We start from the raw sequence: 1,118,552 nt of genomic DNA on the forward strand, positions 1-1,118,552 counted from the left end.
TACAATTCTCCCATTTCAGTCTCTTGAATGCTGGGATTATAGGTATGTACCACCATGCCCACAAGAAATATACTTTTTTTGTGTGTTGGTCCTGTTGCTTGAACTCAGGGCACTGGGCATTGTCTCTGAGTTTTTACACTCAAGGCTAGTATCTATCATTTAATCCACAACTCCACTTCTGGCTTTTTGACAGTTAATTGGTGGTAAGAGTCTCACAGACCTTCCTGCCAAAGCTGGCTCTGTACCATAATCCTCAGATCTCAGCCTCCTGAGTAGCAAGGATTACAGGTATACACCACCAAGAACAACAATTTATTAATGGTTATATAATTTGTGAAACAATTGGTTATATAATTTGAATAATAATCCCTGAAATCAAGGCAGATAAAAAAATGACTTGCCTGAAGAATAATTTTAACAACTGTGGTAGTTAAACATTATTCAGGTAACAACTATTACACTATGAAAGTGAATTGTTTATTGTCTTATATTAGTATATCAATAAGGAAAAATGATGGGGCTGGGAAGGTGGCTCAGTGATAGAGCACTTGCCTTGCATGCATGAGACCCTGGGTTCCATTCCTTAGCACCACATAAGCAAAAAAGAAAAAAAGCCGGAAGTGGTGCTGTGGCTCAAGTGGAGAGCGCTAGCTTTGAGCTGAAGAGCTGAGGGACAGTGCCCAGGCCCAGCGTTCAGGCCCCACAACCGGACCCCCCCCAAAAAAAAAAATATAAGGAAAAATGAGTGAAAAATATACTAAAGGAAATAGAATTGAGGGAAATGGTGGAGCATTTGCATGTTTGAGGCCCTGAGTTGAATCTTCAGTACCACACCCACACACACCCACACCTACCCACCCCCCCTCCCCCCCACACACACAATTTAAAATAGCTGTGTGCCAGTAGCTGATGCCTGTAATTCTAGCTACTCAGGAGACTGAGATCTGAGGATCGTGGTTCAAAGCCAGCCCAGGCAGGAAAATCTGTGAGACTCTTATCTCCAATTAACCAACAGAAAACCAGAAGTGGCACTGTGGCTCAAGTGGTAGAGTGCTAGCATTGAGTTGAAGAGCTGAGGGACAGTGCCCAGGCCCAGAGTTTAAGCCCCACAACTGACCAAAAAAAAAAAGAAAAAGCCGGTACCAGTGGCTCACCCTGTAATCCTACCTACTCAGGAGGCTGAGATCTGAGGATCAAGGTTCAAAGCCAGCCTGGGCAGGGAGGTCCATGAGACTCTTATCGCCAATAAACCACTAGGAAACCGGAAGTGGTCCTGTGGCTCATGCCATAGAGTGCTAGCCTTGAGCTCAAGAGCGCAGGACAGAGCCCAAGCCCAGAGTTCAAGCCCCACAACCGACAAAAAAAAAAAAAAGAAAAGAAAAGAAAAAAAAGTAAAAATAAAAGCTGGGCACCAATATATTTTGATGAGAGATAGGCAAAGTCCATTTTAGAATGTTAAGCAGTTAAGTACACAATAAAGCAATAACAGGAAGAAACAGAGGGTAGGGACATGTAGTTTAGCTCAGTGGCAGAATGCTTGCCTCATATATGCAAGGAACTGGGTTCAATCCCAGCATTACAAGCACAAAAGCAAGAGCAAAATCAAGGGAAAGGAGGGGGGAGATAGGAAAGTATAAAAGACAACAACCCTGGGGCTGGGAATGTGGCTCAGTGATAGAATGCTTGCCTAGCATGCATGAAAGCCTGTGTCTGATTCCTTAGCACTACATACACAGAAAAAGCCGGAAGGGCACTATGACTCAAGTGGTAGAGCACCAGCCTTGAGCAAAAGCAGCTGAGGGACAGTGCCCAGGCCCAAAGTTCAAGTCCCGTGATTGGCCGGGGGACGGGGAGGGGAAGAGACAACAACCCGGAGCCTATGTCTTCTCAATATCTAGACACGGCCAAGCCTAACCATCAACATATCTACATACCTTTCTTTCAGACGCAACTCATCATTCATTTTTGTCAGCTGAGAAGAATTATCTCCTGACATCTTCATTATTTCTGCAATGTCATTTTCCAGTTTTTCCTTTGCCTTTATCAACTGTTCTTCTCTTTCATCCTGCTCTCTAAATTTGGCCTCCATATCTGAATACACAAAAATAGCACTTCTGACCAAGATGCATTGTACTCATAACATACCTTACAGAACTGTAACCTCTTTGTACAACTACTTAATAATAAAATTTATAAAAATAGCACCTCTGTATTAAGAGCAAGAAACATTTATTGGATACATCTTGCACTAGGGATATTGGCAGGTGCCAATCCCTAACCCTCAAGGAAATCACACAGGTGCCAATCCCTAACCTCAAGGAAATCACACTTTAGCAAAGACAAGACACCAAAAGGATAAAGAATAATGTAACAACAACAACAAAAAAAAATGTAACAGAGATAAGTGCTAAGAGAGAAAAAATGAAAGAAGGGGAAAGACATGCAGATCTTAGAAGTAGCCCCTCTGAGATAAGTGACACTTAAGTAAATATATGAAACAAAGGAGGGAAGACAGAAAGGCAAAGGCAAAAGCTGTGGGGCAGAACCATGACTGAAGTGTCCCTATCACCAGGAGGTGGATGTGGCCAGAGTGGAATGAGCAAGGGGAAGGACAGTCTAGGTTGAAAGCCTCCAGGCAATGGGGCTTGATGAGGGTAAGACAGAGTGAGATGGGAACCACTGAACAATCTTGGGCAGAGAAGTGACATGATCTGACTGCAGCTGTGATTTTAAGAGGCAGCAAGAGGATCCATGGAAAGTTCAGGAACAGACTCGGCTACAGAGCCTTCCTCAAAATAAAATTCTAAAAAAGATAAAAAGGATCACTCTATCTGCTGTGTTGAGTACAGAAGGAAGTGGGAACAAAGACAGGAAGTGAATGGTCAGCTGTTAAGGTTACTCATATATAAGACCCTTTTGACTCGGATCAAAGATAGCGGGAGTGGCCAGGTGCCAGTGGCTCATGCCTGTTATCCTAGCTATTCAGAAGGTTGAGATCTGAGGATCATGGTTCAAAGCCAGCCCAGGCAGGAGATTCTTATCTCCAATTAACCACCAGAAAACTAGAAGTGGCACTGTGGCTCAAGTGGTAGAGAGCTGGCCTTGAGCTGAAGAGCTGAGGGACAGTGCCCAGGCCCAGAGTTCAAGTCCCATGGCCGACAAAAAAGAAAAGATAGCAGGAGTGATGGGATGTGTTAAATTCTCTTTTTGAAAACAGAAACGAGGACTTGCTGAGAATTGCAGATCTCAAATATTATATAACCATAATGAGTGAAGCAGTTATGCCTGTACAGTAGATCTGTTATTCTAACAAATGACAACTATCTCAATCCTAGCAAACCTACTGTACATAATCATTAGTCACCAGAGAAATCTCCTTACCTGTTAAATTTTCTTTCAACTTCTCCAATTCAGAAGACAGCATGTTAAACTCTTCTTCCTTTTTGTGTAATTTATTTACAGTTTCTATTTAAGATAAAGTTGAAAGTTTAATGTGTTTCATATTTAAGTCACTAGAACTTGTCTGACTTACAACCCAATCAAATCATACACTTGTGAGACCTAAGAATACAGGAATACTAAAAAGTCCCATTAAGAAGCACACCTGTGTACACCACCAATGAAGCAAGTAAGCCTCTCTGCCACCTCCCCACAGCTGTATGCCAAACAGGCCCGGGCATGCCTTTTTCACATATCTCTTATTCCAACTGAAATTCAAGAGAGCTGTCAATGATGAAAGCTTAATTAATACATTCCCCAGGAATACTTACATTTTAATATGGGAAAAGAGAAGAAAGAATGAGGAGTTTGAGGCTTCTGGAAGCCTATGGAATGCAATATTCCTGCGTGCTGAAAAATTTAGGACTGTAAGACTTGACTAAAGGTAGTGTCTATTCTGCACTCAAGAGAGCAGCCACAGTGAGAGCAAGACATGTTCTGTTCTGACTTCAGTAAAACATACCTTGCATACTTTTCTGAACAGTGACTGCCTCTTCTGAAGCATCAGCAAACTTTTCTTTCTAAAGAGAAAGAACCAGATATTCACAATATAAGGATTTCAAAACATTAAGATAAAGAGTGTCTACTGGTAATAACTACAATACTATTTACTTTTTGTGGCTGATTTTGTTTGGTTAAATTAACATACTTAACTAATTAACTACCAAATGCATACAGTGCAATGCGCATATATGCATTTATAATTTGTGCATGTGCTGTGTATGAGCATGCATGTATGCCTATATACACATGTATGAACATGTACGCTTGCGTAAGTATACACAAGTACATGTAATACAGTGGTGCATGTGCAAGCTTTGTCATGGTGCTGACCCTCTAATAGCGACCTTCTCTTCAGAAATCTTCCTGAGACAACAGAGTTCTGGATTTCTGCCCCCCTCCCCCCCCATTTTTTCCAGAGCTGAGGACTGAACTCAGATCTTGTTTACTTGGGCCAGGCAAGTGTTCTTCCACTGAGCTAAATCTCCAATGCTGAATTCTTTATATTTCTGAGAAGTTTTATATCCTGAGAAGCTTGAACTAGATTTGAGTCTTAGTGTAGTATGAACATGAGTCCACAATTTTTTAAACTGAAAAGGTTCACAGGTTAAGGGCATCAAAACACAGAATGGCGATTCCCAAGCCAATTTTTCCTCAAAATTTAATAGCAAAAATATTATATACCAGACACATCAGATAAATAGAATTTTGAATTTTACTTAAATAATTGAAATAGCTACTACTGAACAACACAACTATATGATTACCACTGGGTTTTTTTGTGTGTTTTTTGTTGTTGTTAGTGGTGGTGGTGGTGGTCGTGGGGCTTAAACTCTGGGCCTGAGTGCTGTCCCTTAGCTCTTCAGCTCAAGGCAAGCACTCTACCACTTGAGCCACAGTACCACTTCTGGTTTTCTGGTGGTTTATTGGAGATAAGAGTCTCACAGACTTTCCTGCCCTGGGTGGCTCTGAACCATGATCCTCAGATCTCAGCCCTCTGAGTAGCTACAATTATAGGCCTAAGCCACTGGCACCCAGCCACTAAGTTTTTGTTTTTTTTTTAAGGTATTCACCTTGATCCACCACTGTCATTAGCAAAAATATCTAGTAAGTTGAGAAATGCAAGGTAAGTGGAGGAAGTATGGTTTCTCCTATCTAGTTTCTCTGTAAGCTTGTATCTTTCCTCTCCATGCTACAGGGGGACCCACAGTTCACTATTCACAATGATCAGCCTTATACAAAGTTGGGTTTTGATGTAAAAAAATTGGAAAGGAAAATGTTGAGAAAAGATTTTTAAAAAATGTCTCTCTAGGAAAAAAAAATGTAGAAAGGAAAAGTAATTTCCTAAGGTATAAGACAATTAAGCTTTAAATACATGATATAACATCCTGCCTCATCAACAGATTGCCCTGAGTCCAAGATGGCGGGTGTGGGGAGTGGGGTGAAGAGATGGGAGTGGGGTGCCTGGTCCCCAAAGTCAACATGAATGAAACCCAACCATGCTGGATGTGTAACTGTGATTGTCTGTGTTCAGTAAAACTGATCAATGACGTTTCAAAGCAGTGCTCTATCAGAGGCAAGGAAAAGATGAAAAGAAGAAAGGAAAGTAATACCTACCTTTACTGCTAGTGAGTCCTGATCAGATTCCCCTGAAGGTCTGTTTGGTTGTTTGGCTGGTTTTTGTTTTATGAGACTGGGTCTCACTATGAAACTGAAGTTGGCCTCAAATTCTCGATCCTCCTGTCTCAGCCTCCCAAGTGCTAAGATTACAGGCATGCTCCCACAGGTATTTATCAGTCAGTAACTAATGTACTCAATTTAAATCAAGATTTTGAAGGAGAAAAGAAATAGCTGCAGTATCTCTTTATGGACTTTTTTTTAAACAGGAAATAGCCAGAAACCCTGATTTTCAGATACCCAACAGGTACTTACCAAAATATGAAGTTCTTTTTCCAAAGCCTCTTTGACTTGGCTGACTTCACTCAAATTGTCCTGAAGGTTAGTAAGCTTTAGCTCTTGCCCCTGGAGCTCTTTGGTAATGCTACTAGCCTAACATACAGAATTACATGGTATAGAAGCAAATGAATGAAAAGGAAACAAAAAAGAATGATAAAGAAAAACAAACAAATGTAAAAAAAAATCTATGAGAAACAAACACAACAAAACAAAACTGAAAGGAATAAAAAGTTTTTTTTTTTAATTCTAAGAATCCAGTAACTTTTTAAAGAATCAATTCTAGATATGATTGTCTAATGGCTATTTTTAGAAAGTTAAAGATACATTTCAATACTTGGCCCATTTATTTCTAGAGTTCAAAAATCTTAATGCTGGGGATATAAAGAGCCATGCTTGTTAGCATGCTCAAGGGCTCTAGGCTCATTACTCAATTCCCTCCTCCCCAAAGTCCTTAAGATAGAAATGGCGGGTATATTATAAGAGTATTTTTTTTTTGGGGGGGGGGGTCAGTCATAGGGCCTGAACTCTGGGCCTGGGCGCTGTCCCTCAGCTCTTCAGCTCAAGACTAGCGCTCTACCACTTGAGCCACAGCACCACTTCCAGATTTCTTTGCTTATGTGGTGCTGAGGAATGGAACCCAGGGCCTCATGCATGCAAGGCAAGCACTCTACCACTGAGCCACCTTCCCAGCCCTAGTGGTCTGTATTATTCACCATACTTTTGGCATATAAAATATTTAAAATTTTTAAATATACTAGAAAATAGCCATCAGAACTCAGTTTTCATTAATTTTTTTTGGGGGGTCGGTTGTGGGGCTTGAACTCAGGGCACTGTCCCTGAGCCTCTTTGTACTCAAGGCTAGCACTCTACCATTTGAGCCACAGCACCAATTTTCAACAGTTAAATGGAGATAAGAGTCTCACAGGGACTTTTCTGCCTGGACTGGCTTTGAACTGTGATCCTCAGATCTCAGTTTTCTGAGATCTGGGCCTGAGCCACCAGCATCCAGCTCATTAAATCATAATATGAAAAAGCAGCCCAACCATCAGCTACAGAGTCTCTTCTGATTAACTTTTGTTTTAACTGGTATTTCAGAATCACATGAGGAAATCAGAGAAAAATTTCCTGTAGCTAGTTTTGCTATTTGTCCTCATCTGTCCATCGTAACACTTCCATCTCTGCCAATAGAGCAGCTTGTCTTGCAGAAAGCTCACAACAGTCAGCATCAGAACAAGTACCTCAACTAGTGACAGGACTGGGAGAAAAACCTCAATCAAGTGACTTTCCTTAAAAGCACTTGTTATGCTATCAGCGAAAGTTCTGTATGCTGCCCCATGCCTTGACAAAATGTACTTAACCAGTTGTCCTTCAAATACACTTTTTTTTCTGTCCCAGTGTCAGGACTTAACTCAGGGTCTGGATGCCTTCCCTTAGTGTTTCTGCTCAAAGCTGGTGCTCTACCACTTGAGCCATAGCTCCATTTCCCAGATTTTCCTCAAAAAGAGGATATTGTCTTCAATGTGGCATGGAAGAAACTCCAATGAAAACAAAGTAGGAATGCAAAAGCCACTGGGCTCTTGACCTTTCATCTGCTGTGAATGTTACTCATCACACTGTGTTAATTTACAGTAGTTGAAAACAGAGTTCTTATTACACTTTTATATGATGTGGGTGTAAACTAAAGAAATGACTTCATATGATTTTGGTGTTTTTTTTTTGAAACACAGTCTTGCTGAATAATCTGAGTAGGCTTTAAATTTACAATCCGTTTGCCTCAGTCTTTTGAATGCTGGATCACAGGCATGAACCACCATGCCAGCCAATCTTATGAATTTCGATGTCACTCACACATTTACCTTCACACCAGGGTCTCTGGGACATTAAGCTTAAACAGAGGTCAACCTCACTACCCAGGGATAAAGGAACCAGATTCTAGGACATCAATATAAATCCACATCTGATCAGACCATTATTTTCTCTAATCTCCTCAGATGAAACCATATTGAGATCCTTAGAAGATACTCAACTGGATGGGCCATGCAATTTGTTTCCATGAAATCAGCAATTTGGGGTGAATGACCTCAACTCAAAAGTAACAACGCAAAACAAGAATAACAACAGAAAAGAAAAGAAAGGATGGAGGATTGTCAATACAAACCTTGCCACTTTCGGCATTCTTTTCAATCTCTAAAGTTTTAATCTGTTTCTCAGCTGCCTCAAGCTGCTGTCTAAGGGTCTCAATTTCCGATTTACCTTCGGAACTGGCTTTCCGAAGTGCATCAAGATCCAAGAGCTTTTCTTCAGCAGCCTTGAGCTGTGATGTAAAATTACCAATGACTTTGGCTTGTTCATTGCACTTGGCTTGCAGAACCTCTAGCTCTTTTACCTTTATTTCAGCCTCCTGCAATTTGTTTAATGTGTCTTCCATTTCCACTAGATGCTGGTCTTCGGCTTTGTCCAGTCTAGATTTGATGGCCTCCAGGTTGTCCTCCTTTTCCTTAATGATTGCCATCAGTTTAGACTTCAGAGCTTCTATCTCTTTAGCATGAGCAGACCGTTCAGAGTCTTGTTTATTCTGCAGACTTTCTATTTCATGCTGGTAATCTAGTCTCAATCTCTCTATTTGTGTCTTTAACTCAGCAAACTCGGCCGTCTCTGTTCCAACCCCTTTGCTAAAGGACACCTTCAGCTCCTCCATTGCCTGCTGGTGGGATGCGATGGCGGTTTCTAGCTTAGACTTCCACAGAGCTATCACATCTGAGTTCTCCTTGTTAGCATGGTCAAGCTTGCCTCTCAAGGACTCATTCTCTTTGGAAAGCTTCTCTGTGGCTACATGCAGAGCCTTTATTTCCTTCTGAAATGTCTCTTCCCGAGATCCAAAATGATCCTTCAGTGAAGTTATTTCTTTCTGGTGGTCAGTATGGGTGGATTCTAACTTTTCTTGCAAAGAGCTTATTTCTTGCAAAAGGGACAGCGACATATCCACATCTCCAACAGGTTTACTGGACTCTAGCCTTCTTCGGAGCTCAGCTACTTCCTGTCCTCTCAATGCTAGGTCTTTTTCTAGTTCCATTATACGAGACTTTTCTGACACAGTAGCCACCTATTAACAGCAGTCCAAAGAAAAAAAGTTCATTTAAATAACAAAGCACTGATAAACTTTCTTTTGACAGTGAAGATCTTTACAAACTTAATGTTGTTTTTTTCTCTGGGCCTGGGTGCTGTCCCTCAGCTCTTCAGCTCAAGGCTAGCACTCTACCACTGGAGCCACAACGCCACTTCCAGCTTTTTTTGCTTATGTGGTGTTGAGGAATTGAACCCAGGGCCCCATGCATGTGAGGCAAGCACTCTCCCACTGAGTCACCTTCCCAGACCAAACTTATAAATGTTTATGAATTAATCACTGTGACAATGGCTTAAGCCCAATTCTGGTAGCTCCAATTTAAAATTACAAACTTCGGCAAATTTCTACAACTTTGAGATGCTTAAAAGAATCTAAAAATGGATACTGAGCTTAATTTACTCCAGTAATACTTGCTTTTCCTCTAAAGAAGCTGAAGTCAGGAAAGTAACCATTAACTGATAGTAAGATAACACTTCCCAGTTATATCCGCTCCTTACTTGGCTAGTTTTTCTACTCCTCACTGCCCAGGCTGCATAAATGCTTCTGTACCTGTGCTTGATGATGTACTGGCCACATACAACCCTAAGGACTAAAATGTGGCTCATTTCATCTGATGTGACATCAGGTTTTGAGAACATAAGAGAAAAAAGAACTATATATATATATATATATATATATATATACACACATATATAATTATATATGTAGATACAGGTGTGTGTGTATATATATATATATATATATGTAGATATGTACACACACACACATACATATTTTTTCTTTTAAAGCCAGTACTGAGGCTTGAACCCAGGACTTCTCACTCTCACTTGGCTTTTTTGCTCAAGGCTGGCACTCTACTACCTGAACCATATCTCCACTTTTTTTTTTGTTGGTCATGGGGCTTGAACTCTGAGCTTGGGTGCTGTCCTTGCGCTCTTCAACTCAAGGCGAGCGCTCTACCACTTGAGCCATAGTGCCACTTCTGGTTTTCTAGTGCTTTATTAGAGATAAGAGTCTCACGGGGCAGAGGCGGGGGACGGGGGGGGGGGGGGGGCGTAGTCTGGGAAGGTGCTCAGTGGTAGAGTGCTTGCCTCACATACATGAGGACCTGGGTTCGATTTCTCAGCACCACATAAGCAGAAAAATCCAGAAATGACGCTGTGGCTCAAGTGGTAGAGCGCTAGCCTTGAGCTGACAGCGCCCGGCCCAGAGTTCAGGCCCCACAACTGACCCCCCCCCACCAAAATAAAAAAAGCACACATCTCCTTCAGCCGGGTGCCAGTGGCTCACGCCTGTAATCCTAGCTACTCAGGAGGCTGAGATCTGAGGATCGTGGTTCAAAGCCAGCCCAAGCAGGAAAGTCAGAAGACTCTGATCTCCAATAAACCACTGGAAAACCGGGAGTGGCACTGTGGCTTAAGCAGTAGAGTGCTCGCCTTGAGCTGAAGAGAGCAGGGACAGCGCTCAAGCCCAGAGTTCAAGCCCCACGACCGACCTAAAAAAAAAAAAGTCTCATGGTGTTTCCTGCCTGGGCTGGCTTTGAACTGTGATCCTCACATCTCAGCCTCCTGAGTAGCTAGGATTACAAGTGTGAGCCACTGGTGCCCGGCTATCTCCACTTTTTTTTAGGGTTATTTGGAGATAAGTCTCTTGAGTTTATTTGCCTGGGCTGTGTCCAAACTGAGATTCTCAGATCTCAGCCTTCTGAAATAGCTAGGATTATAGGTATAAGGCAACTGCATCTGATACCTTATTAACAATTTTAATGTTAATAATCTTTTCATGATGAAATTGTATTTTAGATAAACTATTATTAAAATTTCAACTGTGGCCAGGTGGCAGTGAATCATGCCTGTCATCCAGCTACTCAGGAGGCTAAAATCTGAGTATTGTGGTTCGAAGCCAGCCAGAGCAGAAAATTCCCCTTAAGACTCTGATCTCCAATTAACCACCCAAAAACTGGAAGTAGCTCTGTGGCTCAACTCAAAGTGGTAGAGAGCTAACCTTGAACAAAAGACCTTAGGAACAGTGCCTGAGTTCAACAGACCCTGAGTTCAAGCCCCACGACCACCACCACCAACAACAAAGTTTTCAACTGTACCTTACCGAACAGTTAATGTGGGTAGTATAAAATCATAAATTCTGCACATGTGGCTGGAATGACCCTTCCATTGGCTAACACTGGTATTACTATCATGTACTCCAGTGAATAATATGCTGCCCATAGAATAAAGGCCTCAACTGGATAGAGAATTACTAACTTTTCTTTAAATGACAAAGAAGGACTACTTACCTGCAATAAGCATTAGAATCGTACAGAAGGACTCCTTTATGGACTTTATAATTGTATCAGCATTTTGATGTCTGTACCTCAACCTCATTTCCTAACCCAGTGGTTCTCAACACTAGAGTATATATAATCACCTCAAATGTACACCTAAAATGCAAAGTCCCATATATTACCACATATTTTTATTCTTTTTGAGATCTGGAGGTTTTTAAATAAACACCCCCGAGCTTAACCTGCATATCATTTTAGTCTTAGAAAATTATTCCCCACTGCTACTGAGGCAATTAGCTCAGTACATGGAATACATGAAAAAGGGTAGCTTCTGGTATTAAAATCATTTGATTGACCTGGGAAATAAAAGGGAACACAAGTAATTCATAAATATCAGTGATCCCAAATTTCAAGGATCAGAACTACTCCAATTTCAGACTCCTCTCCCACACTGCCTATATTGGGACAGAAAATACAGACAAGTTTTCTCTGCCCAGGACACACATTCTAATACTGATAAGACATCTAGGAAAAAGAGGACAAAAAAGTATGAGGGTCTCTGAAACTGCATAATCAACCACTCAGAATCCTAGAGCTGAATAAAATCACTGTTCCTCAGGGTCATTATAGAGGCTTCAGGTTAAAGGTGTTAATTAATTCTTATGCTATTAATTAAGGGAGTAAGAGTCCACAAGTTTGCTGCCTAAATAAGATACAAATAATAATAATAATAAAAACCCCTGCACCTGTCATCCTAGCTACTCAGGAGGCTGAGATCTGAGGACCGTGGTTCAAAGCCAGCCTGGGCAGGAGAGACTGTGATACTCGTATCTCCAATGAACCACCAGAAAACCAGAAGTGGCACTGTGGCTCAAGTGGTACAATGTTCACCTTGAGCTGAAGAGCTGAGGGACAGCGCTCAGGCCCAGAGTTCAAGCCCCACAACTGACAAAAACAAAAACAAAAACAAAAACACACTGCTGCAGTCCAGTGGGGGTACTAGTTCTAGGTAACAAGGCAAATTGAGAGAATGCCAAGTAAAAAGTAAATGAAAATATTAACACGACTCTTTTGTGGGGACAGTACTGGGGTATGAACTCAAGGTCTCATGTTTGCTAGGTAGTAAGTAGCTCTACTTCTGAGCCATGCATCAAGACCTTCCTGCACTGGTTATTTTGAGATGAGGTCTTGGTTTTTGTCTAGGAGGCACCAGTACTGCACAATTTGCCTATTTTCTGTTTGTTTTAACAGGGATGACAGGCATGCACTACCATGCCTACCTTCTTATTTGAAATGGAACCTCGAGGACTTCCTGCCCAAGTTGGCCTTGAACTGCAATCCTCCTGATCTCAGCCTGCCATGTAGCTTGGATACCAGGCATATGCCACCGCTCCTATTACTGATGAGAAGGGGTCTTAAACATCTGTCCATGCTGTCCTCAACACAACCTTCCTAATCTCCCAGGTAGCTAAGCAACCAAGCAACATGAATACCTATCTTTTCTTTTCTCTTCCTTTCTTTCTTGTCTTTCTTTCTCTCTCTCCTTTCTTTTTTTCTTTCTTTCTTTTTCCAGTCCTGGGGCTTGAACTCAGAGCCTGGGTACTGTCCCTGAGCTTCTCTGTGCTCAAGGCTAGCGCTCTACCATTTGAACCACAGCACCACTTCCAGCTTTTGCTGTGTATGTGGTACTAAGGAATTGAACCCAGGGCTTCATGCATGCTAGGCAAGCACTCTACCACTACGCCACTTTCTTAGCCCCAACATGACTATATTTTATGTGGCATTTTCACATATGTAATAGCACTTCTTTTTTGGTAGTACTGTGGTCTGGACTCAGGACCTTATAGGCACTCTCTCCTAACTAAGGAACAGCCTAACTAAGGAACTACACTTCAATTTGAAATTTTATTTTCCCTGCCATTGGTCAAAACTAAAAGGCAAGAGGCATAGCTTATTCTTCTTCCTATTTCTACAGCATCAAGCAATGTTCATAAATTGTATTCCCTGGCTAAAAAGAATTTTAAGCACCTCCTAAGAAGGAATGGAGTGATATGAAACTTACCATGGGTCACTGGTTATTTCATACTTGGCAATCTAAGAATGAATACCAATAACAGAAGACAACACAGGGCTTTTTTATGGGAAGATGTAAGTTTTAATTTTAAATAGTTGGTTGAGCCATGTCTTAGATAGATGCCTTTTTATCTAAAGCAAAAAAGAAACCAGGTGCCAGTGGCTCACGCCTGTAAACCTAGCCACTCGGGAGGCTAAGATCTGAGGATCATGGTTCAATGACAGCCCTTCTTGCTTGTGAAAATCTTACCTCCAATTATCTACCAAAAAGCCAGAAGTGGAACTGTGGCTCAAGTGGTAGAGTACCAGCCTTGAGTAAAAAGTCAGGGATAGCGCCTAGGCCCTGATTTCAAACCCCAGGACCTGCACAAAAATTAATTAATTAAATAATAAAAAGAAAGCATCAAATTTAGTTGCTGACAAAACTAAGATATGGGAGAGGAGTTTAGAAGTGAAAAGCACAAATATTTTTATGTCATCATCCAGTTGCATCAAAGGATCTACACATCTTATCAGTCCCTTTTATTTCCCAGATCAACTTTTTGGGTCTCAGACAATGAAGAAACAGCACCAAAATTATGCTTCTTTCTTTTTCTTACCGAATACAGGAGAAGTCATTTAAAAACCTTTTCAATAAAAAACCTTTTTTATTGACTAAAAACCTTTTCAATAAAAACATGATTGAGGGTTGGGAGGTGGCTCAGTGGTAGAGTGCTTGCCTTGCATGCCTGAGGTGCTGGGTTCGATTCCTCAGCACCATATAAGCAAAAAGAAAAAAAGAAAAAAGAAGTGGCGCTGTGGCTCAAGTGGTAGAGCACTAGCCTTGAGTTGAAGAGCTGAGGGACAGCGCCCAGGCCCAGAGTTCAGGCCCCACGACCGGACCTCCCCCCACCCCCCACCAAAAAAAAACATGATTGAGAAAGATTACTCTATTTTCTAGATTTTTAGATCAATGATTTCTCAACAAATTTGTACGAATACTAGTGATTTGAAAAAAAATCAGGACAACAAATTTGATCAAATAAGAACTTTTGAAACTTTAAAGTTAAGGACAATCACAGTCAAATTCATGATGTAAAGGTTATATGTGAATATTTTATTATGTGACTCCAGTTACCTCTTTCAGCACAATAAACTCCATCTGATGGTGGTTAAGAGCACAGATTAGAGGCAAAAGGCCTAAATGCAAATCCTGGCTCCTCTATTACTCTGAGTTTGTGGCCTTGAGCAAATTAACCTCTCTGTGCTCAGTATCAGATACAAAAGGGGAATATTCTTTACTACTAGGGTTGTGGTGAGAATAGTACTTGCAAAGCACTGGTACATGGCATGATATAAGCATACACAGGTGTTCAATATGTAAGTGAACAAAAACAGGCTCCAAGGGCCAAAGTTACATATTGAACTGGGGACAGTAAGAAGTTATTCTGTTCCCAACATATATGTCCTTCCTAACTACTGAGATGTCAATTTTGTGGGCGACACAAAAGAGGTAGATATGAAGAAAAATCAGCTATCATTAAGGCTAAAGTTCTTAAGTCAAATTAAAAAGAGCCAATGTTTCCATTTCCTCTCCCCAACAGTGTAGGGGAAAGGCAAGAAATAAACATAAATTGTTTAGAAACCCATTAACTAGGAATATGAGAACAAGAGGACAATTGACTGCTTGTGGAAAACTGAAGAAAAGTGTTTCAAAGAATTAATAAAAGAATCTCAAGTGCAATTGTGGAATTCATATTGTCTATGTAGTTGTAAAGTTTCTTATCTTCCATTTTAGTTGGGTTAACCAAAGGAATGAGTTCTTCACTTCAGACAAAAGATCAAAAGAATACCTGTGCCTTCCCTGTGCATATAAAGATCTGAGCAATACTGAGAGCAAACTCAGGTTGAACCACTGGGTCAAGGCTCAGGCTGATAGCAAGGCAGGTCACCCGAAGTGTCCACCATTCACACGCATGGGGCTGCTTCATTAAGTAGTGAAAACCATTACCCTAGTGTCTTCTAACTCCCTCTGGAGTTTGTCAGCTTTGGTCTTTTCAAAGAGTAGGCTCTGTTCAAGCTCCTTAATGCGGGCATGCTCCAGTTTGGTCTGCGTCTGTTAGTAAAAAGGAAGAGGAAGAAAACACAACAGTGCCACCATGACATGCCAGCACAAGAGGAGAGAGAGCGGCATGCAGAGCCACCAGTACCCTTCTGCCAAAGGATGAACAAAAGGGGTAATGGAGAAAGGAAGAAGATGGAATTGCGAGGAGTGGGTGAGGATGGATGCTATACATAAAAGGGTGAAGGTAGGCAGAGGACATGAGCTAGTCTGTTGAAAAAGGAAAAAATGGAAAACATGTGAGGCAGGATGGAGTGTAAAATGCATGCAGCCAAAAAATGTTATATTGATAAGTGAAGTATATCAGCACAAATTAGAATAGTTAATAGTCCTCTAAAACTATCATCTTCCCTCCATCCCAAAATGGCTACTTGACATTAAGTGTATGCAACCGCTTTGATGACTTCAAAGGTAGACTGGGCATTGGTGGCTCACACCTATAATCCTAGCTATTCAGGAGGCCTAGATCTGCCAGCTTGGGCAGGAAAGTCCATGAGACTATTATCTCCAACAAACTACTCAAAAAAATTCAGGCCGGGGCGCTGGTGGCTCACAACTGTAATCTTAGCTACTCAGGAGGCTGAGATCTGAGGATCGCGGTTCAAAGCCAGCCTGGGCAGGAGAGACTGTGAGACTCCTATCTCCAATAAACCACCAGAAAACCGGAAGTGGCGCTGTAGCTCAAGTGGTAGAGCGCTCGCCTTGAGCTGAAGAGCTGAGGGACAGCGCCCAGGCCCATAGTTCAAGCCCCACGACCGACAAAAAAAAAAAAAAAAAGTGGCCCAACTCTCAGAATAATCTTTTAATCTTTGCTGACATATATACACACACACACACACATATAGTATATACATACAAACATACATACATACATACATATATAGTGTATATATATATATATACACACACACATATATGTATATATATGGCAAAGACAATGTGACAATTCACCAAATGTTCATGTCTTCAGAGCCAACCTTCTGACCTGACATATAATTTGCCATGAGCAAGGGCCAAGAATTAACCTTACTAAATGAATTTTAAAAATTGAGCTAGGGCTGGGAAGGTGGCTCAGTGGTAGAGCGCTTGCCTTGCATGCTCAAGGCCCTGGGTTCAATTCCTCAGCACCACATAAGCAAAAAGAAAAAAGCCGGAAGTGGCACTGTGGCTCAAGTGGTAGAGCGCTAGCCTTGAGCTGAAGAGCTGAGGGACAGCGCCCAGGCCCAGAGTTCAGGCCCCACGACTGGACCAAAAAATAAAAATAAAAATAAAATTGAGCTAAAGAAATCACAGCAGTGGCCTCTGTTGGAACAGGTGAGAGGTGTCTGGGCAAGGTTCCCATCCACATTCTCACACAGGGTGGGAAGGAGCCCCAAAAGTTCTAATTTCTTCCAACAGGGACTTTTCACACTATCTATGTGTGGGTGCAGAGGTTGGGGAAAACATTTTATCTCCCAGTCTCTGTCTTTTGAGTCTCTTAAGAAACAAAGAGTAGGGGCTGGGAAGTTGGCTCAGTGGTAGAGCGCTTGCCTTGCATGCATGAGGCCCTGGGTTCGATTCTTCAGCACCACATAAGCAAAACGAAAAAAGCCAGAAGTGGTGCTGTGGCTCAAGTGATAGAGCACTTGCCTTGAGCTGAAGAGCTGAGGGACAGTGCCCAGGCCCAGAGTTCAGACCCCACGACCAGACCCCCCCAAAAAAAGAAACAAAGAGTAGCCGGGTGCCGGTGGCTCACGCCTGTAATCCTAGCTACTCAGGAGGCTGAGATCTGAGGATCACTGTTCAAAGCCAGCCTGGGCAGGAAAGCCGTGAGACTCTTCTCTCCAATTAACCACCAGAAAACTGGAAGTGGTGCTGTCGCTCAAGCGGTAGAGCACTCGCCTTGAGCTGAAGAGTGCACTGAAGAGTGCAGGGATAGCACCCAAGCCCAGCGTTCAAGCCCCATGACCGACCAAAAACAAAAAAAAGAAAGAAAGAAAGAGTAAAAATTTATCTCAAACTGAAAGGGACTAATTTTCATTCTAAAATGAAGTTGTTTGTACCAGCTCAGAGGTAAGTAAAGTAGGAAATAGTGACAACACAAACATCACAGTGAGATCCAGGGCCTTGAAGGCCTCTCAGGCACTCTGAGTTCCCTCATTATGCACTCAGATCATCTGCCGGAAACCCAGAAGGTACCCTTTTCATACCAGGCTCATGATATCAGTCTAAATGTATCTCTTAGCCCACCCACCTCCTCTACCCAAGAGGCCACCATGGACTAAAACCCACTCAGCAGCTGCAATTACTTGGATTAACTTAAATATTCTGTGGTTCATGCTGTCCTGGGTTGTCAGTTCGGATAATTACAGACAACGAGAAAATGACAACAAAGGTCAAATGACACCAAGTAGAGCAGAGCTTGGGTAAAACGTGGGAAATGAAAGCACAATTATGTCTTCACCCACTCCGCTGGTGGTACATTCGAAGAGTTACTTTGTTTACGAACCAGGTATAAACAAGTCACCATGGGATATTTAAAAGGTAAATTTAAGAATTTCTAAATTCTCTGCTACATTCTTTACGCTTCTCAATAATATGATAAAATTCAAAACTTAATAGGATAGCCTCCTTGGTTGTTGACTTCATCTGCTTTCCTAAGAATCTAATCCAAATCTACAGTTGTGGTTACAGCTTCAGGAACTGGAATTCAAATTTAATAGAAAACTGCAAAAAGCAAGAACTCTTTCTTCTTTTGAACCTAAGTTAGGTGTCCTCCGGGAGAAAGGTCACTAAAGGGCAAACATCCATTTATTGTGGCCTTCTCCCTATTCAAAGATCTTCCCTCTAAGTCAGCCACACTCCTCACTGACAGGAATGCATACAAATGATTAGGGGCTCCACAGCAGCCCTTCACCGTCCTCAAGCAAGAGAATCAGCAATCTTCCTCCTTTCCACAGCCCATGTGAAAGTGTGACACTGAACAGGACAATACTCCCTTGTAACCTACTGCTTTCTTAGAATAAAGCATGGTATCCCAAGAGGAAAGTCCTGGGGCAAGGGCTTCAAAGGAAAGCAAAGGCCTTGTGAGAAGCACACAAAGAGGCAGCAGGGAGGTCCCATGCACACTGACACCAGAGGCAGGAGCCTGTTCTGGAAAGAGTAAAGAGACTCAGATCACTGAAGTAGCTTCGCAAAAAGGAACCCTTCAGAATGAAGACCATCTAATAAGTTCCATCTTGTCTATTTTAGCTGCTAAGAGATGGTTAAAAAAAATACTTGTTTTAATTCTGAGATCTTGTGTAAATAAACCAAGGCAAAAATCTTACAGGCTATATTCCACTGGCACCACAGCCAGCATGGCACTGCTCTCAAGCCCACTTTGGTAAGCTTGTTTTGCATATTAAATTTCAAAGGCAAGAATTAAAAAAATAGGCACATCCAGTAGTGCTGCTACTAGGAAAAGCTCCCTTCAATAAAAGTACATTTAAAACACACAGTAGCTAAGTGCAATGGTGTGTGTCTATAATCCCAGCTACCTGGGAGGCAGAAGGATCACAAGTTTGAGGCCAATCTGAGCAACTTAGTGAGACCTTGTCTCAAAATAAAACTAAAAGAAGGCCTAGGGGATAGCTCAGTGATGGACTGTGTGCTTAACACCACAAGAGAAAAATTAAAAATAAATAAATCACAGTATCTTCACTTTCACACACCAAGGAAAGCACTGTAGCAACAAATGAGGAGTTTAATTTCTTGTCAGTTGCAATGGCAGGTACTGGACAGCAGTGGGAGCACGTGTAAAGGCAATCGGTACTGGTGCCTCAGGATTCCTGCTCTAGATGAAGACCCAACAACTTAGAAAACCTCCTCCTGCATCTCTACAACTCCGTCATCTAATGTGCTCCATGCTTCTCATCAGCTATCATCCCTTAGAAGATACTATGAATTAGGTGAAGAAGGCTAGATCCTCAGACATTTTTTCCTCTTTGGCAAAAATCCTTCATAAATAAATATTTGCCTGTCCATTCAACAAATGAATGTATGAAACTCAGTGATCACATACAATTTCTTTAGGATACAAATGTGCTTTGAAAGCCACATGCACAGAATATTAAGGTCAATGCCCCAAGGTTGGAGTATGCAGTTAGTGTTTGAGTGTATCAATAAGCATTTTAATCTGGAATCAATTTGTGTTAAGGGAAATATCCACACAGTTAAGTGCCCTCTTACATTCTCAGGATCTTCAGAAATCTGGCTCTTTTGCTATCAGCAAAAAAATAAAAAAAATAAGCAACAACAACAAAAAAAAGAGATCCAACCAAAGTTTCAATATGTTAGGGTTTCAAGAAAACTTTGATTAATTTCAAGTGAGTTTATCAGACAGACTATACTAGCCTAGTTCTGATGTAAATATCTTAACCCACCCCACCCAAAAAACAGCAGAGGCTGTAATTCACATGAATTAGATGATGATATGAAACTTCTAATGAGACTGTGGAGTGTTTTTAAATGGATGAGCACAACACAAAAGTCAACTAAAGAATATGACTATATATGAAATGAATGAAGAATTTGTTTTCTATTGTTAATAAACCATTAAATTCTGGATCTTAACATAATTTAGAAAATATTCCCTTTACCCTTCTCCATTGAAGATACATTTATATCCAAAGAAATCAGAGTTTTTGTCTGGAAAGGCCATGATTTAAGTAGAGTGAGGGCAGCCAACAGACTCTAAATGCCTAAAATGTGTCTTCTGAAAACCAAAAGACTACTGCCATTTTTACGAAACGTTATAGAGTAAAAAAAAGCATTACAAGCTGGGCCCTAGTGGTTCATGCCTGTAATCCTAGCTACTCAGGAGGCTGAGATCTGAGGATCATGGTTTGAAGCCAGCTGGGGCAGGAAAGTCCGAGAAACTCTTCTGTCTAATAAACTACTCAGTAAATAAGCCAGAAGTGGTGCTGTGGCTCAAGTGATAGCGCATGAGCCTTGAGCAAAGGAGTCTAGGCAGAGCCTAGGCCCAAAGTTCAAGCCCCAGGACTGCCAAAAATAAATAAATAAATAAATAAATAAATAAATAAATAAATAAATAAATAAATAAATACAGATTCTTCAAAATTTGAAAAAGTAATTTATATTTATCATGTATCTGGCAGTGGCTTAAAAAGTATCAAAACCATTTAATTCTCATGTTTAATGTAAAATTATGAATTATTCCTAAAACTATGAATAGGTATATTCACTATGAATAATTATTGAGAGGCAAGAAACCTGGCTGAGCACTGATGGCTCAAACCTATAATCCTAGTTAATCAGATCTGAGGATTATAGTTCGAAGCCAACCTGGGCAGGAAAAGTCTATGAGACACTTATCTCCAATTAACCACCAGAAAACTGGAAGTGATGCTGTGCCTCAAAGTGGTAAGAGCACTAGCCTTGAGTGAAAGAACTCAAAGACAGCTCCCAGGCCCTGGGTTTAAGCCCCAGGACCGGTACCGCCCCCCTCCAAAAAAAAAAATACTGAGAGAGAGAAACCTGGGAGTCTTTAATTCCTCTTTCCTACTTAGGGGAGGAGCAGGAAATGTTTCTCTCTTTGCTTAAGTTGCCCCAGTTTATTCTTTTTTAAGAGAGAAAGAAAAAGAGGAAGAAATCTGACATTAAAGGAAATCTCTGTGAATTTTTAAATGCCAATAAGTAGTTGAGGAGCTGGCACAGTGTCTCACTTAGGACTGCCTTAAATTGCAGACACACTGCCAGATTTATGACCTGATTAAATCCAATTCATGGACTTGAATTTTCAAGCATGGAAGAGTAATGCACATTTTGCTTTGTCACAGAGATTGGGAAACCACAATCATGGGCTCAAGGAAAAACACCATCACCTCAGCTACAAAGTATCACTATAATCCAAATGGGCCAGAGGCAGGGTACCTGCTATTCTCTGAGCAGATTGTTCTGACCCCAAAGATCAGTAGAGGATCAATAGGTCACTCCTATTTTTCAATACTAGTACCCAAAAAGAATTTAGATAGTTGGAAGAGTTTACCTCAAGATCGCCTTTAGTAATTGATTCTTCTTCAACTCGGAACTGAAGGTCCTCAACCTTCCTGTGGAATAAAAGTAAAGCACATAAGTAACTAAGGGAGGGAACAGTCTGCCTTACCAACTCCACTTGGAAATGTGTAATCAGTAGTCTGGAGAACCAAGCAGGTGATGATAAAAAGAAATGCCTTGAGTCAAAGAGAATAGACATGGGTCTTCAGCGTTCTTCTAAACAGGAGTTGTACTCTAATAGTTTAGAAAACTGCAAAGGCTTATCCAGGAACTCATTTCAAAAGGCATGAGGTAGGAATTAAAAAAAACTGGTTTCCTTGCTCACAAACACCAGAAACTATCTATCAAAATAAAATCAGTCTAAAAAATTTTTTTTATGATGCCATAAAAAGATTTCAAAATTTAAGTGTATAATTTATGCTTTCCAATATAGAACACATAAGGCAGAGCAGTAAAGAAAACAATGCCACTCCCACATCTGATTTTTTTTTTTGTCAGTCATGGGGCTTGAACTCTGGGTCTGGGCGCTGTCTCTCAGCACTTCAGCTCAAGGCAAGAGCTCTACCACTTGAGCTACAGGACCACTTCCAGTTTTCTGGTGGTTAACTGGAGATAAGAGTCTCAGACTTCCCTGCCTGGGCTGGTTCTGAACCACAATCCTCAGATCTCAGCCTCCTGAGTAGCTAGGATTATAGGTGTTAGCTTCACATTTGATATTTTATAGAAGTTAACGGGTTTCTTGCATGGAGATCCCAGACTTAACACCTCCTAGATAATTTTAACATCTATTTCAAGATTAGAATAAAAGGATTCCTAGCTATTGAGGAGGCTGAGGTTGTGGTTTAAAGCCAGCCTAAGCAAGGAAGTCTGAGACCTATCTCTAATTAACCACAAAAAAAGCTGGAAGTGGAGCTGTGATTCCAGTGCTATCTCTGAGCAATAAAACACCCAGGACCAGCAAAAAAAAAAGGGTTGGGTGACAGTGGCTCACACCTGTAACCCTCACTACTTAGAGATCTGAGGATCATGGTTCAACCCCAGCCTAGTAAGGAAAGTTCATGAGACACTTATGTACAATTAACCACCAAAAAGCCAGAAACAGCTGTGCCTCAAGTGATAAGAGTGCTATCTCTGAGCAAAAAAGCTGAAACAGTTCCAGGCCCTGAGTTCAAGCCGCAGGACCAACACTCATCAGATGTAAGGATAAATTCACAAAGACTAGGTAACTATAACCTTAATATCCCCTCACCAGGAATAGCTCCAGAATTACCCTCAGAATACCAAATTGGAAACACCGGTTTAGCATCCAGGGGATACTTAATAAATACATGTTATAATGAATTAGGTTATTTTTAAATGATTCCAAACTTCTTGAATAAAGTCAATCGAAACACACTCTTCATCCAGCATGAGCTTGATTTTTGCTACAGACAAGTTGGTTCTTTGGTTTTAAGGGTGGACAACATCAAACTGCTGCCAGGAAACTTTTACTAAGAAAAGGAAAAGGCCATACTTGCACCAGAGAACACTTAAGAGATCACCTTTTCTCCTCTTCCAATTGATTGAGAAGTTCCACCTTCTCCCTATCAGCTGCTTCCACCATTGTTCGAAGCTGGTCCATCTTGGCCTCCAATTCCAGGACATGCTAGGGAAGTAGAAATGTCAGTGAGCAACCTATCTCTGGTACAGATACAGACCCAGGAAAGCATTACCATGGTAGATGGGCATCACTCTACAACCCTGTCACACTCGACTTTCTATTTTAATAGCTTATTCTCAACAGTAATACTAGAAACTACATGATGAAAAACCACACCATTCAGGCAACAAGGGACAATGTTACAACAACTCTCTTTCCAAAGGTGAAACATAAATTGATAGTAATCCACAAACAGGACCTGCTAAGGTCCTAGTAAACAAGTGACTTAACAGAGAGGGGTCCAAAGACTTAAGATATAAAGATCAAAAGGCTGACATAGAATCAAAAAGAGTAAAACTTCATTTTTATGACAATAGAAACTGATACATAAGTCACAGCTTTCCAGCAAAGAAACTGATAGTCATTTCTGTCTCAAGACTAACTCCCTGGCTCTGAGAACACATTTCGGCTTCCTCACTCCATTGAGAAACCATCACCATCTCCACAAGAAAGTCAGTGCCAGACTTCACCTGGTCATGCCCATCCCGGGCCAGGGCTAGCTCCTGCTCTATCTCCCCCACATGGCTGGTGGCCTTGGCCACCTCGGCCCGCTCCAGGTCCCGCTCAGCCAGCAGCTGCTCAATGTGCTGCTGTTTCTCCTTCAGTGCCTCCTGGAGGGCAGTGGTACCCGATATCTTGCGAGCATAGCGGGAAGAGGTTTCAGTCAACTGCAAAGGAAAGTCAGAGAGGTGAAGGGCGATGGTGCTATCAGGCAGGCAGGAAGCAAGCGATGCATGCACAGCAGGTTTCTCCTCAGCAAAGCAAAAGTGTTGCCCCAGCTCACAGGTTTGTGAAGTATTAGGGAAAGTAACGTATCAACATCAATGTGTAAGGTGACTATATGGCTCACAGTAGGTATTTGGAGCTTTGCTGCCTGGGTCTGGTAGGAATCTAGAAAAATTCCACAGTACCCACTTGACAGGCTTCTCTCAACTCCTTCAACTTGACCTTAATAGTTATCTTGTTGTTGGGCTGAAGGCATAGCTCATGTGGTCCAGCACTTGCCTAGTAAGTACAAGGCCTTGAATTCAAACTTCAGTACCACCAAAAAATAAAATAAATTATCTTCTTGTGATGAAATTTTGGGCAACTTTTTGATCCTGAGATTTGTCACTAAAACTTTCTAAAAGCTTCTTAATCTTCTATATACTATTGTAACAAAGAGACCAGCCTTTGTTGGGCACCAGTGCCTCACACACTTGTAATGTAGCTACTCAGGAGGCTGAGATCTGAAAATATGTTCAAGATGATGGTTCGAAGTCCAGCCTGGGCACAAAATTTCATGAGACTCTGATCTCCAATTAATCAGCAAAAAGTTAGAAGTGGAACTGTGACTCAAGTTGGTACCGTGTTAGCCTTGAACAAAAAAGCTTAGAGACAGTGCCCAGGCCATGAGTTCAAGTCCCAGGACTAGCAGAGAGAGAAAGAGATCAGCCTTGGAGCCACAAATTGTTCAACTGATTAAATTTTTATCAAGATTGTCTTCATCTTTCTTTCAAAAGAAAAAGCACAGAAGAGTTTCATCCAGGAATCCAGCCTCCAGAACTTCAATCCCATTCACTAAAGATATTTATAAATCAGCTATGATGAGTAAATGCTAGTTATATAAGGGTGGTGCCTTGTGTGGTATGTGTGTGTGCATGCATGTATATGTGTGTATGTGTATGTCAGAATATATACCCAGACACATATACATATGCCTTAAAGAATATATAATGTAAGCCGGGCGCTGGTGGCTCACGCCTGTAATCCTAGCTACTCAGGAGGCTGAGATCTGAGGATCGCGGTTCAAAGCCAGCCCGGGCAGGAAAGACCGTGAGACTCCTATCTCCAATAAAACCACCAGAAAACCGGAAGTGGCGCTGTAGCTCAAGTGGTAGAGCGCTCGCCTTGAGCTGAAGAGCTGAGGGACAGAACCCAGGCCCAGAGTTCAAGCCCCACAACCGACAAAAAAAAAAAAAAAAAAAAAAAGAATATATAATGTTGGGCTGGGAAGGCAGCTCAGTGGTAAAGCACTTGCCTTGCACGCCAGAGGCCCTGGGTTCGGAAATTCCTCAGCACCACATAAGCAAAAAGAAAAAAGCCGGAAGTGGCGCTGTGGCTCAAGTGGTAGAGCGCTAGCCTTGAGCTGAAGAGCTGAGGGACAGTGCCCACGCCCCAGAGTTCAGGACCCACAACTGGACCAAAAAAAAAAAAAAAAGAATATATAATGTGCCGGCCGCCGGTGGCTCATGCCTGTAATCCTAGCTACTAAGGAGGCTGAGATCTGAGGATCGTGGTTCAAAGCCAACCTGGACAGGAAAGTCCACAAGACACTTATCTCCAATTAACCACCAGAAAACCAGAAGTGGTGCTGTGATTCAAGTGGTATAGAGAGCTAGCCTTGAGCTGAAGAGCTGAAGGACAGCACCTAGGCCGAGTTCAAGACCCACAACCGACAAAAAAAAAAGATATGTATCTATATATCTATATCTATATCTATATATTATGTGTATGTATATCTATGTGTATATATGTGTGTGTGTATATATGTGTGTATATATGTATATATATATATACACACACACACACACACATATATATATTTATATACACACACACACACCATATATATTATATACACAACGTTGGAGGAATGAAAGAAGTTTGTTGGGGCTGAGAAGATGGCTCAGTTGTAGAGTGCTTGCCTTGCATGCATGAGGCCCTGGGTTCGATTCCTCAGCACCATATAAGCAGAAAAAGCTGGAACTGGGGCTGACGCTCAAGTGGTAGAGTGCTAGCCTTCAGATGAAGAGCTGAGGGACACCACACAGGCCCAGAGTTCAGACCCCACGACCGACAAAAAAAAAAAAAGAAGAAGAAGAAGTAGTTTGTGTAGGGCTAGGAAGGTGGCTCAGTGGTAGAGTGCTTGCCTTGCATGTATGAGGCCCTGGATTCAATTCCTCAGCACCACATAAGCAGAAAAAGCTGAAAGTGGCATTGTGGCTCAAGTGGTACAGCACTAGTTTTGAGCTGAAGACTCGAGGAATAGCCCCCGGCTCAGAGTTCAAGCCCCAGACCAACGAAAAAAGAAAAAAAAAAGTTTGTGGAGAAAGAGAAATAAAGGGTAGGGGGAAATGAGGAAGAAAAAAAGAACAGAGGAGAAGAAGGAGGGTCAAAGGGAGGGAGACCACTGGGATAGGGGGTCCTAGGACTCCAAGAATGTGTTCAGGGGCTGGGAAGGTGGCTTGGTGGTAAAGCGCTTGCCTTGCATGCATGAGGCCCTGGGTTTGATTCCTCAGCACCACAAAAAAAAAAAAAAAAAAAGCCAGAAGTGGCACTGTGACTCAAGTGGTAGAGTGTTCGCCTTGAGCTGAAGAGCTGAGGGACAGCGCCCAGGCCCAAAGTTCAGGCCCCACAACTGGATCCCCCCGCCAAAAAAAAGGGGGAGGGAGGAAGGGAAGGGGAAACAAAGGAGGAGGCTACAATGCTTATAAGAAATGTACTCATTATCTTGCCCATGTAATTGTAAGCCCTCTGTACAGTATTTTCACAATTAAAAAAAAAAAAAAGAATGTGTTCAGTTATGTCACCTGCTAATCCCTGGTGCTGTTAGCAGGTAACTGGACAAAGTAAATTATATTCTGTATACTAGGCTCTGAACGCTCCAAGTGAGGACCTGGCCTTCTCCCTTGACAAGCATTATCCAAGTCCTTGACTCGGCAGCCACTGGCTAGATCAATAGACTTTGCTTCATCTTCTGCAAACAAAACTTCATTTGTTGCCTGAATGTTCTCTTCATCAGTCTATTAAGCCCTCTTCACAGGGTGTAGACTGAAAAGGTAGTGAGTATCTTTCATTTAATAATTCAGCAATTGGACTCTATGAGAGCCAAAAAATGCAATAAAACCCAAGATGTCATGGAGGCTGGAGGATGGTGAGATGTCTCTTTGAAGAAAAAGTCTCAGTGCCCAAGGCGCTTGTCTGTTTCTTCTAAGAAAACTGTATACAACATTTCCTGCTCTTTTCTTAAGAGTCTTTAAGTCTGACTTTTCTATGTTTCTTGAATTATAATCCTTTTCATTTCTATGTTAAGCTATAGCTACAGGTTTAAAGAAATTACAAAAGAAATGTGGCAACTTAGATGTTCTTTGCTGCTTCATTTTGGGAAATTTTTTGAATTATATAAACATACTTGTAGGGAAGAGATTAGTTTTTGTCAGTCATTTGACCAATTTTCTACTTTAATTATATGTTTAAATTATACTCTTTCTTCCTAACAGATCTTCCTGAACATTAAATGTGAGGATCTCAAATCCTGTGCAGAGCTACCCAAGGGCCATTGGAGGGTACTGCAGGATGATTTTTAAATGTGTTTTAAAGGAAAACAGAGATACTGAAGAATTTTAGTTTACACCATGATGACTAGATCAAGGCAACAGAATTTCAACATTAGACTGTACTCCATTTCTTTCAATAGCAGGTCTTTGCAAAGCCAAGTTCTGACTACAGCCAAGACAAAAAGCAAGTATTGTGAAAAGCTAATGAAGCATGGGAAATGAAGGTCACAGTGATAAACAGTATTCCAAGGTTTAACAAGGTACCCAGTGCCCAATGGGTGCTTACTCCCAGTAAGTTACTGGGTATTAAAAAAATAAATTTGAACTTGAATTTTTAAACTAAATTTTAATCTTTCTTTCAATTTCACTGTACAAGGATAGAAATATATCTCTGAGCAAGAGAATTGAAATCATAGTTTCAATTATTTTATAACTTCTTCATACTCTTTCACAGTAATATTTGATTTAGAAACTATAGCCACCCTTCATAATGACACAAAAAACAAGTAGTCTCACAAGACACTTTCGTCTCTTTCAATAATTTTCTTCAATAAATAAAATGAGATAAGAGAAATTAGAACTGGTTTGCATGTAAGAAGAAAGACGGGTGGGAGCAGGACAATATCGTATTTCCCAATTGTTCTTAGAATAGCAGAGTAGACAACGTCCATATTGGAATTTGCTGAGCCTCTCTGAACAAGGCTTTGTCCACATGCTGGAGCTTGTTCTTCACTTCCTTCCACTCGCTTATTATGACTTCCTCAGAAAAGTCCACTGATATTTTTTCTAACGAGGATGTAGTCTTTTTTATGGGATGTAAACTGAAATAGTTCAAGCAGTATTTCTTTTTCCTGAACTTAAAAGGAAAAAACTCTGGCTGGAGGCATGCCTCAAGTGGTAGAGTGCCTGACTGGCAAGCAAAAGACCCTGAGTTCAAACTACAGTACTACCAAAAAAAGAGAGAGAAAAAGAGAAACTCCAGAGAAGCAGGACCACTCTCTTCCCCCTTCCCCCTCCCCAGCAACCTCCACTCCCTTCCCCTAGCCTTCACTGCTGCCTTTCTCTGCTAAATCATCATGGTACAGAAGACAAAATGAGATCAAGGGCTAGAACCTTGCTACCAGAGATCCACAACTTAACTTTTGTCTGAAGCTCACCATCATAAAGAGAGATTCAAAATGCATTTGGAATAGAATTTTGTACTGCCATTTCTGAGGTATTTGCTTAGTGAAGCAGATAAAAGAAAATAAAGTTGAGGGCAGGGGTCAGGTGAAAGCAGTCATTACCTTTGACCCTAGTAAATACCAAGTTAACAAAAAGAATGAGGCACCATTTTAATTCTGACGATTCTATTTTCTTTACTCTAGATGGGACATGGGCAAGGGGATGATGAAAAAGAGACAACTGAACACCACATGACATTTCCCAGCACCGTTCCAGCTCCAGAAGTGGAGGCCCTTCTACCTTCCTTTGGTTTCCATCAGGAGCACTCCACATATAAACTGCTCTCAGGAGATTAGATTGCATGAACATGACATTACATTTCTAAGAACACATCTTTTCTCAAAACACTCTGGTTCCTAAAACTGTTTGAAATCAAAATGAGATGTACATATTGAGGAAACTTTCCTCAGAATTTTAGAGAAAAGAATAACAAGTTACTACAGATTCACCAAGTACTAGTGGATTTTTAACCTTCAGGAATCTACAAAGTGCTACTAAAAACTATTTCAAAAACCTTCTTGATGTCTGTCCGAATTACATTTTTCAAGACTTCCACAGAACTTCATATCTACTTAAGGACCACAATGAGGTCTAGGATAAGCAAAGCAGAACTCTTAAGGATGCTGTGCGTGCCTGGAATGCAGAGAGCAAAGTAAGGAAGAAGGGAGGCTTACTAGTCCTGTCCGGCTAGGCTTGCTGCTCACAGAGGAGGCCACAGAGCTCATGGAGCTGAGGGAGGAGGCAGATGGGCTGCGCTTCAAGCCTGCAGGCGTAGTGGCCATCACACGCCTCACGGCGGCGGCCTTGGCTTTGGCTGGTGTTGTAGAAGGGAAGCCAATCTTGGTCACTTTGTGGACAGGAGCAAACAAGCCATATTTGGGTTGACACTGAAAATACCTTTCAAGAACAATGAGAACAGTAGCAAACAAAATTTAACTTCAAAAAGCTAACAACTATAACCAAGGACTCTTCCACCTTATAACATGTTGACTGGTTTTCTGGAAATTCTAACTCCAAGCTGGGGTTATTATATATTACAATGTGGCATTCACATGTATGTGAATTGACAAATATGTTTAAGAATGGTTTAGGGCACTAATAACAACATGAAATAGACATGAGATTGCTCATATTTAGCTGAAGTTCTATGCCCAGGGCACAAATATTTCTACCATTTGATAAAAGTAAATTAAAAAAAAGTTCAGCCAGGTGCCCATGGCTCACAACTGTAATCCAGATCTCAAGACACTGAGATCTGAGGATCAAAGTTCCAAGCAAGCCAGGGCAAGAAAGCCCATGAGGGCTGGGAAGGTGGCTCAGTGGTAGAGCGCTTGCCTTGCATGCCTGAGGCCCTGGGTTCGATTCCTCAGCACCACATTAGCAAAAAGAAAAAAGCCGGAAGTGGTGCTGTGGCTCAAGTGGTAGAGCGCTAGCCTTGAGCTGAAGAGCTGAGGGACAGCTCCCAAGCCCAGAGTTCAGGCCCCATGACTGGACCCAAAAAAAAAAAAAAAAAAGAAAGCCCATGAGATTCTTATCTCCAATAAACTACTCAGAAAAGGTTGAAGTAGCCCATGGCTCAAGTGGTAGAGGGCTAGCCTTGAGCACACAGAGGCTCAGGGACAGAGCTCAGGCCCTGAGTTTAAAGCTCCACAATTGGCCAAAAAAAAAAAGTGCAGCTCTACAAACACTCATTCATTTCCATTATACACTTGTGGGGGCATCTATTTCAGCACTACCATGTCCAAGAGGGACACATGATGTCATACAATTCCAATCCTACCTTGTTCCAGCAACTGCACCATCATTCTTCCCAAGAGGTTCATCTAATTCCACACCACACCATTCCCCCTTGGCAAAGTCAGTCTCCCCAAGGAATCGGACTACACCAGCCTTAGTGCCACCAACCTAGAAGAGAAGGTAAAACTGAAGAAATGAACATAAACATAATTCTATAGCTTCATCTGTTTTTGTTTGTTTGTTTTCGTTGGTCATGGGGCTTAAACTCTGGACCCAGGCACTGTCCCTCTGCTCTTCAGCATAAGACCAGTGTTCTAACATTTGAGCCACAGTGCCACTTACAGTTTTCTGGTGGTTTATTGGATCTCACAGACTTTCCCTTTCCTGCCTGGGCTGGCTTTCAACCACGATCCTCAGATCTCAGCCTCCTGATTAGCAAGGACTATAGGCATGAGCCATCAGGCATCTGGCTTCATCTGTTTGTTTTTTGTGCTGGTCTCAAGTCCCAAGTCTGGAACTCAGGGCCTGATATTGTCCCTGAGCTTCTTTTGCTCAAGGCTAACACTCTACTACTTGAGCCACAGCCCCACTTCCAGCATTTTTTTTTGTGGGGAGGGGGAGAGGATGGTCATGGGGCCTGAACTCTGTGCCTGGGTACCTGTCCTTCAGCTCTTCAGCTCAAGGCCAGCGCTCTACCACTTGAGCCACAGTGCCACTTCCGGCTTTTTCTGTTTATGTGGTGCTGAGGAATGGAACCCAGGGCCTCATGTTTGTGAGGCAAGCACTCTACCACTGAGCCACTTTCCCAGCCCCACTTCCAGCTTTTTTGTGTGTGATTAGAGATAAGAGTCTCCGGGATGTTTCTGTCCAGGTTGGCTTTGAACCAAGACACTCAGTTTTATCAGCCTCCTGACAGGATTCAAATTTTTTTTTTTTTTTTTTTGGGTCCGGTCGTGGGGCCTGAACTCTGGGCCTGGGCGCTGTCCCTCAGCTCTTCAGCTCAAGGCTAGCACTCTACCACTTGAGCTACAGCACCACTTCCGGCTTTTTTCTTATGTGGTGCTGAGGAATCGAACCCAGGGCCTCGAGCATGCAAGGCAAGTGCTCTACCACTGAGCCACCTTCCCAGCCCAGGATTCAAATTTTTGACTTTTATACAAAAGGTAGTGTTCCATAACTAACATAAAAAAAAAAACACAGGAAGCTGGGCACTGGTGGCTCACGCCTGTAATCCTAGCTACTCAGGAGGCTGAGATCTGAGGATCGTGGTTCAAAGCCAGCCCGGGCAGGAGAGACCGTGAGACTCCTATCTCCAATAAACCACCAGAAAACCGGAAGTGGCGCTGTAGCTCAAGTGGTAGAGCGTTCGCCTTGAGCTGAAGAGCTGAGGGATAGCGCCCAGGCCCAGAGTTCAAGCCCCATGACCGACCAAAAAAAAAAAAAAAACAAAAAAACACAGGAAAGGGCTGGGAAGGTGGCTCAGTGGTAGAGTGCTTGCCTTGCATGCATGAGACCCTGGGTTCGATTCCTCAGCACCACATAAGCAAAAAGAAAAAAGCTGGAAGTGGTGCTATGGCTCAAGTGGTAGAGCGCTAGCCTTGAGCTGAAGAGCTAAGGGATAGTACCCAGGCCTAGAGTTCAGGCCCACGACCAGACCCAAAAAAATAAAAATAAAAATAAAAATAATTAAAAAGAAAAAACTAAGGCAAATGATAAAGAATTAAAAAAAAAACCACAGGAAAAACCCTTTCTTGGTTTTATAATTATATCTCAGCCCACTGTATGGATTAATGAGATTATGTTACATTTATAGTATTAGAAGTTAATTTTCCTCATTTTTTTCTTTTTGCCAGTCCTATGGCTAGAACTCTGGGCTTAGGTGTTGTCCTTCAGCTTCTTTGTGCTTAAGGCTAGTGCTCTACCACTGGAGCCACAATGTCACTTCTGACTTTTTCTGTGATTAACTGGAGATAAGAGTCTGGTGGACTTTCCTGCCTGAGCTGGTTTTGAGCCATGATCCTCAGATCTTAGACTCTGAGTATACAGTATTACAGGCATGAGCCACTGGTACCCAGCCCTGTTTTAACCAAAATCGTATGTACAGAACATAGCAAATTAAACATGATGTAATCTCTTCAAATAATCTGCTGAATTCTTTGGGGGTGAGTCACGTTACTATCAAGACAACTGCTTTCTCCAAGAGGTATTAACAGGCTGTGGTAAATAATTTCAGGTAAATAATCCAGGAAGCCTGAACCAATATAGCAGGAACCCTAAGAGCACTGTGAATGATGACACTGGGGAAATTCTCATATAATAATAAACTGATAAACCAGTGGCTCATGCCTGTAATCCTACCTACTCTGGAGGCTGAAGTCGGAGAATCTCAATTCAAAGCCACCCTGGGCAGGAAACTCTGAGACTCCAATAAACCACTCAGAAAACCCGAAATGGTGCTGTGGCTCAAGTGGTAGAATGCTCTCCTTGAGCTGAAGAGCTGATAATCTCAGGTATGTTAGAATTTTGGTGATCAATAACTTTCAGGAGGAAGGGAAGCTGGGCATGATAGCACACACCAATAATTCCAAACTTTTAGTAGGCTGAGGTAGTTCTAAGCCAGTCTGGGCTTTATGGTGAAGTCCTTGATTCAAAGTGTTTCCTGTTTCTAAATCAAAGATTTCTATTGGGGAAAAAAACACAGGTTGAGAGGGAAAAAACAAAGTAGCTCTGATAAGATAAGTGCATAACTCACCAATACTCTGTCTCCAATTTTGAGCTCCCGTTCTCCTTTCTTTATTGAGCCAGCCTCTGAAAGGTTGGAGATTGATTCACTGGCAGTTTTTGTAAGGTTGCTGATCTGAGGTGTGGCTGTTTCCTTTGCTGTTGGCTGGGATGATTTATGGGCAATATTTGAGGGGGTGGCCTGGGAAGTGGACACCATGCTAGCTGCAGAAGTGGACAAAGGAGAAGCAGTTCTGGATGCATGAGCCATCTGCAAGCCATTGGCTTCATCTTCCGCTTGTACTTTTCTTGTTAACTTTGAAGGTCGGGTAAATATGCCCTTTAAAGGTTCACACTGAAAATACCGAACTCCTGCTACAGAACCATCGTTCTTGCCTATGGGTTCATCTAAAACAATTCCAGCCCACTGGCCTGGTGCAAACTGGGTTTCTCCAAGAAACTGGATAAACCCAGGCTTATTCCCATTCACCCAAACACGTTCCCCTACTCGAAAGTCATCCACAAATTCCTCTTGAGTCTCAGGAGATGGAGTGCTTGAAGCTTTTTCACTGGATATTGTTTTTTCTACTGGAGCTGAAGCTGAAAACAGAAAGTACAGAAGAGTCCATTTCATATTCAAGCAGCCATCCTCTAACTTAAAGTAAAATAGAAAAAGCAATGGCAACTGGAGTAGACAGAGAGTAGTTTTGACTTCTTTTTAAGCCAGGTTATAGAGCAGATAGCGTACTTTCACTACCATTTTCAATGATGTCAAAACTCAATGAGCTAGGGAGTAAAAACTCAATGATTTTGCTGGATGCGAGTAGTTCACATCTGTAATCCTAGCTACTCAGGAGGCTGAGATCTGAAAATCGTGCTTGGAAGCCAACCTGAGCAGGAAAGTCCATGAGACTCTCATCTCCAAAAACTATTCAGAAAAGACGAAGTGGTACTGTGGCTCAAGTAGTATAGCACTAGCCTAGTGCAGAAGAAGTATAGGGGCAGTGCCTAAGCCCTGAGCTCAAGTCCAGTACCATCAAAATAAAACAAACAAAAAATAACAATGACAAAAACTATCAATGACCTTTATCTTTAGGTCAGATTCCACTTCTAACCTGCACATTAGATCCACTGAAATAGGCTGTATTCCAAGATTTGGGCAGTCAGTTAAAGCTGACAATACTTGCACCAGGGACAAGCACTAGTGGCTAATTACTCAGAAGGCTGAGATCTAGAGGTTTGTAGTTTGAAGCCAGCATAGGCAAAAAAGTCTGCCAGACTCCATCTCTAATTAACCAGTAAACAATAGGGCTAGAAGCATGGTTTAAGTGCCAGCCAAGGAAGCAAAGCTAAGCAAGCACTAGACCCTGAGAGTTCAATCCCTGGTAGTGCCTCCAAAAAAAGAAAAATACCCAAACGATTAATGGAAAAGTTAGTGATCAGATTTGAAAGGAGTCAGTGCTGTGGCCCCAGCTGTCATTAGTGCATAATACTGCATTAATAATGATAGGGGTAGAAATCACAGTAAAGAAAAAAGTATAGTACGTGGCCAAATGTCTAGGTAAAGTAACACAACTTTGTACACTCTCTCTACCCTAATAGAAAGACAGTAGTTACAATTTGTTTAAATATCTAGACTGGAAACTCAATCATATAGTCATCCAACAAGAATTTAGTAAATATTGAGTGTTAATTGATGAAGCATACAGTTTTTTTTTTTGGTCGGTCATGGGGGCTGAACTCTGGGCCTAGGCACTGTCCCTCAGCTGTTCAGCTCATGGCTAGTACACTACCACTTGAGCCACAGCACCACTTGCGGCTTTTTTCTGCATATGTGGTGCTAAGGAATGGAACCCAAGGCCTCATGCATGCAAAGCAAGCACTCTACCACTGAGCCAACTTCCCAGCCCAAAGCATACATTCTTAACAATCCTACCATTCAAAAGGCATATCATTATCTCAGGATGTAACACAACCTGAGTTTAATTTCTTCATCTATAAGGGGCCAGTAACATCTCTCAAGGGCTTTTAAAATGAGGATTAAATGAAATACTGTATTTATTGATGCTATACATTTTCAATGAATTCCTGTCTACAAATAGTTCTCATAAAAACAAAGTGAGACAGCACAGCCTGTGCCCTAATAGAGACTGGAATCAAGGAGTTGGAAAATAGACAGGAAAGCAACACACCAGGTAGGCAGGAAGTGATGCTGTACAGGAAGACCTGTCTTGGAAAAAGCCATCAGGGAAAGCCTAAGGCCTCCTGGACTTGTATTAGTGAGCCACACAAAGTTGCAGAAGCCCAAGAAATATAAACAATAGACTGCTGTTGTTTATGTATTCTGAGCCTAAGGTATTTTGTACAGTAGGCTGAACAGACTGAGTTAACACATGTAAAATGTTGAGAATGTGTTGAACTGGCCTACAGCCAGTTCTGTCTGCTTCTCTGATGTCAGTGGCCACCACAAGACAATTAGAAACAACATTTTTTAAAGCAGACTAGTGGTGCTGATGGCTCAAACCTATAATCCTAGCTACTCAGGAGGCTGAGATCTGAGGATCAGAGTTCAAAGCCAGCCCAGGCAAGAAAGTCCCTGAGACTCTTATCTCTAATTAACCACCAGAATACCAGTAGTGGCACTGTGGTTCCAAGTGGTAGAGTGATAGCCTTGAGCAAAAACAGCTCAGAGATAACACCCAGGCCCTAAGTTCAAGCCCCACCACCACCAAAAACAAAAAATAAAATAAAAAACAAAAAAACAGACTAGTGTTTGTTTTCTCTAAACCCTAAGAAGAAAGTACCTGAGGAGTTTAAGAGGATACATAAGAGAGATGAGAAAAAAAAAAAAGTTCATGTTGTAGGGATCAAACACTCAAGTGACTAAAATTGAAAGCTAATTTATGACTAAATTTTTTTTTTTTTTTTTTTTTTGGTCATGGGGCTTGAACTCTGGGCTTGGGCACTGTCCCTCAGCTCTTCAGCTCAAGGCAAGCGGTCTACCGCTTGAGCCACAGTGACACTTCTGGTTTTCTAGTGGTTTATTGGAGATAAGAGTCTCACGGACTTTCCTGCCTGGGTTAGCTTTGAACCACGATCCTCAGATCTCAGCCTCCTGAGTAGCTAGGATTACAGGCCACCGGCACCCAGCTCAAGCAAATTTTTTTAAAGTGATAACCTACAAAAAGATGACTATTCATTGATTAAGACTTCCAGATAGCCAGGTGTGGTAGTACATGCCTGTAATCCCAGCCTCTCTAATGGATAGGCTAAGGCAAGAGGATTTCATATTCAAGACCAATCTGGGCTATGTCACAAAAAGTAAATCTTTTTCCTTTTTTTTTTGTTTGAGAGATATGGAGCTTGAACCCAGGGCCTTAGTGCTATCCCTGAGCTTTTTTGCTGAAGGCTATGCTTTACCACTTTGAGCTACAGCACAACTTCCAGTTTTCTGATAGTTAACTAGAGATAAGAGTCTCATGGACTTTGCTGCTGGCTTAGAACCACTATCCTCAAGTCTCAGCCTCCCAAGCAGCTAGGATTACAGGCGTGAGTCACCAGGGTCTGGCAAATTCTGTCATTCTATAAAATTCATCAAAACTTTGTTCCAATATTTTTAAGTATACAAATTATTATGTAATTGTCTTTTTTCAAATAAAAATTTTGAGTTGAAGTCTTCATATATGAGGTATTAAAGAAAAAAAAAAGCATTACCAGCAACAGGTGTCTTCAAGGCTGTACTTCCAGGCTTAAGGATCTTGGTGGGGGCCTTAAGCCCACTTGGTTTTAGCATACTCATTTTCTCTGTGGGTCAAAGCTGTTTTTCTTTTGTGTTGCCACTATTTTTCCCCAACCATCAATACAACTGTGGGTGTTTCTATGGTGAAGTTAGTTGATGGATGAAATCTGCAAAAAGAAATATATCAAATGATTTTAGATGTATAGAAGAAAGAAAACACTCAGTCTTGGATTTTGAGACCAGCGAAAGCAATAAACAATGGGGCAAAAACTTAAGAGAAAAGACAGCCTCTTCAACAAATGGTGCTGGAAAAACTGGTTTTCCATTTATAGGAGACTGAAACTGGATTCTTATCTCTCACCTTGTACAAAAATCAACTCCATACAGATCAAAGAGCTCAAAGTAAAACCTGAAACTTTACACCTAGAAAAAGTGTAGGAAAAACCCTGGAAGTTACAGGCACAGGTAAATATTTTCTGAGTAAGACTCTAGGTTATTCAGATGATAGCAAGAACTGACAAATGGGACTATACCAAATTAAAGGGTTCCTGAACACCAAAAGAAAAAAAGAATACCAGAACCAGGTAGGAAAAAAATCTTTACAGCTATTTAATAGATAAAGGATTAATATCCAGAATATACATAGACCTTAAAAACTTAACAAGAATAACCCAATTAATAAATGAGCAAGTGAATTAAACAATTCTAAAAAGAAATACAAATGACTAAGAGATACATGAAGAAATCTTTATCATCCTTTACCATACACAGGAGATGCAAATCAAAACTATTTTAAGATTCCATATTATTCCAGTCACTAGGTTCAAACACTATCAGTGTGGAAGTTCAAGATCAGTGTGGAAGCCGGGTGCCGGTGGCTCAAGCCTGTAAGCCTAGCTACTCAGGAAGCTGAGATCTGAGGATCATGGTTCAAAGCCAGCCTGTCAGGAAAGTCTCTGAGACTCTTATCTCCAATAAACCCTTAGAAAACTGGAAGTGGTATTGTGGCGGTAGAGCGCTTGCCTTGAGCTGAAGAGCGCAGGGACAGTGCCCAAGCCCAGAGGTCAAGCCTCATGACTGACCAAAAAAAAAAAAAAAAAGGTCAGTATGGAAGTTCCTCAAAAACTAAAAATAGACCTACCCCCTGTCCCTGCCATACCACTACTGGGCAGATACCCACAGGAGTGTAAATCAATATAGGAAAGAAGAATATCTGCACAACCTCATTTATTGAAGTATTGTTTACAATACCCAAACTGCAGAATCAGCCAGTGTCCAACAGATTAGTACACAAAAAATGTGGTACATATATATCATGAAATACTATACAGTCATAAAGAAAGATAAAATCATTTCATTTGTAAGAAAATGGAGTTGGAGACCATCATGTTGAAAGTCAAATGTCACATTTTCACTTCTTTGTAGAAGCTAGATCTAAAAGTCATGTTGTTCATGAATATATATATATATATATATATGTAAATAAATATGTATATATACACACACAGCTGGCCACTGGTAGCTCATGCCTGTAACCATAGCTTCTTAGGAGGTTAAGATCTAAGAATCAGGGTTTGAAACTAGCCTGGGCAGGAAAGTCTATGAAACCCTTTATCTCCAATTAACCACCGAAAAGACACAAGTGGAGCTGTGACTCAAGTGGTAAAGTGTTAGCCCTAAGCACAAAGCTCAGAGAACTGTCCCTGAGTAAAAGCCCCAGGACCAGCACTTTTTTTTTTGGTTGGTCGTGGGGCTTGAACTCTGGGCCTGGGCGCTGTCCCTCAGCTCTTCAGCTCAAGGCTAGTGTTCTACCACTTGAGCCACAGTGACACTTCCAGTTTTCTGGTGATTTTCTGAAGATAAAGAGTCTCACAGACTTTTCTACCTGGGCTGGCTTTGAATGCTGATCCTCAGATCTCAGCCTCCTGAGTAGCTAGGATTACAGGCGTGAGCCACCAGCGCCCGGCTTCAAGTTTTTTGAATAAGAGAAGAAACTATCTGGACACTGGTGGCCCATACCTGTAATCCTAGCTATTCAGGAGGCTGAGATCAGAGGATCACGGTTCAAAGTGGTTTATCTCCAATAAACCACTCAGAAAACTGGAAGTGGCACTGAGGCTCAAGTGGTAGAGCACTAGCCTTGAGCTGAAGAGCTGAAGGACAACGCCCAGGCCCAGAGTTCAGGCCACACGACCGACAAAAAAAAAAAAAAAAAAAGAGAGAGAGAGAGAGAAGAAACTCATGACTATCTGAAAATCTTAAAATACTCTTTTGCTTTCCTATATCTCTGAGACCAATTTCTTCATAAATTTCAATCCAAACAACCAGACAAAAATCAAATTGTCATAAGTCAGCCATTAAACAGATTTGCAAAACAAAAAGAAATGCCAGCACTGGTGACATGTAATCCTAGCTATAAGATCCTAGCTAGGATCTTGGTTCTATGCCAGCCTCAGCAACAAAGTCTGTAAGACTCTATATCTCAATGGAAGGAACTAGGATATAGGGTTTCCCCGACATAATGGGAAGTATAAAATAGGTGAATTATGGCCCAGGAACATGCCTTAGCAAAAATCAAGACTCTATCCAAAAATAAACAGTGCTTAAAAAAAGGGGGGGGGGGCTGGGAAGGTGGCTCAGTGGTAGAGCTCTTGTCTTGCATGCATGAGGCCCTGGGTTCGATTCCTCAGCACCACATAAGCAAAAAGAAAAAAGCCGGAAGTGATGCTGTGGCTCAAGTGGTAGAGCCCTAGCCTTGAGCTGAAGAGCTGAGGGACAGCGCCCAGGCCCAGCATTCAGGCCCCACGACCGGACCCCCCACACACACAAAAAAAAAGGATGAAAGGTGTGACTGAAGTGACTTCCTAGCAAACATAAAGCCCTATGGCCAAACCCAGCACCACCACCCAAAAAGAAATGCTGACTTGTCAATAGGGTTGTCTTAGAAAAATTATTCATTAAAAGTTTATGTAAGGTTTAGGATGTAGCTCAGTGGCAAAGCGCTTGCCTAGCAAGTGCAACATCCTGGGTTCAATTTCCACCACCAAAAAAGAAAAGAAAAAAGAAATCTATGTAAGATGATTTTATTATTTCCAATGCATTAATTTTTTTTTTTCTATCGGTCGTGGGGCTTGAACTCTGGGCCTGAGCACTGTCCTTCAGCTCTTCAGCTCAAGGCTAGTGCTCTACCACTTGAGCCACAGTGCCACTGACAGTTTTCTGGTGCTTTATTGGAGATGAGTGTCACAGACTTTCCTGCCTGTGCTGGCTTTGAACCGCAATCCTCAGATTTCAGCCTCCTGAGTACCTAGGATTACAGCCATGAGCCACCAGCATGCGGCGTATTAATATTTTTAACAGGAGTTTTAATTTCTAATTCACAAATATCAATAGATCTGAGTGCTTTCCCCACTATTCCTATATTCATTTTTGCTTCACTTTTGGGGTCACAAAGGCTCAGAAGGAAGTCAAGAATCATGTGCCTTTAGTTGAGATATTTAGAGACTTAAATGTCAAGTAAAAAGTTCAGTATATACTGCTTTCATTATTAATGTTCCAGCACTGCACTAGATGCTGAGTATAGAAAGCCTGAGGTTGCAACATATGAGAAAACCAGGTGTGTGACACAGAGTCATAGGAATGCCAGCGTGCAGTAATAGGGGACTTACATACACAAGTCAGGTGTTTCTATAGACCCTCAGTAGATGCACTAGTGTTCACAATGTGCAGCATCACCATCACCAGCAACTTAAAACAAATGAAAACCTCCTATCTACTGAACAAACCATGGCTAGGTCAGCTACAGATTCTATCTAACAGGCCCTGCAGCTGATTCTGATGTTAGCATTTGAGAACCACTGTTAAATTATTGATCCAGAAGTGATGTGAGGGGTTCAATTTCTCAGTTACATGCACATGAACCATGCACATGACTGCCTCGCAGGAGCCCTCCCCACTGCATGCTTGTTCCAGGAGCTCCCTTCACCCTGATGTCGTTCTCATGCTAGCTAGCTTCACCTGTCCACACCTTACTCCAGGGCATGCACAGGCATTCAACTTCCCAACAAAACCTACTAGGTCCTCATGAGTGCAAATCTGTTCATCCTTCCATTGCCCATATACAACTCTGTACATTTCTCATAGCACCCAGAACACTATGTGTGGTAGTCCACACATAAGACTATAAACCTTCTGGGAAGAAACTGTAAGCCAGTATTCTACATTTGCTCTTTCAAACATGGCAACCACTAGCTATATGTATGTACTATTTAAATTTAAATTCGGGGCTGAGAAGGTGGCGTAGTGGTAGTATGCTTGCTTCCCATGCATGAAGCCCTGGGTTCGATTCCTCAGTACCACATAAACAGAAAAAGCTGGAAGTGGCACTGTGGCTCAAGTGGTAGAGCACTCGCCTTGAGCTGAAGAGCCTGAGGGACGGCGCCCAGGCCCAGAGTTCAAGCCCCATGACTGACCAAAAAAAAAAATAATGAATTTTTTCAAAAATGAAATAAAATTAAAACCCAACTAGGTGTAGGTGGCTCATGTCTATAATCCTAGGTACTCAGTTCACTGAAATCTAGAAGGGGCTCATATGCCCCCACACACACACCTTTTAAATTTTTATTTATTTATTTACCTATTGACAATACTGGGGTTTTTAACTGAGAGGCATACCTGCTAAGTATTCGCTCTACCACTTGAGTCACACCCCTGTCCTTTTTTGGCTTTAGCTATTTTTCTGGTAGGGGCTCAATAATTTTGTCTAGAGCAATCTTGATCCACCTATCTATAATCTTCTGTATAGCTGGAATCACAAATGTATATCGCCATGCCCAGCTTCTTGATTGAGATGAGGTTTTGATAATGTTTTGCATAGTCTGGCCTCAAACCAAACTACTCCTAATTTCTGCCTCTTTAGTAAGCTGAAATTAGAACAGTGAACCACAGTAACTGGCATTTTATTGGTAACATGAGTTAGTAATGACCAGCTCAATTTCTCAATGCTCATCACTCATGGCTCTAAGTGTTCCGAAAAAGAACAGCTACATCATTATAACAAAATGAACAAATCAACGCAGATGAAAAAAATCTTAGGTGACTGTATAAGAACCTTGTTTTTATAAAGGCAGTCATAGTGCTTTCTAATCTTGCTTTCCAAATAATAATACTGCAACATATATATAATCAAGATGCTTTATATCTCTGCTTAATGTCATAAAGCCAAGAACTATTTGTAAAATGCTTATCTTTAGCGCTTACCTCACCTCTGAAAGGTTAAAAATAGCACTATGTCAAATAGGAGAGTCAGGGAGAAGACCAGTTTCAAGAAGCAGGGCTCTACCATGACTTATTGAACTGGGCAATCTCTTTCTGCTCTCTTCCTTCTGCTTCTCAAAACAGGAAGCTGTGGTGCTAAACATCAACAGTAGAGGAAGTCTGTTTTGTTTCCTGCATTACCTACCAATTTAGAAGGCAAAGCAAGACCTGAAATAGGCAAAACTTTTAAACCAGATTAATATCCCAAGCTGTGATTTAGCTCAGATTTGGTTTGAATATCAAAGGCAAAGGGGCAAGATACTTACTTCAAAGAAACCCCTTACAAAACCTTTTCTCTTAGGTTTTTCCAAAAGTGTGTGTGGTTATACTTCTTGAAGTGTCAGCTCTTCCTCCAAATCAGGAGGGTAGTATGTAGGAACATTTTATCACAATGTATAAATAACTAAAACAAAAATAAAAATGGTTGGCATGGCTCAAGTATCAGAATAAATGCTTAGCAAGTGTCAGGCCCTAAATTCAAACCCCTAGTACCACTTAAAAAAGTTAGTTTCATTCTTCTTACATAAAGATGTATACTAAAAACACAGAATTTTTATTTTCATTTATTTATTGTCAATTGTGGGACTTGAACTCAGGTCTGGGTGCTGTCCCTAAACCTCTTTGTGCTCAAGGCTAGCACTCTACCACTTTTGAGCCAGAGCACCACTTCCTATATTTAACTGGTTAATTGGAGAAGAGTCTCATGGGGAGTTTTCTGCCCAGCTGGCTTTGAATTACAATACTCAAGATTTCAGCCTCCTGAGTAGCTAGGATTACAGGTGTGAGCCACCAGCACCCAGCCACATAAATCTTTTTTAACAATAAAAACTGATCTAAAACAATATTATTCACAGATAAAATTTTACTTCTAATTGGCACTCAGATTTCTGTAATCCGTGTGTATAGATTAGCTAATTCTTGAAACTTGTGAGGTTAAGAAATAGGGAGTAACAGGCTGGGAATGTGGCTTAGTGGTGGTGTTCTTGCTTAGCATACATGAAGCCCTGGGTTTGATTCCTCAGTACCACAAACACAGAAAAAGCCAGAAGTGGCGCTGAGGCTCAAGTGGTAGAGTGCTAGCCTTGAGCAAAAGCAGCTCCAACACAGTCAGTGCCCAGGCTCTGAGTTCAAGCTCCAGGACTGGAAAAAAATAAATAAAAATAACATTTAAAGTCACCAGGTGGGGGCTGGGAAGGTAGCTCAGTGGTAGAGCGCTTGCCTTGCATGCATGAGGCCCTGGGTCGATTCCTCAGCACCACATAAGCAAAAAGAAAAAAAAAAGCTGGAAGTGGCGCTGTGGCTCTAATGGTAGAGTGCTAGCCTTGAGCTGAAGAGCTGAGGGACAGCGCCCAGGCCCAGAGTTCAGGCCCCACAACCGGACCTCCCCCCCCCCGCAAAAAAAATAAAGTTACCAGGTACTAGTACCACATCCCCCCTCCCAAAAAAAATTGTGTTTTGTTTTGTTTTTTGCCAGTCATGGGGACTGAACTCTGGGCCTGGGCACTGTCCCTCAGCTCTTCAGCTCAAAGCAAGCACTCTACCACTTGAGCCACAGCGTCACTTCTGGCTTTTTCTGCTTATGTGGTGCTGAGGAATTGAACCCAGGGCCTCATGCATGCAAGGCAAGCACTCTACCACTGAGCCACTTTCCCAGCCCAAAATTATGTATTTTTAAAAAAAGATCCAAGTGCTGGTGTCTCAGCACCTGTAATTCTACCTACTTATGAGGCTAAGATCAAAGGAGTTGGTTCAAAGCCAGTCCAAGCAGTAAAGTCCATGAGAGACTCATCTGTAATTACCCACTAAAAAGAGCTGGAAGGGGCTGGGAAGGTGGCTCAGTGGTAGAGCGCTTGCCTTGCATGCCTGAGGCCCTGGGTTCGATTCCTCAGCACCACATAAGCAAAAAGAAAAAAGCCGGAAGTGGTGCTGTGGCTCAAGTGGTGAGCTGTAGAGCTGAGGGACAGCGCCCAGGCCCAGAGTTCAGGCCCCATGACCGGCCCCCTCCCCCCCAAAAAAAAAAGAAAAGAAAAAAGAGAAGAAAGCTCAGGGACAGCGCTCAAGCCCAGAGTCAATCCCCAGGAGCACGCATGCATGCATGCATGCATGCATGCATGCATACATACATATATACACACATACACACACACTCACATGCACACAAGCACTCTCAATCTAGTTAAATGAGGTGACTCAATCAAGCTTGTAATGTTAGCTACTTGGAAGACAGAGATGGATAAATAAGAGTTCAATGCCAGCACAGGCAAAAAGAAGGTCACAAGACACAATTAACTGGGTGCGATGACACATATACAAGGATGCAAAAGTAGGAAGATCACAGCCCAGGCCAGCCCAGGGATAAACTGAGATCCTACCTCCAAGATAACCAACATAAAGAGGGACTGGAGGGCTGGCTATAGTGGTACAGTTGCCTGCCTTGCTTAATCTGCGTATTATACCATCTTTCTCAGCAAAATATAGGGGGCTGACACTACTGTCCAGTATTTATCTACAGAAGCTGAAGAGTCAATAGGGAAAAAAACTGGTACCTCATGGTGTCTGTGGAATCAGGCCAGGCTTCAGCTCACATACTACCAGCAGCTGTTTAACCATCTGGCTGTGAGGTCATGCTAGTGACCTCACAAACAGAAATTCTGAGGCTGCTTTGGGATGTAGTCTCATCACGTTAAAGAAAAAAAGAGAAGGTTCTGTATCCTGGAACCTACAGCTAATGACAAGTGAAATGAACCTTGATCCTCCATCTGAGGTGAGCAGCATCACACTCTATCTAGGCAGAAGCAACAGGTAAGCAGAAAAAAGCCCACGCGCCTAAGAAGCAATACATCAGTAACACATGTACAGAGACTTCAAGTTTCCAAATTGTTGTTTTTGACTTCACTTTATCTGGCTTTTCTTTTGGAAAACTAAGCTGTATTGAATAATTCTGAAAACTGAGTAGGAAGTAAATTATAAGCTTTCCTTGCCACCTTAACATATTGCTAACTTCAATAACCCCAATATTTACTCTACTTACTGAGAGGAGTGAAGATGTGAATGTGTTCATTCTGAAAATGTTAGAAGTATAAGGTCTTGCCATAACTGTGGAATAGCATATACCTGCTAAGAAGAGCCAAAATACCGAGGGTGCCTGGTGTTTCCCCTTCTTCTAAATTTTGGAATTTACAAACCAGTAAAGAATAAAGATTAAAGATACTATTTTTTAATAATTATGACTCCAACCATAGACAAGTATGATGATGAGGAGCTATTAGCATTCACGTAAGGTGACGGTACTCTTCCTCTACTCTTGTACAGATGTTGAAACTTTCAATAATTAAAAAGTTTTAGCAGGGCACTGGTAGCTCATGCCTGTAATCCTAGCAACTCAGGGAAAACTCAGGAGGCTGAGATTTGAGGATCATGGTTCAAAGACAGCTCGGGAAGGTAAGGCCATGAGATTCTTATCTCTAATTAACCAACCAGAAAACCGAAGTGGAACTGTGGCTCAAAGTGGTAGGTCTTCTAGTCTTGAGCAAAGAGCTCAGGGATAGTGCTCAGCCCTGAGTTCAAGCCCCATGACTGACAAAATAATAATAACAAGCAGAATTCTCATCTGCTTTTTTTTTTTTCTTACCACATTTCTTAAAAGTATTTCTCGGCCTCGGGATATGGCTCAGTGGTAGAGTGCTTGCCTAGTGTGCACGAAGCCCTGGCTTCAATTCCTCAGTACCACATTAACAGAAAAGGCCAGAAGTGGTGCTATGGCTCAAGTGGTAGAGTGCTAGCCTTGAGCAAAAGAAGCTCAGGGACAGAGCCCAGGCCCTCAGTTCAAGTCCCAGGACTGGGAAAAAATAAATAAAATAAAAAGTATTCCCCCCATTCTTATTTAAATGTCATGGCTCAAAAAAGTAAAAACAGAAAGCTTGTCTGAGAACTAAAATACCAGGATTCTGTCCCAGCTGCATGACCTTGAACAACTTATTTGCTCCCCACCCCGTATTCTCATTTATAACCAGAGAATACTATTTGTTAATTAACCAATTATTATTATTATTATTATTATTATTATTATTATTATTATTATTATTATTATTATTATTATTATCATTATCATTATTTTTGCCAGTCATGAGGCTTGACAACCCAGGGCCTGAGCACTGTCCCTAAGCTTCTTTTGCTCAAGGCTAGCACTGGAGCTGCAGTGCTACTTCCAGCCTTTTTTGTGTATGTGGTACTGAGGAATCGAACCAGGGGCTTCAAGGATGCTAGGCAAGCACTCTACCACTGAGCCACATTCCCAGCCCCAGATGATACTGTTTTAATTAACACCTCCTGTCTGTTTGAATTTCCCTATAAGTAAAAGGTAAGGATTCAGAAGTGAAAGGAAAGCGATTGAGGTTTTACCTTTGCCAAAGTAAAACTACTCTGAAGAAGGAACCCAAATCAGATAAGATACTTCTAACAGGAGCAGCCTCCTGGCTGAACTGCCCTAAGCAAATCACACTTCTATACCTCAGCTCAGTCCACCCCACCTCTCAGCAGCAAAATGAAAACACTCCTTTATTTACTAAACCTGATAATTACTCAGAGGCAAAAGGAGACTTCAAGAATTTGCAACGTATTTAACCTGCCAGGAGAGGGAGTTTAGCACCAAGCTTCCAGAAATGAACTGGCATGGAAGCTAGGCTTCATGGAAGCCCGGAAAACAGCAGAAGACAGGTTCATTGACTAACCTGAAGACAGCTACAGTCTGAGACTTCTGGGCATCCTTCTATTCTAAAATGTGCTGTGGTCATGAGCTTAATAACAGAAGGAAATCACAGAAGTCTAGTTTGAGATAAAGATGTTCTTGATGCTGGCACTTAAGACAGACTTGAAAGAAAAATTAAAAGCCTTATGTTCTAATCTCCTCTCCCTGGATTTGAGAAGTTCATTCACAGCTTACTCTATTCCCTTAAGTCATGGTTATATAAGTGTCTGCTGTATGCTGTGTCATTTGCTGTCCCCCACTCCTGTGTTAGGAGTAACCTGAGCTGTTTGGCCTCAGACACTGAAAACACTTGCACAATACTGGGTAGTTTTCCAACCACAAAAGAAAAGTAAATTATTCTATTTGTTTTTCTTCTTTTAATTTCATTTATAATCACTTTTCTAAATATACAGAAATGTCTGAAAGAATTGAAAATATTTACATATTTTCTTTTCAGAAATTGATCTAAAAAAGATTAGGTATTTCATCTTTACAAGTGGACTACCAAAATCCAATAAGCTCACAGGCCCTCTTTGGCCAATTTAAAAACATCTCCATTTTAACAGAAAGAAGCAGAGCATTGATGGCTGTGCTTATCATCACAGCTATACTGGGAAGTCTAACATAGGTAGTAGATTGTAGTCCAGTTACAAAAAAAAAAGCTGGGCACTAGTGGCTCACCTCCCATAATCTTAGCTACTCAGGAGGCTGAGATCTGAGGAACAGGTTTGAAGCCAAAGGTTCAGAAAAGGCCCTGAGAAGCTTATTGCTAATTAATATGCACAAAAAGCTGAAGAGAGGGTTTGGCTCAAGTGGTAGAGTACCAGACTTGAGCTGAAAAGCAAGTGAGAACCTGTGTTCAAGCCCCAGCATCAGCACGCACACACACAAGTGCGTGTACATACACATGGCACACGCATGCACACAAAAAAGGAAGGATAAAGGAAGAACTAGATATGACAGTAATGCCATGAGGCAGAATCCAGTTAGATGCTGGATTCTGTATGGAAACTCTGTCCAAAAAAAAAAAAAAAAAAAAAAGGTAGAAATAAAAGGATTTCTGGCCGGGCGCTGGTGGCTCACGCCTGTAATCCTAGCTACTCAGGAGGCTGAGATCTGAGGATCACGGTTCAAAGCCAGCCTGGGCAGGAGAGACCGTGAGACTCCTATCTCCAATAAAACCACCAGAAAACCGGAAGTGGCGCTGTAGCTCAAGTGGTAGAGCGCTCGCCTTGAGCTGAAGAGCTAAGGGACAACGCCCAGGCCCAGAGTTCAAGCCCCACGACCGACAAAAAAAAAAAAAAAAGGATTTCTGGCCAGGCACTGGTGTCTCACGCCTGTAATCCTAGCTACTCAGAAGGATGAGATATGAGGATCACGGTTCAAAGCCAGCCTGGACAGGAAAGTCACAAGACACTTACCTCCAATTAACCACCAGAAAATCAGAAGTGGCACTCTGGCTCAACTGGTAAGAGTGCTCACCTTGAGCTAAATTGTTCAGGGACAGCACGCAGGCCCAGAATTCAGGCCCCATGACTGACACACACAAAAAAAGAAGATTTCTGTTCATGGCCAGCCTAGATAAAGTATGAGTCCCTATATGAAAAACTAAAGCAAAAAAGGTTGGGGGCATAATTCAAGCATAGACTGCTTGTCTAGCAAGAATAAGGCCACTAGTTCAAATCCCATACTGCCCTTTCCTTTACAAAAGAAGGAAAAAAGATAAATGGGAGGTATAGATAAAACTAAAATATAAGAGAAGCCACAAAAGTACCAAGCATGTGTTCATACTTTCATTCAGCTCAATATCTATGATGTTTATTGTCTTTACCAGATTTACTTATACCAACCCTAATGAGTCAAGTGTCAGAATAAGAGTACTCACAGCTATCTTCAAAAACATGGTTCTCAATGAAGCACAGTGGCTCACATCTGTAAATCCAGCTACTCAGGAAGCAGAGATCCAGAGGATAGCGTTCAAAAAACCCTCTATCTGAAAAATAAAGCAAAATAGGGCTAGGGACATAGCTCAAGTGGTAGACCACCACCCTAGCGAGCACAAAGCCTTGAGTTCAAACCCCAGTTTTACACACAGAAACATGGTTTTCAACATCTGTATTTGCCACAATGGAAGGTCCTTTTTAATTTATGATCATTGTGTCATGAAAAAAGTAAGTTCCTAAATGTTTACTGAATAACAAAGCCATGCACCGTTCTTTTTTCAGCCTACTGTCAAGACAGTAACAAAATTAAAAATTGTTAGCATGCTTCCTGAAGCCATAGTCAGCTCTTTAACTAAAGGCAAGCGCTCTACCACTTGAGCTACAGCACCATTTCCAGCTTTTTCTGTTTATGTGGTGCTTAGGAATCGAACCCAGGGCCTCATGCATGCAAAGCAAGCACTCTACAACTGAGCCACCTTCCCAGCCTCACTGGTGTTTTTTTACATATAAATATGTATGTACATTTCATACCAAGCCATAACTTTTTTTTTTTTTTTTTGGCCAGTCATGGGGCTTGAGATCAGAGACTGGGCGCTATCCCTGAACTTCTGTGCTCAAGGTTAAACCCTACTACCACTTTGAGGCCACAGTTCCATTTCCAGTTTTCTGATAGTTAAAAATGGAGATAAGATTCTCACAGACTTTCCCACTCAGTCTCCTAAGTAGCTAGGATTACAGACATGAGCCACTAGAGTCCAGCATCTATAACTTTTTAGAAGGCCAAATTATTAAGATTTAAAAAGTCAACTGCTAGCTGGGCGCCGGTGGCTCACACCTGTAATCCTAAATACTCAGGGGGCTGAGATCTGAGGATCATGGTTCAAAGCCAGCCTGGGCAGAAAAGTCCATGAGACTCTTATCTCTAATAAACCACCAGAAAACTGGAAGTGGCACTGTAGCACAAGGGATGGAGCACTAGCCTTGAGCTGAAGAGCTGAGGGACAGCTCCTAGGCCCAGAGTTCAAGCCCAACAATCGACTCCGCCCCCCCCCCCAAAAGTCAACTGCTAATCATTAGCAAGGCTAAAGTACAAAATATAAGTAAATAATGTAGCTTCTGTTTAAAAGGATCAATGTGAAAAGCTTGCCTAGACACTAAAGGACTGACAGGAGCCAGTGAGAGTCTCAAAATTAATTGGCTCTTTAATTCAAAAGGTATTACAAGGAAATGTGCCTTCCAGTTTCTATCTGAGCCCTTACAGAGCAATTTATAAAATTAACCTGTCAGCATTAAGTGTTGGTTGGAGAATATCATATAATAAGATACTGACAGTAAATAGAAAGTTTTATAATATCCTTTCATCAAAGCCAATAGTAGTAGTAATCCTTTGAAAAATTATATTGTGCTTGAAAATTACATGTTTTTTAAATGTAATGTGTACTACCCAGTACAGAGTACAAGTTGTACCCACAGCAGTTTAAAAAAGACAGGAGAGAGAGTTAAAAACCAAGCCAGGCAGAGGGCTGGGATATTAGACAATTTTTTTAAAAGATGGAACTCTCTGCTATGATGCAACTGCCTGTGATTATGAATGTCTGCACAGCTCAGCTGGAGGAAGATTTATTTTATGTTCCTGTGGCTTAACATACACAAGTTCTTCCATCTGCAAAGGAATTTAAAAGAAAAGAAAAAAAGGAGTATGTAAGCTGAATAATTTGAGCTTTTCTGCTTTCTTTCACAACATTCTACAAAATTCCTGTGACTTTGTAACGCTAATGTTTATCACTGGCTTGGAAACAGATCTTAAAAGGGATTAAAATGACTAGGCCTGGTTAGTATCTCCCTAAAGAACTTACTAGGTCCGCAGCAGTCAATTATACTAATGTGTAAAAGGGAACAATGTGCTTATTATAGCAATATAAAATTTTAGACTCAGAAGAGACCTTAGCAATCTAGTTCAACTTCATCATTTTACCACTGAAGACACTGATTCTAAAAGTGAAATCACTTGGGAAGGTCACAGTTACTTGAGAGTCTAGTCTAGGATTGAAACCTTCATGTGTAGATTAAGGATTCTTGACCCTAAAGTACACTAACATCAATACTAACACCAAGTTTCTGATCTGTTCTAACTGAGAGAGATGAAGAGACACACCTTTAGCTCTACCACTTTAACCACAGAGCCACTTGTGTCTTTTTCTGTTGATGTGGTGCTGAAGAATGGAACCCAAGAGCTCATGCATATGAGGCAAGCACTCTACCACTGGGCCACCTTCCCAGCCCTCCTTTTTTTTTTTTTTTTGCCAGTTCTGGGGCTTGGACTCAGGGCCTAGGCGCTGCCCCTGAGCTTTTTTTGCTCAAGGCTAGCACTCTACCACTTGAGCCACAGTGCCACTTCCTCTTTTTTCTGTGTATGTGGTACTGAGTAATCAAACCCAGCTAGCACTCTAAGCCACATTCCCATCCCTGAAGAGACACTTGAGGCACAGTAACACTAACTTCCCTTTCCAACCTTCCATAGGAAGGCATATTGCTGCCTGCCCTTAAACAGTCACATGTGCAAAAGCACACCAACTGCTTGTTCTGAACAAGAAAAGGTCACAGAAAATTCAGAATAATCAGTCTCTTTCCTTTCTCTCTTTCTCCCTCCTCACCTTGTGCCAGTATTGGAGCCGGAACTCAGAGCCTAAGCACAGTCCATTAGCTTTTTTATTTTTTATTTTTTGCTCAAGGCTGGTTTGAGGCATAGCTACACTTCCTGCTTTTTGCTGCTTAATTAAAGATAGTCTCATAGAATTTTCTGCCCTGATGGCTTTGAACAGCCATCCTCAGATCTCAAGCCTCCTGAGTATCTAGAATTACATGCATAAGCCACTGACACCCAACTTGGTTGTTTTTATTTTATAAAGCTTTTGTATTTTTACTTTGAAAATGAATAGATTTAATAACTGTTCTAAGTCTTGAGACCTCATGGCAAAAATTATATTTTCACAATACTATGCCACCTAGCTATTTCAAGAGATCGGTTTACTCAATGTACACCCAAGTCTCTAAGATAGTTTCTGAAAACCAACCTAGATGCTACCAGTAGAAACTACATATTGGTGGGGCTGGGAAGGTGGCTCGGTGGTAGAGTGCTTGCCCAGCATGCATGAGACTCTGGGTTCAATTCCTAGTACCACATAAACAATAAATAAAATTAATTTTAAAAAAAGAAACTACATATTGGTTTCATTTGGATTGTATATCCCACCTTTAGTGTTAGTTATATTTACCTGGCATAACTACCTTCTATTAAGACATACATAGCAGACTTTAGAAAGAAAAACCCTTCTTTTAATTAAACTGCAAGAAAGAAAACTGACAGCCATACCAAAGGGCCTGAAAGTCAGCCAGGCGCAAGTTCTGACAGAAGGAGCACAGTTGCTTCTCCATGCTGAGCATTTAACTCTTCATGAATTACAAGCTCTTCACTGACAACTGTTTGATAAAAATGTGCCCTTCAATAATGGCAGGACACTCCTACTCAAATTTACTTTCTAAAACATGGCAGGCAACATTTTGAATTTAAAACATTTTGAATTTAAAAAGCTGGCAGAAGCTGGGAGCTGGTGGCTCATGTCTGTAATCCTAGCCACTCAGAAGGCTGAGATCTGATGAATCCCGGATCAAAGCCAGCCCAGGCAGGAAGGTTCAATTAACCATCAGAAAACTAGAAATAGCACTGTGGCTCAAGTAATAGAGCACTTGCCTTGAGGTGAAGAGCTCAGGGACAGTGCCCAGGCCCAGAGTTCAAGCCCCATGATGGACAAAAAAAAAAAAAAGCTGGGCTGGGAAGGTGGCTCAGTGGTAGAACGCATGCCTTGCATGCTCGAGGCCCTGGGTTCGATTCCTTAGCACCACATAAGCAAAAAGAAAAAAGCCGGAAGTGGCGCTGTAGCTCAAGTGGTAGAGCACTAGCCTTGAGCTGAAGAGCTGAGGGACAGTGCCCAGGCCCAGAGTTCAGACCCCACGACCGGACCCAAAAAAAAAAAAAAAAAAAAAAAAAGCTGGGGGCTGGGATGTAGCTCAGTGGCAAAGCGCTTGCCTAGCAAGTGCAATGTCCTGGGTTCGATCCCCAGTACCAAAAAAGAAAAAAGACAAAAAAAAAAAAAAAAAAAAGAAAGAAAATTTGGGCTGGGAAGGTGGCTCAGTGGTAGAATGCTCGCCTTGCATGCATGAGGCCCTGGGTTCAATTCCCCAGCACCACATAAGCAAAAAGGAAAAAAGCCGGAAGTGGCACTGTGGCTCAAGTGGTAGAGCGCTCGCCGTGAGCTGAAGAACTGAGGGACAGCGCCCAGGCCCAGAGTTCAGGCCCACAACCGGACCCAAAAAAAAAAATCTGGCAGGGATGTGGGGAAAAAGGAACACTCTTGCACTGCTGGTGGGAATGTAAATTAGTACAACCACTCTGGAAAACAGTTTTGAGGTTCCTCAAAAAATTAAAGCATAGGGCTAGGAAGGTGGCTCAGTGGCAGAATGATTGCCTTGCAGGTATAAGGCCCTGGGTTCGATTCCTCAGTACCACATAAACAGAAAAAGCCGGAAGTGGTGATGGGCTCAAGTGGTAGAGTGCACAGGCCCAGAGTTCAGGCCTCATGACCTACCAAAAAAAAAAAAAAAAATTAAACATAGACCATACCACTTATAGGCATCTACCCTGATCATCATGATAAGCATGCCTGCACATCCATGTTCATTGCCATGCCAATCACAATAGCCAGAAATGACCCAGATGACCCACAATAGATGAGTGGATCCCAAAAATTTGGTACCCATATATAATGGAATTTTACAGACATTAGAAAGTATAAAATAATGTCATCTGCAGGGAAATGGATGGAACTAGAACAAATCATGTTAAGTGAGATAAGCCAAGATCAGGGAGACAAATGGTGCATGTTCTCCCTGATATGCAGAAGTTAGATCTAAAATGAACTGGGATGACAAATAACATGATTCTGGATACTCATTTACAGTGAGACCAACAGAGGATAGTCTTAGGAGATAATCACAAAGGAGTCAGGTGCCAGTGGCTCACGCCTAGAATCCTAGCTACTCAGGAGGCTGAGATATGAGGATCATAGTTCAAGGCCAGGACAGGAAAAGTCTGTGAGACTCTTATCTCCAATAAACCACTCAGAAAACCAGAAGTGGCGCTGTGGCTCAAGTGGTAGAGCGCTAGCCTTGAGCTGAAGAGCTGAGGGACAGCGCCCAGGACCAGACCCAAAAAAAAAAAAAAAAACAAACAAACAAAACTGGGGAGCTGAAACCTCAACTTTTTTCTTTCTTTTTTCTTTTCTTTTCTTTTTTTTTTTTTTTTTTTTTGGTTGTTGTTGTTGGTCATAGAGCTTGAACTTAGGGCCTGGACACTGTCCCTGAGCTCTTTTTGCTCAAGGCTAATGCTTCTACCACTTGAGCCACAGCTCCACTTCCAGTTTTCTGGTGGTTAACTGAAGATAAGGATGTCATGGACTTTATTGCCTGGACTGGTTTGGAACCATGATCCTCAGATCTCAGCCTCCTAAGTAGCTAGGATTACAGGCATGAACCACCAGCACTTGGCTCTCAACTTCTAAAATAGGAAGATATATGAAACTACATGGATAGGAGAAATAAAGAGTTCTAACATTTCCTGAGTTTTACATTAATTGATCCACTTAATCTCAAACAATAAAAAGAGAACTGGGAGTGTGGCCCACATAGTAGGGTGCCAAATTTGTAAACATGTGGTTGTGAATTCAATCCCCAGTGCAAAGGAAGAGAGGTGAACAGGAGGGGAGAGGAGGAAAGCATCATTAATGTTGCTTATTATTATTCCTGAAAAGGGGGCAGGAGAAAATATAGCAACTATTTCCCTGTATCACTTGTGTAAAAGAATTTGTATAATCTGGGAGAAAACTAATTAAGCTTCCTTCCCTTTATACATCAAATTCAAATTCTAGATGATTTGCACATCTGAACATCTGGATCTTCAGGCCCTAATTTTCAGAGATGAAATTGTTCTTATTCAAGAATTTGGCAATTTTAAGTGTCAAAAATGGGTACAATTAAACTGAGATCTAAGTTATAGTCAAATATAAGTAAACAAAGGATAATGCAAATATAAAATTTAATTCAAGTTACAGACATCGTAAAACATTAGGGCAGTGAAATATCTACATTAGTCTCACCAGGATTTTTGAGAAGAGGAAGGTGAGAATCTGTGTTTCCCCAAACACTGAAATACAGGGCAGGCCTCCCAATAGGAATTCTGTAATATGAATACTTTCTCTTTTCGAAATTTTCACAAAAAATATTTTTAAGATATTGTTGCTAGACCACAATAAACAGTTAATTAAAAAAAAAAAAAGGCACACCCATTGAACTAATGGAATCTGTCCTTCTAGAAGTACCAGATGGAGATCTGGGGGGAAAAAAAAAAAGCTCTTTCCTACTCATGGCCAAGATTCCTTGGTACTTCATGCCAGGACCAGGATATTAACCCAGATGTCCTAGCCAAATGCAAGGTTGCCAACATACCAAAAAAGGCCTCCCTCTGTTCTCCTGATTAAAATCTGAAGAGGTCATTCTTCCCTGAAATTCCCGTGCAGTACCATCAGTCAATGTGTTTCTCTTGACAGGGTGCTGTAACTAAATGCTGATTTAAAGGATATAGATTATCTGAGTTTCACTTAAATGGGAAACACATTTAGATATATTAAAAATATGTTAAGGGCTGGGAAGGTGGCTCAGTGGTTGCCTTGCACGCATGAGGCCCTGGGTTCGATTCCTCAGCACCACATAAGCAGAAAAAGCCAGAAGTGGCACTGTGGCTCAAGTGGTAAAGACAGTACCCAGGCCCAGAGTTCAGAGTTCAGGCCCCACAACTGACCCCCCCCAAAAAAAAATATATGTTAGGATGTTGTAAAGTCTCCTTAATACTTGTGTAAAGGTTTATATTAAACATAGAGGTTGACTCACACAATTTTTTTTTTTTTTTTTTTGGTCCAGTCGGGCCTGAACTCTGGACCTGAGCGCTATCCCTCAGTTCTTCAGCTCAAGGCTAACACTCTATCACTTAAGCCACAGTGCCACTTTGGGCTTTTTTTTTTCTGCTTATGTGGTGCTGAGGAATGAACCCAGGGCCTCATGCATGCAAAGCAAGTGCTCTACCAGTCCAATATTTTAAACTTGGTCTTGCAGCTTGAACTCAGGGACTGGACACTGTCCTTGAGCTTTTGTGCTAAAAGGCTAGTGCTCTACCACTTTGGGTCACATACTTGTGGTTTTCAGGTAGTTAATTGGAGATAAGAGTCTCACTGATTCTTTCTTGCCTGTGCTGGCTTCAAATCATGATCTTTAGATCTCAGCCTCCTTCAAAGCTAGGATTACAGGCTTGAGCTACCAGTGCTCCACAATAACATGCAATTTTTAAGACCAAAAAGGAAGGATTTACTGCCATGATCATAACTGGAAGTGAGGGCTATATGTGGAAATATCTGCCTTCCCTGGATTAAACAAAAATCCTGAGTAGATGCGTACAATTAGGAAAGTATAAACTCAATAGCAAGTCTGAATGAAAATTGAGCACAGTAACTTAAAGTTCTATTGCTAAGGGTTTCTATGCTTTGTAACATAAACCAGAGTTCAATTTCTAGCTCTGTATTCACTAGCTCTATAACCTTTCAAGCTCAAATTTTTGGGCCTGAGTTTCCCCCATCATTAACTCTGCCAGAGATGATGCATTCTTGTATTCATAAATACTCTAGAGACTGAGGATCACAAGTTCCAGCCAACCTGGACAACATAGCCTATCAAATGTGAGATCCTAGGTTTGATCTGGAAAAAAAAAGTAACATAGCATCAAAATCATTTTGTATCTTTTAGCTGCCCCTTCTCAAGCTTTCTACCTCAGGAACCTTATATATGCTTCCTTCTTCCTATGAGGCACTTCCCTCTACGATCGACCCTCTCTAACTTCCTTTATCTCTACCCAAGTCACATTCTCAAGCAGGACAACAGTAACTCACTTGCAATCCTAGCTACTCAAGAGGCCATTCTAAGCCAGCCCAGGCAGGAAAGTCTGAGAGACTCTTATGTCCAATTAACCACCAGAAAACCCCAAGTAGAACTGTGGCTCAAAGTGGTAGAGCACTAGTCTTGAGCAGAAGAGCTCAGAGACAGTACCCAGGCCCTGATTTCAAGCCCCATGATCAACCCCCCAAAAAATATGTAAGGTGAAAAGTCTCAGTTTAGTTAACAGTACATAAACAAAGGGTTTATTGGTTGTTTCTTATTTGTTTATTTATTGCCAATCCTGGTGCTTGAACTCAGGACCTAGGCACTGTCCCTTAGCTCTTCTGCTCAAGGTTAGCACTCCACCACTTAGCCCACAGCTCCACTTCCAGCTTTTTGGTGCTTAATTGGAAGTTAAGAATCCATGGCCTTTCCTGCCCAGGCTGACTTTGCATCCTGATCCTTAGATCTCAGCCTTTTGAGTAGTTATAGGCATGAGCCTATAGTACTGCACTGCTTCTGATCTTTTTGAGACTTGATTTTGCTAAGTCGCCCAGACTGGACTTGAGTTCCTGGGCTCAAATGATTCTCCTGAATCAGCTTCCCACGTGCTGAAACTACAGGAATGCACTACAACTGGCTGACAAAAAGGTTGTTTGGGCCTGGGAAGTTAGCTCAGTGGTAGAGTGCTTGCCTCGCACGCATGAGGCCCTGGGTTCGATTCCTCAGCACCACATAAGCAGAAAAAAAAAGCCGGAAGTGGCGCTATGGCTCAAGTGGTAGAGTGCTAGCCTTGAGCTGAAGAGCTGAGGGACAGCGTCCAGGCCCAGAGTTCAGGCCCCACGACCAGACCCAAAAAAAAAAAAAAAAGGTTGTTGTAGGGCTTGAACTCTGGGCCAGGGGAACTGTCCCTGAGCTCTTCAGCTCAAGGCAAGGGCTCTGCCATCTGAGCCACAGCACCACTCCCGGTTTTCTGGTGGTTAATTGGAGATAAGAATCTCATGGACTTTCCTGCTCAGGCTAGCTTTGAATAGCCATCCAGATCTCAGTCTCCTGAGTAGCTAGGATTACAGGTGTGAGCAGGTGGGCGCCCAGCCAAAGGTTTTTTTTTTTTTAATGTTAAATATTAAATATTTTCCTATGTCTATACTACACTAGCTTTTGTTTTTTTCTTTAGCTTTGACTTCTATAAAACCAGTTTTGAAGGCTGGGAATGTGGCTTAGTAGTAGAGTGCTTGCCTAGCGTGCATGAAGCCCTGGGTTCCATTCCACATAAACAGAAAAAGCCTGAATTGGTGCTATGGCATGAGTGGTAGAGTCCTAACCTGAGCACAAAGAGATTTCAGTGACAGAACCCAGGCTCTGAGTTCATGCCCCAGGGGAAAAACAAAAAAACAAAAAACTAGTTTTGAAATTTATGGATCTCATATTTTCAATTAACAAAATTAGAAGCATGCATACAACTCCACAGGAATTTTATAGAAGACCCTATATAAGCAAAAGATGAGGCCCCTGCCCTTGATACATTCAAGGAAGACCACAAATCCACCTGTCATAATAATGAACAACATGTGACCACTATGGGACAAATACGAGAAGCCCACCTTTGCAAAGGCAGTAAAAGGCCCAATTCATCTCCTATATATCACCTACCAGGTTCTGAAACCCAGCAGAAAGCAAGAGTAATTCGAGATGTAGCTCAGTGGTTGAAAGCTTGCCTAACATGCCCAGGGCCCTGCGGTCTTCCCTAGTAATACAAAAGAAAAATTTAAGAGTCAAACTTGACTGAGTTAGTTCACACCCATTATGGGTCATGACAAACAGGGCTCTAGATACTAGTTAAAATGGGAGGAAAAGAAGATAAAAAAAAGATGGGCAGCAAATTCTAAACTCATTAAGGACAAGAACCAGACTGGTTTCTTGTGCTCAAGCAATGGCTCAAAGAGTAGAGAAGTACATAAAATCCTCATCTTCACACAGACACCTACTCAGCCATCGAATGAAACCCAGTGGGAGGCCTAAGCTGTGCTTACCCACTTTCTCTGAACCAAATAAATAAATAAATAAATAAATAAAAGAGCAAAAGCCCTCACCCAAGCAATCACCTCTTTGCTAAGACTGAGTCAGCCTCAGTCTTAGCCAGAGATTCACCCTAGTAACAAAAACCGGCATCCAGAGTCAGAGGACCTAGGTACAAATCCTGACACCATTTATTGTTAGCATGAGTCTCAAGTTATTTGACCTTTCTCTGCCCTCTCTGTAAAATGGGATAATGACAGTACTGCCTTCAGGTTGGACAGCTGATTAAATGAGATAAAAAGCATACAACACCTGCCCACAACCTAGCCATAAGAAGCCCTCAATAAACGTTCAGTATTATTATTTTCAAGAACAACAACAGTAACAAAAAAATTTGCCCCAAGGCTGAAGAGCCAACATACTTGAGAAATCTTGCAAAAGGTTATCATTAAACCCGGAAGCCAAATACACCGCTCCCCCGATCCTGAGGCACACTGGTAACAGTAGTAATAATAATAAAATCCCAGAATAATAACTATAAAAGCAATAGGAAGCCGCAGCACAGATACCTAAAAGAGCGATCCAACCAGTCAGACACAGTCCTAACCTAGAAGAGGAAGGAGGAGGCCAGGCTGCTGAATCACACTCACACACTCACACACACACACACACACACACACACACACACACACACACGGGGGGGGGGGGATACAGAATCTTCCCCACCCTCCTTTATAAAAGCAGTCATTGGCGCCCAATTTTTTTTTTATTCTAAAAACAGCTATCCATATGGATCCCCGACCTAACGTGTCATTAGAGGTGGGGCCCCGGGGAGGGAGGGGTGGCGCTCGCCCGGCTCCCACCCACTGGGACCTCCGGATTTGGGGGGGGCTAAGCCCCCACCCCACGAATCGAAACCCAGATTTCTTGCAGAGCAAGAAAGACCTTCAAATTCGGAGGCAGGAAGCTTGTGCCTGGAACAAGTGTCATCTGTCTTCCCGAGCCCGGGCCCCGGCGAGGGAGAAGGTTCGGGTTACCGGGCAGCGGTGATTTCCGAAACCGGCTTCCCCCCGCCCCCCGATCGCCGACCTTCCACCTTCTCTGGCAATCAGAGCTCGGCCCGGGAGGAAAACAAAAGCTGGGGCGCTGGGGCGCCGGGGCGCCGGGCCGGGCCGAGCTGGGGCGGCACCGGCGAAGACGCCCTCCATTCCGGCTCGCGGCCCGGGGCTCGGGCAGCGCGGCCGCGGCGGCGCCCGGGGGGCAACAGGTCGGGCCGGACGAAGGCCCGAGGGAAGACGGGGATCCCGCCAGCCGCGATTCCCCCCGCCGCGGCCGGGAAGGCGGAGGAGAGGGCGAGGATGCGGGCGCGGCGCCCGGGCGGCGCGGGGCGAGGATCCACGCTCCATCTTGAGGCGGGCGGAAGGACGCCAAGGCCCGGGCAGGCGCTGACAGGACCGACGCGGCGCCCGCCCGGCCGGCTCACCCCGGGGGCTGAGGCTTCGGGGCCGGCTGCCGCGGGTTCCGGGGCTCCCGGGCTCCCTCAGAGGGGGGCCGGCACGCGGGGTTCGGTTCCACACACAGACACGCAGATACACACACTCCCGACACCCCCGGGCCGGCTGAGGACATGGAAAGGTGAGGAAGGGGAGAGGCCCTCGCGCCCCCAGCTCACCGCCTCGGACGCGGACGCCACGGGTCGTCGCCACCTGCCTCACTGCAGCAGCGCCGCCGCCGCCTCTTCCCGCCTCCTCCTCCTCCTCCTCCCGCCTCCCGCCGCTTCGTCTCGGGGAGGAAGTGGAGGGGGGGGTGACGTGACGCAGGCGCCGCCGCCTTTGGCCACGCCCCCTCCGTGGCCACGCCTTCCCTCTCGTGGCCACGCCTCCCGCGACCCCGACCGCCGCGGTCGCCGCCCCTTTGTCTGTGCCCACCACTCGCCACCACCTTCCTCGGCGAGCCCGATCTCCAGCGTACCCCAAACCCGCACGAGCCCGGGATGGAGAGCCCACGTGCGACGGCGCCTCGTCATTTCGGTTGGTTCTCCGGCTTCGGCCAAGTGTCCCTGGAATTTTGCAAGTCACCTCCCCGCCACCACACGCACGCGCGCCCCTTCCCGTGGCCCCCTCCCCGTGGCCCTCTTTCCAATCGGATCGAAGCCTCCGGGAGGCGAGGGGGCCGGGGAGGCGGGGGGGGGGCTCTCCCCTTCCCTCCAGGCCGAGGAGAGAAAACAGTTTGAAACAAGTGGGAAGGTTCCTTGCACAGCAGGTTCAGCTCCTCTGGAGGGGAAGAGCCACCACCGCCAGGGTCCAACACTCCTTTGGAACAATCTGGCACCGTGAGTTTGAGAAAAGCCGCCTTTATTCTCCCCAGTGTCTTGGACCGAAGCCCAGCTTCCCGTCCCGTCTTTGCCCCTCCCGCCCTTGGATCTGCTGTGAAAGCTTTTCAGAGGGGCTGGAGGGGCCGCCGCCGCCGCCTGCCCGGCCGCGCTGAGCCAGCATTTCACTCCCATGGACCATGGCAACCCCAGAAGGTTGGCAGCTCCAGGCCGACGTCGGCAGCTGTCAGGAGAACCCCGGATGTTGCAAGGACTCACGGGTGGTGGAAGAATCCCAGGCGTCCTCCTCTATCCCACCCCACCCCTCTGGAAGAGAATAATCAGGAGGGTGACCTCCCTTGCTGACCTTTATTCAAAGAATCTTACTGCCTGGCCGGACAGGCAAGAGGGAATGCTTTTAGAAATGCAGTACATTCCTAACAAAGTAAATTTATCAGTGGGGCCCTCCTCCCCATTCTTAAGGATTAAGTCACACACACAGTTTTAATACCTAACACAGCCTTTCCCTAATTTACAAGCTTCAAGGCCAGATGGTGTTCATATGTCCCAGAATCCAGTACTCATATTGCCAGTGTGGGGTGCAGCCATAAAATCCTTCACTTTTCTCTACGGATTCAGCTGAGTTTACCCCTAAGAATAATGATCTGGCCTGGCAATGGTGGCTCACACCTGTAATTCTAATTCAAGAGGCTGAGATCTGAAGATCCAGGTTCAAAGCTGGGGCCGGAAAGTCTTGAGACTCGTCTCCAATTAACCACCATAAAACTGGATCCTCCCTTGAATGGACACCCCCCTCCCCCATCTCTGCCTCCCAAGGGACATTTTTATTTTTAATTTTTAAAAGACTGCAGTAACCACTTAGCCCCATAGCAGGAAGAGGGGAAGGACTAGAAAAATTAGTTGCTCCATATTAAGTGCCAAACAAACACTCACACAGTTTGCCTATTGATCCCCTTTCCTTTATTATTTATTTATTTATTTTATTTAGCCAGTCCTGGGGCTTGAACTCAGGGCCTGGGCACTGTCCTTGAGCTTGTTTTGCTGAAAGCTAGCTAGCTACCACTTGAGCCACAGCACCACTTTATGTTTATGTGGTACTGAGAAATTGAACCCAAGGCTTCATGCACACTAGGCAAGCACTCTACCACTAAGCCACATTCACAGCTACACTTGTGAGACTTATCTCCAATTAACCACCAGAAAATCAGAAGTGGTGTTGTGGCTCTAACTGATAGAGTGCTAGCCTTGAGCAAAAAAGCTCATCAACAGTACCCAGACCCTGAGTTCAAGCCCCATGACCAACCAAAAAAACAAAAAAGGAAGAGGGACAGAGGTGAGGAAGGCAGGTTCCAGGGCTGAGATCTTGCTTCCTCCACAGCTGAGAAGCTAGGAGAAAACCCTTAAGGGCCATGCCAACCATGAAGAAGGACACAGTACAAGGTCAGCTGTAAGGAAGAGCCCATTTGTACATCTGGGCCTTCCCTGGACCCTTGGCTGCTTGAGCACTTTGGGCCCCCGTGCTGGCATGGACTGCATGGCCTCGTGACAGAGACTCCATCTGCTCTGGTAAGTGACCGGAAGGAAGGCTGATCAGCAGGAGAGCACCTTAGTCCTGACTGAGCCAAGGCAGACCATATGTCTGAAGCAGACCCAACCAAATACCCCCACCCCAAAACCAGGACAGCCACCCCTCCCAGGGGCTTATCACCAAAGATCATTTCTCCCCCATTTATTTTTACACAGCTAGATATTGAACCCAGAGCCTTCCATATGATAAGCCACTACTACTGACATGCACCCCAACCCCTTCCTTTCTTTTTCTTCCTTCCTTCCGTTTTTTTTTTTTTTTTTTTTTTTTGCCAGTTGTGGGGGTTGAACTCTGGGTCTGGGCACTGTCCCTCAGCTCTTCAGCTCAAGGCTAGAGCTCTACCACTTGAGCCACAGTGCCACTTTCATTTTCTGGTGGTTAATTGGAGATAAGGGTCTCCTGCTCGGGCTAGCTTTGAACCACGATCCTCAGAGGATTGATTACAGGCATGAGCCACCAGCTCATGGCTCCTTCCTTTTTTTTTTGCTAGTCATGGGCTTGAACTCAGGGCCTGGGTGCTGTCCCTGAGTTGCTTTTGCTCAAGGCTAGCACTATACCACGTGAGCCACATCTTCAGTGTTTTTTTGTGGTACTGAGAAATCAAACCCAGAGTTTCATGCATGCTATGCAAGCACTCTACCACTAACTGCTCTTTCTCTCCTTCTTTCCTTCCTTCCTTCCTAACTTCCTCCCTTCCTTTCTTTCCTTTCTCTTTCTTTCTTTCCTTCTTTCTTTTTCCTGTCAGTTAAGGGCTTGAACTAAGGGCCTGGGTATTGTCCCTGAGCTCTTTGCTCAAGGCTAGCTCTCTACCACTTTGAGCCATAGTACTAACTTCTGGTTTTTGAGTGGTTGAGATGAGTTCACAGACTTTCCTGCCCAGGTGACTTTGAACCTTGATTCTTAGATCTCAGCCTCCTGAGTAGCTAGGATTACAGGTGTGAGCCCTTATTTTTATTAATATAAATTCATACAACAAGATTAGCTCTTTTTTTTTTTTTTCTTTTTTTTTTTTTGCCAGTTCTGGGGCTTGAACTCAGCTTTTTTCACTCGGGACTAACACCACTTCCAATTTTCTGGTGATTAATTGGAGATGAGTCTCACAGGAATTTTCCTGCCTAGGCTGGCTTTGAAATGCAATGCTCAGATGTCAGCCTCCTAAGTAGCTGTAGTTACAGGTAGCTGGCTCTGGTCACATTGTGTAGCACAGGCTGGCCTCAAACTTGAAATCCTTCTTCCTCTGCCTCCTGAGTGCCTATCTCCATTTGCACTTCTAAGATCAAGACAGCAAGCAATCATAAGGGCAGTATTTGAAGTGATTAATAATCAGATACAACCAATTTTCCATGAATGGAGGATGTCCAGAGCACTTCAGCGATTCTTAGGTGTTATTTTTTTTTGTTGATGTTGGTCATGGTGCCTGAACTCTGGGCCTGGGCACTGTCCCTCAGCTCTTAACTGAAGACTAGCTCTCTACCACTTAAGCCACAGCGCCACTTCCAGTTTTTATGCTTATGTGGTACTAAGGAATCGAACCTCATGTATGCAAGGCAAGCACTCTACCACTGAGCCATTCCCAGCCCCTCTTACATGTTATTTTTTTTTTTTGGGGGGGGGGTCCAGTTGTGGGGCCTGAACTCTGGGCCTGGGCGCTGTCCCTCAGCTCTTTAGCTCAAGGCTAGCGCTCTACCACTTGAGCCACATCGCCACTTCCGGCTTTTTTCTTATGTGGTGCTAAGGAATCGAACCTAGGGCCTCAAGCATGCAAGGCAAGCACTCTACCACTGAGCCACCTTCCCAGCCTCTTATGTGTTATTCTTAAGGATCCTTTCATTCCAGGAAGGTAGAGAGATTTGTTTTTCCCCCATGTCTTCAATTGCCATTATGCTATCCAAGATCACAAACAGGTATTAAGACTCACAATCTCTTGTCTTCTATTTAACTGCTACCCTACCAGACCCTAAGACCTGTGAATTTTCTTGGCATTTCAAATCCTTTTTTTTTTTTTTTTTTGTCAGTTGTGGGGCCTGAACTCTGGGCCTGGGCGCTGTCCCTCAGCTCTTCAGCTCAAGACTAGCACTCTACCCCTTGAGCCACAATGCCACTTCCAGCTTTTTCTGCATATATGGTGTGGAGGAATCGAACCCAGGGCCTTATAAATGTGAGGCAAGCGCTCTACCACTAAGCCACCTTCCCAGACCCTCAAATTCATTTTCTCTGCATTGTACTCCCGTGCTTTTCCACTTGGTGACTGTGAAAAGTATAAAAGTCAAAATTGACACCTTTGGTGAGGAAGTTAATTTTAGTTTCATAAAAGCTCCTATTGTGGAACAAGGCTTTAGGCTGTGAATGCTCTGCTCTGTTTATTTCAAGGAATTTATATACAAGAGTTTTTTTTCCTACCATTACCTTTCATTATTGCAATGCTGGGGAAAAACTAAACACCTTGCACAGGCTGAACCACTCAGTCACACCCTGGACCTTCATTACAGAGTGCTTGAGGTTGTCAGTAAATACACAAATGTAGTACTGGGGCTTAAACTCTAGGCCTCTTCCTGGTACTCTGCCATTTGAGCCATGATTTTGGCTTTTTGCTTGTTAATTGGAGATATGAGTCTTTCAGATCTGTCTGCCTGAGCTGTGATTCTCAGATCTCAGGCTCCTAAGTAGCTAGGATTATGAGTCACTGGCTTGTGATTTAAGACACATTTTTTTCCCCCAGCTAGTCCTGGAGCTTGAACTCAAGGCCTGGGCACTATCCCTGAGCTACTTTTGCTCAAGGCTAGCACTCTACCACTTCAGCCACAGTGCTTTTTCTGTTGATGTAGTACTGAGGAATTGAACCCCAGGGCTTCACACACACCAGGTAAGCACTCTACCACTAAGCCACATCCCCAGCCCAGGCACATTCTTTAATGTAGAGCTGGAGATAGGGTTCACTGGTAGAACACTTGTGTCCAATTTTCAAGGCCCTTGGTGTGATCCCTAGCATTACAAAAACTGGTACTTGCGGCTCTTAATCCTAGCTATTCAGGATGCTGAGGTTCAAAGCCAGCTGGCAGGAAAATCTGTCAGATGTTTATCTCCAAGAGACTCACGGACTTTCCTGCCCAGGCTGGCTTTGAACTGAGATCCTCAGATGTCAGCCTCCTGAGTAACTAGAATTACAGGCATGAGCCACTGGCACCTGGCTGTATTTCTATTTTTTTTTTCCAGTCACAGGGCCTGAACTCTGGGCCTGGGCGCTGTGCCTCAGCTCTTCAGCTCAAGGCTAGCACTCTACCACTTGAGCCACAGCGCCACTTCTGGCTTTTTCTGCTTATATGGTGCTGAGGAATTGAACCCAGGGCCTCATGCATGCAAGGCATATTTCTCTTAATTTTTATCCTCTATTATAGAGGTTAATTATTTATCATGATCGTTAATCTTTTTTTTTTTTAATGGAGCTTGGACTCAGGACCCGGGCACTATCTGGGATCTTTTCACTCAAGACTAGTGCTCTACCGCTTTGAGCCACAGTGCCAAATTCCAGTTTTCTGATGTTTATTTGGAGATAAGAGTCTCACAAACTGGGGCTGGGAAGGTGGCTCAGTGGTAGAGTGCTTGCCTTGCATGCCCGAGGCCCTGGGTTCGATTCTTCAGCAACACATAAGCAAAAAGAAAAAGAAAGCCGGAAGTGGCGCTGTGGCTCAAGTGGTAGAGTGCTAGCCTTGAGCTGAAGAGCTGAGGGACAGCGCCCAGGCCCAGAGATCAGGCCCCACATCCGGACCCAAAAAGAAAAAAAAAAGTCTCACAGACTTTTCTGCCTGGGCTGGCTTCAAACCATAACCTTCAGACTCAGCCTCCCGAGTAGCTAGGATTGCAGCCATGAGCCACCGGAGCCTGGTTATATATATAAATTTCCCCCCAGTTGTGGGGATTGAACTCAGGGCCTGGTACTGTCCCTGAGATCAAGACTAGTGCTTTACACTTGAACCATAGCACTACTTCCTAATATTTAAAAAAAAAAAAAAATGGCAGTACTAGGGTTGAATTCAGGGCCTAATGCTTGCTAGACAGGCACTCTGTCATTTGAGTTACATTTCCAGCCCTTTTTGTTCTATTTTTCAGTAGGGCCTGATTTATTCATGGATTTCCTTGATAACCACACTGGGTTACAGTTTCTTCAAAAGAACACCAAGGCCTGTCTTTGCCTATACATCCAAAGTATTTGGGAGAGAATCATTCATACAAAGCTCACTGAAGTCAGGCGCTGGTAGCTCATGCCTGTAATCCTAGCTACTCAAGAGGCTGAGATCTGAGGATCGAGGTTCAAAGCCAGCCTGGGCAGGAAAGTCCGTGAGACTCTTATCTCCAATAAACCACCAGAAAACCGGAAGTGGCGTTATAGCCCAAGTGCTAGAGAGCTAGCCTTGAGCTGAAGAGCTGAGGGACAGCACTCAGGCCCAGAGTTCAAGCTCCATCACCCAACGACAACTCAGCCCAAGGTAAAATAGAAGCACCAATTAGGAGGTGAAGGACTAGTCAATCAGATTTCAGCTGAAAAGTGGTTCAAGCATAAGAAACAGAGCAGACACCAGAGACTTCTCGTTGCTCTAATATAAAGCTCTTTGTCACTTTTTTTTTTCTTGAGACAGGGGGCTAGCTTCAAACTCACCATGTGGTCTAGGCTGTCCCTGCACCCAAAATCCTCCTGCCTTAACTTGTAGTTGTGTGTCACCTTGATGGTTAGGCAACACCTTATGGTCACACCATCTGCTAACCCTATCCTGATCTTTGTGTGGGCCAGTCATGGGGCTTGGATTCAGGCCTGGACATTACTCCTCAGCTTTTGTGCTCAAGGCTAGTGCTCTACCAATTGAGCCACAGCTCCACATCCGGCTTTCGGGTGGTTAACTGGAGATAAGAGTCACACAAACATTCCTGCCCAGGTTGACTTTGAACCTTGATCCTCAGAACTCAGCCTCCTGAGCAGCTGGGATTACAGGTGTGAATCACTGATGCCTGGCATGTCCTGATCTTCTGACTCTACACCTATGTTTCAGTGATGTTAGCATTGCTCAGGGGTTCTATGGCACTCCAATTGTTCATAAAAGTTTAAAGCAACCTGGACCAAGCTAGGAAACAGATCTATGATTGTTTTTCAAAAGTCCCAGCAGTTCAGGATAGGCATAGCAGGCATGTGGCAGGAACAGAAGGAAACTTGTTACCAGCCCGTGAGAAATTGGTCCTGGGTCTAATCCCACAGCCTGTCCTACTCCATTCTCACTTGTCATTCTCACTTATGACTAATGAAGTAGTCTCTTCAACTGGCTGTAAAAAAGTTCAGTGCTATGAGGTCACCCGCCTGAAGAAAGATCTAGATCTTGCTGTGTGGGATGGTAGATGCTGGGTAAGAGCTCGGCCCTCATGTTTCCAGTCATTCCTTCTATTACAAAAATTCCAAATACAGCCACCATTGTTGTTTATAAAATGCATTTCTGATATCTAGAATCATAGTATTGTTTCCTATTACTACAGATATAATAACAAGGATTAGGATCATAATTATATAAATACTTTTGGAATTTCTAGATTTTTTTGTCCAATCCGTATGTTTATAAATCCAATAAAATTAAAGAGAATAACTTTTTTTTCCAGCTTACTCACAATGAAACAAAAGCAGTAACAAAATTAGGAGCAGTAAACCAAATTTTAGGACACTGAATTTTTTAAACATTCTAATCTTAATTTGGCCTGCTACTAAAAATCAAATGAATCTATTAAATTACAAGAAAGCATTTTCCTAAAAGCTGAAAAATATAGGTGTGAAGACACATCAGATTCTCAGCAACTGAGTCATGCCATACAAAGCTACAACACCCTTGTTGGTTTTGCTTGCTAATGATATAATATTCAAATAGCAAGACAGAGAAATGAAAAGATTCCAACAAAGGGTTTGAAGAATAAAACCAGGCAGGAAGAAGTCTCTAGGTATTGGAAAGTATAGTACTTTTGACTACTTGAGGAAATATAAGTTTTCTGGTTTCTGGAAAAAGAAGAAACAAGTCCTTTGTATCTTAGTAAGACAAAGCTTTTTTTCTACACACGTAATCAAGGTGACAAAGGGCTAGCCTTGTTTGAGCAGCCTGCACCATACTTCACATTCCTGTTAACCCAAGGCAAAGATTACAAACGGATCCCTGCCTGATCCAAGTCCATCTTGAAGTTCGTGTTTGGCTATCACCTCACCTCCCCACACCTGGAGATCTGTCACAGCATCAACAAGCCCAGACAATAATTTGTTCCTCCACCCAAATTATCTTCCTAACGTTCAAACGCAGCAAACAATACATTTGAAAACTGGGTCAATTTCTCAAGGCAATTACATCCCTTGAGAACACACTCCCTAAAAGTGTCTGGATTCCATGTCGGGTAGGAGGAAGAATCACTTAGCTAAAAAACGAAAACAACTTAGGACCACTTTAATCCCATAACTTAGGAGGTAGAGGCAGGAGTTCAAAGCCAGTTTAGACTTCTTAATGAGAACCTATCTATGGGCAGAAGGAATCCTTCAGTGGGGAGTAACTCAATCTAGGTGATCAAGAAAAAAATTACCGTTATTATTTTTTTGTGATAGCATCTATGTACCCCAAGGTGGCTTCTAACTTCCAATTTTACTATCTCAGCCTCCTCAATGCTGGGTCTACAAGTATACACTACCATGGATAGCTCTAAGAAATAAATATCCTTTTGCCTAATAAGTTCAACTTTCACAGCCAAGCTTTTCCTATTTTTCTCTAGGGCTTGGGTGCTGTCTCTAAGCTATTTTACTCAAGGCTAGTGCTGTACCACTTTGAGCCACAGCTCCACTTCCAGTTTTCTAGTGGTTAATTGAAGATAAGTCGCATGGACTTTCCTGCTTGGGATGGCTTTGAATGGGATCCTCAAATCTCAGCCTTCTGAGTAGCTAAGATTATAGACATAAGCCACCAGCCCAGCTTCCTGTTCATTTTAATGTACATTTTGTCTATGTGATTCTACCTCTACTTTAGGAAGGTGCTCAAGGGTAATCTCCTTTCTGCAGTCTTTTTTTTTTTTTTTTTTTTTTTGGGTCCGGTCGTGGGGCCTGAACTCTGGGCATGGGTGCTGTCCCTCAGCTCTTCAGCTCAAGGCTAGCACTCTACCACTTGAGCCACAGCGCCACTTCCGGCTTTTTTCTTATGTGGTGCTGAGGAATTGAACCCAGGGCCTCAAGCATGCAAGGCAAGTGCTTTACCACTGAGCCACCTTCCCAGCCCCTCTGCAGTCTTTAAATTCCCTCCAAATGAATATAAGCCAGTGGTCCTGGGAATCTGAAGGCAGTTCTTGCTAAGTGATTCTCTCTCCCATTCTCCTACCATCCTTAAAGGGCCCAGTCACAGCCCTCCACATGGCCACCTGCTGGACAGAGTAGGAACTGAGGGGATCGCTCTGTCTTCCCACTGACATCCTTAATGGTAGTTTCTTTTTTTGTTTTGTGCCAGTACTAGCGTTTGAACTCAGGGCCTGGTCACTGTAACTTAGCCTTTTGCTCAAGAATAATGGTCTAGCACTTGAGCCATAGCTCCACCGATTCTGGCTTTTTGCTTGTTAGTTAGAGATAAAAGTCTCACTGACTTTCCTGCCTGAGCTGGCTTCAAACTTCGAGCCTTAGATCTCAGCCTCCTGAGTAGCTATCATTTTTGTACAAAGGCTAGCTGCTCGCCATTCATTTTTTTTTTCCAGATAATAATTTTTTTTTTTTTTTTTTTTTTTTGTCGGTCGTGGGGCTTGAACTCTGGGCCTGGGCGCTGTCCCTCAGCTCTTCAGCTCAAGGAGAGCACTCTACCACTTGAGCTACAGCGCCATTTCCGGTTTTCTGGTGGTTTACTGGAGATAGGAGTCTCACAGTCTCTCCTGCCCGGGCTGGCTTTGAACCGCGATCCTCAGATCTCAGCCTCCTGAGTAGCTAGGATTACAGGCGTGAGCCACCAGCGCCCGGCCCAAATAATTATTTTTAAGGTTGAAATGAACCAAAATGAACCCAGACTTGCAATTTCTTATGCTTCCTATGCTAGCATTAATTTTTTTTTTTCTGGTCGTGGGGCCTTAACTCTGGGCCTGGGCGCTGTCCCTCAGCTCTTCAGCTCAAGGCTAGCGCTCTACCACTCAGTCCCACTTCCGGCTTTTTCTGCTTATGTGGTGCTGAGGAATCGAACCCAGGGCCTCATGCATGCAAGGCAAGCACTCTACCACTGAGCCACCTTCTCAAACCACGCTAGCATTAATTTTTATAACCACATAATTTTCCCCCAATCTTTAGGTGATAATTTAACTGAGTCACTTTTTTTGCATGCAAAGCCTTAAATTATATATATATATGAAAACTAATTTATTAAACCTCTGTACACAAAGATGAACATACCTGTAGAGTAAGCTGACTTGAAGAATGAAGTTACAAAAACGTGTTATTAAAACTGACACATAAATCTTACAAAAATACCTTACATGGGATAAAGCTGCTCACCCCTGATTTGTTCTCATTTGGTTGGAGTTGAAATGTGAATTTAAAATGGTTAGAATTGTTTCTTTTAAAAACTGATATATTAAACTTCTATACAGGATCATTAGCAAAATGTAGAAAGCGAAAACAATGTACAAAAGACATATAAAAAACATCATTCTTGACAGACACAATCCCCAAGTCTTATAAAGGACAACAAAGTATCGCTAAAGCATCTCCTTATGGACAACCCCCAGGGTAGAGCTCAGCCAGGATAAAACACAGCAACTCCAGAGTGAGCTCTGTCTTTTCTTCTTTTAAAAAAAAGAGGCTTCACTGGAGACCACAATCAAGCCTTGGATAGATTCTTGAAGATGGGAGGGACAAATAGGAAACCAATTTTATCTGTCCACTTAATACTAAATAATAGCATACAAAGCTGTAGATCATTTCAGAGCTCTCACTGCTATGGCAGGCAGTTACTCAGAAGCCTTTTTGTTTTTCTGCTGATTTCGGGGGGAGTTCTTTAACAAGCTTCTTATCCTGAGATACATTCCAGTAGATTCCGCCATATTTTCAAATTCAAACGGTGTTATTCCAGTTGCAAACTTGCTCATGTCAGGTACAGGGCTGTGAGTTTTTGCAGGATGTGGGTTCCCGTGCAGGAGCTTCTGGCTGCCTCCGTTCCTCATGTCACAGTCTGACCTGACACTGCCATTACCGAGAAGGGCACCGCTGGAGTCGGTGTCCGCAGATTCTTCTTCCTTCTCACAGCTGGCGTCCACAGGTTCTTCCCCTTCCTTCTGACAAAGTAGCATGGCCTCAGAAACTGGGCTTGGGGGATGCTCAACCTCGGCTGTTTTTGTAGAGGAGTCAGGTCCCTGGGGTTCGTCCAGCACTGGCTTCACAGAGGCATTACCCTCAGGGGCAGCAAGGTCCAGCTCATTTGGAGCAGGTGATGAGGCCACTGAATTCCCAGTTAAAGGTGTGTCCACAGGAATATCCGAATCGCTATTGATGCTGTCCGCCTGCTCCAGAGCTGCCCAGATCCGCCTCTGCTGCTCTTCAAGTTCCTCCAGTGTCAGGGCGTCCTCATCCATGGCTGCAGACGCAGGCCGGGTCTGAGGCGAGTCACTGGGAGTCAGTGGTGGGGTGCCCTTGGGGAGTGGAGGTGTGAAGACAGGAGGCGTGCCAGGAGGCAATGGTGGCTGAAACCGAAAAGCTTCACTGCTCTGAGAACCATGTGGCATCTCCATATCTAGAATGAGAAAGTTGAAGAAATAATTTAGGTACCATAGCATCTGGCTTCACAAAAAAATCTTTGAACTTGGATATCCGGATTCAATGGCCAAAAAGAGAGGGGCAAAATGGTGGCTTTCTGATGCCACAACCATGATGTGATATCCTCAGGCTCCTGGGAAGATTGTGGGCAGGGACAGCACAGCACAGGAGCTTCTGTGCTGGGAATGTGATGAAAGCCTTGGCCAGCTACAGCCATGCTATGTTCAGGGTTTCAGACTGACATGTGATCACCACTTAGAGCACAGTTCTGTCTGGTGGGGATCCTGGGTGAACATAGGAGAAACTGGCTGGTGCCCGAGTTGGGAAAGAGGCTGAAGGAGAGGTGGCAGGAACATACCCTGAGGTCTTTCCCAATCTGTATCTCTGGTTATCTCCCACATGGGCCCGTCCAGCACATGTCTACAACCAAGTGTCTGTTCCTGAAAATCTGGACTTTTATCCTATTTCTGTTAGGACTTCACCCAGCACAGCTGCTCAGGCTTTCCTTTGTGCCAACACTAGTCTGTACTCAGCTTGCTGCCAGCAGTTAAAGCTGTGTCCATAGGAATAGCAGAGTCCTAAATCTTAGGTAATCACAAACACTGGCCTGCTAAATGTACAAGCAGGAGCCCACCAGGAAGAAGAATTAAGTGGATTGCAGAGGAGAGCATGAAGACAATAATTTCTTATGCAATCAGTATACTTGCTTTTCTGTTTTGTTTGGTCTGAGATAAGGTCTTGCTATACAGCCCAGGTTGGCTTAGAACTCATGATCCTCCTGCTGCCATCCCTCAAGAACTGACATTACAGGCGTGAATCATCATACATGCCCAGACTATTATCTGCTTTTCTCCCCCTAGTACTGGGGTTTGAACTCAGGACTTTGTGGTCACTTGGACTTTGTTGCTCAGTGCTCTACCACTTGACTTTTGTCTCCGGCCTGGTTTACTGCTGGTTATTTTAGAGGCTTATGGACTTTTCTGCCCATGCTGGTTTTGAGCCAAGATTTTCCATATCTCAGTCTCCCAAGTAGCTAGGATTACAGTGACACAGAGGTAGACATCTGGAAGATCTGGGTAAAAAGTTCACAAGATCCCCTCACGCCTATAATACTAGCTACTCAGGAGGCTGAGATCTGAGGATCAAGGCTCAAAGCCAGCCTGAGCAGGAAAGTCTGTGAGACTCTTATCTCCAATAAACCACTAGAAAACCGGAAGTGGCACTGTGGTTCACTCGGTAGAGCCCTTGCTTTGAGCTGAAGAGTGCAAGGACAATGCCCAAGCCCAGAGTTCAAGTCCCACGACCGACCAAAAAAAAAAAAAGTTCACAAGATCCCTATCTCAACCAATAGGTAAGTAAAGTGGCACACACCTGTCATCCAAGCTATGTGGGAGGCTGAGAATGGAAGGAAGTGGTTCCAGGTCAGTCCAGGCAGAAAATTTACCAAGACTGCATATTAATAGAGAAAGCTGTGTGTACTTGTCATCCCAGCTACAGTGAGAACCACAGACAGGAGGCGAACCATTCAAGCTGGCCTGGACAAAGAGCAAGATGCTATCTCAAAAATAACAAGAGCTGGGCTGGGAAGGTGGCTCAGTGGTAGAGTGCTTGCCTTGCATGCAAGAGGCCCTGGGTTTGATTCCTCAGCTCCACATAAGCAGGAAAAAGACAGAAGTGGTGCTGTGGCTTAAGTGGTAGGGCACTAGCCTAGAGCTGAGGGACAGCACCCAGTCCCAGAGTTCAGCCTCCAGGACCGACCAAAAAAAAAAACAAAAAACAAGAGCTGGGGCTGGGAAGGTGGCTCAGTGGTAGAGTGCTTGCCTTGTATGCATGAGGTCCTGGGTTCTATTTCTCAGCACTACATAAGCAGAAAAAGCCGGATGTGGCACTATGGCTCAAGTGGTAGAGTGCTAGCCTTGAGCAAAAGAAGCTCAGGGACAGTGCCCAGACCCTGAGTTCACGGTCTGGCAAAAATAAATAAATAATAATGAGCATAAAGGAACAGAGCTCAAGTGACAAGAGTGCCTAGCAAGCATGAAGCCCTGAGTTCAAATCCCAGTGCGCAAACAAAAAGCAAAACCCAGAAGTATCCAAACAGCTTAAAGCCAAGTTTCATTTAAAGAAAATATCACAATAAACATTAGAGTGATACAATAAACAAGGAAAAGGTATTTGGGTAGCTGTAAATTCATTTCACTTACAACATAAATCGTATGCTTCTAGTGAAAATTTCTACCAGAAAGTGACAATTAGGCTGCACCCACCCATGGGGCTGTGCCCCACAGGGCAGAAAGAAGTGGGAGGGGAGCTATGCTGGTTCATGAAAATTTCCAGCAGCAGAAGTGACAATTAGGCTGACTCAGTGTCTGGGTGGTGATGATGCTCTCACTCTGAAAATGGGAGGTTTGCCCTTCCTATGGATTCAAGAGCACACAGATGCATCTTGCCGTCTCAATGAGATCTAACGCAGAGAGACCTACCTGAGTCGAGATCCATATCAGCAGGGGAAGCCGCCAAGCTGCCTTCCTTCCTCTGCTTCTTGGGACTACTAGGGCTGGACTGAGACGAGGATCGCTTACTGCTAGACCTCATGCTTGGCTAAAGGAGTAACCAAACCCCAAACAAGTTATATAGAGCACACAGATAAATTCCAGCCTAAATCTAAATATGCTTAGCTTGCCTAGCATGTGAGAAGCCCTGGGTTTGACCCGTTGTACTCAAGAAAAAAAAAAAAACAACTATGATGTATAAAACAAGTCTGGAACCCAACCCTAGGTACCTACTGAGTTCACTATTAATCTTTTGTTCATCTTCATTTAAAAGACAAAGCAAGAAGGGGCAATAAAATGCTAATGACCTATAAAATCCCTAGGTATATGCCACAAGCCTTTAACACCATATTCTAAAAATCTATTTACCGATTGGAAGTTAGAAGTAAGGTAATTGGCAAATACATCCTTCTGTTGACATGCCTGCATTGGTATGGAACCAAATATCCTCCATTCCTAATGACAAAAGAGAAGGAAAAATATGTATGTGGAACATCATCTTTTGTTTTGTTTTTGCCAGTCGTGGGGCCTAAATTCTGGGCCTGGGCGCTGTCCTTCAGCTCTTCAGCTCAAGGCTAGCACTCTACCACTTGAGCCACAGTGCCACTTCCAGCTTTTTCTGCTTATATGCTGCTGAGGAATTGAACCCAGGGCCTCATGCATGCAAGGCAAGCGCTCTACCACTGAGCCGCCTTCCCAGCCCCTCATCTTTTGTATTTTTCCCAGAGGACATGAATTGGAGATTTCAGATTGCATTTTTTTTCTTTTTTTCTTTTTCTTTTTTTTTGGTGGTCGTGGAGCTTGAACTCTGGGCCTGGGTGCTTTCCCTGCGCTCTTCAGCTTAAGGCAAGTGCTCTACCACTTGAGCCACAGCACCACTTCTGGTTTTCTAGTGGTTTATTGGAGATAAGAGTATCACGAATTTTCCTGCCCTGGCTGGCTTTGAACCTCGATCCTAAGATCTCAGCCTCCTGAGTAGCTAAGATGACAGGTGTGAGCCACCAGCACCTTGCTCTACTTTTTTTTGTTGGTTGTGGGCCTTGAACTCAGGGCCTGAGCACTGTCCCAAAGCCTCTTTGTGCTCAAGGCTATGCTCTACCACTTGAGCCACAGCACCACTTCCAGTTTTTGAGTGGTTAATTGGAGATATGAGTCTCACTGGAGCTTTTCTGCCCAGGCTAGCTTTGAACTACGATCCTCATATCTTAGTCTCCTGAGTAGCTAGGATGACAGGCATGAGCCACTGGTCCCCAGCACATTTCTACTTCGTAAGCACCTTTTCCTTTAAGGAAAGCGTATGACATGGACTTTGGCTGGACTTCCCTGGCACTATTCTCGACCACCATGTGCCGTACTGCTTTCCTAACATGCTTCCACTGATTTTCTCATCCTTGTTCTTTCCCTTTCCAGAGTATAATAATATAAGGTTCAGGGTTTAAGTCAAAACCCCAAACTACGATTGGGACTTGCCGGTGTACATTTGCATTTCTAGTGCATACCTAGGGAATGCTGACAAAGACTATAATTAACCCATTTCCAGAAACACTGATGGTTTCTATCATGCAGTTTGGCCCTTAGTGAATTATACATTGTGGTAAGTGAAGTTCAAGTTAGTTATCTATTGACTAGACTGTGTGTGTGGGTGCGCGTCTGTGTGCACGACACACACACTCAAGCTGAGATATATAGCTTCTTCCATATAGCTCCTAAAAAACTAGGAATATAGCTTTTATTAAAACAACAAAACAGTTGACTAGAATTTTTTTTTTTTTTTTTGTGCTAGTCCTGGGCTTGAACTCAGGGCCTGGGTATTGTCCTTGAGCTTCTGTGCACAAGGCTAGTGCTCTACCACTTTAGTCACTGCTCCATTTCTGGCTTTTTTTTTTTTTTTTTTTGGGGGGTCCGATCGTGGGGCCTGAACTCTGGGCCTGGGCGCTGTCCCTCAGCTCTTCAGCTCAAGGCTAGCGCTCTACCACTTGAGCCACAGTGCCACTTCCAGCTTTTTTTTTTCTTTTTGCTTATGTGGTGCTGAGGAATCAAACCCAGGGCCTCATGCATGCAAGGCAAGCGCTCTACCACTGAGCCACCTTCCCAGCCCCAATTTCTGGCTTTTTTTGATGGTTAACTGGAGATTAGTCTCACAGTGTTTCCTGCCCGGGTTGGCTTTGATCTGCAATCCTCAGATCTTAGATTCCTGAGTAGCTAGGATTATAGGCATGAATCACCAGCACCCAGCTTAATTCCTAAATTTGAAAATTTAAGATAAAAAAAATATACAAAATGAGAAATTTATAGAAAAAGATAAGGAACAGCCAAAAGAGACAGGTTTATTATATACAGAAATTTACTTCCCAACTATCTATAGAACTTAATACTGCCTCAGAATCATCAAATTTACTTTTACATATAACATTAACTATTATGTAAGCTGTTGAGTAATCATTATAACATCACATTTCAGAAAAAAAAAACCTGGGACAACAAAAAATATACTTACATCTGGAATTCCTCTGGGAGTAGATATATTAAAACCTGGATAGTTTACCAATTTTGAGAGATCGTAAGTGACACTTTTATTCTGCTGCACTTCTCCAGCTTCTGTTTCCCCATCAGCATCATCTATTAGAAACCATCAACACTATTAATACTGGGCTAGAGAAGCAGTAGCTCAGATAAGCAACCTGGCCTAGCAAGCACAAGTTCCTGAGAAACAATCTCCTTATATGCATCATTTCTTTCTAGGGTAGAGGGCTAGGATAGGAACTCTGGAGCAGTGACTGTCTCCTGGCACTATAGATCTACCTCCATTCCCATTCCTGGGAAAGTTAAGAGCTCCAAGGACTAGCTAGAGAGTTCATACCCTGGCCTCGCTGGTCTCTGAGCAAGTCCAGACATCTATCTGATCATTCTTTGCTGAGACAAGGTCTTGCTAGTAGCCAAAGCTGGCCTAGAATTAGTGATCCTGCCTTGGCTTTCCAAGAGCTGAGATTATATAACATTCGTCCCTAATCTGGCTTACCCATCTGATAGTCTATGAACTCACTGAGGACTTAGTAAATGTCAAATAAAATCAATATAATAATTTTGGGGTTTTTTTTTGTGCCTTTTTTTAGTTAACTGAACACACATTAACCAGGCAGCCAGTCCTGTCACATTTTGCTGTGATCCTTTGAAGCTTACTTACCTAACCTAACTGACATACTATACCTTTGCCATCATAGAGTGCAAGCCCTGAATTCTCCAGTTCGGCCTCTTTGAGCCATCCAGGTGGGTATCCGAGCTGGCGCATCCGATAGATAAATGGAGGAAGACTCTTGTCTGTCACACCTAGTGCATCCTGAAGCTCCTCACTAAGTAAAAATTAAAAGTTATATTTGCACAAAAGCATCTAAACTTCTGGTATTTTGAAACATTTCAGTCCTATACTACATAGCATGGAGTATGGTGCCTAACCAGTGTGTAATTAAGGTTTCAGTAACAATTTTTGAATGAATTGATATAATGTGGACCTTGATAGGACACACTTACATTCTGATAATTATCCTGAAGAGATATGTCCTAATGCTAAGAAAAACTAGAAGGATATCTTAGCAAGGCGCCAGTGGCTCATACCTGTAATCCTAGCTACTTAGGAGTTGGAGATCTGAGGATCATGATTCAAAGCCATACTGGGCAGGAAAGTCTGTGAAACTCTTATTAAGTACCAAAAAGCTAGACAAAAGCTGTGGTTCAAGTGACAGAGTATGAGCTTTGAGCACAAAAGCTCACCTAGGCCCAGAGTTCAAGCCCCAAGACCAGAAAAATAACAAACAAACCCAAAACCAATATCCCATGGGAAAATAAGCGGTACCTAATAACTCCTGGTTTGAATCTTCCAAATCTTTCTTCCACTTCTTCTGCATGGTATCGCTGCTGAAAATTCTGATTATTTGTTTCTCCACAGGCATCCATGTATTCTTTTCTCTTTTCACTTATTCGAGCAGCATTTCGAGGCTAAGTCACAATGATGTGTGAAAAGAATGGTATCAAGCAATTGAGAAAGATTTCAGAAATTAAGTTACTTTTCTCAGGTAAAACATTCTTTTCGTTTTAATGCACAAAATAAGCATGAAAGAGGGTAGTTTTGAAAAGGAAAAAGTAATTTAAATCTAATGTCTTAAAACATAAACTTAAAAATATTTCAAATATTTAAAGTACAACATAAAAAGTCACACAGGAATGTTTTTGCATCCCAGAATGCTATAAATGTATAAAACAGATCAACAAGCACTGTTCAAAGACATTGTTTTATGTGAGAAAAATTTACCATTGGGCAATCTTTCATTTGATGCTCTTCTGAACCACAATTGAAACAGTGAGGCTTTGGCCTATTTGGTCAGAAAAAGAGATTTTCATAATGTAAATGTAAACATAAAAGTGAATCAATACAATTCTAGAGGACAGCAAAACATCAGAGACAAGAAAGCAAGTGGCTCCCAGATCACCATAATCTGCAGCAATGAGTACACTGGCTCTTGGACTCAGTTATTTAAACATCAGCACTATGCAGTCTTATAACCAAGAATCATTCTGTTCCTTACACATCCGTTGCCTCTTGAGATTTTTTTTTTTTTGGTGGTGAATAATAGAAGAAAAAGCAAACATCATCATGTTACCTTTAGTTAACATGGAAAGAAGGTAGTTGGTTGTAAGACGGCAATCATTGATAGCAATTTCTCTCCACCCTCCCAGGAATATTAAGCATCAACCAATGAATTCCAAGGAACAGATAATCAATTTAAGCATATAATACGTTGAGATGTTAGAATTCTAGCTCAAGCTGCAATTTACGTTATATTAAAACCAGCAATAAAGAATATTAACTTTTCAAGTCAAAAAAGTTGGTGTTTTGGATACTGAAAAAAAGAATAAAGTGACTCCCCACAAACCTTTTTGCCTTTACTTGTATTTCTTGCCCTTCTAGAGAAACAATGTGGCTGAAGACTTGCTGGTACCTTTAGTGAATTTTATTAAGGAATAGTTATCATGCTCTGCAAAATTTGGTAAACTTTTTAAAAGGTGAACTTTAGTGGCAAGATGCATAAAAGATCTTCATTCACTATGTAGGATACTTGGGTATTTCCCATCCTTCGGTAAGCTGAGGATTTTCATTTAGTAGCGGTTGCCCCAATTTATCAAGGCAAAAATTAGTAAAATACAGGACACTTCCTACAACCTGCAGAAAACAAGTCAAAAAATATTTCTATTTAAGCAGAAAAAAAAAAAGACATTAAGAATGTAAGACTAAGATTACCTGCTTTAAATAATTTACTTTGAGTGAAGTTATTGGAAACAACTCCTTAGTTACAGGAGCCAGATTTTGAGTGTGAGTAGAAAGTACAGCTGAACTTTTCCTCTTTATCGGATCATTGTTCTCAAGTGTACTCTTTCAAGCAAACAAACAAACACACAAAAAAAAACCAAAACCTTAACTCTCATGTATCATTCCAGTGTCCATTTTTTTGCAGCAAGACCACCTCAGGTCCTGTATTTATTGTTTCCATTTCTTTTGTTTCCATTCACTCTTTTCCAAATTTTGGGAGACTTTCATATAGACAAGATGTGAATATTCATGCACCCTTCACTTGGATCTAGCAATTATTTACTAATAAGTTGATATTTTCTAAGCATGCTTCCCTACGCACATGCACACACTTAGCCAACTAGAAGTCAGTTGTAGATATTGTGACACTTCATCTCTAAATGCTTCAGGATGAGTCTTCTAAGAGTTAGAATCTTCTACAAACATGATACCATGGTTACACATAAACTCATTCACTTACCACTTGTCACATTTTCTTTATTTTATTTTATTTTATTTTTTTTATTCCGGTTGTGGGGCCTGAACTCTGGGCCTGAGCACTGTCCCTCAGCTCTTCAGCTCAAGGCCAGTGCTCTACCACTTGAGCCACAGCGCCACTTCCGGCTTTTTTCTTTTTGCTTATGTGGTGCTGAGGAATCGAACCCAGGGCCTCAGGCATGCAAGGCAAGCGCTCTACCACTGAGCCAACTTCCCAGCCCCACTTGTCACATTTTCTTATCTTTAAGTAGTTGTACAAAAGAGTTGCCATTCAACAAAGCAATTTATGGAAACAGTGTATCCTGATCAAAGTCATTCCTTTTCAACATTCTCACCCACCCATCCCAATCCACTGTCCCTCACTTAATTTTTGTTTTTGTTTTTTTGTTTTTTTTTTTTGGGTCCGGTCGTGGGGCCTGAACTCTGGGCCTGGGCGCTGTCCCTCAGCTCTTCAGCTCAAGGCTAGTGCTCTACCACTTGAGCCACAGCGCCACTTCCGGCTTTTTTCATTTTGCTTATGTGGTGCTGAGGAATCGAACCCAGGGCCTCAGGCATGCAAGGCAAGCGCTGTACCACTGAGCCACCTTCCCAGCCCACCCTCACTTAATTTTTATGTACTGAATTTTTTTCTTTTTTCCATTTAACAAGGCAACTTGATCTGTGTCATCCCTTCAATATCCTCACTTGTCACATTTCTATTTAAAAACCCTCAAATAGCTTCTCAACTTCTTTGGAGTTAATCCAAATCATTACAGCCTATAAGGCAACGTTAGGATTTAGATCCTTTGCTCTGAAATTCCAAGGCCTGGTGTGGAACCCTGCTTGTGCCACTTGCCCACTGGCAAGTCACGTGGCTTTCATGTTTCCCTCCCTGTAAAATGGCAGAACAGCAAAAGTACCTCCATGAGTAACAGCTGAAAGGGAATATAACTCATAGATGAGTACCAGAAAGCAACCTGACCACTGGCTTCTGCCTTTGAGGCTCTACTTCCTTTTTTTTTTTTCCTTATGTTTGATGCTGGTTTTGGGGCTTGAACTCTGGGCATGGAAGCTGTCCCTGAGCTTTTGTGCTCAATGCTAACACTCTACGACTTGAGCCACAATTCTACTTCAGGCTTTTTTGGCATTTAATTGAAAATAAAAGAGTGCCATGTGGTTGGGAATGTGACTTAGTGATAGAGTGCTTACCTAGCTTACATTAAGCCCTGGGTTTGATTCCTCAGAACTACATAAACAAAAAAGCCAAAAGTAGTGCTGTGGCTCAATTTAGCCTTGAGCAAAACGAAGCTAAGGGACAGTACCCAGGTCCTGAGTTCAAGCCCCCAGAACGGGCAAAAGAAAAAAAAAAGTCTCAGGCTGGCTTCAAACCATGATCCTCAGATCTCAGCTTGGATTACAGGTGTAAGCCACCAGTACCTCGCTCCACTTCCTTTTTCTACTTCCAAAGAATTCTTCAAGCAAACTATTGTCTTGTTCACTATTTCAATGCATTCAGGTCTTAGCTGAGAGGTTATCTCCAGCCATTCAATATACAAACCACCGACTCACACACAGTTCATCACTCATTTCCTACTTACTTATTCTTTTCTTGAGAGCACTGCCTTCTCCCATTAAAATGTAATTCAATGAGAGGTAGGACTCTGCCTTTTGTTTTTTTCATTGCCTAGAACCTAGGATAGTCCTTGGCAAAAAATACTTGTTTTAAGACTAAATTAATAAATATACAAAATTCTCAATTTCTAAGCTTTAAATCCTAGAACCCTGGAACCCTGAAGTTGAAAAGTTATCTAGTTCAATTTAAATAGATATAGATGTAGATATATGTACTTTGAACTCAGGGCCTTGACTCTGTCCCTGAGCCTCTCTGTGCTCAAGGTTAGTGCTCTACCACTTGAGCCACAGTGCCACTTCTGGCTTCTTTTGTTTATGTGGTGCTGAGGAATTGAACCCAGGCTTCATGCATGCTAGGCAAGCACTCTACCACTACACTACATTCCCAGTCCAGGAATTCTTTTTTTTTTTCCCCCCCTGGTTGTAGAGCCTGAACTCTGGGCCTGGGTGCTGTCCCTCAGCTCTTCAGAGCTCAAGGTTAGCGCTCTATCACTACAGCCATAGCACCACTTCTGGCTTTTTCTTTTCTTTTTCTTTGGGGGGGGGGGAGGTCCGGGTCGTGGGGCCTGAACTCTGGGCCTGGGCGCTGTCCCTCAGCTCTTCAGCTCAAGGCTAGCGCTCTACCACTTGAGCCACAGCACCACTTCCGGCTTTTTTCTTTTGTTGCTTATGTGGTGCTGAGGAATCAAACCCAGGGCCTCATGTATGCAAGGCAAGCGCTCTACCACTGAGCCACTTTCCCAGCCCAGGAATTCTTTTTTTTTTTTTTTTTTTTTTTGGGTCCGGTCGTGGGGCCTGAACTCTGGGCCTGGGCGCTGTCCCTCAGCTCTTCTGCTCAAGGCTAGCGCTCTACCACTTGAGCCATAGCGCCACTTCCGGCTTTTTTCTTTTTGCTTATGTGGTGCTGAGGAATCGAACCCAGAGCCTCGGGCATGCAAGGCAAGCGCTCTACCACTGAGCCACCTTCCCAGCCCCTCTTCTGGTTTTTTCTGCTTTATGTGGTACTGAGGAATCAAACCTAGGGCCTCATGCAAGGCAAGCACTCTACCACTGAGCCACTTTCCCAGCCCAGGAATTCTTTATTAAGATGAAATGTACCAATTTGTTTTCCACATGTCAGATTTTTTTTCCCCTGGTGGTGGGGATTGAACCCATGGCCTCATGCATGCTAGGCTAATGCTCAGCCACAGTATCACAGCCTAGCCTAGTTATCTAAATAATTCACTGAAAAATACCTTGTAATTTGATTCCCTGAGCATCTTTTGCTCAAGGATAGTTCTTTACCACTTGAGCCACAGCTCCATTTCTGGCATTTTTGGTAGTTCATTGGATATAAGAGTCTCACAAGACTTTCTTCCCTGGGTTGACTTCAAACTGATGTTCAGATCTCAGTCTCCTGAGTAGCCAGGATTATAGGTGCTAGCCATCAACACCTGGTTATACCACTTTTTTGGGGGGGAGCGGGAGAGGGGTTAGAGTCTTTGGGCTTACACTCAAGGCCTGGGCACTGTCCCTGAGCTCTTTTGCTCAAGGCTAGCACACTATTACTTTAAGCCACAGCACCATTTCTGGTTTTCTGGTGGTTAACTGGAGACAAGAATCTCAGACTTTCCTAACCAGACTGGCTTTGAACTCTGATCCTCAGATTTCAGCTTCCTAAGCGGCTAGGATTACAGGTGTGAGCCACCAGTGCCTGTCTATATCACTTTTTTTTTTTGGGGGGGGGAGGGGGTCTGGTCATGGGGCCTGAATTCTGGGCCTGGGTGCTGTCCCTCAGCTCTTCAGCTCAAGGCTAGCGCTCTACCACTTGAGCCACAGCGCCACTTCTGGCTTTTTTCTTTTTGCTTATGTGGTACTGAAGAATAGAACCCAGGGCCTCAGGCATGCAAGGCAAGCGCTCTACCACTGAGCCACCTTCCCAGCCCTATATCACTTTTTAAAAAACATTTAAGCTGCAAAAATCATACCACTAAATTGTATGGGTACTAATAAACTTTGCATTTTTTACCCCCCCCCCCCAGTTGATTCTATCAACATTTAAAATTTCAGACTTGTCATTTATCCTATAATCCCTTTCAGTTTCATCTATTTGTAAGTTTTATATCTTTAGTCAAGTTCTTGAAGATAAACACAGGAGGATGATTAGGGCAAAAACAAACTTCCAAAGAATGTCTAGGGGGCTCCCAAGTTATGATACAATAGATACTAAAAAGTTAATGAGAATATCTGAAGGATGAAATCTACACTTTTTATTTTTGCCAGTCCTGTGGCTTGAACTCAGGGCCTGGGCACTATCCTTGAGCTTCTTTTGCTCAAGACTAGGACTCTACCACTTGAGCCATAGTGCCACTTCCAGCTTTTATTGTTTATGTGGTACTGAAGAATCAAACCAGGGCTTCGTGCATACTGGGCAAGCACTCTACTGCTAATCCACATTCTCAGCCCAAAGACTACAATATAACAAAAGAACAAGCTGGGCGCCAGTGGCTCGATCCTATAATCCTAGCTACTCAGGAGCCACTTTCCTGCCCAGGCTGGCTTTGAACCTTGATCCTCAGATCTTAGCCAGCCTGGGCAGGAAAGTCCAATAAACCACTGGAAAACCTGAAGTGTCGCTGTGGCTCAAGCAGTAGAGAGCTTGCCTTGAGCTGAAGAGCGCAGGGACAGCACCCATGCCCAGAGTTCAAGCCCTACAACAAACCAAAACAACAACAACAACAACAACAACAACAACAACAACACTGTGATCATATGAAGACAAATAACTATAACCACTTTAAATGTCACCCAATGAACAAAAGATAGGAATTATTCATCTGCAGAACCCAAAATGTTCAAACTTACACTAAAAGCTTCCTTGTTGCTTTTAATAGTACAGGATTGTTCAACTTTATGGTCCTCTTCTAACATAATACTGGATGGCTAAGAAAAAGAGAAACATGTTACAAGGGAAACTTTAAATCTGCAACCTTAGGTATTTGAATGCACTTATTCTCCCCACCCTCCAACTTCTCTTTTAGTTACTCAATTTAAAAAAGATACATATGATAGGGTGGTACAGTAGCTCACATTTACAACTGTCACCTACTTGGGGGACACTGGGTAGACTATGATTTGAGACTAACCCAGGCAAAAAGTTAAGAGATCTGAGGATCATGGTTCAAAGCCAGTTCAGGAAGACAAGTCCACAGACTCTTTTTTTTTTTTTTTGTCGGCCGTGGGGCTTGAACTCTGGGCATGGGCGCTGTCCCTCAGCTCTTCAGCTCAAGGTGAGCGCTCTACTACTTGAGCTACAGCGCCACTTCCGGTTGTCTGGTGGTTTATTGGAGATCGGAGTCTCACGGTCTCTCCTGCCCGGGCTGGCTTTGAACCGCGATCCTCAGATCTCAGGCTCCTGAGTAGCTAGGATTACAGGCGTGAGCCACCAGCGCCCGGCTAAGTCCACAGACTCTTATATCCAATTAAATAGAAAAAAGCTGGAAGTGGAGGTGTAGCTCAAGTGGTAAAGTGCCTTTGTTGAGTGGGAAAACTAAGCAAGAATGCAGGGCCAGGGCTGGGAAGGTGGCTCAGTGGCAGAGTGCTTGCCTTGCATGCCAGAGGCCCTGGGTTCGATTCCTCATCACCACATAAGCAAAAAAGAAAAAGACGGAAGTGGTGCTGTGGCTTAAGTGGTAGAGCACTAGCCTTGAGCTGAAGAGCTGAGAGACAGCACCCAAGCCCGGAGTTCAGGCCCCATAACTGGAACCCCCCCTCAAAAAAAAAAAAAAAAAAGAGAATGCAGAGCCAAGTTCAAGATTCAGTACCAGCACAACAGAACAAAACAGAACAAAAAACAAAGCTAAGTGGGTACATCAGTTAGACTTCAAAGAAGAAAAGCCAGTAGAAAGATGGGAGCTAACAGACAATTCTTCACAAATATTCTGGTTTTCATTTAAGAAATTCCCTGTAGCCTACCAATTGGCTGTGAAAAGCATAACCTAATAATTTGAAAGTCTGTTAAGCCGGGCGCTGGTGGCTCATGCCTGTAATCCTAGCTACTCAGGAGGCTGAGATCTGAGGATCACAGTTCAAAGCTAGCCCAGGCAGGAAACTCCGTGAGACACTTATCTCCAGTAAACCACTAGAAAACTGGAAGTGGTGCTGTGGTTCAAGCGGTAGAGCGCTCGCCTTGAGCTGAAGAGAGCAGGGACAGCGCCCAAGCCCAGAATTCAAGCCCCTTGACCGACCGGAAAAAAAAAAAAAAAGAAATACCTGAGGCAAAAGAGAAAAGGAAGTCTTTTCCACATCATTTTTTTGTTGTTCCTCAAATCTTTTTACTAAACTTGATACAAATTCCTCTATTTCTGGATGATATTGCCTGCATAAGAGGACAAAATAGACAAAAAGATCAGGACCTAGAGAAAACAAATAGATTATCTAATGTAGCTATGTCTCAATTTTGTTACTTTACTTTTCAAAGGTTTATTTAACCACTATCTCTTTGAACACTCAGGAACCTACTTCTTAGGGAAAAAATATACATTGTTGCCAAGTTTACAAAATGATTATCATAACAAGGTGCTTAACACTAAACAGTTGCCAGTTGTGTGAAGAATAAATAGGCACAGGTTGCTCACACCTGTAGTCCTAGCTACTCAGGAGGGTGAGATCTGAGGATCATGGTTCAAAGCCAGCCCGTGCAGAAAAGTCCATGAGACTCTTATTTCCAATAAACCACTAGAAAACTGGAAGAGGCGCTGTGGCTCAAGAGGTAGAGCGCTTGCCTTGAGCTGAAGAGCACAGGGACTGTACCCAGGCTCAGAGTTCAAGCCCCACGACCGACCCAAAAAAAAAAAAAAAAAAAGAACTTTCTAAGAAATGGAAAACACAAGAAAAACAAAACAAAATTTACCCCCCCACCAAATCTCTATAGTGTACTTTTTTTGGGGGGGGGTTGAGGGTTGGGCGCTGTGGAGCTTGAACTCAAGGGTCTTGGTGTTGTCCCAGAGCTTTTTTGCTCAAGGCTAGCAATCTACCACTTTGAGCCACAGTGTCGCTTCTGGTTTTCTGGTAGTTAACTGTAGATAAAGAGTTTCATGGGCTTCCTGCCCAGGTTGGTTTCCAACCATGATCATCAGATCCCAGCCTCCTGAATAGCTAGAATTACAGGTGTGAGACACTAGTGCCCAGCTAGTATTCTTTCTGTAGACAGACCATCAGGCCAAGGGTCACAGGACTCAAATCCTTTGCTGTGTGTGCCTTCAAGGAAGTTATAAATGAGTCCAGGTTGGTTTTTTTTTTTTTTTCTTCTAGTCCTGGGGCTTGAACTCTAGTCCTGGGCCCTGTCCCTGAGCTTCTTTTGCTCAAGGCTAGCATTCTATCATTTGAGCCACAGACAGCGCCACTTTTGGCTTTTTCTGTGTATTTGGTGCTGAGGAATTGAACCCAGGGTTTCATGCATGATAGGCAAGCACTCTACCACTCAGCCACATTCCCAGCCCTGGGCCCAGGTTTTATTATACAGCAATTAGGCAGCTGTCTCCCACTCTGCTTCCTTTCCACAGACTTGATGAGCTATCAGGTCTTTTCTTGCTCTAGCATTGTAATATTTCTACAGACAACATGACAGGAGAACACTGCAGAAATGAGCATGTCAGGAGCTGCAGTAGATACCATTTCTACTGTCAAAAGCCAACTGTGGCCAGCATCTTCCTACAGCAGCATTAATATCCAGCATCCCCCTTGTCAGGGAGCAATTTATATAAATACAAACGAAAACGGTTTATTTACAGAAGAAGATGTTTCACAAACACATTAACTCATTATATTTAAGAAAGGGAAAAAATTACTTACTTTGAAATAGTATTGTTCATAAATAGAATTTGTAATAAAGGTCCATCTAACTTAGGGTTGTTCACCAGTATTCCACTGTAACAGAAGTTAAAATACATCCTTAGAAGATATTTAACTCAAACATTTGTGTTTGTAATATATGTCATACGCATACAACTTTTTTGTTTTGTTTTGTTTTCTTTTTGTGGGTCATGTGGCTTGAACTCTGGGCCTGGGCGCTGTCCCTGCGCTCTTCAGCGCAGGCCAGCGCTCTACCACTTGAGCTACAGCACCACTTCCGGTTTTCTAGTGGTTTATTGGAGATAAGAGTTTCACAGATTTTCCTGCCCGGGCTGGCTTTGAACCGACGGACACAACTTTTATAGTTTGTTTATATGTTGTTTTGTGCTGGTCCTGAGGCTTGAACTCATGGTCTGGAAAGCTGTCCCTCAGCTTTTTTTGCTCAAGGCTGAGAAGATAACTATTCATGGACTTTCCTGACTGGGCTAGCTTTTAACAGTGATGTTTAGTTCTCAGTCTCCTGAACAGTTAGGATTAAATAAGAGTCACTGGCATCTGGCTAGATACTTTATTTTAAAATTGGGGTAGGTTCTTCCTATGTTGTTTAAGCTGGCCAAACTCAAAATCCCTATGACTTAGCCTCCTGAGTGCTAGAATTATACAGACACATGCCACCATATCCAGTTAACTTTTATCTCATTAATTTTTCTTGCTGTTGTCCTTTTTTTTTTTTTTTTTTTTTGCCGGTCATGGGGCATGAACTCTGGGTCTGGGCGCTGTCCCTCAGCTCTTCAGCTCAAGGCTAGAGCTCTACCACTTGAGCCACAGCACCACTTCTGGCTTTTTCTGTTTATGTGGTGCTGAGGAATGGAACCCAGGGCCTCATTGCTTGCAAGGCATGTACTCTACCACTGAGCCACCTTCCCAGCCCCTCTTGCTGTTGTCTTAAAAGCAGCACTGGGTGTAAAGGGAGACACAGAAATGGAGGGGCAAAAGGTGAACAAGTGTAGCAATGGTACTCACTAGACATTATGTTGAAAATGAACTATACAACATGTGGGTGGGCGATGGGAGGGGAAAAATGGGAGGAGGGAAAAAATGGGAGAGCAAGGGAAGAGGTGATACTGTCCAAAAAGAAATGTACTCCTGGGGCTGGGAAGGTGGCTAAGTGGTAAAGCGCTTGCCTTGCATGCATGAGGCTCTGGGTTCGATTCCTCAGCACCACATAAGCAAAAAAGAAAAAAGCCGGAAGTGGCGCTGTGGCTCAAGTGGTAGAGCGCTAGCCTTGAGCTGAAGAGCTGAGGGACAGCGCCCAGGCCCAAAGTTCAGGCCCCATGACCGGACCCCCCCCCCCAAAAAAAAAAAAAGAAAAGAAAAGAAAAAAGAAATGTACTCCTGCTGGGTGTCGGCGGCTCACACCTGTAATCCTAGCTGCTCAGGAGGCTGAGATCTGAGGATTGCAGTTCAAAGCCAGCCGAGGCAGGAAAGTCCATGAGACTCTTATCCTCAATAAACCACCAGAAAACCGGAAGTGGCACTGTGGCTCAAGTGGTAGGGTACTAGCCTTGAGCTGAAGAGCTGAGGGACAGCACCCAGGCCCAGAGTTCAAGCCCATGACCGACAAAACAACAACAACGAAAGAAATGTATTCTTTACCTGACTTACGTAGCTAACTTCTCTATATGTCACTTTTATAATACCAACAACAACAACAAAAAAAAAATAGAGGGTTTTGCACTTGCTAGGCAGATGTTGTAAGACTCTTCTCCAGCAAAAAGCCAAAAGTGGAGGTGTGGCTCAAGTGGCAGAACTCCAGCCTTGACTCAGTGGTAGAGTGCTTGCCTTGCATATATAAGGCCCTGGGTTTGATTCCTCAGCACCACATAAGCACAGAAAGCTGGAAGTGGCACTGTGACTCAAGTGATAGAGCGCTAACCTTGAGCTGAAGAGCTCAGGGACAGCGCCCAGGCCTAGAGTTCAAGGCCCACAACTGACCAAAAAAAAAAAAAAAGAACTCCAGCCTTGGGCTTTAAAAAAGCTAAGCTCTTAAAGAAGTTAAGGTTCTAGGTGTAAGCCTCAGTACTGACACACAAAAAGTGTAAACGCGCGTTCAGTTAGCTAGAGTCATACTATAAAGTTAACTTTAAGTTCCTAGAGTTCTTTGTTGAATAGAAAGTTCAGAACTTACCACTTCTGAACATGTAGTTAAGATTTTGCAGATAAGTCAGTCACTAAAAGTTTAATGTACTTAAGAGAATTCAGATTTAACACCCACAAACCAAGAATAAAAGACTAACACTCTGATTTCTTCAGAATACACAGAATAAATAATAATGATACCAACAGGGCTGAGAAGGTGGCTCAGTGGTAGAGCACTTGCCTTGCATGCCTGAGGCCCTGGGTTCAATTCCTCAGCACCACAGAAGCAAAAAGAAAAAAAGCCGGAAGTGGCGCTGTGGCTCTGGTGGTAGAGCGCTAGCCTTGAGCTGAAGAGCTGAGGGATAGTGCCCAGGCCCAGAGTTCAGGCCCCACACGACCAGACCCAAAAAAAACCAAAACAAAACAAATAATGGTACCAACATGACTATTTTACAAAGAAATTGTGATTAACTATTAATACCTAGAGAATAACAAGGGCAAACTATGGTGTCATTTCAAGATTTCATACCTGGGTAGAGTCAGAATGTTCAATTTTCTTTTAAGTTCTTGATGTTATTACTTGTTAAGGAACATTACCCTCTTAAACAGTCATGCACACAATAAAATTCAACCACTCCAACTCTCACAGCTATTAGAATTGTTGTTTTTTTTTTTTTTTTTTTGTCGGTCGTGGGCTTGAACTCTGGGCCTGGGCGCTGTCCCTCAGCTCTTCAGCTCAAGGCGAGTGCTCTACCACTTGAGCTACAGTGCCACTTCCGGTTTTCTGGTGGTTTATTGGAGATAGGAGTCTCACAGTCTCTCCTGCCCGGGCTGGCTTTGAACCGAGATCCTCAGATCTCAGCCTCCTGAGTAGGTAGGATTACAGGTGTGAGCCACCAGCGCCCGGCTAGAATTGTTATAAACATAAAAGATCCACAAATGTTTTGAGGGCAATATACTCACTGAGAACCTGTTCTGTTGCTAAAAACCAAAATACAGAATTTGTCACTTTTAACATATATGCTAAGACACGATTCTAAAGTTCTAAAGTCTCTAACAGATCAAACCAAAATGTTATCCAAATAACAGTGTCCTTGGTAGAAATTTACACTAATTCAGAAAACTTCCACAGGAAAGCATCGTGGTATGTAATAAAGTAAATACAGAATAAACTACTGTGAATGATCAAAGAATCTAGAGTGGAAATCTATGAATGCGTCACTGTATGATACTTCCAACTTTTCCGTATTTTGAAAAACTTCATAGTAGAATGTCGGGGAAAGCAGTATCATTACAACAACAACAACAAAACCAGACTTCAAAAACCTTAAGGGCTGAGGCACGGTTCAGGTGGTAAAGCTCCTGCTGAGCAATTACAAGGACCTGAGAACTGAGTTCAAACCCCACTAAGCAAACCACACAGATGCACCGAAAACCCAACCCGCCTTTGTCAGCACATACACTAAAATTGGAACGATACAACGGTTCGCCTGCACAAGGACGACACGTAAACTTGTGAAGCGTTCCCTACGAAATCTGCTAAACCAGGCACCGAAGGCCAAACGGAAACGTATTTGGCGCGTTTTTCCCAACGCACGGTAATGCTACTTAGCTCCGAGGGGCAGCACTCTCCAACAAACCCTGGCTACTCACACGGTGAACCTCTACTTTTCTGCATGTCCACCCCCCCCCCCTCGCCAAGACCCGCCGGGACTCTGATCCCAGGACCCGCATCTCAGCCCGGTGACCGGGTTCTAAGTACCAGGTTATCTCCCAAGCCACCTTCCGACCAACTGGAACATCAAATGATCCAGAGAGCCCCGAGGTCTCACGGAAGCGAGCGAGCGGGCTGGGGATCCGCTACCCGGCAAACAGTCGTGCAATTCACGATCACCCCGAGTGCCGGCGCGCAGCGGGGTCGGAGCCGCGGCGAGGCGCGCGGGACAGCCGCCGGCCCAGGCCGGCCCGAGGCCGCGGCGCGGGCGACGCGCGGCGCCCGGCCCGCCGCCGCCGCCCCCGGAGGAACTGCGTGGAGTTCTGGCCTCCGGAATTCCCGCCGCGCCCCCGCCGGCCCCCGCCCGGCCCCCGCAGGCCCGTGACAGCCCACCGGGCCGGAAGGATATTCTCGGCGCGGAGTCGCTCGATGGTCTCCTCGCACTGCCGGAGCCGCTCCCGCAGCGCCGCGTCGCCCACCCCGTGCTCGTCCTCCACGTCGCCATCGTCCTCCTTGAAGCGGGTGTGAACCGGCTTGGGAGTCGACTCCTTCTGAGGGTCAAATGCCTCGAACAGCTCTAGGTCGCCGAAATCCACCTCCGCCGCCATCTTGAGTGGTGGAAAAGGTTGGAGAAGCGGCGGAGCTGGCCACCCGGGGCTCGGGGCGAAGGTATTAGGGCGGTTCCGCTCTCCGGCCTAGCTTACCTCTGCGTTGGCTTTTCTCTCAACGCAGGCCGCCAAAGCCGTACAAGGGGCGGGGCCGGTCCCGGGAGACTACAACTCCCAGAATGCAACGGCGCCCCTCCATGACCACTACCACAGAGTTTGGCGGGGAGCGCAGGCATGCTGGGACCTGTAGTTTCTAGGCCACTGTTACCTCATTGTGGGCATTGTATACTGGGCTTGATGCTGAAGAAAGCGGGTCTGGATCAGAATGAGTTAGGACAATATGAGTTGTCAATATGGCATCTAAGACTTGAGCGAGCCACCATGCATGGCTGATCAGATTATGAGTGCTCGCCAAATGCCAGGTTTGCCACAGACTACGTTATAGTGATCTTAGACAAGCTAGTTTGTTGGGCTGTTTTTACTTTAGAAGTAGTTTGGTCATTAGGGTATATTATGTGGTTTCTCTCATTCTAAATATGCATTCACTGACGTTTACCACCTGCAATATGTCAAGCATATCTCTAAAGACCTGAGGATGCCAAGAGTAAGAAAACTTTGTTCTTACAAAGTCAAGCACAACGTGAGAAATACTGTCCTTTCTATCAGAATGTGTTGCTTAAAAAGTCCTGTTTGGCATGGTGGCTTGGCTCTTGCAAAGGAAAAGAACTGCCTCGGATAAGGAAGGTTTCCTAAAAGGTTTTGTCTTAAAAACTGGTTTCTGGGGCAGGGAAGGTGGCTCAGTGGTAGAGTGCTTGCCTTGCATACATGAGGGCCTGGGTTCAATTCCTTACCACCACATAAGCAGGAAAAGCCGGAAGTGGCGCTGTAGCTCAAATGGTAGAGTGCTGAAGAGCTTTGAGCTGAAGAGCTGAGGGACAGTGCCCAGGCCCAGAGTTCAGGCCCCACGACGACCACCACCAACAACAAAAAAAAAATACAACAACAACAACAAAAAAAACCTGGTTTCTTTTCAGGATGGGATTAGGACACACTCTAGACTGTTCAAGAAACAGTACAAGGTGTGGGTATATTTTGAGTTTGCAGTGAATCTTATTTCAAGATCACCTTATGTAAATATATTTTACCCTATTTAAATTGGCCAATTGGGAGCAAACTATGAACCTGAGCTCAACCAATCTGAGCAGAGGGGTAGGGCCTGCTGTGTTAGGAATGAATATCTCAGCCACTGCCTGCTGGATGTATTGTACTTGCTTGCCTGATTTTGGACTAATGGCACACCCTTCTGTACAAATAAATTTTGCCTTGCTGAGACTATTCGTGATTTTTATGTCTATCCAATGGTTTTTGGACAGCATGTTTATAACAACAGAGAATCCACAATTATAGATGTGTTTTTTTTGAGATCCGGTCATCATGAAGCACTGTTTATCATTATCTTTGTGTGGGAAACAAAAGCAGCTACAAAGGTGTTGTAACCCAACAAAAAAAGGCCACCAAATTCTTTTATTAAAAGCTCTTTTCTTTTCGGGCGTGTAGAGAATCCTGGAGCCGAGCTCTGAGATCAGGAAATAGTTAAGAGATTGGAATGCCACCTGGTCAGAACTCAGAAGGTTGAGAACTGGACTCTGGAAAGGTCAAACAGGCAAGACAAATGTATAAGTTACAATTAACTGGACCTAAGTTGCTTCAGTTAGAGCTGTTTGGACCCTATAAAACTTGAAACTTTGGGGATAAGATGAATGTTTGTATTATGGTTAAATTTACCACTCCCCTCTGCTCCCTAACAATAAAGGAGTCAATTATCACTATACCTCATGTTAATGGTTGTAACAAGATACCCTATTTTCTGCACTTAGCTGTGTAGTTATCTCCCCTGTACTGAACTAAAAAAAAAGCTCTCGGGGTTTAGAAGCCAGTGAGCCATAGACTCCCTGGTACCCCAATTATCTATTCTTTTTCTCATTTTTTCAGCTCCAGTATCTCCTTGTGCTGTCCCCAGTTGCTGTTAGCAACAAGGCTGGGTGCTGGTGGCTCACACCTTGATCCTAGCTACTCAGGAGGCTGAGATCTGAGGATCATGGTTCAAAGCCAGCCCAGGCAGTAAAGTCCATGACTCTTTATCTCCAATTAACCACCAAAAAAACCCCAAGTGGAGGGCCTGGGAAGGTGGCTCAGTGGTAGAGCACTTGCCTTGCATGTGCCTCAGCACCACATAAGCAAAACAGAGGCACTGTGGCTCAATGTGGTGGAGTGCTAGCCTTGAGCTCAAGGACAATGCCCAGGCCCCAAGTTCAAGCCCTATAATCAACCCCTCCCCCCAAAAAAAGTCTTTCAGGGTTGTAGGCATGATGGTAAAGCTTCAGCCAATGAGTGGTAAGTATCAGATCAGAATCAGAAGGAAACAAGGGGAAAAATACAACAGAGGGGCCCATCAGCTGTACTGGACATTGATGAAAATGAACTCAGCAACTCAAGGGCAGAGATAGGAGGGAGGGAAGGAGAGGAAAAGAGGGGACAGCTTACACTAAGCAAAAGGAATGTAAATGCCACCCAACACAGAAGAAATAGTATCATCAAAGCTTGTAGAATTCACAAACTTTATAGACTAAGATGACAAGTTGCCTTGTGAAAGTTAAAATTTGTTTATGACTTTAAGTATCACTATTTTTTTTAAAGTTTAAATCCAACCCCAAACCCTCAAAAAAGTGCTACTTTATTTATTTATTTTTTTTTTTTGTCAGTTGTAGGCCCGAACTCTGGGCCTGGGTTCTGTCCCTCAGCTCTTCAGCTCAAGGCTAGTGCTCTACCACTTGAGCCACAGCACCACTCCCAGCTTTTTCTGTGTATGTGGTGCTGAGGAATTGAACCCAGGGCCTCATGCATGCAAGACAAGCACTCTACCACTGAGCCACCTTCCCAGCTTTTTTTTTTTTTTTTTAAATTAACAGCTTTATCCTGGTATCCAAACTAGTGATTATTATACGGTAAATAATAAGTATTCATTGAAAGGAAAAGAAGATAGAATGAACCAGGTGCTGGTGGCTCACACTTGTAACCCTACTCAGGTTGAGATCTGACAATCAGTGTGAAGCCAGCCCATGCAGTAAAGTATGCGACTCTAATCTCCAACTGACGACCCCCAAACTAGAATTGGAGCCATGGTTCACAGTGGTAGAGCATTAGCCTTGAGCAAGAGCTCAGGGACAGCACCCAGGTCCCGAGTTTAAGCCCCAGACTCCCAGGGTGGGCCAGGGGGGTGGGAATGAAGCCTTAAAAAAAAATTAAAGGTAGGGGCTGGGAAGGTGGTTCAGTGGTAGAGCGCTTTGCCTTGCATGCATGAGGCCCTGGGTTCGATTCCTCAGCACCACATAAGCAAAAAGAAAAAAGCCAGAAGTGGCGCTGTGGCTCAAGTGGTAGAGCACTAGCCTTGAGCTGAAGAGCTGAGGGACAGTGCCCAGGCCCAGAGTTCAGGCCTCATGACTGACAACAAAACAAGAACAAAACAATAGCAACAAAAAACTCCACAGGTTGAAGATCAGATTTTTTTGGATGTATTTTGCTTAGACATTTATTGGTATATTGAAGCAAAGTCTGGAGGCCCTAGTGGAAATGTTGGAAAGCTGGGTTTTTGCATTTTTTTTTTTAAAGATCTGATCTAAAGATGAACATTTGTCTGGCTCAGATTTTGTTAGCTGTAACAAAAATTGTGAGAGGATGACACTGCACAACGAATAACAAGGAAGAAAGAAATCTCATGACACAGTTCTAGGTTGAGGATGAGACAACCAAGAAACCCATGTACTGTATGGGCTAACTATGGATCCCACTTGCATTAGTAAACATATAGACTGTTTGGCCTAAGAAATGAATTACTTCTACTTGGTGATGAAGCATGAAACAATCTCACATGTAACTTTTTTTTTTTTTGCAGAGCCTTGTGCTCATTTAACTTTCTTTCTTTGTTGGTCGTAGGGTTTGAACTCTGGGCTTGGGCACTGTCCCTGCGCTCTTCAGCTCAAGGCGAGCGCTCTACCAGTTGAGCCACAATGCCTGTTTTCTAGTGGTTTATTGTAGGTAAGTCTTATACTTTCTTGCCCAGGTGGGCTTTGAACCATGACCCTCAGATCTCAGCTTCCTGGGTAGCTAGGATTTACAGGGATGAGTCACAGGAACCCAGCTTGTTTAGCTTTCTTTCAAGGCTGATCTTCTACTATTTAAGTCTCACCTACATTTCTAGCTCTGTTAATTGGAGATAAAATAGTGTGGGTAACCTTGATCCTCAGATCTTAGCCTCTTAAGATTACAGATGTAAGCCACAAGTGCCTGGCTTCACCTTCGTTTTCTGAGAGCATCTATGTAACCCAGCTGGCCTTGAATTCATGATTGTTTCAGATTTCTATGTGATGGGATTTAAAGGCCTGGATAATCACATACAAGTATAATGCCCATGTGAATTTTAAGTGTCAACTACAGTGGTTCAAATCCAGCCTGGGCTGTATAGTAAATTCTAAGCTAGCCTGTCTTCACAGCTCCTAGACAACCCAGGCAGAAAAGTCCAGTGGACTCCATTTGCAGTGGCATGAGCCTGCCATTTCCGCAATAACAGGAAACCCAAAGAGTTCACCGGTGGGTTCTTTATCTCAAAGGAGGGCTAGAGACATGCTCAGCAGTACAACGTGTGCTTAGCAAACACCAGTCCCCGAGTTAAAATCTCAGTACAATACAACACAACACAAAAAAGAGGCGGGGAGTAGAAGGGTGGTGTGGTGGGTGCGTGGACACATACACACACCCAGCATGTCTGTGTTGCACTGTGCTTCTTCCTAGGCTGTGATGTTCTCCAATTTATTTAAGGGTAAACTAGAACATCACTACTTGGTTGTAATGAGAGTGAATTAAGTTTACTTCTCTCATCCCCACATCTAGGCCCTTTTTAACGATGACAATTTTTTTCTAGTATTTCAGTTAAGATAATGCTGGAAAAGATTTCAACAGATAATGAGCAAAGGGCATACAAAGGACTTGTTATTATAAGGCACTTTATTAAAATAAAAGTGCTTACATCCCTTAAATGCATTAATCTATTTCCTGAATAACATGGAATAATGAACAAATACTATACACCAATTCTCTTATAATAGTAGGAAAACAGTGTTTTAATAAATTTGTTTGCTCCTTTTTCTTTTACATTTTTTTGCTCACCATGGTATTGCCTATAGCATAACTAATTTTAAAAAAAATTCTAGCCAGTGTTTTGTAATTGCAATTGCAAAATGCTACAGAAACTAAAATTCAAACAAGAATGCCAGGTTAACTTAAATTTACACCAGTTTTGAGAAAACCATTTTTATTATCATCATCACCCAGCTTATTTGTGCTGGATTATGTACCAAATGGCCAGATCTTCTATAAAGAACATCTACATAACATTTCTTTCATGTTTTCAAGAGATGAAAATAACTGTACAAGGTTAAGTACAAAAGTACACAAGACAGTGGACACGAAAAAAATCTATGTATGAGACAGACTTTATCCCACCTGCAGCTTCAACATATTTGAAAAGTAGAATTCATGAACTAAAAAATATTGTCCTTCTATAGTCCTGTCAAGTTTAATGGAAGTGGGTTTAACCTGATTACAACACTAACACCAGTATCACTGATCTGATATTTACAAAATATCATATTTTTCAATAAATTAAAGTCAATGCAACACCCATGCAAGCTAGAATGCTAGCTGTTTGGTGAACAAGGACCTGACATCAGAACAAGTCTTTAAGGTCCCAAACTTGAAAAGCGTGACATTTCTCAAACCGCATCCATTCCTCTCATCGAAGATGTGAAACCCAAACCCATCCCTCTCTGTGTGTGGGTTTGTGATCTTGCCATCTCATACTGAGCATCAAGATTTCGAAACACTTCTTCTTGTTGCTTCAATGTCTTATAACTGTCTTCATCAACCGAGCTGCATCCAGCTTCATCTTCACTCTAAATGTCAGACAGTAAGACATTAGAATGAATGGTACACTAAGTGATTTTCAATTAAACAGTATTGATGTTACTGATTCTTGGAGTATTGTTAAATCACATTTTCAAGATATATATAAAAGAACTACATGTAAGCCTCCATATACACCATAAAAAAAAGTAGAAATCAGAACAGAAGTGTTTCAGGGATGGTAGAAGATGAGGGAGGGGTGACACTTCCAAGAAATGCATTTAATACCTGACATGTAACTGTAACCCCTCTACACATCACCTTTGCACTTAAGTCATGCCTTTTACTTTCTTCTTAGCCCTCCCTACACTGAGAATAAGAGTAGGATAATAGAAAACGCAAATATACATGGGCTTGTTAAAGGAATAGCAAGCTTAGTGAAGCTTAGTTATAACCTATTATTTGCTCAATAAAAGCAATCCTCTTATTACTAGTAACCTAAGTCTAAGCAAAGGCTAGTATATACTAAAGTTAATTCTCTGTACACTTAAATAGTTCAATAAAAACATAGTATCTCACAATCTAAGAGAAGCCAGTAATCTCACACAAGATTCACCCAGGAAACCATGTGTTGGACGAGACACACCCAAAATCCCAGTACTATAGAGGCTAAGACAGTGAGTTCAAGGTCAACCTGGGCTATACAGTGAACTTGGAGCTAGCCTGAGCTACACGTGGTAAAATTCACTCAGGAAAAACAAACTCAGTCCAGACACAAATTCAGTAATGATCAATTAACAAACATGCTAATTTAAACTGAAAACATACCAAACAGTTAAGGACTATAAGCTTTAGCTAAAAAACCTATGAATCAGTCAGGTGCTGGTGGCTCAAATCTATCATCCTAACTACTCCAGGAGGCTGAGATCTGAGGAATGTGGTTTAAAGCCCCAGCAGAAAAGTGTGAGATTCTTATCTCAATAAACCAAAAAGCCAGAAGTGGCCCAAGTAGTAGAGCATTAGCCTTGAGCAAAAGCAGCTCAGGGACAGGCCTAAATTCAAGCCCTAGAACTAGTGTGTGTACACACACAGACAGACACAGAGACATGTAGCTAGGCACCCAGATGCTCACAAGCAGGACATAAAAGTTCTGATTCACAGCTGGGTGCAGGTGGCTCACACCTGTAAGCCTAGCTACTCAGGAGGATCGTGGCTCAAAGCCAACACGGGCAGGAAAGTCTGTGAGACTTTATCTCCCATTAGCCACCAGAAAACTGGAAGTGGTGCTGTAGCTGAAGATGAAGAGTGCTTGCTTTCAGTTGAAGAGCTAAGGCCCAGTGTTCAAGTCCCATGGTTTGAAGCCAGCACTTTTTATTGTTGTTGTTGGTCATGGGGCTTGAACTCTGGGCCTGGGTGCTGTCCCTGCGCTCTTCAGCTCAAGGCGAGCACTCTACCATTTGAGCTACGGCGCCACTTCCCGTTTTCTAGCGGTTTATTGGAGATAAGAGTCTCACGGACTTTCCTGCCTGGGCTGGCTTGGAACTGTGATCCTCAGATCTCAGCCTCTTGAGTTGCTATGATTACAGGCATGAGCCACAGGCACTCCGCAAAGCCAGCATTCCTATCTTCAATTATCTACCAGAAAACTAGAAGTGACACTGGCTCCACTAGTGCTCTACTACTTGAAGTCAGGGACAGCACCCAGGAATGAGTTCAAGTTTCAGGCCTAGCATCGAAAAAGCAACAATAGCAAAAATCTGGAGAACAAATAGAAAAGTACGAGAAAATATAATACTAATCAATACTTTTAGGTTGAAAAGTAATGTTGCTGTAAATATAGTTCATATCAATCTTAACGAAGTGTAACTTACCTTAATACCCATTAATTTCCTAAATTTGACATTTTGGTCCTTGTTTCCAAAATTCAACTTCTCCCATATTTCAGCAGACTGGGATTTGTCCTGTTAAGAAGCATTAATTTTAAAATACTAAAGAATTTAAGGGCTGGGGAGGTGGCTCAGTGGTAGAGTGCTTGCCTTACATGCATGAGGCCCTGGGTTCAATTCCTCAGCACCACATAAGCAGAAGAAGCCGAAAGTGGCGCTGTGGCTCAGGTAGCAGAGTGCTTGTCTTGAGCTGAAGAGCTGAGGGACAGCACCCAGGCTTAGAGTTCAGGCCCCATGACCGACCCTACCGCGCCCCCAACCCCCACCAAAGAATTTAAATATTTTTCAGAATTCCCCACAACACAGTGAAAGAATCATTTATAACATGCTTAAAGAAATATTTAATGGCAGTCCTAGGGCTTGAATTCAAGGCCTTGTGTTTTCCAGGCTCTACCACTTCAACACACACCCCACCCTTTCTGCTTCAGTTACTTTTGGATAGATTTGGACAGTGTCTCTCATTTTTGTCCGGGGCCAGCTTTGGATCTTGATCCAATCACTTATCCTTCTAAAAAACCCGAAATTACAGACAAGTACTGCCACACCATGCTATTGGTTGAGATGGGTCTTGCTAACTTCTCTTGCCCAAGATGGATCTGAATGGGGATATTTTTTCTGATCTGCCTAGCTGGCCAACATTTATGGCAGATTCTCTTGTAGCTCAGGGTAGAGCACTTACATGGTTACATGCAAGGACTCGGTTTGATTTCTGACATTTAACAAAAGATAAAAAGAACTTACCCCTTCTTTCTTGCCTTGCCAAAGCATTTTCCTTTTTTTCTCTTGTTCAGCAAATTTCATCGGGTTCACAGCTGCTGGGTTGTAATAGCTGGGCACAGCTATTCCTGTTTCTGCCAATGCTTTTGCTTGTAGCGCTGCCATTTGAGCTGCCATCGCAATCTGAGGAGTCACTTGTGTCCCTGATGCCAAGAGGGCAGCAACGTTGAGAACAGAACCTCCTGTGGCCGCAGCGGCTGAAGAGGACGGAAGCATGGGTTTATAAAGACACAAACTTCCTAGTTTAAAACCAAAATAGAATGCTTACAAGATTTTTGACTCTATTGTAACTGCACATGGTGCCTATGGTGCCTGTCACATGGGGATTCCCTCCACACCAGGGCTTAAAAAATTCAGAGCCCTCTTCTCCCTTGCTTGCTTGTTCACAGACCTGGAGCCCTACAACTTGAGCCACAACTCTAGCCTAGCCTTTGGCTTATTGTTCTAGAAATGGAGTCTTTTTTTTTGGGGGGGGGGTGGGGGTGGGGGCGGTCGTGGGGCCTGAACTCTGGGCCTGGGCGCTGTCCCTCAGCTCTTCAGCTCAAGGCTAGCACTCTACCACTTGAGCCACAGCGCCACTTCCGGCTTTTTTCTTATGTGGTGCTGAGGAATCGAACCCAGGGCCTTGAGCATGCAAGGTAAGCGCTCTACCACTGAGCCACCTTCCCAGCCCCCTAGAGATGGAGTCTTATGGACCATCTTGCATGGTGTGGCTTTGAACCTCAATCCTCTGGATCTCGGTCTATAGAGCAGCTAGGATTTACAGGCTTGAGCACTTTCATTTTTTTTTTTTTTTTGTCGGTCGTGGGGCTTGAACTCTGGGCCTGGGTGCTGTCCCTCAGCTCCTCAGCTCAAGGGTAGGGCTCTACCACTTGAGCTATAGCGCCACTTCCGGTTTTCTGGTGGTTAATTGGAGATAAGAGTCTCATGGACTTTCCTGCCGGGGCTGGCTTTGATCCGCAGATCTCAGCCTCCTCAGTAGCTAGGATTACAGGTGTGAGCCACCAGCACCTGGGCTTGAGCACTTTCTTAATTAAATTTCATATGAAACCAAGTTCTAGGTGACAATCTTCCTCCATCCATATTTGTGTTGTTCAAAAATTCAAATTCTTTGTTTTTAAAAATACTGATTTGGCAGACACCAGTAGTTCACACTATTCAGGGAGCTGAGATCTGGGGAGCACAGTTCAAAGCCAAGACAGACAATGAAGTCAGAGAGACTCATCTCTAATTATTTCCAAAAAAACTGGAAATAGAGCTGTAGCTCAAAGTGCTATGAGCAAAAGAACATCAAGAGTGCTCAGATCCTGCTCTCAAGCCTCAGGACTGGCAAAACCAACAAACCAACAACCAACCAGAGTAACTTCCAATTTATGGTCTTCTTTTTATATTTTAAATATTGAGGGTACAGTTATGTGTCACTATATCCAGCCAAAAACCCCAAATTCTTAAAAATCAGTACAAGAGGACAGAAGTGTTATATCAACAGCCAAGGATTCACTTGCCATAAAAACATCTGCATAAGTCAAATATAAAAATACACAAAAGCACTGGAGCTTGGCAGACCTAAGGTCCTGGGTTCTATCCATAGCAAAAAAAAAAAAAAAAAGCACCAACAGTTCATGATGTAAAACAATGTTTACAAAACTGCATTAAGGAGTGTTTTTTGTTTTTAAAAATTTATTTCCTTATTTCCTTCCTTCCTTCCTTCCCCTTTTGCTCTTTCCCTCTCTTTGCCTGGGTAGTGTCCCTCAGCTTTTGCTGAGGCTAGCACTATTTACCACTTGAGCCACAGTACCACTTCCAGCTTTTTCTGTGTATGTGGTACTGAGGAACAGAATACAGGGCTTCATGCATACTAGGCAAGCACTCTACCACTAAGCAACATTTCCAGCTCTGTTTTGAGAACACCCCACATCCATCATCATAAATACCTGCAGCAATTTCTTGTTGTTTTTGTTTTTCAACCATTTCCTTTTCTCTCTGTTCTTGTAACTTCTTTGCCCTTTCCAATCTGTCAAAGACAATTTAAGTAAATTTAAAGTAACAATATAAAACCTGCATGTATCATTATACTTGTAAGGAGACAATACAATTTTAAGTTATAAATGTTTAACAGGCTCCTACCAAATTATTGAAATGAGAAAACAATCAGTTGAAAGAACATTTCAATACTGTTTTTATGTTATCTATTGGGAACTCACTGTTGTTCTGGCTGGATTATCTATATCTATTGAAACCTTGCATTAAAACAACAAGAACCAAACACCAAGACCATAAAATAGCAATCAAAATAAGTCATTCTTTATAATCTTAATGGCATGAGGATGAGGGTATAAGCAGTTGGGACTACATTAGAATTATTTTAGCAAGTGAAGAAATTAATCATTAGCAAAGGACCTAACACAATATAAATTCATCCTCAAATTAAATAAAAATGAATTCTATCACACATCAGTAAATACACATATCCAGTACATTTGTCCACTTTATCTACCTTAAAACACACAGTAACTAACAGCTTTGTAATCAATTCCTGAAAGAGAAATCTCTTTTCTTCACACAGATTCCTTGGTTACCCATCATAAATAAATGCTGCCCTTCCTCCTTAATGTGGTACAAAGAGGTAGAATTGGGGAAGAAGCTACTGTTATTTTTAGGGACACATGTGTAATAAATAACAGTAATAAGTGTCATTTAACAACTGCTTAGATTTATGTGAAGATACATTTTAATAAACTATAATCTTATCTCCTCTCATCGAGCACATATTCAGGAAACAAACATAGTATAATCTCGGTTGCCCTCAAGAATCAGTTTTATTTTCTTCTTTTATGCCTGTCCTGGGGCTTGAAACTCAGGGTCTGGATGCTGTCCCCGAGGCTCCCTGAGGTGTATAACTCTATGACTTGAGCCACAGCTCTACTTCTAGCTTTTTTTTTGGGGGAGGGGGGGCGGTGTGTGGAATCAATTAGAGATAAGAGTCTAAAGGATTTTTCCTGCTGCCTGGGCTGGCTTTGAACCATGATCCTCAGATCTCAGCCTCCTGAGTAGGAAGGATCGCAGGAAGAGACACCAAGGCCCAGTTAAGAATGAAAGTTTTTGATTAGGGTAATAGTGAAATAGAAACAGCTTTTAAAATTGACAACTAAAAACAAGAGCAAAGAAAAAAAATTCTTAACACAACAAAGTTTCTTATTAACAAAATAACTCCCTTTAAATTTTGAGGATGCTAAGTAATAATCTTGCAAAGGAATAATCTTGCATTTGGAAATCAGTGGATTTTGTGTAGTTGTCCCACCTGAATGATCAATTAAGTAATCTAGGTCAAAATGTTTTACTAGTAACTACTCCAACTTTAAACTCCAGAATGAAAACATAATTAATGGTATACAAGAGTAAATTTGGGTCCCAGAAAATACTTGCTAGCAAACCATTTAGTATAAATCAGTCAGATTTTGAAGTCACTTTCTGTGTTGATTTTAGTGTCAGAAACAAAATATAAGCGACTAGTATGGGTTGCATTAAACTGGCCATTGCAGGTTTGCACTAACACCATTCACTAAAGTGAATGGAATGAAGAGGGGTGAGCTCACACCTTTGCTGCTGCTGTTCAGCTTGAATTTCTGCCAGGCTGGGTTCACAGGGCAGCAGCATACCAGGTTACATTGTGATAACTGTATTTTTATAATGAAAAAAAATACAAACTCAATTTCTTAAAGAAAAAAACCCCAAATCCAAAGAATTTAAATTTCAGAATATGTGAAAAACTGCAAACAAGCACTTGGAGTTTACTTCATTTCCTGTTTCCTCTGAGGCAGCTCTTTGAATCAGTTTACAGATACTATTCAGACAACTGTGCTGTATGTGGTCTCATAACCACTTGTTCCTAAACTGTAGAAAACTTAAGAAATCTTTTTCCTATGGTAGATAACAACTTGCTTTTAATGTATATATCAGCTGCCACTTTAAAAAGCAACGTATTGATGAACCCAAGTGTTTCAGGTAATTTTCCTTTCTTGAAGAGAAAGAAACCATAAAGCAAAGTTATCTTAACAGCAAGAGTCTTGAACTAGAACTCAAAGTTTCAAATAAAAACAAAAAAGTATATAAAAGTCTTCCAAACTTCTGGTTAAAATCAGTTAATCATGAAGGCAAAAATCTTATCCTAGTTATCAAATAAATGAGTGTGCAAAGATTTTAAACTGGGCTTGGGGACGTGGCTTGCAAATGTGAGGCCCAGCCCAAACCCATTACTGCCAAGACAAAACAAACAAAAAAACCCTATAAACTATATAGCTCCACATTTACAAAGATGCCACAGTACCTATGATTAGATCATGTCAATTATCCAATGATTTAAGAGCACTAATTTTATTCATGTAACTGAGTATTACTGAAAAGGAGAAAATGAAGTAAACGAAAAATATTCATACCTCCGAGCTAATGCTTCTTGTGCATCCATTGCTGTGTTTCTGCCTCTGAAGGGAGGGGGACTAGGAGTCCGGCTTAAACTCCTGCTGAATCTTCTCGGCTTTTCAATTCTCTTCTTCCTATCTCTGCAATGAATAGTATTTTACATGTTTCATATGGCCGAACAAAACAGAAATCAAATAAAAACAAAGTCTAAGACTAGACTTAAGAGATGATTCCTTTCGTAAGTCAATGAGGAATGACAGGGGATGCATTTTTAAACTACAATGAATTTGTAATATTTTAGAAAATGCCAAGTTATGAATTACTAAAACGTAAGAATTGGGCTGGGAAGGTGGCTCAGTAGAGCGCTTGCCTTGCATGCCAGAGGCCCTGGGTTTGATTCCTCAGTACCACATAAGCAAAAAAGAAAAAAAGCCGGAAGTTGCGCTGTGGCTCATGTGGTAGAGCGCTAGCCTTGAGCTGAAGAGCTGAGGGACAGTGCCCAGGCCCAGAGTTCAGGCCCCACGACCGGACCCCCCCCCAAAAAAAAAAAACAAGCAAAAAAACAACATAAGAATTAACAAAGTGGGGGAAAAAGTTACTCCCCCCAAGTAAAAATTATCATAGCAAAATCTGGGAACGTCATAATAAACAGAAATGCTCAAGAAATAATTAATGATTACCTCCCTTTACCTCCAATTCACTCTTTCAGAATTGGAAAAGTTCAAAATAATATACTACAGACTAAACCAATGAGTTAAGATTATTAACTCTAACTAACCAATCACCAAAAATATAGAAATGGAACTGTGACTCAAGTAATGAGAGTGGTAGCCTCCACCAAAGCAGGTTGGTAGCTAGGCCCTGAGTTCAAGTCAGAGGACAATCCTCACACAAGTTCAAACAAATGATTAAAAAAAATAAGTTTTGTGTCTTTTTTAAACTTCTTTTTCAGTTTATTTTTGGTGCTACTGAGGCTGGGATTACACAACGGTCTTACACTTGTGATGAAGGTGCTCTACCAACCTGGCCAAGAACCCCATCCCTTTTGCTTTTTTTTTTGTCGGTTGTGGGGCTTGAACTCTGGGCTTGGGCGCTGTCCCTGTGCTCTTCAGCTCAAGGCAAGTGCTCTACGGCTTGAGTCACAGTGCCATTTCCGGTTTCCAGTGGTTCATTGGAGATGAGTCTCACAGACTTTCCTGCCTGGGCTGCTTTGAACCGTAATCCTCAGATCTCAGCCTCCTGAGTAGCTAGGAGTATAGGCATGAGCCACCAGCGCTGGCTTTTTTTTTTTTTTAATTAGGGATACCCTTTTGAACTAGAACTCTGGAATTTCTCTGCCCTGGCTGTCTTCAAACCTCAATCCTCAGATCTTAGTCCCCTGAGTAGCTAGAATTACAAGTGTGAGCCACTACCACCCAGCTTATTTCAATTCTTCATAGGTAAGTTACTTATTAATTTCTGTAACTCTAGTGGACTAAATGCACAATGGCTCCTTTGAGAATTAGTTGAGACAATACCGTGTTAGCACATACCACACACTGGCCATCCAATGATTAATTCGTAAATACATTTTTATTCACTGAATCTAAGCTTCCTAAATATCTAGGATTACAGGTATGAATCTCTGGTGCTCAACTCAGAGAAATGTATTTTAATAAAATTATTAAAGTACTGACTCTGAGTTATATCCTAGGGTTTGTTTTTACTGATGAAGCTGAAGTTATAAACATTTTGTTTAATCTGTAAATAAAACTGTGCTTTACAATTCTGGTATTCTCAAACTGATGGAAGATGGACTCTTTGAGTGATCTATCAGATTTTATTCAGATTATCATGTTACTTACCGACTTCTACTCCTTGTCCTGCTCCTGCTTCTAGTCCTATGCCTATGTCTTGATCTTGAGCGGGAACGGGATCTGATCCGTCGTTTTCTTTCCCTGCTTCTGGACCGAGACTTCTTTCTTTCCCTGCTTCTGGACCGAGACTTCTTTCGCTCTCTGCTTCTGGACCGAGACTTCTTCCGCTCTCTGCTTCTACTACGATGGCGCCTAAAATTCAAATGCACAACCTTAATTTTCTTTTCCTTTTTTAATCCCAGGCCAATTTAAAATTTCATCCAACCATTTACATTTGTGCCTTACAATACTATACATTGAATGAATCTGACATTACAAATATATTGCCCACAGAATTCTCCAAAAAAAGGTTGAATACTGGTTTCTTTTTTTTTTCTGCCAGTCCTGGGTCTTGAACTCTGAGGTGCCTGGGTGCTGTCCCTGGGCTTCTTTTGATCAAGGCAAGTACTCTACCACTTGAGCCACAGCACCACTTCTGGTTTTTTCTGTGATTAATTGGAGATTAGAATCTCATGGACTTTCCTTCCCGGGCTGGCTTTTCAAACCTTCGTCTTCAGATCTCAGCCTCCTGGTAGCTAAGATTATAGGCTTAAGTCCCTGGCATCTAGCAAATAATTGGTTTCTTTCTGTTTTTTGTTAGTATGGGGCTTGAACTCTGGGCCTGAGTGCTGTCCCTCAGCTCTTCAGCTCAAGGCTAGTACTCTACCACTTGAGCCACTTCCGGATTTCTGGTGGCTTTTCCTGCCAGGGCTAGCTTTGAACTGAAATACTCAGATCTGAGCCTCCTGAGTAGCTAGGATTACAGGCGTGAGTGACCAGTGCCCCGCTGAATACTGCTTTCTTTTAGTGTGAGTACATATATATGTCAGTACTGAGGCCTAAATTTGCCTTTTTCCCCTCTCACAACTGTTGTTCTACCACTTGAGTAACACATTTGTACTTCCAACTTTTTACTGGTTAATGAAGCTAAGTATCTCATGGTCTTTTCTGCCTGAGCTGGCTTCAAACAAAGATCCTCAAATATCAGCCTCCTAAGTGGTTAGGATTACAGGCATAAGCCATTGGCAAACAGCGAACAATAGTTTCTAAAAACAAAACCCCACCAAACTAGGATCACGACCTAGTTTCTCAAAAACCTTTCTAAAAAATCTGCAAGAAAACCTAGATAGGGATGCTAATGTGGCTTAGTGGTACAGTGCTTCCCTGGCATGCATGAAAAAGCCCTAGGTTAAATTCCTTAGTACCGCATAAACAGAAAAAGCCTGAAGTGTCACTGTATCTGAAGTGGTAGGGTGCTATCCTTGAGCAAAAGCTCAGAGACAGTGCCCAGACCCTGAGTTCATGCCCCAGGAGTGGCAAAAAAAAGCAACAGCTGGGCGCTGGTGGCTCATGGCTGTAATCTTAGCTACTCAGGAGTCTGAGATCTGAGGACTGTGGTTCAAAGCCAGCCCGGGCAGGAAAATCCGTGAGACTCTTATCCCCAATAAAACCACTAGAAAACCAGAAGTGGTGCTGTGGTTCAATCGGTAGAGCGCTCACCTTGAGCTGAAGAGCGCACAGACAGCGTCCAAGCCCAGAGTTCAAGTCCCATGACCAACAAAAGACAAAAACAAAAAAACAAAAAACACCCAAAAACCTAGATAAAACTGGTTGTCAGTAGAACCCTCCTGCAACCCTATCCACTTGTCAAGTTGAAATTGAGTTTCTGGGTAGATGTATCACCCCTCCCCCACCTCATCACAAAGGAAGAAGTTAGATGTGGTGGCTTGTGCCTGTCACACCAGCTTAAGAGTGGTAATTTGGGTGCACTGCAATACAGGCGAGTGGCAAAGCAAAGATCAAGACCCCCCCCTCTCAAAATATTCAGGAAAAAAAGGGGGGGCTGGGAATATGGTTCAGTGATAGTCCCTGCCTACTGGCTTCAGGTCCTGAGTTCAAACCATAGTATTGGTAAATAAAAAAATCCTAGTTAAGGACCCTATTCTACATCAATGATGTGATAGTATCAATTGGTTTAAACTGTATAAACAGTTTAGCAAGGGGCTGGGAAGGTGGCTCAGTGGTAGAGCGCTTGCCTTGCATTCATGAAACCCTGGGTTCAATTCCTCAGCACCACATAAGCAAAAAGAAAAACCCGGAAGTGGCACTGTGGCTCAAGTGGTAGAGTGCTAGCCTTGAGCTGAAGAGCTGAGGGACAGTGCCCAGGCCCAGAGTTCAGGATGACCGGACCCAAAAAAACCAATAAACAGTTTAGCAATAAAATTGTGGCTGGGAAGGTAGCTCAGTGGTAGAGTGCTTGCCTTGCATGCATAAGGCCCTGGGGGTTTGATTCCTCAGCACAACATAAATAGAAAAAGCCGGAAGTGGTGCTGTGGCTCAAGTGGTAGAGCGCTAGCCTTGAGCTGAAGAGCTGAGGGACCTCATCCAGGCCCAAAGTTCAGGCCCCATGACTGACAAAAACAAACAAACAAAAAACAAGAAAAGCAAAGCACAAAAAGCTCTTGGACAGCAAATATGTCAAGGTATCAAGAAATGATTAATTTCCTAAGGCCAAGTACACAATAATACCAGGAGGAAGAATGACAGAGATCATAAGATTATTCCAGGATAGCCAAGGCAAAAAGTTAGTGAAACTGCATCTTAATACTCTGGACACGGTGGTGTGTACCTGTCATCCAAGACATGTGGGAAGCATTAAGTAGGAGGACTGAAGTCCAGGCAAACTTGGGCCAAAAGCCTGAGAGTATGGGCCAAGTGGTAGAGAGTATCTGCTTTAGCAATCTGATGCCCTAAGTTCAAATATCACCAAAAAGGCCAATTTCCTAATGAAGTCCAGGCATAGTGTAATATGGCTACTAAAATTTTAAGATGGCATTAACTACATAATGAGATTTCAAAAACTAAAAGAATTTTTTGTGTTTGTGATGAAGTTAGTTAAGATGCTTTCTGCAACTTCATGTTATTGGAAGGCACTTTTAAAACGGTAACACTGAAACTACTTGCCTTTCGCGGGACCTAGATCTTGAGTGACTTCTCCCTCGTGATGACTTCCTTTCTTTGCGTTTATGTCTGTCCTCACCATTTTCAGATGAGTTTAGTCGTTCTCGTCCTTTATCAGAAGAATGCTCTTTGTCGTTATGTTCCTCAGACTTGTGTTTCTTAGAGGATTTATCTTTGGATTCATGTCTTCTTGCCTGTTTTAAGAAGAAGTTGGTTCTTTCAGGAAAATAGTGCAACAAAAAGAGTTAGTATGGGTATCAGAAGACAAAAATGTTGTGATGCAACATTAGTAACCTTAGGAGCGTGTGGCAAATAAAAAAAAACCCCTCTAGTTTCACATAACCCAAATGTTGTAGATGTAATTACTACTGTTTTTCTTTATAAACATCAAAAATGTAATTTGCTCCCCCCCAAATATTTTGAAGACCACCAAGCAATATTCAAAACAGAAATACTGAAAATCCATTACACCAAAGAGGAATCCCTGATGTACATTTTATGTAAAAGAATGCAAATCATGTATATACATCAACTTCTAGATCCAGAATACCTAGTAGTACATTTAAAATTTAAGTAATAATGGAGTTACTAAGAATAAATGCATCAGAAGGGCATTTCTAATTAAACAGTGAAGTATAATTAAGTTTACTAAAAGGAGTATTTTCTAGCACAGTAGTATCCCTTAGCCAAGTCTTTTGTTTTAATGTCTAAACTGAAGTAATTACTATTCCTGTAATACCTTTAGTAGCCAGAAGGTTTTATTACATTTCCTGCACTTAAGGTAGAAAATGGCAACTTCATTAATTTTCAAGAAATCAAATCACACAATCACAAAGTCATCATGTAATGCACACTCTGAAAATTTGAAACCAAGTTTTTCATATCATATGTATTCAGAGACTTGGCTAAAATCAACTCCAAGATTAAGTCTCCACCCTACCACTGCAATACCAAAACCTGTAGTACGTGCTAAGTATTACAATTTCCCTCATTAGGATTTGTTAAACTCATCTTGCACTTAAAAGCATAAAATCCCAAACTTCTCATGATCATGAAAATTTAAATCCACAAAGAAACTTAGATCCTAATTTCATCCTCTCACTCTATATGTAAGTTCAACTAAGATCTGTAGACACCTAACACAGTAGTTGAACTGCACCTGGAACCCATGATTTTCTGATGCCCAGGCCACTACTTCATCATCATATAACATTTACTTCTCAAAAATAGGTCATTGTCATATTTCTTTCAACTTATGATTAACTTTTCTTAAAATAAAAAAACTAGCCAATCATTTGGAACATGCATGATGATGTATCTGAAAACAATCATGGTCATTTTTATTTTGCAGAAAAAGAGACCTGGAGACAAAAACTAAATTTTAGTTTCATGACCAGTTCTCTATAATATGACCTTAGGAAAAAACTTCCTTTACTTTTGCCATTTTAATGGCAGCCTAGAAAAACTTTAAATGGTTAAACTTCCAGAGGTTTTAGCGCTTACTTCAAATTTCAAACATAACATTACTATTAATTTTTAAAAAGCATTAAAACCCTTAACTGATTTAAGATATATTTAAGGGAAATAGGAGTTTGAATGACTAATAGTTACCTTATCATGAAGTAGGCTTATTATTTTGCTATCTGAGTCTGCAGCGTCTTCAGTTCAGTCTCTTCGCGCATTAGCACGCTGAGTATGATTTATTATAGAAATGTTATCATGTGAGCTAAACAAATAGTCATTTTCATAAAAACTCTCCTACATTAAAATTTTAACAGAGCTTCCATTAAGGGGGTGGGGGGAGGTGAAGTCCCTGCTTATATTAGTTTTAAGAATCCCTTGCCCAGCCCCCATCAACTCTTCCCTTTGTTACTTTGCTCTTCCTTGTTGGCTTATTCCTTAAGTTCTCAGGTGGGAAAGGCTACTTAACTGCCCTGCAACAGTCAGTCTTGCCTCTTCAAGTCACTGCCACCTTCCAGCTGTCACTTACATACCTTTATGGTTAATTGAATACTAGTAGAGCAACTGAATTAGTTGTACTAAAGAAGAGAGAACTCTCATCATCTTTCCTGAAGAAAAAGTAGCTCACTCCTAACTAGTGTACTGATACTTTTTAAAGGCTAGCTCTAAAACTCCTGAGCAGCCGTCAGGCATGAGACAACTCAGGACCTCATGGTAATGGAAGCTCTGTGTGACCGGCTAGAAAACCAGTAATATTCTTCATATGAAAATTTTATTGTGAATATTTTCACAATACACCAAAATTAAGTTTCTGAAGATACTTTTCACATGAATTATGTTCTGGAAAAATGATGAATCCAAATCATGCTTATTTTATATAACCCAATTAAACCTTTAAAATCTCAAGTTTTGGTACTTACCTTTGCAAGTCACACAGTCACACAAACATTTCTATCAGACAGTTTCTAAGTATTTTAAATTACCTATTCACTACAAAGTTTTAATTACCTCTTTGCTTCTGCTCCGGCTCCTATGTTTTCTTCCTTCATTATCTGTGAACACACAATGTAAAACATACCATAAACAAAGATGTGGAAACCCTGTATGTTATAACAATTCCAACACTGTATAAAAACAATTTCCACAATATTTGGCTAATTACCGACTCTAATTTCTATTTATATGGAAGAGTAAGATTATTCTATATTAAGTGTGTATGTGAAGGAATTAAACAACCTTTCAACAAACCAAAAAATAACCAAGAATATGTAATACCTAAATGTAGAAACAAGGGTTAAATGGCTAAAGTTTAATCACAACTTTAAAACTTAAGAGACTAGAGTCTTGGCTCAAGTGTTAAAGAAGGGCTGTCTAACGTGAGACCTTGAGTTCAAACAATAGGCCCATCAAAAACTAACATAAAATTTCAGTACTAGTTTACATCTCACCTTACCTTTTCAAGAGGGGTATTTTTGTTGTTATTTGTTTCAGGGTGCTGGGGATAAAAATCAGATCCTTTTATGTGATAGGAAAGTACTCTACCACTAAAAACCAGTCCAGCTCTGAGTTTTAAAAAATGCCAAATGGGCTGGGGATTTAGCCAAGTGGAAGAGCACTTGACTGTCAAGGGCCAGGCCCTGAGTTCAGTCTTAAGATTGGGGGCGGGGGGGGGGGGGGCACATTTGTAATCCTAGCTGCTCGGGAGCCTAAGATGCAAGAACTGAAGTTCAAAACCCAACCTGAACAAGAAAAGTCCATGAGACCCTTATCTCCAATAAAGTACCAAAAAAAAGTAGAGCTGTGGCAAGTAGTAGAGCACTAGTTCTGAAAAAAAAAAAACAAAAAAAAAAAACCATCAGAGTTAGTGCCCAGGTCAAGTTCAAGCCCCAGGATCTACACGTACACGTAAGCGTGTGCGTATGCGCACACACGTACATGCACACTTCAACACCATGCCTTCTGTTTGTTTCTTTCCTCTCTCTCCCTTCCCCAAAGTACAAGAATATGCAACATTTGGGAATATTAAACTTCTTGCTTCGAGGGCTGGGAAGGTGGCTCAGTGGTAGAGCGCTTGCCTTGCAAGCCTGAGGCCCTGGGTTCGATTCCTCAGCACCATATAAGCAAAAAGAAAAAAGCCGGAAGTGGCGCTGTGGCTCAAGTGGTAGAGCGCTAGCCTTGAGCTGAAGAGCTGAGGGACAGCGCCCAGGCCCAGAGTTCAGGCCCCACGACTGGACCCAAAAAAAAAAAAAAAAAACTTCTTGCTTCGGAAACATTTTAACATAGGCTTTGGATATATATAGCTCAATGTAGATAGTGTAACATGTGCAAGGCCCTTGTTTCAGGCTCATCTCTGGGAAAAAAAAATCTGAAAATAGGTTCAAAATATTCTTATTTACTTCAAAAGATGTTAAAGTTCAAAATAATGTATTACTATCTAGACTATACTTATGAAGTCTGGACACCCACAAGATAGCTGAAATACTATTTTGCCAATGCTTATAGATTTAATTGCAAATATCTGAAGTTAATATATCTTCATTAGGACATTTTAGTTTCTCACAAGGAAAAAATTCTCCAGAAAATAATCAATACATCTTCATTACTCATTTTCAATTAGTAGGAGACACGTTAATTTTACAAACTAAATTTACTTCTTACCCAACTTTCGTTTTCTTTCTCTTGACCTTGATCGTGATCTTGAATAATGATGTTTTGAGGCTCTAGGAGAAACAGATACATCTGACTGTTCTTTTTTCTTTTCATTATCTGGGGATGTCTTTTCTGGGACTAGTCCATCTCGTTCTGTATCACTAGCCTAAAAGTTAAAAAAAAATTAAAGATCTCAATTTACATTTAAAATGACACCAATTTCTTTTATCTTTTTGAGGGAGAGCCTCCCTATATAATCCAATCTGGTCTTGAACATGTGAACTTTTTACTTTCCCCATCCTCAATACTAGGGACTATAGGTCTATACCACTAGGCCCTGCTGTTTCCAATTCCTTAAAAGGGTAAAAAATGAGGATAGTTACCCTGAAGTTCCAGCCAAAATCAATCAATCAATCAGAACAACTAATTTCCTAGTAGGGATGTGTGTGGTAGAATAAAATAGGCATGACACAAAATGGCTAATTTGATATCAAAGAGATGTGTGTAATTAAGAGTTCAATTTCTAAATTATTACTTGTCATTTTCTGTGCCTTGTATTTACTGAATCCAGGGGCTCTTCATACACTGGGTAGGTGTGCTGCCACAGAGCTATACCTTTAGTTACTTTTAAAACAATGGGAGAAATGATAAAAGGCTCCAACCATTTTCAATAAACATTCAGAAGCATTACCATTACTTATATTGTAATTCATTCATTAACTTGGAAAACACTGAAAAGGCATTTATAATGAGCTGTTAAAAAAAGTTCAGAGACTCAAGACGGTAAGATATTACAACTTAGGGAATGCTTCTAAATACTATATATGAGTAAACAGAAAATTAACTTACCTGAGAACTCAATCTTAATTTCATTAACCCTCTTTAAAGAAAACAGCCCTTGGCACAGAGGTGCAGCAAAATAGCGTCTGCCTCTCCTCATTTATGCTCTGGGCTGTGGAAACATTAAGTTGTTTCTGCTTTAAAGCATCTTATAAGCAATTATTACAATATAAATTTTATTTTGTAGTTCTGAGGGCCTCATGCATGCTAGTCAAACATTCTTACCACTGACTTACATCCCCAGGGCCCTTACAACCAAGCAGAGTTGAGGCCCTGAGTTCAAGCTTGTTACTGGCCCCTAACAACAAATTAAAATATATAATTTCCCAGAAACCCAATTTACCTAATGGTAAATTTCTTTCTTTCTTTTTTGGTGGGCCGTGGGGCTTGAACTCTGGGCCTAGGCGCTGTCCCTGAGCTCTTCAGCTCAAGGCTGGCGCTCTACTACTTGAGTCACAGTGTCACTTCTGGTTTTCTGGTGGTTTATTGAAGAGTCTCTGGTGGTTTATTGGAGATAAGAGTCTCTCAGTCTTTCCTGCCCAGGCTGGCTTTGAACCTTGATCCTCAGATCTCAGCCTCCTGAGTATCTAGGATTACTGGTGTGAGCCACCAGTGCCAGCGTAAATTTCTTCATACTGTAAATATCAGTAGTATTCTAAGTTACAGAATGCAATTATCTGCTGTTCTCCTAACACAGCAATCAACAGAGAAATGACTTTCAGTCATCAGGCTCCCATTAAAATATTTCTGACTAGAGATATAGGTCAGTGGTGAAGCACTTGCCCAGTATGCATGGTGCTGGGTTCGATCTCCATTACTGGGGGAAAAAGTGTGTGGCTCCACTGAATTGTGTGGTCCAAAGTTCAAGAGAAAGAAACAGGGGGCGGGGGGGGGGGGGGCGGGGAGACCTGGCGGCATGGCTCAAGGCCAAGTTCAAACCCTAGTAATGCCCCCCAAAAGTGAAAAATAAAAGCAGGGAGTAATAGAAAAAAGGCTTCAAGGCAAACCAGAATTTGAAAATTCTCTGGAGTCCAATTTTGATATAAGGGAATAAAACACAGTACACATAGGGAGCTGACAGCTTGGCAGGGGCTGGCAGACTGATCTGTACCGTTTTTGAGCAAGAATGACTTTTTACATTCTTAAAGGAGTTAAAAAGCAAGCAACATGAGATAGCATGTCACCCACAAAAATCAGTGTTTACCATCTGCTCTTTACAGAAAAAGTTTACCAACTTCTCACTTAGAACACCACAAGAAATCTGGATTGAACAGTGAATCCTTACGCACTCTTGGGCAGAAAGAAATCACATGACGACCAGCATCTTCCCTTAGGAAGATTTAGTCCAGAAAATAAACATCAAGCAAAATAAAGGAGATGGATGCAATGACAAATACTTTAATCCTAATCTTTGGGAGGCTAAGGCAAGAGCTCCGGAGTCCGAATTGGCCTAGGCCACCCGGTGAGACCCTACCTCAAACACCCAACAAGTAGGGAGGAGTCTTACACTTGTCTTTACAGATGAGATGTAAGGATTGCTTTCGCTTTAAGTCAGTACAAGCAGAAAAGTTGGGCAAGACTCCAAATACAATTAACTCGAAAAAATGAGGGACTGGAGGTGTGGCCCAAGTGCCAGCAGTGAGTAAGAAAGGCCAGAGTGAGACACCCTGTTCATGGCCAAGAACTGGTTAAAACAAACAAACAAAACACCATACTATGTCAAAAACCTATGCTAGACTCCAGTAATAAAACGATACAGTAAAAAGGAAAGATTTATAGTTTGAGGAAACATAGGCGAGGTTCTCATTTCAGTACCCAAGTACTTCTTTCTCCTGTATAAGGACTTTGTAGAATCATACAGATGAAATCAGCAACAGCTAAAACAATACTTCTTCATCTCTTTGTGGTATGTCTACTAGTAATATATGGTACCATTTGATAATGATTCACAATATGAACATATTTTTGTTTTCAGCATTACTCTTCCATCCTTAATGACTATTTCAGATTAGTCTATCACATGCCTAGAGCTATCTTACATCTAGAAAATAAAAGTACTAGGTACCAGTGCCTGTAATCTGAGCTACTCAGGAGACTGAGATCTGAGGATCACAGTGCAAAGCCAGCCCAGGCAGTAAAGTCAAGAAACTTTTATCTCCAATGAACCACCAAAAAGCAAAAGTGGAGCTGTGGCTCAAGTACTAGAGCACAAGCATTGAAAAAAAAAAAGTTCAGGGACGGCACGCAAACTGAATTCACGCCCCAAACCAACACAAAACTTTAAAAAGTACTTGAGCCAGATGCCAGTAGTTCACACTTGTAACCCTAGCTCTCAGGAGGGTGAGATGTGAGATTGCGGTTTGAAGCCAATTGGAGGAAGAAAGTCCATGAAATTCTTATCTCCACTAAAACTACCAAAAAAGCCAGAAATGTAGCTGTACCTCAAATGTTCAAGCACTAGCCTTGAGCACAAAAACTCAGACCGCGCCCAAGCCCAGAATTCAAGCCTTAGCACTGGCACCACAAAAAAAGTACTTGAAATCCGAACCACAGATACAGGTCACTGATTTTCTTCTTACTCTGTAGCTGGCCTACATCTTGCAATCTATCCTCTTCAGTCTCCAAAGTGCTGAGATCATAGGCATGCCCAGTCTCACTATTCAGAGCACCAAAAGTAGACCTGAATACAACTTTTTTCTAGGTAAGATAGCACTGGGCCTAGGCACTAAGTTTTCAGTCAATGGCTTATTTGGCTCCCTATGTAGCAGCATGAAAGCTGGCAAGAGAAAAATCACTAGCTGACACAGGGTATTAACCAGATATTTTTATCTGAAAAATACTAAAGAACAAAAACCATCCTACCACTAAATAGATATAAAGTGTTAAACTTATTTCCACGAAGACATTTTATAGTATGTATAATGGAGATACCTAGAAAAAAAATTAAATCAAACAGCACCACTACTCTGAAAATGTAAGCTTTATTTTAACTTATCTAGATTTAACAGTACTAACTATAAAACAGCTTTCTACTTATTATTGTGTAAATCCATAAGTCACCTTTGTCCCCTCCACTTTATCTTGAAAACCCTGGTAGGGCTTGTAACATTCTAATAATTATTCCAGTGCAGAAAAGTATTCTAGGCCACTTCTCCAAGGGTTTGTCTTTTTATTGGAAGAGGCACTGCAGAAACAAATGTTTTTCACTTTCTAAACTACTGAAGCCTAGGAAAAAATAACACTACTTTTTACTTAAATGTATACTGAGGTCCAAAACACCAAGCAAAGAAAAAAGTCAATCAGATCTACAAGTAACAAGCAACCCGCCAGCCATCCCTGTGAAATCCTGTCAAGAAAATTCAATTAGGTGTGGGGAATGGAAGGTAAAGGCGGAAAAACCGTTCAGCCTTTTCTACTTTCCGATGATTAGTAACAGTTAACCTGTCATCTGACAGCCTTATTTGTTTCTGGCCAGTAAAAAAAGGAGTCAAGCACACAATAACGTGATTCATCAGAAACGGGTATCTTAAGCGGGAATGGTAGCTCCTATCCAGGTGGACGAAGGAGTTCTCAAGTTCAAAGACACAAGGCTGGAGACAGGACTTGCAAGTGCTTCTCAAAGGCTTCCCAGGTCGCCTAGGCAGCCCTGGAGCTGGGACCTGGGCAGCGCCCAGACCGTCGGCACCCGGCGTGTGCTCCGCGGCGAGCTCAGGGCCCCCAGCCGAGGACCCAGCCCGGCGGGGTGGCCGGACACGGCATCTCACTCGGTGCACGCCTGCAAGCACAGGCTTCTGGACTCCACACGCCTTTTTAAAACAACTTTTTCTAGACGCTTCTCCCCGCTGCACACAGAAGCTTCTTAAGCCCTGAGAAAACTCCCAATCAATCGCTGGCCACAATCGGCTAAGCTGGAGCCTCCCCAGGGCCCAAAGGAGCAGGGGGGCTGGCAAGGAGATGGGAAAAGTTCCGGGGAGGGGGAAGGAAATCCCTGCGGCTCCCCACCCCATCCACACGGCCCGACTTCCCCCTCCCTACGCCAGGGAGCCATGATGGCGGGTGCAGACGAAGGCCGCGGCGCCATTTTGTCCACACGGGCGGACAACAGCTTTGGGAACCGTTTCCCCACTCTTTTAGAAAATAGCAGGAAAAAGGTCCCCGGTTTTAAACCCCCGAGTCTGGTACTTACCGCCATGGTTGAGAGTCCCAGCCGCTAAGGCGGCGCCTCCACTAGCCGCGTTCAACAGTACCGGCCACCACCAAGCTTCGCCACGGACTAAATAGCTCGCGCGAAAGACCCGGATGGCACAAAAGAGACGAGGCCCGTCCGGTCGCGCAGCTTGCTGGGAGGAAAAAAAGGGGGGGAGGTGGTGATAAGTGTTTCTATAGCAACGCGATACGAGGTGGTGATTGGTTGGTCTTCCGAAGAGCGCCCAAGAAGGGCGTGTCCAAGAATACTCCCGAGAATACTCGCTGGGCACGTATGGAAATGAACGCGATCTAGGGTGGGGCCGCTTCCTAGTTCGCGTGTTTACTAATTTTGGCCTCTGCCAGTCGCCGTAGCGGGGGGTTGGCCCTGGCGTGTTCCCGCCAATTCAAACCCACGGCGTGGAACCTAGTTTGGGGGGCGGTTGTGAGTTAGGAGGAGAAGGCTGGGGGCCGGCGCGTTCCTTTGTAAGTTTCCTCAGTCTCAGGTGAGGGGGGCAGGTGCGCAGTCGCCGAGAGCTCGGGGTTGCTAGTGGGGAGTGGAAATCCTCCAGCTCCAGCCCCTTTTGAGGTGTTTCGCCGGGAGGAGGATGGAATGGGTTCTGTCAGTCCGTCCGAGGGCATTGGTAGAGGGAAGCGTCCCTGGCAAGGTCTCGGTTGTAATGTTAGATTCGCTAATGCGTTCTTCCACTCGTTGTGGGTGCTGTCAAAATGTCGGAGACCCTCTCGCAGGTTAGCTTAATAAATACCCTCCCCGCCCTCGCCTTGCCCTGAGGAGAGGATCCAATCTTCTAGAAGGCCGCCGACTCATCCCAGCTCCGAGGCCCTGTTCCCCAGTCAGCTTCACTGTCCCCCTTCAGCTGGGCATAGTTGGCTTCTTGTCATTCAGGCCTCCGCTCAGAGGGTACCCCCTTCCCTCCCCAAACAGGACCATAAACCGACTCTCCCGGTTCATCTGAGCTCTCTTCCTTCAAGACATTAAGCACTGTTAGGAAGCATTGGTGCATTTTAAGTCTATTGTATTTATCTATTTATTTTGTATATGCCATCACTGGTATTGAACTCAGGGCCTGACCTTTTTTGCTCAAGGCTGGTGCTCCACCACTTGAGCAACAGCTCCACTTCTGGTTGAGTGTGTGTGTGTGTGTGTGTGTGTGTGTGTAATTGGAGATAAGACTCTCACAGACTTTCCATCCTCTTGATATGTGTGCATCTTTTTATTATTATTATTATTATTTGGTTGGTCTTGGGGCTTGAATTCTGGGCCTGAGCGCTGTCCCTCAGCTCTTCAGCTCAAGGCACTTCCGGTTTTCTAGTGGTTTATTGGAGATAAGAGTCTGACGAACTTTCCTGCAGGGGCTAGCTTTGAACCACGATCTTCAGATCTCAGCCTCCTGAGTAGCTAGGATTACAGGCGTGAGCCACCGGCGCTCGGCTGTGTGCATCTTTTATATTGTTGGGAGGCACTCTAACAATTAAAAGTGGACATAGACTTAAGTCCACTTATTTGCTCTTTATGTGCTTTAGGTGACTGGTCAATTATTTAACTGTCCTGTGTTCCTAAACTTTAAAATGTATTGGGCAGATTAAAGGAATAAAACATTAAAATTTCTAGACACAAGAACATGTGAAATATGGTAACTTTTTGATGTGCTTTCCACAAGATTATAAACTTCATAGGGCAAGGGCTGGGAAGGTGGCTCAGTGGTAGAGTGCTTGCCTTGCATGCATGAGGCCCTGGGTTCGATTCCTCAGCACCACATAAGCAGAAAAAGCTGGAAGTGATGCTATGGCTCAAGTGGTAGAGTATACTAGCCTTGAGCTGAAGAGCTGAGGGACAGTGCCCAGGCCCAGAGTTCAGGCACCATGACTGGCAAAAACAACAACAATTCCTCAGCACCATATGAGGATCGTGGTTTAAAGCCAGCCCCGGCAGGAAAGTCCGTGAAACTCTCCTCCCCACCCTCCTTCCTCCCCACCCCCCTTCCCCCGTTGTGGGGCTTGAACTCTGAGCCTGAGCACTGTCCCTCAGCTCTTCAGCTCAAGGCTAGTGCTCTACCACTTGCTATAGCCCCACTTCTGGTTTTCTGGTGGTTTTATTGGAGATAAGAGTTTCACAGACTTTCCTGCCCAGGCTGGCTTTGAACCTCAATCCTCAGATCTCAGCCTTCTGAATAACTAGAATTACAGGCCTGAGTCACTGGCGCCGGCCGTGAAATTCTTTTCTTTTTTTTTTTCAATCATGGGCCTGAACTCTGAGCCTGGACACTGTTCCTTAGCTCTTAGCTCAAGGTTAGCGCTCTACCATTTGAGCCACAGAGCCACTTCTGGCTTTTTTTGCTTATGTGGTGCTGATAAATTGAACCAGGGCCTCATGCATACAAGTCAAGCACTCTACCACTGAGCCACCTTCCCAGCCCCCCAGCCGTGAAATTCTTACCTCCAGTAAACCACCAGAAAACTGGAAGTGGTGCTGTAGCTCAAGTGGTAGAGCGCTAGCCTTGAGCTGAAAAGCTGAGGGACAGTGCCCAGGCCCAGAGTTCAAGCCTCATGACCGACAAAAATAAATACTGTGCAATGTTTAATGGACTTTAAAACATCTACTTTGAGCTATCCCAAAAAGTGTGACTTCAGAAATAAGGTTCTTTTTTGCTACACTAATTAAAGATTTGATTAAAAACTTGGTATAATTTCAAGCAGTTTGAGCACAGGAAATATTAGAAGCTCTGAGATACAGAGTAAATTCAGACTTGTTGTTTTGTGTTTATAAACCAATGTGATGTTTTCTGGTGAAATTCATGATCTATTTTCATTTATCTTATTGATCCAAAGTATCTAGTGAGCATAGAAATAATACACAGACTCTTTCAAAGTATTGATATGTTTTGTTTTTGTGTTTTGAGCAAGGCTTTTCATTTCCCAAGGAACTAGATTCTGTTTTGTACAAGAGAATGTGGACTGTATTTTTACATGTTATTATAGGGAAGACAGAACTTCCTGACTCAGAAAGACAATCTTGGAAACATGTGGAATGATATTGAGCTACTAACAAGTGATGACACCGGAAGTGGCTATCTGAGTGTTGGTTCAAGAAAAGACACTGCTTTGTACCAAGTAGATTTGCTTGTGAAAATCTCCTCTGAAAAGGTAGTGTTTTTCACACTGACTGGTTCACTCATGAATGTTACAATATGATATATGAAATTGTGCCTTTTAGGCCTAGAAGCAAGATAAATGTTTTAAGAATGAATATATTTCATTCACTTATTCATTAATTCAATATATTTATTCATTTATAAGGGAACATATATTCATTGTGATTCCCGCAGATTTGTTTCCTTGAGTACTAGAGACTGAGCATTATAGGCAAGTGCTCCATGACTCCATGATGGCTCCTAGCTGTTTTGTTATTTTGTTTTGATTTTTGCTATAGGATAGTGCTCTACCACTTGAGCCAAACACCGCTTCCAGCTTTTTTCATGCTTAATTGGAGATAAGAGTCTCCTGGTCTTTCCTGGCCTAGCTGGCTTAAAACTGGGATTCTCAGATCTTAGCCTACTGATTAGCTAAGTGCTTGCACCTAGCCTGGATGATTTTTTTTTCTTTTTTTTTTTTTGTCTGAGACCAGGATTTTTGGTTTTCCTCATTGGCTAGCACTCTACTACCCGAAACCAGACCTACCTCCCATTTTGGTCAGGGCCTGTGTACTGTCTCTGAGCTTTTTCACTCTGGGCTAGCTCTCTATCACTTTGAGCCATAGTACCGTTTCCCGTTTCCTGGTAGTTAATTGGAGATAAGAGTCTGACAGACTTTCCTTCCTGAGCTAGCTTTGAACCTCTGTCCTCAGATCTCAGCTTCCTAAGTAGCTAGTATTACAACGTGTGAGCTACTGGTCCCTGGCTCACAGATGATTTTTTTTTTTTTTTTTTTTTTTTTTTTTGTCAGTTGGGGGCTTGAACTCTGGGCCTGGGCGCTGTTCCTCAGCTCTTCAGCTCAAGGCTAGCCCTCTACCACTTGAGCCACAGTGCCACTTCTGCTTTTTCTGTTTATGTGGTGTTGAGGAGTCAAACCCAGGGCCTCATGCGTGGGAGGCAAGCACTCTACCACTGAGCCATCTTCCCAGCCCCTAGCACTCTACCACTGAGCCATCTTCCCAGCCCCTACCAGATGAATTTTTAAGATATACCATACAAAGAAAACCTTGATGTTTAACTAACTAGATAGATTGAAAAAAAAATGTATTGTCTGGTGACATTTGGAAGTTGGATATTTGAGTATATGAGAATACTATTGATCAATGTTATTAAACTTGTGTAAATATATTAATTTTGATTATGGTTTGCTGTCTTGTAGGCCTCATTAAATCCAAAGATAAAAGCATGCAGCTTAAATGATGGGTTTATAATTGTAGCTGACCAATCAGTGATACTACTGGACAGTATTTGTAAATCACTTCAATTGCATCTTATATTTGGTAAGTCTAATATAATGCAACACGTTGAAAGTTAAATATATCTTTCTTACAATTTCTGGCTGGTTTTAACCCAAATTGTTTCTAAGAATTAGAATTCAATGAATTTCAAGAAAATGTTGAGTAGTTTTCTCTTGTTGGGCACTAGACTCAAAAGATACTGAGATAGTTTTTCCCTCAGTATTTTTCAGAGGAACATACATTTAAAACAATAACTAACTTGTATGGTTTGTGTGTTAGCATACATCGGGGCCCATTTGTGTTCAAGTACTTGAATCTTAGACATATTTTCAATATTATGGGCAGGTATTTAAATGCTTTTTTAGGATAATACTATTATAAAAAACTTTTCAGAAACTTAAGCATTAATTCTTAGAATTAAAGGCCTTTAGGTACATGTGAACATGAACCTAAGAATACTGTAGGTGATAGTATACACTCAGTTCTAGTACTTGGTAGGGTTTTTTTTTATCTTTTTTGGTGATGTTGGGGTTTTGAACTCACTGTCTTGTGCTTGGTAGGCAGGTACTTTTCCACTTGAGCCATTCCTGCTGCTCAAATTCCCATATTTAGGAGATTAAGGCAGGAGAATTGCATGCAAGTCTGAGGCTAACCTGGGCTACATAGTATGACCTTGTCTCAACAGGATCTAAAGTGAGCTGGATGCCTGTGGCTCATGCCTATAATCCTAGCTACTCAGGAGGCTAAGATCTGAGGATCATGGTTCAAAACCAGCCCCAGCAAGAAAGCCCTTGACACTCTTATCTCCAATGAACTACTAAAAAAGCCAGAAGTGGAGTTGTGGCTAAAGTGAGATTGCTAGTTTGAGCAAAAGAAGCTCAGGGGACAGCACCCAGGCCCTGAATTCAAGCCCCAGGTCCAGCACACACATATACCCAGATCTAAACTGGACACTAGTGGCTCATAACTGTAATCCTAGCTACGCAGGAAGTTGAGATCCAGAGTTTTGAAGTTCAACTAGCCCTGCAGAACAGTCCTTGAGACTCCATCTCCAAAATAAACAGCCAAAAGCAGGGCTGGAGGCATGATGCCCTGAAGTCAAACTTCAGTACTGTCAAGAAAAAAACAAAAACAGTCTAACCTAAGTGACAAGTCTGTATTTGTGCAGAAGTTATGTGAAAATATTTGGAAGTTACATGAAAGTCATTTCTGTCCTGAGTAAAAATTATTTGAGAAAGACTTCTATTGGGAGTATTTACATGAGAACTTAGACAACTAAAAATCAAGTAAAAAAGCAAGAAACTCCTATATGTGAAGTCTCCCCTGATCAGTCCACAGATTTATTGTTTTGCCAGTGATTTAGAGTAATTTCTATTCATAATGCAACCACACACTATGTATCTCTTATTCTCCCCTGTCAGTTACCTGAGCTTGCTGTTGATAAATACAGTCAAGCTTTTTTTTTTTTTTTTTGCTCGTGGGCCCTGAACTTTGGGCCTGGGCGCTGTCCCTCAGCTCTTCAGCTCAAGGCTAGCACTCTACCACTTGAGCCACAACACCACTTCTGGCTTTTTCTACTTATGTGGTGCTGAGGAATTGATCCCAGGGCTTCAGGCATTACTGAGCCACCTTCCCAGCCCCACAGTCAAGCTCTTACCAGATGATGCTCATTTAGGCTGTGCCCATTGACTGGAATTTAGCTAATTTTGTTACCTCCTTTAAGTCTTTCTTAATGTTCTAACACTGCAAAATGTATGATTTTTCCAATCTCTATTCTTTTTTTCTCTCCTTCCCTCTCTCCTTCCTTCCTTCTTTGTTTCTTTTTTTTTTTTTTTTTTTGGGTCCAGTCGTGGGGCCTGAACTCTGGGCCTGGGCGCTGTCCCTCAGTTCTTCAGTCCAAGGCTAGTGCTCTACCACCTGAGCCACAGCACCACTTCCGGCTTTTTGCTTATGTGGTGCTGAGGAATTGAACCTAGGGCCTCAGGCATGCAAGGCAAGCGCTCTACCACTGACCCACCTTCCCAGCCCCCTTCTTTGTTTCTTGTTTTCTCTTTTTCTATCTCTCCCTTTCTTTCTTTGTACCCATTCTGGGGCTTGATCTCAGGGCATAGGTGCTGTCCATTAGCTTTATCACTCAAGGCTAGAGCTCTACCACTTGAACCATAGCTCCACTTTCAGCTTTTTGTTGATTAATTGAGAGATAAAGTCTAACAGGTTTCCTGCCCAGACTGGCTTAGAACCACAATCCTTAGATCTCAGCCTCCTGAGTGTTAGGATTACAAGCATGATTCACTAGTACTAGCCCCAAACTTCTTTTTCTAGAACATTTACTACCTTTTTACAGGACTAATAATTTGCTTATTATGTTAATTACTTAGGATTTGATATCTGTGATGGCAGGAATATTGTTAACTTCAGACATCAGCAATAGGCCTTAGAACAATGTTTACTTAATATATGGTAAATGCTTCAAAATATTTATGGACCAAGTAAAAGTAGTATTCTTTTTCTTGATGACTTTTCTTCTGAAATATTTAGAACTAAGCCTGATTCGTGGCTTTTTTGTAACAAAATTTGCTTTTTTTAAAAATTAAAAATTTTTTCAAGGAAGCTTAATTTTTATTTGAAATTTTCAGATACTGTAGTGGACGTAGTTGGCCTGTGTCAAGAAGGAAAGTTTCTCTGGGTGGGGGAGAGAAGTGGCAACGTACATCTTATTCATGTGACATCAAAGCAAATATTATTCACTAATGTAAGTCTGCATGGTTTTTGTTTTTCTAAATAATTTCTTAGACAACTCAAACTCAAGCCATTACTTGTTTAAAGTGAAGAGAATCACTTTATATTAACTTTAAGAAATAGAGCTGGGATGTAGCTAAGTGGTAAAGCACTTGCCTAACAAGTACAACGTCCTGGGTTCAATCCCCAGTACCAAAAAAGAAAAGACAAAAAAAATACAGTTAAAAAAAAGAAAAAGAAATGTACCTCAGAAACATTAGAAGTGCAAAATTGAAAAATTAGGCTTTGAAGCTTTTTAGTATACTTTTCCATCCTCAAATTAAAGTGTTTAGAATAATTATAAACAGAATTATTGGTGATGATATTCAGTAATACTAGGGTTTAAAAATAGTAGCCCTTTGTTATATTTTTCTGGGTTTAACCTTATCATTTGAAATTAATTTGCAATTAGGCATTTGTTGAGAAAGCTAAGGATGAAAATCAGTGTACCTACTGGAATTTTGTTATTGAGAAAGATGGCTCAAATGAAGGTAAGATTTCTTGGGGAAAAAAATTTTTTTTTTATCTTTTGTGGGGCTTGAACTCTGGGCCTGGGTGCTGTCCCTGAGCTCTTCAGCTCAAGGCAAGCACTCTACCACTTGAGCTAGAGTGCCACTTCCAATTTTCTGGTGGTTTATTAGAGATTAGAGTCTCATGGATTTTCCTGTCTGGGCTGGCTTTGAACCTTTTTTTTTTTGGGGGGGGGGGGGTCCAGTCGTGTGTCCTGAACTCTGGGCCTGGGCGCTGTCCCTCAGCTCTTCAGCTCAAGGCTAGCACTCTACCACTTGAGCCACAGCGCCACTTCTGGCTTTTTTCTTTTTGTTTATGTGGTGCTGAGGAATCGAACCCAGGATCTCATGCATGCAAGGCAAGCACTCTACCACTGAGCCACCTTCCCAGCCCCTGGCTTTGGACCTTGATCCTCAGATCTCAGCCTCCTGAGTAGCTAGTATTACAGGCGTGAAACATCAGTGCCCTTCTTAACTATTTTTGGAATGGCTTCTGATGAAAACACAATCAAAAATTTATATTTATGCCAGACTCATCCCTGTTACCTTAACTACTCAGGAGGCGTATGTTCTTACTTGGCTTTTCACTCAAAGCTAGTACTGTACCACTTGAGCCACACTTCTGCTTTTGTTTTTTTTTGTTTTTTGTTTTTTTTTTGCTGGCTATTTGGAGATAGAAATGTAGCAGATTGGGCTGGGTTCCATTCCTCAGTATCACATAAACAGAAAAAGCCAGAAGTGGTGCTATGGTGCAAGTGGTAGAGTGCTAGCTTTGAACAAAAGAAGCTCAGGGACAGTGCCCAGGCCCTTGAGTTCAAGCCCCAGGACTGGCAAAAAAAAAAAATAAATAAATAAAAAATAAATATAGCAGATTTGTCTGCTTAGGCTAGTTTCAAAGTGAGATTCTCAGTCTCAGCCTCGTGTTACAGGAGTGAGCCACCAGCACATGGTATCATACAGTTAACAGAAGAAACTTCTTTAGAGAGAAAGAGTTTGAGACAATGTCTTGCTATATAACCCAGACCGGCCTCAAACTTTTTTTTCTGTCTGTCATGAGGCTTGAACTCTGGGTCTGGGCACTGTCCCTCAGCTCTTCAGCTCAGGGCTACTGCTCTGCCACTTGAGTCACAGTGCCACTTCTGGTTTTCTGGTGGTTTGTTTGAGATAAGTTTCACAGAGTTTACTGCCTGGGCTGGCTTTGAACTGTGATCCTCAGATCTCAGCTTCCCGAGTAGCTAGGATTACAGATGTCAAATTTTTTTTTATATATGCCAGTTCTGGGGCTTGAACTCAAGACTTGGCTGCAGTTCTTGAGTTTTAACAAAAACCAGAGTTGGGCAGAGCACCTGTGGCTCACACTTATCCTAGCTACTCAGAAGGCTGAGATCTGAGGATCATGATTCAAAGCCAGCCCAGGCAGGAAAGTCTGTGAAATTCTTATCTACAATTAAACACCAATTAAACACAAAAAAGAAAAAAGAAAGAAACTGTCTCATACATGTAATTCTAACTACTCAGGAGACAGAGATCAGAAGCATGGCTTGAAGTTGGCCAGGGTGAAAAGTTGGCCAGATCCCATCCCAACAAACAAGATAGTCCTGGTGGTAAATGTTATAATTCTAGTTAGTGGGAGGCATAGGTAGGAGGATAGGGTCTAAGAGTGGCCCAGGCCCTATCTGAAAACAGTGTAAAAGCAAAAAGGGCTAGAGGTTTGGCTCAAGTGGTAGAGTACTTGCCTAGCAAGTGAAAAGCCCTGTGTTAAAACCCTAGTACTGCCATAAAAATGAAAATGAAAAAATGTTTAAGCTACAGATAATTTGTTTCCACTTTATATCTATACACCTTTTGGAGAAAATGATTTTGATTTTATTTTAATAGGTTCCTATTACATGCTGCTTCTTACAAACAATGGATTTTTTTATATTACAAATATTCAGCTTGAAAAAATCCAACAAGGTAAGTAATAGTATATAATAATAGTATTTATAATAGTATTTGTAGCTGGGCGCTGGTGGCTCACGCCTGTAATCCTAGCTACTCAGAAGGCTGAGATCTGAGGATCACAGTTCCAAGCCAGCCCAGGCAGGAACCAGCCCAGGCAGGAAAGTCCTTGAGACTCTTATCTCCAATAAACTACTAGAAAACAGGAAGTAGCACTGTAGCTCAAGTGGTAGCATGCTCACCTTGAGCTGATTGAGGGACAGCCCCAAGCCCAGAGTTCAAGCCCCACGACCACCACCAACAACAACAAAAAAGTATTAGTATTTTCTCATTAATTTACAGTATTATTCGTTTTCTAGGTAAATTTTGAAATATTCAATGAATATTTTTTGGTTTAATTATACTAGGTCCTGAATATTCTTTTTTTGTGTATGTGTGTGAGGATCCTAGGAATTTAGGTCCTGGGTGCTCCACTTAGCTCTGCCACTTTTGCCAAAGCTCTACTTCTGGCTTTTTGGTGGTTAACTGGAGATAAGAGTCTCATGGACTTTCCTATGAGGAATTACCTGAGTAATTACCATTACAGTCATGAACCACTGGAAGTTCGAAACAAGCTTTTTCAAAATGTATGCAAGACCTATGATGGGTCCAGGGTATATGACATGATTTAAGATGCAGGGGCTGTTATCGCTACAGATGCAGAAAAGGCCTTTGACAAAATTCAACATTCATTCATGCTAAAAGCTCTGGAGAAAATAGGAAAAGAAGGAACATTTCTAAAAACAATAAAAGCCATTTATGACAGACCAATAGCCAATATTATACTTAATGGGGAAAAGCTACAACCAATTCTCCTAAAATCAGGAACAAGGCAAGGATGCCCACTGTCTCCACTCCTCTTCAATATAGTCCTAGAACCCTTAGCCAGGGCAATAAGGCAAGAAAAAGACATTAAAGGGATCCGCATAGGAAAAGAAGAAGTTAAACTATCCCTTTTTGCAGACGACATGATACTATACCTCCAAGATCCCAAAAACTCCATCCCCAAACTCTTAGAAATCATAAATCACTTTGGCAAAATAGCAGGATACAAAATAAACCCACAAAAATCAGTTGCCTTCCTATACACTGATAATGTACAGGAAGAGAGGGAAATAAAGGGAGCAACCCCATTCACAATAACCTCCCGAAAAATAAAATATTTAGGAATTAACCTAACCAAAGATGTAAAAGAACTATTTAATGAGAACTATAAAAAGTTAAAGAAAGAAATTGCAGAAGACACTAGGAAATGGAAAGACCTCCCATGCTCCTGGATAGGCCGACTTAATATAGTAAAGATGGTAATACTTCCAAAACTAATATACAAATTCAACGCAATTCCTATTAAAATCCCAATGACGTACATCTCTGAAATACAGAAAACAGTCCAAAAATTCATATGGAACAACAAAAGACCTAGAATAGCCAAAACAATTCTAGGGGATAAAGACAATATGGGAGGGCTATCCATGCCGAACTTCAAACTCTACTACAGAGCTATAATAACAAAGACAGCATGGTACTGGCACAAAAACAGACCCGAAGACCAATGGAACAGAATAGAAGATCCAGAAATAAATCCACAGGCCTACAGCCAGCTGATATTCGACAAAGGAGCCAAAGACATACAATGGAAGAAACACAGTCTCTTCAACCGCTGGTGCTGGGAAAACTGGGCAGCCACATGCAGAAAACTAAAAGTGGACCCCAGCCTATCACCATGCACCAACATCAACTCAAAATGGATTAAAGACCTTAACATTAAACCTGAATCTCTGAAACTACTGCAGGACAGAGTAGGAGAGACACTTGAACTAATAGGCACAGGAAGGAACTTCCTGAACAGAGTCCCAGGGTCACAACAAATTGGAGAGAGACTCGACAAATGGGACTACCTTAAAATAAAAAGCTTCTGCACAGATAAAGCTATCGCAACCAAGCTAGAAAGACAACCAACTAATTGGGAAAAAATATTTACCAGCAATATATCAGACAAGGGGTTAACATCCTGTATATACAGGGAACTCAAGAAACTAATCCCTCCCAAACCTAACAAACCAATTACTAAATGGGCAAGGGAACTAAAGAGGGACTTCTCAAATGAAGAAATAAAAATGGCAAAGAAACACATGAGGAAATGTTCATCATCCCTGGTGGTGAAGGAAATGCAAATAAAGACAACCCTGAGATACCACCTTACCCCAGTCAGAATGTCCCACATCCACAAATCAGCCAACGACAAATGCTGGAGGGGATGTGGAGAACGAGGAACGCTATTACACTGCTGGTGGGAATGTACACTCATACAACCACTTTGGAAAGCAGTCTGGAGGGTCCTTAGAAAGCTAAAGATTGACCTCCCTTACGACCCAGTCATACCACTTCTAGGCATCTACCCTGAACAACAGGAACCAATATACAAGGACACGTGCACCTCCATGTTTATTGCAGCACTGTTCACAATAGCCAGGATATGGAAACAACCTAGATGCCCCACCACAGATGAATGGATCCAAAAATTGTGGTATCTATACACAATGGAATATTATGCAGCCATTAGAAATGACAAAATAATGGCATTTGCAGGGAAATGGATGGAGCTAGAAGGAATCATGTTGAGCGAGGTAAGCCAAGAACGAAGAGACAAACAGTACATGGTCTCCCTGATAAGCGGATGATAAATCCAAAATGTTAGGTGATATGACAAAACTAACAGGACTTAAGAAACAAAGAACTCCCACTCATCTGGTTGAACCACTACTAAATATCCCCATGCTGCTGATCACGTGTATGGTATATAACATATGAACACCGTTATATATTACAGACTGTGATAGACAATTTGCTCCAGGAAAGTTAGAATGAACCTGTGACTTTAAATGAGCATCATTATTCCACAATACTGTGAATTACCGGAAATTAAGTAATCACTTAATCACAATCAAAAAAAAAAAAAAAAAAAAAAAAAGAACCTTGGGGAAGGGAGGGAGGGAGGGGATGGTAGGGAGAAAACAATGGAGGGGGTAACAATGTTCAAGAGGAAGTGTACTCATTACCCCACTCATGTAACTGTAACCCTCTGTATAGAATCTTTACAATAAAAAAATTAAAAAAAAAAAAAAAAAAAAAAAAGATGCAGGGGCTGGGAAGGTGGCTCAGTGGTAGAGTGCTTGCCTTGCATGCATGAGGCCCTAAGTTTGATTCCTCAGCACCACATAGGCAGAAAAAACTGGAGGTGGTGCTGTGGCTCAAGTGGTAGAGGGCCTTGCTTGAGTTGAAGAGCTAAGGGACAGCGCCCAGGCTCAGAGTTGAGGCTCTACTACTGGCAAAAAAAAGATTTAAGCTGCATTAATTTTCTGAAGATGGATTTAGAAGGAAGACAGGAGAAAGGGCTGTTCTATAACCACAAATGGAGAATACTTGATAAGTAGGACTTCGCGCTTGACCCTCTTGGTAGGAAGAAACATGGCATATGTACATACAGCGAGGCACCGTGAGGTGTGGCTGTCAAGGGCCAAGCCGAAGAGCCAACACTAATTCTGACCTCCTCTTTGAACAAGCACGCATTCATTCAATTTGAACACAAAGGGGGTGACTTGTATTATTTTTTTTAGTCTATATAAACCTAAATTCATTTAGTTTTCTTTCTTTTATTTTCATGCAGCAATTGAGAATGTAGACCTAGAAACAGCCAAAAAGGTAAGAAACCAAAGCTATCTTGTTCTCTTTAAACTTACTTTAAATTTAGTAGTAGAAAATGTAGCTTCTGTGTACAGTTATTCTACTAGCTGATATTATAGGTGTTCATATGCCATTTTAATAACATCTCTGTTTAAAAACCCAATTATATCTAATTGAGTTGAACTGATTTTTGTGGGACTTAAATCTGTGTAAAACATTCTGGTTGTTTTTACAGTTACAAGGACAGATCAAATCCAGTTTTATTTCTACTGAAAATTATCACAGTCTTGGTTGTCTCAATCTTGTGGCTGGTGATTTGACAAGTGAAACTCCTGTGATAATTGGGGTAATTATCTCTATGAAATTTTATTTTATTTTTTTGTGAGTTGAGGGCTTGAACTCAGGGCCTGGTTGCTTCCTGAGTCTCTCTGTGCTCAAGGCTAGTGCTCTCTACTACTTGAGCCACAGTGCCACTTCTGGTTTTTGAGTGGTTACTTGGAAATAAGACTCTCATGGAACCTTTTCTGCCTGAACTGACTTCACACTTTGATCCTCAGATCTCAGCCTCCTGAGTAGTGAATTACAGGTGTGAGCCACCAGTGGCCAGCTTATTTGTGGTTATTTTGACAAAATTATTTTACTTTATTTATGGCAGTGCTGGGGCTTAAAATCTCAAGGCAATTTTAGTACTCATGATTGGCACTCTACTACTTGAACCATGCATCCAGTCCAGCATTTTGCTGGATAATTGCAGATGGAGTCTTACAGACTTTTCTGCCTGAAATGGCTTTCATCCACAACCCTCATATCTCAACCACCTTAGCTAGGATTGTAGACATAAGACACTGCAACCTAGCTTTACCAGAGCATTTAAAAAAAAATGAATTTACATTGCTTCTGGAAGAAAGTTCATGTTTTTAGGCTGAGTTTCCTGAACATGCCTACTCTTCATTAAGTATTCATGTGATGACCAGGAATCCATATAGTTTACTATTCTTTATAGTTTACTATTCTTTCCATTCTGAGCAGAAACAGCAACTGGAAGATAATAGCTGGCTCAAGCCTGACAGGATGGGAGATGTCTGTAACACCAGCTACTCAGGAGGCTGAGGCATGAGGAGCAAGAGTTTCAAGATAGCCCAGGCAGAGTTAGGGAGTCCCTGTCTCAGAATAAAATAAAAAAGGGCTGGTGATAATACTCAGTAGTTAAGAGTACATGCCTAAAGCCCAGGGTCCAATTCCTACTACTAAGGGAGAAGTACTGTTTTGAGATTGAATATGGAAACATATTTTGACATTAGTAATATATACAGCTTACATTTTAGGTTGTTTTTTTTTTTTTTTTAATTGTCAGTCGTGGGGCTTGAACTCTGGGCCTGGGCACTGTCCCTGCACTTTTCAGCTCAAGGCAAGCACTCTACCACTTGAGTCACAGCGGTACTTCTGGTTTTCTAGTGGTTTATTGTAGATAAGAGTCTCATGGACTTTCCTGCCCGGGCTGGCTTTGAACCATGATCCTCAGATCTCAGCCTCAGCTAGGATTACAGGTGTGAGCCAACAGCACCTAGCTACATTTTAGTCTAAGGAAGATTCAGGTTTTAGATCCAAATTTGTAATTGCCATACCATTTTCATTTTTCTAGGGAACTGGTAATTGTGCACTTTCAAAATGGGAACCAGATTCTACCAAAAAAGAAATGACGGTTAAGAACTTAATTGATACAGAGATTATTAACGGTAAAAATAAGCCAACAAAACTACTTTTTTGTAATTATTATAGGGGTTGTAGTTTGCATGTTCATAAACTTGGGCTAGCATATGGATTATTTATTTCATTCAATGTCCTTGCTGGGGCTTGAACCCATTATCTGGTAGTGGGTTAATTTTATTGTATCACTCTTTGAAACAAACTAGATTTGTTTGAAAATTGACCACATTTTACCTTTCATGACATAATATGATTATTACTCCTCTTTTGGGGAGTTTTTACATTTTACTGGTCACCTTAAAAAAAAAAAAAAGAAAAAAATTTGAAAGAGGTAGGAATAGGTGAAAATGGAAGCTTTTAAATAAAATATAGTTTTGTCTTTCTGTAAATATTTTAGTCTGCAATTTAAATATGATTGTATATAATACTATCATAAAATTCTTTGACTTCTTATTTTCTGTTACAGGAGCAAAGAAGTTCCAGCTGATTGACAACCTGCTTTTTGTGCTGGACACTGATGTATATTAATGTTTCTCTTTGAATTTTGTGTGTGTGTGTGTGTGTGTGTGTGTGTATGTGTGTGTGTGTGTGTGTGTGTGTGTGTGTGTGTGTGTGTGTGTGTGTGTGTGTGTGTGTGTGTGTGTGTGTGTGTGTGTGTGTGTGCTGGACACTGATGTATATTAATGTTTCTCTTTGAAGTGTGTGCGTGTGCGTGTGTGTGTGTTGCCGGAGATGGAACTTAGAGCTTCATACATGCTACTTAAGCACTCTGCCACTAAGAAACATCCTCACCCTGGTCATATATTTATTAATAAAAATATTGCAGGGCACTAGTGGCTCACACCTGTAATCTTTACTTACTCAGGAGACTGAGATCTGAGGATTGCAGTTCAAAGCCAGGCTAGTCAGAAAAGTTTGTGAGACTTTTTTTTTTTTTTGGTTGTGGGGCCTGAACTCTGGGCCTGGGCACTGTCCCTCAGCTCTTCAGCTCAAGGCTAGTGCTCTACCCCTTGAGCCACAGCTCTTTTTCTGCTTATGTGGTGCTGAGGAATTGAACCCAGGGCCTCATGCATGCAAGGCAAGCACTTTACCACTGAGCCACTTTCCCAGCTCATTGCGAGACTTTTATCTCAAGTGGTAGTGATAGAGCATCAGCTTTGGAAAATAGAGCTATAGGACAGCACCTAGGCCCTGAGTTAAAACTCTAGTACTAGGACACATATACAAATGTTATAACACTTACAGAGATGGATGTTAGAGATAAGGATGTTAGCTGAGTGGGTCACCATTTTGTGTACTATGCTCTTTCATTGTGTTATTAGATACAAATTCATGATCTTGGGCTGGGAAGGTGGCTCAGTGGTAGAGTGCTTACCTTGCATGCAGGAAGCCCTGGGTTTGATTCCTCAGCATCACATAAGCAGAAAAAGCGGGAAATGGCACTGTGGCTCAAATGGTAGAGTGCTAGCCTTGAGCTGAAGAGCTGAGGGACACCCAGGCCCAGAGTTCAAGTCCCCCAACTGACAAAAAATTATAATAATAATAAATTCATGATCTTTAAGACATAGGTGAGATGTTTCTTTTGCAGAATGTGCTGAGTTTATGGGATGTTTATACTCTCACACTCATATGGAACTGGCCCTCCATTGGTGTAGAGGAATTTCTTCTTACCACTGAAGCAGATTCTCCTTCCTCAGTTGCCTGGTAGGTTATAACTTTGGCCCAAAATAATTTCCTCTTCTTTTAGCATCAGTGTTCTTGTCTGTTTTGTTTGGATCATTTATTATGTACACTAAAACAGTCTAACAGAATTAGGACAGACTCATTGTTTGTTTGTTTCCATTGGAAACAAATAGGCAGTATGATCCTCTATTGTGTTAAAACAGAGTATCAGTTTTAGCTGTGAACATGGACAAATAGAATCTAGTGGCTTGGGCTAGATTTGGTGGCTCTTATGCCTGTAATCCCAACTCTTTGAGCTGTGAAAAAAGAATTGTGGTTTGAGGTCAGTTTTTTTTTTTTTTTTTTTTTTTTTTTTGGGTCCGGTTGTGGGGCCTGAACTCTGGGCCTGGGCGCTGTCCCTCAGCTCTTCAGCTCAAGGCTAGCGCTCTACCACTTGAGCCACAGCGCCACTTCCGGCTTTTTTCTTTTTTTGCTTATATGGTGCTGAGGAATCGAACCCAGGGCCTCAGGCTTGCAAGGCAAGCGCTCTACCACTGAGCCACCTTCCCAGCCCTGAGGTCAGTTTTGAGACTATCTCAGAGAATAAGTTGAGTATGGCAATTCACATCTGTAATCCTAACTACTCAGGAGGCATAGGTAGGAGGATTGTAGTCTAAAGCTGACCTTAGGCAAAAGTGAGACATTATCTGAAAAATAACTAAAGCAAAAATGGATTGCGGCATAGTTTAAGATACAGCAGCTACCTAACAAATGCTAGGTCCTGAATTTAAACCCTAGTACCACCAAAAGATAAAAAAAGGTATTTTTTGAATCTATCTTAACACTTAAACAGGAATTATATCTCTTTCACTTAGCTTTTATTTGGTTGCAAGTTTGTTTGATTTACTTGTAGCTTCTTTTCTCTTTTAGGCAAGGCATTACAAACCTGAAATTAGTAGCTCTGACGACTACAACTAATAAGAAGGTATTGGAAATTTTTGCTTCTGCCTCTCCATATCATGTATTAGAAATAGCATTTAGTGACATAGAAGTTGAATCTAAGTAGTATTCATAACACATTAGCTATTAGTTCACACAGACACTTAACAAATTGGAATTAATACTGCAGAACTCTATTCCATTTTTTTTTTTTTTTTTTTTTTTGTCGGTTGTGGGGCTGGAACTCTGGGCCTGGGTGCTGTCCCTGAGCCCTTCAGCTCAAGGCTACCGCTCTACCACCTGAGCCACAGAGCCACTTCCGGTTTTCTGAATGGTTTATTGGAGATAGGAGTCTCACGGACTTTCTTGCCCAGGCTGGTTTTGAACCACGATCCTCAGATCTCAGCTTCTGAGTAGCTAGGATTACAGGGGTGAGCCACCATAGCCCAGCTTTCCATTCCATTTTAAAAGAATGAATATGAAATGTGGTTCCACATTTTAAACAGCATTTTATATATTTAATATAAATGTATATCTTTTTAAAAGTGCTTGTTAGAGCCAGTTGCCACGGTACATGTCTATAATCCCAGTTCTACAGTAGTATAGGCAGGGGGAGCATGAGTTTGAGGTCTGTAGAGGTTAGATAAAAGAGTTCAAGGCCAGTGTGGGCTATAGCGAGATACTTTGTCTCAAAAAACCAAGGGCTTATGATGTAGCTCAGTGGTAGAACATTTGTCCTAGGTTCAATCCCCAGCTTTAGAGAATGGAGAAGAAGTGTTAATTATAGTGATTTTTATAAATTGCTGGACAGGAATTATGATCACCTCAATACAAACAGTTAACTTAGGCACATGAATTTTCATTGGACAGATATAGAAGGTAGAAGAAAATATGACTTTATATGTAACATTTGAATAACAGTAACAAGAATATTTATTTGTAAAGGGTTTTTTTTTGCATTAGGCGTTTTTTGTATTTTTTTTTACTATAAAGATACTGTACAGAGGGGTTACAGTTACATGAGCAAAGTAATGAGTACATTTGCTATCCAGCATTGTTACCTCCTCCTTTGTTTTTCCCCCACCATCCCTTCCCTCCCCACATCCCCAACTCCTCTCTTCCCCCTGTATTTAGTATTATAACAAATGGTTTAATATTTCAATTTGAACTCCTGTTCCATGCTTGTAGTTTATAGTGACACTAAATTAATTGCTTTTTTGTTTCTCTTAGATGAAAAACCTGATGGTTTATTCATTACCTACAATGGAAATACTATATTCTTTGGAAGTATCTAGTGTTTCCTCTTTGGTTCAGACAGGAATTAGCACAGTAAGTTTATGAGTATTTTAAACTACTTTTTTTTTTTGTATTCCAGATGTTTATTTTTGTATCCATGTACTCTTATATGCAACAATAGACATTGCTTTTCAAATACTTCATTTGTGACTATGCTTTAAACTACTTTTTAATAAGAAATGTTTTTTCCATTAAATTATTGTTGTTTTAGAGAGATAAAACTGTGTTTTAAAAGCTTAAGAGTCAGCAAAGCATGACTGGAACTTACTAGATTACCCAGATTGATTTTATGTGTATACCTGTGTGTATTTATTTTCTACTATTAAGTAGTTGTGCAGAGGGGTTACAGTTCTAAAATTCCCTTTTTTTTCTTCTTTTTCTCCATTTCTAACGACACGTTTTCTCCTTTGAACTAGTAAGTAATCTGTATGGTGTTACCTCAAGACCATGAGAAAATCCTTTTTCTCAGCAGTTCTCCCCCCCTTATGAGTAATTGTTGTGTGAACCATTTGTTATTCTAGTAGTTATAGAATGTACTGCTTTTATATTTGAATTTTAGTCATAATTTTGTTACTATTATAGGATACTATATACCTTCTGGAAGGAATATTCAACAGTGATCCAAAGTAGGTCATGCTTTTTTTTTTAAAATCAGATAAGTTGTTAAATAAGAACTAAGTTAAGATTGATTTGTTAAGTCGGGCATGAGTGGGTGGCTCACACCTATAGTCCCAGCTACTTGGGAGGCTGAGATCTGAGGATTAAGATTCAAAGCTGTCCTGGGCAGAAAAGTTCCTGTGAGACTCTATCTCCAATTAATCACTCAGAATCCAGAAGAGGAGCAGTGGCTGTAAGTGGTAGAGTGCTAACCTTAAGGAAAAGAGCTCAGGAACAGTACCCAGGCCCCATGACCAACAGCAACAAAAATCACCTCATTTACAATGACACATAAAATTTTGTCTTTTTCCAGCATGCCTGAAGATTCTGTGTGTGTCTTGGTAGTCAGGTATCTTACGGAAGCTTTACCAGAAAACAGGTAACATTACACTTTTTTTTTTTTTTTTTTTTGGTCGGTCGTGGGGCTTGAACTCTGGGCTTGGGTGCTATCCCTCAGCTCTTCAGCTCAAGGCGAGCACTCTACCACTTGAGCCACAATGCTACTTCTGGTTTTCTGTGGTTTTATTGAAGATAAGAGTCTCATGGACTTTCCTGCCCGGGCTGGCTTTGAACCACGATCTTCAGATCTCAGCCTCCTGAGAAGCTAGGATTATAGGCATGAGCCACCGGCGCCCGGCACATTACACTTTTTTTTGTGCCTTGCTCCTTGGTGAAAATCTCATATTCCCTGATTACCAACCATTTGACAAAATTTCTTTTCCAACATGTTAGATTGAGTCGGTTACTGCACAAGCACCGATTTGCAGAAGCAGAGAGCTTTGCCATTCAGTTTGGACTGGATGTTGAGGTGAGCATTCATGCACTCAATTTCTTACTAAACAGACATTTCTTGGTGTCCTAAAGGCTGAGGAAACATAAGTAGGTCTGTTGAAAATTTGGTGTGATCAGGTTTGTAATGAAGACATGTTTGAAGCAGAATAAGAATTCAAAGGAAAGAGTGAGGCAGACTGAAAGAAGCAAAAAGTCGGAAAACCATGAAAGAAATGAGGGGAATGAGTGGAGAAACAGTAGAAAAAATCCTTTGATGTCTTGTTTTGAGGCAGGGAGATACTCCATAGCCCAGGATGGTCTTGAACCTCTGATCCTCCTATCTCAGCTTCCTGAGTGCTGGAATTATCGGTACATACCACAATGCCCAGCTAGAAATTTCTTCTTCTTTTTTTTCTTTCTTTTTTTTTTTTTGCCGATCGTGGGGCTTGAACTCTGGGCCTGGGTGCTGTCCCTCAGCTCTTCAGCTCAAGGCTAGCGCTCTACCACTTGAGCCATAGCGCCACTTCTGGCTTTTTCTGCTTATGTGGTACTGAGGAATTAAACCCAGGGCCTCGTGCATGCAAGGCAAGCATTCTACCACTGAGCCACCTTCCCAGCCCTAGAAATTTCTTCTTTTTAAAGGCTAACTAGTATTCTATTATATATATAATAGAATATATACATAATACTATATATATAAAAAACACTATACCTTGTGTATCCATTTATGGACAAGACAGTTTGCTCTTTTAATAAAATTATATAAAACTTTGTACACAGCTTGACACATCTAGTAAGAACTCAGAAATGGTTTTTGTGATTCCTAGTCATCTAGATTACCTTCCAGATATCTGTTAGCTTCTTCAAGCCTTATTCCTGAATGACCTGAGGATTCACCTTTTGTTCATAGTAGCTTGTCCTATACAAATTGCTGCAAAAATAAGATATTCTCAGCCATTATCCTACTTCAAGTCACTTGATTTGTCATGTTTCTTTTACAGCTTGTTTACAAGGTAAAATCCAATGATATATTGGAGAAACTGGCTTTGATTTCTGTGGATACCAGTGAGCAGACCAAATGGCAGCAGCTTGTGGATAAGGCCAAGGAAAATCTACATAAAATCCAGGTGTGTTTCCTACCCATTAAGTATTCAGGATCGATGTGCTGGTCCATATCAAGTTGCCTCACTGTCTGCATTTGTGAGACAGGATGATGAATTTGTGGTCAATTACTGCCTGAAGGCCCAGTGGATAACTTACGAAACAACCCAGGAAATGCTTAATTATGCCAAAACCAGGGTGAGTTGGTTTGTTTTCTTTCTTCTCTTTTTAGAAAAAAATTTACTTTTATTTCTCATAATTCTCTCACCTCAAATACCATCAAATACTTTTTATTTTTTCCTTGCCAGTTTTGAGGCTTGAAATCAGGGCCTGGGTACTGTCCCTGAGTTTTTTGCTTAAGGCTAGCTCGCTACCACTTGGGCCACAGCACTACTTCTGGCTTTTTCTGTTTATGTGGTGTCGAGGAATTGAACCCAGGGCTTCATACATGCTGGGCAAGCACTCTACCACTATCCGAACCAAATACTTTTTTTTTTTGGTCCGGTCGTGGGGCCTGAACTCTGGGCCTGGGCGCTGTCCCTCAGCTCTTCAGCTCAAGGCTAGCGCTCTACCACTTGAGCCACAGCACCACTTCGGCTTTTTTTTTCTTTTTGCTTATGTGGTGCTGAGGAATCGAACCCAGGGCCTCAGGCATGCAAGGCAAGCGCTCTACCACTGAGCCAACTTCCCAGCCCCCCAAATACTTTTTTTTAACTTTGATTTTATTTATTTTTTGTTTGTTTGTCTCAGTACTGGAGCTTGAACTCAGGACTAGGGCAAGGTCCCTTGGGCTTTTTTTTCTCAAGGCTAGTGCTTTGCCATTTGAGCCACAACTCTGCTGCTAGCTTTTTGGTGGCTAATTGGGATGAATGTTTTCTTTTTTATATAGCTCATTGAAATTTTTCTTTTTTAATTTGCTTGTTTTTCTATTTTTGTGTTTTTTGTTGTATTTTGTTTTCTTCTTACAGTACAGTGGTTCGGACTCAGGGTGTCATGCTTGCTAGCCAGGCATGCTACCGCTTGAGCCACACTGCTTACCTGGGTCATGGCGCTTCAACTCAGGGCCGAGCGCTGTTCCTAAGCTCCTTTGCTCAAGGAAAGCTCTCTACCAGTTAAGCCACAGTGTCACTTCCAGTTTTCTGGTGGTTAATTGGAGATAAGAGCATCATGGGGACTTTTCTGCCAGGCTGGCTTCCAACTGTAATCCTTAGATGTGTGCCTCCTGAGTGGCTAGGATTATAGGTGTGAGACTGACGCCCAGCTCTTTCACATAATGTTTACTGTTGTAAATAATGCCAGTTTTATGGTGAGTTGTTCCCCTCAATTGCCTGTGAGTATAATTTCTAGTTATATTTCTTGAGATCAGGAATTGACATAGTAGGCTGTGATGACCAGTTTTCATATATGCTTTTTTTTTTTTTTTTTTTCTTGTGGGTCATAGTCCTGAACTCTGGGCCTGGGCACTGTCCCTCAGCTCTTCAGCTCAAGGCTAGTGCTCTACCACTTGAGCCACAGAGCCACTTCTGGTTTTTTTTGTTTATGTGGTACTGAGGAATCAAACCCAGGGTCTTGTGCATGTGAGGCAAGCACTTTACCACTGAGCACCTTCCCAGCCCTGGTTGTTTTTTTTGTTGTTGTTTGTTTGTTTTTTAAAGCATGATTCCTTTTTTATATAATGGCATATATCTTTCAGATTTTGTTCATTTCAAACCTAAATTCAGTTTATTACAGAAGGTAATGTTTTCTAGCAATAGTACACAGAAACTTGTCCTCTTATATAAAAACCCTAATAGCAGATATTCTCTCTGTGTTTTTTTATTGTTTTTCTTTTTTACTGTGCATTCTTAGCTTTTGAAGAAAGAAGATAAGACTGCTCCAGCCTATTCCGATGGTTTGATAGAGGTAACAACATTAGATTGATAGATTAATCGGGGGATAAAGGTATGCCAATGTTTTTCCTTTCAAAATAGGTTTGTAATCCTTCAAGAGCAAGATGCCATAGGTATATATTTCTTCCAGAGTAAGTTACCATTTTAATACTTCACTTTCTGCATTATCAGAATAAGGCTATTAATATTTACCTTACACTGTTGTTTTGAGGTCAGAGAAGATAATTTCTATAAATCACTTTGCATAGTACTTAATACCTGATTAGGCACTTGAGAAAATATAAACTGGCGATATTTATGATGGTGTATATACATAGTGCAGGCATATGAGCATGTAAATTCTCAATATAACTGTTAAGTACAATCCAGCTACATTTTTCCCAGATGGGCACTGGTAGTACATGGGGACATTGATTTTAATTGATGTATTTAATTAATTATTTATCCCTTTCTAGTTAATGTGAATGGAATGTCTTTATTATTCTATTTTATTATTCTATTCCATTTTATTATTCTATTCTGTTGTTCTCAGTGTGTGTGTCAAAGGTAGTTGTGTTGATGGGAATTGATCTATAATATGAAATAAAATGAGCATGTGTATAAGACTTCTGAAATAGGGCTAGGAAGGTGACTCAGTGGTAGAGCGCTTGCCTTGCATGCATGAGGCCCTGGGTTCGATTCCTCAGCACCACAAAAGAAAAAAGAAAAAAGCTGGAGGTGACGCTGTGGCTCAAGAGGTAGCGTGCTAGCCTTGAGCTGAAGAGCTGAGAGACAGCGCGCAGGCCCAGAGTTCAGGCCCCACGACTGGACCAAAAGGAAAAAAAAAAAAAATTCTGAAATAGAATTACTCCAGGTTGGGGTTGTATTTTAATTTTTGTTTTTTGGTTGTTTTTTTTTTTTTTTTTTGGTCTAGTTGTAGGGCCTGAACCGCTGTCCCTCAGCTCTTCAGCTCAAGGCTAGTGCTCTACCAATTGAGCCACAGCGCCACTTCTGGCTTTTTTCTTTTTGCTTATGTGGTGCTGAGGAATCGAACCCAGAGCCTCATGCATGCAAGGCAATCGCTCTACCACTGAGCCACCTTCCCAGCCCCTGTATTTTAATTTTTAATACTATTGCATACAATATTTAGATTGCCAATTATTTTTTGTTATTATAGGTGCTAAGGGCTCATGCAAAATTGACTACTTTTTATGGGGCATTTGGACCAGACAAATTCAGGTATGTACATTCCTTTTTTTTTGCGGGGGATGGGAGAGGGTTCTGGTTGTGGGGCCTGAACTCTGGGCCTGGGCGCTGTCCCTCATCTCTTCAGCTCAAGGCTTGTGCTCTACCAATTGAGCCACAGCGCCACTTCCGGCTTTTTGCTTTTTGCTTATGTGGTGCTGAGGAATCGAACCCAGGGCCTTAGGCATGCAAGGCAAGCACTCTACCACTGAGCCACCTTCCTAGCCCTGTACATTCCATTTTTAATTTTTAGATTATAATTCAACAGTTTCAAATTTCTGTCATGAAGAGAGGATGAGTTGGACACTGGTGGCTCATGCCTATACCCCTAGCTACATAGGAGGCTGAGATCTGAGGATACTGATTCCAAGCCAGCTCAGACAGGAAAAGTCTATGAACCTCTTATTACCAATTAACCACCAAAAAGTGGGAAATGGAGTTGTGACTCAAGTGATTGAGAACTAGCCTTGAGCAAAAAAGCTCAGAGACAGGGCCCAGACCCTGAATTTAAGCCCCAGGATTAACAACAAAAAAGCAAAAAAAAAAAAAAAAGGAAAAGAGAGAGGAGGAACTAGGATATTCAAATGGCCAAAAAAAAGTTTTAGAACATTGTTTTCAGGGCTGGGATTGCAACTCATATGGAAGATTACGTAGCCAACAAAGACCCCTGAGTTAAAACCCAGAATGGCCAAGGGGAAAAAAAAATTAATCTAACTGGACACTGATGGCTCATACCTATAATACTATCTACTTGGGAGGCTGAGATAGGATTGTGGTTTGAGGCCAGCCTAGACAAATTAAAGGTCTTCAGACCCCTTCTTTTACCAATATCTTTTTTTTTTTTTTTTTGGTCGGCCGTGGGGCTTGAACTCTGGGCCTGGGCGCTGTCCCTCAGCTCTTCAGCTCAAGGCGAGTGCTCTACCACTTGAGCTACAGCGCCTCTTCCGGTTTTCTGGTGGTTTATTGGAGATAGGAGTCTCACATTCTCTCCTGCCCGGGCTGGCTTTGAACCTCGATCCTCAGATCTCAGCCTCCTGAGTAGCTAGGATTCAGGCGTGAGCCACCAGGGCCCAGCATTTTACCAATATCTTGATGTGGTGATATAAGCCTGTCATTCTAGCTTTCTGGAGGCAGATCCTAGCTCAGATTCATGACGAAGCTAGAAGCTAGATCCTACCTCCCATATAACCAGTGCAAAAAGGGGCTGGAGGTATCATTTATGAATAAAATTTCTGGTACTGAGTCTTGAATTCAAACTCTTATGTTCTTGCTTAGCTTTTTCTTTTTTTATTTTATTTTATTTTATTTTATGTTATTATTTTTTTTTTTTTTGGGTCCAGTCGTAGGGCCTGAACTCTGGGCTGGACACTGTCCCTCAGCTCTTCAGCTCAAGGCTAGTGCTCTACCACTTGAGCCACAGCGCCACTTCCGGCTTTTTTCTTTTTTCTTATGTGGTGCTGAGGAATCGAACTCAGGGCCTCATGCTTGCAAGGCAAGCGCTCTTCCACTGAGCCACCTTCCCAGCCCCTTGCTTAGCTTTTTCTACTCAAGGCTGCTCTACTACTTGAACCACACCTCTACTTCTGGCTGGTTAATTGGAAATAAGAGTCTTCCACATTTTTCTGCTTGGAAAGATTTTAAGCCTTAATTCTGAGAACTGTCTCCTGAGTAGCTAGGATTACAGGCATGAGCCACTGGCACCCAGTTGTTTTTAACTTACTTTGTAACCAGGATGACTACAAACTTAGAATTTTCCTACTTCAGCTTGTTCGCAAGTGCTGAGATTACAGCATGTTCTACCATACTGGTCATATTGTTTTGTTTTTTATTTTATGACAAAAAGAACTATTTGAAATATATTATTATACCCACTTGGAAGGTATAGTATTTCTTCTTTTTTGTAAGTTGTAAGGCTTGAAGTTAGGTCTGGGCGCTGTCCCTGAGCCCTCTCTGCTCAAGGCTAGCACTCTATCACTTTTAGCCAGAGCACTACTTCTGGTTTTCTGGTAGTTAATTGGAGATAAGAGTTTCATGGTTTTTCCTGCCCAGGTTTGCTTTGAATCACAATCCTCAAATCTCAGTCTCCTGAGTAATTAGTATTATAGGCATGAGCCAGTGTCCAGCTTAGAATGTATAGTTTTACTATTTCTTTCCTTTGATTTCCCCTGCAGCGGTAGTTCTTGGATCGAATTCCTGAATAATGAAGATGATCTTAAAGATATCTTTTTGCAGCTAAAAGAAGGAAACATTATGTGTGCTCAGTATCTTTGGCTTCGACATCGGGTAATTCAACTTTGTACTTTATTCTTTATTTTTTTTGGGGGGGTGGGGGTGGCTAGTCCTAGGGCTTGAACTCAGGGCCTAAGCACTGTCCCTAAGCTTCTTTTGCTCAAGGCTAGCATTCTACCACTTGAGCCACAGTACCATTTCCGGCTTTTTCAGTTTATGTGGTACTGAGGAATCGAACCCAGGGCTTCATGCATGCTAGACAAGCACTTTACTACTGAGCCACATTCCCAGCTGATTTTTGAGTGGTTAATTGTGGATGAGTATCATGTGGGAGCTGGGAAGGTGGCTCAGTGGTAGAGCGCTTGCCTTGCATACATGAGGCCCTGGGTTCGATTCCTCAGCACCACATAAGCAAAAAGAAAAAAGCCAGAAGTGTCGCTGTGGCTCAAGTGGTAGAGCGCTAGCCTTGAGCTGAAGAGCTGAGGGAAAGCACCCAGGCCAAGAATTCAAGCCCCACGACCAGACCCACCCCCAAAAAAAAAAAAAAAAAAAAAAAAAAAATATATATATATATATATATATATATATATATATCGTGGACTATTCTGTCCAGGCTGGCTTTAAATCACGATCCTTAGAATTCAGCCTCCTGGGGCTGGGAAGGTGGCTCAGTGGTAGAGCACTTGCCTTGCATGCCTGAGGCCCTAGGTTCAATTCCGCAGCACCACATAAGCAAAAAGAAAAAAAAGCCGGAAGTGGCACTATGGCTCACGTGGTAGAGTGCTAGCCTTGAGCTGAAGAGCTGAGGGACAGCGCCCAGGCCCAGAGTTCAGGACTCACAACCGGACCCAAAAACAAAAAAACAAACAAAAAAAAAAACTCAGCCTCCTCAGTAGCTAGGATTACAGGTATAAGCCACCAATGCCCAGCTAAGATCTCATCTCTTAAATACATACATACATACAAACATACATACATACAAACATACATACATACATACATACATACATACAATTGTACAAACATACTAAGTAAGTAAAATTGTTCATACAGATTTCCCTTACTCTTGGCTGATACTGACATAAAACATTAGGTCCAAAAAGTATCTTGGTATTATGCTGCTAATGGATGTATACATTGCTGGTTAATGTATATGTTAGCACCCCCAGTTTTATGTTCCTTAGAACTGCCAGTTCCCATGCTATATAATTTATTTGTTATTCATGATTAGCTATTTCATGGAATTATAGCCTCCTACTTGACTTGTTTGTGCAGAGTTAATCATCTTTTGCAAGCATTGTTAAGAGAAGACAACCTCTGAATATAAGAGATCTTTGTCTTTGGGGAGACCGTTGGATTACATTGGTCAGTTAACCCTTAATTTTTGTATTTTGTAAAATTTAGGCAAACTTTGAAAGCAGGTTTGATGTGAAGACCCTTGAGAATTTGCTCAACTCAATTTCTACACCAGTCTGTCTGCAAAGACTTTGTCCATGGCTTAAAAATGATGTGATTCCGTTTGTGAGAAGGACTGTGCCTGAAGGACAGGTGAGTTTCTACCCATGCCCTCTTTTTTTTTGAGGGGGGTCCGGTTGTGGGGCCTGAACTCTGGGCCTGGACGCTGTCCCTCAGCTCAAGGCTAGCGTTCTACCACTTGAGCCACAACACCACTTCCGGATTTTTTTTTTTCTGCTTATGTGGTGCTGAGGAATCGAACCCAAGGCCTCAAGTATGCAAGGCAAGCGCTCTACCACTGAGCCACTTTCCCAGCCCCCATGCCCTCTTTTTTATATTACTTCATTGATGGTGATGTCATGCTAACATAATTTTCTTTTTTTTTTCCTTTTTTTTTTTGTCAGTCCTCTGGGCCTAGGTGTTGTCCCTGAGCTTCTTTTGCTCAAGGCTAGTGCTATACCATTTGAGGCACAGCACCCCTTCTGGCTCTTTCTGAGTACTTTATTGGAGATAAGAGTCTTATGGAGGGCGGCTGGGAAGGTGGCTCTGTGGTAGAGCGCTTGCCTTGCATGCCTGAGGCCCTGGGTTCGATTCCTCAGCACCACATAAGCAAAAAAGAAAAAAGCCGGAAGTGGCGCTGTGGCTCAAGAGGTAGAGCGCTAGCCTTGAGCTGAAGAGCTGAGGGACAGCACCCAGGCCCAGAGTTTAGGCCCCACGACCGGACCCCCCCCCCAAAAAAAAAAAAAAAAAAAAAAGAGTCTTATGGACTTTCCTGCTCAGGCTGGCTTCAATCCTCAGTTCTCAGCCTCCTGACAGCTAGTACTACACGCGTGAGCCACCAGTGCCTGGCTTTACTCAGTCCTTTCGTGTTTTCTTTAAAAGTTGTAGAGCTGGGCTGGGAAGGTGGCTCAGTGGTAGAGCTCTTGCCTTGCATGCATGAGGCCCTGGGTTCGATTCCTCAGCATCACAGAAGCAGAAAAAAAAAGCCGGAAGTGGCACTGTGGCTCAAGTGGTAGAGTGCTAGCCTTGAGGTGAAGAGCTGAGGGACAGCGCCCAGGCCCAGAGTTCAGGCCCCACGACTGGACCCAAAAAAAAAAAAAAAAAAAAAGATCTAGAACTTAGCTAGCATTTGTGAGGCCCTAAATTTTCCCTGAGTGCTACTATAAGTAGATTTTTAATATGATTATATTATTAAGGTAAATAAATAGGTCTTTTAAAAAAGATAATCTAAGAGTTTTTAAAATTAAAATTTCAGTAACCAAGTATTAATAATTGTGTTTTAAAATAATATCTCTGTTTTAGAAAATACTTGCAAAATGGCTGGAGCAGGCAGCCAGGAACCTTGAATTGACTGATAAGGTACCGCCAGTCTAGTTTCACATGAAAAAGACATTTTACCTCCTCTCAACAGCATCAAACTGTTCTTAATGATTCATAATATTTTTTAAAGGCAAACTGGCCGGAAAATGGACTGCAGCTGGCCGAAGTATTTTTCACAGCAGAAAACACAGATGAGCTGGGCTTGACTTCCTCTTGGCATTGGATTTCCCTGGTATGATTCAAAACCAGACCTTTGGCGTGGACATGGAATGTTCTTGTTGGACAGTTTGTCTCCATATCTAAAGAGAGATGTATTGGGATATATCTACATACGTTTCCTATTATATCCCTCTCCCTTTTATTTTTTTCCTTTCAAAATCCTAAAGAAAGAGAATTTCCTTTTTTCCTTTCCTTTTTTTTTTTTTTTTTTTTTTGTCTGTCATGGGGCTTGAACTGTGGTCTTGGGTATTATCCCTCAGCTCTTCAGCTCAAGGTGAGCGCACTACCACTTGAGCTACAGCACCACTTCCGGTTTTCTGGTGGTTTATTGGAGATAAACCACCAGACCCCCACCAAAAAAAAAAAAATCCTATTTTTTCACATATAATGTTAGGAAGTATTTTCCTTGTATATCTGGTTGTGATCTGTATGGGTAGATGGGGTGTTGATGAGGATCTAAACAAGATTTATGCACAAACACATATTTGGATTCTGAAAAATGTAAACTTTTGGGTTCCAATTTATGTTCATTTATAGTAGGTAAGCTTCAAGCATAATTCCAAGGTATAATTTTCCTCTTATGTATAGTCATTATCATTCCTTACTTTCCTTGAAATAAGTTTGACTCTGTTCCCTTCTCACGCTTCTATTTCATATCCTTAACCACCACTTTAACACTTTTGTCTTAGAAGGATTATCAGAACACGGAGGAAGTATGTCAGTTACAGACTTTGGTGAAAAGCTTGAGAGAGCTGATCACACTGCATAGGAAATACAACTGTAAATTGGCCCTGTCTGATTTTGAGAAGGTAAAACTCCACTCACAAGCGTTACTTTGTTTATTATATTTAGGTATACCTAGAATCTGCATTTATATTATATTTTTTTACTTTGTCATCCCTTATCCAGGAAAATGCAACCACGATAGTGTTCCGAATGTTTGATAGAGTGTTGGCTCCACAGCTCATTCCCTCTGTTCTGGAGAAGTCCATCCGGGTTTACATGAGAGAGCATGACCTACAGGAGGAGGAGCTTCTCTTGCTCTACATAGAGGTGATGTTTCCTTTAGATCCAGCTTATTTCTCAGATTCACATAGCCCGTCATTGTATATTCTGTTTCAGTCTTTAATGAGTATCATGCTTTGGGCCCTTCTTTTATTGAATAAGAGCATGGGTTAAATTAGGTGGCTAAATACCTACAATCTTAGTGACTTGAGAGGCTGAAATAGGATTACAGTTTGAAGTCAGCCTTATAGACAAATGGTATTTGTTCATCCTTGTATTCTAACTACCCAGGAAGATGAGACCTGGAGCATCTCTGGGGGCAAGAAAATCCCAAGATTCCATTTCTAAATACCTAGCCAAACATTGGGCTGGAATTGTGTTCAAGCACAGCCTTGAGTTCAAACTATGATTACAGAGAAAAGATAAAAACAGCCAGGTGCTGGTGGCTTATATCTGTAAATCCCCACTAATCAGGAGGCTGAGATCTGAGGATTGTGGTTCAAAACCAACCTGGGCAGGAAAGTCTGTGAGATGGAGGGAAGAAGGAAGGAAGGAAGAAAAAGAAAAGTTGAGGGAAGGAAAGAAAGAAAATGGATTAGTTCCATCTTTTTTTTTTGGGGTGCGGTTGTGGGGCCTGAACTCTGGGCCTAGGCACTGTCCCTCAGCTCTTCAGCTCAAGGCTAGCGCTCTACCACTTGAGCCACAGGGCCACTTCCAGCTTTTTTCTTTTTGCTATGTGGTGCTGAGGAATCGAACCCAGGGCCTCATGCATCCAAGGCAAGCGCTCTACCACTGAGCTACCTTCCCAGCCCAAAAAATTTCTGATTTTTTTTTTTTTTTTGGTCAGTTATGGGGCCTGAACTCTGGGCCTGGGCTCTGTCCCTCAGCTCTTCAGCTCAAGGCTAACGCTCTACCACTTGAGCCATGGCACAACTTCTGGCTTTTTCTGCTTATGTGGTGCTGAGGAATTGAACCTAGGGCCTCATGCATGCAAGGCAAGCACTCTACCAGTGAGCCACCTTCCCAGCCCCTTTTCCATCTCTGATAGACTAAAGACCTCTGAGCTTCTAGGAAGGCTGAGGTAGGATGATCACTTGAGCCCACAGATTAAGATAAACCTGGGCAGTAGGGGCTGGGAAGGTGGCCCAGTGGTAGAGTGCTTGCCTTGCATGCATGAGGCCCTGGGTTCGATTCCTCAGTACCACATAAGCAAAAAAAAAAAAAGCCGGAAGTGGCGCTGTGGCTCAAGTGGTAGAGCGCTAGCCTTGAGCTGAAGAGCTGAGGGACAGCGCCCAGGCCCAGAGTTCAGGCCCCGCAACCGGACCCAAAAAAAAAAAAAAAAAAAAAAAAAACCTGGGCAGTAGCATGCCAGGCGCTGGTGGCTCACACCTGTAAATCTAGATACTCAGTAGGCTGAGATCTGAGGATCATGATTCAAAGCCAGCCTGGGCAGGAAAGTACATAAGACATTTATCTCCAGTTAACCACCAGAAAACCAGAAGTTGTGCTGTGGCCCAGGTGATAGAGGATGCGCCTTGAGCTGAAGAGCTCAGGAACAGCGTCCAAGCCCAGAGCTCAAGCCCCACGACGAGCAAAAAAAAAAAAAGCGCAAAATAGTAAGACTTTCCAAAGAACTATTTTCAGCTCAATAAATTAGGAGTATTTTTTTTTGGGGGGGGTCCAGTTGTAGGGCCTGAACTCTGGGCCTGGGCGCTGTCCTTCAGCTCAAGGCTAGTACTCTACCACTTGAGCCACAGCACTATTTCCTGCTTTTTTATGCTTATGTGTTGCTGAGGAATCAAATCCAGGGCCTCATGCATGCAAGGCAAGCACTCTACCACTGAGACAACTTCCCAGCCCTCTAATTTTTTTTTTTCTGTCTGTTCGTCGGCCTGAACTCTGGGCCTGGGCGCTGTCCCTCAGCTCTTCAGCTCAAGGCTAGTGCTCTACCACTTGAGCCACAGCGCCACTTCTGGCTTTTTTTTTTTCTGCTTATGTGGTTCTGAGGAATCGAACTCAGGGCCTCAGGCATGCAAGGCAAGCGCTCTACCACTGAGCCACCTTCCCAGCCCCAGCCCTCTAATTTTTTGTATATTCTTTTTTTACCTCAATTTAGGACTTACTCGGGAGGTGCAGCTCAAAGTCTACATCGCTCTTTGACACTGCTTGGGAAGCAAAGGCCATGGCAGTAATAGGATGTCTGTCTGACACAGATGTAAGTGAACACTTGTACGTGGATTCCCTGTGGGTACCAGATCATAAAGACTTTTATTTCTCATCATAAAAAGGTGAATTTGTATAGTATGAAAAGGGACCAACTACTATGTGGTTAATCCGCATGCAAGTTTGTCCTTGTCCCCCTGTGTATCTCTCTTAGCTCATATTTGATGCTGTGCTTAAAATCATGTACAAGGCGGTCGTCCCCTGGAGCGCAGCTGTGGAGCAGCTGGTCAAACAGCACCTGGAGATGGACCATCCCAAGTAAGATTTCTGCCCACCAAAAACAAAGTTCCTGTTCCCTAGATTAGCTGATGTGGTGAGTTTTCTGTTTACTGTGTTGCATGGTGTTTCATCAAAACAAGACAATTCAAGCTGGGTGCTGGTGGCTCAGGCCTGTAGTCCCACTGCTCAGGATGCTGAGATCTGAGGATTGTTGTTCAGTGCCACCCAGGGCAGGAATGTCCATGAGACTCTTATCTCCAGTTAACCACCCACAGAGCCATAAGTAGAACTGTGGCTCAAATGGTAGAGCACTAGCCTTGAATAAAAGAAGCTCAGGGACAGTGCCCAAGCCCTTAGTTCAAGCCCCAGGACTAGCACACACACACACTTACATACAAATAAAAATAGTCCATGTTAATAACCATAAATTTCACAAATTTGCTTTTAGGGTCAAACTATTGCAGGAAAGTTACAAACTTGTTGAAATGAAAATGCTTTTACGGGGCTATGGAATAAGAGAGGTGAATCTCTTAAACACCGAAATAATGGTGAGTATGATAGTGGAAAATTATTCCCCTTTGGTTCTAGTTCTAGGCAATGTGGAAATTTTAATGAGGATTCTGTAGTCTAACTGGTTATTAGAGCTATATTTTCTTTAGGTATGATCATAATAGGATATTCAGTTGTTGATGAGGATATTCAGTTGTTGATGAGCATATTAAGGACAGCAAATTGTATAAGAAGAAAAACAGGACTGTTGCAAAATTCAGAATATAATTATGTTTTGTCTTCAATTTTTTTTTTTTTTTTCCTGTTTGTGGGGCTTGAACTCTGGGCTTGGGCGCTGTCCTTGCATTCTTCAGCTCAAGGCAAGCACTGTACCGCTTGAGCCACAGTGCTACTTCCGGTTTTCTAGTGGTTTATTGAAGATAAGAGTTTCACAGACTTTCCTGCCCGGGCTGGCTTTGAACCTCAATCCTCAGATCTCAGTCTCCTGAATAGCTAGGATTACAGGAGTGAGCCACTAGCACCCGGCTATGGTTTAGTTTTGTATTGTATTAGTTTGATTTGTTAGCAAATGATTTATAGCAAATGATTCCTGCGTTCTTTCTGAGTTCATAACAGGAGATGGCCATGCCATGTGTTTCAGAGGGTGATCAGATATATTCTCAAGCAAGATGTTTCATCCTCCTTAGAAGATGCATTAAAGGTGGCTCAAGGGTACATGTTGTCTGCCGATGAGGTCTATAGTCTAAGAATGATCGATCTGATTGATAGAGAACAGGTATGAAAGTTTTATGTTGTTTTGTAGAGATCTTTGCTAACTACATCCTTAAAAAATAAAATTCGATCATATGAGCCAAACTGATTTTTACAAAATAAATATCAACATAAAAACATCAAATGTGGGCTGGGAAGGTGCCTCAGTGGTAGAGCGCTTGCCTTGCATGCATGAGGCCCTGGGTTCAATTCCTCAGCACCACATAAAGCAGAAAAGGCCAGAAGTGGCACTGTGGCTCAAATGGTAGAGCACTAGCCTTGAGCTGAAGAGCTGAGGGACAGCGCCCAAGGCCCAGAGTTCAGGCCTCATGACCAACAACAACAAAAAATTCAAATGTGGGGCTGGGAATTTGGCTTAGTGGTAGAGTGTTTGCCTAGCATGCATGCAGGCCGGCATCCTTCTACTTGTGCTTCCCCTGTAGCTGGAAACCACTTTGCTGAACCATTGGTTGATCTGGAGTCTTATGAACTTCAAACATCCATCTCTGCCTCCCGGATAGCTAGGATTATAGGCTTACAATTAGAGCCTTGCGATTACTGGCTTGTACCTGGTTTTTCAGTTTTTGGATACAGGAAGCCAGAGCCTTGTGCATGCTAACACATGCTCTACCACTGAACTGTAACCCTACAGATACCTTTTTTGTATTTGTAAATGGCTTTTATTTTACATATTCATAACCTGAGGAATGCTCAAGAAGTAAGCTGATCATTAGTACCTATGACTGTATTTTAAATTTAGTTTCTGTATTGTTGTCATCGAAATAGAAGTTTCATAGGGTTAGGGGTTTTTTTGCTTATTTGTTTTATTTATTTATTTTATTTTATTTTATTTTTTTGGGTCCGGTCGTGGGGCCTGAACTCTGGGCCTGGGCGCTGTCCCTCAGCTCTTCAGCTCAAGGCTAGCGCTCTACCACTTGAGCTACAGCGCCACTTCCGGCTTTTTTCTTTTTGCTTATGTGGTGCTGAGGAATCGAATCCAGGGCCTTGAGCATGCAAGCAAGCGCTCTACCACTGAGCCACCTTCCCAGCCCTATTTAATTTTTTTACATATTTATTTGACACTGCTGTGTTTTCAACTCAGAACATCATGCTTGCTAGGCAAGAGCTCAACTACTGAGCCATATTTTCAGTCCCAGTTTGTTTGTTTGTTTGTTTTCAAAACTGAGGAATGAACTGAGGGCCTTGCACTTGCCAGGCAAGTGCTCTTCCACAAAGCTAAATCCCCATTCTCCAGTCTCAGATTTTTTTTAAAAATTGACTATATTCTATTTTTCAAAATGCTATTTCATGTTTTCTCTCTCACTCTCCTTCTCTCTCTCTTTTTCTGAATGATTGGGCACAAGAGATTGAATCTAGGTCCTCATTCATGCTAGATGATTGATATTTGTTGTTGTTACAAACCAGAGATAGTGATCGAATCCAGGGCAGTGCACATGCTAGGCAAGTGGTCTTACCACTAAGCTCTACATCCCCAGCCCTTACTGCTGTCTGTCCCTTCCTCTTCATGTTGGAAAGGAGGAGGTATGTCCACTGTCCTCTGCATAGAATGGTTGTTCCATCTTCCCTTCTGACTCTGTTCACAGGGTGAAGACTCTGTCCTCCTGTTGCGGTCCCTGCCACCCTCTGAAGCTGAGAGAGCTGCTGAGAGAGTTGTCATCTGGGCTCGTCAGGCATTGCAAGAAGAACCAGACGATTCTAAAGAGGTGAGAGTTTTACTAAGTAAGTTGTACTGATGGCACACGCATGTAATCTCAGCACTCTGGCAGCAGAGGAAGCCAGTTCGTGAGCCCCAGGCCAATCTGGGTTATATAAAAATACAACCTGGCTCAAAATAATTACTTTAATTAATAAACAAACCCAGTTTTTATGGATGGAAAAGGGTAGACTTACATAAAGCTCTGTCCTTATCACTGGCAGAGTGGCCTCATGTGACCATTCCTGTGTCATTTATGACCTAGGAGAAATGCAGCTATGGCTGCTTTGGAGCAGTTGAATTAGCCCACACTGAATAACCAAGATCTGCAAGCTAAAGGAATTGGAGTAGCTGTTGAATATAAAAGGGTTCTTCATAATGCCTTCACTATAGGGCACACTTGTAATCCTAGCTACTTAGGAGGTTGAGATCTGAGGATCGTGGTTTGAGCCTGGGCAAAATGTCTGATCCCCCCCAGGCCCAGAGTTCAAGTCCCACGACGACCACCACCAATAACAAAAAAAATCCCAGAGTCCAGGGCTTGGACCAGTGGACACTCCTCTCTATGCTCAGGGTATTGCTATAGCTTCTGCTGCCCTTGAATTTATGATCCTGCCTCAGCCTAAAGAGTAGAAATGGGAATTGACAAATTCTTTTTGAAATTCACATCAGTCAGTAACAGAATTCAAACCTATAAATCATATATTACTCTGGTTTTAAAACTGGAACTATCACTATCTCCTGCATACTCTGACTCACTAGTGGGTGGAAATTTAAAAATGAGCACTTTGCACTTGTATTCCTTTGAGAAATGGATATGATCATCATACATAAAGTTATTACCTTGTTGAATATGCATGGTTTCCAAAATATATCAATCTAGACATACTTTCACATCTCAAGCCATCATTTAGTGTTGAGTTGAGTGAAATCTAGACTACTATTTCAAGGGACAAATACTTTGAGGGCACTATATAAGTTCAAAATAATATATAATGCTTTTAAAATAATAAATCATTGATGTGCTTACTGGAACTTCAACTTTCTTACATGAAGTAAACTCATTTACTCATTTTCAACAACAAACAATACTAGTTACACATTTAAATCTAAATAAACTTTAATTCTTTTTAATAAATTGTTGTCAAAATCTAAAAGAAAAGTCTGATCCTCTTGATCTCTACCTCTCGACTCCCTGGAATTGTCACTTTACTGAATTATTTTAATTAATCTTGCTGGAATTAGCACTTTATCAAATCATTTTAATTAATCACTAGAAGAAATACTGTAGTGATTACTTAGTAGACTTCTTTTTTGTTCCTTCTAACTTTTCCTAAGAACATTTCCAAATGTTTGGAATAAATAGCCTGATAGAGAATAAATCTGGCTGGGCACCGGTAGCTCACACCTGTAATCCTAGCTATTCAGGAAGCTGGGCTCTGAGGATCTCGGTTCAAAGCCAGCCTGGACAGGAAAGACCATGAGACTCTTATCTCCAATAAACCACCAGAAAACTGGAAGTGACACTATGGCTCAAGTGGTAGAGTGCTAGCCTTGAGCTGAAGAGCTGAGAGTCAGCATCCAGGCCCAGAGTTCAAGCCCCACAACCAACAAAAAAGAAAAAGAGGGGCTAGGAAGGTGTCTCAGTGGTAGAGCGCTTGCCTTGCATGCATGAGGCCCTGGGTTCAATTCCTCAACACCACATAAGCAAAAAGAAAAAAAAGCCGGAAGTGGCGCTATGGCTCAAGTGGTAGAGTGCTAGCCTTGAGCTGAAGAGCTGAGGGAGAGCACCCAGGCCCAGACTGGACCCCCCCCAAAAAAAAAAAAAAAAAAAGAAAGAGGGGGGGGGGAGAGAGAGAAAATGTTCATCATAGTGTAGTAACTAGCTTTATTCATGTTTAGCCTATATAAGACTTACTTATTAGCCCTTTTGTAGCTTTTCTAACTATTGCTAACCTATACCTTTAATTTTTCAACTCTGCTCTTGTTGTTGTTTGTCATTGTTTTTGTTTTTCTGAATCCTTGGTACTGGTTTGTTTCATCTGGTTGGGTTGGGTTTGGTTGTGCTACTGGGAGGGGAACCCAGGGCCTCATGTATGCCAGAAAAACACACTACCACTGAACTATACTCCAAGCTGGTGGTCCTATGGTTTTGTTTTTTTTTTTTTGTTTTGTTTTGTTTTTGTCGGTCGTGGGGCTTGAACTCTGGGCCTGGGCGCTGTCCTTCAGCTCTTCAGCTCAAGGCGAGCACTCTACCACTTGAGCTACAGCGCCACTTCCAGTTTTCTGGTAGTTTATTGGAGATAGGAGTCTCACAGTCTTTCCTGCCCGGGCTGGCTTTGAACCATGATCCTCAGATCTCAGCCTCCTGAGTAGCTAGGATTACAGGCGTGAGCCACCAGTGCCCTGCCCTATGGTTTTTTTTATGTTTGTCTATGTCCTACTGAGATATTCAGTAAAAGAAGCATATCTCATTTTGCATCTTTATTCTTTTGCATCTTTATTTTAGGAGAAGGCCTGGAGAATGTCTGTGGCGAAGACAGCAGTAGACATTCTAAAAATACTTTACAACATTCAAAAAGGTAGCATCTGCCTCTGTTCTTCATCTGGGTTTTGTTCCAAAGCTCAACCTTTTCAGACGGGTCCCACGAGTGACAGCTAATATCATACCTATGGTTGTCTTGGCTTTGAATGTCTTTAATAATATTACCCATTTTTCTGCTTTTCTTGACATATTTTTTAAATGGATAGTATGAGAAGAGAAGCATGTCAAATCAACTTTTTTTTTTAATTTGCTTCAATAAGCTGCTCAGTGCTTTCCCAGACTTCTTTGATAATCTGAACTTATTGTTCATTTTTCTCACATTTCAGTTGGTTATAGGCAACTAGATAGAGCAGGTAAACCCATTTAAACTTAGAAGCAGTTAAAGAAGTAACTATGGGGGAAAAGAAGTTACTTTTTGTTTTTGTTGTTGTTGGTCCTGTGGCTTGAACTCTGGGCCTGGGCACTGTCTCTCAGCTCTCAGCTCTTCAGCTCAAGGCTAGCGCTCTACCACTTGAGCCACAGCACCACTTCCAGCTTTTCCTGTTTATGTGGTGCTGAGGAATCGAACCCAGGACCTCATGCATGTGAGGCAAGCACTCTACCACTGAGCCACCTTCTCAGCCTCAGTAATAAAATTTCTAAGATCAGATAATAAGGAGAGAGCTTACAGTTGTATTTAGCTTTAAATTTAGTTTTTTATTTAGTGTTATTTAACTCACAGTTCTGAAGAGGCTTCCTTCTGAAGGCCTTCTTTTCATTTTTGACAGTACTGAAGTTTGAACTTGAGGCCTTGAACTTGCCAGGCAAATGCTCTACTAGCTGAGCCACACTTCCAGCCCTGCTAAGGCCCTCATAACGCAACAGAGGGCATCCCACATCGAGACAGACCAAGCTAGAGCAAGTGCTAGAGAGAGATCACTTTTATAACATACACGCTCCAACAACAACCCTTAGTCCTTGAAAGGGTTCATTCATTCAGGAAGGCTCTGCCACTTACCTCCCAATGGTACTGCCTTCCCTAATACAACAACAAACAGGATATTCGGGGATGACATGCACACAGTAGCATGTGGAAGTATGTATAGCTGCTGTAAATTTCAAAATTTTAATTACAGACAATCTACAGAAGAAGGATGAGTGTGAAGAAGTCTTGAAACTGTTTAAAGTGGTTGCTGGTTTACAGGTAATGATGCTGAGCAGCAGTGCCTGTAAGTGCAGTTAACCTACATGTTCCACACCAGCCGCCTCTAGACACTATCTTCTGGTTCTTTTCTTCTCAACAACTTATTGATATGACAATTCATATACTATATGGTTCATCCATTCAATGACTTTGGTACATTCTAGTATTGGTTTTTAAAAATCGTAAGAAGTTGGGCTGGGAATGTAGCTTGGTGGTAGACTGCTTGCCTAACATGCATGAAGCCCTGCGTTTGATTCCTCAGTACCACATAAACAAAAGGCCAGAAGTGGCACTGTAGCTCATGTGGTAGAGTGCTAGCCTTGGGCAAAAGAAATTTAGAGACAGCACCCAGGTCCTGAGCTCAAGCCTCAGGACTGGCAAAAAAAGAAAAAGAAAAATTTTAAGAAGTTATGTATGATATTGTTACTAATTTTAACAATATTTCTATATGCAATTCAGTAGTATTAATTCAATAATTAACATTCACAATACATACCCATCACCTCTATTGCTTTCCCCATTCCAAGCAGAAACTGTGGCTATTTGACCTTGGCTCCCCATCCTGTCTTCCACCAGTTCCCTTTAATGTTCTGTCCTCGCCATTGCCTTTATGTGAAATTGTGCAACGGAGGACATCGTAAAAGAGTCCCATGTCTATAAAGTATGAGAGAGAACCGCTGTCTTCATGAAAGGCTCCAGGAGTGTGACTGAGTTCCTTTCTCCATGTTTTTCTTAAGTTTGAAAGTTGCAGTTATTTTAAGGCTCTGATTTCTTAAACAGTGAGATCTCTATTTATCTAACCACCATTGAGTGAACACTATTGAGCGAGGTCTGGTGTGTGTCCACCACCCTCGCTTCAGCCTGAGAGGTTGTTCTCCTTCTATAAATGAGAAACATTGAACTTAGGAACCTTTATTACATTGCCCCAGGCTTACAACAGTCATTGCCTCCACTAAAGATACCTGTTATGCATGACTTCAGCACTAAAGATACCCGTTATGCATGACTTCAGCACCCTTGCTTAATGTGCTACTACTATTTCTTTTTTTTGGGGGGGGGGGGATATCAGTCATGGGGCCTGAACTCTGGGCCTGGGCGCTGTCCCTCAGTTCTTCACCTCAAGGCTAGCGCTCTACCACTTGAGCCACAGTGCCACTTCCGGCTTTTTTCTTTTTGCTTATGTGGTGCTGAGGAATCAAACCCAGGGCCTCACATGCAAGGCAAGTGCTCTACCACTGAGCCACCTTCCCAGCCCTTATTTCTTAAAATGAGGTTGTTAAAGATTAAAAAAGCATGGCTGGGAAGGTGGCTCAGTGGTAGAGGGCTTGCCTTGCATGCATGAGGTCCTGGGTTCCATTTCTCAGCACTACATAAGCAGAAAAAGCCGGAAGTGGCGCTGTGGCTCAAGTAGTAGAGTGCTAGCCTGGAGCCGAAGAGCTGAGGGACAGCGCCCAGGCCCAGAGTTCAGGCCCCACAACCAACAAAAAATAAAAAAATAAAGCAGCTGGGTACTGGTGGCCTACTTCTGCACTTCAATGAGATTTTATTTTTATTTTTTTTTGGGTCCTGTCATGGGGCCTGAACTCTGGGCCTGGGCGCTGTCCCTCAGCTCTTCAGCTCAAGGCTAGCACTCTACCACTTGAGCCACAGCGCCACTTCCGGCTTTTTTCTTTTTGCTTATGTGGTGCTGAGGAATCGAACCCAGGGCCTCATGTATGCAACGCAAGCGCTCTACCACTGAGCCACCTTCCCAGCCCCATTAATGAGATTTTAATAGAAGTAAGGAAATAAATCTTTATAGTCTAGAGTGAGGAGCTAACCAGAAGTTACATAAGAGAGCAAAGATGCATTCTTCAACCCATTAGAATTGCCCAGCCTGTTGCTTCACTCCTCTTTTATGTTCAGGTTTCCCCATAACTCAGAATTATTGATCACAAATGTCAGTACAGCTGAAATTGAGAAACCCTGGTTTATAGTGATAGTTTTCCTATTTTTCCAGATTTTGCATATTATTCTTATTTTAATAGATTTTGAATTAAGAAATATTGACTTCTTAATTTACAAGTGAGTAATCTCTGAGGCAGGTGTGGTTAAAAAGGGTTGGATCCCAAGGATGATTTTTTTTTTTTTTAAGACTTACGACTTTGTCTTCCTTACCTTGGTGCAGGAGAACTTCGAGGTCTTTCTTCCATTTGAAGATTATAGCAACCGTGCCCTGGTAGCAGATCTTTGTGAACAGCACATTAAAGCTCACCAAGATGCCCAGGAGAACAAAATTAAAAGCACCTTAGGGCCCAAAGCCACCCAAGGGCCAGGCCTGAACACCCAGTCAAAGCTGCACAGACAGGCACTAGCCCTGCAGATGTCTGCCCAAGAACTAGAATCAGAGCTAGTGCTGAGAGCCCTGAAAGATGGAAAAGTTGGGACAGCACTGAGCAAATGCAGGTAACACTGGCGACTTCAGTCATTCAGTTTCTCTGAAAGCAGTATGTGTTTTATTTCTTCAGTGATAAGCGTAGAGCCAGGAATACTGGTTTTGTTGTTGTTTTGTGAGAGTACTGAGGCTTGAACTCAGGCCATGGGAGCTATTCTTTAACTTTTTGCTCAAGGCTAGTACTCCACCACTTGAGGCACTGTTCCACTTACAGCTTTTTGCTTGTTAATTGAAGATAAGAGTCTTGAGAAATTGTCTGCCCAGGCTGGCTTTGAACTGTGACTCTCAGATATCAGCCTCCTGAGGAGCTAGGATTATAGTGCTAAGCCACTGGTGCCTGGTTAGTCTTAACAATGTTTCCATGACATATACTGTGCTTCTTTTTTTTTTTTTTTTTTTTTGTAGGTCGTGGGGCTTGAACTCTGGGCTTAGGCACTGTCCCTGCACTCTTCAGCTCAAGGGGAGAGCTCTACCGCTTGAGCCACAGTGCCATTTCTGGTTTTCTGGTGGTTTATTGTAGAGAAGAGTCTCACGGACTTTCCTGCCCAGGCTGATTTTGAAACGTGATCCTCAGATCTCACCCTCCTGAGTAGCTAGGATTACTGGTGTGAACCACCAGTGCCCGACTGTGTGCTCCATTTTTAAAACCAGAAGTGGATCTGTGGCCTAGTACTGGCATTAAAAAAAAAAAGATACTCTGCTTGTGTTGTTTATTTTTTTTTTTTGTTGGTTGTGGTGCTTGAACTCTGGGCTTGGGCATTGTCCCTGCACTCTTCAGCTCAAGGCAAGTGTTCTACCGCTTGAGCCACAGCGCCACTGCCACTTCCGGTTTTCTAGTAGTTTATTGTAGATCTGAATCTGATGGACTTTCCTGCCGGGGCTGGCTTTCAACTGTAATCCTCAGATCTCAACCTCCTGAGTAGCTAGGATTACAGGCGTGAGCCACCTTGCCCAGCTTAACATACTCTATTTGTTGATGGTAGTAGTTTAGATACTCATACAAAAAAGTCAAATGTGGTAGGTTGGAGGCCTGGCTCAGATGGAAGAGCACTAACCAGTGACAAAAAAAAAACACCTCATATACCGAGCCAGGCACCAGTGGCTCCCGAGTGTAATACTAGCTACTCAAGAGGTTGAGAACTGAGGATCGTGGTTCAAAGCCAGCCCAGACAGGAAAGTCCATGAGACTCTTATCTCCAATTAAACAACAGAAAACGTGAAGTGGCGCTGTGGCTCAAGTGGTAGAGCACTCACGGTGAGCTAAAGGGCTCAGGCTCAGGGTTCAAGCTCCACGACTGACAAAAACAAAAACAAAAAACCCTCATATATCAAGTTCAAGTCCCGATCTCAAACAAAACAAAAAAGTCAGATGTGTATTGTAAGTTTTTGTCCCAAGTGGTAGAAATATAGAGTGCTTGCTTGGAAGTATCAGGCCTTGAATGCAAACTGTAAAAACAAAACACAAAAAAGATAAGCATACCTGCTTTTTGAGTTTTCTAGTTATCCACACTTGTTTTTCTCCACAGAGACTTAGTTAAGTATCACTGCAATGCTGACACTGGAAAATTGCTGTTTCTGACCTGTCAGAAGCTTTGTGAGATGTTGGCTAATGATGTCCCCATGACAGCTCCTGTGGAACTGAATCTTCCCACTGAGATTCATGGTCTCGCATGCCAAGCGGCCACCATCTGCAGTCCAGGTGACAAGATTTAGAAATCTCTCATGGTCTCTGGCTTGTGGTGTTCATGTCTCCCAAATGCTGGATAGTAACAACATAGTATTACAATACATCTCCTTCTTATAGGAGTTGATATTTTAAATATTAAAAGCCAGTTGTGGTAGCCCACTTCTGTAATCCCAGTACTGAGGAGGCTGAAGTAGGTGGTTTGTGAGTTCAAAGCCAGCCTGGGCTATGTAGCAAGTAGAAAACAGATCAACAATGGCATTTCTGACTTGACCATCTTTACTTTTGTAGGATTCTGAGATTCCTTGCCTCCTCATAGCTAACCAAACTTTTAAGCCAAGCTTCAGAAAAAACTTGAACTGCATTTAGAATAGTCTGTGGAAACCTTTCAGTCTACTGTGTGACTTTCTTAGAATTGTAGGTGGTAATTACAAAAAACAAAAATTAGGGGAGTTGTTTTCATTATTGTAAAGATGTAAAACAGTTTGCTGGGTTTTCTCCCCTTCTCAGATTTTTTATTAGATGTGCTAGAACTGTGTAAATACACTCTCACTGCTGTGGAACTTTCCAGACAATGCCAGATGGATAACTGTGGAGTGCTAATGAAAGTAAGTCATTTGTGAGTCCTTTTTCCTGCCATCTCATTATGTTCATGAGCTTCAAAAATCCTGCATCTACCACTTAACATTTTTTTATTCTCCACTAGAACATCAGAGGGCACGAAGCTGCCTCTTTTCCAGTCACACTTACTGGCTTTCATGTGTACCATCTTTTGAACATTGAGGACTCTGAACATTGTCCTTCTGTTAGAGTAAAATTTGAAGTGCCACTTTTGAAATCCAGGCATGGTGATAAATGCCTGCAATTCTGACACTCAGGAGGTGGTGACAGAAGGATTATGAGTTCCAAGCTAGGCGCTTGGGGCTCAAGTCTGTAAGCCTAGCTACTCAGGAACCTGAGATCTGAGGATCTCAGTTCAAAGCCAGACAGACAAATCTGTAATACTCCTCTTTTTTTTTTTTTTTTTATTGGAGATGAGAGTCTCATGGACTTTACTGCCCGGACTTTATTGCCCAGGCTGGCTTTGAACCTTGATCCTCAGATCTCAGCCTCCTGAGTAGCTAGGATTACAGGCGTGAGCCACCAGCGCCTGGCTTCTTCTTTTCTTTTTTCTTTTTTATGCTCATAAGGCTTGAACTCAGCTTCTTGGCACTGTCCCTGAGAGTTTTTACTCAAGGCTAGCATTCTACCACTTGGAGCTATAGCTCTACTTGTGGTTTTTGTTGTTGTTTTGGAGTTTTTTTGGTTGGTTATGGGGCTTGAATTCTGGGCCTAGGTGCTGTCCCTCAGCTCTTCAGCTCAAGGCTAGTGCTCTACCACTTGAGTCACAGCAGCACTTCCAGATTTTTCTGGTTTTTTTTTGTTTTTTTGTGGGGGGGGTCCGGTCGTGGGGCCTGAACTGTGGGCCTGGGCGCTGTCCCTCAGTTCTTCAGCGCAATGCTAGTGCTCTACCACTTGAGTCACAGCACCACTTCCAGATTTTTCTTTTTTTTTTTTTGTTTTTTTTGTGGGGGGGTCCGGTCGAGGGACCTGAACTGTGGGCCTGGGCGCTGTCCCTCAGTTCTTCAGCTCAATGCTAGCACACTACCACTTAAGCCATAGCACCACTTCCGGCTTTTTTTTTTTTTCTGCTTATGTGGTGCTGAGGAATCAAACCTAGGGCCTCATGCATGCAAGGCAAGCGCTCTACCATTGAGCCACCTTCCCAGCCCTTTTTCTGTTTTTTATGTGGTGCTCAGGAATCAAACCCAGGGCCTCATGCATGTGAGGCAAGCACTCTACCACTGAGCCACCTTCCCAGCCCTACTTGTGGTTTTTAGGTAAGTAATTTGAGATAAGAATCTTATAGACTTTCCTGCCCAGACTGGCTTCAAACCATGGTCCTCAGATTTCTTTTTTTTTTTTTTTTTGGTCTGGTCGTGGGGCCTGAACTCTGGGCCTGGGCGCTGTCCCTCAGCTCTTCAGCTCAAGGCTAGCGCTCTACCACTTGAGCCACAGCGCCACTTCCGGTTTTTTTCTTTTTGCTTATGTGGTGCTGAGGAATCGAACCCAGGGCCTCATTCATGCAAGGCAAGCACTCTACCACTGAGCCACCTTCCCAGCCCTGGTCCTCAGATTTCAACTTCCTGAGTAGCTAGGATTGTAGGCATGAGCCTCCTGTGCCCAGCTCCATAAGACTTTTTTTGTGAGTTGTGAGGCTTGAACTCTGGGCCTGGGCACCATCCCTGAGTTCTTTTTGCTCAAAGCTAGTGCTCTATCACTTTGAATACCACTTTTGTTTTTTCAGTGGTTAATTGGAGATGAGTCTCTCTGCCCTCGCTGGCTTTGAACCATGATCCTCAGGTCTCAGCCTCCTGAGTAGTTAGGATTATAGACATGAGCCACCAGTGCCCAACTTTCCATAAGACTCTCATCTCCAGTTAATCAGCAAAAAGCTGGAAGTGGAGGTGTGCTCAAGTAGTAGAATAACCAGCCTTGAGCAAAAATTAAGGAACAATGCCCATGCCTTGAGTTCGAGCCCCAATACCTGCATAAGACATAGGTCAGAGAAAACAGAATACAATTGTCGCCTTAGTATCCAAAGAGGAACTTGTTTCCAGGGCCCCCTTGCAGAAACCAAAATCTATGGATGTCTTATCTGAATGTCTTATCTAAAATTGTATAGTGTTTGCATATAACCTACATACATATTCTCATATACTTTGACCATTTCTAGATTACTTGTGATGCCTGATGCAGTTTCAATGCTATATATGTAGTTGTTAAAATATATTTGTTTGCAGGAGTAGAGAACAGCCTACCTACAATCTATATAAAGCCCCTGAAGTCATTGGTATATGACAGGACAGACACGTAGCTTCTCATTGGCTGCCTATGGCTGTATGCCAATGTGAAAATTTTTTATGGCCCTCAAATGATGTTATAAATATCCAAATGGTTCCAGGCAAAAAAAAAAGGTTCCCCACCTCTGGAGGAAATGATCAAAATAATAAAGTATGTACAGTTTGATTTCTTCTGAATAACTCAGATTTACAGTTGGTAGAATCTATACCAGCTGTATATAGGTGCATTGACTATGGAAGCTATTTGGCTCGCATCCATCTATGTCTGCTCTGTGAAAATGGCACCTGTTTGGAAGTGCACTCCTGTCTTCTCTGTTTGATTTGGTATTTAGACTTCTTTTGGAACTCATAAGGATCCATATGAAGAGTGGTCTTACAGTGACTTCTTCAATGAAGATGGCATTGTTCTTGAAGCACAGGTGGTGCTACCCCTTATTTATGAGTTTATTTCAACCCTGGTGCCTCTCACAGGTGAGTCTTCATTTGTCTCATTGTTTTCTATGCATTTTCTCTTTATAGAAATTTAAACTGTAGAGGTTTACACTAGAACGACACACAACATAAAGCAGCAGTATGAGCCAAGCCCTGTGGCTCATACCTGTAATCCCAGCTACTCAACAGATGAGAGGATCATAGCTCGAGGCCAGCCCTGGTGAAAAGTTTACACAGACACCTTCCCCCAGTCCCTTTCTCAACCAATAGCAGGACTCAGTATGCATCTGTCATCCCACTTATGTAGGAGGTTGAAGTTGACAAGATTAAAGTTTTACAAGACCCCTTGGGCCTGGCCTGTCATCCTAGCTACAGCAGAAAGCATAAATAGTATTGAAGTGCAGACTAGCCTGGACAAAATGAGACCCTATCTTAAAAATAACCAGAGCATTCAGGTGCCAGTAGTTCACTTCTATAATCCTAGCTAGTCAGGAGATGAACTGAAGGATCATACATAGTTCAAGGTTAGTCTGGGCATATAGCCCAGATGTAAAACTGGGTATAGTAATGTGTACCTGTCATCCTACATACCTAAGAAGCATAAATAGGTGAATCACAGTCTAGGCTGTCCTGGGACTTTATTCTAAAAATAACAAAAGCAAAAATAAAAATAACAAAAGCAATAGTCTGAGGGCATGGCTTCAAAGGGTAGAGCATCTGCCTAGAGAGCAGGAGGTCATGAGTTCAAACTAGCACTGCCAAAAAACGAAAAGAGAAAGAGAGAGAAGCAGTTTTAGAATCATCTATGATAATAGTACAATATTTTTACTGGTTGTTAAACTGATAGTAGCACAATACTTAACTATCGAAGTCTATATACTTCATAAGAGTATTTTATTTAATGTTGGTTTCATTTATCATTCTCATTTGTAGAAAGCAGAAGATATCCCTTGGAATCTACAAGTTTACCATACTGCTCTATTAGTAAAGGTATTTGATGTTGGAAATATACAGTACTGTATTACTATTTCATAAGTATAAAAATTGTATAAAACACTGAATGAGACTCTGACTTCATGTTGTCTGACTTCATGTGTTTATTTCACTGTTATTCTTCCAGAAGGGTAGGAGATGACGAGATTTGGCTGATAGTATCAACATCTAGGAATCTCTTTTTTTTGGGGGGGGGGGCGTCCAGTCGTGGGGCCTGAACTCTGGGCCTGGGCGCTGTCCTTCAGCTCTTCAGCTCAAGGCTATCGCTCTACCACTTGAGCTACAGCGCCACTTCCGGCTTTTTTCTTTTTGCATATGTGGTGCTGAGGAATCGAACCCAGGGCCTCATGCATGCAAGGCAAGCACTCTACCACTGAGCCACCTTCCCAGCCCCTCTAGGAATCTCTTCAGAAGTGTTAGTCTTCCATATAGAGGAAGTCTTCACCTAGTCATGATTTGAGCATCTCGATTTTTAAAAACAAGCAAGTTATAATCTAAACGTCTCATTATTTAGTGGACTCGGCTTTTTTCTGGTTTAAATACAGACTCATGTTAACTTTGAGAAGGAAGTCCATGATCATTACTTGCACTGAAGGAGAAGGCTGACTGAAAGCAATTTCCCATAATAATGGTTTATTTTTGTTTTGCTTTAAAAATAATCTGAAGAGGGATGGGAAGGTGGCTCAGTAGTAGAGTGCTTGCCTTGCATGCATGAGGCCCTGGGTTCGATTCCTCAGCACCACATAAGCAAAAAGAAAAAAGCCAGAAATGGTGCTATGGCTCAAGTGGTAGAACCCTAGCCTTGAGCTGAAGAGCTGAGGGACAGCGCCCAGGCCCAGAGTTCAGGCCCTACAACTGGACCCAAAAAAAAAAAAATCTGAAGAGCTGGGCACCAGTGGCTCATACCTGTAATCCTCGCTACTCAGGAGACTGAGATCTGAGGGTTGCAGTTTAAAGCTAGACTGAGCAGGAAAGTCCATGAGACTGTCTTCCATGAACCATTCAAAAATCAGAAGGGGTTGGGGGTTGGGGGTTTAGCCCAGCAGAAGGGTGCCTGCCCTGCGTGAGCAAGGCCCTGGGTTTGGTCCTCAGCCCTGGGGCGGGGGGGGGGGGGCGGGGGGAACAGAAGTGGCTCTGTGGCTCAAAGTGGTAGAGCGCTGGCCTTGAGGACAAAGAAACTCAGGGACAGCACCCAGGCCCTGAGTGCAAGCCCCAGGACTGACAAAACAAAACAAAACTGAAGATACACTTCTTTTGTAAACTACTTAAATATAATAAAATAATTTTTAAAAGAAACTAACAGAAGAAAGAGATAATATTCAAATCCTCTTATCACTTGGCAGGACACAATTTTGTTCTACCCATTCAAAGTTCCATCATTGCGCTGCTTCAGAACCTTCAGGAATCGAGCCAGTGGGAACTGGCCCTAAGATTTGTGGTTAGTTCCTTTGGGTCCTGTCTCCAGCACTCTATGTCAAACTTCATGAACGCCAGTTTGAGTGAAAAGGTACGGTTTCAAGAACAAATACTTTGACTTAATGTGAAGTGACAAAAAACCCACCAACAGTTTTTTTTCTTTTACTTTTTTTTTTGCCAGTATCTAGATTTGAACTTAGAGCCTTCAACTTATTTAGCTGGCACTCTACTATTTGAGTCATGCTTCCAGCCTGACTTTTTGCTCGGAGGTGAAGTCTCACAGACTTTTTCTGCTTGAATTGACTTCCAGCTCTCAACCTCCTGAGTAGCTGGGATTATAGGAGTGAGCGACGAGTGCCCAGCTCCAGTCCACCTGATTTGGTCCTATAGTCAGGAAATTGATCATTTGTTAAATGTAAGAAGATCTTGTTGACCATCTGAGATTTAGGTACAAGTACAAGATGTTTGCCCACATTTCTATTTTTTCTGGTCATGGGGCTTGAACTCTGGGCCTGGGCGCTGTCCCTGCGCTCTTCAGCTCAAGGCGAGCACTCTACTGCTTGAGCCACAGTGCTACTTCTGGTTTTTGAGTAGTTTATTGGAGATAAGAGTCTCACGGTCTTTCCTGCCCAGGCTGGCTTTGAACCTCGATCCTCAGATCTCAGCCTCCTGAGTAGCTAGGATTATAGGCTTGAGCCACCGGGCACCCGGCTTATCTTTTTAATTTTTTTGTTTGTTTATTTAGTTATTTTTGGGTCCGGTCATGGGCCTGAACTCTGGGCCTGGGTGCTGTCCCTCAGCTCTTCAGCTCAAGGCTAGCGCTGTACCACTTGAGCCACAGCGCCACTTCCAGCTTTTTTCTTTTTGCCTATGTGGTGCTGAGGAATCGAACCCAGGGCCTCAGGCATGCAAGGCAAGCGCTCTACCACTGAGCCACCTTCCCAGCCCTCTTTTAATTTTTTAAATAAACTTTAGTGTTTGTTTTTGCAGTATTGGGGATTGAACTTGCTAGACATTTGCTCTAACAGTTGAGCCATTGTCCCAGCCCAGGAAATAGAGTTTTTCTGTTTTGTTTTGGTTTTGTCCTGGCTCCAGGTTTCTTGCTATAGATTAAATACTAATACTTTTTTTCATAAAATCATGAATCTTTGCTATTTGAGAAGAATTTTCAGAATGATACATAGAAGTTATCTAAAGATTTATTTGTTCTTTTCTGAAAGTTACTTGGAAAGAGCACATTACTTAATTTAAAGAATGCTGTCCTGGAATTGAAAGACAAGTCTGTTATGTTTATCAGAGGAAATGCCACAACACTACTGCACAAAGTAAGTATTTGTGGGCTTTTTACTCATTTGTTTTGCCTTCTACCTCAATCCATGATGCATATATTTCAGTAGTTTATAATACATTAAAATAGTGTTGTACTGCAAAAAGCCAGGTGCCAGTAGCTCACTCCTGTAATCTAGCTACTTGGGAGGCACAGATTGGAAGGACGCAGGTTGAGGCTAGCATTGGCACAAAGTTCACGAGACCATATCTCAACCAATAGCTGGGTGCAGTAGCACATTCCTGGCTACTGAGAGGAATGTAAATAGGAGGACTAAAATCCAGTCCAATTGAGGCTGGATTTTGAGATAGGGTTTTGAGACCATATCTGTTTTGTCTCTATGGATAAGAGTACTAGAGGGGCTGGGAAGGTGGCTCAGTGGTAGAGTGCTTGCCTAGCATGCATGAAGCCTTGGGTTCAATTCCTCAGTACTACATACACAGAAAAAGCCAGAAGTAGTGCTGTGGCTCAAGTGTTTAGAATGCTAGCCTTGAGCAAAAGAAGCTCAAGGACAAGTGCCCAGGCTCTGAGTTCTAACCCCAGGACTGGCAAAAAAATAGAGTCCTAGAGATAGCTCTCATGAGTTCTCTGTGTGTATATGGTGTGTGTATGTACAGGGGCTTGAGCCAAGCACCTGGGCATTCTTAGTGTTTTCACACTCTATCACTTAAGCCACAGCTCCACTTCTGACTTTTTGGTAGTTAATTGGAGATAAGAGTCTTAAGGACTTTCCTGCCTAGGATTGTTTCAAACTGCAATCCTCAGGCCTCAGCCTCCTGAATAGTTAGGGTTGCAGGTCACTCGCACTCAGCTTCTTTTGTAAGATTTACAATTAAATTTGATGACAGATCTTTAACTCTGGATTCGTTGTGAAAACTTTAATGGTTCTGATGCTTTCTTCCCATAGGTATTTAATTGTCGCCTAGTGGACCTCCACCTGGCCCTGGGTTACTGTACTCTATTGCCTCAAAAAGACGTGTTTGAAAACCTGTGGAAGCTCATAGATAAAGCGTGGCAGAATTATGACAAGATTCTGGTAGGTACTGAGCAAGCACACTTTTCACTCTTAAAGTTTAAAGATTTGGGAGAAGAAATGAAATGACTTTGTCTTGTGTAATGGAACAAATGTTGAACTAGGTCTTACAGGTTCAACCAGCATTAAAGTTGAGTGGTGACACAGTGACAATAAGCATTAGTTGTTTTAAATAAATAAGATGGAGCTAGGCACTGGTGATGCATGCCTGTCATCCTAGCTACTCAGGAAGCTGAGATCTGAGGATCACAGTTCAAAGCCAGCCCAGGCAGGAAAGTCCATGAGACTCTTATCTCCAATAAACCACTAGAAAACCAGAAGTGGCGCTGTAGCTCAAACGGTAGAGTGCTCCCCTTGAGCTGAAGAGCACAAGGACAGCACCCAGGCCCAGACAGAGTTCAAGCCCCACGAGCGACAAAAACAAAAAAAACTATCTGTGGGAGTAAGATTTTGTTTGTATGTTTATTATTTCTGAGATGAGTTTTTGCAGCGTAGCCTAGACTGGCCTCAAATGCACAGCCTCAGCCTCCTGAGTGCTGATATTATAGGTATGTACCACTACATCAAGCAGTTGTGTTTTGCTCTAAAATTTACCTTTTGTAAGGAATTGCAAGACAGCTAAAGTAACCAAAAGATGAATCATCCCACTGCTGTCAAAGAAGTCGTGACTGGCAACAACAGTGCATGACGTTCTGTCCTATCATCACACAGGGAGGCTATGGGTTTTGTTTGGTTCTTGCCGTGCCAAGGACTGAGCCAAGTTTTGCACATGCTCCACGCTTGTCCTCCCAAGGAGCCGCATCCTCAGCTCAGGGACGTCAGTGCTGTCGTCACGTTGCCTCTCAAAGGCATCAGAATAGAAGAAACCATTGTATTTGTGATAGAGTTTTACTCTGTCTTTTTTTTAAGGCACTCTCTTTGGTGGGCTCTCAGCTGGCTAGTCTCTATCAGGAGGTCCAAATGAGGCTTCGATTCCACGAAGTCAGTACTGACGCCCAGTGGGGAATTCGTCTCGGAAAACTTGGCGTGAGTATTCACATTGCTGTGACGTTCCGTCCATCTTGAAAATGTAAGGTATTCATCTCGCTGTCCTTTGCCTTCAGTAAGAGGAAGTTTATGTACTCATATAAATTTTAGTTAACGGGCTGGGAAGGTGGCTCAGTGGTAGAGCGCTTGCCTTGCATGCCTGAGGCCCTGGGTTCAATTCCTCAGCACCACATAAGAAAAAAGCCGGAAGTGGCGCTGTGGCTCAAGTGGTAGAGCGCTAGCCTTGAACTGAAGAGCTGAGGGGCAACGCCCAGGCCCAGAGTTCAGGCCCCACAACTGGACCAAAAATAAATAAATAAATAAATAAATTTTAGTTAAAAGAGACCTTCTGCTTCATTTCCTTTTGCACATAGGAAGTTAAGAATACACATTTTCACCTACTTAGCTTTCTCATTTATAGGCAGGTGTGTATCTAATGTCATTTGAAACTTGTGCTCTTTCTGGCCTTACCTGTAGCCTCATACTTTTGTTTTCTGCTGCTGTTGTTTGGTGAAGGTGTTTGTTTGTTTACTTGCTTGTCTTTGATATGGGGTTTTGCTATGTGGTCCAAACTGGTATTGAATTCCTGAGCCCAAGATATCCTCCACTCTCAGACTCCCGGATATCCGGAATGACAGACACATGCCACTGTGTCTGGCAAGTTCAAGATAATATTGATGGCATGTGCCAATGAACACCTGTAATCCTAGCTACTCAGAAGGTCTAAGGATGGTGATTCAAAACCAGCCCCACAGAAGAGTCCTCCAGACTCTTATCTCCAATTAGCAGCAATAAGCCAGAAATGGAACTGTGGCTCAAGTGGCAGAACACCAACACTGAGTGCAAAAGCTGAGCATGAGGCCTTGGTTCAAGCCCCAGTACCTGTATGTTTCCCTCCCTCCACCCCCCCAAAAAAAGTACTATTGAGAAGAGTAGTGGTGGTACACAACCTGTAATGCCAATAGGCAGAGGGCTGATGGAGGAGGATCTAGAGTCCTGAAACCAGCCAAGACTACATTTTACTCTTTGTATTTCTAGATTTCTTTTCAACCAGCCTTCAGACAAGACTTTCTCACCAAGAAAGAATTCATGAAAGCTCTTGTGGAGAACATTGATATGGACACAAGCCTCATTCTGGAATATTGCAGGTAACTCCTTGAACTCTCAGAGTGTTTTTGTTGTTGGCTTAGCCACAGGCTACTCCCCCACGGAAGGAACACCGTAATCAACAAGGTGCTGAGTTCAAACACCCAGTATTGCCAAAAAGGTGAAAGAGAAAGAAAAGCCTGGGTTGGTCTTTTGTTGTTTATAAAATTTACTGAAATAGAATTATATTTTGCAAACCATTTTGTAACATGTTGCTGTTACTACTGTGTCTTCTGCAGTCCATAGGCACAGATCTTCCTCCTGTGTGTTGAACTTGGTTAAATTCTGTCCTATGGATACATTATTTAGCCATCTTCTCATTGAGGGGCAGTTGAGTTGTTTCCAATGTTATTATTTTTTAGTATAACTTTATTATTAAGATATTGCACATTTTATAAGACAGGTTTTGAGTACCTTTCTTTTTCTGGACAGTGTCACACCTTCCTTCACCTTTCCCAGGAAAGACTGTGATTTCCAAAAGGCTTATTATTATTATTAGTTCTGGTGGTCCCTAGTTTGTGTGACTTGAGGCTGGACAATGGGAAGGTTTAATTTGCGTGGTGGGAGCAGGTAAGGTGTCTGAAATCCACACGTGGGGGATTCAGGGAGTAACCCACAACTTCTTTCAGCACATTTCAGTTGGACTGTGATGCAGCCCTCCAGCTCTTCATTGAAACTCTTCTCCACAACACCAATGCCAGCCAAAGCCAGGGAGATGCCGCCCGGGTGTCTGCCAAGCGGCAGCATTCCAAATTCCTGGCCAAAGCCATTGAGATGGTGCCTTTACTCACCAGCACGAAGGATTTGGTCATCAGTCTTAGTGGAATACTGCGAAAGGTAGGCGGACAAATAGGGAAGTGAATGCATGGAGTCTCTTCAAGCATCTTTCCTGTATTAATCAGATATGTATGATTACAAATGCCATCTATATGTCCTGGTTTATTTTCTCCTTGGTTTTTCTTTCTTGGTTTTCTTTTATTTATTTATTTTTATTGTGAGACTACCGTACAGAGGAGTTACAATTACATGGGCATCTTTTATTGTTGTCGATTGTGGGGCTTGAACTCAGGGCCTGGGTACTGTCCTTGAGTTTTTTCACTCAAGGCTAGCACTACACTTTGAGCCACAGCTCCACTTCCAGTTTTATTGTGATTAATTGGAGATAAGAGTCTCACAGGGGCTGGGAAGGTAGCTCAGCGGTAGAGTGCATGCCTTGCAAGCATGAGGCCCTGGGTTTGATTCCTCAGCACCACATAAACAGAAAAAGCTGGAAGTGGCGCTGTGGCTCAAGTGGTAGAGCGCTAGCCTTGAGCTGAAGAGCTAAGGGACAGCGCCCAGAGCCAGAGTTCAGGCCCCATGACTGGCAAAAAAAAAAAAAAAGAGTCTCACAGCCGGCGCTGGTGGCTCACGCCTGTAATCCTAGCTACTCAGGAGGCTGAGATCTGAGTATCACGGTTCAAAGCCAGCCCGGGCAGGAGAGACCGTGAGACTCCTATCTCCAATAAAACCACCATAAAACCGGAAGTGGTGCTGTAGCTCAAGTGGTAGAGCGCTCGCCTTGAGCTGAAGAGCTGAGGGACAGTGCCCAGGCCCAGAGTTCAAGCCCCACGGCCGACCAAAAAAAAAAAAAAAAAAAGAGTCTCACAGACTTTCCTGTTGTGTTGGCTTCAAACCATGATCCTGAGATCTCAGCCTCCTGGATAGCTTGGATTATAGGCATGATCCTGTCCTGTATTTTTAGTTGCCTTGGATATCCTTTTGGTCTTTTATAGCTTTTTTTTTTTTTTCCCCAGAGCTAAGGACCAAACTCAGGGCCTTGCACTTGCCAACCAAGTGCTCTTCTGCTGAGCTAAATCCCCAACCCCATATCCTGTATTTCTAAACAGCACTTTTCCCTCCGTTTTTTTTTTTTGGGGGGGGGGGATCTGGTCATGGGGCCTGAACTCTGGGCCTGGGCGCTGTCCCTCAGCTCTTCAGCTCAAGGCTAGCACTCTACCACTTGAGCCACAGTGCCACTTTGGCTTTTTTCTTTTTGCTTATGTGGTGCTGCAGAATCGAACCCAGGGCCTCAGGCATGCAAGGCAAGCGCTCTACCACTGAGCCACCTTCCCAGCCCCCAGATTTTTTTAAAACATAGCATACATTCTTTGAAAAAGACTTAACCTAGAGAGACCACTGTAAACCCAAAAGGGAAAGAAACTTCCCTATCCTCCTATTCTATAGAATAAATATTTTAGCTCTTTAGAAATAAATACTAAGCCAAGCTCTGGTGGCTCACACCTGTAATCCTAACTACACAGGAGGCTGAGATCTAGGATTGTAGTTCAAAGCCAGCCTGGGCAGGAAAGTCTGTGAGACTTTTTTTTTTTTGTCTGTCATGGGGCTTGAACTCGGCTTGGGTGCTATCCCTCAGCTCAAGGTGAGTGCTTGAGCCACAGTGCCACTTTCAGTTTTCTAGTGGTTTTTTAGAGTTAAGAGTCTCACAGACTTTCCTGCCTAAGCTGGCTTTGAACCATGATCCTCAGATCTCAGCCTTCTTAGTAGCTAGGATTACAGGTGTGAGCCACCGGCTCCCAGCTCTGAGACTCTTATCTCCAATAAACCACTAGAAAACCAGAAGTGGTACTGTGGCTCAAATGGTAGAACACTCTCCTTGAGCTAAGGGCCCATAGTTCAAGCCTGACTGACAAAAAAACAACAAAAAAGAAATAAATGTTAATAGCTTGGTATAGTGATTATCCTAGTTTTGTTATTATCTATTTAATTTTTTGCCAGGCCTGGGGTTTGAACTCAAGGCCTGGGTACTGTCCCTGAGATTCTTTTTAGGCTAGCACCCTACCCGTTGCGCCACAGCCTTTTCTGAGTGGTTTATTAGGGATGAGACTCTCCTGCCTGTTGACTTCAAACCACAATCCTCAGATCTGAGCCTCATGAGCAGCTACGATTGCAGGCGTGAGCCACCAGTACCTAGCTTATTTATTATTCCTATTACTATATGCTTTTTATTATTCTATTATTATGTGGTTCAAATATATTTAAACATTATTATGGAGAGATGTTCAAATAATAAATTTTGTTATTATAATTACTATAATGAATATCTTTTAGATGTGTATTTTCCAATTCTTCTGAGAATTGAAGTTTTTTTGTAATTATTTTGGCCAGTCCTGAGGCTTAAACTCAGGGCTTGGGCACTATCCCTGAGCTTCTTTTGCTCAAGGCTAACACTGTCCTGCTTGAGGCACAATATCACTTCTGGCTTTTTCTGTGTTTGTGGTATTGAGAACTTAAACCCAGAGCTTCATGCATGCTAGGCAAGCACTCTACCACTAAGCCACATTCCCAGCCCAGAATTAAAGTTTTTTAGTCAAGAGGTAGTTTGATGGGTAAATGACAGGGAAATAAGATTGAAAGACTGTAAGACAAATTTCAATTGGGTGTTTTGCCTGTAATTCAGCCAAACATGTGAACTTGCTCCAACTTCCCAAGTACAAATGGACCTTCTTCCCACTTCTGTTAGTCATGTGATGCAAGTTGACATTTAAAAAATAGAAAATGATAATATGTGGGCAGAGTCCAAGAACAAAGAATGGTATATGTAGCTACCACCCTGTTACTTCTTAGAGCAGAAAGTACAGGTACAGCTAAAAAGGCTTTTGAGAGAGACTGACATGAAGTCCTTCCCAAGAAAAGGCCTCTTTATTCCTATTCTCATTTTCCCATTAGAAACAGAAGAAATAGAACTTCAATTTCAACATCTTATAAAATCGTGAAATTTTGACCCAATGTTTATTCTTTTTTTTTTTTTTGTCGGTTGTGGGGCTTGATCTCTGGGTTTGGGCACTGTCTGTGTGCTCTTCAGCTTAAAGTGACACTCTACTGCTTGAGCCACAGTGTAACTTCCGGTTTTCTAGTGTTTTATTGGAGATGTCTTTTGTTTTTGTTGGTGGTGGGGCTTGAACTCTGGGCCTGGGCGCTGTCCCTCAGCTCTTCAGCTCAAGGCAAGTGTTCTACCCCTTGAGCTACCTTGCCACTTCTGGTTTTCTAGTGGTTTATTGGAGATAAGAGTCTAACGGACTTTCCTGGTGGGGCTGGCTTTGAACCATGATCCTCATATCTCAGCCACATGAGTAGACAGTCGTGAGCCACCAGTGCCCAGTGGAGACAAGAGTCTTATAGACTTTTCCTTGCCCGGGCTGGCTTTGAACCATGATCTTCAGATCGCAACCTCCTGAGTAGTTAGGATTTTAGATGTGAGCTACTGGCGGCTGGCTTATAGTGAAAATTTTAAAGAATAATTCAACCAGATTGTAGTACACTGACATTTTATATCTGTTAATGTACCAGCAAACATTAATTGAACAAATCTTCTGCACAGCATGTCTCCTTACACTTTAATGTTGTATTTGTTTTTATACAGTTGGATCCCTATGATTATGAGATGATTGAAGTTGTCCTGAAAGTTATAGAGAGAGCTGATGAAAAGATAACCAATATTAATATTAATCAGGTATAACAAATACACTAAAGAGCTCAACATCATCTTTATGCTTTTATTTGGATCACAAACAACATTACAGTTATCCTGTATCTCTGGATAATCTTTTGACTTCCCTTTGAACTCTATACTTTATTCTAGAGCTTTTTTTCTTTAAAAGGATTCCAGGAATAAAAAGGTTTTCTTTTTATTATTATTACTTTAGTAAAAAGGTTTCATGATACCCATATTTTATTATTTATCTTTATCTTATTTTTGCTGTACTGAGGTGATTTTAATGAGCTATCTGAGAGAATGACATGACTGTAGCACTAGTTATGAAGAATTACAGGGGGAAAAGGACAGGGAGCTCTGTTAGGTTTAGCTTCCGTATTAATGAAAAGCTCCAGAACACTCAATTGTTAGTACTGTCCTTAGCTTCTTGTCTTCCTCCCCGCTTTCATTCTTCTCTCCCTTTCCTTCCATTTTTCCCTTTGCATTCCTAGGAATGGAAGCCAGAGCTCCATGCATGCTAAACAAACATTGTATGCTTAGCTACATTCCCAGCCCCTTGCTAACTTCTTAATTATTTCTGAATTTTGGTCCACTTGAGCGACAGCGCCACTTCCGGTTTTATAGTGGTTTATTGGAGATAAGAGTCTCACAGACTTTCCTGCCCAGACTGCCTTTGAACTTCGATCCTCAGATCTCAGCCTCCTGAGTAGCTAGGATTACAGGCGTGAGCCACTGGCACCTGGCTTTTGGTCTATTTTCTTAAATTAGATTTTAATAATAAAGAAAAAAGGTTAATTAAAAGCTCTACAAGCCCCCAACTAGAAAATAGAAACACTGGATAAATAGATACAGAGAATTAATTTTAGATCTAAGACCTCTATATTTTAAATGAAATATAGCTAGGGGTCAGTGGCATATATGCGTAGTCCCAGCTGATTGAGGGGCTAAGGTGGGCAGATCACTTAAGTCCAGGGATTTGAGGCAAGACTGGGCAATATAGTGAGACACCCCCCCATCTCAAAAATGAATTAATTAATCAGAAATAATTTTTAAGCTTGTCTCTAATTTATTGGAAAAGATTATTGAGAGCTTCTGTAGTGTTGTTTATAAAACATCCTCTCAAGAACAAGGGACTGTTATCTTCTAGATCGTTCCTTTACTGTTTGTATGAATTGTTTGAGGAGAGCACCGTTGCAGGGAAAGCTAGGAAAGGTTTTGATGGAAAGAGGTCTGTCCGGGAAATGGAACAGGCCATGAGGGCGGGGCTGTGCCTACAGAAACAGGATTTATTTTAATGCAGGCATTGAGTCTCCTGAAGCACTTGGAGTCATACAAAAGAATTTCCCCTCCTGTGGACCTGGAGTACCAGTATATGCTGGAGCATGTGATAACGCTGCCCTCGGCTGCCCAGACTAGACTGCCTTTTCACTTAATATTGTTTGGCACGGCACAGAACTTCTGGAAGATTCTCTGTATGTTCATTACTTTCAGATGGATTTTAGTAAGTAGCCAAAATATAAATATATATTTTTTGCTTTTCTGAAGTTAAACATCCTCTCCCCATTTCCTTCCCAGCTTCTGAGCTCAGTGAGAAGTCTCTCCCCACGCTGCTCTTAATCTCCAAGTTGATGAAGGTAACGGGTCGGGTCGGGTTGGGTTGGGTTGGGTTGGGTCGGGTCGGATCTGACCACAGCCTGGCCAGGGAGCTTCCCTGTGCTAGCATCAGCCCTGATGGTGGACTGGAGGCACTCATACTTCCCTTTCCTTGCCTTTCCCTGGAAGTTCTCACTAGATACTCTCTACATGTCTACTGCCAAGCATGTTTTCGAGAAAAATCTGAAGCCCAGGCTCCTGAAATTAACCCACACCAAGTCCTCAGTGCTAAAGAACAAGGAGATAGCCAAGATCACTCAGACCATCGAGTCCTACCTGCTGTCCATAGTCAACCCGGAGTGGGCTGTTGCCATCGCCACCAGCCTCACCCAGGAAGTCCCAGAAGGTAGCTGAGCCTCCTTCCACTGGGGTCAGTCCAGGGAGCCATCGTGCTGCCCCTTTGTGCTCCTTTTTCATAGTGCTAGGAATGCAACTCAGGGCCTCATGGGTGCCCAGAAGTCCTCTACCACTGAGCTCTGCCTTCAGCCCCAACTGTCTCAAGGTTAAGACCTTTATCCTGTATTTACTTATTTATTTACTTACTTACTTACTTATTGCCGGTCATGGGCCTGAACTCTGGGTCTGGGCGCTGTCCCTCAGCTATTCAACTCAGGCTAGTGCTCTACGGCTTGAGCCACAGCACAACTTCGGCTTTTTCTGCTTATGTGGTGCTGAGCAATCGAACCCAGTGCTTCATGCATGCAAGGCAAGCACTCTACCACTGAGCCACCTTCCCAGCCCATGTGTTTTTAAATGTATGTTCCCATATACATTCAGCACTGCTGAATGCTCCACAGTTTAGGTGATGCAGACTCCTTGTTGGGTCCATGGGATCTCAGGTGTTCCCAGTTGTAGGTGGGGATATAAATGGACATGGACCCCTTTAAGGATATACGTTAGGGCATGGTGATTACTGGGCAGGCCCTCTACAACCAATCCGTACTTCCACCCCTTTATTGCCCTGTTTGAGAGAAGGTCTCACCTGCCTGGACTGTGAACTACCTATTTTAGGCATTGCATCACAGGCTAACAGGCGTGCGTCACCACACCCAGCCTCTTCCACCAGGGCTGTCCTGGAACCTCCTCCCTCCCAATCTCAGCTTCCCATGCTGCTAGGATGACAGACACAGGACATTATGCCCAGCTGTGGGTTGAAGAGGGCAGATACCTCATGAACTTACCCACCTAGGCTGGCCTCAAACTTCATCCTTCACATTGGGTATCCGTCTGCCCTTTTAACCTGATATTCTTTTTTTTTTTTTTTTTGTATTTTTTTATTGTAAAAATGCTGTACAGAGGGGTTGAGCAATGAGTACATTTCCTATTCCTGATATTCATTCTAATTATGTAAAAGTATCTGCAAGTTTTCCCAGGTGTGGTGGTGACAGCTTTCATCCCAGCTACTTGGTAGAGGTAGAGATTGGTAGGACCATGCAAAAAAAATTGTCAAGTTCCACTCCACCAATAAGCTGTCTATGTTACTGTATACTTGTCGTCCCAACTAGGAGGGAGCGAGAATAGAAAGATTGTGAACCAGGTGCCAGTGGCTCATGCCTGTAATCCTAGCTACTCAAGAGGCTGAGATCTGAGAATGGCAATTTGAAGCCAGCCAGGCAATATCTCCAATTAACCACCAGAAAGCTAGAAGTGGAGCTGTGGCTCAAAGTGGTAGACTGCTAGCTTTGAATAAAAGAAGCTCAGGGATAGCACCCAGGCCCTGAGTTCAAGCCCTATGACTGATGACCAAAAAAATATATTTTAATATATATTTCTATATAATATATAGAAATATATATTAAAATATATATTTTATTAAATATATATATTAAAATATATAATTTATATATTATATATATATTATATATAGAAATATATATTATATATATATATATATAATAGACGGATCATGGAGAAAGCCAGCCTAAGGAAGAAGTTATTTGTCATTTGAAAAATAACTAAAGCAGAAAGGGTAGGAGGCATGGTTTAAGTGGTAGGGCACCTGTCCCAAACACAAGACTCTGAGTTCAAACCCCAGGACTGCCAAAACAAATTTTTATTCTCTTGACTAAGATTAGTTCTGTCAATTCAGATTAGCCCATGAATCTTTTTATGGTTTCAGGTTCTTTCAAGATGTCTAGTTTGAAGTTCTGCCTTTACTTAGCTGAGAGATGGCTGCAGAACATCCCGTCTCAGGTGGGTGTTTACTGGAGCTGTGCTTGCTTGGCCCTCCTCCCTCTTTTCCCCAGTGCACAGAATGGAGGGCAGACCTGCAGCTGTGTGCTCAGCAATATAACTGAAGATTGGTAAAGATGAATTCCTAGCGTGCCCTGAGATTGGTAAAATAAGTTTGCTTTTTTTTTTTTTTTTTTGGCCAGTCATGAGGCCTGCACTCTGGGCCTGGGCGCTGTCCCTCAGCTCTTCACTCAAGGCGAGTGCTCTACCACTGGAGCCACAGCCCCACTTCCGGCTTTTTCTGCTTATGTGGTGCTGAGGAATTGAACCCAGGGCCTCATGCATGCGAGGCAAGCACTCTACCACTGAGCCACCTTCCCAGCCCCTGCATTTTTTTTTTCAAGTTCTAACATTTTATTTTATTTTTGCCCATCCTGGGGCTTGAACTCAGGACCTGGCGTTGTCCCTGAGCTTCTTTTGCTCGAGGCTAGCACTCTACTATTTGAGCCACAGCACCACTTCTGGCTTTTTCTGTTTATGTGGTACTGGGGAATGGAACCCAGGGCTCATGCATGCTAGGCAAGCACTCTACCACTGAGCCACATCCCTAGCCCCTTATTTTAATATTTTTATTATCTTTAAATAGTTGTACAAAGGAATTGCCATTCACCAAAGCAGTTTATGAATCCAGAGCCTTTCGATCAGTGTCTCCCCTTTTTTTTGGGGGGGGGCCTGGTCGTGGGGCCTGAACTCTGGGCCTGGGCGCTGTCCCTCAGCTCTTCAGCTCAAGGCTAACGCTCTACCACTTGAGCCACAGCGCCACTTCCGGCTTTTTTCTTTTTGCTTATGTGGTACTGAGGAATTGAACCCAGGGCCTCAGGCATGCAAGGCAAGCGCTCTACCACTGAGCCACCTTCCCAGCCCCAGTGTCTCCCCTTTCAACATTCTCAGCCACCCCACCTCTTCCCTCACTTTTCTTAATTCTTAAGTAATGTGATGAGTTTTTTTGCCCTTCACCCTTTACGTCTACAGTGCACCTTGATCTGTGCCATCCCTTCAACATTTTCAGTCCCCTTCCACCCACCCTAGCCCTTATTTTTCTCACTTGTGTGGTCTGTGCAGTAGATTCTTACCTGCATTCCACTCCCTTTCCCTTTCATTCTTCTGCACCTCTCACCTTGCCCCCGCCTCTTGCAAGTACCATTTTCTGTACTTATTTTGGTGGGCTTTGACGTAGTCTTTCTGAAGAATTCCACTATTGGCACTCTCCATATACTTCAGTTAATTCCTGCTTGGGTTTTTTGCAAGGATGAAACGCGTGAAAAGGCCCAGGCTTTGCTGAAGAAGCTTCATGTCCAGTTCCAGCGTTCCGGCACAGAAGCCGTGCTCATCAACCATAGGCTGAACACTCCCGAGTACCTAAGAGCGATAGGAAAGCCAGCACACCTCATTGTTAGCCTCTATGAACACCCCAGCATAATTGAAAGGATGCAGAATTCCTCGGGCAACAACTATCCCGGTGAGGACCAAATTCTTATTATTTTGGTTCAGGAAGACCTATCGTTTTGATTCCCAATTGTCTTACACTAAAAATCTGGGAGTTTTTTTGTTTTGTTTGTTTTTTTAATTCCTCGCTTTGGATATCTTAGATATTCACACCATAGCTAAAGAAATAGCTGAAGTCAATGAAATTAATTTAGAGAGAATCTGGGACATGTTATTGGAAAAATGGCTGTGTCCCTCAACAACACCCAGGGAGGTAAGTGCTCACAGCCCTGGGGTCACTGTTGGGTGGGAGCTAGGGGCTTTTCTCAAAGGCTGTTTGTGTCTTACAAGTCTTTAGGGGCACAGACTCTTCAAAGAAGGATCTTTTGGGCTGGAGACCTGGCTCAGTGGGGGAATGCCTGCCTAGCAAGTGTGAGACCCTGGGTTTAACCCCTGGCTTCTATAATGTTTGTTATTCAACTTCCCCCCGAGTCTAGGATCTAGTTAGGATGTCACTTGCATTTATTTGTCATATCGTTAATATAGTTTGTTTTCTTTTCTTTTCAAAGAAACCATCAGAATTATTTGAATATCAAGAAGATGAAACACTACGAAGGTACCATTCTCTTTTGATGCTCAGTAAAAATCCCATCAATAATTTTACAGAGGTTGGCTATTAAAAGACTTTCTGTAATGCCTATATGCATCTGATCATCTCACATAATATTTATTGAAATGAACTCCAGGAAATGGAAACAGGAAAAAAAAGATTTTTCTGGATATGCCTAGATTCGAATCTTTGAAAAAAGTCAATTCATTAATATGAATGAATATCACATATATGTGAGTGTGTGTGTGCATGCTTGCGTGTGTGTGTGTGTGTGTGTGTGTGTGTGTGTGTTGGGGACAGGTAAGGTAAAATAACTTAGATCTAGGATTAGGATTAGAGTTTCTAGGACCCCTTAAGCAGAGAGTCAATCTCAGGCCAAGGCTTTGTCCTTTCACTATAGTAGGCTGGGAAGGCTCAAATATGGGCCACCAAATTATTTTTGTCCTTCTACGGCTGAGACCAAGAAAACATGTTGCTTTCATCAGATTGCTTCTGGCTTAGCAATCTTTTGAGACTGAATCAGACAGAATGTAGTTATCTATTAGTGGTGGTTGGCATAGGCCCAGAAGAGGGTGTGGTGGCATGCATACCAGCCTATTGCCATTCCTGATCTAGACCAAAAGCCAGTCAAGTGGCTGAGATTCTACAACCTGCCTTGATCCTGGAGATCTGATCATCAGGAAAGTAGCCCAGGCTGGCTTTGGACTTGCCATGTGGCTGGCTCAGTGCTTCCTTAGTCTTCCTTCTCCATATCCTTTCTCTCTCAAGTGGTACTGGGGACTGAGCGAAGGGCCTTGTGCTTGCTACACAAGCACTTTAAACTTGAGCCATGTCCCTAGGTCTCTTGTTTAGTCTTTTAAGGTCAGACACATCTTTGTCTAAGCAAGAGATGGCTCCTGGCCTTTCTAACTGAACCAATCACATGCAAAGTCTTAGACAGAAGCAGTTCAAAGAGAGAAGAAAATAAATCCCCAGCAAAGATTAGAAGGAGCTTGCTGTCTTTTCCAGTGGGAGCTCCGTGGCATACCTTTGTCATCCGCCTGGTCCCTCAGGCCCTTCCCTGCGGCCCTGCGGCCAGACATCAAAATGGGCCACTTGCAAGGTCCTGGATTCTACCAAAACAGCATTTTCCACATGTGAAACCTTCAGCATATTTATACCAGGTCATGAGTCAGTTTCCTAAGTAGAACTTAAGTGACCCAAATTGACAAGCTATTTTACAGATGAAAACCAGGCTGACTCTTGATGCTTATATCATTTTCTCTAGTTATGAAGGAACTCTAAAAAATATTTAACTCCTTGAACAGGCAAAGCAAAAATGTCATGGAACCAAATCTTGGCCTGTGTTTGGGATGTCCAATTGACTTTTACTATGGACAAAAACACAGGTTTCTGGTTTTAGTAACCTATCGCTAAAGTTAAAAAACAAATAGTTTTGTTTTTATTTTTTTGCAGAGTTGTATATCTCCTCTTGTCTCGTCCGATTGGTTACAGTTCAAGAATGCTGTTCATGTTTGCAACATCAGCTACAAGTGTAAGCTCTAAAAACTTTATCAAAACCCCCATGGGCTCGGCAGGGTCATGTTCTTTTCCTGTGTGCTTTCCACCATTGATTTCATAGGCCATGCCTGAGATAAGGCTGGCTTGCATACTTAATCAAAGGTTATGCTACTCTGTAAACAAGGACTATTACATGCACTACGCTCCAGTTAGCACTGGCTTTTGTAACCACTGCTGAGCAGAGTGAATAATGCACCATTGATGGCTCTGGGCAACTAGCTCCCTAATTAGTCAATGTTCCTGACCCCAGGGGACCAAACAATCTGGTCCCAAGAAGTCTCCACCTTGGCCTTGTGCCTGCATAACACGGCTTCCGGCATGAACTTTTGTGTCACACATAACCTCTTTGGCCTTCGGGCTTTCACATATTGAAGTATCAAAATGTGTTTTCCCCGCTTGGTACTGGGGACTGACCCCAGGCTGTCAAGCAAGCTCTATAGCACTTGGGCTATGCCCTACTCTTTTTGCTATGGTTTCTTTTCTGTTGTTGTTTTACCTGAGCCGGTCTGGGACTATGATCCTCCTACTATGCCTTCTGCATAGCTGGGACTATAGATTTTCTCCAGGTACACACCTATAATCCCACCTACACAGGAAATGTAAGAGGATCGCAGTCCAGACCAGTGAGGGCAAAAGGTGAAACCTTATTTGAAAAGTAACAAAAGGAAAAAAGGGATGGGGCCATGGCTCAAGTGGTAATAAGGCTAAGGCCCTGAGTTCAAAGCCTAGTGCTAGCCCCCCCCCAAAAAAAAGGTGATATTTACCTAAATTGAACCTTATTTACCTAACTACAACATGTAGATGTGCAACTCAACTCTCCAAGTCTTTTTGGATTTACAGACATTGGGCATACGCCAGCTAACTTTTTCTCACAAAAAACGAGCTCTTCAGTGTCTCCTATATCTGGCTGATAAGGAAACTGTAGAATCTCTCTTCAAAAAACCTGTTGAAGAAGTCAAGTAAGTAGTATTTTATTCATTGTTTTATTAAATAGGTAGCTCTCTTTTTTTTGGCGGGGGGGGGGGGGGGGACTATGTTTTTGTTTTGTTTTGTTTGCCCAAGACCAGGACTCAAACTCTTGATCTAGTGCTTGCACTCAATGGCTTATGCTCTACACCTGAGCCCTGGCTCCAGCCCCTGGAACTGTGATCTCAAAGGCCTCTAATTCATTACACAGCCTCCACATAGCTGTGTAAGTTTTATCACCTTCTCTATTCTGGACATTTTGACAAAAGGGAGATAGGTCTTTGAGAACATGTGTCCCCATTGTTTCTTAGCAACATTTAGAAAACTAGATGGTTTCTTTTTGCTCAAACTAATTTTATCTGATATTCTGTGACTACATTTAGGAAATGAAATGGACGTTTCCCAACAAACTGGCCTCATCTTCTTGAGGCACCCTTTTATTTTTACTGTAAATGTGGCCTACAAAGAATAAATCTTATCAATGCCTCTATGTTCCAGATCCTATTTGAAATGTATAACATTCCTGGCATCATTTGAGACACTGAACATCCCCATCACATATGAATTATTTTGCAACAGCCCTAAAGAAGGAATGATTAAGGGCCTGTGGAAAAACCACAGCCACGAGCCACAGGTAGGAAGAATGACACGGGTAGAGGTATGGGCCTCCCACCTTTGCACATGTTCCTGTTTTCACTCACCCTCACGTGCCTGAAAGATAGACCCTTTGTCCCCATGCAGGTCCACTGCCCTGAGCTCTTTGCTCCTTTTCCTGTCTAGGGGATCAATGGATGAGGCAATATGGAATGTTCTCCTTTCTTCTCTAAAGCTCCTGGGTTGAAATCATTGCTACAAGCAAGAAAGAGAAGGGCTGTCCTTGTGCACACAGAGCCTGGCCCCTATAAAGGGGAGTGTCCCCTCTAGCTGCTATGGGAACTTAGGCTTTGAGGCATTGGAGCCACTATGAGGCCAACAGGCAAAATATTCTCCAATAGAAGAATTAGCCAGGCACAGGTAGCTCATACCTATAATCCTAGCTACACAAGGGGCTGAGATCTGAGGATCAAAGTTAGAAGCCAGCTTGGAGAGACAAAACTTTAAGACTCTTATCTCCAGGTGGCCATCAAAAAGCCAGAACTGTACATGTAGCTCAAGTGTTAGGAACGGCAACCTTAAGTGAAAAAGTCAAGAGAGTGCGAAGCCCTGGGTTCAAGCCTTTATTGAAATGAATTAATAGACATTTGTAGATTATAAGTATATTTCCTATTAAACTACGTGACCTTTCCCAGAGGTGGTTGGATTTAGTGTCTTAAAGCAAACATAACTTGTTTCTTTTGTTTTGTTTTGTTTTTGTTTTTGGTCTTTTTGTCTTTCTTTGGTGTGTTTGTTTGTTTGACTGGGTTTTTGGCTTCAGGTGGTGAAGTTGGTAGCAGAGCTTTGCTTAGAATACAAAATCTATGACCTGCAGCTTTGGAATGGACTCTTGCAGAAGCTTCTCGGCTTCAACATGGTAAGACACGGGTTTGAGGAAGCTGTGCGCAGCCTTAGCATACCTTTCACATTGGCACTTATGCAAACTCAGATGCCAGCAGTGCACTGGCAACACTTGGAAAGTTTCTTGGCTTTTTGTTTTGTTTTAATACTCAAGGACTCATAAGGGAACTTCTCTGCCAAATGTCATGCAAGTTGAATTTCTACAGATATTCCTTTTCAAACCTTGAAAAGCTAGCATTTTGCCTGATGCCAGTGATTCATGTCTATAATCCTAGCTTCTCCTGAGGCTGGCACCTGAGGGTCTCAATTGGCATGCAGATTCCCCGGGACTCTTAACCTCTACTTAACTAGCAAAATTCTGGAAATGGAGCTGTGCCTCAAGTGGTAGAACGCTAGCCAGATTTGAGTTAAAAAGAGAGGGTGACCCTCAGTACACACACATACGTGTGTGTGTGTGTGTGTGTGTGTGTGTGTGTGTGTGTGTGTGTGTGTGTGTGTGTGTGTGTGTGTGTGTGTGTGTGTGTGTTCTAGTATTTCATGTTGAAACATTCCACTTTTGGTGGTCTTCAGGATTTCTTAAATTTATTTATTTTTACAGATTTCTTATCTAAAGAAAGTTTTAAAAGCCATCTCCGGTATGCATTCATTATGGCAGGTATGTAGTTTGTTTTTTAAGTCTTTAAACTTAACCTTTGTACTTGCTGGCCTTATGACTGCCAGGCACACTGGACTGAGTGGTCAGCTCCTTGGTCATTAAAGCCAAATACCATGTCCTATTCATCTTTGCTAATTTCCCAAGTTATGTGCCTCATAATCACTATATTATATAGAAATAGATCCTTTATTCCTATTTTGATAAATTAGGACTGTATAGGAATATCATCATCTCAAACAGGGAGGGAGCAGACTTAAGACTTTGGTCCTAGAATGTGTAGCCCAAGCTTTCTATGTGTAGTTCTATGACTACGAAGTGAAGAGAGTTCAAAGCACCCAGACTTAAGTCCGTGATGTGCTGTCTCCTCAGGTCCCCTACTTCAGCAAGGCCTGGCAGCACGTCATCCACATCCCTCTCCTCTCAGGTACTTCCTGTCCTGAAAAACTGGCGGTGCTGGTTGGTACCTGAGTGCCTGTGTGTCATTATTGCTTTTTCTTTGCAGCCTCTTGTCCTTTAAGACCCGATCAGTTAGTAGACTGTTGTGAGAGTCTGGTCGCTGTCCTAGAGTAAGTAAACATTCATTCTCTTGCCAACGAAGTGAGAGCTGTTGCTTCTAAAATTATTTCTGGCCAGCATCTCTGAGCACAGTGGCCCCTTCCTACCTATAACCCTTCCCAACCTCCTAACCCTCCTCCCCCAACCCTCTGTCCCTCTTGCTCGTTCCTCTTCCCCATCCTTCTTATCCTTCCTCCAGTGGTTTTCCTTTTGTGGTTTCCATTACCTGCTGTCAACTACAGTCTGAAAATATTAATGCAAATTTTCTTAAACAATTGATTCATTTTAAATTGAGCACCATTGTGGGTAAAGTTATAAAATCTCATGCCTTCCACCATGAATGACAGCCTGTCCGTGCTATGTATACGACTGGCATACCCGCTAGCCACTCTTAGCCTCTCTGGTGTGATGCTGTCAAAGAGCTGGGCTTTAGCATAAGTAGGTTTGTTTGTGTAGAGGAAAACCATAGTATGTGTAGGGTTTGTTCAGGCATTTACCAAGGGTCTTGAGTATAGCGCCTGGGGTCAATGGAGGACGGCTGTGATTCCTTTTTGTTGGGAAGTTAAACAAGACTTGTTTTTATAATAAAATTCATATTTCAGGATGGCTACAGCCCATGTATTTCCCATTTCCTAGCAAGTTGATGTTCACTAAGCATTTTCGGAATTGAATTCAGACCTTAGTACTAGAAGTCTATGCATCTGTAGACACTCAGACACAGTCAAGCTGGGACCCGCAGCCCTGTTCCTGTGGGCAGAGCTGCTTTCTCTCACAGATGCCATCAAGGTCTAGAGTTAGACAGTATAAGCATGTATCCTATACCAGCACTTGGGGGTTTGAAATTATTGGAAGTCTGGAGCCGTAACATACAATAGATCATTAACTAGTGACCTCCTCTCTCGAAGATGTCCTGTCTCAGATGATCTAGACATGATGGGAGTCGCCCGGCAGTATGTCCAGTTAGAGCTCCCGGCCTTTGCATTGGCTTGTCTCATGCTCATGCCCCACTCAGAGAAAAGACACCAGCAAATTAAGGTAATGGGACGCCATTCCTCCGGGACTGCTAAGGGAATGAAAGGACTTGGATTGCTTGTGCTTCACATCAGGTCCTGTTTTCTTCTGACCAGCCCTATAAAGCATGAGCAAGATGGAGGGTTTAGAGGGAGGTAAGACAGAAAGATCCATTGAGATCCAGCTGGCAGATGTCTTAAAGCGGGGTTGGACCTTTTTTTTTTTTTTTTTCCTTTTACTGGTCCAGAGAGTTGAACTCAGGAACCGGGTCTGTCCCTTAGCTTCGTTTGCTCAAGGTTAGCACTCTACCACTTGAGCCACAGCTCTACTTCTGGTTTTTTTGGTAATCTATTAGAGCTAAGAGCCTCACAGACTTTTTGATACAGGCTGGCTTTGAATCAGGATCCTCGGATCTCAGCTTCCTAAATAGTTAGGATTGCAGGCTGGCCTTTTATTCTTCATCAGGGAGAACAACTGATTTCCTTGGAAGAAGTGAGGTGATAATGGCAGTAGTACTTTAGCTGGAACAGCCAAGCCTGTGGGCCTGATCAGACAGGAGGGAGGTGCCATGAATGTTAACTTTCCTGAGCTGTACATCACTCCCCTGCGTGGAGCTGAGTCTAAGGAGAGGTTGGTGAGGAACTGGACAAGATGGGAAAAGCTCCAAGGAGGCTTTAGCAAAGTACTTTGCCAAATGAGAGATAGGAGAGAGGGGGAGCTTTTATGTGTGGGAGTTGAGTAATAAAAGAATTTTGGGGACAACACTATTAAAAATAGCTAAACCTGCTGGGCGCTGGTGGCTCACGCCTGTAATCCTAGCTACTCAGGAGGCTGAGATCTGAGGATCGAGGTTCAAAGCCAGCCCGGGCAGGAGAGACCTTGAGACGCCTATCTCCAATAAACCACCAGAAAACCGGAAGTGGCGCTGTAGCTCAAGTGGTAGAGTGCTCACCTTGTGCTGAAGAGCTGAGGGACAGCGCCCAAGCCCAGAGTTCAAGCCCCACGACCGACAAAAAAAAAAAAAAAAAAAATAGCTAAACCTAGCCGGGTGCTGGTGGCTCACACCTGTCATCCTAGCTACTCAGGAGGCTGGGATCTGAGGATCACAGTTCAAAACCAGCTTGGGCAGGAAAGTGCGTGAGACTATCTTCAATAAACCACCAGAAAACCAGAAGTGGTACTGTAGCTTAAAAGGTAGAGTACTTTTCTTGAGCTGAAGAGCTCAGGGATAGTACCCAGGCCCAGAGTTCAAGCCCCATAACTGACCAAAAAAATACTAAACCTCTTAAAAATAACTCACTTTTCTTAAAAATATAAGCACAAACAGAGCACAGCAGTTTGAAATATTTTACTATTATTTCCTCCACAGGTAGATAAGGCGTAGGTAGAGAGCTGTGTAAATGAACATATGTGTTTTTATGGTCTATTAATTGCCTTTTCAAAGCCATCTGTACTTGTCTTTGACATGTTTTTTTTCCTTTTTGATTATTCATGTACTTATCCCTTGTTGCTTTTGAATGTTTTAGGACTTAAGTAAATTCCTTTTGGCACTTATAGCAGCAAAATATCTCCTAAACAGTTCTTAACTTTTTGAATAAGTAGTATAAAATACCTGTGTTTCCCCCTTGCTCAGTAATTTTTTTTATTTTTTATTTTTTTGCCGGCCGTGGGACCTGAACTCTGGGCCTGGGCTCTGTCCTTCAGCTCTTCAGCTCAAGGCTAGCACTCTACTACTTGAACCACAGTGCCACTTCTGGCTTTTTCTGCTTATGTGGTGCTGAGGAATCGAACCCAGGGCCTCATGCATGCAAGGCAAGCACTCTACCATTGAGCCACCTTCCCAGCCCCAATTGCTCAGTAATTTTTTAAAGGTAAAAGTGGTTTTTATTCTATATTAGAAAGTTCTTTTTTTTTTTTTTGGTCAGTCGGTCATGGGGTTTGAACTCTGGGCCTGGGCGCTGTCCCTCAGCTCTTCAGCTCAAGGGGAGCACTCTACCACTTAAGCCATAGCACCACTTTCGGTTTTCGAGTGGTTTATTGGAGATAAGTGTCACACGGACTTTCCTGCCCGGGCTGGCTTTGAACCGCAATCCTCAGATCTCAGCCTCATGAGTAGCTAGGATTACAAGTCTGAGCTACCAGTGCCCGGCTTATATTAGAAAATTCTTTAAAATATTTCTGACTTTAAAATGCTAAGCTTTCAGACTTGACAGAAATTAGTAGTAGATACTTTTTTAAATTATGCTTTGATTTTTTTTTTTCTTAGAATTTTCTGGACTCGTGCAATCCTCCAATCATTTTGCAGCAATTAGAAGAGCAGATGAACACTGGCCATTTAGCAGGATTTTCCCAACAAGTAAGAGGCAATTGCACCTCCTTATACTAGAAACTGTCAATTCTAGAAGGTAATCACTTTCGCCAAAATAAAATTAAGATTATATATATATATGTGCTATATATAAAAAACCTCAGTAGTTCCAGGCGCTGATGGTTCATACTTATAATCCTAGCTACTCAAGAAGCTGGGATCTAAGGTATGCGGTTCAAAGCCAACCCAGGCAGGAAAGGCTGTGAGACTCTTATCTCCAATTAACCACATAAAAACCAGAAGTGAAGCTGTGGTAGAGCATTAATTATCCTTGAGCACAAAAGCTCAGAGCCAGTAGTCAGGTCCTGAGTTCAAGTCCCACAACTGACAAAATTTTTAAAAATAAAAATCCTGGGTGCTGGGAAGGTGGCTCATTGGTAGAGTGCTTGCCTTGCATGCATGAGGCCCTGGGTTTGATTTCTCAGCACTACATAAGCAGAAAAGGCTGGAAGTGGCGCATTGGCTCAAGTGGTAGAGTGCTAGCCTTGAGCTGAAGAGCTGAGGGACAGCGCCCAGGCCCAGAGTTCAGGCCCCATGACGGACAAAAATAAAATAAAAATCCTCAGTTTTGTTGTTTTTAAGGCTGTCTTCTTTTTTTTTTTTTTTTTTTTTTTGGGGGGGGGGGGGTCCGGCCGTGGGCCTGAACCCTAGACCTGAGCGCTGTCTCTCAGCTCTTCAGCTCAAGGCTAGCACTCTAGCACTTGAGCCACAGTGCCACTTCTGGCTTTTTTCCCCCCTGCTTATGTGGTACTGCGGAATCGAACCCAGGGCCTCTTGCATGCAAGGCAAGCGCTCTACCACTGAGCCACCTTCCCAGCCCCTAAGGCTGTCTTCTTTACTGCCATACTCAGTGGAATATTTATAGACTTAACAGATAATGTTATGACAGACGAAGCCCCCAAGTGCTTAGCAATAGCGTTGTTTGTTTTCTGTGCTCCACCGTGGGTTGCAGAGCCTCTCTTCTTGCCCCACAGGAAGGAAGCTGGTTCCGATGGAATGACAACTCAGCTTCTGCTTATGAGGAATTTTCAGTATCAAATAAGACTTGGAATTTAACAGTTTTTAATTTAACTTGTCACTCTCTAGATTAGAAGTCTGATTCTGAATACTATCATAAATAAGAAGGAGTTTGGGACTTTGGCAAAGACAAAATACTTTCAAGTGTTGAAGTTGCATGCAGTAAATACCAACAACAACATCACTGAACTAGTCAACTATTTGGCAAATGACGTAAGGTAAGTTAATATAGTGCGTATGGGCCAACTTACTGTTCAGTTTCTGTAAATTGTGTTCTTATTTTGGAAAAAGCTATCAGACAAGGGTAGAGCTGTGTGGTTGTAAGTGAAAGTTCCGTTGTGGAGCTATCCCATTACTGTTTATTGCCCTGCAATCCAAACCCTTGGAACGTGAACCTGACATCAGATCATTTGACATGCCGCCTAAATCGTCCAAATAGGTGTCTAACAACAAGGTGCAGGTGGCTCACACCTGTAATCCTAGCTAATCAGGAGACTGAGTATTACAGTTCAAAGCCAGTTGACATAGGAAAGTCTGTCAAATTCTTATCTCCAATTAACCACTGAAAGCTGGAAGTTGAGCTGTGGCTCAAGAGGCAGAACACTAGCCTTGAGAGGAAACACTCAGGGACATTGTCCAGGTCTAATGCAAGCCCTAGGACCAGCTATCCCCCCTCACCCCCCAAAAAAAAGGTGTCTGACAATCCTGCCTCAAACTCCAAAATTACACATTTATTCCTCCAATGTTTGCTCAGAGCATGGAGGCTTTATTGTAGGGTGTAGCTTTTACTAATCTTGCTGTTGATTCTTTCTGCACCTGCAGAATCAGCAACAATAAGCTTATTGGCATGGGGGGGGCAGAAATGAAAGGTAAAGGGGGTAAGGAAGAATTGGGCCGATGCTCAGGAAGGAAAGTGGTGCTTCTTGAGTCGATCCCTGCATCCGCTCTGCTGTGCTGGTCATTCAGAGATAGCCCTCTCCTCCCGTGCATTTTTCTCTGCTTATTTTTGTAGAGAATCATTGCCATCATTGCCTACTGTCATTTATGGATGCGTATTGTTTGAGTATTATTTGATACGTATAGTAAGCTCCACATCCTCAAAGTATACATTCATGTAGGCCTCAGCATGCACCTGTGAGGCTTGTCCCCATAATCAAGAGGACAAACGTTGATCACCCCCAAGAGTGTCCTCATAACACTTTTCCTTTATGGTTCCTTAGCTTAGACGAAGCAGTGGCCTTGATCACAGAATATTCAAAACAACGTGGGAAACCTGTGCCTGTAGCTGGGACCCCCTGTGAAGTCCTGGAGGTAAAGTCAGCTGATTACCACTAAGGTTCAACTCTGCCTTTTCTAGTATCCTGGGCCATCAATGTGTTTTTACATATGTACAAAAATACACATCAAGGCTGGGAAGGTGGCTCAGTGGTAGAGTTCTTGCCTTGCATGCATGAGGCCCTAGGTTCGATTCCTCAGCACCACATAAGCAAAAAGAAAAAAGCCGGAAGTAGTGCTGTGGCTCAAGTGGTAGAGCGCTAGCCTTGAGCTGAAGAGCTGAGGGACAGCGCCCAGGCCCAGAGTTCAATCCCCATTACCAATCAAAAAAAAAAAAATTCTATATTTCTCTCTTGTCCTATGTGTCTAAACTACAAAATAATTTTTATGTAGATTTTGTGACTAGTTAAGTCTGATGTTCTGTAGTTTATCTGGCGTTTTTCTGTTTTTAAAAACTAACACATAAAATGTATTTCTGTGTTTCTTTCCATTTAGATGTTTCTTAATGGATCCTGATAAACCATCAAAGCACTTTCAAAAGAAGGAAAGTGTGAGTTTTGCTACTGTTTAAAAAATTTAATAAGTTTGAGAACTTACTGAAACATATTAACTTATTAAAACTGTAAACTAAGTTTAAAAACTTGATTCAGTTTTCAGTTGTGCATCTGATATGTCTCAGCTGTTTGTGATATATTATACAGAACTAGCCAAAATGTTCAATTTTAGCATAACTGCCCAGCAAATAACTTTATCCTGAATTAGTAAATATTTTCATTCCCAGTCCTTTGTATGATTTTTAGCCGCTAATTCTTACACCACATATGAAGTAAACAAAATGTAAAAACAGTCCATTCTCCCCCCTCATAAAAACTAAGTTTGCCAATCTTCTTAGGTGTGTTCTGAATCAATATTTGTATTTGTATTATTTTTATCAGTCAGTGGCCTGACAGAAAGCTACAAACCACCCTGACAGGCTAGGCAGGAAAAGTTCACCACCAGTATGCAAGAGCATACCTGTAATCCCCACAAGTTGAGGCAGAATAGTAAGTTGGCCACAGGGAGACCGTGTCCCAAGAAGCTCATTTTATGTTGTGTGTTTCATCTGGAAGAAGAGGAATAATAAGGCAACACTTGTGCTTCTGAGCACCAGGGTATACATACTTTGTGCTGCTCCTCTTGCTAAGTGAAAGTAAACCTCGCACCTGGGGAGACTGAATGCTAGAGAACTAAAGAAGCCTGTGAGAGGCCGCGGGGCCCATGGGACACAGCGGCCAGCTTCTTGGTGTCTCTTCCTACCTTGAATGTCCCAGACTCGGGGCTCAGGGAACCAGCCACATGAGCACTGGAGGGCAGAGCCCCACGGCAGAGTGCAGGTCCTCCATCTGACACAGGGCCAGGGCAGAAGCAGCCTGGCCAAACACAGCGGCTCTCCTCCAGCCTCCAAGAGGAATTTACCCAGCTACACAGCTACACAGCTTGATGGTATGTAAATTGTAATGTCAGTAAAGCTCCTGAAAAACTAATAGTGGGTGAAGTTCTCGGGAAGGTTACAGAGGAACTCATGTGTGCTGGGCGTGGTGGTGCCAGGGACCCCCGCTGTGTAGGAGGTGAAGCTCCAGCCTGGACACACAGGAGTTTGAGAGACTCCATCTCTAGCCAGTGGCTAGGTACAGTGGCTCCCATCTGTCATCCCCAGTGGAGCAAGGAAGCATAAAGCAAGATCCCCACCTACAAAAATAAAGAAAAAAAAACTAACAAGAGTCAGGAGGTGTGGTTCAGTAGTAGAGCACCTGCACTGAACAAGCACAAGGCCCTGAGTTCAAACTTTAGGACTAGGAACACACTTGATTTGTGAGAAAAAAATGTTTTACACTTCATACAGTTTCCATAGTTTATAGTAAGAATGAAAAAACAACTTTTTTTTTTTTTGCTAGTCCTAGGGCTTGACTGCAGGGCCTGGGCACTGTCCCTGAGCCTGTGTTCAGAGCTAGCACCCTGCCACTTGAGCCACGGCACCACTTCCAGCCTTTTTTATTTGTTTTAATTACGAGTTTCAGTGGCCAAATCTGACTGCCCTGTCTGGACTCAAATGTAATCTTCCCACCTCAGCCACTTCCGGCTTTCTGGTGGTTTATTGGAGATAGGAGTCTCACGGTCTCTCTGCCCGGGCTGGCTTTGAACCTCGATCCTCAGATCTCAGCCTCCTGAGTAGCTAGGATTACAGGCGTGAGCCACTAGCACCCGGCTTGTATCACTTTTTTATACAGGTGTGTGCCATGGCACACTAACTGACATACTTCCGTTTTCTTTCTTTGGTGCCAGACCTAGGGCTTAAAATGAGGGACTGGACACTGTCCCTGAGCTTTTGTGCTCAAAGCTCATGTTCTACCATGTCCATCTTCTTGGTAGTTAGAGTCTCTCAGACTTTCCTGCCTGAGTTGGCTTTGAACCTTGATTCTCAGATCTCAGCTTCCTGAGTAGCTAGGATTACTGGCTTATGCCACCAGTATCTGGCTGTAGCCATACTTTTTCTTTTCTTTTTTTTTTTTTTTTGCTTATGTGGTGCTGAGGAATCAAACCCAGGGCCTCAGGCATGCAAGGAAAGCGCTCTACCACTGAGCCACCTTCCCATCCCCTGTAGCCATACTTTTTAAACAAAGTTGCAAGAAAAAGATGTGAAAAATGTATGGAAACATGCAAATGCACAGGACCAGCCTAATCCCTTAGGCACAGATTGCTTTTTGTTTCTATGTATCACTTTTTTTTTTTTTTTTTTTTTTGTCAGTCGTGGGGCTTGAACTCTGGGCCTGGGCACTGTCCCTCAGCTCTTCAGCTCAAGGCGAGCGCTCTACCACTTGAGCTACAGTGCCACTTCCGGTTTTCTGGTGGTTTATTGGAGATAGGAGTCTCACGGTCTCTCCTGCCCGGGCTGGCTTTGAACCTCGATCCTCAGATCTCAGCCTCCTGAGTAGCTAGGATTACAGGCGTGAGCCACCAGCGCCCGGCTTGTATCACTTTTTTATAAAGTCAGCACCCACTTCCTAGGCTGTTGCTGACTTCGCATCCTTTTCCCTGCTATTATTCTCCATGGTTGCGTTTTATGTCATTGATTGTACAAAAAGGTCTCGGGCTTGATCCAGGCAACTTTGCTTGCAAATCTGCCTCTGTAGAGATTTAGGAGCAAGACTGAATTGCTTAATCACCCTGAGCTGATTTTCTCACTCACGTGAAAATAAAACATACCCTTCCAGCCGGCATCGTTGCTTACACCTATAATCCTAGCTACTCAGGAGGCTGAGATCTAAGGATCATGTTGATTCTGTTTGAAGCCAGCTGGGGCAGGAAAGTCTGTGAGACCCTTATTGCCAATTAATCACAGAAAAAGAAGCGGCATTGTGGCTCTAGGGTAGAGTGCTAACCTTGAGGAGAAGGAGCTTAAGGCCAGTGCCCAAGCCCAGAGTTCAAGCCCCAGGACTGGGAGAGGAAAAAAAAAAAAAAAAGCTGGGCACCAGGGACTCACGTCTGTAATCCTAGCTACTCAAGAGGCTGAGATCTGAAAGTTGTGGTTCAAAGCCAGCCGGGGCAGGAAAGTCCGTGAGACTTTTCAATAAAAAATTTTAAAAAACACCAGAAAACCAGAAGTGGCACTGTGGCTCAAGTGGTAGAGCACTCACCTTGAGCTGAAGAGCTCAGGGACAGAGTCCAAGCCCCACGACTGACCAAAGAAATAAAAAATTAAAAAAAAAACAAACCACCATACCCTCTATGAGGATGAAGCACACTGCTTAGCGTGGGCAGAGCCTCTGAAGTCAGCTCCTCTGCGATTTGAATAGCCAGAGAGAGAGAGAGAGAGAGAGAGAGAGAGAGAGAGAGAGAGAGTGTGTGAGTGTGTGTGTGTGTGTGTGTGTGTGTGTGTGTGTGTGTGTTCTCACCCATGCCCACTCCTACCTGTGAGAGGAAAGGCTTCGCTGACTCTTCCCGGCCCTAAGCAGTTTCACCTTAAAAACACGTGGCTAATCTGATAAGCATAAAGAGCATGCTACCTCACTGTGCATTTGTGTTGGTCTCTTCGCCGTGTGATTGAGCCTTAGGAGAGCCAGGGCAGGCTGAGATCACCAGTGGAATCTCATTTTCTTGCAGCCAGTGTGCAAGAACCAAAAAAGGTCACGTGGTGGCAGTACACCATAGCAGATGGAGAAGAGTCCCCCGGCTTGGCTGACTCAAGTGGAGTCCAAAGAAGGCGAGTGCCAATCCGCAGGCCAACTTCCTTGTGCACACTCAGTCCGCAGGCCGGCTTCCTCGGGCACACTCAGATTTTGACAGGGCCAAGAGTTGGCTTTCAGTGGACCAGCGAAGTGTCTTTAAGTTCAAACATACACGCAGCCAAGAGGATTCTCATTGTATTGGTTTCACTTTTACTGTGTGGTGGTTATTTGGATTATGCCACTCCTCTATAGTCTCCTATTTACATTATATATATCCCAGTCTTGGAGCTTGAACTCCCAGCCTGAGCGCTGTCCCTGAGCTTCATTTGCTCCACTTGAGCCACAGCTCCACTTCTGGCTCTTTTTGGTAATTGAATGGAGATGAGACTTATGGACTTTCCTTCCCCGGGCTGGCTTTGAACCGTGATCCTCAGATCTCAGCATCCTGAGTAGCTAGGATTACAATCATAAACCACTAGCACCTGGCTTCCTGTTTATAGTCCTAGAAATAAGCCCCAGTCTTGACATTGGCCTAACCTTTCAATGGTGACCCCTTTGTATAAAACCCCAGCTGCTGAGAAATACGGACAGCTCTGTTCAGATTAGAAACCAGATGAGCTGCAGAAAACCAGGCCCTCTGAAGGGCCAAACTTATTAACCCTGAGTTAAGCCTGGCTCACACCCGAGATACTAGCTACTCAGGAGGCTGAGATCTGAGGATCATGCTTCAAAGCCAAACAGAGCATGAAAGTCCCTGAGTCTCTTATCTCCAATAAACTACTCAGAAAGCTGCAAGTAGTGCTGTGGCTCCAAATAGAGTGCTGAGGTTTGAGTGAAAAGCTCCAGGACAGTGCCCAGGGCCTGAGGCCAAGCCCCACAACCAACCAGGAAAAGAAAAGAAAAATAACCAGCTTTTGGAGGCATGGTTCCGTTGATAGAGCACTAACCAATAAGTGAAAGCAGAGGTACTGAGTTCAAGTCCTGGTCTCGGACCTAAAGAGAAAGAAAAGAACACACCATGGTGCAGCGTTTGCCTAACGTGGGACCCTGGTTTCAATGCAGCACTGAAAAAAGAACAACTTGGGTTTTTATTTTCTTTTTCTTTTTTTTTTTTGGTCTGGTCGTGGGGCCTGAACTCTGGGCCTGGGCGCTGTCCCTCAGCTCTTCAGCTCAAGGCTAGCGCTCTACCACTTGAGCCACAGCACCACTTCCAGCTTTTTTCTTTTTGCTTATGTGGTGCTGAGGAATCGAACCCAGGGCCTCAGGCATGCAAGGCAAGCACTACCACTGAGCTACCTTCCCAGCCCCTGGGTTTTTACTTTCAACCCACTCAGAGTGTGGCATTGGAGGTGCACATGGTACGCGCCCACCTCCCCCTTACCTTTCACTCCTGTGCCTCCAGCGTTATCTATACACTTCTCCCCTGACCACCACTACCGTTTGCACCCGTGGAGCCCATCTGTGATGTTCTTTCCTTACCTTAGGAGAGAGCCAGGACTCATAGAAGTATTTATGAAATGAGCATGGGGGGCCAGGAAGATGGCTTAGTGGTAGAGTGCTGGCCTTGCATGCATGAAGCCCTGGGTTCGATTCCTCAGCACCACATACTTAGAAAAAGGCAGAAGTGGTGCTGTGGCTCAAGTGGTAGAGTGCTAGCCTTGAGCAGAAAGAAGCTCAGGGACAGTTCCCCGGGCTCTGAGTTCAAACCCCAGGACTGTCCCCACCCCCCCCCAAAAAAAAGAAAGAAATGAGAGCATGTTAATTACTCATGTTCATGGTGAGATTCATCCTTGGGTATCTCATGATCACCTGAACACAACCTGTGACACAGAGGAAGAAAGGGAGGAAATGAGCAATGTCTGAGGAGGGCAAGGCTCTGTGTCTGATTTTCAAGACTCAAGGACATCTGGCATCATTGCTCAGCAGGAAGCAGCTGGGTGTTCATTCCCTTGCTTGGAGCAGATTGATGGGGCAGTGGGGGGGTGCGCGGGGGGGGGGGGGTCCTAACCTGGTGAGACACAACTCTCTTGGGACCTGGCTTTGCAGTGTGTGTGTTTACACACACACACACACACACACAGGCCTTAGGGATAGACCCCCACCAAGACCTCCAGCATTCCAAACATCCACTGAACCAAACCAAAGCTTCACTTGAATAGTTGCTGGGGGGGGGGGGGGTTGTTTTGTTTTGTTTTGTTTTGTTGGTTTTGTTTTTTGTCTCTTCCCCTCTCTAGCCACTCACCAGTACTAGGGCTGGAACTCAGGGCCTCAAGCTGCCCCGGGCTAGCACTCTACCACTTGAGCCACACCCCCAGCCCAGCCTTTTGCTGATTATTTTGAAGATGGAGTCTAGAAAACTTCTCTATCCAGGCTAGCTTTGAACCTCAGTCCTCCAGATCTCAACCTTGATTAGCTAGGATTACATATGTGAGACTCTGGCACCCAGCTACTTCATAGTTTTTAATAAACTATCTTTGAGTCAAGACCAGCATCTGTCCAAGGGCTCGGAGAAAGATGCTTTGTTTACAACAAAAGGCCCTCCTGTCACCAAAGCTGTTCCAAGGATTCAGGAATCTGCCAAGAGGCAAGGTCACAGTCTGGCGCTGGTGGCTCACACCTGTCATCCTAGCTACTCAAGAGGCTGAGATCTAAAGATTGCAATTCAAAGCCAGCTCAGGTAGCAAAGCCTGTGAGACTCATTCCAGTTAACCACTAAAAAAAACAAGTGGAGCAATGGCTCAAGTGGTAGAGCAGTAGCCTTGAATAAAAAAGCTAAGGGACAGTGTGCAGGCCCTGAGTTCAAATTCCATATTGGCACACACACATACATGTGCAAAGGGTGAGGATATTGTTTGTGGTCAAAGAGATTATGTAATGACTAGGAAGGAAATAATATTACTTCGAAACCAAGATTATTGCCAACCTGTTTTTTTTCTTGTGTTCTTTATATAGATTTGATCATTTTTTTCAAGTCTTGAAAGGATACATTACTCATAACCCCTACTGGATTTCAGACCTCAAAAGCAGAAGTGACGATGTACAAAATTTCTTTCCTCTCTTTCTTACTCCATAATGCCGTGTGCCCTGGAGTAGTTGATGTTTTGATCATGTGATGCCAGGGTATCTAACAACGTGTCATTCTCATGACAGCAATGCATGTGCTACTGTGTCTTCTCTTTTTTAGTGATTTTTTTTTTTTTTTGGTCGGTTGTGGGGCTTGAACTCGGCCTGGGTGCTGTCCCTGCACTCTTCAGCTCAAGGTGAGCGCTCTACCACTTGAGCCACAGCGCCACTTCCAGTTTTCTAGTGGTTTATTGGAGATAAGAGTCTCACGGACGGGCTGGGAAGGTGGCTCAGTGGTAGAGTGCTTGCCTTGCATGCCTGAGGCCCTGGGTTCGATTCCTCAGCACCACATAAGAAAAAAGCCGGAAGTGGCGCTGTGGCTCAAGTGGTAGAGTGCTAGCCTTGAGCTGAAGAGCTGAGGGACAGCGCCCAGGCCGAGTTCAGGCCCCACGACTGGACCCAAAAAAAAAAAAAAGTCTCACAGACTTTCCTGCCCGGGCTGGCTTTGAACCATGATCCTCAGATCTCAGCCTCCTGAGTAGCTAGGATTACAGATGTGAGCCACCAGCGCCCAGCTTTTTTAGTGACTCTTAAGTAGCCACAAATTACATTTTAATACCATTCATAAGTCTGCCACATAATTCTGAGGTGAGCACCGATAATCATGGCTATGTAGCAGGCTTAGACCAAGAGGATCGCTGTTCCAGGCAGAAAAGTCTGTGAGACACCATGTCAGTGCAAAGAATCTGGGCATACTATGATATGTGTGTCATCCCAGCCCTCATGAGAAACCTAGCAAGCACCACAAAAAAGAAAGGAAAAGAAAAGTGGCTAAGCTGGGCGCCGGTGGCTCACACCTGTAATCCTAGCTACTCAGGAGGCTGAGATCTGGCTTCCCGGAGAAGTACAATACTGGGGGAGTTGTGCATCCCCTCATCCTAGCTAGGAGGGGAAGCCTGAACCCGAGAATCGCAGTCCAGGGCATCAAGCGAGACGGAGGACTGGCTCACGGGGTGGTGTTGCAGCAGTGGACCAAGACCACTGTTCAGAGAGGATGAAGGAGTTTGTGGCTGGTGGTCCAGACCGGGCTAGGGGCCGAGGGAAGCTGGGGTCCCGGGGTGGGGAACGCTGGCTTACACACAGGACCGACATTAATCACATGTCTGTGGGCCGGGCGGGCTGACTCCAACTCCTGACCAAGTGCGCAATTTCTGCTTCCTGCGCGGCTCCCGGCCGGGCGCTGGCTGGGGTTCAGGTCTAACACAGCCGCTCCCCCTGGTGCGCACACTCTGGGAGCCAGCAGCATCTGTGTTCTGCTCCTTCCCCTTTCAGCACACTCTGGAACTGTTCTGGAAAGGCCATTAATAAACAAATCACCTCTTTCTGAATTCAATTCCTAGCTCAGGGGTGGAGGAGGACACAGACCCCAGAGGGAAGGCCGGGACGGCCGCAGCTCCCCTCCCTACTGGAGATCCTCTGTGTGGTGCGTGTGGTGCTCTCCGGCGGCCTGTGTGGGAATCCCTGACCCCATCCACAAAGCCTAGCGCTGTTTCTCTCTCTCATCAGTCAGCTGTGAAACAGGTTTGTGTCTTCTTTTTTTCCCCTACAGATGACTCCAGTCGGTTATTTTCGTCGTTTGCACATTACACAATGACTTGGTCTAAGAGCCAAGAATGAAGCATCCGAGGGCGCAGCAAGACTGGCAGCGCAGAGCCCCGCCCGGGCGGCGCCCAGGCCTCCCCAGCTCGCAAGCCTTCCCAGGTGCAGTGGCAGGGGCCTTCTACAGAGCCCTGCTGGAAAGTTCCAGAGCCACTCAAGTGTGAGGGAAAGGATGTAGAGAAGGAACTGTTGATTTACTCTCTGCTGCCTCCCAGTCAAAGGCTAGTGAGGCAGAAAAGTCCAGCTGCGGGCTGGGGGGCGCGCGCGGCTCAGCGCTGAAGCATTTGTCTCGCATGCAGACACCAGGCCCTGGGTGCCGTCGCCCTTCCGTGATCCCAGCCCAAAAAAGGCAAAGGGGAAACAGGAAAAGAGAGATTTGAGGGGGGGCGGAGAAAAGAAAGAAGAGGTGATTTGCTTATTAATGACTCAAATTGTCATCTGGAATGTACACTGTTTCCAAAACATCCAGTAAGTATGCTAAAATTAAAAGAAGCAAAACACAAGAAAAAAACCCACTCCTGGTGGCATGTCTGTAACCTCGCTGAGGGGCAAGAGGCTGAGAATGAAGGATGACAATCTGAAGCCAACCCAGGCAGAGGAGTTCTCTAGGTTCCATTAAAAAACAAAAAACAGGGGCTGGGAAGGTGGCTCAGTGGTAGAGCGCTTGCCTTGCATGCATGAGGCCCTGGGTTTGATTCCTCAGCACCACATAAGCAAAAAGGAAAAAGCCGGAAGTGGCGCTGTGGCTCAAGTGGTAGAGCGCTAGCCTTGAGCTGAAGAGTTGAGGGACAGCGCCCAGGCCCAGGGTTCAGGCCCCACGATCGGTCAAAAAAATAAATAAATAAAATAAAATAAAAATAAATTGATAACCAGGCCGGGTGCCAGTGGCTCACACCTATAATCTTAGCTACTCAGGAGGCTGAGATTCTTGTCTCCAATAAACTACTCTGAAAAAGCTGGAAGTGGCACTGAGGCTCAAGTGGCAGAGTGCTCGCCTTGAGCAAGAAAGCTGAGTGCCAGCCACGGTATGGAAGTCAACCTGACTTTGGAAAGGAACCGCCCCGGAACTCCACCTCCCCTGCAGTGCTCGGGACCCACAACCCCGCAATTATCCAACATTGCCCCAAGAGCTGGTCCATCCTGTTTTCGGAAACACCAAGCCAGGCTGGTTAGAGAGGTCGGGTGTGGGATGTGGGTTAGGGAATCTCACACAACCCTTCCCGGCCTCTGAGAATTGCATGCTGTGCAGATTTTTACTTTTTTGTTGTGTTTTGTTTTTAGCAGTAGTTGGGTTTGAACTCAGTCTGGCACTTGCTAGGCAGGTGATGGACTGCCGAGCCACGCCCCCAGCACTGTTTTTTGCTGGTTGTTTTTTCAGATTGGTTCAGCTCCTTCCCAGGCAGGCAGCCAGTCATCTGGTGCATGGTCTAACCATTCCAGGCTCTTAAACATGTGGGGATTATACACATATACTACCCTGTCCTGCTTTACTATATCGAGTTGGGGTCTTGTGGACTTTTCGGATTAGGCTGGACTAGAACTTTGATCCTTAGAATGACAGGCATTTACGCCATTGCACCTGGCTATGGCTTGAGAAGGAATCTCACAAACTTTACCGTCTGGGCTGGCCTCAAACTCTGGTCCTCCTACTCTCAGCCCCCCAAAGACCAGGGATTACTGGCAGGAGCCTCTAGTGCCTGGCTGGCTGCTGAGAGTTCATCACTAGTTACATAGCTACAAGCTGAAAAGATTCTCTTCCCTCCACACCCTTAAGCTATAGTAATCCATCCTGTTGTCTGGTATCCAGTGAGAGACACAGCTGTGCACAAATGGTTACCATTTGTCCTGGGATTCTGGTTCCCACCTGGGCAAAACTATACCACCTGCCGGGTGCTCGTGGCTCACACCTGTCCTCTAACTATTCAAGAGGCTGAGATCTGAGGATCACAGTTCATAGCCAGCCTGGGCAAGAAAGTCTGTGGTGCTCTTATCGCCAGTTAACCACCAGAAAACCAGAAGTGGTGCTGTGGTTCAAAGTGGTAGAGCACAAAAGAGTTCAGGGACAGCACCCAGGCTCTGAGTTCAAGCCCCATGACCGACAAGAAAAAAAAAAAAAAAACTGTAACGCCTCACCTTGCTGTTTCTGAACTTGGTGTCTGTCTCATAAATAAAGGGTGCTTTGGGCTTCATGTAATAGAAACTAGATAGGAGCAAATGGCTCTAAGCATGTGTGCTTTTGCATAATCAGTGCCCGTGGGGATAGCTCTCCAAACAGGCCAGTGCCGTCCACGACCCTGATCTTACTGTCCATCAGGGTGCAGACCGGCTCTGAGCTTACCACCTCATGACACAAAAAGCTCAGCTGCACCAGACATTACACCTTTGCAACAATTTCCACACATCTTTTTAATGACTATGAACTTCCTATAAATCTGCCATTTATTTATCTTTGTGGGGTGTGGGGCTTGGACTCGGGCCTGGGTGCTGTCCCTGAGCCTCTTTGTGCTCAAGGCAAGCACTCTACCACTTGATCCACAGCAGCATTTCAGGTTTCTGAGTGGTTTATTGGAGATAAGAGTCACATAGGGACTTTCCTACCCCAGCTGGCTTGGAATGGTGACCCTCAAACCTCAGCCTCCTGAGTAGCTAGGATGACAGGCGTGAGCCACGGGCCCCTGGCTAAACCTGCCATTTTAAAGTGAGCAGGTCAGTAGCATTTAATGCAGTTCACAAGTTCGTGGCCTCCAGGCGACCAAGGGCAGGAGGTGGCTTGGGCAGGAGACACAGGGGCCTCTCTTCCCTGCTGAGGGGTGTGGCAAGGTGGAGCCCCATCCAGTTCCCCCACATTCTCAGGGAGGAGAGAGGAGGCTCCTCCTTGGGATCACAGAGTCACAGAGAAACAGGGCCCACGTCTTTAGATCTTTCAAAGACTACTGCAATAGCCAAGCACTAGTGGCTCTCAGGAGGCTGAGATCTGAGGATCTCCATTCCAAGCCAACCTGGGCAAGAAGGTCTGTGAGAGTCTTATCTCCCAATTCACATCCAAAAACCCAGAAATGGAGCTGTGGCTCAAATGGGAGAACGCTAGCCTTAAGCAGTTAGAACTCAGGGACAGAGCTGGGAATGTGGCTCAGTGGTAGCGTGCTTGCCTAGCATGCATGAAGCCCTTGGTTTGATTCCTCAATACCACATACACGGAAAAAGCCAGAGTGGCACTAGGGCTCAAGTGGTAGAGCTCTAGCCTTGAGCAAAAGAAGCTCAGGGACAGTGCCCAGGCCCTGGGTTCAAGCCCCAGAACCAGCACCAAAGAAACAACCCCAAACATAGAGACTTCTTTGCGAACATGTTGGAAAGACATCAGAAGAGTTGGAGTTGAACTGTGAATATTGTCCAAACGCCTCAGTGAGCTTTTTCTACTTGGAATTGTAACTGACAGATCGAGTTGTATATATCAAGTCGTGATATTTGGGAATATATGGGCCTTGTGTCTGTGTGTGGCAAGAACAGGGCCGATCCGCTCACCTGATTGTTGATCTGCTTGTTAACTAGCCACTATGATGTACAACAGTCTCTTTAACTCACTTTTTTTTTTAAATGAGCATCAAGAAATGGAGTGGTTTTTCTATACATGCATATAATGTACTTCAATCAAATTCACCTGAGCGTTATCCGCTTGAGGCTAGCTCTCTGGAGTGGAGCCATAGCTCCACTTTTCACATCACCTGCCTTGTGTCTTCTGCACTACAACACTCTGGAAACATTGCAAATCAGAGGTGCTAACTCCTTTTCACAGCTACATAATATTCCACAGAGGGATTTAGTCAATCATTTCTTTCCCATGGGCATGCACCCTGTGATTGTTTTTCTGTAACACTCATGCACACACATACACACACACCACACACCCCAGTATTCCAATAAATACACGTTCTTAATTATTGGTGTTTTTCTATCTTTGGGACAGATTCCCAGGAGAGCTTTTAGCAGGTCAAAGAGTATCTTTGGTTTCAGCTTGAACAGACGTTGCCAGATTGCTTTCCCAAGTGGCTGCAAAGGGTCACCCGTGGAACAATTCCCTTTCCTCCATATTCCTGCCAGCGATGGACACCCTTCCTGGGTTTGAGTTGGGGTCAGCCTGATGGGTAGGAGAGCCACATGTTGCTGCTTTTACTTGCATTTTCCTTACTACTGTTGAATTTGAGTTGCTCCTCATTCACTCATCTCCCCCCCTCCCCCCAATTTGGTGTTGGTCCTGTGTCAATAGTCTGTTTATAGGCAGAGTCCGTTTCGAGTCCGTTTCTCTGTTGGTGGCCGGTCAGGTCGGTTTACACAGCGTCTTCATGTGCTGTCCATTTGGCTTCGGGCTTTCATCCAAGGGGCTCGGAAGAACCAGGCGCTGGGGCAGTCACAGCTTGACTCTCACTCAGCAACTTGTGGATCTGGAAAGCAAGTTGCCCACTGAGCTTCTCGCTGTTTAGGCAGCAGGGCTTCTGGGGGGAGCTGAGGGAGAAAAGAAGGAGCCTTGAGCCCTCAAGGAAGCTTGGTTACCATTATTTGTCTTGCAAATATTTTTCCAGCCTGCCATTTGAATCGCTTTATTTATGGTATTCTTTGTCTCCAGGTCATTGGGATGTTTATGGAGCCAAATGAACCCTTTCTCTTTTTTTGTTTTTTCACCCTTTCCTAGAGTCTTAGTTCCCAGGCCGGGGGAAATCATTCCCATTTCCTTCTGCACAGATCCTTGCTCCGTTAATGGAGGGATACCTCCTCCATCTTCCCTCCCCTCCTCCAAAGTTCCATTCTCTCTGCTCCCTGCTCAGGTGACTTCCTAAGAAGGAAATGACTGTCCTTCCTTCTTTCCTTCTTTCCTTCTGTCTTTCCATCTTTCTTTCTTGGTGTGGGGCCTGAACTCTGGGCCTGGGCGCTGTCCCTCAGTTCTTCAGCTCAAGACTAGCGCTCTACCACTTGAACCACAGCCCTACTTCTGGCTTTTTCTGCTTATGTGGTGCTGAGGAATTGAACCCAGGGTCTCCTGCATGCAAGGCAAGCACTCTACCATTGAGCCACCTTCCCAGGAGGCTGAGATCTAAGGATTGCAGTTCAAAACCATCCCCGGCAGGAAAGTTTGTAAGACTCTTGTCTCCAATTAACCACCAGGAAATAAGGAGTGGCGCTGTGGCTCAAGTGGTAGAGCACTGGCCTTGAGCTGAAGAGCTGAGGGACAGCGCCCAGGCCCAGAGTTCAATCAAGCCCCACGACCGACAAAAAAAGAAAGAAAAAGTAAGAAAAAAAAAAAGATATCCCTTTCACCCCATCACTCAAGAAGTCAAAGGGTATAAGCAGCTCTGTACCCAGAACCCAGCCCAGAGACAAGTATACATTATATAACTTTCCTTCCACCCTGACCCCAATAAGATAAGAACTTCTCCAGAATTTCCCTTCCCTCCCTGCCCCCACTTCATCCCTGTGCTCCCAGCCACGTCTTGGCCAGGGCCAAGAGAAAATCTCACATTGCTTAGTGTGTGTGTGTGTGTGTGTGTGTGTGTGTGTGTGTGTGTGTGTGTGTGTGTGTGTGTGTGTGTGTGTGTGTGTGTGTGTGTGTGTTTTAAATAGCATATCCACTTTCTAGCTCACGCCTGTAACCCCAGCTACTCAGGAGGCTAAGATCTGAGGATCACAGTTCAAAGCCAGTCCAAGCAAGAAAGTCCACGAGAGGGGCTGGGACAGTGGCTCAGTGGTAGAGCGCTTACCTTGCATGCATGAGGCCCTGGGTTCAATTCCTCAGCACCACATAAGCAGAAAAAGCCGGAAGTGGTGCTGTGGCTTAAGTGGTAGAGCACTAGCCTTGAGCTGAAGAGCTGAGGGACAGCGCCCAGGCCCAGAGTTCAGGCCCCATGACCGACCAAAAAAAAAAAAAAAGAAGAAAGTCCACTAGACCCTTATCTCAAATGAACCACTAAAAAGCCACAAGTGGAGCTGTGGCCCAAGTGGTAGAGCACTAGCCTTGAGTGAAAAAGCTCAGGGACAGAGCCCAAGGCTCTGAGTTGAAACCCCATGACTAACAGAAAAAAAAAAAATTCTTTGTCAGGCATAACAGTCAATAAGAATGTTGTAGATGCCGGGCGCTGGTGGCTCACGCCTGTAATCCTAGCTACTCAGGAGGCTGAGATCTGAGGATTGCGGTTCAAAGCCAGCCCGGGCAGGAGAGACTGTGAGACTCCTATCTCCAATAAACCACAAGAAAACCGGAAGTGGCACTGTAGCTCAAGTGGTAGAGCACTCGCCTTGAGCTGAAGAGCTGAGGGACAGCGTCCAGGCCCAGAGTTCAAGCCCCAGGACCGACCAAAAAAAAAAAAAAAAAGAATGTTGTAGATGCCTTTAGCTCTTTTTTTTTTTTTTTTTTTTGGTCGGTCCTGGGGCTTGAACTCTGGGCCTGGACGCTGTTCCTGCGCTCTTCAGTACAAGGTGAGCGCTCTACCACTTGAGCCACAGTGTCACTTCTGGTTTTCTTTTTTTTTTTTTTTTTTTTTGGATCCGGTCGTGGGCCTGAACTCTGGGCCTGGGCGCTGTTCCTCAGCTTTTCAGTTCAAAGCTAGTGCTCAACCACTTGAGCCACAGCACCACTTCCGGCTTTTTTTTTTTCTGCTTATGTGGTGCTGAGGAATCGAACCCAGGGCCTCATGCATGCAAGGCAAGCGCTCTACCACTGAGCCACCTTCCCAGCTCCCCACTTCTGGTTTTCTGGTGGCGTATTGGAGATAAATCTCTCAGACTTTCCTGCTCCGGATGGCTCTGAACCGTGATCCTCAGATCTCAGCCTCCTGAGCAGCTAGGATTACAGGCGTGAGCCACTGGTGCCAAACTCGCACTTTAGCTATAAACAGATGACTGACGCGTCAGCACAGCCTGAATGGTGCAGTGATTTCCTCTTCTTCAGCCATTTCAGGCGCTGCATGTTAATGAGTTCTGCAATTTGTTTTCCTCATTAGACAAAAGGTGGCTGGGGTGGTGGTGGGGTGTGTTTACCTAGGAAAAGTCAACTTTTTATGAAGTCAAATTGCTCTGCTGTGGAGCACAGTGGGCCGTGTGTGCGAGTCTCTCCAGATTTACAGGAGATAAGTGGCTTTTATATAAACACACACGATGTTCTGGCTGAGTTTTGGAGCCACAGGGCTGATAGAGGCATAGAAGGCAGAGGAAAGAGCCTCTTTCCCAGCCGCTGCTGGCTTTCTTCCCCGGGGTTTCTTCTGGTGTGTCTGCATTATCCCAATCTCTTATTTGGGGGCTGGGGCTTGAACTCATGACCTCTCTTCTCTTATTAGGACAGTGTATTCAAGCTCTCCTGGCCTCAATCCCCACCTCCACCGTGACTGAGGGGATGGAAGGAGTCTCATGTCCCCCGCGCTGGGCAGGGCTGCCGGCCGCCCCGGGCAGCCCCAGACCCCCTTCTTGATGGCGATCACATGACGTCTCTCCCAGGCGGCCACCGTCCACACAGTGCTGCCCAACCCTTCTCCCTGGCAAGATGACGGTGAGCAGATCGGGGCCAGGGCTGCCGCGGAGTCCGAACAGAACGCAGCCCTGCACGGAAGCCCTGGCCCCTGGTCAGCGGGCCCTGGCTCAGCCAAAGGGGAATTCTTCTCCCCAAGTCAATGAAGCGGCAACCCTCCTCCTCCTTTAGAAAGGCAGGCTTTCTAAACGTTCTAGAACACACATCCGGAGGTCCCCAGAAGAATGGGTTAGGTCCGTGTGACCGCAATTGCTTCCTGAAGCCTGAGGATGGCTGCCCTCTCCTCACGCATCTGGTCCATTTGTCAGAGGAACACCTGGCAGACCGCACGCCTCTCTGCGCTGTGTACACAGACCCCGACCCCGGTGCCAGGACCAAGGTCGCCCACAGACCTGCCCACGGTCCTGAGAACACCGGACACGGCGGGGGCGGGGGGGGGGAAGGGGGGCAGGCCCGTCTTCCAGCTCCCCTGCTGTCCCTATTGCAGCTGCCTGCAGCCACTCAGCCCCCACAACCACCGGGGCTCCCCACAGCCACCAGTGTCTGCCCCCAATGGTGGGAACACGCCCCTGTCACCCCCCAATGTAAATATGAAAACGAACCAGGCAATTGTGGCTCACACCTGTCATCCCAGCTCCTCAGGAGGCTGAGATCCCAGGATCCCAGCTCAAAAAACAGCCTGGGCGGGGAACTCTGTGAGACTCGTATCTCCAAAAAGCCAGAAGTGGCACTGTGGCTCAAGTGGTCGCGCAGTAGCCTGGAGGGAAGAAGCTCAGTGTCAGCTCCCAGGCCTTGAGTTCAAGCCTCAGGATTGGCACAAGAAAAGAAAAGGGAATCCGTTTAGCCGTAGAATGTCTGCTACTGCCACTGAGGCCCAGAGTTGGATGTTCAGGGTCACCAGGATAAATAAGCCAAGCAACATCAATAAAGTGAGATCCTGGGTTCTGACCTTAGGGCCTGGCACTGGCTAAGCGGTTACTTTACCACTTGAGCCACACCCCAGCCTGATCATGTATCTTTATTAGAGACAAAGACACCGAGACATCACAAAAACCAGGCTGTGTGAGGCTAATGTGTCTACAAGCCAAGAACTTCCAGCGTGAGACAGAGTGGGACCTCCGGCAGGCGCTAACGCTTTGATCTTGGGCTTCTTCTGGTCTCTAAAACCTGGGAGAAGATAAATGGCTATTGTGTTTAGCCTCCCTTTTTGTGTCTGCACATAGCAAGGCCTTTCCCCTGATTTTTTTCCTGGCTTGTTTGTTTTGTCATTCATGGCTCATCTCAAGATCACTTCCTCCTCGAGATCATCCTAGACCTTCACACACCCCCAGTGACTGGCCGCCACCTCCTGGGGTAATCATGGCAGCTCCCATTCATTCCTTTCCTCCTGCTCCCTGCCTTGGATGTGAGTTCAATGGGAAAGCCACTTGGCCTACCTTTGTCCGCCTCTGTCTCCACTCAGAACAGCACCTGGCACAGACTTGGTACTTAATATGTTTAAAATTTAAAAAAAGGGGGGGGGCGCGAAATGCCTGAGTCAGTGAATGCGTGTGTGATGGGGGCACTCCTAACAAGGCTCCTGGCTGACTCACACTGCCAGGCTGGGGAAATCCCTGCCTCCTCCTGCCTGCTCCCTCCCAGCCTGTCTCTGCCAGAAGACCGGTCCGGCTCTCCCTTTTCTACCCCACCCAGGTGCTGGACGAGGAAACCCACACACAAGGCGCTCTGCACACAAGAAACTCAAGACTGCGGACCTGGTTACTGCCGTTGCTCGCGAGTATCGGGAGTCCTTATCTGTACCAGGTGAGAAGCCGGAGCACGCCTGGTCTTGCTCCCGGGGACGGAGGAGTGACAGAAAATGGAAATGAAAGCACAACAGAAACTTGGCCGGCTCACAGCCCAAACCAGAGCATCTCCTTTCCATCTCTGCGGTGGGAACCAAGACCCTTCCCCCAGCAGCCCTTCCTTCCCTGCCTGCAGAAAACATTAGAACACTCTGGGCCGATTCCCTTTTTCACCACACACACACACACACACACACACACACACACACACACACACACACACACACACACACACACACACACACACACACACACACACACACACACACACACACACACACACACACACACACACACACACACACACACACACACACACCTGGCTCACCAAAGTAGAAGAAAAGAAAGTCATGAGCTCTGATCGTCTTATCTCTGCCACCTTGCAAATTAAACATTTTTTTTTTTAATTTAATTTCTTCCTAGGCCTTTTCTGTCCCTTGTCCTGCATTTTTTTTTTTTTTACTTGACTGTCTCAGAATAGAACTCAGTGCCATGTTCTTCTGTACTGTATTATTTTTCTACCAGGACATAGTTAATAACTCATAAAGGTCTCTTCTTAAGTAACAAGTCCATTTCTGTGAACCATAACCCAGACATGAAACACTAGACCGTGTCCTGATGAACATTTATTAAAATGGGAGATTTATTACAAGTACAGCAATACAAGGAAATGAAGGAGGGGGAATTCCCTCCCCCCCCACACACACACTGGACACATTTTCCCTTTTCAGGATAAATGCAGAGGTGGGAAGCAATTCTCTTCCCTGAAGCCTTTCAAAGGCTCAGCCACAAACCAGTGTTAACAAGGGAACCACAGCTTAGGGACAGGCGGAGCCCTGCGGCCATTGGCCTTGGGCTGCCACAGAACTGTCCCTTCCCGGCCCTCCCCCCCGCCTTCCCCAAGTCTCAGCACCACTGGAAACTCAGACCCGAACCTAAGCTTAGGGATTGCTTCACCTGCTACCTGTTTGCTGCAAGCCGGGCCATCGAGCCCAGGTGGCACTACTGGCTTGTGTCTCGATACTGAACTTTCTAGACCCTCCCTGTCCAGTCTCCTGACTCTGTTGACCCACTGCAGGGCCCCACAGACAGGCTGGATGGACGGATGGACGGACAGCAGCCTGTGTCTGAGGCAGGAGAAGAGGCCAATGCGTCGCAGGTGGGAATGTCGGAGACCACGCGACAAGATGGTGACATGTGGGGCTCGGCCCCTCCCCCACGCTGCGTGGGGGGGTTCAGCGGAGGTGCGGATGCCTGGACACTTTGCTGTTTCCTCAAAAAAAGAAAAGAAAAAGAAAAGTCTGCGGTCGCACCTTGTCCACTCCACTGCGCCGTTTCTCTGAGTCTTGATTCTCAGAATCTGGAAGTTTCAGGAAACCGCAGGCCCAAACCCAATGGTGTTACTCTGCCCCAGAGCTGAATGGCTGTCTCCAGAGACCCCACTTCTTGGTGACGGTGTGCCTTTCCCCCCTTTCTCTCCTGGTCATTCTAATGAGAGGGTCCCCAGGTCTCTCTGGGGTCGGCCATGAGCGCGTCGGGGACACTTCTGGAGAGGCTCGGCTCGCCCGTGAGCTCCACGCTGGTGCTCGGGTGGTGCCCGGCCTCCGGTGCAGCGTGGGAGCAGCGGCTGAACAGCGTGGAGAAGAAGTTGGGGAAGGACGGGCTGGAGAAGTAATACACCGCGGGGTCCAGCATGCTGTTCATGTAGGTGAAGCTGAGCGTGATGAAGAACGCCAGGTCCACCGAGCGGTAGAGCTCACAGTTCCCAGTGCCCACCGTGTACAGCAGCCAAAAGATGCGAATGCGGACAGCCACGCTGGGCAGGAAGCAGATGATGAAGACCACGGCCACCACCATGATGAAGTTGATGGCGCGCCTGATCTTGGCGTGCTTGTCCATCTGCCGCTGCCGCAGACTCCAGATGATCCTGGCCGAGCAGAACAAGATGATGCCCAGGGGCAGGAAGAACTCCAGGAGGAACATGGCGTCGTGCCAGCGGAAGGTCTGGCAGATACTGAAGCTGCTGCACAGCTTGGCCCTGCCGTTCTCGGCCAGCATCTTCTTGTAGAGCAGGTGGACGGTCAGGCCGATGGTGACCGCCCACAGCACGCACGAGATGATGGCCGCGGTCCGATTGGACATTTTGTTCAGCGGATGGTGCGGGTGGACCACGCGGAAGTACCTGTCCACTGCCACCACGGTGAGGAAGATGATGCTGCCCTGCCGGTTCATGGCCAGCATGAAGAGCGTCAGCCGGCAGGCCACGTCGCCGAACTTCCAGTCCCATCTCTTCACATAGTTGTCTGTGAGGAGCGGCAGGCAGATGATGAGCAGAAAGTCAGCCACAGCTAAGTTGAACAAGAAAATCCGGCTGGATTTCCAGGACTTGAGATGGAAGCAGAAAATCCACAGGGCCAGGCCGTTGCCAAGAAGCCCGAACACGAACTCCAGCACCAGCACCGGCGGCAGCACTTTGGCGATGAAGTCATCTCGGAACACACAGCAGCTCTTCCCGTCGATCAGCAGAGAGTGGTTGGCCGGGCTCATGGGGGGAATCCGGTCCGCCCGCTCCAGAGCGCCTCACCGAGCCAGAGCTGAAGGAAGTGTGAGTGTCCGTGTGGGGAGCGCGGCTGGGAGCTGGGCTTTATGTCATTTCAGGGTGTTGAAAGAGATGACTGAATGGTTACCAGGAAACTACGAAATCGCTTTTAGAAAAAAAAAAAAAAAAAGAAGAAGACAAGCTAGCAAGGCTCTTATGCAACCTGCTGTTTGCATAAACAAGTAATAAAAATCCCCTGGGCAGACGGGAAGCCCACAATTTTTTTTTTTCCCTAAAGATAAAGAATAAGTTTAGGCAAGCTAGCTAGCATTTACAAATGAGTAAAACACAGGACCAGCTCTTGGGGAAGGCTGGGTGCGTGTACACGGATTAAATACCCCGCAGCGAGGATGAATCGCTGCTGTCATCAACGGAGAAGCACTGGCAATCATACACAGCTCACTGCTCTGAAAGCCCCAGGAATTCACGAGAAATATGAGTGTAGGTCTCACCGAGGGAACAGCGGCATGCATGTGATTCTTTCTGGAAAGACTGAGAATAGAGCACTTGCTCATCCAGGAGGGCTGGGTCTCGGTATATGTGTCAGCTCTCCACACGGACATAGGCTGCTTTTCTTCACCACAACTCTGCAAGTCATCTCTGGGTTAAGAAAAACAAGCAAGGGCTGGGAAGGTGGCTCAGTGGTAGAGCGCTTGCCTAGCAAGCGTGCAGCCCTGGGTTCCATTCATCAAGACCACATACACAGAAAAAGCTGGAAGTGGCATTGTGGCTGAAGTGGTAGAGTGCTAGCCCTGAGCAAAAGCAGCTCAGGGACAGTGCCCAGGCCCTGAGTTCAAGGCCCAGAGCTGGAAAAGACAGACAGACAGACAGAAAGCAAGCAAGGAAGCAAGCAAAACAACAGGGAGCCAGTAGCATACACCTGTAACTCCAGCTGGATCTCAGGAGTCTGAGATTGGAGGATCAGGGTTCAAAGTCAGCCTGGGAAAAAAAAGTCTGACAGATTCTTATCTCCAATTAATCAGCATAAAAGTAGATTGAAGGTGTTCAATTCTGGTACACACACACACACACACACACACACACACAGAGCTGGGCTGGTGGTGTAGGCTCAATGATAGAGATCATATTTAGCACACATAGAATCCTGGGTTTAATTGGAAGGAAGGAAGGCAGGAAAAAAGGCTGGTTGGAGCTTTTGGTTTGTATTAGTTTTTTTTTTTTTTTACACATTTGGTCCTTAAGTGATTTATTTATTTTTAAATACTATGTTGTTTTATTTTAAAGGTGCTGTACAGAGGGGTTACAGTTACATAAGTAAGTTAATGAGCACATTTCTTGTCAAATGGTGTTACCTCCTCCCTGATTCATTTATTTATTTTTGCCAGTCCTGGGCTTGAGCTCAGTGCCTGGGCACTGCTCTGAGTCTCTTTGTGCTCAAAGCTAGCACTCTACCACTTGAGCACAACGCCACTTCTGGCCGCTTCTGAGTAGTTATTGGAGATAAGAGTCTCTCAGACTTTTCCTGACCAGGATGGCTTCCATCTGCCATCCTCAGAGCTCAGCCTCCTGCTGCTTCGTTAGGATTATAGGTGCGAGCCACCAGTGCCTGGCTAAGACCTTCTTTTTATAAAATTAGATTTATAGTGACAGGGCCTAAGCGGGCGTGAACTCTGCCTTGTGGAAAGACAGTTTCCCACATGATTGTGAGTGAGTGTGTGTGTGTGTGTGTGTGTGTGTGTGTGTGTGTGTGTGTGTGTGTGTGTGTGATATTCCTAGATCATATTGCTCTATTTTGGTTTTTGTTTTTTTGGGGGGTCCGGTCGTAGGCCTGAACTCTGGACCTGGGCGCTGTCCCTCAGCTCTTTAGCTCAAGGCTAGCACTCTACCACTTGAGCCACAACGCCACTTCCAGTTTTTTTTTTCTGCTTATGTGGTGCTGAGGAATCAAACCCAGGGCCTCATGCTTGCAAGGCAAGCGCTCTACCACTGAGCCACCTTCCCAGCCCCTATTGTTCTATTTTGAGATAGAATTAGATACCCATTCCTTTAATTGCTCAATACTAGGGGCTTTGTAGTCTCTTCACAGTACAACAGAGTAAAGATGATGAAGAAGAATACAAAGAAGAGGAAGAGGATGGTGAAGATTTCCAATGTGCCAGGCCCTGGGCATCAAGGTTTGAATAGACCCCTGCTCCACCCTCTACCACAGCTCAGAAACAAGAGGCTGTGAGGGATTCTGATTTCGAAAGGACAGTGAAGCTCAGAGAGGTTGTGACGTATTCAAAGACATTCAGCTCATGAAAGCAGAGTTTGGATTTGAATCTGGCACTGACTGCTAAGCCCAGGGCGCTAACCATTAGGCTACACCGCCTGCTATTATCTTGCCTTATCTACTAGGTAGCCTCCTGCAATTATTGAAATGACTGGCATTGGCTCCTGTCTTTGCTATCAATGAGACTAGGCTTTATTTATTTGTTTGTTTTCTTGGATAAATGTGGATTTTTCAGTGTCCAGGAAACTTTCATTTAGGAAAATAAGAGTCACATTAATAAGTCACAGTAGTTATTTCTGGGAGCTCAGGTTTGCTGGAGACCCTCCTTCCAAGTTTATATATTAAAAAACAGCAGTCAGGGCTGGGAAGGTGGCTCAGTGGTAGAGTGCTTGCCTTGCATGCATGAAGCCCTGGTTTCAATTCCTCAGCACCACATAAGCAGGAAAAGCCAGAAGTGGCGCTGTGGCTCAAGCGGTAGAGCACTAGCCTTGAGCTGAAGAGCTGAGGGACAGCCGGGCGCTGGTGGCTCACGCCTGTAATCCTAGCTACTCAGGAGGCTGAGATCTGAGGATCGCGGTTCAAAGCCAGCCCGGGCAAGAGAGACCGTGAGACTCCTATCTCCAATAAACCACCAGAAAACCGGAAGTGGCGCTGTAGCTCAAGTGGTAGAGCGCTCGCCTTGAGCTGAAGAGCTGAGGGACAGCGCCCAGGCCCAGAGAGTTCAAGCCCCATGACCGACAAAAAAAAAAAAAAAAAAAAAAAAAAAGAGCTGAGGGACAGTGCCCAGGCCCAGAGTTCAGGCCCCACGACCAAGAAGAAAAAATGAAGACAGAACATGAGACTCTGAGTTCAAGTCCCAGTCTCAGTGTGTGCGCGTGCGCGCGCACGCCTGCGCTCACACACACACACACACACACACACACACACACGAACCTGCAGTTTATTCCGTCATTGACAAGCGTAGCCTCCCCAGCCCTCTGCTTCCTCCAGGTAAACTGAGGAACGAGGCGTCTTCATGCTTCTGTGCAGCCATCACCTGCTATGATTCTAAACCCAAGGTCCTCACTGCTCCGAGAGGTGAGCAGAGGCTCTCCCGCGGTCTGAAGCCCACCATGGAATTCCCGATCTCCCTGTGCACAGCAGGCGTGTGCCGACGCGCTCAGGTCCTTCTTTCATGTACTTATTTTTTCTTACGACTGCATGAGCTGTACAGAAACTTGTCATGAATCATTTCCAGAGCTCAGGGAGTGAATCCACCGTCTGGTGAAAAGCCCACTCAAAATCCACACCGGGGTATTTCTAGGCCTGCTAGAAGGTGCATCACAAATGGCACTAAGCTATGTTTGTTTAATTTCCTGGGCGCAAAGGATCTCCTGCTTCAGTCTCACAAATAGCTGGGACTACAGGTGTGTACCACAGTGCTTGGAGAAGTTTTGTGTGTTTTTTTAGTTCTGGTCTTGGGGCTTGAACTCAGGGCCTGGACGCTATTCCTGGATGCTAGGCTAGGGCTTTACCACTTGAGCCACAGCTCCATTTCTGGCTTCTGGTTGGTTAATCAGAGATAAGAGTGTCATATACTATCCTACCTGGGCTGCCTTTGAACCTCTACCCTTGGATCTCAGCCGTAGGGAGCTAGGATTACAGACATGAACCACTGGTGCCTGACCTTCCAAACTAATTTTTTTTGTGGTCCTAGGGCTTGAACTCTGGGCGCTGTCCCTAAGCTTCTTTTGCTCTCTACCACTTGAGCCACAGTGCCATTTCTGGCTTTTTCTGAGTCTTTTATTGGAGATAAAAGGCTCATGGACTTTCCTGCCAGGGCTGGATTTTGCCAAACTATTTTTTTTTAATTAAAAATAATAGGGCAGGAGTGAAGTTCAGTGGTAGAGCATTTGTCTAGAATAAAAAACTATTGATAAGCCCATCCCTGGTGGTTCATGCTTATAACCCTAGCTACTCTGAGATCTAGCTGAAGTTAGCCAGAGCAGACAAATCCTTGAGACTCCATCTCCAATTCACTAGCAAAAAGCCAGGCTGGAGGGTTGGTTCAAGTGGTAGAGCAGCAAGAAGGGTAAGTGAGAGTGCGACCCTTGAGTTTGAGCTCTGGTTTGGCAAAAACAAACATCAGAATCAACTGATAATGCTAGCTAGCATTTACCAGCTGCTGCCTGTGGCAGGCTTGTCCTCAGAGACCTAAAAATGTGACCTCAATTTGCTCACGGATCATTCCAGCAAGGTGCTGGAATGATCATCAACCCTGTTTCAAGACTGGAAAACAGATGCTTTGGAAATGTTTAGTATGTCACGTCTGTGACGAAGCTGGGACTTCTGTTTTGCTTACCTGTTCATGCTTACCAAACCACCACGAAAATTCGTGGCTGAAGACCAAAATCACCATTCTGTGATTTCTCCAGGTTGGCTGGGCTCAACTGGAATTCTCCACTAGGAGCTCAGCCAGGCTAGGTCACATGGAGGGTCTGTGCCTGCGCAGAGCTGGCGGCTAGTGGTTGGTTCCTGTTCCTTGAAAGAGGGAAGGAACAGGGCTGGGGAGGTGGCTGAGTGGTAGAGTGCCGGAGGCCCTGGCCTCCACTCCTCAGTACCACATGCACAGAAAGAGCTGCAAGTGATTGGGGCTCAAGTGGTAGAGAGCTAGCCTTGAGCAGCTCAGGGTCCACGCCTAGACCCTGAGTTCAAGCCCCAGGACGGGGTGGGGGTGGGGGAGCTCATTTAGTAGTTCAGTACCCTAGAAGCTAAATAGAGACATATTAGGCCCTTGTGAGCTTGTCTGAATTCTCTCTCTCTATTCTCCCTCCCTCCCCTCCCTCCCTTCCCCCCCCCTTCTCCCTCTCTATCTCTCTCAAGGCCTTGTGCTTGCTCTAACACTCTACCTCTACCATCTGGAAGTTTTGATTGAACAGCCCCACCTTGGCGTGCCCCCTTCCCCCGGCCCTGGAGCTGTCTTGTGCTTACTGCGGTGATGGATGGGGTGAGCAGCACTTGAGTCACGTCAGAAGCCTCTATGGTTCCCAGGGCCCAGAGACAAGTCCAGGCCTTGCGCCTGGCCCCAGCCTCGGTCAGCTCCTGCTCCTCAGGACATGGTTTTTCCTTTGAGTCATGGGGCTTGAACACTGGGCGCTGTCTCTCAGCTCTTTTTGCTCAAGTCCAGCAATCTACCGTGTTGAGCCACAGTTCCAGGTGGTTATTTGGAGATCAGTCTCACAGACTTTCCTGCCCGGGCTGGCTTTGAACTGTGCTCCTCAGATCTTAGCCTCCTGAGTAGCTCCGATTACAGACGTGAGTGCCCGGCTGGTATTTAACAACACATTTAACCCCTTGTACTCTGGAGATCTAACCAGCTTCTGGCAGCTCTGCAGACCCTGAATTCAAGGCTGTGGTCCTTTGGGATAGAAGTCCTCAGTTTCCCTCTTGGGCAGCTGGGAGGCAGGGAACTCAGTCGGTGGTTTTGAGTAGCTGATGAAAGGCTCTGAGCTGCAAGCGAAGTCATTTAGGATTCGGTTTCTTTATGTGTAAAAATATGGAGCACTTACCGGCAGACACAGGGCCTCAGGCTTTCTTTTTTTTGTTTTATTTTATATATATATATATATATATATATATATATATATATATATATATATATATATATATATATTTGTTTTGTTTTTGTCAGTTGTGGGCTTGAACTCTGGGCCTGGGTGCGCTGTCCCTCAGTTCTTCAGCTTAAGACTAGTGGTCTACCACTTGAGCCACAGCGCCACTTTTGGTTTTCTGGTGATTTATTAGAAATAAGATCTAAGGGGCTGGAAAGGTGGCTCAGTGGTAGAGTGTTTGCCTTACATGCCTGAGGCCCTGGGTTTGATTCCTCAGCACCACATAAGCAAAAAGAAAAAAGCCGGATCAAGTGGTAGAGCGCTAGCCTTGAGCTGAAGAGCTGAGGCACAGCCCAGGCCCAGAGTTCAGGCCCCACGACCAGACCCCCCCCCAAAAAAAAAAAAAAGAAAAAAAAGAAATTAGATCTAAGCCAGGCCCCGGTGTCTCACACCTGTAATCCTAGCTACTCAGGAGGCTGAGATCTGAGGATCATGGTTCAAAGCCAGCCCGGGGAAGGAAAGTCTGTGAGACTCTCATATCCAATAACCCACTAGTAAACCGGATGTGGCGCTGGGCTCAAGTGGTAGAGCATTTGCCTTGAGCTGAAGAGCACAGAGACAGCACCAAGCCCAGAGTTCAAGCCCCATGACTGACAAAAAACAAACAAGAGTCTCACAGACTTTCTTGCCCAGGCTGGCTTTGAATTGTGATCCTCAGCTCTCAGCCTCTAGAGTAGCTAGGATGATAAGCGTGAGCTACTAGTGCCCAGCTATTTATATCTTTTTTTTTTTGTCGGTCGTGGGGCTTGAACTCTGGGCCTGGGCGCTGTCCCTCAGCTCTTCAGCTCAACGCGAGCGCTCTACCACTTGAGCTACAGCGCCACTTCCGGTTTTCTGGTGGTTTATTGGAGATAGCAGTCTCACGGTCTCTCCTGTCCGGGCTGGCTTTGAACTGCGATCCTCAGATCTCAGCCTCCTGAGTAGCTAGGATTACAGGCGTGAGCCACCAGCGCCCGGCTTATTTATATCTTCTTATGACCTGTAGGCAGTTGTACAGATGGATTCCCACTCAACCAATCAGTAAGAACAGTGCAGCTCCATGGGCATTGCCCCTTCCGCTGTTTTCCTCCCATCTCTCCCAATCCCAGTTCATTCTGGCAAGTTCCACATTCACACGTGCACGTGAAATACAACGACTGAATTCGCCCCGCCTCCCTCTCTCCATGTATCTGCCCCAGCCCCCAGCTCGCAGGCGCACACACACACACACACACACACACACACACACACACACACACACACACACGCGCGCGCGCGCGCGCACGCTCTGTGCATGCCCGCAGGCGTGCACTGGGAAGGCATTAATGGAGCCGCTGGCTGGGTACAGGTGTTCAAGCCACTGTGGACAGACGCAGGTGGGAGCCCAGGCCTGTGCTTGGGATTGTGCGTGCATTGAATCTGCCCGATGACCCTTTGTTTTTGTTTTTTGTTTTGTTTGTTTTTTGTCGGTCATGGGGCTTGAACTCTAGGCCGAAGCGCTATTCCCCAGCTCTTCATCTCAAGGTGAACACTCCACCACTTGAACCACAGCACCACTTCTGGCTTTTTTCTGAGTGGTCTATTGGAGATGAGTCTCACAGACTTTCCTGCCTGGGCTGGCTTTGAACCATGATCCTCAGATTTCAGCCTCCTGAGTAGCTAGGATTGAGGCGTGAGCCACCAGTACCCAGTCCCAATGACCCTTTGAAGTCATTATCTCTTTTGAACATACAAGGAACTCAAAATCAAAAGCACTTCAGTATAAAATCTGTCCCAAACCAGGCACCAGTGGCTCACACCTGCAACCCTAGCATCTCAGGAGGCTGAGATCTGAGGATCCCAGTTGAAGCCAGCCTGGTCAGGAAAGTGTGTGAGGCTCTTATCTCCAATTAGCCACCTGAACACCAGAAGTGGTGGTGCTGCAGCTCAAAGTGGTAGAGCAGTAGCCTTGAGCGAAAGAGCTCAGGAATACAGGAATAGCACCTAGTCCCTGAGTTTGAAGTAAGGTTAGGTCTGGCCGGCATCATATTGGCCACATGGTGGATGGTAGGGTCTGGCACCTTGTCTTCATGCTGGGGGAAGGAACCCGCCCCCCCCATCACCTGCCACCCAGGTGATGGGCATGCCCAGACCCATGGAGGCAAGGGCAGGCACTTGGCTGATAGGTTACTGAATCTGTCAGTCCAGTGCCTGGGGCGGGAATACCCTGAGGATCTGCCCCCTCCATCCACCTAGTTCCTAGTTCGGCCCAGACCAATTTAGGTGGCATTATGCCATGCCTCATGTGTCTCCGTGATTGTGTCTCCTGTCTGGTCTCTGGTCATCACGGCGTTCCCGTTCAGCTCTCCACTGGAGCTGAATTGGCTCACTGGTATTGTTTTTGTTATTTCTTTCCACGTCAGCATGTTTCCTAGCTGTGTTATGTGTATTTGGGGGCTGCAGGCCTTTGTAACAACAGGCAGCCTGCAACCTATTAACTGTATAATAAAGACCCCAATATTATATATTTTAAAATGTGGCTTCTGGGATGATTCACCTATTCACCTTATAAGTTCAAACCTCATGACCGGCAAAAAAAAAAATCTGTCCCAAGCCCAGCATGGTGGTGCATACCTATAATCCCTGCATTTGATAGACAATTCGAGGCCAAACAGTGTGACTCTGTCTCCAAAAAAACAAAAGAATAAAAAAAGATTTAAATTTTAAACTAATAGTAATAATAATAATAATATCTACTTCAAGATATTAGGATTTAAACTTTGATCTGACTCTATACAGATCTTACTTTTCAGTGCCTGGCCACAAAGCACTTCTGTTTTTGTTTTTTTGTTTTTGGGTCCGGTCATGGGCCTGAACTCTGGGCCTGGGCACTGTCCCTCAGCTCTTCAGCTCAAGGCTAACGCTCTACCACTTGAGCCACAGCGCCACTTCTGGCTTTTTTCCTTTTTGCTTATGTGGTACTGGGGAATCGAACCCAGGACCTCATGCATGTAAGGCAAGCGCTCTACCACTGAGCCACCTTCCCAGCCCCACAAAGCACTTCTGAAGAAAGGAAATAATAGAGACAGCCCAGACGGTATTTTTGTTTTTTTATTTTTTATTTTTTTAGGTCCGAATGTGGGAGAGTACCTGGGATTTTGCTAAAATGTAATAGAGAAATTGAGAACTATTTTCACGACTTCCTGCATGAGGAAGAAGCTGAGGTTGGCCTAGAATCATTTCCCTTGATCCAAAGGAGAAGCAATGCATCGTTTCACACAATCGTGTGATTTTTGAGAGTTCCAGAAGCACCCGTGCAAGGAAATCCTGCAAAGAAAGGGAAAGGCCGATGTCTGTCTGAAATGTTCTAGAAAGTATGGTCAGGGACCGGCTAAAGGCCTTACACGTCTCCACCATCCCCCGAGCTGTGGTCTCTGGCCACAATTCTGACCAAGGTCCCCTCAGGGGCATTGGGACAGGAGAGGGAGGAGCATGGATTTGGCAAACACTGGGAGAATGGATGTATGGATGAATGCCTGCAGCTCACACCCCCAGAGCGAGCTGGGCGAAGCACTTCTGCTGCACTGAGCACATTTCCCCCCTAGGGAAAGAGAGAAGGTGAACACAGCCTCAGCGCCTTCTTTAAAATGCCACCATTTGCGGATAACAAAATGAAACAAACCCCCAAAAGCCTGGAACTGGAAGGGGAGAGCAGATGTTGTGCTGGGGCTCCGGGGCTCCCTGGAAGTCAAAGCCTTGACAGTGAAATGCACCGAGGGCCTCTGGGAAGATGAAAATGATCAGGACCAAAAAAAAGCCCAAGATCAGATCTACACAGCCTGGAATAAAAATAGCAACCAAATCCGCTTTTTAGTTTCCAAGATACTTGAGGATTTAAGGCCAGAGGCCAGGAAGCACCGATAAGACATTCCGTTCATGGACTGCCTGCGGAGCAGCATTATAGCCTAATAAACACTTCTATTTCCTCCACCATTTAAAGTTACTACAGAGGCTGGGCAACTTCTAATTCAAACCGTGCGTGCTCCATTACCTCCACACCTGTCCCTGTTGTGCCAATTGCTTTTGCCTGCCTGTAATCCTGGCTGCTCAGGAGGGTGAGGTCTGAGGATCCTTATTCAAAGCCAGCTTATCTCCTGATAACTACCAAAAGGCCGGAAGTGAAGCTGTGGATCAAGTGACAAAGCACTGGTCTTAAGGAAAACATCAACAACAAAAAGCTCAGGAACAGTGCTCAGGCCCTGAGTTCAAGCCCCAGGACCATCAGAAAAAGAAAAGAAAAGAAGAGAAAGAGAAAGAGACAGAGAAAGAAAGAAAGAAGGAAAGAAAGAAAGACAGAAAGAGAAAGAAAGAGACAGAAAGACAGACAGACAGAGAGAAAGAAAGAAAGAAAAAGACAGAAAGAGAAAGAAAGACAGAAAGACAGAAAGACAGACAGAAAGAAAGAAAGAAAAGAAAGAAAAGAAAGAAAGAAAGAAAGAGAGAAAGAGAGAAAGAAAGAGAGAAAGAAAGAAAGAAAGAAAGAAGGAAGGAAGGAAGGAAGGAAGGAAGGAAGGAAGGAAGGAAGGAAGGAAGGAAGGAAGAGGCAACTGACTCACTTTGATCAACTGGAACCATCCAGAAAAGGTAGGGCAGGGTGGCCCTCGGGGCCCACGGGGGGCGTTCGCAGGGCCTCGGGCGCGCCTGTGGGCCCCGCAGGGCCGGGGCGGTCCCGCCGCGCAGCCGCGGCCTCCTGGGCGCCGTCCTCCGCGCGCCGGCCGCTCCTGGCGCGCAGTTTTGAGCTGGCCTGGCCGGGCGGCTGCGAGGCGGCGTTCCCGGGCCGCCGGGGCCTCGACCCGCAGATTCCCAGCTTGGTGTAGAATTTGGGGAAGGAAGGGCTGGAAAAATAATACACCAGGGGATCCAGCATGCTGTTCAGGTAGGTGAAGCTGAGCGTGACGTGGAGGGCCGCGTGGACCGAGGGGTGGCAGGCGCTGGAGGACACGGTCCACAGGAAGTAGAGCCTGGCCAGCACGCTGGGCAGGTAGCAGGTGACGAACACGGCGGCCACCGCCACGATGAGGCGCGAGGCCCTCCTGACGCGCGCCCGGCCGCGCCCGGCCAGCCGGCGCCTGAGGCTGCAGACCATCCTCAGGGAGCAAAAGCCGATGACGGCCAGGGGCAGGAAGAACTCCAGCTGGAACATGATGTCGTGCCAGCCGTTGGCCGACTCCATGATGAAGCTCTCGCACGAGGTGGCGTGGGGCTGCGGGCACAGGTGGCTCTCGGTCAGCAGGTACAGGGTGCCCAGCACCACCAGCGCCCACAGCGCGCACACAGCGCCCGCCGCCGCCCGCGTGGACATGCCATTCACCCTGTGGTGCGGGTGGACCACGCGGAAGTACCTGTCCACGGCCACCACGGTGAGGAAGACGATGCTCCCCGCTCGGTTGGTGGCCAGCATGAAGAGCACCAGGCGGCAGGAGACGTCCTCGAACACCCAGTGGCGCCGACGCAGGTAGTAATCCGTCCTCAAGGGCAGGCAGACGATGAGGAGGAAATCGGCCACCGCCAGGTTGAACAGGTAGATGGTGCTCGCTTTCCACGTCTTCAGGTGGAAACAGAAGCCGCACAGGGCCACCCCATTGCCCAGGGCGCCCAGCACGAAGGTCAGAATGAGCAGCGGCGGCATGATCTGAGAGATGGGGTCCCCCTCCAGGAGACAGCACGACCCGTTGTCCATGGTGGACCAAGGGGTGGGGGGGCAAGTGTCCAGGGTGCTGCTCAGTCCCTGGAGTTCTCACGAAGGTCCTGATGCGACGCTAACCTGCTGCTGGGCCCAATGAGGAACATAAAGTGGGGGGACACTGCCACCGCAGCCAATCAGAGAAACTTCAGCCAGGGAATGAAAGTCCCAGAAAGAGAGACAGACAGACAGACAGACAGAGGTCTTTTCCTTCTCAGTTCGGATCACAGTCTGCCTGCTCTTGGGCGCTGTCCCCTGCGGGCAGCGGTCATTTCTGGGAAGCAGCTGGAAGGAGATCCATCCTTGCAAAAGGGTGGCTCAGTTCAGCCCCAGAAGAAACCCTAGTCTCTGCTTCTCTCTTTCACCCTGGACTCCGTCTGTGCCAGAGAACACACACAAAACTGCCCTGAAAGCGAGGGGGTGGGAGGGGAGCTTGTTTGCCCTCCCTCCTGGGGGAGGAACACAAACATTCCCTCCCTGCAGTGGTTCTGGCCTCTGCCTCTGCTTCCCTCCCCGACCTTTGCCTGACTGCGTCCTCTCCCTGTCCCACCGGGCCTCCAGGCAGTGCCAGAGAGGGGAGGCCCTGCCCCACAGCCACTTCCTGTGCCCACAGCCAACCACAACAGCCCTCAGAACTCGCGAGGGTCTGCTCACTGACCAGTGTCCTCCGCTGAGCATCCACGCCGGTCATCCCAGCTACTCAGGAGCCTGAGATCTGAGGATCAGGGTTTGAAGCCAAGCCCAGCCAGGAAATCCATGAGGCTCTTATTGCCAATGAACTAACAAAAAGTGGAGCCTGTGGCTCAAGTGGTAGAACACGAGCCTTGAGCAAAAAAAAGAAGCTCAGGGACGGCGCCCAGGCCCCAGCTTTTGATCCATTGCATCTCTGTGGACCCAAGTGACAAAGTTGCACAGCCAGCAGGATGGTGACGTGGGCCGGGAGGATTGAGCCCTGAGTTCCCATCAGCTGCAGCAAGGAAGTTCACATGCCGCAGCTCTCTTCTCCGTGCCTTTCTGTTCCCTGTTAGGAAGGGGAGTGGGGACAGAGAAAGAATGTACACGCCTCGTCCCTCCCCATGCTGGTGAAAGCTAAATGTCTCTCTCCAATGGAGGGTCCCAAATCGGTCCCATAATCTTCCCCCAGCCGCCTGTGCCCAGACCCCGATTACCTCCTACCTCCCTATACCATCTCCTACCTGGCTTTCCTCCCTCCAACCATCTAGCCTCTGTAATTCACGTTTTTGTGCCCATACTAAGGCTTGAACTCAAGTCCTGGGTGCTGTCCTTGAGCTTTTTTGAGCCACATCTCTACTTCTGGCTTTTTACTTGTTAATTGGATATAAGATTTGTCTGGGGCTGGGAAGGTGGCTCAGCGGTAGAGTGCTTGTCTCGCATGCATGAGGCCCTGGGTTCCATTCCTCAGCACCACATAAGCAGAAAAAGCCAGTAGTGGAGCTGTGGCTCAAGTGGTAGAGCGCTAGCCTTGAGCTGAAGAGCTGAGGGACAGCGCCCAGGCCCAGAGTTCAGGCCCCACAACTGACAAAAAAAAAAAAAAAAAAAAAAAAAAGATTTGTCTGGCCTGCTGACTGACTTAGAACTGGGATCTTCACATCTCAGCCTCCTGAGGAGCTAGGATTCCAGGCAGGAGCCACCAGACCTTAGCTAGAGCAAGGACCTAGAAATAATAAATACATTAATTTTTTGGGGGGGTCTGGTCGTGGGGCCTGAACTCTGGGCCTGGGTGCTGTCTCTTAGCTCTTCAGCTCAAGACTAGCATTGTACCACTTGAGCTACAGCACCACCTCCAATATATTCATTTTTTGATGTTTGTTTTCATGGGTGGGAGTGGAACCGGGGCTTCAGGCAAGTGCTCAGCTATGGGACTTAGAGGTCTGAGATTCCTGTAAACACAAGGACTTCCCTTTGTTCCACATGACTGACACCTGTCATTTCCACATCCTTTCTGTCTCATCAAATCACTTTCCTCTTTTTTTTCAACTGAAGAATGAGTCAGAAGGCAGAGGATTAAAGAAAAGATCAGTTTCTCTTTCTCCAAACACCTGCTGGCTTTTCATAACTGATCTTCAAGAAGACAGACTCTCCCTGGTACAACTCAGGTTCAAGACCATGCTTCATTACTTCTTTGTGCATCAAATTAGTCCATACAAAAACAAAACAAAATAAAAAACCACTCAAAATGGATCTAAGAGCCATGCACTGGTGGTTCACGCCTGTCATCTTAGCTACTCAGGAGGCTGAGATCTGAGGATCTTAGTTCAAAGCCAGCCCCAGTGGGAAAATCCGTGAGACTCCGGAAGTGGCGCTGTGGCACAAAGTGGTAGGGCCTTGCCTTGGGCAAAAGAGCTTAGAGACAGCATGAAGGCACAAGTTCAAACCCTACAACCCACAAAAAAAGAAAAAGAGAAAGCCATATGTGGCAAAGATTCTAAGGTACAAGAATAAATCACGTGTGGTTTTTTGGCTCTTTTACTGAAAGTTTCCCGACTCCCTTTTTTTTCTTTTTCTTTTCTCGTCAGTCGTGGGGCTTGAACTCTGGGCTTGGGTGCTGTCCCTCAGCTCTTCAGCTCAAGGTGAGCCCTCTCCCATTTGAGCTACAGCGCCACTTCCAGTTTTCTGGTGGTTTACTGGAGATAAGAGTTTCACGGACTTTGCTGCCTGGGCTGGCTTTGAACCTCAATCCTCAGATCTCAGCTTCCTGAGTAGCTAGGATTACAGGCGTGAGCCACCGGTGCCCGGCTCTTTTTTTTTTTTTTCTCTCTTTTTCTTCTGTCTCTTCTCTTCCCTGAATGGCTGGGCAGTCCACACCTTCCACTCACTATCGGCAGGATTTCATCCCCAACCATGGGATCTGATGGGCCAAATTGACACCAAAGGGACTCCGCAGGTAAGTAATTGAGAGAGGGATCCATTGCACCTGCATTTCACTCTGAACATGAAGAAGAAAAGAAAGAATTTGTGGGCCTATCACAAGCTACCCCAGCCTGGCCTCAAACCACTTGCTCAGGGGCATTGATGAGACAGCGCCTGGCTGCATCTGCGGCTAGGGCACCTGGTGGGCAGAGAAGCTGGTATGCCACGTGAATTCAGGTGCTCTGCTTCCCTCCAGTCAGGGCCTGGAGCCTAGGACTGGCTGAGCTTCCTGATTCTCAACGCATCACCAATATGGTGAGTTAAAGCATTCTCAGAAGGGAGAAGCCAGGCACCAGTGGCTCATACCTATAATCTTAGCTACTCAGGAGCCTTAGATCTGAGGATCACAGTTCAAAGTCAGCCTGGGCAAAAAGCTGGAAGTGGAGGTGTGGTTCAAGTGGTAGAGCACCAACCTTGAGCCAAAAAGACCAAGTTGAGTGTGTGAGGCAGATCTCAGCCTCCTGAGTAGCTAGGATTCCAGGCGTGAGCCACCGGCGCCTGGCAAAGACTTTTTTGTTTTTTGGCAGTCCTGGACCTTTTTCTGTGTATGCGGTACTGAGGGCTTCATGAATGTTAGGCAAGCACTCTACCACTAAGCCACATCCCCAGTCCCTTTCTTTTATTTTTATGTTTTACTTTTTTTTTAAATTTTATTTTATTTGTGAACATACTGTACAGAGGAGTTACAATTACATGGGCAGGATAATGCATACATTTCTTACCAAGCATTGCAGCCTCCTCCTGTGTTTACCCTTCACATCCCTTCCCAGCCTCCCCCCTCCCCCCCTATGTTTTACTTTTTGTTGGTGCTGGTACTGAGTCTGGAACTCAGGGCCTTATGCTCTTGCTTGGCTTTTTCATTCAAGGCTGGTGCTCTACTGCTTGAGCCACTTCTAGTTCTACTTTTGACTTTTCACTAGTTAGTTGGAGATTAGAGTCTCATGGATTTTCCTACTTGGGCTGGCTTGAACTATGATTCTCAGGTGTCAGCCTCCTGAGTAGCTATGATTACAGGCGTAAACCACCAGCACCTGGCTTACAGTGACCTTTTTTGAGATCTAGGGTTCCTTTCTCTGCCCAGTGACTTGTAAATGAACTTTCTGGAAGAGGAATGACCCACCAAGTTTAAGGGGTGAGTGACTTGTCCTGTTTTGCACTTGTTTTCCCCTGGCACCTGCAGCCCTGAGGAGGCAGCGCCTTCAGCCAGGAGAAAGCTGTCCTGTGGGGAGGGGTGAGCGTGGGGCCGGGGAGTCACGTATCCCGTGACCTGTCTCAAGCTTTGACAAGGAAGTCCTCTGGTATTGCAAAATGAACTGTAAATACCAAGCAGTGGCTTCAGTGAACATGGAACATGGAAAATGTCAGGAAGCTGAAAAGAGTGGAACTGCTGATAGATTTCAAGAGATCTCGGCTCAGGGGCGGGCACAACGTGTTGGTGTTTGCTTAGGCGATGCAAGTCCCTGGGCGCCATCACTATGCAGGTAGATAAAAGAAGAATAGTCTTCAGGAGATCCATGGTGGGTCGCCCCAGTAATCTCAGCTCCTTGCAAGGCTAAGGCAGACGGATCGTGAGTTCAAAGGCAGCCTGGGTTGCACAGCGAGTTTAAGGTGGGCTCAGGCTATATAGCAAGATTCTATTTCAAAAACATAACAAACAGCAAAGTCCTCCACAGAACTGTCACGTGACTGCCAAGTCTCATTCCCAGGTCTAAACCCAGGAGAACTGAAAACTAGACAAACAAGGACCTGTACCAATATGGCTACTTACCATTGCCAAATGGCATCATGGTGAACAGAACACATAGATTGTGCTAAGATGGCTGCTCATGGTGCCCAGATACGTGGTTAAAATAGTATACTGGGTTGCAGGGAGCCGGGGCGAACGCAATTAGACTCCGCCCACTCCCCTGCAGCTTTGAGGTCCATATTAGACAGTGCTTGGCGGGACGGTGGGTCCTGGGCTTTGCGCATGCGCAAGCCACGTAGAGTCCCCAGCCAATCCCGTGGCACCTGGTGACGGTGAAAGGCAGACGACCAATGATAGAACGACACGTGTCCCTATTCCCTATATAAGCGGCCATGTTTTGGGTGCACGCTCTCTCGCGCTGAAGCTCTCCTACAAATAAAAAGGCTCTCCAATAAAGCGTGATCTGAGAAGACTCCTGGTGTGGTGGGGACACACGCGAGAGGCCGAACAGGAGCCAGAACTCAACACGCGGAGAGGGGACGTTGGTAAGTATCCCCCGGTATGCTGTTTACTGTAGATTACTTGTTTCTTGCGTTGCTTTTTCCCTTGTGGTTTGTCTTTCTGGTGGTTCTGCGTTGTGGGGATGACCACAAAGAGGGGGTCTCAAGGAGACCCCTATACCCTTCTTTGAAGGCAAACCGGTTCTCAGCCCTACACGTGGAAGGGCAGGACCAAAAACGCAGTGATCCTGTGAGTGACTCAGAGAAAGAAATGTTAGAGGAGGAGGGAGAGCAGCTCGATCCAGCTGATAATAAAGACTTAGAAGAGGCTGCGGCTGAGTATGAGGCAGACAGATATGGGGGGTGGCATCCCCAAACAATAAGAGTACCGCAGCAGCCAGAAAGGAGGAAAGGAGCTGGCCCTCACCCGTCGGCCCCCCCGCCGTACCCGCCGGCAGGGAAGAGTCACTTTATAAAAGGGAGCACCTGGTCGCGGCTGGCGGCCACCTTTCCAGTTTTTAAAAATCCAATTACTAATAAAAAAAAATTTGAGCCAGTTTCCTACTCCCAGCTTAAGGATTTAGTTGAGGCAGTCCGGACTTATGGAGTGACGGCTAATTATACCACTGCCCTGCTCCGAAGACTGACCGTCAATGCTATGACACCCACGGACTGGTTTGAGGTAGCCCGTACCTGCCTTAATCATGGGCAGTTCCTTGATTTCCGGTCTATTGTTCAAGACAAGGCTCAAGCCCAATACAGACAAAATGTCCGTGATGGGCACCCGGAGTGGACCGTAGATATGCTTCTCGGGCAGGGACCCTATGCTGTAGATCAAACAGGATATCCCTTTGAAGTGTATCGACAGGTGAATACTCTTTTTTACAAATCCTGGCGGGCCCTCCCAAACAAGGGAGAGACGGCCGGCAATCTAACAAAAATCATTCAGGCCCCTAATGAGCCATTTTCTGATTTTGTTGCCCGTATGCTAGAGACAGCCGAGCGGGTGTTAGGAAATCTGGAAACAGCCATGCCATTTGTACAACAAATCATTTTCGAACAAAGTACCAAGGAATGTCAGAGGGCAATTACCCCAGTAAGAACCCAAAGCCTAGAAGCTTGGTTAAGGGCCTGCAGAGAAGTGGGTGGCCCCCTGACCAATGCGGGGCTGGCGGCTGCTGTCTTGTCGGCTGCCAGGGCCGCAAAAGATAATAAAGGAAAAGGATGTTTTCGGTGTGGCCAGTTGGGACATTTTAAACGGCAGTGCCCACAAAATGGTGGTCCTGCGCAAAACACGCCCAGGCCGCCAAGGACTCCAGGGGTGTGTCCTCGTTGTAAAAAGGGGAAACATTGGGCTAACGAATGCCGGTCAGTTAGAGACATCAATGGACATCTTATCCCCCAAATTATTCCAAACACTGATTCGGAACCAGAGCCAAAAAACGGGAAAAAGGGCCCTCGTCCCCAGGGCCCGAAAATTTACAGGGCATTTCAGACTCCGGCTCCCGGACAGCACCCGCAACAACCCCCCAGCCAAAAAGAGCAACCTCAGGCTCCGCAGGGTTGGACCTCTGTGCCACCTCCGGACGGGTATTAACACAGCAGATGGGAGTCCAGGTTGTGGAGACGGACATGACAGGACCCTTAGATGAAGGCACTGTAGGAATAGTTTTAGGATGCTCCTCCTCCACAATGAGAGGATTAATAATTTTCCCAGGAGTGATTGACCCTGACTATACGGGGACTATCAAGGTCCTCTGCCATGTCCCCCATGGAGTGGTGTCCATTTCTCCCGGGGATAGAATTGCACAGCTCCTGCTTTTGCCTTCTCTTCACGGCAACTTCCCTGCTAAGGAGATAAAGAGAGGAGATAAAGGGCTAGGCTCCACTGGAGTCGACCTTACATGCCTGTCCATAACTTTAGACCAAAGACCCATGCTAACTCTCCAAGTGGAAGGGAGAAGATTTGAGGGACTGGTGGATACAGGGGCAGATAGAAGCATCATCCAAAGAGGGGAGTGGCCAAAGCAATGGCCAACTCAAAAATCCTCCCAGACCTTGCAAGGGCTGGGCTATGCTGATGATGCCCCACAGTTAAGTGCAAAAAAATTGACTTGGAGCCGGGCGCTGGTGGCTCACGCCTGTAATCCTAGCTACTCAGGAGGCTGAGATCTGAGGATCGCGGTTCAAAGCCAGCCCGGGCAAGAAAGACCATGAGACTCCTATCTCCAATAAACCACCAGAAAACCGGAAGTGGTGCTGTAGCTCAAGTGGTAGAGCGCTAGCCTTGAGCTGAAGAGCTGAGGGACAGCGCCCAGGCCCAGAGTTCAAGCCCCACGACCGACAAAAAACAAAACAAAACAAAAAAATTGACTTGGAGAACAGACGAAGGCCAGGTTGGAAAAATGCAGCCATTTGTGGTAGACGTCCCTGTCAATCTTTGGGGAAGAGATGTGCAGCAACAGCTGAAGTTAACTAATGATTACTCTGAGGCCAGTCAGAATATGATGAAACAGCAAGGATTTGTTCCAGCCTTGGGGCTTGGTCGGCGTCTCCAAGGACGCAAGGAGCCGATAGAGCCACTTCCTAAGCAGGACAGAAAGGGTTTGGGTTTTTCTTAGGGGCCTCTGAAAACAAAGCTTCCACTGAAGGTGAGGTACCCATACCTTGGTTAACGCAAAAGGCGGTATGGGTTCCTCAGTGGCCCCTCTCTCGAGAAAAATTGGAAGCGGCTCAAACTCTTGTCCAGGAACAGCTACAGCTGGGGCATGTTGAACCTTCAGTGTCATCTTGGAATACCCCAATTTTTGTGATCAAGAAGGCCTCCGGAAAATGGAGATTATTACATAACCTTAGAGCAGTAAATGCCCAAATGCAAATTATGGGTCCAGTTCAGAGGGGCATTAATTCTCAGTTGCGAGGAGGGTTAATGGTGGTCAACCAAAGGATTGATCTCGTCCAGGAACAAGTGGACACCCTTTGGCAAATTGCTCAGCTTGGCTGTCAGTGGAAGTATGAGGGGTTATGTGTGACAAGCATTCAGTATGATAACCTTACCCGAGCTGCAAACTTATCTAAACAGTTGTCGAGTTATCTTCTAGGTAACTGGACTGGTGAGTTTGATGAAATGCTGGATCAGCTGCGGATTGCCATTGTGACCGTGAATTCAATGCGAGTGGACCCTGGATTGGTGGAGGGACTCCAGTCTTGGATCTCCTCTACAGTCTCCTGGTTTAAAGAGTGGGTGGGAGTCGGAATGTTTTTAGCCTGCTGCCTGGGAGGATGCGTGGTCTGCCTATGGTTGGTCTGTCGCCTTCGAGCCCAAACCAGAAGGGACAAGGTTGTTATCTCGCAAGCATTAGCCGCTTTGGAGAGTGGATCCTCACCCCAGATCTGGCTGGCGGCCCTGAGAGGCAATTAAGCCTTACCATCCTGCATAGCCTTAGCACCCCGAGGGATCAGGGGATCCCATTGCACCGGGACAGGTATGCAACTTGCAATTTGGGACAGGGTGCGAGGCAAGTGCACTGCACTTGAGGAGGACCATCTCCTCAAGAAGAGCATGTTGGGTTGCATGTGGGTTGATGCCCAAGATCCCACCTCTGCAAAAAAGGCATCGGACGGGCCTGGTCATCACTAGGGAAGGCGCCCCTCATGCGAAGGCCAGTGCAAGGTCCTCTCATTAATGTTTTAGACAGAGGCCCAACCTCTACTCTTACCTGTTGCCAAAAACAAAAAGGGGGAACTGCAGGGAGCCGGGGCGAACGCCATTACAAGGCGCCGCCCACTTCCTTGCAGTTTTGAGGTAAACAACTCCATATTAGGCAGTGCTTGGTGGGACGGTGGGTCCTGGGCTTTGCGCATGCGCGAGCCACGTAGAGTCCCCAGCCAATCCCGTGGCACCTGGTGACGGTGAAAGGCAGATGACCAATGATAGAACGACACGTGTCCCTATTCCCTATATAAGCGTCCATGTTTTGGGTGCACGCTCTCTCGCGCTCAAGCTCTCCTACAAATAAAAAGGCTCTCCAATAAAGCGTGATCTGAGAAGACTCCTGGTGTGGTGGTCGTTCTTCCTCGCTGGTCGAGAAGGCGTTCGCCTCACTGGGTGTTTGAGTGTAAGTGGTTTTTGAATGAGTTTAACATAAACTGGTGGCCTTAGAGGCTGGGGGTATGTGGCTCCATGGTAAGAGCACTTACCTAGCATTCACAGGGCCCTGGGCTGGATACATAGTACCTTCTTGCCAAAATATTGGTGAACTTAGTTAAGGCTTTTGTAGTGTAGGGGGCCTCATCCAATTAGTAGAAGGCTTTTAGAAAAAGAGACTGCTCTCCTTGAACAAGAAGGAATTCTGCCCAAAGTTAGCCTCCAGGCTTGAACTGTGCACTGCCTCTCTTGTGGAGCTCAGGTCTGCTGGCCTATCCTGCAGATTCTTAGACTTGCTCCAGGGTCATGGAAGAGAATTTGGTAAATGAATTCTCCCTGTGTATATGCACATTCTATTGATTCTATTCTCCTGGAGGGCACTGATAATGTTATCACATAGGTGCAAACAACCCTCATGGATCGCGGTCATCTGTGTGTGGGTGGACAAATTGTGGTAGACATACATACAGTGGAATATTATTCGGCTATAAAAAAAGTGAAATTCAGGTATGTGCCATAATGTGCATGGATGAACCTTGGATTTATATATTTTTTGGCCAGTCCTAGGGCTTGAACTCAGGGCCTGGGCACTGTCCCTGAGCTGCTTTTCCTCAAGGCTAGCGCCCTACCACTTGAGCCCCAGTGCCACTTCAGGCTTTTTCCGAGTATTTAGTACTGAGGAATGGAACCCGGGGCTTCATGCGTGCTAGGCAGGCGCCTACCACTGAGCCACCTTCCCAGCCCTGGCTCTGACATTTTTAGCTACCAAAGCAATGCTGTCCAGCAGCCCTTTGAGGAGGGAGAAACTTAACTTTTCCCCAGTCTCCCCTTCCGTGTAGTTGAGTTTGTTTAGTTTTGCAATGCCGTAACCGAGGGCCTGTATGAAAGGAGAGGAAATGACTGCGAGGGGTCTGGGCTCCGGGAGGGATGGGGTGAGCCGAGCAGAGGCGCTCCCCACCTGCTCAGCAAGATGGCCGCCCGCCCCGCACGCGGCACTCTCTTCCCGCACGGGCCTTGCCTGCTGCCTGCTTTGGTTGGCTGGACCCGCGGGGCCTTGCGTGCTGCCTGCTTTGGTTGGTTTGCGTTCCCGGCCTCCTCGCACCCTCCTTCAGACGCGGGGACCCCACAGGCCCGCTCCAGGCCCATCCCATCCCCGGCGCGCTCCGCCTGGCCGCCATGCCTGGCTGCGGATGGGCCAGGGGTTAGCCCCACCCCCTCGGCCCAGGCCAGCTCTGTTGTGATTGGCTCAGGTCTGAGCACGTGACCCAGCCCACTCTGCTGTGATTGGCCAGGGCAGAGCACGGGTCCTGAAGGCCCTGGAGCCAGCAGCCCCGAGGTGGGTGAGGAGAGGCCCTGTCTGTTTCTGGGATGTCGATGAGTAGAAACAATCTTTGCGTAGACATGTTGACTTACAAGGTTATGTTCTGTGGGGGAGAAGAAGTGTATGTCACAGCTGGGAGGACATGTTGAGGAACTGTCTAGAACAAGTCTTAAGCCTCCTTCAGGGCTGCTTTATTTTGGGCTACCTCACCCCTAATCCTTTGTGTCCACTAGGACTAAACTCTGAGTAAAAGCTGCCTCAGTCCAAACTGGCTTAAGCAAGAAATAAGAATTTGTTGGTTTCATAGCCCACAGGTGCAGGATTAGAGCTGATTTCAGGTGTGCCTGCCACCAGGGCTCTGCTTGCTATTGTATCGACGCTATTCTCTGGTCTCATGGTGGCAAAATGGCTGCCAGTGGCTTCACTGTACATTTGAGACCCAAATCCAGAGGAAAATAGCCTTTTTTTTTTTTTTTAATTGAACTTCCTCCAAAACTTTTGTTATTCTGGTCCACCTACCCTAGACTCAATCATTCACTGTTGCCAGCTGAAGCTAATGTGCTGATTGGCTTAGTCCCGGGTCCTGTGATCCATCTTAGACTGGGGAGTTATAAAGGCTCAAGCAACAAGGGTAGGATTTAGGACTCTTTATTGAGAAGGAATGATAGGAAGGCAATCAACAAATATCTATTTCATCCCCCAACCGGTCGTTTTGAAAAATTCCCCGAAGAGTCAGGTGAAAGAAAAACATCTGATGCAGGGCCAATCCAGCCGGAGTGGATAACTAAAACCCATGATTTCTTGACAGTCAGGAGAACACTATGATACAGCATCACGTTAAAGAAGGCAAGGATCACTGGGCAAACTTTGCTTTTCTCATGCATAGAAGACTTGTGAGAAAGGAAGGGACTGTCACACTGCCCTGTCCTCCCGCCGCTCCTGAATGACCAGCCTTGCAACATCATTTCCCCTGGCATTTGGTAGCCAGGTCTCCCCTTTATCTTCTGACTTCAGGCAAGCAAAGCTTACCACAGATTCCCCTCTTGTGGTAGGAAATACCTGCTGTTCTGATGGTATCAGTTCAGAAAACCATCTGTACAATAGAAAGCCTGTCTTCTCTTTATTTTCTTTTTTGAGATCTCAGAGGTAATATTTTATTTCAAAGTAAAAATGATTTGACCAAAGTTATAATGACAGAAACCCTAAAAATTATTAAAAAACAGAATTATTCCAAGGCTATTCACTTATATATGACAACATTTTTCAATGACCAATCCAATTAAAAATTAAATATATATTAACTTAGAATACAACTTCAAGACTGAAAAAAAGTTCTAATCACAAATAATTGTAGATCAACAGAATTAGCAGTCAGAGGGAAGAATTGCGACCAATGGAGAATCCTAATTATAAATAATGTACCTGTGGGGGCTGGGAAGGTGGCTCAGTGGTAGAGCGCTTGCCTTGCATACTCGAGGCCCTGGGTTCGATTCCCCAGCACCACGGAAGCAAAAAGAAAAAAGCCAGAAGTGGCACTGTGGCTCAAGTGGTAGAGCGCTAGCCTTGAGTTGAAGAGCTGAGGGACAGCGCCCAGGCCCAGAGTTCAGGCCCCATGACCGGATTGCACCCCCCCCCAAATAATAATGTACCTGTGAATCAGTTTAAATACTAACATACACTTACCCCGTTTAAGACATAATATAAAACTTGTAATTAACCCTCTACTTTCTCAGACAACCATCTGACAACCATATTTCACTAATAAAAATTAATTACTGAAATGGTCTATAGTTTTGACATCAAGTTTCCCCTTTATCTTCTGACTTCAGGCAAGTGAAGCTTAACCACAGATTCCCCTCTTGTGGCAGGAAATACCTGCTGTTCTGATGGTATCAGTTCAGATGGTATCAGTACAATAGAAAGCCTGGCTTCTCTATTTTTTTTTTAAATGGTTATGGGACTTTAACTTTGGATCTGGGCGGCACTGTCACTCAACTCTTCAGTTCACGGCTAGCACTCTACCACTTGAGCCACTTCTGATTTTCTGGTGGTTTGTTGGAGATAAGTGTCTTATGGGCCGGGCACTGGTGGCTCATGCCTGTAATCCTAGCTACTCAGGAGGCTGAGATCTGAGGATCAAGGTTCAAAGCAAGCCAGGGCAGGAAAGACTGTGAGACTCCTATCTCCAATAAACCATTAGAAAACCGAAGTGGCGATGTCGCTTAAGTGGTAGAGCACTTGCCTTGAGCTGAAGAGTGCAGGGACAGCGCCCAAGCCCAGAGTTTGAGCCCCACGACCGACCAAAAAAAAAAAAAAAATCTCATGGACTTGCTGGGTGCCGGTGGCTCACGCCTGTAATCCTAGCTACTCAGGAGGCTGAGATCTGAGGACCACAGTTCAAAGCCAGCCCTGGCAGAAAAGTCCTGAGACTCTGATCTCCAATAAAAACCACTAGAAAACGGGAAGTGATGCTGTGGCTCAAGAGGTAGAGTGCTCACTTTGAGCTGAAGAGTGTAAGGACAGTGCCCAGGCCCAGAGTTCAAGCCCCACGACTGACAAAACAAACAAACAAAAAAGAGTCTTATGGACTTTGCTGCCCAGGCTGGCTTTAAACCATGATCCTCAGATCTCAGCCTCCTGAATAGCTAGGATTACTGGCATGAGCCACCAGCACCTGGCTTTCTTTAGTTTTTGAGACACAGTCAGCTCCACTATGTAGCCCAAGCTGGCCTCAGTGTTGAAATCTACTCACCTAGCCACGTGCTGGTAGCTCACACCTGTAATCCTAGCTACTCAGGAGGCTGAGATCTGAGGATCAAGGTTCAAAGCTAGTCCAGGCAGATAAATCCAATTCTTTTCTCCAATCCATCAGTCCAAAACTGGAAATGGAGCTGTGGCTCAAGTGGTATAGTGACAGTTTTGAGTAGAAAAGGCTAAGAGATCGCCGGGCTCTGGTGGCTCACGCCTGTAATCCTAGCTACTCAGGAGGCTGAGATCTGAGGATCGCGGTTCAAAGCCAGCCCGGGCAGGAGAGACCGTGAGACTCCTATCTCCAATAAACCACCAGAAAACCGGAAGTGGCGCTGTAGCTCAAGTGGTAGAGCGCTCGCCTTGAGCTGAAGAGCTGAGGGACAGCGCCCAGGCCCAGAGTTCAAGCCCCACGACCGACAAAAAAAAAAAAAGGAAAGGCTAAGAGACAACAGCCAGATAATGAGTTCAAGCCCCATTACTGGCACAAAAAATAAATGAACAAATAAAATGTAAGGAGTAAAGGTGTCAAAGTGAAGGTTATACTGGATACATCTCTGAGAGAAAAGATTGTGCCAGATAAGTTAGTTCACCAGTATCATGTACATAGAAAATTCAAGGGGGGAGAGGTGGGAATGGGAAGGGATAGGAAGGGGAAATAAAGGAGGAGGCAACAATGCTTGATAAAAAGTGTACTCATTATCTTGCCCATGTAGTTGTAACTCCTCTGTATGGTATTTTCACAATAAAAAAAGAAAGAAAGAAAATTCAAGGGGTGGGCTAGGAATATGGCTTAGTGGTAGAGTGCTTGCCTAGCATGCATGAAGCCCTGGGTTCGATTCCTCAGTGCTGTATATACAGAAAAAGCTAGAAGTGCTGCTGTGGCTCAAGTGGTAGAGTGCTAGCCTTAAGCTGAGAGCTGAGGGACAGCGCCCAGGCCCAGAGTTCAAGCCCCATGGCCAACAAAAAAACCAAAAAAGGGAGCTCAGAGATAGTGCTCAGGCCCTGAGTTCAAGCCCCAGGACTGGCACGCACACGCAACACACACACACACACACACACACACACACGAAGAAAGAAAGACAATTCAAGGGATTTTGGTAGTAGAGGGTCAAGTTGGAAGTGGAGAATTTTGCAAATGTCAGTGGAGACTAATGCAAAATAGCAAAGAACAGCCTTCCCCATGTGCAAAGGACTTTTTTTTTCCCTTCAAGACTCGGACTCGAACTCAGTATCTGATGCTTGTTTTCACTCATTGGCTGGTGCTCCACCCCCTGAGCCACACCTCCAATCCCTGCAAAGCACTCTTTGGATTATTATCTCTGAAAGACTAGTGTTGTCTTCCCCGTTTCACACACAGGACTCAGGATGAGTATGTGCATGGAGAAATTCTCCCCAAATATTGAAGCAGAAGAAAGCAAAACGAAGACACAGCACGTGTGGGCTGCACATGGCACCTTTGACTTCTGAGAGAAAAGCCTCCAAAGGGGCAGATTCCACTGAGAACACAGGACAAGCCCCAAACAGGTGCTGTGTGAGATGGTGAGATCGTGAGCCATGGGGAATCGTAAGTTGTCCTTAAATGATCTCATCAAGACGGATTCCTCCATCAGCACTGGAGGCCGGGGGGCAGGAGGATCGAGAGTCTGAGGCCAGCCTGGGCTCCCGTGAGTTCCAGGCTATGCTGAGATCAGAGAGAGCCCGGCTTGAAAAAGAAACTCACAGAGCAAAACAACAAGGCCGTAAAGTCAAAACACAGTCCTCTAACTGAGGGTCTGATGTTGAGCTCCCACGGCAGTCTGCACGCAGAGGCGCGCATGACCGCAGGGCTGTGCGGGCCGCGCTGCGGGGCCGACCCCGGCGCCGGGCCCCGCTGCCCGGCGTACTCAGCGGCGCCCCTAGCGGCACCCACCTGCACAGCAGGCAGCGGGCGCCCTCTGCCGGCCCGCCGCCTCCCTGCCACTCCCCGCCACTCCCCGCCTGCCGGCTGCTTGGCCCCGCCTCCCCACTCACGACGCACGCTGCCGAGCCTCGCTCCGCCCGCCCCCCACGTCCCGTCCCCAGCATCTCGCGAGAACCTCCGAGCGGCGGCCTGAACCTCGCGAGAGAATGTGATAGTCTCGCGAGAGCGTACCCGGCAGACGGCTCTCCGGCGGCCCTGGCCAGGAAAGAGGAGTTGCATGTGTCGCTTCGGCGGGCGGGAGCGGAGGCGGCGGGGGCCGTGCGACCGCCCGGGTAACGACCGCGCCCTCGCGCCGGGCCCGCTCCGGGGGAGCGCGGCGGGGGGCGGCGGGGGCGCCGCGGGCAGGAGCGGGGCCGGGCCGCGCGTCCCCATCCCCGCCCACCCGGGCCCCGCACGGCCGGGCCGGCGCTGCCCCGCGTGTCCGCGGCCTCGGCGGGGCCTCGCTGCCTCCGCGGCCCCCGGCGACCCCCGGTTTCCCTCGCCGCGGCGGGCGGCCCTCCCCGCGCGCCCCCGGCCCCCGCGCCGCCCGCGAGTCGCCCCCCTTGCTTCCTCTTTTTCCCCGCGTGCCCTTCCCCGCGGTCCTGCGCGGCCTGATTCCTCGTGGGCCCCGGGACTCGGCCGGTGAGCCTCGAGCTTGCTCCGATTGTAGGACTCGAGGGCAGCTCGCAGCCCTCGCCGGACAGAGCCGAGAGCTCGGGCGGGCAGCCTGCACCCTGAGCCTGCTGCCCTGGGGCAGGGCTGGGGGGCATCAGTTCAGAATCGGGAAGCACGCTGTGGGGTTGTGCTGTATTACAGGTCTGTGAAATGGCTGCTGACATTTCTGAACCCAGTGGTGCTGACTGCAGAGGGGACCCGAGGATCAGCGCCAAGTTAGACGCGGATTACCCACTTCGAGTCCTCTACTGTGGAGGCGAGTGTCTGCGAAACAGAAAGCTTTCACTCACATTTTTTTTTTTTTTTTTTTGGGTCCGGTCGTGGGGCCTGAACTCTGGGCCTGGGCGCTGTCCCTCAGCTCTTCAGCTCAAGGCTAGCACTCTACCACTTGAGCCACAGCGCCACTTCCGGCTTTTTTACCTTTTGCTTATGTGGTGCTGAGGAATCGAACCCAGGGCCTCAGGCATGCAAGGCAAGCGCTCTACCGCCGAGCCACCTTCCCAGCCCTTCACTCACATTTTTCTGTAGTGTTTCACATATGGCTGGTTAAGCTCGCCTTCCTTCCTCCCCGCCCCCCCCCCTTTTTGGTGCTGGTACTTGGCTCAGGCCAGGATGCTGTCCTTTAGCTTTCGCTCTCAAAGCTGGTGCTCTACCACTTGAGTCACAGCTCCATTGACAGCTGTATGGTGGAGATAAAGAGTCTCGTACATTCACCTGCCTGGATTGGCTTTCGACCTCCAGGATCCTCAGCCTCCTGAGGAGCTAGGATTATACCTTTGAACCACTGGCACCCAGCTTTAGCTTTTTTTTGGTCGGTCCTGGGGCTTGAACTCAGGGGCCCGGGCTCTGACCCTAAGCTTATTTGCTCCAGGCTAGCACTCAACCACTTTGAGCCACAGCTCCACTTCCGGTTTTCTGGTGGTTCATTGGAGGTAAGAGTCTCTTGGACTTTTCCTGCCTGGGCTGCCTTTGAACTGAGATCCGCAGATCTCAGCCTCCTTAGTAGCTAGGATTACAGGTGTGAGCCACCAATGCTAGGCATGTTTAACTTTCAACAGTGACATTGAATTCTCCTTTACTTTGTATATTTAGATTTTTTTTTTTTTTTTTTGGTCGGTCGTGGAGCTTGAACTCTGGGCTTGGGCGCTGTCCCTCAGCTTTTCAGCTCAAGGCTAGCTAGCGCTCTACCACTAGAACCACAGCGCCACTTTTCAGATCTTAGCCTTCTGAGTAGCTAGGATGACAGGCGTGAGCCACGGACGTCCAGCTATGTTTTCATTTTTGAGCAAGCAAGAGCTTGAGGCCCAGAGTTCAAGTACTAAGGGGAAAAAAAAGCAACTAAAGGGACTGGGAAGGTGGCTCAGTGGTAGAGTGCTTGCTTTGCATGCAAGAGGCCCTGGGTTCGATTCCTCAGCACCACATAAGCAAAAAGCCGGAAGTGGTGCTGTGGCTCAAGTGGTAGAGCGCTAGCCTTGAGCTGAAGAGCTGAGGGACAGCGCCTAGACCCAGAGTTCAGGCTCCACGACCGGACCCCCAAAAAAAAAAAAAGGCAACTAAAGAGGGATTACCAGGGAATACATGCAAGGAGTAATGGTAGAAAAAGACAAGAATCAATGATAAGTTCTATATTCGCTGCTTGTTTTTTTTTTTTTTTTTATCAGTTGTGGCGCCTGAACTCGGCCTGGGCACTGTTCCTCAGCTCTTCAGCCCAAGGCGAGCGCCCTACCACTTGAGCCTCAGCGCCACTTCCATCTTTTTCTGCTTATGTGGTGCTGAGGAATTGAACCCAGGGCCTCATGCATGCAAGGCAAGCGCTCTACCACTGAGTCACCTTCCCAGCCCCTTTTTAAAATTTTAATTCTGTATTCTGAAATGGAAAAGCATTGCAAAGCAGGTATGCCGTTTTAAGTGATACAGTTGATTAGATTTGAAGATGGATAATAGGTTTGCTTTTCCAATGTAGTGAGTTTTCTCCAAATGCAAGAATCCAAATATGTCAAAATTCGCCACAGAGAAACCCAGGAAATAAAGATCTAGAACTATTGGTTATGGAGGTGATGGGAAGGTGCTTTTCTAGGGAAAGGCGAGAGAGGGTTCTCCGTGGGCTGTCTGAAGTGGACGTGGAGTGAGGTCAGCCGGGTTTCACTGCTTAATTAGTGAAAAGTTAGTTTTCTAGGAATGGCAGCCTCTAGAAATTGTGTGTGTAATTAGGAAGCATCGCTAGGCTTTCAAGAAAAACTGGTACTGTTGTGTTTTTATATGAATTTGGATGCCTCTGAGTCAAGGATTGGCTGTTCCCTGAGCTCCAGGGGCAGCAAGATGGAAGGTTCTGGGTGAGGTGCTTGTAAAAACAACGAGAACATCTCTGAGCGGAGAGGGAAGAGTAGCAGCGGAGCAGTTCTTTAAGTATAGAAATAAATCCAGTGTGTGTATGTTTTTAACATTGTAATTTTTTTCTCTCCATTTTTCTAGTCTGTTCATTACCAACAGAGGTAAGTCCTTTCATTTTTGTTTTTATTCTCTTTTTTAACTTAAGTATTTGAGATGTCACTGTTAATTTGATTTTAGGCTTTTTTTTTTTTTTAATTTCCATTTCAGTTCCTGTGGGAATAGAGTTTCCAAAAAAAATGTCTTATTTGTGTGCCAGGCCTGGGATTAAACTTAAGGCCTGAGCTCTGCCCCTGAGTTTTGGGTTGGTTTTTTTTTTTTTTTTTTTGGTTCAGGGCTAGCACTCTACTTCTTGAGCTACAGCTCCACTTCTAGCTTTTAGTGCTTAATTGAAGATAGGAGTCTCACTGAGTTGAGGCTGGGTTCAAACAGCAATCCTCAGCTCTCAGCCTCCTGAGTAGCTAAGGTTGCAGGCATGAGCCACCAGCACCCAGCTAATTTTGGATTTTTGAACTTATGCGTAGCCAGATGATGAGGCAAATACAACCTTAAGGCTAAAATTTATATGCCTGAGTAGGAGAAAGACAATGTAAATGATGTGTAAAACTTTCTAAGTCAGGATCTATGAGTAAGTTTGGAAAATGAGGCCCTTTGGGCCCAAAGCAAATTTGTTGCTCTTATTCCTAATGGCTTTTGTGTGATGGACAGAAAAGAAACAGCAGCAGAGAGGAGTAGCCTAGTCCTTCTTGATTTCTAGTTTCTTATGGGGAACTTCCTGTTTGGATACAGATTTCCTGTGGATCAGGAATCAGGTGGGAGTAGTTTTATCTTTATATGCAAGCATAAAAAATTGTTTTGTTTTCTAGTTTGTTTTTTAATTAAAATGCATTGGTTGGAAATGTTTTGTGGTGACTCAATTCCCTTGTTTTTTTCTCCCAGTACTGTGAATATATGCCTGACGTTGCTAAATGTAGACAGTGGTTAGAGAAGAATTTTCCAAATGAGTTTGCAAAACTTACTGTAGGTATGAACTTCTTTTTGATCATTGTTTTCTATTTTACCAAATGTATGAAACTGCTTAGGACAGGGCAGCTCTGAGTATCAACTGATACAAGAGAGTATATCTGACTCAGGTGCAAGCATGTGTTTACATTTATTAAGCACTGAACCTGTTTTAGGTTCTGAGATTAAAGCAGTAAACAAAAACTTCTACTCTTATGCTACTCATAGTCTAGAAAGGGAAACAAGTAAATTTGGTGTAGAGTGATGAGAAGTATGGGGGAATATAAAAGTTGTTGGGGTACTGGTGGCTCATGCATGTAATCCTAGCTTCTCAGGAGGCTGAGAAACCACAGCCGAGGTAGAAAAGTCTGAGACTATCTCCCGTTAACCAACAAAATGCCAGATGAGAGGCATAGCTCAAGTGGTAATGTTCCAGTCATGATTGAAAAAAAGCCCCATGCTAAGAGGAAGAGGCTCTGAATTTAAACCCTAGTACTGGCACCAAAAAACGGGGGAGTTTCTAGGTGTGGCTCAGTTGTAGAGCACGAACGAGCTAATGAGTGAAAGTACCAGGTACCAAGTTCAAGTCCTGTTCTCAGACATTTAAAAAAAGAGAAGTTTTGGCCAGGTGCCAGTAACTCATGCCTATAATCCTAGCTACTCAGGAGGCTGAGATCTGAGGATCACAGTTCAAAGCCAGCCCGGGCAGGAAAGTCCGTGAGACTCTTATCTCCAATAAACTACCAGAAAACAGGACGTGGCGCTGTGGCTCAAGTGGTAGAATGCTAGCCTTGAGTTTAAGAGCTCAGGGACAGTGCCCAGGCTGAGTTCATGCCCCATGACTGACAACAACAACAAATAGTTTTGAAGTGGACAGATGAGTTTGCTGAGAGGATGGTGTTTGCGTGCATTTCCGAGGACCGTATCTAGGGGAAGGACTTGATGGGCAGAGGACACAGCCAGTGCCTGGGCCCTGCAGCAGAAAAGTGCAGTGTAGTCAGATGGCGGTGCAGCACACTTTGTGGCTCAGTGGAAGACACTTCCTAGCATGCTTTAATCCCCAGCGCCACAAATCAGTACAAATATAATAAAAAAGAGGCCTTGTGTCTGGAGCTGATTGAAGGAAGCTGGACCTGAGGTGGGAAGGGGGTAGCAGAGTACATTCTGTAGTGGAGGCTTGGCTTTCACTCAGGCCGAGATAAGCTGGTGAGGAACGTATCTAACAGCAGGGAAGAGACTCAAGGGGGCTCTTGTTTTTGGAAAAGAAGGGAGAGCAGGCCGGCAGTGGGTCAGGAGATGGTGACGACTGGACCAGCATGGCAGCGAGGGGGGGAGGCTGTGGGAAGCAGGGCTGATGGGGCTGGATGTGCATTTTTGCAGCAGAGCAGCTAAGGCTGTGGTTCAAGCAGCTTCCACAGTGACTTACTGTGGCTGGTGGAGGCGGGGTGGACTTAGGGATGCCCTCCTTGACAAGATTGACCAGGGAAGCTGTTGGGAACTAGCCTGCTCGAATGTGGCCGATCTGTTTATTCCACATGGCATGAGCCTCGGTGCTGGCTGAGGCCCTGGGAAATGCGTAGAAAGTGTACACACCGTAGGCACTGGCACTGGAGCTCATATGTGCGGGTGCGATCTGTCTCCACATGGCTGGCTCTGAGCATGGTCTTCCTAGGCCATGGTTATGACTTACAGAGGAGAGTGTGGGGACAGAATATCTGGAACCAGATGTTAACAGATTTGTATGTCAGGATCCTAGAACACTCAGGATCCCAGAACACTCTAGCATAGCTTGAGTGTTTTATGCTTGTTTCATGTGGCTAAAGAAATCCTACTCCTCACAAAGACTTTTTTCTTACTATAAACCATCACTTAAGTCAACTTGCTGTCTAAGAACTTGAAATAGCTTTCAAGAAAAAAAGTTCTTTGGTTTTTTTTGGGGGGGGGTCCGGTCGTGGGGCCTGAAGTCTGGGCCTGGGCGCTGTCCCTCAGCTCTTCAGCTCAAGGTTAGGGCTCTACCACTTGAGTCACAATGCCACTTCGGCTTTTTTCTTTTTGCTTATGTGGTGCTGAGGAATCGAACCCAGGGCCTCATGCATGCAAGGCAAGCACTCTACCACTGAGCCACCTTCCCAGCCCAGAAAAAAGTTTTATTCTTTTATGCTGGTACTGGGGCTTGAACTCAGGGCCTTGGGCATTCTCCTTTGTTTGTTTGTTTTTATTTTTGTCGGTCATGGGGCTTGAACTCTGGGCCTAGGTGCTGTCCCTGAGCTCCTCAGCTCAAGGCTAGTGCTCTACCACTTGAGCCACAGCACCACTTTCAGCCTTTTCTGTTTTATGTGGTGCTGAGGAATCAAATCCAGGGCCTCATGTATAGGAGACAAGCGCTCTACCACTGAGCCACCTTCCCAGCCCTTCCCTTAGCTTTTTCGTTCAAGGCTGGTGCTCTACCACTTGGGCCATTCCTCCACTTCCAGAAAAGGTGTATTTTGACTCTCGGTTTCAGAGGTGTAAGTCCTGCTGCTTTCAACCTGGCGCAGGACATCATGGCAGAAACATGTGATGGAGCAAATGTTTGACTTCCTGACCAGGAGACATCGTGGAGGAAGTCAGAGGGCACACCCTCTATGCCCTGAAGTGTTCTCGCTACCCTCACCCCCAGAGATTTCCCCGCCTCAGTGGCTTTGTGTGGGGCCTGAGCCTCTGGCATGGGCCTGGCGGGGGGAGGGACAACTGTAAAGACTTTGGAGTTAGACTGGGGGAGAGTTTAGTGAGTCATTTGCTTTACAAATATTATATTCAGTTGTTAGTAAAATGCTTTCTTTGTGTATGGATGTGCTCAGAGGTGATTGCCTTTTTTAACATAGTATGAAATAATACTGATGCTATTGGATTTCGTTTTTCTACATAGAAAATTCACCCAAACAAGAAACTGGAATTACTGAAGGTCAAGGAACAATAGGAGAAGAAGAGGAAAAGAAAAAACAAAAGAGAGGTAAGACTTAAATCTTTGTTTTATATTTATTTTTGGGGGGAGTTTGAACTCAGAGCATTATATTTGCTACAAAGGCACTCTGCTACTTGAGCCCTGCCACCAGTCCTATTTACATTTTTTAATGTAGTATAAGATATATATGTATATATATTTTTGGGAGGGGGCGGGGCGGGGCAGTCATGGGAGCTGAACTCTGGGCCCAGGCACTGTTTTCCTCTTCAGCTCAAGGCTAGCTCTGTACCACTTGAGCCACAGCACCACTTCTTGCCTTTTTCTGCTTATGTGGTGCTGAGGAATCGAACCCAGGGCCTCAGGCATGCATGTAAGCACTCTACCACTGAGCCAACTTCCCAGCCCCATAAAATATATATTTTTTTAACCAGTTTTGGGGCCTGGACACTGGTCCTGAGCTTCTTTTGCTCAAGGGTAACACTCTGCCATTTGAGCCATAGCACCTGAGGATTAAACCCAGGTCCTGGTGTGTGCTAGGGAAGCTCTTTGCCACTGAGCTATATTCCCAGCCTTTATCTCTCTTCTCCTTAGGAAGTTAATTTCCCATCATCTGTAACTTATCCTTGCATATCTCTTCATTAATTGTGGGTTCCTATTATTAAACTTAGCTTTTAAAAAGTTCTGGGATTTTTGCTTTTTTGTTTTGTTTTGTTTTGGTCGGTCGCGAGGCTTGAACTCTGGGCTTGGGCACTGTCGCTGTGCTCTTTAGCTCAAGGTAAGCACTCTATTGCTTGAGCTACAGCGCCACTTCCGGTTTTCTGGTGGTTTATTGGAGATAGGAGTCTCACAGTCTCTCCTGCCCGGGCTGGCTTTGAACCGTGATACTCAGATCTCAGCCTCCTGAGTAGCTAGGATTACAGGCGTGAGCCACCAGCGTCCGGCGTTGTTGCTGTGCTCTTTAGCTCAAGGTAAGCACTCTATTGCTTGAGTCACAGCGCCACTTCTGGTTTTCTAGTGGTTTTTTGGAAATAAGAGTCTCACGGACTTTCCTGCCTGGGCTAGCTTTGAACTGTGATCCTCAGATCTCAGCCTCCTGAGTAGCTAGGATTACAGGCATGGGCCACTGGCGCCCGCCTGGATTTTGCTTCTTTTAAAAACTCCCGGGAGGGGCTGGGAAGGTGGCTCAGTGGCAGAGCGCTTGCCTTGCATGCCTGAGGCCCTGGGTTCGATTCCTCAGCACCACATAAGCAAAAAGAAAAAAGCCGGAAGTGGCGCTGTGGCTCAAGTGGTAGAGTGCTAGTCTTGAGCTGAAGAGCTGAGGGACAGCGCCCAGGCCCAGAGTTCAGGCCCCACAACCGGACCCAAAAAAAAAAAAAAAAAAAAAAAACTCCCGGGACCTCATGTATGTCTGTACTTCCCTTCTTGGCCTGGTGTCTTTACTGAGACAAGTCCCACCACTTCCTTCCCATTCTGTTCACTCCGTGCTGTCCTGGCTTGACGTTGAAATTGTTCTGATAAATGTCCCCACTGTTGGCTTGGCAGTGGCGATGAAGAAAGGCCAGTTGGCCCTTTCCTCTGCTCAAGTATGGCCTCCCCTGGTTTCTGAAGCATTTTCCTCCTTGGTTTTCTCTGTAGATTTCCTTTCTTCCTGCTCTTCTTTAAAAGTGGGAGCGTCTCGGGATTCTTACCTCCCTGTAACCCTGCACACTTGGCATTTCCAAATCTGGATATCTGCCCCTGGCCTGTGTCTCTAGGCGAGAAATGTGTGTGTTCCCACAGGCACTGTAGATGCAGCCCCTCCAAAATTCAATTACTAAGTCCCAAATGGACTTCTTTAATTTCCCGTATTGGCTGCACAGTTTACCCTGTCACAGGAGCCAGAAACGAGAGCCATGTTAGGCTTCTCTACTCTTTAATTCAGTCCCTCTGCCTTTCTGCTCTGTCTCCTGGCTGTGTATGACTTCTCTCTGATCAGCGTTGTCTTGGTGCCTTTCTACCTACTTGTGCAGCCCCTCACACTGTAGTTGAAGTGGTAAAACGTGAATCTGGCTATCTGTTCTTCAGCCTCCGGATGACATCCCTCCTCCACAGCTTGATGTTCTAGTCCCTTGATGACTTTGTATAATCCTGTGCTCTTCTGACTTCCACTGCATACCCATCAACGTTCTTCCCTGAAGACCAAATATCGTGCCTTTTTACCTCTTACCCTTACCCTCAATTTTTTTTTAAGTGGGTTTGAACTCAGGGCCTTGCACTTGGCTGGGCAATCGTTCTGCCATTTGAGCCAGTCTTCCAGCTCTTTTGCTTTATGTATGTTTTTCACATAGTGTATTAATGCTTTTTGTCTGGGCCAGTCTTAGACCACAGTCTTTCTATCCTCTCTTCCCAAATAGCTGGTATTACAAGCATGCTGTATGGTACCTGCTACCTGGCTTTTATGTATTTGAATGTGATGGTACTAGGGCTTGAACTCAGACTAGGTATTTCTTACCTTATTTTCGTTCAAGGCTGGCACTCGACCACTTGAGCCAGAGCTCTACTTCCAGCTTTTTGGCTTTTAATTGGACATAAGAATATCATGGACTTTTTGCCTAGGCTGGTTCTGAACTGCCATCCTCAGATCTCAGCATCTTGAGTAACTAGGATTAAGGTGCCCAGCACCTGGCTTTATTTATTTTTTGCCAGTCATGGGGCTTGAACTCAGGGCCTGGGCACTGTCCCTGAGCTTTCACTCAAGGCTAGTGCTCAACCACTGGAGCCACAGCACCATTTCTAGCTTTTTCTCTTTATATGGTACTGAGGAATCAAACCCAGGGCTTCATGTATATAAGGCAAGCTCTCTACCACTAAGCCACATTCCCAGCCCTATTTATTTGTTTCTGAGATTGGATCTCAACAAGTTTTGCATTGTTTGGGCCAGCTGAGAACCATGAATGACCCTGAGAAGTTGGGATTTAGGTGTCTACCACCATGTGTAGCCTAACATTCAGGCTCAGACCTTTCCAGCCCTTTCCCTTCGCCTGGACCCTTCCCTGTTCTCCAGGCCTCCTCTTAGCTGCCCCTTCCCTGGGACACCTTTTCTGTTCTCTGAAAGCAGATGTAGTTGTTCCTCTCAGGAGCAGTGGCAGTGCCCTCTCCTGGCGTCTTGCTGTGTTGTGAATCTGATTACCTTGTTCTTTAGCTCTTTTTGTCTCCTTGGACCTGGACTGCATTTCTGTAGGGGATAAGGACTACATTCTGTCCATCTTTGTGTTCTTTGTCCTCAGTGCAGTCCTGGCACAGAGTAGGTACCTAATAAATGTTTACCAAGAATATGCATATGATTGTGTGTTAGAGGAAAGGAACAATAACCTACATGAGAAGACTTAGTATCCTATAATATTAACAATAGAAAAATAACCATAAGCTCTTACTTAATAAAGGTGGAAGGGGTCAAATCAAACAGAAAAAGAAGACCGTACCACAGAAAGTTACTATAGCAAAAATTCCCAGAGCAAAGAAGAAATATGTGACCAGAGTGTGTGGCCTTGCAACTTTTGGTGAGTTCATGCTTTGAATGTGTGGTTTGTGTGTGTGTGTGTGTGTGTGTGTGTGTGTGTGTGTGTGTGTTGTGGGTCTAAACGCTGGCCTTGGCACTGTCCCTGAGTTCTTCAGCTCAAGGCTAGCGCTCTACCACTTGAGCTACAGTGCCACTTCCGGCTTTTTCTGCTTATGTGGTGCTGAAAAATCAAACACAGGGCATCATGTATGCAAGGCAAGCACTCTACCACTGACCCACCTTCCCAGCCCGTTGAATTTCTTTTGTAGTTCTGGAATTCAGTATATTTAGAAGTGTATGAATTGTATTCTTTCTCCTTTTTTTTTTTTTTTGGTTGGTCTTGGGGCTTGAACTCTGGGCCTGGGCACTGTCCCTCAGCTCTTCAGCTCAAGGCTAGCTAGTGCTCTACTGTTTGAGCCACAGTGCCACTTCGGTTTTCTGGTGGTTTATTGGAGATAAGAGTTTCACAGACTTTGTTGCCTGGGCTGGCTTTGAACTGTGATCCTCAGATCTCAGCCTCCTCAGTAGCTAGGATGACAGGCGTGAGCCACTAGTGCCTGGCTTTCTTTCTCTTTTTTTCTGATACCCTGAAAATATCGGTTGTGGCCCTCACCCCTCAATGCTAAGGATCAAGCCAGGGCCTCTGGCATGCTAAGCAAGTGCTCTGTCACTAAGCTATATCTCCAGACCACCTGCGGCGGGACTCATTTTGCTAAAATACTAAATGAAGCTTTGCATTTCTAATTATAGTTTCAGAATCACATTTTGGAGAGATGGAAAACTTTTTTTTTTTTTTTTTTTGGGTCCGGTCGTGGGGCCTGAACTCTGGACCTGGTCACTGTCCCTCAGCTCTTCAGCTCAAGGCTAGCGCTCTACCACTTGAGCCACAGCGCCACTTCCGGCTTTTTTTTCTTTTTGCTTATGTGGTGCTGAGGAATTGAACCCAGGGCCTCATGCATGCAAGGCAAGTGCTCTACCACTGAGCCACCTTCCCAGCCCGGAAAACTTCTGTAGAAGGGTACTGGTACATTTTCCTTTCTGTGATTCCTTTTAGTGGGTCAGTTGGTTGGTTTGAAGATGTGGTCTTGCTGTATTGCTCAGGCTGGTGTGGGGCTCACAGTCATTTGCTCCTAAGGAACTGTGCACACAGGCCAGGTCTACCACGTCCATCTCTAAGGGATTTATATAGGATGAGAGCTTTATACTTACTTGGGAATGTATATGGGGTACTAGAATGCTAGAAGTCCTGTGTTTCTGCTGGTTTTAGTTTTTTTGTGTAGAGCTAGGGTCATGTGAGTATTGCTGCTTTTCTGTATGAAGGCTTGCTTTGACTTTGAATTATTGTGTTCTGAAAGGAATATGAAATCCATTAACACCGTCTGCTTTATGAATTTTAAGTGAAGCTTAAATGTAAAAATGTTTTTGGTGTACAGTTGCAATAATCTTTCCCTTTTTTTAAAAAAACAGAAATTGATCTTAAAGAAGCACAAAGATTTTTTGCTCAGAAATTCTCCTGCGGTGCCTCAGTAACAGGGGAAGATGAAATCATCATTCAGGGGGACTTTACAGACGACATCATTGACGTCATTCAGGAAAAGTGGCCAGAGGCAAGTACACAGAACGTAACATGCCTGACAAAATGGGTTGTTTTGGAGTTTGTTTTTTTTTTTAAATTTATTATCGAGATTAAGTGATTACATAAATTTCACAGTATTGTGAAATTACAGTACTTAAAAGTCACATTTTAACCTTCACAAGGCAAATTGTCACCATGGTCTGTAAGTTTGTGAATTCTATGAGCTTTGACAATACAACTATTCTACATCGGGTGATATGTACATTTCTTTTCTTTAGTATAAGCTATTCCCTCTCTCCCTCTTATTCCCTCCCTCCCTCCCATTGCTGCCTTTGAGTTGCTTGGTTCATTTTCATCAGTGTTTTGGTCTTGTTTTTTATTGCCAGCCTTGGGGCTTAAACTCAGTGCCTAGGTGCTGTCCCTGAGCTTTTGCTCAAGACCAGCACTCTATCACTTAAGCCATAGCTCCTCTTCCAGGTTTTTTTTTTTTGTGCTTAATCAGAGATAAGAGTCTCACAGTTTGGCTTGGAGTTGTCTTCCTCTGATCTCAGCCTCTTGAGTATTTAGGATTACAGGCGTGAACCACTGGCGCACGGCCTGGGAAACAAGTTCTTAAGGCAGATTGCTTCCTCATTTTCTTACTGGGCACACTGACTCATGAGCTGCAATTACCTGTCTTATAGGTGGATGATGACAGTATCGAGGACCTTGGAGAAGTAAAGAAGTGACTTTGAAGACGAATTTGTATTTAATGATCTGAACTGAGTTGACATGGCCCAAGGGAGAGAGCGGCTATTTATCCTACAGTCAAGTGCACACTGCTCTCTCCTTGGTGTTTTCACTGCTCTGTACAGGCTGCTTGGGTTTTTTTTTTTATTGCCAAAGTCTAATAAATAAGAGAGACTGTCATGCTTATGCATGATTCAGAATTTAGTCAAATAAAAAATTTTAGTCACTTGGTACTGACTTGCTTTTTAACTTATTTTGGAAAAACACTGTAGACTCCCTCCCCCCTCGGTGCTGGGGATTGGATCCAGGGTCTTGTACAGGTCATGCAAGCGCTCTGCCACTGAGATAACACTCCACACTCAAGACTTTTTGAGGGTTTGTGGGAAGCATTTCTGTGGTTATTTGATTGAAAGCTGAGTGAATTTTTTAAAGCTCTGAATGTAGTTTCCTTAAGACTAATACCTCTTTGCTTCTTTGGGGTAGCGATGTGGAGATGAATGAGAATCTTAATTGTGGTTGAATTTGTTTCATTATTACCAAAAAATGTCTACTTTGTGGTGTAATAATATACTGCTGATAGCACTCATTCTGTTTTAGAGATTATTTGGTGTAAAAGTATATTAAAAGCCTTAAAACCATGTGCATTGTTTTACCCAGTAAGGTATGTCATAGATATATGCATAAAATTTATAGTGTTTATCAAAATGTTATTTTTAACATTAAAAACTGCAAAAATGATAGGAACAATCAGAAGGTGATTACAAAGTGATGGTGCATTATACATAAAGATGCGATTTTCCAGAAATTTCTTAGAAACGTGTGGTTGTGGTAAGTTAGGCAGACCCCAAATCCATTTTAGATCTTATCATTGTAGACTAGGACTGAGGCTCAAGCGGTAGAGCGCGCACCTGCCCAGTATCTAGGCCAGGTTCAATCCTCAGTTCTACAAAAAATAAAAGAACATCATCGTTGTGTACTGAATGGAAAGTCATCAGGGATGCTGGGAGTTCTTATTCTGCTGTATATGAGTGAAAGTCTGCTAACCACTTAAAAATGTGTACCAGCTCAGTGTATGGTCTGGCAAATAACTGGAACAGTTTTCTCACAAGAGAAACAATTTTAATGAATGCATTGGATTAAACTTTAAGGTGCTATACATTGAAAAAAACACGTGTTCAGAATTGCTGTAGATAACGTTAAGAAATTGAGTGGGGGAGAAGAGAGACCTGGAACCCATGAAGTGATTGTTGCTGTGCAAATACAATCGAGTTCGAAGGGTGTTTGAAAAAAATAATGTCTTAGAAAAGATGTCTAATAAAGATTTCCCTATTTCAAGGCTTGACTTTAATTCATTCTCTTCATCTTAGGTGTGGTTCTCTTTTTTCTTTTGACAGTACTGGGGTTTGAACTTGCGTAGGTGCTTTCCTACTTGAGAAACGCCCCCTAGTTCTTTTTTATTTTTCAGGTTTGTTCTCAGTGTCTTTTCCCCCTGGGCCACACCCTCAGACCAGGATCCTAACCTGAATTTCAGACCAGGATGTTCATTCCACTTAAGACTTCTCAAGTAGCTGAGGACAGGCTAGAACAGCGATCCTCCCCATTTCTGCCACTGGAGTAACTGGGATTATTACACCAAGATGTTCGGTTGATACACTAGGGCGATTTGGGGAGGATGACCTGTAAGCAGCCTTCACTGCCACTGCAGCTTCACATGCAAAATATGGCGTTTGCTCTTTGGCTGTGTAACCTAGGCTGGCTCCTCGTTTTTTGGTCGGTCGTGGGTCTTGAACTCTGGGCCTGGGCGCTGTCCCTCAGCTCTTCAGCTCAAGGCCAGCGCTCTACCCCCTGAGCCACAGCGCCACTTCCAGCTTCGCGGTGATTTATCGGAGATCAGTCTCATGGACTTTTGTGGCGGAGCTGGCTTTGAACTGCGAGCCTCAGCTCAGCCTCCGCCGCGTAGCTGGGATGACAGGCGTGAGCCACCGGCCCCAGGACACAGTGCGGGAGTTCCCTCGCTGCTCCAGAGCAGGCCGGCCACCATTATCCCAGCGCTCAAACGCCAGATGCTGCCCAGTACCAGGCGGGTGTGGAGGAGCGCCTGGAAACGAACCGGCTTTACGTGGAAGTGGGTAGCGGAGGAGGGCGGGCTCTTCCGGCTCCAAGGCGGGGCCAGCTTCGGCCTTCCCCGCCCGCGGGGGGCGGGGCCGGCGCGCGGCGCCAAGGGCCGCGAGACCCAGAGCCAGTCTCGCGAGGCCCGGGGCGGCCCCCGCGCGCCCCCGTAGGCCAGGCAGGCGCCCTCGGCGGGTTCGCGCCGGGCCGGCCGTTTAGGGCCGGCTCGTGTGGGCCGACCAGGGCGCGGAGCTCCGGCGCTCCGGGCTCGCCCGCGCCGCTGCGGCCAGGCGCGTCTACGGCGTTTCTGAGGTGACGCTGCCCGCACCGACTCTGTCCGGGCTGAGGCGACACCTATGAACCCGTCGGCGACCTACCTCGCCGTGCGCCAGGTGAGCGGCGCCGGCCCGCCGAGTCCGCGGCTCCTCCCCGCGCGCGGACGCCGGGGCTCGGCCGCCCGCCCCGGCCCGGTGCGAGGTGGAGACCGGCGTCCTTCCCCCCGTCCGGACCCGGCCAGGACCCCGAGTGCGGCGCCGCCCGCCGGCGAGGCGGAGACGCTGGCCGCGGCCGTCGCTCTCCGTCCGGGGCCGGACGCGCCGGGCGCGCGCGGGTCCGCGGCCGCGGAGGGGGCGGGGGGACGCCGAGCGCGCACGGCGGCCGCCCGCGTCTCCGCCCCGCAGCCGCGGCCCGGCCCGGCGGGCCCGCAGCCGCTCGCCCCGCGTCTTACTGGTTGAAGGAATGAGTGCACGGCTTCGTGCTCGGCCGGCCGGAGACGAATTCACGTCCTGGGACTTGGCGTCGTTTGTCTCCAAATTCCATTTGGTGTGTTCAGTTACTAGTCACTCAAGTGAAGTCCTCGTCACCAGTTACTTACGAATCTAGTTTTCCAAGAAGCGGGAATCATGCACACGGGTCACTAGTGATCTTTTAAACTAACACTTCATGGACAGGAACTACAGTAATTCAGGAGGACCATGATTCAAAATGTAGTTTAGGGGCCTGGTGCTGGTGTCTCAACCTACTCAGGAGGCTGAGATCTGAGGGTCGGGGCTCAAAGCCAGCCTCAGTTGGGCTGGGAAGGTGGCTCAGTGGTAGAGCGCTTGCCTTGCATGCCTGAGGCCCTGGGTTTGATTCCTCAGCACCACATAAGCAAAAAGAAAAAAGCCGGAAGTGGCGCTGTGGCTCAAGTGGTAGAGCGCTAGCCTTGAGCTGAAGAGCTGAGGGACAGCGCCCAGGCCCAGAGTTCAGGCCCCACGACCGGACCCAAAAAAAAAAAAAGCCAGCCTCAGTTAAGTTTGTGAGACTTACCACCAAAAGACAGAAATGGAGCTGTGGCTCAACTGATTGAGTGCCAGCCTTGAGCAGAAAAAAGTAAGGGACAGCATCCAGACCCTGAGCTCAAGCCTTCTTACACACACACACACGTGCACACAAATTGCTTGTGCAAGGTAGGGGATGACAGTGTTAATTGGAAACAGAAAATTGACAAGCTGAAGGGCAATGATCAGAAATATGTTTGTGATGAGCCAGTGGAGGCTTTAGAATTGTATGAGGTAGGGCTGGGAAGGTGGCTCAGTGGTAGAGCGCTTGCCTTGCATGCCTGAGGCCCTGGGTTCGATTCCTCAGCACCACATAAGCAAAAAGAAAAAAGCCGGAAGTGGTGCTGTGGCTCAAGTGGTAGAGCGCTAGCCTTGAGCTGAAGAGCTGAGGGACAGCGCCCAGGCCCAGAGTTCAGGCCCCACAACCGGATAAAAAAAAAAAAAAAAAAAAAAAAGAATTGTATGAGGTATGACAGAAAACGATAGAGACAGTGCATGCTAAGTTTTTAACTTCAGAATTAGCAGCAAAAGAATATAATTCTTTAGAAAATATACTTCAGCCCATATGTTACTGAGTTTTAATTGGATGTAAAACCACGTACTGTTTTTAGAACACAGGGTCAGAAGTTGAGAATTCCACTATTGAGAAACAACGGAAGGAGTTGCAGCTGCTCATTGGAGAATTAAAAGACCGAGATAAAGAGCTCAATGATATGGTTGCGGTGCATCAAAGACAGCTGCTTTCATGGGAAGAAGATCGGCAGAAAGTGTTGACTCTGGAAGAACGTTGCAGCAAATTAGAAGGTAGGGAGGCCTCCAGCCAGAGAGGCCTGTGGAGAAAATGAAGAAATAAAAGACTGCCCCTAGGATTTAGCCTTATTACAGACAGGATGGCTTTATGAATGGCCACATTGAACCGACACAAATAAAGCAGGACCAAGGAATTAAGACACTGGAGTGGAAGCTGGGGACATAGCTCAATGGTAAACGCTTGCTTAGCATGCTCATCACAAACGCAAAACTGGGGGGCTGGGAAGGTGGCTCAGTGGTAGAGTGCTTGCCTTGCATGCATGAGGCCCTGGGTTCGATTCCTCACCACCACATAAGCAAAAAGAAAAAAGCTGGAAGTGGCGCTGTGGCTCAAGTGGTAGAGCGCTAGCCTTGAGCTGAAGAGCTGAGGGACAGCGCCCAGGCCCAGAGTTCAGGCCCCACGACCGGACCCAAAAACAAAACAAAACAAAACTGGAACAAGTCTAGCTTGAATATCAAGGCCTTTGGGGCCAAGATGTGAATAAAGCCAGATGTGGTCATGCACATCTGTAATCCCTGCTACTGGGAAGGTGGTGATCAGGAGGAACATCATGTAAAGCCAGCCCAGGAAAAATATTTGCAAGACTGCATTTCAGAAGCTGAGAGTGGTGATGCATGGATGCCATCCCAGCTCTATAGCAGAAATAGGAAAATTGTAGCTCAGTCTAGCTTTGGGGCATCCATAGGAGACCTCATTGATAAAATAAGGGCTAGAGGTGATATAGATCCACACCAACCTGGGCAAAAAGCATGAGATGCCATCAGAAAAACAGGAAAAGGACTGGGGGCATGGCTTAAGTGGTAGGGTAGTTGCCAAGAGTTGGCCTTTTGGGTTCAGTATAACATAAATGAGTTGAGGAACAAAGAGCCTATATAATGTAGGCTATAACTGTGTATCTAGGGGCTGGGAAGCTGGCTTAGTGGTAGAGTGCTTGCCTTGCATGCATGAAGCCCTGGGTTTGATTCCTCGGCACCATATAAACAGAAAAGGCCAGAAGTGGTGCTGTGGCTCAAGTGGTAGAGAGCTAGCCTTGAGCTGAAGAGCTGAAGGACAGAACTCAGGCCCAGAGTTCAGGTGCCATGGCTGACAAAAAACAACAACAACAACAAAAACCAAAAAACTAGTTTTAAGAGGAGCAGTAGAGGCTAGAGTGAAGCACAGTGATGGAGTGCTTCCTTCCCCGGATGCAGCAGGCCATGCATTGTATTCCTAGTCCCTAAATTAAATGAATAAAAAAAGAACACTGAAATAGGCATTTCACAGAAAGACAAATCTGAATATCTGAATGGCCAATGACTATATTTAAAGGCCTTATTTGTCATTAGGAAAATGCAAATCAAAACCATAATGAAAGCCAGGCACTGGTGGCTCATGCCTGTAATCCTAGCTACTAAGGAGGCTACTAAAGGAGGCTACTAAAGCCAGCCCAGGCAGGAAAGTCTGTGAGACTCTTATCTCCAGTTAACTACCAGAAAACTGGAAATAGAGCTATGGCTCAAAGTGGTAGAGCGTTAACCTGGAGTAGGAAAGCTCAGGGGACAATACCCAGGCCCTGAGTTCAAGCCCCATTACTGACAAAAAATAAATAAACCATAAGGAGAACCTTTTTTTTTTGGTTGGTCGTGGAGCTTGAACTCTGGGCTTGGTGCTGTCCCTCAGCTCTTCAGCTCAAGGTGAGCACTCTACCACATGAGTCACAGTGCCACTTCTGGTTTTTTAGTGGTTTATTGGAGATAAGAGTCTGATGGACTTTCCTGCCTGGGCTGGCTTTGAACCGTGATCCTCAGATCTCAGCCTTCTGAGTAGCTAGGATTGTAGGTGTGAGCCACCGGCATCTGGCAGGAGAACCGCTGACAAAGATATAGGGCCAATGCCAGCCACATCACCCTAACAGCACCCATCTGGTCTAGTCTTGGAAGTTAAAAAGAATCAGACCTGATTACCATTTGGTTTGGAAGGTGGATATTACACATGGATTTTTATGTCGTGGGGCCTGAACTCTGGGCCTGGACACTGTCTTTCAGCTCTTCAACTCGAGGCTAGGACTCAACCACTTGAGCCACAATGCCACTTCCAGCTTTTTCTGCTTATGTGGTGCTGAGGAATCGAATCACTGAGCCACCTTCCCAGCCCTACACATGCTTTAAGAAATGTCAGGGATGAGGCTGGGAGAGTGGTTCAGTGGTAGAGTGCTTACTTAGCCTGCATGAAGCCCTGGGTTCAATTCCTTAGTACCACCTAAAGAGAATAAGCTGGAAGTAGTGCTGTGGCTCAAGAGATAGAGCACTGTCCTTGAGCAAAAGAAGCTCAGGGACAGTGCCCAGGCCCTAAATTCAAGCCCCAAGACTGCCCTCCCCCCCCTCCCAAAAAAAAAAAAGAAGTCCCAGTGCTGAGAGGTGGTACGTGTCTGTGCCACGACACGGCCCTCTGGTGGTAAAGACAAGGGGGTTATAGGTTCTTGAGTAGCAGGGATTGCAGCTATGCACAGCTATGTTCAACCTTTTTTTTTTTTTTTTTTTGTCTGCTGGTCATAGGACTTGAAGTCAGGGCCTGAGCTCTTCAGCTCAAGGCAAGCGCTCTACCACTGGATCCACAGCTCCACTTCCAGTTTTCTAGTGGCTAATTGGAGATAAAAGTCTCATGGACTTTCCTGCCTGGGCTGGCTTTGAACCGTGATCCTCAGATCTCAGCCTCCTGAATAGCTAGAATTTTAAGATGGGTTCTTGCTTTTTTCCATGCTTTGGGCCTGAGCCATGATACTCCCACTTCCATCTCTTTACCACTGGGATTACAGGAGTGAGCCACTGCACCTGGCCCACTGTTGTACTTAATGATTTAGTATTGTATATTTCACAATAAAATACTTTGCAAGACTCCTTAAGTCATTCTTTTTTTTTTTTTTTTTTTGGGTCCGGTCGTAGGGCCTGAACTCTGGGCCTGGGCGCTGTCCCTCAGCTCTTCAGCTCAAGGCTAGTGCTCTACCACTTGAGCCACAGCGCCACTTCTGGCTTTTTTCTTTTTTCTTATGTGGTGCTGAGGAATCGAACCCAGGGCCTCAGGCATGCAAGGCAAGCGCTCTACCACTGAGCCACCTTCCCAGCCCCTCCTTAAGTCATTCTTAGCAGATGTTTGGTCTTTACTGATTTTGAAAATTCAATGGTTTTTACAAACCTATTCAAGCATTTTCAGTTTCAGGTCTAAAACATAAATAAGTTATTGGTGAAATTTCCCCCAGGTGAACTGCAGAAAAGATCAGAAATTATCAAGTCACTGATGAAGAAGGTGAAAGTCTTGGAATCTAATCAGAGCGAATGCCAGTCGGTCCTTCGGAAGACACGGCTCCAGCTCCAGGAGATGGTCCAGAAAGCTACACACTCCTCACTCCTCTCAGAAGACCTTGAGGTTGCTTGCTCATTTACTTATTTTTTTTCCATTATTTTATTACTTTTTGTATCCTGTTATGTAGTTGATGCTGGCCTCCTCCTGTCTCTGCTTTCTGTGTACTGGGATTGCAGGCATTTGCCACCACACCCACACAGTTTTATTTTTTGATAAGCTGTAGTGGTCCAAATTCTATGTGAGTTACTAAAATAGTAGATTTCAGTGTCTACATTAAAATCTGAGTGTGTGTGTGCATTCGTATGTAAGCCTGTGTGCCTTCCCCTACTAGGGCATGGATTAAGGCCTTGGAATTCTCACTTGGCTTTTCTGCTCATGGATGGTGCTATACCACTTGAGCCACAGCTCTACTTCAATTGGAGATAAGATTTGTTTTATTGAATTTATCAGCCCAAGCTGGCTCCAGACCTTAGTTCTCAGATCTCAGCCTCCTGAGTAGCCAGGATTATAAGTGTGAGCCATCAGTGCTCAGTGAATTTTCAGTTTTCGAACTTGTCATTCATCAGATATGTTTCGACTGTATTTATTATGAGGCCCAGAGAAAAAGCCAGCTTTTTTAGTTATATTTTTCATATTCCTGTTTCGTAATGATACTTGGTATAGGTCTTGATAACGTAATGAGTCTCAGTAATTCATAGTAAGAGTATGCAGTTTACTTGTTTTTGGTTCTGGTTTTTGATGTTTTGGGACTTGAAATTTATTTTATTTTATTTTTTATTTTTTATTTTTTTTGGGACTTGAAATTTATAAAAGTGTAGTCCAAGCTGTCCTGAACTCTCTTTTTTTTTTTTTTTTTGTCGTGGGGCCTGAACTCTGGGCTTGGGCGCTGTCCCTCAGCTCTTCAGCTCAAGGCAAGCGCTCTACCACTTGAGCCACAGCGCCATTTCCAGCTTTTTCTGCTTATGTGGTGCTGAGGCCTCATGCATGCAAGGCAAGCCTTCTACCCCTGAGCCACCTGCCCAGCCCTGTCCTGAACTCTTGATCCTCTATCTCAGCTTCCCAAGTGCTAGGTTATGGGCATAAAAACATGTATAGCATATTCTAGATATTTGCTAGCTATAAAATAAGTTTAAAGAAACATTTACTAGAACTTATTGATATGTTGGATTAAAAAAAAGGAAGAAAGCTGTTTGTGGCAGTACTGAGATTTGAACTTAGGGCCTTATTATTTATTTTTTTTTGGGGGGGGGTCCAGTCGTGGGGCCTGAACTCTGGGCCTGGGCGCTGTCCCTCAGCTCTTCAGCTCAAGGCTAGCACTCTACCACTTGAGCCACAGTGCCTCTTCTGGCTTTTTTCTTTTTTGCTTATGTGGTGCTGAGGAATCGAACCCAGGGCCTCATGCATGCAAGGCAAGCGCTCTACCACTGAGCCACCTTCCCAGCCCCTAGGGCCTTATTTATTAATCAGGCACTGTACCTTTGAGCCATTCCTCTAAGATATCTCTCTCTTTTTTTCTCTCTCTTTTTCTTTTCTTTTCTTTTTTTTTTTTTTTTTTTTTTTTTTGTGTGTGTGTGCCTGTTCTGGGTTTTAAACTCAGGGCCTAGGTACCATCCCTGAGCTTTTGTACTCAAGGCTAGTGCTCTATCACTAAGCCACAGCTCCACTTTTGGCTTTTTTAGTAGTTAACTGTAGATAAGAGTCATAGACTTTCCTGCCCACATTGGCTTCAAACCATGATCTTCAGATCTCAGCCTCCTGAGTAGCTAGGATTTACAGGTATGAGCCACCAGCACCTGGCCAAGATACCTCTCTTAATACACTTTCATTTTAGAGATAGTTTTAGGTTCATAGCAAAGCTGAGTGGGAAGCACAGTTCCCTTGTTTGTCAGTACCCACACTAAGCCCCCTGACGGCCGGCATCATGGCAGAGCATTTTATCTTAGCTAATGAGTCCTCATGGATCTGCTGTTGTCACTCAAAGCCACAGTTACATGAGGTCACTCCGTGTTGTACACTCTGTGGGCCCTGACAACTATGTGAGTTGGTGTCGGCAGCTCACATAGAGTGAATAGAGTTACAGAAGGTGCACAGACTTCACTAAGGCTGTCGTTTCACAAAGGAAATCTCATACATTCCAGTTCTCATTCATCCATTATCTTCTTGCTTTTCCACCTAAAATTACATGTAAAAGTAGGAAATAAACTTGCTTACAAGCATAACCAATAGAATCCAATATGACAATTAAATGCAAGCAGTGGGAGCGTGCTTGCGTGCTTGAGGCAACCATGACATGGGTATCTGTGGTCCTCCATGACGGCTGCTTACTCTGCCAGCTTTGTCCCTCCAGCATGGCAAAGAAGCAGCAAACAGACTAGAGAAACGAGCCCAGACAGAGGCTCGTGACAGAAAGGACGCATCAAAGGACTCACTGTTTTCTGTATTGTTCTTTTGTAGGCTAGAAATGAAAATCTCAGCAACACATTAGTGGAACTTTCTGCTCAAGTAGGACAATTACAAGCTAGAGAACAGGCTCTCACCACAATGATAAAGCTAAAGGTAATTAAAAATAATTACACCTCCATTTGCCAGAGTACTTTGTAGCTTACAGACTACAGACATACACATGATCTCACTTAACTCCCTTAGCAACCCAGAAATCCAGAGCTGGCCAAGTTGCTCTTTTTAACTTCACTGTATAGAAAGGAGAGGAGAGACAAGTTTAAAATGATGCTCGAAGATCCTTGCTACTCAGGAAGCTGAGATCTGAGGATCAAGGTTTGAAGTCAGCCTGGGCAGACGAATCTGTGAAACTCTTACCTCCAATTAACACAGCAAGTAGAGCTGTGGCCCAAGTAGTAGAGTACCAGTCTTGAGTGAAAAAACTAAGGGACAGCACTCACATCCTGAGTTCCAGCCCCAGTTCTAGCATGCACATACACGTATGCACACACACACGTACAAAAGTAAACAAAGATGCTTTGGTAGAGAAGGTACATCTCCATGGTGGGTTCTGTGCCCAAGTACCACATGGTCTGGCTTACCTGTCTTCACAGGTAGCTGTGCGGCATTAGAGGTCTTGTTTGTCCTTAAAATTTTGTTTTATTATTTGGCTGTACAGGGGTCTGAACTGAGAGCCTGGAGCTTGCTAGGCAGGTGCCCTTTTATTTCAGATAGAAAACTGATAGCAGCCAAGCAGTCAGTCCATTCACTGGTGTATGTACTGGGCGACTCCCGTCTCTTCTGCAGTAACTAACTCATGGCTTTGACAGCTGGTGAACAGGGAATGAAGGCTGGGTGCTGGTGGCTCATGTCTGTCCTTCTAGCTGTTTGGGAGGCTGAGAATAGGAAGCTTCTGGTCCAAGGCCTGTCTAGGGAGAAAGTTGTGAGACCCCGTCTCAACTTACAGCTGGGCTCAGTGGTTTGCGCCTCTTATAAGCTCCCCAGGAGGCTGAGATTGGGAGAATCTTGGTGCCAAGCCAGCCTGTGCAGAAAAGCTCGTGAGACTTCATCCCCTAGGAGGGGAGTAGGGCATGGTGGCGTTCTTCAATTTCAGGGAAGGTAGAAAGCCTAAGGCAGGCAGAGGATGCCTCCAGTGTAAGATGATCCTAAAGTAACCAGTGATACTCAGTGGTGTCGTACGGGCTAGCAATACACAGCCCTGAGCTAAACCCCAGTATGTCCACAAACATAAACAAGTAAATGAAAGGATGATGTTGGTATAACAGGACACTCTTGCTAATGTGACTTCACTAGCTCACGAATGTTTTGACATGGTCTTTCTTAAAGAGTGGTAAATTCTGCAGCATTTGCTTTAGTGAAATAGTGGCCAGCATGGAGTCAGCTGCCGCGAAGTGTGACAGAGCCTTGGTACCGAGGAGGTGCCATGTTGGACGTGGCTCAGGAGGTAGCCTGCCCAGAATGAAGTGGTGCCCTCAGGAGCAGCAGCCAGAGCCCTGGCTGCAAGGCTGGAAGGAGTGGCGGCATGTCCACGGGCGGGCCTGGAAGCTGGCTCAGTCACACGATCTCATTGTTTTTGTTTGTGGCACTAGGAACTGGCCTTCTGCAGTGGGCAGTGCTGCCACATAGCTGTCTCCTCACCATGCCACTGTCACTGGTGTGTTGAGTGGTTTGAGTCAACTTTTATTTTTTATTTTGTTGGCAGTACAAAGGTATGAAACCGGGGCCTAGTACAAGCTTGCCAGGCCAGTGTTCTGCCTCCTCAGTTACATCCCTAACTCTTTTGCTTTACTTATTTTTCAAGTGGGGTCCTGTACTTACTGCCCCAGGCTAGCATCAGATTTCAATCCTCCTACTTATATTTTGTGTGTAGCAGAGATTACAGGTGTGAACCACCATGCTATGCTTTTTTAAAAATTGAGATGGAGTCTTAACATTTTGCCCAAACTGGCCTCAAACCTTGATCCTCCCAGTTCCCACCTCCTGAGTAGGTAGGACTGCAGCACATAGCCCCATGCCTGGTACTGCCCCAACCCTGGTATCTTCCCATAGGTCTCCCTAGTGTGTGAGGTTTTCTCAGTGAATACATAATAGTGCAGCAGATACCCTTCTGCTTAAGTAGAGGGAAACATGTTAACAGTAATGACTCCAGCAAGAATTATCACAGCACTTTTTGGTTCATAGGTATCAAGTTGATTTTCAACAAATAGATATATTTTCCATAATCTCAGCAGCTCTGCAGCAAGATGTTATAATTGACTAGATTATGATGAGGTCTCAGAGGCTGAAAAGAGGAAAGAGATGCTGGGTTTTGTCAGTAATCACGCCGTAATTCCACATCTAGGAGCTGCCAGCCCTTCTCTTGCTGTGCTTGTCCCGGTCATTGAACTGTCTGCTTCTAAACCTTGCAGCCCTGTCAGGTGCGGTCAGGGCCCACAGGGCCCCTGGCTGACTGTATCCCTGTCTGTGTCTGTCTGCTCGTGCCCCTCAGCAGAATGACAGCGAAGTTCAGTGAGCTGGCCAGGCTTCTGCAGTCTGTCTAAGCAAGTGCAGTCTTTCTTACTGATGAGCTGAGATTTAAAATTTAACATCATGGTCTTTCATTTGGTTTTAGGACAAAGATATAATTGAGGCAGTCAATCACATTGCAGATTGCTCCGGTAAATTTAAATTACTAGAGCATGCTTTACGTGATGCTAAGATGGTGGAGACCTGTATTGTGAAAGAAAAGCAAGATTACAAGCAGAAGCTGAGGACTTTGAAGATTGAAGTCCATAAACTGAAAGGTGAGGAGGCTGTACACAATGACATCCTCTTGGGAATGGTTTTCCTGCTGGGTTCACCTAATCTATGCTTGACAGTAGCTCTGTTCTTGGCTTGGAATTCTTTTTTTTTTTTTTTTAATTGTGAAAATACTGTACAGAGGGGTTACAATTACATGGGCAAGGTAATGAGTGCATTTATCAAGCATTGTTGCCTTCTCCTTTGTTTCCCCTTACCATCTCTTCCCATCTCCTCCCCCCTCCCCTTGTTCCTCTCTCCCTCCCCCAACCCCCGGCTTGGAATTCTAACAGGAAATGTCTGTTTCATCTATATGTAATTATGCTGGCATTCTGTGTTAGAAGATATATAACAGACTTGGGTAAAGTATATAATGTGCCATATTTTTAAATGATCCTGCCTTGGTTTAGATGGCTGTATCTGCTAGCTATTGCCAGTATGCGCTCTATAACAGACAGTAGCAGTGTCTCAGCAGCGTGAGTCTTAATATCTATTAAACTCAAGTTGGGGGGCTGGGAAGGTGGCTTAGTGGCAGAGTGCTTGCCTTGCATGCATGAGGCCCTGGGTTCGATTCCTCAGCACCACATAAGCAGAAAAAGCTGGAAGTGGCACTGTGGCTCAAGTGGTAGAGTGCTAGCCTTGAGCTGAAGAGCTGAGGGACAGCGCCCAGGCCCAGAGTTCAGGCCCACGAATGGACCCAATAATAATAATAATAATAATAAATAAAATAAAAACGTTTAATTAAAAAAAAATAAAATAAACTCAAGTTGGGCTAATGGGAGTTGCCTGGTCTCAACTTTACCTAGTAAAGTGTCTGAGTGGGGCGGCTCTGCTTCATGTGTGTTCACATAGAGAAGGCAGGAACTTAAAAGACGTGAGCTGGGAGCGGGTGGCTCACACCTGTACACCAGCTACTCAGGTTGAGACCCAAGGATTGTGGTTCGAAGCCAGCTGGAGCAGAAACATCCACAAGACTCTTACCTTGTTAATCATCAAAAAGCAGTTAAGTGTAGTTCAAGTAGAGTAACAAAAAAAACAAAACTAAATTAAGTGCAAGGCCCAGACTTAAAGCTCTATTACCAGCCCCTCCCCCAGAAAAAAAAATCAGGTTCAGTTACACAAGACTGCCTGCTTAAGACATCATCTTGTACTTCTGACCAACTGCTGTGACCAACTACTGTACATCTCAGATTCACAACTACTTCCTCAAGCTTGGCCTTCTGCTGGAACGGCTCTTAAGGCTTATTTTCTGGAATATTACAAAGGCAGCAACTTAGGAATTGCAGGTGAAAGTATGAGCGTCCGTGCACACAGCTCCTGGGCCATCTTGAGGTGCCACTCCCTGCCTAGATGTGTTCACCTAGTAGACACGCAGATCCCACGTGGGTTCAGCCGTCTCTGTGGAGCTCCGAGTCCCCTTGCTGGAAGCCTGTGGGCCGGGCTGAGAATTCCTATTATATCTCATTGAACTCCTGTTTTGTTTCCATTGAGTTTTCATACTGTCTTCATATATACTTGCAACAAAATTAGTCACTCTCTCTCTTTTTTTTTTTTTTTTGTCAGTTGTGGGGCCTGAACTCTGGGACTGGGCGCTGTCCCTGAGCTGTTCAGCTCAAGGCCAGTGCTCTACCACTTGAACCATAGTGCCAGTCCTAGTTTTCTGGTAGTTAATTGGAGATAAGAGTCTCACAGACTTTCCTGCCCGGGCTGGCTTTGAACCACAAACCTCAGATCTCAGCTTCCTGGGTAGCTAGGATTACAGGCGTGAGCCACCAGTGCCTGGCTGGCCTCAAACTCTTAACCTTCTGCCTCAACCTCCTAAATGCTAGGATTACCAGGGGTGCTCCTTCTGAATGACAAAGGACACAACTGAGGACAAAACCCCAATCTCTCGTTTTACTTCCCAGGCAAGGTCTGTGGAGCCTAGCTGGCAGGGGAGGTAGGGAAGTGTCCCTGTGAGGTCGCTGGGCGTGGCGGTCATGGTGAGGAGTTTGGATTTCATCCTAAGAGCTGTAGGAGGGCGTGGAGAACTGACATGAATAGTTGTGGGGTTGTTGTTGTTTGGTGTGGGGTTTTTTGTGTGTGGTTGTGTGTGTGTGTGATTTTTTTTTAATTGTGGGGCTTAAACTTGGGACCTGGGTTCTTTTGCTCAAGGCTAGTGCTCTACCACTTTGAGCCACAGCATTACTTCTGGCTTTTTGGTCATTAATTAGAGAGAAGAGTCTCAGAGACTTTCCTGCCTAGGCTGGTTTTAAACCATGATCCTCAGATCTCAGCCTCTTGAGTAGCTAGGATTACAGGTGTGAGCCACCAGCACCCAGCAATAGTTGTTTTTTGTTTTTGTTTTTTTTTTTGGGTCCGGTCGTGGGGCCTGAACTGTGGGCCTGGGCACTGTCCCTCAGCTCTTCAGTTCAAGGCTAGCGATCTACCACTTCAGCTATAGTGCCACTTCTGGCTTTTTTTCTTATGTCTTATGTGGTGCTAGGGAATCGAACCCAGGGCCTCATGCATGGAAGGCAAGCGCTTTACCACTGAGCCATCTTCCCAGCCCAATAGTTGTTATTTTTAAAGATTGATCTTTGTGGGGCTGGGAAGGTGGCTCAGCGGTAGAGTGCATGCCTTGCAAGCATGAGGCCCTGGGTTCGACTCCTTAGCACCCCATAAACAGAAAAAGCCGGAAGTGGCGCTGTGGCTCCAGTGGTAGAGCGCTAACCTTGAGCTGAAGAGCTGAGGGACAGCGCCCAGACCCAGAGTTCAGGCCCCATGACTGGCAAAAAAAAAAAAAAGATTGATCTTTGTCTCCTGGGACTATGATGGGTGAGGCCAGGCAGGAGCAGGGCTGCAGGCAGACCAGAGGTATTGTTGGTGGGACAGTTCAAGTTACGGGAGCTGGAAGTGCCTAGAAATGACCAAGTCTGGGGCCCAGGAAGAAGGGTCTCTTCATAGGAAGAGGAAACTGCATTTGTTTGACGACTTTCTTTTTATTTTATTTATGAAGAGGACCTAAATGAAAAGACAACAGAAAATAATGAGCAACGAGAAGAGATTATTCGCCTCAAGCAAGAGAAAAGTTGCCTGCACGATGAATTGATTTTTACCGGTAAAAATAGTCAGTTTACATGATTGAAGGCTCATTTTGAACCTAAGCTTTGAATACTGCTACTAAAGCAGGCTGAAGGATAGTAGAGTACTTGTACTTACCTAGCATGCTTGAGGCCCTGAGTTCAAACTCCAATACCTCAAACAACAACAACAACGACAAAACCAAAGAACAAAAAGAACCCCTCTGCTTCCCCTTCTCACCCCCACCCTTGTAAGAGCTGCTGAGGGGCCAGACAGAATTTGAAAGCTGTTATTAAGCCTCCAAATATCTCTAGTTCCTCTTTTGTAAAATGAAGAACTACTGCCAGTTTAAGCAAATGACTGCTTCTCACTGAAGCATATTCTTGCTTTAAAATTCATTTTATTTATTTATGTATTTATGTATTTATTTATTTATTTATGTTGGTCGTGGGGCTTGAACTCTGGGCCTGGCCCTGTCCCTGAGCAATTCAGCTCAAGGCTAGCACTCTACCACTTGAGCTACAGCGCCACTTCGGGTTTTCTGGTGGATTATTGGAGTCTTACGGTCTTCCCTGCCCAGGCTGGCTTTTAACTTCGATCCTCAGATCTCAGCCTCCTCAGTAGCTAGGATTACAGGCGTGAACCACCTGTGCCCAGCTTAAAATTCATTTTAAAAGGCTTTGTGCCTATGGCTCACACCTGTAATCTTAACTAATCGGGAGGCTGAGATTTGAATATTGTGGTTCAGAGCCAAGAGACTTTATTGTTAGGGAAAAGGACTGATTTGAAAGGTGAGAAATTAAAGCAGACAGAGACACTGACCTCAGCAGACCAAATCAAGTTGAATGAAAAGTTGAAGGGGGATACCATGGTACCTGAGACAGGGAGAGTCAGGAGACAGGCCGTGCTGGGGGCAGGAGTGGAAGGACTTAAGTAGGGTCCTGGGTGAAGGCAACTGGAGGGCACAGAAAGTTTCTGGTTGGGCTTTGTAAGTTTGTACACAGGCCTGTTAATGGGAACCTGCTTTGCAAACCCACTGAGCAGGTCCCGTTCAGCCAGCTGTGGCCTGCTTTGGGGAAGTCAGGGGCATATTACCTTGAGGGGGGAAGGGTGTGGGGTGGAAAGTGGACTTGCACATTTTTGGAATTGCAGATTCCCATCATTTATCTCCAATTAAGTAGCCAAAACCTAGGCTGGAGGTATGGCTTAAGTGGTAGAGTACCAGCTGTGAACTACTATGAGGTACTGAACCCAGACCCTGCTACTGGCTTAAAAAAAAGTTTTGATGATCAATAGAGGATGTTTATAATTTTGTAAACACTAGGTTTAAAAAGTAGGAATTCAAAAGGCCACAGGTATAACCAAGTAGTAGAGTATACATGGCCCACTTTGTAGTCCCAGCAACACACACACACACATACACGCACAGCATGTTTTTCTAGTTGTTGTTTTTGTTTTGTTTTGTTTTTTGGGTCTGGTCGTGGGGCCTGAACTCTGCGCCTGGGCGCTGTCCCTCAGCTCTTCAGCTCAAGGCTAGCGCTCTACCACTTGAGCCACAGCGCCATTTCCAGCTTTTTTCTTTTTGCTTATGTGGTGCTGAGGAATCGAACCCAGGGCCTCAGGCATGCAAGACAAGCGCTCTACCCCTGAGCCACCTTCCCAGCACATTTTTCTAGTTTTGCAAATAAATGACCTGCGGTTACTTCAGTTGCATCAGTCTGACTAAGGCTTCCTGGGTTGAATTCCCCATGTGTAACCAAGTCCCCTTCTGATGATGACTCTGATGATGACAGCCTCCACCCCTGCTGGGTGCCTTCACCCCTGCCAGTACCCCAGCACTGCTCATCCACCCCTACCTGTGTCCACCGCTGAAGGCTTCCCTTTCTCCTTCCTGCACAGAGCTGACTTGGATCCTTAATAGCCCAGGCTGTCTTAGGGCTTCATGCCAGTAATTTAGGTCAGGGAGATCATTCATAGACTTTGAGGCAGTTTGAAATAAAAAGTTAAACACTCTGAGTCTACCTACCCTCAATTCCCCTCCTTCTAGAAAGAGAATCTTGTTTCTGCAGTTTAAAGGGAAATATGTAACATTTAAAACTTGCCATAGAATGGATTTCTTAATTTTGATCTGTGATTCAAGATGGGAACAAAGTGCAATATTCTCCCACCAGAGGGCACCATTTCTTTATTTCTTTTTTGTTTTTTTTGTTGTTGTTGTTTGTTTTTGTCGATTGCGGAGCTTGAACTCTGGGCCTGGGCACTGTCCCTGCTCAAGGTAAGCACTCTACCGCTTGAGCCACAGCACCACTTCTGGTTTTCTAGTGGTTTATTGGAGATAAGAATCTCACAGACATTCCTACCTGGGCTGGCTTTGAACTGTAATCCTCAGATCTCAGCCTCCTGACTAAGTAGATTACAGGGACCCATTTCCTTATTTCTAAGGTTACCGGGTCAGTTATACATATTAGGTAATAGACAAAGCAAACATAGAGTTCAGTTCAGTCCATGTATGGGCCTTTGTATGTCCTGTGCTCACTATAGTTGAGAGGCTCATGTACCCACAGAGACTTTATTACTCTACAGGAGTTAGGAACAGAATAGCCTGGAAGGTCAGAGGAGGAAGTTTTTCCTTTTTTTTTGAACAGTACTGGAGTTTGAGCTCACGAGCTGCTATTTGCTAGATGAGTGCTCTCTCACCTGAACTATATGATTTTGTGAAATGATTTTAAAATTTCCTAATTTTAATAATTTCCTAAACTCACTTCTGAGTACCTTTCTACTGAAGACAATCACATACCATTGTCCCAAAAACTTTTTTATTTTTTTGCTGGTCCTGGAGCTTGAATCTGTGCCTGTGCACTGTCCTGACCTTTTTGATTAAGGCTAGTGCTCTACCACTTGAGCTACAGAGCCACTTCTGGCTTTTTCTGAATAGTTTATTCGAGATCAGAGTCTCACAGAGGGGCTGGGAAGGTGGCTCAGTGGTAGAGTGCTTACTTTGCATGCATGAGGCACTGGATTCAATTCCTCAGCACCACATAAGCAGAAAAAGCCGGAAGTGGTGCTGTGGCTCACTAGCCTTGAGCTGAAGAGCTGAGGGGCAGTGCCCAGGCCCAGAGTTTAGGCCCCACAACCGACCAAAAAAAAAAAAAAAAAAAAGTCTCACAGACTTTCCTACCCTGACTGGCTTTGAATCACGATTCTCAGATCTCAGCCTCCTGAATAGCTAGGATTACAGGTGTGAACCACTGGTGCTGGCTTTTTTTTTTTTTTTTAATGAGTACAAGGGATGGAACCTGGGGCCTCCTGCTGGGCAGTGCCCTGCCACTGAACCATACCCTTAAAAATTTAGAAATACGGATGTGGCATTGTAGCTCAAGTGGTAGAGCACTTGCCTTGAGCTGAAGAGCTGAGGGGCAGCCAGCATCCAGGCCCAGAGTTCAAGCCCCATGACCGACCAAAAATAAATAAATAAATTAATTAATGCTTTAGACAGGTACTGGTGGCTCACGCCTGTCATTCTAGCTACTCAGGAAGCTGAGATCTTAGGGTCACAGTTCAAAGCCAGTCTAGGCAGGAAAGTCTGTGAGACTCTTATCTCCAATAAATGACCAGAAAACTGGAAGTGGTGCTGTGGCTCAAGTGCTAGAGCTCTAGCCTTGAGCTAAAGAGCTAAAGGACAGTGCCCAGGACCAGAGTTCAAACCCCAAGACTGGCAAAAAACAACAACAACAACGCTGTTTATTGGTATGGTGATTAAAAAATGCTTAATCATTACTATTTTTCAATAGTAGAGAGAGAAAAAAGGAAAGATGAGTTACTGGATATTGCAAAGTCCAAGCAAGAACGTACCAACTCCGAACTGCATAATCTGAGACAGGTATGGCCCCAGCTGCTATAGTTCAGCAGGGAGAAGTTGAGCAGAGCAGGAGCTGAACGCCTGTTGCGTGTTTGCTGGCACTGAGAGAATCTTACCTTGTTAAACATACAGCTACTTAGCCTCCTAGATGGGTCTTGGTTATGGTAATTAAAAGTTCGAGTCAGCCGGGCGCTGGTGGCTCACGCCTGTAATCCTAGCTACTCAGGAGGCTGAGATCTGAGGATCGCGGTTCAAAGCCAGCCCGGGCAGGAGAGACCATGAGACTCCTATCTCCAATAAACCACCAGAAAACCGGAAATGGCGCTGTGGCTCAAGTGGTAGAGCGCTCGCCTTGAGCTGAAGAGCTGAGGGACATTGCCCAAGCCCAGAGTTCAAGCCCCACGACCAACCAAAAAAAAAAAAAAAAAGTTTGAGTCAGACACAGATTACAGGCTCATGCCTGTAATCCTGGCTACTTGAGAGGCTGAGATCTGAGGACCTTGGTTTGAAGCCAGCCCCAGCAGGAAAATCCATGAGACTCTTATCTCCAGTTAATTACCATAAAGCCAGATGTGGAGCTCTAGCTTAATGGTAGAATACCATCCTTGAGCAATAGTTAAGGGATAGCACCTAGCATCTGAGTTCAAGCTCCAGTGCTAGCGCATACACACACACACACACACACACACACACACACACACAATTTTAAGGTAAGGGACCAGCTATACTAATTTCAGTGTGAAAGTAGGACAAATAAAAGCAAAAACTGTGTGACCTTTATTATTACATTTTATGTTGATTGATCAATGTCTCTGGCAGATATATGTGAAACAACAGAGTGACCTGCAGTTTCTTAATTTCAATGTGGAAAATTCTCAGGAAATGATTCAGTTATATGACTCAAAGACGGAGGAGTCGAAGGCCCTAGAATCCAGGTAATCTCAGTAGATGCTGTGATCTGTGCTTACTTCATTGGTAGATCAGCATTTACTTAGTGCTTCCTGGAGGCTAGTAGGAAATAAATACATGTGAGTTAGCAGTTATCTTCATAATCCTAGCTTCTGGCCTGAGAATTTTAAGCATGCTGTTTAACCACTTGATAAAGGTAAAATCTTTTTCTTTTTTGTCTTTTTTTTTTTTTTTTGGGGGGGGGGTCCGGTCGTGGGGCCTGAACTCTGGGCCTGGGCACTGTCCCTCAGCTCTTCAGCTCAAGGCTAATGCTCTACCACTTGAGCCACAGTGCCACTTCCGACTTTTTTCTTTATGTGGTGCTGAGGAATCGAACCCAGGGCCTCAGGCATGCAAGGCAAGCGCTCTACCACTGAGCCACCTTCCTAACCCCTTTTTGTCTATTTTTTTAAATTTATTTTTTGGTGATGATCCTGGGGCTTGAACTCAGGGTTTGGGTGTTGTCTCTGAGCTTTATTCTTTGTTGGTCTTGGGGCTTGAACTTGGGCCTTGAGCAGGGTCCCTGAGCTCCTTTTGCTCAAGGCAGTGCTCTACCACTTGAGCCACACTGCAACTTCCAGTTTTCTGGTGATTAATCAAAAATAAGAGTCTCAGACTTTCCTGCCCAGGCTGGTTTGAACCACCATCCTCAGATCTCAGCCCCCTGAGTAGCTAGGATTATAGACATGAGCCACCAGTACCTTGCTTCTCTGAGCTTTTTTGTTCAAGGCTCGAGCTTTATTACTTGAGCAAGCCACAGCTCTACTGTCAGCTTTTTTTAGTAGTCAATTGGAGATAAGAGTCTCACAGACTTTCCTGCCTAGGCTGGCCTTAAACCACAATCTTCAGATCTCAGCCTCCTGGTTAGCTAGTTACACGTGTGAGCCAGCCATGTCCAGCAAAAGTAAAATCTTTATGCCTTATTTGTGTTTGTTGGGCAGAAGGCTTTAAGTTAGAGTGGAAGTGAGAGATGAACTATTCATAAATGTGCACCACAGTATTAAGACACTGGGCTGGGAGAGGAAATAGAAGCATATATGGGTCATGGCTCTTGTCTCAAAGAAATTATGTCAAAGAAAGGCATTAGCACTGAATTAGAAACTAGATTCTAGGTGAGCACTGCTCTCAGCTTCATCTTCCTGCTCGCCCAACTTGTAACAACAAGCACTGTGGGGATGTAAATTAAAATACACAAGCAGTGCTTTCATTAACAGACATTGCCAAACCACATCCAAGCAGAGATGCTGGGAATGGAGAAACAAGGAAGGTTAAGGGGAGCTTCCCACGTATGACTTCATCAGCAGGGGAACCACCAAGTCTGAAGTAGATTAAGCCTGACCACTGCCCCTTTCCCCGAAGAACAGATTCAGAATGGCAGGAGTTAGCAGCTGTAGGCAGAGAATGAGAGAGGCAGTTGCTGCTGTTCGGCACCCCAACTGCCGCCGACACCCAGACCATGGAGTGCTCTCTCACAGGAGAAAAGCCTGACGCTGCGCTTCCTCCATGAGCTTCATTGTCACTTGGAGGTACTCCATGAGCTGAGGCTACTCCTTAGAAGTGAGAAGTGGTTTATACATTGTAGGAGACAGGTGTGTTTTCTCAGGGATTGGAGTGATACAGATCGGAATATCTGGACACATGGTGGACTTGTGCTTGCCTATAATCCCAGTACTCAGGAGGCTGAGGCAAGAGGATTTCAAGGCCAGCCTGGACAACATAGCAAGATCCTGTTTCAAAAAGAACACCTGAGAGCCAGGCGCTGGTGGCTCATACCTGTAATCCTAGCTACTCAGGAGGGAGAGATCTGATCATCACGGTTCAAAGCCAGCCCAGGCTGGGCGCTGGTGGCTCACACCTGTAATCCTAGCTACTCAGGAGGCTGAGATTTGAGGATCTCGGTTCAAAGCCAGCCCAGGCAGGAGAGACCGTGAAACTCCTATCTTCAGTAAACCACCAGAAAACCAGAAGTGGCACTGTAGCTCAAGTGGTAGAGCACTCGCCTTGAGCTTAAGAGCTGAGGGACAGCGCCCAGGCCTAGAGTTCAAGCTCCATGACTGACCAAAAAAAAAAAAAAAAAAAAAAAAAGCCAGCCCAGGCAGGAAAGTCTGTGAGACTCTTCAGTTAACCACCAGAAAAGCCAGAAGTGGCCCCATGGCTCAAGTGGTAGAGTACTCGCCTTCAGCTGAAGAGCTCAGGGACAGCACCTAGGCCCAGAGTTCAAGCCCCATGACTGAGAAAAAAAAAAAAAAAGTTTTGCTTAGCCAGGAGCTGGTGGCTCGTACCAGGAGCTGGTTTGCGCAAGGGGCTGAGATTTGAATACCATGGTTTGAAGCCAGCCTGGTCAGAAAAGCCTATGGGATTTTCTTTTTGCCAGTCCCGGGGCTTGAACTCAAGGCTTGAGCACTATCCCTGAGCCTCTTTGTGCTCAAGGATAGTATTGTACCACTTGAGCTATAACACCACTTCTGGCTTTTTCTGAGTACTTATTGGAGATAAGAGTCTCATGTACTTTCCTGCCCAGACTGGCTTCAAACTGATCCTCAGATCTCAGCCTCCTGAGTAGCTAGGATTACAGGTGTCAGCCATTAGCACTCATCTATGGTAGTGTGTGTGTGTCAGTCATGGGGCTTGACCTCTGAGCCTGGGCACATCTATCAGCTCAAGGCTCAAGGCTTGTGCTGTACCACTTGAGCCACAGCACTACTTCTGATTTTCTGGTGGTTTAATTGGAGATAAGTCTCACATGGATTTTCCTACCCCAGCTGGCTTTGAACTGCAGTCCTCAGATCTCAGCCTCCTGAGTAGCTAGGATTACAGGCATGGGCTACCTGTGCCCAGCTCCAGCTGTAGAATTCTTATCTCCAGTTAACCACCAAAAAGCTAAAAGTTGAGGTATAGTTCAAGTGGTAAAGGTCTGGCCTTGAGCAAAAAAGCCAAGCAAGAGCTCAAGGCCCTAAGTGCAGGCCCCACTTTTGGTACACACAGGCCAAGTTTTGCTGTATTTACATAGTATTTTGATGCTTTTCTCATTCATACAGTGAGTACTAGAGGAGTTGAGGGTGGGAAAGAAGGTGAGTGGAGGCTTGCTGTTCAGGTTTCTGAGACAAAATCGGGCTCAGGAGCTCAGACTCATTGTGCTAATGCTGTTTGGGGAGTCATAGGAGCTGGTAGCATGATGTCTAATCTCACAACTTGCTTTTCTTTGTAATGACACTGCAGCAGAGACATGTCTTTATCTGACCTTGAAAATAACTACTCAAAAATCGATATTAAGAGGGAGAAAAATCAGAAGTCACTGGTTAAGGATCAAAAATTTGAGGCCTTGTTGGCTCAACAAAAGGCAAACAAAAACTCTTGTGACATGTGTAAGGAGAAAAAGCTACAGATAAATAGTGCACTCGGAGAAAAAAAGGTAATTACACTCTCGTCTTTGCTTACCAAAGACCTAATGGGCAAGCAGAAGTGTTGGTCTTTGGGTGGAAAAATCCAGATTGAACCCGAAAACAAAATCGCATTGTGCAAAATGCATGCGCGATGCCTACGAGACCATGAATTCGGGGTTCTGAACGAAGAGAAGCAGCTCTCGGAAGGGTCGCTGCCTGAAGAGAAGCAGTGGCAGGACGTCAACGTTTACCTGGGCCTGACCAGCTGTTCCGACTCCCGAGAGCCGGAGAGGCTAGACGTGGACTGTCACGACCCAGCAGATAGGTCTGATGTCTCCTGTGCACCGAAGGACGACAGCTGTGTGGGTGAGAGCAACCTGTGTGTGTCCAAGTGCTGCCACCCGAGTCACTTGGTCATCGAGGCTCCGGGCCACATGTCTGATGCTGAGTGGATGAACATCTTCAAGCCTGGCAGAGGGCACAGGATTGTCCGCCACAAGAATGTGTGCTCATGTGCGGGCAGCCTCAGCGGGACCAAGTACAACTCCTCCTCCACAAGGTTAGTGAGGCAGGGACATGCAGAACTGGGGGCTGCCTCCAGCAAAGCGCCCTCGAACTCTTTTCTCAGGACAGCCCTTCTCCCCACCTGGCTATGCACGGGGACTGTGCCAGCGCTGGTGGTTCTGAGTTGAGCAAATAGGTTTTACGAGAAAACCCATGAGTGGCCCCTGTAGAATGCAATGCTGTTTCCCCAGGACCATTTGCACAGAGCAGTTGACCCTCACGGGGTCAGCAGTGCAATCCTCTCCATGCTCACTGGGTGACCTGGTGGGAAATACACCCACTCATTTCTCCCTGTGTTCCCTTTCTTCCTGTGTTCCATTTGTGCTGCTTCTAACTGCACAGCACACTTGATTTCTTTAAAACAGATGGAGCGAGAGACAGGATATCTGTTTAATAAGCTGATGGAAGTTATTCTTTTAAGGGAGGAAATGGATTAGGTATTAGCATACACTGAATTATTCAGGCTCATCTTATTGTTAGAATTGCTGAATCTTGTGGTTGAGTGGCAATGTAATAATGTCTGCTATTTTTAAAGAAAGCATAGCTCTTCGGTCTTAAAATACAGAAAGGATGCTGTTTCTATATTGAGAGCATTATTTTAATGATTGATATGACTTTCATAGGATTCATGTTAAAATGTCTGGTATTTACATTATCTGGAGTATTTGTCTTTGTTTGTTTGTTTGTTTTGTTTTTTGGGGTCCGGTCGTGGGGCCTGAATTCTGGGCCTGGGCGCTGTCCCTCAGCGCTAGCTCAAGGCTAGCGCTCTACCACTTGAGCCACAGCGCCATTTCCGGCTTTTTTCTTTTTGCTTATGTGGTGCTGAGGAATTGAACCCAGGACCTCATGCATGCAAGGCAAGCGTTCTACCACTGAGCCACCTTCCCAGCCCCGAATATTTGTCTTTTAAAAACTGTTTTCCCGCCGGGCGCTGGTGGCTCACACCTGTAATCCTAGCTACTCAGGAGGCTGAGATCTGAGGATCGCGGTTCAAAGCCAGCCCGGGCAGGAGAGACCGTGAGACTCCTATCTCCAATAAACCACCAGAAAACCGGAAGTGGCGCTGTAGCTCAAGTGGTAGAGCGCTCGCCTTGAGCTGAAGAGCTGAGGGTCAGCGCCCAGGCCCAGAGTTCAAGCCCCACGGCCGACAAAAAAAAAAAAAAAAAAAAAAAAAAACTGTTTTCCCTATTCGCCTATTGCGAAGTTAAGCAGTTGGCACACTCAGTGTCGTCCAGTGGTGTCTGCTGAGGTAGTTGGGCAGTGGGAACACTGGCAGCAAAGTGAGTGAAAGGCTTTCATTGGCTTGTTCTGAGAGTAGAGTATGCATATATTAAATGTGCATAAGTAAATCCAAGTTTGTGTACAAGGTTTTCTGTCAAGGCTTTTGCCCTCCCTGACTGAAAGTATGGCCTGTTGTGGCAGCAGAGGCCTGTGTTGCCCCCACTCAGACTTATTAGGCAGGCGAGTTAAGCGTGCTTTCTTGTTTCCTGTGCAGTATAAGAACCTGTGTGGATGCTGGGCAGGTGGCTCAGTGGTAGAGCGCATGCCTTGCATGCATGAGGCCCTGGGTTCAATTCCTCAGCACCACATAAGCAAAAAGAAAAAAGCTGGAAGTGGCGCTGTGGCTGTGGCTCAAATGGTAGATCGTTAGCCTTGAGCTGAAGAGCTGAGGTACAGCACACAGGCCCAGAGTTCAGGCCCACGACTGGACCCCCAAAAAAAAAAAAAAAAAAAGAACCTGTGTGGAGGAAGTGGTGCTGTGGCTCAAGTGGTGGAGCGCTAGCCTTGGGCACAGAGAGGCTCAGGGATAGCACCTAGGCCCTGAGTTCAAATCCCACGACAAAAAAAAAAGTTATTTTCAGGCTGGGAAGGTGGCTCAGTGGTAGAGCACTTGCCTTGCATGCATGAGGCCTTGGGTTCAATTCCTCAGCACCACATAAGCAAAAAGAAAAAAGCCGGAAGTGGCACTGTGGCTCAAGTGGTAGAGCGCTAGCCTTGAGCTGAAGAGCTGAGGGACAGCGCCCAGGCCCAGAGTTCAGGCCCCACGACTGGACCCAAAAAACAAAAAAACAAAACAAAACAAAAAAAGAACCTGTGTGGAACCAGGCGCCGGTGGCTCACGCTTGTCATCCTAGCTACTCAGGAGGCTGAAATCTGAGGATCACAGTTCAAAGCCAGCCCAGGCAGGAAACTCTATGAGACTCTTATCTCTAATAAACCACTAGAAAACCGGAAGTGGCACTGTGGCTCAAGCGGTAGAGCGCTTGCCTTGAGCTGAATTGCATAGGGACAGCACCCAAGCCCAGAGTTCAAGCCACATGACCGACAAAAAAAAAAAAAAAAAAGAACCTGTGTGGCTGCTTTATCATCTAAGGAAAAGGTTCACGGGGCTGGGAAGGTGGCTCAGTGGTAGAGTGCTTGCCTTGCATGCATGAGGCCCTGGGTTTGAGCAGAAAAGGCTGGAAGTGGTGATGTGGCTCAAGTGGTAGAGCACTAGCCTTGAGCTGAAGAGCTGAGGGACAGTGCCCAGGCTGAGTTCAGGCACCATGACTGGCAAAAAAAAAAGGTTCACATTTGCTCCTCTTGACAAATAGAGGTTTCCCATGGCAGAAGCCAGAGCTGATGGCTCTCCTGTGTGTCCCCTGAGTCTGGCAGCTGTAGGGGTGAGGGACCAGAGTGACCTTAGTCTCCTGAACCCCATTAACCTCATACTCTGCTGTTTTCCCTGTCCCTAGACCTGCTATTCTTTCTTTGAAACAGGTCCTCCAACATGCTAAGCAAGTGTTTTCCTTCCCAGCTGCACCTCAGCCCTCTCTGCTTATTTGCAAGAGGGAAGTTCTTGGGGGTAGGGCGGTGGGTGGTGGTGGTGGTGGTGGTGGTGGTGGTGGTGGTGGTGGTGGTGGTGGTGTGTGTGTGTGTGTGTGTGTGTCCAGTCCTGGGTCTTGAACTTAGGGCCTGAGCACTGTCCCTGAGCTTCTTTTGCTCAAGGCTAGCACTCTTCCACTTGAGCCACAGTGCCACTTCCAGCTTTTTCTGTGGTACTGAAGAATTGAACCCAGGGCTTCATGCATGCTAGGCAAGCACTCTACCACTGAGCCACCTTCCCAGCCCAAATTCCTGATTTTTTTTTTGGTTGGTTGTGGGGCTTGAACTCAGCTTGGGCGCTGTCCCTGTGCTCTTCAGCTCCAGGCAAGTGTTCTACCTGCTTGAGCCACAGGGCCACTTCTGGTTTTCTAGTGATTTATTGGAGTTAAGAGTCTCATGGACTTTCCTGCCCAGGCTGGCGGGATCCTCAGATCTCAGCCTCCTGAGTAGCTAGGATTACAGGGGGCTCCAAATTCCTGATTCTTTTGTTTTGGTTTTTTTTGGTCGGTTGTGGGGCTTTAACTCTAGGTTTGGGCGCTGTCCTTGTGCTCTTCAGTTCAAGGAGAGCGCTCTGGAAGTGGCGCTGTAGCTCAAGTGGTAGAGCGCTCGCCTTGAGCTGAAGAGCTGAGGGACAGCGCCCAGGCTCAGAGTTCAAGCCCCACGACCGACCAAAAAAAAAAAAAAATCAAGGAGAGAGCTCTACCGCTTGAGCCACAGTGCCACTTCCGGTTTTCTAGTGGTTTATTGGAGATAAGAGTCTCACGGAGTTTTCTGCCTGGGCTGGCTTTGAACTGTGATTCTCAGATCTCAGCCTCCTGAGTAACTAGGATTACAGGTGTAAATTCCTGATTCTTATAGCTATCCTTAACTGCAAATTTTGTTTTAATTTTTATTTGAGAAAGGTATGCATTAATGTATACTGAAATCTACAATAGCCTACTCCGTCTGGGGCTTCATCATTTAAAAATCAGATTTAAGCTGGGGGTGGCGGTGCATACTTACGATGTAATCTAACACTCAGGAGGCTGAGGCAGGAGAATCAAAGGTCAAAGCTGGTGTCTCTATCTCCCTGTGAGAGCACACATACTCTGGTAGAGTGTGCCCTGCCCTTCTGTCTGTCTGCTTGCCTGCTTGCATACTTAATTAATAAAGCTCTGCCAAATTTTTTTTTTTTTTTTTGGTTGTTGTTTGTGGGGCTTGAACTCTGGGCCTGGGCGCTGTCTCTAAGCTCTTCAGCTTCAGGCGAGCACTGTATCACTTGAGCCACAGAAACACTTCTGGTTTTCTGGTGGTTAGTTGGAGATAAGTCTCACAGACTTGGGCTGGGAAGGTGGCTCAGTGGTAGAGCGCTTGTCTTGCATGCATGAGGCCCTGGGTTCAATTCTCCAGCACCACATAAGCAAAAAGAAAAAAAAAGCCGGGAGTGGTGCTGTGACTCAAGTGGTAGAGCCCTAACCTTGAGCTGAAGAGCTGAGGGACAGCGCCCAGGCCCAGAGTTCAGGCCCCATGACCAGATCCAAAAAAAAAAAAGTCTCACAGACTTTCATTGCCCCGGTTGGCTTTGAACCAGGATCCTCACATCTCAGCCTCCTGAGTAGTTAGGATTACGGGCGTGAGCCACTGGTGCCTGGCTTCTGCCAAGTTTTCTTACCATCTCCCCGTCCCCCGCCCCCTCAATACAAAAGCTCAAAGCTAGTCTGGACTACATAGTGAGACCCTGTCTCTGAATAAATAACTTAAAACCTAACCCTTTTTTGTCATCCTGAGGCACTTTCAAGAGTAAGGGTAGTAGCGTGCATGTGCAGTACTGTTTTCAGGTCACTGTTTCTGTCTGGTTTTCCTGTTCACAGTGAACTCCTTGCCCTCCAGCATTCCCACTCTTTGGATTCTTCAAAATCTGCTGGTAGAGAAGATGAGAGCGAGGTCCTGCCTGAGAAAAAGAACCTGTCCAAGGCTTTGGTCCTCAGCAAGGATACAGCGCTGTCTGGTGAGAAGGTTTGTGTTCCGCTTTTAAGTTTGGGTGTCTCATAGGCACTTTGTCCAGTGGTGCCAGTGCTTGACTTTGGCCATTCCTCAGTTTCTGAAATTGCAGTGTGAGACTAAGGTTCCTGCTAAGCAATCCAGAAGATACACCTGGAGGGTGAAGAGGAAATTAGGAAGGAAGCGGGGTCACTAAGAGCCAGTGTTCTCTTGGCCTGAGCACTTGCTCAGAGCCCTTTCCCAGGCCTGCTGGTCCTCTGGGGTCCTCCACATTGAGAAGCCTCCAAGGTGGGCGGCCTGGGCTCCGCCAGCCCCTCTGTCTTCCCTTCCTCACAGGGCAGGTTTGCATGCATAGCGTACAGCTCCCTTACATCCCCAGCACTTGGCCATAGAGGCTCAGGGCCCACGTGTCCTTGTTTTATGTGATCAGCCAAAGTGTATTTCACCTTCTGCTTTCTGTAAGCTATTGTGCAGTTCACTCAAGGCACCCCTGCCCTCCCAGGCTGCCCAGGGGATTCACGGACGATTAACATTTTATGTGATGAGTGCACAAAGCAGCCTCCTTGGAGGGCCCACAGCCTGTTGCTGCCATGGGTCCTTGCAGACAAGGACCAAGAAATAAGCATTTTAAGCATTAAGAAAGAAAAGAACCAACACCCGTGAAGCAGTTGAACAGACATTTACATTTTGGCATATTTGCTTTGTTTTCTTTTTGAAGAAATAAAGTTGGAGAGGAAGTGTGGGTCCGCCTGCCATTCTCCCCTGGCCCACTCCCAAGGGGTTTGCCTACTGTAGTGTTCGATGTCTATTGTTGACAGTTCCCTCCGTGTCTGTGAACCTCACCTAGCCTGGGTTACTTCCCCAGGATGACTTTTCGCCCACAAGTAAGCTTCAGCGGCTGCTGGCGGAATCCCGGCAGATGGTCACAGATCTGGAGCTGAGCACGCTGCTGCCCCTCAGCTGTGAGAAGCACTCCAGCAGTGACAGAAATGTGCGTTTCCTTTCTGGTGCCTGCTGGGAGGGTCTGAGCCCTCCGTGTACCTGGCACTGGCAGGCAGCCTTAGCTTCCTGCGTCTCCAGGGAGAGGGAAAGGAAGAAGGACGGAGGAGGGAGAGGGAAGGGAGGGTTAACGAGACGAAGCCATAATCTACATCCTGTCTCCCTCTGCCTCTTTCTCATTTCCTGGGACGTGTGAAGCAAGTTGGTGTGTGTGTGTGTGTGTGTGTGTGTGTGCTTGCAGGGCCTCGGCATGGTAAGCTCTCTGCCAGAGAGCTAGCGTCAGCCCTCAGCCCAAATTTCTGGCAGTTTCCAGAAACACAGAATTTCAAATACATACACAATTTTAAGTATACACACAAGTAAAAGGAATAATACAACCACTTACTTTCAATAGCCATCAAATTCTTGCCGTTTTAACTTTTCCCATCCATATACTTTTTTTTATTTTTGTCAGTCGTGGGTCTTAAACTCTGGGCCTGGGCGCTGTCCCTGAGCTCTTCAGCTCAAGGCGAGCACTCCACCATTTGAACTACAGTGCCACTTCCAGTTTTCTGGTAACTAACTGGAGATAGGAGTCTCATGGACTCTTGCTAACTGTACTGCCTTCAAACCATGATTCTCAGATCTCAGCCTTCTGTGAAGCTAGGATTATAGATGTGAACCACCAGTGCCTGGCCATACATTTTTTTTAAAACTCAGAGAAGGAGTGTGTGTGTGTGTGTGTGTGTGTGTGTGTGTGTGTGTGTGTGTGTGTGTGTGTGTGTGTGTGTGTGTGTGTGTCCATTTTTTTAAAACTCAGAGGAGTGTGTGTGTGTGTGTGTGTGTGTGTGTGTGTGTGTGTGTCGTCTTGGGGCTTGAAGGTCAGGACCTGGACACTATCCTTGAGCTTTTTTGCTCAGCGATAATGCTCTACTACTTGAGTCACACCTCCATGTCTGTTGGATAGAAGTATGGATGAATGGAAGGAAGGAAGGAAGGAAATAATTTTTGGATGGATGGATGTATAGGTTGTATGGGATTGCTTCACATGTCCCATCAGTTCACTAAGGGTTTTTCAGAGGCCTTTCTGCCATGTTTTCATTTAGACTTTTCAGGTATTTTTCTACTTTCTCTATCCTGGTACTAATTTGAGAGTTGTTTTTCAGAACCTAGAAGTATTAGAAGAATCAGTTCAAAAGAATGTCATTGTCAGTCACTGAAGGAAGCAAGCTAGCTTGTTATCCTGGGTAAGTCACCTTTGCTTGTCTCACCTGTATCTCAGCTGATATTTAATAAGTAACTCAGGCATGCTGATAATGTGGAGTCAGGGCATGCATTTGTTTGACCAGTGCTCTTTTCTCTCATTTGACCTGTTTCTACTGTACATACCTTCTAAACTTAATCAGAATAAAAGTCAAAAAGTCATTCTTAGGGACTGGGAAGGTGGCTCAGTGGTAGAGTGCTTGCCTTGTATGCATGAGGCCCTGGGTTCCATTCCTCAGCACCACATAAGCAGAAAAATCCAGAAGTGGCGCTGTGGCTCAAGTGGTAGAGCGCTAGCCTTGAACTGAAGAGCTGAGGGACAGTGCCCAGGCCCAGAGTTCAGACCCCACGACCAACCCCCCCCCCCCCCAAAAAAAAAAGTCATTCTTGGTACCTAGAATTTTGAATTTAAGGAAGTGAATATATAGATCCAGCTTCAAAACCAGTATCTAAGGCCAACCATAATAGTACTTGTCAGTAATCTTAACACTTGGAGACTGAAGCAGGAGGAGCATTATAAATTTAAAGTCAGTCTGAGCTACACAGGGAGACCTTGTTTTGACAGCAGCACTGAATTATCATTTCATCTGAATGTCTGGAAAGAAATTGTTACATGGGGTTGCAAGCTTTATAAGAGTTTATTGAAAGCCGGGCACTAGTGGCGCTCACACCTGTAATTCTAGCTATGCAAGAGGATTAGATTTAAGGATCATGGTTCAAAGCCAGCCCAGGCAGAAAAGCCTGTGAGACTCTGATCTCCAACTATTCAGAAAAAGCTGGAAGTGGTGGTGTGGCTCAAGTGGTAGAGTGCAAACCTCAAGCACAAAGAGGCTAAGAGACAGTCTCCAGGTCCTGAGTTCAAGCTCCAGGACTGGCAAAAAAAGAAAAGAAAAGAAAAAAGTTTATTAACCCAGGAAGCACTTGCTTGGGTTGTGTCCTTCAGTTGGACCTTCATCTCACATGAAGCGTCTCACGAGTTACATAGCACAGACATTGCAGATGTCTACATGGTGAGCCAAGAGCCTTAAAGCTCCGCAGGCAGGAAATGGGAGCCTTGGCTCTCCCTCTGTCCCACTCTCATTGCTGAGTTCTCTGTTTAGATGCCCTGCATGGCCTTACATCAGTGAAAATCTGACGTGCAGCCAGTGGGGTAGAATCATGAGCTTTCAGCTCGCTATCCAGTGCTCATTGATTTTTCACTTGTGGACTGTTTCCTTTCCCCAGAAGCAGATTTTTCATCACTGGGGAGGCAGACAGCCCAGAACACACTTCACCTGGAAACAGGCAAGTGAGCGTAACAAGCACAGCCTAATACCAAAAGAAAGCAGAAGCTGAAACTGGACTTCCTTAAACTATCTATATTTTGTTTGCTTTCAATTAACCATTTTTGTACATAGGGAATATTTTCATGTAGAGGAAACAAGACCTTTTCGTACCTGTACAGCCTAGAATTACATTGAGGGAAAAAGACTTGTCTGTAAGGTGGAGCACTAGAGCAACTCTTGACACATGATGCCTAGAGCCTTGCACGGAAAACACACCCAGCCACCTGCTTTTTTTTTTTGGGGGGGGGGGGGTCCAGTCATGGGGCCTGAACTCTGGACCTGGGCGCTGTCCCTCAGCTCTTCAGCTCAAGGCTAGCGCTCTACCACTTGAGCCACAGTGCCACTTCCAGCTTTTTTCTTTTTGCTTATGTGGTGCTGAGGAATCGAACCCAGGGCCTCATGCATGCAAGGCAAGGGCTCTACCACTGAGCCACCTTCCCAGCCCCAGCCACCTGCTTTCTAATCCTGGTGCTCATTTAACTTACAACCAGCATCTTATCCGGTTCAGTTCCAGGTACCTGAGAAACGCTGTCTCCAGAACCCAGAGCTTTCACTGCCTTTGCTGGGCCTGACCCGTGTGGGAGGAGATGGTGAAAGTTCACCATGTTGCTGCCTGTGACGTACGTGACATGAGGTCGATCCGCCCCAGCCCAGCCCAGCCTGCCTCAGCCAGGCCTGCTGTCGTTGACTTACACACCACCAGCGTCTAAACAGGTGTTTTTATACTACAGACTCAAACACTGCTGTTTTAACTTGCAAAGTAATTGATTTTTTTTTAAAGAATATACTTTGTAACTCTATTCCCTTCTAAGAGAACTGATCAGCTTCAGTCAATAAAAATAGTTTTAATAATAAAGAAAAATGCTTTCCTTGGTTTTTGGGTTTTTGTACAAAGGGATTTTTTGTTGTTGCTTGTTTTTGTGCAGAGCTGAGGATCTAACTCAGGGCCTTCCGCTTGCTAGGCAGGCGCTCTTCCCCTAAGCGAAATCCCCAACCTTCTTTTTTCTTTTTTCTTTTTGCTGGTTGTGGGGCCTGAACTCTGGGCCTGGGCACTTTCCTCAGCTCTTCAACTTAAGGCTAGCGCTCTACCACTTGAGCCAGAGCTCCACTTCCGGCTTTTTCTGCTTATGTGGTGCTGAGGAATCGAAGCCAGGGCCTCATGTGTGCAAGGCAAGAACTCTACCACTGAGCCACCTTCCAGCCCCTTGTTTTTGTTTTTGATGCTGGTACTGGGGCTTGAACATGGGTCTTCAGGTTTTAGCTTAGTCTTTTTGCTCAAGGTTGGTGCTCTGCCCTTGAGCCATACTTCCACATCTAGCTTTTTGCTGGTTAATTGTAGATAAGAGACTTGTTTGATCCTGGCTTCAAAACAGGATCCTCATATCTCAGCCTCCTGTGTAACTAGGATTACAGGTATGAGCCACCTGCTCCCAGCTTCTTTGGTTTCCTTTTATTATACAGGAATAAAATTAGGGAAGTTAGTATCTTTCAATGTAATCTGGTGAGTTAATTTCCTCAGGTTGGGAAGGTTTTTTTTAAACCATTACAGATATCAAAGTCTTATTGTGCTGCATAAATGCCCCTTTGTTAAAGGCTTCAGTGTTTCTTGAGATGGTTTTCCTGAGTGGTAGAAGAACCGCCCAGTTAGCCTTTCTAATTAGGGTGCTGAAAACTGAAATTGGGTGAGGTTTCGCTGTGTTCTTTATAAATACCTGCTTTCTCCCCAGGCTAGTTGTATGGCACCAGACTGAGAAAGGTCTAGTTGACGCTGAGCCAGGCTGCAAGCAGGAAACCAAGCATGTCCCACGAGAGGCCTGCTTCCAACCTGAGGAATCCAAACACTGCATTTCCCTTTTCCCTTCATGTGCTGGAGTGGCTTAGTGGAAAGGGAGCGCGAAGGAGATGTTAAGTAGGCAGACCTCAGGAAATGAAAGAATTTGAATATAATTAAAAAGTATCTTATGCTACCTAGTTTATGGGATTACAGTTCCATGACTACCTGTAATGGCCAATTTTAACCTTACTGGTTTATTCCAAATTATGTAATGGTATGCAATGGTAGCATGTTGGTTTTAAGATAAACTAGATTTTAGGATTTATATCTTCGGTGTGAGTGTGTGTGTGTGTGTGTGTGTGTGTGTGTGTGTGTGTGTGTGTGTGTGTGTTCTGGAGCTGGATCTCAGGGCTTTTTGCTCTCTCTTGGCTTTTTTTTTTTTTTTTTTTTTTTTTTTGGTCGGTCGTGGGGCTTGAACTCTGGGCCTGGGCGTTGTCCCTTAGCTCTTCAGCTCAAGGCGAGCGCTCTACCACTTGAGCTACAGCGTCACTTCCGGTTTTCTGGTGGTTTATTGGAGATAGGAGTCTCACGGTCTCTCCTGCCCGGGCTGGCTTTGAACCGCGATCCTCAGATCTCAGCCTCCTGAGTAGCTAGGATTACAGGCGTGAGCCACCAGCGCCCGGCTTTCTCTTGGCTTTTTTGCTAAAGGCTAGCATTCTTTTTTTTCCTGGTCAGTCATGGGCTTGAACTCTGGGCCTGGGTGCTGTCCCTAAGCTCTTCAGCTCAAGGCTAGTGCTCTACTACTTGAGCCACAGCATCACTTCTGGTTTTCTGGTGGTTTATTGGAGATAAGAGTCTCACATACTTTCCTGCCTGGGCTGGCTTTGAACCTCAATCCTCAGATCTTAGCCTCCTGAGTAGCTAGGATTACAGGTGTGAGCCACCAGCATCTGGCTTATAAGTACATTTCTTGTTGAACAGTATCACCCCTTCCCTTGCTCTCTCCCAGTTTTCCCGTCCCATCCCGAACTACAAGTTGTATAGTTCATTTCAACCTAGTGTCTAGTGAGTACCACTGCTGCAGTTTTTTCATCCTTTGCCTTAAATTTTTTTGTTGGTTGTGGGTCTTGAACTTGGGAACTTGTCTCTGTCCCTAAGATTTTTAAAAAATTCTTTATTGTGATTAAGTGATTACATAATTTTCCAGATTTCACAGTATTGTGGAATAGTGATACTTAAAGTCACAAATACATTCTAACTTTCATGGGGCAAATTGTCTATTGTGGTCTATAACATTTATGAGTTCTATGAGCTTTGCAATAGTTATTTGTACCACATTGGGTGATATGTACATTTCTTTTGTTTTGCATAGCGTCAGCTGTTCCCTCTTTCCCACTCGTTCCCTCCCTCCCATCGCTGCCATTGAGTTGCTTAGTTCATTTTGGTCAATGTCCAGTGTAGCTGATGGGTCCTGCTGTTGTATGTTTTTCCCTGATTCCCTCTAGTTCTGTGTTGTCCTCCTGGTTTCCCTCTGGTGTGCACATATATACCATATAGGTGATCAGCAAGGCTAGCATTCTTGAACCACAGCTCTACTTTTTTTTTCCCCCCCCAGAGCTGAGGATGGAACTCAGGGCCTTGTATTCGCCAGGCAGGCACTCTTCCACTGATCTAAATAAACCCCCATCCCCCATAGCTCTACTTCTGACTTTTTGTTGGTTAATTGGAGACGAGTCTCAGGAAGCCAGGCACCAGTGGCTCACACCTGTGCTACTCAGGAGGCTGAGATCCAAGGATCATGGTTCAAAGATAGCCCAGGCAAGAAAGTTCTATGAGACTTTTCCCCCACTCCCCCATTGGTTGTGGGGCTTGAACTCTGGGCCTGGGCACTGTCCAGCTCAAGGCAAGCACTCTACTACTTAAGCCACAGTGCCTGAGCTTTGGTGCTCAAGGCTAGCGTACTCCCACTTGAGCCACAGAGCCACTTCCGGCTTTTTCTTTTTCTTTTTTTTTTTGCCAGTCCTGGGCTTGAACTCTAGGTCTGGGCGCTGTCCCTCAGCTCTTCAGCTCAAGGCTAGCATTCTACCACTTGAGCCACAGTGCCACTTCTGGCTTTTTCTGCCTATGTGGTGCTGAGGAATCGAACGCAGGGCCTCATGCATGCAAGGCAAGCACTCTACCACTGAGCTACCTTCCCAGCCCCACTTCCAGCTTTTTCTAAGTAGTTTATTGGAGATAAGAGTCTCACAGCTGGGCACCGGTGGCTCATGCCTGTATCCTAGCTACTCAGGAGGCTGAGATCTGAGGATCATGATTCAAAGCCAGCCTGGGCAGGAAAGTCCGTGAGACTCTTACCTCCAGTAAACCACTAGAAAACCGGAAGTGGTACTGTGGCTCAAGCGGTAGAGTCCTCGTCTTGAGCTGAAGAGTGCAGGGACAGCGCCTAAAGCCCAGAGTTCAAGCCCCACGACCAACAACAACAAAAAAAAGTCGGGGGTTGAGGGGTGGGAGATGGGAAGGGATGGGAAGGGGAAACAAAGGAGGAGGCAACAATGCTTGATAAGAAATATACTCATAATCTTGCCCATGTAATTGTAACCCCTCTATACGGTATTGTCACAATAAAAAAAAAAAAAAAGTCTCACAGACCTTACTGCCCAGGCTGGCTTCCTTTGAACCATGATCTTCAAATCTCAGCCTCCTGAGTATCTAGGATTACAGGCGTGAGCCACCAGCACCTGACTATCATCATTCTTAATATCAGTGTAGCAAGAGTTAGATAAATTATGCTAAAGTTTGCCTGACAGAAATAATCTCAGCATTGGAAAAGACTGATGGAAGAGTATTTTTAGAATTTGTGAACAGATTTTTTTGAACAGAAATAGAAATACCCCCAAAGAAAAAAATTCAGAATGAATATAATCCGTAGCAATAAAAAATAGTTTCACCACACAGTGCCAATAGATTGCGCAGGACTGAGAAGCTGGGGTGAGGCCAGGATGGAAGCGGAGACGTCACACCAGGGCTAACGATCTGGAGTTGTCTTCTGTCCCTGACTCATGGTCCTCCCTCTGGTGACACCTGTAGCTAGGTGTCTGATGTGATCTGGTTAGGACACAGTGCAGGAAGCCAGGCTCCTCCCTAGGCCTCCAGCAGAATGATCTTTCTTTCTGGGTGCTTGGAGAGCACCAAGTGAAATCAGATCAAGAGACAAACAAGGGCTGGGAAGGTGGCTCAGTGGTAGAGTGCTTGCCTTGCATACTTGAGGCCCTGGGTTCACTTCCTCAGCACCACATAAGCAGAAAGAAAAAAAAAAAAGCCAGAAGTGGTGCTGGGGCTCAAGTAGTACAAGGCTGGCCTAAAGCTGAAGAGCTGAGGGACAGCCCCCAGGCCAAGTTCAAGTCCCATGACCAAAAAAAAAAAAAAAAGTAACATATGCAAAGCCCCAGAGGTGGGAAGGAGTGTGACACAGACTCGAAGGAAGCCGGTGGGGCAAGAAGAAGCTGGAGAGAGGCTGGGCGTGCTGGTGTCAGTGGGAAGCATAGGTATCACAGCACACATCCGTTAGTGACCCCTATAGTTTGTCTTCCTGAAAAAAAAGGTGATAGGGGCTGGGAAGTTGGCTCAGTGGTAGAGCGCTTGCCTTGCATGCCTGAGGCCCTGGGTTTGATTCCTCAGCACCACATAAGCAGAAAAAGCCAGAAGTAGCATTGTGGCTCAAGTGGTAGAGTGCTAAGGGACAGCGCCCAGGCCCAGAGTTCAGGTACCACAACCAACAACAACAAAAGAAAACCTGAGTCTGACCATGTGGAGAATCTCAGCCAGTTCAGTGATTGAGCCAGTTGTAGACTAGGCCTCCTCCTGGGAGATGAACTTTGGCACTTAGAGGGGGGCAGTTTGCATTCTGGTGTCTCCAGAACACCCTCTCAGAAGCATATACTTTTTCTTTCAGCCCTTCATTTATTGGACATGGCTGTGTGCCAGGGGCCCTGCTAAGTACTGAGCACATAACACCATGTGACACAGGGTAACCTTACTCCCCAGCACCTTAAGATCCCATCTGTGTCTGATACATTATAATCATTAGCAATGTATTGGCCAAGTGCTTTGATTTCCCAACAGCCAGCCCATGGCAGTCTATAAAAATCATCAAGAGTGGGCTCCAGTGGCTTACACCTGCAACCCTAGCTACTCAGAAGGCTGAGAGCTGAGGATGGTGGTTGGAAGTTAGCCCAGACAGAAAAATCCTCATGAGCCTCTTATCTCAATTAACCACTCAAAAACTGGAAGTAACACTGTGGCTCAGTGGTAGAGCACTAGCCTTGAGCACAAGAGGCTTACGGATAGCGCGCAGGCCCTGAGTTCAAGCCCCACACCAACACACACATGAAAGAAAAAAGGAATTATTGGCCACTTGTGAGTAGATATGGACTTGCACAGGCTCAGGAGTCTGGCATTGAATCCTGGGTATCCTCAACCTCATGAGCCTGTTTCTCTCTACAAAATTACCAGCAACCCTTGAATGAGGATTAGGTGCGATACTGTCCAACTGGATGCTGAGCACTAGGAAGAATGGAGGGACATGGTTGCTGATGTGAAGCCGCTGTGGCAGACAGCTGTTCAGAGGGTGGTGGGCCTCCATGCATGTGAAGGCCACAGTGTGATTGCTTTTGTCCCCTGTGAGAAAAGAAGTCTGAGAAACAGCTGGCACAGAGCAAACAAACAAACCTCTTTGTGTTAGTTTTGTTTGACCCTGGCTATTGACCAAATTGCTGAGGATTTAAGACAAGAGAATAGAGGTAGAGGATTTAGCTCCCTACCTGGCAAATACGCGTTCAGTGAACATCAGCCATTTTCCTTGTTCTGTTGTTACACTGGCCAAGAAGCTGTTCAGAGATTGGCATTAGAGAAAGCAGCCTTAATCTCTCTTTGTAGTCGAGAGAAAGGGGAGCCCCGACCCCCACAACCTTCAGATGTCTGTTAGCTCTGAGGGATCAGAGATGGCAGTGGAAGGGTCCCGGCCTCACACAGCCTCAGTTCTAAGCGGGGAGAGGGGACCAAAAGGTCAGGTGTAGAACCCCCTGGACTGGGCCTGGGTGCCAGCCTCCGAAGCCTCGGCGGGCCGTGGGGGTCCCACGCCCGCCCCAGGCCGGGGCCGCCCGGCCTCGTGGAGGGCGGTGTCCATGCCGGCCGCGGTGCACGCTAGGGACCGCACAGGGAGCGGTGAGCCGCGGCGCCGCGCGCTAGGCGGTCCCCGGTCCCCGGACTGCGCACAGCGGACTTGCGCGAGCCTGGGGTTGGGCTGGGGGCGGGCCGGGGTCGCCCTGCGCCCCCAAAGACCGCTGAGGGCTTTTGTTCTGTTTCTTGGCTGGCCGGGTGTTGGAAGCAGGCTGAGGTGGGCGGGACCGGGGCAGGTCTGGCGTCGGAGTGTGCGGGCTGCAGGGCCCGGGGTACCCAGGGGAAGGGCTGCGTTGGAGGTGCGCCGGGGTTCCGGGGGCTGGGCCTGGGGAGTGGGACGGGGGCGCGGCGCGGGGCGTGGCGTGGCGGGAGTCCGCGGGCAGGCCGGGGCTGAGGGGCGGGGCCTGCAGGGGGCGGGGCCTGCAGGGGGCGGGGCCTGCCGGGGGCCGGGCAGTCCCGGGCGTGGCCGCGGCCTGGCCCCGCCCCCGCGCCATGATGGACGGGCCGGCGGGCGGGGCGGCGGCTCCTCCCCGCGCGCGCGGAGCGGCTCCGGCGGTGCCTAGGCTCGGGCGGCGCGGTGACGCTCAGAGCCGCGCGGGGCCGGCGCGGGCGGCGGCGGGATGAACAGCATCAAGAACGTGCCGGCGCGGGTGCTGAGCCGCAGGCCGGGCCACAGCCTGGAGGCCGAGCGCGAGCAGTTCGACAAGACCCAGGCGAGCGCGGGCGGCGGGCGGGCTCGGGGTCGGGGGGCGCCGCGGGGTCCCTGGCGTGAGGCCCAGGGCCCAGGGCCCGGGCGGCGGCGGGCGGCGGGCGGCGGGCGGCGGGCCGGGGCTGCCCGGCCTGCGCGCGCCGCGCCCCGCGGCCGGAGCGCCGGCGCAGGTGAACCGGAAGCCGCGCCGCGCCGCCTCAGGACGCCGGGGCTGGGACGGGGCCGCGGGGAGGCGGCGGGGCAGAGCCGGAACCGGGAAGGCCGGGAGCCCGGTGCGCGGGGAGCCGCGGGGAGCCGCGGGGACCGGGACCGAGGGGCGCCGGAGGCGGCCGCGAGCGGAGCCGGGGCTCCAGGTGCGCCCGGGCCCAGGTGCGCGGGGCCTGCGCCCCGGGCCGGATTCTGGGCCCGGCCCCCGGCCCCCGGCCCCGGCCCCGGCCCCCGGCCCCCGGCCCCGGCCCCCGGCGCTCGTGCCGCCCCCCGGCCGCATCCCGACGCCCGCAGCCCGGGAGCCGTGCGCGTCCCCCACGGAGCCCCGCGCGCTGTCCGCAGCGTCTCATTATCTGCCGGGAGAAAAGTTTCGCGAATGTGGCCAGACTCGTTCGCCCGCGCGGGGCCTCGTCGGAGCCGCTGCCACCCCCGCGCGGAAGCCGGCGCCGGCCGCGTCCGCGCGCCCCCGCCGCTGGGCCGAGCGAGTCTCGCCTCCGTCCGGAGCCGGCGGTGCTGTCTGTCGGTCTGTCCGGCTGCGGCCGGTCCCTCCTTTCGCGCTCCGCCCGCCGCCGCCGCTTTCATTTTGAGACGCCACCGGAGCCGGTCCAGCCACGGCGCGGGGCGGGGTGCGGGGCGGGGTGCGGGGCGCGGCGGGGCCGCCGGGCGCCCGGCGCCGGCCGGCTCGGGGTTCATCGATCCCGCGCCCGTCGGCCTCCGCGGGCGTTGAAGTCGAAGTGGAGACGAACACGAACGCGCCGCCGTGCGGGAGCCGCAGCCGCGGGACGGCGCGCGGGACGGCAACTTGGTTCACCCCTGGTTTTCTTTTCCTGCTTTTCTCTCTGCTGCACGGGGGAGCCGGGACTCCCGAGGGGCTCCCAGCCCGGGGCGCCACTGACCCACGACCGTGGCCGCGCGTGCGGGGTTTTAGTGCTGCTTATAAACGAGTTTCGGGTTGTGTTGTGTTGGCGGCTCGCTGGGATGCCTGGAGGGACTGACAGGACCACTTAACTCTCCTGAGACTCACCCGCCCCAAACCCCGCCTCCTGCGCGTAACCCCAAATGGAGTCTGGGCCCTGTGTCTGGGTTTGCTCGTCGTCCGATGACTTGATGACTTGTTGAAGGATGTAAGAATGAGGTTTCGTAAGTGGTTAATATTTAATTAGATCATTCCCAGAAATACCTAGTTGCAGCCGGGCCCTCGGTAGAATGGGCCTGGAGAACCCGGGCCGCTCCTTCACTGAGTGCTTTTAGGACAGAAAATAGCACAGCGGATCCCTTTGGAGCGCGCTGCCTGTGCGGCCCGGAGCCCGGGGCTGGCCACGAGAGGTTGCTGTCGTCAGGACACACCCTGTTTTGCAGCTGGGGGGCGGGGGGAAGGTGATGGCAGCCGCTGTGGCACGGGCTGTGGTGAGTGCCCGAACCCAGCCGAGCAGCCCAAAAGCTAGCCTGTTCTTCCCATGACTTTAATCCCCTTGGTGATAAAGGGACTTTATCACCTTCTCAAAGCAGAGGAATTGGGCTCGAACTCAGAGCCTGGTTGCTGCCTCTTAATTTTTTTCTCTGAAGCCTAGCACTCTATTTCTTGAGCCACAGCTCCACTTCTGGCCTTTTTTGCCCAAGCTGGCTTCAAACCATGATCCTCACATCTCAGAGTAACTAGGATTATAGGTGTGAGCTCCCCACACCTGACAAAACAGAGGGACATTTTATTGGCTACTGCTTGTTGGGATATTGTGAGTACAGGCACTAGAATGCGCTACACCCAGGGTTGCCTTTCCATAACAAAGATGGCATGGCTTTATGGGACACCCCTCTGGGCAGATAGATCTTGTGTTCCTGGGCAAGTTGCTTAACTCCTAATTGTGTTTCCTCTTGGGTAAGAAATAAGGATAATTCTTAAGATATGAGACATTGTGCAGTAGGTTGAGTAATGGCCTTGCAAGAATGTCCACACTCCAATTTGTGGAACCGATGGTACATTACTTGACACAGATGGAATGAAGTGCTCATCAGCTGATCTTGGACTTGGGGATTAGCCTAGGATGGGTGTCAGGTTGGCCAGTGTTATCACAAGATTATTTATTTTTCAGTTGTGGGGCTTGAATTCTGGGCCTGGGCACTGTCCCTCAGCTTTTCAGCTCAAGGCTAGCGCCCTACCACTTGAGCCACAGCGCCACATCCAGCTTTTTCTGCTTATGTGGTGCTGAGGAATCGAACCCAGGGCCTCATGCATGTGAGGCAAGCACTCTACTACCGAGCCACCTTCTCAGCCCCTGTTATTTCTTATATTAAGTACAGAGGGGTTTCCACAAGTCAGATTATGAGTACAATGCATCTTGATCACAAGAAGGATCTTTAAATGGAGAGAAGCAGGAGAGAAGAGCGGGCATAAGACACTACTGGCCATTGGGAGGCTACTCGCTCAGGACTGTGGCATCCTCTGGAAGCTGGAAAAGGCCTCTAGAACCTGAGGAAAGAAATGACACCTACAAGATCCATTCTAGGTTTTGTACCTCCAGATCTGTAAGAAGATAAGTTCTTTGTTTTGTAGTTTTTTTTAATACTTTAAAAAATTGTTATGATAATTGGGCTCAAGCCTGTAATCCTAGCTACTCAGGAGGCTGAGATCTGAGGATCGAGGTTCAAAGCCAGCCCGGGTAGGAGAGTCCGTGAGACTCCTATCTCCAATAAACCACCAGAAAACCGGAAGTGGCGCTGTGGCTCAAGTGGTAGAGCGCTCGCCTTGAGCTGAAGAGCTGAGGGACAGCGCCCAGGCCCAGAGTTCAAGCCCCATGACTGACCAAAAAAAAAAAAAAATTGTCATGATAAAGGTGATGTACAGGGGGGCTAGGGTTAGATAAGTCAGGCATGAAACAAGTCACCCTTTCTCTTACTTCCTCCCAGTGTTTCCCCCGACAGCCCCCGTGCTTTAAGTTTTAAAAGAGTTCGTTATAGCAGCTAGGGGCAACTGATCCATCCTGAATGTGGAATGTGCAGCTCAGTGCCTAGTATGCTGTAGCAGCTCAGCCAGTCATTGGGGAGCCAGTCATGGGGAGCTGTTCCTCCCCGCCCTGAAGTCCAGAATCTGAGACTTGATCCCAGACCTCCACCAGAAAGGAAAGGCATCTCTGAAGCATGTGGTGTCAAGGACCCCGTGGGCATGCCTCCCTAGGCCACAGATTGCCTCGCATGATAAGACAGTAGAGGGAGAGGCTTCCTCAGGCAGGGCAAGCCCTGCGGAGCCTGGAGGAGGAGAGGGGCAGGTGTTCAGAGCCCAGACAGCCTCCTGACGGACAGAAATGGTGTAGAGATTAACCACAGCGAAGACGAGGAGCTGCAGGTATAATTTTAAGTCATCTGGCCTCTAGAAAAAGTGAACGGAGTAGGTGAAGAGTCTTTTATGTTAGAACCCTTTCAGCACTTAAGCCATGAAAAGGTTATGAATGGGATATTTTATATCCTTGTCTACAAAGTTTTATGAAAGGACTGTCAATTGCATGTGGCTGTAGTGCCTTCTGGAAGATGCCATGATGCTCGGGGGCTTTTAAACATCACTGTGGATCATCTGCTGCACCAGCGCCCCAGCACTAGTCTAGTTTGCAGCTTTTCCCCGTAGGATGTCTCTTAGACAACTGCAGAACCACAGGACGTGGTGTCTGGGATTTACTCCGAGTTTCTGCTTTTGAAAGGCCAAACCTTTGTGCTGCTCTCTTTGTTCACATTGGTCCCTCTGCCCAATCTGCCCAACTCCACTGTTGGGGTGGCAGACTTCAGCATGGTCAGACAAGGCACAAGGGCAGGCTGGGGGTGGGAGGGTTCGGCGTAGAGCACTTGCTGATGGGTGACAGCCCCTACGTTGATGCCCAGCACCACAAGTACGAAAAGCAGCAGCCTCCAGCCGGGCTCTGTGACTCACACTGTAGTCCTTGTTATTCAGGAGGCTGAGATAGGAGGATTGCATTTCAAAGCCAGTTTGGGCAGAAATGGCCAGACAAAGGTATGGCTCAAGTGGTAAAGCACCAGTCTGGAGCCCGATGAAAGAGGTCCTGAGTCCAAGTTCTAGTAGTAGCATGTGCGTGCACGCACGTACACGTGCAAATACACACACACACACACACAGGTCCAGAGCTTGGGAAGAACTCTGACCCATATGGCAGGTAGCTGGAACCCCCAACTTCCTCTTGTAGGATTGCTGTTGTGGGGCTATGAAGGCGCTAAGGGCTGAGGATCGTCTCTGTTGGCCTGGCCTGCAGTTTTGGAGCGGCTGTGCCCCTCCTCCACCCGTCAGCCATGGCAGGTGCAGCATGACAAAGGTCCAGGGGGGGCGGGGTAACAGGACACAGCCTGGGGCGTCCTGCAGAATTGCCCCTCCCCCCAACGGGGAGGAGAGTGCCGAGGAACATCCCCTGACCTGGCCCTGAGTTGGACACTGGTGAATGAAACCCAGCAGGCCACTCGATGCCAGCGGCCAGTCCCAGAGCTCGGAGTGGAAAGTCCAGTCCACGGCCTGCTTGGCGGGGGACAGGGAAACCCAGCCGGCTAACCCGAGCTGCCCGGCCAGCCGGTGTGGAGCCACCGTTGCCAGCTGTGCCGTGCCGTGCCGTGTCGTGCCGGTGGGCCTGGCTCCCCTTGTTTGTGAGGCTGACTGTCCTCCGCCCAGGCCTGCCGCCAGTCCCCATGGCACCGGCGCCCCGCAGCACCTGGCAGTCCTCCGCTTGTCCACCTGCACCTGAGACCTTTGGGGGGGGCGGGGAATGCGGGCATGTGCCCTTTTCCAGGACTGGGAAGCCCCCATCTCCACGCGGGGGTGAGCGCGCGGGTGGAGAAGACAGTCCAGACTGGACTGTTTTTGCTCTGGCTAAAATAAACATAAGTCTCAACTACAGTAGGCTTGTCTGCCCGGGAGTGACGCGGTCTCCCGCCCTGTGGGCCTGGCAGGTCTGGGAGGACACTGCCTGGCTGGCTCCCTCTCCCTTCTGAGCCAGCCAGTGACTCAGGGCCCCGTCTTCCTGTCCTGCGTCCCACCCTCCCGGCTTGGTCATGGCTGGGCTGTGGATCTGTCAGCGTCCCTGGGACAGGCTCTCCTGGGCAGCAGTGGCGTCTCCTCAGCTGTGGAGCGGACAGGGTGGGGACCGGGATGGAGAGAAGCGGCCCAGCGGGCCAGGGCCCCTCGCTGCCCCGATTTCCTGTGTGCTGTCAGGATCCGGCTGTGGGCCTCTCCCCTGCTTTGCATGCGGCTCCAGCCTAGCTGCTCGCTACAGAAATCCTGTGTTTGCCCTCATCAATGGCCTTTGAGGTGGTAGGAGTGTTTGAATGAGAGGGCTCTGTCTTCAAGTAAGTCTTTGGAAATACAGGGCAAAATAACCCTCCCTCTGCCAAGCCCCCATGTCCTGACTCCTTGAAGAACCATTCTGCCCCTGCCAAGGGCTGCTGCGCGGCCTCGTGATGACAGAACAAGGAGGCTTAAGTTGATTCACGTCAGGGTGACTTTAAAAATAGAAGTTATTTTATAGTCACTTAACCGTTCAATTCTAGTGGTTAAATTATTAGCTGGAGGAGAAGACACCTCCTTGAAGTTACCCACTGCCTGTGTTTGGTAGAGCTTTTGTGCATTCAAGTGTTCCTTCTTGAGTTTGTCCAATAAAGATTTATTGACATGCTAGGCATTGGTTTGGGCCATGAAGAGGAGGATGAACAGTCTTCCTTGGGTCTAACCTCTGCAGGGATGAGTTCCAGACTCAAGGAAGACACCAAGACCCACACAGGCGTAAGTCCCCCTAGAAAACGGTGTGGTACTTGCATGGAATCTGCGCATCCTTGAGCTGCCTCTTTTTGTCATGTTCTTACACTTGTGGGTACAGAGGACCATAGAGCCCCTCTGTTCAAGGCAGTGGAGGTGGGGACAGCGTAGCTGAAACTAAACCGGAGCCTGCGATCCTAACTACTCATGAGGCTGACATCTAAGGCTTGGAGTTCATAGCCAGCCCAGGCAGACAGTTTACCAGCAAAATGTGGAAAGTGGAGACAGCTCAGGTGGTAGAGTGCCCTGAGCTCAAGCTGTAGCACTGGCACCAAAATAAAGGGTGGGGAGGGAGTGAAGGAAGAGATTCAACCAGATGCCTCCCAGCGCGATTCCCTTCGTGCAGAGGGGTCTCTGTGGGCTTCGTGATTTCTGCGGGGTGGGGATGGAACCAGGGCCCTACCAAGCGGCACCCCAGCCCGGGCTCAGAGACCCTGGGTGTGTCACAGTGCTCCCGGGGTGGACGACAGAAGCCAGCCTGAGGGGATCCAGGCAGGGAGCCCCAAGGAGTGGGGTGGTGTTCCTGGCTCTGCCCGCCTCCTGTCCCCACCCCACGTTACTAGTGGCTCACTAGTTCCCAAATCGGAGTCCGCTTCCTCCTTCGCGGGTGTTGGTGTTTGTGGGCGTCCTTGGCTGGCCCCTGGGGAGGCGAGGCCTGTGCGCTGTCACACAAAGCCCCGGGCGTCTTGGCAGCGCAGCTGTCCACACAATGGAAACGGGGTCCACAGTCGCGCCATCCTATCCGGTGCCTGGCAGGGCGGCCTGGTGGAGTGGCACAGCGCGAGTTACAGTCCTGGCAGTGGCGGTGGCGCGGGGTGTCTGGGGCGGGCTTGCCCTTCCTCCTCACCTTCTGTGGCTTGCCCTGGGGGGAGGGGGAGGGGTTGCGCTGGGGCAGAGTGGGGACCCCGTGCCCCCTCTGCGACCCCCTTTCTCAGGACCGCAGCTGCCTCAGTACCCCACCTTTACACTTGCTCCGCAGGGCTGTCCCCTGGCCCTGCCTTCCTTTTTTTTTTTTGGCCAGTCCTGGGTCTTGAACCCAGGGCCTGGGCACTGTCCCTGAGCTTCTTTGGCTCAAGGCTAGCACTCTACCACGAGAGCCACAGCGCCACTTCTGGCTTTTTCTGTATATGTGGTATAGAGTAATCAAACCTGAGGCTTCATGCATGCCAGGCAAATACTCTGCCACTCAGCACCTTCCCAGTCCCCTTCCTGCCTTTGTGCGGAAGTCGGGGTGCTGCGCTATAAGCACCACACCCTGCCCTGAGGAACCCCCAGGGCGTTCCACTGTCCTGGCCACCAGAGCCCTTGGGTCTATCTGTCTGTCTGTCTGTCTGGGAGGCTCTGTCTCCTGAGGAGTCAGGAGTTGGGGTGCTGGTAAGCAGGGTGGGGGCCCAGACCGCTGCCTCCATCTGATGGCCCTCCTTCCCCAGCTGAGCCTGTCATTCCTACTTCCAGGTGGTGGTCTGTATTTCCCTGGGGGTTGCCAGCCTCAAGGGTCCCCAGGGCCGTGTGGAGCTGCCGGGCTCTCTGCCCACAGGGCTGTGGCCCGGTGAAGGGAGGCCGGTCACCAGCCAGCGCAGGGCACCTGTGAGGAGCACCTATGCGAGCCTAGGGACCCCGAGCCCGGGCTGCTGCTCAAATCAGACCCCAGACTTCACCCAAAGCAGTCAAGGCACCACCCGACATGCCCCGTGTCCCTCGCTTGGGTGACCTGGCTGCTGCTCTGAGGGGGGTGGGGGGGAGGAGCGCTGACGCCCCTCCCAGCTCCACAGACCCCCACTGTGCGAGCACTGGGCCTCCTTGTGCGGTGCCCAGCGGCCCCACACATCCGCCCTCCCTCACACAACAGGCCTGTGTTCCCGGGGCCAGCCGGTGCCTACAGCCAGGGCTGGCGGCCAGCATGGTGGGATGGGCCGCAGGGCCGCCGCAGACAGACGCTGGCTGGGCCTGCGCGGGTCTCCCGAGCGAGCGCCGGGCACGCAGAGGGTGAGGGCAGCGGGCCGCTGTGCACACGGCACTGACCCCGCACATGGAGAGCCTCAGCTCCTAGGCGTGAGGGGTGTGGTGGCACCCGGAGTGCTAGGGAAGCAGCGGGGTGGCTCTGCGCCCGGGCGGGGGGGGGGGGGAGGGGGGACAGGGCTGCGGTGGCCCCTCCCCCCAGGGCCTGTGTGCGTAGCTGCGGCCCGGCCCCGCCCTTCCCGGAGCCTTCCTGACCAGGTGGCAGCTGTCCCTGCGGCCGGCTCAGGTGGCAGGGCGACTAGGGTTACACACTGCAGAGACGGACCCCCAGCTTTCGAGCAGCAGCTGCTCGCCCTGCCCTGGGCCCTCAGCTAGGGGACAGTGGTCACGAAGGACATGGGATGTGGAGACACAGACCTGGCTGTGCTCTTACTAGGACAGACAGACAGAAAACGGCCAGTTCACCAGGAAGATGGCATTGTTACCACCCCTGTAACTGACCAGGTAGCCTCCGGAGGCGTGCGGCTGAGCCGGCACCCCACAGTGCCACTACCGCAAGCGACTGTCCCTCGTGGAGACAGTCTCCCCACGAGCCATTAGTGTCTCATGGCTGCCACATGGCTGTGCGTCCGTGCAGGGGCAGAGGCCGAGGGGCACCGGCGGGGCACACAGGAGCAGGTGGCGCAGCAGCCTCTGTGGGGCTGGGGCTTGGTGCCTACGGGAACCAGTGCCTCTGTTTCCCCTGGACCGTGGAACAGAGGAGTCGCCCCCACCCCTCCCAATGAGCTGCCTCAACGGGCCCTGTGTGAGGGGTCCGCTCCGACTGGATGGGGCCGCACAGAACTGTCCCTGCCCAGTGACCTGAAAGCCACTCGGCCCTGCCCAGCGGCGCCTGCCATCGCAGCAGAGCTGGGTGCCAGGTGGGATCTCAGCTCTGCTGCCCAGTGCTGGACGGGGAGGGCACGGGCCGTGGGAGGATGGAGAAAGAATGTGCCACCACCACTCATGCCCGGCTGCTCTGCCTGGACTGGCCTGCGGTGCAGGTTCCCGGGTGACCCGCCTGGCGTGGCTCCCCGGCCCTGCCTGGCTGCTGTGCGCTGTGCCAGCCTGTCCCGGCCTCCTGCGCACAGCCTGAGCAGCTGGCCAATGGCCCGGCGACAGCCATGTGCTGGCCGGGGTGGGGCGGGGCCTGGGAACCTGGGCGGCTTTGGTCAAGTGTGTGGCCGCCTCCTGTTGGGTACCGAGCAGACTGCATGGGGGCAGCTGATTGGGACACACCCAACCGAGCAGGCTGGCCTTGTGGCAGGCAGGACAAGAGGCTGCTGGCTGGGGGGGTGGGCTGGCGGTGGCTTCTGTGCCCCACCGCCTCGTGGAGGTGAGACTAACCCTGCTGTGTGTCCCACAGGCCATCAGCATCAGCAAGGCCATCAACAGCCAGGAGGTCCCTGTGAAGGAGAAGCATGCCCGCCGTATCCTTGTGATCCTGAGGAGATGCGGGGGGGGGGGGGGGGGGGAGCAGCAGCATTGGGGCAGGGCAGGAGCAGCCCTCCCTCCCCTTTGCCTAGCCACACCCCCAGTCCCGAGGGGAGGAGGCACCCAAGCCAGAGCCCGTGTCCCGCACTGGGGTTTAGCTGCTGTCTCCAGCACCTGACCTCACCCCACTCCGTCTGCCCTGCCCTTGGCCTTAACGCTAGAAGGCATCATCCTGGGCACGCACCATGAGAGGGGGGCCTTCACCTTCTGGTCGTATGCCATCGGCCTGCCGCTGCCCAGCAGCTCCATCCTCAGCTGGAAGTTCTGCCACGTCCTGCACAAGGTCCTCCGAGACGGGCACCCCAATGTGAGTATGCTGCCCCCCAGCAGACGGGCCCCTCCCTGGGCCATATTGCTGCGGTTGGCGCCTGTGGGCGGTGGAAGAGTGGCCCATGCCGCTCTGTCCTTGTCAGTCCCGAGCTGTGGACCGGGGCTGGGGACAGTGCTCAGGAACCGCCCCCCCTTCCCTCTCCCCCCCCCCCCCCCCCGCAGGTGCTGCATGACTGCCAGCGGTATCGGAGCAACATCCGGGAGATTGGTGACCTGTGGGTAGGTCCAGGGGCACCGCCTGGCGATCAGGGCCTGTGTGAGCAGACCTTTCCTTTGAGTCTGGGGCTCTGGACTGGGGAGGGCCTTGGGCCTCCTGTGAGGGTGGCTGGTGTGCGCAGCCAGGGTGGCGCCCTGAGCAGGCCAGAGTGGGGCAGGACCCTGCCCGGAGCCGCGCGTCTCATCGCGGTCGCTGGGGGAGGGACACCGACGCAGGTGCAGCGTGGCTGGCACGGCCGCTGGCTGCGGTGCCCAGGCTCTCGGCACACACTCAGGCAGCCCTCCCACAGGGACACCTGCATGACCGGTACGGCCAGCTGGTGAACGTCTACACCAAGCTGCTGTTGATCAAAATCTCCTTCCACCTCAAGGTAGCTCCCTTGGAGATGGTCCCGCCCACTCCTGGGGAGACTCCAGACACCTTGTGGTTTCTGAGGTGGGGGGTGGGCCTCCAGCCCCCGTTGACTAGAGGCTGTGTCTGTCCGTCCATCCTCCTGGGCCCTTTCCACCGCCCCACGCCCCCAGCCAGCCCTGTACTACCTGGCTGGGGAGCTGGGCTGCATGGGGCCTCCCTAGCCTCTCCCTCCGTGCAGCACTAGATCAGGTGGGCCAGGCGTAGGGGCAGGACCTAGCGTGTGGTGGCCAGCTCCGCTGCAGCGCGGCTTTGTCCGCAGCACCCGCAGTTTCCTGCTGGCCTGGAGGTGACCGATGACACGCTGGAGAAGGCAGCCGGGACCGACGTGAACAACATGTGCGTGTGTGCCCCGCCCCCTCCCCACACCCCCCATGCCATGCCCCCTCCCCGCACTCATGTGCCATGCCCCCTCCCACACCCCCATGCCATGCCCCTTCCCACACCCCTGTGCCCTGCCCCCTCCCCGCACCCCCGTGCCCCGCCCCCTCCCCGCACCCCTGTGCCCTGAGTCTGGTGCCCTGTGAAGCAGCCCAGGGTGGAGGGCACTCTGGTGCCATGTGAAGGCATGCCGTGTGCTCATCCCCCCCGCCCCCCCTCAGCTTTCAGCTCACTGTGGAGATGTTTGACTATATGGACTGTGAGCTGAAGCTCTCGGAATCAGGTGAGACACCCCCGCGTCCTCCCCCCCCCCCCCCGACCCCAGAGACCTGGTGTCACTCTTGTTTTTGGCACTGGGGATGGAAACCCAGGGCCCTGCACTCCAGGCAGAAGAAGCTCTACACTGACACCGCTCCATCCCCAGTATTTATTTTTTGTCCATTATGAGGCTTGAACTCTGGCCAGGGTGCTGTCCCTCAGCTCTTCAGATCAAGGCCAGCGCTCTACCACTTGAGCCACAGTGCCACTTCTGGTTTCCTGGCGGTTCATTGGAGATAAGAGTCTCAGACTTTCCTGCCGGGGCTGGCTCTGAACCATGATCCTCAGATCTCAGCCTCCTGAGTAGCTAGGATTTCAGGTGTGAGCCACCAGTGCCCAGCTATCCATCCCCAGTATTCTTAATGCACCTGCCTCGGGGTGCCCATCCTCCCAGGAGGAGGTGAGGGGATCCCCATGGTGTCTCCGTGCAGGGCCAAGGCCTGCCTGCCTCTGGACCCGTGTGTCCACCAGAGCCCTGAAGGTGTCGCTTCATTGTCCCCATGAGTGTGAAGTGCAGGCTATGGGGGAGCTCCCTCAGGAGAGTGAGTGTGGGTGCCCTAAAAAGCCTGAGTCGCAGTAGACTCCCTAGCCAGGACCTGGCACCCACCCGACAGGAAGTCACCCTGCCGGCCTCAGAGTGACCGGCTGGCTGTAGCTCCGAAGCAGCTGTGACTCGGTGCTCCCAGTGTACACAGGTGCTGCCTACGTAAGAGCAGCCAGGGCGGGCCGGGCGCCCCGGGGCTGGATTCTGAGGCTCCCTGCGCCCAGCCACGCAGAGGGCTCCGGAGGTGAGAGGCCATGTCCAGGTCGTCTGCCCACTGGGACGAGCGTGACCAGGAGCGGCCAGCAGGCGCGCTGAGCCCACGCCCCTGGCAGCACAGCGGCCGCCATAGCTGCCCGCCTTCCCGTTCCAGGCTGCCCTGGGCACTGGAGGCCATGTGGGCGCATGGGGGGGGCCCGCAGCCCTGAGCCCCGGTGATACTGGTGTCTGCAGCACCGCAGTTGCGGCAGGTGCAGCCTCCAGAAACTCCGGCCGCAGAGGCAAAAAGGCCCTGACCTCTGAGAACTGGCGCTGCTTTGTGGGAGCGGAGCGGGGAGAGCTGCATCTAAGTGCGCCATGATTGGGAAAGGCCTAGAGGACATGGCGCTGTGGACAGGCGCACCTCGAACAGGGACTTGAAGCCCACACCGTGCCTTTGGCGGGCTTGCTTCCGCACCCCTCCCCCGCTGTCCCAAACCCCAGGCCAGGTCAGCCACCCCCCAAGAGGTGCCCCATGGGCGCGTGGCCACTCTGGCGGCTCTGCGTCGTCCTCTATGCGCCTGACAAGGGCCGGCTGGGGAGGAGGCAGGCCGCGTCCACCCCGGCAGATCTGATCCAGGCCTGATGGTCAGGGCCCCTGGGCGAGGGAGGGTCACCGTCACCACTGCCCCTCGGTACTTCTTCGCTGGCGCTCCACGTGGAGGCTCGGGGCACTTTCGCTGAGCTGAGCTCCCTGTGACCTGCGCGCATGCTCTGGCACCGGCCCAGGAGGCTGCGCTGCCCAGGCTCCGTGTGAGGGCGGACCACGCTGGCGGGCGGGCACGGTGGTCTGACGGCACAGTGAATGGCACTCGTCCTTGGAGGCGCTGCCTCTCACGCTGCTCCTCTCGTTCTGTTGTGCAGTGTTCCGGCAGCTCAACACCGCCATTGCCGTGTCCCAGATGTCGTCCGGCCAGTGCCGCCTGGCCCCGCTCATCCAGGTCATCCAGGACTGCAGCCACCTCTACCACTACACCGTCAAGCTCCTGTTCAAGCTGCACGCGTGTGAGTCTCCACCCTGCGGCCACGCAGGAAAGGGAAACCCACACGGCCCCTTGAGGAGGAATAGGGCCAGTGGTGTGGCTCATGGGGTGCGGGGTGGGGGGGAGGGGGCCCCGGTTTCAATCCCTGGTACTTGGGGAGGAGGAGACCCGCCAACACCTCATTACCTATTTTTATTTTATTTTTTTTTGGGTCCAGTCATGGGGCCTGAACTCTGGGTTTGGGCGCTGTCCCTCAGCTCTTCAGCTCAAGGCTAGCGCTCTACCACTTGAGCCACAGCACCACTTCCGGCTTTTTTCTTTTTGCTTATGTGGTGCTGAGGAATCGAACCCAGGGCCTCAGGCATGCAAGGCAAGCGCTCTACCACTGAGCCACCTTCCCAGCCCCTCACTACCTATTTTTTAAAACTCACTTTGCCAAAGCAGAAAAAAGATGGAGTAGCGTAGTCTTACCTTTTTGAGGTGCTCTGCACTTGCAGGGAGGCGGGCAGGCGGGCAGGCGGGGAGCACGGGCCGCAGAGCAGTGGGGAAGCTGTGACCGTGCCGTCCCCAGGTCTCCCGGCAGACACCCTGCAAGGCCACCGGGACCGTTTCCACGAGCAGTTCCACAGGTACCGGCGGGGCATGGCCGGGGTGCGGCCGCAGGGGCCCCGTGCCCGGGCCCTCTGTGACGGCCCCTCTCCCCGCAGTCTCCGGAACTTCTTCCGCCGAGCCTCGGACATGCTCTACTTCAAGCGGCTCATCCAGATTCCCCGGCTGCCCGAGGTGTGTGCCGACCCCGCTCTGTCTGCCGGGGGACCCCGCGGGTCCCACACAGGCTGTGGCATGGAGGGTGGGGGGGCTCGCAGCTGGCGGAGCAGCTCCCACCTGCCACCCCTGCAGGGCCCCCCCAACTTCCTGCGGGCCTCAGCCCTGGCTGAGCACATCAAGCCAGTGGTGGTGATCCCCGAAGAGGCCCCGGAGGACGAAGAGCCAGAAAACCTCATTGAGATCAGCAGTGCGCCCCCGGCCGGGGAGCCCCCGGTGAGCTCCTCACCCCAGGCGCAGGGGGAGGCTGCGGCGCTGGGCGGCTGGGCAGTGCTCACGGCGGCCTTGCTGTGCAGGTGGCCGCTGACCTCTTCGATCAGGCCTTTGGACCCCCCAACGGCTCCGTGAAGGACGACAGGTGAGTGCGGGAGCTGTGGGGACGGGTGCGCAGAGCTGGCCCGAGGGTGACGCTTCCGTCTGCAAAGACGGGGTGGGGGGGTCCCCTTCATGCTGTGGCTTGAACCCTGCCCTTCCGTCCCCAGGGAGGTGCAGATGGAGAAGCTGAAGAAGGAGGTGGAGGCGCTCCGCACTGAGCTGGAGAAGATGAAGCTGGAGGTGAGGGGGGTGGGGGGTGGGGCGGAGGCGGGAGCCCCGCGCAGGCCGGCCAGGACCCCACTCCCTCCTCCCGCCCTCAGGCCCAGCGCTACATCTCGCAGCTGAAGGGCCAGGTGAACGCCCTGGAGGCCGAGCTGGAGGAGCAGCGGAAACAGAAGCAGAAGGCCCTGGTGGACAACGAGCAGCTCCGCCACGAGCTGGCCCAGCTGAGGGCCGCGCAGCTGGACGGCGCCAGGAACCAGGGCCTGCGCGAGGAGGCCGAGCGTGCGTGCGCGCGCTGCGGGCGAGCCAGCGAGCGGCCGGGCGGTGCGGGCGGTGAGGGCGGGCCGCGCCCCTGCCCTGCCCCGCCGGCTCACGCCTCCGCCTCTCCCCCCGCGCGCTGCAGGGAAGGCCAGCGCCACGGAGGCGCGCTACAGCAAGCTGAAGGAGAAGCACAGCGAGCTCATCAACACGCACGCGGAGCTGCTGAGGAAGGTGGGTGTCCCCGGGACTGCGGGGGGGGGGGGGGCCCAGGCCGCGGCCCCGGACCCGAGCCCGTGCCCCGCCGCGCAGAACGCCGACACCGCCAAGCAGCTGACGGTGACACAGCAGAGCCAGGAGGAGGTGGCGCGGGTGAAGGAGCAGCTGGCCTTCCAGATGGAGCAGGTGAAGCGCGAGTCCGAGATGAAGGTGAGGCCCCGCCCTGCGCCCGCCGCCCCGTGACGCGCCCCGTGACGCGCTGCCCGCCTTGACCCCGCCCCGCCCCGCCCCGCCCCGTTCCAGCTGGAGGAGCAGAGCGACCAGCTGGAGAAGCTCAAGCGGGAGCTGGAGGCCAAGGCTGGAGAGCTGGCGCATGCGCAGGAAGCCCTGAGCCGCACGGAGCAGGTGCTGCCGGGAGCAGGCGGGTGGCAAGAGCGTGGCTTGGTGCGTGCGCAGGGCGGGCGGCGCTCACGCCTGCGTGTTCACAGAGCGGGTCCCAGCTGAGCTCGCAGCTGGATGCGCTGACCGCCCAGAAGGACGCGCTGAGCGGGGCCGTGCGGCAGCGCGAGGCCGAGCTGCTGGCCGTGCAGGGCCTGGTGCGTGAGCGGGAGGAGGCGCTGGGCCGGGAGCAGCAGCACCGTGAGCAGGAGAGGAGCGAGCTGCAGGGGCAGCTGGCAGAGAAGGTACGTGTCCCCCCCCCGGGTTTGGTTTGCCTTCCTGCTGGCTGAGAGGCCAAACTGGCCCCTGCTCGGCTCGGCGGCCCTCGACCTGCCAGGGAGGGCAGGTGGCCTCCTGCAGCCTCCAGCCGCGCGGGGCGTGGGGCGTGGGGCGGCGGTTCCCGGCTGACGGCCCCCTGCTGGCAGGAGTTGCAGGAGGAGGCGCTGCGGCAGCGGCTTGTGGAGCAGCAGTTCGCGGTGCTGCGGGGCGCCGCTGCAGAGGCCGAGGCCATCCTGCAGGACGCCGTGAGCAAGCTGGACGACCCCCTGCACCTCCGCTGCACCAGCTCCCCGGGTACGCACGCGCACCTCCCCCGGGGCTGCAGGCTCCCCACCCGTGCACACAGCCCCGGTCCCACCCTCACACGCCCACCTCCGTGCTTGCAGACTACCTGGTGAGCAGGGCCCAGGCCGCCCTGGATGCTGTTGGTGCTTTGGAGAAGGGCCAGGCCCAGTACCTGACCTCCACCACAGGTCAGTGCGCCCGGGGTCCCCCGCCCCACATCCTCATTCATAAACCAGGGCGCCGCGCTTCATGGTGTGTTTGTGCACACAGATGCCTCTGCCCTGGTGGCAGCCGTGACTCGCTTCTCCCATCTCGCTGCGGACACCATCGTCCATGGTGGCGCCACCTCTCACCTGGCCCCCACCGACCCTGCCGACCGTACGCAGGCCCGGGGTCCTCGCCATGGCGGGAGCGGGGGCCTGCCCTTGGGTCCCTGCTGCCTGGTCTAGCTGGGTTCTTGTCTCGTCTCCCGCCACAGGCCTGGTGGACGCGTGCAGGGAGTGCGGGGCCCGGGCCCTGGCGCTCCTCAGGCAGCTGCAGGACCGGGCAGCTCTGGCGGGGGCGCAGCCCGGCCTGCTGCGGGGTCCCCTGCAGGGCATCCTTCAGTTGGGCCAGGTGAGGCGGGGTGGGTGGGGTGCTCGCGGCCGTGTTCCTCCTGAGTTGAGCCGACAGCGGCGTCACGCACGGCAGTCAACCTGCCTGCCACTTGTTCTCCCAGGACCTAAAGCCCAAGAGCCTGGATGTGCGGCAAGAAGAGCTGGGCGCCATGGTGGACAAGGAGATGGCGGCCACCTCCGCAGCCATCGAAGACGCTGTGCGGAGGATCGAGGTGGGGGCTGCCTCCAGGCTGGGAGTAGACAGCGTTTTCTCGGGAGGAGTCTGGGGTCAGGTTTGAGAGGATGGGAGGGACCCAGGGCTGTGGGCTTCTGACCACTTCCTCCGTGGCCTCCATGTGGCTCACGCTGTCACTGGGTATAGGACATGATGGACCAGGCCCGCCACGAGAGCTCAGGAGTGAAGTTGGAGGTGAACGAGAGGTGAGTCCCACCTGCCCTCTGCCCTCTGCCCGCCCAGTCCCGCCCCGCCCCGCCCCGCCCCGCCGGCCCAGCTGCGGCTGTACTTTGTGTGGTAGGGCACAACAGTCAGCCAGTGTCCTTCTCTCTGCCTCCCAGGATCCTCAACTCCTGCACAGACCTGATGAAGGTGAGCCTGGGCGGGAGCAGGGCCAGCGGAGGGGGCAGGGGGCAGGGGGCAGGGGGCAGGGGGCAGGGGGCGGGGCTGGCCGGCGCGGGGCTCTGCACCGTGCGTGCCTCCTCCCCACACTCCCTCCCTCTTGGCTTTTTGCAGGCAATTCGGCTCCTGGTCATGACATCCACCAGCCTGCAGAAAGAGATCGTGGAGAGCGGCAGGGTGAGCAGGGCGGGGTGCAGTGCCCCTGGGCTGAAAGGATCCCTAAAATGTGATGTCCCCCACACATGCCCTAGTCCCGCTTCCCACCATGGCAGTTCTGACCTCAGTGGCTGGCGGGCAGCCTAGGCCCCTTCCCACCACGGCGTGTCCTGACTGCCCAGCCTTTCACCACCACCAGGGGGCGGCCACGCAGCAGGAATTTTACGCAAAGAACTCCCGGTGGACGGAAGGCCTCATCTCCGCCTCCAAGGCCGTGGGCTGGGGAGCCACACAGCTGGTGTAAGTTGCGTGGGAGGGTGGCCGAGGCCCCGCTTCGTACAGGGCCTGGCCAGGCCCGAGGCCCTCACTGGCTGCCCCCGCCCCTCAGGGAGTCGGCTGACAAGGTGGTGCTGCACACGGGCAAGTACGAGGAGCTCATCGTCTGCTCCCACGAGATCGCAGCCAGCACAGCCCAGCTGGTGGCAGCCTCCAAGGTGAGGCCTGGCTGACCTCCACCATCCCCAGGCTCCACGCTGGCCCGGCCTTGGGGCTCTTTCCTTCTGGCTGTGGTCACCAACCATGGCCTGCCCTGACCCCACCCCTAGGTAAAAGCGGACAAGCACAGCGCCCACCTGAGCCGCCTGCAGGAGTGCTCCCGCACAGTCAACGAAAGGGCCGCCGGCGTGGTGGCCTCTACCAGATCAGGCCAGGAGCAGATCGAGGACAGAGGTGGGCACCTGCGGGGTGGCGCTGCCCCGGGCAGGCAGGGGTGGGGGGCAGAGGGGCACCTGTGGGGTGGCGCGGGTGGGAATGGGGGGCTGATACCCTTTTCTTGGCCATAGACACTATGGACTTCTCCGGCCTGTCCCTCATCAAGCTGAAGAAGCAGGAGATGGAGACCCAGGTAGGTGCCATGCTGAGGGGCGGGTGGAGCCGGGGGCAGGGCTGGCAGGGCTGAGCAGGCCGTGGACTGCAGGTGCGAGTGCTGGAGCTGGAGAAGACGCTGGAAGCGGAGCGCATGCGCCTCGGGGAGCTGCGGAAGCAGCACTATGTGCTGGCCGGAGGCGTGGAGGCAGCTGGCGAGGAGGTGCCCAGCCGGCCCAGTGCTGCCCCCCGGAAGAAGCCACCTCTGGCCCAGAAGCCCAGCATGGCCCCCAGACAGGACCACCAGGTGCCGGGGCTGCGGGGGAGGGAGGGGGAGGGGAAGGGTGGGTGTCCCAAGGCCACGTTTCTGGCCCATCCACTGAGCCCCTAACCTTTGACCCCCGTAGCTCGACAAAAAGGATGGTGTGTGCCCAGCCCAGCTGGTGAACTAGGCTTGGCGTCCAGCAGGGCGGCTGCTGGCGGAGTCTGGTGCTCCTGGCCTCGGTGAGCCCTCCAAGGGCCCTGGCTCTGCCCGTGCACGTGTGCGCGGGAGCTCGTCTGGATGTGAATGCGTTTGTGTGCAGTAGGAACTGCGGAGAGCAGCTGGCGCTGGCCCGCAGGCCTGGGCTGCACCCTCGAGTGAGCCCAAGAATGTTCCTTATTGTTGGCGAGTTCACGGTCGGCGCGCTGGAAAGCCTCGGTCTCCTGGATGGAAGTCAGAGCGGTGCACAGCAGCGCTCCCTGCTGGTACTGCGTGGCCCGCCGCAGCCCTGAGCCGCGGGTTCCATGGGCACCTTTGGCCTTAGGGGAGGGGGGAGGGGGGAGGGCTGTCACCCCTTGTGGGCCTGGTGCTAGGCAGCCCAGGGGCCGTGGCCCTGGCTCAGGCACAGCTTTGTGCCGCATTTCCAGCCACCACTCTGGCCTCCCACGCTCCTGGCCTGGCTGCCACCCCTCAGCTGGACTCCAGCCCCTCTGCGGTGGCCCCGGCCCCGCAGCGTGCCAGAAGAAACCAGGAGCTGGGGCGTGCTGCGGGGGGCACACGGGGCATTCTGTGTTTAAGTCCATTGGCAATAAACGCACTGACTGTTGTCCCCGCTGAGGCCCCGCAGCGGCTCTTGCTCTAGGACTCATGCTCTCTGTATGCTCCACCTCCTGGCGCCGGGCCTCTGGCATCTTTGGACAGGGGATGGGTAACCATGGAGGCCATGGAGCGCCAGCTGCGGGGTCGCATGTCTCCCTGTCCTCAGTTCTGGCACTTCCGGGATGGGCACAGGATGCCACACAGCCTGTGTGTGTGGGTGCTTTGCTGTCATCTTGGAGCCCAGCCTTGCTTGCCAGGAAGCTGCTCACCAGTGCCCGGCCATGCCCCTGCCCCTTTTCACTTCACTTTTTCAGGTAGTCTTATCTAGCTGTACATCGGGGGTAAGAGGCAGCCCCAGGCCTGCCTAGCTCAGCAAGATTCGGGTGTTGGTTTGGGTTGTGGGGCTTGACCCACAACCTGGGCCTTGTCCCTGAGCTCCTCAGCTCGAGGCTAGCGCTCTACCCTCTGAGCCACAGCACCATTCACCATTTGTACTGGTTAACGGAAAAGACAGACTTTCCTGACTGGGCTGGCTTTGAACTGTGATCCCCAGATCTCAGCCTCCAGAACAGGCATGAGCCACCAGCGCCTGACCAGGACACTTTTTGAAGCACGTGACTGCCACATACAAACCCAGGGCAACTGGCGAGACCAGGTAGCCCTCCCCAGGGAGTCGGTGTCCAAACTGCGGCCACGCCACTCTTCCAGAGCCAGATGCCTTGAGCCCCATCCACGATCCCGCCGCACTTGCTGAGATGGGCCCCTCCCCTCTGCGGCCCTTCTCAGGAGCCAAATAAGAAGGGAAGCGACCCAGCAAGGCCCGGGTTCAGAGGCAGTCAAGCCCGTGCTTGAGAGGACTAAGCGGCTACGCGGGGGCCAGAGCAGCTCAGCAGGCACGCGTGCAGCACCTCAGCCCCGGCGGCGGGCACATGCCACACAGCTGTGCAGCTCTGGACAGGAGGTGGGGTACAGGGCCTCCCCCGTCCTCCATCAGGGAAGCAGCACCAACGGGTCCCCTTTGAACACCAAAGCAAAATGTCAAACCCGCCATGAGCTCTGCTGAGAGCAGCACAGCCCAGCCCCGGGCGGCCCAGCAGGGGGAGAGGGAGCGGAGGGGGGGCGGGGGGCGGCAGGAACGGGAGGACCAGCTTTCAGTGCGCAGCCGTGTCTGCCATCCTAGAACCAACACCGGGTACACGCCAACTAATAAAGTGACAGCACTACCAATTCTCCATTTATTCAGAAGGGTTGACAGCTTGGCGGCCAGCGGCATTCGCGGCCTGCGCGGCGCTTCTCATCCACACCGCGCTCGCTTTGGCCGTGGCGTGCGGCCGGCAGTGGACGGAGCAGAGGTGGCACTGCCCCCCTGAGATGCAGAACGTAGCACACCATTTGATTGCATGGCAGTGTAGTGTCACAAACGGCTTGGTTTCCTCACACCACCATCAGAGTCCACGTCCAGGCACAGGGTGTGCGCAGGAGCAGGGGACAAAGGCCAACGGCCGGCCCATGGCCTCGGGGACAAGCCCAGGATCAGCTGTGTTCCTGGACGGCGGCCAGCTGGTGGCCCATCACACACCTGGCCCTGTCAGCCTGGCAGGTGATGGGCGAGGGCGGGGCTGAGGTCCGCACACGCCTAGCTGGACAGGTATAGCGCGGCCCCCCCAGGCTGGGCCCTCCAATTGTGCACCCGAGCTCCCGGCAGGGAGGGGAGCTGTGGTCCCGTGGAGTGGGTGCCCTCCTCCAAACCCCCGACACCCACAGCACCGACGCCCGGAGCCCCGGCCGCCTGTGCAGCGGAGCCAGAGCGTGTCCTGGTGGGAGGGGGCAGAGGAGGACTTCCGCTTCCAGGCGCGTGGGCCCGCCCCGCTCGGCCTGTGGGTCGTGGAGCCAGCACCTGGCGGGCACCGGTGAATCTAAGGCACGGCACAGGCGCCTGCGGGGCACCGTGCATGCTTGCATTCCAGTCTGCTCAGAACAGTCGGTCGCATGCTTTAAAAAGTTTCCCTGAATGGCCGTAGGCAAAAGAAGTCTCTTCCCACAGAAAACAGCTGTGCCGAGCGAACGCACAGCACAGCACAGCACAGCACAGCACAGCACAGCGGGCTCTTCACAAAGGCAGGACGGCGCTGGGCGTCCAGCTCGTGCTGCCTCCTCCCGCGGGCTCCACAAGGGCCCAGGGCGGCCGGGAGGGAGGTGTCCGCGGGGCTCTGCCCGCACGCACACGGCACCGCTGTGCATCAGCCCAGGCCGCTAGCGCACCAGGCCTGGCCGCTGGCGCACACAAGCCGCACGCACACGGCACCGCTGTGTACCAGCCCAGGCCGCTGGCACACACAGACCAGGCCGCTGGCACACACAGGCCGCTGCGCACCAGGCCTGGCCGCTGGCACACACAGACCAGGCCGCTGGCACACACAGGCCAGGCCGCTGGCACACACAGGCCTGGCCGCTGGCACACACAGGCCGCTGCGCACCAGGCCTGGCCGCTGGCACACACAGGCCGCTGCGCACCAGGCCTGGCCGCTGGCACACACAGGCTGCACGCACACGGCACCACTATGCACCAGCCCAGGCCACTAGCGCACCAGGCCTGGCCGCTGGCACACATAGGCCAGGCTGCTGGCACACACACAGGCCGCTGTGCACCAGGCCAGGCCGCTGGCACACATAGGCCAGGCCGCTGGCACACACAGGCCGCTGTGCACCAGGCCAGGCTGCTGGCTCACACACAGGCCGCTGTGCACCAGGCCTGGCCGCTGGCATACACCAGCCCCAGCCAGGGCCGCAGCGGCGCTTTTAACATAAAACAGAGTTAACCATGCTCATGCGACGAGCTGTGGCCAGAGACGGGGCGCGGAGTGGAGCAGACAACCTCTCCCCAACCGCGAGTTCGCAGACCCTGTGGGACTTGGACCCCGGCCCACGCAGCTCCCACGCTGGGCCTCTACCTCTACTCACCCGGACCTACAGCCTGAGGGGTGCAGGCGCAGGCGCAGGCGCGGGCGGGCCGGGCTCACTGGAGGATGAAGCCGGGCTGGGGCGGCGGCAGGCGGGGCGGCGGCCTCTGCGGGAGCGCCGGCGGGTATGGCGACCCGAGCTGGGCAGGGAAGCCCTGCGGGGCGGGGAGCCCCACGCGGGGCGGCAGAGGCGGGCCGGGGGGCCCCGGGTAGGGCGCGGCGGGGAGTGGCGCGGCCAGGCGTCCGGCGGGCGCGGGCGGTGGCGGGGGCAGGCGGCGGGGCGCGGCGCCCACGGGCGCACCGTCCTGGAGGCCGGCGTAGGGCGGCGGGGCGGCCGCGGCGGGCTCGGGTACGCGGGGCAGGGGCGCCGGGGCCTGCGGGAGCCTCGGCCCCCTCATCACCAGCTCCTGCAGCTTCTCCACCTTCACCCGCCGCATGTGCGCCAGCTTGCGCTGGCTCTGGTAGACGTCAATGAAGGCGTCCAGGGGGAGCTCTCCATCCAGAAACTTCTCAGCCATGTTCTGCAAGAGGCCAAGAGCGCCAGGGACGGGTGAGGCCCGCGACCCCGCTCCGTCCTGGGCGCCGCTGCCTCTGGCCGCACCTGGCCGGCCGCGGGTGCCGAGCGGGCGCCGCCAGGCTGGGCCTCGACCACAGGCGGCAGCGTGACATGGAGCTGGATGTGCTGCACCCCCTTCTCTCCCCCCTCAAGCCCCTCAAGCCTTCCTCCTGCGGCTCCATCTGAGTCCCCAAGTCCCAAGCACTTGTCTGCAGCTGCAGCCAGGCTGGGCGACACGCAGCCCGCCGGCCCCGACGGCCCGCACTGTGCACTCGGCCGGCCGCGTCCGCCAGCTCGTGGACTCACACGCAGACGGCCACCGCGCCAGGGCCGCACGCTGCCCCCTCGGCTCGGCCGGGCATCTGGGGCACACGCAGGCTGTGTGTCCGAGAGGTGTGTGCCCTTCAGGACATGGAGACGGAGCACCTGGTCCCGAGGGACAAGGACCATGGTGGACCCCAGACGCGTGCCTGGGGCACTGCACACGGCCCGTGGGCCTTACCTCAGTGTCTTCCTCGATCTTGGCCCCTTCCGCTTGAAGAAGTGCAAGAAGAGTCTCCAAGGAAGCGCTACTAGACTGCTGATCTGCAAGAGGCAAGACGTCCTGTGAGGGAGCCTCACCAGAACCTTCCATCCCCACCAAAGTCATGTGTGTGTGTGTGTGTGTGTGTACGCACACGTGCGTGCACATGTACACCTTAATCTCAGGGCCTGGCTGTCCTTGGGCTTTTCAGATCAAGGCCTGCACTCTACTACTTGAGCCACAGCTCCACTTCTGGCTTTTTGCTACTAGTCAACTGGAGATAATAATCTCATGGACTTTCCTGCCTGGACTGCCTTTGAACTGTGATCCTCAGATCTCAGCCGCCTGAGTAGCCAAGATTACAGGCGTGAGCCATAGTGCTCAGCATGTACTCACTTATTTTAATATATATATTTTTATTATTTATTTATTTTTGGGGTCCGGTCGTGGGGCCTGAACTCTGGGCCTGGGCGCTGTCCCTCAGCTCTTCAGCTCAAGGCTAGCGCTCTACCACTTGAGCCACAGCACCACTTCTGGCTTTTTTCTTTTTGCTTATGTGGTGCTGAGGAATTGAACCCAGGGCCTCAGGCATGCAAGGCCAGCGCTCTACCACTGAGCCACCTTCCCAGCCCAATATATATTTTTTATTGTCAAGATCCTGTACAGAGCGGTTACAGTTACACAAGCAAGGTAATGAGTCCGCTTCCTGTTGAGCATTGCTGCCGCCCCTCCTTTGTCCCCTGCGTCCCATGGACTTACTTGTGAGTGATAAACTGACATCAACTATGCGCATCTGAAGTGTAAGACTCAAATTCTTAAACACGAAAACTCAACCCCCACCACTGCCATCACCCGGTGCAGATGCAGTCAGAGGCCGTGTGCCAACGACTCCATGGCGCCCACTGCCGGCACCGAGGGCAGGTGGCCCTCTGCCAGCGGGGCAGGGCCTAACCCTGCCCAGTCCCTCACACTCATTCACCTCCCCTCAGCTGCGGAGGCTCTGAGGGGACCAGCGCCCACCCCGACGCCTGGTGTGGGTGGTGCTGATGGCTGACCTCATGAGCGAGGCGACCGTCACCCCACTGCTCCTATCCAAACCTCCTTCAGAGCTCTCGGCTGCAGTATTTGTGCGCCACGTCTCTCATAAAGCCTAGAATCCAGAGTGTGCCGTCAAAACCGGATGCTCTGTGGTGAGCTGGTCTCCACATTGACGACACAGGCCAAACACAGGGAAGAAGTTTGTTGAACGTCGTAAAACTGCCTTTTTGCTGTGCTATTTGGAAAAGGTGGAGCCTCAAACTTATCAAATGATTAAGTCTTTCCTAAACTGGCAACACAATTTTATCTAAGCACGATTATTCCACTACATTGGAGTCACTGTCTCATCACCGGAAATGTACCTTCCCTCCACTCTTTATTTTCACCCTTAGAATGTTACCCAGTTTGGGGCGCCGGTGGCTCGCGCCTGTCATCCTTGCTACTCAGGAGGCTGAGATCTCTGGATCACGGTGCAAAGCCAGTCCAGGCAGGAAATTCCATGAGACTCTTACCTCCAATAAGCCACTAGAAAACCAGAAGTGGCGCTGTGGCTCAAGTAGTCGAGCGCTCGCCTTGAGCTGAAGAGCTGAGGGACAACGCCCAGGCCCTGAGTTTAAGCCCCACGATACACACACACACAAAAAAGTTACCTGGTTTGGGGCTGGGAAGGTGGCTCAGTGGCAAAGTGCTTGCCTTGCATGCATGAGGCCCTGGGTTCGATTCCTCAGCACCACATACACAGAAAAAGCCTGAAGTGGCGCTGTGGCTCAAATGGTAGAGCGCTCGCCGTGAGCTGAAGAGCTCAGGGACAGCAACTACGCCGCGTTTTGTCGGCCCCACGACCGACAAGAAAAAAGGAAGAAAGAAAAAAAAAAAAGAGAAAGTTACCCAGTTTGGTCTTCTTTATCTGGTAAGCTTCGAAGAGAGCCTGGAGCTCCTGGTACTTTTGGGTCAGGCAGGCTTTGCGAGTGTCCAGCTGCGGCTGGTACAGCAGGTTCTCCTCCGCCAGGCTCCGGTTGCTGGCCAGTGTCATTTCCTTGTTGAGCTGCACAGTCTGTGTCTGTAAGACACGGCAGGATGGTGAGCCCCGGAGCCACACCCACCCGTGACCACGCCGGCGTGTGGCCTGTTCCACTTGGCTGGGCTCCAAGCGAGCCCCACAGGCCTGCTGAGCCCCCAGCCCCTTGGATTTCTCTTTCGGACGCTGTTTCCTATTCATGAACAGCGGGACCGGGCTTCGTTTCCAACACGTTTCCAGGACGAGCTGTGTCCCGGGCCGCCGCGGCGCCTTGGCTCGGTGCCGGGCGGAGACTTGAATTCTTCCCCATGGCCACTGTGCTTGTGAAAGTGTAAAGACACAGGGCAGATCGCGCCCGCTGCTTCAGCCGAGACGGGGACAGCTGGCTTGCTGCCGCAGGCTTCATAATCGGGCTCAGCTCAAACAAGCCGGCCTCTGAGACGGCCCGGGAGGAGAGGACGTTCGCAGGGACCCGCTTCCGCTTCCCTCGCAGCCACCGCCCGCCCCGGCCGCCCCGGCCGGCCCCCACCGGCCCCCACCGGCTCCGGCTCGGAGGCAGGCTACTGTGCCACCGTGCGCACCAGGGCAGGAGGGAGGCACGGAGGGCTGCGGGAGAGCTGAGGGACAAAACTCAGCTGAAAAATCAGAACACGCAAGCCAGCCCCTACGGGCCCCGTCTCCAGTCCTCGTCTCCTCCTGCCTCCATCCCCGGCTCTCTCCTCTCCCTCTGCCCCACCATTCCCTGTGTAGTTCCTTTCCCCCCCCCACACACACGTGTGTGCACACGTGCACCGTACATCACAGAGGCCCAGGGAAAAACCAGAACAAAGGAAAACCCCTGGGACCACGGCTCCAGTCAGGAGACTGTGAACCACCCCGACGGCGAGGCCCAGCCCGAAGGTAGGCCCAGCCCGACGGTGCGGGTAGGCGGCTGAGTCACGAGAACCCTGCTTAGCTGTGTGGAGACGCTGGGCGTCCCAGGCTAGTGCAGTGCTGGCGCTGGAAGAAGTCGGACTGGCTTCCTGGAGGTGGAGGCCCGGCTCCATCCCTGCCCGGCCCTGCCCTGCCCTCGCCCCTGCGGCTGCCCTGCCCAGCGCTCCTCCTCGCGCTTCCTCCCCCAGGCTTGCAGCGAGGCCCTGCCTAAGTCTTTCCTGCAATTGTGAAGCCACTTCAAAGAATAAACAAAAACAAACCACTGTACAGTGGAGACCAGTTTGGTACATTCTTTTTTTTTTTTTTTGGGTCCGGTTGTGGGGCCTGAACTCTGGGCCTGGGCGCTGTCCCTCAGCTCTTCAGCTCAAGGCTAGCGCTCTACCACTTGAGCCACAGCGCCACTTCCGGCTTTTTTCTTTTTGCTTATGTGGTGCTGAGGAATCGAACCCAGGGCCTCAGGCATGCAAGGCAAGCGCTCTACCACTGAGCCACCTTCCCAGCCCCAGTTTGGTACATTCTTATAAAATGAAACGTGTTAACTACTCTGAGACATGAAAACTGTCCCTGGTCGTTTATCCCAAAGAAATTAATCTTTTTTTTTTTTTTTTTTGTCGGTCGTGGGACTTGAACTCTGGGCCTCGGCGCTGTCCCTGAGCTCTTCAGCTCAAGGCAAACGCTCTACCACTTGAGCCATAGTGCCACTTCCAGCTTTTTCTGCTTATGTGGGGCTGAGGAATCAAACCCAGGGCCTCATGCATGCAAGGCAAGCGCTCTACCACTGAGCCACCTTCCCAGGCCAAATTAATCTTTTTTGTTGCTGGTGGTGGTGGTTGTCGTGGGGCTTGAACTCTGGGTCTGGACGCTGTCCCTCAGCTCTTCAGATCAAGATGAGCACTCTACCACTTGAGACACAGTGCCACTTCCAGTTTTCTGGTGGTTCACTGGAGATAAGAGTCTCATGGACTTGTCCTGTCTGGGCTGGCTTTGAACTGTGATCCTCAGATCTCAGCCTCCTGAGTAGCTACGATTACAGGCGTGAGCCACCAGCGCCTGGCAGAAATTAATCATATTACACAAAAGCCTGTACATGAGCCACATCTGAAATCCTAGCTACACAGTAGGCTGAGATCTGAGGATCACGGTTCAAATCTAGCTCAGTCAGGGAAGTCTGAGACTCTTGCCTCAAATGAGCCACAAAAAAAGCCAGAAGTGGAGTTGTGGCTCAAGTGGTAGAGCATTAAGCCTTGTGCAAAAAGTTCAACGACATCTAAAATATACTTGGAACTCAAAAAATTAAACCACCCAACAACAAATCCTCAAAGAAACAACTGCCCAATAAATAAGTGGGCGAAAGACTTAAAGAGAAGCTTCTCTGAAGAAGAAAGAAGGATGGCCAATAGACACATGAAGAAATGTTCAACATCCCTAGCCATAAAAGAAATGCAAATCAAAACAACATTGAGATATCACCTCACTCCAGTTAGAACAGCAAAAATCAAGAACTCTAACAACAACAGATGCTGGAGGGGATGTGGACAGAAAGGAACCTTACTTCATTGTTGGTGGGAATGTAAACTTGTTCAACCACTTTGGAAAGCAGTATGGAGGTTCCTCAAAAGACTTCACATAGATCTCCCCTATGATCCAGCAATCCCACTTTTGGGCATTTACCCAAATGTTTACAAACAAGACCACACTAAAGCTACCAGCACAACTATGTTTATTGCAGCATTATTTACCATAGCTAAGATATGGAACCAACCCAGATGCCCCTCAGTAGATGAATGGATCAAGAAAATGTGGTATATATACACAATGGAATTCTATGCCTCCATCAGAAAGAATGACATTTCCCCATTTGTTAAGAATTGGAAAGGTTTGGAAAAAATTATATTAAGTGAAGTAAGCCAGGCCCAAAGAAGCATAGGTCCCATGGTTTCCCTTATTTGCAATATCTAGTATAGGTATGAGTCAAGCGGAAAAGGTCAGATAATGTGATGTTAGGAAAATGAACCCTTAAATATGTATTTTTATGTTTTCGTTTCTTTCATGCATGTGTTTCTAAAGCACTTATAAGATTATTTCTTTGTTGCTTTGTATGTCCCTCCCCCACAGTGTAACCCCCGCTTTCATTATATTTGATGTCAGTGTAACATGTGGAGGAGATGGGGACAAACAAGTCGTTTAAGGATTCAGGTGGACCTGTTGCAACAATGAGAAGTACAAAATGTCATGTCAAAACCAGCTTTACAATGTCGGTGTGGGGGGGGGGAGGGAGGTATAATTGGGTGGGGGGAGGGGGGAGGCTGGGAAGGGAGGTGAAGGGTAAACAAAGGAGGAGGCTGCAATGCTTGGTAAGAAATGTATGCATTATCCTGCCCATGTAATTGTAGCCCCTCTGTACAGTATGTTCTCAAATAAAATAAAATAAAATTAAAAAAAAAAAAAAAGTTCAACGACAGGGCCCATGCCCGAGTTCAAGCCCCAGGACTGGCAACACACACACACACACACACACACACACACACACACACACACGCACGCACGCACGCACACACACAGAGGGTAGTGATTCTGTGGGCACACACACAGCGTTAGTATAAATGGCACGATGCTCTCTGATCTGTAAGGCCCACTCACGCTTCCCATTCTCAGCGTGGCTTGCCCGCTCTTCCCTCCACTACTTGCTCACCGCCGCTGTCACGCACTGCTTCAGCAGTGACAATTCCATCTTTCTGATCACTGCCCTCCCTAGCAGGACGCACACTGCCCAACCTGTGGCCCGCAGGGCAGTCAGGAAGACCCAGAACCCCAAGGCTGAATCTGATTTTAAAAAGGTCCAGGACGTACAGAGCTTACCTCGCATGCGTAAGCCCTGGACTCAACACAGCAAAGAAGCTAAAAGTGAGGTGAGCGACAAAAGGCGAGCTGTTTGTCCCAGAGTGAGTGTCGCCGCTCGGGACGCCAGCTGCGCGGGCGTGTGATCACACACTAGGATGCTGCGAGCTCCAAAATGCAGTTTCCCCAAAAAAGGGGAGCAAAGAGGCCTCCCAAGGTAACCCCTGGAAGGGCAGCAAGCGCGCACTGGGATTCTAGCACGCAGTTAGCTACGACTCTAAGCAAGGCTCCGGAGCAGCTGTTTAAAATCCAGTGCCCAGCCGGGCGCTGGTGGCTCACGCCTGTAATCCTAGCTACTCAGGAGGCTGAGATCTGAGGATCGCCGTTCAAAGCCAGCCCAGGCAGGAGAGACCGTGAGACTCCTATCTCCAATAAACCACCAGAAAACTGGAAGTGGCGCTGTAGCTCAAGTGGTAGAGCGCTCGCCTTGAGCTGAAGAGCTGAGGGACAGCGCCCAGGCCCAGAGTTCAAGCCCCACAACCGACCAAAAAAAAAAAAAAAATCCAGTGCCCACAGCTGCAGGCGTAGCTTAAGGGGAGAGCCTGGCCCAGCATGTGTGTGGCCCTGGGCTCTATCCCCAGTACCTCAACTACGCAAACAACCCTGGGCTCTATCCCCAGTACCTTAACACTATGCAAACAACCCTGGGCTCTATCCCCAGTACCTCAACTGCACAAACAACCCTGGGCTCTATCCCCAGTACCTCAACTACGCAAACAACCCTGGGCTCTATCCCCAGTACCTTAACACTACGCAAACAACCCTGGGCTCTATCCCCAGTACCTCAACTGCACAAACAACCCTGGGCTCTATCCCTAGTGCCTCCTTCCTGTGAGCTCACTCTCTTGGGAAGGGCCCAAGTAAGGGCAATTTCCTCAAAGCCCCTGCCTGGAAGCCACGGCCTGGGCTTGGGTAGGTGGCGGCTAGCTGCGGGTGACGGGGTGCAGTGGGCCGAAGAGTCACGAGGCCTCCAGAAAACCCTGTGACCAAACGCCACGCCCGCAGCTCCCCTCGGCCCTGCACGCTGCCGTCCCTCTCTGCCGGCTCGGAACTCACACCCCGGAGGGCAGCGCTGGCAGCCTCTCGGCGCGCAGCCGCCAGGCATGGGAACGGTCTCTCTCGCCACGAATTCACTAAGAGCCTGGCATGCCTGCCTCCTTTGTGTTTGTCGCTGTTCCGAGCTGTTCCCTCCAGCCAGCTCTGGTTCCAGGAAAGCCAGGACTGATGGAAACCATCTTTACGACAAAGCAGTGCCTTGCTGGACAGGCCACCCCAGCTGGGGACGATTACTCGTAATGGTCAGGCCTTTCTGACCATGAGTCGCCTTTCTCAGCCATATTTCTTGCCTAATAAACTCCAGTTGCCTGGTGCTGGTGGCTCACACCTGTCATCCTAGCTACTCAGCTCTGAGGATCGCGGTTCAAAGCCAGCCTGGCAGGAAAGTCCATGAGACTCTTAGGTCTAATGAACCACAGAAAATCAGAAGTGGCGCCGTGGCTCTACATGGTGGAACACTAGATTTGAGTGGGAGGGGAAAAAAAAGAGCTCAGGGACAGCACCCAGGCCCTGATTTCAAGTCTAGTGATGGACCCAAAAAAAGAAACTTTTATTTTTTTTGGGGGGGAGGGTCCGGTTGTGGGGCCTGAACTCTGGGCCTGGGCGCTGTCCCTCAGCTCTTCAGCTCAAGGCTTGTGCTCTACCAATTGAGCCACAGTGCCACTTCCGGCTTTTTGCTTTTTGCTTATGTGGTGCTGAGGAATCGAAGCCAGGGCCTCATGCATGCAAGGCAAGCGCTCTACCACTGAGCCACCTTCCCAGCCCCCCCCCCCAAAAAAAGAAACTTCTTTTTACTTTTACATGTGACTACGTTGCATGAATGCCCCTCTTGCTAGACTCAAAGACCTAGGCTGATCTGCTGTACTGACTTTCGGGGAAGTTCCACTATCAGCTATATCACAGAAAAAAAATCTTGTAAGTCACGTCCAAATGACTCGCCTGTCAGCAGCGGCAGCGCAGGAAGCTCGGGAGAACCGAAAATTAACCCACTTGCAAAGCCAGCCGCCACCGCCGCCGGCACAGGGGACCAGACGGAACTCCAAGCAGGGACAACAATGCCTGTCAAACTGACCGATGTTTTCACATCCTTCAGTCATTCAGCTGTTTCTGGGTCAATGGACACAGCACCGGCAAATGCTAAGTGGCCACCAGCGGACGCCACGGTCGTGGGAGCAGCATCGGGCCAGGCCCACGTGGGCCGGCGGCTCTGAGCTGCATGCACTCCGCCCCAGGGCCCCGCCCCTGCATCACGTGGAGAAAAATGACTCTGGCCTCAGTGTCTCCTCAACGTAGAAGCCCGGCTCGTGTGCAAAGTGAGGGCCCGTGCCGGGATCCCTTGAAACCCACAGGGGCAGTCCGGACGGCCGCACACCCTCAGACACGGCCGCCCCTGTCTCCGTGCTCATGGAAACATGGAGACTGAAAGCTCAGAGGAAGCCACCGCGCCGTCACCGTGGCAGACGCCTGCAGAGAACTGAAATTCAGGCCGCAGGGCCGCCGCTGATCCTCCTCCCGAGCCTTCCTCAGCCATAAAGAAATCTTTTCAGGAAACAATTTCCTCCGTGGTAAACAAATATTGTTATAAGTGTGCTCAGTCTTGTTTCAGGTTCCTTCTCCTTCCTAACGGAAAGCGAGGCTGGCCAGCAGCGCTTGTGTTTGGCTCTATTGGCATTAGTACTTCTGCCCCTCTGTGTGCACTAACACAGAGAGCTCTCTGAGAGGCAATCCCCCGAGGCAACCCCTTGATGATTTTTATTTTCTTGCCCAAAGCTAGTGCTCTACCACGTGAACCACAGCTTCATTTTCAGCTTCTTTTTTGTGTGTGAGCCTGACCTGGGACTTGAACTCATGAGTCTGGCCACTGTCCCTGAGCTTCTTTCTGCTTAAAGTTAGTCTCTACCACTTGAACTACAGCTCCACTTTTGGCTTTTTGTTGCTAACTGAAGATCAGAGTCTCACAGGCTTTCTTGCTGAGGCTGGCTTTGAACCACGACTCGGATCTCAGCCTCCTGAGTAGCTAGGATTAGAGGCATGAGCCACTGGCGCCTGGCTTGCTTGAGGATTTTTGTAGAAAATAAGCTCCCTAAGGAGGAAAGGAAATAGCTGGGACCCCCTCTGCACATCCTGTGGCGTGGAGGGGAGACAGCCGCGCCTCACGGGCCGCGCGAGGTGAAGGGGGGCCGCGGGCAGGGCCAGAGCGCCCCCAGTGCGAGCAGACCCCTTCACCCGCCACCGGAGCCGCCCTGCTGAGCACCCAGGCATTCCCAAACTACATCTTCATGGGAAACACTCTCGCGGCTCCCCTTCACAGCACAGTACAGCCTCCTAAGAAGTGGAAGTCCAGAGTGAGGCGAGCACACGTCAACACGTGAGTGGAAAGTCCTGGTAGCACTGGAAGTCTATCGTATCTCAAAACCCGGCGGGCTGTCCACATCTGGCCGGGTCACCTACGCTGCAAGGGAGGAATGGCCTCACCTGTAGGCCTAGCCCAAGAGCTCAGTCACATTACTCGACAAGCAAACCCTGTCACACAACAAACGGAAGCTGGGTGCTGAGTAAGAACTGCCCCCCACTGCGCAAGCGCGTTCCTCAGCCTGCCTCCTCTGGGCGGGTGCTCAGAGCTGCCCCCGAACCGCCCCGAACCTCCAGCTGGCTTTGGCGCGCTCCTCCTTCATCAGGCAGAACTCACTGGGGTTTGGAGAGAGGCAGAGGCAGAGGCAGCCGCAGGGAGGAAGCCAGCGCCCTCAGCCCTCCACAAGCTGCGGCCGCCTGCACGTCACACTAGGTCCCCCGCTCCACCCCTGCCGGACACACCTGACACTGCTGAAGCCTTCACCGTCCTCACAGAAGCGCTGGTCCTGCCCGCGCCTCCCAGGCAGGGCGCCAGCGGAACTGAGCTGCTGGCTTCCAGGAGCCTCTTCTCCTTTAGCTCTGCTTGGATTTAGCAGTAGGGGCGGGGGGGGGGGGGGGGAACGCTGGGGAGGAAAAAAAGACCACAAATACTGCAGACATACAAATCCGATGACAAAGGCTGCCGCCACTCAGCACCTCCACTGCATCTCCTCTTACTTTACCAGATTTCTCTCACCAATTAATGTCACCAAAGCCACAAGTGATTTGAGTTCAGTGCCACATTGAAGGTTGGATTTTTTTTTTAACCAATCCCCATTTAAAAAGAGCTTCACACCAGGCACTGGTGGCTCATGCTTATGCACGCGCACACACACACACCCATGCTTATATATATATATGCATATGCATACACACACACTTATATATGTGCATAAACATGCATACACACACACTCACGCTTATATATACCCTACTTAGGAGACTGAGATCTGAAGGTCGTGGTTCAAAGCCAGCCTTGGCAGGAAAATCAGTGAGACTCCTATCTCCGATTAACTATCAAAAACCCAGAAGTGGAGCTATGGCTCAAAGTGGTAGAGTACTTCCCTTTAACAAAAAAGCTCAGGGACAGCTCCTAGGCCCTGAGTTCATGGCCTGAGGACTGGCACAAAGAAAAAGACAAAGCGAGTCTCACAATGATGAGCCAGCAGCGCCCAGCGGACTTGGGCTGTGCCTGCGAGCCCAGAGGCCTGCTGCAGACACACTACGACGCACTTGAAACCCCTTCAGTCCTTCTGGGGAAAAGCCAGCTGCGTGGTTGGATTGTTCAACATGGTAACAAAATTAAAGATCTGAAAGTACAAAAATACTGTGAACACTGTTAGCCATAGAACATCACGAGACTGTCCTAAAATACAGCTCTCCTGGGGCTGTGTGAACTCACCGCCCAGCTGCAGCCCACTCAGGAAGGAAATTCATGGCTACTTAGCCAGAGTTCTACCACACCACCCACTTGGCAAACAGAACATATTACTTCCAACCAGTGAACTAATACAAATGGCTTATTTTCCATTAAAGATGTCAAATCCTTGTTGAGACAAAGCTTGCTTCCCTGAGAAAGCTGCAGGTCTTGGGTCTAACCATCCCGTGCACAGCGCCGGCTGGTGCCTAAAACCAGAGTCACTCACTTTAAATACAAGGGACAACAGAAACATACAGCTGGCTTCAAACAGAAATAGCCTTGCTGAGATGAGATCTGAGGATGGAGGCTCATGAGGCTGAGATCTGAGGATGGAGGTTTGAGGTCAGCCCGGGCAGGAAAGTCCAAGAGACTCTTATCTCCAATTAACCACCAGAAAACCAGAAGTAGAGCAGTGGCTCCAAGTGGTAGAGTGCAGGAAGGAAGGAAGGAAGGAAGGAAGGAAGGAAGGAAGGAAGGAAGGAAGGAAGGAAGGAAGGAAGGAAGGAAGGAAGGAAAGGAAAGGAAAGGAGGGAGGGAGGGAGGCAAGGGGGGAGGGGAGGGAAAGGAAGGGAAAGAAGAGAAGGAAGGGAAGGAAGGAAGGGAAGGAAGGAAGGGAAGGAAGGAAGAAGACTCCTCTTGGGGAAGAAACAGGAGTTTCAGGGCGCGCATTCTGACAGTGCTCGAGTCCCGGCAGGTACAGCTTACCAGGGTTTTTTTCCTTACAAGATTTACTTCCTAAGCCGGGCGCTGGCGGCTCACGCCTGTAATCCTAGCTACTCAGGAAGCTGAGATCTGAGGATCACGGTTCAAAGCCAGCCCGGGCAGGAAAGACCGTGAGACTCCTATCTCCAATAAACCACCAGAAAACCGGAAGTGGCGCTGTAGCTCAAGTGGTAGAGCGCTCGCCTTGAGCTGAAGAGCTGAGGGACAGTGCCCAGGCCCAGAGTTCAAGACCACGACCGACAAAAAAAAAAAAAAAGATTTATTTCCTAATAGTCACAGGAAGAACAAACTCCCTACTTCTTGGACTAGCTGGATAATGGTGAGAATGGACAACAGGAAACACAGTAACGGCTCTAAGTGGCTCTAACTGGTGCTATGCAATGTTCCTTTGCTAGAATCTCTGACCTTATAAAACCTGGGGCGGGGGGTGGGGCAGGGGCCAGGAAGAGGGAAGATCAGAACACAGGACGAGCCGCCCACCCGCCCACCCCAGATCACAGGTGTGGGGCGCAGGCCAGCCTGACTGAACCAGCGTCAGTGCGGCCCGCAGAGCCCCACCCACACAGCGCAGAGACCGCAGCAGCAGAGCACACACAGCTACAAGCATTTGTAAACAAACATATGCCTATTTTTCATCTCTGAGAGGGTCTTAAGGTGGGCTAGCTTGCTTTTTCCAACAGACCACACCTCTCTTTCACGTGGGATTGAAGGCCCGAGGCAAGCACAGGCAGCGGAATCTGGAATTCTACTTTTCCCCAAGCCAGTCCCCACACAACTCACCAACAAGTGTGCGCTCTTTCTAAAGCACTTCATTACAGGTCTAGATTGTTCATAGAAACGACCTTTTCTCTTCTCATTTACTGCTCAGCAGCTGCTAAGATTTCTACTGAAACTGCAGAATTACTAAGTCGTTAAGAATGCAAAGGGCCGGGCGCCGGTGGCTCACGCCTGTCATCCTAGCTGCTCAGGAGGCTGAGATCTGAGGATCGAGGTTCAAAGCCAGCCCGGGCAGGAAAGACTGTGAGACTCCTATCTCCAATAAACCACCAGAAAACCAGAAGTGGCGCTGTAGCTCAAGTGGTAGAGCGCTCACCTTGAGCTGAAGGGCTGAGGGACAGTGCCCAGGCCCAGAGTTCAAGCCCCACGACCAACAAAAAAAAAAAAAGCCAAGGTCTGAGGGTAAACACACGTGGCTTGCGCAAGCGTGCAAGGCCAAAGCAGCGTGGACGCTGCCAGGCAACATGCCAGTCACTTCTGCTTGGTTTTGGTTTGAGATGGGGTCTCCAACCCGCCTCCCCATATCTGGGACTACAGGATGTGCCAAAATTACCCAGACCCCTCGTTCAGAGGAAGAAGCCCAATTCATACTTCTTTTTTTGGTCCGGTGTGGGGCCTGAACTCTGGGCCTGGGCGCTGTCCCTCAGCTCTTCAGCTCAAGGCTAGCGCTCTACCACTTGAGCCACAGCGCCACTTCTGGCTTTTTTCTTTCTGCTTATGTGGTGCTGAGGAATCGAACCAGGGCCTCAAGCATGCAAGGCAAGCGCTCTGCCACTGAGCCACCTTCCCGGTCCAATTCATACTTCTGTGGTAACTTTGTAAACCAAGAACATCTCACCCTTTCACCCAAAGAAAGCCGTCTCTGCCATCAAGCAGAGTGCTGGGGCTGGGGAGGCCCCGTGCCGCCGAACAATAACAGACGGCTTCCTGCTGCTGGTCTTCATTCACGCCGGGCGCAGTGTTAACCGGCTGCACACACCATCTGCCCGATCGACAACACACACACACACACCATACACACATGAGCACAGGGTCTCGCTGGGTAGCCCAGGCTGGCCTTACACTCATGACCCTCCAACAGCTGAGATTACAGGTGTGCATCCTAACATCTGGCTTGCAATGCTGTGTTAATGATAAGCAGACTAGAATTTGGGAACAGTCAACATGAAACCTAACTTTTCAGACTGGGAATGTGGCTTAGTGGTAGAGTGCTTGCCTATCATGCATGAAGCCCTGGGTTCGAAAAAGCCAGAAGTGGTGCTGTGGCTCAAGTGGTAGAGTGCTAGCCTTCAGCAAAAGAAGCTCAGGGACAGCGACCAGGCCCTGAGTTCAAGACCCAGGTCTGGCAAAAAAAGAAACCAAAAAAACAAAAAAACCTAACTTTTCTAGTATCCAGATCTTGTCTTAACCACTGCGGTTAATGGTTTATTTCCCAATTTTTCTGCAGTTTCTCTTTTTTAACTTTTGCCTCTTTTACTGTCATGGGTTTCTTATTTCTACTTTTCGTGTGTGTGTGTGTGTGTGTGTGTGTAGGCAGTATGGGAATTTGAATACAGAGCCTCATGCTTTTTTGGTCAGTTGTGGGGCTTGAACTCTGGGCCTGGGCGCTGTCCCTGTGCTCTTCAGCTCAAGGCCAGCACTCTATTGCTTGAGCCACAGCGCCACTTCTGGTTTTCTAGTGGTTTTTATTGGAGATAAGATTCTCAGGGACTTTTCTGTCCAGGCTGTCTTTGAACCAGGATCCTCAGATCTCAGCCTCCTGAGTACAGGTGTGAGCTACCAAGCCTGGCCACATTTATTTCTTGATGATGCTACAGGCTCTACTGGTTTTTCCCTGTGCCCTTTCACAGAGCTCTACTGAGTGACAGATACACTATATTCACGGAGTATTGCTATTTGACCTGGGCAGAGCCACACTGGGCGGCAGTGCTGAGGCCAGCCTATGCCCCTGAAGTCCAACCCAATCATCTTTCAGCTTCCCCCAACCCTCTCCCCCGGCCAGCCCCCTGCGGCTCCCTGCCTAGAGGCGGAGGCCCAAGCTCTTGCCCACTGTGGCAGCCAAGGCCATCCGGTCCCTGCCCACCTCTGGGCCTCACCCCCCCGCCCCGTCATGCCCTGGGCTCAGCATGCTGGTGACTCTGGTGACCCCCCGTCCCTCCCCCCTCCCCCCCCCGGCTTCTCTCAGACCTCGCTCTTGCTGCCGTCTCCGAGCCCCGGAGTCACCTGGTGAACTCACTGATCCTCTGAGTCACAGCTGTGAGTCACCCTCGGTCTCCTCCCTGCCCCCCACCCTCCCCAAAGGCCTGCTGTGTCTCCCTCCAGCAGGGTGTGTAAGGTTCACACTGTCTGAGGCACACATTTGTGCGCCCGCTTCCGTGTGTCTGCAGAACCCTAAAATGTACGCTGAGGGTGCCGCAGTGGCAGGGCCTGCGTGCGCCCAGCATGGTTCCATCTCTAGCAACCACCCCCTCAAAAAAACAAGGGTACAAACGGGCCAGCTTTATCCCCAAAGGTGTCCATCCCAGGCTCTGCAGAAAGGCTGGGTAAATGGGTGAGCTTCCTAGATCCGCTGTGTGCACGCTGTCCAGGGACCCACATCAATCAGCACCTCCTACGCCCACCCCAGCACCTAGGCACAAGGCTACACACGTGAACACAACTGCGAGCTGCTCTCTGCTACCCCTGGAAATAACAAAAGGTTGGCTTTAAAGGGAGCAATACTACGCTGCTTGAAATATAATTATCCATCAGGACGAAGCAGCACATACCTGCAATCCCAGCTGCCTGGAAGACAGAAAAGATTCCAAGTTTGAGACCAGCCTAGCAACATTACAAAAACCCAGTGCATAGCTCAACTGGCAGAGCCAAGCACAAGGCCCTGGGACAAGCCCCAAAATAAAGATCCCTCAAAATAAAGAAAGAACTGAAACTAGTTATTCAAATACGCACTTTAAATCCTAGCTGCTCAGGAGGCTGAGATCTGAGGATCACAGTTCAAAGCCAGCCCAGGCAGGAAAGTTTGTGAGACTCTTATCTCCAATGAACCACCAGAAAACTAGAAGTAGCGCTGTGGCTCAAGTGTTAGAGCGCTTGCCATGAGCTGAAGAGCTGATGGACAGTGCCCGGATCCAGAGTTCAAGTCCCACTACTGACCAAAAACAACAACAACAACAAAAAGAGGTCGTTGCTGGTGATTCATGCCTTTAATCCTAGCAACTCAGGAGGTTGAGATCCGAGGATCCAAGTTCAAAGCCAGCCTGGGCAGGAAAGTCCATCAGACCCAATTAACGACCAGAAAACCAGAAGTGGAACTGAGACCGAAAGTGGTAGAATGCTAGCCTTCAGCAAAGAGCTCAGAGACAGACCCCAGGCCCTGAGTTCAAGCCCCACGACCACCAAAAAAAAAGCATTGTTCTCCTTACTTGGGCCCACAAATTCACTCAGGAGAAACACTCGACACCTCCTGCCTCCACTGTGGCCCTGCCTCGCGCTCCTGCTGGAGTCCGGAGTCTGTGAAGAGACAGACTCTTGGACACACCTCTCCACGGAGGGAGGGAGGGAGGCAGTCCCCAGGGAAAGCAAGAGCAGAATTCCTGACAGACCACCACCCAAACCCTGAGCTACCTGCTCCCCAAACAACCTCCAGAGCCCCTGCACACTGACCCGCGGGCCACACTCCCCCCCCCCCCCCACGCTGTTCAATCACTGCACACACCTCTCCCGCACTCACTCCCGGTCTATTCAAACCCAAAGCACTCATTTCCTTTGCCCCTGCCCCTGAGCCCCGCTCCCTCTCCCTCTTTCTGTGTCTCGGTGCCGGTCTTGGGGCTTGAACTTGGTGTTCAAGGCCAGCACTCTACCACTTGAGCCACGGCACCACTTCCAGCTTTTTCTGTGTATGGGGTGCTGAGGAATCAAACCCAGGGCTTCATGCATGCCAGGCGAGCACTCTACCACTGAGCCCCTGTCCCAGCCCCAAATTGCTTCTTAATTGCACTTCACCCCTGCCGCCAGCACATCAAGCCAGGGCACTCTGCTGCTAGGTGAACTTTCCTGAACCTTCTGATCCTATAGCCTCTCTACAAGGTCAACAAGCTCCCGGCTACCAAACGAGCCACGTACTCCAGCTCCAACCCCACCCTCACTACCCTCATTTCTGTCATCTCCCACACATAAGCAAATCCCAGCTGCCAGGGAAGCTAGAACTCGGTAACCACACAGCCCGTCCCCTGCCATTCTGTCTCTGTGCCTGGCTCCTGCTGTCTCTTCTGCTGATCCCCATTTGTCCATCAAATCCTACTTAAGCATTCCTCTAACACCTAACTCAAGATAGTGGCTGGAGTGAAGCAACCATGGCTCACATCTATAATCCAAGCTACTCAGAAAGCCCAGCTCTGAGAACTGCGGTTCCAAGCCAGCCCAAGCAGACAATCTGAGACAAGCTCCTATCTTCAATTAACAGCAAAAAACCAGAAATAAAGACATAGTTCAAGTGTTAGAGTGCCTAGTTGTGAGTGGAGGTTGAGTAAGACAGAAGTTCAAGCCCCAGTACTGGCAAGAAAGAAAAAGGAAAAGAAAGGAAGAAAGAAAAAAAGGGAGGAAGGAAGGAAGGGAGGGAGGGAAGGAGGGAGGGAGGGAGGGAAGGAGGGAAGGGGCTCACACCTGTAATCCTACCTCAGGAAGCTGAGATCTGAGAATCGGAGCTCAAAGCCAGCCGAGGCAAGAAAGTCTGTGCAACTCTTATCTCCAATTAACTAGCAAAAAACCAGAAGTAACACAGTTTTAGCCTTGAGCAAAAACAAAACAAAACAATACCCACAGGGACAATGCCCAGGCCCTGAGTTCAAGCCCCAGGATCAGCATGCGCAAGCATGCCCGCGCGCGCACACACACGCGCACACACGCGCACACACACACACACACACAGAGGCAAGCTGCTACATTTCAATGAGCACTCAGGACTGGCCGTAGCTTTGCAGCTTCACACACAAATCACAGCCCAACCAACCTTTAAAAAACTTCTTACAGACTAAAACTCTTTACTTTCCACAAAGTAGTCTGTGTCTGTGACCCTTGCCATTTGTGCCTGGGAGCGTTTCCAGCACTTGACACAGATCCAGAACACCTTATGAAGCAGCAAGCATGCTGGGAGGCGACCCTGGGGTCAGGCCCCTCGCCTAACCCCCACGAGACAGCTCCTTTTAAGGGAGAGCCGGCCCAGCCAAGGGAGCCAATGTGAACAGATAAAGACACATTCCACTGCCACGTAAAAATAACTTCACATAAAAATAAAAACGAGTGGGTTGCAGTGATACATGCCTGGAACCCAAGCATTTGAGTCCCAGGCAGAAGGATCACAAGTTCAAGGACAGCCTGAGTTACATAATAACCATCCTCCTCCCATCTCAAACACATAATAAATAGCTAGCCAGGTGCAGGGGCTCACACCTGTAATCCTAGCTACTCAGGCGGCTGAGAGCTGATGATCACAGTTTGAAGCCAGCCCACACAGGAAGGTCTGTGAGACTCATCTCCAATTAATTACAAACAGCCCAAAGTGGAGCTGGCTCAAGTGGTAGAATGCTAGCCTTGAGTGAAAAAGCTCAGGGCCACAGCCCAGGCCTTGAATTCAAGCCCCAGGACACTGATTGATTGACAGAGAGACAGATACAGATACACACACACACACACACACACACACACACACACACACACAAATCCATAATAAATAAACCTGTGTGCGTGAAATGAAGAGTAAGACCACTGAGGATAAACTGCATTTAACAACAGGAGAAACAGGAAAAGAGAACACATAGGCCAGCACGGCTACAGCACTCACATGTTACAATTAGAACAATGAAGTCAAGCACGGGGAGGCCTTCAAAACCCAGCCACACTTCACAGCCACCACAAAATATCCCCTCCGGCTGGAAGAAGCGTTACTCTACAATTTAAGACACTTCCTTCTGCCAGTTAAAAAAAAAAAAAAAATCTCTTAAGTGACTCCGCTGTGACGGGCCGTTCCCACGCTTCCCACCGGACCGGCGCGGACGGCACCAAGGCAGCGGCCGCCTGGGCTCTTGGCAAATGAAAATGGACTTTCATTTTTGAAAGGAGACCCTCTTCAGGCCAGGGTGGTATGATCACTGGCAGTAATCTCCCAGAGAGCTTCACGTGAACGTTATTAATGCCCACATTCTGCGTGGCTGCTCAGTATTTAACACTCTCACACCTGACCCATTCACACCAGTAAACAAGCAGACAAATGCTCAGAGAGCTCAAGTGACCTGCCTGCGATCACACAGCTCACAGCAGCTAAGTGCATTCATGGCTGGTGATGTGAGGCCTGAAAGTCTTTGAACCCCCTAACCATTGGGACCGAACGAGACAGTTCGCAAAATAGTTTCTCCAGTCTCAAAAAACACCCCCAAATAAACCAATGCGTGACACTGCCAAGTGAGGGTGGTTCTGGCTTCGTCCTTCCCTGAGAAACACACACACTAACCAGGGCAACCGGATCGGCAAAGCTGACCCTGGCTAGGTGAGTGCCCAAGGCATTTGGGTTTTCAAGTTATTTCCTTGTTTTAGAAGCACTCCACCCAGAAGAACAAACTCCAGTTGAGTAAGTGAGGTTGCACTCTGTGGAGTAATCCAGCTGTCAGTCAGTGCTCTATTTCTGCGGGGTAGTCAGGCAGGAAGGTCCCTTCTGCTCAAAGAAAAAGAAAAGTCCTGCTGGACCATCTTGCCTCTCTTTACATAACTTCCTCCAGGTTCTTACAGGAGGAACCAGGTGAGGCTGGTAGTGTAACCGCTGAACATTTGTCAGTGTTCACAGCACACCCTTGTGCCGGCCGCCGACACGCTACAGTTGCAGGCAGCAAAGTCACTTGTAGCAGGCTTATACGCTGGAGAATGTCCCTAACGTTTTTATTCTCCGGGTAGAAGGGTACTCGTCACCAACAACAGAGCTCCCAGCAACCAAAAGGCAGGGGATGAAGCAAAGGCTTCCTTTCTTTGCAGTCATGAAACGCATTCAGTCCAAAAAGATGGACTTTTTATTCTCTTTAAAATAGACAGTGCCACACGGAGAGCATGAAGGGGTAACATGTCTTGGAGCACCGCTCTGCGTGCCAAGTCACAAAGCCCACGAACACAAGGGGTGTATTAATGGAAAGACTGATACCATCTTACTACAGAGGCCTCTCTGTAGCCGCAGACAATGGTCTGTTGAGGGTTTTCCAGGGATTTCAAGCCCTACTTTAAGGGGGCTCAGGGCCCACAATCCCTCTTGGGAAAGAAAGCCAAGAGCCCCCACACCAGTTTCTGGGGTGAGAAACTGTGTTGGGGGCGGGGAGCAGACTTCAGAGACAAAGGCGGGTCAAAGAGAGGGGGTCAGGCCCGATCCATCGGCCCAGAGCCCCAGAGCCGTGGGATTAGACTTTCACAGAGTCCGGGTGGGTTGGGAAAAAACAGAGGAAGCAAGGGCAGGCACTGCGACGCATCAGGGGGAAGTCAGCCAAGTCGTGGAGGAAAAGCACCGGCATGGGGCGGGCACATGCCTGTGAGGGGCTGGGCCGGCCCCTACCCATGGAAAGGGGGGTCAGCTCCATGCCCCCATCCTAACTTCTCCCTGAAACAGCTCCAGACGCTATCGGGGGCCGAACACTGGGGGCAAATCCTGCCATTCTAGAATTCCCACATTCCCTTCTTCCAGGACAGGGTGCAAAGGGGATCCGCTGCCACCCGCGGGCCAAGGCACAGCCCGTCACCCCGCGCCCTGGACCGGGGTCTCCAAGCTCCGAGGACCCTGAGCCCCGCTCAGCCCCCCCAGCTCAGCTCCAGACCCTCGGTGGCCCCTCAATACACTCCGGAACTCGCATCCCTCTCCTGAGACGGCCGCTCCTTCTCACACCCACGGGGCCTGCCTCCATCATCCCCCAGGGCTTCTCGACCTTTCCCTTCGAAGCTCCCCAACTGCTGCCAAGATCTAGCCTTAGACCCGACTAAAACCTCTCCCTGGGCCTTCCAACCCAACTTCGGTCCTCCAGTTCCTCCCCCGACCTCAGCCACGGCCCTCGAGTCCTCAATTCCCGGTTTCGGTCCCAGCCTCGGGTCCCAGCCTGGCCCGGGACCCCAGCCTCATCCCAGGACCCCAGCCTGGCCCGGGACCCCAGCCTCATCCCAGGACCCCAGCCTGGCCCGGGACCCCAGCCTCATCCCAGGACCCCAGCCTGGCCCGGGACCCCAGCCTCATCCCAGGACCCCAGCCTGGCCCGGGACCCCAGCCTCATCCCAGGACCCCAGCCTGGCCCGGGACCCCAGCCTCATCCCAGGACCCCAGCCTGGCCCGGGACCCCGCCTGGCCCGGGACCCCAGCCTCGGTCTCAGCCCCCCAGCCTCGGTCTCAGCCCCCCAGCCTCGGTCTCAGCCCCCCAGCCTGGCCCGGGACCCCAGCCTCGGTCTCAGCCCCCCAGCCTGGCCCGGGACCCCAGCCTCGGTCTCAGCCCCCCAGCCTCGGTCTCAGCCCCCCAGCCTCGGTCTCAGCCCCCCAGCCTCGGTCTCAGCCCCCCGGCCCGGCCCGGGACCCCAGCCCGCCCCGCGAGCCGCCTCGGGCCCCTGCCGGCCCCCACCCCGGGCCCTCGGCCGCCGGGCGCGCGGGCCGCGCCGCTCACCTCCTCCATCCCCTGCACCATGTCCGCCAGCCGCCCCTCGTCCTCCAGCAGCTCGTTGAGCTGCACCAGCGACAGCCCGGCGAACCGGGCTTCGCCGCCGGCGCCCGCCATCCCCGCGTCTCGCCGCCGCCGCCGCCGCCGCTCAGCGCCAGGCTCCGCCGACCGGAAGCGCCGCCCTCCGCCCCGCCCCCGCGGGGGGGCACGTGACGCCAGTCCTGGGGCGTGACGTCACCGGCGCGCGGGCGCGGCGGAGGTGACGCCGGGGCCGCGAGCGCGGCGGGCGGCGGGCGGCGGCGCGTGCCCGGGCTCCGGGCTCCGGGCTCCCGGGCTCCCGGGCTCCCCGGGGACCGGCACGCTCCGGACGCGGCCGTGACGTCACCTCGGGGCGCCGTGACGTCATCAGAGCCCTTTCCCCGAGATCCGCAGAAAGCCGGCCGCGGGAAGGGAGTTCCCGCAGCCCCGTGCGCCCGGGCTGAGCCCGCGACCCCCAGCAGGCGATCCGGAGGCCACTCGGCTCCTCCGATCGCGGGAGGACCCGGCCTGGGGTACGGAGCCGGCAGACAGAACAATGGCTGCAGTCGGGAGCGCTCCAAGGACTCAGGTGGGAAGAGAGGAGGAAGAGGCCACCCTTCAGAGAAGACAGCCTCCAAAGAGAGCTGCAGACGCGGGGTGCTCGGGCACGTGCAAAGGCCCTGAGACGGGGCCGCTGGGAACAGCCGAGGAGCGGGTAACACCGCGCGCAGGAGCGCGGCCCCCTTGGCCTCGGAGGAGGCGTTCAGACATGGAGGTTAGCCACGTGAGTTAGGACACGGCTGCCTCAGGAGTCTGGGAACCCCGGACCCCGCTTCTGAATCGACCCCCGGTCTGGCTGAGAGAAACCTAAGACAAGCTAATTGCTACACACCACAGGGAAACCGAGGCCCTGCGAAAAGTTCCTTTTTGTTCCCTGAAGTCAAGTACTTGGGAAGTCTCCTGGCGCCCGGCCCGGCATCTGCCACCACGCTGGCATCATACCACACTGGTCCTGCCGCCGAATCGGTCCCGAACAGTCGAGGCATTCAGTGGATGTTTATTGGCCAACTGCTGTGCTTTGTGCACGAAGACAAGACTTCCGTGCGTCCATCGGTGGCCCAGAAGGTTCCGGAATGGCCTCCCATACAATCAGCCAGGCTCCATGACCCGCCCTGCCCTCCACGGTGCCAAGGGCACACATTCTAGTCCGATGGGAAGAGTGAAGGCAAGCACTGCATATCCTCCTAAGCTGACGGCTTTGTTGAGTCCAAAAAGCGCACTTTTCACTTTCTTCCTTCTAACGCATTACATTTCCTCAAGAAAGCTCACTCTGCCAGGGCCCCGAACTCCTGCCTGTTCATCTTAGCTACTCAGGAGGCCGACACTTGAGGATGAGGTTCAAAACCAGCTTGGGCAGAAAAGTCCATGGGACTCTTCACCTCCAGTTAACCAGCAAAGAAGCTAGACATGGAGGTGTGGCTCAAGTGATAGAGCATCAGCCCAGAGCAAAAAGCTAGGCGATTTCAAGCCCCAGTACTGCAGAGGGAGGGAGGGAGGAAGGATGAAATTTGACCCTTAGGAGGAAAGGATACAATAAAGGGGACAGGGAAGTAGGAAGTTGGTAATAGTGGCATTTTTTTTTCTCTTCGGGGAAAGAATAGCCCTATCTATAGAGATTGTAGCTGTTTTTTTTTTTTTTCCCCTGAAAAGTCTCACCTATAAGGCTTAAAGTACTCGGGTTAGCCAAGAACAAGCCTAGTTTTCTGAATGTGTACCTGCAAACCGGAGCTCACAGGCCAAGTAAAGGAAAGGTCTGGCAAGGAAGTGGAGGAGCTAAAGCAAGAGCCAGAGGCCCCAGTTCAAGTCCCAGGACTGGCCTTCTTTAGAGGGCTGAGAGTGGGAAAAGAGAGCCGCTTGTGCCGTGGGGACCCGCATGTTTCTCCTTTGTTTGGGCTGGCCGGTATTTGTTTCTCACACACTGGTGTCTCCTGCAGTGACTGCGCATGTCAGTGCTCTGTGGGAGCGTGCCTGCTGTGTGAGCAGTGGGTTCGTGCTCGTAACACAGGGGTTGTTTGGGAAGTACCTTAACAACAAACAACACCAGAGCCGGGCACCGGCGGCTCACGCCTGTCATCCTAGCTACTCAGGAGGCTGAGATCTGAGGATCACAGTTCAGAGCCAGCCCAGGCAGGAAAGTCCGTGAGACTCTTATCTCCAATGAACCACCAGAAAACCGGAATTAGCGCTGTGGCTCAGAGGGGTAGAGCGCTCGCCTTAAGCAAAAAGAGTTCAGAGACAGTGCCTAGACCCTGAGTTCAAACCCCATAACTGACAAAAACAAAACACCAAAACCTTCACATAATCGAACCTTAAGATCTTCTAATCACAGGATTAGAATTCTTTCTCTCAGGTGGATGCATATTGGTAGAATTATTCATAAATGTTTACAGTTGTGCATGTCAGCACAGGAAGAATTAGTCCCCAAGGCACCGAGTGTGACAGCCATGCCCCCGTGGGGATTCACATGCTGACATCACCAGCTCGGTCACCACCACATACCAAGACCTGGATGCCCAGGGTGACCACACACTAGACTCAGAAGAAAAGCATTGCTTTGGAAACACTCCCTGCCCTGGAGGGCGAGAGAAGATAGTAAAATGCTTGCAGGTCTCCAGGTCACCAACCTCCAGCATCCGCCTGTGCACAAGCCAGGGCAGATGGCACAGGCCACGGTGGAGGCTGGGAAAAGACAACACCTTATCCAGGGCTGGGGTTACAGCTCTGACTTGTTTTGGGATGCCTGCTTCCTTTCCTAACATACTTCTTTACTGTTCCCATGTGGGGCTGGTCAAGTGGATGATTTCACGCATGGCACACATACCCATAGCTCAGGTTCAGAAATACTTGTCACAGCGTTGAAGCCCCATGGATTCTCCCACCTTAACTCCACTTCTTTTCTTCCTACCCAGAGTATAGCTACTTTCTGGAGGCTGAGACTTGAGGGTCACATTTCAAAGTCAGCCCAGGCAGGCAAATCCATGACAGTCTTAGCACCAATTAACCAACAGAAAGTCAGAACTCAGCCGGGCGCTGGTGGCTCACGCCTGTAATCCTAGCTACTCAGGAGGCTGAGATCTGAGGATCGCAGTTCAAAGCCAGCCCGGGCAGGAGAGACCATGAGACTCCTATCTCCAATAAACCACCAGAAAACCGGAAGTGGCGCTGTAGCTCAAGTGGTAGAGCGCTCGCCTTGAGCTGAAGAGCTGAGGGACAGCGCCCAGGCCCAGAGTTCAAGCCCCACGACCGACAAAAAAAAAAAAAAAAAAAAGAGGCTGAGTAGGCTCAGTAGGTTGAGGATCATGGTTCAAAGCTAGCCAGGACAGGAAAGTTTCTAAGGTGCTCTAGTAAACTACTCAGAAAAAGCTGGAAGCTGGGCGCCGGTGGCTCACGCTTGTAATCCTAGCTACTCAGGAGGCTGAGATCTGAGGATCACAGTTCAAAGCCAGCTGGGGCAGGAAAGTCCATGAGACTCTTATCTCCAATAAAACCGCTAAAAAACGGGAAGTGGCGCTGTGGCTCAAGTGGTAGAGCGCTCACCTTGAGCTGAAGAGCACAGGGACAGCGCCTAGGCCCAGAGTTCAAGCTCCACGACTGACCCAGAAAAAGAAAAAGCTGGAAGTGGTGCTGTGCTCAAGTGGTAGAGTGCTCACGTTGAGCACAAAGAAGTTCAGGGACAGTGCCCAGGCCCTGAGTTCAAGCCCTAGGACTGGCAAAGAAGAAAGGTCAGAATTGGAGGTGTAGCTCAAATGGCAGAATGCTTTGAGTGAAGAAGCTAAGCAAGAGTTTAAGACTGAGCTCAAGCCCCAGCGCCAGGAGGAAGAAAGTAGCCCTGCAACATTTTTTGCCTATTTCACTTTAACCCAGCAAACAAGCCAGAGGGGCGACGGACAGCCTGTGCTGTGCATATAGACACTGTCATTAACAAGCCTGAAAATCCCAGGAGCTTCTGATTCATGCGGCAAGAAATGAATTCAGCTGTCTAAAGCACTACATCCTTGCCACCGGCAGGCTAGCCTTAATACCCGGCCAGCCCTTGAAGTGGGAAAACTACAGAGACACGATTTCCAGATAGCGGGTTTGCAAACTCTCTAGGCAGAAACTAGAAACTGAAACTCCATGTGGTATTTTTTAAAAAGAGACTCTGTAGGTCTTCTTTCAGCCATAGAAGTAATTTGCGTCTTTCGTTTCTTCTCAGAGTGATGAGTTTTTTATGATTCTTTATCCCCTTTGCAAATCTGAAACCTTTCATTGTATAACACAAACATCCAAGCACTTAAAATAATTGTCACTGGGCGACCATTTTCAATGCTTAACACTTGTCTTATACGCACAGAGCCACAGGCTTGATTCTCCAGAAATAAAACAAAACACCTTCACAGTAATGAAGTACGTGTAAACTCAGCCAAGCATAGTGGTATCTGCCTTTAAGCCCAGCACCTCAAGAAGCAAGAGGATCACAAGTGCAAGAACAGCTTGCGCTACAATAACAAAACAAAGTCCACAAACTAAGAAGTTACAAGAGTATCCTATTGATCTGATATCCCAGAGACGAAACCACAACGTACAATTGTGTTTCTCCTTCTAGAAGTGTGCTAAATGGAGACAAAAATGTACTTGAGTGTCTGTGCTAGTTGTTCACACCTGTAAATCCCAGCTACTCAGGAGGCTGGGCCTTGAGGATCTCAGTTCAAAGCCAGCCCAGGCCAGAAAAGTCTGATACTCATCTCCAATTGACCACTAAAGCCAGGGGTGGGAGCTGTGGCTCAAGTGTGAGAGCACCAGCCTTGAGTGAAAAAGCTAAAGGACAGTGCCCAGGCCCTGAGTCTAAGCCCAGCACACACACACACACACATGCACGTGTGCGCGCGCGCACACACACACACATACACACCACTAACCTATATAGCTTCTTCCTTTTTTTTATTTTTGCCAGTCCTGGGGCTTGAACTCAGGGCCTGGGCACTGTCCCTGAGCCTCTCTGTGCTCAAGGATAGCACTCTACCACTTGAGCCACAGCGCCACTTCTGGCTTTTTCTGAGTAGTTTATTGAATGTAAGAGTCTCATGGACTTTCCTGCCCCAGCTGGCTTTGAACTGTGATCCTTGGATCTCAGCCTCCTGAGTAGCTAGGATGACAGGGGTGAGCCACTGCACCTGGCTCCTATATGGCTTTTTGTTTTTTTTTGTTGTTGTTGTTGTTGGTCATGGGCTGAACTCTGGGCCTGGGTTCTGTCCCTCAGCTCTTCAGCTCAAGGCAAGTGCTCTACCACTTGAGCCACAGCGCCACTTCCCGCTTTTTTCTTTTTGCTTATGTGGTGCTGAGGAATCGAACCCAGGGCCTCATGCATGCGAGGCAAGCGCTCTACCACTGAGCCAACTTCCCAGCCCCTAGCTTTTTGTTTTCTTGAGACCAGGTCTCTCTATGAAATCCTGGCTGGCTTTAAACTCTTGATCTTCCTCAGCCTCCTACACATTAGGACAATAGGTAAGGGCCATCACACACAGACAACTTCTCACTTAGTAGAAATGGGGTTGGAGTACCCTGCCATTGGTATTCCAGTACCTTAAGCTTTGCCACATTTTCTTCCCCTATGCTGATCCTGGGGCTTGAACTCAGTACCCCACAATCTTACTCAGCTTTTTCACTTACATAGCTGGTACTCTACCACTTGAGCCACATCTTAATCCAGCATTTTGCTGGCTAATTGGACTTGGAGTCTTACAAACTGTCTGCCTGGGGCTGACTTCAAACCTTGATCCTCAGAGTAGTTAGGATTACAGGTGTAAGCTGTGGTCAACTATATTCATATTTACTCCCACATCCACTCATTTTTTCCTAAAACAAAAAGGGTGGTCCTCTACTTACATGAAGCGTGTCATTTTGAAACCACAAGGTAGACACACCAATCTATTTAATAATGTCATTTGACCCACAGACAGCTCCAAAAACACTTGAATTCCCTAGCAGACATTTCCCAGCTTCCTCTACAAGCACTGACATTGTTCCGGTGCTGTTCTGTTTCTTCTTTTAATTCCATGCAAGTTTCCCCCCCACCCCCTACAGTGAAGATTCCTCACAGCAGGTGTTAGTTCAGGCACTAAATCTGGAACATTCTAATCACTGTGAAGTTTCGCTTATCTCATCTTGGGCAGAAACGTGAGAAAGGGGAGTTGATGTTGCTGACACCCTGCCATTCCCCCGGGGCCTTGCATGCCCACCTCTTCCACCCCACGCTTCTAACTGCAGCCTTCTAGAAGCCCTCCACCCACCGCCTGCTGTTCCACAGCTGACTTGTGCAATTCACTGTTATGAAGTTCTATAAGGAAAAACCAGAGGGAGCTAGGCACACATGGCTCATGCCTATAATCCCAGCCATTTAGGAGGCTGAGATTTGAGGATCACAGTTCAAAGCCAGGCCTGGCAGAAAAGCCCCCATAAGACTTTTTTTTTTTTTTTTTTGGTCGGTCGTGGGGCTTGAACTCTGGGCCTGGGTGCTGTCCCAGCTCAAGGCGAGCGCTCTACCACTTGAGCCACAGCGCCACGTCCTGTTTTCTAGTGGTTTATTGGAGATAAAGAGTCTCTCTGACTTTCCTGCCCGGGCTGGCTTTGAACCATGATCCTCAGATCTCAGCCTCCTGAGTAGTTAGGATTACAGGCATGAGCCACTGGTGCCCGGCTTTCCCATGCGACTCTTATCTCCAGTTAACCACTCAAAAACCCAGAAGCAGAAGCGGAGCTCTGGCTCAAAGTAGTAGAGCACTAGCCTTGAGCATAGAATTCAAGGACAGTACCCAGCCTCTGAGTTTCTAGGTCCACTACCAACAAAAAACAACAAGAAAAATGAAAAAAAGAAAAAGTAGAGGGGTGGTGTGGTAGTACATAGCTGTAATCTCAGCACCCCAGAGTCTGAGGCAGGAGATTCTAGAGCTCGAGGCCAGCTTGGACTACACAGGAGGCTGTCTCAAAACAGACAAAGAAAACTTGAGTTCAGGGGAGAGAGGTTTGTGGTAGATCAGGTAAGGAAGGTCCTCTTGAAAGAAGCGGGGAAATGAGGGGTACCGTGCCATCTCCAGTGTTTGGACGATCCCGAGGCCGTACGTTTTCACTAGGAAAGGATCTGTGTGTCTGGGAACTGTGGCAGCAGCACCCTCTCCTCCTTTACGTCTTCTTCCTTTAAGAAAATCCTTTATGCTTTCATCTCTTTTCAGCCATCCCTGAGCATCTACTATAAACTGGACGCCATCCCAGAGCCGAAGAACAGGGCAGCAGACAAAACAGGCAAGGCCTTTGTCCACCTGAACTGTACGTTCCACCAAACAGAAACATGATGACAAAGGAAAAACGTTGTGTAGCTGGGATTACAGGTGGGAACTACCATGACTGCTCTGTCAGACTCTTCTGTCCATGTGTGTGTGGTGCCAGGGAGGGAAGCCAGGGCTCCAGGCACAGAAGTAAGTGTTCTCTCACCGAGCTAGAATCTCAGCTCACGTTATTCCAGTGACAAGACTGGAAACAACAGGGTTTGACACAGACAAAAGATGCCATTCACATTATGGAGATCCCCTGTATCTCAGTTTGCGTGCACACACATGCACACGCGCACGCACACACACACACACACACACACACACACACAGAAGAGACTCTCTGGACATCTGGCCACAGGAGCCAGCCCATATTTGCTGTGTTCCTGTGTGTCTCTCCGCTCCCGTTTGGGCAGCCCTGTCTGCCATTTGCTCACTCTCAATCTCTCCTTGTTCGAGTTTTCTTTAGAAGACTGCTGGAAACCTTTGCCATCAGGTTTGACATGTCTGCCAATTAGCTGTGAACTGTGGGTCAGGGAAGCCAGACAGCCCCAGACAGCCCCCTCTCCCCTGCCTTCTGCAACCACAATGGGAAGTTGTTTCGTGGTTCGTGGAGAGGTGTTGAGTTTCAGTGAGCAGGGTATACTGGCTTCTGGTCATTGAGAAGGAAGACAGATGGCTTTGCCTCTTTTTTTTGTTGCTGTTGCTCCTGGGGCTTGAACTCTGGGCCTGGGCGCTGTCCCTCAGCTCTTCAGCTCAAAGAAAGTGCTCTATCACTTGAGCCACAGTGTCACTTCCGGTTTCCTGGAGGTAAGAGTCTCACAAACTTTCCTGCCCCGGGCTGGCTTTGAACCCCGATCCTCAAATCTCAGCCTCCTGAGTAGCTGCGATTACAGGTGTGAGCCAACTGCCTCTGGCTTTAACATGCTTCCTTTTGACTCAGGAGACAAAAACTGATACTCAGGTGGAGGGCTGCTTTCCCCCGAGGGAAGGTTCTGGAAGACCTGAAAGCCATAAGCCGAAATCGCCCAGCCATTCCTCCCCTCAGCCTATTTTGAACCCGCAGATAACCAGGGCGGCAGAGGCAAGCCCACAAAGCCGCAGTGGGTGGAGGACGTCTGGCGAGACTCTGGGCAGTGGGGCCCGTGGGTGTGGAAGCGCTGGGCGCCAGGGATGCACAGGCCGGCCGCACGCAGGGCAGAGGGAGGGCGCACGCTTGCCATCTGCCCGTCGGGTCTAAATGAGTTTCCAGCCATCCGCGCCCGCGTGGGTTTCCCACCCCGTTCTGTCTTCTCTCTGTTGAAACTCGCAACACATGGACAACAACATTTCTCATGGAATCTTCAAACTCTCGGCTTTTTTTTTTTCTTCTTCCTCCTTGGTCACTCTGGGGAAGCCTTTTATCGGGTCTAATGCTACATCATCCTCTACCTCTTTTTCTCTGCATGTGACATTCGGGATCATTCTTCCACCGTGTCCCATCTTCTGCCAAATGTAACAGCTGAGTTTAATATTTTGCATGTGTGGGGGGGGGAAGGAGGGAGGGAGGGAGGGAGAGGGAGAGGGAGAACGCAAGCACGCCAGTACTGGGGCTTGAACTCGAGTCTCTCACTTGACATTCTTCACTCAGGTTGGCACTCTACCACTTGAGCCATCTCTTACCTTTGGCTTTTTGGTGGTTAACTGGGGCTAAGTCTCATGGATTTTCCTGCCTGGGTTGGCCTCAAACTGTAATCCTCAGATCTCAGGATGACAGGTGAAAACTATCATCTCTTAACCATATTATTTTAATTTTAAAAACAATCTCGAGAAGTCATATTTTGCCCTTTGCTCCATTATCTGGGTTGGGATCTGGGCTTTCTATCACGTGTGGGAGTGTGCGATGCCCTGGGGTCAGGTCTGAATGACCCCCAGCCGCCCCCTGGGGTTCTAGGCGGAGGCCAAGTGGGCAGCTTCAGGAGGAGGAGTGGGTGGCTGCAGTGTGGTACGCCATGAGGAAGTGGTAAGCTAGGAGGCTGCGTGGGGCAGAGCCAGCCAGGCCAGGCCTGGGAAGTCAGGTGGCGGCTGGAAGCGTGGAGAAGCCCCAGCAAGCGGGGTCAGCATGGGAGGAGCTCACTTACAGCTCCACCCTGCCAAGGGTGGCTGTGCGGTGACTTCCTTCCAAGGGAAATGGGGGAAAGTCACTGCTTGGAGAAAGTTGGATCTGGGCTCTTCCTTCCTCTGCCTCCCAGGCTACTCATGAGAAGGGCATCGGACAGGACCCAGCAGCGATGACCGTCAGAGCTGCTCAGCCCCACAGTAAATGTCATCAGAATAAGTCTCAGAAACTGTCATAGCCCAGATATGAGTAATAAATGCAGAAGTTTCCTGGGTGGGATGTCAGAACAAAAATAAAAGGATAGGCTGGGAAGGTGGCTCAGTGGTAGAGTGCTTGCCTGGCATGCGTGCGGCCCTGGGTTCGATTCCTCAGCACCACATAAGCAGAAAAAGCTGGAAGTGGTGCTGTGGCTCAAGTGATAGGGCGCTAGCTTGAGCTGAAGAACTGAGGGACAGCGCCCAGACCCTTGCCCAGCAAAAGGAAGGAAGGAAGGAAGGAAGGAAGGAAGGAAGGAAGGAAGGAAGGAAGGAAGGAAGGAAGGAAGGAAGGAAGGAAAGAAGGAAGGAAGGAAGGAAAGGAGGAAGGAAGGAATAAAGAAAGAAAGAAAGGAAATTAGGGGAGGCAGGCACAGTGGGGCACACCTGTAATCCCAGCATTTAGGAGGCTGAGGCAGGAGGATCGTGAGTTTGAGGGCAGCCTGGGTACATAGCAAGACCCTAGCTCAGTGGTGGAGGCTTGCCCCACAGGGTGAGGCCCTGGGTTCCATTTCCAGAGCTGGAAAAAGGAAAAAAAAGTTCATGTGGGGACTTGGAACATGCTATCTGCTGATTTTTTTTCCTGCAGATCTAAAGCTGTTCTAAGAAACGAAGTCTAGGTTAAAACCAAACCTCCATGGTTGCTCTGTGGGGGAGGAGCTTATAAGACGGGGGGCTAGAGAAGAGCATCAAGGCAGAGTGAAGACCACAGCCCCCAGGTGAGACAGAGGCTTGGTGTGGGCGGAGCTGGGAGCCCCCTCCTAGCCCACCCCTTCTTGTGCAAGGCAAGGAATTGTGGGGGCTGAGGACGGGGGAGGAGGTCCAGCCTGGATTTCCATCAGAGAACTGGCACCCAGCACCATTTTCTCAGATGCACTGGCGTGGGAGAGAAACAGGTTGGGAAGACATCTCAGGAGCCTTGGTTTGCTCCTGCCTTGCGGTGTCTGGCTGCTGATAGACCTGAAAGGTTACGGCAGAGGAAGGAGCTGGGTTGATTAACGCAAGGAGGAGCGTGTGAGCACTGAGCCGGGAATGCAACTCTGTAAGGGCCCAGTGCCTGTCTTAAAGAGGTTTCTAGAATGCTAGGGAACATGCTAGGGAAACCCGGACAGGTCAAATAATGAGGATGGACAAGAGCAGCTGGGAGGCCTGGTGGAAGGCACTGGACCCAGTCCACACATAGTCTGCAGGAAAGACAGCTGTTCCCATGGCTGCTACCAGCTTCCGGCCCTGCCAGGCACCTGCCCAGAAGCCTTACCTTTCTCTAGGCCTTAACCAGAGAAGCCAGATAATTAAGGGTCAGAGGTTAGCCGACCAAGCTTTGACAACACAGAGCTGGGCAGGGCTCGCCTCACTGTGAGTCAGTTCTTCCTGGGCAGCGCTCACGGCACTGGGGTGTGTCTGGTGGCATCGGGGTGTGTCTGGCACTGATCTGAGGCCCGGACAGCTGAAGGGCCCCTGACAACGCAGCAAGTCCCTGGCAGCCAGGCACCAGGGGCTCACACCGATAATCCCAGCTACTCAGGTGGCTGAGATCTGAAAGCCAGCCAGGAAAGTCTGTAAGACTTTTATCTACAACCAATCAGCAAGAAGCAGAAGTGGAAGAGAGTGGCTCAAGTGGTAGAGCAGCAAAAAGCCGAGACAGTACCCAGACCCCGAATCAAACCGCAGTGCTGGCATAAAGAATAAAAAGGGAAATCCCCTGAAATGCTTCTCAAAGCCACATCAACTCATAAGGTTGGTTTGGTTATAAATAACAGCAGGACATCCTGAACCAACTCACTGTGGGAAGCCTCCAGGATGATGCAAGTGTGGCTGCTCTGCTCCCTCCAGGCTGGCTTCCTCCTGGGGGTGAGCGGGCACTGTGCCCTGGGGCCAGGGCAGGGCAGAGGCTGCCTCCCCTCCCCACCATCGAGTCTACACACTGAGCCAGGAGCCATCCTGTCCCACTCCGATCAAAACTCTCCAAAGCCCTCAGAATTCCTAGATTCAAAGCCAAACATCTCTGACCCAGGGCTCTTCGCCCAGACACTTCCGGTCCCCTCTCCCTCCTCCCTCCCACCTTCTGTCCTCTGCTCATTGCTGTCTCCCCCCCCCCCCCCCATGCCCCAGCTTCTTCCTGCCTCGTGGTTTGTGAACTTGCCCCACGGCTGGTGGATCAATCTTCCTACACAACATCTTCTTTTTCTTAATGAGGTGAAAATCACGTAAGATGTAACCACCCATTTTAAACTGCAAATTCATGGGTATTTAGTGCCCACAATGTGTTGAAATCATAGGTCTTTGTTCTTTCAAAATTTTACCTTTCCATAAAACCTCCCTCCCCTGGGTCCATGCTTCTCTGCTTTCCAGATGTAAATTTGCCTCTGTGTGTATGTATGTGTGTGTGTGCCAATCCTAGAGCTTGAACTCAGGGCCTGGGCACTGTTCCTGAGCTTTTGTGCTCAAGGCTAGTGCTCTATTACTTAAGCCACAGCTCCACTTCCAGCTCTTTTTGGTAGTTAACTAAAGATAAAAGAGTCACAGACTAAGGGGGCTGGGAAGGTGGCTCAGTGGTAGAGCGCTTGCCTTGCATGCATGAGGCCCTGGGTTCCATTCCTCAGTACCACATAAGCAAAAAGAAAAAAGCCGGAAGTGGCGCTGTGGCTCAAGTGGTAGAGCGCTAGCCTTGAGCTGAAGAGCTGAGGGACAACTCCCAGGCCCAGAGTTCAGGCCCCATGACCGGACCCAAAAAATTAAAAAAAAAAAAGAGTCTCATGGACTTTCCTGCCTGGGCTGACTTTGAACTGTGATCCTCAGATCTCAGCCTCCTGAGTAGCTAGGATTATAGGCATGAGCCATCAGTGCTTAGATGAAATTTATCTATTCTGAATACAGCATATAAAAAAGACACACACAGAGCTGAAAATGTAGCTTGGTGGTGGATTGCTTGTCTAGCATGTGCAAGGCTCTGAGTTCCATCACTAGCACTGGAAAAATAAAAAAGAACCAGGATCTTTTTCTCACTTGTGTAATTCAAGCTGCATCCTGTCAGTACTTCATTCCATTTTATGGCTGAGTAACTTTCCATGATTTGCATATGCCACAATTGACCTTATGAATAATGCTGCTGTAAATATTCACACAAGTTTCTGTGAAGACATGTTTTCATTTCTTTCTTTTTTTTTTTTTTGTCGGTCGTGGGGCTTGAACTCTGGGCCTGGGCACTGTCCCTCAGCTCTTCAGCTCAAGGCGAGCGCTCTACCACTTGAGCTACAGTGCCACTTCCGGCTTTCTGGTGGATTATTGGAGATAGGAGTCTCATGGTCTCTCCTGCCCAGGCTGGCTTTGAACCGCGATCCTCAGATCTCAGCCTCCTGAGTAGCTAGGATTACAGGCGTGAGCCACCGGCGCCCGGCTCTTTTTTCTTTTCTTTTGTGTGTATATGTGGTACTGTGGTTTGAACTCAGAGCTTTGTACTTTGCTAGGCAAGTGCTCTACCACTGAGTCACAAGCCTCCAGGGTTTTTAGTTTTTTTGGTACTGGTTATTTTGAGATAGGGTCTTGCCTTTGGCCTGGGCCCATGATCCTCCCATGCTACATACCCCACTTTAGCTGGGATGACAGGTGCACCTGCCAGACCCAGCTTTCTCCCCTGGGATTGGAGTCCTGAGACTTCTTTTGCCTTGGAACTAAAATCCTTCGGATTTCGGTCTCCTGAATGTATGGGACAGTAACAACCTGCCACCTTGCCCAGGTTTTACTTTGGTAGGAGTCTTGAAAAGTATTACTGTTGCTGTTGCTGTTATTATTATTATTGCCCTAGATGACCTTAAATCACAATTTTCCTGACTATAGCCTTCTGTATGGTACCACACCTAGTTTATTTTCACTTCTTTAGGTAAATATCTAGGAGTGGAGTTGCTAGATCCTATAGTAACTTCATGTTGCACTGTTTTAGGTGCTGAGGATGGACCCCAGGGCCTACTGCTAGCAATATGCTCTACTTCTTAGCTACACACTCATACCCCCTTTTTTTTTTTTTTTTTTTTTTTTTTTTGGTGCCAGCCCTGGGGCTTGAACTCAGGGCCTCGTTGCTATTCTTTTGCTCAAGACTAGTGCTCTACCACTTGAACTCTAGTTCCACTCTGGCTTTTTTGGTAGGTAACTGTAGAAGAGTCTCACAAACTTTCCCACCCTGGCTGGCTTTAAACTGTGATTCTCAGATCTCAGCCACCTTAGGAGCTAGGACTACAGGCCTGAGCCACCAGCACCTGGCACCCCCTCCCATTTATTTTTAAGAATTACTAGACTTGCTTGTAACATTCTTTCCCCAGACATGTAAGGCTGGTCCCTCTTCATCTCTCAAACTATCAGTCTGTAAGTCACCACCCTAGACTACCTGTCACACTCTTGTCTTCCCCCGTTCTGTCTTTACTTGGGATTAGTATCTCTTAGGAAGCAAGGGATCTTGGGCCTCTTATTTCACGCCATGACACAGCCTCAAACGATGCCTTGCATATACAGTAGGTACTCAGACAAAAAAGAGTAGGGTGGAGAAGAAAGAGTAACCCACAGGGCCACGCAGGGCCTGCCCGGGCTTCTCTCATCATCGAGTGTCTGTGAGCATTTCTCTGCCTCACAAGGCAGATGGGCCCAGCCTGGACCCCACAGGACGGAACAGTGGTTCCCAGGCCAGCCTTCCTGGGGTCCAGACTTGGAGGAGAATGTTTTTACCACCCAGAGAAAGACACAGACAGACAGATGCAAATGCCTGTGCTGGAGATCCTGGGGATGTGAGGAGTGCAGAGGAAGTTCCCATAGCCAGGATGGAGGCTGCGGGGCATCCAAAGGCTCTCCGCAGCTCTACCAGGCAGGGCCAGGAGGAGAGTGGCGGAAAACCTACCCAGGCAATGGGGCATAGCCCAAAGAAAGGGGAAAGGGAGAAGGGGAAAGAAGAGAGGAGAGAGGGGAGAGGAGAGGGGAGAGCTGAGAGGTAGTACACTTTATTGACGGGTTCTCCTGGGTTCATCTAGCAATCCCAGACAAAGCTGGACCTGGCCTTGGCCAAGGTCCCGTCCATAAACGGAGTGCATCTCACACAAAACCAAGGGGCTGGGGGGCACATGAGGGAAGGCTGCCAGACGGGGTGGGGAACAAGGCAGGGCCAAGGGGCTAAAGCGCTGGGTGCAGGGCTGGGGCACCCGAGGCCCGGGCAGGCCTGGCCAGCCCCTCACTCCCCGATTGAGGTTCCTAGTGGTTCACAGTGAGACTGGCGTTGATTGGCAGGCGGTTGATGGGTAGACAGACCCTTTCCCACCCACCCTCGGCCTGACTCACGGAGCTGGGGGAGGAGAAAGCAAACCCAGCCTGTGCCCTCTGCTCTAGAAGGGCAAAGGAAAGAGCCCAGTTCTTCATGACATCCCCCAGGGTTGTTAGGAAGGGCAGCTGCTCACTCCTGGCTCAGAAGTTTCTAGAACATCTTAAGAGAACTTGCCCACCTTTGTCCCAATTAGAAAAACGTCTTGTTGAAATCTAGGAGTGAGTGGAGTGCTTTGAACCGAGTGGTAAAAAAGACCTGGCAGGATGTTGATTTAAAAAGGCGGCTCTACCTTTGCCGGGGTCTGGGTGGCCGGGTGGGGGGATCGGCAGAGGGGCTCACGGCAGCATGGGGCTGGAGGCAAGATGCGGGAAGCGTGAAACGTGGGACGTGGAGGCCGCCCTCCGGTGCTGCAGCCCGCACTCGGCGGGCCGGCTGCACGGGCACACGTGCCCGGCAGGTGCAGACCCCTGTCCCCCTGGGAGAGGCCAGGCTGCCTGTCAGGCCTTGTGACTGTCACTGCTGGGCGGCTCCTTGTGGCCAGCCGTGTAGTCCGAAGGGGGCTCAAGCCCCAGCATCTGCCGCTGTACCAGCTTGGCATAGAGGCCGCCCTGGGCCAGCAGCTGCTGGTGCGTGCCCTGCTGGACCACGCGGCCCTTGTCCAGCACCACGATGAGGTGCGCCCGCTCCACGGTGCTCAGCCGGTGCGCGATGATGAGCACTGTGTGCTTCTGCAGGTTGCCGTGGATGGCCTGCTGGATCTGCGGAAGCAGCAGGGAGCCAACTTGGGGGGAGGGTGCTCCCGCCACCCCGCTATGCCCTACAAGCCCGCCGTCCCCACCGCTCTGAGACCCAACTACTCATTTTTAAAATGAGGACTCACACAGAACCTGACTCCTGGCTTATTTTGTCTAAGAGAACTCAGGGTCTAACCTAAGGGAGGAACCGAACGAGGTGGAGATCTGCCCTTCCATCCAACCCCAAACCAGGCGTCCCCTTCCCCGGCGACCCCCAGACTCAGTTCTCCCACTATTCCTGCAGCTTCTCCTTCCCACTGTCCCCCTGGCTCCCACCGGGCTTCTGTCTGGTCCTGTCCATTTCTCCACATGGATAGTTTTCATTCTTCTTCTTTTGTCTGTCATGGAGTTTTAAACTCAGGGCCTGGGCGCTGTCCCTGAGCTCTTTTGATCAAAGCTAACACTGTACCACTTGAGCCACAGCACCACTTCCAGTTTTCTGGTGGTTCATTGGAGATAGAAGTCTCACTTCCTGCCCAGGCTTGGTTTTGAACTGTGATCCTCAGATCTCAACCTCTTGAGTAGCTAGGACTACAGGAGGGAGCCATCAGTACTCAGCTCATTTTGTTGTTTTATTGATCTTTATGATTTTGAAGGGCAGGAAATCAAAAACAGGGCCTTGCGCACTAAGCGGGTGCTTGACCCGGGAGCTACACCTCAGGCCCTGAGATATTCTAATCAGTTCTTGCTAAACACTTGCCCTGAACCCCCCAGGGCACCGTGTCCCACTTCAGCTCACTATCTGAACTCCTAGGGGAGCTCGGGCAGTGAAGCTGCCAGCCACACTGTCACTAGGTACATCCTGCAGATCAGAACCCACGAGCTGCAGGCACAGGACAGCCCCAGGCCAGCCATGCTGGTCAGTAATAACGGACTCACACTGGCTTGCCAATTGTACCAGCAGGTTAAAAATGGGAGCAGCCGGCCAGGGTTAAAGGGATATACTGGACTGTACTTTCTGCTTCATTTAAACCTTAAAAGTGCTCTAAAATCAGGCTGGTGGCATGGCTGCTCTACCAAGGTGAGGCTTTCAGTCCAAGTCCCAGTAGCAGCTACACCAACACCTGCTGGAGAAAGCCCTGTGTAGACAGGGTCATGGCCTGCCTGGGCCCCTGGAGGCCCTTTCTGGAAGCAATTACCAAAATGGCCTCACATGGGAGTCCTGCTCTTCTCAGATGCCCACCATTTCTAGCTCAGCGGGGCTAGAACCCAAAGTTCCCAGCTTGGATCACTGCCACGAGAGCCAGGGCTCATACAGCCACAGGGACATGGTTTGTACGTGTGGAAGCCCTGCTCCCCCCTCCCCACACCCTTGGTCCTACTTGTCACCTCTAGGCCAATGGAATGCAGTGCAGCTCTCCCTCGCCCATCACTAGTCACCGAACAAAACCTGGGTCAGGACTTCAGCTGGGCCTGTCTTTGGCAATGGCGCCCCCCAACCCCTCCATGCTGTCTGCTTCATATGACATCGGCCAGGGCAGTCCCCAGGCTCATGTCCTTGTTTGTTAGCTGTCTTCTCTGGGAACGGAAAGGCCATGGGGCCTGTGGGCCGTGTGTCTGACCCAGCTACCATGGAAACCCCAGTGCCTGGAACAGTGCCTTGTGCCCAGGGGCGGGGTCCATCTGTCATTAGCCATCCATGACTCTGGACCCTCTCTGCCAATGAAGAGGAGACAGGGAGAAGAGTCCAGGTCAAGGTCCCAAGGTCCTAGAAGCTGCAAGGTGGGGTGGGGCTAGAGCTCAGGGTCAGTACCTGTGCAAACCCTGGCTATGAGCCCCAGCACTACCAACACTTTTTTCTTTTTTTCTTCAGAAATAAGCTTGATGGCTTGGCACCAGTGGTTCACACCTGTCATCTCAGCTACTCAGGAGACTAAGATCTGAGGATCGCAATTCAAACCCAGTCTGGTCAGGAACGTCCGTGAGACTTTTTTGTCTTGTTTTTGCAGGTCATGGGGCCTGAACTCTGGGCCTGGTACTGTCCTTCAGCTCTTCATCTCAAGGCTAGTGCTCTACCACTTGAACCACAGTGCCACTTCTGGCTTTTTCTGCTTATGTGCTGCTGAGGAATCGAACCCAGGACCTCATGTATGCAAGGCAAGTGCTCTACCACTGAACCACCTTTACCAGCCCCCGTGAGACTCTTATTTCCAATTAACTACCAGAAAACAGAAAGTGGTGCTGTGGCTCAAAGTGGCAGAGCACTCGCCTGGAGCAAAAGATTCAAGGACAGTGCCCAGGCCCTGAGTTCAAGCCCTACTACTGACCAAAAAAACAGTAAGCTTCAGGATAGAGCTTCTAATCTAAGTCACCTAGTTGTGAGAACCTCTTGTTCCCACTTTTTAGGGCTTTAGCTTTGCCTTGAGCCCAAGATGGCTGGTCCCAGCAAATCCACCAGTCAGAGAGCTGATGCCTAGGACAGCCCTTCCCGTGCCTGCCAGGGGACACCTGGACACCTGGCACAGCTCTGCCACACAGCACTCACCAGGTACTCGCTCTCTGCGTCCAGAGCGCTGGTGGCTTCGTCCAGGATGAGGACAGGGGGGTTCCGCACCAGGGCCCGAGCCATGGCCACGCGCTGCTTCTGGCCGCCGGACAGCTGAGCGCCTTTCTCCCCGGTCTCTGTGGGGGGACACAGAGGGCAAGTCAGCAGGGAAGGCGGCCAGGCAGCCCCTGGAAAGGACATAAAACCTCTCCCGGCCACCCTGGACGCTAGGCTTTCTAGAAGTTTCAGAGTCTCCCTGGTGGGAAGCTCATGAAATGATGCTTCCGGCCCTGCATGTAAGCCATGCAGATTCAGGCCTTCCTGTTTATGGGATGCAAATTTCACCTGGGTGGAAGGAAAGGGGAGACAGCAGCGGCCCGAGGGCAGCGCCCCCCTCCCTCCCTCAGAGGGCCTCATCCCGAGGGTGGCCTCCAGGCAGGGCGGAGGATGCCGGCTCCTCACCTGTGCTGTAGCCATCCTGGAGCTCCATGATGAAGCCGTGGGCATTGGCTTTCTGGGCAGCCTCCACCACCATCTCAAAGGGCACAGCAGGCAGCCCGTAGGAGATGTTGTCGGTGATGGAGCGGGCGAACAGCACGGGCTCCTGGCTTACTAGAGAGATCTGCGGGAGGCAGGAGGAGGACGAGGCTGGCAATGGGTCCAGTCAGCTGTTGCCAGCAGCCTCACCAGCCAGGCCCGACTGACGCCAGGAGTCTCAGGTCTGAAACCCGATCTACACGCTCCACTCAGCTGCCTCTCCTTCCCAGAGGAGTACCACAGTTCCCAGACCCTCAGCCTCTCCATCCGACACACTGCCCCCTACCCCCACCCCGAGATTGCCGCTCTGGGCTAAGCCAAGTCCCCCGACCACCACGGGCAAGATCGCCACCTAGCCCTGTCTCAGTGCGGAGCAAATCGAGAGGGTGTGTTTAGAACGCTGCTCTGTGAATGCACCTCCCTGACTGTTGTCCCTGCCTTTCTAAGAACCAACTACTCCAACGAGCTGTTGCCTTATGATCTGGGGTAGGAGTGAGCATATGGGAAATATGATTCAAATCCTGGTACTGGCACTAAAATCAATAAATCAAGCTGGAAACCGGTGGTTTCCTCCTGCATCCTAGCTACTTAGAAGCTGCGGTTTGGAAAAGCGCTGTTCAAATCAAGCACAAGCAGAAAGGTCTATGAGACTCTAGCTCCAAAATAACGAGAAAAAAGCAGGGCTGGAGGTGTGGTTCAAGTGGTCGGATGTCACCTGAGCAAGGAAGCTGAGTGAGAGCGTGAGGCTGGGAGGGGAAGGGCGGGGGGAGCACGTGGGGGAGGCCGGGGCGGCAAGGCCAGGACGCTCACCACGCGGTGCAGGTACTTGTGGTCGTAGGCGCCGATGGGCCTGCCGTCCAGCAGCACCTGGCCGCCCTGCAGCGGGTAGAAGTTCTCCAGGATGTTGACGCAGGAGCTCTTCCCACTGCCCGAGGGCCCCACCAGGGCGGTCACCTTGCCCGGGGACAGGCTGAAGGAGACATTCTGCAGGGGACAGAGGCACCTGTGGAGTCCAGGCTCAGTCTTGAGGCTCCTGCCTCAGACACTCGGGGGTGCCCCTCCCAGCCCAGCCCACGCAGGACCCGCCCCATGCGTCCTGCCTTGGCTGGGTACGGCTGGCCCCGGGAGAGCCCCCTTCTAGGATTTGGAGGTGCCTTTAAATCACTGTTTCCTCTGCCCGCAATGTTCTTTTGGCAGTGAGCTACCTGCGCGGCCCCTGCTCCCCGGGCAGGTCTAAGCTCAAAGGTCACCTTGTCACCTCCTCCAAGAAGCCCTGAGGGACTCTTATCCTCAGCTCCCCCACGACCCCCAAACAGCTCCCCATCTATCATCAACTCCTCCTCCCCCCTCCTCCTCCTCCTCCTTCTTCCTCCTCCTCTTTTTGTTTTTTTGCCAGCCCTGGGACTTGAACTCAGGGCCTGGGCGCTGTCCCTGAGCTTCTTTTGCTCAAGGCTAGCACTCTACCACTTGAGCCACAGCGCCACTTCCAGCTTTTGCTGTCTATGTGGTGCTGAGGAATTGAACCCAGGGCTCCATGCGTGCTAGGCGAGCGCGCTATGCTAGGCCACCTTCCAGCCCCTCCCTATCTTCCTGTAGGAGTTCCCGTGGAGTCTCACTCTAGGCCTCCTGTGTTCCCAGCTGAGGTGCCTCTCACCTGCAGGACCTGCGTGTGGGGCCGAGTGCGGTAGGTGAAGGTCACGTTCTCAAAGTCCACCCGGCCCTCCAGGTGGTCAGGGGCCAAGATCCCATCGTGCACCATGGTCGGCTGCCGGTCGATGAACTCAAACACCTTCTCAGCAGCGCCCACGCCCTGCATCAGGCCGCTGTAAACGGAGCCCACCGACTGCAGGGAGGAGACACATGTTCCTGTCCCACCAGCACCCTGTGCTGACACCTACTCTGTGCCAGGGGTGCAGACCGAACAAGGACAGAATGGCAGCTTTGAGGGAAAGGCAGGAGGCCGCCTTGAGCAGACAATAACAATAATAATCTTTTTTTTTTGTCAGTAGTGGGTCTTGAACTCTGGGCCTGGGCACTGTCCCTCAGCTCTTCAGCTCAAGGCAAGCACTCTACCACTTGAGCTTCAGCACCAGTTCTGGTTTTCTAGTGGTTTATTGGAGATAAGAGTTTTACAGACTTTCCTGCCCGGGCTGGCTTTGAGCCGTGATCCTAAGATCTCAGCCTCCTGAGTAGCTAGGATTACAGGCATGAGCCATGGTGCCCAGCTTAATAATCATTTATAAAAGCAAGGAGAACAATAAAAACATGGTCGTTTGTGAGAACATTAGGAATCCGCCTCTCATGGTCCTTACCGCTAACTCTCACCGGCACCCAGCCTATTTTGTGCTGGTCCTGGGGCTTGAACTAAGGGCCTGGACACTGTTCTTGAGCTTTTTGGCTTAAAGCTAGTGATATACCCCTTGAGTCACAGCTCCACTTCTAGATTTAGGGAGTACTTAGTTGGAGATAAGCGTCTCCTGGACTTCCCTGCCCAGGCTGTCTCTGAAGCATGATCTTCAGATCTCAGCCTTCTGAGGAGCGAGAATTATAGGCGTGAGCCACCAACGCCTGGCATGATTGCAGTTTTTTAAAATTGGTTTTAATGTGTAGTCTACAGAAATAGATTCACCCTGGGTAAAAAAAAAAAGGGTAGCCATGTAAAGAAGAGTCATAATAGCACTTGTTTTATTGAGTACTTTTTTCTACAAATTTTGTTGAGATGATGCCTCATGGCGTAGCCTCAAACTTGAGATCCTCTTGCCCTCAGCCTCCCACGGGCTGGGATTACAGGTGTGTGCCACCACACCCAGCTTTTTGAGTACTCTCTATATTCTCTGAGGCACAGAGAATTCAAGTGACTTGCCCTGGGTCTCATTACCAGGAAGTGGCAGGGGCAGAATCTGAATCTACTTTCTAGGTCTGGCCTATCTTAAGCAATACATAATACAGGGGCTCCCTTGTCTGCAGGAGGGAGCTCTGAGGCGCTGTGCTGGCCGCGGGATGGAGCCCCAGTGGGCCACACCAGCGACGGCTCCATAATGGGCCTTTGTGGAATTTCTTCCCTTCTTCCCTGGGTGTTCCCACAGAAATCAGCGGCCCCCCAATCCCATCCCTTGGTCTGCTTGTTTGGGAACCCCAGTATCTTCCACCCTGTGGTGGTGTTCATAAGTGGGTGAAAGCAAAGTCCCATCCAGCTAGCATGGGTGAGTCACTCAGCCCCTCTGAGCCTCAGTTTCTTTTTCCAGAAGGGGAATTTCAACAGCATGTGACCTTCTCTGTCACCGCCCCCCAGCTTGGTCATGGGGTCACCTATCAGCAGCACTGTGACTCTTGAGGTTTCTCTGCTCTCTCCCCTATCCGCTCCCCACCCCGTCCGCTGCCCCTGCTCCCCCTCCCCCCCGGCCTCTCACCTCCATGCAGTCCCCCAGCACAAACTCATAGATGATGAAGGCGATGAGGTTGCCGCTGGTCATCTGGCCAGAGATGACCAGGTGGCCCCCGTAGTAGAGGATGCTGACCTGGACCACCAGCAGCGTGAGCTGGAGTGTGGGAGAAAGGGGTCTGGGTCACCAGGGGCTCTGCCTCAGATCCTGACCTCCCCGCATCCCCACACCCCAGAGGCTCAGCACACCCCCACAAACTGCAAGTCTAGCCACTGGCAGGATGCCTTGGAGCCATTCCCTCCGAGGCCCCCAGCTGGAGCAGGCTGTGCGCCTGGCCTGAGAACAAGGCTTTCTTTGTAGGCCAGGCTCACACACGATGCCCCTGAGTTCCTCTCTGGGCCCATCCTCCCCACTGAAAAGACTGTGGCTCAGAGAAGTCCGGGTGCATAGGCTCACATCACACAGCCAGCTGTGCAGCGTAACACGACGAGGTTTGTTCCCTCCCCATGAAGGAAGGGTGTGTCTGGGGGGCCTTGAGCTCTGTTCTCTGTTGTTTGGCAGGGGCGTCTGGGAGGTGAGTAGATTCTGTGTACCGGTGACAACACACAACCTGCCCAGGATCCCTCTCTATGCCTCCACATCTTAAGTTCAGAGCTGGAATCTAAATGCCAGTGGAGGCTGCAGTGACCCGTGTGAAGGGACTGCTAGGAGACTTAACCCTTTCTCTCCTCACTGGCGCTTTTGGGTGATGGCCTCCCAGGGAATCCCAGATAATCCCTGACCCTCATCTCCTTCGCTAAAACTCAGCCTTCCTCCCCCAGCTTGTTCCCAACCAGCCACTTCCCATGAGGCCATGGGGCAGTGGTGGGATCTGGTGCTCCCCATTCTCTGGGACATGGGGCACGCTAGGAAGTGGCCCAGGTGGGGTCCTGGCTGGCCTACAGGTAGGGTCTGCTAACATGTCTCCAGTTGGGAGAAGAAGGCTCCCACCCCCCTACCCTGGCACCCCACCCAGGCACAGGACAGCAGAGATGCCCAGAGGAAGCGCGCGAGAGCTGTGCCCTTTCCTAGAGGGATTCTCTGCCAACTTGCTGCCAACATGCAGGTCCTGGGCCAACATCCGAGGTGGGTGGATCTCCTCACATGCACACCCACCCCCCTGTGGCCAGGAGGTGGCCAGGAGGCCCTGGCCAGGTACACATACCCCACTGCCCCAGACATAGGACATGTAGGCGGCCGCCTCCTTCCTGTTCAGCTTGTAGACCTGCTGCAGCTTCCGCAGGTACACCTCCGCCTCCTCCTCCTCATTGGCGAAGCTCCGGACCGTCTTCATGGCGCTGATGGTTTCCTCGGCCGTGTTGCTGGCTCTGGCGAGGGCACTCTGGACCTCTTTGGAGAGTCTCTATGGGCCAGAAAGGAGGCCTCACAACAGAGGGCTCCACTAGCCTCCTGCTCTGGCCGTCTCTTGCTTTTCCGCCTCCAGCGGTGTCAGCTCAGGTCAAAAGGACAAGCCCACCTCCACTGGCCCCAGCTCCTCCTCTACACATGACAGACTCAGGGCACACCCCAGGGCGCTTGCACGACTATAGGGTGGGGACGGTCGAGTCATCTTCAGTATCCAAAAGAGGCTGCTCGCAATGAAGCGGTTGCGGATAAAAGAGCTTCAATACCTGGGCTGGGAGTGTGGCTTAGTGGCAGACTGCTTGCCTAGCATGCACGAACCCTGGGTTCCATTCCTCAGTACCACATACACAGAAAAAGCCAGAAATGGTGCTGTGGCTCAAGTGGTAGAGTGCTAACAAAAGAAGGTCAAGGACAGTGCCCAGGCCCTGAGTTCAAGCCCCAGGACTGGCAAAAAAAAAAAAGAAAAAGAAAAAGAAAGAAAAAGAAAACAGAAAATAAAAGACTTGGGGGCTGGGAAGGCGGCTCGGTGGTAGAGCGCTTGCCTTGCATGCCTGAGGCCCTGGGTTCGATTCCTCAGCACCACATAAGAAAAAAGAAAAAAGCCGGAAGTGGTGCTGTGGCTCAAGCGGTAGAGCGCTAGCTCTTGAGCTGAAGAGCTGAGGGACAGCGCCCAGGCCCAGAGTTCAGGCCCCACGACCGGACCCAAAAAAAAAAAAGAAAGAAAGAAAGAAAGAAAGAAAGAAAAAGAAAAAGAAAAGAAAAGACTTCAACACCTGATCCTACTCTGGCCTAGGAGCCGGAGGCCTTGGATGGCAATCCAGGCTGCACACCACACACTTAGGCAAGAGTCTGAGGCTTGGCGCAAAGATTCCAAGACTGCCAGCCAAGCCCTAAATGGTGGAGAAAGCCAGGGGCTGTGAAATCCCCACACTGTGTGACCAGAGGCAGATGGCAGAGCTGTGAGCTTTGTTGCAGCAGAGGCCTCTGGACGAGCTGTTCCAACGGCAGCAGCTAGACTACTAAAATTCCCAAAGCAGGAGAGCTGCCCGGGGCACGATGTCCCGTGACCCGTGTCAGGGCCCGTCACGGGGAACAGGCAGGCCTGGGAGCCACGCCGCACCCTGAGTCAGGTCTGGCTGTGGGTGATGTGGTTTGTGGGGATGACCGGCGGGGACAGTCACTACTCAGGCATGGTCTGGGACACGGGTGGAGCTTCCCAGAGGCCTCCCCCACCTGAACTTGGATAAGGGGTCTGAGGGGCAGAGAGCTGGGGACTGCTGGGGAGAGCTTGTGCCCACCCAGGCTGGGGGGCAGCTAGGAAGAAGGGAAGGAACCAACTCTCACCCCCAACTATTTACTTTCTCTCCTCAGTGAGGGACTGCAGGGAGGCCCGAGGCCCCTCCTGGCAGGGGCAGGGGGGGCTGCAAGGGTGCGTTCACTTGGTGCCAGGCAGAACACGCTCCCTTTGTGACCTTGACCTCAGGTCCTGGGCAGAGAGTCCTGCGGCAGGTCACCTGCACTTGTTATGGGACTCAGCCCTGCCTGCCTGGGTTCCGGAGAGTTCAGGGGTACTTGCCAATCCAGGAGGCAGGAGAGAGCGAGGCGCAGCATTCTCAGGAGGCATGGGGGGAGCCTGCTTTCCACCCCCAGCCGCCCCCCACCCATAGAAAGAGTGACGTGAGGGACTTCCGCCTTCCATCCTGGCTGTCCCCTCTGCCCTCACGTCCCCTCCCTTCCACCTCCTCGGCTTCCTAGAAGTTTCTCAGACACATGGGGCATGTTCCCGCCCTGGGGCTCTGCACCAACCGTCCTCTTTACCAGAACACACCGCCTTCTGCCCAGCTCCCGCAGATGCACGATGCTCCCTTCACACACCTCGGCATCCACCACCTGCCACCACGTCCCACACCACTAGCGCCGCCACAGCCAGTGTCCTCCATGATGCACCTCCCAGGGCCCACACACAGCAAGCGCTCAAATAAGCAGACGAAGGAACACCAACCCAGCCTCATGACGCCCCTTCCTAGCCCCTTGTGCCACCCCACCCCCAGCCTCTCCTAAGGGGACCCAGGGAGCAGCCAAGACTCAGACCACGGCGGGGACCAGCAGCCTACCTTGTAGTACTTGCCGTAGATGTTGGACACCATCATGATGATGGGGAAGCCCATGAACGTGACCAAGGACAGCTGCCAGGAGAGGCTGAACATGAAGACCACCACGCCCGTGACCTTGACTGTGTTCCTCAGGAAGATGTTGATGTTCTGGGAGACCAGGTCGCTGACCATGGTGGTGTCCGAGGTGAGGCGGGAGATGAGGTCCCCTGGAACACAGGCAGCTCAGCTCCTGCCGCAGCATCGAGGGCCGCTGTGGGCGCGGGGGACACTAAGGGCCTTGTGAGGCGGACACTGGGGAGTGTGGGCGGGACGGGGGTCTGGGGCGGGGGAGACGGCACTGCAGGGCTGGGGGAGCCAGTCACGCTCACCAGCATCTTCTTCCACCTTCCCGCTGAACCAGGAGATGGCTGAGGCTCAGAGCGGGAGGCCTGGCTCAGCACCAGACGCACCCGCCACTGAGCCAGCTTTTAAACCCGTGCCTGTCCCTGCCACTGCAGGGCAAGGAGCCCTCCTCTCACCTCGGAGGGACGGGCAGGTGCCCAGTGTGGGGCACCAGGCCGGGCTCCTCACAGCCCCGTGGGTCCCCAGACCCCAGAGGAGAAAACTGAGTGCTGGACCCAGGCTGCTGTGTCGGCAGTGGGCTGTGGCTGGCTCGCTCGCCCATCCAGCTGGGCCTCGGCCTCTGCCGACCGCAGGCTCCCATAGGGGAGCAAGCAGTGTGGCCTTCTGTCCCTACAGGAACCTCAGTGGCCTGGCCAGGGTCCTAGGGAGGCCACAGCTCACACCCAACGTCACCAGGGCACAGGCCAGGCCCGTGTGTGTGTTTCCACAGTGAATGCGACCTCGGGAAAGGCAGCCGAGCCGAGGCCACCCGAGCACCCGCTTGCCTCCTGGATGGGCAGCAAGCCACCCTACACGCCAAGCCCCCAGGGACCAACCTGTGCGGTTCTCGTCAAAGAAGCTCGTCTCCTGAGACACCAGCGAGCGGAAGAGACAGTTTCGGAGGCGAATGTTCAGTCTGGCAAATATGAGGGTAAAAATGCCGCCCCGAATACCTGCGGCAAATGAGCTAATTGCAGATAAGAGACATTATAGCACGACGTCCTTCCGACAGGTGACAGCACCACCCAGACAGCCCCACTCCGGCCGGGCCCGGGGCCCTGGGGCAAAAGCAGGCACCAACCTCAGGCCACTGCCCAGGGCCCGTCCCACTGCAGGGTGCCTCTCATGCCTCAACCAGGGTCCCCACCGCCAGGGCAGGGGACCCCAATCTACCAGCAGGCCCCCTCCCTTCAGCACACACGGGGCGGGTCCATCTTTTAGAAGATAGCCATCGCGAATGCCAGAGGAGCCCCAGGACAAGAAGGTAGAGCCCAATCAAAGCCGTTTGGGGAGCTGGTCACCATGGTAATGGACCAAGGGAACCTGTCTTGAACCTCCCCGGCCCCTCCCCACTCCTGGGTACAGGCCTGGGCGTGCGGGACAGAGTGGCTACCTGCCGATGGCCAGCAGACACACCACGACCACCGCCGTGCTAAACTGGTCCATGCTCTTCTGGATGACGATGCTGTCGATGGCTCTGCCCGTGTAGTAGGGCAGGAAGGTCTCGCCTGCAGGAGGCAGGGAGGTTCAGGGAGGCTGGGTGCACCTGCGAGGCCTCTCCTCCCGGCACGCTCTGCTCCCCCACACCCACCCCAAGCTGCGGGTGATCCCTGTCTTCAGAGAACAGGCACAGGAGACCCTTGGTTATAAACCAGACCCACTGGGCTCATGCGAACAGTGACGGCCAGCAGGCATGGAGGGCGCACAGCGGAGGCTGCCGGGGATGCTGGGAGCCATGGGAAGGGGACAGGCTGAGGTACAAGGCCACACCGGGCCACACCGGGCCACACAGCTCGTCGGCTGCTGATGGCTGCCAAAGGCAGCTTCACATCTCCTGGGTGGAGAGTCAGAGTCCAAAGTCTACAAGCCCACAGTGCTGCTGCTCTGGTCCCCGAGTGGCTGCCAACTGCCCTTCACAGCCTGCAGGTGACTTCTCCCCCATGTGTCTCTAGAACAACCCTGGAGATTCAGAGAGCCCTAGCAACTTGCTCAGGCCACAGAGCAAGGGCTGGGGAGACCCCGGGCTCAAGGTTTCCCATATGGGCCCTTCTTCATTGTCCCTTTCTGCCCCCCTAAATTCCTATGCTTTTTTTGGGGGGGGTCCAGTGGTGGGGCCTGAAAGGAATCGAACCCAGGGCTTCATGAAAGCTAAGCAAGCCCTCTGCCACTGAGTCACCTTCCTAGACCTGTGGAGGATTTTTTGAGCGGTTTTAAGTCACAAATGAAGTACGACCCTCTTGCAGGGTTTCAGGTCCATCAGAAGGGTCTAGAGAGTAGGCTGGCCCCCTCTTGCCCTCTGATTTTGCCACATGAAGACACAGCGTCCCTCCCCTCCAGTTGCTGTCCCTCCCCTTGGAGGCAACCAGACCTCATCCTGGAACAGACCCTACACCTGCCTGCGCCTTGAGTCTGCTCTTCCTAAGCTCCAGACTGTGGAGAAGATATTCCTACTACTTATAAGTTACCCAGGCTATGGGGGTTTGGAGCAAGATACTTGCCCACGCCCCAACTCTAGAATGCCTACTCTCCTGGAAACATCACCACTGTCCTAAGATCTACAGGCATGGCAGCTCCTTCCACAGGCAAGTTAGGTAGAAGCTGGGCATGCAGTTGACACTCAATGAAGGTCAATGAATGGAGCCTGGGCAGCTCTCCTTGACTCGGCCCTGGCCGGCCAGGCATTCTATGTGACTCTGGCGCCCTCTACTGGGCATGGAGCAGAAGCCAGGAGGTGGCAGCCCAAAGGGCCTCCCACCCCCAGGTCTACATACAGGGAAGACCAGGTCACTGGCAAGCTGGCAAGCGCTGACAGCCAGTGCAGATGACAATAACAACCCCACTGGGTGCTGGGTACCCTGCAAGGCATTATGCAGATGCCTGAATCTGCAGTGTCACGTGACTGAGCCTCTAAATCCTGCTGCCACACCCCCGCCCACAGGGCTCCAAGCTGCCAGGCTCACCCACATCTCAGTACTGCACCTCGGTGCTGCTTCTGCCCTCTCCTTCCCCTCCACCAGGAGAAGTGGAATCCTACTGATGCTCTCTCAGGTCTCGTTTCCCTGCTGCTCAACACAGTCCTCTGCCCCCACTCAGCCTGAATGACAGCACCTCTCCCGAGTGACCTTCATCTTCTCCCCTTCCCCCCTTGCTCACCCTGCTCCAGCTTCACTGACCTCTGTTATTTTTTTAACCCATCAGGCACCTCCCTACCTCAGGACTTTTGCGTGGCTGGTTCCTTGCTTGGAACAATCTAATCCCAGATCCATTATCTTTGAACTCTTATCTTCTTCAAACCCAAATGCCACCCAGTGTTCCCATAGCTTTGATATTTTTAACCTTCCTATTTGTGGAAATACTTTCCTTCCACTGAGAAGGAATTGGAGCTCAGAGTGGTTAAGTCACTTCCCCACATTTACATGGTTGGGTGCCAAGAAACCCATATTAAAGGATCCTAGCCAGGTGTGGCGGTCACACTGTAATCCTGGCACTGGGTCACAAAGTTTGTGCTACATCCCAAGGCCTTGTCTCAAAAAGCAAAGCACAACGCCAACAACAAAATAATCATGACTTGGGAAATACTCAACACTGCAAATGGCCTTATCCCCAGTGGGTAGTGGCAGGGGTTTCTTTCTTTCTTCCATTCCTGCCCCTCCCTTCCTTTCGTCCTTCCATTACAGGGTACAGAAAAGGGCTGGCAGGAATGAATGTTGATCGAACTGTTTGCTGAACATGATCTCATTAGCCAGCATTCCCGTTTACTGCTGCTTTTGCTAGACACCAGGCCTCATCTAGTTTAATTCTTAGGACAGCCCATCAATTCTCAGGATAGCTCATCAAAGCTCCCATTTCCAGATGGGAAACCAAGGCTTGGATAAGTTAGATAACTTGACTAAGGTTCCTGAGTATCGACCTGAGTCCTTGACTTTTACTCAACCCCTCGAGCTGGATGGGCTGTAGAGCATCAGTTTTTTCTGATAAGATACCAGGGCCTGCATAGACAGGTGGCCATTCATTCCTGTACTCATTCATGCCGTGAGCATCTATGCTGGACCTGGGGTGACTCAGGCCTGGTAGGGAGGCAGGATGGGGTTGGAGACTTCAATCACCAACACCATCACTGCGGTGCAAAGACCACAGTTAGTAGAACGCAAGGAGCTTCTGAGGGGGCATCTGGGTCTGACACCCGAGTAGGAGGAGCTGTCTGGTTAAAGAGAAAGGGCCCCCCAATATTGAGTCACTTCCTGCATGCTGAGAGCTGTTTGAGGCATCTTACTCCCTAAATGTCCCCCCCCCCCGCAAAAAAAAGCATATGTGGTGATGGCACAGTGGTGGGTGTGGAACTTCTAGGAGGTGGGGCCTGCTTGGAGAAAATGTCACCGGGGTGCTGACTTGGAAGGGCTTATGGGATCCCGGCTCCGTTCTCTGTCTCTCTGCTTCCTGTTCTCCTCTGCTTCCTGTCTCTCTGCTTCCTGCTCTCTGCTTCCTGCTACTGTAGAGTGAGCAGCTTTGTTCTACCACACACTGTCGCCTTGACGTGTTGTCCCACCTGCAGACAACTGAGTGGGCTGACTGGCAGACTAAGACCTCCGAAAGGGCTGGGATGTAGCTCAGTGGCAAAGCGCTTGCCTAGCCAGTGCCATGTCCTGGGTTCGATCCCCAGTACCAAAAAAGAAAAGACAAAAAAAATACAGTTAAAAAAAACCCCTCAAACATAAAACCTCCGAAAAGATGGCTAAAAGATGCCTTCCCTCCGTGTAAGTGGGCTGTCTCAGGCAGCCTGGCACTGCACTACACAGCTGGCAGACACAGGACTTTGAGGTCACATTTTAGGCATAGGGGCAGAGATCTTCAGAGAGTCTGAGCAACAGCTATGATGGGGTGGGACTTAAAAGGATGTCAGAGGCGGGAGTTGGTGGCCTATAATCCTAGCTACTCAGGAGGCTGAGATCTGAGGATCGCAGTTCAAAGCCAGCCCAGGCAGGAAAGTCTGTGAGACTCTTATCTCCAATAAACCACTCGAAAACCAGAAGTGGCGCTATGGCTCAAGTGGTAGAGCACTTGCCTTGGGACAGCGCCCAAGCCCAGAGTTCAAGCCCCATGACTAACAACAACAACAACAACAACAACAACAAAAAGGATGGCAGGTAGATTTTGGCAGAAAGGAGGAAGGAGGAGAAGAGTCTGGCCTTCTCTGAAGATAGCACCCTCCTGGGCACTGTCCCTCTAAGTTAACATTTTACCCCCTCACAACAGCTAACGTTCCCAGATGCTCAGCTTTGTGCTCAGTCTGTCCTGTTCTGATTCAAGCATCACGAGGCTGTGAGAGGTCTCCCCTGAGCCCTGAGACCCCACAGAAGAGGGGCCATGAGGTTCAGAAAGGCTCACAAGCTTGGTAAGGTCACACAGCTTGTACCCAGCCTTGGACTGCCAGAGGCTGAGGAGTTGGAACCCTGCCGTGCCCACCGTGCCCGAAGGGACCAGACCTAGAGTAACAAACACACCCTACATCCAAACCAAGAGAGGCTGACACAAGCAAAACTCACGCGAGGCAGAGGCATGTAGCACATGCTGGTCGTCCCAGCTCTCGGGAAGCAGAGGGGGGAGGACTGAGGTTTGATGGCAACCAACCCTGTCCAAGCCAAACTAAAAGCATGGCTCAAGTGGCAGAGTGTCTGTCTAACAAGGCCCTCAGTTCAATCCCCAGTACACCCAAAACATTAAAAAAAAAATTTAAAACCGCAGGAAGCCAGGCCTCACAATCTTCATTCTATTCAGTTTACACCAGAAACCTTGAGGCCCAGACGCCTCAATCCCAGAGACCAGGCCCAGGTCTGCCACGGTCACGGGAAATGTGTGTGAAGAAAGTTATCATTTAAGAGAAAAAGACCCAAAACAACTCAAAAGGCCGACTCAAAACTGGAAAACCTATACTACAGTCACACAGTATAAACGGTACAACCAAAGGAGAAACAAAAGTCCTGAGGGGGAAAGTTCCAGAATGTATTAAGTGAACAGAGCAAGAAGCAAAAGGCATGCTCCAGATGGAGCAAGGGGTGCTGCAGGCCGCTGCTAAGCAAACAACGGAAGCACCGAAAGAGGGAAGCAGCCAGGTGCTGCTGGCGCACGCCTGTAACTCCAGCTGTTGAGAAGGCTGAGATGGTTCAAAGCCAGCCTGGTCAGAGAAGTCCCTGTGAGACTCTTACTCCAAAAGTGGAAGGAGTACTGTAGCTCAAAGTGGTCGAGCTCTAGCCTTGAGCAGAAGAGCTCAGGGACAGTGCCTAGACCCTGAGTTCAAGCCCCACGACCAAAAAAAAAAGGAAATAACCTGTTTCCTTGCTCACCTGGAAGGTTCTAGAACCTTCCCCTATAGTGTGTTCTGGGTGGGAATGTTTTGTTTTCATCTCACTTGAGGTCTGAACCATGTTAAGTAAAATGCTACACATTCAAAAGGGAAGAAGAGACTGGCCATGGCGGCTCACACCTGTAATCTCAGCTACTCTGAACAGAGATTGGGAGGTTCCTGGTTCAAGGCCAGCCCCGAGGTTAGCAAAACCCCACTTCAATCAAAAAGCAGGGTGTGGTTACATGGAAATATGACCACAGCTGGGGTCCCAGAAGATAGGAGGATCGCAATCTGAGGTCAACCCTGGGCAAAAATGTGAGACCCGCAGCCCACACACTTGAAAAAATAACTGGGTGTGTGGTTCAAGTGGTAGAGTGGCTGCCTAGCAGATGCGAGACTATGAATTCAAACCACAGTACTGAAAGAAAAAAAAAAAAAAGGCAGAGGAGGTGGCGGGTCTCCCCGCAGAGCTCCCGGGCTGCAGCGTGGGGGCCTCACTTACCCAGAGCTGCCATGATCAGGAAGAAGGAGGCGGCCACGAGGAAGGCCACGTCGGGCTTGGTGTAGGAGAGCAGCTTCTGCAGCGTGGCGCCAGATGCCTGCTCAGCTGGCGGCCGGCCTTCCCCGTGGAAACCGTCAGCCTCGGCACCTGCACCTGGCTCCAGGGTCTCGGCGTCGGGCTTCACAGTGGACAGCAGCCACCAGAGCAGGAAGGAGGCAACAAGAGACACGTAGGTCCACACGAAGAGGGCCCAGAACCACGGGTCCCGGATGGGCCTGCGGACCTCAGAGAAGAGCAGCAGCTTGACCATGGCGTAGATGCCCACGAAGAGGCACACGAGGGTGATGACGACCCAGGAGGCCCGCAGCCGACGGGGCCCCAGGGCGCTGTTCTTGGCCACACCGATGGTGGCCCCCAGGAGCAGGCAGCTGCGGTACAGGCAGGCGGCCCACAGGTCCAGCACCGAGTCGAAGATGTTGAAGTGGCGGATGTCCTCCAGCAGGCTGCGGTCAAGGTGGCTGAAGGCATAGATGGCCGTGGTCACACCAACGTCCATGCTCATGAAGGCCAGGGTCACCACCACCGCCCTCCACAGACGCATCCTGGTAGCTGGCAGTGGGCAGGGACCGAGGACAGGCTCACCGCGGCAAGGCCATCACTGTCTGCAGGGAGAGGCCAGACCTACAGGGGAACAAACAGTGGGCATGGGGGGGGGTTCAGCTTGCTACCTGGGGCTTGATGAGCTTGGGTAAGATACTTGGCGTCGCCGAGCCTCCGTTTCCTCATCTGGGAAACAGCAATGAACAGAAGACTGACAGTGTTAAGAGGCTCCCATTCATCCAAATAATAGTATTTCCAGGGCATTTCTTTGGGTTGGGGTCTTAGCCATGAACAAGATCCATACTGATCCAGGCCCCACAGAGAGGGGGAGCACACGGGGGACACCTGTGATAAGAAAACCATGTAGAGTGCTGGGGCTGGGGCGGGGCGGGCAAGGATGCTGCAGAGGTCCATAGGTGGCGCTGTGCTTAACACACAAACCTCTCAAAACCCAGGTCCTCGTGTGGAAATGACGACGTGAAGTTCAGGGCACGCACGTGAGTCCTGGGCACGGTGCATGGCACAGAATTCGTACCGCTGGTTGCTGTCGGCGATAGACCAGGATGCGTCAGGCAACCTGGACCCTCTTACAGCAGGAGGAGGGCTGAGGGGTGCAGGGGCGGCCCGCAGGTCCCACACAACCCAGACAGCTCTTGTCTGCTTGGCAGAACCCAGCCCAGGCTGACTAAACCCCCCCGCCCAGGCTGAGAGTCCCCCAACCCAAGCTGCCCCCCAGCCCTAGGGCCTGGTAGGGATCTGTAGCTCAATCACTACGTTGTCCTAGCACGTCCTGCACTGGGACTGGGGGTCTCAGAGCTGAGGGGCACCAGGCCTGGGCCTGGTGGTCTGGGGCTGCAACTGGAACTTGTCCAGGGCAGGGCTGGGGCCAGGCAGTGGAGCCCCTGAACCCCTCCTGACCGATTCTTCCTGGGATGGGCCTCTGTAGTCCCCCCTGAAAATGGGTCAGTCTCTGAGCCCTATGTGAAGGGCTCAATCATGCCTGGTCTAGACTAGACCTTCTCCCCACGACATGAGAGGATCACCCAATTTTTTCCTATGGGGAAATGGAGGTACAGAGTGACACAACCACCTACTTCAGATACTCAGCCAACAAGGACCCAAATCAAGACTTAAACTGAGATGTGAAGGACCCCAGCATGCAGTAAGTGCCCGGTAATTGCAGCACAGTTATGTAAGCCAGCACTTTCTATGGGCCTGCCTTGTGCTAGTAGTGCCTCTTGTGTTGACTTAACCCTCCAAAAAGCTTTGTGAGGTCTGCATTGTGGTCAACCCCAGAGAAGCAAATAACTTGCCCAAGGGCACACAGCTGGTGGACGGCACAGCTGTCTGGATGGAGTATGGCTCTTAACTGTTAAGCTAAGAACCTCTCAGTACAGCGAGTGCCCACAGGGCATGCCCATTAAGGGAACACAGGGTCTGCCTCACAAGGCCCAGTCAAGTCAGGACGGTGACAGCCACAGCCCACACGTTAACACTAACACTATGTACAAGACACCTTGCTAAGCAACTTGCATCAATGCAAGAGCCTGACAAAGTAGCTTCTACTATTTTACAGTTGAGAAAACAGAAGCACAGAAAGATCAAGTGACCTGCCCCAGGTCACACAGCTAAGCAGAGCTGGGCTGTGAGACTTCAAAATCTGGATTCCTGCCAGGTGTCAGTGGCTCATGCCTGTAATCCTAGCTACTCAGGAGGCTGAGATCTGAGGATCACGGTTCAAAGTAAGTCCAGGCAGGAAAGTCCATGAGACCTTTTTTTTGGTCCAGTCGTGGGGCCTGAACTCTGGGCCTGGGCGCTATCCCTCAGCTCTTCAGCTCAAGGCGAGTGCTCTACCACTTGAGCCACAGCACCACTTCCGGCTTTTTTCTTTTTGCTTATGTGGTGCTAAGAAATCGAACCCAGGGCCTCAGGCATGCAAGGCAAGCGCTCTACCACTGAGCCACCGTCCCAGCCCCGAGACTCTTCTCTCTAATAAACCACTAGAAACCGGAAGTGGTACTGTGGCTCAAGTGGTAGAGCGCTCGCCTTGAGCTGAAGAGCGCAAGGACAGCACCCAAGCCCAGAGTTCAAGTCTCACGACCAACCGAAAAAAAAAATCTGGGTTCCTGCCAGGTGCCAGTGGCTCACACCAGTAGTCCTAGCTACTCTGAGGATCACAGTTCAAAGCCAGCCTGTGCAGGAAAGTCCATGAGACTCTTATATCCAATAAAACTACTAAGAAAAAGCCAGAATTGGTGCTGTGGTACAGTGCTAGACTTGAGCACAAAGATGCTCAAGGTCAGTGCCCAGGCCCAGAGTTCAAGCCCCAGGACCAGTTTAAAAAAAAAAAATCTGGGGCTGGGAAGGTGGCTCAGTGGTAGAGCGCTTGCCTTGCATGCTCAAGGCCCTGGGTTCGATTCCTCAGCACCACATAAGAAAAAAGCCGGAAGTGGCGCTGTGGCTCAAGTGGTAGAGTGCTAGCCTTAAGCTGAAGAGCTGAGGGACAGAGCCCAGGCCCAGAGTTCAGGCTCCACAACCGGACCCCCCCCCAAAAAAAAAAATCTGGCTGGGAAGGTGGCTCAGTGGTAGAGTGCTTGCCTTGCATGCATGAAGCCCTGGGTTCAATTCCTCAGCACCACATAAGCAGAAAAAGCTGGAAGTGGCGCTGTGGCTCAAGTGGTAGAGTGCTAGCCTTGAGCTAAGGAGCTGAGGGACAGTGCCCAGGCCCAGAGAGTTCAAGCCCCACAACCGACAAAAACAAAATATCTAGGTTCTCTATTCCAAAGCTCTCATGGTTGAGCAGAGCCCCGTGCTAGGGAGGTGGATCTGAGATGCACCTCCAGGCAGATTCAAGCCTGTCTTGGGCTGTCACTTGCTTACTCAGCAGCTCCAAAGAGAGCCGGGGCCAACTGGGGTGAGAGCGCGGAGGGGTGAGACGGCAGGCGCTCTGTCCTGGCTGGCCCTTGCTCGGGCCCAGCCCGCCGCGCTGGCCCGCTGCGCTGGCCCGCCGCGCTGCCCGTGCTATCTGGCTCCGATCTGCTGCAATGCAGAGGCCTCGGGGAGAGTGAGTGGGCGAGCTCCAGTCCGAGACCAGGAAGGGGAGCTCCTGGCCCAGCGCCGCCTGGGGCTCCTGCCAGTCACTGCCCGCTGCACGACAGCCTGCCAGCCACCTCGGCTGCGGCCTCCGGTAGGTGGGCACAGGGATCTGGGCCCCTCACCCAGGCTGAGGGTCGGAGAGGCTCGGCTCAGCCAGAGACGCCTCCAGCTTCCAGGCACTGGGGGAATTCCCTCCTGCTAGGCCCGCGGCCCAGGCAGCCAGTTGCCCACCTGGGGGCCCTATTTGTTTGTTTGGTGCTGAGGACAGCCGGTGCTGGTGCGCAGCAAGCAGACGCTCTGCCACTGAGCTACACTCTCAGCCCCAGCTATTCACCTTCCTCAGAATACCCGACACTCCTAGGACCAGCATCACAGACGATGGAAGCATGTCCTGCAGAAGAGTGGAGGTAAGGCTTCTGCAGGGCTGTCCAGGGCGCAGGCACCATAGTACCAGGTCCCCGCCCCCAAGAGCAGAGTCCTTCCACTCCTTGTGAGCAACATCCAACTGGGGCCAGGTTGGGTTACAGTGGGGGGGGGGGGGGGAGGGAGTAGGGAGTAGGTTGTTCAGTTATTTTTAAAGTTACTGAGCAGGAAAACAAAGGGGACAAGACCACAAGCTAAGGCTGCTAGGTGGGAGGACGGGACGTGAGGATACTTGGAGGCGCATCCTGCCCTCCACTGCCTGACTACAAGGACGCAGCCGGCTCCTGCCGGGAGAGCAAACTGTGGGCACATGGGTGATATGCATGGCCCAAGAGACGAGGACAAGGTGGTGGCCAAAGGCCAGAGCAGGCCCTACTCAGGGCACACACAACCTGGCCCAGAAAGCCAGGGACAACTCTACTTGACCCCCAAATGCTACGAGTGGCCCAGGACTGGCCAGTGACCCTAGGCCCAGTGTGTGTGGGGAGGGGTCTTAACAAAGGCTTTCCTTTCCAACAGAGGAGATCAGGGATGGCACCGGTAGCTGGTAGCTCAGAAAAGCCAGGCTGGGACACAAAGATACTAAATAACGATCATCAAACACAGCAGCTATCATTTTTGGGGTGTTCCTAAGCGGATAACCCCCCACCCCCGCCCAGTGACCCACTACCCTGGGTAGCTCGGATCACCATGCCCCTCCCAGCTGGACACGTTAAATGACGCTAGGAAAGTCATAGGTGAAGCAGAATGAAAACCTGAGGCGTCGCCACTGGGGGTCCTTGCAGGGCCACAGAGGCTCATCGGGAAAGGTCTGGACTTGGTGCCCCAGTGGTCCTAGCTCATCTTCTCTGGGTGGGCAGAGCCCTGGAAGGACCGGTCACTGCTCGCTGGCAGGATGGGGCTGCGACGGGGTTCGGGGAGCAGCGGCCCCCCTGGGCCGGCCCCCCCGGCTGGGGCTGACCCTCTCCCTCAGACTTGGGAAAGTAGCTTCAGGTAGTTGTGGCTTCAGGCCCAGCAAAGTGGGGACAGCCTCCTCGGGTCACCTGGAGCTGGGGCGGGGACAGGAGGGAGGGCATCGCCGGGCTGGGCCTAAAAGCTATCTCAATTAACGCCCGCGGGGAGGAGGCTGGGCACCGGGGAGGGGCCGCGGGCCGCAGACCCGCCTCGGGCGCGGGGAGGGCCGGGCCGCCCCCGCCGCCGTGGGGGTGGGGAGGCTCGCGCGGCGCGGGCCGGGGGCCGGCCGGGCCCCGCGCCCCCTCACGACGCGGCCCGCGCGCCCTCGGCCCGGCGCCGGCGCCGCCGCGAGCTCGCCGCGGCGTGCAACACCCGTCCCGCGGCGCGGCGGGGTGCGGGCGCCGCCGGGGTGCGGGCCGGGAGCGGCCTCGCCGGGGAGGCCGCCAAGGGCGCCGAGACGCCCGCTCCCCGGCCGCCCTGCGGGGCGCGCCCTCGGCCCGCGCTGGGTCGGGGGTCCCGGCGCCGCGCCCTTACCTGTGACCTGGCACCAGGTGCGCCGGGGAAGGGGCGCGCGGCGGAGCCGGGTCGCCGGGGACGCAGGTGGCGCGCCGCTCATCCGAGCCCGCGCGGGGCGCTGCGCTCGCTCCGCCCGCCCGCCCGCCCGCGGCCGCTCCCGCCTCCCGCCCGCGCTGCGCCGCGGCAAGGTCGGAGCCGAACCCCACAGGCGCCGCGGCCGGCAGGGCAGGGGCGGGGCCTCCGCGGGCTGGGGGCGGGGCTTCCGCGACGGGGCGGGGCTTCCGCGGCAAGCGGCCAATGAAGCCTAGCGGGCGGGGCTGGAGCCGCCCAGGCTCGAATCCGTCCCGCCCCCGCGGCACCTGCCGCGACCCCAAGTCGCCCGGCCCCGCCGGCCCCCCCCCCCCCCCCCCCCCCCCCGCGCCCCGGGCTCCTCGCCGGACGCCTCAACCCGTCCTCGGTGGGTATGAATGGGCGGGCGTGCCGGTCTTTAACAGGACAGAGCGTTCTCGCAGGGACAGCCTGCCAGCCCAGAGCGATGGACGGGGTTTATGACCCTGGTCCAGACACTCATCCGCCCACAACTCCCGAGGAAGCTCCCGGTGCGTGCCCCACACCATCCCAGGGCTTGAAAGGCCGGGCACGGTCGGGGCGGGGGACCTGGAGTCCAAGGGCTCAGAGTTGGCCTGAGCGATTTAGTGAGGCTCCCACCTCTTTAAAAAAAAGTTTTTAAATTGGATTCAACCATGAACCAATCACGATCCCTTCTTCAGGAACTGACAGACTAGTGAGGAATCAGACTACACATAACAGGCAAAGTACACACACGTTAGAAGGGAATACTTCTGTTACAGGCAGAAAAATGAAGTGTTCTGGGGTAGGGAGGGCAGGCGGCCCTGTAGACTAGGTTCTAGGTCCCAGAAATGTAGACTTTGTAGAGCGGGGGAGACAAGAAAGTCTCAACCAAATAAGAGAATTTCAAGTTATAGTAAGTTCTATCTTTCTTTTCGTGCCAGTCCTGGGGCTGGAGCTCAAAGCCTGGGCACTGCCCCTGAGCTTTTGTTCTCAAGGATAGCACAGCTCCACTTCCAGCTTTTTGGTGATTAATTGAAGCTGAGTTTCTTGGACTTTCCTACCAAGGCTGGCTTTGAACACAACCCTCAGATGTCAGTATCCTGAGTAGGTTGGATCATATGTGTGAGATACTGGTGTGCCCGGCTCATATTAAGTTCTGTAAAGGAAATAAACCCCAGACAGGCCATGGAAAATGGCCTGGGACAACTATGACTCTTGGAGCCTCAGGGATCCGGAGGAGAGCACGCAACGCTAAAGGAACTGCAAGTTCAAAGGCTCTGAGGTCAATGTGTCCTGAGCTGGAGAAACACTGGGCCCAGAGGGGTGGACAGGGGGGAAGGCACTTCCCACGTTCCTGCATGCTCTGGCAGGGACCTCCTGTGCTCCTGAACTTAAAACAGTCCACGCTGCTCCCACGGGACAGCCTCCCGTAGAGGGGAATTTGGTGAAGTTCAGACTTGGAAACATTTTAGTTTTTGACCCAGTAGAGATTTTTTTTTTCTAGACAGATATGTGACAGGGAGCAGGGAGCTGACATACTAGCTTGCAAAGAGAGTAAGAAAACCTAAATACAATCTACATATCCTTCCACAGGGGACCTGAGGAGTAATTAGTGAGCAACTGGCCAGCAGAATGTTCTGGAGCAGGGATAAAGTGCATCTCTAGGGTGGGAAGTCATGTACAGGTAGGAAATGACTTACTCCATCTAGGGGAGTGAAGTTGAATGAGTGATCCAACTGTCTGGACAAAAGTGCTCCAGCTGACAGTTGTACTTGGAGAGAGATTATCCCAAAAGCCTGAGTGGCTCCAAGCTGGGCTTGTCCATGTTGCTGTATGACCTTGGGTAGGTGATGGAGCTAAGTCCTCCCCAGAGATAAATAATGCTTTGGGGTACTGGCAAGGAAAAAAATGACCCAATCAATGGTAATGGCTTGGGAGCACCCCCCCCATGTGATCAACAGGAAATGCGAACAAGGATTATTTTTAAGACACATGAATTGCCTCTGAGCCTTTATGCATCTAATAGCACTGCAAATATACCAGCAAGAACTGTGAGAAATGAGAAACTGAGAGGAGCAAATGCGTCACTCAGGCCATTTCTCCACATAAACATCACTGTCTGGTTAACAAGTTTGTAAGCTCTCCATCCCTCATTGAACTCTTTCTTTTATTTTTTTTTATTTTATTATTATTTCTTTTTGGGTCTGGTCATGAGGCCTGAACTCTGGGCCTGGGCCCTGTCCCTCAGCTCTTCAGCTCAAGGCTAGCGCTGTACCACTTGAGCCACAGTGCCACATCCGGGTTTTTCTGCTTATGTGGTGCTGAGGAATCGAAGCCAGGGCCTCATGAATGCAAGGCAAGCGCTCTACCACTGAGCCACTTGTTTTGTTTTGCTGTGGTTTTTGGTATGCCACTACTGGGGCTTGAACAACTCAGGGCCTGGGTGTTGTCTCTGAGCTTTTATGCTCAAGGCTAGTGCTCTACCACTTGAGCCACAACTCCACTTCTGGCATTTTTTTGTGTGTTTAATTAGATATGAGTCACAGACTTACCTGCCCGGGCTGGCTTTGTGATCCTCAGATCTCAGCCTCCTGAGTAGCTAGGATGACAGGCGTGAGCCACCTGCAGCCAGCTTTTCTTAATCTTCCCTTTCAACATCCCCGCCCCTCATTCATTCCCCACTGGGTAGCAGGGGTAGCAGGAGCTCATCCCAGCCTAATCACAGAAAATGTTTCAGGTAAGTTTGGACTAAGAACTACCATGTGTGACTGCTTATGGGTCATTTCTTAGTGAGTGATGGGGTAATCACGTGGGGAATAGCTCAATTAAAGTTTTTTTTTTTTTTTTTTTGTCAGTGGTGGGGTTTGAACTCAGGGACTGGGCATTCCCGAGCTTTTGTGCTCAAGGCTAAAAAAAGGCCAGGAGCTTATGGCTCATGCCTGTAATCCTAGCTACTCAGGAGGCTGAGATCTGAGGATCGCAGTTCAAAGCCAGCTGGAGCAGGAAAGTCTATGAGACTTATCTCTAATAAACCATCAGAAAACCAGAAAAGAAAAAAATTAGGTGCCTTTCTCCAACAAGAAGAAATAAGTCATAGAAGGTAAAACTTAGAACTTTTGCTGGTGGCTCCCATCTATAATCCTAGCTACTGAGGAGGCTGAGATCTGAGGATCATGGTTTGAAGCCAGCCTGGTCAGGAAAGTCTGTGAGACTCTCATTTCCAATTAGTTATCAAAAACAAAAAACAAAAAACAACAACAACAAAAAAAAAACTAGAAGTGGCACTATGGCTCAAAATGGTAGAGCACTAGCCTTGAGCACAAAAGCTCAGGGACAGCACCCAGGCCCGGAGTTCAAGCCCCATGATTGACCAAAACAAAACAAAACAAACAAAAATCTTAGAACTTTTGTCAGAGGCTCTAAGTTCAAAATCGCAGAACTGCCAATAAATAAATAATTCATTCAAAAGGACTGAGTGTGTAGCTCAGTGGCAGAGTGCTTCTGCTAGCACACACAAATTCCTGTGTTCAAAAGGAAAAGAACAAACTCCAAATGGAAATGTAAAACTAGAGCCATGTCCAGGTACTTAGGAGGCTAAGCAGGAGGATGTCTTGAGCCCGAGAGCATGAAACCAGTGGGATCACATACTGAGTCCCAATCCTGAAAAAACAAGGCAAAAGTATAAACTCCTAGATGATAGGAAAAAACCTAGACGGGCTGACTTAGTGATGACTGTTTAGACACAAGACCAAAGGCATCATCTTATAAAAGAGTAACTGAAAGCTGGACCTCCTCAAAACAAACTTCTGGCCTGCAAAAGACATTGTCAAGACAGTGAAGAACCCCTCACACAGGGAGTCTCTGTAGGAGATTACCTAATAGAGGGCTGTTAACTAAAACATACAAGGAACTCTTAAACCTAAAAAACCAGACACCAGTAGCTCATACCTAAAATCCTAGCTACTTTAGAGGCTGAGATCTGAAGATCACAGTTTGAAGCTCAGGCAGGTAAGTTCCATGAGACGATCTCCAATTAACCACCCTAGAAGTGGAGTTGTGACTCAAGTGGTAGAGTGCTAGCTTAGAGGTAAAGAGCTGAAGCTGAAGGACAGTCTAGCCCGAGTTCAAGCCCCAGTACCAGCACAAAAAGCAAACACCTCCAAAACCCTGTCCCTCCAAAACCATGATAGATGGAACTTGCTCATCTTGCAAAACAGTGCAAAGAGGGGTACTATATGCCAGGCTGCGGGGTGCCAGCCAGGCGGGGAAGCCAGCCTCCCTGAGCCTCCGGAGAGGCAGGGCAGCCGGGAGTGAGGACACTTGAGCTGGGGAAACAGATCCTTTTCTGGACAGCAGGTGCTTCCCTATCGCTGGGCAATCAAGACCGTGCGAGGCTCTCAACACCTTCCTGGCTTGGCAGGCCAGGGCTGGGGAAGCGGGTCCGCTTTCTCCGAACGGTGGTCATGGCCTCCCAGCACAATGTGGGTGAGGATGATGCGTGGGGTACGTGTGGACGCGTGTGCACGAATGTGTACACCTGCTGGCGCTGACAGAGGACGGGGTCGGTGAAACAAGGCCACACTAAGGACAGAACACCCCAAGTCCCAGCCTCCCACCATTGACCCCTTGTGGCGTGGGAAGGGAGGGAGGACAGGCTGCTGAGGTGCCCCAGGGTACCGCGCTGGATGTGGACCCTGGGGCAGGTCACTGCGCCCGCCTGGGCCTCAGTTTCCCTGTGATAGGATCCCCAGCGCAGGTCCGGAAAGGTGAGGAGCGTTGGCGGGAGGCACTCCTGGTGGTCTCGGTGATCCGCAGCCACGGCGGGGCCCGGGCCGGTTCCAGCAGCTCCGGAGACCGGAGCGGGTGGGGTGGGGCCTGCGGACCACAGGGGGAACTCCGGGGCCGGGGCCAGGTCCAGACGCTCGGCCCCGCCCACAAACACAGACCACGCCCGCCTCACCACCGGAAGTGACGCGAGCGGCGCGTTCGGGCCCGGACGCTCGGACACGTTCCGGGGGAGGAATTGGAGCGCCAGGCAGGGACCTGGAGAAAATGCCCACACCCGGACCTGCACGCACAGACCCGGAGGCGGCCAGCAGCTAGAGGAATCGAGGTCAGGCCTCGGAACTGGCCCGGCTTCCACGCGAGGTCGCCTAGCTCGAGGCTCGTGGTTCTGAGTCCCAGCTCTCCGCGTCGGGTGAGGTCGTGAGTCCGCGCCTCACGGCGAAACCGAGGCGGAGCGGGCAGACAGCCCCAGGGCCCCTTCCCCCCGCGCTCGCACCCCGCTTCCCGGCCGGCGAACTCCGCGCGGCCCCTGGCGGCGGGCGCCCCGCCCCCTCGGCGGGGGCGTGCCCGGAAGCGCCGCCGCGCCGCGCCGCCCCGCCCCGCCCCGCCCCATGGCGACGCCGGGCGCCCCGCGCCGCTTCTGCCGCTGCGCCTGCTTCTGCTCCGAGAACCTGTACGTGGCGCGCTACGGGCTGCACCTGCGCTTCCGGAGCGAGCCGCAGCTGCGCCGGGACTACGGCGCGGTGAGTGGCCGCGGCGCGCGGGCGTGCGCGGGCGCCTTCTCCCCACGCCCCGTGACGCCCGCCCCTTAGCGCTGTCTGAGGCGGAGAAGCCGAGGTTCCGAGGCGTTCGCGCGGTGACGCTGCCGGTCTTTCTGCTCCCAGATCCTGCGCAGCCGGGGTTGTGTCAGCTCCCGGGACTTCCAGCGGCTCCGGGAAGAGGTGACGCCCCCCCCCCCGCCCCCCAGGCGGGCCGACCGGCCGGGGGGCTCCCAGCCGCCTCTCTCCGATCCCCAGGACTTCTCAAGTCCTCCTCCCCAGCTTCATTCCCGGGCCCTGCCACCGGAGGAGGGAGTAGTTTTAAATAGCCTGCATTTCGCCCTTTTTAACACCTGTGAGATAGGTGTGGCCATCACCCCATTTGGGGCCCAGAAGCTCAAGAGGGGGCGTCGGTCCCTGGCTCAGGCCTGTCCCAGCGGGTGGAGTAGATACCCTCACCAGGCTGCCCACCACGGGTTTCTCCCGGCCCCCATCTCTAATGTAGACTGGTGCCAGAGCTGCTGCCATTGCCCTGCTCCCCCACCTGGGGCTAGTGGTGGGACTTGACCATGACCCTCTTCCTCCTGAGTGGCCCAGCTGATTGAGGGAGCCAGGAGCTCTTGCTCCACATGCCTGGCCCAGGCTGGAGCAGGAGAGGATGAACCCCTTCCCGCTGTCCCCAACCAGCTAACAGCTCAGTGCCTGTACTTGACCTTGGAGAGCTTCAAGAGTGTAGGCAGGGTTGGCGTCCACCCTGGGTCCCTCTCTGGCCTTGGGCCTCAGCTTTTCCATCTGTACAATGGCTTTTGGAGATAAGCGGCCCTGCTTGGTAACCCAACCCTGTGTCACTCTAGCTTGAACAGGAGGTAGAGCGTCGGAGGCAGCTGGGGCAGAAGTCAGCTGCCAGGAGAGCCCTCATTGCAAGCTCCTACCACCCAGCCCGGCCTGAGATCTACAGCTCACTGCAGGTACCCAGCTGCCAGCTTGGGGGCTGGCTCCTGGGAGGAGGTGCTGGCACTCAGGTGTGTTCTGCCATAGGATGCAGCTCTGGCCCCTGAGTTTCTGGCTGCAAGTGAATACAGCGCATTACCAGGCGCAGACCTCAAGGGCCTTCTTCAGCGGCTGGAGACAGTGTCCGGTGAGCATTGGCCCCTGGTTTGGCAGGACTTGGGGGCAGCAGTCTGTGACATCTGGGAATGGGAGACCGGGGTCCCTTCACCAGTCATCTCTGTCTTCAGAAACTGAACCACCGGCAGGAGCTGGGAGGGCCAGGAGCAGGGCAGTGGTCTCAAGAAGTGAAGGCCCTCAGTTATCACTGCTGTACAAATGAGCAAACTATGAGACTGGGGCAGTTCAACCATGCCAGCTTCTTCACAACGAGCTCCCAGCCTGTTGTCCATGTGTCTGTCCATCCATCCACAGAGGAGAAGCGCATCTACCGAGTGCCTGTGTTCACAGCATCCTTCTGCCAGGCCCTGCTGGAGGAACTGGAGCACTTCGAGCAGTCAGACATGCCCAAGGGGAGGCCTAACACCATGAACAACTATGGGGTTAGTGGGGAGGCCTGGCCCACCTGCTTGAGGGTGGGAGCAGCTGGCTGGCTTGTGTCCAAGGGCTACAGGGAGCTTCGTGCCCTATTTGCTGTGAGGCACGTGCGCGGACAATGCAGAGCACTTCAGCATCCAGGGATGCAGGCGAGGCCTGGCAGTCTCCCCACTGGGCCTGGGCGTCTCCTCCCAGATGCTGATGAGTGAACTAGGTCTGGATGAGCCACTGGTGACGCCACTTCGAGAGCGCTTCCTGCAGCCGCTGATGGCCCTGCTGTTCCCAGAGTATGGTGGGGGCTGTCTGGACAGTCATCGCGCCTTCGTGGTCAAATATGCACTCGGCCAGGACCTGGAGCTGGGCTGCCACTACGATAATGCCGAGCTTACCCTCAACGTGTCCCTAGGCAAGGCCTTCACAGGGGGCGCCCTGTACTTTGGGGGTCTCTTCCAGGTGAGTATGAGATTTGTGGGGCAAGGCCTGGGGCTGCCAGGAGTTCCCAGGCCTGAGCCCCACTATCTGCAGGCACCTACAGGGCTGACGCAACCCCTGGAGGTGGAGCACGTGGTGGGCCAGGGTGTGTTGCATCGGGGTGGTCAGCTCCATGGGGCCCGGCCCCTGAGGACTGGTGAACGCTGGAACCTGGTCGTCTGGCTTCGAGCCTCTGCCGTGCGCAACCACCTTTGCCCCATGTGCTGCCAGAAGCCTGATCTTGTGGACGATGAGGGCTTTGGCGATGGTTTCACTCGGGATGAGCCCCCCACGGTGGATGTGTGCGCGCTGACCTGAGCCTGTGTACCAAGAGGTGGTGTCAGGGCAAGCGAGGGCTCTGCCTTCTTGAGAGAAATAAACGGAAGGCACAGGCTGCTTGGGTCAGAAGGCCGTGCTGGCTTCCGAGTCCGTCTTTCCGCACGTAAGCTTCTTTAGTGCAAGTTTGCTGGCAGCACAGCCTGGTGTGGGTTCTTGGAGTCCAGCAGTGGAGTCGAAGATGTGGCTTCAAACAATGCTGTTCAGCCTCTGCCTGACAGGCGGCTCTGATGGAATTCCTATCACAGCCAGCCCCAGGATGGGGCAGGGCAGGGCAGGGCAGGGCAGGGCAGGGCAGGGCGGGCTCAGCACTTCCTAGAGGTCTACTTCTAGGGTGGGGGTGGAGGGCGGGGGCTAAGTTCAAGTCCAGCTTCTGCCACATCCAACTCTGGCTGTGAGCCTCGGGACTCTCCCGCGCCTTGCGTGGTCTTGTGAGAATCCAGTGAGTTGGCAGTTATAAAGCACTTTATAACAAATAACAGCCCGTGTGCTGTCTCCTTCCCGGAGAGACGAGCGGGCAGCTCCAAGACTGGAAGAGGTGAGCGCACAGCCATGCTTTGCGATTTCCACCCTGAAACCTTGAGCGCGGCGTCTCCGGGAACGCGGGCCGGTCCCATTCTCCGGCCCCCACGCCGCTCTGGACCGGCCTGTGGCCGCTCCTTCACCCAGGCGAGAAGGCCCAGGGCGGCTCAGTGCGGAGCCGCGAAGAGGCGAGGAGAGCAGCGAGCCAGAGGGACGCATTATCCGGAGACGCGTGGTCCAAGCGCGACTCCGCAGGGCGGTCCTGGGAGCGGGCAGGGCTGCGACCGAGGCCGGGCGATCGCTGGTCCCGGCGGGGCTGCGGGCATGGGGTCGGCCCGGCTCCGAGCCCGGACCCCCGGCTGGCCGGTGCAGGGAATGGGAGCTCCGGGGGCGGATCTGGAAGCGTCGGAACTCCCGGCAGCATCGCCCTAAGTCACGCCGGAAGCCGCCTGGGAAGGCGCTGTGGATTGGTGGTCCGGCCAGATAAGCCGCAGCCTCGGGGTGGCCGGGCCGAGTGCGCAGGCGTGGAGCGGAGGACTCCCTGGCGACTGGGCCCGGTGCGCAGGCGTAGAGCGGACTCCCAGGAGGCCGTGTTGGGTGCGCAGGCGCGTAGTGGCCGGCGGGGCCGGGTGCGCAGGCGTGGAGCGGAGGGTTCCCAGGCGGCGGGGCCGGGTGCGCAGGCGTGGGGCCAAGGGCTCCAGGCGGCCGTGTTGGGTGCGCAGGCGCGGAGCGGCCGTGCGGGGGCGGGGCCTTAAAGGCGCCACAGCGCAGGCGGAGTCGGCGCGGAGGCGGGGGTCCGGGCAGGAACCGTCCTCGGGGCCCCCTCTCCAGACCGGGCCGGCGGGGCCGCGGGCTAAGCGCGCCCGTCTCGCTCCCCAGCCCGCGGCGCCCGCCATGGCTCACGCGGCCCGTCGCAAGCGCTCGAGAAGTCGCAGCCGGTCGCGGGGGCGAGGGTCGGAAAGCAGAAGGAAGGAGCGTGGTCCGGACGCCTCGAGGAGCTGCGCGGCCTCGGGGTCCCGGGGGCCAAAGGCCAGCGCCACCCCCGGGGCGGAGGGTGAGGGCCGCGGGGACGGAGAGCGGGAGCGGCCCCTGGGCCCGGGGTGCGGAGCGGAGCCCCGAGGCCGAGGCCCCGGGGCGGGGGGCCGGGCCCGCCCGCCCTGCAGCCCCCGTCGGGGACCCGGCTTACGTGTCCCCCCCCCCCCCCCCGGCCTTCCACCCTCACCTTCTCCCTGCATCACAGAGAGAAGCAAGCACAAGGCCCGGAGGAGACCTCGAGCCAGCTCCTCCTCCTCTTCTTCCAGTTCTTCTAGCTCCTCTTCCTCCTCGTCCTCCTCCTCTTCCTCCAGTGATGGCCGGAAGAAGCGGGGGAAGCACAAGGATAAGAAGAGGAAGAAGAAGAGGAAGAGGAAGAGGAAGAAGAAGCTGAAGAAGAAAAACAAAGAGAAGGCGGAGGTGCAGCAGGCCGAGGCTCTGCCCGGGCCCTCGCTGGACCAGTGGCACCGATCAGCCGGGGAGGAAGAGGATGGCCCAGGTCCTGCGCTGACCGGCCGGCGGGGGCAGGGGGCAGGGGGCGGGGGGCGGGGGTCCCCTCCCCAGGCCGGCCTGACCCCGCCTCCCACGGCCCCTTGCAGTCCTGACTGATGAGCAGAAGTCCCGCATCCAGGCCATGAAGCCCATGACCAAGGCGGAGTGGGACGCCCGGCAGAGCGTCATCCGCAAGGTGGTGGACCCGGAGACGGGACGCACAAGGTGACCGGCTTGGGCGCCGCCAGGCCTCCTGTGCCCCCCACCCCCGTGGGGGGTGGTGGCAAGGAACCAGTCACTACTCAGCCATTCCTCCCTGGTTCCCGTGGGAGCGAGTGGCTGCGGGGAAGGACGGGCCTTGAGGCTTTTCCAAGCGGCTGTTGTTGGTTGGACTGGCGCAGGCTGGCAAGGCCGGGCCCACCGGGGCTGCCGCCATCCCTGTCCCGAGGGCAGCGTTGGGGGTGGGTACCTTTCGGGCTGTGTTCGGGCGTGGACTCAGGGCCTGAGCGCTGTCCCTTAGCCTTTTTACTCAAAACTAGCACTCTGCTGCTTGAGTCACAGTTCCATTTCTGGGTTTTTGCTCATTAACTGTAGTTAAGAATCATAGGCCTGCTGGGAAGGTGGCTCAGTGGTAGAGCGCTTGCCTTGCATGCATGAGGCCCTGGCTTCAATTCCTCAGCACCACATAAGCAGAAAAGGTCGGAAGTGGCGCTGTGGCTCAAGTGGTAGAGCGCTCGCCTTGAGCCGAAGAGCTGAGAGACAGTGCCCTGGCCCAGAGTTTAGGCCCCATGACCGACCCAAAAAAAAATAAAATAAAATAAGAATCATAGGCTGTCCCGCTTGGGCATCCTTTGGACCTGGATCCTCAGATCTGTCTCCTGACTACCTAGGATTACAGGTTATCAACCACCAGCCCCTAACCCCAGGTTGAAGATGGTGGACACTGGGACCTCTGCTGCGAGGTTCTGGTTCTGTTGCTTTGGCACAAGGGGCTTAGCTAGTTTCTTGCTGAATGGACACTATCCTACCTACAGGCTTATCAAGGGTGATGGAGAGGTCTTAGAGGAAATCGTAACCAAAGAACGACACAGAGAGATCAATAAGGTTGGTGTCGCCCCTTTGCCCATGTCTGCTCTCAGCCCTGTTTCTGATGGCCCTGTCTTCCTGTTTTCTCTTCTTCAGCAAGCCACCCGAGGGGATGGCCTGGCCTTCCAGATGAGAGCCGGGCTGCTTCCCTGAGGGCTCCAGCTGCTCGGGGCCTGTGGACTGCTGATGGCAGCTTGGACTCAGGCCTCTGGGAGGGGGCGGCTAGCCTGATGGGCATACCTGCCTACCTGTGGGGGGCCCACGCTGGCCCAGTGGCCTCTCAGGAAGGGGTAGAGGACTGGATCACTAGCCCTAATGCATCTGAAGAGTGCTGCATCCCAAAATTAAATGAATATTAAATGTTCCCTGGCCACAGACTTCTTGTCCTGTTGCTTTCTGTGCTGAGGGCACTACTTGATTTTTTTTTTTTTTTTGCCAGTCCTGGGGCTTGAACTCAGGGCCTGGGCACTGTTACTGAGCTTCTTTTGCTCAAGGCTAGCACCCTACTTCGTGAGCCACAGCGCCACTTCTGACTTTTTCTGTGTATGTGGTACTGAGGAATGGAACCCAGGGCTTCATGCATGCTAGGCAAGCGCTCTACCACTAAGCCACATTCCCAGTTTTTTGTTTTGTTTTTTTTTTGTGCTGGGCTTGAACTCAGGGCCTCTTAGTTTTTGTATCAAGGCCACCACTCTACTTCCACCTTTTTGGTGGTCAACTGGAGGTAAGAACCTCAGACTTTTCTGCCTGGGGTTGACTTTGAACTGCCATTCTTAGATCTTGGCTTCCTGAGTGTCTAGGATTACAGATGTGAGCTGCTGGCACCTGGCATACTTCTTGGGGGTGTGGTAGGGATAGGCTCTAGGAGTTTGAGAGAGCTGGAATGTCTCCTGGTAATGAACACAAGTCACCCTAGCCACCTCTGCTCCCACTTTGACAGGACCCACACTCCAGTCTTAGGCACTTAAGGTGTGACCCACTCAGGCTTTGGGTACGACTACTGCCTATATCCCACCCACAGATCACCATAGTGCCCAAGACCCAGGGTTCTGGGTAGGAATGCTAACTGGCTTGCTGGCTGACCCTGTGTGGCACAGGCCCACAGACCCTCGTCAGTAGGAATGGCGGCCAGCTACACACTTGGGCTGGTGTCACCATGTGCACCAGGCCCCGCTGATTGGGAGGAACGCCCCTCCTCACCAGTTTTTCCTTGAGGATGGCCCTGCCCAACCCGTGCCTTGATCGCCACAGTAATGAGACGAGAAGGAAGCCTCTTGCTTCTTTAATTGGTGTAACAGACAGTGACGCTGCATACAGAGCACACTCAGGCTGATGATGTGGGGAGCAGGGGGGGAGGTGAGGACACTGCTCACATGGCCCAGAGAGACAAACGGCACGAGGACAGACAAGAGGGGGAGGTGTGAGGGCTGGACAGGACGGGGTGAGCAGGTGGACAGCTCACACTGAGCTGGGACGGGGTGAGGGTTTCTGCTAAATCTCTCAGAAATGAGAGAAGGCAGGTGGTCGGAGCTGGGTGCCACCAAGTGTCAGTCTGGGGCTGGGGCGGGGGACTAAGGCTTCTATTCTAACAGGCCTGGGGTGCGTGGCAGTCAGCGAGGCCTGCCTCACCCTTTGGTTACCACCGGTCAGGCCCAAGCCCTGCAGCTCGGCACCTGACACTGTAAACATTTTTGGTATTTTAAAGGACTGTGTGCCCTCCCTCTCGTAGTTGGTGGGAAACTGGAGATGGTGCCAAATGAATTCTAGGAAGGCCAAAAGCAGACCAGGTTACAGAGGTGGGGGAGGGGGGAAAGGCTGCCCATCTCACCATCTATGGCTGAGGGCCATGGAAGAGGCCCAGGGGACTATTGCTATTGTCCTTGGCATGGCTGGCGGCTGGGCAGGGGAGGGGAAGGGAGTGGGGAGAGGCCGAGCCCACTGCCGGCAGGCTCTCCCTGGCCGGGAGGCCGCCTGGCCTTTATTGCAGGCAGGCCTGGGACTTCCAGATACTTCAAATGGCTGGGTCACTACGGTGTAGGCAGGACAATGTGAAGGGGGCCGAGAGGAGGCGGCACCGGCCACAGGGCCCTGGCGGGGGCTGTGATTGTCGGGCCGATGGCCTCCTGCCTGGAGCAGAGGGGCCAGATATTGCACTTGACTGCAACACTTACATGGAAACTTGGTCCATAAAATCATCGTTGCTTTATACATAACGCCTGAAACAACAAAAAGCTACATCTTAAATATGAGTAAACCTGAAGGTTCCATCCCTCCAGACAATTTTCTCTGCACAAAATAAATAGCTTTCCCTCTGAATGCAGGCCTGCTCTCGCAGGACACGTACCCCTCCGGCTGTACATATCTACACACAGGAAAGTTAGCATCCGCCCGCACCTCTCCAGCCCAGGCGTGCAGCCCTGAGACGGAGTCCGGCTGGGCCCAGCGGGCTTGCCCACTTCCGGGAAGGTGGAGGAGCACCGGAGGTTGCGTTCGGTGCTGGGATGGGAAGGTGGGTGCTGGATGGTTTGTCCTTGGTTCAGGAGAAAAATGGAGTCAGGGCTGCCCGCCCTGAAGCTAATGAAGCTAACTGTGGCTTCTTATTCTTAGATTGAGCATCAAAACGGAATTGGCGTTAAAAAAACCTAAGTGTGTGCCCCACCCACCCCAGAGTTGATACTCAGTGGAATCCATGGGTCAGGTGGGGCCGGGAGCCCACACCTTGCAGAGGGGGGGGGAAGGGGGCGGGGCCCACGTCCAGAGCCAGGCTGGACACTCACAGTGCTGGGTGTCTCCCACGTGGAAGGGCTGCGCTTGTACGCAAAGAGTTAAGAAAAGGAAGCAGCCAAGGATTGCTCATTAAAAAAACCTCATAGAAATCAGATTGAGTAGAAAGGCGTAGAAACGCGGGCGGGCGGCCATGGCATGGGGCCTCGGCCAATGGCAGGCAAGGAGCAGAAGTGGAGGCCAGGCCCCGCAGCCCAGGGTGAGGCTAGTCGGGAGCCCACTGTGGACATCGCGGGCGGCAGGCCTGTGCTGTGCACCAGCCCTGCGGCCAGACCCAGCTGTACGTGGGGCCGGGGTGGCGGGCCGCAGTCCAGGGCTGCCCAAATTAAGATATGGCCTTTCTCTCCTGCTTGTGTGTGGGTTTGCCACACTGGGACCTTCTGTGTGGTAAGAAGTCCTGGATCAGCAAATACTGAATTTTCATGCATGTCAACGAATCTAGCCGTCAGAGATGGCAAGGGGTCTCCACTCAAAAATCAGTGCAAAACCAGTGAGGTTGAACAGTTGAGAAACTGGAGTCAACAAAAAGCAGGCTGGACCCCTGTTGGAGCTGTTCCCAAACAGGAGGGGCCTTGGTTGGGGAGCTAGGGGGAAGGAGGTGGAGGCTGAGTCTGGCCCACAGCTGGCTCAGGCTGGGAGCTCTATGCACAGCAGGATGTTCGGGTGGGGGGGGGCCTCCCAGGCCAGGCTAAGTGGGATGTCCTGCCAGCTTCCACAGACCCTAAGATGCGAGGCATGGCCGGAAGGACTGTGGCATGGCTGTATCCCCACGGGGCCCTGGAACCAGCTCCCAGGCCACAAATGTGCTTGTTCCCAGCTGCCTGCCAGTTTGCAGGCCAGGCCTCCCAGTGGGGCTGGCACCCTGGCCTAGCACCATGGAGACCACAGCGCCTCGTAACAGTGCCCTACTTGGGGCCCGTGACTGCCCCTGGCTCGAGCCGGCCGGTCATGGTACGGCCCCAGCAGCTGGCTGCCATGCTCAGGCTGCGCTGGCCCCGCAGCTCGCTCTCGGCCTGGCTCTGCGTCCTCTCATGCCGGAGGCTGGGCCCGCCGGGCTGGGCTGAGATGGTGCGGAGCAGGTGGTTGCGGGAGCGCAGGAAGTCGCCCTGGCCCGGCAAGCCGAAGCTGCCCTTGCGCAGCGCCATGCGGGTGGCGGTGTTGCGGGCTGGTCTCGCGCGATGGTTGTACTTGAGCTGGGCCAGGTGGGCCGCATAGCCGTCTGTGATGAACTGTAGGGGCAGCAAAGCAGAGGGGTTGGGGGCGGGGTGCTGAGACTCCTGGGACTGCCCACCACGGCCTCTCCGCTCACCTGGCACTGCTGCTGCAGCTTCTTGGTGGGCCGGCCCACGATGTAGATCTGCATGGGGGACAGGCTGATGGAGCTGTACACTGCCACGTCCTTAGTGGAGCCGTAGGCCGCGTGCACACGCAGATGCAGCTGCGGGAAGGAAAGCCAGAGCACACTTGGGCCTGCGGTCAGTCCCGGTCCTCCCTCTCCTCGCTGCCCTCTTCCCCTCAGCCCCACCCCTGCCCAGCTTGCTGCTCCTGGCCCCACCTCCGAGATGAGGAGCTTCAGGAAGTTGGCCTTGTGCCTCAGTGGGTCGTGCACCAGGCCGTCACAGAAGGACACCACGCCATGGGGGAAGTTGTGCTGAGCCAGCCACGCCACCACTCGCTGCTTCTGCATGTCAGGCCGGCCTGTCACGTAGATGATGAGGTAGCCCAAGTCCTGCCAGTGCCTGCAGCGGGGACAGGCCTGAGTGGGCTGCGGCCCCCCTCCCCCGCCCTCCCCACCTCCTCCCAGGAGGCAGCACAGGGCCACTGGAGAGAGAGTCTCTGATGGAGCTCGTGGTCGGCCTGAGCGGGACAGCCGAGAGCCCTCAGGGTGTTCACTGCTCTTCAGCTTCCTTTCTTCTTTCTTTTTTATTGGTCATGGGGCCTGAACTCTGGGCCTGGGCGCTGTCCCTCAGCTCAAGGCTGCTCTACCACTTGAGCCACAGCACCACTTCCGGCTTTTTTTTTATATGGTGCTGAGGAATCGAACCCAGGGCTTCATGTATGCAAGACAAGCACTCTACCACTGAGCCACCTTCCCAGTGCCCCTCCTCCCTTTTTTTTAGGCGATGTCCTTGAGATTTTTGTGCTCAAGGCTAGTGTTCTACCACTTGAGCCACAGCTCTACTTCTGGCTTTTTGGTGGTTAATTCCTTCCTGAGCTGGCTTAAAGCGGTGGCGTTCAGATCTCAGCCTTCTGCCTAGTTAGGATTACAGGTGCGAGCCTGAGGTATGGCACCTGGCTTCCTAGCTTCCTTCTCATTGGAGAACTGAAGATGGGCATTGAACTTGAGCAACTCATCCAGTCATACCTCTGTTAAGGGTGGCACTGGGATCCCAACTCGGCTCCCTGGGACCTAGGGTTGGTCTCCTGGTGCCCACAGGCTTTCTTCCCTCTGGCCTGGGGAAGCCGCCCACCTGTGACCGTCACACCGCGTGCCCCTGGGCCACTCACCGCACCACGTCCACAGCCCCGGCCCGCACCTTGGGGTCACTGCCCATGATGGACACGCTGGCGGCAAAGGAGCCATCAATGCTGAAGACCACAAACTCCGTGCCCTTGGGCAGCACAGTGATGTAGCTGTCGGCAAATGTGTGGTCTCCCCTGGCGAGGGGACAGCTTGTCAGAACCAACCCGAGCCACCTTTCCTGTCCCCAGGAGGCTGGCCCTGGCACCCCCCACCCCCGGCAGAGGGCCATACCTGACCACCATTTTGATGGGGTAGACACCCACCCCCAGGCGGTGTGTCTCCGGGATGGTGTAGGAGACGCGCCCACTGCTGTTCGTCACCAGCGTGTCCAGGTGCAGCCACTCCCCCGAGGGTGGCTGCGTCATGATGTGCACGTCCACCTGGAGCCCAGGCAGGCTGGTCACAGACAGCTGTGTCCTGGACCCCCCAGTCCCTGAGCCCCAGCCAAGGTCCGCCGTGCCCTCACCTTCTCTCCAGTGAGAGTGACCATGTCCAGGGGCCCGTACATGAACCGGCCCGTCACAACCTGGGGGCCATCCTCGTTGGCGACCGCATCGTTGATCCGGTGGTTGGCCGTCACGTTCTGGGGAGTGGACAGTGGATGGGGATGGGGGGACGTGGAGGCTGCTTATGCTCCCGTTGGCCTGAGGAGTGGGCTTGGCCACCTGACTCTCGGGCCTTGGGCTTCCTTGTGTGTGCAGCGAGCTTGCGGCTCTGGCCTCTTCCGCCCCCCGGGAGGTTGGGGGGAGCAGCGTGCCTCTCCACCGCCCAGGCTCCTCCTCTGTGACCCCCGGGCTTCTGACAAGGATTAAACAGGACACAGAGCAGCCCGGGGGTCTGGGCACCCCAAGGACCCTCACCCGCAGCTTCACGTGGGTCCTCTTGCGCTGCCACTTCTCTCTGGGCTGCGAGGGGGTGAACACGGACACCTCCTTGCCATCCAGCTCCAGGATGCTGGAACTGTCATGCCTCATGACCTGGGGGAGGGGAGAGCGGGCCGGCTCCCAGCTGGGCTGCTGCTCCTGCGGACCCCACGGCCCCAGGGGCTGGCAGGGGGGAGCTGTGAGAATCTGGGGGTACTATTCAACCCTCTGTAGACTGCCTGCAACCTCAAGTGCCCACCAGCCCCTGGTGGCGATGCCCCCACCCCAGCACCACGGCTCCTACCTGCGGTGGCTTTGGTGGGCCGCGGATGGAGGAGACCCCCTCACCCCTGCCTGCACACACTACCCGGCCATCTCCCTGCGGGGTCCCCCTGTGAAGCCTGTGTGCCTGGCAGCGGGGCTCCCGCTACCTGTCTCAGCAGGAAAGAGACCACGTCGGTGGACTCCCAGTAGCTGGCGTGGAAGAGGTGGGGCAGGGCCACCGTGGGGAAGGCTGTCAGGGCATCGGGGCAGTACAGGGCATAGTCGATCCGCTTCTGGCCCCACCACTTTGCAGCAACTGTTGGGAGGAGGAGCCATGACGGGGCACTGGGCAGGGGCCCCCTGGGGTCCCTCGGGCCTGTCCACCCCAGACTTGTCCTCCCCTCCCAGTGCAGCCTGGAGCGACAGCTGTGTGGGTAGCAGATGCCAGGATGCCCAGGCAGCCAAAGGACCCAGAGGGCAGCTCGGCACACAGCCCGTGGCTCTGTGGGTCTGCCGAGGGCGGGGAGCCCTGGCTCTGCTCGCCCAGCCCTCCCTGGGCCTCTTCCCTGCTTTCCGACCTGTACGCCGTGAATGGCATCGCAGAGGAAGGATTTTTTTGGTCTCAATTGCAGACCTGCAGGGACAAGCCTGGCCCTCCTCAGCACCGGGCTGCGCAGGCTGCAGCCAGAGCCCAGGGCCTGCCCGAGGGCAGTCCTGGCCATCCTCAGGGACTGGCCTGGCGCGTGCCCTGACTGTGTGCAGCAGGCGTCCAGCAGGTGGTGCCCGTTTTATGGGTCCTGGTTCACAGCTTGCTGCTCCTTGGGGGTCCCTCCCAGCCCAGGGCGTGAGCTATCTCCACAAGGCCTCAGGGGCTGGGGGCAGTGAGTGTGCGGCATGCTCAGCACAGCAGTGTCTGTGTTAGATGCTGTGAGCGGGGTACCTTCTCCGATGTCCAAGTCAGGGAGGCAAGGGGCCCTCTCCAGGCTAGGGCCTGCCTGCCGGCCCCGGGGATGAGAGCCAAGCATGACTGGGGAGGGGGGGGGCAGGGCGAGAAGGGACAGGCGCCTGACACTGGGGGTGTGGCTGAGCGACCAGGGGGCCTCTGAGAAGCAAGAACAAGGGGAACAGCTCAGCTACACCCTGGGATACCATGCTACAGGGCCAGGCCCTCCACGTAAGAAATGAAACCAGCAGGGCCCCAGTGGCTCACGCCTGTCATCCTAGCTACTCAGGAGGCTGAGATCTGAGGATCACGGTTCAAAGCCAGCCCGGGCAGGAAAGTCCGTGAGACTCTTTATCTCCAATAAACCACTTAAAAACCGGAAGTGGCGCTGTGGTAGAGCACTAGCCTTGAGCAAAAAGAGCTCAAGGACAGTACCAGGCCCTGAGTTCAAGTGTATGACCAAAACACACACACACACACACACACACACATACCCACACACACTTACCACAGAGAACCAGAAAGACAACAGCCCCAGTCCTATTGCAGCTGCTCCAACAACAGCCCCTAGAACCCACCCCTGGCACAGAGCAGCTGCCCTAGACTCTGTTTCCAGCTAATGGGAGCTCCTGAGGTAGGCAGGGCCAACTGACAAGAGAGGCTATGTCTGATGTCCTGATGTTCCCTCTCCAGCTCCTCCTGAGGATGCCACTCTTACCAGCTAGAAACCACTAGCACCCCCCCCCCCCCGCCAGTGTGGCAATTGGGAATGGATACAGATACGGCCAGCTGCCCCACGGGCCCCCGTTGAGCCGCCTGTGACAATGAGAAGGGCAGAGGAGAGGCCACTCACTCTGGGCGATGCTGGACGCCGTGTAGCTCTCAGCCATGCCTGACACTTGGCTGGCAATGCTGATCTCACTGGCTCTGCGGAGGCCGCGGCCGGCTGGGGCCGTGCCCGGTGACGAAGGGGCCACGTGCTCTTGGAAGACCGTGTTGTGGGTCTGGAGTGCATCTGCTGAGGTGAACAGGCACAGAGGCCCAGGTGAGCGAGGCCCAGCCTGGCCCCGGCCCTCCCGGAACAGAGGGAGACCTGCGTGCTGAGTGTGCATGCACCTGGGCTGGGGCAGCTCAAGGAGGCAAGAGCCAAGGGGCCTGAGTGGAGGCGGGGTGGGGGGAGAGAGGAGGGGGAGGAGGAGAGCTGAGGCATGAAAGGATGGACGGACAGACAGCACAGAGACAGGGTAGGGAGGCGAGGCCAGGGATCTTGCCCCCCTTGGCCATCTCTTCTCCCTGTATGGCTCCTAAGCTGGTCTCCAGCAGCCCCAGCCCGGCTTGACTCACAGCTGGCCAGGCAGGCCTGACCTGGGTTTGAGGGGCACAAACCACAGTGGCCTGGGCTCTCTAGATGCCCTACATACGCTGAGCTCTGAGGAGGCGGCCCTCACCCGCGGGCTGGACCGACCCAGCTCCTCTTGGCTATCTGGCACAAAGGGAGACGCTCAACCTCCAGCCAGGCTCGCTTGGGCCCTGGCTGAGGTCAGGACTCAGCCAGAGGAGCCAGTCTGGATGGCAGGTGCAGGACCTGCATCCTCAGGGAGTGAGGCCAGCCCTCCTTCCCTTCCTCTCCACTGTTCTGCAGTTTTAAACTCAGGGACCTGGAGCATCCAACTCCTTGCTCGCCTCTCCTTGGCGTGGAGTGGGAGGGGGCTGGCGGTGCCTCAGCCCCCTGCCGGGTTCTGCCAGCCTCAAGGAGCTGCATGTCCTGTGGACGCTGCTGGCAGGCTGTGTGACCCTCGCACAGCTCTCCTCTCCTGATGCCTGGGCTACTGACTGCTTTAGCTGTTAGTCCCCAGCCACTGGCATTCCAGGCACAGGGAGGAAGCACCATGGCCAACTTCCCAGAGCCTGGTAAGTCTCTTCCCACTACCAACATCCCGAGACTCTGAATGGCCAAAGAGGGCGTGGGGGGCGGGCATAAGGACCAGGCGTCAGCAGCTACGCAGATGTTGGCCACCACAGAGGGATACACACACTCAGCACAGCCCGGACTCGGGCGGGGCCCGTCTTGCCAGGTGAGCGCGGGAACGGGGATACTGGTTTCCAGGAAGCCATCCCCTTGGGGGAGAGGGGCCAGGGGGCCACCTTCCAGGACCAGCTCAGGGTTTCTCTGCACGGTCTCAACTGGAGGCAGGCAGGGAGAGAACAGAAAGGACAAGAACAGACACTCGAGTGGCTGCTGTACACCCACTGACGTAGACTTCGGCTCGAGGACCAGGACATGACACAATGTCGGGTGGGACACGCTGGGGGGCTCGGGGACAGGCCATTTTAGGGGACCCCTCTCACGTTCCAGCCCACATCCTCTACTCTGCCCTGTCTGCGATGGACGCAGCCCACAATGTGTGTAACTCCGCCAGGCCCTCCGGGCCCTGAGCTGTGTGCCTGCCGGGGCGGGCCCAGCCCTGGCTGCCCCAGCCGCCCGGGGGTCCTGAGAGTGTCCTTGGCAGGACAGGAGGAAATCACTCCGGAACTCCGCTACGAGCTGACCTCACCAGATACCCACTGGGAACCGGTGTCAGTGCCCCTGTCCCTTCCCTTGGGAAGAGTCCCAAGGGGAGTGGCACTGGCAGTGCCACTCCAGCTCCACTGTCCCGGGAGCCTTACCCAGCAGCGTGGAGCAGCCATCCCCCAGCGGGTAGCGCTGGTAGCGGGGGACGCCGAAGGGCGGCAGGGCATGGAAGCGCCGCTCCAGCAATGGCTCCAGCCGGGAGGCGGATGGGTCCGCGGGGTGGAACAGGTTGTACACTTGCTGGCAGGCGGGCCGCAGCTGGAACACTGCGGATGGGACCAGACACACAGACAGCAGGTTAGGAGGCCAGGCTGGGGTCCCCGGCTGGCTCTGCCACATTGCTTTCAAATTGGATTTGTTTTTTTCCAGTGCCGGGGCTGGAACCCCCATTGCACGTGCTAGAAAAGCACTCTTCCGCTAGCTACAGCCCCAACGCCCCCATGAAAACTTCTCATTTTTTTCCTACACAGACCACTCCTAGAATTACAAGGAAGCGTGTGAGGGTCAGGGTGCGTGCCATGACTCCCCACTTAGTGCAAAAGCTGGTGCTTTCCAGGGCAGCACCGGTGGCTCCCTCGTTCACCTGTGGTATCTGTGGAAGGGCCCCACTGTGGCCAGTGCACACAAGTCTGTGGGCCAGCCGGGTGCGCTCAGCGGGGGGCTGTCCTTGCAAGCCTACCTGGTGGTCCTCAGGTCCCTTGAGGCCATGGTTGCCCCATGGAAGGGTGTGAAGTTCAGGGCTGGCATTTTAACCTAGCACCCATGGTGTTGGGTTTGGCTAGGCCTTTCTGGGGCTGTTCTGGCTACCACAGGGACCCATGGTTCCTTCGGGCTGCCCAGGTTGGGCCATGCAGGGGCACAGGCAGGGCTCCTGCTGATAGACGCCCACCATCATCTGTGGAGGCTGGGAGGCCCTGGGGTGCCCAGCCTCACAGCTTCCCTCTGGGAAGGTCTTCCAGCTAGAGACCGGGTCTGTGCTTCGACCCTGGCAGTATCTGCTCCTGGGTGCCTGAGAGAAGCAGAGGTGTGGCATACCAGCAACCGAGCCACGGAAGCAGCAAAGGCCAGGGTCCTTGTGGGTCAGGTGGTGGGTGGGCTGGGTGTGCCGTGGCCTCAGGACGTCCCTGGAGACCACGAGTGGCTTGTGCACCCTGCCTGTCCCCGCAGGGTTCTCACCGTCCAGGGCAGGGATGACTGTTTTCCTCAAGGCCAGAACCAGCCCCAGTGGGCATCCAAACAGGAAGAGGTCGGCGATCTCAAAGTCAAACCTGCCCAGGGCGCCAGTGCCATCCAGCATGGTGGAGCTACTGGAGCGGCGGGAGCTGGGCTCGTTCCTCAGGACGCTGGCGTGGAGGCTACAGGGGGACATGCAAGTCAGGGCCACTTCCCTCAGTCTCATGAGAGGACAGCGGCCCAGTGCCTGTCAGGATGTTTACAGTGACAGCCAGTCAGGTCTGCAGGGAGCTGACTGCCTTCGGGACAGCGCTGCCAGGTGGCCCTGCCCACCTCAGGACAGTGTTTCCCATGTCTCTGGATGGTCCCCAGATCCAGCAAACAGGGTCACCCTCCCTCCCTCCCTCTGGGGCCGCCCATCCTCGCTCAGCCTGTCCCCAAAGCTTTACCTGGACAGGAAGGCCTGGTGCTGCTGGATGGTGTCCAGCTCGTAGGTGGAGGAGTCACTCCGCTTGCGGGGCAGCTGCCTTTTGGAGTCTTCGGTGCCATCGCCGCGGGGGATGTCGATGTTGCTGCGGCTGAGGTGTCGACTGCTCTCTAGGCTGGAGCCATTGCCGCCACTGCCGCCGCCGCCGCCACTGCCGCTGCCAGAGCATTGCGCTGTGTTCACCAGGATGCCCGGGGACAGCAGGTCAGCGTCCTGAAATGGCCCCATGGAAGCTCACTGCTGGCTGGCCACTGGACCGGACTCTTCTTCAGTGTCCAGTCCTATCTCCTGACTCCAGGCCCACACAGCCACTGCCCATCCATGAGCATTTGCCCAAGCAAATGAGGGGGAAGAGGGACACTGGTCTCCTGCGGCTTAAACCACTGGCCACATCTTACCAGCCTTCCTGGCCCAGCTGGCTACCCAGGATCAAGTTCCCAAGAAATGCTCCCGACTCCTTTGTACCAGGGTAGAGCTTTTCTGACTCCTCAGCCTCAGTCCTAAGTGGACATCCTCCATTCTCCTGCGCCTCTCCCAGCCCTCAGATCCTGGCCTGGTGGAGAGTTACTGCAGGGGTTCAGGGGCTTAGACAGTTTGCCAAATGCACAAAATGAATGGATCTGGGCTGGGTGATGACCAAGTCAGCTCTTGAGGTCTTTGTTGGGCTCTGCTCAGGGGGCAGCAGGGGGCCAAGGTGATAGCTTGGTGGCCTGCAGCAGGCAGTGTGGCCGTTCTACACGGCACATAGGAAACTGCAGACCTTGGTGAAGGTTTGGGGCCAATGGAGCATCCTCCCACGCTGTTCCCCCTGCTTAGGTACCTGCACACTGACCACACTGCCTCGGCGACTGCTGCTCTGACTCTCTGACACGGGCTGGCTGCTGTAGCATAAGGCATCGAATGCCAGGATGCCCCCAACACAGTCCCCAATCAGGCAGACCTGGAGGCAGGAGGGTCCCATTGAGGGCCACGCCCTCTCCCAACACAGTCCCCAATCAGGCCGACCTGGAGTCAGCAAGGGCCCAGGGGTCTGGGTGTCCACTGTGGGTGTTGAAGGGGACACCCCTGGTCCTCTGGCCAGCCCACCCTACAGGGTCTTCTCCTCTGTCCTCCACTCACCTGCCCATTGAAGGTCATGCCCTCCTGGGACTTAAGGAAATCCCCATAGGCCAGGTTGGCCCGCTGAATCACCGTGGCAACTGCCTCCTGGTACTGGGGCGAGGAAGTGGCCAGCAGTGGCAGGGCAGCTAGGGGGATGTGGTCCTGACTGCTGGACAGACAGCCCTCGTCATGGCCGTAGGGACTCAAGCTAGGGGTGAGAGGCTGGGTCAGGAGAAGGAAGGTGGCCTCAGCCCAACCCAAAGGGCCTTTTCCCTGGCCCTGGGCAGCAGGCTAGAGCTGCCCATTCCCAAGTGCAAATGGAGATGCTCCTGGACCAGGCCCTGGGCAGGCTCAGGGGACCAGGGCCCCTAGTAGATGGAGGCAGGTCAGCATCCCGCTACAGAACTGGAAATGGAGGCTTGACCTTGGCCCATCCTCCCGGAACTGAAGCTCTGCATGTCTGCACAGGTTCTGCTGCCTCTGGGCAGGCAGAGGGCTGGGTGGCAGGACAGGACATCCGGGCAGGGATCCCATCCTGGAGAAGCCCCGTGATGCTCTGGGACACGGAGGGCTAGGACAGGTGCCAGTGGGCAAAAGCCACTCACTTGGAGACAAGGGCAAAGGCGTCAGCGCAGATGGGAGGGCACGGTACCAGGCGGATGGCAAGGTGGCCCAGTGCGCTGGGGTAGTGCACACGCATGACTGTGTCGAACACGTTGGCGATGGTGTTGGCATCACCCTGCTTGGAGCTGGGGTCCCCGGCGCCCGTGTCCAGGATGGTGCCTCCATGCAGCACCAGCAGCAGCACGTGGATCTTGGAGGGCGGTGTGGCCAGTGGCTGGCTCACCTCATCCTGCGTGGGCGGGAGTGGGTGTCACTGGTGTCTAGAGCCTTCTCGCTTTGGGGGAGGCCTGTCTTGACCCAACTGCTCCAGCTGAGAGCCCTGAGTTGTTTTTTGTTTTTGGTCGGTCCTGGGGCTTGAACTCTGGGCCTGGGTGCTGTCCCTCAGCTCTTCAGCTCAAAGCTAGTGCTCTACCACTTGAGCCACAGCGCCACTTCTGGTTTTCTGAGTGGTCTCACGGACTTTTCCTGCCCGGGCTGGCTTTGAACTGTGATCCCCAGATCTCAGCCTCCTGAGTAGCTAGGATTACAGGCGTGAGCCACCGGTGCCCGGCTGAGCGCCCTGATTTTGTATCTAGCTAGGGGGACTGGGGTTTGTGGCCTAGGCTCCTCCTTGGGGTCCCTGCAGAGACTAGGCCCCTGTGGGGAAAGGCGGAAGGCACACGAGGGAGGGTCTGTCTCTCCAAAAGCACTAGCTCCTCTTCCTTCATGGCTCAGGTAGCTGTTTCTGCTTGGGCTCTCGGCTGCAGAGAAAACAGAGGCCCAGGCTGGCCTTGGCCTCGGGGTGGGGGTGGGGTCTGCTGCCCAGTATGCTTCTAGACATGGATTATCTGGGCTTGAGCAGTCAAGGCCATCGCTGACTCAGAGCCCGGCTCTGAGTTCCTCTAAGAGCTCCTTGGACCCTAGCCCCTGCCATTCCTGGGATTCTGTAAGACCAAGATTCCCAAGCGCAGAGACATCGTGGCAGAGGCAGGGCCTCATGCCTTCCTCAGGCACCTCTGTCTGCCTGACTACAGGGTCCTACCTCCTTCTCGCTGGCCACATCTACCTGAGGTCTAACGGCAACCCAGAATGACATCTAGGAATTCACTTCAGAGAAGTGATGGAGAGGAGAGGCCCAGGGACTGAGCTAGCATCACTCTGGACACACTGAGTGTCAGCACCAAGCCAGACTGGATCACAGCTGCTGCCAAAGCTCAGGGCTCTCCCAAACAGCCCAACTCAGGCCACGGTCCTGTTCGCAGGAGCCACCCCACTGGCTCCTATGTAAGCTTCGTGTGACATGGGCCTGGGAGGGGCCACAGAAGAGTACATGATACATCCACAGTGGGAGAGTGGGCTGGGGAAAGTTGCTGATGGAAACCAGCTGTGGGTCACAGGGCAGGATAACATCTGTCCCCACAGATGGCCTGCCCAGGTTAGGGGAACAGCTGGATAGCCGTAGGCTCGTGTGACAAGGACGTTTGGGCAGCCTGTGCTGGCCGCCTGGCCCCGGGTTAGGGTTAGGGAGCTAGTCCGGTGGTGCTAACTCATCTGGGGATGAGCGGGTCTGCGCCTCGGGGCCAAGAGAATCCTGCACACGCTGGCTGGACTCAGCAGGGAATTTCACCTCCCCTGAGCTCCGGAGGGAACAGCACCCCACCCCCACCCCGCGTGCCGGGGCCAGCTCTGGAGAGCCAGGGCCCCTCGTCAGTGTTTCCGCGAGGCTGTCCCCCTTCCACGGGGAAGGTTCCAGTTTGAGGGTTATTGCCAGCAGGGGGTCTGACTTGGATGGTGACGGCCCGGGATCATGCGGGTCCCACGCACACCCCGAGGCAGATCCCAGCCCGGCCCCGCGCCTCCCTCCGGGGCAGTCAGAGCTGTGTGCAGCTGCCTCAGCCACCAGGCAGCACCTTGAAACCACGCCCTTCTACCTGCCCCTCCAGAAAAGCCCACTGAGACCTCAGACCTCAAAACAGAGGACCCCACAAGTGGAGAGAGGTGTGGATTCTCCTCCCCAGACCTTCCCGAGGGACCTGAGTCCCCCACAGAGATGCCATCTCCACCTGAGGATTCTTGGGGCCAGGGCAGTGTGGTGACCACAGGATGGCTCCTGCGCCCAGTGCAAACAGCTCTGACTGCCCGCAGGTGGAAGAAAAGGGCACGGGCGCCAGCAAAGAACCCCCAAAGGGGACGCAAGCTCCACAGAGACGGCTTTATTGATACACTGAGCTCTGCCTGACTCCACACGCCACCTTGAAGGCCATGCCACATCACTTCTGCCTAGATGGCTTTTGCGTCCTTTCCTTCCGTCTTTTTATCTTCAGGGACAGCAGGCAGGCTGGGCATAGGCACAAGGTGAAGATCTTATTTTTCATCTGGAATTTATAAGTTTCTCATTTTACTTTCTTTCCCACAAGTGGAGCTTGGTCAAGATCTTGAGGGCTATCTGCTGTCCTTACGTCTTGGGGTTGGGGAGGGTGGTGTGGCTGGCAGATACCTCCCTAGCAAGGCCGTGAGGACAGGGCACCCTGGCATTGCCTGGCGGGGCAGGGACGTGATGCTATGGTGCAGCTCCCTGAAGCCAGGCCTCTGCACCCTACCCCTCCTTGCAGCCGCAGGCAGCATAACCCTGGCTCTGCACCTACCTCGATGATGTTCAGCTGCTCCACGCTGGAGGCCACCCTGAACTCTGGGCTGCTCTGGCGGTACAGACTGTCTGCAAAACAGAAGCTACAATCTGAGCTGAGGTGTAGCAGGGCAGCCTGGTCCAAGGCTATAACTCTGATAAGAGGAGCTTGGGGCCCAGGGGACCCAGCACTGTACACTAAGTTGGCCACCCTGCATGTTCCCTGGCTCGGGGCACCCCGCACCCCCCAAGCTGGTCACCCTGTGTGTCCTCTGGCTCTGGGCTCTCCACTTTGTCCACGAGATCATTGGAGCTCCACTTGGTGATGTCCTTGGGGAACATCTCCTCCGAGTCGGACAGGTCCTCTGGGAGGAGAAAACCTTCATTGGGGTGGGAGCCAGGGGGAAGACCTGTGTGCTGGGCTCTGCTCTCTCTTCCCTGGAGGTTGGTCATGCCCTCACACAACCGACTTTTTAAAATTGTGATAACATACATATACTACTAAAATGGACCATTTAAACTATTTCAAAGTGGCAGTGGGTACATTCCCGGCGCCGTGCCAACATTGCCATTCCCTAACTGTGGAATGGCTCCATCACCCACGACAGCCAGTCCTCACTCTCGCCTTGGCCACCAGGAACCAATCTATCTCCTCCTCTCCCATCAACTGAACCCCATGTAGCATCATGCTTGAGTTCAAGGCTCATCACCCTGGGGTATTTCCATGCTCCCTTCCTTTAGATGGCTAAACCTGGTTCTTTTACCAATCCATCAGTTGATGCCTCCCTATGCCCCAGTACTAGGCATCTGAACCAGAGCCTCATGCTGACTATTAAAACTATATACCTCTAGCCCTTTGGATCTGTTTATTTGTTGTTAGAGCATCTAACTTGGCCAGGGCTGGCTTGAAACTCCTTCCTCTGCCTCCCAAGTAGTTGATGTCTTTGGTTTTTATTTCAGCACTAGGTGCTCTACCACTTAACCCTGTCCCTAAGTGTGTCCCGCTGGCCAGTTAACGAAGATGCCACACTTGGGAACTCCTCTGCCCCCCGAAGCTATGGTGGCGGCAACAAGAAGGCTCACAGTGTCCCTAACTGCTGTGCATCTGTGGGCAAGTCCCTGTCTCTTTCTGAGCTCCTGTTCTGCTGCAGCAGCGAGCCTGGCTCGGCTCTCGCCCGTGGGGGACCCGTCTCCCTGGGCTGTCTGCCTGCCTGCCGGCCGGCCCCTCTGAGGGCTGTGAGAGGACGCGGGCACTTTCATCTTGCAGCGCCAGCAAGCTGCGGGCTGTGTGCTTGCAGTGTCATTTTGGGATTAGTGGGGGAATCGGAAGCTCATCTATTCTCTGCTTATTACATTTTCTAAGTGTCTACATTATGTGCATATTTAATTTAGCATGTATTAATTGTATTTAATCAAGACAAAGAAGGTAAGTATAAAATAAAATACAAATACAGAACATTGTGTATCTCTTTTGGGGGGTTTTAAGAGAGAACTCTCCTCCTGCCAGGCCCACAGCACATCCTGCTGTCTGGCCAGGGTGAGCTGATACCCCAGACTCAAAGAAGCTGGGCCCCTGGTGATGTCATCGAGTCCTCCATGCCCCGTTCCCAGCCCCTAGGCTGTCCCCTGTATAGCAGCAGGCCCCACCTTTCCCAGGAAGACCCTAAGGGTACAGGCATCTCCAACCTACCATGAGCATCGAAGAACTCATCGTCTGAACTCTCGTCTGAGTCCCTGGCGATGCTCTGCATCCTCCACTCCGAGATGCTGTGGCGGGAAGGGCTGGCTAGAAGGCAAAACCCCACATTGACCTCTGGCTTTCAGGGGAGGGCCCAGCAGCCTACCATGGCAGGCAAGGAGGTGTGAAGGAAACCACAAAAGGCTAGGCAGGCATGCTCAGAGGCTGTCCCCTCACCCAGGAAACTTCACCGGAGATGGAAGAGAACAAAAAGAGAGTCAAGTGCACTGGGCCTATCTGGGTAGAAGCTTCTTCAAAAGGAGCTCCTGCCGTGTCTAGCGGGAGTATAGGCACAGGCAGGCACGGTGTGTTAAACCCAGGACATATGCTTGCTCACATGGGTCTGAACCATGAACCAACCCCTTAAATTTGGCCATAGCACAGTACACAATGGTGTGCACTGCAGGGTCGGCAGGGGAGATGTGGATCTGCTCTCACAGCTGGGCCTAGGGCCAGCCAGACACACAGGGCTGGAAAAGCGGGCTTGCAGAGGGCAGGCAGGGCTGCACAGGGGGCCTGCTTCCTTTTCCTAGAATCTGATGCCATGTAGGGCCCCATTGGGTGGCCAGGCCCCTCCACATGAGCCAGACCCAGACCCATCTAGCTGCTGTCTGTCTTGCTCTGGGCTATGTAGATGTCTGGGGCCTGCTGGGTGAAGGTCCCAGCTTCATTGCCCGGAGCCTGGTGTCAGAGAAGAGCTCTGCCCCCAGGGGGCTGAGTCCCACACTGTCCATGTGGAAGGGCGAGGAAGGAAGGGAAGGCCCTGTACCAAAAGTCAGGGATCCTGGCACAGGGGCTGGCAGGCACAGAAGCTCACCTCCCCGCTTGGATGACCGTGAAGACTTGGAGGATGTGGACCACTGCTTCTTGAGGCCCCGCCCCACCAGGGGCTCCCCGTTGCTGCTGCTGGGCTCAGGTGGCACCCCAGATGCCTGGTCCTGGGTGGTGTGGTCCTTGGCAAGCTCCATAGCTCCCTCATCATCGGTGAACTGGGCCATCTTGCGGGACAGCATGAGCTGTGCCTCCCTCTCCAGCTCACGGATGTTTTCCATGCTCAGCCCGTACCACTCATCCTGCCAGCACCAGGCCTGCCGGTGGGCCCGTACCATTACCCGCCGCAAGCCTGCAGGGGGGCAGGGGGCAGAGGAGGGCTCCGGGTCAGAGATGGCCCACAGCAGCGCTTGCCCAGGTCCAGCTGCACTCAAACTGCAAATCACGAGCTGGATGTAAGTGGCTCATGCCTGTAATTCTAGCTACTCAGGAGCCTGAGATCTGAGGATCACAATTCAAAGCCAATCCTGGAAGGGAAGTCCATGAGACTCTTATCTCCAATGAACCACCAGAAAACCAGAAGTGGTGCTGTGGTTCAAAGTTGTAGAGGTCTAGACTTGAGTAAAAGAACTCAGGGACAGAGCCCAGGCCCAGAGTTCAAGCCACATGACTGACCCAAAAAACAAAAATTACAAACCATGGCTCATGTATGCTTCAGTTTCTCTGCCTGTAAATCAAGGGGACAGTGTTTCTGCCATTAAAGCAGAAGTGCCTCCTCAGTAACGTGTTTGGTCAGAAGCCACAATTAATTTAGGGAGAGTTCTGTCTCCGGAAGTAGAATAGGACTTCCCAAGTCTCTCGACTAGTGCCAGCTCTGCTTTTACTACAGAAGTTCAAATTCACAATGGATTGTGCCTCCTCTTTAAAATGCCACCAGTAGGATATGTTATTTGCATGTGATAGATAAGAATATATTATACATGAGCTGGTTATCAGCAGCTCAGGAGGCTGAGATCTGAGGATCATGGTTCAAAGCCAGCCCGGGCAGGAAAGTCTGTGAGACTCTGATCTCCAATTAAGCACCAAAAAAACCAAAAGTGGAAAGCTGTGGTTCAAGTGGTAGAGTGCTAGCTCACCTTGAGCAAAAAAGTTCAGGGACAGTACCCAGGCTCTGGGTTCAAGCCCCAGGACCCGTACAAAAAACCTCCCAGGGATATATTATATATACACGATAGGATATACTAATATATATAAAGTCTATGTAGCTTAGGCTGATTTAAATTTAAATCATCCTGCCTCCTGAGTGCTGGGATTACAGGTATGTCCCACTATGCCTGAGTTAATAACATACCTTTTAAGGCATAAGGAGTAGCTGAGGAGCCACAGAGACAGACAGCACAGTGGGGAGGCTTTAGCAAGGGTGGGAGTGGAGATGGCGAAGACAGGTCACTTCTGGGGTGATGTGACACCTTGAATGAACACGTGTTTCAAGGCTGACCTAACTGCTCTCTTCCACATGAACCAGAGGGTGTGCGCCATCATGCCAGGTTGCTGAGCAAACCATGAGAAAGCCCTGAGCTCAATCCCCACAACTACAACCAAACCAAAAGTGACTCCTCACCCCCCCCCACAAATATTCACAGAAAATAAAAGAGGCCATCAACCCGTGTCTACTCCTCCGGCGGAGTGCCCAGTCAGGCTCCCGCACACACTCCCTGGAGAGCCCGTCCTGAACGTGTTACCTGTGTTGCTTGGCTTTATCACAAGGTGTATTGTGTTTTCCTGCACAATGTGTGGGACTGCTTTGGCTGTTCTGAAATGTGCACGCGTGTTCTGCCATGTGTGTTTTCTGCCGCTTGCTTCTCTGGCGAGTTTTATCCGTGTCTGCACTCCTGTGGAGCTCAAGGGCACTGGGCTGGCTGCAGTGCAGTGTTTATGTATTTGCGACACCACATTTCATGTACTCCTTTTCCTGCCAGCGGGCCTTTGGCTCGTTTGCACTGTTTTTCTGTTTTGTGACTCTGAACATTCTGGAATGTGTGTGAGTCTCACTAGTGGCCAAACCCAGAAGGAATGGTGGCTGGCTCTCAGGGCATACATCCTCCTCCTTCCTCGCACTCCCCTCCATCAGCTGGCGCTGTCTACGTCCTGGCTGGACCCTGAGGTGGGCGAGACATGGCACTGACCAGCCTCGTTCTCTCCTTGAGGCGTGGGGGAGGGGGGCAGGGCTGGGGCAGACTGCGCAGGGCTGCTGAATCCCTCGCCCAGCCTACCCCATGTCCTCAGTGAGGTGAAGATCACTCCCACCTTAGGAAGTAGGGCCCACAACAGGAGGTGTGAGGCCTAGGCTGGCAGGCAGGCCTGACACCTGGGCTGTTTCTAGGGTGATGTCCTCCTGGCCTGGGCCTGAGAGTTGGGGAAATGGGTCCCTGCCTGTGAGCTCTGGGTAATGGGGAGCCTGGCTTAGGTCATCTCGATTCCCATGTGGTTAGGTAGCCAGTGGGACAGGATACATCTTTTTCCTCTGATCACCCTTCCTGGCTCCTGCAACAGACATTAACACAGTGCACATGCCTGAGAGTCGGCCCTGGGGTAGAGCTGGCCACGCCACCACACACCATCAAGGCCCTGGCCACACTGCATCTGCTGCGGGCACAGAGCCACTCTTGGGTCCCAGCACCGGCACTGCAGGAGCCCAGCTAATGAGACACCTCTACCACCAGGGTATAGAACATTTGTTCGGGATGCAGCCCAAAGCCAGGTCTCTGTTCCCTGCTGTGTGAACAGGGTCGTCCTGGGTGTGTGTGACAAGGCTGAAGTGTGTTCTCAATGGTGTGGCTCTGTCCACGTCTAAAGTAAGCTGTCCTTGGTCAAGGCATCAGGAGGTATCTGCCCAGGGTGTCTCGCAGGCCGTGAGTCTGGCGTGGGACTAGCCTGGGAACTCATGTCTTGCCACGAGGGGATAGGCAGCAGCCAAGAGGCTGAAAAGAGGGTGGAGCCTCAGCGAGCACTCACTGGGCTGGAAGCTCTCAGGCAATTATGGGCACCTGCTCTGCGCAGGCCTGTGTGTGTGTAAAAGGCATTACAAAGACTGAGTTGCTGGGGCTGGGAAGGAGGCTCAGTGGTAGAGCGCTTGCCTTGCATGCCAGAGGCCCTGGGTTCGATTCCTCAGCACCACATAAGCAGAAAGAAAAAAGCCGGAAGTGGCGCTGCGGCTCAAGTGGTACAGCACTAGCCTTGAGCTGAAGAGCTGAGGGACAGCGCCCAGGCCCAGACAGAGTTCAGGCCCCACGGACCGGACCCAAAAAAAAAAAAAAAGACTGAGTTGCTCTGTTGCCTGGCTCTCAAGTCTGTGGTGGAGGCACAGCTGCGGGCTGAACCTGGGGTCTGGGTCTCCTCAGGTAGAGAACACGAAGGCTCGAGTCAGAGGCCTTGGTCCCTGCTGTCCTTGCTGGGGCTTCTGGCCTGAGTGGGGTCTAGACTACATGCTATCAGACACAGCCAGGTTGGGGACCTCTAGGCATTGGACTGCAAGCACAGGTGGTCCCAGGATGGGGACACAGGTTTTGGGGTCACCTTTCAGGAAAGAAATGGGGGTTGAGAATCTCAGGCAGACATCCAGTGCAGGCGGCCTGAGGTGAGCTCACCTGTATCGTGGATGAACCTCTCGATCTTGGACTGCATGCCCCAGTAGCGGAACTCCACCTTGCAGAGCTTGTAGGCACACATGATGGGGAGGAGGCGCCTCTTGTACTCCTCAATCCAATTGTCCGACAGCGGGCCCCGATGGGTCTTGACTGACTGGAACAGCTTAGGATCTTCCTCAGTCTTATACTCGTTGGGGGGAACAGGGTCCTTGACGATGTCGATGAAGTCTGTGGGGACAACCCTGCAAGTGGGCATATCTGCCTGACCTTCACCCTGTACCCCCTAGGACTCTGTCTGCCCCGAAGGCTGGTTCTGCCATGTGGAAGGACAGTGAGGCTTCCCGGCCATCTTTCTGGAAGTCAGGTCAGGGAAACCCAGAGTCTGTGTGCACCCTGACATCATGCAGAGCAGGGAGGTGAGGCAGTGAGCTAGGGTGCATCAGAGGGCGAGCTTTCCTGGAGAATGATGGGGCAGAGACGGGTGAGGAGGCTAGCACGGGGGTGTTTTGGCTACAAGAGTGGGTGTGCGAGGCCAAGTGTCCCAGTAGCACTGATGGGGTCTTGGGAAAGGCCAGGATGCGTGTATGGGGGAGGGAGGACAGTTCTCCCAGGAGTGATGGGATACAGCTAGAAATGCTGGCCAGGTACCCAACCACCCTGAGCCAGGTCAGCCCTGTTACATATAGGGCTTTTAAGCTGGCTGGAAGGGACCCAGCCTGGCTGACTAATTACAAAACCCATCTGGGAAGACGGGACTGCAGAACTGCATTTGGCCCACAGATGTGTTTTGTTTGATCAGCCTAAGTCTATTTAGCAATTTTTCATTAGTGGCCAATGTTTCAGAACTGGAAGATTTCGCATGAAAATCCTGATCTTTGGCCTCTTTTAAAAAAGATTCAACAAATGGGGCCTGCTTTGTGCAAAGTGACAGCGGCTGAAGGAGAAGAGAGGCCACATGCTGCAAGGGGACATGGGCCCTGTTATGTGCCACACCCCCTGGCCCACGTGGCTGTCAGCCTGAGATGGCTCTCGAAGACTACACTGCCCTGAGTGCACATGTGCACTGGTGGCATACAGGGAAGGGCTCTGAGTGTGAGAGGCCTTTAGACATGGAGTTCACGTCAGGATCCCAGAGGTCTCTCCTGCCTCACTCTCAGGCTCTGACACTTACTGCTCCTAGGAGGGTAGGGCTGAGGGGCCCTGCAGGGCTGGTCCTCCTGCTCACCTGTTATCAGCTGGTTCTTCTCCACAGGGGACAGGCTGAACACATCAGGATTTTCCCCAGCATCAGTCTTATAATAAGTCTCAATGTCGATGGAGAACTTCTCCACGAAGGGGCAGGTGAACCTGAGGGGAAGCACAGTGTCCACTGGGACAGTGCAGGGAGGGGCTGAGGCTGCCTTTTGGAGTAGGAATAAGGTGGGAAAGGAAGGAGGGTGTGGTTGTCTGAGATGCAACAGCTCCATCCATGCCCTGGACCTTCACCTTGTCCCAAGAACAGCCCTGGGAGAGGGATGGGTTTAAGAAGAGGGGCTTGGGGGCTGGGATGTAGCTCAGTGGCAAGCGCTTGCCTAGCAAGTGCAACGTCCTGGGTTCGATCCCCAGTACCAAAAAAGAAAAGAAAAAAAAATACAGTTAAAAAAAAACCCCAAACAAAGCCGGGCGCTGGTGGCTCACGCCTGTAATCCTAGCTACTCAGGAGGCTGAGATCTGAGGATCGCGGTTCAAAGCCAGCCCAGGCAGGAGAGACCGTGAGACTCCTATCTCCAATAAACCACCAGAAAACTGGAAGTGGCGCTGTAGCTCAAGTGGTAGAGCGCTCGCCTTGAGCTGAAGAGCTGAGGGACAGCGCCCAGGCCCAGAGTTCAGGCCCCACGACCAACAACAACAAAAAAAAAAAAACAAAGAAGAGGGGGTTGACCAAGTACCAGTGGCTCACACCTGTAATCCTAGCTACTCTGGAAGTTAAGATCTGAGGGTCACGGTTTGAAGCCAGCCCAGTTAGGCAAGTCTTATCTTCAATGAATCACAGAAAAAGCCAGAAGTGGCTCAAGTGAAAGAGTGCCAGTCTTGAGCAAAATGAGCTCAGGGAAAGCTCCCAGGCCCAGAGTTCAAGCCCTAGGACAGGCGAAAAAAGAAGAAAGAAGGAAGAAGGAAGAAGAGAAGGTTGGGGGGGGGGGAAAGGGGGAGGGGGCAGCAGGGAGAGCTGCTTCTAGAAGGCTTGTATCTGGTGTCCAGGTGCTCATGGTATGGTATTAGGCAAGCACAGTATGGCAGCTGGCATTCTGCAGGGTGGAGGGGTCTGGGCCCAGCCACCTTTCTGGGGTAACAGCTCCTCTCTGGGCTAGAGTAGAGCTCCCGAGGTTCAGCACTTCCTGTGTCTGAGGAAAGCAGGTACCCTGGGAGGCTGTTGGGGAACATTCTACACAAGAGGGTGGCTGGTGGGAGGAGCAGCACTCAGCTACGCACTTGGCACAAAGTGAAGACCCCCTTTGGAGGAGTCCCAGGGAAAGCCCTGCCCAGCACGTGACACAGTAAACACTGTCACAGGAACTGAAGATCTCGGAGCCATCGATGTGGTCTATTCTCAGTTCACATTTCTTTCATCAGGCTGGCTATCGGGCTTCTTGGGAGAACTTAGGAGTGAGCTGGCATTCTCTGGATTTTCCAGATGGCAATGGAGTGTCCAGTATCCCCCACTCAACTCCTGCCCTTGTGGCCTCCACCCCTGGGCAGTCTGGGAAGCATCCAGAGTACATAGGTTTTTCTGTGTATGGTTGCCCTGGGGAAACTTTCAGGCACCTATCTGGGACAGAGCCCTAGGGGTGCACTGATTAAGCCTACCTGAAGGTTCCAGCCCATGAAGTTCCTCCCCCGGCCCCCAAGTGGCATGTGGAAGAGAGGGCAGAGGCAGCGGCACCTGGTTCTGGTGTAAGGGTAGGCGTTCCAGGATTCCTCCACCACTCGCAGGGCCGCCTTGGGCAAGATGGAGCGGAACCAACTGGGGATGTGCATGCCCACGTGGTACACCTTGTGTGTGTACTGCCCAGAGCCGCCAGGACCATCTGTGTAGGGTCGGTTTTCCAGGATCTCCACACCGCTGCCTTCGCCATGGGTCTCATTTCGGCTCTTCTTCTGTGGGGACAAAGCAATGTCATGTGTGGTCAGGGGACTCTGTAGAATGGGCTGGGGGGTGGGGGGGAAACCAAGCCCAGGTGTGGGATGGGCAGTGGCTCTGGCCATGAAGCTGCCTCCTCCTGTGCCACTGCAGAAGCCTCCCCTCAGTTCTAGACCTCGACTCCACGGGCTCCAAGGCTCTCCAAGGGCATTCTCTAAGCCCCAGGACACACTGACTCCTGACTGCTCACAAGATGAGGAACAAGATGAGGATGCCAACTTGCTTGCTCCTGTCAGTTCAGGATGGGAGAGGCTAGCTACAGTAATTAGGCAAATGAAAGAAGCAATATGAGGCATCAAATGAGAAAGGAAAAAGTGAAATAATCTTAGTTTACTGATGACATAATCTAAATTTATATTAAAAACTCAAAGGAATAGTCTCCAAGTAAATGAGCTTAGAGAAGTTGCAGGATACAAAATCAACACAAACAGGAAACGAAGAAGGCAGTTGTAGTAACAATAGCAGCTGAAAGAGCACATACTTGCGAATAAATTTAACCAGAGGTGAAAACTTGTGCATTGAACCCCTAAACTGTTGCCTGTTTCTCTGCCCTGCTCAATTTCCTGGTCCTAGATCAGTCACTGATGCTGTTGGCTGGGTACCGACCACATGCCCTGCTGCTCTTCCCCAACCCCTCCAAGGGTCTCCCTCCATAGCCCTACTGGACAAACTGGCTGCCAAGTGTGACTCAGCCTCACAGATGAGCTGTACCTTCTCCTGACCATAACCCTGACATCTCCTTTACAGCTGATGGAGGCAGCCAGCTCACAGCAAGAAGCAGGCTTCCTGTTCCCTGGACGGAGGAGACATCTATCAGAGAGCCAGGGTGTCCTGGGCTCAGAGTATGACTTGGGAGAATGAGGGCTGTGACCTTATGCTGGGCTGGGTCACTGAAGCGGCCCCTCTGAGTGTGTGTGTGTATGTGTGTGTGTGTGTGTGTGTGTGTGTGTGTGTGAGAGAGAGAGAGAGAGAGAGAGAGAGAGAGAGAGAGAGAGAATGGGAGTGCACAAGTGCTTACTCAGGGTTCTTCAAAGTGAGTGTATGGAAGCTGTCTCTTTTTTTTTAAATGTGAAAATACTGTACAGAGGGTGCACGGGCAAGGTACTGAGTACATTTCTTATCAAGCATTGTTGCCTCCCCCTTTGTTACCCTTTCCCATCTCCCCGCCCCCCTCCACCCCCAAGCTGTCTTGGAGAAGACTCCAGAGGCAAAGACTCAATACGATATATAAGCACAATGCCATGGACAGGAAGCAAGTGAAGGCCAGCACAGTAGGGAAAGCAGCAGGGATTTTGGTAGGACCCCCAACAGCACAGAGGGCCACAAAGTCCCCTAAGGTCATGATGAATTAAATTTAAAACCCTCAGAAGAAAACACAGCATATACATCTTTAAGACTTTGGATGAGACCACGGTTTTGGACCCATGAAACCAAAATTACAAGCAACAAAACAAAATCAGATAAACTTGACTTCATTGAAATTAACTCCTGTGTTTTAAAACACCTTGAAAAGAAGCTAAAAGGAAGCCACCCCTGTAGTTCTAGCTACTCTGGAGGCTGAGATCTAAAGACAGTGCTTCGAAGCCAGCCAGGGCAAGAAAGGCTGTGAGACTTGTATTTCACTCTTATCTAAGTATCCCCAAATAATCTGGAAGCGCAGCTGTGGCTTAAGCGGTAGAGCACTAATGTTGAGCAAAAAAGCTAAGGGACAATACCCAGGCTCTGGGTTGAAGCCCCAGTACCACAAAAAAAGGGGGGGGTCAAATGTGGATCACCTGGATCACTTAAGTGTCTCTGGCCCCACTGTCCTGCCCACTGTCCAGAGGTCAGCTTTCTGCTTATTCAAAGACCTTATGTTTGAGGTGCTGGTGACTTTAAACCCAGCATCTGTTTCTATGGCAACATGACGGCATAGCCAAGGCCATCTTCGGTCAGCTCTTGAACAGCAGCTGTGTCTGTGCACAGATGTGAGTGCGCACACAGCGGCTCTTAGTATACAACCTCCGCAGGGCATAAGGACGTGCTCCAGTACCAGGACCCAGAATGACTGGACCTCTTTGGATAAAATGAGGGGGAAAAAAAGGCCTTGGTGGAGGCCAGAGATGTGGTTAGACATCTGTGTATATCCCATGCCCCCAAGCTCCTGGACTGTGGACCAGATTCACAGCACAAGCAGATCCTGAGTCAGGGATCTATCTACATTCCTGCTTCTCACACTGGCTTCCTGCCATAGCTATGCATGGTCTTATTTATTTATTTATTTATTTATTGCCAGTCCTGGGTCTTGAACTCAGGGCCTGGGCACTGTCCCTGAGCTTCTTTTTTTTTGGGGGGGGGCGGGGGGTCCCGTTGTGGGGCCTGAACTCTGGGCCTGGGCGCTGTTCCTCAGCTCTTCAGCTCAAGGCTAGCGCTCTATCATTTGAGCCACAGCACCACTTCCGGCTTTTTTCTTTTTGCTTATGTGGTGCTGAGGAATCGAACCCAGGGCCTCTGGCATGCAAGGCAAGCACTCTACCACTGAGCCACCTTCCCAGCCCTCCATGAGCTTCTTTTGCTCAAGGTTAGCACTCTACCACTTGAGCCACAGTGCCACTTCTGGCATTTTCTATTTATGTGGTACTGAAGAATCGAACCCAGGGTTTCATGCATGCTAGGCAAGCACTCTACAACTAAGCCACAATCCCAGCCTGCATGGTCTTCTTTACTTCCTGTGTTACCCCCAGAGCAATGTCAGGACCACAGACCTCAATCTGCAGATGATAGAGTCTAGGATAGACAGTGGTGACTTGTCCCTAGTTGCATGACTTTATACAGCAGAGCAAGACTCTAAGTCTGTTTGACTCCAGGACCTGCTCAGACTACACAGCCTTAACTGTCTCAAGGAAAATTCACCAGCCCACAGCAGATGTTTTTAGTAAGCATATGTTGCTATAATAAATGGATTCTATCCTTGGACTCTGGTGGCTCATGCCTGTAATCCTAGCTATTCAGGAAGCAGAGATCTGAGAATCACTGTTCCAACCCAGCCTGGGCAGAAAAATCTGTGAAACTCTTTTTTTTTTTTTTTTGGGTCTGGTCGTGGGGCTTGAACTCTGGGCCTGGGCACTGTCCCTCAGCTCTTCAGCTCAAGGCTAGCGCTCTACCACTTGAGTCACAGCGCCACTTCCAGCTTTTTTCTTTTTTTTGCTTATGTGGTGCTGAGGAATCGAACCCAGGGCCTCGAGCATGCAAGGCAAGCGCTCTACCACTGAGCCACCTTCCCAGCCCATCTGTGAAACTCTTATCTCCAATTGACCACCAGAAAATCAGAAGTGGAGCTGTGGCTCAAAGTCATAGGCAGAGCAGTAGTCTTGAGCAAAAAGAGCTCAGGGACAGTGCCCAGGCCCTGAGTTCAAGCCCCACAACAGACAAAAGAAAAAGAAAGAAATGAATACTAAACCAATTTTGTGGCCAACTCCTTCTCAGCCCGGAAAAGGATCTTCAGTTAAAATGAGGATAGCTGCTAATCTATACAACCCCCTTGATCGATATCCACCTAGAGCCTCAGCATGAGACCTTGTTTGGAAGGAGCGTCCTTGTAGATTTAGGCAAGTAAGCTGCCAAAGCAGCTGGGAGAGATGGAAGGAGCTCTCTACCCTAACAGCCTGCCTCTGAATTGTAAGAAAACAAACCCCGGTTGCTTTGGGGTGGGGTGAGGACCTACAAGTCTCTGAGAGTGGAAGATATGGAGGACTGGAAAAAGGGCAAGGCAAGGGAATGCCCTTCCACTCTGGCATCATGGGGCGGGGTTGGGGGGGGCAGAAACACAAAAGTTGCCACTCACTCAGGCAGGCCAGGCCTCGCTGTCTCCAGGTGCCTCCTGGAAAGGTCAGCCTATCACCAAGCCCCTCTCGCCAAGAGCTCTAGCCAGGCCCCTTCCTTGCCTCTTTAGCTCCTGGTAGCTCCCAGGAATCCGGTTTCTCTGGGTGATGACAGTCTTCCTCCTATCTCTGCCTCTGGTCTTCCCTGGGTTCCTTTTTGCCCTTCTTATGGGAACAGCTGTTATTTTAGGGCCCATCCTAAGCTCAAAATGATCTCTCAAATTCCTTAACTAATAACTCTGTCCAGCCTGGTGTACACCTGTAATGGCAGCACTCCGGGGGGCAGATGCTGTGAATGTGTGAATCTAAGGCCAGCCTGGGCTACATAACATGCCCAGGCCAGGCTGAGCTATGAGACTAAAGAAAACGAAGTAGATACACAAAGACCTTACTTCCAAGCAAACCATGTTCCCAGCCACATATGGATGTGGATTGTTAGTAGGGCGTTAGTCAACCAGCCAAGCGAGCATCCACCATGGCCCAGGACTAAGCTTTCGCTGCAGCTTGTCACCTAATGGGAGCCTCATCTGCTTCAGCATCATGCTGCACAGCCACACCTGCAGCTGCAGGACATTTCCTGACTCTCAGTTAATCACAGCACTCCAGCTGGCTGTCCACAAGGGGGACTCAAGCTGTGTGTGCATGTGGGGATGGGTGTGAGTGTGGGGGAGGAGTAGGCTTGTGTAAGGAAAAACGAGGGCAGAGGGTTTCCTGCTCCAGTCCTTAAAGCTGTGACTTCAGAGAAGGTAAGAGACTCTCAAGCGTGCCCCACGTGTGGAAAGGGCCAGCCATGTCTCCAGGCAAGGAGTGGCCTCAGCGGGTCAGCTGTGCATCTCTGATAAGATCCCTGATGTCTCCGGGCGCTGGTGGTCACGCCTGTAATCCTAGCTACTCAGGAGGCTGAGATCTGAGGATCGCGGTTCAAAGCCAGCCCGGGCAGGAAAGTTTGTGAGACTCTATCTCTAATGAACCACCAGAAAACGGGGAAGTGGCGCTGTGGCTCAAGTGGTAAAGCACTAGTCTTGAGCTGAAGAGCGGAGGGACAGCGCCCAGGCCCAGAGTTCAAGCCCCACAACCGACAAAAAAAAAGAAAAAAAAAAAAGATCCCTGACACCTGAGCTTCCTTATCTGTAAGGGGCTGGAAGGAACAGCACCCAACACCCACTGTGCGGGTATCACGGGGACTAACGCAGCCAATGTCCTTCAGGCTCAGGGCACTGTGCTTCTGTCACCAACCCAGCCACTCATAGAGAATCCAGTGGTGGCTCAGTGGCGTGGGCACCACAGCTGGTAACAGCAGAGCTAGAAGGCCCTGGTCTGTGCGACCCACGTGGCACTCTGGAGCCTCTGCCCAGGAGATACTTGGTAAAGATTCAACCACTGCCACTACATCTCTGGGACAATCCTCGGGAGCAGGCTGACCCCAGGGTCCCCAAGGATATCATAAGATGGGGGTGGGGAAGGAGCCTGCCATAGCTCAGTCAGGCCATGGCGCAGGAAGCGGTGCCTCCTATCAACTGATGGTGACCTGGGTGGGTAGACAGGCCACTGTCCTGGGGCTGCTGAGGAGGAAAGGGGGCAAACACTGAGAAACCCTGCAGGGAGCAGCCCTCTGAGCTGTCCAGGGTCCTGAGTAAGCACCTCGAGCCCCTCTTGGCAAAGTGTTGCCAAGCACCTCACAGGGGCTGGTGTGTTCCAAACACGCTCCCAGCCTTCACTCCCTCTGGGCATGCTAGCACTTGGCATGAAACACGGTTCCTGGTGAAACCTGGCTAGTGTGTGCACACATGCTTGCTCACCAGAAGTACAAAGGCCTGAAAGCTCAGAGCAGCAGAGGACTCTAGCCAACACTAAGAGTTCACTCTGGCTCAGTTCATGTGAAAGGGACGCCCAGTGTTTGATGCTCATGATCTGAGAGGTGGGAGACATTTACATCTACCAAAATCCTGGTTCAGGGCTGGGAAGGTGGCTCAGTGGTAGAGTGCTTGCCTTGCATGCCTGAGGCCCTGGGTTCGATTCCTCAGCACCACATAAACAGAAAAAGCTGGAAGTGGCGCTGTGGCTCAAGCGGTAGAGCGCTCGCCTTGAGCTGAAGAGCTGAGGGACAGCGCCCAGGCCCAGAGTTCAGGTCCACGACCGACATTAAAAAAAAAAAAAATCCTGGTTCACAGGTCAGTAGTCACCAAATGACACTGCACGTGCCGGTCCAGCAAACTGCAGGGCAGATGAAGGTGTGAGCATCGCATGAGCTGTGATGCTCACGTGATCAGTCAGCAGCTACATTCATCAGGAGAAGGACTGGAATGTGTGTGGAGGAGCCCAGAGAGGGTGGATTCTAAGCTTAAGAAAAGCCTGGGACGGGGCTGGGAAGGTGGCTCAGTGGTAGAGCACTTGCCTTGCATGCATGAGGCCCTGGGTTCGATTCCTCTGCACCACATAAGCAAAAAGAAAAAAGCCGGAAGTGGTGCTGTGGCTCAAGTGGTAGAGCGCTAGCCTTGAGCTGAAGAGCTGAGGGACAGCGCCCAGGCCCCACGACAGAGTTCAGGCCCCACGACTGGACCCCCAAAAAAAGAAAAGAAAAGAAAAGAAAAGCCTGGGACGACCCTTCCCAGAGGCTGGACGTCTGTCCTTCTGGACTCCAACAGTCCACAGTCAGACTCCTAATCAGTGTGGTGGGGCTGAGGCTGTCAGCATGGCCAGGTACGGCTCTGCCTGCTCTGATCAGAGGCTCATTGCTGGGATGGGAATTGAGAAGCCACGGGACAAATGACAGCTTTTCAGATGAGTCTGGTTCTTGAACAGGCTGAGCTATTTCCAGAGTGCTCAGAGCTAGGGCCTGATTTAAACCTCTTCCTCTCCCTACTCTCTAGAAATAATTAGGGGGTAAGTGGTTCAAGAGGAAATTGAGTGGCGCTTCTGAAGCAGCTGAAAGCAAACAGCCCCTCAGAGAGGCCGAGGGCGCCTCCTGTTCTCTTCCCAGCTGAGTGTCCCATGACGGGAGCCTGGCTAAACCCTGGCAGCGCCTTCAAGCCCCTCCCAGACGGTGGCTGGGCCTCCACCATCTGCTGGGGGCTCACAACACCTCCCTGATCTGGGCTGGGGCTATGAACCCACAAGAAGAATCCAGCTGCCAGCTGTGGCTCCCTGTCCCCCATCGTGAGCCAAGGGTCCAGTGTGAGGCCATAACCGAGGGCAGTGAAGCCAGAAGCTGACCCAGATGCCCAGAAGAGCCATGTTCAAAATCAGTGTGGCCCTCAGCGTGAAGGAAAGCCACCAGGCTGGGCAGAAAGTGCAGAGTGAGGGCCTGGGCTCAGCAGTGAAGCCCATGCTCTAGGCTGGCCAGCACTGAGGGAGCCTAGCAATGTCCTCAGGAGAGGGTGATGGTCTCTGGCTCCTCAGAGAGCCCAGCACCCTCAGACTCAGGTGCAACAGTAAATGAGCCACACTCCACACTGCCGTGACTGTGTAAGCCCAGGTCGTGTGCTCCTGTGAAGTCATAACTCCTCCGCATCACACTTCCCTGTCCATTAACTGTGGCACAAGGGGCCGATGCTGGGTCTGCTCCAGCTTCCCACACTGATGGTTGGTAGAGATGGGAGCTCAGAGGTCATCAAGCTCAGACGGGTCACGGGTGGCATGATGAGGTTAGTGTACATATAAGAAAAGACAGCAGCATTCCCCCATCCCTCACACCGCACGAGGGCACAGGGAAGAGCTGGACATATGAAGCCAGGAAGACAGACCTCACCAGGAACCAGAGGTGCCTGTGCACCCGGCCTGCCGCAGCGCCCCGGACTCACCTGTATCATGTAGAGCTGGGCGATGCGGTACTCCTCCACAGTCATTGGCAGAGGAATCCGGTATTCCTTTATAATCATCTTGGAGTCCACGCCTTCCCGGCGATGGGGAACTGCGCTTGTGTGGGGACTTCTAGGCAAGGTTCCTTAAATAACCATGATAGGATTCACCAAGGACCCCTGAGAGGGGGGGAGGGAGAGAAGGAGAGAAGGAGAGAGGGAAAGAGGGAGAGAGGGAGAGAGAGAGAGCACAGTCACATTCTGCGAAGGCTGGCTGGTGCTTACATAGCAGGGAAAAGCTCCGGTCTAGACCCGAGGCTAGAATTCTGGTTCTGAACAGTGTGACCTGCAGCAAATTCCTCACTTCTCTGGCCTCAGCTGTTTCCTTGTTTGCTAAGCAATCGTGAGGGGCTGCGGGCAGGAGCGAGAGCTCTCCAATCACCACAGCCTCAGGAAAGTGAAGGGTGGGCAGCCTGCTCCGCACCTTGGAGGAGGGGCACTGTGCTTTTTGCCTTACAATCCCAGCTAGCCACAGCCTCAGTTCCCCTGTGGCGCACGTCCCAGTGGCTGGTCATGAGGAAGAAGGCAGGACAAATGAAACGAACAGAGGCAAGGAATACAATCTCGGCATGGAGCCGGACTGCTGAGGCAACCAGCCCTGTCACACGTGATGTACGCAGCATCGCCACACACTGGCGCAGGACAAGCTCAAGCTTGGTTCCAGTTCTACCCAACCACACACAGCTCCGTTTCCAATGACAACACTGCGCTAGGTCTTAGAGGTAGAAGAGATTAAATCAGATAAGCCAGCAGAGTGCTCAGACCAACTCATTTTTTTTTTCCTCTTTCAAGACAGGGTCCCACCTGGGCATTGGTGGCTCATACCTATAATCCTAGCTACTTAGGAGGCTGAGATCTGAGGATTGCTGTTCAAAGCCAGCCCAGGAAGGAAAGCCTGTGAGAACTCTTATCCTCAACTAGCAAAAAGCCAGAAGTGGAGCAGCAGCTCCAGTGGTAGAGTGTTGGCTTTGAGTGAAAAAGCCAAACAGGAATTCAAGACCCTATACCATCTCCCCCCAAAAACCAAACAAACCAGGGTCTATGTAGTGCACACTGTCCTGAAACTCACTATCTTGCTGCCTGTCTCGGGGCTGCTGGGATTATAGGCCTTCATTATCACGCCGGGCACAACTTCTTTTTAAGATGACTAAGACTATACTTGATACTTGAAGGTTAGCACTTAATGCAATCAACTTTAAAAGATAACCACACTTGCTCAGTGCTTGATCCCCCCTCCACCAGACGCTGCTGCCTGTATGATCCATGTCCTGATGGCCGAGGCTTTGTGCAAGTACTGCTGGGTCGCCTGAAGCTTCCATGCTATTCCAGGCATCTGAGGCCAGGAGGGCAGAGCTAGGGTGTACTTTAGAAAGCCTGCTATAGGGAGGCTAAGGAGGCCCTGATCTCCACAGGGCAGGTAAACCTCAGCTGGCACTAAAGCATTAGTGGCTCTCTAATAACATCGAGTAGCGCATTTACCAGAACTCTCCTGGATGGACGCGTGGGGAGGGGATATGTCACAGAAACATGATAGCCATCACAACCCACGCCTGGCTGCCTGACGTGAGGTACACACAGCTTATCTCTGGCTCTGGCTTACGCGGAATTCGCTTCCTCCTGGGCCTGGAGCGCAGAGGTCTTCCTGAGCGGGCTTCAAAGGGAAGGGCAGAGCCAAACCACGGCCTGGAGCTGGCCAGTTGGGAAAGATTTAGTGAAGATATTTAGGGTTTGGCTCCGGGACCCCAGGAGCTGGCAGGGAGGAGTTGCTTCTGGAGACACCCTGACTAGGAGGAAGGAAGGGAAGGGGGAAGAGTTTTTTCAGGATTAGCTCAAGTTTGACGTCAGGGACGGGGCTTAGAATGGAAGGCATCCACAGGCAGTTCAGCTGCACTCTACTCAGTATGGAAGCTGCCCGAAGCCAGGCCAGCAGACACCTAATTTGGCAGACTCGGGAAGGGTAGTATGAGAAAGAAGGGATCCCTGGGATGCAGTGACTCATGCACACTAGAACCTTCCTGCTGGTTAGGAAGGCCCCTCCTTGGCCCTCTGCTCCCCAGGCTGGGAGCCAGGAGGGTATGGAAGGCAGCCCTATGGCTGCCCCCAATCCCTCTGCGTGTAGGGATGAAGGAGGTGAGAGGCCACCTGCAGGGCAGAGGAGAGAGCAGCCCTAGGCCTGGGCTGCTCTGGATGCGCCCGGATGGTCAGCACTGACCAGCAGTCTCTAGGAAGGAGAGGCCGCATCCTGCCCAGTCCTCCAGCCCTACCCCAAGGCAGCTCCACCTTCACCTCACAGACTCTGGGCGCCCAAACGAAGACTAGCACCAACAACCTTCACCTTATGAAGGCGGAGACTGAGGCTGGGATTCTCTCTTCCAGCTCTCCTGCTTTCCTAGGCAGGGCAGGAAAAAGAAGGTACTGAGCAGAGGACAGAGCCCTTGTCTTTCCATGTCTGCCAGGGCCTTGGAGCAGGCCCTGGATGGTAAAGAGGTGGGCTCAGCGAGACCCAAAGACCTGCGTACTGCTGTGGTCACTGGAAGTCTCAGAAGGCTGTAAATCTCCGCACTGTGGGGCTGGAGTGACAAGCCAGGGTGACTGCCAAGTCACTGCAGGACTTGCCACCAGACCCCACGGCCTGGCAGCCGCCTAGGGGTACGGCAGGGGTGTGGGACTCTGTGGGGAATTTCACATGTGATCCCTCACCCCAAGTCAGCACTGGAGAAGGCGGCGCCCTGCCCAAGGACAGCCGCACATCAGGGATGCTGGTTTATGACTCCTCCCCGGCCTGGCTGCCAGCACCTCGACCTTGACTGAGGACAAGGGCAGGAAAAGCCTGTGTGAGGACGTGACACTGACCGAAACCCACGTCATGGGGCAGGGCCTTGCTGGAACTACCTCCATCCAGTCTGCTGGAGACCACCAGTCAGTCTGAACTGCATGCCCATAGCAAATGCTCACTGGACACCTGCTAGGAGCCAGATGGGAGCTGAGGGTACTGGGAACCGAGGCTGAGTCCTGGGGGAGGGGATTATGGTACTGACAAGTCATTAAAGCCTGACAGAAAATAATATTCAGTCTTAAGAAGGAAGTATTGATACATGCAACCACATGGATGAGCCCTGAAGGTACTAAGCTAAGTGAAAAATACTAGTTCAAACCAGGTATGGCGGTGTATGCCTGTAATCCCAGCACTGGGGATGCTGAAGCCGGGAGAGTTCAAGGCCTGCCCGGAATACACAGTGAGAAACAACAACACAACAAAAAAGAAAAAAAACAAAAACCCACCAGTCCCCAAAGGTCATGTACGGTTGATTCCATTGCCCAGGGCATCGGAATAGTCCAGCGCACAGACACAGGAAGCAGGAGGAGGGGTGAGGAGCACTCGTTTTATGGGACAAAGCTTCATTCTGGAGGTAAATGGTGCTCAGGCTGCACAGCAGGGTTTATGTTCTTAATGCCACAGAACCACTCACAAAAAAATATACTCAACAAGGTAAATTATAGGTTAGTAGGTTATGTAGAGTTTGCCACAATTGGAAGACAAAAATTTGGGCAGGGCCAGAGCTGCTGGAGATTCCTGGCTCTTCTCTGCTCCCCCTTCCCTCCTCCCCAGCCGCAGGCCGTGGGCTGTGTACAGGGCTCTGTACTGGTGGCACTGGGACACGTCTGCGGGACTGCCTGTGGCCCCAGGCCCCAGCCCAGACCCTTTCCTCCACCACTGCACTCCAGCTGCCCAGACCCCCTTTCCTCCACCACTGCACTCTGGCTAGATAGGGCTGTTTCTCAGTTAAAGCAAAGATCCAGGGCAGCTCAGGGCTAACAACTGTCCTCAAGGCTCAACTCAAGGGAGAAGGGCTGGATCCGGGGACTACGCAGTCCCTAGGGACAACAAAAGGTCCAGCCGTTATCCCCAGGGAACGCACGACAGGGGCACTCACAGTGTTTGAGCAACTTAACTCCAGTCTCTTGCTCTGAGCGCTGCGGCCTTTACTACCAAGGCCTCCCTGGGCTGCTAGGAACACAACATGCCTGGACAACTTCCCAGGTGACTGGCTCTACTTTATAGAGCTATTAACTTCCTTTCACTGTCCCATAAAAACTTCCAGCGGAGGATGGAGGCCATCCCTCTCCAGGGAGGGAAGGAGGGAAGAAAGAGCACATAAATGAAGAAACCACTGGTCAGCCCTGGAAAGCTCTAGGGCATCAGAACTAGCTGGGTGGCCTAGTTCAGCAGCTGTGTACCGCTCAACTCCAAGTGGTGCCGTTCTCAGACTGCAGTGCAAATGGTTCTCTCTTGAGTTACACAGTGCAGGGAAGGGGCTCTGTCTGGGACAGTCTTCAACAGTCTCAAAGCTCGAGCTGGAGGATTGCTCCGTTTTCAGGAACTGCTCGTCCATAATCCTCAGGCAGGAGGAGTGAAGGCAAGGGATTGCCATCACTTCTTGAGTCAAGCGTGGGCTGGGCTAGAACTTACACTAAGCACAGCACCCAAGAGCACTATGAGCCATCTTCAAGAGCTCACTCCCACATGCAGACCCTGGCTTGGTTTTCTGCTCTTTCTTGACCTCTTCATGAGATGAATGCTAGACTTTCTCTTCCCTGTATGGCGGATGGCTTCTTTTCTCTCTAGTTTTGTATTTGGCTTTCACATACGAATCCTTTCTTCAGCCATGACTGGTCTCCTATTACAAAGTTCTGTTTGGTTCTTTTTCTTTTCTTTTTTCTTGTCCATCACAGGGCTTGAACTCAGGGCTGGGCGCTGTCCCTGAGCTTTTTCGCTCAAAGCTAGTGCTCTACCACCTTGAACCACAGCACCACTGCTGATTTTCAGGTGGTTAATTGGAGATAAGAGTCTCATGGACTTTCCTGCCCTGGCTGGCTTTGAACGGTGAACCTCAGATTTCAGTCTCCTGAGGATCTAGGATGACAGGCCTGAGCCAGCACCTGGCCTGTTTGGTTCCTTTCCAAATCTGCTTCATCATTCTCTAGGGCTTTTTGTTCCCTGCACTGAGTTTGGCTTTGCCTTTTGTTGATATAAGTGCACCACGGCTTTAATACTGCAGCATCTGAAGTTATCCCTTGGAGTTTGGAGTTGTTTTTTTTTTTAAGTTTTGCGGTGCTGAGATTGACCCCAAAGTCTCGTGTATGCTCGGCAAGCATTCTTCCATTGAGCTACCCCTCAGTCTACAAGTGCTCATTCTCAGTGGAAGTTATTTGTAGACATTCTTGAACCCTTGAGACAAAAGTCTGTTCTTTTAGAGATAACTTTGTGTTGTCCAATGCCTGGGTTACAGTCTGTGTGAGATGACTAAATTCTAAGCTAGAATTTTCTCTTTCTTTCTTTCGTTAGTTGTAGGGCCTGATGTCAGGGCCTGGGCTGTGGGGCTTGAACTCAGGGCCTGGGTGCGATCACTGAGCTTCCCCACTCAAGGCTAGCGCTCTACCACTTTTGAGATACAGCTCCACTTCTGGTTTTCTGGTGGTTAATTGGAGGTAAGAGTTTCACAGACTTTCCTGCCTGGGCTGGCTTCAGACTGGGATCATCAGATCTCAGCCTCCTGAGTAGCTGGGATGACAGCATGAGCCAATGGCGCCCAGCTACACAGCCTTTGTATAAGGACTGCTGCCTGGGTTTTGGCATCCTTTGCACTTGCGATCTGGCTACCACAGCCTCTGCTGGGAAGGACACCCAGGAAGAAGGGCAGCCAGGTACATCCAACTGCCTCTTCCAGAACGGGGACAAACTTAATTCTGAAGAGCTTGGCCATAAAAATAAAATTAATAAATTAGATAAAATTTATCTTCTGAACTTTCTTCCTATTCTTGATTATATATTATATATTGTATTATATTATAACTATATTATAGTCACAGATATATACATATGTATATATACACACACATATATATATATATAGATACACATTATATATATACACATATAAATATTCGGCTAAATTTAGCATTTTATTTGGGTGGTTTTGTTTTTTAAGACGTGAGACTGATCTGGAGTTTTGTTGAATTACTTGCTATCCTTCTCTGACTTCGGTAGCAGGGTTCCTTAGAAGAGGAGCTGTAACTTTTAAAAACTTTAAAAAAATTATATTTTGTGCTGGATTTGAACTCAGGCCTGGGAGCTGTCCCTTAGCTTTTTCGCTCAAGGCTGGGGCTCTACCACTTGAGCCACTGCTCCAATTCTGGCTTTTTGGTGGCTAGTTGGAGATAAGTCTCATGGACTTTGCTGAATTGCAGTCCTCAGACCTCAGCCTCCTGAGTAACTAGGATTATAGGCGTGAGCCACCTGTGCCTGGCTTCTCCTTTTTTGTTGTTGTTTTGTTGTTCTTTTTTTTTTAAATCAGACTTCCAAAGACTAAGACTTTGCTAGTTTTTTTCAAATCACCAGTTTTTAGAAGTAGTGAGTCTTGTGACTTCATTGTTAATTATTTCTCTTTCCTTTTTTTTTTTTTTTTTGTCAATCATGGGTCTTAAACTCTGGGCTTGGGTGCTGTCCCTCAACTCTTCAGCTCAAGGTAAGCGCTCTACCGCTTGAGCCATAGCACCACTTCTGGTTTTCTAGTGGTTTATTGGAGGTAAGAATCTCACAGACTTTCCTGCTGGGCTGGCTTTGAACTGTGACCCTTAGAACTCAGCCTCCTGAGTAACTAGGATTACAGGCGTGAGCCACCAGCACCTGGCTCTCTTTACCATTAATGAATGCATTCATTTTTCTAGCTTCTTGGATCAAAAAGTAAGTTCAACAACTTTGAGTTTTATTTGCTGAATTTTTTATGGCTGAATCCAGGGTGACAAAGTGCCCTTTGTGCTGGCCTGGGTGTGCCGGTCTCACAGCTGTATACACATGCTACTACTTACTGCCATTCTTTGAAACACTTCACTTGGCTGTCTGGGGTGCCTTGTGGTTTCCGTTCCGCTGCAGGCATTGCTGCTCCCACAGATACGGGCGTTAATAGTTTGTTCCACTGCACCGAGGACTCGGGAGCAGAAGAGGGGACTGTGGCGAGTCCTCAGCTCCTCGGTGCTCTCACCCCTGCTTAAACTTCGCTGGGACTTTGTTCTTTTTAAACCTGGGTGAGCTCCTCACTGGCAGGGAGGGCCAGGATGTCCTCTTCCGTGGAACCAGCGTGGGGGAGCCTGGGCTCTGGCCTTGCAGAGGCTGGAGCATTCCTGGGGTGACACTCTCAGGTACTTTTTGCACAATGAGAGAGCTCAGTGAGAGTTCTGTTACAACCACACAAACCCTCCCTCGGTGTGGGACATGTCTTTTGATCTTTGGCATGTCACCCATTCACTGAGCCAACTTTTTCCTCCTGACATACATTTTGCTCTACCACAGGGCAAAAAATGACTCAAAACTCCCGGTCCACTCTGTGGCTTTTCTCTGTGTAATATGTCTTTGAGGTCCTGTGAGATGTGGTATGATCTTGGTTGGAGTGGAAGGCAGGTGCAAGGCCAACGGAGCTCCAGTGTTCTGGACACATGCGTGGCTCTGGGGAGGTGCTCTGGGACCACCCTCAGATGAATCTTCCATCAGGAGGCAGCAAACGCCACCAGGCTCAGCAAACTGACTGTGCACATGGCACCACACAGGCTGGGTGCTAAGCAAATACAATACTTGGGACTGAAACAAAAGTGGCTGGGTGACATCTTGTTGCAGCTCTGTAGGAATAGCTCCTGTGTACACATGGTTCCACTCTGCATGCTGATTTGTAAACTAATCCCACATTAGAAGACTTGGCTGAGAAATGCCTGCTCCTGGACCTCTCTGAGGGCAGCTCGGGCCATGGGATCCTCTGTTCAACTCCCAAACCAGATCCTTTCAGCAGATCCCTAGAGTCTCCATCCTGCCAGGCTGGCTTCAGCTACCCGCCTTGTTCTCCCTAGCAGAATCACACAAGAGAACTGCAGCTCCCCTGCTATGCTAATCTGTTAGGTTAAAGACACACAGACACACAGACACACACACAGACACAGACACAGACACAGACACAGACACACACACACACACGCAAGCTGTGAGTGAAAGCAGGAAGGAAAACAGAGAAGGCAGCTAGCGAGAGTGGCACCTTTTTGCTATGTTCACACCCGGCACCTGGCCGGTTCATCTCCCTGGTGTATTTCTGTGGCGCTAACCTCACTCTGGGTCTAGCTCAATGCCTGCCCCTGAGCTGCCCCAATTCTCTGAGGTCCCTGTCCGGAGGTTATACCGGTGGCACTGGGTCACAGCTGTGGATGTGGGGAAAGGGAAAGCAGGCCACTCCTTTGTGTGACCTGGCCTCAGTTTACTGGTCAGGGGAGGACCTAACACCAAATTTAGCCAACTTCCAGGCAGTACTGGCAGGGAGCAAAGCTGGTATCTCATGGGCGTGTCATCTTTTCTACTTAGAGCTGCTTCACAGCTCTGGGCTGGATACTCACACAAAGCCCTTAACTGAGCAGGCAGGTGTGCGCACCAGGCCGGTGTACTTGCAGGCTTCCCTCGTGGGCATGGGACAGCTTTTCCACCAGGAATCCCCGCCAACTCCAGGAGGTTGAGATTGGATATACTTCCCCTGACAGACCACAGATGGAAAACAGATGAACTGCCTGGCACTCTCCTTCCAACCACATCCCTCCGGGTTGATAGCATGCACTGAGGGATGCTGGGCACTGGTAGCCTTCCCATGCTTCCACCAGACCAATGGCCACGGTAACTGTGGGGTCTAGATCTCCTGAATTAAGGGTAACTTGCTGATGAGAACTCATCTGGGTTAATAATGCCCCATTCTGAAGCTCTATACCCGTCTGAGCTGAGAACTGCCTGGGCGGCTGTGGAAGAGAGGTGAGAGAAAGCAGCATCTGCCGGTCCTGAACTATTAACCATGGAGAAGCAGGCAAAGCTTCAGGTAGGCTGAGGACCCTCTGGTGCAGAGTGGAGAGGTGACCTCCCACGGCAGCGGTGTCACTGCTCCTAGATACCACTGCGCATGTCCTGCTCCCAGAGCTTTCCATAGAAAGCCTCCATTCCTTGCCCTTTTCCTCTTCTGAACACCTGGAAACCAGAATTCCTATTCCTTCCTTCTGGGCATCACTCTCTTGAGCAGAAGGGTAAACTGAGACCAGGTGAGATGAGACAATTCAGCCAGTTGTGTGGCTATCTGGGATGAGGTCAGAATGTGCCCCAAGTCCCCTAGTGCCACTCAGGGAGATTTCAGGTCACCGTGGCTGAATCCTAGGCCTGGGTAGCACACCAGCAGGACCCCTCCAGTTTTCCCTTCGCTCTCTCCCTGTTGTCAAGGGCCTTGCCACTTCCCTCTTGGCTTTACACTGTTGGCGGCTCTGAAACCCAGAACTGTGCTCGGAAGCCCTCACAGGCACACTCGTGTCCTGTACCTCGTCCCCAGCACCCAGCATGCTGCATGGGTCCAGCGTGCCACCAGAGCTGACTACTGCCTGTGGCACGTGCCTAGGTTCACATCTGCTGGTCCTCTGTGGAGAAGGTCCACCTGCACCAACTCCCCAGGGTCCCGCAGGTCTCGGCTCACACGGAATGCTGAGTGCCCAGAACGTACCCAGCCTCCTCTGGTGCTCTGTGCTAATCCCGAAGCTAGGGCTGTGCCTGTGGGCTCATGTGTGTGTGTGTGTGTGTGTGTGTGTGTGTGTGCGCGCGCGCCTGTGTGTGTGTGTGCGTGTATGTGTGTGTGTGTGTGTGTGTGTGTGTGTGTGTGTGTGTGTGTGTGTGTGTGTTTGAGCCAAGCTTGTGGCCAGCAGGGAGGCACAGCTGGGGACAGAGGCCAGCACCCTGGCTGAGGAGAGAGTGAGACACAGTGGAGGGCATCACAGAGCAGAGAGGCCCACTCGCTCCAGATCCATGCTCAGAAAGAAGCCCGTGGCTTTTCCAGGGATAGTCTGGGAGAGGAAAGTATATCCGCTATCTTCTGCATCCACCCACCCACCCACCCCTCCCTCGCTGGCTCCCTCCCTCCAGCCCACCCTCCCCTCCAGGAAGCCAGGGAAATCTGGGACTAGAGCCCAGCACTCTCCAGAGGGGCCATTGTTAACTGATTTAAGCTCTTAGCAGCTCTGAGAAACCCAAACCCTTCAGTGGCAGCCCCTGCTGCTGGGCCTGGGGCAGGGGATCAGGCGTGTGACCAGGTGAGGCCGATTCCCTGCCCGGCCTGCAGCCAGGCTGGCCATAGCCCAGGCGACTGTCCCTAGGACTGCTCTGCAGGACAGAGGGTGCTCTGAAGAGACTTCCAGCCACCCAAGGGATGGGAATGGGCAACTATAGCTACCCCAAGGCTATCTGTGTGCCAGGACCGCACCTTTTTCTTCTCTGGTAGGAGCAGCTGAGACAGGGAGCCCAGGGAAGCAGCAAGACTGGCATGAGGAGGCCTAGGGTGGTCACAGGAGGATGAGTCTCAAAGGACACAGACAGTGTCCTGGACCCTGGCAGTGGGGAAGCCGGGCACATCTGGGCCTGCCACACTTCCCAAAACCAAGAGAGTACTTGCAGGCAGTTGGGGAGATAGCTGCCAGCAGAATCCCAGAGAATAGCCATTAGACAGGGTCTGGACACTTAGATCCTCTTTCTGTGTGCCTGTGACTTCGAAGGGTGTGGGGAGAAGACCCTAGTGCTAAAGCTGCTACATGAGCTACACTGCTAGGAACAGTCGGGTGGGAAGTGTGAGGGGTCTCCTTTCTAAAAATGTGACCCACAAGCAAGAACCAGGGGGTATAGTGGTTCCCCAGGGAATCCTTGAAGCAGTCCCAGTTGGCTCCCCTGCCCCAGGGGAAGCTGGCCTGGCCCGTGTTTTTCACTCTCTCTCTGCTCACAGCCTTCCCCCAGGCACTTGCCCCCTCTCAATCTCAATGTGCTCTGGCTGCAAATGCAGGGAGACAGGTCGCCCTGCCCCCATTTCCTCAGAGCAGGCAAGACAGAAGTGTGTGAGCCCCAGCTGGCCCTTCTCTCCTCTGAAGACTCAGAACTGGTTTACTCATCTGTAAAGGGAGCAGTAATTTGGCCAGTAAGAGGTTCGACATAAGTGGGAACATCCTATACCAGGCCTGGCAATCATGTGTTCAGTTAGCAAAAAAGCAGAGTGCTTAGCCCAGGGAGCCAGATGTGTGCAGAAATTTCAGCGTGGCAGACAGGTAATATTGCACATTTCAGCAGCATCCAAGAATCAAATACATCGAAAGTTCTGCAGTGAAGACATGAGTATAGAATACATAAAGGCTATAAATAGCTTCACTTGGACTATAAATAACCTCACCTCAGTTGAAGCAGGACTTTGCTGCCAAATGAGCTCTGACAGAGAGCTTGGTTTTCAGAGCGTGCTGGATTTTGGAATTGAGAGTAAGGAATTGTGGGTGTGCATGTCAATGTTCTCACCACATGTCGGTTCTGGTTCATCCCACAACCCACGCGGTTCAGATCCAGGTTATGTGTGTCTCACTCTTAAGACTTGCCAGGCCCTCTGACCTTGAGGGATATAGTCCAAGGACATTGGCCACATACAAAACCAAATGCGCAAATGGCAATGCCGATAAATATATTCATGACAGCAGGTATAGAAGTAAACAGGGACAGGGTACCCAGGCCAGGGATGCAACCTGGGCAGCACCCAGTTGCCTGCACCCAGACCCCTGCTCCGGCTGATTTCTGCCTTTCCACACTGGCAAGAGCTAGCGTTGGGACCAGTGCTGGGAGAGAGCTCATCCATGTGCACACACACAGCAGGGGTGAGGGAGCCACACCGGTGGGGGCTGCTTCCCAGCGGGGACTGACCTCATGGAGCTGTACTTCTTCACCAGCGAAGCCTGCACACGACAGGCTTTAACAGGGGTTTGTATAGTTGGTATCTGAGAAGTACCTACTGATCATTCTGGAAAGCTATGTCATTGTATATTATTTTTCAAGAATCAGAGGCCCAAATGGGTGGCCCCTTCATTCCAGAAAGACTTTCCCATGTGCTGGGGGCTCTCTGCCAAAGTCGGGCTCTTCATGCGCTTCTGTCCTACACCACAGTTTTCCCCTGTCTGAATGCCAGTAGAAGCTCCCGAGGCTCCTCTGAGAGGCCAGGCTCAAGATCTGCAGCAAAGAACCTGGAGCATGGCAGCCTTCTCCCGGGGAAGGGCATGCAGTCAGTGACAGAACACAGGTGATGAGCCAGCATGGGGGCTCTGGTCACAGCCCTACCCCACATTTAGTCTTAAGAAAGTTATGTCGATTGTATGAGGCTCAGTTCTATGTTTATAAAAGTAGATCTGATATCATGGATATCGCGTAGGGCAGGATTGGGGGAAATAAGAGACAGTGAAAGTAAAGCATGGAGCACACAACACCCAGGAAATGACAACGGTGCCATGATGGCGACAGTAACGGGGACAGCCCTGTCTACACAGTTCCCTGGGCCTGGACTCTCACACTCAGATGGCCAAGATCAGAAGAAACCGGTGGGAATGTAAACTAGTACGTCCACGACGGGAATCCAGGAAAAAAAAAAAAAAAAAAAAAAAAACTAACCTAAAAAGAGAGCCAGGCGCCGGTGGCTCACACCTGTCATCCTTGCTACTCAGGAGGCTGAGATCTGAGGATCGCTGTTCAAAACCAGCCCGGGCAGAACATTTGTGAGACTCTTATCTCCAATTAACCATCAAAACCCGGAAGTGGTGCTAAGGCTCAAGTGGTATGGTGCTCACCTTGAGCTGAAGAGCTCAAGGACAGCACCCAGGCCCACAGTTCAAGACCCACAACTGACAAAATAAAATAAAATAGACCTCCTTGTGAACTCCTGACCACTACTGGGCATATATCGGAAGGAGAACAACTTAATAAACCTGTATACCTATGGTGACTACAGCACTGTTCATAATAGTCCAACAATGGAACCAGCCCAACAACAGATAAACAGACAAAGATGATGTGATTTGGTGTGGCGTGGTGAGTTTGTGTGAGTACGTGTGTGTGTGTGTGCTATGAAATATCACACAATCATAAAGAAAAACAAAATAAAGGTCAGTGGCAGGAAAATAGATGCAATTAAAGAACACCATACTGAGCAAGAAGGTCAAGTTCAAAAAACAAAATTCATTGTCATTCATACGTGGAAGCTAGATCTAAAAGATATATATATTCATGGGCATGTACATTCACAAACATTTGTGTATTTGTGTGCGCTTATATTGTATATATGTATATACATATCCATATCCACTTACATATCTATATCCATATCCATATCCACACATATGGAGAATGGGTAAACACAGAACAGAATCTAAGGTACTACTTAAGGAGGAAAAAGGGAAGGGGAAAGGAAAAAGATAAAGGGTGAATAGTTTTGAATTACATTGCAACTATATATGAAAACAACACAAAGAACCTTAATGAAAGCTGTTAACAGGATGGGGTGGAGAAAAAAAAGCAGCTCTGTTGGGGGCGGTGGGTACTAGCAGGAAGAGGCTGTGCTAACAAAGAGGATGAATACTGCTGAAGTGCACTGTATGCTCATATGAAAATAGAACAATGAAACCTCTTGAAATTGAGGAAGGGGGAAAAGGGGTGGAGATTGATGCGAATATATTCTAAATGTGTGGAAATGTTACAGTGACTCCTCTCCCGTATAACTAATGTAAGCTAAGGACAAATTAGAAGGCAGTGCTCAGGTACGTTACTATCTTATCTCTGCCTCATCACCAATCTTCTCCCCCCACCGCCTCACTGGCCCTCACAGCCACCATGCCCGCCACCGCAAGCAGATGGGGCGGGGCCCTCTTCCCACTGCACAGTAGAAAACAGTGATGGAAGCCCGGTGCCAGTGGCTCACGCCTGTAATCCTAGCTACTCAGGAGGCTGAGATCTGAGGATGGCGGTTCAAAGCCAGCCCGGGCAAGGAAGTCTGTGAGACTCTTATCTCCGATGAACCAGCAGAAAACGGGAAGTGACACTATTGCTCTAGTGGTACAGCACTCGCCTTGAGTTGAAGAGTGCAAGGACAGTGCCCAGGCCCAGAGTTCAAGCCCAAGACTGCCAAAAGAAAGAAAGAAAGAAAGAAAGAAAAAAAAAGAATGAAAGGAAGAAAGAAAGAAAGAAAGAGAGAGAAAGAAAGAAAGGAAGGAAGAAAGAGAGAGAAAGGAAGGAAGGAAGGAAGGAAGGAAGAAAGAAAGAAAGAGAGAGAGAAAGAAAGAAAGGAAGGAAGAAAGAGAGAGAGAGAAAGGAAGGAAGGAAGGAAGGAAGGAAGGAAGAAAGAAAGAAAGAAAGGAAGAAAGAAAGGAAGGAAGGAAGGAAGGAAAGAAGGAAGGAAGGAAAAGAAAGAAGGAAGAAAGGAAAGAAAAGAAAAGAAAAGAAAGAAAAGAAAAGAAAGAAGAAAGGAAGGAAGAGTGATGGGAGCCTGGTCAAGGTCACTGAGCAGCTCAGTAGGAGAGGCTAAGAATACAGGATGATCCTGGGTCCCAACCAGCAAGCTGAAGCCAGCAGCCACTGTACCCTTTGGCCACCCTGGGCAAGGTGCGTGGAGAGGCATCCAGTGGCTGGTCTGGGGGAGGCGTGGGGCAGGGAGAACTAGGGGACAGCAAGAAGAGGGGGTGGCCAGGGTGCAGGGAACTGAGTCATCTTCTATCTGGTCTAAGCCCATCACACACAGTCTGGCTCCTCTATCTTTGGCGGGAAGCCGGGGGCTATTCTGGGAAGCTCTGCGCACAGCCTGCCACTTCCCTGCCAGGCTGACTGGGTCAAAAAACAAAAGCAACCCAGCAACAGCCCTGTGTCAACAGGGTGGGAGGTGAGGAGGTGCTGAACAGCCCCAAACAGAACAGCAGGAACGGGGGAAAATCGGGGGAGGTGAGCACAATCGCCCCCACCCTTACAAAAAAAAAAAAAGCGAACAAAACTAAGTTGGAGACAACAAGATAGAGAAGGAAAGACTACGTTCAAAGTCAAGCTTTGCTTTGAACAAGTCACGAACTGCTTGGGCCTCAGTTGACTCATCTGTAGGAATAGCCCCCACTCTGTGAGCTGGGCCAATTGACCCTGCTGGGAGGCTACAGGGGCACTGGGAACGTGACTGTGGGGTAACAAGTACCTGCTGTCCACCCGGGTCAACAAGGATGTCGGAGACTTCCTGTAGTTCCACACAGGAAGGGCTTCACAAAACATCAGGATGTCTGTCCTTAACGGATGGGGACATGAGCTCTTCGAAGGTCTACAGCAGACTCAACAGAGCTGGGTCTGATCCCACCCAGTCCAGCCCAGAATATGGAGCGGAGACTAACCAGACACTCATGCTGAGAAGCATACAGTATGCCTGGTCCCAGACGGCTCTGACACACACAGGTGCAGGCTTCAAGGCTGTTCAATAGCGACTCTCAGGTGACCTGACCAATGAAGCCAGAGCCCAGGAGACAGAGCTGAGGCTGAGGATGTGCCTAGCCAACCCTGGAAGAGGCAGCTCTTGTTCTGAGACAGAGAGGAGGGTCTGATGAGGCACAGAGAAGACACAGCTGTAACCAGAACACTTCAGGACAACGTAGGGAGGGCCCACAAGAAGGACCTGCCTGCCACCGCCCTGGAGACAGGACTATTATGGGCACAAACTAACAAGCAGGCCAGGCCAAAAACTTAGGCCAGGCACGGGGAGGGGCTTGGGGTCTAAGGCTGGCTATGCCACCAATCATCTTGGGGTCTGAGAGGAACAGACACAAATCCCTCCACTGCGCAGTCTGCTGACAGATCCACCCCGCCCCGGACAGGGCTCTCACCACCTACTAGGCACTGTTTAAAGACCTCATGCCCTGCAGTTTGCCCCTGAGACTCAACTCAGGATTTAGCTATCTCTTCAGAGCTACCTTCTGTGCCTTTCTTCCCTAGGACACCTTGTTGCTGGTGGTGAGGGCGCCCTCTTCAGGAAGGCTGCCCACCTAGCCACCTCCCTGGCAATTTGTCCTAGATGGTGATAGGTCTGAGGCAGCAAAAGAGCTCCAGATCTTTTTCCAAGACCACCTGCCAGGCCACTGGTCCCTGTCCAGCACAGCAGGTGCCCTCTGCCCCAAATCATAGCTACCCTCAGAAGGTGAACTTACGTGGAAATGGGGTCTTTGTTAAGGATCTTGAGATGAAATCACAGTGGATTTAGAGGCGGATCAAAACCAATCACTAATGTCCTTTGAAGAGGAGGCGGCAGAAGCAGAGGATGAGGCCCAGTGAGGATGGAGGCAGAGGTGAATGCAGCCTCAGCCAAGGATGTCCTGCTGCCACCAGGAGCTGGAGAGCAGGGAGGATCCTCTCCAAGGCCATCAGAGAGAGAACGGCCCTGCGGATGTCACCCTTCTGGCTCTCAGAACGGTGAGAGAATAGACTTTGGCTGTTTAAGCCACAGGCTTGTGGGACTTTGTCATGACAGCCCCAGGACACAGTTTATACTCCAGGCTGACCACACGCATGTCATCCATGGTCCACCGTCCTGGGCACCCTGTCAGAGATGAGCTGGTGGCCTGGCGGGGAGGGCGACCCCAGCACTCACGCAGGACTGAGCTAGCCTGTTGCTAGGCAGTTACCAGGGCTGCGAGCCCATTAGCTCAGAGCACTTGAGAGCCAGTGTGAGAAGCCTGCCTGCATCTGGCTCTTAAGACACTCAAAGAGAATTGGCCACTCGGCCTGTAGCATACTGACTCCCTGCCACCAGCCTCTCTGAGCTCCTCTCTGCCCCACCTGGACAGCCCTTTTTAAGACCTCCAGGTCAGGTGAGCCCCGCCCTGTCAGAAATCCTAGGGCTCACCAGTCCTATGCAGGAGGCCTTCAGTACTAACCTGGGGAAAACACGTTCAGCAGGCCAGCCCTCGGCTCACGTTCCCTGCCTGCCTCCAATATGGGAGCAGACTCGGAGCTCCACCCACTTCCTCCCCACATGGAGCCCAGGGTGAAAGGTGGTCCTGCCCCAGCACGGCTTCCACCATGGGAATCTCGGAGTAGCCCCTGAATGCCAGCGGGCTTCAGAGAGCTCACATCAAGCAGCGGGCGTGAGGCCCTGGAAGCTAGCATCTCATGGGCTTTCGCTTCCAGCTACAGAGGAGGGGCTAGTGCTAGACCACATCCACGGGACCCAGGTCTGCACCCAGGCCTTGTCATCAGGGCCTCTGGCAGGGCAACAGTGACGGCTGGCTGTCCCCCTGGAGAAATGCCTCTTGGAGCACAAGGCAGGTTAGCTAGAGGACAGTCTGGTGCCAAGGCTGGGAGCAGGCACGTTAGTTCCTGCAGCTGGCTCTTGCAAGGATTCTCAGGACTGCTGAACCTGTAAGAGTTAACTGAACGGCTTCCTCAGGCTGGGCAGGAAGGCTCAGCTCAGGCCTCTGTCAAGGAGGAGCTGGGGGATGGGGATGGGAGTTGTTAAGCCTGAACCTTCAGTGTTAGCTCAGGGGCTGGACCAGTTCTTCAGCCCAGGCTAGCTGGGGAGGACCCCGTGGCAGTGAGTTCCTTAGGGCATCTGCCCAACTACACAGCAAGGATGTTGCCACCTGTACGGCAGCTGGCTTGGGCAAGTCCCCTGGCCGTCTGTCAGTTTTCCCTTGCTATCATGTTTGACCTGAGACCCTACCTGGGTTCAGTTGACCAGAGGGCAGACTATACTGGGATGGGGAGGGGAAGGGCAGAGGACTGTGGTGACAGAGAAGGGACAGCTGTGTCAGCCCCCCTCCCCAAGCTGAGGCTGCTTTCTGGGCCCAAGGCACTGTGGCCATGCAAACACCAGCAGTGGGGCACAGGACTCCCTCCTGGCACCTGCAATGGGGGGCAGCCAGAAAAAGACCTGACCGTTGATGGGCACTTTCTTCCTCTAGCAGCCAAGCCTGGTCTAGAAGGCACTGCAGCCAAGGGGTAATGGGTGCAGACAGTTCAGCGGCCTGGCCTGCCCCAGCCTAGTCCTATGATGGACCTCAGTACCGTGCAGCCATGGGAGGCAAGCCTGTGAGCCACCACCTGTCCTTTGCTCTTTCTCTGAGCACAGTGAGGAGCAAGGGATTGTGGGGACAGACGCCTCTGCACCGTGCAACAGGATCCAGTAGGTTCCAGAGGTCATACAGTCAGACTCAAACCTGGGTCTATGCGGCTGATATATTTTGTAGTTCCTACCATTCAAGATCTCCCTGCCTCCAGCACCCTGTTCCCTATCCACTCCAGCCCAGGAACCCAGTCTTGGAAAGAAGTTCAGCCATGCGATTAGCAGGGACCCAGCAGGCAAATGAAATCAGGTGGCAAGAGTGTGTTAAAATTAACTGCTCCCCACTCCCTGTCTGCACAGCCTTAACAAAGCCGGCTCACAGCCACAGGCTGCGCTCATGCTGTGCCCACGCCTGCAAAGCTGTGAAGTGCTTTACAAGGGCACGGGGTGCCAGGCAGAGTAAGGGCGCCAGCATGGAACAAAGCACGCTGCGTATGTCAACCCTTTTGTCCTTCCCAGGCTCTTGAGGGCGTCCGTCACTAACCCTGTGGTGCGAACAGCTCAGAGAGGCCGCAGGAATCTCCAGGACCTTGCTGCCAACTTTGATGGAAGAGTCGGGATGGAATGAGCTCTTTTTTTTTTTTTTTAAGTGTGAATCCTGAGACTTGAACTCAGGAACTGGGCGCAGGCCTGAGCTTTTTTGCTCAAGGCTAGTACTCTACCAGGTGAGCCACAGCTCCATTTTCAGCTTCTTTTTTTTTTTTTTTTCTTTCTGCTTTATTGGAGATAAAAGTCTCACAAACTTTCCTACCCAGGCTGGCTTTGAACCACGATCCTCAGATCTCAGTCTCCTGAGTAGCTAGGCTTACAGGAATGAGCCACTGGCATTTGGCTGGGACAAGGTCTTTTGACTTGCTTTCTCCCTTCCCTTCAGCTCTGATTTGGGAGAGGTACTGGGGATTTGGTGAAGAAAGTTCCTCTTGCTGTGGCAATGAGGTGGGGAAAGGGAGGCACAAAGCAGGTGGCTGCTATAAAGGCGAAGAGTGAGTCAAGGCCAGGAAGTGTCCCATTCCTTCCCTCTCCCAAGACACCACCCAGCCATTGCTTCCCTCTCCCAAAACACCCCCCAGCCATTGCAGGGAACAGCACGTTCAGCCCCCCGTGGAGCACATTCAGCCCCCCGTGGAGCAATGGAAGGACCCCACATTCTTTTTTTTTTTTTTTGTCGGTCGTGGGGCTTGAACTCTGGGCCTGGGCGCTGTCCCTCAGCTCTTCAGCTCAAGGCCAGCGCTCTACCACTTGAGCTACAGCACCACTTCTGGTTTTCTGGTGGTTTATTGGAGATAGGAGTCTCACGGTCTTTCTTGCCCGGGCTGGCTTTGAACCGCGATCCTCAAATCTCAGCCTCCTGAGTAGCTAGGATTACAAGCGTGAGCCACCAGCGCCCAGCAGGACCCCACATTCTTAGATCGTGGATCTGGAATTCGCTTTCATCAGGTATCAAGGTTCTGAGGTTGGAGTTGACATGAAAGGGGCTCACGAGAACTAAGTGGCCGCCGAGAACTTCTCCCAATAAGGAAGCCTGGACTCCAAAGAAACCAGAGCCCAGTTCTAGGAGCCAGAATAAGACCCAACTTGCTCCTACCCGGCACCCCACCAGGTGGGGACTCCATGGAATACTGCCAACTCTGAATCCCAAGCACAGCCCTTGGAGGTTCCCGTGCTTAGAGAAAGCCCTCCCTTGAGAATCTGGCTAATACAGTGCCCACCCCCACAGAAACAGCCCCACCCCGTCTGCACCTCAAGCTCTATGAGGATGGAGCTTTGGCTTTATTCATTTGGATTCTGGTGGGGTCATTAAATGATGAACCCTCTTTTGTCACATAGTAGTCTGTCTACATTTGAGGAAAAGCTCTTAAATGCCTAAGGCTTTTAAAAAACAATGTTTTATTTTCACATCATCTCTAACTTGCAGAAAACTTGCAAAATTAACATAAGGACTTTCCTATACTCTACTAATTGCTAATTGTTTACCTGTCTCTCTCTCTGTATACGTTTCTGTGGGCATATCATCTATCCTGGAACATTAGAGAGGAAATTACCAGAATGCTCTGTCTACAATAGTTCCACCTCCTCTGTCGACACACTTGGTCCATTTCTAAACGCTTCACACCTGGGGCATAGGTCTCTTGACCTGGAGTGCTCTTCCCACTCTACAAAGCCAATGATGCCCAAGACAACCACACAAAATGAACAGGCCCACAGCCTAGACTGTCTTCCTAATGATGGAACAAGATGCTAGCATTTGAACTTAGAGACTCCTACTTGCTTGATATGCTTGTTTGGCAGAGCTCTATCACTTGAGCCATGTCTCTAGTCCCCCCACCTCTTCTTTTCTTTCTTTCTTTCTTTTCTTTTTTTGGTTGGTCATAGAGCTTGAACTCTGCGCCTGGGTGCTGTCCCTCAGCTCTTCAGCTCAAGGCTAGTATACTCTATCACTTGAGCCACACTTCCAGAAATAAGAGTCTCATGAATTTTCCAGCCCGGGCTGGCTTTGAACCATGATCCTCAGATCTCAGCCTCCTGAGTAGCTAGGATTATAGGAGTGAGCCGCTGGCACCCAGCGGCCCGCGGCCCCCACCCCCCTCTTTCTTGCCCGTTATTTTGAAGATAGAGTCATAGGGACTTTTCTACCCAGGCTGGTTTTGAATTGAGGTCCTCTGGGTCTCCTCCCAAGTAGGTAGAATTACAGGTGTAAGCCACTAGCAATCCAGATCAAAACTACTTTCAAAAGAAAGCAAGTCAGGCTGCATCCACTTCAGGAGCTCACCTCTCACCAATCCTGAGCCTGCTCTACTTTTCTTTTTCTCAGATGAATGGGATGAACGAAGACAAGCACAGCTAGAGTGAGTGCCACCTGCTGGGCCTCCTCCCAGGCTGGCTATCTCCCCAGGCCAAGGCCAGGTCTTCTACTCACCTAGAAGTGTAATGCAGAAAAGCTGCGTGACAGTACAGAATATTGATACTGATCAGAACAGCTGATCAATAAACGAGTAGTCAGAGAGCTGAGTTCTGATTCTACTTTCATAGTGTGGGCTGCTCCAGCCCTGAGACTAGCTTGCTTATATGTGAAATGAGGTCACTGCAAATCAGTGAAACGCAACAGAGAGGGGGCTTGAGTAGTGAGGTCAGCCATGACAAAAGTGTTTGCCGGGCCCTGCTCTGGGACTGAGCCAAAAAACAGGGAAATGGACAGGCAGCCAGGATAGCCAGCTACAAGCGGCATGGAGGAAGTTCACACACATTAGACATACAGACACAGACACACCACATACATCAACACATACAAACCCCACACGCACACATACACAAGCACATGCATGTGCATACTACAAATACCCTCGTACAATTCTACACCACATATGCACATGCCACAAACACCTTGTGCACATGCACCCCCACACCACAACACACACACATACTCCACATGCATGCTTGCAATCCTCTATATGAACACACACGCCACGCATATAACACATCATCCACACATGCACATAGCTCCCAAAGCACACAATGCACCCACATAATGCACTATACACATCTGTACATCTCAAATCACACCCATGGCTCACATGCACACATGAGTTCACACTCATATATATTCACCCCCACCTCACAACATACCGTGTACATATATGCACCTAACCACACACCCCACATTCTCATATACACATGCACACATATCACATGGCACACACTTATACTCCTGGGCACACACACTTTATGTACCATACTTTACATATACGCTTACACATGTACATAGCCCTACATGCACATCTGCCTGGTACACAGCACTTCCTCCCAGGCATCTACGCAGGTTTGCAATTCAGCACATCCTTAGCCATCTCTCTGACAACACCCCTCCCTTGGGGCAGGAGACCCTCAGCAAGGGCTTCCTCTGGAAAACAGGCACATCTTTGTAACATACCAGATAGCACAGCACAGCAAAGCACAGCACAAGAGAAGGAAAGAGGGAGAGTAGAAGAGACAGGTAGCTCTTTTCAGAAGCTGACAGGGCAATCTGCCTCACTCAGGTGAGACACCTGAACTGAAACGAAATGCCTAAAGGGCCACTGTGTGCTGAGAACAATTACCCAAGATTACATTAGTAGTACAAAACAGAATGCCAACTGGTATATAGCAGAAGGAAAAGATGTACCTATGTGTGGTGTGCACATGCATTGTGTCCAGATGACATGGGCTATGTGAGTGTACACGTGTGTACACGTACATGTGCATTTGCACATGGGGTACATGCACATGTATGTATGATGAGGGAAATCACAGAGCCATTCATGACCTTATTCTTTGTGTACAACTGAAGTCATGTGTAACACTACCAAGTCACTTTTTCTTTTTTTTTGATGTGCCAGTCCTGGAGCTTGAACTCAGGGCCTGGGCATTGTCCCTGAGCTTCCCTGCTCAATGCTAGCATTCTATCACTTGAGCCAGAGCTCTACTTCTGGATTTTTTGATGGTTAATTGAAGATAAGGAGTATGGGCTGGCTCTGAATCATGATCCTCAGATCTCAGCCTCCTAAGTAGCTAGGATTACAGGCATGAGCTACCAGTGCCCCGCTACCAAGGTACTTTGAAAAAGCTGGATACAAGGTGTGCTGCATGGAGAGTGACTCCTCTTCCCAGGCAGAGGCTGTCCCGAGCCCCAGAACCGGGGCTGGTCAGAGCCCCACGCCCTGCCCTGGGTAGTAGTAGACTGGAGGACACCAAAAGCCTTGCCCTTAGAGCTCCTCAGCTCCAAGGTCTATCTGAACGACAGGCTCCTGCCTGGCCTTTCCCTGAATCCCAGCGCTCCTGTCAAATTAAAGAAGACAGACCCACTCACCGCCTGAAAGTCAGCGAGCACGGCGATCATTCCACTTTTCCTGGAATGAGCTTTTCACGTTTTCACCGGCAGCAGGCCTCACCAGCCAGGGCTCCCACCTCTCCAAGCTGCTCTCACACCTCTGCAGCCCTGCCTGGTGCTTTCAAGTAAGTCGCTGCTACACACTCACAATTGTACTTAGAGGCATCTACTAAGAAAGACTGGGAGGGCAGGGACAGGTCCCTCTGGGCTAAATGCAGCCAGGGTGAGGGAAACTGCATCGTTCCTCATGAGCCTGGTTTTGACTGCCCCTTCCAGGTTTGCAGAGTGAACTTGCCCATGGATGGCCTTGTGCATGAATGAAAGACGCCAGGCAGAGGACTTCCTGCTGCATGGTTGACAGCAGCAGTGGAGCAGGACTGGCCTCCCACAGAGGCTGAGAGCAGAGATGAGAAAAGGGCGCTGCACTTCAAGGCTGGCCTGTATCATGTCACATCACATTTTCCATCGAAGGCAAACAAAACCAGTCTCTCCACCCATCACACGACTCGTAAACCCGTCATAATTCACCGCCAGCCAACCAAAACCCAGACGTGGGCAATGCCATTAAGAAGCCTGCACACACCACCAGATGCCAGGAGGGGCTTGGTAAGTCTCCAGCCTCAAGCAGAGGAAAAGCGAGGCACAGCTCCGACTGTCTCAGACACAGAATCCCTCTCTTCCCTATCTCCTGCCTAGAGAGAAGCACCAGGAATATAGGGCTGTGGGGGGATGAGCACTTGACCACAGAACCACAAGGGCAGCCGCGTCGTGGCCACCTCTGATTCCGTTATTAAAGCAATCTGTCAGAGAAGGCTGAAGCAAGCAAACAAACAAAAAAAACCAGAACCTACTCAGGCAGTCACGAGCCTGACTTTCTCAACACAGAAACTAAGTCCTGTGTTTACTACCCCACCCTCAAGCCCCTGGCTCCTGGGGACACAGGTAACATACCCAGATGCCGAGATCGCTCTGCAGGCAGCACTCCGAGCTGTGTATCTCTTTCAGAGTTGAATACGGATTCCCTGATACCCACACCAAACTTTGAAGCGCCCCTGTGAGTCAGACAGGGCACCTTGGTGTGCGCTTTCTATTTAAAGATCAGACAGGGCTTACGCTCCAAAATCATTCAAACCCAGAGCTTCTAAGAACTGAGTGCTAAATCCGGTCTCTTTGGCCCTCACTTTCCATCAACACAGAAGATGCTCTTGTTGACAGCCACAGCTTCATTTTTCCACCACCATCTGCAGGGGAAGCAGGGGTGAGGGGGCCACCAACTCCTCAGGGAGCCACTCTGAATGCCACAGTCAGGTGGGAAGCCGTGGACAATGCTTGCCACTCAGCAGCAGTCTTAGAATCTTCCGTCCAAATCAGAGTGTGCTGAGGGCTGTCCCAAACACACGGGACTGCTAGAAACTGACGCGGGACATGCTGGCGGGATCATTCTCCCTGAGGGAGGCGCCAGTAGTGCAGGGCTGTGGCAGCTCTCCGGCACGCAAGCCTCCCGCCCTACAGCTTCTAGATCTTCCTGGAGGGACATAACATTGTGTACCGAACGCCCATTTTCAGAGGAGAAAGGATTAGTCAGAGCCAGCAGCCTGTAGCCAGAGCCCTGCCTGCTCTGGGGCACACGCATGCCTCTAAACTGCCTCCTCTCCTTAGTCCGACCACGCTCCGGGGAGGAAGACCGCGCTCTAGAGCAATCACAGTGGAGGTGGAAATGGAAATGCGACTCAGCCGAGGTCCCCAGCCACGGGAGGCAGGAGCCAAGCTACTCACGGACTTTCAAGAAGCCCCGGCACCCAGACTCTGCCCTGCCCACTAAACCCAGGCAGGCCAGGCCGGGCCAGGCCTGGCCTTTCCCTCTTCCTTCCCTCCCTCCCTCCCTCTCCCCAGCTCTGCTACTCGGACAGAAATACAAGCAGCCTGCGTGACCAGACGGAGCCTTTCACAAATAAACCCATCCTAAGGTGGAGCCATGGTTCAGAAGGAGCCGAAAATTACCTTTCAGGAAGCCAGTGTGAGGTAAGGGGGGAGGGGGACAGTGTCAGAGCCTGGAGCCACTGGCCGCGGGAGCCGGGCTGGGACTCCTCCAGCCGCCCCATCCCTGCGGACGTCTGTCAAGCTCCCCACGTGCCAGCCTCAGGGAGCCCCCCAGCGGCCCGCAGTGTGGGGCCAGCCCATGCCTGCAGCCAGGAGGGCGGCAGCCCGTGGCCCTGGGCTAGATGGACAGAGGAGCCACAGCGGGCAAGGACAGCAGAGGCAGGGAGGAAGGCAGGCCAGAGAGGAAGGGGTGGGGAGAGAAGCGGGAGGGCGGGAAGGAGGGAGAATTGATTCTTTCTCCTCCACTGGGACCACTGAGCTAAGTTGCCATGGAGAAAAAGGGGAGCCGCTGGCAGAGCTTGAGGCGGGTGGAGGAGCCATATGCCAGAGGGAAGGCGTCAGCACAGAGCCAATCCCACAGTTCTGCTGCTGCAGCCTCCCCCGAGCAGGCCTCTGGGCCTCGGGCATCAAGGTTGGAAGGGCCTGGGCCAGATGGTGGGCAACAACAGTGGCTTTTGTCCACTGCCACTGAAGGAAAGGAAGAACCAAGGGGCTTCCTCCCTGCTTGGGGAGCTGCGCTGCCCCTCGGCTGGGAGACAACTCCATCTCATACCTCCTTCCCCACGTGGCCGGGCAAGAACCCAAGGTCAAGTCCCGGTGTCTAAGAAGACCACAGGCCCCTTCCCTGGCCTGGAGAACACCCAGATCCTGGTGTCTGGGGAGGCTGCTAGTCTATACCTGCCTCCCCGTTTCTAAAATCCTGAGTCACACTTCCCACCTACAGGAGGGCTTCCATGGCCCAGAGCCCAGGCAGGAGAAGAATGGCTGCTGGGCAGCAGCTGGCAGAGGAGCAAGCTTGTCCTGGACACCCGGGGCCAGGCCAGCGATATCTCCCACCCACTGTGCACAAGCCATAGCTGAGGGACTGGCCTGGGCCCCTGGCCTCATGCACCGAGCTACAGCATGGGGCTGGAGACAGCACTGCTCCTCTTGGAGATGACAGGTAGGGCAAGTCTCTCACTTCCTTATTCCTATGCCAGACTGCCTGCCCTATGCCCTAGGGCACTGTCATGCTGGGAGCGGGGACTCAGGACGTGGACACTCAACTTCGGGGTAGAAGTACCTGGACAGCAACCTACACCCTTGGGAAAAAACCTGACATGAGCCTCAGGATCGCGAGCAAAAGGCCTTGTTGCTCTGATACCAGATCATCTCAGGGCACATGCTCGACCCTCTCTTTGAAGGTCGCAGGCAAGGAAACACTTTTTTTTTCTTCCCTAGATGTTTTACTGTAGAGATGTCAAGCATATGGCAAAGTCGGGAAAATGTTATAAGGAACATCCCTATATTCACCATCTCCATTCTACTGTTTCCTCTCACTTTTTTACTGTGGTAAAATACATATAACATAGAATTCATGATTTTAACCATTTTGAAGTGTACGTTTAATATTTTTATCACCTCAAAGGGCAGCCCTCTTCTGTTCCCTCTACCCCCGACAACCACTAACCCACTCTGTCCACAGAGCAGACGCTCCATTCGACCGTTCAAGTGGAATCAAGCAGCACAAGGAGCCTCGGACCTGGCTTCTTTCATGTCACGTCACATCACATCATGTCACCTGTTCAGGCACACATTCCACAGCCCGTGTCGGCGCTTCATTCCTTTATGGCTGAGTAAATTCCACTGAATGGACCAACCACATTCATGCATTCCTCAGTGTGCTGTTTCCTCCTTTTGGCTAGTAAGTCTTCTCACTTTTAAAGTGAGTTTTTCAGATACCAGGAAGTATCCTGGCATGACCCCTCCCTCCCCCGACTGAAACCCGCTCAGGACATTGGGTCTCCAAACCATAGGCCCTAAATTGAGTGTTAATCCATATTGTCTTGCAGTTAAGCAAAGTTATCCACTGGATGGCCAACAAGTAAGACTCATTCTGGCCTGGAGGTCCAAGGCAGAGTGATCATGTGGCCTCAGCCTCTTCTGACCCAAGAAGGCTATGGGGGGAGGGGGCGGCGGAGGTGTTGATGGTGTCAGACACATGTATACCAACCACACACCCTCATGACAGCAGACAAACCCAGGTCCCAGTGCTGTCTGGCACCCTGGCTGCATGACTAGTGAGTCACTTTCCTGTCTAGCTTTGGCTTCTCTATCTGCTGGTGCAGGCAACGGTCTCTGCTTTGTGGGACAGCTGGACAGAGACCAGTGCTGACCACACGCGCACGGGCACCATCCTCCTGGCTGCTGCTACCATCACTGCCCCAGGTGCCTCCTGAGTGCTCAAAACATGACTAATGTGAGGGGAAAGTGGAGACTTTCACTTTATTTCACTTTAATTTACAATGAAAAGTAGAGTCACATGGGGCCAGCGGTGACTGTCCTGGACAGAGCAGCTCTACAGGCTGAGGAGATAGCAAACGTGGAAGGAGGCATGGCTCAGGCCACGGCCCAGCTTCCAGGTCTTTTTCCCTCCCCTTCCTCTCCCCACTTACCCCAGGTGTCTGGGTGGCAGGGCAGGCTTCCCTCTGCAGCCTGGCCCCCGGACCTCTAACAGGCCAGAGGAGGGGTGGTTGGGCTCCCAGGGAACCAAACAGATGTCAGCTGGGGAGTGGGTTCCTCAGACTCCATAATAACAAGGGTTTCTGAGCCACAGTCCTTCCTCTCTGCCCTGTTCTAGAACTCTCCTGCTCTGGTCTCCCCCAGCAACTCCTGAGGTCACCCTGGAATGTCTGGGCAGGGGCTGCAGGACTGGACCTCCCCACCGCCCCTGGGGTGGCAGAAAGGCCTGTGGGGATGAACAAGGGTCTTTGGCTCTAGGCTGGGAGTATTCCTTCGCTGGTTCAGAGCACGAATCCCTACTATGTACTTTGCTGCCTTCTTTTGTTTGTTTGTTAGTCATGGGGCTTGAACTCTGGGCCTGGGCGCTGACCCTCAGCTCTTCAGCCCAAAGCTAGCACTTTATCACTTGAGCCACAGCGCCACTTCTGGTTTTCTGGTGGTTTATTAGAGATAAGTCTCATGGACTTTGCTGCCCAGGCTGGCTCTGAACTGTTATCTTCAGATCTCAGCCTCCTGAGTAGCTAGGATTACAGGAGTGAGTCACCAGTGCTCGTCTCTTGTTTTTTAGGTGATAGTAAAGCACACACAACATTGGCCATCCTAGCCATTGTGTATTAAGTGTGTATTAAGTACATTCACACAGTTGTGCAGCCCTCAGCACCATCTCTATAAAGCAAACCAAAATAGCACCCATTAAAAGTTGGCTCCTGGGGCTGGGAATGTGGCTCCGTGAGTGGTAAAGTGTTGCCTAGCATCATGCATAAAGCCCTGGGTTCAATTCCTCAGGACCACATACACAGAAAAAGACGGAAGTAGCACTATGGCTCAAGTAGTAGAGTGCAAGCCTTGAGCAAAAGAAGTTAAAGGACAGTGTCCAGGTCCTGAGTTCAAGCCCCAGGGCTGGAAAAAAAAAAAAAAAAAGTTGACTCTCAAGAATTAAAATAACGCCGGGTGCCGGTGGCTCATGCCTGTAATCCTAGCTACTCAGGAGGCTGAGATCTGAGAATCGCAGTTCAAAGCCAGCACGGGCAGGAAAGACCGTGAGACTCCTATCTCCAATAAACCACTAGAAAACCGGAAGTGGCACTGTAGCTCAAGTGGTAGAGTGTTCGCCTTGAGCTGAAGAGCTGAGGGACAGCGCCCAGGCCCAGAGTTCAAGCCCCATGACCAACAAAAAAAAAAAAAGAAATTAAAAATAGAGCTATCACATGATCCTGCTCTATCACTCTTGGGCATCTATCCAAAAGAATGTAAGTCAGGGGGCTGGGAAGTGGCTCAGTGGTAGAGCGCTTGCCTTGCATGCATGAGGCCCTGGGTTCGATTCCTCAGCACCACATAAGCAGAAAAAAAGCCAGAAGTGGTGCTGTGGCTCAAGTGGTAGAGTGCTAGCTGTGAGCAAAAGAAACTCAGGGACAGTGCCCAACCCTGAGTTCAAGACCCAGGACTGGGAAGAAAAAAAAAAAAAAAGAATGAAATAAGGAAAGTGGATGGAACTGGAGATCAGTATGTTAAGTAAGATAAGCCAAGCTCAGAAAGACAAATATCACATCTTTTTACCAATTTGTACAATCTAGACCTTAAAAAAATAGTAATATGACATGATTATATAAAGGGTGCTATTTGCAGGGGGTGGAAACCAGCAATTAGGGGGAAGGAAGAAAAAAGATGACAGGTTTGAATATTACAGAACAGCAAAAATAATAAATACATAATAAATAGTAAATATAATAATGATGAAGATTATAGAAGGAAATTACCTAGATACATGAAAATAGCATAGTAAAACACACTAAAAACTCTTAAAGAAGGGAGAAGGTGGAGAGTTAAGAAAAAGTAGAGTAGGTTAATTTGATCAAACTAATTATACATGTATATGTAAATATCACAATGAAACTCCTTTGTACAATTTATGCTAATAAGAAAAATAATAATAAAAATTCACTTCTGCTCTAGCCTCAGCCCTTGGCATCCATTGCCATTTTCTTTTTTTTGTTGGTTCTGAGGCTTGAACTCTGGGCCTGGGCACTGTCTCCAGCTCTTCAGCTCAAGGCTAGCTAGCACTCTACCACTTGAGCCACAGCGCCACTTCTGGTTTTCTGGTGGGTTTTTTTTGTTTGTTTGTTTTTAATTGGAGATCAGAGTTTCACAGACTTTCCTGCCCAGGCTGGCTTTGAACCATGATCCTCAGATCTCAGCCTCCTGAGTAGCTAGGATTACAGGCGTGGAGCCAATTCTCTATCTCTACAGATTTGATTCCAGTGGGCTCTTCATAGTATAACTGTGGCATGCAGAATCCTACAGTACCTGTCCTTCTTACAGGCTCATCTATGTTGTAGCATCCTCTTAGTACAAAGAACTAGAAGCTCTGTATAGGGCAGGATTTGGAGTGGTATATTCACTGTGTAGCTCCAGAGCCTGAAGGAGTACCTGGCATCCAGCTGACATAGAACTCCTCTTCTGAATGTAGACTGGATGAATGAATAGGTAGATGAATGCATAGGGAGATGGATGAATGGACATATAGATGAATGAATGGGTGGATGGATGAATGAAGAATGAATGAATGAATGGGCAGATGGAGGGATGGATGAGTAAACTGCAGAGGTTAGTATCTCATAGGTCTGCACCTTGCCCAGAATTGTGTCCACTTCCCACGACCCTCTTTATAGACTAACTACTGACCCCACCTCTGCTCAACCCCTTGCCCTGAAGCCCAGACCCATCACCCCTCACAGGAGACCAGAGTCAGCACAGCAGACCCCTGGCTCAATGGAGGCTGCTTAGCTGCTCTGGGGTGTTCCTATCAGATGTGATAGATCTTGGGATACGTTTTCTAGGCAGATCAGAGTTCCCAGCAATAATATTACACGGTGTCTGGGAGTCTGGCAGAGTAGCAAACACCACTGTCGTGTGTAGTAGTGAGGAGATAGCCAGAGCACACGGATCCCTCCGTGAAGCCAAAGGCCAGCCCCAGTCAGGCAGCCATCCGCGGGGCAGTCAGAAACCTGGGGCTGCCCCACAGCCATGCTCAGGAACTAGGCTCACAACCAGGGCAGCTCTTGGCCTTTCACCTTCTCCACATCCTGTCTGGCTAGTTATAGCTAGCCCCTCTCTCCTAGATGTCTGAGCTGGACCAACTTGGTAAATGGAAGCCAGGTGGATCCCACCTTAGCATGCAGCAAACTGAAGGGTTAGCCGCCCTAGGCCAGCCCATGCCTTCCGCAGGGCCTGCTGAGAGTCACAGGTGATCAGTGCCAGGCTTGGGGTGCCTCTGGGGAGCTGGCATCTGAGTGCTTGGGTGCTGGAAGATGGTGAGCTCACAAGGGCCCAGGCTGCCCCAGAGCCCCTCTGTCCCAGGAAGAACAAACAAATTGGGACAGTGGGAAATCAGCTGTACCTTTAAATTGTCTGCACGCTGAAGCTGTTTGCATCTCTAGTTATTTTTAGGGTGAACCCAATTGCCTCTCCCAGGAACCGGATGAAGCCCCAGAGGCACGTAGTCTCTTTTCCCAGATGGGGGTCCTGCTGCTGTTTCCCTGGGAATGAGGGTTTGAGTGTGGCTCTCCGCACCCAGGCTCACGGTAAGGCCGGGCAGTCGCAGGCAGCTTGGCTGGGACTGAGGGAAGAGACGCCACCTGCCACCCCCATAGTGCCCACACCCTGGGCCCCACCCCAGGAGAATGTCTGGCTGACTTACTTCCAGAACAAGCAGCAATTAGAGTAGCTTTTCTCTTCCACTCTCTCTCCAAAACAGGAATAAATCAGTGCTACCAATTTCCCAGCTAATGATTTCCTCCATTAAATTAAAAAGAAGAAGAAAATGTTTTTTAAATGGATTACCAGCATGTGCTTCCAGAGACCACATGACCTGTCAACTCCTCTCAAGTCCGGATACATGAAAACCCCTCAATTAATCTTTAATAAATAAAACAATCAGCCCAGGGAGCGCAGCCCCGCCCCTCCCACCGCTAGGCTGGCTTCGGGAAGGCAGCTCACCGGGCCAGCAATAACTCCAGCAGTCAGAGCCCAAGATCCACTTCACAAATGGGAAAAGTACAACCAAGAGATGTGACGGCGCTAAGCAGCAGGAGTGTGACCCGTGGGTGGGAGGGAGGTGAACGCGAGGTGCACCTGTCTGGGAGGACGCCAGCAGCCCGGCTCAGGAGCCCGCAGTGTGCGTTACTGCCACCTGCCAGGGCGCAGACGGCAGGCCTTGGGCTCCTCCTCTCCTGTGTCTTGCGGCTCCCGGTGACACAGCACTGACACCTCATTTGCTTAAAAATGTCCACCTCCAACCACACAGACAAACCCCCAAAGCGTGGAGCTCAGGGAAGAAGACACAAAAAGCTACGCCTCCCACGAATTAAATCCTGTGAAATGACCAGCACAGGCAGGCCCACAGAGGTCCACCGAGCACAGAAGAGAGGACGGGGAAGGGAGGGAGCAGTCTCTGTTCTGGGACTGGATGGTACCGTGGATGGACTGAATGCCACTGACGTGGACACTTACAAATGGCCAGCATGGTAAGCTCCTGTTACATACGCTTTCCCATGATTTAAAAATACAAAAACAAAGCAACACGAAAACAGAGTTCTGCTTTCCAAATGCTACCGAAGATAGTCATGGCCGGTCACTGCACGGCCACTGTGGCAAGACCTACAGCCTGCCCCAGTTCTAGGCGGGTCTCCCGCTACAGTACAGTCCACCAGCAAGACTCCTCATGTTAGCTAGCATCACTGAGCCAGAGTTCCCTGGCCTCTGATGAGCTGAGGCCTGTCAGATGCCAAAGGGCAGACAGGGCTTTGAAGACATAGGGGGCACCTTCTCCAGCAGGTACCTCAGGACCTTTGCACTTGCTATGCCCTTTCCTTGGAATGTACTGCCCCAGTTACACAACCTGCTTCTCTTATTTACTTAAGTTTTTACTTTGAGTTCCTCTCTGACCATTTACAGTCAGAAAAATTCAAGGAAGGTCACTGAGGCCAGGAGCAAGAACAGGAGCCATGAGCAAGAACAGGAAGCCAAGAGCCCTGCATGGGTGTGAGGAACCAGCCCTGGTGTGCTCTTCCTGCCTGGAGGTCTCATGGGAGGCCAGCAGGTCCAGGCTCTATCTTTTTCCACCTAGAGTTCTTTTCATCTCTCAGAATCTGTTCTTTCTTCTACAAAATGGGAAGGTGGCTCAGTGGTAGAGCGCTTGCCTTGCATGCCTGAGGCCCTGGGTTCGATTCCTCAGCACCACATAAGCAGAAAAAGCCGGAAGTGGTGCTGTGGCTCAAGTGGTAGAGCACTAGACTTGAGCTGAAGAGCTGAGGGACAGCGCCCAGGCCCAGAGTTTAGGCACCATGACTGGCAAAAAAAAAATGGAGATGGAAATAATGTGTGTCTCTAGGGCTGCTTTCAAGGACGCGGTGAGATGACATACATGCAGCGTTTAGCATATGGCCACAACATGGTCAAATCCATAAATGGTAACAACAAACGGATTACGATTATAATCTCCAAAACATGAGGAATGTTCTTCCTAAGAGGATCAGGGCAGCTATCCCAGAGAGCTCAAAGGCGGCTAGCCTACAACACTAATCACTCGAGGCTGGCCCAGACGCCCGTGGCTCACGCTTGCAATCCTAGCTACTCAGGAGGCTGAGATCTGAGGATCACAGTTCAAAACCAGCTGGGGCAGGAAAGTCCATGAGATTCCTATCTCCAACGAACCACCAGAAAACAGGAAGTGGCGCTGTGGCTCAAGTGATAGAGTGATAGAGTTCAGCCTTGAGCTGAAGAGCTGAGGGTCAGCGCCCAGGCCCAGAGTTCAAGCCCCATGACCGACCAACAAACAAACAAGGCTGGTCCAAGGCAGGGGAAGATCGGGCCATAACAAGCAAAGCTCACAGCACCTGCATCATTTCATCCCTTTGTCCCCCGTGCTTATGAGCAAACCACAGACAGAGAGGATAGCTGACTTGCCCGCAGATCACACAGCTAAGGGGCTGGGAAGGTAGCTCAGTGGTAGAGCGCTTGCCTTGCATGCATGAGGCCCTGAGTTCGATTCCTCAGCACCACATAACCAGAAAAAAAAAGCCAGAAGTGGCGCTATGGCTCAAGTGGTAGAGCGCTAGCTTTGAGCTGAAGAGCTGAGGGACAGCGCCCAGGCCCAGAGTTCAGGCCCCACGTCCGGACCCCCCCCAAAAAAAAATCACACACAGCTAAGAGGTAATGAAGCCCACATTCACCGGTGAAACTTCCATAGGACGTTTTAGGGAAAATGAGGAAGAAGGAAGCAAAGAGAAAGGCAGCGGCAGATAGCAGGTCCCGCTGCGGCTCTGACACGAGGGCTGGAGACCCCGGGGAAAGTGCTTGGGTCAGGATGCTGAGCCCCGGAGTCAGGCCAACAGCTTCTTCCTGCCTTCCACTAGGCTGGCCGCTCTGGTCAGCACCCAAGTGTGCGATGAACTCCAGAGCCGAGCTTGGCGAGAGAGGGGCTAGACACCTCGCTCCCCGGACTTCCCCTGCTCCTCAGAGACCTGGAGACCCAACTCTTTTAAGGGCTGGACATCAGAGTCCCCCGTTGAGGTAAGGGATTTCAGCTGTCTTCAACTCGATCTGAAGATGCTACACCACCTTCCCAGCAAGTTCTAGAAATACCTGCAAAACCCCTAGCTGGTGACTGGCTGAAGGGAGGCCGGTGAGGGCGGGTGCGGCGGGGGGGAAATGCCCCCGACACCCCCACACTGAGGCCAAGTCTAGAGTCTTCACCATGACCACCAGTGCCCTAAGACTGGGCCATGGCTTCTCCCCCGTTGCCTCCGGTGAGTGGCTCTCCCAAGACTCTCCCTGCCTCACCGCCCCCCAGCCTCCACCTTGGGCCTTGGCCCTACTGTTCGCTTCCCCTGTTCCCAGGTACGTCTCTGACTGAACAGAGGTCCCTTTCTGATCATCCTTAGCTGAGTCCACCACCCCCTCCCACGCCCCTTGCTTGTTGTTCTTCTGGGCATTGACACCACCGGAGAGGGAGCACAAACCCACACACAGCGGCAGGCAGGCAGGCGGGCAGGCGGGCAGGCGGGCAGGCGGGCAGGCGGGCAGGCAGGCAGGCAGGCAGGCGGGCAGGCGGGCAGGCAGGCAGGCAGGCAGGCAGGCAGGCAGGCAGGCAGGCAGGCAGGCAGGCAGGCGGGCAGGCAGGCAGGCAGGCAGGCAGGCGGGCAGGCGGGCAGGCGGGCAGGCGGGCAGGCGGGCAGGCAGGCAGGCAGGCAGGCAGGCAGGCAGGCGGGCAGGCAGGCAGGCAGGCAGGCAGGCGGGCAGGCAGGCAGGCAGGCAGGCAGGCAGGCAGGCAGGCAGGCGGGCAGGCAGGCAGGCAGGCAGGCAGGCGGGCAGGCACCTATGTTTAGGAGTACTGGGATTAAACTTAGCCTCATACTTCCTAGGTAGGCACTCCACCACTCTGCCACATCTCCAGCTGCTTCTGCGCAGTGAAGGAGGGCCTCCCTCCCTGCTGGGCTGGCTTAGGCTGAGATACTTCTCCGAGTGCTGCCCTGTGTCATGGGGATGACAGGCACGCACCACTTTACCCAGCCATGTGCCTCCCCTCCTCCCTCTCCCCCGCTGGGATGACAGGTGCTTGCTACCATACCCAGCCACTGAGTGAGCTGGAGTCTCACAAACTTCTATGCCTAGTCTGGCCTCAAACCTCGATCCCCTAATCTCCATCTTCCAAGTAGCTAGAATTATAGGCTGGAGCCACTGGGCCTGGCTCTGAGGGATATATTTTAGGAAGGAATTTCACATGGTTTTCTTCTGAACACCCAGCCTTTAAGACAAAGCCTGGCACATGAGTGGCATCTAAAACCTCTGTGGATGGCTTTGGAAGGTGGTGAGAAGTAAGATGGAGATGGAGGCAAGAGGGGCTGCTGGGGATAGTGAGGTCGCAGCGCCGGGCTAAACGGCAGGAGCAAATTCCATGGCCATCAAACAGTTTCACTGTGTCCCCTCCTGGAAAGCACCAGGCCCAGAAAGCAGGATAGTGATTCTAGTACGGGAAATTCGGGGGTGGGGAGATCTTCATGAACAGGCCCTAGAGTAGGATCTGGGCCTGAGAACTTGGGATCTCCCAGGGAACCACCTGCTGAGCCTCCTTTGTGCTAATGTCGCCTCCTCCAGATATGCCCTTCTCTGCCTGACAGACCTCTGTGGTCTGAACCCTCTGACCTGCCCATCACTCTGGTCCTAAAGCATACAGGGAGCACCCCATGTATGTTGGCTGCTATTGGACTCACTTGCTCAATAATAACCAAGGTGGGAACTCCTAAGTCATGCTCTTATCCCTGCTGCCTAAAAGCACAGCAGATATGCTAAAAGTGGCTCGGGAAAGGCCTAGGGGCAGCCACTCATTGTTTCCTTAAGAGCTTCCGGGTGCCACTTCTGTGGGTATGCGCCAAGGCAGGCAGGCTGCATGGGCCGGGCCTCCCTAGGACAGCAGAGGACAATGGAGTTAATCTCTGGGTTCTACAATGAGCCAGAAGATGGTGACCCAGAGAAATCATGCCTCCCGGGGCTGGGAATGTGGCTCAGTAGTAGCGTGCTTGCCTAGCATGCATGAGGCCCTGGGTTCAAGTCTTTGGTATCAAAAACAATAAATAAAATTAAATAAAAAATCATGCCTCCTCTCAAATGAAGCTGAGAGGAAGTCTTGACCAGTCTCAGGTCTCACATTTCCAGACGCTTACTTTCCCCTTAATGCAGCTCAACATCAAAGCCCTTCTTTTAGTGACGGGGTTGGAACCTGCAGTGAGGACGAAGGGATCAAGGCCTGGTGCCTTGGGAAGACAAGAAGAAAGTAGAAGAGGAAGGGAACAGATTCCCCCACATACACACACCACAAAAGGTCCCAAGACACCCCTGCATCTCGCCCAGCTATGCCCCTCATGCCAGAAGAAGCCCCGCCCGATGGGTCCTTGGCACACTCACCACCCCAAGCAGTCCCAAGCCCAGGCCCTGGCTCGGCAGCCAGGCAGCAGAGCAGATGGGGCCACCGGAGCTACGAATGTGGCAGACCGCGGTCCTTGAGGGAAAGCTCACTGCAAGCCATCGGGAGCAACACACTCAAGCCAGAGCCAAAAGTGGGCACCCTGGCATGGTGAGAAAGCGAGCTCTGCTCCCAAAACAGATGTGCCTGGTGGCTGATGTTTAGGGAGACCTGCACGAGTTATCCACAGCTGCGCAAAACCCACCCCAAACAGCGGTTAAACAAGAAACCCTTGTTAGGTCACGGTTTCTGTGTCGGGAAGCTGCAAGCGGGGGGAGGGGGGCTGGTGTTTCGGCTCCGGCTTCCTGGTGGGTCCTTCTGTGGAGATTTGCCCACCTGCAGGCGTGGCAGGGACTAGAGCTCATTCCTCTGATTCTCATCACCTTTCCAGATCTTTCCTGGGAGCTGCCCGAGTGTCCTCACAAGGCGGCAGCTGGCCCCTCAGAGCGAATGAGCCAAGAGAAATGACAGCAAAAGCCACCGTCTTTAGACTGGGCCTTGGAAGTGACAACTCAGCATTTCCAAACACGTACAGTTGGCCTGTTCAGCGTGGACGAGGACGGCACAGGGGTGTGAGGACAGGGACTGGAGATCCAGGATGCAGAGGTGGGCCTGACCCTTGACCCAGACCACTCCAGGCAGCCTGGAGGCAGGCATTTTATCTTACTTTACAAGCGGAAGCTCAGAGTGAGCAATTAATGCCCCACATCGGGGGGGGGGGGGGGGGGGGGGCAGTGTGAGACAGCCCCCAGTCCTGCTCTGCTTATTTTCCCTCCAAAGGAAGCCAAAGGCCAGGTCAGTGACACCCGGCCATGTTATTAAATCATAAACCCAGGCCAATCAGGGCCTGGTCTTCCTGTCCCTGCGGACAGGGGAGCCGACGGAACAAGATGCTCCGGGGCAGTGCTCAGTGGAAAGCAGCCGCTGCCCAGACAAGTTAGGAAGTGCATGTCTCTACCTGTCCACATCCCCTACCGCCAGCAAGGCTCCTGCAGGCCCGACGGCCACCGCCGCCAGCTTCCTTGGGCAGGGAGAACAAGTAGCAGTGAGCTGGGTGAGGAGCAGGCCATGAGTCCAGCAGCCAGGCAGCCGGGAGGGTGGACAGGTGGGCGGGCCCTCACACCACCCTCATTCTCCTGCCACCAGGGCCTTGCAGAAACAGCAAGGAGTATCTCGGCTCTCAATCCTGCCACCTCACCCCCCGCCGAGGTGCCGGACTCCGCAGCGGGGTCCCAGCCTGCAGCACTTCATTAGAAGGCTGCCTGCTGGAGGGGGAGGCGGCTAAGTAAGCTGTGGCTGGGGCGCAGGTGCTGCCCCATGGGGTGCACAATTTGCAGCCTCTCTAAGGCTCAGGACCCAGGTGAAAACACATCAGTTCTACAGCGGCCATAGCCGCCTGGTCTCTCAGTAAACCACAACCCCACTTATACATTTCCCCGACTTCATTCTTACCACAACAGGGAGAAAGTAGTGCTGTCATTTCTCCATCTTGGGCTCCTCGTTTCTCCCGGCTGGCTACTCTCTAGCCTGGGCCTGGCCGGGGGTCAGGAGTGGAAACTGAAGTGGGTACACCAGCTACCTTCTAACTCCCCCAGCCTCCTCAAGTGTAAAAAGCAACCCAGCCCCCCCCCCCCCCCACACACACACAGAGTAGTGGTCTAGCACTAGGGAGACTGCCGCAGGAGTACTGAGAGTTAGAGGCCAGCCTGGACTGCATAGAGAGACACTGTCTCAAAATACCGAAACCTGAAGGAAGGGGTGACATTGTCCTAAAAGAAATGTGCTCTTGCTCTTTACCTGACTTGTGTAACGGTAACTCTTCTGTACATCACTTTTATAATAACAAAAATTTAAAATAAATGAATAAATAAAATACCAAAAAGAAAACAAATACTAGAGTCAGCTTTGTTGACACTTTTTTTTTTTTTTTGGTTGGTTGTGGGGCTTGAACTCTGGGCCTGGGCGCTGTCCCTTAGCTCTTCAGCTCAAGGCAAGCGCTCTACCACTTGAGCCACAGCACCACTTCTGGTTTTCTGGTGGTTCATTGGAGATAAGAGTTTCATGGACTTTCCTGCCAGAGCTGGCTTTAAACCTCTATCCTCAGATCTCAGCCTCCTGAGTAGCTAGGATGACCGTAGAGAGCCACAGGTGCCCAGTTGTTGACACTTCTGAAGACTAGTGACTTTGCAAGCCGAGGAGCCTCATCTCCCCCAGGCTGACAAGGTACCAGAAGATGGCCATCCCTTGCACTAGAGGGGCTTTGCTCTCCAGAAAGCACTGCCCCACCAAGTCAATAAGACTGTCAGCCACTGTTTGAAAAGACAGACAGAACAAGATTAAGCAAGTATTTAACTGCCCTTCCTCTAATCCCTAGGCTGTTATCAATCAGGCTGGCTCTAATCTCAGTTCAATTTCCAGATCTGCCTGCAAGGTTCCTCTAGGCTTCAGATCTGCTCCTCAAAACAGAAACAGACAGAGGCTCCAGGGTTCCTGCCTCCCATGTCTGCCCACCACCCTGGGTCTGGAAAAGAAAAAAATAAAAGCTACCAGGCAACCCAAAGAAGAATGTCCCGCCAGACCTCCCCAGTTCTTCCCTCACTAGTGGCTGCTTGAGAAAGGACCAGGAAATGATAAGAGGATCACAGTTCAAAGCAAAAAAGTTAGTGAGACTCCCATCCCAACAAAAATGCTGCGTTTGGTGGTTCCTGTCTGCCATGCCAGGTATGCAGAAAGTAGGAGGATCGTGGTCCCAGGTCAGCCCTGGGCAAGAGCAAGACCTTATCTGAAAAATTAAAGCAAAAAGGGCTGGGAACATAACTCAAGTGGCAGGACACTTACTTAGCAAGTGCAAGACCCTAAATACAACAACCCCCTAGCCCCCACCCCACAGTGAAGGTGGGTAATGTCCCTAAGTTTTGGAGTAAAAAACAAAATGTTCTAATTGACTATGATGATGACTACACAACTCAACTTTTTAAAAAGCATTGAATTGGATGTGTGGAATGTATGGTATGAGAACTATTTCAATAAAGCTTATTTTAAAATGCCGAAAACCAGCTGGATGCCAATGGCTCTCATCTGTAGTCCTAGTTACTCAGGAGGCTGAAACTTGGAGGATCTCAGTTTGAAGCCAGTCCAGGCAGAAAAAGCTGCATGTGAAGTCACTGAGTTCAAATCCTGGTACTGGAAAAAAAAAAGGAAGGAAGGCAGACAGGCAACCGCCTAGTCACCATATTCATGGCTGCTGAAGGCTCTGTGGAGCAACCCCCATGCTCCTGTGCTCCTCCCCTCCTGCCACTCATCAGGCAGCCTCTCTGACACAGATGACACTCTTGACTGAAGCACCAGCTTGGGGCCAGCCCTGGCAGGAGCAGGCGGAGAACACAGATCCTTAGAGAACCTAGCAGGCAGGCCATGGCCCAAGCAGAAAGTGTTATTCCATGCCTTTGACCCTTTGTGACCAAAAGAAGCACAACAGACATCCAGTTGGATTAGGAATAGACTGGGCGGGCTGAAAGAGGGGCCTCTTATCTCTGCAACACAACAGCTCTGAAAAACAAACACCCACATCCAGACAGAGACAGAGGTGCTCCAGTCACCCTCCCTTGTCTGGCCTGGCTAGCACTGGGCACTGGCCTCATATGGCTGGAACAAAGTTGAAGTGAAGTTAAAGTGGGGGGATGGGTGCTGGGAATGTGGCTTAGTGGTAGAGTGCTGGCCTAGCATGCATGAAGCCCTGGGTTCAATTCCTCAGCACCACATACATGGAAAAAGCCACACGTGGTGCTGTGGCTCAAGGGGTAGAGTGCTAGCCTTGAGCAAAAGAAGCTCAGAGACAGTGCCCAGGTCCTGGAGTTCAAGCCCCAGGACAAGTTAAAGTAGGGGTCAGAAATAATGTAGAGCCAGCAGCCTGGGCAGAGCTGCCATGGCAGCCCCCTGAGGGGAAGGAATTCTGACCTGAACTCCTGGGATCACCCTTCTTCCCACGCTGCAAAGTTGGGATCCAAGCAAGAGCTGTTGTGGGCTGACAGAGTGGCAGAAACATCATAGGTCCTCAGCTATCTGTGCAGCCACCAACCTGGCCACACATGCCAGCCATGCATTTCAGAAGTGCTCATCTTTTTTTTTTTTTTTTTGTCGGTCGTGGGGCTTGAACTCTGGGCCTGGGCGTTGTCCCTCAGCTCTTCAGCTCAAGGCGAGCGCTCTACCGCTTGAGCTACAGCGCCACTTCCGGTTTTCTGGTGGTTTATTGGAGATAGGAGTCTCACGGTCTTTCTTGCCCGGGCTGGCTTTGAACAGCGATCCTCAGATCTCAGCCTCCTGAGTAGCTAGGATTACAGGCGTGAGCCACCAGCGCCCGGCAATTATTGATGTGATTTTTTGGGGGGTGTGTCTGGTCGTGGGGCCTGAACTCTGGGCCTGGGAACTGTCCCTCAGCTCTTCAGCTCAAGGCTAGCACTCTACCACTTGAGCCACAGCACCGCTTCAGCTTTTTTCTTTTTGCTTATGTGGTGCTGAGGAATCAAACCCAGGGCCTCAAGCATGCAAGGCAAGCGCTCTACCACTGAGCCAACTTCCCAGCCCCAGAAGTGCTCATCTTATTCGAGCTGCCCCAGCCCAGGGAGACCAGAGATTCAGAGAAGAAGCCTCAGCTCTGACGGCTCAATCAGGGATGGAGCTAAAGTGGCACAAAACAGGCACTGGGAGGGAGGGGACTTCCCAGCGGAGGAGAGCCTGGTGACCCAGGATGACCCCAGAGAGGCTCCACGTCCTCACCTGGCGGGCTTAATTAGTAAACACTGTATGAGCTGTGCTCGCACCCTAAGCTTGAAATCTGGCACCTCTGACTCCAGTACAAGATTGCGGCTGAAGTCTTCATTGTGTCTTCTGGCCCAGGAAAGCTGGCCGAGTCATCTAGGGATGTTATCCAAACAGCTGCCTCCCTTCAACTCTGGCCACAAAGCCAGAACTCTGGAAGCTGATAATTAGAAGAATTCTTCTCCCCCTCCAGCATCATAAATCAACAACCCATCTGCACAGATGAGTCAAAGGCTAGCTCAGGCTCTCCGAGGCCCAAGTTGGGCTTGGGCAGGGTGGGGTCAGGGCTCTAGTCAGCCTCAACCTCCCAAGGGCAGCTTCCAGGCTGCAGAGAGAAGGGCGGTGGCTATGGGATGGAGGCCTTCAGGGAAGGTAGCCACACTCATCCAGACCTGTCCTGAGAACCCATCTCAGAAGGAAGAGGGGCCTTCCCTAAGCTTGACCTGAGGTCTTCCTCACAAAGGAAAAACTGGGGAAGAAATGAAGGTAACCCAAAGTCTCCTCAATCTTCCAGTGCTAGCATAACATCGGCCTTCAGAGACACCCTCCCTCCCCCAAATGCCTGCCGAAGGAATGAAGTCCTGTTAACCCACCCAGTGCCACAGCCGGGACCATGTGTGAAAGCACTTGGATGAATGAGGAAGCTTAGCCTGCAGTGATTGGCCCATGCTTTGTCCACCCTGACCGCTAACTGGACCTCTTCCCATCGTTGCCAGCCACCTTAGCATATCTCAGAGGGGGTTCTGCTGCCACATGGGAACAAAAGCCCCAGATGGGAAAGAGGCAGATCTAAGAGGACTTCAGCTCTGCAGCCTTACCCGTCATGGCCTTCCTCAGCCTCAGTTTCCCCCTGTACCACAATTCCCGTCAAAGCACAGCTGAACGGCCAGCTTGCTCACCTGCTTCAGTTCGTTTCATCTAATCCTCCGCCAACCTCACAAGGCCGCACCTTAGGATTCCCATTTTGCAGTGACTGGTAGAAGCCCAGAGGAGCAAGGCCACAGACCTTGAAGCTCTTAGACCCAACATCAGCATCTCAGCGCCCGCCCTGACCTGCCCTGCTTCCCAAGGCACACAAGAAAGCTGCAGACACCAGGCCGTGGTGAGACAAAGGTACAAGCACAAACAACTGGGTAAGAAAGTTGGGGTCCCCAGTGAGGCCTGAAAAGCAAGTTCTGGTCTAGTATGCGTGCTCATCAGAAAGAGGTACAGCAAAGCCTCTGGGACTGCTCAGTGAATGGCTTTGTGGATTCCTTCTTAGGGATGTAAGAACCCCCCCACCCCTCATCCCCCCAGTCATCAGAGATTCAAGGCCAGGCACTTCGCAGGCCCCTGTGCACAGGGACACATGTCTTCTTCCTGTTGTCTTAAGGAAACGGAGCCTGGGACTGAAGGGCACAGTAGAAGCTTCTGTGCTGGCCTTCTCAGCCTGGGAGCACTGGCCTTGGTCACTGGTTTGCTCCCCCTTAGCCCTTCACAAATACCTCCCTGTCCCCAGGGCAGGGAGGCCACCCAGTGTCTCCTTTCCTCACTCCGTTTATCACTCACACACACACAAGAAAATATTTACACAACCAGACTTAACTCCTGAGCGCTGTGGTCCCTCAAGCAGACACACGTATCCCTCCATCACACCACATGCCTGCTTCTCTCCTTTCTCTTAGGGGCTGGAGCTCCCAGCTTGCATCAGCAGTGCGCTGAGGGGGTCAGCTGGCAAGCGGGGCCCTGACAGCAGGCCATGGCTGGTGCAGTCACTGTCTATGAAGTCACCCCAAGTCGCCAGCTTGGCAAGCAAGCCCAGGCCAGGCCGCAGGGGACTAGCTATCTCTGCTCCAGACCCAGGTACCGACTGGGACCAAGCTTGTTGGACAAGTTACCCCCCGACCAAGGCTGAGCCAACTGAGCCAAACGGAACTGACAGCTCTGTGCTCAGCACAGGCCCCTAGCCAGCCCTGAGATGGCCACTCCAGGCAGCCATCTTTAGAAATAATCAGCCGCATTTGTACACCCCACTTTTATAGGCACACCATGAAAGGCAAAAACACCTCACAGGTACTCAACTAAGCAAGTGATGTCACCATCCTGCTCCTACTTCCTGCCTCCAACCCGTCCCCCACACAGTCAGATGAAGCTTCTAATGCAAACCTGGTACATATCACTCCTCCAATTCAAGTCCCTCAACGCTCCCTAGATTCTAAGGCAACACCTGGACTCCTGCCTTAGCTCTTTCCTTCCCTCTGGCCTTCCCTTAAGCCAGCCTTCCGTGATACAGCCCTGATCGGGCTGCCACAGACAGCATCTCAGGGTGCCCCCTCCCGCCTTGGTGACTCTGCACAGGCTGCTCCTTCCTTCTGGAAGGCCCTCCTTTGCACCCACCCAACCCCAACACCATCTGACCTGTGGTGAGTTACCTCAGCATGGGTCAGCACCTGAGGAAGCGAATCTTCCACTCCCACAGGACTTGGCATTACGACCCCTCACAAGCTCCTGGAGACTGAGTTGTAACCCAATTCACCTTGTGGTGCTGTGAGCACAGAGTCCACCCTCAGGACTGAATAGCAGGCCCATATGCATGCCACCCAAGAGGCCAAAAGGGCCCTCTGGTTCTCTTTGCCCCATGAAGGCACAGGGAATACATGGGGAGCACAGTGCTGAGGGACCACAGCACTCCTATACAGGGTAGCCAGCAAGCATATTAATACACACCAGCACTATTCACACAGCAGGCCGAACTCACATGCCCTTGTTAATGAGGCTTCAGAAGGCAACAGGCTTATAGGCCATGGGTTCCAGGACTGGTAACCGCACAACCGTGTCTCAATCATGGTAAGTTCTTGGGGTTCTTGCCAGCTTACTTTTTTTTTTTTTTTTTCCAAGAACAGTGTCTCTTGGGCACAGTTCTGCTCCTCTTCCAGCACAACCTCACATATCTGCTTCAAGCCAGGAGGCGTTACAGGGATACTGGGGAGGAGAGGCAGAAGAAAAGCAAAAACAAAAGGAGAAAAGATGTTGGCAGGAGTAAGAGGCGGGTGGGGAGGCAGGAACATGTAGGAGCCCTGCCTGCAGCTAGCTGAAACGAGAGCCGCCAGCAATCCAGCCTGGGCCCAGCAGTGAGGACTGGGGCCAGGAGAGAAACAGAGCTGTGCTCCTGCAAAGAGGATGCTGTCCAGGCAAAGCAAAACAGACACAAACAGACTGGTACAAGGCTTATGAAAGCTCCCAGCAGGACTCCAAACCCAGACTCTAGAATTCCTGAACTTGCCCCCCAAAACAGCTCAGCTAGGGGGACTGCTGGATGCTGGAGTGGGGCCAGTGTTCTTACTACCACACACTTTCCTTCCCATGTGCTGCTCCCAGGATCCTCTGGCTGGGCCACCCCATCATCCTCATTTATTTATTTTGCCAGTCCCGGGGCTTGAACTCAGGGCCTGGGCGCTGTCCCTGAGTTCCTTTTGCTCAAGGCTAGCATTCTACCACTTGAGCCACAGCGCCACTTCTGGCTTTTTCTGTGTATGAACCCAGGGCTTCAAGCATGCTAGGCAAGCACTCTGCCACTAAGCCACATTCCCAGCCCTCCAGCATTCCCCTTTATAAGTTCCAACAGGATGACCGACGTTCAGCAGCCTGTCCTGTTGTCCAAGGTGGCGCCTACTTCCCTCTCCTCAGCAGCCCTCCTCCCTCCCTCTCTCCTCTGCCCAAGACCCCAGAGGCACAAGTGCACTCTGGCAGGGAGGGAGATGCACGCATGCATACACTTGGGCCTGGCATGGCAGCATGGCTGGGGCGGTGTTCCAGCAGACTTATTTATAGCTGAGCCCCCGTCCACACACTCCCCTGTGCTCCTGCCTGCCTGCCTGCCTGACTGCCTGCCTGCCACTGGGGCTTTTCAATCTGTGTCTATATTTATCACTCGGAGCCGTTAGGATAATGGCAAGGCCAGAAATAGCCTTGAAGTCATTCACGTGAAGCTGATGGGCAGGTCCTCGGCTCCCAGGCTGACCTCACCCCGACATCTGTGCTTGGCAGTGTGGAATGGGGAACAGCTGGATGGGGCCAGGGAGGCGGCTGCAGCCAGATGGAAGCAACATAATCCTTTTCCCCACTGGCCTCTGCCCTCTGTAGTGAGGCAGGGGACACGTCTAAAACGATACATCACAGCTGCCAAGCTGAGGGGAGATTGGAGTTGACATGGTTTTCTGACGTCAGTGTGCTAATCAGAGGAGATCGTCCAGCTCAGGGAATGAGCGCAGAATCAGAGGCAGCAGGCCCAGGCTCGCTGAAAGCAGGTCACTGCTACCCTGAGGTTCCAGAGAGCCACCCTCCTGCCCTACCTCACACTGGACCTGGCCCTGGCCAACTGTGGAGAATGAACCCATTTCCTGCATCCCAACCACTTCCCACTCAGGATCCAGGGGAAGATGCAAACAGCACAGCTGGCTAGGGAAGAAGATGGGGACAGCCAGGGCATGGGGCATCCCCGCCCTTTTTTCCAGCCTCAGTGTCCATCTTTAGTCTAACTGGCAAATACACTGAAGACCTCCCAGAGGGAAAGGAAACAATCAAAAGACTCACCTATGGAATTGGGACACCTGCCTTCTAGCTCTACCCATTACTCAGAGTAAAGGGGACATCAGATAGCCTGGCTCTGGGCCAATCTGTGACATAGAAGCAGGGCCCCATGCTGAGATGTCATCTCTGAACCTCCTGCTTTAATCAACTTTTTCATAGTGAAGATCAAGGAGCAACTGTGCCTCATATCCCCCCCTCTGAGTGGCACACACGGAGAGGGACACAGGCTCAGGCACCAAGGTGAGTGAAGGGTGTTCTTCCCTAAGCCCTTCAAAACATAGCACTTGTATCTTTTACATCTATTCTGTGCTCGGGCACAGAGGGTGCTTGGTGCTTGTCCTGTCAAGCCTGCCCTTCCCACAGTGAACCCACCTGCTCCAAGGGCAAGCTAGCAGCTCCTCTTTTGGGAAGATGGAGGCCAGGGAGTGGGGTGAATCTTGAAGCTAATACATGTGGCCCCACAGTCCTGGCACAGCACCCAGACTTAGGGGTCCCAGATCTCAGGGGTCCCAGACAGCCTCAGTGTCCTTGAGCACAGGTCTATTCCTGCGAGTCACCCCAGCAACAGCAGGAGTCCCTCGCGGTGCCTTCTGGAGTGTGGTGACACAGCGCAGGGGACAGCTGAGCAGGGCAGTGCTGGAGCGCTAGAGGATGGAATGCTAAAGACAAGTCCTCACTGCCCCAACGAGCTTGGCTTTCATTACTTTTTAAAATGTTTATGCTGGGTCTGGGGCTTGAACTCAGGACCTAGCACTGTCCTTGAGCTTTTTTGTCTAAGCCTAGTACTCTAACACTTGAACCACAGCTCTACTTTTGGCTTTTTTTTTGGAGGGGTGGTAGTTAATTGGAGATAAAAGTCTCACTCATTTTCCTGCCTGGGCTGGCTTCAAATCCCAATTCCCAGATGTACAGATTGCAGCCTCTTCAGTAGCTAGGATTACAGGTGTGAGCCACCAGCACCTGGCTCACCTGCATATCTTACTGCCTATTTATTCACAGTTTGTCTATTCCACTAAAGCATAAGCCCCAGGAGGCCAGAACCATTTAGTAATTTATCCCTTTTTTTGGGGGTCCGGTTGTGGGGCCTGAACTCTGTGCCTGGCGCTGTCCCTCAGCTCTTCAGCTCAAGGCTAGCGCTCTACCACTTGAGCCACAGTGCCACTTCTGGCTTTTTTCTTTTTGCTTATGTGGTGCTGAGGAATCAAACCGAGGGCCTCAGGCATGCAAGGCAAGCACTCTACCACTGAGCCACCTTCCCAGCCCCAATTTATCCCATGTTTTGATCCACGGTAGACTCATCCATGCTGCTGAAATGAATAGTCTGAACTCAGAGTGCATCCTCGCAGGAATCCTTCCAACAATTCCTAGCTCTGGACATAATCTCTAGGAACAAAAATTATTCTTCAAGAAAGGAAGTGTGTGAGAGAATAAAGCGAGGAATGACACAGAGGATGGACCCAGAAATCCCTGCCAAGGGCCCCTGGCAACGGGAGGTACAACTAGTTCATAAGTAAAGGCTTGGAGGTGCCTCCTGACCAGGCACGATGAGGTCACAACCACGAGCTTCTTGAGTATGCCAAGAATCAGTCACAGGAGAGAAAGAAAACAGCAGGCTCCTTCTGACAGCCAGGAGGAGCAGGAAGAAGGACGGTATGAGAAGGGGCTTCCACGGGAGAGCCTGTAGCCTAGCTCTGAGAAGCCCTTCTTCTCTTATGGCCCTGAACAGAGTAGGATGGCTTCGCAGTTGGCTCTGCCTGTCCCGAGCTCAGTAACTCAGAACTTTTGTGCCCATCTCTCCTGAAGAACAGAACACCTGGGTGCACCTCAACAGGTGAGAGCTGGAAGCACAAGACAAAATATGCCACTTGGCTGGAAAACCACAATGTTCTCTTAGGAAGACACGCCCACCTATGCCACAGGGCAGTGCAGTTGAGGGGAATGGGAGAGAGAATGAAAAGGACAGCTCTGGGGCACACAGCCAGGCGGGAAGCATGAAGAGCAGGTAAAGACTAGGCCGGGAAAACTAGCTGAAGCCATGTCCTGCACCATGCTGGGTGTCCAGGTGAAGGGACAGAGCTAATCTGCGCATGACCAGGGCCATGAGCCCTGCTCAGCTTCTTATCAGCACTGGGGGACAGCAAGAAGTTCAGAATAAGCTCCTTTCCTTATGCTCATGGCATGATGTCCGCCCGCGGGGGTGGACTAGAAATCTTCCCTGTGGACCCAGGATGCCTCAAGGAAGAGAGAGGAGCAGCTCAGAGGCCGTACTGCCCGGGTGGAAGCAGCCACCCAGGTGTTGGCTTCAGCACAGGGCCAGGCAAAGGAAAGGAGTCCAGCATGAGGCAGGCGCGTCCACTGCTGCTGTGGTCTGAGGTACTGCACACAATATTAGTTCTCTTCCTTCTCAGGAGACAGTGACCTTGCCAGAGCTGTTACAGACAATGGCAGGAAGCACCCCTCCCTGTGAGCCCACACTTCAAGGAATCGGAAGGAAGCCAGGGCCTGAGTCAGGAGACCCTCCTTGTTTGGCTCCCTCCCCAGGGTTACCAAGGTGAAGGCAAGGCCAGGAGCCGCTTACCCCTTGGAATGGCAAACATCTTCAGCTTTGAAGTGAAATACTGAGGGCAAATGTTCTCCTGGGGTGAGACCCCCGCCCCCACTGTACAGTCAGAAGATGCCCAGCTGTGCTGAGAAACAACCCAGCATCCCTCTTCCCTGGAAGGAAAGGCTCTGAGTTTCCTTTAGAGCAAGCAGCTTCTCTAAAACAACTAAACCCTGTTCTTCAGGCCTTTCCTTCCTCCACTTCGAGGGCTGGGAATGTCTATGTTCTCAGCACCCGGGGGAGCGGGGGGGGGGGGGGGCGGAGAGGAGGGAGGATGCTGCTTTCTCTACCTAAAGACTCTCCTGTCTGCCCAGAGAGCTCAGCACTCACTCTGCCCATCACAGCCACAAACCGCCAGGGCAGCTCAGAGGCCTGCAGGAGTCAACCTGATTGCCCCAGCTGGGCCTGTCACGTTCTGGGTCCGAATGACTGCAGGATAGCAGGTGCTGGAGCTAGAAATCCAAATATTTCAGGGTATATGGTGCCAAGAACCCTATCAGAGTAGAGCGGAACGCTGAGATGAACAGGGGAAGGGAGGGTGGGTCAGTGTGGACCCCTGGCTTGCAAAGACCTTTTGCGAAAAGGAAGTGTTTGGAATGGGCTGTGAAGGGAAGTCAGGAGCCTCACAGGCAGGAGAAGGAAGGGAATTTCACGATGATGGAATGGCACAAGCAAAGCAGAGTGCAACAAGGAATAAACTACTTCTATGGGGCTTCTTTTGTTCACTGATACCCAGGGGCCCTGGCATAGTACCCAGGGCCTACTAAATAGTTAACAAATATTTTCTGGAGAAGTGAGTGAAGCAGAGAAATCCTTGAAAGCATTCCAGGTCCCAATGAGGGCACTGTCTCTGCAAACCCGCTGGTCTCTAGGATGTAGGTATCAACTAGGTCAAGAACCCCCCTTTCTGTTAAGAAAAAAACAGGAAGCCAGGGCTGCTGGGGACATGAGAACTCAGGTGGGGGGGTCACCACGTGGGGTAGGAAGCTATGTTCACCTGCACATGGAACCCATGGGGCTCCAAGCCTGCAGAACCCATGTACCCATGGGTTCATGGGACCACACTCCCCACACCCACATCTGAGGCTGAGACACCTTGGAAAGTGAATAAAGACAAAACCAAAAACCAAAACACACACAACATAGCACTCTCTTTCCTCAGCACTTGCAGGCCTTTTCATGGCAAGTAGAGAGAATGAGCAATTAGAGAAGAAAACAGCCCACGATGCCAGCCTGGGAATGCAGACGCGCGCGGGGCACACTCACCAAGCTGGAGGCAGCCTCAGAGGCCCTGCACCCCCACCCAGGCTCTCCGCAAGGGAGGGGGGCCCAGGGTGGGACCTGGACCTGCATCCTGTGAGCCGCAGCTTCCTTTTGGAAAATCACACCACATACTTCAGAGTTCAGACTCAAGGTCCCATCCTAGTTGTGTGAGCACACACCCAACACCAGCCATCGCTAAGCCTCACCTTAAGCTCCTTAGTGTGATATGGGATCCCAATTTCACAGGACTACTGGGGAGCTGGTGTACTTAAAGACCCCATACAGAAGGTGGGGACTAAACTTCCAGCCCCCATCCCAATTCCTCACCTTCCCTCAAAGGGATACTCAGCCTTCACACCTAGAAGCTCTGACTAGCTATTGAGAACCCAGGCAGCAAGGTGTCTGGGAATTTAGGGAAGGAAAATGAAAAATCACCTCACTTCCTGTTTCATCTGCCAAAGGTCTTGACATGAAAAACAGGAGACTGGGTAAGACCTGAACAGACTAGAAGCCGAAAGTCTCAGGACTTCTGGTCTTGGCTAGGGTATATATAAGATAGGAATCTAGCACTGGGCCGTTCAATCCCTGGTCCTGATGTGGCTGCTAGACAGCCTCAACACTGGCCTCTCACTGTGGGAATGCGTGTGCACAGAGAGACAGTCTAAGAAAACCCATGCAAGGAGAATCTGGGGCCACTGTTACAGCTTGTGGGCAACAGGGTGACGAAGCAGTCTAGCCTCTGCCCAACACCAGAGTGGTAAAAGCCCAGGCACTACAGCCCAGAAGGAACTATCAGCTTCAACCCAAAATGTCTACCTGCTTCATCGTGTGCCCTGTCCTGACCTGGGTCCTCGGTGGGGAGGCCAGGCTGAGCCACCAGCCAAGGAGCTCTGCCAGCGGGAGAATGGCAGCTCACAGGGCTAGCCTGGAGGTTGTAGTGAATAGTAATCTCAAGATATCTGAGGCAGAAAATCATCCTTCCTAATTAGTAAAGCTAAGTCAACACTTGCAAGAAGCATAATCAAAACAGTCTATCCCATGGCAATTGGATGGTCCGGTTTTTAAGGGAAGAAGGAAGTAACAAAGCCTCTGTACCCCCAGAGGCCAAAGTGGCCCCAACACCAGGATGTAGGTTCACTGAAAAGAGGTTGGGACTTACCTGCAGGTCTGAACAGCTCCGTTGATGTCTCTGGCACAGGAAGATGGAAGAATCAGTAGACCCACAAGAGGGGATCAGGGACCAGGACACACATGCCAGCATCCTGCAATAATGGGAGAGTTGGTGAGACACTTAGACTTCCCTTCCCTTCACACTAGCACAGAGCCAGACTCACCCTGAGCTACGCCAGACCCAAACTCCCCACAGAATAAGAGGTAGAACATGGGTATCAGCGAAAGGGTCTCTGTTTTATAAATGCATCTGGTCCAGGATGCATTCAGAGAGCAAGTGTTTAAGGAACAGATGATGGAAATACCCCAACATCGTTTTAAACCCTTTGCTTAGACTGTACAGGGAGCTGGAATCCATAACCCCAGGATGCACAGTTGCCTTCTAGAACTCTAGCACAGCAGTCTGAGCGTTTTCACCCACAGGACTTGAGGCCACAGGTGGATGGGACAAAGCAGCAAGGAGTAGGAGACACTTGTGTCCATGGTGCTGGGTGAGAAGACACGGCCTTCTAGCTTTCTTTCCCAGCAAGCCTCCGGCTACAAGGTGCAGAATCAACATCCTCCTCGACTGATTCCTGCAGGCCTGAGCCAAGTCCACAGAACAGAATAAGAAAAAGAAATGGACTTTCGGGGAGTCCCAAACCTGAGTGACACCCTAAAGCTGCCACTCAGCCCAGAGCCCCCACAGGGACCTGAGACCCCGCAGGGCCCACATCACAGCTCAACACACACCCTCGTCTGTCTGACACATTTATGAGACCCTTGTACCTTTGCCCAGGGAGCAGGCAGCAGCCTCGGAGACCTTCAGATGACTGACCAGAAAGCTGCTCCCTGCAGGCTGTAGGTGCTGGGACTGTTCCAGAAACAACTTGTCCAAGTCCAAGGCAGCCCTTCAAGGGCTGAGGTCAGGCACAGAGCTCCCAAGGCTGGGACCACTCCGTGGCCACCAAGGGTGAGTGGTGGGGATAGAGGTAAAAGTAAAACCCGAGAGGAACTGCACTGAGGCTCAGGATGACAAAGTGATCAACTGCCAGTGAGCGGCAGGGCCACCAGAGCCAGAACAGCAAAGGAATGGGAGGCGCAGAGAGCACCGCGTGCGGAGCAGTGGGAGGTGAGGCTCAGAACGGTGGCTCTTCTGGCTCTTCGCATGCCACCCCCACCCCGCCACACATCCCACGCTCCTGGGAAAGCCAGAGCACAGGGAGCAAGCAACTTGTGGGGTGGCCTTCAATGCCCCAGGCTTCTCAGCCATCTTGCCGCTGCTCCTCATCTCCACGGCTACATGTACACAGCCAAAGATACGCTTGACCCCCGAAAAACAGAATGCTGCCAAGCAGGTGCAGTTCCCCAGGCCCTCAGCCATCTCCTCTATGTGCCATCCAGTGCCTCAGCTCACCAAGCTCGGCAGGGACCTCCGCATCCTGATTCTTGGCGTTCCCAGACATATCTCCCAACCACTGGGAGGTCAGAGCCAAGTAGCGCCATTTTTGAATACAGCAGCTCCCAGAGAGGGCGAGGGCTGGCTGCACGAGCAGATGACGCGCGGAAGCGCCTCCATTCTACCTGCGCTTGAGAAGCTCGGCGGGGCCTCGCACTGGCGGGGACCAGGGGAAAGGTGCTCTGGGAACACAAAGAGGCTGTTGTAGGGACTTAAGTCTCTGGCCAAAGTACCCCAAGTCTAGTAAGTGACCCAAGATGAGGTTAGGAAACAGACCCTGGGGTACAAAACATCCCTGGAATGGGTCCTTCCGGTGACCCTACAACGTAAGTGGAGAAAAACAAACCAGTCCATGGCCTGACAGGAAATTGAGAATTCAGGCACAATTCCTGTTTGCCCGTCCCACAGGTGCCATGGCCCTGAGTCAGGGAGTGTGCCCAAATAACACACAGGGCGCTGCTGTGCCCAGGAACGGGGGTGGGACACACACACATATCACTGCTCTAACTCTGACATCTAAATCATCAGCCTCATGAGTGATGCAGAGAACTGCACACAAGAGAAAAAAAAAAGAAAACAAAACTGCCTCAGATACAAGAACAGAAGTCAGAATTACTTTTCTAAAAATTTTTCAGAACCCCGATGCTGTGAATTTGTACATGAATCTGTTTCTCTACACCATTTCTATTAATAGACTATCAGTCTCTCCTCATCACCACTAAATAAATGTCAAACAAACACTTAAAGAATACTGGTTTGATGGGGCGCCAAGTTGCAAGCATGCCCAGACATCCACATACCTCAAGCTGGCCCTGGCTGGGTTGGAGCTAACACACGAGGGGGCGCGCGGCTGAAGAATGCTCCTCCCACCCACATGGACCTGGGGGCGGTGGCTGAAAATAGGTGGACGCTGACACACATGGAAGGCGGTCCTGAAACAAACTGCCTGGAGTCTAACTATAAGCCAGGGCTCTGGATTCCAGGGGGAATATGTTTTATTGTTATTATAAAGGTGATGCACAATGCCAGGCACTAGGTGGCTCCTGCCTGTAAATCACAGTTCACGCTGCCCCTCAGCTCTTCAACTCAGGCCACGGCACCACTTCTGGTTTTCTGGTGGTTCATTGGAGATAAGTCTCATGGACTTTCCTGCCCAAGCTGGTTGTGAACCGCAGATCCTCAGATCTCAGCTTCCTGAGCAGTTAGGATTATAGGTGTAAGCCACTGGCACCCGGCCCACAAGGCTCTCCAGTAAACTACCAGAAAATTGGAAGTGGTGCAGTGGCTCAAAGTGGTAGAGCACTAGCCTTGAGTGAAAAAGCTCAGAGACAGCTCCCAGGCCTGAGTTCAAGCTCTACAACTGACAAAAATAAATAAATAAATACAGGTGATGTACAGAGGGGTTCCTCATTTTTTTTTATTGAGATATAATCCGCATGCCACGAAGCCCATCCTTTTGGGGAGTTGGTATTGAGGAGATGTTTTGAAGCCTCTGGAGCTTAGCCTGTGGTCCTGAGTTCACCTTCACAGTGTATAGTGCACTGGTTATTAGTCTATTTACAAGGTTGTGCAACCATCACCACTCATTTAACTGGTAATATTTTCTCTTTTTTGTGACTAGTTTCTTTTTTTTTTTTTTGTAAAAATGCTGTACAGAGGGGTTATAGTTACATGGCACGGTAATAAGTTCATTTCCTATTGAGCTTTGTTGCCTCCTCCTATGTTTTCCCTCTACAATCCCTTTCCTCCCACCTCCATAACTACCCCCCTCAACTTGTAATATTTTCAACATCCTAAAAGAAACTTGACCCTTGAGCAGTCTCTGCCCAATGTCTCCTCCCCGCCAGATGCTGGCAATCACTAATCTGTTTTCTACCTCTACAGATTGGCCTGTCCTGGACATTTTCCACTTCAGTGTAATTGCATCCCAGGTGGCCTTTCATGAAACATTACATTTTCAGAGTTTATCCATGTCAAAGTATGTGACAGTACTCATTTCACTTTTTGGTGACCGAGTAATATTCCATTGCATGTCAGAATGTATAAACCACATTCTGTTTCTCCACTCAACTGCTGTTGGACGTCTGGGGTGTTTCTGCCTACTGGCAATTTATGAATAAGCTACACAAAACTTTTTATACAAATGTTTGTGTGGATATAGGTTTTCAATTTGATATACACCTGGAGTTCCTAAATTCTTTTTTTTTTTTTTTTTGTCAGTTGTGGGGCTTGAACTCAGGGCTTGGTTGCTGTCCCCGAGCTCTATTTACTTGAGGCTAGCACTCTATCACTTTGAGCCACAGCTCCACTTGTGGTTTTTGAGTCGTCAATTAGAGATGAGTCCCACGGGCTCTGGGCTTGGTTTTGGCTACATCGTGGCACTGAGGCCTCCATGTTCTATTTGGCTTCTGTGGGACTTCGTTTTCTTTTCTCTCTCATGGGGCCTGGGCGCTGTCCCTGAGCTCTTCAACTCAAGGCAAGTGTTCTACCACTTGATCCAAAGTGCTACTTCTGGTTTTCTGGTGTTAATTGGAGATATGAGTCTGAACAGACTTTCCTGCCCGGTCTGGCTTTGAACCTCCATCCTCAGATCTCAGCCTCCTGAGTAACTAGGATTACAGGCATGAGCCACCAGCGCCCGGCACTCAGTTATCTTATCTGAGGAATAGAACACTAGTACCCACTTTACCCAGCTGCGTGCATGGCACCTGGCACACAGCACGTGCTTAGTAGCGGCCTCCATTACTGTGGCTGCTCCCCCACAGAACTCACCCTGCCTCCTCATCAGGAGAATCTAGCCCATGGCCACTTCTGGGCAGCAGAGCCCAGAGAATCACAGGGGCCAAGCTGCATGTCCATGCCCTCACATGCTGCCCCAGGCCCTTCTGAGAGCTGGGCACCTGTCTTCTCTCCCTGGGAATAGCTCTGGGCCCTCTGCTGGTGCTCATCCTGGTCTGGCAGGGTAGTTGTGCTTCTCCTTGTTTGACAACCCCCCCCCCAGCTTCCACTGGCTCCCACACACTGCTCTTTCCCAGGCAGCAGGAACCCTCAGGGCTCTCAGAGTGGAGAGTGTCGGGTGTGGGTGGAAGCACTAGCCGGCCACTGGGAAGAAGTGAGAAGCTCTCGTCCCAGGCGGTGGACAGTGAGGGCAGACCTGAAGGGCTTGGAAAGCAGAGCTGGGCAAAGGTAAACAGCAATACTTCTGTGAGTGTGCAAGAGTTCATAGAGGGGACAGAGAGTGTGTGTGTGCGTGTGCGCATGCACTCGGCACACACGCACACACATAACAAAGAGGAGAAATTCTTAGCCCGCAGCAGTTGGTAGCATTATGTAAAATCCCAAGCCCACAAAAATATCATTGGGATGATAACAAGTTAAATTTAGCTAAGTACAGAGTGAGTAATACTATGAGGGACAGGCAGCACCCCAGTTGCCGGGAGCCGCTGCAGCTGGCTTTCAGAAACTTCTGACAAGTAACCAGGGCCTGCTGCAGCACAGAATAACAGATTATGTAATGAGTGGCATGGCCGTCGGCAAGGCAGGACGCGGAGCCAGCAGGCAATGGCGGCCTTCTCTATGCAGGGAACAGATGGGGGTTGGCCTCAGCTGCTCCCCAAGACTCTAAAAGCCTGGGCCACTGAGTCTGTGTGTTCCAGAGGGTTCCACAGGCATAGACAAACAGAGACATCTTGGGTGGGTTTGCGTGAGCAGGTCTGCAAAGCCTTTGCCAGAGTGGTTGTGACAGACTGCTACTTAGGGGCCTCTAAGTGTCCCCCAAAGTCCTTGAAATGTCCTTTCCCTTTCAATACAGCCTGGCCTTTCACCAGTCATAACCAACAGCATCGTGTGGACATGATGGGCCCAGGTCTGTACTTGGGCCAGAGGAAGAACAGGCTGTGACATGAAAGCAGGGATCAAACAGGTGTTTGTCCACCTGCCACAGCAGCACGATTCACGAGTCAGGGGATGGGAGCAACCCACGCCCACAGATGGACGGATGGATGCAGAATGTGGTCTCTCCACAGAACTGACCAGAAGGAAATTCTGGCACATACTACAATACAGATGAACCTTCAGGGCAGAGTGCAGTCACAGGAGGACAGATACTGTATGACTGTTTATATGAGGTAACTGAGTAGTCAAATTCAAGAAATGGAACATGGAATGGTGGGAGCCAGGGGACAGAGGGAGAGCCATGGGAGCTAGTGTTTAGTAACGGAGTTCCGGTGGTTAGAAGATCCAGGGGATCAGGGTACAAAGTCAGCACAGGCAGAAACATCTAATACAAGTCAATCTCCAAAATAATGTGCAAAAAGCTGGGCTGGAGTCATGGTTAAGCAGTAGAGTGCCAGCCAAGCAAGCTGGAAGCCCTGGCTTCACGCCTTAGTACTGGAAAAAGTTAATAATAAGATAAAGGAGGAGAGTGTGGAGGTAAGAGGCTGGATGCTTGTGAGTTTGTGGTCTGGGAGAGCAGAGGCCACATAAGAAGCCAACTGACTGGAGGTCCCCGAGCCGTGGGAAGGCCTGCGCAGACTCAGTAAGCAGTTACATGGAGGCGGCCACCGCTGGCCCAGCCCAGCGCCAGCACCAACTCACCAGCTAAGGGAGTAGGGCCATCTTGAAGCAGACCCTCCAGCTGGTACCAGGGAACAGAGAGGTGCTGTTCCCCCAAAGCCTAGTCCAAATTGTCACAGTGTCAGCAAACACACAAATGGCTAAGTTTGGGACCTGGTTATACAGCAACAAACAATGGTGGGGATGCAGCTGCCTGAGTGGTTTGCAGAAAATTGTTTCTAGTGGGAGACTCAGAAGATCTGAGCACTCTCAGTATATTTGAGTCTCATGTGTCACTAAGAGGAGCCAGTGCATAAGTGGCTCTTGGGACGAGACTAACTTTCCACCCCAGTGTCCCAACACCCATCCATGTGTGTGCTTGTGCACGTGTGTGTATTGTGCACACATGCACTGGAACGAAGCCAGTGCTGAGGTCCCACAGTGGCCCCCAGACTCTCCAGCAGTACGGAGGAGGACCAGGCCCAACTAGCCAGCGCAAGCCGTGGCTTGGTTATGTAAGAGCAGGGATGTATACGCGGTTCACAGAGGTTCTCCACGGACATTAACCAATGCCTGCTGATGGCATGTGTCAGCTCCCTTTGCTGGACTTTGGTTTTCCCATCTGCAGAATGAGAGGAGATGAGCTCACACCTTCTAAAAGATGTTTCCATTCAGCACTGACCCTGCCTGAGCTGTAGCATACCCACAGTTCTGGCAGAGGGGAACCACACCCCTGGCAGTGTGGGCCAGACTGTGGGACTGGAGGATGTACACCTCCATGCATGCACTCCAAGGGCACCCTAAAGGACAGCAGGAAAAAAAAAACAGCAGGTGAAAGGATCCTGGGTCCCGGATTTACTGCATGGCAGCCACACACCCAGCATCCAACTGGAGGATGACAGGGGGGGAGGGAGAGCATGCTCTGCTGTGACAGCAACCGATACTAGCAGACTGCTTGGGACAGCAGCTAGCATTACTTATCTAGCTAACCATCGACCCAACTACGAGTCAGATACACAACAGAACCAGGAAAGTTAGGCCCAGGCCCCGTTGGGGCTAAGCCTCTTGGACCATAGTCTAGACAATAATTCAGGGAGATGGGACACAGACCACAGACTAAGGATGCAGAGTAAACACAGACTAAGCACACAAGGGGGGCTTGCTCGTGTTATTCAAGATTGCCTGCTTTTTTTTTTTTTTTTTTTTTTTTTTGGTCAGTTGTGGGGCTTGATCTCTGGGCCTGGATGCTGTTCCTCAGCTCTTCAGTTCAAGGCTAACGCTCTACCACTTGAGCTACAGTGCCACTTCCGGTTTTCTGGAGATAAAGAGTTTCACGGACTTTCTTGCCTGGGCTGGCTTTGAACCGAGATCCTCAGATCTCAGCCTCCTGAGTAGCTAGGATTACAGGCGTGAGCCACTGGCACCCAGCCAAGATTGCCTGTTTTTGAAAACCTTGCACCATAAAATATTCACTGTATTTTCTCCCAAACATGAGATGAACGAAGAAAGAAAACATAAGAAGGAGAAAATCTACACAAAGACTCCTAGTTAAAAGCAATCTGCACCAGGAGGTGGTGGCTCATGACTATAATCCTAGCTATTCAGGAGGCTGAAATCTGAGAATCATGGTTTGAAGCCAGCCCAGGCAGGAAAGTCTATGCGAATTTTAACTCCACTAAACTACCAACAAAGCTGGAAGGGACTCTGGCTCAAGTGGTAGAGTGCTAGCTTTGAGTAAAAGCAGCTCAGGAACAGTGCCCAGGTGCTGAGTTCAACCCCCAGGACCAGCACCAAAGAAAAATAAGCAAATATACAAACAAATAAAAGCAATCTTTGAGCAAATGAGTAAAACTATTATATGTGCTGCCAGGTTGGGCAAAGCAAAGAGGGAAATAAGCTAGGTCACAGAGTTCTTCCCAACTGACACACACTGGGTTACGATGAGAAGTAAACTGAGCTGGCAAAAGAGCTCTAGAAGGAATGGTCCAAGGGGTCACCAGCCGGGGTTTCCATGCTGGGCAGGAGCAGCCAGAGACCTAGCTCCCCCCACAAGCTAGGAGCCCCTTGACAGCCCTACTGGGGCCTGACGGCTCCTCACAAAGAGCTCCTTGGAGTAATTCTCCATCATTGTTAATGTGAACGAGGCAGCACCACAATAATGACGGAAAATATTTACATACCGTACCACTGATGGGTTGTTTGGACCATCTGGCTGCTGGATGCAATAAGTATTGTCAAACACATGGCCCTTCCACAGACGCCATGCCTCAGTACCCACAGAGGCTGGGCTGCAGGGGCTGAAGGCATCACCTGGCCCCATCCCTCCCATGCTATCCACCTTGGGGAACAGAGTCTACCTCCTGCTTGTGTCTGTGTGACCCAAAGGTCAGAGTATGGCTCTCGTAATCTCTGGACAGCGGTGTGATCCCCAACCTGAGACCTCTTGAGCACATGTGACCCCACAACTCTGCACATGAAGGCCATGCGCTGTGCCCCCTGGGCTTCCTCGCACATCTGCACCACTTGGCTCAGCTCGGCTGGTCTGCACTGGAGCAGTTTCCGCCAGCCCACGGTCACACGTGGACAGGCTCAGGACTCACGGTCATCTTAGACCTGGTGAGAATTCCTCCTCCTTCAGCCCTTGAGCCCGTGAGTTCTGACACCTCACTGCATGCATGCGGCGGTTTCTCCTGGGTTGATATTAATCATTTTCTTTTTAAGTTTGAAGTATTGGTAGGCTGTTTTATTATTTTCTTAACTTTAGTAAAAGTCCCATTGGAAGTCTATTCTTTTTTTTTTTTTTTAGTCCGTTGTGGGGCTTGAACTCTGGGCCTAGGCGCTGTCCCTCAGCTCTTCAGTTCAAGGCTAGTGCTCTACCACTTGAACTTCTGGTTTTCTGGTGATTTATTGGAAATAGGAGCCTCACAGACTTTCCTGCCTGAGCTGGCTTTGAACCATGATCCTCAGATCTCAGCCTCCTGAGTAGCGCCACAGGTGCCTGGCTCACAGGGACTTTCTAAGGGGCCTATTGCTTGGGAGGCCTAGCCTCGTCTCTCCCAGAACTTGGGAGGCCCAGGCAAGGAGGATTGTCAGTTCAAGGACAGCTTCAAAAGTACATGGTGAAACCACTGTCTCCAAAAAAAAAAAAAAGTTATTTAAATGAGTCAGGCACCAGGGGCTCACACCTGCAATCCCAGCTACTCAAAAGGTAAAAATTGAGAGCAAGGAGGTTCAAGGCCAGCCGAGGCTAAAAGTTCCTGAGACCTCTATCTCAACAGACAAAGCTGGTGTGGTAGTGCACACCTGTCATCCCAGCTATATTGAGAAGTGTGAATGAGCATTGTATTGTGGTCCATGTCAACCTGGGCAAAAAGCAAGACTCTATCTCAAGAATAACCACTTAATATAATTTTTTCCAAGTCTTTCCATTTCCTAACAAATGGGACAATGTCATTCTTTCTGATGGAGGCATAGAATTCCATTGTGTACATATACCACATTTTCTTGATCCATTCATCTACTGAGGGGCATCTGGGTTGGTTCCATATCTTAGCTATGGTAAATAATGCTGCAATAAACATAGTTGTGCTGGTAGCTTTAGTATGGTCTTGTTTGTGAACATTTGGGTAAATGCCCAAAAGTGGGATTGCTGGGTCAGAGGAGCTCTATGTGGAGTCTTTTGAGGAACCTCCATACTACTTTCTAAAGTGGTTGAACAAGTTTACACTCCCACCAACAATGCAGTAAGGTTCCCTTCTAGCCACATCCCTTCCAGCATCTGTTGTTATTAGATTTTTTTTTTTTTTGGTCAGTCATGGGAATTGAACTCTGGGCCTGGGCGCTGTCCCTGTGCTCTTCAGCTCAAGGTGAGAGCTCTACCGCTTGAGCTACAATGCCACTTCCAGTTTTCAAGTGGTTTGTTAGAGATAACAGTCTCACAGACTTTCCTGCCCGGGTTGGCTTTGAACCGAGATCCTCAGATCTCAGCCTCCTGAGTAGCTAGGATTACAGGCATGAGCCACTAGCACCCAGCTTAGATTTCTTGATTATAGCCATTCTAACTAGGGTGAGGTGGTATCTCAATGTTGTTTTGATTTGCATTTCTTTTATGGCTAGGGAGGTTGAGCATTTCTTCATGAGTCTATTGGCCATCCTTCTTTCCTCTTCACAGAAGTTTCTCTGTAAGTCTTTGTTGTTGTTGTTTTTTTTTTTTTTTTTTGGGGGGGGGTCCGGTCATGGGGCCTGAACTCTGGGCCTGGGTGCTGTCCCTCAGCTCTTCAGCTCAAGGCTAGCGCTCTACCACTTGAGCCACAGCACCACTTCTGGCTTTTTTCTTTTTGCTTATATGGTGCTGAGGAATCGAACCCAGGGCCTCAGGCATGCAAGGCAAGCGCTCTACCACTGAGCCCCCTTCCCAGCCCCTCTCTGTAAGTCTTTAGCCCACTTATTTATTGGACAGTTGTTTCTTTGAGGATTGTTGTTGGGGGATTTAATTTTTTGAGTTCCAGGTATTTTTAGATACGAGACCCTTGTCTGTTATATGGCTAGTGAAGATCTTCTCCCAATCTGTGGGCTTTCTATTGATCTTGCTAGCTATGTCTTTTGCCATGCAGAAGCTCTGCAGTTTCATGTAATCTGGTCCCATGGTTTCCCTTATTTGCAATAACTAGTATATGTCTGAGACAAGCAGAAACAGTCAGATAAGTTGATGTTAGGCAAAATGAACCCCAAGATAAGGACTCAAATGGTTTTTCTTTCTTGTTATTGTTTCTAACATATTTATAAGATGATTTCTTTGTTGCTTTGTATGTCCCTTCCCCATGGTATAACCCCTGTTTTCACTGTATGTGATGTTGGTATAATTTGGGGAGGGGATGGGAAAAAACAAATCGTTTAAATAGGGATACCGGTGGACCCATTGCAACAATGAGATGTACAAGACGTTATGTCAAAAAACGGACTTCACAACTTTGGCACGGGGGAGGGGGAGGCAGCATGGGAAGGGTTGGTAAGGGGAAACAAAGGAGGAGGCAACAATGCTTGATAAGAAGTGTACTCATTACCTTGCTCATGTAATTGTAACCCCTCTGTATGGTATTTTCACAAAATAAAATAAAATAACCAGAGAAAAAAGGGCTGGAGACATGTCTGAATGATAGAATGCCTACTAGCAAGCACAAGGACCTGAGTTCAAATTTCAGTACCCTCCCCTCCCCCAAATTAAATATATAAAATGCCAAACAAGGGTGTTTGGGGCCTGGAAAACAAACAGCCCGGTGTTGTACCACCTCTGCCTGTCTGCGCATGTGCAGGCTTGGGCAGCCCCAGCTTCCTGGAATCTGTTTTAGCTGTAAAATGACCACGTGGCTTCAAAAGCTTCCTGGTGCTGAGCAGCAGTGGGCCAGGTCAGAATCTCTCTTCAGCCACGCCCCCATGGAGGCCAGTGGTCTTCCCCAGGACTCGTGCTACTCTCTCTGCAATGAGGTGAGGCTGATGACCTCGCCTCTGGACGGAGGACTGTGACTGAAGATGGAACCCTTGCCGGACACCGGTGCCTCCCGCCTGTCATCCTAGCTACTCAGGAGGAGATCTAAGGATCATGGTTCAAAGCCAGCCTGGGGAGGAAAGCCCGTGAGACTCTTTTGGTTTTTTTTTTGGTCGGTCATGGGGCTTGAACTCTGGGCCTGGGCGCTGTCCCTCAGCTCTTCAGCTCAAGGCGAGCGTTCTACCACTTGAGCTACAGCGCCACTTCCGGTTTTCTGGTGGTTTTTTATTGGAGATAGGAGTCTCACGGTCTCTCCTGCCTGGGCTGGCTTTGAACCGCGATCCTCAGATCTCAGCCTCCTGAGTAGCTAGGATTACAGGCGTGAGCCACCAGCGCCCGGCCCGTGAGACTCTTATCTCTAATAAACTACTCAGAAAACTGGAAGTGGTGCTGTGGCTCAAATGGTAGAGCGCTCGCCTTGAGCCAAAGAGCTCAGGGACAGTGCCCAGGCCCAGAGTTCAAGCCCCACGACCGACCGAAAAAAAAAAAAAAAAAAGTTGGAATCCTTGGCTAGATTTGGCAAAGGCTCATCTGCTGTGAAAGGCCGCCCTGGCCAGAGCAAGGATCTGCAAATAGCCGCCCTGGGATAGCACTGAGACCTACTGACTGAGGCACCCAAGAGTAAAGGGCCGGGCGCTGGTGGCTCACACCTGTCATCCTAGCTACTCAGGAGGCTGAGATCTAAGGATCGCGGTTCAAAGCCAGACTGGGCAGGAAAGGCCGTAAGACTCTTATCTCCAATAAACCACTAGAAACCCAAAAGTGGTGCTGTGGCTCAAGAGGTAGCACGCTCGCCTTGAGCTGAAGAGCTGAGGGACAGCGCCCAGGCCCAGAGTTCAACCACCAAAAAGAAAAAAAAAAAGAATAACTACCATCCCATGACAGCATTCACTGGACAACACCCAGGACCTCAGTGAGGGGGATGGCCATGAGCAGTCAGGACAGTGCCTGCAACACTCCTGTGACCTTGTGAATGGTTAAAGCCACACCGTACCACGCTGGCCGTCCTCAGAAGCGCAGGGGAAACTGCCACCCGGTGCGTGCGGCCGGCCCTGCCGTCCCTCCCCAGTAGATCTCATCTTCCTTGGCTGAGCTCTGTCCCTAGTGGACACCCCAACCCCTCGTCACCTCTGTGAAAAGGAGTGCCTTAGAACTGACATCCTTACTTGGAGAAATTAACCCTAACATCACAGGTCCATGAAATCCAAGGTTCCTCCTGGAATCTGGTGCCCTCTGCACAGCTTCCTGAAGGCACGATCTCTGGGCACACCAGAAGCACACCGGGTGCTTCTTGGCCATCCTGTGGACATGCTGACAGAAGGGAAAGGTGGCCACCATCCCTTTTCCCTCCTCCTCCCCGGCACCCCCCTGCATTGTGCTCACATGGGTCTGATTGATGGCCTGTCCTCATCAAAGAACTGCTCACCCAGGACAGATTTCTACTACACTTAAAATATGGTTCTGAGATTAAAAACCACTACCTTGCACTCATACCCTAAATGGTGAGCAATTAGCCATAGCTATCACAAACAAAAGGCAAACACACACAGACCTAGTCCTCTCTGGGACTGTGTTCTGCAGCTAGAAGAGCTATTTGCTACCCAGACCCTGGCTACAGCACCTTCGCTTCCCATTTTCCACTGGGAGCAACACTCCAGCTACAGGGACCAAGGGTCCACAGCAACTGAACACAAAGCCTGTGGCTGGAAGAACCAGCAACACTAAATGAGCTACCAGAAGCCTCCACAATTTACATACTGGGAAGTCAAAAACGCAGACGCATGACAGTACAGTAGGCAGCTATTTGTGTTGGGTTTGTTTTTAAAGTAATGTATATCCATATATGCAGGGAATCTTGGAAACACAGACACACACACAACTAGCAACCATTATTGTTTCTGCAGAGGAAAGCAAAGACACTTAAAGACAAGGCCAGCAGGAAGCCTGACGTTTGCCTGTGATACCAAGTACAAAACTCATTACTTGGCCAAACAATTTCTGAAAAACACAGATGACCTTTACCGTTTATTTTATTGTGTTTCAATAAGTTATCCGCTTGAGTTCCACAAATTAAAGGATGTATCTGTCTTTAGAACCTTGTCAGTGTATGGTACCATGTCACATGCAATTTTTTGATTGTTTTGTAATTTTTATTGCGTGTCAGTACTGAGGCTTGAACTCAGGGCCTGAGCACTGTCCCTTAGCTTTTTTGCTCAAAGCTATCACTCTACCACTGGCACCATAGCTCTATTGTTGGCTTTTGCTGGTTAATTTGAGATAAGAATGTCATAGATTTTACTGCTCCAGTTGGCTTTAACCTCGAACTTCACAGCTCTGCCTCCTGACTAGCTAGGACTCTAGGCATGAGCCACCACCACCTGACTGTTGTCATTAAAAAAAGAAAAAGAGAACAAATAGGTGAATGAATAGAGGAAAAAAGCACTCACAAATGATTGGTCTATGAACACTAGAAAGCCATGAGCCTACAACTGTTAGGAAAGGGAGACATTCTAAATCCAACAAGAAGATATGGAGGGATAAGAACAAAGACTCAGACTATTAGAGGATCATACACACCACTGAGTAGGGTTGAGTAAAAGAAGTCCACAGAACTTAACTTTTTAAAACAATTAGTACTATTTTATGTTTTTAAAAAAATTCTGACACTTAAGACTGGAGGTATAGCTCAAATGGTAGAGCGCCCGCCTAGCAAGCACAAGACCCTGAGTTCAAATCCCAGTACCACACATACACAAAAAGATCCTGACCTTTAATGTTTCTTTTGAAATAGTAGAATGCAATGAAAATAAGTGGTCCGTGTTTTAAATGCAGTTACTGGAACCACATTATGGACTGTTATTGCTGTGACCCTTATTCTATGAACCGCAAATCAGAAAACAGAACTAAGAGACAATCAATCAGATGGTCCCACCAGTTGACCCTGCAGGGACGGCGGCTTGCTTGGCTTGGGAACTCCTCCCTATTCACTCCACAGCCCCGCCCATCAGGCAGGTTGGCCACACCTGGACCATTCAGAAGCAGGCTGACTGACAGATTATTTGAGGCTCCAAGAAAAGCCATTGGAAGCCCAAAGACTTCAGTCTTGGAAAAGTTATGCTGGCCCAATCACACAAGCACTATGGAGACAGGAGACTACACCAAAGGGAGTAGAGAGTGCCCTAGGGTCCAACCTCCCGTCACTTCAGGGAACAGCCCAGATCCTGATGCAGGAACTTAAGCTTGTCAGCTGGATGACTCAGCCATCCTCAAGGAACGAATTATCTCCCGCATTCTCTATTGATTGAAAGATCAGCACATGGACTGGGAAAATGTGATAAAGCTGGCTGAGAGGCCGCCTCAGGTGCTGACAGGCTGTGGCAGGGGCTGAGCACAGGTTTCCAACAGGAGCTAATGATTTACTTCTAGCAGCTCTTCTCCACCTGGAAACGTGGCCCTCTCCAAACACTACACAGCAGCCTTAGCAAAGCACCGTCCCCAGAGCTCCTCGTGAAAAATACCTGGAGAATGGCTCATCCTCCCATAGGGAACTCATTATCCCAGAGGAAGATCATGGACGTCCAGTCTCTGTAAGGACAACTTAATGGTGTGCAAATGTGTTCCAGAACATTCTGGGAGACCTGTCAGAACAATCCTGAGCACCTCTGCCACTCCATCCCTGGGATGCTAGGTTACAGGGAGGCCCCTATGGAGGTGTGTGGCAGCTGCCCGAACTACCTGGGTATCACTCTAACCAGAAAAATGGGGTCACTGGCCACTGACACCCAAACCTGTGTCAGAGGGCTCCTTCCTGTCAAACTCACCAACTAGTTTCCGCTGACACAATGGAACAAAATAGAGGCTGCTTGCTTATTTTGCAACTGACTACCATATTGTCTTTTTATACTTGTAATTATTTTCCAATCTATCTACTTTCAAAACTTTAGAGCACCACTGTATCCATTCAAAATATTAATTCTGCAAGCTCCTTTCTTTTCCCCAGCCCATTGCACTGGTGTGAATCTAGAGTAAGAGTCAGTAATGATGGGAAAAAGATGTTTGCCTTGCAGTAAACATTTAAGGCAATGCATTTAGAGATTTGTAGATACTCTCGGCTCCATGATCCTGTCTGGAAGCAACACTCAGCAGCAGTCTATGTTTCTCAAACCTACTATGGAAAATACTACTAAAGTATTTGGCTGTTGAGGGAAAAATCAGTGCTGACTGGAGATGTAAGGTGGAAATCTTTGCCTGTCCCTCAATCTGTTTTTAAGAGTAATGGGTATTAGACTTTACTGAGTGCTTTTCTGGCTTCTATCCAAATCATCTCACTTGTTTTATTTTTCCCTCTTCTTTTCTCTTAGTAGATCACCAAATACTGAATCACCTGCTTTGTTTTTAGGCTGGTCCCTACCCAAGGCAACAAGCCCTGTGCTGGGCAGAGTACTGGGGAAACAGAGAGATGCAGAGGAATAGGGTTCTTGCCTTTGGAAGAAAGGGAGGGTGGAGGAGCCTGGGAAAACCATCTGCACACACACATGTGCAAATGCACCTGCCGAGCTTAGCCCCTTCATTGCAGGCAGAGGCTGCGCTTCAGGGAGCCATCCCTATGTCCTTCTTGGCTGCAAGGAGAAGGGGAAGAAAAACAAGTGGACAAGTGAGGGCTGTGAGATCTTGGGCAGAAGCAAGAGCACACACCGTGCAGCGCCACTTTCCCTGTGCTGAGTATGATGGCTCCTACCTGGGAAATGGGCTGACTCCGGAGGTGGCCGGTGTGTCAGCTCTAGGTGCAGTGCAGAGCCCATGGTAAGGAAGGTCTGCATGAGCAAGGGGAGATCCTGAAGCCTGCCGAAGGCACACCAGGACACCAGAGATGCCGCGACCTCCCACACCAGCACACCTGAACGAACATGCAAGGGTCATTTTTCTAGCAAGAAATCACTGGGCTCGGATGAAATGTCCCCACAAATGCATGACCTTCTCCGAACCCTAGTTTTGGAAACAGGGTGTGTGAAGACATAGTGAGGGTGAGGTCACTTATAAGAAGAAAAGACACACAGGGAGACAGCAGGTGACCACTATGGGGTGTGTGTGTGTGTGTCGAGTGTGTATCTGGGGGGGGGGGGGAGGGAATCCATCAACAACAAGTCCAGGACTACTGGCCATGACCTGAGCTAGCAGAGAGGCCTGGCAGATTCCCCACCTGCTCTGGAAGGAAGTGTTCTGCCCACTCCCTACATTTAGGCTTCTGCTTCCTAACTATAAGAGAATAATTTCTGGGTGTTGAATCCACACAACTCATGGCACTTTGTGATGGTGGTCCTGGGACACAAACAGAAAGACACGCAACTCCAGAGCTGCGGTTCCACGGTCCTGTGGCCTCACGTGGCACGCCCTTCCAGCCGTGTGAGCGGCTGCCCCAGCCCGCTTCAGGCAGGTGCGGAGTCTGCAGGACTTGACGGAAGCCCCATCGACTGGGCCTTGAGCTGGGCAGGGCCCACGGGGGAATCGAGTTACCACCAAGCTTCAGGTCCAGGCTTGGTGTGGGGCACCCTCACACTTTCTCCTCAAAGTCTCAGAACCACCAGAGGTAGGACAGGAAACACAAGTTCCCAGAGAAGCACGGAGCCGCTGGAGGGCCCCCAGCAGGTCTGCGGCAGACCCAGGCGGTCCACGTGGGGCCTGGGGGTCCGCAGGGCCCACCCACTCCTGATGCCCTAGCTGCCGCCTGTGCCCCTCGGCACTGCCAGTTCCCACTCACCCCGCAGCTGCGGGCCGAGGGGACCCCAGCAGCTGCACGTGGCCTTTGAAAAGCCATTTGTCTTTCCACTTGCTGAAAGCAAACGAAAACCATAAAAGGACATGCCCAAGGTCAGGTGCACCGGTGCTCCAGAGACAGATGGCGTTCACACGCCGGGCCGTTAACTGCCAGCAACGCCCCTGCCCTGGCAGGGAGGCTCAGGGGCCGGGTGAGTGAGAGGTCTTCGCGATGCCTCTCCCAGGCCAGGGAAGACGCACTCCGTAAATGCACAGCAAGGTGTCATCGGCATCGTTTCTCAGAGCACCCACGAGGGAGCCGGTGAGCCTGACACTCGGTGTTTGTTTTCTCTTTCTGTAATACCATTTACTCATTTTAACTGTACAGCTCAATACATACAGTACAATCACAGTGTTGCCCGATCATCACTACTATTCCCAGAACATCTTCATCATCCCCAACAGAAGTTCTGCACCCACTAAACAACAGCTTCCATTTCCCTCCCACCAAGTCCTGGGAGAACCACGGCTCTTGTTTGCCTCTGCAAAGCTGCCTCTCTGAGGGAGCTCACCTAACAAGCAGAACCACCAGTACTGTCCCTTTGTGCCCGACTTCTTCTACTAGCAGCATGCTTTCAAGGTTTGTTTATGTAGCAGGCAGCTTGTGTCAGTACTGTTCCTTTTTTAGGGCTGAATAATATTCCACTGTATGGGTAGGCCATACTCATCTATCTAGATACTTGGGCTACTTCCATTTTCAGGTCACAGTGTGTAGTGGACATTAGTGAACAAAGGTCTGCTTGAGTCTCTGCTTTCAATTCTCTTCCTTTTCTGTGTGTGTGTGTGTGTGTGTGTGTGTGTGTGTGTGTGTGTGTGTGTGTGTGTGTGTGTGTGTGTGTGTGTGTGTGTGTGTGTGTGTGTGTGTGTGTGTGTGTGTGTGTGTGTGTGTGTGTGTGTGTGTGTGTGACTAAAGATGGAACCCAGGGCCTTGCGTGTGCTAATAAACACATCCTTTACCGGTGAGCTATACCCCGACCCTTGCTGTCAGTTCTCTGGGTGTAGAGCTGAAGCAGGTTCACCGGGTCCCGGGGTGGTCTGCAGTTAACTCCCTGAAGAGCCTGCTGGACGGTTTTGCACAGCAGCTGCCCCATTTTACACTTCCTCCAGCAATGTGCAAGCATTCCAACTTCTCCACCTCCTCTCCAACACTTGCTATTTTATCTTAACTTTTTGGGTAATAGGCAGAGGTGAAATTTCAGCGAGAGGGAAGAGGCAAGTTCCACAGGTACCTGGATATAGCTCCAGGCTGAGGCCGCCCTGTGCTCACTTTGGACCTTCGTTCTGCCTAGGTCAGTGGAATGAAGAAATGCTGGGAGAGAATTCCAGCTCTAGCTCTGGTGCTTACTGGCAAACACCTGAATTTCGCTAAGTGTTTTGTCTGTGATGGCAAAGGAGCTTCCGCACCAGCTGTCTCTGCCCTGGAGGCCACTGCGCATGCGGCACAGCGTGAGTACTCAGGCAGTGGGAGAAGGGCCGTGTCGCTCTCCCTTGATAGATCCTTTATGACAAGGCACAGGAAGAACTAAGGTAGTTTTTCCCTTCAACCTCCTCTCTGCCTTCAAGTAGAGAAGGCAGAGTAAAAGAAAAAGCAGAGCCGGGTGCCAGTGGCGCACGCCTGTAATCCTAGCTACTCAGGAGACTGAGATCTGAGGGATTGAGGTTCAAAGCCAGCCTGGGCAGGAAAGTCCCAATGAACCACTAGAAAACTGGAAATGATGCTGTGGCTCAAGAGTACCTTGCATAAAGCGCTTGCATTGAACTGAAGAGCTCAGGGACAGCACCCAGTCCCAGAGTTTAAGGCCCACAACTGACAAAAAGAAAAGAATGAGGGGGGAAAAATCTAGATGTTCTCCTGAGGGCAACCTTCTCTTAGTAACATGATAGTGGCCGGTACACACACGTCCACACACAGTGCTCCTCTCTGCAGTCCCGGTCAGTTATGTTCAGAGAAGCAGTGGAGCAGGAACTGCTACCCAAACCTCTCAGGTAAGGATGTGAAGGTCAAAGGAGCTGAGGCAGCGCTGCCCAAGGTCAGGCAGCACTGCCGGACCTCGGGCAGCGCTGCTCAGACCAGGACCCAAGCTCCCAGTCCAGTCCAGCCGGGCACAAGATAGACACAAACTGTCCACAGGCAGGCCAAGCCCCAGAGACAGCTCAGCGCTGCTACGGTGGAGCAGCACCTCCTGACCTCTTCTCTCTGTCCCTGTCTCAAGGTCTCTCTTGATCCCTGTCTGTCTGTCTGTCTCTCTCTCTCACTCACATGCACATGCACGCGTGTGTGCATGGACTAAGATCTTGACTGAGAAGTTGCAGGGAGGAAAGAGGACTGCCCCCCCCCCCCCGCCGAGAGAGGCGTGCAGCCCTGTGGGCCACCAGTCAGGAATCTCCATAGTGACAGAGGCTGTGGGGCTAAAAATAGAAGCTCTACCTGCAGAAAGCCCCCTCCCTGCCCCACCCCCACCCCCTGCGCCCAGCTCCTGCTGCCCAGGAACCCAAAAGCAGAGAGAAGGGGGGCAGCGGCGTAACCCCGACACCCGCCGGCCCTGAGGGGCTGCGAGGGCGGCAGCAGTGTGCAGCACAGCCACGGTCCTGAGAAAACAGATTCTATGGGCAGCCCCGGAAGGCCTTGGCAGAATGTTCTAGCATAAGCAGGCAACACCCCTTCCTGGCAAGCTGCATCCCCTTAAGTCTTGACAGCAAGAGATGCCCTTTCCCGGCGACAGCTTAAAGAACAGCTCCACAGTGCTCCCATCCCACAGTAGGCTACTAAACGCCCAGACCAGCCTCCAAGTGGACCACGAGGTAGAAAGCTCTGGAACCCCCAGACCTGCTCTAAATGGGTCCACAAGATAGCACTGTCCAATGCAGCAGATGAGCAGAGTTCACAGCCAGAGAGTGCGGCTCTGCCCGGCCCCCGGGGCCTTGAGGCCTAAGCTTGCTCTCCAGGCTTCCGCTCCGGGTCAGCATCTCCTGTGTGGGAAAGGGCGCAGCAAGCGCTCTGCAGCCCTGCATCTGTCAGGGCCAACCCAGTGACTCGGCAGTGTGGGTGTGCTTTGTTGCTGGTGGGCTAGCCTGGGAACCCGTGTGTGTGTGTGTGTGTGTGTGTGTGTGTGTGTGTGTGTGTGTGTGTGTGTGTGTGTGTGTGTGTGTGTGTGTGTGTGTGTGTGTGTGTGTGTGTGTGTGTGTGTGTGTGTGTGTGTGTGTGTGTGTGTGTGTGTGTGTGTGTGCGCGCACTGATCCTCGCATGTCACCCAGCATATCACACACTGGAGCCCAGGGCGGCTGCGCCCCACCCCAGAAACCATAGGGCAGAGGTCAAGCTGTCCAGAACAAGGGCAGGAGCCCTCCCAGTGATACCCACAAACCTACAGGTCAGGTGTCATTGAAAATAAACAGGCCGCCAGGCGCCAGTGGCTCACGCCTATAATCCTAGATACTCAGGAGGCTGAGATCTGAGGATCATGGTTTGAAGCCAGCCTGGCAGGAAAGTCTGAAACTTTTTCTCCCCCCGTTTGTGGGGCCTGAACTCTGGGCCTGGGCACTGTCCCTCAGTTCTTCAGCTCAAGGCTAGTGCTCTACCACTTGAGCATAACTTCCAGCTTTTTTTGCTTATGTGGTGCTGAGGAATTGAACCCAGGGCCTCATGCATGCAAGGCAAGCACTCTACCACTGAGCCAACTTCCCAGCCCCCCGTCTGTGAAAGTCTTATTTCCAATAAATTACAAACAACAACAACAACAACAACTGGAAGTGGGCCTGTGAATCAAGTAGTAGAGTACTAATCTTGTGGAAAAGAAGCTCAGGGGCAATATCCAGGCCCTGAGTTCCAGCCCCAGTATGGGCCAAAAAATAAAAATAGGTCTGGAGGACTAGAAATGTGGCTCAGTGGTAGAGTGCCTGCCTCGCATGCATGAAGCCCGGGTTCCATTCCTCAGTGCCACATACACAGAAAAGGCCACAAGTGGCGCTGTGGCTCAAGTGGTAGAGCACTAGCCTTGAGCAAAAGCCCAGGGACAATGCCAGGTCCTGAGTTCAAGCCCCAGGACTGGCAAAAACAAAAACAAAAAAAAGTCTGGAGAAGGCAGCTGTGCGGTACAGTGCGGGAGGTGCCTGGGGTTTGATCCTTGGCACTGGAAGAAGGAAGGAGGGGAGGGGAGGGGAGGGGAGAGGAGAGGGCCTGGTTTTTAAAGGCTTTTGAAATGATTGATACTTTTCGGCATTAAGAATACTTTGCATGAGATCCACTCTCTTAAATTTTCTTGTGTTCGATACAGGGTTGGCTATAATTCCACGTTGCTCGGCTGGTCTCCACAGCTTGCTCATCTTGCCTGCCTGAAGGTATCTACTGTTGATGAATAACTCTCCACTCCCAACCCCAGCCCTTGGCAGCCACTAGTCCACCGATGCTCTGAACTTGGCTTCTCCAAGTGCCTTGCATAAGTGAAATAACGCCATGTTTGTCTTTCTGAGGCTGGTTGATTTCACTTATAATACTGTGCACTGTCCTGTCCCCAAGGTCCATCCTTGTCATCACATGGGGCACAAGTACCAGCCTTTTCAAGGTATATTCTATGGATATACAAATACATTTTTTTTCATCTAGTAACACACACATTTATATTATTTAATTTGAGGGAGGAAGAACTGAACTCAGAGCCGGGCATCAGTGGCTCACGCCTGTAATCCTAGCTACTCAGGAGGCTGAGATCTGAGGATCACAGTTCAAAGCCAGCCCAGGCAGGAAACTCTGTGAGACTCTTATCTCCAATAAACCACCAGAAAACCAGAAGTGATGCTGTGGCTCAAGTGGTAGAGCACTAGCCTTGAGCTGAAGAGCTGAGGGACAGCGCTCAGGCCCAGAGTTCAAGCCCCATGACCAAAAAAAAAAAAAAAAAAAAGAACTGAACTCAGGGCATTGAGCCATGTCCCTAACCCAATAATTTGACTTTTACAAATTTATATACCTATGGTAAATTTATTAATTTACCATAGGTATATATTACTTTAAAATGTTTTTAAGAACTAGGTGGGAGCTAGGCACCAGTGGCTCACGCCTGTAATCCTAGCTACTCAGGAGACTAAGATATGAGGATCACGGTTTGAAGCCAGCCCGGGCAGAAAAGTCTCCATGGCACTCTTTTTTTTTTTTCATCGGTCATGAGGCTTGAACTCTGGGCCTGGGCACTGTCCATGAGTTCTTCAGCTCAAGGCTAGTGCTCTACCACTTGAGCCACAGCACCACTTCTGGTTTTCTGGTGGTTAACTGGAGATAAGAGTCTCATAGACTTTTCTGCCTGGGCTAGCGTTGAACTGCAATCCTCAGATTTCTGCCTCCTTGGTAGCTAGGATTACAGGAGTGAGCCACTGGCACCTAGCTTCCATTACACTCTTATCTCCAATTAACCACTCAAAAACTGGAAATGGCACTGTGGCTCAAGAGATAGAGCACTAGCCTTGAGCACAAAGAAGCTCAGCAACAGTGCCCAGGCCCTGAGTTCAAGCCCCAGGACTGGTAAAACACACACACACACACACACACACACACACACACACACACACACACACACACACACACACACGCACGGAAATAATACTTGGAGGTCCTTTGCTTATCCTTTTTGATTGCTCCCCCTTAATCTCAATCTCCCTTTTGGTCTATGTGACCTTGCACAGATCCATCCCTCCTTCACAGTTTATCTTCTGTGTCATCTGCAACAGGGACACAACTTAAGATTCTGGCAATGATTATTAATTATGTTCCCTCTAATTTATAAACAGTCTTAAACTTCTCAAGTAAAGCCTGGTGAAAGCAACTCCTCAGTAGTTAATTCATTAAGCAGGGTTTATGGTGAGCCTGGAGTGGCACTGCCTTCCAGACATCACTGCCAGAGATGCTGGCCCCACAGTCCCTGGCTCAGAGTTAATGCACAGGAAAGTTAATTAGACGAATGAAGGCAAGTGTGGCTGTGCATTCCAGACTGACTTCCTGCTCTCACTCAGCTGCCCATGCGTCTCCTGCTGCATTTCCTGGAATACTGAGAGAGAGGCCAAGGGGGCAATGTACTTTCCCTCCCATCATCTGCCAGGAATCAACCAGCACTCAAAAGGCCAGCTCTAGAACCATGACCAGGGGCCCTCTGACAGTTGGAAGTCATGGATGATAGTCCCTTGGGCAGGTGTGGGCAGGAAGTTAGGACCACCAGCTCTTGTACCAGTGACGATGAGGCTGCTGCTCCTTAGTCAGGCCCTTGAATGCTCACAGAGCCACCTTCCCTGCCCACCTCTCGCTGCATCACCCTGCAAACCCGCCAGGAGGGCCATCACTACCCCAGTGGATGAATACAGAAGCCACGGCCTTGAAAGGCCACTCAGCTGGGAATGGGACACTCTGGCTTCCGGCACTAAGTGCCTTAGCCCAGTTACCTTCTATAATTCCTCATCCAGAGACAAAGCAAAGCCTGAAACCAGCCCGAAACACTTAAACCTTTATTTGACGACCAGAGAAATAAAAGTGTGATCGATGCATACAATGGACTATCATTCACCTCCAAGAAAGAAGGAATTCTGGCACGCACAACACTGCGGGTAACCCTTGAAGACACCGAGCCAAGTAAAAGAAGCCTGACCCAAAACACACCATGCAGTTCCAACGACTTGAGTTTCTAGAGAAGGAACGAAGGGCCAATGGGGACCAGTGGCTCAAGTCTGTAATCCTAGCTCCTTAGAGGCTGAGACCTGGATGGAGATCATAGTTTGAAGCTAGCCCAATGAGAAAAGTCAATGAGATTCCATCTCCAATTAACCAGGAAAACACCAGACTGGAAATGTGGCTCAAGTGGCAAGTAACAACCCGTGACTGAAAAAGCTAAGCAAGTGCACGAGGTCCTGAGTTCAAGCCTCATATTAACCAGGGACTCTGAGCACATCAAAAGGAGTAAGTTGGCGTGTCCTAGTGGGCTCCACTGTGTGGAACACTAGGGTCCCCGCAGCTAAACCAAGAGGACAACAATGCAGATGTGACTTCAAGAGGTCTGCCACATAGACTCCCTTGCCAGGCTTTCTGGGCAAACAGATCCAATAGCTCTTGCTGAGTCTCAGACTCAGGCCCCAGCTGATTTTCTTAGCTGGGCAGCCACAGACCTCGGCGCTCTTTCCACTACCAAGCCCAGAAGTAATAAGCTGTGAGCCCACGGGGAGGACCAGGCCAGGTCTACCTCTTACTCCTGCCCTGGCTGGCTTCCGGTCGCCCCTTCACAAGACTAGCTCAGGGAAGAGGACTAAAAATCTACAGGCAGAGTGGAAAAATGGAGACAGCAGGCCCTGGCTTCAGGGTTGCCTAGCTTGTCCCAAGACAAGCCCCAGCCCACTCTGACCTGCTGTGTTTTTAAAAATCCTCTACTTTTCCCCACCAACAACAACAACAAAAAAGGCCATACACAGATTGCTTGGCCAGCTGTGATCTGCCCATCAGGGCAGAAAAAAAGACACTGATTCCCAGGTAAAGTACTTTCTGGGACCTCTAGGACCACATTCAGAGCGGGCCCACACCTGGCCTCTGACCTTCAATCTCCAGTTCATAGCCAAGAGAACACACAGCAGGATCAAAATTTGGCCTCAAAATTCCATAAATAGATGGGATCCCAGGCATGTGATCCTGTCTCAGGGAATCTGTTTTCAGTCGACAGAGCCCTTTGGCCTCTTTTTGGAAAGCCAAGGCTAGAGAACCAACAGAAAAGGAGTTCTGGGAAAAAAGAAAAGAAGCAATAACCCACACAAACTCAAATTAAATTTCTTCGTACTGTTTAGAAGCAGCTGGATCAAGAACTATTGATGAATTTTGAAACCAGCATAACCCTCCAACGTGGGCTGTTTAACATGACTAAACACAAATGAGCACGGGAGGAAGCTAGGGACTCTCTAGGCCCGGTCTGGGCCAGCGGTTAACTTCCTGTGTGGCTGGACCAGAGTCATGACCTCTTGGAGCTTCAGTTTCCTCCGCTGTACAAGTGTAGCGGCATCCGTGAGTCTGACGCAGTGAGCGGCAGAAGCGCTCTACGCCTTGGAATGGCGCATGAAGGTGGGTGTGCGGCAATGGGGCTCCTCTGCCCCGCCCTCCATGGGCACCAAGCAGTGAATAGGCTCCAAGCTTCTGTGCCAGGCATAGGTGACCCCCAAGACAAGCCACAATCTCTCACAACCCAGCAGCAATGGTGCGGGGCCCAGGTCCTTGTAGTTTGTAGGTTGCCAGGAGAGGGAAAAGCAGCTTTCTAGTATAGTACAAAAGGTCCCAATCCAGGGTCCATCTGCCTGGGACGGGTGGGGTACAGTCAGCCTGAACCCTCCGGACCCACCAGACCACCAGGGCAACCCTGAGTGAACCAGACGTCCTGGAGTTTACGAGCCAGCCTGCAGTTCAGTAGCCACATCCTTGAGCGTTAACCCGTTCCACTGCCAACACCCCACACCCGGCCCCGAGATCGAAGGGTTTCAGGGAAATGGAAAGTCATTGCTCTTGATGGAAAGGTCAGACTCTTAGACTCGGGTTTTTTCCAGAGCTCTGTCAGGCTCTCTTTGTTTGGTTCTAGCTTCCTTCCCTCTCCGCGGCCCTGTCTGGGAAGTGGCAGGGGGGCAGGGCGAACGGGTGAAAAGAAAAAGGAGTGAGTACTAAATGAGCACTACACACCTTGGGGCCAAGGCATGAGAGACAAATTGCACTGTCAGCAGCCGCCACCGCGAACTCGCGAGGCTTCTGTGAGTCACCCAAGGCTGTCACCGACATCAAACTAGCATTCTGTCACAGAGCAGGGCAAGAGCTCGGCCGCGTGCTAATGGCACGAATCTGTGCCACCTATCCCTGCTACCTCCAGCAGCAAATGCACAGGCTACGTCATGTCCCAGGATAAATCACCGAGCTCCTTTCCTTTCCGGCTTAATACAAATCGTGCTCTGAACCAATTAAAGAAGCCACTCCAGGACGCTGCTTCACTCGGCAGGCAAACGCCAGGCATGGGGAAGAACTGAGTCTCAGGGGTGGCATGGCCCAGTGGTGCCCAGCCGGGGAGCGTGCTTTCAGAACGCCGAGACTTTTGTTTTTACCGAGATTTTAGTGTTGGGTTCGCAAACACATCCAATTTCTTTGGACTGGTAGTTACTGCCTGCCTCCGGGAGGGCTGCCGGCCTCCCTCCTCGCAGATGGTCCAACCACAATAAACGTTTGGTCTGTCAGATGCACAACGCTGACGAGCTAATTGAAATATGCTACAAGCAGCAGACCTCAAATAAATGTGAAATCACCGTTTCCTTACTCGAGCGCCCTCGGAACCGCGGCCGGCCGCGTCTGGCTCGCGCACGCTGCCCGACCCCGCCCGCCCGCCCAGCCGCACGCTCTCACGGGTGGCTTTCAAAGGACTTAATGCCTTTTTATTTTTCAGTGTGATTACCCAAGTGGGGAAAAATCTAATTGCAAAAAATGTCTGGTTTCACTCCCTTTTAGGAAAAAAAATGCAAGTGAAAAGTCAACTCTTACAAAGTGCCAAGGAAAGCAATTAATGGGCAGTCGGCAGAGCGAGGAGCCGCCCTCACCCCCCGGGAGCATCAGGCAGGAGGACCTGGAAGCCAGGTCCCTTGTTCCCCCATGGAGAAAGCGGGAGTGGCACCTCAGGGAGCCCATGCCCTGCCGCTCCAGAGGATCGCGGGGTCCCAGGAGGCCGAGGCTGTTGGGTAGACCTGGTCAGGGGAGATGCAGAAAGAGACAAGTCCCTCCCCAGGAGCCACGGCTCACAGGAGCTAGGAGCTCCGGAGAGGAGGCACGGCAGCACCTGCTTACAGGACACACGGAGGCCATTTAGGGGAAGGTCCTCGGGCGACAGCGGAGTGATTCACACAGTCAAGACCTCAGGACTGGAGGTGTGGGGTCCTGGGGACTGTGGCCTGAAACCAGGCCAGGCCTTTGTGTGAACGCCTGTCCTTAGCTCCTCTTAGCAAGGTCCAGCTCCTTTGTGCACTGCCACCCTTTGGACGCGAGCATGGGGCCCCCCCTCTCCTGCAGGAAGCGGAGAGAGCACCGTGCACGTAGCGGCCGGAGCTAGCAAGTACAATAACAAGCAAGCGCAAAGAACCAACCACAGCCTGGACCTGGACCAACCTGGGCCTCAGCCTCATCCCTGCACGGCAGAGAGATGCCTTGACTAGGCCAAATACTTGTGACGTCCAAGATGGCGGGCTACATTGCTGATGAATTCAAACTCAGCTACTTGTGAAGGTTTATCCGTAACCCCCAATTCAATCTTCTAGCACTTTCCCAGTCATGTTCAAACTTGTACAGAGCAGCAAAAAAAAACACAAGTTGCCTCCCAACTGAAGTAAAGCAAGACACTCTGCCTGTCACTCGAGCGTTCCCACTGTAAGCAGGTGTCTTCTGTTGGCTGTTTACTGCCATGTCTCTCACATGTCTGTGCTTTTTGTTGATTTTTTTGTTTAACATGTCCCCAAGCCTAGTATGGAAATGCTGTCCAGTGTCCCCAAGTACAGGAGGTTATGATATGCAGGGAAAGTATGTGTGAAGTACGTGTGACACAAGCACCCTTCAGACACAAGCTACCATGGCACTGTTAGCCACGAGTGCTACGTGAATGAATCCACCATACGCAATAGGTAAGGCAGTACTAATTGTGTGTGACGTTAGGGGACAGGACTACCTTGCACAAGAAGACCGTATGTATGGACAGGTGATGTGTGTATGGTGCATTTCCCTCGCCGGGGTGCTCAGCTCTACAGCACCATCTGCTCCTATGGCCACAAACTGCCACACCCAAGTCCAACAAGAAGTCCTGGCTATCAGCGTCTATGAGTTCAGAATCAATCTCTGGTCTCCCTTGTTGTTTCCACAAGGTTCTACCCATCCCCATCCTTGGTGTCTCTACTCTCCATTGGTTGTTAACATCTGATCTCCATGAGAGGGAGGGAAGACTGCATGCAGGGAGAGCACACGCAGTCAGGAAACGGGCTTCAGCAAGGAGAGGATGTGACAGCGACTCTGCCATGCTCTCTTTCTCAAGGTAGTAGTTTAGGTTTTGTTCTTATTGAGGCAGAACCTTACTATGTAACCTAGGCTGGCCTAGAACTCCCTATCCTTGAGCCTCTGCCTCCCAAATGCTGGGATTACAGGCGAGTGCCACCACACCAGGGGTTGATCCTTCCTGCTGGTTAACTTCCATTTTGTCCTCTGGCAAGGGCAGCTGTGAGTATGAGTAACAGAAGCAACTGCCAGCCTGCTCCTCCTAACAACACTCTTTCTGTCTTTGGCCACAAAGGTTTGGCAGAATGCAGTCAAGATGTTTGCTGGGCTGGGCCTAAGGAAGTTACTACAGGAAAAAGGAGCAATGTAAGAACTGCTGGCTTAGGCTGGGTGCTGGTGGCTCATGCTTATAATCCTACCTACTCAGGAGGCTGAGATCTGAGGATCATGGTTCAAAGCCAGCCGGAGCAGGAAAGTCTGTGAGACTCTTATCTCCAATAAACCACTAGAAAACCAGAAGTGGCGCTATGGCTCAAGCAGTAGAGTCCTCGCCTTGAGCTGAAGAGCTTAGGGACAGCGCCCAGGCCCAGAGTTCAAGCCCCACGACAAAAAAAAAAAAAAAAAAATGCTGACTGCTGCCCCAACCTAGTGAGTGTAAGAAAGAGGACCAACTAGCAATTATGGACCTTGGTCACAGGCTGGCAGTGTGGCCTTGGGCAAGTCAGTCTTTTCTGCCAGCCTCCAAGCCTCATGGCTAACAGTGTGTTCACCCAGTTTGCTGTCACGATGAAGATTTGGAAAGGGAGACACCAGGCTCCCCCACTTCAGGCTTCGGAGCAATCCCCCCCCCCAATCATGCATGTTCTGCTGGGGCTATGACTGCCAGAGATTTTAGGTTCTAAGTTCCACATACCCTGACAGGCATTGTGGCTGATCCAAACTGCTCCTATTCTTAAAATCCCACTCTTCCAGGAAGTCAATTCCTGACTACTCTACCCAGAAAAGGTGTCTGCTTCTGAACTCTGCCTTGGAGTACCAATTATATCACACACACACACACACACACACACACACACACACACACACACACACACACTCACACCCCTCCCTCTGGGTTACCTGAAGACTTGCTTCTAAGCACACTGCAATTTGGCATAAGTGTTAGGAGAAATGTTACTTTTGTATTCAACTCACTTAGCTGTTTTCCGCAAACCTTTTGTGATTACTTATAGAATATATGGATAAGGCTGGCAGGTGGCTCACACCTATAATCCTAGCTACACAAGGGGCTAGGCTACCCCGGAGGACAAATTTGCCTGATTCCTATTTCAAAATAACCAGCAGAAAAGCAGGGTTGGAGGCATGTCTCAAGTGATAGAGCAGCAGCCCCAGGTTCAAACTCCCCCTCCCACAAAAAAAAAATAGTTAAGTGACTCACTCCAAAGGCTGAGGCAGAAGAACCATGAGTTCAAGGCCAGCCCTGACTACATAGCTGTTTCCCAAAAACAAACAAACCAGACATTGGTGGCTCATACCTGTGATCTTAGCTACTCAGGAGGCTGAGATCTGAGAATCATAGTTCAAAGCCAGCCCAGACAGCGAAGTCTGTGAGGCACTTATCTCCAACTAACCAAAAAGTGGAAGTGGAGCTGTGGTTCAAATGATAGAGCACTAGCCTTGAACACAAAAGCTGGGGTCAGTGCTTGAGTTCAAGCCCTGGAATTGGAACAACAACAACAAAAAGCAAACAAAATAAAATGTGGTAGATAGATTTACATGAGACTATACACACAGAGAGTCAGATAGTAAAGTAGAAAAAAATAAGCTGACCGTGAAGGGCATGGATGAATATCACACAGCACGCTAAGCACCCAGGAAGTCAAGGGGAAGAGGAAAACAGCAACTAGAAAGACAGTGTGCTGTGGAACAAGCTGGGCAGAAATAGGTACAAATCAAATCCATTGACCTCACTGTATCTCAATTTGGGGAAAACAGGAGACGAATATCACGTGCCCTACAGGAGCGTAGGAGGCACCCTGGGTGGTACACAGCAGATAACACATGTTTTTCTTCCCCACTTTCCTTTTCATTATCCAAGGAGAAAGAAACTAGTTTCCCAGGGAAGGCAAGGTTTGCCTGGCCCTAAATTCTAAAGGAAATTTTTTTTTTTATATGAAACACTGTAAGAAGCCTTTAACAAAAGGGGCAACACTTCAGATTATGGTTTTAGAGCAAACTAGATGAGATCTGCTATGGCTCTATTTAATAATATCCTCAAATACCCAGGAAAGCTTCATATACATCCAAATGACCTATAGAGGAGCTGGGAATCCCCCTAGCTGTTTCAGCGTCTGGAGGTCAGGTTCTGTTAAGCAGGGTTCAGGGTGGCACAAGGATTGAGCCAAGCAAAGCTGAGAGGCGGCCTGCAGACACCAATGGCTGCCTCCCGACTGACTGACTGGAGACCAACAGCAGCCTCCCTGATGGTGGCAAGAGGCGGCAAGGCCCATCCCTGGCCTCCCGTGCGAGAGCGCCCAGCTTCTTTTTCCAAAACAGCAAGGCCTGAGATCTTGAAGCAGCAGACGTTTCCTCAGCTAGTCTCTACAAATAACTGCACATCCTCCATGACTGATTCTTCTAGAAGACCAAGCTTGAAAGCTGTAGCCGGAAGGGATGGTTAAAAGAACATCTGCCGGGTGTTAAAATAGTAAGACAATGTGAGGACAGAATGTGTCCCTAGGGACTGTGGCCTGAGACTCTCTGAGACTCTGAGGCTCTGAGACTCTGAGACTCTCATCCAGGCCCAACCTCTCACTATCCCATTAACATTCTGCAAGTGCCTACTGTGGACCAGGCACTGAGGACGGAGAAACAGGATGCAGCACCAACTGCCTGGGGGCTGGTCGGCTGGGCTCCAGCTGTCAATTCAGGGTGGCAAGTCAAGTTAGGAGGGGGGCAGGGGTAGAGGAACTGACCTCCTGGAAAGGCTGCAAGAGAGCCAAGCTGAGTCCCCGTCAGGGACAAAGGCATAAGGCACACAGGGAAACTTGGAGGGAGCTGGAGCTTCGTGTGAGGGGTGACACAGTGCAGGCAGGTGGGGTGGACAGGGTCCAGACCCCCAAGGCCCTTGACAGGCAGAGGAATTCCCTTCCAAATTCCATCAGGACCAAGCCAGACTAAGAAAGCCGTGACTTAGTTAAGGTTGCACAGCAAGCTAGATGGAAAACCAAGCCTAGATCCCACCTAGCTGCCTAGACTCGTGCAGCCCAATCCTCTCCTCCAGTAGACCTCTCAAGCACAGGCAGCTGGGGAGGGCCGAAGAGCAAACCTACATGAGGCACTGGCCATCTTCACAGCAGAGAATGTGCTGTCCTAGTCATTTGGCAAGTCACTCCCTCGAACAGCCCTTCCTAAGTCATTGTGTTTCTCTGCAGTAGGGGAGGGCCGAGCATCTATTCGGATCCCAGAAGCATCTCTTCATCAGAGAAAAAGAACTGGACAGCTACAGCCCCAGCAGCCAGATAAGGAAAGGTGGAGCGGAAAAGCTCGGAGGGACTTGTGTTCCACACAGACAGACTATGCGGGGAGGTGCTACCCAGCGCAGGGGACAGAGATAAACTGTGCCCGGGAGTTCACCATCCTCAAGGGGAGATAAGCCTGGCACAAAAGTAACTATAAAACAGGGCAAGACACAGATGAAGCCCAGTGGATGTGGGGTTGCACAAAGGCATAATTCAGATGGGCAGTATGTTCAGTATCTTCTCCCCCGAGCCGGGCTACTCTATTAGTTGTGGCGACTCCCAGATGGAGGCAGGGGAGAAAGCTGGCAATAGACAAAGATGCTCAGCGGTTGGCAGGGTTCATGCCTGTAATCCTAGCTACTCAGAAAAAAAGCCAGAATAGGCAGGAAAGTCCAAGAGACTCTTAGATCCATTAACCACCAAAAAACTGGAAGTGGAGCTGTGGCACAAGTGGTAGAGCACCAGGCTTGAGCAAAAAAGCCCAGGGCCAGAGTCTAGGCCCTGAATGCAAGCCCTCGCACTGGCACCAAAACAAAAAATGAAAACAAAACAACAACAACAAAGTTCAGTGGCGTCTCCTCTGAAGAAGCCAGATTCAGCAGGGAGGAGCAAGAGAGGCCCAGAGATGGTGGAATGGGGGACACGCTAGCTTCCTGTGCAGGACCAAGTCTGTTTAAAAAAAAAAAAAAAAAAAAGCAAAGCTGAGGAGAGGCCTGGCCTGGAGCTGGCAGCGCGTGTGAGGCGCGCACTGCTTGCGGGCGATGCAGCCGCTGGGTGGGGAGCGCGGCCGGCCCACACCGGGAGGGGGTGCGCCCACACCGGGGAGGGGGCTCACCAAAGTTTCTGCCTCCCAGCGACCAGCTGTCCTGCCTCGGACGAGGAAGGCTGTGCGGTGGGTGCGAGAGGAGGCTGGCATCTCCCGGGACCTCAGGGATGGCCACTCGGGACGGAGACCGGCCACAGCCCACGCTAGGGCCCGGCGCCCACCCCGCCAGGCAGGGCCGGAGTCCCGCCCGCCGCTTCCCGCCAGCCGAGAGGGGCCGCGGGGCGCAGGCCCGCACCGCACGCCGCGCCGCCCCTGCCCGCGGTGGCACCGGTCACCACCCGGCTGAGGCCAGCCGACTTCGGAGACCAGCGTTTGGGGTGCACACGGGGCGGCGGCGACTCCCAGGGCCGGGGCCGCGCCGGCCGAGGCCCCGCCACCCTCCCGCCTCTCCGCTGCCCGCGCCCCGCCGCGCGCCAGCCCGGGGCTCCCGCGCTCCACTCCGCTCCCGCCCGAGGCCTCCCGGGTCCTCGGGGCGGCCCGCGGCTCCCGCGGGCCCGATTCCGCCCTCCGCCCTCCGCACTCACCGGCCCGGCTGCCGCGTTCGTCCTCTTCGGCCGCCTCACAACGCCTCGCGGGCAGCGCGGGCCCCGCCACCCCGGCCCGGCCGCCCTCGCCCCGCGGCCCCGCGCGGCCGCGCCGCCAGCTGGCCCCGGGCGAGCGGCCCGGCGGCGGCGGGCATGCTCCGGGCCGTCGGCGGGCGGGCGGGCGGCGGCACACGTGCTGGCGCCGACGGCTGAGGCGGCGCCGCGGGCCGAGCCGGCTGCACCGCTCTGCGCCGCCGCCGCTCCCGCGCCTCAGCGGCCGCTGCTGCCCGCGCGCGCCGGCCCACCGCGCATTCCCTCACTCGCGGCGGCGGCGGCGGCGGCGGCGGGCGGCGCCTCCTCAGGCCGCACGGGGGAGCGTCTCGCTCCGCGGCGGGCAACGCCGCCGTCTCCGGAAGAGCGTCTCGGACGCCGCCCCGCGGGGTCGGCGGCTGCCGTTCCCGGGCAGAGGGCGCGCGGGCCTCGCACTCCCTGGGGGCGGCCGCGGGCGCTGGGAAGACCGCGGCGCACGTGGACGGCGGGCGCGGGGAGCGGGGCCCCGAGACGCCGCCGGCCGCCCCTCCGCCCCGGTGGGCAGATGTGCGCAAGGTCCGTGGGCCGGGGGTCGCCCTGGGCGAGCGCCCGCTCGGGGCCCGCACCCCCGACGCCCGCGCTGAGGGCCGGGGTGCCGCCATGCCCCCCACCCCCTCCACAGGACCGGCCCACGAAGCAGCCCTTTAACCCAGGCAGGAGAGGCCGGGGCCTCCGGAACTACTGAAACCGGGAACAGCCATGAAGAAACACCGACACCAGACGGGCAGCTCGCGTCCACAGGTTTATTGAGCCTCAAGCGCGGGGCGCACAGCGGCCGCTGGCCCGCTTACAAGCGCAGTACCCCGGTATCTGATCCGACTGAACCCCGCAACCACCAGCGACGCTAGGGGAAGCAACTTTTTCAGTGGTCACAGCTACAGTCAAACTGCCAAATGTGAGACATAATTATCTTTAAAACTGTGATGACACTGGATACAAAGTCCAGCAAATGCAAATTTATGGCTTGATTCCTCGTATGAGGGCCCTACAAAAATAAGGGGCAGATGTGATGGGAAAAGGTTAGTAACACAGCCTAACAATACCGGTGTAGTGTACTTAACTAATTTACCACAGTCGCAGAGCGCGTGCCCGGGGAACTACATTATCCGTTTCATCAGACCTGGAAATCTCAAACCATTCAGGATCCACATAGGACAGGTAAGTCTGATCTACCTGACAACTCCTAAAGGACTCTAGGTGTGCATTTGGGGTAGAGTAAAACCTTGTGAAATTTGCTGAGAGATGTAAAACTTAAGGTGAGAGAAATGTCTTACTTTACTACACACATGGGTGCAGGGTTCAGAATTCAAATAGCACGACCCAAAGCACCTGGCTTTGGTCCCTGGGGGTGGTTATCAATCTCTAAATCACAATCTCTGCATAAACTTGGAGGCCAGGGGCAGGCACCTCCTCTAGGTGCTCCGGTCTCCCGGCCATGGCCTTTAGAGATCTACTCATGGAACATCTGAAGGAAAAGTTATTTTTATTAAATTGGCACTAAACTTTTAGGGAAACAGCTTATATTAAAGGATTCCCAGATCCCCAACTGTATTAAGATCAAAGTACTTCCTCAACTTACATTGGGCAGGTTACCTTTTTTTTAATTTTGTTAAAACCAAAAAGACCCACACCAGAGTGAAACTTAAACTTCAAGGAAAGCCATGCTTTTCTTCAGTGCTGATCATCTTAGACCACTTAACAGAAATGCCCACCCAGTGTAGGGTTTAGGTCAACTTGGTGCTGCTCCTTCCAAAGCCCAAGTACTCCTGATGGGAATGTGAAATGCAGAATTTACTGCGCACTTTGCTCAACACCAGGCACTACGCATCACCTCCCTTCCTGAAAAGTTCTCACCAACAGCAGGAAGGCAGGACTGCCAGGGTGTGATCCATGTCTGTGTGGCTCCAAGTCCTGTGCCCTGTGCCCAGCCCCACTGCCCTAGCATGGCTTCTCTGCTTCTGCTGATGTCCCTCACAAGCAACTCCTACAAAGGAAGGGGCAGGCCCTCAGTGGCACAGTTCACTTTCTTTCCACAGGTGGAGGATACACTTATGCATGGCCCCAGGATGAACATAGTTGACTTTTTTTTTTTTTTTGGCCAGTCCTGGGGCTCGAACTCAGGGCCTGGGGACTGTCCCTGAGCTGCTTTGGCTCAAGGCTAGTGCTCTACCACTTGAGCCACAGCGCCACTTCTGGCCCTTTCTGTGTATGTGGTACTGAGGAATCGAACCCAGGGCTTCATGCATGCTAGGCATGCATGAGCCACCTTCTCAGCCCATAGTTGATTTCTGAGGTAACACCTGCTCTTTAAAATTGCTACCTTTCTCACTTTGGGGCTGAGTTGCTTTTCAGTGTTCATAAGAATTACCAAGGGAAAAGACAGCTGGAAGAATTTCTCTTGGTGTCCCTCCTCACAGATGTGAAAAGAATAATTAAAAAAAATAAGTAACTGATAGTTCCAATGTATTACACATTCAAAAATCAAAACATATGCTTTCTGAGAGCTCAGAAGACGTTTGGGTGAAGTTTGATGCCTTTTTTTGGTATAAGCCAATTATAGGCTACTAAGAAGATAACTCCTTGGCAAGATAAAACAATCATCTCTTCTGAAATGGCAATTTCCTCGTTCTTAAGAATGTAGTCTTAAGACTTCACAATGAAGTGAAAGTAGGGAATGAGATGTCCTCACCAGCAGGTTAGTCTTTAATTGCACATACAGGGACATAATAGAAAAGGAAATGAAACAAGTCTCTACCTTCATGAGGTCTAGATACAAGCTGTACAGGAGCTGAATTAAAATGAATTTTCTTATTTACTATAACTAAAAGATTAATTTCTTTTTTGTTGGCCGTGGGGCCTGGGCACTGTCCCTCAGCTCTTCAGCTCAAGGCTAGGGCTCTACCACTTGCACTACAGAGCCACTTCTGGTTTTTTCTGCTTATGTGGTGCTGAGGAATCAAACCCAATGCCTCATGCATGTAAGGCAAACACTCTACCACTGAGCTACCTTCCCAGCCCAAGAATTCCTTAAAAGAAAAAAAAAAAAAAAAAGGCTAGAAAAAAAATCAAGAATAAAGGCACTTGGCAAGTAACTCTGATTAGTTCCAAATCTTCAAGTGGGTACAGAAGTGGAGCACAGAGACTCAACTGTTCTAGCCCAAGTACTCCCCTCCTGGCTGAGCCTTCACAGCGTGCACCCTTGCTCTGCCCCCAGGCCTGCAGAGCAGCCAGGTGAAACTCTGGTGAAAGGTGCACAAAAATCAACTGAGAGCTTGCTCAAGGCAAACCCTTCAGGGAGTAACAGTTGGTTTGGTTCACTATAACTATACATTAAGAGCTATATAAGGAGAAAAAGTTCAAAAGCAAACCAAACTTGAAAACCTGAGCATTTTGAGTGGGAATTGGTTTTGAGTCTGGAGGAGTCTGTTTATAAATATGTGCCAAGCTGGAACATGTGGGCATTGGGCTCTGATTGGCCATCAAAAAGTGGGTAGCAGCTGGGCACCAGTGGCTCACGCCCATAATCCTAGCTACTCAGAAGGCTGAGATCTGAGGATTGAAGGTCAAAGCGAGCCCAGGCAGGAAAGTCTGTGAGACTCTTATCTTGCCTTGAGCTGAAGAGCTGAGGGACAGAGCCTAGGCCCAGAGTTCAAGCCCCAACAACAACAACAAAATGGGTGGCTAAGCAGCTTGGCACTCTTCAACAGTCCCAACACAAACCTGTGTACTTGGGGCTCCTGGATCCGAGCAGCACTGACCAGGGGTGCTGCTCAGGCAGTGCGCTCAGCCCCCTAGCAAGGCACCAGACTCTACCTGGATATATTTCTCATTCATTAACAAGCAGAGTAGATTATTCTGACCTAAAATCAAGTACTACAGCACCTATGAAGTATTTATTTTTCTTTCTGGCAGGGGTGGAGGTGGGTCAGAGATCGGAGGGTTAAAATGTTTGGATTTTTACTGGTATGTGAAGCCATGCTCCTGAAAGTATGGCTTAATAGCCATTACAGTATTGACACTATCCATGTTTTTGTTGTCCAGGATGGGACAGTTACATTCAAAATGACTGGCAGAGAGCTACAGCTCTCCAGTAGGTTGACTAAGACACAATTACAGAAGAACAAGCATCCCCCTCATATTTTCTTTCCTTATAAACAATGAAGTTATAGGAAAATAAGATGGATTATACTTGCACGGTTTTCTAATAGTTATACAGGAATTGCAACTTCAAAAACTACATAAGCCAGGTGCCAATAGCTCATGCCTTTAATCCTAACTACTCAGGAGGCCTGAGATCTAAGGATCATGGTTCAAAGCCAACCTAAACAGAAAAGTCCATGAGATTCAATTTCAATAAACTACCAAAAAAATCCAGAAGTGGAGCTGTGGCTCAAATGGTAGAGTGCTAAGCCTTGAGCAAAAAAGTTCAGGGACAGCACATGAGCCCTGAGTTCAAGCCTAGGGCCAGCACAAAAAGAAAAAGAAAAAAAAACCCTACATAACTGAAAGCCAATATATGCTATATTTTTAATATTCAACATGTATTCATCTATCACTATGGAAACTGTTAGGCATTTGTTTTTTAAAATGTATTTATAATGCAGAACAACTGTATAAAATTGGTGTGCAAAAGTTCATCATAAAAGGTTAATGCTATTTCTTTAGAAATAAGTTGCTTCCCCTGTGTATATTTCCTTATTCTTGTTATAAATTGAAGACATATACTATTTAAAAATAATGCTTTTTAAATAGTAAAATATACAAGAGATTCCTGAGCATAACAAAAATATCTTGAAAATATGTGGCTGTCTGAAGTATAAAATAGCAAGTGTTAAGAATAGCATGATTGTAAAACTACTATTTGAAGGCTTATAAACCAGTACAAAATAGCTTGCCTTTTCTGAGTGCATAATTATACATACATTAGTGCAAACAAAAATGGCTCAAATTTAATGGCTACAAATCTCAAAGATTTGCAGACGTGCGCAAGACATGGAACTTCTTTAGCGTCATGCGAACTGAACCCAGTTCTCGATTGATCTTTTCCAAACGATCCTCCAACGCTTCCTAGGTAGGAATAATGGTAAAAATGTAGTGAGAATTCCATATCAAGTTCACCAGTTTTGCAACCACCAAGCTCATATTATCTTTTAACAAAAGAATAAGCATTTAAATTCCAGATAGTGACTTTACTTTCCATGCAAATCCCTTTATCATTATTTCTTTTGTTTCTTCCCCTCTCCCCTCCCTCTCTCTACCCTACCCTATTTCTATGTTACTTGGGACTTAATCCATGGCCTCTCTCATGCTAGCAAGTGCTCCACTCTTTGGGCCACTTTCTCAGTCCTACTATTTGTTTTAAACTGAACAATATGTCAATATCACAGTCCTTCAACGTAACTATTGCACTTCAAAATATTCTTAATGTTTGGCATATTCAATATTTGTACGCCTATAATCACAGTTACTCGGGAGGCAGAGATAAGGAGGGTCAAGGTTGGAAGCCAGTCTGGTCAAAAAGTGACCAAGTCCCTATTCTCAACAAAAATAAAGGTGGGCATTGTGTTCACATGCATAATCCCATCTACACAGAAAGCACAGGCAGGAGAATCTGGTCTGAGAGACCCTATCTGAAAAAATAAGTAAAACAATAAAAGAGTAGATAGTTGAAGTGGTAAAGTGCCTACCTAGCAAGTGCCAGACTCTCTTGAGTTCAAGTCCTAGTACTGCCAAATATATATGCAAATTCTAGAAATAGTAATATAAAAATGGAAGGGAAAGCCGGGCGCTGGTGGCTCACGCCTGTAATCTTAGCTACTCAGGAGGCTGAGATCTGAGGATCACGGTTCAAAGCCAGCCTGGGCAAGGGAAGGCCGTGAGACTCTTATCTCCAATAAACCACTAGAAAACCAGAAGTTGCGCTGTGGCTCAAGTGGTAGAGCGCTTGCCTTGAGCTGAAGAGCTGAGGGACAGCGCCCAAACCCAGAGTTCAAGCCCCACGACTGACAAAAAAAAAGAGGGGATGATCACTTTGATAAATTGAGAGCCGTACAAGAGAAGCCTAGGAAGCAATTGACACATTTCACCAGAAGAAATGGGCACAACAGATCAAGCTATAGCCCACTCACAACTTCCTTCCAACAAAGGAAAGGAAAAAAAGCCAGGTGTCAATGGCTCACACCTGTAATCCTAGCTACTCAGGAGGCTGAGATCCTACGACTGTGGTTCAAAACCAGTTCGAGAGTTCGAGCAAGAAAGTCTGTGAGAGTCTCATTTCTAATTAACCACCAAAAAGCTGGAAGTGGAGCTGTGGCTCAAGTGGTGGAGTGTTAGCCTTGAGCAAAAAAGTTCAGGGACAGTATGAGGCCCATATGAAGCCCCAGATCTGGAAAAGAACAAAACTGGAAACTTCTAAATATATATATGTATATACATACTTCACAATTACAATGAATAACAATTAATAGTATCCGGAATACATATTTATCATTTTAGATACTTTACTTAATATTAACTCCAATGTTATCATAAAATAAAACTTCTGATTTTTATCGTTAGGGCTAGGAACTGCTTTTTAAGCACAAGGCCCTGCATTCAAACCTCAGTACCACCAAAAATAAAATTATACATATACTTATGTCTTATATATTTTAACAAGTTTATCTGAAAAAGAATTGCATTATATTATTCATTATATTCAGAAGACAGATAAGCAAAAAAAGAAATCACTGTCCCTCTTTCCTGTTCGTTCTGCACATATGCACACCCTTTTGAAAAGAAAAACTAATACTTCCAATATTTTTCAACTGAATAATTCCTTCTCTTTTGGGCGCTGTCCCTCAGCTCTTCAGCTCAAGGCTAGCGCTCTACCACTTGAGCCACAGTGCCACTTCTGGCTTTTTGCTTATGCGGTGCTGAGGAATCGAACCCAGGGCCTCATGCATGCAAGGCAAGCACTCTACCACTGGGCCACCTTCCCAGCCCCTAATTCCTTCTCTTATAACATCCTCTTGAATCAATATATATCATTCCAGGGGCTGGGAAGGTGGCTCAGTGGTAGAGCGCTTGCCTTGCATGCCTGAGGCCCTGGGTTCGATTCCCAGCACCACATAAGCAAAAAGAAAAAAGCCGGAAGTGGCGCTGTGGCTCAAGTGGTAGAGTGCTAGCCTTGAGCTGAAGAGCTGAGGGACAGCGCCCAGGCCCAGAGTTCAGGCCCCACGACCGGACAAAAAAAAAAAAAAAAAAAAAATATATATATATATATATATATATATATCATTCCACAAGTAACATATCTAACCAGGAAATCTTTTGAGTAGAAATATAGGTTGCTTCTAATTTGGGACACTATAAATAAGGCTGCAGTAAGTTTCTTAAACACATCTCCTTGCAGTATCTATAAATATTGCTTATGAATCATTCCCAGAAGTAAAACTGTGCTAGGTTCAAAGAAATGCAAAATTCTGATGCTTTAGATCTATGTAGTGTTATATTCCAGAAAGTCTGACAATTTCAACTTCCACTTGCATTGTATGAAAACAAGCTTTTCTGTGCTTTGTTGTTTGTCTGAAACTTTCAGTTGTCCTGCCACTGTCTGGGTTAATAAGTAAATTACTCAAAATGCCTGTAATTTTTCTTTGTTTTGCTGGTCTTGGGCTTGAACTTAGGGCCTGAGTGTTGTTCTTGAGCTGTTATGCTCAAAGCTAGCATCCTATCATTGAAGCCACAACTCCACTTTAAGCATAGGAGGCTAACTAAATGGAGAGAAGAATCTCCTAGACTTTCCTGCCAGGCTGGCTTCAAAACACGATCCTCAGATCTGCAGGCTCCTGAGTAGCTAGGATGACAGACTTGGGCCACCAGCACTTCGCCCCAAGCCCCTTTTTCTGCCATTTTTTTTCTCAATGGACTGAAGCATTGATGTGCACAAACAGGAACTATTGCCCTTCAAAAAGTCTTATTTTAAAAGGAACTTACCACATTCATTTATAAATATATTAGCATTTCAAGGTGATTTAGAATCAGCGTATCATATTTTCCTTCTGTCTTCCTAGTCAACTATTTTAAGTTTCATGTTTTGAATCCTATAAATTATTCAACAAAAATCTTCGGGACAACAAGCAAATACTGAAGGTCAGAGAAAAAGGCAAGGCAAAAGGCCCTCCACTATTTTCCTTGGGTCTCTGCTACCAATAATCAGTCTGAAAATGATCCTTAGCTGAAGTTAAGGCACTGAAAAGCTATATATAAAGTATATGCTTGCTGTTCTGTTTAAAATGTTCCTAAAAGAGCAAATTTTAAACAACCTGTGGTTTCATGCATTTTTATTCTCTGTGAACAGCAGTGTGCACTGGCCTCATCGCCAGCATCACCAGCACCACCTGCTGCTCAGGATGGGAACCACACCTCTCTCCCTATTGCCATTCCAGTGATAAGAGACAACTGTTTATTAAATAGAAATAAGTGGGATGGCAACAAGAAAGGAGATAACGGAACTATGTGAAATCTGTTCAAAGCTTTGTGTAGAACTGAGATGTTAAGAGTGCATGCCCAGCATACATGAAGCCTTGGCTTCGGTCCCACCACCACACACACAAAACCCAAAGACAGACTGCCCTTTGCTTCCTGAACATTCTTCTCTGAAGGTCTACAGCTAGCCCATTTTATTCCTGAAAGCTAGCAGGAGTTATAAAATAACTGTAATTGTCAAACACTTCCTGCCAAGGTCAGAAAGTTCTGACTGCTGCTTCAGCACTCCGTGCACTTAAAAAACTTCTTGGATGAGTGGATCGTGGACACACAGATGCCTATAGTGATCAAGCCAAGCCACTTCACCTGATTCATTCTTGTCTGTAAAGTGATTCTTCCTCCAGGAGAAGGCATTCGACTCAGTGCTGCCTCAATCTGTTAGCACAAGAAAATAGCCAAATAAAAACAGAAGAATTCTGATTCCTGGCAGGGAGGTTTATAACATAGAAAGGAAAAAAAAAAAAGACTTTCGCCTAGTGTTTTCTGCTCTGTTCTGACATCATGTAAGTGCCCTCTGTTGTTAGGTGCTGACAACAACTGACAACATGGCTCATGACATTTCTAGCATAGTTTTGGTTACCCCATGGTGTGATACCCAATAATTCCATGGGACAGTCTGACTCAACACCCTTCTATTTCCTAGACATTAGCATTAAGTTCAGAAAAAAGATTTTAAAGACATTTTTGTTTATTTTACCTGGTCCTTTTCTTTTGTAAGTTCATCAAAAAATCGCTCCGTTTCAGCTAGGGTCCTAATTTTTGCTGTATATTCAAAATCATTACCCTGTGGTGTTACTGAAACAGGCTTACACTGCTCATAGCTAACTGACTTAGTCTTCTCCCAGGCTGGTCTCACAGACACTGTCTTCACTCCGTTTGGCAAAGGTTCAGGGCTAGAGCTATGACTGGCATAGTCATCGGTGGCTTTTTCTGAATAGTTTTTTTCTGTCAGAAAGGAAAGAAATTTTATACTTTTTTTCAATTTTTCCAACAGATAATATATATATCAAATATATGCTCAACTTCAATTTCTATACATAGGTGCAAATGGCCCAATAATGAAGAGATATACTAATGAATCCTATTAAGTACTTACACAAAGGAATTTCAATTCAATGTGTCAGCGTATGTGGTGTACAAAGCATCATCCCTCCCACCCCCACTCATCCCTAGACTGCCTGGTTCCGTTTTCCTATGACTTTCTGCCCACCCCCTCTCCACTCTTCTCCCCTCCTGCCTAATCCGTCCCTTCCCCAGTCAACACCCATTCTGGCTTCCTGACAATCATTTTGTTAAACTGTAAGTTAGTTGTCTGTAGAAGTTACACCACTGGACTTCTCCACTGCATAATGAAACATATTTGCTCAGCTTTTTTTCTCCACAGAATTAAAGGCTTTTCCCTCAGTTTGACAATCTTCACAACTTTCCTAAGCAAACTTTATGTAAATGTAGTTGAATGTTAAGTGTTTTTTTGGATGCCATATAGTAAACTTAAAGCAAAAAAAAAAAAAAAAAAAAGCCTGATATAGATACCAGTGGCTCATACTTGTGATCCTAGATACTCAGAAAGCTGAGATCTGAGGATCATGTTTCAAAGTCAGCAGGGGGAAGAAAGTCCAAGACCCCAGGACCATCAAAAAAAAGTCTAAAATCTAATCCTGACATTTAGTGAACATGTCCTGATGCTAAAGAGCAGATGCTCTGAGAGCCCATCGAAGAAACTGCACACACATTACCTGTGACTTGATCCTAACTTGTAACATTATAGCATTACAAGCCTGGGCTGATTACTAGAGTTTAATATTGGAGCACAACCCAGTTCCCCACACCTCAGTTGCCCAACTTCCCCAGGGCAACAAAGTGCAGCATCATGAATGGCTAGCTGGAGGGATTATTTTTTAGAACTTTCCAAAGCTCTCAAAACCTTGGGAAATGAAAGACAATAGCCATAACCAATCAAGTTATTTTTTAGAAAAAGATACCTTCTGAGTCATGTAGAGGAAGAAACTGGAGCTGTTTTCTTGGATTGGTTCGTTGTAATGTGGACACAGGAACAGTATCTAAATCATCCAAAAGTATATCAAATCTATTGAATGAAGCAAGTTATTTGTGAGAAAAAATGTTAACTGGTTTTCCCTATCTCCATTAGAAAGATAAGTTGGCATCCAGTGAACTCTTTCTTACATTTACGTATTTCTTTTTTTTCTTTTGTTGGTTGAGGGCCTTGAACTTGGGGCCTGGGTGCTGTCCCTGTGCTCTTTGGCTCAAGGCTAGTGCTCTATCACTTAAGCCACAGCACCACTTCCAGTTTTCTGAGTGATTTATTGAAGATAAGAGTCTCATTGAGGGCTAGGAAGGTGGCTCAGTGGTAGAGTACTTGCCTTGGATGCATGAGGCCCTGGGTTCGATTCCTCAGCACCACATAAGCAGAAAAACAAAAAAGTCTCATCGACTTTCCTGCCCAGGCTGGCTTTGAACCACAATCCTCAGATCTTAGCCTCCTGAGTAGCAAGGATTCCAGGCACGAGCCACCAGCACCCAGCCTACATATTTTCTTATAACAAAGCTGGTCATAATTTATAAAGTTGAAATTTAATGACCATTTTCGAACATGAAATTATACTTCCACACAGATCTAAAGCCTTTTGACACACATTATATCAGTTGATCCTTATAACATCTGGGCAGCATCATTCTCCCTGTTTTGTTTTGTTTTGGTTTTTGGTCGTTCATGGAGCATGGACTTGGGTGCTGTTCCTCAGCTCTTTAGCTCAAGGCTAGCACGATACCACTTGAGCCACAGCACCACTTCCAGCTTTTGCTGCTTATGTGGTGCTGAGGAATTGAACTCAGGGCCTCATGCATGCAAGGCAAGCACTCTAGCACTGAGCCACCTTCCCAGCCCATCTCTTTGTTTTATTGAAAGGAAAAGTAGGGTTTGATGTGCTTAACTGAGCTCCTAAGTGCCAAACGGAGTGGGTGTAGAACCAGGAGGCGTTCCCACACAGAACACCCTGCTCCCCCTCTAGAGGACAGGTGGGGACAGGGACCTTGCACCTGTTTAGCCCACTGTCTTGTTCCAAAGTTTCCCCATGTCATTAACCTTTTCAGGAAGGACAATTCTGCTGGGCACCAGTGGCTCACACCTCTAACCCTAGCTACTCAAGAAGCTGAGATCTGAGGATCAAGGTTCAAAGCCAGCTCAGCCAAGAAGGCCCATGAGACTTTTACCTGCCATTAACCCCCAAAAAGCCAGAATTAGAGATATGGCTCAAGTGGTAGAGCACCAGCCTTGAGTGAAAAAGCTAAGAGAGAGTGCCCAGGCCCTCTGGTTTGAACCCCAGTACTGGTACAAGCGCGTGCGTGCGCACACACACACACACACACACACACACACACACACACACACACACACACACACACACACACACACACACACACACACACACACACACACACACACACACACACACACACACACACACACACACACACACACACACACAAGAATTTTCATACTATATCTATATAGAATATTCATTCTATATCTCAGCATAAGATGTTGAGATATAGCCAGGCGCCGGTGGCTCACGCCTGTAATTCTAGCTACTCAGGAGGCTGAGACCTGAGGATCGCGGTTCAAAGCCAGCCCGGGCAGGAAAGTCCATAAGACTCTTTTTTTTTTTTTTTTTTTTTGGGTCCAGTCGTGGGGCCTGAACTCTGGCCCTGGGTGCTGTCCCTCAGCTCTTCAGCTCAAGGCTAGCGCTCTACCACTTGAGCGACAGCGCCATTTCCGGCTTTTTTTCTTTTTGCTTATGTTGTGCTGAGGAGTCAAACCCAGGGCCTCATGCATGCAAGGCAAGCGCTCTACCACTGAACCACCTTCCCAGCCCCCATAAGACTCTTATTTCCAATAAACCACTAGAAAACTGGAAGTGGCATTGAGGCTCAAGCAGTAGAGCGCTAGCCTTGAGCTGAAGAGTGCAGGGACAGCACCCAACCCCAGAGTTCAAGCTCCACGACTAACCAAAAAAAAAAAAAGATGCTGAGATAGTATTAAAATCTAGTAGTAGCAAGTTCATAAATTTTTTTCTTTTTTTTTTCTCCCCAGTTATGGAGCTTGAACTCTGGCCCTGGTCCCTCAGCTCTTCAGCTCAAGGCTATCGCTCTACCACTTAAGCCACAGTGCTACTTCTGAATTTCTGGTGGTTTATTGGAGATAAGAGTCTCATGGACTTTCCTACCCAGGCTGGCTTTGAACCACGATCCCCAGATCTCAGCCTCCTGAATAGCTAGGATTACAGGTGTGAGCCACTGGCGCCCAGCTTAAAAAATTATTTAGTATGACATTCATTAAATAAAAAAATCTACAAAGTTCCCACTGATAACTAGAAAAATCAGTAATAGGTTTATAGGTAAAAGTCAACCTTTAAAAACCAATCACAGGGCTGGGAAGGTGGCTCAGTGGTAGAGCACTTGCCTTGCATACATGAGGCCTTGGGTTCAATTCCTCAGCACCCACGTAAGCAAAAAGAAAAAAGCCGGAAGTGGCGCTGTGGCTCAAGTGGTAGAGCTCAAGTGGTAGAGCGCTAGCCTTGAGCTGAAGAGCTGAGGGACAGAGCCCAGACCCAGAGTTCAGGCCCCACAACCGGACCCAAAAAAAAAAAAAGCCAATCCCATAAATATATTATTTCTAGAATTTTAATGGACTTACCGAATTGGATTACTTTCATTTTTGCTAAGCAGATGATTAAATCCGTGGGACAAGTTTTCTTTAGGGGATCTCTTTGGACTATATGCCACAGTCACTGGTGTTAACATAATCTCTCTTTTGGCTAAAGAAAAAAATAAAGATGAAATATTATTTTCCTACTATATGTTAGGTTACAGACCTGTTTTTCAGTAGGAAATTTTTTCCTAATTTTAAAAGTAACATAATTTTATCCTAACACTTTGAAAGTTAAGAGTACACAAGTAAAAATAAAATGACCCATAATCTTAACACTTTTTTTAGTATCAGACTGGAATTTCTGAGACTCACTCAAAACTGGTTTTTCAGGATTTTAGAAGTCAACTGGAAATAAGGAAACTCTAATGCACTGGTGAACCCTCCTCTAACAGAGCTGGCTCAAGGGAATAACTCACATCAAATAGCAGAAGCAGCTTCTCTTTTCAAGTGAGTGAGTCATTAGTTGGATTATGTTTAATGTTTAACTGTCTACTCAATTTAATGGACACACAAAAACACTTGACTCATACACTTAGATTTGTGTATCTGTGTGTGTGTGTGTATGAATTCTGGGGCTTGAACTAAGGGCCTGGACACTGTCCCTGAGCTTCTTTTGCTCAAGGCTGGTGCTTTACTTCTTGAACTTAGGTCTACTTCTAGATTTTTCTAGTGATTAACTAGAGATAGAGTCTCACAGACTTTCCTGTCCAGATTGACTTTGAACCATGATCCTCAGATCTCATCCTCTCTGAGTAGTTCAGATTATAGGCATGAGCCACTGGTACCTAGTTAAGCAAGATGTTCATCTATCTATGCTCAAATAATTTTGTCATTGAAGGAAGTCCTGTAGAGAGACCACCCCATGCTCCAGTGCTCAGCCAAGCGCTGGCAGGCACACAGACACACTGGAACCCAAGCACCTGGCTCAGATATCACTCTCTTTGGCCTAAGAGAAAAGTGCACTGAATTCTTACTTGGAGTGCTGGGTTTACGATTGGAAGGTGGTAAAGACGATGATCTCTGCGAAGTAGAACTCTGTCTCTTTTGTCTGTGTTGGGCACATTTCTCTGGTGAACGACTTGCTGAAGACTCAGTGTGCCGAGAATTCACTAATTCTGTACCAGACAAATACAAACAAACAAACAAAAACAAAGTCAAAACAAGCCTTTATTATAGATGTCACACTGCACAAGGTCCTCCACTGAACATACATTTGACTCACACACACTCATCCACCCCCTGAGAGATACCTGTCTATCTGTCCATGTGCTTGTGTGCGCATGCCTGTGTGCTGTTACTGAGGTTTGAACTCAGGGCCTCTCTACCATTTGAGCCACAGCTCTACTTCAGGCTTTTTTTTTTTTTTTGGTCGGTTGGGGGGCCTGAACTCTGGGTCTGGGCTCTGTCCCTCAGCTCTTCAGCTCAAGGCAAGCACTGTACCACTTGAGCCACAGCGCCACTTCCAGTTTTCTGGTGGTTTATTAGAGATAAGAGTCTCACATTCCTGCCTGGGCTGGCTTTGAACTTCGATCCTCAGATCTCAGCCTCCTGAGTAGCTAGGGTTATAGGGGTTAGCCAGGGAGCCCAGCTTACTTCTGGCTTTTTCTGTGATTAACTGGAGATGAGAGTCTCATAGATTTTCCTGCCCTGGGTGACTTCAAACTGCAATCCTCTGATCTCAGACTTCTGAGAATCTAAGATTACAGATGTGAGCCATTGGCACCCAGCAAAAAGACAGTTATATTAATTAAATGAAGATCTGGGGGAGTAAAGATACCTGTACCTATCTGTCTTAAACAAGGAATAAAATACTACCTGAGGTGTCCTCTTTCTCTGTCTGTGTCCCCCAATTTTTTAATATTCTTTCTTCATTGAGTTCTTTCAAAGCTTTCATAATTGGCGTGTCTGACGTTTCTTTTTGTTTTTTAACCAATAAGCTTGTTGATGAACTTCCGGATGAAGAATCCTTTTCCGGAGAAGAATGGTACCTTAAATAATAATTATAGTCGTAAGTGCTATGAACTGAGTATTTGTGTGTCCTCCAACTGATTAATGTATAGGTTGTAGTCCTAATTTTTATGGGATGGTATTTTGAGGAGGGATTTTTCCAAGGACATTTGGGTAAAATGAGGTGATTAAAGAGGAATCCATAGGATTAATGTCCTCAGTAAAAAGAGGAGGAATCTGAGGGCACTGTCTGGCACACAATAAGGATGAGCCATGAGGACTTTATCCTTGACCCTGCACTTAAAACTCCAGACTGAAGAAATCAGTATTTGTTGTTTAAGCCACTCATTCTGTGATAACTGAAGAAAGCACACCAAGCTAGGACAATACTAGGATTCACAGAGGATTAAGAAGCGAGTTGAACTATCTCTTGCCTTGCCATCGTCTAGCTACCTGCATCTGCCCTTCAGGGAGGTAGGGGTCATTAAAGGAAACTGAACATTGGAAAAACAAAAAGAAGAAGCAAGTTGACAACTAGCCACTATGATGAAGATGTTTTATAATGTAAACAATTCAGAGTGAAGCTACATGCAGTCACCCAGTACTTCTCAACCCTTTTAACTTCCTAGCATATAAAGAAATATTGCATTTGAACTAAACAGTGATGGTGACACACACCTGTAATCCTAAAACTTGGAAGGTTAAGGCTGGATAACTCAGAGTTCAAAACCAGCCCTGGGCTATATGTCAGCATCCTGTGTCTTGTACTCATAAACTGACATGTTGAACTGAAACCCCTTTGCACAACTAAGTAAAAAAAAATTAATTGTATACATTTTTAGAAGCTCCTGTCTCAAAAGGCTAAGTGTTGCAGTAAAGCTTAGTGGTAGAGTGCTTGCTGAACATGTGCAATATCCCAAGCTCAAGTTAAGTCTTGAGGCAGGTCCTCAAAAGTAAAACAGTTCCATGCTACCTAGGCTACATACTGAGACCCTATGTTTAAAAAAAGGACGAGGGGCTGGGAAGGTGGCTCAGTGGTAGAGCGCTTACCTTGCATGCTCGAGGCCCTGGGTCCGATTCCTCAGCACCACATAAGCAAAAAGAAAAAAGCCAGAAGTGGCGCTGTGGCTCAAGTGGTAGAGCGCTAGTCTTGAGCTGAAGAGCTGAGGGACAGTGCCCAGGCCCAGAGTTCAGGCCCCACGACCAGACCCCCCCCCCAAAAAAAAAATTAAAATTAAAAAAGGACCAAAGAAATGGCTCCTGGGCTGAGGCTGTAACTCAGTGGTAAACCACTCACCTGACATGTTCAAGCTCTGGGTCTGATCCCCATAAAAACAGAAACTCAAAGATGGCTCCTTGTATCTTTCTGAAGAAAGCATAACACTCTTGACTAGCCCTCCAGTAGTTATCTTACCCAGGAACATGGGGTTCCTCCAGCTGGTTATCCACCTTCCTGTCTTGGATGTCTAGAGGCTGACCGGTAAAGATGGAATATTCTGCACCAGGTATCAGCCACTTCCGCCTGCTGACATCCGAAGTAGCTAGCATGCTACTGGAATGAAAAACATTCCAAGACATTTCAAGGTTTGTGCTTCAATTCACACAGTACGTGTATGTTAAGACAACCTGCTTTCAGGTAGCATTTTCATATTTGCACAATGTCTTAAAAACATGTAATAACTTATTTTTTAGATACATGAATTGAACGGGACTTCTGAGTAGTCCCTAATTGCAGTCAAAACAGGTACTCCACAGCCCCTCAACTGCTTTTAGCATCCTGCAACATGGCTTACTCTGTTGCAGAACTCAAGGAAGGAGATGAGCCGGGTTACCCTCTGTGTTTCCTTAAGACACAAAGGGAAGAAGCAAAACCAGAAACATTTTGTGTCTGTATTATCCAGCAGAGAAGCCCCAAGCTACATGCTGCTACTGAACACCTGAAAAGTGGCCACTGAAATGATCAATTCCAAGTCACATGTGGCCATCGTTCCACCCAGACCCATTACTTCCTCCATGTTGTTATAAAAACTCTGCTTGCGGGGCTGGGAAGGTGGCTCAGTGGTAGAAGGCTTGCCTTGCATGCCTGAAGCCCTGGGTTTGATTCCTCAGCACCACATAAGCAAAAAGAAAAAAGTGGAAGTGGTGCTGTGGCTCAAGTGGTAGAGTGCTAGCCTTGAGCTGAAGAGCTGAGGGACAGCGCCCAGGCCCAGAGTTCAGGCCCCATGACTGGACCCAAACAAACAAACAAACAAACAAAAACTCTGCTTGCCTCAGGCCCTTATCATCGCATCACTCCTGTCTCCTCTTCTCCACACCTGCTGATGTTGTCGTGCGAATAGGTACCGTCAGGAGCTGACTAACCTCTGCTCAGTAACCTGACCCTATAACTCCTCAGCTGTCCACCTCAGAAAATATCACTGGACCCCATGATCACCAGAGATCACAGCCAATGAAAACAACACTCTGAAGACCCCTTTCCTTTTCAGCATGTATGCCTAACCCCACCGCAGCAATGGCCTGCAAACCATGGCCCTGGTCACCAAGCCCTCATCTATGTGTTCTGGAATCCAATGACTCATGACCCTTCCTTTCCATCCCCACCCCCATGCCTCCCATTCACACTTAGCTAACAACAAAATCCCAAACTTGACTAACTGCAGTGGATGTACTTCCTGTCTATATTGGCACAGACCATCTCTGCTGGAAAACAGTCACCTGAGGGTGCAGTCTCATCATCATCTTGAACGGTGATGGCCACACACCTTTCCATGATCAGAAAGCTCCTGTTTTCCAGCACAACTGACTTTCCTCTCTCTACTCCCTAAGCCTTTTGTCCCAGCTCTCAATGTCAAACAACAACCTCAAGTCTAGCCTCAAAGCAAGCATAAGCCCTGAGACAAGAGCTCATACCTCTACTCCCCTTTCTCTGTTACCATTCCTTTCACACCAAACTTAATATCTCTCATCTATTTCATGTCAACTCCCAGTTACTTTTGCTCAAGAAAAAAATTTTTTTTGATATGTTAGGGATGAAATCCAAGGCCTCATACATGTTAAGTAGGCATTTTACCACTGAGCTACCTCTCTATCCTTTCTTCCTCAATTTTCAAATGTATTAAACATTCTTACAAAATTGTAAGACAGGGCTGGGAAGGTGACTCAGTGGTAGAGCGCTTGCCTTGCATGCATGAGGCCTGGGTTCGATTCCTCAGCACCACATAAGCAGAAAAAGCCAGAAGTGGCGTTGTGGCTCAAATGGGAGAATGTCAGCCTTGAGCTGAAGAGCTGAGGGACAGCGCCCAGGCCCAGAGTTCAGGCCCCACGACCGATAAGTAAATAAATAAATAATTGTAAGACATACTACAAGCACTCTCAGTTCTAACTGATGCTAAGATCTTTTCATACTTGGTTTTATTAAGACAAAAAATTATATACACACTTGTATTTGTTAAATCAGACTACAATATACATATCCTTTTCTGCTACTGTCCTGCTCAACATTATATTGATGATATATTAAATATAGATCATTCTATCATTTAATAATTAATCTATAATATTAACACAAGCTGTTTATACTTTCTCCTGGTAACGGTAAGTTTCTAATATGTCACACATAACCAATGCCAAAATTAACAAGTGGAAAATTAATTTAAAGTATATATCTACCATCACCAGTCCTCCTGCTATTTTTTTTCTTTTTTTCTTTTTTTTTTTTTTGCAGTTGTGGGGCTTGAACTCTGGGCCTGGGTGTTGTTCCTCAGCTCTTCAGCTCAAGGCTAACGCTATACCACTTGAACCACAGCGCTACTTCCAGTTTTCTGGTAGTTTATTGGGAGAGTTTCATGGATTTTCCTGCCTGGGCTGGCTTTGAACTTTGATCCTCAGATCTCAGCCTCCTGAGTAGCTAGGATTACAGGAGTGAGCTACCGGTGCCCAGCTTCCTCCTGCTATTGAAAAAACACTCTCCAGACAGACTGGACCAACTTGTAATCAGCCAAGAATGTAACTTCCTATTTCTTTACATCTTTAACAAATTTTGGAAATTATTAGATTTTGTGTGACTAGTGTGATGGTGTGAATGGTATGTAATTGCTGTTGTTATTGTGTGTATTATATATGATACTAGGGAAGAAAATCAGAGCGTTGCCCATACTAAACAAGTACTCTACCACTTGAGCTACACCCCCAACCTTTTTATTTGTATTTTGCTTTCAAGATAAACTTCAGTGGCTGGGAAGGTGGCTCAGTTGTAGAGTGCTTGCCTTGCATGCATAAGGCCCTGGGTTTGATTCCTCAGCACCACATAAGCAGAAAAAAAAAAAAAAGCCAGAAGTGGCGCTGTGGCTCAAGTGGTAGAGCGCTAGCCTTGAGCTGAAGAGCTGAGGAACAGCACCCTGGCCCAGAGTTCAGGCCCACGACCGGACCCAAAAAAAAAAAAAAAAGTATAAATTTCAATTTTCCCTCTGGCCTCTAACCAAGATTCTCCTGCCTCTGCCTCCCAAATAGCTGGAATTACAGGCTTGAGCCACCAAGCCCAGTTCTACTACTATTTGATTATTATTTTTTTTATTTCTTTTTTTTTTGGGGGGGGGGGGAGATCCGGTCGTGGGGCCTGAACTCTGGACCTGGGCACTGTCCCTCAGCTCTTCAGCTCTAGGCTAGCACTCTACCACTTGAGCCACAGCGCCACTTCCGACTTTTTTCTTTTTGCTTATGTGGTGCTGAGGAATCGAACTCAGGGCCTCAGGCATGCAAGGCAAGTGATCTACCACTGAGCCACCTTCCCAGCCCATCCTGTAATTTCTATTAGCCACAGATTTTTTTCTGTAAATTAAGATACTAGTATGTTCTTTTACCATTTTGAAAAAGTAATCTTTTTCTTATTGAATTCTAAGAGTTCTTTTGTATACTGAATAATCACCCTTCATTCAATTCAAAAATATAAAATAGACCGGGCATAGTGTCACATGCTATAATCCCAGCTCATTCTTCCCTCCCCCAAAGCAACCAATTATGCTAAGTTTATGCATTCCCAGCCTTGCTTTTTATTCCCAGCCTTGCTTTTTATACTTTTACGACATTTGTATGACCCAGAAAATGAGGAGGCCTATTGAAGTTACTATAAATAGTATCCTATTTCAGGATGGTGATGCAGCTCAATGGTAGAGTGCTTGACCAGCATTCACAAGACCCTGGGTTCCATCAGTAGCAGTAGAAAAAGAAAAAAAGGGGCAAGGAAGATGGCTCAGTGGTAGAGTGCTTGCTTGCATGTATGAGGCCCTAGGTTCGATTCCTCAGCACCACATAAGCAGAAAAAGCCGCAAGTGGTGCTATGGCTCAAGTAGTAGTGCGCTAGCCTTGAGCTCAAGAGCTGAGGGACAGTGCCCAGGCCCAGAGTTCAGGCCCCACGACCAACAAAAAAAAAAAAAAAAGAAGAAGAAAAAGAAAAAAAGGCACTCATTTCTTCTGCAACTAGATTTGATGTTTCCCACCCTGTACTTAAAATGAAACCATGAAACCATGCTGACAATCTAGTTCAGAGGTCAACATTTTTCTTCTCTAATGAGCTACATAGTAAATATTTAATTTTTACTGGCTAAACATCTGTTCCAACTTTGCTGTTGTCATGCAAATATAGCCACAGATAATCTGTAAATGAATAGCCTTGCTTATATGTCAATAAAACTTTATTTATGGGCACTGATATTTGATTTTCATGTAATTTTTTTTTTTTTTTTTTTTGCCAGTCGTGGGGCCTGTACTTTGGGTCTGGGCGCTGTCCCTCAGCTCTTCAGCTCAAGGCGAGCGCTCTACCACTTGAACCACAGCGCCACTTCCAGCTTTTTTTTTTGTTTTGTTTATGTGGTGCTGAGGAAGCGAACCAGGGCCTCAGACATGCAAGGCAAGCACTCTTACCACTGAGCCACCTTCCCAGCCCTGATTTTCATGTAATTTTTACATGTCATGAAACATTATTCTTTTATCCTCCAAACACTGAACAATGTAGAAATCATTGCTCCCTCACACACACAGTGAGTGTAGGAATGGACTTGGTGTAGGCTGGATTTAGTAATGGGATAACTTGTGAATGCGATAGCCTGTGCCACATGGTATGGTGTCCTGTAGAAGGATGTTTCAGCATGCACATGTCCAGGTACCTAAGCTCACACCACTGAGCAGCTAAGAACTCAATGCTTTCCTGATATCTTTTGTCACAACCCAAGTGGCTCTGGGTAGCAACACTGAACAGATCCAAAAATAATTTCTTAATACAGATCTTACTTCTGCAAGAAAATTTAACCATGACTTAAGTATGATTTAAACAGATGAGCTCCTCATTTTAATGGAATGTATACCTACCTACTTCTAGAGAAGTATAGAGATTAAATGAAATAACTTACTTGGCACGTGAGGGTCTCATGGCAGTTTTAGAACTATGACGAAGATTTAACATATTTTCATGTTCTACTTGCTTCACTTGAGCTTCAAGTTTTGAAACCATTCTAATTCAAAAAGAATAAGATAAATTGAGTCTCTGTCAACACTATGTAAAACACAGATCTTCCAAGTTACTTCTGTTAACAGCCTCTCCTCAGAAAAGGGGTGACAAGGGCTGGGAATTCACAAGACTCTGGGTTCCATCAGTAGCAGTAGAAAAAGAAAAAAGGGGGCTGAAAAGATGGCTCAATGGTAGAGTGCTTGCCTTGCATGCATGAGGCCCTAGGTTCAATTCCTCAGCATCACATAAGCAGAAAAAGCCGGAAGTGGTGCTATGGCTCAAGTGGGAGTGCCAGCTTTCAGCAAAAGATGCTCAGGAACAGTGCCCAGGCCCTGAGTTCGAGGCCCAGGACTGGCAAAAAAAAAAAAAAAGAAAGAAAAAGAAAAGGGGGACAAAAGTGTTCCCTGACCACAAACCCTTTTTCACAGAAAAATACAATTATAACTTTTGAAAGTCAAACAAAATTAGGAAAAATAAACAGAAAGGCAGATTCCTCCTCATCACTCTCAGTTCACACACAGACAAGAATGAGCAGAGGTCTGGACTATTCATGAGACAGCTTACCTTTTCAAATCAGAAATCTGAGTGTATGCATCAAGCAATTTGTTCTCAGTTGTATTTAAGGTATCCTATAAAAGTAAAGAAAAAATTCACACAACTGAGAGAAGCATTCTGATATATTCTTTCAAGTTAAAATGCGTAATATAAAACTAACCTAAGACACACCAGCTATCTGCAAATTACACAAAGCCTGTTACCTTTACTTGACCATGCTCTTTTCCAAGGGATTCATACTCTTCCAGGAGCTGCAAAGAAAAACAAAGAATTACAATTACACCACAAAATTAAATAATATAATATCAACTGCAGGAAAGAGGTCTCCAAAAACCATAGGACCCTTTCAAAAAAATGCTACTTTCACGAAGGAGGAAGGTGAAGGGAATATAATTCCTGACATTATTTTTGCAAGTTTTAAGTTTGAAGTTATTTTAAAAGGAAAACAAAATAAGACCAACTGATGACCTTTAAAACTTTCATAATTTAAGCTGAGCACCAGTAGCAAAAGCCTATAATCCTAGCTACTCAGGAGGCTATAATATCTGATAATCAGGGTTTGAAGCCTATAAAATCTGATAATCGGGGTTTGAAGCCAGCCTGTGCAGAAACATCATACACACACACACACACACACACACACACACACACACACACACACACACAGAGAGAGAGAAACATCACACACACCACCACTACCACCACCACCACCACCCAGAAGAGAGCGGTAGCTCTAGCTAGCGTGGAGTGAAAGAAACTCAGGAACAGCACCTACTCCCTCAGTTCAAGGCCCAAGATCAGCACAAAAAAATTATTTTTTCATAATTTTTTTGTACTGTTCTTTTTTCTTTTTTCTTTTTTTGTCCTGGGGTTTGAACTCAAGGCCTCAGCACTGTTTCTCAGCTTCTTTTGCTCAAGGCCAGCAATCTACCACTGGAGCCACAACCTCATTTCCAGCTTTTTCTGATTATGTAGTTAGTACTGAGGAATCGAATCCATGTCTTTATGCATGGCATGCTAGGCAAGCACTCTACCACTAAGCCATATTCCCAGTCCTCTACTGTTCTTTTCTAAATTGTTATATATTATATTTTGCTAAGTTTGTTCTTAAGGATTTCAGTACAATGGCAGCTAAGAGTCAGTGGCTCATACCTGCAATCCCTAGCTGAGATCTGAGGATCATGGTTCAAAGCTAACCTGGACAGGAAAGCCCATGAGAATCTTATCTCCAATTAACCACCAAGAAGCCAGAAGTGGAGCAGTGGCACAAGTGGTAGAGCACCAGCCCCAGTATTGGAATACACACAAACACATACACCAAGTCTGTAGTTAAAGCAACCTAGCCCACCATCAAGTCCCCATCAGCTGTCACTCACGTCTTGAAACATCTTATTTTCCTGTTTCAGTCTAGCTTCTTTATCATCTGAGAGTTTGTAAGCATTCTCAAATGCTGCTTCCAAATCCTGCAGTCTAGATTTCAGTCGAAAGATCGTATTGTCTTTTTCTTTACTGCTGGTTCTCATTTCTTCAATTCGCTCCTGCAAAATTTTGGAGGCACTACTGGCTGCACTGAAGCGTTCTCTCAAATCATTCTATGGAATAAGGACAACTAAATTATTTGAAATGAAAAAAGATGCCTCAACAGTTAGGAAATAAGCCAGGCACTAGCGGTTCACACATGTATACCCAGCTACTCAGGAGGCTGAGATCTAAGGACTGAAGTTCAAAGCCTACCCAGGTAAGAAACTCCAGAGACTCTTCTCTCCAATCAGCAACCAGAAATCCGGATGTGGTACTGTGGTTCACAGTGGTAGAGCACTAGCCTCGAGCAGAGAAGCTCAGGGATAGCGCACAAGCCCTGAGTTCAAGCCCCATAACTGACACACACACATATTCATAAAAGAAATACAGGGCTGGGAAGGTGGCTCAGTGGTAGAGCGCATGCCTTGCATGCCAGAGGCCCTGGGTTCGATTCCTCAGCACCACATAAGCAAAAAGAAAAAAGCCGGAAGTGGCGCTGTGGCTCAAGTGGTAGAGCGCTAGCCTTGAGCTGAAGAGCTGAGGGACAGCACCCAGGCCCAGAGTTCAGGCCCCACGACCGGACCCAAAAAAGAAAGAAAGAAATACATACAAATAGCTATAAATTTAATGTTTGTTTTATTGTAGAATGGAGAGTCCAGAAAGCATCACTTTGTATATTATTTATTTATTTATTTTGGTGCTGGTCCTAGGGCTTGAACTCAGGGCCTGGGTGCTGTCTTTGAGCTTCATTTGCTTAAGGCTAGTGCTCTACCACTTGAGCCACAGCTCTGCTTCCAACTTTTTTTTTTGTATTTATTGGAGGTAAGAGTCTCAAGGATTTTTCTACCCCACCTGCCTTTGAACCATAATCTTCAGATCTCAGCTTCCTGAGTAACTAGGATTATAGGCAGGAGCCACTAATGCCAGGCAGCTACCAACTTTTTGGTAGTTAGAGATAAGTTTTGTGGACCTCCCTGCCCAAGCTGACTCTGAACCACAATCCTCAGATCTGTCTCCTGAGTAGCCAGGATTACAGGTGTGAGCTACCAAGTGCCCAACCAAAAAAGGATCATCTCCATAAAGTTACTGCAAGGTAGAGGTAGAGGGAGAGACAGAGAGAGAGAGACAGACAGAGAGAGAGAGACAGACAGAGAGAGAGACAGACAGAGAGACAGACAGAGAGAGAGACAGAGAGAGAGAGAGAGAGAGAGAGAGAGAGAGAGAGAGAGAGAGAGAGTGTGTGTGTGTGTGTGTGTGTGTGTGTGTGTGTGTGTGTGTGTGTGTGTGTGTGTGTGTGTGTGTGTGTGTGTGTGTGTGTGTGTGTGTGTGTGTGTGTGTGTGTGTGTGTGTGTGTGTGTGTGTGTGTGTGTGTGTGTGTGTGTGTGTGTGTGTGTGTGTGTGTGTGTGTGTGTGTGTCCAGTACTTAAAATCAGGGACGATGCCCTCTCTTGGCTTTTTTACTCAAGTCTAGAGCTCCACCATTTAAGCCACACCTTCACTTCTAACATTTTTCAGGGTAATTGGGGCTAAGAGTCTTAAGGACTTTTCAGCCCAGACTGGCAAACCTCAATCTTCAGATCTCAGCCTCTTGATAGCTAGGATTAACAGAAGTGAGCCATAAGTGTCCATCTTGGAGCTCCTTTTTGAGGAAAATATTCTGTAATCGATGATGGTGACAGTTACATCACCACATACACTATATACCAAAATATATACATATTAAAATATACTGAATTGTAAGCCAGGCACTAATAGCTCATGCCTATAATACTAGATACTCAGGAGGCTGAGATCTGAGGATTATGGGTCAAAGCCAGCCTGGGCAGAAAGGTCCAGGAAAAATGTTATCTCTAATTACCATAAAGCTGGTAGTTGCGGAACACTGATGGCTCCCACCTGTAATCCTAGCTACCAGGAAGCTGAGATCTGAAGATTGCAGTTCAAAGCCAGTCAGTCCAGGAAAGTTTAAGATTCTTATCCCCAATTAACTTCCAAACAAAGCTGAAGTGGAGCTGTGGCTCAAATGATAGTATTAGCCTTGAGACAAAAATAGCTCAGGCATAGTGTTCAGGCCCTAAGTTCAAGCTCCAGGACCAGTAACACAGACACAGACACAGACACAGGCACACGCACACGCACACACAAACACAAGGCTTTTTAACATTAAACCACAAAAACAATTACCAAAAACAAAACAAAACAAAAAACCCACATACTTACCAGTTCTGTTTCTAGTAAGTTATTCGTATTTTCAAGTGTTCTCACACGACTGGTAGCTTCATTCAAAGCACTATCTAACTGGCCACATCTAAAAACCGTAAGTTCAGATTAAATTAGAAGGTAATCATTTCCCTTTAAAAGTATTATGTAGGGGCTGGGAAGGTGGCTCAGTGGTAAAGTGCATGCCTTGCAAGCATGAGGCCCTGGGTTCGATTCCTCAGCACCACATAAACAGAAAAGGCCGGAAGTGGCGCTGTGACTCCAGTGGTAGAGTGCTCTCCTTGAGCTGAAGAGCTGAGGGACAGTGCCCAGGCCCAGAGTTCAGGCCCCATGACCGGCAAAAAAAAAAAAAAAAAAAAAAGCGAAAAGTATTATGTAAACCAAACCGATTCACCACTATGCATTACAAAGTAAATTCTCCAACGCTAAGAATGCAACTTCAGTAAAATAAATTCCCCAAAATATGATGATACTTTCATATCTGGAAAAGAGATCAGGCTAAACTATTAATATGAAAAGCTTCTTAAAAATATTAAGTAGGGAGCTAGGAAACTGGCTCAGTGCTAGAATGCTTGCTTCGCATGCATGAGGCCCTGGGTTCCATTCCTCAGTAATACATAAGCAGAAAAAGCCAGAAGTGGTGCTGTGGTTCAAGTGGTAGAGCGCTAGCCTTGAGCTCAAGAGCTGAGGGACAGTGTCCAGGCCCAGAGTGCAAGCCCCACAACCGACAAAAAAATTAAAATAATAAATAAATAAGTAGGGGACTGGAAGACTGGCTGAAATGGTAGAGTGCCTACCTAGCACGCATGAGGCCAGGTTCAAACCCTAGTACTGCAAAAAGTAGATATGTATTTAAAAAATAAGTATTTATAAAATATGCACTACTTCATGTTTAGCATGTGTGAGACCCTGGGTTCAATACAGACAGACAAGAGAGAGGAGAGAGAGAAAGCTGAGAAAAGAAGAGAGAGAGAGAGAGAGAGAGAGAGAGAGAGAGAAAGAAAGAGGGGCTGGGCAGGTGGCTCAGTGGTAGAGCGCTTGCCTTGCATGCATGAGACCCTGGGTTCTATTCCTCAGCACCACATAAGCAAAAAGAAAAAAGCCGGAAGTGGCGCTGTGGCTCAAGTGGTAGAGCAACAGCCTTGAGCTGAAGAGCTGAGGGACAGCACCCAGGCCCAGAGTTCAGGCCCCACGACCGGACCCAAAAAAAAAAAAAAGAGAGAGAGAGAGAGAGACTGATTTTGAGATTCTGAAAGGTTTAGAAAAGGAAGGAAGGAGAAAGAAAAAGGAAGAGGGGAGTGGGAGAGGAGAGAAGAAGGGAAGAGGCATCATGAAAAGTTCTTTCTACCTTCATGTTCATAGCAGTGTATTCACAACACGCAACAGGAGGAAGCAACTCAAGTGTCCTTCAATAGATAACTAATACATATACATATACAATATACACACACACATACATTACTTAGAGCTATGGGTTTGAATCAAGTGGTAGAATGCTTATAAGTATGAAGCCCCACGCCGGGCGCTGGTGGCTCACGCCTGTAATCCTAGCTACTCAGGAGGCTGAGATCTGAGGATCGCGGTTCAAAGCCAGCCGGGGCAAGAGAGACTGTGAGACTCCTATCTCCAATAAACCACCAGAAAACCGGAAGTGGCGCTGTAGCTCAAGTGGTAGAGCACTCGCCTTGAGCTGAAGAGCTGAGGGACAGCGCCCAAGCCCAGAGTTCAAGCCCCATGACTGACAAAAAAAAAAAAGTATGAAGCCCCAACTTCAAAACTCCAATGCCACCAATAAAATTACTTGGCGGGGGGGGGGGGGGGTGGGGGGGGGGTGGGGGGGGGGTTACAGGCTCATGCCTGTAATCCTAAGCTACTCAAGGAGCTAAGATCTGGGGATGGAAAGGTGGCTCAGTGGTAGAGCGCTTGCTTTGCATGCATGAGGCCTTGGGTTCGATTCCTCAGCATCTCCTAAGCAGAAAAAGCCAGAAGAGGTGCTGTCGCTCAAGTGGTAGAGCACTAGCCTTGAGCTGAAGAGCTGAAAGACAGAGCTCAGGCCCAGAGTTCAGGCCCCACAACCAACAACAACAAAAGAAGCTAAGATCTGAGTATCATAGTTCGAAGTCAGCCTGAGTCTGTGAGACTCTTATCACCAATTACCCCAAAAAGCCAGAAGTAGAGCTGTGGCTCAAGTGGTAAGAGCGCTAGCCTTGAGCAAAATAAAGCTCAGGGACAGTGCCCAGGCCCTGAGTTAAAGCATCAAGGGAAAAAAAATTACTTAAGCAAATATGTCTCTCTGCTAAAATTTCAAATGCAAATACATTTTCAAAGCATTTTATTACCACATATTATACTTATGTGGAAGAAATGCATTCAGTAACTTCATGGTAAAGTTTTACCTGTCTGTAAGAATTTGATTGGTCTTCTTCCACTCTTCAATTGTAGAAAGTTCTTTTGCCTCTAACTTCTGTTTCAAACTATTTATTTCTGATTCATAATAAGCTCGAAGATCAGCTATGTGTCGAGCATGCTTTTCCTTTAGGTTCTGCCTGATCCTGTTGGTAAGAGTAAAACATACAATTACTAGGCCAGCACATCCTCCCCTCCATCCTTAAGAGAAAACAACAGTACAGTCATTCCCACTGGCTAAAGTACAGCCTTCTTTCTCTGTACACCCACAGAAAAGATAACGGAGGCCCCGTGCATACCATCTTCTATACATACAAGTGCCCTAATTAGCTATACTTACTGGTACTTTCATATACCTTGTCTAAAACCTAAAAAAAATGATAATTTTTTTGGGGGGAGGCATTGGTCGTGGGGCTGAAACTGAGGGCCTGGGCACTGTCCATGAGGTTCTTCCTTCCAGGTTTAGTGCTCTACCACTCTGAATCACAGTGTCACTTCTCCACAATCCTGAGTAGCCTCCTGAGTAGCTAGGATTACCAGCCTAAGCCATCGGTGCCTAGCTTGTTATATAACTTTGAGGCTAATAAAAAAAATCATTTTCATTATTCAATCAAATACCACAGAAAGAGCTAGGAACATTGCAAGCTATTCACTGAAATACATACGTAGACAGCACCACAGGATCTTCCATAGATGTCAAGGAAATGCATTCTGGGACACTGTTGGCTGTACTTGGAAGCTGGGACTGACCGACAGTGTTTTCTTCATCTACAGTGTTGACTGAGATATCATTACTAGTGACAGTATATAGAGAAGGAAATGTGGAACTGGCTCTACTTTCACTCTGGAACACGTTATTTTTCCAAGAGTCCACTGGTGATGCTTTCGTACTTGAAGGATATTTTGGGAATCCCAATAACTGAGAAGTATCATTACTTGCTTGTGAAAATGAGTCGATGTCAGAGTGACCAGACATACTTGGTTGCAGAACTGAGTCTGGTGAAAAGGATATTCTGTCCCCACAAGCATTCAAGAAGCCAGGTGGCTGAGTCCCAGAAAGCTGCTGATCTGGCTTCCTGTGTAATGTTGGGTCCAAAGTCAGGACCTAGAAATAAGACAGACCCCTGTAAACTTTTACCCTCAGTACTTAGGCTTTAGATCTCCAGGGGAAACAGAGCTATGAGAAAGTCAAAGTCATGAGCATCTTGCACTTCCACTAGCAGAATGATGACGTTACCTCAGGTGGATGATTTGGGTTGGAAGCAGAAGTGAGATTCCTCTCAGGTAACTGATTGTTTTCCCTTTGTTTTTTATGATAAATATCCTTCAATGATGGTAGCTTCATCTCATTACTACTTTTAGACTTAAAAGATATGAAACAAAATCATTTAAATGTTGTTATCTATGATAAACTAGCTGATTCAATATCACCACAAAATTTTTTAAAGATCTTAAATAAACTGAAAAGCTAGACTGTCAGATTAATAATACAACTTCTGGAGTTAGAAATGTGACTCAAGTGGTAGAATACTAGCCTTGAGCAAAAGGAGCTGAGAGACACCCAGGCCCTGAGTTCAGGCCCCAGGATTTGCCAAAAAAAAAAAAAAAAAAGTCTCCTAGATTTATACTCCCAAGCTAGCTTCAAACCTCAATCATTAGATCTTAGCCTTCCCAGTAGCTAGGATTATAGTCATGAGCCACTAGTACCCAGCTTCAACATAAAAACTGAGCACCAAGGCTTTTCACACCTTGTTAAAGAAATCCTGGGACTGGGAATTGGCTTAGTGGTAGAGTGCTTATCTAGCATGCATGAAGCCCTGGGTTTGATTCCTCAGTACCATATAAACAGAAAAAGCTGGAAGTGGCGCTGTGGCTCAAGTGGTAGAGTGCTAGCCTTGAGCAAAAGCAGCTCAGGGACAGTGCCCAGGCCCTAAGTTCAAGCCCCAAAACTGGCAAAGAATGGGAACTTCTTCATACAACTACTTAAAGATAATAATAATAATAATAATAATAATAAATATTTTTTAAAAACGAAAGAAAGGAAGGAAGGAAGGAAGGAAGGGAGAGAGAGAAAGAGAGAAAGAGAGAAAGAAAGAAAGAAAGAAAGAAAGAAATCCTGAAGCCAAGCATGATGGCTAACCCCTATAACCCTAGCGATTTAGGAGGCTGAGAATAAAAGGATCATTGTTGGAAGACAGCCTGAGGAATGAAGTTTACAAGACTATCTCACTAGAAAAAGCTGGACAAGACAGCACATGCTTTCCATCTCAGCTACTGCAGAATAAAATTTTAAAAAGTGGACTGTAATCTAAGCATGAACTATGCCAAAAGCAAAACCTATCTCAAAATAGTCAGTGCAAACAAGGGCTGAAGGTATAACTTAGCAGTAGCATACTTGCCTATAGCAAGAAAAAGGGCAGGTTCAAATCCCAGCACCACCAGAAAATATAAATGTTAAATCACCAATGCTCTTGATACCTTGGAAGAAGACACAAGGTAAAACTTTATTAAAAGAGAAGTGTAAGTTTCTGTAGGTGACATTTTAGCAATTTTATTTTGCTTTTTTTGTTTTTTTTTTTTTGGTCAGTCATGGGGCTTGAATTCAGGGCCTGGGTGCAGTCCTTGAGCTCTTTCACTCAAGACCCTCACTCTATTACTTGAGCCATAGCTCCATTTCCAGTTTTCTGATGGCTAGTTGGAGATAAGATTCTCACAAATTCTCCTTCCCAGGCTGGCGTCAAACCGAAATCCTCAGACCTTAGCTTCCTGAGTAGCTATTGATTACAGATGTGAACGACCAGTGCCCAGCTTGCTTATGCTTATTTATTTATTTATTGCCAGTTGTGGGGCATGCACTCTGGGCCTGAGCGCTGTCCCTCAGCTCTTCAGCTCAAGGCTAGTGCTCTACCACTTGAGGCACAGTAGGACTTCGGGCTTTTTCTGGGTATGTGGTGCTGAGGAATTGAACCCAGGACCTCATGCATGCAAGGCAAGCACTCTACCACTGAGCCATCTTCCCAGCCCCTGCTTTTTATTTTTAATATGTAAAAGTCACATAATAATCGTCATTTAAGTCTAAAATCTCCACAAGAATAAAATATATCCGGGTGCCAGTAGCTCAGGCATGTAATCCTAGCTACTCAGGAGGCTGAGATCTGAGGATCACGGTTTAAAGCCAAACCAAGGCCGGGCAGGAAAGACCATGAGACTGTTATCTTCAATAAGCCACTCAGAAAACTGCAAGTGGTGCCGTGGCTCCAGTGGTAAGAGATCTCACCTTGAGCTGAAGAGCTGAGGGACAGCGTTCAGGCCCAGAGTTCAAGCCCCATGACAATAAATAAATAAATAAATAAATAAATAAATAAATAAATAAATAAATAAATAAATAAACAAACAAACAAACAAACAAACAAACAAAATATAAATTCTATGTGAAAAGAAAGTACCACAATGGTTTAATTCATAAATTTTTAGAAGAATATGAAGTAGGTTGTCTTAAAAGTAATGGTATTTGGGCTAGGAAGGTGGCTCAGTGGTAAAGTGCTTGCCTTGCATGCGTGAGGCCCTGGGTTCGATTCCTCAGTACCACATAAGCAGAAAAAGCTGAAAGTGGCAGGAAAGTCCCTAAGACTCTTATCTCCAATAAACTACTCAGAAAAAGCCAGAGGTGGTATTGTAGCTCAAGCAGTGGAGGGCTAGCCTTGAGCACAAAGAAACTCAGGGATGGCACCCAGCCCCCAAGTTCAAGTCCCAGGACCTGCAAAATAAATTAATAATTACTGGTATCTTAGATTCAATTAATAGTATTTATTAATATTCAAGACCCAGTAATGAAGTAAGACATGTAACTACAAAATCTATGAAGAGTCCATCTCTTTCACAATTCCATCACCCTTAAAATCATTATCTCTTGTGTACACATATGCATCTATGCATGCATCTATCTAGCTATCTAGCTATCTAGCTATCTGTCTGTCTGTCTATACAGATCTGGGGAAGAAACCTGGGCAGAGGGAGGACCCTCACAGATAGTAGGCAATTAATTGCTCTCCCATTGGGAAATATCTCCAGCCCTCTTTTCTCCTTGTGTTCATCCTCTCCCTTGGTTTGTATTAGTTTCTGTTGCTTTGTGGGACTCTGATGTTTACTAGTAACTGTTGTCCCACAGTCCCATCTGTTCACATGTCACGCATTTTATATCTTCTCTTTTTTTCCCAAATCTACTCATTATCTGATCAAAATACACAAATAGGAAATGTATATCGATGTACAAATAAGGAAGTTTTTTTTTTTCTTTTTTTTTTCTTTTTTTTTTTTTGCCAGTCCTGGGGCCTGAACTCTGGGCCTTGGCACTATCCCTTAGCTCTTCAGCTCAAGACTAGCGCTCTACCACTTGAGCCACAGCGCCATTTCCGGCTTTTTCTGCTTATGTGGTGCTGAGGAATTGAACCCAGGGCCTCATGCTTGCAAGGCAAGCTCTCTACCACTGAGCCACCTTCCCAGCCCAATAAGGAAGTTTTTTTTTTTGTTTTTTTGTTTTTTTGTTTTGTTTTGTTTTGTCGGTCGTGGGGCTTGAACTCTGGGCCTGGGCGCTTCCCTCAGCTCTTCAGCTCAAGGCGAGCACTCTACCACTTGAGCTACAGCGCCACTTCCGGTTTTCTGGTGGTTTATTGGAGATAGGAGTCTCACGGTCTCTCCTGCCAAGGCTGCCAGGGCTGGCTTTAAACCACGATCCTCAGATCTCAGCCTCCTGAGTAGCTAGGATTACAGGCGTGAGCCACCAGTGCCCGGCTCAAATAACGAAGTTTTATTTCTTTGCTTTGAACCAAATATTTATATATTATTATTATTATTATTATTATTATTATTATTATTATTATTGCTGCACAGGTCCTAGGGCTTGTACTCAGGGCGTAGGCATTGTCCCTTAGCTTTTTTACTCAAGGCTAGCTTACCACTTAAGCCATAGTTCCACTTCTGGCTTTTTGATAACTAATTGAAGATAAGAATCTCATGGCCTTTTTTGCCTGGGCTAGCTTTGAACTACGATCCTCAGATCTCAGCTTGCACAGTAGCTATAATTACAGGCCACCACTGCCCAGCTTTAATTATACTAAGATCACATAATTCTTCTAAGATCACATAAGGGAAAAATGACAGGTTTTTCTCTCTCTCTCTCTCTCTCTCTCTCTCTCTCTCTCTCTCTCTCTCCCTCTCTGTGTGTGTGTGTGTGTGTGTGTGTGTGTGTGTGTGTGTGAGAGAGAGAGAGAGAGAGAGAGAGAGAGAGAGAGAGAGAGAGAGAGAGAGGAGAGAGAGGAGAGAGAGAGAGAGAGAGAGAGAGAGAGAGAGAGAGATTAGGGCTTGAACTCCCTTAGCTTTTCCCGACTCTACCACTTGAGCCTCTCACTCTCAGCTTTTTCCCTTACTCTATCACTTGAGCCATGACTCCATTTTCAGCTTTTTGCTGATTAACTGAGGATTTGTTTGCCAGGCTCTGAACCACTGTCCTCAGATCTCAGCCTTTGGAGTTGCTATGAGTACAGTTATATAAGCCACTGGCATGCAGCTAGAGACCACATTTCAAAGGAGGTGAGTATAACTTTAAGCTCATGTTTTTTTTGTTTCCTTTTTTTGATTGTGGGGCCTGAACTCTAGGCCTGGGTGCTGTCCCTCAGCTCAAGGCTAATGCTCTACCACTTGGCCACAGTGCCACTTCTGGCTTTTTCTGCTTATGTGGTACTGAGGAATGGAACCCAGGGCCTCATGCATGCTAGTCAAGCACTCTACCACTGAGCCACCTTCCCAGCCCCAAGTTCATGCTTTTTCTAGAGTACCAGAAGTTACAAAACACATTGTATGCTAGCATATTTAACTACAATTGTAAAACACAAAATATGCACAAGATAACATACTTTCACAGTGATTTACCTGGCCCGGAGAGCTCTCTGCAGAGGAGGAACATGAAAATGCCTTCTGCAAAGCTTCAGGCAAAGAGCAATGCATGTCCTTCTCTTCCAGTTTCCAGTAAGTGAGTCCTGATGGGCACCAACATGTTGAACACAAGGGAAAAGAACAAAAACGTCCTCAGAATAACTTATTTCCAATAGGAAGGAACTAGTTCTGGCTTAGCTGGTTGTAGCAAGCTGAATTTTATAGGGGAAGTGACATGAATGTTGTACCATGCAAGGAGCCCAACTTAATAATGCAAATACTTAAAAATGATTTTTTTTTGTCGGTCATGGGGCTTGAACTCTGGGACTGGGCGCTGTCCCTCAGCTCCTTAGCTCAAGGCTAGTGCTCTACCACTTGAGTCATTTTGGGTTTTCTGCTGGTTTAGTGGAGGTAAGAGTCTCATGGACTTCCCTGCCCAGGCTGGCTTTGAACCATGATCCCAGCCTCCTGAGTAGCTAGGATTACAGGCATGGAGCCACCAACACCCAGCTAAAACTGAAATATTAAAAGCCAAATGAATTAGGTCAGCTTAAAATACATTTTAAAACAAACAATTTCTTTACCACTAATACAGACTTACATAGAATCAGTGTGAAGAGTTCAATAATTCAAGTATCTATTAATTGTGTGCCTGGCTGGGAGGCAGGACTGAGACCTGAACAAGTAACCCACGCAGAACACATGAGGGTGAACAAGTTGCCAAGTACTCTCCGCTTAAATGTTCTCTGCTGCAGCAGAGAGGAAGAGAGGACAGAGAGGTAATGAGGATCGGCCCACGGGGACTTGGGCCTGAGGGTCACATGCCATAATTTATCCTTTGTCATGGCTCTGGTTATTGTGCTGAGAACAGACCAGAGGGAGCACGGTGGTGGCAGGGAGGTTGTCACAAAGCAACCAGGTGACACACGAGGGGCTACCTGAAGGTGATGAAAAGAGGTTAGACTCTGGAAATTCCTATAATGCAAAGCTAACTGACACTGATGAGCTGGATGTGAGAAGTGACGAAGGAGGGGCGAATGGGGGAGGAGGAGTCTGTATAAAAAGCCAGAAAAACTAGAATAGCTCTCTATGGAGAGCAAAGAATATCTTACAAAGGGTTTCAACTTACTAATTCATTTATAACAATGGAAAAAGGCTGAGATGATTTTTGCAAATGTTTGTACAAAATTAATACTTCTGGGGGGGAGGGGAGATGGGAAGGGTTGGGAAGGGGAAACAAAGGAGGGGCAACAAAAAAATAAAAATTAAAAAAATATTAATACTTCTTCCTTCTGTCCTACAGAACTTGTGGCACAAATTAAGGAAGTAAGAAACTTACAACTCACACCTGAAATCCTAGCTACTCAGGAAGCTGAGATGTAAGGATCACCATTCAAAGCCAGCCTGGGCAGGAAAGTCCATGAGACTCTTATCTCTAATTAACTACCAGAAAAACTGGAAGTGGTGCAGTGGCTCAAGTGGTAGAGCACTTGCCTTGAGCTGAAGAACTGAAGGACAGGACCCAGGCCCAGAGTTCAAGCTCCATGACAGACCAAAAAAAAAAAGAAGAAAATTATAGCTACCAGAGGAACACCACACACAGTCTATTTACAGGATCTACACCAGTATACTGTATAATATTCTCATTCTGTAGTTACAAAATACAGGAAAAATTTCTAAACATATGTACCCCCCCCACACACACATCTTTAAAAATTTAAGTTTCATACCTGTTCCTGAATCAGACACCCAAGAATTTGGACTTTCATCTGGCTTACTGAGGTAAAAAGAACAAGGATGTGGAGCAGCAGCAAAATCAGACTGCAATTCAAGAAAGAAAATGATTGTCAGCAAACTAAAATCCAAGAGATTCACCCTGCTGACCTAGGAAAGTGCTCTGCCACTAATATGCTGCCCTAGCTAAAAAGTCTTACCAATTCAGTTTTATCATTATAACTTCAATAAATCACATTAACTCAGAGGACTACCTGTCTGGATTTCTATAGCACTTAAGAGACCACGGAAAACTAACTAGAGTAGTAGAAGTCAAATACTTGCAGGTAAAATATTTAGTCTTGCCACAATTCTAAGAACAAAGTTCAGCACCCTGGATGGATCCACACTGGGCTCCCTGCACACAGCTTCTGGCTGCACAACAAAGGACAAGCAAGGGAGAAAGCAGAATACAAATAAAAGCAGGAGAGTATGTGGAGGGAGTGAGACTGACTAGAATACTGTGTAAACATGCATGGTGATAGAATAATGAAATCTCCCCCTTCATAACTAATAGAAGCTAATCAAATACACAAATAAATGTAAAGCTTAGAGCCAAAGAAGCTAGCCTAACCCTAGCACGAGGGCCTATTATCTTCAGAACTGTCTAGTGCCTTGTGTACTAGAAACACCCATGAAATCCTTCAGCCTGTTAAATGAAAGTTTCAGTAGTCCAAGACAAATGGCCAAGGAAACAAAGAACAATGTGAGCTCTGGAAAACTCTAATGCTAAACAATGCGGTATTAAGATGCACTTAAATAAGACAGCAGGGTACTAAAAAAAAAATTCAATCCAAAGAGAAATTTGAAAAGGATGAAACTGAAAACAATGGGAAAGAAAAATGCTCAAATAAAGGGAAAAGTTCCTACTTTTGTGAAACCAGACTGTGCAGGTAGGAAAAGTGCCACCTCAAGACCATTTCAAGTTCAGAAATAGAAAAGCAACTTGATTTCTCCAAATGACTTAATAACAGGAAAATCATTCCCCTAGAGAAAAAGGAACATTTAAAGGGAGGAAAGACTCAGAGGGAATCATCTCCTGCTCTAAGTTTCCAGGCTGCCCTTCTGGCCTCCAGATGAAACATGCTGTCAGAAGGCATTTCTCAGCAGACCACTAGGTGGCAGCAGCTGACAAAATTTGCCACTGCAATGAGAGGCAGAAAGCTGGGACAGAACAGCTGTTCCCAGGTGGATTAACCATCACAATCACCCAGGGAGTTTCTAAAACCCCTCACATACAGATTAGGCCCTCCACCGAAGCAATGAGCCCATCTGGGATGATAGGCAGAGTAAGTATGGTATTACATCTTCTCAAGTGACTCCAAAATGCAATCAATTTTGGAAACCACTGAACCCCTTCAGATACAGTTATAAACACAGAAGATAACAAGAATTTACTAAATCTAGTGAGAACACAACCACAAACCCAATGTAGACATGTCTTAGGGTTGTGGATGTAGCTCATGGCAGAACACATGCTTAAAATGTGAACCCTGGGTTCAAGGCCCTGTGGCCCTGGGTTCAATGCCCAGCACCAAAAAAAAAAAAGGTACAAGCTGGGCATTGGGGCACACGTGTGTAATCCTAGCACTTGGAAAGCAGATGCCAAAGGATCAAGAGTTCCAAGCTAAGCCAGGCATTGGTAGCTCACTCCTGTAATCCTAGCTATTCAGGAGGCTAAGATCTGAGGATTATGGTTCAAAGCCAGTCCAGATAGGAAAAGTCCATGGCAGGAAAGTCCATGAGGCTCTTATCTCCAATGAACCACCAGAAAAATGGAAGTGGCATTGTGGTGTAAAAAAAGTCCCAGGGTCAGCACATAGGCCCTGACTTCAAGCCCCATGATTGGCCAACAAATTAAAAAAAAAAAAAAAAAAGGAGTACAAGGCTAGCCTGAAGTCTATAAACAAATCCTGTATAAGGGGGGAGAGGGGAAGGGAGCTTCCAGTCATAAAAATGAAATAAACTACGATGTAGAAGAACATTCTCCATGTAAAACCACTGCAATAAAAGGCAGTTTTTACCTCAGTCTGCATATTATCATATTAAACAAAGACATCATTGAACGTTTTTGGCAATGCTGAGGTTTGAACTCAGGGCCTCATGTTTGCTAGGGTTAGAGGTATGGCTAAAATGGTAGAGTACCAGCAGAGCAAGCAAACTAGGCAACTGTGAGGTCCTGAGTTTAAACTCCAATGGCTGAACAACAACAACAAAAAGCCTTAGAGACATGGAAACAAATGAACAACGACAATGTAGACATAGGAAACCTGATTGTCAGTAGCCAGTTACCAGGGAAAAAAATGATGCATCACCTACTTTCTCAACAGGAGATTTTCTGCTTTGCTCGGGCCCTTGCTTAGATCTTGAGCCTCCATCTTCTACTTGTGTTCTCTTTGGCTGGTTCTGTTTCAGCTTTTGTGCCCATGAGGTTATTGATTTACTAGTCAACAAAAGAAAATCACACTTTCTTTCAATGCTGTTCTTCACTTCTGAGGGCAAACACAACAAACGCTGCTTTCATGCAGAAATGCTTTGTTTTTCTCCATAGAACCCTGATAGCTTTCTAGTTGATTTACCTAAATTTTTAAAAGCTTTTTATTACTAAAGGCTAAGTAAACAAAATGACTAACAGTAATTAATACATAGTAGCCACAGAATATAGCAAAAGCCACCACTCTGGTCCCCTCAAGTATTAATCTCCACAGTGAGAGAACATTTGTTGGCATGGACTAGTAATGATACTAGTTTTACTAGATAGCTAAGTATGTTATTTTTGATGATATATTTCAGAGACATAAAAATAATTTTTAGGGGCTGGGAAGGTGGCTCAGTGGTAGAGTGCTTGCCTTGCATGCATGGGGCCCTGGGTTCAATTCTTCAGCACCACATAAGCAGAAAAAGTCAGAAGTGGCTCTGTGGTTGTAGAGAGCTAGCTTTGAGCTGAAGAGCTGAGGGATAGTGCCCAGGCCCAGAGTTCAGGCCCTACGACCGGCAAAAAATAAAGTAATAATAATAATAGTTATAATAATAATATTTAGAGCTGAGTGCCAGTGGCTCACTCCTATAATCCTAGCTATTGAGAAGGCTGACATCTGAGGATTGAGGTTCAAAGCCAGCCTGGGCAGGAAAGTCCCTAAGACTCTTATCTCCAGTAAATCACTCAGAAAACTAGAAGTGGACTGGGAATATGGCTTAGTGGCAGAGTGCTTGCCTAGCATGCATGAAGCCATGGGTTCAATTCCTCAGTACCACATACACAGAAAAAGCCAGAAGTGGTGGATGGCTCAAGGGGTAGAGCACTAGTCTTGAACAAAAAAAAGAAGCTCAGTGAGGTCAGTGCCCAGGCTCTGAGATCAAGCCCTAAGACTAGCAAAAAAAAAAAAAAGCCAAGGGTTTTCAATACCTGGAGCTTGAGAGGCACAACACAGGGCAATGTCTATTTTTGTTTCAAATCACATGAACATTACAATCCTATACTTTTTTTTTTTGTCGGTCGAGGAGCCTGAACTCTGGGTCTAGGCACTGCCCCTCAGCTCTTCAGCTCAAGGCAGTCTAGCGCTTGAGCCACAGTAGCACTTTTGGCTTTTTCTGCTTATATGGTACTGAGGAATCGAACCTAGGGCCTCATGCATGCAAGGCAAGCACTCTACCACTGAGCCACCTTCCCAGCCAGAGTGATTTCTGAGTGATTTTTTTTTTTTTTTTTTTGTCAGTTGTGGGTCTTGAACTCAGGGCCTAGGCACTGACTTTGAGCTCTGTTTAATAGCAAAACTGATTGTAATGAAAAAAAACTGAGTGATTTAAGTGGCAAAACTGATACATGTTCAAATACATCTCATTCTAATGAAGCCCAATGAAAAAGAACTTTGTTTACTAGATTCTAAATGTAACAAGTCAACTCCCTTCAAATGATCAGTGCAATTCTACTTACTTGTTTGTTTTTCCACTGTATACTTCAGAAATCTTATTTTCACCAAGAAAATTATGTTCAAATTCACCAAGAAATGTAGAATCATCTTTCTTTAAAGATGCACTAAACTCTTCAGGGGTCTGAGTGTAAAAAGTCCTGTTTCCTGCACCACCTCCAGGTGACTCTGTTTGTACAACAGGTGTTCCATATTGGCCCTGAGAAGCACTCCTGTGCTCCATGAGTTCCGTGGGGCCTTTAGATTTGTAGGTATTCAATTCTGAGACACAAAAGGTGCCATACCCGCTGCTCACAGAGCTACTGTCCGCACTGGAGTCTGGTTGCGCCATGCAAGCTTCCTGCTGCAGCTCAGGTTCCTTGGGCTCAGGGTAACTAATAACAGACTCATCTCTCTCACTGTTTTCAGAGACAAAACCCATCTGACCTTCCGAGGATACTTGTTTGCTAGAAGAATTTCTCTTGCAGGAAGCCCAGGAAACATTACTGGTCTGTAACTTGACTAAATTTCTTATTTCCTCCTGTATTCTCTGGGAACAAAATGTATAAATTTGGGTAAGAGAGTATATTAAGCAGCACATGTTTATAAATACTAGAAAATTAGCATTTTTTTTTGTACATTTCTTTTTTTTTTTTTTTGGGTCCGGTCGTGGGGCCTGAACTCTGGGCCTGGGCACTGTCCCTCAGCTCTTCAGCTCAAGGCTAGTGCTCTACCACTTGAGCCACAGCGCCACTTCCGGCTTTTTTCTTTTTGCTTATGTGGTGCTGGGAATCGAACCCAGGGCCTCAGGCATTGCAAGGCAAGCGCTCTACCACTGAGCCAACTTCCCAGCCCCGGAAATTAGCATTTTTAAGATATGATGTGCCTCTAAATATGACACTTCATCTTTTAGTTTATAAATAAAATAATGAATTGGTTTTCTGAAAATCTTACAAATAAATCAATATAAATGACAACTTACTTGAATTTGGTTGTGGAATTGTTCCTGCTGAGCAACTATCTGTTCCTGGCATTGCTTTTCCACCAAACGGAACAACTGTAACCACCTAGTCTATGAAATTGTAAAATATCTTAGTTAAAAGTGAGTAACCCAGTAGTTCATAGAAAAATCCACCAGTGAGAAACAGACTTTTTCCCTAATTTCTCCTGTATTCTCAACTTTCTCTGATCCACTGATCATTAAGGAATATCTTTTGGAATTTTTTTGAAGGGGTAGTTTTCTTTAAAGAAAGTGCTATCTACCAGATGAGCCACACTTCCACCCCTAGAGAAATAGCCTTTAAGGAAAAAACTTTCAAGGGTTGTCTGAAAAGATAAAGTAGTAGGGCTGGGAAGGTGGCTCAGTGGTAGAGCGCTTGCCTTGTATGCATGAGACCCTGGGTTCAATTCCTCAGCACCACATAAGCAGGAAAAAAAAAAAAACGGAAGTGGCACTGTGGCTCAAGTGGTAGAGCACTAGCCTTGAGCTGAAGAGCTGAGGGACAGTGCCCAGGCCCAGAGTTCAGGCCCCACGACCAGACCCCCCCCCCAAAAAAAAAGATAAAGTACTAGAGCACTTGTAAAGTAAGTCAGCTCAAACCCTAGCACTTCTAAAAAAGAATAGTATAAACCAAATTAAAGTTACATATAATTTAGTTGCAGGTTTGGCTCAAGTAATAAAGTATTTGCCTAGCAAGCTCAAGACCCTGATTCAAACCTTAGTAATACCAAAAATAATAAAATACATAATTAATGTGAAAATGCAAGAATATAAGCTTAACCTTCTTATGTAACCTATAGTCTAGTCTGGGTGAAGCTAAAGGTCCCAGTAAATCTTATTTTTCAAATAGCATCTTTACTTTGTATGCCCACTCTTTTTCTTTTTCTTTTCTTTCTTTTTCTTCTTGTCAGTCAAAGGGGTTGCCTGGGTACTGTCCCTGAGCTTTTATGCTTTTAAGGTTAGTGCTGTATCAATTTGAACCATAGCTCCACTTCTGGTTTTCTGGTGGTTAATTAGAGATAACTCTCTTGAACTTTCCTGCCCTGGCTGACTTAGAACTCAGATCTCAACTTCTTGAGTAGTTAGGATTACAAGCATGAGCCACTGGTGCTGGCTTTTTTCTTTTTGCTTATGTTGTGCTGAGGAATCGAACCCAGGGCCTCATGCATGCAAAGCAAGCACTCTACCACTGAGCCACCTTCCCATCCCCCAAAAATACTTTTGATCACCTTTTTCAAATTTGTTTAATGTTATTCACCCAATTAATAGGCTTGACCCTGTATACCTTTATAATAACAATTAATAGGCTTGACCCTCTGTACCTTTATAACAAATTTTTTAGAATGAGTATATATACTTAAAAGCTGAATCCACTTGAGCACCTAACAGTCAGTCTGGAAAGAAATTTCTTTCTTTTTTTTTTTTTTGGTCAGTTGTGGGATTTGAACTCTGGGCCTGGGCGCTGCCCCTCAGCTCTTCAGCTCAAGGCTAGTGCTCTACCACATGAACCACAGTGCCACTTCCGGCTTTTTCTGTTTATGTGGTGCTGAGGAATCCAACCCAGAGCCTCATACATGCAAGGCAAGCATTCTACCACTGAGCCACCTTCCCAGCCCCTGGAAAGAAATTTCTAATAATTTAGTGCTCAGTAGAAATACATTTGTCCACAAAACAAAATGAAATAAAATACCTCACAGTTTTTCCAAAGTTCTGAATCAGTCTTCCCACTGCTCTGTAGCTCTTGCATCAAAGAGGTTAGGATGTCGGTTGCCCCTTGAATGACAGACAGTCTAGTCTTCCCTGAGAAAGAGGATACCCCATTTGTACTAAGGTGGGGATTACTTCTGTTGAAACATAAATAATTCAAAGGGTTTTCTTCATTCTTCTAAAGTGTTAATAATTCAGTAGGTCAGGATTTAGTAGAGCAGTACAAAACCACTGACATTTAATCCTTCTAATGACACCTCATTTGTTGACAATCTGATTGGTTTGTACAGAAAAGAAAAACAATAAAATGACAGGCAGCATTACTTAAAAAAACACACACACAACAGAAAAGACCTTCTGCAGAAGTGAGAGAACACTCCACAGAGTATCAGCAGAAAATGAGTTGTGATAAAGAAGAAAATTTTTCAGCTTCTCTGCTCTGAATTCTTCCAGAGGTTCATTTTGGCCCACTTTAGGAACAGCCCTCCATTGTGTGGGGAAATTCTCTCCACTGCCAGGTTTACAGTCAAGTCTTGTTCACTGGCTCCCTCTAATATGCCCATGAGCTGATGCTTATCGCTCTGCACTATCTTTGAATGAAAGTTACGCCCAGCAAATTAGCAGCAAAGATTCAGGATTTACTTGGCCTACTTAGTGTGTAAAATGACACTGTTTCTTTCTAGCAGACTGCTTAACCAAACAAGTTTATTTCAGATTTGTTATATAAACATACAAAAAGTATAACTCAAATTATTAAGATTCACTTAAATCGAACCACTGAAAGTGAACTCCAGAAGGGCCAACAAGTGGCCAGAAACAAAATGTGGGGCCCGTGTTGAATGAGTGTGTATAGGTCTCAAATATCCTTGGACTATATTTCTTAAATTTTCCCTTCACTCTACATTGTACAGCCTTGTTTTTTCTTTTTCTTTTTTTCAGTGCTGGAGACTGAACCTAGGGTTTTGAGAGTGAAAAAAGTGCTATACCACCACTTGAACCACAACTCCCAGCCTTTGGATTTTATCTGGTTTTTCAGACCCTAACTGACCTCAAACTCTTGATACTCCTAATCCAGTTTCCCAATTAGCTGGGATTACAGGCAAGAACCATTTCCCTTAGCTGTTTTAAATTCCTGTGGGGAAGGCTAAGAATGAACAATTTCTAGTTTTATTCATGTGATGGTCCTGGGCTTTGAACTCAGGGCTTAGGCTCTGTCTCTGACCTTTTTGGTCAAAGCTAGTACTCTAGCACTTGGGCCACAGTTCCACTTCCAGCTTTTCTGGTAGTTTAGTAGAGATAAGAGTCTCCAAAGCCAGACACAGGTGGCTCATGCCTGTCTGTAATCCTAGCTACTCAGGAGGCTGAGGATTGCAGTTGGAAGCCAGTTCTGGCAGAAAAGTCCCCATGACACACTTTTCTGTTTTTGGTTGGTCATGGGGCTTGAACTCAGGGCCTGAGCTCTGTCACTGAGCTTTTTAGTACAAGGCTAGTGCTCTACCACTTGAGCCATAACACCACTTCTGTTTTTTTCTGGTGATTACTTGGAGAGAAAAGTCTTGTGGACTTCCTTGCCCAGGCTGGCTTTGAACTGCCATCCTCAAATCTTGGCCCCCTAAGTAGCTAGGATTACAGGCACCCAGCTATTTTTTTTTTTTTTGGGTGGTCATGGGGCTTGAACTCTGGGCTTGGGTGCTGTCCTTTAGCTCTTCAGCTCAAGGCAAGCGCTCTACCGCTTGAGCTACAGCGCCACTGGTTTTCGAGTGGTTTATTGGAGAGAACAGTCTCATGGACTTTCCTGCCTGGGCTGGCTTTGAATTGTGACCCTCAGATCTCAGCCTCCTGAGTAGCTAGAATTACAGGCGTGAGCCACCAGCACTTGACTTTTTTTTTTGTTTTAATGTGGAACATTTCCCCAATTTATATGTCACCTTTGTGTGGGAGCCATACAAATCTCCGTATCCTTCCGATTACAGTTAATGTGCTACTAAAGCAAGCATATGAACATTATTTTATGACTAGGGATTTAGCTCAGTGATAGAATAGATACAAGTTCTTGAGTCTATTCCCAGTAGTTACAAACAGAACAGAAAAACAGCACCCAACTACAGGATGCCTTAAAACTAACATGTAGTGCCCTACTATACTATGCCTTATCAAATTGCTTTTTAAATTTTAATGATCATTGGCCACTTATATAATTTTCTAATCTATTATAGATGCCTTATTAATAAAAGTAGATTTAAAAATTAAAAAAAAAAAAAACTAACATGTAGGGGCTGGGAAGGTGGCTCAGTGGTAGAGTGCCTGCCTTGCATGCATGAGGCTCTGGGTTCAATTCCTCAGCACTACATAAGCAGAAAAAGCTGGAAGTGGCACTGTGGCTCAAGTGGTAGAATCCTCGCCTTGAGCTGAAGAGCCCAGGGACAGCGCCCAAGCCCAGAGTCCAAGCCCCTCAACCAAAAAAAAAAAAAAAAAGTACATGGCTCTGTGAGAAATAAAAGATGTAGAAGAACTTACAACTGTTCTCAACTCTAAAATTTAACTGTCCTTGAAAAGTTCCTGATCATAGTTGTCTTAATTTTAAACAAACTCAAATCAGCAACTACGACACTATTTGGATAAATGGACAAACTAGGAAATGAAGTTTACTGGGTTTGTTGTTACATTAACGAAGCAATCTACCCCCATTCTTACCTATTATTATTTAAGCTCAGTCCAAGAGAATGGGGAGAACTTTTTATATCATAGTCTACAGAAGGTAAAGTTCTGTAAAGTTTTCACCAAATCAAAATCCTCCATATTGTACAGAAACTGTTATATGCTCTTATTTGAAAATATACAGTTTTTTTACTGTGTGAGAAAACTGAACCAAGTCATCTTCAGATACTTCATCTACCGGCATTTCAGTTGCTAACATTCAGAACTGTGAAATGTCCTACATTTCCAAGAGTCTGAAAATGAATGAGGAAAAAAATACTACTATAAAAAGCCACTAACCTTAGCAACTCTGTTTTTATGTCTTTGGAAACCTTCACTTCTTTTATATAAATCTACAGTAGGGATACTAACTTTACTCACAAAACCCAAAATGTAGAAACAACCTTAACGTCCATGAATGGGCAAACGGGTCCATGGTACATCCATGTAGAATATTATTCAGCCACAGAAGGAAGGAGCTGCACCTGGATAAACACTGAAAATATCATGCTAAGGAAATTAAACCCATCCAAAGAAACAGAAAGGAGATTAATGTTTGCCAGCTGCTGGGAAGGGAGAAAACAGCAGTAAGCAGAAAATGCAATGAGCACAGTGTTTCATTTTGGATGATGAAAAATTCTAGAATTAGATAGAACTTGTAAACCCTAAGGTCACTTTGAAAAGGGAGATTTCTTGGTGTCTATTTTTAGTATCTCCACAAAAATCTCTATTATAGATGATCTGTAAGGGCTGGGAAGGTGGCTCAGTGGTAGAGCGCTTGCCTTGCATGCCTGAGGCCCTGGGTTCCATTCCTCAGCACCACATAAGCAAAAAGAAAAAAGCTGGAAGTGGCGCTGTGGCTCAAGTGGTACAGCGCTAGCCTTGAGCTGAAGAGCTGAGGGACAGCGCCCAGACCCAGAGTTCAGGCACCACGACTGGACCCAAAAACAAACAAACAAAAAAAAGATCTATAGATGATCTGTAAAAACAGCAGCTCCCCTCTCAGCTCACAGTCAGAATTTTATGTATTTAATAATCAAGGTTCTACATACAATTCTCTTACATAATAATTGGCTTACATACTTTATTCATTTATTTACTAAATTCTTCCAAGCATATGTACATGTTGATCTGCACAATGACTAGAATAACTTCATCTGCTATTACAAAGAGCTATTTAAACTGTTAACATATTGTCATACACATATACCTCATGGCTACAAGCACATTTGTACTGTATAGCCTTTTTTTTTTTTTTGGCCAGTCCTGGGGCTTGAACCCAGGGCTTGGGCACTGTCTTTGAGCCTGTCTGTGCTCAAGGCAAGTGCTCTACCACTAGCGCCACAGCGCTACTTCCAGGTTTTTCTGTGTATACGGTACTAAGGAATTGAACTCAGGGCTTCATGCATGCTAGTCAGACACTCTACCACTAAGCCACATTCCTTTTTTTGGGGGGGTCTGGTCGTGGGGCCTAAACTCTGGGCCTGGGCACTGTCCCTCAGCTCTTCAGCTCAAGGCTAGCGCTCTACCACTTGAGCCACAGCGCCACTTCCAGCTTTTTTCTTTTTGCTTATGTGGTGCTGAGGAATCGAACCCAGGGCCTCATGCATGCAAGGCCAGCGCTCTACCACTGAGCCACCTTCCCAGCCTGTGCACTCAGCTTTTTATTGAGATGAGGTCTTATGAACTTTTTACCTGAGTTGAACTGAAACTCTGATCCTCCCAATCTCGACCTACCAAGCAGCTAGGGTTACATGTGTGAGCCACCACACCCACATGTGCATGCTTACTTCTTGAAAAACTAAGTATTTTCCAGCCCAACTAAAACGTTACTGAATTGGGTATGCAGAGATAACTTGAGTAAATTCCCTCTTAAGGAATTCATTCATTTAAAAAAGATGCTGGTGGGGCATACCTGTAACCCAGTGCAAGAGGCAGAAGCACGAAGATAGTGAGTTCAGTGCCAACCTCAACTACATATAAGACCCTGTCTCAAAAAAAAATTTTTTTTTGGGGGGGTCCGGTCATGGGGCCTGAACTCTGGGCCTGGGCGCTGTCCCTCAGCTCTTCAGCTCAAGGCTAGCACTCTACCACTTGAGCCACAGCACCACTTCCGGCTTTTTTCTTTTTGCTTATGTGGTGCTAAGGAATCGAACCCAGGGCCTCAGGCATGCAAGGCAAGCACTCTACCACTGAGCCACCTTCCCAGCCCCCTGTCTCAAAATATTGAAGAGAGAGAGGAGACAATGGATGGAAGGAAGGAAGGAAGGAAGGAAGGAAGGAAGGAAGGAAGGAAGGAAGGAAGAGAAGGAGGGAGGGAGGGAGGGAGGAAGGAAGGAAGAGAAGAAGGGAGGGAGGGAAGGAGGGGGGGAAGGGGGAAAAAGGGGGGGAAGGAGGGGAGAAGGAGGGAAGGAGGGAACCTACACCCCATATTGTTTATAAAGTGAACCATTTAGGGTTTAATAAAATTACCTTTTATTCTGGTTTCTCTAGATTCACAATATTTAGGACCTAGTTTTATAAAACACTGCAGGGCAGGGAGACAAAGAAGGGGAAAAAAGAGATCACAGAAAAAAAAAGGAAGAAAGAAAAAGAAAAAAAAATCAGATCAAGGAAGCACTTCCTTTAGGGACAGGTACAGAAAGTTAAGGGAAACCTGATGGTTTTCAAGAAGTAACTAAGAAGCTCCATGACAAATGGGTATTGAGAGTCAGAGCTGCCCTGTCCACTAGCAACGAGCACGCTTTGATTCCATTCACCCTGCTCTTAGCCCCCGGAAACCCACGTTCTCCAGGGACACCTCTCCAGGGACACCTCTCCAGAGGTAAGCCGGATGAAGCAATTCCCAATGGAAAACCACTAGAAATTCAATGATGCCTCTCTGGGCCGGAGGGGGTGCAAGAAAGGAAGGAGAGCAAAGAGAGGGGGAGAGGGGAAGAAAAAAGGAAAGAAAAGACTCTGATACAAGAAGTAAAATCTGAAAAGTTAATGGGCTTAACTCCTCAACCAAAAGACATAGAGTAGCAGATGTAAGAAAAAATAAAAAAAAATAAGGGCTGGGAAGGTGGCTCAACGGTAGAGTGCTTGCCTAGCAGGCATGAAAACCTGGGTTCCATTCCTCAGTAACACATACACAGAAAAAGCTGGAAGTGGCGCTGTGTCTCAAGTGGTAGAGTGGCAGCCTTGAGCAAAAGGAGCTCAGGGACAGCACCCAGGCCCTGAGTTCAAGTCCCAGGACTGGAAAAAAAAAAAACAAAAAAACAACCTACTCAAGAAATCAACCCCACCCAAAGCTAAAATTAAAAAAAAAAAAAATCACTAAATGGGCAAAGGAGCTAAGGAGAGACTTCTCAGAAAAAGTAAGAATGGAAAAGAAACACTTGAGGAAATGCCCACCCTTCCTGGCCATAAAGGAACTGCAAATCAAAACAACTTTAAGATTCCATCTCACCTTAGTTAGCTTGTCAAACATCATGAATTCCAACAACAAATGTAGGCAGGAATATGGAGAAAAGGGAGCTCTACTGCTCTGTGGGTGGGAATGTAAACTAATACAATTACTCTGGGCAGCCTTCTAGAGGTTGCTCAAAAAACGAAACATAGATCTTCCCTACAACCCACCCATACCACTCCTGGGTATCTACCCAGAACATCATGAGCCAAGATACTGTAAAAACACTTGCACATCCATGTTCACGGCCGCACTATTTACTATAGCCAAGTTGTGGAAACAGCACCGATGCCCTACTGTAGATGAGTGGATCCAAAAATGTGGTACCTATACACAAGGGAACTTCATACAGCCATTAGAAAGAATAGTATTATATCATTTTCAGGAAAGTGTATAGACCTAGAATAAATCAAGTTAAGTGAGATAAGCCAAGCTCAGAAAGACCAATTCCTAGGTGGAAGCTAGTTCTAAAATACACCAGGACATGATACGTTACAAAGAACTCTAGGTATTCACACATAGTGAGACAATGGAGAATATTTTTAGGAGAGGAATACAAAGGTGCAATGCCTATGTACAGCTCATCACATAAAATATTTATCGAAATGAACTCTAGGAAATGGAAATGAAGTTTTTTTTTCCTTTGTTGCTGTTTTTATTTTCTTTGTCTCCTTTGTTCGTTTACCTGTCTTTGGGAGAGAAGGAGGGCACAGAAATGGAGCAACAAAGGGTGAACAAATGCAGCAGTGGTACCCACTAGACACTACGTTGAAAGTTAACTATACAACTTGTGGGTGGAGACTGGAGGGAAAAACTGGGAGAGAGACTAGGGGAGGGGGTGACATTATTCCAAAAAGAAATGTACTCCTTTCCTGACTTATGTAACTGTAACCCCTCTGTACACCACCTTTAGAATAACAATAAATTTAAAAAGAAGCCCTGAAAGGTTGACAGCCTCATCAGGGAATGACTGGAGAACAGACACGGCGTCTTCCCGGCCACAAGGCCTGGCTGCCGAACCCTCCCACCACACCTAGCCGACTGGGAGCTGGGGGCCGGGAGCGACTAATAAATGCAAGTTACCTAGGCGCCCTCTTGAGGGCGGGCGGGCTGATTCCCAGCGTGGGAGCCGGACCCAGACTCCGGTGGCGGCCGCGGGGTCCACGGGCCGGAGAGGCGCCCAGGCAGCGGCCGGGGCGAGAAGACCAGAGAGGACCTAGGAGAGCCACCGTCAGACGTCTTCCCCAAACAACAAAACCAAAAGGCCCGCCAGCGCCGCCGCGCCGTCCCGGCCGTCGGGGGCCGCTCCGCGCCGGGGCCGCGCGGGTGTCACTCAGGAGAACCAGGTAGAGAGGGCGCTCGCCGGGCGCAGAGCCCCGCACGCCGGCGGGCTGCGGTGGGGAGGCTCGGCGCCCGCTGCCTGCCTCCGGCCACGCCAGACCACCACCCAGGAGGCCGCCAGCACCACGCCAGGTGGAGCTCGTCCCCGCAACCTCGCAGCCCGCAGCTCCCCGCAGGCCAGGCCCCCTTACCGTGCCCGCTGGCTCCACAGCCGGTGTTGAGATGTAGCCACCACCCTCTCGCGACCGTTAAACTCAAGGGAGCAAGCACGCGCCCGACGTCTCGCCCGCGGATTGGCTGTTCCTCAGAGGGGGGCGGAGAGCATCGAGCGCGACGTGCGCGCTGACCTCCCGCTTCCCTGGCGCGCGGCTCACGCCGGAGGAAAGCCTGCCTGACGGCAAGGGGGCGTGAACTGGGCGGGGACCGGGGCGGCGGTCAAATTTTCCATTCTGATTGGCTCCCTGGGAACCTACTCTCATCACGTGAAAGCACCGCCCAGCTTGTCGCATGCGCAGTTAGTGAGACCGAGTCTCGGGCTGGTGAGGGAAAGCGTCCTTGCCAGTAGCGCGCGTGCGCAGACCGAGGAGCGCTGTGGCGAGTCCCGGGTCCGCCGAGTTCGGGTTCTCCCCGCGTGTTTCGGGCGGGAGGCCAGGTAAGCGTTTGCGGAGGCCTCGCACGACTGGCACGGGAGAGAGGTCCCGGAGCTAGGACGCCAGAGTTCCCTGCTAGCGACCCTGAGCCGTGCAACCAGTTTATTGTGAGGCCTCCTGACGGGGAGGAGCCGGACCTGACCTCTAAGCCTTCCCCGGACTCAGTTTACCCTGAAGGGGCGGGAGGGGCGTGCGTGCCCTGTGGACGGGGGATGCGGGCGGGGGTGGGGGGCAGAGGAGGGGTCGTTGCCCAGCATGGCTGCTCGGCGTGGCGAGGTTGTGGAGCGGCGCCGGGTGCGGCTCCGGCCTTGCAGCCCGCGCGGTTTTAGGCCTCGCACGGAGCGGGCGCCCGCACTGCCCTCGCGGGGCCTGCGTCCTGCCGTGCGGAGCCGGCCCGGCCCGGCGTCTTCAGCCCTCAGCCCGGCTAAGGTCCTTCCAGCCTCGGTTCCTCCCCAGTGCCCAGGCCTCAGCCACACCTGGCTACTGGCGTTTCACAGACGGTGCCATGGCTGGCGCTGACAGGACCATGCGGGCACCGTGTTTGCCCCTGGAGTTCGCAGTCCGCCGGGGAGGCCTTCCATCTCGGCGCAGCCCCACAACACCTACCAGGTTTTCATTCCACGGTGCACCTTCCGTCCCCACCCAAAACCCCACACCCTCAAGGTTAAATAAATAGACCCCCCACCACCACGTATAAACCACAACCGCGTGGCACCGAACCAGAATCACACACACAGCCTTCTTCAAGTCCCCCGCAAAAAAAGAGGCAATTTTATTACTCATTGCAGTTGGTCACAAAGTCTATTAGAGACCCTGAACTCACAGAAGATCTGATACAGTACTAGGAAGAAATGTGCTTCTTCATCAGGTAAAAAGTTTAATCCCGAAGGCCAGTGCTAGTGACCAGTTACTAAGCACAAGACACATGTTTAGGCTATGTTACTGTGGGGGAGTGTATGTTTTTGAGTATATGTTTTTGGCAGTGGGATTTTAGGCAGTTAGTAGGTCATTTTCTTTTTAATCCATTAGTATTTTAGAAGCCAACACACTCAGGAACTAGCGTTCTGATCAACTCACATCGTGAGCTGATGCAGTGACATCTTCAGGTAGAGCTGTCTATACCATTTTTTTTTTCTTTCCTTTTGTCAGTCGTGGGGCCTGAACTCTGGGCCTGGGCGCTGTCCCTCAGCTCTTCAATTCAGGCTAGCACTCTACCACTTGAGCCACAGCGCTACTTCTAGCTTTTTCTGCTTATGCGGTGCAGAGGAATCGAACCCGGGGCCTCATGCATGAAAGGCAAGCACTCTACCACTGAGCCACCTTCCAACCCTACACCATATTTCTTATATTAGGTTTAGCCCTTTGGAGGGTTTTCGTTTTTGCACCTTCTTAATGGATTTCATCATGACATTTTTCATGAACATGTATATAATGTATTCCTCCCCCATTTTAGTAAAGCCTTTTAAAAAACTATTATAAACAAGCTAAAAAATGTAAAATCCTAACACATTTCTAAGTACAGAAAACAGAAGTAGAACACTTTAGAAATTCAAGTAAATGTGTTTATAAAGTATAACTATTCATCTAAGGAACCCTACCCCTACCCCATACTCTACCTGTAAGCAAGCTGTTGCTATTTTATGACTTTTTAAATGGACTCTGCGGACCACGGTTGTGTTGATGTGAGCCTGGAGAGAAGTCAGGCTTGTGTTTCAGGATCATCATAATCTCCTTGGCATCTGATTTCATAAGCCAGAATTATGACCTCACCAAATAGCATGTCTTTGGCAATCCTGGATTCCATGTACTTCTTAAATTGGACCATCCCAAGTAGAATCGTTTGCAGATCATTGTGTTAGCTGCTGTTTACTTTCACCTCTGCAAAGCCCTGAGATTTTTGTTTACCCACTGAGTTTACATCGTAATACTACAATTCTGTTTTCTAAGTCACAGGCTCCTCGACTTTGTCGTTTAGGGAGCTGAAGTACATTTGTGACATCATGTAAGATTCAGTTCATACCCAAGGCAGTATCTTTATTTTACAAATGAAATATGGCCAAGATTGCACAATAACTAAATCACAGCATTGAAACATTGAATACAGGATATGGTGACTACAAAGCTTGCATTTGCCCAGGCATGGTAGTTCAGGACTGTAATTCCAGCACTCAAGAAGTTGAGCCAAGGCTGGGAAGGTGGCTCAGTGGTAGAGTGCTTGCCTTGCATGCCTGAGGCCCTGGGTTCGATTCCTCAGCACCACATAAGCAAAAAGCCGGAAGTGGTGCTGTGGCTCCAGTGGTAGAGCGCTAGCCTTGAGCTGAAGAGCTGAGGGACAGTGCCCAAGCCCAGAGTTCAGGCCCCACGACCGGACCCAAAAAAAAAGTTGAGCCAAGAAGATCTGGAGTTTGAATCCATCCTGGCTACATAAAAATACCTTTTCTCAAAAAGTTGAAGGGTCTGGGATTGTGGCTCAAGTGGTAGAGTGCATGCCTAGCAAGTGCAAAGCCCCGAGTTCAAACTCCAGAACCACTAGAAGGGGAAAAAAAAGCGCCAAGTGTGGTGGCTGTAATCCCAGTTAGTTAAGAGGCAAAAATTGGGAGGATTACAGTTTGAGGTCAGCTGAGTTAAAAAGTATAGATCCACCATCTTAACCAACAAGCCAGGTGTGTCCTGTGCCTATTTTATCCCAGTTGTACAGGAGATAATGGTGGCAGAATCTTGGATTAAGGCCAGACCTGGGCAAAAAAAAATGCAAGAAACCTAACTAAAGATTTTTTTTTTTTTATTAATTTTTTTGGTCAGTCATGAGGCTTGGACTCTGGGCCTGGGAGCTGTCCCTGAGCTCTTTCTGTTCAAGATTAGCACTCTACCACTTTGAGCCACAGTGCCATTTCCGATGTCCTAGTGGTTAGTTGGAGACAAGAGTCTCATGGACTTTCCTGCCTGGGCTGGCTTTGAACAGCGATTCTCAAATCTCAGCCTCCTGAGTAGCTAGGATAACAGTCATGAGCCACTGGTGCCCGGCTACTTATTTATTTTTTAGGCTCACCATGGCTCAACTGATAGAGTACTTGCTTAGCAAGCAAAAGCCCTGAGTGCAAACCCCAGTACTGCCCAAAAGAAAGAAAAAAAAAAGCCTCAAACTCACATTCTTTTTCTTTTTTTTTTTCCACATTCTTTTTCAAACAAAGAGCCAAAAAGAGTTAAGGAAAATGAACTAACTTTTTTTTAAAGGAACTTGGAAAAAGCTCTGGAGATGTAATGAAAGTAGCAAAACAAGCTGTGGGAGAGATAAACAATTTCAAAGATTGAACTGCCAATGTTCTTCCAAGATAAATGTATCATAATTTTTTTAACTTCTATCAAATACAATAATTGGTGTTTTGTGTAAGTCCTAAATAGTTTGGAACAAGGTATTATTACTGGTAATACAGGCTTTGAGATTTTAGAGAAAATGTGATGTGATTGCTATGTCTATCTTATTTTAATATTGCAGTTGATAAGGTTCTTGTGCCATGCCACAAATAGAAGAAAGTCACAGTGGTGCACATAAATAAGACAGGTGTGATCTCTGGATTAAAAGTTCTGTCTTTTAAAAAAGATGAATGGGCCAGGCACTGGTGGCTCACGCCAGTAATCCTAGCTACTCAGGAGGCTGAGATCTGAGGATCTTGGTTCGAAGCCAACCTGAGCAAGAAAGTCTGTGAGACTCTTATCTAGACAACTGGAAGTGGCACTGTGCTCAAGTGGTAGAGCACTTGCCTTTAACTGAAGAGCTGAAGAATAGTGCCCAGGCCCTGAGTTCAAGCCCCACAACTGACAAAAAAATAGTAATAATAAGATGAATGAGATGTAGGTGTTGTATGATTAGATGTTTTTCTCTTGGTGAACTCAGGTGTTTCTTTGAACTGAGCAGCAATGTGCCTATTAAAATCAGATCTGAGGGCTGGGAAGGTGGCTCAGTGGTAGCACCACATAAGCAAAAAGAAAAAAGCCGGAAGTGGCGCTGTGGCTCAAGTGGTAGAGCGCTAGCCTTGAGCTGAAGAGCTGAGGGACAGCGCCCAGGCCCAGAGTTCAGGCCCCACGACCGGACCCAAATAAATAAATAAAATCAGACCTGACTCAGGGCAGCACTGCAGATCAGAGCTAACTGCTCTGCATTTCCATGTTAGAGAAGTGATTGCTGTGAACATGAACTGTAGGTTAGAGCTGCTTTACCGTGTGTGTGAGGCCCAAGCCTAGGGAAGAGTATTGTCTGTTTGCAGCCTCCCCGGGGTGGTCCTGTGGGCCCCACTGGACAGCTGTGTGGGCCCAAATGGAGTTGCAGGCCCGGGAATGGAACCGGGTAAGAGGCTGCATGTGAGTGGTTGGGAAAGGCAACCCGGTAACCCAAACATTTGTAGAGAACACCACAACACTTGAAGGCCTGGCAGTGTCGCTCAGAGGTCTTGCACCTGCTGAGCATACTCAAGGCTCTGGGTTCAATCCACATCACTGCAAAACTGAAAATAAAGGGCTGAGCATGTGGGCGTGCTTGCCTAGCATGCATGAAGCCCTGGGTTCCATTCCTCAGTACCACATACTCAGAAAAAGCTGGAAGTAGTGCTGAGGCTCAAATGGTAGAGTGCTAGCCTTGAGCAAAAGAAGCTCAGGGACAGTACCCAGGCCCTGAGTTCAAGCCTCAGGACAAGAAAGAAAGGAAGGGAGGGAGGGAGGGGGGAAGGGAGGAAGGGTACCATACTTTTGGAGCCAGGTATGGTGGTATGTGCCTGTATTACCAACACTAGGAACTAGAGCAGGAGGACTTAAGAGTTCAAGGCCAGCTTGGACTGCTTGGCAGAACCTTGTGTCCAAGAAAGCACCACACGTTTTTGTTTTCCATTTTTGGAAGTGCTGGGGTTTGAACTCAGCCTTGCATTTGTTAGGCAGGTGCTCTACCACTTGAACCACACCCCTACTAAACACTATACTTTTGAAACATGAATTACTATGAAGTATTTGTCAGGAGACTATTGTTCTCACACTTGCCTTCCGATAATGCATTGAGGGGCTTTTCTCTTTTCAAAGCTCCAACACTGTCCACAGGCTGTTTGAGTTCACTGTTGGATCCTTAACCCTTTCCCAATCATTGTGATTCAGACCTGTGGGCTCCCCTCCTCATTGAATTCCGGGGAGATGACACAAATAAGCGGGGAGCGCTCCTGAGTTCTAGTCTCAGCTTTTTCCTTTTTTCTTTTTTTGGAAAGTGCTAGGGAAGTTTATTAGGAAAACAATGCATTCTCAATAGACTGGAAGTGGGTCATCTCTGGGGTGAGAGTGACCTCAACTTCATCAAATGTGGTAAAAATAAACATCTTTTAAAAGCAGCCAGAATTGAGACAAGGTCTCAGTGAACCTCCTCTCCTCTCCTCAGGCCGGTGGAGCTGTGGATGACGCAGCTCAGCCTCCACATCTGCTTTTGCCCTGGGATGGCAGCTGGCATCTAGCTAAAGGTCAGATGCTGCGTGATGTGGTTGGCTGTGAAGTAGGTTCAGGTCCTGACACTGACAGAGCAGGCATCTGGAAGCCTGAGAATCGCCGTTCTGTGGTGTGTGTGTCCAGGGCTCTGGCACATGCCGGACTGGCTCATGTCCTCATTTCTCTGTTCCCATATAGTTCCTTGCGTTCCCGGAGGCCTATGCCAGATACTCAGATGTTTAAAAGATTCATTGGACAAATTAACATCCCCTTTTGTAAAGTCCTCACACCTGTGTCTCGAGTTGACCAAGTTGGAAGGGAATCCAGACAATGAGTTTTTTAGGGTTTTGCCTAAACTTGGATCAGCTCTCTGGAGCGGAAGCCATGGTCAAAGGACCCAGGCCTGAATGCAGCCCTCAGTCAGAAAGGGCTGGGCAGTTCCTGTCGCCACAGCTGATTTCCCTTTGCTAGCACTGCCATTTTGCTCTTTCTCTTTCATCAAAATGTCACAAGCAGCTACAATTTGAGCGGCTTTTATTGTCTCCAAAGACTTCAGGTGATTCTGTGGGTGTCAAGAGAGCTGAAATCCAGTCTCTCTCATTCTCTGGGCTTTGAAGAAGAGGAACCATGGGTGTGTTTGTCATTTTTAGCAGTCTTTGGTATGGGGCCAAAGCGCCAGGAGATACTAGAAGTGTCTAGAATTGTCTGATTGGCTGTTAGGATTAGCCATTAAACAAAGCATCCAGTAACTAAACACGGGGGACCTTCTTGAACTTCAGTTGGGTGGGAGCTCATCCAGGACATCTGTGCTGGGACAGAAGGAGAATGACAGGAAAGAGCGGCTGATAAAACCCTCTCCAGCCTTTGTCTGGGACTCTCCCCTGTCTCTGCCTTGCTTCCTGCCCCTGCCCCTGCCCCGTGTCCCCAGGCTGTCCTTCCTGCCAGCTCAGTTCCCTCACTGGTGAGAGAGCTCAGGTGAGGCCCCAATCTCATGCACAAAGGAATGCTGCTGTGCGCATTATGAGCCGAGGGAAGGGAAGCCGCGGCCACTCACCTGCTCCCCCAAGCGTGTGCACTTACTCGCTTGTTCATTGGAGAGGCTCCGAGGAGATTGTCTCTGTTTGTCATTCATTTTTCTTGAAAATACGTGTAGAATATTCCACACACTAAACAAGGCCAATTTCATCGCCTTGGAGTCACCAGTCCAGTTGGTTCTGAGCTGCGGTCACTGTGTTTCCAACCACATCCCTTCCTGCCACGGAGCGCCTTGCGGGTCGCCTCTTCACCCACTGCGACTGCTGCACCTTGACTCAGAAAAGGCCCAGCGCTGGACCCAGTGTCACGTACTGAACTGAGCACCGGCCTAGCATGAGGCTTCAGAAGGAAGTACCTCACGTCAGGTTCCCTTGGTTTGTTTCCTGTTGAAACAGCCGAGGCAGAGATGAATAATGAATGGTCTGTTGTGGTCCTGAGGCGCCCAGGGCCTCCGGTGCATTGATTCCACGCCGGAAGTGCCTGTGGCAGGTTTTCTTTAGTGTTTTTCTGGGGCTCCAAGTGAGCCTGAGCAGATGGTACTGTCACAGGTGACAGCAGGGGAAAGGGTGTGCAGAGCCACCTGGTGTGGTAATTTGCTTCCTGTCAGCTACCTTAGAGGCTGCAGGGGTCAAAGTTACAAGGTTTCGCAGCTACAACAGCCTCAGCCTTGCGGGAGCAGGGAGCACCCCTCTTCCTCAGTGAACATGCCCTGAGCTAGCAGAATCCACCTGGCTGACAGATTTGATGAGAATGAAGCCCAAGTCTGTGTAGGCTGATGGAGAAAGGCTGATCCACTTATTTCTTTATTGGGAACGCCAGAGACCTTTCAGATCCTTCCGCCCCCCAACCCCTGAAAACTGCAAAGGCTTGTGGATTCACTGTTGCCTCCTGTCCTGATGACTGTCGGCGAGGTCATGTCTACCTTATGCTGTGTCTCGAGTCATTGTTAAGTCTTCTACTGTTGCAGGGGTGGGGAATGTAGGCTCACACACAAGGAGCCTCGGGTTCAGTCCTCAACATCAGCCACAATCCCTACAAAAAAGAGAATTCGCTCTGAATTTCTTCTCCTTCTAGCTCAGAAGACCCACAAAGTCAGTCCAGCTCCTTTTCATCTCATGGTACCTTTCCTGGCACGTTAAACCTAACAGGCGCTTTAGTCAAAATCAGTTGCTTTGAAAGTTGTACCAGTGAGGGCCAGCTGGATCATGGTATTGGCAGAATATCTCATGGAACAGATGTTCCTATTCAGATCCATGAAACTGGAAACATTAAAAAAAAAACAACCATGACATTGATTGATAGTGAATTTTACTGTGTCAGACTGTTGAAGCTCAGCCATAGAATAGTCTCTCGTACTGTCATCTTTACATTTTAAAAGCAGATTTCAGATTCACAAATGTTTAAATACTGTCCCTTGACTGAGATGCCAATTCTTGCCTGACGTACTGTCTATTACTTTATCAGATTACACCATTTCTCTGAATTTCACACTGAAAACATCTCCTTCCTGAGGAAACAGCATCTCTGGGTGCCATGAAGGTATTTTTGGTCTGCTGTGGCCAGCAGGACTTGCACCGTGGGCAGTCACGCTGGAGAAGTGTGCCTTCCTCAACCACTGGTCTCTGACCTGCCCTGGCTATCACTAGATGCCGTCTTTGAAGCGGAGGTGTGATCTTGAGAGCCCAGGCGTTGTATTGAGAAGCTGCCTTCTGTCTATTCCAGAAGATGAGCACCAGGGCTTGGTGGCATTTTCCTGCACTGCTGACCAGAACACGCACAGTACCACGGGGACCTGGGCTTTGGGACACGCTGGCACTGCTGTCCCCAGGAGTGGCCCCCACTGCAGTGCAGATGGCCGGCAAGAAGGGCTGCCCAGCGCTGTGTCCCCTGGATGAGAATGATCTGGAAGAGCAGTTTGTGAAGGGGCATGGTCCAGGGGGCCAAGCCACCAACAAAACCAGCAACTGTGTGGTGCTGAAGCACATGCCCTCCGGTATCGTGGTCAAGGTAGACCTGGGATGGGGGTCTGGGCGCTATGGCTACACAGGCCTCTCCTGAGTGCAGGTAGTCAGCCATGAGGAGTGGCTCATCCTGGCACTGTCCACCCTGTGCCCTGAACCATTCTCCTAAGGCAGAGCCTCCAGTCTTAGCAGCCCTGGCCCATGGCCCTAGGGCGAGACATGTGGTCACTTGAGTAGCAGACAGCACTGCCCCACAGGCAGCAAGCAGTGCTGACAAAGGCCACTGTCACTGTGGCTCCAGTCCCTCAGCAGCAGCAAACAGCCCCAGGCTAAGGGCCTCTTGACTTTGTGGAGAGGTGTGCTAGGGTGAGAGCAAGTGTCAGGCACAGCTGCAGGCAGAAATCTTGCATAATAGGAAGCCTCTGACCGACCAGTAGGGTGCTGGTGGCTTACGCCTGTAATCTTAGCTACTCAGGCTGAGATCTGAGGATCATAGTTCAAAGCCAGCCCAGGCAAGAAAGTCCTTGAGTAGAGATGGCCACTCTGCCTCTGAAAGAGGAACCTGGCTGGTAGAGCTGGTTCACCATGCACAGCCACACACTGACCACTAGAGGGCCCCAGAGCAGCACGCACCGCCTGTGAGAGCCAGGGCAGAGAGCACGAAGGCATCCATCCATCCCCAAGGGACTAATGGCAGCAATAGCAACCATGCACACACATGATTTGGTGCAGTACACCTGTGAACTCCAGCCCCCAAGCTCACAGTGATCCAGGTGTGGGGTCTGAGGCCATCCCACCCTTCCTCCTGAAAACTCAGTTATGGGGAACAAACTCAAACCTGCCTCCTCTCTGTGCGTTAGACATTCACCGTTGTTTCTGTGTTCTTTCCTTTATAAGCTTTGTGAGACGCTGGCCCACAATGAACAGGACTGTATGGTCAGCTAATGGTGAAGATGGTGAATGGTGCAGGTTTATTCCTTGATCACAAGCTAGATGTATCACTTAATGTTTTCATAATTATTTGGGAGATTTTTCTAGCATTTTAAAAATTGCTTAGTTTTACAGAGGGAAATTTGATGGTTACATCTCCATACATTTAAAATATAATCCAATCAGTCTCTCCCATTCTTATCACTACTCCTTTCCCTTCGATTTCTAGAATTTATTTGAAGGTTATTTTTTGGGCTATACTGAGGATTGAACTCAGGGCTTTGCATTTGGTAGGCCAGCACTTTACCACTTGAGCCACACCTCCAACCCTTTATGCTCTGGCTATTTAGGGTCTCACTGGACCCAGGCCAGCCTGGACCTCAACCCTCCTACCTATGCTTCAAGTCCTATCTGGGATGACATTTGCACACTACCACACCCAACTTTTTCCATTAAGATGGAGTCTGATAACCCACCCCCACCTCACCCACCCCCAGTTTGACCCTAGAACCTCAATCTTCCCAATCTCAACTTCCAGCATTGCTGGGTGACAGGCATATGGCCACCACACCCAGCTATTGATCAAGAATGGGCTCATGAGCTTTTTGCCTGGGCTGGTCTAGAACTGTGATCCTCCTGTGTAACTAGGATTAATTCTAAACCAATGCCAGTACTGGAGTTGGAACTCAAGGCCTTGCCCATAAGCTTCTTTTGATCAGGGCTGGGACTCTATTGCTTGAGCCACAACTCCACTTCCGGCTATTAGTAGAGGTAAGAGTCTCAAGGACACCGTTGCCTGGGCTGGCTGATCCTCAGATCTCAGCTTCCTGGGTAGCTAGAATTACAGACGTGAGCAATTAGCGCCCAGCTTTGGCTCTGAATTTTGATCTTCCTTAGATGGCAGCCTACTGAGTAGCTGAGAGTTTAGGTGTGAACCCTTGGCACCTGGCCAAAAATAATACCTTTAATTATAAAGCTTTCCTAGTGAAAGACATAATACAGCTGGTGTGTGCAGAGGCCACAGGCCAGAGCCCCTCTCTGCTGGGACCTCTGACAAGTGACTTAGCTCACAGTCTGTCCCCATCTCTAAAGGACCAGGTGGAAAGAAATGACTTCTAAGAGCCTATCAATCCCTTGTCACTCCATAATTTCACATCACTAACATCATCTCTTGCAGTGCCACCAGACAAGATCTGTTGATCAAAACAGAAAGCTAGCTCGGAAAATCCTACAAGAAAAAGTGGATGTTTTCTATAATGGTGAAAAGAGCCCTGTTTACAAAGAGAAACGAGAGGCACAGAAGAAAAAGCAAGAAAGGAAAAAAAGAACAAAGGAAACTCTAGAAAAAAAGAAATTACTGAAAGAACTAAGGGAGTCAAGTGAAAATGTCACTGAGAAAAGAACTGCTGATTCGGACTGAATCTACAAGAAGTTTCCATGGAGAAGGTGGCAGCCAGGCCTCTCTCCTAGTGAGTTTGCAGCCCTCAAGCTAGCACCCAGACAGATGAAAAGCCACCAGAGAATGTCGGCTTGTGTGCTCAAGAATAAAACTATAGGGCTGGGAACGTGGCTTAGTGGTAGAGTGCTTGCCTAGCATGCATGAAGCCCCAGGTTCAATTCCTCAGTACTATATAAATGGAAAAAAAGGCTGAAGTGGCACTGTGGCTCAAGTGGTAGAGTGGTAGCCTTGAGCAAAAGAAGCTCAGGGACAGTGTCCAGACCCTGAGTTCAAGCCCCAGGACTGGGAAAAAATAGTACTATAAGGAGAGTTATGGTCACAGCAGAGTACCTGTCTAGCAAGTGTGAGCTCTGTTCAGACCCCAGTTTGACAAAAAAAATTATAAATAAAACTGAGCTACATCCCTCAGCTATTTCTACCTGTTTTTTTGTTTTTTAGTTTGTCAGCCATGGAGCTTGAACTCTGGGGCTGGGCTTGGGCGCTGTCCTTGAGCAAAGCAAGCATTCAACCACTTTGGCCACAGCGCTACTTCTGGTGTTCTGGTGGTTAATCAGAGATAAGCTGGCTTTGAACTGCAACTCAGATCTCAGCCTCCTAAGTAGCTAGGATTTACAGGTATCAGCCACTGGCTAAGTAAAACACAAAGAAGCTGTTACTACTTGGTACCTGGCTTCCCATATTTTCTTAAGGTAGACATTGCCTTGTGTGTCTGTTTTACTATAAAAAGCTAGAAATAGCTAGGCTATTCAGAATACCAGAAGTGGCACTATGACTCAAGTGGTAGAGATCTGGCCTTGAGCTGAAGAGCTGAGACAGTGCGCAGGCCTAGAGTTCAAGCCCCATGACCAACCAAAAAAAAAAAAAAGGAAAAAAAGCCAGGTGCTGGTGGTTCACACTTATAATCCTAGCTACTCAGGAGGCTGAGATCTCAGGATCACAGTTCAAAGCCAGCCTGGGCAGGAAAGGCCGTGAGACACCTCTGATAAACCACCAGAAAACCGGAAGTGGTGCTGTGGCTCAAGTGGTTAGAGCACTGGCCTGGAGCACTACCGCTCTGAGCCACAGCTTCACTTCCCGTTTTCTAATGATAAACTGGATATAATTCTCACAGATGGACTTGCCTGCCGGGCTGGCTCTGAACAGTGATCCTCAGATCTGAATAACTACAATTACAGGCGTGCGCCACCAGCACCCAGCCAAGGGCACCCTTATTCACAAGTACCACCAACCTCTCACTGAGCAGCTCTGAAACAGCCTTGAGAACTCAAGGATCCCCAGGCTGAGGGCGTGGCTTAAGGATCCCACATCTTAATACAAATTGTTAATGAAAATAAGCTTTATTACATCAAGTAATAAATACAAAGATGCAAACAGTTTTCAGTCTTCCAGATGTTTTGATCAACATACAGTACGTGTGGAAGTGAAATGTACACACAGGCAGTTTGAAAATGTTCAGGGCGCTTTTCAGGTTTGGTAGGTTGCTCCTTCTTCTGTATTTATAACTTGTGCATTTTTAAGACTGACTTCAAAGCACTAAGGGTCATGCAAATGCTTAAGCAGAAAAGAATTTCCAGGAAGCAGAATCTACACAGTATGGCAAGTGGAACCAGCTACTCCTAAAACCGCGGTCAGATGCTTTAGAAACAAGTCCTCGAAGGGGAGGAGCTTATGGAAAGGAGCAAAAGCAGTTTCAATGATGTATAAATGTAGTCAAACAGGAGATTAAAGGGAGTCACTGGTATCTTGGAGGCAGACAAGTTTGCTGTAAAATAACTTCACATGCATTTTTCAAATCAATGCTTGGAGAGAAAAAAAAGAACCCTGAATCATTTGTAACCTCTTAAAATGCAAATTCTAATTAACTGAGAAACCTTTTCCCATTCTTTGAGATTAGGTTCAGAGCTCAGTGAACCAAAGGAGAAAATACTAAACTGTTACCATTTTGAAAACAAGTTTCCTGATCAGGAGAGACCTGTGCCTGCTCCTCTCGCGGAAGGCTAGGATCTGGCGTTGCGTTCAGTCTCCGCCAGGCACTCCCGAACCAGGCCTCGAGCATGAATGATGCCTGAAACACAACCAGAGGCTCATTCACCCACCCCAGTAGTCAGGATCCTCAAGCTGAAAGAACTAAGGGGGCCACATCTAAACCACCCCAAATAAGCTGGGCATGTTGACACACCCATAACCCCATCAGCTACTCAGGAGGCTGGAGCATGAGAGTCGTTTAAGACTAGGAGTTTGCGAGCAGCAACATGGCAAGTCCCCATCCCCTCTACCCATCTGTTTGAAAAAATGCTCCCAAGTAATTGCACACTTCTAGCCCCCTTTTCCTCCTGTTACCACATACTTGTGGGGGTGTAGCTGGCACTAAGCTTCCCTGCTGGTCACTTAGGAGGCCCTGTGTGTCCACTCAAGGGCCCAGCAGCCTCCCAGGACCTGCCCCTCGCTCACCAGCACGCCAGCTACCAGAATTCTCTTCCTTGCTCTGATGCCCAATCGCAGTATGCAGGGCAGAGCAATGCCCACCTGGCTTGGGCTCTACCTCCTCCATGCCCTCATCAGCCACAGCCCCAAACTCTGCCAGTCCCCAGTTTGGACTCAAGTCTCAATCTCTTCACCAAAGTTTCACAAACACATGTAGTGTCCTCAGCAGTCTAGATCTTTCCCAAGATGCCACCATGGTTTTAAAAACCTCAAATCTCTGTGATCACAAATGAGCCCAGGGCCCTGGCTCCTCAGGCTTCCCCGTGCTGAGGTAGAAAACCCCTCTCTCCTCCCTCTTGAGTGTAACGTTGGAAGGACATGGGTCTCAAGTCACCTCACCAAGCATGGGCCCCTTATGTATTGGGGGTGGAGGTGTAGCTCAGAGGTAAGTATGCCTGTCTAGAAAGTCCAGGGCCCCAAGTTCAAACCCCAGTACTACACAAAACAGTTTTTGTCCCTAATGAAGGGGACAGGCTGCAGCATCCCAGGCTGTGGCTCACCTCGCTTTAGTCTCTCCATGGCGCTCTTGCTCCCTGCATAGGTGGGTCTGATCTCTTTCCCCAGCTCCTCAATGATGGCCAGCAGCTCTGCATACTTGCTCTGGGGCACCTGACTGCTCCCAGTTCCCTGCAGAGTCAAAAAGAGGGGTTCAGTCAGGTGGTGGGCTCTGGGGCACCTGACTGATCTGGAGTCAGGATTAGGGGTTCCAGTAGTAGGCCCTCACATGACCCCAACCATAGAGAGCATGTGGAGGAAGGCTGGTGGAGAGAAAGCAGGCCAGCATCCCAGGCTCCCTGCCCTCCCCCCGACCCTCCCGCCATGCTTGCTCCACCACTCCAGAGACAACGGCAGGGGAGAGTTGATTCTCCAGAAGCCCTTTCCATCTCTTCAGGAAAAGAGGCCTGGGGTCCCCCCAAGAACAGAGTTCACAGGGTTTCCATGGGCCACAATACCCACTGGGATGGGAATGGTCAGATCTAGCTGTACCTGAAAGTAGGGCCCACCCACAGCCCCAAACCCGCCCACAGCCCCAAGCAAGCACCAGGCTGGGCCCGGGGCCTGCGGGGCTCTGCGGCCGCTGCTCCTCCAGCATGGGCACCTTCTCGCAAGGCGGAGGCCACACCAGGGCAGCCAGCTCCCCCTGCAGGGCCCTAGCCCGCCCCTCCCGCCTCTGCCGCCTGCACTCCCAGGCAGAGGCCCCCAGCCTCCAGGCCTCCAGGCACAGCCTCCTCCTGGCTTTGGGCCTGGGCAGCTGCAAGGCTGGGCCACGCCTCAGCCCGTCCTCCAGACGCTGGTCCCGCTGCTTCTCCTCCCAAGACAGGGCGGCCTGCTGGGGCATGGCTGGATTCTGTGTGCCACCTGAGCCTCCATGGCGACCCTGGAATGCTGGCTGGAGCCGGGAGAGAACCTTCCGTCTGACCCCAGGGCTCCGAGGGTCATGCACCAAGCAGCGACTTGGGGACCACACCCTGGCCCTCCCCCTCCCCTGGAAACAGGTGCAGAGACCATTCCCCCACGTTCCCGACACCCCAGAACAGGCGGTGGACACGGGCACTCCGTGGCACACGGGCTGCCCACCCATCCCCCACAGCGCCTCACCTGGGTGTAGCCCAGCGAGGGCGGCCCATAGTCACTGAGCAGCTGGCGGTACTGGGAGGAGGCTGCCATGCTGGTGGACGGCGAGTGCACGTTCCCAGCTGCGGGGAAGGAGAGAGGAGTCAAGAGCCACTGGACGCCGCAGCAGAGCTCACCCCAGGACTGATGGCCACAGCCCGGAAGCCGGCCTCCACGCCTGGCTGCCATGCGCGGCTGAAGCGCACCAGCCCCTCCCTCAGGTGTCACCACAGAACCCACCCACCCACGTGCATGCCCGCGTGGGGCGTCCACACCCGAAGCCAGCTGCAGGCTGCCCTCGGCCGAAGCCTTGCCCACTGGAGGCAGCTGACCAGAGCCACGGTCCCACCACACGGCCCACCGGCGACCAGGCCGGGTTACTTCACACAGAAGCCTCCATGCCCCGCGCCCCTGCACCGGCAGAGGGTGAGAAGGGCGGGAAAGGCAGTGGGCTGCTGGGCGTCCCCGGGCTGGCGAGGCACCCTGCACACACGCCCAGAGGCTGCGGAGGACAGAGCCTCAGACAAGCCCGTCCACCTCTGAGCTATCACCCCCAGAGGCGGAGCAAGCCCTACATCCCAACTACAACCCTGCAGCCAGGCCCAAGTAGGGCCCAGAGTCCTGTTCAGCACGCCCTGCACATGGGCTGGGGCACCGTGGCTGGGGCGCGCAGACCCATAATGGCGTCCGAGTGGCCATTAGCGGGTAAAGGATATCCCGTGAATTACAAACAGCAGTAACCATGGAGAATTTACCTCGTCCTCCTCGGCAGCTGCCCGCCTGCCACCCCCAGAGCCAAACAGTCTCTCACACACAGCGGGCTCCGTGGACTTGGCCCCAGGGATGGACAGCTGGTGCCAGGCTGGCCAAGCAACCAGCTGCTCATCTGGTATGGGTGAGGGGAGGGGCGGGAGGAAGGAAGTTCAGGAGCGGGGAGGGGCGGAGCATGCAGGGGTGGCCCCAGGTGACATCCCACAGAAAAGGCTCAGCAGCCAGCAGGAGACCCCAACACCTCTGGGTCTAGGAGCCCAGGGCAGCGCTCAAGGGCCTAAGTCCCGGGCTGGCACAGCTGGAGGCACCGAGTGGGGATCCAGACGCTGAGGTGGGCAGAGAACCCCACACCCGGCCCCAGGGCCAGCGTCCACCCCTCTCAAGCAGGGCCGGCGAGGCACCGGTGCCCTGGGGCAGGTGCACAGGCTGGGCATACCCCACACGCACTCCTGACCAGGCCTGGCAGGTGGCAGCATACAAGAGTGGCGAGGTGGGCGTGCAGACTCCCTCACCACCAGCTGCCTCAATTGCCAAAACTCTGGGGCAGGGGGGCGGGTGGCTGGCCCCATCCCACCACTACAGGGCCACACCTCCCTGGCCGCGGACATGGGGAGGGGGCAGGCTAGACGGCTTTAGGCGTCCAGTCCCCAGGGCCTGCGCTCTCCCCACCTCCCAGGCCCTCTTCTCACCTGGCCTAGGAGCCTGCCTCAGTTTCTCCACTTGAAACTATGCCTGGCGATAGAGGATCTAGGTCCTACACCATGGTTCTGGGGTCAGTCTGGGGGTGACGGGGAAACACAAGTAAGAGACTGCCCCGCTTTGAGAAGGGGGCAGCCATCAGCCCCGCGGGAGAAGGGTGGGCGACGACCGAGTCCGTGCGGGAGCCCGCGTCCCGGGGGCCCGGGGGAGGACACGGAGGCGGCTCCACGTCAGCGGGCGGAGCGGAGCCCGGCAGACAATGAGCGCAGTGTGGCGGAGCCGGAGGGCTCGGCGGGGCCGCCAGGCTCCCGGGCCGGGCGGCTCCCCGCCCCCACGCCAGACAAAGAGCGGCCTGGGCCGGCGCTGGCGGCCTTCCCGCCACTTGGGGCGCCTGGGGGGCTCGGGGCCGGGAGAGCTTTGTCTAAGTCGGCCGCCGCCGGCCAGGCCGCAGCCTGGCAGCCGCGCGGAGGCAGGGCCGAGGGCGCGGGAGGATGGCGGGGCCGGCGGAGGCCGCGCCAGAGTCCATCTTGGATGCAGATGGCCGGGGAGCGCCCGGCCGCGGGCCGGGTCCACCGAGAGGGGCGCGGCCCCGCCCGCCAGGCCTCCGCCCGCCTCCGGGCGGCCCCCGCGGGGGGACGGCAGGCCCGGGCCGGGCTGCGGGGTCCCGGCCCGTCACTGACCCCAGACCCCGGAGGTCTCCGGCTGCGCCCCGGCGGGCATCGGGGACCCCCAGCCCCCCGACACTGGCGAAGGCGGCCGCGAGGGAGACCCAAGAGCCACCTGGCCACGCGAGCTCCGCACCGCGCGCGGCCGCGCCCCCGCCCCGACCCCGCGTCAGTGCTCAAGAAGTTTAAAAAAAAAGGAAAAAGGGGGCGCCTGGCCCGCCGGGTCCCCGCGGCGCCGGGCGCTGGCCGGGCGAGGGCAGGAGGCCAGGCCGCAAAGTTGGGGCGAACTGCCAGCGTGGCGCCCGGACCGGCGGGGCCCGGGGCCGCGGCAACCGGAGGGCGCCCGCACGGAGCCGGCGCCCGCCCCGAGGCTCCGGGGCCCCGGGCCGCGCCTCGGCTGCCGGAGAACTTTTCAGGAGTTTCCCGGGAGCGCCCGGCCGCGACCGGGCGAGGCGCGGAGCCCCCGCATGGCTATGCCGGGGTCCCCGGGGCCGCCGCCCCGCCTCGTGCCCCGGACCTCCCGCGGCCGTGGCCCGACTGCAACTTCTTCCCCGGGCCGCCCGCCCGAGGGAGCTCAGCGCAAGCCCCGGGGTTCCGGCGGCTCGCGCGCCTGTGCCGCGCGGTCCCCGGCCCGGCCCCCACCCGGAGCCCGCCCGCTCGGGGCTGCCGCGGCCGGGCAGAGGCCGCCGCCCCGCGCCCTGCCCACGCGGCCCAGGGCCCGCCCGGCCCCGGCGCCCCGAACGCCCGGCCGCTCCCGCCTACCGCCGGCAGGGGCCCTCGCCGAGCCGCCCGAGAGCGCGAGGAAGAAGCCGAGCGAGAGCCTCCCCCGCCCGCGCCCGGCGCCCCTGGATCCGCCGGCGCGGGGGACCCCGCGGCCGCCCGGCCCGGCGGCGGCCCCGGCCCCGGCCCGCCGCGCGCCGCGCGCGCCGCCAACTTTGGCGACGCGGGCGCCGAATCATGGCGGCGGCGGCGGCGCTGCCCCGGCCGGGACCCGGCGCGGGGGCCGCGGGTGCGTGGGAGTCCCGGGCCCGCAACTTGGCGGCGGCGGGCGCGCTCACTCACCGGCATTGAGGGCGGCGGCGGGCATGTGCGCGGCCAAGTTGGGCTTGTACGACATCCCCGCGGGCGGCGGGCGGCGGGCGCCGCCGGGCCGGGCCGCGAGGGCGGCGAGGGCGGCGGCGAGGCCGGGCGGCGGCGCGGCGGGCCCCGCGTCCCCGCGCCCCGCGTCCCCGCGCCCGTCCGAGCGCCCGCCGAGCGCCCGCGCACTTTTTGTTGTCGCCGGCTCGGGCCGCGCCGGCAAATATGGCCGTCGCTCGCCCCGCCGCCGCGCCGCAGTATATCACCCATACATCGGGCGCGGGCGCGGGGCGGCCGCCAACTTCCACCGGCCCGGGCCGGGAGGGGGCGGCCCGCGTCAGGGGGCGGCTCCGCCCGCGGCCGCGCCCCGCGCCTCCGGCGGCGCCGCGCCGCAACTTGCCAAAGTTTGGGGGGCTGGGGTCCCGGCCCCCGCGGCCGCCGCGGCCCCCGCGCCCGCCTCCCCCGGACGGGGCGGGGGCGGGATGGAAAAGTACCTGAGAAAATGGAGGCGGCCGCGACCTTTTCAGCTCGTAGATCATTCCAGATGCCGCGCCCGGCCTGGGCGCAGCCCGCTCGCGACACCGCTCCGAGCCCGAGAGGCCGGCGCGTGTGTGGCCCGCCGCGGACCCCCGGGCCCCGGGAGGCCGTGGGACCCCCCCCCCGGCCGCGCGGCCCCCGCGCCCCGAGCCCACGGCCGGGCTCGTGCTCGTGCGGGCCGGGGACGCGGCTGGGACGCGGGGCCCCGGAGGAACTTGGCAAAGTTTCCGCCTCCCAACCCCCCGCCCCCGCCTGCGGTGCGCCCCGCACCCCGCCCCGCCCCCGCCACCCCACGCGTCCGGTGCAGAACCGGGGTTCCACGCGTCGGGGCCCCACAAGCACAAAGCCCGCCCGCCCCGGGGCTGTTTGCTTTGTGGATCGCCACGGTTTGGTTTGCGGGTATTTGCAGCCGGTCAGGTCACACAGGCTGGTGGCGCCAAGGAGGAGAAACCCCCCCATCCCCTCAGGACTCAGGAAGAGAACCCCCCCATCCCCTCAGGACGCAGGAAGAGAAACCCCCCCATCCCCTCAGGACGCAGGAGGAGAACCCCCCATCCCCTCAGGACTCAGGAAGAGAACCCCCACCTCCCCTCAGGACACAGGAGAACCCCCCACCTCCCCTCAGGACGCAGCAGGAGGAGAACCCCCCACCTCCCCTCAGGACGCAGCAGGAGGAGAACCCCCCACCTCCCCTCAGGACGCAGCAGGAGAACCCCCACACACCTCCCCTCAGGACACAGCAGGAGAGACCCCCACCTCCCCTCAGGACACAGGAGAACCCCCCACACCCCTCAGGACGCAGGAGGAGAACCCCCCACACCCCCTCAGGACGCAGCAGAACCCCCCCACACCTCCCCTCATGACAGCAGGAGAGACCCCCCACCTCCCTTCAGGACGCAGGAGAACCCCCCACACCTCCCCTCAGGACGCAGCAGGAGAGACCCCCCACCTCCCCTCAGGACGCAGGAGAACCCCCCTCATCCCCTCAGGACGCAGCAGGAGAACCCCCCACACCCCCTCAGGACACAGGAGGAGAACCCCCCCACCTCCCTCAGGACACAGGAGGAGAACCCCCCACACCCCCTCAGGACACAGGAGGAGAACCCCCCATCCCCTCAGGATGCAGCAGGAGACCCCCCACACCCCCTCAGGACACAGCAGGAGACCCCCCCCCACCTCCCCTCAGGATGCAGCAGGAAAGAACCCCTCCACACACCTCCCCTCAGGACACAGCAGGAGAAGAGAACCCCCCATATCTCCCCTCAGGACACAGCAAGAGAGGAGATGCCCCCCAACCTTGGGAGCTGGACCCCGACCTTTTACCTCACAAAGAAATGAATGGGTCTCCCCTGCACCTGTGATTTTAGATCATAAAAAGAAACGTGAAATCGACTTTCAAAGCATTTGCAGTTTTGGTGGGCTCGTGAAACACACGCACAGACCTCTGCCATTTGAGCCGCCTTGCTTACCACTTCTGGCTTTTGGGTACTTAATTGGAGATCAATCTTTCCCAGACTCATCTGCCCCAGCCCGACCTCAAACTGTGATTTTTTTTATTTTTTTAATCATACTTGATCTTCCTAAGCGAGGTGTGCAACCTAGTTCAGGTGAGCACATGCAAGAGCTGAGGCGTAGGACCGCCCAGGGCTGGAAGCTACAAGGGGGAAGTTACCGAGGCACCAATTCTGTTCCTTGGCCTGCTGGAAGAGGCCTCCCTTCCCTTGGGGTAAGAATCCAGCCTTGGTGGCCTGGCCCTGGAGCTTCAGCTTCTAGACATGTCTGCTGGTAGTCTGTTTCCTCTTGCTATACTTTTATTCTGATACCTGTCCCCCTTAATGTCCAGCCCATTTGGAAAGATTTTTAAATTTTTTCCCTTTAATTTCTAGTTGAGGTAAAATTCAAGTAGTCCCACTGGTTTCTCTGCACATTTGCTATGAACATTCATGTGCAGGTTTTTGTGTAAATGTAAGAGGCACCTTTAAAAGCTGTTTTTTTTGCAGCCAGGCACCAGTGGCTCACACCTGTAATCCTAGCTACTCAGGAGGCTGAGATCTGAGGACTGTGGTTCAAAGCCAGTCCACACATGAAAGTCCGTGAGACTCTTATTTCCAATAAACCACTAGGAAACTGCAAGTGGCGCTGTGGCTCAAGTGGTAGAGTGCTGGCCTTGAGCTAAAGAGCTGAGAGACAGCACCCAGGCTCAGGGTTCAAATCCCACAACCTACCAAAAAAAAGAAAAAGAAAAGCGGCTTTTGCTGGGCCCATGGATTCACTGAAAGCTGAACTGCCAGCTCCCTGCTTCCCCCTCAATCCCTACACACACCTGCATGTGTGCCCTTTGACCTGAGCTCCTGCAGTCCTTCTGCAATCACCTTGGGCTCTAGGGAAGACATGATCTATCACCTATAAATACCTTGTGAGAAAAACCAAACTTGCACCTCAGACAGGTCATGCCATCTCTTTATCATCTTGTGGCAAAAGTTGGGACTGCTCCAAAGGCAACCGTCAGAGGCTCAGGAGAGCACTGGCTGGGCAGGTGTCCGACGGTTCCTGCTCCCTTCAAGTGGTAACGTGGAATCTTCTAGAAATTTTTTTTTTTTTGGTCGGTAGTGGGGCTTGAACTCTGGGCCTGGGTGCTGTCCCTCAGCTCTTCACCTCACTGGGCCTGGGTGCTGTCCCTCAGTTTTCTGGGTGCTGTTCCAGTTTTCTGGTGGTTAATTGGAGATAAGGGTCTCAGGGGTTTTCCTACCCAGGCTGGCTTTGAACCTCAGTCCTAAGATCTCAGCCTGCTTAGCTAGGATTACAGGTGTGAGCCACCAGCACCCAGCTTTGGCTTTATTTCTATACTTGACAGTGCTGGGGATTTGAACCCAGGACTTTACTGTGCAACCCTCCAGCCCAGAGCACTTCTGTCTTTTCCTATAAGGCCATGCTGTTGGATTTCCTACTGGGCTGGCCTTACCTTCGCATGATCTGTTCCGCAGCCTGCACCTGACACCCACGGTGGGCATCTCCACAGGATGAGACCAACTTGCTGAGAATTGGACTCTAAAAATAAGTGTTTTGCACATTTCTTTTCGCATCTCTCTCTCCATAAAGGCGTCCACAGATGGCTTCTTTACATCATGCTCTCAAATGACTAGCTGATAAATATTCATACTTATGGAAATGGTATTGTACATATTCCAAACTGTCAGCAGTTCACGTTTGTGTCTTGTGCATCTCGGAGGTGATGGCCTTTGTTCCTTGCTGGCTGTACAAGACATGCCCATGTTGCTTGTGTTCACACCAGACACAAGCTTTTTACCTTTTTGTGACTAACTTGCCTAGGGCAGCAGCCCCCAGCTGAGGGCATGCTCACCCCTACTGGGATACTGGCCACATTTGAAGACATTTTGGGTTGGCACAACTACAGGATGGGGATGTGCTGGTTACTGGGACCTGGTGGGTGCAGCCCACGGAGGCTGCTTAGCATCCTGCTCTCTCCAGGATGGCCCTCACCATGAGGGACAATCAGAACACCAAGCCTCACAGTGCCAGAGGGTGAAAAACCAGACCAGAACACGGGAGGGAGGGAACAAGGCCAATGCACACTGTCTGAGGCTGAACACCCATGGTTTGTTCTCTTGTCCTTTATTCTAACTAAGTCTTTTTATTTTTTTTGGCCAGTCCTGGAGCATGGACTTAAGGCCTGATGCTGTCCCCATGCCTCTTTGTGCTCAAGGTTAGAGCTCTACCACTTGAGCCACAGAGCTACTTCAGGCTTTTACTGAGTGGTTTATTGAAGAGTCTCATGGGCTTTTCTACTTTTCTGCTCAGGCTGGCTTCAGAGATCCTCCTATCTTAGCCTCCTGAGTAGCTAGGATTACAAGCCTGAGCCACCAGTGCCTGGCTCTAACTAAATCTATTGAGTCTTTATATTTTACTTATTTATCCAGTAGTAAGACATGACCTCAGGATCTCATACTTGGCTGGTTAGCACTCTACCACTTGAGCCATGACTCTACCCTAGTTTTTTTTTTTTTGTTTGTTTTTTTTTGGGTCCGGGCCTGGGCGCTGTCCCTCAGCTCTTCAGCTCAAGGCTAGTGCTCTACCACTTGAGCCACAGCGCCACTTCCGGCTTTTTTCTTTTTGCTTATGTGGTGCTGAGGAATCGAACCCAGGGCCTCAGGCATGCAAGGCAAGTGCTCTACCACTGAGCCACCTTCCCAGCCCCTCCCATCTCCCTTCTTACCTGGCTAGAAGTGACGGTCAGTGCTGACCCCACCATCCACCTGACTGGATGCACAGAGGTGACCGCACCACGTTAAAGACCGCACCACACCACGTTAAAGCAATTGGGATGGGTTATGGCAGCCTGTACCACCACCACCACACACACACACACACACACACACACACACACACACACACACACACACACACACACACACACACACACACACACACACACACACACACACACACACACACACACACACACACCCCCATCAGATTCATCTGTGGGGACCTTTCCTGCTCCCCCCTCCCGTGAATGGCAGGAACAGAGAGCTTCTGGGCTTGCTGTGGGATCTGATATCAGCTCAACAATGGTGTCTCCTCCTCAAGGGAGCCCACACCCACCACCCCTGCCATCCTCAAATCTCATCTGCTCACTCCCATCCCCACCTAAGCGCTCACTGGCCATCCACCAGCAACTGCCTAGACCAGTGCTCCCCGCTCCCCGTTGCTAAACACTGGAAAGTGAGTGCTGAGTAAGGCGCCAGTTCCATAGAATGGAAAATGTATAGACCGGCATAGCTTATGAAAACAGGAAAGACAAAGGCTGAGAACACGGCTTCTGAGAGCACCACCATGGGCTTTGTCTTGTGTGGACACCCGCGGGCCTGAGAACCATGCCACCCCAGGCCCCTGGCAATGATGCCCACTGCTTTGTGGTCCTGCAGGTAGGTGCTAGGGCCACAGCCCATGCTTGCAGTGAAGGTGTAGAGCGGCAGGGCTGTGAGCCCACTTTTTTTTTTTTTGTCTTTTCTTTTTTGGTACTGGGGATCGAACCCAGGACGTTGCACTTGCTAGGCAAGCGCTTTGCCACTGAGCTACATCCCAGCCCTTGTGAGCCCACTTCTGGCCTGAGGTGAGCCTGGCTCTACTGGCATTGGGGACTCCCTTGTAACTCCTGTCACCGGTTTTTGTTGTGGTGCTTCCTTCTGATGGATCCCTGGCGCCTCTGCAGGCTGCACAGGGCTGTACCTCTGGGACAGGTCACCTTAAAACAGCGCCAAAGGGACAAAGTTCCACCCTCCCCAGGGGAGCAGGGTCACAATGACACAGACCCACAGGAAGCTCCACATCCTGCCCAAACACACAGACAAGTTTATTTTCTTTAATTTATTTAGGAATTTTACAAAAGGAAAATACCCAAATAAAAACAAAGTAAACCCCACAAAACCCACAACAAAAACCGAATACAGAATTTGTTACACTTCACAGCTGACCGCTTTTGCTTGCGAGTAAACCTTGCTACGTGCAGCCAGCCAGCCCGTGTTTATTGCAGGGAGTGATGGTGAAGGTCACAGATCGGAGGGCAGGAACACTGGATTCTGGCCACTTGGTGCCATGCCCAGGGCAGTGTGGCATGGAGGACAGAGCGGCCCCTTCCCACAAACAGTGCAGAGCGTCGACAGAGCAGCGATGCAGAGAGAACACAACCATCCAGAGTCCACTTCCATCTTGGTCCAAATGGGCTTTGGATTCCACCCGGTGTCTCAGCACGGGCGCACCACATCAGAGTAGAAAAGGAGAAAGGTCTACACCTACAGACAAAATACCCTCTGCTCAAGGAGGTAGAACCTGGCCAAAGTTTTATTGCAAATACAGAAGAGCTCTTCCCACCTCTCGTGGCCCATGGGAGATACAAGTGGTCACGGAAACACCAGGTCGGTAGTTTGCAAGTTCAGCATAAACCATCAACAGGCTGCTTTGCCCTGGCTGGTGGCAGCTGGCAATGCGTTACATGAGATGTTCCTCTAGCCCTCAAGTGGGAATCGGGGGCTGGCTCAGCTTCTCTTTCCTCTCCATGTCACAGCCACCGCCCTGGCACGAGACTTCCTGTGTCCTCTGGCCAGAAAGGTCTGCGGGGCAGGATGGGCCTACAGGGTGGGGTCTGAGCCCGGGTGCCAGCAGGGAAAGGCCAGGCGAGTTCTTCCCAAGGGGCTAGTACCCCGGCGCTCTGGCCTGAGGAGGCCAAAACCAAGATTCAAAAGGCAGAACTTGCTGCAAGGCGCAGGTGACCATGGCAAAGGGCTTCGGCGGACTCAGCGGGTCCCCGCTGTCAGTGCCCAGGCCTAGATTCCCCACAAATGAAGCTCCCTGGACAACTTTTAAGCTTTCAACATATCTAACAAGTTGAATGGTCACGAAGCAAACATACACATGAGTGGAAAGGCTGGAGAAATGCTCACAGCCACCTTTCCAGAGGAACATTCTTCTGGAATGTGCTTCTGGGTGGTGGCCCCAGAATCCCCCCAGAGTGCCCTGGGGCTTTCTCTACTCCAGCACAGCAAAGCCCCAGGAGCACCAAGCCAGGCTGTGTGAGGGTGGGGGAGGCAGGGGTGAGGTGGAGGGGGCCCCTGGAAGACAACTGTTTCAAAGCACATTCCCAAAGCACATCGCCAGTCACTGACTACCAGCAACAGCCAAAGCAGATGGAGGAGCAGTTTCCATGTACCTGACCGCTCCCCGCTCCTGCCGGGCGGCTGAGTAGTGAGGGACTCAAGGCAGCACCTTAAATGCAGGGGGAACAGGGGCGGCGGCGGGGGGGGGGGGGGCAAGTCTCACTTCCCCAAGTGCTAGGTTTGATCCCAAGGGCATCGAGGAAGAGGAGTTACAGGAAGTCCTGGGTAGCATTTCGTATGTGAAAACACTAGGCTCACTGGTTTCCAGAGAACACAGTGAACACCGCACAGGGTGAAAAGTCATGAAGATGCAGAACACAAAGCAGCAGCTACGCTGAAAATATGAACAAAGCAGACAGGAATTCTACAGCAAGGATGCAAAACAAATTTGAGAACACAGAAACAAATGCAATTCAGATGTTTTTCATACTTTCCTAGATTTTTAACTTAGGATGGGGGAGGGATGCCAAGATGCCCACTTGGGAAGCCAAGAAAAGAATAAATAGGAGGAGCAGGGAGAAGGGAAAAACAAATGGGTTTGGAATCCCAATGTACAAGAAATATTTACATTCCGAATTCAAAAGAACTCCCATTTCTACACATACACATTTCTGTCCACACATTAGTCCAGCGTAGAGCCAGAGGGTGGGTCTGGTTTTACCGGCCACCCCCTAGCATGAGCTGCAGGTGTCCTGCCACTGAAGACACTGCACATACACGGGACAATTGGTCTCGAGAGAATTTTCCAGCACATGGACGTGCTCTTGGATGAAGCGGCAACACGGAATGCTGTCCCAGGGACACAGCTGTGGCGCTCACCAGGAAGACCAGATCTGGCAAGTGCCCACCATTACAGCGGAGCTAATTCATCACCTACCACCCAGATCCCAGTGAACATGACTTTCCTAACCCTAACAGCACCCTGCCTGGCTTTGTACCACATACTGCTTGGCCCCTTTCTAAGTGAGAGTGCTAGGCAAGGTCCGGGCTCTTAATCTTACCAAGAAAGGGCTCCTACTCTCATCAAGCATTGCTGACCTGCTTCCTTGTACCTCAGGCTAAAATAGGAAAAGGATCCCCTTTTCACCGCGCACATGGCGCCCTGGGACCCCTTCCTTCTCTGGTCTGCTTAAGTTGTTCTGATGACTTTGCATGGAATGAATGACTTGGGCTACAGCCAACCTCCAGACACAGCAGACCAGAACAAAAAGGTTTACTGCTACAACTCAAATAGGTCTCTGAAGTGCCAAATAACTCAGTAAGAATAAATACGCACACGCACGCATGCACGCACACACACACACACACACACACACACACACACACACACACACACACACACACACACACACACAATACCACAGTGCTTTGGATGCAGGTTCTCGCTAATTTATATGTACATTTTAAACAGATAAAGTATATCTGCAATTTAGTAGCAAAAAGAAAGTTGTTTAACACATCCATTTCTTGATCAAAGAATTCCTGTCTAAAGAATACTCTCTTAATGCATTGCTAAATTAGTTATCAAGGACAGCTTGTCTGGGTGACCCAGGAAACTGCAGGTAGACCCTGTGGCGCGGAGGTTGCCAAAGGAAAGGGGCAGGGCTTCCGGTGGCAGCATGGCATCCCTGGGAGGGGGGAGGGGGTCAGCACAATGGACATGTACTCTCCAACACTGACATCACTTGCAGGCCAAGCTGCCTGCTCAGAGCCATATTGCTAAAAGCGTGAGAAAAGGCATCACAGAGACCAAATAGACGCATGCTCCGTTGAACAAGGTCCCATAAAGGGACCTGCTGTGAACACTTGATTTGTGATGGGCTAGCCTCTTGAGTACTGCTGCTTCCCTGGTGAAGCTGGATCTGCAGCTTCTCCAGGGCAGTGTGGGCAGGTATCAGGCGTTGGCCCTGGGGTCAGGAATATGGCAGCTCAGCGCCTTGCCCTGTACAAGTCTGCTTAATTGGGCTATCAGATGCCCAATATTTGACTTTTTAAAGAAAATGATGAAAAAGTCTTTCTCAAAGGACCAGAACATACTTGCACATCAAGATGGCTATTTCAAGAGCAAACATTACTCCATGAACCCTGCTGATGCTGCTAGGAAAGCACCAGAGACAACAGGACCGGCCAGAGACATCCTGTGCACACGCGGGTATGCCTCGTCCCAGGCTTTCCACTGAATGTGCTGAAGCATGCTACCAGGACTGGAGCTGGCGGGAGCGGGCCGCACACAGCTGCCCAGGGGGTTAGCGGTCCTGCGCCAGAGCCATGCGGTCACTGCCTGAGATACACAGGACTACACTGAGGATAAAAGTTGCATCCACCAGGCCAAACGTGCCCAGGAACAGAAATCATTCTCAATTTGTTCTTTTAGGCACTAAGAATACATAAATCCAAAGAAAACAAGAGTAAATGTAACCAAACTGAAACCCAAGAGATTGAAAGCCTCAACTTTTCAACAGGTTCTAGCTAGCCATCCTTAACACACAGCTGACCCGATTGACCCTCTCTCTGACAAGTTTCCTCTGGGTCTATCCCTTGCTTACCCTTTAGGAGGAAGGGCTAACCAACTCAAAGGCTGCCTCCATAAACTAAGTTCCAAGAGGCCCCAATAGACTGCTTGTGAAAGTCCCCGTGAGGGCCTAAACAAGAGTCCACCGCATTAGTATAACAACTTCTTTATTAACATCTACAAGATTTTGGTATCTTGCAGCTTTTGACCAGGTCTATACAATCTCAATTTAATAGTGCAACCTGTGCAAGCAGAGAGAGAGAGAGAGAGAGAGAGAGAGAGAGAGAGAGAGAGAGAGAGAGAGAGAGAGAGAGAGAGAGAGAGAGAGAGAGAGAGAGAGAGAGAGAGAGAGAGAAAGAGAGAGAGGGGAAAAAGGGAGGGAAAGAGGGAGGGGGGAGGGAGAGAGGGGGAGAGAGAGAGAGAGAGAGAGAGAGAGAGAGAGAGAGAGAGAGAGAGAAAGAGAAAGAAAAGAGGAAACAAAAAGACCAGTTGTCCCCTCACTTGTTTTTATAAACATCTATTATAGGTGAAACAAAACTTACCCATGTTATAGATAATGTCTATTCACATTTGTACATTACCATTTTTAACAGTTTGAGATAAACTCTACAATGTCTTACACACATTAAACAATATTCAAGTTACTGAATAACAACAATAACAATAATTAACAAAAAACATACAGCAGAAGCCTCAAGTGTTTCCTCATTGTCTAGTTTACAACTCAAGTACTATTTCCTGTTTGAGTGACAAGCAGTCAGATAATGAAGTAAAAAAAGACTGTTTTTGCAAGATGGAAGCTAATTGTACTTCTTTCTAAACTATCTTTAAATTAAGGACAAAGTAACTTTAAGAAAAAAAGGCCTGTAGCCGTCTTTTCACCACACATTAGGAATACTATTAATACATTAAAATTAACTTTATGAGTGTTATCGCACAAAAAAAGGGCTTTTCTTATTTCTTTGACAAGAAACCTGGGGGCAGAGGGAGTGGGTTTGGAGCAGTACCAGGTATAAACACTACAAAATGCAATAACCAATGCTGTACAGCTATGAGATTTCTTTCCCATATTGACTTCTGTGTTAATCTTGTTTACGCATGCTCTCAAAGACATGCACTGTCGAAACAAAAACTGCAAAAGAACCTGAAGGCATGATATGCAACCTCTCATCTCATGCTTTAGTAAACCTATTGTTTAAGTTTGAAAAAGAAACCAATATATATTTTCTCTATTTAGACTGGAAACACATGCATGGGGACACCCGGCGCGCAGGGCGGGGTGTGCTGCGTAACCCTGAGCACTGAGGAACAGAAAGTAAAGCCAGTTTGGGAAGTTCCAAGCATTTTTAAACCAATTGTGGTTTGTAGCCTTTAACAAATTCAGACAGATAAGACACCCATTCATGCGCGCGCGTGCGCACGTACACACACACATACACACACACACACACACACACACACACACATGCACCCTCCTCCCTCTGCTCACAGCAACCGAGAGCAGAAGGGTGGCCCAAAGGGAAACAAACAAAGGAACGATGTGTGTACCACTGCGGCGCTGACTTCCGGGTTTTCTATTCCAGGTTTGCCCTTCCTCCCCCAAAATTAACTAGAGAGCACAACTGAAAAAAATATATAATTCTTTGGAAACTGTCCCTGATTTTTTTTGCATCTCCGAAAGCTGTGTTCTCTAGGCGTTGCTCAGGCTGGCAATACTCTGCGGATGGTGCTGCTGCCACAGCTGCTTCTGCTGCACCGCGAGCTGCTGGGACTGGTCTGAAGTTGACAGGAGATTTACAAGAGGAGACACACAATTTGCCGGAATGATCAAACCTGTAATTAGCAATAGAATCTATAAAGTAACATGCAGTAAAAACCACTGTATTTTACAGCTTCACAGCACATTCCAAATGAGGCATAATAGTAAGTGTAATGAGCGAGCCTTCCACATAAAGATTAGGCAAGTCCACCATGACTGCGATGGTCCACTGAGATGCAACCCGATCGATCCTTCCGCACAGAAACCCCAGTGGATGCACGCATCCAGGGCAACAGCATCCCCCTACTCAAAACAACGGAGAACCCAGGACAGCTCTCTTCCCCCATACAGTTTTTACATCAGGCCTTACCTTTGCTAGGCAAGGGCTCAACCACCATGCCACCAGCCTTAATTTTTTTCCAATTATATATTTTTTTCTTTTTTTTTTTTGCCGGTGGTGGGGCCTGAACTCTGGCCCTGGGCGCTGTCCCTCAGCTCTTCAGCTCACGGTTAGTGCTCTACCACTTGAGCCACAGCACCACTTCCGGCTTTTTCTGCTTATGTGTGCTGAGGAATCGAACCCAGGGCCTCATGCATGCGAGGAGAGCCCTCTACCACTGAGCCACCTTCCCAGCCCCTGAGATTATTTTTTGTGTAGCATTTTATGCTTTCTGCCCAGGGGCTAGCCTTGGACCATGACCCTCCTATCTCTTGTCTACTCAGTATCTTGTGTTACAGACATGCACCTAGTATAGTACTGGCCTTGTTATTAAGATACAGTCTTACAATTTTTTTTTGGCCTGAGCTTGCAGCTTGCCTCAAACCACAATCCTTCTATCTCTGCCTCCCCAATAGTACAGCACTTTTTTGTTATCGTTCAGTTCCACAAAAGCATATGGCTACAACTTTCTTTGCAATTTGCTGAGCCACAAAACGAAGGTTGTGAATGCACCCCACCAGCCCCCACCCTGCCCTGGACCAGTGATCTCAAGAAGGCAGAGTGTGCTTCATAAACTGGAAAACATAGGCCTCAAAAACTTCAACTCTGCCACATGGGAACATGGACTCTAGATAAGCTTCTTCTCCGCGCGCCGCCCGCCCCCCCTTTGGTGCCAATCCTAGGGCTTGAACTCAGCCTGAGTGCAGTGCCCTAGCTTTTTTGCTTAAGGTTGGTGCTCTACCACTTGAAACACAGTTCAACTTCCAGCCTTTGGGTGATTAACTGGAGATGAGTCACAGATTTTCCTGCTTGTGCTGGCTTTCCACTGTGATCCTCAGATCTTATCCTCCTGAGTAGCTAGGATTATAGTACTCAGCACCTGGTTTAGATAAGCTTATTTTAGCTGGAAACCCAGACTTCCATGAATTTTTTTTTTTTTTTTTTTTTGACAGTCCAGGGGCACTGTCCCTGAGCTTCTTTGCTTAAGGCTACCACTCTACTATTTGAACCACAGAGCCATTTCTGGCTTTTTCCGTGTAAACAGTATTGAACCCAGGGCTTCATGTATGCTAGGTAAGCACTCTACCGCCAAGCCACATTCCCAAGCCTCCCTTTAATTTTTACATGTTGGCAATTAATTTAACTAAAAACTCAGTGTAAGGGCCGAAACAAAAGTTCATGCACAATCTCTGGCCATAAAGTGCCCATCTCTGAAAACAGGAAAGCTGCCATAAGGGAGACTGTATGCACTAACTGGACGCCTGCTGGACACTTGTAGCTGAGCACTACTCTTGCTCTCTGCAGGGGCTGGCCCTGTGCCTTGTGTCCTGAATTATCTGGGCCTGGCTCAGGTCAGAGCCCTGAGTGGAAGACTGGGATGTCCTCACAGTAGGGAGCCCCACAGCCCCAAGCAAGAGCAGCTGCAGAGGTGACTGCGTAGATGGCCCAGGCAGACCACACTGAACCGCTGGCTGTCCACGCTTACAGGGTACAAAGGCAGGTTTCACACTCACTGCTGAGAGAACTAGAGTGTTAGAAGAAAACAAGACAGGCTGGGACATTCCTCACAACTTCAACTAAAACAAAACCTTTGACTCACCTACAATTCGTTGCCCATCTTCTGTTCTTAGCCGAACTATCTGCATTTTCACGTTTGTGCCACTGACAGAAGCAAGAACACCCTCTACTTTAGTCCAGACGCTCAGCACCGAGCCACACAACACATAGTACGTGCGGCAACGAAGACCTATTTCACACACCAATCCCAAGCTTGCTTTTTTGCAATTGCCACGCCTAGGAGAGAGAGAGAGAGAGAGAAAAAAAAGGATGTGCTCTAGATGAGTTTCAAGAAACAGGGTCTAACACAATTTGCTTTTACTGACTTCCTGAGTTTTCCCTTTTCAATTGAAGAAGGGTCACTACTCATTTTCATACAGCTTACCCAACTGTATGTAAGGGGGCTATTTACTGCTGGTAGCATCTACACATTTTTAATCCGATACCCATTTTCTTACAGCTATTTCTTTAACCACCACTAATACCTTGTTGTAAAGCAGATTAGTGACAAGTCCTCAGTAACCAAAAGGGAAAAGACCAAATAGAACTGTAAGAAAAACAAGCTGGAGGCTTGACTGAAGTAGTATGGTACTGCCCAAGGAAAGTCAAGGCCTGAATTCAAACATCAATGCAGAGAATGAGGGAGGGGGAAGGGAGGCTGGGAGCATGGGGAGACAGACTGGGTCCATTAACAGGGTCTCGTCCACAAATGCTCAGTAAGTACTTTTCATGAGATGAACTACCTCTAACAATAGTTAACTTGTTCATTTACACATAAGGGCATATTAGTATGAATGAAGGTATGTTTAAATCCTGACATCTTACAACATGAAACATGAAAGTACTAACCAGTAAGCGTGTGTACACGTATCTGCAGATGAGTTATACTGATCCAACCAGTGTACCAGGGCATCATCGGACACTACCTGTAAAAATACAATTGGAATCCCACTGAAACAGTACCATCCTCAAGAAAACCAACTGCTTAACTTGGTCTCCAATTAGAGGCAGCTAACTTAACATCATCTCTATACAGAAAACCTAGCCCTTACTATCAGGTAAATTTGGATGTGATTCAAAATGTTCTACAACCATGTTTTCCTTCCTATAAAATAAATTTTTAACGGGCAAGCTGAGTGATACTTGTTTTTAAATAAGAGTGGCTAGAAATATTAATGTAAAGCAATACCAAAAGTAAAAACTAACAGGAATGTTTGTGGAAAAGTTACTTAGAATTCTCTAGACTCACTGCAAGGGATAAACATTATAGCAAGCTCAAAATAAGCAAAAGTTGGTGGTAAGGAATTTTCCTCAGCACTGGAAATTGGCTTCAGTAAACACATACACTTCCAGATCATACCCTTAACAATTACTCAATAGTCGGTGAGATTAAGACTAGGCTATTAATGCAGTAGCACCCCTTATTATCCTGGAAAACTAACCAAATTCAAACTGAAAAAATAATTTTATGTCTGGACACAGCTCTCCTTAACACGGGTTCAATATATTTAGATTTTAAAAAAGGTATTGACAATATTATGAAAAATTAAGAAAAGTACCTTCTTATACTTTTTTCTTAGATCAGCGTAGATTTCTAATTTGAGTTGCTTCCCTGTATTTGGCCGATAAACTAAGAAGAGTTTCTTTTTAGGATTCACTTCTTTAACTAAGATGGCAGTCTTCTTGTTGTTCCTTATCTTTTAAATACAAAAAGGAGAAAACAAACATTTGCTAGCACAGTTTAGAACATGGTTTTGTACTATTACACCACCAAGCAGTCACTGAAACCGCCTCCAGACGATGGACTATGGAGCCATGGGGCAGGTGCACCACCTGTGCAGCCTTTTTTTGGTTGTGGGGCTTCAACTCAGGGCCTGGGCACTGCTCCTGAGCTTTTTACTAAAGCTAGTGCTCTACCACTTTGAGTCAGAGCCCTACTCCGGTTTTTGAGTGGTTAACTTGATGTAAGACTCTCACACGGACTTTTCTGGCGGGCTGGCTTTGAACTGCAATTCTCAGATCTTAGCCTACTGCGTAGCTGGGATTACAGGCACGAGCCACCAGAGCCCAGCTCTATGAAGCCTTGAGCAAAAACTGCACCCAACAAAAAGCTGCTCAGCTCAAGCAAAAAACAATGTCTGAGGGTCATAGTGTTCATTAGCAAAGGGGCAGGAATAATTTTACTGTACAAAATTGACCAGCACAGACGGTGCGCCAGTGGCTCATGCCTGTAATCCCAGCTACTCAGGAGGCTGAGATCTAAGGATTGAGGTTTGAAGGCAACTCTGGCAGTAAAGTCTGTGAGACTTTTATCTCCAATAAACTACTCAAAAAAGCTGGAAGTAGGGCTATGTCAGGTAGTAGAGTGCTAACCTTGAGCACAAAGAAGCCCAGAGACAGCACCCAGGCCCTGAGTTCAAGCCCCAGGACAGGCAAAAAAAAAAAAAAGGCTGGGAATATGGCTTGGTTTAGTGGTAGAGTACTTGCCCAGCATGCAGGAAGCCCTGGGTTCCATTCCTCAGTACCATATACACAGAAAAGCTGGAAATGGCTCTTTGGCTCAAGGGGTAGAGTGCTAGCCTTGAACAAAAGAAGCTCAGGAACAGTGCCTAGACCCTGAGTTCAAGCCCCAGGCCTGGCCAAAAAATAAAAAAAAAAAAGAGAGAGGGAGGAAAAAAAAAAGAGAATAGCATTTATAAGTAGTGAACAGGAAGATTCTGTGTGTGCTAGTGGTGGCAGGGGTGGGAGGGTAGCCCATACATGCAAGGCACCACACCCCACTCCAGGGCCCAAACTCAGGGAATAGCTTTTTTGTTCAAGGCTAGTGCTCTACCACCTGAACCACACAGCTCCACTTTCAGCGTTTTTGTGGATATTTGAAGATAATGGAGATTAAGAGTCCTGTGGATTTTCCTGCCTGAGATGGTTTCAAACAGAAATCCTCAGATTTCAGCCTCCTCAGTAGCTAGGATTACAAGGCATAAACCACTGGCATGCAGCTACATAACAATTCTAAGTTTGCATCTAGTAACACTTCCTCACAATGTATATTACTAGAACTATGGCATAGAGCAATGAAAGAGAATTATGGCATGTTGGTGCATTCCTACAATCTCAAAGTGGAGGCAGGGCTGGGAATGTGGCTTAGTGGTAGAATGCTTGCCTAGTATGCATAAAAGCCCTAGGTTTGCCAGGCATCGGTGGCTCACGCCTGTAATCCTAGCTACTCAGGAAAGTCCATGAGACTTTTTTTTTTTGGTCAGTCATGGGGCTTGTTCTCTGGGCTTGGGCGCTGTTGTTGTGTTCTTTAGCTCAAGGTGAGCCCTCTACCGCTTGAGCCACAGCACCACTTCCAGTTTTCTAGTGCTTTATTGTAGATAAAGAGTCTCATGGACTTTCCTGCCCTGGCTGGCTTTGAACCTTGATCCTCAGATCTCAGCCTCCTAAGTAGCTAGGGTTACAGGTGTGAGCCACCAGCGGCTGACTCCGTGAGACTCTTATCTCTAATAAACCACTAGAAAACTGGAAGCAGTGCTGTGGCTCAAGTGGTAGAGCGCTCGCCTTGAGCTGAAGAGCTGAGGGACAGCGCCCAGGCCCAGAGTTCAAGCCCCATGATCGGAAAAAAAAAAAAAAAAGGCCCTAGGTTTGATTCCACAGTAGCAGTACCACATAAACAGAAAAGCCAGAAGTGGCACCTGTGGCTCAAGTGGTAGAGTGCTAGCCTTCAGCAAAAGAAACTCAGGGACAGTATCTAGGACCCTGAGTTCAAGCCCCAGACCTGGTGTAAAGAAGAAAAGAAAAGAAAAAGGAAAAGAAAAGAAGGGGCTAGGAAGGTGGCTCAGTGGTAGAGTGCTTGCCTTGCATGCATGAGGCCCTGGGTTCGATTACTCAGCACCACATAAGCAGAAAAAGCTGGAAGTGGTGCTGTGGCTCAAGTGGTAGAGCACTAGCCTTGAGCTGAAGAGCTGAGGGACAGTGCCCAGGCCCAGGGTTCAGGCACCATGACTGGCAAAAAAAAAAAAAGAAAAGAAAAGACAGGAGAGGAGAGGAGAGGAGAGGAAAAGAGAGGAGAGGAGGTAGGGAGGATGCCCATTTCCAGCCATGCTGAGCTACACAGTTGAACCCTTTTCTCAATAAAAGGGGGAGAGGGAAAGGGGGGAGGATTATATATTAAACAGTCATACTTGCAATGACAAGTAAAAGCCGTCATCTGGTCCTGTCAGATCAGCCCAAATCTTGGTTGCTTCCTCCCAGGACATCCCCCTTTCCACACTAATCTGTAAAGAAACCACAAGTTCCAATTAAACTCACATCTGCATATACCCATCCCAAAACACTCCTTAAATGAATACATTTTCCACACTTACTGTGTATAATTCCACATGACCAGAGGTTGAGTACCCTGGAGTTAGAAACTTCTTCACATCACTTTTCCTCACCTTTTCATCCCCTGAACCAAGATCTTGGAAGAGAAAGAGCAAAATGAAATGTAAGTCAACACCCTGGCTGTTAATACACATGACAACTGAAAAGTCCCCCACTGACCTAGTATTCCCATATCGTATCTTCCATTTTTTTTGGCATTTTGAACAACCGCAGTGAGTGTGTCCGCAAAGTACTGGAACAAGGCGTTCTGCTGATGCACCTCCATGCCCAGAATTCTATTTAAGAACTTTCCTATGTTGTTGTAATCTGCAATGACAATATCACACAAACAATTTTATACATTCAGAGCGTCATCAAAACATTTTTATAGCTGGGTCCTGGTGGCTAACACTTGCAATCCTGGCTATTCAGGAGAAATGAGACCTAAAGGTGGCACTTCAAAGACAGCCCAGGCAGAAAAGTCCCTAGACTCCTTTCTCCAATTAACCACCAGAATACTGGAAGTGGCACTGTGGCTCAAAGCGCTAGAGTATTAACTGAGCAAAAAGAGCTCAGGGAAGCCGGGCAACAGTGGCTCACACCTGTAATCCTAGCTACTCAGGAAACTGAGATCTGAGGATCGCAGTTCAAAGCCAGCTCGAGCAGGAAAGTCTGTGAGACTCGTTTCTCCAATAAACCACTAGGAAACCAGAAGTGGCACTGTGGCTCAAGCGATAGAGCGCTAGCCTTAAGCTGAAGAGCCCAGGGACAGAGCCCAGCCCCAGTTCAAGCCCCCTGACCAACCAAATAATAAAAAGCTCGGCTTACCTCGGCTGTGGCCAGCCACACTGCAAGTCGCCTATTTCTACCTCTCAACAGTAGCACTATAGCAACACATGCTCCAGAGATGTTTGTTGGCTTTTTTTTTTTTGGGGGGGGGGGGGACAAGTATTGAGCTTGAACTCTAGTCCTTTCATCTCCTAGTCAAGTACTCTACCACTTGGATTATGCGCAGGCCCTTTGCATTAGTGATATATAGAATGGGATCCCACTGTTTTGGTTCAGGCCAGCCCAGACTGTAATCTTCTCACAAGGCTGGGATACAGGTGCATAGCACCATACCAATTAGTCAGTTGAGATGGAAATCTTTAACATTTTGCCTGGACTGGCCTCCAATTTCAATCCTCCCGATCTCTGCCTCCGAGTAGCTGGTATTAGACACGAGCAAGTATATCTAGCTTTATGTTTTGTACTTGTCTCTAACTGTACAGCCTAGGTTGGCCTTGAATTCTGGATATTCTTCACTTACCTTCCCAAGTGCAAGGACTACATATACCCAGGTCCAAGCCTAAGCTTCAAACTCCAAAAAAAAATCCATTTCTGACTGACGGGGGAAAAAAAAATCCATTTCTGACTGACGGAAAAAAAAATCCATTTCTGGCACAAGTAGGCACTATTTTTTTGGGGGGTGGCAGGATGAATCCTGAGGCTTGACTTCAAGGCCTAGACGCTGTCCCTAAGCTTTTTGCTCAAGGTTAGCACTCTACCACTTGAGCCACAGCTATATTTTTGGATTTCTTGGTAATTGGAGATAAGGGTCTCATGGACATCCAGGCACTAGTGGCTCACAGCTGTAATCCTAGCTACTCAGGAGGCTGAAATCTGAGGATCGCAGTTAAAACCAGCCTGGGCAGGAAAATCTCTAAGACTCTTTACCTCCAATTAAATACAGACAAAGCAGAAGTGGCACTATGGCTCAAGTGGTAGAGCGCTCACCTGGAGCAAAAAAGTGCTCAGGGATAGTACCTAAACCCAGAGGTTTGAGGCCCAGGACCAGCCAAAAAGAAGAGGCTTATGGACTTTTCTGCTCAGGCTGGCTCTGAACACAATCCTTCAGCCTGCTGAGTTGCTAAGATTAGCATGAGCCACCAGTGCCCAACTACAAGTAGGCATTTTGCAGTTTCAACTTTACAAACATAAATTAGCAGATGAAAATGATAGTTCTCCAACATTAGTAAATATTAACTATGAAAGTCAGTGAATCTCAACCTTGGCTGTCCATTGTAATGCCAGGGAGCCCTGGGATAACACTTGGGCTCCAGTACTGGCCCTGTATTTTTTAAAAGCTTGGCAGCCAGGTTTACTCTATATTGTGGGATTAAAAACTAACTTGAAGCGTCCCTTGTCAGCTCCCAAAAGCACACCTAACAGAATGGACTTCGTTACCATGTAACAATTAGATGCGGCACAGACATTCACAGTATTACCTTTATCAAGAGTAAGGATTCCTGAGCGATCTTCTACATTGATCAGTCCCACTCCTATCAGTCCTTGTCGAACATCTGCAAGAAAGTAAATGAATGCACAACATTGTGGAAGGACTGGGCATAGCTCATGTGGTGGAGCATATGTCTACCATGTTCCTGAAGACCTAGGTTCAATCTCCAGGACATGGAAAAAGAAACAAAAGAAATACAAACAACTTGAGAGTTGTTGAACTAATCAAATTGGATCAAGTCTAGCATTAAGATACAACCTATATTTGGTTCTACTGTGCCACATAAATCAATGAGACTGTGTCCACAGTCTACAAACATCTTTGGATATACCAATCTTTTTTTTTCTTTTTTGGGGGAGGGGTCAGTCGTGGGGTGTGAACTCTGGGCCTGGGCGCTGTCCCTTAACTCTTCAGTTCAAAGCTAGCACTTTACCACTTAAGCCATAGTGCCACTTCCAGACTTTTCTGTTTATGTGCTGAGGAACTGAACCGAGGGCCTCATGCATGCAAGGCAAGAACTCTTAACACTGAGCCACCTTCCCAGCCAGATATACCAATATTATTCTAGATTCTATGACTTCGATTCCTTGCTTTATTTTTTTTCCTTATTGTAATGGATTGATCCCAGCAGCCCTTCTACAGCTGAGCTATACCTGTAGCCCTTCATTGTTTTTGTTTTTTTTTTTGTCGGTCATGGGGCTTGAACTCTGGGCCTGGGCGCTGTCCCTCAGCTCTTCAGCTCAAGGCGAGCGCTCTACCACTTGAGCTACAGCGCCACTTCCGGTTTTCTGGTGGTTTATTGGAGATAGGAGTCTCACGGTCTCTCCTGCCCGGGCTGGCTTTGAACCTCGATCCTCAGATCTCAGCCTCCTGAGTAGCTAGGATTACAGGCGTGAGCCTTCATTAAACTATCTTAATTTCCAATAGCAACCCTGGACATCTTACATGAATCCTGTCTATATAGACAACACCTAGACATTCTGAACAACTTTGCATGAATAGCAAAATACAATGAACTCCAGGAAATGAAAACAAAGTTTTTCCTTTATTGCTGTTTTTGTTTTCTTTCCTTTTTGTTTCATTTGTTTGCTTGTATGTTTTTGGGAGTGTAAGGGGAGGTACAGAAATAGAGGAACAAAGGGTAAACAAATACAACAATGGCACTCACTGGACACTATGTTGAAAATGAACTATATAACTTATAAAGATGGAGGGAAAAACTGGGAGAGTGAGGAAAGGGTGACATTGTCGAAAAAGAAATGTACTCCTTACCTGACTTGCATAACTATAATCCCTCTGTACATCAACTTTACTTAAAAAAGTAGGTATCCAGGTGGGCTGGGAAGGTGGCTCAGTGGTAGAGCGCTTGCCTTATATGCATGAGGCCCTGGTTCGATTCCTCAGCACCACATAAGCAAAAAGAAAAAAGCCGGAAGTGGTACTGTGGCTCAAGTGGTAGAGCGCTAGCCTTGAGCTGAAGAGCTGAGGGACAGTGCCCAGGCCCAGAGTTCAGGCCCCACGACCGGACCCCCCCCCCCCCCAAAAAAAGTAGCCAACGGGCTGGGAAGGTAGCTCAATGGTAGAATACTTGCCTTGCATGCTTGAGGGACCCCTGGGTTCAATTCCTCAGCACCAAGTAAGCTGGAAGTGGTACTGTGGCTCAAGTGGTAGAGCACTAACCTTGAGCTGAAGAGCCGAGGGACAGAGCCCAGGCCCAGAGTTCAGGCCCCACAAACGACAAAAAAAAAAAAAAAAAAAAAAGTAGCCAGGTGCCAGTGGCTCACGCCTGTAGTCCTAGCTACTCAGAAGGCTGAGATCTGAGGATCACAGGTCAAAGCCAGTCTGGGCAGGAAAGTCCATGAAACTCGTATCTGCAATAAAGCACCAGAAAAAAACCCGGAAGTTGCGTTGTAGCTCAAGTGGTAGAGCGCTAGCCTTGAGCTGAAGAGCAGAGGGACAGTGCTTAGGCCCAGAGTTCAAGCCCCACAACCAACAAAAAATAAAAAATAAATAAAGTAGCCAGGTGCTGGTGGCTCATGTCTATAATACTAACTTGCTCAGGAGGCTGAGATCTGAGGATCCAGGTTCAAAACTCAGCCTGGGCAGGAAAGTGCATAAGACTTGTATCTCCAATTAACCACGAGAAAACCAGAAGTGGCGATTTGGATCAAAGTGGTAGAGAAGTAGCCTTGAACAAAAAGGGCTCAGGAACACTGCCTAGGCCCTGAGTTCAAGCCCTACCACTGACAAAAAAGGGAGAGAAAATAGGAAAATACTAAGACTAGAAGCAGGGCTCAGCAATAAAATGCTGCCTGACAAAAACAAGAGGCCCAGGGTTCAAAATCTAGTACCTAAAAAAATAAATGTGACACCGGGCGCTGGCGGCTCACGCGTGTCATCCTAGCTACTCAGAAGGCTGAGATCTAAGGATCATAGTTCAAAGCCAGCCCAGGAAGGAAAGTCTGTGAGCCTTTTTTTTTGGTCCAGTGGTGGGCCTGAACTCTGGGCCTGGGCGCTGTCCCTCAGCTCTTCAGCACAAGGCTAGCGCTCTACCACTTGAGACACAGCGCCACTTCAGGCTTTTTTTTTTTTCCTGCTTATGTGGTGCTGAGGAACTGAACCCAGGTCCTCATGCGTGCAAGCAAGTGCTCTACCACTGAACCACCTTCCCAGCCCTGTGAGACTCATCTCTAGTAAACCACTAGAAAACCGGAAGGGGCACTGTGGCTCAAGCGGTAAAGTGCTCGCCTTGAGCTAAAGAACTGAGGGACAGCGCCCAGGCCCAGATTTCAACCCCCACAACCGACAAAAAAACAAAAACAAAAACAAAAACAAAAAACAAACAAAAACAACTAGCTGATTAAATAACAGTGTAAATAAGGACATAATGCTTCAGGCCAGATGTAAATAATGCAAAAGGGAAGTAATACCTAAACAGACAACATGCCTGAATCATATTACTGATAGGCGAGGAGCTTTTTTTTTTTGGTTGGTCCTGGGCTTGAACTTTGGGCTGGGCATTGTCCCTAAGCTACTCAGCTCAAGGTGAGTACTCTACCCCTTGAGCCACAGCACCACTTCAGGTTTTCTGGTGTTTAATTGGAGGTAAGAGTCTCGTAGCTTTTCTTGCCTGGGCTGGCTTTGAACCTTGATCCTCAGCCTCCTGAGTAGCTAGGATTATAGGCATGAGTCACCAGTGCCCAGCTTGGTGAAGCTTTTAGGAAATATGAATATGGGATATAGCTGGTTGAAGTACATATCACACACACACACACACACACACACACACACACACACACACACACACACACACACACACACACACACACACACACACACACACACACAAACACACACACACACACACACACACACACACACACACACACACGGGTTTAATCTTCAATCCTGACACTGCAAAAATAAATAAAAATAGTAAAAAAAAAAAAAAAATTGGTAGTAGGAGAAAGGAAGGAGTGTGTGGTATGAAGGCTCCACCACCTCCAGACTTACATAATAGTTGAACAGGAGCTATTTTAGGAAGTGATTCTACAGGAGAAAGAGATCACGAGGATATAAGGATAACTGTGTATATTCAGTGCCCTTTACTGTGTTTAAATGTATATATGTATACATAGATGTACACACACACACACAGAGAAAATCCATCTACTGCTGGGAAGGTGACTCAGTGGTAGAGCGCTTGCCTTGCATGCCTGAGGCCTTGGGTTCGATTCCTCAGCACCACATTAAACAAAAAGAAAAAAGCCAGAATTGGCACTGTGGTTCAAGTGGTAGAGCGCTAGCCTTGAGCTGAAGAGCTGAGGGACAGCGTGCAGGCCCAGAGTTCAGGCCCCATGACTGGACCCAAAAAAGAAAAAGAAAAAGAAAATCCATCTACTTAGCAATGAGTGAAGGTCAGAACTGTCATTATTACGCAAATATTAAATCCATTATACTTAAAGCTAAGTTATTCTAGACTGTGAGATAAGTTTATTTTTTGGAGAACTGGAGATGGAACCCAGAGCCTCATATTCACTGGAGGCAATCAACAGCTCTACTACTTGAGCCACACCCCCAGCTAGGACTTATTGTAGTAACAGTGTACTATTATTATTATGCTATTTAAAGATAATGAGTTGAGGTAGCTCACACCTGTAATCCTAGCTACTCAGGAGGCTGAGATCTGAGGATCACCGTTCAAAGCCAGCCCAGGCAGAAAAGTCCGAGAAACATTTATCTCCAATAAGCCACTAGAAAACCTAAAAGTGGCACTGTGGCTTTTTTTTTCTTCTGCTTATGTGGTGCTGGGGAACTGAACCCAGGGCCTCATGGGTACAAGGCAAGTGCTCTACCACTGAGTCACCTTCTCAGCCCTGTGAGACTCTTATCTCTAGTAAACCACTAGAAAACCGGAAGGGGCACTGTGGCTTAAGCAGTGAAGTGCTCGCCGTGAGCTGAAGAGCTGAGGGACAATGCCCAGGCCCAGAGTTCAAGCCTGATGACTGAGGAAAAGCAAAAGATAATGAGCTGGGCCCCAGTGGCTCACACCTGCAATCCAACAGAATTGTAGTTCAAAGCCAGTCCAGGCAGGGAAGCACATGAGACTCTTATCTACAATTAACTACCAAAAAGCCAGAAATGGAGCTGTGGCTCAAAGCAGAGTACTAGCCTTGAGCAAAAGAAGCTCAGGGATGGTGCCCAGGCCCTGAGTTCAACCCCGAATGAACACAAAATAATTTAAAAATTCTATTTTTGAATTACTAAGTCTAAACTACATTACTCAGGAAAAACACGAAGAAATCAATCACTGTGTGAGTTACCTTTGAAGAACTCTCCAGGGTAGTCTGGAGGTGGCGATACCATAGGAGAATCCAAGTTGACAATGGATTTCATGACAATTTCTAAAGCGTTTCTTCCATACTATTAAAAAAATCAAAACACAATTTCAACATTTGGAAACACTTCAATCACATCACTGAGGTGTGGCTCAAGTGATAGTGTGTTGAAAACAAAATAAAAACTATTATACCCAAAATTCATGAGCAGCACTCTCCATAAACTTCATGTATTTTTATACTTCCAACCTCATGCCTCTGCACAGACACTCAGTAATTCAGCAACATTACTTCTGGGAATGCACACCGGATGCTCTCTCTGACATCTGTTAGGTTACTTCTGGGAATGCACACCCTACGGCACTCCCTCATATCTGTTATATTTCTTTTTCCAAACTCAAAAAGCTGACTACATTGCAGCGTGTTCACCAAACAAGTAAGCTGCATGAAAATCTGATCTACATTCATGAAGCTATGATATTAAAGCAAGACCAGAATCACAGAGGCAGTTTTGTTTGAAAGCATAATCACATTCACTTGTTATCACCGAGGACAGTACACATCTCCACAAGGTTACAGACATTTAAGGCCAAAATGTACCTTATTATCAAAGTTGAATCTGCTCAGGTCTCTAGATTCTGTAGCTCTTCTATCACCATGTGTAAGCGCACCCTTGGCAAAACACAAAATTTCTGATTAATGGTCTAGTCCTTTCATAAGCAATCAGGTAACACAGATTATCTCCAACACCCATCTACTATAACCACAAAACTTACCAAACTCTCAAGTCTTTTAGCAACAATAGAAGCAAATCTTTGCTCTCCTGCCAATTCAGAAATCAGAAAGACATATTCAGGTGCAGTAACTTGATTTGATCTGTGAGTTCTTCCTGTAAGGACAATTTTTTAGATCTCACTAATTGTTTTCATTAGGTAGAAATATCTTAGCATTGACATCAACTGTTCTACAAACAATATCCTTAGAAATGAGGGAAAATTAATTGGCATGTAATGTTTTCAATAGTGCCACAAAAGAACAGCAACCACAGTGATGTGGCTGGTAGCTACGGGCACAGCGACATCCCCTCCAAGAGGCATAGAGCCTGTGTGGAGCTGTTAGATGGGATAGCACAGCTGCTGCCACTACCCCAGTACTGCTTCATGACAATGTTGCTCATTCACAGCATGCTGGGTTCTCAAGGTAACAGGAACATGTCAGATGGAAGGACATAGCAATGCACCTGCACTTGAGTCGCCAAGGCTGAAACCAGACACTACCGAATAAAGATTCTCACAAGAAGCCTGGTCTTGCCGGGCGCTGGTGGCTCACGCCTGTAATCCTAGCTACTCAGGAGGCTGAGATCTGAGGATCGCGGTTCAAAGCCAGCCCGGGCAGGAGAGACCGTGAGACTCCTATCTCCAATAAACCACCAGAAAACCGGAAGTGGCGCTGTAGCTCAAGTGGTAGAGCGCTCGCCTTGAGCTGAAGAGCTGAGGGACAGCGCTCAGGCCTGGAGTTCAAGCCCCATGACCGACAAAAAAAAAAAAAAAAAAAAGAAGCCTGGTCTTGGACAAAATGCCAGGAGAACCACAATAATCCCATGAGACATCTTATACAATTTTAAAACAGGTGACAGGATTCATAATGCACTATGTGTTACAATGTATATTAAAAAAATTTATGATTTAAAGGAAGGTCTCAATACCGAATTGTTGGATCGCTCTATCAGCACTCCACGGTAACTCCAAAGTCATATGAACTCTTCGCCTTTGATTTTTAGCTCTCCGATCTGCTTGCAATGAAATACCTGAGCTGGCAGCTTCTGAGATGATAGCAATATTCTGTTTCAGATTTAAGAAGAAAAGAAAAATCATACATGTGGAAGGACAAGCAGGACAATGCCATAAATAACCTCCTTCAGTAGACTAGCGCTCTATCACTTGAGCCACAGCACCACTTCAGCTTTTTCTGCTTATGTGGTGCTGAGGAATTGAACCCAGGGACTCATGCAAGGTAAGCACTCTGCCACTGAGCCATCTTCCCAGCCCACTCTGAGGGATACTCTTGAATCTCATTCTAGACTCAAATCTAGATGACAATGTATGTCATGACACTGTGTTTTTATATTGATTAAAAATTCAAGTTGGGGGTTGGTGGCTTACAGCTGTAATCCTAGCTACTCAGGAGGCTGAGATCTGAGGATCGGATCAAAGCCAGCCCAGGCAGGAAAGTCCATGAAACTTTTTTTTTAGAAATAACTTATTTATTTATATCATTATTACTATTTTTTCGGTATGTCATGGGGATTGAACTGAGCCTGTACTACATAAACAGAAAAGGCCAGAAGTGGTGCTGTGGCTCAAGTGGTAGAGTGCCAGCCTTGAGCAAAAAAAAGCTCAGGGACAGTGCCTAGGCCCGAGTTCAAGGTCCAGGTCTGGCAAAAAAAAAAAAAAAAGAAAAAGAAAAAAAAAAAAAAAGAAGGAAAAAGAAAAAGGAAGAAAGGAAGAAATGAATGAGAAAGAAGGAACTAAGAAAGGAGCCTAATTTGGATATTCAAATGAAGGCTCTTATCTCCAATAAACCACGAAAACCAAAAAGTGGCACTGTGGTTCCAGTGGTAGAGCGCTCACCTTGAGCTGATAAGAGCTCCCAGACAGTGCCCAGGCCCAGAGTTCAAACCCCACAACCAACAACAACAAAAAAAGTAGATGCAAAAGTTCTTCAAACTATGCAGAACCACATTCAGGTCTATACATAATATTACATTCAGTATATGGTAGGATTTTAAATTCAGATTTCTCAACAGGCATACATCATTAGCTTTTTTTGTTGCAGTACTGGAGACTGAACCTATGACATTAGGGGAATCCTTTGAAGGCTTACTCTAAAGCATCTCAGAAAAATATACCTTATCTCCATCCATAAACCTCTGTTTTTCTGTAATATTTAGTATTTCAACAGGCACATCAAGTTCAGATCGTGATTCGTAAGAAATGCTTCCATCGTCGTTGCTCACTACTCGCCCCTTTCGTCCAGTCATCTGAAAGCCAAACAGCAGGACTCAGTTTCAGTACTAAACTAAGGTGTAGGAAACTTGGGTGATGCACCTGGCACTGGGTGTATAAAACACTGCAATAAGAAAAGCTAAGAAGCCGGGCGCTGGTGGCTCACGCCTGTAATCCTAGCTACTCAGGAGGCTGAGATCTGAGGATCACGGTTCAAAGCCAGCCCGGGCAAGAGAGACCGTGAGACTCCTATCTCCAATAAACCACCAGAAAACCGGAAGTGGCGCTGTAGCTCAAGTGGTAGAGCGCTCGCCTTGAGCTGAAGAGCTGAGGGACAGCGCCCAGGCCCAGAGTTCAAGACCCACAACCGACAAAAAAAAAAAGAAAAGCTAAGAAAGCTGGTTGCTAGTAGCTCACGCCTGTAATCCTAACTACTCAGGAGCTGAGATCTGAAGATCTCAGTTCAAAGCCAGCCTGGGCAGGAAAGGCCATGATCACAATGGTGCATGGTAAGTGTAGCACCCAAACAGAGGCTCAGAACAAACTCTCACAAATTAGGCTTGAGATGATGACTCAGAAGGTTAAGGATGGTAACTAAAGCACAATGAGGGCAATAAGAACCACCAAAGGAAACTCAACAGTTATGTGAGGACACTCAAAATACCATTATTCTCTGAGGTTTAAGTAAAATTTCAAAGTGGCAAAAATGCTACCAAGAATACACATCCCTTTAATAGTCAAACTTTTTACCTCAGCAACGTTCTCAGGGCCACCCAGTTCATCAATAAGTTCATCCAGGGTATTAGGAGGGAGGTCTTCTGCTAACTTTTCTAATTTATCAAGCAGGTCTTTCTTCATCTGCTGGGCCCTTTCCACAGCATCCTGACTTGTTATAAGGCTATTGGTACTGTTGGTGTTACTGTTAGCTAAATAAGAATGCATGTTAAAAATCAGCACAAGCACAAACATCTTATATCATTTAACGGTACATTTCAAAGATAAACCTAGTTGGCTGGGAAGGTGGCTCAGTGCTAGAGCTCTTGCCTTGCATGCATGAGGCCTTGGGTTCGATTCCCCAGCACGACATAAGCAAAAAGAAAAAAAGCTGGAAGTGGCACAGTGGCTCAAGTGGTAGAGTGGTAGCCTTGAGCTGAAGAGCTGAGGGACAGCGCCCATGCCCAGAGTTCAGGCCCCATAACTGGACCCCCCCCCCCAAAAAAAAGATAAACCTAGGTTCTATATAGATACCTGGTGCACTGTTAGGAGCAGGTGAGATGACTGGTGTGGATGAAAAACTAGGTCTTTTGGATCCAAGACCTGATGCTAATAAGGCACTTTGAATAGAATCTGGATCTATACTTTTCTTCTTTTTTTTATCTTTGCTTTTTTTGTGGTCTTTTCTGATTAACCAAGGATCTGAAAGTAAAGAGGTATATATTTGTTAATTGTTAAAACGCGTGGCCTCAAAAGTTATCGTTCATTTATTTTATTGTTAATTTAAGTGTAAGGTCATCACCAACTTTAGTAGAAGTGTGTGTGCCAGTACTGAGCGGTGTCCTGACCTTTTCACATTAGGCTGGCATAATACCACTTGAGCGGCCATTCCATTTCTGGTTTTTTTGGTGGTTAATTTGAGATATGAATCTTAGAGACCTCTCCTGGCAAGGTTGACTTTGAACAGTGCTCCTCATTATCTCAGCTTTTTAAGTAGTTTAGGATTATAGGTGTGAGCCTCCATTCCAAGTTTTGAGGTAAAAATAACTATACAAAGCTAGGTAGCAAGGGCTCATGCCTCGTTGCATCTATTTGGGAGACAGAGGCTGGGAGACAGAGATAAGAACTGTATGCAGTCTAGGGCCAGCCCTGGATAAAACCAAAAGAACCCATCTGAAAAATAAAGCAACAAAGGTTGGGTGTATAGTTCAAGTAGCAGTGAACTTGCCCATCAAGGATGAGGTCCCCTCCAGAGCTCAGACTCCAGAACTGTCCCAAAGTGTAACAAAACAAAACAAATGGCCTTCAAAAGAGGATTTGGCCAGGTACCAGGGGCTTATGCCTGTAATTTTAGCTGCTCAGAAGGCTGAGATCTGAGGATTGTGGTTCAAAGCCAGCCCAGGCAATGAAGTCAGTGAGACTCCTATCTTCAACTAGCCACTGAAAAAGCCCAAAGGGAGGCTGTGGCTCAAGTGGTAGAGTGCTTTAGCCTTCAGCTCAAAAGCTTAGAGAGAACACCCAGGCCCAGAGCTCAAGTCCCAGGACTGGCAAAAATATAAAAACTAAACCATAAAGGGCTGGGAAGGTGGCTTAGTGGTAGAGCGCTTGCCTTGCAGGCCTGAGGCCCTGGGTTCGATTCCTCAGCACCACATAAGCAAAAAGAAAAAAGCCAGAAGTTGTGCTGTGGCTCAAGTGGTAGAGCGCTAGCCTTGAGCTGAAGAGCTGAGGGACAGTGCCCAGGCCCAGAGTTTAGGCCCCACGACTGGACCAAAAAACAAAACAAAACAAAACACTAAAGCATAAAAGGCTCAAATCTTCAAAAGGCAGAGACAAGCCTCTTTACTTAGAATTTGTATAATCATTTACAATACACATTAAGAGAAAAGTTCCAATACTAATGCCCCCAGCCAAGGAGCTGGTAGGCCCTTACTTTGTGTGTGCAGCACCGCAAATCCACATAGTAACTCACCATCCTCATCGTCTTCACTAGACTCATCTCTAAACGGGTTAAAATCATCATCATCCCCGGAGCTCATGTTTTTAGAGCTCTCATAATCACTTTCTTCATTGTCAGAGGCATCAGACTCACTTCCACTGTCATCAGAACTGCTACCAGCAAGACCACCCACTTTTCGTGCTTTTTTTGCTTCTCGAGTTATTTCTTCACCTATCCTCCGAGCCCCAAACAAGAGTCCACCAGGAAATATGAAGGAAAAGAAGACATATTTAGTTCATAGGTTACTTCACATGAGAAGTGCAGAAGAAAGTATTTATACATGTTAACAATAAATACAATTCAGAAATAAGCAATAACCTTTTGGATTGCCCTAAGTACTTGTTAAGCTCAAAGTTCTCCAAAGAAAAAACGTGGGCTGGGAATGTGGCTTAGTGGCAGCCTACTTGCCTAGCATGCATGAGCCCCAGGTTCCATTCCTCACTACCACATATAAACAGAAAGAGCCAGAAGTGGAGCTGTGGCTGAAAGTGGTCGAGTGTTAGCCTTAAGCAAAAGAAGCTCTGGGACAGTGCCCAAACCACAGGACTGGCCAAAAAAAAAAAGAAAAGAAAAAGAAAAAGAAAAAAGAAAAAAAGAAAAGATATTTAAGTATACTACCATCTAGTATACATCTTACAACAAATCAAGACAACAGATTTAAAACCACCCCTGGCCCCGTAATTCATGCTTTTTTGGTTATTGTTGGTTGTAGGGCTTGAACTCTGGGCCTGGCTACTATCTCTAAGGTTTTTTGCTTAAGCCTAGTGCTCCACCACTTTGAGCCACAGCACTTCTGGTTTTCTGGTTGTTAACTAGAGATAGCGTCTCACAGACCTAGCTCAGTTCCTGGTCTATTTTCTTTTTTATGCATTGTTCATCAGACATGTGATCCTGGAAACATTCCTTAACTTCTTATTCTTTCTATGCTTAAATCTGTCTATAAAGCTGAAAAAAATAACTGGGAGCTCCATGCCTGTAATCCTACTACTCAGGAGGCTGAGATCTAAAGATCACCGTTCAAAGCCAGCCCTGGGCAGGAGACTGAGACCTTTTTTTTTTTTGGGGGGGGTGTCCAGTCATGGGGCTTTAACTCTGGGCCTGGGTGCTGTCCCTCAGCTCTTCAGCTCAATGCTAGCGCTCTACCACTTGAGCCACAGTGCCACTTCAAGCTTTTTTCTTTTTGTTTAATGTAGTGCTAAGGAATCGAACCCAGAGCCTCAGGCATGCAAGGCAAACGCTCTACCACTGAGCCACTTTCCCAGCCCCGAAACTGAGACTCTTATCTCCAATAAACCACCAGAAAACCAGAAGTGATGCTGTGGCTCAAGTAATAGAGCGCTAGCCTTGAGCTGAAGAGCTAAGGGATGGCATCCAGGCCCACAGTTCAAGCCCCACGACAAAAAAAAAAAAAAAAAGCTGAAAAAGTAAGAACTAATCTCCTAAGGATCTGTAAGTTGGTCAAAATAATTCAATGTGTAGCTACTATAGGCTTCCCCAGTGTGCCAGCACCAGTGAACTGTGCCAGTTTTAATTTAAAACACAAGTACCACTCACCTTTCCGCTTCTTTATTTTATTTTCTTTACAAGGACTATCTCTTGGTGAACTGTTGTTGCTTGGAGCTGACAGATCAATTCCTAGCAAACTATACAGTTTTTTCCTGTCTGGAGCAGGGAAATGTTTTTCAATGAGTGACTGAAGCACCCCTCTGTTGGAGAAAAATAATAACAGTTACTGGCTCACTGGATAAAAGAAAAATTGTATATAAGAATTTTACTAGCCGGGCGCTGGTGGCTCACGCCTGTAATCCTAGCTACTCAGGAGGCTGAGATCTGAGGATCGCGGTTCAAAGCCAGCCCGGGCAGGAGAGACCGTGAGACTCCTATCTCAAATAAACCACCAGAAAACCGGAAGTGGCACTGTAGCTCAAGTGGTAGAGCGCTCGCCTTGAGCTGAAGAGCTGAGGGACAGTGCCCAAGCCCAGAGTTCAAGCCCCACGACCGACAAAAAAAAAAAAAAAAAAAAAAAAAAGAATTTAACTGGAGGGCTGGGAATGTGGCTTAGTGGTAAAGTGCTTGCCTAGCAACATGAAGCCCTGAGATCGATTCCTCAGTACCACACACACAGAAAAAGCCAGAATTTGGGCTGTGGCTCATGTGGTAGACTGCTAGGTTTGAGCAAAGTAAGCTCAGGGATAGAGCCCAGGCCGAGTTTAAATCTAAGGATTAGCAAAATAAAAAAATCTTACTGGAGGGCTGGGAAGGTGGCTCAGTGGTTAAAGCGCTTGCCTTGCATGCCTGAGGCCCTGGGTTCGATTCCTCAGCACCACATAAGCAAAAAGAAAAAAGCCGGAAGTGGCGCTGTGGCTCAAGTGGTAGAGCACTAGCTTTGAGCTGAAGAGCTGAGGGACAGTGCCCAAGCCCAGAGTTCAGGCCCCATGACCGGACCCAAAAAAAAAAAAAAAAAAAAAAAAAAAAAAAAAAAAAAAAAATCTTACTGGATATCTTTCCTTTTTTTTTTGGACATAGGGCTTGAATTCTGGGCCTGAGCGCTATCCCTGAGCTTTTTCACTCAAGCTAGTACTCTACCACTTCAAACCACAGCATCACTTTCAAAGTTCTGGTGGTTAACTGGAAATAAAGAATCTCACAGAATTTTGTGGCCAGGCTGGTTTTGAACCATGATCCTCAGATCTCAGCCTCCTGAGTATCTAGAATTACATATATAAGCCATTGACACCCAGCTGTTCTGGATATATTTCATTAAGAGAAATATAATTTATTCAATCTAAAAAATACTATAACCCTGCTCAACTCATTTGTAATTTTCTTTTTTTTGTCGGTCGTGGGGCTTGAACTCTGGGCCTGGGCGCTGTCCCTCAGCTCTTCAGCTCAAGGTGAGCGCTCTACCATTTGAGCTACAGCGCCACTTCCAGTTTTCTGGTGGTTTATTGGAGATAGGAGTCTCACGGTCTTTCCTGCCCGGGCTGGCTTTGAACCGTGATCCTCAGATCTCAGCCTCCTGAGTAGCTAGGATTACAGGCGTGAGCCACCAGCGCCCGGCTCATTTGTAATTTTCTAGGCCAACCCTGTCTCAAATATAATGTAAGCCAAGGTACATATGCAATTTTTATTATTTTTAGAAACTATATTAAAAACTTTCAAGCCGGTGCCGCTGGCTCAAGCCTATAATCCTAGCTACTCAAGAGGCTGAGATCTGAGGATCGAGGTTCAAAGCCAGCCCCGGCAGGAAAGTCCAGGAAAGTCCGTGAGACTCCTATCTCCAATAAACCACTAGAAAACCAGAAGTGGAGCTGTGGCTCAAGCAGTAGAGCGCTTGCCTTGAGCTAAAGAGCACAGGGACAGCGCCCAGGCCCAAAGTTCAAGCCCCATGACTGACCCAAAAAAAAAAACTTTCAAAGAGAACAGAGCATATCGGCACATTCCTATAGCTGCAGCCACTTTGAAACCTGGAGTGAAAATGTCAAAATGAGTTACACACTAGCCTGGGCAATATATTAAGTCCCAATCTCATAGTAATAAGCAACATAGCTACTCAGGAGGCTGAGATCTGAAGATCATGGTTCAAAGCCAGCCCAGGCAGGAAAAGTCCATGAGACTCTTATCTCCAATTAGCCACCACAAAACTGGAAGTGGTACTGTGGCTCAAGGTAGTAGAGCACGGGCCTTGAGCTGAAGAGCTCAGGGACAGCACCCAGGGCCAGACTTAAAGCCACACAACCACCACCACCAAAATAATAAGCAACAAAATATATGTGAAACCCAGCTGGGCACTGGTGGTGCCACTGATGACTGTAATCCTAGCTATTCAGGAGGCTGAGGATCTGAGGATCATGGTTCAAAACCAATCTGGGTAGATAAAACTGAGAGCCTCCTATCTCCAATGAAACACCAGAAAAGTGGAACTATGGTTCAAAGTGGTATAGCACTAGCTCTGAGCAAAAGGAGCTTCGGACAGTGCCCAGGACCTGATTTCAAACCTTATGACTGGAGGAGGCAAGGTGAGCTGGGGCGGGGGGTGGGGGGAAGGGGAGATAACATTCCAAACCTTATGACTGGAGGAGGCGAGGTGAGCTGGGGTGGGGGATAACATTCCTCCTCCTGAACTGGTTTTGAATTATGATTTTTTTTTCCAGTTGTGGGTCCTAGGCACTGTCCCTCACCTCTTCAGCTCAAGGCTAGTCCTCTACCACTTGAGCTACAAGACCACTTCCGCTTTTTCTGCTTATGTGGTGCTGAGGAATCGAACCCAGGGCCTCATGTATGAAAGGCAAGCACTCTACCACTGAGCCACCTTCCCAGCCCCTCGTTCCTTAAAGTAAGGTTTTTGCATTTTTTTAAAAAGATGATACTAGAAATTGGACCTTGAGTGCTGTACCTGCTAGGCAAGCATTCTGTCACTGAGCTACACCCCAGCCCTCTTTGCAACATTTACCCTAGCTGACCATGTACTTCCTGCCTCTAACTTGAGCCATTTGCCAACATATCCACTATGTTTTTCACTCTTCCAAAGTAGTTTTCAATTATACAGGCAAGAAGTAGTATGGTGGTAAAGGTTGTGCTGATAATTTTTTCTACTAGAATTCCAGCTTTAAATCTGCTAGTTACATTTATAGAGTTGGTTATACTGGAGCGAACTGGATTTAATGTTCTGGAAAACATAAAACTGAAACTACAAGCACAGTACTGTAGTTCCCAATAAATAAACATTATCAAGTCCTTCTATCAGTCCACGTGCTTGTTAATATGGACAAAATGTTGAACATTTCAGTATGATATCTTTCTGCACTATTGCTTCCTGATACGCTATTACACAAGAAAGCACAGACTGCAAAAACTCAAGACACAAGCTTTTCTTCCTTTTTTTTTTTTTTGGTGGGGTTTGAACTCTGGGCCTGAGCGCTATCCCTGAGCAATTCAGCTCCAGGCTAGTGCTCTACAAACTTTGAGCCACAGTGCCACTTCTAGTTGTGGTTTATTGGAGTTGAGTCTCATGGGTACTTCTTTTTCTGGGCTGGCTTTGAAGGGCAAATCCTCAGACCTCAGCTTCCTGAGTACGAAGGATTATAGTTGTAAGCTACTGGCACCTGGCAGACAAAACCTTTTCTGCTCAAGGGTGGCACGCTACCACTTGAGATAGAGCTCTACTAATGGCTTTGGTGGTTAAGTAGAGAAAGAGTGTCACAGGCTTTCCAGCCCAGACTGGCTTTGAGTTACAATCCTATAATCTCAGCCTCTAAAGAAGTTAGCATTATAGGTATGAGCTACCAGTACGTGGCCAGAAAAGCTTTTTAGTAAGTGAATAAAAATTTCACCTCAAGGAAATAAATAAATAAATAAATTTTAAAAAACCACAAAATTAAAACCTTACTTGGCAGTTGAAACAAAATCATTTAGTTCTCCTCCACCCTCTTCCAAGGCTTCTAAAGTTCTAGCTTCTCCTGTAGACTGCAGACCAATTACAACACACTAGAGGAGAATATGTTGATGGGAAATAAAGAATAATAAAAACACATTTCAAGTATTTAGTAAAAACCATTTTTTAACCAATTTCCAAGAATGACAACATTAAACCATATGTATGCTTCATTTATTATATTTAAGATATACGATGCAACAAAAACGTAGGACTAGTTTATAATAATATGCATAACTAATATTCCGCCCTCACAAAGGATGTTTTTAGTACATACATGTTTGCCAAAAACCAACTTTAAGGTCAAATGCACAGGAAACCAGTGTTGGCAGCTATGGATGGCCACATTAAACAGATGCTGCTTATTCTCTAAATGTAATTCCTATGTGCATTCTCAAAAAAATATTAAAAATCTTATCACATGGGGGCTGGGAAGATGGCTCAGTGGTAGAGTGCTTGCCTTGCATGCTTGAGGCCCTGGGTTCGATTCCTTAGCATCACATAAGCAAGAAGAAAAAAGCTGGAAGTGGTTCTGTAGCTCAAGTGGTAGAGTACTAGCCTTGAGCTGAAGAGCTGAGGGATAGCGCCCGGGCCCAGAGTTCAGGCCCCATGACCGGACACACACACAAAAAAAACAAAAACAAAAAATCTTATCACATTATTATGTCTACAATTAGCCTCTAGGAATACCAGATTAAAGCCGGACATCCGTAGCTCAGGCCTATAATCCTAGCTACTAGGAGGCTGAAATCTGAGAATTGTGGTTCAAAGCCAGCCCAGGTAAGAAAGTCCGTGAAACTCTTATTTCCAATAAGCCACCGGAAAATGAGAAGTGGTGCTGTGGCTCAAGTGGTAGAGTGCTAGCCTTGAGCTGAAGAGCTGAGGGACAGTGCCTGAGCCAAAAGTTCAATCCCCATGACCACAAAAAAAAAAAAAAAAAAAAAAAAAAGAAGAAAAAAAAAGAAAAAGAAAAAGAAAAACACCACTCTCATAAAAATCTGAATTTTCTTAATGTGTTCTTCCAACTTACTTTTCCATTCTTGATTTCTTCTCGGGCAAGTTGCACAACCCTTTTAACTTTGGATGCTATGCACAAGTACTTGAAAAACCTTTGGTGAGCAGACCAGAACTGACCCCACATGGACTTCTTCATCCGCTGTTCAGCATCCATCAAATCTGCAGCTTGCTGAAACCGCTCTCTTGCAATGACCCACTGAAGACATACAGTCCACATTTTAGGCATTTCATCTTTGAATTCAGTTATTTAGAACTGACCCATGATTCAGTCTACAGTAACTTAGTAACTCCCAGTGCATACAGTTATCTCCAAATCTTTACTATCTGATGCAATTTTTGAAAAATAATATGTGAATGAAACAAAGGGTGCTAAGCATGAATTATTCAATAAAGCAAGACGGTAATTTGGGTTTCACAGCAAAAATGCATCCTGACACTATAATGGACAAAACTAAAAGAAATACCTTCAGAACATTAAAACATAAGGAATTTCCAAACATTTCTCACCAGCTTCACTGCTTTGTTATACATTTTAACATAGCTCTGTGAAAGAAGAACTTCCTCGATTTTGAAGGTCACTCCGGTAAAGCTAAGCTGTCGAGCAATGTACATGCCTCGGAGTTTCATGTCCATAGCAACTATCTCCATGGCACCAACACCTCTGAATAAAATTAAAACACACAGTAACGATCAATAAATAAAGTAGGACTTGAACACAAAATGACAAGAGTTTTGGCAGGAACATATCTCTTAGACTGCTACTGAGAACAGAGTGCATTACCTGCGCTCCACTGCTTGAATGAAATCACTGAATTCTCTAAATGGAGTTCCTTCACCCCATATTCCAAGACGGTTCATATAGGCCATGTTGCGAGGTTCAGAAGCACCTGGAAAATCCCCCAATATATTACAGCTGCAAAAATAATATACACATACCTTTTTAATTAGATAACTAACTCACCAGTGGCACTAGCGTAGACAACTCTGGCCTTTGGCAATTTGTTCTGAAGCTCTAGAACTGCCAACCCTGTCTTGGTTGGTTTTGAAGAACCAACAGGACATAAGTTTTTTGCTTTATGACACTCATCGAACACTATCTGTAAACACAGAGTTAAGGAGTAGTGTCTGTAAACTTTCAAGAGCATTCAGCATTTCCCTGAAGTCCTCAGGTTGCATTTTTTTTTTTTTTTGGGTCAGTTGTGGGACTTGAACTCTAGGCCTGGGTACTGTCCCTGAGCTCATCAGCTCAAGGCCAGTGCTCTATCACTTAAGCCACAGCGCCACTTACAGTTTTCTGGTGGTTAATTGGAGATACGAGTCTCAGAGAATTTCCTGCCAGGGCTAGCTTTGAACCCCGATCCTCAGATCTCAGCCTCCTGAGTAGCTACTAGGATTACAGGTGTGAGCACCAGCGCCTGGCTGCTTTTTTTCTTTGGATCATACACATCCATCTTTCCTCGGTTCTGTCTTTTCTCATTTAGGATCTGAGACACCCACTGACTTTGATACTTCTCTGCCTATTGGATTCTTTAGATCTAATGGATCTGTCCACCACAGATTATTTTGATAAATTCTATATACAGTATATAATTGGCTACAAATTTAACCAGTATCTGAATCTTCGCATGGGAAATGAATAATCAAATCTCCCCATACCTTTTTTTTATTGTTGGATGTGGAGTTTGAACTCAGGGCCTGGATGCTGTCCCTGAGCTTTTTTACTCAAGACCAATGCTCTACCACTTTGAGCCACAGTGCCACTTCCTGTTTTCTGATGCTTAACTGGAGATAAGAGTCTCATGGACTCTCCTGCCCAGGCTGACTTTGAACATGATCCTCAGATCTCAGCCTCCTGAGTAGCTAAGATTACAGGCTTTAGCCACCAGAATCCAGCTTGCTAGTATTTTTTTTTGGTGGGGGGGAGTCATAGGGCTTCAACCCAGGGCACGGGAGCTGTCCCTGAGCTTGTTTTGCTCAAGGCTAGCACTACATCACAGCCACTGCACCATTTCTGGCTTTCTCTGTTTATGTGGCACTGAGGAATTGAAACCAGGGCTTCATGAATGCTAGGAAAACATTCTACCACTAAGCCACATTTCCAACTACCTTGCTAAAATTTTCTAACCCAGGTACTTAATACCATCTTCTATGTGCCAGATATAAACAGAGTAAGTTACCAGGCCCCTGGAACTATAATCAGTTACATGCTCACTCCACACAATTTATTCACAGTAGAATTAAAGTTTTTTTTTTTTAAAAAAAAAAACAAAAGAAAGAAAAGAAACAGCAAGTTAAACTCAATGCCAGGACAATGACCTTGCCAGGTTCAAGACTTAAGGGAAGAGAACACACATTCATTTATTAAAGGATACAACTCCATCGAAGTCATCACCACACCAATGTAGAAGTTGTTTTAATCTAGTTTTATATTTACCACCAGACTGACTTTCACCAATAAGGGAAGAATAGGTAGCAAAAATAACACCCTTTTTCACACTCCCATTATGCTTGGAAGAAATTTTTCCATATTTAAACTGAAAAAAGGAAAGAAGAATTTAATTAGTATGTCTTTCTCAGAAACATTCTGTAGCATGACTTCTTAACTGGGTATTCTCATGACAGGTTAGAAAAGTGACAATGACCCCTAAAAAGACCAACAACATTTCCTATATATGTATACACAAAACCTTGCAGCACAAGATGCAGTTTTCAAAGTCTCAATAAAAATTTACTAGCAGGGCTGGGAAGGTGGCTCAGTGGTAGAGCACTTGCCTTGCATGCGTGAGGCCCTGGGCTCGATTCCTCAGCACCACATAAGCAAAAAGAAAAAAGCTGGAAGTGGCGCTGTGGCCTAAGTGGTAGGGCACTAGTCTTGAGTTGAAGAGCTGAGGGACAGCACCCCAGGCCCAGAGTTCAAGCCCCACAACCAGACTAAAAAAAAAGAAAGAAAAAAGAATCTAAAAATTAAAAAATCAAACTCTCCTGTAAGTCACAATACTTGTTCTACAAATGTTTATGTGCTCTTATTATATGCAAAACATTATGGTTAAATTGAGGAATATGTAAAAAATTATAAATAGTTAACATGCCCTTTAATTAAATTTACTTTTAATTTCTGGGATTTTTTTTCCCCCAGGCATGGGGCTTGAACTCAGGGTTTGCGTCCTGTCCCTGAGCTTCTTTTGCTCAAGGCTAACACTCTACCACTTGAGCCACAGCGCCTCTTCCTGCGTTTTTGGTGTGTATGTACTGAGGAGTCCAACCCAAGGCTTCATGCATGCTAGGCAAGCACTCTACCACTAAGCCACATTCCCAGCCCATAATTTCTGAGAAATTTTAAAAGAGTGAGTTCTAGCCCAAGCAGGAAAGTCTACGTGATTTTTATTTCCAATAAACTACTTAGAAAAAGGTGGAAGGTTCGCTGTGGCTCACGTGGTAGAGTGCTAACAGGGAGACACTAAAAGGTATGTCAGTTTTATCTAAACAAGCAAGAATAGGTGAACAGTATGTCAATAGAGGTTTGTTAAGTGAACATTAAACTACTAATCACAAATTGTTTTAGACACTCAACACTCATTTTCTTTCCCTATATGAAACTTTTTCCACATGTAAATTGTAGAGATATTTAAACCCATTAGGTAAACAAATACAAGGAAGACTCCAAATCACAGTAATTCTTTATACAATTAACAATATTCAAGTGCCTAATGATAGTCCAATTCTAGAAGGGAAAAAAAAAGACTGAGAAAGAATTCCACTATAAGAGGGACACTTCCTATCTGTCTGCTAAAACATCAGCACTGCCTAGCATGATATTCGGCATAAAGTAACCTTCACATCAGCAGATATCAAGCACTGGCTGGCACAGATGGCTCACGCCTGTAATCCTAGCTACTCAGAAGGCTGAGATCTGAGGATTGTAGTTCAAAGCTAGTGTGAGAAAGAAAGTCCATGAGACTCTTATCTCCAATTAACCACCAGAAAACCCGAAGTGGCGTTGTGGCTCAAGCGGAAGAGTACTCGCCTTGAGCTAAAGAGCTGAAGGAGAAGCTGGGTGCCAGTGGCTCATGCCTGTAATCCTAGCTACTCAGGATGCTGAGATCTGAGGATCGTGGTTCAAAGCTAGCCCAGGCAGGAAAGTCCATGAGACTCTTATCTCCAATAAACCACTAGAAAACTGGAAGTGGCGCTGTGGCTCAAGTGGTAGAGTGTTCATCTTGAGCTGAAGAGCTGAGGGACAGTACCCAGGCCCAGAGTTCAAGCCCCACGACCAACCCCTCCCCCCCAAAAAAAAGAGCTGAAGGAGAGCATCCAGGCCCAGAGCTCAAGCCCTATGACCGCCAAAAAAAAACCCCAACACCTGCTGTACTTCCTGTGGAGAAACTCACTTAACCCTCACCACAACTGTACAGTGGAAACTATGACTCCATCGTGAAGGCATCAATACTGAATGGCCAACAACACAATGCGGCTCATACCTTATTTAATGAATGGACTAAAATGTTTTTTGCTCCAATATCCCTCAAATCTCTTTCAGCATCATACTTTAAGTCATTGGAAACACTAAACCTGAAATTTAAAAAATAAAATAAAATTACATCATTCTACGAATTCAAGAATAAAGCCAGGTCTTCACACTTTAAAAAATACACTGGGGCGGGGCAGGGCAGGGGGGAGGGGGAGGGGAGGAGTGTAGTCATGGAGATGGGAGGGCAGGGATGGTAGGGGAAAAACAAGAGGCGGCAGCAATGCTTGATAAGAAATGTACTCATTACCTTGCTCGTGTAATTGTAACCCTCCTCTGTACAGTATTCTCACAATAAAAAACTTACAACCCCTTCTAACAATTCCTTAATAATAATAACAAAAATATGCTTAAACCCATTTCCACATGATGTAGTATGTACAAAGGAAAGTCCCTGGCACTTACCACAGGGCTCTTTTCCTACTCAACAAGTAATTTTCATAGATGATCCCTGCTATTGTCCTGCCTTTCCCTACACCAGCACCATCACCTATTAAGAAGCCAGCACGATCTCCATTAGGCAGGAATGTTTCATGTTGCTAAAAAAAGAAAAACTGGTAATTAATCCTTCATAGACATCAGTTCATCTTGAATATACAGTTTAAGAATCATACTGATACAGCTTTTAATCGGCATAAGATTTGGCCTTTTCTGAGTATATTGTTGAACTTAAAGCCTTACGCTTACTCATCTTGTTAACTCACTCAGGGGGTACTCTACCACTTTGCCTTCAGCCTGGCTTTTTGCTGGTTCTTTGGAGCTGGGGTCCTAAGGACTTCACTAACTGGTCTACCTTTCAACTGCAGACCTTCTCATTTCAGCCTCCTGAGCAGCTGGGACTACAGACATGAGCCACCAATACCTAGCCAAGTAAAAATACTTAACTTTTTGTTGTTGTTGTTGTTGTTAATCGTGGGGCCTGAACTCTGGGCCTAGGCGCTGTCCCTTAGCTCTTCAGCTCAAAGCTAGCACTCTACCATTTGAGCCACAGTGTCACTTCCAGCTTTTTCTGCTTAGGGGGATGCTGAAGAATTGTACCCAGGGCCTCATCATGCAAGGCAAGCACTCTACCACAGAGCCACCTTCCCAGCCCCCAAATACTTTGTGTGTGTGTGTGTGTGTGTGTGTGTGTGTGTGTCGTGGGGTTTGAACTTTAGGCTTGGGCACTATCCCTCTTCAGTTCAAGGCGTCACTTCCGGTTTTCTAGTGGTCTATTGGAGATGAGTCTCACAGACTTTCCTGCCGGGGCTGGCTTTGAACCTCGATCCTAAGATCCCAGCCTCCTGAGTAGCTAGGATGACAGGTGTGAGTCACCGGCACCGGGCTCCAGCCGGGTATACAGGTATCATATATTTCCCTCTAAGGTGCCATGTACTAAAAAGCTACTGACAAGTGGTGAATAGTCCTCCATATTCTTTTCAAACTTTACGTAATGAAATGCAACTTACATCATATATTATAGTGGATAGCTGGCTATTTAGGTCATTACTTATTTTACAGAAATGGAATATGATTAGAACAACTGATCTAACTCTAGCTCACATAATATTAAAAGCCTATTTGATACCCTAAAAGTATAGTAATACCATTCTAGTTACCCACACATTAACAAGTCTGAGCACTCAAAACTTTTACGAACTTTTTTTTTTTTTGGGTCCGGTCATGGGGCCTAAACTCTGGACCTGGGCACTGTCCCTCAGCTCTTCAGCTTAAGGCTAACGCTCTACCACTTGAGCCACAGTACCACTTCCGGCTTTTTTCTTTTTGCTTATGTGGTGCTGAGGAATCGAACCCAGGGCCTCATGCATGCAAGGCAAGCACTCTACCACTGAGCCACCTTCCCAGCCCACTTTTACAAACTTTTAAAGCTGGAGGAAGCAAGAAATGTCCTAATATGTATGCTCTTAACTAAGGAACAAATTCCTAAGACCAGAATTGTTAGGTGAAAGATATGTGTATTTTTCATTTTAACATAAATTCTCAAAAAGCCCCAAAAGCTGACAAATTTGTCTCTTCCACTGGAAATACACTTCTCATATCATTCTCAATCTACTAACATCTAAATTTCCTTTAAAAAATTACTTCCAAAGCCAGGTGTCGGTGGCTCACGCCTGTAATCCTAGCTACACAGGAGGCTAAGATCTGAGGATCGCAGTTCAAAGCCAGCCTGGACAGGAAAGTCCATTAGACTCTTATCTCCAATAAACCACTAGAAAACCGGAAGTGGTGCTGTGGCTCAAGTGGTAGAGCACTCGCCTTGAGCTGAAGAGTGCAGGTACAGTGCCTAAGCCCAGAGTTCAAGCCCCACGACCAAAAAAGAAAATCACATCCATCCGGGCGCCAGGGCTCATGCCTGTAATCCTAGCAACTCAGGAGGCTGAGATCTGAGGATCTCCGTTCAAAGCCAGCCCAGGCAGGAAAGTCCATGAAACTGTTATCTCCAATAAACCACCAGAAAACCGGAAGTGGTGCTGTGGCTCAAGTGGTAGAGCACTCACCTTGAGCTGAAGAGCGCAGGGACAGTGCTATGGCCCAGAGTTCAAGCCCCAGGACCAACCAAAAAAAAAAAAAAAAAATCACATCCAGACGAGCGCTGGTGGCTCATGCCTATATTCCTAGCTACTCAGGAGGCTGAGATCTGAGGATTGCAGTTGAAAGCCAGCCGGGCATGAAAGTCCTTGAGACTCATCTCCAATAAACCACTTAAAAACCGGAAGTGGTGCTGTGGCTCAAGCAGTAGAGCGCTCGCCTTGAGTTGAAAAGTGCAGAGACAGCGCCCAAGCCCAGAGTTCAAGCCCCATGACCGACAAAAACAAAAAACAAAAATCACATTCAGGGTTAGGAGCGATGGGTGACAATGTTGTCAGATACCTTGTATTCATATACTGTTTTGTAAAATGGGAACATCTTTGTACAGTACTTAAAGATAATTTAAGAAAAAATTTAAATCACAGTCAGAAATGTTTCATTAAAGGAAACTTCACCTTTCAAGTAAACACCTTTATTGGTGGACTAAAATAAAGAATCACTAAATGAAATTATGAATTACCTGGGCTGCATATGTAATTGCCTCAAGCTGTAATGCAGATAGCCAGCCATTATCAATCGTTTCTTCAGAAATAGACGTTTTGTACCAAACATCAGGAGGAGTGACACTGGATAAAGAGCTAGTTTCCACTACAGCATCTGGGTGACGCAGTCCAATTTTTACTAAATGAAAAATTTTAAATGTCCATTTTACTCTTTCTATTAACATTTCCAGTCTTCTAAAATATAACACTTTCACTATGACAGAGAAAACATACTGGAGCTTTCATACAAGTTACTATTTGTCTAGTTTGATGCAATCTCATATGTAAACTTGAGATCTAGGAAAATATACCATTTTGGAGTCTATTGACAGGCAGAGATTTCTAACGCAATTTTAATTATATTATTAGTGTCTTTTCACAGAAACCAATACTACAATTACAAAAGAAGCAGAACTGGTGGTAATAAATTCAAGTAGTTATTTGTTTAAATTCTGATGTTTTTATGATTTTAGATGAACAAAGCAAACCATATAAAGTTAAGATAGAACAGCTCTACAATTTGCTTTGGCTTTTACTTATATGATCAAAATGAACGTGACATAATGAAATCTAAGCTTTAGTCTTGGTCTTCAATGGTCTTCAATCTAAAACAAGATTATAAATTTCTGAAAGAGTTGTGACTCTAATGTTAGAGGGCCAGCCCTGAGCTAAATTAAAAGCTAAGGGATAAGAGTCCTAGCCCAGAGGAATCTGTAAGTCTTTTGTTTTGACAGATTTTTCAAAGGCATACATTTTATTGGCATGTACTCTGCATAGGTTTCTGCATGACCCATTTCTTCTTCATCTTCTTCCTCTGGCTCATCTTCTTCTTTAACAACAGGAACCTTCTGTAATACAGAAAGTACAATCAACCTCAAGTTCAGGGACGAGGGCCTGGCCAACACAGAGGAATGCTCACAATCTTCAATCTTAGGAACCTGAGGCACTATTTGCATAACTTTCCAATCCACTTGATGTGGCTCCTGCTTCTCTAATGGTAAATGCCAACAACAGAGACCTACCTGTCCCTTACTCACAAACAAGTCAGGCAGGGCTCCATTCCTTTCAGCCCCCACCATGCCTAACTACTTTCCCTCTCAATACTGCCTTCCTGATGTCCATTTAGACCTCAGTCTTCTTCTAAAACCAGACACAGCAAGGAGCATGAGGATAACAGGTGAGGAGGCCAAAGCTCAGCCTGGTAAAATCTAAGTCTCCCACTTTCTTTTTATATTTCATTTCTTTTATTGCTGGGGATTGAACTCAGAGCATGGTCACTGTCCCTAAGCCTCTCAGTGCTCAAGGCTGGCACTCTACCACTTGAGCCATAGCACCACTTCCAGCTTTATCTCTGTATATGGTACTGAGAAATGGAATCCAGGGCTTCATGCATGATAGGCAAGCACTCTACCACTAAGTCTTATTTCCAGCCCTTTTTTTATTTTTAGAACTTTTTTTTTTGGGGGGGGGCCGGTCTTCAGCTCTTCAGCTCTAGGCTAGTGCTCTACCACTTGAGCCACAGTGCCACTTCCGGCTTTTTTCTTTTTGCTTATGTGGTGCTGAGGAATCGAACCCAGGGCCTCAGGCATGCAAGGCAAGCGCTCTACCACTGAGCCACCTTCCCAGCCCCCTTTTTTTATTTTTGTTGTTGGTAGTGGGGCTTGAAGTTGGATGCTAGTCTAGTGCTCTTACCCTTTAAGCCACAGCTCTATTTCTAGTTCCTTTTTAATACACCTCTACCTGTCTTTTCTTCAAATTTCATCTAAAGCTTAGAAACTCTAGGTTTTCGGTGTCTCCATAGACACAACAATAACATGGCCTCAGAATTTATTCTCCAAACCTAGGTTCAAGGAAGAACTGCTAGCCAGGAACCGGTGGCTCACGCCTGTAATCCTAGTTACTCAAGAGGCTGAGATCTGAGGATTGTGGTTCAAAGCCAGCCCAGGCAGGAAGTCCAAAGAAAAAACACTAGAAAACCGGAAGTGGCACTGTGGTTCAAGCCATAGACTCGCCTTTCGCCTTGAGCTGAAGAGCTCAGGGACAGAGCCCAGGCCCAGAGTTCAAGTCCCACAACCAACAAAACACACACACACATACAGACACACAGACACAGACACACACACACACACATCCAAATATTACCAATACATGACCACTAAATAAACCAGATGTTCCATCACTTATCTCTACGTCTGTTCAAAATCTCTGGCCTACGCCGGGGCGCTGGTGGCTCACGCCTGTAATCCTAGCTACTCAGGAGGCTGAGATCTGAGGATCGCGGTTCAAAGCCAGCCCAGGCAGGAGAGACCGTGAGACTCCTATCTCCAATAAATCACCAGAAAACCGGAAGTGGCGCTGTAGCTCAAGTGGTAGAGTGCTCGCCTTGAGCTGATGAGCTGAGGGACAGTGCCCAGGCCCAGAGTTCAAGCACCACGACCGACAAAAAAAAAAAAAAAATCTCAGGCCTGCCTGCAATCCTTTGGAATTGCTTGTGTGAATCGTTTCTCATTTGCCTCTTTTCCTTTTTCCTCCTCACTACTTTCAAATTTCCTCTAACAACTATGCTACTGTAGTCCCTTTTTTTTTTTTTGGTCAGTCATGGGGATTGAACTCTGAGCTTGGGGGCTGTCCCTGAGCTCTTTAGCTCAAGGCAAGCACTCTACCACTTGAGCCACAGCGCCACTTCCAGTTTTCTAGAGGTTTATTGGATATAAGAGTCTCACAGACTTTCATGTCCGGACTGGCTTTGAACCACAATCCTCAGATCTCAGCCTCCTGAGTAGTTAGGATTACAGGCGCCTGGCTATAGTCCCCTCTTAACCCTCTCTTCCATTAGTATGGAACCTCCACCCACCTGGTTTTGAACTCATCCAACTTGAATCATGGATGGCTCTTCTAACTCTACTTCTAGTGGCTCCTCACAGGGACTACAGCAAGCCAAAGTCCAGAAAGGTCAATTCAGTGTCCTCCACAATCCCCAAGGCCTACCCTGAGACTTCTTCCTGATGTACACCATCATCTAAGCACAGTCATCACCTCTTCACTGTGAATTACAAATTGTCTTCCAAAAAATGCCTGCAATTCTCCCCATATAAAAAACCCCAGCCAAGGGGCTGGGAAGGTGGCTCAGTGGTAGAGTGCTTGGCTTGCATGCCTGAGGCCCTGGGTTCCATTCCTCAGCACCACATAAGCAAAAAGAAAAAAGCCGGAAGTGGTGCTGTGGCTCAAGTGGTAGAGCGCTAGCCTTGAGCTGAAGAGCTGAGGGACAGCGCCCAGGCCCAGAGTTCAGGCCCCATGACCGGACCCAAAAAAAAAAAAAAAAAACCCCAGCCACACGCCTCCATATTGGGGCATTCTTGGAAGAAGCTTCACCTTCCTCCAAACTCAACCTAAGCAACCTGTGCTATATAATACTAGTTTGGTTTGTTGTTGCTGTTGTTATTGTCAGTTATGGGGCTTGAACTCTGTGCTTGGGTGCTGTCCCTGCGCTCAAGGCGAGCCCTCTACCATTTGAGCCACAGCACCACTTCCGGTTTTCTGGTGGTTTATTGGAGATAAGAGTTTCATGGAGGGCCGGGGCGCTGGTGGCTCATGACTGTAATCCTAGCTACTCGGGAGGCTGAGATCTGAGGATCACAGTTCAAAGCCAGCCCAGGCAAGAAAAGTCCAAGCAAGGAAAGTCCATGAAACTCTTATCTTTCCACTAGAAAACCGGAAGTGGCGCTGTGGCTCAAGCGGTAGAGTACTTGCCTTGAGCTGAAGCACTCAGGGACCACACCCAAGCCCAGAGTTCAAGCCCCATGACCAATCTCAAAAAAAAAAAAAAAAAGTCCTGCCCAGCCTGGCTTTAAACAGTTTTATTTATGTATCTTACACTGTTATTTAATACAGATAGCTATCACATTTGATATTTATTGAAAGAGGACTCATATAGTATACTTCTTATAAAAATCAATTATATATAGCTATTCAAAGTAATTAAATAAATGTATAGAATTGACATAAGCCATATAGCAGTTTCAAAACTTAAAGAAAACTTAAGGAAAAAACTGATTAGCTGGGCGCTGGTGGCTTGTGCCTATCATCCTAGCTACTCAGGAGGCTGAGATCTGAGGATCATGGTTCAAAGGCCCAGGCAGGAAAGTCTGTGAGACTACTGTTTCCAATAAACCACCAGAAAAAACGGAAGTGGCCCTGTGGCTCAAGAGATAAAGCACTCCCTTTGAGCTGAAGAGCTCTGGGACAGCACCTAGGCCCAGAGTTCAAGCCCCACTACCAAAAAAAAAAAAAAAAAAAATTGATTACATAATTAAGTATTTTATATCTGAGAGCCCATAGTAGATATACTACAGGTTCAATTCTAAACAATAGTTACCAAAATTTTTCAGTTAACTTTACATTGTCTTCTTTTCCTGCTGAGGTAACATTTGTAACAAGAACATGTAAGTACTACAAGTAATACTACACCGCTTCCCATCAAGTATACACATTCTTAGTCACTCCATTCAGTGCATCATGTGACATTTTAAGTTTCACATTGGTTCATGACACCCCTCCACTCAGTCTTATGAAGGTTTCTCTAATCCATTTTGTCCTCTTTAACATTGCTATATTAAACAAATCCTTGCTAAAATGTGGTTTTCTTCAAATAGTTGCACAAACGGGTTTCAGTCTGACTTGATGATTTGTGTGTAAATGCACCTTCAGTCACCCCTCCCCATCCTTTTCCTCATCTTTTTCAGCTCACCTCAAGTTTCCTAGGAAGGTCTTCAAGTATGCATATTGTGTGTTCTTCCACCATTTCTCTTTTCATCATCTGCCTCCCTCAGTTAATTTCCTACCCTCTATTCTAAGATGTAAAAAAAAAATGTTTTCTGAAGGTTGTTCTGAAGCACTTTTAGTCAAATGTTCTATATTACATGAACAAAAAATACCCTGTTGAAAACTCACCATGGTTGGGGAAAAACTCCTCATTTTCATGTCATTTATCCATATTCTTGCTACTTCTTTATTAGAAGACTCTTTCTTTACTGCACCATTGCTTACATCAGCTAAGGGGAGAAATCAGTTTACATTTTACAACAAAAATCTCAAGATTTTTCCTGCAGTTTAAAGGTTCATTAATTTGGGGCTGGGAAGGTGGCTCAGTGGTAGAGTGCTTGCTTTGCATGCATGAGGCCCCTGAGTTCGATTACTCAGCACCACATAAGCAGAAAAAAATCAGAAGTGGCACTGTGGCTCAAATGGCAGAGTGCTAGCCTTGAGCTGAAGAGCTTAGAGATAGCACCCACACCCACAGTGCAGGCCCCACAACCGACCAAAAAAAAAAAAAAAAAGAAAGAAAGAAAGAAAATTCATTAATTTACCCATTTCAAAAACCGAAGGATATAATTTTTTCAATGCTACATATAAGTATGAAAACATTCAAAGCTATGTGGTTTTGTTTTGGGTGTTTTTTTTTTGCCAGGCATGGGTACTGTCCCTGAGCTTATTTTGCTCAAGGGTAACACTCTACCACTTGAGCCACAGCACCACTTCCAGCCTTTTCTGTTTGTGTTGGTATTGAGGAATTGAACCCATGGTTTCATGCATGCTAGGCAAGCTCTCTACCACTAAGCCACATTCCCAGAAAAGCTGTCCTTTTCTTTTTTTTTTGTCAGTTGTGGGGCTTGAACCCTAGATTTAGGATCTTTCCCTGAGCTCTTTCAGCTCAAGGTGAGTGCTCTACCACCTGAGACACAGTGCCACTTCCGGTTTTCTGGTGGCTAATTGGAATAAGAGTCTCACCGACTTTCCTACCCAGGCTGGCTTTGAACCGTGATCATCAGATGTCAGCATCCTGAGTAACTAGGATTAATGTGTGAGCCACTGCACCCCACTATTCATTCTTTAAAAACACATAGCTGGCTGGGTGGGGTGCCAGTGGCTCATGCCTATAACCCTACTCAGGAGGATGAGAGGCAGGTAAGTCTGTGAGACTCTTATCTCCAATTAACCACCAGAAAAACAGAAGTGGCACTTGGTTCAAGTGGTAGAGCACTGGGACAGAGCAGAGCCCAGGCCCTGAGACTCTTATCTCCAATAACTTACTCAAAAAAGTTGGGAGTAGCACTGTGGCTCAAGTGATAGAACGCTAGCCTTGAGCACAAAGAGGCTCAAGAACAGCGCCCAGTCCCTGAGTTCAAGGACCCAGGACCTGCACATGCATGCATGCATACACACAGAAATTATATTTAGAAAACAAATGTGTATGCCTGGGAACTTAAAACTTACCAATGAGCAGGATACCATAATCAGAACTATTTAATAATTTACAAATGCCAAAGGCCAACATTACTTAAGACATTTCATTCAGCTCATTTAAAGAAAAAAAAAGGGGGCTCTGGGGGCTCACACTTGTAATCCTAGCTACTCAGGTTGTTCAAATCTGAGGTTTGAGGTTTGATGCCAGCACTGGTAGCAAAGGCTTTAAGACTCTTATCCCCAATTAATCACCAAAAAGGCCAGAAATAAATGCTAAACAAAATATCACCTTGATATAACTTACCACAGAAAAAAAGTTGACACTGAAAAATACTTACTAGCTGCTGTTGCAACTGGCTGAGCAATATTGGCAGGTGGTTTCAATTTCATAAGTTCATTAAGACTATTATTTTTTAGTAGGTCCTTCAGTTGAACCTGGTCTTTTGAAGGTGCAGAAGTCATGGCATTTCGGACTACTGGTGCTGAGATTGAAGGGCGTGTGTTTGCGGTAGTCTGGATAAACTTTGTTAAAGTGATGGTTTGCCTATTGGTTGTTACAGGTGGTGTTTTAGTCATTACAATTGTAGATCCTAAGGCTGGAAGTTGATTTATCTGATTCAGCACAAATGTCGTAGTAGATGGAGGCTGCTGCTAGAAAAGAAAATGAAACATTGAAAAATGCCTTCTTCTCTAGTGTATACCTAATAAACTTGGTAGGCCATTTAATAATCTAAAACTAAGCCAATGGCTCATGCCTATAAACCTATATATCGAGGACATTGAGACTTGAAGATCACATTTTGAAGTGGTGATGTGGCTCAAGTGGTAGAGTGCTAGCCTTGAGCAAAAGCAGCTCAGGGACAGTGCCCAGGCCCTGATTTCAAGTCCCAGCACAGGCGCACACACACGCGCATACACACGACTCTTCTTTTAATTAACCAGCAAAATGATAAAACTGGAAACTGAGGTCAAGTAGTAGATCGCCACATATCAGTGAAAAAGTTGAGTAAGAACACAAGGTCCTGAGCTCAAGCCTCAATACTGGCATTAAAAAAAATTGTTTTAATTGGCTTTATTCTTGCGTATTGTCACTTCATTTCCAATTAGTTTTAAATTACCAAGTTAGAACCTATCTCTTGGAAAAAAAGATACAGTAAGCATGGTGACATTTTATATAATCATCAAGCATAAAGGAACACTAACTGTGATTTACAGTTATCAAAATAAGAAAACTAGTTACAGAAAGAACCACCCCTAAGTAGATAACCCTAAGTATGTCAATCATCCAACTGGAGATCCAGGCTCCCCTAAGTCCAATTCCCAGTTTCAAACATTGTAAGATTCCTGTTCACTGTGCCATTTGCCACTATACAGGCTACACTAACGTTCAGCACTTAAACAAAAAACACAGAGAGGGGGCAGGGAAGGTAGCTCAGTGGTAGAGTGCTTCTTGCCTTGCATGCATGAGGTCCTCGGTTCAATTCCTCAGCACCATATAAGCAGAAAAAGCTGGAAGTGGGGCACAAGTGGTAGAGTGGTAGTCCACAGCTGAAGAGCTGAGGGACAGCGCCCAAGCCCCAGAGTTGAGGCCCCACGACCGACAAAAAAATAAAAAGACAGGAAAAATAGACAAAGGTAGGTGTGCGTGTGCGTGTGCGTGTGTGTGTGTGTGTGTGTTGCTCCACTACTTGAGTCACAGCTCCATCTGGTTTCTTGGCAGTTTTATTCAAGGTAAGAGTCTTTCTTGCCTGGGCTGGCTTCAAAGCATGATCTTCACATCTCAGCCTCCTGCAGAGCTAGGATTAACAGGCATGAGCCACTAGTGCCAGGCTCATAAAGCAATTTTCAATTAAAGGGTGAGATGGCAGGGGAACAAACAAGAGAAAATGAAAAAAGATGCCTATTTGAAGATACCATGTCTGTGACTGTTAGTACAAGTGAGATAGTTTTATAAATTTGAATCTACTTTTTTCTTTTCTCCTCAAACTACATATTTCTATACTACTCCTTTAGTTAAAAATTTGTATTTCTACTTAGTAGTTTTTTCCCCTTTGGTCATGGGGCTTGAACTCAGGGCCTGGGCACTGTTCCTTAGCTTTTTCACTCAATGCTGGCACTCTACTACTTGAGCCACAGTGCCAGTTCTGTTTTCTGGTGGTTCCTTGGAGATAAGGGTCTAACAGACTTTCCTACCCAGGCTGGCTCTGGACCAGGATCCTCATATCTCAACCTCCTGAGTAGCTAGGATTACAGGCATGAGCTACCAGCACTCGGCTATACTTAGTACCTTATTTTTTATTTATTTATTTATTTATTTTTGGTCTGGTCGTGGGGCCTGAACTCTGGGCCTGGGCGCTGTCCCTCAGCTCTTCAGCTCAAGGCTAGCACTTTACCACTTGAGCCACAGCGCTACTTCCAGCTTTTTTTTTTTTCTGCTTACGTGGTGCTGAGGAATCGAACCCAGGGCCTCATGCATGCAAGGTAAGTGCTCTACCACTGAGCTACCTTCCCAGCCCTACTTAGTACTTTAAAACATAAATCCTTAATAATAGTACAAATTATCAAAACATATCCAGTGTTTCTAAAACTTTTATTCTACTAGTCTTTAGTTAATAATTGCTCATTTTTGGAAAGGTAAGAGGAATTCTACCTTTAAAGTAAAATTACAATCACATAAAAATTGTACATACCAACGTACAACAAAAAGGCAAAAATGAAAATAGCAGGATAATGTCCATTTCATCTTTATTTCAAGAATTTTGTGTCAAGTTTATGACTTGTACTAAGATCAACATTATTTTATTTTGTTCCAATTACCTTGTGATCCACCTATGGTCCAAAAGAATGAAAGAAAAAGGCTTTACAAAGTAGGAGACGGGGTATGATACTGAAAAAGTACCAAAAAACAAAAATAAGACAAAATTTTCATATTTTAAAAGATTACATTCTTTGCTATCAGCCTAGGTTTTTTCAGAAGTAATTGCAAATCTGAGTAACTCTTACCCTCACATTTAACAGTGCGGGAGTAGGTACAGCCTCTGGCTCTTGTTTAACAGGAACTGCTGCTTCTGTCTCCAAACCTAGCTCTAATGGACTAAATGGCACCGACTGGGAAGAAAACAACAGAGAAATAGAGGAAGACAGCAGTGAATTCTGTTTCAAGAACAAGAATAGCAAGTATTGCACTTATTTAAAAAGCAGACAAAAAAATAAGACGGGTACAGCTCCAGTGGGAGGGTCCCTGCCTAGCATGAACAAGGCCAAAAAGGGAAAAAAGGTCAAGCATTACATTCAAAATTGAATGTAAAATCCCTACGCCAAATGGAACTCAACAATCTTTGCAAGCATAAAATTTCTCCAAAACTACACTAATACTGGTGCTGGTGGCTCCCACCTGTAATCCTAGCTGCTCAAGAGGCCGATATCTGATGGTAGAAGGTTGAAGACTGCCAACTAGGCTTAAGTAGTAGAGTGCCGGCAGTGAGCGGAAAAAAAAGTTGAGTAAGGGCACAGGACCTTGAGTTCAAATCCCTGTGCATGCGTGCAAGCACACTCACAGAAATATGTCCATCTAAAGTACAAAGACAGCTGTAAGGCAATTCATAACCTACAAAACTCTATGGAGTCCATCTCTTATATTTACATATATGATAATAACAAAGCAGACAATTATATGATTCTTACTATAATTACTTCTACACTTTGAAAGAGGAAAAATAATCAACTTAAAAGTAGAATTTTATATGTATATTTCAAATTAAGATTTAATAGTATGCATTTCCATAAGTGGAAATTACAAGTTTAAAAAAAGTCCCTCCTGTTTAGTAGAGGCTTCAGAAAGTTCTTACCTGCTGCACTGGCGTAGTAGGAGTTGGAGTGGCAATCCCTGCATCTCCACCATCGATATCAAAGAGGTCATTCGGACTGATCCCACTCTCACTCAAAGCGGCAAGTAGTAGATCTTGCCCTGGCTCCACCATCTGAAGAACAAAGTAGTAAGTGTGAAGATGAAAACTCGAGGTGAAAATAACCATTAACTCACATTTATATAGAAACAATCCAACATTTTCTTTTTTTCTTTTGGGTCCGGTCGTGGGGCCTGAACTCTGGGCCTGGGCGCTGTCCCTCAGCTCTTCAGCTCAAGGCTAGCGCTCTACCACTTGAGCCACAGCGCCTCTTCCGGCTTTTTTCTTTTTTGCCTCATGCATGCAAGGCAAGCGCTCTACCACTGAGCCACCTTCCCAGCCCCCAATCCAACATTTTCTACTAGACTTATTCATTCACTATTTATATAGTGAAAAAAGACTAAAGAAAAAGAATCTTGCGTCTTAGAAAGCCCACAGTAAAACGGAAAGGATAGTGAAGAAGGTAAGTCAACCAAACACTACAGGATCACAGAAGAAAAAGTGAACAGCAATGCCTATGTAGAGAGCTGGCAACTACGACAACAGAGCTTGAGTCCAAAGGAAGAAATCACAAGTAGGCAAGAATCTTGTGGACAGTGCATTCATATTCAAGTCATTAAGGACTGTGGTTGGAGCTATCAAAATGGGTAATGGAAGCTCATAATAGGCTCAATTTAAGGGTAGGGATGGGAGGGAGAGAATGGGAATAATGGAAGGGGTAAACATTGATTAAAAACACTGTATTTGTAACCTCATGTATGGATTTGCAACCTCTTTGTACAATTATGTAATAATTAACAACAACAAAAATAATAAAGAGGCTCTGGTTGAAGATAAGGCTGTATCTACCACAGCCTCATCTACCATTCTATAGGGTTTACTTAATCCTGTGAGATCAAGGGACCATAAAAAAAAACCCTGCAGAGATAAAAAGAACAGAGAAATGGACTTCAAGATATTTGGAGGGGCTGGGAAGTTAGCTCAATGGTAGAGTGCTTTCCTTGCATGCATGAAGCCCTGGTCTCGGCTCCCCAGCACCACATAAGCAGAAAAAGCCAGAAGTGGTGCTGAGGCTTAAGTGGTAAAACGCTAGCCTTGAGATGAAGAGCTGAGGGACAGCACCCAGGCCCCAGAGTTCAGGCTCCACGACAAAAAAAAAAAAAAAAAGATACTGGGAAGAAGCATCCATCAGATTTAGTTTAGATATAAAAACTTAAAGTTACAGGGCAGCAGTGGCTAAAGCCTATAATCCTAGCTACTCAGGAGGCTCAGATCTGTGTATCAGGTTCAAAGCCAGCCCAGCCCGGGCAGGAAACTCCAGGAGACTCTTATCTCCAATAAACCACTAGAAAAACGAGAAGTGGTGCTGTGGCTAGTCTAGAGCTTAAGAGTGCAGGGGCAGCGCCCAGGCCAGAGTTCAAGCTCCACAACCGACAAAACAAAACAAAACTTAAGCCATAAGTTAGGTTAGGAATATAACTTAATGGTAAAGTGCTTACCAAGGATGCATAAAGCCCTGGGTTTAATTCCTCAGTACCATATAAACAAGAAAGGCCTGAAGTGGAGCTGTGGCTGAAGTGGTAGAGCGTTATGCTTGATCAAAAGAAGCTCAGGGACAGTGCCCAGGCCTCATGTTCAAGCCCTAGGACTTGGGGTGAGGCGGGGAAGGAATAGAACGAGGGAGAACCAAAAAACTTAGGCCAATGAAGAAGAGAAGGGGAGAATGCAGTCAAGAATGCAATCTAGGGGGCTGGGAAGGTGGCTCAGTGGTAGAGCGCTTGCCTTGCATGCATGAGGCCCTGGGTTCGATTCCTCAGCACCACATAAGCAAAAAGAAAAAAAAAGCCAGAAGTGGCGCTGTGGCTCAAGTGGTGGAGTGCTAGCCTTGAGCTGAAGAGCTGAGGTACAGCGCCCAGGCCCAGAGTTCAGGCCCCACAACTGGACACCCCGGCCCCCCCCAAAAAGAATGCAATGTAGTCAGGTGTCAGTGGCTCACACCTGTAATCCTAGCTACTAAGGAGGCTGAGATCTGAGGACTGTAGTTCAAAGCCAGCCTGGGCAGCAAAGTCCATGAGACTCTTATCTCCAATAAACCATCAGAAAACCAGAAGTCGCACTGTGGCTCAAGTGTAAGAGAACTAGCCTTGAGCTGAAGAGCTGAGGGACAGCGCCCAGGCCGAGTTCGAGCCCACAACCAACAACAACAACAAAAAGGGCTGGGAAGGGGGCTCAGTGGTAGAGCGCTTGCCTTGCATGCATGAGGCCCTGGGTTCAGTTCCTCAGCACCACATAAACAAAAAGAAAAAAGCTGGAAGTGGCGCTGTGGCTCAAGTGGTAGGGCACTAGCCTTGAGCTGAAGAGCTGAGGGACAGCACCCAGGCCCAGAGTTCAGGACCCACAACCAGACACAAAAATAAAAATTTCAGGCTGAATGCTGGTGGTTCATGCCTGTATTCCTAGCTACTCTGGAGGCTAACGATCTAAGAACTGCAGTTCAAAGCAGGACAGACAAGTAAACTACCAAATAAGCCAGAAGTGGGGCTGCTAGCCTTTAAGCACAAAAGCTCATAAGCTGGGTGCCAGTGGTGCACGCCTGTAATCCTAGCTACTCAGGAGGCTGAGATCTGAGGATTGAGGTTCAAAGCCAGCCTGGGCAGGAAAGTCTGTGAGACTCATCTCTAATTAACCACTAGAAAACCGGAAGTGGTGTTGTGGCTCAAGTGGTAGAGCGCTTGCTTTGAGCTGAAGAGCACAGGGATAGCGCCCAAGCCCAGAGTTCAAGCCCCAAGACCTACCAAAAGAAAAAAAAAGCCTGAGTGCAAGCCCAAGGACCGGCACCAAAAAAAGAAAATTAAGAAAAACCCTCAGAATATAAGGGAGAATATAAAGCATTCTAGGAAAAAACACAATGAGCTGATGGATGATCAGAATTAAGCTAAGAGAAAAATAAAAATTACAAGTTAAACAGATAACATGCAAGCATATTTTAGGTTGAGATATTCCAACTATAATCTCAGAACACATTCTACCACCCATATGGATTTTCACCCATTTTTCTAGGGAGAGAAAACAAGGGTTCTCTCAATTTTAACTTTTCTCATTGACTTCTTTGAAACAACTTATATATACAAGTATCCTTATGAGAAATCTGTAGTTATTTTTCTCCAAAATATAATTGCATCTTTTTTTTTTTGTAGGTGGTGGGACTTGAACTCAGGGCTTGGGCGCTGTCCCTCAGCTCTTCACCTCAAGGCGAGCGCTCTACCACTTGAGCCACAGAGCCACTTCTGGTTTTCTAGTGCTTTAATGGAGATAAAAGTCTCATGGACTTTACTGCCTGGGCTGGCTTTGAACCGTGATCCTCAATCTCAGCCTCCTGAGTAGCTAGGATTATAGGTGTGAGCCACCGGTGCCCGACATAATTGCATCTTATATACTACCACGAATGCATTTATTTTCAGCCTGAATAATTAAAATCAAACGTGCTACTTGCCAGATGCCAGCGACTCACACCTGTAATCCTAGCTACTTAGGAGGCTGAGATCTGAGGATTGAGATTCAAATACAGCCCAGAAGAAAGGAAAGTCCGTGAGACTCTCATCTCAAAAAAACCACCAGAAAACCAGAAGAGGCGCTGTGGTTCAAGTGGTTCAGCACTAGCCTTGAGCTGAAGAGCTAAGGGACAGCGCCCAGGCTCAGAGTTCAAGCCCCAGAGTGACAAAAAAAGTGCTTTTTGTCTTCACTACTCAGGAGGCTGAGATTTGAGGATCTCGGTTCAAAGCCACCCCAGGCAGGAAAGTCCCTGGGACTCTTATCTCCAATAGACCACTAGAAAACCGGAAGTGGCATTGTGGCTCAAGCAGTAGAGCACTCTCCTTGAGCTATAGAGCATGCAGGTACAGCGCTCAAGCCCAGAGTTCAAGCCCCATGACCAACTCCCCCCCCAAAAAAAGTGCTTCTTGGTGGTCCCCAAAAAGTGTCACACAGGGTACACCATGACTTCTGATATGTAAGTACTGTTTCAATCAAAGGTAAGACATTTAAACACTGAAACTCTCTATTATAATTTCTGTCACCTAACTTTGCATATCATTTAGACATTCTAACAAAAACCTGAATGAATTTAAAGTGGAAACTACAAGATCCAGAAAGAATATCCAGATATCCAGTGGTTCTGAGGGCAGAAAGATTGCTCCAAGATTTTTTCAGAGAAAGGAAAAGTGGTCCAGGGAAGAACATTTTAACATGTTCCAAAATGTAACATAATGTTGGGCTCCTTGTATACATTGCGGATTTTTGGTTGTTGTTTTTTCTTGTCAGTTGTGGGGCCTAACTCTGGGCCTGGGCGCTGTCCCTCAGCTTTTCAGTTCAAGGATAGCACTCTACCACTTTAGCCACGGCAACACTTCCGGCTTTTTCTGGTATGTGGTGCTGAGGAATCAAACCCAGGGCCTCATGAATGCAAGGCAAGCACTCTACCTGAGCCATCTTCCCAGCCGCTAAGAGACCCTTATCTCCAATTAACCACCAGAAAACCCTGATAGTGGCGCTGTAGCTCAAGTGGTAGAGCACTCGCCTTGAGCTGAAGAGCTGAGGGACAGCGCCCAGGCCCAGAGTTCAAGCCCCAAGACCAACAAAAAAAGAAAAGAAATTGAAAAGAAAAGGAAAAGAAAAAAGAAAAGCTAATTCATGAAATGCGGTGGGTGCGTGCGTGCGTGCGTGCGTGCGTGTGCGTGTGTGTGTGTGTTCCTGGAGCCTGAATTCTGGGCCTGGGTGCTGTCCCTCAGCTCTTCAGCTCAAGGCTAGCGCTCTACCACTCAAGTGACAGTGCCACTTCTAGCCTTTTCTGTTTATTGTGCTGAGGAATTGAACCCAGGGCCTCATGCATGCGAGGCAAACACTCCACTGCTGAGACACATTTCTAGCCCAAATGAAAGCTTTTAAAATGTTTTTTTTTAATTTTTTTGTGAAAATACCATACAGAGGGGTTAAAATTACATGGGCAAGGTAATTAGTACATTTCTTATCAAGCATTGTTGCCTCCTCCTTTGTTCCCCCCCCTCCTCCCCCTTAAAATGTTTCTTTACAGGCTGGGAAGGTGGCTTAGTGGTAGCACGCATGAAGCCCTAGTACCACATAAACAAAAAAGTAGTAAGTGGCGCTGTGGCTCAAGTGGTAGAGCATTAGCCTTGAGCTGAAGAGCTGAGGGACAGTGCCCAGACCCAGAGTTCAAGCCCCATGACAGAATTTAAAAAAAAAAAAAAAGAATCATAGTTCAAAGGAATGTCCATAAGACATATCTCCAATGAGCCACCAACGATCTTGGAGCTGTGGCTCAAGTGGTAGAGAGCTAACCTTGAGCAAAAAAACTCAGGTACAGTATATAAGACCTGAGTTCAAGCCCCAGGACTGGAACACAAAAAAGTAAATAAGAATAAATAAATAGGCTGGGAAGGTGGCTCAGTGGTAGAGCACTTGCCTTGCATGCTCGAGGCCCTGGGTTCGATTCCTCAGCACCACATAAGAAAAAAGCGGGAAGTGGCACTGTGGCTCAAGTGGTAGAGTGCTAGCCTTGAGCTGAAGAGCTGAGGGACAGCGCCCAGGCCCAGAGTTCAGGCCCCACGACCGGACCCCCCCCCCAAAAAAAAAAGAATAAGTAAATAAATCTGGCTGAACATCAGTGACTCATGCCTACCTGGGAGGCTGAAATGAAGAGCATAGCTTGAGGCCAACCCAGGCAAAAAACAAACAAAAAAAAAAAACTTGTCAAATCCCTTCTTAACCAGTATCTGGGCCTGGTAGCACTGTCTATGTGGAAGGCTGAGATGGGAAGGATCAGAGTCCCAGATCAAGAGAAGAAGCTGGGTGTGGTGGCATCTATCTGCCATTCCAGCTATGGCAGGAATCAAAAAATAGGGGCCCATGGTGGAGGCACGCAGGAGAACAGGAAGAAAGACACTGTTTCATGTCTAAAATCCTAGCTATTCAGGAGGCTGAGACTTTAGAATCACGATTTGAAGCCAGCTTGGGCAGACAAGTATGAGACTTTTATCTCTAACCAGCAAAGTAATAAACAGTAGAGCCAATTCTTAAGGAATTAAGTGAACTGAACAGGAGAAAGCAGGAGATCTTGAGAACTTGAGTTTAAGCCCCAGTACTTCACCAAAGAAAAACAAGTATAACCCCAGTACCATCAAACACACAGTTTCAAAACTGCTTTACAAAAGTAGTAAGAGGGGCTGGGAAGGTGGCTCAGTGGTAGACGCTTGCCTTGCATGCCTGAGGCCCTGGGTTCAATTCCTCAGCGCACCACATAAGCAAAAAGAAAAAAGCCGGAAGTGGCGCTGTGGCTCAAGTGGTAGAACGCTAGCCTTGAGGTGAAGAGCTGAGGGACAGCGCCCAGGCCCAGAGTTCAGACCCCACGACTGACCAAAAAAAAAAAAAAAGTAATAAGAGGAAAGAAGAAAGAGAGGGAGAAAGTAATACTTTTTTTTTTTTTTTTGCCAGTGCTGGGGCTTGAACTCAGGGCCGGGGAACTGTCTCTGAGTTTCTTTTTGCTCAAGGCTAGCATTCTAACACCTGAGCCACAATACTACTCAGGACTTTTTCTGTGTATGTGATACTGAGGAATGGAACCCAGGGCTTTATTCACTCTAGACAAGCACTTAACTACTAAGCCACATTCCCAGTCCTGAGACACTTTTTTTTTAAAAGCACTGGAGTTTGAACTCAGGGCCTTGAAAGCTCTACCACTTGAGCCACACACTCAAAACCTTTTTTTTTTTTTTTTTTGGTTTGGTCATGGGGCTTGAACTCTGGGCCTGGGCCCTGTCCCTCAACTCTTCAGCTCAAGACTAATGCTCTACCACTTGAGCCACAGCACCACTTCCTGTTTTCTAGTGGTTTATTGGAGATAAGAGTTTCACAGCTTTTCCTGACCAAGCTGGCTTTGAACCGCGATCCTCAGATCTCAGCCTCCTGAGAAGCTAGGACACAGGCGTGAGCCACCGGCGCCCAGCACTCAAAACCTTTTGTTTTTAGTTTTTCTGTTTTGTTATTCAGATAAAATCTCAAGTGTTTGTCTGGACTGGCCTTGGACCATTACAGGAATGTATCATACCAGCTTGAGATTTTGAACTCAGGACCGCATAGTCAATTTTCATTTTACTTTCTCACACATGATGTCCTACCAGTTGAGCCATGCTTCTCATCCCTGTTTTTTTTCTAACTGAAGTTCTTTTTTTTTTGGGGGGGGAGTCCGGTCGTGGGACCTGAACTCTGGACCTGGGCGCTGTCCCTCAGCTCAAGGCTAGCACTCTACCACTTGAGCCACAGCGCCACTTCCGGCTTTTTTTTTCTTATGTGGTGCTGAGGAATCGAACCCAGAGCCTCATGCATGCAAGGCAAGAGCTCGACCACTGAGCCACCTTCCCAGCCCCATCTGTCTAACTGAAGTTCTGAGGAACCTTGAGGATATTTCTGCCCAGGCTGCTTCAAACTTCGATCCTCCAGATCTCAGCCTCCTCAGCAGCTAGGATTACAGGTAAGCCATCAACCCCCAGGCCCAGCCTGTATTTGTGAATAAAGGTCTCACAGACCTGGTTATGTATGTCTGCCTTGGGTTTATACAACTCTTATTCACTACGCTCTCTAATTCAAATGCCTTTGTTGGTTTCCTTTTTTTTTTTTTTTCCTTATGGGTCGTGAGGCTTGAACGCTGGGCCTGGGCGCTGTCCCGAGCTCTTCAGCTCAAGGCTACCACTCTACCACCTGAATCACAGCACAACTTTTGGTTTTCTGAATGGTTTATTGGAGATAGGAGTCTCACTGACTTTCCTGGCCAGGATGGCTCTGAACCTCGGATCCTCAGATTTCAACCTTCTGAGTAGCCAGGATTATAGGCATGAGCCACTGGCGCCTGGCTTATTTTGTTGGTTTTCTTTTGTGCAGGTAGTGGGGCTTGAACTCAGGGCCTCATGCTCTTGCCTGGCTTTTATGCTCAAGGCTGGTACTTTATACCACTTGAACCATATCACTACTTCTAGCTGGTTTTTGTTTTGTTTTTGTTTTTGTTTTTTACTAGTCCTGGGGCTTGAACTCAGGGTCTAGGCATTGTCTCTGAGCCTCTCTGTGCTCAAGGCTAGCATTCTACCACTTGAACCACAGTGCCACTTCTGGCTTTTTCTGTTTATGTGATACTGATAATTTGAACCCAGGGCTTCATGCAAGCACTCTACCACTAAGCCATGTTCTCAGCCCTACTTCTAGCTTTTTTTGCTTGACTGGATAAAAAGGGTCTCATTCTCACAGATGTTTCTGCACAGACTGATTTCAAACCAAAATCCTCAGTTCTCAAGTCTCCTGAGTAGCTAGGAGTATAGGAATAAGCCAAAGACTCTAAGCTTCAGATTATTTTGATACTTTATGATTGGATTTTTCTTTTAATCTTCAAGATAACCCATGAGTATCCCTTTTGACACCAATGAGAAACTACAGCTTAACATAGAGAAATAGAATAACAAGGCAACAACTACAAAATTTCAGAGCAAATTTACAAACTTTTTTTTTTGTCAGTCGTGGGGCCTGAACTCTGGGCCTGAGCCCTGTCTCTCAGCTCTTCAGCTCAAGGCTAGTGCTCTACCATTTGAGCCACAGCACCACTTTCGGGTTTTTTTTTTTGCTTATGTGGTGCTGAGGAATCAAACCCAGGACCTTATCCATGCAAAGCAAGTAATCTACCACTAAGCCACCTTCCCAGCCCCAAAAACTTTTCCAATAATATATCCTTCCAAGACCTTATATAAACTCTCAGCCCCATACAGTTGACCACCCATATCCATATTCAAGCATCAAACCAAAGATTTAAAAAAGTCTCTATATTAAACCTTTTTGTAATTTCCTAAACACAGTACAACTAGTACTTAGCCTTTACAGTGTATATGTAAGCAGGTCCAGAGACAATCCAAAGACTAAAGGTTTTTTGTTTTGTTTTGTTTTTTTTATTTTTGGGTCCGGTTGTGGGGCCTGAACTCTGGGCTTGGGTGCTGTCCCTCAGCTCTTCAGCTCAAGGCTAGCACTCTACCGCTTGAGCCACAGTGCCACTTCCGGCTTTTTTCTTTTTGCTTATGTGGTGCTGAGGAATCAAACCCAGGGCCTCAGGCATGCAAGGCAAGCACTCTACCACTGAGCCACCTTCCCAGCCCTCAAAGACTAAAGGTATATATACGTAAATTACATGTAAATAAGACCACATTTTAAGAGACTTGAGTACCTGTGAATTTTGCTCTCTTCCTAGGTCCTAGGGCCAATCTCTCACAGATACTAACTGAGGAGTGTACAGGTACTTTCACCTGCCAATCACAACATACTAGGGGCTTGTCAAATCAATGTAAGGTATCGTGACTAGCATTTCATAAAATTTCAATACAGAACAGGAAATTATTGCAAAGCATATACAGAATGCAAACATTTTGTGAAATTTGCTTTATGTACTAGGTAATAATACTAAGCATATTTCTTATTGTAATGTAACAAAAATACTTAAAAATTATTAACCTCTTTATTGCCTCCCTAAAAATAAATAACCAAGTTAATCTAAGGGGTTTTGTTATCTTCTACAGAAAAGTAAAAGCAGTTCTCAGAAACTACTTTTAAACCAGGCACCGGTGGCTCACGCCTGTAATCCTAGCTACTCAGGAGGCTGAGATCTGAGGATCGCAGTTCAAAGCCAGCCCAGGCAGGAGAAACTGTGAGACTCCTATCTCCAATAAACCACCAGAAAACTGGAAGTAGCGCTGTAGCTCAAGTGGTAGAGCGCTGGCCTTGAGCTGAAGAGCTAAGGGACAGCACCCAGGCCCAGAATTCAAGCCCCACAACCAAAAAAAAAAAAAAAGAAAGAAACTACTTTTATACAGGCAAACAGGCAGGCCACCTGGCCACCCATGGAAAGTCAGGTACTATTCCTGGTGAGAACAGACCTGAGAGCTCTTCTCATTAACAGGAGACACATATCAAAGACCAGAAATGATCAAAATATATCTAAGGTTTTAAAAGCCAATCCTCTCCTGTCCACTCCACCACTCCCTGGTAGTACTGGGATTTGAACTCAGGGACCTGCAGGTGCTCTACCAACTGACCCATGCCTGCAACCCTGGAAGCGGATAACTTTTTTTTTTCAGTCATAGGGCTTGAACTCTGGGCCTTTAACGCTGTCCCTCAGCTCTTCAGCTCAAGGCTAAAGATCTACCATTTGAACCACAGAGCCACTTCCTGATCACTATTTAAAAGCATGGAAAAGGGAAGCACACCTGTAGTCCCAACACTTCAGAGGATTTCCACTGCAAAGCCACCATGTACTACATATATAGCAAAGCCCTGTCCGGAAAAAGAAAAGCCTTAACATGTAACAGCATTCAAGTAAGCCATTATTCAGGCTTTCCTTTGGAACACTAAAGTGAGTTGCACAGAATAAAGTTAAACAGAGAAGTAAGCAAAAGTCAAAGGAATGTACAGATGCATCCTACAGTCAGGAAAACTGTCCAACTTTTTTGGGGGTGTGGGAAGACAGAGTATAACTGGGATTACAGCATTCCTACCTGGAAACGACTTTAAAATAGAAAAACATGTTTCCTTCCTTTCAAAATTAATGTCCCACTGGACTGCCAGGACTAAATTCTGCATCTTATCCCAGAAATTCTGTATAAATCTCCTGTGCAATGATGATGGCTTTCCCCAGTGCTTATGAAAATCAATTCTGATAGCTAGAAAGCACAGGGTAAACAGACTCCTCCTGCACCTAAGTGGTAGAATTGTCTGCGAGTGCTAACCTAGGTATAGCATTGGGGATGACGTTTGCTGGACACCCCCCCACACACACACACACACAACCATTCAACTTTTCAGACGTCCTATCCCACCTCTACTGCTGGTTGTCAGGAGAATCTGAAAAGTTTAACTTCGCATAAAGTATTAACAATCAACTTTTAAAGGTCAAAGGGGACCAGTTTTTAACCTTCCCTCAACACGTGTTCAGCACAAACTTCCGGGTGCGGTTACAATTGGCTGCGCAATTCAATGGATAAAAACGTTGCTTTGACTCCCCATTTTCTTGCCTGTTCTTTCCCACGTTTCTCAACCAGCGCCTCCAAAAAACAAAAGCCTCCCTCAGTACACGGGGCACACACATAAAAAGAGCTTCTCCGGGAGAGGATCAAGTTAGTGGTCCGCAAACATTAACTACACACGAGCACAAAGCCCGGGTGGAAAGGGGAGGAGCTGGCTGCCGGGGTCAGGAAAGAAACAATCCCCGGGTTCGGCAACATCCGAATCTCTCCGGCGGTTAAACCCACCCCCGACCACTCCGGGGACCCCGCCGGCCGACGCTGCCGGGGCAGCTCGGGTGCTCGGGCTCCGACACTTGGAAAGTAATAAGCAAACGCCCAACCGCCATTCCCCAGGACGCACAGCCACCGAGGGCTGGGGAGGCGAGCTCGCCGGCTCGCGGCGAGACTAAGCGGCCGCCCGGCGAGGCGTGGAGTTCCCACGTGCCCCACGCACCTTCTCCACCCGCCCGGGAGCCGGGTCCGGGGAACCCCGCCGGCGAGCGCTGCGGACGCGCGAGGGGCGGCCCTGCCGCGGCCCGCCGCCTCCCTCGCCCCAGCCCGCAGCAGTGGTCCCGCAGCAGCGCTCGACAGGGATCCCCGCCTCACTTTCCGGCCGGTTCCGGACCTCACGGCCCCGGGTCGTGGGGGGAGAAGGAAGCAAAAGGGGGCGCCCCGGGGGTGCCGGCGTGCGCGGACCCAGCCTCCCCGCTCCCCCGCTCCCGGGGCGCCTCCGGTTCCGGACAGCGGGGCTCCCCGAAGCGGGGAGCGAGCCCCACGCGCGGCGACCGCAGGGCCGGCGCTGCCGGGCGGCGGACGCGAGAGCGGCGGAGCCGCCGGCGGGACCCCGGGGCTGCGGGGGGCGGCCCGGCCGGGAGCCAGGCCCCAAGACCTGCGAGGTGAGGCGGCTGCGCCCCCCGGGCCCGCCCCGCTCGGACCCGAGGAGGGTGGGAGTGGAAGGCTGTCCGGGAGGGCGAGTGTGAAAGGAGAAAAGGGCTAAGGGAGGACTTACTTTCCCCGCGGGACACGACGCCAGGATCGCTCCTCCCGGGCGGCGAGGGCTTGAGAAGCCAGAAGCGACCGGAGCGGAGGCGGCCACCGAGGCGGCGGCGGCGGCGGCGGCGGCGGCGACGGCGGCAGCAGCGGCGGCGGCGGCGGCGGCGGCGGCGGCGGCAGCGGCAGCGGCGTCCGGCTCTGCCTACCTCCCCGCCGCCATCTTGACGCCCCTCCCCCCGGCCCCCCGCCCCGTGAGGAGGGGACGGGGCGGGGCCACGGCTCCCGCACCGCGCGCGCCGCGCCCCCACGTGACTTCCTCCCCCTCCCCTCGCGGCCCCCCGCTCCTCTCCGCCCCGCCTCCCTCGTAGGTGAAGGTGGTCCCCCCCCCATCGCGACCATCCCTTGCTTTCGCCACCAAAAAACACAGGACTCCGCCGGCGCCCGCTGCCTGGTACCCGTGAACGGATCCAAGGAAATTCCGGAACCCCCGCGGCCCATTACCGCGGCTCGGGGTGGGCGAGGGGTGAGGGGGCCGGGTTCCCGCGGAGGGGGAGGGGGAAGTCGAAGGCCGCTTAGGACGGTCACGTGCTCGCTGCTTCCGCCGGGGCTCCCCACATCTCGCGAGAATTCCGTTACCCCGCCCTCTCCCCCTCGCGGGCTGTCGGGAAGAAGGTCGGCGCTCTGGGGCGCCCCCGGGCGGGCGGCCGGCGGCGCGCGCATGCGTCGGTCCCCGCTTTCCAAGTCGCGCTAGGAGGGGTCCGCGGCTGTTTTCCGAGTCCAGCCTTTGGGGGCGTGGCGACCCCCGCGGTTGCCCGGTGGCGGGCGTTTGTGTTTCCACGCTGACGAGCCCTTCCTCGTCTGGGCACCCTAGAAAACAACGCAGCCAGTGCGGGCTCGAGGCGCTTTATTAGCCGTGACCCCGCGGGCCTCGGCGCCCCCCGCTCGCCGACGGCCCTCACCGTCCGGGGGCACCGAGCCCAGCGGCCCGCTCCCGGGGCGCTCCCCACCGCGTCTTCTCCGAGCTCGAACACCGGGGAGCACGAGAGCTCGGCCCGCCGCGGTCAAGCCCTGCTGAGAAGGCGGTTGGGCCCGCTGACTTAGGTGACTGGCCGGCGGGGCCGCGCCAGCCCCGCCCGCAGCCCCGGCCGCGCGGCCCTTCGGTCGTTGCGACGGTTACGATGGGGGGGGGGGGGGTGGCGGGAGGGGGGAGCCCGAGGGGGCGCAGCTCGGATGTCCCCGAGCCCCCACCCGGTGTCCCTGCCCGGGTGTTGTGGGTGTGTACACACCTTTTTTAAACTCCAAAGAATCACTCTGCTAATCACTTCCATTTTAGTTTGTCTTTCCTTTTTTATGTATCTATTTATTTATTGTATATCTGTCACTTGTTTTGCCTTGGCAAAATTTAAAAATTTTTAGCATGTGTGCGTGTGGGTGTGTGTGTATGCCAGTATTAGGATTTGAACTCAGGGCTTGGGCACCATCTTTAGCTTTTTTGCTCAAGGCTGATGCTCTACCACTTGAACTAGAGCTCTAATTTCTGAATTTTGCTGGTTAATCAGAGGTAAGAGTCTTACAGATTTTCCTGTCTGGCTTCAAACGCAGATCCACAAATATCACCCTCCTGAGTTGCTAGGATTAGGGGAGTCGTGAGCTATCAAGTGATTTCTTCTAGTAGTTTCATACTTCGGGGGTATGGGATCGTTTTGAGTTGATTTTGAAAAATTGCAGCTTATCACATATATACTAAAACCTATGGTGACAAAAATAATAAAGGCATTTCACAAAATAATGACTTTATCTTGTTCACTGCTGTTCATTTTGCAGAAGACAAACAGCTATCAGCTGTGGAGAGACAGAAGTATAGAAGGATGGCTATATAGAAGGAAGAAATGGAAAGCATTCTGATGTCTTTGGACTTGGTTGGCATGATTCAGTTTCCAGGTGGCCCCCCCTGCAGTTACACACTAAGCCCAAATGAATACTGGGTTCTAGAAGTGAGACCCTTTGGGTACTGGCACCCTATGAGGTTCTGACTAGGCATCCAAGCCAGATCCTTGCTGTTATCTGCATAATCCCTTTACCTTGAACCTAACTGAAAGATCATGTTTCTAGCACGCCTGTCAATCCTACCTTGTAAGGAGGCTGAGGTCTGAGGATCACAATTTAAAGCTAGCCTGGGCAGCTAAGTCCATGAGACTCTCATCTCCAATTAACCATCAAAAAGACAGAAGTGGAGTTATGGCTCCAGTGGTAGAACATTAACCTTGGGCAAAAATGTTAAGGGAAAGCACCCAGGTCCTGCATTCACAAACACAAATAAATCGGGGCTAGGAAGGTGGCTCAGTGATAGAGTGCTTGCCTTGAATGCATGAGGCCCTGGCTTTGATTCCTCAGCACCACAAATGCAGAAAAAGCCGGAAGTAGAGCTGTGGCTCAAGTGGTAGAGCGCTAGCCTTGAGCTGAAGGGCTGAGGGACAGCACCCAGGCCCAGAGTTCAGGCCCCAAGACTGACAAAAAAAATTAATAAATAAATCTTAGGTTTACAACTGAAACCATAATAATTCCATTGTGTTCCAATGGCTAACAAAGAAAAATCAAATTGACGAAAAGGCAACACAAGTAACAGTGGAGAAGAGAGGCTTGTTGATCAGGAGCCAACAAAGTAAAAAAAAATAAAAGTTACTTGGAAGGCCCAAGTACTGACAGGTTTGAGCCTCATTGAGGTGAACCTAGGCCAAAAAAGTTGAGAAACTCCATTCTCAACCGTAGGCTGGGCATAGCGGTACACAATTCATCACAGCTATGGGTGAAGCATAACACCTGTGTATACTGGTGTATGCCTGTCATTTCAGCAATGTTTGGAAGCACAAGTGTCAGGATTACAGTTCCAGCTACCTTGGTTATAAAAGCAAGACTACTGAGACTTTATCTTGAAAATAACCCACACATGAGCAAGGCACCATAACACATCTGTAATCCTAGATACTCAGGAGGCTGAGATCTGAAGATCATGGTTCAAAGCCAGCCTGGGAAGACAAATCTGAGAGACCCCTATCTCCAGCAAAAAGCCAGAAGTAGAGCTGTGGCTCAAGTGGTAGATCTAACATCAGCCTTGAGTGAAAAATCTAAAGGACAGCACCAAGACCCAGAGTACACACACACACACAAATTTGGTAGAGTTTGAATTTTATCTCCCAGAAAGTCACACATTGAAATTCTAATCCACAGCACTAGAATGTAACCTTATTTGGAGATAGGGTTGAATTTAATCAAGTTGAAATGAGGTCATTAGGGTGGGCCCTGATTCAAAGTGACTGTCTCCTTATTCAAAAGAAAAAAAAAAGGGAGACACAGAGAGAACAATGTGGGAAGATGCTGGTAAAGATTGCTTGAAACTTCTACAAGCCTGGGAACAGAAAGAGCTGTCCAAAAAACCACCAACCATGAGGTCAGAAGACTGGAAGGTTGTACTTCCCTGAGCTCTCATTGCAGATGCTAGATGCCTTTTCATATCAGCCATCCTTTTTTTTTTTTTAGCCATCCTTCTTAATGTGAGGAATTCTAACCCAGGTACCTGCTACATGATTTTATATTTCATTCCATATTCTGGTACTTTGTTATAGCAACTTTAGCAAACTAATACAACTACTAAGAATATCATTCAAGAAGCTGGGTGCATTGCAAGGCACCAGTGGCTCACACCTGTGATCTTAAGCTACTCAGCAAGCTGAGATATGAGATTCATAATTCAAAGCCAGTCCAGGCAGGAAGTCTAGTCTGTGAGACTCTGATTTCCAATTAACCATCAAAAAGCTATGTCTTGGGCTGGGAAGGTGGCTCAGTGGTAGAGTGCTTGCCTTGCATGCATGAGGCCCTCAGTACCACATAAGCAGAAAAAGCCGGAAGTGGCTCTGTGGCTCAAGTGGTAGAGCACTAGCCTTGAGCTGAAGAGCTGAGGGACAGTGCCCAGGCCCAGAGTTCAGGCCCCACAACTGGCAAAAAAAAAAAAAAAAAGCTATGTCTTACTATCTTCAAAATGAGCTATGCAACTTGTGAGGGGAGACAGGAAGGAAAAACTGCAAAAGAGCAAAGGAAGGGGTGACTTTTCCAAAAGAAAGATGTTCATTACCTGACATGACATGGTAACCCCTCTGTACATCACTTTTATAATAACAAAAAAAAGCTCTATCTCAAGCGTGTGCTAGTGGCTCACACCTGTAATCCTAGCTATTCAGACTGAAGTCTGAAGCTCACAGTTCGAAGCCAGCCCAAGCAGGAGAACAACTGATGAGACTCTTTTTTTTGGTTGGCTGTGGGCCTGAACTCTGGGCCTGGGTGCTGTCCCTCAGCTCTTCAGCTCAAGACTAGCGCTCTAGCACTTGAGCTACAATGCCACTTCCGGTTTCCCAGTGGTTTATTGGAGATAGGAGTCTTAGGGTCTCTCCTGCCCAGGGGTGGGGGTGGGGTGGAGGGGGGGCTGGCTTTGAAAGTTGATCCTCAGAACTCAGCCTCCTGAGTAGCTAGGATTATAGGCTTGAACCACTGGTGCCTGGCCTGCTGAGACTCTTTTTTTTTTGGGGGGGGGGGGGTCTGGTCATGGGGCCTGAACTCTGGGCATGGGCGCTGTCCCTCCTGCTGAGACTCTTATCTCCAATTAACTACCAAAAAGCCAAAGTAGTGCGGTGACTCGAGTGGTAGAGCACTAACTACCCTTGAGCACTAAAGATGAGGAACAGTACCCCGGCCCTGAGTTCAAACTCCACAAATAGCTATGGCTCAGCTAGGTACCAATGGTTCGTGCTTTGTAACCCTAACTACTCAGGAGACTGAGATCTGAGGATTGCAATTCTAAGCCAGCAGGCAGGAAAGTCCAATTAATCACCAAAAAGCTGGAAATGGAGCTGTGGCTAAAGTCATAAAGAGCTAGCCTTCAACACTAAAGCTCAAGGATAGAGCCCAGATCGTGAATTCAAACCCCAGGACTAGTGCGCACGCGTGCACACACACACAATTCTCAAAAATTAAATGACTGAGCCGGGCGCTGGTGGCTCACGCCTGTAATCCTAGCTACTCAGGAGGCTGAGATCTGAGGATCGCGGTTCAAAGCCAGCCCGGGCAGGAAAGACCGTGAGACTCCTATCTCCAATAAACCACCAGAAAACCGGAAGTGGCGCTGTAGCTCAAGTGGTAGAGCGCTCGCCTTGAGCTGAAGAGCTGAGGGACAGTGCCCAGGCCCAGAGTTCAAGCCCCACGACCGACCAAAAAAAAAAAAAAAATTAAATGACTGTGTTCATTTATCCCTTTAAACTAACAAACTGAAAGTGTTCTAGAAACAAAAACAAAAGCCACACTGGAAAGAAGAAATCACATTCTTTGGTCCTTTTCTGTGTGTGCATTACTAACTGCAGCTGAAACTAAGGCCTTGCATTCTCATGTAGCTTTTTCACTCAAAGTTGGCATTCTACTACTTGAATCACACTTCCATTGACAAATTACATTGTAAATTAAGCAGCTTCTGCTGGGCCTCTAAACTATCTTCCAGCTGACTTTTGAAACCAGAAACAAAACTTCCTTGTCCACTAATAGACACATTATTATGCTTAATGAAATGATAACTTTTTTTTTTCTCATGGGTCTTGGGGCTTAAACTTAGGACTTGGGCCCTGAGCCTTTTTCTGCTCAAGGCTACTGCTCTACCACTTGCACCACAGCACCACTTCTGGTTTTTGAGAGGTTAATTGGAGATGAGTCTTCCAGGGACTTTTCTGCCCGAGCTGGCTTCGAATTGAACCACAATCCTCGGCTCTCAGCCTCCTGAATAGCTAGAATTACGGGCATGAGCTACAGGAACCTAGATAATGGTAACATTTTAAACTTTAAGGATATCCCATTAACCTGGACAATTTTTGTTGTTGTTGGTGGTGGTGGTCGTGGGGCTCAAATGCTGGGCCTGGACACTGTCCCCCTCTACCACTTAAGCCACAGCACCACTTCCAGTTAATTCCAATTAACTGGTGGTTAATTGGTCATGAGTCTCACAGACTTTCCTGACCCAGCTGGGTTTGAACTGTGATCCTCAGATCTCAGCATCCTGAGTAGCTGAGATTACAGCCATGAGCCACTAGTGCCCAGACAAAAGTGAATCTTTATGAGGACCTTTATAATAGGGTCCAGATGGGTAAAAAGAGAATTTAAAATAGGAAGTTTATTAAGCAGGTGTTAAGAGGACTAAAAAAGTAAAAAGCAAATATGGAAGTCTTATAAGTAACAAGTACAGCAAGCAGCCTCCATCTCCAAGGCTGAAAAACAGAATAAGCTGGGGTGAGGAGAGCAGAGGGCACGGAGGGGAAGCCCTGCAGAGCTGGTTTCTGTGCCTCCTGAGGAAGGGGAACCACTAGGTTGTTGATGGCCCTTCCAGAGCTCTTCAAGGCTGAGAGTCAGAATTCTGAATGGAGGCTGTTGGCACACATACAGGCTGTTTCTGAAAGTGACTCGGGCCAGACTAATAAGAGGAAAAAAGCTGGGCACTGGTGGCTCACCCCTGTAATCCCAGCTACTCAGGAGTCTGAGATCTGAGGATTACATTTCAAAGCCAGCCTGGGTAAGACTCTTATCTCCAAATTAACCACCAGAAGTAGAGTACCCACCTTGAGCTGAAGAGCTGAGGGACAACGACCAGGCCCAGAGTTCAAGCCCCACGATTGTCCTCCACCACCCCCCCCCCCAAAAAAAAAAAAGAGTCTCACAGACTTTCTTGCTCAGGCTGGCTTCCAACCACAATTTTCATTCTTGGATCTCAGTCTCCTGAGTAGCTAGGATTAGTGTAAGCCACCTGCACCTGGATAGATCTTCTTTATTTAGGATATAACCTAAAGTTGCCAATATAAAGAAGCAACTATCTCCTTACTCTCACCCAAGAATATTCTGCATTTCAATTTTTTTAAGTATTTGCCATTATTTTTTATTTTTATTTTTGCTGGTCATGGGGCCTGAACTCTGGACCTGGGTGCTGTCCCTCAGCTCTCCAGGTGAAGGTGAGCAGTCTGCGACTTGACCCACAGCACCACTTCCAGCTTTTTCTGCTTATGTGGTGCTGAGGAATCGAACCCAGGGCCTCATACATGCAAGGCAAGCACTGTACCATTGAGCCATCTTCCCAGCCCCTAAAACCAACCATGCCTGATTGGCAACAGCTGGGAGGCTAAGACAGGGGGATTGTATTTTAGGGTCAGCCTGAGCAATGTAGTGGGATCTTGTTTTTTTTTTTTTTTTTTTTCTTCTTCTGGTCCTGGGGCTTGAACTCAGGCCTGGGCTCTGTCCCTGAGCCTCTCTTGCTCAAGGATAGCACTCTACCACTTGAGCCATAGTGCCACTTCTGGCTTTTACTGTTTATGTGGCACTGAGGAATGGAACCCAGGGCTTCATGTGTGCTAGTCAAACACTCTACCACTAAGCCACATTCCCAGCCATGGGACTTTGCCTTAAATAATAAAGGAGCTTGGTACCAGTGGCTCAGACCTGTAATCCCAGCTACATAGGTGGCTGAGATTTGAAGATCGCTGTTTGAAGCCAGCCCAGGCAAAAAAGTCCATGAGACTCTTATCTCCAATAAACTACTCAGATAAAGTTAGTGGTAGAGCACAGAGGCTCAGGGACAGCGTGCCCAGGCCCAGAGTTCAAGCCCCACGACCGACAAAAAAAAAAAAAACAAAACTGCTAGGGGCCCCTGCTTCCTCTTTTACCCCATCTATAAATCAGGTGGGCGTGTTGAGCTAGCGCCAAAGCTTACCCATTTACAAGTTAGAAGTTGGGAGTGGTGTTCCTAGGATTTGAAATATCGGAAGAATGGAGTTTTTCAATAAACCTTGCAAACCTAGAAAGAAATGGACTATGGGGACATCTAAGCAAGCAGGACTTCTCAGACCCAAGGGAGAAATGGGGGGGTTCAAAGGTCAGGTTCCGGTCAAGCACGTTAAAAGACCGGAAGTGCCAGGACAGGTTCTAAGCCCGGGCCTTAACAGCAAGACTAACTAACCTGGGGCGGAGCTTCAGCGCGGAGGGGGAGGACCTTGCGTCTCCCCCAATGGTCGTGCGGGTCTCCTTCCAGCCCAGCCAATCAAAGCCGAAAGACGGGCAAATTTAAACCCCCTCCACCTTCTCCGTCGGGACCTGTCCCGCAAGCGTTTGTAGAAAGTGTGGCCGGTGGCCCCGCCCCTCGGAGGAGGCGGGGACTGGGGCGGGATCTCCTCGCCAGCGCGCCTATCCCGGCAGGCAACCCGCAGAGAAGCGGGGGACCGCGCCAATCAGGGCGAGCAGCTGCAGCTCCGCCGAGCAGTTGGCTACAGTTGTTTTAACTTTTTTCGAAAGCTCGGTTTCCCGGGAGATCCCCGGCGGTGACAGTGCCGGGCCATGGCTAGAGGTATCTGTCCGGGTGGCCCGAGCCGGGGGAGACCGGGCGGCTGGGAATTCGCTCTGGAGGGAGTCAGGGTGGCGGGAACGGTAGCGGGTGGAGCGTGGGACCCGGGAGGGCGGCGGGGGAGGCGGCTGTGCGGAACCTTTCCCTCCTGGCCCCTGCTCCCGTGGCCCGGAGAAGACCCTTTCTGTGCCTTCCGGAGCCTGGGTGCCCGCTGGCTTTGCCTCTCCAGAGAGTGGATCCAGGTGTCGAGGCTCCAGGGAAACTGGCTCCGAGGAGTGGTTGGGGGGGGCGCGGGTGGCAGTGGGGCTTCGCCCACTCGGGGCTCTCCGTGGGGCGCAGGTCGGTAACCCACGAGATGGGGAGCGCGTTGGAGTGAACGCCGGCGCCTTCCTTCCCGGCGCCCTGAGTCAGCCCTGCGCCGCGGGGCGGGGCGCGGCGCCGTGGCCCGCTTCGGGCTGTGACAGGCCGGCTGGCACGGCCCGGGGATGGTCTTGGCGCCCACCGATCGCGCCCCCGCTTCCCGGGAGGGCGCGCTGGGCGCCCACGGCCCCGCCCGCGGGCCTTCCTTGCATACTTAGTTCGCTGTCTGGATCCTGATGCCCTCGTTATGCGGCAGAGAGATCTCCGACCGCTGGTCATTCCCCGGCCTGCCGGGCCGCCGAGTCGCCCTCCCGCCCGGGAGCCGGAAACAAGCCTAACAGTTGAGTGAGATGACTATTTCTATTGATTTCTTGTGTAGTCCGGAGTGGCTTCAGCCTCCGGACCCTCCATGTGCTGGGGTTGTACAGTCAGGAGCCACTCACTTTGCCCTTGGCTTTAGAAATTCTTATTTAAAAAAAAAAAAGTTGGGATATGCCATTTTCCCCGAAATTCCAAGACCAACGTATTTTGGTAGGAATTTGCCTTAATGCAGTATGCTCTCTGTAGCAAGAATAATGAAATCATGACTTTTAACATCAGATTTTTATTGGGTCCCCTTGTTTTCAGTTTTCAGACCCTGTACCCAATTATATTATTTATTCCCCCATCAGTCCAATAGGGTCTTTGAGGACAAGACTTACTCAGATTCCTTTTTCCCCCCTCCCTTTTTCTTTTTGTACTAGTATGGTGGCTTGAAGTCAGGGCCTGTGTATTGTCCCTTAGCCTTTTTGCTCAAGGCTAGTGCTCTACCACTTGACCATAGTTCCCCTTCTAGCAGTTTTGCTAGTTATTTGGAGATAAAAGTCTCATGGACTTCAACTGCAGTCCTTAGATCTCAGCCTTCTGAATAGTTAGAATTAGAGATGTGAGTCACTGCTCCCTGGCTTTCTAGACTCTAATGAAAAAAGGTATAGTTAAAGTACTTTGTAACCAAATTAACACACACAATAAGAAGACTAATATTATTCCTTAGACAAGTGATATGCATCTACATTATATTTATCTCATTTAGATAAGTCTTGGCAAAATTATGGTTCCTCAGTTCATTTTTCCCCTCACTACAAAACCATTTAAGCCACCATTTCAAAAGCAGTGAAAGCCGGGCGCTGGTAGCTCATGCCTGTAATCCTAGCTTCTCAGGAGGCTGAGATCTGAGAATCACAGTTCAAAGCCAGCCCAAGGCAAGAAAGTCCATGAGACTCTTATCTCCAATTAACCACCAGAAAGCAGGAAGTGGTGCTGTGGCCCAAGTGGTAGAGCACTAGCCTTGAGCTGAAGAGCTGAGGGACAGCGCCCAGGCCCAGAGTTCAAGACCCACGACCAAAAAAGAAAAAATAGTGAACTAAACAAAAATAGAGCTTGCTTTCATTAATCTATAGAGACAAAACTAACCATTTGTCACTGGAATGCTTAAGACAGGGGAAGATAGTCATTATCATTGAGAGCCAGGCAGTTTATTATCTCAGTCTTTGCAATTTTTTATTCTGTTTTTCAGAGGTGGGAGTTACTGCCTCTTTGCTTTCCTGCCCACCTCCCTTTCTCAACCAAAGTAAAGGGGAAAGTTCCAGCTTCTTCCCTGGCAGGCTTACAAGTCTCCTTTAAAATTACTGCATTAGGGGCTTGCAAGGTAGCTCAGTGGTAGAGGACTTGCCTTGCATGCTTGAGGCCCCACATTTGATTCCTAAACGCCACACAAGCAGAAAAGGCCAGAAGTGGCGCTGTGGCTCAACTGGTAGAGTGCTATCCTTGAGCTGAAGAGCTGAGGGACAGCACCCAGGCCCAGAGTTCAGGCGCATGACTGACAATAAATAAATAAAAATTACTGCATTAGTGATTTCCACTATCTGACTTGACCTCAGATTAATAGTTATCTGTGTCTTAGTCTCCATTACTCTTTCAAACTATTATATTGGGTGTTTGGAATTTCAAATACCAATGATTTGCAGTACATCAAATAAACAGGCTTGTATGTGGTACTGGGGCTTGACTCAGGGCCTTTTGCCTTCTCGGCTATTTTGGTTAAGAGGGTTGTTGCTCTACCAGTTGAGCCACACCTCCACATCTGGCTTTTGCTGGTTAGTTGGAGATAAGTGTCTCATGAATTTTCTGTCTGGACTGGCTTAAACTTGAATCCTCAGATCTCGGCCTCCTGAGTAGCTAGGATTACAGGGGTGAGATATCAGCACCCAGCTGGTCCTGCTTTTTCTTAAAGAGTCCTGCTGAGTCATCTAAACAAACTTTTCAATTTCATTCTCATTGTGAAGTCTTATAGTCATGTTACTTATCCCCCCCTTATTTTATTTATTTATTTATTTATTTTTTGGTCAGTTGTGAGGCTTGAACTCTAGGCCTGGTTGCTATCCCTGAGCTCTTCAGCTCAAGGCTAGTGATCTACTGCTTGAGCCACAGCACCATTTCCAATTTTCAGGTGGTTAATTGGAGATGAGTCACACAGACTTTCATGCCCTGGCTGGCTTTGAACCTCGGTCTTCAGATCTCAGCCTCCTGAGTATCTAGGACTACAGGTGTGAGCCACTGGCACCCAGCTTTCTTTCTTTCTTGGTTTTTAAGTATTTAATTTTTATTTTCTACTGGTCCTGGAGCTTGAACTCTGGGCCTGGGTGCTGACCCTGAGCTGCTTCTTTTTTAATTAATTAATTAATTAATTTCTCAGTTGTGGGGCCTGAACTTTGGGCCTACACACTGTCCCTTAGCTCTTCAGCTGAAGGCTAGTGCTCTACCACTTGAGCCACAGCACCACTTCTGGCTTTTTCTGCTTATGTGGTGCTGAAGAATCAAACCCAGGGCCTCATGCATGCAAGGCAAGCACTTTACCACTGAGCCACTTTCCCAGCCCGACTCTGAGCTTTTTTTTTTTTTTTTTTTTGTATTGTGAAAATACCATGCAGAGGGGTTACAATTAAATGGGCAAGATAATGAGTACATTTCTTTTCTTTCTTTCTTTTTTTTTTTTGGTGGGCATGGAGCTTGAACTCTGGGCCTGGGCGCTGTCCCTCAGCTCTTCAGCTCAAGGCTAGTGCCCTACCACTTGAGCCACAACACCACTTCTATGGTGCTTCTATGGTGCTAGGGAATCAAACCAAGGGCCTCATGCATGTGAGGCAATCAGTCTACCACTGAGCCACCTTCCCAGCCCTAATGAGTACGTTTCTTTTTTTTTTTTTACATTTTGTTTTGGGTCCAGTCGTGGGGCCTGAACTCTGGGCCTGGGCACTGTCCCTCAGCTCTTCAGCTCAAGGCTAGCGCTCTACCACCTGAGCCACAGCGCCACTTCCGGCTTTTTTATTTTTGTTTATATGGTGCTGAGGAATCGAACCCAGGGCCTCATGCATGCAAGGCAAGCACTCTACCACTGAGCCACCTTCCCAGCCCCAATGAGTACATTTCTTATCAAATATTGTTGCCTCCTCCTTTATTTCCCCTTCCCATCTCTCCCCCCCCTCCCCACTCTGAACTTCTTTTGCTCAAGGCTAGTGCTCCACCACTTAAGCCATAGTGCCACTTGTAGTTTTTTCTGAGTAGTATGTTGGAGATAAGAGTCTCAAGGGCCTTATCTGCCCAGGCTGGCTTTGTACCCTGATCCCCAGCCTCCTAAGTAGCTAGGATTACAACCATGAGCCACTGGTACCATTTTTTTTTTTTTTAAGCAGAATCTTACTATGTATCCCAGACTAACCTAGAACTCTTTATGTAAGTCTCTATGTACTTGATGTGGTAATGTTCCTCAGCTTTCTAATGTCTAGGATTATAGGCCTGCATTACCATACCCAATCTTCAATTATGTTATTTTTAGGAGGATCAATCCATCTTTATTCCTTTACCACCTCTTCTAACTGTTCTTTCTTCTACTTCAGTGTCTTCAGTTTTCATTATCCCATGGCAGCTAGATAGGTTCCCAAGAATATGGATTTTTTTAAAAAATGGTTTTTTTGGTCAGTCTTGGGGCTTGAAATCAGGGCCTGGGCACTGTCCTTGAGCTTCTTTTGCTTAAAGCTAGCACTCTACCACTTGAGCCACAGTGCCACTTCCGGCTTTTTCTGTTTATGTAGGACCTAGAGCTTTATGCATGCTGGGAAGCATTCTACCTCTAAGCCACATTCCCAGCCCGAGAATATGAATTTCTATCGAGTGACCCTCACTGCTACTCCCTCAACCTTCCTGTGGTTCCTAGGACAAAATCCATAATGATCACTGTGACCTAGAAGGTCCTGCTAACCTCTCCCAGGTGGGAAGGGCTTCTCCATTTCCCAGCTCTATGTTCAGATCTGTGTTCTAAGCATAAGGCCTAGAGTACATTTGCTCCAGTAAATATATTCTGAACAAATGAATGATCTTTATGTTAGTTGTGCTTGTCTTGAAATCAAGACGTGTAGTAAACATTCCTTATGGTAAAGTACATTCACATTGATCATCTGGGTTCAGATCCTACACAGTGCCATCATTTACTGATCATACAGCTCTTATACAAGTGATTTGTCTGCTCTGAGCCTCAGTTTCCACATCTGTGAAATAAGAATAATCATATCTTCTCATAAATTGTTGTGAAGCTTAAATAATGCAGTATTATAAGGCCTAGCACATTGTGAACATTTCATAACTGCTCATTACTAGTAATAGTTGAATTATGTTTCTGTAAAATATTTGGCAACATTAACATTTGTATTCCTGGATTTTTTGTTTTTTGTTTTGAGTGAGACAGGATCTCACCACATGCCCCAAATTCTCAGCAACCCCTGCAGCAGCCTTTTGAGTACTGAGATTAGAGGCTTGCGTCAATATGTACAGCCCAGATAGGATTTTACTTGTTTTTGTGGTTCAGGGATTGAGCTAGGCAGTTAGGCAGGTGCTCTACCACTGAGCTACGTCCTCAGGCTTGTGTTTCAGTGACAATGTATAGTATTATAGACATAAAACACCTTTAAAGAAAGGGAGCACTGTTTTGAAACTTACACTGAATGATTTGCATTTATGTTCAAGGTACTTAAGGTGCAGAATTCATGGAAGGTAGAATGGGCGCTAAACTTACAGTGTACGCCCTGTCTTTGGGCAAAGGTATGGCCATAAGTGTGTCTATGGAAGATGAGCTAAAATGCTTTATGACCTGGACAGAATGTTGAGCCATATTTTCTGTGGAAATTTGGCAACAGACTGCAAAGCTCATTTGCCTTCAGCTACAGAGACATTTCCATATGGTTTGTCCTCGGCATCACAATGTCACTTTGGAGCCCTCTTGGTCCAACATGGTACTCTCTTATTTTTTGGGTATGTTGGTTGTGGGTCTTGAACTCTAGACCTGGTTAGTGCTCTACCACTTGAGCCATAGCACCACTTTCAGTTATCTGGTGGTTAATTGGAGATAAGAATCTAATGGACTTTCTTGCCTGGGCTGGCTTTGAACTGCAATCCTCAAATCTCAGCCTCCTGAGATGCTAGGATTACAGGTGTGAGCCACTGGTGCCTGGCTTTGTTTTTTTTTTTTTTTTTTTGTCAGTCGTGGGGCTTGAACTCTGGGCCTGGGCTCTGTCCCTCAGCTCTTCAGCTCAAGGCGAGCGCTCTACCACTTGAGCTACAGCGCCACTTCCGGTTTTCTGGTGGTTTATTGGAGATAGGAGTCTCATGGTCTCTCCTGCCCGGGCTGGCTTTGAACCGCGATCCTCAGATCTCAGCCTCCTGAGATGCTAGGATTACAGGTGTGAGCCACTGGTGCCTGGCTTTGTTGTTTTTATTTTTTGTCCTTTGTGGGTCTTGAACTCTGGGCCTGGACGCTGTCCCTCAGCTCTTCAGCTCAAGGCTAGTTAGTGCTCTATCACTTGAGCTACAATGTCACCTCCTACTTTTTGTTTATGTGGTGCTGATGATTCCAACCCAGGGCCTCATGCATGTGAGGCAAGCACTCTACCACTGAGTCACTTTCCCAGCCCTAGTCTCTTTTTGTATCTGTGTATCTGTGTGTTGGTACTGGGGCTTGAACTCAGAGCCTGAGTGCTATCCCTGAGCTTTATTCCTCATGGCCTTCCACTTGAGCCACACCTCTACTGGCTCTTTGGTGGTTCGAGGTAGGAGTCTTTCAGCTTTTCTGCCCAGGTTTAGCCTCCTGAGTAGCTGGGATTACAGCTCTGTGTCTATTCTTGATCTTCAGATGTGATCTCTGAACATTTCAATGGAGCCCCTCATCTCCCTGGGGCTGGTGGGTGGTGGTGGTGGTGGTGGAGCTTTGCCTCGGGTAGATTTGGGAGGCACTGCAGTAGTGTCTCAGCACTCAATCCTATTCAGTCGGCAAGATGGAGAGACTGCTACAAACGGCTATTCTTCTGTGGATGTTGGAAGGTGTTCCAGGTAGTTCTACGCCGAAGCCGGGCCCGGCTTGGACGTGGCCCGGTGGTGGTGCCGAAGCACCGCTGCCGGGTTTTCCGAGGTGAGCCGGCAGCCTGCAGTGCCCAGCGTTTGCATCTGTGACTTTGCACAAATTCAGGGCTGGAGAGCCCGACCGGCTCCGGCGCTGCCGGCCGCAGCCCCGGAGCCCCGCGGGCTCCCAGGGCGGGGCCTGCGCAGCCTTCGCGAGCCGGCCGAGCCCCCTCCCGGGCCGAGCTGTGAGAACTTGCCCAGCGCCCCCGTCCCAGCGCCGGGCCGAGTGCGCCGGCGGGGCCGCCCAGCCAGCCCGGGCCTCGGGGTGACACCTGGCCCGGCACTTCCCGGCTGTGGCCCCGGGAGACCCCCTCGGCGTCCCCCCCTTCACGGCGCCCCCTCCTCGAATTCCGGCCCGGGGGCGGGGCGGGCGGAGGGCCCGGCGGCCGGCGCGCACGCGAGGGGGCGCGCCCGCGCGGGGATTGGAGGCGGCGGCGGCCCTCGCCCCGCCCCTCCCCCCGCCCCCTCGCCCCTCCCCCCAGCCGCGCAGCCGCCCCGCCGCCCCGCCAGCCCCCTCGCGGGGCCCGGAGCCCGGCGGTGGGCGGGCCGGCCGCGGAGGACGCCGCCCGCCTCCCTCCTTCCCTGCGTCCCTGGCTCGGGGCGGCCCGGGAGCCGCGGCGCGCGGGTGCCGGGCCCTGCTCGCAGGCCATGGGGGAAGGGGGCGCCGTGGGGCGCCGCCGGCCCTTCCCCGGGGCGCCGCGGCGGCGCTGGTGGCGGCGGCAGCAGCAGCAGCAGCGGCGGCGGCAGCGCTGGTGGCCGGGCCGCGGCGGCGAGGGCGCCGAGGGCGCGGGGCTGGCCGCCATGGGCCTGGCGGGGCTGCAGGTGGGTGTGTCGGGCCCGGCCGCGCGGGCGGCGTGCGGGGCCCGGCCGGGGCCGGGGCGGCGGGAGGGCGGCGCGGGAGGCGTCCCCACGGCTCGGCCCGGCCGCTCGGCCCCGGCCTCCCCGCGGCGCGGCCGGGCCTCCGCCGCCGGGCCCTCGAGACATGGCTGCGGCGCCCGGGCCGCGGCCCCGCTCCCCGCCCCGCCACCCGCGCCCTGAGCGCCCCTCCCCGCTTCCCCCGGGTCCCCCTCTCCAGGCAGGAAGATGTCCAAGCCCCGCGCGGTGGAGGCGGCGGCGGCGGCGGCGGCGGTGGCAGCGACGGCCCCGGGCCCGGAGATGGTGGAGCGGAGGGGCCCGGGGCGGCCCCGCACCGACGGGGTAAGCAGGCACCCTCCCCGGCCGCGGCCCCGGGCCGGCCGCCTTTTTTCCGCTGCCCGGCCGGGCGCGGCGGCCGCCCTCGGCTCCGCCACGACCCCGGCGGGCTTCGACCCCGGAAAGTTTGGCGCGTTTCCCCTCCCCGGGACTCGGTGGCTCGCGAAGGAGCCGAGGCGGCCGCCGCGCGCACGGCCCGCCGGGGCCCCCGCGCCGCCGGCGGGCAGAGGCTCGGCATTGTTCCCGGGGAGCCTCTCCCCGCCGCCCGGCCCGCCTCGGCCTCCCCCGTCGCCCGGAGCAGCGCTCCGACCACCGCGCCGGGCGTGGTTCGAGGGTGGCCTGGCCTGCGGCTTCTGGAAGGGAGGCGTGGGCAGCGGGGCCGCCCGGCCGCCCCGGCGTTAATTAGGGCCCTGCGGCCTGCCTCTGGGAATGCGCCTCCCCGGGCCGGGCAGTTCAGCAGCCGGCCTCCCCGTCAGCTTTCCTGGGTCATTCCGACCTCCCTGCCGCGGGGTAGCTCAGCCTCTTCCCGTCCCAGCTCTTCCCGCTGGCCACGTGTCCCCTGAGCCACCGGAACCTGAGACCGCGCGCGTCCAGGAACCTCTGCCGCCCACCTGGCCGACCCAGAGCCTGGCCCGAGCTCCCCTGGGAGAGCCCGGCTGGCATTCCCTGGTAGAACAGTCACCGAGAGCCACGGCGCCCGGCTTGCCTTTTGTCTTCTGATTTCCCCTAAGTGCTGGGTGAGCTTTTTCTTTTCAAGCGTCTTTCAGAATCCGAATTTGTCTTTCTAGGAGAACGTGTTTGCCGGGCAGTCAAAGATCTATTCCTACATGAGCCCCAACAAATGCGCTGGAATGCGTTCCCCCCTTCAGGAAGAGAACTCAGTTGCACATCACGAAGTCAAGTGCCAGGGGAAACCATTAGCCGGAATCTACAAGAAGCGAGAAGGTAAGCCCCAAAGTGGCCCCATTTGGACCCAGCCGGTCTGGTTGCCAAAGCCCTCATCTCTACAAGAATGCTGCCTGTGAGTGCCATGTTTATCTAACCTTGTCTCCATTCCTGAATGTGAGATTTCATTAGTTCCATCTTGCTGCCAAGAAACAAAAACTGGTGAAAAGCCTAAGTTGTCTCAGGGTGTGGGCCTTGTTGGCCAGACTGGTTCTCCCTGCTTGCTCAAGAGTTAGCACATCCTGTAGGCGGCTCTTGCCACGTCGCAAGAGTAATGCACCTGCCCTGCCCTGCCCTGCCCTGCCCTGCCCTGCCCTCACAGAGGCAGTAACTGCTAAAGCAGAAGTGGAGAATCTGGATTGTGTGGACCAGGCAGCCAAAGTGTTGAGTGAATGCAAGGGATCTGCTCCCTTCCTTTTTATGACAGACAGGCCTGACCCCATCCTGAAGTTTCTTTCTGTTTAAGTGTTCTGTTATTCTCTGAAGCAGGTGTGATGAGATTTGGAATTAAAATATTGAGCGAAGCTGGGGTAGCTCTCAGTGGTAGAGCACTTGTCTAGCAGGCGTGAAACCCTGGGTTTGAGCCCCAGCACTGGAGGAGTGGGATTGAATGAGAAAATAATTCGGTTACTGAGAATTCTGCCTGGCATTGCAAGCAATCTGCTTCCTGTACCAATCTTGCTCTTGCCCAAATATTCACTTTCAAAGCTTCCATGGCGCTGGGCACCAGTGGCTCACACCTGTAATCCCAGCTACTCAGGAGGCTAAGATCTGAGGATCATAGTATAGTTCAAAGTCAGCCCAAGCAGGAGAGTCCCTGAGACTCTTACCTTCAATAAACTGTCCCCCAGGGCTGGGAAGTTGGCTCAGTGGTAGAGCGCTTGCCTTGCATGCCTGAGGCCCTGGGTTCAATTCCTCAGCACCATATAAGAAAAAAGAAAAAAGCCGGAAGTGGTGCTGTGGCTCAAGTGGTAGAGTGCTAGCCTTGAGCTGAAGAGCTGAGGGACAGTGCCCAGGCCTAGAGTTCAGGCCCCACAACCGGACCCCCCAAAAAAAACAAATAAACTATCCCCCAAAAGTTAGACATAGAGCTCTAGCTTTGAGCAAAAAAAGCTCAAGGACAGTACTCACGCCCCATGTTAAAGCCTTGGGGCTAGCACCCACAAAACCAAAAAGAAAAGTGGGGGGATCTGGCAGCTTATGCCTCTGATCCTAGCTGCTCAGGCGGCAGAGATCTGAGGATAATAGTTCAAAGCCAGGTTGGGCAGGAAAGTCCATGAGACTCTTATCTCCAATAAACTACCCCCAGAAAAGCCAGAAATGAGCCAGGCATTGGTGGCTCATGCCTGTAATCTTAACTGAGATCTGAGTATCACCATTGGAAACCAGCTCTGGCAGGAAAAGTCCATGACTCTTTATCTCCAGTTAATCACAAAAAGCCACAAGTGGAGCTGTGACTAAAGTGGTAGAAAGCTAGCTTTGAGCAAAAAGAAGCTCAGGGACAGTGCCAAGGCCCCGCGTTCAAACTCGAAGACAGGCACCTGAGAAAAAAGCTGCTGGGCACCAGTGGCTCATACCTGTAATCCTAGCTACTCAGGAGGCTGAGATCTGAGGATCACGGTTCAAAGTCCCCGTGAGACTTATCTGCAAATTAAGCACCCGAAAAAGCTGGAAGTGGAGGTGTGACTTAAGTGGTAGAGTGCTAGCCTTGAGCACAAAGAGGCTCGGGTACAGCTCCCAGGCCTTGAGTTCAAGCCCCACAATGAAGGGGGAAAAAAGGGGGAAGGGATAGGGATGTGGGGTCTCCCCAGTTAGCTGTGTGCTTCACGGATTAAAAACATGCCTAGCAGAGCAGCTCTGCTGAGGAAGCTTTATATTTCCAAGAAAGGCTTAGACGGGGTATCCTGACCTCCAGATCTGAGAACCAGGATAGAGCCCTTATTCCCCCTTCCCACCCCCGCAGTGCACAGAGCAACGTTATTTCACTTGATTTCAAGCTCTAATCCTAACTCTGTACCTGGGAAGGCAGGGACTTGACCAGATAGCTGCTCTTTTGTGAACCTCAGTTGTCTCCCCCGTAAATTAGGAGAAAATGAAGTCCTATTTCAACTTCGGGGCTCTTTGAAGGATCTAGCACATCCAGGATTGCAGTGTCCCCCCACTGCATCCACTGCCATCAATGGCAACATGACAGGTCTCTGGAACCGTGGCTGGCCAGTGTCATGTCCACTTCAGTCTGGGACAAAATGGATATTCTCGCAACTGTGTGGTGTATACACTAGCTTCTTGGACTCGAGATTTTACTAAGGGCACTGATAGAACTTGAGGTCTGGGCTGGCTGGGAAGGTGGCTCAGTGGTAGGGCGCTTGCCTTGCATGCATGAGGCCCTGGGTTTGATTCCTCAGCACCACATAAGCAGGAAAAAAAAGCCGGAAGTGGCTCTGTGGCTCAAGTGGTAGAGCGCTAGCCTTGAGCTGAAGAGCTGAGGGACAGCGCCCAGGCCCAGAGTTCAGGCCCCATGACCGGACCCAAAAAAAAAAAGAGGAGGGGCTGGGAAGGTGGCTCAGTGGTAGAGCGCTTGCCTTGCAAGCCTGAGGCCCTGGGTTCGATTCCTCAGCACCGTATAAGCAAAAAGAAAAAAGCCGGAAGTGGTGCTGTGGCTCAAGTGGTAGAGCGCTAGCCTTGAGCTGAAGAGCTGAGGGACAGCGCCCAGGCCCAGAGTTCAGGCCCCACAACCGGACCCAAAAAAAAAAAAAAAAAGAGGAGACAGAACTTGAGGTCTGATGTACTTTGGTTCTTACTCCTGACTACCATGGTACAGACTGACCTTACAGGTGATGGTCCTGGTACCACACAGTTCCACACTGCTGTGCTTCTGTCTCCTGTCCCAGCCGGAAGGACTGTGAGGAAGTCAGAGTGACCTGCTTGGTTTTTTTGTGTTTATTTTTCTCTTTTATTTATTGAGTTATAATTCTCAGGTCCTAATTTATGTTCCTTCTCCTCCTCCTCCTCCTCTTTCTTCTCCTCCTTTTTTTTTTTTTTTGGTTGGTTGTGGGGCTTGAACTCTGGGCTTGGGTACTATCCCTGCACTCTTCAGCTCAAGGTAAGCGCTGAGCCACAGCGCCACTTCCTTTCTCCTTTTGTGGTGGGGCTCAAACCCAGGGCCTTGTGCATACTGTACAACTACTCTTACCATTGAGCTATTGGTGCAGCCCAAGTTTATAGCTTTTGAATGTACAGTGTACTGGTTTTTGTATGTCTCCATTACTGCTGTCCAGTTACACAGCATTATCATCACCTCCAAAGGCAGCTCGGTCTTTTCCCATTTCCTGTCCCCCGCAGTCTCAGGCAGCTGTTAAGCTCCATCTCTGCCTTGCCCGATGTGGACACTTGCACAGTATGCGGCCTTTTTTTGCAGGGGGAGGGGTTGGATCCGGTCGTGGGGCCTGAACTCTGGGCCTGGGTGCTGTCCCTCAGCTCTTCAGCTCAAGGCTAGCGCTCTACCACTTGAGCCACAGCGCCACTTCCGGCTTTTTTCTTTTTGCTCATGTAGTGCTGAGGAATGGAACCCAGGGCCTCAGGCATGCAAGGCAAGTGCTCTACCACTGAGCCACCTTCCCAGCTCCGTATGTGGCCTTTTCTGTGGCTCTTTTTCTTAGCACAGTCATTCTCAGGTTCATCTGAGTTGTAGCCTGTGGCAGTGCTTTATTGCTCTTGGTAGCTGAGTCATAGTCAACGGCCTGGATAGACCAGATTTTCTTCAGCCGTTCAGCCACTGGTGGCCATTGGTGGTGTTTGCCCTGTTTCCTATTATGATTAGGCTGCTATACTGAGGCACAGATCTTTGTGGACATGTGGGGTTTTTTTTGTTTTGTTTTTTGTTTGGTTATGGGGCTTGAACTCTGGGCCTGAGAGCTGTCCCTGAGCTCTTCAGCACAAGGCCAGTGCTCTACCACCACTTGAGCCACAGCGCTACTTCCAGTTTTCTGTTAATTGGAGATGATTTCCTGCCCGGGCTGGCTTTGAACTGCGATCCTCAAACCTCAGCCTCTTGAGTAGCTAGGATTACAGGCATGAGCAAGCCACCAGCGCCCAGTTTGGACATGTGTTTTTAATTACTTAAAACAAGTCTAGAATGGAGCAGCTGGATCCCATGGTAACTATATTGAACTTTCTTTTTTTTTTTTCTTCGGTTGTGGCACTTGAACTCTGGGCCTAGGCACTGTTCCTGAGCTCTTGAGCTCAAGGCTAGTGAATGCTGTACCACTTTGAGCCACAGTGCCACTTCCATTTTTCTGGTGGTTAATTAGAGATAATAATTGGAGTCTCAGGCACTTTCCTGCCTGGGCTGGCTTTGAACCAGGATCTTCATATCTCAGCCTCCTAAGTAGCTAGGATTACAGGTTTGAGCCATAGGTGCCTGGCTATGTTGAACTTTCTGAGGAACTACCAAATTATTTTCCAAAATAGTTATACCATTTCATATTCCTACCAGTAGTATATTGTTTTGTTTCATTTTTTTAAATCTTTTTTTTTTTTTTTTTGGTCAGTCATAGGGCTTGAACTCTGGGCCTGGGTGCTGTCCTTGTGGTCTTCAGTTCAAGGCGAGCGCTCTACCTCTTGAGCCACAGCACCACTTCAGTTTTCTAGTGGTTTATTGGAGATCAGAGTCTCACAGACTTTTCTGCCTGGGCTGGCTCAGCCTCCTGAATATCTAGGATAACAGGCGTGAGCCACCGGCACCCAGCTAAAATCATTTATTTAAAAAAAAAGTTGGGCTGGGAATGTGGCTTAGTGATAGAGTGCTTGTTTAGCATGCATGAAGCCCTGGGTTCAATTCCTCAGTACCAAACAAGCAGAAAAAGCCGGAAGCGACTCTGTGGCTCAAGTAATAGAGTGCTAGCCTTGATCACAGAGAGGCTCAAGGACAGTGCCCAGGCCCTGAGTTCAAACCCCAAGACTGGCCAAAAATGTTGGGCTGGGAAGGTGGCTCAGTGGTAGGGTGCTTGCCTAACATGCATTCCTCAGTACCACATAAACAGAAAAAGCCCAAGTGGGTTGTGGCTCAAGTGTCAGACTGATAACCTTGAGCAAAAGAAGCTCTGGGATAGTGATCAGATCCGGAGTTCAAGCCCCAGGACTGGCAAAAAAAAAAAAAAAATTGCTGCACACTGATGTGCCAGGCAGTTGTCAGTAGTACTCTTTGCAGTCTTACTCCTGATCTGCCAGGCATCACACTGAGAACTCCCAAGCACCAGCCTCCACCCTACTAGAAGGAAGTGTTACTTAGTTAAGAATCCAAAACGTGTGCTGGGTACGAGTAGCTCATACCTGTAATCCACCTACTCAGGAGTCTGAGATCTGAGATTGGTGACTTGAAGCCAGCTGAGGCAGTAAAGTCTGTGTGACTCTTGTCTTCAGTGAACCTACCAAAAGGCTGGAAGTGGAGGTGGTGGAGATCAAGTGGCACAATATCAGCCTTGAGTGAAAAAGCTACGTGCGAATGTGAGGCCCTGAGTTGAAGCCCCTGTGTCAGCATACACACAAACACACAAAAAGAATCTGAAAGGAAACTTGGGGAGGTGTCCAGTTTGTCCTCTTGCTCCTGCTGGCTCCTGCTTTAGTGTTTTCATGGCTTGGTGGTATCACTTCAGGAAAGCAGCCAGAATGGGAACTCATGGCTGTAAAGGCTCTGCCCCATGGCCAGAGGCGAAGCGCAAGTCCTCTACCACATTCTTAGGTCAAAGAACTAGAACCTAGTCAGGTGCTGTTGGCTCACACCTATAATCCTAGCTACTCAGGAGGCTGAGATCTGAGGATCATGGTTCAAAGCCAGTCTGGGAGGAAAAGCTGTGAGACTCTCATTAATCACCAGAAAAGTGGAAGTGGAGCTGTGGCTTAGAGTGGTAGCCTTGGAAAACAAAGGTCAGGGATAATGTCTAGGTCCTGAGTTCGAGCCCCACAACTGAAAGAAAGAGAACTAGAGCCTTGCCCTACTGTGGTCACATTAGTGCATACAGGCTGTGCAGGCCCCAGACACTGCTACCTCATACTCCATGGCCTTCTACCCTGCTGTAGAACACAGATGATGTTTAGAAATTGGGAGCCAGAAGGCTGGGTGCTGGTGGCTCATACCTGTGATCCATGCTACTCAGGAGGCTGAGATCTGAGGATCACAGTTTAAAGCCAGCCTGAGCAGAAAAGTCCATGAGATTCTTGGCTCCATTTAACCACCCCAAAACTGGAAGTGGAGCTGGGGCTCAAAGTGGGAAAGTTCTAACCTTGAGCACAAAAGCTCAGGGACAGCACCCAAGCCCTGAGTTCAAGCGCCATGATCAACAAGAGAGAGGGAGGGAGGGAGGGGGGATTGGGATCCAGAGTAGAGAATAAGCCTTTCTCACCTGCTGCTGCAGAGAAAAGAAATGCTGGGAACACGATACGAAGCACCATGAAATCAGAGGAACAAAAGTTCAAAGATGCCAGGAGAGGTCCCCTGGCACCTTTTCCAAACCAAAAATCCGAAGCAGCAGAACCTCCAAAAACTCCACCCTCTTCCTGTGATCCTACCAATGCAGCTGTTGCCAAGCAAGCCCTGAAAAAGGCTCTCAAAGGCAAACCGGCTCCTCGGAAAAAGTAAGTTGCTTGGACCCCTCCTCACAGAGCAGCTGCGTTCCTGTGGCCCCTGAACCTGTTTAGACCCCTGGGATTAAGCCCTGGCTTCTCAGCCTCCCTTCCGGCTAAGGCTCAGATCCCCTGAGTCATCAGCTTGATGCCATTATTAGTCTGTGTCTCAGTACAGCCTTGTCCAAAGTTCAAGGCTGACCTTCCCTGCCCCTCCCAATGGGAGACTGGGCAGCCTGGGCCTTGAATATGAGCCCCCGACCCGATGCAGCTGAGCTCTCCTGCAGTGAAGTTCCAGTGGGGGACAGGTGCTTAAGTGACATGTTTACCAGGTGCATCCTCCTGGGGGGTGAGGTGCCCCCTGGGTGTGAATTTGGCTTCAGTCCTGAACTTGTTGTTTCCTGCTCATCCAGAGTTCAAGGAAAAACACAACAGAATCGAAAACTCACAGACTTCTACCCAGTTCGAAGGAGCTCAAGGAAGAGCAAAGCTGAGCTGCAGGTAATCCTGGTTTACCTCGGAGCTTGGAGGGCAGGAGGCACACACCCCAAGCCTGCTTTGTGTCATATTGGGGGGTGGGGGGAGGGGAGATGCACATCCCCAGGCTGCTTTGTGTCATCTTGGGTCAAGCTCTTGGCCTCTCTAGCCTGCTTTTCTCACTCTACAGGAGTTGTCACAAAGCTTGCTCTGTCTTCATAGGGGTCACTAGGAGACTTGCTTAATTTAGACGATTCTGTGAAGGAGCCTTGTAATCTGTGGCTTGGAATCGAAGCCAAGTGCTATTGCAACAGTGGCTTTTCCAAGATGTGTTAGCAGTGCCATTTGGAGCCTGGGACTGCTTGGGCCTGGAGGGAAGGCTGTGTGTTCTTGTTTGGGTTTGTCTTAGTAGAAATCCAGAAGTTCACATGAGTCTGGGAGCTACTTTCTGGTAGTATAGGCTTGGCCAGCCTATGCACACAGGGCTTCTGACCTCCTGTGTAAAATGGAAATATGTGTGGAGTTGCAAGAATTACAGTAATGGAGTCGGGCATAGTGGTTCATGCCTGTAATCCTAGCTACTCAGGAGGCTGAGATCTGAGGATCACCATTCATAGCCAGCCTGGGCAGGAATGGCCATGAGACTCTTAGCTCCAATAAGCAACTCAGAAAACCAGAAGTGGTGCTGTGGCTCAAGTGGTAGAGCACTAGCCTTGAGCTGAAGAGCTGAGGGACAGCGCCGAGGCCCAGAGTTCAAGCCACACAACTGACAAAAAAAAAAAAAAAAAAGAATTATAATAATGGGGTCACACATATAAGGAATCCCAGCATTCAGTGAGTGAAGCAGGAAGATCAAGAATTTGAGGCCAGGGCTAGGAAGTTGGCTCAGTGGTAGAGTGCTTGCCTTGCATGCCTGAGGCCCTGGGTTCGATTCCTCAGCACCATATAAGAAAAAAGCTGGAAGTGGCGCTGTGGCTCAAGTGGTAGAGCGCTAGCCTTGAGCTGAAGAACTGAGGGACAAGCCGGGCGCTGGTGGCTCACGCCTGTAATCCTAGCTACTCAGGAGGCTGAGATCTGAGGATCGCGGTTCAAAGCCAGCCCGGGCAGGAGAGACCGTGAGACTCCTATCTCCAATAAACCACCAGAAAACCGGAAGTGGCGCTGTAGCTCAAGTGGTAGACTGTTAGCCTTGAGTTGAAGAGCTGAGGTACAGCACCCAGGCCCAGAGTTCAAGCCCCACGGCCGACCAAAAAAAAAAAAAAAAAACCAGGGTCCATTTTCTCAGCAAGCTGCTTCATCTTTATTTCCAGAAAAAGGTAGTTTCTCTGAGCCAAGAATGGGCTTTTAGAAAATCCTGCTGAAAGCCAAGCTCTGGTGGCTCATGCCTGTAATCCTAGCTACTCAGGAGGCTGAGATCTGAGGATTGCAGTTCAAAGCCTGCCCGGGCAGGAAAGTCTGTGAAACTCTTTATCTCCAATAAATCACCAGAAAACTGGAAGTGGCACTGTAGCTCAATTGGTAGAGCGTTAGCCTTGAGCTGAAGAGCTGAGAAACAGCGCTCAGGCCCAGAGTTCAAGCCCCACAACCAACAAAAAAAAACAAAACCCTGCTGAAGCCAGGCACCAGTGGCTCACACCTATAATCCTAGCTACTCAGGAGGCTGAGATCTGAGGATCACAGTTCAAAGCCAGCCCGAGCAGGAAAGTCCGTGAGACTCTTATCTCCAATAAACCACTCAGCCTTGAGCTAAGGAGCTGAGGGACAGTGTTCGGCCCAGAGTTCACCCCCCATGACCCACCAAAAGTGGCTCACGCCTATAATCCTAGCTACTCAGTAAGCTGAGATCTGAGGTTCTGTGGTTCAAAGCAAGCCTGGGCAGGAAACTCCTGTGAGACTTTTTTTTTTAAGGTTTTTTATTGTGAAAATTATGTATGGAGGGCTTACAATAATATATGAGCAAGGTAATGAGTACATTTCTTTTTTATTTTTTTTAATTTTTTTTGGGTCCAGTCGTGGGGCCTGAACTCTGGGCCTGGACGCTGTCCCTCAGCTCTTCAGCTCAAGGCTGGCGCTCTACCACTTGAGCCACAGTACCACTTCCGGCTTTTTTCTTTTTGCTTATGTGGTGCTGAGGAGTCGAACCCAGGGCCTCGAACATGCAAGGCAAGTGCTCTACCACTGAGCCACCTTCCCAGCCCCTACATTTCTTATTAAGCTTTGTTACCTCCTCCTTTGTTTTTCCCTTACCGTCCCTTCCCTCCCATCTCCACAACTACATATTATCCTCCCCCCCCCACACACACACCCCATGAGACTCTGATCTCCAATAAACCACTCAGAAAACTGGAAGTGGTACTGTGGCTCAAGTGGTAGAGCACTTGCCTTGAGCTGAAGAGCTGAGGGACAGTGCCCAGGCCCAGAGTTCAAGACCCATGACCAAGAAAAAAAAAAAAAAAAACACAAAAAACCCTGCTGACAGTGGCGGCGCTGTAGAGGGGAGGTGGTGCAGGCCCTGGGCCCCAGGCCCGGCTCTCCTCCTGGCCGGCTGCTGGGGGCATGGTGGGCAGGAGCGGCCCAGTTTGACTCATTAATAAAAGGCCAGGGCTCTTGGCCAGGAGGAGGAGGGCTGCAGCGGGCTGCAGCACAGGTCTGCCACGTGTTGAAGCAGGTGAGCCGGGGAAGGGCTGCCACAGAGCCTGGCTGCGGACTCCCGAGTCCTTGCCCTGTTACCACACCAGGAGTCAGCACAAGCAAAAGCCACGCGGGCCCCACCATGTGTGGTGGCTCTACTGAGTGGGCACTACGTGAGCTGCTGACCAGCGCCCTCAGTCAGGGTGTGCAGCCCTGCCTGCTGCCCATGGCTGCACAGAGAAGGCCCCAGGATGTGCTGGCTGGGGCTGAGCGCCGTACTTCTCTGAATCCTGGCTTAATTACCTGGCCCGAACAATGTGCCAGAGAAGCTGAGACTGAAATGCCAGACTCTCCAGAGACCTGGCTGTGTCTGAAGACAGCAGGTGGGACAGGGCCCCACCCAAGTCCAGGTCCAGGGCAGAAGGGAGGAATCTCAGCCGCAAAATCTGAGCCCAGCATGGGCTTGGAAAGATGCCCAAGTCTCTCGGCACTCACTGCAGTGCTCTGCCGCTGGTGGCTGTGACTGCCTTGCCCAGCTCTGCTGGGCTCAGTGTGACCCCTCCGGACCATGTCCGTCTCCCTAGTTGCCTCACTGGGTTTTCCCATTGATACATCCGCTGTGCTCCAGGGATCATTGTGCAGCCAGCATGCACTGCTGCTGCCTCCAAGGCTCATCTGTGGCACCATCTTTGGTAGGAGACTCCTGGACTCCTAATGCTTCTGTGCAGGCCGGGCTGGTGAAGAGCTGGAGACCCACAGAAGCACCAGCTAACTAGACAGCGCTTCCAAGTAGACACAACAAGGTGGAGGTGTTTAGAGTGGCGAGGCCTGGAGCCAGAGCCGCAGAGGTCAGGAAGAACGGAAGTGGCTTTGACCAAGCCCTGAAGGAAGGGAAAGAGCAAACATGCTGGCTTGAAGGAGGGGACAGGCAGGCACAGACTGGGCTTCGGGAGAGCGGGCTGTAGAAGGTGGGGCTGGTGTGAGGGAATGTGCCTGCTGGGAGGTGGGTGGTTTTCTGCAGAACCTGGGGACATCAGGTAGCAGAAAGTCTGGATTTTATTTCCATAGCAGTAGACATCTTTTGTGATCTATCTATCTATCTATCTTTCTTTCTATCTATCTATTTGGTTGGTTGTGGGGCCTGAACTCTGGGCCTGGGCACGGTCCCTCAGCTCTTCAGTTCAAGACAAGCACTCTACCACTTGAGCCACAGTGCCACTTTGTTTTTTTCTGCTTATGTGGTGCTGAGGAATTGAACCCAGGGCCTCATGCATGTGAGGCAAGCGCTTTACCACTGAGCCACCTTCCCAGCCCTCTTTTGTGGGTTTTGTTGTTGTTCATTGGCCTGGGCACTGTCCCTGAGTTCTTTCACTCAAGGCTAGCACTCTACCACTTTGAGCCACAGTGCCACTTTCTGTTTTCTGGTGGTTCATTGGAGAGAAGAATCTCACGACTTTCCTGTCCGGGCTGGCTTTGAACTATAATTCTCAGATCTCAGCTTCGAGTAGCTAGAATGACAGGCAATGGCGTCCAGCTTTCTTTGGACTTTTAATTTCTTGATATAGATTTATAGAGAAGTTGTGAAGATAGAAACTTCTCGTAGATGTGGACTCTATCCTTTCCCCTCACCACCATCTTAGGTTACCCTGTTGAACTTGTCAAGACTGCTAGCCAAGTGCTTTTTGCTCACATCTGTAACTCTAGCTACTCTAGAAGCTGAGATCTGAGGATCTCAGCTTCATTGCCAGCCTGGGTAGGAAAGTCTGAGACTCTTATATCCAATTAAACACCCAAAAACCAGAGCCAGAGGTTTGGCTGAAGTAGCAGAAGGCAAGCTGCTTAGAAAAAAGCCCAGCTCTCACTTGGCTTTTCTAGCAAGACCGGTGTTCTACCCCTTGAGTCACTCGTGCACTGGTGGTTTTTTCCTGGTTAATTGAAGATAAGACTTTCTCAGATTTGTCTGCTGAGGCTGGCTCTGAACCTTGATCCTCATATCTCAGACTCCGAAGTCCCTAGGATTACAGGTGTGAGCTATTGGTGCCTGGCTAGAGGCTGAGGTTTGAGAACTAAGTCCACTACGTGGGCCGCACAGCGTATCTAAAGGCCGAGTGCTCTCGTTCCATCTGTGTGACAGATATCTGACTTACAGAACCTTATTTTATAAAGAAAAAAGGCCTTTTTGTGTCGGGTTTTGAGGCTCTAGTTCGTGCTCTTGCTCCGGTGGCACTGTTGCTTTGGGTAAGGCAGCTTACCGTGGTGGAAGCACGCCGGCAAGCTCGCTGCTCTTGGCTGGGGAGGGGAAGGGCTGAGGTCCTCTGACCCCTCCGAGTGCCGTCTGAATGGCCAGAAGACCCACACTAGGCTTTTGCTCTTAAAGTAGTACCACATAGGAGAGGGGCCCAGTCTTTAACACAGCAGCCTTTGGGGGATGCTTACACTCTTAACTAGAGTTAGTGGAGTAGCCCAAGAGGTAGAGTGCCTGCTTAGCAATCTCAAGGCCCCGAGTTCAACCCTTGGTGCCATTGGATCCAAAATCCCAGAAGTGCGGAAGCTGAGGCAGGAGAGTGGGAAGTTTGAGGCCAGCTTGGGCTTCACAGTCAGACCCTGTACCAGAACAGCAAAGCAAAGAAAGATCCAGATCCTAGCAGGCCTCAGATCCCTCTGTGGGCACCGCTCCCCTGCTCCAGATGACAGATGGCCTGCCCCAGGTGGGGGAGGGGGGGCCTTGGGGCTTCAGCATCACTGGGAAAGGGCTGGTGGAGCTGTTGGCGGCCTTTCTGTGTCGAGAGCATGAACACTGATGCTGCTCTTCCCTTCTCTCCCTCCTGTCCACTCCCAGTCGGAAGAAAGGAGACGGATAGACGAGCTCATTGACAGCGGGAAGGAAGAGGGCATGAAGGTAAGGGCAGCGCCCCGCCCCGCCGGCAGTGGCCCCCCGCCGCGCCAGCTCACCTCTGTCTGCTGCTCCCAGAGGCAGGAGACTGGCTTGTCCCACAGAACTTTTTTTTTTAATTGTAAAATACCCATGGGGCTGGGAAGGTGCTCAGTGGTAGAGTGCTCGCCTTGCATGCATGAAGCCCTGGGTTCCATTCCTCAGCACCACATAACCAGAAAAAGCCGGAAGTGGCGCTGTGGCTCAAGTGGTAGAGCGCTAACCTTGAGCAAAAAAAGCTCAGGGACAGTGCCCAGGGGTGAGGGGGGCATGATTTACCCTTTTTTTTTTTTTTTTTTTTTCTTTTTTTGGTCAGTTGTGGTCTTGAACTCTGGGCCTGGGCGCTGTCCCTCAGCTCTTCAGCTCAAGGCTAGAGCTCTACCGCTTGAGCCACAGCACCACTTCCGGTTTTCTAGTTGTTTATTGGAGATAAGAGTCTCACGGATTTTCCTGCCTGGGCTGGCTTTGAACCACGATCCTCAGATCCCAGCCTCCTGAGTAGCTAGAATGACAGGCGTGAGCCGCTGGCACCTGCCTGATTTACCCTTTTTTAAAGTAAACACCCCAGTCACATTCGGCGCATTGCCAGCAGCGTGCAGTTGTCATCCCTGACTAACAGTGAGCCTGTCACTTCCCCAATGAAGACCTGTGCATGAGCCAGCAGCCACCCCATCCTCCAGCCTGCCGCCCTGTGAACGGGCCTCATGCCACTGGAATCCTTGTCCACTGCTTGGACTTTGGAGTCACCACTGCTTAGACGGTTTTTCCTAAGCATCATCTGTTTGGCCTGTGGTAAAGCTTTCATTGTGGTAGCCATTTGGGATGCAGCTGCATTCCAACAGGGGCTCCCCTATTCCTCACAGTGGCATTGGAAAGCTTCATGCTTGTACTTTTAAAAATAGAAAATAACAGCCAGGTGCTGGTGGCTCACACCTGTAATACTAGCTACTCAGGAGGCTGAGATCTGAGGATCATTGTGCAAAGCCAGCCTGAGCAGGAGAGTCCCTGAGACTCTTATCTCTAATGAACCACCAGAAAACTGGTGCTGTGGCTGAAGGGTAGAGCACTAGCCTTGAGCTGAAGAGCTGAGGGACAGTGCCCAAGCCCAGAGTTCAAGCCTCACGACCACCAACAACAAATAAAAAAGAACCAGGTGTGGTCCCTCAATCCTGTAATCCTAGCGCTTTGCTTTGCTTTCTTTGTTGTTGGTTGCACCGGAGGCCTGGTGCCTGCTAAGTGCCTGCTGTACCGCAGGTTTATATGTTAAAGGCATGCGGGAGAGGTAGCTACATGGGCCTGGACTGGGGGCAAAGGTCAGAAACCGATCCTCCCACCCTCCTTCATGAGGACTTGAACTTGGGCCCCCCAAGTAGCCACTCTCAGACTTGATTTATTTATAAACGTGAGGAGAAACCCCAGGGGTAAATGCTGAGGACTCTGGGAGTGCAGAGCGTGGGCTGGAGCTCACCGTGCACATTGCTGCTCTGCATACAGGGCTCGACCCCTTGTGTGGTGGCACAGGCCTGTGCAGCAGGCCTGCTGGGGGCCAGGGCTTTGATAATAGGAAGTTGCTGGGCAGGGGGATGGTGCAGCCAGGCAGGCACAGGTACTAGGGAGCTGGTCAAAAATGGTGACCCTCTCGTTACCTCCTGACAGATCGACCTTATTGACGGCAAAGGCAGGGGTGTGATTGCCACCCGACGGTTCTCCCGGGGAGACTTCGTGGTGGAGTACCACGGGGACCTCATTGAGATCACTGACGCCAAGAAGAGAGAGGCGCTGTATGCTCAGGACCCCTCCACAGGCTGCTACATGTACTACTTCCAGTACCTGAGCAAAACCTACTGGTGAGTGCACTGCCCCCGTGGGGAGTGGGCCCCCTCAGGCCTCTGCCCACTCAATCCCCTCCTTCCTCCCTCCCTCCCTCCCTCCCTCCCACAGTGTGGACGCCACTCGGGAGACAAACCGCCTGGGGAGACTGATCAATCACAGCAAGTGTGGGAACTGCCAGACCAAACTGCACGACATTGCCGGCGTGCCTCACCTCATCCTCGTGGCCTCCCGCGATATCGAGGCGGGGGAGGAGCTCTTGTACGACTATGGCGACCGCAGCAAGGCCTCCATAGAGGCCTACCCGTGGCTCAAGCACTGAGCGCACCGCCCTCCTGTGCGGGACTAAGTGCCCTCAAAGGGAAAGGATTTTTTTTACACATTTAATCTTAGCAGATTACTTCAGATGTTTTTTAAAAAAAAAAAAAAAAGTATATTAAGATGCCTTCTCACTGTAGTATTTAATATCTGTTTACAGGTTCCTGAGTGGGCTTGAACAGATGGCCTTATATTACCAAAACTTTTATATTCTAGTTGTTTTGTACCTTTTTTGCATACAAGTGGAACGTTTGTGCTTCCCGTGCATGCGGTCCAGGACTCGGCACAGGTTTTAGAAGGAAGAGTCAGACATGAACTAGGAAGCTGGGCGAGCGTGCCCCACACCTGTCCCGGGGCAGGCAGGGCGCAGCACCCCGGCCTGGCCTGGACGGCACGTCTCCAAGCTCTTGTTCTCCTTGTGTCTTGACAGGCACACGTTGAAGTATGAATATTTTTTAAAAAGGTTTCGCAGTAAGCTAGTCTTCCCCTCTGCTTTCTTGAGCTTGACCCTGCTGGCTGCGAGCGTGGCCGGCCCAGATTGCTTCCCCAGAGGCCGCTGCTCCAGGCCTTGCCTGGAGCATCAGGGTGGAGGCCCCGGGAAGAGGCCCCGCTCCCCAGCCCTGGGCGGGCCTTCCTGACACGGGGCTCTTTATAGAAATGTGAACACTGAGTTTATTTTAAAAAATAATAATAATAAAAATTTAAAAACAAAAAAAAAATTTCAAAAACCCACAGGAAACAACTTTCGTGTATATAGGTCTTGCAGTGAGTGAAGCGGCTGCGGTTTTTTGTTTCGTTTGGGGTTTCTTTTTTCTTTTTGGTTTTGTTTTGTAGAAGAGAATGAGATGGTACTCTATTCTAATCAAAAATAAGTTTTGTAGTGGGACCAGAAATTACGTACCCGATGCCCCACCCACTTGTGCCGGGCCGGAGTCCCCGCCCGCTCTGGAGGCCCTCTTCTGTCCAAACCCCTGGCTCCTGTGAACAAGCCATGAGCTGAGGCGGGACGGAGGGCCCCGGCCCCGGCCCCCACTGCCGCCATGGCCCAGGATCGAGGGTAAGCTCAGGTGTTGGCGGAGCGTGACAGCAGGTGGGGCACGCTGCCTCCTCCCTGGCGGGTAGGGCAGCTCTCACTGCTCAGCTCCAGGCCGGGGCTCCTGCCAGCCCCGCGCCCAGAGCAATGTGAATAGAGACAGGTATGAGGAGTGGCCCTTGTCCTCCATCCCCCACCCTGGACCTCACCACGGTGCTACCTAAGAAGTCTTCCCCAACCCCACTAGCCTGGCCAGTGGCCATCAGACTGGACGAAGGTCCGACGAGGGTGTGTAAACGTGAGATGAAATGGCTTGGTTGTACCCATTTGTGGTTTAGCTTTGTACTTAAGCAAACAAAAAAGGAAATAAAACTTGAAAATTGTCATCATAAAAGTGAAAAAAAATTAAAATATTTATTGCCAGGCAAGGCCGGTCACCTGTGTGTCTTTGTTTTTGTAAGGTGGCAGCAGAAACAAGGTGTGTGGGGGAGGGTCCTGTGGTGCTGAGGACTGAGCCCCGCCTTTAGAAAGTAGGGCTTCTCTTCTGGCCTTTTTGGAACTATAGTGGAGATAAGAGTCTCACAGACTTTCTGCCTAGGCTGGGTTTGAACTGTGATCCTCAGATTTCAGCCTCCTCAGCAGTGAGGATGACAGGCGTGAGCCAGTGTGCCCAGCCTGTTGCGTTCTTTGGATCACAAGGCTCCATGGGGCTGAGTTGAGAACTGCAGCAGAGCTGAGTCTGCTCAGGTGTTTTGGAGCATGTCCCCTAGAAGGCAGAGCTCCTTGGGGGGGGGGGGGGGTCCGGTCGTGGGGCCTGAACTCTGGGCCTGGGCGCTGTCCCTCAGCTCTTCAACTCAAGGCTAGCACTCTACCACTTGAGCCACAGCACCACTTCTGGCTTTTTTTCTTTTTGCTTATGTGGTGCTGAGGAATTGAACCCAGGGCCTTATGCATGCAAGGCAAACGTTCTACCACTGAGCCACCTTCCCAGCCCTAGCTCCTTTTTCTTTACATTTATTTATTTTTAATGTTTATTTAAAACAGGCAAAGCCAGGCACTGGTGGCTCAGGTTTGTAATCCTAGCTAATCAGGAGGCTCAGATCTGAGGATGTTGGTTCAAAGCCAGCCCCAGTAGTAAAGCCCATGAAACTGATCTCCAATAAACCACCAGAAAACCGGAAGTGGTGCTGTGGCTCAAGAGGTAAAGCGCTAGCCTTGAGCTAAAGAGCTGAGGGACAGCTCCCAGGCCCAGAGTGCAAGCCCCACAACCAACAACAACAAAAAAAAAGAGAACAAAAACAAAACAGGGCATACTTTGTAGAAAGGATGACAGGCATGAGTCACTGGTGCCCAGCTTGGGCTAGAACTCCTGGCCATGCTGCCTCTGCCTATAGAGTCCTAGGATTATAGGCATGTACACAAATACTAGCCATACAGGCTGCCTTAACTCCAGGAGACCACTCTTACACAGCTCTAAAAGTATAAAGGTCATTTTAATACAAAGTGATGTAAAGAAAGTCAAGTGAGGGCCTGTTTGCTCACCACCAGTGGAGTCACGACTCAAGTGAGTCGCGCTTCCTGGCGCACTGAAGATCAGGCCCAGCGGTGGCCAGGTCCGTGTGCACACGCAGGCCAGGCAAGAGGAAGCCCCCTGTATGTTCCTTGCCCTGTTCTGCAGCCCAGAAGCCAGAGAGTCCAGCCCCTTCCTCCTCGGACTGCTCCTGGGGACACGTGCAAGCCTCATGTGGGTACATGGAACACAGAGATGATTCTGGAAGCTGCCTTGATTGTCTTCTCAAGCCGGAGGCTGCTTTGCTCATGGCCATCAGGTTAGGTCTGCTTCCCTGACCGGAAAGAAAACCTGGGTAGAGGGGACAGGATGTAAGTTCATCTTGCAGGCCAGGGATCAAGAATCACGCGGTACTTTTTATGAGACAGGCACTATTCTAGATGCTTCCATTTTTGGCTAATTTTATACAACAATTCTGCAGTCAGCAACAGGCCCAAGGTCATAGGAGGTTGCACTGTGACAGCAGGGCCCAGCCTCAGCTCCTTACCCCATGCATTCCCTCCTTCAGCCAGTGTTAAACAGGACAGTGGCTGTGGTGACTTACAGCTTCCTCATGATGGTCTTCTCCTCCGTGGCACCACTGGCACCCCTGGATCTGCCAACCACACCATCTTTTTCTCTTCCTCCTGTTGCTTCTCTTGGTTGGAGCAGGCCACTGGGGAAAGAAACAAATGGATGTAGTTTTGTGCTCGTAATACGAAGGCGGGAACCCAGGGTCTGGACGCTGTCCCTTAGCTTTTTTGCTCAAGGCTGGTGCTCTACCACTGGAACCACAGCTTTAACTTTTGGCTTTTTACTTGTTAATTGGAGATAAGAATCAACACTTTCTACCCAGGCTGTTTTTGTTGTTGTTGTTGTTTCGTTTTGTTTTTTGTCAGTCATGGAGCTTGAACTTTGGGCCTGGGCGCTGTCCCTCAGCTCTTCAGCTCAAGGCTAGTGCTCTATCATTTGAGCCACAGCACCATTTCTGGTTTTCTGGTGGCTTATTAGAGATAAGTCTCATGGACTTTCCTGCCTGGGTTGGCTTTGTACCATGATCCTCAGATCTCAGCCTCCTGAGTAGCTAGGATGACAGGCGTGAGCCACTGGCCCCTAGGCTGCCTTTGCACAATCCCCTGCATCTCAGTCTCCTAAACTGCTAGGATTGATTACAGGCATGAGTCCTAGAGTCATGATGACATGCAGTCTTGCTGGCTTGGGACCTGGGTCCTTTGGTAGAGCAAGACCCCAGCCAGCTGCCTGGAAACTACCACAATGCCTCCCTTTAGTCACAGGTTTTTCTTTCTTTTTTTTTTTTTTTTTGTCGGTCATGGGGCCTGAGCTTTGGGCAAGGTCACTGTCCCTCAGCTCTTCAGCTCAAGGCTAGCACTCTACCACTTGAGCCACAGTGCCACTTCCAGCTTTATCTGCTTATGTGGTCCTGAGGAATCGAACCCAGGGCCTCATGCATGCAAGGCAAGCACTCTACCACTGAGCCACCTTCCCAGCCCCTAGTCACAGGTTTTTATCTTCACATCATCAGTCTGAGTGTGGCCCTACAAATAAATGTAGTTGCTAAGAAAACATCTTGGCTGTGCCGCCCTCACAGAGGCTGAGCAGAATCCTTTCTTGCCTGGGCCTCACACAGGGTCCTCTCTCTCTGGTTCTCTGGGAAGTCAAAGCTGGAAATACAGGGCATTGCTTTGCTCATTAACCAGCTGCTCAGAGCACTCAGTTTGTCTATAACCACCTGCACCTGACTACTTATCAAATGGGATGAAGCTAGGCCTTTCCATTAAAAGGTTCCAGCCTCGGCACGAGGAGCAATTCCTCTGCACTGTAGGCTGCACCTTCCTCCTTCCCTCCCTCTCTTCCTTTTTCCCTCCCTCCCTCCCTCCCTCCCTTGAGTTTAGACTCACAGTCTTGTCATTGCTAGTCAGGTGCTCTACCACTTGAGCCATGCCTTCAGCCTTTTTGTGTTAATTATGCTGTGGATAGAGTTTGGAGTTTTTGCCCAGGGCCAGCCTTGGACCCAATCTTCTACCTACACCCCTGAATAACTGGGATTATGATGTATACAGCTGAACTCCAGCTCCTTTATTTGTGCTGGCTTGTACTGTGTCCTTGCTCATGACTGGCATTCTCCACTCGACTCACACCTCCAGTATAGCATTTTGCTGGTTAATTGGAGATAGGGCCTTTAGGACCTTCCTACCCAGACTGTGATCCTCTGATCTGAGCCTCCTAAGTAGCAAGGATTACTATGCCTTGTTTGCTGATTGAGATGGGTTATTACTGGGGTATTGGCCCAGGCTGGCTTCAAACCATGATCCTCCTAATGGCCACTTCCTGAGTAGCTGAGATTACAGCCAGTAATCTGGTTTCACTTCCTTTTTTTTTTTTTTTCTTTTTGTTGGTCGTGGGGCTTGAACTCTGGGCTTGGGTGCTATCCCTCAGCTCTTCAGCTCAAGGCCAGTGCTCTACTGCTTGAGCCACAGTGCTACTTCCGGTTTTCTAATGGTTTATTGGATATTAGAGTCTCATGGACTTTCCTGCCCGGGCTGGCTTTGAACTTCAATCCTCAGATCTCAGCCTCCTGAGTAGCTAGGATTACAGGCATGAGCCACCGGCTCCCTGCTTCACTTCCTTCTTGATCACATGCCTGTCCCACTAGACTACAGATGGTCACTATCTTCCACTGTCCCCACAGTGCCTGGCACATGGCAGCCGTGAAGTGGATGAGGGCACATGAGCGCAGTGTGCCGCCCTGCACACCTCCGGTAGCACTGCAGTTCTTCCTGCAGCAGCAGCAGCTGCGACTTAAGCTGGTTTCGCTCCTGCAGCACGTCCCTCAACTCCTGCAGGGTGAAGCGGGGCCGGTTGGGATCTGTCAGGTCCACCACCAATTTGTCTGGTCCCAGGTTCACCTGGAAGAAAAGATGCACGTCCAGTTCCCTCCTAGCGTTGGGCAGTCCTCCTAAGAAAACCATGTTTGGTTTTGTGGCTCCCAGGGGCCCTGAAATGATGGCATGTTGGAAGTATTTGTGGCTGGCCAAGAAGCAAAGTGCCAAACATGGTAGTTCACACCTGTAATTTCAGCTACTCTGGAGGAGGAGGCATGAGGATCAGAAGTTCAAGGCCATCCTAAGCAAAGTTAGTCAGATCCTGTCTTAAAAACAAAAGGACTGGGCTGGGATCTCCCACTTATTCATGAGCCGCTCCAACAAGCTTGCTGTCATAGCAAGCCATTTCGAGGAAAGGTAGGAGTGACCATTGTCTCCTCCCTCCTGGTCAGTGCTTAGTGTTCATCGGGGTTTGTGCCTCTTGGCAGTCACTGTACCTAGTCCAGGTGGCCAAAGGAATTTTGTCTGTAGCAGTGAAACAGCCAGTGCCTCAAGAAGCAGTACCTGGGCTGGGAAGGTGGCTCAGTGGTAGAGCGCTTGCCTTGCATGCATGAGGCCCTGGGTTCCATTCCTCAGCACCACATAAGCAAAAAGAAAAAAGCCGGAAGTGGTGCTGTGGCTCAAGTGGTAGAGCACTAGCCTTGAGCTGAAGAGCTGAGGGACAGCGCCCAGGCCCAGGGTTGAGGCCCCACGACCGGACCCCCCAAAAAACAAACAAACAAAAGGACTGATGGCATTGCCACGGAAGTGATAGAATGTTCCAGGATCCTTGGAAACTAAGGCAGGAACACTAGGTGCTCTTAATTCATGCAATTTTTCTCTATTACCATTCATTATTTTGGTGATACTGGGGTTTGAACTCAGGATGTCAGTCTTGCTAGGAAGTTATTCTAATCACTTGAGCCGTGTGTGTGTGTGCGCGCGCGCGTGCGCACGCGCGCGCGCAGCACATGCATGCATGCACTACAGCTTGAAGTCAGAGTCTTTCAACTTTCACTTAGTTTTCTTGCTCACAGCAGGTGCTCTACTTGAGTCATGCCTCCATTCTGGCATTTTGCTTGTTTGTTGGAGATAGCGTCTCCTGGACTTTTCTGCTTGGCTGGCTCTGAACCATGCTCCTCTGGGTGTTAGCTTCCAGAGTATGGTCTTGTGACCTTTCTGCCCAGGCTGGCCTGTAGCTAAGATCTTCCCAATCTCGTCTTCCTACATCACTGGCATGACAGCCACGAGTCACCACACCAACTTTGGGCTGTGGTCAGGAGGAAATGTGCCATCTCATCTGCATGATGCCACTGTCCACTCTGCCTGCTCCACACAGGAAATCAGCCAGGCCCTACCCAGCACCATTCTCCTGCCACGAGATGGGCCTCCCCCATCCCAGAGCTTGAGATCATACTGAAAATAACCCAAATGGGCAGCACTGTGAGCAGTGAACTGCACATTTCCAGCCACCCACAGCCCCCCACAAACCAGCTGTCACGGTGACTCAGGAGGAAGTGACGTGAAGGAGACCCGGGAGGGAGTGCTCACCAAAGAGTGGCCGCTTAACAGGCCTCGGCAACAGCAAAAATCTTTTTTTTTTTGGTTGGTCGTGGGGCCTGAACTCTGGGCCTAGGCGCTGTCCCTCAGCTCTTCAGCTCAAGGCTAGTACCCTACCACTAGAGCCACAGCGCCACTTCCAGCTTTTTCTGCTTATGTGGTGCTGAGGAATCGAACCCAGAATCTCATGCAAGCAAGGCAAGCACTCTACCACTGAGCCACACTCCCAGCCCACCCACCCCACCAAATTCTTTTGTAAGTTTGTAATCCTAGCCAGTCAAGAGGCTGAGCTCTGAAGGTCACAGTTCAATGCCAGCCCAGGCAGGAAAGTCTGTGAGACTCTTTTTTTTTTCTTTTTTTTTTGGTTAGTAATAGGGCTTAAACTCAGAGCCTGGGTGCTATCCCTGAGCTCTTTAGTTCATGGCTAGTGTTCTACCACTTTAGCCACAGCTCCACTTCTGGTTTTCTGGTGGTTAATTGGAGATAAAAGTCTCTCGGAGCAAGGTGCCAGTGACTCATGTCTATAATCCTAGCTACTTAGGAGGCTGAGATCTGAAAAGATCATGGTTTGAAGCCAGCCAGGGCAGGAAACTCCGTGAGACTCTTTAATCAACTACCAAAAAAAAAAAAAAGGCTAGAAATGGTGCTGACTCAAGTGGCTAGCCTAGAGCAAAAGAAGCTCAGAGACAGGGCCCAAGCCCAGAGTTAAAGCCTTCAAGCCTCAGGCCTGCCCCCAAAAAAAAAAAGTCTGAACTTTCCTGCTGGGCTGGTTTTGAACCCTGATCCTCAGATCTCAGCCTCCTGACTACACAGGATTACAGATGTGAGCCACCAGCACCTGGCTCTGTGAGACTCTTGTCTCCAATTAACCACCAGCAAACCAGAAGTGGCACAGTGGCTCCAACTGGTAGAGCACTATCCTTGAGCAGAAAAAGAGCTCAGGGACAGCGCCAGGCCCTGAGTTCAATTCCCAGGAACCGCCCCTCCTCCCCCCCCCAAAAAAAAACAAAACACATACACACATACTCCTAAAAAAAAAAACAAGAATGGGCTGGGAAAGTGGCTCAGTGGTAGAGTGCTTGCCTTGCATGCATGAGGCTCTGGGTTCGATTCCTCAGCACCACATAAACAGAAAAAGCCGGAAGTGGGGCTGACGCTCAAGTGGTAGAGCGCTCGCCTTGAGCTGAAGAGCTGAGGGACAGCGCCCAGGCCCAGAATTCAGGCCCCACGACCAGACCCCCCCCCCAAAAAAAAAGAAAAAAGAAAGAAAAACAAAACAAGAAGCAAATGTACCTGTGCATTATATAAGAAAAGGGCTTTCAGCCGGGCGCTGGTGGCTCACGCCTGTAATCCTAGCTACACAGGAGGCTGAGATCTGAGGATCGCGGTTCAAAGCCAGCCCGGGCAGGAGAGACCGTGAGACTCCTATCTCCAATAAACCACCAGAAAACCGGAAGTGGCGCTGTAGCTCAAGTGGTAGAGCGCTCGCCTTGAGCTGAAGAGCTGAGGGACAGCGCCCAGGCCCAGAGTTCAAGCCCCACGACCGACAAAAAAAAAAAAAAAAAAAAGGGCTTTCAAGCCAGGCGCCGGTGGCTCACGCCTGTAATCCTAGCTACTCAGGAGGCTGAGATCTGAGGATCGCAGTTCAAAGCCAGCCTGGGCAGGAAAGTCTGTGAGACTTTGATCTCCAATAAACCACTAGAAAACTGGAAGTGGCGTTGTGGCTCAAGCAGTACAGTGCTAGCCTTTAGCTGAACAGCACAAGGACAGTGCCCAAGCCCAGAGTTCAAGCCCCACGACCAATCAAAAAAAAATAAAAAAAGGGGGCTTTGGGGCTGGGAAGGTGGCTCAGTGGTAGAGCGCTTGCCTTGCATGCATGAGGGTCTAGATTCAATTCCTCAGCATCACATAAGCAGAAAAAAGGTTGGAAGTGGCGCTGTGGGTCAAGTGGTAGAGCGCTAGCCTTGAGCTGAATAGCTGAGGGACAGTGCCCAGACCCAGAGTTCAGGCCCCACAACCAACAACAACAACAAAAAAGAAAGAGGCTTTGTTTCACCAACACTGGATAGTGATATACAATGTTGTTTTGTAGGATGGATGTACAACACACAGTAAAATATGCTTGAGCTTGTAGCCTGGTTTGTCCTGGGGCTTGAACTCAGGGCCTGGGTGCTGTGCCTGAGCTCCTTTTTGCTCAGGGCCAGTGCTCCTGGAGTCCCAGCACACAGGGAGGCCACTGCTGAGTAAATGCTCAGTGGATGCTGCCGCTGTGCTCCCGTTCACTGTACCCTGCTCCCGTCCACTGACTGTCACTCTGCTCCATCCACTGTCACCGTGCTCCCTCCACTGTCACCGTGGTCCCTCCAGTGTCACCGTGGTCCATCCACTGTCACCCTGCTCCTTCCACTGTCACCGTGGTCCCGTCCACTGTTACCCTGCTCCATCCACTGTCACCGTGCTCCATCCACTGTCACCCTGCTCCGTCCACTGTCACCCTGCTCCGTCCACTGTCACCCTGCTCCATCCACTGTCACCCTGCTCCATCCGCTGTCGCTGTCACTCTCACCCTGCTCCCGTCCACTGTCACCCTGCTCCATCCACTGTCACCGTGGTCCCGTCCACTGTCACCGTGGTCCCGTCCACTGACTGTCACCGTGGTCCATCCACTGTCACCGTGGTCCATCCACTGTCACCCTGCTCCATCCACTGTCACCGTGGTCCCGTCCACTGACTGTCACCGTGGTCCATCCACTGTCACCCTGCTCCATCCACTGTCACCCTGCTCCATCCACTGTCACCGTGGTCCCGTCCACTGACTGTCACCGTGGTCCCTCCAGTGTCACGCTGCTCCCCCCCAGCGGCCCCTCCCGGGCTCCCCGCCCCGCACTCACCCCCGCGCCGGCGGGAGGGCCCCCGCTCCGCAGCCCCTCCACCTCCCGCCGCAGGCTGTCCCGCTCCCGCCGCAGCGCCTCGGCCGCCAGGCCGCCCTCGGTCACCAGCGCCTCCAGCATCTCCAGCACGCGGACGATCGTGAACTGCAGCCGCGCCACGCGGGGGTCGCCGCCCAGCGCCATCAGCTCGCGGCCCACCACGTAGGAGATGTCGTACACGTCCTCGGCCGTCAGCTGGAAGGCGCTCTTGCCCAGGGCGCCCTCGGGGCCGGCCTCGTCCTCCTCCGCGCCGCCCTCCTCGCCCTGGCGGCGCGGGGGCTCCTCCATGAGTCCCGGCCCGTCACTTCCCCCGGGCCCGGAAAAGTTGCCGCTGCGCAGGGGGCGCGGCCGAGGGGGCAGCGTCCCGGCCGAGCCAGGCGGGACAGCGGTGCCCAGGATGCGGTGGGGGACGGAGAAGGACGACGGGCAGGGAGGGCGCCCGAGAGGGGGCCGCGGGGCGCTGGGGGCGGCCGGGGCCTCGGAGCCCGCAGGCCGGGGGTGGAGCCAGGCGGGGCCCCGCCCCCGGCGGCAGCCTCCAGGGGCCGCGTTTCCATGGAGACGGAGGCGGGGCTTGCAGGGTGAGGCCGGGAGGGGAGACCGCACTCGGGGACTTCCTTCCCACTGGAGCTTCCCAGCCGCGGGCCTGCGTGGGGCGGGAGGTGGGGCGCAGCCCGCGGCGGGGCGTTGCGGATCCCCACGGCTGGGCCCACGCCTGTAATCCTAGCAACTCGGGAGGCTGAGACCTCAGCATGGGGTTCGAAACCAGCCCGGGCAGGAAGGCCAATAAACTACCCCCAAAAGTGGAAGTGGCACTGTGGGTCAAGTGTAGAGCACCAGCTTGAACAGAAAAGCTCAAGGACAGCGCCAGCCCCGAGTTCAAGACGCACCACCAGCATCTAAAAAGGCAAAAGGGGCTGGGAAGGTGGCTCACTGGTAGAGCGTTTGCCTCACATGCGTGAGGCCCCTGGTTCGATTCCTCAGCACCACATATGCAGAAAAAGCCGGAAGTGGCACTGTGGCTCAAGTGGTAGAGCGCTGGCCTTGAGCTGACAGGAGCTCGGGGACAGCGCCCAGGCCCAGAGTTCAAGCCCCACGGCTGGCAAAGAAGAAAAATCCCAACGACAGATCATTACTTTTAAATTAAAAAAAAAATAACTTCAGAAATACGATTCCATTGAGTTCACTGAGTAAGACCTGAGAGAAGTAGCAGTGGAAAGCCCAAGTAGGTGGGCGGGTGGACACCTAAAATAGAAGTGCAGATGGGTGGGGGCTGGCAGAGCGGAAAGTTCTGCTCGGCGCTGGGCAGCACGGGGAGGGGGTGGGGAGACTGCGCTCCAGCAGGTAAGAGGCGGCGGGCTGAGGGGATCTTCATTCCTTACACTATTTTCTGGTCATGTTAACCTTCCACACGTGGAGAAACAGAAAGGATTATGGTTTCCCAGCCTGGTGTAAAAGTTGCTACTACCCTAGCTGGGCGCCGGTGGCTCACGCCTGTCATCCTAGCTACTCAGGAGGCTGAGATCTGAGGACCAGGTTCAAAGCCAGCCGGGGCAGGAAAGTCTCCCTCCAATAAACCACTAGAAAACCGGAAGTGGCGCTGTGGCTCAATGGTAGAGTGCTGGCCTTGAGCAAAAGCAGCTTAGGGTCAGCGCCCAGGACCAGAGTTCAAACCCAGGACCGGCAAAAAAGGAAAAAGAAAAGCAAGAAAATAATGTTTCTTCTCCGGGATCCTAATGGCAGAGGCTTGAAAAAAAAGGTCACTTGGAAACTTGCAAGAAATTCAACTTTGCAGGGAGTTTTGAGTTCGTCAAACAACAAGCGCCCGCAAGGTCCCCAAACGAGTTCCAGGCGCTCCTGGCGTCCCCGAAGTCTCCGCTGGAGGCGCGCGGCGACCAGCACCGGGCCTCGCCGGCGGCCGCCTGGCAGAGGGCCGACGGCAGACGACCGGGCGCGGGGCACCCTCGGCGCCTCCGCCCTCCGCCTCCGCCTCCGCCCTCCGCCTCCGCCGCGCGTTCTTCCGCCGAGGCGGACGCTCGCGTGGGTCGGGGGCTCGCTGCGCTGCGGGAGGTTCGATCGGAAAAGCAAAGTGAGCCGCGGCCGGCTGCGGCCGGCGTGAGGACGCCTCCGTCCCGTCCCGGTGAGCCGCCGCCGTGCCCCCGCCGTGCCGAGGCCTGGCAAGGGGTGGGAAGGCTCAGGGCTGTGTAGCGGGGACCGTGGACGAGCGATGGGTCGGAGGGCCGGGGAGGCGGGCGGCCGAAGGAGCCAGCCTCCGGGGGCCGGAACCGAGGCCATGGCCGAGACCGCACCGGGAGGGGCAGCGAGCGCGGCAACACCGCCCGGACTTCCGCCTTCGCGTCCGCGGCGCATGCGCACCACCGCTCCCTGAGGCCGGGTCTTCCGCTTTCCCCCCTTGGATGTGAAGGCGCGAGTCTGGTTTCCAGGTACAAATAAAAACAGCTTTATCTGTACTGTGGCGGATAGCCAGGGGATTGGGAGTCGGCGTACCCGTCGGTGCGCAGACACTGACCGCAGAGCCCCAGCGCCTGTCACTTACCCGCTCTTCACAGGTAAGAGGCTCGAAGCTTGAATTGAGTAGGTTTAACGGTGCGCGGCGCTGGGAAGGTGGCGCAGTGGTAGAGTGCTTGCCTCGCATGCGTGAAGCCCTGGGTTCGATTCCTCAGCACCACATAAGCAAAAAGGAAAGGCCGGAAGTGGCGCTGTGGCCCAAGTGGTATGGCGCTAGCCTTGAGCTGAAGGACAGCGCCCAGGCCCCGACCCAAAAAAAAAGTCCCTTTAATGTCCTTTTTTGTCTGTGCTGGTTAACTGTCCCAACCTTATCATTCTCTCCCACCCCCTCTTTTTTGGTTGGTCGTGGGGCTAGAACTCACAGCCTGGGCACTGTCTCTGAACCGTTTTGCTCAAGGCTAACGCTCTACCACTTTGAGCTCCAGCTTCACTTTTTGGTGGTTCATCGGGGATAAGAGGTTCATGGACTTTCCTGCCAGGGCTGGCTTTGAACTGTGATCCCCAGATCTCAGTCTACTGAGTAGCTAGGATTACAGGCGTGAGCCACCACGCTTGCTGTGTTTCATTCTTTTATCTCTCATATCTCATCCCTGCCCTTATGAAACTAGAGCTGAATGTAAAACCCTAGACATTGTTGTAGGAAGCTCATTCCACTGTGGCATTTGGGAAAATGAACTAGGGAGATTGAAAAAAAGTAAAAGCATTCAAAGAACAAAACGCGATCTATATTGCTTAGTAATGCTTAGATTTATTTATTTCAATATTGGGGTTAGAATTCAGCCTCTTGTTTGCTTGAGTCATAAACTCCAGCCCAGTTTTTTTTTTTTTCTGGTGTTCCAGTATTGTTGGGGCTAGAAAATTCTCCCTCCCTCCCTCCCTCAGCACATAACACCCTGTTCAGGACTCAGCACAGAGCACCCTATGAAGGACTCAGCACATAGCTCTATTCTACAAGTTGTCATTAGAATTAGGGTGCTTTCATCAGTATCACCATTGTTTGAGGAATGTTTCACAAATCACACAAGTTCACATCTAATGGTTTAGTGGGGTGTTTTTTTGGGGGGTGGGGGTTACCCATCAGGCTTGATCTCAATGCAGAGGGAAACTGTTCTAATAACATTTGCTCAAGGCTAGAGCTCTACCACTTTGAACCACATTTCCAAGAATCTCACAGACTTCCTGCCGGGGCTGGGTTTTAAAGTCCCTCCCTTCCTCCCTCCCTCCCTCCCTCCCTCCCTCTCTCCCCCAAAGTTGACACTCATCCACTTGAACTACTCCTCTGCTTTTGGCTTTGTGCAGGTTAATTGGAGATAAGCATCTCACAGACTTTCCTGCCAGGGCTGACTACAGTGTCAGATCTCAGCCTCCCCCAGTAGCTAGGATTATAGATAGCTTACTATCTATAATCCTAGTGGATAAAGAAGTGTTTATCTTATTTTGTTTGTAGTGCATGCTGAGGCTTGAATACAGAGTCCCAAGTGTAACTAGGCAAAGGTTTACCACTGAGTTCCACCCTCACATCCCAATGACCATTTCAAAGCTTGGAGTTGAGCCATACTACCTCTGCCTCTTACTCCCTGGGAGGCCTGAGCTGGTGATAGCCACCCCCCCCCCTCACTTCAGGAGTAATGAACTGATGCAGACCTGTAATCCTAGCACTCTGCACACTGCGGCAGAAGGACTGTCTCAGTAGGCCATGTAGAGAATCCCAGGCCAGCCTGAACTGCGCACAGGACTGTGTCTTCCTCCCCCTAACAAAAAGTAGAGGACTTCATGGGGTGGCGCTGAGGGTGGAGTGAGGAGCTCACGGCAGAGTGATGTCCCTGATTCCTGTCACATTTCTAGAACATGAATGATTGGATGCCCATCGCCAAGGAATATGACCCACTTAAAGCTGGCAGCATCGATGGCACAGATGAAGACCCGCATGACCGCGCCGTGTGGAGGGCTATGTTGGCCCGGTATGTGCCCAACAAGGGCGTCACTGGAGACCCGCTCCTCACCCTGTTTGTGGCCAGACTAAATTTGCAGACCAAAGAGGACAAGTTAAAAGAAGTCTTCTCCCGCTATGGTGACATCCGGCGGCTGCGGCTGGTGAGGGACTTGGTGACTGGTTTCTCCAAGGGCTACGCCTTCATCGAGTACAAGGAGGAGCGGGCGCTGCTGAAGGCCCACCGCGATGCCGACGGCCTGGTGATCGACCAACACGAGATATTTGTGGACTATGAGCTGGAGCGGACTCTTCGTGGCTGGATCCCGCGGCGGCTGGGGGGTGGGCTGGGTGGGAAAAAGGAATCTGGGCAGCTGAGATTTGGGGGACGGGATCGGCCTTTCCGAAAGCCTATCAACTTGCCAGTTGTTAAGAATGACCTCTACCGAGATGGGAAGAGGGAGAGGCGGGAGCGATCCCGGTCCAGGGAAAGACACTGGGACTACAGGACCAGGGACCGAGACCATGACAGGGGTCGCGAGAAGAGGTGGCAAGAAAGAGAGACAGCCAGGGTATGGTCTGAAAACGACTGGGACAGGGAGAGGGGCCTGCGAGAAGACAGGGGCAAGGGGAGGGAGAAGAGGGACAGAAGCAAATAGAGGCCCAGCGCGGCTGCAGAGGACACTGCTGTGTTCCCATTGGTTCAATAAAATAAGTGGAGGTTGGGAGGTGGGCGTGCCTGTCTGCTACCCAGCTCCACACCCGTATTATGGGTTGTCGTCTCCACAGTTCAAAGTATATGGTTTTGTTTTCTGCAGTGCTGGGGATTGAACCCATGGTGTGTATATACTAGGCAAAAGCTCTGCCACGGAGCCACACCCCAGCCAGGACAGTACTTTGTAGTTACCGCAGCTGTCCAGAGGCCTCTGTGGGGGCTGCCATGCTCGTTTCATTTGGCAGGAGACAATTGGTCTGATTTTTCCTCTGTACTTGAAATGCATGCAAACAGGCCAGATGTTCTGAAACCCTTCACACTGACCCCCAACCCCCGAGACCCTGCTGTCATGGGAACGAGCTGAATCTCTTCCTCCTTCATCCCCATGACCCAGGGCTTGCTGAATGAAATGGAATAGAAAAATGCATCTGAGCTGCTGCTGGTGGCTCACGCCTGTAATCCTAGCTACTCTGGAGGCTGAGATCTGAGGATTGTGGTTCAGAGCCAACTGGGCAGGTACATCCATGCAACTCTTTATCTCCAATGAACCACCAGAAAACCGGAAGTGGTGCTGGGGCTCAAAGTGGTAGAGCACTAGCCTTGAGTGAAAAAGCTTAGGGACAGCGCCCAGGCCCTGAGTGCAAGCCCCATGACAATTTTTTTTTTTTTTTTTACTTTTTTTTGGCCAGTCAGGGGGCTTGAACTCAGCCTGGGCACTGTCCCTGAGCTGCTTTTGCTCAAGGCTAGTATTCTACCACTTGATCCACAGCATCATTTCTGGCTTTTCCTGTTTATGTGGATACTGAGGAATAGAACCCAGGGCTTTATGAATGCTAGGCAAGCACTCTACCCCTGAGCCACATTCCTAGCCACAACTTTTTTTTTTTTTTTGGTCAGTCGTGGGGCTTGAACTCTGGGCCTGGGCGCTGTCCCTCAGCTCTTCAGCTCAAGGCGAGCACTCTACCACTTGAGCTACAGCGCCACTTCTGGTTTTCTGGTGGTTTATTGGAGATAAGAGTCTCACGGTCTCTCCTGCCCGGGCTGGCTTTGAACCGCAATCCTCAGATCTCAGCCTCCTGAGTAGCTAGGATGACAGGTGTGAGCCACCAGCGCCGGGCTTCTTTTTTCTTTTTGTTGGTCTTGGGCTTGAACTCTGGGCCTGGGCGCTGTCCCTCAGCTCTTCAGCTCTACCCCTTAAGCCACAGTGCGCTTTCTGGTTTTCTGGTGGTTTATTGAAGATAAGAGTCTCACGGACTTTCATGCCCTGGCTAGCTTTGAACCTTAATCCTTAGATCTCAGCCTCCTGAGTAGCTAGGATTACAGGTGTGAGCCACTGGCCCCGGCAGCCACAATTTTTTTTTTTAATGCATCTGAGGAGAATGTCGGGAGAGTTATACCAGACGCCAGCCTCAATATCGAGGTCAGCTGCCACAGCTCCTTTCCAAAAGTGCACACTCATGCGCAAAACACTGCTGACTGTCTCTTTTCTGTTGTTGCTGGCTTTAAGATAAAAGGGTCACAGCCCTGTGATCCGTGGCCCACTTCCAGCCGTCTGAAAAGATAAATCCCACAGAAGATAAGTGGGAGTGAAATGAGAGCAGGAGGGGTCAAAAATCACAGAGACTGGGAATGTGGCTTAGTGGTAGATGCTTGCCTAGCATGCATGAAGCTCTGGGTTCGATTCCTCAGTACCACATAAACAGATAAAAGCCAGAAGGGGTGCTGTGGCTCGAGTGGTAGAGTGCTAGCCTTGAGCAAAAAGAAGCTCAAGGACATTGCCCAGGCTCTGAGTTCAAGTCCCAGGACTGGCAAAAAAAAAAAAAAAAAAATCCACGGGGTCACAGGTCACAGCCTGTTCTCATGGCACTTGTTTCTCTTTAATATCTGCCCTCTGGTTGTTTCTGTGAGTTTGAGTAAGGCCTGAACCACTTACTCCTGGGAGCAGTGAGTGGCTCAGGCCTGCAGGCCCAGCTCTGAGTGGTAGAGGTTGGGAGAATTTTTGGCTCAAGGCCAGCTTGGGCAGAAAGGTGGCAAGACTCCATCTCAACAAAGAGGCTGAGTGTGGGTGTGACCTTGTCCCGGCTATGTAGAAGGCTTAAGTTGAAGGGTCTACCTATATAGATCAAAATCTGAGGCAGGCCATGGGCAAAACAATAAGGTGTATAATACATTAGACCAGGGCTCCTCAGCCCCGCACCATGGGCAAGCTGGGTAACTTGATGCAGCTCTCTGACATTGAGAGAAGTTTAGCAGCATCCATGATCTCTACCCAAATGGCCTCCTCCTGTTCCACAGTCTCCAGGCACCGCCTGCCACGCGTCCTGGGAGGAATGCCCTCTGTTGAGAACCACAGCTGTGCACCAGTGCGGAGTCAGCACCAACATGCCTGAGTGTACATGCATGCTCTGTGTGCATCGTGCTGTCACCTTCATGGAGAAGGGACTCGCGCACATGTGCTGTGCAAGGCCAGCGCATCATAAACCTTCAGGGAGGGTATTCAGGAAACTGGCAACACTGGTTAGCTGTTGGGAGGACCGGTAAAGGTGGCCAGGAGCTGCAGTGTGGCCCAGTGCAGGCTGTTTGCCTAAAATGGGTGAAGTCCTGGGTTTAATCCCCGGGGCTGATGCATCTGTGCATCAGTATTAGTATTTGAACTTAGGGCCTAGGCAAGCACTACCACTGAGCCATACCTCCAGGCTAGCACTCTTAACACTTGAGCCACAGTGCCACTTCCAGCTTTTTGCTGGTTGGATATAAGACTTTGCTGCCCTGGTTGGTTTCAAATCATGATCCTCAGATCTCAGCCTCCTGAGTAGCTAGGATTGCAGGCATGAGCCACTGGTGCCTGGCTGCTCTGACTATTTTAGACAGGGCCTTACTTCCCAACTACTATTTTAGGCTTCCTGTCCTGGCTCAGATGACAGGTGATGTCACTGTGTCAGCTATGGTTTTCTGGTGGTTGATTGGACATTAGGAGTCTCATGGATTTTCCTGCCCAGGATGGCTTCCTCCTGAGTAGCTAGGGTTACAAGTGTGCACCACCAGCATCCAGTTTTTTTTTTTTTTTTTTGGGGGGGTCATCGGGCCTGAACTCTGGGCCTGGGTGCTGTCCCTCAGCTATTCAGCTCAAGGCTAGCGCTCTCCCACTTGAGCCACAGTGCCACTTGCGGGTTTTTCTGTGTCTGTGGTGCTGAGGAATCGAACCCAGGGCTTCATGCATGCAAGGCAAGCACTCTACCACTGAGCCGCATTCCCAGCCCCTGGCCTCAAACTCTTGATCCTCATTCCTCAAGCCTTTCAAGTTCTGAGCATATGGGTGTGTGCTGTGCTGCCTGGCTTCACCTGGTTTTTTAGCAAACTAACAGAATGCACTGAGTAAGGCCCCACCCTGTATTCTGGGTATTCTGTGGGTAGGAGTTTCAGACCACCCCCCCCCCCCCAGCTTTCTTGGGAGATTTGTCTTCTCTGCAGGGGACTAAGTATTTCACATGGTGAATGCCAAAAGGAAAGGAGGATGCCAGGAAAAGAAAACTGCACGCAAGAACTGTCGCAGCATCATTCTCGGCATGTTTGGTCAGTGCTAACCCAAAGCGGTTGCAAGGCACACTTCCTCAGCCGGGCCCAAGCCAGCCTGCTCGGGCGCGGCTGCTGCCTCTTGCAGGGTTGAGGGGGAGGACTGGCATCCTGTCCGTGAGTGCTGGTGCTGGAGTTGCTCACTCTGTCCAGTCGATCAATCCTGTGCAACAGCTATTTCCCTGACAATCACACGATCATGAAAAGCTGCCTCCCGCTCAAGCACAACAAAGGCGCCATGAAACCTCTACTATACTAAAACTATACAAAGCAAGTCAAGTAGCGATTAGAACGGCGAGTGATGTATTTGGCTGGAAGAAGTTGGTTACTAAAGTTAACGCAATAGCTGGCTTCAGTTCACAGGACTATTAAATATATATCCTAAGGGTCAGAGGCATCTATTATAAACGGTGATAACCCTGGACATAAATAAACCTTTCTTTAGAATTTGGCATCAGTTCTCCAAGGTCCATCCTCAACGACAGTTTGTTTGAGGTCCATTTTGAGGGTGCCCCTGCCCCCAGAGGCATGAGGCAGTAATGCCACACAGGCTGAGGACACGGCTGGGTCCAAGGTCACAGGTCACAGGTGCTGCAGGGCTTCCTGCCCTTGCTCCGTGTACCCGTCGTCTCGGTGAGTGTTTGCCCACTGGCCAAAGGACTCGTGGATGTGTGAGTTTCTCTGCGTGTTGGCCAGGCGCTTCTTGTCCCGAGAGAAGAAGCTAAACCTTTTAGAATGGAGAAAGAGAGAAATGAGAGCCTTCCCTGGGCTGTGCAGATCCCTTTTTTCTTTCTTTCTTGCAACGCCAGGGACATAGCAGCGGTCTAAGTGCAAACTGGTTCACGACGGGGAAGCTGGGGAGGATGGGGTCACAGGAGGGGCTTGCTCCCCCACGGCGTTCATCTCAGCACCTGGAGGTCATGTGAGCAGCGTGTGTGTGTGTGTGTGTGTGTGCGTGTGCGTGTGCGTGTGTGTGTGTGTGCGTCTGTGTGTATACTGTGGATGTATGGGTTCCACCTGCCTACTACTTGGGGTCCTTCTCATGACACCAATCATATCTTTCCTTTCCTGCAGTGCTGGGGACGCAGCCCCGGGTCTTGCACATGCTGAGTGTGAACTTAGCACCACAGGGCTGCTGTCCTGGCCCTGCAGGTCCTCTACTGAGTGATCCTGAGGGCCTGTGTGGGGTTCAAGATGACAGGGTGGAAATGAACAGTAGTCCTGATTCCAATAGTTATGCATTAATATAGTCACAGAAGCAGCACAGTAAGGCCCAGATTTCATGGTCATTATTATTAAATCATGGGACAGATTTCTGCGATGAGAGAGACACAGTAGGTGCGTTTGGGCTTTCAAAAGTAGATTTAATGCTGAAGCCCTTAGGATGCATCACTGTAAGTGGTTCCCCAGCACAGCTAATGTAGACCAAGGTAGCAAGGGCAAGCCAAGTACACAAGGGAAATTCTCCTGGCCCCTGACAATGAAGGCACAGTGTCCGCGGGATCTGTGTGAATGCTTTGGCTTTGCATGAGGAGATTGGGGAATTAGCTGGCCCCAAATAGCAGCCACATGTGTTAGGTTTTGCCTCTACCTGGCTGAAGGAAGCAGGAAAGCCAGTTAGCACTCCCAACACAGAGATGGCAGCCCCCCCCCCATACCCACGGCAATGGACCCACATCCGATCCCTGATAGACCAGGCAGTTTAGAAAGCTATGGGCATGGCACGGGCATCAGAGACAGTGTTAGTGCCACTCGGGACCCGGGCGTGGATTACTGACCCGTCACTTATAGAACCTTCTTTACTGGATCATGGGCAAGGTGGTTTTTAGAAGGGAAACAGAAGAGACAAAAAGAATTATCGGTGACGGTGCCAAGAATTCCACTCGTGTAGGTCAAGCACAATGAGAGGCGTCTGCAGTCTGCAGATGCCAACACACAGGTGGCCGAGCACCATGCAGCCCCAGCGGCAGCCGCACACACCCCCGGCACGGCTCACCCGGAAGCCCAAACCCACACAGTGCCTACAAGGGAAACGAGTCTCCGGGCGGGCTGCAGCGCGGGGTCATCTACAATCAGTCCAGCCGCCACCATGGGCAAGATGGCTGTAAAGATCCTGGTCCAGAAGTCCAGAGAGACACAGAAGACAAAAACAGAGGAGGCATGACCAGGAAGCCCGGCTGAGGGGTGCACCCCAGAGTGACCTGCGTCCCTCTCCCCGTGCCCGTAGTACCCCTGCGTGTGACCGGAGGGGAAACAGGAGGCAGTCACAGCAGAGCGTGGCCCTAGCAGAGAACCAGCACCCTTACTTATAAATGGTGAAATCTGGATACAGACATGCGCGCATGCGTCATGCGGTGACAGAGGCAGAAATGGGTGACGTTTCTCTCCCACAGGCCCAAGATGGCCAGCAAACCCCCAAAGAGCAGAGCACCCAAACAGGTTCTCCTGCTCGCAGTCTTGATCTTGGACTCTGGCATCCAGAGCCATGATCTATGGAATACACTACATTGCTTAAGCTCATGTGTGACATCTGAGCTGGTTGTCACCCAAGGAAGTATAGAGTGTGGGACAGCCACGAGGGAAGCGTGGCCTGGCGTGGGCAAGGGGGAGGCCAGCATGCTCTAGGAGCTCTGTGGCGACCGCTGGCTCTCCTCCATGTCTCCATGCGCCCACAGCAGAGGTGACAGCCAGCCGAGGACACAAGGACAAGGACCGGAAGCAGAGACACTGTGTCCCTGACCCTCATTCAACGGTCACCTGACCCTGTGCTGAGCGCAGGGCTGAAGAGATGCCTGCCAGGCCGCCGGGGCTCGCGTTGAAAAGTGGGTTTGCTGTCTGCTCTAAAGAGTGTAAAGTCGGGGGCTGGGAAGGTGGCTCAGTGGTAGAGCGCTTGCCTTGCATGCATGAGGCCCTGGGCTCGATTCCTCAGCACCACATAAGCAGAAAAAGCCAGAAGTGGCGCTGTGACTCAAGTGGCAGAGCGCTAGCCTTGAGCTGAAGAGCTGAGGGACAGCGCCCAGGCCCAGAGTTCAGGCCCCATGACTGGCAAAAAAAAAAAAAAAAAAAAAAAAAGTGTAAAGTCGTTACCATTTGGAGATTTGGGGATCTGGGGGTTCAGTGCCTTTGCCTTTCACAGCAGACGGGAGGCCTCCCAGAGCCTTTTGCTAAGTGAATGGGCTCAATCCGCGGAGGCCAGATGGCCGGGCACTGGTGGCTTGCAGGGGCTCCACGTCCCCCTTCTTTGCACCACCTGTGCCAGGACGCCGTCCCTGCCTGGCAGCCGCTCAGACCCAGCATGGATGCTTTGCCTGGACTGCTGGGCTTCGCTGGGGGCCTGGTCAGGGGCCAGATTTGTCACCTGGAGTATCCCAGCCAAGTGACGTGTGTGTCCCACAGGGCTTCCCGACTGCAGTCCCTTGCCGCAGGTGCCAGCTGCGGAGCGACGGCCACTTCCCTGCTGTGTCTGTGTGGCCCAGCACGCGTGTTCTGGAGGTGGCGTAGCTAGCTTTAACTTCTGTCTCCCCACCCAGTGTTTCTGGAAGCTTCAAACCAAATGAAGTTCTAGCAAGTGGCATTCCAGAAGAGTCAGGGGCGGTGTGAGAAGCTATTTCCTGCTGGCTGGAGGAGGGGCGGCGGCGGGGAGGAGGACAGGGACAGAAGGCACTGTCCCTGCCACCATTTGGGGGCAGCCGCCTGCACCAAAGCCACCCTTTCCGGTTCTATAATCCAGGTCTAAGCCAAGGCCCCCCTGCCGGCCCAGCAGCCTCCCTCCAGTGTCCCTACCAGCCTCCTGCCCCTGCCTGGCAGAAGGCCACTGGGGGGGGGGGAACGGGACTGTGAGGCCAAAACACAAGGAGGTGGTGCTGGTCCCTGGGGACTGGTGAAGTCACTTGGTGCCCCCGAATGACCTCCTGGGCCACACCAGTCCACCCTCTTTGGCCAGCGCTGCAGGGTCACCCGCTATTCTTGGATGCCCGGCAGGCACACTGTTGTGGCTGGCAGCAGGAGTTTCTGCTTCCCTTGTTGTGTTCAGCTCAGAAATGCCGGCTGTGCCATTTCTAGCTCGTGGTGCCTTTGAGATAAGGGACGCAGGCAGGCAGCCAGGGCTGGGGACCTGGGGAGGGGAGGACGGAAAGCAGCGGGGGTGGGGGTGGGGGGGAGGGGATGCCTGACCCTGAGCATTCCCAGCTAGTACCGGCTTAGTCTAAATGAAATCTAGGGGCTGCCCTGGGACTCAGTTTCCTCATCTGAGAAGTCAGGATAGCTGCCCCGCACAAGTGCTCCTTGCTGGTGAGGCCTTCAGTCCTCCTTGGTGATGATTACTACTTGCTGGGGGGTGAGAGGTGGGGAAAACCCTGGGCGGGGGGGGGGGGGGGGACGGGGAGAGCTGAGCTGACACTGCCCAAAGCACAGGAAGAGGAGACCAAACAGCAAACAGCCCGAAAGGGGGAGGGGAGGACGGTGTGCTGAGCCACCTAAGGACTTTCAAGCCAGCTCTCCCCAGGAAGACCCGTCCCTGCCCTGGACTCTTCCCAGCCTAGGCTTCGAAGGCCACAGCTCCGGGCAGCAGCTCAGGACAAAGGCAGCCAGTGTCCTCACAGCGTCTGTCAAAAGCCTTTTGTGAGAGTTGGCTCCCCCAGCAGTCCTCTGGAAGGCCGGGCTGCCACGGGATTGGCCACCTGTGCCCCATGGACAGGAGGTGCTGGCCTCCCGCTCTTTCTCCTGTCTCTGTCTGTCTCTCTGGGGCTCCTCCCTTCCATCTGCTTCCTGTGCCAGGCTCAGAGCACCAGCCCACGCCCATCCACCAGAGGACAGGCAAAAGGCAAGTGGAGCCATATGGAAAAGCAGGGCAGACACTTAGCCTCTTCTAGTGTAGGCAGAATTCTACCTGGGGGCTCACTCCGATGGCTCTTCTTTGGATTTCACCCAATTCAAGACTGGCAAGACCGAACTTTAACTACCCTGTCTAAAATAAGGGTACTAGAATAGAATATTTAAGTCAGAACAGCCCAGTTTTGGAAGCAACTACAAATGTTTCATGACACTAACACTGAAGGGCCTTCCCACCCCCTGAGATGAAGCTAGCACTCGGATCACACAGGGCCAATTTCAATCCATGGGAACTGAATGAATTTAAAAAGTTACACTAAGGGGGGCTGGGAAGGCGGCTCAGTGGTAGAGCGCTTGACTTGCATGCCTGAGGCCCTGGGTTCAATTCCTCAGCACCACATAAGAAAAAAGAAAAAAGCCGGAAGTGGTGTTGTGGCTCAAGTGGTAGAGCGCTAGCCTTGACCTGAAGAGCTGAGGGACAGCACCCAGGCCCAGAGTTCAGGCCCCACGACCGGACCCAAAAAATAAAATAAAATAAAAAGTTAGGCTAGCTGGGCACCGGTGGCTCACACCTGTAATCATAGCTACTCAGGAGGTTAACACCTGAGGATCCCAGTTTGAAGCCAGCCCAAGCAAGAAAGTTTAATCTCCAATAAACTACTCAAAAAAAAAAAAAATCCAGAAGTCACTCAAGTGGAAGAACGCTCGCCTTGAGCAAAAGCAGCTCAGAGACAGCGTCCAGGCTCAGAGTTTAAGCTTCAGGACCAACAAATAAATAAATAGGGCTGGGAAGGTGGCTCAGTGGTACAGTGCTTGCCTAGCACGCATAAAACCCTGGAGGGGCTGGGAAGGTGGCTCAGTGGTAGAGCGCTTGCCTTGCATGCATGAGGCCCTGGGTTCGATTCCTCAGCACCACATAAGCAAAAAGAAAAAAAAAAAGCCAGAAGTGGCGCTGTGGCTCAAGTGGTGGAGTGCTAGCCTTGAGCTGAAGAGCTGAGGGACAGTGCCCAGGCCCAGAGTTCAGGCCCCACAACCAGAAACCGCCCCCCCCCCAAAAAAAAAAAAAAAAAAAACCCTGGGTTTGATTCCTCAGTATCACATAACCAGAAAAAGCTGGAAGGGGCGCTGTGGCTCAAGTGGTAGAGTGATGGCCTTGAGCAAAAGGCCCTGAGTTCAAGTCCCAGGACTGACAATTAAATAGCTGGGGACCAGTGGCTTGTGCCTGTAATTCTAGCTACTCAGGAGGCTGAGATCTGAGGATCACGGTTCAAAGCCAGCCTGGGCAGGAAAGTCCATAAAACTCTTTTTTAACTGTATTTTTTTTTTTGTCTTTTCTTTTTTGGTACTGGGGATCGAACCCAGGACGTTGCACTTGCTAGGCAAGCGCTTTGCCACTGAGCTACATCCCAGCCCCATAAAACTCTTTATCTCCAATGAACCACCAGAAAACTGGAAGTGGCGCTGTGGCTCAAGTGGTAGAGCACTTGCCTTGAGCTGAAGAGCTGAGGGACAGCGCCCAGGCCTAGAGTTCAAGCCCCACGATAGACAAAAAATAAATAAGTAAAATTTAAATAAATAAATAAATTATTTTAAGCTTCAGGGATGATGATATAAACATAGACCTGACAATGTGCTATCCTGTGATTGGTTTCAGGTTGATCATGTGATAGAATCAGAGCCAATGAAACTTGACTGTTTTCTGTGAATCTGACTGGGAGTGGGGGCAAGGAATCTGACCTACTTTCAGATAGGATAAAACTGACTCCCGAGCTGACAGTCTTCCACATTGCTGACACAGGTCTGGGGGAGCATGGGGAATTGCAGATAAGAATCTCTGGGATTGGGGCTGGGAAGGTGGCTCAGTGGTAGAGCGCTTGTCTTGCATGCCTGAGGCCCTGGGTTCAATTCCCCAGCACCACATAAGCAAAAAGAAAAAAGCCGGAAGTGGCGCTGTGGCTCAAGTGGTAGAGTGCTAGCCTTGAGCTGAAGAGCTGAGGGACAGGACTCAGGCCCAGAGTTCAGGCCCCACGACCGGACCCCCCAAAAAAAAAAAAAAAAAAAAGAATCTCTGGGATTTATCTGCCTAACCTAAGCTGGCTTTGAACTAAGATTCTCAGGGCTCAGTCTCCCGAGTAGCTAGGATTGTAGTCGAGATCTAATCTATAATTGTCATGGGAAAAGTAGGGGGCCTGAGGCTGAGAGAATATAATAGGCCATCCTGCAAAGGCCAGGGTGCCTGGTTCAAATCCTGGCCCTACCTCTTACAGCTGCAGAAGGTGACTCGGATTCCTTAAGGACATTACTGCCACCCACCAGCACTATGGGGAGGACCTAGAAGCTGAATGGAGCTACACAGTAGGTAAACAGTAACTCTTCACATTGGAGCCACTCAACTAGACCACAGGCCTTTATCTGACAGCCTGCAGGGGTCCAGGAACCCCCGGGAGATTATCCCCAGCGTTACATCTGCACTTTTTCAGGGGAAAGGAAAGTCTATAAACATTTGCAGACCCTCCAGAGAGCCTGTTGAGCCGAGGGGGACCCTGGTCACAGTACCTGTATCTGGCACTAATGCATACTTGGCTAGATGCACACGCAGCTTTCGAGCCTTGAAGCTGCACAAGTCCTCCACCCAGCCCCACTCGCTGTCCTTGATTCCAAAGCCACAGGCTGCAAACTCAAGCAAGCTCTGAGCATGAGCCACAGCTCCCCCCCACCCCCAGCTGCCCCAGCCTCTGCCCAGAGATCCCAGAAAGAACTCAACATCCAGGCAGGGGAAAGCCCATGAGCGCACTGTGCTTAGCAACAGGCAGAGCCCCTGGGAACAGGAACTCAGGAGCTAACCCCAGGAGACGCAGAGCCAGCCATGTGCTGAAAGAGTCACTTACAGTCGCTTGATCCCAGACTCCGGCTGGGGGGACATTCTCGGGTGTGCCATGGGTGGAGGAGGGGGTATTCGATTTTCCTCTTCTAATTCTTCGCTGGAAGAGTTAAGAGGTGTGAGACCAATCAGTCAAAACTTCTGAGAGTGGAACATTCCAGAAGGGAATGGAACATTCCAGAAGGGAATGGTCTGATGAAGATGTATACTTTGGAGAGACCCATGAAGGTGACAGTAACCTCTGCCTAGATACCTGCCTGAGGGCTGGCCTCCAGACGACCAACATGGCCGATCAGAGGAGGGCTCAGCCTTCGGCCCAGTGAGCAAATCTTTTTTTTTTTTTTTTTTTGTCAGTCGTGGGGCTTGAACTCTGGGCCTGGGAGCTGTCCCTCAGCTCTTCAGCTCAAGGCGAGCGCTCTACCACTTGAGCTACAGCGCCACTTCCGGTTTTCTGGTGGTTTATTGGAGATAGGAGTCTCACGGTCTCTCCTGCCCGGGCTGGCTTTGAACCGCGATCCTCAGATCTCAGCCTCCTGAGTAGCTAGGATTACAGGTGTGAGCCACCATCAGTGAGCAAATCTTTAATGGGATGTTCTGAAAATACTTAAGGTTGAAGATGAGAATCTCACAGACTTTCCTGGGCCAGCTGGCTTCAAATCAGAATCCCTAAATCTCAGCCTCCTGAGCAGCTATGATTACTGGTGTGAGTCATTCATGCCTGGCTTTTTAAATTTTGTTTTGTTTTGCCATTCCTAGAGCTTGAACTCAGGACTTTGGCACTGTCCCTGAGCTTTTTTGTTTCTCCACGCTAGGGCTCTACCATTTGAGCCACACCTCTACTTCTGGCTTTTTAGTGGTGAATTGTAGTTACAAGTCTCACAGACTTTCCTGCCTGGGCTGGCTTTGAACCATGATCCTCAGATCTCAGCCTTGTAAGCTGCTAGGATCATAGGCATGAACCACTGGCACCAGCTTTTTTTTTTAATTATTAATTTAAATTGTGTTACTTATTATTTATTGAATTGTATTATTTATGATTGTACGATTTTAAACAGCCCCATACTTGCTAGGCACATGCTCTATCACACCCCAGCCCTTTTTTGCTTTAGCTTATTTTCAGACTGGGTTTTAGGCTTTTAACATGCTGGGTAGACCTCCCCTCATGATCCTCCTACCTCTGCCTCCCTCAGAGGCATTACGGGTCCCAGCCCAGGGACTCTTACCTCTTATAGTAGGCCAGTTCCTCCTGCAGCAAGAATACCTTGGACTTGAGCTCATTCCTCTCATGCAGCACGTCCCGCAGCTCCTGCAGCGTGAACCGGGGGCGGTTGGGGTCCTTGAGATCCAGGGCCGCCTTCTCCGCATCTGAGATGCCCTCCTCTCCGCTGGGCTCCATCTGGAGGGGGCAGAGATGTTGCTAATGAATTCCTGGCAGCCCCGGTGGCGGCACCCACTCTGCATCCTGACGGAGCTTGCACCGTCCACCCCCTGCGCGTGGGCACACACCGTCACCGTCTACCCCCTGCGCGTGGGCAGCTTGCTCAGGGCCCTGCTTTATTTGAAGCCCTTGCAGGTAGCCTGGGCTCCTGCGGAGGTGGATGCAGGCCCCTTCAACAGCAGGGCTGCGTCCCGCCTCCACCCGCTCAGTCAAAGCCATCCCCAGTGAAGAAGCACCCGCCTCTAATCCCCGCCCTCCCTTGGAAACCTGCCCCCTCTCTGCTCCTGCGGCTCAAGTGGGTGGAAGACCACTGCCCCACACAATTCTCCGCTCCTGGTCATCGGACATAAAGTCACACACAGTCGCTTCCCAGGGGCTTCTCTCCCATGGGACACAGATGCCACCCAGCATCCTACTACATTGCCTGCCCGGCCTCCTCTCCCCAGGGACATCTTTTTAGGAAACAGTAGGAAAAGACAAGTAAAGAAGTTTATTCTGTGTGTGTGTGAGAGAGAGAGAGAGAGACAGAGACAGAGACAGAGAGAGAGATGCCAGTCCTGGGTCTAGAACTCAGGACCTGGGTGCTTTTTCCCTCAAGGCTGGCACTTTGCCACTTGAGCCACAGCTCTACCTCTAGCTTTTTGCAGGTTCATTGCAGGTAAAGAGCCTCACAGACATTACTGCCAGGCTGGCTTTGAACTGAGATCCTCAGACCTCTGTTTCCGGAGTCACTGGGATTATAGACGAGAGCCACTGGCTCCGTGTGTTCCTTACAGTGAGGGAGGCTTTGCCCGTGTCAGCCGGCCACGGCCACGGCGCTGGCTCACCCTCTCCCTTCCAATTTTCCATAGTCTACTAGCAGATAAAGACCAAGCCAGCTCTAGGAAAGTTCTGGAATGGGGGCAAGAGGGGCAGGAATGGACATGTCATCCACCCTCAGCCTTACAGAGGCAGGGGAGGTGGGGACTCCAGCCAGAACAGGGGTGAGGCCCAGGCCAAGGTCTCTTGGAGACAGAGCCCGGGCCGCGGTCCCTGCCCCGGCCCGCCGGAGGACACACTGTTCTGAGAAGGGGCACTTGAAAGGCGACACCTGGAGCCAGGCAGATCAGGTGACAGCAACAAGGCTGGGCCGTCTGGGCGGGGAGCTAGCCTCAGAACTGTGGTCATCTTGGTGGGGGCGGGCAGGGGAGGAGCGGTGCGGGTTGCCCTGCTCCCTGACTTTTAACGCTGGGCGCCTCCTCGCCTCCTCGGGGTTCTCAGATCTACTAGATAAGGAGACACCACGCTAATGGGGTGGGGGCACCCCTGCGCCCACAACCCCCAGGGTCACACCGGACCCATGGGCTGCCCCGGGAGGCTGCAGGCACAGGCGGCCTCCCCGCATGGCCGCCTCACAGGGTGCCCACACTTCAGGCAGCGGCACAGCCTTACCTCAAAGAGCCTCTTCTGGCCCCCGCATAGCTTTCCTTCCCTCCCTCGCTCTCTCCCTTCCACAAGGTCCTGCTACAGAGCCCAGCCCCCACTTCTAAGGGCACTCTGCACAACTTCCGGGTTCTTTGCTCTGAACCCTCCGGGCTGGGGTGCCTCCTTGATATATATCTGCCTGGACACGGAGGGCCCCCGGTTCTTTCCTCTGGGGATGGATGGCTCTGATCCCCAGAGCCTGGAGAGTCCCAGACAGGTGTGGGGCAGCCCTGACTTTGGGCACTACTGTCCCACAAGCCAGGAGACGGACTCCTGGGGCCGCCCAGGCCTGGCCAGAAAGCCTGAGCCTGTTCCTCAGGTGGCAGCAGGGCTGGTCAGCGGCCCTTCCAGGTCATTCCATGAGGATTAGGGTGGCCAGGGTTATCTCTGACAAGCCAGGCTCCTGCCCTTGTTTGCTGGTCCCTGGAGCCTGTCTGGGCACAGCCAGGGTATCAGAGATACCATGATGCCCAGGAGACAGGCCGACAAGCCATCCAGAGGCCACCGACAGCAACAGCCTGGGGCCTGGGCCTCTCCCCTGAGGCCCAGCCTCCCAGTCACCAGGCTCGCAGAAGTGCCCGCAGCGGCAGCTGGTCCAGCAGAGGGGACAACTGTGCTCTGGTCACACTTGGGACTTTCCAGGCCCACCAGGCAGAACCTAAGCCTCAGTCATGTTGTGTCCAGACAGGTGGGTGCCTGGCAGCTGCTGGGGACTGGAACTTGAACTCAGGCGGTCTGGCTCTGGTGTTCCTGTGACACCCTTGGGCCTGAACTGCTTCTTAGAAAATTCAGATGTAGGGCTGGGAAGGTGGCTCAGTAGTAGAGCGCTTGCCTTGCATGCCTGAGGCCCTGGGTTCGATTCCTCAGCACCACATAAGCAAAGAGAAAAAAGCCGGAAGTGGCGCTGTGGCTCAAGTGGTAGAGCGCTAGCCTTGAGCTGAAGAGCTGAGGGACAGCGTCCAGGCCCAGAGATCAGGCCCCACGACCGGACCCAAAAAAAAAAAAAAAAAAAAAAAGAAAATTCAGATGTAGCTGAGCATGGTGGCTCCCACCTGTCCTCCCAGCTAGCGGTGAGGCTGCAGAAAGATCATGGTTCAAAGCCAGCCCTGGCAGAAAAGTTCCATCTCAATAAAAAGCTAGGAGCCGGGCGCCAGTGGCTTACGCCTGTAATCCTAGCTACTCAGGAGGCTGAGATCTGAGGATCGTGGTTCAAAGCCAGCCCGGGCAGGAAACTTCATGAGACTCTTATCTCCAATAAACCCACTAGAAAACCAGAAGTGGCGCTGTGGCTCAAGCGGTAGAGCGCTTGCCTTGAGCTGAAGAGCACAGGGACAGCGCCCAAGCCCAGAGTTCAAGCCCCACGACCAACAAAAAAATAAAATAAAATAAAATAAAAATAAAAAGCTAGGGGGCTGGGAAGGTGGCTTAGTGATAGAGTACTTGACTAGCATGTATGAAACCCTGGGTTTGATTCCTCAGTACCACAGAAAAAGCCAGAAGTGGTGCTGTGGCTCAAGTGGCAAAGTGCTATCCTTGAGCACAGAGAGGCTCAGTGACAGTGCCCAGGCCCTGAGTTCAAGTTCCAGGACTGGCAAAAAATTAAAAATTAAAAAAAAAGCTAGGTGCTGGCAGGTCATGCCTGTTATCCCAGCTTCAGTGGGAAGTATAAATAGAAAGATAAGCAAAAAGAGAAACCCTGTATCAAATAACGGGAGCAAGAAAGGCAGGTGGTGTGGAAATTCACTGACTGACTCTCTCTCTCTCTCTCTCTCTCTGACACACACACACACACACACACACACACACACACACACACACACACACACACACACACACACACACACACACACACACACACACACACACACACACACACACACACACACACACACACACTCCCAATCCTCAGATCTCAGCATCCTGAGTAGCTAGGACTACAGGTGAGCCACCGGTGCCCAGTCATCTCCTGGGCCTCAGGAGCAATGCTATGGCCATCTCTATACTTTCAACTGTCCTGAGTCTGTGTTTAGAAGTGGGAGCATGTGACACCCTGTGATTAGTGACTCATGCACTACCTCAGTTCCGGCTTCCCACTCACCTCCGGCTCCTCCTCTCCATTCGGCCTGAGCTCCCCCTGCAGCCGCTCCCGAAGCTTCCCCAGTTCCGCCCGCAGGCTGCCCATCTCCTGCTCCTTGGTCTGCAGATCTGCCTCCAGTTCCACCTTCTGCTCGATCAGAGCCTTCCCTTGGGCCTCCACCACGGTGACCCGGTGCCGCAGGTCGTGGTTGATTTTCATGAGCCGCGTCTGCTGCTGCTGTAGCTGTGGGAGAAGAGGGTGTTGTGCAGGGTCGCCGTGTACAGTGGCTCAGGTTGCACACTGCACACCTTCAGGCGGACCCTGTTAGAAATCTGTTCATATTTAAGAACTATGATGACACCAGAGACGGGCAATTTGTAGTTACTAACATATTGTTATGGCAGATGGACCTAAGGGTCTTGTTAGGATTGATATACCATGCTGAATTGCCCAACGGGGAAGTCGCATGCCTTGAGGACCCTTCTTGTAACTCAGGCTTGGATTCCAGAGGCACAAGAGGTGGTACTGGGGGACAGGGGTACTGAGGGACCACATTCCCTCCTACTGCCCAGGGTCAGTGTCCAGGCTGAGGCCTCCAAGGACAGGCACTGGGAGGAGGAAGGAAGAGGAGGGAGGAGCTGGGGGGGAGGGCGCCACTCACGGCCTCCACGTCCTCGTTTTTCAGGCCCAGCTCGCGGTCCTTGGCGCGGATCTCATCCCGCTGCTTGTCCACCACCTCCTTCAGCTTCTTCATCACCTGCCGCTCCCGCTCCGACATGCCTGTAGGCAGCGGGAACGTGGAACTGAGGCCTGGGGTCAGCAACTCCCAGGGCTCTGCCACAGGAACCCGTCTCACGGTGTCCTGTGAGAAGCTGAGCCCCGCCACCAGGCCTCCTGTTGGGAGGTGCACACTGGCTCACAGCCCTGCTGGGTCCAGGCAGTGACCCCACCGAGATTCAAGCTCAGGCGCCTGGTTACAGAGTCCTGTTCCTACCATCATCAAATGCAATCCCCCCAAATCCATGCCTTCCCGTAATTCCAGAACACAGCCCTGTTTAAAAATAGGGTCTCTGCCCAGTCATACCACTTCTAGGCATCTACCCTGAACAACAGGAACCAATATACAAGGACACATGCACCTCCATGTTTATTACAGCACTGTTCACAAAAGCCAGGATATGGAAACAACCCAGATGCCCCACCACAGATGAATGGATCCAAAAATTGTGGTATCTATACACAATGGAATATTATGCAGCCATTAGAAATGACAAAATAATGGCACTTGCAGGGAAATGGATGGAGCTAGAAGGAATCATGTTGAGCGAGGTAAGCCAAGAATGAAGAGACAAACGGTACATGGTCTCCCTGATAAGTGGATGCTAAATCCAAAATGTTAGGTGATACGACAAAATTAACAGGACTTAAGAAACAAAGAGCTTCCACTCATCTGGGCAAACCACTACTAAATAACCCCATGCTGCTGATCACATGTATGGTGTATATGTGTATACCGTTATATGTTATAGACCGTGATAGACAATTTGCTCCAGGAAAGTTAGAATGAGTTTGTGACTTTAAATGAGTATCACTATCCCACAATACTGTGAAATTTGGGAAATTATGTAATCATTTAATCACAATAAAAAAAAAAAAAACCACCAGAAAACTAGAAGTGGCGCTATGGCTCAGGCGGTAGAGCATGCACCTTGAGCTGAATTCCTCAGGGACAGCGCCCAGGCCTGGAGCTCAAGCCCCACAACTGACCAAAAAAAAAAAAAGAGAGAGATCTTTCATGCGATTGTTTCTAACGTATTTATAAGATTATGCTTTGTATGTCCCTCCCCCATGGTATAATCAGTGCTTTCACTATATATGATGTTGGTATATGTGGAGGGGAAGGGAAAAAACAAATCAACAGGGATACAGGAGGACCCATTACAACAATGAGATGTACAAGTCGTTATGTCAAAAAACGAATTTTATAACTTTGATGGGGAAGACGGGGGTGGGGGGGGAGAATACGAAGGGATGGGAAGGGGAAAGAAAGGAGGAGGCTACAATGCTTGATAAGAAATGTACTCATTGGAGCTGGGAAGGTGGCTCAGTGGTAGAGCGCTTGCCTTGCATGCATGAGGCCCTGGGTTCGATTCCTCAGCACCACAGAAGAAAAAAGAAAAAAGCCGGAAGTGGCGCTGTGGCTCAAGTGGTAGAGCGCTAGCCTTGAGCTGAAGAGCTGAGGGATAGCGCCTAGGCCCAGAGTTCAGGCCCCACGACTGGACCCCCTCTCCCCCCCCAAAAAAAGAAATGTACTCATTATCTTGCCCGTGTAATTGTAACCCCTCTGTACAGTATTTTCACAATAAAAAAATTAAAAAAATAGGGTCTCTGCAGAGCTAATTACTTTGGATGACGTCTCCGTGGATGAGGGTTGGGCCCTAAATCCAGTGACTGATATCCTGGGGTTTGAACTCTGGGCCTGGGTGCTGTCCCTGAGCTTCACTCCATTATTTAAGCCACAGCCTATTTCTGGCTTTTTTTGAGTAATTTATTGGAGATAAGAGTCTCATAGAGCTGGCAATGGTGGCTCACGCCTGTAATCCTAGCTACTCAGGAGGCTGAGATCTGAGGATTGAGGTTCAAAGCCAGCCTGGGCAGGAAAGGCTGTGAGACTCTTATCTCCAATAAACTACCAGAAAACTGGAAGTGGTGCTGTGGCTCAAGTGGTAGAGTGCTAGCCTTGAGCTGAAGAGCTGAGGGACAGCGCTGAAGGCCAGAGTTCAAACCCCATGACTGACAAAAAAAAAAAAAAAATCTCATAGAACTTTCCTGCCTGGGCTGGCTTCAAACCATGATCCTCAGATTCAGCCACCTGGGTAGCTAGGATAACAGGTGTGAGCCACTGGGACCTGGTTTTTTTGTGTATGCTGGTACTTGAATTTAGGTCTTCCCATGCTGGTTTAGCATTTTAGCTTCAGGCTACTACTTGAGCTAATGCTCCACTCTGGGCTTTCTGCTAGTTCATGGGAGTTAAGAGTCTCTTGGATTTGTTTGCCAGGGCTGGCTTTGAACTGTGATCCTCAGATCTCAGCCTCCTGAATAGCTGGGATTATAGGCGTGAGCAGGAGTACCTGTTCTTTTTTTTATTTTTTTTTCTAACAAAAAGTCCAAATTCCTTTTATTTCATCCCACATCATTCTGCCCTGCAGTATGTGAACATGGGGCCGGCTTCCCTTCGGGCTTGGAGGTTTTAAGTCCTTTGAACTTCTCTTTGTACCCCACTTGCCCAGTCCAATACTGAGACACCAGTGATTCCCCCTGCCCCTGGCTAACAGGTAGTTTCTGTTGGGTGCCAGCCAATTCACAAGATGGTTGTAAAACCAGGGGACAGGGTGGTGCTTTTTAATCTGGAAGCTTCCAGGAAGTGGTGAAAGGGGGTCTGAGTACAGTGCCCATGACTGCCCAGTGGGGCCGTGAAAGCATGTCCCCCATCTACACCAGGAGTCAGACCCCCAAATCCTCAGACCCCCTAGCCGCTGCCCTGCACCTGCTCCAGGGCCCACCAGGGCGCAGTCCCACCATCCTGGCTGCTCCTTTCTCCCAGGGATCCACGGGCCTGCTGTTCCTCTAGCAGAAGGAGATGCCTTGTCCTTGTGTTCCCACGGTTTCCATGCAAAATAAAAATAACCAAGCAGGCAGGCCTGGCATCTGGCAGCCTCGCCGTCCTGGCAGGGGCTGCAGCGGGGGCCGGCTTGAGCGGCTGCTGATGCGTCCTCCTGGGGAGCCGGCGGGACCCCCCCTGAAAGCCCCTCGAGAAGGTTTCAACACACACACGTGTGGGCTGCTGCCTGACAAGCCCAGCCATCACAGAGAGAGCTGGGGAGCAAAGCAAGCTGAGCTCGGAGGACGCTGTGCAGATGTGAGGCGGCTGAGAGCTGGGCTTCTGAGAGCCATAGCTTGGGGGTCACCTCCCAGGCCCCTGTGTGCCCTGTGGGAATATCACCAACAAAAGGGGATGACAGAGCCAGCATCAGGGACTACTCCAGAAACTGAGATCTGGAGGATTAAGGTTCAAGGTCAGCCTGGGCAAAAAAGTCTGGACGACTCCATTTCCAACTAACCAGCAACATGCTATCCTGGAGGCATGGCTTAAGTGGTACAGCACCAGCCATGAGGAAGAGCAAGAGAACCTGCAGTCAAGCCCCAGTACTGACACAGGCACACATGCACACACATGTGCGCATACACACACATTCCCAAAAAGGTTCAGCTTATTTCCCCCATGACCCAGCAGGTGCATCCTCGGCCCACCTCTCAAAGAGGGAAGGCATTTGCACTGTGCAGGTAGAGAGATGTTCACTGCTCACTGGCACATGATTTACAGTAGTGAAAGACAAACCAGTACAGCTCTTGCTGTGACCTGTCCTATGGAACCAAACAATCACTGCCATAGCAAACCGAGAGGAAGTTCAAACACACTGTGCTAAGGCAAAGAAGCCAGATGCAAAAGGCCTCACCCCGGAGGCCGCCACTCCTCAAAACCTCCATGGTGGGCAGGTGCATGGGGAGAAACGGAAAGGCTGGAGCCAGGATGGGCAGGGCAAGCAGCCACTAGAGCTGAAAGGTGTGGGGTCCCTTCCTCCCTCTCTTCTTCCTTTCTTGTTTTTGGACACATGGTCTTGCTATGTAGCCCAGGATGGGCTCAAACTCAAGATCCTCCTGCCTCAGCCTCCTGAGTGCTGGGATTACAGGTATGTATCACCAGCCTTTCACTGTTCTGGAATTGGTTTTTTTGGTTTTTTGGTCAGTTATGGGGCTTGAACTCCAGGCCTAGGCGCTGTCCCTCAGCTCTTCAGCTCAAGGCTAGTGCTCTACCACTTGAGTCACAACACCACTTCCCGTTTTCTAGTGGTTTACTAGAGATAAGAGTCTCGGCCTTTCCTGCCCGGGCTGGCTTTGAACTGCGATCCTCCAATCTCAATCTCCTGAGTAGCTAGGATTATAGGCATGAGCCACCGGTGCCCGGCTTCCCTGGAGTTTTTTTTTTTTTTTTTTAGTGATGAAAACCTTTCAAAACTGTGGCCCTGGGTAACAACTCTGAGTGGACTAGAGACTGTCCACTTACGAAGGTGAATCGTAGAGCAGACGGATGACATCTCCATAGGACTCTTTTAAAATAGGTAACAACATATTCCCCTAGTATTCCCCAAAACGCTCACTCACCAACCCTGCCTGGGGATACCCACATTTCAGACAAGGCTGCAGTCTCAAAAAATAAGAAGCTGGCCAAGGCAGTAATATAGTCAGGCTGAGACATGGACAGCCCAGTTAGACATTTTCCTTTTTTCTTCTTTTTTTAAGATAGGATTTCATTGGTTAGCCTTGGCCAACTTTGAACTTGTGAGAGCCTTCTTAAGTGCATGAATTATAGACATGCACTAGTGCACCCAACTTAAAGTATTTAAAAAAATTTCTCTCTCTCTTTTTTTTTTTGGTTAGTTGTGGGGCTTGAACTCAGGGCCTGGGTGCTATCCCTGAGCTTTTTTTTGCTCAAGGTTAGTGCTCTACCACTTGAGCCAAACACACCTTCACTTCTGGCTTTTTTTTTTTTGGGTGCGTAATTGGAGATAAGAATCTCACAAGCCAGGCGCTGGTGGTTTATACCTGGAATCTTAGCTACTCAGGAGGCTGAGATCTGAGGACTGAGGTTCAAAGCCAGCCCAGGAGGGCAGGAAAGTCCATGAGAGTCTTATCTCCAATAAGCCACCAGAAAACTGGAAGTGGCGTTGTGGCTCAAGTGGTAGCGCTTGCCTGGAGCTGAAGAGCTAAGGTACAGAGCCCAGGCCCAGAGTTCAAGCCCCATGACCATTAAAAAAAAAAAAAAAAAAAAAAAGCCGGGTGCTCGTGGCTCATGCCTGTAATCCTAGCTACTCAGGAGGCTGAGATCTGAGGATCGAGGTTCAAAGCCAGCCCGGGCAGGAAAGTCTGTAAGACTCTTTTCTCCAATAAACCACTAGAAAACCGGAAGTGGTGCTGTGTCTCAAGCGGTAGAGTGCTCGCCTTGAGCTAAAGAACTGAGGGACAGCGCCCAGGCCCAGAGTTCAAGTCCCACAACCGACAAAAAAAAAAAAAAAAAAAATCAGACTTTCCTGCCCAGGCTGGCTTTGAACCTCGATTCTCAGATCTCAGCCTCCTGAGTAGCTGGGATGATAAGTGTGACCCCCAGTGCCTGGCTTTGTATTTGCTTCTTGCCTACGGTTCTTAATGGCTCACTGTGTCAGCTGGTCAGGACTGCGCTGGGGCCTTAGTACCAAAGGCAGCTCCAGGCATGCCCTGCGCCCTGCCTCAGCGTGTCCACCTGCTGACCGTTTGGTGCCCTGCCGTCCATGCATCAGTTCACACCCTGATCACCTGACAGGCAAACGTGAGCCTCAGGAGGGCTAGGTCTGAGCCCGACTCTGGGGAGGGGAATCTGTCACCGCTGGTATCATCTATAAACAGAGGCCAGACTCCTCCTTTCTGGCCAGTGGCTTCACACCTACAGGCCCAGAGGAGCCAAATGCTTTGGCAGTGACCAAGCGGGAGGATCAAGCCAGCCTTACCTTCATGCTTCTGGAACTCGTCCTCAGAGAAGCCCACATCCTTGTGGTTGAGGTTGGTCATGAGCTGCTTGTTCTCTTCCTGCAGCTGGGCGATCTGCGAGAGGAGGTCCTGGGCCTCCCCACGCCACACGTCCTCCACCAGCTCCAGCTCCTGCCAGGCCGGGGGACAGCCAGGGTCACAACCTGCCCAGCACAGCGGCTTCCTCTGCCCTCCTCCCCCCAGATGAAGCAGCCTAGATGGGCGAGGCTTGGGGCTAGCTGTGTCCTTCCCCACAAGACCCAAGGCCTGCAATCCCAGCTACTCAGGAGGCTGAGATCTGGGGATCATGCTTTGAAGTCAGCTGGAATGATAATATCTGAGAGTCTTATCTCCAGTTAATCACCAAAAAGCTGGAAGTGGAACTGTGCCTCAAGTGGTAGAACAGCGACCTTGAGCTCAAAAACTCAGGGACAACACCCAGGCCCTGAGTTCAAGACCTGGTATCAGCAACAAACAAAACAAAGGATACTTGGTAATGGGGAAGCCGGCAGCCTGGAGCCTGTCCACCCTCCCCGAGTCCTGTCCCTGCTTGCCACTCAAGAGCTGGTCACTAGCTGAAGAGCCTCCCTTGATGGGCCCGAACAAGTGATTCAACCTTTCCTGTCCGGGAAGTGAGGAAGCCTCGGAGCCTCCTCCTCTAAGGGCGGCTAAGGGAAGCAGACCATTACTCTACACAGTGGTTTGAAACGGTGTCCAGCACCCAGAAGGGGCCCAGACATGTCCACTGATCCTGGCCCTTCCTACAAGCTGACAGGTGGCCGGATGTCCAGTGTAGCCGGCACTCACTTCCTAAATAACTTTCCAAACCCCTGCTTTGCCAGGCAGCCGGTGGCAGGGGGAAGGAGAAGGAGGGGCAACGCAGTGCCCACGCCCTGCTCCAAGGTCACCAGAGGGGACAGCCAGGCTGGATGACAAGTGGTAGAATGACAGACAGGTCACATGACCTTCCCCACCCCCCACCCCTCACTGCTCCCAGCTGGCCCAGGTCCAACACCTTGTATTTATTACTGTTATTATTTTACTTTTTTTTTTTTTTTTTTGGTCCAGTCGTGGGGCCTGAACTCTGGGCCTGGGCACTGTCCCTCAGCTTTTCAACTCAAGGCTAACGTTCTACCACTTGAGCCACAGCACCACTTCCAGCTTTTTTTCTTTTTGCTTATGTGGTGCTGAGGAATTGAACCCAAGGCCTCAGGCATGCAAGGCAAGCGCTCTACCACTGAGCCACCTTCCCAGCCCTATTATTTTACTTTTTGGCCGTAGAGAATCTGAGCTCAGATTCTCCTGCAAGTTTGTTCTTTTTGAGCCACACCCCTAGCCCTCTCTGCTCTGGTTATTTTCGAGATGGGTCTCATTTCTACCTATTTTCAGCTTCCTATGATAGCTGGGATCAGGCACGCATCACCATGCTCAGCTATCAGTTGAGAAGGACTTTCTCAAACTCTTCTGCCTGGGTTGGCCTTGAATGGTGATCCTTCTAATCTCAGCCTCCCAGGTAGCTAGGAAGATGAGTGAGGCACCGGTGTCTGACTCTATTATGATCATTTATTGAGATGCTAGAGTGGAAGCCAGGGCCTTAAGGATGCGAAGCCCCGATCCCAAAACTGAGCTCCCCTGAAACCCAGTAAGACCCATTTCTGACCCCAAACCCCTGGGTCTTCACGGGGTGTTATGCACAGTCATTACCCACATGAGTCCAAACCTGGCCCCACACGGTAGCTCCCTGGTTCATAGCACATACTAGCTGTGTGAGCATCAATTTCTGCAGCTTGGAGCCACTAAGTATGTGGAGATTGCTCCTAGCATTCACTGGAGATGACTTGAGCCAAACTTGAACCTCAGCGTTCTTTTCTCTTCCTTTTAATAGTGCTGATACTGGAGCTTGAACTCAGGGTCTCTAGTTCTCACTCAGTTTTGTTGCTCAAGGCTGGTGCTCTACCACATAAGCCACCTCTCCACTTCAGGCTTTCTGGGTAGTTAATTGGAGAAATGAGTTTCATGGATTTTCCTGTTCAACCTCCTGAGTAGCTAGGATTACAGACATGAACCACCGGTACCAGGAAAATAATTTGAATAAAATAAAAATCTCCCTCCTCGGGCTATCCAGTCCAAGTCCTGTCAGTCAGAGCGCAAAGCGGTTGGACGCGAGCATGAGGCCGGGGAAGTACAGGCCAGACAGCACAAACATGGTAACAAAAAACGAGTATAAAATATCTAGGGGCGGGAGCTGGGAAGGTGGCTCAGTGGTAGAGCGCTTGCCTTGCATGCATGAGGCCCTGGGTTCGATTCCTCAGCACCACAGAAGAAAAAAGAAAAAAGCCAGAAGTGGCGCTGTGGCTCAAGTGGTAGAGCGCTAGCCTTGAGCTGAAGAGCTGAGGGACAGCACCCAGGCCCAGAGTTCAGGCCCCACGACTGGACCTCCCCCCAAAAAATCTAAATTCCTGCCCAGTGGCCTGAGCCACACTGGGGACATCCAGCAGCTGCTGAGAAGTGCATTTGGGGGCTTGCTTGCTCTGCCTTGGGCCTGGGCCCCGCCTGCCGTCCCTCGAGGGCTGTGCTGGGCTTCATTCTGTACCTCGGGCCTCACTGAGGGTTCTCTGTCCAGAGTGTCCACCACAGGACTGCAGGGCTGAGGGTCTATCCAGGCCCCTCAGGGAGCACCTGGCTGTTCCCCGTGGCTGCTTTCCTGGCTGTCTGCTTCACAGAGCAACAGGTGCAGCTGGCTGGCTGGTCACTGGACCTCAGTCCTGGTGAGCAAGGGCGCTGCTGGACAGGGCATGGGGGGGGGTCAGAGCCTCTTCCTCCTGGTCCCCCAGGAGGGAGGAGAGAGGCAAAGGTGCCTGGGTCTCAGCCTGTGGACAGTTCAGTGACAGTTCTGTCCTGTCTCAGGTAACAAGGGACACAGCTAAGCCCTGGCCACAGTACTCTGTGTAAACTAACCCCCATCCTCCCCACCACCCAACAAGACACAGGCTAAGATTATCCCGTTCACATCTGGGAGACTGAGGAACAGAGAGCCTAGGTGATACGCCATGCACACACAGCCTGCAGGAAACTCAGCCGGGCACCGGCACAAGAGCGGAGCATCCCTCTTGACTCCAGGATAGGGGATCCTGAGGTTGCACACACTGAGACCGGTCTGTGGCACACAGGTTAAACGCAGCACACCCAGCTGGGGCCAATTTCCTTGAAAACACACTTATCCATCCCAGTGCCCAATGGGGGATGGCCTGACAGGGATGCTCAGAGAGGCCAATTATATTTCCTGAATCCACACAGCAGCCAGGCCCTTCTCCAGCTCCCCAAGGATAGCCATTTCCTCCCATTCTCAGTCTAGTCGGAAGGGTCTGACAGGAGCGGGGCTGAGGCCGGGGCAGGAAACGTCGTCTCCACTTCCTTCTCCCCAGGCGCCTCTGCTCTCTCCCAGTGGGGAGGCTGGGATTCCCAGACTTCTGCTCCAGGTGGACACTTGGCCTTAAAGCTGTCCCCACGTAAATCACCTCCCCTGGGGCCGGGACCCTCTCTCTCCCACCCCGTATCTTTCCGTTTCCTCCTCGGAGTTCCAGGAGATAAAGGAAGGCAGGGAGCGCTTTCCCTCAGGGAACCCGCTAACAGAACCGGGTCCTCCGGGAGACAGTTGCGAAGGTGAACCCACAGCCTGGGCCCCCGCTGGAGGTCATCTCGTGGCTCTGGGCGGGAGATCTGGGGTGGGATGAATTACTGGGCCACACTTTCTGGGGAGTGTTTTCACTTCCGGAGGATCACTACCAGGATCACCCCCCCCCCGCCCCTCCCCCGGCCCTCTCCGCGGAGGGATGCCATTGTGATCACAGCGGGACGGAGCGGAAAAACAAAGCCCAGAGAGGTTAAGCAACTTGGCCAAGGCACAGGGCCACCAGCTCGGCCCGGGTGCCCCCGCCCGGGGGTCCCGGCCCCCGCCCACCTTCTGATGCTTGCGCTCCTTCTCGATGCGGTCCATGCGCTCCACGCGCAGGCGGTCGAGCTCCAGGCGCAGCTCGTCCAGCTCGGGCGCGACGTGGTGGCGGCTGACCAGCACCTCCAGGATCTCCAGGACCCGCACGACCTTGGGCATGAGGCGCGCGATGGCCTCGCAGCCGTGCTGGTCGATGACCCGCTCGAACTCGTGGCCCACGAGCGACGCGATGTCGTACACGTCCATGACGGTCAGCTCGGCCACGTTCTTCTCCAGCGCCGACCCCGCGGGCGCCGACCCCCGCTCCTCCTCCATGGCGGCCGCCGCCGCCGCCCGGCGACTAGTGCGGCTGCCAAACTTGGGGCGGCCGAGGCCGCGCCGGCCGGGCCCTCCCCGGGCTGGGCGGTCCGCGCTCCCGGGGCCGCGGGGGCGCGCGGGGATGCGCGGTCCCGCTCGGGCCCGGCCGCTCCGGCGGCGGCGGGCTTCGGCGGGGGCGCGGGGATGCGCGGGGCGGGCGGGCGGGCGTGCGCAGCCCCGCGGCGCCTCCCAAGTTGGGAATCGGAGCGGGGTGCGGCCCGGATGGCGCGGGGCGCCCGGCCCGGGGGCGCGGCGATGGCGACGGCGGCGGCTGGGAGGGTCACCGCGCCGTCTCCCCCGCGGGGACGCGGAGCGCGGCGCCCGACCCCGCCCGGCGCGGGCCGCGCCCCCTCCCGCCGCCCCGGGCGTCCCGGGGCCGCCGCGCCCGCGCCCCGCCCGCCGCCCCAGCACCCCGCCTCCGCGCCCGGGACCCGCAGCCCCGCGCGCGGCCCCCCGGCCCGGCCCGGCCCCTCCCCGCCGCCGCCGCCGCCAGGGAGGGGTCGAGTCAGGCTCCGCCACGACCCGGCGGTGAATAAGGGGGGGGGTCCCCGCGCCCCCGGCCGCGCCGGGACAGCCCCCGCCGCCCCCCGCCGCCCGCCGGCCTCCCGCCCGCGCGGAGCCGCCTGCGTCTCCGCCGCGCCCGCCCTCGCCCCGCCGCCAGGTCCTTCTTGGTCGTGGATGAGGGGATCCCGGGCGCCATCCCCACGGCACACGTTTATTTATTTAGCTTAACCGAGAGCCCGGCTGTACCTCGGCGGCGGCGGGGCGCCTGCCTGGCACCGCAGCGGGGAAAACACGGGAAATATCGGGTGTTTGCTTTATAATCAGCTAACAACGTGTCCGGGGCGCGCTGGGCCGGGCCGGGGCGCGCTGGGCTCTGGCCGGGCCTCGCTGGGCCGGGCCGGGCGTATTGGGCGCAGGGGCCGTCCTGTGAGTGGCCCCCGCAGCCCGGGCTGGAGGCTGGCCTGAGCTATGCGGGGCAGACCAGCCCGAAAGAAAAAACAAAACAAAACAAAAACCTAATGACAGTGCTGAGCCAGGGATCCGATGCGCACACCTGTAATCTTAGCTCCTCAAAAGGCAGGTCTGAGGCTTGAGGTTCCAACCCAGCCCAGGCAGACAAATCTGAGAAGCTCTTTATCTTCCAGTTAATAAAGTCCTAAAAGCTGCAAGTGTAGTCACTGCTCAAGTGATAGAGGGCCAGGCTTGAGCAAAAACAGGCTGAATGTGAGGCCACACATTCAAGCCTCAGTACTAGCGCCAGAGTAAATGATGATGATGATGATGATGATGATGACTTGAAGGAGTGCCTAGGATGGCTTCACAACTTCACACCTTCCTTCTTCTGGTCACAGGTAAGATTTGCTGACACCAGCAGTAGACTTGGATAGAGGACAGTCCGGGGAAAGAGCTGGGAGGGGGGACACTGGGGAGCATCGCGAGGAGGAAGAAGAGGAGCCGCAGGCAGACAGATGGACAGACACTTCCTCACCCTGAGAGCCTCTGGGGCTGGCACAGAGCCAGAGCGGCACTGATTCTGTGGAAGGAGAAGTCGTTGCTTCCCAGAAAAACAGGCCACTGGGGCCTGAGAATCCACAGCAGAGCCTGCAGGCTGCAGCGCACTTTGCCTCTGCTCTTTCCTGGCACCAGCGGCCTGCAGGGGCCCGAGCTCTGCTGCGCCTCCCGCCCTGAGAGGTCCTGTTGGTTAAATCCCAGCGCTGAAACCCAGGCCACGCCACACTCTGCCATGGCTGCTGCTATAGTTTTGCATCCTTTCCTCCTCTAATTTGACACTGTGTGGGGCGGTTGTGGATTACTTGTTTATTTGGTGGTGGTACCAGAGCTTGAACTCAGGTCTTTGTATTTGCTAGTCAGGGGATCTACCATGTAAGCCTGGCCCCCAGTCCTTTTGCTTTAAGTTTGTTCAGATATCTTGTGCTTTGCCCAGGTGGTTCTCTAACGGAAATGCCCCTACTTCTGCCTCTTAAACATATAGGATTACAAATATGATTCCTTTTTCTAGCATGTTAATAGAGATTGGGACTCACTAACTTTTTTGCCCAGGCTGGCCTTGAATTATCCTCCTATTTCTGCTTGCCTAGTAGCTGAGATTGCAGATATGAGCCGCTGCTCCCAGCCCTCATAGATCTTTTTTTGTTTGTTTTGGCAGTCATGGGGCTTGAACTCAGGGTCTGGGTACTGTCCTTGAGTTCTTTTGCTTAAGGCTAACCACTAGCTCTGTCTCTTGGATGGATTGTTTTATTGTTTTGTTTTTGTTTTTGTCAGTTGTGGGGCCTGAACTCTGGGCCTGGGCACCATCCCTCAGCTCTTCAGCTTAAGGCTAGCACTCTATCACTTGAGCCACAGTGCCACTTCCGGCTTTTTTGGCTTATGTGGTGCTGAGGAATCAAACCCAGGGCCTCATGCATGCGAGGCAAGCGCTCTACCACTGAGCCACCTTCCAGCCCCTTAATGCAATTATTTCATCATTCTACACTGAATGTCATCAAGGACTTCTAGTCTTCAAATGGGAGAGTGGCAAGCAAGGTTAGTGTGATGCCTTAAGTTCAGATCCCAGTACAAAAAACAAACTAAAGGGTGAAAGTAAAACAGCATGAAAAGTATCAGTGTTTTTCCTCCACTGAGCTTTTGGACATCCCTTATCCCACATACCTCTCGAGTTTCCCTTCATAAGTAATTGATTGGTTTAATTATGGTTGTTACTATTCCTGTGACTTATTAATTTCTTTTTTTTGGGGGGGGGTCCGGTCATGGGGCCTGAACTCTAGGCCTGAGAGCTGTCCCTCAGCTCTTCAGCTCAAGGCTAGCGCTCTACCACTTGAGCCACAACGCCACTTCTGGCTTTTTTCTTTTTGCTTATGTGGTGCTGAGGAATCGAACCCAGGGCCTCATGCATGCAAGGCAAGCGCTCTACCACTGAGCCACCTTCCCAGCCCTGTGACTTATTAATTTCTGTAAGGGACTTCTTTCTTTATCACCAGCAGCAGACATTTGTTTGTTTATTTATTTATTTATTTAATTTATTTTTGTTGGTCATGGGGGTTGAACTCAGGGCTTAGGCACTGTCCCTGAGCTTTTTTTCACTCAAGACTAGCTCTCTACCACTTTGAGCCACAGTACTACTTCCAGTTTTTTGGTGGTTATGAGAGTCTCACTGACTTTACTGCCTGGGCTGGCTTTGAACTGCGGTCCTCAGATCTCAGCTTCCTGAATAGCCAGCATTACAGGCATGAGCCATCAGTGCCCTAGGCAAACACCTTTTAAACAGAATCTTGGTTTCCTCTGAGTAACCAGTCAGGTTTCCCTGCTCAATCCACATGCTTCAGGTGAGTGTTAAGGCCTAGACAATCAAAGCAGGATATTCCTATGTATGTTGTGATTGGTAACAGGGATGAGCAAATGACCCTATCACAGGCAAGCAGATACCTGAGACACCCTCCTCCCCTCCACACACTCCCAGATCTGTTTTTGAACTTGAGGACTGAAACAAGACAGCTCACTGCCCTCTTTCCCTTGCTGGGAGCCTGAATAAAGCACATAGAGAGTGGAAGAGGACTGAGAGAAGGTTGAAAAATCTATGCCTTGAAGTTTCAGTACCTGGCACAAATACAATCTCCCTTTATTTATGCTAGTTTAGGTCAAGTTGCTGCTGTATTACAGTATGGCCACTTGAGTAACATCCCTACTCCCCCTTTTGTTTGCTTTAGTTATTTTTCAATAGGGTCTGTGGTGTGTGAGTGTGTGTGTATGCACGCATGCGCACCAGTAGTGAGACTTGAAATCAGAGGCACTATCCTTTATTTTTTCTCAAAGTTGGCCCTCTTCTACTTGAGCCACAGCTTCACCCGGCTTCATGTTTTTACCCTACCAGCCTGGACCACAGTCTTACCTGGTGGCTGGGAGTACAGATGCTCTGCCTTGCTGGGCTTATTTGTTGAGATTGGATCTTGCTAACTTTCTCACCTCCACCCCAGTCTGGTGTGGAAAGTGATCTTCCTGATTTCTGCCTCTTCAGTAGCTGGGATTACAAGCAAGAACTCCCACAGCTCGTTCCAAAGACTTTTTTTTTCCCCCAGTCCTGGGGCTTGAACTCAAGACCTAGGCACTGTTCTTGAGCTTCTTTTTTTTTTTTTTTTTTTTTTTGGTCCAGTTGTGGGGCCTGAACTCTGGGCCTGGGCGCTGTCCCTCAGCTCTTCAGCCCAAGGCTAGCGCTCTACCACTTGAGCCACAGCGCCACTTCCAGCTTTTTTCTTTTTGCTTATGTGGTGCTGAGGAATTGAACCCAGGGCCTCAGGCATGCAAGGCAAGCGCTCTACCACTGAGCCACCTTCCCAGCCCCTGTTCTTGAGCTTCTTTTGCTCAAGGCTAGCACTCTATCACTTGAGCCACAGCGCCACCTCTGGCTTTTTCTGTTTATGTGGCACTGAGCTTCATACATGCTAGGCAAGCACTCTACCATTAAGCCACAGTCCCAGCCCAGGCTCCAAAGATTTTAATTGACAAATTTCCAGACTCATCATGAATTATTAGACTGGTAGCTCTAAGGGCAGGCCCTTGCCTGTCTCATCTATTACTCTATTCCTGTCATACAAGAGGGCCTGGTGAATAATTTTACTACTTAAACTATTTCCTCCAAGAGGGACACATTATAGAATCAGGCCATACAGGTTTTGTTCAGCTCACTGGTAAATTCATCATCAGAAGAGGACCTCTGTGCAAATCTGCTTACAATTGCCCCCAGCGTTCCAAAGTAAAATGGGGCCTGATTGTTCTGGACTATTGTGACATCTCAGTGAATGAGTTTGTTAGACAGCTTCTATCAGACATTGAATGCTATAGGACTATTAATGTTTGCTAGTTTCTGTGCACCAGGCACTGTGCAAAGTGCTTTGCATGATTACCTTAGAAAACTTCACAACCACACATTCAGCTGAGTGCTGAGCATTCATTATTTACTGAGAGCTGGGCATGGTGGTACATCCCTGTAATCCCAGCTACTTGGGAGGCAGAGGCACAAGTTCAGGACCAGTCCTGGCAAAGTTAACAATACTCTAGCTAAGAAATAAAACGGACTGGGGGGAATAACTAGCTCCAGTCCCCTTTGTCTTTTCCGGGCAGTTTTTTTTTCTTTTGCTTTGCGATAAACTCAGTCTTCTGCTCAAAAAAAAAAAAAATAAGAGTCTGGGAAGTGTGGCTCAAATGGTAGAGTGCTTGTGTATGAGGACCTGGGTTCAATCCCCAGTACCAACACAAAATCTTTCACTGAGAACCTACTACATGCTGGTCACTGTTTTGGTTAGAGGGAATGTATTCTCTGGCTTTGAAGTATTTCTACTTTAGAATGTTGAAGCTCTGTGTTGGTGGCTTGCACCTGTAATCTTAGCTACTCAGGTGGCTGAGATCTAAGGATCATGGTCAAAGCCAGCTGGGGCAGGCAAGTCCAGAAGACTTTGTCTTTAATTAACTACCCAAAAGGTAGAAGTGGAAGGTGTGGCTCAAAGGAATAGAGTGCCAGCCTTGAACACAAAAACTTAGGGACAGCACCCAGGCTTTGAGTTCAAGCCTCAGTACACGCACACACTCGAATTAGGACAGATGTGACCCATTTCCCCTGAGAGTGTTAGGCTGCTTGGAGATAAGCCTTAAGACAGGAAGAGGTGATGGCACCTACCTGCTGCTGCATGGGAAAATGTTACCTGAGAATGACATCAACAGGTGGGATGGGGTGGGGGGAGAGGGAGCAGGCTGATGATGCTGTCAGGCTGGGAAACCTTTACTGGGTGGAGGGGCGGGATGTTTCTTGTCATCTAAAGTTGGAAACTGGCCTACTGCTGCCCCGTATTGCCTACAGTTCTCTGAAAAACTAACCCTTTATATCTGCAAAGGCATGTAAAATCAACCCTATTTGCAGAAAAGCAAACCGACTCAGAGAAGCCACCCAACAAAGTCAAGGTCACACAGCTATGTGCAAAAGTAGAGTAACAACCCAGGCTCCCAATCCCTGGGGTTGTTCAATGAACTGACCTAACTTGTTCTGTTGGGACCCTAAAGGAGGGTCCAAGAGGACAGTATATATGCCAAGATTACCTCCAAGTGAGCCAGATTAGTTAATAGCTAGCTCAGAACCAAGCAATCTGCCTTGCAAGCTCAGAAGAAGGGTCTGAGTCCTTAACAGAAGGGTGTCTGGAAACTTTCAGAAAAGAGAGGGAGTTTTGAGGAATGAGTAAGAGAATGATAGGAGGCAGGGGTCAAAAACACCCATCCTTGTAGCTGGCAAGGGCTAAGGGGGTATGAACAGGCAGCAAGATGGAAAAACAGAATTCCACTTTGAGAGAATTTATAATAAAAAATTTGAAATCATTTATTCGCATATGTTAGTTGTTTAAGGGGGAGTTTCATTGGGGCATACGAACTAGCCAACAGGGTAATATTTGTTTTTGGCAACTAAAAATATTAGCTACATACAGTAAAAAGTTGCATTACTCTTTGTCTTGTTTTTTTTGTTGTATACATTTCGGTCGGGTCCTGCGGCCTGAACTCAGGGCCTGGGCGCTGTCCTTCAGCCTTTTTCACTCAAGGCTAGCGCTCCACCACTTGAGCCACAGCCCCACTTCTGCCTTTCGGTGGCTCATTGGAAATAAGAGTCCAACTGAACTTCCTGCCTGGGCTGGCTTCGAACCGAGATCCTCAGATGTCAGCCTCCTGAACGGCTGGGATTAATTACAGTCGTGGGACACGGGCGCCGGGCCCTCATCCAGAGTTTTTAAAAGATGCAAAACCCTGGGAGTCATGGTTAGGACGGAGGGGGTCTCGGAAGACCTCAGACAAGCAGGAGGCCGGGCAGGAAGGCCCTCAGGGCCCTGGGCTTCGGCCCGGGCCTCGGTGCCTCCACCGCCGTCTCCGCCGCCTTTCCCGGCGACCCCGGACAGGGCGCGCCCAAACTACGGCTTTCTGGAAAAGCCCGCGCAAACTGTAGTTTGAACAGCACGAGGACGCGGGGACGACGGCATCTGTCCTTCGGGGGCCGCCGTCCAGGCTCGAGCCGCACGGACGCGCGCGTCCCTCGGCGGCCGCCGTACGTGCATTACGTGGCAGCGACCGGCGCCGCCCAATCCGCGGCGCCCGCGTCAGCCCCTCGGGTGGCGCAGCCGGAAGGGGCGGGGCCGAGGCGGCGTTGGCGGCGGCGGCGGCGGCAGCTGTGGAGGCCGAGTCCCCGAGTCCCCGTCCTGGCTTCGGCCTCTGACCCGCCATGGTGACGCCCGCCGAGCTGCTGGTGCTCCTGGCCGCCCTCCTGGCCACGGCTTCGGGCTACTTCGTCAGCATCGACGCGCACGCCGAGGAGTGCTTCTTTGAGCGGGTCACCTCGGGCACCAAGATGGGCCTCATCTTCGAGGTGGCGGAGGGCGGCTTCCTGGACATCGACGTGGAGGTGCGGGCGCGGGGCCGCGCGGCCTGGGGGCGGCGGGGGCGCGCGCGCGCGGCCGGGCGCGGCCAGGGGGCTCCGGCGACCCCCCTCCGGCCCGGCCCCGCGGCTCGGGGGTCCCCGCCGGCTCCCGAGTCCGTCCCCGGCCGACCCGCTTCCGGTTCCCCCGCTGCGGGCCGGGGCGGCGCATCCCAGCAGCCCGCGCCGCGTGTAGGCTCCGGGCCCCGGAGGCGCGTCTCCCTCGCTGCCCGTCGTCTTAACGGCTTCGCAAACTAATGGTTAAGTAGACGGGAAGCTGTGGCGGAAGGCCCGACAGCAGTCATTTCTTCGTTCATTTCTTCCTTACGTGTGCGAAGGAACGATCTTAGGCATCTCGTCTGCTTCTCCGAAAATGGTCCCTTGCCTGTTCTGCCTGGCAGAGATGTGGATTCGGGTCCTGCGTTTTAACGTGGGAGTATAATCTCAGAGAAGTATTCAGAAAACAGACGCGTTTAAAGAAGTCAGCATTTCTAGAATCTCCACTCATATCCCTAGTATATATGTGTATATGTATAGTGTATACGCATATTATACACAATCCCAAACAGGCCCTCCAGCAAGACGTGATTTGCCGCCCTTTTATAAAAAAAGCAAATATCAATAGTTGATTTTTGCCTTCTTGTATGACTAGTTGGTTTTAAGATGGTAGAACTGAACACAGATTGCATAACACAAGTGAGGCAAAAGTTAGGAGAGGCTGCTTGCATTGGCCAAGATCAGCCCTCCAGTCTTCCACGTTTTATAGGTGACAGGGACTGTAAAAGGAACTGACTTGACTCTGGGACTTAACAGCTGATTTGGAAGTAGTCTGAGGTCTTCTAAGCTCTAGCTTGGGCCCCCTTTTTAATTTTTTTTAATCTGGCTCTGGGGCTTGAACTCACAGCCTGGGTGCTGTCTCCCTGAGCCTGTTTGTGCTCAAGGCTAATGCACTACCTCTTTAGCCACAGCGCCACTTCTGGCTTTTTCTGAATAGTTTATTGGAGATAGGAGTCTCATGGTCTTTCCTGCCCTGGCTGGCTTCTCACCAGGATTCTCAAATCTCAGCCTCCTGAGTAGCTAGTATTACAGGCATGAGCCACCAGCACCCATCTGTCTTGAGCCCTTTTAAGTCATAACATCATACCAGAGAAGCACACTTCAGTATTTGACAGTAATCATGAAAACCTTGAAATGAGATGTTGTAAGGATTACCCAGATTTCTTCTGGAGTTTTGGCACCAGCCACAGTTTAGTATGTCTGTTGGGAGTGTTAGGCCACAGTGAGGCATTGTGGTGAGGGAGATGTGGCTTCTATTTTCTGCAGGGTATGTTAGTTGGACACAACTAGTCAGAGCTGAAAAGTGCTTTAGAAAACCTTCTGATCTATTCTTGCCCTATTAAGTGGGGAAATGGGGGCCAAAGTATTTACTGCTACTTAGGAGGTGAAGCTAAGTGAGTTACCCATTAGTATTTTCCTACTAAAGTTTGTGGTTTTAGGGCTGGGAAGGTGGCTCAGTGGTAGAGCGCTTGCTTTGCATGCCTGAGGCCCTGGGTTTGATTCCTCAGCACCACATAAGCAAAAAGAAAAAAGCTGGAAGTGGTGCTGTGGCTCAAGTGGTAGAGCGCTAGCTTTGAGCTGAAGAGCTGAGGGACAGCGCCCAGGCCCAGAGTTCAGGCCCCACGACCGGACCCCCCCAAAAAAAAAAGTTTGTGATTTTACATGTTCTGTGAATTTTCTTCTACCTCCAGATCACAGGTCCTGATAATAAAGGCATTTATAAAGGAGATCGAGAGTCCAGTGGGAAGTACACGTTTGCTGCACACATGGATGGAACATACAAGTTTTGTTTCAGTAATAGGATGTCTACCATGACTCCAAAGATAGTGATGTTCACCATCGACATAGGAGAGGCTCCCAAAGGACAAGACATGGAGACAGAGGGTAAGGCGCATGTCACCTTCCATACACCTTATCCACCCATCAGAGTACTGATTCCGTGGTTATTCTTTGTCCATAAAGTCCAAAACCCTCTGTGGAAAGTACTTTTTATTCATGCAAGTCTCTTAATTAACAAAAGTTTCTGGAAGTGAATGCTTTATTCTTCATGATTGCCCCTTCTGACAGTTTTTCCTTGTCACTTTGTGACCTTGTAAGCCTCCAGGTTCACTGTCTCACACAGCTCGGTGAACTTGCTAGTCCTCATGGATATGTACTTTTTATTTGCTCATTCATAGACTACTAGTTTTCTGAACCTTCTGTTGGTCTTTTGTTTCTGTCTTACAATTTCTTTTAGGTGGTGGAGATACCTGGGATGGTATGTGGATTGCTTTTTGTATCATTTTGTTTGCTCAAGTCTAATTTCTGCTTTCCTTCCCTTTAACCTCACTTTGTTGGCATGAGAATGTTTTCCCCCCCTCTTAAAAAACCCCTGCAACTAATTTGATTGTTTTTGTTGAATTTTTGAAAATTTGGCCTAGATTATTTAATAGTGGGAAGAACACAGTTGGTTTTTCTGGGGGGTGGGGAGGGGAAGGGACTTGGCTCTTAAACTCAGGGCCTAAGTGCTGTGAGCTTTTTTTGCTCAAGGCTAGTGTTCTATCGCTTTGAGCCACAGTTCTACTTCCTGTTTTGTGGTGGTTAATTGGAGGTAAGGGTCTCATGGACTTCCCTGCCCATGCTGGCTTTGAACTGTGATCCTCATCTCAGCCTCCTGAGTAGCTAGGATTTACAGGGTTGAGCCACAGGTACCCACAGGTGCTTGAAGTCAGGCCTTGTGCACTTATGTGGCTTTGCTTTTTTACCCTTTGGCCGTGTTGGGGAAGAAACCCAGGGCTCTGTGCATGCTAGGTGTCTTACACTGAACCATATCCCCAGACCTCATGGCTCTGCAGCACTTTTTTTCCCCATTGTATATGCTAGGATTTTTGGAAACTCTTAGTTTAATAAATTCTATGTATTTGTATGAAGTATACCTCAGATATTGAACAATTTAGTAGAATACTAATAGGAAGACAAAGTTAGGTTTTGAAATTGTAAAAATCTAGAGAATTGTACTTAGTAATTGATTGTTTTCCAGGGTCATCTATGAGTGGAGCTTGGCTAATTGGGATTTAGGAGTTTGCAGGGCTTTGTGTGTCTTCATTTTTTGAAAATTTATTCTATTTAAATGACTAGAGTATAGTGGCTGAAGAATGTGGGTATTGACTTTTTTTTTTTTTGCTGTCAGTCATGGTGCTTGAACTCTGGGCTTGGGCACTGTCCCTGCACTCTTCAGCTCAAGGCGAGCGCTACTGCCACTTAAGCCACAGTGCCACTTCCTGTTCTCTAGTGGTTTATTGGAAATAACAGTCTCATGGACTTGACTGCCAAGGCTGTCTCTGAACTGTGATCCTCAGATTTCAGCCTCCTGAGATGTTAGGATAATAAGCATGAGCCACTGTCCCCCTGGCTGGTATTGAACATCTTAAGTAGTCCTTTAACATAATAACTAATCTTGCTTTTGCTTGTTAATGTCAGTGAATGACAGCTGTCAAAATGAGCTTTGTGAAGCTGTTCTCAAGGGGGATTGGAAAGGAGGCAATGAATTTTGTCCCTGAGGGCACTTGACAGTACTAGTAGACATTCTGGACTTGCTTGTGGTGGGTTGGTGCTGCTGGCCTCTAGGGCTAGAGGTGATGGAGACTGTTGCCCATCCTTTGGTGCATTGGACAGTGTCCACAACAAACATGGCGCATTGATTTCTGAAATGTCAGCCTCACCACTCCTGAGAAACCTACTCAGAGGTTCTGTGTTGAGCATGAGCCTTCTGTCATGAAACTGGTGAGGGGGCTGCTTGACCTTAAATTGTGGGACCTAGAGTTTCTCTTAAGTTAGGATGATCTGTGCTAAGTTGGTGAGGCTGATGTTGGGCAAAGATTCTCCCTGGGAGATTGTTCCTTCTCTGCTAGTTCATCCTTGTCCACGGGAGCTCCTGTTCTCCTGAAGGCAAGGAGGACATGACGTGGCTGGAAACCTGCAGCTGAGAGCTGTGGTTATTACAGTGCCCACGGCAGTGAGGCATCACTGTGTTGCAGAAGAACCTTTGAGCTGGTCTGGGTTTTCCCAACCTTGTCTTTCTTGTGTTTCCCTATGTAGAGTTTAAAAGGGGGGGTTGGTTTTGTTCTAAGTTAACATTACAGCTAGGTTATCCTCTTTTTTTTTTTTTTTTTGAGACCCCAGACTGGCCTGCAGCTCTTGATCCTCCTGTGTTAGCCTCCTGAGTGCTAGAATTGAGGGGTATGCTACTATGTCTGGCTTTGCTATATGATTCTTTTTTTTTTGGTGGTCCTGAGGTTTGAACTTATAGCCTCACACTTGTTAGGCTGGCATTCTATTGTATTTCTCCAACCCAACTATTTTCTGATTATTTTGGAGATGGAGTCTAGTAACCTTTTCTGCCCAGTCTGGCATTATAGGTGTGAGCCTGGTTATGTGTGTGTGTGTGTTTGGGGGGTATGTGTGTGTTGAGGGGGTGGGGAACAAGGTCTTGTTGTACAGCCTAGGCCAGCCTACTAAGTGCTGGGATTACAGGCATGATCTGCCACTCTGGCTGAACCATTTCTAGAAGTGGTTTCTTCTGTATTGTGTTTACCATTGTGTTTACCAAAGAGATTGCCAACTGTCTGTTAATGGGTTTCCAAATCTTTCTGTAGCTCACCAGAACAAGCTAGAAGAAATGATTAATGAGCTGGCTGTGGCGATGACAGCTGTAAAGCATGAACAGGAGTACATGGAAGTCCGGGAAAGGATACACAGAGCCAGTAAGTTGATGCAGAAACTCTTCAGACCCGTTGGTGGTTTAATTTGCTCCATGTTGGAGCCAGAGTCATTCTGGGGAGAGAGGATACTAGGCAGAATCGGAGGGCTAAGGTGTTCGTTCCAGTTTCAGTATGTTAGACTAGATGGCTTTAAATACATGCAAAGCTTGTGAGAATGTCAAGACCAGAGAAAATGCCCGTTTTCCAGTCCTCAGTCGTGTCCAACCTTTGTGTCCTCTTAATTTGAGTGGAGATACTCCTGTTTGTTATAGAAATAGTTGATTAGTAAGTGTCCGTGTTAAAAGGATTACATGTTAAGCATTCCTTATCATAAATGCCTGGGACCCAGGAATGCTTCAAATTGCAGAGGTTTTCAGATTTTTGAGTGTTTTCATAGATGTTACCGGCTGAAAACCTTAATCTAATAAAAACCTGAAATCCAAAATGCTCTCAATTTGCGATAGAATAGTCTTGCTATATATATATATATATATATATATATATATATATATATATATATATATATATATATAGACCAGGCTGACTTTAAACTCAATATCTTCTTTAGTCTCCTGAGCGCTCACTGTAACCTGCTTGTTCCTTCCTATGATGTTGCCAGGCCTGGCCCTGTATTCAAGTAGTTCTCCTGCCTCAGACTCCTGAATAGCTGAGGCTGTTGTATATTGGTGTGTTCTTCCAAGTTTGGCTTTAAAACTTTATGTTTTAAAGAATACTGGGTTTTGAACTCATGCCTTTGTGCTCGCTAGGCTACTCTATGACTGAGCTACATTCCCAGCCATTTTTTTGTTTGTTTTTGTCGGTTGTGGGGCTTGAAATCAGGGCCTGAGTGCTGTCCTTGAGCTTTTTCAATAGCACTCTACTACTTTGAGCTACAGCTCCACGTCCATTTTTCTGCTGACTAATTGTAGATAAGAGTTTCATGAACTTTCCTGCCTGGGCTGGGTTTGAACCATGATCCTCAGCTCTCAATCTCCCGAGTAGCTAAAATTATAGACATGAGCCACCAGCGCTAGACTAGTGTGTATGTTGGTCATGGGATTTGAATTCAGAGCCTGGGGCTGGCCTTGAGCTGTTCTGCCCAAGGCTAGCACTCTATCACTTTGAGCCACAGATGCCTTTCCGGTTTCCTGGTGGTTAATTGGAGGTAAGAGTCTCAGGGACTTTCCTGCCCAGGCTAGCTTTGAACTATGATCCTCAGTTCTCAGCCTTCTGAATAGCTAGGATTACAGGCATGAGCCATCAGTGCCCAGCTCTAATCTTTTTTTTTTTTTTTGTCAGTTGTGGGACTTGAACTCAGGGCCTGGACGCTGTCCCTGAGCCTAGTGCTCAAGTCTAGTGCTCTACCACTTGAGCCACAGCACCACTTCCTCTGGTTAATCTTTTTTTAGAGATGGTATATATCTAAAGACACGGTAGTTGTTACTCAGTTGATTACTATTATGTTACTACTTAAAATTGTTTTCAGTATTTAGCCTTTTGTAGAAAGTCAGGTAGCAAAAGTAGCAACTGTCAGAAACTAACAGAATAGTGATAGCTTTATCCCTTAGATCAGATCTATAGGTGAAAATGAGATAAATGGTGAGAATAGTTTGTGTTGAGTTTATCTGATAGTAACTATCAGTATTGGTCCATGTGACTAGGCACTTCTCCCTCCAGGACAAACACCCAACTACTTAGTAGGTATTGGGTAAATACTTGTTGAATACATATTTAAGGAGAAAGATACTTAGACTGACATATTTTGATTTGGGAGATAGTGGTTATTATGTAATGAAGATCTTCAAGTTAGTCCTTTATTTTTACAGTTAATTCTCTGAGCAAAAAGGATTATAAGGATATTTCATTGGTGAGAAAAAGGTTGGATTTTAAATCTAGAAGTTTTGCTTTGGGCAATTCAGTTTGCATCTGTCCTGTTTTCCCTTACAGAAGCGCAGTGGGCTTGGCTTATACTCAGAGGATTGACTACCCTGTGAGCTATGCCTCCAGCTTTTTTTTTTTTTTTGCCTGTCTTGGGGCTTGAACTCAGGGCCTGGGTGCTGTCCCTGAGCTTCTTTGCACTCAAGGCTAGTGCTCTACCACATGAGCCTCAGTGCCAACTTCTGGCTTTTTCTGAGTAGTTTACTGTAGATAAGAGCCTCACAGACTTTATTGCCTAAGTTGGCTTCAAACCACAATCCTCAGATTTCAGCCTCCTGAGTAGCTATGATTATACGTGTGAGCCACTAGTGCCCAGCTCAGCTCTTTTTATTTGAGATCCTCTTGCCTCTGCTTCCTAAGTAGCTGAGATTACTGGTGTGGACCTCTATACCTGGCTCTAAGTAACACTTGAAGGCTGCTTTTAGAGTTGCTTGGGGTCTCTGGTGTATGAATGTCACATGCCACTTTCTGAGTAAAGGCTAGGAGAGGATTTGTGCTGTCTTGGAGGATTGTTGTTAATTCTATGTTTGTTCTCTACAGTAAACGATAACACAAACAGCAGAGTGGTCCTCTGGTCCTTCTTTGAAGCTCTCGTTCTAGTTGCCATGACACTGGGACAGATCTACTACCTGAAGAGATTTTTTGAGGTCCGGAGGGTTGTTTAAAGGCCTTTTCCTGGTGATCCAACTCAATTCACTTGTTTACCAACACCTTGGTCATAATAATGTCATTATTTTCTACATTTTCATTTTTTGATCTGTACATTTGCAGCTTATGTTCCTTTCTGATTAATAGGTATTGGGGGAGGGAATCTTTAGGCAGTTATAGCAGAAATTTGGCATTTGATTGGCATATGAGATTGCTTATTTGAAAGCTGCCTCTTGTCCTTTCAAAACTCAAACACTATAAATGAAATACAGGAGCACAGTCTTTCTATCTTTGCTTTGGTTTTCGAAATGAGATGTAGATTGTTGCGGTCCCACAAAGCCTGGCAGTCCTTCATTGAAATGACTGCACTGGTGAGATGCCCTCAGCCTCTGCTTCTCGTCAGGAGAGCGCAATCATAATGAGTCACTGTGTGAAGCAGCACCACTGAGTCTCGGCATTTTCTGCCCAGCCTCATGCTACCAGGATGGGTACTTGCATACTTTTTCTTGTGTTTTATTTAAATATGATAAACATTTCCCCCTTTATATTTTCCCCTTGAATCTTTGGACTGAATCACCTCCACTAAAGTTGACAGCAGTTAAAAACTGTTCTTTGGTTTCTGCCTAACCTTAAAGTCTCTATCACAGCTGGTTCTCTGGGTTTCTAGGTAAACGCCATCTGCCCTTCCTGTACTGGCACTTCCCTTTCTCGACTCTGGGCACATAGAAAGTAGGCATTTATGTAATTGGAAAAATCTGGATTTCTGATGTCAAAAGGTTGAAGACTCTTGGGTTTTCTTGCAGTGATATTCAGCCACTATTTTATTTTTGTCAGTGGTCTTTAGAGCCACTAACCAGGGCACTGAACATCAGTGTCAGCACTAGGGGTTTTGTCTGGTTTCTCCTGGGTCGTCTTGTTCTTTTTTTTTTTTTTGGCACATGTGAGTTTTGTTTTATGTAAACAAAGACTTTCTCTTGGTCTCTGATGATGGTTTGAAATTGAAAGGAGCATCTGCTTTTGGTGTGGAGCCAGCATCCAGGATTATGTTGGGACTGATGTATATTAGTTACTTGTACATTGTTTTTTTGGATCTTTGCAAGGGGAATACAAGTAACAAGTTTTATATAATTAATTTAAATTTGTTACAGGTTTTCATGTTTAGGACAATTTTTCAACCTTGGGTGAATATACTTGCAACAGTTTATTGACAAGGTGACTGTTTCACCTTAGCACAGCTGTTGCATGGGTTTTTCTTTTTGTGTGTGTGAAAACACTTCAAAATTGAATTAAAAGTTGTAAATTGGTTGTGTATCTAATATGCCCCAGGTTCAGTAAATAAACAAATTCTTTTTAAAACAGTATAGTGTGTTTTATATACTAATGATATGTAACTCAATTGTTAAACAACTTTTTCTTATGTGAAACGAGATGTGTGTGTGTTTTATGAGCAGTTATACCTACTGTAAATGTTTTCTTTGTCTCTAAGCTTGAGTTCAGCGAACAGGAACTTTTCAGTTTCCACACGGGTTTGCCAGTGTGGTATTTCTGGATCACTGCTAACATCATAAGGCAGGTTGGATTATTGTCACTCATTTGTCTGAATTTTAAATGTGGAAAACAGGCCTGATTAAATTATTTGCCCAAAGCTGTCATAAAATGTTCCTATCACAAAGTAAAAGCAAAGAAACTGCTGTGCATTAAATTCTGTGTAATGGCCTGTTGTCCTCTTTATGCCTCAGATCTCTTGGGTAAAATCATTAAGAAACAAGAAACATCTTAGGAAAAGAATCCAGGGTCAGGAAAATAGTAAACAGTAGGAAAGGCATACACAGGTGCGCAAAGAGCTGTCTGGAAATATTAATTTATTTTAGTTTTTTGAGATAATCTTGCTATGTAGCCCAGGCTGGCTTCAAATTCCAGCTCTTTCTGCTACATGTACAGCATGCTGGGATTACAGACAGTGCCACCATGCCCCTGCAGCATCCATTTTTAACAGTGGTTTTGGGGACGTGACCATCTCTTCAGTGAAAACGTTACTTGGGCTTTTATATTTAGTTTGAAGGACAAGTCTCCAGGATACTAAAGGTTCATGCTGTTCACTCGCCCCACAGACTTGACTGCAGTGTGTAACAGTAGTCACTGGGAGAGAGAACCTGGAGGAAAGACCCCGGTGGCCGAGGAGGTGGCCTTAATGTGTGTAAAGGCGGGGTCACAGCTGCGGCCGCGGCACACGGTGGTCAGCATTCACACCGGCCTCCCCACGGTCCCGCCCCGCTCCCGGCTGCCCCGGCCTCCGAGTGGTGGAGAGGGGACGGCGGGCCACGCTCCGCCCGGGAGGCCCCGGCGCAGCCGCTCGGACCCGCTCCCGCCACGGCTGGCCCAGCTCTGGGCGGGGCGCGCTCCTCCGGCGGAACGTGGTCGCGTGAGCGCGGCTCCCAGTCGGCCCCGGAATCGCCGGAAGCGGAAGTGCTCGTGAGCGGTACGCGCCTGGGTGTTCCGGGCCGCCCGGACAGCGGGCGGCGTGGCCGCCATGGAGAACGTGACGGAGGGCGCCTGGGAGTCGCTGCCGGTGCCGCTGCACCCTCGGGTGCTGGGCGCGCTGCGGGAGCTGGGCTTCCCGCACATGACGCCGGTGCAGGTATCGGTCCCCGCTCCCAGCCCGATGGCTGCCGCCGGCGGGCCTCGGCCGCGGGCCTCTCGGGCCTGACGGGCCGGGGCTCTGTCGGGTCTCCCGGCCGCCGGGACGTGGGAAGGCGGCTGCGGCGGGCGGTGCGCGGCGCCACCGCCCGGGGCTGTGGGCCCACCCCGGCCGGCTCCCGCTGGGAGCTCCGACGGGACGAGCTGTACATGTAAACTGGGAAGGGGAGGCAGTCCGGCCCGTCCGTCCGTCCGTCCGTCCGTCCGTCCGTCCGTCCATCCATCCATCCATCCATCCATCCATCCATCTGTTCATTCATTCGGGAAACACTGAGGATCGGGACCCTCCAGCTGTGGGCCGCCTTTTCCAGTGTAGTAGCAAAGAAGTCAAGGACTGAGGTTGTTTCAGCTGATGTGAGGTGTTGGGAAGGATCTCAGTCAGATGGGACGGACAAGGCCTTACTGCAGGCCATTTTGACTGTGGGCTGATTGAGGACAATGTTCCCTTGGAGAGAAGTGTAGGGCAAATGTCTTGGGGTTGGCCTGAAGTGGCTTTGAGCAACTGAAAGAGCCTTATTGCCAAGTACTTTTTTATTCTTCCTTTGCGAGTAATAGGGCTTAAATTCAGAGCCTCTCGCTTTCATTCAACTTTCTCTCCCACAGGTGGTACTCAACCATTTGAGCCATGCCTCAATCTAGTGGGGGGTTTCTTTGGGGGGTTGGTCGTGGAACTTGAACTCAGGGTTGGGTGCTGTCCCTGAGCTTTTCTGCTAAAGGCTAATGCTCTGCCACTTTGAGCCAGTTCCAGTTTTCTGGTGGTTAATTGGAGATAAGAGTCTCATGGACTTTCCTGCCAGAGCTGGCTTTGATCCTCAGATCTCAGCAGTCTAGAGCTTTTTGCTGGTTCATTGGATATGTCTCTTGGAGATCTCTTGGGTGTTCATGCTGAGCATGTGCATGGGAATCCTTTTGTGATGCTGAAGCTGGAAAATGCCTTAAATCCTAATGTCCTCAACCCCTTCTGGGTCCAAGGGAGGCAGGACTTGAATCCAAGACACTTTTGCCACTGAAATTTTCCTTGGGTAGTTTCTTGTTTACTCAGTCTCCTTGTGGTAGGACCCACTATGACCACAGCCACCCACTGTATTTCTGGAGCCTCCATGAAGTCGTGCCATTCTTAATCAGTGCTTTGTAATTTCTCCCTGTAGTCTGCCACCATTCCTCTGTTCATGAAAAACAAAGATGTGGCAGCAGAGGCGGTGAGTACCAGATGCCAGTGCAGTCCTTTGTTTCCTCTGGGACAAGCCAGGGAAGAGAAAACACACCTTCTTCCTCGCTTTGCAGGTCACAGGTAGTGGCAAAACACTGGCCTTTGTCATCCCTGCCCTGGAAATTCTTCTGAGAAGGGAGGAAAAGTTGAAGAAGAGGCAGGTGAGGAGAACAGTTGTGGTGTGTTTGCGGGGGTCCACACTTGAGGAGGAAGCTGGTCATGGAGCCTTGTAATGAGAGGATTCTGAGATTCTGAATTTGCCGGTGTAAGCAGAGCTTCCGCTCAGCCAGGTCCTGCAGAGGTGCCTTCCATACTGTACACAGGTGTACTTTCAATGGTCTGTTCAGTGCTACGATTTTCCCAAAGTTGGCTTTTTTTTTTTGGGGGGGGGGAAGGTCTGTTATGGGGCTTGAACTCGAGGCCTGGGCACTGTCTCTTTTTTGCTTGAGCTTTTTTGCTCAAGGCTAGCGCTCTACCCTTTTTGCCACAGTGCCACTTCTGGTTTTGTAGTGGTTAATTGGAGATAAGAGTCTCACAGACTTTCCTGCCGGGGCTGGCTTTGAACCACAATCCTCAGATCTCAGCCTCCTACTTAGGATTATAGGTGTGAGCAACCAGCACCTGGTATGACTTTGTTTTTTTTTTTGTTTTTTGTTTTTGGTCCAGTCGTGGGCCTGAACTCTGGGCCTGGGTGCTGTCCCTCAGCTCTTGGCTAGCACTCTACCACTTGAGCCATAACGCCACTTCCGGCTTTTTTTTCTTCTTCTGCTTATGTGGTGCTGAGGAATCAAACCCAGGGCCTCATGCATGCAAGGCAAGCGCTCTATCACTGAGTCACCTTCCCAGCCCTGGCATGACTTTGTTTTAAACCAGTCCCCTGTTCTACAAGCACCATCAAGTGTCCCCGAGCTCAGGAGGCCCAGACATGAGGGCAAAGATTGGTACATGAGCATCCTTCAGACACCAGCTACTGTGGTGTTGGCCACCATGCCATGATTCCATGATAGAGGTACATTCAAATGGAGACACCCCAGGCAAGGCTGGCGTTGGTCTGGTGATGGAAGCACAAGGACCACTAGCTCTAGTCCCTAATTCAGATCCTTGCCTAATTCATGACCTGTGCCATCCCTTGAGCTTCCAGGAAGTCGGGGTGAGGGGGTGCCCCCCTCCCCCATGCTGCTGACCGGCCGTTTTCTCTCTTCTGGGTAGGTGGGAGCTATCATCATCACCCCCACCCGCGAGCTGGCCATTCAGATCGATGAGGTCTTGTCACACTTCACCAAGCACTTCCCGCAGCTCAGGTGAGTTGGGCGAAGGCCCCAATGGCCTCTGCTGAGCCTGTGCCTGACAGGCTCCAAGACTTTCCCTCCCTCCCTCCCTCCCTCCCTCCCTCTCTCCCTCTCTCCCTTCCTTTCTTTTTTCCTTCCTGCCCAGTGTTGGTTTGAACCCACCACCTGGGCACTGTCCTCAGCTTCTCTGGCTCAAGACCAGCATTCTACCACTTGAGCGACAGTGCCACTTCCAGCTTTTTCTGTGTATGTGGTGCTGAGGAATTGAACTCAAAGCTTCATGCATGTGAGGAAAGCACTCTACCACTAAGCCACATTCCAACTCCAAGACTGTTTCTTGTTCCAGCCAGATTCTCTGGATCGGAGGCAGGAATCCTGGAGAAGATGTGGAGAGGTTTAAGCAGCATGGGTGAGTCCTGCCCCACCCCCTCTATGCTGGCCTTTGGCCCTGACCCCAGCACATGTGGGATGGGGAGCCTCACTGCCCGCCCTCGGCTGCCCTGTCCAGATGAGTTTGCATGCCCAGTACCTTCCCTAGTCCTGTCCTGATGGACAGTGCACATGCTCAGGTTTCCTGGACCGGGAGAAGGGGAGTGTTGGGGAGAGTGTTAATGACCCCTGAAGACCCCATACTCATTTCCAGCCTAGTGTTGCATAGCAGCGCTTGAGACTGTGTCGCCAGGTTCTGAATTATATAGAGGACAGAGTTGCAGCTGTATGTGTCTTCTGATGTTTTAACGATTGTATGAAATCCACACCATAAAACATCCTGTAGGTTAGCCTGTCTCAGGGCCACATCTGACCCTTAGCTTGGTAGTCTAATTTGTGTTTACATTAACTGATTAATTTTTTTTTTTGGGTCCGGTTATGGGGCCTGACCTCTGGGCCTGAGTGCTGTCCCTCAGCTCAAGGCTAGAGCTCTACCATTTGAGCCACAGCGCCATTTCCGGCTTTTTTCTTTTTTGCTTATGTGGTGCTGAGGAATCGAACCCAGGGCCTCATGCCTGCAAGGCAAGCGCTCTACCACTGAGCCACCTTCCCAGCCCCTAACTGATTAATTTTTATGTATGTGTGGTGGTGCTAGCTCTACCCTGAGCTGTACCCAGACACAGTCTGATTCCTTCTAGTAAATTTCCTGGTGTGTGCTGTGGTGTGCCAGCCCCTCTCCTGGTAACAGCCAGAACCAGAGCCATCTCCCCGCTGGATTCCCTTGCCCCTTGTCAGGCAGCATTTTCTCCTCTTCTGGCCTTTAGATGATTTAGTCTCTTAGATGACTTTTAATAACTGCCACCTGTATTCCCGAAGCCCAGAACTGGTGGTGAGGGTTCACTTTCTTTGCCAAGTGGGAACATCATTGTGGCGACTCCAGGCCGCCTGGAGGACATGTTCCGGAGGAAGGCTGAGGGCCTGGACCTGGCCAGCTGCGTGCGGTCCCTGGATGTCCTGGTGCTCGATGAGGCTGACAGACTTCTTGACATGGGGTTTGAGGCAAGGTATGGGATTTTGGACTTTCCTGGTGGTAGCTGGTTGGATAAGAACTGACTGAAAAGGAGAGAAAGATGAAAATTTGTCATCATTTTATGGCAAAGCATTTTTATTATCTACATTGCCATTTAAGATGATTAAGAAGTAAGATGAATAGGAAATGATCCTCCTCAGCTTCCCCAGTGCTGGGATTGCAGGTGTCGTGGCTCTTACTCCATTTCCTTCAAATCCAAGACCTGAGATACATATGAGAGCCTGTCTCAAAATTTCAAAAACAAGCTGGGAGCCAGTGGCTCACACCTATAATACTGGCTTCTCAGGAGGCTGAGCTCTGAAGATTAAGGTTCAAAGCTAGCCCAGGCAGGAAAGTCTGTGAGACTCTTGTCTCCAATTAATCACTAGAAAACTGTAAGTGAAGCTGTGGCTCAAAGTGATAAGAGTACTAGCCTTGAGTAAAGCTCTCAGAGACAGTGCCTAGGCCCTAAGTTCAAGCCCCATAACTGACAAAAATTTTTTTTTTCAAAAACAGTAATTTTTTGTTGTTGTTGTTGTTGGTCATGGGGTCTGGGCACTGTCCCTCAGCTCTTCAGCTCAAGCCTAGCACTCTACCATTTGAGCCACAGTGCCACTTACGGCCTTTTCTGAGTATGTGGTGCTGAGGAATTGAACCCAGGGCCTCATGCATGCAAGGATTCAAGGCAATCACTCTACCACTGAGCCACCTTCCCAGCCCCAAAACAGTAGTTTTTCTATAAGTAAATTTTTAGAATTAAATTGTGTGTCAGCTAATGATTTGAAACACCAACATGGGTAATAAAAATCTTGGTATACAGGCTGGGAAGGTGGCTTAGTGGTAGAGCGCTTGTAGAGCGCTTGCCTTGCATGTATGAGGCCCTGGGTTCGATTCCTCAGCACCACATAAGCAGAAAAAAAAAGCTGGAAGTGATGCTGTGGCTCAAGTGGTAGAGTGCTAGCCTTGAGCTGAAGAGCTGAGGGACAGCGCCCAGGCCCAGAGTTCAGGCCCCATAACCGGACCCTCCCTCCCCCCCAAAAAAAATCTTTGTATACTTCTGGAATATAGTCACATCCCCTGGAGCTCAACCATGTAAAGGCTGGCACAGTGCTTTTGGGTCTCAAGACGTGGGTGGGGGTGGGGGTGGGGGTGGGGGCAGCATTAACCTCAGTAATCCTAGCACTAGGCAGGCACACTTGTGAGCTGTGTCCCAGCTTTCAATATGCTTTGTGTTAAGTTTACCTCTCTTTTTTTTTGGGTCCGGTCGTGGGGCCTGAACTCTGGGCCTGGGCGCTGTCCCTCAGCTCTTCAGCTCAAGGCTAGTGCTCTACCACTTGAGCCACAGTGCCACTTCCGGCTTTTTTCTTTTTGCTTATGTGGTGCTGAGGAATCGAACCCAGGGCCTCAGGCATGCAAGGCAAGCGCTCTACCACTGAGCCATCTTCCCAGCCCCAAGTTTACCTCTCTTCATTGTCACTCTTCCATTTTAAAGATATATTTACGTGCTTATATTGGAGAAGACTTAGAGAAAATGAAAGTGTAAAGAAAGACATAAATTGTCCATACTTGGTAGGAATATAATTAGAACTATCTTGTGTGTGTGTGCGTGCACTAGTGCCAGCCTGAACTCAGGGCCTTGGTGCTGTCCCTGAGCTCTTTTGTTCAAGACTAGTGCTATATCGCTTGAGCCACAGCTTCACTTCCAGCTTTTTGCTCATTATTTGGGGGTAAGTCTCATGAACTTTCTTGCCCAGGTTAGCTTGGAACCTCAGTTCTGAGTTCTAAGCCTCTCGAGTAGCTAGGATTTTAGGCATGAGCCACTGGTACCAGGCTCGACTATAAATACCTTGGTGGCTTTTCTTCCAGTATTAATTACTTTCCCTCTGCTAGGGATGGAATCAGGGCCTTCTGCATGCTAACCCAGAGCTTTGCTGCTGAACCCCTGCAGCCGTCAGGGCTTTGTGCCTTCCTATGACCTGTCATGGCGCTCCCTTTTCTCACTGAGCTGGCAGGTGAGGGGTAAGGGCACATACTCTTTTTTCAGCATAAACACCATCCTGGAGTTCTTGCCAAAGCAGAGGAGAACAGGCCTTTTCTCCGCCACACAGACGCAGGAGGTGGAGAACTTGGTGCGTGCTGGCCTGCGGAACCCTGTCCGTATCTCGGTGAAGGAGAAGGGTGTGGCGGCCAGCAGTACCCGGAAGACGCCCTCCCGCCTGGAGAACTTCTACATGGTGAGTGGGCCCTGGGGACAGGGGACATGGGGTGGCGTGGGATAGGTGCTCTGAAGGCATGGCCTGCTTTGTTGATGAGTGACTTAAGTGAGTTTAAGCACAGTCTCCAGGTGACCATGCCTGGGTGTTGAGTGTCAATGAGGTGGGGCGCAGAGGAGGCTTGGGAATGGGCTGTTCTGCTCCAACATGTGGGTTCTTGTGTCTGGCCGCATCTGGGTGAGTATGGTGGACTTAAAGCTGCCCTTCTGAAGCTTCTGGCTGGGGCGGGTCACAAGGTGGCTCATAGCTCAGGCCCCCCAGGAGGCAACATGGCTGAAAGTGGCAGGGAGGGCGGGAAGGCAGGGGGAAGGAGAAGGACGGGACAGGACAGCAGTGCCATAACTGTGGGGATTATTTGCTTGCTCTATGTTTTGGATGGTACTGGGGTTTGAACTTAGGGTCTTGTGTTTGCTAGTCAGATGCTCCACTACTTGAGGCATATACCTAACCATTGTTGCTCTGGTGAGGTGATTTTTTTTTTTTTTTTGGTCGTGGGGTTTGAACTCTGGACCTGGCGCTGTCCCTCAGCTCTTCAGCCCAAGGTGAGTGCTCTACCACTTGAGCCATAGTGCCATTTCTGGTTTTCTGATGGTTAATTGGAGATAAGAGTCTCACAGAAGTGGCGCCATGGTAGAGTGCTCACCTTGAGCTGAAGAGCTCAGGAACAGCGCCCAGGCCCAGACTTCAAGCCCATGACAGACCAAAAAAAAAAATAAAGTCTCATGCACTTTCCTGCCTGGACTGGCTTTGAACTGCAATCTCAGCCTCCTGAGTAGCTAGGATTATAGGCATGAGCCATCAGTGCCTGGCCACTTTGGTGATTTTTTTCACATAGAGTGTGGGGGTTAGCCTGGGCTAACCTGGACTGCAGTCCTTCTGTCTAAATTCCATAGAGTTGCTATTCTAGCAGATGTGATTGGTTGCGATAGGGTCTCGTTACCTTGCTTAGCTTGGCCTCAAACTACAGTGCTTCTGAGCTCGTTTCCTGTGTAGCTGGGATTACAGGTATGAGCCTCTGCATCTGGCATTATTTTTAAACTATGTCTTTTTTTTATTGTGAAAATACCACACAGAGGGGTTACAGTTACATGGGTAAACTATGTCTTCTTTTTTGTAGGTATGTAAGGCAGATGAAAAATTCAATCAGCTGGTGCATTTTCTTCGAAACCATAAGCAGGAGAAACATCTGGTCTTCTTCAGGTGACTCTCAGTGCTAGTTAGGGGAGGCAGGGAATGAGTCACTTTCATAAGTTCCCAGAGGCCTTGTTCTGAGCTCCTTCTAGGATAGTTCTCTGAGGATGCTCATTCTGGCACAGGCCAGAGGGCTGATTGTTCCACCTTATGGCTGTGACCCGTCCTATCTCCCTCAGCACCTGCGCCTGCGTGGAGTACTATGGGAAGGCTCTGGAGGTGCTGGTGAGCGGTGTGCGGGTCCTGTGTATTCATGGCAAGATGAAGCACAAGCGTAACAAGATCTTCCTGGACTTCCGCAAGCTGCACAGGTGGGCGGGCCTCGATGGCAGGGGCAGATTGTAGCTACACTACTCTGTCAGGTGCCCATGGCTGTGCCCCTTTCCCTGAAGCTACCATGTGTTCTCTAGTGATGCCCAGAGCCCCTGCCTCAGCCTCAAGAACTCATTGCTTAGTCACTGCATTCCAGTGTGCATCCGTACGGCAGGGTCTTGGCACATGGGGCGCACTGGATCTCCAGTGCCGGTCAGCTCAGGGGAGGCTTTGGAAACAAGCCCTGATACAGCAGAGGGAGCACGTAGTCTTGTTTAGGTGGAGATTACACAGACTGCAGGACAATGTTTTCTTCTAGCTGTCTCTGTTCAAGCATATAGGCTGTCATTTTGTTTTTCTTTATGTTCTGATACTGGGCTTAAACTGAAGGCCTAGAGCTATCACTCAGGTTTTTCTACTCATGGCTAGTGCTCTACTACTAGAACCACACCACCTGTTCTTGCTTTGTGCTGGTTAATGGAGATAAGGCTGGTGTAAACCCAGATCCTTAGATCTCATCCTTCAGTGTAGCTGGGATTCTAGGTGTGAGCCACCATGCCTGGCCTTGTTGTTTGAATCACTGTACAACTATATTAAAGTCCTTGTGAATGGGAAGCGACACACTTGGCTGTAGTTCCTGTCACTGAGTCACTTGTTTCCGTAAGTGTCTGCTAATGGTCAGGCCCGCCACAGGTTAGTTTCACTTTTCAAGTAGAAATACAGTAAAATACAGTAATTTAAAAAGCCTCAAGTTAGGCATGGTAATTCATACCTGTAATCCCAGCACTTAGGAGTCCAGGCTGGAGGATTGAGCTGTAGGCCAGCCTGAGTACCTAGTGACACCCTCTGTCAAAAACTTTTTACTGTCTCCCCCTTTCCTTACTTTCACTGGGATTTTGTTGAGTCCTGGAACTTCTTAGGAGGAAGGAGTGAATAAATGAAAATGCTCCTGTCAGCAAGTTTTTGGTTCTGTGAGCAGTGGGAGCAGTGGGAGCTGCCAGCACTGAGGGGCGGTGGAGACAGCCAGCGTCCAATGCTACCTTCTCTCCTAGTGGGATTTTGGTCTGCACAGATGTGATGGCGCGGGGCATCGACATTCCCGAAGTCCACTGGGTCCTGCAGTATGACCCTCCCAGCAGCGCCAGGTACCCAGGCAGGGTTTTGGCCTGTCCAAGCAGGAATCTGGGGGTGGGGGATTGAAACATATGACATTCAAAACTTTTTTGGTTAGTTGTGGAACTTGGCCTGGGTGCTGTCCCTGTGCTTTAGAACTCAAGGCCAGCACTCTACCATTTTGAGTCACCACCACTTGTGGTTTTCTAGTGGTTAATTGGAGATAGGAGTCTCACAGACTTTCCTGTCCGGTATGGCTTTGAACCCGGATCCTCAGATTCTCAGATCCCAGATCCTAGAGCTCAGATCTTATTTTAATCAATAACGTTTGGTGTTAACAGTGGCATCATTTAGCAGCTAAAGATTTTTTTGGGGGGTGGGGGGGTCGGTCGTGGGGCTTGAACTCTGGGTTTGGGCGTTGTCCCTCAGCTCTTCAGCTCTACTGCTTGAGCCACAACACCACTTCCCGTTTTCTAGTGGTTTATTGGAGATAAGAGTCTCACGGACTTTTCCTTGCCCTTGTCCTTGCCCGGGCTGGCTTTGAACCCTGATCCTCAGATCTCAGCCTCCTGAGTAGCTAGGATTACAGGCGTGAGCTTCCGGCACCCGGCTTTAAAGATATTTTTAAATCCTGAAAGTTATCACAGAAATGCATGATAGTAAAAATGATAAAAAGCTGTGAAACACCATAAATGACATTGTGACTACTGTCCCAGAAACTAAATTGGTAATGGGTGGGAATGTACCTGAGTCTGGAGTGGGCCTCTGCTCATGGTCACCCTGGGCGTGGGCTCCCTGTATTCTCACAGTGCCTTTGTGCACCGCTGCGGCCGCACAGCGCGCATCGGCCACGGTGGCAGTGCCCTAGTGTTCCTGCTGCCCATGGAAGAGTCGTACACCAACTTCCTTGCCATCAACCAGAAGGTGAGCTACCTTTTCATGCAGAACATGGGGTGGCAGGGCAAATTCCTCCCTGGCTCAAGGCTGGAGCCTTAGGTGAGGGGCATACCCTCACCCCTCCTGCAGGCCTGGGCCCGCCCACCACGCAGGAATGTGGTCCCTGTGTTGCCCTTCTGGCTTAGCAGATCACATGGCTACGAAAATCCCATTTGTAAACTTTTGCACTGAGGACTGAGCTTGGGCCAGGTGTGGGCTGTGGGTGTTAGGATGATGGTTCTTCTTCCTGGCTGTGCTAGGATGATGGTTCTTCTTCCTGGCTGTGCTGGGAGCCTGAGGCTGCTCTGTGTGTAGTGCCCCCTGCAGGAGATGAGTGTGCAGAAGAACGTGGCCAACCTGCTTCCAGACCTCAAGGCTATGGCCCTGGCTGACAGAGCTGTGTTTGAAAAGGGCATGAGAGCCTTCGTGTCCCATGTCCAGGCCTACGCCAAACACGAGTGCAACCTCATCTTCAGGCTAAAGGGTGAGTTGCATTTCTTTGTAATTGTGTGTGTTCGTCTGCATGCCGATGGTTCTGAAGGGGTAAAATTGCTTTGTCTTAGTAAAATGTGTGGTGTATTAGGATTCATACTTTCTAAGATTTTGGGTAGCACTTTACCACTTGAGCCACACAGCACCATACATTCTTTGTGTATGTGGTACTGAGGAATGGAACCCAGAACTTCATGTACTCTAGGCAAACACTCTTATCACTAAGCCACATGTGCCCCAGCCCCCTTTCTTAACATTTTAAAGGGAGTCTTCTTTCTAGGCTTTGAGTAGACATGAATAAATTGGCCATTGGCTTCAAAGCATCTTTTTACTTTGAAGAAATGTGTTTTTTAGGAATTCTAACTAGGAAGTGGCACTGTGTGGCTCAAGTGGTAGAGTACTGCCTTGAGCTGAAGAGCTGAGGGACAGCGTCCAGGCCCAGAGTTCAGGCCCAAGGACCAACACCCCCCCCCCCAAAAAAAAAAAAAAAAGATTTTAAATGAATCTTATTTACTCTATGAATGTTTGTCACAGACTGTGGTAATAATCCGTGGTGTTTTATTTCCTTAGATCTTGACTTTGCCAGCCTTGCCCGAGGTTTTGCCTTGCTCAAGATGCCCAAAATGCCAGAACTGAGGGGAAAGCAGTTTCCAGAGTTTGTGCCTGTGGACATTAATACAGACACAATTCCATTTAAAGATAAAATTAGAGAAAAACAAAGACAGAAACTATTGGAGCAACAAAAAAAGGAGAAAGCAGAAAATGAGGGGAAACGAAAATTCATAAAAAACAAAGCATGGTCCAAACAGAAAGCCAAAAAGGAAAGGAAGAAAAAGATGAGTGCAAAAAGGAAGAAGGAAGAGGTAGTGTTTGCAGTTTATTGCTTAAATTTTATCTCAGAGTTCTGAGCAGTTTTTACTTTTTTTTTTTTTTTTTTTTTGGTGTGGTCCTGACGTTTGAACTCAAGGCCTGGGCACCGTCTATGAGCTGCTTTTGCTTGAGGCTGGTGCTCTACCACTTGAGCCACAGTGCCACTTCCAGCTTTTTCTGAATAGTTTATTGGAGATAAAGAGTATAGACTTTCCTGCTGAGGCTGACTTTAAACCACGATCTTCAGATCTTAGCCTCCTGAGTAGCTAGGATTTCAGGAGAGAGGTACCGGCACCTGCCTTGTAAGCATCTTTTGAAAGGCATTGTGGAACAGGCATGGTACACTCCTATAATCTGAGCACTTGAGAAGCCTTGAGGCCAGCCTGGTTTATACAGTGAGACCCTGTTTCAAAAGCAAAAGGAAAGACAGCTGAAGATTTTTTTTTTTTTTTTTTGGTAGTCATGGGGCTTGAACTCTGGGCCTGGGTGCTGTCCCTCAGCTCTTCAGCTCAAAGTGAGTGCTCTTATCACTTGAGCCGCAGTGTCAATTCCAGTTTTCTTTGGTTAACTGGAGATAAGAGTCTCACAGACTTTTTCTGCCTGGTCTGGCTATGAACTGTGATCCTCAGATCTCAGCCTCCTGAGTAGCTAGGCTTATAGGTGTGAGCCACGGCACCCGGCTAGCTGCAGATTTTTATACTGGTCCTGGTACCTGGAGTGGAGAACACTGCAGTGTAAGGGCAGACCTGGAACGCGGTGTTCCTGTTTAAACTACCACAGTGAGTAGGGGCTGGGAAGGTAGCTCAGCGGTAGAATGCATGCCTTGCAAGCATGAGGCCCTGGGTTCAATTCCTCAGCACCACACAAACAGAAAAAGCCGGAAGTGGCGCTGTGGCTCCAGTGGTAGAGCGCTAGCCTTGAGCTGAAGAGCTGAGGGACAGCACCCAGACCCAGAGTTCAGGCCACATGACCGGCAAAAAAAAAAACAAAAAACTGCCACAGTGTGGCTGGGAAGTTCTAGTAATCTCCTACTTTCTTCTGCACACAGGGCTCTGACATTGAAGATGAGGACATGGAGGAACTTCTTAATGACACAAGGCTCTTGAAAAAGTTAAAAAAAGGCAAAATCACTGAAGAAGAATTTGAGAAGGAGTTGCTGATAAGCAGCAAAAGAACAACGAAGACCGCAGATTTAGGTGTCTCTGACTTGGAAGATGAGTGCTAACTGCAGAGCCCCAGCTGGCTGCCTGCTGGGTACCTCCTCTGTCCCACCACATGTAGATCAGGTCAGGGACCCCCAAGGGGAAGCAGGCCCTGCCCTGTTGTGACACTGCTAAGACTGTCCTGAAGTGCTTGGTGCACACATAGCCGCTGGTGTCTTATTCTGATCGGCCCACTAGTCTTCTGAGTGTATTTTATTCATTTTAAATGTAAAGGTATTGACGTGTACCTGGTTTTGGGCATTTTAAAGTTCTAAGGAGTTCTAGGAACCTGCCCTTCTTTGCATCTTCATCTGTGTTCCCATCCCCTGGGCTACCTTTGTATTTGCTACCCCAAATGGAGTACAGTTGACTGATGTACTGGCATGAGACCAGGCTGACCCCAAGTACTGCCCTCCTGCCTCTCCTCTGCCTCTGTGTTGAAGTTAGGATTACAGGAGTACACTGCCATGTCCAGCCCTCATATTATTAGCAACAGCTGAGAACCAGAAGGTACATGGTGGAGTCTGAAGGTACAGGAGGAGTCTGAGCCTTTTGGTCCAGCTTACCTGTGCAGCTGTGTGCTCCCTTCAGGGCCAGTGTCTGGCCTGAGGTTCACTTTCAGCACCGATGCGATATGGCTTCAAAACTCATAATTTATTTGAAAAGATGTTGAATTTGTCACCAAGTAAAATTTTAAAAAATCCGTTTGGAACTTAAACAAATATGGGGAAGATTGGTAAGTGCTGCACAGGGCTGTTCGCCTCCGCCTGTGTTCTCAGTACTGCTCAGCATGAAGCCTAGTGCTGCCCCTGCTGGCCACAGGCAAAGGCAGTGAGTACAGCAAGGTGCATGGTGTCCCATAGTGCCTGGGGTGGCGTAGTCAAAACCCTGCTTCACTCACTGAACAAAGTCTCTAGTCAGACAGCACTCAGGAGCAGAGGGAGGTGGATGCCATGTCTCCAATAAATGCCGTGCCCTTACACAATGTGCACTCCTGGAAACAAAGCGAGCAAGTTCTGGAAAACCAGATGCACATTTAGGTTTGCTTTTAAACCTAGATGAGTGAAGAGATTCTCCAGGACTTGGGATTTCAATTCTTAGTCCATGAAGCTTTCAAGTACAATTCTGTCTTGGCCTGGCTGGCCCCTTGATGTGGCACTGAAGGGGACCCCGGTGGTTACAGGTAGAGCTTGATGAGCTCGTCACTGACCGCAGAGGGGGTCAGCACGCCCAGGTCCGTGAAGAGCAGGGTGATGAGGGAAGGGGATGTGTAGTCTACCCACGGATGCTCCTCCTTCAGGTCCTGCCCATCCTGCACAGACTTGAGAGTAGCCGCCTTGTACTGTGAGGGAAAGCAGTGTTAGGGGCTCACTCTGCTCAGGTGGGCATAGCCTGAGTGCTGAGTACTACTGGCCTGGGCTATGCAGCTCACTGGCTACAATGAGGCATTACCACTACCAAGCCCCTCCTCTTTTGTGCTGGGCCAACTCCTCCAGGCCTCCAGTGAGTGAGCTGTTTATGCAGTGGCAAATGCCAGCTACTGACTAAGCCCACCTACTTGTTCAGAGGTGCCGGCACAGGACTTGTCCGAAGCCACATGGACCATCAATGACAAAACTAGGACCCAACCCCTGGCCTCCCTACCTCAGCAGGAGCAGAGAAGTCTGAGGACAAAGGTGAGTATAAGGCCAACGAGGTTATTTCTGCTCCCATGGTGGGGAGTGAGTGACTTCCTAGAACATCAGTCTTTCAGGTGGGATTGAGGCAGGACTCATATATGTAAAACTTGCCTTAAACTTATCCGGGACATCTTGCTGGTTTAACGGGAAGAGCCGCACAAACTTGAAACTTTCCGCAACCACATAAAAGGGCTTGTTCTGTGCTTTGGCGCATACAGCCATCTGGTTGGTTCCAATCTGAGAAGTAAAACAATAGAAGGAACTCAATGTAATCTGGCTTTGGGATCAAAGAGGACCACTTCAAAAACAAAAACAAACAAAAACAACCTACAAATGCCTGTGTGAGGATATGTACATAAATGTCTTCCATGTGAGATTCTCAGTGTTTTATATGCCTTAACCACAACTTAAAAATTGTTTGTTGGTAAAGTTTCTCTAAGGAGTGACTGGAAAAGTTATAATGAAATATAGTGTAATACAATACTGAGGTTGAATATGCTGGATTAAAATGAAGAAAAAAAAAAATGACAAGCCAGGGGCTGGGAAGGTGGCTCAATGGTAGAGCGCTTGCCTTGCATGCCTGAGGCCCTGAGTTCGACTCCTCAGCACCACATAAGCAAAAAGTAAAAAGCCGGAAGTGGCCCTGTGGCTCAAGTGGTAGAGTGCTAGCCTTGAGCTGAAGAGCTGAGGGACAGTGCCCAGGCCCAGAGTTCAGGCCTCACGACCGGACCCCCCCCCCCCCCCAAAAAAAAAAAGACAAGCCAATTCTAATTAAAACTTACATAAATTACATTGACTTAATTTGTATATGCCAATCTGCAAAGAAGGAACTATGACCACAATCTGACCCCTGCACCTGCTTGTAGGAATCTGGTTCCATGGCTAAGGCAGCTGGGGAGGCGGAGAGGAAGCGGCCTGCTGGCGCTCGAGGCCAGCAGTGTATCCATCTTAGCAACCCACTCCAAGAGGGGGTGCTCCTACCTTGTTAATTATTCCTCCGTTTTCAACGACCCCTTCTGCACCGACTATGACTAGATCTGCTTTCTCCATGATGTAGCTGAGGGGGACAAAAAGAAAGCTATTTGTTCTTGGCTGCTGAAAAAATCAGATGATAGCCGTGTCCTGCAGGTCTTCCCTTGAATACCTTTTTCACAGCAATGTTACAGGCATGAAGACCCAGCCTTTGCATCTTGCTCTTGAAACATAGGCGTGGGGCTAAGGACACACCCTCCCTCTCTGTGCACCCCAGGTTCTCAGGATAGCTTGCTCCAGTTGGGCAGCTATTAAGTGGTGGGACGCCACTCAGTGTGCTTTATCAACAGGACTCAAACCTTCAATCTGAAAAGCCTGCCAGGAGTGAGCCCCAGGGGTGGACGGGGATGGGCAAGGAGAGGCGCTTACCCCACAGCAGCATCCAGCACCACGGTAACAGGGACGTTGAGGTGGCAGAGGGCTTTGGCCATTTTCTTACTGAAGATGACATTACAGAATATTAGGAAAAGTCCAGAAAAGTGGTGCAAGGAGAGTCACCCAGTTCAAAACGCTTGACTGGCTTCCCATCAGTATGACACCTGCTGTCATACTGCCCCAGGGCCTGGCCCAGCCTTGAGCAGATACCCTGGCAGTCAGGCCAGTGTGGGTGCTATGTATTCTCTTTGCTTTCACGTGACTGAGCATGGAACCCAGTGGAGAGATACTTGCCCAGATAGGTCGGGCTGTGACTCTGTAATGTACACACTGAATCGCTTCTTGGCAGCCACAGCTGCTTCCAGCACCCGCAGGACCACTCTGGAGTAGGCATGCGTCAGTATTCTCTGTGGACAAGAAAGCTCCATCAAAGGCTAGGCCCTGTGTGCAGCCGAGCCACCAGCCTTGCTGGGAAACAGGCTGCTGGCACGTGAAGCTTCTGGGCAGGCTTTCTCACAAATACACTATAGCCAGGAAGGAGAACTCCATTGGACCTGAAGGTAGAGCCCACTCACAAGCCAAAGGAGCTTTTGTGTCCCTGGTGGAGCGGCACACAGTTACAAGCCAACAGCCTTTGGATGAGGCAAGGGCACCTTGCCTGTCCATACGCACCAGGCAGGTCCTGGGAACAAATGCAGTTGGCCCAGTGGCACAGCACAGGTAAAGGGGACAAGTCCCCGTAGTGCCTGCTGCTCTCACCTGCTCACCTCTATTGCCAGAGCATTTAGTTTTCCTATAAGATGTGAAATCTGCTATGTCTTTTTTGTTTTTTGGGTCGGTCATGGGGCTTGAACTCTGGGCTTGGGCACTGTCCCAGTGCTCTTCAGCTCAAGGCAAGTGCTCTACTACTTGAGCCACAGCCCAGCTTCCGGTTCTCTAGTGGTTTATTAGAGATCTCACGGAGTTTCCTGCCCAGGCTGGCTTTGAACCATGATCCTCAGATCTCAGTCTCCTGAGTAGCGAGGATGACAGGCATGAGCCACTGGCGCCTGGCTTGGTATGTCTTTTTAAATATATAGGCTCCAAAACTACAAGCCCATCTGTGGTCAGATGATAATTTGTGAACGCCCACACATGGTCTCTACAGAACAGCTCAGGAGACACAGCATGGCAGCTGCCCTCCCTACTGTCAGGCTGCACTACCACTTTTTGTTGGAAATCCAGGTTCTTGGGGCCTACCCACACTAACAAAAACAGTCCACTTTTTTGTAGGAAATGCAGGTGTTCAGAGCTACCTGTACCAACTGAAACTGTGTGCCAAGCCCCCACATGATTCAGTGCAGCTGCCAAAATCTGCATGGCGCTGGCGGTGGTGAGGCTGCAGGGAGAGGCTCCTGGCCTGGCCACCACCTGGTCCCTAAGACTTTGTCTGCCACTGGATCTGTACAAGTTCTACTAGTGCCCTGTCAGTCACTTTTTTTTTGGGTCGGTTGTGGGGCTTGAACTCTGGGTCTGGGTGCTGTCCCTGAGTTCTTCAGCTCAAGACTAGTGCTCTACCACTTGGGCCACAGCACTACTTCTGGTTTTCTGGTGGTTTATTGGAGAGAAGAGTCTCAGAGTTTCCTGTTCGGGCTGGCTTTGAACCATGATCCTCAGATCTCAACTTCCTTAATAGCTAGGATGACAGGCGTGAGTCACTAACGCCTGGCTAGTCACTGGTTTTAACAACATAAACATACTTCAAAGGTTGTAAAAAGGCAATGGAACAGGATAAGATTTAAGAGTCAAGGGTAATTATGTTTTATAGACAGTGAAGGCTCAGGCAGAAGTGTCACCACCCACTGCTGGGGACTGGCTTGACCTGCAGTGCCTGTCTTCCTGCAACTCGTGAACAGTGGGCAGCTTTGTGTAGTGGCAGAAGCCATGTTTGAGAGTAAGTCTCCATCCACTGTCCACCCACTGCCAGCAGACGACTGGTATTAATCTGTCACAGGAGCTGCTCTCTGGCTGGAGTTCAGGATAACATACTGCACATTCACACAGATTTCTTTGGAAAAACAACTTATTCAGTCCAGAATCATTCATGCCATCCTAGTATTTTCCTGTGCTTATTTACAGTGATAAGTATCTCTTATGATTCCATTACAGAGCACGACTTCTCTACAAACCATCCCATGTCATCACAACAATCTAGTAGATAGGTACTAGTACTGCCTTTAACAGAAGCTAAATAACAGATAGATAGCAGAGCTGAGATTTTGCCCTTGCTGCTAAGTGCCACATATTAGAGATATTTACTCACCGCTCCATCTTTGATGAAAGTATGGCATAGATCTGCAATTTTACTTCTCGACAGTGATATTCTCCTGAGAAAAAGCTCTCCCCGCTCAATCATGATCTTTTTACATTTGGAATAATCCTAGAAAGGAAACAGCAAAACTGAGACTATCTGGGGACAGGCAGAGCAGCAGAGTGGGGGGAGGTAGCTGAGGGAGGGCAGGGCTTACAGAGTACTCCAGGGAGGTCAGGCTGATGAAGCGAAGGAAGAGCTCCCCACCAGAGGACACTGCCACTGAGGAGTCCACCCCACACAGGGTTTCTATGGCACTGGTGAGATTCGCTCTCAGGCCCTGGATTGTCTCCCCTGGAACGATGGAAGGATTCATGTGATGGTCATCTCAATGTCACGTGATTCCCACTCCCCCCCCCCCAGTAATCAACCTGAACAGAAAAGTTCTTGATACTCTAAAATAAACAGATAAAAACAGGGCTAAAGGTTTGACTCAAGTGATAGAGCACCTGCCTACTGTGAGATCTTGAAACCATAGTACTACCAAAATAAAAGAGGGAAAGAGAGGCCAACAGGTTTGAATCTTGTTTCAGTAAGGGACAGCATGGAAGGTAATGAAGTATTGGTAGCAAGACAGTGTAGGAGAGCCAAGTATTTGGAAGATACTGGAGACCCATGCCCTTAGGCCTCTAAGCAAGCATTATTACTATTATCACTGTAGGAGAGGTCATGCTATATCTGGATGCTGACATTTAGAATGCAAAGTTAGAGACAGTACAATGACTGGTATGAACACCAGAATTTATTATGGAACATTCTCAATAGCATTTGAGCAGATTAGGGGATAAAGTAGACATTCAATACATGTCTATACAGTTGAACTTTAATTTCAGCTTCATGTGAATACAAGGATCACTCAATTCACAATCTATCACTCCATTCACAGTCTATTTCAGTTAGTTATGACAGAAGTTTTTCTGGGGTACTAGGGACTGAAACCAGGGTCTCACTCACATGCTAAGCAAGTGTTTGAACTCTTATGCACACCCTTATCCTAAAGGAAACCTTTCTTTTCTGTCAGTCATGGGGCTTGAACTCAGGGCCTAGGTACTTCCCCTGAGCTCTTTGCTCAAGGCTAGCACTCTACCACTTTGAGCCACCCCTCCACGTCTGTTTTTGAGTGGTTAATTGAAGATAAGACTTTCATAGGGACTTCTCTGCCTGGGCTGGCTTTGAATGGCAATCCTTAAATCTCAGCCTCCAGAATAGCTAGGATTACAGGTGTGGACCACCAACACCCTATTTAAAGGGAATCTTTTTGATGATAGCTTGAGGGCTCCTTCCAGGTTGAAAGGCCTGAAATAAAGGCAAAAGCTGATCTTGAGGCTGTAGACAAATGTGCAGCTATCACATCACATTTTTTTTTCTGGCTGGTCATGGGGCTTGAACTCTAGGCTTGGCCCTATCCCTCAGATCTTCAGCTCAAGGCTAGCACTCCACCACTTGAGCCACAGTGCCACTTCCAGCCTTTTCTGTTTATGTGGTGCTGAGGAATTGAACCCAGAACCTCATGCGTGAGAGGCAAGCACTCTACCACTGAGCCACCTTCCCAGCCCCACATTTTTAATTATTAGAAGACTTTCCTAAGGCTCCCAGTTGCTGGGGAGTGACCCTTTGTACCTTTATCTCTCTTCAGGAACTCCAGTAAAGTCTGGATGGCAGCCACTGCGGAAGCCATGTCAGGGTCTTCTTTCATCTGAGACTTAAAGTATTCAATTAATTCTGGGAGGGAAAGAAAAAGTTATTCATTACATTCACTCAGCAATTCCTCCAGCACCAGGTCAATCTATGCTAATTCAAGTCCAGCCACATACAAATAATATGTAGCGTTTTACAACCTCAGTGCATTTTTTTACATTAATAAAACACTTAGGGCTGGGAATGTGGCTTAGTGGTAGGGTTCTTGCCTAGCATACATAAAACCCTGGGTTCGATTCCTCAGTACCACATAAATAGAAAAAGACGAAGTGACACTGGTTCAAGTGTTAAGAGTACTAGCCTTGAGCAAAAGCAGCTCAGGGACAGTGCCCAGGCTCCAAGTTCAAACCCTAGGACTGGAACAAAACAAAAACACTTAGGGGTGAACAAGGGGAAAGAGGAAGAGGGAGCGAGGAGTGTGTGTGTGTGTCCTCCAGTGGGTTATCCCCAGGAAGCAGAAGCAGCGAGTGGGGTTCAGTAGCAACTGGAAGAAGTGAGTCCCGCCGAGCAGCCAGTGTGGGTATGGAAGGTCGAGGTGGGCCTGGTTCTGCTTTGTTCTCAGCGCCCTGGTCCGTCCCGATTACCCTTCTGGTCCATGATGAGCCCCGGGCCGCGGGAACCGACGCGAGGGCAGCCGTCAGCTCGCCTGCTGGAGCTCCCGACAAACGCGCCGGCAGCGAGCCACACACTGAGCGCGCCAGGCGCACCTCCCGCGTCACTTCCGGCTTCCTGGAGGCGGGGCCATGAGAACTGGCCGGGGGCGATCCGCCTAGACGTCACTCTTGCGCGCCGGAAGTCAGGCTTTGCGCTCTCCTGGACGCTAGCTGCACCATTGCCAGCGGTTCCCCGGGCGTCGCTGCACCATGGTCTCCGAAGGTGAGGGCAGCTGCGGGTGGGACACTGGGCCCGGGTCCCAGGGCTGGACGCCTCGGCCCGGCCGAAGGGAGTGTGTCGTTGGGCTGGGTGGGACCTGCTGGCGGCGTAGCCCTGTGTCTCATTCATTCAGTGGCTTTCTGGGTCGCCTCCCGCGTGTCGGGGAGCGCGGCCGGGGCCGGGACGTAGGGAGGCTGGTGGAGAAACGATCCCGGGGGCCAGAGGCGTGAGCACGGAAGACCCATTACGAAGGGGTTGGAGGGCGAGGCCAGGACGGTGTGCTCACCAGGGTCGGGAGGACCTACTTTTCGTTAGAAGGAAAGGGCGAGATGGAAGGAAGACTTGATTACCAACTTCGGAGAGAAGTGCATTTTATTTATGTATTTATTTTCCAAATTTTTTATTGTGATTAAGTGGTTACATAATTTCCCAGATTTCACAGTATGGTGGGATAGTGATGCTCAGTTAAAGCCACAAACACATTCTAACTCTCATGGGGCAAATTGTCTAACATGGTCTATAACATTGAGAGTGCATTGCAAAGAAAGGCCCTGGGGCAGGCCGAGATACCCGGTTACACTTGAGAGAAACCGGGAGGTGAGGAGTTTTGTGTTCATGAATCAAACTACTGGTTATAGAGCTTTGAGGTCTTTGGAGAAAGAAGTGAGGGTTGAGCCGTACTTGTGAGCGTGTCATACAGCTGGTGTAGGGTTTTTGGGTGTGAGTATGTGTGTTTCTTTCTTTTTTTGTGTGTGTCGGTTGTGGGGTTTGAACTCTGGGCCTGGGCGCTGTTCCTCAGCTCTTCAGTTCAAGGCTAACGCTCTACCACGTGAGCTAAGGCGCCACTTCCGGTTTTCTGGTGGTTTATTGGAGATAAGAGTTTCACGGACTTTCCTGCCCGGGCTGGCTTTGAACTGCCATCCTCAGATCTCAGCCTCCTGAGTAGCTAGGATTACAGGCGTGAGCCACCAGCGCTGGGCAGTGTGTTTCTTTTGAGACAGGATCTCAGAGATTGGAACTCTTATCCTCCTGTCTCAGCCTCCTCCCCAGTTGCTGAGATGACTGACCTGGCTGGTGTAGGGTTATCACAGCAAATTTTTTTTTTTTTTTTTTTTTTTTTTTGCGGGGGTCTCGTCTGGGCCTGGGCACTGTCCCTCAGCTCTTCAGCTCAAGGCTTGCGTTCTACCACTTGAGCCACATCACCACTTCTGGCTTTTTTCTTTTTGCTTATGTGGTGCTGAGGAATCGAACCCAGGGCCTCATGCATGCAAGGCAAGCACTCTACCACTGAGCCACCTTCCCAGCCCCATCACAGCAAAATCTTATAGTAATTCCTTTTTTCCCTTTTGGTTGTGCTCTCTGTCTCTCCCTCCCCCCCCTCACTCCCTCCCTTTATTCCTCTCTTTGTCCCTCTCCCCCTTTGTCCCCCCTCCCCCATTCCCCTCTCTTTTCCTGCCTCTGACCATAATCCTTTTACCCGAAACTATGGCCTTGTGATTAGCTAGGATTTCAGGTGTGCACTGTCATGCTTAGCTTACTTGTTGAAGTAGTGTCTCACTTTTCTTTTTGCCTGGGGTGGCCTTGAACAATCATCCTCCTGAGTAACTGGGATTTTATCTGTTCTTTTTAAAAATTGGTTTTTAAAAATTAGTTCCTCGGGGCTGGGAAGTTGGCTCAGTGGTAGAGCTCTTGCCTCCCATGCCTGAGGCCCTGGGTTCCATTCCTCAGCACCACATAAGCAAAAAGAAAAAAACCCGGAAGTGGCGCTGTGGCTCAAGTGGTAGAGCGCTAGCCTTGAGCTGAAGAGCTGAGGGACAGCGCCCAGGCCCAGAGTTCAGGCCCATGACTGGACCCCAAAAAAAAAAAATCAGTTCCTCATTGCACCTGGCCCAGCTGCTGGATGTATGGATGAACACTGGGTCAAAACAGCTCCTACATCTCTCTCTAGTCTGCTGTGCCTGAAATTCTACTGGTGACCCTACTACTGGTTATTCCTTGCCTTCTGTCCTTGGCCAGGCATTTAAAATGCAAGTGTCTTGGAGTTTATTTGGTTGATATTTATTGGGTGTTTGCTGTTTGCGGAAGATAAGTAGTGAATAGAATGGACAGAAATCCCTGCCCTGTGGTGTTTCCTGTTTTGTGTAGTAGTGCAGGGAGTAGGTGGGGCCTGCTTGAGGGCCCAGTAAGCTGAATGCTAAAAAGAACTTGGCCTCTGTTAGTTTCCTGACTGCAAGGCACTACACATTGAAGGACTGGTCTTAAACCTACTTTACACTTTGCAATGTTACCTTTGACTAATTTTCATGAGCTAATGGTTTTAAAATGAATTTCTTATTGATGATTTCAGAGGAGGAATTGAATCTTTTGGTCATCATAGTTGATACCAATCCAATTTGGTGGGGGAAGCAAGCATTAAAGGAATCCCAGGTAAGATGGTGTAAGGCCTTCAGATGATTTTGTTTAAATTGGAGTATATTTGTATTCGTTCTTAAAGAGCTTTATTAAGATATAGCTTATCTGCCATAAAATTTACCTAGCATATCTCTCTCTTTTATTCTCCCTCTCCTCCTCCCCTATTTCCCCTGCCCCCTTCCTTCTTTCTTTTTTTTTTTTTTTGTCGGTCATGGGGCTTGAACTCTGGGCCTGGGCACTGTCCCTCAGCTCTTCAGCTCAAGGCGAGCACTCTACCACTTGAGCTACAGCGCCACTTCCGGTTTTCTGGTGGTTTATTGGAGATAGGAGTCTCACCGTCTCTCCTGCCCGGACTGGCTTTGAACCGCGATCCTCAGATCTCAGCCTCCTGAGTAGCTAGGATTACAGGCGTGAGCCACCAGCGCCCGGCCCCTTCCTTCTTTCTTGAGACAGGATCTTACTATGTAGCCCAGGCTTGCATTAAACTCTCCACCCTCCTTGTGCTGGAATTACAGGCACGTCCCAATAGGTCAGGCTTTGGAGCATTACTTTTCACTACATAAAGTTCCCTCATACAGGAGTTTGTTAATTGTTGCCCCCATCCCCTCTCCCTGTTGCCTTTTCTAGATATCATACAGTATCTAGTCTTTAAAAATGGGAAAATTATATTATTTTATTCTCCAGTTAGCCAGCAAAAAGCTGGAAATCAATGTGTAGCTCAAATGGTAGAGGGAGGGGCTCTGAGTTCAAGCCCCAGTACTGGCACAAAAATGATATAAAAAAAAATGTTTTTGCTTATAGTTTTGGAGGAAAGTTGCTCCTGAGCAGTGTTAGGTTTTTAAAAAGAGGTAGCGGAGTAAGAACTGCACCATGCACGTGGTATTCAGGTAAGGGGTAAGTTTATTCAGTAGACCTGCTGGGACCAGGCAAGGTTGGCACTCCATGCGGCTGGCAAAAGAGAGCGTCTGGCCCCGGGTTTGGCCCTATATAGGGTAGGGGGGTGGGGAAGGGTGTGTCCAGGTAAAGGGAAGTGGGATCAGGTGGGAGAAAGGTGTGGCCACATCAGATTAAGATGTGACCTCAGCGGATGCGGGTGTGACCTCTTCCAGGAGTCCCAGTTGCCTAGATAATGCAGGTACTGGGCGAGGTCTGTTCTCAACTTCCAGGAATGGACCTTACAAGCAGATTTCAGTGAAATCTTAAGACTGGGCATGTTATCTGGAGTGCTAATTTGTTTTTGTGTCCTCTCTTTGTTCACCAGTTCACGTTATCGAAGTGCATAGATGCCGTGATGGTGCTGGGGAACTCCCACTTATTCATGAGCCGCTCCAACAAGCTTGCTGTCATAGCAAGCCATTTCGAGGAAAGGTAGGAGTGACCATTGTCTCCTCCCTCCTGGTCAGTGCTTAGTGTTCATCGGGGTTTGTGCCTCTTGGCAGTCACTGTACCTAGTCCAGGTGGCCAAAGGAATTTTGTCTGTAGCAGTGAAACAGCCAGTGCCTCAAGAAGCAGTACCTGGGCTGGGAAGGTGGCTCAGTGGTAGAGCGCTTGCCTTGCATGCATGAGGCCCTGGGTTCCATTCCTCAGCGCCACATTAGCAAAAAGAAAAAAGCCGGAAGTGGCTGTGTGGCTCAAGTGGTAGAGCGCTAGCCTTGAGCTGAAGAGCTGAGGGACAGTGCCCAGGCCCAGAGTTCAGGACCCATGACTGGACACCCCTCCCCTCCCGCCCCCTGCAAAAAAAAAAAAAAGAAAGAATTTGAGGCTAGTTAGTTTGGGTAAAGTTAGCAAGACCCTGTTTCAAAAACTAAATATAACCAAAAAAAGACGGAGCACAACTGAAGAAGTAGAGTACCTAACCATCATGCATAGGCTCTGGGTTTGGTCACTGGTACCACAAGTAAAAAAGGAATGAAGGATGGAGGAAGGAAGAAGGAGGAGGAGGAGGAGGAAAGAATAGAATTATATGAGTGCAAAAACCAATGGGTTTATTTGGTTTTCTTCTGACTCCAATGTTGTGATCTGTGAGGGCAAGGGCACCCAGCCACTGTACTGAGGGTTTGCTACCGTTGCAGCCGATTCCTGTATCCTGGGAAGCACGGCAGACTTGGAGACTTCTTTGGAGATGCTGGCAACCCCCTTCCTGACTGCAATCCCTCAGGGAGCAAAGATGGAAAATATGAGCTGTTGACGGCAGCAAATGAAGTGATAGTTGAAGAGATTAAAGATCTGATGACTAAGAGTAACAGCTTTTATTATCGTTGTTGCTGTTATTATTGTTGTTGCTGTTGTTGTTGTTGTTTTTGTCAGTCGTGGGGCTTGAACTCTGGGCATGAGCTCTCAGCTCTTCAGCTCAAGGCGAGCACTCTACCACTTGAGCTATGGCACCACTTCCGGTTTTCAGGTGGTTTATTGGAGATAAGAGTTTCACGGACTTTCCTGCTCAAGCTGGCTTTGAACCGAGATCCTCAGATTCTCAGCCTCCTGAGTAGCTAGGATTACAGATGTGGGCCACAGCACCCAGTGGACTGTTGTGGATTTTTTTTTTTTTTTGTGGGTCATGGGGCATGAACTGTGGGCCTTGGCACTGTCCCTCAGCTCTTCAGCTGTAGACTAATGCTCTACCACTTGAGCCTCAGCCCCACTTCTGGCTTTTTCTGCTTATGTGGTGCTGAGGAATCGAACCAAGGGCCTCATGCTTGCAAGGCAAGCGCTCTACCACTGAGTCTCCTTCCCAGCCCCACTGTTGTTGTGTTGTTGGCAGTTCACAAGAGTTGATTGGGGAGGTTCTTTTTTTAATTCTTCCATTCTGGTTTTTCTTTGATGTTGTTCCTTAAAATATATTTTAACAGAGGTGGCACTGTGGCTCAAATGGTAGAGCTCTAGCCTTGAGCTGAAGAGCTGAGAGACAGTGCTCAGGCCCAGAGTTCGAACCCCACTACTGACCCCCCAAAAAAATTTTTTTTAAGGCTGGGTGCCAGTGGCTCACACCTGTAATCCTAGCTACTCAGGAGGCTGAGGTCTGAGGATTGTGGTTCAAAGCCAGCCGGGCAGGAATGTCCATGAGACTCTTATCTCCAGTTAACCACCAGAAAATCAGAAGTGGCACTGTGGTTCAAGTGGTTGAGTGCTAGCCTTGAGCTGAAGAGCTCAGAGACAACTCCCAGACCCAGAGTTCAAGACCCACAACTGACCTCTCCCCCTAAAAAAAAAATATATATATATATATGTATATATATATATATATATATATATATATGCACATGCTTTTACAAGCCTTTCTTCCTCTAAATATTCTCATCTAGATTTTTTTTGCCTTTTATTATCGTCTTCATTTCCAAATACTTTGGCTTGAAAATGACTATAGTTGAAGAAAGTATTTTAAAATTCACTTTCCAATGCTTTTGACTCTTTGTAGGTGACATAAAAGGCCAACATACAGAAACTCTGCTGGCAGGGTCCCTGGCCAAAGCGCTCTGCTGTATCCTTTGATCCCATAGCTCAAGAGCAGGATAGTAGGGGTGGGGGGGGGAGGGGGGAGGGAGAGAGGGGAGAGGGGTCCTCTGCAATGCGCAGATTTCACTTCTAGATCTAGATGGAGACATTTACTAGCTTTTGGGTATGGACATTCATGAGAACAACAGTTTATATTCCTTAATGATAAGAACTTAAGATATTCATAGAATGAATAAAGAAGTCAAAGGTAGGAGCCTGTGTTTTTCTTTTCTTTTCTTTTTTTTTTTTGGTCGGTCTTGGGGCTTGAACTCTGGGCCTGGGCTCCGTCCGTGTGCTCTTCAGCTCAAGGCCAGTGCTCTACCGCTTGAGCCACAGCACCACTTCCAGTTTTCTCATGGTTTATTGGAGATAAGAGTCTCATGGACTTTCCTGCCCTGGCTGGCTTTGAACTGTGATCCTCACCTGAGTAGCTAGGATTACAGGCATGAGCCACTGGCGCCCGGCTGAGCCTGTGTTTTTCTATGAGAACTGTAATCCTGCTGTATGTTTGTTGGGGTGATTAAAAATTGATTAGAAAGCCACTTGTTTGCTGAGCCACACCCTATCAGTTCAATTGTGACCTGTTTTATTTCTTTGTAGATAATCAAGAGATGAAATCAAGGATACTGGTAAGATTTGAAAAAGTGTCACCATGTTCATGTACAATTGCAAATGATGAGAAAACAATAGGAAGGGCTGGAGATGGACATCTGAGGCAGGGTACTGCCTGTCAGCATGTATAAGCCTCTGCGTTGAATCCCCAGCCGTAGAGGGAAAGATGAAGACAGGATTGTGGTTTGAAGCCAGCCAGTAATCCAGGAAAGTTTGTAAGACTATCTCAAAATGACCAGCATGGCTGGCATGTAGCTCAATGGCAAAATGCTTGCCTAGTAGGTGCAGTACTCTGGGTTCAGTTCCCAGTAAAACACATAGACAGACAGACAGACACACACACACACACAGACAGACACACACACACACACACACACACTAAAAATGGAGCTGTGGCTCAAGTAGAAGTGAATCCCCAGTAGACCCTGAGACTTATCTCCAACTAGCTACCAGAAAACCAGAAGTGGCACTGTGACTCAAGTGGTAGAGTGCTCACCTTGACCTGAAGAGCTCAGGGACAGTGCCCAGACCTAGAGTTAAAGCCCAATGATGACAAAAAATAAAAAGGGCTCATTATCTTATCTGTCTATCTATCTATTTATAATTTTTGTGGTGCTGGGGTTTGAACCTAGGGGCATTGTGTACCCTAGGCAAGTTCTCTACCACTCAGCTACATCTCCAGCCATAAATTGATTTTTTTTTTAAATAAAAAAATTCTTGTACCATCTTGGGCCTTGAACTCAGGTCCCTAGTGCTGTCTCTAAGCCTTTTTCTTTTGGTCAAGCACTAGCACTTGAGCTACAGCTCCACTTCTGGCTTTATTTTGGTAGTTAATTGAAGATAAGTGTCTCATACTTTTTTTTTCTCCTGAGCCAGCTTTGAACCTCAATCCTCAGATCATAGCCTCCTGAGTAGCTACGATTTCAGATGTGAGTCACTGGCACCTGGCCATAAATTTATTTTTGAAAGTCAAGTTTACTTGCAAAAAACAAAGAACCATCAAATGATGGACTTTTCATTGCTTGTTATTTTGTACAAATAAAAACCCTGCCAGGTCCCAGGGCCAGTGGTAGGGCTGGGTGGGGTTGCTCCCATGTGTCATTGCTGTTGGTAGCTGGTAGTTTTTCAGAAGGGAGTTGGGTAATTACCAAAAGTGAATGCATGCATTTTGGCAGTCACACTGGTGTTCAGGAGTAGTCAGATAGCTGCGCAAAGAGTGTGTGGTCCGAGCATTGATTAAACATGTGGAAACTGCTTCCATGCCCTTTGTAGACCACTAGTGGATGGTGGAAGTGTTTGAAGTCAGAATGGTGTATACAGGCATCGAAGCCAGCGCTGGCTGCCTGCCGAACGATACAGGCCACAGCCTCGCTGTGGAGTAGGCCTGGGAGGTTCACTCTTCAAGCAACAGAAAAATCGCCCAGTGACATAGTTGTTAGAACTCAGCCCTGCCATCAAATGATAGACATTCTGTTCTGTTTCATGGGCATAAAGACCACTTCCTGCTGTATATTGTGAACTGGAAAAAAAGCAGGCCGTGTGACTTGTAGGTAGAGTGTATACCTCTGTGTGTGTGCACGTGTGTGCGTGCACACAGGGCCGTCTAGGAGGAGGATCATCAGGGGACTTTTCTCTGCAGTAGGATTTGGGGAATTCTGTGGACTGTACATTCAGATATTATTTAACAGTGATAAAAGGCAAATTGCAGACATGACAGTGGCAGTGTCATGTTGGGGGTCTGGGGTGTGCTTTTTAGGTGATCAAGGCTGCAGAAGACAGCGCGCTGCAGTACATGAACTTCATGAACGTTATCTTTGCTGCGCAGAAGCAGGTGAGTTGAGGGCCATCCTTCAGAGCGTCCTGCTTCCCAGAGAAAGAATCACTTCACTAATTCATGTATTTGGCTAAAGAGCTTTAGTAATGGATTAGGAGTCCAGAATCCACATGGGGGCCTGGTCACTTCTCACTTGGGCCTGGGGCCCATAGAACAGTGCACCCAAAGTGCAGATTTGCACTATGTTAGGGAAGAAGGCAACCCCCACCCCCCCTTCCGCCCCCCCCCCCCCCCCTGTTTTTTAAGCTCATCTTGGCCCTAGCTAAGAATCGTTGATCTCACAGCTTGCTGCATGAGTCTTGCCTGTTTCAGGGGGATGTATAAAGACTTGGCATTTTTACTTTGCAAATAACTGAAATGTCCACATGAATTTTGATTCATTGATACATTTATTTAGAAAAAAGACAGAATGCCTCTGACCTTGAGTTTTAACGTGAGGTGCAGCTCCAGCCGTGTGTAATATTCGCCATGGAAGCATGGCCGTGTGCGATTCTGAGTATCACGGCAGAGCACAGTAGCCGCAGCCTGGCCAGGTCTGGTGCTGAGCTGCCCGTGGAAGCTCTGCCCGTGCAGTCGGTGCATGTGGAACGCGGGTCTGAAGGACAGACAGCGCTTGCTATCCCTATGCCTATAATGTTTTGAATGTTTTTTCAGAGTATTTTGATTGATGCCTGCGTTTTAGATTCAGATTCAGGACTCCTCCAGCAGGTATGTTTTCATTGAGCACCTGGTATTGGTGGGGATAGAAAATATTTTTGGGGGGCTGGGAAGGTGGCTCAGTGGTAGAGTGCTTGCCTTGCATACATGAGGCCCTGGGTTCGATTCCTCAGCACCACATAAGAGGAAAAAAAAAAGGCCGAAGTGGCGCTGTGGCTCAAGTGGTAGAGCGCTAGCCTTGAGCTGAAGAGCTGAGGGACAGCGCCCAGGCCCACAGTTCAGTCTCCACGACCAGACCAAAAAAAAAAATACATATTATTTTTGTGCCAGGCACTGGTGGCTCACCCCTGTCATCCTAGCTACTCAGGAGGCTGAGGTCTGAGGATCACGGTTTAAAGCCAGACCGGGCAGGAAAGTCTGTGAGACTTATCTCCAATGAACCACCAGAAAACCAGAAGTGGTACTGTGGCTCAAGTGGTAGAGCGCTATCCTTGAGCTGAAGAGCTGAGGGACAGCGCTCAGGCCCAGAGTTCAAACTGTACAACTGACAAAAAAAAAAAAAAAAAAAAATATTTTTTGTATTGGTACATCTTAAAATGATAGTCCTTTGGATATCCTGGGTTAAATGAAGTGTTACTAGTTGTATCTGGTGTATTTCTGTTATAAAGGTGACTCCCCTAAATTAAAAAACTGGATTTTTCTATGTAGCCTCTGCTCTTGTCTCAGTGAGTGGCAGTACAGTTCACTTGACAAGTCCAACCCAATCCTGACTTGTCCTGTCTGTTCTCTTGCTCTTCTTTTACGTCTACCAGCAAGTCCTGTTGTGTCTGTCCCTAACAAGACTCAGGCCAGATGCAGCTACCTGTCATCCTCTGAAGGAGGCTGCAGCAGTCCTCTGTCTGTGGTCTGTTTATCTTCCTGTCAAAGGTGGTTCTCACCCCGGCAGTCAGAACTCGAGATGAGATCATGTCACTCCTTTGCTTAAACCTTCCCCTTGAATCCCATGGGTCTCTTGTTGCTCATATGCAGTGTCCTGACTTTCTTGTTCTCTGCAGACATAGAGTGCTCCTGCCATCCCCTGTGCCTTCTGCTGGGCCCTCAGGCCTGTTACTTGGCCCCACTCATGTCCCTGCTTTGGGTCACCTCCCCAGAGAAGCCCTCCCTGACCATTCCTCACTTCTCTTAGAAATGATCCTAGCCTGTAACATTATTCCTGTGATAACCATCCTAATTCACTGTCTCTCTGAACACACCGGAACACTCACTTTGTGAGGATGGCACCCTGTTTGTCCTGTTCCTTGCCATAGCCTTTAAGAGTGGGCCAGGGGCAGGAGGATTCTTCCAGAAAGGGTCATGACATCAGGAATCACCCTCACACACCACCTGAGCCTTGCAGACCTGAAGAGCCCCTGGGGAATCCCAAGCAGGGACTGGTGTGGCAGAGGGTCTGCTGTGTGTCTTGCAGGCATGTGACATCACTGGAGGACTGTACCTGAAGGTGCCTCAGATGCCGTCACTTCTGCAGTATTTACTGGTAATGAACTAGCTGTGTCACCATGGGGTGGGGCCTGACGGTGAAAGCAGTGGGCAGGTGTGAGCAGCGGGGGAGGCTGGGCTTCGGTCCTCTCAGAACTGCGTACAGAACACCACGTGACTGTTTATAACAGTCCGAAGCCATGGTTGAATGGATGCTCTGTTCTAATTTCTGGTATTCTGTGCCCTTGTTTTGTTTTTTTTTTTGTTTATTTTTATTTGTACTTTTTTTATAGGTTGTGGTGCTTCAACTCAATACCTGGGTGCTATCTCAATACCTGGGTGCTATCCCTGATCTCTTTTGCTCAAGGCTAGCACTCTACCACTTTGAGCCATAGCTTGACTTCTGGTTTTCTGGTGGTTAATTGGAGATAAGAATCTCATGGGGACTTTTCTGCCTGGGCTGGCTTCGAATCATAATCCTCAGATCTCAGCCTCCTGAGTAGCTAGGATTTTAGGTGTGAGCCACCAGTGCCCAGCTACCCTTGTTTACCCTTGTTTTAAATAGAAGTTCCCTTGCCTCTAGAAAAAAAAGTTGGGCCAGGTACTGGTACCTCATGCCTGTAATCCTAGCTACTCAAGAGGCTGAGATCTGAGAATCACAGTTCAAAGCTAGGTTGGGCTGGAAAGACTTTTTTTTTTGTCTTTTCTTTTTTGGTACTGGGGATCGAACCCAGGACGTTGCACTTGCTAGGCAAGCGCTTTGCCACCTAGCTACGTACCAGCCCTGGAAAGACTCTTATCTCCAATAAACCACTCAGAAAACCGGAAGTGGTGCTGTGGCTCAAGTGGTAGAGCACTCGCCTTGAACTGAAGAGCTTAGGAACAGTGCCCAGGCCCAGAGTTAGCCCTACAATTGACAAAAAAAAATTTTTTTTTGTTCCACAGAGGGGGGTTTCATTGTTGCATCTCCACACTGTTGTATGATGCTCCTATCTCATCTGCATTACTTTTTTTCCTTACAGTGGGTTTTTCTTCCTGATCAGGACCAGAGATCTCAGTTAATCCTTCCACCCCCAATTCACGTGGATTACAGGGCTGCTTGCTTCTGCCATCGGAATCTCATTGAAATTGGTTATGTCTGTTCTGTGTGTCTGTCAAGTAAGTTAATGTGTTGGATTCCTTGTTTCTATGGTGGGGTAAGGGAAAAAAATCTTCACTCTGCTCTTTAAACACTCATGGCTTTTTTTTTTTTTTTTTTTTTTTAAATAGTTTTCTGCAACTTCAGCCCCATCTGCACCACGTGTGAGTAAGTATCAGGTGTGCGAGTGGCTCACACTTTGTAGACCTAGAGCACTAAAACATATGCTCTGTCATTTCAGGACAGCCTTTAAGATTTCTCTTCCTCCTGTACTGAAGGCCAAGAAAAAGAAACAGAAAACGTCCACGTGACTGAGAAACAACAAGTACAGTGCAGATGTCATGGCTTAAGGCCATGCACAGGTGTTATGGGGTCAGATCTCCTTGGGATCTCTGAAAAATCGGCTATGTATAGAATAATTTCTTGCAGGAAATACTTGAAAAACTTATCCTGTGTTTCTTGAGGCTCCTTTCTCAAGGGCATCCTATGCAGTACGTCTTGAAACCTCCCCTGGTTAGTGTTTGTACAGAAATGGGGTTAAAGCACAAGTTTGATGTCAGTTGTATAGCAGAAGCCAACTGATGACTTTGGCTGTGCTGGTGCTGGGATTGGCACGGGGCCTGCTTTGTGCTTGGCAGGCAGGCAGGCACCCCACTGCTGAGCTTCAACAACCAGCCCGTTTATTGTTTTGTTTTAAGTATATTTGCAAAAGTACATTTGTGCAAATACTTAAGTTTTTTCTTTAGACCATCTCAGAAGGTGAATTTTATTTAAATAATTTGGTATCTGGTTGGTAATTTCTAGTAGATTTTGTATTCTGCATTTGCAGGATTTTTAATAAATATACAAGTATTTTGGTGATCACGTTGGAATTATTTGTTAATCCTTGAGATTGAGAATCACTTTGTCCTTTAGAAAACATTGACTAGGGGCTTGGGGGCATGGCTCAAGTGGTAGAGTGTTGTTGAGCAAGCATAAGGCCCTGAGTACCAACAGAAAAATAAAGTAAAAGGATTTACTGTTTCACAGACTAAAGGTAATGAATAAGTATTTTAAGTCTAGGAATGTTTTATAGATAAGAAGATGAATAATCTTTGTGACAAGCTGACAAGGCTTTGTTATTTTTCATTTGAAATGTTTTATATTCTTGGTTCTGTTCAGGTCTTATTTTTAACGTTTATGATGTATTTTATATAAATTTGCTAATAAAATAAAATTTCATATTTGGCTGAATTATTTCCTCTTATTCATTGTTTATCTTAGGCATATATCTTCACACACACACACTTTTTTTTTGGTCATTTGTGGCACTTGAACTAAGGGCCTGCGTACTGTCTGTGACCTCTTTTGCTCAAGGCACGAGCTCTACCACTTTGAGCCACAGATTTACTTCTGGTTTTTGTGTAGTTAATTGGAAATAAGATTCTCACAGGAACTTTTCTGCTGGCCTGGCTTCTAATGGCAATCCTCAGATCTCAGCCTCCTGAGTAGCTAGGATGACAGGCGGGAGCCTTTAGCTCTTAACTGGTATGTTTGGCTTTTTTTCCTTGTAGTTTTCCAGGTTCATCCCCATGTCTGGCTTCTTTGTAGAATCCAACAGATGGAGCTACTTTGGAACATTCTCTCCAGCTAGTCAGAAGGCCAGCTAGTGTTCTGGTGTTAAGACTTTAAAGGTCCACACTCCATCTCCTACCTGGCTAGTGGTGTCAATTTCTCAGGAGTTAAATCATCCAGTCATCCCTGGAGAGGCACTAGTCCTAAACTAGAGCCATCTTAAGCAAACTCCACAAGTTATGAAACACTTTCTTTGTATTTTCTCTCTCTCTTTTGGTCACGGGGCTTGAACTCGGCCCAGGCACTGTCCCTGAGCTCTTTTTGCTCAAGGATAGCATTCTACCACTGAACCACAGCTCTGGTTCGGGTTTTTGAGTGGTTAATTGGAGATAAGAACCTCATAGGGACTTTCCTGCCCAGGCTGGCTTTGAACTTCTATCCTCAGGTCTTAGCCTCCTGAATAGGATTACAGGTGTGAGCCATTGTCACCCGGCTCTTCAAATTATCTTTTTTTTTTTTTTTTTTTGGGTGCCTGGGCACTGTCCCTCAGCTCTTCAGCTCAAGGCTAGCACTCTACCACTTGAGCCACCTTCCCAGCCCTCTTCGAGTTATTTATAGGGAAGGAAATTTGTGGAAGGCAGGAATAGGGCAGAAGTTGGATATTTAGAAATGTTTACTTTTCAGACATTTTATTTTCTAGACTTTAGAGTTGGCTATGCTGACTTAATTTGTAGACTTAATACCCTAAAGATAGATGGGGAACACCAAGTATTTAAATCTTGCCTCCTAGAAATGTTTCTTGAAGCTTTAGTCCTGGATACTGAGAATCACTACAGTCCTCTAGAAAGGAGTCGAGGTGCAGGGAAAAACTGAATGTCACTCACTTTTAACTATAGCAATCCGAGATTTGCAAGAGTAAGAAACAACCATTACAAGGCCATAACTTTCAGATTCTTCAGAATAAAATATGTATTGATCGATTAACGTTATTATTCTTAAGTTATGAAGTTATCTGTGTAGCCCGGCACAGTGGCTCCTGCCTGCAGTCCTAGCTGCTCGGGAGGCTGAGTTTCTACATTTTCTTGGCGACAAGGAAACCCGTTTCTCCTTCCTTTTACCTAGAAAGTACATCTGGAAAAACTGGGCTTGGGGGGCAGGGCCGAGGTGCTCTGGCCTTGGCCGGGGGCGGGCTTTCTTGCCTGCGGACCAATCGCGGCGCGCCGCTCCTCAGGTCGGATGCCGATTAGTGGTTGCCATGGCTGCGGGCGTTCGCTTGGCAAGATGGCGGCGGCAGGGCGGCGGCGCGGGCCGTGTGAGGCGCGTCGCGCCCGGGGCCCGCGCGCGGTTGAAGGCATGGGCTTCCCGCCGGCCTCCGCTCTCCTGCCGGGACTCCTGCTGCTGCTGGGCGCCCTGAGGCCGCTGAGGGGGGACCTGGGTGTGTGCGGCGGGGCGCGCGCGGGGCCGGGGCCGGGGCCGGGGCGGCCGCCGCTGACCCCGCCCGTCCGCTTCCTCCCGGCCAGTGTTCGTCCCCTCGGTCCTCCGGATGTCCAGCCCCGAGGTCAGCGCGTCCCTGGTCGGGGCCGGCGAGGAGGTGACGGTATCCCTGGCCGAGCTGCCGGCGGAGGCGGGTAAAGATTCCGCCCGGGGGGCGCAGGGCTCCGCGGGCCCCCGCACGCCCCGCACACCTGCCCGCCCGTCTCTCCCCAGGAGTGTGGCCACCCCCAGCGTGTGGCGAGCCGCGCGGGGACGCCGGGACCTGGAGCGTGGCCCTGACCCCCGGGGGCGCGGTAAGACCCTACGCCGAGGCCCCTGCCCAGGGCTCCTGCAGTCCTCCCTGTCTGTGCGACTGTCTGTCTGTCTGTCTGTCTCTGTCCGCCCGTCCGTCCGTCCGTCCGTCTATCTGCCCCGTGCTGGAGACTGACCCCAGACCTTGTGCACGAGGCAAGTGATTTGACGCTGTGGGTTCCATGTCCAGAACTATGGACTTGTGCCCTCCGTGTGACACCCATCCAGCCCTGGTTTCTTACTCTAGGGTCAGGGGGTCCTCGGATGCATTTCAAGGGGTCTGTGAAGGCTGTGAACTTGTGTGACGTTCTATGTATATTCTGTGGGGGTTTCTTTCCATCTGTTTTCTATTCTGTGGGATGTTTTTTCCATTTTTTTTGATTGTCATTATCAAGGTACAGAAGGATTACTGTTACTTGCCAGGTACAGAGGACATTTCTTTCTGGACGATGTAACCCCCCCCCCCTTCCCTTGCACTCTGTGTATTTTTTGATGAAAAGGTCACCAGCCTTAGTCAGATAATCAAATGGGCCTGGTACTAAAGAAAAGTGCTTTATAACCATGGGTCTTGTTCAGGTCTGAGCTTCTGTGTTGGAGAGATTGACTGTCCTCTGTGAATCAGTGCTCACTGAGTGCCTAGTACATGGGCAGGAACAGTACTGGAGATGGATGGAAGCAGATGCTAGCCTTTTTGTGCTGGTCTGGGGGCTTGAGCTCCAGATCTCATGCTCTTGCTTAGCTTTCTCTGGTCAAGGCTGGTGCTCTACTACTTGAGCCACATCTCCACTTCAGGCTTTTGAATGATTAATTGGAGATAAGAGTTTCAGGGCTGGGAAGGTGGCTCAGTGGTAGAGCACTTGCCTTGCATGCATGAGGCCTTGGGTTCAATTCCTCAGCACCACATAAACAAACAACAAAAAAAAAACAGAAGTGGCGCTGTGGCTCAAGTGGTAGAGCGCTAGCCTTGAGCTGAAGAGCAGAGGGACAGCGCCCAGGCCCAGAGTTCGGGTCCCATGACAAGACACCCCCCCTAATAAAAAAAAAAAAAGGTGCTCAACAAATTGAGCTCTGTATTGCACCTACACTTTGTGTTCTCTAAGGATCCACGTTCTTGCCTTTTATGTGAAAGCAGTAGGTTTGGGGATGGATTTGCAGAGGCTTATATCATGTTTGTATGCAGTTCTCCTTTTCTTAAAGAAATTAAGGATGGCCTATTATATTCCCTTCTAAGTGTAGATGGTGTTTGAGTCACTCTAAAAGCCCAGCAGTGAGCCATGGACAGGCGGCTTATGCCTATAATCCTAGCTACTCAGGAATCTGTGATCTGAGGATTGTGGTTTGAAGCCAACCCATCAGAAAGTCCAGGAGACTCTTATCTCCAATTAACAAGTGGTAGAGAAAAAAAAAAAAAAGCTAAGAGACAGCACCCAAACCCTGAGTTCATGTCCCTATACAAGTATAAAAAGTTTTAAAAAAAAAGTAAAAATCTAGCATGGTTTCCTTTCAGAATGTTCTGGAGGTGACTGTGCGCTTCAATGGCAGTCTGCAGTGCTCCTCGAATGAGACTGATGCCTTCGCCGAGATGCCGTGTCTGCTCCAGACCCTGCTGGTCTCTGCATCTCACAATTCCTCCTGCTTGGCACATCTCCTCATCCAGGTGGAGATGTATGCCAACTCTTCTCTTGCCCAAAATGCATCAGGCAAGTAAAGCCCATCAATACACTCGCGTCCAGCCTTATCTGTTTGTTCTCCATACACACCTGAAGTTTGTTAAGCATGCTTGTCCTCACTTTTGGCTATCTTCCCTTCCTAAATGCATCATTTTTTTTGGGGGGGGGGTCTGGTCATAGGGCCTGAACTCTTGGCCTGGGTGCTGTCTCTCAGCTCTTCAGCTCAAGGCTAGCGCTCTACCACTTGAGCCACAGCGCCACTTCTGGCTTTTTTTTTCTGCTTATGTGGTGCTGAGGAATCGAACCCAGGGCCTTAAGCAAGGTGAGCGCTCTACCATTGAGCCACCTTCCCAGCCCTAAATGCATCATTTTTTGACTAGCTTTCTTAAGTTTCCTCTGGGTACTGTTGCTGTATCTTTTGTATGCCTCTTTCAGTCCTTTTTGGGAAAGCACACTTGACTTTATTGGGAATGTCATGTATAAATAGCGTCAAGCATTTTATTTTATTTTTTTGTCAGTCTTGCAGCTTGAACTCAGGGCTTGGGCTCTGTCCCTGAACTCTTTTTGCTCAAGGCAAGAGCTCTACCACTTTGAGCCACCGCTCTACTTCCGGTTTTTGCGTGGTTAATTGGAGATAAGAGTCTCATGGGGACTTTTTTGTCCTTGGTGGCTTCCAACCACAATCCTCAGGTATCAGTCTCCTGAGTAGGTTTACAGGTGTGAGCTACTGGCATTGGCACTTTGGTTATTATGAGATGTTTGCTCTGACCCTAGGAACATATGGACAGATTTGCATCCAGTTGCCAAGAAATCCAGTTGCCAGAAACCAAAAAACAACATGAGAGGACAGATAGGAGGTGGGAGTGACTGGTAGCCCTGGCTGGTGGATGGCATGGAACATATAGAGAGAGATCAGATTTCTCTTGTTGTCACACACAGTAAACCCTGAAATGCCCTGCTGTGGGCATGGGCTTGCTTACACACCTTGTAACAGGCTTGCACAGGGACAGACAACTTGTTCCTGATCCATCTACCCTTGGGGGTCCTGCTATTTTTTTTTGTCAGTTGTAAGGTTTGTCAGTTGAGGGCGCTGTCCCTCAGCTCTTCAGCTCAAGGCTAGCACTACCACTTGAGCCACAGTGCCACTTTGGCTTGAGCCACCTTCCCAGCCCCCTGCTATGTTTTTGAGCTCTATAGAGTATGGGGTTTGACGCTCATTAGATGCTTCTAGCAGCCACCCTTGGAGTTGGTGGCGAGCAGAGCTGCTGTGTGGTTTCTAGCACCTCTTCAGACTACAAGGGCCAGTTTCTGTCCTTTCTCTGGTATAGCTATTCATTTTATCTGGCAAGTGATAGTGGGAAATTGAGAGGCATCGCCTTCCTAGAAGCTAAAGCACTGTGTGCCGATTCCTGCAAGAAAGGTCTCACAGAATTTGAGGTTGTTTTTTTTTTTTAATTTCTTGATGATAATATTTTCTTGGGAGGAACATTACTGGAGTTTGAACTTATGGTGTTGTGTCTTCTAGGCAGGTGCTCTACCACTTGAACCACACTTCCAGTGTGGCATTTCTGCTGGTTAATTGGAGATGAAATATCACAAATTTTTCTGCCCAGGCTGCCTTTGAACTTTGATGCTTTGATATATAACTTTGATATATAATATCAGACTTGAGTAGCTAAGATTACAAATATGTGCCTATATTTTGAATGTGCAGACGTGAAGATGTTTGGTCCGATTATTGCCTGGCTGAATGTTTTCTGCTGGGTGTATTTTTCAGAGAACATGGCTGTCATTCCGCACCAGGTGTATCAGCCCCTGGGTTCTTGTCCTTGCAACTTAGTGGCTGGGGCCTGTGACATTCGCTGCTGCTGTGACCAGGTAGGTTCCATCGTTGCGTGGGTCCACCACACGCTCTTCTCCACGCTGCCTTCACTTTGGGGCTGTTGTGAGCAGTGCTGCTGTGGAGTGTAGGTTTCTGGTGCATGCACGTTTCATTCTAAGGTGAAGTAGACTCCTTGCGCTGATGTTTCCCCTTCGGCTCTTCTCCAGCTGCCTTGTAAAGCATTTTACATCCCTGTCAGCAACGTCCATGGGCTATACTTTTTCCATATCTTTGCCAACACTTATCTGTCCTTTTTTTTTTTTTTTTTTAATGGTACTGGGATTTAATTAAGGGCCTCCAACTTGCTAGGCATGTGCTCTACCACTTGAGCCACGCCCCAGCCCCTGCCTGTTTTTTGATGATTGCCACTCTAGCAGGTGAGATGTGAGGTTTCATTGAGATTTCAGCTTCCACTTTAGCAGCACATACAGACATCCTTTCATGTACTGACGGGCTACTTGTAAGTCTTCATGGAGCAAAGTGCGGGCTCCTCACATGTCAGTGTTTATCACAGATATTCCTTATGGCCCTTATCAGATCCATGATGTGCAGAAGGCCGCTCCCTGCATCCTGGTCCACCTTCTTGTTGTCTATGAGGTCCACATGTTTCCTAATTTGATGAGATCTCATTTATCTAAGTTCTCTTCCGCTTGTGTTTCTGGGTTCATATCCAAGAAATTGTGGCTTAGTCCTTGGTCCCCTGCATATGTGTACACACACACACACACACACACACACACACACACACACACACACACACACACACACACACACACACACACACACACACACACACACACACACACACACACACACACACACACACACACACACACACACACACACACACACACACACACACACACTTCCTTTGTGCTAATACCAGGCACACACACACACACACACACACACACACACACACACACACTTTTTTTTTCAGTCCTGAGGCTTGAACTCAGGGCCTAGGCTCTATACCTGAGTCTTCTTTTTGTTCAAGGCTGGCGCTCAACTACTTAAGCCACAGCACCACGTCTGGCTTTTTCTGGATATGTGGTACTGAGGAATGGAATCCAGGGCTTCATGCATGCTAGGCAAGCACTCTACCACTAAGCCACATTTCAGCCCTTGACTTCATACTCTTTTTTTTTTTTTTTCTGGTTGTGGAACCTGAACTCTGGGCCTGGGCACTGTCCCTCAGCTCTTCAGCTCAAGGCCAGCGCCCTACCACTTAAGCCACAGCACCACTTCCAGCTTTTTCTGCTTATGTGGTGCTAAGGAATTGAACCCAGGGCCTCATGCATGCAAGGCAAGCACTCTACCACTGAGCCACCTTCCCAGCCCTCTATATTGATTTTTTTTTAGTGTGTCTGGTGCTTTATCCAGCTGATTCTCTTGAAGGCCTGAAGCATGTATGGAGCCTCATAGGGAACCGACTAAGGAAATGCTACAAGTGTTTAGGGCTTATACACACTTTTGGGGGGATAGGGGATTGCTGGGCTGCGCACTGCTGACTGGGACCACGTGTTCTCATCGACCTGTGCCTGCTTTCAGGAGTGCTCCAGCCAGCTTCGAGAGCTGTTCAGGATGTCCTGCTTCTCAGGAGTGTTCGGGGGAGATGTGAACCCTGTGTTCGATCAGCTATGCACTGTGGGGACCACCCACCCTGTTCCTGACTGGTTTCCTCTCCTGTGTGTGCAGTCCTCCCTGGCCAACTCACCCTACCTTGGCCACTTCTACCACGGGGCTACGTGAGTGCTGAGCCGCTGCTGGGAAGGGCCTCGTTCCCCACGCCACAGGCCCTGAATTTTGGACACGTTTTCCTCAGCATCTTAAAGAATTTTATTCTAGGTTTCAGTGTTTTGTTTTTTATTCCACTGTAGGGCTTGAACTCAGGGCCTAGGCTCTGTCCCTGAGCTCTTTTGCTCAAGGCTAGCACGCTAGTGGCATGAGGCCCCAGCACCCGGCTTCTTTTTTTTTAATGTTGGAAAGAATTGAGCCTCAGGAAATAAACTAATTGCAGCTAGAGCCAATAGCTCATGCCTGTAACCTTAACCACTCATGAGACTGAGAGCTGAGGATCAGGATTCAAAGCCAGCCCAGGCAGGAAAGTCTGTGAAACTTCTCTCTAATTAACCAGCAGAAAGCTAGAAGTAGAGGTGTAGCTTAAGTGACAAGAGCATTAGCTGAAGTTCAAGAATCTTAGTGAGTGCATGAGGCCCTGAATTCATGTTCTCTACATGTGTGCACATGCGCACATACACACACACACAGAGGAAGAAGTTGAAGGGAAGGGTCTCTGCAGATGATAGCTGGAGGCATTAGTGATGGTTTTTCTCATGGACCTGCAGTTCTCCTAGACAGGACCCAGACTTTGATGTCTACCTGGAGCCTGGCCTCAAAGACTCATCGGATCTGGGTTACAGACAGGGAGATCCAATCATGACCTCGAAGAAGACGTATTTCACTGTTCCGCAGGTAAGGACTGCCACTGTAACTTGCCAGCTCTTTTATTTTCCCCTTCCTGCTGTGAGTATAACACACCACACTCTTGGAAATTCTCCCTCGGTACTTGCTTATTTTTCCCCTGTGGATTTTCCAGGGACTTTGCTCCTAATTCTCAGAACGGACTTGTCTCTAAATTTCTATGGGAGCAATGATTAGTCTTCACTTCTGATAGTTAGGAGCCAATTTCTGTTAAGATAGAGAGATAGCATTTTATGTAACATTCTAGAATTTGGAATTTTAGAGTTACAAGTTTTATAGGAAACCTTATTTTTTTAAAGCCCAATGGTATTAGGAAATAAATATTTGTGAGAAAAAAACTTGAGACATTCCGGGCGCTGGTGGCTCACACCTATAATCCTAGCTTGTACTGAGGCTGAGATCTGAGGATCAATATTCAAGGCAGCCTGAGCAAGAGAGTCCATGAGACTCTTTTTTTTTGGTCCAGTTGTGGGGCCTGAACTCTGGGCCTGGGTGCTGTTCCTCAGCTCTTCAGCTCAAGGCTAGCGCTCTACCACTTGAGCCACAGGGCCACTTCCAGCTTTATTTGTTTTTGCTTATGTGGTACTGAGGAATCAAACCCAGGCTTTCAGGCATGCAAGGCAAGCGCTCTACCACTGAGCCACCTTCCCAGCCCCCGTGAGACTCTTTGTTTTTTTTTTTTTTTTTTTTTTTTTTGATTCTGGTCGTGGGGCCTGGGCGCTGTCCCTCAGCTCTTCAGCTCAAGGCTAGCGCTCTACCACTTGAGCCACAGCGCCACTTCTGGCTTTTTTCTTTTTGCTTATGTGGTGCTGAGGAATCGAACCCAGGGCCTTAGGCATGCAAGGCAAGTGCTCTACCACTGAGCCACCTTCCCAGCCCCAACCCCCATGAGACTCTTATCTCCAATTAATCACCAGAAAACTAGAAGTGGTGCTGTGGCTCACAGTGGTAGAACACTAGTCTTGATCAAAAGAGCTCAAGGACAGCACCTGGGCCTTGAGTTCAAGACCTACAACTGACCAAACCACTTCTCTTTGCTGTTCATGTGAATCCATTTTTTTTTTCTTTTTTGCCAGTCCTGGGGCTTGAACTGAGGGCCTGGGCACTGTTCCTGAGCATCTCTGTGCTCAAGGCTAGCACTCTACCACTTGAGCCACAGCACCACTTCTAGCTTTTTCTGTTTATGTGTTATTGAGGAATCAAACCCATGGCTTCATGCATGCTAGGCAAGCACTCTACCACTGAGCCACATTCCTAGCCTGAATCCTTTTTTTTGTTTTGTTTTGTTTTTTTGTTTTTTTGGGCTTGAACTCTGGGCTTGGGTGCTATCCCTCAGCTCTTCAGCTTGAGGTGAGCACTCTACCACTTGAGCCACAGCACCACTTCCAATTCTCTGGTAGTTGATTGGAGATAAGGATCTCATGGACTTTCCTGCTCGGGCTGGCTTTGAACCATGATCCTCAGATCTCAGCCTCCTGAGTAGCTAGAATTACAGGTGTGAGCCACCAGTGCCCAGCTCTGAATCCATTTTTATGGCATTAAAAGACATTGGAGCCAGGTACAGTGGCTCATATCTGTAATCTTAGGTGCTTGAGAGGGCAAGTTCAAGAGGATCACATTTTCAGGCTAGCTCCGTCAGAAAAGTTTGTGGAGACTACATCTCATTGCAAGACACTGGGCTTGCTGATGCACACCTATTATCCCAGTTATGGTAGGAACCCTAAAATAGGACTATCACAGTCTAGTGATATGGCAGAATGTAAGACGCTATCCCAGTGCAAGCTGGTCGCTGGTAGCTCATGTCTGTACTCCTAGCTACTCAGGAAGCTGAGCTCTGAGGATCCACAGTTCAAAGCCAGCCTGGGCAGGAAAGTCTGTGAGACTCTTATCTCCAGTTAACCCCCAGAAAACTGGAAGTGGTACTATGGCTTAAGTGGTAGAGTGCTCGCCTTGAGCTGAAGAGCTGAGGGACAGCACCCAGAGTTCAAGCCCCATGACTGACAAAACAACAACAACAATAACAACAACAACAAAACAGTGCAATCAAGGGGTGGAGGTGTGACTTATTAGTAGATCATCAACCAGTCAAGCTTCCGGCCTTGAATTCAAGGAAATACTGCCAAAACATCTCCCCAAAGGAAGACAAAATGAGGTAGCAGCTGGGATTGTAATTAGGGGTAGAGTGTGCACTCTAAGGTATGCAGAGCCCTGAGTTCAATTCTCAGCATCAAAAAAAATCTGGTTCTAATGAAGGAGAAAAATGAATAAAATGGTCATGTCTTCACAAAGCAAGTGGGACAGGGAAAGTCATGATCCTTGTTTTTATTCTTAAATTTATTCATTTTCTGTTTTGTTTTTGATTCAGGGTCTTGCTCTATAGATCAGGCCTGGAAACTGACTCTCTTCCCACCCCAGCCTCCCAAGTACTGGGATGCTAAGGCCTGAGCCCGCACAGCCGGCCTTTGGTGCTTATTAAATACTGCTGGGGGAGTGGCCTCAGCCCCGGTGCATCCAGAAGGTGGCTGGTGGATGGAGGAGATGTTGGCTAGCCTTTGTGGAACAGCAGCAGGCAGCCGCAGGGATTCGAAGAGGCGCTGCTGCCAGGGTGTGCTCAGTTTGTGTTTCTGGTATAGGTGTCCCTGGCGGGCCAGTGTCTGCGGGACGCCCCGGTGGCCTTCCTTCAGAACTTTGCTGCTGAATGTGCTACTAATTTGGAAGTGTACCAGGAGCCAGACAGCCAGACAGTGAATGTCGAGATAAAGAATGGGGTTCTGGGAGGTATGTAATATTTGCTTGAAGAAAGAACAGACTTGACTTGAATGTTAATATAAACTATGACATAAGTCACTTTTTTTTTTTGGTCGTGGGGCTTGAACTCCGGGCCTGGGCACTGTCCCTCAGCTCTTCAGCTCAAGGCAAGCACTCTACCACTTAAGCCACAGTACCACTTCTGGTTTTCTGGTGGTTCATTGGAGATAAGAGTCTCACAGACTTTCCAGACTTTCCTGTCCGGGCTGGCTTTCAGCTGAGATCCTTAGATCTCAGCCTCCTGAGTAGCTAGGATTATAGGTGTGAGCCACCAGCGCCCAGCTTAAATATCTTTTTTTTTTTTTCGTGGGGGCAGAACTCTGGGCCTAGGCACTGTCCCTCAGCTTTTCAGCTCAAGGCTAGCACTCTACCACTTGAGCCACAGTGTCACTTCCAGCTTTTTTCTGCTTATGTGGTGCTGGGGAATCGAACCCAGGGCCTCATGCATGCAAGGCAAGCACTCTACCACTGAGCCACCTTCCCAGCCCTTTTTTTTTTGGTTTTATCCTTGAGCTTTTTGGCTCCAGGCTGGCACTTTGCCCCTTCCACTTTCAGCTTTTTGGTGGTTAATTGGAGATAAGAGTTTTACAGATGTTTCAGCTTGGGCTGGCTTCCAACTGGAATCCTTAGATCTCATTTTCCTGAGTAGCTAGGATTATAGGTGTGAGCCACCAGCATTTGGCTCTACAAATCAACTATTGGAAAATAATAGCATTTTTGTTTGGAGAAGAGCAGAGCACATTTGGTGTGTTGCTCTCCCCCAAGAACTTTTTTTTTTGGCCAGTTCTGGGGCTTTGAACTCAGGGCCTGGGCTCTGTCCCTGAGCTGCTTTTGCTAGCACTCTACCACTTGAGCTACAGCGCCACTTCCAGCTTTTTCTGTGTATGTGGTACTGAGGAGTTGAACCCAGGGCTTCATGCTTGCTAGGCAAGCTCTCTACTACTGAGCCACATTCCTAGCCCCACCTACAAGCTTTTATGTCAGTTATGAGTGACGCTTGGAGAGGAGGGGCTCAGCTGTGGCACCGAGTGTGGACAGCTGTGGCCGGCTTGCAGGGTAGGCATGATACCCACTCTGCTCGCTCAGCTTTGCTTTGAGTACCGAGACATGCTGGCGTTAACTGTGAGTGCCGTGGGAGTTCACCTGGGTCCCTTTTCAGGCACAGTCACCCCAACCGTGATCTATGAGGAAGCCACTGGCCTGGATACATTCATCACTAGCACAGGTAAGCAGCGCCCCCTTCATGTCAACTGTCACATAGTCCCTGTGTGAAGCACTACATTGTGCGGGCTGACCTTGAACTCCTGCACTCGTGATCCTGCGAAGAAGCTGGGTGCACAGGCATGCGCCACCTTGCCCTGCTTAAAATACACCTTTTTTTTTTTGGTCGGTTGTGAGGCCTAAACTCTGGGCCTGGGCGCTGTCCCTCAGCTCTTCAGCTCAAGGCTAGTGCTCTACCACTTGAGCCACAGTGCCACTTCCAACTTTTTTTTGTTTATATTGTGCTGAGGAATCAAACCCAGGGCCTCATGCATGCAAGGCAAGCACTCTACCACTGAGCCACCTTCGCAGACTTAAATACATTTTTAAGAAGCATTTAGAGCAGTCCCTCGGGTCGGGAAGGCTCCCAGCAGCACTTCATGTATGCTGTGTTCTGTTTGCCTCAGCACCTCCATGACCTGGGCTGTGCCATCAGGGCCTGAATCTAGAGAGGGGCCAGCGTCCTTTGTAGCCTCCAGCTCCAGGAGCCTTTTCTTGAGTGCTTGTCAGGGAGGTGAAGGTTTCTGGGCATTATCATTTCTTGCTTTACTTGGTAATTAAACTTTGTAGTGGTGATGCACCAAGTAAGTTGTATGGCATGTCTGCCGTCACCCTGGACTCCTGTGTTTTCTACAGTGGGGGAGTTTCTGTTTTCCTTTTCAATGTGCTGTAGATATACACCCCACCCATGACTATATCAGACTTTAGAAGCATTCCCCACAGCTCTCCAGAGCCAGATCGCAGCCTGCGTGTGCGCATGGAACTGACATGGAGAACCTTCCACGTGGTGCCCATTTCCTCAGCTGTGTGTCATGTGGCTGCCATGAGTGGGCGCTGGGTACAGAGTGGAAGGAAAGGGACTAAGGGTGACGCAGGGTGCCACCAGGCGGTAGAGGAGAAGGTGGGAAAGCTGACCTGGGGGGCCCAGGGAAGCTCCTGCTGTGTTAGGTATCTGAGGAATAGACTTAAGTCCCAAGAAAAGCCTTAACTTCTGAGTGAGTTCTCTTATTTTCAGAATCATTTTTAAGCAGTGGCTCAGCCCCAAGAAATGTGCATGTGGAAGAGCATTACACTTTCAGATGGTACAACAACACCATCAGTGAAATCCGTGTCCGCATCCTACGGGCAGAAATCCACGCCCACCAGAAAGGTACTGATGAAATGTAGCAGCAACTCTTCCAGTTCAGAGAACTTTTTCCCCTTTCTGGATTCTTCATAATTAAGCTGGGTACCAGGGCTCACGCCTGTAATCCAAGCTACTCAAGATACTCAAAATGCACCTGACTCTACTTTGATTTATTTCTAGGGATAATGACGCAGAGATTTACTGTGAAGTTCTTAAGCCATGATAGCAGTAATGAAAAGGAATCGTCTGGCAATCCAGGTAAGACACACCCAGAAGTGTCCATCCTGCAGAGAGACTGTGCGCACTCCTAGGCAGGGCCCCGTCTTATCAGATTCCATTTCTGAACTGTATTTTTAATCACATGAATGTCCTGGTCTGTGAAAAATGAAAGGGGCTGAGTGGAGGTTGCCACCTTCTCTCCAGGGCAGTGTATGGAACTCTGGTGCCTGTTCCTTCATTCTCACTGCCTCTTTTGTGCATCGACAATGGCAGGAAATGAGAATCCTCCCTCACTGTGTTTGTCCAGGTTACCAGCGTGGCAAGCCTCTGCGAGTCCTCAATACCAACAGGGAGAACAACGTCACAGCTTTACATCTCTGGCGCTCAGGTACGCTGACTCGGTCCTGTGATTAGCCCCTGAGTAAGCTAGGGTTGCAAATGTTCTCTTGTCAGGTACTGGTAGCTCACACCTGTAATTCTGGCTATTCAGGAGGCTGAGATCTAAAGATCGTGGTTTGAAGCCAACTCTGGGCAAGAAAGTCTGTGAAACTCTTTAGCTCCAATTAATCAGCAAAAAGCTGGAAGTGGAGGTGAGCCTCTAGTGGTAGAGCACCAGCCTTGAGCAAAAAAATGCAAGGCAAAGAACAAGACCCTGAGTTCAAGCCCTTGCCCGCGTGCACGCACGCACGTGCACACACACACACACAGAAACATTTTCCTATTTCAGTCTACTAATGTAATGGATCAGTGTGAAGACAGTTGGGTGGTGAGCAGGGCTTTTTCTTTCTGTGAGGAATATTGGCATTGCTGGCAGCTGCAGTGCTGGTTGTTCATGAGAGTCAAGTAGCCAAGGAGATTGGATGGGGTCAGAGAGAACTGTGAGTCATTGTGATCACCCACAGCAGCCAGGGCATGCACTTGTGTGTTCCCAAAAACTACTGATGGCGCCAGACTGAAGTTCTGATGCCCAGAGGCCACCATTCAGTTTGGAAACTGTTAGAGTCACAGTAATCTCAGTTTTTTTTTTTTTTGGGGGGGGTCCGGTTGTGGGGCTTGAACTCTGGGCCTGGGCGCTATCCCTCAGCTCTTCAGCTCAAGGCTAGCGCTCTACCACTTGAGCCACAGTGCCACTTCTGGCTTTTTTCTTTTTGCTTATGTAATGCTGAGGAATCGAACCCAGGGCCTCATTGCATGCAAGGCAAGCGCTCTACCATTGAGCCACCTTCCCAGCCCCCCCCCCTTTTTTTTTGCCAGTCCTAGGGCTTGAACTCAGGGCCTGGGCTCTGTCCCTGAGTTTCTCTGTACTCAAAGCTAGCACTCTACCACTTGAGCCCCAGCACCACCTCTGACTTTTTCTGAGTAGTTTATTGGAGATAAGAGTCTCATGGGCTTTCCTAGTTGGGCTGGCTTTGAACCTAGATCCTCAGATCTCAGCTCCCTGAGTAGCTAGGATTATAGGATGAGCCACCAGCGCCTGGCAATAAAGCCATTAAAAAAAAAAAAAACTGGAAACTATTTGTAACTTACTGATTTCTCTGTTTTTCCGGAAAAAACTTTGGAGGAAGATTTTAATTTTATTTAGGAAAACCTGTTTTCTCTGACAGCTGGACGGGGCCTGTGCACATCAGCAGCTCTAGCTCCCATTTTATTTGGAGAAGATGTCCTGTCCGGGTGTCTTTTAGAAGTTTCGATACAGGAAAACTGTACTCAGCTCAGGTGAGCTTTTCTTTTTTCTGTGATCCCAGCAATGACTGGAGCCTAACGTAGATGGATTGTGGACCAGGAGTATATTCAGGTGGGAAGCACGACCCTAGCCTACAAAGCAAATTGTAACAAATCCTCTATATTTCAATCTCCTGAGCAGCTGGCACTCAGCTATTCTGAGTGTTGGTTTGTTTGTTTGTTTTGTTTTTGGTGCTGGCACCCGGGCTTGGACACTGTCTACTGGAGTCCATCTGAGGAAGTTTTTTTTTTTTTTTTTGGTTGGTTGTGGGGCCTGAACTCTGGGCCTGGGCACTGTCCCTCAGCTCTTCAGCTCAAGGCTAGCGCTCTACCACTTGAGCCACAGTGCCACTTCCGGCTTTTTCCGCTATGGGTGCTGAGGAATTGGACCCAGGGCCTCATGCATGCAAGGCAAGCACTCTACCACTGAGCTACCTTCCCAGCCCCCACCTGAGCTTCTCTTGCTAAAGGCTAGCACTCTACTACTTGCCATAGCTACACTTCCAGTTTTCTGGTGGTTAATTGGAGATAAGAATCTCAGGCTGTGGCTGGGAAGGTGGCTCAGTGGTAGAGCGCTTGCCTTGCATGCCCGAGGCCCTGGATTCGATTCCTCAGCACCACATAAGCAAAAAGAAAAAAGCTGGAAGTGGCGCTGTGGATCAAGTGGTAGAGTGCTAGCCTTGAGCTGAAGAGCTGAGGGACAGTGCCCAGGTCCAGAGTTCAGGCCCCACAACCGGACCCAAGAAAAAAAAAAAAACCAATAAACCACCAGAACATTGGAAGTGGTGTTGTGGCTCAAGTGGTAGAGCGCTAGCCTTGAGCTGAAGATCTGAGGGACAGCACCCAAACCCAGAGTTCAAGCTCCACGACCAACAACAACAACAAAAAGTCTCACAGACTTTCTTTCCTGTTTAGGCTGGCTTTGAACTGTGATCCTCAGATCTCAGCATCCTGAGTAGCTAGGATGACAGGCATGAGCCACCGGTTCTCTACTGGGCTGAGTTCCCAGGGATTATTACTCATATGGGGCAAGGTCAGAGGAATTGTTCTTCCACCATACGCTATAGTTTAAGGGGGAGAGAGATAACTGTAAAAGTTACCCATCTTCAGGCCTAATGCACTCCTTGTTGCTACGCTACCTGTCCTTATTGTAGCTTCCTTGCGGAAGTGCTCAGTGCCAAGTCTTAACTTAATCTGCACTCAATTTTATAGTTCCAAGTTCTGTCTAGATATTTGCATTCCTTTTACTATTGGGTCACTCCAGCTCATGAACTTAACCTTGATGACTTGGTAAGTAACCTGACCTCCTCACTCCCGAGTTTTGTGATATGTAGAGGAGTCTGGGAAGCACACAGCACCCATGGAAGTTGCCAGCACTCAAGCCTAAAATCAAAGGTTGCTGTGCTGTGTCAGGTACATAACGCAGGCAGCGTAGGGCCAGCCTGGGAGGCTGCTCACGTGATGTGGGGCTCGGAGCCAAGGCCTAGCAGAAAGGGTTTCTGGACAGAGCGTGCTGACCGTGACTTAAAAATGCCTTCCTGCCGGGCGCCGGTGGCTCACGCCTGTAATCCTAGCTACTCAGGAGGCTGAGATCTGAGGATCACGGTTCAAAGCCAGCCCGGGCAGGAGAGACCGTGAGACTCCTATCTCCAATAAACCACTAGAAAACCGGAAGTGGCGCTGTAGCTCAAGTGGTAGAGCGCTCGCCTTGAGCTGAAGAGCTGAGGGACAGCGCCCAGGCCCAGAGTTCAAGCCCCACGACCGCCAAAAAAAAAAAAAAAAAAAAAAAAAAAATGCCTTCCTTTCTTTCAGGGAGGATGTTGTTGAAAGACTTGAATCACTAATACAAGCAACTCACATCGCTGTGAGAGGGAACTCTGATTACAGCGACCTGAGCGACGGCTGGCTGGACATCATGCGTAAGTGTGAAGCACCTGATTTGTCCCATGCCCGTTGCCTACCGTGGGGCTGGGGGCTGGATGTGGAGGTCTTTTGTCTTTTTGGCTTCATGCCCATTTGCGTAGGGGTCACCTCTCCAGGCAGAAGGGCTTCATATCCGTCCCCCCTCTTCTTCATGTCTTTAGGTTTTTAGGAGGAAATGACATTGCAGTGGTGCAGTTGTTTGATGAGCCAGCCATGTTAACAGAACCCAGAAGACTTAGGCTTAGGGTTTGCAGTGCTCCTCTGTTTACACCACAGCTTTGGGATGGCAGGACATGGGCATTTGAGAAGGTGTTAGGAAATGATGTAATTGAGAACGCCCTGTAAGTGAAAGACGCCGGATGGATGTGACTGCACACCATGTGGCTCCAGCCTCAGCAGCACATGAGACAGAAAGCCTGGGGTGGCTATCCGGAAGTGGGGAGTGGCTGCTGCATACACAGCAAGGGAACGCTGTGTAAACACAAGTTTGGCTAATTAGCACCTCTGTACACTGCCAAGGGTGGCAGAGTTGTGGAGTGACAGAGCCCATTATAGATGAGAGCCTCAGGTGTGCAACTGCTATCGAATATTATTGTCCTGTGTGTGTGTGCCAGCACTGGGACTTAAACTCAGAGCCTTGTGTTATGCCTGACAGTGTAAGAAAGCCGGTATTAAACATTCTTTCAAGAAAGCACAACTTATATTTCCTAGGTGTGGATGCCCCTGTCGCACCTGTAAACAGCACAAGCGGCGCATGCCTGGATGTTCCCACCCAGCTCTCCATCCGGGTCCTGGTGGCTGATGCGGGTGCTGTGCAAGGGCTGATTCAGCAGGAGGTGGTGGGCGTTGAGACCAGGTGTGCTCCTCATCTCAGTGAGGGGCGTCGGGAACAGGTCACACTCAGCCAGATTGCGGCCTGTAGTGATAAGAGTCAGTGACAGCTGCATTTATTTATACACTTATTTCATTTTTTAGTTTCATTTTTTTGTTGGTCTTAGGGCTTGAACTCAGGGCCTGGGCGCCATCCCTGAGTTTTTCTGCTCAGGGCTAGTGCTCTACTACTTGAGCCACAGCACCACTTCTGGTTTTATGGTGGTTCATTGGAGATAAGAGTCTCATGGACTTTCCTGCCCAGGCTGGCTTTGAACTGCAGTCCTCAAATTTCAGCCTCCTGAGTAGCTAGGATTACAAGTGTGAACTACATGCTCCCAGCTCAGCTATGTTAATACTGGAAACCCATTCCGGCCCACCAGCACTCGGGCAGCCCTGGGTAAGATGGGTAAGAGGTGACTGGATATGGAGTATATTTTGGTTCTTCGAATGTGACTGGTGTGCTGGTGGTTAGAGCACCAGTTGTAGGGACTTTGGTGGCAAATCAGCAGGTTCAGGTGTGGAAGTGCCTGTCGCTTGGGCAGTTTCTGTGTGTCTCCTGCACTGCAGTGGTGATGACTTGGTTAGCCACGGGGTCCTGCTAAATGAAACGAATGTGTTCAAGGCTGGACAAGCCACATACGATGCATTCATGGCTCATGATTTCTCCGTGGTCAGGAGCTTTCTGTCTTAGTCATCTCTTGGCTCCTCTTTGCTCTGCTTGGCTCCATTGTCAGGTAAATCACCTCAAGAGATGGAAAGACAAGGCTGACAATATCCCAATTATGGCAATTTAGCCAAATCCAGTGGAATGGGAAGCTGCTTCCTCAAAAAAGATCAGGACAGAGTTTGATTGGTTCAGTTTGGATCATGTATTCCTTGCTGAACCAATCACTGTGGCTGGGGCAACAGACAGCTCTGATTGTCCAGGCTCAGAGGATGGACTATTTACCCTAGATTCAGGCCTGGGCTAGAGCTGAGAATGGGGAGTAGTAGTTTCCCAAGGAAAAGCAGGGGTGCAGTTATTAGAAAAGAAGGGGAGCTAAGGAGGCAGACTACTTCATAGTGCTGTTCTGGTTTTGGTGCTGCTGGGAATGGAATCCAGGGCCCAGCACAGGTGAGGCAGCCTCTGTCACTGAGCCAGGTCAGCCTCTAGCACTGCTTTGAGGCCTTTAGGGGATGGGAACAGGCCTCCTTAGCTCTGGGCTCAGATTGCAGCCTGCCCTCAATGTAGGGTTGGCTGCAGTTCTTATTGTACAATGTGAGACACACAAGTGTCCTTGAAAAGCCAGGTATTCTGCAACAGCTGGTCTTTATAGCTGCAAGACAGGTTTGTGAGGGTCCATTACATTTGTCTATCTCCTGTGTCCTCATCTATGGTACAATGGTTGCTGCCTGTCCTGAGCAGACTAGAAATGAATGGTGGCTTGGTTACTGTATCTTTCCTCCTAGGTTCTCCACAGTGAACTGGCAGTACCAATGTGGACTTACCTGCGAGGACAGGGCAGGCCTGCTCCCCATCAGTGCAGCAGTGCAGTTCATTCAAATACCTGCACAGCTGCCCCGCCCTCTGACGAGGTAATTCAGTGACCCACCTAATTGACACAGGAAATGGAAAAACCTATGTTTAAAAGGAGGAAGCTTTTCCTCTAGTCAAGCTTTGATGCTTTCACTTGCAGTTGTTGAAATCTTGCACAATGTTTTGCAGATTCCAGATCAATTTTACAGAGTATGACTGTAATAGAAACGATGTGTGCTGGCCACAACTTCTGTATCCACTGACCCAGTATTATCAAGGTAAGGGAAAACTTCTGCAGTGTTAACCAGGTCTTTTATGCAGTTAAAAACAGTCTAAAGTAACGTGTAAATGTCAAGGAAAGCTGAAAATGTATAGAAAAATATAACAAAAAAATGTCCTAATCCCAAGGTCCTTAGAAATGGTCACAGTGAATGGTGTGGGTTATTTCTGTACAACTTTGGAAAAATCCAGAGCATCATTACTAGTCTTTGGCTGTCTTGCAGGGGAGCCGCATTCCCAGCGCGTGGCCAAGGGCTTAATGTTGGCCTGGTTCCTCCTGCTTGCAGTGCTACTCAGCAAGCCTTGGGCCAGAATGTGCCGGCTTGGTGCTCTGTGGCCCTCTGCCTACAAGTCCTGCTGATACCCCGGACCTGTGTGGTAGTGGCTTCTGTGGTCATCCATACCTCCCTGGGACATCTTAATAAACAAAATATCTTTTGTAGAAAATTCTTAACAAGTGTTCTGTGAATTTAATTCATTTCTGTTATCTTGATGTTCAAAACAATGTGTAAATCACTGAGAGATTTAGCTCATCATAAATGACTAAAGTCTCCATGCCTTACTTACACCAGAGTTAACGTTTTTTTTGTTTTTGTTTTTGTTTTTTGCTAGCCCTTGGAGCTTGAATTCTGGGCCTGGGTGCTGTCTCTGAGCTTCTTTGTGCTTAAGGGGTAGTGCTCTATACTCAAGCCACAGTGCAACTTCTGGGTTTTTCTAAGTAGTTAATTGGAGGTGAGAGTCTCTCACAGACTTTTCTGCATGATCTGACTTCGTCAGATCCCAGCCTCCTGAGTACCTAGGATTACAGGGGTGAGCCACCGGCTCTGGGCTTCATATGAGTTTTGCACATCTCCTTAAACTTAATTTTTTTTTGTTTTGTTGGTCCTGGGGCTTGAACTCTGGGCCTGGGCACTGTCCCTCAGCTCTTCAGCTCAAGGCTAGCACTCTACCACTTAAGTCACAGCACCACTTCCAGTTTTCTGTTGGTTTATTGGAGATAAGAGTCTCACAGACTTTCCTGCCTGGGCTGGCTTTGAACTGGGATCCTCAGATCTCAGCCTCCCGAGTAGCTAGGATTACAGGCGTGAGCCAGCGGCACCCAGCCTTAAACTTAATTTTGAAAAGTATTCTTTCCTTTTTCGTTTCTTCATTGAGCTCCTAAAGACTCTGGACATCCCAGTACACATAAAATAGGTTATTGCTTTGTCGTTTACTGGAAGAGGTCCTACCACAGAGTTTTAAGCCTTTCTTCCAGTCTAAAGTTTTGTTTGTTTTTGTGGTCCTGGCGTTAGATTGAACTAGGTCCTGCCTCCCACATGAGTCACACTCCCTGTCGTGTGTGTGTGTGTGTGTGTGTGTGTGTGTGTGTGTGTGTATGTGTGTGTGTGTAATGTAGCGAGAAAAGCCAAAGATTTAGCTAAGCATAATCACGTCAGATGTGTGTGTGTGTGTGTGTGTGTGCACGCATGCGCTTGTGTGTGTGTGTGTGTGTGTGTAATGTAGCGAGAAAAGCCAAAGATTTAGCTAAGCATAATCACGTCAGATCTCCGTTCTGTCAGGGAGATCCCGTTGCTGTGGTGTGCGGTCGTAGGCCCAGTGCCTCGATTGCCCGGGACAGGGCTGGCTAACACACCCAGAGGGCGGGTGGGGAGTTGGTCGCCCGCAGCAGCGAAGGGATCTGGGGGCGCCCCAGGATGTTCTCAGGTTGGATTGTAAGGATGGCTGCCCCCGGGCAACACCACTGATCCCGCAGAACTGCATACTTAAAACGGGGGAACTTCATGTAGCGCTCATTTTCAGAGCCCTAAGCTCTGTCAGTGCCCGCCGACTTTGCGCTGATTGGCCCAGGCCACCACGACTAGCTGCCGCAACTCCGGGCTCCTATTGGTCAGTCTGCGGGTGGGCGGTGCTCGGGGGCGGAACCGGAACCGCCTGCGCCGCGGGCGGGGCCTCGCTGGCGGCTGTGGCGGCGCTGGAGAAGCGGCCGCGGTGGCGGGACGCGGAGCCCCATGGTGTGGGGCCGCGGCCGGACCGCAGGAAGAACGGGAGGCCCGGACCGCCTGGGAGCATGGGGTCCCTGTTCCGGAGCGAGAGCATGTGCCTGGCGCAGCTCTTCCTGCAGTCGGGCTCGGCCTACGAGTGCCTCAGCGCGCTGGGCGAGGCGGGCCTGGTCCAGTTCCGAGACGTGAGTGTCGCCCCGTCCCGCCCGCGTCCCTGCCCGCGCCCCCTCCGGCGACCCCGGCTCAGACGGCCGGGCAGCCTGTCCAGCCCCCTCCGCCGGCCGGCCGGCCCTGCCGCCCAACTTCCGGCCGGGGCTGAGGGAGACCCGGCGGGCCGCGCGAGCTCTCGGCCCGCGGGCCGGGCGCGCTTGGCACGCAAATGGTAGAGCCGAAACCGCGCTGCGGAGGAGCCGGCGGCGCGGTGGCGACCGCTGGTAGGTGGTTTTGAAGGAGAAGTCAGGGAAGGCCTCCCGGAGGAGGCGGCCTCTGAGCTGAGGAGGGAGGACGGGCATGCGAGGGCTGCCGCAGCTCCGTCAGTCTTCTGGCCGACTGACACCTGTCATTGCGCGGTCAGGACCCAGCCCAGTCTGTTTGCGTGAATGGAAGTGATGTCCCCAAGTAATAATAAACCCTTGTTTATGCAGACGTTTACTTGTTTATTGTTTGTCCCCACCGTGGACCGCCAGGCTCCCGGGTGAGACCTTGCCTGATTTGTTCACTTCCCAGCAGTGGCACAGTCACTGGCGTTTACTGGCATTCGTGAGGATTTGTTGAATGAACAAACTCTTCTTGGGTGCTTGTCTCACCCAGGCACTGTTTTTGGTGCTGAAGTCTCGGTGTCAACCGAACAGACTAAATCCCGGAGCTCAGAGTTGACTGTCTGGGTGGGGACAGTGAACACACCCTGATTCCACCTGAGATACCCTGGCTAGGAAGGGAGTTGGAGCCTGCTGGCTCAGCCACCCGCATCCAAGCAGAATGGAAATGCGCTGGGGCCTTTATACTCCCTGCCGGTTCCCCTCATCTTCTGGGGGCTCCTTGCAGGGTGCCGCACAAACTCCTGAACTATACACGTCAGGTGCCGGTGAGGGGGGGCCCTCTGGTCTGTGTCACTGTGGTGAGTACTCCGGAAAGGCCAGACTTGTTCTCTGTCAGGTAGATCCGAAGCCAGGGACACTTAAGAACCTGTAATCTCAGGTTGGAACAACCACTCTAATCACCACAAAGATGGTTTCCTTAGTGCCATCACATGCGATTGTCCTGCTGTCAGCAGCACCATGCTCATCAGCCTGGGTCCCAAGTGCACCCCTCTTTCTGGGCTGGGTCACTGACCTCCGCCCTCCCTGGCTCCTCCCTTTGTCTTTTCTCTTGGTCGGAGGGGGCCAGTGGAGGATACACTCAGAGTCAGCCAGTGGGAGGGGAGTCCCATGACAAACTGGCATTAATGGGGAAGGAAGGTCCTCTCTCTGTTTTAAGCCCTGTCTCAGCTCCTCAAGTCTCTGCTGCCTCTCCTGTGTGAAATGCTTATCTTAAAAGGGTTCTGGTGCTGGGTGTGGCTCATGTGGTAGAGCCCCTGCCCATCCTTGAAGCCCTGAGTTCAACCCTCAGAACCACTACCACTACATAGATAAAAAGCTCTAGAGCAGGAAGTAGGGGCCACATGGGTGATCCCAGCACTTATCAGAAGACCAGAACCAGGGGTCTAGGTTGAAGTATACCTTCACATTTTTTTATTTTTAGTTTGTTTTTTAGTAGACTGAATCTCACTATGTATCCTGGCTTGCTGGAACTCAGATCTTCCAGCTTTAGCCTCTTTAGTGCTGGGATTACCACCATGCATGTACTTTTTCCCATTAGCTTTGAATTAAGATGACTGCAGTAATAGCAAAACCAAACCTGATCATTGTAACCCATATGGCAGAAAACCATCCACTGCAACACCAGGTATTTACTTCTTTATCGAGATCTTGCTGTTTGTAGAACCAGAGCATTCAGTGAAAGACACGCACTTTACTGCCGAATTAGTTTTGCTGGAGAACAGTTCTGATGCACGGCTTCCGTCCCCTTCCTAGTTGTGTCAGCTTTGGTAGGAACTTGGAAGTAGTCTCTGCACATTAACATGGCCTCCAGAAAGGGAAGGGAATGTGACAAACAGAGGTGAAGTCTGAATGTTGTCTTTCTTCTGGTTAATGCTTAAAACAAACAAGCAAACTGTGTTGTCTGATTGGTTTGTGAGAGTACCTAGCATAAACACTGGACAGAATAAAAAGAATTTTCACCGACGATGCCTCTCAACATGAGTGAAAGGCATCGTATGATTATTATGTAACTAGCTTATGTCCAGTATGGGACTTTTTTTTGTTGCTGTGGCACTGATGTTTCAAACTCAGAAGCTCAGACTTGTTGCAGGTGTTACACCACTTGAGCCAGGTCTCCACCTAGTAGAGTTACAACTTTATTGAGGTGCATCTACCCATTTCAAGAATGCAGTTCACTGTTTCTTCAGAAAGTTTACCAGTTACCTGACATGGTTTTAGAACATCTCTCACCCTAGGAAGCTGGATTCCTTAGACTTGCACACATAATCTTCCTTCCCTCAGCCGAGGCAGTGCTGTCCTCCAAGGGTCTGTGTGGAGGTGCCTGTTGTGGGTATTTCCTATTTGTGGAATCATGCAGCATGTGAGTTGGGTCTGGCTTCTTCCACTTCTGAAGGTCACTGGTGTGTCTGCTTTGTTCCTTTGTCTCAGTAGTAGGGATTTGGTCTGTAGTTTCTTTGCTCAATTTTCTATTGTTGGATTTTTTTTTTTCTTGGTTGGTCATGGGGCTTGAACTCGGCCTGGGTGCTGTCCCTGAGCTCTTTACCTCAAGGAGAGAGCTCTACCACTTGAGCCACAGTGCCATTTCGTTTTCTGGTAGGTAATTAGAAATAAGAGTCTCATGGACTTTCCTGCCCAGGCTGGCTTTGAACTGTGATCCTCAGATCTCAGCCTCCTGAGTAGCTAGGATTACAGGCATTACTATACTTCCTGTATCCCTGAGGTTGGTTTTTTATAACTTTTCCCCATAATAATGGTTTTTTTTCCTTTTTTAATTTCATCATGGGATATTTTAGGCCAAAGGATATCTTCTGATAAAAGAGTTGTCAGATGGTTATCCAGAAAATTTATTTCCATTCTATAGTAGGTAAGACTTGTTCTTGTCCCAAACTATGACCAGTAATATTTAAAAAATAATGGTCATATCTGGGCGCCAGTGGCTCAGGCCTGTAATCCTAGCTACTGAGGAGGCTGAGATCTGAGGATCAGGGTTCAAAGCCAGCCCGGGCAGAAAAGTCTGTGAGACTCTTATCTCCAATAAACCACTAGAAAACAGGAAGTGGTGCTGTGGCTCAAGTGGTAGAAAGCTCGCCTTGTGCTGAAGAGCACAGGTATAGCGCCAAGGCCCAGAGTTCAAGCCCCACGACCGACCAAAAAAAAAGGTCAGATGTGATAATATACAATTGTAATCTTAGCTACTCAGAAATAGAGATACTCTGAAAGGACTAGAATTCAAGTCCAGGCTAGGAATATCTCAACCAACTAAAAGGCTCAGGAGTATGGCTCAAATGGTAGAGCACCTACCAATCATGCCCAGGTTCAATTCCAGTATGGCCAGAAAAAAAAAATCGGAGGGTTGGTGTGTATGTACAAAGTCCTGGGTTTGATCTCTAGCATCAAAAATAGATAAAAAATAAATTTTAAATTTTAGAAGTTTAAAGCAAAATTTCTGTCCTTTCCTCAGCTTAACCAGAATGTCAGTTCTTTTCAAAGAAAATTTGTTGGTGAAGTAAAGCGGTGTGAAGAACTAGAACGAATATTAGGTAAGTTTATTTTTCATTTTAGTGTAAATAGTTACTTTTATCTAATAAACCTGTACCTTTTAGAAAAACTAGAAAATATAAACCAACAGAAAGGAAAAAAGAAGATGTAACTCATATTCTCCATTCCATGGTAATCACGGGGCTGGGAAGGTAGCTCAGTGGTAGAGCGCTTGCCTTGCATGCCTGAGGCCCTGGGTTCGATTCCTCAGCACCACATAAGCAAAAAGCAAAAAGCCAGAAGTGTCTCTGTGGCTCAAGTGGTAGAGCGCTGGCCTTGAGCTGAAGAGCTGAGGGACAGCGCCCAGGCCCAGAGTTCAGGCCCACGACCAACCAAAATTTAAAAAAAAATTAAAAAAAGGTTCTTAATTTACACATAGTAAGGGCTACCAAATAACAAAATGACCTGACTGTTACAGTGCAAATCTTTATTTTTATACAAGAATTGTAAACAATATTTAAAAAAAACTATGTATCCACACAATAGTGATTACCTTTTTTTTTTTTTTTGGGTCCAGTCGTGTGGCCTGAACTCTGGGCCTGGGCGCTGTCTCTCAGTTTTTTAGCTCAAGGCTAGTGCTCTACCACTTGAGCCAGCCACAGTGCCACTTCTGGCTTTTTGCTGCTTATGTGATGCTGAGGAGTTGAATCCAGGGCCTCATGCGTGCAAGGCAAGCACTCTACCACTGAACCACCTTCCCGGCTGAGAACCTTTTTTTTCTTTTCTTTCTTTTTTTTTTTTTGCCAGATCTGGGGCTTGAACTCAGGGCCTGAGTACTGACCCTGAGCTTCTTTTTGCTCAAGACTAGCACTCTACCACTTGAGCCACAGTCTACTTCCAGCTTTTTCTGTTTATGTGATACTGAGGAATTGAACCCAGGGCCTCATGCATGCTACAAGCACTCTACCACTGAGCCACATTCCCAGCCCTCAGTGTCATTTTTTTTTTTTTTTTTTTTTTGGGTCCGGTTGTGGGGCCTGAACTCTGGGCCTGGGCGCTGTCCCTCAGATCTTCAGCTCAAGGCTAGCGCTCTACCACTTGAGCCACAGCACCACTTCCAGCTTTTTCCTTTTTGCTTATGTGGTGCTAAGGAATCGAACCCAGGGCCTCAGGCATGCAAGGCAAGTGCTCTACCACTGAGCCACCTTCCCAGCCCCCCTCAATGTCATTTTTATCGGCAGTATGTGGGTTTACACCCAAGGCCTTGAGGTGATTAAGCAGCTGCTCTACCATTAAACCCTACCCTAGACCCTTCATTTTTGATAGCTGCATAGAATTTCATTGTGCTAAAGCCCTGTGACTTATTTATCCATTCTTTGTAGTTTATGACCTTAGGACTGTGGCTGAGTGCTAACTGACTACTTAACAACTATCATCTAGGTGGGAGAGGGAGGGTACAGCTGAGTACTGACTGGCCTGTTAACACTTAACACTCTCCACCCACCTCCTTGGGGCTTCTTTTATGGATTAGATCCTGTGATCTCTGGTTACTAAGGGTTGGACTTTTTTGTTGTTGTTGGTTGAGGTGCTTGAATTCTGGGCCTGGGCGCCATCCCTCCCCTCTTTAGTACAGCTACTTCTGGTTTTCTGGTGGCTCATTGGAGATAAGAGTCTCACAGACTTTCCTGTCTGGGCTGGTTTTGAGCCAAGATTCTCAGCTCTCAGCCTCCTGAGTAGCTAGGATTACAGGCATGATTTGCTCCATGGTAGGATGTGGCTCAGAAGTAGGTGGAGCTGCAAGGCTGGCATTTGGAAGACTGGCTTTTCAGTGTTCTCACTGTGTATGTCATCTGTTTAACTCTTGCTTTCAGTGTACCTGGTGCAGGAGATCACCAGAGCCGACATCCCTCTGCCCGAAGGAGAGGCTAGTCCTCCCGCGCCACCCCTTAAACAGGTCCTAGAAATGCAGGTAACATGGGCCCCTGGGCACAGAATCACACATGCCTTTCTGCCTTCTCCACACAGTGATGTGAAAACCACCACTGTGCTAACATTCAGTCATAGATGGTATGTGGATGCTCAGCCCTTTTCCATCATGGGGGGGGAAGGGCCCCCTTGCTGCTGTTCTACAGAGGCTCAGCAGATTATGTCTTGGCTTCTGTCCTGTGATGCTTCTTTATACATGTGGTAGGAAGGCTTCTCCCTGGTTGTCTGGGAGGAGGCATCTTCCACAGGTGATAAGTGAACTCCAGAGAACTCTGCAATGCGGAGTAGAAACCAGTCATCTGGTTTGGCCTGTTGGATAAGCTGATTATGTCATAATTACAGACACTGATAGTTTTCATAAAGCAGGGCACAGTACTAGTGTAGAGTAAATATAGTGTGTTAAGTGATTGGCTTTCATTGGCTCAATGGTATGGTCTTATGTATCTCTGGGTCTATTGTTTTAGTACTTACATATTGATAAGGATGCTTAATATGGGGCTGGGAATGTGGCTTAGTGGTAGAGTGCTTGCCTAGTACTCATGAAGCCCTGGGTTTGATTTCTCAGTACCACAGAAGTGGTACTGTGGCTCAGGTGGTAGAGTGCTAGACTTGAGCAAAAGAAGCTCAGGGACAGTGCCTAGGCCCTGAGTTTAAGCCCAGGACTGGCCAAAATAAATAAATAAATAATTTAAAAAAAAGAAGAAATTCCTAGGTTGCAAATTAGAGGACATGTAGACTTGATGTGTGGTGCTGAAGGAAAAGACTGGAGAGGTTCCGAGATTAGAGCTGAGGTGCCACTCCGGTACTCGAGTCTGCATAGCCTACGAGGTTTTCTGTCACATGCAGTATGAACTTCACAAGAGTGATTTGAGCCTAGGATGAGGGTCAATGAGGCACCTTTCCATCTTGACTTTTCTTACTCTGTCGAGTCCTGCCTTTTAAAAACCTCTCTTAGCAGCTTACCAGATAACTCTAGGAACTGAGCCAGCTCTAGTGATGGCTGCTTTTCTGTAGGAGCAGTTGCAGAAGCTTGAGGTGGAGCTGAGAGAAGTCACCAAGAACAAGGAGAAGTTGAGGAAAAACCTTCTGGAACTGATTGAGTACACGCATATGCTGAGGGTGACCAGGACCTTTGTGAGGCGGAACGTTGAGGTATGTGCAGTGTTTAGACTCCTTCCCAGAGGCCTTGGAGGCTGCTTGCCTGCATGTGTGTGCGCACGCGCGTGCACATCCATGCACTGCTTCCAGCTGACGCACTTCCAGCACAGCATTCTTCTTCACTTGGGGTTTAAGATGTGAAGAGCGCCTGCCTTTTTCTGGGGTGGCTGGTTTTAGCCACCACATTACTTCCTATTTGTGAGATGCTTTTGTTTGTACTTAAAAGAATCTTCATGATCATGGGAAAAAGTTGGGCAGTGGAAGTTGAACTCTAAATTTTAGTTTTCCATATTGCTAAGGGAAAAGGAAGGTGTGTAATTTAGAGAACGGAGGACGGTTTGCAGAAGGGAGCTCACACGTGCCTGATGCACAGCACCTGCACCAAGCAGCTCCCACTTGGAGGTTTGGGGACTTTCAGTGTTTGCTCAGACTTTACCCCCTGTGTGGTATCGCTGGTGCCTCCAGGACCTCGTGTGAAGAAGGCTCAGCCTGCACTACGCTGAGCTGACGTGGACAGAACAAGTGGTCCCCTTGAAACAGGTCCCCTGGTCTAGCTGTCACCTCTGGCAAAGTGACTCTTTTGGATGAAGCCACAACAGTGCCATGGTTAATGACACACACTTGGTCTTCCATCTCTTTCTAGTTTGAGCCCACTTATGAAGAATTTCCTTCCTTAGAGAATGATTCTTTGTTGGACTACAGCTGCATGCACAGGCTAGGAGCCAAACTGGGGTAGGTGTCAGTGGGGAGTGGGTGTGGGGGGATAGTTGTCAGTTTGGGTTAAGTGTGGGAGGGTGGCTGTCAGTGGAGGGTAGTTGTGGGTGTAGTTATAGGGGGAGGTGACACTAGGGCTAGTAGCAGAGGGTAGGTGATAGTGCAGGATAGATGTCAGTGGAGGGTAGTTGTGGGGGGTAGGTGGGAAGTAGTTGGGGGTAGGTAACTGTAGGACTAGGTATCAGTGGGAGGTAGGTGGGAGGCTGTTGAGGGGTAGATGTCAGTCGGAGGTAGTTGTGGGGAGTAGGTGGGGAATAGTTGGGAGGTAGGTAACTGTAGAAGTAGGTGTCAGTGGGAGGTCGGTAGGAGGCTGTTGGGGATAGATGACAGTAGGAGGTAGTTGTGGGGGGTAGGTATCAGTGTAGGGTAGCTGGGGGGTAGGTGTCAGTGGGAGGTAGGTGGGAAGCTGTTGAGGGGTAGATGACAGTAGGAGGTAGTTGTGGGAGGTAGGTATCAGAGGAGGGTAGCTGGGGGGTAGGTGGCAGTAGGGGTAGGTGGGAGTCTGTTGAGGGGTAGATGTCAGTAGGAGGTAGTTGTGGAGAGTAGGTGGGGAATAGTTGGGAGGTAGGTAACTGTAGAAGTAGGTGTCAGTGGGAGGTCGGTAGGAGGCTGTTGGGGATAGATGACAGTAGGAGGTAGTTGTGGAGGGTAGGTATCAGTGTAGGGTAGCTGGTGGGTAGGTGTCAGTGGGAGGTCGGTGGGAGGCTGTTGAGGGGGTAGATGTCAGTAGGAGGTAGTTGTGTGGGGTAGGTATCAGAGGAGGGTAGGTGTGGCGGTGGTAGGTGTAGGTGGGCTCCTGCCAGCCTGGGGTGGCCGCAGACTGGCCGAGGCTGGTGGGTGTTGGGGGTGGCCTGCCTGTGGGGTCTGTGGGTGTCAGTGGGGTGTCTGGTGGGGTTTGGTTGGGACAGCCTTCTCTAGGCAGTTGTGCTTTCCTAGGGGACTGGAAGTGCCCTGCCACCCTGCAGTCATTTACTTTGGGGTTTCAGCCCGGCATGCTTTACAGGTGGCTCTCTGTGCATGCACAGTCCTGGGGATTGAACTCAGGGCTGTGTCCTTGCTAGGCAGGTCCTTGAGCTTTGTCCCAGCTCTTTCATTTTGATTTTCTGTCTTTGAGACATAGTGTCACCAACTTTGCCCAGTCCTTCCTTCCTCCACCTTCTGAGTGGCTGGCATACAGCCTGTGCCACCATTTTGGTCTCCTAGTGTAGCCCTGTTAGCTTCCAAGCCAGGACCCTCCTAGCTCAGTCTCATGAATGCTGGGATTATAGGTGTATACCACCAATCCCAGCACAGCTATCCTTTAAAAGGCCGTTTCAGAAACATTTTAGCTATCATGTTAAATAAATGTTTTCAGCTGGAGAGTATTCAGACTGTCTTTGCTGTTTTGTGAATAATGGAAATGTGACTGGGCACAGTGGCTTAAGCCTGTAATCCTAGCTACTTGGGAGGAGGAGATCATGACATCAGGGTTCAAGACCAGCTGGTACATCAGAGTTCTTGAGACTCTTAATAAGTGGTGGGTTTCTGTATCCCAGCCATCTGAGGAAATACCATTAGGGGCTCCTAGTGTGAGACAGAACGTGACATTCTGTCTCAGAAAAGAACAAAAGGACCATCAGAGTAGCTCAAGTGATAGAGCCCCTGCCTAGCAAGTACAAGACTCTGGGTTTAAGTCCCCAGTGCCATTAATAAAGTACAAATGGAAACTATCATTCTGTTAATGCAACTTGGTAATACTGACTTCTTTGAGTCGACTGCAGGTTCTTCATTGTCTTATAGATTTATATCAGGCCTAATTCACCAAGGAAAAGTCGAAGCCTTTGAAAAAATGCTGTGGAGGGTCTGCAAAGGCTACACCATCGTGACCTACGCCGAGCTGGATGAGGCCCTGGAGGACCCTGAGACCGTGAGTACCTGTGCAGACTGCTGGGGGACAGCACAGCAAGTGTGGCCCTAGCCTTCCCCACAGGCGGGGTGACAGGCGACTGGCCCGCTCCCCCAAGCACCCAGTCCAGTCCACCTTTTTCACGTCTTCTGAGGGCCCATGCTTCCACTCTGCACCTTAAGCTGGAGTCCCACCATCTCCTTCAATCTGTCCTGCCACACCTGTCTTGCACACCTGCCGTGCACATCTGCCCTACAAGCCTGTCCCACACACCTGCCCTGCAGACCTGCCCTACATACCTGCCCTGCATACCTATCATACACACCTACCTTACACACCTGCCCTGCACACCTATCATGCACACCTGCCCTACACACCTGCCCTGCAACCTACCTTACACACCTGCCCTGCACACCTACCTTGCACATCTGCCCTACAAACCTACCCTGCACACCTTCCCTACACACCTACCCTACATACCTGGCCTGCACATCTACCCTACACACCTGCCCTGCAACCTACCTTACACACCTGCCCTGCACACCTGCCGTGCACACCTACCCTACACACCTACCCTGCTCTGACCCCTCCAAAGCTCCCTGTTTCTAAGGACTTGGACAAGAACTCCTGGGGTATCTGTTTTTTGCTCACAGCACTCAATGCCCTGCAGATCTAGTGGCCTGCATTTGGAAGAAGGTAGTATGGCAGCTTCTCCTCCCTGCCACCACTGAGTCAGGTTAGCCACATCTTCCTACCTCCAGGTTGCAGCAGCCCTGCACCTGCCTCCCGCCTACCCCCCCCCCCCCATTATGGTCTCCTCCCAGCCCCCACAGTGGTCCTGACAGTCTTCCACCCTCTACCACCTGCAGTGGTTGGGTGCTGGCACATCTCTGACTGCTGTTCCTGCTGCCATCTGTCCATCCCTCTTGCTTCTGACTGTGATCCGCCTGGTTTTCCTTTTGCTGGGAAAGAGCTCCCCGAAGTCCATGGAATTCCCTCCTTCACGTGGCCAGCACTGCACTGGGGCTTTGCTTCCTTACAGCCTCCCTTGTCCCTTCAAGCCTTATTCTCTTCATCGTCTGTATCCCTCCATGTCTCCTGGTACCTCTGCTAGTGTTTGGCAATAGAGTCAGCTCCTAGTCAGTTTCCTTGGATTTTTTTTGCCATGCCTGAGTACTATCCCTGAGCATCTTTTGCTCAAGGCTTTTTCTGTTTACATAGTACTGAGGAATGGAACCCAAGGCTTCATGTATGCTAGGCAAGCACTTTACCACTAAGCCACATTCCCAGCCTTGGTTTTTTTTTTTAGTGCTAGAGATCAAACTCAGGACTTCATGGATACTAGGCATCCATTCTGCTACACTGTGGCATTCCTGTGTAGATTTTTTTCTTTGTGCTGATACTGGGACTTCAACTAAGGGCCTCTTGCTCTCACTTAGATTTTCCTTTAATGCTGCTATTTTACCACTCAAGAAATTTCCAGACTTTTGCTGGTTAACTGGAGATATGAGTCTCGCAGACTTTCCTGCCTAGGCTGATTTCAAATTGGGATCTTCAGATCTCAGCTTCCTGAGTAGCTAGGATTACAGATATGAGCCACGGGTGCCTATCTTCCTGTTTAGTTTTTTGTAGAATTCTATTTTGTTGATATTTGCAAATTCAGTAGATTCTTGTTATTGGCAGTAACTGTCCTTTTGAGCCACTGTGGGTACTGAGTTAGCAAGTCTGGACATCAGGTCCACCGCTCCAGTCACCAGTGTCAGAGTCACCTTGATATTTGTGTTTTATTTAGATACCTTCTTTTCTCTTTTTATTTATTTATTTATTTATTTATTGATCGGTCATGGGGCTTGAACTCTGGGCCTGGGCGCTGTCCCTGTGCTCTTCAGGTCAAGGCGAGCACTCTACCACTTTAGCCACAGCGCCACTTCCCGTTTTCTAGTGGTTTATTGGAGATCAGAGTCTCACGGACTTTCCTGCCTGGGCTGGCTTTGAACCATGATCCTCAGATCTCAGCCTCCTAAGTAGCTAGGATTACAGGTGTGAGCCACCAGTGCCCAGAACCTTCTTTTCTCTTTTGAACTCTGGGTGTGGGTGCTATTCCTGAGCTTTTGTGCTCAAGCTTAGTGCTCTACCACTTGAACCACAGTTCCTCTTCTGGCTTTTTGTGTTTAATTGGAGATAAGGGCTTCTCGACTTTCCTGCCTGGGCTGTCTTTGAACCACAATCCACAGATCTCAGCTTCCTGAGTAGCTGGTGTGAGCCACCAGTGCCAGGCTAGACACTTTGTTTATTTTGTATTGTTGGTTCATTTACATTCAGCTCTTGGCCAACAGCGCTGTAACTCATGCCAATTGATTGAGGCTTCTTCAGCACATGTATTTCCCAGCAAACTGTCTTACCATGTGGCACTAGACAGCACTTCAGCGTTCTAGGTGGACATTTTTGACCAGCAAATTACCAATAGAAAGCTCAGAAAGATGTCATAAATAGCCTGAGAGAGGACACTTGGTTAGTGGATGAAAGCTGGGGAGGGGGTAGTGACCTTGACCTTGTTGGGGTTCACCGGTCCGTAGCAGGTGTTGAAAGGTTCTTGCTGCTCTGCAGGTCCAGTGGGAGTGGGATGAATGCTGGCTGTGGGGTTGTTTTAGCAAGCAGTGAGTGTGCAGATAAGAGGACTGTGAGCCAGGCGCTGGTGGCTCACGCCTGTAATCCTAGCTACTCAGGAGGCTGAGATCTGAGGATCTCGGTTCAAAGCCAGCCCGGGCAGGAGAGACCGTGAGACTCTTATCTCCAATAAACCACCAGAAAACCGGAAGTGGCACTGTAGCTCAAGTGGTAGAGCGCTCGCCTTGAGCTGAAGAGCTGAGGGACAGCGCCCAGGCCCAGAGTTCAAGCCCCACGACCGACAAAAAAAAAAAAAAAAGACTGTGCTTACTGAGCAATTGAGTGTATTCGGTCTGAGCTGAGTTTGGGCTGCTGAGGAGCACTTACCTGTCCCGTATTTGTTCTTCGTAGGGGGAAGTCATAAAGTGGTACGTGTTTCTGATATCTTTTTGGGGAGAGCAGATTGGCCACAAGGTCAAGAAGATCTGTGACTGGTAAGGAGAGAAGCGCCTAGAGGCTTCCCGAGGGTCTGTGCTCAGCAGGCACTGAGGTCCATTCTGTCTTCCAGCTACCACTGCCACCTCTACCCCTATCCAAACACGGCTGAGGAGCGCAAGGAGATCCAGGAGGGGCTGAGCACTCGGATCCAGGATCTGTACACGGTGAGGAAGGTGCACAGAGGAGCAAGCTCACTTGCTTGGGGGAGGTCTAGGATGTCATGAGGCTGCAGCTGTCTACCTTCCATCCCTCCCTTATGAAAGCGAGATTTCAACAGTCTCTGCAGTGAAGGCACTGGGGCTGGAGGCGTGGCTTCACATCCAGCACCACAAAATGATTTGTCAGATTGTCTGTCATTGATGACTACAAAGCATGAGGAACCCACATGGAAGTGGGGTGTCACTGGCCGCTCTGCTTAGACTTGCAGGCAAAACATGCATTTCAGCAAAAGGGGATTTCTTGGCACAAGGGCTGGGTGGAACTTGGGGAGAGTTCCAGAAATGGGGGCTCAGAATGTTGGCTGGGTCCAGTAGGCGAGCATGCGCACAATGACAAGGTCTAACATTCTGTCCCCAGGTCTTGTTCTCCCTGCTCAGCTGTTTTCTGCCCACTCTGGTGGTTTGCTCCTAGAGGCGGGTGGCTGGGGGGCTCCCCTAAAGTGGGTCCAGACTGTAACACACTTGAGGGCTGAACGCCGTGTTTGCTCTCCCCAGGTGCTTCACAAGACGGAGGATTATTTAAGGCAAGTGCTGTGCAAAGCTGCTGAGTCAGTGTACAGCCGTGTCGTGCAGGTGAAGAAGATGAAGGCTATTTACCACATGCTGAACATGTGCAGCTTCGATGTCACCAACAAGTGTCTCATCGCTGAGGTCTGGTGCCCCGAGGCGGACCTGCCAGGCCTGCGCCGTGCGCTGGAGCAAGGCTCGGTGAAGCTTTTTTTTTTTTTTTTTGTCAGTTGTGGGGCTTGATCTCTGGGCCTGGGCGCTGTCCCTGAGCTCTTCAGCTCAAGGCAAATGCTCTACCACTTGAGCCACAACACGGACTTACCTGCCCAGGCTGGCTTTTGAACCTTGATCCTCAGATCTCAGCCTCCTGAGTAGCTAGGATTACAGGTGTGAGCCACCAGTGCCCGGCAGCTCTTTCATTTTTTAAGACTGGGTCTTTCTAGGTAGCTGAGGGTAGGCCTGGGGCTCAGAATCCTCCTGCCTCAGCTCCTGGGCATTGGGATTTCAAGAGTGCACCCCACACCCAGTATTTTACATTGCTGTTTGGAATAAGTAGTATGAACTATAGAACCGTAAAGGGCTGGGCAGTGGCCACCTCCCGCAGCCTCCTTTCTGAGAAGAACTGTCATGTCTGTTCTGCCTCTGTTGCCCCCTTTCCCACAGAAGGTTTCATGCTACTCACATTGCCCGACTCATGTGACATGTCACGTCCCCCTTTCAAGACCAGGTGGCTTGTGTAGCACCATGTTTCACCTCACAGTTCCTGGCCTCCGAGGCCATCCTGAGTTAGAAATCCCATGGCAATAAGTAGCACTGGCCTTAGCTTCTCCTCCAGGTACTTGCTACCCTGTGCGTGTGCTGGCTTGGCTCGCACTGCCTGTACCTTTCTGAAGAATTTTGCAATTTTTTTTTTTTTTTGTCAGTCATGGGGCTTGAACTCTGGTCTTGGGTGTTGTCCCTGATCTCTTCAGCTCAAAGTGAGTGCTTTACCACTTGAGCCACAGTGCCACTTCTGGTTTTCTGCTGGTTAATTAGAGATAAGAGTCTCACAGACTTTCCTACCTGGACTGGCTTTGAACTTCAATCCTCCAATCTCAGCCTCCTGAGAAGTTAGAATTGCAGGAGTGAGCCACTGGTGCCTGACATTCCTTTTTTTTGTAGAAACTTTGCCTAGTTTTTCTTAGCATATATTACTAGTACATAGGAGTTTCACTGTGATAGTTCTGTGGATCCACTTTGACTTCCCTACTTTGCCAATTATCTGTTGGATTGTTGGACTTATAACTTCTAGTGACCTTTTTGTTTTGGTCAGTCATGGGTCTTGAACTATGGGCTGGGCACTGTCCCTGCGCTCTTCAGCTCAAGGCGAGTGCTCTATCGCTTGATCCACAGCGCTGTTTCCAGGTTTCTAGTGGTTTATTGGAGATAAGAGTCTCATGGACTTTCCTGCCTGGGCTGGCTTTGAACTGTGATCCTCAGATCTCAGCCTCCTGAGTAGCTAGGATTACAGATGTGAGCCACTGGCGCCCAGCTCTTCTCATTTTTAAATCAATAAATACTTCAGAAGAATCATAAACCATATAGAATTTTTGCTATCTGTATTACAATTACTAAATTATGATGATTATTTATTTATTTACTTATTTATTTAGTAAGGTCTTGCTCGGTAGACCAGGTTGCTCTCAAACTTGAAATTCTATTGGCTCAGCCTCCTATGTTCTGAGATTATAGGCATGCATCACCACACCAGCCTAATCTCTGTTTTACATTGGTGACTCCGGGCCTTTTATCCCCATGCTCCTCACGCCCAGCTCCTTCGCTCCTCCCCTTTGCCTGCAGCTCTGTTCCCGTGCTTCCTCTGGGAGCCATGGCCCCAGAAGATGCTGTGATGAGACCTCTTCCTCCCTCCTTTGCTGCCCTCTGACCTCTGACCATTTCAGTGCAGCCACCACAGGCTTCTGCCCAAAGCGGTGGCAGTGTGGCTTTCTAACTTCGTTGAATGGCATGTTTCTCCTTTTCTTTTCTGTGTGCAAGAGAGAGAGTGGGGCTGCGATCCCTTCATTCATGAACACTATCCCCACCAAGGAGACGCCGCCCACGCTCATCCGCACCAACAGGTTCACCGAGGGCTTTCAGAGCATCGTGGACGCCTACGGCGTTGGCAGCTACAGAGAGGTGAATCCAGGTGGGCGTCCAAGCGCACAGGCCTCCTGTTGTGCTTCCCCACTCGAGGACTGGGAAAGTGGGCAGTTGCTGGGGATGTGGGTGTCCTTGCGGTTGTGTTGGCATGGCTGTGAGTGTCCTTCATCCTCCCCACAGCCCTCTTCACCATCATCACATTCCCGTTCCTGTTTGCGGTGATGTTTGGGGACCTGGGGCACGGCTTCGTCATGTTCTTGTTTGCCCTCCTGCTGGTGCTGTATGAGAACCACCCCCGCCTGAAGCAGTCCCAGGAGGTGAGCCGTGCCCGCTGACCGCCACGCCCGCTGACCGCCACACGCGCTGACCGCCACGCATACTGACTGCCCCACTACTGCTGGGGCGTTTTGCTTTTAATTTTAGTTAAAAAAATTTTTAATGCCGGGCGCTGGTGGCTCACGCCTGTAATCCTAGCTACTCAGGAGGCTGAGATCTGAGGATCGAGGTTCAAAGCCAGCCCGGGCAGGAAAGACCGTGAGACTCCTATCTCCAATAAACCACCAGAAAACCGGAAGTGGCGCTGTAGCTCAAATGGTAGAGCACTCGCCTTGAGCTGAAGAGCTGAGGGACAGCGCCCAGGCCCAGAGTTCAAGCCCCACGACCGACAAAAAAAAAAAAAAAAAAAAGAATTTTTAATTTTACTTCTTTCTTTTTGTACCAATGCTGGAACTTGAACTCAGGGCCTCACTTTCTTGTTTTTTTTTTTTTTTTCTCTCACAGTTTTTTTGTTTTCTCACAGTTGGTGGCTACCACTTGAGCCACACTTGCGCTTGTGAGAGCTGCTTTTAAAATGCCAGCTTGGGGTGGTCTGTGTGTTGCAGAGGTGTGCACCTGGCGCCTGTGAGTGACAGAGACCTGGGTCAGGCCAGGCGACCCGTGTGGCATTAGTCCTGTCACCACGTTTTCCACTTTGCACAGATCATGAGGATGTTCTTCCACGGCCGTTACATCCTGTTGCTCATGGGCCTGTTCTCCGTGTACACCGGCCTCGTGTACAACGACTGCTTCTCCAAGTCCATGAACATCTTTGGCTCTGGGTGGAATGTGTCTGCCATGTACAGCTCCAGCCATGAGGCGAAGGAGCAGGAGAACATGGTGCTGTGGAAGTAAGTGGGGATGCTGCTGGACTGCCACAGAGAAGTGGGGTGAGCAGATCGAGAGGCCCCATCCCTCACACCTCCCCCTCCCTCTCACAGTGACACCGTGGTCCGCAGCAACAGGGTTTTGCAGTTGAATCCAAGTGTCCCTGGAGTGTTCCGAGGTCCTTACCCTTTCGGCATCGACCCTGTGAGTCCACCCGGTTGTCGGGGTGGCCCTCCTTTCCCAGCGCCACCAGGGATTTGGGGAGCCTTTGCAGATTCCTTCTTCATCTATGTCAATTATTTCTTCCCTTGGTCTACAAAGAGTGTGGCATGGAGCTGGCGTCATCATGGTGCTTGTGCAGCCCTGCTGTAATCCTAGCTACTCAGGAGGCTGAGATCTGAAGCTCGCAGTTCAAAGCCAGCCCGGGCAGGAAACTCTGTGAGACTCTTATCTCCAATAAACCACTAGAAAACTGGAAGTGGCGCTGTGGCTCAAGCAATAGAGTGCTGGCCATGAGCTGAAGAGCGCAGGGACAGTGCCCAGGCCCAGAGTTCAAGCCCCACGACTGACAAAAAAAAAAGTTGGAGTGGGATTTGGGGGAAAAGGCCAGATAGGGGTGTGGTAATCTGCACACCTACAGTTGTTTGAAGGGCCCCAGGTTTCACACAGCTTGCTGGGGTCACTACCACCTGTGTCTGTGCCCTTGTAGAGCTCTCCATGGGGTGTAGGGGACATGGGTCTGTGGAGTGTGGGATATGGGTACACAGGTGTCTGTTGTCTGTGGGATGTGGGGGCCATGGGTGTCTGTTGTCTGTGGGAGTGTCGGGGACACGGGTTTCTGTTACTGTGGGGAGCAGGGGCCACAGGTGTCTGTTTGTGGGGTGTGGAGAACACAGTGCCTGTTCTTAGGTCCCACCTCCCTCCTGGCAGATGGCCCCCACACCAGCGTGTTTTTAGCTCACAGGCAGGGATGGGCAAGGGAGCCATGTGTGGCTTACACTGGCTGCCCTCGTTCTCCTCCACTCCCGTGGGCTCAGTCTTTGGCCTGCAGTGAGTGTGTCTGGCCCTCCTGCCTAGGCTGCAGGCGGAGAGACCATAGTGTTGCTTCCCCTGCCATGTAGAGCCGCTTTCCCAGAATCCCTGTGCAAGGAAATGAACGTTTTCTCTTGTGTTTTATTTGGTCTTTAGATTTGGAACTTGGCCACGAACCGCCTCACTTTCCTAAATTCTTTCAAAATGAAAATGTCTGTGATTTTAGGAATTACTCACATGACTTTCGGTGTCATTCTGGGAATATTTAACCACTTGTAAGTACAGATTTTTCTTCAGCTATGTCTATAGGTTGTTAGAGATTTCTTAAATTTGGTTTCTGGTGGGCTGTGCTGAGTGGATGCAGGGCCAAGTGTGTTGACAGTGTGACTCGGCGCTGTTAGTTTCTCTGTGATCAGTCATTGCTTCACTCAGCAGGATGTTCTGGGCATGCACTGTGCCAGGCACCGTCCTGGCACTGGGCTTCGGCAGTGCGGGGCAGGAAGAGGATGTGTCCTTGTGGAGCTTATAAGTTAGAAAGCATTTTGGTGTTAAGAGTGATTAGAGCTAGCGTATTATGAGTAAGAGATTGCATGTCTTTCCCTAAACAGACTGCTCATTTACATCACCAGATGTAGTTTATGTCATTCAATGTGGTTGCTTTAAATTGTAACGTAACTGGAGACCTGAAGAGCTTTCACAACCCTTTCCTTATGACAGAGCATTTTGGAGGCAGATTCAAATCTGCAGGCTTACTTTAAGGGGAGCAAAGACTCCAGATAAAGGAGCCATGGTGAAAGCTGTGGTGGGGCTGGCTGGCGTCCCCCTCCTCCCTGGGCACCTCTGTGGGCAGACCCACAGCACCACAAAACCATGAGCCATCCAGACAAGCAGAGCCTCAGGACGGGCCTGTTGCCTTGTCACTAAGCACTTCACCCAGCCGACTCCCGCTTTGTGGTGATGGCTCCCTCCTTTCCCAGGCACTTCAGGAAAAAGTTCAACATTTACCTGGTCACCATCCCAGAGCTGCTGTTCATGCTGTGCATCTTTGGGTACCTGATCTTCATGATTGTCTACAAGTGGCTGATCTACTCGGCAGCCAATTCCCGGGATGCGCCCAGCATTCTCATCGAGTTCATCAACATGTTCCTGTTCCCCACTGCTGACACGCGTGGCCTCTACACGGGGCAGGTGCTCAGTCTGCCTCCCCCTCTGGGAGGGTTGGGAAGGTTGCCCCTCACCACATTTCCTAACACCTCCATGTTCTCGTGCTTCCCTGGTGTTCCCCACAGAAGCACGTCCAGAAGCTGCTGCTGATCGTCACGGCACTGTCGGTGCCCGTCCTCCTCCTGGGAAAGCCACTCTTTCTGTTGTGGCTGCACAATGGGCGTGGTTGCTTTGGCATGAACCGGGTAAGTGGGGTCTGTATGTGCCTGTCGAAGGCCTGGTTTAAAGCCAGAGCCTTCTCTATTGCAGGCTTCACGAGACTTTCATTCGTCTGCAGCCTGCATTTGCAAACCAGACCTTGGTACCTATTAGGCAAAAGTCCCCCACCCCACCCCCATACTCTCTACTCAGGATTCTCTGTGCTGGGAAGTGCCTCGTGGAAGCAGACTCATAATATCTGTCCTGTGTCTGGCCTCCCATAGCATAATGGCCTTAACTTTTCATTTGTGTTATCTCATATATTGAATTTTCCTTTTTAAGTCAGTATAAAAGTCTCTTCTGTGGATATTTTGTGCCATGTCTACGCATGCATTTGTGGGTGGGTACTTTACTGTTTCTGGCTTTGGGCTTTTGTGACTGAGGCTTCTATGAACATGATTGTTCTGATACTTAACACTCTTCAAGTCTCAATTTTCAATTCTTCTAGTTGCATAGGAGAGGCAGGGGTGCTGGATCACGTGGCACTTCTGCTTATTTTTGAGGAATCACCCCAGTTATTTTGCTGCAGCTGCAGCTGCAGCATTTACATTTCCACAAGGCTCTGTTTTGTCACATCATTACCAATGCTCATTATCCTCTCTGTCTCTCTTTCCTCCCTCTCCCTTTTTCTTTCTCCTTTTCTCCCTCTCTTAGTCACCACACTAACTGGCATGAAGTGCTCATTTTCTTTTAGGAAGCTTTTCTTCACAAAGCTGAATTGCTGAAGCAAGGAGTGATTCTGTTTGGTCTCAGCCTTGTGACGTGTGCTCTTCTGCTTGCCAGAGTGGCTACACACTTGTGAGGAAGGACAGTGAGGAAGAGGTGTCTCTACTCGGGAGCCACGATATCGAACAGGGAAACAGCCCAGGGGAAGATGGCTGCAGAGAGATGACGTGTGAAGAGGTAACTTTTCACTCTGTTGTTCATTTCTCTAGCTAAGTGTGTGATTATAAATAATAATTAGAGATACGAGGAAGTAGCAGCATGACTCTGAACTTCCTGGGCGCTGCTTTGGTCCTACACTTGGTGCTATAACCAAAGTCTGGATTTTCATTTTGTACTAGAGTATGTAGTGTCGGCAGTGTAGGTTATGGGAAGCAGCCTTCGGGTGGTGAACATGGCATCAGTCAGGACACCCTGTCCCACAGGACAGGTAAGAGTGGGCTTCCGGGCTTGATGGCAGCTCCTGGGTCTCCCATTCTGAGAGGTCTTTATAACTGTGTTTTGTATTTTAGAGTTGGCCCTATGATATTGCTTAATAAAGACTGAACAAACGGGATGCAGTAGCTCACACCTGTAAATCCAGCTACTCAGGAGGCTGAGATCTGAGGATTGTAGTTTGAAGCCAACCCAGGCAATAAAGCCCATGAGACTCATACCCATTTTAACTACCAAAAAAGCCAGAAGTAGCTATGGCTCAAGTGGTGGAGTGTTAGCCTCGAGTACAAAAGCTTCAGAGACAGTGTCTAGGCCCAGAGTTCAAGTCCCAGTACTGGGACCAAAACAACAACAAAAAAAGCTGAACAGAGTTTCTTGTAAGCAACATTTTTTTTTTTTTTTGTCAGTCATGGGGCTTGAACTCTGGCCCTGGATGCTGTCCCTGTGCTCTTCAGCTCAAGGCGAGTGCTCTGCCTCTTGAGCCAAAGCAGCACTTCCGGTTTTCTAGTGGTTTATTGTAGATCAGAGTCTCACAGAATTTTCTGCCCGGGCTGGATTTGAACCATGATTCCTCAGATCTCAGCCTCCTGAGTAGCTAGGATTACAGGCGTGAGCCACCGGCGCCCAGCTACATTTTGTCACTCTTATGAGATGTAGTGTTTTAATTTGTGATGTTTAATAAATCATAGGCTGGTAGAACCAAAAAGCAGATCTGGGATGCACTGGGGTACCTCGCCTAGTGTCCCCTCTTTCCACTCTGGCCTCTTCTGGTCCACTCTGGTCCCTTGGCACCTCTACTGGCCTTTCTGCTAACCAGGCACATGGCATGCTGTATACACCTGAGGTTCCCGAGGGCTTTTCCATTGTAGATGCCCCTGAGGCCTGGACTGGGTGAGCTCTGTGTGGGTGTAGCCATCGTCACAATCCCACTTGAGGCTCAGGCAGATGGGGGTGCAGTGGGGGTGTGAACCCCTCAGTCACTGAGTTGGTGAGTGTGAGAGCTTCCAGCAGGACTCAGATCCCTGCTCACGGCCTCACTTCTAGCATGTTGTTACCATTTTCCAAAGGCCAGTCCCTTCCTCGTGGTCCCAGGGTCGTGCATGCCAATGGAACAGGCCTGGGACAGTGTCTAACACATTCTGTGTAATCTCTCTCAGTTCAACTTTGGAGAGATCCTGATGACGCAGGTGATCCATTCCATTGAGTACTGCCTTGGCTGCATCTCCAACACCGCATCCTACCTGAGGCTCTGGGCGCTCAGTCTGGCGCATGCACGTAAGTTGCTGCTCCTATCCACTGGGGTGTTAGGTGAAAACCCACAGCACTGCGGGAGATTTCCTGCAAACAGCACTGTCTCACAGGTAGTGTGTGAACTACTGCTGGGTTGCTTGAACATAACTTATTATTATGTGTGTCTCTGGTCTCTTGGTCAAGACTTGAAGTGAAAATCAGGAGACTCCCTGGCATTCACAGCCTCACTATCAGTACTGTTACAGGGTTGGGCCTTGCTATATTTTGTTCAACCCTGCCTTACTGAGGACAGTTGCTTATTTATCTCAAGGGGAACCCTGAAGCAGTGCTGGTTTGCAGTGTAATTGCAGGAGGGCCTGCTTGTTGGTTCAAGCACAAGTGTTTTTTCCCTACTTGGGTTAGATCATGCTTACTCTCAGCATGATAACTCCAGACTCAGTTCCTCTCATGGCTTAGTAAATGGGAACACGTGTGTTCAAACTCACAGGCTGCCCACTCCCAGCCTATACTGCCTAAGTATTACCCATGTGCTTTGTGACAGGGTGTCTGTCTGTCCTGTCTCTTTGGCCTGTGTGGTGGTCAGCATGGCTTCCAATGCAGGCATAGGCAGCAGAGCGGCAGTTCTGTCGCTTCCTGTCTGGTGAAACCCACGGACAGAAGTGGATAATCAAGGGAGGGCGCTGGCCGGCCAAGGGAAACACAGGGTGAGGCCCAGAGGTTCCAAATTGTTCTATACAGGGAGGGTGCAGAGGTCAATCCAGACTAGAGCAGAACACGATGAATCAGACAAGATACTTGTTCTGCATCTTGTGCCCTGCTCACCAGGGTATGCCAAGGGAGGTGCCAGGGCTGCAGATGAGCTACGGTGACAAGGGAGGGAGACACGCTAGTACTCCCTGCTTCTGATCTCTTAAAAGCAGGTCTGTGGTTTTTCATACTGTGCTGAACAAAACAAACTCTGTTTCAGAGCTGTCCGATGTGCTGTGGGCCATGCTGCTGCGCGTGGGCCTGCGCGTGGACACGACCATGGGGGTCCTGCTGCTGCTGCCCGTCATGGCACTCTTTGCTGTCCTCACCATCTTTATCCTTCTGGTCATGGAAGGGCTCTCAGCGTTCCTCCACGCCATCCGCCTCCACTGGTGAGTGGGGCTGTCCACTTGAATTGGTGTGCACACATGCATTCTGACTGCCCAGTCACACTTTAGAAACAAAACAGTTTAACTACTGATGGTAGTTCTGCTTATGCTCAGAAAGTAGCTACTTAGGTTTCATACTTCCATTTACTTTACTGTAAAATACCTCTCAGCTCTCAGGCTGTGCGTGTGTGCGCACACGCTTTTTCTGGGGCTTGAACTCAGGGCCTGGGCACTATCCCTGAGCTTCTTTTTGCTCAAGGCTAGTGCTTTACTACTTGAGCCACAGCTTCATTTCCTGCTTTTTTTGTGGTTCAATAGAGATAAGAATCTCATGGACTTTTCTGCCTGGGCTGGCTTCAAATCATAGTCCTCATATCTCAGCCTCCTGAGTAGCTAGGATTACAGGCGTGAGCTACCAGCACCTGGCTTTCAGGCATTTCTTGCTGCTTGCATACATGTGCACACACTCACACTTACCTCTCCAGCTAACTGTGCTGTACATCCAGTGACCTAAATGGAAGAGGCTCTGTTGTGTGTGTCTGGGGCTCCCTAGCTTTCCTGTCACACGCAGAAGGTGAGGCCAGGCAGGGTGTTTAAGGACAATTGTCTGGCAAACCTGGTGTGTGGGGCAAAGCAGTGTTAGCACACAAACTTTGTCTTTAACTTTCAAATACTGTTTTAATGTGACTTCCAATCTCCCATGAATATATGTCCTTTGCTTTTTTGCAGGGTAGAATTTCAAAACAAATTCTACACTGGCGCGGGCACCAAGTTCATTCCTTTCTCATTCAGTCTGCTCTCATCCAAATTCAACGGCGACGACAACGTGGCATGACCATCCCGCCAGCCCGACAGACTCTCAGATCCAAAGAGAATTATCATGTTAGAGATTCGCTCGCCAGATTTAGGCTGGAAAAGCTCTGTCTTCATTGATTGCCTTACAATACAGCAGATGATTCTGTAAGCTGCACCTCTCCCTCAAGTTAATTATCTTGTAATGTTGGCCAATTTGGACCTATAAAGTTCTTTTGGTTTTTTATTACAAACAGAAATAAGTTAATGCCAAGTGTTATGTTAGAAGTTATTTTTTTAAATGTAGGCTTAGAGGAGAGAAGCCAATTTTGAATGTCCAATCAAAAGTGGTCTTAGATATTTGATTCCTTTTAAATCTTATTAAAAAATAGTTATTCTTTCACCTGAAGTTGTCAGATAGTATTTTCCAACAGCTAAAGTTTAGCATGATTTCTTTAAAGATTTTTTAATGGTGAATAATCAAAAGATTCATATTCTGCTTAAGAATATGCAACTGAGCGTGGTGATGCATGCCTATAATCTGAGCTCTCAAGAGGCTGAGGATAAGGATTAGGAGTTCAAAGCCAGCCTGAGCTTCATAGTGAGATCTTGTCTCAAAAAACTGAGAGAGGGCTGGGAAGGTGGCTCAGTGGTAGAGTGCTTGCCTTGCATGCATGAGGCTCTGGGTTCTATTTCTCAGCACTACATATGCAGAAAAAGCTGGAAGTAGTGCTGTGGCTCAAGTGGTAGAACACTAGCCTTGAGCTGAAGAGCTAAGGGACAGCACCCAGGCCCAGAGTTCAGGCCCCACGACCAACCAAAAAAAAAAAAAAAAACTAAAGAGAGTGTAGCTCAGTTGGTAGAGTGCTTGCTTAGCATGTACAAAGCCCTGGGTTCAATCCTCAGCACTTCAAAAAAAGAATATCCAAGACTTTTTTTTTAATTGTACGCTGTCAAGATTTCGAATAGAGGATTATTTGTACAGTTTTTTCTTGTTTTAATAAGTGGGGAAAATGGGATGTAATAACACAACGAATAGTTTTCCCACTTATGTATATATTTTTAAAAAGACTCTTATCCTGTTATTCTCATTTAAAACCAATTATGATCATTGTCAGTTTGGAAAGATAAACTGTCCTGAGCCTTAAGACCCAGTGTGACTGCAGAAGCTATCAGAAGGGAACAGTTCGAGCTTAGTGACCAGCCTGACGATGTCGTGGAGCCAGAACCATTTATACTGAGTAAAAGAAAGGTAAAAAGTAGTATTTGTATATTTTATAGTAAAGTATAACTTAAGGTATTTTACCCTGAAAATATTTCACTTGTCCTTGAGAACAGTTTAAGTTTTTTACTTTCAGACTAATTTTCAATAAAAGGTCTGAAGAAGGTAGTTACTCATTGAAACCTTTAAGCACTATTCAGATCAGTTGAAAAGTAATTCTCATTGTGCCATTCATTTATCATCTTGAATTTAAATTCATTGATTCACTTTCATGAATCTGAGTTGGTCCTTTTGAACAGTCTGGTCGTTCCATAGCTTTGTATACTATGTCCAACTTTCCAGTTTTACTTCAAGTGGTCATAGATAATTATTTCCCAAAAGAAATCCCACGTGTTGGTACCATCAGTGTTCTGAGTACACATTTCTGTGCTCCCCACCTTTCCGGGGGAGCATCTTCATGCCAAGCCAGGGTTGAGGGGTGCTGTACCAGAGATTGATCTTTGCAGGTTGTTTCAAGGCGTATGTATAAGGGTGAATTGAACATCGTTACAGCTGTGACTGTAAAGTGAAGCCTCTCTGCTTCTAGACGAGTCTGTGCTGCTGGGGGATACAAGTCACCTAGGGCTGCTCATCCTTCCTTTTGCCCTTCAGATTTAATATGATGATGATGAAGGACCTCTGGCAAGGGTCTGCCCCAAAGTTTCCTTCCCCAGGAAGGTGTGGTGCTGGGCTTTCTGCTGGGCGACCATGAAAGCTGAGTGATGAGACTCAGCTCCAAACCCCACCTGGACTCAAGCCCCCACAGCTGTCGCTGGTGTCCCTGCATGCTCAGGATCCTTGAGGCTGCTCCACCTGGCGGCAGGGGGCAGCTGCGGACTGTCTGCGAGCTTGGGTTTAGTTGCTCTTTTGGCATATGTCATGGGCTGCTGTGGTTCTAGTGGATGTCTCTTAGGGCGCAGAGTGTTGAATGTGTAGAATGCAGTGACATAAGTGAATTCTGGTCCTACTATGTGAAAGGAACTCTGGGAATATAGTCAATGATGGTGTTTTAAAAAGAAAGATGTAAAAAATTCCGTTTCTGAAGTGGTGGATCCAATGGCGTCGCCCGGGTGGCAGCTCCAGCCTGTCTAGTTTTGGTCCTGTTGTTGTACATGCCATCGTCTCATAGCCGCTGTCCAGAGGGAGAAGGACAGGTTGTCTGAATGGCCTCCACGTCTACTTTCCTGAGCTAAATGTGCTCTGTGTGAGCCCGGGCCTCCCCTCTGGGCAGGAGGGCAGCAGGCTCGCGCCCACTTCCCGGTGCTCTGTCTGCATCCCTGCATCCCCCCCCCCCCCGCTTTTTTTTGAGATCCAGCCTCACTGTATTGTTCAAGCTGACCTTGAACTTGCATCCACCTGCCTCAGACTCCCCAATCACTAGGATGCTAACACTTTTAAGGATATTCTATGGCAATATTTTCAGTGGGTTAGAAAGGCATAGATTCTATAGCCTAAGGAACTCACGGTGGTCAACTAAGCGTCCAGATCTAGAGCCTGACCCATTCTGGAAGACAAACACGTAGCTCCCATATCGTTTGTGCAGCTTGTCTTTAAAAACAAAGTTTCTCCCTTCAGGTTGTGAGGTTGGCTTTGGCATCATGGGGTCTCAGGGACTCAGGGACCTTCACTCGGGATGGACACAGGTGCTGTGGCTGAGCTTTGAGACACTCAGAACATTGCAGCTAGCTCTTTATGAGACTTTTTTCCCTTTTTTTTTTTTTTTGCCAGCCCTGCGGCTTGAACTCAGGGCCTGGGTGCTGCCCCTGAGCTGCTTTTGCTCAAGGCCAGCGCTCTACCATGGAGCCACAGCGCCGCTTCCGGCTTTTGCTGTGTCTGTGGTGCTGAGGAATGGAAGGAACCCAGGGCTTCAGGCACGCTAGGCAGGCGCTCTGCCTCCGAGCCGCTTCCCGGGATCCCGGGAGGGAGCCGCTTCCCCCGAGGGCCCGGCGCCGGCCCGCGGAGGAGGGGCCGCTCCCGGGCAGGGTCTGCTGCGCACCGGACCGCCGGAGCCGCCCTGCCCCGTCGGCTCCGAACTTCCTTCGCTCAGAACAAATAAATCTATATTCTTAAGCCGTGCTGTGGTGCATTCTTGTTTGTGCCTGGCTTGGCCTCGGACCGCGGGCTGGCCAGCCTCTGCCTGAGTCCCCGGCGGCCGCAGGTCCCTGGCCGGGCCGGCAGGTCCGCCCTGGCCTCGGGCCGGGGCGGGGGGCTGGGTGCGGGCGCGGGGCGCCGGGCGCGGCCGGGCGGCCGTGCGGGGAGCAGCGCCCCCGCGCCTCCCTGTCCCGGACCTGCATCCAGGGCCCGGCCGCCCTTGGAGCTCGAGGGGACGGGGCTGCGCCCCGCGGCCCGCCATGGGGGGAGGGCGCGCGTGCCCGCGCCGTTGCCCGAAACCCGTTGCTAAGGGCGCCGTTGCTACGGACGCCCGTTCGGCTCTGGGCTCTGGGCTCCGGCTCGGCTCCCGCCCGCCCGGCCCGGCGCCGCCATGGACGACATGCGGGTGCAGTGGATGCGGGACCGCGTGTTCGCCGCCTTTGGGCTCAGCGACCCCGGCCTCTTCGAGGAGCTGCTGAGCCGCGACGACGGCGAGGTGGAGGACCTGGTCCTGCACTTCCTCAACCGCCGCACGGAGGAGGAGGAGGCCGCCGCGCTCTTCTTCCAGTGCTTGACGCGGATGGAGGAGGTGGAGGTGGAGGTGGAGATCGGTGAGCCGCCCGCAGCCCCGGGACCCGCCCTCCCCTGCCAGGAGGAGTCACCGGGCAGGGCCAGAGGATGGCCCCGGGGAAGGGTCCCGGTCACCTCGCCCCCCTCCGGTCAGCGGCGGCACAGAGTGCCCTTCCCACTCCCCCCCAGTGGACAAGGTTCGCAGAGAAACAGACGGTGGTGGTTTTGCCCACAGGCCCCAGAGGTGGGGTCCCTGCCCAGACCCCTCATAGGGTCTCTCCACGTAGCCCAGGCTGCCTCTACCTCCTGAGTGTTGGGATTATAGGTGTGTAACACCACACCTCGTTCTTTAGTTTAAATATAAATTATTTGCTCACACAACAGAATGTATGTAGCTATTATGGAGAAATGCAAATCCACAAATACACAGAGAGGGGACCACACAGTAGCAATGCTTTGGGATGGAACCTTCTGGTCATTCACTTGGTTTATGCAGGAAGAGCTTCATGTCTGACTGTCCTATCTCCTTGGCACCTTTGGTCCAAGCTCTGTCATTGTGACCAGTAGAAATTGTGACTACAAAGTACACTAGTGGGTTTTCCACCATGTCAGTAACCTTGAATTATGTGCTTTAAAAAATTATGGAGGCCATGGGCTGGGAAGGTGGCTCAGTGGTGGAGCGCTTGCCTTGCATGCCTGAGGCCCTGGGTTCGATTCCTCAGCACCACATAAGCAAAAAGAAAAAAGCCAGAAGTGGCACTGTGGCTCAAGTGGTAGAGCGCTAGCCTTGAGCTGAAGAGCTGAGGGACAGCGCCCAGGCCCAGAGTTTAGGCCCCATGACCGGATCCATAAAACAAAAAAACAAAAAATTATGGAGGCCCTGAAACATGGCTGCACTTTGGGCTTCTGTCACCCTGCTAAGAGTGGGTGGTGATTTCCTGCTGTACCTCTAGCCAACGTGTAGACCAGCAGCCACCATCCAGCTGGGGTACCCGGTGTTGGGCCCAAAATGACCCCGGGTGAAGGGTTATGGAGGGACCTTCTCCCCTTTTCCCCACAACTGCCTCAGACAATCACTCTTCCCAGTCTTATTAGGCCTAAACTCACAAACTGCTCCAAACAGGTTTATTGGACCCTTTGAGGCATTCTCTGGGCTGTCCCAATGACCTGGACGGGGCCCCCGTGGAACATTTGTGCTTTCTGCAACATGCACCCATCTCCTATGGGCTGTATCCCAGGCCTATGGCCTTCCCCAAGTGTTTCATGTCACGAAAAATTATACTTTGTATTTTCTTTCTGTTTATGTGGCCACAAAGACAGTGAAATATTTGTCCCATTGGAAGAGGAGGCTGTGGAAGAAGAAACTGAGTCTCAAAAAGCAGAGGCCCCGGATAAAACTGCAGGTGTGGCATAGGGAGGGGAGCCCCGTGGGGAAGGGGCGGGCAGACTGGGAAAGGCTGCCTGGGTCTCTTATGTGGGGTATTCATAAATACATTATGAGGCTCCCAGGGCAGAATAGCAGGAAACATCCTTTCCCAAGATTAGAATCAAGTTGTGGCAGGGCTGTGCTCTGAGCAGGCTCCTCCCCTGCCTGCCGCAGCCTCTGGGGTAGCCAGAGTCCTCAGCACTCCTTGGCTTGTGGCCACCTCCTTCTTGCCTTGGCCTGGTGGTCACATGGCCTCCAGCTCTTTGTCTCCTACGGGCACCGGGCTTTGGGTTCTGAATGACCCTAGTCTATCATAACCCCATCTTGGCTCATTATACCAGCAAGACCCCCTTTCAAGTAAGACCATGCCCTGTGGAAGGAGTGTTGGGGTACACAGTTCACAGTTCACTGGCCCAGGACAAAAAAACACCCCCATGGCAAGGCCTTGGTCAGTTCCATGAACACTGGCCATACTCTGTCTTGGAGTGTAGAGTCTCCTTGTGCAAATCACAGTGGCCTCCTCTTCTAGAACCTTCCTGAGGCCCAATGATGGGTGAGCTGGGAATGTCTCAGCTAGGGAAAGCAGGGTGAGTACTTGCCCCAGCCGCCTGACGCCTTGGCCTCTGGTGGGCGAGGACAGGCAGCTCCTGCAGAGGCAGTGGGACTTCGGTCTCATGCTTTCACAAGGTTTTCCACAGTGGCAGCTCTTATAATAATTATCTAAAGTAGATCTGTGTGTCTGTACTGGGCCTTGAACATAGAGCCTGGGCTCTGTTCCTGATCTTTTGTGCTCAAGGCTAGTGCTCTACCACTGGAGCCATAGCTTCATTTTCAGCTTTTTGGTGCATAATTGTAGTTAAGAGTCTCACAGCCTTTCCTGCTGGGGCTGGCTTCAAACTACAATCCTCAGATCTCAGCCTCCTGAGTAGCTAAGATTATGGACATGCCACTGGTACCCGCTGAGAGCAGCATTTTGAAAGACTACTTTTCTTTCATCTTGTCTGATGCATTTTAAATCTCAGAGGTAAGGATGGCCTGTCAGCTGTGATTCCTGTCTCACAGCACATGTGGTCCCCATGATTGGAACACGCACGTGTGCACACACACTTGCTGATCTCTGATGGCTGACCTCCCCCCAGGGCCAGGCAGAGCCCCTCAGCCGCAAAAAAGTCTGCCAGTTGCACATATGTCTCCTTCAGCTGTCATCCAAGCCCATGAAATCCTCTGGTGCCATGCAGGACTGGGACTCCCACGATTCCATCTTACGCACTGTGTCCTATTTTGTAGCTAAGAATATTCTGCGGGGAACTTCCATGACCCCATCGCTTATCGGCGAGGGCAGCGATGACCTGAACAGAGACTTGTCAGAAAGTGCTCCTGCCAAGGTATGCCCAGTGCTGGGCCAAGTGCCCTCGCCTAAGATGGGGTCCCTGGCCTAGCACTGGGAGGGGGAGTGCAGGCAGGACCCCTGTGTGGGATTCCTGCGACCTCCCTGACATCCAGCAATGGGCCAGGGGACTGGGAAGCAAAGTAGCTGTCAGTCATGTCATGTTTGTTACTGAGAGGACGTGAATTCAAATTCAGGAAATCAAAGCCATCCAAGGCACAATCCAGGTGAGACCAGGCCTCTGCTCCCAGGTGGCCTGAGATGGCACTAAGCCTGCTGGCATTGGAAGGGCAGCACCACAGTGTGTGCCAGCAGGGACGCCCACCTGAGCAATCCTGTCTGGGGTCCCTCCCGTAAGCACAGAGCATCCGCGTGGCTGGCCTTGCTCACTCAGCCCCACCCCAGAAGTCAACACAGTGGCATTCATGAACGCCATGGGGTTAGCATGATGATCTGGTACAGCCTGCAGCCCGTGTGCACAAAGACACCATGTCAGACAGGGCAGCCTGCCAGCTCAGAGGTCACTACCCAGGGATGCTCAGGGGCTGGGTCTTTCTTTACAATGTGCAGCATTTACAGGGCCAGGCACCATGGTTCATGCTTGTAATCTCAGCTACTTGGGAAATGGAGATTAACAGGATCTGAGTTTGAGGCAGTCTGGGCAAAAAGTTATACATCTCAATCACCAAGCTGGACATGGTGGTACCTGTCTGTAGTCTTAGCTTTGTGGGAGGCAAGGATGAAAAGATTATGGTCTAAGTAAGGCTAGCCCTGAGTAAAATTGCAAGCCCCTATCTGAAAAATAATTGAAGCAAAAAGGGGCTGGTGTGTGGCTCAAGCGGTAAAGCACCTGTCTAGCAAGTGTGATATCCTGAGTTCCAGCACCAGTACTGAAAGTGGCTCAGTACAGACAGTGGCTCACTGTCTGTAATCCTAGCTGCTCAGGAGGCTGAGATCTAAGAATCACTGTTCAAAGCCAGCCTGGGCAGGAAAGCCCATGAGACTCTTTTCTCCAATTAACTACCAAGAGGCCAGAAGTGGAGGCATGGCTCACATGGTTGAGCAAAATAGCCAAGTGACAGTGTGAGGTCTCTTTCTCTCCCTCTCTCCCTCCCTTCTTCCCTCCCCTTCTTCCTCTCTCTCTCCCTTTTCCTCTCACTCTCCCTTTCTCTCTCCCTTTCTCTGTCTCTCTCTGTCTTTCTCTTTCTTCTCTCTGTTCTATCTCTGTCTCTGTCTTTCTCTCACTTTCCTCTCTGTTCTGTCTCTGTCTCTGTCTCTGTCTCTCGCTCTCTCTCTCTCTCTCACACACACACACAATATGGGAATTGTGGCTAACTCAGGCCTAAGGGGGTTGCTGAGGGCTAGGATGTATGTGGCTGGCCGGCTGGGCTTTGAGACACTCACCTGAAAACAAAGTTCAAGCCTGGTCCGCTGCGAGAGGCACATGCCTGGCCAGGCTCCTCTGACTCGGGTGAGTGGCTGTGCCAACAGCCGATTGGCACAAGGGTCCGGCAGTGTGCAGGTGAGGGGCCTGGCATTCGCTGGCAGGCTGCCTCCCACTGGCCCCCATTGTGCCCATGGCCACATTGCACTGTGGAAAGGGCCTGGCGGGGACCACAGAGCTAAGGGCTCCGGAAGCACAGCGGGGCTGAGTGGGCTTGCACGCGTGACCGTGTCCCTGTCCATTCAGCGGATGGAGAAGCGCATGGTGGAGAAGCCTTACCTCCGGGTGTTGTGCCCTCCAGTCCCCGAGGAGTGCCTGGACTACAACCTGATGTTTTTTCTCAGAAACACAACAGGTAGACCTTTTTGGTGTGTGTGTGTAGGGGGAACATGTGTGCCTGTACACGTGTACGTGTGTGTGCATTTGTGAGTACACACGTGTATTTTTTTTCTCTTTTTACACCTTTTTTTTTTTTTTTTTTTGGCCAGTCCTAGGGCTTGAACTCTGGGCCTGAGCACTGTCCCTTCTTTTTGCTTGAGGCTAGCACTCTTACCATTTGAGCTACAGCGCCACTTCCAGCTTTTTCTTTTCATGTGGTACTGAGGAATCAAACCTAGGGCTTCATGTATGTGAGGCAAGTACTCTACCACTGAGCCACATTCCTAGCCCACCTTTTTACACTTTTTTTTTTTTTTTGGTCTGTTGTGAGGCTTGAATTCTGGGCCTAGATGCTGTCTCTGTGCTCTTCAGCTCAAGGCAAGCTCTCTACCACTTGAGCTACAGTGCCACTTCCAGTTTTCTAGTGGTTTATTGGAGATGAGTCTCAGGGACTTTCCTGCCCGGGCTGGCTTTGAACCATGATCCTCAGATCTCAGTCTCCTGAGTAGCTAGGATTATAGGTGTGAGCCACTGGCATCTGGCTTTTACTTTTTTTTTTGGTCCGATCATGGGGCCTGAACTCTGGGCCTGGGCGCTGTCCCTCAGCTCTTCAGCTCAAGGCTAGCGCTCTACCACTTGAGCCACAGCGCCACTTCTGGCTTTTTTCTTTTTGTGTATGTGGTGCTGAGGAATCGAACCCAGGGCTTCATGCATGCAAGGCAAGCACTCTACCACTGAGCCACCTTCCAGCCCCTCACTAGCTTGGTTTTCTAAGGTTGGGCTTTGCTGACTTTCTCTCCTGACTGGCTTTCAACCACCATCCTTCTACCTCTGTCTCCTGAGTAGAGTAGCTGGGAGCACGGATGTGACCCACTGTGACCTGCTTGTTTGATGAGATGGAGGAAGGATCTCACTAACTTCTCTGAGCTAACTTCAAACCACAATCCTGATCTCTGCTTTTGGGGTAGCTGGGATTATAGGTGTAAGACACTGTGCCTGTAAGACATTGTGGCCAATGGGGCCACACACCCCACGGTGTGTGTCAGAGGGGAGGTCCCCCCACAGTCTCACTACCTTCCAGAATGCCCTAGTTCCATCATATTGGGGATTTAAGGTTCAGCCTCTTTTGGGGGGACACAAGCACAGCAGTGAAGACAGCCTACTCTGTTTCTGCTTCTCGGGGTGTCCAGCCATGCTTGCTCCAACAGGAAGAGCCAATGTGGCTGGGTCTCGAAAACTCAGAGATTAGCCCAGACCCACACGTGTGTGCGTATCCGAAGTGTGGGAGTCTTCCGCTGGCCGTGAGTGGAGAGGGAGGAGGAAGGCTGGACCTAGAGCCCTGCTGGCCCCCGCCGCTCACCCATGGGCCACTCATGTCTGTGCAGAGACAGTCAACGAGCCAAGCGACATGAAGGAGGCTGTGGAGGTTCTGCCCGAGACGCTGGAGTTTGGGCTCCTCAGCGGTCACGTGCTACGCTCCCTGAAGGATGCTGTGTGTCAGGTGGGTGTTGGGGTGGTCTCGGGCTGCTATGGAAAAAGGCCACCAGGAAGGACTGTGCTCTGGAGCATACAAGAGGAAAGCATGGGGCTCATGCACATGTGTACACAGATGCACACACCACACACAGGTGCACACAACACAGGCTCACACACACCTATACACACACACAAGATGACTGATCAGGCAGTGACTTGAGATACAAGATGACTGATCAGGCAGTGACCTGAGAGGAGCAACAGAAATCATGGTAAAATGGGCTCTGTGTGTGTGTGTGTACACACACATGTGTGCGCGCACAAAGACACATACAGGTGCCCAGGAGTGGGGTACGCATGACTTACTGAGGGCTGATGTCTGAGCTTTCTTGAACAATCAGAACTTTTTTGTGTGTGAGCCCATCCTGGGAACTTGAACTCAGTCCCTGAGGTTTTTTGTTTGTTTGTTTGTTTTTTGTTTGTTTTTGTCGGTCATGGGGCTTGAACTCTGGGCCTGGGCGCTATCCCTCAGCTCTTCAGCTCAAGGTTAGCGCTCTACCACTATGAACTACAGCGCCACTTCCGGTTTTCTGGTGGTTTATTGGAGATAAGAGTTTCTCGGACTTTCCTACCCGGGCTGTCTTTGAACCTCAATCCTCAGATCTTGGCCTCCTGAATAGCTAGGATTATAGGCGTGAGCCACTGGCGCCCAGCTCCCTGGGTTTTTTTTTTGGGGGGGGGGGTCCGGTCGTGGGGCCTGAACTCTGGGCCTGGGCACTGTCTCTCAGCTCTTCAGCTCAAGGCTAGCGCTCTACCACTTGAGCCACAGTGCCACTTCCGGCTTTTTTCTTTTTTCTTCTGTGGTGCTGAGGAATCGAACCCAGGGCCTCATGCATGCAAGGCAAGCGCTCCACCTCTGAGCCACCTTCCCAGCCCCTCCCTGAGGTTTTTTAAGCTAGGGCTGGCGCTCTACTACTTGAGTTTCACAGATCCACTTCCAGCTTTTTGGTAGTTAACTGGACATAAGGGTCTCACGAACTTTCCTGCCCAGGCTGGCTTTGAGCGGAGATCCGCAGTCCTCAGCCTCCTGAGTCACCAGGATTTATGGGTGTGAGCCATGGGCGCCCAGCCTCCCTTGGATTGTTTTCATCCTAGGTGTAATTCTCTCTTTAGAGTTGTATGCTTGAACGCTTTGCTTTCTCTGAGTATTTGTTTCTTTTCTTTGCAGTGCTGGTTATGAATCCCAGGGCCTTCCCCCTGCAGGCCGGCACTCTACCACTGTGCTACACCCCTAGCCCTTGGAGTTTTCAGACAGGGTCTCACTCTAGCTCAGACTGGCCTGATATTCTCCATTCTCCCATCTCAGCCTCCTGAACAACTGGGATTCCAGGGATGCACCATCACTCCCGGCACCATCGCTCTGCATGCCTGTCCAAGAGCATTGGAAGCCAAGGCATCTAAGTGCGTGAGTGCAGGGCAACACCATGTGACTTGACTCCCGGCCTTTCAGGTGTTCCTGCCAGCACTGTCCTTTAACCAGCACAAGGGGGAGATGTCGGCCCTCGTGATGGCGTCGTCCACCGAAATCCCTGAGTTGTTGGAGCAGGAGGCAGACCTGCCTAGCCTGCGGGGGGACACCATGGAGTACCACAGTGCACAGCTGATACGGGATGAGTTTCTGATGAACATCCAGAAGTTTGCCAGCAACATTCAAAGGACCCTGCAGCAGCTTGAAGGTCCGTTTCCCCTCTCGCCTTCATGAGGAATGCTTAGCCAGGAGCCAGTGTCTCTGGCTTATAATCCTCACGATTCAGGAGGCTAAGATTTGAGGTCAGCTTAAGAATCCATTGGCCCAAACCCAGAGTTCAAGCCCCACAACCCAAAAACAACAACAACAACCCTCCCCCCCCCCAAAAAAAAAAAAAAAACGTATTGCAGGCTCACGCCTATAATCCTAGCTACTCAGGAGGCTGAGATCTGAGGATCGCAGTTCAAAGCCAGCCTGGGCAGGAAAGTCTATGAGACTTTTTTTTTTTTTTTGGGTCCGGTCGTGGGGCCTGAACTCTGGGCCTAGGCGCTGTCCCTCAGCTCTTCAGCTCAAGGCTAGCGCTCTACCACTTGAGCCACAGTGCCACTTCCGGCTTTTTTCTTTTTGCTTATGTGGTGCTGAGGAATCGAACCCAGGGCCTTGAGCATGCAAAGCAAGCGCTCTACCACTGAGCCACCTTCCCAGCCTGTCTATGAGACTCTTATCTCTAGAAAACCTGAAGTGGCACGGTGGCTCAAGTGGTGGGGCGCTAGCTTTGAATTGATGAGCTGAGGGACAGCGCCCAAGCCCAGAGTTCAAGCCCATGACCAAAAAAAAAGAAAAAGAAAAAAAAAAGAATTCATTGGCAAAATTATGAACAAAAAGCAAGGCTGGAGGTGTGGCAAAAATTAGTAGAGCACCGAGGGAGCAAGTGCAAGGTCCTGATTTCAAATCAGTACTGCCACACAAAACACCTGAAGGGTGTGTGGATGTGCATGTGTGTGCACACATGCCAGTCCTGGGACTTGAGCTCAGGTCTTGTGTGCTGCTCAGGGCTTGTGATCTACTACTTGAGCCACAGCTCCATTTCTGGTTTTTTAGTGATTTATTAGAGATAAAGAGTCTCACAGACTCTATTCTGGGCTGGCTTCAAACCATGATCCTCAGATCTCAGCCTCCTGAGTAGCTAGGATTACAGGTGTGAGCCATTGGTGCCTGGCTTAATTATGTTTTTTTTGGGGGGGTGGGGTGGGATGGGGAGGTTGAATCCAGAGCCTTGGGCATGGTAGGCAAGTGCTCTATTACTGAACTACATCCCAAGTGATAAAGCCAAGACAACTCTTGCAATAGGGGTCTCATAGTATTGCTTAAACTTGGCCTCAAACTTTGATCCTCTTGTCTCAGCCTCCCGGAGAGCTGGGATTAGATGCATACACCACAGTGTCTGACTGAAAGAGCAGTGTGAGGTGTCGGACCTTGCTGCACTGAGACATGGCGAGAAGAGCTGGCTGGTTAGGTTGGACGTTGCTCTCACCAGTGGCTGAGCCACGTGTTCTCTCCACCAGGTGAGATCAAGTTAGAAATGCCAACCATCAGCCTGGAGGGGGACGTGTCAGAGCTGGCAGCTGACTCCAACACAGTGGAGGCCTTGGAGCAGTGTGTGATGAACTGGCTGAATCAGATCTCCACTGCCCTGGAGAGCCAGCTCAAGAAGACGCCCCAGGTAACTTGTTCCTGGATTTGGGTCATTCTCATAGCGTGAGAAAGACCTGGGGGTCCAGGAATTGCCTGAACTGCTGCTCTGTGACACTGCCTTAGAGAGGTCACATGCAGTAGGCACCCCCCACACACCGCTCCCGGGCATTTGACCTGAGCTAGCCCGTGATCGCTAAAGACAGTTGTGTGTATCCACCAGGACACTTGGGCTGTCAGATCATGAAGCCCAAGTCAACTGGCTTACATAACAGAGAGGCCCTTGGCTCAAAGAATTGAGAAGTCCAGAGGGAAGGAGAGCTTCAGGTACAGCTCGATCAGGACTCCAGCGGGGGGAGGGGGGATCTCTGTGTGACTTTCTGGGTTGTGGTCTCCTCTCTGGGTATGAGGCTCCTCCTCAGGCTAGTTTCCTTAATAGGAACATCTTGAGGACCCCCCCATTTCCACAGGAAAGTGTCTTGGCATTTCCTACCAGAGTCCAAAGGTCACCCTAAGAGGGTCTTCCCAGATGGGGCACCTACCCCTGAAGGCCGGTGTCAGGATCTGGCGTGAATCTGTCAGGAAGGCAGAATGAGCTGCAAGAAGCCTCAGTGTCCCCCGCATTGCATCTGTCTCAGGGCAATGGCCCCTTGGCCGAAATTGAGTTCTGGCGGGAGAGGAATGCCACGCTGAGTGCACTCCATGAGCAAACCAAGCTGCCGGTGGTGAGGAAAGTCCTGGACGTGCTGAAAGGGGCAGACTCCATGCTGCTAGCCAACGTGCAGCCCATGATCACCGAGCTCTTCAAGTTCCACATGGAGGCCTCGGACAACGTGCGCTTCCTGTCCACCGTGGAGCGCCACTTCAAGGTGGCGTGTGGGCCGTGCTGCGGGGCGGAGCTTTTAAGTTCTATGTGGGCACGTGTTCACACGTGTATGCATGTGCGTGTGTGTTGGTACAGTCTGCACACAGGCATACACATGTGGTGATGGGTATGGATGTCATGGCTTCATGCTTGCTAGGCAGCACTCTTCCGCTGTGCCACACAGCCCCACGTTCATTCCATCTTTCTGTGTGGGCGCCAGTGCTGGGGCTTGAACTCAGGGCCTGGGCACTGTCCCTGAGGGTTTTTTTTTTTGCTAAAGTCTGGTACTCTGCTACTTGAACCACAGTGCCACTTCTGGCCTTTTGCTGATTAATTGGAAATAAGTCTCATGAACTTTTCTGTCTGAGCTGGCTTTGAACTGTGACCCTCAGATCTCAGCCTTCTGAGCAGCTGGGACTACAGGCATGAGCCACTGGTACCCACTGCCTTTATCTGTTTTTCCAAGTAGGCTCTATTAGCCTTATTTGCAACCACTTTTGCTTATGAAACCCTTCCTTCTATGAGGAGTGGTTTAAATCCCGGACATTGAAACCCTGGCCTGGGGAACGTGTGGGCTGTGGGAATGGCTGGGCCCCGAGCTGAGGCTGCTCTTCCGCCTCCTCTCTGGCAGAACATCACCCACGGGTCCAATTTCAGTGTGGTGCTGGACACCATCCCGTCCATGGTGAGTGCCCTGCGCATGGTGTGGATCATCTCGCGACACTACAACAAGGACGAGAGGATGATCCCGCTCATGGAGCGCATCGCCTGGGAGCTGGCTGAGCGCGTCTGCAGAGTGGTCAACCTGCGCACGCTCTTCAAGTGAGTGGCGGTGGGCGGCCAGCTTCCCCACGACAGCTCCGCCCACCCCTGCCCATCCAGAGGGGCCACATAAGTGTGCTGCATCATCTGGTCAACTGAAGCATTTATGTCCTCATCTCTCCAAGAAAGCTTTGAGCAGCCACTGCCCCTTCGCTCCCCAATCCCCCCAAACCCTCCAGCTCTAGGAATCATGCGACACATGGCCTCACATGGCCCTTTGTGACTGGCTTTTCACTTGACGTCCTATTTCTGCAAGGTTCCTTCACGTAGCCATACCAGTCCTTTTTTATGGCTGAGTAGTATTCCAAAGCTCCCATGCATATACATGTGTGTATATACATGTGTCTTATTTGTACAATGGCATAGACATTCCACTTGTGCAAATGGAATATATCATCATGTATTTTATATAACTACATAGAAATGTAAGTATATAGTATAGGTGTTAATATTACATTTTAATGGGACTGTCTTTCCTAATTAGACTTGGGATGCTGAGGCTGAGGGTTGGGGTGCTCAGTCCTGGGCCCCAACCTCAGATGGAGCAGCCCTGAGGAAGTTGAGGGGGTAGAGATCTTTCTTCTCTTCTTTTTCCTTCCATGCTGGGCATGGCACCCAGGGCCACAGCCACATGATTTCCCATTTCTTACAGCGAAATCTACCTGGGAACTGCGGTCTTGGTTGTGTGCTCCCTGCCCCTCTCCCCAACACCCCCCCCCCCCGCTCACAGCAGGACTCCCTTGCAGAGGACCATTTCCCAGTGAGGCCATGGAGCCAGGGACGTCTGGGGTTCGAATGATCCCTGCCCTGCTGCCCAGGCATGCAGGGCCCAGAGGCAGGAGCTCTGCCTGGCACTCAGGCCCGGCCCTCCACTTGGCAGGGAGAACCGGGCAAGCGCACAGCAGAAGACCCTGGAGGCCAAAAAGACCCTCACCCTTTGGAAGAAGTCCTACTTCGATATCCGGGCCAAGATTGAGGCCTCGGGCCGGGAGGCGCGCTGGGAGTTCGACCGCAAGCGGCTGTTCGAGAGGACAGACTACATGGCTTCGATCTGCCAGGACCTTTATGACATTCTGCAGGTGGGAGGGGAATGGAGAAGTGGAGGAGAGGAGTGGTGGGGCCCGGTGTGCAGGCCTTGTGAGCCCCGCTGGGGTGTCTAGACCTTACCCAGCACGCTGTGGCCAGAGCCAGAGGCGGGAGAGGGCCTGTGTGGCTGACCCCTGCAGCTGCCCGCCTCCACTTCCTGCTCACCACAGCGTCCCCTCTGTTGTCCCCTCCAATCGCCCAGGTTTTAGAGGAATTTTACAACATATTTGGTCCAGAACTAAAGGCCGTGACGGGGGACCCTAAACGCATAGATGATGTCCTGGGCAGAGTGGACAGCCTGGTGACCCCCATGGAAAACCTGACCTTTGACCCCTTCAGCATCAGGTCTTTCCAGTACTGGAAATATGTGATGGAGGAGTTCAAGATTGAAGTTCTGGCGAGTAACCTAAGAAATGGGGGTGGGTGGGTAAGGGTGGCATGTGTCTTCCTTGGGCTGGGTGATGTTGGCAGGTTCTGTTTGCTTTTCAGTTACCCCCTCATGATTTGTTTAACAAAACTAAACCAAAACAAACATTTCTCTGTATTCTTTGTCCCTATGTTGTCCCCCAGTGGAACAAGTTTTCATTGTGCCAGACATAGTAGTATTTCTCATGGCTTGCTTCATAGTCTGGAACTCTGCTTCCTTCATGAATCCAGTACAAATTTACAAAGTAGCAGCTGACTTCTGCCTGCTGTGTGTGTGTGTGCGTGCATGTGCGTTTGTGCACTGGTGTGTGCTAGTGTGTATGTGTGTGTGCACTCTCTGGTCTCCTGTAACTCAGCTCTATTCCTTCCTGTTGATGCCTTTGTTTAGCTAAAACATTTTTTTTTGTCACTCATGGGGTTTGAACTCTGAGCCTGGGTGCTTTCCCTGAGCTCTTCAGCTCAAGGCGAGTGCTCGCTCTACCACTTGAACCACAGTGGTTTATTGGAGATAAGTTTTTGGAGTGGTTTATTGGAGATAAGTCTCATGGACATTCCTGACTGGGCTGGCTTTGAACCTCGATCCTCAGATCTCAGCCTCATGAATAGTTAGGATTATAGGAGTGAGCCACCGGTGCCCAGCCTAAAACACATTTTTAGTACTCTCTTGAGAATGGTTTCTTGGGATGTTGAGATCTATCTATCTATCTATCTATATCTGGCTTTCCATGTTTCAGATTTAATTTTTCTAGGACAACCCTCTGTGTTTTCATGGTGTTTTTGTAGGAGAATCACAGTGGCAAGAGGACTATTTTGTTGTTGTTTTCTTTTTCAGGTTATTGAGAAAGAAGCAAAAAATTTTATTGATGAGTCCTTTAAGACACTTCGGTCCGCGGAAGCGGCATTTGACATGCTGTTAAAATTTAAGCATATTCGCTCCCGGGAGGCCATTAATCGGCAGATGATGATGAAATTTAATGACATTCTCGCACAGTACTGTAAAGAGGTAATTGGAAAAACTATGGCTGCCTTGTCCCCAAAAAATACTTAATGAAAAAAATACTAAGGTCAAAATGAACCCAGCCATCCTCTTCCTGGAATGCAGAGAATAGACATTGTATCTAGTGAGATATCCAGTAAGAATATAATGGTAACCATAATCATCAAGAGTGGGGATGGGTGGGTGGGTGGGTGGGTGGGAGGAGGAGGTTTGAATCAGAGCCCAACTGGACTGCTGGACTGCTTCTGTAAGAACAAATGCAGCATTGGCCTAGAGAGCACCAGGCCCTGAGTTCAAGCCCCAGTGCCACCATGTAAGTAAGGGGTGTTGCATCTCTTGAAAGACCCAAATCTCAGCCCCAGTTTGTGGCTCCCCTAGCATCTGACTGACAGTGCTTCTCTGCCCGCTTTGCAGATCGATATTGTGAACCACATCTTTGTGAGGAACCTGGACACGCCGCTGCTGTACAAAAACCATCCCCCGGTGGCGGGCGCCATCTACTGGGAACGCTCACTCTTCCACCGCATCAAGCACACCATCCTCCGCTTCCAGGAGGTGGAGGAGCTCCTGGCCAGCGAGCGGGGCCAGGAGGTGCGGCCAGCCGCCCTGAAGGGTTCATGTCGTGTATATGTGTGTCTGTGTGCGTGTGTGTGTGCACATGTGCATGTGCATGTGTATGTATCTGTGTGTGTCTCCTGGGCTGGGCCCCAGGTGTCCTGTTGGAAATGCCCCTGTGCTTTCTCTCTGCATTTAATGCCCAGGTTTTTTCTTGTACTTGACACAGGCCTCTGATGGGACAATTGTCTTTTTTTTTGGGGGGGGGTGCAGATTACAGCTTGAACTCAGAGCCTGGACACTGTCCCTTAGCTTTTTTACTCAAAGCTAGAGCTCTACCACTTGAGCCACAGCTTCTTGGTGGTTCATTGGAGATCAGACACTTATGGACTTTCCTGTCCAGGCCGTTTTGAACCTCAATTCTCACATCTCAGCCTGAGTAGCTAGGATTACAGGCATAAACTACTGGTTCCTAGCTACTCCTGTCTTCTTAATTCTGTCCCTCCTCCAGCCCAGGGCTTTTATATGCTCTAGAGCAAAGGTTGGATCACTCTTCCTTTTCCTTCCTTCCTTTCCTTTCCCTCCCTCCCTCCCTCCATCTCTTTCTCTCTCCCTCCCTTCCTTCCTTCTTTCCTTCCTCACTTCCTCTCTCTCTCTTATGGTACTGGGGTTTGAACTCAGGGCTTTGCACTTGCTAGGCAGGTACTCTACCACTGGGCTACATCCTAGTACGGTTCCTTGAATGATAGGTAAAGCAGAAGTACCTGATGGTGGGCAGAACAATGAAGGAATACGAAGACCGGAAATACGAGCAGTGGAAGGAAGCCACAGAGCAGACCCTCCCGAGTCTCATGAAGAAGAGCCTTCTCACCAAGGTTTGGCTGTCCCTTACTTTTGGTGGCACTGGGGTTTAAACTCAGAGCCTTGTGCCTTCTGGGCATCTGCTCTACTGCTTGAGCCACATCCAAAGCCCTTTTTGGTTTTGGTTTTCTTTCTTTCTTTCTTTCCTTCCTTCCTTCTTTCTTTCTTTCTTTCTTTCTTTCTTTCTTTCTTTCTTTCCTTCTTTCTTTCTTTCTTTCTTTCTTTCCTTCTTTCTTTCTATCTATCTCTCTTTCTTTCTTTCCTTCTTTCTTTCTTTCCTTATTTCTCTCTATCTCTCTCCCTTTCTTTCTTTCTTTCCTTCTTTCTTTCTTTCTCTCTATCTCTCTCTTTCTCTCCCTCTTTCTTTCTTTCTTTCTCTCCCTCTTTCTTTCTTTCTCTCTTTCTTTCCTTCTTTCTTTCCTTCTTTCTCTCTCTCTCTTTCTTTCTCTCCATCTTTCTTTCTTTCTTTCTTTCTTTCTCTCTCTCTATCTCTTTCTTTCTTTCCTTCTTTCTCTCCCTCTTTCTTTCTTTGCCTGGGCCAGCTTGGACATGACCCTCCTTTTTAGCTTGGATGCAGGTGTGTGATACCACACTCAGCTGTGAGATGGAGTCTTAAGAACTTTTTACCTGGGCTGGCCTCCAATCATGATCCTCTGATGTCTACCTCCCAAGGGAGAACCATTGTGCCTATGTGTGGCATTCTCTTGAGATAGACTCTGTGGAGTTTGGTGAGGTTGGAAGGAAAGGGAGTGAGTCAGCACAATGCCTGCCATGGGTCGGAATGGCCCATTGAGTATGAGCAAGAAGCCTAACTCTGAGTCTCAGTTTCCCTGTTTAGAAATGGTTGGAGCGGATGCCATAAGCAGCATCCAGCAGCACCCTTCATGCGACTCATCCTTCTCTCAGCACCAGGCTCTCTGCATGCAGTAGGCACTCAGTAATTCAGTACTAGCTGTTAGGGAAAGGAGATGGGACTGGGCAATGTTAAGTCTTTGCTTCTTGAAATTCTAGCAAGGGGGGAGCCAAGTGGAGGGAGAAAGCCGATGGGAGGACAGGGGCCTGGGCTGCGGGTCCCCTCCACAAGAAGCCAGCCCCAGCCCCAGCCTACCCTAGACATAATCAGAGTCCCCAGTTCTTGATGGGAGCCAGAATCCCGGAATTTTATGTGAAATCACCCAGTTTGCTGACTAAATCAAACTCCTTGAAAACCCCATTCCAAGGGAAAAAAACAAAAATGCTTAAATAGGGATACAGGTTGACCCATTGTAACAACGAGATGCACAAAACACTATATTGAAAAACAAACTTTACAATTTAGGCCGGTGGGGGGTGGGGGTAGTGTAGCTGTGAAGGTGGGAAGGAAGGGATGGTAGAGGAAAAACAAAGGAGGGGGTAACAATGCTCGATAGGAAATGTACTCATTACCTTGCTCATGTAACTGTAACTCCTCTGTACAGTATTCTCACAATAAAAAACGTATTAAAAAGAAAACAAACCATTCCCCAAACAAATGGTATTCCCACCAGCTCCAGCCTGTGGGTCACTCAAGGTTGTGGGAGCTGGGGTCACTGGAATCACCACCTCACCCCAGAATTGGCTCTTTGCAGACGGAGGAGTCCTCGGGCCTGGGCACAGAGAAGGGGGCTGTGTTTGTCATCAACTTCTCTCCTGCCCTCAAAGAGATCATCAATGAGACCAAATACATGGAGCAGCTGGGCTTCAGCATCCCCGAGCTGGCCCGCAATGTGGCGCTCCAGGAGGACAAGTTACTCAGGTAGAGCCTGTGCCCCTTGGAGCTTTCTGTTTGGTTTCTCAGTGCCAGGAATAAAAACGTAGGCCTGATGCCTGCGAGGTGAGCACTGTGCTATTTGAGCCAGGATCCCAACCTAGAACATTCATCTCCTAAACTACCTCTTAAAAATGATCAAAGATGTCAAGCACTAGTGGCTCATGCCTGTAATCTTAGCTACTCAAAGGAGGCTGAGATTTGAGGATTGCAGTTTGAAGCCAGTCCGTGCAGACAATCCAAGAGACTCTTATCTCCAGTGAACCACTAAAAAGCCAGAAGTTGAGCTGTGGTTCAAGGGTAGAGTGCCAGACTTGAGAGAAAAAGCTAAGGAATAGCTCCCAGACCCCGAGTTCAAGCCTCAGTACTGGTGCTCATGTGTATGTGCGCTCGCGTACATGCACACACACGCACACGCGCGTGCGCACACACACAGACACAAATACACACAAAAATAATTGAAGGTCAATCCCTCCCTCAAAGCATTCATTGTGGGCTTTCTACCTCCCAATCCTGAGTACTTCAGAAATTAAAACAAGAAGTATTTCAAAAGAACAGTAACATTAATTACTGTTGAAATACCATTTCCATTTGCAGTGGGCGGGAGGGGGAGCAGGCCGTGGGCACGCCAGGCCCGCACTCCTCCACTGAGCCACACTCAGCTCTGCAGATCAATTTAATTATTTTTGACAGTACTAGAATTTGAACTCATGGCTTTGAGTTTGACTGTGGCCTTTGAATGTAGTTCATTGGTTAATTGTGCTGATCCTGGGGCTTGAACTCAGGGCCTGGGCACTGTCCCTGAGCTATGGTACTCAAAACTAATGCTCTACCACATAAGCCATGGCTCCACTTCTGGCTTTTTGGTGACTCATTGGAGATAAGATTCTCAAGGACTTTCCTGCCCAGGCTGGCTTTAAGTGCAGTCCTCAGATCTCAGCCTCCTAACTGGCTGAGATTACAGTCATGAGCCACCAGTGCTGGCTAGCTGCAGTTGTTAAGACTGGGGCATGATGCAGGTACACGGATGGGATACAGCGCATGCTGGACCACTACCACATGCTCATTGGCACGCTGAATGACGCCGAGATGCTCCTCCTGGCCGATCACTCCCAGGAGCTCATCCGCGTGTTTCGCTCTGGACACAAGAGGCTCAACTGGAACTCACTAGGTACCAAAGCCCCTGCCCACCACTTCCACACTTGATATAAATGGAATAGTGTGTATGGGATCTGGTGGGCTGTGACTTTTCTGCTCAGCCTAATTCTCTGAAGACTCGTCCAGTTACTGCATGCAGTTGTGTGTCCTTTTCCTTATTGGGTAGTGTTCCACACGGTACTATTGACTTTTGCAGGGCACTTAGGTTATTTTGATGTTGGGTAGCTGCTGAGCAGTGGACAGGGTTCTGTGTGGACACAAGTTGCCTTTTGTTTTCTGAGATTAAACACTCAAACGTTCAACTGTCATATGGCAGCTGCATGTTTAATAGGTTAGAAAGCTTACTGTTTTCTAGAGTAGCTGAGCCATCCTCCCTTCCTCCACCCTCCTTTCTTCTCCACTCTCCTCCCCTTCGCTCCCTTCCCCTCTATCTCTTCTTTTCCTTCCTTCCTTCCTTCCTCTCTCTCTCTTTCTTTCTTTCTCTTTCTCTCTTTCTCTCTCTCTTTCTCTCTTTCTCTCTTTCTCTCTTCTCTCTTCTTTCTTTCTTTCTCTTCTTTCTTTCTTTCTCTCTTTCTTTCTTTCTCTCTTTCTTTCTCTCTTTCTTTCTTTCTTTCTTTCTTTCTTTCTTTCTTTCTTTCTTTCTTTCTTTCTTTCTTTCTTTCTTTCTTTCTTTCTTTCTTTCTTTCTTTCTTTCTTTCTTCTGTGCTAGTACTGTTTAGGGCCTTGTCTTCTTGCTCAGCTTTTTTGCTCAAGGTTGGATCACTACCACTTGAGCCTCACCTTTGCTTCTTTTTGCTAGCTTTTTTCTGGTTCATTGAAGATAAAAGTCTCTTGGATGTGTCTGCCCAGGCTGCCTGTGAACCGTGATCCTCATATCTCAGCCCCTGAGCAGCTAGGACTGTGGGTGTGAGCCACCAGTGCTCAGTTCCTTTTGTTTATTTCAGAAAGTCTCCCTGTGTAGCCAGGCTGGCTCTGGCCTCACAGTCCTGTTGTCTCAAGTCTGTCTCCTCCTTAAATCACACACACTCAAACACATACCTGCACACATCTAAGCACACACAAGAGAGCCATTTTTAATGACCCTGGTTGATTGGGGTACAGTCTCGGGGGGCTGTAGGCTAGTGGGAGGCACAGAGCGGCTGCCTGCAGGTCCCTGGATGCCGTCACAGCAGGGGGAGGGGTGGGCCCGCTGGCCCCTTGATGTCTTTCTGTTTCTCCAAAGGTATTGCTGATTACATAACTCGGTGCAAGCAGGCCATTGGGAAGTTTGAGTCTCTTGTCCATCAGATTCACAAGAATGCAGAAGACATTTCTTCCCGGCTCATGCTGATCGAGGCCATAAACCTCTTCAAGTACCCCATGCCGAAGAGCGAGGAGGAACTCCCCAGTGCGTGGTGCCTGCTCTTCCGGGTGGGGGATAATAGGAAATGCCATCAGGATCTCATTCAGACACAGAATCTGTGTAGAATACATGCATGAAGAGTAGCTAGCTAGTTGTGGAAGAAAGGAGAGTCTCAGACAAGGCTTATATCTAATATATACATAAATATATCTAATATACACATAAATAGGTATAATTATTATATGCCAGACATCACGTAGACTTAATTTCATGTTGCATATATAGTCTATGAATGTACTAATTCATTCCCAATGATCTTATTTACATGAAAGGACAGTGAGTACAGCCCCCAGTTTTGCCGTGTTTTCTGTATAGTTGAAGTGAATTTACAGATCCTTCTTAGTATTTTTGGTGTTGGAGTTTGAACTCAGGACCTCACGTGTCCTTGGTATTTTCCCTACATGTCTGGACTTTGTGAAGGTCAGGTTTTGTCCATACTTTGTATAGGAACCCAGGTTATTTTTTGTTGTTGTTGGCTGTGCTGGGGTTTGAACTCAGGGCCTTGAGTTGGTGAGGCGGGCGCTTTACTGTGGAACCACGTCCCAGCCCATAAGCCAAGGCCTTCCCTGCTCACATTCACCGGTCCACATGAGATATTTGAAGACAAATAGGACAGCCAAGGGTAATGGCGCCCAGTGTGAAGGACCCCCCACCCCCCGCCATGGCCATGGGTCTCATCCAGGCTGGTCCTGTTGGTACTGGCTGTTCTGAACTGCCGGTCAGCCTGGGAGGTGCCCCCTCTTTTCTCACTTGTTCTGTGGAGCCCTTGGTGGGTGGCGGTAGCAGGCGGTGACTGGGGGCTCCTCCACAGGCGTGAAGGAGTTCTTCGAGCACATTGAGCGGGAAAGGGCCAAAGATGTGGAGCACATGGTCAGGTGGTATCTGGCCATCGGGCCTCTGCTGACCAAGGTGGAAGGCCTGGTCATCCACACCAACACAGGCAGGGCGTCCAAGCTAGCGCCCTACTACGAGTACTGGGAGGGCAAGATCTACGATGTCCTCACGAAGCTCATCCTCAAGTAAGTATGTGCGCACTCGCGCCCCCGCCCCTACGTGTGTGCACACACATCTGTCATCTTAGCCCTCAGGCAATGGATGAAGCAGAGTCACAAGTTCCAGGCCAGCCCGGGCTACACAGGACTCTATCTCAAAACCCAAACTAAACGCATGCCCTGGCCATGCTGTGGTGGTGTGGGGGAGATGGGATGAGGAGCTGGATTCCAGGAGGGAGCGCGAGGCCAGGTACGGCGCTCACTTCCCCAGCCTTGCAGAACAGCTGTCGGGTCCAGGCTCTTACTCCCCAGCTGCGGGTCTCGATTCCCTGGGCAGCCACGCACCGGGTATCTGGACTTGGGGGGAAGGGGGTACTGGTCACCTCGTGTCCTGTGAGAGTGTGGCATGGCATGGCGTGGCATGTCCACTCTGGGTGACTGGTGCATTGTTGCTCTGGGTCAGGAATCTCCAGTCCTTCAACAGCCAGGTCCTCGGACACACCCCTCTGTTCCAAGCGGAGACCATCCTGACAGCTCCCGAGATCATTCTGCACCCCAATGCCAGCGAGATCGACAAGATGAGCGTCCACTGCACGCGCAGCTGTGTGGAGGTGACCAAGGTGAGGGCACGCAGGCCGCTTCAGGCCACACTCAGGATGCGGAGGACATGGGCTCAGCTCCTCTGAAAACCCTGACGTGGGGTGTCCAGTCCCCAGCCTCACCCCGGCTCCCCGCTCGCTCCACTCCTCCTTCACATCCCTGCCGAGGCCAGCCGTGGTGGGGAGGTGACCCGCGCATGTCTGTCGCCAGCCCTCAGCACTCCTTCAACCCCACGTGGGTCTCATGTCTCTTACACTGCCTCCCTTGGGTCATGGCTTCAGTGTCTCCAAACAGTAACCTGACTCCTCACCAGGCCACTGCCCTGTGCCAGGGAGCAACAGTAATGTCAACCTGCGATGGAGCCACAGACCCCAGCCCCGCCCTTGGCCCTCTGCCTTGTTCCCCTTGCACCTCCCCCATACCGCAGCCCAGCCGCAGTACCCCCCACACCTCACCATGCTCACCCCAACTCACCAGGAAGCTTTTAGAGGCTTCTAGAATCCATTTCCTACCAGAGGCATTCAGATTCTCTTTTGTGTGAAAACCTCTCAATGCCTATTTTATGACTATTTTTGCTGTCTGGAGGTTTGATATCAAGGCCTGTGGTGGCTAGACAGGGGTCCTGCCATTTGGACCATTCCCCTAGACCCTTTTTGCACTGGTTATTTTTGAGGTAGGATCTCTCTCCATGTCCTCAGCCCTATGCTCCCCCTGGAGCTGGCGCAGCTGGCTCATGTCACAGTGCACAGCCACCAGAGGCGATCAAGTCTCACACACTTCATTTTTTGCCCAGACTGGTCTGGAACCTTAATTCCATAATCTCTGCTTCCCAAGTAGCTGGGATTACAGGCTTGAGCCACCACACCTGGCTGTTTTGTTTAAGACAAGTCCTTACCAGGTAATCCAGGCTGTGGATTACCAAACTCAAGATCCTCTGCCTCAGCCTCTAGGGTGCCATGATCACACAAACACGCCTTTCCAGTGAGTGTGGTGGTGAGGTCCTCCGTGGCCCCGCCCTGCCCGCCTTCCTCATCTCAGCTCCTGCCTATGTTAGACTCCGGGACCCTCAGCAAAATCCTGTCTCCAGACAGACGAACCTATGCTCCCCACTAGCCAGACCCCACCACACTTCCCCACCAGCCAGACACCACTCTGCCCTAAGACACTGTTGGCCCCGTTCTCGTCTTGCCAGCATTTTGTACGGTGGATGAACGGCAGCTGCATCGAGTGTCCCCCACAGAAGGGGGAAGAGGAGGAAGTGGTGATCGTGAGCTTCTACCAGGAGATTTCCCAGAACCCTCAGATCATCGACCAGGCCGTCATGATCCCCCAGAACATCCACAGGCTGCTGATCAACCTCATGAAGTACCTGCAGCGGTGGAAGCGGTACCGGCCCCTGTGGAAGCTGGACAAGGCCATCGTCATGGAGAAGTTTGCCGCTAAGAAGCCTTCGTGCTCAGCCTACGACCAGAAGCTGCAGTTCTACTCTCGGGTGGCGCAGGATGTGATAAGCCACCCGCTCCTGAGGGACGAGCACTGCATCCGCCTGCAGCTGGGGCCCCTGGCGCACACGGTGCAGGACAACGCCAAGTCCTGGGTCACTTCGCTGGGCAAGCTCCTCAATGATTCGGCCAGGGAGGAGCTCTACAGCCTCCAGGAGGAGATAGAGGTGCCTGGCCCACTTCTCCAGGGGCTGGGGGCAGCGGCAGGGAGCCGGCCCGGTGCACAAGGCTCCAGCTTCCAGCACCTAGAGGCCTGGCACAGCCTGTGTGCCACCTCAGCCCTCAGCCCTCCTGAGTTATGACCTTTGAATCTGTCTTCCCTAGCTACTGGCCAAAAACCTTAAAAAGAGCCCCAGTACTCTGGAAGACCTCAAGTTCGTTCTTGCAACAATTGCAGAAATTAGAAATAAATCTTTAATCATGGAACTCAGGTACAAGGATGTCCAGGAGCGCTACCGGACCATGGCGATATATAAGATCTTTGTAAGTCCCCTCCCCTGTTAACGACACAATTCTTCCAGAAAGGTTTCCCAGGAACATGGTCTCTGAGACTCCATTACTAGTTACCTCTAGACTGGGGGCATGACCCAAATAGTAAAGCACCAGCCATGAGTGGAAAAGCTGAACAAGACTGAAAGGCCCTAAGTTCAAGGCCTGGTACTGGAACAAACAACAAAATATTTAGCAGGCCAATGCCTTTTGTCTAGTTTTTGGTAATTACACGCTTCCTTCATTCTCTTCTGAGACTCCAGTTGTGTGTTGCTAGACATTTCCACGGTGGCCCTTTCCTGAAGCTCTTCATTTCAGGCATGGTAACAGTCCTGGAATTCCCACTTTAAGAAACAATTTCCTTTTCTCTGTGTAGCTTCTCAATTTTACCTTTTGTTGACTTTAGTGAACTTTTTTTTTTTTTTTTTTTTTTGCTAAATCTCCATCTTTCCATTCCTATGTGGTCTGTGAGTCTCCTGGATTCCCTCCCTCCCTCCCTTCTTTCCTTCTTTCCTTCCTTCCTTTTTTATTCTTCCTTCCTTTTTTATTCTTTCTTCTTCCTTCTTTTTTAATTCTTCACCAGACTTTTCTGCCTGTACTGGTTTCAAACCTGGATCCTCAGATCTTACTTAGCCTACTGAGTAACCAGAATTACAGATATAAGCCACTGATACCTGGCTGTTTTTTTGTTTGTTTTTGTTTTTGTTTTTGAGACAGAGTCTTGCTATATATAGCTAATGCTAGCCTTAAATTCTCTATCCTCCTGCATTAGCCTTCCAAGTATGGGATTATAGGCAAGTGCTACCAAACTTGCTCTGACTTCATTTGAACTGTAAGAACATAATGCTAACATTTCAAGTACAAGCAAAAATCCCCAGGAGGCCATATTGAAATCCGATCCCAAAGTGCTGCTGAGTTGTCTTTGGTTTTCCCCTTCTTCATTTGTCCTGTCAATTAGCCTACCAACTCAGAGAAGGAGCTGGTGGATAAGATTGAGAGCATGTGGCTGAATCTCTTTAATGACTCCCTGAACGTGGAACATGCGCTCGGAGGCATAAAGCGGACTTTCACCGAGGTACCTTCGCGGTCTTCCACTCAGGGCGAGTGCTACTGGGACAAATGTGAGCACCTCTCAGTCAGTCCTTTGCTCTGCGCAGATCACCCGCGGTGAAATCCTGAACTACAGATATCAGCTTGAGGCGTTTGCTCAACGCTTTTACAAGGAAGGCCCTGGGTCTGTGGGCGAAGACCTTGATAAAGGTAAATCATCCATTGTGAGGTTTCTGAGCTTGTAGTGTGTGTTTTGCTTATGAAGTTTGTGGGAGGCAATAGAACTTATAAACCCATAAATCTCCCCCAAATACTTTCCTCACAGATGGCTTTAGTAGATACCAGTAGGGAAAACTGGACTAGTTCTGGACATTGCCTATTGAGGGACGTTGCAGAGAGCTGGGGGTGGGGTTGCCAAGACCCCACTATAGCTCAGCAGACTTAGCTGCCAGCGCTCACCTGTAGCCATGCCATTCTGTGTCCCTTGAACTTATTCTTTGCACTTAGATCCTAGACTGTGTGGTGGCTCATGCCTATAATCCATCATCCAGCAGTGTAACTAGGAGGATTGTAGTCCAGGCCAGCCTGGACAAAAGCATGATAACCTATTGAAAAAATAACTGAAGTAATCTGGATTGTGTGTGTGGCAGGAGGCCTTGAGTTCAAGGCCTAGAATTGAGAGACACAGGTGGGGGTGGGGGTAGGGGGAGAAATGGGGGGCAGAGATTCTTTGGCCCAGTTTCAGAGGACCCAAAAATTTTTTTAAAAATAAATAAATAACATGGGTTATGCAGGTGAAATGACAATTTTTTTTGGGGGGGGGGTCTGGTCGTTGGGCCTGAACTCTGGGCCTGGGCGCTGTCCCTCAGCTCTTCAGCTCAAGGCTAGCGCTCTACCACTTGAGCCACAGCGCCACTTCCGGCTATTTTCTTCTGTGGTGCTGAGGAATCGAACCCAGGGCCTCATGCATGCAAGGCAAGCGCTCTACCACCGAGTCACCTTCCCAGCCCCTGAAATGACAATTTATGCACATCATCCCTGAGTTCTCAATTAATTTATACACTGCAAAATTGACTTTATTCCATATTTACTCGTGGTTATTTCTTAGGAGCCGAGCTTTTAGGCACTTTTGAAAAAGAGCTGGTGAAATTTGAGAAGAACCGCCAGGAGCTGGCCAATGCTGAGAAGCTCTTTGACCTCCCCATTACGATGTACCCAGAGCTCCTGAAAGTGCAGAAGGAGATGAGCGGCCTGCGGCTGATCTACGACATCTATAGGGAATTAAAGGTGGGAGCTCCGGGCTAGAGGGCCAGGAAGGCACCCCATGTCTTTGGTAATAGCTCCAGGTGCAGCTCGGAAGTCACTGATGTCCTGACTGCGCCCCACCTCCCAGCCCTGTCCCCAATCTCGGGATCCCCTGACCTGCTCCTGCCCCAGATAATTTGGGCAGGAAGTCCCCCAGAGATCACACTTTGCCGCCCCGGTCTCATGGCACTTTGGGGCCAGTTCCCATGCACTGAAGCTGGGTTTTTTCTGGGCTAAGTCTGTATAGCTTCATTAGCTAGGGAATCCTTAAAGAAATTTCTAGTCTAGACAGCTTTCCCTGTGACTTTTCTTATCAAGGAAGTGAGAAGCAGACAGGGTGGGGGACAGGATGATGATTTTTGGGTACATGGGTCTGTCTGCCAATAGGTATTTCTACCAGATAGAAATTCCTATTCCGCCAGGTGCCGGTGGCTCACGCCTGTAATTCTAGCTACTCAGGAGGCTGAGATCTGAGGATCGCAGTTCAAAGCCAGCCTGGGCAGGAAAGTCCATGAAACTCTTATCTCCAATAAACCACCAGAAAACTGATAGTGGCACTGTGGCTCAAGTGGTAAAGCACTATCCTTGAGCTGAAGAACTGAGGGACAGCGCCCAGGCCCAGAGTTCAGGCCCCATGACCAACCAAAAAGAAAGAAAAGAAAGAAAGAAAGAAAGGAAAGAAGGAAAGAAAGAAAAAGAAATTCCTCTTCCTTCTAGGACAGAGCTCTGGTTGCTGAGGGTAGCAGAGTGGAGGAGAGGGGAGGGACCCTTTCTGGCAGAGTCAAGAAGTGACCCCACCTTGGGGACAGACAGTTTCATCAAAGCTGCTTGCAGGAGGAAGGGTGAACCACCTGTTTTCCCACACAGCAGAGGGGTGGGCAGAGGTGGTGAGAGCTGGTGTCCTAGGATGACCGTAGGAATTAGGGTCACTGGTGGCGCAGTGTGGGGCTGAGTTTTAGGGAGCCTTCTGTGGACCATGGTCTTTGGCCATCTTAGCCCCTGGGGAAGCAGAGGTGCTGGGGCGGGGACAGAGGGGCACAGCAGGCAGACCCCAAGGAGGGACCTTAATCCTCAGGACTGCCTCCTCTGGGCCACGTCAGATTTTTGTGGAAGGGAGGCAGTGACTCCCAGAGTTCATTTAAAAATCCCAAACTGTTTGAGACAGGATCAACTTATGTTGCCCAGATAGTTAGAGGCTAATAGTATAAAGAAGTTATGTAGGGCTGGGAAGGTGGCTCAGTGGTAGAGCGCTTGCCTTGCATGCATGAGGCCCTGGGTTCGATTCCTCAGCACCACATAAGCAAAAAGAAAAAAAAAAAAACAGCACCCAGGCCCAGGGTTCAAGCCCCATAACCGACTAAAAAGAAAAACGAAGAAGAGATATTGTTAAATAAACCAGCACATTTAAAAAAAAAAAAAAAAAAAAAAAAAAAAAAAAAAGAAGTTATGTAATGTGATGTAAGGAAGAACTTTTTAATATGCAATCTGAGGAAATTAGAACATAGAATGTCTCTCTCATCTCCCTTTTCTGTAGTGGGGTTTGAACTCAGGACTTTGTGTTTGCTAGGTACCTGCCTTACTGCTGAATTATGCCCCCATCCCAGGAAGTCTTTTCTTCATTCTAACCATGTAGTATCACGTGTAGCTGTTTGTGCTGGTCCTGGGACTTGAATTCAGAGACTGGGCTGTGTCCCTTAGCTTTTTCACTGGTGCTCTGCCATTTGAGCCACAGCTCTACCTGGCTTTTTGGTGGTTAATTGGAGATAAGAGTCTGATGGACTTTCCTGCTTGGGCTGGCTTTGAACTTCTTCGCCCCTCAGATCCACTGCTCCTGAGCAGCTAGGATTACAAGTGTGAGCGACCACACCCAGCTCAGACCCACATTTTGCACCTTTGCAGGCTGCAAAGGAAGAATGGTCCCAGACGCTCTGGGCCAACCTGAACGTGCAGTTCCTCCAGGACGGGATCGACGGCTTCTTGAAGAACCTCCGCAAGCTGCCGCGGCCCGTGCGCAGCCTGTCTGTGGCCTTCCACCTGGAAGCCAGGATGAAGGCGTTCAAAGAGTCCATCCCCTTACTCCTTGACCTGAAGCACGAGGCGCTGAGAGACAGGTTTGGTTTGCTCTGGTTTCGTGGCTGACCATGGGCGTGTGCAGGAGTGGTAGGAGCTGAGGAGCTGGGACTGAGGGAATGCTAACACCAGATATGCAGGAGGCATAAGTAGGTAGAGCATTGAGCCGGGCGCTGGTGGCTCACGCCTGTAATCCTAGCTACTCAGGAGGCTGAGATCTGAGGATCGCGGTTCAAAGCCAGCCCGGGCAGGAAAGACCGTGAGACTCCTATCTCCAATAAACCACCAGGAAAGCGGAAGTGGCGCTGTAGCTCAAGTGGTAAAGCGCTTGCCTTGAGCTGAAGAGCTGAGGGACAGTGCCCAGGCCCAGAGTTCAAGCCCCACGACCGACAAAAAAAAAAAAAAAAAAAAAAAATAAGTAGGTAGAGCATGGCCCAGGCTGGAACTGGGGAAAGGCTTGGGGCTTGTGGAGACTCAGCTCGAGTGGCAGTGTGAGCCCCATAACTCCCAGACAAGGTTGCAGGCACAGCCTATATTTCCCAGTTCTACCATGAGAAGTTTGCCATAGAGATTGTGTCTATGGCCAGGTTGGTCCTGGGATGATGAGGGAGTCAGAGTCAGGTGGGTAGGGTCTGCAGTGGGTCGGGTTGGGTGGTGGGGTCTGCAGTGGGTCGGGTCAGGTGGTGGGGTCTGCAGTGGGTTGGGTGATGGGGTGCCTGTGGCCCAGCATTCTCCACCCTGTGTGCCCCTCAGACACTGGAAGGAGCTCATGGAGAAGACAGGCGTTTTCTTTGAGATGACAGAGACGTTCACTCTGGAGAACATGTTTGCCATGGAGCTGCACAAGCACTCCGATGTCCTCAATGGGATTGTCACGGCTGCCGTCAAGGAGGTCGCCATCGAGAAGGTAGGCCCCACGCCACTCCATGGGGAGAGGCTGGGGTCTGGGTTCTCCCCTCCCCCTGGGCGCTTCCCCCTCCTCTCCAGGCTGAGATGGAGCCCAGGGCCCAACCACTGAGCTACACCCCTGGCCCTTGGTGTCTTGAGACAGTTTGCTCTGTAGCCCAGTCTGGTCAAGAGCTTACCATCCTCCTGCCTCTTTCTCTAAAGTGTCAGGATTACAGGTGTGTACTACCATGCCAGGCAAGGCCTGTCCTTTCATGGAAAAAGAAAGCCCATTTACTTGCTCTGGTATCTGTTGTGTTTGGGTAATGAAAAACATTTTTTTTTTTTTGGTCGTTCATGGGGCTGTCCCTCAGCAATTCAGCTTCAAGGCAAGCGCTCTACCACTTGAGCCACAGCGCCACTTCCATTTTTCTAGTGGTTTATTGGAGATAAGAGTCTCACGGACTTACCTGCCTGGGCTGGCTTTGAACCGTGATCCTCAGATCTCAGCCTCCTAAATGGCTAGGATTACTAGCTATTAGGTGTGAGCCACCGGCGCCTGGCTATGAAAAACAATTTGTTTTAGAAATTGAACTTCTGTTTCAGTTAACTTTTGTATCATTCCTAGTTATAGTTTCACTTTCTGCTTATTATAGAAGTAATGGGTATTCATGGTAAAAGAAAATTAAAAAGGAGAAACCACTGATAATCTTGCCACTTAGTTGCTAACATCTTATTGAATATCTTTCCTTACTTAAAAATTCAAGGAGAGTGATTGGAGTTGCATATGTGGAAAATGTAAAATGAAACTTTCTCACATTACAAATATATGCTAACTCAAAAATAAAATAAGGTGCTGGGAAGGTGGCTCAGTGGGAGAGTGCTTGCCTCACATGCATGAGGCCCTGGGTTCGATTCCTCAGCACCACATAAGCAGAAAAAGCCGGAAGTGGCTCTGTGGCTCAAGTGGTAGAGCACTCGCCTTGAGCTGAAGAGCTGAGGGACAGTGCCCAGGCCCAGAGTTCAGGCCCCATGACCGACAAAAAAAATAAAATAAGTCGAGCTTTGTGGCTCATGCCTATAATCCTAGCTACTGAAGAGGCTGAGATCTGAGGATTGTAGTTCAAATTCCAGGCAGGAAAGCCTGTGAGACTCTTATCTCCAATTAATCACTAAAAATAGCTAGGAGTAGAGCTGTGGCTAAAGTAGCAGAGCCCCAGCCTTGAGCACAACAGCTTAGGGACAGTGCCTAGGACCTGAGTTCAAGCCCCAGGAATGGCACACACACACAAAATTTTTAATGCATGAATATACATGCATACATCTGTGCACACCTGCAATCATGATTTCACACATGTAATACTCTCATGAGTGCATTATAAACACACAGGCTTACACAAAATGTGCACAGACACACAGTGTGCACATACACGTATGCATATCGATGATGGTTGTTTGATAGTGGCATGAACACAGGATAGATGCCAGCACCTGACCTGTACCCCACTTGGCCTGGCTGGCTAACATGATTTTTATCCCCTCGAAGGGCCCATGAGCCCTTCAGAGCTGGGACTCCCGGGGGAGCTGGGTGCTGGCTTGGACTCTTTCTCCAGTGTTGGGCACACAAATGCAGATTTTCTCGTTCCCGAGCAGGCGGTGAAGGAGATCCTAGACACGTGGGAGAACATGAAGTTCACCGTGGTCAAGTATTACAAGGGAGTGCAGGAGCGTGGCTACATCTTGGGTTCAGTGGATGAAATCATCCAGAGCCTTGACGACAACACTGTCAACCTGCAGAGCATCTCGGGGAGCAGATTTGTGGGGCCCTTCCTGCAGACTGTTCACAAGTGGGAGAAGACACTGTCGCTCATAGGGGAGGTCATCGAGGTGAGAGGGTGGTGCTGCGGACGCATGCTCAGAGCGGCGTCCTTCCTTTCTGCCCGTTTGGCTTGATTTCTTTTGGGGAAGTAGTGCATGGTTGAAGAGTTGATTTGAGTATTTTAGTCGATGTGTTTTCATTTCTAAGATTCCTGTGTGTCTGAACATGTCCTGTTCTTCTCTCCTGCCGTCCTGTTCTTGTGTGGGCGTGGGTTAATGTCGCTGTCTCCTGGGCAGCTGTAGACACAGTGATTTCAAAGCTCTCTTTGGGGATCTCCCTTCTCTGTCATTCCTTCTTTCCAGAGTCTGCCCGCTGGCCCTTGCAGGTGGGTTTTTCTCTGTGTGGTTGATTTTCTTCTAGTGCCTCTCACGTGGAGATGTCCCCCTCTCCTCCCGTGCGTGCTTCACGGTGCCGTCCACTGCTGCCATCTCTCTGCCTGGCCTGGCCAGTGCAAGGCCGCCAGTCTCCATCAGGGGCTCTGGTGGCTCCTCCTGGGTGGCTTTGTGAGTCCAGGTCTCAAGGACAGCCCAGGCGCATTTTGCTTAGTTTTGGGCCTGTCTCCACAGTACAGGTTTTCCAGCCATCCCCAGCTAGCAGGGAGTCAAAGTCTTCTGGGCCTGGTTGTGGATGCTGACTTGCTTCCCTGTGCTTTCTCAAGAATTCCTATAGCGCAGTCCCCGTTCTCCTGCAGGGAATATGACGTCAGACTGTCCCAACCACAGTGGGTACTGACCCGGAGCCCTGTGGCATTCTTGTAGGATCCACTTCCCTTTACAATGTACCCTACTGAAAGTCACATGTCTGTGCTCTTTCCCCATAGTACTGGGTTTGGGGTCACAGCTAGGTGCCAGTAAAGGAGGCCCAGAGAAGCAGCCTGTCGTGGGAAGGTGGCCAGGCCTCACCCCCTTCACTGTCTACCTAAGTAGACTCCAACCTGCCGTGGGGTGGGGGTGGGGCCCACACCTGCCCCCTTCACCCCTGTGACACAACCTGGACCATTTCAGCTCTGGATGCTGGTTCAGAGGAAGTGGATGTACCTTGAGAGCATCTTCATTGGTGGAGACATAAGATCACAACTTCCTGAAGAAGCAAAAAAGTTTGACAACATCGACAGAGTGTTTAAAAGGGCAAGTGGCCATCGTGGCGATGTGGGAGAGTGGGCAGGGGCAGAGCGTGCATGGCGGGCTGTCTGCGCTTCCAGTCATTACCTGTCACTTTAATGTGTCTTGTACAACTTTGGTCATTAGCTGCGGGCAGATGACAGGTGCTTTTTTTTTTTCCTTATAAAAGTAGTATTTGAGTTGGGAGTGGTGGCTCACGTCTGTAATCCTAGCTACTCAGGAGGCTGAGATCTGAGGATTGTGGTTTGAAGCCATCCTGGGCAGGAAAGTCTGTGAGACTCTTATCTCCAGTGAACCACCAGAAAACCAGAAGTGGTACTATAACTCAAGTGGTAAAGCACTAGCCTTAAGCCAAAAAGTTTAGGGACAGTGCCCAGTTCCTCAGTTCAAGCCTCAGGACTGGCACACACAGGAAAGAAAAGAAAAGAGCAGCAGGACGATTCTCTGTAGATACAGGCCCCATAATGGGGCTTCTGGCTTCATTCCTTCCACAGCATTGCTGGAGTACCTACTGCATACATCACTGTTAGAGTGTGTGTGTTGGGGGGGCGGGGCATGTGAACAACATAGTCTGAAGTCCTCTCCTGGACAGATGGAAAACGGAATCAGAGATCAGGGGACCATGCGTGGAGTCTGCAGCTGAGCACACGTGGAGTAAGGACAATGGTCTGGCACATGGTGGCTCTCGGCGCTCTCCCGGGTGTGGTGCTGCGTGGCTGTTGCTCTGTTTCTCACCCTGGTCAGTGCTGTCTGTCAGGATGGGGCCTCTGCCAGCCTTGGCTGACTACTCTCTCCTGCCCTGTTTAGATCATGGGCGAGACCCTGAAGGACCCTGTGATCAAGCGGTGCTGCGAGGCCCCGAACCGTCTCAGCGACCTGGAGAACATCAGTGATGGCCTGGAGAAGTGCCAGAAGAGCCTCAACGACTACCTGGACTCCAAGAGGAACGCCTTCCCCAGGTTCTTCTTCATCTCTGATGACGAGCTGCTGAGTATCCTGGGCAACAGCGACCCGCTGTGTGTGCAGGAGCACATGATCAAGGTCAGGGCGCAGGGCCAGGTCAGGGCCAGGGTTGGGCCACAGGTCATGGTCAGAGTACAGTGTCAAGGGCAGGGAACAGATCACGGTTACAGTACTTGATGAAGGCCAGGGCCCAGGCCAAGGTCTGAGTACAAGGCCAAGGGCAGGGCTAAGGCTCACTCAGGGAGCTCTCTGGGTTGGCTTCCTCACTGTGATTTGCACCTAGTCTCTGCAGGGAGTTTCTATCCGGAAGTTTGTGATGGTGGATGATGGAATGGTAATCATGTTTCAATGGAACTCTAGGATCAGGTGATGTCACCTCGTGTGAGATTACACCAGGACTCACCTGTTTGTGGTCCCTTTACAGAGGCCAAAAACTTGTGTTCCTTTTTTGAGAAACTAAAATACAGAAATGCACAGAGATGAATACTATAAACAAGTAGGCCACTGAGAGTAAAGCCACAGTTTTAGCACATGGCTTCTTGAGCCAGACTGCCTGGGTTCAAGTCCACAGACATTTGCTGTGTGATGTTGGGCGAATTACGGCACCTCTCTGAGCATCCTTCTCCACGTGTGTCAGTGGACGTGACCCTGACTGTTACCCGCTAACTGAGGCGGGGCGGGGAGCACCTTGCCTGGATTGCCCGTTCACCCAGGTGTCTAGTCCTCCAGCCGGGGTGTTTAAACCTCAGTCTGCCTCCCCCGGGTTGAGCCAGCATCTGGCCCCCTGAGAGTCTGCCTTCCTGGCTCCACCGCAGCTCTGTCCAGCACAGGGCACGCGGGGTCAGCCGCCCTCATGGCGTTGCGCTGGCTTGCAGATGTACGACAACATTGCCCTGCTGAAGTTCAACGACGGGGAGAGTGGGGAGAAGCTGGTGCTGGGCATGATCTCCGCCGAAGGGGAAGTCATGGACTTCCGGAAGATCATCCGGGCCGAGGGCCGCGTGGAGGACTGGATGACGGCTGTGCTCGTGGAGATGAGGAGGACCAACCGCCTCATCACCAAGGAGGCCATCTTCCGCTACTGTGAGGACCGCGGCCGGTGAGAGCGCCCCCCCGCCACGGGGGCCCCCTCCCAGCCCCCCCCTCCCTGCTGGTCCCCCTCCCTCCCGACCTCCCAGCCCCTCCCTCCCTGCTGGTCTCCCTCCCTCCCGACCTCCCAGCCCCTCCCTCCCTGCTGGTCCCCCTCCCTCCCGACCCCCCTCCTCCTAGCCTTGTACTTGTTAGGAAAGTACTCTGCCATTTGAACTACACGCCCCATGTCCTTGTCTGTCTGTCTGCTTCTGAGGGAGTCTTGCTAACTTTGCCAGAGCCGACCTTGAACTCACAATCTCCTGCATAGTTGGGATCACACGCATGCTTCACCATGCCCATGCCCTCAACCCCAAATGAGGCCGCCACCTTCTTTGTCACTGTCACCTCCTCTGCCTCCTTCTCCTTGCTCTTCCTCTTCCTCCTCCTCCTCGACTTGAACTCAGGGCCTCATGCTCTTGCTCAGCCCTTTCACTTGTGGCTGGCACTCTGCTACTTGAGACACAGATCTAGTTCCAGCTTTTTTGCTGGCTCATTGGAAATAGAATCTCCAGATATCTGGTGACCTCAAGGCAGGCCCGTGAGAATGAGAAAAGCAAGGTGCAGCGACTCCAATGTCAGGACACCATTTCTGGGGAGACAGGCCCTCCCTGCACTCCCCGACTTTAGGAAGGGGAAGGAGAAGGTGGCTTGGGTGTGGATGAGCCGCTTTCCTGCTGGATTCTCTTCTTTCCGCCACAAATGCAAGCAGTGCTGGGTGATCTGGAAGTGGCTGGGTGTCATTCTGCCCCGTCAGGAACAGGAACAGCATGGGTTTTTGTTTTGTTTTGTTTTTTGTATTTTGCTTTGTAGCTAGTGTCTCACTGCCATTTCTTTCTTTTTTCTTTTCTTTTTTTGTCGGTCGTGGGGCTTGAACTCTGGGCTTAGGCGCTGTCCCTGCACTCTTCAGCTCAAGGCGAGCGCTCTACTGCTTAAGCCACAGCGCCACTTCCGGTTTTCTAGTGATTAATTGGAGATAAGAGTCTCATGGACTTTTCTGCCTGGGCTGGCTTTGAACCTTGATCCTCAGATGTCAGCCTACCCAACAGCTAGAATTACAGGCGTGAGCCACCGGCGCCCGGCTCACTGCCATTTCTTTTGTAAAGTTGCATCTCCTATTCCAGAATGAAGAAGTAATGCAAAAAAAGATGGTGGTCTGGGGTTTTGAACTCAAGGCTTTGAGTCTGCTAGAGTACTCTGCCACTTGAGGCACACTCCTAGCCCGTTTGTCCTTGGGCTATTTTTCCCGATTGCATCTCTAGATGCTGCACCAGGCTAGCTTGGGCCATGAGGCTCTGTGTAGCTTGGATTCCAGGAATGTACCACCAAGCCTGGCTTCTTAGTTAAGATGGTGGGGTGGGGGGTGAGGAGAGGGGTGGCGGGATGTCTTAGTAACTTTTGCCCTAGCTGGCATTTTACCTCCTGAGCTGCCGGGATTACAGGCATGAGCTCCCATTCTGTGCCTCAGAGAAGTAGATTCTGTTTTCCATCCCTGTCCCAGAGTCGACTGGATGCTGCTGTACCAGGGCATGGTGGTGTTGGCCGCCAGCCAGGTGTGGTGGACGTGGGAGGTGGAGGACGTGTTCCACAAGGTGCAGAAAGGAGACAAGCAGGCCATGAAGACCTATGGCAAGAAGATGCACCAGCAGATCGACGAGCTGGTCACCAGGATCACGCTGCCCCTGAGCAGGAACGACCGGAAGAAGTACAACACTGTGCTGATCATCGATGTGCATGCCAGGGACATCGTGGACTCCTTCATAAGGGGCAGGTGAGTCCCGGTGGGGGGCAGGGGGCGGGCGACGATGCCTCGTGGTTCCTTCACAGCTCAGCCTCACTTCCTCCTCCTCCTCTTCCCTGTCCTCCTCCCTGCATCCGCCCAGCATCCTCGAGGCGCAGGAGTTTGAGTGGGAGAGCCAGCTGCGCTTCTACTGGGACCGGGAGCCAGACGAGCTGAACATCCGCCAGTGCACCGGCACCTTCGGCTACGGCTATGAGTACATGGGCCTCAATGGACGCCTGGTCATCACGCCGCTCACTGACCGCATCTACCTGACGCTCACGCAGGTGACCGGGATGGGCCGCATGACTGGTGGGGGGGGTGCGGGGGGGACAGGCTGGAGGCAATGAACCCCAAGGCCAGCATGCCCTGTCTGCACACCCTGTGGCTTTTACTCCAGGAGTTGTTCAGGGCTCAGCTCGAGGGTGATAGTGTCTCCTGGGATGGCGGCAGTGGTGGGCAACAGGCTGGGCGAGGCTGGCTTTGGACTTCTGTCCCTTCAGTCCCTGGGGACTGGAGAACATCACTTTCGCTGGGAGTTCCTCCACTCTACTCAGTTTCTACTGCAAATGCCCACCTCCCACCAACCCCCTCACAGGAGACATGAATAATGTTTTACCATGTTACTGGGATTTGAACTCAGGGCCTCATGCTCTCAGGCACAGGCTCTTCTACTCGAACCATGCCCCAGTCCTTTTGCTCTTAGTTTTGTTTGGTTTTTGTTTTTGTTTTCAGATAGGTGCTCACACTTTTGCCTAGGCTGACCTCAGACCTCAATTATAGGCATGTACTATCATGCCTGGCCCCCATATGTACAACTGTTAATCAGTCAAGTTGACATGTGATGCTGAGTATGTGTATGTGTGTGAGCAAGCATGTGAGTATGAACGAATGTGTGTGTGTGTGTGTGTGTGCGTGTGTGTGTGTGAATTCTGCATGTGTTGTCACAGCCCAAAGGCAACATTTTGAAGAGACACTGCCTCCTCATGTGGTCAGGAGACATGTGTCTTGCCCTGGTTCCTAGGCCCTATCCATGTACCTGGGAGGGGCCCCTGCTGGCCCTGCAGGGACTGGAAAGACAGAGACCACCAAAGACCTGGCGAAAGCCCTGGGCTTGCTGTGTGTTGTCACCAACTGCGGTGAAGGCATGGATTACAAGGTAAGGCCACCTGGATGGGACCACCCTCGTTCTGCAAGATGGCAGCCGAGGTGGGCCTGGGCGTCAAAGAGCTGGGGTGTACCTGCTTTGGTGGCAGCTGAAGAGCCCTGAGCTCTCTCGCCCACCTGGGGAGGGGCCGGGCAAGATGACCGACAGCAGGAAGTGTGGCAAACTGGAGAATCAGGCTCTAGCCTGTAGAGGGCATCACGGCTCAGTCGCAGTTCATGGCTTCTGAAGGCAAACCCACAGTGCTAGGCCTTCAGTGTTTCAAGAGAAGCCAGAGGAAGTGGTACTGTAGCTCGCCAGAAATCAGGTTTACAAGTATACTTGTGTGCATGTATGTGTGTGTGTGCATGCTAGGGCTTGTACTTGCTCTCTTCTTTTTTTTTTTTTTTTTTTTTGCTCATGACTGGCACTCAACCACTTGAGCCACAGCTCCACTTCTGGCTTTTTGCTAGTTAATTAGAGATTAGAGTTTCATGGACTTTCTTGCCTAGGCTGGCTTTGAACTCGGATCCTCAGATCTCAGCCTTCTGAGTAGCTGGGGTTACAGGCATGAGCCACTGGTACCTGGCTTACAAATCCTGATTTGTAAGATTCAGTGTGGGTACTGCTTATGAGAGGCCTGGGAAAGCTTGCTAGAAAGATCTGTGAGTGAGTGCCAGCCAGCTGCCAACTGCCACCTGCTGGTGGTGTTAAGTTAGAAGATGTCTTCCTGTTGCCCTAGGCGGTGGGGAAGATCTTCTCTGGCCTGGCTCAGTGTGGGGCGTGGGGCTGCTTTGACGAGTTCAACCGGATCGATGCCTCGGTGCTGTCCGTCATCTCCTCCCAGATCCAGACCATCCGGAACGCGCTCATCCACCAGCTCACCACCTTCCAGGTGATGCGGGGCGGGACGCCGGGCGGGATGCAGGGCAGGACGTGGGGTGGGATGTGGGGACGTGGGATCCACTTCGTGCCATGTGGCCGACCCCGCCCCTCCCTGCTGTCACGTGCCATGTGACCCCCCCGCCCATGACCCCTTCCTGTGGCCCCAGTTTGAAGGGCAGGAGATCTCCCTGGACTCGCGCATGGGCATCTTCATCACCATGAACCCCGGCTACGCGGGCCGCACAGAGCTGCCCGAGTCGGTGAAGGCGCTCTTCCGGCCTGTGGTGGTCATCGTGCCTGACCTGCAGCAGATCTGCGAGATCATGCTCTTCTCCGAAGGCTTCCTGTGGGCCAAGGTGGGGCCCGGCCCAGGGTCACGGGTAGGGGTAGGGTCCCAGGAGGGGTCCCAGGCCTCGTGTGCCCAGGCCCGTGTGTGGGCGCCGTGTCAACCCTGCCTCCCGTCTGCCCTCTCCTCCTTACTGTCTGGAAAGACAGCATTTGCTCTGAATCCCTTGATCCCCTGGGGAGCTGGGTGGCCGAGAGGCAGCACGCAGACCAGGCGTGGCGTGGTGTGGTGTGGCCAACTTGGGGCTGCTCTACGGGTATTACTGCGGTAACGCCTCTGTTCCACGCGTGGATGGTGCTGCAGTCAGGACATAGCCCATCCCCTCATTCATGCTGCCCCAGCCCTAGCACTTGGGCCTTAGAGCCAGAATTTGTGAACCCAGGGAATTTTCCCCTCCTCCCCCCCCCCCAACACGTGGCTCTTCTGCGCCGTGTGAAGACGCTGGCCAAGAAGATGACGGTGCTGTACAAGCTGGCCCGGGAGCAGCTGTCCAAACAGCACCATTACGACTTCGGGCTCCGTGCCCTCAAGTCCGTGCTGGTGATGGCCGGCGAGCTGAAGAGGGGCTCCGCCGACCTGCAAGAGGTAGGGCTGCCCAGCACACCAGGGCTGGCAGGGGGCGAGGGGTGGCAGTGCTCCATACTTAGTACACAGTGCTAGTGCTTAGCGATGCTCATCCTGGAGCTTGAAGTCCAGGCTGTTCTCATTTGCTGGGCCTTGCCCTCCCTCCTAACCCCCGCTCCTGCCCATCCATGGTTGCTAGGGAGATGCACAACCTCCGGTCCTCATCCTTGGGTCCTATACAGATGTAGCAAGCTGGGTGCTGGTGGCTCACGCTAATAATCCTAGCTACTCAGGAGGCTAAGATCTGAGGATCAAGGTTCAAAGCCAGCCCGGGCAGGAAAATCCATGAGACACTTACCTCTAACTAACCACCAGAAAACCAGAAATGGCACTGTGGCTCAAGTGGAAGAATGCTCGCCTTGAGCTGAAGAGCTGAGGGACAGCGCCCAGAGTTCAGGCCCCATGACCTACAAAAAAAAAAAAAAAAAGATGTAGCCATATGTAACATTCTTGGTGCTGTGCTCCGGAGGCTCCCAGGTGAGCCCTGGGCACCATGAAACCCTCCTGGCCTCTGCGTGCTCCTCCAGGACGTGGTTCTCATGCGAGCCCTGCGGGACATGAACCTGCCCAAGTTTGTATTTGAGGACGTGCCTCTGTTCCTCGGCTTGATCTCCGACCTGTTTCCGGGCCTGGACTGTCCTCGCGTGCGCTACCCTGATTTCAACGATGCTGTGGAGCAGGTGCTGGAGGACAGCGGCTACATACTCCTGCCAGTCCAGGTCGTGTGTGGAGTGACGCCGGGCTTCCTGCGGCTTCCAGCTGCTTGCTCATAGTTGTTGTAGCTTGGAATATAAGTTGTAGCACCATAGTCATCTTCTCTCATTTAAAATTGTGCTAAGATAACACATAATACAAAAGTTTAGTCAGGTATGGTAGTGCATGCCTGTAATCCCCGCACTCGGGAGGCAGAGGGAGGAAGATCTGGAGTCCTTGAAAAACAATTTTACTACCTTAACCATTAAAAAAATAAGATAGTCCTTGGTATTCTGTAAGATTGGAACTAAATGCGTGCTGAAAGATGAGTTGAAGGCAGCTGGTTTCTGTCCCACAGGTGGATAAAGTGGTCCAGATGTTCGAGACCATGCTTACCCGCCACACTACGATGGTGGTGGGGCCCACGGGAGGTGGCAAGTCCGTGGTCATTAATGCCCTGTGTCAGGCCCAGACTAAGTGAGTGTGTGATGAGGCACTGCCGTGGGGGGCGGGGGGCATACAGTCTTCTTGTTTATTTGTTAACATGAACCCTGAGTTTGGTTTCCTTGGATAAATCACAGTTTTTAGGAAGGAAATACCTAAACCAGTGGGTTTATAACGTCTGCACCCAGAGCAGACGCCCCGTGTAAGTGCTCTTCCACCGGGAGGCAGCGTTACATACGCGCAGACCTACTGTGCATGGAAGTCAGCCTCCTGACACTGCGAGGCAAAGCTGTGCTTCCACTGTGACCTGGCTCCCTCGCGTGGGAGCCTGCGGAGCATGGGTCATGTCGTGAGCTGCGGACTGGACTCTGGCTCCAGCTCCTCACCGGGAGCAGCTGCCCCAGTGTGTTTCCCGAGCCTTGGCTGACAGCACCCTTGTGGTTTAGGCTTGGGCTGATGACGAAGCTGTACATCCTGAACCCCAAGGCTGTAAGCGTCATCGAGCTCTATGGCATCCTGGACCCCACCACCCGAGACTGGACAGACGGGGTGTTGTCAAACATCTTCCGAGAGATCAACAGGCCGACAGATAAGAAGGAGCGGAAGTGAGCGCCTTTGTCAATGGCAGAGGGGGTGAGGTGGGGTGGGGAGGGGGAGGGGAAGGACACAGGTGTTGGTGGTGGTGAGCCTGGGGGCCTGTGTAATGTGGGCTGGACCTGGGCACCCCATTGTACAAAGCATGGGACCATCTTGGAGCTTTTGCCCTGTGATCCTGATGGGCCTCATGCCATGTGGTAGGTGTTGGGGCTCACCTGGCTTACCCAGCCAAGAGAAGGTAAGAAGGCTGTGCCAACCCTGGGGACTCAGACCTGGGATGTATGAGCCCTTGAATCAGCCACTGTGCCAGGCTGCCAGATCCCCACAGTGAGGCAAAGCATCATGGGAGAATGCCAGAGGCCCCAAGCCCCAGCCTCTGCTCGGCTCTTTGATAGAAGTTGAGCTTTGTCAGGAGTTATTTCATGATTAATCACGAGTACAGCTGATAAGCGCCACAGGGAGGTGCCATTAGCAGCTCACCAGAGGCACTTTGCCTCTTTTTTTTTTTTTTTTTTTTGGTGGTTCATTGGAGATAAGAGTCTCATGGGCTTTTCCACCTGGGCTGGCTTTGAACCTTCTGAATAGGTAAGATTACAGGTGTGAATGACCAGCACCGGGCTCAGTCTCTGCTTTAAGAATGGAGTGTGGGCGGGGCGCCGGTGGCTCATGCCTGTAATTCTAGCTACTCAGGAGGCTGAGATCTGAGAATCGCGGTTCAAAGCCAGCCCGGGCAGGAAAGACCGTGAGACTCCTATCTCTAATAAAACACCAGAAAACCGGAAGTGGCGCTGTAGCTCAAGTGGTAGAGTGCTCGCCTTGAGCTGAAGAGCTGAGGGACAGCGCCCAGGCCCAGAGTTCAAGCCTCATGACCGACAAAAAAAAAAAAAAAAAAGAATGGAGTGTGGGGAGGTGGGTCTCAGCAGATGGTCGGACCTGTCACTTTGAAGTTCCCTGACTCCTTAGCATTGTTAATGAACTCGGATGGTTTAGTGCGTTGTGGCTACACCAGATGCAGGACAGTATTCTGTCCGATCCTGGCTAGAAACTCGGGGATGGTATTGGACAGGGATGGGCAGGCTCCGGTATGTTCCATCACTGGAAGTGCCCCAGCATCAGTGGTCCCCGGCCTGGTGTCTGCAGGTACATCTTGTTTGATGGGGACGTGGACGCTCTGTGGGTGGAGAACATGAACTCTGTGATGGACGACAACAAGCTGCTGACCCTGGCCAACGGGGAGCGCATCCGGCTCCAGGCTCACTGCGCGCTGCTCTTTGAGGCGAGTGACACAAGTCACTTCCCATCAGTTCTTTAACTTAAAAATGAAATTATCAGTGTCGTAGGAAAGAGTAGTTCAGTAAACTAGTAAAGATGTTGATTAAAACCGTATCAGGAACAGGTGATTATGAAAAATGCAGAAGGCTTGATCACAAGTACAACTCTGTTACTTTGTATCCCCTTTTTACCCTCCTTTGACTTTTTTAAAACTGGAGTTGCTCCTTCTGCTAATTATCTTAACATGTAACATGCTTAGTACACTATTTCTTTCTAAAATAGGCTATATATTATATATATAATACATATATAATATATATTATAATATATTTATTAGGCTTATATATTCTTTATTGGCTGAGTACTATGAAAGTGAGGATTTATTAATTAGCCATTAACCATTGCTTATTGATAAATATGTACATATGTACTCAAATCCTATATTGCTAAGCTGATTAAGAGTGGACTGTATTTACATTTTGTGAATATGGAGCCACAGCGCCACTTCTGGCTTTTTTTTTTTTTTTTTTTGCTTATGGGTGCTGAGGAATTGAACCCAGGGCCTCAAGCATGCAAGTCAAGTGCTTTTCTACTGAGCCACCTTCCCAGCCCTCGGCACTTAAGTTTTATGCCACCTCATCTCAACTAGGTTAAAAATAATAACAAAAATTATGTAAAGGAAAGCACACAAATGCATTGTTTCTAAGTGGGATAATTTGGATAATTTATTTTTTCTTTATACTTCCCTTTTTGTCAGATATACTACAATATAGTTATGTTCATATTGGTTATATAACAGTGGAAAAGTTGAAGATGTGACTGTATCAGAGATGCATAATCTCATTATAAAGGTATTCAGTTAAAAGACTCATGAAAGCGGAATTTGTGCAGCAGTGAAAATCTCACGTGAGACACAGCCTTGAGCCATGGCCCCCTGGTTAACGGCTGAATGGTTGACATGAATGGCTTTCAATGTCCTTCTGCAGGTCGGAGACCTGCAGTATGCCTCCCCAGCAACCGTGTCTCGGTGCGGAATGGTTTATGTGGATCCTAAAAACTTGAAATATCGACCTTACTGGCAGAAATGGGTCCAACAAATACAAAACAAGGTACAACTTATTCATCAGCTAAATGGAAATGTTATTAGTAGCGTTGGTGGCTAGACCAGAGGGATGTTTGTAGTGGAAGGCCGTGACCCTGACCTTGCTAATATCCTTGAGCCTGGATCAGAGGACAATATGGCAGCTGCACGTATTGGATATCAGATAGTTCCTACTGGTGGTTAGAGAATGGCTCTGACGGCTTTACCATGGCCAGTGGCAGTGCTGTGCAGGAGAGGATCTGTCTGTGGATGAGGGCCGGGGAGGCGAGGCTGAGGTGGCCGTGGTGGTGCTCCACAGCTCCTAGCCCAGACAGACTCTGTTACTGCCAGGAGCCGCCTGGTTCTGGTGCTTTGGCTCAGTTGTGTGCATAATCCTATGGCTTCAGCTGAGCACTGGACCATTCAGAATGTATCAAAAGCCAGAAGTGGAGCTGTGGCTCATGTGGTAGAGCACCAGCCTTGTGTGAAAAAGCTAAGCCAGAGTGTGAGGCCCCAAGGTCAAGCCCTACTCTCCCCCCCATCCCCACATCATCTAAGCATTCTATAAATGGGAACTCAAGAAGCTAAACTAATAATGAAGAGTCAACAACCCTTGGAAAATGTCTGGGGTTCTCTGTCCCCTAGGCAGAGCAAAGAGATTTGAACAACCTGTTTGAGAAGTATGTGCCCTACCTCATGGACGCCATCCTGGAGGGCTTCATGGATGGGAGGCAGGGCGAGAAGCTAAAGACCATTGTCCCACAGACAGACCTGAACATGGTAGGACGCCAGAGCTGCCAAAGACGGCCCCACGGCTCCTCAGACATGCCACTGGGGCCAACCGCCACTTGGCAGAGGGCGGCAAAGGGGGGAGCCTTGCCTGGGGGACCCTTGGAAGTCAAGGTGCTGGGCTCTGTCTGCTTAGACTAATATGGCAGACCCCATGTGCGGGGCATCCAGGGCCGGGTCAGAGCTGACCCTCGGAGGCCCAGAGATGGCTCACCCTACTCCACTGGATATTTTCCTGCGGCCCAGGTCACCCAGTTAACCAAGATGCTGGACTCGCTGCTTGAGGGGGAAATTGAGGAGCCAGACCTGACCGAGTGCTTCTTTCTGGAGGCTCTGTGCTGCTCTCTGGGCGCCTCGCTGCTGGAGGACGGGCGGCTAAAATTTGATGAATGTATCAAACGCCTCGCATCCCTGCCCACCGCTGAAGCCGACGGGGTTTGGGCCAAGCCTGGGGAGCTGCCAGGTAAGAACTGAGTGCCAGTACTGTTACCTGCATTCCTGCCCACTGGGCTTTCTGCTGTGTGTGTGTGTGTGTGTGTGTGTGTGTGTGTGTGTGTGTGTGATGGTCCAGGGGCGTGTGTGTGTGTGTGTGTGTGTGTGTGTGTGTGTGTGTGTGATGGTCCAGGGGCTTGAACTAAGGACCTAGATGCTGGATTTGAACTATGATCCTCAGATCTCAGCCTCCTGAATAGCTAGGGTTACGAGCAGAGGTTTCGAACTCTTCTCCATATTTCTGCCAGCATGAGCTTTCCGCCCATGTACTTCTGTTAAGAAAACAGTGGTCAGAATGCTTCCAGTTTGAGCGTGTCGTTGCACATGCCTAGTCCCTGGGTGTCTGAGCACCTGGGGCAGCCCACGCCCTCACCCCCTGGCTGGGCAAAGGCCTCTTCCCCTCCCACAGTCCACTGCCTCTTCATTTCCTCCATTTGAGCTCCCTGTCTGTCTGTAGCTGCATGCAATCATTTGTTCATTATTCATTCATTCCTGGGGCTCCTGTTCCCCAGTCTGTGTGCTGTGGGCAATCCCATTTGGGTTTGTGAACGGTCAGGACGCCATGGTAGGGGTGCCTGGCTCTGTACATGGAATGTGTCCACATAGCTTTGGTGGTGGGTCCCATAATGCCATCTGTGCATGGGTTCACCTGGGAATAGGTTTGCGGAGCACCCTGGGATGGCAGAGAGGGCTACCAGTGACCCCTGGTGCTCTTTTCACCTCTTCCATACCCATCGTGATGCTTTTGTGTGGGACCTTGTGCCTTGCTTCTCTATGGCAGAACTTAAAGCTCTGCACTGAGAATCCTCAGCCTCTGCTCGTATCCCACCCTCCACCTCCCACCCTCCACCTCCCACCCTCCACAGGTGTAGGGGCAGGCTGGGCTCTGTATTGCACTCTTATATTCCCCAGGAAAAGACTTAGTGAGTATCCATCAGCAAGCAGCCAATGTTGGTCCCAAATGACAGAGTAGCATTCATTCTGAGTACTCACTAAGCACCTGTCCAAGAAGGTATAGTGATAGGAACTCAGTAAGGGTACTTAGTGTCTGGCTGAGGATCAAGTATCTTAGTTGATGTGGGCATTGCTGGCACTGGTCCCACGTCCACGCCAGTCACACTGGCGGGGCCACTGTCACCACAGGCCACCTTCCGACTTTGTACGACTTCCACTTTGACTCCAAGAAGAACTGCTGGATCCCATGGAATAAGCTCGTCCCTGAGTATATTCACGACCACCAGAGGAAATTTGTGGACATCCTGGGTGAGTGGGGGCCACGCATGGGCTGATTGTGTGTGGACGGGAGCAGGCCTGTGGCTGGACCAGAGGAGTGGGGGCAGAGGAGCCACAGGCCCCTGGGAGGTGACTTCAGGGTACTCATCCTGGGGCCCTTGGCAGCTCTCCACCAGCCCCTCTCCCTGGGGTGGGGTTCCTCGTTCACCCCACATCTCTCAAGACCCTGCGGAGATCAAAGCCTGCTGTGGAAGAATGGGTGGGCTAGGCAAGACATCTTCCAAGGAAGAAAATTAAATCCTGCTGGAGACAGCTTGGGACTTCCAAACCTGGGCTGTAGCTGTGCGCAGACATAATGCCTCAAATCATGCTCTTCAGATGGGGGCCTGACCTCAGGGAAGCTAGGAGACGATGGCTGGGGCAGTGGTTTTCTCCATGTCTGTCTGAAGTTGTTGCTCCATGTCAGCTTGGTGCTTTTTCTGCCATCTGTGGGGTTTTGTGACAATGTTGCCAAATGCTCACCAGTCTTGGGGTCCTGGTGATGTTCATCCTTCATCTTCCAGTTCACACGGTGGATACAACCCGCACCACTTGGATGCTGGAGCAAATGGTTAAAATTAAGCAGCCCATTCTTTTTGTTGGCGAATCTGGCACTTCTAAGACAGCCACGACCCAGAACTTCCTCAATGGTCTGAACGAAGACACTAATGTAAGTTTTTGTATCAGTCATTCATGGCTGTATAACAAGTCAGCCCAGCACAGAGCATGTTGGTCCCATGTAGCCTCTAGAGCAGCTAGGATTGCAGGTGTGGCCATGGTGCCAGCCTCGACTTCCGTGCTGTGATGTGGCAGCACCATAGCAGGCTGCCAGACAAAGTCCATTATCATGTGTGTGTTTTTAAAGTCACTTCCTTTGTAGCTTATGGATAATGAAAGGTTAAAGCATTCACAGGAGTCCAGCTGCCGCACAAAGAGTTCCAAATCCTGTGAACCTGAATTGGGGGATTTGGTTTGGAACCCAGGAATGGGTGAGCCCACAGGAGGGTTCACAGGGCCCAGCCAGCAGGTTCCTCCAGAATGGAGGATCAAAGTAAGCGCCAGACAGTTACTGCTGTGTTCCCTGTCTCCTCCTTCCCTTTCAGATCGTGCTGATAGTCAACTTCTCCTCACGCACCACGTCCCTAGACATCCAGAGAAACCTAGAAGCAAATGTGGAAAAGCGAACCAAAGACACTTATGGCCCGCCCATGGGCAAGCGCCTCCTGGTGTTCATGGATGACATGAATATGCCAAAGGTGCCCTGAGGAGATGGTGTGCAGGGTCAGGGTGTGGGGCAGGAGGGGGAGGGGTGGTGTGCCCACCCATGTACCCATCATCTGTTGTCCATCTGACCATTCATCTGCCATCCATCCACCCATCCATCATCCATCATCTACCATCCACCCACCCATCCATCCTTCCATCAACCCACCCATCTGTCCATCCATCATCTACCATCCACCCACCCATCCATCCTTCCATCAACCCACCCATCTGTCCATCCATCATCTACCATCCATCCACCCATCCATCCTTCCATCAACCCACCCATCTGTCCATCCATCATCTACCATCCATCCACCCATCCATCATCCACCCATCCATCGCCCATCATCCCACCCATCTGTCCATACATCCATCCATCTTCCATCCATCCATCTGTCATCCATCCATTACCCATCCGTCCATCATCCATCCAGTTGCTCCCATTGCTGAGCCCCTGCCACAGGTCGGGTGCTGTGTGTAGAATGGCCGTCACTGCCCTCGTAGTGCTTACAGCCTAGTAAGGGAGACAGATGTAAAATGTCACAAAGGGATCTGTCACTGCACATATTGAGAAGCTTCGAGCTGGGAAGAGTACCCAGAGAGAGAGAGTGCAGGAGTGACGACTTAGTTCCGCTGGCAGCCCCACCTCCCCGCGCCCCTCCCGCAGGTGGACGAGTACGGCACGCAGCAGCCCATCGCGCTGCTGAAGCTGCTGCTGGAGAAAGGCTTCCTGTATGACCGCGGGAAGGAGCTGAACTGCAAGAGCATCCGAGACCTGGGCTTCGTCGCCGCCATGGGCAAGGCCGGGGGCGGCCGCAACGAGGTGGACCCGAGGTTCATCTCGCTGTTCAACGTCTTCAACGTGCCCTTCCCTTCCGAGGAGTCTCTGCACTTAATCTACTCCTCCATCCTGACTGGCCACACCTCGGTGAGGGACGCCACCCACACCCACCGCCCTCGCCTTGCCCCAAGCCCAGTGCCCAGTGTCCGCTGCGGGGTCTGTGGCCATGACATGCTTTAGTCCTCTCTGACTCAAAGGAAAAGCGTTTTTATGCCACGGCGGTCATAAAGTCATACAGTCATAAAGTCTAACATCCATATTTTTCATGGATCAGGGGATCCCCAAAAGAAAAGAGCCAGGGGCTCCTGGAAGCTGTGATGTGGCTGAGCTTTTTCCATCTTGAGTGGCAACTGTGTCCCCTGGGGCCTGGGATGCTGCCTGCGCTGTCCTGCCCTTGTCTCTCTTGGGACAAGGAAGTGTAGGCGGGGCTTGGGGAGATCGAGAGCACAACACTGAAGTGGATGGCACATGGCCTGTGGAGCACTGTGTGTGCATGTATGTGAGAGAGGGAGTGTGTGTGTGTGTATACATGCACGTGCAGATACACATATTCTAGTACTGGAACTTAGGATCTCTCATCATTGCTTTTTGTTTTGTTTTGTCAGACATGGGGCTTGAACTCTGGGCCTGGGCGCTGTCCCTCAGCTCTTTTTTTTTTTTTTCTGTCGGTTGTGGGGCTTGAACTCTGGGCCTGGGCGCTGTCCCTCAGCTCTTCAGCTCAAGGCAAGCGCTCTACCACTTGAGCTACAACGCTACTTCCGGTTTTCTGGTGGTTTATTGGAGATAGGAGTCTCACAGTCTTTCCTGCCCGGGCTGGCTTTGAACCGCGATCCTCAGATCTCAGCCTCCTGAGTAGCTAGGATTACAGGCGTGAGCCACCAGCGCCCGGCTTCAGCTCTTGAGCTCAAGGCTAGCACTCTACCATTTGAGCCACAGCACCACTTCCAGTTCTCTGGCAGTTTATTGGAGATAAGAGTCTCACAGACTTTCCTGTTCAGGCTGGCTTTGAACCGCGATCCTCAGATCTCAGCCTCCTGAGTAGCTAGGATGACAGGCGAGAGCCACCGGCACCTGGCTATAGGACTTCTCCTTCTTGCTTAGCTTTTTCACTCAAGGCTGGCACTCTACCACTTGAGCCATAGCTTTACTTCTGGCTTTTTGGTTGGTTTATTGGAGATAAAGAGTCTTGCAGACTTTATTGTCCAGGTTTGAATTGTGAACTTCAGATCTCAGCCTTCCCAGAGGCTTAGGACTACAGGCATGAGCCACAGCACCTGGCTAGGTGCATTGTTATGATGGCTCATGTGCTCTCCCCAGGGAGCCTGCTCTTCCTCACCCTGGCCTTGCTAGTCCCTTTCTTAATTGGAGTCTGTGCTCTCAAAGTCTGTACACTGAAAGGCTTCTGGGCCAGAGGAGAAATGATAGAAAGTTTAGAGTCTGAAACATTTAGTTCCTTCACAGCATGTTTCTTCTGTCTTTGTGGACTTAGCCATCCTTGCATTTCCAATAGAGGGAATTCTACACGTGGCCTCTGAATCTGCCTTCTTTTGCTCAGCATCATGTTCTAGGTTCCTCTAGGCTGTTCAAGTGTTCTTCCTGCTTGGGGCTCAGTACCTCTGGTGCAGGGGGGACATGACATGGCTTTGACTGATGGGTACCCATCCACTGATGGGTAGTGGGTATGTCTTGCTTCATTTTTTAGAACTTTCACGAGAGCATCGCAGCTGTGAGCCGCAAGCTGACCTCCTGCACGCTGGCTCTTTACAAAGTCATTGTTCAGGATCTGCCTCCCACCCCCTCCAAGTTCCACTACATCTTCAACCTTCGGGATCTCTCCCGGGTTTTCAATGGTCTTGTCCTCACTCACCCGGAGCGGTAAGTCGGTCGTAGTGTGAGGAAGATGGGTTTATTTATTTAGGCAGTACTGGGATTTGAACTCAGGGCCTCATGCTTGCTAGGCAGACACTCTTCCTTCCACTTGAGCCACAGCTTCAGACCTTGCTGGTTGTCAGGTAGGGTTTCAGGCTTTTTTTCTTGCCTTGACTGGTCTGGACTGCAATCCTCCTATTTATATTTTCTACATGGCTCGGATGACAGGTACATACATACCACCATGCCCAGGTGTGTGTGTGTGTGTGTGCGTGTGTGTGTGTGTATGTGTGACATAAGATCTCACTTTTTGTCTGGACTGACCTTAAACTACAAGGACTCTCACCCCTGCCGCTGCCAATCAGCTACACGGTTGTGAGAAGCCGTGCAGGGAACAGAAAGGATTTAAGTCAGGGAGAAATGGGTTCTGATTGAAACTGGACTGGGATCTGCCTTAGTCTATGTGGATTTGAAAACCTAGTTCAACCGAGCTGCTTCAGAGCTGGTCAAGGGCCTCTGGGAAATGAGTCCAGCCCTTTACACGCTGTCCTGGGCGGCTTCAGGATGGCAGAGTTTGTGGGACCACCGCTCCAGGCATTTTGGTGCATAATAGTCTTGGCCAGGGGAGGTTCTGGAACTAGGAGTAGATGGTGTTGGCTTTTACTGATACCGATTTTAAATTCATATATTCCAGCAAGTGGCATCCACTGCTAAGCCTCTACTATGTATGTTATTTAGAGAGAGATTCTTTTCCTTCCTCAGAACCGTGTAAGTTGGGCAGACATTTATGGTATTTGCATTTAATTTGATTGACTTCCGGAGAGCATTAGGTGAGATTTCCGTGGCCTGAGACTAGAGGCAGGAAGGTTCTCGAAATATGTGGCTCTCCTGCTGTCACTACCTTCAGCACCTGTGGCAGCCTCTCTAGGCTGCAGCGCGGTGGCTGACTCAGCTCTCCGTCCATCCGTCCATCTGCCCGCCCACAGGTTCCTGATTGTGGCCCAGATGGTGAGGGTTTGGAGGAATGAGTGTCTGCGAGTCTTCCATGACCGGCTCATCAACGAAACAGACAAGGAGCTGGTCAGTGCACAGGAAGTGGAGCCGGGGCTGCAGTGTGGGTCACCAGATTCCTCCCAGAACAGACAGAGCAGAACAAACAAGTATTAAAAAAAAAAAAACAAAAAAAAACAAAAAAAACTACCACTACCACCACTGCCAACAACAACAGTCACAACCACAAACCTGGGGTTTCTGTACAGGACCCCAAATTGTGACAGAATAGACACCAGCTGGGAAGGTCATTAGGAGGCTATGGGGAACCCTGCCATCTTTAAAGCAAAACTCATGGGTGCATTGTTTGGTAGTGACGCCTCCCCCAGCCCGCACCCCGGTGCTGCCCTCAAGGCTGGGTTCCGGCACGGCTCCTCTGCTTTTCAGGTGCAACAACACATAAGAACGCTGGTGGCGCAGCACTTTCCTGATGACCTGGAGTCAGTGATGAGGGACCCCATTCTGTTCGGGGACTTCCGCATGGCTCTGCATGAGGAGGAGGCGCGTGTCTATGAGGACATCCAGGACTATGAGGCGGCCAAGGCTCTGTTCCAGGTGGGCCCGGGCCCTGCCCCCAGAAGTACCTGTCCACCACAGGCCAGACGTGTGGGCCCGTGTCAGATCTGGTGGCTCATACCTCTGTGGTCTGTTCTGGTTTACTGCTGGCCAGACAGAACCCAGCAGATGGGCCACATGTCTTGGTCATTCCTATAATTCGAGCTACTCAGGAATTGAATGGAGATTGGGAGGATTTCAGTTTGAAACCAGCCTGGGAAAGAAATTAATGAGATCGGGCTGGGAAGGTGGCTCAGTGGTAAAGTGTTTGCCTTGCATGCCTGAGGCCCTGGGTTCGATTCCTCAGCACCACATAAGCAGGAAAAAAAAAGCCGGAAGTGGCGCTGTGGCTCAAGTGGTAGAGCTCTAGCCTTGAGCTGAAGAGCTGAGGGACAGCGCCCAGGCCCAGAGTTCAGGCCCCACGACTGGACCAAAAAAAAAAAAAAGAAATTAATGAGATCCCCACCCATGCCTGTCATTTAAAAATAAAATAGGAGGATGGTCCAGGCAGCAGACAGACAGAGAGACAGACAGACAGACAGACCAACAGACCCTATTTGAAAAATAATGAAAGCAAAGAAGGCTGAGGGAATAGCTCAAGTAGTGGAGTGCCTACCTGGCAAGTTCACAAGGCCCTGAGTTCAAACTCTAGTACTGCCAAAATAAATAAAATAGCCTAGCAGAATGAAATCTTGATAAAGCTCAAATTAATCCCGGAAGTACACATGGCTTCATTATTTCAATAGTTGTAGATGTTTGGAGAAGAAAAAAAAGTCTACATTCTTAATCTCTCCAAAATAAGGAGTAGTCATAATTGTAGATGTTTGGAGCAGGGAAGTCTGTGAGACTCTTATCTCCAATTAACCACCACAAAAGCTGAAAGTGGCACCGTAGCTCAAGTGGTAGAGCGCCAGCCTTGATGGAAGAGTTCAGGGACAGTGCCCAGGCCCTGAGTTCAAGCCCTGGAACTGGCATGCCTGAGTATACATTCACACAGTGACACACACATGCACACACATTCACATATATAAACAACACGTGTACACACAGTGATGCGTACAGTGTGTCTCCCCAGGAGATCCTGGAAGAGTACAATGAGAGCAACACCAAGATGAACCTGGTGCTGTTTGACGACGCGCTGGAGCACCTGACCCGAGTGCACCGCATCATCCGCATGGACCGTGGCCACGCCCTGCTGGTGGGTGTCGGAGGCTCAGGGAAGCAGTCACTGGCCAGGCTGGCGGCCTACACAGCTGGCTATGAGGTGAGTCCCTGCGCCCCACTCGCAGAGGCTTCCCAGGCCACAGTACTTCGTGCATGTGATGCTGATAGATGAAGAAGATGTCAAGTTCAAAGGTCAAATGCAAGCCGGCAGGTGGGTGGAGAGGCTGTGGCCCAGGTGACTTTGGTGGTAGTGGTCTGGGTAGGTTTGGTGTCAGTGGCCTTGGTGACTTCAGTGGCTGTGGCCTCAGTGACTTTGGTGACCGTGGCATAGTGACTGTGGCCTGGGTGGCTTTGGTGGCTGTGGCTTGGTGACTGTGGCATGGGTGGCTTTGGTGGCTCTGGCCTCAGTGGCTGTGGCTTGGGTGACTTCAGGGGTCATGGCCTCTGCGCCTGTGGCAACCTTGGTGATCTAGTGTCCACCCTCAGGTGTTTGAGATCATGCTGAGCCGTGGCTACTGTGAGACCAGCTTCCGGGATGACCTGAAGAACCTTTACATGAAGCTGGGGATCGAGAACAAAACCATGATCTTCCTGTTCACCGATGCGCAGGTGGCTGAGGAGGGCTTCCTGGAGCTCATCAACAACATGCTCACCTCAGGTATGGCGGGGGTGGGAGGGCATCCACCTTGTTTTGGAATGGGGGAAACTGAGGCAGACATGCTGCAGAGGATTGAAGGGCCCCACCTCTGAGCAAGGTCTACCCAGACTCAATCTTCATCTCTACTATACCTGATTCTCTACAAGATGTTACATTTCTGCCTGAAATTGGTCTCCATCTTTGATACACCTAGTTACATTTCACTCATAAGTTGGATGACAGGTGTAAGCCACCATGCCTGGATTAATAGTTGGGGGGCGGAGAGGGGAAGCTTGCTTGCTTTTTGCCACAATTATTCTCAAACTATAAACCTTATCTCTGCCTCCTGAGCAGCTTTACTATGGGCACGCAGCACTGTACCTAGCCTCTTTGTGGGGTGTTTAAAGAAGATAAGGCCATATAGTCATTGCAGGGATGTCTAGCTTTGCTTTTGTTTGTGTGTTTGCATGTGGCTTCTCTTGTGACCGTGGGGATTAGGTTGGGGGGGCAGGAGAGGAGGGGTCATTGGAAGGCCCGGGGCCAGCCCTGCCCTCCTGGCTCTTCTGTATGGGAGTGGGGATGAGTGGCGCCACGTGACGTGGTATGGAGAGGCAGCTCCCGTGTCTGTGTGCAGGCATGGTCCCTGCGCTGTTCCTCGAGGAGGAGAAGGAGGGCATCCTCAGCCAATTGTGCCAGGAGGCCCTGAAGATGGGCATGGGGCCTGCCAAGGAGTCTGTGTGGCAGTACTTCGTGAAGAAGAGCGCCAACAACCTGCACATTGTCCTGGGCATGTCACCTGTCGGGGACACCCTGAGGACCTGGTGCAGAAACTTCCCGGGTACCAGGGCTTTGCCTCGGGTGGCAGGGCATGGGCACTGGGCACTGCTGCCCAAGCTCCCTCCAAGAGGACACAAGGCGCTGCAAGTGTCCCACGATGTGAAGCTGGGCCTAAAAGAGGGGTGTGGATGTGAAGAAGGGCCGGGAGAGGGGTGCGGGTGGCAAGCTCTCTACAGGCTGGCGTGCATTAGCTAGCAACCTGTGAACGTTGTTTTCAAGAGGGGTCGGGAGGGGATATGATAGTAAGGAGAGGCTCTGATCAGAGCATATTACACACACACACACACACACACACACACACACACACACACACACCTACCTCCTTCCTTCCCCTCCCTCCTGTCTCCCCTTCCCCCCCTCCCCGTGGCACTTGGATTTGAACTCAGACCTTTTTTTTTCTTCAAGGTCTGGTGAATAACACTGGCATCGACTGGTTCATGCCCTGGCCTTCGCAGGCACTGCACGCAGTCGCCAAGTCATTTTTAGGTGAGTCACTTCGTCCTGACAAAACTGTGGTAACGCCTTTCTGATTTTGAATTTTGATCCCATAGATTCTCTATGGCAATGAATGACCTATAACAAAATAGGTAATGAATTGTTTGTTTCTTTTGTGGTTTAAATCCAAAGGGATTTCAGGAACTCATAAGGCCACTAGGATAAAAACTGACTGAGTGGTTCTGTGTCACAGGGCTAGGCTGGAGCTTAAAAGCTAAGCAAGAATGTGAGGCCCAGAATTCAAGCCCCAGTACCAACACACACACACACACACACACACACACACACACACACACACACACACACACACACACACGACACACACACGCACACGCACACGCACACACACACACACACACACACACACACACACACACACACACACACACACACCCCTCTCTGGGGTGCTTGGATTACAGGCTGTCCTACCATACTCAGTCTTCTGTGTGTGTATGTGTGTGTGTACTGGGGCTTGAGCTCAAGGCTTCTCACTCTTGCTTGGCTTTTTCTGCTCAAGTAGCTAGGATTACAGGTATGGGCCACTTGCACCTGACTTCTTCTTGAATTGAATTAAAAAGATCAGCCTGGTGCCAGTGGCTCACAGTTCTAGCTATTCAGCAGACAGAAGCAGAGGACTGTGGTTCAAGGCTAGCCTGAGCAAAAAGGTGGTAAGATCAGGCTGGAAGAGTGGTAGGCCCTCCTGCCTAGCAAGCACCAAACATTCTATCGAAACAAAGTTTATTTTAATATAACCTTTTTGAATTTTAACCATTTTGGGAGTGTGCGTAGTACGAGGCTTTTGAATTCAGGGCCTTGACTTTGCTAGGTGAGCTGTTTACCACTTGGGCCACGCAGCCTATGCTTTTGCCTTCAGTTTTGGTTTGGATGCTTTCTCCTGGCTGACCTGGGACCAGGATTCTCCCAGTCATCTGGGATACAGGCCTGCACCACCACCCCTGGCTTTCTACATGTCTCTTTTTGGGGAACCGCCCTTCTCCCTCCATCCCATCTTCTTCAGGTGACAACGATCTGATCCCAGGAGACAGCATTGAGGACTTGGTGGAGCATGTGGTTCTGGTTCACGAATCTGTGGGTGAATATAGCAAGCAGTTCCTCCAGAAACTGAGGCGCAGTAACTATGTGACCCCTAAGAATTACCTGGATTTTATTAACACATACTCAAAATTGCTGGATGAAAAAACTCAGTATAACATAGGTAAGATGTGGGGATGAGATGCTTAGCCTGTCATTGTGGCTTAGGAGTGAGGATTTGTGTGTGTGTGTGTGTGTGTGTGCGCACGCGCATGCACGCACGCTGGTGTCAGGGCTTGAACTCTGGGCCTCAGATTCTTGCTTAGCTTTTTAGCTCCAGGCTAGCCCTCTACTACTTGAGACAAACCTTCACTTTTGGCTTTTGGGTGGTTAATTGGAGATGGGAGCCTCTTAGGTTTGTCTGAGGATCAAATCACAATCCTCAGATCCCAGCCTCCTGAGCAGCTAGAATTACAGGCCTGAACCACTGCACCTGGCTCAAGTGCTCGACTTGAAGCAGGTGGTTTTCTTCATCTGTGGTGCTGGTGATGGAGCCCAGGGCCCCAGTGTTCTTGGAAGAGCCCTGCTGTCAGGCTCCAGCCCCAGTTAAGGGTGTCACATCACACGCATGCTCAGGATTGAGGCAGAGCAGAGCTCATTTGGGGTCTGACTTTGGGTAATTCTTGTGGGTAGATGCAAGTTCTTACTATTCCTAGTGTTGGCCATGAACTTGGCAGCCCTGGGGCTGCCCTTTGGTGGGCAGCATGCTCTGCTGGACGGGGTTCTTTAGAAAGGGCACTCTGGCTGCGGGTCCACCGAGACAGGTTTCAGAAAAATCTGTTCACTTTGCTGACGCTGGGTGGGGCAGGTGGTACTGGCAGACGCATACTGTTGAGCCAGGTGATTTTTACTGGACTTGAGTGAGGTTGGGTCAGCCTCAGCGGGGCTGGTGGGGCGCCTGCGGGGGACAGTGCCCCCTACAGGTGCATGGTGCTGTCGGTCCTCAGCCCAGTGCAAGCGCCTAGAGGGCGGGCTGGATAAGCTGAAGGAAGCGTCCATCCAGCTGGACGAGCTCAACCAGAAGCTGGCTGAGCAGAAGATCGTGCTGGCCGAAAAGTCCGCCGCCTGTGAGGCCCTGCTGGAGGAGATTTCCACCAACACAGCCATAGGCAAGTATGGGGACAGGGCCCCCAGGACACACCTCCAGTCCCGGCCTATACTTGACATTTCACTCCAACACCACCATCACACCTCCTCGCTGCGCGCCAGCACACGGCTGTATGTTAGGATGTCCCCACTCAGAAATTGTTTCACACGTCATGGTCATACCTAGGGGACATTGACATTAACCATCCATGGGGTGTGTCCTCCTCAAAAGGACGCCGGTCACCAGGCTGGGCCACCCTACCTCACCTAGTTGACACCATTGCTTCCAAGAAAGTGCGTTTTGGAGGCTCCGGTGGGCATGGATTGTAGGGGGCTCATTCACCCCAGCTCAGCGCCCATGGGCCAAGTCCTGCCCAGGCATGGGGACTGCAGGCCCTGGGGGCAACAGCAACCGAATGGCCAGGGAGCAAGCAGTCAGCAATGATGTGCTGTGACAGAGGGGTGACCCTCCACGTGGGCCCGAATGAACCCCAGAAAAGGGGATGAGGAAGGAGAGAGGGACAGAGAGATCTCAGTGAGTCAGAACAGGGTGGGTAGGCTGGAGTACCTGGGCAACCCCAACCAGACAGGGATAGAGGTGTCCAGGCGTGGGGTGACAAGCCATGGGATGGGGGGCAGAGTGGCTGTCTGGTGGTTGGAGACCCCACACAGAGTCCCTCGGGTATGCCCAAGGCTGCCACATCTGCCTGAGCCCCTCAGAGCCAGCTCTGAGGCCTGCACATGCTTGGGGGGTTAGGGGGAGGGCTGGGATTCACCAGCCCTGCACCCTACAGCTGAGGAGAAGAAGAAGCTGGCGGAGGAGAAGGCCATAGAGATCGAGGAGCAGAACAAGATCATCGCGGTGGAGAAGACAGAGGCCGAGACAGCCCTGGCTGAGGTCATGCCCATCCTGGAGGCAGCCAAGCTAGAGCTGCAGAAGCTGGATAAGTCAGACGTGACCGAGATCAGGTAGCCAGGGCCACCAGCCGCTGGCTGCTGCCTTTGCCCCCACGCGTGCCTGGGCACGTGTCCAGGTGGGGACAGCCACTGCCCTCATGTGCAGATAGAAAAGGCAGCTTGTCCGCCCTCCATCCCTAGGGAACAGGGCCTGATGTGCGTATGTGTGCAAGTGTGCCTGTGCCTTTGTTTCCCACCTCGGACCCACCATGGGCGCCCTCCAGCTGATGCTCTTGTTTTGCCAGGTCTTTCGCTAAGCCCCCGAAGCAGGTGCAGACAGTGTGCGAGTGCATCCTCATCATAAAGGGCTACAAGGAGCTCAACTGGAAGACAGCCAAGGGTATGATGTCTGACCCGAACTTCCTCAGGTCTCTGATGGAGATGGACTTCGACACTGTCACCCAGAGCCAGGTTAAGAACATCAAGGGTGAGTAGACCAAGAGCGGCGAGGAGGGGCTGGTGTCACCGCTGCTCTCACACACAGCAGAGGGATAGTGGCGCGTCCCTTTGGTGACTTGGGGAGAAAGTGGCACCTCTCTGCAGTGGCCTGGGGACGGGCCAGTGCGCCTGGTCACTGGGCCAGCTGGGCCTCTAGGTCAGAGGACTGCGTCTGCTTGCTGGCCCTCAGCCTAGCTGCCTCTGTGTCCCCATATGCGTGACAGCCCAGTGCCTGCCCACCTCGCCTGCCCCTCTTGCATTCTCTGCCACAAAAGCTGCTGTGGGACCCCGGGGAATAGGTGGGGAGGATGGCATCGCCCATGGGCAGCTGTGAGGCTTCAGGTGGAGCTGAGCCCTGGGGCCCTAGGCAGCACTTAGGTAGAACCATGGCAGAACCATGGCAGAACAAATGAACCATGGTGGAACCATGGCGGGACCAACAGAACCATGGCGGAACCAATAGAACCATGGCAGAACCAAAAGAACCATGCAGGACCAACAGAACCATGGCGGAACCATGGCGGGACCATGGTGGGACCAACAGAACTATGGCGGAACCATGGAGGGACCAACAGAATCATGGCGGTACCAACAGAACCATGGCGGGACCATGGCAGCACAAAGGAGAGCTTGCTCACCGACGCGGGCAGCTCTCAACACCCCAGCCCAGGGCTCTTAGTGGTCACAGCTGGGAAGCCCCAAGGTCTCCCTTTACCTGAAAACTGCTGTGTGTGTGGACCCCACGCATTTCAGTCAGCTGGCTCCTGGGGCGAGGGTGCAGAGGGAGGTGACGGGAGGTGACCCACTGTGTCAGGTGCCTGTGCTAAGCCCCACTGGTGCCCAGTTGGGGCCCCCAGGGCTGTGGGGTGCACCAGGGTCACAGGCTATTGCAGGTGGCAGTAGCTGTGACCCTCACAATTCCTTAGCCCCCTCATATCTGTCAGTACCCATGTGTACAGGGATCGCTGTTCACCCCACTCCTGTCCTGTGGGGGCTTTGTGAGAGGCACGGACCCCCAGTTTTGTTCCCCTGAGACAAAGAGGGCCCTGACAGTATCTTTGACCTTCAGGCCTCTTGAAGAACCTCAACACCACCATTGAAGAAATGGAGGCTGTGAGCAAGGCCGGGCTGGGCATGCTCAAGTTCGTGGAGGCCGTGATGGGCTACTGTGATGTTTTCAGAGAAATCAAGCCCAAAAGAGAAAAGGTCTGAGCCCTTTGCCCGGAGAAGCCACGCCCCCTGAGAGGCCAGGCCCAGTTAGACCACACCCCACACAAGGCTGCACCCATGTAAAGCCACACCCCAATGAGGCCATGCCCATGGGAGGCTACACCCCCGACCCCCTACTGCCACACAGGCTACTTTGGAGTCAGAGGAATATCTGTACTGGAAAAACGGGAACAGGTTCAATAGATCTCCCCAGTAAATGTGACCTGAGTTTCAGCTTTGCATTACAGACCCTGGGAATAGAGGCAAGGTCTGAGAGACTTAAACATTCTGTACAAAAAGCGCAGGATGGAAGCTGGGCACCGGTGGCTCACACCTGTCATCCTAACTACTCAGGAAGCTGAGATCTGAGGCTCAAGGTTCCAGCCTGGGCAAGGAAGTCCATGAGACTCTTCAATGAACCACCAGAAAACCAGAATTGGCGCTGTGGCTCAAGTGGTAGAGCGCTCACCTTGACCTGAAGAGCTGAGGGTCAGCGCCCAGGCCCAGAGTTCAAGCCCCACAACTGACAAAAACAAAAAAACAAAACAAAACAAAAAACAGTGTAGGATGGAAAATGTTAAAATCACATTCTAGCGCTAAGGCAGAGGGTCTCAGCCTGAGCCCAGCTGCCACATATGGCTGGGTCGTCCTTGTGCGGGGCTGTGCTTATCGGGTCATTCCCTCTTGTGGGGGGGGGGCCAACCCTGGTCTCGACCCCCCAAGTTGTGTCACCCAGAAACACCACAGCACTGCCTCACGTTCCCCTGGGCAAGAAGGGCCCTGTTGAGAACAGCTGGTCCGGAGCATGGCCCGCGTGGTGGCCGGTTGTCCCGCTCCCACGGCTGTGTGACTGGGAAGCTCGCTGGTGGACCAGCGCTGTCCACACACGCTGTGGAGCTTCCATGGAGACCGCTCACTCGGGTGCAGGGTGTCATTTTCTAATGGATGCAGCAGGACAGGGCATAAATTCTAGAAAGATGCCATAGCCCCGAGCCACACTCTGGCTCCTTTGCTTTTAGTGTGTCGCTCAGGTACAGTCTCATACTTGGAGTGCAATTTTCCAACCTCTGCATCTTGTGTAGCTGGGACTGCAGGTGGAAAACCCGACACCCAGTTTGTTATTGAGATGGGGCTTCCCTAGCTCTTTCCCTGGGCCACTGTTGTCCCCCAGCCCTCTGACCTTTTCTTCTGTGTGCCTTGGCAGAGTGTATAGTGGTCCCAGAGTGCATGACCACCATGAGAAACACAGTGTGGACTGCGCCCAGGCCCAGGGCAGGGTCTCTGCCCACCATAGTCCTTTTGCCCATTATTTGGGAATTTGTCCTCACCCAGGTGGCGAGGCTGGAGCGGAATTTCTACCTAACAAAACGGGAACTAGAAAGGATCCAGAATGAGCTGTCTGCAATCCAGAAAGAACTGGAAGCTCTGGGTGCCAAGTATGAGGCAGCCATCCTGGAGAAGCAGAAGCTACAGGAGGAGGCAGAGGTGATGGAGCGCCGGCTCATCGCTGCTGACAAGCTCATCTCTGGACTGGGATCGGAAAACATCAGGTCAGCCTGCGCCCAGGGCCGCCCCTGCGCAGCACCACGGGGAGCTTTCAAGCCTGCCCTCACTCGCGTCACCCTGTGAATTCTTCATTCCACGTTGTTCTTTTATCTGAAAGCCACGTGACAGGTTATGTGGCAATTGTATTTAGTTCTAACTGGTGTGGTCACTCATTAGGTCACCATTAACTGTCAAAGCAGGCAGTGGGGTTGTGGAGACGCAAAATGATCATGTCTGGGGAATGGGGACCTCTTGGTGGCCTGTATTTAGCCCCTAGTGGGGTATGTATGCACACATGCACATGTGCATGGGCCAGTACTGGGCTTAAACTCAGGGCCTTGCACTAGCACTTGCACTCTTGTTTGGATTTATTTTTTCCTGGCTAATAAGACTCTCTTGGATTTGTCTGCCTGGACTTGCTCTGAGCATGATCCTCAAATCTCAGCCTCCTAAGCTGCTAGGATTATACATGTAAGCTGCTGGCACCTGCTTCTTTTTATTTTTTATTTTTTTTGTGGGTTGTGGGGCTTGAACTCTGGGCCTGGGTGCTGTCCCTGTGCTCTTCAGCTCAAGGCGAGCACTCTACTGCTTGAGCCACAGCACCACTTCCGGTTTTCTAGTGGTTTATTGGAGATAAGAGTCTCATGGACTTTCCTGCCCAGGCTGGCTTTGAACCATGATCCTCAGATCTCAGCCTCCTGAGTAGCTAGGATTACAAGTGTGAGCCACTGGTGCCCAGTTTCTTTTTATTTTTTTTTTAAGTGTTCTTTAAAAAGAGTCTCAGCCCAAAGTGTCCTAGAACCTGGCTTCAAACTTATAATCCTCCTATTTCTCCCTCCTGAGGGCCAGCATTACAAGCGTGCTCCACCCTGCCTGGCTGCAGAAGGGATTCGTAGGGCCCTGTGGCTTTTCAGGTCCTCAGTCTTCAGTGCTTGGAGACAAGACTGTGAGTAGAGCCACAGCTCCACTTCTCATCTGGCACTAGTGTGGTACAGAGTACACTGCAAAGCTGGGTGTTGTGGTGCATACCTGTAATCCCACTACTGGGCGGAGGCTCCAGTATTGTAAGCTTGAGGCCAGCCTGAGCTACCTAGCAAGATACTGTTCCAAAAGACCAAGTGAGCAAACAAACAGAAACCACTGGAACGTGCCATGGACTAAATCTCCAATATTGCTAAAACCTAGGAGATGGTAGGTATTTTCCAGAAGAGGCAAACAAATAAAATAGCCATTTTAAAATGTTTTATGGCCGGGCGCCAGTGGCTCATGCCTGTAATCCTAGCTACTCAGGAGGCTGAGATCTGAGAATCGCGGTTCAAAGCCAGCCTGGGTAGGAAAGTCCATGAGACTCTTATCTCCAATAAAACCACTAGAAAACCGGAAGTGGTGCTGTGGCTCAAGCGGTAGAGCGCTCACCTTGAGCTGAAGAGCACAGGGACAGCGCCCAGGCCCAGAGTTCAAGCCCCACGACTGACTAAAATAAAATAAAATAAAATGTTTTATGTTATTACAAAGGTGATATACAGAGGGGTTGCAGTTACATGTCAGGTAAAAAGCACATTTCTTTTTGGACAATGACACCCCTCATTCTCTCCCCCCAAAAATCTGCTTTTGTTTCTCTTGTGTAGAACTCTTGTCAGCTGGGACCAGAGCTCTGAGCTCTGCTGGGCTTATTTATGTCTATTGCCTTTACAACTTGAGCAATATTTGGGCCAAATGAATCCTGTTAGGGAGTGTGCGCCTCCTGCTGGAGGCCGGCTGCAACCACCTTCACAATGCTGTGTTCTCAAGGTTGGGCTGGTGATGGAGCGTTCTTTCTAGAAGAAAGAACCTTAAAAATCCTCAAGCCAACAGACTCTGGTTAGCAAGGTGTTGAGCTGGTTTTTCTAGAATATTCCTCTAGTTGTTCTTAGTTGCTCTGTCTGGCTCTCGTGTATTTGCCTGCTGTGATGGGAATCTGTTTTTGTTTCAAGTCACTGCCCTTGTTCAGGACCCGCGCGAGGGTCCTCCCCCTCGTTCTCTCGGACACAAGGTCTGCGCGTACTTATGGGGTGCAGGTAGTGTCCCTGTGGTGGGAAGGAGTCGGCTAGCGCGGCCCCCCGTCCCGTGCAGGTGGCTCAAGGACCTGGACGAGCTGATGCACCGACGGGTGAAGCTGCTGGGCGACTGCCTGCTCTGCGCGGCCTTCCTGAGCTACGAGGGGGCCTTCACCTGGGAGTTCCGGAAGGAGATGGTGCATGAGGTCTGGCAGAACGACATCTTGGAGCGCGAGATCCCGCTGAGCCAGCCCTTCCGCCTGGAGAGCCTGCTCACCGACGACGTGGAGATCAGCAGGTGGGACGCGGCCGGAGCCCTCAGGCAGCGGCTGCGGGGTGCCGTCCCGGGGACCAGGCGAGGGCACAGACAGTCCATGCAGCCTGGAGCCTGGCCGTGGGCAGAATGTTCTGGAAGGCCGATGGGTCACTGTAGTTTCCGGGGCTGTCCCTCCAGGTGGGGGTCCCAGGGGCTGCCCCCCGACGAGCTGTCTGTGCAAAACGGCATCCTGACAACACGTGCCAGCCGCTTCCCGCTCTGCATCGACCCCCAGCAGCAGGCGCTCAACTGGATCAAGAGGAAGGAGGAGAAAAACAACCTGAGGGTACAGCCAGCACCCCGCATCCTGGGCGCGTCCCCAGGACCACGGCTCCAATGCCAGCTCTCACCACAGCCCATGACTGCCTGCCCTGAGCCCTGCACACCTCCTCCCTTCCCCGCCCCTCCTCTCCCTCCTCTGCCAGCCTCAGCTTTCCCAGGCACTAGAGTGGTATGAACCTGATCCCCTAGGTTGGAGCGTCTTGAGGAAGAAGATCGCGTTTTCCCATTTCCTCCCCTTCCCCCGGGTACAGGGAGGAGGAGGGGTGGGCAAGGAGAAGGAGGGGCGGGCGGGAGGGAAGTCAAGATCAGCAGCTTCATGGGGATAGATTTCACTCACCATCTTGTTCCCCTTCTAGCGCACATGAGACTGTTGTAACTGAGTTCCTCAGCTGTAGTACAGTCATAAGAATAAAGTCCAGACCGCTTCTCCTTCTCCATAAGGAAACGCTGTAGCGCTGCTGGTCACTGCCATTTCTGTGCGTTCCTTATCCATGGAGTCCTACCCCGGGCCTCTGTGTCTGGCTGCTGTGTATAGTGTCAAGTTTGCAACTTCATCCATACTCCAGCACACGTGGGCGCCACTCCTTTTGATGGCTGAATAATATTCCACTGTGGGGCTATGCCACGTTCCCCTCTCCCTGTCCGCTGCTGAGCTTCCTGACTGTGAACATCTGTGCTTTCTGGTCGCGCTCTGAGGCCTTGGAGGCTCACACCTGGGAGAGGGGCTCGGGGGCCTGATCACACTGACTCCTGAAGTCATTAATGGCGGATTCCTAGTGAATTCCTTGCTTCTGTCCGGACGCTCTTGGCACGCTTCCTGGTGCACAGCGGCTCCAGCGTCTGTCCCTGTCTTCCAGGTGGCTTCCTTTAATGACCCCGACTTCCTCAAGCAGTTGGAGATGTCCATCAAGTACGGCAGCCCGTTCCTGTTCCACGACGTGGACGAGTACATCGACCCGGTGATCGACAACGTCCTGGAGAAGAACGTGAAGGTGTCGCAGGGGCGGCAGTTCATCATCCTCGGGGACAAGGAGGTGGACTACGACTCCAACTTCCGCCTCTACCTCAACACCAAGCTGGCCAACCCCCGCTATTCCCCATCCGTGTTTGGCAAAGCGATGGTGATCAATTACACCGGTGAGGAGGGCCGGGGCCTGGGTGCAGACCAGATGGCTTTCCCAGAGACCACCACGTGTGATGGGCACCTGGATGGGGTCCTTCATCCCGTGACCCTGGCGCCCATCTCCCAGGCTGGTTCTCAGCGAAAAGGTTTGGGGCCTTTGCAGGGCTGTGAGTCCCTGGGCCTGGGCATGTGGCCATACCCCAGGCTCAGGAGCTCAGGTGCACAGGGCTTGAAAGCGGGGCTCTGCTGAGTCCTTCCTACAGTCAGGATAGGACTCGGCCCTGCCTCTGATCAGGAATTGAGTACTGTTTCTCAACTTACGTATTTATATGATTAGGGGTACTGCTTATGGTGCTACTGGGCTTTGAACTCATGGCCTCACACTTGCTTGGCAGGTGTTCTCCTACTTGAGCCACACTTCCAGCCCCTTTGGGCTCTAGTAATTTTTAGAGAGTCTGTTGTTTTTCACCTGGGGCTGGCCTTTGATGGCAACCCTTCTTCCTGTGCCTCCCTGTTGCCCGGCTTGTTGGTTAAGATGGGGTCTTGCTACCTTTTGTCTAGCCTGGCCTCCAGCCACCATCCTCTTACTCTGCCCTGATAGCTGGATTACAGGTGTCAGCCGCTGTGCCCAGCCTGGGGTTGTCAGACATCTGTTTAAATTAGAGTGTCCCCCCATATGAGTCCTGGCTGCTTTGTGCTGCGGGAGTCTCATGCAGTCCCTGCATGGGGTCTGGTGGGATGGGGGGGCTGCACCCCAGTCCCGTGGGGGTGGGCAGGCGTGGGCAGCTGGCAGCCCGGCAGCGAGGCGGCTTCTGGTGCCCGCAGTCACGTTGAAGGGCCTGGAGGACCAGCTGCTCAGCGTGCTGGTGGCCTTCGAGCGGCGGGAGCTGGAGGAGCAGCGGGAGCACCTCATCCAGGAGACGAGCGAGAACAAGAACCTGCTGAAGGACCTGGAGGACTCCCTGCTGCGGGAGCTGGCCACATCCACGGGGAACATGCTGGACAACGTGGAGCTGGTGCAGACGCTGGAGGAGACCAAGTCCAAGGCCATGGAGGTACGCGCCGCCAGGCGGGCAGAGGCCAGGCTCCACCGGGGCTTCCATGAGATTCTTGAAACTGAGATGGACAGAAAAACCCAGCCCTAGGTGGTATAAGTCAAAGGGAAGTTATCCTCTGACAACGCTGAAAAGCCAGGGGTGGCTTCAGCTGGGGCTGGATCCAGGGCTGTAGAAATACCACATCTGGATTTAGTTCCTCTCCGTTTCTGGGCTGGCCTTCTTCATTCTCTGCCAGTTTTGTCCTCAGAGGTCTAGCCGATGTATCCTCAAGTTCAAGGGGATAAGTGAGACTCTTTCTGGTTTCTGTCGTGAACGTTCTAGGCCCACCCTGACCTGGTCCCTGAGGCCTGGGGATGCCAGGCCTGGACAGCTGGGCCTGGGTCCCACGCGCCGGCCTTGCAGCCAGCGTGGAGGCAAGGGCCCAGGGGCTCACACACTCAGAACTTCGCCCATGCCCGCCCACCTCCTGAGAAGGTGGCACCGTTGGCCCCTGCAGCCCGGATGCTGTCCTCTGGGGGTCACGGCCTTGTCTTCGCTGCCCGTTCTCTGCCTGGCCCAGCCTTTCTGTTTCGTAGTCACTGGCCCCTCTTCTCAGGTGACAGAGAAGCTGAAGCTGGCGGAGAAGACAGCTATGGACATCGACCGGCTGCGGGATGGCTACCGGCCGGCTGCCCGGCGGGGCGCCATCCTGTTCTTTGTCCTGTCCGAGATGGCCCTGGTCAACTCCATGTACCAGTACTCCCTGACGGCCTTCCTGGATGTGTTCGCGCTGTCGCTGAAGAAGTCGCTGCCCGATTCCATCCTTGCAAAGCGCCTACGCAACATCATGGACACCCTGACGTTCAACATCTACAACTACGGGTGCACAGGTGCGTGGCGTCCGCTCCGCCGCCGCCGCTGCCAGGGCACCTCCAGTGGGTCCCGCCAGCTCGCCTGAGAACACACTCATTCAGAACACCAGTGTATCCTAGCAAAATGGATGCCTGGTGATAAATACAGAAGATCTAACACATGAATTGTAGAATCTTAAAACTGAAAACAAGCCCGGTGCTTGTGGCGCACGCCTGTAATCCTAGCTTCTGAGGAGGCTGAGATCTGAGGATCATGGTTCAAAACCAGCCCAGGCAGGAAAGTTTGTGGGACTTTTATTAACCTCCAAAAAGTCAGAAGTAGAGCTGTGTTTCAATTGGCAGAATGCCAGCCTTGTGCAAAAAAGCTAAGGGATGGCGCCCCGAGTTCAAGCTCCGGGACAGGCACAAAACAAAACACCAAACACTCCTGACTTCAGTAGAAGTGGGGAAATTTTTTTCTGTTAAAAAAAACTTTGCTGGGGAAGGTGAGAATCCCAGGGCGGTGGCGCCAGGCCCCACCCCCGCCGGCCAGTGAGCAGCCCTGGTGCTCCGGCCCCCCAGGTGGCGTGGGTCATTGCTGCACAGGGGGCTGCGCCTTTAGCCCGGGCCAGGCCTGTGGCCCGCCACCATCCTGCCCACCTGGGGCCCAGGCCAGCTCCTCCCGCCGTGCCACCACCCTGCTGCCAGCCACTGGGGGCGCAGCACCTGCTGCACCCAGCCTTCCGAGCTCGGAGCCTGTGCCTTCTGCATGTCGGGCGGATGAGGAGGGGTGAATGGAGTACGCCATTGGGGTTGTCACCCCCTGCTCCCCAAAGCTAAGCCCCCTGGTTTCCGAATGAGCACGTGTCCCCGCAGGGCTGTTCGAGAGGCACAAGCTGCTCTTCTCCTTCAACATGACCATCAAGATTGAGCAGGCCGAGGGCCGGGTCCCGCAAGACCAGCTCGACTTCTTCTTGAAAGGTTCTGCCACTTGCACCCCTCTTCAGCCACGGGGAGCACTCGTCCTCACCAGCACACCACCCACAACACGCTCCTTCCGGCTTGGCTTCTAATGCACGGGCTCCGCTGGGCCCCAGAGCGGCTCAGAGGCTGAAGCAGCGCCCAGCAGGCTGGTTGGGTCAGGGGACGGGGCCAGCCGCTCCTTCCTCCCAGACCCTCCTTTCCTCTGGTGCATGAGATGGCCAAGTGCCCAACTGCTTGTGTGGCATGCGCAGTACCCCGGCAACATGGGCAGTACTGGACAGCATGGGCATCACTGGGTGGCATGGGCAGTACTGGGAAGTGTGGACAGCACTGGACGGCATGGGCAGTACATGGTGTGTTCTCCTCGACGGTTAGGAAACATCTCCCTGGAGAAAAGCAAGAGGAAGAAGCCGTGCACTTGGCTGTCTGACCAGGGATGGGAAGACATCATTCTTTTATCAGAAATGTTTTCCGAAGAGTTTGGGCAGCTTCCTGACGATGTGGAGGACAAGCTGACGGTCTGGCAGGAGGTGAGCTCTTCTCTCTCCTCTTCCTTCCCGATGGCCAGTGAACTGTAGGTGTGTGACACCAGAGCATCGCTGAAACCTGCTCAGAGCCCTCTGGACAGCTCCCCTGGCCAAGCTGGCCGGCTGTACGAGAGAAACCAGTGTCTCTGTCCATCCACCATCCATCCGTCATTCATTTGTCTGTCATTCGTCAGCCATCCATCATCCATCTGACAGCTGCCCATCTATGCACCCACCCACCCATCCATTCACCATCCTTCTGTCCACTTATCTTTGCCTCATTCATCTATCATCCATCCACACATTTGTCTACCCACCAACCACCTTCCTTCCATCCATCCATCATTTGCCATCCACCATCCAGCCTCTCATTTATCATCCACTCATCCGTCCATCCATCCATCCATCCTTCCACCCAAGAAATAGCTCCTTGAGCATCTATCAAGTACCATGGACCTAAATGGACACTGGAGAGACCACAGTGAGTGGGCCTCAGTTTCTCCTGTTCTGCAGATCATCGTTTTTGCCATAGACAATGCCAGCGCTGCTGCTGTTAGGCAGCAGGGACCTGACTTCATCTGTTGTGCCCTCCCCCTCCGTGTGTGGGGAGGGCGGCACGTCCTTCCAAGGTGAGCACTGCCAGTGTCTTTCTTGTGCGCAGTGGTATGACCTGGACTCGCTAGAGCAGTTTCCCTTCCCCCTGGGCTACGATAAGAACATCACGCCTTTCCAGAAGCTGCTCATGCTGCGCTGTTTCCGCGTGGACCGTGTGTATCGGGCAGTGACGGACTACGTGACCATTGTCATGGGCGAGAAGTAAGTGTGTGCTGCCTCTGTCGCACCAGCCGGCTGGGCTGTGCCTGGGCGCAGTGCTCAGCACAAAACGGTGGGGGAATGCTTCCGTTACCTTCATTTTAATGGCATGTTTACTTAACTGAACACCTGATGCCCATGCCGACATGTAAACAAAGGATTCCTGTCCTCATTTGACGTAGTAGTATAAACAGCATCCACACACTAGTCAGGCCTTGTTGGATTCCTGGGGTGTACACCTGGGGTACACACCCGGGCAGCCATGCAGCCACATGGGATGATGTTGGAGCACCAAGCCAGCCAGAGGTTACAAACACAGCTGGGCACGGGGTGATGACACTGGAATGGGCAAACAAGAGAGTTGGGTCCTGGTCCACAGGGCAGCGGCGAGGCCCTGGGGAGCCTGTTCCTCTCCTCCACACACTCTAGAAAGCCACGTGCTTGTGTGGAGCCATGGCCGCGGTGTGGACGGCTGTCATGAGACGCCAGAGGCTAGGCAGCCATGGGCAGCGCGGCGGCCCCTCTGGAGATGGGCAGGCGGGGAACCTTCTGCGCAGCCCCTCTGGTTCACCCACCTGGAAAGCAGTCGTCCCCCGTGCGGCCAACTTGCTGGAGTTAGGCAGGGCCTTGGTACTTTTCCACCTGTGTGGAGCGGGTTCTCAACCAGGAACACAGTACTATGGGAAAGAGGCAGGCGGAAGGTTCTGGATGCGGTGGAGGAGAGGACGCTGACCAGATGGGTGACTCCTGGGCTGCGCGGCCCTCCAGGGAACGTTTTCAAAGCTTCTTCCCTCTGCCAGGTACGTGCAGCCCCCGATGATCAGCTTTGAAACCATCTTTGAGCAGAGCACCCCCAACTCACCCATTGTGTTTATCCTGAGCCCCGGCTCGGACCCCGCCAGCGATCTGATGAAGTTGGCCGAACGGACAGGCTTCGGGGGGAACCACCTCAAGTTCCTCGCCATGGGCCAGGGGCAGGAAAGGGTAGGCCTGGCACCAGGGACACAGTGCCCTTCCTCCCTGGGTGGAAGCGGATCGTGCCCTTCCCGCCTGTGCCTGTGGGCTTGCGGGCCACACAGTGGCGAGCGGGCGTCAAAAGGTGACAGTGTGGCCACCGTGCTCTCAGCCCTGCTGCCTCAGCCCATGCAGCTCAGTGTCCTCAGCGCCCCTCCCCCCACGTAGGCCAGAAAGGGGGCGGGGAGCCCAGCCAGGGTCCTACAGACAGGGCAGACGGGCAGGTGCAGCCGCAGCCTGCTTGCGCAATGTCCTGACATCCAGGCCCATGGCAGGCTGACCACCAGTCCTGGCTTTGCTGTGTGGTGTCTGTGTGGCTCTGGGTGGACACCGCTGCTGGTGCCCACAGCGAGACTAGGACGGGAATGGTGGAGCCGGATAGGAGAAGCTTCTCCTACCACAGAGCCACAGGATGCACATGTTCTGAGTCTCCTCAAAGCCCAGGTCTCGCTGGGGGGTAGAACTTGTTTTTGCGCCCCGCCTTGCTCTTCTCTGGATTTGCCAGGCTGGTGCTGCTTCCCCTCAGCCCTGCCTGGTGACTGTGGAGCCGGTCAGGCTCTCTGGGCGAGATAGGCCCCAGGGCTCCTATTGGAGCTGCTACTGGCTTCTCCTGGCATGGCTGTGCCCCCTCGTAGGGCGAGCCCAGGACCGGCCCCACTCAGCAACGCCCTCTTCCCTGCCCGGCAGGTGGCACTGCAGCTGCTGGAGACGGCGGTGGCTCGCGGGCAGTGGCTCATGCTGCAGAACTGCCACCTCCTGGTCAAGTGGCTGAAGGATCTGGAGAAGTCCCTGGAGAAGATCACCAAGCCGCACCCCAGCTTCCGCCTGTGGCTCACCACAGACCCCACCAAGGGCTTTCCCATTGGGATCCTGCAGAAGTCCCTCAAGGTCAGGACCCGGCTCCTCTCCCCGGCCCGGCTCTCACTTCTTTGCCTGGCTCTTGACAAGAAGCTGGCAGTCCAAGGAGTTGGAGGAGCCAGAAAGTCTACCTTTTCTTTTTTTCTCCCCCCTCTTCTCCATAGGTCATGGGCTTAAACTCAGGGCCTGGGCGCTGTCCCTGAACTCTTTTGCTCAAGGCTAGTGCTTTTCCACTTTGAGCCACAGCACAGCTTCCAGTTTTTTGGGGATTAGTTGGAGATAAGTCTTTTGTGGACTTTCCTGCCTGGGTGGCTTTGAGCTGTGATCCTCAGATCTCAGCCTCCTGAGTAGCTAGGATGACAGGCGTGTGCCACCAGGGCCCAGCTTTACTTTTTATTTGCAGTTAAGTACAAGGTTGAACTCAGGGTCATATGCTTGCTAGGCAGGTGCTCTACCCCTTGAGCCATGCCTTCAGCCGCAGTTTGCTTCTTTTTCAGATAAGGTCCTGTGCTTCTGCCTGGGCTAGCCTTAGACTGCCATCCTCTTACCCCAGCCTCCTATGTAGCTGGGATCACGGCACGTGCTACCACACGGGGCGGGAAGCGAGCCTCTGGCACAGCCCTTGCCGTGCTCCTGGTCTGTGACTCCTGTCGGGCCGTTTCCTGTCATGCACAGGTGGTCACAGAGCCACCCAATGGGCTCAAGCTGAACATGCGGGCCACATACTTCAAGATCTCCCACGAGGCGCTGGAGCAGTGCCCGCACACGGCCTTCAAGCCCCTGGTCTACGTGCTGGCCTTCTTCCACGCTGTGGTGCAGGAGAGAAGGAAGTTCGGGAAGATTGGCTGGAACGTCAGCTACGACTTCAATGAGTCTGACTTCCAGGTGAGGCCTTGTCCCCCCCCGCCACACGCACCCTGGGCGCTGACCCAGCAGCCCCAAGCCCCCGCCTGCTTTCTAGAAAAGCCTGGCTGTGCACTCCCCCGCCCCCGCCGTTGGTTTACTCTGACCACACTGCTCTCTCCCTGAGGTGTGCATGGAAATTCTGAACACGTACCTGACGAAGGCCTTCCAGCAGCGCGACCCCCGCATCCCATGGGGCAGCCTCAAGTACCTTATCGGGGAGGTAGGCCGGGTCCCCTGAGCCCCGGGAACCCCCTCTTGCTCGAGCGCCCCTCAGGCTCAGCACCAGCTTTTCTTGGTCCCCAGTGAGCTCTTCACAGTGGTGCCCCACCCTGCCAGGAGTCCCTGGGCCGTGTCCTCTTGTCACCCGCACCCAGGCCCTGGGACAGCAACTTCCAGCACCGTGGCCATGCGGGGCCGGGAGCTTCTGCACTTTCCTGGGGCCACCTCCGGCTTTGGGCCCCATTCTGGGCAGGATCTGGTAGAGCAGGCCTGGGGTGCACAGGACCCCAAAGGTCATTCCAGTGGCATGTGACAGGCGCCCCCCCCACCGCAGGTCATGTACGGGGGCCGCGCCATTGACAGCTTCGACCGCCGCATCCTGACCACCTACATGGATGAGTACCTGGGGGACTTCATTTTTGATACTTTCCAGCCATTCCACTTCTTCCGGAACAAGGAAGTGGACTACAAAATCCCTGTGGGAGATGTGAAGGACAAGTTTGTCGGTGAGGGCTCCAAAAGAAAGGCGGGCTTGTTTACCTGTGAGGAAGCGATGCCTCTCACCGCTCGGGCCGGCTGCGGTCTGGGCATGGGTGCCTCGCTCCCGCGGGGGCGGCTGGGCCCTTGGCGGCCAGGTGTGCAGCGTTGTTCTGTGAGGGCCGCAGCGGGTTCTGCGCAGCTTGGCAGCTCTGGTCTCCTGTCCTTGATGGTTGCCAAATTCCACTGCAAGGCCAGAGTGGCCCCCGGAAGCTCGCTGAGCCATTTTCATCAAACATGAATACAGGTGCGCTGGGCATGGTATAAAAATATATCAGACCGGGCACTGGTGACTCATGCCTGTGAAACCAGCTACTCAGGAGACAGATCTACGGATTATGATTCCAAGCCAGCTTGGGCAGAAAGTCCCTGAGACTCTTATTTCCAATTAACCAGCACAAACTGGAAGTGGAGCTGTGGCTCAAGTGGTAGAGCACAAGCCTTGAACAAAAAAGCTCAGGGACAGCGCCCAGGCCCTGAGTTCAAGCCCCAGGACTGGCATACACACACACACACAGTGTCAGCCACTTGTCAGTGGACATTGTTTCCATAGCGGTGGGTGTCAGGAATCAAGGGTGGTTTGAACGAGCCTGTTTGTTCTCTGTGATTCTAGAAGCGATTGAGGCCCTCCCACTTGCTAACACGCCCGAGGTGTTCGGTCTGCATCCCAACGCGGAGATCGGCTACTACACGCAAGCAGCTCGAGACATGTGGTCTCACCTGCTGGAGCTGCAGCCGCAGACAGGTGGCTGGCGCCCCAGGGAGGGCGCAGGTGCTGCTGCTTGGTGCTGAGCGCGTTCCTGTCTTGTGCTGCCTTCCCTCAGGCCGGCGGCCTTGGGAGCTCTGTCCGCCGCACTGGCTCTCACAGTGTCTCCCTTGCAGGCGAGTCCAGCTCTGGCATCAGCCGCGATGACTACATTGCCCAGGTGGCCAAGGACATCGAGAACAAGATGCCCAAGGTGTTTGATGTGGACCAGGTCCGGAAGCACTTGGGCCTGGGCATCTCGCCCACCTCGGTGGTGCTCCTGCAGGAGCTGGGGCGCTTCAACAAGCTGGTGGTGCGCATGAGCAAGTCCTTGGCCGAGCTCCAGCGGGTAAGCGCCGGCCCCGCGCGGCATGTGCTGCTGTCCTGGCGCAGCCCCTGGGGTCTGCGGTTCACCTCGATCACACCACTCCGTCCATAGGCCCTGGCCGGGGAGGTTGGAATGAGCAACGAGTTAGATGACGTAGCCAGGGCTCTCTTCCTGGGAAGCATCCCCAACATCTGGAGAAAACTTGCTCCTGACACCCTGAAGACCCTGGGAAACTGGATCGTCTACTTCCTGAGGCGCTTCCACCAGTACACGACATGGGTGAGTGCTGCAGCCTGCCGTCCACAGGCTCAAGTCCCCCCGGATGCCCTCCAACCAAGCCTCACCCCTGTACCCTGCTCCCCAGTAGGGCCTTTGGTGGGGGTCTCGGGTGTTTTAGAATTGTCTTCGGGTTCCATGAGTCCATCTATCTTTTTCCCTTTTCATCTTTGACTTTGAAGCATGTGTGTTCCGCCTTAAAAACACCCTGTTGGGGCTGGGAAGGTGGCTCAGTGGTAGAGTGCTTGCCTTGCATGCTTGAGGCCCTGGGTTCCATTCCTCAGCACCACATAAGCAGAAAAGGCCAGAAGTGGTGCTGTAGCTCAAGTGGTAGAGCGCTAGCCTTGAGCTGAAGAGCTGAGGGACAGCGCCCAGGCCCAGAGTTCAGGCCCCACGACTGACAAAAAAAATAAAATAAAAAGAAGCAGGTGCCAGCAGCTCACATCTATAATCCTAGGAGCTTAGGAGGCTGAGATCTGAGGATCATGCTCAGAGCAAATCCAGGCAAACAAAACAAAACAAAACAAAAAACCCACCCCTTTGCCCCTCCTGTTCCTGGTGGATGGTTTCTCTGAGTATTTTTGGTTAACAGCGTTTCAGTACCATCTTCTGCTAGTATATTTCATGGGTAAATTTTGTGGAAGAGTTGGATCAAAGAGTAAGTCCACTTTAAATTTTGAGGGTCTCCTCAGAGGATTTCTAGAAAAGCCCAAAGTATTTGGATGGGCCATTTGTTCTGCTTAATGATGAATAAAATGTTTAGGTTTGGCATTTATGTATTTCTGAAAATATTTGAGATGCTTTTAGACATTGTGTGTTTTCTGTATCTTTTTGTGTCTTGATTCGTTTAATAGAGGCCTCCATCTTTCTCATTGATATTGAGTTGTTGTTTGCATGTGGGAGAAATGATCTTTTCATCTACCAGGGCTGTGCACCCCTCTGCCATTGATCCTGGACCCTCCAACTTTGTGTACAGTGTCTTCTCCATAGAAAAAAGATTTAAGTTTTAGGCAGTCAGATGAACCTGTTGATGGCGTCTGGGCTTTGTGTTCGCTGAGGATTTTGAAAGCTGCCATTGGAGTTGGATTTGATCCTCCCGTGCTTTTCCTTCTGTAACAAAACCTTTGATCCCCTTGGGACTCGAAGTCAGCTTGTCCCCCATGGCTGCCCACTGTGCCAACTCCCGTGTTTGCCACCAAAATGGAATGTCTTTTTTTAAAAAAATGTTTAAATGGTTATTATAAAGGTGATGTACAAGCCAGGCACTGGTGGCTCACGCCTGTCATCCTTGCTACTCAGGAGGCTGAGATCTGAGGATCAAGGTTCAAAACCAGCCTAGGCAGGAAAGTCTGTGAGACTCTTATCTCCAATGAACCACCAGAAAACTGGGCGTAGAGCTGTGGCTCCAGGTGGTAGAACACTAGCCTTCAGTGAAAAAGCTCAGGGACAGCGCCTGGGCGCTGAGTTCAAGCCCCAGGTCTGACAAACGAATACAGTGCACAGAGGGATTAGCATGTCATAAGTCAAGTCAAGAGTACATTTCTTTTTGGACAATGTCAGCCTTTCCCTCGCTCACTCTTTTCCCCTCCCACCCACAAGTTGTGTAGTTCATTTTCAACATAGTGACCAGTGGGTGCCACTGCCGTATTTGTTCACCCTTTATCCCTCCATTGCTGCGCCCCCTCCCTTAAACACTCTTGGAACATTGTCTTTTGTCCTGAGCTGAGGTCCTGGGGCCCTGGGGCTCGGAGGCCCCGGTTCTCCCCATGCTCCGCCTTCTCTCCAGGTCACAGAGAACGAGCCAAGCGTCATGTGGCTCTCTGGGCTGCACATTCCCGAGTCCTATCTCACAGCCCTGGTGCAGGCCACCTGCCGGAGGAACGGCTGGCCGCTAGACCGGTCCACCCTGTTTACGCAGGTGACCAAGTTCCAAGATGCAGATGAAGTCAATGAGCGGGCAGGCCAAGGTACAGTGCGCTCGGTGCGGGCCAAGCCTGGCAGCCCCTCACTTGGTCACCACCATCCTGAGAGCCTGGAGATAGTTTCCTCTGGAGACTATCTGGAGTGGCTGGCTCCTGTCTCTGGAGAGCCTGCCCGTCGGTGGCAAGCAGGCTCTCTCTCCGGTGGGGACTAGTTACCCCGCACAGAGCTAGCTCACCCTCCACCCTCCACCCTGACAGCCAGACCGCATGTGGACAGGCTTGGTGGGGCCACTGGAGGATGCGAGGTGTCAGGTCCCTGTGTGTGCACGGTAGTTCTTTCTGAGCGGTTCCTGGGCCATACTGCCCAGGTCAGGGCCCATTTAAGTACTCTTGGGCCAGTTTAAGGAGAGAGGGTTGATGGGTGCAGCTCACAGAGCCAGCTGCAGATGAGGTCTCACTGACAAGTCCCCGACTGTCATTCCCAGGGGGGCAAATCACTGTCTCCCCACCTGTCTCTTCACGGCCTGCAGAGCCACCTCCGGAGGCTGCTGGGTGCCAGCTCTGACCATCTCTGATCCCACTAGATTCCTGAGTCAGGTGCCCGCTACGCCCGGCCCCTGCATCTGCAGCATGTCCTGTCTGCCTGGGGAGCCGGGCAGGGTAGAAAGGAGGACAAGGCCTGTTGTGTCCTGTGAAGGCCCAGTCAGTGGCTTGCTGCGGTCCTGTGCATCCGCACGGTGGCAGACAGCCGTGGCCCTGGTGTATGTGGCCCTTCTGCTGTCCCCAGGGTGCTTTGTCTCAGGACTGTACCTGGAAGGCGCTGACTGGGACTTAGAGAAAGGCTGTCTCATCAAGAGCAAGCCCAAGGTGCTGGTGGTGGACCTGCCCATTCTGAAGATCATCCCCATCGAGGCCCACCGCCTGAAGCTGCAGGTGAGGCCCGCCGCACAGGAGCGCTTTCTGTGCTCGTGCCTTTTTACGCGGGGGCTGGGGAAGCTCTGAGGGCTTTCTGGGTAAACGCCTGGAGACACTGGTGTGTGGACACCTGTTGCGTCAGGTTCAAGTTCAGATCGTGTGTCACTGCTTGAATTACAAAGTGCACCTGGGGGCAGCGGGCATCCTGTCCCCGGTCCTGGCATCTCTGCAGAGCGCAGTCCTCAGGCTGGCCGAAGGCCGCGCACGCCCAGATGCGGGCTGGACACCTTACCGGCCTTTCCCTTGCAGAACACCTTTCGGACGCCTGTCTACACCACCTCCATGAGGAGGAACGCCATGGGGGTCGGCCTGGTTTTTGAAGCCGATCTCTTTACCACGAGGCACATTTCTCACTGGGTACTACAGGGCGTGTGCCTCACCCTGAATTCTGACTAACCCAGGGCGAAGCGTGCTGCAGGGACTCTGCGCTCCTTGAAGAACAGTCTAGAGGTGTGGGGGGGGGGGGGAAGGGGGGGCTGGCCCAGCTTCCTTTTGTTTGAAATGAGTCACCAAAATCTCTATTAAAGTAGCCCGTGCGGTTTTGCTGTCTCAAGGCTTCTGTGTTCATAAGCTACAGAGAATTCTATGATGTGCCACGTCCTTAGCCCCACAGATTGCCCAGGGTACCCGGCGCCAGGAAGCGCTCGGGTGACTGTGGGGTCCGGGCGGCAGCGGCAGCGGCTGCTGCTGGCCAGAGCCCGGTGCTCTAAAGCCAAGGCGGCGGGAGGGCGAGGGGCAGGGCCTCTTCCTAGCTGGTGGCCACCTGCAGCTGATGCTCAGCGGGAAGCTGGGGCCTTGGCTGCGGCCCAGGTGGGGTCAGCACCTGGGCTCCTGGCCTGGCCCTCAGGTGTGTAGAATATCCTAGACAACAGCCTGGGCAGCCAGTGTGTCAAATGCCAGGGCCTGAGTTTCCCTCCCTCCCTCCCTCCCTCCCTCCACCTCCCTTGGTTGGTTTAATAAAACACACGAAACAGAAGGAAGGCAGGTTTAGAAAATAAAGTTTGTTGGGATCTTGAACATTCTGGATACTACTAACAAAGAAAATATGAGCACACGTTCAGGTTGTGCGACGTGAGGAGAAACATCATCTTATTAGCTCCTGGGACATACATATGGCTGCGCGGTGGCGCCGCTGCCGCCCGGGCTGGGGTGGGGTCTCCAGGCGGGGCCCTGCTCGGCACAGGCCGCCCTGGGCCAGGGAGGGGGACACATGGCTCCGCCCGTGTACTTGAGGCGTGTACTTTGGTGGCTGGGGGCTGGAAGCGAGCGGCGGCGGGCGCGGTGCTGTGGGGCGGACGTGAAGCTGTCTGGCATGCGTGGGGGAGGTGGCGCGGCCCCCTGGCTCACAGTGCGTGGCCGGCGCGGCTGGCCGGCGGGCTTCACACAGTTCTGTCCGTCCCCGAGTGCTTGCGCACGACCTTCCCCGCGTTCACCTGGTCCACCGCCAGCGTCTCCACCTCGGGCTGCGCCTGCGGCGGGCTGGCGTGGTGGATGCGGTGGGCCACGCCAACGTGGGCCTTATGTGGCTTCTCGCGGGCTGGGCTCTGCTGCCCGCTGGCCCCGCGGTCCGAGGCGATGGGCGGGATGACCAGCGGCCTCTCCCTGAGCTGCACCTCGGCCGACTCCCGGGCCAGCAGAAACGGGGTGGGGTCGGGCATGGCGTCCACCGGCTCTCGCAGGTGCAGTCTGCGGCTCTCAGCCCCGAACCTGTAGACCTCCTCGAACTCGGGGTGCAGCGGGGCCGAGAGGCTCTTCTTCATGCGGCGGCGGGGCGTCTCGGGCAGCTTGTCTTTGGGGGGCGCCGGCTTGTAGCTGGCCAGGGGGCTGCCGGCCGGGCTGGCGTCCGACGTGCCGCTGGAGCTCAGCAGCTTCTTCTTGGCGGCGTGCAGCTGCGAGGTGAGGTAGGCCACGGTGCCCGCCCGCTGCTCCAGCTCGGCCGACAGCAGGCCCAGCTTGTGGCTCTTCACCTTGAGCTCCTCCAGGTACTTCTTCTCCCGCTCGCGGATCGTGTTCTCCAGCACAGCCATCATGGCGCTCTTCTGCTCCAGCTCCTTCAGCAGCTCCTCATTCTCCTCCTCCTTGGCCTGCAGCTGGGCCTGCAGCTCGGCACAGCGCCTCTTCAGCTCACTGCTCCTGGAAGAGCCATCGCCTGCCACAGGAGGAAAGCCAACAGGCCCAGGGCCGGATTAGAGCCCCATCCTCCCTATACATGGGCTGGGCTCTCTGAGGCCCCTTCCGGCTCCCAGATTCCTGGATTGTGGTGGAATAGAATGTCTCCAAGTTTTCAAAAAGCTGAAGCCAACACAGGCAAGCTGAGAGCATCGGAGCTCCAGACTCAGGTAACAACGCCAGCAGGGCATCTGTCTGTCTGGTCCAAAGCTCTGCTTTGGATCTTTAGTCTCGAGAATTCCCTGTATCTGCCCAGTGCTCATGCCTCTAATCTCAGCTTACTCAGGGGGTTGAGATATGAGGATGAAGGTTCAGAGCCAGCCTGAGCAAGAAAAGTTCTTGAGACTCCTACCTCCAATTAGCCAGCAAAAATGGGGAAGTAAAGCTGTGGGTCAGATGGTAAGGTGCCAGCCTTAAGTGAAAAAGCTGAGGGAAAGCACCTAAGACCTGAGTTATACAGACACACACACGCACATGTGTGTACAGCATGTACCATGAAGGGAAGGTGTGTTGGCCTGGTCCCTCTCCTCCGCCACTCCTGTCCTGCTCCCACGGGGAGGAGGGGCTGCTCTGCTCCGTCCTAGGCGAAGCCTTTCGTCTACGCATCACCTGCCCCGCTCTGCCACACACACGTGGGTGTACCCAGCCTCTCTGGAGCAACGGACCACCGGACATGACCCTCAAGTCCATGCTGCTTCTCCTCTGCCCATGACTTTACTTTCCAACCTCGCCCACAGCCTTCCGGGCCTTCCTCCTGAGCTCAGCCGCAGTCGCTGCCCGCCAGCACGGCCGTCTCCTCTCTGCCCTGTGCAGGGGAAGCCTGCTCCTCCGGCTCCTGACGACCTAAAAAACGTCATTTCTAGGCTTCCTGCTGCCTCCTCCTGTCAGTCCTTTGCTCCCTCAGAAGCCCCAAGTCAGCCCTGCCCTCCCTGCTCCTCTTGGAGGTGGGGACGGCTATGGTGGTCCTAACTCTGAGCGGATGCATTCAGCTGTCCTGCAAACTCTGGCCCGCACGGGCCCCTGAGCATCTGAGCCTCATCCGTCCGTCCCATCTGCCTGGGCGGCTCACTGCAGCCGAGGGCGTGCCATGAACGAGCAGGAGGCTGGCAGGTGGCCTCCCGGGGTGAGGAGTCCTATCCCCGCTGAAATGCACTGAGGGTAACTGCAGACGCGTGGCTGGCAGCACCTGTGGGACGCAAAGCCCGGCAGCCGGGTTGGCACCCACCTCCCCCCAGCGGCCAACGCCAGCCAGGACCCTCTCTCAGCCTTCTTCCCAGGAGGGCCTTTGTCCTTTTCCCAGGCTATGCTGCCAAGGGCTGAGAGATGTTGGAACATTCTAGAACAGACTCTCCCTGGTTGTGCTGTGTCCTTCCTGCCAAGGACAGCTGCCGGGTGGCTTGTGATGGCCGTGGGCTCTGGGGACACGTGGGACTTGCCTTGGAGGAAGATGACCTCAGACCTCATGGAGCCCGCAGAGGCTCCTAGCTCAGGGCATGGGTGGCCACCAGACGCCTATGGGCAGAGCGCCCCTGCCCTCCAGGGGCGTCCTGGGCTCCACAGTGGCATGTACTGGGCCCAATTTGGTGGGTGCAACGGGGAGGAGCTGGTATCATAGACCGTAACACAAACACCTCTACCTTTCTCTCCATGGAAACTGATGACCCAGGCTGCTCCAGACCTTGGGCGTTCAGTCTGCCAGGAAAGGGATGCAGGAGTCTTTTTGGCCGGTGTCCAGTGCTTCTCGGGTTTGGGCCCATTTGGGGTACACTGACGGGACCTGTGATTTCCCCCAGAGGCTATTCAAACCACCCAGCTCTTCTGGGCAGCACTCACACACTGCTGCCGGGACCCCAGAGCGTGTCCTGGGGTGGAAGCTGGGGGTTGTGACCCGACACCTGGAGGGACCTGGGCATGTGCCTGCTGCTACAGATGAGCCTGGCCAAGGGGGACGGGGGCGGGGGGGCAAGGGCAGGTCACCCTGGGGCCACCACGTGACACTACGACTATGGCCGTGCTGGAATCCTGCCCCCCAGTTCTGGGGCACTTTGGGGAGACTCCTGAAGGCAGGCTCCTGTCCCGATATCTGAAGGCCTGACGGCGCCTTCCCACACTCAGAAATGAGGACAGAGGGAGACGAGCAGGCAGCAGGTAGTGGCGTGAGCACCGGGACGAGCTGCAGCTTCCACAGGGGCTGAGCAGGGCACTACCCCCACACGGCGCTTCGGGGCAGGGCCACTGCCTGAAGCAGATTCTGAGTCTGCCCGTGCTGGCCCTGAAGGCCCTAGGGTCCACTGCCATTAGGAGGTGCTCCCTAGGGGTCCGGAGGGCTCTGCTTGGGGAGGCCCTTCCATGACTGCGATCCAGAGAAGGCTGTGTGGCAATGCTCAGGGCTACCTAGCATAAGCCCACAGCTCATGCCAGCACCAAGAGCCCCTGCTGAGCCAGGCCTGTGCTAGGTTCTGGGGACGTGGGGGGGGGGAGGCGGTGCTGCCAAGCCCCCAGAGGGGGCCGCATCTGCAGGCGGATTCACATCCACGGTGGGAAGGTCAGACGATCCACAAAGAGCATATAACTTTTTTTTTTTTTTTCCCATTCTTCTGGTTGTGGGCCTTGCACTCAGCCTGGGCGCTGTCCCTCAGCTCTTCCGCTCGAAGCTAGCTCTCTACCACTTGAGCCACAGCACCACTTCTGGTTTTCTAGTGGTTTATTGGAGCTATGAGTCTCACAGACTTTCCTGCCCGGGCTGGCTTTGAGCCGCGATCCTCAGCTCTCAGCCTCCTGAGTAGCTGGGATGACAGGCGTGAGCCACCAGCACCCGGCTAAAACAGACCTTCTAAATGTGTGTCAAGGAGAAGGGATTGACTTTGCTTCTCCCCAGCTCCAAGTGGCCTGTGGGTGACTGAGACGCCCCAGCCCCCTTCTCCCCCCTCGGCGAGCCCTGGCCACGCGGACCGCCTGCGCAGCCCAGACACTGTGCGTGTGCGGCCGTGGCAAGGAACGACCTTGGGCACAAACAATGGCCCAGCCCTCGGCTGCCAGGGAGTTCTCACCTGTCTGTTCAGAGCCTCTGATGGTCAGCTCGTATGTTAAATCTGCAAAGAGAATTGTATGCGTGAGTTTCGTTATGGAAGACTTCACAGACTTCAACAGCTTTGAAAAGAGCACGTTTCCAAGATGGGCACTGTCCACAGCATACAGGGCTGGCTGCTTAAGAGGCCAGTGTGAGGACCAACCCCGTCCGGGTGGCCACTGTTCTCACTGGGCTACCGGGGGGAGGGGGGGACGCCCCCTTCCTCCTTCCCCCATCCCCACACAGCATACAGGATGTCTGGTTATGGCTCCTACATGCAGGGCAAGCTCTGGCCACTGCAGTGTGAACCTGTAACACCCCAGGAGATGGTTGCCTGGCTCAGGCAGGGAGGGGGACTGTGGTGGGCCTCGGTGCTGGCTCAGCCCCACCCCTCCCCGCGGCCCGCGCACCTGTGCAGTGCTGCTGTAGCCGGCGGATCTCAGCGTGCAGCCCTGCGAGCGTGCTGGCGTGCTCCCGCTGCAGGAAGAGCAGGTTCTTCTGCGCACTGTGCAGCTGGTTCTCCAGGTTCGCAGCAGCCATGCTGACATCCGGTGACCTGCAGGAGACCCAAGCTCTGGTCAGCACTGCCCAGGCAGTGAGGCTTGGGAGGACAAGCAGGATTCAGGCCCGGGCCTCCAGACGTCAGCAAGGAAGCGCCCACGATGCCCCAACTGCAGGGGTCCCGAGCGGCACCTGGGAGCTGGGGGGGAAGGACACCCCAGAGGGTCCTACAGTCTACCGCAGTGTCATGAGGGTGCGCCTGCAGAAGCGAGTGGCGGCTGCACGAGGCCGGGGCCTCCCCAGCACCCAGCTTCCGTCCTCCCCACTCAACTCCCAGCCTTCACCAAGCCTGGGAAACGGGAAGCCAATCCAGCTTTCTAAAGCCACCAGAGTAACTCAAGGCCTGGCAGAGCACTGAAAATGCCAAGGACAAATGTGCGCTGTGTTGAGATTATCCTTGCGAGCACCCGGGGCTCGCCATTGGGCAGCAGGGGAGGCACACCCAGGCACGTGCCCCGACAGCTCAGCGTTGGGGAGAGCAGCAGCATCGCGGACGTGGGATGCCCGCTCTGTCCCCCATCCCCACGCACAGACCCCACAGAAAACGCGACGACACCCCCACACCACGACCACCAAATGCGGGACACAGGGTAGCAGGAAACACGGTGAGGCTCTGCAGAGGTATTAATGGGAGCAATGGGCAAGCCCCCTCGGCAGCTTTGGGACACGTCAGCCCTCCTCTGCAACCGGTTCTACTTCTAGAATCTTCCAAGGGGAAACTACTGCCTCTGAGTGAAAAGAGGTGGCAGTGTGCCAGCCATCACAGCACAATGCCCAGTCGCAGAGCTGGTTACAACGCGTGTGGTCCCTGGTTTCCTCGTACAGCTCGGGGTTGGTGTCCTGGCGGGGAGGCGGAGAGCTCTCCAGCAGTCATGGTGGACAAGCAGCTTCCCGCCACGAGCTGCCTCCCCTACCACCCGACGCTCCCCACGGAGGCCTAGGGCCGAGACCCCACCACACCTAACATCCCGTGGTCGTATGCCAGGGAGAGGCGCGTGAGGGCGCTGCTTCTGGGGCCCCAGTTCTTGGATCCATTCTCATGTCTGCTCCTTGCCCGTGGGGTCCTCCCTGGGCCTGACCCACCACAGGAGACTCGGCCTGTGTGCTCTTCCTCTGGAGCACAGCGGGGGCATCTGCAGAACACAGCGCGGCTCCCGCAGGTCTCCAGAGCCCACCTGCGTCCGGGAACTGCAGGGCTTGCGCAGAGCTGTGCCTGCGGCCCTCCGGACCTCCTCCGGCCCGGGGCCTTGGGACGCAGCTTCTCTCCAGTTCCCTCAGGTGACGCCCCTCCTCCCTGTGCGCTCTTCCTAGCCTCACCTGCCTGTCCCAGGACCCCTCAGTCCTCAGCCAAAGCCAACCTCCCTTCAGGAAAAGCCCCGGCCCAGCTAGGCAAAGCTCCGTGGCCTGAGTCCTGGCCGACTGCCAGCGCAGGGCCGTCCTGCTGGCGTGTCCCATGCCCCAGGCGATCTCTTGTGCCTGCTGCACCCACCTGTGCCCAGCACCCAGGAGAGCACCGTGGCAGCAATGGGGAACCTCAGGGCCACAGAGCCTGTGTCCGGGCTTCCTAGTTCAGCCCTTGCAGACCTTCACAGACCTTGCTCCAGGAAAATGAGACACATGGAAGAATCCTAGGACTCCCGTGCCATCTCACCCCGCCCTGATGCAGTACAAGGTGTGCACACGGAAACAGACATTCCCCTCTGACCTGCACTGGGGTCCTCAGTGCCCCCACATCCCAATCATTAAATTTGTAACCCATCTAAATATGGCTTAACTAAGTAGTCGTATTCCAACCGCCGCATCAGCCGCTCTGGACCTGGCTCTGCAGTCACATGCACAGGAGTCACTGTTACTACGGGCGACGTCTCGCGGAGACAGCCCAGGTGCGCAGCAGAGCACGGCCCTGCCCTAGGCGAGGCTGGCAGGTGAGCGCACGCTCGCACGGCGCTCCGGTGTTGAACACCTTCACCCTGCGGCCCTCCTGCAGCGTCAGCACCCCTCCGTCTCCAGAAGGCTCTCGGAGGCTCCCACAGGAAATCCTCCTGTTTGGGGCCTTCCGTGAGTGTCCGGACCAGCCTGAACCACGCAGGCCCATCTGGGCCTGAAGAGCATCTCCAGCAGTATCTGTAGTTAGTTTCTCACCAGCTCAACGGGATAAGGATACAGCCGACTTCCCCGTGGATAAGAATTCCACAGCTCAAAAAGCAGTGGCGACTGCTGTTCCTATCCTAACTACAGATGCCACGTCCTCGCTATAATGACGTCACGGCAGGTGAGCAGGCGCCGTGCTGGGAAGCTTCTTGCCCAGGCCAGTCACGGCTGAGAGGTGCTAGTCATCTGGGGGGAGACATGGAGTCACCGAGGGGACTAATGCGGCGGCCAGGCCACCAAGGGAGTCGTGCGCCGGAGATGGGCGGGGTGGAGGCAGACACGCCATCTGCCCAGCAGGTCCAGGCCTCCGCGCAGGGCACCCTGGGTTGAAACACACAGCCCTGTGTGTTGAAAGGCTAGCCTCTCCCAATGCAGGCTCTGCGGCCCGGCCAGCCCAGTATTGTTCTGAGCCTTGCTGGGAACCATTAGCAACTGTGGCCATTGCTCCCGAGAGGCCCCAGGGCCTGGACGCAGGTCCCTTTCCTCTCAAAGACCCTGCCTGTGTCTGAAGTCCACCTCACTCAGCGGTCCCTGCAGACCGTGGGTTCCACGTGACTATCACTTTCTGGGCCCACCCCACACAGCTCTGTAGTCGGTCACCAGAAAGCTGTAACAGAAGCAGAGGGGCTGGGCCCCCTGGTGACAAGGTCACCTTGGCCCTAACCAGAGGGGAAGCCATGTGGGCGTGGGTTCCTGAGGCCGTGGAGTCGGCATCACATTCCTCTGTTCAGTTCAGAAACTAAGATCCTAAAAGGCTTTCCGTTGGAATTCTGTAGAGATGGCCCCGCAGGCAGCCCAGACAGCCCAGACAGCCCCGGGGAGGAGGGAGCCAAGGGAGCCAAGGTTCCCGGTGATCACAGGACTCTAATGGGGGCCCCTCCCCCACCCTCTCCCCAGCCAGGACAAATGGCCTGTCAGAACCCAGCCGTTGCTGCCCTCCCTCCTGCTCTCAGGGTATTAATGCATAAATGATGACCTAGTAATTTCATTTATGGACCATTTCTCCATGTCCTAGCACAACGCCGCTTGCCATCCTTGTCATTTGTCCCCACAGCCCTGCTGGGAAGAGAGGAGAATGCCCCACTGGGACAGAAAACGCCCATCATAAATAAAGTGGACCCCAGACCTGTAGCTCCTCCTGGCCCGGGGATCGGTGTGCAGGAGTCGCGAGTGAATTTCGTTTAACAAAGACACTCTGACACTGTCCAGCCGTACACAGGAAGTGCAGGGCAGGCTGGCACCGCCTGCCTGCACGGGAGACAGGAAGGCAGGGCTCCCGGCGAGGCAGGGCCCAGACAGCTCTCTCCTGGACGCAGGGCCTCAGCGCCACAGCTCCTGCTGAGCAGCCTGGGGCTTCCACCCCCAAGACCGACCGACCGACCAGACCAGCGAGGCTGGCAGCGCAGCGCTCGCAGCAGGTGTGCGCGAAGGCAGGCGCCGCGCCAGCCTCTCGGCACCTTTTCAAAGCAGCAAGGCTCACCGAAGAAAGAAAGGGAACTCTGACCCCACAGATCTGAGAGGTGCTGGTCCCAGGCCTGGGCCATGCAGTCTTGCTCACCATGGCCATCAGGGTGTCTGAGCAAAAGCTGCCCTGACTCACCTCTCCCCATCCCCTCTTGTTCTGTAGTATTGGGGTTTGAACCCAGGGGTCTCGCACTTGCTAGACAAGTACTCTGCCGCTTGAGCCCTTCTTACTCCATCCCTTTTCCCCTTTTTGAATCACACCCTGTTCCTTTCATGCCTGTGTGTCCCCTCACTGCGCCCACCCTGGTGACTCTGGTGACCCTGGTGATACCCGAGGCCTGTGCAGCGCCCCGCACACCCTGGCCCATCAGCACTGCTGTGCCTTGGCTCCCGGGCATCTGCCGCACCCTTCCAACACCAGGGCCTTTGCACATCTGGCGCCCTCTGCCTGGACTGCTCTTGGCAACTCCCGCCCCTTGCTAATTAACTTCCGTTCTTCCCTCTGGTCTGAGTTCATGCATTACGTATTACTTCAGATCATTTTATCCTGCCCCATAATGGTGCTGAGTGCAGATCTGAACCCAAATTACATCCCATTAATCAAGAAGCACTGCAGCAGCATCGATTGGAACATGAGCTCATCCTGTAACGCTCCGCAAGCCTCAGGTCCTGCAGACCACAGGGATGGGCTATCTTTGGGTCTCATCACTGCAAAACGGGATGTCTGCTCCTGTGCTATGAAAGGCAGACCTACCGTTTAGATGAACATAAAGCCCACAGACAGAGGATAATATAGCAGCACCCTGGACCTCGGGCTGTGAGTTAGCTAGAACGAGCTATTTTAGATTCTAGTTGTGAGTAAGTTATAACCTCTCCCCTGTGAAGAATGGAGTGCTCCCGCCCCCTCTCTCCGGAAGGCGCTGTCCCACCGCGTGGCCCTCACCAGACTACAGCATGAGGGCTGGCGCCAGAGGACCGCAGGGGCTTTGGAGGGACTTCTGTACTGCTCGGCAGTCCTCAGGCAGCAAGTGCTGGGACGCAGGGGGTGGGCAGTGCGGGGAGGGAGAGCAGCTTCCAGCAAGGAGGGGGTTGAGCGGACGCAGGGCTCAGAGCACTGGAGAAGGCAAGAGAAACCTTCACATCGGCTGGCCACCAACCTCGGTTCCAAAACCAACAACTCGAGGCCCTGAAGATCTGCTAAGCATGATGGGGCAGAAGGCTCACTTGCGAGGGGCTGGCCTGTGTTTGCGGCAGAAGCTGGGACCATTTAGGCTGACGCTCCAATGGTGGTCCCGGCCCACCGCACTGCCGCTGGCGCTGGATGGAGTGAGTGCTCAGGAATGCCAGCTGTCACCCCTAAAGAGGAACAGTCCGCAGCTCTATCAATACCCCTTGGCCCTGGGAGTATTTCCCATACCACATGGGCATGGAAATGAGCTAGCAGAGAAATCCCAGCTCCTTCCGGAGAGGACAATGCGCAAGCAGAGCATTTTCTGGCGGCCTTGGCCTCCCCTTTCACCGCAGCGGGAGGGACTAGCATGGGGGCTGAGGGGTTGAGGGAAGGCCTACCTCTCCCTTGATGCAGCACAGAACTGGAGCTTGCAAGGCTGGGAATGGCCCAAGCCCAGTTCTCAACCCAACCGTTTTTAAGAAAGGACCCTCAATCCACTGGGCTGGACTCACAGCAATCCTGAAAAATAAACTATGCCCACTAAAGGCCCCACGATCCCTATGTGTGCATGTGCTAAAGAAATTCAACTACCGAGCAATTTGAAAAATACCCAAAGATTAGGGCAAGTTAAAGGAAAGCCAAGCATTTGACAGGGAACCCAGAAACATCCTGGCAAGAAGACCAAACACCGCTAAAGAATGCAAGCAAGCAACACTAAAAGCCAAGATGCAACTATTGTTTAGAGACCAAAAAAAAAAAAATCTTGCTCACTCATCATTCTTGATTATGGTGCCTTTTTCTTTTTTAACCTAATACAAACAAAAATATGGCATGGGTATGAAGATCCTGGGATCCAGTTCTGGCAGGTTGTGTTCAAGTTGCAGCCTCTCTAGGCCTGGCCTTTCTCTACCGAGAGTAATCCCAGTACCTGCATGTACAGCGACCAGGGGAATAAACTGGACTTTTTCTTTTTTTGTTAAAACACTTAGCATTATAACTGGCTGTGTGTAGTAAGGTGAGCTGCCTTCCAATAAGTCCACAAGAGAAAACGGCCAGAAGGCGTCTCGTGGGACTGCCCATTTTCTGGGTAGGCAGCGGACATCTTTAGCTAACCTAGGAAAACAACAAACAACAAAAGCATATTTTGCACAAAGTATCCTGAATGTCTGTCATCTGTGCAACAATGAAGATGCGCTAGAGCTGTATTTATTGACAGTGAGCAGGTCGGTGGTAGATTAGGTGATGTATATGCCAGGCTTGGTGGCACTTTGGAAGCCACAGTGGGAGGATCTCAAGTTCCAGGACAGCTTGGGCTACAGACTGTCACAAAACAAAAGCTTGTATGTGTAACACCATTATATAAACAATGACAAACTCCAGGAAAACTGATGGCAACTTAATCCATCTCCATGGTGTGTGATGGATTTTTTACTTAAAAATTCTATTTTAGAACTACCTAACACTTGCTTACCTGTGAGTATGCACACACTACTTCTTAGCCAGAAATCACAAAGTGGTTTCTCTTCAAAAAGACGATTGCTCAATATCCTCTAACAAAGTGGTAACAGATGTTGTTATACTATCCTAGGTAATCCCGAACTTCAAGAACTGACAGGAGTTAAGGGGAAGGCAATACTCTGGGTCTCCAAGATGCAGAAACTGACAAAGAGGAGGCAGGGGCGGCTCTGCCCGGCTGCTGTGCGCCCGTCATCCCGACTCCTCCACACGGGGCTCACTGCTGCCTGGAAGCCCATGCCATTGTGACTAGAGGCTGGCCGCTGCACGCAGCAGCCCACGCAGGCATTTGATAACCGTGTTTCTCTGCCCTCTGATTATCTCATACTCTGACTTCGTATTTGGCTTCTGTGTAAAAACCATGTCCAGTTTCTGTACACTGGTAAGGGTGTGACCCCCTCGGTGAAGAAAGCAGGTCTGTGGTGCAGGTTCTGAGGTCTCTAGGTGGGCTGTGCCGGCCAAGGCCGGAGTGCCTGGCTGCCAGCTGGGCCTCAGGGGAAAGAGCCACCTATGGCCCAGCTGTCATCACCCTGAGGCGGAGCCTAGGGCAGGAGGCGGTAGCACCTCACCGGCCTCAGGCCCAGGAGGGGTGCTGGTCAGCTGAGCATGCTGCCTGAGGCACCCCGGAGTTTTGGATTCACCAGGAGTGGGTCAGACAGAATGGCTGCGGTGAGGGCAGGCTAGGGCTCTGCCAGGACGTCCAGCTTTCCTGAGCAGCCCACAGGATGCGTGTGCGTGGGGTCCACCGCCAGCCTGGCCCATAAGCAGGAGCTGAACACATTCTCAGCTTCATACAAACTGTTTCTGTGAACTTCAGGCGTGGGGCTTGAGCTCTGGTCCTGGGCACTGTCCCTGAGCAACTCAGCCCAAGGCTAGCACTCTACCACTTGAGCTACAGCATCACTTCTTGAACTTCTAACTTCTACCAGGATGACCCAAGCCAACATCTTTTTTTTTTGGTCATGGGGCTTGAACTCTGGGCCTAGGCGCTGTCCCTGTGTTCAAGGTGAGTGTTCTACCACTTGAGCCACGGCACCACTTCCCCAAGCCAACAATTTAAGGACATAAATCTCTCAAGTTACCTCCTCAAACAGTTTTACATATGATATTTCCCTTTAATGGATGGGCAAGTAGCAGTCATATCGAATTGGTAGTCCCATTTTCATATCTGGTGGTAAGCTCTGCCGATTTTAACTGTCTCCTGGCTGAGAATTCAAAGGTACGGTGGCCTGAATGCCAAACTGTCCTTTCTCACTGACAATCAAATCTTAGTGCCTGCAACCACACTCTAAATGGCAATTCCTAGGCCAAGTAGACGAGGACAGGGCCACTGCTCTAAAACCCGCTCCTCTCTGTTGGCCAGGTAAACCATTTCAACTGACTCAAACGCTGCGCGTGCTTAGCCAGGCAGGGCTGGTCACGCTCCACACCCGTCAGTGTGGCCCTGCTTCTCCTCTACTGCTATGCAAAGGGAAACAGTCCAACGTGTCATCAGCTCCAACAGAATACAGCAGTCAAGACTGCCGCTCACAGAAAGACAGGCGTGCCGTGTTGTTGAGGAGCACATGCTGGGTCCCGGCCGCACCATCTCCCAGGGCGTTAGAACTTAGCCACGAAGTCAGGGGGCAACACCAGTCCTCCTCCTCTGACCTGCCCCTTCAAATGGGACCACAACAATTACCCACGGGCAGCTTCAATGCAGGAGGGGATAGAGATCTTTGAGTTCGACTCCACTCCATGCAGCGAGTGAAGCCAGTGATTACGCACCTCCCTCGGCCACCAAGAGCGGCTTTGTAGTGACTGAACATCTGTCTCTCGGGAATACTTACTCTTTTAGAAGGCATTGGCCATCTCCCTAGATCTCTTCTTCCCAGGATGTTTTTCTGATGGCTTCAGCATGTCCCCTTCCAGCTGTCTGGCCCTTGACCTGCCATCCAGTGCTCAGAGCGGCTCCGTTTGGACATTTAGTTCTTTCAAGGTTTCCCGTCCGCGAGCTTCCTGCGCCCGAGGCCCGTTCGCCGGTGTCACGGCACTCACAATGACTCTTGTGTTATGTCAGGAGCAAGAGAATCCCCAGGCTCACGTGTTCTAGTTCTTTAGTAAATCTTGGGTTCATTCCTCAGGAGAAGATAAGCACCCTACCAGGCACCTGTCCGTCACCAAAGTCCGCCAGGAGACCAGTATGGTGGCACGCACTGGTCCTCCCAGCTACTTAGTAGATGGAGCTAAGAGGTCCGCAGTCTGAGGCTGGCCAGGGGAAAGTTACCTTGAAGCCCTAACTGAGAAACAAGCAAAGGCAAAAAGGGCTGCGATAGGTGGCTGAAGGCGTGGAGCACCTGCCTGGCAAGCACAAGGCCCCAAGTTCAATCCCCGGCACCAAGAGTCGGTCATATAAAATCCACAAACAATGCTAAGACCCAGATAAGGATGCTGAGACCTGCATGCTGCTACTTCAGGGCCTGTCTTTCGCTCCACATATGGGCCGCGTTAAGAGAAATGAGGCACCAGTACACTGACCCAGCAGAAAGAACCGAACACCTGTGCAGGAAGAGGGGACGCACTGGTGGAGAACGGCAGACATGGGACATAGGAAACAGCACCTCATGGGGACTCTGTAGAGAATGGTGTAGCCATGCCTTCCGCCTGCGGTTACAGGTCAGCTTTCACTAGTGCTTGCTGCGTTTTCCAGGCTGGTGTGGTCCAGTTTCCTTCACACCTGGCCTCATTCCCCACAGGGGGTCCAACAGCCGGCACCTGCGTGCTCTCTAAGATCCTTCACCAGTAAGCACTCCAGGATGATTTTGGTTCAGAGTGGCCTAACTGTCTGCATGGCATTGGAAATTCTATGTCCTCTGGTCGTGCCAGCCCTGGGCACACCTACTGGTCAGCTGGGGTCCAGCGCTCAGAATGTGCAGGCAGGGTGGTCAGCTCAGGTCACATGCAGAATTACAGTCCAGGCAGATGGCAGAAGCCTGGGAAGCAGCAGCCATCTGGGGCAGCCTCCACCTCATGCAGGTGCTACAATGTCTTACTCTGTCTGCTCTTTAAGGTGCATCAGCAGCTGGGCGCAGGGGCACACACCTGTCAGGCAGGAAGGGCGCAAGGTCGAGGCCAGTCTGGGCTGCAGCACCAGACCTGTCCCCCAAACAGGACTGAACAACAACAAACAATAAAGTACAACACAAGGATGGCCACCAACCAATTCCAGCCCACCGCAGCCTCTAGGTCTAGGGCATGTGGGCAAAAAATTATACAAGGACATTTTTTTTTAAAATCAGGAAAAGCAGAAAATCATTAGGAAAAATAGCGATGACAGCTATTTTGCCAGCATGTGTCAGACTCAGAGTCACTTACCTCCTGGAGCAGTCCAGTCATGCAAGGGTCATCCCTGATGACTGAAGACTTTGGCAGCATTTATAAACAGCCAGTGCAGGCACTAAAGGCAAGTCTTTTACCCAAAGCTGGCGCCTTCCATGCCCCAGGCCCTCCCAGAATGCGCCTCTCCAATGTCCAACCTTTGGGGGTTTGAGCCTGTTCTCAGGGCAGCTCTGGGAGATAAGGCCCAGATGCTCTGCACTGACAGAAACTGCTAATTCTTTCCAATACATTCAGGAATGCTTGGCCTAATTGTAGCCACACAAAAGTGGGTCTGTGTCGCAGTTGCCAGTCCACCAGTCAGCTAGAACTTGGTGGGCTGGTGCCATACCAAGTGTTTCCGCATCTGTCTCCCAACAGCAGTAGGAGGTAAGTGCTTCTACCTCTCCTCTCGTGGGGGAAGCGGAGGCACAGACAGCCAGGCACGTGCCGTCTCTCCTCCCAGTGGCACACCCTGGGCCACCACAGGCCCACTTCTGAGCGAACAGTTCTCATCCTTTGCTTGGCATTTCTTGCCACTGAATCTGCCATTTGCCAAGTCCACAACCTCGGGCAAGTTGGCAGCACTCAGAACCTCCCTGCCCCTGTCCTAGGTGCAGAACAGGAAGGGCACCTCCCTCAGCTGAGGCAATTCTGTGCTGACAGAAATGGCCACTAGAGAAGCCCAGCTTGTGTCTTAGAAACTGAGTTTTCCATTCCGCTGTGGTTGAATCAGCTCAGGTGCAGATCGGCCATGAACAGTAGCCACACATAGATGGCAGATGACGAGCGGGGACCACAACAGGCCATGCTTGGAACCAGGCCTGGAACCAGGCGCCGGCTTCCCGCGGCTGCAGCCAGGCGCGTGGCTGTGCCACCCTGGAGCCCACGGTCCTGTCACTGCACTGCAGTACCAAGCCCCTCGCCAGCCTGGGCATCGCTCTCCACAGCACTGTCACGACATCCCAACCCATTTCAGCAGCCCCTCAGCAGCCCCTAGGCCGCCCTTGCGGGCTGCTCCCTTCTCACAAGGCTGCTGGCGAGGGGTGCTGGCCCACCCTGAAATGGTAAAACTGGAACAATCCTGACCTGTCACTCTAGCGTGGGCATCTGCCTAAAAAAGCCAGCAATATTCTGATTTACAGAGGTCTTTCAAGCTAGCGTGGTCTACCAAGCATTCTGCTAACCTTTAACAAGACGGCATTCTGACTGCTGGGGCTTCAAGTAGCATGTCATTTTTTTTTTTCCTGAAGGAATAAAAATCTCAGGACTCTCCGTTTTTGGTTGGCCAGAGCCTCCTGACCGTGGTCTCCTACCGCTGCTGCATAGGTTACAATCAATGCACGTCTTGCCCAATGCAAGCGGCAGAGTACAGGCCAGCTATCACACCTGAGTTCAGTTGGTGGTAACAGGCACAAATTCATTGGCTAACAAATAAAAGAGGAACTACTTTGAAAAAGGACTTTAAAAATGAAGTACACGAAGACATGAATTCAGAATTGTTGGGTTTTTTTCCCTCAAAGTTCTTCTAAAATTAGAGCAGCCTGGTGAGGGTTTAACTCCACCGGCCTGGTTTCCGTCCTAGGTCCTTCGGTCCTGGCAGATGGTTCTAGCACCGAGGCTCTCTGGTGAGCACAGGAAGCCGCCCTGCTCTTTGGCCACAGCCCAGAGTCCTAACCCTGCTGGCCCACTTAGTGCAAGCATGGAGCTAGGTCATCACTCCCATTGATCAATCTGTCGGCCCAAGGATGGCTTAGGAGGAGTACAGCATGTCTTCCTCCTCATACAGCTCCCAATCACCCAATCTTTTCAGCTCACTGTGATTCTAGTCTTGGCTGCTTTTCCCTTCAGCTGCCAGCATATACTTTAAACCATGCAGACACACTGGAAAACATTTATCACAACTACTGTAGGTGGATACGACTGGGCTTTTTTACTGTGAAACTCAAGTCATATTTGAGTAATGAAATAAACTAAAACACAGAACAAGAATGATCTCAGCCGGGCACTGGTGGCTCACGCCTGTAATCCTAGCTACTCAGGAAGCCGAGATCTGAGGATTGCGGTTCAAAGCCAGCCTGGGCAGGAAAGATTGTGAGACTCCTAACTCCAATAAACCACTAGACAACCAGAAATGGCACTGTGGCTCAAGCAGTAGATTGCTTATCTTGAGCTGAAGAACTGAGGGACAGTGCCCAGCCCAGAGTTCAAGCCCCATGACCACCACCACCAACAACAAAAAAGATCTCTTAATCAGTGCCTTCTAAAAATCTTAGCTAAGAAAAAAGAAACCTATATACCTTCACAACTTGCTGACTCTCTAACAATGGCTGAAATCATTTCCGTTTTAAAAACAGCATTAAAAAAACAAACAAACAAACAACGAAATCAAATGCTCTGCTTGCCTCCTGAAAAAAGGGTGTTTACAGTAGAAAGTAAAAACCAAAGGGAGAGATACAGAAAACTTGTAAAATAACATACTGAACTCAAGAGTGCTTTATTACAGGTAAGACCCAGATCAGCGCAGAGCAGGGCTAGAATCACCTCGAAGAAACCTTCCCAGCATTCCGTTTCTGTCTGGGGACACCACTGTGCCTACAACTACAGAAGCCAGCTGCACTGGAAACAAAAACAAAAGCAAAAAAAACAGAGACCAGGAGGGAAATCCAGTTGCCCTGAGAACCCCTCTCAAAGCCCCTCCCCTCAGCTCTACAATATCCAGAGGGGCCAATGTGCCGGGAACCAAGCAGCCCATTGGGACCCCCAGGAGAGGAGCAGCCCCTCTCCCCTGCTGGAAGATCTAAGGGCACACCCTCTGCTTTCAGTGAGAAGTTGCTTCCTGTTCCTGCTCTGTACTTTGCTCATGACAGACCTGGGAATATCTGAAGATGATTTGGACATATTCCCATCCTGCCCAAACCTTGCTGCAGGCTGCAACATCAGAGCTGGAGAGCTGAGAGAGCTAAGCCAGCACCCACCTAATGCGTCTGGAAGTCCCTGTCTCCAACACTGACTGCAGCTTTGGAGCACCTGTCATTTGTCCTTGAATAATACACAACCTGGAAGGCAGAATTCATTCCTAGCAAATAAATGTGTGTGCCCACTACGTATGACTACTTTACGGCTATCTTGTTCTAGACAGAAGGAAAAAAATCTGTCTCCTTTCTTGCCAGAAGTAGAGAAAATGCTTTGTAAGTATTTCTTAAGAGCATCGACTGTGTGCTGGACATCATTACTTCAAGCTCACGCAGATAGCCAAGTAATGATGTGAAAATCAATTTCCCAACTATGCCAAACCAAAGACTTAAGAATCCCAAACGAATGATCTATTCTAAGAGATTAATTTGTTTATCTTAAAAGACAACAAAAATACCTCATTAAAAAAAACATAACCCTTATTTGTTACACGAATACACTTAAATGTGTTACAGTAAAATGCCTGGCACGCATAATGAGTTGTCTTCTACTTCAAGTTGTATATGATGCAAAAGAGCAGCTGAAGACTAAAGTGTTCTCAGTAGTGTGGATACCGGCGCACACACACAGAAGATGGAAATCTTAAAACTCTTCTTCCAAACCTATTTACCACGTCCGCCACTTAGGCAAGCAGATAGTCGAAAGAAATACACAAATTCATTCCAAACCATCCTGGAAGGCAGAAGTCACTTTCAACGTCAGCGTCGAATTAGAAGAGAATTCCAGACTTACTAAAAACCAACGACGACAAACCAGAATCGCGGGCTAATCGCGTTCTTCGGATACGTTTCCGGGCTGTGCGGCGGCGGCTCTAGCGTTCGTCTCGCGGGTTTCTGGAAATGCGCAGCGTGCTGAGGGGCCCGCAGCCGGGGCGCGGGGGGGGTCGGTCGGACCCCCGGTGCCGGCGGCCGCGGTGCCACGCGGGGCCCGCTCGCATTTCCCCCGACCCCCGCGTCTTCACTGTGGACCGGGGCGACGCGGGGGACCGACAGGCACGCGTCGGCGCGAGCGGGAAGTTAGAGCAACTCGGTGACTCGCGGTGACCCGCCGCCCAGGGCTGCGGGGCGCCGGCAAAAACGTTACCCCGGGCCAAGCCCGAACGCACGGCGCCAGGCCCCGGGACGGCGTCGGCGGACCCGCAGCGAGGGGCTGCGGGCCGGCGGCCTCGCCCACGGCGGTGCGGGCTCGGCCCCGGGCGCTCCCGGTGCACCTGCAATGCGGAAGGCTCCCCGCCCCGCCGGACCCCGCGGCGGGCGGGCGGCCGGTCCTCCCCGGCGGCGGCGGGGCGCGCCCCGGCCCGGGCCCCGCAGGGGTGGGCGCCCCGCCGCGCCCCGCCCGCCCGCGCCCCTCCCCGCCGGGGCCGCCCAGCCCGGCGGGGCGCGCCCGCTTCGGGGCCAGGTGAGCCGGGCTGGACCCGGCGCGCCTCGGGCGCCGCCTCACCTGCGGCCGGTGCGGTCCTTCAGGCGGCTGCCCCGCTTGGCGCGGTCCTCGGGGCGGGCGGCGGCCCGGACCCGCGGCCCATGGGCGGGGCGTGCGGGGCAGGCGGGCTGCGGCCCTGCCGCGGGGCGCCGCCGGGGTCAGTGGGCGCCGCCCGCCCGGCGCATCCCGCCGGCTCCCTCGGAGCGCTCGCCGCGGTGCACGCTGGGAGCCGGCGGCGGCGAGGCCTGGCCGCACTGACCGGGCGGGCGGGCGGGCGGGGACGAGGCGCCGGCGCGGCTGCGGGTCTGTGAGCGTCGCGAGGGGCGGGGAGCCGGTCGGTACTCACTCGGCAGGGAGGGGGCGATGCCCCGCTCCCCCCAGCTGCGGCAGGGCGGGGGCGAGGATGCAGGGGAAGGGAGGGCTGGCCGTAGGACGCAGGCGCACAGCTCAGGTGCGGCCGCACTGCGGTTGCCCTGGGTAACGCGGACCTGGGCGGGGGAGGAAGGTGGGGGGGGGAGTGAAGAGGCGAGCGGGAGCGCGCGCCGGGCGGTGAGGGCGCGCGCCGGGCGGTGGGGGCGGGGCCATGGGCTGCGCATGCGCATGGGCGTCCGTTTCCATCACCACCCTCGCGGCGGGGGGGGGCAGGGAGGGGGGGGGGGTCGTCGGCCTCGTGCGTGCGCACGCGCGCCGTCCCCCGGAGGCGTCTGGGTGTGCGGAGCGCGCGCGCGCGCAGCTCGGAGGCGCACCTGTGAGGCGTCCCCCGAGGAGCGGGCCGGTGGGCGCGCGGAGCCCGCGGCCTGGGGCGCTCGCAGCCCGCACTTGGAGTGAGTTGGGCGGCGGAGCGCTCGCGTGTGTCTTGTGCTCGGCCGGCCGGGGCGTGGGCCGCGGGGCGGGCTGGGGGCTGGAAGGCGGCGGAGTACCTCAAAGAAAAGGAAAACAAGCCTTCGCTCGGGACGGGCCCGGGCCGCGGCGGCCGGGCGGGGCGGCGGGGAGGAAGGTCAGCGCCGCGGCCGCGCCGCCGGCGCCCGGGCCCGGAAGGGCGACTCGGCCCGGAGCCCCGGCGCGGGGGGCGCAGATGGCGGCCGGAGGCGCCGGGTGGGCAGCGGCGGGGCGAGGCCGGCGCAGGCCCCGCGGGAGCCCAGCCCGAGCCCGGGCCCATTGTTGTCGGAGCCGAGGGAAGGGGGAGCGCGGCGGCCCCGGAGGCCGTGGGGCCGCGCCTTGGAGCCGGTCCAGGCGGGTCCCGGGAGGGCGGTAATGGCCGCGCGCGGGCCGGGGCGCCGGGCGGCTCGCGGCGGTCCCGCTCCAGGGTGCCTGTCGTCGGTTTTTGTCTCCTTTTTTAGGAGTGCAGCCTCCGGGCCCGGCCTCGGTCCCCGTGCATCCCGCGCAGGTGATGAGGGACGCGGGGCGCACCCAGCGCCGAGGGCTCCCGCCGCTGGACGCCTCCATTGTGTGACCACAACCAGAGCCGGCCTCGCACCAGGTAAGCTGGCCGGCCGCCCGCCGCCCTCCGGGCCCTGCGGCCACGGGCCCCACGCCCTCCTCCGCCGGGACTCGCCCCGCCGCCCCCTGCTTGGAAGAACTCCGCAGAGCCCCCTCCCCGACTCGAGCCCTTCCGGATCAGCCTCCCCGGCTCTCTGCCAGTTCACCTCCCAGAGCCCTCCAAACTCGGCTTCTTTGTGAGAACCGGCTTGTCCAACCGCACAAGTCCGTTTCTCCGAGGAGCCGGCCCCGTACTGTCGGGGTTGAGCGCTTGCACGTTACTGTCATTTCAACAAAGAAGACCTAGTGTTGAAAAGACGTCCAAGGGCTTCCCTGCCTATGGGGATGACTTTGGGGATATTTAAAGAGTGTATTGTTTCACGTTTATGTCTTCTCCCTTAAAGTGGGGCCCCTACTTCCTTTGTAGAAAGGGTAGCGTTTCCAAGCAGAATAAATGACCTTGTTCAACCTACAGGTTAATTTACAATTCTGAAATTAACTGGAGACTTATAATGCATTTTCTTAGTAAACGCCACTGCCTCCCAGGGACGGCAAAAGCCTTTGATTGTCAACCTGTCTTCAGAGGTGTATGTGTGTGGTGTGTATTCTTGTGGATCCTCGAAAATACTTTACAGTGGATTCGTACACCACCTTTGTTTTTAACAAGTGCTAGCCAACTAATACTTGGTCTTTTCATTTTTAGCACGTAATACTTCATTTTCCACAACCTCTGCATTGTGTTCCATAGTTTAAGTATACTGTAGTTTATTGAGCCATTTCCCAGATGGATGGCAATGGAAGTTTCAACTTTAAAGCAGGTTTTTTTTTTTTCTACGTGGTGTTTATTCTTTGGTGAGATGGAATTTGTTCAAGGGAGCAGGGAACTATGCTAATTACAGAGAGGAGGCTTTTCTGTTGGAAGCTCTCTTTGGTTAAGAATTTACCTGTGGGAACTTGGCCCCTCTCCTGAGGTAGCTGTGATGACTGAACTGCTTACCGGTCCTGCAGCCTTGAGGGCATGTGATCTTCCCAAGCCTCCTCCCTTTCTCTAACTAGTGATGGCTGTCCTCCTCTACCTCACACAATTCAGTGGCACCATTGAAAATGCTTGGTAGACTCAAGTGGCAAAGACTTCTAAGGCACATTTTTCCTAGTGCTTTGTTACATGCTGTAAGAAATAAGACATGGGCTGGGTTCTGTTCCATGGTAGAGCACCTACCTACGAAGGAAGCTCTGGTACTGAATTCAGATCCTAGGACCATCAAAAACAAAAAAAGGGGAGAGGGTGGCCAATTGGCTAACCATAAATCACGTTAACAAATCCAACGTTAGATAACACTCTCATTGTAATATTTAGAATTTGTTTCCTGGCGATGTGAATTGTACTCATATGTTCCTGTGCAGTAGCACATTCAGAAGACCTTTTATGTCACTTCAAGGAAAGCAAATTCTTACTGAATTTATAGGCAGAATCAAAGAGCTTTACTAACTTAAATATTAGCTAAATGATGTGATAGGTAGCATTTTAAGATGTAGGTGATGGGCTGGGAAGGTGGCTCAGTGTAGAGCGTTTGCCTTGCATGCCTGAGGCCCTGGGTTGGATTCCTCAGCACCACATAAGCAAAAAGGAAAAAAAAAAAAAGATGTAGGCGACATGATCATGGGCTTTGTAGCTGTGTCACATGCAGTGTAATGTAAGTGCCTGTAGTTTGGCCAGCAAAATCAACTTGTGTCGTTTCTTGCAGTTTATAGTTTGGGAACTGGGGGGGTGAGGGGCTAGAAATTAATAATACAACTGCACATTAATCGCAAATGAGTATCTGCTAGGAAATTGCATAGCTCCTGCTGTAAAAGAGCACATAAACAGGGACCACATTTAAGATTGTGGTCCAGAAAAGACTGCAAAGATTCAAGCTGAGATACAAAGGGTGAATAGGCATTAGCGTGGAGTGAAATGGGGACTACTTTTCCAGACAGAAGAAAACCTTTGGGGAAATCCCAAAGAGGGAAGAGCTTTGCCTGTTCCAGAACTAAGGGGAGCACCTGGTAAATTGTGGCCAGGCTGCCAGGCAGAGAGCAGCCAGGTGGGAGCAGGTCCTGCAGGATCTTGCCTGGCAGGTTCGGGATGGTTAGGAATGGTGTGGTTCATCCTGAGTGAAAGGGGAGCCCGCGCAAGGACGGAAGCGGGGCAGTAATACAAAGAGAAAAGCAGGTTAAAACAGCTGTGCCGGCTACCACATGTAGAGGGAAGGGCACAGCGTGGAGAGGGGCGTGAGGAGGCCACACCACTTCCAGGGAACTCTGTCAAAAGAGATGTTGATCACACACACACACACACACACGCATGGTCCCTTTAACAGGGTTAATACAAGCAGAGAACAAAGGGACTTTTTTAATGAAAAGTACATGTAAATGTTAAGGTAGTTGTCCACACTGTACTTAACAGGAAAGTTAAAAACTGAAACAACACTTAACAGGGTTTTTCTAAGTTTTTAGAAAGCTATAACACAGAAATGTTAGATGTTTAAGCTGAAGGAAATACTTATAAATGTTATTGACTAGGACAAGAATAACGGAAAAGCAAAAGTAGACAAAATTAGGGACTAAATGACTAGGCATGTGATAAATGCATAAAATCTATAGTTTTCTGAGTGCAAAAATAGTCTAGCAGAAAATAAATGGAAGGAGTAGATACTCCCAGGCAGTGACCACACTACCACAGAAAGCACAGAACTTACAGGTGGGCCTTACCAAGACAAGGGAGGCCCACAAAAGACTGAGACGCCCTGCATAGTCCTCGCATGAGGCTTAAATGTTACAGAGATGCCCAAACGTGAGTATCTGTACAGGCCGCTGGAACTTGTTCACACGAGAAATAAGCTACATGGAAACACAATAAGTGGTAAAAGAAATGATTGTGAAGATTCCAGGCCTAGCAAAAATAGAGATCAGGAGCAAGCAGCTGGAAAGGAGTTCTGTGTGTTGAGCATGGGCTCTACAGCCCATTGTATCCAAACTGGAATCTTTTAGTGAGGAAAGTAATCCTAATGTCACACGTATTACTAAATTTTGTTGTTTTTTGTTTTTTTCCACTACTGGGGATTGAATACAGGGCCTCATGCTTCAAGTGTTCTACTGCTTGAGCCACTCCCCCAACCCTTTTCTTTGTATCTTTTTTGTGTGTCAGAACTGGAGCTTGAACTCAAGGCTTAATAACTGTCCTTGTCCCTAGACTGGTGCTTTATAACTTGAGCCACTTCGGGCTTTTTCCTTGTAAATTGCAGATAAAAATTTCAGGAACTTCCCTACTGGGATAGTTCAAACTGTGATCCTCAGATCTCAGCCTTCTGAGTAACAGGTATGAGCCACTGGCACCTGTGCAGCAAATTTCATTCTCTCCAATTAGACTTTTGTTTTCTTTTTGGTTGGCCATGGGACTTGAACTCTGGGTCTGGATGCTGTCCATAAGCTCTTCAGCTCAAGGCAAGCACTTTACCACTTGAGCCACAGTGCCACCAAAGGGTTTTCTGATGGATTATCGGAGATAAGAGTCTCATGGACTTTCCTGTCCTGGCTGGCTTTGAACCGCCATCCTCAGATCTCAGCCTCCTGAGTAACTAGGAGTAACTAGGATTACAGGCGTGAGCCACCAGCGCCCAGGTAAACTTATTTTATGGTGTGAGTAGTGCTTTTTATGTTTATGGCCATTGTGTGTGTGTGTGTGTGTGTGTGTGTGTGTATACACATACATACATGTGTATATATATATATACACACATGTGTGTGTATGTGTGTAAAAAATAATGGATCATTTCATTTTATAAAATATTCTGAGGACATGTTAGTTGCGTGACAATTTCAAGTATTTTTTAAATCTACAAACATTTGGAAATTGCACTGAGTGAGACCCGCTGGAAAAGCAGTCTACTTTGTTTCAGAATGATTGTTAGAGTGGTAATAGGTTAGGAAGAAATAAGACATTGAAGGGAATGGTGGATGGTGGTGGCCTGAGTCCAAGTTGTGACAGAGTAGATGGTTAAGTGGAACAGTTTAAGGAGCTTCAGAGGTAGAATGTCCTCAACTTGATAGGGCAGGCTTCTGGATTGAGCACTTGAAGGATTGTAGCAGGCCTTGGTGGGGACATCTCACCTAAGAGTCAATGTACTTTCAGTTTGAGACCTGTCAAGTTTGAAGGACTTCTGGGATATGTAGATGCCTCATGAAGGTTTCCCAGGGGTGGTCTGTAGTGCGGAATTAATGCTGCTGTTTAAAACAACTGACTACAGTGTGGAGCTCCTTACTCTGACCAGTTTTTCCTTGACAAAATTATTCGTTCATAAATTTTTTTTTTTTTTTGATCAGTCATGGGCCTGAACTCTGGGCCTGGGCACTGTCCCTCAGCTCTTCAGATCAAGGCTAGCGCTCGACCACTTGAGCTACAGCACCACTTCTGGCTTTTTCTGCTTAATGTCGTGCTGAGGAATTGAACCCAGGGCTTCATGCATGCAAGGCAAGCGCTCTACCACTGAGCCACCTTCCCAGCCCCCTCGTTCGTAAATTATTGAAGCTGGGAATATCTGTCCATCTTAGACTGCACTGTCAGCATCTTTTCAATATAGGATTTAACATCATGTGACTGGGGATGACTCTTGAGTTGTTTTGGAGTACATCTAGTTAAACTGCGTAGATGGATAGGTGGTAGGGCTTCTTGGGATATTGTCCAGTCATCCTATTGCCAGACTGTTCCCACCTACTTGGAGTGACTTGAATTGATGACTGGTGCCCGGACCTCCCTCCAATGGATGTGGTAGAGATTTTGGAGTTGAGTGTCCTTGCCACTTGGCTAGGCATGGGTGAGCATATGCAGAGTAAAGTGAAGGCTGGAAGCAGAGCTGGGCTTGGCTACCACTGCCTACAGAGATAACAGGAAAGTTGGTTAGAGAAGCACAAGAATTCCTTAGCCAGCGAACATCTGGCTGAAAAGTGATTAAAGGCTAGAGGCTTTCTGGTGAGTGCAGCATGACCCCAGGCTCTAGCTGGTAGCTTCTTGGTGTAGGGCTCAAGGGTCTGGATGTTGGCCGGGTTAGTAAGTCTGCTTGCTGCCTTAAATCACTGGCCTCTCCTGGGCAGTACCCACCTGCTCTGTGCTGCTCCTCACTCTACACCCTGCAGGATGAGACCTGTGTACCCAGAATGGCTCCTCCAAACCATCTTGGCTCTGTTACCCTCTAGCCTGCTTCATAGACCTCCACCTCCTAAGCAGGCTTGAGTTCTCAGGGAGGAGAATCTGGTTGGCTCCTGAGTACACCGTTCTGGGGAGGTTTCCGTGGTGTGCTGAGTCTTGCTGCCAGCCAGAATGGACCAAGAAGAGGGTGCTCGAGCCTGCCTGGAATTTGAATGGAATTTTAAATATCCTAGATAGGGCTAGAGTAGGGCTGAGGGCGTGGCTCAAGGGGTAGAGCACCTGCCTAACAAGCATAAGATCCTGAGTTCAAACCCCAGCACTAAGGGACTAGGAGTAAAACTAAAGTTGGCAGATTGAAATTATTAGGCCAGGTTTAAAGTAGCCACACCAAGTCACAGGGTGGCCACTGGTGAAAGCAGACAACTTTTACAGAGAAATGGAAGAAAGGTGGTTTTTTTTTTTGTTCTTTTTGTTTTTTTTTTTTTAATGAACTTGATTTTTGGAGATGTATCAGAAGCATTTAAAGCTTAGTTTTCAAAAAGTGATTTTCATGGCTTCCCAGCCCTGAAGCAGCTCTCTGCCTTTGTTCTTACTCTGGAACATGATGTGTCCTGTGTCACCTGATACATTGTAGGATGTTCGATAAAGCTATTCTTGAGCTCATTTATTTTTCATAGCCCCGCAAGTTCATCAAATAATCATAGCTTATATCCTGGTCTTATTTTACAGCACATTTCATGGTATTGGGACATTGTAAGGAGGCCGTTGTAGCCAGAGCAGACCTCTGTCCCAGGATGCAAATTCTACCTCTTAGGCTGTGAACAAACAGTAACAAGAGTTGAAACCTTTTTTCTTCAGTGGAGTGAGTGCCATTATATCCCTCTGGCTCAATCATTTTTTCCCCCCCAGGGCTGAGGACCCAACCCAGGGCCTTGCGCGTGCCAGGCAGGCGCCCTTCCGCTGGGCTAAACCCCCAGCCCCTGGCTCAATCATTTTTACACATGTATGGCTGAGCCTGATAGAGCTGACTATTTCACAGGTTCAGCGTGCTTGGCACTGTCCTGGGGCACCGCAGGCTTCTCATTACTGTGTTCCATTACTTGTTACTGTTGTCTTTACAGTTGGAGTGGGGAACCTGCAGGGAGCATGCTCACGTTTCCATAGCTTTCCAACTTAGGAGCCAGTGTTGGAGCGCCCTCTGGAGTCACTGGGAACCACTGGGCTTTCTGTGACAACCAGAATTGAGGACCAGGGGAGGGGCAGGCCAGATGGGTGAAATGCATGGGTTTGAGTTGGCAGAGCATTGAAGTGGGGTTGTGTAGGGCCAGGTGCTCATCCTGCATGCAAAGCATAGGGTTTTCTGCAGCTAGAGAAGAAAGCACACCAGGGTCAGGAGGAGCCAGAGGAACATGGCTAGCAGTGTCCAGGAAAATAAGTAACAGAAAGCCGGGCGCTGGTGGCTCACGCCTGTAATCCTAGCTACTCAGGAGGCTGAGATCTGAGGATCATGGTTCAAAGCCAGCCCGGGCAGGAGAGACCATGAGACTCCTATCTCCAATAAACCACCAGAAAACCGGAAGTGGCGCTGTGGCTCAAGTGGTAGAGCGCTCGCCTTGAGCTGAAGAGCTGAGGGACAGCGCCCAGGCCCAGAGTTCAAGCCCCACGACCGACAAAAAAAAAAAAAAAAAGAAAGAAAATAAGTAACAGAGTGTACTGAAGGTGTGGCTCAGTGGGAGAGCACCTGCCTAGCAAGCATAGGCCTGAAGTCAAACCCTGCTACTGCTGACAGTAAGTGAAGCCCGCGTAGAACTTGTGAGTTTCTTCTCATGTTCCCCATGCGGTCCGTTTCTTTTCAGGTCTCCAGCATTTTTGTGGGCCTTTGACATGTTCGTACGTCCTACAGACTGCTTTGCTTAGGGGTAAAATATACCAGTCTTTCTGGGGAGTGTAGTTGGTATGTCTTCTCATGTCTGGGAGAGTGGATGCTCCAGGAACCTACTTGTTGTTGGGACTGAAGAGCCTCCTGGGAAAATTGCAATTCAAGAGAAAGGAGCGAAGGATTTGTTCCCCTGGTTGCTAGGAAGAAAGAGTGGTAATATTTTAAGGATGAGCTGTGGTGGGGATGCGTGTAGACTAGAAGATGCCTTGGGTGCTTCAGAGACAGCTTCCAGCTGGTGGTCTCCTGTCCCCTTTTGATGCTGACAGGCTTGTTCTGCATATCTTTTATCTTTTCTCCCCTCAGTTTCTCCTTACTGATGGGTTCTCCTTCCTCCTCAGGCTCTCTGTAGTCTTTATGCAAATGCAGCTTTACCTCTCAAGCTCACTCCTCTTTCTTTCAACATTGTTTAGATTCCTGAGAAATAAGGAATCTGCTTTTCATGTCATTCTGAGTTATACCATCATCACAGTTAAGCTTTTGGGTCCCAGGGGCTGTGTTTGGTCTCAGAAGTAGTCATGTGGCCCAAGGGCAGCCTGGTCTCCTTAGAGCTGAGGCAGCTCGTATATATAAAAGCTGGAGCTGTACTGTGCTGGAAGTGGTATGCATCCCCTCCCCGGGGATGCCCACTCTTGAACACATAGCCTATGCGTGGCCCTCATTCTGAGCCAACCCCTTGTTTCCACAGTGGAATCAATCAATGTCCCTACTTTCACTTTTCTATTCCCTTCCTAGTTTGTAGTCTCTGACAGTGCAGGACCATCATAGTCTGTGTGACTCCTTGAAGTTGGCCCTAACCCGAGTCATTGTAGAATAGAGTAGAGGGTGGAGGTGGAGTGAGTAGGGTCGTGGTAATGGATTTGTTGAGGATCTCAAATAGGCTAGGGCTGTTGTAAGTACTCCTGTATGAACTTCTATAAACAAATAATAGTTGAATGATAGTCCTTTCTTTTTAATCATCTCTCTCAAACTCCCTTCTCGTCATTTTTGTTGTTGGTTGCAGAGCTTGAATTTACAGCCTGGGCTTTTTTGCTCAGAGTGAGCGCTCTACCACTTTGAGCCACAGTTCCACTCCAGTTTTCTGGTGGTTAATTGGATGTAAGAGTCTCATGGACTTTACTGCCCATGCTGGCTTTGAGCTATGATTCTCAGATCTCAGCCTCCTGAGTAGCTAGGATTACAGGCATGAGGTCCCTTTTTGACCTTTTTGGTGACAGTTGCCCATCAAGGGTTGGTAAGGGTAAGATGGGAGTCCAGTCTAGTCCAGCTGGACCTAGTTTGGCTCTAAGACTCATTTCATCTGAAGCATCCATGGACATAAGCTGGCTTCCGACTCTGAGCGGCTAGCCGGTGTGTCTGTTATCCAGGCACCTGCTCCTCAGTGTGGATAAACTTCCTATGGGGCGAGTGTATTGTGATGGGAGGGTTCCTGTATCTCAGAGTGAAGATGTGCAGACTGCCTGGATTTCCTTTCCTTGGTTTCTCATTCTTTGAGCTGAGTGGGCCATTTGATCTTCAGAATGTTTTGATCCTGAACTCTTCACCATGTAACCTGCTTTTTTCTCTCTATCTCCCACCTAGCAGGACCTCAAGCTTCTGTAGCCCTTCAGCCATCAAAGGCCCTGCCTCTGCCTTACTGGAATGTCCTGGCACTGTGGTAAGTTTCTCCTCTCTGACCCTTAGTCCAAGATGGAGAAGCCCCTTTGAATATGTTAAACGAAAGCTGTCTCTGGAGTTTCTTTCGAGCTTTGAGCTCAATAGGGAAGACACTCACGACCTTCAGCTTGCTTTGTTGGTGTTGATGTTGGTCAGGTGGGGTCCTTACTCTGTGAGGTATCTTCATCTGTTCTCTGTTCATCTTCTTCCCACCTGGGCCACTTGGGCACTGGCACTTTGCTTTTCTGTTTCCCCCTTGGCTTTCAGGCCTTCTCTAGCTCCTAGAGTTCATGTCCACCTTCTCCCACAGTTTTGTCCTCACTGAGTTAACAAAACTATATTGCTAAGGGTGTTGCTTCAGAAGTTTGTGGTGGTTTCTCTCATAAGTTTGACCTGTGGCCTTCTCCCTAAGCTGGTTCCTGGGAGCCGTGTTTTACATCAGCATCTGCACACAGGATCTGGAGAGCTGCCTGCTCCCAGCACAAGTGTTTCGTTTCTTTGACTTTCTCATTTGAGCTTTTAGACCTCTGATCATATTTTAACAACCCCTCCCCAACTCAGGAAGCTTAGGAGTATTTTTCTGTGGGACAGGAGCTTGTTCACCTTTGTTGGGTCATTGCTGAAGTGCACGGTGTTCTTGTTGACTTGTGTGGGTCGTAGAATCAAGTTCTGCCCCTGTGGCTGGGAAGCATGAGACAAGCACCCCTGGCCAGCGTCCCATGGGAGCAGGACACCACTCCTTCCTCCTGTTCCCAGCTGGAACAGCTGGGTTGGTGGTGGGCCTCCGGCCCCATGGCTCTGACTGCGCCAGGTTGGAGGGCTGACTGCATGTGGATGTGTAGTGCTTTCCATTTCCACAGGCCACTCCTCATGAAGTGCACCATCCTCTGTTCATTCTCCCGAGTGCCACATTGGGTTCTGGTCCACTGCCCTATTTGGAAGAGGGTAGAGGTGTACCTGCCGCAGCAGCTGTTCTGTGTTTCTTTCTGGTCCTGCTCTCTTCTGAGCTGACTTCTTATTACAGTGATTAATACTGAAGAATCAGTCTGTTTTGTGAATTCTTTTCACACCAAGGTATTTGGTCTCTAGCTTGAGTCTTCCGTGGGATATTACTTAGGATGTTCCAGTCTTCCCTAGTTTCTAGTTCAGTTCTGCTCCATCCAAGGTACCTAGGGCTGAGGGGTTTGCTGAAACCACTGGTCAGCCTTGACAGCAGCCTTTAGTAGCACGCACCTCTAAAACAGACCGGCAGCAGTGTGGTTGGAACCGTACACAGCCTGCTTCCTTTAGTGGGTGGCGGTGCACTGGGTACCTGTGGCCCTCCAAGGTGCCACCTAGTGTCCGGGTGCTGTTCATCTTTGTGTGAGTCTGCACGCCCCTTCTGTCTGCTGAGCAAGTCTGCTCACTCCACTCCTTGGACAAGTCTGTTCAGGAGTTGTGACCCAGGTGAAGAATAACCGGCCCAGAAGTTCACATAGCAGTCAGATTTGTGGAGCTGAGTCCAGGACGGGATGGGCCTGGCAGGGCAGGGAAGCAGGAGAGGGCGCTTTTGTTGAAGGACTCTGTTTTGCTTTAACCAGGTAAGAAGAGTGTCGTCATAATGTGCATGGAGGTTAATACTGCTAAACTGTGCACTTAAAATAGTTAAGATGGCATTGTTACGTCATTTCCTATCACACTTTCAAAAAAACATACCAAACCCTCAAGAATCGCACATCCTTAACTTTCCAGCTGCTCCTTGAAGTGGTCATTCTGCCCAGGCATGACTGAGGACCTGCACCCCCTCCATCCCCCCACCCCTGCCTGCTTGCCAAGCCGACTGTGTTGTTTCTTCCGGTGGTGGCTAATCTGCACCTTGTGGCCCTCAGGCATTGCTTTGTCTCTTAACAGGGGTGGCTGTGGAGTGGGGCCTGAACTCTGGGCCTGGGCGCTGTCCCTCAGCTCTTCAGCTCAAGGCTAGCGCTCTACCACTTGAGCCACAGCGCCACTTCAGGCTTTTTTGTTTTTTGCTTATGTGGTGCTGAGGAATCGAACCCAGGGCCTCATGCATGCAAGGTAAGCGCTCTACCACTGAACCACCTTCCCAGCCCTGGCTGTGGATTTTGTGCTTTGGTTCTTTCTTCCAGTTGGCCTGTGAGTGGATTTGACCTGAGCCCTATACTTCTCCTGTGCTCCTGCCTCACCCAGTTCCCCTGCCCTGAGGCCCCAAGCAGGCCAAGTACTGGAAAGAGGGTGCGCACTCTTGTGCCTTCTCTGTAGGCCTCCTAGTGTTGTCCTGAGGAGAATCTGTTGTCAGTCACTGTACCAGTACCCTCCCTCCCGAGGGTTGAGTGGACGTCAGGGACCAGGGCTGTACCCTTCTCCCATGGGAGGCAGGAAGGGCCCTGCAATGACACATGATCTCACGTTTGTATAGCTATACAAGCTGAAGCTCATGGGAATAACAGCAGTCACACAGCTAGTCAGACCAAGAACTGGAACCTGGGTCTTTTGCCTCCACGTGTTTCTGGTTCTTACCATGTATGATGCTTCGCTGAGGCCTGGCCTGGGGCTGGAGAGCAAGGAGGGGAGTGGAGCACAAGCTGAGGCAGCACCTGGGGTCAGACCTGTGAACGAACGGAACACCAGAACAAGGCCTAGAGAGGCATGGCGGGCGTGGGTGTGGGCAGAGACAGCCGCAGACACCAGGGGACTCTGGCTCTGAGCAGAGGAGGAGCCCTCATTAAGGGAGATTAGATCATCCTGGCTTGAGAAGCCTCTGCCTGTGAACTGCAGCGCTTGGCAGAGGAAAGAATGTGTCATGCACTAATTAAAATGTAGGAAATAAAGAAACAAATATTTATTTAGCCTCAGCTATGCTGTAGGCACTCTGATAGGTACTTTCCCACTTATTATCTTCTTTAATTATCCTGGCCAGGTGGAGACATTGTACCAGTCTGTGTGCAGGTCAGTCTGAGATCAGCCACGATCACAGAGCAAGTCCCGTGCAGCTCTCTGGGTCAATCCCCAGTTCTTTCTGCTTTGGTGCTCACCACAGTCTGTAGCATTGTCTCATGAGTCTGAGAGACTTCTGAGGAAAGACAGGAAGCATGTTATTCTTTAGTTTTTATCAGAGCACACAGTTGGTGCTGACTTCCCAGTGTGCTAGAGCCTTGGCTCTCACTTTCCACCTGCCCGCCCGCCCGCCTGCCTCATGCTCTAGCCTCTGTTCTTCACAACGCCTGCGCTTGGATGTGCAGCGTGCTTCTGTCTGCTGGTTTCCCATTCCTTCCACGTTGTGCTGAGGACCTGTGTTTCTGGCTGGGTCAGCTCACACTCTGGCACAATCAGTGGCGCTCTGACCTTGAAGCCAGCATTTGTCCAGGGGTCACATTTGTGCTTTGCTGGAGCAGGGTCTTCAAGGGAAGGGTTCTTGGTATGCGCCTCTCTGTCACCTCTCTGGACATGTGGGTGATGGAGCAGAAAAAGAAACTCATTTTCGAAATCAAATTTTATATTGTTATTCATTTTTTGTTGGCTGTGGGGCTTTAACTCAAGACCTGGGTACTGTCCCTGAGCTCTCTTACTCAAAGCTAGCACTCTAGCTGGCAGTTTGAGCCACAGTGCCACTCCCAGTTTTCTAGTGTTAACTGAAAATAGAGAGTCTCACAGCCTTTCTTGACTGGCTTTGAACTGAGATTCTCAGATCTCAGCTTCCTGAGTATCTTGGATTACAGGCATGAGCCACCAGTGCCCAGCCACAAGATCTTTTTCTCAGTTTAACGTTTGTGTCTTTTCCTTCCATTGAAGGTTGGTTCCCAGCTTTGCTGTGAATGACATCTTTGCACTGTCTCTTGTTCTGCACTGGGTCAGGTGTCAGCCGGCTGCTAGACATGTTCTTTTTCTTTTACAATTTTAGGGGTGTTTTTTGTCTTCCTGCTTAACCTTCTTTTTGAGTAGGGATAGTTTCACCCTTGTGTCCTTCCCCATAGGTACTGATTGGGGTGAAGGCTCAGGTTAGGTGATACCACACTGGGGTGTGTGTGTGTGTGTGTGTGTGTGTGTGTGTGTGTGTGTGTGTGTGTGTGTGTGTGTGTGTGTGTGTGTGTGTGTGTGTGTGTGTGTGTGTGTGTGTGTGTGTGTGTACGCGCGCACACTTGAACTCTGGGCCTGGGCACTGTCCCTAAGCTCTTTTACTCAAGGCTAGCACTCTACCACTTCAAGCCACAGCGCCACTTCCATTTTCTGGGGGTTAATTGGAAATAAGAGTCTCATGAACTTTCCTGCCCGGGCTGGCTTTGAACTGTGTTCCTCATCTCTCAGCCTCCTGAGTAGTTAAGATTACAGGCGTGAGCCACCGGCACCTGGCCCACATTGCTTTATCCCTGTAAGTGTGGAAGCTCGCCCAGGACATGGGTGCCTCTGCCGTATGGAGGTGGTGCTGGTCCTGCCCAGTGCCTCTGCGGCACCTCGTGGGGCAGCTGCCAGGGCGCGCTCATCGGCAGGTTTGCTGTGGTGAACACTGCTTCAAGGAATGACGCAGTGCCTGGTGCCTGGCCACTGCCTGCCCACTGGCATATTTGGGGCACATACCTATATGGCACATGACTAGAGCACAAACATGCATCTAGTTTTTCTAGATATCCACCTGTATCTTTGCAGGAATTCTGAGTGCCTCATTGAATTTCATTCCCAAACACTTAGACCTGCAGCAGTTCCGCTGACTTTATTCCTTCCCTCAGGCGCCCACACGCCCTGTCTGCAGGAGTCTCGAGGTGCCACTGTAGACTGTGAGGAGGACGCACTGCTGACTGCCCTCTCATAAAGATGCGGAGAATCTCTCCTCACTCCACTTGCTGAATGGATTGGTTTGGGTTATGCCAAGACTGGAAAGAGGCACTGGGAGAGGCCCCCTCTTGCTCTGTCCCAGGATGAAGCAGGTCAAAACCAGGAGCAAAGACGTTAATTATAAGTTAGATGCTTTGAAGAAATCAAAGGAGATTAAAATGGAGTCCAGCCAGGCCCTTGTTTAGGCAAACATGGTGTACATGACACAACCATACACAGTCAGGGAGAGAGTGGTTCCTACACCGAATGTAGCATGTACAAAGACCCTGAGGCAGAAAGCAGCTTAGGGTATATGAGAACTGAAGAACAAAGCCAGTGGCAAGAAACTATGGGTGAGGTGGGCGAGAGCAAGTCTGGGGCATATGAGGACGGTGTCAAGGACAGTGGAGCTGGGGCTGGTGCAGCAGCATGGCGTGGTACATCCTTCTGTAATGAGAGGGCAGTGCAAGCAGAGTGTTGTTTTCTGAAAGTGGCATTGTTCATCCTGAACTTGCCAGTGGGGCTGCATTCCGTGTGCCTTTGTGCAGGACAGCTGCCTCTCACTGTGGGTCTCTAGAGGATTTCTTGCTTGGTCAGGGTCAGCCCTGGTTCCCCATGTGTTTCCTGGCTGATTGCAGTGTGCAGTGGTAACTGGATCATGTGCGTGGCTAGAACAGGAACGTGATAGCACCCCACTCTCCTTTGGAGCTTCAATCCCAGGAGACCTGTCTCTCTAGAAGATAAGGGAGCTGACTCGGGTCAGAAAGGTCTGTGCTTAGGCAAGAAAAGAAGGCATTTTCAGCGCCTTGTTTTCCATTTCAGGAGACTGGCAAGCTGCCGCGGGGAGACAGCAGCGCCGGCTGGCCCTGGCCTCGAGGAGCCTGCACGCTGGCGAGGTCGCCTGTCTGGCGGGCGGGTGGCAGAAGCACACTGACTGACGGGGTAGCTCAGCTCACAGACAGACTCTGCATACCTCTTCCAGACACGAGCTACAGGCTGCTCCGCCCGAGGAAGACTCCAGGGCTTCAAACCCCTCGAATGTGGACCACTCAGGACCCAAGAGAAAGTTCTCTGTTGATGCTTTGTAGGGTTCCTACAGAAGTAATGTCACTTTATAGTCAGTAATACCACTGGGTGAGGAGCACTATGCAGGGAGAAACCTTCCACAGAAAGACAGGCAGGGAGAAGCACGGGCTGACTGCAAGCTTGCCACGCACCGCGGGCCTGAGATAGACTGCAGGATGGCCGAGTAGGAGGCCTTCCGAAGGAACTAGGAACCAGTGCCGGTAAAGAAGGTTCTCCTCCGAGTCAGATACCAAATAGGAAAAATGATCTACAAGTGCCCCATGTGCAGGGAGTTCTTCTCCGAGAGAGCAGATCTTTTCATGCACCAGAAAAGCCACACGGCCGAGAAGCCCCATAAATGTGACAAGTGTGACAAGGGTTTCTTTCATATATCAGAGCTTCATATTCACTGGCGAGACCACACAGGAGAGAAAGTGTACAAGTGTGATGATTGTGGAAAGGATTTTAGCACTACCACCAAGCTTAACAGGCACAAGAAAATCCACACGGTAGAGAAGCCCTATAAGTGCTACGAGTGCGGCAAGGCCTTCAACTGGAGCTCCCACCTGCAGATTCACATGAGGGTGCACACGGGAGAGAAGCCCTATGTCTGCAGTGAGTGTGGGAGGGGCTTCAGTAACAGCTCCAACCTGTGCATGCACCAGAGAGTGCACACCGGGGAAAAGCCCTTCAAGTGTGAGGAGTGTGGGAAGGCCTTCCGGCACACGTCCAGTCTCTGCATGCACCAGAGGGTGCACACTGGGGAGAAGCCCTATAAATGTTACGAGTGTGGGAAGGCCTTCAGCCAGAGCTCCAGCCTGTGCATCCACCAGAGGGTGCACACCGGGGAGAAGCCCTACAGGTGCTGTGGGTGCGGGAAGGCCTTCAGCCAGAGCTCCAGCCTGTGCATCCACCAGAGGGTGCACACTGGAGAGAAGCCTTTCAAATGTGATGAGTGCGGGAAGGCCTTCAGCCAGAGCACCAGCCTGTGCATCCACCAAAGGGTGCACACCAAGGAGAGAAACCATCTGAAGATAGCCGTCATGTAGAGAGTGCTTGCTGAGAGTTAATAATCCGGAAACCCCTAAGTGCCGCTAGGAAGTAGCCCTGAGCACCTGCATTGACCCAGAATGCTTGCAGCAGTCCCTGGCAGAACACTGAGGAAGCGTAGGTGAGGCATTGTTTGTTCGTTCATTCACACCAGTGTGTCCCTCAACTTGACTTTGAACGTGGAATCTGATCGTGTGCCCGAGGCAGGCCACCTGTCCCATCCCCGTCTGCCTGTCGTGTGTGGCTTTAGTGGTTGACATGCTGCCCCTACAGCAGTGCTTGGAGTCACTTTGTCCGTGCTGTTCTTCAAAGCTCTCTTTTGGAGCTCATGCCCCTTTCCTTCCTCTCAGTTCAAGTCTGCTGGTCAATGCGCTTGAAAATGGACAGCCCCACTAAGAGCATATGCTGGTATTTCTGAGGTGGCCACTTCACTCAGCCCGCCATAGCCTTCCATCGCTCCTGCCACTTCTGAGCCCACTTGACCTCACCGCCCTTCCTAGATGGCATTGATTCGTTTTAGATTAGTGGCTCGCTCAGCCTGTCAGGAAGTCGTCAGCAGACATGCCTGCCCGGAACTTTTTAGTTTTGTGGACTCTGCCAATCACTGTCTCCATGTTAGACTTAGTTTCTAGTGGTTGCTTCATGTATTTTTAACTTGAATTTTTTTTTTAAGTAGCTGAATGTAAATAGCAGGGAGAAGCGAGGTGCACACTTGTCTCCAGCATTGCCCCGGGTGGGCTCCTTCCACGCGGGGTGGGCCCTCCGGAGGGAAGCGGGGAGGAGCTGCTGTCCCTGTTGCTTGTCATCTTGGGCAATAATGTGTCCGACTCATTGCTGATTGGACCGCGTACCAGTTCCTTGCAGGCATGGATGTGTATTGTTCATCCATCTTCTTTTCCGTCTTCATTCATTCAACAAGTATTTATTGAAAGCCTGAGTGCCAGGCACTGGGCTGGGTGCTGGGAATGCCACTGGATCAGCCAGACAGACGAGGGCCCTGCTCACGGAGGTAACTTCCGGTGGGGCGGACAGCTGATAAGTAAGCAAATAAATAATGTAGTTTGAGGTAGTGATTACGTGCTATGAAGAAATAAACTAGGGTGGTATGTAGTGGGGGGTGGGGGGAGAGCGTTCGCCAGGGTCCGGGGCATCTGGGGCCAGGTGGAGGGGCGCCAGCCACAGTGCAGGTGCTGCTTGCTGGGGACAGCAGGGAGGCGGGCGCTGGCATTGTACGGGGAGGGGAGAGGCCGGGCTGCTCGGGATCTTGACTTCTGCAGACCTGTTGTTTGTTTTGTTTGATTGTTTCTGCTGGATATTAAAAACTCAAGTGGAAGAACTCAAGGAATGTTTAGAAGACCAAAAGTCCCCAATGACAAGAACAAAAAAGTGACCAGTTTTTAACATTGTTTTTCTTCTCATTCCCATTCTCATGTGTGTCCCACATGTAGTCCCTTTTGCTCAGGAAGTCTTTGGGGAAATTAAGGACCTGTGAAGTGGGCAGTCAGGTGACGGCATCTGTCAGCTGTCTAAGAGGCCGAGATGGCTTCTCAAGGTGGTCATGGCATTGCCAAGGTGACCCTGGGGTCATCTCCACGCTGGGATTGGCTCCGGCCGTCTGGAAGGGGTTCTGTGCAGAGATTGAGCAGTGGGCTAAGGCCAGAGCCAGACTGAGATTTTCTGTCACCGCCTTGATCTGCTGACAGCCTCTGTGTTGCTGCCACCCCTGTCCTGTCCGGAGCACAGGCACAGGTGCCGGCGGCAGCCACCCCAGGCCTGACGGCCGCCACAGCGATTTACTGTAGTGTCTTATCACTTCATGTCACAGTAGCGTGGAGCGTTAGGGGAAAGCCTAGACTTTTAGTTCATAGAAAGCCAGTTGAAATACCATTGGTAGAATTTTAGTTTTAGGATAAATTGGTTTGATTTCTAGCTTTATTACTATTAGGTATGTAAGCTTGGGCAAATTGTTTAATCTTTTGAGTCTAGTTCTCACAAAATGAGAATATTAGACTAAATAATTTCTGAGTTTCCAGCTAGTCCTAGAGTTCTATATTTCTACATAGTTGAATTATTTTATCATGCTGTTGCTGGGAAAATGACTAACACTTTTGAAGCTACTAATTTTATGTCGAGCTTTAAAGTCCATAATTGTTATCTTCAGAAAATATTATTTGACCTACAGTATGTCCAAATCAATTTAATAAAACCACTTTATAACAGGGTCTGGGCTTGCCTGTAGTGTGTGCCTTCCGTAGTCCACGGTGGGAGGGGAGTTTGGACACTGCGCCAAGCGGGTAGGGGTCCTAAAAGTTTGGCGGTGAGCTCGTTCCTTGGGGGATCCAATTTGGTTCTTTCTGTTGCCCAGCTGGCAACCATAGGCGCTGCTTCCGCTCTGAGCCTGCCCTCCCAGGTCTGACCTGTGCTGAGAAGCAATCCTCTGTGCCTGCCCCCATCTGACCACCTGGCATCTGAGTCCCAGCCCAGTGAGTGACGTTGCTGTAAGCTGGGGAGAAATTACAAGAGAGGGGACACATGTATGCGTGGATTTTGCATGGAAGGAAAATACAAAGGGCAGCTCTGAGGAACACCTGCCCTTGGAGCCTGCAGCCACACCTCCAGCAGTTCCTTCCCATCATGCTGTGGGGCTCGCTTTTCCCCTAGCAACCCTCAGTCCCACAACTCCCACCCTTTAGCTAAGGCTTTCCTCCTGCCACAGTCCACACACCCTGGTGCACTCCTGAGTTGTGCATTGCCTCAGTGCCAAGGTCAGGTGGCCTGTGAGTGCAGTGTACCGTAGCTGGGGAAGCACATGGCTGGCCGACTTTTCTTTGCTATTCAAGCAGATGGGAGGCCAGGTTACAGATCCTGGAGGCTCTAGAGGTCCCCGACGTCCAGGCTGTCCCTTCACAAGTGTTATCCGGTAACTAGCTGCAGGGTGTCAGTTAAATGAACTCCGTATACAGGACACACTTAGGCCAGAGGTATTTCCTTGTGAATCTGAAACCCATTTAACTGGATACCCTGTGTGGTTTGTTGCTGCCAAGCCTGGCAGCCCTGCCCTTAGATGGGTACGGGCCTCCCATTCAGGAAAGGGCTGGGTGTGCAGCGGCCCCTGCTGTGTGTGTGTGGGAGAGGCTGGGTGTGCAGCGGCCCCTGCTGTGTGTGTGGGAGCGGCTGGGTGTGCAGCGGCCCCTGCTGTGTGTGTGGGAGAGGCTGGGTGTGCAGCGGCCCCTGCTGTGTATGTGGGAGCGGCTGGGTGTGCAGCGGCCCCTGCTGTGTGTGTGGGGGAGAGGCTGGGTATGCAGCGGCCCCTGCTGTGTGTGGGGGAGAGGCTGGGTGTGCAGCGGCCCCTGCTGTGTGTGTGGGAGAGGCTGGGTGTGCAGCGGCCCCTGCTGTGTGTGTGGGGGAGAGGCTGGGTGTGCAGCGGCCCCTGCTGTGTGTGGGGGAGAGGCTGGGTGTGCAGCGGCCCCTGCTGTGTGTGGGGGAGAGGCTGGGTGTGCAGCGGCCCCTGCTGTGTGTGGGAGAGAGGCTGGGTGTGCAGCGGCCCCTGCTGTGTGTGTGGGGGAGCGGCTGGGTGTGCAGCGGCTTTGCTTCTAGAGCAGGAAGGAATGGGAAAGATTCTAGGCTCCCAAAAAAGAATACATCCAGGGCTCCTAAATGGCTTGACTTTAAAGAGTGGCTGTAGGGCTGCCTGCCACCACCGCACCCACGTACCGGGGGACCAGCGTTAAGCCAGGAAGTCCCCTCGGTGACATCTGTGCTGGGCCCGTCTGAATTTCCTGTTTTCTGTAATAATTTCTAAGTTGGAGGGTGCCTCCAGGGCCTGAGGGACTGACTAAGGGGCCAGCGCGGCAGCGGCCAGGGGAGGCGGAGCTGGATATGGGTGGGAGCTCACCGGTGGGAGGGATGGGCGCCTTCCTCTACCACTGCTGTTCCAAAGGACCACCAACCCCATGGCTTAAAATAACACCAACCTCTCTTGTCCTTCTGGAGGTCAAGGTCTGAGGCGGACCTTTCGGAGATAACCCCAAAGGTGCCGGTTGCGCCACATTAGGCATTTTTTACACTTAACAAAATATGTGAGCTCTTAAGTCCAGTATTTGATAAGTGAAGTCCAATGCATCTTTTTTTTTTTTTTTTTTTTTTTTGTCGGTCGTGGGGCTTGAACTCTGGGCCTGGACGCTGTCCCTCAGCTCTTCAGCTCAAGGCGAGCGCTCTACCACTTGAGCTACAGCGCCACTTCCGGTTTTCTGGTGGTTTATTGGAGATAGGAGTCTCACAGTCTCTCCTGCCCGGGCTGGCTTTGAACCGCGATCCTCAGATCTCAGCCTCCTGAGTAGCTAGGATTACAGGCATGAGCCACCGGCGCCCAGCTCCAATGCATCTTTTTATGTAACTCAACTCCCTTTCTGGATAAAGAACATGAACATCACCCTGTACCCTTCCTAGTCAGGCCCCCAGTTCCAAGTAGCCCTGTTCTGATTTATCATTTCCCTTTCTCAGACTTCATATCAACAGAATCCTATTGAGCCCAGTGTGATGGTATGTGTAATCAGAGTACATAGGAGGCTGAGGCCAAGGCTGAGCTTGGACTACACTGGGAGATCTTATTTTTAAACCAGCAATAATGCTGAAGGCCTGCGCTAAGCACCACATCCTGATTTAGATTTTACTTATTTATTATTATAAAGGTAGTGTACAGAGCTGGGAAGGTGGCTCAGTGGTAGAGTGCTTGCCTTGCATGCATGAGGCCCTGGGTTCCATTCCTCAGCACCACATAAGCAGAAAAAGCTGGAAGTGGCACTGTGGCTCAAGTGGTAGAGCGCTAGCCTTGAGCTGAAGAGCTGAGGGACAGCGCCCAGGCCCAGAGTTCAAGCCCACAACTGACAAAAAAAAAAAAAAAAACCAAAGGGTGAAAAAATGTATCCGTGGGGCTGGGAAGGTGGCTCAGTGGTAGAGCGCTTGCCTTGCATGCATAAGGCCCTGGGTTCGATTCCTCAGCACCATATAAGCAGGAAAAAAAAAAAATGGAAGTGGTGCTGTGGCTTAAATGGTAGAGCGCTAGTCTTGAGCTGAAGAGCTGAGGGACAGCGCCCAGGCCCAGAGTTCAGGTCCTGCAACCGACAAAAAAAAAAAAAAAATTGTATATCCATGGAGCTCACTAGATAAAAGTGAACTATACAACTTACGGGTAGAGCTGGGAGGGAGGGACTGAGAGTGAAGGAAAGACACTTCCAAAGGAAGTGTGCTCATTACCTGACTCATGTCATTGTAATACCTCTTTATAAATAGAAGGACTGCAGTTACATGGGCGCAGTACAGGTCTTTGGGCAGTGTTACCACTTGCTCTCTCCCAGTTTTCGCCTCCCATTCCCACTCACACGTTGTATAGTTCAACATGGTGTCCAGTGAGTACCACTGCTGCATTTGTTCACCCTTTGTCCTATTTCTTTTTCTTTTTCACCAGTCCTGGGGCTTGAACTCAGGGCCTGGGCGCTGTCCCTCAGCTCTTCAGCTCAAGGCTAGCACTCTACCACTTGAGCCACAGCGCCACTTCTGGCTTTTTCTGTGTATGTGGTGCTGAGGAATGGAACCCAGGGCTTCATGCATGCTAGGCAAACATTCTGCCACTGAGCCACCTTCCTAGCCCTGTCCCTCCTATTCTGTGCCCTCCACTTGCCCTCCCAAAGACGTAACTTTTCATCTGTGTGCCCGCCTGTACCTCCTCTTTCCTGTGTGCGGTGCGCAGTGTTCCCCCACCTGCCATGACTTACCCGCTCACCTGCTGATGCCACTGGGTTGGGGTATGAAACGTGTGGGTGGGCTCATGCTTAGAGGAAGAAAACAGTCTGCTTCCCTGTGGTGCCCATGACTCTTGTCCCTGGCTGAGGAAAGCTCAGTCCTGGAGCCAAGGCTCTGAGCCAATGGGTTGCCCTTAGGCAGATGACAGCAATGGGGTGCCTGTGCCCCCCTACCTGGAGCTGAGAACCCCATATCTGAATGAGTAGGCCACGTTGTGGGTGGTGCAGGCCCTCCCACCTGCAGCCAAAAGGGGGCGCTGGCTTGCTTCATCGGATTTCAGTTTTTCCTGTTGGCAATGTTCTTCCAGAAAACAAACCTCAAGATTTTCCCTCCGTTTCTTGTTCTGTTCAGCTCAGTAGAGATACTTGTTCAGTGTTTACTGAATACCCACCATGTCTGGCGCACCATACCAGGCACGGGGGCGGCAGAGAAACAGAATGTTTCCTGCCCTGGCGTGATGCTGAGCGGTGTCAGGCGGCGGGCAGGGAGGGAGGCAGGTGGCCCGGCACAGTTGCTGGTGGGTGTGAGCTGGTGTTGGCACGGCGCAGGAAGGGATGATATCAGGAGCTAGGGGGAGAGGCCAGAAGGTTCTGGAGCAGGATATTTTTAGGGAGACTGAAAGCCACTAGGTGGCCCAAGGCTGGGAGATTTGGAACTTACTCATCATGCTGAGTGCCACCTAGGAGTTCCTAGTGGGCCGGTGGTGGCAAATTCCAGACGGAGGGCGGGGAGCAGGCCAGGCAGTGCCCGCATCTCCTGGGAGGCAATGGGGCTAGCCTGAGGTCACAGAGGAGGTTCCTCTGGGGACAGAATGGCAGGGCACGTCTGTATTACTTGAGTGCCTTTTTACTCGGACTATCAGGGGTGTCATAGATCACTGTGATCACTTGGGGTTCACTTGGGGGTTCAGATCGTCTCAACAGGGCAGAGAGACTAGATGGTGTACAAAGTGCAAAAGCTGGGGTTTGCACCCCAGGAGCGGGTGGTGGGCCTGGGTGGAAGCTGATCACCAAGACACAGCCAGGCTGTGGGATTTTTCCCCAGAGGATTTGGCAGGATTCTTGCACAGGACAGAAGGCAGGTAGGAGCTGGCTGCCAGGCCCAGCCCAGAAGGGCTCAGTGGGGCCTTGAAGTGGGAAGTTTTGAGCATCTTTTCCCTTCTCAGGGATTAATCAGATCTTTTATAAATGTAGATTTCAGTATACCAAGTGACATTTTTAAAGTAGGAAGCCAATATACATGCCTCCTTGGAATTTTATATTTTAAATGTTTGTAGTTTATTTTAAAGTGTATACTTGTCCTGGTTTTTGTTGTTGTTCCTCTTTAAAAATCCCCTTTTTCTTTAGCACAGGCTAGTCCAGCCACAGGTCCTGAACTCGAATCCAGAGCCAGCCCAAACAGGCTGTGGGACTGAGTTCTCGCAGAACAGGGGTAATAATAGGATCGTGCATGGAACATGCTGAGCCAGTGCACGCCGAGAGCTGGGCACGGTTCCTGGGCATTCTGGGAAAGCCGCTATTCCTGGTTGCCTGTCATCTTTGTCCCAAGTTGTCTCATGTAAGAAGGAAAGCCCCCCGTTAGCTGAGCTCTGTAGATGAGAAGGGCAGTCTTTGCGTCTAACTCGCCTGCACGGCCTCTGCGTGTCCCTAAACCTTTTCTGATGTCTCATGAAAGATGAGTAAGAATTCTAGAGACCTGCTGGTTCTCTTACTGTGGGGTCATCTGGGCTCTTTAGCCTTTCTGGCCTTGGTACATGGATTGTCCCTCAGATCCTGGAAACTGGCACCATGGCCTGGATCCAAAGCCCGAAGCTTCTTTGCTCTGATCGCCCTCCTGAATGCTTCAGAGGAACAGGGAAGGAGCTGCCACAGAGAACCATCCCCAGGGGACCCAGAAAAAAATCAGACCTGCTCCACAGAGCTCTCTGTCCTCTCGCTTTGCACATTTCCTGCTCAGACAAGCTTCAGGGAAAGGTCGCTGGCTTGTGAAGGTCACTGACTCCCAAGCAGCCTTTCTTCCCTCCTCCCCTCTCCCCTAGCAAGGACATTGCACTACAAAGAGCATCAGCCAGGGGGCAGCCAAGTACAGCAGATGAGACACCTGGCTGCTTCCAGCACAGTGCAGAGGCCCGAAGCCTTCCCTACCTCTCCCTCTCTCTGCTTTTTCTATGATCAAGACGTTTCTTGGCCAGACACCAGTGGATCACACCTATAATCCTGGCTACTCAGGAAGCTGAGATCTGTGGATCGAGGTTCAAAGCCAGCCCAACCAGGAGAACCCGTGAGAGCCTTGTCTAAATTAACCACCCAAAAACTGGAAGTGGCGCTGTGGCTCAAGTGTTAGAGTTCCAGCCAGGCCGAGTTGAAGCCCTTCTACATTATTATCCTATTTTTCTTTCTTAAGTCAAGAGAATCATTGAAACAATAGAACTCTGATTTACAGTGCTGGCCAATTTCTAGGCTGTACATGCTACGCTCGGTCAGCTTGGAGCTGCCCGTCAGATGTCACTGGCTGTAAAATCTGGAAGGGCCGCAGTGGGGACTCTTCCATCAGCCACTGCAGATGCCGATGACCTGGAGATTATGAGTAGAAGTAAAACGTACTAAAACTGTTATAAAGATATGTGTGTCACCGGGGCACCAGTGGCTCACACCTGTAATCCTAGCTACTCAGGAGGCTGAGATCTGAGGATCGAGGTTCAACGCCAGCCCTGGCGGGAAAGGCCGTGAAACTCCTTATCTCCAATAAAAACCACTAGAAAACCAGAAGTGGTGCTGTGGCTCAAGTGGTAGAGCGCTCGCCTTGAGCTGAAGAGTGCAGGGACAGCGCCCAGGCCCACCACCACCACCACCAAAAAAGGTATGTCCAGAATTTTATTACCTTTTTTAAAAATATAATTTGTTATCTTTTAAGTTGAGCATGGTGGTTCGTACCCAAGGACCTCCCATTGGGCTGGCCCCTCCTCTTAAAGAGCCATGCCACCTCCCAATACTGTGCTGGTTGAACCAAACTTCCAAATCGGCCTCCTATGTACTTCGGATTTCCTCAGTGGCTTTTCATTGTTGTTGTTTTATGGTACTGGGAATTGACACCAGCCCTCACAGATGCTAGACAAGAACTCTACCACTTGAGCCAGGCCTCCAGCCCTGTTGTTTATATTTTGGTTTTGAGACAGGGTCTGGCTAACTAGCTTTGCCTGCCCTGGCCTCAAACTCACAATCCTCCCGCCTCTACCCCCTGAATAGTGGGGATTACAGCTGTGTACCACCACACCAGTGTGGTTCTTTTTTTTTTTTTTTTTTTTTGGGTCCGGTCGTGGGGCCTGAACTCTGGGCCTGGGCGCTGTCCCTCAGCTCTTCAGCTCAAGGCTAGCGCTCTACCACTTGAGCCACAGTGCCACTTCCGGCTTTTTTCTTTTTGCTTATGTGGTGCTGAGGAATCGAACCCAGGGCCTCGAGCATGCAAGGCAAGCGCTCTACCACTGAGCCACCTTCCCAGCCCAACCAGTGTGGTTCTTATCCTGCATCTATCCTCTAGGGTTTTAAATACCTCCTTCCCTCCTATGATTGGGCAGGTAATCAAGGGCTGCGTGCACAGGAGTGACCTGGTTCCCGGGAAGAAGAGAAATTCACAAACCTGAAGTGTGACCTAACCTGTGTAAGGTCTGATGCTGTGGCAGCCTCGCCCACCCTGCCGGGCTCTTCTCCCTGGGGGCCTCTGCTGGCCTTGGCCTCTGAAGTGTCCTGGGGTGATGGTCAGGCTCTGGGAGAGGCCGGAGCAGGGGAGATGAAAGGGCTGCTCAGGAGTGCTGGGCAGCAGGGCCCCCTGGCCTGTGAAGCCTCTGAGAGGAGGCTGGCTGGGAACCCACTGTGCTTCCTTCTGAACACAGCTAGACTTTGCAGGGGGGGGGGCGCCTGCTTCTGCACAAGAAAACAAAAGTCAGGCTCCTAGGAGGGGGCTGGGGGTGGGGCTCCCGGGGAGCTGTGGTTGCCAAGGTTCATCGAATGGGGTTGTTTTAGACAGTGCTACCGGAGTGGGCTGTGCCCTTGAACCCAGCCAATGGGAGCAGGGCACTGCCTTGGGTCTGCTTTGGAGACTGGAGGGCTGGAAGCCAGAAGGAGGGCCTCCTGGGGCATGGAGTGCATGGGGGGAGAGGGGGAGGCCAGGGTAAGGAAGAAGGCATCCTTGGGCCCTGTGCTCTGTTTAGTATGGCCACTAGACGGTGCTCTCGTCCCATCCTCCTCCTGTCCCTGACCCCAGACAACCCCAGGACCTGGGACCAGGATCCCAGGCCGGATGGTCTGAGAGGCACAGGCACAAGGCCGGGAGCAGACGACTGTACCGCAGACAAACAGGTTTCTGTCTCCTTTGGTTGTGACAGAAAACCTATCTGGGTTAAACCACTAAAATAATGTATTGCTTTGTTTGAGGTTGCAGGCTTTGGGGCCAGTTACGTGTAGAGGCCCTGTGATATCCCCAGCATGTGGTTTGGGTCTTTCTCATTCTCTAATTCTTACCCCATTTTGTCCATGGCACATCTAGGCCTTTTCCCCTTGAGCAACAGCAGCACTGCCATCCTTGGCCGTCACAAGATGGCAGCACCAGTTCAACCGCTTTAAAGGGGCAGGAGAGAGAGCCAGCACCTTGCTCCCAGACACATCCTGTGGCTTCTCATTGGTTCCTATCAAGTCATATGTTCAGCCTGAGCCAATCATAGCTTCTCCTGGCTCCTATCACTCTGAGCCAGTTACAGTGGCGGTAGATCCCTGGGTCCCTACTGTCTTAGTGGAGCTCTTCTGAATTATTTGAAAGAGTTCAGTAAGGGGGCAAAGCCCCCGAGGGAAACTGAGGCACTGTTCAAGAAGCAAAGGAAGCATGCTGGGCAGCACAAACCAGTGACCCTGATACTATCAGGAACAGTAGGACCCACCTGAGGGAGGGCGGTGACTGCTGAAGCAGACCCCTTGACTTTCTGAGCTCTCAGGGCAACCCCACATCTCCGCATTCCTGAAAATGCATAAAACCCTGCTCACATCCAGGGTAGGTCCCACGGGCAGGAACATTGCTCCTTTAATTAAATCAATTACTTAATACCTTAAAGCTCTGTGGTGATATAAAGAATGAGTCTCACACACAGGCACAAGAGGTTTTTATGGACTCAACTCGTGTTGTGAATTAAAACAATGTTAAATTCCTTAGTAACTCTAGCAGAAAAAGGAAGAGAAAAGGGAGAACCTCTTTTATTTCTGAATCACCACCAGTGGAATTTTAAACATTATTTACACACTCAGCCTCAAGTCCCTTTATACCTGACAGGTTTGGCAGTGAGACATGAAGTAATTAAAAGCAGATTGGGGGGGAGAGGGGGGGCGGCAAGGCCCTCTCTCCTTTCCAAACTAAACCTACCACTGGATCCATAAGAGCGCAGACTTCCCTGGGACAGCCGCTGTCAGGTGGGTGGGAGGGGCGGGTTGGCGCGGGCCGCTGCCCCGTGGGGATGCCGTAGAGATGCGGATGCACCCCTGGCCACTCTTCCCGGCTCTCAGCTCCCTGAAGCTACTCGGTGCTCAGTGGACTTATCCCAGTGCGTTTTGTTTTGGTTAATTTTTTGGCATTACTAAGGTTTGAACTCAGGGCCTCAAACTTACTAGGCTGGAGCAATGCCTCCAGCCCTGTTTCTCGCCGGTTATTTATTTAGTGTGTGTGTGCCAATCCTGAGACTTGAACTCAGGGTCTCAAACTAGGCTGGAGCAATACCACTGAGCCATCCCTCAGCCCTGGTTCTCACTGCTTAGCATACATGCGTGCACGTGCATGTGTGTGTGTGTGTGTGTATATATACACACGCCAGCCAGTCCTGGGATTTGAACTCAGAGCCTAGGATGCTGTCCCTGATCTCAGGGCTAGCTCTCTATCACTTAAGCCACAGCTCTACTTCTGGCCTTTTTGTGTTTAATTGGAGATAAGACTCTGTTGCCTGGGCTGGCTCCAAACTACTGTCCTTAGATCTCAGCCTCTTGAGTAACTAGGATTACAGGCGTGAATTACAGCACTTGACTGGCTTTCTCTTTACATGTAATTGATCTCCTTCTTGACTTTTTTGGGCTCCCTCTCTCTTGAAGACCCATGTGTGAATTGGGCTCACCGTGGTCTGACTCCACTCTGCTAATATGTAATTGTGATCTTTTCCAAACACAGGCTGAGCTTGCTGCTTGCTACAGCAACCCACAGAAAGTCGACCTGAAGTTATCTCTGACCTGAATTGAGGCAGGAATTTGGGCCGGTTTTGTTTTTGTCTTACCATTATCAGCCTTTGATCAGATCCAGACTGGCAAGGAGCTTAGTCTGCCTGGGCAAAAGACCAAAGGAAGCAGAGAAAGATGGGTTTCACATGTCGGGTGTTTAGAACAGGAAGTCTCCCACAAAAGTTGGTGGTGAACTTGTTTGTTCTGGGACAGCGGGTGACAGTGTGTAGGCAGGCAAGAGCTTTCAATTGAGTAACTCCTTTCTCAGGTCTACCCACGCCCCTAGAGGTGGGTGAATTCTGATTGGTTGAGGTGAACACATGGCCCCACCCCTTATACCTCTTTTGGCTTGGGGACATGTGATCCAGCTCTGGACAATGAGATTTGGAGAAAGGTCTGCTGGGAGCTTCAGGGAAAGTATTTCTAGCTCAGGGATAAGAAATGGTTCTCTTTCACCTCTGGATATTGCATGTAATGTTTGCCCGAAGCTGTGACAACCATGTTGAGACCATGAGGAAAGACACAGAGATGACAGAGAAGTAAAAAGGTATCAGTCCTTCTGTTATCGCAAGCTAGCCTGTTCTCAGAGATGAGAAACGTGCATCATGCTGACACGTAGGGTCATGCTTGTGTGTTTGCAGACAAGTGCCTTACAGTGGGCCTGCAGTTGAGTCTGCGTGGTGGGTTAGAAGTAACGGACATGACAGGTGCCCGAAGCCCAGTGCAGCTCAATCTACGCAGACTGAGCCATGCAGAGTTTTGGTAGAGCGAGGTTCCCTGGGGCCTGGGGACTCTGTCACCTGTAAATGGAAGTCAGAGTGGTCACTACCTTAGGGACCCATGCCTGAGCACCAGCCGTACCCTTCCAGCCACAGGAGAGTCTCACAATTTTGTCTTTACAATCCAACCACCTGAGCCCCTGGGTCCCCCTTTGCCATGTCATCCTGCAGTGTCTGAGGCTGCTCTCTGAGCACCTCTGGGGGATCCCTGCTACTGGGGCTTCCCACACTGCGGGGTGTACACGGGGTGCAATCCAGTCTGTAGCTTAGACCGGTGAGACGCTCGGCTGGTGTGGTAGTTTGGAGTTCATTGATTTCTCTTGCATCCTGAAGTCGAATGAAGATTTTAGTGTTACTATGTCCTGGACCAAAGCCTTACCACATTCGTGGAAAAATCTAAGGGAGAACTTTTGCTCCTAAGAGCTCATATAAATTGCATTCAAATTGTGGACTGCGGGGCCGACCACTCCCGAGGCCACCCCCCCCAGCACTGGGCCTCGCCTCTACCTGCAAAGTGCCACTGGCCAGGGCCAGTACACCGGGATTCCCGTGGGGATTGCTGGGGCCTCTGGTGTGCTGGGCGTGGCGATGGTCCTGGCCAGTCACCGGCTCCGGTGGCAGTGTTGCCTTGTACCCCAGAACCCCACGGCTGACTCTGCCAGAGGCTCTAGGGCAGAGTCCATTCCTGGCGTCTCCCAGTGTCCAGAGTGGGCACATCCCTTTGCTAGCGGACACATCGCTGGGACCTCAGGCTCCTCGCCCGTCTCCCCGTCTCTGGCCCCGGACCTCCTTATAGACTTCAGGATTCCATCGGGCACCAAGCAGCCCAGGACAGCACTTCTCCGGAGCACAGAGCCTTCCATCCCCAACTGGCCACTGCTCACCAGGGGTCAGAACACCGGCCTCTCAGGGCCATTATTCGGCGGGCCACTCGGTGCTGTCTGATGGGAGGTGGGGGTCCCCTCAGCTTCACCATTACTCTGCTTTACTTACCTCTTTCGTTTACTTTCTCCAAAGCTCAGCCACCTTGGTGTAGCTTAGGGAGAAAGTGCCTGCATTGCCGGGTGCCGGTGTTCACGCCTGTCATCCCAGCTACTCAGGAGGATGAGAGCTGAGGATTGTGGTTCAAAGCCAGCTCTGGCAGGAAAGTCTGTGAGACTCTTATCTCCAATGAACCACCAGAAAACCAGAAGTGGCGCTGTGGCTCAAGTGGTTGAGCGTTAGCCTTGAGGTGATGAACGGAGGGACAGCGCCAGGCCCAGAGTTCAAGATCCATGACCGACAAAAGAAAAAAGAAAGAAAGAGCCTGCATTGAGAGCTCCTGCTTTCTCATCCCAGCCCTGTTGCCCACCAGCTGTGTGACATTAGGGAAGTTACTCAACCTATCTGGTCTTTTGAGACCTCATTTAGAACAAAGGACAAAAACAGCAGCTTCTCTCCCTCTTGGTGGAAGTCATTTCCTTTTCTTGCTGGAGTTCTGGGAGAGCTAAGCCATGGTGGTCCAGGAAAAAGATCTCAGTTAGAAATGTGAAGAGTGTGAGCCCCTGTCCTGGCTTCAAAGCCATCCACTCACCCTTGGCCTCCATCCCCCATCTTACCACCAGTATGCTGAGAATAAACTGTCATTCTGCTGGGCATGGTGGCTCATGCCTATAAGCCCAGCTACTCAGGAAGCCGAGATCTGAGGATAGAGGTTTGAAGATAGCCAGAACAGACAAACAGAGAGACTCTTATTTCCATTTAACTAGCAAAAAACCAGAAGTGGAACTGTGACTCAAGTGGTAGAGTGCCAGCTTGAGCAAAAAAGCTCAGGGACAGCACCCAGGTGCTGAGTTCAAGTCCTAGGGAGGACACAAGACAAAATTGGGGGACTCTGAACCACGCAGCTCAGATGCCTGCGTGGTCCCTTGTGTGACTGTGGGGCCAGGACCCTGGCGGCCGCGTCTGTGGAGGATGCGCAGGCGGGCGTGATGCAGCGGGCACCGCGGGCCCTTGCAGAGACTCAGGGGCGACAGTCTCATTGCCACCAGGGGAGGCTGGGCTCTGGGGTGTCGTCCTCCCTGGGGAGGCCCCGGCCTGGCCCAGGCGGTCTCCGAGGGCGGCCACCCCTCCCTGGTGCGGCAGGAAGAGCGGGCACCGCCCTCGCTCCGGCACCACGAGGCCTCCAGACTGCTTCAAATGATCTGTGAGTGAGTTTCCCTTTGGACCAGCAGGCAGCCCTCCAGGAAAATGGCTGCCAGACGCTGGGAACTTGGCTGGAGGCGGCGTGTTCACGGCTAAGGGCCGGCATCGCCATCCGAGGCGAGGGGCTAACAGCACCCCGGGGCGCCGGGAGAGGCGCAGATGCGTCGCCCCCAGGCTCCAGGCCCGCGCAGACCTCACCGCAGGCAGGACCCCCAAAACAAGCTGCACAAAATGTCCTGACTGGGGAAGAGGAGGGGACCCCGCCCCGGGCCCCGAGGAAAAACACACTTCTGAAAAAGCCTCACCGCAGGAAATGGAGGCAAACTGCAGAAAGCCATCTCGGGTTCACAGCAACGTTCAAGGAAATGTGATTTCAGAAAGCTCCAAATCGAGGGGGAGACACGGGGCCTCCGCGGGGAGATGGACAGGGAGTGAAGGAGGCCGGGGGGCTAGAAGAGCCACACGGGGACCCGAACAGAAAGGAGAGCCCCAGGTGTGCCCCCACCCCGCGTGACTGCTCTTAGTCAGGTCTCTGAGGCCACGTGAAGACCCCACAGCCAAGGCGAGGGCTGAGAGAAAAGGCCACGGCCTGGCCTGGCCTTCCTGCCCCCAGCGGGGATTGGATCCCCTCGCCCGCCTCGCCCGCTCGCATGGCCTGGTGTTGCAAAAACTGCTACCAGCTTTGGCCCCAAGAAGTGGGGTTTGCTGTGACAAATCCGGGGACAGTGGCGGCTGGAAGACGCCACGGTGGAGGCCGCAGGGAGCAGGGCAGGAGCCTCGCTGTCCGGGCCCGGGGGCTGCGGCGGCTGCCTGGGAGAAGCAGGAGCTAAAGCAGCCGCGGCGGCTCCGAGCCGTGCTGAAGGTGCAGCCTGGCCACTCCAGGTCACCCAGAGTCGAATGTGGGACGAGGGAGAGAGGAAAGATGGAAGCAAGGAATTAAAGCTATTCCTGTTACCAAACACAAGGCGTGGGCCGTGAGCGGGCTCAGCTGCAGCAGGGCACAGGACGGGTCAAAAGAACACTGATGACGGACGACGGACGTCCTGCAGGGGGAGGCGGGCGGGGGGCTCATGTGCACTTCTCCAGCCTCTCAGACTTCCCCAACGCTGGAAGCCAGTGACCCTGTGTCTGGTTCCAAAGTCTCTTCCCGGAGGAGCCTCCCTCCCCACCCAGGGACGGGGGCTCCTGAAGGCCAGGCCGGGTCTGCTTCCCAGCCCCACTCCGCCAAGCCATTTTGATTCCCTTTGCTCCCAGTAGAACAAAGAGTAACCCCGACTTTGGTCTGCAGCTGGCGGTCACAAGCAGGCTCTGGAGGGGCTCTGAGCTCCCCTGCACACAGCAGCGGGGTCCCCCTCCCCCGTCATCAGCCTGCTTTACCACTCCCGAGGGCCCCTCCAGGTCTCCTCAGCCCTTCCTGCCCCCTCACGTCCCCGATGTCCCCGACCCCCTGCTTCCCCCTCGTTCCCGCCTTCTCTGAGCAGGGAGTGGGGGGCGGGGTGCCCCGCATGTCTGCGGGCTTGCTCCTCCTCCTCTTTAAAGTCTCAGCTCTGGCCAGGTGCTGGTGGCTCACACCTCAGCAGGCTGAGATCTGAGGATCACAGTTCAAAGCCAGCCTGGCCAGGAAAGTCCATCATCTCCAGCAAAGCAGCAAAGAGCCAGAAGTGGAGCTGTGACACAAGTAGTAGAGCACTAGCCCTGCATGAAAAAGCAAGCAGCCGCGCCCAGGCCCTGGGTTCAAGCCCAGTGCTGGCGCGCGCACATGCGCACGCGCGCGCACAGAAGCTGTCTCCTCTTCTGAGCGCCGTCTCCATTTTAATGGAGAAGAGCTTATACAAAAGCGTTCTAGGGCTGTGTGTGTTACAGGCGACAGGACCCGGACCGGCGCCTCTCTGTGTCCTATTGGGGGCTCCCAGTGCGCCGCTGGCATGGGCACAGGTCCTGCTAGTCCTGCTGCCCCAGGCTCAACCCATACCCCACGTTCAATGAAGACGCGTTGATTCTTCTTCCAGAACCCGGCGCTGCCTTCTGCGCGCCGCAGGCTTCCAGCCAATATTCGCTGAAGGAACAGATTTGACTACAGTGCCTAACACGGGAGAGTCCCGGCGAGTGCGCCAGCGCCACGCTGCGGACGCCCGCTCGCGCAGACGCACGGCCAGCGCCACGCTGCGCACGCACGCTCGCGCAGACGCACGGCCAGCGCCACGCTGCGCACGCACGCTCGCGCAGACACACGGCCAGCGCCACGCTGCGGACACACGCTCGCGCAGACGCACGGCCAGCGCCACGCTGCGGACGCACGCTCGCGCAGACGCACGGCCAGCGCCATGCTGCGGACGCATGCACGCTCGCTCGCGCAGACCGGGACCATCTGTCCGGCTCCGGAAGGCTCAGGAGGAAAGCAGGCCATCCAGTCCTCCCGAAATAGCACAAACAGGATTTCCTGGTGGGTGCGGGGTCCAGGCCAGCTGTGGCGCGGGCCGGCGGCGCAGGCGCAGGCACAGGCACGCCAGGAGGATGGGCTAGCGCCGGCCCTCCCCTGTCCTCCGCTGGCACTCGCCCCGCGCACCTGAGCCGCCGCGTCCCGGGCCTGTTCACGCCCCAGCCCCTACTCGCACCTGACAGGAGCCCAGTGCAGACCTCAGAGTGCAGCCGAGCAGGGCGCCAACCTGACGGGTCGGGAAGAGAGCCACGGGAGCTGATCACAAAGCATTGCCCGGCGCCATGGCTCAGCTTCTCATCCTAACTGCGCAGGAGTTCAAAGCCAGCCCAGGCAGGAACTTTCCAGTGAACCACCCAAAAGTCTGAAAGTGGAAGTGTGGCTCAAGAGGTAGAGCAGTAGCTGGAGCAGTAAGAGCTGACCACGCCCAGGTCTTGAGTTCAAGCCCCAGTGCCAGCACAAAAGCAAAAACAAACGGAACACAGTGCCTGCATACCTCAGTGCCGATCAGCACCGGCCTCGGTTTCCACGCTGCCTGGCAGTTCCTGTTTCAGACGTGGCCAGCTGCCCGCTCACGCACCCGTGGTCTAGGTGTCCTCCAGCCACCCGTATCTGCATCATGGGGCCCCGCCCCCCCCCCCCCCCGCAGGTGCACACGGGGGCCGGTGCTGCAGTTCATGCCTGTCATCCCAGCTACATGGGGGAGGGAAGCAGGGTGATCCACCGCCAGAGCTGCTCTGGACAAAAAACTTCAGATCCTAGCTGACAAATAACTAGAGCTCAAAGGGTGTGGGAGTCTGGCTTAAGCAGTAGAGCACCTGCCTATCAAGCGCAAGGCCCTGAGTTCAGTCTCCAGTACTCCAGGGCACAGTACTGAACTCTGTACACTGTGAGCCCCTGTGTGTCCCGGCACCCCCCCATTCCTGCCCTGTGTGTTCTGGCACCCCCACCCATTCCTGCCCTGGCATCGCCTCCAGGCACTGTTCTTCTTGAGACCATTAGTAATTAAAACAAGGCTACCCAACAGATACATGAGGTGAGTGGTGGGGGGAGGGGGGAGCTGGGCTGGAAGGCCTGGATCACCACTCCAGCATGGCCAGTGCCAGCTTGGGGTCTGTGTCTAGACTGACCCCTGGCACCGAGGTCTGTGCCATTGGTTTCATTGCTTTGACAAATACCTGAGCAAAACAACTGTGAAGAGGAAGGGTTTGTTTTGGCTCCTGATTTCAGAGGTCTCTGACCGAGGTTGGCCAGCCTTTCCCATGGCGTGGCGTGGCACGGCATGGTGTGGCACGGCACAGCATGGTGTGGAGTGAAGCCACTTACCTTATGGTGGTGAAAGCAGACAGACAGACAGACGGGGGGGGAGGGGGGAGGCGGGGACCAGGACAAGACACAGGCCCCCAGGGCATGCTCTAGTGGCCCACTTCCTAACTTTTCTGTCATCTTCCAAACCAGTGTGAGCTGCAGGGGGAGGGGGTCTGCGTGTGGGTGCCTCCCACCCATGCCATGGCTCTCAGTGGCCTTGAAGGGGTGAGGTGCCATAAACTCCAGCCTTTGCCTTGGGTAGCTTCCTCTGCATCCTTTTGATCAAAACAAGTCACTAAAGCCGGGTGCTGGTGGCTCACACCTGTTGTCCTAGCTACTCAGGAGGTTGAGCTCTGAGGGTCACGGTTCAAAGCCAGCCCAGGCAGGAAAGTCCATAAGACTTTTCATCTCCAATCAACCACCACAAAACTGGAAGTGGCACTGTGGCTCAAGTGGTAGAGCGCTCGCCTTGAGCTGCAGATCTGAGAGACAGCGCCCAGGCCCAGAGTGCAAGCCCCACGACCCACAACAACAAGAACAAAACAAGCAGGTCACGTGGCCAGGCCCCCTCAGGGGGAGGAGCCTCGAGGTCCCAGCGGGAAAAGGCACTTAGGAAAGGGGCCAAGGCCAAGGGCGCTCACCATCCAGCCCCACACCCCAGCTGGCACGCTGGCTTTCCAGAGCTGACCCAGCAGACAGACTGAGCCTTTGCCTGGCCCCGGTGGCCCACCGAGACCAGGGCCAGCTGTGCAGCTCTGGCTGCAGCTCCAGCGTGGTTGGACCCAATGGTACCGCAGCCAGCTGCTTCCCCACAGGGCACGGCGGCGCCCCCCAGCCCTCCATCGCCCCGAGTCTCAGGGGCTCAGGAATGTTTGGGGTCCCCCCCACCCTGGCAGCTCCCTGCAGGGCACTCCCAGCGCCCCTGGAAAGGCCACAGAGCTCCAGACAAGGGCCCCTTCATGCTGCCCTCCTCTCCCACAAGGGCCAGGCCGAGCAAGGTGAGAGGTTCCTGTTTGTGTGCTGACTTGGCCGCCGGCTGGACAGAGACACAAAGAGCTCAATGTTCGCCCCAGGATTCCAGCACATTCCAGATTCCAGCACATTCCCAGCCTTTCCCTGCCGATCGCTTTATCCGCGCGGCTGCAGCTCGGCTTTATTTTCTCAGGTGTCGTGTAAACCCTTCGGGCCTCCGCGCAGGGGCCGCGGCCGCCCGGCCCGACAGCTCCAGCCGGGCTGCGCCTGCACAGCCAGCTTTTCATGGCAGCGGCGCAGACAGGCCGGCGGGGTGCGGCCAACCCCCAGACACACATGGGGCCACGGCTTTCTCTTGATCAAGGGGCCCAGGCCCAGGAGGAGTTGAGTCAAGTTCCAAGAAGGCTGGCGTTGAGCGCAAGCTGGCAGGGTGTGGTGGCTAATGGTGCAGGCAGGGCGGCAGGCCGGAGACACGGTGGAGGTGGGGGTGGAGGAGGATAAAGGAGGACGGAGGAAGACGGAGGAGGACGGAGGAAGACGGAGGAGGACGGAGGAGGTGTGTTAGGCTGAAGAATGTGAGACAAGGAAGTTGGACAGATTTGGAATCAGGCAGTTTTAGTCCATCCATCCATCTGTCCATCTGTCCATTCATCCGTCCATCTGTTCCCCTGCCCATCCAGCTATCATTTGTTCATCCCTGGTCCACGCTGGGATCTGGGTTCGGATGTTCCTCTCATTCACTGCTGCGCAGAGGCAGGGGCCCTGCATCTTCTTGCTGGACAGGAGGAACGGCGTTACTAGTAAGCAGGAACCAGAGAAATGATGTCACCTCGTCCCCAGGGACGCAGGGTGGCCCCCCCAGGGTCTACAGGTTGCCATGGCCACCAAAGGGCACTGCTGATGGTTGGGCCTTTGGAGAGACAGATTTGGGGTCACCTGGGGGAGACCTGGTTAGGGCAGAAGCCGACAGGCCTGGACGCTGGCCTGGCCCTGACTGGGCTCCTGGGAGAGGTGAGCGGTGGAGGGAGGAGACCTCGGAACGGATGAGCAGCAGGAGAGCCACGCGGCGGGGCTCAGTGGCCGGCTGGGGGGTCTCAGCGGGGCCCTGGGCTTTGTTTGCCTTCTTGTCAGTGCTGCTGTGTAACAAGCAGGCCCACTCGGCTTTGTGTTGGAGGCGAGCTGCCGTGGCGTCACCCTCACATTTGTGTGCCTGGGGCTCAGATGCTCCATCCCCGCCTTCCCCTCAGCTGTCCCCCGCGGCTGCGCTGCCCCACCGCTCCTTCCCCGCCTGAGCTGTGGGCCCTCCGGCCCCTGTTCTTCTGCTCTGCCCTTTCTTATTCCCACTGCAATCTGTCCTCTAATTTGCCGTCATCTGGGACATAGCTGCTCCACCCGGACATGGGGGCCAGGGGAATGGGCATCTTCATCAACTTCCTTCATTGATGGGTTCGTGGGCCCGGTGCCTGGCTGCTCAGCGCTCGGACCCTAAGTCCCCGGCTGCTCACGCTTTACGATCAAGCCCCTTCCTCCCCGTCCCAACCCGTGGCAGGTGCATTTCGCCCGGTTCTGAAGTTTCTGTGGCACGTCCGAGACCCTCCCCAGTCACCACGGCCACGTCCCAGCATGCGCAGCGCAGGGCCGGCGGCACAGCCCTCAGCCGACATTTGCACAACAGGGCTGGCCTTGGGGATCAAGGGCCCAAAGTAGGCATGTGAGGCTCTGGGGTCCCCCTGCCCACCATGCACAACGCTGCCCGCAGCCTCCATGTGGACGCCGCCTCGTGCCGGCTGTGACGCGGGCGCAGGGGTGCGGGCAATGGGAAGCCCGGGCACCCTGTGGCCGGCAGAGCCCGCTCTGCACCCTAGGAAGAAGGGTGTCAGCAGGGAGACGCCTCACCCCTGCCGGGGAAGGGAGCTTGGGAGGGGACACAGAGGCCTTACAAGCCACGGGGACACACGGGACGTGGCCCCTGGTGCGTGGTACAGCCATGAAAGAGCACGGCCACTGTAATGTGCTTCCCTGAGAGAGGACAGAGGAGTCCCGAGCCGCGGCCGTGCCTGGAGCAGCCACAGAGCATCCCGGTTCTCCCGTAATGGGGGTGTCTGGAGTGAAGTGGTCCCCACTTCCAGCTTCTTTAGGAAGCAGGCCCTCCTTCAACATTGTCCCGCACACTGGATGCCCACTAGGGCTGTGGGAGGATGGATGGAGGACGGATGAAGGAGGAAAAGAGGAGGACTCCTTCCTTCTGGGCTCGGCAGGCTGCAACTGAGAAAGGCTTGCCCACTGTTTTGCTGTGTGGTGTCAGGCAGTCCCTTAATCTCTGGGCGGAGGCGCAGGCTGGCGATGGTGCGGGCGGAGCTGGCGGGGCGGTGGCCGCGCCCGCTGGTGGTGAGGGAGGCTCCGCGGCTGCTCCCAGACCTGGGCATGCCACGGGTCCCGCTTCCCCCCAGCCCCCAGGTCAGGCTGAGGCGGCCACCGGGCCCAGAACCTTCTCTCTAAACACACTATGGTCACAAACCAAACCAGAACTGACAACTGGGCTTAGAAATCCTGCCAGGGAAGCCCCGCCCCGCCCCGCCCCGATGCCAAGGCCGCTGACCAGAGCCAGAGGCGCAGAGCCAGGTCCCTGCGCTCCTTCCTCGCTGTGCTGGGCCCAGGGAGGCTGCTGCTCCTTTGCAGCCAGCCGCTCGGCAGGCCTCTGCCTGTGAGCGGCCCCTCCTGCCTGCTTTCGAGTTACTTTGAGGCTTTTCTGCGGGGAGCAGTGCGGGAGCTTGAACTTGGGGCCTTGCACTTGCTGAGCAGCTCCCCTACTGCTTAGCCGAGTCCTCTGAGCCTTCGTTGTTTTTCAGAGAAGGTCTTTTCTTCTGCCCGGGCCAGCCTGGGCCGGATCTTCCTACCTCTGCCTCCCACGGAGCTGGGGATACAGGCGTGAGCTACTTCTCCTCTTTGCTTTCTTTTTGTGTTTTTAATTTTTTTGGTCTAGGGGCTGGGAAGGTGGCTCAGTGGTAGAGCGCTTGCCTTGCATGCCTGAGGCCCTGGGTTCGATTCCTCAGCACCACATAAGCAAAAAGAAAAAAGCTGAAAGTGGCGCTGTGGCTCAAGTGGTAGAGCGCTCGCCTTGGGCTGAAGAGCTTGAACTCTGGGCCTGGGCGCTGTTCCTCAGCCCAAGGCGAGCGCTCTACCACTTGAGCCATAGCGTCACTTCCAGTTTTCTAGTGTTTTACTGGAGATAAGAGTCTCATGGGCCTTCCTGCCTGGGCTGGCTTTGAACAGTGATCCTCAGATCTCAGCCTCCTGAGTAGCTAGGATGACAGGCGTGAGCCACCTGCGCCTGGCTTTTCTTTGACCTTGGGGTGGCTAGGCGGTTGCTCCTGGGCTGCAGAGCCGTACTGCTCTGGAGAGAGGAGGTACATCCCAGCCTCAGCCCCCAGAGAACTGCAGCTCATTCTTGCAAAACCCCATTAGAGGGCTCCGTCCTGTCCATCGCAGCCCTGAACGTGCACAGCGGGCATGTGCAGGAGGCCGTGGCCGGCACTCCTCAGCAGTCAGCAGAGTCCTGCGATGGCGCGGGGGCTGCCAGGCCGGCACCACCGCGTGTGACACTGCAATCCTGGTCTGCCCCTGCTGGGCCTCAGGTCACCACCACTGGGTGAGCGTTCGTCTCAGCCCGCGCCGCCGCCGGGGCCCCGAGGGTCTGCTGGCTGCCTCCAGTCCTCGCCCCAAAGCCGTTGTCAGAAATGAGATTCATGTTTGCTTTGCTTTTCGGTGTGTTTGGATTTGCGAGTCCTGCTCTCGGGGAAGCTGCTTGCTTACCTGCGTGAGCCTGCGCCCGGTGAATGAAGCTTTTATTCAGGGCTCCGCTTTCCTCCAGAAAAGAGAACTGGAGACTGCGTCCAACACAGAGTGCCTTTAAGCAATGAAACAACACTAGATTCATGCGACGGCAGCGGCCAGTCAGGGCCAGGAGCGCAGAGTCCGGCGCAAGAATGAACGATGTCGGTGACGGACATCGGACTCTTCGCCGAGTGTCCTGGTGGCCAGGCCGGAAGTGGAAACGTGCAGTGTCACCTTCCTCACTGTAGCAGAAAAGGAGGGCGCGTTCCGTTCCTTTGCCTATTTCATTCATAGTTCTGCAGTAATTTTTTGTGTTGGGTTTTAGTGAAAGATACTACATTGCATTACACTTGAACACCGTCTCCCCCCCCCTCCCCCTTTTGTTGTTGGTGGTGGTTGTGGGCCTTGAACTCAGGGCCTGGGCACTGTCCCTGAGCTATCTTGTTCTTGGTTCAAAGCTAGTGCTCTAGCCTTTTGAGCCGTAGTGTCACTTCCAGTTTTCTGGTATTTAATTGGAGATGAGCGTCTGATGGACTTTACTACCCAACCTGGCTTCAACTGGGCTCCTCAGAGCTCGGCCTTTGAGCAGCTGGGGTTACAGACGTGATCCCCGGTGCCCAGCTTGTCTGTTCTTCGTACCTGTCAGGTGCTGTGCTGAACATTTCATGCTTTTCTTTAACCCTCAGAGTAAGATCCTGTTCACTGTTGAGACAGAACCGAGGGAAAGCCAAGTGCTCAGGCCACGGTGCTCTGTCCCTCCCGGGCTGACTGGGGACCCCGGTTCCCGAGGCAGAGACACTTCGCCCCAGAGCCCAGGCGCTCCCTCGGGCTCCAGTATCTCGGCTTCCTGGTGGGGCCCGCAGCCCACTGCCCACTGCCAACCCCACCAGTGGCCCACGCGAGGGCTCGGCGCCTGTGTGTGACGCCCCCGCCTGGTGTGACAGCGCCTGTGTGTGTCACAGCGCCTGTGTGTGCAACGATCCCTCCCCGTGTGCCCGCGAGCTGCTGTGCGGCCTCCAGACCCAGCCTTGCTCCTTTCCTCTGGCTGGACACGCTTAGCTGACCCAAGTCCCCCGGGAACCCGGCTCCCCCAGTGGGACTGTGGTCTGGGCCCCGCCCCGCTGCCTCCTGCTAGGCCCCCACCTCCCACACGGAGCCCCAGAGCACAACGGGGCAGCGGGCACGGCCCGGTGGCGACGACCATCGCCGGGCAGGGCCGTGCCCAGGGATGGGGGGCATTTGTGAGCCCTAATTCCAGGAGGGCCCGCACCGTGTGGCCACCGGCTCCACCTGCCGCTGAGGACGACGCAGGGGACAGCCATCCTGGACGCCTTCAGTGAGGACGAGCAGTCCTCGGTCATCACCCCGCAGTCTCTACTGCAACAGACCGGAACCGGCCGTGGGGGCAGGAAGCAGGGGGAAGCCTCTGGCATGGAGTGGAAAGAAGGGGCTGCTGGCGGCTGAGTGGCGTGGCGCTTAGCTGAGACCCGGGAGCCAGGCTGTCCCGTCTGCCGGCCGCAGGCGGCCCACCCGAACTCGGTTCACCTGCCTGTGTGGTTCTGTCCCTGGGAGAGTGTTTCCTTTGTTTTGCTTTTTTTTCTCTGTGTGCTGGTTCTGAGACGAACTCGGGGCCTGGGCTCTGTCCCTGAGCTCTACACTTTGAGCCTCAGCGCCACTTCTGCTTTTCAGCCTCCTGAGTAACTAACAGGCGGGAGCAGCGGCCCCCAGTACCTTCGTGGTTTTGCTTTGGAGGACATCTGGGTTTTTGCTGGGGGCCGGCCTTGGACCCCACCTTTCCATGCTCAACACGCACTGGACAGTGCCGAGAACTTTGCACAATCTCCCCTTGTTCCCAGCCCCCACACGTTATTCTCACTGTGCTTAGCACAAGAGTTGCATTCATGGAATCCCCCCCAAATAAACACACAGCACCGTGTGCACAGAGTTCATTATGCTGTATGCTCTCACACATGTATGTAGGGTATATATGTTGCACACAAGGACTATGTGCCACTGCCATGTGCTTATGTAAACACACATGCACATACATTTACCGGTGCATTCTTGTGTTTGTGTGTGCACACATGTGCATATATACCTACAGTGTTCACACACCTTATGCTTATACAGATGTGTGTGTGAACACCAGTGTGTACATGTGTGTGCATGAATGCAGCTGTGCACACATGTATCTGTGTGTGTGTTTGTGCAGTGTTGGTGCTCAGCCCACAGCAGTCCATGCCGTGTCACAGGTAAGCACTTGGGGCCAGCCGACCTGGGGAGCCGTCCTGGCAGTGTGCCAGAGCCTGGTCCGTCCGGCACGCCGCTCCCTCACTCTCCTTCAGCTGACATTTGGTGGCAGTCCCTCCCACAACAGGCCCTGGTTTATGGATGGGGACACTGAGGGAGAGGGCACACAGCCACACAGGTCACACAGCCAGGGAGTGCCAGAGCTGAGCTTCCCACCCAGGCAGCTGGAATGTGTCCACGGCACAGACCACATCCACCGCAAGGACACCACGTCCACAGGCTGGCAACAGCACGGGGTCCTGAGCCACATGAACACCCAGCTTTCCGTGCCCAAACTCCTTCTCTCCTGTCTTTCCTGTCCTCCCCTCTGCCCTGCCAGCCTCCCCCTGGCTGCTGGGGGTTGGCTGGTATCCCAGTACCTCCTTTCCTCCCCTCCACATGCTGCCTTCACCACCCTTCCTGGAGTGGGGGACAGGTCTCTGCTCCCCGCCCCAGGCACCTCCACACGCCCCTTTCCCGTGGGAACCCCTTTCTCTCTGGCCACACACTGCAGAGACCACAGCCCCCTCCCCCAGCCCCGGCTCATGGAGTTTGTGTAAATCCAGCTTTTCCTTCTTCTCTGACATTTGAGGAGCATCTGGGCCCAGAAGGAGAAGCTGGCAGCCGGTGGCCTTCGTTGGACGGGCAGCCCCAGCCTGGGGCGGTGGACCCCGCGGGTCAGAGGTCAAGGCCACTGGGTCATCCACGCCGGGTATCTGACATTTGCAGGTGTGGACCCTCTCTCACGCTACCCAGCAAGGAAGCTGTGTGGGGTGCTGAGAAGCTTCCACAATCCAGCAGGCACCGTCTGAAGGTACTCTCCAGGCCTGGGGTGGTGGGCAGGCGCCTGCGGGAGGTGGGGGTGCTGCGGCAGGGCCGAGGGGCGCCCCAAACCAGCAGCCCACCCAGGCCCAAGGGAGGCTCTGCCTTCCGAGCGGGGGCGGGGCTGGCCTTCGGGGGCGTGGTCTTTCCTGGGGCGGAGCTTCAGGGCATGGGCGTGGTCTGTGGGGGCGGGGCGCGGGAGGGGCGGGGCCTGGGAGGAGGCGCGGGCCGGGGAGCGCGCGGCAGGCAGCCGCGAGCGGCGGTCGATTGGGACTCGATTGGGTCGGCGGCACGCGGGCGGGCGCCGGCGGGGCGCCTTCTCTGCCCGCAGGTCCGGGCCGCGCAGCCCTCGGCCGCCCACCGCTGCCTGTCCCGGGCCGGAGCGCGGTGGAGGGGTCCCCCGAGGAGCCGGGGCCCCGCGCCCCGCGCCCCGCAGACATGGTGGGCCACCTCCATCTGCAGGACACGGAGGACGGCCCGAAGGCGCAGGGCCGCGAGGGCTTGCTGGACAGCCCCGACTCCGGGCTGCCGCCCAGCCCCAGCCCCAGCCCGCCCTTCTACGCCCTGGCGCCCCGCGCCCTCGACGCCCGCGCGGAGGGTCCCGGCGCCCCCTCGGACGCCCCCGGGGCCGGCGAGGCCCGAGCGGTAAGGGCGCGGACGCGGGGTCCCCGCGGGCCCTCCCGGGCTCTCCAGGCCGGCCGGCTCCCGCGGGGCTCCGCGGCCGTCGGGGGCGGGCGGGGCGGGCTCTAGCCCCGGGCCGGCGGGCGGGCGGGGCGGGAGGGCCGGCCCGGCGGGCTCCAGCCCCGGCCCGTGGTCGCTGCGCCCGGTGCCCGCGCCGTCCCCGCCTCCGCCCGAGCGCGGGCCCCGCGGGGCTCGGGACGCAGCGAGACCGAGAGCCTCGGAGGGCGCCGGGGCTGTCGACGTGGACGCCGGCGGCGCGGGGAGCCTGGCGGGGCCCCGGGCCCGCGGGGGCGGCGGCCTGCGCCCCCGCCCTCCCTGCCGGGCGGGCTCCGCTCGGGCCCAGCCCCTCCGCGAGCTCCCCGCGCCCGCTGCGCTGGGGCCGGGGCTCGGAACCGGCTCTTACGCGGAAGCCGTGACCGTGAACCTGGCACGGGACCCCGGGCCCGCGGGAGGGAGGCAGCCGGTGGACCACGGGGCACAGGCCGCGGCGTGGAGCGCGCCGGGCCGGGCCGCCGGGCCTCTGGCGTCCGGAAGCGCCTTTCCCGGGCCCCGCACGAGGCCGGGCCGCAGCCTCGCTCACGGATCTGGGCCCCAGCCTCGCTCACGGATCTGGGCCCGGGTTTCTTTCCCCCGGTGTCGCACGGCTTCGGCCCGCATGAACCGCCCTGCATCCGCGGAGGCGCAGCCACGCTGGCCCCGCCACGAGGGCCGGCTCAGGCGCGCTCTCCAACCTGCCCCTGATGCTGTTACTGCCTTCCGTGTGGCTCAGTAATAACTTCTTGGGGGGCCCTGCACCGGGGCTGACCTCAGGTGTGTGTGTGGGTCTGCACCAGGGCTGACCTCAGGTGTGTGTGTGGGGCCTGCACCGGGGCTGACCTCAGGTGTGTGTGTGGGGCCTGCACCGGGGCTGACCTCAGGTGTGTGTGTGGGGGGGGGTCTGCACCGGGGCTGACCTCAGGTGTGTGTGGGGCCTGCTCCAGGGCTGACCTCAGGTGTGTGTGTGTGGGGCCTGCTCCAGGGCTGACCTCAGGTGTGTGTGTGTGGGTCTGCACCGGGGCTGACCTCAGGTGTGTGTGTGTGGGTCTGCACCGGGGCTGACCTCAGGTGTGTGTGTGTGGGTCTGCACCGGGGCTGACCTCAGGTGTGTGTGTGTGGGTCTGCACCGGGGCTGACCTCAGGTGTGTGTGGGGCCTGCTCCAGGGCTGACCTCAGGTGTGTGTGTGTGGGCCTGCACCGGGGCTGACCTCAGGTGTGTGTGTGTGGGGTCTGCACCGGGGCTGACCTCAGGTGTGTGTGTGTGGGGTCTGCACCGGGGCTGACCTCAGGTGTGTGTGGGGCTGCTCCAGGGCTGACCTCAGGTGTGTGTGTGTGTGGGGGCTGCTCCGGGGCTGACCTCAGGTGTGTGTGTGTGTGGGGGGCTGCTCCGGGGCTGACCTCAGGGCCTGGGCGCTGACTCTCAGCTTCCTGCAGAATGAAGGCTGTCACCATCACTTGAGCCAGGGCTCCACTTCCAGGCCTTGTGTTTGTTGGAGATGAGTCCCGCGACCTTCCCATCCGTCTGGGGTTGCAGGTGCACACCCCCGTGCCCGGCTGCTCTCCACGCTGAGGTGTGCGCGGGTCTCCCCGCCTGCCTAGCGGATGGGGTGTGTGGCAGGTACTGGCCCCGAACCCTCTAGCGGGTGAGGGACCAGGCCAGGCCTGTTCGGCTGCCCTCAGGTCCGCGTGTGGCCTGGGCCACGCCGGAAGGCCTGTGGGGTCCAGGTGCCGCCCCACGGGGGGTGCGCACCGGAGAGACGGGCAGCTCGGGACCCTTCCCCTTCCCAGCTCCCGGGAGAGCCGGCCCCACTGAGGGCCCCTGGAGGCGCGGCCACGCGGCGCCCCGCGGAGGGGCGGGAGGGACACGGCCACGCGGCGCCCCGCGGAGGGGTCGGAGGGCTCAGCCGCCGGGACGCCCTTGTCCTCGCCTCCAGTTCTCATCTGGGACGGCGAAAGCAGGCACGAGCAAAGAGCAGAGGCAGGCAGGAAGGACAGACGGAGGAACGGCGGACCGACAGCTAGGTGGAGGGCAGAGGGCACGTGGCTGGACGGTGGAAGCGTGCCGAGAACTCCGGCCCTGTGGCTTCCCGGCCGCGGGCCAGCCGCGCGCACGCGTGGGGCGCGAGGGCTCAGCCCCAGACCCCTGGAGTCTGCTGCCACGGCCCAGGGCCTCTGCACGGGGGACAGGCCCCCCTCCGGGGCAGGTCGCGGCAGCGCTGTCCTTCCAGATCCTTCACTCATCCGGGTCGCACCAAACCCGCGAGCGGACAGAGCCACTTAACCCCCGCGAGCTCGGGCTGCGTGGGGCTCCCCGACCGCCCGGCGCTCCCCGGGAGCCGCTCCCGGACAAGCGCCGGGGCCTGCAGCCTCTGGACTCCGTTCTCCGAGCCCGCCTGGCCCCCGCGCGCTCCGGAGCCCGGGGCGGCCTGGGTCCGGCCGGCTGGGGGGAGCCTGGCCGGGGGTCGGCGTGTCCCGAGCTGCCAGCGCCCGCCGCCTGCGCCTGCGCCCCGCGGTGCCCAGCCCTGGCGCGCACCGAGGCTCCGGACGAGCGGAGGCGCGTGGCGGTGAGCAGGGCACCGAGGGCCGCCACAGCTCTGCGCCCCGGGGAGGCCCAGCCCGTCTGCGGCCTTGTGCGCACGCGGACGTGGGGCAGGGGCCGTGGCCGCGGGCCCCTGGGCAGTGTCTGGTACGGGGCATCTTGCAGGGCCCAGCGGGGCCTTGGCTGAGGGGCGTTGCCCCAGCCGCGGGCTGCAGAGCCGCGGGAACTCAGAGGGTGGCCGGTGGCCTCACCCCCTGCCTCGGGTCTGATTCTGGAGCTTCGTAGATCTCGGTGGCGCCCCCGTGTGGACACGGCGCGGTGCTTGCGGTGGGGCCGTCTCGGTGGCGCCCCCGTGTGGACACGGCGCGGTGCTTGCGGTGGGGCCGTCTCGGTGGCGCCCCCGTGTGGACACGGCGCGGTGCTTGCGGTGGGGCCGTCTCGGTGGCGCCCCCGTGTGGACGGCGCGGTGCTTGCGGAGCGGGGCTCCGACTCCGGCTCCGCTGGCTGGGAATTGAGCCTTGTTTGCTGCCCGCTGCCAGACGAGCACATCCGGCCGGGCCGGGTGCTGGAGGTCAGCTCAGGCCCAGGCGCCCCCGGATCGGCGCGGGGCGGGGCGCGGGTCCCTGGGCTTCCACGGCCCCCGGAGCCCCGGCGGGAGGAGCGGTGGCGGGACGCTGGGCCCGGCCCGGCAGCGGGGTGGAGCGAGGTCCTGGTCCTCCGGTCCCGTGCTCGCGGCTCCGTGCGGGGCGGAGGGGCCGGGCCAGGGTGCGGGCCGCTCCGCCCCCTTCGTGGGGCCCGTGGGAGCGGCGCCCGCGCGGGGCCGTGGCCGACCGTGGCTCTCTCCGCAGCCGGCCGCCCTGCGCCCGAGCCCCGCGCCTGGGACGAGGCCGCGGCTGCAGCCCGTGTTCTTCGGGGAGAGCATCCGGGTGGACCCCGAGCCCGCCCGCGAGATCCGGTGAGTAGGGCGGGGGCCCGCGGGCCTTCTGGGGGCCCTGGAGAGAGCCTCGGCCCGGGCGGGGGGCGGGAGGCGGACGCGGGCCCGGTCTGCCCGCCCCGTCGGGCGCTCTCCCCTCGGGGCCACGGCCCCGCTTCCGGCCTTTGCGCCGGCTCCGCGGGGGAGGCGCGCCGACCCGACCTCCTGACCCCGACCCCTCCCCGCAGCTGCAACTCCGAGGTCACCTACGCCTCCGAGCGGCGCTTCCGGGACAAGGTGTTCTACGCGCCGGTGCCCACGGTCACGGCCTACAGCGAGACCATCGTGGCGGCGCCCGGCTGCTCGTGGCGCCGCTACCGCAGCCAGCTGACCCTGGAGCCGCGGCCGCGCGCGCTGCGCTTCGGCTGCACCACCGTCATCTTCCCCAAGCGCGCGCGCCGCTCCTTCCGCACCACGCTGCGCTGCGGCCTGGGCCGCGCGCGCCGCTCCTTCGCCGCCAGCCTGCGGCTGCAGCCCGGGGACGCGGGGGACGCCGCGCCCTGACGCCCCGGCCCGGAGGCTCCGCGCAGGGCCGCGCCCCCTTCCAGGCCAGCCGCTCCGATCGCCTCCCCGCCCCGAAGCCGGGCTGGGGCTCGGGCGCCCCGCGGCGCCGCCCAGCGCCCCCCGGCCCGGCCTCCGAACAGAAGCCGAAACCCCACGGCGGCCACGGGGCCGCCCCCCGCCCCGCCCCGCCCCGCCCCGCGTCCGGCCAGGCCTGAGGCCGCGCAGAGCCCCGGTGACCCCAATAAAACGCGCGCGACCCACGGGCTGGAAGGTGTCGGACTCTGCCTCCGGGCCGGCCCTGCCCTCGTGGGGAGGAGGTGGGGGGGACGCGGGGAGGCCCCCGGCCAGGGAGGCGGCCCGACGGAGGGCACCGGGGAGGGGCCCGGACCCCCTGGCGCCCCCGCCCGTCGCCGTCCTGAGCGGCCGAGCCCGCCCGAGCCCTGGCGCCACTCAGCACCACACTCCGGGGTAGGGCGCCAGCCTGGAGCAGAAGCAGCTCAGGGGCGGCGCCCGGGCCCCGAGTTCAAGACCCAGGACTGGCAAAACCAAGAATGCCCAGGTCCCCGTGGGCACAGCTGACCCCGCAGCCCGAGGCCCGGCCCCCGGCCCTGCCCTTGCTCCAGACACCAGCTGAGGGCCCGGCATGGGCCCCAGCAGGGACGGGAGGCCCCTCCTACACCAGCGTCCCCGGGCATCAGGCTCGGCTCCGCAGCCCACCCCCAGCCTGGCCTGGACCCTGGCTCACCCCACGCAGACCCCTGCCCCCCTCGAGGCCCCGCCGCTCCCCGCCCTCTCCCCGCCGGTGCAGGGCTCACGGCAGGCAGCTGCCAAGCGCAGCGCCAGGCTCCAGACACGCCGCTGACCCAAAGCCATGCTGACCGCGGCCACTGGCCTCCTCGGCAGGGCAGCCAGTGCAGGTCCCAGGCCAGCCCGAGAGGAGAGGCAGGGGCTGGAGGGCGGCACTCGGCAGCACAGACTGTGCCGGGCTGCAGGGGGCCCCAGGAGCTCCGCGTTTGTAAATGGGGGAAACAAGGCCAAATGGGTCTGAAAGGCGGTGGGAGATGCCTCTGGCAGACAGGTAAGTCGAGAACTTGAGAACCCCCAGAAGCAGAGGCTCCCCGCGTGCTGGCCCCACACCACCCCATGCTGGACACCCTGCACACTGCAGCCTGGCCCAGCCCTGCCCGGACAGGAGCCCAGGGCCCAGGAAGGCTGCAGCCCTCCTCTCCGGCACCCCAGGCCTCGGCAGAACCGAGGAAGGGCTGGGCAGGATGCACAACTTGGAGCCCCAGCCCCGCGGCCCCAGGGCATTAACCCTAAGCAGACAGGCAGGCAGGCCAGCACTGGCCGGGGCCCGGGCAGCACCAGCCTGCATGTGGCCCCTGCACCCGGCCGAGCCCCTGGCAGCTGAGGCCACCACCACCTCCCGACGCCGCTCACTGTGAGACGCGCCTGCCCCTCCCCCAGAAGAGAGCAGCCTCTGGGGCTCGAGTATGATTCCGTTTTTAATCAGAACAATGTGTGTGAATGACAAGACCCCACCACGCTGCCGGTGGCGGCCACAGATCACGCATGAATTCATCCCACCCAGGGAAGGAGGGAGGACGTGGGGTCCCTGGCCTCCGCCCGGGGCCCCGGGGCCGCCTCCGGAGGGCGAGCAGAGGTGGGAAAGCACAGCAGTGATACTGGGGAAATCCTTCCTCGTGGAAAACATCTGAACTCATTCACTGAAGGTATCAAAAATACACCCTGTAAACCAATGCGTCGTTTACACTGCCTCCCTCCCGCGCCGCGCCGCACCCAGCTCCTCGGCTCCTGCGTGCCCGGGCTGCACCCAGCCTGCTGCACTCGGGCCTGGCTGGCCTGGGCCGCCTGTGGGGTCTGTGGACAAGAGCGCTGGGGGGACAGGGCCTGCGTCGCCTGTCCAGCGGGAAGCGGGTGGGGCAGCGCGAGGGGTCAGGGCCGCTAGCTCGGTATAGACTTTGGTTCCAGATCGAGGGGAGGGCGGGCGGTGGCATGGAGGTGCGTGGTCGTCCTGGCTTGGGTCCCCGGCCTGCCGCCTCCCCGCCTCCCCTCCCTCCCGTCCCGAGCACCAGGCGAACGTCTCCTGAGTAAGGTCACTGCGCAGGGCCAGCCCGGGGCGGGGCTTGGTTAAGGCTTAAGACAGGCAGGAGCCGCGGTGGACGGATGGCGGGCGGTGGACGGACGCGCAGGCCGGCTCCGGGCTGCTCCAAGGCACGCGCCGGGGCCCACGCCACTTGCGCTGCACGAAGTCACTGGAAGTCACTGGAAGTCACTCGCTGTCGGACAGCGTCTCGTACTGAGAGCAGAGCAGAGGCTTGGGCTCCCCGTCCCAGGCGTGGTGGGGGCCGGCGGGGAGGCCCGGTGGGGGCGGGGAGGCCATGGCTCCGGCCTGCAGCCGCATGATCAGGGGGTTGTAGGGGAAGGGCGTGGAACCTGCGGGGCAAGGGGGCAGTGGGCAGGTGGGAGGGACAGACGAGAGAAGGCCTAGCTTCATCCCAGGCCCCAGCGCCCCCCCCCCTGCGGGGCAAGGGGGCAGGTGGGAAGGTGGGAGGGACAGACGAGAGAAGGCCTAGCTTCATCTCAGGCCCCAGCGCCCCCCCCCCGCGGGACAAGGGGGCAGGTGGGAGGAACAGACGAGAGAAGGCCTAGCTTCATCTCAGGCCCCAGTGCCCCCCCCCATCCACCACTTCTGCCCCGCTCCTTTCCCCTCCCTCTGCCTGCAGGCTGCAGCCCGCCCACAAGGCCCAGGCTGCGGCGGGCCGAGGGCCCACCTGTGGACGAGGGCCGGTCCTCCCACACGCGCGTGGTGAGCGGCGTGCGGCGGTTGCAGTCGCCCTCAGAGTGCACGGAGGAGACGGAGGGCGGCCGCTCTCCGGACGCCGCGCCGGGGGCCGGGGACTTAGCCTTGCGGCTGCCGGGTCTGCCAGGGGCTTTGACCTTCCCGCCACCACCTGCAGGGGGGAGGGGAGGCAGCGTTGGGGGCCAGGTGTGGGCCGGGGACCGGGTGGGGGGCGTCTGCGCCCGGGGCCTGCAGGGGCTGAGAACCCGACGACACCCCAGCCCAGGCCGACCAGACAGCCAGAGCCGCGGTGTAGCTCGGAGCTGAGCTGCGCCCCACCCCAGCCCCCTAGGACCAGAACCTGCTTCACCCAGGATGGCACTGGGGCTGCCACAGACAGAACTTCTGTGGGACTCTGGGTCCAGATGGACCACTGGGCCCAGGCCTCCTCTGCTCGGCTCCTGCCCGTGAGAGGGGTGGATGGGGCCGGGGTGATGGGGGGGGGGCTGGCCCTCTGGTTCTGGAGGTTACACAGAGCCCGGCCTCCTATCAGCCCCAGTCCAGCCTTAGCATGCAAGGCAGGCCTGGGGGGCTGCCTCTGCCCAGCAGGTGGCCCCCCTAGCCCAGCCCTGGGGATCGAGGCTGGGGCCTAGCAGGGGAGGGGCGGGCAGGGTGCTGGTGTCCAGGAGTGGCAGCGCGGGGGGGCGGGGAGGGTGCCCAGCTTCTGATTAGCAAACTCACGACAGGAAACGAGCACAAAAATCAAGTCACAAGCTCCAAAGCCGGAGGGTGAGGCGCGCAGGGAGGGAGGTTAATGACACGGCGCGGACAGACGGGCGGACGGGGAGAGGCCTGCAGACCTGGCGAGGTGAGCGTGGGGTCGCTCCGTCCGTCAGCAGCGGTTACAGGCAGAGCGGCAGCGGGCAGGCTGGCACTGGCATTGAGAGGGTTAAAAGCACCGGTGCCCAGCGGCGGAGGCTCCTCCCACTGCTCGTATTTACCCATGAGCGCCTTTCTAATAATGGCCTCCAGCCCCATGCTGGTGCCCGCATGCTCCTGCACCGCCTGGCTTCTACAGGTCATAAGGCCTGGGAGAGAGACAGACAGACGACACACAGGGGCAGGAGCCAGAGGGGGCGGGGCGGGGAGGGGGCGGGGAGGGGGAGGGGAGAGAGAAATACACAGTGAGCACATTTCAGCAAAGCAACACGGTTCTGCGCCTTCCCTCCCGGAGGGGTGAGGGGCTCCTGACGGTGCCCCTGCTCTTGGGCCCCACCCGCCCCTGTTCACACTGGGAGGTCAGAAGCCCCCAGTGTTCAGTCCTGGCCGGAGGCCGGTTTTTAAGCACCTTTAAATAAAGCGGCAGGCCGGATGGGAAGCAGCCCGTTTGGAGTCGGGCTCCGGGTGCTTGGGTGGAGCTGGAGCCTGCAGGCCAGGGGGTGTGTGTGGGGGGACCACAGCCCGGCCCCAGGCCGGGAGCCAGAGAGAGAGGTGCGGAGGTGCGGGGTGGGGACGCAGCCATGCAGTTATGTGCAGCTGGGGGCAGGGCAGGCTAGACAGGACAACCACGCTTTGGACCCCCCACGCAGCCTGGGGCCGCCTCTGCTTCGCGGGGCTCCTTTCCCTTGCTCTTGCTCACAGCTGGTCTGGGGGGCTTTTGCAAAGCTGGGTCTCTTTAGCCAGAACGCTTTCAAATCCGGGCCCCTGGGGTTTGAAGGGCTGGAGTCCCCGGCTGGCTGCAGCCCTGGAGGGTCTGGAGGCCGCGCCGGGGAGGCCGCAGGGATGCTCCAGCCATCCTGTCTGTGGTCTGGGCCTGGGCTGACCAGCTGGTATGGCAGCTGGGGTAAGGCTCTGGGCCCTGCGGTTGGGGGTGCAGTCTCTGGGCCCTGCGCCAGCCCCTGGGGGTGAAGTCTGGGGCCCTGCCCTCCTCTGCCGGCCTCGGCTCTGCCTCTCTTCCCCCGGTCCCCTCACGACAGCATCTTGCGTGGTGTGTGGGCCAGTCCAGCTGTATTTCAAAAACAGCTGTGCTGTGGGCATCAGGCAAGCACGCAATGGCAACAGCGGGAGCACCCCAAAATACAAAGATCCCCAAGAGCAGCCCATCGCTGCAGCCAGTGCCAGCGCCCTAGCACTCGGGCAGCGCTGTGACCTTTCCTCAAGGGTTATGACCCATGACCCTATGGCACTGGGTCGGCTTCACCATGCCTGCCTCCCATCTTCACTGTGCCACCATAATGTTTTTTTCTTTTTTGCCATGGGGCCTGAGCTCTGGGCCTGGGCGCTGTCCCTCAGCTCTTCAGCTCAAGGCGAGCGCTCCACCACTTCAGCTACAGCGCCATTTCCGCTTTTTCTGCTTATGTGGTGCTGAGGAATGGAGCCCAGGGCCTCGTGCATGCGAGGCAAGCGCTCTTCCACTGAGCCGCCTGCCCAGCCCCACCCATGACTTTCTATAAACAGGTACACCTGGCGTGGAGCACCTGCATCAAGCTTTGGAACATTCCAGGAGCGCTCTCCTGCGGGCAGCCCTCTGAGGCGCCGTCAGCCCTGGCGACACCGCGAGGCTCAGCGCTGGACTCGCGGCCTTCCATCGGAGGGCGGGCCCCAAAGGCCCACCCCCATCACCCCGCAGCCCTCCGGCCCCCAAACACCACATCTTTCCTGCTTCTGCTTAAGAAATCGTGATTTACACTCAGCTTTCTCACACCTGTGCATGTGATTCTGTATAAAACAGATCAACTGGCTGCAGTTTTTGGGGAAGCTGTCCTGACCGAGACCTCAAACGGGGCTGCCCTGACTCGGCCTCCAGATGCCTGGCACGAGCAGGCGCTCGCCGCAGACAAGCCCCTGGGGCTGCCACCTGGATGGGAACCCCACGTCCCACAGAGGGCAGGCCGGCTGGGGGACGTTACCTGCTCCGGTGATGGCAGGCATGTTGAAGATCTCCGTCCCGGGCTGGCCAATATCTGGAGGTGGGGAACAAGTGGGTGAGGCCTATGGCCCGCAGATCCCAGGATAGCAGCCTCACCTACCCTGTGTGGTCCTGGCCAGGACAGGGCATGACCTGGCGGTCCAGCTCCTTCCAGAGGGTCTACAAGGCAGGGTGGAGCCCAGAGCCTGAGCCTCACAGGACGGGCGGCCATGCTTACAGGGCCAGGTTCTGGAGTTCCTGGCTGAGCAGGGCCTTGGGCAATGTTCTACACCAGCCCTGGTCAGCTGCAGGCTGCCCTGCAGGAGCCTCTGGGGCGGGGCCCGGGCGTGTGTGTGTGGGCACTGGCCATCTTGGCGGCAGCATGCTGTGCTGGCCCGCCCACCCCACAAGAGCCACAAGCACCCACAGGAGGCTGGCGGGCGGGTGGAGGTAGCACCAGCTCCGGGAGTCAAGGAAGGGCGGTGGGCAGCTCGGGGCGGGGCCTGGCTCTCTCACTCCCCCCCAGGGGCAGCTCTGGGCGGGGCCTGTCCCCCCCCACCCCCCGCTCTGGTGGGGCCTGTCCCCCCCCATGGGCAGCTCTGGGCGGGGCCTGGCTCTCCCCCCCCCCCATGGGCAGCTCTGGGCGGGGCCTGGCTCTCCCCCCCCCATGGGCAGCTCTGGGCGGGGCCTGGCTCCCCCCCCCACAGCTCTGGTGGGCGGGGCCTGGCTCCCCCCCCCCCCGTGGGCAGCTCTGGGCGGGGCCTGGCTCTCCCCCCCTGTGGGCAGCTCTGGTGGGCGGGGCCTGGCTCTCCCCCCCCCCCCCCCCGCAGCTCTGGTGGGCGGGGCCTGGCTCTCCCCCCCCAGCTCTGGTGGGCGGGGCCTGGCTCCCCCCTGGGCAGCTCTGGTGGGCGGGGCCTGGCTCTCCCCCCCAGCTCTGGTGGGCGGGGCCTGGCTCTCCCCCCCCCCCCCCGCAGCTCTGGTGGGCGGGGCCTGGCTCTCCCCCCCAGCTCTGGTGGGCGGGGCCTGGCTCTCACCCCCCCCCCCCCCCCCCCCCCCCCCGGCTCTCACTGTACTCCAGCTCGTTCTGGTTGTGGGTGTGCAGCTTCTTGTTGATCTCTTGCTTCTTGGACTTGACCATGGCTGAGTTGCTCTCGGTCAGCTTGCTGAAGAAGGCGGGCGGCTGGCTGGTGCCCGTCCTGTTGGGGGCGTGAGACCCCAGAGCGCTGAGTGGACGTGCTACTGGACGGCGCCCACCACCCACTACCCAGGGACGGGAGCTGCCCCACCCCGGCCGAGCCCCGAGGGTACCTGGGCTCCCCCTGCTCCCCGTCCCGGTACAGCAGTGGGTAAATGGAGCTCCGGGGGTGCCCTGACTCAGCCACGCCCTCTGGCGGGGACACGGGCTCGATGCCATCCTCGCCACCACCGAGGACCAACGTCTTGCTTGGCTCTGGAGACCTGGGTAGGAGAGGCAGGCTGCTCAGAGCCCGCTGCCGCCCTGCCTTCGCAGATCAGCTCTCGGGACTGGGCCGGGCACCTGCCCAGCCAGTGCAAGGCCCCACATGCAACCCCTAAAACCACGGAACCGCCTCTCCCTAGCCTGCCGCAGACCCCTGGCCCCAGCACCGTGCCTGCACCCACCCAGGCTTCCTGGCCTGTCTCTCCACTCCGCCCAGGCCCTGACTGCAGGCCCACGCAGGCGGGGAAGAGCGCCAGTGTGTGCTGCATGCACGTGGGGTGCCCTCCAGCCTCCCCTCCTCCGGCCTCCCCTCCTCCAGCCTCCCCTCCTCCGGCCTCCCCTCCTCCAGCCTCCTCTCCAGCCTCCCCTCCTCCAGCCTCCCCTCCTCCAGCCTCCCCTCCTCCGGCCTCCCCTCCTCCTGTGCCTGCACCTCCTCCTGTGCCTGCACCTCCTCCTGTGGTGCCCTCCAGCCTCCCCTCCTCCGGCCTCCCCTCCTCCAGCCTCCCCTCCTCCAGCCTCCCCTCCTCCGGCCTCCACCTGCTGGCGGGTGGGTCTTGGCAGACTCTCACCTCTTGCCCCCCTCGCTGTGTGGGGAGCCACGGGCTGGGGTGCTGTGCTCAGGGGGCGGGAGGTAGAGGTCACTGGGCGGGCGGCGAAGGTCCAGCACGGGGCAGCTGGCTCCGGGGAAGGAGTAGAGGGGGGCGGGGAGAGGGGTGCCGAGCTGCTGGGGGTGGTGACGGGTGTAGTCCTGTGTGATCACCTCCTGTGGGTCAAGGGGGCTGGTCAGGGAGAACCGCTCCTTCCCCACCCACAGGCAAGGGCACGGGGGGGGGGGGGGGAGGGTGGAAGAGGGGCGTCTGCCCTGTGCCCGCGGGGCAGGGCACCCAGGGAAGAAGGGTAGTTACACTGATGTGCTGGGCCAGGGTGACCACCCGCTGGTGACCTTTGACCCCTGGGGTGGCCTGGAGCAGCGGGCTGGAGGACGCGTGGCTCTCGGGCAGTGGCCGCAGGTGGGGCAGGTGGAGGGCCTCCCCGCCGAGCTTCCCGGGACCTGCGGACAGGGCCGGCCGTCAGGGCTCTGCACCATCTCTTCTGGACCTCAGTGCACCCCCCCCCACAGCCCCCCGCTGCAGGGCCCCCCCGCTGCAGGGCCCCCCCCGCTGCAGGGCCCCCCCCGCTGCAGGGCCCCCCCCCGGCTGCCTGTGCCACAGCGCCTGCCCACACAGCCCCCCCCAGCTGCCACAGCGCCTGCCCTCGCAGGCCCCCCCGGCTGCCTGTGCCACAGCGCCTGCCCACACAGCCCCCCCCCCCGGCTGCCACAGCGCCTGCCCTCGCAGTGTGGCCGGCCCCACCTGGCTGCCTGTGCCGCAGCTCCCCCTCCAAGTGGCCCCTGTCAAGCTCCTCTGGGTGTCGGGGCACCCCCTTGTCGTGGGTCAGACTTGGGGAGCTCACGGGGCTGGCCGGCTCCACTCCGTCGGGGCTGTAGCTGCCACCGTGGTAACCTGGACAGGCAGGCTGGGGTCAGGGGCGGCTGGGTCCAAAAGGCCGGGACACCCTCCTGACCGCCCACCGCCGGCTGTGCCCTGGGATGGGGGGCCCTCTACTGGACACCCCAGAGACAGTGAACAAGGGGAGGGTGAAAGAGAATGGGGCAGGGGAGGAGGGAGAGGGAGAAAGGAGAGGAAAGGAGGTATGCAGCGGGGAGAGGGAGGGCACCACGCAGACTGGCACACAGATGGGGGTGGAGACAGACCTGCGGTGCCAGCCCCAGCGTGTGAGGCAGGGCGCACAGGGTGGTCAGCAGGGAGGGTGGACGGGGAGGGGAGCTGGGGTCCCGTGTCCTCCCGTCCCGGCTGGCACAGGGTGGTCAGCAAGGAGGGTGGACGGGGAGGGGAGCTGGGGTCCCGTGTCCTCCCGTCCCGGCTGGCACAGCGGAGCCCGCCGTGGTGTGCACGTGCCCCCTCCGCGGGCCCCGGCAGGCGGAGGCAGAGGCCGGTCCCTGGCCGCCTTGCCGGGCGGGGCCCCGTCCTCCCTGGGCAGCAGGGAGCCATTGCTCACACCCCACCCGCTCCCCAAACCAAGGCACGCGGGGGTGATGGGAGGCGTGGTCGGAGTCCGAATCACAGATCCATTCATTAAAGGAAAAAAAGCGAAAATTCAAAAACAAAACGATAGAACAATGAGCAGGTGATGAGCCTGGTCGCTTGCAAATCGACGAAGACGGATTCAAAACAAAATACCAACAACAAAAACTAAAAGGAAAAAATGGGGGAAAATAAAAAGCAAGGATCTGAGAAGACCGTTAGGCCTCCGCCGGGCGGGCGGCGCCGGGAGTCTTACCATCCAGAGGGGGGTCCTCAGCCAGCGAACCTCCGTCGCACGGCCCCTTATCGTGGGCAATTTGACGCGTGATTATAGCGTCTATGAAGGTGGCCGCTGTCAGGGTGGTCTTACCCAGAGAACGGAGCTCCAGTTCCTGGATGGAAAAGGGTTTACTTTGAATCTTTTCCCGGTGGGTCTCTGCGGCCGAGGCGGGCGCTGGAGGGTCCGGGCTGGCGTGGTGGGCTGCGAGGCTCTTCGCTGGGGTGCGGGTGATGGCTAGGGGCCGGGGCTCGGAGCTCTTGGGGGAGGCGGCGGGCTCCCGGGCGGGGGGCTTGGGGAGGAAGGCGTGGCCAGTGTCTGCGCGTGGCCGCTCCGGCCGTGCCACCCGAGGGGCATCCTTGGATATCAAGACGGGCTCCATGAGGGTGGGGTAGACCCCGTCCAGGGTGCTCCCCAGAGGGCAGTGGGTAGCAGGGGGGAAGGTGGCAGCCGGGCGCACAGGCGAGGAGGTGGAGGTGGACCTGGGAGAAGAGAACCGTGTCAGCCGCCCTTTCCGGCAGCCCCACCTGCAGCCTGCGCTCCCCGGGCCCCGGCGCAGGCCTGCGGTGGCCCCAGCGGGTGAGGCCCTGGCCGCTCTGCTTGGCTCACTGGGCGGCGGTCCCTCCTGCTTCACTCAGCGCAAGCGATCCACTTTCCTGTGACGCCACGGGGCGCCGTTCCAGCCGTGGGAACACAGCGCTGAGTAGGGCGGGCCAGGGGAGAGACTGCCGCCAGGAGACGCCCAGCCTGTCCCTGCGAGGTGCAGCTCGAGGGGGAAGGGACCTCTCAGGATGCGGGCGGAGCCACACAACCCGGGAGAGGGGTTCGGCTTCCCGGCCAGCTCCACCTCTGTGGCCCCCCGGCTCCCGCGCCCACTCATCCACGCCCACCTGTCACCCAGCCACCTGCCTCTCGCACCCACGGTCTATCTCTCCTCTCCCCCTCTGTCCACCCTCCCGCCCGCCCGCCCGGCCGAACCATCCTCCACCCGCCCCTGGGCTGCTCTTCCCTGTCTCTGCCGCCCTCCCGCCGCGCCGGCCGCCGTGCACCCACCTGCCTACTCACCTGCCCGCCGTGCCCTCCCGGCCCTCCCCGCCCGTGCGGCCTCGTGCCAACCTGGCCCACCTCAGGACCGTGGGCGTGCTGGGCTCCACGGGCGTGACGATGCCCTTCATGCTGGTGTTGTGCAGCACGCTGGGCCTCTGCTGCAGGGCGTCCTGGGTCCGCGGGGAGATGGGTGAGTGCTGGTGGGCGTGGGTGGCGGGCCGGCCGCCGCCGCCGCTCTGCTCAGTACCTGACGACGGGAAGGGGAGTCAGCGGAGGCCCGGGGTGCGGGCCCCGTGGACCAGGCCGGGGGGGGGGGGAGCCTCCGCTGCCCACCGGGCCTCCAGATGGGTGCGTGCTCCACCGTCGTGCTGGACGTGAGGATGGACTTCTCCCGCTCCCGCTCCGCCGAGGCCGTGGACTTGCTCAGGTGGGTGGGGCCTCCTGGGAAAGGCAAAGCGGAGACTCAGCCATGGGTCTGGGGTAGGGATCTCGCCTGCGGGGGGTGTGGGGGGGAGCGGGCGTGGTACCCGGGGAGAGCGGGGAGCTGCTGTGGCGGCTGCTGAAGGGCTGTGGTGCTGTGGGGAGGTAGGCGAGGCGGTCGATGGTGGCGGCGGGGGTGCCTGCGGGCGGCACCAGCACGGGCAGGTGTGGCACTTGGGACAGGTCGATGATGCCTGTGGGGAGTCAGAAGCGGTTGGAACCAGTGCTCCCTTTCTGCCAGTGCCCTCCCTGAGCTCTCCCTGCCCCCCCCGCACGGCTTTCGGGGTGCTTCCTGTGGCTGGCACCCCATGCTGACGGACAGGCCCCGCATCCCCGAGAGCCAGCAATGCTGTGACTTCAGTTGCTTTGGACCCTGGCCAGCACCGGCTATTCCTCCGCTCTCCGGATGGTGCTCTGCCAGGCTGTCTGAGCACTGAGCCCGCGCGCCGCCGCGTCAGGAGAACCACGGCTTGCGCGCCGCCCTGCCTTCAGCCACCCCACGGCCCACGTGCCCGCCCACCCACCTCGCGGACCCGTGGCGTAGTTGAGGGCCAGCGAGGACTCGCGGGGTGACAGCCCACGCAGCGCGTCGGCCCGCTGGGCCATGGCGGACGCGGCGTTGTGGTGCATCTGCTGCGAGGTGATGTAGTCGTTGATGATGGTCTGGCGGTTCTCCAGCGCCGCGCTGTCGGGGTAGCCGCGGATGAGGTACGGCGGGTACAGGTGGGGGTACGTGGGGTTGGGGGCCAGGTGCCGGGGCAGGTAATAGGCAGCGGCTGTTGGAGGGGGAGCAAAGGTCAGGCAGGCCCACGCTGCCTCCGCCGGCTCCAGACCCCACTGTGCCCCACCGCTTCCCCCAAATGGAATCCAAAGTCCAGAAGCTGACGTAGATTTGCTGCACACGCGCCCCCCCCCAGCAGGGCTTCCAACACGGCAAGCCTGCAGCTCTGCCTGACCACATCCAGCCGTTCACCACAGACACAGACCAGACACGTGGGCCAGAGAGGCGGCCGGGCAGCGCAGGGCACCGGCCCCCCGCCCCGGCTCCCAACTCACCGGCATCCAGGGGGATCCCACGGGGGATGGAGGTGGGGTCGAAGGCCAGGGGGAGGTGACCGCGGTACAGGTCCACGCCGCGGAGCAGGTGCTCGTACGGGGAGATGGGGTGGGGGTGGTGCTCCGGCACCGTGCTGTGCGGGGATTTGGTGAGCTCGCGAGGCGCGGACGGCAGCTTCCGGTCCGGGGCCGCCTTGCTGGACAAGAGGCTGCCTGTGGGGACAGGCACGGTGTCAGGGAGGCTCAGCCCTGCGCTCTGGCAGCCCGGGGGGCGCTGAGGATTGCTGGGTCTCTGCGAGCCTTGGAAGTCCCAGGGTGCCCTCTCCTTCCCAGCTCCCGCTTACTCATTCAAGCCAGTCCCTTCCGGAAAGATCCACCTGTTCACCTGTTTATTTGCTCAAAGTTCATGCCCCACACCAGTGGTAAATATTTACGTAGCATTTATGCCCACTGCTGCTCGAAGAGATGGGGTCACCCCAAAGAAGAGAAAAGGACCCCAAGCCTGGCCCGCTGACGCTAAGGCAAAGGGATAGTACACGAGGCTGCAAGGTGGCAGACTGAGGGGAGAGGCCACTGTCACAGGACGTGACGGGAACAGGACAGGGTCGCAGGCTGCGGGGTCCGCGTGGGGCGCGGGAGCGAGCGGGAGCTGCCTGCACGCGGCTGTGGGGTCCGCTGTGGGGTCCGCGTGGGGCGCGGGAGCGAGCGGGAGCCGCCTGCACGCGGCTGCGGGGTCCGCGTGGGGCGCGGGAGTGAGCGGGAGCCGCCTGCACGCCGCTGGTGCAGAGCGAGCAGAATGTGGTGGAGGAGGAGGACGGCGGGCTGACAGGTGCGGGAAGCCCGTGGGGGGCGGGGGAGGACTTCCCTGCGTGTGGGGCGGCGGGCGTGGGGAGCTGGCAAGGGGTACGGCGGGGCCCGGCGAGCGCCCGCGGCCCCTGCGGCCCACTCACCCTCCTGCAGGCGAGGGGTGGGCTCCCTCGTGGTCACAGGTGAGCCACGTGGCAGGTGGCTGGCGAAGGGCGCTGCATGATCCTCGTAGGTCAGTGGGCTCTGGCGTGGCTTGCCCAGCTCGGGCACAGGTGCCCCGCGGGCGAGGGGGCCCCCGGTGCTGGCAGCGGCCCCCGGGCGGCTCTTGAGGCTCTCCTCGAAGCAGGCGCGCTCCAGCGCCCGGGCGTCGGCCATGACATCGAGCGGGTGCGCGGCCGGGAAGGTGCGGCCGGGGCTGCCGATGATGGAGCGCACGTCGTGCTTCTTGGAGCCCACGGAGGAGGTGCTGGTATCATACTTGAGTGGGGTTCCCTGTGGGGGAACAGTGGGCGCCGGCCGTGACACAAGCTGAGCCCAGCCCACGACCTCTGCCACGTTTCCCCGCACACACACACACAGGGCAGAGGCAGCCAGGCCAGGCCCTGGCGGTGGCATCTCCCGACATGGGTGCCGGACCGCCCCTCCGTGGCCCCGGCCCCAGGCTGTGGCGTCTGGCCTCGGCCTGTCTCGGTGCTGCTTGCAGTGTAACCGAGCTCTGGACGCAGCACCGATGCAAATGCTGTGCCGCTGGTGACCTCTACTCAGCACCATGAGCGGCGGGAGGCCCGAGGTTTTCCAAAGAACAGTCTGGAATCAGTCTGCCCCACGCGGACTCGGTCTCAGGCTCCGCTGCGCCTCACCTGCGTGATGGAGCCCTCCTTCAGCGGCCGCGGAGCCAGGGGCAGCTCGGGCGTGCGCCGCAGCTCCTCGCGGGGGATCTCGTGGATGGACCGGCCCGCTTCCTTCACGGTGGCCACCAGGCCCTCGTGGCTGGGCTTCAGCTTCAGGGCCCCCAGGGGCTTGTAGGACTCGGGCAGGTCCCGCGGGGGAGGTGTGCCCTCGCGCTTCAGGAGCTTGGCCTCGCGCCGCAGGTAATCCTCCTGCGCCTCCACGTACGCGCGCGGGGTCCCTGCGGGGACACGCACCTCAGCCTGCACCCCTCCCGCCCGGCGGCCCCGCACCAGGGCGGGCCAGGCACTCCGCGGATCCCGAACGCCACCCCTGGTTGGCACGCCCGTCCTCCACGGCCCTGCGCGGGGTCCTTCCACACGCCCCGCGCCCGCCCGGGCGCCGCGGCCGGCGGGTACCTTGCGTGATGGAGCCTCGGATGTGGTGCTGCTCCTTGAGATGGTGCGGGCTGTGCCGCTCAGAGGGGATGGCGCGGCCCATGAGTCCTGGGGGCGGGGGCAGGGGTCACCGCACAGAGGTGGACACAGACACCCACACAAGGCCCCACGCTCTGAACCTCACGTCGCACCCACAGATAAGACTGAGCCTCAGGAGAGCCAGCCGTAAAGTGGGGTCACACGGGCCCCTGCCTCCTCCAGGAGCTGACACCGCCCCCCTTCCAGGGAAGGCCCCAGGGGCGGGCGGGGCGGTGGTCCCCAGGACGGGGCGGGCGGGGCGAGGCGGGCAGGGCGGGGCTGCGGTCCCCAGGGTGGGCAGGGCGGGGTGGGGCGGACGCACCCTCGATGCTGGCGGAGGAGACCGCCCTGCTCGCACGGCCCTCCATCATGTCGTAGGTGCGCTTGGGGCCCGCCGTCTCGTGCGGCGGGTTCGAGCCGCTCCTGCCCTCCTCCTTGGAGCACTGGGCCCCAGATAGGCTACCTGGTAACCAGACGGCGGGTGACGGGAGCCCAAGGGACCAGAGGATGGGAGTGACGGGGGAGGGGGGAGGGGGGCATTCCCAGGGTGGCCAGGCCTGCTACGCCCAATTCCAGGGGGACAGCACAGCCAGGTGGCCCCATGCCCCGCCCGGCACTCACCCTCGTAAGACAGGACGTGGCCCTTCTTGCCCTCGTAGATGACGTGGCCCTTGATTGGGGTGTCCTCGCGGGCCCGGTCCAGCCGGCTCGGGCTGTCCTCCCCGATGATCCGGGTGATGGTCCCTTTGTACAGAACGTCGGCCGGGGTGCCCTGCAGGGGCAGCAGCAGGGGTGAGCGCCAGGGCCGGCGGCAGGGCCTCACCCACCTCAAGTCCCTGCCCCTCACTGGACAGCATGGCCGGTCACCCAGCCCCACTTCCTGCTGTCACCGTGTTCTGTGAGCCAGACAGTCCTAGGAATCACCTAGAGACGGGTGCTAGCATCATGCCTACTTCACAAGGGGAAACTGAGGCACAGCGCAGTTTGCTGACATCTCCCAGTCACCTAGTTAGTGAGGGGCAGTGCTGGCCTCGACCCTGGGGTCGTGGGTCCTACTGACACGACCAGCAAGCGGCAGCCTGCAGCGCGCGGCGGGGGAGCCGTGGGGTGAAGCTCAGTTGGGCTGGGCACAGAGGGCCGTGCTGTGCCTGGCCTCCCACCCAGGTCCACGGAGAGCTGGGGCCTGAGCGCAGCGGGACTTCCACACCACACCTGGCTGCCCCGGGACACCAGGAGACCCAGAGGTGCCTGGGGGGGCGGGGGGGGGGGGTTGAGGCTGTGCAGTGTAAGATCCGCCCTGGGGAGGCGGGGCAGACTCCTCCCTCCTCCTGGCTAAGTCTGCCCAGTACCTGGGTTACCTAGGTCACGGGTACCCCTCCATTCTCCATTCCACCTCGCCGTGTGAGCGGCGCACACACGCACCCACCCTCCAACACGCGCTCCGCACGTCTGGGCTCACCCGTGCCCACATGCGCCAGGAACCACCCTGCATCTCTGCCTTCGCACCTCCCAGTCTCGGCCCAGAACCCTCCTGCTCTCTTCTGCCAAGGCCACGTGTCACCTCTCCTGCCTGAAGAGCCTTTTTTTGGGGTCTAGGCTAGTCTGAGAAACAGTCCCTCTGCATACATCTGTCTCCTGAGATGCTAGCGCACAAGCAGGTGCTGGTTGCTTGCAGATCCTCCCACCTCATCCCTCCTCAGCGTGCCCAGCACCCCCCCACCGCCCTGCACCTCCGGGGGGGCCCAGACACCTACGTGGGTGATGGAGCCGCGGTAGGAGCCGGGGCTGTCTGCGGGCGCCCGCGGCCCAGGGAGGCCTTTGCTGATGCTCCCGCCAGGAGCTGAGCCCAGGGCTGTCCCTGGAAGACACGAGACCGGGCTCAGAGCCCCCGCCGCTCCTGCCCTGTCCATGTGGGGAGATGGGCGCCCCCTCTTTATAGGGAGATGGCACCCAGCCACTCCACCGCTCCGTGCGGCTGGTGGCGCTGGGGACTAGGGGCAGGAGGCAGCCCGGGGCCCGCAGCCGCGGGACCTCACCTCTCAGCACAGACGTCTCCTGAGCCGTGGGCACTCCAAGACTTTCGGGGGGGCCGGCCTGGCCTCGTGGGGACAGCTGCTCTTGCTTCACGCTGCTGAAAGGTGCTGAGGGCCACAGGAGGGGTGAGCGAGGGCGTCTGTGCCCTCCCCACCCGGGCAGGCCGGGCCTGCCGGGATGAGGGCTCATGTCCTCCCCCGAGCCCAGGGGCTAACCCCCCCCCGCACCCCCCCAGGGGATGCGGCTGTCCTCACCCAGCTTCTTGGGGTCCATGGTGGCGGGCAGCCCCACGGTGACGGGACCCACTGGGGCCTTGGCGTGCTCAGAGTACGGGACGTGGAGCTGGACCGACATTCCCTGCAGGGCAGAGGTGTGGGGGTCACCGGAGCCAAGGCCCTGGGGTCAGCTGTGCGACCCGGGCAGGCCAACGCTTCCCCCGATCCCCATCCCCTTAGCCGTGCGCGTGGTGGCACAGAAGGTTCTGGGAGGGGAGGGGAGAGGAGGGGGGCAGCAGCGAGCGGGCCCGTGTGCCCCGGGGACACCGCGCCCGGAGTGAGACGCTGCCTCCGCCTCGCAGGCAGCTGGCAGCCGGGCCGGGGTGGGGCCTCACCTGGGAGATGGCGCCCATCTGCCGCTCGAGAATGCTGGGGTGCTTGGTGGAGGAGATGAGGGGTGGCGGGTTGGAGATAGCGGGGGCACGTGGCAGCACGGGCCTGGCACTGTCATGGAGGCCCAGGGGCAGCGCGTGACCTGGGGGGCACATGGAGGCCTGAGCGCACGATGGCGCAGCGCACAGGCGGTCCCACGCTGCCTTCCTCGGGCCCTGAGCCTCCGGAGGCGGGCGGCCGGGGCGGGGTGAGGGGGGCGAGCGGCCTGGGTAGGGTGAGGGGTGGCTGGGGGGGGGGTGAGGGTGGCAGGGGCGGGGTGAGGGGTGGCTGGGGCGGGGTGAGGGGTGGCCGGGGCAGGGTGAGGGGGGCGAGCGGTGGTAGGGTGAGGGGTGGCCGGGGCGGGGTGAGGGGGGCGAGCGGTGGTAGGGTGAGGGGTGGCAGGGGCGGGGTGAGGGGTGGCAGGGGCGGGGTGAGGGGTGGCCGGGGTTGGGGTAAGGGGTGGCAGGGGCGGGGTGAGGGGTGGCCGGGGTTGGGGTGAGGGGTGGCAGGGGCGGGGTGAGGGGTGGCCGGGGTTGGGGTAAGGGGTGGCAGGGGCGGGGTGAGGGGTGGCCGGGGTTGGGGTGAGGGGTGGCAGGGGCGGGGTGAGGGGCAGCTGGGGCGCGCAGAGGAGCTCCTCTCCCCCCTCCCCCCCTCGGCGGCTCACCAGGAGGTGCATAGGAGAAGGCAGAGGGGTCAGCGGCGTGCGGAGAGGCTCTGATCACCTCACGAGGCGGCATGGGGAAGGGCAGGCCCGACGTCCAGCGCGGGGGCTCGGTGGGCAGCTTCGGGCCCTCGGCGGGGAAGGCCGGGAAGAATGCAGGCTTCTCTGGGGAGGGACAGGGGTGGGTGCGGTCAGGGCAGGGCCAGCCTGCTCCGCCTGCAGAGCTGACGGCAGAAGGGGAGACTTGGTGGGGCCTCCAATGGCTGTGCCCTCCAGGAAGCCCCTGCCCGCTGCAGGATCCCGGGACGCCTGCTGAGCGTGGGGTGGGCAGGGCGGAGGGTTCTCTGGCCACGGGGTCCCTGCAGAGGACACAGACCAGCGCCCAGGAATGACCTCCATTCGCTTTACGAGTTCTCTGTCTGAGGCCAGCGCCTCAGTTACTGCACACGGCCGGTCCAAGGCCCCTGGTGCCCACTATCGCCCGGGACCACCTGCCGAGCCCACCAGGCTCGCCGTGCAGTGGAGCCGGGCTGAGGCCAGGCGACCTGTGGCTGCAGCCAGCGCAGGCCACGTGGCCACGGGCTGCATGGGGGCCGGACGTTCTCCTGCAGCCTCCAGCTCCTTCTAGGCCCCTGTGAGCGAGGCGGCCCCGGCGGGCGGAGGGAGGCGGGCTCCCGCGCCCCTTCATGGCTGTGTGTGCCCCACGGCCCACAAGCGAAGCAGCGCGTGACCTTCATGGCTCAGGTCTGGGGAGTGGGGCGGGTGTGCGGCCAGCACCAACCCTGTGGGAGACCCTGAGGACGGCAGCAGGGTGCTAAGGTCAACTAGCCTGGCCATGCCTGCTCCCGGGGCTCGGCGCTGCCTGCGGCAGCGGGGCCTGGCGCGTGCGGACCCCCGTCCTCACCAGGCCCCGAGGAGCAGGAAGGTCCGGCTACCGCCCCAGCCCCATGTGCGCCGCCGCCTTGGCTGGCCAGGCTCTCGGCCGGGGCTGGGTGGAAACCTGGGGCCAGGCCAGGCAGGTGGCGGAGGCCGGAGAGACAGCTTGTTCCTCCGGCCGGGCCCGGGGGAGCCAAGGAACGGGCCAGGCCCACAGCTGTGCGCAGGGGGAGGGGGAGGCTGCTTCCTGAGGCCAGAAGGTCATTCCGGGCGCGGAGCGGCCCCAGGGCTGTGCGTCTAGGAACCGGTGGGGCCGCTCCCGCTCCCCGGTCCTGTGAGCCGGCCAGGGCCTCTGGCCCCTGCTCAGCGCTGTAGCTGTCCAGTCCCAACAGGGAGCAGCTTCCCCAGCCGCAAGCCCCCGCACTGTGCCCCGCCAGTCACCACACGCCTGGCCCTGCGGTAAGGCCCCTTCTCCTCTGCCCTGTTCACCTCTACAGACAGCTGGAGTCCAGGCTGCGGGAACCGGCGCCCACCCTGGCCTCCGCCCCGGCCCGGGCTGAATCTATGACTCCCCAGTCCGACGCATTCCCGTGAGCGGGTCTGAGGTGGCCGCCAGCCCTCACGGGCTGTTTCTCCAGCTCCCTCAGACCTCTTCTCTTTCTGCAGCTGTAGCTAGCCCCTGGCAGCTTCCTCCGATGCCCACACGTTCCCCCACATGTTCCCGCCCCAGGGCCTTTACATGTGCTGTTCCTGCCACCCTGACGCCCTTCCCCACTTCCACACCAGCTCTGCCCAGACTCCAACATCCTCGCCACCCGGGTGTTCACCAGACGCCGGGGCAGAGGTCCTCAGCCGTTCTCTGTGGCGGCCGGGTTCCGTCACCCGCCCACCTGGGAGCCGGCTCCGCTTCCCGCCGCAGGGTGAGCGGGGAGCTGGGGGGGGGGGGGGGGAGGCCGACCCTGCTCGGGTTGGGGACAGCATCCACTCCTGCCCCCCAGGTCACGCGTGGGCCTGAGCATGCGGCAAGAGGGAGCCAGGGCTTCCGCCCTCGAGGAAAGCCACGTTCCCACAAGCAGACGAAGTGGGGCCTGCGCCGGGCGCTCTCCCTGGGGAGCAGCGTGAGGGTGAGAGCCCGCGGCCTCGCCACGCACCTTCCTTGTCGGTGGGGGGCGCGGGGCTCCTGCTCTTGCCCCGAGGGCTGCTGCTGGCTGCTAGGGACGAGTCGCTCTCTGGCTGCAGGTGTGGTGGGGGCGGAGGGGCGGGCGGAGCCGGCTTTGGGGGTGCCGAGTCCTCCCGGGAGGTCTCGTGGGCCTTGGTGACCTGTGAGGAGCACAGGCAGTGAACAAGCAGTGGTTCGGGCGCTGGAGGGAACAGTCGGTGGCCGCCATGTGCCCGGGGCCCAGCCTGGGATCTCTACGGTAGCAGCACCGCCGGGCGGGGGGGGGGTTCCAGGGCCCCCTCCTGGCCAGGGGGCTTCCAGCAGCCCCACTGGGGTCAGGAGAGCCGGTGGAGGGCAGCGTCCTTTGCCAGGCGAGGTCAGGGGGGAGGTTGGGGGGAGGTCGGGGGGAGGGCTGGGCCCAGAGGAGCCTCAGTCACAGCACACTCACGATTGGGGGGATGGCGGCCGCACGCTGCTTCAGCTGTTTCAGGTCCAGCGGCTTCTGGGGTGACACGTTGGCCCTGGGGTCGCCTGCCGGGGTGAGGAGGCTGGGTCTTGGGGACAGCAGCCTGAGGGGAAATGAGGGTCAGGCAGGGTGGGGCTCGGGGCAGCCACAGCTCCCCATGGACTCTCCTGGAGAAGAGGGCTGTCTACACCCCTGGCCTCCTGCCTCAAGCCCTGGATGGTAGAACCTTCCAGAAATTCAGCCACAGCCAGCGGTCCTGACTGGCTCATACAGGGCTGAGCCCCCCGGTCCACGCACGCCTGGGCAGCCAGAGGCACCGCCACGGTCCACAGCCCGAGACAGCCCCGCCGGGCGCATCTCAGGAGAGGGGGCCGCAGGAGGGCCAAACCTCAGCCACATTAATGGACCATCATGGGGCTGATCTGTTGCCAAGCCAGAGGGGTCGGCTGGGTCCCGGGCAGAGCCGGGCAGGGCCGGGAGCGAGCTCTGCTCCCCGGGCAGCCCCGTGCGGGGAGAAGCGCAGGGCATACGGCCTCAAGTGGACCTCCAGCCTCTGCTTAGCCGCCAGCCACCGGGGCCCGTGGGCTCCCGACCTGCCCGCAGGTGGCTGCTTCCTTCAGGAAGCCTCTAGAGGCTTCCAAGACACCAGAGCAGCTGCCTCCAGAGCGCCCAGCACAGGCCGAGGGGCGGGCCTCGCTAGGGTGCCTGTAGACCCAGCCAGGGGCTCTGCCTGGGGATAGAGCAGGGCTAAAGGACCTCACGGCCTGAGCGGGCCCCAGAGGGTGCCCGGGCACAGCTCCGTGTGGATCAGCAGGCCGCAGGTGGAGGCCTGGCCGCCACAGCTGCCCTAGCCCACTCTGCTGGTGCCCCCCCACTCCCACCTCCTGCCTAGGTGCCTTGACCTAGGGCAAACCTGCCCTCTGCCCACCTCAGCCCGACACTGGGAAACCCAAATACATGTACACATGTACACATGTACACACACGCGTGCACACGCCGGGGAGGGGCCACAGCCCGGGTGCCAGGCGTCTGCAGGAAACCACATCCAGGGGACAGAGGAGGCACGAGCTGCCACCGCAGGCCAGGACGGGCGGAGCGGGCACTGCTCTGCAGCCCACGCCACCTCCCAGCCTTCCAATCCATTCTTTCAGGAGAAAGAGACTGCCATGTGCTTCTGTGGAAGTCAGGACCCGGGAAGGTCTGTGCAGGCCGGAGGGGAGCAAGCCTCCCCAGCACCGCCACGGTGGCACGTGGCACGGAGGCACGGGGGTGAGCAGGTGGGCTCTGGCGCGTCCTGCCGGTGTCCCCCGTGCCGGCTCTGTGTGGTCATGGCTGGCAGAGGGAGGGGTGGCGGCTGCCAAACAGGAAGTGGTCAGCAGGCTGGCCTATGTCCAGCCTCTTTCCTGGGAGGGCAGGGCAGGCCCTGAGAGTAGGTGACCAGCCAGGTGTCCCCAGCCCCAGCCTGGGGGCTGAGGACAGACAGGCCCCGCGGGCGGGGCGGCGGCCCAGAGGACTCTGCTCAGAGCGGGTCTGCTCAGCCAGCAGAAGTGGGGTGCTGGGCCCAGGCTGGAGCCAGAGGGGCACACAGGGTGCCCGGAGGGCTGAGGAAGGTGTGGATCAGAACCCCATCCCCACAGCCCGAGGAGCGGCGGCGGCCTGGGTCAGAGCCGCTCACCTGGTCCCCGTGTCCACAGAGACTCAGAGGAACGGCCCGCCGTACGGTCAAACCACCAGAGTGGCCGGGCGCTGGTGGCTCACGCCTGTAATCCTAGCTACTCAGGAGGCTGAGATCTGAGGATCGCGGTTCAAAGCCAGCCCAGGCAGGAGAGACCGTGAGACTCCTACCTCCAATAAACCACCAGAAAACCGGAAGTGGCGCTGTAGCTCAAGTGGTAGAGTGCTAGCCTTGAGCTGAAGAGCTGAGGGACAGCGCCCAGGCCCAGAGTTCAGGCCCCATGACCGACAAAAAAAAAAAAAAAAAAAAAAAAAACCACCAGAGTGGTGATGGCCGGCCTGGCTAGAGCAGGGCCTGGGTGCCAGGGAGGCCCCACCTCGGAGGGAGAGCTTGCTTTCTGGACTGGGGCGGGCTCTCGCGTTTGGAGAAGGGCACCTCATTGGAGCCCCGTCGGTCACCTGGCCCAGGAAGCCTGCTGCCACCCTATAAAGCTGGTGGCACCAGGCCTCAAGCACTTGAGCCCTCGCCTGGCAAGCGCCCCCCCACCCCCGTTCTCAACCCGTACCTGTCAGCCACCTTGCTGGGGACACAAAGCAGCGGCAATCCCAAGGACAGGCATGCCCGTCCCCTGTGGCCTGGAGGGCCTACAGAGCCCTCTTGAAGAGCTGCACAAGCAGGTGCACCCCTGGGCCTTTGCACCTGAACTTCCTGCACAGAGAGAAGCCAGGCCCCACACAGGCCCTAACCTTGCATCCTGTGCGTGGGGCCATCTTTAGATCAGCGTCTGTGGAGGTGGCCAAGACAGGGACACGGGGCCAGGAGGGGTGAGGAGCCTCTGAGACACGGGTGGAGGGGGAGCCTGTGTGGCTCCAGGTGTACACGCCACAGGGGCTGAGGGAGCCGAGGGCGCCCTGTGCCCGCAGCGGGGCGCCCGGGTGCCCGGCGCCTCGGGTCGGAGCCCTCCCTCCTCCCAGCGAGCGCCCTGTGTTTGCAGGGGGAAAGGACGGGCGTGGACCAGCCGTGCTGCCACCTACCTGCTCTTGTCGCCTCCCTCGGGCTCATCCGCCTCGTCTGCGCTGCAGGTGGCGCTGGAGTCGCTGTCCTGGGGGGCGCCCAGGCCCTTGGCCAAGGCGGCCTTGCTGCCCGCAGCCTCCTTCTTCTCCACCTTCACTGGCCCCTCGGGGCGGGGCTCAGGGGCCTCGGCACCTGCACCCCGGTCCGGGCCAGAGCCCTGGGCCTCCGCTGCCTCGGCCTCCTCGGCCTGGGCCTCCTCGGCCTGGGCCTCCTCCTTGCACTCGCTCTTGATGCTCCTGCCAGGACCCTCGGCGGCCCCCGGTTCCTCCACCTTCCCCATGTCCGGTGCAAGCTCCTCGGCCGCAGGAGGCTTCCGGTCCTCAGCCTCATCCACCGCGGAGGCCCCGGTGGCCTCGGCCTCCTCCTCCTTGGGAACCACGGGCGGGGCGGGGGGCGGTGACGCGGGGGCTGCGGAGGAGCCGCTGGCCTCGGGGGCGGGGGCCGGCCCTGCGGGGGCCGTAGCCTCCTCTGGTGCTGGGGCCGGAAGCTCTGGGGCCGGGGCCCCGTCGGCACCCTGGGGCTTGGGTCCATGCTGCCCCGCATCCTTGGGGAGCTCCGTGTGTGGGGAGGGGACGCTCTCCGTGTCCGAGCTGTGGTTGACCGCAGCTGCAGAGCAGAGCAGAGCGGAGCTTGAGCCACTCAGTGCCTCCACCACAGCCAGCCACCGCGTCCCCAGTGCCAGAGGCCCGGGGGCTCCACCGAGCAGCCACCTCCTTCCACCCAGGCCAGAGCCGGCAGGGTGCTGACAGCGGACAGGTGACCTGAGAGGCCCTCCCGTGCCCACCCTCCACCAGGCAGCCCTGTGCACCTGCACCACCTCACCCCCCGACCTGCCCACCCTCCACCAGGCAGCCCTGTGCACCTGTGCCACTGCACCCCCCGCCCTGCCCACCCCCACCAGGCAGCCCTGTGCACCTGCACCACCTCACCCCCCGCCCTGCCCACCCCCACCAGGCAGCCCTGTGCACCTGCGCCACCTCACCCCCCGCCCTGCCCCCCACCAGGCAGCCCTGTGCACCTGCACCACCTCACCCCCCGCCCTGCCCACCCCCACCAGGCAGCCCTGTGCACCTGCGCCACCTCAACCCCCGCCCTGCCCCCCACCAGGCAGCCCTGTGCACCTGCGCCACCTCACCCCCCGCCCTGCCCCCCACCAGGCAGCCCTGTGCACCTGCGCCACCTCAACCCCCGCCCTGCCCCCCACCAGGCAGCCCTGTGCACCTGTGCCACCTCACCCCCCGCCCCGCCCCCCACCAGGCAGCCGTGTGCACCTGCGCCACCTCAACCCCCGCCCTGCCCCCCACCAGGCAGCCCTGTGCACCTGCGCCACCTCACCCCCCGCCCTGCCCCCCACCAGGCAGCCCTGTGCGCCTGTGCCACTGCACCCCCCGCCCTGCCCCCCACCAGGCAGCCCTGTGCACCTGCGCCACCTCACCCCCCGCCCTGCCCCCCACCAGGCAGCCCTGTGCGCCTGTGCCACTGCACCCCCCGCCCTGCCCCCCACCAGGCAGCCCTGTGCACCTGCGCCACCTCACCCCCCGCCCTGCCCCCCACCAGGCAGCCCTGTGCGCCTGTGCCACTGCACCCCCCGCCCTGCCCCCCACCAGGCAGCCCTGTGCACCTGCGCCACCTCACCCCCCGCCCTGCCCCCCACCAGGCAGCCCTGTGCACCTGTGCCACTGCACCCCCCGCCCTGCCCTCCCCCCACCAGGCAGCCCTGTGCACCTGTGCCACTGCACCCCCCGCCCTGCCCCCCACCAGGCAGCCCTGTGCACCTGTGCCACCTCACCCCCCGCCCTGCCCACCCCACCAGGCAGCCCTGTGCACCTGTGCCACCTCACCCCCCGCCCTGCCCCCCACCAGGCAGCCCTGTGCACCTGTGCCACTGCACCCCCTGCCCTGCCCACCCCCCACCAGGCAGCCCTGTGCACCTGCACCACCTCACCCCCCGCCCTGCCCACCCCCCACCAGGCAGCCCTGTGTACCTGCACCACCTCACCCCCCGCCCTGCCCCCCACCAGGCAGCCCTGTGCACCTGTGCCACTGCACCCCCCGCCCTGCCCCCCACCAGGCAGCCCTGTGCACCTGTGCCACCTCACCCCCCGCCCTGCCCACCACCAGGCAGCCCTGTGCACCTGTGCCACTGCACCCCCCGCCCTGCCCCCCACCAGGCAGCCCTGTGCACCTGTGCCACTGCACCCCCCGCCCTGCCCCCCACCAGGCAGCCCTGTGCACCTGTGCCACCTCACCCCCCGCCCTGCCCACCCCCCACCAGGCAGCCCTGTGCACCTGTGCCACCTCACCCCCCGCCCTGCCCACCCCCCACCAGGCAGCCCTGTGCACCTGTGCCACCTCACCCCCCGCCCTGCCCACCACCAGGCAGCCCTGTGCACCTGTGCCACCTCACCCCCCGCCCTGCCCACCACCAGGCAGCCCTGTGCACCTGCACCACCTCACCCCCCGCCCTGCCCCCCACCAGGCAGCCCTGTGCACCTGCACCACCTCACCCCCCGCCCTGCCCCCCACCAGGCAGCCGTGTGTACCTGTGCCACTGCACCCCCCGCCCTGCCCCCCACCAGGCAGCCGTGTGTACCTGTGCCACTGCACCCCCCGCCCTGCCCCCCACCAGGCAGCCCTGTGCACCTGTGCCACTGCACCCCCCGCCCCGCCCCCCACCAGGCAGCCCTGTGCACCTGTGCCACTGCACTCCCCCCGGGCCACCTCGTTCCCCGAGGCCGGTAAAGCTGGAAGAAAGTAAGAGAGGAATGAGAAGGAAGGGTGGCAGCAGGAGTGGGGCGGGCAGCAGGTGGGTGTGGCCATCGGAGGGGCGGGGCCGCTGAAACTTCCCGCATTGCCCCTGGCCTGTGGGGGTCTCCACAGCCCACCCCCAGTCCCTCCGTCTCCGACACCGCAGCACAGACGCTGGACAGCGGAGGCGCCGTGGACACCGAGGAGCAGCAGGGCCCTGGCAGAGGCAGGAGTGACATGCAGGGGGTCAGCCTCTGCTCCGACAGGGAGGGGCTGGCGTCTGGCGCCGGGGGGCCTGTCTAGGGGTCCCAGGTGTCCCCAGGTGCAGGGAGGGCCACATGACACCCCCTCCCCCACCGGCCTCACCCTCCGCCTCCTCGGCCATCTCCTCCTCATTCCCACTGGCGCCCGAGGCCTCCATCTCCTCGTCCTCCGTGGCGGGCGGGAAGGCCGCCTCCTCGTTGGCTGTGGCCGGGGTCTTCTTCTTCTTCCGGCGTGCGTTCCTCTCCTTCTCCTGGGGCACAGGATGGGGTCAGGGCCAGGCCAGCCCGGGCTCCCATGCCGGAAGCCCAGCCACAGCTGCGAGCACCACCTGGCTTGGGCCACGGTACCCGACCTGCCAGGGCTATTTTTACCCAGGGCCTCTTTCTCCCCTTGTCCCAGAAACACCAGGCGGGACGCTGCACCACGGCGTGCTGGCCAGGCCACCCCGGCCACCTCACCCACTCCTGGCGCCCAGAGGACTGGCAGATGCAGAAGCCAGGGGCGTGCTGTGTGCCAGCCCCCCTCACCAAGCACAGTGTGCCCTGAAGACGTGGGAGGAGTTGGCAGGGGGCAGAGGCGTCAACTAGAGGCCAAGAAAGCATGGGGGGGGGGGGGCTCAGCAGGACAGCCAGGAAGTGACATCTGGAGCCGGGCGCCGGCGGCTCCCGCCTCTCACCTAGCTACTCAAGAGAATCTGAGAATCAAGGTTCAAAGCCAGCCTGGGCAGGAAAGTCCCTGAGACTCAAGTGGTAGAGCTGAAGGACAGTGCCCAGGCCAAGTTCGAACCCCACGACTGACCAAAAAAAAAAAAAAAAGGACATTTGGGCCCAGATCTGAATGGAGCGGGAACTGGCTGGACCAAGCTGTATGCTTGTGTATGTGCACACACGTGTGTTCACACGTGAGTGTGTATTATACACAAAGGCTCTGTAGTATAAGATGTGAATGTTAACGGAACAGAAAGAATCCCGTCCATATACACTGGAACCCAGGGCCCTGCCCGCCCCAGCTCCCACACCTGCCCGTTCCCCGTCTTGTCTATGCTGAGCCAGCAAGCAGCTGAACCCCCCTAGCGGCCCCCCCATGTGAGCATGAGCGAGCAGGGCTGAATGGTGGGGGGGGGGCAGAGGGAGCGAGGGGACAGGGTGGGAGCTGGGAGCCATGCAGAGCCCGGGGGTCTGACGGGCCCTGGCGAGGCTGCTCTACGGTGTCAGTGATCCAGAGCACTTGGTGCCCCTGGGACCCACGGGACCCGTGGAGACGTGAGCAGTTCATGGGAAAGGCCGGTGTGGAGGGGCGGGACCGTGACTGGCATCCGAGAGACAGCAGAGGCAGAGGGTGTGGGGGGGGACGCAGGGGCTCGTCTGCGGGCCAAGGTGGGCCTCCAGGGTGCTGTGGGCGAGCCGGGCTCCAGCCTGCACTCGGGGACACGGGCGATGGGGCTGGGCACCCGGGGCTGTGGCCGTCTATCACAGGGAAGGCCTGCCGGCCCACCTGTCCCGGAAGCCGGTGTGGCACCGCCAGGAGGGGGAACGGGGTCCTGGGCACAGCCGCCTCTTCCTCATTAGTCAGCTTCATCAGCAATGCTAGGCCCACCGACAAGTCTGCAGACCTGCCACAGGGCTCGTCTGCCACCATGGTGTTCCACGGTCTGGCCCCAGACCTGAGCGCCTCCCAGGGAGGGCGTGGGCCGGGGTGCGCGGAGGGGCTGGAAGCTGTGCGGTGTGCAGCCAGGCCCCCCGATCGCCCTCCTCCCTGTCCTTAGAGGCGGTCTGGCCCAGCACCGCCCAGGCAGTGGTGGACAAGGGAACATGAGCTGGGAACAGCCCATGGACCCTCCTTTTGGGGGGGGGGGTGTCTGTGAAGGTCTGCGCCCCTCCAGAGCCCACTCTCTCCACGCGGGGCCAAGGTCTGGGAACGGGGGGCCGGGGGGGGGGGACACTCCAGCCTGCTCTCCCTCATCAGCCACGGCGGTAACTCCAACGCAAATCCAGATAGCCGACATCTACCACACGCCTCGTGGGCCAGGCCTTCCCAGGGGGTCTCTGGCCTGCGTGGTGGCTCGGCACCACCGTGCCTGCCTCGTCTCCAGGGTCCCTGCATATGGAGGAAGGTTCTAACCCCCATCAGGGCCGCCCTGGTCCAGCCCCGGCCCCATCCACCTCTCCAGGTTACCCAGAATGCCTGGCACAGGGCCTCTGCACTCTGCCCTTCTCTCAGACGGCCGCTGGGTGCGGTGAGCCTTCCCAGGCGTCCCCCGACGTCCCTGTCCACACCGGCTCATCACCGCCCACAGCACCGAGTAATCTGTGAGCCCGGCCGAGGCTTCACGTCCCTCTCACCACAGCTTGCCCTCCCCAGCGCCTGCCTGCCTGCCCCAAGGTCTTCAGCTCAGGGAAGCTGACACATGCCCACGACCACGCAGGCCGGGAGTCAAGCAGCCCGATCGGAAGGCAGGCCAGGGTCAAGCACTCCCCAGCCAGGTGGAAGCTGGCTGTCTCGTGAGAAAAGCGTAACCTTCGGTCACACGCAGGGGGAGGGCGACCTCGAGCGGACACGGGTGCCAAGCATTACGTAACTCGCCACACTCGCCCGCACCCTCCTGCTTCCTGCTGACATCCCCAGGTCTCCGTTGGCCAGGCCTGGGGTAAGCGGGAGGGGACGGCACCCGGTAGTCTGCCCCCCTCCTCCCTGCACTGGGGCCTGGCTGGGGGTGCTGGCCAGGGCAGGAGGCCAGCTGGCACACACGCTACCAGGACGCCCGGCCTCGCCTCCGTGGAGCCCGGCTCCAGGGGCCCGCCTTGCTCAGTGCGCCACGGCTCGGCACCAGTCCCATACCTCGGGGCTGTGTGCCGCCTGGCTGCTGGTCCCCGGGTCCCCGGGTCTCCCACGCGTGCCCAGAGCGGGAGGCCCTCCTGATCAGATTCACTCTGCAGACACTGCTGCTCCTCCTCGCTCCAGCCCTGGCCGCCCCCCAGAGCTCCACTCCCCAGCTGGAGGTGCCCTGGCCGCCCCCTGCAGCACCCAGGAACAGGCCTGGCCCGTCCGCTTCGCCGCACCAGGGCAGCAGGGCTCGGCGCCCCGCCCCTGCCCGCAACATTGCTGGGCTAGGGTAGGCTAGGCTGAGCCGTGCTCAGCTAGAGTGAGCGGCGCCTCCCGCACCACGTGGCTCTTCAGGTCGGGGCTGCCAACAGGATGCCTGGTGCTTTGTAGAGAACACCCAGAAGAGCCCCAAAGGAGTGGTGCTCCCATGGTCCCTACTCCACAGGTGGGGAAACTGAGGACTGGGTGTGGAGGTGGGAGACAAGCCTGTAAAGCGCAGAGCCCTCATCATGCCTGGGACCCCGCACAGAGAGGAATCTATGGCAGAGGGCAGGTGGGGTGCTGAACCCCAGGCAGTATCAAACCCATGGGCCAAGTGGAGCACTGGCAGCTCACGCCTGTCATCCCAGCTACTCAGGAGGCTGAGATCTGAGGATTGCGGTTCAAAGCCAGCATGGGCAGGAAAGCCCCGTGAGGCTCTGATCTCCAGTGAACCACCAGAAAACCAGAAGTGGCGCTGTGGCTCAAGTGGTAGAGCTCTCATGTTGAAGCTGAAGAGCTGAGGGACAGCACCTAGGCCCAGAGTTCAAGACCCAAGAACGACCAAACCTACAATAAGACAATAAACCCACAGCCTGGACCGTGACCCATCTCCGCACCGCTGGCTGGCGTCCTGGCCCCTCCTCCCCACCCTGAGGAAAGGCGGGCAGCGGCAGGCTCGTACCTACAGTGACCAGCTAGAGGAAGAGGCTGGGAGGACTCGGGCTGTGCTGACCCGTCCTCTCTTGTGACCTGTCTCTCTCATGGCTGGCCGAGCCCCCCTCCCGGGGCCTCACAGGCACCCCCACTCCACACAGCAGTCTCTCCAGGCAGTAAGGCTCTGCTCCATCCCTAGGTTCCCTCAGGCTGGAGCCCCCACAAATGTGGCCGGTGTCAGGCTCAGCCTCTCCGGGCTTCAGCACACTGCATCTCCTTTCCAGAACAAGCTGCACGACTTTAAACCCAGCCTGCGGCCACCCAGGGAGGCACGAGGGCCTTGGCCTCTGCAGCCTGGTGTCACCCCAGGGCGCCTGACACACCTGCTGTCATGATGCGTGTGCGTGGGCCCTGCAACTGCGAGGACAGTGGGGGGGCTCCCACACGCCTCCTTCCCCCCACCTCCTTCCCAGCCACGCTGTCTGTGAAGTAGGAAGACAGGCTCGGCTGGGAGTCCAGCAGCCGCCTCTCTTCCCTCCTCCAGGGGCAGGGGGGCTCATCCCCTCTCCCCTCCTCCTGTGCCGGCTGGGTGACCAGGCCCAGGGCCTGGCAGTGGCTCACCATCTTCAGCCGGTGCTGCTGCAGGATCCCATCCAGGTTCTGCCGCTTCTTGTAGTTAAAGTAGAAGTTCTTACACTGGGACACAGTCTTGGAGCCCACCATGCGTGCGATGGCCGACCAGTTCCGGCCATGTTCCAGGAGACCTGAGGGGCAGAGGGCAGTGAGGGGCGCTAGCCTGTCCGTCCCGCTCCGCTCCACATGGCCCGGCCTTCCCCACGTGGGGCGCGGGGCCTGGCTGTCCTGACCCCAGGGATTTGCCTCGAGCCGGCCAAGCGCAGGTGAGGTGCCCTGGGGCGCGGGAGGGCAGGGGGTGGAGAGTCAGGCCCGTCAGGCCCGGAGAGCGCCAGGTTCCACGGGACACTGCCAAGCCCCCCCCCCCATCCCTTTAGATCTGCACCAGACTCACAGATCCTGTGGCCTGGCCCGCTGCCAGGGCTCCCCAACCTCGGGGTGCAGGCAGGAGCCCCCACCCACCTTGTTCAGGCTAGAGCTACACAACACATTGTCCTGAGGCCTTGAACCCCAGAATCAACAGAACCCCCAGGCTCAGCAGTGAACCCCAGGCTCAACCTTGAACCTGAACCCCAGAATCAACAGAACCCCCAGGAGGCCCAGGCGGGGCAGCCACTTGCAGGAGGGCCGGTGGTGGGGTCCCGGGTGTGGGAGGCTGGGCTAGACTAACAGCTCTTGTAAACTAAGCTTTAGGCCATTTTCCTAAATCAAGATCTGCCGGGAGCTGTGGGCAGGCCGCGTTTGTCTTTTCTCAGCCATTCATCATGAAGAGCCACCTTTTCTCATTCATTCACTCACTGAAGAGCCACCTTTTCTCATTCATTTGAGGTGTGGCCCACTACTCACAAAGCCGGCAGGCAGACAGCCCCGAGGCAGAGGCCCTCAGGGTGTGCAAACCCTTCCCTTCCACTGCAGCCAGAATCCCACCCAGGACATCAAAGCGACTGCCGCTCGCCATGGGGGGGGGAGGGGACACCTGTCGCCAGCCGGAGCCCCAGGAGTCACAGGAGCCACGTGGCTCCACCCAGCTCCAGGGTTCCTCAAGGGCAGGGGGAGGGGACGGAGCGCAGCTCGCAGCTCGGCCTCCCGACCTTTCCCGCCGCCTGCGCCAGCAGCAGCTGCCACATCCAGAGCGGGCGGATGGGGACGCGCGTTTATTTATATTTCCCAGCCGGGGCCAAACGTCAGGCTGGAGGGAGCTCGCCAGACCCGTGGAGGGGCTCCCACGGGGGCCGCTGGGGCTGGGGGGCAACCGTTCCAAACTGAATAAACAAATGAGGAGGTGTCTGGGTATCTGTGGGGCACCTGAGGGAGGGAAGAGAGGGGGTCCCCATCTTCCCAGGGCACCTGAGGGAGGGCACGGGGCAGGGCAGGGCAGGTAGGAAGCCAGGACACATGGTCCTGTTTCCTGTCTGCCAGGCAGGGGGTGGGGGTGGGGGGGGTCTCCTGCGGGTTAGATCTGGGAGGCCCCGAGGCTAGGGTGCCGGGCAGAAGGGAAACATGGCCTCTGGTCCCTGGAGGCAGCCCCTCTTCTGGGGAGCCCCGCTCCTGCAGGTCCCTCACCCGCCCACACCCACAGCCCGGCCCCTGGGGGTCACTCACATCCTCTCATGGGTGGCTCCCCCTCCGACAAGTTTTCTGGAAACATCCGGCGGGGCTGCGAGGCGGCGGGGCACGGGGAGGAGGTGCCGGCTCCTGGCTGGCGTCTGCTGGCTTGCAGGCGGCGCAGCTCAGCCCACATCCCGTCCACCCAGGGAGGGGGAGGAGGGAGGAGGGAGGCTGCTCTGCGCCTGCCCGTGGTGGCCACCTCTGACGCGTACCCCAGCTGCCGCGGGGCGGGGCGGAGGGGGCGGGGCGGGGCGGGGCGAGGTGACCGTCCCCGCGGGGCGGGAGGCCGCCAGCTGCGCGTGCGGGTGCCCCTGTGCCAGGCGTCACCAGGGTGCTTGGTGCCCACGGCTCCTCCGGGCACCACTGTGCCCCGGGGGTCATCAACGAGGGGTGGCTGCCAGGAGCCTTGAACCTCAAGTCTGCCTCAGGCCCACAGGGCTGTGGCTTGGCGGGCAGCCTCGGCCAGAGCTGAGTGTCACCTCCAGACGGGGCTGGCGGGAGGCCGCGGGCTGTGGCTCGGGCCCAGGGCCCAGCTTTGGGAGGGCAGGCCAGCTGGCCCTGGTTCCCTACCCAGCCTTGACCACAAGACTCACACCCTGCAGGGCAGCCGGGGAGCCGCCTGGATGCCCCTCTACCTGAGTACCAGGGCAAGCATGGACGTGGGGCTGGGAACCAGGCCACCTCGGCCTCTGACACCCCCCATTCTACCCCCGCCCCCCCCCCACACCTGCACTCAGCTCAGGGCTGTACTTTGAGCCAGCCACATCTGGGCCTGGCTGACTTCTGGGGTGCTGGGATCACTGACCGCTCAGCCCTCTGACCCCTGGCCTCTCTGTCTTGCCCTAGGAAGTCTCCAGAGCTGCCCAGGGCTCAGATCCTCCCCAGAGCCGGGTCCGTGAGGAACAGAGGGCACTGCAGACCTAGGAAGGAGACCGGCCTGGGCAGGCAGAGCAGGCTACGCACCTGCCCACTCCCTGCTGCCAAAGAGGCCGCCCCCTCACACAGAAGCCTTCCTGGGCCTCCCGCGGTGCCCAGCCCCCGGGCACACGTTTCCCACACTTGCTCTGTGCGCGCATGCCAGTGTGCAGGGGAGGCACAGCCCCTGCCACGGTTTGGGGCTCCGCAGGGAGACAGGGCCTCAGGGTTTGCCCCAGGCCTCCTCACCCAAGGCAGGCTGGACAAGGCAGCCGGCCGGATGCCGCCTCTGCCAAGGGGCAGCCCTCAGCCCCACCTCTTCACAGAGAAAGCTATCTGCACACCAAACCTTGAACCCCGAGCACCTCCAGGGGAGAAATGGGTTTCTGAAGCCCCAGGGGTCTCAGGGTGGCAGCCGTGCCAGGCACCTGCTGCACGCCTGTCCCGCAGGCCGTCAGGCCTCCCCTCTGCCCGCCCAGGCCCACCGTGCCTCTCCAACCTCAGCAGAGCACTCCGCCCCCAGGGGCGCTCACCAAGCTGGCAGCCATCCTGCTGATGGAGGGCGGGGCTGTGCGCTGCCTCCTGCGCCCGCCCCCGCCCTCCCCCTCGCCCTTCCCCCGCACCCCCCCCACGCCCGCCCGCCCGCCCACCCACCCACCGCCCCCACACCACGTCCAGGCGGCTCCTGAGCAGTCAGGCTGGCCTGGCTCGGCGGGGGCAGCAGGCACCTGGGGGCCTTCGCCCTTCTGAGGGACACAGACCGCTCTCCAGGAACTGAACCCACCGCTCTGCCCTGCAAGCCAGACAAGTCTGGAGCTCAGCGTGGCGGCCGTGGTCCTGGTCTGGACGGACGGGGGCACTGGGCTTTGCTAGGGGAGGGGCAGCCAGGAGACCAGCCCCTCCAGCCGGGCAGGGACTGGGAACTTGAGGTCCCTCCCGGCCTTCCTCCCCCTCTCCCTGCAGGGCACTTGGCGGGACAGCACCTGGGGCTGTCCAGTTCCTGGGGACGCTCAGTCTGCAGCCAGTGTGAGCTCCCGGGGACAACGGGCCCTGGGACCAAGGAGCCAGAAGGGTCTGGTGAGGACAGGGTGGCCATGTGAGGACCCAGGCTGCCAGCAACAAGGGCCCCAGGGCACGGGCTGCCACGCCAGGCTGGGCAGCAGCACCCGCTCCTGAAGCCTCTGCAGAGGCCCACGCTCTGACTTTGAAATTCTGGTCTCCGGGAGGCAATCTTAGTAGTCTCCTACGGCCTGTGTCAGCCAGGACAAATTCCCACTACACAGACGCAGAAACCAAGGCCCAGAGAGGGCGGATGAGCTGCCTGAAGGCACGGAGCCAGGAGGCGTCCTGGCCGATGCTCTCTCCGGCTGCGGCCTGGTGCCAGGGAGAGCGCGCCAGGGCTCCGGAGGCCGGAGGAGCACGCCTGACACGGGCACAGCCGCCTGGGTCTTCTCACCTGGGTTTCTGAGTGCCAGAGAGTGGGCTCTAGAACATTCCTAGCCTCTCACTTCCCCCTGGCTGTGGAGAGGGAGCGGGTCTGCGCACCTGCCTCCCGCCCCCGCCAGGCGCACGGCTGTCAGCAGCCACCCCGCGCCATAATTGTCCAGATTGCTGTAATTCACGGCAGACGAACGCACGGCGCTCCTGGCATTATTAGAAATGTCACCGAGGAGCCGGGGCCGGCTCTCTGGCTGTCACTCGCGGCCAACTGCGTGGGCAGGAAGCAGCCAGGCTTGAGACAGCGCAGCCGGGAGCGGCCCGCCCTTCCGCCCAGCCCGGACGGGGAGAGGGCAGCGGACGGCCTGCGGGGACACCAGGCCCCAGGCCCTTGTGTGTGGCTGGAACCCCATTTAAACAGACAGGGACAGGCACGGGCTCTGCACCACAGCCAGGCCCCCCCCCATGACTTGCCCAGCCCAAGGGGTCAGCACAGGGCGGGGGGGGGCGTGAGCAGCCCTGCCCGCCATCCGCTGAGACAGAGCCCATTAGAGCCTGCCAGGGCCTGGCGGGCCCAGGGGGCTGGGGAGTGCCCACTAATGGCTTAGGAGTTCCGTTTGGAGTGCTAGAAGGTTCTGGAACTAGAAGCTCAGAGAGTTGCGCAACACTATGGATGTATTTAAGGCTGCTGGATTATTCACTTTTCCATGGCGAACACGGCACGTCATGCATGCTTAAGAAGCAAGATTAGAGAAAACCGGGTCTGTTTCCACAGCGCCCCGTTCACACCGGCCTCTGAGGGCACAAACGGCCGAGAGGATGTGGGGGTTGGGGGTGATAGTGCCCACACTGCACCCAGCCCCTCCTTGCCCCTTGAAGGCAGCCAGGCGGAGGGCAGGGGTCGTGCAGGGGTCTGGGGCTATTCCCGTGAGCAGCACTCCCGCCAGGCCCACGGTAACCCCAACGAATGCAGCCGGAACTGGGGTTTCACACCACATGCGCCTCCACCGGTGACAAGCTGGCGCTTTGCACCCGAGCCAAGGGAGAGACAAAGGGCAGAGGCGTGTGCCCCACCCACCAGGGAGTGAGGCCGGGGATCATGGGCCTGCAGCGGGCTGCCCACCCTGCCACGGGACCCCACAGCTCCCAGGCCCGAGGAGAGCTGCCCAGCCTGGCATCCTTGCGTCCCTCACGCCGCCTGGACGCCATCCGCTTTCACAGACACCACGAGGCCCAGAGAGGGGTCGCCACACTGAGCCTCGAAGTCCCAGCTGTGCGGGCTCCGGAGAACAGCCTGAGGCTCCCAGGAACCACGCGGGGTGCACACCAGGCCCACACCAACTGCCACCCCACCCCGCCACACTGGTGCCCACAAGATCACCTGGAAGCCGAGAATGGCTCTGTTCACACCAGCACCTGCCGGCCACTCGCTGGGCCTGTGGGCCCGGACCCGCAAGACCAGAACCCGCGTGCGCGCATGCTCCATGCCCACCGGCTCTGCACAAGAGCCCCAAAGCCAGGGAGGCCTCGCTCTGGCCCCCCGCAACACATCCAGATCTGCCACCCTCGCGCGGCCACACACCTGCCCTGGCCCAGCCCGGGCAGCCCGGGGTCTGGGGCCACAGCCTGGCCTTATGAGAGTGGAACCGAAGCTCCAAGGAGGTACGACCTCCACCCCCCCGGCCCCCCCGGCCCCCAGCTGGGGGAAGAGCCCGCAAACCCCTCTGTCGCCACCCCCACACCAGGGCACGCGGGGACCGCACACCTTACCTTTCTTGGCTGTCTCCATCTCCTCCTCCGTCCATCGAGAGCTCTCGTTCATCTCGATGCAGGCTGGGAGGGAAGGCAGGCCGTTGGCCAGGCTGTACCTGGGACCAATGCCCCTCCACACAGCGGTGCGGGTCTTCTGGCCCCCTTACCGGCCCCCTCCCCACTTACAGCTAGGGAAACCAAGGCACACCGCTGGGCCCGCCCCGGCAGGTGGGCAGGGCAGCCACGGCTGACCACATGCCCACGGTGGGCTTCGCAGGGGTCAAGGCTGCATGGGTCTACATTCCACTCCTACTCATTCAAACTGAGGAGGGGCCGGCCCGGGCGGAGGTCCCCAGCTTCCCGGGAGGGGACGTGTACTAGACCAGCCCCAGGGCCTGTCCCCCGGCCGGGGAAGACGGCCCACCACCGGGCAGCCTCCCAGCCCCTGCCAGATTTCCCAGTGCCCCTCCTTCCCCACAAGGAAGCTGTGTCTACTTCACAGCCCATCGTCCAGTCCAGGCTGGGGCCTGACACGGAAGGGTCCTTCCACCGCCCCAGGGCAGCCCGGAGGACCTGCACAGGGCTTGGGACTGAGTTCAAATCCCGACTACACCTGGGACTCAAAGCAGACTGTGTTTGTTCTCTGGGCCTCCAGCAGCCTGTCCATAAAGTGGATCTACACTGCTCTCCCTGCAGAGGCGACTGCGCCACACTGCTGCCCCCGGTGGCCACACTGGGAGACTGCTGCTCCAGTCCCCCTACTGTTCCATTGGAGGGAAGGATGGCCAGCTCCTGGCAGGAGAAAGCCAGGCCTGTGAGGGTGAGGGCAGAAGTCTAGAGGCCGCCGGGTGGGGGCCACAGCCGCCTAAGGAGGGGCAACCGCTACCTGGTCCAAACAAAACAGCGCCAGGTGTCAGTGGCTCACGCCTGTCATCCCAGCTACTCAGGAGGCTGAGATCTGAGGATCGCCGTTTAAAGCCAGCCCGGGCAGGAAAGTCCAGGAGACTCGTTTCCAATTAATTACAAAAAAGAAAAAAACAGAAGTAGAGCTGTGGCTCAAGTGCAAAGCACTAGCCTTGAGCAAAAAAGCTCAGGGACAGTGCTTGGGCCCTGAGTTCAAGTTCCAAGAATAGTAAGAAAATAATAATAAAAGTAATAAAATTAAGAAAGATAGAACAGGGCTGGGAAGGTGGCTCAGTGGTAGAGCGCTTGCCTTGCATGCCTGAGGCCCTGGGTTCGATTCCTCAGCACCACATAAGCAAAAAGAAAAAAGCCGGAAGTGGCGCTGTGGCTCAAGTGGTAGAGTGCTAGACTTGAGCCGAAGAGCTGAGGGACAGCACCCAGGCCCAGAGTTCAGGCCCACGACTGGACCAAAAAAAAAAAGATAGAACAGGTTGTGGCTCAGTGTGGCTGCCGGAGCTCCAGCTGCGGCACTGGTCCCTCATGCTCTTCCCCAAGTGATTCCCCTCCCTGTGCTGGTAGGGATACTGAGGCACAGACAGGGAAGGAACGGCAAGCCCCACCGCCGACCCGGGGTTCTGAACTCCGACTGCTACAACCAGGCTGCCGCTGCCGCAGTTCACTGGGATCTCGGCGCGTTTCTGCGGTGCCCAGGGGCCTGCGCCCGCGGCTCCCGCTCTGGGGCCTCACCCAGCTCGGCGCTCTGCTGGGGGGTGGCGGCCTCCTCGTGGCTGGCCTCGCTGGCCATCGAGCGGGTGATGCGGCCCTTGCGCCGGCCCTGGCTGTTAGCGGTCTTGCGGCCCTTGGCGGCCACAGCCTCCTTCTCGTCATTGTCCTCCCCGGAGGTGTCATCAGTCTTCTCCCTGAGGGTGAGGGACATGGGGAGGGGGTCAGGGGGGTGCGCGCTGCTGCAGGAGGAGGGCTCTGCGGGAGCCCAATGCCATCTCGTGTCTGGAGGGAGGGGGGGCCACTGACGCTTCTAGGCCCCTGGAAGGGAACAGCCATGTGCTGTGTGGCCAATTTCATCCTCTATGCTGGAAGTGCTCTCCTGCCTAGAGCTCCGCACCGCGGGCCTGCGGCCCTGGCTGCGTCTGTGCAACACCTCAGCTATGCGCCTGGAGCTTTGCGTCCTGGGCCGCGGGCACGGCTGCCCGCAGAGGCCAAGGTCTCTGGGCTACGGGGCTGGGGAGTTGCTCGGGGTCCGCACCTGCCCACCCAAGCAGCCGGCCCAGGCGTGGGCCCAGGCTGGGCGCAGAGCGGAGCGGAGGCTTCTCGGGCGGGCAGGTGGGCAGTTCAGGAGATTTATGGCCTCTGCTGCCCATTCATCTTCCTGAAAGGCCCTGGCTGGAGCCAGGAGACAGAGGCAGCTGCACTCCTGGGCCCATCACAGGTACCTGGCGCTCCCCCCTTCTCCCCCTCAGCTGGCCGCCTGAGCTCCCCCCTTCTCCCCCTCAGCTGGCCGCCTGTGCTCTCCCCTTCTCCCCCCTCCAGCCTCTGGCAGGCGGGGCCCAGGGCCAGGCCTTGATCTGCAGGGGCTGCGCTGACGCTGACACACACAATTCTGCAGGTGGGCGCGCAGCTGGCGTCTCCCGCGCCTGCGACCTCTCGAGGGGGCGGCGGGCGGAGTTCCAAAGCTGCTGCCTGATTTATCAGCTCCAGAGCCCGGCTCAGAGGAGCTATCGCTCTCCCAGTCTCGGGAGGGCTGGGGGGGGGGGGGGGGCTTCCAAGAGGAGGGGCCCACGAAGGCACAGGAGGGCTGCCTAGCAGGCCAGGTGACCACTGGGCAGCAGCCTTACTAAGTGCTCTCCCCGTGGCAGGGGAGGGGCGTGCGTGATGCCTGACGCGGGCAGTGTCTTACTTACTTGCTTAGCTCTTCCTTGTCATGGCCGTCCACCTCAGGCTTCTCCTCCTCCTTCTCGGCCTCCTTCTCCTTCTCTTTCTCCTCCTCCTGGCCCGTCCTGGCCATCTGCTGCTGCTGTTGCTGCTGCTGCTGCTGCTGCTGCTGCTGCTGCTGGGGGCGGGGAAGCGGGTGAGCAGGTGGGCACATGAAGTCACACCGGGCACTGCCCCCGGAGGGAGTAGGGAGCTGCTACTGGCCGGAAGACCGGGCAGCTGGATGCCTGGAGGCTGCATGGCCTGGGGAGGCCAGAGCCAGTTCCCTGGGTTCAAATCTTGCCTCCTCGGGGTGGCCGTGTGCCGACTTCCTCACGTTGATAATGGGGGATCTGGGGTGCTAGGGCGTCTGGCGGGGCTGGCCGCTGTAGCCAGAGAACCTCACCGAGTGGGACCCACGGCGGTTCACGCAAGAGCTAAGTGCTGGGGGTCATGGGGGTCAGGCAGGGCAGGGGGCCTGGCCACCAGGCCGTAAAGGAGGAAGTGGGGAGCCCAGTTCCCCAGGCCTGAGGGAAGACCACAGCCAGGTCAGCGGCCCCTCTGGGTCCTGCCCCGGGCTGGGTCCCCATCCTGCTGCCCGTCCCGCGGGGCAGATCCAGAGGCAGCCTGGCAGCCCAGGGCAGGAGGCCGCGCATGCACGCACGCACAGCTAGCTTTCCTGGTGCCCGGGGCCCTCCCTGCCCTCCCTGCCAACCCACGAGGGCAGGGTTTCTCTGACACCCCAGGGGCCAGCACATGAGGCTCAGACCAGGACAGACACCTCAGGAGTGCTGGGGGGGAGGGGGGGCTGGGAAGGTGGCTCAGTGGTGGAGCGCTTGCCTTGCATGCGTGAGGCCCTGGGTTCAATTCCTCAGCACCACATACACAGAAAAAGCCAGAAGTGGCGCTGTGGCTCAAGTGGTAGAGTGCTCACCTTGAGCCAAAGAAGCTCAGGGACGGTGCCCAGGCCCTAAGTTCAAGCCCCAGGACTGGCCAAAAAAAAAAAAGGAGTGCTGGGGGCGCGGCTGGCACTGAGGAGAGCAGCCCCTCCCCACGCAGCCCAGACAAGGCTGGGCCCAGGGCCCCAGACAGCACTGGGACACAGAATGTGGGCCTGACCTGTGCAGCAACTGTGGGCTTTTGAACCCACAGCTCTGGCAAACCAACAACCACCAGATCCTAGGGACTGCGGTCCCTCCACGGGGGGGCAGTGCTCCGGCCCTCAGTGCCGCCCCACCCCCAGCCTGAAGCCACGCAGAGGCCCTCCCTCCCCCAGTGGGGGGGCAGGGATGGGCGCCCCACTCCTGCAGCTGTGTCCTGGCCGGGACCTTTGCACAGCCCGGGGCTGCACATTCCAGTAGGCCCGCAGCTGGCGCTGGCAAACCTTCCCGACAGATCCAAGTCCCTCCGTCCGGGCTGCCCCGGGGCCCCATGCCGGCCTGGTCTGTGCCGGAGTGTGAAAGCAGCCTTTAAGTGAAGACTGGGCATGGCCATGTGCCAATAAAACTTTATTGACAACAGCTGGAGGCATGGCTCAGGATGTAGAGCGCATCCAAAGAGCAAAAGCCACCAGATACTGAGTCTAAGTACAGGTCTCGGACAAAAGCAAAAACAAAAACTAACAACAAAACTCCTACAAAAAAAAAAAAAAGAAGAAGAAGTTGGGCACTGAGGGCTCACTCCTGTCATCCTAGCTACTCAGGAGGCTGAGATCGGAGAATCACAGTTAGAAGCCGGCCTTGTAAGAAAAATCCATGAGGTTTACCTCCAATTAAACAGCACAGGGCCGGGAATGTGGCTTGGTGGTAGAGTGCTTGCCTAGCATGCATGAAGCCCTTCATACCACATAAGCAGAAAAGGCTGGAAGTGGTGCTGTGGCTCAAGTGGCAGAGCGCTAGCCTTGAGCTCAGAGAGGCTCAAGGGCAGTGTCCAGGCCCTGAGTTCAAGCCCCAGGATCTACACAAAACAATTAAGGAAAAATAAAAGAAAAACTTACAAAAGCAGGTGGGGGCCAAGTGGCGGGTGACCTGGGGGGTGAGGTGACCTGGGGATGGAGCCAGACTGTGGGGGAGAGGGGGTGGCTGGCAGCCTGTGGGGGGATATGCAGGGGGGGCGCAACAGTGGGGAAGTGGTCTACGGGGGGCGGGGACAGTCAGGGGGCGGTCTGCGGGGGGAGATATGCGGGGGTGGCTGGCAGCCTGTGGGGGGGATATGCAGGGGGGGCGCAACAGTGGGGAAGTGGTCTACGGGGGGTGGGGACAGTCAGGGGGCGGTCTGCGGGGGCAGGGACAGTCAGGGGGGCGGTCTGCGGGGGCAGGGACAGTCAGGGGGCGGTCTGCGGGGGGAGATATGCGGGGGTGGGGACAATCGGGGGCGGCCTGTGGGGGGGATATGCGGGGGGGGGACAGTCTAGGGGGAGCAGTCTGTGGAGGGGGGTGTTAATGGGGGGAGCAATCTGCAGGGGGGCGGTCTGTGGGGGGAGCAGTCTGCGGGGGGGGCGGGGACAGTCGGGCGGGGGCAGGGGGGCGGTCTGCAGGAGCACCTGAGGCTCTGGGGAGGGGCGGACTTCCCTCAGGGCCTGGGAGGCTCCCTCCGGCTCCTGACCCTCACTGAGTGGGAGGTTCTGGGGTGCCCATCCCACCGAGCACATAACCCAGGATCCCCACCGTGGGGACCCCGAAGGGTCTGCAGGAGGCTTTGGTGTCCACGCAGGCCTTGAGCCAGGCCGGCTGCAGCCCAGTGCTCCATCGGGAATGTACCCACAAATCCCAGCACAGCTCTGGGGAAATCTCGGGCCATCAGTACACATCCCCAGGGATTTGCTTTTTTGAAACACAAACGCTGCTGAGGACAACAGGCATGGCCATGGCTCCCACAACGAGAACACAGGGACACAGAGAGGGCGAGTGAGTTGCCCAAAGACACCCAGCACACCAATACACGGCATCAAGTAATCACGACCCCACACACTAGCCTGGAAGCTACAGGGGGCACAAGGGGGAGGGGGGCATTGTCAGGTGGCGTCCTGGGGGCTGTGGCCAATCTAAGGATCACACACAGAACATAGCAGCTTTCTAGCAGTGAGGGTGAGAGGACATCTGAACCCTGACCCCAATCAAAGCCAACACGGAGCACCCACGCGCACTGTGACCCCACACCTCGCCATCAGCTAGGCTGTGTCTCACAGTGGGGCCAGAAGCACAAGGCCTTCCGGCCAGGCCTGGTGACAATGGCAGTGGCCGGCACCAGGCCCTCCACGTGGGCCGCAAACACCCACCAGTGCTTGTCTCCCGCTGGGACGGGTGTCGTGGACCACAGGCCACCTGCAGGAGGCAGCCGGGGGAGCCCTCCACCTGCCTGTCCCGGGCACTCGCTGGACCACTGAGCTGACCCCGGCCCAAGCTCCAAGTCAGATCCCGCCTCAGACCCTGTGCTGCTGCCAGAACAGAGCCACGCGCCTCCTGGCAGCCGCCCTGCTCTGCCCCTGACAGAGGTGAGGGGGGAGGGGGAGGGGAGGGGCAGCTGGAGGAGGAACAGGCCCAGGCTACAGGGAGACAGGTGCAGGGCTGAGCGCAAGAGGGCCACAGGGAGGAACACAGGACGGAAGAGGGCAACCACCAGCCAACAGTGCCCTCATCACACAGGGAGCGGAGGGTCGAAGGTCGGGGGCTCACCCCTCCCCCCCACCTCCCCCCACCCTCCTCTGGACAAGGCATGGCCATGGAGCCCAGGAAGAAGCTTCCTGCCGGTCTCCTCGTGCTGTCTCCGTGGAAAGACCACCGGGGGACCTGACCTGGTCCACCATGACCCTCTCCTGACCCTGCCCCCTTCTCTGTGGCAAAATGCCCTCCCTCCAGGACATGCGTCCTTGGTCACAGCCCAGCACAGTGCTGCACTGGCCTGTGCCCGGCTGTCCACCAGCACACACAGCTGGCTGGCCACTGGCCACTGGCCGCAGCGATCCTACGCCTCGCTCTGCGATTCGTCGGGGTAATGGAACACGCCCTTCCGTCTGGACCACGAAGGACGAGCCGCAGTCTGCACAGCGCACACCACAGCTGGGGTGAGGCAGGGCCCTGTCTGGCCAGGGACAGGGTGGGGGGCGGGGGCTACCGCCTAAGTGAGGGTCGGCGAAAGGGCCGCCCCTCCCTCTCTGAGCCCAGAAGCCTCAAAAGGTAGACGGCACCCGCACTGAGCAGCGGCTCGAAGCCTGTCCAAATGACAGGTCTCACATGTCTGAGGGGTGGGCGGGCCGGCCAGCTGTGGCTGGAGATGCGGACACCGCAGGCACAGACAGCCATGCTCGCAGCCCTGCCGGCCAGGGCCGACGCGAGGCCCTGGGCTCCGTGCTGCCCAATGGGGGTGCAGGCAGCATGGTCTACCGCTGCCACCAAAAAGCTTCCTAGCTGGTCACGTAGATGACAGGAGATGGCTGTGTCTTGGACAGAGACCTCCCCTCCCCCTCTCTCCATCTCTCCAACACCAACCACGGGGACCCCAGGCCTTTGCCAGAATACCCCAAGTATGTACTCGTTCAGTATTTACTGAATGCTTTCCCGGCCAGCCCGTTCCTGGGGTGCAGGGCTCCGCGGCCTTTTCTGTAACAGGAACAGAGAAAGGCATGAGCCGCTTGCTTTCCCCGGCCGCTGCCGTGACAACCCAGAAGCTGCTGTGAGGATGTGGTGGCTGAGTTCCAATAAAACTTTATTTACACAAACAGGAAGAGGGCCGGGCTTGGCCCTTGAGCCACCCAGGAAGCAATGTGTTTTTGTCTCAAACAGCCACTAAAATAAACACACAGTGCTATTAAAACTTGCAATGCTTGAGCTTGTAAACCACCCCCAGTTGTCCCAGGAAGCCTCTGCTTTGGGAACATGGCCTTTTAACCACAAGACCCTGCACCACCCAGACGAGTCCCGGAAATTTCCAGGCTCAAAAGGAAATGACCAGTTCTCCCTGTTCCATTTCCAGCTTCTAGGAAGGCTGCCACCAGAGAAGCCCTAAGGGCGGCCTCAGCTCCTGCTACCACTCACCAGGGCACACCCACACCCACATGTGCGTGCACGCACACGCGCGCACACACGCACACGGACCTGCCCCCGGAGGTGACAGCCCCCGCCATGCTCACCTGGCCTTTGCCACGGCGCCGGTAGCTCCGCCTCACCAGACTCTTGTAGTTCTCATTCTTCTTGGTCAGGTAGTAGTAGAGGACACACTCGGCCACCGTCTGCAGGACAGGGGGAAGGCTGAGCAGGAGGCAGAGGCCGGGTTCAAATCAGGTTCCACCACAGCCCGAGAGGTAACCCAGGCGCCAAGGCTCGGCTTGCACTGTGGCTGTGGATGGCCGTGGGGAGGCGGGAAGGCCGGCCCTCCACGGGCCGAGGCGTGGGAACCCAGCCGCCCGCATCCGTCCTACCATGAGGACAGTGTCAGCAGCCTTCCCCGGTGTGCGCAAACAAGCCGCAAACCCAGACCTGTTCTTGTGGCCATCCCCCCTTCCTGACAACGCCCGGCCCCTGAGCAGCCCCCTCCAGCCCTCACCCATCGGGACACAAACGATGTGCCACAGGACCGAGCCAACGCCAGCCCACGAACCTCCCGGCATACTGGGAGACGCTCTGAGACCCCCGGCCGGCGCCAAGCAGGGCACCTTCCCCTCCAGGGGTCTGCCCCCACCCCCGCCCTGGCCCTAAACACAAGGCAGCGGGCTTCACCCAGAAAGTACCGCCCACCGAGGCTGCTCTGCGGGGCCACAGCAGCGACCCGCAGGGGAGAGCATTCTCCAACCAGGCCAACGCTGGCAAGGCGGGCGAGGCGGGCGCGCGGGGCTGAGACCTCGCCCCTGGGCTGGCACCGCAGCCCCGCCTTCTGAAAGCTCCAAGTCTTACCCCAGAGGTCTCCTCAGCAAGATGCCACCAAGGCCTCCTGCAGACAGCACCACCACCCAGACGGGGTGCTTCACCCCGAATCTCAGCAGCAGGCCTGGGCAGGGGGGGCCATCCACCCCCCTGTGAGAGGGGAGGGGAGGGGAGGGGAGGGGAGGGGAGGCTATTTCTAGGGCTGGCTAGGTGAGCAGCAGCCTGCAGAGGGCGGACGCCGGGGGTGACAGTTACCCAGCCCAAGGCGTCGAGGCTCAGGGGTGCATGCCCGTGGTGAGGACTGCACAGGCGTGCCCCAAGGTGGGCAGTGGGGATGCCATCCCGCTGTGCCCGGCGCTGCTCTGGCAGCCCAGCCTCACGGCACGCTGAGAGGAGCGGCCCCGCCCCGGGACACCTGTGTCTCTGCCCATGGGCGCTGCCGCGGGAGCACAGCACTGCGGGCTAGGGCTGGGGGCAGGTGGGCTAGTGTCTCATTTCCAGAGGAGGGTTTACCCGCAGTGGATGGGGGCACATGCTGGCATGAGCCAAGAGGGACACGGGGGTGTCCAAGAGGCAGTGAGCACAGAAAGGCTCTGGATCTCGGGGTGCGGACCCACCCACCTGCAAGGCCTTCACTGGGCCTCCAGGCAAAGCCAAGCTCTCAGACCCGCCCCAGCCCGAGGGCGCTCCTCGGGCATGCGGGGCTCTGGGGACGCCTGGTCTAGCAGCTCCCCTGAGCTTTCAGGGCTCTGGAAGCCCGAGGCTCCTCCCCGGCCTGGGTGGGGCCGTGCAGCTTCTCCTGAGAAAGGAGGGAGGGGGCAGGGACACCAGAACCAGGCCAGCAGAGGAGAGGCCGGGCGGGCGGGCGGGCCCCTCCCCCGGACAGACGCAGGCCCGCCACTCACCTTCCTCTCCAGAAAGGAGGCGATGAGGCCAAAATTCTTGGGATGTTGCGTGAACCTGAGGAAAGAGCAGGGTGGGCCGGAGGTCAGGCCTGGGGGGGCCCTGAGGGGCGCCCGCCATCCCCGGTGCCCGCCTCGGAGCTCAAGGCAATTAATCTGGGGGTGTGGGAAGGGCTGCGGCGGCGCGGGCGGGCCGGGGCGGAGGGCGTTGCTTGGAGTGAGTCACCAGCTGCAGTGCCTTTGAAAATGTATTTGTTTGTCCTGCCGGAGGCTTCCAGGAAAAATGAGGACATGACATGCCTGTCTGTGGGGTCCCCCCACAAGATCGGCTATTGTTCCTCTCCCCAGCTGGACCTGGGAAGCGAGGCCCCGGCCGGCCACAGGCCCACCCGGGCGCGGGGGCCAGCCCCGCGGGGCTTCCCCGGGAGGGCGGGCACTGGCGGGGCAGGCCGGCAGTGCCGGGGAGGGGCCTAAAGGGACAAGGTGGCGGGAGCTGGCGTGGCTTCCTGCAAAGCTCAGAAGGTTCCGGGGAAATCACTCAACTGCTGGAATGTCAGGGCCTGGGAACGGGCGGAGGGGATGGCGGGGCCGGCGGGCGGGGAGGCGGGCCAAGGCCCGCTCAGCCACAAGGGTGCTGGCTGGGGTCACTGCCCACCCTGGTGTCCCCACAACCTGCCACCACCGTGGGCTTCCTCTGGCAGCGAGTGCCTGGACCTGCCCTGCCAGGCCTCCAGAGGGCCGGGCAGGCAGCCAGCAGGGCCCTTCTGTTCCTGGCCAGTTACTGGGAAACCCACAAGAGCCTCTTCCCCTCGGGGAGGAAGCAGCAGTGCCAGGACTGCAGGTGGTGAGGGCCGCGGCCGTGCTGATCGTCTAGGGTCCCGCCCTCCAGACCCAAGGAGCCCGCAGACCAGACTTCTCACTTCAGCAGACTCTCTGCCCCTCCCCGCCCCAACAGAACTGCTCTATTTCAGTCAGAATCCTGCCTCCGCTGCTGTGTGGCCCGTGGTAAGCATCTGAACCTCTCTGGGCCTCTGGTGCACTGCCCAAGGGATGGGATGGCTTGGCTGGGCTGGGCTGTTCTGAGGCCCAAGAGGACAAATGAATGAGTGCCGCGGACGCCAGGACGCTGCCCGGGCCCAGCCTACGCTGCCGTCCCGAGCTGACGCCACGGGCCCAGGCGGGGCGGGCTCACTTCTCCCGGAAGGTCTCCTTCTCCTGCTCGCTCCACATGTTCATGACTTGGCGGTCCTTGTACACCTTCATGGGGTCGTCCATGAGCCCATTCATGTTGATGAACTTGATCCGCTGCTGGTCTGCGTCGTACAGCATGGGCGGAATGACGGCCAACTGTCGCATCTGCTTCTCCAGGTTCTGCGGCAGAGGGCAGGCGGGCGGGGGTCAGAGGCCAGCCGGCCAGGCAGGCGGGGAGGGAGGCAGGCACCCTCCTGGGAGCCCGGGGCTGCCAGGAAGTGGCAAGACACCAAAGAGTTAAAAACCACCGACGGCTGGCGCTGGCCGAGGGAGAATTTAAAGGCGCTGGGACAGGTTTATGGAGGGCAGGGCCGTAAATTAGAGACTCAGGGCAGCAGCCGCCTCATCCGCAGCAGAAGGCGGCCATGAATTTTCCCTTTGGAAAGGTAACTACCATAAAACACCATAGGGAAGACACACGGCCCAGCTGGGCCCACGCTCAGGAGATGGCACTGCCAGGCAGCAGGCCTCTGGGCCAGCTTCCCCAAGGGGCGAGCAGGGGCAGCTGGGAGGAGCCCCAGGCACCAGCCTCACGGCCCCCCCAGACCACACAGCAGGAGGCAGGTAGCGCCCAAAGCAAGGGCTGACTGGAAAGAGGCTGAGCCGCCCTGGCTGGGCCCGTCTCCCAAACTGCCACAGCCAGACGATCACCGGGGAGGAAGGACATGTCCCCAGAGGCTCAGGGGTCCAAGGCGTCCACTGCTGGCACTGGCCCTCCTAACTCGGGGCTCACGACACTCAGCGGACGGCCATGTGGGCCAGCTCAGGGCTGCGTTCTAAGGAGCCCCAAGCAGCCTTCGTGGTACGCACACCTCTGACCCCCCCCTTGGCTGCCAGACAGGCACTGGCACAGGCCATGGATCGCCCGCTGGGGCTCCTTCCGCCGCTGCCCTGTCCTGGCCGGGCGCCTTCTGACTGGAAGCCTTCCCGGAGGATGGATGGCGTCCCTGCCCGTGCCGGCCTCCCTCCCAGGCTCCCAGGGGAACGCAGGGAGGCTTGGGAAATTTCTTTCTCCAATTCTATTCCCAACCCTCACTCCCAGAAATAGCTCACCCGACGGGCTGTGTGGGGCCAGGGCGCAGCAGGGCCCTGCTGGAGTGGGTGACACTCAGCCTAGAAACGCCCAGCTCTAGCTGTCAGTCCAGGACACACAGAGGGGAACTTCCTTCCTGTCTGCCCACGAAACCCACCCCTCCACCCACAGGCACAGGACGGGCACCCACAGGCAAGACGGGGGCCGCGTGGCTGTGGCACAGCTGCCCCGGCTCTGCTTCTACCCAGCGGCCACTGTTTGGAAGCGAGTACATCACCAGGAGTTAAAATTAAGACTTTTCTTGAAAGGCCTGCAGGCCTCTGTGAACCACCCCCATCCAATCACTCTGGACGGGGCTCTGGGGAGACTGAGGTCTGGGCCGGCCCAGTGTGCCGTCCAGGGAGGGGGCGCGGGCCCCAGGAGCTCCACTGGAAGACTAAGCTTTTCCTTTCATTCCATCTTCACCACCTTCAAGTTCCAATCAGCCAAGAGCAGGACAGCTGGCCTGGGCAGGGCAGCGGCTGCCCCTCTGAGCCAAGTCTCCAGGGAGGAAAGAGGCGGGGTCTGTGCTGAACACTGGGAACAAACGTGTCTCCAGCCTGGCTCGCGGACAGGCCGGGAAGGAAGGCCCCTCTGTGTCCTGGCGAGCTGGCCTCTAGGGGGCCGGGTACCTGGCAAAGCCTGCGAGAACACCTGTCAGAGACAGACTCCCGTGGGAGGGTCTCCGCGGTGCGCCGTGCGGTCAGCCCCGGCTTCCTGCTGCCGGGGCACCAGTGGCCACACAAGCCAGTGATCCTGCTGGCCCCACCCACACCCCGTGGGGACCCCTCTGCAGGCCACCACTACCCGTGGGGCCTCTACCCGCACCCCACATTCCGTGGCACCTCACTAAGCACTTCCTGCTGCTGCAGCTGCGGCACAGGGAAGTGGGCGGGGCCAGGGCTGCACTCACCTCCTGCTCCGAGAGGCCGTCAATGATCTCAGACACCTCATGCTCGCTGCGGGCGGCCGACATGGAGAGTCCGCTGCCCCGCTGCCCCACACGGCTGCAGACCAAAGGGATCCAGTCAGGACCGGCCCACCGGCCAGAGTCCTGGGCAGCATCTCAGGGGAACCCTGAGCCCACAGCAGCCTGGAAGGCCACAGAGCTGGACGGCGGGTGACAATCCCAGACTCAGGGACCCAGAGAAGGCTGCCCCCGCCCCGCCCATACCGATTCCTAAAGCCAGCCTGAAGACGCAGTGAGGCCTGGCACAGATCCTTAAGCAAAGTCACTCTGTGCCTTGGTCTCTCCACAGTGATGGGGTTAATGGGTGGCAGCAGCCGCCTGTCTGATTTTTGGCCGCTGTTCCTAGTGAGCAATGGCTGATCGCTAAGAATAAACAGCAGTCCTCGTCCCCACGCCTTGCCCACGGCCCACCCTCACAGCCGTCATGGGAAATAGGCCCATCCACAGCTCCTGCACAGGGACTCAGACACAGCCGCCCCTCCGTCTGGCAAGCTGCACATGGAAGCGAGGGGCAGGTATGATCTGCGGCCCTCAAAGGAACACCGGTCCCACCGACACAGGGCTGGGTTCTGAGCATCCCAGAGAGCAGCAGTGCGAGCAGGCCGAGGGCCTGTGCTGTCCCAGTGCTTGTGGGAGGGGCAGCCCCCTCACCATGCGGTGGGCACGCGCCTCCGTGCTGGCCGGTTCACCTCTGCACAAGCGTGCTTCCACCAGAGGTCCCGCCCCGCCACAAGACCTGCTTCATCCTTGAGGGCCTGCCCACATCTCCATCGCTTCCGCCTGCTCTGCCAGGCTGGGCCAGGGCTTTGTCCACAAGGTCACACCTCCTCGACATGGCCCCGCCCGTCCGCAAGGCCATGCATCCTGGCCCGCCCCTCCCACAAGGCCCCGCCCCTCGCCGTGACTACCTCCTTAGGACACGCCCCCGGCTTGTCCCTTCCACGCAGCCCCAGGCACCGTGACCCCCCCCACACGCAGCCCCGCTCACCTCTGCATGCGCTCCTGCAGCTCCCGCTGCTTGCGGATCTCGGGAAACTGCTTCTCGTAGTACTCCCGCACCTTGCTCTCCTTGGCACGCCGCCGTGGGTTGTTCTCAATGCGCTCCACCTTCTTCTCCCAGGCCTCCATGAGCTGGTCATAGCGCTGGCAGAACTTCTGCTCCTGTGGGCCAGGCGGCGGCTCTGAGTGCCCTGGCTCCTGCTGCCCACACTCACGCTTGCACAAATATACAACACTTGCATACACACACACACACACACGCACACACAACAGAGGCAGACAGATGCACACTTACACAAATCCAAACACAGGCCAGCATGGGCAGAGGACACAGAGGCCCGGGCATCCCAGTCGGGAGAGGGACGTGGCCGCGGTCACCTCCTGAGAGGCCTCATCCCGCCACTGGAGAGAGCAGCGTGACTCACGCTCATGCCTCGGGAGCCACCGGGCGCCATGGGTGTCACCCAGCCTGGGCAGGTCCTCCCAGCCCTCCAGGGAGTGGGCTGGACAAGGGGGCCCCAGGCATCGTGTGGCAAGCTGAGGGCCCTGGGAAGTAGCGCTTCTAGGGAGTTCTTGTTCCTGGGCCTCACAGCCCCCATTCCCAGCCCGAGCCCAAACCCCAGAGGGCCCTGCATCCTGCCAGGACAAGGCCCTGTCCAAGTCGAACCACGGTGCAGCCTGCTCCACAGCCCTCCATCAGCCCAGACATGCCTCTCCTTCCCCTCGGAGTAGCCTGGGCCGGCCTGTGCAGGCCCGTCCTGCAAGGTCCCGCCATCCCCAGCTCCCCACACCGGCCCGGGACTTCAGTACCAGGCTCTCTGGCTGGCCAGGAGGACAGGGTCGCTGGGCCCTGGCTCCTGACCACTCACCCATTGCTTGCGGGCGTGGTTCCGGCGTTTGAAGTACAGGATCAGCTTCTTCCGCATCGCCTGGTTTCTGTGGGTGGGAGAGGTCAGCCTCAGAACCTGCCCAGGCTGCTGGGGGGTGAGGTGCACACACGGGGCGGCTCCAGTGGAACCACCAGCGCCACAGACAGCGAGGCCGACCTCGGTCCACAGCCCCTGCCTGAGGCCTGGCAATCACGGCCTTCGACCTTTGTGAGCTGCCCAACACATGCCCAGGACCCTAACTGGGGTCCCGCCGCTGCTCCTGGGTGGGGCCTGGCCAGCCCTGGGCTCTGCCCTGGCCGCCACCGCATCCCACCCTGTACTGGGCGTAGGCCTGGGAAAGCCGCAGGGGGCTCGGGGGTGGGGGCGGCGGCCACGCCCCCTCTCACGGTGGGGGTGGGAACAGGCTTACACCACCGGCAGCTGGCAGGGAGGTGTGCAGAGGCGGACAGAGAGACCAAGGCACAAGGAGTCCCAGAGACCAAGCGATAGGATCCAGAGATGGGGACAGAGACTGGAAAAACGGGGAGTGGAGATCAAAAGAGGAGGGCAGACACCCTGGGACGGACAAACAGACGCAAGATGGGGGAGGGGGGAAGCAGACGGGAAGTCACAGCATTAGAGGAAAAGGACACAGACTTGAGGGAAGATGCTCGGCAGAGCAAACGAGGGATGTGGACACCCCGCGCCAGCCAGCCCGAGGACTCCGGGCCCCCAACCCTGACACAGAAGCCGGAAGCCACAGTGAGTGTCCAGGGCATCGGGGGCCAAGACAGGAGCCAGGACTGCCACCTCCCGGAACCGATCCCCAACGCAGGTGCACACGGCCTTCCTGAGGGTCCCCACATGCCCCAACCAACAGAAAAGCCACCCCCGGCACTGACCCCAGGAGGGCATCACCCTGTGACCTCCAATACCCTGATTTAAAAGGACAAGGGGAAGTCAGGCGCCGGTGCCTCACGCCTGTAATCCTAGCTACTCAGGAAGCTGAGATCTGAGGATCTAGGTTCAAAGCCAGCCCAGGCAGGAAAGTCTGTGAGACTCTTATCTCCAATAAACCACTAGAAAACCAGAAGTGGTGCTGTGGCTCAAGAGGTAGAGCGCTCTTCTTGAGCTAAAGAGTTGGGGGACAGCACCCCACGACCGACAAAAAAAGAAGACCAGAGGAGCAGTAAGGCACCCATACAGTCCAGGGCCAACAGGCCTGGACCACCAGCCTAGGCGTCCCGGGGCATGCACGAGGCCCTGGCCGCCCCACCCACGGTGTAGCAGGCCCTGGGGTCCCCACGCGGCCCAGCCCACTGTATCCTGAGCACATCTCACAAGGTTTCCCCACCAGCATCCAACATCCATCATCCAGCAGCGTCCCCTTGGGACTGCCCTGGTTTGGAGGGGGAGCGGGGGGGGGGGGGGGGAGAGACAGACATGAGGAGTGATTCAGGTGACAACCCAGTCATACAGGAAGCAGGCACCTGGCAAGGGACCTAAGATGGGGGCTAGAGCTCAGGGTTCTGGTGGAGCAGAGGCCTCCCAGGGGGACGTGAGCTGAGGGGCATCTGGTCAGCAGGGCCAGCTGGGGGGCCCCTGGCAGCCCACACTACAAGCACAAAAGGGAAGGTCAACTGGGCGCCGGTGGCTCACGCCTGTAATCCCACTACTCAGGAGGCTGAGATCTGATGATCATGGTTCAAAGCCAGCCCGGGCAAGAAAGACTGTGAGACTCTTATCTCCAATAAACCACCAGAAAACAGGAAGTGGCGCTGTGGCTCAAATGGTGGAGCTGAAGAGCTGAGGGACAGCGCCCAGGCCCAGAGTTCAAGTCCCATGATGGACAAAAAAAAGAAGTGAAGCTTAGAGCAACCTCAGCACATGAAGCAAGCGAAGACCAGGAGCACCAGGGAGGGACATGGGACACCGGACATGGGACAGGGGACAGATCGGAGACACTGAGACACAACACACAGGTACTGATTCTAACGCTTCTCTCCAGGGAGTGGTGGGGCTTCCTAGAGCAATGGTAAGGTCCAGGGCCAGACTAGCACAGGAGCCCAGATGACTGCAAACGGCCAGAAAAGGAGAAGGGGGTCAAAAGGATGTGTGATCCGTTGACACCAGAGTGTAAAATAAACCCCTCCAGCACAGAAGATGAAATAAACGGCTGCATAAACAAACTGGGGACGGCGGGGGTGGGGGTGATCCACTGGGCATGTGCAGGAGAGACAGAACAACAGAGCTAATCTCAGCCTCAGCGGGACCCTCAGGTGGACGCAGCATTGGAGGAGACACTGGCAGGGCCTGCAAGTGTGTCAATGCGGAGGTGATCGGTGATGCACTTCACTGTCCACGGATTCACGGTGTATCTCCCTCACGTGTGCACGTGCACGTTCGCGCGCGCGCACACACACACACACACGCACACACGCACACACGCACACGGGTAGGCTGTACCTAAGCACTGGTTTCTACACAGAGTGTGGAGGGACCCTCAGCAGTCCCTGAGCGATGGTCACCCTCGTGACCCCCAGTCCCCAGCTCACCCCTCGTGACCTTCCTTCTGCCATGCAGGCCAGGGGCGGTGACGGTCAGGGCCTGCCAGCCAGTGCTGCACAGGGGGACGGACGCCGGACAGGAAGGCAGGGGCAGAGCCTGCATGGCTCCTGGAGGGTCTGCCGGGGATGTGGGGGGAGAAGGAGAGCTGGGGGGTGATCGTGGGTGCCTCCAGGGGGAGGTTTGAGGGACAGAGTGGGGGAAGGGAGGGGAGGCCACGTCCCAGGGATGTGGAGAGGTGAAGGGGGTCAGGGAAGGCACCCCTGCCTGCTGGAGAAGAAACATGGTGAGCAGGGCCCCTGAGGTGTCCTAAAAACCCTGGAAGAGCCCGATGGCCCCGGTGACGAATGACCGATGGCAAGAACCCTGACAGAGGTCGTTCGAGGTCACCTAGGACCCAGGAGGGACTGTGTGGTTCCACAGGTCCGGCCACTCTAGGGCTTGGCTCTGTGGCTCTGGGCAAGTGACTTGGCATCTCTGAACCTCCACAGACCAAAGAGTTCTGCCCTGGGCCCGACGGAGCAGGAGGAAGAGTAACCAGGCCAAGAAAGAGCACAGGGAAGGAAGGCGCAGGCTTTGGGGCCCGGAGGACCAGAGGCCCAGGGCCAGTGCCAGCCTTAAAGCCAGGGCTCCCCACCAAGGTGCTCAGGCTCCACGTGGGCGGGGCAAAGCTCCTCCCCAGTGCCCAATGCTCCGCCTTTTGCCAGTCACAGGATGCTCAGGAAGCGGGCGTGCCAGGGGCTGGGCCTGGCAGACCCCAGCCGGCCCTGCCCACGTGCTCCAGGCTGTCCCTGCCCGGCGGCCAGGCTGGCGCCTCTGCGGGCGAGCACAGGTGACCTCCGCACGTCCCAGACCGCCGCGCGCAGGAAGCCGAGCGTGAAATGAGCTTCACCACCGCAAGGCCGGCACACAGACCCAGAGAAATTAAAGTGACAGGCCCGGTCCCCGGGGAGCGGGTGACCTCCCACCTAGAGGCAATTACAGCAGCGGGGGAGGGGAGGCACTGAGCGGTGAGGGGGGGGGTGGCGCAGGCCCCGCCAGATCGATCTTGCCGTGCTTGTCACCGCCAGTGTCACGGCTGTCACCTGCCACGTGCACAGCAAGTGCATCTGTCTCCCCCACTGCGATGTCAGGCCCGGTCCCCCACCGCCCCTCCAGGCCCAGCCAGGGCTGGCGCAGAGATGGAACGAGGGGAGGGGAGAGGGGAAGGGAGGAGAGGGCAGGGGAGGGAGATAGCCTGCTCTACCTCGGCACACAAACACGGGACCAAAGTGCAGCTTTCCTGCCTAAGTCTCAGAGCTCAGCACACGACCCAGAGCGTGGTGCCCGGCACGCCTGGGCAGCCAGAGTGGCCTGTGTCACCCCTGTCTCCCAACCAGGAAACCGAGGCAGGAGGAGCCAGTGGCCAGCCATGCAGACATGCTGCTTGTCAGAGGAGCCCGGAGCCCCACACCCCTGGTCGCAGAGGGACGGACTGACACCCACAGCGCCAGCGCCGCCACCAAGCTCCTGCGAGGCTGTCACCCGAGGCCCCTGGGTCCCTCCCGTCACCCTGCCCAGGGTCACAGGGGTTTAAAGCGGATGCATGACGCCCACCAGCTGACTCAGGAATGATCACACGAAACTCAAAAAGGGGAAGGGTGCTCTTGGTGCAAAGTGGAGAAAACCCAGCAAGAGTCTGCTGACAACGTGTGCACAACGGTCACAGCTGACAAGAGACGCACTGCATGCGTGTGCACAGCGGGCACAGCAAGCCTCCTGTGCACTCATGGGGGCTGCTATGAAGAAGAATCCACTTGGAAAAAAAAACCCACTTGCCGCGCACCGGGCGCACCGGTGGCTCACGCCTGTTATCCTAGCTACTCAGGAGGCTGAGATCTGAGGATCACGGTTCAAAGCCAGCCCAGGCAAGAAAGTCTGTGAGACTCTGATCTCCAATAAACCACTAGAAAACCAGAAGTGACGCTGTGGCTCAAGCGGTAGCCCGCTCGCCTTGAGCTGAAGAGCACAGGGACAGCGTCAAGGCTCAGAGTTCAAGACCCATGACCGACAAACGACAAAAAAAACCCCACCATTTACAGACACATTGGCCATGCGGCTGACCGCCCGCCGGAATTCCAAGGGCTCACTGTGCTCTAGACGCTGTGAGGGCGCTCCTGCCCTCCCCAGGGCTGCCCCCTGACCCCCCAGGGCTGCCCCCCGAGACCCCCAGGGCTGCCCCCCAGCCCTCCCCAGGGCTGCCCCCTGACCTCCCAGGGCTGCCCCCCTGACCCCCCAGGGCTGCCCCCCGAGACGCCCAGGGCTGCCCCCTGACCCCCCAGGGCTGCCCCCTGACCCCCAGGGTTGCCCCCTGACCCCCCAGGGCTGCCCCCTGACCCCCCAGGGCTGCCCCCCGAGACCCCCAGGGCTGCCCCCTGACCCCCCAGGGCTGCCCCCTGACCCCCCAGGGCTGCCCCCCGAGACCCCCAGGGCTGCCCCTGCTAATGCACTCAACAAACACAGCCCCTTCTTCAGTTGTGAAGGGCCCCAATGTGAGCCCAGGCTGTGGGGACCCCCAGTTTCTACCTCAGGCCTCCAGCGGCGATGGGGGTGCCAGGTGCACCACCACTCCCAGCCTCAGCGGCTCCCACGGAGCGCGGGGCTCATGCTCGTCTACTGAGAGGAAGATGGAGCTGCGTTTTCCCTCGGAACCCAGTGCACCATGACCGAGTGGATGGACGGACGGATGAATGGACGCCAGGCAGCTCTGATTTCCTGGGGATGCCCCTGCCCTGAAGGCAGCGTGACTAGGCCCTTCACTCTTACCCAGCACCCCTGCAGGGCCCCAGTGGCGGGACGGGACCCAGTGCACCCTCACGGTGGACTCGGGGCCTCTCCCCACACGCCTGTACCCCCAGCCAGTAAGGAAGCACCTCCCAGCGGCCCGGGAGCCGTCGGAGCAGCCACGGCTGACCACAGCGGCCATGGGGCCCTCCAGACCCCAACCCCAGAGTAGACCCCGCCTGAGATTCCCACACCAGCAGCTGGGACCCCCAGAAGTGTGCAGGTGGGCGCTCAGCACCGCGCCTGCCCTGTGCTCCACCAGGCGAAGCTCGGAGGCCTGCCGTGAACAGTCCCCTCCCCTGCCGTGAACAGTCCCCTCCCAGGAGCCCCCAGGAGAGCGGACTCTAGTTCACACATCCCAAGAAACCAGCGCCCACCCGGCAACTGCCCCCAACACAGCCAGTGTCCCCGCCACACCAGCTGTGCGGCACACAGGGGCTCTCTCCCCTCCTTGCCTCTAGATAGAAAAGCCCACCACTGGGACCCTCCACTGGGACCCACCACTGGGACCCTCCACTGGGACCCACCACTGGGACCCTCCACTGGGACCCACCACTGGGACCCGCCACTGGGACCCTCCCTGCCGGCCCCAGAGCCGCCACCCACCCCACGCTGGTTGTGACGCCCCCTCAGCCGGGCAGGACGAGCGTGTGCCCACCGGCCTTGCCCCTTGCCGGCGCGGGCCTCAGCTGAGCACCCCACCCACGCCAGCCCCCAGCTGAGCACCCCACCCCACGCTGGCTGAGCACCCCACCCCACACCAGCCCCCAGCTGAGCACCCCACCCCACGCCAGCCCCCGGCTGAGCTCCCCACCCCACGCCAGCTGAACTCCCCACCCCACGCCAGCCCCCGGCTGAGCTCCCCACCCCACGCCAGCCCCGGGAGCGAGCCCACGGCCTGGGTCCCAGGAGCGGCTGGCACTCACATTTTGATGTTCTCATGGTACTGCCGCGTGTCGGAGGGCTGGTTGTACAAGGGCTGCAAAGAGAGAGAAGCAGGTCAATACTGCAGGCTGGGGCTCCGGAGAGGGGAATAGGGGCTCTGTGCCTGCACCCCAGAAACCCCCAGCCCTGGAGCCGTCACGGGCCCAGCGACTGGCCGCAGGGAACAGGGCCACGGCAGGCGCTGGGCTGGGAAGGCCAGGACTTGTTCTTCTGGCCCGGGTGGCCGCTCTGCGGGGTGCAGTGGTGCCAGTCTGTGGGGGTCACAGCCCAGGAAAAGCCTGGGCTCCTCCACCACTCCACACAGGGCCCCCCCATGCTTCTTGGGTGCCATGGAAACCTGCTGCCCCGCACTGGCCACCTTTCACGTCCATGGGTGAAGAGGGTCACAGGGCTATTGTGCACCCGTGCCACACCCGGTGGGAACCCAAGCCAGGTCCACACGTGCCCGTAGCTGGCCGCAGGGTAGAGACTGAGCTCACCACCCAGTGCCTCCTGCCCGCACGCAGCACTGCAGCAGAGGATGACAGCAAAGCCTGGGTTCGAACCCTGGCTCTGCCACTCTGGCTGGTGACCAGGCTGTGACCAGGTGCGGCCACCGTGTGAGCTGTGCAGACTCCCTGGCTCCCGCACACCGACTAGCTGGGCAAAAGCAGAGGCGGGGCAAAGCGGGTCTGTGGGAGGCGGGCAGAGACGGCTTGGGGTACAGGCCCACAGACCCAGCCACGGCCTTGCCGGGACCCCCCAGCTGACCACAGGGCGGTGAACTGCCACACGAAGCGGTGATGCTGCCTGCTGAGAAAAGCAGCTCACAAACACCAACACCGCCCGATCCACACGTGCGAGTCGAGTCCCGGAGACATGGAAACACACGTCCACAGCGGGCACGGGAGGACCGCGGAGGCAAGGGTCTGCGCTGCCGGCGTCTGGCCGTCTCCCTCCTTGTCCACCCATGGGCCCCAGGAACCTCCCGGGCAGCCCAGGTGACGGGAGGAGCTCACGCGGCCTCGGGCCCCCGCGGTGCACTTCTGGCACCTCCAGATCGGGCCCCCACCCCGCCAGACCCAACCCATCCTGACAAACTGCCAGGGGGGCCAAGCAGCGGCTGGGAGGAACCCACGCCAGCCCGAGGGGCTTGGTGGCCCTCGTTTGGTCTTAGGACCATGGCTGGTGGGAGCTGGAAAGAGCCGAGACTCGGGTGTGGGTGACGCGGGGAGGAAAGGCCGCAGCGCCCGCCCCTCGCGCACCGGAGCGCCGAGTGCGGCGGCCCCGCCGTGAGGATGTCAGAGGCAGGAGCGAGGGACCCCGTGGAGCAGACGGGGATGGGGCGTGCTGGACCCCCAGCCAAGGCCCCGCGGCCATCCTGGAGGAGGGGGGCATAGCACACCCAGGCCTCAAGCCGCCGAGGAAGGCGGCCCTCAGGCTCCGGACGCCCCACACCTCTGCGCTGAACCCAACCTGGCGGCCATGGCAGGTTTAAAGTAAAGGCCTCCTCAGCAAAGCCCAGAAGAGCGAGGAAGCCCCTGGCAGGCAGGGCAGGGTGACTGAGACACCCGAACCTGGGCCTCTCTGAAAGAGGGGGTGCAGCAGGTGGATGCAGAGCAGAGACGGCAGAAAGAGGGTGCTGTTCTGCTCAAGGAGACCAGGAAGGCGGGGGGGGGGGGATGGCTCCAAGACAGCTTTGGGGTTACCCCGGAGACAGGTGCCCTGGGGACTTGGCTGGCAACAGACGGGGTCAGTGGGGCCTCTGCCCTTGGGCGACACCAAGCTCTCAAAAATAACACTCTGAGCAGGAAGGAAGCAGACGAGGAGCAGCAGGAGGGGAGGCCGCACCTGCTGGCCCCAGCCTACCCCGCCCCCCGCCCCACACAGGGCACACACGGGGCCCAGGGCCCCACACACAGGGCACACGCGGAGCCCAGGGCCCCACACACAGGGCACACGCGGGGCCCAGGGCCCCACACACAGGGCGCACGCGGGGCCCAGGGCCCCACACACAGGGCGCACGCGGGGCCCAGGGCCCCACACACAGGGCGCACGCGGGGCCCAGGGCCCCACACACAGGGCGCACGCGGGGCCCAGGGCCCCACACACAGGGCGCACGCGGGGCCCAGGGCACCACACACAGGGCGCACGCGGGGCCCAGGGCACCAAGGGGGTGGCAGAGTCCCATAGCCTGGCGGTCCGCCCTCGGCCGCGAGCCCCTCCCTCCCGGGGGTCCCCAGCCACGGGGGCCCCGACTCCTCTCCACACCGAGGCCCTGGACTCCAGCCACCGAGGACAGCCAAGACCAAAGCAGTGCCACAAACTCGCACGCCCACCTCGCCTTTACTGTGTGGCTCTGAGCAACACACTGCCCTCTGTGCCGCCACACAGGAGTCGCGCTATACTCCCGCTGCAGCCCACCGAGCTGACAGCCCTGCAGGGGCCTCCGCCCACGACCCCAGGACCCCCCCCCTGCCAAAAAAGCCTGCAGCTCTGCTGTGCTGTGCCTGGAAGCAATGGCTCACCAGACAAGCCTGTGTGCCCTGCCACACCCTGAGCCACGACCCAGCGGCCCGAGTGAGCCCGAGACCACACGCAGAGGGGCCACAGAGGCCGTGAGCCTGAGTGGCTTCTGGCGTATCCCACCTGGCAAAAAAGAGAAACCAAGGCCAGGCACCACTGGTGCTGTGGAAGACGATGCCACCACTCTGGGAGGCGGCCAGAGCGTGGGGAGGCAGCAGAGGGGTCCACACCAGTCCCCGCCACTGCCTGGAGGAGGAGACACCCGTCCACAGAGCACGCTCACGCCGGCCCCCAACAACCACACTCACCAGCAGATGGAAAAGCCAAACAAGGCCTCAGATCACAGACCCTGACACCCGAGAGGAGGAGGGGCGGGGAAGGAGCGGAGGAAGAGAGGAAGAAGAGCAGAGGAGGAGAGGAGGAGAGGAAGAGAGGAAGAGAGGAAGAGAGGAGGAGAGGAGGAGAGGAGGAGGAGAGGAAGAGAGGAGGAGAGGAGGAGGAGAGGAGGAGAAGAGGAGAGGAAGAGAGGAAGAGAGGAAGAGAGGAGGAGAGGAGGAGAGGAGGAGAGGAGGAGAGGAGGAGGAGAGGAGGAGAGGGGGAGAGGAGGAGAGGAGGAGAGGAGGAGGAGAGGAGGAGAGGAAGAGAGGAGGAGAGGAGGAGGAGAGGAAGAGAGGAGGAGGGGAGGAGGAGAGGAGGAGAGGAGGAGGAGAGGAGGAGAGGAGGAGAGGAGGAGGAGAGGAGGAGAGGAGGAGGAGAGGAGGAGAGGAGGAGAGGAGGAGGAGAGGAGGAGAGGAGGAGAGGAGGAAAGGAGGAAAGGAAGAGGAACGGAGGAGAGGAGGTGAAGAGGAACGGAGGAGGAGGAGAGGAGAGGAAGAGGGGAGGAGGAGAGGAGGAGAGGAAGAGGAACGGAGGAGGAGAGGAGAGGAAGAGGGGAGGAGGAGAGGAGGAGTGGAGGAGGAGCGGTGGCCAGGCCGGGCAGCGCGGGGGAGGTGGGCGGGGGTCAGAGTCCAGGCGGCAGAGCCAGGGCAATGAGGCCCTGTCTCAAAACCAAGTTCAGAGATGCGAGCCAGGCTGGGCTCGGGGTGCGGAGCTGCGGGGCGGGCGCGAGGCCCTGGTGCTGAAAAACCAAGAGGGACAAAGTGCCGGCTCTGCCCCAAGGCCTCGTCCACAGGACCAGCCACGGGACCGGCCGGGGGACCAGCTGCGGGACCAGCCACGGGCCCGCTCTGAGCCCAGAGCCCCGCGCAGATGGCTGCGGGCTCCTGTCAGGCCCCGCGGGGTGCAGCCAGGCGGAGGTCCAGGCCGTGGCTCATACTGAAGGCACGCCACCCCCGCCCCACCCCGACAATGGGCGTGGGGACGCTGTCCGCCTGTCCACCCTGGCTGCCCGCACACCTGTCCTCCGCTCTGGGAACCCTCACAGCTGTCTGGGGGCTCTGGTGCCGGCCGCCCCCGCGGAACCCTCTGTACCCCTGCGTGACAGAAACAAGTGCCACGGCCCACACCGCCCGCCACAGCCACCATGCTCAGTGCACCCTGCGACCCAGCGGGACACGTGCTCCAACTCCCGTCTCATAATGAAGCACAGAGAAGCCGAGAGACCTGCTCGGCATCACACGACCACGAAGTGCAGCCCTAGGAGCAGAACCTGGATGGCTGGCCAAGAGCATGGGCAGGAAAAGGGGACAAGGCTCCGGATCTGCAGCCCGGTGCCGGCCCCGCGGTACCCGCCGCCAGGGCCACCCCGCTATCTGCAGTCCTCTTATCTTATCAGGACGCTGTGTTTCCTGCTCTCCCTCAAAGCTGCTGCCCAGGCCTGCGGGCAGCACGCAACTTCCTCCTCCCTGCCCCCACCCGGCCCCCCCAGTCCCCACCGCGCCGGCTCCGCTCACCAGCTCCACCTGGGGCCCCAGGCCTTCCAGGATCCGATGGGCAGCCTCGGCCTTCTTCTGCAGCGTGGCCAGCGGAGGAGAGGGAGGAGAAGTGAGAGGTTAGAAGTGGCGGCGGGCAGGACACGGCCCCAGGCCGCTCCGCGCCTCCCCCTGCCCGGGCCCCAGGGCCCCCGCAGCCCCCCACCCAGCCGCAGGGCACTGCGCCGCGCCAGCTGCCTCTGCCAGGCCGGGAGGCCGCAGCGGCGAGGGCTCCGGCCGCCATGCCCCCCTTTTTTATTTTCCCAAAGTATATTGTTTTATTTTGTAGGAGAGACTGAATTCCGACCAGACTTAAAATGACCCGGAATCACTACCATATGGCTGTAGCTATTAGGGCATTTCACCGATAAGACTTTGGTTGTTTATTTCTGACAATAAGCAATTACATTTGTAAATAAGATCAAATCATACTGGAAACACCACACACAGAAACCTGCGAGTCGCACTGGCTGGAAGCCCCTCACCTGAGAGGCAACGCGGCCCTGAGACTGCCGGGCCCCCAAGCCACGGGCCCGCCACCACTCACACCGCCCAGCACTCACGAAAACCGCACAGCAAAGGCCTGCTTCTGCCCTGGACTGCAGCTGAACCCGCTTCTCTACCTGCCGTGCAGACTTCTGACGAGGAGCCCGCCATGCCCTTTCTAGGATGGCTGTGTCTCACCATCAGTGACTATTTGCAGAGTGCCAGACTCCCCGCCCCCGCCGCCACAACCCGGGGCTGGTGAGGGAAGTGGGCACATGCTAATTCAACAGCCTAGGCGTCTGCCTGGCTCCTGCCAGGCCTGGGACACCAAAGTGGCACCACGCGGCTGGGGGAGGGGCGGGGCCTCCCTGAGGCGTGGGGGGAGGACCCGGGATCAGGACCCTGTAGCTGGGCCGCCCAGTCTGAAGCCTGAGTCGCAGCAGCACGGTCAGCACACACCCTCTCCCATGTGGGACCATGCGGTGTTTGGCGTGGGCTCGGCGGTCAGGCCGCACCAGTCTGCTGCTCCCCAGTGACCCCCAGCTCACAGCCAACCGTGTGAGACTCAGAGCCCGGAGGTTGCACCCCGCCTCACCGGGCCCCCCACGCCGTGTGCCGGGTCTGAACTTGGACCCACAGCCTCAGCGGTCAGGGCCCACGGGACAGGGACGCCAGCCGTGCCGGGTCACCCACGATCCCGGGACCTTCGTGAGCCAAACTGGGTGCGTGTGCAATGAGGAAGCCCACGTGGTTTACAGATGGGGAAACTGAGGCCCAAAGGTGGCGCTGCTAGGGGCCCTCCCACACTGCTCTGGCGAAGCCTCGGGTTCCCCTCACGGCTGCTGGCTCTGGTTCTCCCACCACCCCAGCTGGCACCGCAGAGCGATCTGTGGCTCACGTGTGCACCCCTGTGCCCCGTGCATGGGGAGGTGAGCCTCACAAACGACCCGGGACACGCGCACACGTAAATGTGCACACGCACGTAACACAATCACCGACATCCCCCACCATCATGCCGAAACACAGCCACATACACCGTCCAAGAGCTGTGTGGGCACAGCCAACCCGTGAGCACGCGCACACACCTGCACAAGCAGGCCAACACACACAGTGAGCACGCACACACCTGCACAAGCAGGCCAACACACACCGTGAGCACGCACACACCTGCACAAGCAGGCCAACACACACCGTGAGCACGCACACACACCTGCACAAGCAGGCCAACACACACCGTGAGCACGCACACACCTGCACAAGCAGGCCAACACACGCCGTGAGCACGCACACACCTGCACAACACACGCCGTGAGCACGCACACACACCTGCACAAGCAGGCCAACACACACCGTGAGCACGCACACACCTGCACAAGCAGGCCAACACACGCCGCTCTCCTCTGCTCCTCTGGCAGAGGCCACAGCGTCTCAATGGGCGGCCCCGCAGCCCAGCTCCTGTGCCTCACCAGAGGGCCCCGGGTCGCTGCCACAGGGGAGGGGTCCCAGCCTGGGAGTCGCAGCAGGGACCCACAGCACACTGCCTGTGCCAGGGCTGTGGGAGGCGGGGGGGAGGGGAAGGGGAAGGGGAGGGATGAACCACTGCTTGGAAAGCCCCAAACCGGGACTCGGCCCTACACGGCCGTCCCCACCCGGCAAGACAGCACACGCCAGGCCCACACCTGCTCCTGCGACCCCTCCTCCCCCAGCCTGCTGCTCTGGCAGCCCCGTCCTGCCCACCTGCTCCCCCCACACCGCCATCTGCGCACACCTGCCGCTGCCCGCACCGCCGCAGAGCTGAGACCTGCCGCGAATGGGAATGAGCCCACGCCCACAGCCAGCAGCGGGCCCAGCCAGCTCGGCAGGCGCTCTGCCCCGCGGGAGGCTGCCCATCCCGCTCAGCTTTCTCAGCTTTCACAGACCAACCTTGCCTCCACCTCCCGGAGAAGGAAGGAGGATTAGAATTTAATCCCCCAGCCCAAACTGCCCCCACCAAGGAAGCAAGCCCTGGCTCGACCTCAGCCCGAGGACCCCAGCCCCACCCCTCCAAAGACAAAGGCGCCGCAGGGGGGCCTGGCCACTCAGCAGCACTCCCTGAGCACCTACGCCCCGCCCCCAAGGAGCCGCCACCCAGAAAGCCAGACAGGAAGGAGCGGAGATGCCAGGCCGGGCAGGTGTGGGAGGGCTCCCGGGACAAGGAGCTGAAGACTTCCGTGGCCCTCAGGGACAGCCTCAGACCCAGGGCGGGCTGGGCTGGGGCAGCTGGGGGCATCTGCACCTGTTCTCCCACCCAAAATTGGTGGAGGGGGGAGAGAGATGCTACCCCTCCTGCCCAGACCACTTGGCTCACTTGCTGTGCAATCTCAGGCAGGTTCCCTGCCTTCTCTGAGCCTGGGGTAGAAGAAATCCCAGTGGAATGAGAGGAACATGGACGGGAGCCCAGGGCAGGGTGGTGACCGCGCACCAGTGGGTGAGCTGGTCGGCCCAGACACGGCACACGCCACCCCTGGCATCGCATCAAGGAGCACAGGCACAGGAGGTCAGCAGTGCCGTGGGTCAGAGCCAGGTAGTGGCCGAGACAGGATCTGAACCCAGAACAGCCCGGCAGAGGCCTCTCCTGAGGCAGTGTGACCTGGGCACCCAGTGCCCAGGCCTCCCGCACTCCACTGCTGCTTCTGGAGGAACAGGCATAGCCACTCCCGCCTGTACTATCTGGCAGGACCCGTCCTCGGCTCCCAGGGCAGCACCCATGCCCACCCAGCCAGGGAAGGCATCCTGAGGGCACAGCGGGGGGCACAGGTGAACCCCATCTGCCACCGGGACACCGCCCCGCTCTGGCCTCAGTTTCCCCTACCTAGGACGTGGAGGGTGAGCAAGGCTCCGCCCCCTGGCCTGGTGCACCTGGCGCTGCCTCGCAGCCTCGGTCCAGCCCTTGGGGCGCCCCTCACAGGGACCCCACCCTGCGTCCTGCCGCAGGACCCGCTCCTTTCACCAAAGGCCAGCGGAGGCTGCAGGGCTGAAGAGTCGGGACCACCGACCCCAGCTGTGTGACTGACCGCACAGAAGCTGAAGCCCAGCCAAGGTGAGAGCCCCGCGGCCACACCTGCCCCACTAGGGCAGCAGGGACCCGCCGCCGAACACGACCTGAGGCTGTCAGCTCCGCACGGGGGCCCGGACTCACGCCCCTCCGGCCCCAGGCCCACCCAGGCCGGGCTCCTGCGGGGGAAGTACCCGGTTCTCGTCGTAGATGATCTGCACCAGGCTGCGGTGCTTGGACTCGATGGGCGGCGGCGACACGGGCCTCTCGGGCTCGGGCGGCTTGGCGGCCTCCTCCTCCAGCTGTTGCTGCGGGGAGGGAAGGACACAGCGTGAGGCCACCACCGCCACCCCAGGAAGTCAGGCCGCTCGCCACTTCCTGTGAGTCACGCTGGGGACTCCGCACCCACCCTGGCCCCAGCCCCTCCGGCCACCCCAGATCCAACCTTCTGGGGTTCAGATCCCACCTGGGGACGAGCAGCTGGGATTAGGTGCCCCAACCACCCAGCCCAGCTTTTCCACCCAGGGGCTGTGCCACTCTGACGCTACTGGGCTTCTCTGCGCCCTGCTTCCCTCGTGTGGAGACAAAGGGGATGAAAGCCCCTAGCCTAGTAAAGGCGGAGCGAGCAACGGTGCACAGAGCACTGAACGGAGCACGGGAGTCGCCACCACCATCCTGACCACCGCTGTCATCATCACCATCACCACCCCCGCCAACTGCCCTGCGTCTTCACCCTGGACCCCCCCTTCTCCTACACCTCTGGACAGACCCCTCCCCCCATGCTCCGGTCTGCTTTATACCAAAGAGGAAAGCCCAAACCAGAGAGCTCAAGACACTGGCTCTAGGCTACACAGGAGGCTGTGCCAGGCCTGCCGCCTGCCAGGGCTTCACGAGTGAGATGCATGTGCGGCCTGCTCGCTGCGACCCAAAGGTTTCAGCAATGAAGCCCAAGAAAGGAAGACAGGCCGGGGGGGGGGGGAGGTGCTGGGGGGTTCTCCCTCTGACAGGACCTGCCCCAGGCCCCACAGAAAACCCTGAGCGGAGACCGCACGGAGACCCAGCTGCAGAGGGGCCCAGGCCCCGTCCCCTGGGCCGGGACCCAGCAGCCCACGCTCCTCCTGTAACCACGCCATCAGCAACCGCTGCCTTTTTATCTCGGGCTCCTGCCTCTCCTCATGGTCCTGTGAGGTGGAGGAGGACCTCATTTGTGTGTGCTCGTGTGCACGTGTGTCTGTGCGTGCATGCACGCGTGCACGGGCGCCCGTGTGCCAGTCTTGGGGTTTGAACTCAAGACCTGGGTACTTTTGCTAAGTTTTCTTTTCTCTGATTTTTTATAGTTATTATAAAGCTGATGTCCAGTCCCTGAGCTTTTTTGATCAAGACTGGTACTCTACCACTTGAGCCACAACTACACTTCCGACTTTTGGGGAGTCAATTTTTTTTCCTTCCGCTTGGAACCCCAATCCACGGGTCTCAGCCTCCTGTGTGGCTAGGATTACAGTAGGCGTGAGCCACCAGCACTGGCTTTGTGCACATTTCTTTTCTTCTTGTTGTGGTCGGTCATGGGGCCTGAACTGGCCTGCGTGCTGTCCCTCAGCTCTTCAGCCCAAGGCTAGCGCTCTACCACTTAAGCCACTTCCAGCTTTTTCTGCTTATGTGGTGCTGAGGAATCGAACCCAGGGCCTCATGCATGCAAGGCAAGCCACCTTCCCAGTCCCATGCTCCTTTCTTGACCCGATGACCGCCTATCCTGTCCTCCAGAACCTCATCCTGACCCAGACCCCGCCTCCAGCCAGCACACACTCGCGACCCCCCCCCCCCCCGCATCACGCGCATGCACACGTGTGCGCACGGCCCGCCTGCACCGCACCTGCTTCTTCCTCAGCTTGGAGATCTGCTGCTCCACCATGGTGATCTCCCGGTCCACACGGTCCATGCTCTGAATCAGTTCCTCCTTGGACAGCCTGGGGGGCGCTGGCTCCAGGTCAGGGTCAGTGTGCGGGGGGCTAGGCGGGGACACAGGCTCCAACTTGCCGGCCAGGCCGCGGTCCTGGGGTGGAGAGAAGGCCACGGTGAGCCCTGGTGTCCAGCACCGAAGAACTGGGGGCCAGAGTCTGAGAACAGCTCCGGGACGCCAGCCCAGCCCCGAAGAACACTCACACACGGGCTCTGCAGGAAACGCACGAGGCTCGACCTCCCGGACCCCAGGGACCCACAGGGTCCCCTCAAGGGCTGTTAGAAATCTCCAGGACCTAGGGACTTTGGGGAGCCCCTGGGAACGGATGCAGCACCTGGGGGAGGCACCTTAGCTCTTTACTTACTGGCGATTTTCCAGGAGAAAGCTTCACAAGCACAGGCCCCTCACTGGGCTTGGCAGCCTCCTCAGTTTACCCAACAGGGCGGGGTAGGCGCCAGGGCTGTGGAGGATGCTCATGGAAAAGCAGCCCAGTCCTCACCCGCGCAGCCCTGGGTTCTAATCCCAGCCCGCTCAGTACTCCGCCCCCAGCCCGAGGCTTCCTGCCCATGCAGCAGGAGCGCCGTGGATGCCCCGGGGTCTTGGCCGGCGTGGTGATTTCGGGGAGCTGGCAGGCGCCCAGCAGCCTGGAGCGGACAGTCCTCCCGGGACGTGTGCTGGAGAAGCTGCCCTCCCCGCTGCGCTCAGGCCCAGGCCTGGGGTGCCTGAGGGCGCGGGCACCGCCTGCCGCCTCACACGGCCACCCCCAGGACACAGCCACAGCCGGGCTGCGGTGCCCCGCCACCTCACCATCCCCCCTCTGCCCGCAAGGCCGCCCCCGGGGGCACCCTGTCCTCCCCAGACCCTCGCGGCGCTGCCCGCCGCGGGGACCGGCCGCCCCACGGCTCCTCAAACACCGAGTCCCTACCCCACACCCCCAGAGGGCGGCGCGGGGACCACAAGCATGAACGTGCCTGGCCACAGCTCTCCCTTGGCTCCCACGGCCTTCCCGGGTGAGGGCCAATATAGTTTTTCTTGCCACACGGCCACAGGCCGTGCACTGACAGGACCCGGCCCTGACAGCTAAAGCCACCGGGCCACAGACTGCTCAGCTCTGTTCACAGCGCCTGCCACCAAACCACCACCAAATAGCCATCACCAAACCACATCCCCGGCCACCCTGCGAGCACACGTTCAAGGCAATCTGCATAGCGCGCAAAATCAAAGACCAGGAGTCCGGCGGCAGTGGCTCACGCCTGTCATCCTAGCTACGCAGGGGGATGAGATCTGAAGATCGAGGTTCAAAGCCAGCCAGGGCAGGAAAGTCCAGGAGACTCTGATCTCCAATGAACCACCAGAAAACGGGAAGTGGGGCTGCAGCTCAAGTGGTAGAGCACTTGCCTTGAGCTGAAGAGCTCAAGCACCCAGGCCCTGAGTTCAAACCCCATGACCGACCAAAAAGAAAAAATCAAAGACTGGGGGGCTAGGGACGCCTCTGGGGTTCTCCCAGCTCTGGGCCTCGGTGGCAGGCCAGGACAGACAGAGCATGGAGGCTGAGACTGCCGCCCTGGACCCTGGAGCCACGGCTCGACCATCAGCAAACCCTGGCCTTGGGTCTGTGCTGGGAGCCGGCTCCACGCCTGAGTCAGGCTGCCCGTCTGCTCTGCCAGTGGGACACCCAGAGCGCTTCCCCTGGCAGTTCCCAGGTCCTGAAGAAAGTTCGCTGGATCCCCAGGGAGCCGTCTCCCGCCCAGCCTGAAGTCCCAGGCAGGACAGCCACAAAAAGGAGTGTTTTCATAGGAAAAATGGGCGCAGCGGGAGCGGGGCCTTTGCCTGACTCCTGGCTCCGCTTCTGGCTGAAATCCACACACAGCAGACGCAAAATCCACCTGCGCCCGCACACCCAGGCCCAGCCCACGCCATGTCGCTCCCCAACCTCTGACAGCATGGAGCAATTACCACCTGCAGCCCACCGGCCCCACCGCCCACCGGATCCACCCCTGCCCGGCCCAGGGAGAGGACAGTCAGACCCAGACATAGGAAGAAAGGAAAGATGAGTTGATAGAGACAGAGGCAGGAGACAGAGACACAGAGCCACAAAGTGTCGAGAGGGACGAGACGGCGGTGGGGACAAGCTGAGCAGAGCCGCCGCGGCGAGGCACCTCACGCGGGCAGAGCGCGGGCAGGAGAGGCGCGTCTGCGCCCCGGCTCCCCGCACAGCCAGGCTGGGCCGGCTGCGAGGGTCTGAGGGAGGCTCATCCTGGGACGCGTGGGATTTGCTGATGGGGCGGGGGACCCCGAGTCCCTGTGCGACCCAGGCCTGGCCAACTATGGACGTGGAGCGCAGGAGCCAACCCTGAACCGGCCAGCCCCCTGCTGGCCCCCGTCTGCCCCCCTTGCCTCTTTAGCCAACCGCAAGGGGCCCGTGCCTGGGCCCTGCGCTGCCCTCGGGTCAGCCAGGGCCAGCCTTACCTTGGCGAGGTCCTCCGAGCCGCCGGGCTGGCCAGTGGCCAGCAGGGGCGCGGGCCGCAGCAGGGGGTCGGGCAGCAGCTCCAGGCGCGGCCGCTTGCTCTCCATGAACTCTGTCTCTGCCTTGCCCAGCTCGGGCAGGTAGGAGTGCGACTGCTGCAGGTGCAGCTCCTGGGCCCTGCGGGAGGCACGGATGCCTGTGACGCGGGTGCCGGGCGCCCGCAGGGAGGGGCTCGGGCGGAGCGCCCTCCCAGGCCCCTGCGCCCCACCGTTCAGCACGGCGCAGGGACCCGCTGCCCACCCGACCCCGCGGGCAGCCCACTCACCCGTACCCCACACCTCACCAGGATCCACCAAGATCTCCCAGAGATGCACAAACTACTGCTCCCTCGCCCCCACCCAGGGCAGACAGCGCCGGCCGAGCACAGAACACAGGCCAAGGCACCCGGCCCGGCGGCTCCGTGATGGGGGTGTGCAGCTGACCTCTGCTGGCCTCTTGAACTTACCCCCTCCATTCTCCCACAGAGGGCGTGGCCTGGCCCAAGCACACACAGCAAGGCTTAGGCCCCGGCCTCCACCAGTCAAGCAGGGTCTGGGCTGCTCTCGATGCTTCTCAACACACCCAGAACAGAAGCCAAGCCCCCCTCCACTGGCCTCACCGCCAGCCCGGGGTGATCGGACCCCTGCCAGTCACAGGGCCTCTGTGTGTGCCGGGGTCTGCCTGGGCCTCGGGCACCCAGCCCCTTCCCATCCGCCCTGTGCCCCTGTGGGCCACCCAAGGGCCCCCCCCAGACGTTGCAGGACCACTCAGCCTGCGTCCTCCACTCCTGCGGCTCCGCCCCCGCCCGCGCCTCTCCTCACCGCTCATTCCCTGGCTGGAACTCGGACAGCAGTGAGGGCCGCCTCCTCTGCGACGGGATGACGGAGCCGGGCGACAGGTGCGAGGTGTAGTCCCGGGGGTGGTGCTGGTACTCCAGCAGCCCCACGTCCTGCGGGGCAGAGGAGGGGTGGGCAAAGGCAAGTGCAACTGCAGCCTGCTCGCCACCCCGAGACCAGCAGGCACCTCCTGCCCACGTCTCCCCAGCCCAGCCCATGGGCACTGCCGGACGCCCCGGTGCGGGAAAGGGCCGCCAGGCTCCACCCAGGTGCTCTGCGCGCTTCCCACGCAGCCTCGCGGGCCCACCTTCCAGCTACACGTGTGGGTGGGGCCTGCCTGAAGTCCCCTGCCCCCCCAGCGCCCACACCTGCCAGCCGCCGGCGCACGGGGACCCAGCGGGCACTGCCGCCACCCCTGCCCACAGCTGCGCAGGCGCCAGACATACACGGCAGGTGAGCGTGGACGGCGAACTTCATAAAGAGCAACGCGAGCAGAAAACACGGCGCGCCGGCCGGCCACGGTCCGCCAGAAAGGGCCAAGGAGCCCACGCGGCCCGTGCGCGCCCGGCTGCTTGCACAGGGAGGGGGAAGACGGCACGACCGGGGTTGTCAGCTCAGGAGCCGCCGGCTAGCGAGGGACACACCCTGCACACCAGGGAGCAGAGGCCAGCACTCCGCCGCCAGCGCAGCCTCGCATGCCCAGCTCACAAACACCGCGGTGCGATGGGTCGACACACCCAGTCCGGCTCCCTACAGCCCTACTGGGCCTCCCCCTCCCTCGGAGCCCTGGACTGGGCCTCCGCCTCCACTGGAGCCCAGGCCTTCACCTTCCTCAGAGCCCTGGACCGGGCCTCCCCCTCCCTTGGAGCCCTGGACCGGGCCTCCCCCTCCCTCGGAGCCCTGGGTGGACCAGGCCTGGCCTCCCCCTCCCTCGGAGCCCTGGACCGGGCCTCCGCCTCCACTGGAGCCCAGGCCTCCCCCTCCCTCGGAGCCCTGGACCGGGCCTCCGCCTCCACTTCCCTCGGAGCCCTGGGTGGACCAGGCCTCCGCCTCCACTGGAGCCCAGGCCTCCGCCTCCCCCAGAGCCCTGGGTGGACTGGCCTAGCCTCTGCCGCTCACCAGGACCTGCAGAGCCTCCTCCCAGAAGCCCTGCCTCCAGTCTGTGTTTTTCGGGGTCTTTTGCACAGGGTCCCCCAAGGCAGCCCGCGCTAGCCTGGAACTCCCCATCCCGGGGGCTGAGATGACAGCGAGCGCCGTTGCTGTGTGAGCAACACATCCCCCAGGGAAAGTAAACCCTTGCCAATTAAATTAAGTGGACCCCAACTGCCAAGCACACCCCAATTTGAGAACGACTCTGTTTTGGAGGGGAAGAGAAGAAGCCTGTCTGAAACAAGGCAACAAGACAGGCTTCCCAGCTGACGGGTCCCCTGGCACACTGGCTACGTCGTGTGGCGACTGACCCGCAATGGTGGCACGGGCAGGCCGGTGGGTGGCACCCCTCTTGGTTTTTGTTTTGTTTGGTGTTTGCCATGCTGTTATTTCCCTGGCTTTCTAGAAAGACCCAAACTTCCTTTTGTTGCCTGGCCTTGCATTTGAGAGGAGTTATTTCCACAGTCAGAAGACGCAGCAGGTGTGTGGGGACGTGGCTGTTTCTGAGACTCCAAAGCAAGCGTGGGAGGCTGTGGGCAGCGGGGCAGGGCCGGGCCTCAGCCCTCCACCTTCCCAGAGGTGACGGAGGTGCCAGCACAGCCACCCTGTGACCCCCAGGGCCCAGGCAGGGGCAGCTTCCAGGAGGCAGAGGGGCAGGAGGCCAGCGCAGTGCCAGGCTGCCAGGCCATGTGCAGCCAGGGTGAGGGAGGAGGGAACGGGCACTGCGCCAAGCCCTGCACAGAGCTCGTTAGCGGCAGGGGAGAGGGAGAGGGGAACCTGAGGCCCAGAGGGAGCAAGGTACCCTCCCCTGCGCTCAGCAGGGACCACACAGCTCTGTAAAGTGCACGGTAAGCCAGCATTCTGCAGAGGGGAAGAGGGCGGGCCCCGGGCTCCGAGCCTGAGGGAAGGAGACTGCCTCAGGAGGCCCCTGCAGCCCTTCCTCCACCCCAGAAGCAGCCCAGGAAGCCCACGGGCCGCTGTGAGTCCATTCCTGGACTCACAGGAGTCACAGGCCCCTCCTGCAATGATGGGGCTACCACAAGAGCCCCCCCGGGCCTTTGCACAAGCAGTCCCTCCCACCTGGGGCACTGCCACCTGCCGGCCCGTCGTCCCTCAGTCACAGTTCCACTGTCAGCTCTTCGCAGAGGCTCTTGACCCCCAACTTCGCTCTCGTGACCCCCAGCCCCGCGCCTCCCTGCACCAGCAGCGGCACGCTTTATTTACAGCCACATTCCCGGGGCCCAAGAGACCCGCACCCAATATGCCAGCCGTGTCAGCTGAACAAAGGAAAGAGCGAGGAGCGAGGAGCGAGGGAGCGAGGGAGCGGACAGCCCCACCTGGAGGATGGGTGGGTGACGAGGAGCGGAGGAGCAGATTAATCAGTGGGCCGGTGAGTGAACGATGCAGGAATGGCGGATGGGTCAGTAAGCAGACGAGTAACCGAGTAAATGGACCAACGCGAGAAGGGGCGGGTAGATGGGCAGGTGGGCAGAGGGGTGGCAGGGATGGCGTCAGGCACTGGCACCCACGAAGGTCCCAGAACTGCGGGTGAGGCGGGCCTGGGACACGCACACACAGGGGCCACCACGCCTGTGCAGCAGGCTTCAGACGGACTTGTGACAAAGGAGAAAATAACCAGATGGCCCCTCCAGCACTGCCCGGGTCTAATCTAGGCCAAAAGCCAGAGCTCAGGGCCGAGGCCAGGACGCTGCTCCATCGGGCATCAGGGCGCTTGGCCAGCGCCCTACACAGTGACACACACAGCATGGCATCCTGGCCACAGAAACTGCCCACTACCCCTGCGCCAGCCAGGGGACAGGCCACCTGGGTCCTTGGGAGGGGGACAGGGGACAGGCCGCCCTGGGCCCTCAGGTGGGGGGGACAGGCCACCCTGGGCCTCGGGTGGGGGGACAGGCCACCCTGGGCCTCGGGTGGGGGACAGACCACCCTGGGCCCTCAGGTGGGGGGACAGGCCACCCTGGGCCCTCAGGTGGGGGGACAGGCCGCCCTGGGCCTTGGGTGGGGGGACAGGCCACCCTGGGTCCACGGGTGGGGGGACAGGCCACCCTGGGCCTCGGGTGGGGGGACAGGCCACCCTGGGTCCTCGGGTGGGGGACAGGGGACAGGCCGCCCTGGGTCCTCGGGTGGGGGGACAGGCCACCCTGGGTCCTCGGGTGGGGGGGACAGGCCACCCTGGGTCCTCGGGTGGGGGGGGGACAGGGGACAGGCCACCCTGGGTCCTCGGGAGGGGGACAGGGGACAGGCCACCCTGGGTCCTCGGGTGGGGGACAGGCCGCCCTGGGTCCTCGGGTGGGGGACAGGCCACCCTGGGTCCTCGGGAGGGGGACAGGGGACAGGCCACCCTGGGTCCTCGGGCGGGGGACAGGGGACAGGCCACCCTGGGTCCTCGGGTGGGGGACAGGGGACAGGCCACCCTGGGTCCTCGGGTGGGGGACAGGCCGCCCTGGGTCCTCGGGTGGGGGACAGGCCACCCTGGGCCTCGGGTGGGGGACAGGCCACCCTGGGTCCTCGGGTGGGGGACAGGGGACAGGCCACCCTGGGTCCTCGGGCGGGGGACAGGGGACAGGCCGCCCTGGGTCCTCGGGCGGGGGACAGGGGACAGGCCGCCCTGGGTCCTCGGGTGGGGGGGGACAGGGGACAGGCCGCCCTGGGTCCTCGGGTGGGGGGGGACAGGGGACAGGCCGCCCTGGGTCCTCGGGTGGGGGACAGGGGACAGGCCACCCTGGGTCCTCGGGCGGGGGACAGGCCGCCCTGGGTCCTCAGATGGGGGACAGGGGACAGGCCGCCCTGGGTCCTCGGGTGGGGGGGGACAGGGGACAGGCCACCCTGGGCCTCGGCCAGAGGACAGGGGACAGGACAGGCCACCTGGGCCTCGGGTGGGGGACAGGGAACAGGTCACCTGGGCCTCAGGCGGGTGGGGGGGACAGGGGACAGGCCACCCTGGGCCTCGGGGGGGGGGGAGGCAGGAGAAGGGAGGAGCCTGGAATTCCAAACTGTGAAATGACCGATGTGGCCAGGGCGCCTGCCGCTCCATTTCCCACTCTCTCCATCACCTGTGTGCGCTGCAGACAACTACGGGACACACGTGGGCATGTACAGACACACGCACAACCACACACACAACCACATATCCACCATCTACGGGACACACGTGGGCACGTACACACACACACACAGCCACACACACAACCATATGTCCACCATCTACGGGACACACGTGGGCACATACACACACACACAGCCACACACACAACCATATGTCCACCATCTACGGGACACATGTGGGCATGTACACACACAGACACACGCACAGCCACACACACACAACCACATGTCCACCATCTACGGGACACATGTGGGCATGTACACACACACAGCCACACACACACAACCACATGTCCACCATCTACGGGACACATGTGGGCATGTACACACACACAGCCACACACACACAACCATATGTCCACCATCTATGGGACACACGTGGGCACGTACACACACACACAGCCACACATACAACCATATGTCCACCATCTACGGGACACACGTGGGCACGTACACACACACACACACAGCCACACACACAACCATATGTCTACCATCTATGGGACACACGTGGGCACGTACACACACACACACAGCCACACACACACAACCACACACACAACCACACACACAACCATATGTCCACCATCTACGGGACACACGTGGGCACACACACACACAACCACACACACACAACCACATGTCCACCATCTACGGGACACATGTGGGCATGTACACACACACAGCCACACACACAACCATATGTCCACCATCTATGGGACACATGTGGGCACGTACACACACACACAGCCACACACACAACCATATGTCCACCATCTACGGGACACACGTGGGCACGTACACACACACAGCCACACACACACAACCACACACACAACCATATGTCTACCATCTACGGGACACACGTGGGCACACACACACACAACCACACACACACAACCATATGTCCACCATATCCACAGATATACACACACACCATACATGCCCAAGTATACCCACTATGTATACAAATACATGCCATACACACACACACACACCCCATACACTTGTCTATTCATATGTACACCACACATACCGTATACATACATATACTACACACACAACTGTAAATACATACGTGTACATACACATAGCACACGCAGCACACATACAACCATACACACATCATACACACCATGCCATACGCTACACACACTACATGCACGCACGCATGCAACACAGCTGGCCTCACAACCTAACTGTCCCTGCTCAATGCTGGGGTCCCAGGGGCCAGGCCGCCCAGCCAGCCCTGCCCCCGCCGCGGCTGCGCGCGGCGCTCTCCGCCCAGCGGCGTGGGGATGCTCAGGAGGAGCAAGGGCTCTGGGCCTTGGCAGGCCACGCCCGCGGGTGGATCCCCATGGAACCCTCTGCCCTGGGACCCCGGGGAATGGCATGAGCCCGTCCTGAAGAGAGCGAGCTTGAGCCGTGGGATGGGCAGAGCCGAGCAGGAAGGCTGAGGCCGGGGCGGGCTGGAGTGACACCCGGGTCACGGGGGCGGGGTCAGGGGTCAGGCACTTCCGGGAGGGCACCCATGCGTGGCCCACCACTCCCCACCAAGACGGGAACTGCGCCTACCGGGCAGAGCCCTGCTCACCCCGAGGGGCCGGGACCACCTCATCCTCTCAGCCGCATCCAGCATTCCTGCTGCTCCAGGAGTGAGGCATCCGGGGTCAGAGGTCACATCGGGCAGAGGGCAGGAATGCGGGTGAAAGGGCAGGGGCCGTAGCAGCCTAGACTCCCTGACACTGGCCCACAGGGAAGGCAGGTGAGGAGCAGGTATCCAAAGGACAGGATGCGGAGCAGGAGGGAAGCCAAAGGCATCTGGCAGCAAGAGCAGCCAGGACAGGCAGGGCGCCTCACGGGGAGGTCACCCCGCAGCGGCCAGGACAGGCAGGGCGCCTCACGGGGAGGTCACCCCGCAGCGGCCAGGACAGGCAGCTCAGCCTCACGGGGAGGTCACCCCGCAGCGGCCAGGACAGGCAGGGCGCCTCACGGGGAGGTCACCCCGCAGCGGCCAGGACAGGCAGGGCGCCTCACGGGGAGGTCACCCCGCAGCGGCCAGGACAGGCAGGGCGCCTCACGGGGAGGTCACCCCGCAGCGGCCAGGACAGGCAGGGCGCCTCACGGGGAGGTCACCCCGCAGCGGCCAGGACAGGCAGGGCGCCTCACGGGGAGGTCACCCCGCAGCGGCCAGGACAGGCAGGGCGCCTCTGGGCAGCACAGACTCACGGGCCCCAGCGCAGAGGCTGGCAGGCTCCCCAGGGCCCAGACGCTGCCGGCAGCAGTGGTGCGCTGTCGGGGCCCCATGCCAGCAGCCCCATCACTGCCTGAGCTGGCCTCAGAGCCTCAGGAGATGAGCAGAGAGGTCATGAGCGCCAGCGACGGGGCTGTGACGCCAAGGCCCCCGGAAACTAACCCAACCCAGGAGAGAAGAGCGGAGGCTGGCCAGGCTGGAATGGACACAGCTGCGTGGATACAGGACGCACACTGCAAGCTGATCTGCACAGAGCCTCTGGCCCGACCCCGCCTCCCCCTCCTCCCGCCCCCCATCTAATGGCTGGCTCCACCAGCCCGACCCACTTGCCAGCACAGGGCCGAGAAGGGTCCTGGGGGAGGCTGGTCGCTGTCTAAGACTCAGGGCCACTGAGGCCACACAGCCTGGCTCCAAGGACGTGGCAGAAGAGCCCCCGAGAGGCCGTGGCCTGCCGCGAGTCTTACCGTGTGGGGCCGGGCGATCTGCACCGGGTAGATGCCGTGGGGCGGGTAGCGGGTCTCGGTGGCCCTCCACGTCTGGGCCACTGGCTGTGTGGACCCCGACATGGTGCACGGGGGGCTTTGGGGCCCGGTGAGTGGTTATCTCCACAAAGGACTAGAGGCCGGTCCTCCTCACCAGCCCCTGAGGGGAAATAAACAGAAACAGAGCCCGGTCAGCGGGGGCCCGCACCCCACCCAAGACCGGGCGGGGTCCCCTCACGGTGGCCCCCAGCAGACCTCCTCCATCCAGCCGCTCACCCGCCGCCCTCAGCAAGGGGGGACAGACAGCCCACGTGGCCGAGGCCCCCATCCACAGCTGCGCCCAGAGCCCGGGAGCCCCATACCCACTGGGCCACAAGCACCACGCCGCCTAAGGGGCTTTCCGGGCTCCAGGGCAGAGCTTCCCCAAAGCCCCTGGCCGCGGCCTCTGCGCTGTCAGGTCTGGGCTGGGGGGGGGGGGGGAGTCCACAGGCAGCGGTGTCCAGCGTCACATCGGGCAGGCATAGGTCACACAGCGTGACCCAGCGTAGCCCTCCCGGAGGACACCCCCATGAGAAGGTGACGCTGACAGGGCAGGACAGACAGAGACAGGGGGTCAGGGGCACTCAGAGCCGCATGAGGGGAGAGTCTGAGGACAGGAGCCGGTGGGGCCGGTGGGGCCCGGTTCTGAACAGGAGGGCCTCAAGTGGCAGAGGACAAAGACCCCACAGGCCCCGAGGCTCCCCACAGAGCCTCCAGTGCCGGCCACGCTGGGACCCTGGGGCCCTGACCTGCGTCACCACCGCTGCTGACCCAGGGCCAAGCCCAGCCCCGGCCCTGCTCCCGGAGAAAGAACATCGTCAGCCTGGAAGAAGACTCCAGACCTGGAAAGCCAAGCCAAGCCGACTGCCGGGTGGCCCCCCCACAACGCCTGCCTGGGGCCGAGGCGCCCGGCCTGCAGGCCTGTGGTGACAGCCCCAGGGCTCACAGGAGCCACAAGCCTGTCCGTGTCCTGCTCCCCATCCTCACCCTCTGCGGGCGTGCTCATGCCTCTCTGCCCAGGATCCTGGGTGGTCACATGATCTGGGCCCAGCCAATCACCTTCCTGAAGCCAGTGATTGGCTGTGAGGCGGGCACATGACCCAGTCTGAGCCAGGAAGGCTGTCTTGAGACTCTGGCTGAAGACCGGGACTGGCGAGGCCTGCTGGGGGTCTCCCCCCAGCTCTCGGCAGCCAAGCGGCAGAAGCTCAGCAACAAGGACAGCTGTGGCTAGAAGGCAGGAGTAGGGAGCGAGCCCCCACCCGCCCCGTCTGCCCCAGCTGGGCCGGCAGGCCCCGGTGGGAGGAAACCAGAGCCCAGCCTGATGCCCCTCCAGAAAGGACATGCCGTGAGCCCACCACCCCTGGGCCGCGCGGCCTGGTGCTGGCGGGCCGCCTCCCTCCTTGGGACCTCTGCCAAGTGGAGTGGCCACTCTAGCGCGACTGCCTCAGACCGCCCCACCGGTGGGCCACACGGCCGCTGGCCGGCAGCGGAGCCTGGCCCCTCGGCTTTCAGGGGTGTCCGGGAGGGGTCTGCAGCGGCGCCAACAGGAAGGAGCTGTGCCATCCAAGGACCCCCGTCGGCCGCCAGAACAGCATCCCGGCCAGTGCGGCCGCCGCGGCCTCCTGTCCCATCACCAGTTCAGCGGGCCCTCTTCCCACCACTCGATCCTCAGGCTTCTGTGTGGAGCCTCGAAGTCTACAGCACGGCCCTGGTGTTGGCCCTGGGACGCCACTCCCAGCATCACGTGAAAGGAAGAACCCACCAGCTCGTGCACACGTGCATGCTAAGAACAGGGCATCCACACAGCTTTCTGCTAGTGGAGTACTACTCAGCCATAAAAAAGCATCACACCGAAAAGGGGCCAGACACCCACACACACACGGTGTAAATGTCTAGAGCAGGCCGTGCCCGGTCAGAGGTGGCCAGGTGAGGCTTGGGTAGAGGGAAGAGGTTTGATACAAGTGAGGCGGGGGTACAGCAAAGGAGGAGGGCACTGTGGGGAGAGGGTGCGGAGGAGGCCACGCAGACCTCCAAGGGGAGAGATGGCGGCTGTGGGCAGAGGCCACAGACACGCACACAGACGTGAGGAAGCGGGCAGGAGGGGCGGCACAGAGGAGGAGGTGGGCAAGCAGGGCGGAGGCAGGGCGGCCGCAAGGACAGAGGCGGGGCAGCCCAAGCGTGGAGCCTGGTAAACAGCGGGCGCTCGACGAGGCTTGCTTGACCAAAGGACAGGCTGAGCCCGGCCGCGGGCCGCCAGAATCCCCCTGGGCTGGGGCACCCCGTGCGTGCCGCCCCCCCGAGCCCCGCTGAGACCCCGAGGTGCTGAGCTCTTCACTGACCAGCGCCCCCACGCAGGGCCTGAACCCAGCCCCCTTCTGCCCCCGGTGGGATCCCCAAACCCCACATCCAGACAGGCTCAGAGCCCCCGCACCTGCATGCTGCCCGCCGTGCCCAGACCCGCTGCGGCGGCATACGGCAGTGCCCGCCGGGGCTGCGGACATCTGGCACACAGGTGCCCATGGCACTGCGGCAGGAAGCTGCCCCCCGACCCCGCTTCCCGAGGAAGCCATGGGGCTGGCCCCCGGGGGACACGGGCCACGTGTGAGCAACAACCAAAGTCCTGGGCCGGAGACCAGCTCACCGGCGGGTAGCGGGGCCGCCCCACGGCCCGGCAAGGCCCAGGCCGCGCTGGGCCACGCCAGGCCGCCACCTCCCCCACACCGGCGGCTCCGGATGAGCCTGGCTGCAGATGGCGACCGAATGCCTCTAGGGTCTCCACAGTCCTGCTGGGAGAGGGCTGCAGAGCCCCCCACCCCTGCCAGGGGTCAGGACCCCCCCCCCCGCACTTAGCTCTGAACCCTTGCCTGGACCCAGCTGTGCCTGAAGCTTCCCCGGAGGGGGGGCTGTCCTCAGACAGCGACCCTGGGAGCTCCAGGGTCAGGTCTCCTGGGACACTCGGGGCCCCGCCCTGGGACGCGCCATCCCCACGCGGGCCCCAGGGGCAGGAGGCTGCCATGGGGTGCTGGGAGGCAGCTTCGCAGACACCCCAGGTAGCCCTGGCGGCACCGCGCTCCTCCAGACTGTGGCCCGGGACAAACCTCCCACCTCTAAGGCTCTCAGGCACACTGGGTCCAGGAGGAGGAGGCCGTGGGCAGAGCAGGAGGAGGAGGAGGGAGGCCGTGGGCAGAGCAGGAGGAGGAGGAGGGAGGCCGTGGGCAGAGCAGGAGGAGGAGGCCGTGGGCAGAGCAGGAGGAGGAGGCCGTGGGCAGAGCAGGAGGAGGAGGAGGCCGTGGGCAGAGCAGGAGGAGGAGGAGGCCGTGGGCAGAGCAGGAGGAGGAGGAGGCCGTGGGCAGAGAAGGAGGAGGAGGAGGCCGTGGGCAGAGCAGGAGGAGGAGGCCGTGGGCAGAGCAGGAGGAGGAGGAGGCTGTGGGCAGAGCAGGAGGAGGAGGAGGCCGTGGGCAGAGCAGGAGGAGGAGGCTGTGGGCAGAGCAGGAGGAGGAGGAGGCCGTGGGCAGAGAAGGAGGAGGAGGGAGGCCGTGGGCAGAGCAGGAGGAGGAGGCCGTGGGCAGAGCAGGAGGAGGAGGAGGCCATGGGCAGAGCAGGAGGAGGAGGCCGTGGGCAGAGCAGGAGGAGGAGGGAGGCCGTGGGCAGAGCAGCAGGAGGAGGCTGTGGGCAGAGCAGGAGGAGGAGGAGGCCGTGGGCAGAGCAGGAGGAGGAGGCTGTGGGCAGAGCAGGAGGAGGAGGAGGCCGTGGGCAGAGCAGGAGGAGGAGGCTGTGGGCAGAGCAGGAGGAGGAGGAGGCCGTGGGCAGAGAAGGAGGAGGAGGGAGGCCGTGGGCAGAGCAGGAGGAGGAGGCCGTGGGCAGAGCAGGAGGAGGAGGAGGCCATGGGCAGAGCAGGAGGAGGAGGCCGTGGGCAGAGCAGGAGGAGGAGGGAGGCCGTGGGCAGAGCAGGAGGAGGGAGGCCGTGGGCAGAGCAGGAGGAGGAGGAGGCCGTGGGCAGAGCAGGAGGAGGAGGCTGTGGGCAGAGCAGGAGGAGGAGGAGGCCGTGGGCAGAGCAGGAGGAGGAGGCTGTGGGCAGAGCAGGAGGAGGAGGAGGCCGTGGGCAGAGCAGGAGGAGGAGGCGGCCGTGGGCAGAGAAGGAGGAGGAGGGAGGCCGTGGGCAGAGCAGGAGGAGGGAGGCCGTGGGCAGAGAAGGAGGAGGAGGGAGGCCGTGGGCAGAGCAGGAGGAGGAGGCCGTGGGCAGAGCAGGAGGAGGAGGCCGTGGGCAGAGCAGGAGGAGGAGGAGGCCGTGGGCAGAGCAGGAGGAGGAGGAGGCCGTGGGCAGAGCAGGAGGAGGAGGCCGTGGGCAGAGCAGGAGGAGGAGGAGGCCGTGGGCAGAGAAGGAGGAGGAGGAGGCCGTGGGCAGAGCAGGAGGAGGAGGCCGTGGGCAGAGCAGGAGGAGGAGGCCATGGGCAGAGCCAGACCTGTCATGGGCGGCGGCAGTTCACAGCAATGGCCCGCCCTCCGTCCATCCCTCCCAGGAGCCTGGAGGGAGCCCAAGTGGAAGCCTGAGGGCGGTCCAGGCCCTGAGGAGCTTCCCAGCCTCCGCTGGGCAGCCCGACCTCTCTGGGCCTCAGTTTCCTCACCTGCCCTGGGCAGCAGGGCTCTGGGGTGTCGCTGGGGGCGGGGAGGGCTTGGGGTTGGAAGCCAGCCCCCATGGCACCCCACACGAAGGGCTGAGGAGCCCAGACAGCACCCTGCGGGCGGGATGCGGGCAGTGGCGCGGGGCTGGGACCCGGGTGAAGGCTGGCCTCCGGCCCTCTGGGCTCCAGGGCGGCTTCTGCAGTCAAGCTGCAGACACATGGCGGCCCGACGTCCGGGTCGGAGGCTCCGTGGCCAGCGCGTGCGGTCACCGCCCGCAGCCCACCTCTGGAGCTCTCCCACGGAGTCCCCAGCCCTCGCCACCGTGCGCGGCAGGCGGCTGGGCCACTCGGCCAGGTCGGCTTCCTCAAGCTCCGGGAGGCCCCGTGTCAAACCCATACCACCCGCCGAGGCCGGTGCTGGCGCCTCACCAACCAGGCTCAGGCCGCAAGGTTGCACGTGGCCATGGGAGGCGCACAGGGCCGGGGCACCGGAGTGCTCCAAAAGAGAGGGGAGCAAGTGGGCGCAGACCCGACCCCTCCTCGGGGCCCCCGGAGGCTGGCCTGCCCGGAAGGTGCCGTGTGGCCCTGGTGGGGCTGCGCCCGCGCAGTTACTGCCAGCCCGGCCCCACCCACGCCGCTGCCCACCAGCCTTGACCAGAGAAAGGCCCCGTTATGATGTCACAGGCTGGGAACCGCGCCTGGGCTGCAGGCCCAGGGACAAAGGGGGCATTGTCACGTAAATACCCCCCCAGAGGAAGGGGCGGACCCAGCTTCCAAGCTGCAGGAAAAATCCACCATCTTCCAGAAAGCCTGGCATGGGGGGGGGGGGGGCGCTGAGGGCCTCAGACCCACGGCACCGCGGGCACAGCCTGGGATAGGCAGCCCTGCCCAAGCTGAGCGGGACCCAAGGCAGAGGCCGCCGGACCCGGCAAGGAAGGGCCGCTGCAGTGTCAGGACCGTCCCTCACAGCACCCGTGTCCCCTGTCCACGCCACCCACTTCCTGAAGCTGCGGGGCGGTCAGACCCCTGCCTACCCTCCTGACCCCAGCTCCCTGGCCTCTGGGAGTGGTGCACACCTGCAAACCAAGACATCCCAGCTCCCCAGGGGCCCCCAGGCCGGCGCCTCTGCGGTGGCCCAGATTCCAGGGTGAGAGCCAGCGGCTGCACCGCACCCCAGAGGTACCATCAGTAGGCCCCTGTGCCCACCCGTACCCAAGGACACTCATACCCAACGAACCGCCACTTGAACACGGCCCAAAGGAGTGAGGGACCTGTGAGAGGACAGCACGTGACAAGGTCCTGGGGCACGACCATCGCTGGAGCCTCAGAGCCATAGCCAAGAGGCTCAGGAGACTGGACAGCTCAACCTCCGTGGCCATCCTCTGTGCTATCAGAGTGGCCAGGACACAAGACCAAGCTGTAACCCGTGCCCCCAACACTAGTGCCGACACCCCTTCCCCCAACACCTGTCCCCCCCATGCCCCGGACATGTGTCCCCAACACTCATACCCCCACCCATCCCCAACACTCCATCCCGACCCCCCGTCCCCCAACACCTGTGCCCCCAACACTCATACCCCCACCCATCCCCAATACTCCATCCCGACCCCCCCCCGTCCCCCGACACCTGTGTCCCCAGACGCAGCCTCCACTGGCCCAGACAACTGAAAGCTCTTCCCGAGGGGTCAGCATGGGGTCCAGGCCCTGCAGGAGCACAAGGGTCCCGCGTGGGTCCCGCCTGGGGTCTGCGGGCACAGAGAAGCCCGCCTGGTGTGCAAGCCCCATGGGGCCGGCCTCTGGGGCCTCGGGAGGACCTTGGGCAGAGAACCAAGGGGTGACCCAGCCACGGCTGGCCCCGCCAGGCCAGCGCAAGACAGCGGGAAGGGGAAACTGCGGGGGGGGGGGCTCAGCGAAGGGGCCTGGCCATCGCGAGTGTGACCACACGCGTCACTCTGACCTTGGGACCTTGGGATTACAGCCCACCAGGTGTCCCGGGGTCTGCAGATCTGGGGAGAGACGAGAGAGTGGGGCCTGGGGGGAGGGGACCAGAGGGGGAGGCCACCGGCCTCCCACAGAGTGAACCCCACGCAGCACCCAGTCCAGGCACAGGTGGCCCACCACCCACCACCCTGGAGAGCCAGCCCAGCCCAGCCCCACACACAGCGGCTGCGGCGGCTCAGCCTGTGCACTGGTGGGAAGAGCAGGGGCCACACAGCACCTCCCATCCACACCCGACGCCAGTGTGCACCAAGACGGTGCCAGGCCATTCCCCACAGAGGACAGAGCGGGCTCCATGGAGACCCCACAGAGGACAGAGCGGGCTCCACGGAGACCCCACCACCAAACACAGAGCGGGCTCCACAGAGACCCCACAGAGGACAGAGCGGGCTCCACAGAGACCCCACCACCAAACACAGAGCGGGCTCCACAGAGACCCCACCACCAAACACAGAGCGGGCTCCACAGAGACCCCACAGAGGACAGAGCGGGCTCCACAGAGACCTCACCACCAAACACAGAGCGGGCTCCACAGAGACCCCACAGAGGACAGAGCGGGCTCCACAGAGACCCCACCACCAAACACAGAGCGGGCTCCACGGAGACCCCACCACCAAACACAGAGCGGGCTCCACAGAGACCCCACAGAGGACAGAGCGGGCTCCACGGAGACCCCACAGAGGACAGAGCAGGGTCCACGGAGACCCCACCACCAAACACAGAGCGGGCTCCACGGACACCCCACCACCAAACACAGAGTGGGCTCCACGGAGACCCCACAGAGGACAGAGCGGGCTCCACGGAGACCCCACCACCAAACACAGAGTGGGCTCCATGGAGACCCCACAGAGGACAGAGCGGGCTCCACAGAGACCCCACCACCAAACAAAGCAAAGGTCAGTCCACGAAGACCCCACGAGCTCCACAGAGATCTCACCACCAAACACAGAGCGGATCCACAGGGATCCCACCACCAAACACAGAGCGGATCCACGGAGATGCCACCACCAAACAGAGCAGGATCCACAGGGATCCCACCACCAAACACAGAGCAGATCCACAGAGATGCCACCACCAGAGTAGGACCCTAAGGAGATCCAAAACACAGCAGAGATCCCACCACCAAATAGAGCAGGGATCCACGGAGATCCCACCATCAAACACCGAGCAAGGATCCAGCGGTCCCACCACCAGATACAGGACAAGATCCAAGGAGATCCTACCTCTGTGACAGAACAAGGATCCAGAGATCCCCACCATCAAACAGAGAGGGATCTATGAAGAATCCAACTGTCAAACCCAGGGCAGAATCCACGGAGATCCCGCCACCAAACACAGAGCGGGCTCCACAGAGACCTCACCACCAAACACAGAGCGGGCTCCACAGAGACCTCACCTCCAAACGTGGAGAGGGATCCAGAGATCCCACCTTCTAGGACAGAAGGGCTCCACGGAGACCCCACCCGCATCACAGTGAGCAAACTGCGGCTGCCCTCCGTGGCACGTCCAAACACTCAACCCGGCTCGCTCTCAGCCCCACGTGCCCAGGCACTGAGGGGAGCGGGTGAAACGCCCCCGCAGCAGACGGGCGCTGGAACCAGGGCAGCGGGGCCCCAGGAGCCCAGGCCCCCTCCGCAGCTCTAAAAGGAAGCTAAGACGTTCCCCACGTCCCTCACCAGAGCTCAACACCTAGCTCAGCAGGGAGGCAGCCCCACCCGACACCTGTGACGGCATGTGGACACGTGCTCAGGGCGTGCAAATGTGAGCCGGGTGTGAGGGCTGCTCCTGATTCCAAGCACCCTGCCCATGGGCGGCCGGACAAGCACCCCAGACAGCCTGTCCGGGGCTGCTGCACCCAATCAAGTGAGAGGAAGCAAACCACGGGACCCTGGGGCAGCAGGGCAGCCCTCCCGAGCAGACACCAGGCCTTGGGTGCAGCCGGGAACCAGACCACGGGACTTCCCTGTCATCCAGAGGTCCCCGGAGAGCCCTGAGGACGGCCAGACAGCGGACAGCTGGCCTGCGTGGCCTGCTGAGAGGCCAGCTCCCTGCCATTCCCGCTGGCCGGAAGTCCCATGCCAGCCACTGGCCCAGCACCCGGTGTCATTTACAAGCCCAGGATCACTGCCACCCCCTGCAAGGACGCGGGCTCCGGCCACAGTGGGCACTGTTGGGGTGTCAGGCCCAGACCTGGCACGGGGGGGGGAGGGGCGCTGTTATCGCAGAGCAAAAGTGCTTAGGGAGCCTAGGGAGGCTGGGGTCCCCTACTATGAGAGCACCCTACAAGACTCAGAGGGGCTGGAGGCCAAGGGAGAGCCCACACCTGACCCTGTGTCGGGTACACTGAGGAGCCCGCCCTACCCGGGCCCCCGCAGGCTGCCCCCTCCTGCCCGGGCTCCAGGCAGGCCCAGGACCTGCCTGAGGCCGCATTCCCCGCTGGGCACTGACTGGGACACAAACCTGGTCTACACTTTCGCTGGAGGGCCGTCGCCGGGCCCCGTGGCCAGCCACGCGGCCACACGGGCCCCCGTGGGCACGCCCGACAGGTCCCCTGGACAGCACGAGGAAGGGCCGGTGCGGTGCCCACCCCCACGTAAGCAGCCGGGCGAGGGTCTCGGGGCTGGGTGGGGTGAGAGCCGACCCTGCAGGTGCCACCCCACCCCCCGCTTTGCAGACAGGGAGACTGAGGCAGCACACCTGAGCAGGGACAGACAGGGACCCGAGCAGGGTCCCACCGCAGCAGCCCGGCTGGGGCGCCCGCAGCTGCCGAGAAACCCAAGTCCCTCCCTTGGCCGGCTTGCAGCTGAGGCCTGTGCGCTCAGAAGCCCTTCCAACTTTCCAGTGTTTATCCGCCCGCCGCTGCCAAGGCCCTGGGCAAGCCTGGGCCGGTGGCCCTGATTTCAAACCAGACGGGGCACCGAGCCAAGCGCCACCTCGGTGGGAAGCCAGGCCAGGCCCAGCACGGCCTGCACCTGGCCGCCCAGGCCGTGTCCCGGGCCCCGGGCCCCACGGCCTCCGAAACCACCCACGAGCCCCAGTGGCCTCGGGGGTACACAGGGCCTGCGGGGGCCCCAACGCCGTCCCGGACTAGAGCAACTTCAGCTAAGCGGCATGAGCGGGGCCGCGGCTCGTCCCCCCCCCCCCCGTCCACTCCCGGTGTCTCTCACCCCTGCCAGGTGGCCCCCAGCAGAGGCCCCACCAAGTCCTGCAAACGACTCCCCTCACCCACCCTGCCGGGGGACATGTGCGGCACCTCCCCCCTCCGTGTCCCCCCACCCCCCCTCCCCGGCCGGAGAACACTGTGAGACAGATACACACACACACACACACACACACACACACGCACACACACGCACACGCACACACACGCACGCACGCACGCCGAGCGAGGACACAGCGGCATCTCCCCGCCCACGCCTGGCTAGCAAGTTCTCTTACCGGGCACATGAGCGGCAGCTTTGAATCCAACTTGCAGAACTCTCCCACGCAGGGCAGGAGGTGGCGGGCCCGCCCAGGTCAGCACAGCCCGCCAGGGTCCCCAGGACACCCTGCCACGGGTGGCAGGCCCATCCTTCCGGGGGCGCGAAGCCGCTCCCCTTCCCGCGAGACTTGAGTTCCCACCCTGGCTGGGGAGGCCCTGCGGAGGGCGCCGGGCCCAGGCGGCCCCTCCGGGCTTCCGGCCTAACGTGCCCCCCCCCAACAGGAGCGGGCCAAGGCTCACCAGGGACCCCCTGCAGCCAGAGCGACCCGCCACGGGCCGCCACCGCGACGCTGGGCCCGCCTGGGCCCGCCTGTGTGCCGGGCGTATAAACACGGAGAATTACATAAGTCCACCCCGCCAGCCCCTGCCAGGCGCACGGAGGGGCCACCCCTCTCCCGGCTTGGCAGCAAGTAATAATCCCCGTCACCATGGCAACGCGGGCGGCCTGCCAGCCTCCAGCCCAGGCCTTTTTATAGCTCAAGAGAAAGGAGAGAGAAGAGAACCTCGCCTTGCTGCTGGCAGGCGGAGCCGGGCCGGCCCGGCCCTCCCGTAACGGTTTCCTCCCGGCCGCAGCCGGGCCTGCAGGCCAGATGGCCGGGGACAGCAGTCCCGTCCTGGCAATCTCAGGGACAGGAAACCAGCTCACCACACGCGCGCGCCGCCCAGGGTCTCCTGCGATGGCCTGGGGGACGATGGGGCTGCTGGGCCTTTCAAGGAAGCGGGCTGGGGCACGGCCAGCAGGCGGCCTGGAGGCCGGCCTGGGCTCCGGGGGCCCCGAGCGTCTGGGCAGGATGGGGCCATACCTTGAGGGGCTCCAGGAAGCGGACCAGATAGCTTCCCAGCAGGCCAAGGAGTTTCTAGAATGGTCTCCAGTTTGCTCTCCCAGCCCAGTACCCAGGAGCTGGGCCCAGGGATCTGGGTCCAAATGTCATCTCCAGAGGCCCCTGGGCCCTGGTGGAGGTCAGGCTGGACCGGATTGGGGTGCTGGGCCTAGTGGGGGTGCAGCGTGAGGCCTTCCCCAGACCTTTGCCTCGGCCAGCAGCAGGGGTGACCCACCGGGACCCTGCTTTCAGAGGTGGGGAAACCGAGACAAGACCAGGGCAAGCCGGGCACCCGCAGCTCCCCTCTGTACCCCTCGCTCGCCGGAGGCTGGGATCCGAAGATTGTGGTTCAAAGCCAGCCCAGAGAGGAAAGTCCATGAGATTCCCATTAGCCACCAGAAAGCCAGAAGTGGAGCTGTGGCTCAGGTGGTAAAGCACCAGCCTCGAGTGAAAAAGCTTAGGGACAGCGCCCAGGCCCTGAGTTCAAGCCCTACTTTTGGCACAAAAACAAACAAACACAAGACCTGGGCACCTGCAAGCCACATTTGGAGCCCAAAGATCGGTGCAGCGCTGTCAGAAGTCCGGCCTCAACGTGGCCACCACGGGACACTGAGATGAGCTGCCAGGAAGGACAGCCAGCAACGGGGCAGGACACTCAACCCCTTTTGTTCTAGACTGTTCTATATATGACCTTCCTGAAAACTGCTGAAGCAGCACGTGGCCCAGGCATCCGAGACACATGGCCGTGCCCCCCACCCACACACACACACTGTCACCCGGTCTCCCCAGCGGCGGGTGGGGACCGGACGGTGGCCCAGTGATGGGGAGCGGCTGCAGCCTTCCATCACACCGTGGACAGAGTCGGACCCAAAGCAAGCTGGGGGTCAGAAGTCACAGCAGCTCTGCGAGGGGACCCCGCTTCCGCCTCACGATGGCCACCCTGGGGCCAGCTCTTGGCCGAAGCCTCTTCTAAGGATCGGCAGGCCCAGCAGCTCTGCCGGTGGCTGCCCGGGTCACAGCGATGTTTCAGGGCACAACTTGACAGCAATCAGAAAGACGCAGAAGGCTGGGCACCGGCTTCCAGGAGAGAAAAAAAGCACCCTGCCCTTCCCTCCTGCCTGGAAGGGCAGCGGAAGGCGCACAAACCTCAGGACGCCGTAATTCCAGCCAGCCCGAGGGAGGCAGAGCGCCGCAGGAGGCAAGTTCAAGGCCAGCCTGGGCTCGGGGCGAGGCCCTGCCTCAGGAACTCCTAACCCCACCTAGAAGAGTCGAAGCCGGGGTGGCCGGGAGGGACTGGGGAACCCCAGTGGACGCAGGGCTTTTGGGGGTGACAGGAGGTGTGCTGGTGGCTGCAGGTAGGTGGTGAAGGCCACGATGCATTCTGTCTGGGTTTGTGGGGCCTCCCCGCCACGCAGCACAGGATGGCGCTAATGCACCCGCCTCCCGGAACGCGGCCCAGAGCTGCTTTACAGGAAACATGCGCACACTTAGCTCCTACTGTATGCACTGGCGAAGCACGGAAGGAGTCAGCCTTTCAGTGCGCTCACACCACAGGGCAGGCTGCAGCAGTCAGTTACCAAGAACCCCACCAGCTCCCCGCTCTTGTCCCCAGCCCCCACAACAGCACCCCAGGAAGGAGGGGCTCCTTGCGCGTCAGCCCCAGTAGTAGCTTCCCACCACCATCTCTTCTGAGAACCGTCACCGGGGTCAGGCCTGGCCTCCTCTCCCCCGAGACCCCGTCACGTACGGCCAGCCCAGTGTCGCACCCCCACAGTGCAAAAGCTGCCCCCTCCCCGGGCCTCCCCGCAGCGGCGGGAAGCCCAGGACAGGGCATCCCACCGGGGACCGGCCGGGGCGCGGCCTGCATCCTCTCCGGGGCCCTGGGAGCAGCGGCTGTGCCCGGCAACTGGCACGGCCACCTGCTCACTCCGGACCCACTTCGGTTCCCACAGCGCGGGGCCGCGGCGTGATGACCCCAATGGCAGCGCGGAGGGTCCTGGGGCACCCAGCCGGCCCGAGCAACGGCCCGGAGGCGGGTACCCCTGGGTAACAGACCGAGAAACTGCGGCGTGAAGCAAGGGAGAGCCACGCCAAGCGCCACATGGGAGGCAGCGTCCGAGTCAGGGTTTGAACCTGGAGCGCTGACCAGCAGCCCCCCAGCCACGGCAGCCAGGGGCCAGCAACTGAGCCACCGCCCTGACCTTCAGAAATGGACTCTCCGGGTGCCAGATACTCCTTCCCGGGACGGCCAGTCCTGAGGTTAGAACTCAGGGCCTGGACACCGTCCCTGAGCTTCTGCGCTCAAGGCCAGCGCTCCACCCTTGAGCTGCAGCTCCACTTTAGCTTCTTCTGGTAATTACTTGGAGACTCAAGTCTTATGAGCTTTGCTGCCCGGGCTGGCTTTGAACCTCGATCCTCAGAGCTCAGCCTCCTGAGTAGCCAGGATGACAGGCGGGAGCCGCCGGCGCCCGGCCTACAAAATTCTTATTTCCAGCTTTTCTTGGAAACAAAAGGAAAATAGGCAGCACGCCGCTTGGCACCGCGGTGCCCTCTCTCCTGTCCGCACCGCCTCCCACGCGCCCCGGACACCGTCCCTGCCCCACGTGGGCCACCCCTGCTGCCGGGAGTGACAAAGGCGGCCGCAGTCAGTGGCCAGACCAGTGACAGCGCGAGTCCGGGTTCCAGTGCTGCCCCCAGCCCCGTGGCGGGCCTGAACCTGCGCGAGCACCAGTCCCACAGAAGGAAGCCGCTGTCACAGTCAGCTCCCAGGGCGTGCTCTGGTGTGGGTGCTCCTGGATCAGCTGCGCCTGAACTTGCCCTGCCCTGATGTCCTACCCATTTGTCTGTGGCCAGACCAGGCCGCAGTGTCTCTGACTCCTAATCCACTCAGCCTCGGGCCTCAGGGACACGTCCCAGCCCCACCACACAGGCCCTGCCCTCAGCACCCCTTCCAGGGATGGCACCGTGCGCGGGCTCCATGCTCTCCTGGACCTCTCTGTTGTTCTGCGTAAATATCCAGAGCATGCTGCTGATGGTAAATGTAAATGAGCCATTAAGACAAGGATGTAAGAAAAGGGTAAGTCTTCACCCTGGGTTTCTGACCTAAGTCACCAAGAGTCAGGGCCCCATGCTGCCCACTCTGGAAGCACATCAGGCTGGGCTCTGCTCCAGCTCTGCTCCTGAACCATGATGGCCCCAGGGCCTTTGCACCCGCTGGGTCCCTAACTATGCCTTCACTTCTTCCTGACCCAGCTCAGATGCCTCCTCAGAGGCTCTTTGCAATTCTCTCATCTAAAGTCACAGAAGTCCTCCCCACACCAGAGTGGCCTGAGCGCCCCCTCCACTTACTTCCCCCAGCAGTGGGCTTCTGGCTTTGCGCGTGGGGTCTTCGCGCTGCCCACCCCCACCTGTGAGCAGGCGGGGCTGGCACGTTGCCGCTGCGACCCGCCAGAGGCCGGCGGAGAGGTCTGCCTGCCCACAGAAGGCCGGGCACGCTGGAGGCCCAGGGAGCCCCACCGGCAGCTGCAGGCAGAGCCGGCTGGCGGCAGCCATGACTAGCACACCGCGGACGGCTGTGGGTGGTGCCACGCAGGCCCCTGCAGAGTGCCAGCTGTGCGCCCCGCAAGCGGTCTCAGCCTCCCTCCCACAAAGCCGGACACAGTGCTGGGGGCCTGGGGCCCTCTGGGGTGCGGGTGACAGGCCAGGCACAGGCCCTCCTCCTCCAGGCCGGACCTTCACCCCAGCTCCTCCAGCAGCCCCTCCCTCCAGCGGCTCCCAGTCCAACAGCCCCGCCCAGGGCTGCTGGCACCGGCCGCTACAGCTGCAGCGAGAGCAAGGCACCCCAGGAGGCGCCCGCAGGCAGACGAGGGCAGCAGGGCCCCGGGGCCGCGTGGCTGTGCGCTGCCCGCAGACCCCGCGGCTCGGGCCGTCAGGGCCGCGTGGCTGTGCGCCGCCCACAGACGAGGGCAGCAGGGCCCGGGGGCCGCGTGGCTGTGCGCCGCCCGCAGACCCCGCGGCTCGGGCCGTCAGGGCCGTGTGGCTGTGTGCCGCCCGCAGACCCCGCGACTCAGGCCATCCCGCAGCCTCCCGCACTGCGCAGCCTCACAGCCTGCACCCGGCCCGACCAGACCAGATGGACACGCAGGGCGGGGCGGGGCGGGGCGGGGCGGGGCAGAGCGGGGACGCAATCGCACCTTCCTTATCACGGGCCAGGACAGCGTCTGTGAAGATGGGAGCCGGGCACCTGAGGCCACCTCCGGTCACCCTGCGTCCTCCTCTGGGGGCCGGCATGGGGACCAAGCTCGTGACACTCCCTAGGACAACGTGAGAAGCCCACAGTCCTGTGACCAAATCTCACCAGCCATGGGACCACAGGCAGGACCCCAGAACTCCCTGCCTCAGTTTCCCCTGGTGGAGGGGTGATGAGAAAGTGCACATCAACCAGGAACACGGTTGCAGGCAGCATCCTGTGGCAACCCTACCCCCTGGACCCCGCCTGCTGCCCCCCCACAGCTGGGAAGGGGGAGAGGCTGTGTCGGACGGACGAGACAGGTTGGATGTGATTAAAAGCAAGTGCAAGGGCTGGGAAGGTGGCTCAGTGGTAGAGCGCTTGCCTTGCATGCATGAGGCCCTGGGTTTGATTCCTCAGCACCACATAAGAAAAATGCCGGAAGTGGCGCTGTGGCTCAAGTGGTAGAGCACTAGCCTTGAGCTGAAGAGCTGAGGGACAGCGCCCAGGCCCAGAGTTCAGGCCCCACAACCGGACCCAAAAAAAAAAAGCAAGTGCGAACCAGGCGCCAATAGCTCACACCTGTAATCCTAGCTTCTCAGGAGGCTGAGATCTGAGGATCGTGAAACCCTTATCTTCAATACACCACCAGAAAACCAGAAGTGGTGCTGTGGCTCAAGTGGCAGAGCACTCGCCTTGATCTGAAGAGCTGAGGGACAGCGCCCAGGCCCAGAGTTCAAGTCCCATGACTGACAAAAAAAAAAAAGTAAGCGCAATTACCCAGCGGGCACCCATCCCCAGCGGCCACGCGGACGTAACGCGGCGCCCCTTAGTCCATTACTCATTTATGGATTGCTTATTTAACTTGTGGGCCTCCCTCCCTGAAAAGCCATCTCAGCTGACACCCCTGGGGCTCAGGAGGAGCCCCGCCCCACCTTGTGCCCCTCAAAGTTCAGGAAGGTTCAACCCGGCAGAGCCACGCTTCGTACCACCGCTAGGTGGACGAGGACGGGCACATATGCCACGGGCAGCCGCTGTGCTGTCTCTGGGCCGGGGCCGCGGCCGGTCACCTCACCGCTGCCTGCTGCCCGACACCTCCTGGGAGGATGGGGAGAAGACCGGGCGCTGGGGCTGCCAGGGCGCACCCAGCAGAGCGAGGGGGACGCAGCAGGACTGGGGGTCCGCGTCCCCCCACGGCCAGGGTGCCGCCTCGGGGGAGAGGGCCTGGACCTGCGCAGAGCCGGGGCCGCCCCGCCCCCCCAGCACCGCCACTTGCTGCATCTGAGGTGCCCCACAAGGGGGGGGACAGGGAGCGTGTCCTGAGCAGGGGACGAGGCCCCCGCCCCGCGCCCGTCCACCGCCGGGGGGACAGGGAGCCGGGGCCCTGCCCAGGCCCCTGCTGCTGCACCCGCGGCCCCACGCCCGGGTCCCCTTCCCCCACCGAGGACCAGAGCTGCCGGGCCCCTCCTGGCCCCCGCAGGCCTTGTCTTGGGCCTCGGAATCCCACCCCAGGGGCCTCCCAGGAAGGAGCGGGGACCCCTGTCTGTCTCCTCCCTTGGGCCTGCAGAACACCGGGGGAGGAGGCCAGGCGCCCTTTGTCATCTGGCGTGGTGGGCAGAAATGCTGAATGGGGGCACGGTGGGCGGGAGGGGGACGAGGGGGCCGGGGGAGAGATGTGCCCGAGGTGCAGATGCCCAGCCCCCACGCAGCGCCCCCCACCCCACCCCCAGAGCCGCCGCCACGACCGCGGCTGCGGCACGAAAACAGAGCCTGGAGGCCGACCCCCCCAGCCGTGCCACGGAGGTCCCCGAAAGCTCAGGACAAAGAGATGCGGCCGGACAGTGAGACCTGTGGACAGGAGCCCCACACGCCACCGCAGGGTCTCTGCACGGGCGGTGCCCTCTCCCTCACCCGGCTCCTCCAGGGCTTGGCTCCAACGCCATCTCCTCCAGGAGGCCCACCCCGCGCCTCCCCAGCCCTCCGCACCCCTCTGCCCGTGAGGACAGGAGGCCGTCCACGCCCGCGGCGTCCTCTCCAGCGCCCAGCCCAGCCCTGCCCAGCACAGTCGGTGCTTCAGAAAAAACGCAACAAAGGGAGGGTGGCTCCTCTGCGGTGGCAGCCCAGGGACCGCGCGCCCGCTGCCCCCTCAGCCGCTGCCACAGGGCCACGCCCCACCCCGCTCCCGACCCCCCTCCAGGACGGCCCCAGCCCAGGCCGGGGACAGCCATGCACCTACCGGAAGCTGCCGCCGGCAAGGCGGTCCTCAGAGCCGTGGGGAGACCTGCAGGAGAACACAGGGCTGTGTTACCAAACGCGGCGCAGGTGGACAGGGTGCGGCCCGCCCGCCCACGGGCCGGGGGCTTCCCGCCATCGCCCCGGAGCCACCAGGCCTCCACAAGCCTCCCCAGACGACCCCTGGCCAGCACGCTCTGGACACCCCTGCCTCATGACGTTCCGCACACCCAGCCGGGCACCGTGGCTCACACCTGCAGTCCTCCGGGGCTTGGCCACCGGTCAAGCCCAGCGCAGACAGCCCAGCCCTCAGACACCCCTAAGCCCTGCAGGCCGTGGTGCCCACCTGCTTTCCTAGCTACTGGGAAGTGAACACGGGTGGGCTGTGCGTGACCCCGGCTCAGAAAGGGGGCACAAAAACCAGGGCTGGCCGGGCGCCGGTGGCTCACGCCTGTCATCCTAGCTACTCAGGAGGCTGAGATCTGAGGATCGCAGTTCAATGAACCACCAGAAAACTGGAAGTGGCGCTGTGGCTCAAGTGGTAGAGTGCTAGCCTTGAGCTGAAGAGCTCAGGGACAGCACCCAGGCCCAGAGTTCAAGCCCCACGACCAACCAAAAAAGAAAAAAAAACAGGGCTGGGGTGTGTTCTGCAGGAAGAGCACCTATCTAACAAGCATGAAAACCCAAGTTCAGGGACTGGGAAGGTGGCTCAGTGGTAGAGCGCTTGCCTTGCATGCCTGAGGCCCTGGGTTCGATTCCTCAGCACCACATAAGCAAAAAGAAAAAAGCTGGAAGTGGCGCTGTGGCTCATAGTGGTAGAGCGCTAGCCTTGAGCTGAAGAGCTGAGGGACAGCGCCCAGGCCCAGAGTTCAGGCCCCAGGACTGGACCCAAAAAAAGAAAAAGAAAACCCAAGTTCAAATGCCATGCATCCAAATAAAACCGAAGAACCTCTAGATCACCTGCGCAGCCACGGGTGGCAGTGACAACCACACCCAGCAGATAGGACCGCAAGAGCCCAAAACCCAACCTGTCACGCACACTAGGTCAGTGCAATGCACTCACGTCCGCAGTGAGGACAAAATGCAGTGCCAACCAGAGGCCACCGAGGCCCCGGGCGGCCGGTGGTGTGCTGCAGTCAGACGTTCCGGGTGGGCTGGAGCTTGCGGGTGGGGACGGGCCCCGGGGCGGGGCTGGTGGCAGACGCACCCCACACAACCTTCCCAGAAAGCTCCGCCACCACTGGCTCCCACGCGCAGCACGCTGTGCAGGACGGCGGACAGGGAGTCCCAGCCACGGCCGACCCGCGCTGCTCAGAGCACAGGGCGAGCACACGGGGCGCACCCTGAGGAACCCCAGGCTGTGCACCCCAGCCCTGCACACAGGATCCGGGAAAGGTGGGGGTCAACAATGCCAAGGGCGTGACCCTGCAGATGCGGGGCGCTGGCCCCTCCCCGCCAAGACAGGTTCCCTCTACCACCCCGCCTGCCACTCCCCGCCTGGCCAGTGACTCAGGACAGTGGAGACGGGGGGGGGGGGGGGGGGGGGAGGCAGGCTCTCCTCCCTCATCCTAACCTTGAAACCAAGGGGATTCCTCCAAGTCATCCTGGAGACCCGGGCCCTCACACACCTCAGCCTCAAGCGCCTGTCAAGGAACTGGACCAGAGACTCACACCTGTAGTCCTTGCTACCTAGGGACTGAGAGCTGAGGCTCTGAGTTCAAAGCCAGCATCAACACAGAAGTCCATGAGATGCTTTATCTCCAGTTAACCACCAAAAGAACCGGAAGTGGAGCTGTGGCACAGGGGGTAGAGCACTTGCTTTGAGCAAAGAGGCTCAGGGTCAGTGCCCAGGTGCTGGGTTCGAGCCCCAGGACTGGCGTGAAAACGAGAAAAGGAAAAAGGAACTAAAAAGAGAGAGAAGTCCTTCGCGTGCGCGGTGTCGGGGGCTGGGGCAGCCATGCCGTGAGGGCTCCGGGGCCAGGCGCCCGGGCTCCAGTCTGGCCTCTGCTCCACCCTTGCGTGGGGCGGGCCGCCTCAGAGCTACTGGAGGGGGTGCCGCTGAGCCCAGCCACCGCGACCCTCTGGAAGCTCTGGCCCAGCGGCCAGGCTGAGGGGCAGAGCTGGCCTCTGCCCGCCCAGCCCAGGCTCGAAGCGGTGGGGCAGCAGGGGCGCACGGGGAGGGTCCGGTGGCTTCTTCCCTGCCCTGCCCTCCTCTCCCCTTTCCTCTCGGCGATGTGTGTTTTCCCATCCGTGTGCCCCTCTCGAGACCGGCCCTGCAGGAAGGCTGACAGGGAGGCGGGCCGGGCTCCCGAAGCCTGGGCGGCCGGCCACCTGCCGCCTGTCCGTAATGGACAGACAGAGCCCCGTCTCAGGGAGTGCACTCACCCCAGGAGCAGCTGGGGTCCAGCCGCCCTCTGCCGGTCACCTCCCGCCGCCGAGGCCCGCTGACCGGCCCGAATCCTGCAGATGCTGGAGGAGCCAGTGAGGGGCATCCCGACTCCACACCCGGGCACGCAAGCCCCACCTAGGAACTCAGCAGGGCCCCAGGGGAAAGGCCGGGACAGACTGGGAGCCCGGGCAGCTGGGGCCTGCACTGGGGAGGCCTCAGGGCCTCGGAGGGACCTGAACAAGGGGGGAAGGGGACACAAGCTGGTGGCCAAGCAGCAGGAATGAGGACAGGGACCTAGGACACAGACCACCGCGACTGGGTAAACGAGTACCCGAGGGCAAGGACAGCCCTAGATGGCCCGCCGAGGACGAGGAGCCACGCCAGGCAGAGGCAGGGCCTCACTAGGCACAGGTGACGCCAAGGCCGTCCTGGGAGGGGGAGAGAGGGACACTGTGTCCCCCAGGGGTCAGCCCTTCTGCCCAGCGAGGACACGTGGCCTCAGTGCAGACGCACAGCCAGGGGTCCCCAGCCAGCTGACACAGCTCCCTCTCCCCCCAGGGCCCCAGAAAAGTCCACCTGCAGCCCCCTCTCCCCATGGGGGGCGTTCTCAGGTCATCTGACCCAGCTGCAGGAAGCACCCACCCAAGTCCCGGGGGACAGGAAGGGGCTCTGGGATGGTCATGGAAACGGGACACTAGGCAGACCACAGACGGCACCGAACTCGAGTTCAGAGCCCAACCTGACACCGGTCCAGGTCCCGACACACAAGGCCTTCGCGAGAGAGCCACCGTGACGGGGACATGTCACCGGCCGGGGCCGCGGGAGGGGCCGCCAGGCAGCCGCCGACACTCTGATTCAGGAGGCAGAGGCAGGAAGACGTGAGGCTGAGGTCAGCCTGGACTACAAAGCAGGATCTGTCTTAAAAACCCAACAAGCCAGGCGCCAGTGGCTCACACCTGTAATCCTAGCCACTCAGGAGGCTGAGACCTGAGAGTTGTGGTTCAAAGCCAGCTTAAGCAGGAAACTTCGAAAGACCTAATAAACTACTCTAGCCCGAAGTAGCGCTGGGAAGGTGGCTCAGTGGTAGAGCGCTTGCCTTGCATGCATTCCTCGGCACCACATAGCAGAAAAAGCTAGAAGTGGCGCTGTGGCTCAAGTGGTAGAGCGCGAGCCTTGAGCTGAAGAGCTGAGGGACAGCGCCGAGGCCGAGTTCAAGGACAGGCCAAACAAACAAACAAACAAACAAACCATAATCAGGACAGGTACCGGGACTGTAAGAGCGGCCTGCGGACGCTCACGGCACGGCCCTGGTCTCCACCACACCCACCGCACCAACACAGATGAGCCCCCAGGAGGCCGAAGCGCCCCACACAGCCAGCCAGGGGGGGACTGGGCTAAGGCCTGCTGCCCCGGGCCTGTCCTCTGCTCGCACACCGTGGCCCAGACCCCCTGGCGCCATCTCCACCTGCGCCACTGGCCATCTGTGAGCCGGCAGCGGCCGCACCAGGGCGGTTAGAGGCCAGGAGGAGCGGCATCGGCCGCTGGCGGGGCGGAAGGCGCGCTAGTCGCAGCGGCCTGGCTCACAGCCAAGCGCCGGCCAGGCCCAGAGCCTGCAGAGGCCCAGGCAGCCCGGAGACGCCATCTGCCTGTCCACCTGTCTGTCCAGCACAACGCTAAGCCCTTCATTCCTGGTCACCCAGGTCTCACCCAGGCCCCCAACTTCCCCTCCTCCTCTCCCCCTCCCCTTCCCCGCCCCCCATCCCTCATCTCCCAAGAGGCAGGAAACCCCCCTCCCAGCGATACCCCCACCCCCACCACCAGCCTCAGCCCCGGGCTCTGCTGGCTGGGCCAGGGAGGCGGCTAGCAGGGCCACCATGGATCCATCGATCGCCAGAAGCAATTAATTGTCTGGGTCAGGAGATGGTGAAAGAGATTTGTCACCAGAGGCCCAGGGGCCCGTCCTGCAGCCACAGCTCAGCAGCCGGGGCCACGCGCGGGCCCCCATCCCACACCCCGCCAGGAGGACCCAAGCCCTCTCCCCACCCCGCGCCAGCCAGCGGCCGTCAGCGGCCCAGCCCAGCCGCCCAAGGCGACCAGACTCCGGCCCGCTCACAGCCACAGCCACACAGACACCGCCCCGCCTGGACAGCCATACCCAGACGGAGCCGCAGGGATCCAGAGACTCCTATCCAATTAACCACCAAAAGCCAGGCGCGGAGCTGCTTCAGGCGGGAGAGAGCCAGCCTGAAGCAAAAACAGCTAAGAGGCAGCGCCCGGGCCCCGAGCAGAAGCCCTAGGAGCGGCGCCCGATAAACCGATAAGATAAAGCAAAGCACACAGTGAGAAGCACGGTACTGGGGACTCGAACCCAAGCGGGTTCTGGCCGTGGCAGGTACAGAGCTGAGTGGGTCTCTGCGGCTGCAACGGCCTGTGGCGCCACCCCCACCCGCTCAGCCCGGCACTCGGCAGCATGCAGCCTCTCTGCGGCGGGGCCAGCGAGGACAGGGCCGGGGGGCTCCCAAGCCCACGCCAGGCACACCATGAGGACCGTGGCCGCTGTGGCCGCTGGGCAAGCTGCGAGCCTGGGCCTCCGGGCCGGTCCACCCCGTGCGCAGTGCGGACGGAAAGCCCAGCACGGTGGGACCACCAGGTAGACGTGCAGAGGGCCCCACGCCTCGCCAAGAAGCAGACCCAAACTGGGGAGGCGAGGCCTCCTGGAGTGGGCGGAGAAAACGCCAGAATCTGGACCGGGTTAGGTGGCTCGGCCTCCGACTTTTATCTGAGAGGCTCGCTCACTCGCTGGCTCACCCGCAAGAGCTCAAGTCAAGAGCCAGAGCTCCCCTAACCCGCAGGGGTCTCTAAGGGCCGGGGAGGAGGGGGCTGAGGCACTGCCCCGCCCCCCAGAGCAGGCAGGGAAACTGAGGCCCAGGAAGGAAATGGCAGGTGACCCCCCCCAGCCAACCACAGCCTACAGACAACATGGGGAAACTGAGGCAGGGCATGCCCTGAACCTCCCCCAGTGTGAAGACAAAACATGGCAAGCGGCCATGGAGAACACGGGAAGGGTGAAGGCACCCAAAAGACGGGAGAAATAAGAAAGCAGCAAACCCACAGAACCTTCAGAGCGCGGGGGAGTGGGGGACAGCCTCCAGGGACGAGGCCCAGGAGGGGGAGGCCGGGACCTGGGGCAGAGGCCCAGGAGGGGGAGGCCGGGACCTGGGGCAGAGGCCCAGGAGGGGGAGGCCGGGACCTGGGGCAGAGGCCCAGGAGGGGGAGGCCGGGACCTGGGGCAGAGGCCCAGGAGGGGGAGGCCGGGACCCCGGGGCAGAGGCCCAGGAGGGGGAGGCCAGGACCTGGGGCAGAGGCCCAGGAGGGGGAGGCCGGGACCCCGGGGCAGAGGCAAGGCTACCCAGACCAGGGTAGCAAGGACACAGCCAGTGTTCACCCCAACTTCTCTTTTCCCCCCAATCCTGGGGCTTGACTCAGGGCGGGGGTGCTGTCCCTGAGCTCCTTTGGCTCAAGGCGAGCGCCCTACCACATGAGCCACAGCGCCACTTCTGGCTTTTCCTGTGTCTATGGTGCTGAGGAATCGAACCCAGGGCCTCACACACGCTAGGCAGGCGTTCTGCCACTGAGCCACCTTCCCAGCCCTTCACCTGAACTTCCAGAAGCATCACCCATACCACGACACAGATGACACGGGTCACCGCGAGACCCTCCACGCTACCTTCGCAAGCTACAAGCACGCAGGTCCGCAGGGCTCACCCACAGCCGCGAGGGGCAGCCCGCGCCCACAGCCACAGCCAATGCGGGGAGAGCGCCACGGCCGCGGTGAGACCAGACAGCCCAGCGGGAGGGGACGGCCCAGGACGGCCAGTCCCGTCCCTGCGGGGGGAGGCCGGGCCCTCGGCTCCCTCCCTTCCGGCCAGGGCCACGGTCCCCAGGTCTCTCTGGCCTCTGCCTCCCCAGGGCTGGTCCAAACCAGAAGCCCGTGGCAATAACTCATCCCTGGAGGCCGTGCCCGCTAACCGGCCGACCGCAGGCTCCAAAACACGGCTGAGCCAGACCCTAGCAGCTCACGCCTGTAATCCCAGCTACTCAGGAGGCTGAGATCCGTGATCTAGCCTTGAGCATAAAAGCTATAGGGCAGTGTCCAGGTCCCAGTTGGGGGAAGGGGGAGGGGGAAAGAAGGGGGGAAGAGGAGGGAGAGGGGGAGGGGGGGAAAAGCAGAAACTACTCCAGAAAGACCCCAGCGAGCCCGCCGTGGAGGCATGACACCACAGTCACAGCACTAGCGCCGAGCAGCGCCTCCCACAGACCGATGGCCCGAGCGAGCGGGGTCGGATGTCCCCAGGGCAGGCCAGCACCTCCGCTCAGGCGCCAGGGCCACACGCACGGACCCAGGAAGCATGGCCAGCCTGGAGCCACCCAGCCCGTCCAGCCACCACCTGCTCCTCCGCGGCACGGACCCTGGGGTGACCGACCCCAGCCACCAAGGGGGACAGGAGGGGCGGCCCTGTCACCCGGGGCCTCGGGGAACAGAGGTGCCAAGGAGTCAGAACACAGGGCCCGTGAGGAGCAGGTGAGCGCCAGCGTCCTGGCCCGGGACACGGCAGGGAACAAAGTCCACCCCAGCCGTGGTGACAGCCACCAGCAGACCTACGGCCAAGGCCAGGAGACAGCAGGCCAAAGAACAGGAGGGAGAGACCTGGGGAGGGGCAGATTAGGCCAGAACCCCCGAGAGAGCAATGTGGGAGCAAGGAGCCATGGGACTGATCCCAAGGAATCTGGAGCAGTCCAGGCAGAGCAGGTACAAAGGCCCTGCGGTGGACGCCGCCACGTCTAGCAGAAGTAGCTGGCAGTCAAAGTAGCTGGCGGAGGGGAGAGGAGGGGAAGGGAGGGGAGGGGAGGGGAGAAAGCCTGGTGCAGGCTTCGGGCCCCCTGAGCTGGCGTGGGGCCGAGTCCCGCCTGCCTAGGTTTGGTTGGGGCTTTAGCTTTTGGGATGGGTCTCGCTACATAAGACCCAGGTTAGCCGGAGCTGTGACCCTCCCAGTGCTGGGGTTGCAGGGGTGGCCCAGGCTCCCGCTCAGGGCCTGCCCAGAATCCCCGCCACCCCTCCGTCCCGGGGCAGCGGAGCTCACCTCTGCACGTCCACACCGGTCTCCCTGTGCTTGCTACGTCCACGCGCCCATGTCTCTGTCCCCCCCCAGCCCCAGGAGGACACCCTACTTTAGTCCCTGGCTTCTTTGAAACCAATGACACACGCAAAGGCCCCGTTTCCAAGCAAGGGCCTTGGAAGGGCGTGCGCGTGGGTGGGGCCCTCCTGCCCAGGCCTGCCTGGGCACGACCACTCCCGCCAAGGGCCCGCGGGGCACCAAGAGCCAACACACCAGGCCTGTGGCCGTGGTCCCCAGACCTCAGGGGCGGCCCCCCCAGCACGCTCACCTGTCAGCCACGCACACCGGGCAGGCAGCCGCGGCCGAGCCGACAGCCCTGCGGAGCACAGCACGAAGGCTGACAGCCAGGCCGACCTCCCCACCACAGTGACGACCCGGGGCCCCCAGACCCTCCAGGCACGCTGCCACGGGGTGGAGGAGGAGGGACGTGCAGGACGCCGGGCCTGACAGCCAGGGACACGGTGAGGAGTCACGTCACCATCCCCGGGACTGGCTGTGCTGGCTGCCCGCAGGGGACACACGCAGGAAGCCGCTGGGGACAGGCAGGGCCCAGCCTCGCCCCAGGACACCAGCCCGGGCCAGGCTGACCCCAGGGAGCGCGGCCCGGGCCAGGCTGACCCCAGGGGCTGTGGGCCTGGGCCAGGCTGACCCCAGGGAGCGCGGCCAGGGACACACACACACACACACACACACACACACACACACACACACACACACACACACACACACGCACAGACCGACCCTGCCTGCGGGACCCACACCCCACAGAACGCCCCGGAGCCGCGGCCCAGCACCCAGAGACAGCATGGGGAGCGTGGGGCTCCCTGCCCTGCCCTCACCCGAGCTCAGTTCTGCTCAAGAATTCGCAGGACAAGACCCGACGGCGATGGGCAAGGGGAGCGCCATAGACTAACGGGAAATCAAGTGGAGGAGGTGAAAGCCCAGACACGGAGACCAGCCTGCGGAAGGCCGCGGGCTTCCTAGAAGCCAGAGCAAAGAAGAACAAGATGGGCCGCGCGTTCACAAACGCCTTCTGGAAGGGGTCCAGGCAGCTCCGAGGTCCTGTGAGGAAGAGTCGTGGGCAACACGTAAGAAGAAAACCTAGCCAGAGTGCGCCGGACTCCGGCTCCCCGCGCGGCCGGCCCCGCGGCCGACTCGGCAGCCCCGCACCCTCCAGCTGTGGCCTCACTCTGCCAGCCGGGCCAGGAGGGCGCGGACCACTCGGCACCACCTGCACACCCTGCCCCTCCGGGCACCGGTTCCTCAGGGAGGCGCGAGCACCGCACCCCCCACCTCGGGGCTGGGGTGGGGCCAAGGGCAGAGGACTTCCGCGTCCCCAGCATAGCGTCCGGCCCCGAGACACCACGCGAAACACCAAATTCAAACCACGCTGTCCTTGCAAAGTAAACACAGCCTCCATGCCAGGGCCAGCGGCGAGCGCGTGCGGATGTTTAAGATAGAAAGGAGCCCTCAAAGAGACGCAGGGACTGGCCAGGCGCGGGCACGGCAGGCCCCGCGGGGAGCCGGGGAGCGCAGGCCGTGGCCCCTGGGCCGCCCGCAAGTCTGCAGGTGGCTCTCCGCCAGGGGCAGTGCCAGCCACCACACTCACGGCCGCCGCCCTGACCTGGAGGGGCCAGGCGTGCAAGTCCTTCCATTGGCAATGGGCAGCCGTGGGGGAGTGGCGTGACTACCCTGAGCCTCCGTGTGGGAGCCGGTGGGGCGTCCAGGGCCGGGCCCCTCACCCGGGAGGGTGTGAAAGCAGCCTGGGACCTCCATGCGGAAGGCCTGCCTTCCCCAGCCCATCTGGGGGCGTCTGGGGCGGCGGGCCTCTGAGCTGCGCCCCGCCGGGCACTGTCAGGGCGTCCTGCGCCCGGGGCCTGGACACGGGTGGCTGGGCAGGCCCGGCAGGGGGTGGCTTGCTTCTGGGGTGCAAACCGAGAAGGGGGGGACGGGGCTCCTCCTGCAGTGAGCAGGGCAGGCGGTGCCAGCCGTCCACGGGGCTCTGGGGGACAGAGTATGGGGGGGCGAGGGGAGGGGGCCCCGGGCCTGGGCCGCTGGAGGCCCTGACCCCCGGCGAGGCCGGGAGCCGGGGAGGCCGCAGCCCCGCGGCCGAGTCACCGCCGGGGCAGGGCAGGTCAGCGGCAGGGGCGCCACGAGGCGCAGGCCAGGGCGGCCCGCTCCCCCCTCCCCTCCCCTCCCCTCCCCTCCCCTCCCCTCCCCTCCCCTCCCCTCCGCTCCCCTCCGCTCCCCTCCGCTCCCCCTCCTCCCTCTCCTGGATTTTTTATAAAAAAGGAAGAAAGCCACCCACGAAGTGAGGGAGGCCTGGGCCCTCCCCCTCCCCGCCCCCCTTCCCCCAGCCCTGCTCCCCCTCCCCCTCTTCACCCCCCAGCCCTGCTCCCCCTCCCCCTCTTCACCCCCCAGCCCTCCTCCCCCGCCCCCCTCTCCCCCCAGCCCTCCTCCCCCTCCCCCCTCTCCCCCCCCGCCCCCCTCCCCACCGGAACAGACGCGGCCGTTCTCAGCCTCGGGCGGCCGGCGGCCCAGACGCCCCGGGCGGCCCGGCGCGGCGGGGAGGGGAGGGGAGGGGAGGGGACCCGCGCCCGCCCCGCCCGCCCTCCCCGCGCGGGGCCTCCGGCGCCCCGCTTCCCGCGGCCTCGGCCGGGCGGGGCCCGGACCCGGCGCAACTTCTCAAAACTAGGGGCCGGCGGGGCGCGGGGCGGGCGCGGGGCCGGCGGGGCGGGCGCGGGGCGCGGGGCGGGCGCGGGGCGCGGGGCCGGCGGGGCCGGCGGGGCGCGGGGCCGGCGGGGCGCGGGGCGGGCGCGGGGCCGGCGGGGCGCGGGGCGGGCGCGGGGCCGGCGGGGCGCGGGGCGGGCGCGGGGCCGGCGGGGCGCGGGGCGGGCGCGGGGCGGGCGCGGGGCCGGCGGGGCGCGGGGCGGGCGCGGGGCGGGCGCGGGGAGCAGGCCGCAGCCCGGGCCCCGCCGCCCCGAGGCCCCGCGCGGGCCGCCCCGGGGTCCCCGCCCCGCCGCCGGGCCCGAGGCCGCCGCGGGGTCCCCTCGGCCCCGGAAGCCGCCCGCGTCCCGGCGACTCACCTCCGGACGGCGGCGGGGCGGCGCGGGGCCTCGGCGGACGCGGTCTCCCCGCAGCCCGCGAGGCGAGCGGCGCCGGCCCGGGGTCCCCGGCCCGCAGCTGGGCGCGGGGCGCGGACGGGGTGCTGCGGCCGCTCGCGTCCCGGCGGCGGCGGCGGCGGCGGGGGCGGGGCCGGGGCGGGAGGCGGCGGCTCCGCGGTCCGCCCGCCGCGCCGCCCCCGGCGCCTTAAAGGGCCCGCGCCGCCTTCCGGGTCCGCCGCGTGGGGCGCCGGCGGCCGGCGGCGGGGACGCGGCCCGCGGAGTGGCCGCGCCCGGGCTTCCTCCGCGCCCCGCCGCGCGGGGTGGCGGGGCCTGCGGGTTCGGTTCCCCCCGCGGGGTTCTCCCGAGGCCGGGCCGCCGCGGTGGGAGCCGCGGCCCCCGCCGCACCCCCGGTGGCTGCGGGCTCGGGGGCAGCGCTCAGGCCCCGAGTTCAAGGCCCGGGGCTGGCCAAGAAAGAGCGTGTCGGGAGCGCCGGGGAAGAGCCGTGCTCGGCCCCGCTGCCATAGCAGAGCTGCCTGCGCCCGGGAGGGCGAGGCCCGAGGGCACACTCACGCACACTCACGCACACTCACGCTGAGAGGAAGCAGTCGGTAGCAGAGGGACAGGAAGCGGACAGGCAGCCACAGGCCCGGGGCGCGGGCGCACGGCCGCGGTCACGCCGTCTTCCTGGCCGGGGTCTGTCTGGCGGGAGGGCCTGGCTCTGCCCCCCGCACGCGGCCTGCGCCCCGCACACCCCGCACACCCCTGTCCTCTTAGCTGGGAGCCGGGGAAGGACAGGGCCAGGCGGTCAGGTCAGGCCGCTCAGGGCCGCAGGCCGGACCGGGCTGGGAGGAGAGGGCCGAGGCGGCTGCCGCTCCCGGGCCCTCCGACAGCCTCGCTCCAGCGGGGCCCGGACAGCCCAGAGGCTGCAGGGCGCCCGATCCTCCCGCCCGGCGGCTCCCTGCCAGCGCTGCCGTGCCTTCGGTGCGAACGTGGAGGGCACGCACGCTTACAAGTGCAAGCGTGCTCACAGAGCCTTCGGGGGACCTCCATTCAGCGCGGAGCACCTCCCGTGTGCCAGGCCCTTCCCCTGGCGAAGGAGGCAAACCTGAGGGGCTGCCAAGCCAGACCCACCGAGCTCCATGTCTGTCCGCCCATCCTGCCCCGTCCCGCGGTGCTGGGATGGACGGACGGCGGGGGCCTCTTGCACTCTGGGCGAGTGCCCGCCACTGCCCTGAGGCTGGGGGGGGGAGTGTAATGTAAATAACTAGCCACCCTGGAGGTAGCTAGGTTCTCCGAGAAAAAAAATAAATCTGGAAATCCAGATGGTGGGGAGGTGGGGAGCAGGTGCAAAGGCCCTGGGGTGAGATGGTGCCTAGCATGGTTGAGGAGCAGCAGCAGGGAGGCCCATGGGAGAGGGTGGGGGGAGGCTGGGGCCGAGATGGGGAAGGGGGGGAGCCAGAGGAACTGGCTTCCGGGCCTGGGAGGCGGAGTGAGGGGAGGAGACTTGCTCTGGCCACCTGTGAGGGTTGTTTAAAGATGCATAATGAGAATTCCTCCTGCTCTCTGCACATCTGGGCCCAGCGGCCTTGCCTGCACATCTGGGCCACCGAGACGGCACAGTCCCAGTCTCCATCCTTCCGGAATCTTTGCACCAACTTTTTCTCAGACTCCAGGAATGTCAGGAATTAGCCCTTGGGTGGCCCCACAGCCCCGTGCGCCTGGAGGCAGAGCTCACGGCCGGAATCCACCTCACGGCCCTACTCTCGTCTCCTGACCTCTGAGCAGCCGCCTCTGAGGCCTGGTCTGAGCCGAGGCTCATCCACACAGTGCCGGGCCGCGGCTGGGAGCTGGACACGGGTGTGAGTGAGTGCCTGCCTCTGCCCCAAGCCGGGGCTCTGGGGCCCCGTGAGGGAAGAGAGCAGAAAGGATCTGGGTTCAAATCCAGCCATTCCCTGCACGACAAATGTGGGCAGGCTGGCCAGGCCCAGAGGAGGCCGCAGGACTCCCTTCTGTCCTTGCTGGGACAGCTTTACATCTGTGTGTGTGCACACATGCACATACGTGTGTGTGCGTTTCTGCATATGTGTGTATGTGCACGTATGTGCACCTGCATGTGTGTATGCACTGTGAGTGTGCACGTGTGTGTGCACATGTACATGCCCACAGTGGGGTGAACTCACGGCCTGGGCACTGTCCTTTAGCTTCTTCACTCAAAGCTGGTGTTCTACCACTTGAACCACAGCAACACTTCCAGCATTTTGCTGGTTCTTAGGAGCGAAGAGGCTCCTGGCTGGCTTCCAACCCTGATCCTTAGCAGGCCTGCGCCCTGTGCCCACACACTGTGCCCTCTCCCCACCCTCCCTCACCCACTGGTGGTCTTTGGGCCGGGGGTGGGGCCTCCTGGGCTGCCCCAGGCCCAGCGTGCTCTGAGCCCAGGGTCCCGAGGCTGCTCCTGGGTGTGAGTGGCCAGATGCCCCCCCCCAGGGCTCTGCTGAGTCAGCCTGGCCTCTGTCTGTAGCCACATGGCCTGACTCCTGCAAACAACGCAGCCACTGCCTGAGGGAGCTCCGGGCTCTGTGTGGCCACGGTTAAGCTCGTGAGCCTGGGTGTGACACTGCCTGGCTGTGCAACCCAGGGCTAGTCACCGAACCTCTCTGATCCCCAGTTCCTGGCCCTCAAGAACACCATGGGAGCTGCCGTCAAGCACGTGCAAGGGGCACACGGTGGGCGCCACAGGCACAAGCTGCCGTCAAGCACGTGCAAGGGGCACACGGTGGGCGCCCCACAGGCACAAGCTGCCGTCAAGTACGTGCAAGGGGCACACGGTGGGCGCCACACAGGCACAAGCTGCCATCAAGTGTCACTGAGCCTCCGGTGATGGGGGACCAGCCGTGAGGGTCTGGGGAGGCTTTACCACAGGAGGCCACCCACCCCTATCTCAGCAAGCCCTGCCTCCCTGGACCAGCCACCAGAATGCTTGATACACCCACAGGAAACCACAGGGCCTTTGCACCACCTGGCCGTCCACAGTCACCCTTCCCCCAGCAGGGATGAAGACTGCTCCAGAAGTCTCGGGTGCGGTGAGGGAGGGGCGGTGTTGGTGTGGGAGACCAATGACAGCCGGACGGGGCTCAGAGCTGGGGTCTGCCTGGCACCCGGCCAGGGTGGGTGCGGACGTGCGTCTACCAGCTGCCGCGGGTGAGGGGCGGCTTGGCCACTGGTCCCGGGGATCCCATCAGGACAGATCGAGTGAAAACGGCCCTACACACACGCCCACGAGCGCCGAGAGGAAACGACGGCGACCGAGCCCCGGTGAGGGCCGGGCACGGTGGTGCGCGCCTGTCAGCCCGGCCGGGGGTCGCGCACGGGGCAGCGCGCTCGGAGGGCGGCACCCACGGGCGCGCGCCGGGCACCGAGGGCGCCGGGCACGGAGGGCGGAACCCACGGACACGCGCCGGGCACGGAGGGCGGCACCCACGGGCGCGCCGGGCGCGGAGGGCGGCACCCACGGGCGCGCCGGGCACGGAGGGCGGAGGGCGGCACCCACGGGCGCGCCGGGCACGGAGGGCGGAGGGCGGCACCCACGGGCGCGCCGGGCACCGAGGGCGGAGGGCGGCACCCACGGGCGCGCGCCGGGCACCGAGGGCGCCGGGCACGGAGGGCGGAACCCACGGGCGCGCCGGGCACCGAGGGCGCCGGGCACGGAGGGCGGCACCCACGGGCGCGCCGGGCACCGAGGGCGCCGGGCACGGAGGGCGGCACCCACGGGCGCGCCGGGCACCGAGGGCGGAGGGCAGCACCCACGGGCGCGCCGGGCACGGAGGGCGGAGGGCGGCACCCACGGGCGCGCCGGGCACCGAGGGCGGAGGGCGGAGGGCGGCACCCACGGACACGTGCCGGGCACGGAGGGCGGCACCCACGGGCGCGCCGGGCACCGAGGGCGGAGGGCGGCACCCACGGGCGCGCGCCGGGCACCGAGGGCGCCGGGCACCGAGGGCGGAGGGCGGCACCCACGGGCGCGCCGGGCACCGAGGGCGGAGGGCGGCACCCACGGGCGCGCCGGGCACGGAGGGCGGAGGGCGGCACCCACGGGCGCGCCGGGCACCGAGGGCGGAGGGCGGCACCCACGGGCGCGCCGGGCACGGAGGGCGGAGGGCGGCACCCACGGCACGCGCGGCCTCGCCGCCCAGGGCCCGATGGCTCCCTGACCCCAGGCCCGGCCTTTGACTCCTGGTCCCCGCAGGGGGCCCAGCAGCCCTGGGGCTGCCCCCGGTCCCCTCGGCCCGGCCGCCGCAGCCCTGAAGTCTCTGGAACTCACTGTGGACCGGTGGGGACACTGCGCCCCGGGGCGAGGCCCCCTCCGACACAGCCCAGGCCCCGAGGCCGGGACGGCAGAGGCCGAGACTGGCCTTGGGATCCCACCTAGAGCTCCGCCTCCCTTATGATTGGCTCGACCAATCACAGTGTCACGAGGGTGGGGCCTTCTCCGACCACGCCCATGTGAACGCCCACAAAGGCATTCCACTGGTGCTCTTCTAAGCCACGCCCCCTCAGGGTGTGGGGATCCACGAGCACGCCCGCCTTGGGGCGGGGCTTAAGTGGGCGGTGTCTTTCTCAGCCACGCCCGCCTTGGGGCGGGGCCTCGGCAGGGCCACGCCCCCACCGCCCTCCCCGGCACCGGCTTCTCCTGGTCCCCGCTGCGGCCCTTCCTTCCGCTCCCACCTGTCTCCAAGGGAGGAAGTGACCTAACCCTGCAGAACCTCAGGGACTGGCTCAGGGGTGACCCGCTCCGTTGCCAAGGTGATAAGGGGCAGCCAGACAGTTGCTCCGCTTGAGGAAGTCCCCACTTAGCGCGAAATCAGTGCCACGAAAGCAGGTCAGACCCACGGCAGCATGCGCACTCCCCGCGGCGACACGTTCGCGCCGGCGCACCCCTGAGCGCGGGACGGCCAGACATCCCTCTCAGGCTGAGCTGGATTTCCTTCCCTTCCCTTGCCAGGAAGATGATCAACTAATATGAGTTATTACGACACAGCTGAGCCGCCGATGGGCAATTATTAGGGAAATTACCTGCTATTAGGCTAGAGCACCACAGAAGGTGGACACAGAAAACTGAAGCCAGGGAACAAGGAAGGAAGGGACAGAGGCCCCACTGTTGAGATAAGAAGCTGTTTCTGTGGCTCTTCCAGCCGGCGGGGTACGAAGGGCCCTGGCCTCCTGGGGTGCAGGGCTATGGCTGACCAGAGGTGGCTTTGGGAACCTGTCTCAGGATTCTGTTTTTTCTCCCCAGCCGTCTGAGTGACTATCCCTGAATTCGTCTGGGAAGGCTTGCTGTCAGCCCCCACCCCCCAATCTGGGGGTCTCAGACCCATATTATTTTCCCTTTGGGAAAAATCAGGGCCATCACCCATCTTGGAACCTTGTTACTTCCAGCAAATTCTCCTGGGCCCTCTTTTACTGTCTCCTGGCCAAGAGCGAATTCAATTCTCTCCTAGAACAGTGCTCACTGGGGGGGGGGGGGGGGGCAGGACGGGAAGAACACTTGTCCTCCATGGGGTCAAACACGTGGCTCAGCCTTCTTCCTGCCGCCTGGCATCTGGCACATGACACCGGGCCGGAAGCCACCGCCGTCACTTTTCCTGAGTTCATGAGAGTGCATCAGTCATTTCAAACACACTTGGGGAAATGGGGGGGCGGCGGTTTCTTATAATTTTTTATTGAGATTAAAACGATTACATAAATTTCAGAAATGTCATAGTATAGTGAAGTCACACTTTTTTGTTGTTGTTGGTTGTGGGGCCTGAACTCTGGGCCTCATGCATGCGAGGCAAGTACTTTACCACTGAGCCACCTTCCCAGCCCAACACATTTTAACCTTCATGAGGCAAATTGTCATATTGTGGTCTATAATGCCCATGAATTCTATGAGCTTTGACAGTACAACTATTTCTTCTACATCGGGTGGTGTGTACATTCCTTTTCTTTTGCTTAGTGTCAGTCGTCCCCTCTTTCCCTCTCATCCCCTCCCTCCCATCGCTGCCCTGGTGTTGCTTAGTTTGTTTTCATCCATGTCCAGTGCAGCTGATGGGCCCCTCTGTTGTATGTTTTCCCGTTTTCCTCTGATTGTGTTCTCCTCCCAGTTTCCCTCAGATGTGTGCATGTGTGTGTATATATATACACACACACACACACATATATATATATACATACATATATATATATATATATATATATATATATATATATATATATATATATAATGGCTTACTTTTTTGGTTTCAGTTGCTTTTGGTTTGTATAGGTCCTGAGGTTTGAACTTGGAGCTATCCATGAGTTTTTTTGCTCAGGGCTAGTGCTCCCTTTCAGGCTATTGGTGGTTAACTGGAGATAAAGAGTCTTGGGGCTGGGAAGGTGGCTCAGTGGTAGAGCACTTGCCTTCCATGCCTGAGCCCTGGGTTCGATTACTCAGCACCACATAAGCAAAAAGAAAAAAGCCGGAAGTGGCGCTGTGGCTCAAGTGGTAGAGCGCTAGCCTTGAGCTGAAGAGCTGAGGGACAGCGCCCAGGCCCAGAGTTCAGGCCCCACGACTAACAACAACAACAAAAAAGTGTGACTTCACTATACTGTAAAATTTCTGAAATTGATGAAATCACTTTAATCTCAATTAAAAAATTATAAGAAACCGTTCCCCCCCTCCCCCACTTCCCCAATAGTCTGCTGGACTTCCCTGCCTGGGCTGGCTTCCAACCTCAGTCCTCAGATCTCAGCCTCCTGTGTAGCTAGGATTACCACGTGAGCCACCAGTACCCGGCTCACTGATCCTTAAGCCTAGATCTTTTTTTTTTTTTTTTTTTGGGTCCGGTCGTGGGGCCTGAACTCTGGGCCTGGGCACTGTCCCTCAGCTCTTCAGCTCAAGGCTAGCGCTCTACCACTTGAGCCACAGCACCACTTCTGGCTTTTTTTCTTTTTGCTTATGTGGTGCTGAGGAATTGAACCCAGGGCTTCATGCATGCAAGGCAAGCGCTCTACCACTGAGTCACCTTCCCAGCCCAGCCTAGATCATTTTAAAAGGAAACTGTCTCATGTGTATTTAACTGCATTTGCATTGTTTTGACTCATGAAGTTCTGGGTTTGAACTCAAGGCCTGCAGCCCTAGGCAGGCCCTGCCACTGCCTCAGCTCTCCAGAAGGTTCCAGGCCACCAGAGGGGTGTGACGGGCCAACACACTTCCAGTGGCAGAGGAGCCATCTCAGCCCTGTTTGCTCGCCCAGCCCCCCTTACTATCACATCACTTTCCGGAGAACAGCGGCCATGAGATCACAGCTGGTGATCTCAGGGTGACACTGGGGGCGGGGGCTCTTCAGAGTAACTTCCAGGCCAGAGACTCAGGGGCGGCCCAGCCCATTGCTTCTTTGGTGGGTTGGTTCTTTGGGACAGGGTCTTGCTCCAGAGCCCGGCTTGGCCTGGAACTCCCAATCCTTCTTCCCCTGCCAGGACCGCAGCTGCTCTGGCAAGGGAGAGCCCTTCGGGGACCCCTGAGGCCCCCAGGGACAGGCTGCTGGACTGTTTCTGAGAAGGACGGATGTGTGTTCTTCCTGGGATCATTTGAAAATGTAATTTCAGTGCTGACGAGGCCCGCGGCGGGGAGCCGGGTCGGCGGAGCTCACCATCTCCCGAGGCCTCTCCGCCAGGCCCGGGGCCAGGCTGGGGAACAGGCTGACCCAGTCAGCTGGCCGAGACTTCAAAGGAGGCCGCGCGCCTGGGAGTGAGGAAAAATCACCAGGCAAGCTCAGGAGAGTCCGCAGAGGCAGCCAGGCAGCAGCGGCTCCCGCCACGGCCCGCCCCCCTCCCCCTGCAACCACCTTGGCCTGTGGGCGTTCTACCCCAGGGCCTTAGCCTGACTTCCCGGCCACCTGGGACGCTGCCCACAGACCTGTGGCCAGGTCCTGGCTTGACCCACTGAGCAGGACACTTGGCTGCCTGCCTTCTGGAGTTCTCCCCCCCACACACACACACCTCCACTTCCAGCTTTTCTAGCTCTTGCTGTTTAACTGGAGATAAGAGACTCAGAGGGCTGGGAATGTGGCTTAATGGTAGAGTGCTCGCCTAGCATGCATGAAGCCCTGGGTTCCATTCCTCAATACCACATAGACAGAAAAAGCCAGAAGTGGTGCTGTGGCTCAAGTGGTAGAGTGCTAGCTTTGAGCAAAAGCAGCTCAAGGACAGTGCCCAGGCCCTGAGTTCAAGCCCCAGGAATGGCAAGAAAGAGAGAGCGAGAGTGAGAGGCTCTCATAGATTCCTGCCCGGGCTGGCTTTGAACTGTGATCCTCAGATCTCAGCCACTGAGTAGCTAGGATGACAGGCACTGCAGCTCCCTTCTGCCTAGGGGGTACAGTGGGGTCAGCCTTAGGGGGCTGGGAGCCCACCCTGGAAGCTCCCAGGGGACCAGCCTTCCTCCTCTGCAGGTGCTTAAGGTGGGAGAGGCTGAGGTTGGGAGGGTGGGAGAGCCCCCACATACTGTCCAAGACAACCCAGGGTGGCAGGGGTCCCAGGACCACCCGAGCTCCATGAGCCAATGCTGTCCTCATCTGGAAAGCAGGTCACGTTATGGTCACTCCTCTGTGTGTATGTGTGTGAGAGAGAGAAAGAGACAGAGAGAGAGACAGAGAGAGAGTGTGAGAGAGGGGGGGCAGGAAGTATCCGAAACAGGGGAGGGGGAGCCTGGCCTGCTGCAGACGGGCAGAGTGGGGGTCCCACCTGTCACTGGGGGAGGAGGCAGGCTGGTGGGGTGATGGAGGTGGTGGCAGCAGCGTCTCCCTGTGGTTCTCAGGAGCCTGCTCCTCCAGAGCCATGTTCTCCACTTGGGAGGGCCAAGCTGTTTGTAGGACCCTAGGCTTGGGCTGGGGACCCTCTTTTTCTCTATGGGCAAGTTTCATTCTGGGCAGACATCAGAACCCCCTAGAGAGTTTTAAATGTGGTCCAAGCCCCACTTCAGGTCAGTGCAAAGCCAGGAAACATGCATTTATCTAATCCTTACTAAAAGGTCGGTCCTGATGTACAGTCCTAATCAACAGCTACTGCCCTCCACCTACGGGGAAGACATTAATCAGCCCAACAACAGGAAGTCCACAGCTCACCCACTAGTGCTCGCTACCTATGCTCAGGGCAGGCATCACTAATCCACCATGATCATCAGTCTCACTGAACTCAGGCAACAATAATCGAACATGATCATCCTCACCACTGAACTCAGGCATCACTAATTGATCATGATCATTCCTCCCCCCCTCACCCCCACACACACTGAATTCAGACAGCACTAATTGACCATGGCCATCTTTTCCACTGGAATCAGGCATCTCTAATCAATCATGACCTTCCTTCTCACTGAACTCAGGCAGCACTCATCGATGATCATGCTCACAGATATTAGGCAGCACTAATCAACCATGATCATCTTTTCCACCCAACTCCAACTCAGCTGCAGACTCCCCCCAAGCGCAGAGGTTGCAGAGGTCCACTGGGTGCGTCCCTGTGGGGCACTAACATCCTGAGACGGGCGCCAACGAGCTCACTGCCTGCCACTCACCTCTTCCTGCCAGGGAAGGTCCCCAGCCCTCCTGTTCTAACAGCATAAACCATCACAACAACACAGGCATGGCCAGGATCTGTTGATGACTGCAGTGTACCAGCTTCACCATGGGAAGATGGGGAAACTAAGGCAGGGGGCAGTCAGGTGACCCCTGACTGTGTCCTCTCCAACGGCCTTCCTGCCTGCCTTCTTAGGGAAGCGGCTTTTCTCATGTCTGGAAGATTCCTTGGGCTAAAGCTCCCATTTCAGGACTTCCCAAAATACTTCTGGAAGATAAGGCCTCAGTGTCCACCTCAGGCCCCAGGAGGACGGAGCTGAGGGCCTGGCCAGGCCTGGAGGACTTAGAGTCCAGCAGAAACTGGCATAAGCATAAATGCCAACTGGCCCTGTGCCGTCCTCGGCCCTGGGAACCTGGGGCCAAGGTTCGGCCCTGGGACGGCCTCCCTGCTGAGAGGCGGGGGAGCAGGCTTGTGGGGCACCTGCCTGGAAAGGACAGTCCCCACGGTCTCCTGGCAAAGCACTGCTGGGGGCAGACTGAGGTCGCGCTGGGTCTGTGCCCATGGCAGTGCGGCTCTTCATGCCTTGATGTGGAAACTGAGGCACAGAGCAGCCAGCCTCCAAGGGGCAGGCAGCCTCTCCTCCTGAGTCCCCATAGCCAGAGCCCTCTGCACATTGGACGGAATAAATGTGGCTCTTGGCCACTGCTTCCTCAAAGCGGGCAAGCACAAAACAGAGGACTGTGTCTCAACAGTGGGGGAGAGGGGCAGCAAGTGTTCGCTGAGTGAATAAGTGATCCCGAGCCAGGCTGAATGGGTGGCATGGAGATGTGCGGTTTCCAGGTCAGACAGCTGGGCACGGGCAGCCCGGCTGAGCCCCGCCCCCCTGCCTGGCCTCTCCGGCCTGCTCCCCAGAGGACGGCTCTGCAAAGGACCCCGCGTCCTTGCCCTTCCCCCCACAGGAGCTGCAAGCAAGTGCCGACGGGCAGGCTCTGGCTGGCCTCCTGGGGCGGCCATGGAGCTGATGGGGCCGAGGAGGGCTGATGCCCACGAGGAGGGGCTGCCACCGAGCGGCCACAGGGTGCCACCGGGACCCATGCAAAGGCCCGCCCCGGGCACGGGCGGAGGGCCAGCCCGGGCTTGTTCTGCCGGAGCCGGCTTGAGGCCGCGGGGCCCCCACGGCTGCCCTGTGGGGACCCTGAGGCCCAGCCGGCCAGAACCCCCAGCGTGGTGCCTGCGTCAGGTCGGTGGGGCAGGCCACAGCGGGGCCCCTGCCCCCGGGGGAGCCCACGTGGTCAGCGACCAGGGCTGTGCGCCGGCCCCGGGCAGTGCCCCGTCCTACGCGCGGTTCCTCAGATCTCTGGGCGCCCCGGCCGCTGGCGGGACGTGGGGCGCTCGGCCAGCCGGCCTGGCCCCGCCGCGCCCACGGGCCCACGCCCCCCACTCCGCGCCCACGGGCCCACGCCCTGCCGCGTCCCCAGGAGCTCTGCTCCCCGCCCCCTCCCCGTGCCACACCCACGGGCCCCGCTGGCTCGGGCTCGGTACCGCAGCCGTGGATCCCCGGGGTTGCGAGGCGTCTGCTCTCCACACCTGGCCGTCGGCGCGGTCGGGGCAGACGGCGGCCTGCGCACTCCACCCGCTCCCGCGGTGCGGCCAGGCGCACGACGGCAGGCGGGTTGTGGGATGTCAGCGTGGGCATTATGGGATGCTGGCATGGACATTATGGGATGCTGGCCTTGTGCACTGTGGGACACTGGCGTGGGCATTATGGGATGTCGGCGTGGGTATTATGGGACGCTGGCCTTGTGCACTGTGGGACGCTGCATGTGCGGTATACAGCAAGCGGTTAATCGGTGCTGCTCCATGGGTTGGTGGCTCTCTCCCAGAGGCTGTCTGAGTCACTTCTGGCCAGCTGACCTTTTCAAGGCCTCTGGCTGCCCTGACCTTGGGTGGGACGCCCTGTTCTTCCCACAGTGAGCATATGCTCAGCGTAGTGCCTCAGTTCCCACCACCCACAAGCAGCTGGAGAGCAGGCACTGTCCTCTGGGCTGAGGTCAAGGTTAGCTCTGGCCAGCAGAGCTGTCCCTCTCCAGAGACACAGATCCAGCAGACTGCAGGCTGGGCATCTCCATGTCCCCTTCGCCTCCCTGGTGGGGCCCGGCTGGTCCCCCACTGGCGGTAGCCCATTCCCCAGAGAGCCCCAGGGGTCTGGAGACCAAGGCAGCGCCACTGCGGCCGCAGAGGCTGCGGGAGGCTCGGTGCTCCAGCGCTTGCTTGGCCGTGCCAGGCCCTGGGTTCCACCCCCAGCACCTTTCTGCCCCCAATTTAATTAAATAAATGAAGCCCCCTCCCCAGTGCTTCCAGAGGGTGTCAGCTGGGGGGCACAGTACTGCTCCCCGCCCCGGGCTTCCCAGGGTCATTACACTGAGGCCCTGGAGATGATCCTGGGTAATCCAGCGGCTCCATGTCCTCAGGAGCCCCAGGAAGAGAGGGAGAGGCAAACCCACAGTGCAGGCCCTGGGATGGGTGTGGCAGGGGTTTGGGGGGGATGGGGGTTGTCCTGGCCTCACCTGCTGGCTTACACCCCATTCAGGACTTTCCCCAAAATTCACTCAGAAAACTTCCTCTCCAGACTGCCAGCAATGCTATAAACTCCCAGCCGCTTGCTAATTACTCTGCCCTTGAGCAAAAGTGTTAATCTAGAAAACATAAAATTATAATGACTCTCTCGACATAATTGGAACAAGGAGGGGTGAGTGCACAGCAGCACCCCCAGGACTGTGGGGGGCCCAGGCCTGCGGGCTCCACCTCCTGCCCCGTCTTCCTTCTGCTTCCCTAGGAACTGCAGGCCAGTCTCCCTGCTGTTCCGTGGTCTGTTCCCTGGGAGCATCCAGCCTTGGGACAGCAGCCATGCAGAGCCAGCCTGGCCTCAGCTCCCAGCTCCCGGCAGAGGGGAGTCATGCCAGAATCCTGTCCCCCAGCCTCCCCAGTAGACAGTGATGCTGCTGCCCAGGACAGACATCACTAGTCAATCCCAGAGAGCCTGAACACTGCCTGGTCCAGCATGAAAATACTCATTTCATAAATGCAGGAAGTAGGGAAGGGATTCGGATTTATGTCCTGCTCCTCAAGAGCAAGGAGCTGTTGCCTAGGATTTTGGTGGCACAGGGCAGATGCTTGTCCAGCAGAAGGAAAAAATCACCACAATCAAAGAAGGAGAAGCATTCCTGTGCTACACTGGGTACGGGGAAACACGGGTCCAGATAACTTCAAAAAACAGTCATAAGAGCAGAGCCCAGTCCAGCCCTGGCCAGGTGCCAGGAGCCAGAGCTCCTGCAGAGCTGGGGAGGCGGGGCATGCCCTGCCTCACACTGTCCCTCATTGAGCACCTACTGTAGTCCCAGCAGAAGAAAGCAGCTGTTGGATTCCAGTGCTGACCCTGGTCAGAATCTGCATCTCTGTCAGAACCCAGGGCTGCAAGTCACAGAAGTGGGGTCCGGACCACAAGCACAAGATCTTGGGGAGAAGGCAGGGGGTAGGGTCCCAGAAAGGACACAGGGACCCACCCAGGCACCAAGGCTGGGTCTCATCATCTCCCCCTGCTCCCCCTCGGCTGGCTGTTCTCTGTGAGCCCAGGCTCCTGCAAGGTAGACCCCAAGGTGAACTTACCTGCTGAGACTCCCGATGGGCTCAGGACAAGGGGGGAGCGGGGGGGGCTGTCTCACCAGGCTGGCTACCCATCAGCCTCCAGTGGTGAGTGGCACCCCACACCACGGGCTGCAGGCCAGGCCGCCACCCGCTACCAGAACAGGTGGCAGCAGGTGCTTACGAGTCTGCGCCTCAGCTGGCCCAGGTGCCCCCCAGCAGAGCTCGCTCAGGCAGCACGCCAGGACCTCGCCAGGGCCCGCCCGAGCGCTTGGGACCCCAAAAGGATGGCGTTAGGGGTAGGACTCTGGGAGCCCCCCGCCCGGGGCACGAGGCCAGAGCCCCTCTGCTGATCCTCTAGCACAGGCCAGGAGCGGGCTTTTCCCCCAGAGCCTCGCCGTGCAGGCACCCCGAGTCCAGCCTGGGAACTGGGGTACATGCGTCTGCTGTTGAATCCCAGCTTTGGCGTCAAGAGGCCTTGTGTTTGGGGTGGGGGGGCTTCTGAGAGGCCTGGAGTAGAGGCAGCGGGGGCCATGGGGGGTGAGGACAGCTCCCTGCCGGCCCTCTCCCCACCCAGACCACCCAGATGCAGAGGGAAGAGGATCCGGGAGCAGCAGCCACGCCCCACCCAGCCAGGAGGGAGCTAGGCCCAGAACCTGCCCTCTAGGGGCAGAGCCTCAGTTTCCCCCGTCTACCACGGGACCATGGCCTCTGATGTCCGGCCTCCGTGGAGGGTGTGGGGTCAGATCCCGACCCCTCTGGGGCTGTGTCCCCGGCCCCTTTCCCCCTCCACGTTCTCCGTGCCCCAGCAATGGCTCGCAGCACCCCGGCCTGCTTCCCGCCTGGGGAGTCTTGGGAACCCCCCCCCCCGCGCCTCACGAGGGCGTGGCTGAGGGTGCCCCCCCCCCGCTTCACAGCACGGGGCCCAGAGTGGCTCCACACCCTTCTGAGGGGCGTGGGGGGCTTGGTCACCAGGGCCCCCCGGGGAAGCGCCCGTGGAGAGGCGCTAAGCCCGGGCCAGGAGGGGCTGGTCTGGACAAGCTGCCGCGTCTGCTGGCTGCACTCAGGGAGCCCCGGCTGCTGAGGCCTCCTACGGCACCCAGTGCGTCCCTGCCCATCCGCTCCTCGGACCAAACAGTCCTGACCTCAGGACCTTTGCCCTTACCACTCCTCATCCCAGCGGGTGCTCCTTCCACCCAGGGCCTCCTCCTTGGAGGTCAGGTTACCTGACCTGCCCGCTCCTGACCTAGGAGACCTGAGTCTTGTGTCGTCCAAGGCCTCCCAGGTGTCCTCCTCTCTCTCTCTCTCTCTCTCTCTCTCTCTCTCTCTCTCTCTCAGTCCTCACTCACCACCTTTCCGCTGTGTGCATTGTCACTCAGTTTTTTTGTTTCTGCCAGTCCTGGGGCTTGAACTCAGGGCCTGGGTGCTGTCTATGAGCTTCTCGGTGCTCAACGTGAGCGCTCGACCACTTGAGTCACAGCGCCACTTCTAGCTTTTTTTTGAGTAGTCAATTAAAGAGTCTCACAGACTTTCCTGCCCGGGCTGGCTTTGAACCATGATCCTCAGATCTCAGCCTCCTGAGTAGCTAGGATGACAGGCGTGAGCCATGGGTGCCCGGCTTCATTCAATTCTTGGAGATGCCAAGAGCCTGGGGTCTTCCCTCACCTCTGAGTCCCCCCACCAGCCCCCCGCGGCCCTGTGAAGCAGCAGAGCCCCTCCCTCCGCTCCTGGTGACACTGGTGTCCACGTTGGCTCAGGGGCCTCGCCTCTGCCCCCCACGTGAGGCTTGGAACCCCAGAAGAGCCCAGGAGCAGGGAGGTGGGCGGGCTGGGGCAGGGCGCAGCACCCGTGTCCAGCCCCGGTGACCTTTGCCTTGGCTGACCTCGGTCGCATGGACGCCTCCCGGTCTGCCAGGTGTGTGGTTTCTGAAAAGAGGTGGAGGTGCAGATCCCGCTCTGTAACCTCGATTTTGGGTTGTTTTTTTTGGGGGTACACAAGCAACTTATTCAAATGAGCAGAAAAAGGAAAAACAGAAAAACAGCCCAGCAAGCGCGTCCTATGGATGAGCCTGGGGCCTCTTCTCTAAGGGCGACAGGCCATGATCGGCCATGGCCCAGCTCAGACAGAGCAGGGGAAGAGGGCGGGTGGGGCGGGGCGGCAGGGTGGGGGCCCTGAGGCCCTGCTGGCCTCCCAGCAGCCCCAGCCTGGAGGGTGAAGGCCCCCCCCTGCGCCCCCCTCTCCCACACACCCCCTCCCCCAGCAGACCCCGGCCTTGTGAGCCGCCTCAGCTGCCTGGCTTGGCCGAGAGGCTGCGGGAAGCTGCTGGGGGTGGGGGGGCAGGCCCAGGATTCTTGGCCCACCGACAGGAAGGCTGACTCAGCTGGGAACCTTCTGGATTTATGACCCCCACAGCCCCACCCCCACCTCCCACATGGCCCAGCCCGCAGTGCTGCTGATTCCTACTCATTGTTTTCAGACAGATGGTGAAGCCCTGAGTCCAGTTCCCAAGTGGGGAGGGGACATGGGGGACGACGCTGTGACCTTGACCGCTGCTGGTGGTGAAGAAATTGCTCTGCCTGGCTGCGCGCGTGTGCGTGTGTGTGTGTGTGTGTGTGTGTGTCTGTGTCTGTGTGTGTCTGTGTGTGCGCGCGCGTGCGCGCAAGCGCACCAGGGTCGTGGGGAAGCTCTGGGGCGGTTTGAAGTGAAGGTGGTCTCAGGATCAGGGGCTGTTGGCAGAGCTGGCGGCGTCTCTTCCAGGAGGCCGGGGCTTGCAGCCCGGGCGGTGGCAGGACCTCAGTCCTTGGGCTGGGTTTAGGAAGGGCTGAGGGGGCTTGTGGGCGTCACGAAGCCCTGCCCACGGCCTGGCTTCTATTTGGGGCGCATTCCTGAAGACCCCAAGTACAGAGGAGAAAGGGGAGGCACTCAGAGGGTCCCCAGCCCGAGTCGCTGGGTCTGAGAGGTCCTGCTGCCGCCGCGGGGCCTGCGGGCCTGAGCCGCGAGCCAGGGTGAGCTTCACCAGACCCCGCCTGAGCAGCCAGACCCTGAGAGAAGCTGCCGGGAGCTCACCAAGGACCAGGTTCAGAGAGAACCCAGTGGCCTGAGGGAGGAAGGCGGCGCACAGCCCGGGCAGGCTCAGTGCAGGCGGAGCGGGCTGGGGCGGGTTTTGTGGGAGGCCTGAGAGGACCAAGCTGGGCCTCAGCATGGCTGGACCACAGGCAGGAGCCTGGGCCCACGGTCATTCCCTGAGCCCTCCAGAGGGCCAGGGACGGCCCTGGGTCATGGCCTTGGGGCCACCGATGCCCCAACCGTGCTGCTGACAAATCACAAGGCAGAGCATCAGCCCGGGGCCCACGGCTTCCACAAATGGAGCCCAGGTCCATCTTGTGTGCCTATCAATTAGATGGACGCCTGCAGGTCCTCAACCCCAGGGGAACAACGGACCCTCCCCCACGGAGGCAGCCATGTGGTCATGTGGCTGGACATCCAGGGGACATGGCTCAGGGAGTAGAGACCCAGGGGCCACTCTCCAGCTCTGTCCTGGGCCACAGCATCTCCCCCAAATCACGGTGGCACCCACCCCAGAACTCCTTGCCTGCATGTGGACCGGGGCAAGGCCTCCTGTTCTCCATTAGCAGCGGGAAAACCGGGCGCTGGTGGCTCACGCCTGTCATCCTAGCTACTCAGGAGGCTGAGATCTGAGGATCGCGGTTCAAAGCCAGCCCGGGCAGGAAAGCCTGTGAGATTCTAGCCTCCAATGAACCACCAGAAAACCGGAAGTGGCACTATGGCTCAAGGGGTAGAGCGCTTGCCTTGAGCAGACAGGCCCCAAAACTGACCAAAAAGAAAAAGTTGTGGGTGGGTGCTCAGTGACCACTGCAGGTGGTCACCCCAGGCAATCACGACATGAGGGGCACGTGCCCTGATTGGCCCCATGGATTCAGGCAGGAGGGACCTGGCTCCTCATTGGCTGCAGTTGACTGGGGCAACTCCAACTGCTATTGGCTGAATGAGGAGAGGCTGCAGTCAGGGAGTTCCGCCCCCCAGCTCTGCCTAGGGTAGAGGGGAACCCTGTGCCCCTGCCCACGCCACCCAGTGGGCTGGCACCCCCGACGGCAGGGCCCCAGGATGACCGTCCCTGAAATGCTGCTTGCATCCCCATCCTGCAGGTCACCTCTTGGCCTGCCCGCCATGTGTGAGCAAGGAGGTGGCGGGAAGAGCAGGGGTTAGACCCCGGGCCGCTCTGGGCTTCCTGGGCCTGACTGGCCACTCTGGGCCCCAGGGGTGGGCCAGGGTTGGAGGGAGGGACCCCCTGGCAGCGTGTCCCTGACAGCACGCACTCCCCACCGGACACTCCACGGCGGCCTCCTCCTTGGAGACTTCGCCAGGCGGGCAGGCATCCGCGCCCCCTGCTCCGGGCGCCAGGACCAGGGAAGACTGGGCAGAGGGATCAGCTGTGGGCCCGTGAGCCCGAGACCCTCACCCAGCACCTCTCCCCCTCCCCCGACTCGCCTGACCGCCAGCCCCCACCGCCTGCCCAGGTGCAACTCAGACAAACCTTGGATGTAAGGTGCTGATGAAGGCAAACTGAAGCCCCAGCGTATGTAAGCTGCCATTCGCGTGACTGAAAATGGGATGGGGGGGGGTCGGTACGCAGGTGCGATGGGAATTAGCAGCGTCCCCACCTGCATCTGGCCAGCGAGGTCGAGGAGCCCTCCCTGCATGCTGGGTGCCGCCGCCGCCGCCCAAGGCCGCGGTGGGAGCTGGTGTCAGCGAGCCCTGGCCGGCGGCGGCGGCAGCGGCAGCGGCGGCAGCAAAGGGAGCCCCTGGCCCCGGGATGAGCAGCGACACCCCCGGCCCCTTAGTTAAGCAGGACCTGGGGACACCTCCTCTGTTTGTGAGGAACAAAAGCCACCAGGAGTTGGGCGCCGGTGGCTCAGGCCTGTCATCCTAGCTACTCAGGAAGCTGAGATCGGAGGATCGCAATTCAAAGCCAGCCAGGGCAGGAAAGTCTGAGGCTCTTATCTCTGACCAGCAAAAAGCCAGAAGTGGAGCTGTGGCTCAAGTAGTAGAACACAAGCTTTGAATGAAACAGCTCAAGGGCACTACCTAGGCCTTGAGTTCAAGCCCAGAAGCAGCGCATGCGCGCACACACAAACCCACACCCCAGCGGGGCAAGGGACTGCCCCCTTCATAGAGAGGGCCAGAGGGAGTGTGTGGCCTGCCAGGGCTCCTCCCTTGTGGGGACACTGCTGGGCCCAGAGGAGGGCGGGTGGCCCGCTGCTCACTCTGCCTCCCCCCGCCCCAGCTGTGCCTCACGGTGCCCCGTCAGCAATGGCGGCCACTGGAGCCTCGGCTCCCAGGGAATCATCCGGCACAAGCTCCTTGCTCATCCAGACATCCCGCAGGCCCGGCAGAGACGCGGGAGCGCTGCCCATGGACAAGGGCCACCGGCGGAGTGAGGCCACCCCAGCCTGGGCCAGCGGTCGGGCACGGCGGCCTCCTCAGGAGGGGCGCCTCCTCAGAGCTCCTCCCGGGCTCTGGAGGCCCGCCGGCCACCGTCGGTGACAACAGCCCAGCTCCCCACCCTCACGGGCTCACCACGCTCTCCTGTCTCCTGAGCTCACAGCCCTACAGGGCCTGGCCGGGGACGGGGCCAGGGCAGAGCGGCCCCCACACCAGGCTGGGCTCAGGCCCGGCCTCGGCCTCCACTGAGCCCAGCCAGGGTCCCCACCAGGCTGGGGACAGGCTCGCACTGGAGCGCCGTGCAGACAGGATGGACAGACGAAGCTCGGAGCTCCCGGCGCCCCCGCTGTGGCGGGGCCGGGCATGGCGGGCTGCACAGGCCCTGGTGTGGGCCGTGGAGCAGCCGGACGGCGGCGCTGACCTCTGTGCCCAAGCGAGGCCCCAGTGACCCCTCACCTCCGACCTGACCCTCCCGGGGACGGAGGACCTGTGTGAACTTGGCCAAAAAGAAAAAAATCAGCCTCGAGCAGGGGTGAGGAGTGGACAGCACAGTTGGGCACCCTGCACTCGGGGCCTGGGCGCTGTCCCTCAGCTCTTCAGCTCAAGGCTAGCGCTCTACCACCTGAGCCACAGCGCCACTTCCAGCTTTTTCTGCTTATGTGGTGCTGAGGAATCGAACCCAGGGCCTCAAGGCAAGCGCTCTACCACTGACCAACCTTCCCAGCCCCCAGACAAACATGTTAAAAGTTACCAGTGATCGTGTGTTGATTTCACGTGTGCTGGATGAATTCAGCACTGGTCTTGGATCACGTGGCTCGGAGCAGGGGGAGGTCTCCTGGGACGCCGCAAGCGGCCGTGTCTGCCAGCAGCGAGCAGACAGGGACACTGAGGCACACGGATGGGCAGGGCAGCTGGGTAACCCCGTTGGAGCCCAGGAGCTATGGCCCCCCACCTGTGCAAATGTCCAGCCTCGTCTGCTCTCTGTAGCAAGGACTGGACATCCCCGTCCCCGAGGGTCCCTGCCCACCCCACTGTCCCAGCACCTCCGGCCTCTGCTGACCACACACCTGGCTGGGGAAGATCCTCCAACTCCACCTGCGGTGTGGAGCCCCTGCCCCCCCCCCGTGCCCCTCCCACGGCAGGAAGGGCGGGGGAGGGCCGGGCCTCGCTGGTGCTGTGATGACATTTCACAGACTGGAAAGCGGAGGCTCGGCCATGGCAGAGGGCACCTTAGTCTCCACGGTCAGGGGACCATCCTGCTGCCTGCATGTCCGGTTTTGCGCATGCGTGCGTGCGTGCGGTTGCTGTCACCACGTTCTGTGTGTGGTGCCGTGGCCGGCCTGCTTGGACCGCCACGCTCCGTCACGGTTTCTGACCCCATGCTGTGTTCTGTGGCCCTGGCCCACAGCGAGCCCCAGAAACAGCTGGAAAAGCCCTAGGTTGATCTAGAATCCACTCCTGTGCCTGCTCTCCTCCCGGGCCTGCGCGCTCTCCTTGAGTGGTTTCACTCAGGGCTGGTGCCAGCTTTCTGGTGGTTTACTGGAGATAAGAGTCTCCTGGACTTTCCTGCCTGGGCTGGCTTTGAACCACAATCCTCAGATGCCGGCCTCCTGAGTAGCTGGGCTGACAGGCGTGAGCACGGGTGCCAGGTCGTGTGCCAGCTTGCTCCAAGGCAGTGATGCGGCGCTGCTGGGGGCCTGGTGGTCTCAGCCATGGGACTCAGGGGCGCTCTGACCTCGCACTGGTTTTCTGGGGTCTCTGTGGTGCTGGGGTTCACAGCATGCGGCCTGGGTGCAGGCTGGGCTGCTTTGCTCCCAGGTGGCTCAGAGGCGCTGGGAGACTTTGATTCCTGAAGCCTGGGGGGGCGGGAGCCCTGAGGCTGCTGCGGCTCGGGCTGTGGCTCTGTTGGTGGCGGCTTCAGGCTTCACTGGACAACGCACTGCCCACTGGCTCTCAGGGCCGGAGGGGAGCCGCGTGGACCCACAGGCAGGGGTGGCCGGGTGCCAGGCCTGGCACTCAGGGACCGGATCGCAGGCCCTGAAGCCTTGGTGCCTTGGAGGGCACCAGAGTCTCTGCAGAAGTGGAATGTTCTGGAGTCGTGGTCTGGGGCTGCTGCCCATGTGAGTCCCCAAGACTGGATTGTGCAGGGGGAGGGGCGGGCCGGGCCCCGCACTGGACACAGGATGCGGCCCCGCGTCCAGGCCGCCCCCTCCCCACCACCGGGGACACCAGGGCTACGGGGACAGACGCCGGGCGACACCGAGAGACGCCGGATTCGGCCGTCATTAAAGAGGTGGGGACAAGGCTGCCACGTCCCAGGGCCACGGTCAGTGGCTGTTCCCGGGAGCGGGGCTCCGGCAGGGTGGGGGCGGCCGCGGCCACTTCCCCCCGCTGCAAGCAGCCTGCCCGCCTCAGACTCAGCCTGGCCCCCACCTCCGTCTCCAGGCTCCGCAGCCAATAACAAAACCATGAAAAATCTGCTGCACCCGGAATGGCTCTGCTTCCCCTGGTGAATTTCAATGGCTTTCTTGAATTACTGCTTTTGACAAGATCAATAACGCTAAGCCATCGCGGGCTGGGTTGGACAGGCAGCTTTCACGAGTCCGCACAGCCACCTGCGCCCGCCGCCCGCCCAGGAGGCCGGCCCGGCCGGGGGGAGGGCCTGCGGAGACTCAGCACCAATCACCTGTTCTGTGCGCTAAGCCCTTGGCCCTGGCTTTAGCGTTTAAGACCAGTGGGCTTTGACCAAGAGATTCTCCTACGCCTGGCTCAAGTGCTGGAATTACAGGTGTGTGCCACTGTGTCCACCCAGCTACCGCCATTGTAAAAAATGAAAAAAACAGAAGGGGAGGAGAGGGGGAGGAGAGGAGGAGGTGAGGAGGAGGAGGAGGGGAGGGGGGGAGGCCTGTGACTAGGCCCACAATCCCAGTACACCAGCAGTAAGGCGGGAGGACCTTGAACTCAAGGCCGTGTGGGTTACGTGCAGACCCTATGTATTGTTTTTTTGTCTTTAAAGAGCAGGTAAAGTAAAATATAAAACAAAGCAGATATGATTGGGTGGGGGGAGGGGGGAGGCTGGGAAGGGAGGTGAAGGGTAAACAAAGGAGGAGGCTGCAATGCTTGGTAAGAAATGTATGCATTATCCTGCCCATGTAATTGTAACCCCTCTGTACAGTATGTTCTCAAATAAAATAAAATAAAATTAAAAAAAAAAGTTGAAAGAGCTCCAAAAAAAAAAAAAAGCAGAATGGGTGGTGGGGAGCGCAGAGCACAGGCATGCCCGGCCCCAGGAAACCCGAGCCTCCCGCTGGCCGGCCGCGTTGGCTGGAAGGGGGCCACGCGAGCGCGTGGTCCTGCGCCGCCCGGCCCCGTCAGACCCCACTGAGCCCCGAGCCCCACGTCCCGTCCCACACACGGTGCACGCGATGCCACCTGCAGGAGCCAGGGCGAGGTCCTCCTGGAAGGCTGGGCAGAGCGAGGCGCTCCCGTGGCCTGCCGCGTGGCCACCTAGAACAGACGGCCGAGGACAGAGCTGGAGCCGCGGCGGCACAGCCCGGCCCCGCTGCCTGGTTCTGGCGTCAGGGCCGGGCCGGCTGGCCGGGGACCCACAGCGGGGCCTTGGGTGACGGCCCGGCCTGGGGCGGCTCCAGCCTGCGCTGGACGGAGCTGGATGCGGATTCCTCTGCGCTTGCGTGGTGTTTGGGGTGAGGCTGCGCATTCCAAGCTGGGGAGCTGGCAGGGCCAGGGCACCCGACAGAGGCCCGGACGGAGGGGCCGCCCTGTCCTCTCCGGCCTCTGTAGGGGAGCTGCTCTGGGATGAGCTCCTGGCCAAACTGGCACCCCACCCGGGAGCGGGGATCCGCAGACGCCCCAACTGGAGGATGTCCGCTCGGCCCATCCCGTCAGCGCTCAGTAAACGCACACCCCGCAAAAGCCTCGGGCCCCAAGGGGCACCCCAGCCTTTTGGCAGTGGGTCCCACACACCCTCAGCCACGTGCTCCCCAAAGCCAGGGCAAGAAACGATAGTGATTTGCCCAAGATAACCAAAGGCGCACCGTTTCCCTGGGCAGTCCTCACAATTGCACCAGCGTTAAAGGATTACAACGGCAACAAATGACACCAACAGGCGTGAATTCAGCTGCTCAAGAGGAAAATGGAGCTTGATTTAGAAACGGATGTTGCAGTTTATTAGCCAATCTAAGTTAATTTGATTTTGAGCCGCTGTTAAATATACATTAGGACGGATCACCCAATAGCTGGCAGGGGAGGAGAGCGGCGAGGAAGGAGGGCGGGGGTGAGAGCAGGGCGCCCCACACCAGCTCCCTGGGGCGGTAGGGGGCGCTCACCGCTGGGGGAGGGCTAGGGAACACACCAGGCCATCTGACCCCAGCAGCTCCCTACCCTGGACGCTTGATTATTTCAAGGCAGCCCAGGCTTCAGGGACAGCTGGATCCAGCAGTCAGGGTCAAGAGGAATCGGCTCCTCTTTCTGAAGCTACTTCCTTCCGTGTGGACTTCACTGGGAGAGCAGCCGCTCTCCACAGGCAGGAGGGCGGCCCTGGCGTGGGTGGGATTCCCGCTGGGTCCACAGCCGCCCACAGAGCCCGCCCGCGGCCCGCAGGGCGTGCCAGACCTGGCCTTTGCCTCTCCTGGAGCTGGAGAGCCGGAAGAGGTGAACTGAACCCGAGAGGCGGCCCTCAGGGCCGGCTGGGGCCGAGGCCGGGGGCGCAGAGCTCACGGGCCAGAGCTGGCGGCTACCCGAGAGGCCTGGCCTGGGAGGCAGAGACGGTGCACAGCCACCCGGCCTCCCCGTTCCCAACGGCTTTAGTTGTAGTTTTACTTATTGATTTTTATTGCTATCATAAAGGTGATATGCAGAGGGAGGTTTATCTTAATTAAAATAATTGTGCCAATACCGGGGCTTGAACTCAGGGCCTGGGTGCTGTTCATGGCTGGTGCTCCACCCCCTGAGCCGTGGCTCCACCTCTGGCTTTGTGGCCTTGGTGGTTAACTGGCCATCGGAGTCTCGTGAACTTCTCTTTCCAGGCTGGCTTTGAACTGCTATTCTCAAATCTGATTTCGCAGTAGCTAGGAGTACAGGATTGAGCCAGCAGCACCCGACTAGCTTTAAGCCACCCAAGATGTATGAATGCCACAGACTGGGAAACAGAGGCACAGAGAGGGTAAGCAACTGCTGTGAGTTGCACAGCCCGTATGGTGCAGACCTGGCTCTGTGTCAAAGGCTTTCTGCACGGGAGAGGCGTGGGCAGCGTGACAGGCTGGGGAGCAGTTCGCGGTTCTGCTTTTTAATTTTCTCTCCTGCTTAGCATAATGAGCTCCTGCTCTTCCTATCTGGGGGGAGGGGCGGAGATCCCTGAAAAGGGAAAGGGGCGAGGAGCTGCCTTCCAGCCACGGCAGAAACCACGGGGCGCCGCTGCCCCTGGGGCAGACCTCAAAACCGGGAGAGAACCCACCTCAGCCAGCCGTGCTGGTGGGAAACTCCAAGACAACCTGAAAAGTCCTTAAAGTCACCCGACGCACACCAGCCACCTCCAGGCCCCGCCCCCTCCCCGGCAGACCACAGGGGCTGTCCGTCAGCCAGCCGGCCCCTGGGGCAGCCAATGGGAGGTCCGGGTTGGAGGTGGGAGGTGGGTGCAGAGCACTTCCTTCCTGATCCTGCTGTAAAGGAGGTGGGGGTGACTGAGGGGTCCCCCCTCACCTGGGTGGTGGGTGTGGGACTTCATTGGGGTTCTCGGCCCGCTCTGCAGGTGGGGGCAGGGTGGGCGGGAAGGAGAAGGTCCTCCCTGATCAGCACTGAGCTTTGCGGAGGGCGGAGGGCGTTCTGGTACCTGCGGGAATGCAAGGCCCCGTCCTGGCTGGGGAGGGAAGGGGGGCCCTGCTGGCCCCGGCTTTGCCAGGGTCCTGTGTGACCCAGGCTGTGTGGCGCCCAGCCTCACTGGGGGAGGTGTCCCGTGGCCTGGGGCTCGGGTGCCGGCCACAGCTGCCACAGAGAGGATGAGGGATGGGGACTGGGGACGGGGGGGGGGGACGGGGGACAGGAGATGGGGGACGGGGGCACCCAGAGCTGAAGAGCTGACCCTGCAGCCAGAGAGGATGAGGGACGGGGTACCCAGAGCCCTGCGGCCGGCCCGGCCCTGGGCGCCGCATCCAGACGCCTCTCATTGTCTTCCAGCCATGGGTAAAGTCAGTCAGGGTCCCTGGCACCATGAGGAAAACACCTTCCCCTTTCACAGGAGGGAGAGACTGACGCTCAGAGAGGTCAGGCCACTGGTCTAGCGTGGCTCAGCACTGGCAGCAGCGCAGGGTCTGAGCCCAGGCCGGTCTGTGCCCGACCTCAGCTCTGTCACGGGGGACGATGACTTCCGCAGAGCCGAGGCTGTCTGCTGAGGCTGCACAGACGCTGGCGCCCCATGGGTGTGCACACGCTTGTGCGCGGCCTGCTGTGCGGCCGCTGGGGGAGGCTGACCGAGACAGAATGAAGGTGGGTGTGATCTCGAGGCGGAGCAGGGCTCCCACCCACCCCAGAGGTGCACGCGGGGCCTGCATGCTCGGGACTGGCCGGTGAGGGGCCCGTGGGTCTGGGAGGGAGGGAGGGGCAGCGCTCAGGGCCGGCTGCCGGAGGAGCCCAGGGCGCTGCACCTGCGTGGGGCGCAGAAGGTAACACCGACAATGAATCAGACACGAATCAGGTCTGGGGCAGAGCGGCAGCGAGCCTGGGTTCTCTGGCCCGGCTGCTGTCAGATGACCCGGGAAGTGTGCACACCGGGACCCGCGCATCCTCCCCGAGGAAGCAAACCCTGAGGTGCTCACCGCCCCCAGGGCCGGCCCAGCAGGGAAGCACCAGCAGCCACAGATCAGGGAGGATGGAGGAGGAGGGGACGCGGGCGGGCGGCACATCACCATCCCATAAATATTTCAAGGTAACAGGAACCCACAGTGATTCAGCTAAGAAAGAAGGCGGCCGGTCCCAGGCCCACACGCTCCATGCCACTGCCTCCTGACACACAGCGTGCATGCATGCATGTGTGTGTACACACACGTTCACACACGTGTGGGTCCTGGAACACACCGGGCTACACCTGGTATGAGAATGTGCGGGTTTTCTGAAGGACATGGAAAGATGACTGTGTCCTTGAGCAAGGAGCCTAGCCTCTCCGGGCCCTGGGTTTTCATCTGAGGAATGTGGATGACCGCCACGCTCTTCGTCTCAGCTCATGAGGACAGCAGTTAGCGGGGGACGCTCTCCTGGTCCTGGGTGGTGGACATGAGCAGCAGTGGTCTAGGCCATCTTCAGGGCCAGCTTGAAGCCAGGTGCGTGGAGCATACCTGTAATCCCAGCACCGTGGTGGCAGAGACAGGAGGACTGAGTCTGAGGCCAGCCTGAGCCACACAGAGAAGACCCTGCCCCCCAGAAAGGCCTGTGCCCCTCGCCGTCCTGGCTCCAGTCCGGCCTATTCCTTTTCCATTTTCCCTACGCGGGTCACACTGCAGTTCTGTCCCCGACCCTGACCAGCGGCCAGGGAAACGCCAGCCAGTCACCAAAAGATCAGACACTTGCGTCATGGGCATACAGAAAGAAGAGATATAAACTAAGGGTATCCAAGACTCATTTAACAAAACAATACCAGAGGGCTGGGAAGGAGGCTCAGTGGTAGAGCGCTTGCCTAGCATGCCTGAGGCCCTGGGTTCGATTCCTCAGCACCACATAAACAGAAAAAGCCAGAAGTGGCGCTGTGGCTCAAGTGGTAGAGTGCTAGCCTTGGGCAAAAGAAGCTCAAGGACAGTGCCCAGGACTGGCAATAATAAATAATAATAAATAATGCCAGTAAACTTCAAGAGAGAGTGGTTCATGGGGAGAAGACTTTCAGATCAACAAACAGGCAAGATCAGAGAAGAAACACACCAGGTACGTTATAGTAAAAATAACATTGAAAGCAGAAAAGAAGAGACAGGGTGCATACAAGGGCAAGCCCACGAGACTGGCGTATCTCTGGACAAAAACACTGAGCACGAGGAGGGCGAGGAAGGATGTAATTTAGGTTATGAAAGATGACTCGTGTATTCAGCAAGGATATCCTTTGTAATAGAAGAGGGGGAAAAAATCTTCCCTGATACACAACAGCTAAAGGCATTCAGACCAAACCAGCACACGGAAGAAGAAACACGGGAAAATACAGGAAAGAACGAAGCCTCCTGGAGGAGCAGACGGGCGGACCCCTGGGGAAGAGCACAGCAGCCTCAGTGCCTGCCGCCGGAGCTCAGCTCTGGTTGCAGAGGACTCTGCTCCAGCCGCGGCCGGCTCAGCCTTTTCAGCCTATTTCATGATTTTTCTACCCAGACCAGAGAAGGAACATGTCCCCTGGTGGTCTGTGATTGGTTCAAACCCAGACTTCCATTTGAATAAGGGGCTGAGATTGGTGCAGACACTTGTCATGCCCCCTTTGGGCTATATAAGCAGGCTGTGAAGAGCAGGAAGACTTCCCGGGTTGGCCAGGCCTTGAGAGTGAGGATCTCAGACCCGGGCTGGAGCTGCCAGTGGGTCCAGGCCTCAGGACTGTAGCACTAATCAGGCAGGAACAAAGACTCCAACACCAAGGCCTCCGGGCTGCTGTAGCACCAGGAGGCCCTGCCCACCCCGCCGGCTGCTTGCTGACAGCCGCCACGGGCTGCGAGCACTGGTGCTCAAAGCCCGGAGCAGGGGGCGCGCACTGGGGTGCCGCGGGCTGCGGCAGCTGGCTTCAGGTGCACAGCGCGGCCCGGCCTCGCGCCCAGAGCAGTCAAGGCCCGGGACTGGCAGCCCACCCCAATCCCTGTCCAGAAAGAGCAGAAGGGCGTGGCGGGCTCACCCGGTGAGCCGGTGGCCAGCCAGCACATCTAAGAGCTGACATGTTGGGCAGGGAACGTGGTGGAAGCAGGCCAGGCGGCCCAGCCCCCCCGACTTCGTTCCCTACGTCCCTCAGTGTCCCGTGGGCCCCTGCGAGAGAACTCTGAGCGCTGCCACCAGCAGCCCCCCCCGAGGCAGAGCGCGGCCGCCAGCTGCCCTCCCGTCCCCTGGCGCTGCCTCTCCTGAAACGGCTTCCTCGTGTCCCCGTGGGAACAGCTCAGCAGTTCCAGAACTCGGATCTGAGGGAAGGTCACGGGCACAGGGTCACTCCAGAGCTCCAGTGGGTAGCTGAGTGCGGCGGTGCCCACCAGGGCCGCAGCAGCCCGGCCCAGCCCGGCCAGGGTGCGCAGGGGCCGGGCCTCACCGGTCCCCGGAGCCGATGCTCCGCCAGGCCGGAGCACAGCCCCGGCCGGGCACAATGGCTCACGCCTGCAATCCTAGCCGGTCATACAGTCCAAACACAACAGTCATCTCCAATTAACCACCAAAAAGCCAGACTGCAGCTGTGGCTCAAGGGATAGCGCTCTTAGCCTTGAGCAAAAAAGCTCATCGGCAGTGCCCAGGCCCTGGGTTCACGCACACGTGCGCGCGTGCACACACACACGCACACACACACGCAGACCCCAGCCCCACACGGCGCTGCAGCCCCAAGGGTCTCAGACCCTGTGCCTCAGTGCTGCTGACACGCCTAGATCACAGCTAAAAAGTGGTAGAGCGGGGATTTGATCTCAGGACTTTTGTCAGTCCGGGACACGGCATGTGACCCGTCCCTGTCAACCCATCACCAAAGCCCTGCCTGGCTCTGACAGCCCACGGCCGGCCGCCGGGGGAGGGGGCTGGGAGCACGGCAGCTGACAGGTCCCGAGCCTCGGCCCAGGGGCCCAGGAGTGTCACCTGCCTCTCAAGCGTGAGTCTGCACCAAAGATCCCACCGAACGCCCTGACCCGGCAAAGCCACCAGAAAACAAAGTCTCCGCCACCCACGCAGGATCCTCGTCACCGGCCTGTCACTCAGCTCACGCAGCCCAGGCGGATGCCAGGCAGACAGTCTTAGCCCTGTTACCAAGGAGGAAATGCGGGCCAGAGACACCGGACCACCTACCCAAAGCCACACAGCTCAGGAGGCGAGAAACAGAATCAAGGCCCTCAGCTTGCACCCTCCCAAGACGCCAGCTGCACGCCCTCGCCACCACGCGCGCTTTTTTCCCCTTCCCCCCAGTATTGGGGTTGGATTTAGGGCCCGCTGCAGCCTTAGCCCGCGCTCTACGTTTTACTGATTTGGAGATGGAGCCTTGCAGACTTTCCCACCTGGCCTCAAATCTTCATCTTCTGGATCTCAGCCTCCTGAGCAGGCGGGACTACAGGCACCGGCCACCTGCTGTCTACCTGGCCTCCACCTTCGTCTCTCCACCCCACACCCCGAGGGGGGGGTGTGTGAGTGGGTGTGTGTTGAGAGAGCGAGAGAGAGCGAGAGAGAGCGAGAGAGAGAGAGAGCGAGAGAGAGAGAGAGCGAGAGAGCGAGAGCGAGAGAGCGAGAGAGAGCGAGAGAGAGCGAGAGAGAGAGAGAGAGAGAGAGAGAGAAAGAGAGAGAGGGAGAAAGGGAGAGAGGGAGAAAGGGAGGAGGAGAGGGGGGAGAGGGAGGGGGAGAGGGAAGGGGAGAGGGAGGGGGAGAGGGAGAGAGGGAGGGGAAGAGGGAGGGAGGGAGGGGGAGAGGGAGGGAGAGGGAGGAAGAGAGGGAGGGAGGGGGAGAGGGAGGGAGGGAGGGGGAGAGGGAGGGAGGGAGGGAGGGAGGGGGAGAGGGAGGGGAAGGGGGAGAGGGAGGGAGGGAGGGGGAGAGGAAGGGGGAGAGGGAGGGAGGGGGAGAGGGAGGGAGGGAGGGGGAGAGGGAGGGAGGGGCATCGGTGTGAAGGGCTGGCAGCAGCACTTCCCTGGCTGCCAGGGCCTGAGGTGGGAGAATCTCTCGGGGCATTTGTGCTCAGGAAGCCAGTCAGTCTCAGGTCCCAGTGCACAGCCCAGAAAGGCCGAGCCACCCTTCCCTCAGCTGCAGGGAGGGGCCGAGAGGAGAGCCCCCCCACCCCTCCCCTGATGTCCCCTCCCCCCATCCCCACATGCCCCATGTGTCCCCTACCCGCGTGTTCCCCCATGTACCCCCTCCCCTGCGTGTCCCCACATGCCCCTCTGCCTGTCCCGTCCCCTCCCCCCGCATCCCCTCCCCCCCACGTCCCCCACACGCCCCTCCTGTGTCCCCTCCCCAGCGCGTGGCCTGCGCGGTCCCCTGCTCTGCTGAGTCCCGGTGGACTGCAGCCGCGCCTCGGGAGGTGGGTCCCCCGGGCTTCCGGCCCAGGCGGGCTTTGGACCAGATCCTCAGACCTCCACCTCCCGGGCCGCCGGGCGCCGGCCTGGGTAGATTTTACAGCAAGGGTTCTCAAGGTATTCCCGGCCTGGCAGAACAAGGGTCTTGTCTTGGAAATAAAGAAAAAAGGAAGGAAGGGGGCGTGGTGGAGGGGCGTAGGTGACGGGAAGGCCTGCACCAGTCAGGGCTCCTGAAGGTGGCGCCAGTTCAAAGGGGGCCTAGCTACCGAAAAGCCTTGGATCACACAAGCTTCAGGCATGGCTGGATCCAGGAGCTCCACCTGGCACCCAGGCTCTACACACACACACACACACACACACACACACACACACACACACACACACACACACACACACACACACACACACACACACACACACACACACACACACACACACACACACACACACACACACACACCTTCAGCGTCCCTTCAGCGTCCCGGCGCCGCTGGGCTGCGCGCCCTGACGGGGGTGGGGTGGGGGGCTGTCCATCAGCGGCTGGGGCCTCGGGTTCCTTTGCGAGGGTCACTGCCACCCGCAGGACAGCTGAGAAAACGGATCCCGGAGCCAAGGCAGTCTCCAGCTCCACACGGCTCCCGCAAGGCACCAACCACAGTCCCGCCACCGCCAGCAGCCCGCGGACCCTGCAAACCGTGGAGGACACAGGGGCTTCTGGAAACTACTGCTAAGGGTCGCCCGCACTGCACCCAGTGGGTGCTATCTAAGTGCTGATGAGTGAATGGGCATCTCAGCACACAGTAGGTACTTCAAAAACATTTAGCGAGGGGGCTGGGAAGGTGGCTCCGTGGTAGAGTGCTTGCCTTGCATGCATGAAACCCTGCGTTTAATTCTTTAGCACCACATAAGCAAAAAGAAAAAAGCCGGAAGTGGCGCTGTGGCTCAAGTGGTAGAGCGCTAGCCTTGAGCTGAAGAGCTGAGGGACAGCGCCCAGGCCCAGAGTTCAAACAAACATTTATCAAGCCGAGCACTGGTGGCTCACGCCTGTCATCCTAGCTGCTCAGGAGGCAGAGATCTGAAAATCACGGTTCAAAGGCAGCCCAGGAAGGAAAGTCTGTGAGAATCTTCTCTCCAATTAACCACCAGAAAACCAGAAGTGGCATTGTGGCTCAAGTGGTAGAGCACTAGCCTTGAGCAGAAAAAGAGCTCAAGGACAGCGCCCAGGCCCAGAGTTGAAGCTCCACAACCGACGACAACAACAAAAATGTTCAGTAATAAGTAAGGGAAGTGTTGCTGGGAGCCAAGCCACCAGGCCCTAAACAAGATGGCGAGAGGAAGGGAGGATTCAATGGCTGGACGAGTGAGTGACTGGACACATGGGTGGACAGATGATGATTGAGGGGCAAATGTATGCTTGGGTGGATGGACAGATAGGTGATGGATAAACGATGTATAGATGGATGAACAATGATTGGATAGATGATGGAAGGAGGGAGGGATGAATGGTGGATGGATGGATGGTAGGTGAGGGGTGATGGATGGATGAATGGGTGGGTGGATGGATGGGTGGATGAGTGGATGGGTAGATGAGTGGATGAGTGGGTGGATGAGTGGATGATGGAAGGATAGCTAGATCGGTGGACAGGTAGGTAAGTGGATGGATGGACTGGAGGGGTGGATGATAGACAGGCAGATGGGGGGACTCTCTGGGCCTTCCTTGGGCCGGGTGCTGAGGAGGAGCCCAGCCCTCGCGGGAGGCCTGGCCAGGGTTTCATGCCGGGGCAGGCCCAGCTGGGGCTGCAGGCCGGGAGGGTGCGGGGCTGGCAGCAGGAGGAGGAGGAAAAGCCAGGTCAGCCAGGGCCAGGGCCGGCTGTGCCAGGGACGCCGCGCCCCAGGCAGAGCGCCAGCCCTCCAATAGAGCCTCCATTGTAAGTGGATGACTGGGCTCCAGCGTCCGACCCTCCCCTCCCAGCGCCGTGTGAGACAGGAAACACAATCTGTTTTCTATTTATCATGGCTGCCAAGACGGCAACTCCCGCCCCCTCCGCCCTCCCCGCAGGGCGGAGCGGAGCACAGCCGTGACATTCCTCTTCCTCGGCCCGGGAGAGCCTCTGGCGGCCGATGACGGTGACTCACCGGAGAGAAACGCCATGACAGACACCTGAAAGCAGCCTCTCCGCCGCCCCGCCCGGGAAGAGGCAGCCCAGAGGAGCTGAAAACATCCTGCTGCTCTTCCTCACCGTGTGGCCTTGGGCCAGTCACTCAACCTCTCTGCTCAAGTTTCTTCATCTGTGACACAGGGCAGAGCAGGAAGGGAGGAGGAAGGCCCAGGACTCCGTGCTGGGGCCCAGGCACGGCTCCACGGCTCTTTCTTCTCGGCGTGGCAGTCAGAGGCGGGTGTTTCTGCCCCAGCCAGGGGAGCCGGGCTCTGCATGCGGCCGCAGGGCTGCCCAGCGCTGTCCTCTCATCCATCAAGGCCTGGGACTCGGCCCCCAGAGGCGGCCCTGGCTCGGTCCGGGGGGGTCTTTACCCCGGCCTGGCCCCGTCTCCGGGGAGCAGCCAGGGCGGGACAGACAGGATGGACAACGAGGACACAGACGCCCTGGATTGGCCGAGCCTCGAGTTCACAAAGACCCCGTGCCGGCCCGGGCAGCCGGACTCGGGGCCCAGTGGCGGCTCAGCCATCCAGCCTTCAGACTCTGTTTCCCGTTGGTGCCGTGGAGCGGCAGAGCCAGGGCGCTGACCTGACCACCGCCCCCCACCCCTTCTCTGTCAACGCCAATGTCAAGCTCTCCTGGTTTCTAAAGGAACAGTCGGGGCCGTGTCCCGCATTGGTTAAAGGTCGGCCTGCAGGACCCAGGCCTCACGCGCAGCCGGCTTCGCGGGGGCCACGCATGTTCCTTCCAGCAGTTTTGGGCCACTGTTTTGGCTCGTTGCTGCTGCCACGTAACAAGCATCCCCTCAGGCCTGGTGCTGCCACCCCTGCCAGCTGGCCAGGGTCACCCTGCCTGCCACCTGGTCACCGCGGTCCCCAGGCAGCCTGGCCGCACGCCAGCAGAGGACACCGCGTGTGGCACAAGGCCGCAGCCCGCCCTGAGTATGGCCAGCAGAGAGGCGCTGGGTAAGTGTTGGGGCCGAGAAGGAAGGCCACTGAGGACCACGTGACATGGCCCGTGCTGCTAAGCTGGGCTTGACCCCATGTCTTCACCCTGCGCTGTGCCCTGCTGCAGCTCCTTCCAAAGCCAGGCACAGAGGCCTGGGCACAGCGGATCCGAGTGCAGGGTGAAGGTCTGGCTGGGGGGCGGGGCGGGGCTGGACCCTGCCCCCTCCCTCCTTCCATCAGGATGGAGGCAGTCCAGTGCCCCGGCACCCAAGAAAGCTGCCGGGGTTGCCGGGCCATTGGCCGCTCTCTCCTCAGCGGTCAGCCAGGTTCCTCGGCCGCGCTGCAGTGCAGCTGCCCAGTACCAAGCCCTGGCACCGCTCCGGGCAGCGACACGGGACCCAGGCTGCCTGTGGCCGCCCCAACCCATCATCCCCCGGACAGCATGGGGGCAGCACAGGGGACCTCTGCCAGCTGGCGGCCGCTCCAACAATCAGCGGGTGTCCCTAGAGGCAGAGGACCACCCATGCAACCGGGCCAATCACCCACCAGCAGGCAGAACCTCATCCAATCACAATCAGCTTGGAGTGCCCGTCCCATCACCAGTCAGCAGTGGGGACCCAGGACATGGCCACCTTCACTGTGGAGGATTTGCCAATCTTGGGTAACAGGAGGGGGCCAGGCTGGGCCCCCGGGGTCCACCCGCGTGGGCCGGCCACTGGGACCCATTGCTCAGGAGAAATGAGGCCCGCCTTGTGTGTATGTGTGGCGGGGGGAGCGCACTGGGAAGACAAACACCTCCTTCCCACCACCAAGCCTCCAGACGCTGTGACTTTACCCTGACATTCCGGAAGCAGGAGACATTACCAGACAGCGCTCTCTCCGCTGACGTTATCTCTTAATTACAGTCTGGAGGAACGCTGCAGAAAATGGCCCCTAACGAGCTCACTGGCAGCAGGCAGCCATAGCTGCTCTGCAGGCACGGGCCGCTGAGCCCCGCTCCCGCAATTGAGGGGGACACGCGGCGGCGGGGCTGTGAGTGTGCAGCACAAGGCCACGCGTGTGCCGGAGGAGGGCGGCGGGGCTGTGAGTGTGCAGCGCAAGGCCACGCGTGTGCCGGAGGAGGGCGGTGGGGCTGTGAGTGTGCAGCGCAAGGCCACGCCTGTGCGGGAGGAGGGCGGCGGGCTGCGGCCACGGCTGGCCTCACCTGGCCCCTGGTGTCCCGCCGCCCACACGCCCAGGGGCTCCAACCAGAGCCCCGCACCCAGCACTGGCTCTGCCAGCCCCTCAGGATGGCTGTGAATTTGGCACAAAGGACAGACATTGACTCGTTTTCGTTTTTCAGGAAATTAATTCTGCAGCAGGCTGGGCAGCAGCCTGGCTGAGGTCCCACCCTGCAGCTCTCCGGGGTCCTGCAGGGTAGAGGAAATGTTCTCCAAAGTTCCAAGGGACTGGGCATCAGGGCAGGGGCCTTGGAATCAAAAACGGAGGCCAGAACAGCCATGAAGAAAGTCAAGCACCAGGCACTGTGGCTCACGCCTGTAATCCTAGCTCATTGAGAGCTGAGGTTCTGAGGATTGCAGTCTGAAGCCAGCCAGGGCAGGAAAATGTCCGTGAGACTCTTCCAATTCACTAGCAAAGGGTGATAAGGGGAACTGTGGTTCAAGTGAAAACACTAAGAGACAGTGCCCAGACCCTGAGGTGACCTCCCAGGAGCAGCACGTGCACGCACACCCACACCCACACCCACGCATGCACACCCACTCCCCCACACACACCGAGAGCTCCCGACCGTAGCCATCAGAAGCAGCCGGAGTGACCATGTGAGTTCAAGTCTTCAAAGAGCCTCTGGCTGGGTAGCCCAAGCAACTATTCCACCCTCTCTGAGCCTTTCAGGCTGAGGCTCAGAGAAGTCGTGACTTGTTCTAGGTCTCACAGTAATAAATCACAAACCGGGGATTCAATCCCCCACACTAGAAGGTGGAGTGTCCACGGTTAGCGTTTACACATTCCCTCACCCAGACTCTTCTCTTAACTGTGACTGGGAGTCCCTAATTATAGCCCCAGGGAATCCACACCTCTAAACACCAGCTGCTCTTGCTAAGGAAGGATAAAGGGACCGGCAGTGTTCCCGATGGGTGGGGGTCAGGGCCCGTTCACCAGCGCTGGCCCTGGCAGCTGTTCCAGTCACAGGTGAAGAGCACAGGCCAGACGCCCATGGCGTCCCCTGCAGCCCCCCCCCCCGGCCTCCCAGGCTCTGCAGCGTCTCTGTGGCCCTGTGGCCGCTGGATGCCGCCATTAACATCCCACTCTCCCTGTCCAGAGCGCCGCAGGGCGGGACGGCCACTCTGGGGTTTTCTGGGGGTGGCTGCTGCCCTCACCTGCCAAGTCTCAGGGGGTCTGGCAGGACCGCCTGTGGTTAGCTGTGCTCCCAGAAAAGCAAAAGGGAAGCCGGGGTCACTGGTGGCCAGTGGGGGCTGGGCAGTGAGGGGACACTGCTCGGGCTCCAAGAAGCTGGGGGCCTCAGTTTCCCCACAGCAGGCCTGTTGCAGGGAGGGAGGTACCCAGCTCTGGCAGCTGCCCGGCCCAGTGCTTGCCGGGGAGCCGGGGAACCTCAGCCAGGTCTGGGAGAGTGCGAGGGCCCTGCCTCCCGTCGGAGCCCACAGCTCAGGCGTGCGAGGGGAAGTCCCCTTCAGAGCACAGGCCCAGGGACGCAGCGTGCAGCACAGCAACCACAGCATGGATGTCCTAGGCCCTGGGCCCAAGGGCTGGGCCGCAGCGACCCCTGGTGGCTGGCCCAGCACTCGCAGTTGCCCTATGGGCCACGTCCCAGGCTGACCCTAGGGTTCTTACAAGAGTTCCTGGTTGGCCGGGCGCTGGTGGCTCACGCCTGTAATCCTAGCTACTCAGGAGGCTGAGATCTGAGGATCGCGGTTCAAAGCCAGCCCGGGCAGGAGAGACCGTGAGACTCCTATCTCCAATAAACCACCAGAAAACCGGAAGTGGCGCTGTAGCTCAAGTGGTAGAGCACTCGCCTTGAGCTAAAGAGCTGAGGGACAGCGCCCAGGCCCAGAGTTCAAGCCCCACGACCGACAAAAAAAAAAAAAAGAGTTCCTGGTTGCCAGTCACTGGTGGCTCATGCCTGTCACGCTACCTACTCAAGAGGCTGAGATCTGAGCATCATGGTTCGAAGCCAGCCAGGGCAAGAAGTCCACATGAGACTCTTATCTCCAATAAACCACCAGAAAACCAGAAGTGGAGCTGTGGCTCAAAGTGGCAGAGCACTAGCCTTGAGCAGAAAATTGCTCAGGGGCAGTGCCCAGGCCCTGATTCAAGCCCCCCTCCCAGACCCCTGTCCTACACTGAGTTCAAGCCCCCCACTCCGTCCCGTACTAACCACACCTGAGGCTCAGGTCTGCCAGAGTGGCCATGTGACCAGCACTAATGTACCCTGAGGCACGAGGCTGTGGCACTGGGAAAAATGTGCCTCCCGGAGCTCTCAGCCTGGTGCCCTGTGCTCGCTGCTGGACCCCTCCGTCCTGCTGCCTCCCAGCAACCCCAGACCCAGCACAGGACAGACAGCAGTCACGATGCTCCACCAACGCCTGCCAGTCCCCACCATTGAATCCTAAATGACAGAGCCCCCCCACCCTGGCTTCCCATGCTCCAGTAGCCCCCACAGCTTTCACGGGCTACCCCAGAGCCTTGACATGTGTACCTCCTGGTTCCTGGAGTGCCCTTTTGTGGATCTCTTCAACTCCAACAGGGATCAGAATACATGGCACTTCTCAGGGGAAACTTCTAGAAGCATTCTCCTGCCCCTCCCTCCCCCAGCGCCTTGCTCCTCTCCTCCCTGGAGTTACCCCAGGACGGAGCCTGGGCACAAAGCTTTGTGTCCATTAGACCATTAGATCTCCAAAGCAGATGCAAATGGCACCCCCCCACCCCCCCATTTCTGTGGTCCTGTCCTCATGGCACTCTTCTGTCCCCAGGACAACTTGTCCTTGGAGACCTGCTGGAGCCACACTGGTCCCTAGGAAGCCCCACGGCCCTGAGTTCAAAACCAAACACCTGGCACAGGCTCCTGAGCCAAGCTGTGACCCCAGGGAACAGGCTTGTTCAAATCCGCGTGCCCAGCTCGCCACCTGGTGGCCATCCCCGGAACTTCCCAGACCCAGCCTGCAGCCAGGGAGGGGCAGGGCCGGTGGGAGGATGGACAGACAGCCCTACACTTCAGAGACCCCTCCAAGGCAGCAGGGGGCAGAGCCTCCGGGTGACGGGCCTGAGCTCAGGCCCCAGCCCGGCGCCCAGCAGCAGGGCCTCGGGATCCGCGGGCCAGCCCTGTGTGCCCCCAACCCCCAGCTCCAGTTCAAAGAGGAAGGGCTGAGGGGCGCCACTGCTGGCTGGTGGCCTGACCTGGCGGCCCCTGGGGACAGAGGGCGGCCCCTGGGGACAGAGGGCGGCCCCTGGGGACAGAGGGCGGCCCCTGGGGACAGAGGGTGGCCCCTGGGGACAGAGGGTGGCCCCTGGGGACAGAGGGTGGCCGTGCTGACCGCGGCGGGCGGCTTGGCCACGGGGAACCCCAGGAGCCCCCAAAGTGCCCTCCCACCCCAGGCCTGTGCCAGGGGCAAGGACACCTGAGCCCCAGCACTCACCCACTTTAGCCGAGGCCAGGACTCCCAGCCCACAGCGCTACCGGGTTCACCCGTCAGAAAGGTTTATTGTTTCAACGAGGAATTCCTTGTAAAAGCTGACACAATTTCTCTTCCAGTAGAAAAGGGCAGCGGCCCCTGGCCTGGGCGCACCCGGGCCCTGCCCGGGCATCTTGGCCCCTGCTTGGCACCTGAGAGCTGAGGATGTGAGGGGATGGGCGGGGCCTGCACTGGGAGGAGGCGGGGGGGGGGAGGTGACACCCTGGGCCTGTGGTCGCAGGGACCGGGCTCTGTGCACAGGAGACCCTGAGGCAGCCCTTGCGGGTGGCCTGCATCCTCTGCCTGGCCCCAGCCTGGCCTCTCTGTGTGGATGAGTGACCAGCAGCGCCACGACACCTGGCCAGGGAAGCACGGGTGGCAGTGGGGTAGCCAGGGCCTGGCTCAGCTGGGAGGGCGGGCGCAGCCACGCGGAGAGGAGGGCGGCCTCTCCCTGGGCTCCACAGTGGTGGCTCTGTCCCCAAGCACCAGCTCATGTCCAGACAGGCGTGGCACAACCAGCAGGTAGGTGGCGCTGGGGTCAGGCTGTGGGGCTGGTGGGCCGTCTGCAGACAGAGTCTTCAAGAAGCGGGGTGCAGGGGCTGGGGGACCGGTCTGGCTGAGTGGCTAGGCTTGGGGGGCTCCCGGAGTCCTTGGCACCCTGCAGAGAAAGGGGGGGCCAGTCACTAGCCTGTCCCCCAGCCCCTAAACACCAGCTCCTCAGAGAGGGCATGGGGCGACGAAGCCACCCCTCCCTCCAAACAGGGAAACCGAGGCCCAGAGAGAGAGAGCAGAGGAAGGTGTGGGCGGTGCCACACTGTCACTCCCAGAAATGACCCAAGTATCCGTGCCAGGAGAATGCATTTCCCATCAGGGCCACGTGACCCTGGCCAGCGCCTAGGCTGAGGCTCACAGAACAGCGCTGGTGCACCTACTGCACCCCCACAACTGCAGGAGGGGGCGGGGAGAACACCCCCGCCCTGCAGCAGCAGGGGGGCTGGGGCCGGGAGCCTGGGGAGATGATCCAGACAGAAGAGGGAGGTGCGGCAGAGTGAGCAGAGACTACATCCTATCATCCTATCTGGTTTTGCATTTCAAACCTCCAGTGTGGAGAAGCTTGACAGTTAAGAACAGGAGGTGGCCGAGCGCACATCTATAGTACGGGCTGAGGAGACAGAGGCGGGAAAGTTCGACACCACCCTCGGCCTACCCCAAGACTCTGCCATGACAATAAGAAGATGTACAGCTGGGAGCCGGTGGTCACCTCGACAGGAGCTGCCCAGGAGGCAGAGGTCAGGACGGCAGTTCAAAAAGTTGCTGACCATCCCCTCTGCCCCCAACCTCACCAGACAAGGCTGAGCAAGGGGCTGACCCGCGACGCGACTCACAATGACCCAAGCCAAAAGAGCAGGAGTTGCGGCTCGAGTGGTAGAGCACAAGCCTAGCATGGAGCCCTAAATTCAAACCCCTCAGTACTGGGAAAGCAGAAACCCAAGCCCAAACCTACCCATCAGGCCCATGGGAAGCGGCTCCTCCACACTTTGGAGCCCCGGCCTCCTGAGACACAGGTCATGCGCTCAGGAGCCAGGACAGCAGAGACAGACAGAGGAGAACGCAGAATGTGGGAAAGATGGAGCTGGTAAGAACATCTCCCCAAGGGCCACCTGTCCAGCTGCGCCCACAGCCTGCTGCCCGCCCGCGGCCTCCGCCTGCCGCACCTCTGCCCAGCGCCCCATGGAGCTGCCTCTGCCACAAGCCCCTGGGGGCCACCCCACACCCAGGGGCCCACAACGGGTGGGGGCCTCCCCTCCACGCCCAGACTGCACCAAGCTGGGCGGGGCTCAAGGCGCACCTGGGGCAGTGGGTCCCAAGGTCGCAGCTTCTCTAATAACGAGAAACGGAGCGTGTTGGCAAAATAATCAGCAACCCCCTTGGCCTGAGCCTCACCGTCCTGGGTTCAGGAGTAGGGTGCCCACCAAGAAGAGGCCCAGAAAGGCCCGGGGCAGCGCGCCTTGCCCGCACTGGGGGCTGTCCTTGGGCCCTGGGACGCCCTGCTGAGCCCTGCCGCCCCCCTGGCCTAGGAACAGGGCTGGCGCCTCTCAGCCAGGCAGGTGGGTGCTCCCCACAGAACCTCCCCCTGCCAGTCCCAATTGACAGGCCTGGCAACAGCCCCACAGGGAGCCGCGGGACGCGCTGCTCGGAACCGGCTTCCAGTGCAGCCAGCTGGGTGTGACAGGGACTCACCCCCACTTAAAATGACTCGGTGGGCTCACACCTGCCATCCTAGAGACTCAGGAGACTGAGATCTGAGGATCACGGTTCAAAGCCAGCCTGGGCAGGGAAGTCTGTTTGACTCTCATCTCCAATATACTACTCAAAAGAAAGCTGGAAGTGGCTCTGTGGCTCCAGTGGGAGAGTGCCGTCCTTGAGCGCAAAGGCTCAGGGGCAGAGCCCAGGCCCAGAGTTCAAGCCTAGAACTGGCAAAAAACAAAAACCAAACAAAAACCCCTCAGTGTACCAGGTAGAATTTCCCGTGGGAGTGCAACCGGACAACCGGGATGCAGCTGGTGCTCGGCTCCGCATGCATCCCGCTCTTGATGAGTTACCCCGACTCAGGCCCATGCTTCTCGGAGGGTCCGTGAAGATGCAGACCCCTCAGGACCGGGCTCCGGGGTGAGAGGACCCCCACTTCCAGCAGCCTCCCCAGTGAGGGCCCAACCCTGGCCGGCAAGGTTCCACCTTGCAAATGAGACAGGAGCCCAGAGGTGCCACGGCACGGCCCTCCTCCCAGCACTGCCCGGGGCCCAACGGTGGCGCCCCCATGGAGGCCACGGGCAGGCATTCACCCCTGCAGACAGGCAGCGGGACTGGGTTACCTGGTACCCACCTACAGTCGGGCCTCCTGCAGCACTGTGCCCTTGGCCGCTGGCTTCATCAGCGACTCAGAGTAGGCCTGAATGGCCTCCTTATCCTCGGAGCCCTTCTTACCTCCACTCCAAAATAAATAGCATCTCTCCTAGAAGACAACCAAGCTTGTTTAAAGGCCACCTGCCCGGAATCAGAGATGTGTGCCTGCACAGCACCCAGGGCAGCTCAGAGACGCCAGGCCTGGCGTGCCAACCCAGCGTCACCAGGAAAAAGAGAAAGAAAAAACATCCACTCCCAGGAGTGATGGTGGAAGCCCAGCTACTTGGGAAGCCAAGGCAGGAGAATTGGGGGTTCAAGGCCAGCCAGGGTTGAGATTCAAAAGCAAAATACAGACTAGAGGCATGGTTCAAGTGTTAGAGTACCTCCTTAGCAAACAAAGGCACCAGGTGTTAAAATACACACACACACACACACACACACACACACACACACACACACACACTCACACACACTCTCTCCCTCTCCCTCTCTCTCTTTCTTTCTCAAAACACAGGCCTAGGGGACTCAGATAAAAGAACACAAGGCCTTGAACACAAAAACAAAAATGGAAAGGCTAGGAAAGAAAAGTCCCTCTGGAAAGCACCCTCGCCAGCGCGCGGTTTTTAAAAAGAAATCAAGACAAGGCACCAAAGCAGCCAGGCCTGCCAGGCCAGGGAAAGACACGAAATGTGGTGTTACAGCTGGCTGCCGGTGACTCACGTCGATAATCCCCAGATGAGAGGATCACGGTTCAAAGCCAGCCCAGATGGAAAAGACCGTGAGACTATCTCCAATTAACCACCAAAAAGCTGGAAGCGAAGGTGTGGCTCAAGTGGCAGAGTGCCAGCCTGGGATGAAATGCCAAGCAAGAGTGTGAGGCACTGAGTTCAAGCCCCAGTACCAACACACACACACACACACACACACACACACACACACACACACACACACACACACACACACACACACACACACACACACACACACACACACACACGCCGAGGCGCCCTGCAAAGTCGGGAGCATGGGGCCACAGAAAGGACGGACTCCTGTGGCCTGGGGTGAGGCTGCCGGAGTGAGACACTGTCCGCTGTCCTCTCCCTCCCAGGGACAGCTGAAGAAGAGCAGGAGGGACCTGAGGACCCCGGTGCCCAGCCCTCTGCTCTGCCCAGTGTCAAGCAGCCCCATCTGTGTTGCCGCCCTGGGGGCCGCAGGCCGGAGCCTGGGGCCTGGTCTCCTCTGCCCTCCTAGCCTGGCAGCCCCGGGCTGCCACTGAGCTGTGACGGGAAGGGAGCGTCCAGCAGTGCTGCCTGGACCACAGCCTCGGGGAAATCAGGTGACACAGTGGGCCTGGAGGTTTCTTCTGGAGGCTGGGGCTCTGGAAGGAAGTTGGGGGCCAGGAGCAGGGGTGGGGAGGCTTAGAATGGAAGTCAAGGCCCAGGCCCAGATGAAGAGTCCAGGGTAAGTTTTGATCCCCATAGCAAGCAAGGAAGCACCCACACCTTCTCAAGAGTGGAAAGAGAACCCATTGGCCAGAAGAAAGATCTGGAAAGCAGCGCTGGGGGTGTAGGGATCAGAAGTGAGCGCAGCCCCCACCCCGCCCACTGGGCTGCCCAGCTACATGTAGGTGGGCCCCAGTGGGCGGCTTTCGGGGCAGGGAGGCCAAGTGGGCTATCATAGCCTCCGGGCCTAAGGCCACGGCTCCACCCCTCACACCTGCCCTCCCTGCCCTGACTGGGGCCCCAACCTGGTCTCTGGACCTCATGCTCTGATTCTTTCTGGATGCCCCACACAGGTGCACAATGCCTCCCCCAAAATAAATTACGGGACATACACTGGAAGGCAAAGGACAGGAGTGGGGTGGTGGGCAGCTGGCCCACCTTGTATAGACCAACACTGGGTGCACCTGGGCTCTACACCCCTGCTTCGCCCTCCCAGTCCAGGCCCTCCCTGCCTATATCTGACCTCCTTGCTTTAAAGACTTCTGGAAGATTCCCATTGCTCCAGAAATCAGTCCAAGCTGCTCACCCTGCACCCAAGGGCCCTCAGACACAAGCCCCCCTCTCCCCCACAACCCCCAGAGTCCCTCTCCACCGCCTTTCTGTGATCACTGCCTCCCAATGCCTTGCTGGGGGATCCAAGTCTGGATCCCACCTCTTCCTGACCAGATGGGTGCCCGGGCACCCAGACAGGTGCTGTCCAATCTGAGAGCCACTGAGAAACAGATAAGCCACATGGAGTATAATATACACACTGAGCTAGTGAGCTGGGCACTGGTACCAGTGGCTCATGTCTATAATCCTAGCTACTCAGGAGGCTGAGACCTGAAGATCACAATTCAAAGCCAGCCCCAGCAGTAAAGTCCATGAAACTCCAATTAACAATTATCTGCAATTATCAACCAGAAAACCGGAAGTGGTTCTGTGGCTCAATGTGGTAGAGCGCTAGCCTTGAGCAAAAGAGTGCAGGCCCAGCCGAGCGCTGGTGGCTCATGCCTGTAATCCTAGCTACTCAGTAGGCTGAAATATGAGGATCGAGGTTCAAAGCCAGCCTGGGCAGGAAAGACTGAGACTCTTATCTCCAATAAACCACCAGAAAACTGGAAGTGGTGCTGTAGCTCAAGTGGTAGAGCGCTCACCTTGAGCTGAAGAGCACAGGGACAGCGCCCAGGCCCAGAGTTCAAGCCCCACAACTGAAAAAAAAAAAAGAGTGCAGGCCCTGGCTGTGGATTTTGCTGGTACAAAGGATGGCGACCATCTGTTTCACAGTTTGCTTTTCCTGATAAACCTGTGAAGACCTATCAACCTAGACAAAAAACTGCCTGCCACCAGTGCTGTGGTTAAAGGGATGGGTGGGGCCTTATCCAACAAATGACAATAAAATCTTTTAACAACAACAACAAAAAAGCGCAGGGACAGCGCCCAGGCCCTGAGTTCAAGCCCTACGACCGACCAAGACAAAAAAACAAAACCAACCCAAATCTCCACTGAGTCAGAGACCTAATCTGGTGGAAGACAGCACAAACACACCGTTTGCGTCGGTCACGTGGCCGTGATGTCCCCGGGCTCTCTCCGGCTCACGCCGGTTACAACTGGATTACCTTCGCTCGTCTCTGCCCTGAACGTGGCGAGTGGAACTGCACGCTCAAACCACACTCAGGCTCACCTTTCACCCCACCCTGGGCGGCGAGATGACACCCAGCTCACAACGGAGCCCAGGCTGGCCTGGAGCTCCCCACCCTGCCTCGGCCTCCTGCCTTCCTCCCCGGCTCCTTCACCAGCCCGGCGCAGCAGCCCCGCAGAACAGACAGAGCGGAGAGCGGAGAGCGGAGGGCGCAGAGCAGAGGGGCGGGACGCGCAGGGAAGGCGAGCTCCGGCCCCGCCCCGGAGGCCCCGCCCCGGAGGCCCCGCCCCCGCCCGGGCCCGCCCCGCCTACCTGGCTGCGGACTTGGTACACGACCGGCACGAGCAGCAGGGCGCCGCCCAGGGCGAGCAGCACATACTGCGCGTAGTGCAGCACCAGGGGCAGCAGCACCAGCTGCGTGTAGAACGTGCGCAGCGGCGCGCCCTCCATGGCCCCGCTCTGCAAGGCGGGACGACGATAATCAGCGGACGACGGAGTCGGCGGGACGCAGGCGCCCGCGTCTCCCGCGACCCTGCCCCTTCCCCTCCCAGGATTCCCTCGCTTCAGTGCACCGGAGGACTACATTTCCCAAAGTGCCTTGCAGCCGGGACCATGCAGTTACGCTGTAACCAATGGGAAATGGGTTTGGCCCCGCCCACGCGCTCGTGACTGTTCGACCGGACGGAATCCGAGGACGCCAGGGGCGCGGAAGGGACGGAAAGCGCCTGGAGCCAGAAAGGCCGCGTGGGGCCGAACAGGCCCTCCCGTTAACCAGCGAAAAGCCAGGCTGGAGGAGTGCCTGCAGCTGTGACGCGCTCAGCAAGAGAGCCCTGCAGGCGCGAGGTCCTGAACTCAAGGCCCAGCATTTAAAAATAAAACACAAACGGGGTGGGGACTCATCGCCAGGTGCAGCCGTCCCGCCCCCACCCGGGCTGACCACGGAGCTGGCGGCGGCCCCAGCCCCGCGTCCCTGCGAGTGCGCCCCGCCTCACCTGGCCAAACCACATCAGCGGCAGGACCACCGGCTCGATCTTCCCGGTTTGCCTGGAAGCGGGAGTAGAGCGGGTGAGCTTGGCAGTGCGGGGCAGGGGACGCGGGCCGTGGCGTGCCGGGGGGAGAGACGCGCGTGTGACTAGACAGGGCGGGTCTAGTCTAGGGGGCGGTACCCGGGGGCGGGGCGTGTCTAGGGGCGGCACTTAGGGGCGTGGTGTCTGGGGCGGCACTTAGGGGCGGGGCTGGGGCGGCACTTAGGGGCGTGGTGTCTGGGGCGGGACTCAGGGGCGGGACTGGGGCGGCACTTAGGGGCGGGGCTGGGGCGGCACTTAGGGGCGGGGCTGGGGCGGCACTTAGGGGCGTGGTGTCTGGGGCAGGGCTGGGGCGGTACTTAGGGGCGTGGTGTCTGGGGCGGGACTGGGGCGGCACTTAGGGGCGGGGCTGGGGCGGCACTTAGGGGCGGGGCTGGGGCGGCACTTAGGGGCGTGGTGTCTGGGGCAGGGCTGGGGCGGTACTTAGGGGCGTGGTGTCTGGGGCGGTAGTTAGGGGCGTGGTGTCTGGGGCGGGACTCAGGGGCGGTACTGGGGCGGTACTTAGGGGCAGGGCTGGGGCGGTACTTAGGGGCGTGGTGTCTGGGGCGGTACTCAGGGCGGGGCTGTACTCAGGGGGCGGGGCTTGGCGCGGGGCGGGGCTGTACTCAGGGGGCGGGGCGGGGGCGGGGCTTGGCGCGGGGCGGGGCTTGGCGCGGGGGCCAGGTGCCTGTCCTGCCCGGCTGGCTGGTGTCCCTGCCTCCGCTGTGCGTTTGCAGGACAGGGACCCTCAGGGGGTCTCGCCTGGCAGAGAGCCACCAGCCTCACAATTTGAATCGTCTTAGTGGGCCCAGAGGGGCTGGGAAGGTGGCTCAATGGTAGAGTGCTTGCCTCGCATGCATGAAGCCCTGGGTTCAATTCCTCAGCCCTGCATACACAGAAAATGCTGGAAGTAGTGCTGTGGCTCAAGTGGTAGAGCGCTAGCCTTGGGCAAAGAAGCTCAGGGACAGTGCCCAGGACTGGCAAGAAATAAATAAAAATTCACATCTTAGCCAGGCACCTGTGGTTCACACCTGTAATCCTAACTAGGATATGAGTTCAAAGCCAGCCTGGGCAGGAAAGTCCTTGAAACTCCTATGTCCAATCAACCTTGAGCACAGCAGCTCAGGGACAGTGTCCAGGCCCTGAATTCAAGTCCCACCACTGACAATAAAAAATTCAAGCCGGGCGCTGGTGGCTCACGCCTGTAATCCTAGCTACTCAGGAGGCTGAGATCTGAGGATCGCGGTTCAAAGCCAGCCCAGGCAGGAGAGACCGTGAGACTCCTATCTCCAATAAACCACCAGAAAACCGGAAGTGGCGCTGTAGCTCAAGTGGTAGAGCGCTCGCCTTGAGCTGAAGAGCTGAGGGACAGCGCCCAGGCCCAGAGTTCAAGCCCCACGACCGACAAAAAAAAAAAAATTCACATCTCCATGGCAAGGGCTCCCAGGACTTGGCTGATATCCTAGTGTCCCCTTATAAACCAGAACCTTACTTTTGTTCAAGATGGAAATTTAACCTGGGTTTGGGGAGCTGTGTGTGTAAATTCTGATGTGTCTGATTCGTGACACAGTAACAGAAACTTTGGGGGGGGGGGCGGGGGTCACCATGACTTCAACTCTGGACCTAGGTGCTGTCCCTGAGTTCTTCAGCCCAAGACAAGTGCTCTACCACTTGAGCCATAGCACCACTTCCCGTTTTCTGGTGGTTAATTGGAGATAAGAGTCTCATGGGCTTTCCTGCCTGAGCTGGCTTTGAACCTTTTTCCTTAGATCTCAGCCTCCTGAGTAGCTAGGATTACAGGTATGAGCCACTGGTACCTGGCTAACAGAAACTTTTTGTAAGATAGCTGTTTCCCTTTCAGATGCCTGAATGCAGATGCAATAGTTGGAGCTCCAGCAGCCATTTGAACTGGAGATGAACTTGAGGATAGAGACCTCAAAGTGCTAGAAAAATGGAGCCCACAAGCTGGGCTATGGCTCGTTGGTAAAGCAGTTGCTTACACTGTGCAAGGTACTGTGTTCAATCCTTGGCATCACAAACAGACAAAAGTAGGAACAGAAAGATGGGGTGGTGTTCGACTTGGACCACGAATGTCTTTGGGGAGCCTCTATCACCCAGAACTGTCTGCTCCCTAACATCTATGGGAATTCTGTAGCAGACCATTAGGCAACAGTGAAAAAAATAAGGTCAAAGAACCGGACTGCACGTGGTGTCAGGTAAACACAGCTGTGGAAGGATAAACAAGCAGGAGGAAGTGGCGCTGTGGCTCAAGTGGTGGAGCGCTAGCCTTGAGCTGAAGAGCTGAGGGACAGTGCCCAGGCCCAGAGTTCAAGCCTCAAGACCGACAAAAAACAAAAAAAACAAAAACAGGAGTGCAGCGTGGTGGCGCATGCCTGTAATCCCAGCTTACTCAGGAGAAGGAGCTGAAATAACTGAGGTTCAAGGCTGGCATTTATTGAGATCTTATCTCAAAACAAGCCAGGCGGTGCACGCCAGTAATCTCCGCTACTCAGGAGGCACAGATAGGATGCATGACATTCCCACCCAGCCCTGGATAAAAGTTCAAGACTCTGAAACACAGACTGAAAATTAAAAAACAAAAAAGCCTGAGATCATGGCTCAAGTGGTAGAGCACCAGCCACAAGCAAGAAAGCAGAGCAAGATGGGCTGGGAAGGTGGCTCAGTGGTAGAGCGCTTGCCTTGAGCTGAAGAGCTGAAGGACAACGCCCAGGCCCAGAGTTCAGACCCCACGACTGGCAAAAAAAAAAAAAAAAAAAGAAAGAAAGAAAGATAGCAGAGCAAGAGCCGGGTGCCGGTGTCTCATGCCTGTAATCGTAGCTACTCAGGAGGCTGAGATCTGAGGATCACGGTTCACTCTGACAGGAAAGTCAGTGAGACTCTAATCTCCAATAAACCACTAGAAAACCGGAAGTGGCGCTGTGGCTCAAGCGGTAGAGCGCTCGCCTTGAGCTGAAGAGCTGAGAAACAGCGCCCAGGCCCAGAGTTCAAGCCCCACGACCGACCAAAAAAAAAAAAAGGAAAGAAAGCAAGCAGAGCAAGAGGGCCAGCCCCCGGAATCGGCTGATAAGCTAACCTGCAGAGCTGAACCTCTTTGTACCACCACTTAGTAATAATAAAAAGGGAAAGGGGTCGGGGAGGGATGTCAGAACTCCAGCTCGGCAATTTCCAGAGTTAAGATGTCTGGGGGGGGGCGGGGAGAAGAAGCCAGGGAGGGACCCCTAGAGCCAGCCCCACGGCCCTCCCCACACCCCGGTGTGCTCACCCGATGCCTCGGACAGCTTTGATGTAGAGGCTGATCTGCAGCTTCACGGAGCAGTTCATGGGGATGCCGGTGACCTGCGGCGACAAGCCAGTGAGCAGCCGCACAGGCACACGGGGCCTGGCCAGAAGGGCAGCCCAGGCCGCCTGCCCCAAGGGTATCGGGGAGCCCCTACCCCCCCCCCGCCCATCACCCAGTCCCCCTGGAGAAAGACCCCAGGGTGGCAGCCCAGGAGGGGCTCCTTCCTTGAGGAGGGCCCCAAGACCTCAAGCTGGTGGCAGTCCCCGCACGTCCTCGGGCCAGGGTGTCAGCCTGGAGCTAGCACGGCCTGCCGTAGCCGGGCCACGCGTGGTCCCGTGAGTGCCAGCAGGCGACGCACTCCTCATCAACAGCAGACACCTTCCCTGACTGCAGCCTGCCCTGGAGCCCAGGCTGTCCTCAGCCTCCCCAGGCTGGGGTTACAGGATGCAGGTCCACACCTGGCTAAGCATGCACTGTGTATGGGTCCTCGGCACAAACCTACAGGGCTGAGCTACACCTACTCCAGCGTTTCACATACACTGATGTGATTTCTATTTTTCAATTTATAACTGACTTTGAAAATAGGTACTGTAATCCTCGTTGCTCAGGAGGGCCTGAGGATTGCAGTGTGAAGCCAGCGCAAGTCTGGGCGCCTTAGTTCCAATTAAGCACCAAAAAAGCTACAAGTGGCACTGTGGGTGCTAGCCTTGAGCAAAAGCGCTCAAAGAGAGCGCCCAGGCCCTGAGTTCAGTCCCCGGGACTGACACACACATACACCGAGTCATTCTTTTTAGGAATGGTTAAGTGCCTGGGGTACAGCACCCCCCCCAGTGTGTACAGACTCCAGTCTCATCCCCAGCTTTGCCCCCCAAACCACCTCGCTGGCCAGGAGTCGCCGCTGGGAGCCCACGCAGGATTCTGGGCTGTGTGGAAGCCCGTGGGTCCCATGGGCGCCGGGCGGCATCTCACATGTCCAGGTCTGGGCGTGGACAGAACTCCCGAGGTAGAGGACACTGCCCGCAGCTATCTGGAGCTTTACGGCCTCACCAAGTGGCTGATAATCCCTAATTAATTTACTGTCCTGAGGGCCTTTAGAGAGCTGATAACAAGATAATGGCAGCCTTGAACTAGAGTCAGGGTACACGGGGCCTTGGACAGCTGATGTTCACAGGGTCCGTGCCAAGGGCAGGTTCCTCACCCCAGGCCGAGATAGCTCTTCTGGGGGGGGGCAGGGCCAGGCTCACCGGGTGGATGTCCAGGAACAGGGCGTGCTCCTCGGGGTTGGGGTGCAGGCCGAGCACCGCTTGTGTCAGCACAGGGTCAGCATTGTAGAAGTGGGGGTGGGAGAGGAAGAGGGGTGCATCTGGGAGCAGAGCAGACGGGACAGATGAGGGTGCTGGCCAGCGCATGCGCGCGCACGTGGAAGACACCGGTGCTCAGGGACCAACCCCCCCCTCCCGCCGAGAAATCCCAGAGATGGGAGGCTCCCCGTCTCCCCACCCCGTGACCCCCGAGCCAGCCAGAGACTCGGGATGGGGCCAGCGGGAGCCAGGAGAGGTGGTACAGCTGGCCACCCCAGCAGCAGGCTGGCGGGGGCGGCTGGTAGAGATGGGGTCTCCACTAGGAAGAAGGGCTCTGAAAGTTGGGAGGACAGGACAACCACTCCAAATGACCCCGGGCTGCCCACTCTGCCGGGTGAGGTTCACACCGTGCGAATTCCACCACCCCGCAGCTCCCCAGGCCTGGCTTTCCTGAAAGTGGAAAGCCTCACCAAGGCCCCACCCCTCCCCCACCCCAGGTATCTAGACCCTTCCGAGGTCAGAAAGACAGGATTAGCCCTGCAAGCTTGCAAGACCCCATCTCAACTAACAGCTGAGTGCAGTGGTGCCTGCCTACCATCCCCGTGGCATGAGGAAGCACAAGAGGAAGACCACAGACCAGGCACACAGCGAGGCCCTAACTTGAAAATAACCACTGCGGAGAGGGGAGGGGGCATGGCTCAGAAAGAAGAGAAACACAAGGAGAGGCCTTCAAGCCCCCCACAGCATTCTGGTAGCAAGGCCTGCTGGGACAAACTCCCTCCCGAGGTAGCGGCCCTGGCTGGGCCACGGACTCCCATTCCTGTGGTGCCCTCGGGAAGTGACGCGCCATGGCCCGTGGCCGGGTCCCACGTGCAGGTCCCCCCCACACACACCCAGGAGGCTTTGCAGTGACTGCCTGCACTTGCGCCATTTTATCTCCCTACGTCCAGACGGAGCCCGGCCCAGGCAATCCGCATAATTAATTTATAGCTTTATGGCAAGTCTAACCCAACATAATTGCCCAGGATTTTCAGGGATTACAACTGAGGAGCTGAGAGGGGAAGGTCAGAGATGTTAGGAGAGGGAGTCCTGAGTCCGAGAAATTATCAAAGCCCCAAAAGGGAACTGTGCAGGTATTCATAATCTCCAGAGAAAATGCCACTGAAAGGCAGATTTAGGAAGGGCAAGCATCAAGATCAAGAGCGGTCTAGTCTCCCCACAGTACTACTCGAAAGACACAAAGGCGGGCTGGGAAGGTGGCTCAGTGGTAGAGCGCTTGTCTTGCATGCATGAGGCCCTGGGTTCGATTCCTCAGCACCACATAAGCAAAAAGAAAAAAACCGGAAGTGGTGCTGTGGCTCAAGAGGTAGAGCCCTAGCCTTGAGCTGAAGAGCTGAGGGACAG

At 52.0% G+C, this 1,118,552-nt stretch overlaps 35 protein-coding genes and 2 long non-coding RNA genes across 99 annotated transcripts in view; 20 read left to right on the forward strand and 17 right to left on the reverse strand.

The window, feature by feature from the left end:
* Positions 1-1,894: 1,894 nt before the first annotated feature.
* Clip1 (CAP-Gly domain containing linker protein 1) lies at positions 1,895-60,821 on the reverse strand. Its single transcript, XM_070024785.1, has 16 exons — positions 60,744-60,821; positions 48,958-49,065; positions 36,985-37,176; positions 33,302-33,870; positions 30,593-30,717; positions 29,487-29,709; positions 23,740-23,937; positions 23,112-23,215; positions 21,563-21,623; positions 19,744-19,776; positions 15,424-15,528; positions 8,114-9,058; positions 5,932-6,048; positions 3,962-4,019; positions 3,382-3,465; positions 1,895-2,091 (listed from the first exon to the last, which is right to left on the reverse strand). The coding sequence occupies exons 3-16, from the start codon at positions 37,067-37,069 to the stop codon at positions 1,895-1,897; spliced, it is 2,904 nt and encodes a 967-aa protein (XP_069880886.1). The 5' UTR covers positions 37,070-37,176; positions 48,958-49,065; positions 60,744-60,821.
* Positions 60,822-71,363: 10,542 nt separating this feature from the next.
* On the reverse strand, positions 71,364-93,266 carry Zcchc8 (zinc finger CCHC-type containing 8). Its single transcript, XM_070024792.1, has 14 exons — positions 92,864-93,266; positions 91,272-91,312; positions 88,604-88,678; positions 87,023-87,128; positions 85,616-85,693; positions 80,433-80,536; positions 80,250-80,315; positions 79,628-79,688; positions 79,172-79,314; positions 78,529-78,671; positions 77,819-77,940; positions 75,691-75,777; positions 75,253-75,370; positions 71,364-72,749 (listed from the first exon to the last, which is right to left on the reverse strand). The coding sequence occupies exons 1-14, from the start codon at positions 93,062-93,064 to the stop codon at positions 71,971-71,973; spliced, it is 2,124 nt and encodes a 707-aa protein (XP_069880893.1). The 5' UTR covers positions 93,065-93,266; the 3' UTR covers positions 71,364-71,970.
* Positions 93,267-98,597: 5,331 nt separating this feature from the next.
* Positions 98,598-120,301, reverse strand: Rsrc2 (arginine and serine rich coiled-coil 2). Of its 3 annotated transcripts, XM_070024793.1 has the most exons (11): positions 120,157-120,301; positions 115,980-116,082; positions 115,140-115,296; positions 113,490-113,533; positions 111,024-111,214; positions 108,009-108,212; positions 106,182-106,304; positions 103,680-103,759; positions 101,710-101,942; positions 100,894-100,983; positions 98,598-99,072 (listed from the first exon to the last, which is right to left on the reverse strand). In XM_070024793.1, the coding sequence occupies exons 2-11, from the start codon at positions 116,001-116,003 to the stop codon at positions 98,893-98,895; spliced, it is 1,326 nt and encodes a 441-aa protein (XP_069880894.1). In that variant the 5' UTR covers positions 116,004-116,082; positions 120,157-120,301; the 3' UTR covers positions 98,598-98,892. The 3 variants fall into 3 exon arrangements, with proteins under 3 accessions (XP_069880894.1, XP_069880895.1, XP_069880896.1); XM_070024794.1 differs by lacking the exon at positions 115,980-116,082; XM_070024795.1 differs by lacking the exons at positions 115,980-116,082; positions 120,157-120,301 and adding an exon at positions 112,632-112,709 and having other exon boundaries at positions 111,024-111,236; positions 115,140-115,184.
* Positions 120,302-120,518: 217 nt separating this feature from the next.
* Kntc1 (kinetochore associated 1) lies at positions 120,519-200,089 on the forward strand. 3 transcript variants are annotated; one of them, XM_070024798.1, is made up of 65 exons: positions 120,519-120,641; positions 123,156-123,320; positions 124,527-124,647; positions 127,242-127,357; positions 127,796-127,874; positions 129,771-129,848; positions 133,540-133,574; positions 133,792-133,902; positions 135,199-135,292; positions 135,730-135,782; positions 136,852-136,967; positions 137,856-137,910; positions 139,095-139,193; positions 139,743-139,786; positions 140,131-140,196; positions 140,550-140,625; positions 141,590-141,715; positions 141,798-141,887; positions 143,538-143,591; positions 144,735-144,796; positions 146,974-147,085; positions 148,436-148,579; positions 149,789-149,845; positions 149,937-150,038; positions 150,715-150,834; positions 150,935-151,078; positions 153,147-153,245; positions 153,408-153,511; positions 153,921-154,020; positions 154,623-154,757; positions 156,337-156,456; positions 158,956-159,028; positions 160,107-160,174; positions 162,342-162,619; positions 164,135-164,307; positions 164,803-164,900; positions 167,528-167,666; positions 168,561-168,617; positions 169,964-170,127; positions 171,257-171,361; positions 172,271-172,399; positions 173,306-173,422; positions 174,461-174,570; positions 175,198-175,405; positions 178,989-179,078; positions 180,361-180,532; positions 180,636-180,694; positions 180,843-181,059; positions 182,833-182,906; positions 184,194-184,404; positions 184,535-184,644; positions 184,940-184,986; positions 186,436-186,514; positions 187,381-187,499; positions 188,005-188,140; positions 188,921-189,016; positions 189,599-189,655; positions 190,025-190,079; positions 190,158-190,221; positions 191,116-191,245; positions 193,488-193,577; positions 194,676-194,824; positions 195,827-195,917; positions 196,377-196,431; positions 200,022-200,089. In XM_070024798.1, the coding sequence occupies exons 2-64, from the start codon at positions 123,198-123,200 to the stop codon at positions 196,395-196,397; spliced, it is 6,621 nt and encodes a 2,206-aa protein (XP_069880899.1). In that variant the 5' UTR covers positions 120,519-120,641; positions 123,156-123,197; the 3' UTR covers positions 196,398-196,431; positions 200,022-200,089. The 3 variants fall into 3 exon arrangements, with proteins under 3 accessions (XP_069880899.1, XP_069880898.1, XP_069880897.1); XM_070024797.1 differs by lacking the exon at positions 200,022-200,089 and having other exon boundaries at positions 120,519-120,661; positions 196,377-196,732; XM_070024796.1 differs by lacking the exon at positions 200,022-200,089 and having other exon boundaries at positions 196,377-196,732.
* A 14,686-nt stretch (positions 200,090-214,775) lies between these two features.
* Positions 214,776-216,814, reverse strand: LOC138828710 (hydroxycarboxylic acid receptor 2-like). Its single transcript, XM_070024781.1, has one exon. It carries the CDS (start codon positions 216,707-216,709, stop codon positions 215,651-215,653), a length of 1,059 nt encoding a protein of 352 aa, XP_069880882.1. The 5' UTR covers positions 216,710-216,814; the 3' UTR covers positions 214,776-215,650.
* An 8,888-nt stretch (positions 216,815-225,702) lies between these two features.
* Hcar1 (hydroxycarboxylic acid receptor 1) lies at positions 225,703-228,728 on the reverse strand. Its single transcript, XM_070024782.1, has 2 exons — positions 227,219-228,728; positions 225,703-225,929 (listed from the first exon to the last, which is right to left on the reverse strand). The coding sequence occupies exon 1, from the start codon at positions 228,340-228,342 to the stop codon at positions 227,224-227,226; it is 1,119 nt and encodes a 372-aa protein (XP_069880883.1). The 5' UTR covers positions 228,343-228,728; the 3' UTR covers positions 225,703-225,929; positions 227,219-227,223.
* Positions 228,729-243,779: 15,051 nt separating this feature from the next.
* Denr (density regulated re-initiation and release factor) lies at positions 243,780-256,704 on the forward strand. Its single transcript, XM_070024804.1, has 7 exons — positions 243,780-243,914; positions 244,438-244,552; positions 246,769-246,788; positions 247,624-247,708; positions 250,595-250,678; positions 254,053-254,169; positions 255,636-256,704. Exons 2-7 carry the CDS (start codon positions 244,447-244,449, stop codon positions 255,860-255,862), a joined length of 639 nt encoding a protein of 212 aa, XP_069880905.1. The 5' UTR covers positions 243,780-243,914; positions 244,438-244,446; the 3' UTR covers positions 255,863-256,704.
* Positions 256,705-258,740: 2,036 nt separating this feature from the next.
* Positions 258,741-290,355, forward strand: Ccdc62 (coiled-coil domain containing 62). Of its 6 annotated transcripts, XR_011372336.1 has the most exons (14): positions 258,743-258,974; positions 260,513-260,705; positions 263,948-264,114; positions 266,506-266,607; positions 269,123-269,294; positions 272,288-272,389; positions 276,144-276,232; positions 277,031-277,146; positions 280,379-281,101; positions 285,822-285,966; positions 286,817-286,942; positions 288,096-288,176; positions 289,417-289,476; positions 290,026-290,355. XR_011372336.1 is itself a non-coding variant. In XM_070024800.1 (13 exons), the coding sequence occupies exons 1-12, from the start codon at positions 258,939-258,941 to the stop codon at positions 288,147-288,149; spliced, it is 2,022 nt and encodes a 673-aa protein (XP_069880901.1). In that variant the 5' UTR covers positions 258,742-258,938; the 3' UTR covers positions 288,150-288,176; positions 290,026-290,355. The 6 variants fall into 6 exon arrangements, 5 of the variants coding, with proteins under 5 accessions (XP_069880903.1, XP_069880901.1, XP_069880904.1 ...); XM_070024800.1 differs by lacking the exon at positions 289,417-289,476 and having other exon boundaries at positions 258,742-258,974; positions 276,147-276,232; XM_070024799.1 differs by lacking the exon at positions 289,417-289,476.
* Positions 290,356-296,994: 6,639 nt separating this feature from the next.
* Hip1r (huntingtin interacting protein 1 related) lies at positions 296,995-316,336 on the forward strand. Of its 2 annotated transcripts, none has more exons than XM_070024806.1 (32): positions 296,995-297,182; positions 306,550-306,613; positions 306,842-306,984; positions 307,170-307,226; positions 307,514-307,594; positions 307,898-307,974; positions 308,238-308,299; positions 309,998-310,138; positions 310,688-310,745; positions 310,824-310,899; positions 311,017-311,157; positions 311,238-311,299; positions 311,424-311,496; positions 311,577-311,760; positions 311,882-311,970; positions 312,049-312,165; positions 312,259-312,360; positions 312,444-312,638; positions 312,819-312,966; positions 313,059-313,145; positions 313,228-313,335; positions 313,436-313,572; positions 313,676-313,786; positions 313,936-313,994; positions 314,130-314,160; positions 314,305-314,367; positions 314,546-314,646; positions 314,735-314,840; positions 314,952-315,075; positions 315,189-315,250; positions 315,323-315,517; positions 315,618-316,336. In XM_070024806.1, exons 1-32 carry the CDS (start codon positions 297,090-297,092, stop codon positions 315,660-315,662), a joined length of 3,192 nt encoding a protein of 1,063 aa, XP_069880907.1. In that variant the 5' UTR covers positions 296,995-297,089; the 3' UTR covers positions 315,663-316,336. The 2 variants fall into 2 exon arrangements, with proteins under 2 accessions (XP_069880907.1, XP_069880906.1); XM_070024805.1 differs by lacking the exon at positions 296,995-297,182 and adding an exon at positions 303,027-303,152.
* A 1,176-nt stretch (positions 316,337-317,512) lies between these two features.
* On the reverse strand, positions 317,513-341,408 carry Vps37b (VPS37B subunit of ESCRT-I). Of its 2 annotated transcripts, XM_070024808.1 has the most exons (5): positions 341,257-341,318; positions 337,259-337,338; positions 322,257-322,428; positions 320,310-320,392; positions 317,513-319,772 (listed from the first exon to the last, which is right to left on the reverse strand). In XM_070024808.1, the coding sequence occupies exons 3-5, from the start codon at positions 322,399-322,401 to the stop codon at positions 319,308-319,310; spliced, it is 693 nt and encodes a 230-aa protein (XP_069880909.1). In that variant the 5' UTR covers positions 322,402-322,428; positions 337,259-337,338; positions 341,257-341,318; the 3' UTR covers positions 317,513-319,307. The 2 variants fall into 2 exon arrangements, with proteins under 2 accessions (XP_069880909.1, XP_069880908.1); XM_070024807.1 differs by lacking the exon at positions 337,259-337,338 and having other exon boundaries at positions 341,257-341,408.
* Positions 341,409-355,953: 14,545 nt separating this feature from the next.
* Positions 355,954-379,642, reverse strand: Abcb9 (ATP binding cassette subfamily B member 9). Of its 3 annotated transcripts, none has more exons than XM_070024809.1 (12): positions 379,558-379,642; positions 373,951-374,631; positions 368,499-368,613; positions 367,942-368,072; positions 367,004-367,209; positions 364,690-364,887; positions 363,513-363,641; positions 361,757-361,945; positions 360,913-361,086; positions 360,028-360,187; positions 359,566-359,702; positions 355,954-357,044 (listed from the first exon to the last, which is right to left on the reverse strand). In XM_070024809.1, exons 2-12 carry the CDS (start codon positions 374,549-374,551, stop codon positions 356,784-356,786), a joined length of 2,301 nt encoding a protein of 766 aa, XP_069880910.1. In that variant the 5' UTR covers positions 374,552-374,631; positions 379,558-379,642; the 3' UTR covers positions 355,954-356,783. The 3 variants fall into 3 exon arrangements, with proteins under 3 accessions (XP_069880910.1, XP_069880912.1, XP_069880911.1); XM_070024811.1 differs by lacking the exon at positions 379,558-379,642 and adding an exon at positions 378,825-378,851; XM_070024810.1 differs by lacking the exon at positions 379,558-379,642 and having other exon boundaries at positions 373,951-374,860.
* Positions 379,643-384,718: 5,076 nt separating this feature from the next.
* On the forward strand, positions 384,719-387,603 carry Ogfod2 (2-oxoglutarate and iron dependent oxygenase domain containing 2). 3 transcript variants are annotated; one of them, XM_070024812.1, is made up of 7 exons: positions 384,719-385,139; positions 385,281-385,337; positions 386,009-386,122; positions 386,193-386,292; positions 386,577-386,704; positions 386,895-387,152; positions 387,225-387,603. In XM_070024812.1, exons 1-7 carry the CDS (start codon positions 385,008-385,010, stop codon positions 387,486-387,488), a joined length of 1,053 nt encoding a protein of 350 aa, XP_069880913.1. In that variant the 5' UTR covers positions 384,719-385,007; the 3' UTR covers positions 387,489-387,603. The 3 variants fall into 3 exon arrangements, with proteins under 3 accessions (XP_069880913.1, XP_069880914.1, XP_069880915.1); XM_070024813.1 differs by lacking the exon at positions 385,281-385,337; XM_070024814.1 differs by lacking the exons at positions 384,719-385,139; positions 385,281-385,337 and having other exon boundaries at positions 385,359-386,122; positions 386,393-386,704.
* Positions 387,604-388,781: 1,178 nt separating this feature from the next.
* Arl6ip4 (ARF like GTPase 6 interacting protein 4) lies at positions 388,782-391,015 on the forward strand. The gene is made up of 5 exons (XM_070024815.1): positions 388,782-389,082; positions 389,269-389,559; positions 389,660-389,777; positions 390,587-390,656; positions 390,735-391,015. Exons 1-5 carry the CDS (start codon positions 388,923-388,925, stop codon positions 390,789-390,791), a joined length of 696 nt encoding a protein of 231 aa, XP_069880916.1. The 5' UTR covers positions 388,782-388,922; the 3' UTR covers positions 390,792-391,015.
* Positions 391,016-391,904: 889 nt separating this feature from the next.
* Positions 391,905-507,850, reverse strand: Pitpnm2 (phosphatidylinositol transfer protein membrane associated 2). 10 transcript variants are annotated; one of them, XM_070024817.1, is made up of 28 exons: positions 507,766-507,850; positions 474,516-474,618; positions 432,063-432,196; positions 423,573-423,749; positions 415,655-415,869; positions 413,960-414,081; positions 412,735-412,962; positions 409,134-409,439; positions 408,269-408,364; positions 406,839-406,943; positions 406,598-406,668; positions 403,955-404,202; positions 403,368-403,557; positions 403,069-403,188; positions 402,211-402,461; positions 401,765-401,943; positions 400,684-400,854; positions 400,051-400,200; positions 398,870-399,034; positions 398,014-398,175; positions 397,241-397,389; positions 396,807-396,923; positions 396,413-396,529; positions 396,178-396,326; positions 395,931-396,080; positions 394,978-395,161; positions 394,732-394,860; positions 391,905-394,651 (listed from the first exon to the last, which is right to left on the reverse strand). In XM_070024817.1, the coding sequence occupies exons 4-28, from the start codon at positions 423,648-423,650 to the stop codon at positions 394,328-394,330; spliced, it is 4,176 nt and encodes a 1,391-aa protein (XP_069880918.1). In that variant the 5' UTR covers positions 423,651-423,749; positions 432,063-432,196; positions 474,516-474,618; positions 507,766-507,850; the 3' UTR covers positions 391,905-394,327. The 10 variants fall into 10 exon arrangements, with proteins under 10 accessions (XP_069880918.1, XP_069880921.1, XP_069880922.1 ...); XM_070024820.1 differs by lacking the exon at positions 432,063-432,196 and having other exon boundaries at positions 398,870-399,031; XM_070024821.1 differs by lacking the exon at positions 432,063-432,196 and having other exon boundaries at positions 396,807-396,851.
* On the forward strand, positions 448,004-450,991 carry LOC138828733 (uncharacterized). The gene is made up of 3 exons (XR_011372338.1): positions 448,004-448,505; positions 449,308-449,526; positions 450,049-450,991. It is a non-coding gene; the product is annotated as an uncharacterized lncRNA (long non-coding RNA).
* Positions 507,851-508,273: 423 nt separating the features above from the next.
* On the forward strand, positions 508,274-544,477 carry LOC138828737 (uncharacterized). Of its 2 annotated transcripts, XR_011372341.1 has the most exons (5): positions 508,274-509,013; positions 521,444-521,560; positions 541,756-541,853; positions 542,185-542,288; positions 543,499-544,477. It is a non-coding gene; the product is annotated as an uncharacterized lncRNA (long non-coding RNA). The 2 variants fall into 2 exon arrangements; XR_011372342.1 differs by lacking the exon at positions 542,185-542,288 and having other exon boundaries at positions 508,277-509,013.
* Mphosph9 (M-phase phosphoprotein 9) lies at positions 512,783-560,421 on the reverse strand. Of its 7 annotated transcripts, none has more exons than XM_070024828.1 (23): positions 560,339-560,421; positions 550,567-550,720; positions 548,859-548,948; positions 547,903-548,426; positions 546,288-546,411; positions 543,926-544,016; positions 542,193-542,299; positions 537,502-537,627; positions 536,930-537,369; positions 536,255-536,410; positions 533,859-533,946; positions 531,494-531,709; positions 530,321-530,368; positions 530,127-530,191; positions 529,465-529,566; positions 524,475-524,612; positions 522,929-523,101; positions 522,088-522,228; positions 521,099-521,219; positions 518,367-518,470; positions 517,082-517,329; positions 516,691-516,759; positions 512,783-512,922 (listed from the first exon to the last, which is right to left on the reverse strand). In XM_070024828.1, exons 2-23 carry the CDS (start codon positions 550,621-550,623, stop codon positions 512,821-512,823), a joined length of 3,330 nt encoding a protein of 1,109 aa, XP_069880929.1. In that variant the 5' UTR covers positions 550,624-550,720; positions 560,339-560,421; the 3' UTR covers positions 512,783-512,820. The 7 variants fall into 7 exon arrangements, 6 of the variants coding, with proteins under 6 accessions (XP_069880929.1, XP_069880930.1, XP_069880927.1 ...); XM_070024829.1 differs by having other exon boundaries at positions 550,567-550,676; positions 560,339-560,404; XM_070024826.1 differs by lacking the exon at positions 560,339-560,421 and adding an exon at positions 553,685-553,752.
* Mtrfr (mitochondrial translation release factor in rescue) lies at positions 558,605-571,383 on the forward strand. 3 transcript variants are annotated; one of them, XM_070024834.1, is made up of 4 exons: positions 558,605-558,724; positions 566,679-567,221; positions 569,283-569,574; positions 570,676-571,383. In XM_070024834.1, the coding sequence occupies exons 2-3, from the start codon at positions 566,940-566,942 to the stop codon at positions 569,523-569,525; spliced, it is 525 nt and encodes a 174-aa protein (XP_069880935.1). In that variant the 5' UTR covers positions 558,605-558,724; positions 566,679-566,939; the 3' UTR covers positions 569,526-569,574; positions 570,676-571,383. The 3 variants fall into 3 exon arrangements, with proteins under 3 accessions (XP_069880935.1, XP_069880934.1, XP_069880933.1); XM_070024833.1 differs by lacking the exon at positions 570,676-571,383 and having other exon boundaries at positions 566,937-567,221; positions 569,283-569,972; XM_070024832.1 differs by lacking the exon at positions 570,676-571,383 and having other exon boundaries at positions 558,606-558,724; positions 569,283-569,972.
* Cdk2ap1 (cyclin dependent kinase 2 associated protein 1) lies at positions 565,114-577,597 on the reverse strand. Of its 5 annotated transcripts, XR_011372340.1 has the most exons (5): positions 576,860-576,974; positions 573,648-573,745; positions 572,549-572,675; positions 571,503-571,629; positions 565,114-566,246 (listed from the first exon to the last, which is right to left on the reverse strand). XR_011372340.1 is itself a non-coding variant. In XM_070024838.1 (4 exons), exons 2-4 carry the CDS (start codon positions 573,714-573,716, stop codon positions 571,562-571,564), a joined length of 264 nt encoding a protein of 87 aa, XP_069880939.1. In that variant the 5' UTR covers positions 573,717-573,745; positions 577,369-577,597; the 3' UTR covers positions 570,883-571,561. The 5 variants fall into 5 exon arrangements, 4 of the variants coding, with proteins under 4 accessions (XP_069880939.1, XP_069880936.1, XP_069880938.1 ...); XM_070024838.1 differs by lacking the exons at positions 565,114-566,246; positions 576,860-576,974 and adding an exon at positions 577,369-577,597 and having other exon boundaries at positions 570,883-571,629; XM_070024835.1 differs by lacking the exon at positions 565,114-566,246 and having other exon boundaries at positions 570,883-571,629; positions 576,860-576,973.
* A 5,187-nt stretch (positions 577,598-582,784) lies between these two features.
* Positions 582,785-643,945, reverse strand: Sbno1 (strawberry notch homolog 1). 4 transcript variants are annotated; one of them, XM_070024840.1, is made up of 32 exons: positions 643,855-643,945; positions 631,687-631,818; positions 630,842-630,946; positions 628,177-628,486; positions 626,546-626,646; positions 622,347-622,443; positions 621,574-621,734; positions 618,930-619,063; positions 618,478-618,568; positions 616,372-616,533; positions 614,961-615,096; positions 614,781-614,886; positions 614,507-614,660; positions 614,013-614,195; positions 612,938-613,035; positions 609,103-609,254; positions 607,522-607,719; positions 606,087-606,254; positions 605,589-605,764; positions 604,742-604,873; positions 603,539-603,674; positions 602,610-602,722; positions 602,434-602,505; positions 601,819-601,918; positions 596,985-597,059; positions 594,898-595,044; positions 594,720-594,814; positions 594,537-594,629; positions 591,912-592,049; positions 591,202-591,278; positions 590,396-590,589; positions 582,785-588,430 (listed from the first exon to the last, which is right to left on the reverse strand). In XM_070024840.1, exons 2-32 carry the CDS (start codon positions 631,816-631,818, stop codon positions 588,288-588,290), a joined length of 4,179 nt encoding a protein of 1,392 aa, XP_069880941.1. In that variant the 5' UTR covers positions 643,855-643,945; the 3' UTR covers positions 582,785-588,287. The 4 variants fall into 4 exon arrangements, with proteins under 4 accessions (XP_069880941.1, XP_069880940.1, XP_069880943.1 ...); XM_070024839.1 differs by having other exon boundaries at positions 628,177-628,489; XM_070024842.1 differs by lacking the exon at positions 630,842-630,946.
* Positions 643,946-652,173: 8,228 nt separating this feature from the next.
* Positions 652,174-677,506, forward strand: Kmt5a (lysine methyltransferase 5A). Of its 4 annotated transcripts, XM_070024845.1 has the most exons (8): positions 652,174-652,257; positions 660,176-660,297; positions 661,080-661,236; positions 667,650-667,869; positions 668,271-668,358; positions 673,805-673,864; positions 675,554-675,744; positions 675,839-677,506. In XM_070024845.1, the coding sequence occupies exons 1-8, from the start codon at positions 652,248-652,250 to the stop codon at positions 676,047-676,049; spliced, it is 1,059 nt and encodes a 352-aa protein (XP_069880946.1). In that variant the 5' UTR covers positions 652,174-652,247; the 3' UTR covers positions 676,050-677,506. The 4 variants fall into 4 exon arrangements, with proteins under 4 accessions (XP_069880946.1, XP_069880947.1, XP_069880948.1 ...); XM_070024846.1 differs by lacking the exon at positions 660,176-660,297 and having other exon boundaries at positions 652,188-652,257; XM_070024847.1 differs by lacking the exons at positions 652,174-652,257; positions 660,176-660,297 and adding an exon at positions 652,895-652,954.
* Positions 677,507-678,552: 1,046 nt separating this feature from the next.
* Rilpl2 (Rab interacting lysosomal protein like 2) lies at positions 678,553-686,491 on the reverse strand. Its single transcript, XM_070024848.1, has 4 exons — positions 685,961-686,491; positions 681,403-681,554; positions 679,193-679,303; positions 678,553-678,939 (listed from the first exon to the last, which is right to left on the reverse strand). Exons 1-4 carry the CDS (start codon positions 686,285-686,287, stop codon positions 678,909-678,911), a joined length of 621 nt encoding a protein of 206 aa, XP_069880949.1. The 5' UTR covers positions 686,288-686,491; the 3' UTR covers positions 678,553-678,908.
* A 1,437-nt stretch (positions 686,492-687,928) lies between these two features.
* Snrnp35 (small nuclear ribonucleoprotein U11/U12 subunit 35) lies at positions 687,929-691,222 on the forward strand. 3 transcript variants are annotated; one of them, XM_070024855.1, is made up of 2 exons: positions 687,929-688,136; positions 690,371-691,222. In XM_070024855.1, the coding sequence occupies exon 2, from the start codon at positions 690,374-690,376 to the stop codon at positions 691,112-691,114; it is 741 nt and encodes a 246-aa protein (XP_069880956.1). In that variant the 5' UTR covers positions 687,929-688,136; positions 690,371-690,373; the 3' UTR covers positions 691,115-691,222. The 3 variants fall into 3 exon arrangements, with proteins under 3 accessions (XP_069880956.1, XP_069880957.1, XP_069880955.1); XM_070024856.1 differs by lacking the exon at positions 687,929-688,136 and adding an exon at positions 688,170-688,440; XM_070024854.1 differs by lacking the exon at positions 687,929-688,136 and adding an exon at positions 688,173-688,566.
* A 3,801-nt stretch (positions 691,223-695,023) lies between these two features.
* Rilpl1 (Rab interacting lysosomal protein like 1) lies at positions 695,024-718,616 on the reverse strand. Of its 4 annotated transcripts, none has more exons than XM_070024849.1 (8): positions 718,016-718,613; positions 714,036-714,186; positions 708,095-708,213; positions 707,455-707,676; positions 703,678-703,850; positions 702,462-702,554; positions 696,758-696,856; positions 695,024-695,470 (listed from the first exon to the last, which is right to left on the reverse strand). In XM_070024849.1, exons 1-8 carry the CDS (start codon positions 718,319-718,321, stop codon positions 695,326-695,328), a joined length of 1,308 nt encoding a protein of 435 aa, XP_069880950.1. In that variant the 5' UTR covers positions 718,322-718,613; the 3' UTR covers positions 695,024-695,325. The 4 variants fall into 4 exon arrangements, with proteins under 4 accessions (XP_069880950.1, XP_069880951.1, XP_069880952.1 ...); XM_070024850.1 differs by lacking the exon at positions 696,758-696,856 and adding an exon at positions 696,522-696,545 and having other exon boundaries at positions 718,016-718,611; XM_070024853.1 differs by having other exon boundaries at positions 695,381-695,470; positions 696,769-696,856; positions 718,016-718,616.
* Positions 718,617-725,468: 6,852 nt separating this feature from the next.
* Tmed2 (transmembrane p24 trafficking protein 2) lies at positions 725,469-734,565 on the forward strand. 2 transcript variants are annotated; one of them, XM_070024857.1, is made up of 5 exons: positions 725,549-725,813; positions 727,574-727,766; positions 728,119-728,139; positions 730,517-730,624; positions 733,100-734,565. In XM_070024857.1, exons 1-5 carry the CDS (start codon positions 725,634-725,636, stop codon positions 733,222-733,224), a joined length of 627 nt encoding a protein of 208 aa, XP_069880958.1. In that variant the 5' UTR covers positions 725,549-725,633; the 3' UTR covers positions 733,225-734,565. The 2 variants fall into 2 exon arrangements, with proteins under 2 accessions (XP_069880959.1, XP_069880958.1); XM_070024858.1 differs by lacking the exon at positions 728,119-728,139 and having other exon boundaries at positions 725,469-725,813.
* Positions 734,566-735,717: 1,152 nt separating this feature from the next.
* Positions 735,718-748,848, forward strand: Ddx55 (DEAD-box helicase 55). Its single transcript, XM_070024860.1, has 14 exons — positions 735,718-735,845; positions 737,053-737,103; positions 737,189-737,275; positions 738,324-738,415; positions 738,750-738,812; positions 739,747-739,896; positions 741,946-742,135; positions 743,292-743,374; positions 743,545-743,676; positions 744,730-744,822; positions 745,600-745,714; positions 746,042-746,210; positions 746,789-747,081; positions 748,137-748,848. Exons 1-14 carry the CDS (start codon positions 735,738-735,740, stop codon positions 748,311-748,313), a joined length of 1,803 nt encoding a protein of 600 aa, XP_069880961.1. The 5' UTR covers positions 735,718-735,737; the 3' UTR covers positions 748,314-748,848.
* A 77-nt stretch (positions 748,849-748,925) lies between these two features.
* Eif2b1 (eukaryotic translation initiation factor 2B subunit alpha) lies at positions 748,926-756,111 on the reverse strand. Of its 2 annotated transcripts, none has more exons than XM_070024862.1 (9): positions 756,009-756,111; positions 755,347-755,448; positions 753,884-754,020; positions 753,679-753,795; positions 751,671-751,783; positions 751,371-751,439; positions 750,951-751,026; positions 750,081-750,206; positions 748,926-749,632 (listed from the first exon to the last, which is right to left on the reverse strand). In XM_070024862.1, exons 1-9 carry the CDS (start codon positions 756,019-756,021, stop codon positions 749,468-749,470), a joined length of 918 nt encoding a protein of 305 aa, XP_069880963.1. In that variant the 5' UTR covers positions 756,022-756,111; the 3' UTR covers positions 748,926-749,467. The 2 variants fall into 2 exon arrangements, with proteins under 2 accessions (XP_069880963.1, XP_069880964.1); XM_070024863.1 differs by lacking the exon at positions 756,009-756,111 and adding an exon at positions 755,726-755,965.
* A 102-nt stretch (positions 756,112-756,213) lies between these two features.
* Gtf2h3 (general transcription factor IIH subunit 3) lies at positions 756,214-769,151 on the forward strand. The gene is made up of 13 exons (XM_070024859.1): positions 756,214-756,300; positions 758,645-758,724; positions 759,971-760,077; positions 760,782-760,948; positions 762,125-762,187; positions 762,380-762,409; positions 762,802-762,830; positions 764,570-764,644; positions 765,302-765,355; positions 766,770-766,838; positions 767,803-767,938; positions 768,050-768,086; positions 768,160-769,151. Exons 1-13 carry the CDS (start codon positions 756,288-756,290, stop codon positions 768,227-768,229), a joined length of 930 nt encoding a protein of 309 aa, XP_069880960.1. The 5' UTR covers positions 756,214-756,287; the 3' UTR covers positions 768,230-769,151.
* A 1,594-nt stretch (positions 769,152-770,745) lies between these two features.
* Positions 770,746-789,476, forward strand: Tctn2 (tectonic family member 2). Its single transcript, XM_070024869.1, has 18 exons — positions 770,746-770,907; positions 770,993-771,100; positions 771,180-771,259; positions 772,765-772,957; positions 774,705-774,805; positions 776,361-776,557; positions 777,158-777,284; positions 779,927-780,071; positions 781,261-781,326; positions 782,377-782,511; positions 782,668-782,745; positions 783,014-783,094; positions 784,311-784,422; positions 786,241-786,347; positions 787,063-787,207; positions 788,674-788,799; positions 788,930-789,018; positions 789,244-789,476. The coding sequence occupies exons 1-18, from the start codon at positions 770,754-770,756 to the stop codon at positions 789,378-789,380; spliced, it is 2,181 nt and encodes a 726-aa protein (XP_069880970.1). The 5' UTR covers positions 770,746-770,753; the 3' UTR covers positions 789,381-789,476.
* A 1,512-nt stretch (positions 789,477-790,988) lies between these two features.
* On the forward strand, positions 790,989-817,853 carry Atp6v0a2 (ATPase H+ transporting V0 subunit a2). 3 transcript variants are annotated; one of them, XR_011372343.1, is made up of 21 exons: positions 790,989-791,204; positions 794,800-794,878; positions 796,688-796,785; positions 797,817-797,954; positions 798,604-798,692; positions 800,514-800,640; positions 803,638-803,720; positions 803,795-803,888; positions 804,438-804,650; positions 806,484-806,634; positions 806,769-806,905; positions 807,567-807,754; positions 807,845-807,935; positions 808,920-809,038; positions 809,741-809,951; positions 810,053-810,172; positions 810,969-811,088; positions 812,501-812,618; positions 813,562-813,733; positions 814,460-814,690; positions 815,641-817,853. XR_011372343.1 is itself a non-coding variant. In XM_070024867.1 (20 exons), exons 1-20 carry the CDS (start codon positions 791,088-791,090, stop codon positions 814,563-814,565), a joined length of 2,571 nt encoding a protein of 856 aa, XP_069880968.1. In that variant the 5' UTR covers positions 790,989-791,087; the 3' UTR covers positions 814,566-817,853. The 3 variants fall into 3 exon arrangements, 2 of the variants coding, with proteins under 2 accessions (XP_069880968.1, XP_069880969.1); XM_070024867.1 differs by having other exon boundaries at positions 814,460-817,853; XM_070024868.1 differs by having other exon boundaries at positions 803,638-803,654; positions 814,460-817,853.
* A 412-nt stretch (positions 817,854-818,265) lies between these two features.
* Positions 818,266-894,373, forward strand: Dnah10 (dynein axonemal heavy chain 10). Of its 3 annotated transcripts, none has more exons than XM_070024864.1 (79): positions 818,266-818,485; positions 819,761-819,847; positions 821,158-821,255; positions 822,948-823,056; positions 824,465-824,580; positions 826,066-826,291; positions 827,649-827,806; positions 828,414-828,644; positions 829,272-829,462; positions 830,343-830,541; positions 830,751-830,945; positions 831,807-831,977; positions 832,386-832,562; positions 833,276-833,401; positions 834,995-835,161; positions 836,193-836,344; positions 837,554-837,718; positions 838,545-838,752; positions 839,189-839,345; positions 840,518-840,994; positions 841,152-841,310; positions 842,275-842,391; positions 842,474-842,576; positions 843,475-843,653; positions 845,571-845,782; positions 846,495-846,648; positions 848,280-848,513; positions 849,510-849,632; positions 850,434-850,667; positions 851,465-851,688; positions 853,219-853,488; positions 853,601-853,784; positions 854,522-854,656; positions 855,384-855,536; positions 855,694-855,882; positions 856,311-856,457; positions 857,024-857,215; positions 857,548-857,666; positions 858,080-858,238; positions 859,371-859,506; positions 860,489-860,611; positions 861,229-861,363; positions 861,619-861,835; positions 863,008-863,127; positions 863,661-863,806; positions 864,240-864,392; positions 865,070-865,330; positions 866,946-867,118; positions 868,099-868,192; positions 868,550-868,717; positions 869,793-869,981; positions 870,368-870,539; positions 871,153-871,356; positions 871,761-871,841; positions 872,869-873,066; positions 873,890-874,051; positions 874,823-874,997; positions 875,231-875,412; positions 876,493-876,629; positions 877,965-878,182; positions 880,290-880,511; positions 880,668-880,815; positions 881,669-881,948; positions 882,760-882,989; positions 883,588-883,861; positions 884,699-884,803; positions 885,182-885,336; positions 885,995-886,149; positions 886,947-887,130; positions 887,848-888,048; positions 888,694-888,903; positions 889,049-889,144; positions 889,478-889,649; positions 890,294-890,425; positions 890,563-890,774; positions 890,865-891,032; positions 892,816-892,996; positions 893,739-893,884; positions 894,176-894,373. In XM_070024864.1, the coding sequence occupies exons 1-79, from the start codon at positions 818,266-818,268 to the stop codon at positions 894,320-894,322; spliced, it is 13,779 nt and encodes a 4,592-aa protein (XP_069880965.1). In that variant the 3' UTR covers positions 894,323-894,373. The 3 variants fall into 3 exon arrangements, with proteins under 3 accessions (XP_069880965.1, XP_069880966.1, XP_069880967.1); XM_070024865.1 differs by having other exon boundaries at positions 857,024-857,176; XM_070024866.1 differs by lacking the exon at positions 871,153-871,356.
* Positions 894,374-894,907: 534 nt separating this feature from the next.
* On the reverse strand, positions 894,908-914,141 carry Ccdc92 (coiled-coil domain containing 92). 3 transcript variants are annotated; one of them, XM_070024872.1, is made up of 4 exons: positions 914,123-914,141; positions 899,576-899,721; positions 899,146-899,187; positions 894,908-896,075 (listed from the first exon to the last, which is right to left on the reverse strand). In XM_070024872.1, exons 2-4 carry the CDS (start codon positions 899,703-899,705, stop codon positions 895,306-895,308), a joined length of 942 nt encoding a protein of 313 aa, XP_069880973.1. In that variant the 5' UTR covers positions 899,706-899,721; positions 914,123-914,141; the 3' UTR covers positions 894,908-895,305. The 3 variants fall into 3 exon arrangements, with proteins under 3 accessions (XP_069880973.1, XP_069880972.1, XP_069880971.1); XM_070024871.1 differs by lacking the exon at positions 914,123-914,141 and adding an exon at positions 913,798-914,045; XM_070024870.1 differs by lacking the exon at positions 914,123-914,141 and adding an exon at positions 907,857-909,108.
* A 343-nt stretch (positions 914,142-914,484) lies between these two features.
* On the forward strand, positions 914,485-933,177 carry Znf664 (zinc finger protein 664). 2 transcript variants are annotated; one of them, XM_070024873.1, is made up of 4 exons: positions 914,485-914,600; positions 915,117-915,256; positions 923,958-924,033; positions 929,661-933,177. In XM_070024873.1, the coding sequence occupies exon 4, from the start codon at positions 930,167-930,169 to the stop codon at positions 930,950-930,952; it is 786 nt and encodes a 261-aa protein (XP_069880974.1). In that variant the 5' UTR covers positions 914,485-914,600; positions 915,117-915,256; positions 923,958-924,033; positions 929,661-930,166; the 3' UTR covers positions 930,953-933,177. The 2 variants fall into 2 exon arrangements, with proteins under 2 accessions (XP_069880974.1, XP_069880976.1); XM_070024875.1 differs by having other exon boundaries at positions 923,961-924,033.
* A 24,727-nt stretch (positions 933,178-957,904) lies between these two features.
* Rflna (refilin A) lies at positions 957,905-962,358 on the forward strand. Its single transcript, XM_070024786.1, has 3 exons — positions 957,905-958,270; positions 961,730-961,836; positions 962,043-962,358. Exons 1-3 carry the CDS (start codon positions 958,064-958,066, stop codon positions 962,356-962,358), a joined length of 630 nt encoding a protein of 209 aa, XP_069880887.1. The 5' UTR covers positions 957,905-958,063.
* Positions 962,359-963,845: 1,487 nt separating this feature from the next.
* On the reverse strand, positions 963,846-1,067,773 carry Ncor2 (nuclear receptor corepressor 2). Of its 3 annotated transcripts, XM_070024876.1 has the most exons (49): positions 1,067,735-1,067,773; positions 1,057,087-1,057,131; positions 1,039,644-1,039,821; positions 1,032,636-1,032,763; positions 1,031,778-1,031,952; positions 1,029,222-1,029,401; positions 1,027,546-1,027,659; positions 1,023,814-1,023,870; positions 1,019,398-1,019,450; positions 1,013,084-1,013,150; positions 1,012,204-1,012,376; positions 1,011,159-1,011,252; positions 1,009,115-1,009,293; positions 1,007,926-1,007,980; positions 1,006,291-1,006,389; positions 1,001,153-1,001,301; positions 999,981-1,000,153; positions 998,349-998,411; positions 992,607-992,749; positions 988,350-988,497; positions 987,929-987,979; positions 985,196-985,841; positions 982,469-982,589; positions 982,013-982,181; positions 979,989-980,150; positions 979,288-979,427; positions 978,932-979,034; positions 978,680-978,784; positions 978,398-978,501; positions 977,265-977,415; positions 976,966-977,106; positions 976,587-976,673; positions 976,140-976,408; positions 975,423-975,771; positions 974,473-974,685; positions 973,941-974,192; positions 973,464-973,610; positions 973,270-973,377; positions 973,006-973,183; positions 971,869-972,371; positions 970,881-971,030; positions 970,434-970,579; positions 970,098-970,291; positions 969,378-969,527; positions 969,138-969,265; positions 968,071-968,124; positions 966,022-966,249; positions 965,154-965,333; positions 963,846-964,815 (listed from the first exon to the last, which is right to left on the reverse strand). In XM_070024876.1, the coding sequence occupies exons 3-49, from the start codon at positions 1,039,743-1,039,745 to the stop codon at positions 964,652-964,654; spliced, it is 7,545 nt and encodes a 2,514-aa protein (XP_069880977.1). In that variant the 5' UTR covers positions 1,039,746-1,039,821; positions 1,057,087-1,057,131; positions 1,067,735-1,067,773; the 3' UTR covers positions 963,846-964,651. The 3 variants fall into 3 exon arrangements, with proteins under 3 accessions (XP_069880977.1, XP_069880978.1, XP_069880979.1); XM_070024877.1 differs by lacking the exons at positions 1,057,087-1,057,131; positions 1,067,735-1,067,773 and adding an exon at positions 1,049,759-1,049,993 and having other exon boundaries at positions 966,163-966,249; positions 971,983-972,371; positions 973,015-973,183; positions 1,001,153-1,001,298; XM_070024878.1 differs by lacking the exons at positions 1,057,087-1,057,131; positions 1,067,735-1,067,773 and adding an exon at positions 1,049,759-1,049,993 and having other exon boundaries at positions 966,163-966,249; positions 971,983-972,371; positions 973,015-973,183.
* Positions 1,048,127-1,054,949, forward strand: LOC138828717 (collagen alpha-1(I) chain-like). The gene is made up of 6 exons (XM_070024787.1): positions 1,048,127-1,048,944; positions 1,049,163-1,049,564; positions 1,050,024-1,050,124; positions 1,050,688-1,050,876; positions 1,052,397-1,052,658; positions 1,053,980-1,054,949. Exons 1-6 carry the CDS (start codon positions 1,048,127-1,048,129, stop codon positions 1,054,947-1,054,949), a joined length of 2,742 nt encoding a protein of 913 aa, XP_069880888.1.
* Positions 1,067,774-1,105,464: 37,691 nt separating the features above from the next.
* Scarb1 (scavenger receptor class B member 1) overlaps positions 1,105,465-1,118,552 on the reverse strand; it is a 38,721-nt gene continuing 25,633 nt past the window's right edge. The window contains exons 8-13 of one of the 4 annotated variants that reach the window (XM_070024882.1): positions 1,117,092-1,117,210; positions 1,115,830-1,115,903; positions 1,112,475-1,112,526; positions 1,111,795-1,111,941; positions 1,108,340-1,108,468; positions 1,106,025-1,106,113 (exon numbers count right to left, since the gene is read on the reverse strand). In XM_070024882.1, coding sequence (XP_069880983.1) covers positions 1,108,340-1,108,468; positions 1,111,795-1,111,941; positions 1,112,475-1,112,526; positions 1,115,830-1,115,903; positions 1,117,092-1,117,210 — 521 coding nt within the window. In that variant the 3' untranslated portion in view covers positions 1,106,025-1,106,113. Of the gene's footprint in view, positions 1,106,114-1,108,339; positions 1,108,469-1,111,794; positions 1,111,942-1,112,474; positions 1,112,527-1,115,829; positions 1,115,904-1,117,091; positions 1,117,211-1,118,552 lie in introns of all 4 variants that reach the window. The other 3 variants (XM_070024879.1, XM_070024880.1, XM_070024881.1) reach the window with 3 other exon arrangements.

The sequence above is a fragment of the Dipodomys merriami genome, unplaced genomic scaffold, assembly GCF_024711535.1.
Source record: "Dipodomys merriami isolate MVZ:Mamm:240054 unplaced genomic scaffold, mDipMer1.0.p SCAF_163, whole genome shotgun sequence".
NCBI lineage: Eukaryota > Metazoa > Chordata > Mammalia > Rodentia > Heteromyidae > Dipodomys > Dipodomys merriami.

Coding starts and splice junctions, on each gene's coding strand:
- Clip1 (XM_070024785.1), bottom strand. CDS start 37,069: ATGAGTATGCTAAAACCAAGTGGGCTTAAGGCCCCCACCAAGATCCTT. Junction 21,624..23,111: donor CAATTGGAAGAGGAGAAAAG/GTGATCTCTTAA, acceptor TTTATTCCACAG/GAAGGTTGAGGACCTTCAGT. Junction 19,777..21,562: donor TTACTAAAGGCGATCTTGAG/GTAAACTCTTCC, acceptor TTTTGCTGATAG/CAAAAGAGCCAGATTTCTGA.
- Zcchc8 (XM_070024792.1), bottom strand. CDS start 93,064: ATGGCGGCGGAGGTGGATTTCGGCGACCTAGAGCTGTTCGAGGCATTT. Junction 91,313..92,863: donor AGCGACTCCGCGCCGAGAAT/ATCCTTCCGGCC, acceptor AAGTAATAACAT/CAAGAACTTAAAAGAAAATT. Junction 72,750..75,252: donor TGATATGGATCTCGACTCAG/GTAGGTCTCTCT, acceptor TTCTCATTCTAG/ATATGGAGATGCCACATGGT.
- Rsrc2 (XM_070024793.1), bottom strand. CDS start 116,003: ATGAAATTAAGATTGAGTTCTCAG. Junction 115,297..115,979: donor AATTAAGATTGAGTTCTCAG/GTAAGTTAATTT, acceptor TTTAACTTTTAG/GCTAGTGATACAGAACGAGA. Junction 113,534..115,139: donor AGAAAGAAAACGAAAGTTGG/GTAAGAAGTAAA, acceptor GTGTGTTCACAG/ATAATGAAGGAAGAAAACAT.
- Kntc1 (XM_070024798.1), top strand. CDS start 123,198: ATGTGGAATGATATTGAGCTACTAACAAGTGATGACACCGGAAGTGGC. Junction 141,716..141,797: donor AAAATCTACATAAAATCCAG/GTGTGTTTCCTA, acceptor TTTGTGAGACAG/GATGATGAATTTGTGGTCAA. Junction 153,246..153,407: donor GATGTCTGTCTGACACAGAT/GTAAGTGAACAC, acceptor TATCTCTCTTAG/CTCATATTTGATGCTGTGCT.
- LOC138828710 (XM_070024781.1), bottom strand. CDS start 216,709: ATGAGCCCGGCCAACCACTCTCTGCTGATCGACGGGAAGAGCTGCTGT.
- Hcar1 (XM_070024782.1), bottom strand. CDS start 228,342: ATGGACAACGGGTCGTGCTGTCTCCTGGAGGGGGACCCCATCTCTCAG.
- Denr (XM_070024804.1), top strand. CDS start 244,447: ATGGCTGCTGACATTTCTGAACCCAGTGGTGCTGACTGCAGAGGGGAC. Junction 247,709..250,594: donor GTTTGCAAAACTTACTGTAG/GTATGAACTTCT, acceptor TTTTCTACATAG/AAAATTCACCCAAACAAGAA. Junction 254,170..255,635: donor GTGTGGCCTTGCAACTTTTG/GTGAGTTCATGC, acceptor TTAAAAAAACAG/AAATTGATCTTAAAGAAGCA.
- Ccdc62 (XM_070024799.1), top strand. CDS start 258,939: ATGAACCCGTCGGCGACCTACCTCGCCGTGCGCCAG. Junction 269,295..272,287: donor TGAAGTCCATAAACTGAAAG/GTGAGGAGGCTG, acceptor TTATTTATGAAG/AGGACCTAAATGAAAAGACA. Junction 272,390..276,143: donor CGATGAATTGATTTTTACCG/GTAAAAATAGTC, acceptor ATTTTTCAATAG/TAGAGAGAGAAAAAAGGAAA.
- Hip1r (XM_070024805.1), top strand. CDS start 303,042: ATGCTAGGCATTGGTTTGGGCCATGAAGAGGAGGATGAACAGTCTTCC. Junction 313,336..313,435: donor CCCCACCGACCCTGCCGACC/GTACGCAGGCCC, acceptor CTCCCGCCACAG/GCCTGGTGGACGCGTGCAGG. Junction 314,841..314,951: donor AGCTGGTGGCAGCCTCCAAG/GTGAGGCCTGGC, acceptor CCCCACCCCTAG/GTAAAAGCGGACAAGCACAG.
- Vps37b (XM_070024807.1), bottom strand. CDS start 341,367: ATGGCGGGCGCCGGCGGCGAAGCCCGGTTCGCCGGGCTGTCGCTGGTG. Junction 322,429..341,256: donor TGGTGCAGGGGATGGAGGAG/GTGAGCGGCGCG, acceptor CGTGTCTTACAG/ACACAGACTGTGCAGCTCAA. Junction 320,393..322,256: donor GATAAAGAAGACCAAACTGG/GTAACTTTCTCT, acceptor TGCCTCTTGCAG/ATCAGCAGTCTAGTAGCGCT.
- Abcb9 (XM_070024809.1), bottom strand. CDS start 374,551: ATGCGTCTGTGGAGGGCGGTGGTGGTGACCCTGGCCTTCATGAGCATG. Junction 368,073..368,498: donor TGTCTGCTGGCCATCGGCAG/GTAGCCACTCTG, acceptor ATCTGCAATTAG/CTCATTTGCCGCAGGTATTC. Junction 357,045..359,565: donor ACGCAGAGAGCGAGTACCTG/GTGAGTGCTGTG, acceptor CTGCTTCCGCAG/ATCCAGCAGGCCATCCACGG.
- Ogfod2 (XM_070024812.1), top strand. CDS start 385,008: ATGGCGACGCCGGGCGCCCCGCGCCGCTTCTGCCGCTGCGCCTGCTTC. Junction 385,338..386,008: donor TCCAGCGGCTCCGGGAAGAG/GTGACGCCCCCC, acceptor GTGTCACTCTAG/CTTGAACAGGAGGTAGAGCG. Junction 386,123..386,192: donor AGATCTACAGCTCACTGCAG/GTACCCAGCTGC, acceptor GTTCTGCCATAG/GATGCAGCTCTGGCCCCTGA.
- Arl6ip4 (XM_070024815.1), top strand. CDS start 388,923: ATGGCTCACGCGGCCCGTCGCAAGCGCTCGAGAAGTCGCAGCCGGTCG. Junction 389,560..389,659: donor GGAGGAAGAGGATGGCCCAG/GTCCTGCGCTGA, acceptor GGCCCCTTGCAG/TCCTGACTGATGAGCAGAAG. Junction 389,778..390,586: donor CCGGAGACGGGACGCACAAG/GTGACCGGCTTG, acceptor TCCTACCTACAG/GCTTATCAAGGGTGATGGAG.
- Pitpnm2 (XM_070024816.1), bottom strand. CDS start 423,650: ATGATTATAAAGGAATACCGGATTCCTCTGCCAATGACTGTGGAGGAG. Junction 412,963..413,959: donor GAAGAACCAGCTGATAACAG/GTGAGCAGGAGG, acceptor TTGTCCCCACAG/ACTTCATCGACATCGTCAAG. Junction 403,558..403,954: donor GCCTTTGCCCTTGTCTCCAA/GTGAGTGGCTTT, acceptor TCTCACCCCTAG/CTTGAGTCCCTACGGCCATG.
- Mphosph9 (XM_070024826.1), bottom strand. CDS start 553,716: ATGGACCCGTTTGCCCATTCATGGACGTTAAG. Junction 550,721..553,684: donor GCCCATTCATGGACGTTAAG/GTTGTTTCTACA, acceptor ATGTTTCAACAG/AAGTAATCCCCACCTTAGTA. Junction 530,192..530,320: donor AAGAGCATGGTCAAGTAAAG/GTAACAGGCTTT, acceptor TTACTTTTATAG/GATACCTTAAATACAACTGA.
- Mtrfr (XM_070024834.1), top strand. CDS start 566,940: ATGAGCACCAGGGCTTGGTGGCATTTTCCTGCACTGCTGACCAGAACA. Junction 567,222..569,282: donor CCTCCGGTATCGTGGTCAAG/GTAGACCTGGGA, acceptor CATCTCTTGCAG/TGCCACCAGACAAGATCTGT.
- Cdk2ap1 (XM_070024835.1), bottom strand. CDS start 576,914: ATGTCGTACAAGCCCAACTTGGCCGCGCACATGCCCGCCGCCGCCCTC. Junction 573,746..576,859: donor CGCCGCCGCCCTCAATGCCG/GTGAGTGAGCGC, acceptor CCTTCCCCGCAG/CTGGGAACGTGCACTCGCCG. Junction 572,676..573,647: donor CCTCGCTGGGCTACACCCAG/GTGAGGCGCTGT, acceptor TTGACTCTGCAG/GGAACTGGGAGCAGTCAGGT.
- Sbno1 (XM_070024839.1), bottom strand. CDS start 631,818: ATGGTGGAGCCAGGGCAAGATCTACTACTTGCCGCTTTGAGTGAGAGT. Junction 591,279..591,911: donor TAAGAAAAAAGTATAAGAAG/GTACTTTTCTTA, acceptor GTATTTTTACAG/GTAGTGTCCGATGATGCCCT. Junction 588,431..590,395: donor AGATGGGCAACGAATTGTAG/GTGAGTCAAAGG, acceptor TGCTAATTACAG/GTTTGATCATTCCGGCAAAT.
- Kmt5a (XM_070024845.1), top strand. Junction 660,298..661,079: donor GGCGGCCCCGCACCGACGGG/GTAAGCAGGCAC, acceptor TTGTCTTTCTAG/GAGAACGTGTTTGCCGGGCA. Junction 667,870..668,270: donor AAACCGGCTCCTCGGAAAAA/GTAAGTTGCTTG, acceptor CTGCTCATCCAG/AGTTCAAGGAAAAACACAAC.
- Rilpl2 (XM_070024848.1), bottom strand. CDS start 686,287: ATGGAGGAGCCCCCGCGCCGCCAGGGCGAGGAGGGCGGCGCGGAGGAG. Junction 679,304..681,402: donor GAACTGCAGTGCTACCGGAG/GTGTGCAGGGCG, acceptor TTCTTTCCCCAG/TGGCCTGCTCCAACCAAGAG. Junction 678,940..679,192: donor AAGACCATCATGAGGAAGCT/GTAAGTCACCAC, acceptor CCCTCTACCCAG/GTTTTCTTTCCGGTCAGGGA.
- Snrnp35 (XM_070024855.1), top strand. CDS start 690,374: ATGAATGATTGGATGCCCATCGCCAAGGAATATGACCCACTTAAAGCT.
- Rilpl1 (XM_070024849.1), bottom strand. CDS start 718,321: ATGGAGGAGGAGCGGGGGTCGGCGCCCGCGGGGTCGGCGCTGGAGAAG. Junction 696,857..702,461: donor GAGTCTGGGATCAAGCGACT/GTAAGTGACTCT, acceptor CTTCTGGACCAG/GATCTTTACAGCCATCTTGC. Junction 695,471..696,757: donor GTTTCCCTTGTAGGCACTGT/GTGGGTTTGGGC, acceptor CCATTCTAAAAG/GTTTAGCTTCTTCTCTCGGG.
- Tmed2 (XM_070024857.1), top strand. CDS start 725,634: ATGGTGACGCCCGCCGAGCTGCTGGTGCTCCTGGCCGCCCTCCTGGCC. Junction 728,140..730,516: donor TGGTGGAGATACCTGGGATG/GTATGTGGATTG, acceptor ATCTTTCTGTAG/CTCACCAGAACAAGCTAGAA. Junction 730,625..733,099: donor GGAAAGGATACACAGAGCCA/GTAAGTTGATGC, acceptor TGTTCTCTACAG/TAAACGATAACACAAACAGC.
- Ddx55 (XM_070024860.1), top strand. CDS start 735,738: ATGGAGAACGTGACGGAGGGCGCCTGGGAGTCGCTGCCGGTGCCGCTG. Junction 737,276..738,323: donor AAAAGTTGAAGAAGAGGCAG/GTGAGGAGAACA, acceptor TCTTCTGGGTAG/GTGGGAGCTATCATCATCAC. Junction 747,082..748,136: donor CAAAAAGGAAGAAGGAAGAG/GTAGTGTTTGCA, acceptor TTCTGCACACAG/GGCTCTGACATTGAAGATGA.
- Eif2b1 (XM_070024862.1), bottom strand. Junction 751,784..753,678: donor CTTTCATCAAAGATGGAGCG/GTGAGTAAATAT, acceptor TCTTGTCCACAG/AGAATACTGACGCATGCCTA. Junction 751,027..751,370: donor GTGCTGGATGCTGCTGTGGG/GTAAGCGCCTCT, acceptor TGTCCCCCTCAG/CTACATCATGGAGAAAGCAG.
- Gtf2h3 (XM_070024859.1), top strand. Junction 760,949..762,124: donor TAAAGATCTGATGACTAAGA/GTAACAGCTTTT, acceptor GACTCTTTGTAG/GTGACATAAAAGGCCAACAT. Junction 765,356..766,769: donor ATTCAGGACTCCTCCAGCAG/GTATGTTTTCAT, acceptor TGTGTCTTGCAG/GCATGTGACATCACTGGAGG.
- Tctn2 (XM_070024869.1), top strand. CDS start 770,754: ATGGCGGCGGCAGGGCGGCGGCGCGGGCCGTGTGAGGCGCGTCGCGCC. Junction 774,806..776,360: donor TTCGCTGCTGCTGTGACCAG/GTAGGTTCCATC, acceptor GCCTGCTTTCAG/GAGTGCTCCAGCCAGCTTCG. Junction 782,512..782,667: donor AATCCACGCCCACCAGAAAG/GTACTGATGAAA, acceptor ATTTATTTCTAG/GGATAATGACGCAGAGATTT.
- Atp6v0a2 (XM_070024867.1), top strand. CDS start 791,088: ATGGGGTCCCTGTTCCGGAGCGAGAGCATGTGCCTGGCGCAGCTCTTC. Junction 796,786..797,816: donor AACAGGTCCTAGAAATGCAG/GTAACATGGGCC, acceptor GCTTTTCTGTAG/GAGCAGTTGCAGAAGCTTGA. Junction 810,173..810,968: donor GTTGCTTTGGCATGAACCGG/GTAAGTGGGGTC, acceptor TCTGCTTGCCAG/AGTGGCTACACACTTGTGAG.
- Dnah10 (XM_070024864.1), top strand. CDS start 818,266: ATGGACGACATGCGGGTGCAGTGGATGCGGGACCGCGTGTTCGCCGCC. Junction 880,816..881,668: donor AGGAGAAAAACAACCTGAGG/GTACAGCCAGCA, acceptor CCTGTCTTCCAG/GTGGCTTCCTTTAATGACCC. Junction 884,804..885,181: donor GCTCGACTTCTTCTTGAAAG/GTTCTGCCACTT, acceptor CTCGACGGTTAG/GAAACATCTCCCTGGAGAAA.
- Ccdc92 (XM_070024872.1), bottom strand. CDS start 899,705: ATGGCTGCTGCGAACCTGGAGAACCAGCTGCACAGTGCGCAGAAGAAC. Junction 899,188..899,575: donor GCTACAGCAGCACTGCACAG/GTGCGCGGGCCG, acceptor TTCTCTTTGCAG/ATTTAACATACGAGCTGACC. Junction 896,076..899,145: donor CAGAGGCTCTGAACAGACAG/GTGAGAACTCCC, acceptor CTCCTGTGGCAG/GCGATGGCTCTTCCAGGAGC.
- Znf664 (XM_070024873.1), top strand. CDS start 930,167: ATGATCTACAAGTGCCCCATGTGCAGGGAGTTCTTCTCCGAGAGAGCA.
- Rflna (XM_070024786.1), top strand. CDS start 958,064: ATGGTGGGCCACCTCCATCTGCAGGACACGGAGGACGGCCCGAAGGCG. Junction 958,271..961,729: donor GGGCCGGCGAGGCCCGAGCG/GTAAGGGCGCGG, acceptor CTCTCTCCGCAG/CCGGCCGCCCTGCGCCCGAG. Junction 961,837..962,042: donor GAGCCCGCCCGCGAGATCCG/GTGAGTAGGGCG, acceptor CCCTCCCCGCAG/CTGCAACTCCGAGGTCACCT.
- Ncor2 (XM_070024876.1), bottom strand. CDS start 1,039,745: ATGTCGGGGTCCACACAGCCAGTGGCCCAGACGTGGAGGGCCACCGAG. Junction 977,416..978,397: donor ACCGCGGCTCCATCACCCAC/GTAGGTGTCTGG, acceptor CTGCCCCTGCAG/GGCACCCCGGCCGACGTTCT. Junction 973,378..973,463: donor CAGCTCCCCGCTCTCCCCGG/GTACCACGCCCG, acceptor TGCCTTTCCCAG/GAGGCCCCACCCACCTGAGC.
- LOC138828717 (XM_070024787.1), top strand. CDS start 1,048,127: ATGGGCGGCCGGACAAGCACCCCAGACAGCCTGTCCGGGGCTGCTGCA. Junction 1,050,125..1,050,687: donor GGCCCGCCTGTGTGCCGGGC/GTATAAACACGG, acceptor TTGCTCTCCCAG/CCCAGTACCCAGGAGCTGGG. Junction 1,050,877..1,052,396: donor CCGGGACCCTGCTTTCAGAG/GTGGGGAAACCG, acceptor GCACCCCCACAG/TGCAAAAGCTGCCCCCTCCC.